Source organism: Hippocampus guttulatus, chromosome 5, assembly GCF_054856545.1.
Source record: "Hippocampus guttulatus isolate MCC_2025c chromosome 5, RoL_Hgut_1.0, whole genome shotgun sequence".
Lineage (NCBI taxonomy): Eukaryota > Metazoa > Chordata > Actinopteri > Syngnathiformes > Syngnathidae > Hippocampus > Hippocampus guttulatus.
In genome coordinates, this window is record NC_141265.1 from 2,804,509 (window position 1) to 3,882,473 (window position 1,077,965).

Genomic DNA, 1,077,965 nt, shown 5'->3' on the forward strand with positions numbered 1-1,077,965 from the left:
CATTGCAGCTCTAAACACGCTGGCCTTTGGAGAAATAAATCAATATAATTCATCAATTAACAATATTTGGGTATGGTTGTGCTTCACTGTCAGATCGATGTAGAATGGGGGCACGTAATTGACACAAATATTCCTTTTTTGTAAATCAACCACACATACACATTCATAAAAATTTATAATTGTTGGGCCATTTGGCTACATTTTAACAACGTTTGAAGAGATGCGATAGGCTACTGGCTCGTGTTGATGAATGGTTGCAGCCAATAGAAGAACAGGTGGGCGGGGCATCGCGACTGTTTGTACTATAATGTAGTACGGCTGCCAGACATAAACGCATCTCCCGCTCACTCTCTTTACCTTCCCGCCCGCTCTAGTTAATGGATTGTATATTTTCCCTTCAAGTACGACATCAGCTGACGGTGCTCCCGACACGTATCTGTCAGAGTCGCAGCATAGAGTTACAGGTACTGTTTGCACCGCTTTTTTTTTTCCGATGCCCTCCTTGGCATCGCTCACACGAGGCGTGCAGTGCAGCGAGTGGGACCGGAGGCAGAGCCTACCGCAGGGGAAAAGCAAATATGAGTGTCGTGTTGCATGCTTATTTTCTTACACGGCGAGGTTCTTGTGCGTGTTGATGAGATTTATTGAGATTGGGTCGTGGCTGCATGCGCGCTGCCGTAAGCAGTGGCACATGTGGCACGAAAGTAAGAAGAGCGTGCAGGTGGAGGTTGACCTCATAGCACAGAATGAAGAGAACTGCGACCCACCACTTCTCTTAGCGTCTTTAATTTTTCCCCGAACATGCTATTTTTTTAGTCTGTCTGTTCAGAGTTCTGTCATATTTCATGATTTTTAAAGTCCCCATTACTTTAAAATGCAAAGAATTGAAGCCCCCCCCCCCCAGTAAAAACGTATGAACATCTTGCAGGTGGAAGACAACATCATTGTCTCAAGGTGACATTTAAAAGGTCGATGAGTGGAGGCAGCTCCAGAGACTAGGGATGCACATCGCTCACCTTAGCGGGAGAGTGCTGTGCATGGTTGCAGATGATAATATAGCGCAACCCAATTTAATATACAGTTTGTTGTTACAGTTATTTTAGATTTTATATTTAGATTTTTCAGAGGCAAAAATACTGAGAAAAGACACTTAATTAGGATGTTTAGTTTTTTCTTCTTATTTTTTTTACATCATTTCTTATCTACATTGATATTGCTACAAAGGAACAGAAAACGGTTGCATTTTCAACAAGGCGATGCCCGCTCAAGTATTTTACTTGCTATCGTAATGTGTCTGTCAGTAACATCTCCGTTTAAATTTCACTTCATCGCTTGTGATGTGAGAGTCTTCCACTGACGACTAGATTTGCCTTGTGTACAAAGTGCCTTGAGGTAACTTCAGTTGTGAGTAAGTCGATACAAACTAAAAAAAACAAACTTGATCAGCTGCAGGATGTGGTCACTGTACCAGCAAAGGATGCTTCCTAATCAACAACGTCTTTTATAGACCACAAGAGGGCCCCATCTTGGTTTAATTGAATTTTTACTGGACTGCATATACACACACACAAAAAAAAAAAGTGAATGTACTGAGTTTAATTTCGTCAAGTGATTGCACAAAATAAAATCATCTGGATCCAGATACACTGCATGTCAATTCTGATGATTCTATTATTTGGAGCCGCTTGACGAAATAAAATTGAGTGAATTCAACAACATATTTTTCGGTGTACGCTCCTCAAATAAATGTTCAATAAAAGTAAAACAAGTCATTTAATTCATATTAAATCGTTTTTATATTTTCTAAAGTTGTAAAGAATGCCTCTCACCACTTTAATTCTGTTTATAAATAGCACACCCCGTCACTATTCATTCTGTTAAACATAATCTGTATCCGTTGTGTCACGTAGCCAGGTGGTGGTGGACCCCAAAAAGCAGGCAAGAGAGAGGAGCAGGGTGTATTTGAAGAAGTGTATTGATAAAACACAGAAAACTAAATCCTAAGCAAACAAAGTCCAAAGTAGCAAACAAAAACCATGACTGAAGCTCAAAACTATCAATAACAGAAACATGACAGCAGCAAAAAGCAAGAGCAAACAATGACCCGACACTGTTCGGGCTGGGAGTCCTTTTAAAGCCCTAATTACCTAATGACCAACAGGTGTGCAGCTGCCGGGGGAGCCCTACAGTGCCACCTGTTGGTCCCTAAACCGAATCATGACACGTTGTTGATTTTTCTACCCTCCACCAGTATTTCCATCTGTCATTATTCTTTCATTGGTCAACTGAGATGGATCACAGGATTTTTAAATTATTTTTTTAAATAAAAAGCCTAAATGAGAAAGAGCTGTGATGATCTGAGCTGGTAGCATGCGTCACCTTGTTTTGAGAGCAGCTAAACATAGTCTGACGGATAACAAAGGAAAATGTGTGTTTTGTTAAAGTTCATGGATGTTTCTCTGTAATTTTTCAAAAGACGGCATCTCACCACAGCTAGTGTGGCAATACATTCAGTGTCAAGTGTAATTTGGTGGTTTGATGGAACTGGGAAGTGCTGTGCCTGACGGACAGTCAACGTGGTGTACACTTTTATATATTCTACATACATTTTATATATATATATATATATATATATATATATATATTAGAGCTTATATATGTTCAATAAAGATTAAAAAAAAAAGAAAGAGTGTCCATTGTGAGCAGACGTGTTCAAAGATTAAAAAAAAAAAGGGCATCCATTGTGCGTCCATTGTGAGCAGATGTGTTCAATAAAGATAAAAAAAAAAGCAGACGTGTTTGTTGAGATCGACGCAAATCGGACTGTTATTTCTGCATGGCACCATAGAAAGCAAGTGGAAGTAAAGCTGGTGAAAGAAGAGGAAAATAGGGTGAAAAACGATTGAACTTAAGAAAGATTTGATAGTGAAATATGAATCAGGTGTGCATGTGTCTGTGTTGGCTAAGGCACGGGTCCCCGACCTTTTTTGCCCCACGGACCGGTTTAAGTCAGACAATATTTTCAGGGACCAGCATTTAAGGTGTGGCGGATTAATACAACAAAATAATATGGTATGAGCTGCATGAAAACGGTGGTGTTTTCGAAACATGGAGCGTCTAATCTGGCCGCAACACTCTGATCGCTATGGTAATGTTTCATGCCTTCAAAATACGATACAACGCAAATTCAAAGTGCATGAAAATAACGACTCACCACAGCCCCGAGCTTGATTTTCTGCAACCAGTCGGTCCCATCTCGGGGTAATAGGAGACAATGACACCTCAAGTGTGTGGTTTACGTCCAGTCTACTTCGTAATTTTGTTTTCGTAGCCGTTGCTGCAGAAAACCCCCACCTCACACAGGTAGGATGTCGGAAATAGCAACAGTGCTATTGTGGCGATCTCAGAGTATTCAGCCATAACTTTAATCCAGTTGTCTCGAACGTACTTTTAAGGCCGCCGTCATTTGCGATCTCCAGCAGTTTTTTTACTCATTTTGTGAGCTCCAGCGTTTTGTTTTTCGTGTAATCGGTCACGTGACAGAGAAGCGTGGCTTGACGTTAGTCAATCGTGACACAGACGGATGTCACGGAGAATCCGGTAATTTTTCAAAATAAAACATCTTTCGTATTCCGAAATAAATAAAACGGAATTAAGGCAAGTTCTTTCTGTGCGGCCTGGCACCAAATGCCCTGCGGACCGATACCGGTCCGCGGACCGGCGATTGGGGACGCCTGGGCTAAGGAGTTCGGCATGCCGAAATCAGCAGCAAAAAAGAAAGACCATCATAAAGTCAGGATCTCGTATGTTTAGCAAACAAAGGCCGCAAATATTAGAGGAACTGGAGAAACCTTTGCTTATTTTCATAAATGAGAAACAGCTAGCAGGGGACAGTCTTAGCCAAGATACGATTTATGGCAGAACAAGACAATCGTATGGATATTTGATTTAAAAAAAATAAAGGATCCTAGCATTGCTCTTGAAGAGTTTGACTTTAAAGCAAGCAGAGGATGGTTCGAAAAGTTGAGGAAAAGAAGTGATTCGTCATGGGGAGGCAGCCAGTTCAGACAAGGAAACTGTCGAAAAGTTTAAAGTTGAGTTTGAAAATCTCACCAAGGTCGAGGAATATCTTCCCCAGCAAACTTTTAATATGGACGAGACTGGACTTGTGTGGATAAAGCGGTTCAGAAAATGGATGGAGGGATGTTACCTTGTACCGTAGCGTAGGATTGCGGACAGAGCGTCTATAGTTCCAGCCATCATTTTAGGGTTTATAAATTCAAGGTGTAAAAGAATGCAATCTACAATTGTCACGATGAGACAGAGAGCAAGCGAGAGAGAGATGCTACTTAAATTTGTATGTTGCAATGTCAATGTTTATGTTAAAATTGGTAAAAATAAAACATATAAAATTTACCAGCTCTCTTATTACACGTGTATACAGTTTATGGTGTAAAATAGTTGAAAAAATGCTTTAAAAAAGTTGTTTTCTAGACTTGGAATGGATTAAAAAAATTTACATTGATTATAATGGGAAACATGGTTTTGCTTTTCGAACAAATCGGTTTTCTAACGGCCTTCTGGAACGGATTATGGCCGAAAACCGAGGTTTGACTGTGTGCGTGTGTGTGCGTGTGTGTGTGTGTGTGTGTGTGTATATATATATATATACATGTATATATAATTGATTTAGTTACATTTATTTATCCAGGAAAAGCAATTGTACCAGCACACAGCATAGTACAACAAAGGCAAATACAAATACATAGACAACAGTACAGTGTGATATAGTTACATAATACATGACATTACATCATAACACATGGCCAACAAAAGGTTCAACAGACACTGGAAACAGTTTTTGTCAATTTATGTCATCGAGTGGTTGCACAAAATAAAATCATCTGGGGGAAAGAATGTGTCTTTATCCAGATGATTTTATTTTGTGCAACCACTTAACAAAACAAAATTCAACACCCCATTTTTTCAGTGCAGGCTAAAAACTCGGTAAAATAAATCAGTGAAATCACGGCTCAGGCTGCCATAATGAATGAAGGCATGTTTTTTTGTAATGTAATGTTGCAGTCTCTACAGAATTGCAAGGGGCAAGTACATGCATAGGTACATATGTTCTCTCTTGCATACGCTACAACATGTCTGGGGATAGAGCAGCAGCATGTCCGCCTCTGCTGCAGATAATGTTGTCATTCATAGAAAAATGAGAGTGTCTTAATACACTGGGAAGAAAATGACATGTTGAATTTACACAATTTTATTTCTTGAAGTGGATGCACAAAATAAATCGTCTGAATCAAGATACATTTTTAAAGTGGATGTATAGTGTATGTATAGTGTCTGATTTTATTTCCTGCAACCACTTGACAAAATAAAATTTGGTAAATTCAACACACTATTTTTCAGTGTGTCATTCAAAGGTCCGTGAATCACTGTAATTTGAAATAAGTTTTTAAAAAAAGAGAGTATCAAGACAAAAAGTGGAAATTGGCCCTCTGCTAAAGTCATTACATAACTGAAACGCCTCTGACTACCATGGCTATTGCAACAATTCAGTGCTGTGTTTTCCCTGATTAAGGAGATTTCGAGTTTTTGCCCACACTGATTAACATTAACCTCATTAGGCTGACAAGTGTCATAATTTTAGTGTTGCACACTCACGTTTACCTAAATTGCTTCCACTGTCTTAAAGTCAAAATGATTATTGTACCGGTACTTAAATGTAGCCAGCCTGTCCACTTTATGTTTTCACTCGTCAAATTTGTTGACAGTGCATGGGTCACATGAGATGGGAACAAGAAATAGCATGAACACAATTGTACTGTACACAAGGAATGAAAAAGTCAGTTTTTCATAATATTCCTCCTAATGCGCTCAAGTACAGTGGACCCCCGCCATCAGACTCTTGAACAAATGACATCACAATATATGGCTCTAAACAGAAGCCAACCACTCTGTGCAATATTTTCCTTTTCGTAGTCCTGCTCACGTGACCATTTACGCCACGGGTCCTTAACCTTTTCAAAGTGGTGTGTATGTTTTGAAAATTGTACTTACTTACATTGCCCAGACCATCCTTTATTTTGTTAGCTATTTCACTTTCATTATTTAAAATGACTTTTTTTTTTTATTTTTTTATTTTTTTTTTTTACGGAAGAGGATTAGGGCCTAATCCTCTTCTGTATTTTTTAATATTCAAGGGATTCAAGAAATTTTATTGTCATAGCGACACAGATTTCCACACGATATGGCACAAAATAAAGCGTCCCAGACTTGTGAAAATAAAAATAGAACAAAATAAGCAAATAAAATATGATCAAAAGACAAAGGCCTCGGGAGATGTTTTATTCATCATTTGAACATGTGCAAAGATGCAAATGCAGCAAGGTGTATATGAATCAGAAACAAAAACGCAAGCGGCTTGAATTGCACAAGATAGTTATGACGTCCTTGTAGTTGAAAAAAGAATAACATGTTCAATGTGCGGGGATTAACAGGCATGGGGGGAGTTGGGTGCTGACACAGAGCACTGTTCAACTTGAGTAGTTTATCGGCTTGCAGAAAGCAGCTGTTCCTCAGGCTGGTGGTCCTGCTCCAGAGGCTCTGGAGCTTCCTGCCTGAGGGGAGAAGATGGAAGAGGGACTGTGTGGTGTTGGGGTTAGTCCTGAACTGAGTTGGGCAATTTTCTTCCAATAAGTAATAGGTTACCAATTACTTACGTTTACTGGAAAGTGAAATGTTTCTTTAGAATATTAACGTCTGTTACTGATACAGTAAGTTACTCTTTAGTTCTCAGTTAATTGTAATTCCTCGTATAGGGGCATATTCTCCCGTTCGGGCTAAAGGCAATTCATTCCGCACCTTACTGAGGATGCCTGCACATCCCGGCTTATAGAGTTTGCCTGAGACATGTGAACTCCATTGAGATCCCTTTGGAATATATATCAAACTTGAAATGTGAAATTGACTGGCGTATGGATCCGGACCTTATATAGCCACCTGATTGTCCCCAGTGACGTGCCTGCTCATCTATGTATTTGCATTCTGTAGTTAACAAATACAATGAAAGTAATTTAATCACAGGACATTGTTTGTGCTTCACTCAAGTGACTCGTCGAATCAAAATAAAAACAGTAGCATAGGAGTAAAATGCACAGCTACATTTCTTGAAACAAATATCGTATTTTCTGCACTATAAGGCACTTTGGATTATAAGGCGCACCTTCAATGAATGGCCGATTTTAAAACTTTTTTCAAATATAGGGCACTAGAATAGAAGCTACAATAGTGGCTGTGGTTGCACTGTGCATCCGCTCGATGAAGCTATGCTAAAGGGAATTCAATACAGTATATCCATCCATCCATTTTCTGAACTGCTTTATCCTCACAAGGGCGTGCTGGAATCTATCCCAACCGTCTTCGGGCAGTAGGCGGGGGACACCCTGAACCGGTTGCCAGCCAATCGCAGGGCACACATAGACAAACAACCATTCGCGCTCACACTCACACCTAGGGACAATTTAGAGCGTTCAATCAGCCTGCCATACATGTTTTTGGAATGTGGGAGGAAACCAGAGTACCCATAGAAAACCCACGCAGGCACGGGGAGAACATGCAAACTCCACACAGGAAGACCGGAGCTGGAATTGAACCCGGTACCTCTGCACTGTGAGTTCGATGCGCTAACCACTCGATCACCGGGCCGCCCAATACAATACAGCTTTATTTATATCGAGCAAAGCCATGCAGAACTGGTCACAAACACGGACATCCATCCATCCATCCATCCATCCATCCATCCATCCATTTTCCGCCGCTTATCTGGGGTCGGGTCGCGGGGGAAGCAGTTTTAGCAGGGAAACCCAGACTTCACTTTCTTCCAGCTCTTCCCGGCGAATCCCAAGGCGTTCCCAGGCCAGCTGGGTGACATAGTCCCTCTAGCGTGTCCTGGGTCATCCCCGGGGCCCCCTGCCGGTGGGACATGCCTGGAACACCTCACCAGGAAGGCGTCCAGGAGGCATCCTAATCAGATTCCCGAGCCACCTCATCCTCTCGATGTGGAGGGGAAGCGCTCGACTCTGAGCCCGTCCCTGAGGACCGAGCTTCTCACCTTATCTCTAAGGGAGAGGCCGGACACCCTGCGGAGAAAACTCATTTTGGCCGCTTGTATCCAGGATCTGGTTCTTTCCGCCACAACCCATAGCTCGTGACCATAGATGAGGGTTGGAACATTGATTGACTGGTATATTGAGAGCTTCGCCCTTTGGCTCAGCTCCTTCTTTACCACGACAGACTGATACAAAGTCCGCAACAAACACGGACATGAAACATATAAGTACAAATGGCATTACAAAACAATAAATGGACAAAAGTTACGACGACAATTGATTCAACAAAAAGACATACAAACCTCCTGGACTCACATCCACAAGGGGCTAAATATCCTTAGAAGTCTTACTTGTCTTGTATCGTTTAGTCAGTAGTTAACTATGCTTGTGGTATTATCTTTGTTTAGTAATGGCTCACAAAGAGCTCACAAAGTAGTTGTCTGTTTGTGTGTGTGTTGGCGAATGCACATATCAATTAGTGTTGGGAAGAACCCTTTTAGTTACAAGTTGTTCCTGCGAGTAATCACCACAAGATGGCATAGGAACACTAACAGGGAAACAACTCAATGGGGAATATAAAGAAACTGCAACACCAAGTATAAGGCGCATCGGATTATAGGGTGCACTGTCGGTTTTTGGGAAAATTGAATGCTTTTAGGTGTGCCTTATCGTGTGGAAAATATGGCAAATATATCCATCGCAAAACATGGAGTCTATAGACAATGAATATTTGGCTTTGTACCAGCCATGTGTCTTTTCCCCATTTTTCATTACCTTGTGATAATGCTCTGTCCAATTCAGGGGAAGTTATCAAACCACTAAAATTTGATTTGAGGGTTTTTGTCCTGATTAAGTAGTTTGTCTACTGTCATCCCTTTTTCCCCTCAACCTTTTAATTAAAAGCTGTTTTATGCAACAAGGGAGCAACAGAGTTGATTTTTGGCGCGGAAACGGACACATCATTTATATTTTTCTACATTATATGATTACAGCACAAGTGCTAACTCTGTAATGCTTTCCAGCATGCCCCCTCCGACAGATTTAAACAACGCGCCATTGGCTCAACAAGCTATGTTGTGATTTAAATGTAACCAATCATAGCTTGCTGGCCGCCAATTACGGACCGTGGGCAACTAATTGCAGACCACTGAAGGAAGTTTAAAAAAAAATGATCTTGAGAAACTGATATATTGTAACTGCGGGTGATAATGAAGGTTCTTTGTTAAAATGTGCCATTTGTATCAGGGTCAGTCATCTTATTTCACAACAACCCCCCCCCCCTGCGAAACCAGTAAACCGAACTGTGAGCCAAAGACACACCTCGTAACAAAAGTCTGGTCAAACCCGATTTGTTTGGTTGAATGAATCACAAGTGATCGTTCATTGCCTTAACATCTGCTGGCCACTTGCTACCATGACCTTGGCACCCTTCCTCAGCCCCCAGCAACTTTGTGTTGTGTTGCCTGCCTTGACTCATTTGCCTCTCGCTGATGAGGGTTCCAGGCGCGCGCATTCCATTGTTGACTAGGTGTGACATTCAAACTGGCTTTCCGCTAATTTGATTGTCAACGTTGAGGAATGCTGCCCTGTTGTGTCCGCTGTCCTCCACCAAAGCGTAAGGCCAGCTTCTCTAATTAGCTTTGATAGCTGTTCTGCGTGGACAGTAGATGACTTTAATGATGTTGACAACATCACAACTCTGATGAGACATTGATGATTAAATTCTCGAGAGATCTCCCTGTTGGGTTACAGTTGTCTTGAATTCCAAAATCTAATTACGGCGGGTAAAAATGTATATTTTGATAGAAACCCTTGGTCGCTATGCATCTGGCAGTCAAATCAACAGATGTCTTGTAACATATTTGTTGAAATTGCACAAAAAGGTTCATTTCCACTGTCCAATGTGTAATTTCGAGCTGAAATCAATGCAGGCAAGTCCTGTGCAGAAATGTGCAATTGTTGGAACACTATTGCTGCGGTAGCATGTTTGAAAACAACATTTGAGTATGAGTGGTTACAGTATCCCAGATTGCTGTTTTTGCTTGTGCTGCTGTTTTTTTCTTCATCTGCTTCTCAATAACATTTAGGATGATCAATCATTTATTTCTAACAGCTTTTGGCAAAGAAACCAACAGAGGCTACGCAGCTCTTTTGTATACTATAGGAATTGTAAATGCTCAAGTATTTTGAGCTATATTCATTTTTCAGGAGTTTTTAATTAATACCAATCATCACTACATCACTGGCAGAATGTTTGTGATGTCGCCTCATGTTCATTATCTGGATTTGTGGGGTGGGGTTGTTTTGGTGGGGGATATGATTACTGAACTCTTCCAGCCTACCAACAAGCTGTATTTAATTCCAATTTTTAAATGCTTTTCTTTTTATGAACATTGTTTCACTCATCATTTTATCGGGAAACAAATGGGATGTCATTCACTCTTTTGGCTAGACATAAAGTCAAGTCAAGTCAACAGTATTTATAGAGCACTTTCAAACAGCCATCGCTGCATACAAAGTGCTGTACATGGAGCAATTTAACATGCACAATAAACAGTAAGACAAATCGGTAATAAAGGCGGTAGAAAGCACCAAACAGTAAAACCAAGAACAAATCTAAGTCATGCCGAGTCGAATGCCAAAGAATACAAGTGAGTTTTGAGGAGGGTTTTGAAGATGGGCAGCGAGGAGGCTTGCCGAATGTTCAGTGGGAGGTGATTCCAGAGAGAGGGACCAGCAACAGAAAAGGCTCGATCCCCTCTGAGCCTCAGTTTAGTTCTTGGTACTTCTAATAAGGTCTGGTCCACAGACCTGAGGCGCCGGGCAGGTGCGTAGGGGCGGATGAGCTCAGAGAGGTAAGGTGGCGCGAGATTATTCAGAGATTTGAAAACAAATAGGATCTTGAAAATAACTCTAAAATGAATGGGGAACCAGTGAAGGGATGCCAGAGTAGGAGTTATGTGCTCCCTCTTACGAGTACCAGTCAAGAGGCGAGCAGCGGCATTCTGGACCAGCTGAAGGCGCTTAATGGAGGACTGGCTGACTCCAAAGTAAAGGGCATTGCAGTAATCGAGCCGGGATGTGACAAAGGCATGAATTACCGTCTCAAAGTGTTCATGTGAGAGGAGAGGTTTTATTTTGGCCAGCTGTCTAAGGTGAAAGAAGCTGGATTTAACAACGGCACCAATTTGCCGATCGAGTTTGAAATCACTGTCCAGTTTAAGGCCCAGGTTTGAGACTGTTGACTTAAGAGAAGGAGACAGGGGGCCCAAGTCTACAGGATGGAATGTACAAGGGCCACTGGGACCAAACAATGATCACATGACATTGCTTGTCCAATCAGTGCTGTGGGAAATTTATATACTGTATACATATATATACAGTATATATTCACTAATGAATGGTTCTGTGAATGTGCAAATTAACTTATTTGGCTTGGTACTTCTAAGAAGGTTAAGAACCACTGGTTTCGATGAATATGGCCATTAAAAAAGAAACAAAGAAAAACTCTCTCTCTCTTCTTATTGAAGACAAGCCTGAATACATTGGAGGGTATTTTAGTTTGCTACTTTCAAACGAGATGTGAGGACATTTGTACTAAAATGTAAATAACTTTGTATGTTATGTAGAAACAGAATTTTGTCAATGTTGTTGAAGATTCAGTCGGTTGATCCTCCGCGGCTGTTTGATATATAATGTGTCTTTCCAAGTCATTTCCTCTGTCACAAACTTAAATGCTGGAGCTGATGAAATATTAACAGCCTTGAAATTATGAAACAAGATTATTGTTTACTTGCTCCATTACAGCTTGGTTGCGTTGTTGCTCCCAGAGACACCCAAAGCCGTCCTGGGGATGGTATAAGGTTATTTTTTTTTTCTTGAATTGAAAGTGAGAGTAAAAGTGAATAAATAACTTTTGGTCTATTAGCAAAGTTACACAATAAAATGTAACTAAACTTATGTCCACTACAATTCGAGCCATACGATTGCTTTCTTGCTATTCTTTTGAAATACGTTTGCTTGCCACAAGGTATTATTGCTGCAAGCTAACATTTAGTCTCTTTCAACAGATGAAGTCTACAGACGTGGACCAAGGGCTATTCACAGAGAGCTACTGCCGAGTGTGCAGTGCCCAGCTGATCTCCGAGTCCCAGAGAGTCGCTCATTATGAGGTGAGGAAGACTCCAATAAGGCACGCTAACAGTATGCAACGTTTGTGACACAATTAACTTGAATATCATACATTGATTCACTTACTAATACAGTATACTGTATACAAACCTCTGGTTACTACTGCAAGCATTGTACCCCACCTTGCTCAGTCTCCATCTGAGTGTAAGTCAGGTGGACTGTTTTCCTTTACTGAGAGTTATCCACTGTGCTTTGTTTGCTTTATGGTACTTATCTACTTCTTAAGGTTATCTCCATCTCCAGGAGATGCATAGATTGATCCATCACCTCTGATCCGCATTGATGCCGAGTACTCTGTTTCGGTGGTTTCATTCCTCCTGTTTTAGTCTTGTCAGGTTTCTTTGCTGCTGTTGCCTTTCACTCAGCTGTCAGCTTAAGTTCGAAGGGTGGGTGGAAACTGGAAAGGCTGTGGGATAGTGGACTCTCCGAGGACTTTAAATGGCTTACGTGAGACGCAGATGTTGTTATCTCATTACAGGATGTACAGGGGGAAAATAAACCCCACGAACATTTAACAATCATTACTGTTACTATTCGCATTACGATTGATATAAATTGGTGACAGAATGGGTCAGCTGTGGAATCTGAACATTGAGAAGGAAAAACAAAAGTATTGTTTTGTTTCAGGCTGTGAGCTTCACACTGTCCTTTGTTTGTTGCATTTTCTGTTAATTTGCTTGTGTTATTTTTTTTAAAATGTATTTTTATTTTTTTTTAACTTTGTTTCCTGCAGCGATGTGTGCTCATTGCTATTTTAAGTAAAGTAGTCTAAAATGTCCTTTGGTAACAGGAGAACTGCTTTGTTCTTCAGGACTTTGCAGGAGACAGGAAGTGGCTGTGGCAAAATGTTCACTAAAATATTAATTTTGTTATTGTGTGATGAATGCTGAGCAAAGGACCTGGCCTTTTGCCTCCCGTAACAGAGGGATTTTTGGATTCTGTTTTAACACTGTTAAGTTTTAATGCATTTTGACATGTTTGGGTCATGGTGGTGATGAGCAAAAGTGAGGAGGTGCGGGGGGGATGCGGGAGGGGTTGTGTATTTATTTATTTTTTCATTTCTGTTATTTGCATACATTTGTGTTTTTGGTGGCAATAAAAACATCAAATTTTCCATTTATTTAACATCTAGAAAACTAGTTGTAAAACTCAACTCAACTCTGAATTTCAGAAGCAACATCAGTTTTTCAACATTCTCTTTCAAAATAAGATTAAGATTAAGATTAAGATATCCTTTATTTGTCCCGCAATGGGGAAATTACAATCAGAATTCAGAAAGGAAAAACGCTGGGTAGGAAGAGGGAAAAAAAACACGCTCGAACTATCCTCTTCCGAGGATAATTTAAGTCCAGGATAAAAAAAGACCCTAGCACATAAATAAGCATGTGACAGTTACAACAAGTCACAAGACATAACATGTAATAAGGGGGAGGATGAATGGGAAGGGGGCGCGGGGGGGGGAGAGGGTGGTAACCGCGACGCGGCCGAAATGACCAGCCGCACGGTCCACCGTTGCGCTCCGCATTATCGAACCACGTCACGGGGGAAAAAGAATTGGAGCGATGAAGACGGTGATAACAAGGATGTGTATGCGCGTGTGGTTGTCCAGTTGTGTATGTGTATGCGTGTACAGGTCATAGCTGCTTCGTCGAGGTCTGCTCATCATGAAGACAGTCCCGGCTTATCAGTCCATGGCCGAGAAGGAGGGGGGTGGTGGTGGGGGCCCCAGACTCCGTGCGTATTTCCATCCAGGGGAAAGGCCAGATAGCGTTGTTTGTTTTGGAGAGAAAATAAAGCTTGTTCGACGCACTCCACGTTTTTGAAGGCCGTTTTTTTTCATCCCGACCGTGCAACAATGGACCAGCTCTAAACCCTCAGCATGGTCCTTGAGTGTGCGTGGAAGTTTGCCCAGCTCGTCGACAAGTATTTTGTGGCCACAGCTCATCTTGAAGACATTCAACCGTGTCCCTTGATGAGTTCTGGAGGGGGTGCTTTGGGATTACGGGGCACTGGAACCCCTTGATGTAAGCTGTTCGGTCCCTGTACCACCAATGTCAAAGTCTGGTTCACCATGCCGTTAGTAAGTCTGGTTCATTTTCAATTAGGTTTGAACTCCGCCCAGGCTGTCACAAATCTGTTTATAGGTCAGAAATTCGAAGCACAGCTGTGACATTGAGGGGGTCCGGTTTGGTGGCCTCAGTATTGCATCAGTGTGTATGTGTGTGTGTGTATATATCCATCCATTTTCCGAACCGCTTGATCCTCACTAGGGTCGCGGGGGGTGCTGGAGCCTATCCCAGCCATCTCCGGGCAGTAGGCGGGGTACACCCTGAATCAGTTGCCAGCCAATCGCAGGGCACACAGAGACGAACAACCATCCACGCCCACACTCACACCTAGGGACAATTTAGAGCGTCCAATCAGCCTGACATGCATGTTTTTGGAATGTGGGAGGAAACCGGAGCACCCGGAGAAAACCCACGCAGGCCCGGGGATAACATGCAAACTCCACACAGGGAGGCCGGAGCTGGAATCGAACCCGGTACCTCTGCACTGTGAAGCCGACGTGCTAACCACTGGACTACCGGGCCGCGTGTGTATATATATATATATATATATATATATATATGTGTGTGTGTGTGTGTATTTCAAATACTCAATTCAGTTGAGGAAGAACTTTTTATATTATCATATCGAGAGAGGTAATATAATGCCATTGTAAATACAATACCCAGGGTCTAATTTTGTATCTTTGTACTCTTATCTTTTGATGGTCTGCTTGGAATATTTTACAACCCATTTGATTGGATCTTTATCAAATCTGAGCATGTGGCTTTGGAAGTGTTGGAGCATGTCAGCGACTGACAAGCTAATCTGCATTCTCTGTTTGACCTTTACAAGTATTGATTCATGTCAGAGAGGATTAGTGAAGCACAGAAGCTCTCCAACCCACTACTAGTTGTTAGGCTTAGCTTGTATCACATTCTAAGCACCAACACACATAAACAAAAATATCTACTCTACAAAGTTCTGTTTCAATGAAACCGTGGAGACTGGAATTGCGCCTTTGTAATAAGTCACGCATGTTTAAAAGGGCTTTTTGATGGAAATTGTCCTTTCTTCAAATCAGTCAGTAGGTGTGCTAAATTCAACCAGGTGAACTAGGGATCCAGATATCCCCAAGGACATTTTTTTCCAAACCCATTTAGTCCATTTTGGTGGACAGAAAGTATACATTCTATACTTCTTTTCATCAGATGAACCTTTGGGAGAAATCACCAGGAGATCCCGGTGATTCAAAGAACAAAAGCTTTTAAACCTTTGAGAGATATGGATTCGATACAATATTACAAGCTGTCAAAAAGCAAACTCAGTGGAGTGAAAAGTCCTCGGGCTTAGAAGGATGACATGGTAATGCGCTCACAGAAACATAACACATTTATGCAATGTTAATTTCTCAGTCGTTTCTTTGAAGTATTCAACACCTTTACAACAAAGATCTATAGTAGCTACTGTGTCATGAACATGATCTGAAAGTATTAACTGTCATTGCACATTGACAGTCTCTTTGCTTAACATCTTAACGTTTTCACTCGTACATACTGTAGGTAGAAGACCATGTCATATAAATAGCCTTTTAAAATTCCTTTTATTTTCACTACCTTAACTGGTAAAGGGGTTTGTGTCCCAATGATCCTCGGGGCTAAGTCAGACTTTTTGCCAGTGGCAGGGTCACTCATGGAAAACAGTTCCTTGGTGAGGGACCAGACAGCACGGCTCAAAAGACCCCATTGGTGTGTACAAATACTGGATTATTGTTCCTTACCCTGAAGGTGGGTCTCAATTGCGGGCGCCTAGTAACCAGGCTTACAGCCAGGTGGTTGTGTTCGCAGTTAAAAAAAAACCCCAAAAAACGTCATCGCAGACTGCACTTCTCACTCAATTTATCATATAATATGATCTCCAGTTAGTAACATCACATGCACAAATGGGATCAGATAATGCCTCCTAATGACCAAAAGTCTTTCCCATGGCTTTGTTGAACTGCATGCCTTTTGTGATGTTTACGACGGTCACACTGTCAGACTATGACATAAATATCAGTCTGTGTCTTGACACCAGGCAAGATGTCACACCACAAGGCCGCCACCGACCAGACGAATGTGTGTGTGTGCGTGTGTGCGTGTGTGTGTGTGTGTGTGTGTGTGTGTGTGTGTGTGTGTGTGTGTGTGTGTGTGTGTGTGTGTGTGTGTGTGTGTGTGTGTGTGTGTGTGTGTGTGTGTGAGTGATAGGGCCTGGTACACATCGCCCGTGAATAGTATGGCTTTAGATGACGAGGAGTGGGCAAGGAGTTTCAGATCCGGTCAGGGTTGGAGCTCAGGGAGGAGAGACAGAGGCTATAACAGAATGAGAGGTCTTGGACAAATGGGTTCAATTTCTCCTACTGTCAATGATACAAAAATTGTCGGTTGGTCTGATGGATAAGTCCATTTCAACTGGATCTCAGAGGGAGCCTCTTCAATTAGTTTTCCAACAGTTCCCGTGTATATAAATAGTTCTACAATGAATAATTCTACGGGGAGGTATAGTTATGGTATTGGATTTTATCTATGCTCTCCCATGCCTTTATCCGAAAGCAAGAATGATACGAGGTGGAATTTTTACACCGCTAGTCTTACACTAATGCTACATTGTTCAAAAGATCATTTTAATATAAAACAGAAATGAAATTCATTTAAGGTTTTCAGCTTTAGTAATTCTGTTGGATGTAATGCAAATGTGATAATTAACCAGAAACACGTAAACGGTGACTATATAATATCCATACGTCATGCCAGCATTGAAGGCAGTTTTAAGTAAGTGGACAATTTTAGGCAGTTAACTTCACGTTATTGGCAAGGGTGTGCGCCTTCATGTTAGATTCTATTTTCATTTTATTTGACAGTTTAATTTATGGCTTCGGAAAGGAAATCATCCCATTTACATCTGTACTGTATTTCAACCTATCAGAAAATTCGATCTCATTTGACATGCCATTCAAAGTCCCAGATTAACAAGGCATCTTTATAATGCAATGGCTACGCAGCACTGTTAGCAGAAATATATGAAATAAGGTCTGAGGCGTTGACTGGGTCCGGTTTGGTGGCCTCAGTTTTGCATCTCTGGTTTTTGCAGATGATGTGGTACTGTTGGCTCCTTCAATCAGGGATCTCCAACTCTCACTGGAGCAGTTCACTTTCCACAAATTGCGTTGCACAATAGTTGTAATCCCGTTGTGTCATTTTAAATTCAGATTTGGATGGCCACAATGTTGATCAGGCCAAAACAATTTATAGTTTCACCTTCACGGTGTGAAAACAATATCACAGTCAGAGTCAGAAAATAAAACCGTTTTTTTTCTTTCATATTACTTCCTTCTCTTTATTTTGTATCATGTCTTGTCATAACCAAAGTGTTTCTTGTTAAGGTTTTTCATTGTCAGAGAAACTAATTTGTCCTCTCAATTATTTCCCCGATGTGGCTCCAAGATCAAATTCTACGCGATCAATGCAAAGCTTGTAACAAGACACCTGCTACACCCTGATTGAACTGCGCTCTAATTATCAATTCAGCATTGTTTCAGGCAGCGAATGAGAGCGAGTTCATTTAATTGAGTTGTCCCTTTTTCGTGAAGCTGCTCCCTAACAAAGAAACACGCATGTGATACAAATGTCTACAATTGTGCGGAATAAAAAGGTATCCTAAGGCAAGAGAGTAAATGTGAATTTTCCAAATAAACGGATAAGTTGCAGCACAAGAATCTAATATATGTCATCACTAATGAAAGATGGAATAAACACCAGCAAGGCTCTCAACGTGGTCAATCTCATGACGATATACTGTGGTGGTGAGTATCACTCTACTGTAACAGGGTGATGACTGCACCTTAAATTAGACAATAAGGAGCCTGGGGTCAAATGGTGAGGAGGATCAGGTAAACCAAACTGCTGCTAAATAATGGACAGCAAAATATCAATAACTTGAACTCAATCCTCTCCAGGATACTGGTTGAACCCCGATTTGACACATTTGAAAACAGTTTCACGCCTGAGAAATACTCTCACATCTCTCTGTTTGTTTTTTCAGCCCCAGCTGGACTGAAGGGCGTTTCCCTCCAGCAGGCTCACCTGTTCCGCATTTAACAAAATCAAGCCTTCCATGTATTTAAGGACTGCCAAGCTGCCTAGTCTCTTGTCGGATTATTGATCTTGCTTGCTGTAGTGCTTCAAGTGTTGTTTGCTCAACCTCTCGATACCCTCCATCGTCGCTCTCGTTATTCATATACTCTTGTTTGGAAGGATTTTTATTTTTCTCATTGCTTTTGATCTTTAGCTTCATTTTATTGGCTTCTTGACATTTTGTTTCTTTGTTTTCGGTGTTCCTAGGACCTTGGCTTTTGCAAGCGCTTTTGCTTATTTTATGCATTGTTTCTTCTGGCTCCCTGGGACCAGCGATTTCTGTTTGTACTTTGTCGGTGCGCTTTTCTGGAAATAAATATTTTTACTTCCGCTCTTTGTCTGAGGCTGCATTTCTGAAATCCAAAGACATGATTGGGTTCGGTCCAGAACCTGACCAGCACATCCAGATGATCTTTTCCAGCGTCAAGCTGCCATGATCTTAAAACATTTAATCGTCCCAGGAATTTTGAAGTAGTTTTAGTCCTTCAAAGTCGAACAACTATAAGAGAACACAATAAATAGCCATAATTACTTAACTGTGAAAAAACATCAAAACTTCATTTTAACACGTGTCACAGGGCAGGTGCTTCATATTTACCACCAAAGGCTCCTCAAGTTCTTTGTGCACTCTTGAGGAAAATTTCCATCAAATATCTTACGGTATTTTGAAACATGCTTTAATTAATCTTCATAAAATATGTAGTGTTTGTGGAGTCAGTTCAGCCTAAAAACAAAGAAAGCCTTAGACTCTTAGTTCATGTTCAATATTTTTTTTTCACAAAAGTGCAGTTTACAACACTTTTTTTTCCAACAACCACATCATCCCCATTTTTATGCCCGGCTCAAGTCTAGAGCTTTGCACGGTCCAATTGTGTGCAGGGTTTTATTTTTAGGGGGGTGGGGGGTGCTTTCATCGATGAGCATTCTTTTATCATAATTGAATTACCGGTAAATATATTCTATTTAAGAAGCTGGCAGCAAGAAGGCATGACTGACCAATTTTAACCCAACCAATAAGAGGACAATGTGAGGCCTCTGATGGAACGCAGTAGGAAGTGGCAAGGTGAAATGAAGGGGGTTTGAGAAACAACACATTTAAAATGTACTGTATGTGGCATGGGCTCGACAGTTTATAGCACTCCATGTAAATCATTTAAAGAAATTTGGCTGCATTGTCTTGCTTTATTCATAACACTTTCTTTTCTTTCTTCCAGAGTCGAAAACATGCCAATAAAGTGCGACTTTATTACATGTTACATCCTGTGGATGGAGGCTGCCCTGCCAAGAAGCTCAGAACAGACAATGTAAGTTATTCATGATGGATACATCACATGCCTTGTCTGAATTCACTGAAAAACATGTGTCTCGTGTCCGATCTCATCTGCCAGATTCACATCAAGAATTGTATTTCTTAATGGATGTTTAAGATCCTCTCAGAGTGTCTGAGTAGCTGAAAGGCTGGGAGGGAGCCACCATTTTAGTCCCATAAATGACATACATGGTGGTGATGGGCTGCGGATGGTGACACTTTGCTTTTTCGTGTGTTCTCCTGTAATGAGAAAGAGGTAGAATTTTAGGACTAGTGTACAATATCTTATCACACTGTTGTGTGTTCATCAGGCTACAAATAGTAATTACAGTATATTTTTTCTGTGCTGATCACACCGGAAAATAATTTTACCCCACCTTCTTAGAAAAAGGTTAAAGCAGTTCATTTTTTTTTAAATTTCCTGCTGAGATTTATTTCTGGTACACAAGATTCAAACAAGACTTCTTTGCTTATGAATTGCTGAGATGAAACATACAAACACTTAACTTTGTACAGCATGTGGATAAAGTGATGTAGATAGAACACCCCAAACCATTTAGGCTTAAAAAATATGTTTATGGCTGCATAATTTTGAAATTTGAAGTCAATAGTTTGTTCAAGTTATTGTAAGAATGGGTTTGGAAACAAGAAAATGCTTACAGTATTGCAATGTTTTTATTTCCAAAATATTTGAGATTTTAGCACAGATCTTTGCAAGAATCATGGAAGTTGTCTGAACATAATAGGTGCTGCCACATCATGTCCTTTCGGCATTTGCCACATGTGTAACAATCAAGACAGCGCACAGTGGCATGATTGACAGCTCAGTTGGCACATGCCCTATTCTCTTGGCCAGGTGCCAGCCTACCCATCCATGTACACATTTCTCATGTGCTGGACGACGACAGTCACTGATGGTGTAGCGGTAGACTTGCCTGACCTGTGTGCAGGCAGCATGGGATTGCTTAGTGACGGTGGATGTGAATGGTTGTTTGTCTCTAAATGTGCCCTGCGACTGACTCGCAACCATTTCAGGGTGAAGTCGGCCTTCTGCCCGAAGTCAGCGGGTGTAGGCTCCAGACGCCCCCCACGAAACCTCTATACAGGATAAGCAGTGTTTAAATTGGATGGATGGATGGATGGATGACATGTTTTTGGGTTATTTTTTTATATATTTCTTTTTAAAGAATTGGCAATTTTTGGACTAAGTTGAGTGGGCGCGTAGCAGCCAGAAACGGGAGGTGCTTGAATAATGAGTGACAAATCTACATCAGACGAGACCAAAATCTAATCCACTTGCTCTAGCAGGCCTTTGCATTGGAAATGTTACTGCATTTAAACAACAAACCAAATAGATGATGAACTTAAATGCCCTTGCCTAATTTGAATTTGTTTTCTGCACAAACCAGTCAGGGAAGGGAATGGCATGGGACCTTTGAGTTACATTGTTCCGGAGGTATAGCTTGACTATATTTGGTGATATTTACAAAATATTTTACTTGTCTGCAACAAACGGCGGCCGTGAAAACAGATCAGTTATTTTGCATCATTTTAAAATAAGACAACAAAAAAACCCCAAATATTTTGCCTTATGTGAACATTTTGTTCAACTGAAGAGGGGCCAACTCTAATATTAGGGCTTCACTTGAAAAGACAGCTTCACATCCTGCTTAGCATCTTAATCAAGTCTGGTCCCTGTACACTGATATAGATGCTGCCCTCCATTAATTGGGTGTTAAATTAATTCATTGAATGAATCTAAGTATTGACAAAAGTAACAATGCACCAGCTTGAACCCTCCTTTGTCATTCTACAACTCTGTTTTTTTTCCTGTCTGACTGAGGCTTTTGTAAAAAGGGCACATTTCTTGATGGGAGGGGACCTCACTTGTAAAATTACACAGATGTGATGTGACCAGACTGTGCATATAAGGTGGCACTGTCTAAAAATACACAGCAGCATTGCCTCAAGAGACTGAGACAGTGCCTCCATTCTGGCACGGCCCAGCATTTTTGAGCTGATGACATGTGACAACTGTACACGCTGCTGGCCATTCTCATTGCCGTGATAACCTGCTTTCATTCATGCTGGTGGGAATGTTGGTCAACTCGTGTATTTACAAGATTTTATAGGTTGGGTGATGGCTGAAATGGACGAGGTAAATTTGCCATACTCAGAAGATATGCCTCAAGAGTTGCAGAAAAAAAACATCAAGTAAGAAGTTGGCTGATCCAAAAGAAAAGGTGGGAAACTAAATTGTCATGGATCCCGCAGACTCAGACAAAATTAAGAATCCTTTGGCCAGCCAAGGACAACTGGTGGGCCAGCAGGGAACAGCGTTAATAGAATTGCATGACACGGTTGCCCTGTTGGCTCACCGCTTTGAAGAATCAGGCTCATGTGTTTGGGCACCCAAGGGAAGCCCCACTTGGATTCTTGAACTGCCAGTATTGGGGTGAAATCGACCCCAACGAATTTTCCGGGAGCCAAATTTACCCCATCCTGAGGTGAGCCTGGACTTTGTGGACAATTTATTCACCAGTGCTCTTTGATTTTTGACCAGCAACCATCGGCCTACACCCAAGATCAGGGGTGGCCAACCCACGGCTCGCAAGTCGCATGCGGCTTTTTGGCTGGTTCAATGCGACTCCCGTGCTTTCACAAGACAATTGTCGAAAACGCCTCGGCGATGGCGCTGCCATTCAAACAACGGTGCTTAATACACAGAACGTACTACGTCAGACTATCATCAATCCCGTTACTTGATTGACCTAGAGGCCAACCAATCAGATGACTGAATCACAGCTCATGCGCAGACAATGGCGCTAGGTGCTAAGCTAGTCAGGGAATCACCTCTGTTTTTAAGGAAGGGGTGCCCAATACGTCGATCGCAATCGACCAAGAGCCAGCAGACTGGTCCCAAGACGTGAGCGGTGGGAGGAGGAAATGGGGGGGAAAAAAAAGATTTGTGTGTCTTTAGGTTTCATGTATGTGCGGGAGCTCCGGCTGTTGCTCGTCGTGGCGTGCATGCATATGTGCCCGAGTGCATGGTCGTGTGTGTGTGTGTTCATATGCTTGCACGGGTCGATCGTGGGAGCTTGGTCGCTCCAAAAGTCGATCTTTGGGCAAAATAGTGTGTGTGTGCGTGTGGCTCTTTGCAGTAGCACAGTAAAAAAATTGGCTCTTAGTCTGTGTCTGGTTGGCCACCCCTGCCCTAGATCAGTGCTTCATAACCTTGTTAGAGGTACCAAACCCAACCAGTAATAAAATAGTATTTATTTTTACACATTCAAGACATAAAAAACGGATTTATTGAAAACTGAAAAAAAACACGAAATAAAATTTCAAGAAATAAGTATACGTTATTTTAATTGTGCACAAAATGAACCAGCCAGTGATGGCCAAGCGGGCGTGTCATAACTAATTGACATGTTGAGTCGGGTGTGTCTTAACCTCCATGGCAGAGGCTCCGTCGAACCCGGGAGACTGATTCACCAAAACCCTCGGGTTCGATCGAACCCAGGTTAAGAACCACTGCCCTAGATAGCGCCAAGATTGCACCACGCTGTTCAGAAAAGGGAGGCAGAGGTCGGCTCTTAGATTGTGTTTCGGGTTGGCAATCAGTTTGAGGCTGTTTTTTGCATTTTGGCGGCTGAGAGCGGATTTGATTACAGTGCCTTATGTAGCATCTTCTGCTATGGTTTGAGTCCCCCCATGAAAGATAAACTGGCCATGTGGGACGACTCTACTAATTTGGAGGAACTTATTGCACTAGCTATCCGCTTGGATAATCGGTTGTGAACAGTTGCGCGCGGCGACTGAGACCCATTATACTGACTGACTACTGCCGGAGGGCACCATTAAGACCCCTGACGAACCCATGCAGCTAGGCGGAGGACATCTAACCCCTGAAGAGAGAAAACAACGCTGCCAAACCGGTTTATGCTCGGACTGCGGTCTGCTGGTTCATCAAGTGTCCATCTGTCTCCGTAATCCACTCAGCTGGGTCATAGGGAGTCGGACACCAATGAACTCGATTCAGGACCTCTCATACGAACCCTAGTGTTCCATCTCCCTTCGAGTTTCTAGCCAGGCTTCTAACGTCCAGAGATTAGAGTTATCAGAGGAGGTGCCATGCGGAGATCAGACATGTAATATTATGGTTCTTGTGGACTCTGGTGTCGACGAGTGATTTATTGATCCATGTGTGGTTGAAGGTCTTGGCTGCCCCACAGAGGAATTTACCGACGTCAATAGGGTGACTGACCTTGGCGGGGTTCTCCTGGCAGAAGTCAAAAACATTTCTCTCCAGCTTTAACTCTCGGGTAATCACATTGAACAAAGGAGATTTTTTTTTTGTCATGCTATCACAAGCAACCCCGGTTGTATTCGGTCTAGCTTTGCTCAAGGCTCATAAACCAAACATTAATAGGGGCAAACCGGCTATTGAAAATTGGAGCGTGTTTTGCCACTGTCCAGCTTTTTTTTTCCCCCCCCAAGGAAAATGCAGCACTTTTGTCTCCCAAGGCGCTCACATTATCCATCTGTATCAACTTGATACACATTGAAAGCAATGAGTGAGCTTTATTCGTTTGTTTTTTTCCGTTATTTCTCACATTGTTAATTGTAATTGAATACTTGATCAAGCAACAATGGCATCCACTGTAAATAGTCAGCTGTGCGGGTGTGTGATTATTTGCCCCATCGGTCTATTCATCTGCCATCTTCCATTAAATTAAGCCTCCTGTGCTGCCACTGGATCCTGGTGAGGAGACTGAGCAGTCTTCCTGGAGATGGCACAGGTGTCCGACACTGCCTTGATGGAATAAGAAGTGACTGGAGTCATATGCCTCATTGCCCTAACATTTCCTTGAGCAATTTCTAACAGATTGCACTCTTGACACACTCACATTTTTATGAGGTGCTCTCATTTTCATTTCTGTATTCCAATAGATAATGCATATTTTAGGTCAATAATAATAACACGAAGAGTGCTGGCCCTGGAATATTTTATACCACAAAGCACCTTATTTCTGTTTCCTTGTAAATTCCAAGCTACAAACTCATCACCATAATTTTGAATGAGTTAACTTCATATTGACTAGGTCTAGCGCAATTTGTGCTCAGAAAGGACACATTCAAATACCATTGTATTCTCGTGCAATGAATATGTGTCAGTGTCTTTAGAAGTGATGCCAACATTTCACACTGGAAATGTGCAAAATTAATTCTTCAGAAATATCTGCATATGTATGCTTCACTCATTGGCGACTGGTACCTGCTAGGGGCGTGCCTTTAGCGTCCTCTTACACGCCCACCCTTCACTCATTGGCGACTGGTACCTGTTAGGGGCGTGCCGTTAACGTCCTCTTACACGCCCACCCTTCACTCATTGGCGACTGGTACCTGCTAGGGGCGTGCCTTTAGCGCCATTCTTACACGCCCCCCCTTCCCTCATTGGCGGACTTCCGCATGCCTGTCGTCACTCACGCCCGCCTTTTCTCTATATAAAGAGCGTGTCGGCCAAAAGCGCTCTCAGTCATGCTTTGGAACTCTGCTCATACACTAGACGCTCCGCATTATAAGGCGTCCTGTCCATTTTGGAGAAAATTTAAGACTTTTAATGGCGCCTTATAGTCGTGAAAATACGGTACCACAAAAAAAAGGAGCCCATTTGACAAAGTTCCTTTTAAATGAGCATCCATCCATTATATATTTAACCTTTAAATATCAGGATCAAAACACTGATGAAAAATATTTTTCAGACCCACGATAGAAGGTTTACTTATTTTTCATCAGCCGTCTGAGCTTTAATGAGACTTGAGGTGACAGGCGGCTGTTGTGATTTTGGCGTGGGTTATTGATCTTGGTCATAATTTCATGGACCTCCTACAAAGTCTTTATGTACATCCAGGGGGATGTGTTCCCCTGGTTGGGAAACACTGCTGTGGAAGATCTATTCAGTATCAGTGTAGAGGGACCAGACTTGATTGATGATGATGCTGGGCAGGATGTGAAGCTGTAGTTTTTCTTAGTTGAAGCCCCAATATAAAAGTAGATTGCACATGCTTCATGCCATTTGTCTCAATTTTACAGCTCACTTTCAGCAGGTTCGATGTCACAGCTGCTTCCCTGAATATCCCCGAATGCTTCTTAGTGGACAATGTTAGTGGATAAAATGCTGGATATTTCTGTTTCATAAATTTATCTTGAACAGTATGTACAGTACAGTGAAACTCCTCTACAACTAAACTTACATGGGGGAAAATACCCCCTAATGTGGAAAGAATTTCATCCATGAAAGCCATTCCCACTTTTCTGCTCCCCCTACGATGAAAATTCCCCGTTCCGTTATACGAAATCTTTTTCTCTGCTCTTGCCTCGCGACGAGATTCACTACAACGAAAACAAGCCTTCCACAAAAGTCTAATCCAACAGCGACCCCTACTGCTTTGCTCCGAAACTGCAACAGCAACCACCACACTGGTTTACACATGCGCAGTAGTCCAGGAAGTATTCCGTTGCATTGCTAAAATGGCTACAAAACGGACCTTTGGATGTCAAGCAGCTAAGACAAGAAGAGGTCTGACGCTGGAAGAGAGGGTAAAAGTGATCAAAACGAAAGACGGAGGAAGCAAAATAAAAGACATTATCCAAGAAATTGATGGAAGTAAAAGTGAATGCTGATCGTAAATTTCGCAATTTCTTTCCCTTTTTTTCTCTTTGTGCACAACTGTACATTGGCTATACAGGAGTACTGTACAGTATGAAGTGTCTTTGAGATTAGGATTGTTTGATTTCAAAAATCATTGATTTCAATTCCAATTTAAATGAGCTAAACTTAAGAAATCAATACTTTTATTTTCTATCAATCATTTTTTTCATGAATGGATAGAAAATTTGAATGTTGCTTTACAACATAACCAAAAAAGGTAACAGATTTTTGGGTGGCTTTTTTCTTAGTTGTTACAGTACTGTAGGCATATTATTCATTCCAGTACTATTATGCTTCAGGTGCAGTTTATAAAAGTAAATTTTGAAATCAAATTATAGATATTGAAACTTCCTTTTTTATAAAAGAGTATAAATGACTTTTTTAAACCAACAGACAAAGTGGAGTGATTAATATAAAAAATTGTATAGTAATGTTAAACAATATCAAATAAGTGTATGCTCATATGTATGCACTGCGTACAGTTTTGGAATAATAATAAAGAGTACACATATACATTTTGTGTGTGTGCGTGTGTGCGTGTGCGTGTGCGTGTGTGTGTGTGTGTGTGTTTGTGTTTAAATCTGAGATAAAATTTGCTACAGTGAAAAACCCTTGTTGTGAAAAAGTTCTTGCTGCAAACATGATTTCGTTGAAGAGGAGTTTCACTGTATTTCAATCATGAGCTGCATTTAGTTTGTGCACATTCTGGACCCCCTGACTGAAGCGAGGAGCAATGCCAACGGACAACTCATTTGGCAGTAAACATGTTAGCTTTTCATACGCTTCATTAGAGGGGCTGAGCAGGCAATTATCACAGCTGTACATTTTGCTGAGTCAGTGTAGCTAATCAGAATATCCCACAAGTCCCTCAACTGGGTCATCCGGTAAAGGTCTGCCATTCACGATTATGTTACACCTTGTAAAGCATAGATACTGCAGGCTGAAAAGTACTTAAAAGTACTGACACGGATTTGTCAGCAAATTCACATTGCTGCTCATGGAATAATAACCCAATAGAGTTCTGAGGTCAGCAGCCCAGAGTTCAAAGCAAACATATAACAGTATTTGCCTGTTATACTGCATGCAAATAATGCACCTGAATAATGAAGTTAGCTCCAATTGTAATTTTTTTTTTTAAATCCTGGTTCATAACTAAGCTTTTCTCTCATACCTATGATTATGGTCTTTTGGACTATTTCTATCCTAACTTTCCCCCAAAACCTTTTTTTTTGCGCTGTACACTCTTTGAATAATATTTGTAAAATACTTATCTCTTTAATTTTCCTTGATGTGTTGTATTTTCTTTTGAAATTGTGTCCTGCCTTGTGTATGAAATGCAATTATATAACTAAAGCTGCCCTGCCTTGCCCCTGTTTTCAGTTTTTGTTTGAAGGTTTCATTCAGTAGGCAGCAAACCCTTTTCAATGGCTATTGTCTTTTTTACACTTGTTTTGCCATTATTAAGAGTATACACGTTATTGCTGTGTAAAACCTCATTTTTGCAGTGAACCTTGTGCAGCATATATGCAATTGCATGTATGCTTATGTCTTATATTTTATATCGCATTCTCTATTGTGTACAGTTCATTTTTAAATGACTTTGTGCATGCAAATACTTGATGTTTTTCCACTTTCTTCCCATCAAATTTATGTACACAATGTAAATTGTGAGCTCCTCCTTTGTGAGACAAATAAAGGTTTTCTTATCTTATCTTAATAATGCTTTCATGATAACAACAGTGTCAATCCAAAACAACTATTTCTCCAAGACAGAGGTTATGCCATGAAACCATATAGTTGATCATTGCGAAACATGATGCAACCACACAACACTCATCCACAAAATATCCCTGATTGCGACACAGTATGTGAAGTCGGCATTAAATGTACCTGGTACAGTATTGGTACACCTTGCTTTTTAATGGGAGCGTGTGCGTGTGTTTTTAAAAGTATGTGTGTGCGCGTGACTGCTGGGGTGGCCAGTCTCCAGCTCCTCTTTGCCCTCCCCTGTATGCACAGAAGAGAGTGCTTTGTCTGCGCAGACCGTCTTTTTATCTTTATATTGTAGGGATACCCTGGTACTTCACTGTCCCATTTCTTGTACATGTGCCGCAGGGGAGATGCACATGAGTAGCCAGTGTTTCCTGTCTCCCAAATAAAGCTACTTGTATTCTCTGCAAAAAGTCAGACTACAGGCACTTTTCCATTACAGGTTCTTAAGCGGCCTGAACTGTGCCCTGTTCCCGCTTGACCTGGCCTGGATGTTATTACTTCTCCATCTTATTTCTGTAGCAAGTTTTGTGTTGCTTGACTGACCTCATGCGGTGTGTGGTGCCCCAAAAGAGGTGGGCAGGATTTGCTCTGATTCACTTTCTATCTATCGATCTATGTGTGTAATTTAACCATAGGCTGCATGCTTGGCATAGATAAATTAACCCAAAAAGTTATTACAAAAGAATTCTTTTTTTTGGACAAAATAATTGACATAGACGGTACGGTAGTCAACTGGTTAGTACGTGCACCTTACTGTGCAGCGGTGCGGAGTTCGATTCCAGCTCCGGCCTTCCTGCGTGAAGGTTGCATGTTCTCCCCGTGCCTGCGTGGGTTTTCTCCGGGTACTCCGCTTACCGCTCACATTCCAAAAACATGGCAGGTTAATGGAACACTCTAAATTGTCCCTATGTGTGAGTGTGAGTGTGAAAGGTTGTTTACAATACAATACAATACAATACATCTTTATTGATATAACGCTTTTGCAACAGCTGGAGCTGTCACAAAGCGCTTTACAAAACAGTTAACATAAAATAACAATATAACACAACGCATAACATTTGTCTATGTGTGCCCCGCGTACTTCCCGAAGACAGCTGGGATAAATTATAACTGTTCACTTTACATTAAGAAAGTGAAGTATCATTGTTTCACCTCACCTCAAACTGAGATATTACTGAAGTGAAAAGATGCTCTTTCAGCTACCTACACTGAAAAAAACGGTGTGTCGAATGTACTCAATTTTATTTTGTCAAGCGGCTGCACACAATAGAAGCATCTGGACTTTGTCAATTTATTATTTTTTTATGAAGGTGTATAGACTGCTTAAAAAAATGTATCTGGATCCAGAAAATTAGATTTTGTGCAGGCCCTTGACAAAATCAAATTGAGTAAATTCAGCACACCATTTTTTCCAGTGTAATCTTCACGACAGTGGGCAGAGACAAGGGTATTCGAATTAGATCACAGAGCGCTCTTCGCTTCGCTTGTGTTCAGCCTCCTTTCCCTGACCAAGATTATAAAACCGTAGTTTAGCTATTTTACTGCAATAAGGGGTTGTCCGTGTCCTCTGCATTTTCTTGCGATAATGACTCTATGATGATAATGACTTGGTGCTACTTGGAGGCCTCAAGAGCAGTCCATTGTCATCCTGATTGGCTCCGCTATCTCAATATAACACGGCTCATCGGCTGCATTTGTATCCCACCAGGAACTGAATGATTAAAGCGAGTCATTTTACAAAACCTACTGCATCCGAGTAAAAACTTCAATAAATACCAACTGTCGTGGTTTTTTTAAAAATTACATTTTAAGTAGATGTACTAGAAATGAAACAGTATGAAAATAAATAAAATAATTATCGTGTCATCCTCATTATGGTATAAAAATAATGCACCTATACCATTGCCGGACATTTTATTTAGATTATTAACTCATTCAATGCCAAAATGTAAAAATACGTTTTGGGTGGGTTTTTTTTTGTAATTTAAAAAATATTTTTAAATGGCTTCGCGAAAGAAGAGGGTTGAAGCTTTGAGTCACTGTGCTCTGAGTAAAATATTTTTTTCCAAACCCTACACGAATGAAATACAATAATAATAATATTAATACTACTACTAATAATAATTATTGTGGCTGTCACAAATGTACATGTATATGTTTAGAATTTATTTTTCCATTGATTATTTGTGGTAGGTTTTCTCCGGCTATTAGGGTTTTCTCCCGAATTACAAAAAACACTGACTTATCCATTAGTGTGAATGTGAGTGTGATTGGCTGTTTGTTTAGATGTGCCCTGTGATTGACTGGCAATCATTTTGGGTGCCCCATAATTGCATTGGGGCCAGGTGGGGCAGTGAGCTACAAGCCTCAGGAGTGGAACCGCACTGCTTGGCATGTAGCAACATTCCAATCAAACACCCCATGAGACTGCAGACATTTGTAATACATCCTCACCATAAAGGTGAAATGTCTCAGGTGCTGTTGGTTTGTGGATATTACTTTGCCACCAGCATTGTGTGCATGTTATTGGTAAATGTGTTTAAATTGAAACTGTGTTGGAGGTCACACCATTTTTGTTGTCATTGGACAAGTGACGACTTGTTGTCTTTAAAATTACACTTATTCCTCTGTTCTATTATTTCTAAAATTCCTTGATTTTTATGTTGCTCTATATTTTTAGGGCAGCGACGAAGGTGACGTGGACAAGAATAAATGTTGCACACTGTGTAACATGTCCTTCACATCAGCTGTGGTTGCACAGTCACACTACCAGGGTAAAATCCATGCCAAGAGACTAAAACTGCTACTTGGGGATCAGACCGCCATCACAACCAAAGGTATAGTTTTTTTTTTTTCCTTTTATGTAAATGTACTGTGGTTTTATGCGACATGCATTGGAATTTTGTCATGGGGTGATTTTTAACCTCCACACAAATGATGGGCAAAAAAATATAGCAGCAGTGTTATTTATGGTGCAGGGCTCCCCAAGTGCAACACAGCAAAGAGTTATAAAGAAAGTGAATTTTTTTTTTACAAAAACACTCGATGGATTTTCACACTGACATCCATGTTCTGTCAATGCAAATGCACTTATTGGGCATAGCTTGGCAGTAGTACACAATGACCCGACGACTCGGTACCGGTCTGCGAACCTTGCTGTATTAGGCCACAGAGATATATTTAAAAAAAAAAAAACCTTTGGCGGCGCATATGTGCCCTGATTGTACATCAACATGCCAGGAATGTGATAGATGGTTGCCGGTCCATGAAATATTGGACCATGAACCGGGCCGTGGAAGAAAAAAAGGTTGGAGACCGCTGCCCTACCATATCACGTGACACCCACACACCCAAACATTTTTTCCATTTGTGGTACCTCAAATATCTAAACAATGTTTTCCTGCTAAATAACAACCTAAACAACACAAAAAGGCCACTTGGATTTCAAAATAACAGTTTCTTGCAAGATAAACACTGTGCTGATGCATAACCAATGCATGAAGTTTCCATGAACGTTGAAATGTGTGTATTTGTGTGTGTGTGTGTGTGTGTGTGTGTGTGTGTGTGTGTGTGTGTGTGTGTGTGTGTGTGTGTGTGTCTGTGTGCCTGCGTGCATGTCTACGCGTGTTCATCAAGGATGACAATGGGACTTCGTCATCTTTATTTGATTTGAAAACGCTCTGTTGGAGAGTTAGCTGACGGTATTCATCCATGTACTCAACACCACACTGCTTGCACACGCCACCTCACAACGTAGGATCACCGTACCACACCCCACACCCACTGACACACTGTGTGGACTAAGATCTGATCAATGCCACTCCTGCTATCTCGTGGTGATTTGTCATACTGAAATAATTCTCATAGCCTCGATAATGACTGAGGAGATGCGCGAAGCCCTTTATTATTAATTTTAAAAAAAACCCACCCAAAACGTATTTCTACATTGTAGCACTAAATGATTGGGTTTTTGCAAACTTATTTTGACATTTCGGCATTAAATCAGTTAAACCTTTCTGGTTCATGGAGAATTACCATCAGACAAAACAAATCATGAGCATTTTCACATGGGCAAGGATGGTTAAGTTGGCAACAAACAGTCACGAGAAAAAATAGGCCTTAACTCTTCTATTCTCCCAGTGTCCAACATTTTTTTATTAGAATTTGCACTCGGGGCAGCACGGCGAGCGACTGGTTAGCGCATCTCGTTTGCATATTCTTCCCGTTCCTTTGTGGGTTTTCGCCGGGTACTCCAGTTTCCGCCCATATTCCAAGGCAGGTTAATGGAACACTCAAAATTGTCCTTTGGTGTGAGTGTGAGCGCATCTGTGAGTGCCCCGTGATTGGTTGGTCACCGGTTCAGAGTGTCACCCGCCTATTGCCGAAGACAACTAGGATAGGCTCCGGCCCGCCCGCGACCCTCGTGAGAATAAGCGGATTAGAAAATTAATAGGTGGATGGATTTGCACCTTAATGTAATTTTTGTTGCTCTGCCCATGCGACCTGTTCAAATGGTTTTGGAAGTAAATGATGAAATTTTTCAACAGTATGATAAATAACATACAAACCAAACAAAAGGAGTGAAAACAATGCATCTTGATTTTTCTCATTGCTCTTTGTGGAGGTAATTAAGCATCCTCTTTTCATCACATGGTTCAAGAAAGTTAATGTCTTTGTTTTCACAAAAATGCAATCATTGTCTTTCCATTAACTGAATAATGAGCCTTATAGTCATCTACTAAATGCAGGTTCAGACAGCTAATGATAGTTCAACTGATGGCAGACATGTTTGTTTCCCAAAACAAAAGAGCGTTTAAAACAAATAATTGACTGCAGACCGTCGAGCTCCGTTTTGAATTTTTTTATGCAAATGATGACTAACAATTAGCAAAAATGTAAACCATGCTATTGGCTGTCTTTGCCCCTTGTCTGAAAGAAATACAGCCTTTACGAATGTCATCTGTGGTCAATTCTACAGCAGCGGCTGCAGTTGATGGTCAGCAAAATAAAACCAAAAATGAAAGGCAACAACAAAGATACTACAGCCACTGCATTTGTGGTGTGTAGTGTTGTCTCCAACAATCTATTCATTGCTGAGAAATTCCCAGGGAAACAAGCTAAAAGGTGCGTCATCCTCTCCAAAACTATTGGCAGAGTGGTGATGCTAATTCCTTTTGTTTTTTTACCGATGCTAAATGAGAAGATGCAAATCACTCATTAGCAAGTAGGAAGACAATGTTGGATTCCGCCAAAAAGTGTCCTCTTACAGACTCATGAGACAAAACATTTATGAATGTGATGGGATGGGTTAAAGCATAGGTGTCAAACTCAGGTCCTGGAGGGCCGCTGCCCTGCATGTTTTCCAAGTCTCCCTGTTGCAACACACCTGCTTCAAATGAACAGGTTCAATGTCAGGCTTCTGCAGAGCCTGCTGATGATCTGATCATTTGAATCAGGTGTGTCGCAACAGGGAGACTTGGAAAACATGCAGGACAGCGGCCCTCCAGGACCTGAGTTTGACACCTATGGGTTAAAGCTTTGCGAAAGAAAAGAAATGCTCGTGATTCCCAACATGAAAAGTTCACTTTTGAAACTCAATGGTGGTAGAGTCATCTCTCGCTGCTTTGTGTTTTACATTTTGCTGGTCCACTGCGTTGCACTTTTTTAGACCAAAGTTTGCTACGATTAATTTTTCCACACGCAGTGTGACCGCAGAGCAATACAGTATATGTGAGCCAGGGGAAAACAGCGCGTAATGGACAGAGAATGTCCAAAGTTTGGGATCATTTCGCACTTAATCAAAGAAGCTAAAGTGCATTTGCAATGTGCCTCTTGCAAGGTACACCCGTCTTAAGAGACACAACTGCAAGTTCAAGGTAACTGTATCATCAGCAAATTTCATACAGCATACCACATGCTAGTTAGAATGGTAATCCCTCTAATGGTGGTAAGGAGAGACACAATCACTGGTGCACATTCAACCACTTTATGGAACTAAGGTAACAAAATAAAAAATAAAAAACCCCACAAGCACATATGCACGCCCGACATGCCCCTCGGCAAAATACATGTTTGGTCACTTGCGGAGTTCATCTACAAAGTACTGCAGGAGTGGCGACTGGTGATTATTTGTACATGATTTAAGCCATCATTTTGGGTAGATAGTCCCCATTAAAACTTATTTACATCGATTTCGAAATTGATAGGGCAACAAATTCAGGTAATTAGAATGACATTTTTACATGAATTATAATCTGCTAGGGCACGGCACAGTGCTGTAGGGACCTGAAAGATAGCTATGCCCACTGTCCTTTTACTGACTGCCGGTATGTTCACTGACCCATATAGTACAAGCTGATATGCATTATATTTTTTGGGTTAAATCAAATCAAAGCCAGGCAATGAAACGTTTTGCATCTTAATTACATAATATTTTACAATCGGGACATGCAGCATTGATCATTATTTATTCCCATTTGAGTGTCGCAATGTGCATTTCCATTTGTTCTCTGTGGAGCGCAGTTCTCATACTCTGGTCTGATGCGAATTGTCAAGTCTGGAGGCACAGTAGCTCCCGCAAATGTCACTTCCTTTAACATCAGCAACTTAGCTTGGGGAGGCATTTCCCCCCCTCAAATTCATTGAATGAGAAGGGATTCGGGGAATGTGATTCCAAAAATCTTATAGCTTTTTGGAATTGTTACGAATGTTTTACTCAACATTTCGGCATATTAAAACAGACAAGCCGTCCAAGTCAAATTAGTGTTGCGAGCAAAGAAGTGAAATTACAAAGGAATTACCCCCCAAAAGTGTATTTTGGATCTCATTTTTACGACACTCTGATTTTATCCAATCTGCTCTTTGGCTCATATCAAGGAAAGTTAGTTTCTTTATGTCATGACGACAGGCTAGCTCTCTTTCGAGAGCCGGTGTTTCCTGCAGCGGAGGAGATCTGCCTCGATGGGGTGGAGGTTGGAATTTCGAAACATGGTTGATTTGAGTTGGAGGCTGTTTGTTTCTTTCGTTTGAACAGGCTTTCAACAAATGGAGCTTTATACCGCTAGCTCCGTTTTGACCCTTCTGCGTGGGTTAAATTAAGTAAATTATCTAATCTCACAGTGAAGCAGCAGTCAAGGAAGTCAGTCTATTGCCAAAGTCTTTGATTCAAATTGTACATAATGGCATGCCATTTAAACTTTTCAGCAGCACTTGACTCACTTAGGGCACAAGTGAGAGGAAAAAAAAACAAGAGAGTGCAGTGAGAGGGGGTTCTCATTTACAGTCACTGGACCTCTGATACCATAAAACAGCAGTAATAGATTTGTGTTGGGCCACACATTCACTCACAGACGGTTACAGGAATTGAGCATATAGCGCCTTTTGGTCTTGTAGAGCCCTCGCTGCACAACAGTATTTGTTCAGGTTAACCATGGTAACCATGCATTAAGACACAAGTGGGCAGCAACCGGAAGAACAGACTCTTTATTCCATTCATCCATCCATCCATTTTCCGAACCGCCTGATCCTCACTAGGGTCGCGGGGGGTGCCGGAGCCTATCCCAGCCGTCTTCGGGCAGTAGGCGGGGGACACCCTGAATCAGTTGCCAGCCAATCGCAGGGCACACAGAGACGAACAGCCATCCACGCCCACACTCACACCTAGGGACAATTTAGAGCGTCCAATCAACCTACCATGCATGTTTTTGGAATGTGGGAGGAAACCGGAGCACCCGGATAAAACCCACGCAAGCCCGGGGAGAACATGCAATCTCCACACAGGGAGGCCGGAGCTGGAATCGAACCCGGTACCTCTGCACTGTGAAGCCGACGTGCTAACCACTGGACTACCGGGCCTTTATTCCATTCGTCAAGTAGAATTTAGTTTTTCCTCTTTGGGCATTTAATGGAGATAACAGCTTATTTTTCACTTGACTGCGCGAGTAGGGCCATCGACATCGTTGCTTGGCAGCTGATCAGAGCATATTAAAGCTCACTGTCCTCACTGTCAGTTGCTGGCCGGCTTGCACTTTAAAAGGCCACCATATAGAGAAGAGTGTGTTGCCGTTGGTGTTTTCAGTCTTCTGGATTCATTGCTTTTTGGTAAAAATGAACTACAGGAGTGCCTTGAGATACGAGTGCCTTGATGAATGATATTTTGACAATAAAACACTTATTTTAATCTGGGCTTGCGACCGGTAGTGGCTGGGAATTGGTGCAATGACCAGGAATCGAAAGTGTGCCATCTGCGTGAAAAGCAGCAGCGGAGACAATCCGTTAATAAACAGTCACAAGAAAACAATGACCTCGATTTGTATCAGATTAATCAATTGAGTAATTGATAAAGGCATTTTACCAATTCCAATTCAACTAAATTCTATAGTTGGCCTTGGTTTACACTTCCTTGAAATTCTGTCGCTTGAACAATGCAGTATAAACCATACTTTGAGAGTTATCTATCCGTTCCCAATGAGATGCATGTAAGCATAACAAAGCAACAAAAAAAACATGTAGTTACATTTGCTGCAAAGCTAATACAAAGTGTAATACAATGTTTTGTCCTGTTTTTCCAAAGAGACATCTCCCTGTCCTGTAAAAGGCTCTCCCGACACATCCCCCATGACCTCCCCACGACACCGACGCGACTCGGATCGCTACTGCCAACTATGCAATGCTTGGTTCAACAACCCAGGCATGGCTCAACAGCATTATGATGGTAAAAAGCACAAGAAAAATGCTGCCCGAGCAGACCTGCTGGAGCAGCTGGGCAAGACTGTGGACATGGGGGATATGAAAGGTAGGGAAGCTTGACTGACCATTGTATTTCCTGTCTCTAGTGTATGTTGCATGCATCAATTTTAGACTGATCGTGATATTTTAAAGCTCTTGTCAAAATACTAGTATTGGATGCAATCAGTTTGCCTGCCTCTAGCGATCAACTTATTTGTAGAACTCTGGATGTGTTCAACATGTTTATACATTACAATTCAACACATCTTTATTTAGATAGAGCTTTCACAACAGCTGCAGCTGTAACAAAGCACTTTACAGAACATTTAACTTTTATAACTACCGGTAAATACCCCTCCGTCATCATCCCTCCATCCTTAGTCATATCATAATTGTCCTCCGTCCCGGTCCGTCATTGTCCTTTTAAAGTACTTCGGTCCTATTCCGTGCATGACGCCGTGGGAGAGAGGCATGGAAATTAATACCCAACAGACGAGACAGCCCTTACTTTGCTCCATACATTTGCGTGGCACTGCCGATCCCATCTTGAATGGCGCCTTTTGCGACAACCGCAAGCAAGTATTTGTAATTACATTACATATACAAAGATACCTTGAATACGTCCACACCGCAGCCGTGTTGGATGTGGCAAAGAAAAAAAATTGTGAATATGTGTCATGGATCTGTTTGTGACCAACAGGTGGCACTGTAGCGCTCCACCTGCAGCTGCACACCTGTTGGTCATTGTGTCATTAGTTGTCACTTTAAAAGATTTAATGCCCAACCACTCAGTGTCAGGTCATTGTTGCTGTCACTATTGCTGTCATTGTTTTCTGTTGGTGATTCTTTTCCTCTTAGTCTTTTGCTTCTGCCATGGGTTTTTGTTTGTTACTTTTGGATTTTTGCTGTCTTCAGGTCTATGATCTGGATTTAGTTTTCTCAGTATTTGTGAATACAATTTGTCAAGTTCACCCTGCTCCTCCCTCCTGCCTTTTTGTTTTTTAGGGGTCCACCACCACCACCGTTCATGACAATATGCTTCCTCCTTGGAGATATATCATTAAGCAAAACCTCACGGAATTATTGCTTTTGATTGTCTGATGTTATCCTTGCTCAGTTTTATGATTTTAATTGCCGAAATTATTGCCGATATTAGAGCCACATACAATGTGGCGGGTGGGCTGGAAATATCGCTTTTACTTGGTTCAGCAATTGTCTGCCACAGAGTTGAAGAGAGAAAGTAAAAGTATGTATGTGTGTGTGTGTGTGTGTGTGTGTGTGTTTTGCATAATGTGTTCATGTTTTTTCTTTGCATCATTCCTGTGTTTGCAGTGTTTGGCCATTTGCAGCAGTTTTGCGGTTGTTTTGTGCGTTTTTTTTTAGTTTGCATGTGTGTGTTTGTCTTTTTTTGTTTGCATCTTTTTGTGTGTTTACAGTGTTCGGCACCATAATTGTCACTCTAGAATGGACGAATATGTCACAAGTGTCACAAGGTACATGGATTGATGGTTGTCTATTTAGCTTAAAAAATTAATTGGGATCTGACTGTTCTGGTTCATGTATTGTATTTTTCTTTGTGTGTGTGTGTGTGTGTGTGTGTGTGTTTTGGTGGGTGGGGGGGGGGGGGGTTAAAGGAAGCAGCTGCTGCTGCTGCCAAAGCACTTTTCTCTCCATCTTCATTTTCTTTGCTGTTTTTATCCCTTTTTCTGGTTGATCTGATGCTGCTTTTCCCTCGATCTGACCCCCAGCATCATCCTCCCAATCTGCTCAGCATGTTGATAAAATGAACAGCCTGACTCTGCAGATGTACGTGTGATGAAATATTCAGGAGCTCCTATGATAGAAGTTCCATCACCATGGAATGTGCTGCTTTGTTGTAGAAGTGGTCATCCATGAATAGGTGGAAAGATAAAATGAGAAAGTATAGCGGAACAGTGGTCATAATGGGTACACCGTTATGATTTTGTTCAGATTTTTGGCGTGGAACAGGGGTCATCGTTGACCATACAACTCATTGTTTCAAGAAGCAAAACACCAAGTGACAGTTCTGTGGAAAATATTTTTTCTTGGGATGATTTCACCGTCATTTCTCTTGGTTATCAAATGTTTACGCTGTATTCCCTCTGAAACCTAAAATCATAGAATTGATTACTTACTTTTATGACCGAATACTCCTGGGGGAAGTGAAGGGTCCGGTGCCTGACGATCAACGAGACAATTATGCTTCTGCCATGTCGATCGCGTGCCTCTCTTGAGCTCAATTTAAAGGGAATGCGGGGAGCCACTTCGATTGGCCGGGTAATCAAGTCGGCTGCATCCACTCTCTCAACGGCACCAATTTCTAGCTCTGCCCCTCTGCAAGCTTACCAAAACTCCACCCAAGTGCATAATCAGACTGCAATTACTGCTAAGATCTTTCCCTCCACAGTTTTTACACCAATAATGTAAATATAAACCTGAAACTGGACTAGATAAGGACCTCATACAGTGGATGTCTACCCTTGGGGTCCTGAGTAATTCTTCCTGATTTGAAGTGAACAAAAACAAAAGACTGTGTCGTATTATGTTGATCTGCAGATGCAAAGACTTCAAGATGACTGGGGGGGGGGGGGGGGGGGGGGGGGGGGCACTAGTGGGGTTTGCATGGAGCCACGTATTCCAATTAGAATGAATCTGAATGACCAAACAGAAAGAAAATGTTCCATGGTAACACTTCAAATGGAATAAAAAGGCCGAATCCAAATGGGATTTTGTTCGCGTTCACAAAGGTGGTATATATTCTTTTTGCCAATCCGAATGTGCATTCTGTCAACAATTCTATCAGAATAACCCAGCTGCGTCCCGTCTGCACAACCTGTGTGTTGACATGCGCCGTGACGTCGTTGTTTACTCTCCTTACAGTGGCAGTAACATACCAGAACTCTCTTGCCGTGTAACTTGTTTTTGATATTGCTTTAAGAAGTGTTAAAACAATCACAACTACCGTGCTAAATTGACGGATGAACTCCAATCCCGCTAAGTTTATGTCATGTTTACATTGCCTGATCTCCACGTGTCACGCAGCTGATCTTCTTAACGTCGTGGCCCATGGAAACGGCAGATCAGAATACATCAGGTCACATGTAAACAGGTGACCAGAGATCTTCATTGAGAATGATTTCAATCAGAACGGCAAAAAAAGTCTCCATGAAGCATTTTTATAGCATTTAGTGATTGGGAATCCTTCTAATCGCAATACATGGCTGGGGGGTAAATCCGGCCAGTGATGTGACCAGAAGGCTTCCAAGACAAGTCCACGAGGGAAGAGACGCAGGTAGCTGGAAATGTTTGATACTCAGGCTGCTGTGTAATCTTCTCTCCTTTCCATAATAGTTGGAGAAGCAAGCAGTCAAGGGCTGCTGCAGAAAAGCACACTGCTGCTTGCTGCATAACCTATGATAGAACAGCTGGGCTGTGCCTGATGAGCTGCGTGCAACACTGAAAACTTCCAATATAGTGTTGCGAAGGAACACATTTTATGCAACGCCAATGTTTTCGATTACCATCTTTGATTTGTTGATTAAGAGCAAACAGTGTTATAATCGCATTGTGACAGTCATGTCTGCTGATACTTATGGAGTTGGAAGGGCAAATTTTGGCTTTCATTTTTCATTAAACATAATTGGTTTTCGATGATTTTCTTCATTTGTAGCGACAGAACTCACTCTGGAGTTTTTATGAGGGAAGGTAAGCATTAAAAAATGAAATAATCTGGTTGCACAACTTTGCATACACTCTTATAACTGGGATGTTGCCGTGTTCACAATTATCCAATCAGATGAAAATTCATGTTAAATAGGAAAGAGTACACGCCGGCCATCATTTAAAGTGCCTCTGATTAAACCCAAATCGATTTCAGTTCTTCTAACAGGCTTTTCGGACATTTTGGGGGATGTTTTAGCAGAAGCTTGAAGGTTTTTGTGCCAAGACTTCACTGGTATTTGGAACTGTTCACAATTCCCTCCACCTCATCTACACCCAGAAAACTGCTTTGGGGAGAGGCCAGCGCCAATAGTCGCAGTGTGCTGAAATGACCCGCACGCAAGGAAATGCAGAATTGACAAATCACGCTTTACTCTTAGTGCCAGTTAATCCAGAAGCTCCATTATGGTGATGTTGAATAGAAAATATGTCCTGACCATTTAAAAATATATATAATTTAAAAATGTTTACATGAACATGCAAGTTCTCCCCGCTGCCCACCATTTAGTCTGTTACACTGGCTCCGCTTCAATGCTGGTTTTCACCATGAGCAATCAAGTTTCCGCACAACTGAAGTGGATGTACTTTTTTTTTGTGTGCTTCCAGGTCTGAAACGGAGCTACACCTGTGAAGTGTGCAGCATGACGTTGAATTCGGTGGCACAGTACCACGCGCATCTGCAAGGCTCAAAGCACCAAAACAAGTGAGTTGATCACGCTACTGTGGGGTCCAGAAGTAGCGCTCATTTGCATCGTTTAAGAATTGATGTTGATGTGCGTAATGCTAAATGCTGCTTTTCATTTTGGCATGGAAAAGATTCTGGTTGCGTTCATCTGTGTCCTTGAAATCCCCTGCTCCCCAAGAAGGTCTGTGCATTTCAGATACAGTGCATTTCACAGGGCATGCATAAATTATGAGAAAATTGTGGAACGAGGCGATGCTGAGAGTGAAATTTTAGATGGGCTTAAATTGCTGGGGGCACTCTGGTAGACTTCAGTCCCATTCCAGATTGTCTTCTCCCCCCCAAAAAAACGGAACCAAGTATTTCCTGTCGGCTAAAAGTGGGTCAGAAATCAGTAACTTTTTTAATCTTGCAAAAGCTTGTCGTAATTTCATGAATATCAACAAACATTTGCACGAGTGAGTTCCGTGGATTCATCAGCGTCAACAAGCAAGCCGTGCAATGAAAGTCTGCAGCTTTTAGGCCTTGTTGAAAAAGGGGGTCTATGCAAATATGAGCTCCTCATGTAGAGTTCTAGCATCATTTAACACTGTTTGTCTATCTAGGCAAATGATAAACTTTACTTTAAAAATCAGAACATAGAGTATGTGCTGCTACATCATGGAAAAAGTCGTTATGGTTCGAATATCCGCCTGAAAGTCGGTGCGTGCAGGTGTCCGTTGGAACTGTGAAATTGGAACTCTGTGGAATTTGCATGTTCTCGGCATGCTTATGTGGGTTTTCTCATAAAATATTAGTTTACTTTGATTCGGCTGATGAATGCAGTAAATTATATGGCCAGTAAGTAGCTCGTTGGTCGGCATTTGTCTTGAGATTTGGAAGCTCTCATCTAAACACTCATTGCAGACCACAATATGGAAATTGACTTGTTGAAATATGAAAACAGACTTGTTGCTGGAAAGATTGTCAATCTGCTTCCTTAGCGCATGATCTTCGTAAGCTAGGCACCACCCCGATTTTCTTTTTTTATTTTGGGGGGGGGGGGGGGGGGGTTAAATAGCCAAAGCAGCACCACATCGGCAGTTTGTCTTATTTGACAGATGCTACATGGCTTGCTTCTCCAGGAATTAATTCCTGCTGTGAGGCAGTTTCTTGTCACACACGTCCGTGGGGATGCTGGCATCAGAAGACGTGACATACCGTTTAACAGCTCCTTGCTTTAGTCACGCAGGCCCGCACTGCTTGCTGGAGCCAAGGGGTTTCCATGTACATCTGTTCTTCCGGTCTCTGTCACACACTAACACAGATGCACGAACAGTACCTTATACTGAGCAGTGTCCCACGGGAGATTCAAGCCACACGCGAACCCCTAAGGCCACCACTTGATCCACAACCAGCTTGATTTCCCCCCTGCCCCCCCCCGCCCCCCATGTAAGCCTCAACTAGGCGTCTTTTTTTTACATTCATTTAGTTAATATACGATAACCTTACAGTACATATCTGATGTCCTTTATCATTTATATATATACAGTATATCATTTATATATCCATCAATCCATTCATTTTCTAATCCGCTTATCCTCACGAGGTTCGCGGGCGTGCTGGAGCCTCTCGCAGTAGGCGGGGGACACCCTGAACTAGTTGCCAGCCAATCGCAAGGCAAACAACCATCCACACTCGCACTCACACCTCGGGACAATTTTCAGTGTTCTATTAACTTGCCATGCATGTTTTTGGAATGTGCGGGGGAAACCTAGTACCCGGAGAAAACCTTCGGAGGTACGGGGAGAACATGCAAACTCCATAGAGGAAGGCCTGAGCCGGAATCAAACCCTACCGCTCTGCACTGCGAGGCAGATTTGCGAACCAGTCTTGACTAGCCTGCCGCCATCATTTCTATATTTATATCTATTTATATATCACACGCAGTGAGTGCATTGCTTCGCTCTGCATGACTGAAGCTGGTCAGCACCATGTGTGATGAATAGTCAGCGATATTGACGTACAGTCAAACCTCGGTTTTCGTCCATAATCCGTTCCAGAAGGCTGTTCGAAAACTGAAATTGTTCGAAAACCGAAACCACGCTCTTTTTAAAATAAAAATGTTGACTGAACACGTCTGCTCACGATGGAAAGCTGTTATGTTTCGGTCTGGTTACGTTTGGTTTTGGTTCCTCATGTGCCCTTTCTTCGCCACCTGTTGTCGTTATCGGTGTCCCTTGTGTGGAACCAATTAGCTCCCTCAACCCTTTGTGTCTTGTCCAGGTGTTTCTCGTTGTCTCGTCACTTAGCTTTAGTTCCCTGAGTTTCTGTCAGTCTTTGTTGGGTCATTGTGAGCTGTGAGTATGTGAGCATATGTGTGCTCCTGTCATGTTTTGTTTCCTGTTTTTGTTTTGTTTGATACTTGTGATTTCCAGGCATTTTTTGAGTACTTCGACTTAGTGTTTTTTCCATTATAATCCTGTGTGTATTTTTTTTGTTATATACATTTTGGTCAATCCACCCTGCTCCTCCCTGCCTCCCTGCTTTTTGGGGTCCTCCTACAACCACCTTGCAAAACGTGACAAAAGCAACACGAGGCACTTCCTCGTGTAAGGAAGGTGAGAGGAGTCAAATGGTGCATTCAAGTGCGCTCAGTTCGTTCGAGAACCGAAATTTGTTCGTCATCCGAGGAATAAAAAAATGGAAATTTTTGGTCGAAAAACGAATTGGTTGAGAACCGAGACGTTCAAAAACCGAGGTTTCACTGTATATGTTCCGGTGTGAGGCTTCACTTACAGTGAAAAATTCAACCGACGGGAGCGGCTTTATTGGAAGTGAAGAAGCTGCCTGTCTTTATGGATGGCTTAGCGCGGATGTCCAACACTCAGACCCAAGCGGTGTCTGAGCTCAACCGCAAAATAGATGCGATTTTGGAGCGTCTTTGCAAGATGGAGAACAACTTGGAGAAGTTGGGATCCGGAAAGAAATCGCCGATTCGGCTGATCGGCGCCATTGAAGAGACACAGACCACGGACTCAAGGCTGTCTGGAATTGTTGGCAGACGTTCCCAAAACATCTGCTATCTCGACCTTTCCCCTGGAAGAACGTACGCATGGAAGCTAGTGCCCTACCATCACCCCCTCCTTCTTGGCCATAGACTGATAAACCAGGACTGTCTCCATGAGAAGACCTTGACGTAGCAGCTGCAGCCTGACACGCACACACAACCAGACAATTACACGTGCACACACACCCTTGTCATCTCCGCCTTCATTGTTCCTGGTTTTTCCCCGCGACGAGAACTGAGCTGCTGAGCGCTGAAATGGACTGGCAGCACGCCGGTCGGGCCGCGTCTCCCCCCCCCCCCCCCTTCCCATTCATCCTCCCCCTTATTACATGTTATGTCTTGTGACTTGTTGTAACTGTCATATGCTTTTTTACGTGCTGGGTCATTTTTTTCCGAGACTTAAATTATCCTCAGAAGAGGATAGTTCGAGCATGTTTTTTTTCCCCTCTCCTTCCCTCGTGTTTTACTTTCTCAACTAAGATCTCGGGGCGCTGTACATAGCGAGTACCGACAGGCCCTTTGCACTGTATCCCATGTCCGTCATTGTTTTTCATGTTTCTTGTGCAGAGCGTGCCTGTTAAGTGAAATTTTCGTTGCACAAACGTGTAATGACAATAAAGGCCAATCCAATCCACTTGTGCTTTACCTTAGACAAGGAAACCTAAGAATAGGGTAAACGGTTGAAGCTAACTTTACACAGCAAATAAATAGCATCGCCAGCATTTTACAACACCATTTATACGTACCTGCAAACGTGAAAGCTCATGCTAATTTGTGTTTCGCCATGTCGAGTAAACGCCAACAGGTGAACATTGTTTTCACTCACAGCTGTTGCTGAGATTGGCTGAATACCAACATGTGATTTGTAGCTTTGCGTGCTATTGTGTGTGATTATTATCATACCCCGCTGCATAAACTGCTGATTACAGGTTTCCTGACTATGAATACCGGCGGCGAAGCCATGAACTTGCCATAAGGCAGACAGCTTTTACTTACAAAACCCAGGATAGTTTTCTCCCAGCCTATCCGCCTAGTCAAGGATGGAAAGTCTTGGTGTGGGGGTGGCGGTTATATAAGTCAACCGAAATGTGACATTATCATGCAGATGTTTATACATGCATTTTGGTAAAAGGCCAAATAATTTGTAATTTATTTGGTTGTTTGACTTCACAATTGATGAGTGGGCATGCAACATGTAAGCAAACTGTTTTTATCGTAAGTTGTCTACGCTATTTTTAAGACGAAACATATCACGACAATAAAAAAATAATGAAATGGGTTTTGAAAATACAGCATGTGCTAGTATTTATAAATGACCATGCCAGTGAGCTAAGGAAGGTATGAAACATCGGTGACTAAAAAATAAAAAATAAATCTGCATGTGGTTCCTGTGCACTGAAGTAGAAAACAGCTGAGTGCAAGGCAGAGGCAATTCATGAGGTAATATTGTTCCAGCACTCATCTCCCGTTTAATGACTGTGATTTACCGCAGCACACTGCCAGAGCTGTGCAAAGTGCCAGGCCGTTTTGACACCTTGGAACCATTAGTTGCTCAGAAAGGGGAGACAAATGTTCATGACAAGATCATCTCCTCGACATTGGCAGTCCAAGATCAGGTTGGACAAATGACAAAGACCAGCACATGCTTTTGACCATGCAACGTCATTTTCCCAATCATCAAGCCTCAAAATAACACGAATGCTGACTGTGCAGGCCAAGATTTTGTAAATCTCCGAGGTACTTCTTACTTTTCAGACATCACCAAGTGGTAAGGATGTAAAGGTTAAAAATTATGTCGGATCAAATTTATTCATTAAAAAAAGAATTGAACATTTTTTTTAAATGCCAGTTTAAACAAAAATATTTAAAGTAAATCCTTTTTCAGAGCAATTAGCTTTCAATTTCAGTTGTGTTACTAACTGGATTTAAACTATTTTTTTCTTATGTCATTAGTAAATCATGATAAATGCTTTTGTGAATGTTTTACCTTTGAATATATCAGCGATGTAACTTTTCCTGTTTCTCTGCTCCCCCGACAGCCTGAAGAATCAAATAAGTGTCCAGTGAATGTGAGACAAAACAACTACGCTGAACTGATGTCAGACAAGCTGTGGTCAGCTTGCCCTACTTTTTTTTTTTTTTTTTTCATCTGCTCTGCGAACTGTCTTCATTGCCTCGTATGTCTTTCACCATCAGTTTGGCTGGCCTGGAAAATGAAGGACTTGGTTTTCTTTTCTACTGTAGCACTGCATCAGCTTTCTCATCTGAGAGCGATGGGGCGGGTGGGTGATTACCGGTAATTGGGGGGGCCACACACGACAAAACAGTGACAAGATTTTCTTTGCTTGGCTGGCCACCTCAGCTGTTTAAACTGTTCATTTTTTTGCCGCGAGTCAAACAGAATTAATATCTGTTGGTTAGTGGCAGCGTTTCTGCATTCAATGGATTACAGGTTCCTGTTTGCATTACAAAGGTATGCTGTGATACCTTTAACGTCTTGAAAATAAATATGACATGTTTTAGTGATGAAATAGACGTATATTATTTATGTATTTATCCTTTTCTTATTCGGATTTTGGATATTTGGTTGAATCTTTTTGCCTTACATGGCAATATGTTTGGACGGATTGTGTAAATTGTCTTTGCAGACTATAACATTTGTGCAATGTAAGAAAACGTGAAATTCTAGAGGTGAGTCAAATAAATGAAACTGCTGCATCTACTTTGTACATTGAACCTAAACTTCTAAGGTCAAAGAAACGACCGACATCACGCAAATTTAAAAAAAAAAAAAAATGATGAGAGTATACAGTGACGGAATGTGTACAAATCCTAACCCCATGGCTCGACACGTATTTTTGTAAACAGATTTCCACTGTGAATGTCTGAATGTCTTGCGTTCATACCAGCAGTTATTTTGTGTTAGCTTCAAAATGTGCTACTTAAAGAATCATTGCATTCCATGAGTGAAGTGAAAATAACAGTGTGCATGTTTTCCCCGTGCTTGCGTGAATGCGTGTGTGTGTGTGTGTGTGTGTGTGTGTGTGTGTGTGTGTGTGTGTGTGTGTACTATAGTCATATTACTGTCCATAATATGTAAATGCATTTACATCCATCCATCCATTTTCCAATCCGCTTGATCCTCACAAGGGTCGCGGGGGGGTGCTGGAGCCTATCCCAGCCGTCATCGGGCAGTAGGCAGGAAACACCCTGAACCGGTTGCCAGCCAATCGCAGTGCACACAGAGACGAACAACCATTCGTGCTCACATTCACACCTAGGGACAATTTCAAGTGTTCAATCAGCCTGCCACGCATGTTTTTGGAATGTGTGAGGAAACCGGAGTACCGGGAGAAAACCCACGCATTTTGGATGCTGTTTTTAGTTGGTATTTTCGATGTTGTTTTTATTGAAGACATTTTGTTTTGAATCTTACAATATTATCACACATGCCCCGAATGACCTCATCACACACACACAAAAAAATAAGTTTTGGCTGCTGATAATGTTTTGATTGAAGACTAGAAAGACATCAATGCAATGGCAGAAAAAACAGAATACTTTTCAGTTATATCCTCATATGCAGCGACCTGGGAAGAGTGAGGATATTGCCTCTTGGGAAGTGGCTATGAAGACCCCCGCCCCTGTTCAATTTTTTTAAAATCTGGCCCAGCAACAGTGCCACAAGACTGCTTGTCCAACCTCTTTTTGTCCAAGCAGATTGAACTGATTTGCATCGTGTGCTACAGTTGCTTTTGCTCTTACGCAGGAACGGGGTGGGTGTGGGGGCGGGGGGGGGGGGTGTCAAGGCCTTGTCCACCTTGGCTTTATGCAGACTTCCAGACGTAGCCGCCATCTTGAACAAGAAGTCTGCAGCAAGCTCTTACATTCACTTGTATTGAGGTAACTCTGTTTGGCTCCAACAAATTCATCATAACTCATTGAATTGTTTTGACATGGATTGTTTTCTTACAAGTATTAGACATGCAGTTATGATACCAGACAGCAGACAGCTTTAGGCTTTATTTTTGTGTATTTTTTAGACAAATTCTTAAAAAAAAAAACGTGTTCTGCAAAACCAAAACAACAAACCAACAAATATTATTTTGTTTTTCTTTGCCCATTTTCTGGCACATATATTCTTGGCCAATGTGAAATTGATGAAAACAGATTTTCTTTTATTCTTCTATTTTTGGGTTCATCTTTTTAGATCTGACTCAACAGTTGTGCTTCACCAGTCATGAACCTCACCGCATGTCACACTGTTTTTATCAAATAAAAGTAGAAGTAAAAGTGCTTTTATTGTGATGTTAATGTTATTCTTAAAAAAATATCACAACAGTATGTTGTCATTAATTACTGATTCCCACACCCATGAGGTACTTTGGGCAGCTATGCCATCTTCGGTTGTTTTAACATGTTTTTTTCTTTGCTGCTACTATGGCCTGTTGTCTGAATTACGGTGCATCTAGCGCGTTGGTATCCTTTTGATAGTGAGGAATGTGGTTTCCTGAGATGGTATCATCTTGAATCCACTGGCTGAGTAAGATAAGAACTTTGAAGAGTTGGAGCCTGCAGGCTGAAGAACATCTGAGCCAGGGAAATCTGTGGGGGTTGCTGCATTTCCGACTCTGCCTTTGAAGAAAACCATGATTATTTCAAGAACCAGTGCTGTAAATATGTTGATTTTTCTTCCTTCATACTTCTCAGCTCACTTTGGTGAGGGTGAAAAACAAACTCTCACTCTCTCTCTCTCTCTCTCTCTCTCTCTCTCTCTCTCTCTCTCTCTCTCTCTCTCTCTCTCTCTCTCTCTCTCTCTCTATACATATATACCTGTATATTTTTTGGGGGGGACTCCCATCAAGTGCAAGTCCCCTGTGTAGTATACCTCAGTGTATAAAAAATCTGGAATTGTTTTTTTTCCAGGAGTGAAGATGTTGTATTCTAAAGTATGGTGTGTGTGTGTGTGGCACAATTTACTATTAAGAAAATGTGCAGCTATGATTTAAAAAAAATTAAAAACATCAGTTCAGACAGTATAATATTCAGTTCAGCTTTCAACTTGGCCATAGTGAATCACATTGTACTGTCGTGAGCAGAAGAGGTAGTGGAACAGTTCTTTCTTTCTATGCAACACCAAATCCATTCGTCTCTGTTCCAAATACTTCACTGAAACGGATTTGAGGCGAAATAAGATGTCTGCTTTCCTGAATTCCAAAATTAGATATGATTAAGCCTTTTGTTGGATCTTGAGCTTTAATCCATCTTCTGATCCACCTCGTTACACAGACCCATTATTGCCTATTCATGAAGGAAATTGATTTCTCTTTGCATACAAAGTGGATGAAAGTTATCTGGAAAACAATATGAATAAATATTTAATGTCATTTTAACAGAATATTTTTGGCACCTCAATTTCCTTTGGCTGGATCAGTCTTCTCCTTTTTACTTTATTACTGAGAGAAATGCTAACTGCGAGGTCTTCTGAACATGCAGATGCGCATTCACATGCGCCTACGAAGACATGCACATTAGGCCTCGCTGAGGACAACTAAATCATTTGCTCAGTTTCATGAAGCCAAGTGTACCGGGAATGGAGAATTTGATTGAAAGCATTTACAATTTCTGTTTTAGGGCATTTTCTGTTTGCCATCAGGCCATCACATTGACATGCATGCAAAAGCAAAGAACATGGATTGTAAATAGCAGACTGAAAATGAAATTTCTCTTCTAGGTAAAAAAAAAAAAAAAAAAAAGAGATTTTAAAAAATGCATTAAATTCCTAAATCTCCCTTTTTCACACCAGATCCTCAAATTCTTACCCAAATTTACTACTCAATTTAGTTTTATGAGAAAAAATGACCCTGGATGGTCATCGCTCTAATAGTAGCCAGTTAAATTCCGTGTAGTAAGTGCTTCATTTCACTTCTCTTTCAATTTGGCAGACTGTCTACTTACTGTAGAATACGGCAGGTCGATTGAAGCCTGGATAGATACTTTGCCAAGTGCGCAGTCAGTGAATAACAGGTGCAAACTGCACTCAGGTGTCAAACTTTGTGGAAGCGTTTGCGCTGGTCTGTCATTCGCGCAATATCCTTTGTGAATAGGATGATAAGGAGCAAATGGCCATTCAAATTGCTGTCAGTGGCCATAGTTCATTCTTTGTGGATTTGTCCCACTGTGTGTGGTGACCTTGAAATCAGGGTGCCCTTGTCAAATATGGCAGTGTGCTCATTCTTCCATCAACTTACGCATCTTTTCCCTTATGCGCTGCCGAATCTGAACAAAGTGATCAAAGTCATCGGCCAACTCGGTTGATTCAGGGCGGCGGCAGGGAATTGCTGGAGCAGGATCGATGCCTGGCGCTGCTGAGGAGCCGGGACAGGGGCTTGTAATTGCGGAGGCGCCGAGTTGAGGGCCTGGTGCTACCGAGGCAGCGAGAAGGGGGCCTGCAACCCCAGAGGAGCCGGTACGATGGCGTGTAGCTGCAGACGTGCCGACACGGGGCCTTGCCTCATCAATCTGCCACCATAGGGATCGGGGAGCACAGGAGACATAAGGAGGCAGAAATACAGGTATTGGGGAAGGTGAACAAGAAGAAACATGATGAATCAGGCGAGATGGCGACGTAGACAGGGAACAAGGTGATGAAAGAGGATAAGTGGCTTGGGGGCTGGTTCAGAATGGTAGGAACCAAAACCTTTACCTGGGTGCCCACGTTGGCCACGCCCACAGAGATCCCTGATAAATTCGGCCATTCGGGCACCCAAATAAATCTCTGAAGGGAAGGTTCTGGGATGAACGTCGACGAATGACAATCTGAAAATGTGACAAAAATTGCCAAGGTCTTGACTAACAACTGGGGAAGGGAGCAGAAACCCCAAATTAGCATCAAAATCGGATTTGGAATCAGAAAGGAGGTTAAACAAATTGGGGCCATTTTCACAATCAGAAAAAATCTTGAGTGTAAATAATTTGACTCCGATTTAACAGAAACCCACAACCACAGAGGGTAATATGCAAATGATTACACATACATAAAATACACATACATTGACTTTGAAGTCAAGATGGCGCCCGAGTAGGCAGCCGTCAGCAAGTGCTCTCATGAGCCTTGCTTTTTTTGTTGTTTTTGTGTTTGTTTTGTCACTTTGTGTTTGTTGTTACGTCGTGTGGACCTGATGTGGACTTTTTTCAGCATTTTTTGGCCACGACATTCATCAAGGAGGAAACTCTGTGCTTGGTGGTTGCGCCTTCTCGGCATCATGGGTATACCAGCACTGTTTTAGACCGGGAGGAATGTCGGCGCCATTTGACTGTCGTTGCTGGACTGTCCCGGGGCGCTTGTGTCTTGCGCCTGTAATGGGCAGCATTTTTCACAGCCCCGCTTTGTTCAGCGGAGAGATCGGTGCTGTTGAACGGTCTGCGGCTGGATAGATGTAAGTCTTGAGGAGCCGACGATGAGAAGAAAGGAGCGTTAGCGCGCAGCGCCGATGCGGATTTGGAACTGGGAGTCGCGGCTTGGAGTTTGAAGCGGATTACGTGGGACAGGAGAAGTGAACTAATCTCTTTTCGTCAATGGACGCTCCAGCTTCGTGTTTGCTTTCAAAACTTAGCATGTAGCAGACGTGTGCACATTTTCAGCATGACGTCTCTGATCCACTGGTGAAAGGACACTTTGATCCTCTCCTCTTTCATCTATAACTGCTTCAGACAACAAAGTGTATGCAGAAAAGTGGTGAAGATTGCACGACTGTCTGTGTCCTATGTGTTGTGTTGTGTTATTTTGGCTTCAAAATGGCACCGCGAGAGTGGCTGCCTTTCCAGCAGCTCCTATATTTTGTTGTTCTACTTCTTCCTTTCATAACTTTGCTGCTGTGAATTCGTAATTTCTCCATTGCGAGATGAATAAAGGTTTTCTTATCTTTTCTTAAAATACAGTACAGCATAAATTGCAGGGTGAAGAGCACACACACGATGCACGCGCACGAAATTGCAGGGCGGAGGGGACACATATGCACACGTGCACGTACAGTGCACTTGGACATGCATACATACACATCCACACACTCACAGAACTCAGAACTTTCACAACTTACTTTTTGAACAGAACTTTCACTTCTGTTCAAAATTCGTGTCATCAGAAAATTCGTGCAGATAAATATGTTTGCAATCAAAAGCCCTTTTGTGTTGTTGGTTATGTTGTTTTGTCAAAGGAAAGTCTTTAATTTAAATATTTGCGATGTCACTAAAGCAAAAATTTGCAGTGCCGTACTTGAAATGTTTGAAATGCATGTTGTTGTTTTTTTCTTTCCCCTCCGAAAATGGAAATCTGGTGAAATTTTCGAATGCTGATTGCTAAAGAAGGGAAAAAGATAGAAACAAACCTTTCCTTTTCAGAAAGAAGAAGAGAGTGCCCTTTTTCTTTTGGTAGGATTCATGTTTATATCGCTGTCGAACACGATAACCTGTTGGCCTTGCGAAGCAGTCCAAATCCCGTGAAACGGCTGGGATTGACGGGGCTTGCTCCAGTGAAAATGGCTGCGATTCAATGAGTTAACCTTCATTCAACACACTCTTCGGATATGTTTAATCATCCACGATTTGTCAAATAATTTTTCTTTGACACGAGGCCATTTGGATTTGTATGTAATTGTAATTTTTAAGCAATTGAAACATTTGTATTAATACCACACAACAACATCGGTTGCTTTATTATATTATTATATACAGGGAAGATGCAGCATTTCATTTGAAGATTAGTTGGTGCACTAAATCAAGTCTATGTCAAACAGTGACTAAATTAATTAGCATATAAACAGAATAAATATCCCATAATCAAACACGTTACATGCTGCTGACCCTTATCTGTATAAGCATCAGCAGGAAACTGGGTTCAAATTAGCAATTCATATTAGGTGCAGTTGTCTGCCACTGATAATTAGAATAAGGTGAGATTCACTTGATCGAAGCGCTTTGGTAATTCTGCCCTGAAGACCTTTAATGTTATTTGTTTTCATTTTTCACGCTCGTATCAGTATATCTAGTTTCCTTAACACTTTGTAGTGTATAGTTCCCTTCATAAAATACTTTTTATTTTTAATGGCTTGAAAAGTCACCATCTGTAGAGCAAGCCTTATTAAAGCTTTGTGTTCTCCTGCAGAGATTTAAAGTTCAATCTTTGCTTGAAATCTTTTTTTCTGGGTCTTTCAAAAAGGGTAGGAAGCTCGGTCATAGGCGAGGGTGCTCACTGTTGAGTCGCTGTTCCTCTGCATTGAGAAGTCAGATGAAGTGGCTTGGGCATCTGATCAGGATGCCTTCTTCACACCTCCCCACACTCGTCCCACCGGGCGAAGGTCCTTGGGACGAACCAGGCACACTGCAGAGACTATGTTGCCCAGCTGGTCTGAGGTCTTCTCGGGATGGCCCCGGGGGAGCTTGATGAAGTGGTTGGGGAGAGAGAAGTCTTGGCTCCCATGCTAAAGCTACTGCCACCATGAACATACCCCAGATATGCAATAGGCGTGGGATACTCTGAACCGGTTGCCAGCCAATCACAGGGTACACATTGACGAACAACCATCCACGCTCACACTCACTCCTAGGGACAATTTAGAGCAGGGGTATGGAACTCATTTTAGTCGCGGGCCAATTTGGAGTTACATCTTCCCTCAGAGGGCCATTATGACAGTGAAACCGCAAAATTATTACTTAGACACAACAAATTAATAGATTACTCGTTTTGAAATAAGTCGATTAAAATAGATTGTTCAATTATTGGGGCGACCCGCTAGTCCAGTGGTTAACACGTCGACTTCACAGTGCAGAGGTACCGGGTTTGATTCCAGTTCCAGCCTCCCTGTGTGGAGTTTGCATGTTCTCCCTGGGCCTGCGTGGGTTTTCTCCGGGTACTCCGGTTTCCTCCCACATTCCAAAGACATGCATGATAGGCTGATTGAACATTCTTAATTGTCCCTAAATGTGAGTGTGGGCGTGGGTGGTTGTTCGTCTCTGTTTGCCCTGCGATTGGCCGGCAACCGATTCAGGGTGTCCCCTGCCTACTGCCCGAAGACAGCTGGGATAGGCTGCAGCACCCCCTGCAACCCTAGTGAGGATTAAGCGGTTCGGAAAATGAATGAATGTTCAATTATTGTTTGAGTGAGGGTTAACAGGGTAACAAAATGATTGCAATATCTCAACGTTATTTATTACACGTGACAATTTGACATTGCGGTACAGATTTAGCAACACATGATTTGCTTTCACGGGTCACATCAAATGACCTGGGGGGCCGGATCTGGCCCCCAGGCCTTGAGTTTGACACATGTGTTTTAGAGTGTTCAATCAGCCTGCAATGCATGTTTTTGGAATGTGGGAGGAAACCGGAGTACCTGGGGGGCGATTGATGGGTACTGCAAATGTGAAATTGTTCGGGTGACAGGAAATGTATCTATGATTGCTTTGCCCATAAATAATAATTGTCAACTGTGAAACATTTGTGGAAGGCAATTTTTGTTGTTGTTGTTGTCGTTGTTGTGCTGACCTTTTTTAGTGTGTTTATGTATATGTGTACTCTTGTAATATTGATCATTTGTGTTGTCAATAGTGGTTGCATTTCGGTATTGACTTTTGATTGTAAGGCTGTTTGACCTTGTCCTGTTGTAATACATTAATATTTGGATTCCCTCGTCCCCCGCCCCCCCAAAAAGTAGCTTGCAATTCCCCTGACAGGAGCCTTAGAGATTATCCTGTGGAGCTATAATGAAAAGAAGAGAAAGAAGGCTGGCGCTGATCACACACAATAGATAGCTGCTTTTAGGAAATTCTAAAGCAATCTTTCCCAGAGGCGCTTTAAACACAGATGACCCTGAGAAAAGGCAGACAGATTAGCGCCACCCTCGGGAGGACTGACACCTTGCATAATTTAAAATACCTCACTCGATTATTTCTGAGGAGTAATTGGCCATTATAAGAGCAGAATAGTCATTGTGGTATCAATTGCGTTGTCATTGGAAAAATAATTAATTATCTGCAAACAATGACGCAAGCCATTTTCAACACTTACGATTGGTCGATAATTCGTATAAATAACCACCCCACACGTGGCATAGATTTTTGAAGGTGGATTTTGCTGCCTCATTCATGTCCCACAAATGCAGTATGAATCAGAATACCTTATTTAGACTAGTGGGGGTCACAGTGAACATATTGAAAAGAAAATGTTTGAGTTGCATTCCCCTTAAGAACTCCCCCAATAAAATGTATTTAGAATTTGTGACTGATAAAAAATGTCTGTCCATTTTAAAACTTGTTTGAAGCCATATTTACTGTGAGTGAGGTATTTTAACCCATGCAACCCTCCACTTTCCGAAGGGCAATGTAAGTCGGGCTGGGTGATTATATGATTACAAATCACCGGCTGTGAGCTGTGAGCATATTTACTCCATCAGGCTCTTGCAGAAATGTGCTTTTGACTGCAGCCAATCAGAGTCCAGCTTTTCCTTCTAACTTTGGTTTGCAAGTTAAAGAAAACAGAATCCACCAATAAGTTAAAGAAGCAGCAGTGAACAGAAAGTAACAGTCATGATCAAACATGCAGCGGATGGGCAGCCATGATTTGGCGTGAACTTCCAAAGACGATGCTATTTTGACAAGAGAAGTTCCTTCCCATCACTTTTGAGGTGCGATCTCCAACTCTGTTTCGCAAGGTATGCCTTCAAAATAAAGCAATACGACAAACCCGTTGAATCATTTGAACAAGTCGCACCCAAGTGATTAAGTCCAAAAGCATGAAAATGCGAGCAGAGTTTGCACAACCTGCCCACATAAACCTTTACTAACTAGCCATCTTGTGCACATTTGGAAGTAACAATGATGCTAACACCATATGTAGTATCATCACTTAAAAATGAGTATGTTTACATTTTAATAAGGCATATTCATTCCTGAGGGGTCCATTTTTAGTAATTCACTGACATCCACCATTTTTTTCCTCTTTGACTTTATCAAGTCATACGCGGGCAAATGTGTGTCCTCGCTGCATAAAACAGGTCATTCATGGAACCTCACTAGCGCTACTGTATCCACCTTGACTGCATGAATCCTCAGTGCCCCTGGTTGTTGTCATTTCGGCAAGCCCCAATGTCGATTTGCCAGTCTCCCGCCTTGCACTTCCTCTCCCATCATGAAAGGATGATGAGTGACAAGGAGAAAGTGTGCCGCCTCAAGGCACCTCACAGTTTCTCGCTCCACATCTTCAGATGTAATTCTGATTCCATTTGCACCAAACACCAAGGACATCTAATTATGTCCAGTCAAATGTGGCGGGCTTGGCTGAGTTCTACGAGTAATTCCGTGGGTTTGGAGGAATGCATGGATGCCTGAAGTTCATTCACCAACTAAAAAAAATATATATATATATATATATATATATATTTTTTTTTATATATATATTTTTATATATATATATAGGAGCTTAGTTCCTTGTTTTGCCCTTATGTGATGTGTGTTTTCTATAACTTTGAGCTATACCCTGCTGACCCTAATAGGGTTGGACAACAGCATTGCAGGAGGCCAACGAACATAATGCCCTTTCAATAAAACCATCGAGCAAATGAGACTAGATATTTGCTCATCTCCTCTAGGTTTACTGTTCCTTGAAAATGGTTATTTAACATACCACAAACCCCAATTCCAATGTTGGAATGTGTATAAATATTGTAATTTATGGAATACAAAAGGCGCAAGTGATTAAAAGCCCCAACAGCTAAATGTAGCCATAAAAAGAAAATGTGTACGTAGATCGGTTGCTTTATATTCATAGCTCTGGGCCCCCACGTTATAACGTGGGATATTTGCGAAGAAAGAGGTCACGCAGATTTTGAAAAAACAATGCAACAGCAATGCAGAATGCAGCATGTTACATAATTGCATCCCAGAACCTTTCTCTGCCTCTCTTGTTGTCGTGCGGTCGTTCTTGAGACCGGTCTCAGGACCACGTCAAACCAACAACTTCATTTGAGGAGCAACTGTCTAACTTGCTGGAGCAATTTATTGATTTATTTATTGATTTATATATTTATTGAAATGAATTGCTTGAAATAGACACGACCAACTGTTTTTAATTAAATTTGATTGAAAAACGGTTCCTTTATTTACTCTATGTAGACCTATCAAAAAGGTTAGAATACAAAAACACCTTAAACACACAAACAAAAACAGCATCCAGATTACTTTTGTAGAATTAAAGTTTAAATGTGAAGTCATTTCATAAAATCCCAAATGAAATATTTTTATGCCACAAGTAATTGCATGTTCTCCCCGTCGTGCTTGCGTGGGTTTTCTCTGGATAATCCGGTTTCCTGCCACATTCCAAAAACATGCATGTAAATTTTCTCTAGTTGTGAATGTGAGCGCGGATGGTTGTTTGTTCATGTGTGCCCTACGATTGGCTGGCAACCGGTTCAGGGTGTCCCCCCCGCCGACTGCCCAAAGACAGCTGGGATAAGGCTCCAGCACGGCCCGGGACCATTGTGAGGATCAGAAAATGGATGGATGGATGTTCGACAAAGGAGTTATTTTCCCGAAGCGAGATCCTGACGAGCATGTGACGTCACTTTAAGGCAACAATAGCGGGGCTCACTATGGAAAGTTTACAAAGCCAGTCAGAAATCAATTCGGAAAGCAATGTTTCAAACTTATCTGAGGAGATCCGGGTGTTAGAAGAGGAGGTCAGTTAGCTCCAGGAAGTTGTGGGCAAGATATATGTTGGACCATACATGTTCGAGATTGGACGAACATAGATTCATCTTAAAGCGTGTGTCTCTATGTGAGGCACATGATGTTGGGGCTAAGTGTAATTATGGCTTTGCTCACCCTCGTGCTCGGCGCTTTGATCAGCCCGCGCGCGCACACAGCGGCTCTCTCTCCCCCACAATTACAGCACTGTCAAAGGTGTTGCTGGCATTCAAATAGCAATTATTAGGATCAAGGGCCATTTTGAAATGCGACAACCACAACAATTTCCGTTTGTCAAGATAATTACAAGCATCTTGTTGTTGGCACTCAGCTCGAGCAGGGAAGACAGTGAGTGGGAGGGAATTTTGCGTCAGATGACACTGCAATCTCTGTTTGGTGAAATACTTTTAAAACGTTTTCCTGCAGCATTTGACCCATTTCCAAACTTTGAGTACAATATTTTCCAGCCTTTAGAACATTGAAAAACTGACATTTAAATACTGCAACTCCACATTATAAATGAGTGAATGATTTAGCTTTTCCAGTGTGCCTTTGTGTTTTTGTTTATACATTTTGTTCGGTACTGCCTGCTTTTCGAATCCCCTACCATCACGCACCTCAAGACAGAACGATCGTACTCCCTGCTTCTCCTGCCTCCCTGCTTTTTGGGTGCTCTACCATTACGCACCTCGTAACGCCTCGTAACTTTGATTACGGTGCCAACCTTTTGATAGTTTATTACCTATTATTGATGCATATTCAGCAGAAAAGTGAAGTTTTATTTGTCATAAATTTCGAAACCAAAAGTGCCTCTGATTCTGGAATAACTCTTTTCTCTGAAGACTTGGTGGAGGTATGCAATCTACAGACATACATCCATTGAGAGAATTATTATGCAGTTCGTGTTTGACAAAGAAAGAAGGTAATGCCTGCTTGTATTTCAATAGCAGTGATTTATTATTGTGTCCCCGTAGGCACTCAAGATGCAGCTAGGAACCATATTTAGCCACTGAAATCGGGGATTTCAAAGTACAGGAGAGTATATTTTGTGTATGTATCGATTATGACCACTAGATGGTAGTATTTCGACATGATTCATGAGAATGAGTTTGAGGTTAGACTGTCACTACACAGTCAACGGTCATTCTTGAAAATGATTCAATCGTGATCATTTTGAGTCAATTAATTTAAATTAATAATTTGAATAAATGTGTGTTCTGTTCAAAATACAAGTTTATTTTACTGTATTTTTCATTGATGTATAAGTATCATCTATTTTCTAACATTACAAAGAGACGCTTTCTAAACTAAATCAAATAATCAAATGTCTTCATTTTGTCTGAAACATCATAACTTGTAAGAAGCCTGTCAATAAACATCTTTTGGAGCTTATCTTTCCATTTACTTCCTATACAGGAAATGACACCACACGTCAACGTCTTGCCACGTCAATGAATGAAGAAATTTTGTATATCCTCCATCGTATTATGCATACAGTCCAATAATTTATAGAAAAGTGACTGATTTGATCAGACAAAGCTTTTTTGAGTGTCAATTATCATACTGAACATGTAACTAAGTTCAATAATGAGGCACTTAATCGTTTCAATCTACAGTATCTACAAAACCCGGACAAGCAGATTCAGGGAGTTCAGGGAGCAGTTTTTTCCCCCCCTAGAGCCATTACTGCAATAAATAACCACAGAAAATAATCAAAGCTACTGTATTTTAAACCTAAACTCACTTACCTCACTTGTGCAATAATGAGCAATATCTGAGCCATTTCATTTCATGTGCAATATGATCCTGCGTGCAATATAAGCCTCGGTCCACACTACCACTACTGCTGCTGTTGTTGTGTGTTGTTGAGTTTTGTATTTATTAAACCGTTATTTTATTTTATTCCATTTTATTTTTTTACGAAATGCACTAAGGAGTGGCACTCAAATTTCGTTGTATTCTATACAATGACAAAAAAGGCGATTCCGATTCCGATTCTATCAAGAGTTATAGTACTATTCAAAATTAATTTTTGAAGCTTCCGTATAATTTGAAAGACATCAGCTACACAGATGAAGATGGTGTGGAAAAATATGGGCAGATGTGGCAAATTCAGGTCCAGAGCCTACCATATAAATGTACATTAATTACAACACCAATCATACGACCCAATAAAGTACAATTCTTTGGTTGCAAAGAAAGTCAATAGAGGAAATATGATGGACTTTGAACAATTAGGATCATCATGAACCGAGATGACGTTAACAGGCTTTCCCAAAGCTGTGAAACTCTAACACCAGATGGCAACCTTGCTTTGTGTAGGCGCTTAGCCGGCCTCAGATGGTCCCACATTTCTGAACCCATCCAAATTCGAATCAGGCTAAACAGTAATCGCTCACTCCAAGATGTCATCTTCTGTCATTAATGAAACAACATAAAACACCAAAAATATTGACAATGTTTATGAACGGTGCTTAGTAATAATAATAATAATAATAATAATAATAATACATTTTATTTGTGGGCGCCTTTCGAGGAACTCAAGGACACCTTACAACAAGCAGTTAAAATCACGAATACAATGTTAAAAACAACATCAAATAAAATAAGAAAAAATAAAACAAAATAAAAAGAATGGATTTATGGTCCGAGTGAATAGGCTGGTCTAAACAGATGTGTTTTGAGGCTTAGTGGTGTCATGTGACTTTGCTTGAAACAACAACAACAAAACAGCAAAAAACAACTCAAGAAATACATTTGTACGATGACAACAAATCTATTATTGTAATAGTTGTTGAACACTTTTGGATCAGCATTTTAACGTGACGATAAAAGGATGCAAGACATGTCATAATCCATACAAATGTTTGCTAAATGATGATAAATATCACATGCAAAATGAGAAATGACTTCAAGTCCGGCTCCGGCCTCCCTGTGTGAAGTTTGCATGTTCTCCCCGTGCCTGCGTGGGTTTTCTCCGGATACTCCAGTTTCCTGCCACATTCCAAAAACATGCATGGCAGGTTAACGGAACATTCTAAATTGTCCCTGGGTGTGATTGTGAGTGTGGATGGTTGTTCGTCTGTGTGTGCCCTGCGATTGGCTGGCTACCGGTTCAGGGTGTCCCCCGCCTACTGCCCGAAGACAGCCGGGATTGGCTCCGGCACCTCCCGCCACGCTTGTGAGGATCAAGCGGTTCAGAAAATAGATGGATGGATGGAAAATTAGAAATGAAAATTCTAATGATATCTTGTTAGCACTGACATTAACTAGCATCCTCACGATGCATATCAAAATCAAGAAAATAAAGACACAGTATTTTCTGTATTCATGTGTTTCATTGCTCAAAATTTCTCTTAGCGTGACTTTCTGTACATTTGTTAAAATATCCTAAATGTGGACATTTTCTCCACCCTTTTTGGATGTAGTTTGTTCTGCTCTAATAGGCTACGACAGAAACCAAAACTACCGGCAACAAAATGTACTTGTGTGTTAACTTTATTGACAAATAGAGATCGTCTGTATTCTGACTCATATGATGATGGGACATTAAAGATGGAAACACTCACCCTGGAAAGACATTGATAGCTAATGACATCGATGGTGGAAGGAAAAACATTGACAATGTTCATGATTATTTGATTCAAACTTTTCCCTACTTTGGATTTTTGTGGCTATGCAATTTCCCGCTCTGAAAGCCTCACTGGTGTCAGTCACATCTAAACTCGACTCGGTGGCACGGCACAGCTAAAAAGCCCGCGAACAGCATTGTGACATAACTGCAACTTGGGTCAATGGGTGTCTCATAACTGAAGGCGTAAATAAGATTAATCATTTTCAACGCTATGCGTCAGATCTGTCGGATCTGATCTCATTTTTTTTTGCCGCGAATGCCCGTAATGCTTCTATTTTCAGCACTCCCTAGTGAAGATTTATGGATTGATGCTGTGATGATCACTGGGAGGTTCCGAAGAATTGCTCAGATGACTCGATAAGAAACTATTTGCATGACTCAAAAACAAATTCAGTCATGTTGCTGTTTTAGCCCACAGTGTGCAATGGCTCGTCTGTCGTGGCCGCCTGACAGATGATCTGCTTATCGGCTTTACTGTAAGGTGCCAGGCCGCCTGGATCAATTTGCGGTGTGATCTGCCACTCTCTCCTGCTCCCTCCGACTTGACCCTTAAGGTTAATCTGAACTGGTTCCGAACCAGTTGTGGGGGCACGTCGAACCGTCCACACACACACGCGCAAGCATATTTGACTTGATACTCTCTGTGTGGCCTCCTTTACCAAGCGCCACTCTCGTTGTATTGCCAGAATCTGACCGAAGAGAAGAACGGACTTGATGATGAACAAATAATAACCGCTCGTGGTATGCTGCATGATCACACTGTGGGAAAACCGACATCATGGCTCAGTTTGTCACAAGTTACTTCACCAAACCACAACTGCTACATTGTTTTCAGCATAGCTTGCAACCAATAATACTATAACGATTGTCAACGTAAGATGAATTCGTTGTGTTCCATTGCGAAAGTCCAGTTGTGGTTTAGATACTTTAGATGCGTTCTACTTCAGACGTGATCAGAATTTTGACCAGCAGCGGGTCTAAACGTCGATGTCTGACGCGGTGTGAGTTACTTGTACTTGTGTCATTAAAAACAATGTTTAAAAGTATGCAGCGGTTCGACATGTCTTTTGCAGAGACCATGCAAAGCCACATCTAAAGACTTGAACCATGGCTTGGTCCTCAACTCACCCCAAGAAGATTGCGTTGATACACTCTGAAATGCAAAATGGCAACATTCCTTCATATTGTCGTTCTACTCGTTCTACATATAATGTTCTACTCTGCAAAAAAATGTTGGCGTGAAATCGTGAGTGAATCAAATATCACAGATTATTTTACAAATTGGGAAAACAAGATATTGAATTTATTTGACACGACTGCTCATGGTTATTTCGCTTTGGGAGAGCAAGCAACACCAAACAATTCTTCAGAATAAACTCAATTTATAAGATAGCAAATAAAGATGAGATAAGAAAACCTTTATTTGTCTCACAACGGAAAAAAATCCCAATTTACAGCAGCAAAAGTATGAAAGGGAGAAAGTAGAAGACAAAAAGTATCAAAATAAATACAAATATAAAATATAAATATATATAAAAGCATATTAAAAATGGGCGAGTGGGGGTGAGTCACAAGAATAATGAAAGATCATCGAATGGTAAATGCCAATTTGCTTTACATGCCAGTTTAGAGCTTAGTTACAGGAAGACAAATTATTTTAGGCGTCACTATTTAATAACTGTTTGTAAATATGTCAATAGAAGACGCACTCATCTTGGGGCGAATGACGGAGGGATGCATGGATGGATGGCTTATCATTTCTGAGACATACAGTATTTTACTGCATTGGTGTTTTGAATGTAATTTCTGGTCAACAGTAAACTACGTAAGCCGTTTAGTTTCTATATATGGTCAATGAACCAGTGAAGTGAACATCTGCAAAACACATTAACCGCTATCGTGCATCATATGCATGAAGCAGGATCTCGTCCCGCCTGCATTTGACGGACCGCACGGCCCCCCGCCCTATCAGTGGTGTATGCCTGACGTTGGCCCACTCAGATAGGAATCAGCTGCAGAGCAATTGGGCCTTATCAGTTTCCTTTTTCTTTATCAAGTTCCTTTCTCAGCTGATGAGTGATGGGCAGGTTTATGTGTTTGAAGGTAGCTATTGTTTTGCGCATATAAATATGACTGGGAATAACATATTTCGGGGTTTAGCGCAGGGGTCGCCAACACGGTGCCTGCGGTCACCATGTAGCCGTCAAGGACCACTTGAGTAGCCCGGGGGAGCCTATTCTAAAAATAGCTCACCAGTAACTGTGGCTGTGACCGTCTTGGAATATTGTAGCGTACAAGTGATCTTTTCGAAACGTGAACACTGGCAGATCCATCCATAATCCAAGCTGTTCATTCTTATGAGGGTCGCGGGGTATGCTGGAAGCCTATCCCAGCTGTCTTCGGGCAGTAGGCGGGGGACACCCTGAACCGGTTGCCGGCCAATCGCAGGGCACACACAGACGAACGACTATCCGCGCTCACACTCACACCGAGAGACAATTTTGAGTGTTCCATTAACCTGCCACACATGTTTTTGGAATGTGGGAGGAAATCGGAGTACCCGGAGAAAACCCACGCGGGCACGCGGAGAACTTGCAAACTCCACACAGGAGTGAGGCCGGAGTGCTAATCAGTCAACCACCGACCGGCCCGCCCCATAGAAAGGTAGTTTGAGCAAATTTGTTATTTCCAAAATATGAACTATCAAACTGGCATGAATCAGTCGCCAAGAAGTGGCTCTCAGTTTCGAAAAGGTTGGTGAGCCCTGGTCTAGAGTGTAAGCTAAGGGCAAGTTTCTTTGTTTTTATGTGTTACGATTTACGATTAACAGTTCGTTTACTCAGTTAAGTTATCACGATTTGGAAAATGATGTGCGTCATGTGTGAGAATGTTAGCTGGAATCGCAGATGTTGTATGTGGTCATGACATTTGGGCGTAGCGGACCAAAATACTCTCCTCAAAATACTGGTTGACTTGTTTACGGTTACTTCACAAGAACCATTCCACTCTTTTCTCATTCAAACAAACATGCTACTTGAAAAATGGCTTCTTGGGAATTCCCAATGGAAAATCATTCATAGAGCCAGAAATTTAAAAAAAAAGCTTTAAACTGGAAATGAAACCAGCCCGTTTCTATTAATAGATGATGATAAACACGTACTGTAAACGAAAGAGTCGATCCTGTACCAACGATAACTGACTTGTTTTTCTTCAAATCTTTCACAATAAACTCTCTTTAAGGTCTAAAGTCCATGAAGTGCTTCTCCGAACAGATTTGACACGGGCTCATTTCCCTTCAACATCAAACACAATGTCAATCTGCTGCAATTTACAAAGTCAGCACTTTGATCGTGATAATATTGACGCCCATTTGCTTTATCTTTCTATACAGTACTTGAGAGTCACTCGAAAGCACCTTATCAACACCATACTGCACTTCGCCTGCAGATAAAATGCACCGTTGCCACGGCCAATATCCGCTCATTACATCAGACGTTTTGTCGGCCGAACCTTGCTGAACTGGCGGTGAGGTGGTTGTGTGGCTTGGTGTAACTGTGATAAAATGCCAAGCAGTTGAATCCCTTCATAAAAATATTACCACAAAAATTCTAGATTATTTACATCTCATAAAAGATTCTGACACTGCCAAAACTTAATCATGTCTCACGAGCAGATAATAAATGAAAACAAACATAACCGGAATGGTAAATAAGTATAGTAGAGCGCAAAACCTTACATTGGATTACCTTCATATTATATACGGCCACCTGCTATTCTTCGTTGAAAATTAAGGACAATTCTGATTCATGTCAAATTATCAATAGTGAAGATATTTTGTGTCAACGTCATCCAAATCCATTAAGAAACTGAATACGGGTTCCTTCTTGACTGATGCCTCACCTTTACACAAGGCTCCATGAAAATATGGTCAATTGTTTTTGCACCGCCTACGAACACTAAAATTCATCCATCCATCCATTTTCCGAACCGCTTGATCCTCACTAGGGTCGCGGGGGGGGGGGGGGGGGGGGGTGCTGGAGCCTATCCCAGCCGTCTCCGGGCAGTAGGCGGGGGACACCCTGAATCAGTTGCCAGCCAATCGCAGGGCACACAGAGACGAACAACCATCCACGCCCACACCTCGGGACAATTTAGAGCATCCAATCAGCCTGCCATGCATGTTTTTTGGAATGTGGGAGGAAACCGGAGCACCCGGAGAAAACCCACGCAGGCCCGGGGAGAACACGCAAACTCCACACAGGGAGGCCGGAGCTGGAATCGAACCCGGTACCTCTGCACTGTGAAGCCGACGTGCTAACCACTGGACTACCGGGCCCACTAAAATTCAATCAAACCTCTTTGCCGATCGTGATCACCACCATACTTGGGATTGTCAGCAAACACCAGCGCGTGTTTTCACGCTGACACAACAGTCTCCTTTTAAAATATGAAAAAAAAAGTTTGAACAATTGCAAAAATAATGGACCGTATGTATAAATAGAAGTTCTATAGAAGAAGTATCTATAGTTGCATGATCTCATTCCGAATCAGCTGCACCTGTGTGTGTGTGTGTGTGTGTGTGTGTGTGTGTGCAAACTAGACATGACAAAGGGAGTGAACGGTGCAGAACAATGGTAAGGCCTTGCGGTGGAACTGGGGCGAGACAGTCTGTCTGCAGGCCTGTCGGTCGCTGAGCCCCAGGAGGAACCTCCAGCGCCACACAGGAAAAGTCTTTCTCCAGAGCTGCCAAAAACACACATACATACACTCGCACGCACACTTACACAACGTACAAGCACACATTGATAAAGACAATAGTGAACAACAGAGGCCCCCCATCCTGACCAAGTCATGTCTCTCCTGTAACTCGAGGGACTCATCTCACATGAACTCAAAACACACTGTCCTAGTACACGCACACGCACACACACATGCTCGCCCACACACACATGCGTATGCACACAAAGGGGTCAGAAAATTCATGGAAGGTTTGACAGATTCAGTCTTGCTCGGTGTCTGCTTACGCAGCACTTATTGTCAAGGTTGAGGCCCGGATAAGGCTAATTTCTGTCTTTTATTGACGCTTCAAGTCAGCAGTGGAAATCAGATGTAGCGCAGCCAGTTGTGTGTCACGGCTACGAGCTACAATATCTGTTTTTAGAAAACATATATGTATATGACAGCCATGGAAAAAGTTGAGAGACCGCCAAGTTTTCTTTTCAAAAAAGTTTTTCTTTCTTTTCCTCTTTTTGAATAATGTTGAAATAGGCTATGTTGAGATCTTCGCTTTGTTTCGCGATGCATTTGGGAAAATAATGACGAGAGATGAATTTTCTTGTTTAGCTCAAACACTTGGCGTGTTTATTTGCCGACTGCACAGAGAGCAGCCGCTTCTCATCACCACTGAACCAGAAGTAAAACATTTCGCGCGGGGTACAGACCGGATATCTTGGATGTCCCAATGACACATTTTTATCATAAAGAACATATTACAGCATTACAGAAATGAGGATATAAAATACTGTTTCTTAACAGGCTAGTTTACAATTCACTCTCCGTGTTTAAAGAAAGAGGATGGGCCTTAAATTGCATTTTGAGGACTTCATTTCATTTTTGCCGTGTATTGCACTTAAAGTTATGTTCCTGAAATCTAAACGGCTTTGTTTGACACTCTGTGTGTTTGTTTTTTTTTGTGTGTGTGTATGTGTGTGTGTGAGAAAATGTCTTTGACAAATTATTATTGCAGCGACCGGCAGCTCGCCACCTTGCATTATTTTGTCCACGGATTACGCAAGAACTCGGTGGAGAGAGCGGTAATCGACGCTGCTTTTGAAAGTGTGTCCTGTTGCCGTGGAGATACACAAACCTTCAAAGCAGAACAGAAATGGGTGAATGTCCCTGATAAGCCCCTTTGGGGTGGGTGGGGGGGGGGGGGGGGTTCAGCTGATAATGCCGTTAACAGACTATTTTCCGCGACAAAACAAATTGAAACTTTGTGAAAAGAGACAGAAGGGGGTGAACTGAGGCAAGAACCAGGCATAGTGCACGACTCACGACAAAATAGCTGCTTCCCGCCTGCCTACACATGATACTAAATTAACCTATTCATGGCCAAACCTATTGTTATCACAGTAAAATAGCCAATTCACAGCCGGCCAAGAATTCCTCTCTCCGGCGACTGACCAATCTGAGCCATTTGCGGCAAAATAACACAAGCATGAGAGTTCCCAGTTACGGCAAAAACACCACTGCTAATTGTTTTTTCTAGCATTAGGGAGGGCTTTCAGTACCTACACCATACACACATAGCCATTGTAGTAAATACAGACTTACTGTTTACGTCTCTTGTACTGAAAATCATTAGATGAGCAGGTGTTCATAATAATGTAGTGACAGAGCCCATGAGGTTAACAACATTTTATCACCTGTGGTGTGAAATTCCTTGCGTGTTTGTACAGCTGCCAACAGTCATGCTAGCAGGATGGCTCGTTGTCGTGACGCACGGTGTGATCCGTGATGCAGAAATTGTTTGGAAAGTCTTGCTTGGGATGTGGGGAAAGTGGCATAGTCTCATTGTGATTGGCGGACAGGTGACAGGTTAGGTACAATGCGTAACACTGACGCAAGACTAACACACGCACACACACACACACACACGCAAAGAAGATTCCAGAGCACATTGCGTACGCAAACAAGGACATACACAATACACTTATCCACCCCAAAAACAATACAGCTAACTTTCAGTGCTGCTCCTGCAGGAAGAACATCTGCAGGAGAACATTTGGAGACAACAAATGTGTTGAATGCCAGGAATCCATCTTGACGCTGTGGAATGGTATTCCCATCATGAGTGAATCTGGATGTGTGAAAATAAAAACAATGAGTCAGACAGGCTGGCGCGTGAGCACGACAAGTACCCTTTCTTTTTCCTGCACTCATCTTTGGAAAGATTTCAACTGCTTCCTGTATGCACACAAAGCTTACATCACGATAGCCCTCTGACCTTTACTCTGAATTGTCCAGTCAGCCTGGCAGCAGCTAGTGACACGTGCAGGAGAAAATAGGGCATCGTTTTGGCTTGAATGATCAAAAGCTCTCCAGTGGAGTCAACTTTGTCAGTCAGAGCTAAGTAGGAGGGAGCTTGAGGATTACCGTGGACTCTAAATGTGACACAGCAAGTATGCATGTAGGGCAGAGTTAGGATCTGGTTGGAATGAAGGCTCTGTCAAATCATTTGACAATCATCAAAACATGAGATCAGGAAAATACTTTAACTCATCTTGGAAAAGTGAAATGTTATGTTTTAAAGGTAAGGTATATGCCAAGTGTTGGTATTTTTGCAGACGTACGCAACGCAATTAGAAATGGGTGGTTTGCTCCGTTGTGGGTGTGACGAAAGGGGGTCGTGGCAGAGGGTTGTGGGTGTTGACATTTTACAGAGGATATTTATCATCTCAAAACAAATTATTGTGAACATCATAACATGATCTACTAGCTTGGCAGAAGCACGCAACCACCTTTGTTGATGGGGGGGCGAGGAGCCTACACCTCCAAAATGCTTGGGCCCCTCAGAAAGTCGAACCATTTCAAACCCTGTGTTTCTTGGCAGAATACTGGGTCATCTTACGAACAGATTGTTACTGTATACAAGCCTACTGTAAAATGCCCTGAATTCAAGAATACTGTTATCTCAACTCAACTCAACTGTATTTGTAGAGCACTTTAAAACAACCACCGCTGTATACAAAGCGCTGTACGTGGAGAAATATCACATATGCAATACTAAACACTAAAAGAATAAATTAATAACCAAGACAATTGAAAGCACAAAAACAGTCAAACTAATAAAGAACTCTGAGTCGTGCTGAGTCAAAAGCCAAAGAATAGAAATGAGTTTTGAGAAGAGTTTTAAAGATGGGCAGCGATGGGGCTTGCCGAATGTTCAGTGGAAGCTAATTCTAAAGAGAGGGACCAGCAACGGAAAAGGCTCGGTCCCCTCTAAGCCTCCGATAAGTTCTTGGTACCTCTAATAATGTCTGGTCCGCAGACCTGAGGCACCGGACAGGTGTTCTAGGGGCGGAGGAGCTCAGAGAGGTAAGGTGGAGCGAGGCCATTTAAAGATTTGAAAACAAAAAACAGGATCTTAAAACGAACTCTAAAAAGTGTAGGCAGCCAGTGAAGGGATTCCAGAATAGGAGTGATGTGCTCCCTCTTATGAGTACCAGTCAAGAGGTGAGCAGCGGCATTCTGGACCAACTGGAGATGCTTAATGGAGGATTGGCTGACTCCAAAGTAAAGTGCATTCCAGTCATCTAGCCGGGATGTGACGAAGGCATTTTAATCAGCTGCCTAACACAACAGTACTAATTTATTACACTAAGTGTGTTTTTGGTATTTATGTGTTTTCTGGTAAAAAATAATCAGAATGCCTAATTTCTTATTAAACAGACCTCAAAGCTCTGGCTAGTTAATTAAACAAGTTATAATTAACTTTTATATTTCCATCATTTCATGAAATATAAATATGTTGTGGTGGGTAGCTAATGTTAACACTCCCCACATGATTTATGAAAACTCTTTAAACACGAGTGGATACCTGAGATGTTTTCTTCCTTTTTCTTTGCCCTGTAGCATGGCCGTGTTTCAATTCAGTTACCCAGTACACAGCAAATAGTGACATAAGCTTGCGGCAGTTCCTTTCATGGTGGAATCAATGCTGACTAATCCGAAACTAGTGTACACCTCATGCTTAGTTCCTCATATCAAATGTTGGTTTGAACCAGTCTGCGCTGGAAACAAGTTGTGTACCACTCCCTGTACAAGTCACTGATCGAGTGCCCCTCTGCGTCACTCTCTTCTTCAAAACACACGCACACACACACACACACACACACACACACACACACACACACGCACGCATGCAAAGAATGCAAACAGGTCTCATGGTAATTTTTCAAACATGGATTACTTCTCTTTGATAGAGAAAAAAAATCTTGACAAAGATCCATTTGTGGCCCTGCTGTTTTGAAGATTTAAATTAATATAAGAGTTATAAGTAGGAATGTGTCTCTAAAGAGAATGTGTTTAAATGAAGTCTTGAATTGCGTTCAGCAGTACACGAGGTTAACTTGAACCTGTCCAGACAGGAGTCTTCAAAACTGTTCCTCGAGTGCCGCTGTGCTGCTTATTTTCCGTCTTTCCCTACTACAACGCAGACCCCTGATCCAAACCACCAGGAAATTGACAAAATCTATTCATAAATTCAGAATTATATTGTTTGCTTTATGCAGGATACAGGATAGGTATTTCCCACGTCTGTTTTATTCATTCTTGTTATTATTATTATGCACCAACAATCTCATTTCAGAGTAGATTTAAATCTTGTTGCACATAAACCTTTGTTGCAGTTTGCATTTCACGTCTCCGTAGTTCCGTTGACGCCTTTCCCTCCCACGCCCCCCACCTTTACCCTCTCTCTTCCTCGAACAGTCATCCAGGTCCGAAGGCTGTCTGCCACAGTGTCTGTTGACATGAAAGTGTTTGCCGTTCTTAAGGTTGATGAAAGGCAGGAAAAAGGTGGGAGAGCACTTGGCCGAGACCAGCCCGGCACACGGCAGCCAACACCGCCTTGACAATTGCCTTGAATATTTAGCTTTCTTTTCCTGAACAATTGGATGGCAATAAAAGGGTATGTGGGGGATTTTTTTTCAATTTAAAAAAACAAACATCTGTTTAGAGATGATCCAACAAACTTGTTTGAAATAGATAGATACATAGAAAATAACTCCTCCACGATGTTCCTTACTCCTGTAAAACAAGAAGTATCAAATATTGTAAAAACTTTAAAAAATAAAAAGTCAACTGATTGCTTTAATATTGATGTGACAATAATAAAGCAGATTATAGAATATGTAGTGCGACCTTTCACGCACATATGCAACCTGTCATTCAAAGCTGGTATCTTTCCATCAAAAATGAAAATTGCTAAAGTTATTCAAATCTATAAAAGTGGAGAAAGACATCTGTTTACAAATTATAGACCAATATCACTACTACCACAATTCTCAAAAATATTAGAAAAACGATTTTCTCGCAGACTTGATAGCTTTATACAAAAGCATGCGCTGTTAAGTGAGAATCAATATGGCTTCAGGGAAAAACGGACCACCTAATGGCAGGTATGGAGTTTGTGGAAGCAATAGCCACTAATATAAACAACAAAGAATTTACTGTTGGGGTTTTCCTAGATCTTAAAAACGCTTTTGACACAATAGATCACAGTATATTATTGAAAAAAACTAGAAAGATATGGCATTGGAGGTGTAGCTTATAAATGGATAAAAAGTTATTTAGAAAACAGATATCAGTACGTGCAGCTCAACAATAAAAAAAATGAATCAACTGAAAATCACTCATGGAGTTCCTCAGGGGTCAGTGCTTGGTCCAAAACTATTCATCTTATATATAAATGATATCTGCAAGGTCTCAAAACAATTTAAATGTGTCCTATTTGCTGATGATACAACTGTTCTCTACTGTTCTGGAATAAATCTGAAACAGCACCTGACAACCGTAGAAAACGAATTAAACAGATTAAAAACCCGTAGGGATCCTCTACAAAACCAAGGAAGCGCTAAATAAGAGATCTTTGTACACATTATACACTTCATTATTATTACCATATATGACCTACTGTGTGGAAATATGGGGAAATGCCTGCAAATCAAACACACTCCCTATTCTAAAACTACAAAAAAAGCATTTAGAATTATTAATAGATCAAAATATACGGAACCCACAAATCCACTATTTATCAAATTAAATAGGATGAAATTTTATGACCTGGTTGACTTTAAAATCGCCCAAATAAGGTACAAAGCACACAATAACCTGCTCTGCCAAAACATTCAGAAGTTTTTCGAAATTCGAGAAAGCAGCTATGATTTAAGAGGTACCAACTTATTCAAAAAACTCAAAACAAGAACAAACATCAAGTGTATCTATCAAAGGTGTTAATCTGTGGAATAATTTCGAAACGGACCTGAAAATGAGTAAATCGCTTGCTGAGTTCAAAAACAAATTCAAAAAAATAGTACAAACAACCTACATCAATCAGAGTTAAAATTATAAATTCTAAACATTAAATATAATGATAAATCAGAACTAAGTTGATAAATAGAGAAAGGTATTGAAATATCCATTATGAATACAAGAGAAAATTGACACAAGAGTGCCAGGGTGTGGATGTATTTATTAGATATAAACACATAACGGGGTCGGACTAGATACGTTTTTTACTTCTTCCTACTCCCATGAACATAATAACTGTGTTGAATGAAGAGTGATTTCTTTCTTTTTACTATTTTATTTACCTTATTTTCTGTCAAATTATTACTGTATATGTTTTATGTTCAAAACAAAACAAAACAAAACAAAACAAGATACACGTGCCAGAAAAACAAAACAGCAGAGAGCTAAAAGTGCAAAAATGTAGTTGACATGATTACCACAGTCTTAGAATGATAATGCATGAGATGATTGAAATGTGGTCCCAATGACCTCAGCTGAGGACCTTTAACAACCATGATGTGCAGCGGTTCTTTTAACTCAACACTGTTCGAGAATTTTGGACACAATAGAGTCAAATGACGATCTGTCACTTATAAAGCACTTTTCTACCTCGGTTCCTCAAAGCGCTTTACGCTGCTACCTCAGTCACTTATTGATGACGCGGCATCAGGAGCAACTGAGGGGTTCAGTACCTTGCTCAAGGACACTTCAACACGGTCACAATGGCCAGGGATCAAACCACCCGCCTCTGGGTTGGGAATCAACCTCTCTACCACTGAGGCATGCCAACCCCAATCTATCTTAAACAGCAATGTATCTTTAATTTTGGTTTGCCTTGCATCATTTCCACATACAGTAAGTCATCTGTGACAGTGATGTGTCATAGAAGAGATAAGACTGTCGCTGATGAGTTCCCGCCTGAGCTGTGTTTCAGCCCGGCACTGTCCAGTAAACTGTATGTCCCGGCACGTGAGAGACACACCAGTGCAGCGGTGTCATGTGGGACAACCCAAGGAACTGGTTTGAGCCGGTACAGTGACTGTCAAAGCAAGCAGATTAGGAGACAGCCACTCTAACCATCTTTATGTCAGCTGCAAAGCCTGCTGTAGATGCCCTGTACCTGCTGATGAAAAGCTATAACACCCACCAAAAACATCCGAGGTAGCAGTAAACGTACAGTAAGCTCGCAGTATCGAAAAGTCATTTCTGATTCTGTTGAGGGAGATAAATCAGAAGGTAAACAAGCAAAGCACGGACATGTCTAAAGCCTGTAATGCCACTTTAGCAGGTTCTTATCTCGAGAGGAGGGATGATTAAAAAGACTCCAGCACAAACACACAGCGCAGAGGAATCGCTCTCACCCTCCCCAGCCTGATCTGAACTGGTTCTCGCCGGTCTGATGTAGCGCGTGGCTGTTTGAGGGAAACCCAGGGAGGCTTAATTACATCCTTCTCTGAGTAATGTTCACCCACCAATGGGCCTGTCTCACCAGAACAAAGAGCAGAATGCAAACAAGAAATGTGCCAACCACGCACTTTATGAAGAAAGAAATTTGGGCTTGGTGACATGACTCAACATTAAATATCAACTAATATTCGCCCTAGGCTCTGGGAGACATGCCTCAGCAACAAGCAGTCGTCTGACTTTCACGTTTAAATGATGATGAGTAACAAATACTGTCAATAGTTTATAGGAAGAATGTGGAAACAGATATTCTATTTGAATTCAATTCGGAGTCATCGTGATGCCCCTTTTGCATATATTTTGCCTTAATTTCTCACAATTTAAAAAAATATATATTTAAAATATTGTTTTTTCCACTTGCTAAGCTATAAATATTTTCTACCATTATTTTTTAGCTTTAGGGGTACAATGACTTGTCACTTGCACCTTTTCCTCACTGCAGGTGTCTCCTACTTATCAAGTTTATAGTTTCGAACACAGGTACGGTTGTACCTTTTTGGCCATTAAAGTGACCTTGAAGCACGGCAGTTATTTTCGTTTTGCATATCAATATCGCCACCAGGTACCCTTGATATGCGAGTCCAAATTGCTGGTTCAAAATACAATGCACGGGACAAAGCAGAGATGAACTTTTGTAAACAAAGCAATTTATTAAAAGGGATAAGGAATGGGACACAGCATTCATGAAAAACATTGTGCTCTCATACATAAGAGTCACATTCGGAGCCACCTCAGTGACAGTGTTCATCTTGGAAGTAGGCATGTGTTCAGGACAGGCATCCATGAAGGTTCTTCTTGTGGCACGAAAAGTCTCACACAGTCTCACCAGCACCTCCTTTGTGTTCTGCTTCTTCACAGCTGGAGCATCCGCATGGCTGAATTCAAGTCTCAGGGAAGTCCATCGTTGCTCCCGTCATCTTATGCGCTTCCATCCGGTCACGGCGGGACTCGCCATCACCTCCGACGCTTGCAACGTGATCTCGCCGGCAGCCTTTTGCAAGCCCGTCATCGTCCCAGGCGAGCCGCCGCACTTGCGGTAGTCGGCGTTCGAGTCCCATCAGGAGCGTTGTCACGCGTGTTTCGGGCTCCGAGTCGAGCCGAGTGAAAGACGACCCAGGCGGCCATAACAGCGCCGTCAGCGGAGTTTGAGCATTTGCCGGAGCATGCCCGCGATCTGGAGGAACTTGTCCTTCTTCCTCTGCTTCAGGGCCATCAGCGCCCGCGCCGTCTCCTCCGGGTCGTGCGAGTAGGAGAAGATGCTCCTCACCCGCTCCTCTGCTTTCATGTCGCCCGTCTTCTGGAAGAGCCTGGTCAGGGCGTCTTGGCTCACGTTGTCGAAAATGTTGGCCACGGCTTTCTTGCGGTGGGCCGTGTCAAACTTGTTGCCGTGGACGGAAGGGCTGACACGGCGGCAGTCTGAAGACACGTACGCGGACATGTCGTCTCTCGGTTGGCGTGGCTCTAAGGCGGAGAGAGGCTAGTCGCGCTCTTGCGTGGTTTGTGAGGCTGAGTGAGCGCTGGAGAGCTGAGCCTGCGCGTATTTATGCTGCTGCTGCTGCTGTGGGAGGATCCCTCCGCCAGCCGGCGATGACGTCAGCCGTCGTGAAGCAGAGAAAGGAGGACGTTTCGCCTCCAGTCAACGCCAGACGTCAACACGCTGCTGCTCCTTGTTGTTTTTGTTCAACAAAGGAACAGGCGAGTGTGATGAAACTTAACTCGTACCTAATAACCTCATTTTCACTTCATTTTAGATTAATTGAAGGGCAATTGGGCACCACCATTCAGATATATATATATACTGTATATATATATATATATATATATATATATATATATTTATTTATTTATTTATTTATTTTTTTGATGACGAGTTTAGGTGATAAACCATCGGGTTGTCTAGCTCAACGGCGCACTTTCACTTTTGATGGGATTGTCAGACTACACTTTGTATTGCTGACCTTGGTGCAGCACTGTTACATTTACACAGAAAATCTCTCATTTTGATCAATAAATCTTTCCCAGTTTAAAAAGAAGAAGAAAGTTACACGCTATTTATGTAATTATTTGATTGTAGTGTTTGGTTAGTTGAGTAACAGGGTTGTGTGTATGTTAAGAGACAACTTCAGAGCAGAAACCTGTGACAGTAACATTGCATGCTTAGAAAATTGGAAAGCTTGTTCAGGAATCTCATAATGTCATCATTACAATCAAATGAAAGAACACACATCGCACATACGGTACACTGTATATAATACAATTAAATGAAAATCAACTGATCGTATGCCACAGGGCTTCTTCTCCTTTCGGCGTGTCCCTTTTCAGGGCTTGCCACAGCGAGTCTTTCATTTCTCTGCATCCTCTACTCTGACTCCAACTACCTGCATGTCTTCCCTCACGGCATTCATGAATCTCCTCTTTGGCCTTCCTCTCTGTCTCCTACCTGGTAGCTCCGTCTCTAACATTCTCCTACCAATGCATCCACTGTCCCTCCTCTGTACCTGTCCAAAACATCTCAGTCTGGCCCCTCTTAACTTTTTCTCCAAACTTTCCTGTCTGAGTTGTCCCTCTGATGACCTCATTTCTGATCCTGTCCATCCTTGTCACTCCTAAGGAGAATCTTTAACTCAGCCACCTCTAACTCTGCCTCCTGTCGTTTGCCTATTGCTAGTGTCTCTAGACCAGGGGTGCCCAAACTTTTTGGACCAAAGATCTACTTTGCGATCAACTAACCTCCCGGGATCTACCCTTACCGTCACGCGCGCGCACACACACACACACGCCATGATGAGAAACAGCCTGAAACTGAGGCATGCGATGCACTTTTGCAGCCTGTTAACTATCGTAGCTCACACGTACCGTTTTAAAGTGCTTCCCTGGGCCCTCCTAGATTCCTATTCTTTGCCCGTGCCCTCTGTGAATTGTACACGAAACAATCTCTGAATGAGAATGATGATAAAAGATAGAGCGCAACAGCTCTGATCACAGGCTGCAATTGCAGACTGCTGAGCGCTAACAACCTCCGGTGATGTAATCACGCGCCGCCATAAATTCAAGATTTACCTGCTTTATTTTATTTTTTTATTTTATTTTTTGGTGAAAATGAGACTGATAGGATGATTAGGGTGCAGCGTACATTAACACAAAAAAATGTATTACTAACATGTACAAAGGCACACAAATGTTTTTTTTTTTTCTCCTCGACACTCCTCGGATCTACTTGGGACCTGTCTTAGATCTACTGGGAGATCAGGATCGACGTAATGGGCACCCCTGTTCTATACCATACATCATGGCTGGTCTCACAACTGTTCTGTAAACTTTTCCCTTCATGAACCAAGAATTCGTGTACATACGTTTGCGGAGAGCTCAGTTTAAAAATATATCTTTTACAAAGATAGCCATGTTCTGTTCAAGGAATTTAGAAACTCAACGATGTCAGAAAAGTATTATTTTTACTATCTTACCATATCATTGTTATGGTTGATGTTTTACAGGAGGGTAGAACTGCATTGTAACATACTAAGAGTTAACTTTCTGTTATGTTTCGATCTGGTTACGTTTGGTTTTGATTCCTCATGTGCCCTTTTTTCGCCACCTGTTCTCGTTATCAGTGTTCCTTGTTTGTAACCAATTAGCTCCCTCAACCCTTTGTGTGTTGTCCAGGTGTTTCTCGTTGTCTCGTCACTTAGCTTGTATTTAGTTCCCTGAGTTTCTGCCAGTCTTGTTGGGTCATTGTGAGCTGTGAGCATGTGAGCATACGTGTCCTCCTGTCATGTTTTGTTTCCTGTTGTAGTTTGGTTTGATACTTGTGATTTCCAGGCATTTTTTTGAGTACTTTGACTTGGTGTTTTTTTTTCCATTGTACTGCTGTGTGTATTTTTTGTTAAATACATTTTGGTCAATCCACCCTGCTCCTCCCTGCTTTTTGGAGTCCTACAACTACCATCGCGCAGAACGTGACACTTTCCCCCATAGCGCAGACAAATATAAAGGTATTTGAGTTTTATAACTTTATAAAATACGTTTTATAAATACCAAAAACAGCTGTTAGTTTGATGCAGTGAAGTTCTGCGTCGCTGAAAACCAACACTTTAGGATTATGTGACTATGAAGGTATTGTTAAAATAATACTGCTCTGGTTTTCTCAATCGACCCAATAGAAATGTGTCAAAATACGAAAGATGCGCTTCTACACCGCTGTTAATGCAAGGCAACAATCTTATAAATAAATTGTGAATTCACATTTGTTGCCAGATGGCAGAATTTCTCGTCTTGGACCTTGTGGAGCTGCACTTACTCATTGAATAATAAGACGTATACCAGGCTGAAGTCAATTATTTTTGGCTTTTTGTTAGTTTTGATTCACAGGTTTACAGTATTTTTACTTTCTGGAATTCTATTCATTCTACTGTAATTTCAAAAGTGCACATTTTGGTGGTATTAGATAGTGTAGTTATACTGTAAATTATTTCTTTTAAAATTTGTGCCATCTTTATAATGGTACTATTTGCCCGTCTTTCCATGTTGTTGTAGGCAGCGAAGAGGATGTTTAACTAGCAGGAAGAGCTACACAATGTCATTTTTCTGTGTGTGTGTGTGTAGTATTGTATGCATTGTTGTTATTGTGTTCTCAAGACAACATTTTAAGGAGGATAAAAATCAAACATGTATAAAAAAAATATGTCATATGTACTCTACACACAATTATTACTGAAAGTGTGCTTATTTATTTGTGTGGATTCCCAAAAATTGACACTCTAGATTGAATCAGCATTTTCTGGACTATTTCTGGGAAAAAAAAAATATTGGGATTGCAACCCATTTTCTTCAAATGGGAGGGTCTTGAGTTGTATTTACTTCCAACCTTAACCTGAGGCCATTTGCTGTCTGGCTGATCTTAGCTGGTGAACTAGAGAGGACCTGTCATTGGCAAATCTGGAACAAAACGGTTGGGTATTAGGCTAAATGTTTGTTTCATTTTTTTTGAAATGCAATCACTCTTTGCCCTCTCACATCCTGAGTGCCTTATAAGGAAAAAGAAAGTCCTCCATGCCAATGGTGATAAGTGACTCAGGAAGTATATTTTTTCCTGTGAAGGTCATACGCAGTATGCCCGGCATGTGGCATTGACTGCTTGGTGGAACAATGAGCCAGGAATCCTTGCTAGGTTTCAAGTGAACTTGGATCCAGCTCTTCCTGGCCAGCATAATTTCCAAGTCTGTGTGAACAATGCGTCGCCACAGGATATCTGACTGTCTACAGGTGGCATGGCTGGAGACATGAAATGTCAATGCACTTCTTCAAAAAAAAAAAAAAAAAAAAAGTGTTGGCTGCATATTTATGACCTCCAAGCTGTCCCCGGGCGCGCAAGGCACGAGCAATGCACAATGAGACTTGAGCGGGAGGACGGAAGCCAGAGCCTTGAGATGTCGACCCTATTCTCCTGTAGATACCAAGCGTTCGTTCTTAATCTTAACAAAAGCGTCACAAAATTTAAACAAGGGCTGAGGCTGTGTCCTTTTTTGTCCCTTCGGAGGCAGATTCTCAGGAGAGAGGAGATTCACTCCCTTGTGCAGAGATCAAAACCTCCTCTGCATTGGTTTAAATTTAGCTGATATGGCCTAAACAACACTGACAGTTGTACCGAAAATAGAGTTAGGGTGACTGATAAAAGCTTACTCACCAGGTTTAAGCAGTCCAACGTAGTTTGATGATTGTTTCACCTCTAATGACATTGCTTTTTCTTGAGGTTTTTACTGATGTACTTTTTATGCCGACTTAATGTCCCTTGATTCCATGCAAAGTAGAATCTAGACTTAGAACATCTTCATTTGATAAGAATGGACTCTGAATGGACTATGAGACATGACCCTGCAGTTGGACAAGCAACAGAAATCTTATCTAACACAGCAATTAGGGACGTTTTTATAGTTTGCAGTGTTTGATGAGGTGCACAGGTTCATTCAACCCAGTGCTCCAAATGAGACAGACACACCGATTGATTCAAAAAAAAAAATAATAATCGATGTTTGTAGCTTGACCTGCCCTTTGACAGAAGAACAGGCGAATGCACCTCACTTTAAAACTAATACTTCTTTCAGACTGTGATGATCAATAAAATATTTGTTATTCTGTCACCCAGAGCGGTTAGGTACCAAATGGCCTTGGGGCCCGTGCTTGAGGACACTGGTCCTAACTATTGTCGCCTTTTGCCACCACCATATGTTGAACATTGTTATTGTGGAGGAAGCCTGAAGCTAATTTTATAAAGAGAAGAGTATAGATCTTGCAACATGGATGCAAGATTTCAGTAAACAAGTCTTTTCTTATACACACACTGCATAAACATTTATCGCAATTTGGAGTGTTCAATCAGCCTGTCATGCATGTTTTTGGACAGTGGGAGGAAACCGGAGTACGCCACACAGGAAGGCCGCAGCTGGAATTGAACCCGGTACCTCTGCACTGTGAGGTCAACGTGTTAACGACTGGACCATAAACATTTATTTATTTATTTTATGAAAGCATTTCTCCGTTGTTTTTAAGAAAACTTGAAAGAAAAAGATTTAATAACGATGCATGCAATGATCCATATAGACAATGCATATAGAGAAGCAGCACTGAGATAAACATAAACATGTAATAATGTAGTTGACAATCGTTACCCCACATCCCGTTGTGGTAATGGACTTTTCAAAGGATGTAAACATCCATCCATCCATCCATTTTCCGAACCGCTTGATCCTCACTAGGGTCGCGGGGGGTGCTGGAGCCTATCCCAGCCATCTCCGGGCAGTAGGCGGGGGACACCCTGAATCAGTTGCCAGCCAATCGCAGGGCACACAGAGACGAACAACCATCCACGCCCACACTCACACCTAGGGACAATTTAGAGCGTCCAATCAGCCTGACATGCATGTTTTTGGAATGTGGGAGGAAACCGGAGCACCCGGAGAAAACCCACGCAGGCCCGGGGAGAACATGCAAACTCCACACAGGGAGGCCGGAGCTGGAATCGAACCCGGTACCACTGCACTGTGAAGCCGACGTGCTAACCACTGGACTACCGGGCCGCGGATGTAAACATTGCTGAACACAAAACGTATTTCAAGATATGCTGCTGTATTATAAAAGGGAGGTTTGTGCCATTGTGGGTGTGAACACAGTTGACTTGATACGCCACCGATCAAAGCGGCTCCTCACATTCCCTTTAAATGAAGTGCAATGACAATGCGGCGAAGGACGCAGCAATCCGTGCACATCTGGAGCATTGTCGCTGCTCTTGGCCTGGGGTTGGGGTGGGGGTGTGGGGGGCAACAGACAACATACACTGGGAGGGGAGTCTCATGAAGGAGCATATTCTCCCGTTTGCGCTCAAGTCAAGTACAACTTTATTGTCAAATGTGCATTATGTGCAACATACAGCACAGTCAATTCCTTCTGCGCCGTTCTGATGCACGTTCAAGGCACGGCGATTCTCTCGTCTTGACCTCCGACACACCCACCTGTGTAACCGGTGAAAATTCGTGCAACCATTAAAGAGGTGTGACCCATTAAGATCTGAGGATGCCTCGGGCCCTGCATTGTGGCGTTTTCCTGAAACGCGATTTCCAAAAATGGCATGTTTTGGCTTGCTGTAATGTTTTTTTTCTCTGCCGACAGTCTGCCTTGGTTTATTTATGGGCGGACTCCCCCAGCCGCACCTGCCTGCAATCTGGCACAGTATTTAGGTGCGGCTCCGTTGGAAGGAAGGTGCCAGACTATTGTTTGTGGCTGCCATTTTGCTTATCGTCAATCCAACAAGCTTCGCACGTGTAAGTTATCTTCTTGCTGACTGCAGGGCTACTTAAGGTTTGTTTCCGTATTCCAGTGACATTTGTGCTTCTGTTTGCTTGAGGCGAGGTGTTCCAGAAGTACCGGTACTTAAGTTTGTGTCTCAGTGCTTCTGTTTTCTCTTTCCGTTTTGTGGAGATTGATGCTATTTGGCTTGTTTTTGTACTTCCTTCCACTGAGGCTCTTGTCCAGCTCTTTGTTTTTCCTATTCACTTGCAGTGTTCTGTGATGACAAGTTGTCTTTTTCTTTTGTTTGTTTGTTTTTTGCATTATCGTTGTTCTGTTGCATCTCCCAAATATATCTTGTGTTTCAATGAAGACTATGTTACTGTTCCAACCTTTTTTCTATCTGGACTGTGCCCGTCATAACAATAGAGATCTAATTTGAATATATCCATACACCTTGCTACACTGGGGCAAGGGGGAGGGGGGGGGGCTACAGTCCCATCAGAAATTTGTCTGGTGCCCCCTTTCCCCCCCCCCCCCAGCTATGTTATATATATATATATATATATATATATATATATATAATAATTTTGCGCGTTTTTTGCCCATTCTGTTCCAGTAGAATTCCTGTTCCCACGTTTGTGTTGCAACTCAACCTTTGGGCAAATTCATACCTTGTACTGCATAAACATTTCTACTGCACAACACTACTGTGTATTATACTTTTGTTTAAAAAAAGTCCCCCCACCAGATACCGGGCAACCCCCCCCCCCCTCCCCAACCCTCCCATTAGTCCCAGGAGAGAAAACATCCTGATGATATTTCACACTTTAAATGTAAAAATTAAGTTGCGTATGGATCCGACATTTACATAATGATCAACCTCAGTGATGTGCGCGGCTCATCAAGGGGGCCACTTTGAAGGAGCATGTGTATTTGCATTTTGTAATAAAATCAATAAAAGTAATTTAATAAGAGGACTGTGCTCATGTATATTTGAAGCTGTTTCATTGTTGAAAAGTGAGTGAGCTGGCCTTTGTTTCAGCGTTGCCTAGCAGTGCTTCCTGCCAAACGCATGCACGGAAAGGTCGATGGATTTTCCGACCAGCATATGTCGAATGAAAACAAATTATTCAAAATGTAGCTCACCGTTAGAATGAGTGCAGTTGTTGTGAGCTGCACTTTCAAACACTCACCAAGCCACCGGTGCAAGTCGGCAGCCACTCGGGCACGCAGCCATCACCAGTGGAGCATACAAGCAACAAATTGAATCAAAAGGTGCAATGTGGATTTTCACCTTTAAGAGGCGCTAGACCTTAGTACAGTCTACAGAGGGAAGATGCCAAAAGACGCTAGAGTCTCTGGGAGAATACGCATATGGCTAAATTGGACAGGGGAAGCCCTCTTTTAAATGTCCCTCCATCCAGAGTGTGTACATTTCTTCAACATGCATAAGTCACACACTTAACTTAGTCGCAGAATCTGCAAAGGCAAAAAAGTGCACAGCGGCACGTCTTTTCTGACTCGAGCACACAAGAGAATCTGCTCCGAAATGCACAGTGAGCTGGTGATATCTGTTGAAGACTTTGGCTACGTTTATATGATGACGATCTGACCAGAAGACGCAAAAGTGGTGCTCGGCTCCACTTCTTACTTTGCATTTAGACGATTTTTTTTGTCAGAGAATATCTGCGTTACGGTGACGCAAGAGTGTGTGACATTCTCTCGTGTATTCATGCCAGGTGGCTAGGTGGTGCTGTTATGTAACTCTGACATATCTCCTTTGCTCTCAACACGGGCATTGGGGTTAAAGGAAAAGAATGTTTGCACTGTGTTTATAACTAACTCCCTTCAAGGCCTTACTGGAATATGTTACATGCAATAAACAACGAGTGCGTCCGTCTGGCCAATGTCCGCTGATGTCATCGAAGCACAGGAAATAAAGGTCATTCGGGTGCAACAATCGCTCTGAAAGTATTTTTGCATGCGTATTTTAGGAGATCAATCGCAACTCCTCTTGAGAATCCCGACTTTACATGGTCTCAGAAAATCTTCCCTCTCCCACACATTTTCTATTCTCAAAAAATATGGATGTCATTGCTTTGGAGGAGAAAACACCACAATATGGTGAATTTCAAATATATAAATAACATTTCAGAAGCAGATTTCAGCCTTCTGTATCGAGCAGAGTTCATGTTTCCTCTGTTCTCAAATTGTCCCCCGTTCACTCGAGCTACCAACACCCTGGTAGGGACTGACCTGTGAGTGCAGATTAAATGACTGAACGCTGAGCCCGTATAGACAAACAGGCAAGGCCACATGCATTATCACGCTGAACTGGTTCAAGCCGGCTACCGCTTGTTCTGCGGCTGGTTGCACCGCGTGGGGCCTGAGGCCAAACGTAATGTTTCTCTGTCCATGCGGTGGGTCTCGCAACGTGCCAGAAACAGCGGGTCTCTCTGAATCAGGTGGATCATATTAAGGTCACTATTGTACAAGATGATTTTTGAGGGCCCGTTGCAGGCCCCCTGGTTGATATTCAACCAAAGACATTTCAAACAGCTTGAATGAATAAACACGCTTGGATCAGATCTTATGTCTGCAACAAACGATGTTAGTAATAATTCTATACACTGAAAAGCCCCAACGCTGTGACCTCTTGCACCACGTAGGGATATACAAGAACAACAACAGTCGCATATATTTGGCGTCAACAAAGACAAGAACATTTAGTGTTGGTTGACACTGTCAATACGCTCATTTCTATACAGATTGAGGTACAGAAAACTGTATTCAACTGTAGTTTGCCGTAATATAGGACTGTACTGAATTGTCAAGACGGGGGTCCAATGAAATGAGGTCATCAAAATTCAATATCATCATATAAAAAAAATATTATATTGGAGAAGTGATCATAATCTACCATTTTGGCTGCGCATTTGCACAGCAACAGTTTACGGAGCCTCATCATGGAAATGTTTGACAAATAACTTTTCTTCTTATGCTGTTTGCGCCCAAAACGGTCATCTGTAAAAAATACCTGACGTACAAGTACTGTATGTGGTTCAGTGCGTGCATGACTGAGTGCTTCACAACCATGGCACCAGGAAGGTTGAGCGCAACGCTCTTGTTGTACTGAATGTCTCCAAGGTCACGCGGTTCAAAATTTGGCCAAGGCTTTTGGAAAATCTCAGAAGAGCTTGTTTCAGCGAACATTAAAACATTTATGTAGCTTCTGTATATCTTGTCAAAGTCACCGTCAAAGCCCAAACAAAAAAAACCTAAAGCTTCACCAAAGATACTGTCACTTGTTTGAGTTAAGGTAAATAGTTTACTTGAATACTATGTAGAATGCTAAAATAAAAAATAAAAAAAATCTAATGTATGAGGCGCCCTTGGCAATGTGTTTAGGTGAACCTGAGTCTATCGCAAATTACAAAAGTGCTACCGTAAATGTGCTCACACTCTCGACTGAGGGTCTTTACGAATTTGTTTCCTGTTTTTAATTTTCTTAGTGACTGTTGATTTACTGTCAGTTCCACACAACCCGTTCCGATAACTTGGCACAAGAAACTGCACACAAAATAGTTTGCAAGTTTTAGTGTTCATACTGAACCAAAGTTGTATGTTGTAGGTTTGAGTTTTATCCTGGCAAAACGTCTTCTCATAGCTTTGCTAACTTTCTGAAGTTGAATTAAGTCTCGCACACAAAAAAAACAAACAAACAAAAAACAGCGAAATTATCTGATGATAAAATAAACTTCCCCTCTATGGGATTTTTCAGATTCAGACTGAGAATTTAATGGCAGAATGTTCTGAGGCTGGCACAAGACAACCAATTCCCCTTCGCTGGGAAATATCTTGTAACTTTGAATCTGTCGCCATTGTCGTTACTGCTTCCTTGTTCAGTCGTATAGATCGCTGATATCCCCGTTTGCTATGCCTTCAAAGTCCCCGAGATCTCAACCAATCGAGAGCTCACCCGCTGTTGGCTTTACCTTTCTCCAGCTACGTCTTGTTTACATTGCGTCGTCATCCGCGGACGATGATGACAAGGCGGATGACAAAGAAATATACTCGAGTAAAGTATGGATGCCTGAAAAATGAACTTAGCTTGAGAACAAAGTCTCTGTACTTTGTTACTTGCTGCCACTGGCGAGAGGCGGGCTACACACCCCTGAGCAAAGGTGACCTGGACCGGACAACCAGCCGATTGCACAAGCTTTGTCCGGCCAGCATCGTGACATTTAAGCATGTTCAAAAATGAGATTCCAGCACGTACCGAATGTCATTCAGGATTCAAACTCATTCTTGTTGTTCTACCAATAACGATGGTCAAAGTATTGGGCATTTACGGGTTGTTTCAACAGTACTTTCTTTGTTTTCTTTGGCACTATTTTGAAATACGATCATCCAAGTCCGACCTCCATCTTGTCACGGATAGAATTTGATCTCGGTACAAGTAATGTTGCCGCATAGAAAGTTGGTGTTTTCGTTCTTCATTTTTTAACAAAATGACATCATCAACACTTAACCAAGGTTGCATTTGACAACATTTGTAGTCATTTTTAGAAGATGTGCGTGAAGGTGTATTGGTCAACATTTCAAGACTTGTAACTGGAAACAATCCCAAAGTGGAGTTTAAAACCGAGCTACGTCTACACTGATGGATGTGCGCAAGATCTATACAAAGACAACATAGAACAAAGAAGCATGAAGTGATGAGGCCTGGTCAGGCGCCAAGCAAAGGAAAGTGCTGGAGCCAGTCGTAAGCTGCCCCATTGTTCATCGTGGCAGGAGGGCCAGGTCACGCAAGGATGAGGATCATCACCAACGAGTCATCAGTGATTATTTCATGGATATGAAAGCAATACACACCTAGTCTGCTTTCTTTGGCTTGCTTATAACAATGAGAAAAAAAGACTTCTGTGGTGAAAGGAAACACAATCTTTTGGTGACAAAGTGCTTAGGGGAGGATTCTGTTACTGTACCTGTTTTACATGGTCATTACCGCAGTTTAGTACAATTGCTGGCTGAGTGGGGGGGGGGGGGGGGGGGAATAGATTGAGCATTATTCTTTACCATATCATTGACTTTTTGCATAACAAAAAACTCCTCAAAGTATTATCCCTGCAACAATCTCAAGTGAACTCAAATGACTATCATCCCCCAACTATATGCATCCATCCATTATCTGAATTGCTTATCTTCACCAGGGTCGCGGGCGTTCTGGAGCCGATCCCAGCCGTCTTTGGGCAGGAGGCGGGGGACACCCTGAACCGGTTGCCAGCCAATCGCAGGGCACACAGAGACGACTAACCATCCGTGCTCACAATCACACCTAAGGATTTTGGTATGTTTTACTGTTTTTGGAATGTTGGGGGAAACTGGAGTACCTGGAGAAAACCCACGCAGGCACGGGAAGAACATGCAAACTTCACACAGGAAGGCCGGAGCCGGAATCGAACCCTGCACCCCTGCACTGTGAGGCCATGGGGCTAACCAGTCGAACCCCAGACCGCCCATATATATATATATATATATATATATATATATATATATATATATATATATATATATATATATATATATATATATATATATATATATATATAGAGAGAGAGAGAGAGATATTTGTGGTAAAATTTGTATGCAAGCACACTCTTCTCCATGCGGCCATCCAAGCTTTGTGGTCTCCCTTCTTTGATAATATAAAGACGGTCATGAAAATAAATTCAATCATAGATAACAATGCAATATTCTCTCTGTTTTTAAAATATATGCAGTAAGCACTCCTTTTATATTGCCATGTAGTAGTAGACAGGGGGCGCAGAGCAGTGGTGTAGTGGGTATTTTTTAAGTGGGTGTACGCGATTCTGGGATGTTCTATATATACGTACAGAACGTCAATCATAGGCTATAACACCAGTTGAACGGACGTTAAATTTAATGTTTTACTTCGCCAAAATAATCACAGGCCAACGTTATTAAGCATAACTCGCATTAGGGCTAAAACCGAAATAAAAATTGAATGTGGCCTCGGGAGAAGTGGGTGGACGGCGTACCCCCGCGTACCACGCCTACTACACCCCTGGCGCAGAGTTTCATTCCCTCTCGGTGCACATTTTGTGCTGAGCTGTTGCGAAATGAGGAAGAGGGGGAAGGATTGAAGATTTTTTTTTCAGCGACTCCATTATAAAGGAGTATTTGGGACAGACTGCAAAAAAAACAAAAAAAAAAAACAGCATCAAGATAGCTTTTATATTATTGAAAATGAAGTTCATTTAATGAGTTTAGGTGAGCATTGTCGAGGATTTTGTCATGTCTCAATAGTAGAAGTTGCACAAACAATGAAAAGATTCGAAACATCATCGTCATCATCGGTATGATCAGTTTCAAGACACTGTGCAAAATCTGTTCCTACGACGGATCAACACAGCAACATTTTAAACAATATTTCAAGATTAATACAGTACGGCATATGGCATGTCTCTTTTGAGAGAGACGGTGACACACTATTTCAGATGCTTCCAAAGGATGTTTTAAATTATTCTCATAATACTCCAACTGAAGTCTCACACTTCTGTATTTTTTTTTTCTTTTCAGTGTGCTGCAAAAGATGCGCGACTATTAACCGTCTTGAAACTAAATGCTCTAAGAGGAAGTCTAGCAGCTGGTCTTTCAGGAAATTCTATGAGCTCAGAAAGGTTTAGTAGCGCTTAGTGTGCTGACTCGGAGGTGGAACTGAGAATCTCAGCTAGCGTCAGACTGAAGCTGGTTCAAACCGGTATGCTGGTTAGAGAAACAACCCCTGAGAAGCTTGCCAGACAAAGAAGTAACCTCTGCTTTGATGAATCATATGCTAGGCGTGTAAGGTTGTATTGGGATTGTAAACGGTGACAATTAAATACAATTAGCAGAACTCTCGTTTAAGCCTCTGCTTAAACGCAGAATATCTGACTGCAACCGAAAGGAGAAAGGCGGACAAGTGGAGCGTACAGAGTAACTGATAAATCGAGACGAAATGCTCCTGTGAATATATAACTGCGACTTAAACATCCAAGTCAACCGTTGGTCCGGCTTGGGCCTCTGACCGCACAATAAATGATGGCAACAGAAAGGCGAGTGGCAGAGGAGAGAGAGAGAAGGGAGTGAGTGATAAAGAGGCAACGCTGAAATGAGGTCAACAGTCACTCCGTCGCTGTTGCTGGGCGCAGGCTGCAATAGCAACAAGGTTATAGAGATCAAAATTTAGCAAGTGAGCCCGTCTTTTTCATGATCATCCCCTCTAGTACGATGCGGCGGCACGTGGCTTATTAAACAACGTCCACGTGTGTGGCATCCTCTCAGAATGAGCATTCTCGGGACCGCGGTAGAAATGTTTGACAGTCCGTGGGGTTCTTTTTTTCTCTATAGTTTTTCTATTCAACACATAGGATGAATACCAAATAAGACATTATAAGGAAGTCACTTGCAATGAGGGGAGGGTGGATTTTGCAACAAATGGTGTCTGTTCTGTGCCGAGAGATTTTAACAAGAACAAAGAATGTTTCAATGACACATTTTCACGGGATGGTTACAACCTTCCCCAGACAGCTGGGAGCCTTTTATTTTTATTTTTTTTTTGTGCCTTTGCTGTGTAATTATTTACACTGAAGTCTTCAACCTTCACCGTCATCAATGGTATACATTTTGTGATTGTCAAGCTGCATTCCAAACAGAAAGATTGATGATAAGCACCGAGCGAGTTACTTCAATAAAGCCTTCGCTGCAGTCAGTTTTATTTCTTTATACATTCCATCTTCGAAAAACATGCAGTACATTTGGTTTGGCGAGGCTCATTGAATATAGGTGTGACTGTGAGTGTAAATAGTTGTTCATCTATATGTGCCTTGCAATTGGCCGCAGTCTTTAGGATATTTCTGATATTTCTGATTTAATCCTTGCCGGGGGCAAGGATTAAATTTAAATCAGATTTAAATTGTAAAGAGCTTTTTTTTTTTTTTTTTAAAGACTGTTCTGGAAATAAAGTTGTCTTGAAATATCTGCCCAGAGTGGGATAGGCTTTGCTAATTTGTAAAAGCTACAAATCGTTGTCTGTCAAAAGGTGAAATGAGACTTTGTCCCTCCCTCCTGTATTGTGGCAGCCCCCCAAAAAAAGCACAGTACTGTAATTAGCCATTAGCATCAAATTTCACAACGGCACCCTTGGGCATTTACAAAAGGTGCGTGACGGGACAGGAAAACCATATATTGGCACTGGTCCCATCGACATTAAACAAATTTTAAATGCACCCTTATCAAGTAGCTTTGTTTTTGATTCAAGTCCAACGTCCTAAAGATTTTATCAGAGCGGTGAAAAAGAAAACGCAGAAAAATAATTTGCATTCAACAGGCTACATTTGGATTATATAAGCACTCGCTAGCCCCAATATAATCATACTGACATAGATCATCGCCTGCAGGCTTTTTATTTTTCCACGTCGACTTCACATTCATCATTGATCACTATGGCCAGAACAGGCAGGAGTTGAATGACCTGCACTGTCCTTGGCTTGACCGCATCATCCAAGCGTTTCCATCTATACAGAGGTACTTCCAGGCATTTGGGACCCCATGAAAAAGTTTCCCTTTGGGCCCCAGTACGTCACCGCCGCCAATTGAATGACTACTTTCTCAGGCCCCGAGTCACTATGAGCCTCCAGAACCATCGTTACATTTATTCCCTCCCCATATGTATCTATATTTGTAATCTAATCCTCGTCACATTTTCCCACAATGTCAGGTCATTGTCGCTCCGCCAAAAAGCCTGCAGGCTGGACTGGTAGCAAGACGGCAGACATTATCCGCATCACCCGAATGCAAATACAAACGAATGCTCTTCTCATTCCTCTTTCTCGCTGCGTATCTGAAAACAGACGGACACTGTTCCCCAGTGGCGGTATTGTGTATTACAAACAACTTTACATGACTGTGTCCAAGTACAGTACTGTACTGCACACGGTTAACATTTTGCCAATGCGTTTGAATTATTCAGTTGGGATGGAATAAAAGCTGTCTTTATTGTTTTTAGTTTGCTGCTGAAGTGAAGCTGCAAACTCCTCACATTTTGCATCAGATACCCCGCTGGGAACATTTATCAGGTTATAAAAACTTTTTTGCTTCTCATTTTTGACGCTTTGCTGAAAGTGGTTTGGTAGCCTTTGAATATTTGTCGATTAACTTCGAACGTATGTTTTGCCACGTCCTTTCACCGGCATTTTCTTTTTAGTAGTTTTGTTTCATCTGATCGTCATGGTGGTCTGTGGTATTTTATTTTCTTTTTTAATAGTCAACATTGTAATCACAAGAAGAGGGTAAAATGTCCTTTGGGGTTTCTGTTCGAATGTGAATAAAATTTGCGGTCACTTCAGATGGCGCTTCTTAAAGGCGTGTTCGGGAATGTCCCTGTGTATAAAACAATTTGTGCTCAAGAAAATACAAAAATGATCCTCATGTTGGTTTGAGAACTATGTTGAGTGAAATTCATGCAAATAAAATCTTAAAACTCCGCTTCAAATGCATCTGATCGATTATCAACATGCAAGTTAAAATCCCCTAGAATAATCCATCCATCCATCCATCCATTTTCCGATCCGCTTCTGGTCACAAGGGGGATGCCGGAGCCTATCCCAGCTGTCTTCGGGCAGTAGGCGGGGGACACCCTGAACCGGTCGCCAGCCACTAGCAGAGCACACAGAGACGAACAACCATCCACGCCCACACTCACATGTCGGGACAATTTAGAGTGTCCAATCAGCCTGCCGTGCATGTTTTTGGAATGTTGGGGGAAGCCGGAGTACTCGGAGAAAACCCACGCAGGGAGAACATGCAAACTCCATGCAGGGAGGCCGGAGCTGGAATTGAACTCAGTACCTCTGCACTGTGAAGTCGACGTGCTAACCACCAGCCCACCGGGCCGCCCCCCTAGAATAATGACTTGGCTATATTTGTTATCGATACTGTGCAGTATTTGCGAAAAATCTGGGATACATGACGAATGGTCCTGTGGATGCCCATGTCCGAGTTCCGCTCAGTTCAAACCAATATTAAGGAAAGGAATTTAATTGTGATGAGATTGATGTACTGTAAGTGAGTAGAAGCCAAACCAGCATTTTTATTTGACCACAATGTGGTGTCTACAACGTCATTCTTTCGTTAGGTCATGTCCTCAACATGAGGGAATGAATGCATGTCAATAAATCTCTGTGTTTTATGATTGTGTAAATAAGCTGAAAAACAACCGATAAAACCACCCTTAGATATCATAAAACTGGAGTGTCAAGCGATGTCTCTGTCTTAGGACTTTTGAAGTGTTCTTATTTGCAGGCTTGTCATCTTTGGGCAGTCGCCGATACAAATGTTTATAGTGCAAATACACGGCACTGTTAAATTCCAGTGTCTGTCTGGCGGTCGGACAGAAAAAAAAAAGCAAAACACTGAGAGAAAAATCTGACAGTTGGTAGAATCATCAACCGACTGGATAAAGATCAAAGCAGCACTCTGTGCGAGGCAACATCCTGCACACACGCTGAGCAAATGTTCCGATTTATCCAAGACTGCAGTAAAGGGAACAGACGCATTGACCGTATTGTCTTCTGTCGCCTTTTTTCTACAGCATGTGTGTCGTGTGTGCGGGACAGAGCACAGGGAATGAGCTTCAGTGAAGAGCTCACTTGTAATGACTTGATATCATGAAACTTATGAAATCAATGACGAGCAAATGCTATAAGTGGAAATTACTTTCTTGCACAAGCGCTGTGACTGATGCTGACGCGATGCAGAATTAGGCAGTTTGCTGGTTTATGGGTTTCGTTCCAAAAAAAGAGAAGCGACTCATTCTACCTCAATATCAAAAAAATGTTTCAATTTTGTGTGAGTGACACACAGTATATAGGCCACCACGAAAAGAAAAAAAAATTGTACAACTAATCCAATCTCTTCAACTTTTTTTTTTTTTTAGTTCCCCTACAAAAGCCAATTTCTTTCTTAAAATCCACATGACTCAAAGTACCGGATTCTTCGCACTATAAGGCTCACCTACAGGCATTCCATTTTCTCAAAAGCCAACAGCGCGCCTTATAATCTGATGCTCCTTATATATGGACCAATAGTCTGATGTCTTGGACATGATATTTTAAATGTTCTCTAAAGCGCTTTGTTACAGCCGCCGTGGTGGTTAAGCTCTGTATCGATAAAGGTGTATTGTATTCCTCGTGTGAGTGTGAGCGCGGATGGTTGTCGTGTCTCTGTGTGCCTTGCTATTGGCTGGCAACCGGTTCAGCGTGTCCCCCAGCCTACTGCCCGAAAGCGGCTGGGATAGGCTCCAGCACCCCCCCCCCCCTCCCGCGACAATTGAGAGGATAAAGCGGAACGGAAAATGGATGGAAGGATGGATATTATTACAAATTGTATCATCCATTTTGCATGTAATGACTTACACCATGAACTAACACTAAAATGTAGTGTGGCATGAGACAATTGAAACTCATTCTAATACATTTGATCAACATGACAAAAGCAATTGATCATGTCGGGGGAAAAAATGAGAATCTTACATCATTTGCTTGGCTGCAGCAAAGCATTTGCAAATTGTCCAAGAAATGAGAAATTGCTTTTTGGATGTGCACAAATGATACGCTGATGTGAAGATTGAAGAAGTCGTTTTGAGAAATTAAATTCTGATATGAGGAATAAAAATAAAATAACAGTTCAGAACATTAGCGGTTCTGCAAAAAAAATGAGCAAGATCGTTGACCCGGTCCTTTCTCACATCTCCCTGGTACTTTACGTACACCTCATGTCTAATTGAGGAATGATGTCTTACGTACTTCTTGAGCACTGCAAATGTATATTCAAGACCCATCCAGATGGCCCAGTGCTTAAAAAAAAAAAAATCATTTCCTTCCACCCTGTGTCACTTCGGCATAATTACCAATACTGTAGCCGAAAGATGCCCATCAGTGAACACACACACACACACACACACACACACACACACAAGTGTGCACGCGCACAATGTCCAGGGCAACAACATGACAAAATGGTGAGGGCCACACTGATATTAATCGGATGTCAAGTAGGGGGCCGCAAAACATCATCCCGAGTGGGTCATAAATGACGAAGCGCAAGGCTCTTCCTACATTCCTGAAGCATAGCAGAGGCGTGCTCAGGCCAGTTGTGAGCAGTGGGAGTATTTGATGTCAACAAGGAAGTAAACTGTGACGGCTGCCGGATTGCGGGTGAAGGTGTGGCCTCACAGGAGCAGCAGCACAACATGCAGGTGGGGAGAATAAAATGTGATCGGCGCCACTGTCTGCTCGGTTACCGCTAACGACAATGACACCAAAACTTCTATTCTGGGTCCTCATCCTAAATGCCTCACTCAAGCTATCGGGTAAGTTTGTGTACTCTTCTCTTCATTGTGCATGAGCTAATTAACAACTACTGCCTCGAATGTGCCTCTTCTGTTTCCTTGACCTGTCTGTAAACTGTCATCTACTTCCGAAAAGTATTTTCTTGAAATCATTGAGCACCATGAACCTTTTGCACGTGTCTGCACATTGTGTAATAGATGACAGCTAATGATAGCCCATTTCAGTGTCCTCATAGGGCAGGCGCGTCAAACTCATTTTTGTCGTGGGCCACTTTGGAGTTATAACTTCCCTCGGAGGGCCGTTACGACAGTGAAACCAAATAAATGCTGAATCATCACATCGTATTATTACTTGTACACACACACAAAAAAAAATGGCTCGCTAGTTTTGAAATCAGTCAAGTATTTGTTCAATTATTGCTCAAGTGAGTGTCATTTGTTATGTATGACAATTTGAGATTTAGGTACAGGAAGTTGACACAGATGGTTTGCTTTTGCGGGCCACATAAAATGACGTGGCGGGACGGATCTGGCCCCCGAGCCTTGACTTTGACACCAATGTCAAAGGGTGACTGACAATTAATATGATGATGAAGTTATAAGAATAATGCTAATAATGATTACTGTATTAATGTAGTGAACTTGCCAGATCAACTCGTACTAGTCAAGCAAATATTCAGAGTGAAATGAAGTTGCTGTCAAGAAATAAACGTCAAGAAATGAAGTTTAAAAAAAAAGTACCGGTACTTTTACTCTTTTTTTGGTGGGGTAGTGGGGGGACTCAGTATCACATCCGAATATTTGTGGCCCAGTATGTTCTTGGTTTTTGTTTCAGTCAAATTTCTTAATCCATATTTTGTTCACATATTGAAGTGTGGCTACATTTTCATGCCTTGAAGGTGTACTATTTGATTACATTTTCCATGATGTGTCCAGCAGAAAATACTACCTACTTATACCAATACTACCTAACTGCCCATCCCACACCCTTTTTGTGTCATAAATTGGGGGGAAAAAAACAGTACGTTATAACGCCAACCAATATATGTTGTCAAACTACTGGTATGGACGAGTACTAAAACTATTTAAAAAGGCAAATAACGTGCATAGTACTTTTTTTTCTAGGGCACAGGATTTCTTACTGAAGGCAAAGGGGGGTTAATATGATGCTGCATATATCAAACTTTTTTTCACAGTATTGGTGACAACGAGGACAAAAATAGAGCGAGATGAATGTATTTTGGGCCTTTTGAGTCACGGTGGTGTCAATGGAACTGCCCAACTAACAGAATCTAATTGGCACTTGCTGTTGCTTTGCAACCCTCCACAAGCCTGGAAGTCACCTGCCAAATTTTCCCACTAAACTTTTTCACAGTAGCGTATGTCGACTGAAAAAAACGAGAGAAAAAAAATCTCTGCTGCATGTCAGTGCATGTGTTTTGAGATTTCCAGTCTCTAACATATTTTGATGAATCCTTGATGCATTTTTGTCCAGCAACTCTTTATCCAAAAAAATCAATGAAATCTACAGTTAGTACATTTTCCCAGCGTTATTGGAGACTTTTCAAGTAATAGACATTATTATTTTGAAAGGTTCACTGCTGACAACATAATGCCTCGTTTATTAACGACAACGGTCTCTCTACCTTATCGTAATTGCCACATTACTTAGCATTTTTGCTAATCTTCCGAATATGATATCGCATCATCGATTTTGCCTTTGTATGGTGACAAACACCTGCTCATTTGTTGTATTGCTGCAGAATAAAGCAGACATCCCGTTGATCCCTATGCTCAAGGGTCACGGAACCGTAGAAACAAATTGAGCAGTGTTGTCATGATGATACACGATATTTGTTAAGAATGAACGTTCTTTTGATTTTTATTCCCACCCCCAGTTTTCATGGAAAACACATATTGGAAGTTCATCGGTGATTTATTTTTTATTTTTTGGAAGAAATGATTTGCATCTATTTATAACAAACAAACAAAAAAATCCCAATGCATTTCAATGGCTGTCAATTATATGGGGATTGTCGCTATTTACAGGCCATACCGGTCCGCTCCCTCCTGCAATCCAATTTTATGATGTCTCGTGCCCTCATTTAGTGTTCAAATATAATAATACCTAAATGATCGGGAGGAGCAGTGGATTATTTGCATTTGATAACAGATCATATGATTGGAGCACCGTATAAAACATATTTGATTGTACCTCATCACAAAGCCAAAATACTTGTTCCATCTCAACAGAAAGCCATACTCCCGTCTTTGAGGGCGGAAAGGACTATGAGCTCGTTCGACCTGTCAGACTTCACCTTGTCAGAAGAAGAGACACCGGGGTGAGCAAACAGTACAAAGTACCATGCAAATCCTTCAGCCTCATTAAATGTTGCCGTTTGAAGTTACAGTGACAATATAGATTGGATGATTTCTTGGTTGATTTCTTGGAATACAATCAGAAAACACATAAAATAGAAGATGTGGTCGGTGTGCCTCGTTCAACCAGGTCAGACTCATTTCATTCTCAAAGCACATAATTGATCCGGGGCTGTCTTGGCTTTGTGGTATGAACTGATGAAGCCTCCTCAGGTGAGAGGAGAAACGTCTTCTAAAGCAAGTCGAGCTGTCCAATTGTGATCGATTCAGGACCATGACAATAGTTACGGTTGCGTTTACTGTTTATCCCCCTTGTTCGACACTTATTTGTCACGTACGGTACATATTAGCAGTTGTGTAAGTCATATGGAGTAGAAGGACATGAATCAGATTTGTTTCAATGGGGTAACCCTCATTTTCTTCCTCTGCAGAACCTCAGGCCAGAGACCATTAGATATGCGATGACGGTAGAAGGAAGAGACCTTGAAATGCACTTACAAAAAAACAAGTAAGCACCGATTTCTTCGATTTTAATGTTTCGAGTGGCATTTATTTAGCCATAGTGGTTGAATGCTAATGCCCAATGAAGTGTGTAAGTGGCCGTCTGTCGTACTTCCTGATTTTTGGATGTTCTCACAGCACTGAGATTTTTTTCCCCCTCCAGCCCATATTACTCATGCTACTTCCATGATTTTGCACGAAATAGCACGGCATATATGCTAGTAATATATGACTGATAATATCATATGTTTTTTTGTTTTTTTTTATCAGTGACTTACTTACTCAAGACTACACGGAGACTTTTTACCAAGGAGATGGCAAACAAGTGACCACTTTTCCAAATGACATTGTAAGTATTTATTGAATATCAAGGCTTGTGAATTATTCACCAAATGTTGGATGTGTGCAAAGAAAAAAACAAAAAAACGAAATCGGGGGTGTCATCAATGTAGGTACGATTTTCCTCAGAGGGCTATTATGAGTGTGAAACCAAGCATTTCATCCCACCATCATATTTTCACATAATGATGGTCAACTACATTTGAAAACAAATGTTGCCTTTGTTCAACTATTGTTGTAGTTACTATAAAAGTGAGTGTGTTAACAAAAAAAAAAAGCTTGCAATATCTCAGTGGAATTATTTGTAATCTGGAGATTTTAAATTTCAGGAAATATTTGAGCAAAAACCACATTGCGTCCCACATAAAATGAGGGGTCAGGCCAGATGTGGCCCCCTGGGCCTTGATTCGGAACATGTTCCAGAAACTAATACATTGTCTCATCATTATCAGGATCACTGCTACTATCACGGGAAGATTGTGAACGAAAGTGACTCGGCGGTTAGCATCAGCACGTGTGACGGACTTCGGTAAGCCCTGCAATTACCGTTCAATTTAATGGACAACAATCATACTTGGTGCCGCGAAAAGGAATGAAAATATGGAGTTGTCAACCCTTTCATCTATGATAGTTTTTACGCTTCATATTTTCCACCCATAGATTTGGATTGACTTGTTGGTTGTATGGATGTGACCAGCTACTGTGTGTGTGTGTTTTTTTTTAAAGCTGCTTGGTGGATGTTGCGCAACATCCACAATTTTGCTTTCTTGATTCTGACAAGGACGGTGGTCAAGATTTAGGAGTGTGCCGGTGACATTTTTGTCCCAAAGGTCTTTAAAGAGGTTGAAGTCAGGGTTCTATCCGGGTTAGTGGATTTCCTCCACAACAAAATTGTGTTTCCATGCCTTTGTGCACCTTGATTAGCCTGCCATGCTGTCTTTTCAAAAATTGCTTACCATAAAATTGGGTGCATATAATTGTCCAAATGTATGAATATGGTAACATCACACATTCTAACCAATCTTATAACTTTTGCCCATAGTATTCATAATTCGCCAAATGTATTTTTTAGGGGCTATTTCAGGACATCAGCCCAGAGGTACTTAATTGAGCCCCTCGCTGGCGATGATGAGGGGGATCACGCCGTAACGAAGTTCAACGAGAAGGACTACACACCCGCGGTGTGCGGTGTCACCAACACAACATGGAGCACAGATTTCGAGCCCCCAACAAGCCGCAGTCGCTCAAGAAAAGCGGTTCGCAAACCACTTCCATGACACTTACACGCAAAAGCTCTGCTGTGGCCGTATGTGAAATTCACTCGATAAAATTCATGGTTTAACCCGAGGGTCGGCAACACGCGGCTCCAGAGCCGCATGCGGCTCTTTCGCGACATCTAGTGGCTCCCTGGAGCTTTATAAACATTTTTGAAAATGGAAAAAGATTTTGATAGTTAGATAGCTAATCTAGCTCTAATAGATATAAATTCATGTTGCAGCTCTGAAAAAGGAGAGCTGTGGAGTTGGTTGTTTAAAACGTACACTATTTATGCTTTTAACAGTCTCGACAAACACAGACACGTCTGCGTCAGACTCCGTGCCTTTTCTCTTCTTGTTCAACTCGAGAGGCATTCAAAGACAGCCTGCGAAAAACGGAAATTCATGATCACTTCACTGACACTAAGAAAAGCGAAAATAATGCACCAAAACAAAAAAATCAAGTGAGGAAATCACTAAATAAATTCTCTGAGGGCGTTTGTGAACACATAACAAAGGAATAAATAACAAACAATTTGGAGACAGTCCAGTCTCCTACATACATACATACAGCATGTGTTTCCTTCATTGTAAATTTTATAGAAGGCTTTTATTTATTTTTTTGCGGCTCCAGACATTTGTTTTTTGGTTTTTTTTGTCCTATATCGACAAAACATTTTGGGTTGCCGACCCCTGGTCTAACCCTACCATGGAACTGAAGGCAGACGTTGCATTTTATAGTTGTCTGCTGCCACAGAGATTCTGTTTTTGGAGGCGGATACAATCAGAATTTGGTGTCTTTTTAACGGTACATGAGCACTAATTTTCTGACTCTCTTGTCATATTTCAGGGTATATCGATTGAGCATCAACAGAAGTACATTGAGCTCTACCTTGTTGCTGATAACCGGGAGGTAGGACGACACAGAATGTCACCACGAATACTAGGAAGCATTTATTTTTTTGGGGTGGGGGGGGGGGCGTAAAGTAGTTACAGTATGAGTTTTTCTCACCTTTTTATGACTGCCAGTAAAACATACTTATGCATACAGGCATACATACTCTTTCATACATCCTATTTTTGGATTTGCACATACAGTCTTCCTTTTATGAGTAATGGGGTGTGAACCTGCTCTCAAATTGTAACCTGGGTTTCAGTATGTGAAGCTGAATCGGGATCAAACGGCCCTGAGGAAGAGGATATTCGAAATCTTGAATTATGTCAACCTGGTAAGTCAATGCTAATTCAAACAATGACCTATACAGTGATCCCTCGCGATTTCGCGGCTCGTTTATCGCGGCTTCGGTGCATCGCGGATTTTTTCAAACATATTCATCAAAAATAAATAAATAAATAACATTTAAGTCCGCAAAAAGTCTGCAAACGGTCCGTGAGAAGCAGCGAAAGTCAGCAAAACAACAGCAAGTCACATAGAGCAACATATACAGTACTACATTTGTATGTTTACTGTATTTTGTTATTCATACCCTAACCTAATCGATTAGTATACAGCATTAAGTAATGTTAATTACTACAAAATTTACTTCTACGTGCATGTATACCATTCAATTTGGCCTTATAAATATTTTTTATACTCATACACATGTACATGTACCTATGGGGGCGCGGGGGGTCGCTAGTTCACGGATTTTTGTTTATCACGGGTGGTTTTGGTCCCCATTAACCACGATAAAGGAGGGATTACTGTAACGTTATCTTGTCTTAACTTATTCTATCCTATCTTATCTTATATGAAAATGAGTGTTTGATGATTTTAGTGACCTCACTTTGTGCAGGTGTACAAACCCCTGAGGACCTTTATTGCTCTTGTTGGGCTGGAGATCTGGTCCAATGGTGACTTGATCTCCATCACTCCTCCGGCTGGAGCTAACCTAAATGCTTTCATGACATGGAGGAATTCTGTGCTGGTCAAGAGAAAAAAACATGACAATGCGCATCTTATCAGGTTGGAATGGTTTCCATTTCAAGAATCTGTACAACGCTAGTGTGCGATTTCGTGAGTTTTTGGAATCACCGATGCTGGAGTCGGGACAAATCATGCGCGAAAAAGTCTTTCGTGTCAGACCTTTGGAACAGCAATAAAATCTATCCATCTTATACATCTCTTTGGTGCTAAACAAAAGGGAAGCTTGACTTCCTCTTGCCATGTATTGCTATGTACAAGGACTCTGAAACTGATTCAATTTGACACCTAAACAGAAGTGTCCTACACACATTCAAATTTTACTTTTCACAAACATAACATGACAACAGACAGCCAGTTTCGCTTTATTGAGCTCACATGGGAAATACAAACAATTTCTAATTCCAATGAATTTTTTTTTTTTTTTTTCCATTTGTCTTCAGTGGGATTGACTTTGAGGGAGCAACGGTGGGACTGGCGTACATTGGGACTCTGTGTTCCGGTCATTCTGTTGGAGTTGTGCAGGTGAGCCTTTGGACGACCGTTTAACTAAATATGGTGGGATGTGCCCGCTCTCGTTTAAATACTAAGCACACGTTGGCAGACACATGCTCCATTAAGTGCTGATTGCAACCTTTGACTGACCCGAACATCAGATGTCAAAGAGGATCGCGCAATTCATGTAATCTCAAAAGACAAAGAAATAATTTGAGTGCGTACACATGAATTATGCAGTCGAGTACGCATGTGAAAACAAATCTCTTCAAATATTGACCCGAATAATCGACATGCAAACATTTCAAACATATTCAGTTGATAGTTGTTCTACCCTTTTGAAATAGCAAGTAGAGCAAAAATAGCTCTAAACTCTTGACTGGTTTCAATTATAACTAATAGTTCACACTTGGCACAAAATCCCCGAAAATAAATCATCCAATTTGCCAATGTACCGTGTCATTGGTATAACTCCATCATCCATCCATTTTCCAAACCGCAAATCCCCACTCGGTTTGCGTAGCATGCTGGAGCGTATCCCGGCTGTTAGTATGAATCCAAAGGGGGTGTTCCCTTGAAAAAAAACAGACAGACATTGGTCTCTGAGGAATTCTAACGAGTGTTTGACTCTCACATTTTGGAATCGCTATACTCTTAGTATCTTTGCATTTATCTTATTATTTTGCATGAAACCCATTTCATGAAACAAAACGCCTGCTTTCCAACAACAAGATTGTGCATAAGGAAGTGGATACTTCTCATGAATTGCAAACCATGCGCTTAAAAAAACCACATCACAGTTATTGGAATAAAGAAGAACAAGACAGATTGAGGAACCTCACTGATGTTGACATTGAGGAAATTGACGCATTGGTGTCTCGCAGGACCACAATAATCGGGCCATTGCCGTGGGAGCCACGTTGGCCCACGAGATGGGCCATAATCTTGGCATGAATCATGATGACTCCAGTGCTTGTATCTGCTCTGGTAATAGCTGCATCATGGCTGCGTCCCTCAGGTAAGGAACCTCTGAAATGTGGCTGCATTCACAATGCATGCAAAATGCAGCGCGGATGTTTACTCAACAGTAAACCGTTGGCAAGATATGTCAGTGTCGCAACACGAGATGACGAAATCAACACGTTATCTGTTGAATATGAGGCGTGACAATTTACGTCCCTCTGTCGGTTGCTACAAACACACCTTGTTGCTGACGGTACTAAGCCCAAAACATGTACCGGTACGTGTAACATACCATGTTGTTCATTTACCCAATATACAGTCTAGGGTACATCAGTGACCAAGTGTTAGTCAAGATGCTACTTTATTTATGAGCCAATAATCAGGCGTAACACCATTTCGTCACAAATGTGGCAAAAGCAGAATTCCGCAATATATTAACCCTTTCATGCCACAGTAATGATAACCTGTAACCTGTCCACTGTAGTCATCGCTGTCCCTGAAAGGGTTAACGCTGATTGAGGGATACACAGACTCGTCTACCCGCATTGCAAGTAATAACCAATGTATTTGCCACTCGTACTTGCAGCACGGCACATGAGAGATAATTACAGCATAGCAACATGTCATGACAAAAGCAGCATATTGTCTACACAGAGGCACAGGACAGCCTTTCTGGATTCAAAGAAACCCTTAGCTGTGTCAAGTGCCTTTATGGGTGTATTCAATTTTATCAATAATTAGCCACGTAAAGATTACTGTTTACTCGATGCATAAAAACATTTGCAACAAAATATACATGGATTGGGCATATGAACGTTATCAATTAATGAAAGAACCCCACATTGTCCATCGACACTACCGTATTGGCCCGAATATAAGAGGTTGGTTTTTGCATTGAAATAAGACTGAAAAAGTGGGGGTCGTCTTATATTCGGGGTCTAGACGTTATACCCATTCACGACGCTAGATGGCGCCCGATATCATTGAAGCGAATACTGAACTTGACTCCCCAGGCCAAAGTGAACCCCTGCCACGAAGAATAAAAATAAAAATAGCGGTAGCATTAATAAGAAAAATAAAAAAATAGCGGTAAGAACGTAAAAGAGAAGAGATAACAGAAAATGGAGAAACGTTGTGACAATCTGGAGAAAAATGGGTCGAAGATCGGCCAGGTTAACCGGCAGCTGATGAGAAGTCATGATGTAATTTACATTTCAAAAACCATAAGCCATTCATTTACGAATGTGATTGCACTTCAGATTTGAATGAGGCAAAATAACATGCTTTTCCCCTCAAATATATTGTTGTAATCATTTGTTTCAGATGTACTGTAATTATTTTCTGTATAAAAATTAACTTGGTGTTCAAAAAGTATTTTTTCAAACTTGAGTCTTGAAAAAGACGGGGTCGTCTTATAATCAGGGCCGTCATACAGTATATTCGGGCCAATACGGTATTACTATAGGTGCCCTGATTTGATTTATTTTAGTATTTTACAGTAACTCTGCTCTTGCTTGTATCTCATTTTTCTACCTTCAAAGTACTCAAGCAACTTTAACACTGTCTTCTCATTCATCTACTGATGCCACGTCATAACTGCAGGGGTTAGTATCCTGCTCAAGGAGACTTTGACATGGCTTGGTGAGCACCGAGGCTTCCTCCTAGCTGGGGATGCCCAAACACTTAGGCAGCGATCATTCTTCAGATCTTCTCCTGTGACATGTTTGATTGTCAGCATCACATCCAATGCCATAAGCACTCATTCCTTGTCTGATGGAAGAAGGCAATGCATTGACACAAATGGATTTCTGATCAATGCAATATCTGCCCTCTGTTCCACCAGCTGGGAAACCCCTCGCACTTTCAGTAGCTGCAGCAGCAGAGACTATAACAGATACTTGACTGGCCGCAGCCCAAGCTGTATGCTGGACAAACCAGACTACAGGAGTCTGGTGGTGCCCTCTGTCTGTGGAAACGGTTTTGTGGAGAAAGGAGAGCAGTGTGACTGTGGCCCTGAAGAGGTAAACGGACACAACGGATTTGAATAAAGGCATCAAGCGAATCGTTTTCCTCTCCATCACAAAAGACTTTAGTGAACCTAACTTGTCGCTTCCGTTCCAGGTTTATCTTTTGTCAAGGACCACATAGCGAATTTACACTGCACATCTAATTGCCCGTATTCAAATTGATGCCTATTTCTAATCGGATATATTTCCATTGAGATTTTAAGTCATAAATATCTGCTATGACCATAGAAGTTTGAGGCATGTGTGTCACAATGTATATGCCTAGAATATATACCGAGACATATTTTTGATGCCCAAAATGCGGCTTTTCCCCTTCAACGTGGGTAAGATGAGCAACTGCCGCATTTGCTTCATTCACTGTAGGAAAAAAGGTGAACGTTGTGGCAGGGCAACGTGGCTGCTTTACGATGTGCCTGCTCTCAGTGCCTCGAGCATCCAATAGCTACATTTCATCGGATTTTCATCGGCATTTGAAACAGGACTGATTCTAACGAGAGCTAGTGTTGTTATTTTTTTCGGTATTTTTTTTTACAATGCCATGACTCACATCCAAATTGTGTCACCTGAGAGCAAAAAAAAAAATCTATCTGAACTGTGGCACTTGCGCCACTTGGTTTAAATCCACCCGTTGAATGGTCGATTTGTATCGAGAGGTTATCCAAACTTTTTATGAACAGCTTCTCTGTCTGGAACGGTGTTGTTATATTGTAATCTGCCTCAGGGATAATGTTTTCCTAAAATAAGGCGGAGCACATTGCTTCGCATTGTCTGAGAGTTTGGTTTGGGTTTTTGCCCGAAGGTACAGTCAGGAGTCTGACATGAACAAACACATTTCCAAACCTTAAGAATCAATTGCTGGTTTGTTATTACGGTTACCGTAATGAGAGGTGTTTCATCATGTCTAAATGGAGAAACACTGTGATTTAATTCTATACCACTATAAATTGCAAAGATAAAAGCAAGCGGAGATACATGTATTTCCTTTTTAGTGGTGAACCCCAGCGGCTTCTGATGGAAATATTTGCTAGTTTTAATTAGTCGACGAACCACATTAAAAAAGTGTCGACTGGCATCATGCCTCAGGAGGCATTCAAGAATTTGAAAAAGCATACATGCATTTTCAGGTGTTAATGATTAAATGGACTGGTTTACTTATTGTCTTCGCTCATAAAGTGTCGTTTTAAAGCTTGTGACAAACCTCAGGCTGATTTGTTGCCATTTGGGTGTCTTTCTAAATGTTGTCTTGCTTGTCTACGACGCCTGAAGAAAATTATTGTGCCTGCGCATTCCAGTGAAATTTATGGCAAGCAGTGAACGTGTTCTGAGTTGTTCATTGTAGTTGCGGGTTGCTCTCAGCTAAAGATGGAAAGGGGAAGACTGCCACAATTATGCGTTTTTGATTTTTTTTTCCTCTGCTTCAAAAAAGCATTTCTGGCGTTCTGTCTGCTGATCTTGTTTGGACAGCGCCTTCAGTCCTACAATGATTGCGACATCTTTTGATAGGAGTGCACCAACCCATGCTGCAACGCTACCACTTGCGCCCTAAGTGAGGGTTCCCAGTGTGCTGCGGGGGAATGCTGTGACAAGTGCAAGGTGAGCAATGTCGTACAAATGGAAGGCAATTGCTGTGTATGATGTGGTGCAGGCTGCAATGAAAATAGTATGAAGCTCAAAGCATCCAACAGTCAATTGTTTAGCAACCACCAAAAATCCCTACAACATTTGTGTATTATGAAGTATACATAGATTTGTATATGGAAGTGTATTCTGTGTTGATTTTGAGGGATTGTATCTGAACCAGCATAGGTATATGACCATCTACTGCCTTTAGATTGGAATTGTTAACGGATGCGTATTATGATAATCATGCCCAATGCAGTCCTGTACACATTTTGAGTCCGTAGGATAATGATATTCAAAATCATACAAAAGGCCAGCACATACAAAAACAAATTAATCTTCAAAGCTAATGGGAAGATAAGGTGAGACTCGCTTTGCATTCCCCCCCCCGCCCCCCCCCCCCCAAAAAAAATCATCCTGTGTGGTAAATTTGCACTGAAGGTTTAATGTTTTAACGTGGCCACATGTGGACGTTAATGTGATGTCACAAATGTCTTGAATTTGGATAGGCTGGTCGAACGTTTTGGGTCAGTGTGGTGAAAGGAAAAAGCCACATCCACGCTTGCTAAGATATCAAAAAGGCTTGTTGTTTATTCTCACAAAAAGTGCACCAGTACTGTACGTCCAGGGGATCACACACAAACAGCGGAATTAAACACATTCGACCCCACGTCACGAAAATAAGTCGTGTGGATCGGAAAACGGGGCCGACGGCAACGTGCACCCTTCTCCGACAAAGTCTCTGCTTTAGCCGGTGGGGGGCTCTGGGTAGCAAATTATACAGAGAGACCGTCTGATGACATCACATGTTGGCGCCACAACTGAATAAAGATCCACAGCCCTTACATTTGTTCCCCCCCACAAGGTGCATCTCTTTGAGCGATTATAAGTAAGAGATGGAAAGTGATGTGCGTGGTCGTAGTGTCTGCTGCACAGTCAAAGTTTTTGACTTTGAATGCACTCCAATGAGTTTTTCTGTGGGTGCTCTGGGTTTCTCGTCCATTCTGAATGTTAAGGTCAGTTGAAGGATCTAGATTGCCCATTGTTGTTCATTTCTTTAAGAATAAAAATAAAAAAGACGGAATTTGAACAACAAAATTAAGACACGGCCTGCTACCTGAGACTTTACCGAATGAAATGATAACAAAATGAAAACAAAAAGTGGCCCCATGTTCAATAGTTTGAAAACATTGTCTACCAAATGCTTGCTCTACAAGTCTATGGACAAGTGAGAGGGTTTGAATCAATGGATTTCAAATTCATTTGTTTTGAACGAGTGGGGGAGCTTTCGTAACCAAAGTATAAGATGATCAGGATAGAGCTGCAGTCGTCACTTTGATCCTATTTCAGGATTTGGACAATATTCCCAAGCGTTGGGGGGAAAACAACCAGTAGCTAGATATGTATTATCTCTTCCCGTTTTTAATGAAGTGTTTTTATTTTTAGCATCAAGTGATATGTCAACCATCTGATAAAACTGTACATTGTATTGCTGTGAGAACCGTTTAAAGGGAATATCCAAAGCAAACAATGTTTTCATTGCGAAAGGGTTAACCTCCAACATCATTCTGCGAGACGAGTCACAAAATTCCAATGTCCATCCATCCACCTGTTTATCCAGCTTGTCTCCAGCTGGACCCTTCTCGAGCTTGTCCTCATTAGGCTTACGGGAAAGAAGCGTAGTCAAGCCTTGGCACTGACGTCAGCCAGTCATGAGCCAAACAAAGTCACAGTGAAAACAAAACACTCTCTACTGATTGTATTTTCAGTGTTCTGGAAGCTAAACTGGTCAAATGCTTCGTCATGGGGTGTATTAACTTTTCCATAACAATATCTCGGAAGAGCTGTCATTGTAAATATGTAACTCGCGCTCCAACCCTGACAGTGTGGCCCAACCCACTGGGTCCGGTTGGTCGCTGCATACTCCCCATCACCACAATGCTAGCGCTTTGTAAAAGAGAAAGGAATTTAAAAAAAAAAAAAAAAGGCCTAATAACGAGCAATCGGTCCTGTTGTCTCCAAAGATACTTCCACGATCTTGGGAGTGTCGGACGAAGCAGGATGAGTGTGATCTCGCGGAATATTGCGATGGGCAGAACGCCGCCTGTCCTGAGGATGTATTCAGTGTCAACGGCTTACCGTGCGATGAAGGTTCTGGTTACTGTCATAACGGCCAGTGTCCCAAAAGATCAGACCAGTGCATCAAATTATACGGACCAAGTAAGTGTCAATCTTCCTTGAATTGTGAATTGCCGACTGCACAAAAAAATTCGGTTCGGATTTCGCAAGCAGACCATAAATAGCAGGCTCGCTTGTCATCAGGTGCTATTGACGCTCGTCCTTCCTGCTACAACCAGAACACCAGAGGAACTTACTATGCCTTCTGCAAACGTCCCTCAAATGATCGACACATCCCCTGCCAGCAACAGTGAGTGGTCTGCCTTTGTGAGCGGAGTCACTGATAGTAAACTTGTTCATTTTTGCCATGCATACATTTTGTACTTGCACTTGCATCAGTAAAATCACTGCGCTCATTGCAGAGATGTGTTTTGTGGGAAGCTCTTCTGTCACCGTGGAAACGACAACCCAAACTATGGTCGCATGGTGAGGATTGGTGACTGCAAAGCAGTTTTCTTTGAGGACTACACGAAAGACTACGGCCAGGTGGACACCGGTACCAAATGTGGGGACGGAAAGGTGACGCGCGGCATCAGTTTTTTTTTTTTTTTCCTTGACTGGATTTTCAGTGTAGTTCCAGTATAAAAGTTAACAGTTTCTGTTTCTAACATGAGAGTCGTGTTTTTTTTTCAGGTGTGCAGTGACAATCAATGCGTGAGTCTTTCGGCGGCTTTCAGAAACACAAACTGTTCAGCAAAATGTCCTGGCCACGCGGTAAGTGCTGCAAGAACTATCGTGTCGTATCTATCCTAGAGACAACATTGCTGTTTTTGTTGTTTTGTATTTTTTATGCCCTTGTCCTTTCAACTCCTCAGGTGTGTAATCACAGAAGCGAGTGTCAGTGTGAACCCGGCTGGTTGCCTCCTTCATGCAGTTCCAAGGACAATGAATTCAGCTCTCTTTCTCGTGGTACCTGCAGTTATTTCGTAGATAAAAACTTGGTCTGCCTGCATTCGAAGCCCGGGAATGTCCATTTACAGCTTGCATCGAGGCATATCAAATGATCAGTTTTCTGTCTCTGCAGGATCGACTGTTGCCATCGCAGTGACAATTTCATTCGTGGTTCTGGGGATTATTGCTGCCGTTGCGGTCGTCGTCTGGAAAAAGCGACAGAGTCCCATTTTACCAACGTAAGTCACTATCAAACATTTCATTGAACGCAGTTTGGTCATGTCACTGTCAACAGAGCTTTGTGAATCCAACAGGATAAAACGTCATTTTTATGTAACAGTGGCCATAAAGTAAGGAAGCAGCCGGCAGTGGACAGCTCCGCTTTCCATCATAACAAAGCGCCCGCTCCCCGTCCACCCACCCAAGTGCCGCCGGTAACGTTAAAATGGACTCTTTGATAAAGTTACCATGTGTCGTTATGGAACAAATCCTAATCACATCAAATGATCTGTCATCATTGTAGGCTAAGAGGCCAAAACCCAAAGGAGCTCCTCCTCCTCCACCTCTAGCAGCGGCAAACAGACCAAATCCCACAAGCCAAAATTACATGGGAGTCCGTCAGGTAACGCTCTCTTTAATTTCTTGCGCTGAGATAAACTGCCTGTTTGTCATCTACCGTGAAGCAGGAAACGGTCCGCTTATTAGCAGGTGGACAAAACAAAGCTCAAATGCAAAAGTCCAGCCTTGAGAACATATCCTTGGTTGATTTCCACGCTCTTCTCATTTACCATCTCAGAAATGGTCATTGCTGCCAAGCTCGTCCAACACGTGCTTTGGTGGCACAGTAACCGTCTTTATAATCATTTTTATCATTCCGATACAAGATATGGAGTAAGATAGTTCTCTTTCTTTGCTCACTAGGCACTAAGGCCAGTTCCCCCACCGAAGGTCTAACAGATGCCACTGCATTATTTCCAGTTATGTCCACCCTCGCCTTGGACCGCAGTTATTTGTCGTGCAGGTTTTCTTCTGCAGTGCGGTCGGGGGCACAGAGGAGCTAAATGGACTGCCTTGAGTGGAGCACTGAAGACTGGACTCGAAAAGACTGTTTTTTTAAAGACATTGAGCTCTGCCATTTGATACCTTTTATCACGTCGAAACAACAGATCCCTTTATTTGCCAGTGACTGCACTGAGGAAAAAGTAATTGTATTTTTTATTTTATGAATCTAAGTATATCCTCTGCTGAATTTTAATGTTGTGGTCTTGAATTCAACAGCTAACGGTTCTGTATGAGTGAATGCCTCAGTTTTTGTCACTGTTAAATGTAGCAACAAGAACAACAAATGCGCTTCATCATGCCAGCCTTTGACTGGTTTTGTTGATTGAGAGCATCTCAGGTTCAAGTGTAATAATATCTAATTGTTATCTTGCATTGGCATTTGATGAAATGGTGGAACGTGTTTGAATGTGAGCATATACAGTATATTAGAATTAACAATCAAAAGGGCTTCAGCAGACTTTTAACACAAAGAAAAGATTACTAGTGGTGGTCGATATATTGAATTTGTTAAGAATAAGAAAACGAATTAAATGGGTTAAAGATCAACTACGATCAAACTCAACCATCCAGTGGAAAAATACAATTCAAAATATGACGTTAGAAAACTTTCACAAAATTTCCACTAGTGTACAATATATTTGTGTAGATTGTAATGCACTGTAATGTGCAATGTTTACATCCATGCTCCTGGCTCAAGAAGTGCCATAAATGCTCATTTGCAGAAGACGCCACCATTGATCCAATTAATAATTCACCTTCATTCGCTGTTCATACAATATAAGTAGCGAACTCATACTTTCTTGGAGTGCATAACAGTAGTTCAACTTTAACTTGTTAACAGACTTATCATTTTCACAGGACAGTGATTTACAACCACTGTGCCGGCACACGAGCGTGCCGTGAGAAATGATCCGATATCACTTTTTAAAAAAATAACATTTAGTCATAATTTTCTGCAAATATGTCACTGTCGAGTCTCCGTGGTGTAAAGAAGGTGAAGGAGTGACGAGGAACATAAGGGCTAGAATTTAAGACTTGAGCACACCATCAAGCAAGGTAATTAATACGACAAACTTGGCATCTTGGCAGTTCTTAAATACTTGACTAGGCTTGATTGAAAAAGCAAACATGGGTGCACCGCCGAAGAGGAACGCCCTCCACTCCAGCTGACGCTAAAACAAAACAAAGACAGAACCAAAAGCATGACATCCGAGCTAGCGCATCAAAGAGAGATAAGTCTTTTACTTCTGCACCACGTATCCATCTGGGGGTTTTTAATTGGCTTAGTTGGCACAGTATAATTGCAATTACAAGAGTTGGAACGAGGCGACTGGTCGTTTATTTTGTTCGGCGTGCGTACGCCACACAAGCGTGCGCGTGCATGGGTGCTTACTGCACTTATTCAACGATTTAAGCGGCTTCTTCTTCACGTGGGTCCTCAGCAGACGAGCACTCGGAAACTTGGCTGCGCTTATAACACATTTTATGCTCAAGATTTCTTCCTGCGTGCTTGTAATAGTGGGGCAAATCGAACTAATCTAATCATACTGGTCGGAGTAGCCAAGGGAGATAGTGTCGCACTGCTGCCACCTAGTGTTCCTTCCTGTCCACTGCATGTGATGAGAGGACGAACAAAAATTTAGGATTACATGAATTTCTCGTCCATTTTAGTTATATGGTCGATGTTTTACATGCATTTTCTTTTTTAATCCAATCATTTAAATGATGGCATCGTTAAAATGGCTGGGTTGCATATTTCCTGCTCAAATGCATGGGAAGAAATATGAATTTCTCCACCATATGGTCATCGCCATAAAAAGAAAAATGTTTTTTTTCCCCAAGTCAAATCCACAGATTTGTGTAGCATGGATCGCTGTATGAATCATATTTTGGTGGAATTAAAAATATATATTTTCATCAGTCACAAAACATACTTTTCCAATAATTTACCCACAAAATGGCGAGATTTGTTCATCTCCCAGCAAGGCCCACCTTCCACACTGAGTAAGCAAATGTGTGCGTTCATGGAGACATGTCATGATTTCATCCTCCATACTTGATTATTTTTTTCTTAATTGACATTCTGTGAGATTGTTGTCATGGAAAATGCCTTGGACTCAAGAAAGAATTGAAACGCTGATCAAAGTAAATGTAGTAAATATGGGGTAAAAACACCGTAGATCGCACACAATAAATGTACATTCAACGCTTTACAACAAGTGTATAAAAAAAATGAAAAAATGAATTTAATGCCTAGGCTATGACCTATACCAGTCTTCCTCAACTGGCGGACCGCGATCCACAACCGGACCGCCGACCTCCTCTGTCCGGACCCTCGGCAAATTGTATAAAATAATAAATTATAAAGTGATTTTAACGTTATACATTTTATATTTTTGGACTCTAATCTGCGCATTACCGCGATCGCTTGTTAAAATTATCCGTTGTATTCTTTGCGTGCACTAACAGATGTATTGCAGAGGACCGCAGCAGCGCGACTGTGTATAATGTTTGACGAACTGGAGACCCTGGCTGAGCAGGGCATGTCGGCGATAACGATGCGCTGATTGGCTCCTCCTTACTTAAGGTGTGCCTATACATAAGCGTCAGCACACGTCTATCCCAATACACGCATTCAAAATGGATGATTGTGTCAGGAAACAGACGCATGCGCGACGCCACAGTGTGCTCACAGCTTCAGCCCAGGAGAGCCGCACACAGACAATTAGACAAGACGAATCGCGGGAGGTTTCGATTGTGTGCAGTTTTGCTCCCGTCTACCCGGGGATCTTTGCAGCTGTTTAACAGCAGAACACCACAACATGGTAAATGAACATCACAATGGTGTCCTCAAATAATATTTGCATGCCTCAGACATTGCATTCACCTTCAGTGGAAGAACAGCACTGCACCTGTGCTCCCTTGTGTCAGTATTTAAAATAGTTCTGAACTCCTCTTCTGATATATTTTTCAGTGATTTCAGAGGGGATGTGAAAAGGGGAATTGTACAAATGAAAAGGATATTTTTGTTTTCATGTTTAGTATTTATTTTGGTAAAATGAGTATTTTGTTTTGTTTTTGTTAAATTAAGGAAAATTTTAGGGAAAAAATGTCTTATTTCCCTAAAAGGGCTATTTCTATTATTAAGCAGGCACAACTTAACAAAATAAAAGAGTTCCTGTGCCTTAACACAATACCTCTCAATTATTCACTTTGCTGTGTACTGGCAAAGTGAATAACTGTTATTTTCATGCACCCCATTTTTGGTTGGTTGTGAGGAGTGTTGATTTGTATAAGCTTGGCTTGACCATATTAAATGGGCATATAGCCCTGCTCCCCATGACCGCCGTGCATGGGACCGGACCTTGGTCTTATTAAAAAAAAAAAAAAAGTGGACCGACAGCATTTCTAGTTGAGGACCACTGATATATAGTGAGGCGTTTTTAGCCGAAAAAACAACCATGTATAGGAAGGCGTTTTTAGCCGAAAAAACCCCAACCATGTATAGGAAGGCATTTTTGGCCAAAAAAAACGACCATGTATAGTAATGCGTTTTTAGCCGAAAAAATTACCATGTGTAGTAAGGCATTTTTAGCCGAAAAAAAAACGACCATGTATAGTAAGGCGTTTTTAGCCAAAAAAAACGACCATGTATAGCACGGCGTTCTTAGCCGAAAAAAACGACTATGTATAGTAAGGCGTTTTTGGCCGAAAAGAAATGACCATGTATAGTATGACATTTTTGGCCGAAAAAAACGACCATGTATAGTAAGACGTTTTTAGCCCAAAAAAACGACCATGTATAGTAAGGCATTTTTGGCAGAAAAAAAACGACCATGTATAGTAAGGCGCTTTTAACCGAAAAAAACGACCATTTATAGCACGGCGTTTTTAGCCGAAAAAAAACGACCATGTATAGTAAGGCATTTTTAGCCCCGAAAAAACGACCATGTTTAGTAAGGCATTTTTGGCCGAAAAAAACCCGACCATGTATAGTAAGGCATTTTTAGCCGAAAAAAATGACCATGTATAGTAAGGAATGTTTAGCGTCAAAAACGACCATGTATCTTTTTTTCGGGCCAAAAACGCCTTACCATATACTATGTCGTTTTTTTCGGGCCAAAAACGCCTTACTATACTATGTCGTTTTTTTCGGCTCAAAAACGCCTTACTATACTATGTCGTTTTTTTCGGGCCAAAAACGCCTTACTATATACTATGTCCTTTTTTTCGGCTCAAAAACGCCTTACTATACTATGTCGTTTTTTTCGGGCCAAAAACGCCTTACTATACTATGTCGTTTTTTTCGGCTCAAAAACGCCTTACTATACTATGTCGTTTTTTTCGGGCCAAAAACGCCTTACTATACTATGTCGTTTTTTTTCGGGCCAAAAACGCCTTACTATATATACTATGTCATTTTTTTCGGGCAAAAAACGCCTTACTATACTATGTCAATTTTTTCGGGCCAAAAACTCCTTACTATATATACTATGTCGTTTTTTTTCGGGCCAAAAACGCCTTACTATACTATGTCGTTTTTTTCGGGCCAAAAACGCCTTACTATATACTATGTCGTTTTTTTCGGCTCAAAAACGCCTTACTATATACAATGTCCTTTTTTTCGGCTCAAAAACGCCTTACTATATACTATGTCCTTTTTTTCGGCTCAAAAACGCCTTACTATATACTATGTCCTTTTTTTCGGCTCAAAAACGCCTTACTATACTATGTCGTTTTTTTCGGGCCGAGAATCCTTTACTATACATGGTTGTTTTTTTGGGGCTAAAAATGCCTTACTATACTTGGTCTTTTTTTTTTAGGCCAAAAATGCCTGACTATACATGGTCGTTTTTGACACTAAACATTCCTTACTATATATGGTCGTTTTTTTCGGCTAAAAACGTCTTACTATCCATGGTCGTTTTTTTTGGCCATCCATCCATCCATCCATTTTCCGAACCGCTTGATCCTCACTAGGGTCGCGGGGGGTGCTGGAGCCTATCCCAGCCGTCTTCGGGCAGTAGGCGGGGACACCCTGAATCAGTTGCCAGCCAATCGCAGGGCACACAGAGACGAACAACCATTCACGCCCACACTCACACCTAGGGACAATTTAGAGCGTCCAATCAGCCTGCCATGCATGTCTTTGGAATGTGGGAGGAAACCGGAGCACCCGGAGAAAACCCACGCAGGCCCGGGGAGAACATGCAAACTCCACACAGGGAGGCCGGAGCTGGAATCGAACCCGGCCAAAAACGCAAAAATCCTGTTGTGACTTAGATGGCTGATGACATTTCAGGAAATGTCCTGTTGTGATTGAGATGGTCAGATGACATATCCCCTTTCGCTGACAGAAACAGGTGGAGAAGATCAAAGCCAAGAAAGTTGCACAAGAGCAAGAAATGACAACACAGAGAGAATTAAGATTTTCATGACTTTTAATATGTTGGGTTGATCTTTTATTTTTTTTTAATTAAAATATATATATATTTTATGCTTTCATTTATACATTTGAATGTGATGCTGGGCTGGCTCCGTGGCCCACTGGTTAGTGCGTTGGAGTGCGAACACAGAGGTCCAGGGTTCAAATCCAGCTCCGGCCTGTCGCTCTTGCGTGTTCTCTTCTTGCTGGCATGGGTGTTGTCCGTCCACCCTCCCATCCATTTTCTCATCCCCTTGTACTCACAAGGGTCGGGGTCGGGGGGTGTGCTGGAGCCTCCCCCGGCTGTCTTCGGGCCAGCGGCAGAGGGGAGGGGGCACCCTCACCCGGCTGACAGCAAATCAAGAAAACCAATGCACCATTGGTCGTTTTTTTCGGCTAAAAACGCCTTACGATTTATGGTCGTTTTTTTTTTCGGCCAAAAACGCCTTACTATACGTGGTCCTTTTTTTTCGGCTCAAAACGCCTTACTATACATGGTCGTTTTTTTTTCAATTAAAAACACCTTACTATACATGGTCGTTTTTTTGGGCTAAAAACGCCTTACTATACATGGTCGTTTTTTTCGGCTTAAAACACCTTTCTATATATACATGGTCGTTTTTTTTTTCGGCTAAAAAAACGTGCTATACAGTATATGGTCGTTTTATTCAGCTAAAAACGCCTTACTATATATACATGGTCGTTTTTTTTCTGCCAAAAATGCCTTACTATAAACGGTCGTTTTTTTGGGCTAAAAACGCCTTACTATACATGGTCATTTTTTTTCGGGTAAAAAAAACGTGCTATACAGTATATGGTCGTTTTTTTCGGCTAAAAACACCTTACTATACGTGGTCCTTTTTTTTCCGGCTCAAAACGACTTACTATACATGGTCTTTTTTTTTTCAATTAAAAACGCCTTACTATAGATGGTCGGGGGGGTTTTCGGCTACAAACGCCTTACTATACATGGTCGTTTTTTTCGGCTAAAAACGCTTTACTATACATGGTCGCTTTTTTGGGCTAAAACCGCCTTACTATACATGGTCGTTTTTTTTCCGGCTCAAAACACCTTACTACACATGGTCGTTTTTTTCGTCTAAAAACGCCTTACTATTCATGATCGTTTTTTTTCGTCTAAAAACGCCTTACTATTCATGGTCATTTTTTTCGTCTATAAAAGCCTTACTATACATGGTCGTTTTTTTTCGGCTAAAAACGCTGTAGTATACATGGTCGTTTTTTTGGGGCTATATACGCCTTACTATACATGTTTTTTTTTTTGGGGCTAAAAATGCCTTACTATTCATGGTCGTTTTTTTCGGCTAAAAACGCCTTACTATACATGGTCGTCTTTTTTCGTCGAAAAACGCCTTCCTATACATGGTGTTTTTTTTCGTCTAAAAACGCCTTACTATACACGGTCGGTTTTTTTTGGGCTAAAAACACCTTACTCTACATGGTCGTTTTTTTCGTCTAAAAACGACTCATCGTTCACTTCAAAGAGCCGAAATCCTCAGGCCTGCTCCTGAATTATTAAAATTTTTGCAACATTTGTTTATAATTGTATGTATATGTTGTTGTTTGTGTTATTATCATATGCAATTGAATAAGTAGACCATTTCAGAATTCGAAATTTGGGACTCTCTCAATGCATAATGGGACTCATACTCTTCTGATCAGCGAGTCCCTGGGACTCGCTGCCGGTGAACTGTAAAATTATCACTGCAAAGATTACCACTTTTTCTGCACTCAGTGATTGACTTGACTATGCAAAGTCATTTCTCAACTTGTCTTCCGTGCCATGTCATGCCTGTTGAGTGTTGATTTACTTCCCATTAAGAAACTACTGCACTAAAACATTAATTCATAAATGTATATCATATGCTTTTTTGTTTTTCTCAGTATAAATAACACGTACCCTGACTGTTCTACTCTTTGAATAAAAACACTTCATTCAAGCGTTAGGGAGTGCGAGGGGTTATGATGGAGGGGTGTTGCAAATCATGAAGACCTGCCAAGTGGTATGATAGCATTGTTTTATACATGTCCTCGGCTAGGCCTCAGCTTCAAAATCAGTCCTTGGTCCCTGGCCTTGGAGGCAATTCCTTGGTCCTTGGCCTTGGCCTCGGAAAATTTCTCAAGTCCTTGACCTTGGCCTTGCCTCGGAAAATTTTCCAAGTCCTTGGCCTTGGCCTCGGGTTGCCGGTCCTTGGACACAACACTGACAATTAGTGATGGAACGAAATTGGCCGAGGCTCCGAAGCTTGTGTCGAGTAATGGGAGGGGCATTTCCACGAAGCTTGTATCGAGGCGCACGTCATTTCGGCAGAACCCGGAAATGATTACGTGTGAAGCCTCGCCGGCCGGCTGAATCAACAACAATGCAACAACAATGCTGCAGGTGAAATGAGGTTTTGCTGTAAGAATCAGCACACAAATGAAATAAAACACAGGATTTAAATTTATTTGCTTTCAAGTGATACATCTATGTAGAAGATTTCATGGCCTTGCATGATACACACGGTACACTTTCAACAGTAGAAGATTCTTTGTTAGCAGTTATACGTTTTTTTTTTACATTCTGCAAGATATGTGAAGTATAAGACCTAACAGGTCAGTATACTGTGTGAGTAACCCAATAAAGCTTCACCTTTCAAAGAAACATTACATTAAGATTAACTTAGAATTCAATACTTTGGAGTCTTACTGAAAAGTTGTGTACATTAGATCAAAGTGCAATACTTGACTTAAGCCCTTATCCCACTGAGCGGCGAAGGCTTGGGAGCGTTTGTGAGCGTCGTTGAATGTTGATTGTCACCAAGAAATTTGGGAATGGTGTTCAAAACTTCCTTGCAACAAGAAAGACTGTTTGCGACCAACCTGTTGGCAAATGTCTGGCGAACGTCTTTGTGACCATTTGCGACCTATTCACGATGTTCGCCGCTGAGTGGGATTCGGGCTGTGGGAACTCTTACTCACTAATGTCGCATGGCTTGACTGTGTTTAAATTTTCGCACACATACAGTACATATCTTCAGGTCTGCCCAAACGAGTGCAAACAACTCATTAAATGAAATCAAGGGACATTTTTTTCACGAAGAGAGCATATTCTTTCACTGAAGCTTCACCCAACCATGACTCAAGTGCCAGAAACTAAGCATTGGGTCTAGAACAGCACCAGTTGAAACGAGAGGAGGCTCTGGGTCACATACAGTATGAACATACCTGCAAAAAGAATGTAAGCATTGTATATACAGTATATGAGAAAAAAATATCTCTAAAATCTGTGGCTTGACTGTTTTCCCTTTTATTTTTTTAAGCAAACAAACAAACAAATATTGCACATATAAGTGGCCCAACTCCTCCTCCATTGTTACTTCTAGCAAAAGGTAAAAGCGAGTCTTAAAGGGTTCTTTGGGTGCCAATGAAGATTAAGTGAAGGTGGTCAGCGCAAAAGTGTGAGCCAAGCTACGGGAAAACTTCACAGACAGCAGGAAATCACAGCGACTATTACGTGGCTCCCACCCTAGCTTGTAAAAAGGAACCTGCAGGAGGCAAATCAACCAGAAGTTGACTGCTAAGCCTTGTCAGACGTGTGGTAGTGGGAGCGCTCGTCTATTGTGTCTCCATTCAACATATTACAGTCATTTAACAAGCTTTTTTTTTTCTTAAACACAGTAGTCACAATTTTTTGAGGGGGATGGGGGGGGAAGGGAGAAAAAGCGCGCGCACACACACGCACACACACGTCTGCATACTGTATAATTAACAGTAGATGGAGACACTTGTACAGCATGCGTAAAGCAACAGAAAGACCTAAAAATGGGTTTGTCAATAAAGCAGCAGTTTCCGCTGCTGTATTTCCTTGAAATACAGAAATATTTCACTCCTTAATAAAAGTCCAAAGTCAGTGAGTGTGCCCAACGGCTCCTCTGCTTCTTGGGCAAAAATGTCCTCTTTTGTTTAAACGGACCCGCGATCCTCGTGAGGAAAAGTGGATTAGAAAATGGATGAATGGATGGTTAAACTGGTTTGTCTTGATACAGTTTCTGAATGTGCTTCCATCCAGAATGGGGGAGGACGGTGGTGCCGGAACGAGGCGCCTTGTGTCGTGCTGTTCTGTGCAAACCATCTGCCATCATGTCAACTAACACCTATTAGGCCTGCGGCACAAAAAGCATTCTATCTTCATTTTCAATCTGTTTCATTCACTAATGATAATACATACAGGACACTGTGACTGAGAGAGAACAAAATACTTCCATATCTTTGGGCTTCACCAAAGTTTTGTGAACATTTCATAAGACATCACATTTCTGCTCAAAGTATAAAATAGTCCCGTCCCCCCCCCACCACCACTAGAAGTAGTGTACCCCACTTCATATCTTGACTTCAAAATGGGGATGCTGGGGCTACAGAATTCATGCTTCAACGTATCCATTGACACACACGTTAACAGCAAACAAACACGAGGGGGTGGAGGTGGGGGTGCGGGGGGGGGGCAACTGAATTAGGCTAAAGCTTCATCTAACCAAATGCAATTTATCAGATTGATCTATCCTGTATAACTGTGACATGAATAAGCATGGACTTCAGTGTACAGCAACTGCAAAATGTCTCCATTCCATCGCCGGGCGCTATGAGACATCTAGTATATCCCTTTAATAAATAATATCCCCCAAAGATTGTTTTTTCTCTTTTTCTCCAAAGAGCTTTTGCTAGCAGAGTGGTCTCCTTTTGTTTTTCACCACCTAGCGTGTCTACTTCCTTTCAGCATGCACACAGAAGATGGACAGGCGCTTTCGAGGGAGGAGACTGTCAAAGGGATGGACGGGACAGCAAAGCGAGGTGGAGCGGGATGGCGGGGAAGCGTCGGGGGGGACTTTTAGGCGCGGCTTCTATGGCCTATCCGTTAGTGCCGTTCTTGTTGGCTGCGCTGGTATTGACGGTGGTGCCGTCCGGCTGCTGGCCGTCTTTGCGAGGCGGCATCCTTTCGTTTATCCTGTCCAGGCCACGTGCCTCCTCGAAATTACGAATCTTCCTCGTAGGAGAGAAGCCTTGGATGGCTGACGGGGCAAAAAGAAAACAAAACAAAATGACTAAAAGCCACAATCATGCCATAAAGAAAGCTACTTGAGTGGCTGCTGTCTCAGATGTGCACCATGCTCTTCTCGCTGTCCTTGTAGATGTTTTATTTTTTTAACGACACAGTATCAGCCTAACACAGCACAAGTGGGCAGTGAATACAACACATGCACAATAACTTGGGAGTGTCCAAAAACCTTCGACATTTAAACGACATCATGCTCGCTCGGTTGACTTACGGTCGTGTTCCCGAAACAGCCATGGAAACCAGACAGAAAAGGTCAGCAAACGAAAAATAAACTTGTGAGGGAGTGTTTGACAAATGATTGAGTCATTCTTATACGAGCAAGTTAAAACGGCAACAAACACTGCGGGAGTTCTCGAAAAACATGCCGAGTATCGAATATTCAACAGTTCTCTTGCACGATCAGATGTCTGTCACCTTGTGAGATGTCATGTCGCTAATCGGCGTCCTGATGCATGTCAACATATCTACAGGATGTTTATTTTTAAAGCGGGACTGTTTTTGTCAGGATCATTTTCTTTGTTCGACTGTTTCAGAGTGCGGGGTCGAAATATTGTTCCTGGAGGCTCAAACACATCTTGTCACTCCATCAACCAATCAATCAATCAATCAATCAGAAGACGCAATAGTTTTCTCAATTCTTGAGCTCACCAAGACCTTTTGGACAATTCTATGCGTCCAACATTGTGGGAAAAGTTTCTGAAAGTGTTCCCGCTTGACTGTGCCCCAGTGCACAAAGCAGGATCCTTTAATGAGTTTGGAGTGGAAGAATCTCACTTAAAATCCGTCTGGCAACTTCTGGATCAAGAACAGAGTAACCGCCGCCGCCCACCCCCTCCCAAAATAAATAAAATAAAAAGATCAAATTGAAATGAAGCTAATTCAGTTTGCTTGTGAAACAGTATGCTTTCCTGGAGTGAAGTTACAGCAAAGTAATTGTCTGTCGAAGCATCCCGAAATGAATAGAAACAAACAATGGAGTGATGGAGAGTTCAATCAAAATAAACGTCTTACGGACGTCTCACTTTTTATGTTTGTACAAGTAGCCCGTGTGTTTTAACCGTTAATTCGAGGGGTATTTTTTTTCAATAAAATATTCCGTTTATCAGTTAATACCACTGCTTGAAAAGGCTGTAGCTCAAAAATAAATGCAGATTAAGGCACACCGTGGAGAAAAAAAAGCCCACAGAGTCCAGAGTGGGAATGGCAATCTAGGCGACAAAGCATTTTAAAACCACTAAATAAGCTAGTTTTCATCAAGTGATGGCTTGAACCTAGCCAAATGCCGATGCATTTGGTTGGAAATCACCTGAATGTCTTGTCTTTTCCGTAACGTGCCCTAGTGTGTTTGACCTTGCAGGAATTGAGCTGATTAGCCCACAAACCAACCAGGAGGGGCAGACAATCGAGCAACACCCAAATGGTCTAACAGGATTAGCTGCTGAAAATATCCCGGCAAGGGATGTCCCAGGTCTTAGCAAGGTCTTAACAGGCTTTTTCTCTGTGTTGGGAGCCACTGTAGGCAAGAACTCCCCCACATGATCACACAGAAGTACATTTCCAACTACAACCATGATAAGAAACTTTCTCCCACCACTAAACTTGATTTGTAAAGGTAGTTTGCAGATCTGAACCCTTTCAGGGACAGCGGTCACTCCAGTGGACGGTTTACCATGTTATCAGGTTACAGGGTGTATGAAAGGATGAACGACTTTTTAAATTTATTCTGCTCATTAGAGTCCCTTTCTTGTCCACTGAGTGAACATTTCTTGAAAAACAAGTCTTTTGCTCTGGACTTTGCAACAGTGCAACGACTGTTTGTCTAGGTGTGATATTAGAAAAGCAGAAGCTAAAAAGACACTGATAATGCAAGAGTAACCGGCAATTACAGTCTCCACAATACTGCAATAGTATGTACAACTGTTAATGTGAATAATAGAGAGGACACAAACATGAGAATTGAACCCAAAAGCCATGCGTACCTTTTGCTTTAGCTGCCTCAAGAGTAGCTACGTTAAAATGGAGTTGGGGGCAGGGCAGGGCGGGGGGGGGGGGGGGGGGGGGAAGAAGGAAAAAGGGGAGACGTTACAATGCAGCAAATAACACAGCCAGCAAATACGTCATTCAAGGCAAGCCTCGATGACATTAACAGTCGTCAGCTGATGGCGAAACATAGAGGATAGGTCAAGTTGGTCAATCGCAATGTCACAGACAATGTTTTGGCCTATTACCGGCAGCGAAAAATACGCATGTAAACATCGCGTTGGGTGAACGGCTGGGAATGAGAGAGGAGGTGCCGGTTCGAGATCTAAGAGTCTGCAGCCAGTGTGAAAGGGTCTTGAAAGAGGATTTAGAAATAGAGAGCAGGGGCGTTTGGCTGAGCACTAAGGGCTTTATTTACTAAAATCTCCAACAGCCGCTAAATTGCATGTTTGCCAACTCTTAACACAATTGCGTGCACTGTTGGGGGCAGGTGTGAAAGTGCTGGGGACTGCCATATTTTTCAAGAGGGTATTGCTCCAGCTACACCGTCTGACGGTTTTCACCAGGGAAAAAAATGGGAGAGCACCGTAGGTGTAACATGAAGTTGGAAATGATGCAAATGGAAGCGTTAGTGCAGGGGTCCCCAAACTACGGCCCGCGGGCCGGATACGGCCCGTCAGCACATTTGGCCCGGCCCTCTAACCCTTCTGTTGTCCTCGAGTCAAAATGACCCGTCACTGTGTTAAAAACGCCCCAAAAAAAACCCTAAATGATCATTTTTTAACTTGAAATTTTATGACTTTTCCTAGATTGGCCCCAACTGCAGAAAAATTGAAATGTTGTTTTTTAAGCTCCCCTATGATCGTCACACTTTTTCTGTTACAAACTGACACCGGCCCCCCATCAGAGAAGGGAAAAGTTATGTGGCCCTAACAGGAAAAAGTTTGGGGACCCCTGCGTTAGTGGATGATAAAAACGATTGCTAGGATAGTTTGGGGGAAGCCAGCAATTGCATAAAACCCAGGTTTTGTTTTCTTGAGCTTGCCCTGAGGGTGTGCCAATTGGATGTGCCAGCCAATCTTGAGCAGATTGAGATTCAAATTTGGGAGAGAATACTCAAAAAGGGAGTTCTGTCATGGGTGAGATCGCATGACTCCTTGTGACTGGCTCCAAGGCAGCCCTTCGATAATACTGAAGCTCCAAAATTGCATTTCTCATTTGATGGTATGAACATTTTTGTTTCTGGCAGTTAAGAAAATGTTTTGGGGTTTTTTTTCCCCTCCCTCTCGCCACCATGTATACCATTTAGCACTTGGATTAAAGACGCAAAAGCAGCCATCGTAATTTGTCTCGGGTTCGATAAATCACATTGTGTGTGTGCTACATTGATCTTCGTTACATTGACTCCTCCCAGAATGCGTAAAATGAAATGCACAGCAATACGGACACGATTGGGCAGACACGATCCTGAGTATCGTCGATCAACTTCCACATCTGTTAGTGTGGACCATCGACTGCAGGCACAAACATCAAGTAAGTCAGGCCCAAGAGGGAGACACAAAAGTAACGAGGCAGGATGACACATCTGCGCGGCACATTCTCACAGGACAAAAACAAAACTCCGCCACACATGCTGTCCTCTATTTGTTGAGACGAGCAAACATAATTTTCATTCTCTCAATGTACACCACGTCGTGATTTTGCATTCAAGGTGTGCGCAGAGCTCACGCTAACATTTGAACAAATGTGACACAAGGCCGGCGTTGACCTAGGAAACATTTTAGATCAATTAAGTGTACTCAAATGAACAAATGAACATCCATCCATCCATCCATTTTCCGAACCGCTTAATCCTCACTAGGGTCGCGGGGGGTGCTGGAGCCTATCCCAGCCGTCTTCGGGCAGTAGGCGGGGGACAGCCTGAATCGGTTGCCAGCCAATCGCAGGGCACACAGAGACAAACAACCATCCACGCTCACATTCACACCTAGGGACAATTTTAGAGAGTTCAATCAGCCTGCCATACATGTTTTTGGAATGTGGGAGGAAACCGGAGTACCCGGAGAAAACCCACATGCTAGTACAAATCAATGGAGGTGAACAATTTGTGGCTGATCCAGATTTTTGGCAGTGGGCTGCAATCTGCTGCCATTTGTCTGATATTTTAACCCTTTCAGGGACAGCGGTTACTACAGTGGACGCCCTATCATGTTATCATGTTACAGGTTATCATTACTAGTGCATGAAAGGGTCAATGTTTTATTTTAATTTGTCTTTTATTTTAGCTCGGTGAGCTTTGTATATTTCTCGAAGAGTGATTAGGTTCGAAACCACTCCTTGATCCGTCAGGAAGGAAAAATTCACCATCAATGGCCTACAAAGTTGACCCCAGACTGGCTGGTCTGAAAGTGGAGGCAAAAGGGCCGGACATGAACAATGACATTCTCCCTTAAGGTCATGACATGTGGTTTCCCTTCTGATGGCTCCATAACGTCTGTAAGTCTCCAGCGTGGCACCCAACGTGTTCTGAGGACAGGCACTGACATTTAGATCAGAGGGTCAGCAGCCTTTTCTCGGCTATAAGTTGACAGGTTGGCCATGACAATGCCGGAGTGCTACTTGTGATGAGCATGCTGGCATTGATCCAAAGCTCTTTTAAAGCTACTGGCATAACAAACAGCAAAGTGGTGATGACTTCACTCATGATCTGTATCCCACGTTACTAGTCACCCTCCATGTGGGATTTGAAACCATAAATATGGCTTGTTAATAAGTCAGTTATTAATTTCCCACATTTCCAACAATCTAAAATGACCGTAAGCTATGTTCGGTCATAATAAACCCGCCTTCTCGACCAATCATTCTGGAGGCAAAAAGTTTGGATCGCAAACGCAACACGGGTTCTTACAGCGAACAAAAATCCAAGCTTGGTGAGGGAATGTTCTTGGGAATTCATGAATGCTCACCCAAAATGCATGAAGCTAGTAGGAAGGAAGAAAGGAGACTGGTGATAAAAGCTCACTTACCGGTCTGTAATGTCTGCTTTCCACCGGACAGTACTCCCATGGGAAGAGTTCCGGTCGGGGTCAGACCTTTGAGAGTTAATACACTCTCACTCTCCTCCCTGGACCACAACACAAGCAAAGCACACAGGTGCAAATGCATCACATTTTGGCAACAGTGGGGGGGGGGGGGACTTATACCTAATGGGTTTCATTGATATGATCTATCCTTCCATCCATTACCTAAAGCCTTTAGGGCTCAAATGTTTTTACTGTCACTAACCAACATGCAGTCATGCTCTTAGTTTAAAGAAAGATACAACCAAGCTGACGCAAAACAAAACAGGAGGGAGAAGTCAGAAAGGGGATCAGCGGTTCATACCTGAGGACTGAGAAGACTCGGGCCATTTTCCCGACTGCACGGATCTTGTTCCGGATTACCTCCTTACGCATCGCTGTGGTGCCACCTGGATGACACAGCATATCACTGAGAACCAACCATTTTCTCCAAGAATTGCTGCTCTGGAAGTTTTTTTAATTGGGGGTTGATTGCAAACACTGACAGGTTTCTTGCTTGTAGATAAAGAAACATAGCTTTCTGTGTGCATGCCTGCAAATGCCCAATTGTTTTGAATAGGGCGTGCCAAGTACGCACTAGGCCCGGAATTCGGCCCAGGAATTAGCGATGGAGAGGTCACTGGTATGTGCGACCTAAGGCCCCAATTTTTTTGCTTCTCTTGCTGCATGACAAGGCCCCAAATACAAACCACTGGGTGGTGATGGTGATATTTTTGGGCTCATCCTTTTTTGCAACCATTTCTTCTTGAAAGAAGGGGGAATTGGAATGGGAGTAAATTCTAAATACATTTAATACAGACTATGGAGCCAATATAAGGAACATTTATCATGAAATACAACATATCGTATCGATAGATTCACTGCCAATAGTAAGGATGGCAACTGGGGTGGCAAAGCATTTGGTAAAGGTGGCAGCTGCCACCCCTTGTCACACTGTCAAACCGGTTGTGATGTATGCTGAGTTGTAGAGGGCGAACATTTTAGAAATTAAAAGCTGCACCCTTACCTTCATATAGATCATCTCCCTCTGACATGAGCTCATCATCAGAGCAAATGTTGAGCACATTCACCAACATCTCTGTCACTGTAGATGGAAGAAATTAAATAGTCACTTTGCAAGTCCCTTTCACACAGCTCAATATATAGTATTAAAAGAAAAACAGGAAATGGAGTAAATTAAAGTCAACCGAATAAGGTTCAAATGATCATTGTCATTCAAGACAAAACACTGACACACTTTCTGGGATAAGGAATAATGTATGGTAAATAGCCCTCGAATAAAACATGTACAGTGGTGCCACACATATTTTCGAGTTGGCAAACCGGTGGATTCCCAGAGTGGCTGTTTGTTTTTGTTTTTGTTTTTTTATATATTGTAAAATATATTTTTTTCAAAATTTTACATTTCATTTCATTTTTGGACCATTTTGGGGGAGCCAAGTCCTGAAGAATTTACTGAGATAAAAGAAAGAAATATTGCACTTCAGTGGTTGTCAAAGTAAATTAAACATATTTCATTCAACACATACACATCTTAACAAAAAGGCACACAATCTTACATTGATATCAAAATTGTAAACCCTCAGTACTACTCATTACTTTGCATGAAGTAAACATTTGACTACCAGTAGTTTTGCGGGTATTGTAATCTCATCAGTCGTGGTTAAAGCCCACTCACAATCTGTCTGGACTGCTGAAGCTGACAGAAATACTTTGGGCCTGATTTTAAATGTGCAAAAACGGGCACCAACTTGCCTCTTGTCATCATGACAGAACTCGGCTTTTACGCAGTGATTGTCTTCCCCAAAATTACTGGCGCCAGCAATTTTCTGTAACTCAGTCAGTTGTTTCTTGTGCACTAGCACTTTCAGTTCCGCCCCTTTAAAATGTTTCTCTAGCAGTGCTCTCCCAAATGACACGTGGTGAAAACCATCAGCGTGTGTAGGGCAGGTGCAAAAACCATCATTTAAATACAGCAATCCCTGCCATGTTTACAACTGTTGCTAACAATTACTTTTTTTTCCTGTCATTTCGTGCCCACTATTTGGAATCCTTGTAAAAGATCTCAATCTCAGTGGATCACATGCAACACACCCACCCACAGCATGTCCAATCTGCTTGAGTGAACAAGCAATTTTGTGCCTGCTTTTTGGTATCTTAGTAAGTCAGGCCCTCTACTGTATGTTGGCAGTACCTCAACTTTTTTTGCGGCATATTAAACAAATGGTAATATGTTGATAGACTGGCATAGAAACAAACAAACAAAACAAAAAAAAAAGAATCAAAAATCGGCTACATTTCCAGGCTTAGTTCATCACGCAGAAAATGCACAAATGTCGGACCAGGAGGAAATGCGTGTGCAGCGCACAGCTGGTCCCCATCACCGGAGCTGCAGCACGTGCACACAGCAGCTCGGGGCTTGTTTCTCCTGACCGCTCCTCTTTGCCGTTGGCCCTGCTGCCCACCGGCCGCCCGCTGGCAGCCAGCAGTGGCGACCCTGGACATACGCTGGGCCCTTCCTGCGGATTACCGAAGGTGCGGCACCGGCCTGGACCCTGTGGTGCCAGTGGTCGCCTTTCGTGGGATCGGCCACCCTGCTCAGACGCGCTGACAGGCCGCCCCGGGCTGCCTAGCAGCTGACTTAGACCAGGGTTGGATGTCGAATTCCAACACCGAGCCAACAAGTTAAACTTGTACTAAAACAGTGAGTCAACACACAAATGCAAATGCCCGGCTAATATTTAGCTCATTGTTTACCTACCGGGAGTATGCATACCCCCAAGGGTACATGAACACATTGCAGGGGGTGTGAAAACTTTAAAATTTATTTACAAGATCAATAACGTTAGCAGAGCCACATTTCATCTCAAGCCTGTTGTGGCCGAGTTTCTAGTCGTCTTATCACATCGTAGCCCGCGTAGTGTGACATACTCAACAATTGGTCGTTTATTGTGCAGCACATTTCTCGGCCACGACGGAAAAAGTCTGCAGTGTCAGATATTTTGTTCATCTCCCTGCACAGTGTGCCATGTCCTATGTAGTCCTGCGACTGTTTCTTCGGCATTGACGAATAACGCGATGGAGCTCACTTTTCTGCCCAAGATATCTCCTGTACACAAGTGCGGGTTCATGTCGGAGCTTGGCTCCATAGGGACAATGAGCATACACCATGCGCTCATTGTAATACCAAAGACGGATGAGTTGCGTTGATTTCTTTTGGTGATGTACAGTACATCTCACGTTAAAAACGACCCCTCCATTCGTCTCTGCAAATATTTGTATTCTGCTGATGTGTTCCACTGTAATATGAGCCAAGCCGGGAACGATAAAAGAAATTGTGACATTACTGCTCCACCTGCCCAATAGTTGGAGACATCTGCTGCATGTCGTATAAATTCAGCCACGTTATCATTTCACTGGAACGTTGAAAGCAATTAGAATGGATTCACGATCAGCCTAGATTTTAATTTTTCCGACATACCTTTTTCTCCAACAAATGGCAAAGACCATGTGAAGACATCCATAAAGTTGGGTAACCAGTAAGGGTGGGGGGAGCAGTTGAACTGTCGAATATTCATCACGTTGTTCTCATATTTTAATACAGCAGCTAGAGCAAGAAGAAAATGAAGTCTGAAGATTAAAACTTGAAGGTGAGCGAGAAAACTAACTGCTAATTTCAAAGAAACAAACACAAACCTTTGTTGTTGTACACATCAAGATAATTTGGAGCTGAAAAGATTGTAATTAACGAAGGGAAGCCCGTTGTCTGACTTTTTCTGTACATCCGATATCTATTGGGGCACAAAACAAAAACACTCAGACATATTCAATATTAGGGCTGCAGCTATCAAAGATTTTGCTATTCAGATATTCAACTGAAAATTCAAATCGAACAATCGGGTATTTCGATTAAAAGACGTCAGAAGCACAGGAGCAGTTTTGCTGGCTTAAACACACGTTGTCTGGTTTGTTACAAAGTGACCAGTCAGAGCGGCAACTGTGTCAGGCTGTCAGCATCAAAGTGTGAACAATCTTTTAGGTCTATTAACTTGAGCACTGCTATCACTGCACAATACAGCGTCAGCGTAATTTAGTCATTTTATTTCGCGCTTGTAATGAGCAATTGAACATTATTTCAGGACCACACTGTATTGTTCTCGACGGAAGCAACCGTTTGAGATGGCGATAAACGACCACCCCCAAACACAGTCTGAAAAATTAATCAAGTCAGCCGTTACTCCGCAACACATTGCTGTGAACGATTTCAAAAGAAAAGCATATGTACAGTGAGGCAAATAAGTATTCAGTCAACCACCAATTGTGCAAGTTCTCCTACTTGAAAAGATTAGAGAGGCCTGTAATTGTCAACATGGGTAAAGCTCAACCATGAGAGACAGAATGTGGGAAAAACCTCGGAAAATTACATTGTTTGATTTTTAAAGAATTTATTTGCAAATTAGAGTGGAAAATAAGTATTTGGTCAGCTACAAAGAAGCAAGATTTCTGGCTGTCAAAGAGGTCTAACTTCTTTTAATGAGGTCTAACTCGTTGCCTGTATTAATGGCGCCTGTTTTAACTCATTATTGGTATAAAAGACACCTGTCTACAACCTCAGTCAGTCACACTCCAAACTCCACTATGGCCAAGACCAAAGAGCTGTCGAAGGACACCAGAGACAAAAGTGTAGACCAGCACCAGGCTGGGAAGACTGAATCTGCAATAGGTAAAACGCTTGGTGTAAATAAATCAACTGTGGGAGCAATTATTAGAAAATGGAAGACATACAAGACCACTGATAATCTCCCTCGATCTGGGCCTCCATGCAAGATCTCACCCCGTGGCGTCAAAATGATAACAAGAACGGTGAGCAAAAATCCCAGAACCACACGGGAGGACAGACGTGTCCCCCTGCTGAAGCTAGTACACGTCCAGGCCCGTCTGAGGTTTAGAGAGCATTTGGATGCTCCAGAAGAGGACTGGGAGAATGTGTTATGGTCAGATGAAACCAAAATAGAACTTTTTGGTAGAAACACAGGTTCTCGTGTTTGGAGGAGAAAGAATACTGAATTGCATCCGAAGAACACCACACCCACTGTGAAGCATGGGGGTGGAAACATCATGCTTTGGGGCTGTTTTTTCTGCAAAGGGACAAGGACGACTGATCCGTGTAAAGGAAAGAATGAATGGGGCCATGTATCGAGAGATTTGGAGTGAAAATCTCCGTCAATCAGCAAGGGAATTGAAGATGAGACGTGGCTGGGTCTCTCAGCATGACAATGATCCCAAACACACAGCCAGGGCAACAAAGGAGTGGCTTCGTAAGAAGCATTTCAAGGTCCTGGAGTGGCCTAGCCAGTCTCCAGATCTCAACCCCATAGTAAATCTGTGGAGGGAGTTGAAAGTCCATGTTGCCCGACGACAGCCCCAAAACATCACTGCTCTAGAGGAGATTTGCATGGAGGAATGGGCCAAAATACCAGCAACAGTGTGTGAAAAGCTTGTGAAGAGTTACAGAAAACGTTTGGCCTCTGTTATTGCCAACAAAGGGTACATAACAAAGTATTGAGATGAACTTTTGGTATTGACCAAATACTTATTTTCCACCATGATTTGCAAATAAATTCTTTAAAAATCAAACAATGTAATTATCTGAGTTTTTTTTCCCCCCACATTCTGTCTCTCATGGTTGAGCTTTACCCATGTTGACAATTACAGGCCTCTCTAATCTTTTCAAGTAGGAGAACTTGGACAATTCGTGGTTGACTAAATACTTATTTGCCCCACTGTAGGCATTGATGTCCATATTTTAATTGGGAACTAAGGTTTATTTTGAGGTTGGGCTTCTTACCGTGTTGGCGGCGTATTATTGTCATGTATAACATGAACAATTGGCGCTGCGGTTACTTCTTCTTCCTGACAGTGTACACGTAAATAAGCAGATACTCGAGGCAGAAAAATGCCTTTACCATTTTACTGAACCGAGTGACCGTAAATTACTTGAGGAACCGTTGCAATATATTATGGTGAATAGATCAGAAAGCAGAAAAACTACTCACCCTGCATCTTGGGCTTCATGGGCTCTAATTACTGACAGCAAGTTATTATTTACCAAAAAGTCACACACTGCTGAGTAACTGCAAAGAAATAAACAAGGACAAGTTGACTTGACTTTTTACACAATGTTTAGCCACCAGACAACAGAAATGCAACAGATTTTTGGAATTTTTAAAAAATATTACTTTTGCAATTACTTGGCGCTGAATAGAACAATTAGCTTTCCACGGAATCTCATTGCTATTAGGAGGACTAACTGCCAAGGGGTTTTAATTTAATACCTGAAAAAGTAGGAGCAGCCTCTGACAGAATTATGGTTGAAATGTTCAGTTGTCTTTTCACTGCCATAGTCTTCACCAGGGTCAGCCCAAATCAGGTCGCACATTGGCCCAAACGCTGGTGGCTCTTTAAATCTATCTAACTGTTAGCAAAGACAAGTTTACACGCATTATATGTTTTGCTTTCATGACAGTGTGAGACGAATGTGTTCATTCCAAGTATGTCACTTACTTTCCTTATGTCGTCAAGGCAGTTAATTTCTGGTGAGAGTCCACCGTGTACACACAAGAACTGCTGGTTAAGCAGGGCGGCAAGGGGCAGGCAGTCAAAGGCCTCCATACAGGCGTCATAGACCCTTTCTGAGTACTTAATTTTACCTGTAACAAATATTGCACAACAAAATTGTATGGTTAAATAATTTTCACACTAGGTAGCAAGTTGCACTGTGCAATTTGGGGCAAAGGCTTTACTCATACAGTTCCATTAATGCAATCGTTCCCCAACCATCGGCCCTGGTACCGGTTCGAGGCCCATTTTCGTACGGGGCCACAGAGAGACCGCCCCTCCCCTCCACTCAATTGTATTTATTTATTTATTTATTTATTTATTGCAGAGCCGCTAATCAATCCCCAACCCCGTTGATTACCTGACGAAGGGCAATAGGAGAAGGGCTGGGTAACTAAATGACTGAGAATTTTGATACTGTGGGACCATCTGCGAGCACATTAACTCCATCAGATGTGGAGCAATTAGAGTCCGATTTCCTTTTAACTCTGGTTGAAGTTGAAGCAAACAGAATCTGGGCGGCACGCTGAGCAACTGGTTAGCCCGTCCGCCTCACAGTGCAGCGGTCATGGGTTCGATTCCCGGCTCCGGCCTACCTTTGTGGAGTTTGCATGTTCTCACTGTGCCTGCGTGGGTTTTCTCTTGGTACTCCTATTTCCTCCCACATTCCAAAAACATGCACGGTATGATAATTGATCACTCTAAAATTGTTTGCCGTAGGCGATAGACATAATAGCGACAACATGACATGACAGAAACATTATCGTCTTCACAATATATATCATCATTTTGCCCAGCTTTAGTTAGAAAGGCCAAAAAATATGGTCTAAATACATTCATTTGTCTTATCAGTGTGTCTTACGCTCCATTAAAGACAAATGCACATGAATTTACATGAAATACAGTTTATTTACTTCAGTTAGTTGTTGAATTTAGGGATTTGACTTGCAGCGCAAGCATTCACGATGATAAAATGCTACCAAATCCGTAAACAAAAGCTAGTAAGTTATACGTTTACAACAATAATGCAAACAAATCTTCAACAAATTCGATCAATTATTCAGCCAATTCCAACTACATCATTCAAAACAAATAGCCCATTGCCGAGTATTTTCTTAAGTGTTACACAGGGCATCTAAAGATGGATGTGCATAAAGATGCAGTTTGCGTGAGGTGGCAAGGTTGTCTGTGCTGTCCCATTAAGTCACACAAAGACACACACCAATACAAATAACCATACAGAGTTCGAATGAAATTGTGTTCAACTGCGTGAAAATGTTCAACCAGCATGCCTGACGGCGCTCAAAGCTCTGACATTTTATCATCAAGACAATAAAAAAGGCTCCCAATGTGTGTAATCTCTTATGCAGATGAGATGTCACGTTGCTCTGACCGACACTTTCTGACAAAGATGGGCGGGGGACACAGGGCAGGTTTTTTTTGTTTTTTTAGCTGGGGTTTTTCACTTCGCAACGGCCACCATGTAAAAACAGTAGCTATTAGTCATATTTAAATATTTGGAAGGATGCAGCTCCAAATTGCTAACTGCTAGAACAATATGCACTCCCCTGCAAAAGTATATCGACAATCCCTGAATTGTTGCTGTACAATTGAAAAAAAAAATTGGTTTGACATCAAAAGATGAACATCATGCTGTCCTTTGAAAAAAAAAAAATTTGCAAAATAACCATGAAGGAAACCCTAAGAACCCCAGATGTGTTTTTAAAAACATGTGCTCCAGAGACGCCGTTATTTACTATGTCCCAGCAGAGTATTGTTAGCAGGCTTTTTTAAGTCTCAGTTTAGCACGTTACATTCAGCAAAGCTTTGTCAAGGGAAATCGCGGACCATTATGTTAGCCTATTATCGCTTGCTATAAAACCCTTCCGAAAATAATTTACCCACAGAACCAAGGGAACGTGGTTCCGCAAGAGTGTCGTCGGGGACGGCACCTGCCCTCACTTCATAGTTCCGGTTCTCTCTGACGCTCAGCCACGTATTTTACAATACTCATCTTATTTCCAAGGTGTATCCATGAACGGTTAAGCTTCACGTTCCACGGCCCTGAAATTACACTTAAAACTGGCTTCTACACTTCACATTTGCACTAAAACCCCCCGACATGATAAGCTTTGTGCCCACAACCTATAGATGCACGTAAAGGTTTTTTTTTTTTAGTCTGAGTGGGGGTTTTTAAAAGTCAAAAATTGCTCTATTCATGAGAAAAGTCTCTGATGCTATCTGAACTTAATAAAATAAACATTTAACAATTAGCAACTGTTATTCTGAGATTTACTTCCATTCATTAATCATCACAAATACTATTAATCTGATCAAAAATATGGACTAAATACTTTAATATTGATTACATGAATTATGCCAGTTAGGAATACATTCTAATGCCTTGTTTGAAAGGTAAATGATCACTTTGTTCTTTAAATAAATAGTAACGAATGTATTCATACTGACTATTTTGATACATATGCAATATCCTAGCAAGTTAAAATTTCCCAGTCTATTTTCACTCCACAGGTGTACTGGACCGCGAGAAAGAGGGGCGGCCCGGTAGTCCAGTGGTTAGCACGTCGGCTTCACAGTGCAGAGGTACCGGGTTCGATTCCAGCTCCGGCCTCCCTGTGTGGAGTTTGCATGTTCTCCCCGGGCCTGCGTGGGTTTTCTCCGGGTGCTCCGGTTTCCTCCCACATTCCAGAAAACATGCATGTCAGGCTGATTGGACGCTCTAAATTGTCCCTAGGTGTGAGTGTGGGCGTGGATGGTTGTTCGTCTGTGTGCCCTGCGATTGGCTGGCAACTGATTCAGGGTGTCCCCCGCCTACTGCCCGGAGATGGCTGGGATAGGCTCCAGCACCCCCCGCGACCCTTGTGAGGATCAAGCGGTTCGGAAAATGGATGGATGGATATTTTCACTCTTCCCTCTCATCTTCTGCATGTCTCTCTTTCCTTCTTTGTCACTTATTGTTAGAACACAAGGGAAGAAGGCAAGAGTACCTTTAGAACCGATAAGTATTGAAGACACATAACTTGAATGAATAATCTTTTATAAATTCATGAACATGTCTGTCAAAAGGCAAGCTAGGAAATTATGCATGGTCGGAAATCTTCTATTCTTGAAGATATGATTGAATTTGAGCTGCGTAATTGTTTTTTTCTTAGATGTGTACAGTCTGGTGACATTTGTGCTCCCCTTTCTCCTCAGAGGCGGGTATTATATGAATCCCAGTCCTCTGAGTGGCACAGTTTATATTGTTCCATCCACGTTGTACCTTATAGACCTCAGTATTATTAGCCTGTAATATTTGAAAATACATGGCACGAAAGCAATCATCCATGAATGAATAAATAAAATACCTGATTGCTCGCAAGTCACCCAGTGTAGGATCATTAGTGTTTTTTTTTCCCCCGCCATCTATTGGACCTACAGCATTTGACTTGAATGAAGTCCATGAAAAAAAGTGCTGTCCAAGTACTTCTCCTGCTAAAGCCTGGGATTAGCGTGAGCAACTCGGATAATTGCAGGGTATTCAGCTGGAACATGTACTGTATGTCTCTGTGCCTCAAGGTTCCTCTCTATCACACTGCGCACAAAAGCCACACTCCATTTGTGCACGGCCTCTTTCAAGATCCTTCTATGTCACTGTTCACTCCTTCTCAGTCACAAACCTGAGGAGGGCATTCCTCAAGATGAGGTTTTGGTTCTGAAAGCAACATCCATCACTCCAGATAATGTACACATCATAAGATAGGTGTGCTTCAAGATGATAAACTCATTCATTCCCAAAGACGTATTTAGATGTCTTTTCAGACGCCACACATTTAATCCCAGCTCCTCATTTTATATTGACTGTACTTGAAAAGGGTCTGAAACGGTCTGAAAATGGCCTTTTCAAGTACAGCCAACATAAAATGAGGAGCTGGGATTAAATGTGTGGCGTCTGAAAAGACATCGAAATACGTCTTTGGGAGTGAATGAGTTAACAATGCATGTCGCACACTCATGGCCAGAAAGACCAGCTTCACCCTCATGCAACAGGTAACTTGTTGCATCACGTGATATCAAGTCAGAGATAGTAAAGATATGCACACTGAGCTTGGTCTTGGAATAAAGAGCAGAGGCTTGCAGCTTGGGATCCATGCACAACAACAAGGTATTTTCACTTGCCTCTTCTTTGTCGTTCTGTTTAGTGGTGCATGCTTTTTTTAAGGCTCCTCCAAATGTTCCCAGCCATGAATGCGCAACAGATAACACACCGGTGTTTTTTCGGGTGAAAAAGAGTCATATTTCGTAGGTGAAAACGACTCAACTTGACAGAGGCTGGAAATAGACATGTTGTTTTTTTTAATTTTCCCACAGGTCAGCGAGTATAAGAGGTCAATGATTCTGGTTTTATTTGAAGGTATTTAAAATCAGCTCTAACTTCTTACAACACATTTTAGGTGAGCAAACAGAGAGACGTCAAATGGTTTAAATATGATAAATGATCAACTGGAATGCACGTAGACAGCGCTTTATCTACAAGATTTGGTGCCCAAAGCAATTGACAAAGCCTCGCATTCACGCACAAATTCTGACAATAATGGGTGACTGGCTGCTGCCATGCAAGGCACTGAGAGCAAATTAGGGTTCAGTGTCTTGCCCAGGGACACTCCGACAGCGGACAGTTATAACAGAGACTCAAAACAGCGTTCTTTGGACCATTGGCTGACCGGCTCGATCTACCAACAGAGCCACAGCCGCCAATATGAGTTAATGTGTAGTTCTGAATCCTTTTCTTACAGTAACTGCATCAAGCCTGTGACTCACCGAGGTCACCACCCTACTCGAATTTTGTGATACTATTCCAGGCTTTCACCACAATCTCTTTCAGTTGCTATTTTGTTTGTGAGGGGTTTTCCCCCTTCAGTCTCCTTTACAGCAGGTAAAACGCATGCCGTGTAGCATTTCAGTCTAGTGGCCAGTCTAAAACCTTTCATTGATAGCTTTTGAAGGAATTCTTAGTTGTTTGGGGGACATTATCTTGCTGTGCGATGAGGGATCTCTTAATCAATTTACTTGCATCTCTCATTAAACTGGTAGTCAAAATGCTTCTTTGGATTTTTTAACGCTCATTTTGCTGCTGCTGCCATGCGTTACATGATCAGTGAAGTTTGGTGAATCCGTCCCAGAGGATGCCCTGCAAGCCTCAGCTATAACATTACTTCTACTTTCTTACTTGAGCAGATATGACCGCCGCCAACGATGTTGGAGATGTCAAGGAGAGCGCTATGCATCAGCTACTGCTGTCACCAGACAAGCCTTTGGTGGTGGTGGTGTTACAATGTGGGCAGTGGGTATAGAACTGCCTTCCACTTTGTTAATGGCCCAGACTACCTGAATAACATTATTAATCCAGTGATCGTGCCCCTACATGAACAACACAGGCCTAACGTCATTTACATGGACAACAATACTCCAGCTCATTGCATCCTCGGAGAACGGCTGTTGGAGCCTAGTGTACCTCAAATGGAATGGCCTGCACTTTCTCCAAATCTGAATCCTATTGAAAACCTCTGGGATCAGATGAGTCGCCGTGTAGAGGATCGAAACACATGCACACACACACACACACACATATCCAGGAGAGACCAGCAGAAAGACAAAAAAACTGATCTTATCAGCAGAAAAAATGCAAGCAAAAGCACAGCAATGCAGCTAGCGTCCACACACTACGCAAGCAAAGCAGGACTTCAGCACCAAGATGACAAATTATGCATGTCAACAATAATATGGTAATAAAAACAGCCTAGTCTTATAGAGTGCCTTTCAAAGGAACCAAAGACTTTATTGAATAGAAGCTGACGCTTATCACCCTGTTTGCTAGTGTTAGCCGATGCCAACACAGCAGATCCGCTAACAGTTTGGCTTTGGCATGATCGTTATTTGGTGTAGTTAAGCTTTAAAATGGTGTCATTTTGCCCCGCCTAGTTGCTAAATCTTGGGCATTCAAACTGGATGTGGGGGAGTATGTAAATTAGCCAGACTGTTATAGGTTGGTAGGTGTTCCAGAGACCTATTACAATTTTTGAATGAAAGTCAATTTGCCATAATGTCTTCATTAACCTGTGACAGCAGTAACAAAAAGGGAGTGTGAGTGCATTGGACTGGCCACCATATAGCTGAAAGACCTGCACTTACATTCCTGCTTGAAGGTGAAGTACTCTGTGAGGTGCCGACACTCATGGTTCCCTCGCAGGAGGAAGAGTGTCGTGGGGTGGTTGATCTTGAGGGACCAGAGGTAGAGAACACACTGCGAGGACAGACAAAGTGACAGCAGAAAAAAAAGGAAATTTATAGTTCCTGACTTATCATGCACAACACGTACAGAACACCCTCTTAGCTCACCATATATATACTAAGAGACAAAACAAAGGAAACATTTGCAGGAGAAGAAAAGTATACTTTTAAACTATACAAACCTTGTACATGTACAAAGCGACATCAGATTGTTTTTCTTTTTTTTTTTTACAGATCATGGTGCTACAGTAAATCATGAATATAGCTTTATTTCAAACAACATTTGTAGCTGACAAGGTTTTGATTTTAAACCTGATTTTGTTGACACACAGGTAATTTCAGTCAAATTCGCTCCTTTTCTTCCCTCTCTTTATGTTTTTTTCCAGTTGTGGATCCATTTATCAATTGTAAAGCCTACTTCTAACTTTAGGCATGGGTGTGGCATCAGGAACGTGGAGCCATGATTCACAGCGTTCTAAAACTTTTGTTCCTATTGCTTTCAAGGAGACTAGGTATTGAGAGTGCAACACGCACGCTCACCAGTGCACGTGTTTCTAAGACATTAATGGACAAAGAGCGTTAAACCCATAGAAAAAATAACTTGTATATTATATAAGAATTAATTTTGTATCTGTAGCTAATTAAAATGGGTTTGTAAAAAACAAAAACATGGAATTTTGTAGCTGTACAAATGTTAACTTGCACATGTGAAAGATGCAAACCAAATTCCAATGAAGTTGGGACGCTGTGTTAATCAAAAATAGAATACAATGATTTAAGAAAAGAAACCTTTATTAGTCTCGCAATGGAGAAATTCCCAATTCACAGCAGCAAAGTTATGAAAGGAAGAAGTAGAACAACAAAATATAGGAGCTGCTGGAAAGGGAGCCACTCTCGCGGCGCCATTTTGAAGTCAAAATAACAATTTGCAAACCGTGTTCAATCTATATTCAATTGAATACACGACAAAGACAAGATATTAAATGTATGATGCTAGCTTAAATGTATGAAGCTAGAGAAGTTTGTGGTGTTCCTGTGATTAAGTGACAAAGTCAGCGAAAGAGCTGAGTGTAAGTTTCGAGCTACTAAGCTACGAACCTACTAAGCTAGTTAGGATACCTTGTCAAACTCCGAACAGGCCAGTGTCTCCCGTTATTATCGCAACATTAGCTCTAATTAATATTAGCTCACTCGTAAACAAACCACTATTGATTAATGACATCATTATGACCAAAGATCTTGTCTTATTTCTCCCCAGTGCAATATGACTAACGGAAGGTTGCCAAAACACCACTCTGAATGAGAATTTTAGTTTCCTGAACAAGTGTCGCAGTGGCAAAAAAGAGGCGGAATCGTTGCCAGTTTAAAATAATTATTTCAGCGTAAAAAAATGGTGTTGGGTAATTTTAAAATCTCAATCTTTTAGTAAAAGGTGGTCCAAAGATTTATGTTGTAATCATTTATAGACAAAGAGGCGCATTTATGGAGGAATTTGAAGAAATACTGTCAGTAATCTGTTCCGACTATGATTACCTGGTCATAACTGGAGATTTTAACATTCATGTCGACAACAATTCGGATAAAAATAGCAAAGAATTTTAGACTATACTTGCTACTTTTGGTCTCTCGCTCCATGTAAAACTTCTAACACAGTCAGGGTCACGTTCTTCACCTCATTATCGTTAAAGATGTTGATATCTCATCTCTCGATGTCGAAGATCGGGCTATTTCAGGTCATTTCTATGTGTTCTTTGCGGTATAAATAATCCCAAAAATTCAGACAACCAATCTATTAAAAAAACTATATAAATGAGGACACACTCAATATGTTTATGAAAATGATGGCTGTTTCACCAAATGTGAATGAAGAGACTGTCGATCATCTTCTGGATTGTCATGTTATGTCTACAGTATCTTGACTGTGTTTCAGCTCCAGCTGCAGTGAAGGGCGTTGCCCTCCAGCAGGCGTATTTGTGTGGCATTTCCAATCAAGCATTGCCATGTGTTTAAGGACTGCCAAAATGACTGGTCATTGTCTGATTATTGACCTTGCTTGCTGTTGTGCTTCAAGTGTTATTTTCTAGACCTCTCTTCTATACTATTCATGGTCGCTCTCATTTTGTCCAGAGATCCTTGTTTGTAAGTATTTTTGTTATTGCTTTTGATGATTGTTTTCGTGTTATTGGACTTTTGATATTTCATTTGTGTATTCTGTGTTCTATTGAACCTTGCCTTTGCAAGCGCTTATTGTTTCATGTATTGTTTTTCCTGGCTCCTTGTGACCAATGATTTCAGTTTATACTTGGTCGGTGTAATTTTCTGCAATAAATATTTATATTATCGCACTTTGAGTCTGCATTTTTGGAATCCAAAACCATTATTGGGTTCTGAACCTGAAGGGATAAATTCACCTGGAAAATTTCCTGGATGTTGTTGCTCCTCTTAAAACTAAGACCATTTCATGTCGACCTAAAACACCTTGGAGGTGCGCTACGGGGGTAACGACTTTGAAATTTAAGTGGGGAAAAATTCGACTTGGAAGTGCATTTAAAAAAAATACATTTAGCTTTTAATGCATTAAAAAAACGGATTATTTAATTCATGGACTGAATAATTGATTCTAAAATTATTTGAAAATGATAATCCTAACGTTGACAATTCTACATTACCAAACCAAAAACCCTTCCCTCAGCAGTTGTATAACACATTCTGTGAAGGTCATTTCTAGTGCAAATAAATTGCAGTTTTCTTCATTACAGTTCTCAATGGCTGCCACTTGTGACTTTTAAATGGTACCCAAAGTCATCATATTTGTAAACAAAGGGAGCAATGGTGAAGGGCTCTGTAGACTTGGCTTTGGCATCTGCCGCAGACAATAATAAAGACACAATAATTGTTCAATCGATGCGAGCCTGTTTCCTGACTACGGTCAAGGTGCCCGTACTGATGGTATACAACACAACTTCAGCAGGTTACTAAATAAGATAATGTAATTGTTGTTGATTATTCAGTGCAAATCAGACTAAATTAGAACAATAACTGCATTTAATACAGTAATTGGAACATGGTGCAGATGCGCACACACAAGGATTATATTGCCAATTATGAATCAAAGAAAAATTTAATTGCCAGGTCGGGAAAGAAAATGTATTACTCATTCGCTCTGAAAGGCTTTCTTGCAAAGGTATAACACAAATTCAAGGGGCACTTTGTTACCTAGGCAACCACATCCTTGTATTCATCTCTACATACATCAACCACTCACTTTGCTAGAGAGCTACTGTATGTCGCCTTTGGTAAAAAGAACAATGTTCACTCCTAACAGAGTATTAATGAAGATATTTAGATTATGCGAGCAAAAGAAATATAATGGTCAATGTGATTCATTTAATCTTTTGGATTACAACGACAGAAAAGCAAATGCACATTTTAATCAAGTACTACGATTGAGGTTCACAATGTATTGATCATTTTGTGAACTGAAAAATATGCAAGAACTGGTTTTAATGTTTGGCCGCTATTTTACACCCGAGATATAGTAGCAATGCAATGTCATTGCTGGTTTGTGTTCTTGCCCAGTGCCCCCATTTAAATAACAAATTGACTTCAGGCCACATGCGTTCGTGGGTGTGTTGATTTGAATGCAAGATCTGCTCAAGCACATTGTTGGTACTTTCCTCACTTGATGCTGCCTTCAGCACTTGCAACAATTAACCCTAAAAATAAAAATAAAAACACAAATAAATAAAAAAGAAAAGAAAAAAAAACCATCAAGAAGCGGTGCATCGAGAACATCAATGAGAAACCGTCATTACTCTATTCCACACAAGGATGAGCTGTAGCACATAAAATAACCGAAAAGCTTTGCAGAAAACATCTGGCAACAATGTCATAAAATTAAGTTTTTAAGTTACAATAATCATGACCAAAATTATAATGAAAATTTGTGGTAATCATCATACTGTATTACAAAAAAATTAAAACAAAAATCACAACAAAAATATAGCTGCAGCACCAAAAACAGTGTACTTTATAACACGTTCTGCGTTGAATACAATTTTTTTTTAAATCACTAACCGTATGCGCTAGTTGACACTAAAATTGAAAATGGAAAAACCAAAAACAAAGACATCCAAGGTAAATAATGCTTTGACTAATATTCAAACACGGTTACATTCATTGTGATTAATCTGGGGCAGTTATGCCCTTTTTTCATTTAGTTGAAAACTTCTTGCTAAGTTTTAAGATAGAATAATATTGTAATTTCAACATTTTTATTGAAACAGAGTTTAATAAAGACAGTTGTGTGAAATTGTGTATCTTGCATGTTTAAAGGTCCTCTTCTGCTCCCTGGACACTCTGGAGTAGGTGGGCAACAGGAGGATGCTAGCGAAGCTAACAGCTATGATGGACAGACCCTCCCACCCCCTCCAGGCCACCCTGACAGCACTGGGCAGCTCCTTCAGTCAGAGACTGATACACCCGCGCTGCAACAAGGAGAGGTACCGCCGCTCGTTCCTGCCGACTGCTGTCAGGCTACTGAACCTGGACTCACCCCCACTCACCCATTTTTAATAGCACAGCCACCTTATGCAGCATCTAGCGGCATATCTTATATTTCATATTTTATTTTGCATTCTGTACTGTGTACAGTTCATTTTTTTAATTTATTTTGTGCATGCAAATACTTCATGGTTTTCTATTTTCTTCCTTTCAAAATGTTGCTGCTGTAAATTGCAAATATCTCCATTGTGAGACAAATAAAGTTTTCTTATCTTATCTTAAAACTACAGTTACAAATTGGTGTTATAGATCTCTGGATAAAAGTTATGTATTCTGAAGAAAAACTGACGAGTCATCTCTCGTTATTTCGCGGTTCGTTTATCGCGGCTTCGGTGCATCACGGATTTTTTAAAACATTCATGAAAAAAAAATTTAAAGTTAGTTTTTTTTAAAAGTCTGCAAACGGTCCGCGAGAAGCAGTGAAAGTCAGCAAAACAACAGTGAGTCACATAGAGCAACATATGCAGTACATGTGGGGTGGGGGCGGGGGGGCTGAGAAGATGTAAAGCCATGTTGATTGGCTTGGCTGTGCATCTTCTTTCTGTCTTATCACGTGGGTTACTCTATGATCTTTAATCGGTGTCTAAGTGTTGTTTACAATGCTGCTAGTGTGTGCGTGTGTGTCTGTGTGTGTGTGGGGGGGGGGCTGAGAGAGAGAGAGAGAGTGTGTGAGACAGAGAGAGAGAGAGCAAGAGCGAGAGAGCATGGTGAGACAAGAGGGACCCGATTAATGCAGCATATATTCTGACCAAAATTGATTAATTTTTCTTTACTTATTTCCTCAAGTAAATTTGTTCTTGGTCAGCTGTAACAGCTAGTTAAACAGAACAGCTAGCTTCTACTCCTGAGAGAAAGAGAGAGAGAGAGCGCAAACATTTGCAACGCTGTTGCTGTGATTAGAGTGACAGAGCTGCACTACATTAACAGGGGTTGCATCTACTCCTTTACACAGACCTAAGAAACTATCATTTGTCATGTATTATTATTATTATTATTATTATTATTATTGATGAATATGTAGCATAAAATCATAACAGTGAAGGCTTATTATGAAAGAATTGTGAAGCCCAAATGTCCTCCAACTCTAGAATGACATAGGCAATTTTGTATTTAAAAAAAATAAATCATTTTAAGAAAAAAAAAAGATTGTATTAATTGTTCCTGTACAAACTGATGGGAACACAAATACATCAATCACAAATGTGTATGGAGTGAAAGGTATTTCATGGATATTTTGAGAGATTTCGATACCTCCTTTAATATCCTTTTACTTATGAAAGTGGGTCATCATTGCAACTACAACGAATCCAAGCTCAGTCTAGTTGCTACCCTCAAGCCATGACTCTCACCAAGGCCACTGCAGACCACTTGGTACACACGGCCTGCAGCCCTCTATTCCAATCCCGTGTCTTATTTTTAACCATTCCAATCAGCATGGATGAAATGTGCCCTTTGGAATTGTCACTGAAATAGAATTTCAGGGAGCAAAACCCATTCAGCCAAGAAGCGTATAATGCTATCTAAGACCTTCAAAGCAGCACAGAAAATGTTTCCAGAGTATTGTTAGCAAAACTAAAACCCCAACTAGGTGTATAATTTATCACAAGGATGTGATAAAGACAAAAGAAAAACAAACCCCAAATCAAAACAAAACCAAACAATAATAATACAAATCAACTTACCTCAATGCTGAAGTATCCTCGATCTACGTAGTCTCCGAGGAAGAGATACCTTGTATTACTCGGTGATCCCCCAACTTCGAATAACTTCATGAGGTCAAAGAACTGGCCATGGACATCACCACAAACTGGTAAAAGATAACAATGCAGTTATTTAGATTGTGTGATAAACAGATGTTTGTTGTTTTAAATAAAAAATAAAAAATAAATGAATTAAAATGATTGTAAATGTGTATGAGTTGGTATTATTGAGATACATTAGAAATTGAGTTATTGGTGGATTTGTAAATAACCTCATTGAAAATGTGAGCTTGTATCTTAGTGTTTTTCAGAATTTGAATTATTATTGGTCAGGAATGTTCGTCATACTTGCTGGGACATGTATGATGACGAGCTTGTCCATCAACTTAGTAGACAAGATTGGACATCAGAGATAATTTTGAAAGAGGAGAACAAAAATTTAGCCATTGATGTCCAAGAATCTATAGTCAAGTCAGATGAAGTGGCATGCGCTCTGAGGAAGCAACGACATAAGACTGAGCTGACGAGTCTACCCGTCAAGCATACAACCTTTCAAACACAAAATGAGGATGATTGGGAAGCCAAACGACAAGCCCCGTCACGCGTCAAAAAATGCAGCTCGTAATGGTGGCACTTTACTGAAACGGCGGATTTGTTTGCTTTGGACACACTCTATACTTGCCCACAGTTCTTTATCTTATATGGTAATATGTTATAAATGGAACTTATGTATTATTATTATCATATATCATAGAAAGGAATGATATAAGGGCGGCCCGGTGGTCGACTGGTTAGCGCGTCGACCTCAGAGTGCAGAGGTTCAATTCCAGCTCCGGCCTCCCTGTGTGGAGTTGGCATGTTCTCCCCGGGCCTGCGTGGGTTTTCTCCGGGTACTCCGGTTTCCTCCCACATTCCAAAAAAAACATGCATGGCAGGCTGATTGAACACTTGTCCCTAGGTGTGAGTGTGAGTGTGGATGGTTGTTCGGCTCTACGTGATCCTGTGATTGGCTGGCAACCGGTTCATGGTGTGTGCCCCGCCTACTGCCCAAAGACAGCTGGAATCCTCATGAGGATAAGCGGTTCGGAAGATGAATGAATGAATGATATGAAAATATTGTGGCTGGTGGGAGGCTAGCCTTAGGGAAGCATTGGGTGTTTGTGATTGGGTGTAAACGTGCTCGATCTGTGTTTTGTGATTAATTGCTCTGTGTTCTGTTGTAGAAATGTGTGTGTAGGTGTGTGTGTGCGTGCGTGTGTGCGATGAAGATCAACTCACATTTCATGTCCAGTGTATGCAGAAATCAAATCTATTCTAAATGTATTGAGCGATATACAGGTAATGTGTTAGTGTTAACTGTGCTTGCATCGATGCATTGTGTGCACAAAACACCGTGGCTTTGTAAAACACCTTAGAAAAGTTGGCTTGAAGGCCTCTGAAAGCAATGCAGAGCTGCCAAAAATCATTAACAATCAACTGTCTGGCATCATAAAGCTTGCTTGCCACCATACCTGTAATAGGTGCCTCCACTTCCAGCATGCACTTCTCTTGCCGAAGGATGTTGGCTCCATCGTTGATGATCTTTAGCGCCACATCTTCCTCCACTCTGCCTTCTTTGACGAGGTGGTTTCGTAACAGCTCTGCATTTGGCTTGCCATCTTCAAATAACTCTTTTGTGGTCAGTCTATGTTGTGGGGGGTATGGCACAGCTGTTGGGGGGGGGGGTGACATTGCTTTATTTGAATAAAAACGGTAAAGACGGTTGTGAAGTCATCAAGAGAATTTGTTTTAGCATTTATAGGACAGATGTGCAGGCTCAGAAATGACAGGGAAACCGAAGCAGTTCACTCATTCACTCCCAAAGACATTTTTATACGTCTTTTCAGACTTGATCCAGAATTGGCTGGTACTGAATGAGTTAAGAAACATAGGTTTATGCCTGGCACAAAAGATGTGAATGAGGAAGAAATTATTGAGATGGAGGGAGTACACCCATGCATCTGCATCAACTATGACAATACTAAGATGCATAATACACAGCATGAAGCCCTGCTCCTTACACGACCTGCCCTTCATCAACAATCTGCTCCACGGTCCACACCATGTACCAAACCTTTTTGCCATCAGCAAAAAAAAAAAAAAAAAAAAAAAAGGTCAGTGAACTTGAGTGCTTCATGATTAAAATGAACCTAAAACCCCATTTGCTTTAACTGTCATTTTGTGACAATGTAGTGCTACTAGGAAGACAACCACCGCAGCTAAAACTGAAATACGGTCAATATTAGCAATATCCGAACATAATCCGCTATGGACAAAAAATGCCAGTCTGTAAGTCAGTCTTTGGAGATGGTCTGTCTCATTTAACACCAATTGGATACCAATATGCAAGATCAGTACAAGAATTGCAACTCAGCAACAGCAAACAGCTCAAAGCCATTGAATAAATTGTCACTTTCCCCGCCCCCCCAAAAATGTAGGGTTTTTTTTCATGTTTCAGTCAAAAAGGGGAAAAAATGCTTTTTCATTGAACAGCAACAACTAATGAAGTTAAAAGTCTTTGATGAAGATCATATTTACGATAACACCAACCCCAGGACATTGCATCTGTGAAGCGTCAACAGCTGTGATCACAAACCACCAAACTACAGCACGACCCCTCTAATCACCTCAAGGAATGCATTGTGTGTATTGAATGTAATTCATTGCTGTTCTGAAACATGTGAACACTCCCCACACCTCTTCCGAAGACATCCTTAATAAAAGCAAGGAGACAACCACGTTTTTTTTATTTTTAATCAGAGCTGTCCAGGGACTGTAACAGTTTCCACCTCTCGGCTAGTTGCAGAGCTGTTCTGAGATTGTAAACCGAGACATGTCTCAGCGCACTCTCCTTGCAAGGAAGACAACTCTGCTTGCCTCTTCTTCTCTCTGATGTTTTAAAAGATTGTCTTCAGGGTCTGATTATCTCCTAGACCTGACAATCAAGACATGAGTCACCAATGAAAAAAGAGGAACTTCACAAAATGTGAGATGGAGACGCTGGTAAACAAAGTCAAGGCCAGCTAAAAAAGTGTTCTCTTCGGCAAGCTGTCCCTCTCCAGTTCGCACCTTCTAATCGTATACTGAGCAGCAAGGGCGCCCCTGACTTTTAGCACAGCGGTTATTTGCTATGATCTGAATTTGACCAGTGGCACGGTGGAAGAGTGGTTAGCACATCCGCCTCACAGTGCACAGGTCCAGGGCTCGAAATTGGGCTCCTCCCACATTGCATAACATGCATAGTAGGTTAATTGCATTGATTTGCCCACAGGAATGATTGTGAGTGTGACTAATTGTTCGTCTATGTGTGCCCACGACCTTCCTTAGTATAAGTGGTTCGGAGAACACACACACACACACACACACACACACACACACACATATATATATATATATATAAATAGAGAGAGAGGGGGGGGGGGGGGGGTGCATTGACTGGTGTGGTATAAATAACCAACAAGTGCTCCGTGAAGACAGCCGTAAAATGAGGTGGTGCAAGCTTTAAAACCAGATTAGGTAAAGCCTCTATTAGCAAGGGCTTCCAGATTCAGGGGCTGTTTACTTAAAAGCCCTGACACACTCGAGACGGCTGCTGGAAGGAACAAAGCGGGTTTTTGAAAATAGATGCAAAATTAAAGCAAAGAAATGCCCTCACATCAAGTTATCGATGAGTTATAAAAGACATAAACTCCAAATTTAATAGGTTCTTAGACTTTATGTGTATGTGTGTGTGTACACATAGAGTGGAACCTCAAGTTACAAATGCTTTTTACATATAATTTTCGTTGAAAAATTACCTCTATTTACATACTATTTCCGATATTTCCGAACAGTCTTGGGATGTACAAGTGAATGGATCTACATTGTACATATATGTAAATATGTCGGCATTAGGAAGATCCGCACCACACCACTGCACCCGCAGAGTGATGGCTTGGTGGAACGGTTCAACCGCACCCTGGTCACCCAGCTCATCATCTTAACCAGCCGCGAGCAACGCGACTGGGACTTGCATTTGCCCCTGGTCCTGTGGGCGTACCAGATGGCGGTCCAAGACTATCTACGAAGTGCACCCCAGCAGTTCTCTTGTTTGGACAAGAGCTTCGGACCCCGTTGAACTGGTGTTCGAGACCCCTCCTGAGCCAGAGATGGAGGGTGAGTCCTGCATGGACTACTACTGCCAGCTGCAGGACTGACTGCATGACTGAGGTGCATGACATGGACCGACAAACCCTCACCCAAGCCGTCTGTCCTCAAAAGAGGGCGTACGACTTCAGCATGGGCACAAATTTGGGTCTACAGCCCGGACAGATGGAAGGGCTTATCTTCCAAGCTCATGAAGCACTGGGTGGGACCATCCTAGAGAAACTGGCTAATGTGGTGTATCGCATCCGGCTATTATGGAGGAACCGGGTGGAGGTCCTCCATCGAGACTAGCTTGCCCCATATCAACCACGGACATCACCAGAGAGGGAGCCAATGTTGGAGGAACAGACAGAGGGTGGCAATTCCCTCCAACACAAGCTGGGAGGCCACCGGAGCGGACTCTGTGACATCGCAGAACCATTCGTTATTTGCAGGACTACATATTGGATGCTGCGGTTGCTGAGAACAGCTAACCGGTGAGGTGGGGGCAATATAGCGTCGCTGGGATACTGGATGCTCTCCCAGCATGCTTTGCGGCTCAAAGACTGTAAATAGTGTTTCAAGGCATGTTTTGTGTCAATTTTTTCTTGAGTCATTGCTTTCGTTGTTTCATTATTAGCTAGCTAGTCAGTTTGCTATGATAAATTCGGTTTTGATGTGACACCATTATTGTGCATGACATGTTGACTGATGACTTGCCAACGTGAGGTATATATACACACGTTGACTTCACAGTGCAGATATACCAGGTTCAATTCCAACTCCGGCCTTCCCTATGTGGAGTTTGCATGTTCTCCCCGGGCCTGCGTGGGTTTTCTCCGGGTACTCCGGTTTCCTCCCACATTCCAAAAACATGCATGGCAGGCCGATTGAACACTCTAAATTGTCCCTAGGTGTGATTGTGGATGGTTGTTCTTCTGTGTGTGCCCTGTGATTGGCTAGCAACCGGTTCAGGGTGTCCCCCACCTGCTGCCCAAAGACGGCTGGGATAGGCTCCAGCACCTCCTCCGACCCTTGTGAGGATAAGCGGATTGGAAAATGGATGCAGATATCGATAGATAGATAGAGAGAGAGAGAGAGAGAGAGAGAGAGAGAGAGAGAGAGAGGGAGAGAGAGAGAGAGAGAGAGAGAGCATGGTGAGACAAGAGGGACCCGATTAATGCAGCATATATTCTGACCAAAATTTATGAGCATTTGACCATGAAGAACACACAATCACACACAATAATAAACATCATTGTACAAAGATAAATGCAGTCTGTCACCAAATGTTGGCAAAGTAACCTGTTCAAACACGGATAGAGAAGTGGCTCTGTCTGTCATTGAACAGCAGCACTTCATTCAAACAGAGTGCAGGGAAATAACGCAAGCACAAATGTTTGCTTTTGCACCCCCGTGAGGGAAAAAATGTTTTGTTGAAAGTAAATAGGTACCGCCACCCTGAGCTTTTTTTTTTTGTCTTATTCGAGAGCTCTTGGCTTAATTAGCATTAATGTTTGATGAACTTTTCAAAATGAGAGACACGCATTGGGCTACTGCTGCACTGCATCAACGCCCACACTGTCTGGCATGACAACAAACGACTCAAGCAACAAAAGCACTCCCATCTACAATCCTGCCCACTGTGGAGAGTGTTTAGCCAGCATTATGAACCAGGACCCAGAATATGTTTGCTATTGTTTCAAAATCAATACAAGACACAGAATTGAATTATAAAGATGAGGCTGGGTAGAGATGAATGGGGCAGACTGTGGCTGGGTGAATTATAAAACCACTTCAGATTGCTCTAATTATAAGTGAATGCATTATCCATGCATGGTAATTAGCCAATCCTTGGGTTTATTCCTCATCACCGGTCAATCTGGTGTGGTGGTAGCCAGCAAAATCCGCTCTTATGCCCACTTTTATTTCATTTCAAACAGCAGATCTCCTCCAACAACTTTCAGACAATTGTACATCTGCAGGTCTGGACAAAAAGAGATTACCTTGGATTTCAAAAATGACTACCGGTAAATACATGAGAAATGACAAAGGCCATACGCTGGATACCGCAGCGTCAAGACGGGAATCATAAAGCTCTGAAACAGTTTGACACAAGGATAACAGCTTTTGCTGCAAGTAGAAAATCTGAAAAACTCAAGAATGTTGCTTTAGAAATTTGATATAATGACCAAGCTCATTTATTACTCACCTACCTTTCCTACCAAATAAATCGCAATTCTCACCAAAAAAAATAAGCTTAATTAACTAATAATAAAACTAGAGAAACGTGTGCCAAAATACCTCAAGGATCAAGAATTTACAATACAGCACACGTGTGACACCAATTTTTTAAGTCCCACAAAAATCAACCTGTTTTGAGGGGGCGAACTGTGTCATGTTGGGCCAATGCCAAATACTCGGTGGATGGTGTGATTTCACAATGAATGTTTGACGGACACTCCAACTATTTGTTTTGAAACAAGTGAAAAGTCAATTGGCCATAATATCGCCCTTGGAAGAGAAAAATAAACTTTCGACGTCTGGTCTACCTGAATTTGACACAGTACACAATGTGCATTGTGTCTCCTTTGTCACACGTTATAACTTCCTTGTACTTTCCTTTCTGGTACCCTCCCTATATGGGTACTTCTTACATGGGGCCTTTTCACGCTGTGCGATGCTTCTGAATGCAATTTAGACCCGATCATCACAAAAAATGGCAGTTGGCCACTCAACCCCACACATTGGGTGACTTAATGTATAGACTCCATGTGATGTGAACCGCACAAGCCTGTATCGAGTTCTGAGGATTTTCGTATATGTTGTACTGTACTGGATCACATTTTTTTTCCATCCATAAAAAGATCGAGTGTCAGTCAAAGAAGATGCAGGTTGCTACAGAAAGAGGATATGGGCGAGAAAAAAAGATGAAAAATGAGGATGTATTGAAAGACGAGGTTCACTCTTATTCATTTGAATGCAACCATTGCGGTACACAGACCACTCGTGCGGAATTTTACCACAAGCTTTGCCATTTCATCCACAGGCCCATATGATATTATAAATATGGTGAATTCCAACAGTCTAGTCTAACAATACAGTGGTACATCTACTTACGAACGTCTCTTCATTCGAAATTGTCAAGTTACGAAACGCCTCAACAGGAAAATATTGCCTCTTGTTACAAAAGATTTTTCAAGATACGAAAGGTAAAAATACAGTATGGGCTGCTAGTTGCAGATGCGCGTTTCCTGCACGCAACATACTTATAGCTGCTCTGCCAATGGCTACTACCGAGCACCATCCTGGCATCCCATTGGCTAAGAGGGACTTCGACCTTATGTGTCTATGACTGCAGATAGATAGATAGATAGATAAATCGGCGTCGATGCAGCGTCCTCGTTATTGGTGTTCCGATAGTTTTACGTAAATGTGAATCACCCAGAAAAAGTGTTCACCAGTCGAGTGATAGCTCACTAAACTGATGTTTGCCTTGGACATTTTCGAAGGATTGTTAAAAGCCGACAAAAGCAAACGTCCTTGGATCACTTCTTTACACAACGCCAGGCAGAAACCACTTCTAAAAGACAACATGCACTAAAGGGGGCAAAAAAACGATGAGGACGCAGTTAAAGGTTAAATGACCATCCTTTTTATTCTTTACTCTTCTTGTTTTACATTACACACAAATCTCATTCATTGTGCAATAATCTAATTGTAACATACATTTGTTACATATTTTGATGCATTTTTATGCTTAAGAAAACATTTATGAATTTGGGAGTGGTCGAGGAGGAGGGGGGGGGGGGTAATGGATTAGGGCATTTACATGGAAAAGCCTTTACAAAATTTTCTACTTAAGAACTTTCTCCCAGAACCAATTAATTTCTATCTATCGTTTGGCTACGCGCAACAGGCAACTGTATCTCACCCGCCTGTGTGAAAGCTTCTGTGCATTTTTTGGGCTATAATTTCCTGTCGCCACATCACGTAACTGCGATTGAATTGTGTAATCGTCGCCAAACCAGTGGCAGCGACTCGTCCGCTTGTGAAATATTGTGTCAGAACCACACACTCCGGTGCATCACTCAGCGCGCGGTGGCCCTCAAGTTTGGGGTTGGACACACAGCAGCCATTTACAGGTTTACAGAATTGGTCTGCATGTGTAACATCGGGAACACAGTCCAGAGAAATGTTCCTTTTCTATGGGAAAAATTGTCGTCTCGTTATTAACAGTCACATGTAAAGAAGAATAACAGAAAATGTCTTTTAGTGCTGTGCTTTGTTTCAGATGTCTATTTGTTGAATGATTTGTTAGTACAACTGGTATTATGTCAGACTATTTACATGCCAAATAATATAGCTGTTACATTTTCTCTAGAAACCTTGTGTTGGGAATGCAAGCCACGTCAAGGTTTACTGCATTAAACTGGACAATGGTGAACTGTTCCTAAACTGAACCACACTGGAAGGTAGAAACTTGGCCTTACAGCCACTAGTTACACCCGACAGGCAAAACAGCTACTTCCGAAACATGAGACAGATTACATTGTATTAACATGGATTTAATTGAGATCCCATTTTAATTAAACATTTTGGTTTGGGGCTTTCCCTAAATCAGAAACGGTTCCTAAGTAATGTCACCCTTTTTGCTTCTCAGGTTCCTCTGACCAGCATGCAGCTGGCCATGTTGGGAAGATCGCTGGGGAGATTCTTTCCACAATTAACTCACCCACTCTCTACTGGCTCACACTTCAGCATTCCAGTCCCCTGGCAGGACACTCTAAGAGTGCCCTTGCAGACATTGAGGGATGTGGGCTGTGCTTGCTCTAAGTAGTACAACTGGTGGCCTAAGTAGGGTTCTCTCTCCTGGGAATTACCTCAGCCTTGGCCCTGTCTGTCTTGGGTAGACACAACAAATGTGTCCTGCCTGTTCAATGAAGCAGAGAGATCTCAGGGTGAAAGAATCCCTCTTGTCAAGTTCTGCTAGCAACCTGATCAGACCTTGGGTATTCCTGTGAGCAAGCAAGGCCCTGAAGAATTAGGTATTCATCTCTCTTAAATGTCAAGGACAGTGAGCACCAATATAGGTCTGTGACTCTCCTTTGATTTATGCTGAAATGCCAACCAAGTACATAAACAGAATAACTGCAGTGAAGCTGATGTGGCTATTAAGTTTCACACCATCATTTTCCGGAACATGCACTGATGGAACAGGTGATTAGTATTTACAACATGTCATACGTTTGTCATTACAGCACGACTAAAACTCTGCAGACCCTTTTAGGGAGCGGTTCTTGTATAGAAATCAAAAAGCAACACGAGGTACAAAACCAAAATACGAAGACATTATGAGTGTCTGTGAAGACAATCACTCACCTTTAATGAGCCGCTCCGTTGTGGACTGTTTCTCTGGTTTATCTTTATCCTTTCCTGACATCTTTCCTTCGTTCGGATTTCGCAGTTGAACTACTGTACGGTTGTCCTCCCGGCTAGCCCGATACGGAGTGGCACATCGATTTTGCGGTCTTGACTTTCAGTTTAAATGTTGATCTTTCAAACAAACAGTGGGGGGAAAAAGCCCCCAAAATGCTCGACTAAAAGCTCCAGCTCTTTTTGGTGTGTTAGCTTACTTGCATCAACATTAGTGCTGGAGGAACAACTACGATGTCTGATTGTTTGCAGAAATAGAAGCGTATAGCACAAAGAGAGAGCTCCTTTGCTTTGTAATCTCTGTCAAAAATAGCAAAAATACCTGGATATTACCTTGAGCGATGGGGGCCGTTACAAAATAATCCGATTGGGTTACTCTATTTTTCGCTAGTTAGCCAGCTAACATTTTAATGTAATGGCAAATTGGCGAGCAGGAAAAGACGGCACATGAAGACTGGCGATTCATCTTCGAGGTATTAACCGGTCCCCGAAGGAAAATGACAACCTTTAGGTCGCACAAACAAAAACGTGAAGTCGATCCAAGACACCGAGTTGGTTTTGACAGTGTATCCTCCTCCACAGATTAAAGCGTAATCTGACAGTGTGGAGCAGTGGTGGATTTCCTACAACATGGTGGAGCCGCCGTGACGTAACTATGGAAACGTGACACGTGGGTTAGGCGTGCGTTCACAAACACTAGACGTTCTGTAATACATGTACAGTACACAATTAATACAATGAATTCTCACATCAAGAACAACTTGTCGACGTTCTCTCGAAGGCAAATGGAGTGCGTGTGGTTTATCTTTAACGTGTACCTTGCTTTTATATTTTTGTATGCTGTTGTTTTGGAAAAACTAAATTCGCGTCGTGGTAAAAATAAATAAATTAAAAAAATAAACGCGAATTAGCGCGCACACACTCAAAGAAAAAATATGGATATTGAGCATTCAGGTAAATTTTCATGATTAATTTAATGTACAGGATAACTTTTACAGGTGGCTTTAGTTTGACCTTCTCTCATTTTTAATGCTCGTGCTCAGTGTTAAATGTTTAAGTAATTTTTTAAAGCATTTTGTTTAATTAAAATTGACCCACAAAAATTTACAGGGGTGTCCACCAATAACTTCACATGCCTGTCTGTGACTCTTCCCGTTACTCTGTTGCCATGGCTGACAATTATCAGCAAAACAACACTTAAAGGTTTTAAGTGTTGTTTTAAGTTAAAACAGTCACTTACCGGTGATCATGGCGATCAAGGAACCAGTTGATCTTTACGCGCAGCGTCATCTTGGTCTAATGACGTCTAATGTGAACATCTTGGTAAAGAGGATTGTTTGAATAAAAAATGTAACCAGGGAATATTGTCTCTTGGTCAATTCATGGATCAAACCTGTTGGCAAGATGCCCACAACGAAACTCGAACATCCCTAACTTTTCCAGCAACCGACTGCATTTTAGAAACTTTAATTGACTTATTTTGTCGAACGACGAACTATAGGGTTAGTGAACATCTTGCACGATAGTTAACATCGAATTACTGTATTTGGTGGTGAATTTCGCACATCAACTAACTTGAAGTTTTAACATAATACACCGATTTATTCCGAAAAAACGGTAGAAGGATGAACATTTCTCTCAGGTCTTTACTCGGATAAACACATTAGAGTAGCATTTATTGGTTAATAAAAAGCATCTTTAATAATACGTATGCATGTACCCTATATTCTGGAAAATATTATAGTGACAGGGGGTCTCTCACTCGTCGACTGTTTTTTTTCCCCCCAGAAAGATTCACGCAATATCAGTTCAAGACACTAGATGGCCGTCTTGTTCAATACAAAGTAACTACCGTCGTATCCAATAGCGACAGCACCAGAGAAGATGCAACGTCAATATCAGCATGTGTTAATGAGAAATAATTCAACTGATACAAAAATTTGAGATTTATTGAACTTGTAAATAGCATAAAATTCCACTTAAACATTCAGAATAAGTAAACACCTAAACAGTACACTGGGGGGAACTCACCAACCACATAAAACCATGGCTACGTGTATCAGGTCAGCTGAACAGCAGCTAATATAAATGTTAAGAGTTTTCAGACTAAGCACAAAGGCCATGCACAAAATAATTATCTTATATTCATCTGAAATGCTTTTTCATTAAGTGATTGATGATTCAGCTTCCAATTATGTATTGTTACACTACTGTCTTGGGGGTAAATACAACTGACACACACACAACATTTCAGAGCCCTGTTATTCCACGCAATGGGTTAAAAAAATGTTTGGAAAAAAAAACAGCACATGCAAAAATGTTCGAATTCACACCAGGCATACCTCAGCACAACGTAGGAAGAATGGGGGAGATCACAAGCACCAGTCGGCACATAGCCTGCTGAGGATGTCACACTGGCACATGCTCACTGGTCTGACCTTCTGCTTCGTGTGAGAGCAGATGATAACAGTCCACAGTCACAAGCTGCTCTTTTCAAATTTCCCAACCAGCCAATTTGATCAGCAGAATAGAGAAAACGGAGCAGTCAGCAGGACGTGGCCGACACAACTACACGTGTAGGCACTCACGGCTCTTAGACAGTGCACAGCAACAGCAGTAGAGGTGAAAATGTTCTAGTTACACCACAAAAAGACTAATTCCAAAGATGGGCTAGTCCTGCGAGTCCCTCTAATATCTGTTTTGCATGTGTGCAACTGTGTTTCTGATACACATGTTACACATGGCAGACAATCTAACCAAAGACCGCATTGACAAAAACAAAAAACCTTTAATCAGTGATGCGTGAAGCCTTTGATGCTCAGTGTGAGATCATGTAAGCATATGTTAATATCAACTTAATGTTTGACATCAACTTCATTGTTGGAAGAAGCTCCAGACCACACCAAGGGTGTTAAAAGACAAAAGACACAGATTACTGCGTGACAACAGGAATCCACAGAAGACGCGCAAACAAATTGTCCTGTATGGCAAGATACAAATCCTTCATCTTCTATTTGGCTCTAAAGGCCCAAATTATTCAAATAGTTCAGCCAGCCATCTTCCCAAGTCCCTTTTGACATCTGCCCTGATATTGGACTGAGCGCAAAAGTCAGCCCTCTTGAACAAGACAGGTCTGGACCTTCCGAGACACGTTCCATTTTGATTCACAAACAAAGGTTTCCTGTACAAACACGTGTTGATCAGTCTAGATTGTTTAGCATAAACATAAATCTACTAAGTACTATTTAATAAAATGCTGCTGTATGTACCATGTGAACGTGTATAGAAAAAAATCTCACAGCATAGATGCTTTCCCCCTGAATATATTCTGGGAAATTATACATTTGTCAAAACACAGTCAATATGGTCTCTCTGCTCGCTGTGACTGGAAAACAATGACTAAGTAAACCTACATTTTTCTCCCGAGTTCTGCTTAGTAAGGATCAAGCCAATAAAGAGTGGGGGGACCAAAAATGAATGGGCTTAAAGAGCTGAGTGTACTGCACAGAGACAGGAAGTGCCAAGAGATGACAAGCTCAACAGCCAGCATGCTGCAGCTTGCGTCATGATAGGCTACACTGGGCACTTCTTCTGTGGAGTACAGGGTCAAATGGAGGCCAGGCTGATCTCACCATGATTTGTTGTTGTTGTTTGGAGTGTTGATGAGAGTGTTGAGTGAGACGCACGCACATATCCCCACAAGTACAAATTGACTTCAGATAAACGTCACTATTGCATACAGTGCTGGTCTGTCTTCTGATCTGTCTGGAGATTGGTCATAATCAGAGATGGCAAGCGCCACAGAAAATAGTTCACAAAGGAGTTCCAGTCGTGAAGTGTCCGTGGCACACACTGTCAACTCTTTCGTGGCAATGGCTTTAATTCACTGAATGATGAACCCAGGCTGCGGGGCAACACGAGAGGGGGCTCTCTGTGGCAAAGCAGGTGGGTACTGCGCTAAGAAAGGATAGCCGGATGAAACATTCGGGTAGGGTTGACCCGTTCTGGGAGGAATTGGCGGGTATGGTGAGACTGCATAGTAGGTCGAAGACTGGGGGGTAACAGTTGGAACCGGATTTAGCAGTGGGGCTGTCTGGGATGGGGGAGGTGGAGGCTTCCTCCTGGGTTGAAGTAGAGGGGACGAGTCACTGCCTTCCTCGGTGAGGAGGGAGGCTGAGGGTCTGGCTCCAGCTGACATATCCTGAGATCGGGAGGTAGATACCGATGCCTGTGGAAGCTGCTGGCCCTTCAGCACCACCTCCTGCAGCTTCTCGATCTTCACCCTTCTCAAGTGGGCCAGCTTCCTCTGGTTCTGGTAGGAATCGATGAAGGCATCAAGGGTCATGTCACCGTCCAGGAAAGAATCAGCCATATTCTGTAGTAATGAATACATTTGGGACATGTTTTTAAAGTGCAACATGTAATTAAAAAAAAAAAAGAAAAAAAAGGTACGACAGAGAGGAAATTATTTTGCTTCCACAATACCCAGTACAGTGATCCCTCGCTATTTCGCGGCTTCAGTGCATCACGGATTTTTTCTAACATATTCATAAAAATAAATAAATAAATAAAGAATCATATACATGTAGTACAGTACAGTACTGTAGATGTTGCTCTATGTGACTCGCTGTTGTTTTGCTGACTTTCGCAGCTTCTCGCGGACCGTTTGCGGACTTTAAAAAAAACCGTTTTTTAAAATATGTTTACTGTATTTTGTTATTCATAAACTAACCTAACTTATCCATGTTTAAATCCATTTAGTATACAGCATTAAGTCATGTTAATTACTTCAAAATTTACCTCTACATGCATGTATACCATTAAATTTGGCCTTATAAATATTATGTACATGTACCTATATGGGGGGGGGGGTCGCTACTTCGCATATTTTCGTTTATCGCGGGTGGTTTTGGTCCCCATTAACCGCGAAAAACGAGGGATTACTGTATGATGTGTCAGCTGTTATTATTATTTTAAAATGAAAACATTTCGACCAGTTTCAAATTTGGCCCTCTAAAAATACCTAGAGCAATATTGTCTACCAGTGCCACATCTTAAAATATCAGGACAGTATGACAGCCGGTGATAAAATGAACTGACTGAAATGGTAAATAATATCAACCACGTTTTAACAACTGATTTGTAAAATGAGAATATCAGGCAGAGGAATTACAATACAAGCAGGTCACTGTGAATGAAGCAAGACATGTATGGAGATGTCAACGTAATTACCTCCGTTTCCTCTTCTATTTTGGCTCCCTCTGCCTGCAGTAGAGCCAAAAAAATGTCCAACGATGTGTTTCCTGATTTCTGATCTAAAGTAGAGAAAAAATATGTATGACAATGATTAGTTAATTATTAATTCAAAGGTTAAAATGAATGCTTGTAGACCCAAACGATGCGAAACGTGAGGTGTACCAAGACTGATATCTTTTAACATTGAAGACTGCAACTGCTATTTTTAACACTAAGCAATGGATTATTCTAACTACGGTTTCATCTTTCTATGAAATAATAAATAAATTGTTTTACTTGTCAAACCAAGCCTTCATGTGAGAATTCATTTGGGTATGTAAACACATGCTGGCCACACGGTGCTGAGACAAGTTATGCAAAATGTGCCACTCCTGGCCCTGTGACCGGCACATCCCAACAACCACAATTGCTCTCCGTTTGCCCAGACGGTGTTTCTCTGAGTCAACTGAAAAGACCATGTTCCCTCCTAATCTCTACGTAAGGTGTCAGTTATGTTTGTGCTCCTGAGCAAGTCTGAAAGTCAACACCAGCAACTCCATGTTTGGGGTCAGATCAACCCCAAAGGGCCAAGTTATCAGGCAGGTTAGTGGCACTGTTCAGTTCATATCCAAAATGTCCACTTAACATGAAAAGTGGCAAAGATTCAGGTCTAGGATTCAGGTAAATTTATCAACGACTATGACCCATAACATCATTTGAGATTTCTTTCTCAATCCATTAAATGTTAAAGATAAGTGAGGAAAATATAACTACGAACAATGTAGAACTGAACCGCTGAGATGCAGCATTGAAAGGGGAAGTCAAGTCCAAAATTTTCTTTACAATGATATATTCAACGCGCCTCCAATAGTCTCAACTAGGCATGCCAATAATCACCAGCCGATATTGATGAAATAGGGTGTGATGGGCCATCGGAGGCTTTGAACAGATTCACCTAAGTGTAAATTTGTTTTCTTAAGGGAGTGACATATTTTCTTCCCAAGTTTTTCTGTACTATAACAATTTCTTGTATCTTTCCTACGAAAATAATTAGAGACATGTTTCTGTCTATACATTCCATTCATTTTTACCAGCAATGCACTATGCATCGCAAATGACATCAAGGAATTGACATCAATGTCATAATTTCACACACACAACTTACAGTTACAATTTGTTAAAAAAAAAAGTGACTAACATTAGCAGTACAATATGACCCATTCAAATACAGGTAACAGAAATACACTTAAAACAACGATTATGTTATAACTTAATGCATTGTGCCTGGAAATGCACTCTGGGAACCGAGTGACTAGATCATATGACACACCTGTGCAGTGTTGATGCGTTGTGTCCATCGGGGTCACAGGGAAAAAAATATATAATCAAGGACTTATGCACTGTGTTGTTAGCACAAGTTTTTTTTTATTCTGTACAAAAAAATAAAAAATACAACCAAAATTATTCTGTGGCAATTACACAATAAAGTCCAGTAACATTTCAACACTCAATAGATTAAAAATATAACTAGAGCAGCGCTGTGACAATACGATCGAGCCAAGTTCAACTGTGACCTGGGAACATTCGCTTCCCGGCCTCATTGAAAGGAAAATCTAGTAGACTGGAGCGTGGACTGTCGGTCTCTGAGCAAATCAGACTGTCTCTCGTCAGGCAGCAGGTTCCACAATATTGTCAAAATGGCACTAAAGTAGTAACCTGGAGTATTGACGAGAGAGGACATGGTTACGTTGCCACTGCTGTTGGATTGAGCACTCCAGACAGATCAAAAGTGCGGCCATCATCAAGTTATTGCAAGCTGTGCTTTGGCATATTGCTAGTGTTTACTGCCTTAGTAGTGCGAGTGAACTGAAGTTCAGCGCCATGTTTCTTGCTAGCCGCACTAGAAAGTGGAGATATCATTCGCCTTGAGTGGAATTGAAACTCTAGGAACCGGTTCTCTCCAAGAACCTGTTTTAGATTCCTATCTCTGTTTATCCACCTGTTGCCATTCATACAATGGAATAATAGTGTCCATGAGCGCAACTCAACAGGCGACAGATTCCACGCTAAACAAAAAATGGTAAATGGGCTGTCACTTGTGTAGCGCTTTTCTACCTCGGGTATTCAAAGCCCTTCACGCTGTTACCTCATTCACCGACTGGTGATGCAGCACCAGGAGCAACTGGGGATTAAGGATCTTGCTCAAGGAACCTTGACAAAGTTGCAATGGCTGGAAATTGAACCTCCAACCTCCGGCTTGCCAAACAACTGAGCCATGCCGCGCCACAAAAAAAGAAAATCTATTTGTTAAAATTTGAGTTCAGAATAAATACTAAAACACTATCAAAAATGTTCGTATGCAAATGTGCCTTAGCCCAATAAAGGGAAGCAATCTTCAATTTGGTAATTCCCCTCTCTGCATTCCTCACACTCCAAGTCAATGGACTCATGTGGGTCCTCACTGAACCTGCTCCACAACAACAGACACCTCTGTTAACTAACATGCATGTGTTACATGTTGATTCATGAGCAGTGATGCTGGTAATGCGTTACTATGTAATTTATTTTCTCAATGCATTCCGAAAAAAAATGGCCACTTTTTGCAGCAGAATCACTCAAACAGTGTTCCAGAAGGGGCTTGGCACCCAGGTTGTCGGTAATCAAGTCACACAAACACATAAAACATAAGTGGCGAGTAACTATAGGACTGTGTCGGGCCATCACATAGCCGCAGACGCTTCCGATTGGGCCACTATGAATTTATCCACTTAAATGAATCAAGCCATTTTACCACATCGCACATTCTTTGCTCGTTAGGTCAAATATTACCAAAAGGAATGTCTTGAACATGATAAATGCCCGAGTCTGGATCTACAGTATATGGCTACGTTCAAACTGCAGGGCGCGATGCCCAATTCAGAGTTTTTGTTAATTCCAAGCTTAATTCCAAGAATTGAGTTGTAGTGTGAGCATAGCCTACTTTGCCACATTCACAGACATCTCTTAACTAGTACAATTTGCTTGGATATGCCTCAAACGCCTCACCAGGAAGGCGTCCAGGAGGCATCCTAATCAGATGCCCGAACCACCTCATCTGGCTCCTGTCAACATTGAGAAGAAGTGGCTCGACTCTGAGCCTCTCCCGGATGACTGAGCTTCTCACCTTATCTCTAAGGGAGAGAGCCCGGACACCTTGCGGAGAAAACTCATTTTGGCCGCTTGTATCCTCAAACTCGTTCTTTTGGTCATGACCCATAGCTCGTGACCATAGGTGAGGGTTGGAACGTAGACCGACCGGTAAATTGAGAGCTTCGCCTGAATGATGTTCTTTTTCTCAAATGCACCATTTTTACACCAGAATTAACAGGCCACACATCTACCATTAAGTTACATTTTTGACTCATCAGTCCACAGAATGTTTTTCTGAAAGTTTTGAGGATCATCAAGATGTCTATTGGCAAATGTGAGATGAGCCTTTGTGTTCTTTTTGGAAAGCAGTGCTTTTCACCTGGGAACTCTCCCATGGATGTCATTTTTGGCCAGTGTCTTTCTGATGGTAGAGTTGTAAACACTGACCTGAACTGAGGCTAGCGAGTTCTGTTGTCCTTTGGGTGTTGTTCTAGGTTCTTTTGCAACCTCCAAGATGCGTCATCGTTGCACTCTTGGAGTAATTTTAGCTGGTCGACAACTCTGGAGTATGTTTACCACTGGTCCCAGTTTTATCCATTTTGTGGATAAGGGCTCTGACAGTGTTTTTCTGAAGCTTCACTGTCTTGGAAGTGGCTTTGTAATAATTCTCAGGCTGATTTCAATAACTCTTTGTATTTCTTCTTGAATTTCCTTGGATCGTGTCATGATGCATTTGTTTCTTGACATCTTGTAGCTTTAATGTTGTAATGGATCTCAAACTCTGGCCACTGCTTCCATAACCATTAAAATGAATGGGGAAAAGTCCCCCCTGGGAGCATTCCCCTTGAAATGAATGGAGGACACCCACCCCTGGTACAATACCCATTGAAATCAATTGGGTATTCATTTCCCTGGTAGCATACGCGTCCAAAGGATTGGGAGACACTGGCCACTCGTACCATTCCCATTGAAATAAATGAGAGAAAAGCCCTTATACTTTACTTTGTCTGATAGATTCTATTTATGTGATTTCTCGATTCTACAAATGAGGTGCTAAGGTGTTGCCTGTGACATTGAATTCAGCTTTACCAAAACGAGCGTTAGTCAAAGTTACTTTATGATTTCAAAGGTCTAGTTTGATTAAGGTCCTAGAAAACAGGATGGTTACAATTTTGAAATTTCTCAAAAAATACCCTTCTTAAAATCTCTAATTTCAATTACCAGTCGTTCAAAGTGTACGGAAATATAGTGGGTGCTTAGTAGACAATTTGCATCATTAGCTCATGTGTTTTTAGATGACTCGTAGCAAGCGCCTCTCGAGAACCCCATAAACTTAAGAAATCTTTGAACTCGGCAATAAACTTGCATCACAGTGCCTGAAGGTTTAGATAACGACTGGCAGGGTCGCCTGTTTTCTGAGTTTGGTCTTGTGACGACATCTGGCTGACACCAGAATGTCATTTTCAATGGCCAAGGATTGAGCTCAGTTGAAGCATCACAGGTAAAGTAATTAACATGTATATCCAAAATAATTTCTTTTTAATGGTATAGCAAGATATAGATTTGAACTTTCAGCCCGACTGACGCAAGCAAACGATATGACTTGTTGCGAGCATTACAAGCATTGGAATTTAGGAAGTGCTTGTTACAGTGGCTGATTTTTCTCTATGTTCATACAAATATGAAAGGGCAAAGTATTATAAAGCAGTCAACTATTCTGTCTGCAATTCGTGTCTTTTGAAAGCATTAATACATACATACACTTTAATAATCGGCCCATTAATCAGTTATTGGAATTTTCTTCTAAAAAATGCCATATCAGTCGGATGCTAATTCTAACCAAGATGTCCTGTTTCAAGAACTACAATGAACCCATCCAAACCAGCTTGTCGAACCAAAAAGCGACGACTGAGCACTAGAGAAGAGGAAGAAATGTCAGCCCACATCATCCACCACTTCCTCCGCCCGCTGCTTCTGTTTCACACCAGGCTTTGGCAGTACAATGGCCAACTGTGTTACAACATCCTCAGAGGCAGCAGACTGTGGTGGGCTGGTGGCAGTGGACAGTCAGTGCCTTGGCATCCACAGCATAACGGATAGGGGAAGGATATCCAAGAGGAGGCCACACTATACCACTTCTTAAAATAGGGTGGAGGCTAGAAATAGTTGAACTATCAGAAAGTGAAGTGAAATTTATCCATACAGCCCTAACATAAAGTGAAGTGAAATTTATATATATGACCTTAAATCACAAAAGAAAGTCTTACATCGCTTCACATGCCTACATTTGGGAAATATTAAGGACATCCCCTAATGCTGACCTAACCCTATCCGGGATCTTGTTCTTTCGGGCACGACCCCATAGCTCGTGACCATAGGTGAGGGTTGGATTAATTATTCATTTTGCATTTTAAAAGTTAAGTGTTTAGAAGGGTGGGAACCATGTGGGGTAGTTCATCATGGTTCAATAGAGGCGTAAAGCCAGCACATCCCTGCCAGGATAAGCGCATCAGAAAATTGCCGAATGGATGGATGGATGATTAATTTGTAACACAATTAAAGTTAGCATGTAAGCATGGCCCTCGACAACGGTTCGAGTTTCTCACATTGGCCTCTTTGGGAAATTAATTGCACACCCCTACTATACATACATTTAATTTGTGGAATTTGATAGATTGAAGAAAAAGACAATTGTAGGCACACAAAAGGCAACAAAATGAACATCTCATTTGCGGATGAAATTAAATCAAACTTCCACCACCATAAAGGAATAGTGGATGGCTGGAGAGCTATTTTGAGATAGTAGCTAGGCAACCACTGCATCAACACAGCCAAAAGTATCATCACATTATGCTCACACACGAGAAAGTAGTGTGAAGGTGTATCAGATTCTTTGGTGCTTATGAGACCGCATCCAAAAATCAACTCGGATTTGCAGCTTTCTTAATTTAAAATTAAGTTTGACTATTCAGCCCTTTGTGCAGCAACAATTTCTGGTTACAAAACTGTCCATTCAGCTTCTAAAGGGAAGTATCCAAACTGGAAAAACAGGTCTTCTACCACATATTTGTTCAAAGCAATAACATTACAACCAACATGAAATAAAAATGTTCAATTTCATCTCAATCCCATTCAAAAACTGATGAATGATATACTAGACCGCATCGTCACGATCTATAATCTGTATGTCATTAGGACAGACCACCTTTTGTATGAAGACAACCACTTTTCAAGTGAGCAAAAGCACTGGACCATGTGACTTGATGGGTGTTTCTAGTTGGGCAGGTGTTGCCTTTCAGATTGGTTGCTTAAACATTAGATAAAGCTTGTTTTTGGCTTTGGAGTTCACTTGTTATAACGGCATTTACTGTTAAGCAAACCACGCGCAGTAATAGTATTGTGGGTCAACCTGGTAGAATGATGGGGATGCTCAATGATCTAAAAAGGAAACACGTTGTGGCTGATGCTAACACGTAGCTGATGCCTGATTTCATTTCTGACAGAGACAGTCACGTCTGGAAGCTAGCTATAGTTAGCAGCCACAGGTTACGGTGTGTGTTTGAAGTACCGTTTTAACACAATGTCCTATTTGGTAACATCTACTAGAGATTAAAGCGGCATTAGTCAGTGAACTCACATTTCTTAACAACCAAAACAGTGTGTATAGTATGTATGCCCGTGGTTGATAACAAAGCAGGAAGAAAAAGTGAAAGACTAGCCAAGTCTCTCACTGGACTTTAAACCAATTCCCTCCCGGCCCCACGCCTTCCACCCAGGAATCTGCAGAGAAAGTGCTGATTCCGTGGAGAACAATCCTGATTCTGCGGAGAGCAAATCTTGATTCCACGGCTTGAAAGTTGAAATAAATAATTAATTTAAGTAAATAAAATGACTAGCTATAAATCTAAATTAATGAAGTAAGAAATATTTTAGGAAAATATCTGCAAAACCAAAACTGCGGAACAGTGCCGTTTTAAAATAATCCGACATCAGCATTTTCTTTGTCCCAGGAGGACAGGTTTACATTATCCATCCATTTTCCGAACCGCTTGATCCTCACTAGGGTCGCGGGGGGTGCTGGAGCCTATCCCAGCCGTCTTCGGGCAGTAGGCAGGGGGACACCCTGAATCAGTTGCCAGCCAATCGCAGGGCACACAGAGACGAACAACCATCCACGCCCACACTCACACCTAGGGACAATTTAGAGCGTCCAATCAGCCTGCCATGCATGTTTTTGGAATGAGGGAGGAAACCGGAGCACCTGGAGAAAACCCACGGAGGCCCGGGGAGAACATGCAAACTCAACACAGGGAGGCCGGAGCTGGAATCGAACCCGGCACCTCTGCACTGTGAAGCCGACGTGCTAACCACTGGACTACCGGGCCGCTCGGTTTACATTATAATACTAATAATAACAGATTTTATTTTCATGACTTATAATGAATTCAACAACACAGACAGTTCTTTCTCTGTTATGTGACGTCATCTTTACTGGCCGTCTCCATGAAATGAAGAGAAAGAAAAGCATCGGCTCAATTCCTAATAATTCCACCACCTCCCACAACGCTTCTCTGTCGATATAAGACAATTAATAAAAAGAGCCTCAACACCTGGGATCATGTTTACTTTTGCCAACACTGCCGCGTGTCATCGTCTTTTGCGTGTCACTCGACGTCATGCTTTTGTGCGCATGCGTGTCAAGTCATGGACGCGTTTAGTTAAAATCAGAGGATGCATTTATTTTTGTAATGTGAACGAGAACATAAAAAGAGAGGATTTAACAAAAAAGTAACGAACCTAAACCTAACCGACCGCGACATGGAGCAGCCAGGATGAAAATTACATGTAACTCTAATATTCTGCACCTCGCCCTTATTTCTGCGGACGTCTTTAAATTCCGCAGGGAGCTTTGAAATCCACACCAAATTCGGTGATTGCAGACTCCTGCAGGGACTACATACAACATGCATTTGACCTCCTGAATAAGGGAACATACATTATACATACATGATGCGTGCAAACGAGGACATTGATGAATCACAAACTTTTGAATGTCACCCATTGTATTCAAGTGCCATGCTTGCATTACAATTTAACTGATCGATAAATGTTGGACTGTTATGACAACCACAATAAACTGCCTCTATACCTAGAGTGGACTTGCGCAGCTGATAGGCCTCAAAGCTTTCTTGAAGGCAGCCATATCTCTTGGTAAGTGTATCTTTCTTGAGCTCCAGTCCAGGTTGGAGGGCAAGGTTTTCCTCTGCCAGGGTTCTGTTGTTAACAAGTGTTGTCTCTTTGCTTTGCTGGACTTCCTGCATCTGAAACAAACGAATGGTGGCACTGTATTTTAGCATAACACAAGAAAAAAAAGCCTACAAATTAGCTCAAAGTTCAGAAAACAAACTCAATACATGAAGGTGGGCAATTTACAAAATTTTGCCTGTCCGTCATTCGTCAGTGGCCTGGGTACCTGTCTGTCAGCGTCAGTCCGCCATCATTTCAAGCCATACTAAACTCTAATTGTGTCACTGTCAGATTGACATTTTATTGTAACCGCACTTCCATCATCGCTAAATTTCAGTTTGTCACGTCACTGCTAAAATTACAGTTGGTCACCACTATTTTAGAGCCCAAAGATATTCTTCTTCACCGTCTCCTAGTACTACGTTTCGCGCATTCGCAGGACAAGCAGCATATAATCTCCGATGAAGAACCACGCCACCTACCATGAAAACTAAAGCAAAGACGTTCCATCGTCTTTACAATCATCTCTTTGACTCAAACATTTAATAAATAACATAACTTCCATACATTTTGGAACCCAGTAGTGGATAAATCCAAGATAAGTCATGATACAACGCTGACATGGTTATTTATACCGCGCCAGTCAATGCATTCTCGCTTGCTCTCTCTGCAAATCAAGAAGTAATGGTGACAAAATAAGCAAGCAAAATAAAAGACATTATACAAGAAATTGATGTAAGTGAAAGTGAATGCTGATCGTAAATTTCACAATTCCTTTCCCTTTTTTTCTTTCTACACTGACTATATGAAGTGTCAAATAAGTGTGTGCTCATACTTATGCACTATTGGAATAAAAGTAGAGTACACATACGTTTGTGTGTGCGTGTACACATACGTTTGTGTGTGTGTGTGTGTGTGTGTGTGTGTGTGTGTGTGTGAGTGTGTGCTTACATCTGAGATCAAATTTGCTACAGTGAAAAACCCCCTGTTGTGAAAGATTTCTTGCTGCAAACATGTTCGTTGTAGAGGAGTTTCACTGTATAAATAAAGTCGTATTGTATTGTATTGAAATCTATAATGTGAGAATGACACGGCGTGGCTGATTTTCTCAGGAATTAATCCCCTAACATTTGCGAGTGTCGGCAAACGAGCGAAGGTAGCAAAATGGAGATTCATGTCAGGATTCATCAGCGTCGCAAACACTCACAAATTTCCGCCCCTCAGTGGGAGAAGAGCTTATGCTAGCATGAGGAAGAACTGTCATTAGGGCCGGACCAATATATATATTTTTTTATAGGCCAATCTTGATTTTTAGCAGAAAAAAAATGCATGAAATACCCCCCCCCCCCCCCCCACACACACACACACTTGTGTGGCACAGTGCATTTAATTACTGAAGTTATAAGGATAATAATCCTTGTCATATATGTGTTTGTGTTATCAGTAGTTGAATGCATGTAATATTTAATACATTCACGTTTGATTTAGGTTGCACTAAGGTTTTATAATTTTTGTTCCAACAAATTGTAATTTAAGGTTATGTATAAATCAGTGACATCCAGCTCAATTATTTTTTTGAACAAACTGTAACTTAAGGTTGTGTGTAAAGTAATGACATCCAGCTCAATTCCTTGCATTGCTCACCAAGCATTGCTTGTAAAAATTAAGATTTCCTTTGAATGACCTGTTTGTAGAATGACCTTATCAACAAATGACATCATATATATTAAAGGATACAAGGTTATGCTATAGATCAATGCATAATAAATAATGAGACTATTGTTACTGTAACTAGTTAGAGTACATAAAGGTAAAAATAAATTTGGAAATTATGGGCCAAATTTTGGCTGATGTGGAAGGGCCATAATCGGCCAATTTCATCAACCAGGCCCAAATTGTCATCATTTTCATAATCATTTTAATAGTGAATGGAGAAATTTATTGTTGGGGATGTTTTGCACTCGCATATTCCACAACTGCATCATGTTTCTAATGCATGTGTAACAAAATGTAACAATATTGGCATACATGAAACATACTTGATCAACTTTCCTAACAACAGAAAAAAAAGGTACTCACAAAACTACACATTCAAAAAACAGGCTAAATGTGCAAATATAGGAAGCATTATATTCGGACTTGTGGGAAGTTGAACATGCATCTTCGTGGAGTGACTCATGCATGAGCAACTGAACAAAGGAAAACATGTTATACTGGACAAGTAGCTGAATACCTGTCTGTCTTTACAAGAGCTAGATGGAAATCTTTAAATAGCATCAATACATGTGGACCTGGTTTGTGGAGAGAAAAAAAAAAGAAACACTGGGTAAGGGACAGTCTTATTTGCTACCCACACCATCCATCTTCGATAGTAGTTCTCCTAATCAGGGTCACCAGTGGGTATGTGGCCCAAGCCCTGATTCAAATCTCAAACCTCAGAACTGTGAGGCTAAAGTACTAACCATTTATCCACCTCTCAGTTTGAAAAAGGTTTGTGATCCCTGTTCTAGAATGTGTGTTAGATTGGCATGTCCCTTTCTTGTTAGAAATCACAAGTTCACAACTGAGTGTAGCTGGTAGTTCCTCAGAAGAAAAAAAAAAAAGGATTGGCTTACGACATTGATTGGCTCAAGCAGTACTCACAACAACAGCGAAGTCTAAGGAACTGAAAATGTGGCATTGAACACTGTGACCAAATTGCGCTCGGCTTTGGTTTTGTGCGCATCTCACACGTTAAATCCAAGTGTGTGTTTTGCTTTATCTGGGGCAATGGCAAAGAGAAGCACTATGATGACAAACATAAAGCCAGAAATGGAATCGTGGCAACCTACCGATAGATAAAGGGATACACATATCGTTATCCTGGCTGCTCAATACAATATGTAGAGAACAAGTTCACAACAATAATAAAAGAAGAATGGAATGTGTGTTTTGAAAGACAGTTCAGAATGTGAATACATTTCCCTCTACAGTAAACAAAGGTTCAAAGATAGCGACAGATTAACCCTGGACCAGTCTAATTCCTTTGATTATTTACTAGGAGAAACAACATGGTTTTGGTTGCGCAGCATGTCGGTGCTATTTGACTGTTGCCACTTGACGGCTGAGGGGAGGTTGTTGTTTTGCGCATTAACGGGCAGCATTTTTGCTACAGCCCAATTTGGGGCTCTCTACCCATTTGCGGCACTTTTTTAAGGCTTGTTGTTTTTACCCAGATGAGTGGTTTTCTTTTCTTCTTTTTTTTTTGTTCGTTGCCCTCTTGGGGGATGAAGATCAGGGTATTTTTATCAGGCATATTTGTCAAATGTGGGCCAGTGAAGCTCTTCGACTCTTGTGATCAAGGGCTATATAAATAAATTTGACTTAACTAGTCCTTTTGTCATTACGCAAAGTGTGCCTCACGCGTCTTGACATGTTGGGTTTTGCACAAAATGCAACCTTCAGCTCGCCTTCAAGATTCTTGTTACGACAAAGCAGGCATTGAGATCACAGGTAAGGTATTGTGTTCAAAAAGAACTTGTGGTGCATGCTTGAGTTTCAGTTAATGACCCATGGCACCCACTTTCTTTGTTTCCATTCAGTGTCTTTTAGAAAGAAAAAAAACGACTCCGACAGAACCTATGCATGTCTTTATTTGGGTGTGTAAATAAACCACTCCCACTCTGTAGCTTATGGAAAGAGGAAACCATGGAGACTGACAAGACAGGGTGTGGATCAGAAACAGAAACATTGACTCGCAACACAGTCATCTTTAAACTTTGAAAAGGTGAAATGAATGTAGCGCACTTGAGTCCTATACCTTATGACTGACAGCGGGGGCCTTTGGTTTTGTTTTTATGGAGGCCAAAATTAGATCAACATCACGTACATTATCCTAAATTATATTTGCAGAGTTTGAATAAAAAGATGAAGTAACTGGCGTCCGTCTGGGCATCGCGTTGAATGTTTGCAATTATTTTACTTCCCTCGCGGGATGAACGCGGTGTGTCCTCGGATGGTTACATGATAGGTAGCGTGTCACAATGTAATAAATGATTGCGATAGGAAAATAACCTTGAGCAACTGACGCATCAAATTACAATGAGTCGTAAAAGCACACTCAAGTCTCAATTTTAGATCACTCAAGTACCGTAACACAAATTCCCGAGTTCAAAGCAAATTGTTCCTGTGCCCGCATTTCGCTTGCTTCGGTTTACTGGAAACACTGTTCTCGGAAAATAGGAAAATCCGCTTCATGCCTTTTACATTAGATAATCGTGACAGTCAACTCACAAGTTAGCAAAGACAGTAATTAGCAGGTTTTCCCAGTGCTGTCTGGCAGGACCACACGTATCCGAAAGTGTCGTCGCTAGGAAACTTCTTGGCATGTTTTCGCGTGACTCACCATGACGGTGCTTCTTCCTTACAGGGGTCTCACTCATATTCCAACAGATTCGTTGACATATGTAAAGTCTGTATTCGGCCGAGGAAAACAAAACGCCTGGAGCGATGTCGTCAATTGAATACACAAATAATCAGACTTGAAACAATCCTTGCCGATGTTTGCTTGACAAGGTTAACAACGTATACGTTATTCAACATGTACAACTACTTTCAATGTAGTCATTTACACATGTTTTTACAATACAACAACAAATATTCATGCAATGTCGAGGGGCGTTTTGGGGGAAAACAAAACAAAGGATTCAGGAAACGGCAATCGACGGGAGCCAGTAGCTAGCAACTGACTACATTAGCAAGAGCTCAACATACCTCGTCCATCTCTTGAATCATTTTGGTAAGTTTTTCGTCGTCCTCCAGAATTTCGTTGAGCTGCGTCAACGTGTACTCGCTGAACTTGTTGGAAAAGCTAGACATTTTCACTGTCGTCGTGTATTTCTCCTCGGCTTCAGCCCCTCTTCTCGCCTCTGCTTGTGACAGCTGACTGAGCTTCTCAGGAAGTACATTGCATGTAGGCCCAATGGTGCTTTCAAGACCTGACGGAAATACGCCAAACACCTCAAGACCTGACGGAAATACACCAAACACCTTCGGTTCATGTCTTTGAATACGCATTTGGGAGCGATACCACTAACAAGAAAGAGAGTAAATAAGATATATTTAAACCATTTCAGAAATAAAACAATCAGGAAATAGAAGCTATGTTATATACTATTTAGTTTGTTATTTAGTTATTATTACCATATCTGCACGTATAATAAAACTAATCCAGAAAAAATCACACGTCCAATTGTAAGTGAATGCAGCATTTGGCCTTAATCCATCAATCATAAACGAATAAAGGGAACACTTATAACACACTACCAGGCGGATTAAATATCCACTTTTTATTGAATACATACGTATTTGTTCAGAACAAAGTGATTTAGAATCATTCAAAATAAAAGGGAATATGTTGCTCAGTGTGTGGTATTTAAATGCCTTCCTACAACATAGGGGCATGCTCCTGGTGAGAGAACTACGGATGGCCCTGTAGGGTGCGATCACCTGCTAAACCTGGATAATCAGTCAGCAACAATTGATAGGATTCAGGTCTGGGGACTGGGTGGGCCAGTAAATCACATCAATGTTTTTGTCATCCAAGAGCTGCTAACATGCCAACCCTGAGTCCTGGCATAGTAAACTACAGTGACAGAAAGAACAAAGGGCCCACTTTGGCCACCGTTGTGGATGTGTGGCCCTTATGTTAACATTGAGCAGAAACATGCTGTACTTTTTTAAGGAGAAGAAAAATCCCAAACTATCTGGCCCTATGTGGAAAAAAATAATTGCCAATAATTCCCAATAACTTGTCTTTTCTTGAAAATGTGTGACAAGCTGTTCGATGAGTTGTCCTTGCACTCTCAGTGTAGTTTTATTTGGCCAAACACTCTTGTTCACCATTCTTAATTTTCTTAATCTGTGGATGATGACTCCAACTGGGTTGTGGGAGTCAAAGCCTTGGAAATGTGGCTTTGTAACCTCGTTGAAGTTTGTATTCTGCTCAATTATAACTTTCTCATGTCCACAGTGAAACTCTGTTTTGTAGCCAGATGTGTCCTTGAAGTACACTACCTCATCAGTTAGACATAGGAATGCACCAGCTGATAAAAGCTAAGAATCGGTTTCGAAACGAAAGTCCTGATGCCAGACCATACATTTCGGTACCGCTTTTCTGATGATATCACTATGATGTGAATCCCTCTCTTCTTCGCACTCATGACATGCAGCCATTTGTCCGTAACTCACTGATGCCCGAAATATTCTGTTAATAAAAGCTTCGAAGAAACTGCTCGACTCCAGCCTGTATTTGGATAGACTGCCACAGACTTAGAACACTTTGTTTCTCATTTGTTCCTATATTTGGAGTGTAGCATAATGCAATTCTTTAGATCTTGTAACCCTACCTCACTTTGTCTGACAGGTACTATTTCAGCGTACATGATTTCTCAATTCACCAAATCTGGTGAACAGCCTGGGTGTGACTAGCAAAACTATACTCAGCTGTCCAAAACCTGTGATCAATTTCAACTCATGACTTAAAACGGGGCAATTAGTTTCCCAAAAAAAAACCCCCCATAGGTTTGGATTATTTTCCCCTTTATTTAATCCAATTTCCTTTAGAAACTGCATTTTGCATGCAAGTTGCTGTCAGATATTAAAATTGGTTTGATGATTTGAGACATTTAAGTGTGATTTAAAAAAGAGAAAGAAATAGACAGTGGAGAGAGAGAGAGAGAGAGAGAGAGAGAGAGAGAGAGTCAGCCACAAACAGAAGCGGTCATTAGTATTATTGAACTATGTATAGTCAATGATTCAATAACCAAACAGGAAACTTTTCCACACAGTTTATTCTCAATAGCGAGGATTGTACTCTTGATCACTTGCACTGCTGCTTTGCCTGCTACGTTGGTATCCATCAGGCTTCCAGGAGGAATTCTCTGAAAGATTTAGAACTTCATCCCCAGTCTCGATGCCCAGAACCTGTCGCTGCACCAGTTTGTAGTACAGCCCCCCGCTGGCCATCAGCTGACCGTGAGATCCCTGTTCAGCCACATGGCCCTTATCAATCACGATGATGCTGTCTGCCCTTTCAACAGTACTGAGCCGATGTGCAACCACTAACACTGTGTGCTCCCTCATGATGTTGTTGAGAGCTTGCTGAACCTGTAGGAACCATAAGATGAAGGCAAAGATCAATTGAATCTTTTTTTTCCCCATCAACTCTTGAATTCTCTAACAGTGGAACCTCAAAGACAGATGCAACTGAAACTAAAGCAATACCGCTTTGATTTTAATATCACAGAGCTGATGACTAGGTGTGCGGTAAAAATATATTATACGATCTACATCATAATGTTTGAGTCCATACAGTATAATGTGTTAGATTAAACACTCAGGTACTCCTGGAAAATTGGGTTCACTAGGTTGCAAAGTTTAGTCCCCCTCCCTCCTGGTGCCGGCTTATGAGAAAAAAAAAATTTGCTAATCTCCATCCATGGATGGGGCAGCAGCTTTGGTAGGGAAGCCCAGACTTCCCTCTCCCCAGCCACTTCTTCTAGCTCTTCCCGGCGGATCCCGAGGCGTTCCCAGGCCAGCTGGGAGACATAGTCTCTCCAGCGTGTCCTGGGGAGTCCCCGGGGTCTCCTTCCAGTGGGACATGCCCAGAACACCTCACCAGGGAGGCGTCCAGGAGGCATCCTAATCAGATGCCCGAGCCACCTCATCTGGCTCCTCTCGATGTGGAGGAGAAGCGTTTGCTAATCTGTTCGCTCCATATACAAAACAATACTCAGTTTAGCACATTGACAAGAGAGGATCACATTTGAAGAAGGAAGATTCTTCCTGTGTGTTCCTCTCTCATCGACGTGCTGAATTGAGGGTACATATTAGTAAATTGAGGATAAAGATTCATAAATTCAGGATACCGTACAGTAATCTGAGGTATTATTGTAGTATTAGTAAACTGAGGGGCAACTGTCTCTTGTCCTGCGAAAGTATTTGCTGAATTTGTTTTCCCAAATGTAGTAATGATAAACTTTGAACATTCAATAATCCATAAATACTGGAAACATAAAGTGAATATGACTATGATGCTATTATTTTTAATTGTGAGCCATCCACAATTTGACCATATGTTCAATCAGTTCCATCTCCTAACTTTTTTCTTTTGAGGGCCACATACAGAAAAATGGAAGGATGAAAGGGGCACTTTTAAATTCTTCAACTTTTTGAAACATGCTAAAGTCGTTCAAGAACGCAGTTATATATTGTTAGTATTGTCGAGTTAATGTCTTCAGCTTTCTGCTAAAGGTGTTAAAACAAATAGTTTTTGGGGCAGCTAACAGCCGTGAATCTCACCGAGTCAATCCAGCTCGGCACCAACTAGCAGCCGAATCCCACCTCCACATTCAGAATCCCAAAAAGAACAAACTGTGGTAAAGTGACCATTTTTCAAACAGTTACTTGAGGATCATTAATGTGAGGTCTTCATTAATCAGCCATCGAAGACAAAGTGGAAGATGCGATTTTTGCCTCTAAAATTGAATGATCTTTTTCACTACACCGTTTTGAAGATAAATTGTTACTCTTTTAATCATGAATGGTTTATTTGCATCTTCAAATATCAAGAAAAGTTCGATTGTATAAAAACAAAACAGATTGTTCATTTTGGTGCGGGACTCCTGGTTTCAAATTTGAAGTAAATTTAACTTCTGGTGCATTTGACTTCAAAGGTTCCACTGGACAGCATTTAGTGATTCAAACCAAGTTATGGGATTTTATTACATCTCAAGAGTGTCTTAAACAATGAACAATGTTCACTGGGGCAAAGCAATGTGACTCACAATGTGTTCACTTTCTGCATCCAAGGCACTGGTTGCTTCATCCAGGATAAGAACACGAGGGTGTCGGACAAGAGCTCTTGCAATCGCCACCCTTTGTTTTTGCCCACCTGACAATTGTGCGCCTTTCTCACCAACACCTAGCGAACAGTTGGATGCCAACAGTGAGAGCAGAAAGTTAATTACTGGTCTTTTTTTTTTTTTTTTTTTTTTAGGGAAAATATATTTGGAATTCAGTAACTAAGATATGCAATAATAACTTGTTTGATATCCTTGAGGAAGGTCCATGATGAAATCATGAGCATTTGCTTTTGTGGCTGCCTGGATGACAGCCTCCATGGGGACATCAGTCAGACCATAAGTGATGTTCTCCTCAATTGTTCGGGCAAAAAGCACTGGCTCTTGGCCCACAAGCGCCACCTGAATAGGGATTGCGTCAAAATGTAAGGGTATGTATTTACGTCCTGAAACATATCGAATGTCACAGCAGAAGGTCCAATTTTTTTTTCTTGACGGTCTGACCTGAGAGTGGAGGTCTCCATGCTGGAAACTGCGAACAGGTTTTCCATCCAACAGGACTTGACCCTGCTGAGGAACATAGAAGTTCTCCAATAGGTTGACGCAAGAGCTCTTTCCGCTGCCTGAAGGTCCCACCAGGGCAGTTACCTCGCCAGGCTTTAGAGTGAATGACACTCCCTGCATCATACCAATTATTATTTAAGTAAATTGAGTTACAGAGAATGTTATACTGTCGGTGATTTTATAAAACCTTGAGTATTTCAATCTCTGGCCGAGTAGGGTAGGCAAACTTGATATCTTGAAAGTCCACCAGACCAGTGAATGTCTCCAGAGTCTCTGTACCATCTGCTGGGTGGTCAGGTTTTCTGTCCAAGTACTCAAAAACCTTCTCAGCAGCTCCTACGCCCTGCATGAGGCCTGAGTAAACTGATGCAATGTTCTGCAAGATGAAGTCCACATGAATTCAGATTACAGACCTCACCAGTAGTTCAGAGACAACACACACAAGAAGAGAAAAGAAATAGAGATCAAATACCGCCAAACATTCCCCCATTTCAAGCATGTATATGAAAAATGATAACAGCTGGCTGCTTTCCATCTGACCAGTAACCACAAGGTGGCCACCATAGGCAAGGATGGTCACCTCTAGAGCAAGCTCTGAGATCTAGAAAACAGAAAGACTGAGATGAATAGCAATGAACTCATTCGGTAATCAATATAATTAGTGATGCATCATCTGATACCTACACAACTGGACCACATATAGCAAGCATATGCCAGGGCTTGTTTCTTGTTAAGATGATACATGACAACGAGCTTGTCGTAGTAGGAGTCAGCCTCTCGATGCTCGTTAGCGAAGCTTCGTACTGTCTTCATGGCTGAAATGGTTTCTTCTGCAACTTTGTTAGCCTTTGCAAGGGTTGTTTGCACCTCTTTCGTTAGTTTCTAGGGTGAAAAAAATCCAAGTGGTAGCTGATTAATCTTAAAATTAAAAATAAATGACTCCATGATAATAATAATAAGAATAAAACATTAATTGGTAGATTACCTTGTAGTAATTGCCATAATACTCAGACAGAAGGGCAATAAAAGGAAGCCCCATCATGTTGACTAGCGTTAGCTTCCAGGACATCCCAAACATGAAAATGAGAAAGCCAACAGCCTTGATGGTGCTCCTCAAGAACACGTTGATGTTCTGGGAGATGAGGTCACTCACTTGGGTGGTGTCAGCTGACAGACGTGAAGTGATGTCACCTGAAGAGTGATAAAAAGATGAGAATAGTAAAAAGGATTGATGTTACGATGACGCTTAACTCACCTGTATGGTTCTCATCAAAAAATCCAATATCCTGATTCATTAGAGTTCTGAAAAGGTGGTTCCTGAACCGAAGATTCAATCGTGCAAATGTGAGCGTAAACACTCCTCCACGCACGCCAACTGCAATTGAACTGAATAGAGGGAACGTGGTTAAAAGTCAGGCATTTTAACATCATCTTTATCATGATCCACATTCATGACATCCTGGCCAAAAACCTTGTCCAGAACCAATCATGCTGCTTTTTTTTTTCTTAAAGAAGCGTTATTTTAAAATGAATGTGCTCCCCATTGTTCCTTAAGACTGCGTGTATACCTACAGTCATTCTGTTTTACCGACTAAAAATGTTACTGAATTAGAAATATAGAAAAAATAAACAAGAATAACAACACAGTGCTAATATGAATCAGCACCAAATTTATGCCCAAGGATGATTCACACCTCCTACAAATAACCAGTCAGGTAAATTGATGCTTTATTCGGAGGTGGACATTTCAGTTTGTCTCTCATATCCTTACGTCATTATTTCAGGCCGGCCCACTAGGTCGGCAGCGGTGGGAGCCAATCGGCATCAACAACATATTTACTGTCACGTGCCCAAAAAAATAAATAAATAAAAAATTAAAAATAAATAACAACAGACAAAACACACATTTCAATGTCCTCCTGATACTATGCTTTCAGTAGGCGAGTAGGAGCCAGTGCGAAGCGCTTTGAGTGCCTGGTAGGTGGAAAAGCACTCATTATGGAGTGCGGAACCCAAAGGTAAACAACACTATTTTTTTTCCTGTTTTTTTTTTTTTAACTCGAGTCTGCTTGTGCTGTGCCTGCGTGATGTAGTAAAGAGTACATTCCCAATCCCGAGTGTATGTCACCGGCGGCGATAGACTGACTGGGATAGCCTGAAATAATAACGGAAGGGTGACAATCAAACTGACGCGTCCCCCCCTGGCTTTATTCTGTTTGTAAAGATGAAGAAACAATGTTGTATATTAATGACCCGCACCAAAATGATTTTATTTTTCCATACAAATTTTGTGGAAATTGCTTATGCTGTTCAATGTATTCCTTCTACCATAGAACGAAACCTCCTTTCCTAAGGTAATACAGTATATCGTTTCTTCAGACATTTTCAATATAACTTTAACCTCCATCACCACATACGAAAAACCACACACTGAGATGGCAAGAGTCACGTGGTGTGCATCATATGTTAAAAAAAAATGGACCTCTCCCTACGCCCCACCAATATGTCTATTGGTGGGGCGTAGATATATATACATGATACTCACCTGGTGAAGGCCAGGGCTGTCAGTGTGATGGCGGGTTTAGCAAAGTATTCCATGCTGTGGTGAACCACAATGCTATCTATAGCCTTACCATAGTAGTATGGTATAAAAGCTTCGCCTGTGGGTGAAAAAAAAAAAAGACAAGAGTCAAAGTGGACGCCATACCAAAGATTACTCAATAATCATTGGTTAACAAAAATTATCATTTTAATGGCTAAATGATTCAAGAGTAACCAGTGATTTCACTGTGAGTGACATTTATGCTAATTTTGTCCATTTACTTATTTTTACTATCCACTATTTATCCAGGTACAGCAACTGAGAACAGATTTGCCGTCCTGGCGGCAGAAAGCAGGGTAAAGTTGTAACTGTCATATGCTCGTGCAGGAGTTTTTTGCCTCACTCAAATTATCCTCAAATGAGGGTAGTTCGAGCGTGGGTTTCTTTTTCTCCCCCTCTCCCTCCCTTGTTTCTTTCTGACTTTCGGGTTGAGTGAACGCTGGCGCGTTTTGGCTGCCGCTGCTCAACCCGTATTGTTTTGTGTTTTTTGTTATTGTAAAGTGTCCTTGGGTGTCTTGAAAGGTGCTTATAAATAAAATCTATTATTATTATTATTATTATAAAGCGAAGCAAAACAAAAGCAAATAATGTTGAGACAATAAACAGAGTATGCCCTGAGACTGACAGGCGACCAGTTCAGGGTGTAGTCTGCCTTTTGCCCAAAGTCAACTGTGATAGGCTCCAGAAACCCTGGCGACCTTGTTCAAGATAAGTGGTGTTGAAAATGGATGGATGAATAAACAGAGTGATCCATCACGAAGGCAGGAACTGTAGCAGGGAAGCCCAGACTTCCCTCTACATAGCCACCTCGGCCACCTCTTTTGGGTGGTCCCACGGCGTTCCCAGGCCAACCGGGAGAAATAGTCTCTCCAGTGTATCCTATCTCATCCTCGGAGCCAATAGGACTTCAGCTGGCTCAACTCGGAGCCCCTCCTGGATGATCAAGCTTCTCACCCTACCCCAGACACCTTGCGAAGAAACTCATTTCGGGCGCTTGTATCTAGGATCTTGGTTTTCGGTCATGCCCCCGAACTTGTGACCAAAGATGAGGGTAGGAACATAGACTGACGGGTAAAATGAGAACTTTCGGTTCAGCTCCTTCTTTACCGCAACAGACCGATAGAGGGTCCGCATCACCGCACCAATCTGCCTGTTGAATTTCTGCTCCATAATCTCTTCACTTGTGAACAAGATCCAAAGATACTTGAACTCCTCCACTTGGGGCAGGATCTTTTTTTATTTTTTTTTTTTTTTGCAGAATAAAAATCTAACTGAATAACTAAAATTTGACATTTTTTCTAGGATTGACCCTAACACGCAAAACACTGCAGCATGGTAAAAAGAGCAATGATGATTAATCATTTTGAATGCACGAGACTTAAAATGAAAATAAACAAGAAATAAAAATAAAATAAGAAATATTACTAAAGAAAGAACTTATTGATTTTATTGTATTTTTTTTTTCATTAAATTTGCAGTAACCTGGGTGGGCGCGTGTCAGTTAACCTCAGGTGGCCAACTGACCAGGCAATACTGTTCATGTCGGTGGGTGTTAAAAGAAAACACCCAAGACAAAGTGGATGGCAACATGTTAAATGGTGTCTATTCGAAACATGCACTGATGACTAACATTCTGGTAATACTACAGCATTTAAAACTGTAAAATATTTTGAATCTGACTGTACCTGAATGTGTTATCCAGCGATTATGATTATAGCACGTTGGTTCAAAAAATAGAAAGCTCCTGATCAGTAATCCAACTAGATACTCACACACAGCAGAGATGATGAGGAAAATGATGGCGACAGTTAAAAGTCCGCCATCTTTTTTTGTGTAGCTCAGCAGACGCCCCAATGTAGCTCCTGTGGTGGTCTTCACTCTTTCTTCTTTCTCACAAGTGTTCTTCCTCTCACTGCACCCTTCCTTTTCCTCCTCTTCACAATCTGGTTCAAGCAACTTCTCTGTGTCCTCACAATGTCCCAGTCTATGTCTGTTGCCATTTTCCTTCCCTAGAACCCACCACAGTACCAAAATTGCCAATGAGGAGAAACAGGTCCAGCAAATCAGACTCAAAGACCAGGGACAATGAGATAGCGGCTCAAGTTCACTCAGCATCAGCAGCTTGGCCAGAGTATACGTTATGATGGTCTGGCAAACTAAGACGATGAGGGTTGTGAGTTTCCTCAACCTATGTGGTCCATGCTCCCTGTTCCAAAGCACCCCAACAGAGGCACCCAGCAGGAGAGAAGCTCGAAGCAGTGCAGTCCCCCAGATGTCCAACACTGACCGCAGAATGCTAAAGTTCAAGCCATCCTCCAGAAATATGTTAATATGTGATCCATGAATGTAGAGGACCGTGGCAATAATAACGTCCAGTAGGCTGTATGATATAGTACAGCTCACATTTATTTTAGTACCCATGCTGATTTCTTGGGGAAGAGCGAAAAAAACGTAATATTTGAGAATTTGGTGCCAATTATCGTCCTAAATCCCTCATTGTAATTAATCTCTCGTTGACGTCTATTTCCTATATTCTGGCAATTCGGGTTAGACAGTCACCAAATAATTCCGCAACAAAAAATAATTGTTACTTTGGGGGCTATTTATATGACGTGCCGGCACTATTTTTGAGCCAACCATGTTAATTTACTAAGTGTTAATTTAGTAAATCGACTGCACCTTGCTGCCCAAGTGCAGTCGACCTGCTTCTATCAACACCTCTCACACGCAAGTCTCGTGGCTGCAGTTTTAGTGCTAACAAAGTCCGAAGAGGCTTACCGGTGAGATTCTGAATTAAGAGGCGCAGAATGATGAAAAAAAACCTTTAAGTGTGCTGCATTAACCTCTCACGGCAAAGTGCGCTCGCAATGTCAAGTCGCGGAGGTTTGCTTTTAGGTGACAAGAGCGTTTATCCCGACGTAATGGGAGTACCCCCTCCGAAATCCTGATAGTTTGACATTTACTTGAGAAGTAATGCACGTTACTGCAGCGACCCCCGCATTCGCTCCGCGTTCCGACGATTAAGCGGAAAAAAACACGAGTTGGAGTGACACTTGAACATGAGCATTCCTGAGGCGGAAGAAAACCGGCTCTAGCTCCGCCCACAACCACTCTGCTCGTTCCTGCTCGTTCAAGAACACCAAGCCGTGAATTTTAAAGACGACGTCAGTGATGCATTACATGACTTCGTGATGCAAGCCTTTCAAATGGTGTACGCCTGTACGGCATGGTTTGCATATCGAATTGCTTATACGTATTTTGAAATACACTGCGCATTTCAGCCTCTTAGCTCTTAATAGTGCGTGTACGTTATTTACCAAAACGCACTAACGACTGATATACGTACATCATAATGCAGATGTTATTTTCGTAATCTACACATTTAATTAACATTCAGTCAAGAGATACTGCATCTTGTGACGAATACGTAATTCATTACTGATTGTCAGAGTTAAACGTTGTGGTTTGGTTGCCTGGGAGGAACCAGGGGAAAGTTTGAAAAAAAAAATGATATTCACAATATAAAAGGCAACATCATTCATGAGTTACTTAAGACCATTCTTCAACAACAAAATTCTACCAGAGATAAAGTAGACTGAAATAATTTAATATTTTCTTAGAAAATATCTATATTTGATTTTGGGCTCTGACAAAGAAGGACAATTGATGTCAATGTCAGAGACACTTAAGTGTTTGAGTGTTAAACTGACCCTGATAGCTAAAAACACTGCACTCATTTTATATAACACTATCTGGATTTCATTTTCCATTCAAAACCTCAGATATGTCACATACAGTCTCCTTGTGAGATGAGCATTCCACTGAGTCCAAAATTCTCAGTGGACATCAGACTCAGCCAAGTGATACGTTAATTCATTTTTTATAACTTCAGAGCTACTTTGCTGGGTGGCCAGCACCGTCTCCACTGGGAAAGACAGATATAAAGCCTCTTCTTTCCGTTTTTTCGAGGAAGGAGGACCTCCAGTGCAAAACAGTGGCTCTGATGTTTTTAAAGTCATTGCAGGGTTGTTGTGTGCCTTTCTTTTTAGGTTCTTCTTCTCCTGTTTGTAGGCCGCTTTCATGTTGGCTATAACCTGAAAGGAGGACACACATTCAGAAACCAAACAGGTGAAGAAATGTGTTTGAACTACTCCATAAACATACACTAATTGTATTTTTTTTAAATTATCAAACATACATTGTATTTGCTATCATGCTAAATGCATTCACTAAAATAACACAAGATCAGTTTTCTTGGATGCAGTGGAACAAATCTCCGTTTTGTGTGTGTGTGTGCGTGCGTGCGCAGACACTACAGTATGCAATACAAAGAGACGGAATGATAACCCCCCCCCCCCCCCCCTTATGTGAACTGTTTTATCCTTTTATCCTCACAAGGGTCGCGGGCATGCTGTGACCTATCCAAGCTGTCTTTGGAGAGTTGGCGGAGTATAGACTGAACTGGACGCCAGCCAACCACAGGGCACATAGAGACAAACAACCATTCACACCTCAAGACAATTTACAGTTGAGTGTTCCATTAACCTAAAGCATTTCAAGCCAGACACAACAGTAACATGAAAATAATGACTCCATTCCACATACAAATTGCACATCTTAAAAGATAAACAATTACCAGCTGCTTAACAGTGTTCTGCTGTTCTTGCATTATAGTCATGTATGTGGAACCCTTATCTTTGACAGAATACATGTCCTGCTCATGATCATCATATCCAAGTGGACCAAGTGTAGCCTATGTGAAAGCAAAGGGAATTTAGAGAAAAGAAAACCAACTTGTTATAAATAGCTTGTGCCCAGTCTTACCTGGTTTAGAGTGTTAGCTTTCCGGTTGAACATGAGAGAATAAGGGGTGAATTTGGTTGTGGGGTTTATAGATGTTCTGAAGAGAAACAGCACGGGGTCCAGGAAGTCATCCCACTCTGCCTGTTTTTCCATCACCATCTGCATTATGGCCTCCTTCAACAACGGACTGGTGCAATCGTGTAGCGGGTTAAGTTGAGGCTGTGCTAGAGGAGAAACTTTCTGCACGATACCCCATCTGCTGCTCAAAAGATCTGTAACCTGCAAACAATAACCCACAAAACACTGACCCGCCAGAGAGCCACGCTTTGTCATCCTCTGAATGGTTCATTATTGACTTACATCTCACCTCATCACAGAAGTCTGGGCTCTGTGTGCACACGATGGTTTTAGGGGCACCAAACCTGAAAACGGGGTGAAAGTATAATTCCAATAGTAATACATTTCTAACTAATAAAACAATACAGCACAATACATCCCGATTGATATAGCGCTTTCACAACAGTTGCAGCTGTAACAAAGCGCTTTACAAAACAGTTAACATAAAGTAAATGATAAACACAACACATAACACATACAAGGAAAAATCAAATGCTTTTCTGAGATAATTTGATGTTAAGGCGGCCAACTGGTTAGCACGTCCGCCTCACGGTACTGAGGTCCAGGGTTTGAATTTGGGCTTCCGTCTTCCTGTGTAGAGTTCAGGGTGTACCCCGACTAACACCCGAAGAAAGCTAGGATAGGCTCCAGCACGCCCGCAACCCTCAAGAAGATCAGCGATTAGGTTAGTAGTGGATGGATGGATGAATTTGATGTTCAAGTTTTAACTAAAAATCTTAAATGCACATGTCGAGGTTCACTACATCAGATTATATGGGCCAAAGCAGTTTGAAAATGTTTAGATATTAGGGCTGGACGATAATTCAATATCAATATGTATGATGAACGAAAATGCCTTGAATAAAATGTTCAACAGAAAATAAATCTGACCGCAAACCCCTACTATGGCATTTTGTGTGTTGTCAGCAGCGCACAGCTGCCCCCAAAAACGAAGAAGCAGTTAAACCAAAAAAGAAGCCACTAAACCAATAAAGAAGTGGTGTACCTTCGTTCAAATAAATAATCAGTCAACTACAATACAGTACGACTCACATGTACTAACCGATTAAATACCTCTAGGTGGATATGTGATAAACAAGGAATTCCTTGTCTTTGACGTGCGATGGCCAATGTTAGCCATTCCAGACTCTTGGCATCACATTGTAGTCAAAATCAGGTAAGTGGTTCGCTAAAAAGCTAAACTTCGGTAGTCCTAAAACGGTTTACAATTCACTGGTGGAGGGGCAATTTTGCACGTTACAATATACGCAGAAACTGGGGGGAGGGGGGGTTCAACTTTTCAAATGGTTAAAAATCAATAATCATCAAAATTGACTGATATAAAATACTTATGTTCTGGAACATTTTTCAGCCATACAAAGCACATTATGTTTAAAAAGTGTTCGCATAATCTTTATATTGACCAGTTTATTTGACTTTTTCATAGTTGCATTGACTTGTTAAAGATTAAGTACTACATATTAAAATAAAATTATTCAAATTCAGCCTTTTTTCTCTGGGCCATTATTTTAAATCGTAAAAAAAAAAAAAAAATCTCTGACATCCCCCAATATAAAATACTCATATTGTACTTTTCAGTCATATCGCCCAGCCCTAACAGATGTAAATCATCCAGAATGCTAAACTGTCAACAATACTTTGGAGGGGTTTTTTTCTCTTTCTCCATGGCTCCCAAAAAGGAGGAGATACTGACATAAAACACAAATTTAAACACGAACTTGTTGACAACTCCATACGTTCAGCATCATTTTAAGCGCTCAGAATGTGTGCTTTTACCTGGACATACATTTGGAAATACACCTCGCAATGGAGACAGCATCCATCTTTTGCACTGGAAATGCCTCGGGCCATTTGCTAAAGTAATCAATGAGAACAGTAGCATGTGTATTCAATTGCTGGGTCTCCGGGAAAGGCCCTGTAGTACACACAAAGGAAAGCAGAAAACATTTTTCAAAGCTGGGACCAATGGCACAAAATACATTTTTATTTGTTTCAAATTGAAGCAAAAACCTATTATGTCAATTCCAACGATATCCCATGGTGCATCAACTTTGATTGGTCGGACAGTCCTCGACAGATTTTTATTCCTCTCTGTATGTTGACATGTCTCACATACTTTTATCTGAAAAATCAAACCATGTGGGTTAGGCATGCTCATTAGCGCCCCAGTCCAATGGTGTGAAAATAATCACATAATAACAGTACCCAGTCCACCACATCCTTGATGATGCCCAGCCAGTAGTACTTGCTTTGAATTCTGTGGACGGTCTTCTTCTGACCCAAATGATGTCCAATGTCATTAAAGTGGCAGTCGAGAAATATCTGCCTCTTTCTCTCTGCCTCAATGATAACCTCTCTCTTTTCGTCTTTCTTTGGCCCCACATAATAGAGCTTGGCGTCTGAAAATGAAGAGACACATTTAAATATAGTGGGTGTAGGCAGTAGAGATCTTAATTATTTCAAGACACAAGAAATGTGAAATGACTAAATGATTGTGAAAGACAGAGACAGTCTTCTTGTTTTCCTGACGACTACTAAACATCACTATGAAGTTAGGTTGACGTTTACGTCTGGCATACACTTTCCTGACCCCCCCCCCCCCACAAAAACACAACGTTTCCAGAGTCATTATGTTTTATTGATAAAGCTTTTACCAATGATAATAAATGAGCGGAAGTAGCCATGACAAACAACGTTTTAAAAGTTGATAATTTAATAAACGATGTTGGTTGCACTGAAAGTGCAAAAAGTCATACATATAACAAGTTCCTAAACAATAAGATGACAATATATATTGCACAGTAGTTATGACGCTGTACGGTTGCAGAAAGCCATGGTGATTTCAAATACTGTACACGTTTAGGAAACGGAAGCTTGTCTTTAAGGTTAGTGGGCCAAGGGGGGAGGAGGGGGAGATCAATACCAACCAATCTGTTTAAAATCTATAATGTAAGATTTTAAAGCAAGCCTGACCGTCGAAGATGAATTTCTGTGCGTATCGTTTGAGATTCTTCTTTCTTAAAGGATTCATCGACTGCGGGAAGCATCCTTTGGCCACCAAAGTGTAAATGTCGCCGAGTTTATTCGAACTGGACTCGACCACCTCCTCCTCTGCTACTTGCAAAGCGTCCATACTCAACATTTCTGCTATAACCTAATTGATAATAGGACATAAAAACGCCAGAAAACATCCAAAAGCATATTGCGCTAAAGCTAAACCATGCGACTGGAGTAGTGTCTTCGTCTTCTTCTTTTCCTTCATTAATGATGAAAAGAAACACAGAGGATCATTATCGCCACCAACTGTCTCGCAATCAAAACGTCTGCGATCCCCACGGATTATCATAGTAGTGAAAATGCTGGTTGTGCCTCTTTTGTTATCAACAAGAAAACGAAGACGAGCTCAAAATGCCTTCATCAATTGCGGATTACAATGATGTTGTACTCCTAAACGATCAGATTGGTGGTAAACACAGCAAATAAATAAATCAATGACTGAGGTGTGTTTGCAATATGTCACAATAATCAGGTTCACCAGAAACCATGACAACAAACCATCTTATTTCATTTGTGAAGAATAGTTCGTAGGTCAACATGTCATTTTAGCTCATCAACTGTCTGAGCCTGGGGCTCTAGTACAATAAAAGATATCATGAAATACGGTATCATGTAAATGTGGAATGACGATTCAATTTTCCATCACTGAAATGAGACTAAATTTCAGATTTAGTCCAAGACATGTGTTGGAGTAGGTCTAAGTACACTACAGAAATAAGCTTTTTTTTTTTGGTAATATTAGTGCCAAAACAAAAAAAGGCACTCCTGTTTTTCATATACAGTACAGTAGAGTAGATGCGTTCATTTTGAATGTGTTCATAACGTTTTATAGAATAGAAAAGTGCAGTACTTAGAAAAGTATAATACAGTAACTTGTGTGTGTGCGTGGGGGGGGGGGGGAAATAGTAGATACAAAAAAAATAAAAAAGCAAAAAACGTAGTGTACTGTACTGTTGTTTTTTGCAATTGTCGGTTTTGTCCCATCAGCCTGTGTTTTTCTAAATAGTGTTGGATCAAAGATTTTGGTGGGAAACATAATTCTATGGATTTGGGAAATAAACGGTTTATGGTTAAAACTTTGCTTTTTCATCTTATGGCCCCTTGTTAATTGTATAGTTATTTATCACACCTGTCACGCGTTTCCTTTGTAAACCGGAAACGGTAGTTATGTGGGGGGAAAAAAACAACAACAAAACCCAAACAGGAAATGTGTAATGCAAAGTACGGCAGCTGTCTTGTGTGTTGATGTTTTGTAAATTGTCGTCAGCACTTTTCATAGTGACCACGATGACAAACGAACGAATACGAGATGCACAGTTTTACATCTGTAGCTGTTTTATGACAGACAACATTTTTCTCGAGGACTACAAGCTTCACGTTCGTTTTGTGACAGAGGATCAGTTCAGACGAGAATATGAATCAGTAAGTTAAGTCCAGCTTTGCTCGTTTCGATTGCCGTAGAAAAATATATAAACCGCACCAACATGTGTGACGCGTATATTTTAGCTCCTGAAGAGCCTTGGCTGCGTTACGGAGCAACAATTTGAGGATGTCCTTAACAAGGCAAGTGCGCCGAGTATGCCGAGTGAATACGTCAGAGGTTTGCACCATGAAACCAAAGAAACATGTAAGACGGGATACATACATACACACACACAAGTTGCTCCAATCGCTGTTCGATTGCCACTCATTCAGATTCAAATTCAGAAAACTTTATTTATCCCCGTGGGGCAATTACAGTTTGTGCTTTAAAATGACGCTGACTGGGTTGCCAGGCTGGCATGAATTAAGCATAACCCCTTTTCTTTTTTTTTTTCTTGCTTTAATTCATTTTTTTTTAAAACTACGGTATGTAAAAATGCAGACTTGTCAAGTCATGTTATGTTGTTCAAGTCTAAGTCAAGTTGAGTCTCTTAGATGTCAAGTCCCAAGTTTTTTTTGCAAGCAAGTCTGAAGTTCTAACAATAGCAACTTGAGTCAGACTCGAGTCAAGTCATGACTTGAGTCCACCATCTCTGGTACTTTTGCAAGCCACTGTTGAGTCCTCGTATGCGCCTTCTTACTTCTTCTCTAGATTTCCAAGGAAGTGGACAGGCGAATATGTCTTGCTGAGACATCCCTTAACAGAGCTGCTGTCATAAAAAACACATACCAGCCTCTGCATCCTCATGTCTACCATCTGCAGGTACAGTATTTGTTCTTGAAGGTGTAGCTATTATTCATCCCAAACGTTTTTCCTGACGCATTTGCATGCCTCTCTTAGGAGACATTCCTTGCGCCAGAGTTCAAGCACATTGTGAAGTATTGTCAAAGTCAAAATGTCACACTCAAAAGTCTTTCTGACTTGTTGGCAAAAGAAACAGGTGAGCTAAACCATTTTGTTTTATATTTGTATGAATTTTGTAGGACGTTTGCAGGCCTGAGGATTTCAGAAATGAACAGAAACTGTTCTTCGGTTCCGTTAGATTACCCAATGGGAAACCACTGTAACTACTGGTAATTTGGGGTTCCGTAAACGTTCATCATGGGAACCCGTTTTTCTACATTGACTGATATTCAAAGTCAAGAATTCTGATACTCAAAAGTATAATATTTAAAGGATAAATGTGTGAAAACTGCATCAACAATGAACATAATTACATCAGCATCTGTGTACTCCAATATAATAAATGGATCAAAATATGTTGTTTAACACTTTTATTGTACTCATATGGCATCATGAATACAGCATACCACAAAATCAGAGTAGTTTTTTCCAGTCTCACACTGCAAAGATTAACTTACTGATAATCATTAATATATAAATTACTATGAAATCCTATGACCATCAATAACATACGTGTACACAATACTTCAGTCCTGGCTCTCTACTACGGGCCACAAGTAAACCTGACACTGTTAACATGATTATGTGTGTGTACTATTTATGTAAATAAACACAATATCAATGGCTACTCACCCCCATTATTAATACAAAAGCATGTAATAAGAATTGAATCATTCAAATCACCTGATGAATCTTTTTTAAAAAAAAGACCTTATTACTATCCAGAGACTTATAGTATTGATATGGCTCGACGTCCTCTTTGCAACCCCAAGACCACGCACTGTGTAATCGACTATCAATTTGCCCAAAGAATCTACCACACGTCATCGTTAGGCCTACCGACAGTGAACATTTGTATCACTACACCTTGTGATGAATGTTTTATTCATGAAGTTACCATGTCTCCAACTAGTAAATTATAGAATAACAACAGGGCGGCCCGGTAGTCCAGTGGTTAGCACGTCGACTTCACAGTGCAGAGGTACCGGGTTCAATTCCAGCTCCGGCCTCCCTGTGTGGAGTTTGCATGTTCTCCCGTGGGTTTTCTCCGGGTACTCCGGTTTCCTCCCACATTCCAAAAACATGCATGGCAGGCTGATTGAACGCTCTAAATTGTCCCTAGGTGTGAGTGTGGGCGTGGATGGTTGTTTGTCTCTGTGTGCCCTGTGATTGGCTGGCAACCGATTCAGGGTGTCCCCCGCCTACTGCCCGAAGACGGCTGGGATAGGCTCCAGCACCCGCCGTGACCCAAGCGGTTCGGAAAATGGATGGATGGATGTTTCATAATATTTTTCAGAGTGATTAGCCTTTAGATCTAATGACCAACTTCAAGTACTTGCCTTGGAATCGTGCCTCCCGTCGTATTTCTCTTTCGCGTTTTGTGCATACATCACACGTCAGCTTGGCTATATGCCCTTCTTCGGATGATTCGTAAGAAAAATCCAACTGGCATTCCTATTATTTCTTAAATGTAGAAACAAATACACCTTTCGGTGTTTTTTTTCTTTTCGCCACCATCTCTAAACCGTCATCCATGCGTTTTCTCAGCGTGCAGACAAAAATAGGCACAGTGAAACACACAGGAGAAATTCTATCGCGTACAGTCAACTAGTGCGCAGTGCTTTTTATTGGAAATGATTTTTCGGTACCGTACAAATGATCCCACGGAAACGACACGCTACCAGAAACGATCGTTACTGTGAAATCCTCAGGCCTGCATTTACAAGATCATTTTTAACAACGCGATGGAACCGTCGTACATTTTAGTGTATGCCACTCCATTTGACACGTAAGATGAATCCGTAATATGTCTTACATATTGGCAGAGAAGGGTGCTTTACCCTATTGTGCTGGTCCGTCCTCCGTCTGCGACCTGGGCACCCTCCAGTCATCATTGCCCCATTCCTTATTCATAAAATAATCGTCCTCTGACCCCCTCGTCCGTCTGCGTTCTTTTTCCTATTCACTCGGCTAGCACACAATTTATTGTGAAACTGTGGATATACTGTATATAATTCCCTGTGCTCCGCCGGCGCATTCTAATGCAGTACGTGCGGTTGGGTGACCGGTGGCATGTTTGCAGCTTTCCAAAAGCATTTTTTATCCTTAGCCAAAGCCATTTTGCCCGAGTAGATTGATGAACTTTTGGCCGCCTGGCGTCGGCATCCAAAACGTACATAGTCACATGCAGACGAATGAATTATCAGATGCAGCCAAATAAAGTAAAAAAGAAATCACATGCACGATGTGGGACGGGACGATAAAAAGTCTATCGCTCATTTTTTTCTCAACAATGTGTGATGTTGACAGCAGTCAATTAGAGCCCAGTTTTACAGCATTATTTTTTACTGTACAGTTTTCGGATTACTATCAAAGCAGTAAAACCACATTAAAAAGGTATCACTGTGCAGGTAGATGCGTTGAGGCAAAAAAAAAAGAATCAGCTAAATAGCGGTGCTTTGATATATCGGGGAGTCACCAAATAGGATTTGGGGTGGGACACATTGTGGTCATCTATTATTACCATGCCTTTGTAATTGTTTTTGAAGGTAGATTTCTAGCCTTTTTGTACTACATCACATTAGCTGTAGTCGATGTGGCATGACACTGGCACACAGAATAGCTTACAATCACTGCACTCACTATTCTGTTCAAGCTCCCAGGGTTTATCGCTTCCCGGTGTTCAACAAGAGCTTCTGCGTGGATCTGCTGAACGAGCTGGAGCACTTTGAGCGTTCTGCAGCACCCAAAGGTCGACCCAACACCATGAACAACTATGGGGTGAATAAACCAGCTTTTCTCGCTCCAGTCGATCTGAAATGTGGTTTCTTTGTTTTCAACAACCACACCTCCTACTCATGTCACTTGCTCCATCACACTCAGCAAAAAGCTTACAGGAGACATATAGTTAAAATCAGAGGTTTACCTAAACTATTTAACAGCCCCACACCCCCCATCTTTTTTCTATGCTTTTAGGCGCTGTGGCTGTGCACATTAGGTTGCCTCGTGTATGAAACATGCGACAGAATTAATGTTGTGTTGCCTTGTCTTGAAGTGCAGCGGTCCCTCAAGCAGCACAACAGCCCAAAACATGATGCCGCCACCTCCTTCTTTCAACGTTGGGATGGTGTCTTGAGCCTTGCAAGCTTCCCCTTTTTGCCTGCTAAGTTTAACAATGCTCATTATCGCCAAAGAGTTCAATTTTTGATTTCATCAGTGCTAAGGGCATATCCCCCAAAATTAAGGTCGCGGTCCCTTTATGCATTTGCAAACTGTAATCTGGTGTCTTTGTGTTTGTTTTGGAATCATGGCTTTTTCCTTTCGGACCATGTCTGCATGCCGTACAGTACTTAGTTGATTATGACACACTCTTGCCAGAATCTTCACAAGGTCTTTTGCTTTTGGTCTTTGGTTGATCTTCACCTTTTGAACCAAAGCGAATTCATCTCTAGGACACAGAAGATATTCCCTTCCTGAGTAGTATGATGACTGGACATTGCATGTAATTATATGAGCAGATGACCGGCACATTCAGGGATCTGGATATTGTACCCAAGGATGAACCAAACGTGTCGACAATTCTCTTCCTGATATCTCTGCTGATTTCTTTCGAATTTTCCATGCAGTTACAAAAAACCAGCATGTTTGCCTTCAACTACATCCGCAGACATCTCTAATCAACTGAAACTTCCAACGGCAGATCATCATCGTCTGGCTTTTCCTATGCTGTTTAATGGGATACTTCACATATGTACACCATTTGCAGCAGTATAAAGTTAATATGTCATCTATAATTATTGAAATAACCATTGTCTTCATGTCCATTGAACAACTTTATAAAATGTTTTTTTTTTTAATTGACAAAATCTGCAGTCGTACCATATCGGCTTGAATCGCAATCGCACTGAATGGAATCAAAACATTCCACTTGAAAATGTCCCATTCCTGAATCTCATAATACCCCACGTATGGAGATACATATCAAATGTTTGGAAAGATGCACACCCCTATTCTCAATGACATGAGAAGTGATCATTACGTGGACGTGAGTCGCTTTAGAAGTCCCAGCAGTCAGACGCGATTGAAAGATGGCATGTTTTTGCTTTCTTCACAGATCCTCCTAAGTGAACTTGGCTTTGACGAAGGCTTTGTCACACCTCTTCGTGAGCAGTACCTCCACCCGCTGGCGTCTGTGCTCTATCCAGATTGTGGAGGTCACTGCCTGGACAGTCACAGAGCCTTTGTGGTCAAATATGACATAAAAGAAGACCTGGACCTCAGCTACCACTACGATAACGCGGAGGTCACACTCAATGTCTCATTGGGCAGGGACTTCACAGAGGGAAATCTTTACTTTGGTGATATGAGACAGGTATCATGTTTAGAATGCTTCTCTCCCGTCGGCATGCTTTGGTTTTGTTTTATATCTACATCCAGTTGTGTTGAAATTAATAGCAGTGCGTTTAAAACGCTCAAAATCCTATAATAGTGTATTTTTTTGTTGTTGTTATTCTCATGCACTGGAAACACTGAACATCATATTCTCAATTAAAACGGAGAAACATTGATCAATTTTTAGATCGCTTGACAGAAAATGAAAATTGTGCTGTTCAACAAAATAGCGGGCGGCCCGGTAGTCCAGTGGTTAGCACGTCGGCTTCACAGTGCAGTGGTACCGGGTTCAATTCCAGCTCCGGCCTCCCTGTGTGGAGTTTGCATGTTCTCCCCGGGCCTGCGTGGGTTTTCTCCGGGTACTCCGGTTTCCTCCCACATTCCAAAAACATGTATGGCAGGCTGATTGGATGCTCTAAATTGTCCCTAGGTGTGAGTGTGGGCGTGGATGGTTGTTCGTCTCTGTGTGCCCTGCGATTGGCTGGCAACTGATTCAGGGTGTCCCCCGCCTACTGCCCGAAGACGGCTGGGATAGGCTCCAGCACCCCCCGCGACCCTAGTGAGGATCAAGCGGTTCGGAAAATGGATGGATGGATGGAACAAAATAGCTTTGTCAGCATTTTTCTTTGCAAAATTGAATATTGACTTCTATAACTAAAGATTTTTACTATTTAGCATTCGTGTCCCTCATGAAACACATTTTCAGTTGTCTTACCACCGTTTCTCAGAACTGATTCATATCCGTGTTGCATGAGGTCAACCGACTTCTTGCACGGGTGAACACATATTCCAGCCCAGGTTGATCAATTTTGCCGGTCCGCCAGTCGCCAGCAGCAAGGCTGTCATCGTCAGTACGTCATTATTTCAATCCAAGCCAAAACTGTCATCGTCAGTCTGTCACTACTCCATCATCGTTACTTTAACCATGCCCGAACCACTATTTAAGGACCCCCCCCCCCCCCCCCCAAATGATTGCCACATTTTTCTTCTCCTTAGACACCATGTCAGCGGCACAGTTAAAAAAAATAAATACAGGCAGCGTGGTGATTGGTGAAATAAAATATGGGACAAAGTCACTGCGGTCTGTAGGACTGGTCTTATGATTCAACTAGCTTGCAGATGAATTGACTCCCGATTCCAGCTGTGGCATGTTAGGGTGTGCAGTAATTCTGTGTTTCCTATCTGCAGTTTTGTCACGAGCAATATCAAAATGGTTCTGACGGAAAACTGTTCAATTCTTGAATGAACAAGTGAAACAAAACAGCTCGTCAACAACTCCCGACTGGCTGCAAGAAATTGCTGTTTTGTTTCTCGTGTAGAATATTGAACAGGATAAGTTAGAAGGGCACTAGAAATGAGTGGTTCTGTTTTATTGCGCTTTTTTTACGTGGGTGATTTCAGCCAAATCTCTTTTGTTGCAGGTGCCTTTAAATGAGACCGAGTGTTCAGAGATTAAACACAGAGCCGGTGAGGGCATTCTTCACCGGGGCCAGCACATGCATGGGGCCCTGCCCATCTCTTCTGGTCAGCGTTGGAACCTCATCATCTGGATGAGATCCTCCCAGGAGCGCAATAAACTTTGCCCAATGTGCAATAGGAAGCCAGTTCTGGTGGAAGGAGAGGGCTTTGCTGACGGATTCACCAGACGCTCCACTCGGCTGCTTGCCGACGTCTGTGAACTCACCTGACATATTTGACTGGGAGTGTGCCTTCTCCATTTTTGACATGAGACAATTTTTTCAGAGGTACCTGTTGAGTTAATTCCGTTTTTTTCACGGCCCTCTGAATAGGGATCGTCGGCCAGCATGGAAGGATCATTCCTATATTTTGTTGTTCTACTTCCTTTCATAACTTTGCTGCTGTGAATCTGGAATTTCTCCATTGCGAGACTAATAAAGGTTTTCTTATCACTCTTTCTGTACTTTTTTGATACATTTATTGGAACACTTTGCAGCGGAAGTAGTCGTAGTATTAGATGAAACAGAAGTAGTTGCAGTAGCAGTATCAGTAGCAGGTAATAACCTAAAGCACACATAAATGCAGTAAAAAATGAATACAGTAAATATTCCCATCCCCGGAATTCTACGGAAAGGAATATCCTTCACCCGGAATAAAAACCTATGCATTAACATTTTGACTACGATATTACATGTTACCGGAACTTGCGTAAGCGGAAATTCCACTACCCGTAACCCAGATGGAGATGTAACGCCGCGGGAGTTTAAATACACGCAACGCCCACCCGATGCGACGGAAAAGACAACGCTGAAACAAGTTTTCACTTCGCGTTTTTCGATCATCAGATTCTAAACGACGACGTGCAAGTGAGTTTTTATTGCCGTGCGTTTTACTGTAATTGTGAATGATTTTAACTTTATTCACTTACGTCCTGTAGAACGCGGCACTAGCTTAAAAGCAGCACCCACTCGACACGACCGAAGAAACGTGTTCGCTTCGCCGTTTTCATTCATCAGATTCGAAACGAAGACGTGTAAGCGACTTTTTATTGGCGTGCGTTTTACTGTAATTGCGAAAGATTTTAACTTTATTCACTTACGTCGTGTAGATCATCGCATCGAAACGTAGAAGAACTGTAACAACTGGAGCGGAGCGAGTGAAATGCATCCGTTTGAGCGAGGCTGGACACAAAGTTAAAAAGATCCAGCAGACACTTGGAGTCGGAAAGACGCAAATCTACGAAACTTTAAACAACAAGGCATCGATTCAACTCCTGATGACAAGCCACCATCCAGCAAGGAAGCAATGCAAATGGCAACAAAAATCCTTCAGTATGCACCAGACATCGGTGATCAACGGGACAGTTACTTGCAACTAGCAAGAAAACTGTATGACACGCAGGCAAACATTGTCATAAACCAAAGAATGCATCCAACAAAACAATCCAAAATACATATTTTTTTCCCAAGACAGAAAAAAATAAACATTAAAATACTGTACGTATTTTACTGTTGTGATTTTTTTTTGATACACCTGTATTGCAGTTTTTGGACAGTATATTTTTGTATTTTATTGATTGTGTTGTTTCACGTGCATTTTGTCAACATACTTGCGGGTTCATAAAGGACATGTACCATGCTCATTTCCCAAATGAGGAATTTCTGTTATCAGGACAAATTGGACAGCGCAAACACGAGTCCGTACTAGAGAATATTTGTAATTACAAGTTCAATTTCTGCATCACGATGTAAATAGGTATAGAATTGACAATTAATACTTTTATAACAATACATTTAATAAATACTTTAATCAACCATGATTTCACTATGTATTATTATCGTCATCATTATTATATTATATATATTTTAAACGTAAGAAACCATACATCACAAACATAAAGTCGACTCGAACAAAAGAACTACAAGTCCCAAAGGTCCAAACCGAAAGTGGAGCGCCGGCATGATTAAGCCCAACTGCAACGCAATGTACTTCGTTCAAACATCGAATTGCAGCTGGACAAACATGACAACTATGCAAAATGAGTTAAATAAAGACACCACTGTTCTCGCAACACTTTCGCCCACGCTGTTTACATTGCCGATTGCGAACGGTAACTGACTGTGATTGCATAGCGATGCGGCAAACATAAACACAACGGACAATGCAAAGCAGACAAACAAAGCAACCGACCATCATCAAATCTAAAGCTAACTTTAGATATCTGGTAAGGAGAAACACAAGCGTAGCTTACCATTGGGCCATGCCGACGACGAAGCGAGTGTATTCACTAACGTAACATAATGCGATGCTGCTTTTTATACGTCGCGTGAACGGTCACCTGTCAGTGGCAGCCCCGCCCCTCTTAAAACGCCAGGTGAATCCAACAGTACCACAACCATCTACCTGGGTTGATTCAAGTGGCTACTTACTGGGTAGGGAAGTTGATGTGCTATGTGAAGCTAGCGTCCGTAAACAACAGCTGAATATGGGTGTTGTGTCAGGTAAACGTCAGTGCTCTGGTGCCTGGTTCATCATCCAGACCCAATAAATGCTCTGAAGTAGTGCACGTTGAAGTCATTTTGTGTCAGATGATGAGACACTGGCCCAGGTCATAAATGCCCTGTGAATTGTCATACTGGTACCAGTAATCATTTGTAAAATGTAAACTGCAGTTAATAGTGTGGTTTATTATTGAATTATGTTTCTTCTTAGTTTAATTCAAAAAGCTTTTTGTCCACTCATTTGTTAAGATAGGACACCTTCCTGACACTTATTTCACATTAAGAATGAAATCAGAACACATTGTCGTGCAACCATCAGAAAGCAAAATGTGTGTAGCTCTCATCGATTTTTTTTCTGACAGAAACTTCAGCGATCTCAAATAATTACAGTCATTGCTGATCATGTGGCCAGACTTGCGTATGCTGAAAGTCCATTGTGCTTGACATCATTTTTCTTGGCAGTTAAGTTGAACTTAAAGTTTCTATCGAAAGATGCCAGAAACAGTGCACGTCACAATACAGTATTTTTAATGTCATAAATATTTCAGTTAAGCAACAAGTGAGGCATTTTGACACATTTTCCAAATCGGCCTGCTCATGCTGAAGTTATTCATCATTTCTCATCCAGCACAGTATTTGAAAAAACAAAGACTTGAACTGTCCACCCTGCTTAATAAACCCATAAGAACATCAAGACATTTGGTTGTTTCTTTTTTTTTTTTTTTTGTCCTGGTAAACATCCCTATGTGAGTGTGTTTCACTGACCGCTTTGGGAGGCCATGGTCAAAAGAACTGGTTCTGAGGGATCGGAGATGCAGTACAATACAACACATAATACAGCCAAACTATTGAAAAAATACAAGAGTAACTTTACAATGTCATGTAAATAGCCTCTACTGTATGTTGAATACATCTCTGTACTTCTGAGGGGCATCTCGGCCTGGCCTCACGCTGTATGCACAGGCTGACACAACAGTATGATCCAACATTTACACAGTATTGCGATAATAGTACACCGTATACATCAAAGGAAGTAATACGACACATGAAAGCTAATATTTTTCATGATGTAATTACAAGTTCAATAAATGTATGAAAAACCCACTGGTTCAAAAGTGTTTTTGGTTTTTAAAGTGTCAGGGATAAGCTGGACAATCTCGCTGCGAGCAGGCGTCAAGCATCCACTTCATAAGGTCGTCTCGCCGCTCATGTCTCGTGGCCGTCGGTGGTCCATGTCCGAGTCGTCATCCGACTCCATCTCGATCTTGACCTGTGGGACGGGGCAGGCCATCCCTCGTCCCATTGGCAATGCTGGAGATGACGGGCAGGAGATCTTCAGGTGGAGGGTAATGCTGAGGAAGGGCAAGCGCCAGTTACAGTTTCTCACACACTGAAAAACATGACGAGTTTGAGGAGAGAGGCCAAGGGAGAAAAAACAAGTTTGTTCCTGAGATGCCAGAGAGAAACTACAGCAGCTCATGATGGAATCTAGGGGTAAAAAAAAAAGACAAATGACCGGGAAAGGCAAGTGCCTCGACTGCAAACAACAGTCACTATGGTGTAGTAGGCTATTTCAGGTAAGTAGGTCAAAATTTATAGTTCAATTCCAAATTACTCTCTCTCTTGTGACAAAGACCTCGATTTCGAAATACACTGTATGTACACTTTGTAGCTTAAATAAGTGACTTTATCGTTCATTTGTCGGTCTCTTGTCATATAGTCACCATAACTAGCAATGTATGGTGATTTATGACTGAGATACTGTATCTGTACATGCGTCTTATATCAATTAATCAATTTTATATCAAAATTGTATTCATCTTCTTTCCAAACCATGCCTCTTTCAAAGCAATGCAGACTTGTTCGTCCATTTCTCAAGGAATTAAAAAAAAAAAAAAAGAGGCATAAAGGGTGATATGTATTTGTAGGGGGGGAAAAAAAACACATCTATCAACCGTATTTGACTGTAGGTGAGGTAAAATCAGCTCATGGATTTGCCCAAGAGTTCTGGAACAAGGGTGAAAAAAGAAACAACCAAAGTAATCATGATTCTTGATTCATTCTTGATGAGTCTAGAAATGAAACATCTCGGAATGCATTTTCTAAACATGACATTTGTCTTTTAGACTTCAGACGTTCGTTAATCACGTCTGTTCTTACTATCCATTTGTTAGATGATCCTAAACATAGAAAGATAAACAGCTTACAGACAGAGCAAATATACAGCACGCATTTTAATTATTTCCACAGGCCCTGTCGCTTCAAAGGTTATGTACATCCAGGGTAAATACAATGTATACAACACGAATCCCAGGGCACATACTGTGAAACATTCAGTACACAGCACAGGAAGAAACAGAAGCAAAAATTAGACAGCAGGTAGGAATACAAGGATCTGCATTGCCTTAAAGTGCATGGAGAGGACACTGCGTGGGATTACAACAGCACACCACACTATGAGGACAATGTTGTACGACCAATTGTTTTCCATAGAATCTCTCCAATTGTCTATTATTTATTTACAGCTCATCCAATAACAATACACCAAATGATCCAGGGGGAAGCAAAAGACTTGGGTCATTGCAGGCCTTCTAATACCGACTAGTGTTATAAGACAATTGGAAGCAACAAAATAAAAAGCAAGACATTGACAAAAAACTTTATATTATTATTATTATTATTATTATTATTATGCCAGCACAAAGCCATTGTTTTCAGATATTATTACAATATATTTTTTCAAAATCAAAATCCAGATCTAAATCTAAATCCAGCCTCCGTGTTGGATGTCATCAGACAGTGGCGGTGCACCTCATGAATTGGGCAGTAATGCCCAAGTGATGGTATTCAGTCCTGCAAATAGTTTGCAGACGGATGTGCCCACTTTTGGATCATAAATCAAAAATGTTTCCTACACCTTGAAACTTTTTCAATCTAAAATAAAAAATATACTGTATGTGAGGTGCAGAGGAAGGCGAGTTCATTTCTTGCACCTCAAGGACAAGAAGATGAATGTCAGTAAAATCTATTTTTATGATCAGAAAACTTGGTTTCGCCCTCAAAGTAGCAGACCGACAAGTGGCTGCCATCTTTGAGGAATAAAGACGTACCTGGGGTTGAATCCCTGGAAAAAAACGTCCTCGGTATTGAATGAGTCAATATTTCAATTCAAAGGTGAGCTTTTTTATGATTCACCACTGATACGTCGATATTTTCGATACATATGGAACATATTGTATGTTATACTTCCCCCCCAATGCAATCTATTTGAACCAGATGGAAAATTACCCAATATGCAGAGTACAGTACATCGGGAAAAAAAAGTTGCCAAATAGGAGGAAGCAACATTTCAAATCTTTTAAGTCGTGTCTGTGATGCTGTGTTCTGTATGAATGGGATTGATAAAATGTAAAGGGCTGTGGAGTTTCACACTTCCCACACAGGTCCTCTGCTTTGCCGTGTTTGAAAGCAGTGTCGCTGTCTGAAGCGTCTTATAAATCACACCACACGCCGGGTCTGGTGCTGCGCATCTAATTGGATGAAAGTGCACACAGTTGCGGCAGTACGGTGTAAAAGGCAAAGGGTATCTTACTGTCAAACCTGAAGTTCGCTTTTGGCTCTGGTTTGGAAATTTTGCAGGATCTCAATGCGAAAGAGGCTGTTGATCATCTGAATCTATTCTGAATGCAATTTTATGAATTTTAGTTCTTACTCGTTAGAATCTTTTATTGGTTTAAGATATTAATTATGGTTAACCTACAACATTGCGTTTCTGCTTAATAAAGGTTTTTAAGATAGTTTGGACTTGAAACGTACATATTTCATTTTTTTTTACTGCAGAAAAATGAGCTTCTAAATTTGACCAAATCAAGAGGTCGACCAGTATCCCGGATTGGATTGTTTAGACCAGGGGTGCCCATTACGTTGATCGCGATCGACTGGTAGATCGCGGACTGGTCCCAAGTCGATCGCGAGGGGTGTAAAGGAGGGAAAAAAAAAAAGTATCCTAATCATCCTATCAGTCTCATTTTCACAAAAATAAAATAAAATAAAGCAGGGAAATCTTTAACCTAAGTTGTTAGCGCTCAGCAGTCTGCAATTGCAGCTTGTGATCAGAGCTATTGCGCGATATCTTTTATCGTGATCATTATTCTCATTCAGAGTTTGTTTCGTGTACAATTCACCGAGGGCACAGGCAAAGAATAGGAATCTAGAAGGCTGAGGGAAGCACTTTAAAACGGTAAGTGTCAGCTACGATAGTTAACAGGCTGCAAAAGTGCATCGCATGCCTCCGTTTCAGGCTGTTTCTCATCCTGGCGTGCGTCTGCATGTGCGGTTGGTTGATCGAAAAGTAGATCTTTGCTCCAAAAGGTTTGGGCACCCCTGGTTTAGACAGAACCACAGAGGTTCCACTCTATGTCAATGCTTTGATCACCACAACTTGGATTTCTGTTAGTATTTCCACTATACGAGTGTGCCACTAAAAGCACTCACGAAAATCACAAATTATGTATGTGTGTGTGTGTGGGGGGGGGGGGATGTTAAAGAGCATGGTGTGTGGCAGAGGGCTGGCAGTACGCTCCCCACTCAGACTGTACAACATCAGGATAGACCAGATCTTTGTAGGGGATGTGCAGTTTGAGGACACAGTACCTGCGATCCAAGTCTGAATCTGAACTTGGTGAATGGTTGATGTAAGGGCTGTACTTATCCTGTAAATCAATAATACAGGCACAGACAAGAAAAGCAAGATCAGTCGTGGCCTGCAGGGGGCAGCAAAAGCTCATATTTCTCACCTCCTCCTCACTGACTTCCAATTTGGGCCTTTTCTTGTCTTTCCCTCCCTTCTTGTCATCATCTTTCTTCTTCTTCTCTTTCTCTGGCAGGAGGTCATCCAGCCAAGCCAGGTCATGCTGGGAGAAGACCATGTCCAGCATTTTGCGAACGACCATCAGACCGAGGATCTGAAGTTCAACGCAACAAGGTGCGCGCACACACACACACACACATTTTCTCACCAACATTTGTCTCATGGGCAGGTTATGGTCTTCATATGATGTAGTTGGATGGCATTTGAAGATGGCATAAACATGAATCACATGTATACTTAATATAAATAGCTCGCGGGAGCCATGAATCTGAGGACTTCTGGAGCATACGCAGGACATTTAATCTCATAACAATCGTGTGCAATAGAGTTTTAAAAAATTATTATTACATACCATAACTGGAAAGATGATAGCTAAAAAGGTAGATTTGAGTATCCAGAGTACAGCCAGGCATATGATCTGAATCAAGGTGAACAGGTGGACCCTTCTCAGCGGAACATGACGCAGGTAGGAGAGGTCAGGTTGATGCTTGGATGGCATCATGTACAATTTAATCCTGTCCCAGAACTGTGGATGGGGGATAAAACCAGGTCGTGTCAATTTCAAACACCCGGTCAAATTATTGCAGGAGTTATCTTGGGTCACTTGTTATACAGGTCCCGACGGAATGCATTATAACAGCATGAATTATTTAAGCGTGTGGCAGAGGGGTGAAGAAGTTCATTGAATGCAGAACCTATAAAATGAATGAGCAATCACTGAAAATTTGGAGGGTTCGCTGATGTGTCACAGCTCTGACTGCCTGTGCATGATAAGCGTCAGCCCGGAAGATATTGAAAAGCCTCAGCTTTAAATCCTCTGGCATAATCTAATTAAAAAAAAATGTTTTTTTAAAATTTAGTTTGGAATGGTACTCTCAAAAGGCTAATTGTACAGCCCTGCACACTATCACATTAAGAGATCTCGATGAAACTATTGACAGCAGGAACATGAGATGGTCATGGTAAATGGGCTGTCATTTGTAGAGCACTTTTATATCTCGGGTATTCAAAGCGCTTCACATTATTACTTTATCCACCTACTGATGACGGAGCATCAGGAGGAACTGGGGCTTCCCTATCTTGCTCAAGGGCACTTTGACATAGTCGCAACGGCTGGGGATCGAACCGCCAACCTGTGCTGGGGAAACGACCTCTCTACCACTGAGCCGTGCCGCCCCAGCGGGGTCAAAATATTTGAAACCGTCCTCAGTGTGATGCGGTGCACTGCAAACTTGTGTATTTATTGTCTTACTGAACTAATACACTCTTGACAGTGTGAATCCAAAGCTAACATTCTTATATATGTAGGAAAGACTACTGCATTTTAAAAAAAACGTATCAGATCGCTTTTTGAAATGTAAACAAAATTTAAATTGCATAATAACAATGTTACGCTTAGTTCCTTTCAATGAGCATCTGCCTGCTGGTTGGTTTGTTCAGCAGCTTGCAATTGTTTGCTTTCTGCTCTGCACTTAAAAGAAAGGAAATCAGAATGACTGCGAATACCTGGATTCCGCTGAGGGAAGCTACTCCCATGTAGAGGAAGACGCCGTACAACACCGGCATTGGGATGTACTGAAAAGAGGAATCGCAAAGAATTCATTCAACATAAGCAGTTGATGATTAACCACCCACAGTGTGTCATGAGGAATAAAATAAAAGCTACTACCCAGTAGGGCATAAGTCTCGAGCCACCATTAGTTCAGTTGTTTTACTGATCCTTTTTCCGAGCAGTCATTTGGATATAATTTAACCATGTCCAGTAGAGAGAGAGACGTTATGCACGAACCAAAGGAGAATAACAACATGCAATTTCTTTTCATTATTTGAGGCGGGAAAACCATACACCCCACCAGAATCATGAAACAGGGAGTGGGCATCTAAACTAAGGAACAAATGGTCAAAACAAACACAAATACAGTACTCTGTGACGACAACAAGAACACTGAACTGCAAAGACGAATGCATTCCAATCACATATCACATATGAATATACATCCATTCATCCGTGACGAGGGCAGAAAATTTCAATAAAACCAGGAGACGGAATGTTTCTTGAGCGCAGGGGCATCGCGACACGTCTTGAATGCACAGAGAAAGTTGCGGTGCTCAAGAAATCAGACATCATAATTCAAGGACCAGTTTGCCAATCATGTTCACCTTCTGAAGAACCGTTGATAACCTTCTGAACTATTAATGAAGATGGAGAAGATTAGATGAGTGGTGGTTTTTGTTTTGTTTTGTTGTATTTTTCATACTTGAAACCCTTTTTATGTACGACTTGATGTGGCCTAGACACACCCAGACTCTAGCGGCCACATAAGTTGAATTAGAGACCAGCCTACATTGGCTGTGATGACATAATTGCCTGGGCGGGGGGGGGGGGGGGGGGGGGGGGGGTGCAGAGGACGGAGGGTCCTCGAGCAGGTGGTTTGTTCAAAGCATTGTCTAAAAGCACAAGCACCTTATTGCCAGTGTTCTTACCTTTAGCACTGGAGCAAGGAAGATGGAGACCCCAGTGAGAACAAACACCAGAATGCCAGTCACTCGTTGTTCTCTGAAAATTCCAAATCATTGGCAAATACATCTAAAACATAAAAATAACTTACCAAAGGATTAGACTCCACAGGTAAAAACACAGACACCTATACTGGACATGCAAATTGCTTTTGACTGTCGCTGACCTGACTCCGAGGAATTGGGGCTGCTCTCCGGGAGCGCTGGATTCACTTTCCATCCTCAGAGAGTCGATGTGGGCGATAGAGATGACGGTGGCAGCTACATACCAGGGCAGACCCAAGAAGGAGCAAGTGGCCATCAGGACCCCCACCCAGAAGAGATCCAAATGGTAGCCACAGCCTTTCTGCCGAGACAACAGGCACAGGATCTTCATTAGCAGCATGCTGTTGCTTTTCATATATTTGCATCATTGCTTTTTATGTACTGAAACTAGATGAGACAAAGGTCCGTGTGAAGTCTCCGTTGTGAAAAGGAGAACATTTGGCTTGTTTAAATTGTTTATGAATGAACCTAAGGATCAAAGACTTACTCGAATAATTGGACCATAAAGTGCAAAAGTTACTTAGCAAACCAATTCGCGATCCCCTATTACAGGTCAAGTAAACTGTTACCAAGCCTTATGGAGAGAGTTTCGAAAATTTAGAAAACATTTTTAGAATGACACCAAACATCAATGCCTGAAAATGTATAAAGGTTAAAAACTGATTTGGCATTTAGAGTAATTACACACGATGTATAAATGGCCATACACAGATAGCTCTGTATCCAAGGCAGGAATGAAATCTGAAATGCAACATGATGACATTTTGTCTCAACGACCTCAATCATCTTGTGTCAGACTGCATTCAAAATCAAACGTCTGTTGGGGATTCCACATATCGAAGGCGAGTAAATGCTGTAAATGTGGCACCATATTATGAACATCACCTGTGGCATTAGAAGTAATGACAAACCTTCAGTCGTTTTTAATTATTTATAGTAATCTGTCACTTTTTTACTTGAAATATTGTAAAATATTTAGATTCTTGATTAAAAAAAAATCTGTTTTCAATCTACTGTACTTAAGATATTTTGCATGTATAAGAGAAGCTCAGGAGTTGAATTGGATATAGGAAGAGAAGTATGCTATCAGAAGTAGACCTACCTACCTTCAGTTTGTTTTCCTTGCGGTTGACAATGACGGCACTGATTTGTTGGTCCATGAAGATGAGGATGGTGACAAGAAGAGCAGGGACAAAACTGCCCAAGTAAACCCACCAGGGGTTCTTCCCAAACGGCAACACCAGCCAGCCACGATCAGGCCGAGTTGGCTAGTTAGAGACAAGAAGACCTTTCATTCCCACATTCAAATCTCAAACATGTCGTTAAATACTCCACAATCCAGTCAGGAGATTTATTTATGTCATGATTCCGTTTCTGTTAGTATCCAGCAGGTGGGAGAGCAGGAACTTTCTATTCACCTACGCAACTATCACTCATCATAATCACCGGACTACTTAAAGATTGTCATTCTTATCATTCAGAGTCGTACATATAATTCGCCATTGTTCAAGTTGCAGTTTTTTTTTTTTAGATGTTCCATATTTTTGCGCCGTAGTTCGATTGCCTCGCTTTTGTACTTTTCATGTAAGTAAAATTCTCAGATTTTTACGATTATTCTCAGTTTGTGTTAGACACGTTTTGGTCCTCTTGTTCTTTTGTGCCAGGCTATTTTCATGTATCTTCTTACCTTTTGCAAGCGCTTTTTGTTTTTCTCGTTTTTGACCTGGTTATTTGGACCCGCGTCGTTATTTGAACCTTGTCCGTCATGTGATTTCTTTTTTTGCAAATAAACCTTTTTGGTGCCAAGATTTTATCCTTTTCTGTGTTTGCGGGATCCACTCCAATCCAGATCATTCTGGATCGTTACAATTGAATTTATATCTAAAATAATTATTTTCTTTTGTTATGCCAATATTTAGATGTTGAAACTGCTTGCTCATTCTGTACCGGACTTTATTTTTTGCGCGGATGGCCATTTTCATCATGGATTCAAATGAATACAATCAAAGGATTCCCATGTAGCTATTCAATACGTTGGTGTATTACTGGGATTTATTTTGCTGATAACATCCTCTCAATTTGTTTCAGCCATCCAACCATGGCAGAATTCTATGAAAGCTTCTGGTGCATTCATACCTACAAGCAAACAACAGCATGCGTGCAATCCCGTGAAGCAACAAGTGGTGAAAGGAGCGTCTTTAAAAGCAACCTATCGCTGGAATCATGTTGAGTGTATGTGACTTTTGTCTTTATCCTTGCAGCTATTTTTGGCATGATGTGCCAGATTTTTACAGGAAGCTGTTAAGAGGACAGATGAAACTTTCTTAATACCTGCATCATTACAGTGAGGATCAAACCATTTAATTTCCCACCCGATGCAAATGATGGAAAGCTCATGCACAAAATCAGATCCAAATGTTCTGAAAAGGGCAATTTTGACCGACTCAAGGATGCGTTAACAAATGAGGCAGGAAAACAATGGGGTGGGGGTGTGGAAAGGAAAATGGAAGAGAAGAAATATAGGCGATACCTTGAATTCTGTTGGTACAATTAACTTGGGAGTTTTAAGGCCCATCAGCATGTCAAGGCCCACAAACGTCATGATTGACATGAAGATAGAAAAGTCACTGATCAGTTTCCTAAGCTGGACAAAACAACAGCAACAAAAAAAAACAACAGTATGACAACAGACAATTGAACACATATGACAAGGTCAGACCGAAAACATGGAAAATAAGGTTAGTCGTTGACATGTCAACAGGCAACTCCGAACGCAGTTGGTGTTAAACAAGTCCAGGATAAAGAATATCTATTTGTTAGATGTGACTGTTTGCAGTGTATTGGCAAAGTTGTCCAGTCTGTTTTGATTTCCACTCGGGTATCACGATGGTGCATTATCATACGTAATCACAGTGTTTCTGCACTTTGGATGGCAACAAACCTTTGGAATTTTGGAACTCGCCCTCTGCAAATGATTAAAAGAAGGTCTCCAATTGATTGTACATGATAGTAAGTCGTATACTAAATATATTGCCGCTGTCCAATAACATTTATTGCAGTTTCTGTAACAGTGTATTATACTGGAGCGGTTTCATCATGAGGAGGCAGGTGCACAATTGTCATTGACAGTTATGGAAATAATTGGAAGTCAGTGATTGACTCGAAAGGTTGTACAAAAAAAATATTGAATACAAGTTGGGTTGGTTAACAAGAGACATTGTACAACTACTGAAGAGTTGCTTGGTCACCTTAGTGGGAAAGTAGCGGCTGAACTTGAACTTCTTGAGCGTGACAGTCATGGAGTATGTTCCAAAGAAGAGGATGAAGGACATAAGCGCCAGATCTGGGACATACTTGCAGGAATTCCCCACCAAAGACCCCCCGTACTTCAAACACTCCTTCTTACTCAGCTGGCTCCAGTCCAGAGCTGTCACATTCAACTGCGGGGTGGTTGGGTGGCAGTGGTGCAGAGATAAAGACAGGGTGGTGGGGGGGGGGAAAAAGGAAGGTGCTTGAATTAAAATGTTTTTTGTTTTTTTTCCCTTCCCAAATAAACAACAACACGCAAGACATAGGGAGTGTGAGTATTATGGGATCGGTGGTGATAAAGGAAAGAAAGTAACAGGACAGCAAAACAACCTCCAATCACAAGGAAAGATCAGGAAAAACGGCACACCCGTCACTGGGGCTCTACTTTCAACCTAAAATGAATGGCTGCGAAATAAAGTATTCAATGAAAACTCAGAAAATAAGCACTTACCCCAGAGACACTAGAGCTGTTATCTGGCATTGGAACTAAACCATTGAAGATCATTGCAGCCACTGTTTGTGAGTTGGAGATGACACGTTGAAGCCGAGGGTTTAATGAGACATAAAGAGTAGACGAGGAGGGGAACAGAAGGGAATAGAAAATAAATGTACAAGGTCATAATCAGAATACAGCAGAACGCAGCCTGCGGGGGTCATGCCGTCCAATAAAAAAGGGGGGGCTTACTTGGAAGAGAGGGCAGCCAAATTGTATAAGCATGCCAAAAACAAACAAGAGACAAGTCAGTTACAAAAATCGATGTTTGTAAAAACATGTTTTACGGTCCATCTGTGTTTCATCAATACGGGTGTCTGAAAAGTTCCAGGGCTGGTGTCACAAACTACGAATAAATTACAAAAACCACAAAAAGAGTTTTCCTCTTCAAAGGGAGCCAGAAAATCAGCCAACACGTCTGCAACGATACTGCGCGTTTGCTTCACTCAATGCGTGAGAAGAGATCAAAGTTGTGGCAGGACAACTCACAACTGCCTCACCATGCCGACTGGAGCAACCTCCCGACTCACCCGACCTGGCTCGGAGTGACATTTTTCGCTTTCCTAAGCTCAAGGGGATCTTCAAGGGGACCCATTTGACAGCCGTTTTGATATCAAGCTGGCCATGACACCCGAGCTACGAAGGATCGTGGAAGAATCCTCCAAGGATTCCATGAAGGTGTGGCAGAGAATGCTGGGAAAGCGCTAGATTGACTCCAGGGGGCTTACTTCAAAAGGGAAAACTTGCAGTTTGAAATATAAATATATCCTAAATGACACCAGTCCTGGGACTTCTCTGATACTCATTGTCATTATACATCTCGCAAAGTTACACATTAAGAAATATGATTCCACGAATGCAGCTGTTTCTATAGCGCTGCATTCTGTGCCCAAGGGAGCACGGTAAATGGCGCTACAGGTGCTGCAACGGATTGGGTCCGGCCACTTCGATGCTGCAAAGTGCAATAGGTATTTTCTTGGGCCCCTGCCAGCCATGACCTTTTCAAATCAATACCACTTTTTCTCCCTTCGGGCTTGCCCGAATGTTTTTATTTGTTTGTTTGTTTTGAAAATCAACCTTGAACGCAATTATGTACGATGAACTATGAATTCTGTATGAAAATCCAACAAAAGCATGTGCGCTTATTTAAAATGGCATTAGCTGTCACTGACTGGCAGTAATGTCAAAAAGATCAACGTGTTACAAGTCATATTTTTGGGAGAGTGCACATGCACACGCACACACACTGCAAGTCATGCTCCATGTGCCAACTTTTATGACGAGCGTACTCGTCCCTGAAAGAAGGGATAAACTCACTCGGGTCTGGCGCCAAGCACTCGCACTTGTAAGCGGTGACATAGTCTGGCTTGAAGTTGGTGTTGATGGGGTAGTATTTGAAGGAGCCCACCATCTTCTTGATGGCATCAGAGATGAAGATGAAGGAAATGAGGCTGGAGAAGCCCTCTTCAGTGAAACGTGTCATGTACTTGATAATGTAACTGGCATCGGTTGCCACCAGGATGAAACACTGCAAGCATGAGTGGATGCCTATCCACAGGCGCAGCTCCATGTAATCAATGTTGTTATTCCTTTAGGAAGCAGAAATCAGGGAAGCGTGTTGAGTGAATGGATGAAAGCAGTCAAGCTCCACCAAGTCAAATGCTAAAGCCCCTCAAGGCCAACTCCACCTCGTTACCACCTAAGAAAAGATATCCCAAACAGTTGTCTGAAAACCCCTTCGTAATGGACATTGGGCGAAAGTTTCTGACCTTAAATTTGATGATGAGCTGAATGTATAGCAAAGATGTTTGTTTTTTATCCGACATTGTGAATCACCGCAGTGAAATGGATGCCTTCTTGTGCTTATTAAAAGTGCCATACATTGAATTTGGTTTGTTGCTTTGGTTGTGTTCATGTTTGTAAGCAGATCGCCTCCTTCCTGTCTACGTTGTTTATTATCCTTCAATGTCAACCTTATTCGCTTCAAAAATCACAATCATTATCCGCAATTTTTATTGTCTGGCGCTTGTCCTCATTCGGGTCTCAGGTGAGCTGTAGCCTGTCCCAGCTGACTCTCCGTGAAAGGCCGTACAACAAGGCCAGGTGATGAAATTAAGTTACATTTTACTCACTTATTGAACGGTCGATCGCCCCCTTTCTCGTCTTGCACTCTCAGTATTTCACTCAACATGGTACAGAAAACAAATTAGAATGCTGCTCGTGTCTGCTCCTATGAAATTGTGAACTCCCCTGTACCGTCCCGATCCCGTGATTAAATACCCTCATTCAGTGTCAGTCGTTGGGGAAAAAGGCTCACTTGCTGAATTCAAACAGGAGCTTTTCAAAGATGAGGATGGGTCCAGTTGAGCTGAGAATGATGAGAGGCTGACCCCCGAGGAGACAGAACACAGAGCCGGCCAGAGCTGTACCGAGAAAACTTTCCATAACACCCTGTTGAGGACAAGAGGGACAGACAGATAACATTGTCGGAGGAGGATGACTATGTGTGAGCTAAAATACGAAAAGAGTAAACAGGAAACGCAGGATGAAGAGAAAACAATTACTCTCTGGTCACGATAGCGATACAATCAATTGGTTTGTAGCTGTTTTTTGTCTCGTGTATCTGGTATTGCATGTACAGTTAAGGCCAAAATGATTCTGGTGATATTTTAAATGTAAGTTAATTTGTCTCGAGATAATGGATATCTTTAATAATAAATGTAAATCCAAATATATATTCGGAAGTTGTTGTTTTTTTTTTTTTAATAATGCAAATGATTGTGTTTCCTCAATATTGTCCGATATGAGGAGAAATAACCATGATGAAAATAAATAAAAACCACAAAAACTGAATTCTGCAAATACTCAAAATGTACCAAAGATATCAATACATTTGATTTTATTCTAAAATATGTAAAGAGCAAAAAATGGTACAAACTTGAACCAATTCATGAATGTACGGTACACGCATCTTCAAGGAAACAAAAAGACATCATCAAAAAGAACATTTAAATGTAAAGTACAGCAAAACAAGATATGAGGATGTACCGTATGTGGTATTTTACCTGGTAGTTTTCTGTTGCATCTCCCAGAAGGCCACCAAAGGTGATGGCATTCGTGATGCAGCCCAAATAGATGAAGAGCACAGCTGAAATGGACTGGATGTGGAAACCCTCGTAGAAATCACTGGGTAGCCAAGGCAATTTGCGCTTTATGTCCAGGTACAATCCTCCACAGAAGCTATTACATAAACCAGACACCGTTAGTCAAGCAGGTGGTGAATTGTGCAGTAATCCATCCTTCCATCATTCTCTTCCTCTTTACATCCGTGCACAACAGTGACAACACAATGTAAGGCTGAAAGAGATGTCTATGGATCAAAATTCAAACTTTGCAAAGATAATATCATCCATTTTTATTCATTCACCTCAAAATGAAACCACATCCAATTTTCATGAATAGACAAATAAAGGATTTACTTGGAAACTGGTTGTTTACGTTCACACCTTATGAGTGGGCAGGCAAAGACTCAGCTATTTGTTCCCATCATATATCCATTATCTGAACTGTTTATCCTCACGGGGGTGCCAATCTGAGCTGACTTCGGGCGGTAGGTGGGGGACACCCTGAACTGGTTGCCAACCAATCGCAGGGCACACAAAGACACCAAGACTCACAATCCCACCAAGGCACAATTTAATGTGACATAAATATACCATGCGTGGAATGGGGGACAAAACCGGAGTACCCGGAGAAAATCCACACAGAAAGGCCGGGGCCGGATTAGCACCCGCAACCTCTGCACTGTGAGGCAGACATGCGAAGCAGTCGACCACCGTGGGGCCCCCATAATATATAAGAGGTCATTTTATGACACAACTCAGTGGTGCAGAATGCAGATCAAAAATACACATTAGCATTTTTATTTGCCGCTTCCAGCTGGCTTGTTTGTTAGAAATGATTTAAGTTGGCAGCGTGTGAGCAGTCCCACTGGCATGGTCATTGCCTGAGCGCTCAGCCTAGGTGTTTTATTAACAAATAAACCTCCAACAGATGCATTATAATCTATAAAATAAGTCTGTGATTATTCTTTCTAAATCATTTTGAACAACTTACCCGTGATTTACTAGCTGATTTAGAAAGAGTAATATGTACAATTAGGAGAACAGAGGTTGTATCAGGATGTTAGTTGCTCCGTGTACCGCACTCTGTATGCAGCGATGGCTGTTTGAAAGTGCTCTATCAATACAGTTGAGTTGAGTTGAGATGTGTGACGTTGACATTTTGGGTAGTTTCAAACTGATTTTTATCAAAGGTAATGCAAATGAGTGTTGTTTGCATTTACTAACTGAATGGATGAATAGTCTGATTGGCCACTCCTAAAGTTCACGTCCAACATTGGCCCCTGTTTCAAAATTTCTGTACTGGTACTGTCAGTATTGTTGCAGTGCGGAGGAGGGCAGTTTGACACCACTCCAAACTACAACCACAATACTTCATTTATGATCAAGTTAATAACTCTCTGGCAATCAAAATCAGGCAATATTATCTTTGTAATGAGAGATTTTAGATTGTGTCTGTCCGATCCCTTTTTATGGTTTGGGTTTCATGAATGAATTTGGGATTTGAAGCCAATGTTTCGTTTTCGTTTGTTCCAGGCAAGTCTCAAATCATACATACGCCGTCAAAAGTTGAGGCGAAGCTGGCCTGACAGAAAATTAAAAGAAACATCTTTGCACGCTGAGGTAATTGCATGTTTGTTCGTGCGTGTGTGTGGAAGGAGGGGGGGGGGGGGGAGATTGTAATTAGACACAAATCATGAATAAATATGACACCTTGGGCAACCCCCAAAATAAGATGAATGACCAGTCACATTTCCATCCCCTAAAAATAATGATTTGGGAACACACCGTCCAGTGAAGGCCAGTTCCTCTCCCAGTTCATGCTGTGCTGGCATTTCCTCATCCTCAACGCGGCCTCCTCCTCCACCCGCTGCACCATTCATCTGTCCCAATTCATTTAAGGAGAACACCGACTTCCTAAAGAAGAGAGTCAGAACAAGATCCATGATGAGTTGATCCATGAAAATGTTTGGATTAAACACACAGCAGTAGTTCAAACTCCGACCTTTTGTCTGCGGAGGGAACTTTCTTGGGTGGCTCAATACGGATTTTTGGATCCCATTCCCCTGGCGGAAGCACAATCACCTCATCCAAAAATTCGTCTATGCCCGCAATGAGGTCCTCACGATCTCTGGCTTTGTAAGCTACGTCGCTGAAGAGCTATGATAATAGGACAGAGAGCGATTTTAGCATTTCACTTGGCACATGCAGTGGTGATAAGTACATACAGTATATACCACATCTCAGTATCTGCTGAGTTTGATGCATTCTCATGCTCTGCTGTCCTTTGGAGACTCGCTAAACATAAATTCTGCAAGCCGTATTGACATTTCAAACCCAGCTGGATTTCATTCAAGAACACCTGCCAGTCACCAGCTAATGATGCGCCTGAGGCTGTGAGTCAAGTGCAGGGAGAACATCATTCAGTAAAGGAAATGACAGTGGGGGGTGGCTCTAATTGACAAGAAAATGTGTCCATTTTAATCATCCATTCAATTGTGAATTGTAGCTGGCCACAGTACGGTCTCTGTCCAGTGAAATGAATAAACAAAACACAGAACGCGCATGACTTTCACAGAGTGGCCTTTAACATATTAAATCATCAGTCCGAAGACAGACATATTTTCCCCAGAGCGGTGGCATGTTCATTGATTTTCTCCCACCAGCACAAGCGACTTAACTTGATCACTGTGCAAGCTTTTTTTTCCACTTGGAACCAGCATATGGGTTTGACAAGCCAGCCGCACAGAGTAGGTTGAATAATGCAGTGAGCAATTTTTGAGATGCGTGTTTCACGGCTAAGGCAAATATTTACCCTACTTGGTTTAAGAGATTAAATCATAATAATTTTAAAACTGTGTCTGAACAAACTCATCATCTAATGTACAAGTGTATTTGACAGCCTCCCTAAATTAACAGTTTTAGTAATTACCCAAATTTAACTTCATGTTTCTGTAATGGGTTACCTACTCAGCAGTATATTGAACCTCAAGTAGATGACATTATATTTCGAATACTAATATAATTCTTGCTGTCCATTCATTTGAAAAATTACCGTTATATACTGTAATTATAGTTATTTACTTGCATTCCTGTGCCGGAAAAAAAGAACAAAACCAAAATGGTTTGACTGCTATGTTTGATTTGATTCATTTCTGACTTTTTCAACGAGTCAGCTCAAATTTAGGTATAAGTATCTCATATCTCATTTGTGTTCAAAATGGAAAAGCATTGCAAGTGCGCTGAAAATCAAAATACCGCCAAACCTCAATTTTCAAACGTCTCTGTTATCGACCAAATCGGATTTCGACCAGAAAATTCAAAATGTTTACGCCTCGGATTATGACCGAAAACCGGTTTTCGACCAAACTGAGCAAACCCGAATACGCCACTCGTCTCCTCTCGGCATCCTTACATGAGGAAGTGACGCTTCCTCGTAGCGTTCATTGTGAGCATACGTAATTGTTTTGATTTACGCAAATCGGACTGTTTTTATGTTATTTCTGCATAGTGTATTAGCCCCTAACCATGGGCTAATAAAATAGTTGCGGATTTCGAACAAATTGCTTTTCAAACAGCCTTCTGGAACGGATTAGGGTTGAAAACCGAGGTATGACTGTAAAACGCTACATCACCGTTGTCAAGCACAAGGCCCGGGGGCCAGATCCGGCCCGCCACGTCATTTTATGTGGCCCGCGAAAGCAAATCATGTGTGTCAAACATCCATGACCATTGCACAAAATCCGGAACGAAATATCAAATTGTCACACGTAATACGAATGATAATGGATGAACACTAAAAATGTTTTGGCGAAGAACTCGATTCCATATGAATGATTGCTCATACAAGGTGCATGAATTTGCCTAAAAAGTGGCTGATGTGTTCTCATTTCAGGGAACTACTGTTCCGTTTGAAAACATTTATGCTCATTTAAAATATTGAATCCAAATGAATATGTTTCAGGCAGCTGGCATAGGTTACAACTTCCAATCTGACCTCACTGTCGTTTTCTGCACTGCAAATAATTCAATCAAGTTGACGGAAGAAACATTTGGCAGCTGGGATGCAAGAATATTTTAGGAACTGCAAAGTCATACGGTAAAATGTTGGCTTCATGGAAATCCCTGTCCATCTTTTTACAGTTTTGTGACCAAAATGTTTCCAAAAAGAATCTTTTTAATTGGCAAATCAAGCATCCCATTTCTGCCTAAATAAGATGAAACATGCTGCTTATGAAATCTCATATGTCAGTAAGATTTTAATGCGTTTGTCACTTAATGTACATTCAACTGTACTTCACAAGTGATAAGATGTCTACTGTATCACCAAATTACGGTTTAATGACCACACCTGGCAGTAGCCAGGTCAACCTTGCAAAACAGGGAATGTGGCCACAAGGTCATTGTCCACCAAATAAAATGCACACATACCAACCTTCACTCCATGAGCCATCACATTATCGTGGTTGAAGGCTTTATGTGTCCCAATGATCGTAGGTGATAAATTGTCTGGGGCTTTATGCCCCTGGCAGTTTCATCCATTGCAAACAGGTCCAAGGTGAGGGACCGGACAAAGCACAGCTCAAAACAGCCATGATGTATACAATTAATTTATTAATGGAACCATTTTCCCTTGCCCAGAGGCAGGTAACTGGGGCCTCCCCGGGCAGCCGGGCCTGCACCCGTGGGGTCCCAGCTGCCGCAACCGAAAAAGGTGACCGGAGTCCCCATTCTCATGGTCTTACCACCTGTGGGAAGGGTCAAGAGGGTTGGGTGTAAAGAGCAGGTTGCTGGCCGGAGGTTACAGAAGCTAGCTCATCTCACCTCACTGGCAGGGAAGGGGCACGAGCTGGTGGCAGATAAGAGAGTAGACTAACTCCGCCTTTGGCCTGACTTGCGTTTGCGCCTGTGCTTCAAACAGCAGATTTTTCAAAAAAATGTATTTGGAATTGCAAATGCAATGCAAATCACTCATAAGCAAATACTGTATTTCCATTTATTCAAAGAAAACAATTCACATTTTTGTTGAGACCATCAGTGCAACGCCCATGAAAGATGTAAAAACACGCTGGAAATTAAAATTTGGTTGAATCTTCTCAGTTTTATTTTGTCAACTGCCTATAAAATAAAATAAAATCATCTGTATCCAAATACATTTAGACTATATTATAATGGGATTTTTTTAAAGTAGTTTCAGCGAGTTTATTTTGTCCTACCATTTGATGGAACTTAGTAAATTCAACACTTGTTCTTAGTGTACTTTACAGTACAGAAGAGTGTAATAGATTCTTAAAAATGGCTTTAGGAAGGAAAAGGCATCACGTTTTCAAAGTTCCTGAATCAGGATCGCCATCTGACAACCTTCTGAACAGAGTTTTGAGATAATGAACATTCCATCCTCTTTGCCATATCATTTAAATAATTCTTTCAAATGATGATGAACGGCAATAAAAACGTATTCCTTTTTGACATCACAGAGCTCTAGCATCACTTTCAGTTGTACTCAATACATCACGGCGTTGCACCTCAGAGGGCAATATATTTCATATTTCAGCCCAGAAACATAAAAAAAAAAAAAATCGAACTACTTACATCATCAACCATGAGTGTTGCTATGGCTCGGCCGATCTCGTTATATGACTTGGCCTTTCCCTGTGGTCCCAAGAGAATGAACAGGAATCTGTGCAATGATGAAACAAATATCAGGTATATGCAGGGGCAAAGATTTGGTACGTGACATTCAAAAATAAGGGCCATCTCACCTGGTGGGCACAGGCACCTCAGTCAGACCTCCAAGTGTTGTAGCTTGGGACAAGCGGACAAAGGCAACAAAGGGTTTGTGGAGGAAATCCACTTCTCCCACCAGCACGTTGGAGGCCTCAGCATCTCTGGGGATCTTCTTCATGAATTTATTCTTCAGCTAATGATGGCAAACACATAGGGATAGACAATGTCTCATGAAACATAATAAAAATCACATCGGACCTCATTCAACCTTCTGTTCTCACCATATTTTCATTTTAAAACCCAACTCACATTCTTCAACAAGATTTTGGTATTCAAGAACGTTTTATTGGCTGGAATTTATTCTCAAAAACCAAAACAACTTACGAAAGCCCCACAAAAACACCCACACTGGCGTTTGATAAATATACTTATTGTTTTACAAAAGAACTTATACATGTGTGTGGCACTGGCGCTGTAGTGGTTTATGCTGCTGCCTTTGAACTTGAGAAACAAGCAATTTATTTAAAAAAAAAATTGGATGATTAGAATCCCTCACGGGGCTCAGGCATATTTTGTTGTGGTGCAGAACACAAAAAGACACAGATTACATAAATGGAAACATGCATGAGCTATGTCTCATTATATGTATGCATGTCATGCAAACAGCACTGTACTTTGTTGAGCTTCACAGTAAAGGAGGGGCCTCTTGAAAATGCCATCTTCCCGAACAAATACATTTCTCTCCCGATAAACACAACCGTTTTTTTATTTTTATTTCCCCCCCCCCCAAAGGAAAAATGATAATGCAGCTGTAATTACTTTTACTGGAGTCACCTTTTCACAAGGCGGTATAATTGGGTTTGGTAAGTTAGACACTTTTGGGGCGCTTTTCTAACTGACGAGCATGACAGATAGCTGCATACCCCCCGCAAAAATAAATGAATAAAATGACCCCCCCCCCCACCAAAAAAACAAACAAACTTGCTTGAGGTGTTGGAAAAATTGCGAAATATGGGAACACAGAGTTGATAAGTTGGCAACATTGAATGAGCTCGCTTCATCTCATGAGCGAGCTCTGCCACCGGTTGTCATGGTAATAAAAGCTATATTCTGCATTTTCACGAGACTAATCGCAACTCATTGTGGTCCACAAATCCCCCTAAATCTTCGTTGGATTTGACTCACAATTCTTTGAAAAGTATTTGTTCTTCTATCGGAGCACTAGCTGTTCGGCATATTGATTTTTTTTTTTCTGTTTTTCTTCTTCATTTTGGGCCCGAGTATAAAGAAGTGTCTAAATAATGCAGGTTGGTGTACAGGAGCTATACAGGTATTTGGGAAGCACATTGACCTATATATTTCGATGGAGAGGTGCGGCAAAGGTTTTGGCAGAACAAAAACACTCAATAATATGAGAGCCTTGCCAATAACCCACAGCCTGATTCTCTAGCGCCATGTGAGGGCCAAGCACGAGGACAATATGATCCATTTTTTACCAGCTCAATATTGACACAGGCAATGCAGCAAACTATCCTTGTTCCACTGTCACATGTGAGTGGCCAACTATAGGTCTGCAAATGCATTCGAAGCACCCATCCCCCCCCCCCCCCCCCCCCAATTTGGATTGCTGTGTTAGCGTTGTAAATGTACAACTTGGAATTACAACTTACAATGACACTTGCGATGACTACTTATAATAAGAAGTAATGCATAGAAAAATACAGATCTGTATATATAAATATTTACTATATTATTATTAGTATACTATAGTTTAATATTGTAAAACATATCGTATAGGGTTATCAGGAAGTGTTAGGTGCATAACTTTATTTCCATTTTATTTACAATTTATTTTTGGCAAATTCAGCCTGTTTACTTCAGGGGTGTCAAACTGATTTTTGTCGCGGGCCACATTGTTGTGACCGTTTCCCTTGGAGGGCCGTTATGACCGTGAAAACATAAAGAAGTCAAGAATAATGGCTCATTCAACGATTCTTGAAGTTAGTGTAATGAGGTTTTTTGGTCACAAGAAAATGCTTCCAATATCTCGCTTATTTATTACATATGAAAAGTTGAAATTTTGGTCCAGATTTTAGCCATCATCGTAGAAGTTGACGTGTTTGAATTCCTTTGCGGGCCACATAAAATGATGTGGCGGGCCAGCTCTGGCTCCAGGGCCTTGATTTTGATGCCTGCGGTTTAGTTGTTCTTTTCACACGTTTGAGAATCCATTCATCCATTCGTTCCTTCAACCCCATCACATGAAGTCATTGCAAACACATGTACATTGATTGCTGTCATGTCAGTCAAGCAGTGTGAATGGCACTTATTGTCAACCTCTGCGTTTCACATGCTTGCATCTGTCTGAGCATTTGTTAGGGGGCTTAAGACCCCATTGGTGTGAGCCCTGGGAATGAGTGTGTTGTGTGCGTGTGTGTGTGCAAATTTCCTCTATTGCCGGCTGTCACCTTCCGAGATTGATGGTCCTGAAAAGCAGAGCTGCCTCTCACCACCCCGACGAAGCATCAATCGAACACATCCGTGAGATATTAGGTGGTAATCCCAACAATAATTCAAAGCGGCAAAGTGGAAAATGAATCCAACAGCGATATGCTTCCAGGCAGAAAATACACATTGTGACGTTGTAAAGGGGATGTGGGAACATTTATTTTGTCGTTGTGAATGATGAAAAGGTACAATTTAACTGCTCCGAGGAAATGTTCAATGACGAGCTTTATTTTATTTTATTTTTTCAATGTACAGTAGCAGATCTAGATTAGCCAGACATGCAACTGCCCCTCCAGATGGCGTTGGAATTCTTTCTAGGGACGGGCAAGTACCGATACCAGGCGCTGGTACTCGCGACGGCGGCCGATACCGGTACTTCTGGTGGTCGTTTTGTATTCAGGAACTCAAGGCATGCATGACAGACAGAAGTTATGCAAATTAAACCCTTAAAGTTATAGATCTCCTTCAAAAATATATCTGGATCCAAATGCTTTTATTTCATCCAACCAACTTGATGAAATAAGATTGAGTAAATTCAACACGCCATTTTTTTCAGTGCATAGACAAGCAATCGTACACTCTCTCAAGCATACCTCGGAACAATTCAGTGCTCAGTCAAAACTGCCACGCATGCTTTTTGGAATGTGTGAGGAAACGGAGAGAAAGTTGTGGAATGTAATAAAAGTAAGGTAAACTTTTGAAATAATATTCTCGACCCAAAATATGTGAGTCATATTTCCTCCATTAAAGTAAGTGGTGGCATATTGTTACCCTACATTTATTGGGCAGGTTCTACGGGTGGTTAATACATATTGATATTGACAGGACATATTGATTGATGTGGGCATATTGATAGAAGGGTGGTTAAAATGTAGTTCCCGGACAGCAAAAGGAAGCCCAAAGAGGAGATTTCTGTCGATGTGGTAAGAGATTACAGGATACAATGGTCGGGTGTGAAAGAAAAATACCAAAAGAATAAAGGGGAGAGATTGAAAGGCATGATTTGCAGTTGTCAGCCACCCTGAGAGGAAAAGGCCAAAAAAAAGTAAAAAAGTCGAATGTCCGAAGCCCAATGCCCCCAAATTTGTAGAATTTGGAATCTGATGGCTTGGTTGCACTAAACCTGGTCATTTCATCATGTGCCACATCACACGAGACCTCAGCAAACAGAAAAGGGGGCGATAATGTATGTCCCGGAAGTTACAGACTTTGTTCATTTGCACTTGTTATTAGTAATGGATGCATGTTTTTTTGTGGTGGGTGTTAAGTATTAATGTTCGCGGTTCCTTTTACATTTTTTCATTACAGGAGTTTGTCATTTGGAATGTTGGAATTTTCCTGGTAAAATATTCCAGGTGGTTTGTGCTCCACCATTTATTTCCATGTAAAAAAAACATCTGTGGTAATTGTGTTGAAGACTTACTTGGTCTGTGCTGGGAGTATCTGCAATGTCGTTCATACTCCTACTCTGAGCGTGTCCTGCTGGGTGACAACAACAACTCAGATGAAACCTTAATCGTTAACTAAATATTCAGTTTCCTTTGAAGTCGAGTTTAGCAATGAGTGGACCATCTCCTGTTTGGGTATCACATTGAACAAAAAGTTGTGAATGACAAACACATTGGAAATCCATCCATCCATCCATCATTATCTTTTCTATCCCACTTCTGCTGTAAAACATGTAATCACATCTGAAAATTCATAAAGCTTTAAAAAATTTGAATCGATCAAATGTTGCTCCCAAAGAATTGTTCTGTCTTTCTTTCTTAAATTTTGTGTTTACCCTTTAAGTATTTGGTGTCGACGTGAAGCCTGTTTATCAAGGGGATACATTGCTGAGACAACCCGTGGCATAGCGATACAATATTTTTACACTTCTGCCTCCCGCTTTTTTGACAAAATCAAACTTATCAAAACACATTTCAATTTATGAAAACATTCTTCCGTAGCGTTTCCTTGTCGATAATTGGAGGTAGCATCCATTTGAGGAATCAAAATAAGAATACTGTGGCTTGCACAGTTCTCCAAAAATGTTTGTCACTCCTGCTTGAAGTTTATCGCAAAACTGACATATAAACAAACAAGAAATAAACATTGAATAATGAAATGATGACAAAATGTTCAACCAAACCATATCGCGGTAATTTCATTTTACGAATGTCTGCTAGCTTAATGTCCACAGAAGGGCTAATTGATTTAGCATAGAAAAAAATCTAACAATTGAAATATTGACACTCACGGGGTAGCAAACGCAGCTTTCAACATACTCGCAGGCATTTATTATAGCTGCTCTATTATGTTAGAGAGCTTCTCTGTCTCTTCTCCTTGCTCTTAAGTAATTAAGCTGCATCACCATCCAGCAAGTTGCGGCACAACGCAGTATTACACAGAACGCACACAACTCTCAATCCAATTGGTCCCTTAATGTGTGAGGAGTGTGGTTTGTTAAATGCCCACTTCTGTTATGAAATTGAATTGAATTACATTTGAACTTGCCTGCACATTGTAGAAACCCGTCGAAACAATACACATAAAAAAGATCGCTTAATTAAAAGTCGGAGATATAACGGCGATGTGGAAGATGAACCGCAATATAACGGTAGTTCACTGTATAATATTTTGAAAACGTGGGACACTCACGCAGGCGGCCGTAGCTGCCAGACTGCTGCTTGATTCGAATGTCCTCTGTGGATCGATTGTAGTTGGCCACCGGCATCGGGCCGGGTGCCCCTCTCGGCCCCACCGGACGAGCTGACAATCAAGGGCGCAAACGAGCAAAAAGAAGAGGTCAGATGTTCAGCTCGACGGCACATCTAGCAGCTTGCGCCCTGGATACCATGTGGAAAATTGATAACGAGGAAGTCATCATACACTAATAGATTCACTCGGGACACATCTTCATTCGCAAATAGAGGAATCTTTGAATAATAATAATAATCAGAAGGTGTGACATGATTTACAACACGTAATAACTCAGAGGAGTAAGAACACGATGCTACACGCTCCATTTGTAATGCCTTGCCTAATATTGGAATGCAGAGCATTGAACAGATTTTTTTTTTCTTTTGCTTGCATTTAATTCGCCGAGCAATGGGGCTTCATTTTTCAGTCAAGCGGTAGCAGCAAAACTCACAGGTGGATGAACTCGACTTCCCAATGTCAGCGAGAGAGCGATGAATTGGCTTCTTGGTCTGGTGTCGATGTTTCCTCAACAGAACAAAAGTGATCTTCTCTCGCAGCTCAGGCATGATGAGGCCTTCCTCTATCTGTCTCTCGATGATGTCATCTATAAAAACAGACACGACCGAATAATTAGGGCCTGATTTACCAAAAGGGTTTGCGTGTGCAAAAACAGCCACAAACTTTGTTCGGCGACGCAAGCAAATGTGGAGGCTCGTCAATCGCAAGATAAACGTGACATAAAAGTGGAAATTTAAGGTCACTTAAATTTAAAAGAGTTGAAGTAACGTGTAGCTTGCCGTGTTACTGACACACAGTTAGGCTAGATAGAAAAGTGTGGCTGTCCCTCCCGATACAGCCCCCCCCCTCCCCCCCCAAAAAAAGCTAGGAACTAACCTTTGTATCTCACATGCGTTAAATTCCTTCTCAGCATAGATGAATGAATAACTGAATTCAATTTTGGTCGACTGAGAGCAGAGCTCAGAAGGGATAAAATTGCAAAATAAATCATATAACCAGCTCCAACACTCTGTGCACACCCAGAACAAAGACCACTTTTGGTTAGATCAAAAGTTCAGGCCCAGAAGTGCAGAACCCAATAAACTTCTGTCTTCTTCGTGGAATGAACATGCGCTTGACCACATTAATAAATATGTACACATTAAAATGGTCTAAACACAGTTCTACTCCTATTTCTCTCATATACGGCTCTATTTTCGTAGACGGCACATGAGCAAATGCTGGCGTACCCTGATCTTCATGCAAGCGCGAGCCTCACTGCATCTGTTTGGGAATTCAGTAGACCATTCTTCGCCAAGCTGGGCGCTCCAACACACCGAGGCTGTGTTCTTTGACATGCATCCGTCTATTAAACTATACGCCTGCGAGGATGGCGTCTAAGTCCACTGCAGTCGGTAGATCGCTGGTCGAATGCCGTTCTGCTCAATTTGAACAATATCATTATATTTTTTTAAATAATCCCACGGGCTGGTCCGCAGCTGGGCAGGGATTTGAGGGCTGGGGGGGGCTGGAGGTGGATATAAATGTATGATTGGTGGTGCGGAAAGATACATATTGAATTAGCCAGCTCATTCTGTATGTGTTTTGATGTACCGCCCCAGATTTCTCAAAACGGGGTCTACGTTTTAGAAACGACTTTAATTAAATGCTGTCTATGGTAAACACTTGCAGCGGGTGCTGCACATCGGTGGTTAGAACACATACTTTGAGTAAATTACCCATGTTTTATTTTCACGGCTCACCACAATCTTCAATTTATGAATCACATCCAAAAAAAATAATGAAGTGAGATTAAGAAATGATTCCTTATGATTTGTTTTCCAAAGCTGCAGCAGAGGGATTACAGAACCACATGCAGTCCTGGCACTCCTATTATGGAAAATTCTTTCCATCCATCCATACATACATCTGTATGTCCGTTCGTCTGTCTGTGTATACACACATACAAACATACATTCATCCGTCCATCCATAGATAAATACATATGCATGCGGGAGATGGAACAATAAATTACTTCCACAAAAAAAACGTAGGCATGCAATTCTAAATATATTACAAAGAAAGAAAAGAGATCTTCATTAATGGATCATCTCCCACGTAAATACATGTAATATTCAGATTACATGAATTAGTTAATTATCATTCAATCATTTCAAATTACGTGAGCGGACTTTTCTTCACATTATGCGCATGTTATTTTAATGAAGAGGAAAAAAGTACGTCTTGATTAATGCACCATCTGCCCAAATGAAATGAATGAGTCAACATCTGTTCAAATTCTGCTCAAATAATTTGGCCGTTTTAGGCCAGGCATCTAACACTATGGTGATGTCATATGGATATACATTAACAGTCATGACATCCATCCATCCATCCATTTTCCGAACCGCTTGATCCTCACTAGGGTCGCGGGGGGTGCTGGAGCCTATCCCAGCCGTCTTCGGGCAGTAGGCGGGGACACCCTGAATCAGTTGCCAGCCAATCGCAGGGCACACAGAGACGAACAACCATCCACGCCCACACTCACACCTAGGGACAATTTAGAGCATCCAATCAGCCTGCCATGCATGTTTTTGGAATGTCATGCAAATCTCAATTCAGAGTCACCTGTGAGTGGTTCATGGGGAAATTGCGGTTTGGGAAGCTGAAATTATAAATGCTCATCTACGGTATATTGAGCTGCTAATCAATATATTGCTAACTACACACGGTACAACTGGGCCTGCAGCTTCTGTTTGACCCTGAGTGAGTTGTATTGTGCCAGTAACTGCACGTCAGCATGCCGTACTCTTAGACGGGATTGCATGCAATGTGTGTCTTAATAAAATGCTTTCATTGCATCAATGGCGTGTGGTGCAGCAGAGCAAATCAATTGGCTTTCCGAGTTGTTGGGGAAACGATAAATAAATGTCCCCGAACCCAAGAAAGCTTTATGGCATTGCCTGCAACTGCCCTTCTCCTCCTCCTCCTTCTCTCTCTGACTCTCACGTCCACACATTGCACTTTGCAGTGCCCCGCGCACAATACACAGCAATGTGACCTGGCCTGTACACTTGCTATGCCATGTAATAGTGCAGAAAAGAAGGGCCAACATGGATCATAAAACATCCACAAGATATTTGGAAGAGCACCATGTAGGTTTAGTGCTTCTCTCTAGTTCAGTAGTTCTTAACCTGGATTCGATGGAAACCCAGGAGTTCGGTGGATCGGGCTGAGGGGTTCGACGGAGCCTATGCCATGGAGGTTAAGAAATCCCCGACTCAACATGTCAATGAGTTATGACACGCCCGCTTGGCGATCACTGGCTGCAGATGATCACGTTACATTGCTTGCCCAATCAGTGCTGCGGGGAATTCAGTTCACTCAGTAGTCAACGTGTGACTGTCGTGATAGTGCATCGTAAAATTAGAAAAACTTATACTTATGTCTTGAAATCTTATTTACTTTTCTCTAATAAATGCATTTTTTTATGTCTTGAATTTGTAAAAAGTCATATTTTGTTTATCACGAATAAAGGGTTCGGTGAATGTGCATATGAACTGGTTGGGTTCGGTACCTCTAACAAGGTAAAGAACCACTGATCTAGTTGTAAGCAAAAAAAAAAAAAATCACTGCATTGACTACCGTTGAGCTGTGTTTAGCTTTTAGTACAACGCATTTAAATGTAATCTTTGAGACGTGTTTGTCTTTAAACTTTATTTAGGTATAATTTGTATTTACTTTTCATGTACACACCTGTCTGGCAACCTCAGGTCTGCGGACAAGACATTATTAAAAGTACCAAGAACTAAGCGGAGGCTCAGAGGGGATTGAGCCTTTTCTGGGTTTAGTAGACAAAAACATTTATCAAAGAACGTTTCTTTTTGAGAATTAGTGGGAAATGTGTCATTTTAATCTCTTTTATCATACCCAATAACTCTGAGCACCTGGATTAAATGTCTCCCACTAATGCTTGGCAACAGACAACATAAAACGCATTGTTTACGTTTGACAGAAGTGTATTGTATTACTTTTCTCATCCGCTTATCCTCTCGAGGGTCACGGCCATGCTGGAGCCTATCCGAGCTGTCTTCAGGTACACCCTGAACCGATCGCCACCCAATTGCAGGGCTCACACAGACAAACAACCATTTGTGCTCACACTCATACCTAGGGACAATTTAGAACAGTGGTTCTTAACCTTGTTAGAGTTACCAAACCCAACCAGTTCATATGCACATTCACCAAAACCTCCATTAGTGAAAAATAAAAAATGTTTTTTTTTTACAAATTCAAGACATGAAGAAACGCATTTATTAAAAACAGAAAAAAGCAAACACAATGAGTATAGAGTATAATTTTTTTTAATTGTGCACAAAATGAACCAGCCACTGATGGCCAAGCGGGCATGTCATAACTAATTGACATGTTGAGTCGGGTGTGTCTTAACCTCCATGGCAGAGGCTCTGTCGAACTCCTGAGAGTGATTCACTGAACCCCTCCCCTAGATATGGCGGCCCGGGGGGCAAGTGGTTAACGCGTCGACCTCACACTGGAGAAGTTGTGGGTTCGATCCTGGCTCCGGCTTTCCTGTGTGGAGTTTGCATGTTCTCCCGGGCCTGCGTGAGCTTTCTCCGCGTTTCCTCACACATTCCAAAAACATGCATGGCAGGTTAATGGAACACTCTAAATTGTCCCTAGGTGTGAGTGTGAGCGCGGATGGTTGTTCGTCTCTGTGTGCTCTGCGATTGGCTGGCAACCGGTTCAGGGTGTCCCCCGCCTACTGCCCGAACACGACCGGAATGTGTGTGTATGTGTGTGTGTGTGTGTGTGTGTATATATATATATACACACACATATCTGTATATATATAAGAGCGGAAACCGGATACCAGGAGGGCAGCTGGTACCCCCCTGGTATCCGGTTTCCCTTGCTCCATCTGTGGTCGAGTCTGCGGCTCAAGAATCGGTCTCTATGCCCACGAGAAGTGGCACCAGCGACAGAGTTGCTGACCCCCCCCCCCCCCCCCCCCCACCCCCACCCCCCTACCCATCCTCCCCTCCCTTGGAGCAAGTGTCATCATCAGACATGATGGACAGCTAGAAGAGATATATGTATATATATATATATACACACACACACACACACACACATTCATTCACACATGTGTGTGTATATATATGTGTGTGTGTGTGTGTGTGTGTATATATATATATATATATATATATACACACACACACACACACACACACACACACACACACACACACACACACACTCATTCATTCACACATCCATATATATATATATAAAAAAGAGAGACTGATGTCTTGCAAGTAATGAAAAGCTCACCAACTATTTGGGGCAAAGAATAGCCATCCAGGTCCAACAGAATGGTTCCTGTCTGAAGACACGTCCTGAGCTCAAAAAGACTGTGCAAGGACAGCGTGGACACATGCGGTTTGCTCCACCTCTCGCCTCCCTCCTCTACTTTCTCTTCAAACTTGACCCATCTGTAACAAAATGTTGAACACAATGAGACACAGCTGGCGGTGCAGATTTCAGGCTTTTGGACGTAGCGCGCTGTGAAGGTGAGCGAAATAGAGTGAGCGATTCCTCAGCTGAGTTCTGAGGAAACTGACTACTGTGTGCTTTAGGCTGCCCCCCTTTGAAGAACTCTCCAGAGGTAAAATGTTGTAAAAATGTTCTGTCTCTGAGTGTTATCACCACTGAACAGCTATTTCCCCTGTAGTGTTTGATTTGAACTCAACTCAGCACAATGAGTCCTCCAAAGACAAGGACTCATCAAGTTGCACAGATTTTATGATGTCTTCATTCATCGGGGGCGTTATAGTCGTCTCCCAATCCAGAGTTTGTGGGTTTGAACCCCTGCTCATGTGACCATGTCTTAGTGTCCTGGAGTAAGCTCCTGCTTCTGATGCTGTGTCATCAGGAGGTGGAGAAGCAGTCAATGTGAAGTGCTTTGAGCGCCTGGTGGGTGGGAAAGTGCAATACGAGTGAAAGTAAATAATTATTAAGAGCAATATTAACTAATTCATTTGGATTTGCCAATGATATGTAAATGTTATTGTGTTTATTAGCACAGCTGCCTGATAGTTGAGAGGTTGAGGGTTTCAAATCTTGGTTTAGGTCACACTGTGTGGGGCTTGGAAGTTCTCCCCATGGTTGCATGAGTTTTCTCTGGGTACTCCTGCATCCTTGCACATGTGAAAAACTTGCATGGTACATTAATTGAAGACTCTGGATTGCCTGCGGGTGTGAATGTGAGTGTAAATGGTTGTTTATTTACATAATCAATGTGTTTGACGATTTACCTATTTCACTTAAGTCAGCTGGGAAAGATTCCAGCTGAACCGCAACTTTAATGAGAACAAGCAGTATGGAAAATGGAGGAATGGATATTTCACATGTTAAAAAATGTCCCCAAAAAAGGGTGTTAGTGCAGAACACTGTGCAATCAGATGAAGTGTACAGTATCTCCGAGGACACAGCTTGCATCTGATTGCATATACAAAGTACAAATCCCAATTCCAATGAATTGTATTCCATTTTACGCCATGTTGCGACTTCATTGCCATTGGGGTTTGTCTAATGATGCAGACTAAGTATGCAGCATTAATGAGCGGCAGCATCCACCTTGCAGACTCCTTCCACTCCAGTTCATCCCCTTCACGCTGTAGAGTGTCCATTTCAGTGAAAAGTGTCGGCGTGGGAACGTCATCGTCCTCACTCAGGATGTAGCGCAGCCGCTCAGCTGCTGGTGACACTTGGTGGAAAACAAGACAGGCCAGGAAGAAAGACATTACTAAAATATAGTATTCGGCCCATGCTTGCATGGGTTTCCTTCCATAATGAAGAAATATTGATGCCATGTTAATTGAAGACTCAAAATTTGTGTAAATACGAGCATGTGAAGCTTCTTTCTGTACGTTTATCTGTATGCACCTTGTCGGTGACCATCTTAACCGAAAATAGCGGGTACAGGCTTTAGCTCATGGCCCTAAAAGATAAATGGTAGAAAATGGAATGCATGGATGGATAATGAATGGATCTTAATGAAAAAGTTCAGGCCTATGCCAGAGGTGTCCAGTTTGGCGCTGATCCAAACGGGATTGTTTGGCCTCGGAAGAGGAAAGAAGAAATCATTATAATATCCACTGTGACAAATAGCCACTGCTTCCTCCCTTTTTGCTGTTTGGCAGTCAACCGCTGTCAATCAACAAGGCGTTAATGACCACCTCAAAGATCGTTCTGTATTATAATCAGGTTCTATGTGTTTCTTTGACTGGAAATACCACACAGCCATCCATTTTCCAATCCGCTTATCCTCACAAGGGTCACGGGGGGGGGGGGGGGGTGCCGGAGCCTATCCCAGCTGTCTTCGGGCAGTAGGTGGGGGTCACCCTGAAGCGGTTGTCAGCCAATCGCAGGGCACACAGAGACGAACAACCATCCATGCTCACACTCACACCTAGGGACAATTTAGAGTGTTCAATCAGCTTCCCATGCATGTTTTTGGAATGTGGGAGGAAACCGGAGTACCCGGATCAAACCACATACTTTTATTTCATAGAAAATCATGCAAACAGTATTGAAATGAAACACAATTTTCATCATTCCTAAATGCAGAAAACGAATCAATCAGCCGGTGTTAATTATTTTTTTCATCCGCCTTTCAAATCATGGCTCGTGTACAAATGGCAATGACTGCAGAACGAAAGCACACGCGGGTTACAAATTACTACAGCATTATGGATATTCAATCATGTGCCCCGGAACGTACAGTACAATCCAGTCAGTGTTGTATTGTATGGATGAGGACTAACTTGATTTCACTACAGGATAACAACACGCTACAGGATAACAAGCTATATGCGAACATATAGGCGGATGTAATTACTGTGCCTTCTAATGTCATCAGTGATCAATACAATTGATGTCCACTGCTGACAGCGGTGCTTATTCGACTTATGTTATTTTTTTTGGGAACCGGTAAGGACAGTTACATACAAATACAAAAAAACAAGAACAGAAGTATGAAAAGTAAAAAATGGCTCACAAAATCATCAATTACCATGACCAAATTATGCCAACTGGGTGGCGAGTTTGCTTGAGAAACCCAAGTAAAAAAAAAAAAAGGTACCGGTAGGTTACAAAAACCGGTCCTGCACTGAACTTTGAAAACACAATCAAAGACATGGTGTGAAATAATGCTGCACTAATATGACGAAAAAGTGTGTGTGTGTGTATACACACACACACACACACACACACACACACACACACACACACACACACACACACACACACACACACACAAATAGTTTACCAACCGAGTTGATAGAAGTGCTTGTCTCGAACTTACTTGTGCGGTTTATGTCTTGGAGACTCGGGTCTTGCGAATCCATGAGTCCTTCCTCCATGTCTATGTCTCTATACTGGTCAGGCTCGTGTTGTCTGTGGTGGCTGTAGCGTCTGTCTCTGTCCGTGGTGCTGTTGTCATGACTCGAACGCCTTCGCCTGCGCTTACGCCGATACCCTCGAGGAACCGGTACACCGATGTAGATGGACTGATGATCTGCTGGCAAAGATGATCCGAAGACACGTTAAATATATGCCACATCTGAAACAATATTTGAAACAATTAGCCATCAACCTCTTACAATATGTAGGATACATACCGGTCGGTACGCACTAAGGAAATAACCAGTCATCCCACGCCTACTTTGGGCCTGAGACAAAATTTGATTATATTGGCCTCTAATTCTGCCAATAATATTGATTAGTGATCATTCATTGTTGAATTTCCCCTTGAGGGGTTAGAATGAATATAATAATTTAAAACAACAACAACAACAAAATACACTCTAAAATTGGACTGGGGTTTGATTTACATACCTTTCCAAGTAATAAAGCCCCACAAATGCAATACTGAATATCACCCACCGGGGGTGTCCAACTCAGGTCCTTGAGGGCTGCGAACATGCATGTTTTAGATGTTACTCTCCTCCAACACACCTGATTGAAATGATCGGCTCATCAGCAAGCTCTGCAGAAGCTTGATCATTGTCATGATTTGGTTTGGGACCAACAGGTGGCACTGTAGGGCTCCTCCTGCAGCTGCAGACCGGTTGGTCGTTATGTAATTATTAGTTGTAAAAAAAGGACTCCCGCCCGAACACTCATTGTCGGGTCATTGTTTGCTCTTGGCTGCTGTCATGTTTGTTTGTTGCTGTTTGCTCTTGCTACTGTCATGTTCGTTTGTTTGCTGTTCCTTTGCTGCTGTCGTGTTTGTTCTGGTAGTGTTTTGGTTACTGATAGTTTTTGTTTAAGTCATGGTTTTTGTTTGTTACTTTGGACTTTGTTTTGGATTTTGTTTTCTTTGTTTTAAATACAATTCGTCAAGTACACCCTGCTCCTCCCTCCTGCCTGCTTTTTTGGGGTCCACCACCACCTCGCAACGTGACAATCATGACCCTAGTCGTTTGAATCGGATGCGGTGGAGAAAGGATAGTGGCCCTCAATGTCTGAATTCGGACACCTCTGTAGGCCTACTAAAAGTAATATAAGTAACATAAACCAGTATACAATGTATTTACTGTAAATTGTTGTTGGTTTAAAAAACCGAAACAGCAGTCTTCAAAATAATTTGTCATGCAACAACAATAAAGTGCAACAACAAATACAATGAAGTAGCTATAAAAATAGATGCCAAGCAAAAATATTTGATTCGAACATACATTAGAAATCAGTCACCACCGCCGCCCGCCATCATGTACGGTACTGCGTCTCTCACAGAAGAAAATATTTTCATCCAGTTTATAATGAGTCCCATTTCAATATGGCTCCTCGTGATAGACATTGGCTTAAAAAACTGAATCTAATGATATCACAGTCAATGTTGACTTTTTCGATAATATTGGCAGATGAGATTTTTCACTCCACTTTTTACTCAGTGGAGCGTTTGCTCAAGTGTTAATCCACTGAATGAATTACACATCGCATACATCAGTTTACCTGTTCGTCTAAAAATTTCAACAGCATAATTTATGGAGAAACACAACTCGTGTTTATTCTCAGAGGTCTCGAAAAATATTCCACTCACCTTCTTGCTCCTCATAACGTAGTTGTGAGACACTCATCCCTCTTTGTCCGTGCTCCATCCTAGTAATGACAACAAAGGGTGATAGAGTTAAGAATAAAACGCATGCATGTTTTAAAACTGTTTTTCCAAGTTGTTATTTTATATTTGCAGTGGTTATGGATTCAGGTATAACTGTATTTGGTTTGGTGAAAATGTTTTGGCTGACTTTCACATTTCTGACTTCATGTTGTAATGCGCAGACATTTTACACATTTACTTTTTTGCACAATTTTGATGGACTGTATTTTCCGATGGGCAGCCCGGTAGTCCAGTGGTTAGCACGTCGGCTTCACAGTGCAGAGGTACCGGGTTCGATTCCAGCTCTGTCCGGCATCCCTGTGTGGAGTTTGCATGTTCTCCCCGGGCCTGCGTGGGTTTTCTCCGGGTGCTCCGGTTTCCTCCCACATTCCAAAACCATGCATGGCAGGCTGATTGGACGCTCTAAATTGTCCCTAGGTGTGAGTGTGGGCGTGAATGGTTGTTCGTCTCTGTGCCCTGCGATTGGCTGGCAACTGATTCAGGGTGTCGCCGCCTACTGCCCGAAGACGGCTGGGATAGGCTCCGGCACCCCCCGCGACCCTAGTGAGGATCAAGCGGTTCGGAAATGGATGGATGGATGGATGGATGGATGTATTTTCCGATGAAGGTTTAACTCGAAAATCTCATAGTTGTTTTTTAGGTATGGAATGAAAACATCAAAATATGAAGACCGCAAAGTTTGATGAAACTTAAAATCAGCTCCAATCGCAACATGTTTCGTGATTATGTCTGCATGTTGTTATCAAATTTATTTTTATGTGAGTAGGCTTGCAAAAGGACAGGCTAATGTTTTGCACGTGTGTGTCATTGTTCTGATTCTATGAGCGCCAAACAAGAGCAACAGCAGTTGTGGATCTTGTGCACTGACCTGCATGTTGACTTATATAGGAGATCAATGGGAAAATAATTAAAAGCCAGGCTAAGTCAATGGAAATTTGCATGATTGAAACTAATGTGAGGGTAACTTGGTATTGCTGAACATCTGTACAGAAAAAGGAAGGTCAGTATGTGTTACTGACGGAATTGTATTTTACTTTATAACAACACCCTTTTTTTTAATCTTACACTTGACAAATATAGTCCTCCCAAAAACGAAAAGCGACACCAAAACTAATACAAACTAAACTAAAATGAAGCGTACTTAAACAATCTTGGAACTAATAAAAACTAACAACACTGCTCTTAAAATGGATTTGAAAGAACTGAATTTAAAAAGAAAAGCAATAAAAAAATAACTATAATGAAAAATCCCAAACTACTGCAACACTGAACAGCAGCCTGCCAGAACCAGCTGTTAATGGTTAACATTAATTAGCCATACCACAACACACACACACACACACACACACACACACACACACACACACACACACACACACACACACACACACACACACACACACACACAACCAAGCAATACCACTGCAGAAATCTATTACAATAAATGTTATTTTCAAAGTATATCACTTATTTATTTATTTATTTATTCTTATTGAATTGTAATTTTATGGTAGTTTTTTTGTGGCCTCTACATTTTTAATTTGTATTTTAAAGACTGAGCAGGCACTCAAACTGCAAATTAGCTCATGTCTGTACCTTGTCCGATGTACCTTGTCCACATCGGACATTCACTTTTCTATCCTCTTCTTCCTTCCGGAAAAGGCCACGGGACATTTAAGTCAAGAACCACAAGGTTTCCAGACAGTTTCTACCACAAAGCTGTGATATGATATGCATCTGACCCCATCCTACAGGTTGAACTCATGATTACCGGCATACCGGCCACCCCTTACACAAAAGTGTGATAGAATGAACAAAATCTGTGCAGTCTTGTCTGATCAAACATATCACTTCAATATTGGAACCAAAATTATGGCTCAACTCCCATACCATAATACAGACATTCTTGCAAATATGATTTTTTTTCCTCAACGTGGCAAATTGTTAGATGTCTAACTGATTTTATGACAGTGACGATTGAGTTTTATTCTATTCTATGCATCACGCAATTTCCCCATTTTTAAAGGGAATTCTGTATGTATCATTCCTGTTAAATAAAAAAATAATCAATGTTAATTTGACTGTCCTTATAATTAAAAAGTAACACACACACACACACATTAAGCACACTTTTTTCTTTTTTAAACATCCCAAGCCTGATTGTCCAGTACTTCACATATTCACATATACACTGTACATCACCTGCATATTCTCGCTCTGTACAGATACCACACTCTGCTGGTATCTGATTCTCAGGCTCCCCTCTCTCAGGATTTGTAACTCTCTTTTCTGCTCTGTGTACTCTCTCAGGAAGCAATGTCTCTCAAGTCCTCTGAAGGTCTCTCTCTGTGGCACTCTCAGTTTGTCTCTCTTCAGCTCTCTCAATAATGTCATCATCTGGATTTGGTCTCATTGTCTGACACATTTTTAGTTATCATAATGGTGAAGAAATGTCCTTTTCCTTTTCCCATTTTGAACTTGAGACAAAAATCCAAGTAAAGGAATACACCCTATTTCAGCAACCCAGTCTTTAAATCAGTGTTTCCCAAACTTTGTTTAGCCAAAGCATATATTTCACATTGGAATAAAAATCTCACATTGGAATAAAAATCTCACTCTAAGCAAAACGATTCTCAAATACTGGATAGGTCTACCGAGGTTAATGATGTACCTTCTGTCATTTAGTGAAAGGGCATTTGATTATTCTGTCTGTTACTATACATGCCTGGCATAGACAAATTAACAAAATAAATCATTGATGTCCCAGTAATTGACACTGGTTAATTTCCCATGGCACATCTGATGATCTCTCACGGTACACCGGTTGGTAATCGCTGCTGTAAATAACATTTATTATAATGGGCTACTATTGTGGGCTCATTTGCTTTTGTGTTGGGTTATAAGTGTCTCAGGAAGGGTCTCAACATTTTAATTATTGATGTTATTGTTTTCTTCGCGTTGATTTTATCCTTCGTGTCTGCGAGTTGATTTAAGTCATACGGTTAGCTCTTTGTGCTGCTTCTGCCTTCATTTTTTCCCCCGACAATTCTTCAGCAGCATCCCAGCTATCAAATGTGTAGTAATCCTGAAATAAAGTTAATTATTAAATCACTCATTATGTCTTTAAATGTGCTCATTTCTGTCCTCAGAGTTCTTTACGTTTACTTTTCAGAAAATCTTACTGCATCAGGTTGATATGTTTACTCGTCGTATATTCCAATGGCTATGGGTGCTGCACATTCATTTGGAACCAATGTTCCCTCTCAGCTGCGCTCATGAGCAATTGCGCAGTTCTCGCACCCTCTCGGCGCACACAATGTCGATGACGCTGGCGTGCACCATGCACACACTTTACATTTCTACATTCATTCCATCCCAATTTGATCTACAAAAAGGACACCACACCGTTCCCACTTCCCTTACAGTTTCAGGAATGTGACTGAGGAAGCACACTCACTTATTCTACTCTAGTATACTTTGAAGCATACATTGACACACATACAGTCACACTCACAACTGACCAGAGGCTGCCGGCGACACGGGGGAATACCTGTACTCCATTCAGGAAGTCCTAACATGAGCAAGTAAATCAGGCTCTCTTCCTAGTTTTTGACTATAATTTATGAGTGGGTAATGTGTGATCATATTTATACAGACTGTATTTAGACTGAATTAATTATGCTTAAATGACCTCAGATCTGAAATAAAAATGACAAACTAGGGCTGATTTTATACATGTCACAAATCTGTACTCCACGATATGCGAATAATATGCTCTATTTTGATACATACTGTAAGTGCTTTTTTTTATAATCTCATAAACATTGTAGCTGTGCTCTCAAATGCCTTAAAACAAAAAAAAAACTGATGGATCCATATATATATATATATACATGTGTATATATATATATATATATATATATATATATATATATATATATGTCATTTTTTTTGTAGATTTGGAATGACAGGAAATACAAACATAATACTCCAACAATATTAAAATTCTGTTTGTGTTGATTTTTGTGAAAAATGCACACATTAGGTCGTGCACTTCATTTGGGATTCCTATTTCACAGTTTTGTGCTTGAATGGTTTTTGAACGGTACTTTTCATGCATGAGGGCCCTTTCCACGAGGGAAAGAAAATCACAGCATGTGGTTATTTTTTTGCTTGTTGAAACACTTTGTTGTTGAAAGGTGGATCATTTTATTCATGCATTGCGCATGAAATTTATTAAGGTACTGTGATGTACATTGGTTCAATAAAAACAGACATATGCACATATTTTGTCCAGAATGCATTCGTTTAAAAGTGCATGAACCTACGCGCCCCCCTGTATCTTTTACATTTCCAACCCCTGTTTTTTATTGACACAATGCATGAAAATAGTGAATTAGCATCATGTCTTAATGAGTCTTTCCTCTTTACAAAAGGTGCCATTCGGGTTTGCTCTCAGAATGTGGTGTGTGATTATTCAAGTTAAAACCATTATCCCAGTGACACAATGCTCTTACTATTGTGGACACCCCAGAGGGATGGGATGCGAGGAGCCTGGTGGACTGTCAAGCCAAGCTGAGCTGCAGTTGGGAATGTTTGCAATGGTGGCTCGGTAATTAGTGCTGTCACATCGGTGTCCTTCACACCCAGTAGGCAGCAGGGATCAATGGGATCACCCTGTCAAAACTGAACACAAGCTGCACTCAACCTCACATGCACATTGCACATAGACACAATACAGTATAGTATACGCTGGAATCCTCTTCAACTGCTCCATAATGTCACCAATTAGACAGAGTATACTCTCCCACCTCCCATTCGAGGATGAGACACAAATTCTCAAGATTTCCAATTGGGTTGAGGTCCCAAGAAATGCTCGGCCAGTTGATCACGTTTCTCCTCTCTTTCTTAAACAAGGCAGAGGTATTTTTGGAGATGGATTTGGGGTCAATATCATGTTGGAAAACTGGCATGCGGCCAATCTTCTATAGTTCAACGTTTATGCTGTGCTTCAGTACATGTTGGCATTCATTCAGTGAACTATTGCTCCCCAGTGCCGGCAACACTCATGCAGCAGCATCATACAGCAACCATCAATCCTCTATTGTAATGAACGTTGTTTTTGCTAATCATGTTGAAAGGTTAATTGATCATAAGTAAACCTATGTGAAATTATGTCAGCGCAGATTAAGGTGATTGTGCTAATTACAGAAGCTTTAAAATTGGTCTTTAAGCTGGTTGAGTATTATATTCATAAAAATTACAACTTTCCTATGAAACATGGCAGTCTGTTCTTGTTTTGAGAAATGAAGGCAATTTCACGCACGATATTGGCAAGAAACTGAAGATTTCTCACAACAATAATCACAAACCAGTTCTAACCAGAATAGAAAGTGAAATGGCTGCCAATTGCATCCGGTGCACAACTAAGCTAGAAAAGAAGTACATTAGACTTTTTAGTTTGAGAAATAGATTCCTCACAGGTCCTCCATTGGCAGTTTCGGGAAAACGCCAGTCTCAACATCCACAGTGACGAGCCGATTCTGGGATGTTTTCCCTTCTAGGCAAAGTGGCAAAACTATCGATCCATCCATCCATTCATTTTCCGAACCGCTTGATCCTCACTAGGGTCGCGGGGGGTGCTGGAGCCTATCCCAGCCGTCTTCGGGCAGTAGGCGGGGGACACCCTGAATCAGTTGCCAGCCAATCACAGGGCACACAGAGACGAACAACCATCCACGCCCACACTCACACCTCGGGACAATTTAGAGCGTCCAATCAGCCTGCCATGCATGTTTTTGGAATGTGGGAGGAAACCGGAGCACCCGGAGAAAACCCACGCAGGCCCGGGGAGAACATGCAAACTCCACACAGGGAGGCCGGAGCTGGAATCGAACCCGGTACCTCTGCACTGTGAAGCCGACGTGCTAACCACTGGTAAAGTGGAAGATTTGTCCAAGGTAAATTGGATTTTGAATTAGGAAGGTTATCATTCCATTTTCAACGCTGTGTCATAACATCCCCTGTGGACAGTGCTTGATTGATGACAATTTCCCCCTGCATTAGGAGAGTGACCCGATGCTCACCTCCAGACTATGCAACATCTATTTACGGAGGACAGCACAATCAGTCACCAAAGGTTTTCAGGGACAAGACTGTAAAGTTGCACAAGGGTGGAATGGATTACGCCAGCAAAAGGTTTGGTGAGTGGGTAGTAAATATTCAGGGATGGATGGACAGGGTAGGCAAGTGAAGCAGTCGCACCCACTGATGGACATTCATTCAAAAAAATAGGGGCGGGGAAACAATGCTTAATACATTAAATTACATGGATGCTCCATTTTTGTTCTATACCAGTGCTTTATATTGATTTTCACTGATTTCATTCAAATAGCTGAATGAACGTATTTCCTGATGAAATACATAAGCAAGAAGTGAAGTGAAGCACTGCACACACTGTGCCTCCAGTTCCCGCGCACACATTCGTTTGCCGACTCAGGCAGTTGCCGTGTGCATTCACACAAGAGACGTTGCTGTTTGTCCTTCTGTCGCCGCAAAATGTGTTTTTATCACATATGTACTGCAATATGTTTAACAGATGTTTACCAGTTTGTCTAATATGTGTGGAACATATTCAGTCGCTTTTACGACCAGAAAAGCGATTGAAAGCGCATGCTGGAGACCAGAAAATACCGAGCAGCTGCCAGCTTGTGGCAGTGTCGTGCTCCATTGGCGCAATGCGTCGAAGAAACCCGTAGACAAACATAAAACAGTGGAGGAAGTCGCGGCTGGGTTGTGCACGTGCAGACTGTAGCTGCCATTTTAAACCGAGCGTTCCCGGCAAGCTCTTCCATTACTGAGGCGACTGTATTTGGCTTCAATAAATTCATCATAACTTTTACAATTCCATCCAACCATTTTCTGATCTGCTTATCCTCACAAGGGTTGCGGGTGGACTGTAGCCTGTCCCAGCTGTCTTCAGGCAGTAGGCGGGGGGGGGGGGGGGGGGGGGACCCTGAACCGTTTGACAGCCAATCGCAGAACGTGTACAATTCTTTACTGATTTTGACACCGATTGGTTTGTTAGATACATTAGCCATTCAGTTATGATACGTGACACCTAGGTAATTTTGTAATTTGGGCTTTCATAATATACTGTAAATATAAAGGGCCAAGTGTTCTTTTTTTTTAATTAAAAAAAGAGTGATCAGCAAGAAAAAAAACAACAGTCTAACAATAATTAAATTGAGATTATATTCAAGGATCTTTGTTTTTCTTGCTATCACATTGTCGAGCAGTGTGGAATTGATTGAAAAGGGGAAACAAGTAAAAGTTGTTATATAGAAATGATAATAAAAAGTAACAACAGAGAGCAGGGCTGGATTGCAGAAAACATGGAAGAAAGCCTTACGTTCTGACAGCATGTCACTGAGCAACGAGTTTAAATATTGAAAGGTATACGGCCATAATGCTACAGTATATGACAAAACATAGAAGAAAAAATAAAACACCACAGTAACCGCGAACCACAACATGTGACTTATTTTGAAAAATGTTTCAATGAAGGTCAAAATTAAAATATAGGTTAATCTTCTATTTTAGGTTCATATTTTTACAAACGTATGTTATCCAAATTCAGAGCAGTACTGCCTCACCGGTCATGAACCTTATCGCGCATTACTGTAGAGTTTGAAAGTAGAAGACACGCAAGAGCTTGCCTCATGAGAAAAATAAGCATTAATAACATTCATGAAGCATTAATTATAGCATTTATTAAGGCTTCCTCCATTGTTTTCATGACGTAACCGGTAAATAAGTCCACCAAAATAGCACTAAATCACTTCGCCAGCCCCTCTCTCCTATTGCAGATGCCTCTCTTGAAAAGAACATTTTTATATTAGTGGCGCCTTGCCATTGTGGCAGACATTGTCCTGCTACACCGTACTGCCCAGAACGCTCCATTACGTGGTGCCTGCTCCTCACCACAATAAATGGGCTTGTCGACAGTTAGCTGCGCCCTGCTAAGTGCAATGTGAAAAGGGCTTAATGGCCTGAAATATTGCAGTACCTAGCGCCCCCAGGATCCACCTACTAAAGAAGGCAAACGTACAGACCCACCTTAAGTTTGCTGGTCAATATGTACCATATTTTAACACTCTTTGAAACCTGCAGTTTTTCATGTGACACGGTTTATTTATGTCTTTTTACTGATGAGCTTCAAGCCGCCTATAGATTTACCCATCGTCTCGTCCCATCTGAGCAATGCAATTACAGAGCAAGTCACAGTGGACAAATGAAACTGTCCGAGTCCAGCCTCATACTAAATATTCATCAGCCACTTAGGGTTAGAATGCGCACGCATGAGGGTAGGGCTGAAGAGAGAAATACGGATCTTTATATGCGTAGTGGCGCGCAGCTGCTTAAGGAGCAATTGTTAGCAAAAAGAATCATCTTGAGTTCAGTTTAATGAGGGGAGGGAACAAGTGCCATAAATACAGCCATATCTCCAATGTAATGCAACCCTTGTCTCTCTGTAATTTGTTTGGTGACTGACTCCCACCATCGCTGGCAATGGAAGATAGCAAATCCAGCCATGGAGCAACATTCCTTCGCAGAGATAAATTGTTAGAAGTAGACCCTCGTGAGGATAAATCAGAATATGGATAAACGGATTGATGAATGTCCGGCACACATCAAGTGTAGTTGCTCACACAACGGGTTGTCTATTAGCACAGACATTCGGCAAGCCTCCTCGCTGCCCATCTTCAAAACCCTCCTCAAAACTCACTTGTATTCTTTGGCATTCGACTCAGCATGACTTAGATTTGTTCTTGGTTTTACTGTTTGGTGCTTTCTACCGCCTTTATTACCGATTTGTCTTACTGTTTATTGTGCATGTTAAATTGCTCCATGTACAGCACTTTGTATGCAGTGATGGCTGCTGTTTGAAAGTGCTCTATAAATACTGTTGACTTGACTTGACTTGACATATCTATTCATCAGCCTCACACACGGTTCTTCATTCCCACAGTCTGGCAGCATGGTGAAGATATTTTTTTCTCTGCCTCCCTCATGACTCTCCGCTGCGTGTCTCAATGACCATTAAAATTGCGGCTTTTGCGATTAGGAAGTTGTGTTTTATCAAATCACGATTATATTACAAATAAATATATCCATCCATCCATTTTCTGATCCGCTTTATCCTCACAAGGGTTGCGGGGCTTGCTGGAGCCTAGCCCATCTATCTGTCTTCAGGCAGTAGGCGGGGGACACCCTGAACCGGTTGCCAGCCAATTGCAGGACACACAGAGACGAACAACCATCCGCGCTCACACTCATGCCTAGGGACAATTTTGAGTGTTCAATCAGCCTGCCATGCATGTTTTTGGAATGTGGGAGGAAACCTAACTACCCGGAGAAAATTACAGCAAATTACAAATTCAACAGCGAAAACAAATACATGAGGCTGGGTTTGACTTCCTTTAAAAGCTGCAATATCTCTAATTTGAGTTTGCAAGGTGGGGCCTTGAGAGAATATTTAGCTCAAAATGCAGCTTGAAATTATCTTCCAAAAAGTGTTTGGTTAAAAACTGCACTAAGTAATGTCATAGCCTAATATATGAAAAATGTTTTATGTAATTTTTGTCCACATAATTCTGTATTTGGACAAAATAAAATCTGCACCAGTTGAAAAACATGGCTTACTCTATTAAAACATATTATAACATATGTTTGTTCAATTAAACTGACTAAGATTGATTAATAACTAAAATAATTATTATTCTTATTTTATTACTACCCGGTAATTCCACCACCAAACAGCACAGCATAGAAAAGCATGGCCTAGGATACCGTTCGAAAAAGGGGCGCAATGGACCATAAAATCACTGTTGCAGTGTAAAAAAAATAAAATAAATAACACTACCACACCAGTTCTATCATAAGAATAAAATAATGAGAACGTAAAAGTCCTACCCGGTTCAGTTGTCAAGACAGATGAAGCAAAAGAAGAAACGGTCCTTGTAGCTTGTTTGGTCACATCAGTGAAAGCACACCAGTGGAATATCAGCAAACTTGTGAATAAGATAAAGAAAGCAAAGGGGATAAGTGCTCCATTCTGTTTGCTTCCTATCTATCTGTCTGTCTGATTGTCAAACTGTCTCTCTTTCTCGCTCTCTGTCAGTCTCATGACTGATTCAATAATGGCTCAACTAGGACTGGCAAAGGCCTCCAGGCAGGAAGTTATGTCAAAATATACTTGACATCAGCCCGTCATAGGAAATCTCTCGCACCAGTCGATCAATATACATGCATAAGAGAGAGACTTAAAGGTCAAGTGTGAAGTAACCCCTAATGAAATACTTTATGTCACATGTAAGGTCATTGAACAAAATACATTATATAATGCATGAAAAAAATTCATTTCTATTTCATAAATTCAACAAAGGAATCGTTTCGTGAGATCCCGACGAGCGTCAAACCCACAAGTGTGACGTCACTTCAAGGATAACAGTAGCGGGGCTCACTATGGAAAGTGTACAAAACCAGTCAGAAATCGATGTTTCAAACTTATCTGAGGGGATGCAGGTGTTTGAAGAGTTGGAGGAAGAGGTTATGAGAAAGATGGATGTTTGACCTAACATGCACGTGCCAGATGCTCAGGATGTGGAAAATGTTGTGACCGAATGGAGTAGAGACGACATCCGTGGGGATCGGAAGAATGGTCAGCTACCTGTATAGAGGCTGTGATTATTAGCCAAGCGTTATTGTTTGCAATTCGATGCTGTGCTATATAAATTGTGCATGATGGGATTACTTACTTAAGAGCACACATCATAGTGGGTTGGTGTCCTACATTGTCATTGCTAAGTTAGTTCTGTTGCGTTGCCGGCCACTCCGCACATGATATCGGCAGCATTGTTGATTGTAAACCATTACAGAGGATTACATTAATGCACTCATATGGTTTGGATGTTTTCGAACATGTACACGTATAATATTTTGAATCAAATGTTTTCATCAACAACAGCCAGAGTTCTATTTTTTTGCAAATCCTTGATCATAAGCAAAACGGTTGCGAAAACAGAAGTCTTCGAAGTGCTTGTTCTAAAGAGTTGTCATGTGTTGCGCTCATGGACATGGCTGCTGTTGCACAGTGCAGCTAGAATTGTTACGCTGCAATAAATATGGCCTGACAAGAGGCTAAAGAAAGCATCGTACTTCAGCCATTTTTGCGGCCTGCGTGCCTCAACAGGTTATGGGCCCAGTCACAGAGGCAGCATAGAAGCAAAGGATCGACAAGACCACAAAGGTGTGCAAGGGCGGATTTGTGCAGAAGAAAGTTGCGAGTCATGGTGGTAAACCAAACGTGAGGAATTACATGGAGCGAACCGTGGAGTTCAGCAAATGAACGACCGTGCATGTTCGAAGAGGAAATAACTGTGACGCATTACGTGAGCTAACGACCAACATTTTTTTTTTAGCACAGTGCAAGTTAAGTTCAAGCGCAAAGTAAGCTAAAAATGGCAAGTCGTACTGCTGGAACATCTGTCTCCGCAAATGTTCTTTGATGGAGTCAAAGAAAAGTTCGAACAAAACAACTCACAAGGCACAGATTAAGAACCAGGTGCCTGCCTCTTCAAAACAACACAAGCTAGAAGTGATGGTTCAACACCCAAAGTGAAAATGAGAGCCATTATAGAAGCAACCGCTCACATTGTAAACGACATCAAAAGATTTAAAAGCTTTGACTTTACATTTCAACCAGAGACTCATTCAGTGGAGCTTGCTGACGGAACACGTTGCGGTGGAATGGCTCAAGGCAGAGGAACAGCGATGATAAATCTCCTGAATGACGAGGGACGAATGCACAGAGCACAGTTGCATGATACATGCATTCATTTCCCCACGACAGTTTTTCGGTGTCCAGAGCAAGTGGCAGCGGAGCGACAGTAACTTTCAAGCAAGGAGAAAGTCACTAAAGATGGGAACACATTTAGCATTTATGAATATGAAAAACTGTTACCTACCTACTGTTGATCAGAATGACCAATGTAAAGTGTGTCATGACGTACGAACCTGGCATGAGATCCTCGGACATTGTAGTCAAACTTAAACAAATTGGTTTTGGCTAATGAAGTGAGATGTCGAGTGCGTACGGTCAGACAAAGGCAACGAGTTTACAAATAGAGACTTTCTGTAACTAAGAACAAAATCAAACATGAGACATCTGCACCTTACTCGCCGCGCCAAAATGGTACCGCAGAGCAAAGTTGATGAACACTGTATGCTGAAAAAAATAAATTAATGAACATATTTTGCCAAAATTCCGATGTCCACCCCACACCTGCCTGCAAACACAAACCTCACTTTGTAATTTCAAACTAAGAAATGACATCAAGGCCCAAAAGGTTAAAAAATCAGTTGATGCCTACTCAGCAGATAATTGTAGAAAGTCAAGGGTTCTCTATTCCAATCTGATGGACTCAGACCGTGTCCGTGAGCGGATGAGCTTTGAAATGGAGATGCAAATGAAATGTGTAACTCTTGTGTGCATGATGTGGGTTATCTTAATATGAACGTGCTGACTTAAAGATCAAACTGGTCTTTAGGCAACGCAGCATGTAGGGCATTCAAATGTGAAATGAACTGCGGATTTCTTCAGCAAAGTTTTCCCTGTAACATTCATTCTGATTCATTCCAGAGTGCTCAGCCATGGACACGTGTCTGCTTCAGTGATTGCAAAATAGAAGTTTGACTTGGGTCAGATCAACAATAGCAGCGTCTTTTAAAATGGGATATGCGGACTACTGGTTGCCTGTGAGAGAATCTGAAGTGGCACAGTTATAAGTGACAGTGGTGAGGTATTTGATAAACCTGTATGGAGAGCTTGAAAACCCCGAGTGTAAAACTTTTGGAGGCGTTATGAACAGACACCTTAGTAGTGTTGGCTCCGTTCTTCCCCCTCGCCACTTAATGAAAAGGATGTCCCAAACATGTTAACCTTTTTATGTACCCTGTAACCTGATAACATGATAAGCTGTCCACTGTTGTAACCGCTGACCCTGAAAGAGTTAAAATGTTGCGTTTTGTTTTACCAACACTGTATTAAAAAAAATAAATCAATAAAAGACTGTTCCAAAATAAGATATACTTTCAGAACCCATTCGAAAGGCAACTAGGCTTCTTCTTTGTGGTTTTAAGTCCGGTAGCCTCGATTCATCATGTGCAGCTTGCCATAGCCTGAATGACGAGACTATTTTTGTCGCACACGGAAGCTAGTATAGCTCAATCAAATCTAAATTTTGCAACACATCTTTGAAGCATTGAGACAGAGGTGTGGTGTTTTGAAATCCTTTTCCCAAAATAGAAGATGGCTACTGGTGGATGAAGACAGGGTGAGGTAAAATTCTAGAAAGATAAATTAGAAACATTCTAATTCAGGTTATCTTTGGTGTTTGGAGCGGTCAAACTCGGCAAGCAAATATAGCAGGGGTGGCCAACCACTCGAATGTTGATAGCCATAATTTTTACTGTGTTTTATTGCAAATAATCCCCATCATACACATCTTTTGCAGTGATAAACCTTCTGGATATCTAACCTGTCAAATACTCCAAGCAAGTTGATACGATTGCATCATCAATTTTGCACTGCGCGTACTTTTCTGCATGACCTTTTCAAACTGGTGCTTGCAAAGTTCAGTCCCCTTGGAAATGCTTCTATGACGTTTGCATGGAGTGAACTGAAGTGCCGCTGAAGATTTGAAGCCTTGAAATGTTCGATTAATGCCAGCCGTAGCCAATGTGGCGCCCTCGGCGAGATTTTATACGGCGCCGCGATTGAGCAACAATTTACATCCGCTTACAAAATAAGTCACATTTTTAACATCACCTTTAACTCGTGAGATAACATCACACAATTTAAAATATAAAATGGAGCATTTTCTTAATTTCATGACTGTTTCATTTAATGTCAAACAAATCATGCGAGGGACTTGCTTTTGCGACTTATTTTATTGGACAAATAATTCTAAGGTGTGCGTCAATGTCCATACTTTTTGGAAATTTAACAGACTCTTTTTGCAGGGTATTAGCATTTGTAGTAATACTAATTGGGCATTGCTTTACATTTTTACTAACGTTAACCGTGCCATGTTCAGTGTTACCTGTCAAATTATTGTAAATATGTGCAGATTCCCCACTTGAAAAAGTGGGGAAGCTGTTCATCCACAGAATATTTTGTCTGGATTGAATTCGATGATTCACATTTTTCTTTAGTTTCTTTTTAATTGACTCCTCAGTAGTTTGATACCCCACTTTAGTCACTGGCAATGAGGTGCATCAAGTACAACCATCCGCGCTCACACTCACACCTGCGGACAATTTAGAGTGTGCCATTGGAATGTGAGAGGAAACCGGAGTACCCGGAGAAAACCCACGCAGGCAGGGGGAGAACATGCAAACTCCACACAGGAAGGCCCGAACCCAGAATTGAACCCAGTATCTCTGCACTGTGAGGCCGACGTGCTAACCAGTCGACCACCGGGCTGCCCTCGATCGATGTATCTATCTATCTATCTATCTATCTATCTATCTATCTATCTATCTATCTATCTATCTATCTATCTATCTACAGAGAGAGAGAGAGGATATAAACCCTGTGAGGTCGTGCGTGTGTGCCTGTGGGAATGCTATCTAATCTTTGTTGTGGATGGTGCTTTGTGGGCTTTATATTGTCTTCTGTCGATTTCCTGTATTCTTGTTATTTCTGACCTTTGAAATTCAGAATAGAGTATATGCACTTTGCTTTCTGCGTCCCATTCAATTACATTGTTGAAGCCTCTCCTCTAATCAGTCCAGTGTATTATTTTCATTTCAGGACCAAGTAATCCTATAAAATGAAATAAAAAAGCCTTTGCTGTTATGTCATGTTGGCTATTGTTTGGTGAAAACGTATTTTTACGGGAACACTGACAGCTCAAATGCATCCAGCAATTTTCCAAAGACCCAGGAAATTGCATGTCATTGTATTCGCTCAGTAAATGTGCTGTTGACAGCAACTGCTTCTAATCTTCACAGGTTGGGCTGGCATTGTGTGTGCGTTTTCTCCTGACACTGACGATTAAAAAGAAAAAAAGAAAAAACGTGCCCGGATCAGTTTGCTTGGACCCACACAAAACCAAACTGCAGTTTGTCTGTGGTATAAATCATCTATTTGCTGTAGTTATTCAATCTGCTGTTCCTGGACTGTCATCAGGAGGGAGTTAGAGAGGTGAGAAGCGAATGAGGATAGATGGCCTGCAGGTGGAGAGGGAGGTGTCTGTAGCCAAGCACGACTGGAATTCAATTAATGTGGCTGATCTATTGTAGCCACTGAGACAGAGCTGCTTAGACACTTAGTACAAAACAGAAAGGAACAAAAGACAAAAACAACTTTGCTCACCTTTTGTGAAAAACAAATAAACAACCACAAAAAAAAAAAACAGAGAAAAAAAAGTACTGCAGAGCATCAGAATCGTGGCCTACACTTCAATAAGCGGTACACATAAATTTGTTGCTGGGTGCCCTGTCGCCTTGAACAAAATAAAGACCTTGCCCCCAATAACGGTACACTTCTTAAGAAAACCGGAAATTCCACTAGCTTTTTACAAGATGAAAATAAAAACATCCAAATACATCCATTCATCCATCCATTTTCTTTTGGATTTATATTTTTATTTCAGTAGGCTTGGGAGCAAGGTGGAACCTATGCCAGTGGCACACATTTCTGCTTAAAGTAGTGGGGAGCTGCAACCTATCGCAAATGACTTGGGCAAAAGGCAGACAGGTTGTCAGTCAACCACAGGATGCAAATGAAGATAGGCAACCGCTCATCCTCACATTCACACCGTCAATGGGTAGAACTAAACCCACACTGTCAGAACCGAAGTAAATTCTTTAATTAATACTGCACATACAATATTTTCATGTTCTTATTGGACACATGATGTTAATAAAAGTATGCAAACCCCGAGGCCAAGAACCAAATCAGTGACACTAGAGGGATTGATGAAAGCTGTCCTGGCCAATTAAAAAACAAAACAAAAATACCCCCCATCAGTTTGGAGTTCAACATTCTGAAAAAAAGTCAACTATGGCTCACCTTTTGCAGGGACCCAGTCAGAGTTCTGACCTTAACCCCTTTCCTCACAAGTCTACAAAGTAATGTGGTGTACCTCAAGGTTCATTTCTTGGCCTTTTATTGTTTACATATGCTCCCTCTTGGCAGTGTTATCAGGAGGCACAGAGTGGATTTCCATTGTTACGCATGATGATATGCAGGTGCTCTGTTACTCCTGATGACACCAGTTGACTAGATGCTCTTTTTGACTGCATTCTAGACAAGACATTCTGGATGGCAGAGAACCTTCTCCAGTTTAAACAAGCAAAACTGAAATTTTAGTCATTGGTCCTGACGCCCAAGGAGAGACACCTTGAACCAAAGTGCAAGAAAATTCTGAAACCTATCATCACACGTGAAAAACCTGGGTGTTATTTTAGACTGTGAGCTCACTTTTCTTTAAGGTTTTAAGAAAAATAGATTACTGTATTGAATACAGTATTTTTAGGTGCACCTAAAAGCATTTTCTCAAAAGCTGACAGTGTGCCTTAGAATCCGATGCGGCTTTTAATTGGATCAGTATTCTGATTTCTTGAACGTAATACAGTATTGTAAATGTTCTGTAAACTGCCCTGTGTCAACTATCGAGACCTAAAAGTTCCTGGGAATCACAGGTCTCTCAAGACATGAAATAGGAGGCTAAAATGAACTCCATCCTGAAAAAGGCCCAGCAGAGGATGTACTTCCTGAGGCAGCTCTGTACATGAACAATTGTCCTTGATCAATACTGCAGACATACCAGACATTTTAAAGCACTTTCTGTATAATTGCACACCCAAACTTTACAATTGCTGCAACTGGTCACTTAAAAAATGGTGCAACGATTATCTGCACTAAGCGCACAACCGTCATCGTATTGTATTGCACCACTGATCACTTTCTCTCTGCTCGATGACTCTGCACATTGTCACACAGCTGTCATACGACTGCACAATGATACCCTTACAGTACGGAAAGTATTTTGATAATTACATGTCATCTCTTTGTTTATAGTGGTTGCTTGTTAGTGCTTTACTAGTGTAGCCAATAATACCGGAGACAAATTCCTTGTTTGTTCTAAATTCCTGGCCAATAAAGATGGTTCTGATTCTTAGGCTTTCTGGTCTTCCCAAAAAAAGCCTTTCAATCTTACAATTATGACAGAATTCAGCACCTCGTGTCCTGACGATGATCAGAACTCTGCTAAACCTTGTCTTGTCTTTTCGCACCTTTCCCAAAGCATTCATATTTGTTCTCTTTGGTGTTTCAGGGCACCAGTCGGCACTGATTCCATCAGTTTTGCCTCCCACTGCACTGCATTAATGATTGTGCCATAATGAAGACTCCATCCACCTCTACACACGCATTTAAAATTGCCACGTTTAAAAAAGCACCTGGCATTCTCTGCTGGAGTAAATAAACACATCGGGTCAACACCTCGACCGAGGAAGTCCGCTTTCACCGCAATCCTGTATTATATTGCCCATCATAGCCAATTGACGATGAATACCAAATGTGTTTGTTTTTGTCCCCTCCTTGATACGGTTTCCTGAATTTGTATAAAGTTGTAATTGTGCACTTGTAATTTGTGTCGAACAGAAAAAAAGCAAACAAATATACTAAAATCAGTAGACAAATTCCAGTTTATTGACCAGAGCAGTAGTGTTGGTACAAGGCAGGAGCTGCAGGGAAGCTCGGAAGAGTGGTCTGATACTGTATTGGCGCGACTGTCAAACAGGTGCTAATGAACAGAGTTGTAGCTTTTATTCTCCCTTTCGCCGTCCTTTAAATGATGGAAAGAATAGAAACTATTTTAAAAAATTGAAAAACTGAAGCCTCCCATTTGAAAGCTTCAAATGTAAACCGAGTATCGTTTTACGAATAATTTAATTCATACACAGTACAAAACATGCATTCCATTATTATTCCACGACTATCAGTTTTACAGTGTACACCGACAACACAAATCCAACCGAGATCATAACATTTTTTTTTTTTTTTACACAACCTGTACACATCCGTCACAAACGTTACGCGCATGACATACAGGCTAGTCCTATTTGCTCGACACTGAAAAACCATGACTCTACAATTATTTGTATTTTTTTTTTTTTTATACACAAGGTACAAGATTCATCCTCTTAGCTATTGGGCTGTCTGAAACAGCCTGAGGTAAGCTCCAACCCGTGAGATGTAGCTCAAATTCAAAGATCAAAACAAATTCAAATGTGACATAATGCCAAATATCTTTCAATACTTAACACTCGAAACAAGACATTACAAAACTGTAAACGAGAAAAATAAAAACAAAAGCTGATGCGGCAGGTTGTTTGTTCTCTGAATTTCTAGTCAACAGAACACTCAAAGTGACAAAGTATTTTGGATCCCTTTGGCTGACCAAATTCCCTCAATCCATCAGCAGAGGTTCAACCATTAAGTAGTGCAACACAAATCAAACACAACTAAAAAGATCACAATGTCGCAGGGAAGGCAGGAAAGGGCGACAAGACCGTTCAGTGTTCCCTTTTCAGCTTGCGGCCCACATCTACCTCGTCCAGGCCGCTGGCCGACCTGGACTGTTGGAGTTCTCGGAGCTGAGCGTGCGTGCGAGGCGGCTGCTTCTTCAGCTTCTGCAGGTGAATGTCAATGGGGTCCAGTTCGGGCTCAGAAGCTGGAACGGGCAAGTAGCCGCCGTCCCTCGGCAGGCACATACACCAGCCGGCGCCGGCCAGGTCCAGCTCGCTGTACTTGAACTCCAGCTTCTTCAATTTGAAGTCCACCATGTCGACAGATTCGCTCATTTCCACCAGAAGGTTCCAAAAGACGCAGCTCAGGACAATGCCGAGCAGCTGAATGGAGACATGCACACTTTGTTCAAGCAAACACAGGCATGACGCAGGATGCCATTCGATGGAACGTCCGACGTGTTGGAAGTCAGCGCGTGAATGTGAATTCCTTACAAATCTATTTGGAAAATGTCACAATTTGCCTGTCGCGGACCCGGAAGTTCTACAAATGATTGGCGGTTTGCGCACAAAATAATGTTATAATTCTTAAAGTGTAAAAATTGGTTAAGATCATTTGAATGGTCGCTTAGTTTAATTTAAAATCAGTGTTTCCTAATTATAACACCACACACCATATCTACAGTACACACGTAGCAATTTATTGAAACAAGACCGTGTGCTTTTTTTAAACTACCTTTTTAAAAAAAAAAAAATAAATCCAGGTTCGCATTTTGGTTTGGTCCTCGGCAAGCCCTCCAACTTCTCATATGGCCGCTTTGCAAATGAATTGCCCACCCCTGCACTACACCAATTCAATCTACGGGGACCATAATTGCCCAATTATCATTTACATCAAAGTAAACTAGCCTCCAATATAATTGGCAGGTGTTTATCTTTTCTATCGTTTTGAAAGCCCTACTTGGTAATAATTAGGCTTTGAGCATCATTTCTACATGAGTGATGGATGGAAACCAAGTGATTATACATATGATGGCACTGGTACAGGCTCAGAGATGAACAATGTAATGCGGCCCCGAGTGTCTCCAACTGGACATTAAAAATGGAATAAACTGCAGTCTCAGTTGTGTAATAATTTAGTTGAGGTTCTGTTGTCCGAGTTAAATGAGAGTGGTGAAACAGCAGATATACAGTTCACCATAATAGAGTTACTAAGAACATTTGCCAAAAATCACACCGGCACAGAGATACTTTGTAAAAGCAAATGCAGCTCAATCACGACAACATATGGGAGAGTTTCACTGAGCCCTCAGGCCGTATGAAGGTTGCTTTTCTGCCAGACTTGCCGTTTGACAACAATAATACGACCGATAACACGTACAACTCAATTGAAGAATCTTTGAAAATGAACTGAGATAATGTGCTTGCATAAGTGTACACACCCTATTATAATTGGGGATGTGGCTGAGTTCAGGATTGACCAATTACATTCAAAAACATGTTAAACGGGAGTCAGCAAACATCCGCTGGTATTGGAAGTGCCTCCAATTATTTGAAAATAAAGTTGAGGTGCTGTAGTAGACTTTTCCTGACAGTTTTGTAGTTACATCTTCCGGCATAAGCCATGGTCCATAAAGGGCTTCCACTGCATGAGAGTGATCTCCGAGGTCAAAGTCCGAAAGGTGGAAAACAATTTCCAAGGCATTAAATACACTACAGAACACAAAGAAGCCAAGTAGAGAAAATGTGGCGCAGTGGTGACACTAACAGGAACTAGATGCTCCTCAAAAGCTGAGAAGAAAACTGGTCGGGGAGGGTGTCAAGAGGCCGAAACCAACATTGGGGGTGGCACTGACTCAGGTGGTAGAGTGGTCGTCTCGAAAGTCTCAACCCGAAGGTTATGAGTAAGATCCTCAACACTCGTGACCTTGTCAAAGTGTTCTTGAGCAAGATACTGAACCCGCAGTTGCTTCTGATGCTGCGTCATTGGTAGGTAAAATGAGGAGACATTGTCAAAGCACTATGAGTACCTCAAAGGTATATAAGCACCATACAGGTGAAGGCCGATTACCCTTTACCAGAAAGCTACAGGAAGTATTACGTTTGGTACAGTTGACAACAATCTCGAGTCGTCATTCTATATGTCTGGGCTACAGGGTATAGCAGGACGGTAGCTATTACAAAGAAGAAAAAAAACACTTAAAATCGCCCAAACGCATATGGGAAAATGTAATATGGTACCTCGAAATTCAGGTTGAACTTTTTCGCCATCATTCCAAAAAGTGTGTTTGCTGCAAACACAATATAACATCACCAAAAGAACAAAATGCCTCCAGTAAATCATGTTGATGGCAGCATGAAAATCTGGCATTCGTCAAATTGGGGGAAATATGTAAAGTTTCAAAACCCAGTCGGCATCAGCAAAAACTGTCAGGCTTGTACGAGAAAGAAAAAAAATGTCAGGAAAAGCATAATAGAACAGCTGAACTTGATTTACATTTAATTGGAGGCACTTGAGATTTGTGTGCCAACTCCCATTTAAGATTCATTTGAATGTGACTGGTTAATTATGAGCACAGCCACACACCTGGTGATAAAAAAGTATGCACACTTGAGCAAGAGCTTTACTTCTCTTTCTTCCTCTCACATCCCCATTAAAAGATTTCATTTTTATTAAGTAAGCGGTTATAGATTACATTAATGGTGGAAAAAGTTTTAGTTCGTTTCTTTTCCCTTGCTCTCAAATTTCTTTTTTTTTTTAATCGCAATAACCTGACATTTGAACAGGGACGTGTAGACGTTTTAAAGCGCCAAATGTCTGTATAAGATGTCCCATGAAAATCGACGAACAAATAATTTGTCCATGCTGCAAAATGGTGTTATTGTGACTGTTTACAGTTGTGTGCAGTGCTCCGGAAACTGAATGAGACATTAAATGAGCCTTGTTGAACACAAACAGTTTTCACTCATATCTTAGTTTATGAACTTCTGATATGCTGTTATCACAGTGGCATGGAATTACCCTGCAAATTACAACTGTGAGGAGAGGGAGAAAAAAAAAAACCTGTGTATGCAGCGAGTCATCAGTGGTGCAAATCTTTCCGTATATAGCACTTTTGTGTCATTCTGCATAATTCTACATCCCATTTTCCATGAAGGGGTATCATTTCAAAAGAGAAAATTTCAATAATTTAGGAACTCAACCATAACGGGGGGCCGGGGGGGGGGGGGGGGGGGGGAGGTTGGGTTTCATACTGTTGACACCTTGACTTTGAAGTTACCTGTGGCAGCCCAATGGCACAGCACAGTCCGACGGTTACTCCAATGTTGTCACTCATCCAAAGGTTGACTGCGTGAATGCACCCTCGCACGTGGATTTCCTCTTGCAGGCTTTCACGCTGATGCACAAGGAAAAAAAAAAAGACGACAAGAGTACACTTTTAAGTTCTAAGTCGGAAGTGCAAAACTCAAGATGTTCTTGAAAAAGGTCCTTCATGCGTCTCCACGCACACACAGCGTTCCAAATTGAGAACCATACTTTAATTGATGAGTCCGATCTCAAAACCAAAAAGCAGGCCATGCAAATCGCTAGAACTTTTCTTCTAACAGGTTTACTCTTCGATCCACTTGTCAGATTTCACAATATCATTTTAGAAAGTGGTCGACAAGGTAGCAATGACCATCATGAATTCAATTCATTCTTGCCTAAATGGAAGTGGGTGTATTCTAATCAACATTCCTTGTCTTTTCCACCTCCATACATATGTTCCCGTCACCAAACTGTTGTGTCTATGTCCTTCATTATCTGATACACACCAACATTCCGAATGTGAGCATCACACTAATGCAACAGAACATGTGCACGCTAGAAACAAATAAGTACAATTGCACATACCTGTCTATCCAGTGCCTTGGAACCACACAGGGTGTTAATGACCTCTCCTACCTGTGGAAGCAATGAGCAAGTCTGAAACTAGACACAAAATGTGGGGACATAATCGACCAGTGGCAGGCTCCTCTCATGGGGTTGGGAACGGGGGTTGGGGGGGGGGGGCTGCCCACATCGCCCGCTTGCGAGAGCATGAACTTGTGTGCTAGAAAACGCTAGTCGTGATAGCCGGGAATTGATAATGGTGGCAATCTTGCCCGTGTTCAGCTTCTCTAATAAACTCGTCTCCCACTGTGTGCGTGCTTCTGAGTGTCAGGCGGGGCAACTGACTTCCTGATTACTCCAGCAGAGTTGCACCGGTTCCAGAGACCAGATCAGTGCTTTGAAGGGAGGCACAAGGATAACACTAGACATTGGGAGCGCAGAGCTGCCCCCTCCAAGGACTACCATTTTATTTCGAGAGTGAAATGACGGCTATAAACCAGAAGATGTCTATCTGCACGATATAGACTTGGAAATAATGAAAGTGTCTTTTTGTAGTGATAATGTAAAACACATTTGTTACCGTCTTCACCAATGGGAAAATAAAACGGGGGGGGGGGGGGGGGGTCCGAACCAATATAGGTCCAATCATGTTGTGAATCATGCCAATTGAGGAAGGGAATCTTTTGACAAACAGTACCTTAACCCCGGCTGTATATAGGCCAGTCGTTGCAATTCAATGGTAGAAAACGACTGCAGTACATTACAGGAGATTTATTTACTTTAGGAGGCTCATTATTACAGTACACACAATACCAGGTTTGGAGAATAATGGAATACATGTAATGGCTTTATGTATAATGTAAAAACGTTAACTGTATTTCATTACCAAAAAAACATCTATGTAACAAAGATTACATTTTTAATGCGGGAAGAAAGATGCAGACGCAGTAGGGTCCTTGATCACCGGCTTTTAACCAATTCCCCTAAATTAAAGTTTGGGTTCAACTTTTTCTACATCTCTTACAATACATTGCCAGGGGACATATTGAAATGTTTGTAGAGAACCCGAGATGTCACTTTCTGGGTAATTATGGCAAGTTCCCTGGATGTTAAACTCAGGAATTTAAGTGGGCGGTGTTGTGTTTTCAGAGACTTCGCTTAATGGGTAAAAGGAAGGTATGGTACATCTTAGCAAAGGGTCCCTTTAAATGTCCCTGCATGTCACATGTCCAAGATTGGTTTGAAAGGCAAACACTGCCTATGCGCAGAACCAACATCTTGACCCGGTGTACAGCCAACAGGTTATCGATCCATCCAGCCACGTTATCAATCCATCCATCCACTCATCCACCCATCCATCTATGTACTGTATGTGTCTGTCGGTCTGATCTCTTCGGTGTTGCCCTCGGGAACAATCAGAAAAAAAAGCTTTCCTTCTGGCACAAGGCAAATGTTTCAAATGGAAACCATCCATCCATATGATCACTCACCTCACGGCGGATACAGCAGGTATATGGAACCCCGCACGCTAGTGGGCCAGTCCCGTTACAGAAGTGGTATTGGTTGACTCCCCAGTCCTTATATTCATCTCCTCCACAACATGAAAACTGGACCAAAGAGAACAAAGAACAATTTCGTGTCACTGACCTTTCTGTGCATCCGATTCATAATATCGAAATGTTGCAAGTGAAAACAGGTGTTCACTTGAACGCAGCAGATCTTTGATGACAAATTCTGTATTAATAAGAAAAATCTCAGACAATTAAATCACTTGGGTCAGACCTCTCTCAAATACTGGAGGATAACTCCATTTCTGTAGCTCTATATGTCGCATTGTCAGGTGGCTGCGAAACTGTAACTGATACTCTTAAGTGGCACCAATGCCACTTCAATGTTTATTGCTCCAATATAAAATGCAATGTAGATAGACAGGAGACAAATAGAAAACCCAGATTTTTTTTAAAGGTTTGATTTAACCATTTGTAAAGCAATGTTTAACATGTTCTGAAGTCGAATGCAGAAAACACACACATTGTTGGTAAATGACATGCCGTAGCATCTCATGCGAATTTTAGTAATGTATACATGGCTAAAAAAAAAAAAAGTTTCACATTGTAGTTTGTGAGTCAAAATTCCATTTTGTTTTTTAATAAAATAACTGAGAATTACAGAGCTATATATTTTTTTTCCAAGAAGTAAATTGTGGAGGCTGTCCCAAACAACTTTGCTGGACTGAACACACGCATGTTAACGTGCTGCAACGAGCTTCCCAACATCTATGCGAGGGTGCTACTTGCACCACACCAGCTAGCTAGCAATAAGCTTTGTCTGGCTAATAGTGCGCTGAACACACTGCGGAGTCTTCTCTTTAATAGTAACGGGCAAAATGAAGAAGCCTGAATCACTGGGGTATTGCTTCATCTAAAAGGTCCATGACTCTATGCTTCATTCACTCATATTTGCCCTCTTGTGACAACTGCTGTGTAGTGGAAAGTATTGTAGATGAAATCTTGAAATGTGTTTAATTCATTTAAAGCAATGTCCCAAGATGGCAAAATTAAGCTTTATAAATCAATGAGGCCTTCCTGCCAATTGGTTTGCACATGGTTCAGAGCTTCTTGGCGTTGTATTTGCCTCGTGCCATCATCAGGCAGTAGGCTTTATGTATACATAGAATGAGATAAAACGGTAGGTTAAACAGTGCCAAAATAAGCATTATTTGCAGTATTGCAGTTTTAGCAGATGTGTCGTGCAGAAATGGAATAAAAAAATAACATAGTGGGAACAATGTTTCTGAATACAGTGATCCCTCGCTATTTCGCGGTTCGTTTATCGCGGTTTCGGTGCATTGTGGATTTTTTCAAACAGATTCATAAAAAATAAAAATAAAAGTGAAAATGCTGCTAAAAGTCCGCAAAAGGTCCGCTAGGCAGTGAAACTCAGCAAAACAACAGCGAGTCACATAGAGCAACATATACAGTACTACATGTATGTGTTTACTGTATTTTGTGATTCATACACAAACCTAACCTAACTTATACATGTTTAAATATATTAGTACAGTCATACCTCGGTTTTCGACCATGATGGCCTTGAGCTTCTGGGTGTGCTTTCAGATTTTTAACCCATTTAATCCCAAATTTTTCCCAGACATTTAAAAGTCAAAATCTGGTGTCATTGGTAGCTTTTTTTAAGCGATCAGTCATAAAACTTTTTAGAGCCCTGTAAATTAAATGTTGTCCTTCACAAATGTGACCAGTGGGATTAAATGGGACACCCCAGTTGGAATTTCCTGTAAAACTAAACATACAACAAATTGAATTCCACACATTGTTATATTTAAATACAAAACATAGCCTCGTTTATAAATCACCGCTAGCGCTGAGTCAAAGGTGGATCCCATATAAATGCTAACGACAAATGTGACTTCAAATAACGAATATTGACAAACAAACACTGTGGAAACATACACACAGGTAAGATAACACTACTCGAAGTCAGAAATTCTTCCCAATGTGTGATAAATGAGTTCTATTACTGGAGCTCAATTGCAACTTATTTCTGCTCTCATTTTACGTGCCTACTCCATCCACGCAGGGCATCACACTGTCCATAAGAGGCCAGAATGCCCAGGAACAGCGGGTGTTTGTTATTTCAATTGCTATTACGTTTTATTCTAACTTTACTTTGCCAAGCTGGAATGCATCAGAGTGAAAAATACAAGAGGCTTGAATGTCATGCGATACTGACGAGGTCATTTTCTACTTGGGTGTGGACAGGTGTGTTCAAGTAATAATGTTTCACGTGCAGGGATGATTCAGCATGAAGCGATGATGAATAATTGCTTTCAACATCGTGATGATTTTTTTTCCATAATGGTCCAGCCCTACCATGTTCATCATTTAAAATATATCTCTAATCTTTTATGTCGTGAATCCACATTTTAACCAAATACGGTACCTTTTCTTGCACGTAGTCCAAGATGTTTTTAAAGTCCAGGTCATCGTAGTAGTGTTTGATTCCTTCTCGTATGCTGCTTTGAAACAAGGAAGACGTCTGGAACGAGTGGCACCGTGAAAAGGTCAGTGAATAATTACAAAACTTGTAAACAAAGCCATTGTGAGCTCATTTTGATGAAAGGTGATATTCAGGCACGCTGTCACCAGTTTACCTTCTTCTCAAAGATGAGAGCTATAATGAGGGCGATAGCTTGGAGGAGCAGCAACACACAGAGAACGCAGAGGAACTGTGGAGGGACATAATAAACAAATGTTACACTGAACATCACTTGGCATATGCTCATCCGACACACTGGCCACAAGGCACACCTGCGCTATGTAGTGAGATCCAACAAGAGCTTCAGGAGAAAAAAAAATCCGCCTTTATAAAGGTAATCATGTTCACTGGACTTGTCAGAGATATTGAATAAATAATGTGTTCACTTTATTGTGAACACATTAATTTGTTATTTTCTATTTGCGGTAATAATGGTATTGTATGTAATGATGTGCCTGCCCGTGTTGAGTGGCTCGAAGCCTCTGACTAAAACTGTACAACAGAAAAGACATCCATGCTTTTGTTTTAACATTCTTACCATGTGCAGCAGGGTTTTATTGTCTCTGAGGGAGCCAACCATGCCCACAAGTGAGACTGTGAACATTACCAGACCCAGCAGGATCAGCACCACTGCAGGAGCCAGGAAGAGACCCTCCAGGGTTCGATTTTTCTGCCTTTCCACTTCAGCATACACCCCCACGCAGAGCACACAGAGACCCACCAACTGTAAAAAGATTAGAGAGTTTTCTCTTAGTTTCAATCAATCCTAATATGCTGTTAGGGTAACGGGGAGAATTTCTTTGATGCTTAAAACATTATTGTTTTGTATATTCCTGAATTGGAGGTTGTATTTCCATCCATCCATCCATCCATCCATATTTGAAAGAATGGCGACATGGTGGTCGACGAGTGACGTCGTTTGCCTCACAGTGCAGTGGTGCAGAGCCCGGCCTTCCTGTGAGCCTCGTGCATTTTCTCAGGGTACTTGGGTTTTCTTCCACATTCCAAAGGCTAATCGAACACTAAATCAGGGGTGTCAAACTCATTTTTGTCGCGGGCGACTTTGGAGTTATGTCTTCCCTCGGAGGGCCGTTATGACAGTGAACCTGAATAAATGTTTAATCTTCACATCATATTACTACTTGTACACAAAAAAATGATGGCTCACTAGTTTTTAAAATCAGTCAAGTACTTGTTCAATTATTGTTCAAGTGAGTGTAGTTGCAATAACAAAGTTATTGCAAAATGTCACCCTTATTTATTACATATGACAATTTGAGATGTCGGTACAGATTTAAGCAAGGGTCATGGAACTTGACACATATGATTTGCTTTTACGGCCCACATAAAATGACGTGGTGGGCCGGATCTGGCCCCCAGGGCCTTGACTTTGACACCCGTGCTCTAAATTGTCCATAGGTACGATTATGAGGACAAATGCTTGTTCATCTATATTTGCCCCGCGATTGGCTGGCAACCAGTTCAGGGTGTACCTCACCTACTGCCCAAAGACAGCTGGGATAGGCTCCAGCAAGCCCGCGACCTCGTGAGGATAAGCAGATTAAAAAATGGATGGATGGATATTGGAAAGAAAAAAAACATTATTTTCTGTCAAAAACAACTAATGCTCATCATTGGATGACTGTGGAAAGTAACTTTAATGCTAATGGGAATCCAGACTAATGTGAGCTGAATCTTAAATGTGAATGGCTGGCTGGCTGTCTGAGCAATTGTGATGTCATTCTCAGTCGACAGCGAGTGGCAAAATGGCCACCCCCTGAGATGACCAAAAAAACGGTAGATTTGACTGTTTAATTCATCCTCCTCATATGTAATATTAATAAAAAATGCCGTATTCAGATTAGTGGGGTTGCAACATATTATTGGAAAGAAAATTTGGGGGTTGACGTCCCCTTTAAATGTGACAGACATTGTGCTCCTCCTCCTCCTCCTCTTAATATTCTTTCACACAACCGCACATAATTATTACCAACACTGTTGGCCTCTTAGGACAATACCATTTTACACTAGTATAGGTCTAACAAGTTTCAACAAAATGGAAGCGTGTAACAATGGGGCCATACTCTTGTCATGAACTGGCTTTTTAAAAGGAGCTATTTACCATGCAAATGTATGTGAGCCCAATTTTTTCCCAAGTCCTTTTCAGTAACCTCCGGTATATGAATGATGATGAAAATTGATCCAAGACCTGACAATGTACCTTGACATGAGGAAGAAGTTGGGACAAGTGGGTAGGAGAGAGGATCAAATGAAGGTGTGGAACACAGTAGTTTACTATTAAAGTGATGAAAGCTAAGAATGACTCATTACATGTTGGTCTCCACGTCAGGGGGAGGGAAAAAAGCAGTGGCTGGAGAGAGGGAAGTCTGGGCTTCCCTTTTGAAGCTGCTGCATCCACGACCCGACCCTGGATAAGCAGTGGATAATGGAGGGATGGAAAAATGCTCCACCGTTGACTATTTCATTTGAAAAAGAAAAAAAAAATGAAAAGCACATTTTCATTGATGTAGGTGGTATTCTATAGAACAAAAGGACCGATCAGATCATTGAGGTGTCGCTAAAGCAAAAAAAAAATTGCGTCAAAATCACTGTTGTGCATAAAATATAGAGTTGAACAAAAACCTCACTTTCTTTGTATATTCGGTCCCAAACAGGTGATTTTGGTGAAATCGATTTATAGTCTACTACGGACTACAAAAAGGTATTGAGAGAGTCAAAGTTTTTGGGAAAAGAATAGAATCTGTTGAAAGATCAGCCACAATGCCTGAAATAAGATGGCAATCAAGAGGTTGTCATCTCTGGAGTTAAGTGAATGGTGGACAACATTTAGTAAGAGCTCAGTACAATGCAGCGCAGTTTTGTACCACTACAAACAACCACAATAATTAGTAAATTGTTGAATTGATACTTCGCCCGCAATTGTCAATCCAAACAATAACATTATTATACAATTATTAATCATTATACAAACAGGCATCATTTTCATTGTTCTCATATTAGGTCTCAGATGAAAGTTGTCATGTCCCTGATGGTGTGGCCTGCAAGCCTGATTCAATTGAATGAACTAGAGCAGGGGTCCCCTACCGCCGGTCCACGGACCGGTACCGGTCCGCAGGGCATTTGGTAACGAGCCGCACAGAAAGAACTTGCCTTATTTCCGTTTGATTTATTTCGGAATACGAAAGATGTTTTATTTTGAAAAATTACCAGATTCTCCGTTACATCCGTCTGTGTCGCGCTTGACTCACGTCAAGCCACGCTTCTCGGTCACGTGACCGATGACGCTCATAAACAAAATGCTGAAGCCCGCAACATGAGTAAAAAAGCTGCTTGGAGATCGCAAATGACGGCGGCCTTAAAAGTACGTTCGAGACAACTGGATTAAAGTTATGGCTGAATACTCTGAGATCGCCACAATAGCACTGTTGCCATTTCCGACATCCTACCTGTGTGAAGTGGGGAGTTTCTGCAGCAACGGCGACTAAAACAAAATTACGAAGTAGACTGGACATAAACCACACACTTGAGGTGTCATTGTCTCTATTACCCCGGGATGGGACCGTCTGGTTGCAGAAAATCAAGCTCGGGGCTGTGGTGAGTCATCATTTTCATGCACTTTGAATTTGCGTTGTATTGTATTTTGAAGGCACTAAACATTACCATAGCAATAAGAGTGTTGCGACCAGATTAGACGCTCCTTGTGTTTATTATTATATTTCGAAAACACCACAGTTTTCATGCAGCTCATACCATATTATTTTGTTGTATTAATCCGCCACACCTTAAATGCCGGTCCCTGAAAATATTGTCTGACTTAAACCGGTCCGTGGGGCAAAAAAGGTTGGGGACCCCTGAACTAGAGCATAGGTGTCAAACTCGGGTCCCTGAGGGCCGCTGTCCTGCATGTTTTCCAAGTCTCCCTGTTGCAACACACCTGATTCAAATGATCAGATCATCAGCAAGCTCTGCAGAAGCCTGACATTGAACCTGTTCATTTGAATCAGGTGTGTTGCAACAGGGAGACTTGGAAAACATTCAGGGCAGCGGCCCTCCAGGACCTGAGTTTGACACCTATGAACTAGAGACACAAGAATACTAAAAGATAACACCAATAAGGCAAATCTCATCTTGATGCATTATTACAGAGTAACTACTGTTTATTAAGATGAAATGGTTAGAACTGGAAGAAAAAGCATGCATGGGCCGCTCTCATTTTGTATCGGCAAAACTACAAAAAAAAAAAATCTTGCCTTTAAGGGGAGTGCAACGCCCTGCACCAGCCGTAATGTTCATTAGCCGGTGAACGATGAGTGAAGCTACGATACCAAATCCCGCCAGCGTCAAGTTTGTGTGTTGTTCATAATAATGTACATTCCCCATCAAATAAACACATTTACACTTTCTTTCAAAAGGCAGGTGGGTTTTGAAAGCTCACAGCAGCTAGCTAGTATCCCTACATTCCAAATCCCGTTAGCTAATGTAGCAACTTCAGTCGACATTCTCCAAAAGTAAATAGACGATATGCTTGATGTTCATTCGTTAAATACCTTCGAGAAACATAATAATATTTGCGATTCAAGTCGCAGTCTTGAATCGCAAATATAGCATCGTATACCTGTCATATCACACTGTAACCCATCTTATCCATAGGTCTCAGATTTCATAGCAACAAGGCATACAATTTAGAAGTGTGATCAAACGAGGGGCAGTTATACTTATTGGAGTACGCCGAATAATATGATGACCCATCCTGATTTTTACTATTCCCAACTGCGTGTCTTGTTAGCATAATTATTAGTGGAAAGACTGGAGTTTAAAATCAAGTATTCTTATATTGATGCCTGGGTGTGCCTTCGGGGTGGCACGCGTATACAATACAAGACCCACTTCATCGTCATTATTTTAACAATTACATGTAAATTAAGTAAAAGTAAATAAAACTTACCGAAAACATCATCGAATAGACATTGAGGGTGAATTTGATGAAGTAATAGAAGTGGTTGCTTTTCCTCAATTCAGAATAGGGAGGCATGGCCGCTTGGGTTGTTGAAGCAAGCTAGGCAGCTCGCAAACTACACTCCGTTTAGTTCCCTTAATGTTAAAATACTGGTATAAAAAAAGAAGTACAAACTACACCGTTAATAACATGTTGAAGCGAGTGAACGTTTCTTTTCGTTTTTTTTTTTCAAAATGTCTCAGGTCTCATTTCGCACAAGGTTGGAACAAAACACTTCCGTGCGACCGGCTCCTATACGCTTTGTTTTGACTACATACTTAAAGGGCCAGTGCATGAAATCTCCACTCCCGATGAGCTCAGCAAGTAGGGTCAGGGGAATTAAATTACATATGATCGTGGTAATTTTATCGCGATTAAACCCGTATCTCAATGAAAGTTTTGCAAGTGTGTTATTTTTGTCAGGTTCGTTCAAAGTTGCAAAGGCATTCCCCAGATTTGTCCAAACCGTTTTAATGGTCTCAAACAGTTTTTTCTTATCGGCACCAAATTTTTATCATGTCAAAAGAAAACATTTAAATGGTTGGCGAACGTCTTTCAGACTGTTGGCAACTTTGAATGAACCTGAAAAAACGTTTGCAACCCTTCACCACTCGGTGAGATATGGTCCAATACTGTAACCGTTTCTTCAGACTCATCGGCCTGTAATGTTAAAATCTGAGCAAATAAATGTAAGCGCAGTCCATTGACATGTAATTGAAATTACATATCATAGCTCACTCTGCTTAGAAGCTAGTTTTGGTAAATAAACGATGTTACGGGAAAAAAAATCTGGAAATGAAAATGTCAGTATATGCGTTAAAAACAATGCTATTTTGGTGCAACCAAAAATATCACTCTTATTACAGGAAATGTATTACTTTTCAATCTCTGTGCTAAACTAATCCCTATCTCTTGCTTCAGGTTACACCAGTTGTTGCCACCACGTGTTGGATATATTTGGCATGCTCATGACTGACATATTTACAAATGGGTTTATGCAGTCACAAAGCTGGCCCTGTGGCATGCTCACTCCCAAGAGATTATCAATGTCTGGTTGTTTTTCTTTTAACATGTGTCGCTCATTGCTTTTCCTATAGCTTGTTATTCAGAATTATCATCTACAATCACTGCTGTGCATAAACGTAGGTACAGATACAAATGTGTTGATGTGGTGTGATTTCTTCACTGACAGTCACTCTAGCTGATAGAATGACTGTCATACAATACAGTATGTCCCTAATGGTTACACTCGATCAGTGGTTCTTAACCTTGTTAGGGGTACCGAACCCAACCAGTTCATACAGACATTCACCGAACCCGAACCCTTCATTAGTGAAAAATAAACATTTTTTTGTTTGTTTGTTTTTTACAAATTCAAGACATAAAAAAATATTTATTAAAAACAGAAGAAGGTAAACATAATTAGTATAAGAATAAAGTATACGCTTTTTTTTAATTGTGCACAAAATGACCCAGCCAGTGATGGCCAATTGATCACTAATTTCATCCGAATCAGAATCCTCTTTATTGGCCGAGTATGTAAACACACAAGGAATTTGTCTCCGGTAGTACAGGCTACACTAGTATCATCAATAACAATGTTGACATGTCGAGTCGAGTGTGTCTTAACCTCCATGGCAGGGGCTCTGTAGAACCCCTGAGACTGATTCACTGAACCCCTAGGATTCAATCGAACCCAGGTTAAGAACCACTGCACTAGACCCATTGCAGCAGCACGGTGGTTTAGTAATAGTTACCACGTCTGCCTTATAGTTCTGAGGTTTGGGGTTCCAATGTGGAGTTTGCATGTTCTCCCCATGTTTGCTTGAATTTTTACATGAATTTTTGAGTTTACAGCCGCATTCCAAATTATGCATTTTCTATTCATAAAAGATTGGAAATTGCTCATCGATGTGAATGTTTGTTTGTTTTTGTACATTGTTCACCCATGATCCTAAAGTAAACAAGGAAACAAGTGTTGGAAAAAAAATGATGGATGAATGAACCAATTGCTTGAGTTTCTTTAACAGTGTCTTGCATCCATTTCCCATGAAATCCCTTATTGTGATTTGAAACCTCGAGGCTGCAACATTGTGTGCCCTGAGAGATTGTCGGGTGCCATTTTTGTTTAGTGGCGTATCATGAGACTTTTCTCATGTAAAATAAGTATGAGGCTTCTCTATAAAGGTAAACCACATGTAACAGACCTCTGGATCTTATACCGAAGAGATTACCGGTAATTTCAGGCAATGGACTGTTTTATATTGTGATATTCCAAACACCATGGTGTCAGTCATTATTTTCATTTTTTTCAATCAGAAAACACTAAAAATGGAACCAAATACTGAATGCATTATACTCATTCATAATTAATAATTTAGTATGATCTGTTTAAGACAGGATGTATGGTCCATTTATACATCCATCTATCCATTTTCGACCGCTTGTCCAGGGTCGGGTCGCGGGCTCAGTAGCTTTCCCAGGAAACCCCAGACATGACTTTCTCAAGCCACTCCTTCAAACTCTTCTGCGGGGATACCAAGGCATTCCCGGACATGCCCGAAACACCTCACCTGGGAGGCGGCCAGCAGGCATTCTACCCCTATACCCGAGCCACCTCACCTAGTTCCTCTCAATGTGGAGGAGCAGTGGCTTGACTCTGAGTCCCTCCCGCATGACCAAGCTTCTCAACCTCTGTGAAGGACCCTAATTTCGGCTGCTTGTATCCAGGATGTTATTTCAGTCATGACCAACAGCGTGTCAGCAAGTCTTCGAAGAATTCTCACCACCGACTCACAGCGTTCCAAGTCCAGACCAGCAGCGCCCCTTCTCCACTATACACGGTGTTAATTGTACAGTCCTTTTATCCCCCATGTGATGCCAGATGATGGACCAGAATTTCCTCTAAGCCATCCAGAAGTCGTTTGCCATGGCCTCACCAAACGCTTCCCACGCCTGATTTTTTTTTTCTTCAGCAAACACCAAACCTGCATTGCGCTTGGCTAGCCAGTAACTACTTATCAGTTGCCTTTGGAGTCCCATAGGGCAAAAAGGCCACAGAGGACATCTACATTGGGTTTGGGGAGTACCACAACAACAGGCACCATCCTCCTTATGGCCATAACTCTATTTGCCTCTACACTGGAGTTGTGAAACTTTTTCCACTCAGACTCAACGTTCCCTGCCTGTGATGTGGGTTCTGCTGGATGTGGGAGTTGAAACTCCTTTTGACAGGGACCCTATCAGACATTCCCAGCAGAGTCTTCAAAGAATTCTCACCACCGACTCACAGCGTTCCTTTGGGTCTGCCAGGTCGAACTGGCATCTTCTCTCACCATCGGAACCTACACACCACCAAAAATGACATGGACTATTATTTTCGACAGGTTATGCTCCCTCTTGGTAATGTCATCAGGAAGCATGGTGTGAGCTTCCACAGTAAAGTTGAGGATATGCCGCTTTACATCTACTTTTCGCCTCCTGACACCGGTCCAATATATTTTCTTTTTCCCTGTATTTTAAAATTTAAGTCCTAAACGGTAGATAACTTTCGACAGTTTAAATAGGACAAAACTGAAATTTAATCATTGGTCCTAAGGCCCAGAGCAGCAAATGTTTAACTAGCAGTGTCTTTAATTCCTTCCTTACAGGCAAAAAAAAAAAAAAAAGCCCGGTATTATAAGTCTCTGAGCTCATTTTTATTCCACACATTAAAAATATAACAAGAATAAGTTTTTATCACTCAGCGAACATAGCCAGAGTCCACATGATTCTGCATTGGGCCAAAATGTACATGCTGATGCATGCATTTATCACCAGTCAGCTTGATTATGGTAATTCCTTGCTTTCTGATCTTTCCACAAGAAAGATTTCAGGTTTCCAATTATTACAGAATTCAGCAAGCATGTGTCCTGACGAAGCCTATGAGGGGGGAGAACATTACACATACTGTAATATCCACATACCATCTGATCCCCATGTGTTACGGGATTGATTCTGAGGTTGTTTTCCTGATTTCTAAATTTCTTAATGGCCAACGTGATGCCCAAAGTGAGAGTTTATCTCCCTTCCTTCGCCAATTTACATGCGCTTTGAAAGCAGTCAAATAGCATTATTTTTACCATTGCCTTTAATTTATAAAATAACGTCACACAATTAATTGGGCCTTTGATTTCAGTGACTTCAAAGTACTTCATAATTCTTTTGTTTCATCATCTGTGTTCTTTTCAGGGGTCCGGCAACCCTATTTGATAAGTGGTGATAACATTTTTTTTTTTTTATTGGTGCCATGTTGAAGCTTTTGTCATCAATAGAAATAGTTTGTTTCCAAAAGAGCAATTACCCCAGATGCATACAAAACGCTGCTACTTGCTACTGACAATACCTTCTATGTATGTAGTTCACATAAATGAACCTTTTGATTCGTGCCGGTTTGTGTTTCCTGAAAATGAAATATTGTGTGAAGTTATAATGTGGTCGTGCATTAAGGACAAGTGAATTTGAAATAAATTTAATAATCATGGCGCTGGACCATCCTGAAATGATCTTTATGTCCATTTAAGATGATGTTTTCTTATTTTTATCATAAGTTCCATGTATTTTGTCTTTTCGCCAATTTTGTTTTTCCTCATCCCACTCATGTGCTTGCAGCTCCATGCATGCGCTTTTCTCCAAGCGTCCATTATGCTCAGCCATGAGCCTTAATGGTCTTAGTGCATATAGAACAGATGCTGTTATTGCAACCATCAGAGCTGAAACGTATCAAATATGAAATAAAACAAAAATTAACCTTGCCTTACTTCATGTTTGAGTTCTGTTCATTGACTTTGATGACCTCTGCATGATTCTGCATCCCAAATGCCATCATGGTGCTTCCTCTTGTCCATGTCCAGGGGTGTATTTACTCATTTCTGGACCGAAGGAAAACAGCCTTGAGGCCCTTGCACATCCATGCACTACAAACATTTTGACTATTAATGTTTATCATCACCCGTCCTTTCGTCTTTTCTGAGGATTATTACCAAACAAGTGAATCTTCTCAGCACGTTTATGGTACAATCATTGACATGTAAAAGGGAAGTCAAGTAAAATTCTTTACACTATGTAGACGCTATGTGCCCCTGCTAGTCCAAGCACAGTATTCTGATTAATATTGCATTTGTGGAATCTGAATTAAGCAGTAAAATCCATCCATTTTTATCCATCCCAGGCGGTGGCCATTTTGTCACCTGCTGTTGATGGAAAATGACATCACAGCGCCTCGGGACTCAGCTTGCGTTTGGTCATGTGAAGCCTTACATGACCAAACGCATAAAACAGGTGAGCCTTAATCATTGTGATGTCATTTTCAGTTGACAGCAAGCAGCAAAATGGCTGTCCACTCAGATGGATGGCGCTCCTTAATTTATATTCCATGCAATTTTAATCAGAATACGCCCGATCGTTGGAAGTGCACACGGGCCACAAGAATTTCGTTTTAAATCAAATTATCTGCAGATGTTCATCCAACTTTTAAAAAGTCAAACACTCTCAATTATTTTTTTATCCTGCATTTTAAAACTTATTTTTCGATGACATTTTATGACAATCGTATTTTATGATATTTATGACATAGAGATTTTGCTTCCACTGTGACACTACAACTTTCAAATAGTATGCTTAGCTCTCACTGAGATGAAACATGCTTGCCTGGCTGTGTCTCAAAACAATAATATCTGTCTTCTAGCATGTCCCACAATCATTCATTAAGATGTTTTTGCATATTTGTCTCATTTGAACAAAGCCACTGGCATCAATCACCAACTTATATGAAGATAAATGATGACCAAAAAAAGAAACGCCTCCAGTATTTAATTACATTGGAGAAAAAAAAAAATAAATATGTGTTACCCCTCTCCACTTTCACAATTGGAGTGAAATTAAAAAGCCTGAATGAAAATCTGTCACAAATGTTTTCACTTCATTTTCATTGTAATGCGTCTCCTCGCCGTCTTTCAGAAAGAAGTTCCCTCTCACTGATGAACATGTTATTTTGTTGCCTTGTGGACAGATGAAATTGAATTACTAAACTCAACTCAGCTGTATTTTTAGAGCACTTTAAAACAACCACCGGTGTATACAAAGTGCTGTATATGGAGCAAAAGGAATTCATATAACAACAAACAATAAAATAATAAATTAATAACAAAGACCGTAGATAGCACAAAAACTGTAAAACTAAAAATCAAGCCTCATGCTCAGTCAGAAGCCAAAGAATAAAAATGAGTCTTAAGAGGAGTTTTAAAGATGTGCATCACAGTCATCCAGAGATTTGAGATGTGATGAAGGCACGAATTACTGTTTCAAAGTGCTCTTGAGAAAGAAGAGGCTTTACTTGAGCCAGATGCCCATGATGAAAGATGCTGGATTTAACAACAGCACCAATTTGTCACTCCAATTAAAAATCACTGTCCAGTTTAAGACCCAAGTTCAAGACCGTATGCTTAAGATAAGGAGCAAGGGAGCCCAAGTCCACAGGATGGGATGCACAAGGGCCACTGGGACCAAACCCCATCACTTCTGTCTTCTTTTAATTGAAATTCAAGAAATGTTGTTCCATCCGGGTCTTGATTTCCTCCAGACATTATGAAAGTGGCCTCAATGAGAAAGCATCATCTTTGCTCAGTGGGACATAGATCTGACAGTCATCCACATAGCAGTGGAAGAAAATACCATTTTTCCTTAAGATGGAACACAAATTAAGCAGATAGAATGAAAACAGCAGAGGCCCCAGAATTGAACCTTGTGGAATACCACACGACAGTGGGGCAGTTCGTGACTCAGAGCAACCAAGGCTAACAGAAAAAGTTCTGTCAGCCAAATGTGACCTAAACCACTCAAGGGCGCTACTGCTAATGCCCACCAGGTGCTGCAAATGATCCAACCATATCAAATGCTGCAGTTAAAACCAATGAAAAATACATTCAATGAAATTAAAATACAGTTAACTGTCTTTCCTATGAACTATCAGCAAGACTTTGGTCAATTACTTTGTTAGTGCCCAAAACGTATCTTTTCGTAAGAAATCAACAAGCATGCACTCACACGCGCATACACACACACACACACACACACACACACACACACACACAGTCACCAAAAGAACTTTTTTTTAACACAACTTTATTCTCATAAACTTTATTCTTGTAATTGTACATTATCCTCAGAGTAGTAACACCAATCTAATACTTCAAATTCAAACACTATCCCCAAAACACAACCTTGCCCCCAAATTGGGGTGGGTTTTTTTTCCATCAGACGCCGCATTCACATGGTTACAAAGATGTTTTCTCCACTTAATCGTCCCAAGAGCAGAATGACTTCTAGATTTTTTTAAAATTGTACACTGCTGGGACAAACAGGACCCTTCTTAGAACTGGACTTCTGAAAATCGGGGAAGGAAAGCATCGTGCGGCGTAATTTTGTGTGGATTTATCAAAATAATCCTCATCCGTACAGACAGATAACGCAAATTATATGCGCGCATGCACCATCTCTTTGCCCTCTGAGACAAAATTGCCTTGTAAGCACTCTTAATTGGCCCAGTAGGTGAGTTAAGAATGCAATGTCAATTGAATTTACTGTACTGTATGTCAATACTACAATGCCATGAATGGTTTATGTTTTTACTCTCCTCAAGGTATAAAGACATGAACAAATGGTCAAAAGTGACGGTTTGATTTAAAAGCCTGGATGGTTACTCAATAGCTGATCAAGCAATTCCCTGTGGGGTGGAAGACAATTACTGAAGCACTTGTAAATGTAATGCCTAGATTGATATTGAAAAAAATATTTGAATAATTCAATGAAACAATAGAACTGTAAATACTGCTTTTCTCGACACAAATTAAACCCATTTCCCTCCTCTGATTATTTCATTCTACCCAGCACAGGGCAGTCAGACAGAGCGGATGGTGCACATATTGTACATCAAGTCTTGTGCAGACAACCATGGTGACCCCCAGGGCACACTGTCCTGTGGGAGAGAATATTTCAACATTTCACATCAAGTCGGGTACTACACTTTTCCATAACCCATTTTTCATTGCTGTGAGACTTCCTAATCAATTATTAGGTTATAGCTACATCTGAGGCAATACATTTTAAAGGGAGTCCAACAGACCTTTGTACAGCAACAGGAATCCTACAGTCTGCAAGCAATATTCCACAGACATCAAATGAATACAAACCTACTGGTTTGGCTCCCACTTTCAATTGCACTTGAGAACAGATGCTGTTAGGTGATTCCTGAATAACAATATGTATGGACTACAGGTATTTAAGGATATTTGGATTCAGCCGACATAAATCCCAATGACCAGAAAAAGACTGCCACAATAAGATTCATTATTCTGATGAACAAGCAAGGGATCAAAAGAAATCATGACATTTAACCTTACTAGATGTACTTAATAGAATATGTATATTGTAATATGAATCTTACCCAAGCAGGTATGATCAGGATGCTGAAATGGAAAGTCACAATATAAAAATAATCTTTTCATTCTTTGAAATGAGGCAGCGTGTTCCTGTTACTTACAGACAAAATCTGTGAGTCAACATTCACACTTCACCGTCGAAACCATGCAAAAATATTGTGACTCTTTATTTCACACAGACTCCCTACAGTTTTAATATGCTGAACAGGATGTTCCAGCAACCTGTACTAATTTCATATTTCTATCCACAGCGAATCCTGTCAATCTTTACTGTGTGGGCTACTACCACATTACAAAGCTACGCTGACATCACTCGACAGATAGCAAAGCGTAGTCTCGATTATATCGGTTTTGGCATTCTCAAATTCACCTATTTGCAGATGTTTTTAGAACCTGTCCACTGTCATTAGTAGAGAAACTTGCCGATAAGCAATCTTCTGTTACGTGACAAAAAAGAAAATGATTCTTATATTTGTGACAAAGTATAATATCGTTTTGGCCATCTGGGTCATTCCATAGTTGATTACGTAGTCCGCTATTGTGCCTCCGATGTCATCGGTAATTCTTTTTCTTATTCTCCATCCTTCTTCATTTTCTTGCCCTTCTCCTCCTCTCCCTGTCGCTTCTCCACCTCCACATCTCCTTCCTCAGTCTTCTCTAATTCTCACACATCCCGTTCCCCCAACTATGCTCCACACTGAAAGCTTACCTGTGACTTCTTTATAGTGATCAGACTGATTGCAATGTGAACTAATGATCCAAAACTGTCTACTCCTGTGAGAAGTGTGGGCAGACACTTGACAGAACGGTGTAAATAATATCCATGAATGTTTATAGTTTTGCAAGGAGTATGTTGATCGTTTGGAAATTTGAGGGTTAAACAGTGAGTTGTTTACAGTTCTGCAAAAAAGAGTGCTGGGCAAAATGTGTTTTGCAAATTTACAAACTCAGTACAAAGCAGACTTTGCGCTTTTAGTTTTGCAAACGCTGTGAGTGGTTTTACGATTTATATTAATAGTTTCACAAATTATGCGACAGTTTAAGCATTCCGAAAAAAAAATACACAAATACATATATTCACATGCGGGATGGAATATCGACCAAGAGCATTGGTGTTCCAATTAGACATTTTCAGTACCACGCAATCATTACGATAGCCGATAGATGAAAATGTCAGCTCGGTAAGCGATTTGTTTTCTCTTCACTGAAAAGGTATGATTGTCTCGGAAAATAGGAACCTAAAACTTACCAACTTTTGTCATACTGATAAAGGAAGGAGATGTTTGTTTGCGTGACTGTGTTTAAAAAAAAAAAAAAAAAGAAACGAGCACTAATGATGTCTATTATGAATGTGATTTGTATCTTGTCATCTGTAATGACAGACGATCTGGCACGAAAAAAATCATTCTGTACATGATTATCAATCAACACTCATCCACGTTATAACTGAATTATCATTCATGACCATTAATATGACAATAAAGTAACTTGACCAATTAAACCGCTCAGACTCCCTGTGACAAAATTAGTTTGTGTTCAGCGTAATTCATTTTGAAGACATACAGTGTCAACAGGAATCCAATTAATCCACTTTAATGAGCTTGTTCACCATCTCTCATTTTGCCACTGCATCGACTCCTGAGAAAATAGACTCAACTCATAAGCAAAGCGCAAATGAAACGAATAGGGCACTGTCAACGATGAAACCACTTCTGCTCCCTGAACACATGTATGGGTGACGCTACTAAACGGAACATAAACTTTGTACAGCCACAAATGTGTTCTCCTCATGGAAATGATTCAGTACGTGTTGGCTTTGACAGCGACGCAGTTGCACAACCTGAAAAAAAACAAACATGTTAACATGTTAACATACTGCATGTCAAATGTATGTGTTATTGTGTGTTATTATTTTCTTGTTATTTTTGTTTCATTATTGTTTACTCCGGTTGAAAGCAGAGTGAATTCCAGTGAGTCTCATGACTCCATCTCCCTGTTTGTTGATCTAGTACAGGGATGGACAAATTAAATGCTGGTGGGGAGCCACGATTTTTCATCAATACAACTCAGAGGCCACATACGACCACACATTTCCTAACCAGATGTACCAGATGTAGGGGAAAGAAATGCCAGTTTAGATCTGGACAATATATGTGCAAAATACGTGCTCTTAATATATTTCTTTTTTTTTTAGACGATACAGTATTTCTCAAAGCATGTATAAAAGATCCACTATCCTAACCCAACAACAAAGGGTTTGAAGCAAACGGCAAAATAACCGCAAACTGTGATTTTTTCTTTCTTTCCATTACAAAGAGCTCTCGCAAAAGAATTAAGGATGGCATAAAATTGCAAACCAAAAATAAGTGGAAGAATTAATTTTGAGCATGTTTTACCCACAAAAATCAACTCAAAATTTGGATATTATTACAGTAATACATGTGCACTGTATTATTCCAATATTTGCGGTTATTTTTGTTTCATTCGTAGACTTTCTTTTCTTCTTGAAAAGCCTATATTGAAACTTTATAAGCAATTACTGAAAAGTGTGTGTGGGGGGGGGGGTGTTGAAGTAAAATAACTTATTAATTCATTAATAAATAACTTTTTAATTAAACAAGGAGCGACTCAGAGTTCATTTTTTGTGGCATACTATGCATCACATACAGTACGTGCGTGCCTCCTGTACGGCAGCCTGAGACACATCAGTCCGGTATTTTTAAATGTACGCCACATGTGCTGAGTTTTTTTCCCCCCCCCCCTCCGGCTCAAACCATCCTCCCACTTAAGGAGAATGGTTGGAGTCACTTTTTCCTTCCTCTTCCCTACTGTTTTCCTTTCACATCTAAGATCTCAGGGCGCTTAACAGCGACCCGCCAGGCTCCTCGTTCTGTCTCCACCATGTTGGTGATTGCTGTCTTGTTTATGTTCCTCTGAACGGGTTGGAACTGGGAAGTAAATTCCTTGTGTGTTTCTTGCATACTTGGCCAATTAATCTGATTCTGATTCTGATCTCCATTGGGCTGGCTATTGCAGGTTCCCTCTCCATTCTCTTCCTTCTGTAGCCTCAAAGACCACGTCTTCCTCCTTCTTATTCTCCAAAACCAGCACCACCTCCTCCCGAGCACCACCATGACTAGGATCACACAGTCCCTCAATAATCTCTCTGCTAGTGACCTTCACCACTGATGTTGCTGCTGCTTATATAGTTACAATGATAATAATAAATATTATGTTCTTTATACTACACAAGGGCAATCCATGTATGAAAATGCCAGACATAAATCACACACACACACACACACACACACACACACACACACACACACACACACACACACACACACACACACACACACACACACACACACACACACACACACACACACACACACACACACACACACACACACACACACACACACACACACACACACACACAGCTCATCCATCCATCCATCCATTTTCCGAACCGCTTGATCCTCACTAGGGTCGCGGGGGGTGCTGGAGCCTATCCCAGCTGTCTTCGGGCAGTAGGCGGGGGACACCCTGAATCAGTTGCCAGCCAATCGCAGGGCACACAGAGATGAACAACCATCCACGCCCACACTCACACCTAGGGACAATTTAGAGCGTCCAATCAGCCTGCTATGCATGTTTTTGGAACGTGGGAGGAAACCGGAGCACCCGGAGAAAACCCACGCAGGCCCGGGGAGAACATGCAAACTCCACACAGGGAGGCCGGAGCTGGAATCGAACCCGGTACCTCCGCACTGTGAAGCCGACGTGCTAACCACTGGACTACCGGGCTGCCCCACACCAGCTCATTTGTTCCCATATCAAATAAGATGTAAATAAGCCTTGACTGCTTAAAATGCAATGCTACCTAGTCAAAATCAGCTCAGACCGGGCATTTTTCTGATGGTGAGCAACAAGTATCAATCATGCAATAGATTAGAAATAAAATATGTAACAAGATGATCATTAATTTAAATGCTAACAAATCATTTGCATCAGAAATGTGTGGTCTGCTCGGTTGAATAATTTGTTATTTTTCCACCGTGCCCACCAGTTGTAATGCTGCTAGATCCTGCCTCAGCAGCATCTTAGAACCTTCCTTCCGCCACTGAAAAGATCTGTAGCTTTGCACATTTGCTTGCAGGAATTTTTCCCCTCATCTTATTTTTTCTGCACCACCCATTTCCTTCTCAGATGCCTTCTTTATTTACAACATTCTCACCTTGCTATCATGCTATATTAGCAAGGTGCTGAAAAGGGAAATTGAGACTCGCCTGAGTCAGTCAGAGCTCAGAAAAAATCAGGACGAGTCCAAAGTGGTGTGGGGGACGGGGGACAGATCCGGGGGCTCAGGGCTTAGATGTCTCCTCCTTAAATTGTTGGTCATACAACAGCATCGGTCTGACGACGCATAAACGTGCTGCAGCCTGCGGGCTGTAACTCTTGTGTTGTGTCTGACACTGACTGGCCGAGCCACTCGGTCAGCCATGCATTCATTACAGCTCCATGTCAGGTGTACGGCCAGTGCGCTTTTTGTTCATGGCTTTGTTGACATGCTACAGGCAAGTATAAGTCATCCGGCATTTGTTGAACAGTGGCCTGTAATTATATTTTGTTAAAAGAAAGCTGTGGGATTTGGGCCTATTATTAAAAAAAAAAAAAAAAAAAGGTGGGGCCAGGTCAGCCTGTAATGGCCATTTAGTTGGCCTGAACTTCCCGATTGCCACCCCGCTGCTGATTCACACTTACAGCACTTCACAATTCTGATAAGCTTCTCTTCAAAGGTCTTCAATGAATCAAACATGCATGCTTATTGTTATTATTGTTGTGTTGTTATGCAAAAGGAAGCTCGGAGAAAATAAAATCTCATGCAATTGAGCCACGGTTTACCCTGCCCCTTATGCTGTGGGGCTAATACAGTGGACTGTATTGTTTTTGTTACTACAAGGACTAGGGGGCAGAGCTAAAGAGAGGCAACTTGCTGATCCCCGAGTCTAAAAGAGCAAGTACAAAGAATGATGTGCACGTACAGGTAAGCCCCAATGAAGACATTAGTAATGGAGTCAGCACTTGATAACCAAGCCGCCAAATTATATCTCCCAATACCATGCAGACGTATGTGCAATATGCAGCAGATACATCGAACACAAATTACCATACAAGTTTATTGCGCTTATCAGAAGCTAACTTTGTTATCTAATGCTAATCTGCACATCCACACAAATTTCAATGCAACTCTACAAAGTTTTTGGTCAAGACATGAACTGCGATTCAGACAGCAGTCTTGGCAATCGCTAAATTCAGAATGGCGTATTCATACCTTTTCGGGGGGAAAAAAGTCGCTCGCAAAAGCTTGACAAAGTACCTGGTTATTTAATTTCACACTTGATGGGTAGACACCGGGGTTGCACTCCAGAGATGCATCTAAAAAATTTAAAAGTCAATTTTCCACTGTATGTCTCCTTTAAGATTGCGATTGGCTGGCAACCTGCCCATGGTACACACTGCCTGTTCCCAAAGTCAACTGAGAGGCTTCAGGTTCCCCACAACTTTATGAGGATGAGTGGTGTGGAAAATGGACTGAAATATATCTGGACCCAAGAAATGCATGGTCAACCAATAACCCAAGAGTTAATTTTTAATACCGATTATTGTCTAGGGCTAAAGGTGAGCTGGAATCTATCACACCTGCCTTTTTCAATCACAGAGCACTTCCAGGCAAACAACCACACTGACACCCATGGGCAATTTGGTGTCTTCATTGAACCACCAATGAAAACTCATACAAGCACAGGGAGAACGTGCACGCTCCAAACAGGAAGGTCGGAACCCAGATTTGAAGCCTGAACCTCAGAACTGAGAGGCAGACGTGCCACGCACATGGCCACCCTGCCACCCAGAACAGATAGAGTAACCTCCTGATTTATTTAGATTTGACAGATAAATGTAAAAACCAAATGGAATTATGTGTGATAGATTAAAATAGGATGGAACTTCAGTGTGTATGAATTTGTTTTTTTTTTAATCTTGATTCTTGCTTTCCAGGTGTAATTACACCAAATGTGAGCGTGAATGATTATTCGTCTACATGTGCCCTGCGACTGAGAGTGTATAGCACCTCTGCCCAAAGTTAGCTCACTCATGATCCTGAAGAAGAGGGTAACACGTAGAAATGAATACAATTTTATATATATACTGTATATATATACACACACATACAGTATATAGTAACAATGGGCACTTGGATTATATATTTCTATCTATCTGTCTAGACTCTAGACGGAATTTAGTTACAGTTTCCCCTGGAGGGGCGTTGTGATTGAAAGAAGTCAAGAATAACGGTTTATTCATCTATTGTTTAAGTTATTGTAATGAGGGGTTTGGTAACAAGACCATGCTCACATGATCACTCTTACTTATTACAACATGAGAATTTGAAATTTTGGTCGAGTTTTTAACGAGCATCATGGAACTTGCCATCTTTGATTTGCGTTCGTGGGCCACATAAAATGATGTGGCATTCCAAATCTGGCCCCCGAGCCCTGAGTTTGACACCTGTGGTCTCCAGAGAGAGAGAGAGAAAGAGAGAGAGAGAGAGATGTAAAAAAAAAAACTCGTATTAATGAAAACCTTGACGGAGGTAAAAAAAAAAAAAAAAAAAAAAAGTCCTTACCGTGGTACCATAGGGGGCAGTAAGAGGCAGGTTATAAATGCACATGAGCTCATGTTCTCCAGCGTGTGCGCGGCTTGTTGGAGCAGTCGGGGGAAGAAGCACCATGACAGCAATGGGCAGGACTGAGCCTTGAACAGAACTCCTCACATCATGGGCAATCCGCATTCCCTCTGGTTGCATGGAGACGTGCGTAAAATACGCGCCGCTTATTACGCATCGCGCAAATGAAGATGTCTCACAGATTAGATATCACTACAAGACAAAATAGTAGAAGAGAAATCTTGCACACTTCCACGTGTGGATGTGAAAGTTTTCATTCAGCTGACAGAATTTCACAAGGCTTCCAGTGAGACTTTTACCTCCGAGTGGCTAAAATGGACCCAATATTTGAAGGCGCGGACGAAGGCAACTGGACCACCAGCAGCAACGACACCAACAACGGGACCATGTACTGGAACCAATTTGTCCAGCCAGCCTGGAGAATATTCCTGTGGGCCATCGCCTACTGCTGTATCGTCATCGTGTCCGTTGTTGGTAATGTGACAGTGATTTGGATCATTATGGCGCACAAACGCATGAGGACGGTCACCAACTATTTTCTGCTTAACTTGGCGTTCGCCGAAGCCTCCATGTCCGCCTTCAACACTGTCTTCAACTTCATCTACGCCGTGCACAACGAGTGGTACTTCGGACTAGTCTACTGCCGCTTTCACAACTTCTTTCCTATCGCGGCCGTGTTTGCCAGTATCTACTCCATGACCGCCATCGCCCTGGACAGGTAATCTGCACCTCGCAATACTCTTGGTGCATCCCTTTACCTTTTGCGTGCTTTCGTGATGAAACTGAAGTAAACAGTCATTTAACGATTCCTGCACATTTTATTCATTTGGTCTATTTCGAAATATTATAATACCTGACAAAAATCATTATTATTCGAATTTCACATTTATCTTATCGTGCCTAAAATTGAGTTAAATGTTCTCTTGTTGGATTTGATCTCTTTCTGCAATATGTGTTTCAAATTTTAAGGCAAAAGGGATGTTCTTTCTGTCAGTCAGCCTGAATGCAAACGAGATGGGCAAAAGCTATAGTGAGCTTTCCTGTAGACTCAGGCTGTGTACAAATTGTAAATCCGCTATTATCTTTATTAAAAAAAAAAAACTCTCACTCTGTTTCTCAGTATTATGAACAGAGGGCACCTCTCAGCAGTGACGTCCGGTTTCCAGCTGGATAGAAAAACACCTGACAGCGGTGTCATGTCTTTTGCCCCCCCCCCCATGAAAAATGGAGTAAAAAATGCTGCTGAAGTTACGCTGCGTCATCTTTCAGGGCAGTGGTAGAAGATATAATTTAAATATGATGGTGTGAGGGGCGGCGCCTCACAGTACCGAGGTTGTAGGTTCGATTCCGGCTTCAGCCAATCTGTGTGGAGTTTTCATGTTCTCTTCGTGCATGCGTGGGTTTTCTCCGGGTACTCCAGTTTCCTCCCGCATTCCAAACAACATGCCTGGCTGGCTAATCGAAGACTCTAAATTGTACCTAGCTGTGATTCTGTGCACGAACATGTGGTTTTGTCTATGTGTGTCCTGCGATTGGCTGGCATCCAGTTCCGGGTGTACCCTCCCCTACTGCCTGAAGACAGCTGGGATAGGCTCCAGCACGCCCGCGACCAATGTGAGTTAAATCGGATCAGAAAATGGATGAGGATGGTATGATGCTATAAAGATCAATACATTGTCACAATTGATATCATATTATATACTGCAATTCTGGCAGAATTTAAAAAAAGGAACCCACAAGTGCCACGGTTGCCAAATTGTGTGGTGCACATGACAGTTGTTGGGCTTTTTCATTGTGTCAAACTTAAGGCCCCGGGGCCAGATTCGGGTCACCATATTCAATTTAAAACGGTTAGCACGTCCGACTCACAGTGCAATGATTGTGGGTTCGATTCTAGCCCCAGACCTTCCTGTGTGGCGTGTTTTCCTCGTGCCTGCGTGGGTTTTCTCTGGATACTCTGGTTTCCTCCCACATTCCAAAATCATGCATAGCAGGTTAATTGGACGCTCTACATTGTTGCACTGTCATTGTTTTGCTTCCTGCTGCAAGCCAAAATTTGAATCACAATCAAATACAGATTCACTCACGTTCGAGTGAAATGAGACAATAAGCGGAGGGACAATTGTAAACAATTCGAACTACGTACGAAAATTTCCTAGACAAATATGACCTCTATTTATGTCCTATTTTTGCATGGACAAGCGGATGGATCTTTGTTGTAATTCTTCCTTCGCCCCTTCCTTCGCCATCATCAGAGATCTTCATTGCGTTTGTGACATCCAAAAATAATTTCATTTCCATAAAATAACAAATTAAAGTTTGTGTTTATTAAAATTTAGCGTCTGTTTAATTAAGAGAATCAGCAGTTAGTGTCGGTCTAATCATGTGAAATAGGCAGAAGTTCCACTTACGTACAATCTATTCATCCAATCACAGATGATGAAAAGTGGCTGTGTTGAATGAACGTGGAAGAATGTCCCCGTTGACAGACATGTTGAAAACATAAATAAATAAATGGCAGAATTGTAAGAAGCTGCTCAAGTAAGTGTTTTTAGAATCACTTGTCATCAATGAGCAGAAAGATCTGTGCTCTTCTCACGTTTTTCTCACGTTTTGTAACCAGGCTTCGTATGTGTTGTTTTTATTACATACAAATGAGAAAGCACTCTCTAGTGACCAAAAGGCAATAAAAACAGTAATAAAAATGATCGAAAGCAAATTGTAGTGAATTCATCTTTCAAAAAAACAATGTGACACCCGACTTCAGGATTTTTTTTTTGTTTGCTTGTTTTAAACAGAAAAAGACATGTTCCTGTGAATTGATCTGCCAAAATCAATTAATGAATTAGGAAAGAAAGCGTCATAATAAGTAACACTTGAGTCCGATTTTTTTTTCCCCCTGTTATTATGAAAGAAGACTTTTTTCAATTAGGAACTGTAGTCACCTTTTCCCCTTCCTCTGGTTATTGAGCAATAAACGTTATACTGTTTTTAAAGTGTTTCATTTCTTTATAATAGTGTGTGTTTTCATATATTTCTATATTGCATTGTATTTATTTTCAACCTAGGGCGGCCCGGTAGTCCAGTGGTTAGCACGTCGGCTTCACAGTGCAGAGGTACCGGGTTCAATTCCAGCTCCGGCCTCCCTGTGTGGAGTTTGCATGTTCTCCCCGGGCCTGCGTGGGTTTTCTCCGGGTGCTCCGGTTTCTTCCCACATTCCAAAAACATGCATGGCAGGCTGATTGGACGCTCTAAATTGTCCCTAGGTGTGAATGTGAGCGTGGATGGTTGTTCGTCTCTGTATGCCCTGCGATTGGCTGGCAACTGATTCAGGGTGTCCCCGCCTACTGCCCGAAGACGGCTGGGATAGGCTCCAGCACCCCCCGCGACCCTAGTGAGGATCAAGCGGTTCGGAAAATGGATGGATGGATTTATTTTCAACCACACACTCCGGTTAGTAAAAAAAATAAAATAAAATGAGGGTAACTTCATTTTGGGTCTGGAATAGATTAATTGCTTTTTCATTAATTTCAATGAGAAATGTTACCTCGATTTATGAACCTTTCAAGCATGGTCACGCAACCAATTACGTTTTTTAACTAGAGATTCCACGATATATTACCTCAGTGTTGTTGATCGTGACCAACAGAAGTTAGGTTTCCATTTCCAAATGATTTTATTTCCTGATGAGCTTTGCTTTCATTTTATTATTGATGGTGAAGAGCAATCGATATCCTATTCAAGTTAGGCGTGCTTAGAGAGTGGCAACACAAGATGGCCGCCTGTTCTTTGAGGTCTTGCTATGGCGAGTTGTTAGTCCATTTATATACAGCCATGGAAAAAAACTTATGATTCCGCCATGTTTTCAATTTCTTGTTCATTTTAATGTTTGGTGCCGTTAAAAGTATACAAAAAAAAATGGTGGTCTAAATATTTTTCCACGCCTGTATAAGTCCGTGGTCCGCACGCTCATGAAGAAATTCACCTGCCATATTCCTGACGTCACTCACTTGGCTCGGACCACTTAAAAGTACACAGCTCAGGTGCACAGTTATTGTGACTTGTAATTATGCTTTACAAAACCAGTTTATTTCTTAAATTCGCTTTTATTCTATCCTATGTTGTTTTTATACTATACAGTGTTACTTTCTTTATTAAAAATCACAAAATCAAAAAAAATGGTTGTGTTTTCTTTAACGTTCTAATCGGTTAATGGACATTAAAATAATTCCAAAGGTGAATATTGATTTGCTTTATCCAATATTTTGCATCATAGTGGCACAGCTCATACAACGCTACATGGTCTTTGGTTCCTGAGTAGATCTTAATGAGAAATGCAGAAGAACCATCACACTGTTGCTTTTTTTTTTCTGAAGAATTGTTTATCCACAGTCTAATCCTTGTCTCTTCTGAGAGTGATGTCAGCCCCTAAGATTCCAATTCGATTGATTTGTTGCAGTGGTGTAAAAGGGGGACCAAGCGAGCGATCGCTTTGTGTAGTTTTATTATTTTGTCCTCTCCTGACCATGTTATGATGTGTGCATGCGAATAGAACAGAATAGAATAGCATAGAACTGGGTGATATGACAATATATACGATATACACAATTGACTCAATCGCTGAATTTTGAAAAAAAAAATTTAAAGAATTTTTATGTTGACATTCTCATCAGAGGTCACCCCAGTGAGGCACTCACATGATTTGTTAGTCACATTTTATATGTCAGCCGCCCTTCCTGACACAACCCTCCCATTTATCTGCGCTTGGTGAATGACATTGGACAGCTCAAGTGCCAGCTGTACCACCACAACACTCGTGCGGTGTTTAAATGGAAATAATAAACAACTTATTATTATTATTAATAATAATAATTGGGGCGGCCCGGTAGTCCAGTGGTTAGCACGTCGGCTTCACAGTGCAGAGGTACCGGGTTCGATTCCAGCTCCGGCCTCCCTGTGTGGAGTTTGCATGTTCTCCCCGGGCCTGCGTGGGTTTTCTCCGGGTGCTCCGGTTTCCTCCCACATTCCAAAAACGTGCATGGCAGGTTGATTGGACGCTCTAAATTGTCCCTAGGTGTGAGTGTGGGCGTGGATGGTTGTTCGTCTCTGTGTGCCCTGCGATTGGCTGGCAACTGATTCAGGGTGTCCCCCGCCTACTGCCCGAAGACGGCTGGGATAGGCTCCAGCACCCCCCGCGACCCTAGTGAGGATCAAGCGGTTCGGAAAATGGATGGATGGATAATAATAATTGTAATTTTATTTTTAATAACCTGCTTACATCTGCAGGTGTCTTTCAGTTTTTTCCTCAATGGCCAGATTACTTCAATGTTATCTTCTAAGTAGCTCGCCTGTGCATAATTTCTGATGTGCAAATTGCAAATTCTAGTGTGACTTTTCAACAACGTTATTTTTGTTTTTTTTGCATTCAAGGAAGGAAAGAACATCGTGGTAAAAGACTATTGAGTTGTATGAGTAAAATGATTAATTCATTTTTTACAAAGCGACTTTCAAGGCACCCAAGGCTGCTTAATACTATCTCATGAAATAAATGGATTTCACAAACTATTGATCATGTCTTAAAATGGGCTTTGTGTTCATTCCAATTATATATCCATATGCTGATGATATATCATTCCTCCTTGTGTGATGAAGGGTGTCTTATCAAGGAAGTGCTGGTTTCTTCGTACAAATGCCTATTTCTACCAGGTAATGATGAAAAAAGAAATATTTATTTCTTTAATATTTATTTACAGAAAAAAGGTGCGAGGCCGACAAAGTACAAATAAGAACACTGATAGAATCACCAGGATAACAAGAAGAACAAAAAGCGCTTCAAGGAAACGCTAAATGGAAATAGCTTGTAATAAAAGGACAAGAGGATCAATTTGCGACAAATACAATCCGATAATTTCTATATAAACGAAAACCAAGGAAACTACTTACAATGCTAGTAACTATGCACGCACTAACATGCTCTAGAAAACAGCACTTGAGTAATCTGTTGAGTTATCTGACGCTGAATGGTTGGAGTGAGAGTCCTCCAGTAGTCTGTGATTATAAAATAAGATAAGATAACCTTATCTTATCTTATATAATGAGCGATATGGGTAAAAGGTGCCCAGCTGATAAGAAAGTCTACCCCTGCCACCTGCTGGAGACTAATCAGAACGGAATCATGACATTAGAAGATATTTGAATGGTGAAATATTGGACAGCTGCCGCCCTGCATACAACAGCATGTTCATATTGTTGTATTTTTATTAGAGCTGTCAAACGATTAAAATATTTAATCTAATTAAAAATGCAACTGTCATAATTAACTCAAATTCACTAAAAATTAATGGTGATTACTCACGCATTTTTGATCATTTCTGAATTTCTTTTTATATATTTATTGTCCTATTTTCCCCATTTTAATGCTCTCATCAACATGGAATCATGAATCAGTTTTCTATGTGCAAAATGCAAATATTTACTGAAATAACAATTTCGATTTTCAATTTTACATGAACATTTTTCACTTGGAGCAGTTATTCACACATAATCTCTCACACAATATTACTGTCCATCAACAACAGTGAAAAATATATTTTGTCACACAACAGCTGCTTTAACAGCTCTTTTTATGGAATCAAAACAGAGCAATATAACATTATAAAGTGCACATCTAAGTTAACTCGTACTCAGCCTATAGTGGATTTAAGCCATGGTTGCATACTTCGTTTTTCTGAAGTTTGCTTTGAACACAGCAGTCAGGCCATGTTGATTCTGTTGGTCCTTGCGCGGAAGTCTCTCTACGGTTTTGTGTAGACATCATTTCGGATGACTACACTTGGTTCGATGACAACACTGGAGACGTTTTATTTTCGCTAGGTCGCTACCACTGCACCGCTGAACTTACGTTGTCATGTCACCGCCTCTGCGCACCGTCACTGTCAGACGAACACAGAGAAGCTCCACCCGCTTTATTTATATGGACACGGAACACTGTAACCTTCCACACAAAATCGTTCCAAACAAGTAACAATCGCGTCAGTGGCATACATCGTATACCTATATGATACAGGTAACTTTGGTCTTGTCAGTGGAGCAATCTGGCAATTTTTTAAAAGTGAACTTTCCATTCATAAAGAGTAAGTATCCGTTTTCGGTGTCTCGCGCTGCCGTGGCTGGCAAAACAAACATGCGTGGACCTATGCAGCGCGCTTGTTGTTTTGTTTCTGGTTTATTGATAGAGCAACGTAACATCCGCTGTGACGTGTGCCGCGTTAATCTCGTGAGAAAAAATTTAAAATTTAAATTAATTTAAATTAACACCAATAAAAACGCGCTAAACTGACAGCTCTAATTGTTATGTTTCAATAAAACACGTCCCTGGGATTAAAGTGAAAAAAAATTACCAAATTGCTCCTTAAATCATTCAAGTCATTGATTGGGAAAAGAAAGTTATTTGGAGCCTTGTTTCATCACACCTTGACACACAGTTTAGGGTAATGCTATTCCACTGAGTGCGTGAAAACAATTTTGACATCCACTTTATTCAACCTTGTGAAATGTTACATTTAACAAACAGGCTCTGAAGCAAAAGCTGTTTGTTAATGTTTTATGTGCTTGTCTGCCATTTAAGTTGGCAGTTCTTTGTGAGTAATGTCAAATGATTAGGAGATTTAGTCAGTTCAAGCTTTGTAGTGCCAAAGACATTGTATTTTACAAACCAATAATCAATAAATCAACTTTTTTTTTAGCCCAAGGGAAATGTGTCATGGATCCTGATTAATCACCCAGTAAAGATCTGATCTGACTTTTTTTTTTTTAATGACCTGACAGGGCTAGCCGTGTACCAGCTAAATAAATGTCAGCCATTAACTTCACACACTCTGAACCGCCAATAAAGTTGACAAAAACCAGGCCCAATGACGGTCAATTCAAGGCAATAAGAGTTGACAGCAATGCAATTCTTTGGCATGCGGCTGAGAAAGGTAAAAGTTTCATTTTATTCCATACCAATCGTTTTCTTTGTTGACAAATCAGTGATAAACATTGGGCAATGTTTCCACCTCTCCTGTTAAGGTTCGGTGTCCTTATGCGAGGATGCCAAAAAAACCGGAACCAAATTCTTCCAAAACAGAGCTTTGGGGATTATCAAGCTGCTCCAAGTGATTTATTTCGTCATTTATGGTGTGACTGAGTTCTTAAATAACGTATGCAGTGTGTTTCTCAACTCATTGTCTATCTCCAGCTGCGCCGCCTTTAAATGTCCAGTGAAATCATCGCCCAAATGTTGTCCCATTGAAACAAACGGTTGAATCATGCTCGCTTTGTCCAGACTGTGTGCGGCATCCAGCATCTCCATAACCAGAGATGAGGGTTGATTGGTAATTCTTTATCGTCATAGTCAAGAAGTCATTAACTCTGTTCCCAGCAGTTGGCCCTGTGTCTGCAGTGTTACATTATACTGTTATCTTTGTCAGGCGCACATCCTGTGTCGTCTGTATATAAGTACTATAACTCAGGGTTAAAATCTACCTCTGAGCGTGCGACATTGCCGGTTGAGGATGAACAACATTGCTTATTTGCCTAGGGAAATAAAATTGTTCAGTAGTGAAACCATGTCGCGGTTTTGATGACTTATATGCAACTGTATCATTTTGGAGAGCAAAATTAGAATGGGTTAGAGCATTTATCCACCTGCTGTAGCTAATTGCGATGGCCGTTTGTTTATTTTTAGACCACGTCTTCATAACCGATGACCACCTATGTAATATCTCAATGAAAATCTTATCGTTTTCTCCTGTCTGACTTTCTTTTCTACGCACTTCTTCTTCTTCATTCTCTGTATTGTTTTTTGTTTTTTTTCCCCACAAGGATCATGATGCGTTATCATGACATGATATACTGGTGCCTGACATCTTTGCACTTCACATCTTCTGGATTTGTGGGCTAGTACATCAGTGGTTGAGATTATTCCATGCTAACGCACTCAAAAGGCATAATACAGAATTAACAAGAACGCCTTATAACTTGATAACAAGAACATTTCATAAAATGTCCTATAGCACAAAATGTTACAGGTCTGAATGGTATGCTTAATACATTTTGTTAAATTCCAGTCTCTGCTACTTGTATGACAATGTTGTAATAATAGGAAAAATGTATTGATACCTTACCTTCAATCAGCCTGCCATGCATGTTTTTGGAATGTGGGAGGAAACCGGAGTACCCGGAGAAAACCCACACATGCCCGGGGAGAACATGCAAACTCCACACAGGGAGGCCGGAGCTGGAATTGAACCTAACTGTCACTTATCATTCGCTATCAAGTGTTAGTGCCAGAGACTGGCATTTGACACCACTTCCATTCTCCATCCATTTTCTGATCCGCTTCTCCACACAAGGTTCATGGGGGGGGGTGGGGTGCTGGAGCCCATCCCAACCATCTTCGGGCAGTAGGCGGGGGACACCCTGAACCGGTTGCGAGCCAATTGCAACATTTGACAACACTTGGAAAGGGAAAATATTTTTCAATCAGGGTTTTCCCTGTGTGGAGTTTGCATGCTCTCCCCGTGCCTGCATGGGTTTTCCCCGGGTACTCCTCCCACATTCCAAAAACATGCATGGCAGGCTGATTGAACACTCAAAAATTGTCCCTAGATGTGAGTGTGAGTGCGGATGGTTATTCGTCTCTGTGTGCCCTGCGATTAGCTGGCAACCAATTCAGGGTGTCCGCATACTGCCCGAAGTCAGCTGGGATAGGCTCCGGCATACCCCACGACCCTTGTGAGAATAAAGCGGTTAAGAAAATGGATGGATGGATGGATGGTTTTCCCTCACGATTGTATGTGGAACAAGACTAATAATTAACAAATAATAAACACAGGGGAGACCATTTGTAGAGAAAGACACGCTGCAACCAACTGTACATTATGGAAGATATAAGAAACGGGTTTGCATTCGTGCCAAGTAGAGTGACGTCACGAACGAGCCATGTCATGTTTAGACCACATGAAAAATAAAGGAGAGAGACATTCAAGATGGAAATCCAGTCACTATTTTTAAGCTTGTGTCAGCTAAAGAAAAATATTGAGGTACGTTGTACACTCTGTGCTGTTGTCAAAGTGTTATCGATCTTAAAAAACTGCCAGTACATCAAACACAAACACACACACACACACACAAACACAAACAGTGATCGCAGCACATTCAAGCATAGAGACAAAAAAATCTCCACTGAGCTGTGTGACTGTAGAATCCATAAGGAGTCATTAAAAAATACTTACATATGTTAAGACAAAAAAAAAATTGTCCTTATTTTTAATTGAGAGAGGCACATCACTATTAAAAAATGTACTTCCAATATAAGTATTGGCAAAAACCTATTGTCAATTTTACAATGTAGCTACTTAAATAACTTGACATATTAAACATCGTTAGCTGGAATTGAACCCGGTACCTCTGCACTGTGAAATTGACGTGCTAAACACTGGACTACCGGGCCGCCGGTCAAGTAATCAGTAAAGGTATTTTTTCAAGGTAACTGTGGCAACGCTATGTACTTTTTTTTTCCAAATTAGCAATCCTGACATTTCATACAGTGTCATAGAGCATAAACTGTGTATATTATTTCCAAATGATTATAGGTCCAAACAGTACATATTTTATTAAATTCCAGTGCCTCTTACTTGTATTTTGGTCTCTGCAGCGTCGACTGGTTGGTTTGAGTTCTCTTATCCTCTCTTCCTGCCTGTCCCTTCTTTATAAAAAGAGCTTTGGTGCTCCAGTCCAAATTAATTAGAGTCAATGTCACACACCCTTGGATCCATTTAAACAGCTGCCTGGCAGCCATGTCACCTCAAAGTGAATGAACAACAGACCAATCAACACCAGCCCTCGTTAATCATTGGAAAAATCAAATCTCATTGGATCTTGTAAGATCGCACTGAGCGTGGACATGCATTGCTGGAGGTCAGTTTGCCAGCCAGATGCTTTTAACAATTACCACTCTGTAATTGGAAAAAAATGTTTCATGACGCCACACTTGTTTACGTTTGACCAACCTATTCTACTGTCCTGTGGAGATAGCATTTCTCATTTGTAAAAGTTGTCCTTTCTTCTCACAACTCAAAGATGGACGGCAAACTAGGAAAGAAATGGACAACCGTTTGATGGTGATTCATGTTGACGATTCTGATGAATGTGTGCAATTGATTTTTAAATAATTGAAACTTGGAAAATGCTGACCTGGCCTGCGACTGACTGTAATGTAATGTCATTTGTAATCTGCTGATACATATGACACTAATATGCAACAGGAGAGAGTTCTGATGGAAGTCTTGTCCCTCAATTGCATGATACACAATGATTTCAAATCAATGGAGTGGAATTAAACATGCTAGCCATAATGAGCACAATGGTGAATTTTTTTTTTTTTTAAATGATGGTGCTTCAAATCTTAACATGGTTCAAAATGTCTTACATTTCATTTGTTTTTAACAAATTCACATTTTTTTCCTCATAAATTGGTCGTCATTGAAAATTTAGTTTTATTTGAGTTATACATGGCAGGGTTAGAATAGTTTGGGATTTTTCATTTATTTTCGTTTTGACTTTTGTTGTTTAATTTTTGTCTGACTAAATGGCATTTTGTATGATATTAATTGACAAAGAGGAAGACAAAGTACATGTTTGCTATACTTCGAGTTAATTTCAGTTAGTTTTCATTTTGTTAAAAGCATTAATGTTTATTTCGTTAGTATCCGCTGACTAAAATAAACTGGATGCATGGGTGTAGGATGCAGGGGCAATGTTACAAACTAAAAAATGCTCAGTTGTCTTGTCGAACTCCACTGCGGGGTTATGAAATGTTGAATCAATTTTGGGTTATTTCGAATCTTGGTGAAAATCCCCTCAATCCAATTTGTCATATTTTATCGACTCAATCACGGGTTTAAGAAATGTTGATCCATTACAGCTTCTTGTTGACTTTGAAACTTAGCTTGTCGCCGACGTGTGCACATTTTGAGCATGACGTCTCTGATCCACAGGTTAAAGGACACTATGATTCTCTCCTCTTTCATCTCAAACTGCTTCAAACAACAAAGCGTGTGACGGAAAAGTGGTTAGGACTGCATGACTGTCCGTGTTTTATGTTATGTTTTGTGTTTATTATTTTTTTAACTGTTTTGTTAAGCGCTTTGTTACAGCTGCCGCTGTTATGAAAGCGCTATATAAATCAGCATGTATTGTATTGTATTGTATTATGGGTTATTTATATCCATCCATTGTATGTCATGACGCCGTCCATCAATATGAGACCACACACACAGTTTGAGGTCCGGGCTCCATGAGCACAAAAATCATAGAAATTATCCAATTGACAAGGGGAAAATGACTGGATTTCTGCACAACGCATGTGACTCACATTGTCTGTGCTGCTTTTCTCTTCTGTGGATCGTGTAGAACTGCAGTGTGAATTTCACAGCTCTGGCAAGTCTTCATCTGAATCTTAATTCAGTGTCATTCTCATCACCTGTTTTTCACCGGACCTGTAAAAGCTGATATGAATTCATTATCTACTCTTCCTGTGCTTTGGTGGACTTCATTTCACGCCTATTACAGTCATATGTTTCAATTTCGGTTCGCTCGTTTAACTGCATGAGAGAATAGAAATATGAAACGGTTATCACAATGATGTAGTGCGGTTCAACTCAGGTGAGCGATATTCTTAGGACAGAGGTGGCAAACTCAGATTTTAGTTACCGTTTCACTTGGAGGGCCGTTATGACTGGAACCATATTACATGAAACATAAACATAAACATGTCAAGAATAACTGTTGATTCAACTATTGTTTAAGTTACTATCATGAGGGGTTTCGTAACATGGAAATGCTTAGAATATATCTCTTATTTATTCCGTATGAGAATTGAAACATTTGGTCCACATTTTAGAAACGATCTTGTAAGTTAACATGTTTGAGCTACTTTCGTGGGCCACATCATTTGATCTACCGGTCGATCAGGATCAACGTAATGGGCACCCCTGGTTTACAATTATTTCAATGTTATTAAATATGAGTTATTTCTACTAGGTCGAAAAAAATTCAATCTTTTGTGGCCTTTGTATATTCGCAAACACGGAACACATGTTTAAGAGCGCAGCAGTGCAATGTGGGCGTTTACCAAACTGTGTGCCGAAGCAGCTTTCGCTCAGGGCCTGTCTCCATTGAAAAGAAGGCCAGATTTGATGTTTGGGTTCGAGGTCTGCGTGAATTTTGGACATGACATGCGTCATGTGGCCGACAAAAGTGGCCTTCGTAGGAACCCGGCCTTGTGAATTTGGACACACCAACGCAGTCCCTTGGCTCAGTCCCAGTCATTCTCCTGAATGGTAGTTTCACAAATCCTTGTGTACCACACAAGAGCATGCCCCAAAGGCCAATAACCCAGTGGAAACAAATGCTTGATCAAATTACTGCATCCTGCGTTCAAACATAATTTACAAAAAATAAGAAGTAAGGACTGTGAGGCATGAAGCCTATTTCCACACTTGCTTTTTGTAGTGGATTGCTTTTTAATCACTTAATCATACACTGCTTTGGAGGAATGAAGCACAGCACCCTCATGATGTTTATATTGAACCCACTACCTTGCCATTCTGTATTAGTTGCAATCCATTGATAATTGAATGTGTTTATCACCGTTGACATCTGGTACAAGCTGACCACACTCGACCACTTTGTAAGAAGGAGCCCTGTATTACCTATTATTTGAGATCCCAAATCCCAAAGGTGCTGTTTGCAAGATGTGAAAGAAAAGAACACAAAAGATCTTCCTTTTTTGCAGCTATTCTACACAAAATGCTTCTCAGCTGCTTTGTGGCTAAAAAAAAGCTTTGGGTGCCTATATATCAATATATATATATATATATATATGATGTGTATATATATATATATATATATATATATATATATGATGTGTATATATATATATATATATATATATATATATATGTGTAAGATGTGAATGAAAAGAACACAAAAGATCTTCCTTTTTTACAGCTATTCTACACAAAATGCTTCTCAGCTGCTTTGTGGCTAAAAAAAAAAGCTTTGGGTGCCTATATATCTATATCTATATATATATATATATATATATATATAAAATGCACAAATAATGCACTTAGCCCCAAACTCCGCCTCCAACATCCATCCATCCATTCTTCCATGATGCATCCATCCATTTTTTAAATTTTGTTTAGGTCATGGAACCTATCCCAGCTGTCTTCGGGCAGGAGGCAGGGCACACCCTGAATTGGTTGCCAGCCAATCGCAGGGCACACACAGACGAACAACCATCCACGCTCACACTCACACCAAGGGACAATTTAGAATGTTCCATTGACCTGCCATGCATGTTTTTGGAATGTGGGAGGAAACCGAACTATCCGGAGAAAACCCACGCAGGCACAGACGGGGAGAACATCCAAACTCCATACAGGAAGGCCAAACAAAGCCCTGCACCTCTCCACTGTGAGGCGGCCATGCTAACCAGTCGACCACCGTGCCGCCCTCTCCTCCAACATAATGTATTATTTGTATTATTTTTGCACATATCATCATTAACATAACGAGAACAAAGAAAAAAACAAGATCAATAAATAGAACACAGTATCCATTATAAATTACACATGCTTGAGAAATCCTTGAAGAAAGCAAAAAACCAAATCTGTGAAGCCTAAAAATGACAATATGACAGTCATGACCTTTTGCATTACTTTTTGCCAACGCTGTCCGTTCACTCATCAATTAACCGGAATCATGTGATGTAAACAAATTTACCTGGACTATTATTTATTTTTATCTCTTTACCTTTTCCACATAACCCAGTCAATAATGTGTTATGTGAATATGGGTCAATGTTGTGTGTCCCATCAGTTTCTCCCTTCCTCCCACCCGCGTGCAGTCGCAAGTTGACCCCCCACCCCACTCTACCTTACCTCTTCGGACAAACCCTACCTGTTACTCTCAGCAGCAAGTTACTTGACAATGAGGGCTCCCCAGTGCCCACTGCACTAACTCGACTTTGAAATAAGAGGCACTCCAGAAAACTAATGTTTTGCTTTGAGTTCAGTTTCGTTTTGTTTTGTTTTTTGCCCCCTCGTACACCTTCGCATAGATTGGGCATCGGGCTGTTGCCCACATTGCCCAAATCAAAAACCGGCAGGGTAAATGGTGAGGAGTTGCGAGTAAATGGCATAGTAGTGACTTAAGGTGTACACAAGTCCCTGTACAAGCAAAACAATACAAGCCTCAATTCAAGAGTATTTCCAGAAACAGACCAGGACCATGCGCCAGCATGAACAACACACAGACAGTTTAAAGTATTGAACAATGCAAAATGTTGCTAATAATGCATGCGGTTGGTTCTGACCATTGTGGCGGAGAGCCTCAAAGCTCACTTCAACGAGCAGCCAGCAGACGGTACGCGAGACTCTAAACGAGTCCTTTCGAAAAAACTGTGGTAAATTACGGATGCATCTGATTGATGAAGGGAGTTCCTTCCATCCAATCATCTGATTGAGAGGCAGGCTACCTTGGCTTAGGACAGATTGGTGCGACGATTCAGGCATCAAAGACAAACTGTCAGCAGTGCCAGCCAACCCCTGAGTACCAGCACGCATATATTTACATGCAGAAGCACATATAGCAAAGAGCAATAAAGATTCAAAGCAAACAATGCATTTTCAGAGCCCTTTTTGCAATGAACGTACAGCCCGTATTCCTGTACAAGCAATGCCCAGCGCATCAGTCTTGGGGTTTGATTATATTTGTGGTAAAAGCACCAATGGATGATGATCTGTCAACCCCGAAACAAAGAGAGAAATAAAGCCTCGATACACTTTCAGTGTACCTTACTGAAGTTGGACTTCAAAGCCTCATTCAGGCATTTAGTTCGAGACGGTCTCGTCTCGTCTCAGCCACTCATTTTGCACCCGGATGTGTCCCCTTAAAAAAGAAAAGAAATGCTCAATACCCGTGACGGACAATTCAGGTGGTTGTAGAAACCTTGCCTTTTTAAAATGGTTTTGCATCACAGCACTTTAAGCATGTTGGAATTGAAAGTGTTAGATGAGGCAAACAAATATACAGTATTCCTGACTTTCTTATAAAAAATGATCGCCCCGACAATTTTAAGAAACCGGCACCCGCCTTAATTCCATGTTGAGTTTGATGTAACTCTTCCCAAAGAACATGGAATTGTTAGTTGTTTGAACCATTGCTAAACAGACAAAATGCCTTGTTAATTTTTGTTTCTGATATTTTGGAAATGTTAACAACAACAGACAAGTTCTCCTCACTGAATCTCATTTTGTCTGTAGTACCCGGAGTACTACTTCCTTACCTTCCTTTCAGAGGTGGCACTTAAAGATGCAAAATTAATGAGGTGTCCCAGAAGCGGACACCCCAATGTAAAAATGACAAACATGGATATGCAGCAATGTGTTTTTTACAGGACAACGGTGACATGCAAACCTTGAGTAAATCATGCCCTTCATCGCGCGATTTTACTGAACGTGAACTGCTGCTGACCACATCACTTGAGAAATGTGAAACAGCACTGGGTGATATCATTCACTGACTACCTCTATTGATTGTCACTTAAGGGCCAATTCTCAGAACAATCCTCTTAATACAACTCTCCCCTTAGCTCACTTGTTATTTTGTCATTTTCATGACGTGTCACATCACTCTTGCGTTGACATTATTCCATGATACTTTCCAGAGACCAATAACCTATTCCCATCCCGCCCTGATTGTTTAGTTGTTTCCCTGTGTCCGGGCCAAGCGGTAGAAAATGAAAGAGCGTTGCCTCTTCTCGTGACCATTCTGACGGTTGCTTTCTCTCGAACGTCACAATGCTGCTAAGAAGATTGGTATTATCTTCGATCAACAGATGACTTGTGACAACATCACTGAGCTTGTACAATCTGGTCTGGATCTCATTTGCAACTGGTGGGTTGGGACTTGGGAATCAACTTCCTTGCGTTATCATTTCGCAACTTTATTCTGTTTCTTTTTGTAGTGTCAATTGTTTCATTAATTGTATTGTCAATCATTTCTGCAGCCTCAGTAACACGCTCTCTTGACTTTTCTGGCTTTCTTTTCCTCATTGCGCTTGGAACGTCAACAGACTCATCTTCATTATTCCACTATTCCGCTTCCGATGATTGCCACAGACTTGTTAGAACAGCGCCACCAAGTGCGGCGAGTAAAAAGTACAATGCAGACAAGCACAAGCTTAATGCTGATTTGTGTTAAAATCATTTGTAAACCGCTAAAAATGGACTTTGGTTTAGACATCGGATATGCCCGACTTCTGTGATAGCTGGGAAGCTGTGAATCGTTGCTGCAATCCGAAGTCGGATGTCTGTCAGGTGTTTCTTTGATTTTGACATCCACAACCTCAACGTCTACATAAAGAAAAGCCGCATGGCTTCCAGAGCCGTTTGAAGCCAGGACAAAGTAAATGTCCTTTTTTTTGTAAACGTGCCACTGATGGATTTCAAAGGCTTGTTGTCTTTGGAATAAATAGTGTGAAAAGTCCATTTGCAGATTCATTTGGGTTATTAGTGGGATCAAGCCTTGAATTAGTCCCTTTCAGTTGCCCAGAATGCCTCAAAAAGCACATTGTACCATATTATTAATTGATGCATGTGAATGCAGTTCATTATAATATTCAATTTAAACTTGCTACAGTCATTTTCAAATGCTCATCTTGTACCAGTAGGGACAGTAAAATCTGTTATGAAATAAAAACCTGGCTTGCAGGATGCTATGAATCACACGCTCCTGCCAGCCTCATTCATTTTGCTCGCAGTAATGGGCAATTGAATACATTTCAAACGAATTTAAAGTATTTTACTAATGAGGTGCAGTACTAAGAATGCACGAGGTCCTTTCAAGTGGTTGTCGTCTGACGAGGAAGCATTATTATGATACACGCACAATTATTTGTCCGTTGATCATGTCAATTTTCAGGCCTCAAATCTTCAATCATTCCTACAGACACAATACTGGAGTTGTATTTTCCTCATGATGTTTTATGATGTTTAAGATACCAAATAAACATAAGAGAAAGAAATATATTATTCAATGTCTGAGTGTTTCCATATACTTAGTAAACACCCCATTCATTTTGTTCTATCCTGTAATCCGTCGGTGTGATTGTTGTGCAGTTATATTAACCCCACACCAGGAGTTGACATGTGCTTGTAGCTAAAGGCAGGTGATTAGAGGACCTAATAATAGAAAGTGATCACACAAAAGAATGTGAACAGAGCGATGATGACTGATGACAATAAACTTAAAATCAATCTGCAGTTGTTCTGAAATAATAATCGAACACTAAGCTATGCTATGCTTTTTGCCATGTTTGCCATGTTTCATGTCAATTTCCTGGCCATTATACGATAATTCCATATGTGCCCAGATATAAGCAAATCACACTTGCCATTCTTCGTGTTGGAAAGAAAAAAAGGCCATGTTCAATTTCATCGCTATTATTTTCACTTTCAGCATTGTGCAATTTGACAATTTGATCAATAGCATATTTTGATGACGATTGACTGATTAAATATTCTGTGTGATGTTTAACCACTTGAATCACCAACCAGACACCACAGATGGATTGTTTTATGAACGAGATCACTGATTATTTCATAAATCCCTTCTGGTGGAGAGACTAATAAAAGTCTTTGGGTAAAAAGCAGGCTCTTAAAAATAAGAACATCGTCCAAACGCTGTCTGCCCTATTCATTAATGGCTAATTAGATCAACAAGCAGACATACTTTAACTGCAAATATAACTTCCCATCAGTTAAAAACAAATAAATAAATAAATCCCATTTTGTAATTATTTTCGCCTCTGTCCTAAGTATGAATTAATTTGTGCTGACACTGCAGCAATGAGCATGCTACACCATTGTTTAGAAATGGTCACTACGTACATGCTACATTTGCCTCTCTTATTTTCTCTTGATTTGAGGGGCAACACAAATGAATTCTCACTAATCCATGTGTGCCCTCCTAGGTTATTGACCCACATAATTAGTCAGCAGTAAAAATATCATATTCTGTGTTACTACGTTGTCATTTTAAGTTCTTTGGGGTCCAAAATAATCTTGTAGCATTCTTAACACACTTCAAGCTGAACATCGGGACTTGTACATACATGGACACATAGAGTGGCAAACGTTTAACAAACACCAATGTAATTTGGGTGTGCACACACATTAAAAATACATGTTACAGATTTATTGTGGCACCCCCTCTCCAAAAAAAATAAAAAAAAATAAAATCAATTCCGATGTTCCCGGACACTAACGTGCCAGTACCCAAATGTGGCCAAGTGTAGCAACGGTCCCTTATAGCTGCTTGTAGCTCTAGTTATCTATATTTTTGAATGCTATTTGTTTTTGGAATTTTGGGGTTTACTGCCTTGTACTGAAAAGTGTGCAATATCCCCAAAAAAATGAACAAATATTCTTCTTTACCAGTCTCCATGAAAAACACATGCGAGAAAGCAGTGCAGGAGATAAAATGATTCGATCAGCTGAAGAAAACTCATGGTTGATATAATAAACCATAAATCCAAATGTAAAAACACTTTGAAACATAATTCCTTGTTCGATGTTCCCGTTTCAGGTACATGGCCATCATCCACCCGTTGCAGCAGCGCATGTCATCCACAGAGACCAAGGTCGTGGTAGGAGTGATCTGGGTCTTGGCTCTGCTCTTGGCCTTCCCACAGTACTACTACTCCAACGTAGACCAGCTTCCCGGCCGTGTGGTGTGCTACATTGACTGGCCCGAATACACAATATGTGACTTCAAAAAAATGTGAGTCTATCAAACAGCTATTCAAAGATGCAACATGCATATGAATTAGCAGCTGTGAGAGTAAACGGTTGGTATTCAGAGCAAATTAGCAAATGCAGGATTGAAGCTTTTTGTGCCTCCTAGTTAATAATCTGAAGGCACATCGGATTTGTGTTGAGATTGAGAGTGATATACGCAGATTGGCAGAGAAAATCAAATTTTAGATATGAGGGAAGCCTTTGTCAGCATTCATTTTCCATTGATTAATCCATCTAGTGTTGTTTTTATTTTCGACAAATGGTGGGACACTCTCTGATTCAATGACATTTCAAGTGTCAATGATATAAATCAAACTGACATAAAAGTGAGTGTTTAGTTATTATTAAACCTAAAAACAGGTTAAAAAAAAAAATACAACCAACCACATGAAGCCAAAAATATCAACAAAAGTCTGAATGTGTCTCTCTTCTTGCATCTTATTTTTTAACTGTGATACAAGTAGCGTGTGTCTCTACAAACCAGAGCTACATCTGGGACTGGTCACCAAGCAATTAAAAAACATAACCGACATCAATAAAGAACAAAAATATTTTTTGCAAAGGAGCAATGAATGTAGTTTGTTTATATTTCCATAATTTATCTACTGTGTATGCAGAGGTGGGTCGTAACACCATACTCCACCATTTGACATCATTTAGTCCAACAAAATCAGATTCATCCTTACTGGGCAAGTATGTTCAGATAAGAAAAAGATAAAACCTTTATGTGTCTCACAATGGAGAAATTCCCAAAACACACAATTAATTTGTAGGCATGAGTAAATAAGCGTAGGTTTTAACATGGACTGGAAAGCAGTCACGCTTGGGGCTGACTTCATACTCCCAACATAAAAGTTATTGTTCAATAAACTTTTTCGGCCCAAATAGCTAAGATTGTACTTTAAACAATAAGGGAAACTTGACCTGGACCTGGACTTCAGTCTTTGGGTGGGTGCAAAGAATGCTCTCTCCAAGTGACAAACATAACCATGGTTATATTTTTCCACTTTGTCAGACTCATTTTCATGCATACATTGAAAATGGGCAAAGTAAGCAAATGGCACTCCACCCTTTTCCGACTGAGGGCCGTGGTCTCAGATTTGGAGGTGCTGATTTTCATCCCAACTGCTTCACACTCTGCTGTGAATCACTCTAGTGAGAGTTGGAGATTATGGCTTGAAGACGCCATCAGTTCAGCATCATCTGCAAAAAGCAGAGATGCAATCTGAGGCCACCAAAGCGGACACCCTCAACGCCCGTCATGATTCTGTTTGTGACCAACAGGTGGCACTGTAGTGCTCTCCCTGCAGCTGCACACCTGTTGGTCGTTAGGTAATTGGCCGTTTGTTTGCTACCGTCATGTTTGTCGGCCATGTCGTTGTCATGTTTCTGTTATTGGTAGTTTTTTGCTTCAGTCTTGGGTTTGGTTTTCTACTTTGGATTCTTTTTGTTTTCAGGATTTTGTTTAGGATTTAGTTTTCTGTGTTTTTATCAATACAACTCGTCAAGTTCACCCTGCTCCTCCCTCCTGCCTGCTTTTTGGGGTCCACCACCACCTCGCAACGCGACAACGCCTCAGGCATGCCGAGTAATTTTGTCCAAAAAGGTTATAAACAGAGTCCGTGACAGCCTTGGCGCGGAGTTCAACCCTCACTAGAAACGAATCCGACTTACTGCTGGCAATGCAGACCAAACTCAGACTTTTTTGGTACATGGACCGAACAGCCTGTATTCGGGGCTCAGTACGCCATATTCCCGAAGCACCCCCCACAGAAATCCCCAAGGGAAAAGGTCAAACAGTTTCTCCAAGAGCACAAAACACCCGTAGACTGGTTGGGTGAACCTTTATGTCCCCATTTTTTTCTTCTTCTTCTTCTCCTCCTATTGTTATTATTATTATTATTATAAGCGGAGAGATAGTGGCGGGTAACATGTTGTCTTACTCTGCTACGTTTCACTTAGTGTTCATACATTCTACATTGGCGAAAATATGTGAATGAGAAAAACTTATTGGTACCGGTAATTAGGAATCGGGCTCTATTGAAATATTGTGTGTGTACAGAGAACCGAGCCCCAACTGTTCATGCAATTTGTGAGGCCACTTTGCTTGTCAACCTGGCTGTGGCAGGTTGGGTCCTTGCATGGGGTTCGGCCTCTCAACGCATCAACAGCTAATTAGTCAATCAGCTGTATTCCATCGTTATTGCGATTCACAGATAAATGGCAATTTAGATTCTTCAATGAACTTTATGTGCATGGTTGTGGATGTGAAAGGACACTGACACAAACACAGCATGAATATGCAAACTCCAAACAGGAAGACCATGACTGAAATTCAAACCCCGTAGTTCAAAATACGGACGACGAATCGACCATATGTAACGTTTTTACTAAAAATATCATCATTGAAAGCACTACATATAATTTCTATCCTTTGTTGTTCTGGCTGTCAGTCTAGCTTTTTATAAATTCATTCTCCTCAGGCAACATAGTTCTGCTTTTCACACCTATGTTAGCTCATCGTGTGAACCTTCCTTCAAATCTCCCTTTCATCAAGCGGTTGAAGATGTCTCAAGGTCTGGCTGCAAACAAGAAGTTGTGGTCTGTAGCACCCACACAGAATATGACATGTGTGAAATGTCTAATGCAAAGCCAGTGAAGCACTTCTAATGGCTGCGAGGGCCACTCAAACTGTGGACGCGTACCTACTTTGCCTCGATGTGCTGTGTAAGGTCATCTATAAGGTCGGTGGGTTAATGGAAAAGATGAGCACCAAACAACAACCTCTGGTGCTCATTTGAGAATCACCAAAATTGTTATTTGCACCCCTAATTAATAATTATAATTCAGATTAATGATTTCAAAATTAATAACATCTGTGATATGGTTGTTGCCAAAATTATGAAGAATTATAGTACACAATGCACCCATTCTGTCATCATTCTGGCCATACACTGCTAGGCCAATGGCGAGTGCCTTTGATTATCATGGCAGAGCTATTTTGGGCTGCCTCTTGTGATCTCGACAGTCAGTGTGCAGCTAAGAGCAGTTTGGGTCTTGCTGGCCAGGATGGTGTTCATCCCGTAGCCGACGAGGGTGCGCTGTGGGTGACTGCTTTTGACAAAGAGCAAGCACCCACGTAGACACATTGAATGGACACCTCACCAAGCACAAATATTTGATAAGGGATGAATCTTCGTCCAATTTAGCTGATCATGTCATGTGCAGATAAACTCTGGATGACGCTGATTATTATGTAAATCAGCCCCATTGTTACGTAACAGTGTGGTCAAAGGGCAGGTCTCGCTGACAAGTACATTTTCAGAAACAGCCAGGTTATAAAAGAATGATGTGATGGTGTAATTTCACACTTGAGCAGGTACTCCAGAGGACCAAACATTTATATGAATGAAAATGTCATTTTTCAAAATATCACCACTTCAATGAAGACTAATTGGCAGTGCCATCCGGCAACGTACTAAAAATAAAGGCACGGTAAGGTGTCGCAGAGCAGTGCCTCAAAAGAAAAACATGTGAGCCTTGGACCTGTGTCAGTCCTAATCTCAGTTTCAGCAGATGATTGCATTCTTACTTGGCTTCTGTGTGCTACTGAATGAGTTTCATTAAGGAAAGAAAACCTGAAGCGATCTAATCATGATCAAATGACCTTCTGTCACGCAGTTTATTACGAACTATATTTATATGGAGAAATTGAGCAATTTGTAGAAAAGGAAGGCGATGGCTGAAACACAGAGCTGGGAAGTTGCTACCAGCAGAGCTGTGATAAAAGCAGCACTGCTTTGCACATCATTACATGGGTGTGTGTTCTCTAATATTACTATTTGTGTGAAAGTGCTCATGCTGATTTAACTACCTCCGTATATTGCCTGGTGACGGTAGTGGGATTAGAGAAATACAAGTGAAAGGAAATGCAAAGGTTATGGGGGCGGCAGAACCGGTGAATAAATCACTTCCAAGCTCGCTGCATTCTGTTTTTCGATGACAACCTACTGAAGTTCATCAATCGACAGCATGTGTGCAAGCATGATGAACACCAACATTTGCACAATAATACATTTCCCCAAGCTTCTGTTTCAACATTGCTCATGATGAAAAGATAGGATGTAATTGGTGCGCTAATGTGAGAAATGACAGATTTATTCATTTTATCTTTCCTGCAAAAGACACACATGGTGGGGCTTGGATAGTTCACCAAGTTTGACAAAAGACCAGTTGGCTCTATTTGTGGCAGCATGTGGACATATGATATCTGGAGTAAAGGTCACTTGATAAACCCTAACTGTCAGCAGTAGTGTTAAAGATTGTCACTAAATCATTCTGTAAACCTGTTGAATCTGAAAAATGTGCTTTTTCAAAGAGGTTACCTTTCTGATGCTTATTGTTTATCGGTAAGTGAACAGGAACAGGCAAAACAGATGATGTACACTATATGGGACAAGGAATAATACATTCAAGGGTTGTTGGAATTGTTTACCAGGGCCTCAAGCACAGGTGGCCCCTGGCCTTTTGTATGTGTCCAACGCCTCCTGTCTTCAGCGTCTATTAGCACTGATTTCACTTGTCACTCATGGGCATTTAGGCTCCTTGTGACAGGATATGGTAGGCGCCGTATTTGGTTTTAACCATCATTCATAGCCAGACACTCTCAACTTAACTATATATGTACATATACAGTGCTGTTTAAAATAATAGCAGTGCAATGTGACGAACCAGAATATCCCTGGTTTTTAGTAATTTTTTTATTGTTGCATGCCAGAGAAGTTACCAGTAGGTGCAGTACATTCTCAGAAAACAAACAAGACCCAGCATTCATAATCGGCACGCTCCGAAGGCTGTGCAATTGGGCAAATAGTTCAAAGGGGTGTGTTGCAACCAATCTCTGAGTTCATCTATTTTGGGGAAGAAAAAAAACAAAAACAGAGGTGAATCAGGTGGCGCCTACTTAAGGATGATGAAGCCAGCACAGGTTGAACATGCATTTGAGGAAAATGGGTCGTTCAAGACACTGCTCCGAAGAATGGCGTTCTTTGATTAATGTTCAGTAAACAGGCATTGGTGAGTAAATGAATTTTATTTTACATTTCTTCTTGTCACTTTATTTCGTTAGTATTAAATTAATGGTAACGAAATAAAATGACAAAGATACAAAAATGTATCAAATAAATCTGCTCACCTGCAATTTATAATGGCGCATTGTAGTCACCTTCGTGCACTAAAGTTCGTTCAGTCTCAGCTGCTCAACATCTTCAGTTATTTGCTGTTGTATAGCCTATTCTCCAAATGCAAATGATCTGTTAACTTTATTTTCAAAGAATAGTTTGTTTTGTTATTGTTTGGTTGGTGTCTTATATGCAACTGCGACATTGCGCAATTTATTGGACAGACTTGTTTAAGATCACACAGCGTAATTTGGGTGGCATTTTAATCTGTATTTTTAAATCATTTTTTTTATTTTTGACAATATCTGTAAATTTAGTTTCCTGCTCTTTATGCATACTTGATGGTTTTAAATGCTCCTGAAATTAAGTGCTGCTTGACGAGCCTATACAGGTATTGTGTTAATGTATGTGACGTCACTGAAGGCCTAAGGTTGAAATGCACGGCCCGCCACTGATATATATAATTAATCTTCGTCTCACCCCTCGGGTGGTGTCCGTCCCTCATTCAGCTCGGGTCCTCTACCAGAGGCCAGGAAGCTTGAGGGTTCTGCGCAGTATCCTTGCTGTTCCCAGCACTGCACATTTCTGGACTGAGATGTCCGATGTTGTTCCCGGGATCTGTTGCAACCACTCATCTAGTTTGGGGGTCACTGCCCCGAGTGCTCCGACCACCCCAGGCACGACTGTCACCTTTACCTTCCAGGCTCTCTCCAGCTACTCTTTGAGCCCTTGGTATTTCTCGAGTTTCTCGTGTTCCTTCTTTCTGATGTTTCCATCACTTGGGACCGCTACATCCACTACATCGGCTTTCCTCTGCCCTTTATCTATGATCACTATATCTGGTTGGTTCGCCATTACCATCTTGTCAGTCTGGATCTGGAAGTCTCACAGGATCTTCGCTCTGTCATTCTCCACCACCTTCGGAGGTGTTTCCCATTTTGACCTTGGGGATTCCAGTCCATACTCCGCACAGATGTTTCGGTAGACTATGCCAGCCACCTGGTTATGGCGTTCCATGTAGGCTTTCCCTGCCAGCATCTTACACCCTGCAGTTATGTGTTGGATCGTCTCGGGTGCCTCTTTGGACAACCTACACCTTGGGTCTTGTCTGGTGTGGTATATCTGGGCCTCAATGGCTCTGTTGCTCAGGGCCTGCTCCTGAGCAGCCACGATGAGTGCCTCTGTACTGTCTTTCAGGCCAGCCCTCTCTAGCCACTGGTAGAACTTCTTGAGATCAGCCACTTCAGTTATGGTCCGGTGGTACATCCCGTGTAGTGTTTTGTTAATACAATTTGTCAAGTTCACCCTGGTGCTCCCTCATGCCTGCTTTTTGGGGGTCTCTAGCACCGTTTGTGACAATGTGAACCATTCAAGGGCGCTACCCCTAAAACCCACCTGGTGCTGCAAACGAGCTAACAGAATACTGTGATCCACCGTATAAAATGCTGCAATTAAATCCAACAAAACCAGACACACATAATCTCCAGTGTCATATGCCAGGAAGATGTCATTAAAAACTCATAACAGGGCTGACTCTGTGCCATTCATCATCTTAAAACCCTAACCAGAAGACCTCCATCACGTCGTGTTCATCCAAGAAAGATTTTAACTGCATGTGCACCACTTTTTTCAAGAATTTTGAAAAGACAGACAGAAAAAGGCAGCTTGGAAAGGGTCTGGGAAATTGAACTGCACTAAATGACAGACGGCTGTTAATAATGGCCAAGACCGATTTACCAATACTTGGGAGAACCTCAAGAAATGTGGAGGAACAGGGGAACCAGATGCCATATTCTGGCAAACCACATCCTATGAAAACATCATGGAAACAACTTCAAAAGAATTTAACACCATTGAACATGGGACCCAGACAGCAGGGTCAATTGTCGTGTTTGAAACAAGAGTCATAGCTGTAGAAACCATATCAATGAAAAACTGCAGGAATCGATTGCACATTTCAGGGCAGAAGTGAGCAAATAGGCGGAGGGGTTTAAAGTACAAAATACTTTTAAATATGACACACTTAGCCTGATTCAGGTTTGATAAATAATCTCTTTTGACCTCTTACTGTGATCTGGTAGTTACACCAGCAGTCTTTTCAGGTTTGACAAGAGACCTACAGATTGTCTTTCTTCCACATTAAACTAAGGCTCAGGTCTAGGTTTTGACTGCAGTGTTTAACGGAGACATCTGACAGGTAGGGGTCTGATAGCAGACCGAATGGAGTGTGGATCCCACAAATGCAGAGTCAGATAAATGGCGATGACAAAAAGGTTTATTAAGGAAAAGCGAGGGACCGACAAAGTATTCAACAAAAGGTGCTGTCAAAACAGGGAGCCAGAGAAATCGAACGAGAACACAAAGCACTTGCCAATTGCGAGGATAGAATGATTTTCGAGAACATAAAACAAATAGAGGCTAGCATAATAAACGAAACCAAGTGTGATACCAAGACTAAACAAATACTCACAAACCCGAACGACTATGACGAGGAGGGCGACTAGAAGCATGAACGAGACAAAAAGCACATGGGCAAAGCGGTGAACAAGAGCAATAGTCCGACGAAGGAGACAGGTGGTCGGTGTCTTAAGTAGGCAGCACAGATTGCCTGATCCAGCACAGGTGCACCGCTGGAAGGTGACGCCCCACAATCCAGCTGGTGCTGAAACACTCAAACAAAACAAAGACAAAGCAAACCATGAAAACATCGAATCAAGTATAGCACGGCAGGATGAGTGGAACCAATAGTTGAGTTCATCTGTGTTTTAAGAGGAAATGGAAAGCATATTAAAGGCATCAGAGCGGCGGTTGCGCTCCGTAGCGGCAGATTTAACAGCAGCAAAAAAAGACGACATCAAACAAAGATGTCACGTGATCGGAAATCACAACGTCCAAGACTTTCAAGTTTGACACCGGTAGACACTCAGTAAGAATTTGGTATAAAAGTATGTCCTTGTTCATGTGTCAGGCTAGTCACATATAGCACAAAATTAAAGGAATCAAGACTGCGGAAGAGGAGATGATCATGCTTGAGCCAGATTTTCGGGAAAAGAAGATCATTCAAAAAGTCATTATATTTAGGAGGACGGTAAATGATGGCGCAGAGCAGAGGGACAAGACGAAAGTTGCTTCAAAGCTGGTGATTGATGTGGTGAATATACACTGTTTGGATTTTAAATTGTTTTCAAAAATATTCACCGTTCCTCCACCACAGACTGAAGGCTTATCTCGCTTTTTTTATTCCCCTGCGATTAAAAAATGCCATTCAAAAGCTGCACAGTGTGGCATTTTAACAGCTTTTCGCTGGTGCTAGTCGTAGTTCGCAGTTGTTTTGTTTTTTGTTCAGCAGAGGGCAGCAATGTGGGAAGCAACTATAACACGTCACCATCCCCGAATGCATTGTACTGTACAAAAACATGGCAACGTATATACAAATAAAATGTCGATGAAAGGTATATTACTTTCGAAAATCTTATATGATACAAACAAACAACAAGTTCTACAGAGCAAACGGGTCATGACAGTCAGGGTTCCTTTTGAATACATTTCAACTCAATTTTTTTTTCTGCAATGAGGAATGTGCTGATATTGAATAAAACCACTTGAAAGGAGATATAAAATGGAATCGCGGAATATTCTGAGACAGGCTGTTGTGACCAATAATTGAACTGCCTCCCACCCTCGAGACTTGAGAGGTCTGATTGTAATATACTGCCTCGAACCCGCTCCAATTAGCAATCTTCTGAGATGAAGGTAAAATTGACTGTTATTAACTGCTATTTGTAACTACCAATGTACCCATTTTAAAAACATGCTTCTGGGTTCTTACTGATAGTGTCGCTAATAATTTCTAAATTGGGTTTGTGACATAAGTATTCAAGCTGCTATTGTACTTAGAGTTGTGCTCATAAATTTACTGGATGCAAACTTATGAGCACAACTGGATGTCAATCGTCGATTTTTCAAGGGCCTCACACATGTATTGAACAGTAGCCTTTGTAACCTCTTGAGGTCAGCTGTAGAAAGGAAATTGGGGCTCTGCATGTCTACTTTGGAGGTTATTAATAGGGCCTGTTTTTGATATCCAACACTGTGACCTCAAATAACCGTGTGTGTGGGTGTGTGTGTGTGTGTGTGTGTGTGTGCGCGCATTTCCATGTGCACTTGTGTGTGAGTGTTTGTGCTTTTTGCGAATGCACCTGTGTGTGTGTGTGTGTGTGTGTGTGTGTGTGTGTGTGTGTGTGCGTGTGTGTGTGTGTGTGTGTGTGTGTGTGTGTGCGTGTGCAAATATTGACTTTTTTGAATTTGATGCCTGCAACAGATTCCAAAAGAGCTGGGACAGGGGCATGTTTACCACTGTGTTATGTCACCCATCCTCTAAACAACACTTAATAACTAAGTGTTTAGGAACTGAGGACACCAATTGTTGAAGCTCAGGAGGTGGAATGATTTCACATTCTTGCTTGACACACATCTTCATCTATGTGTAAAAATGCTCCACCTTGAATCCCAAAATGTGTCAATTGTACAGTACCTCCATGGTCAGCTACTAAAAAGTCACTTCTGGTAACCCTCGTGGTGGCTAACTTCACCCACACTACCTGACGCTTCCAATAAGTTCTGAAACCTGCTCGGAATGAGTAATTGCAGCCTATTTCTTCATCAAACTAGTTGACCACTTGCCAAAAGTAATGTGTATGTTTTACAAAACATATTAGAAATGAGAATATGAATTTGAACAGACTCTGAAAAATCTTTGGAATTTGACCTTTAAATGACTTGTCTTTTCCGTGTAGTCAATTGAATATAGCTTGAAATGGATCTGCAAATCATTGTATGCAAATCATTGTATTCTATTTTTATTTACGTTTTACACACAACATCCCAACTTCAATGGACTTGGTTTTGTAGTTTGTGAGCTGGTTCTGGTTTGTACCAGGAGAGTTTACCTCAAGACTCTCTGAAGTTCCATTTTGATGCATGTGTAATAGTTGATAATTATTTTTGAGGAGTAGAGCATGAGCAGCCTTAGCAACATGTTTACAGTACCTTGATTGGCCCGCTGGTGCAATAAGGTTCGATTCTAAACACAAACATAACTTTTTTAAAGGCCAGATTTCACTGAGTGGCGAATGCTTGTGAACGGAGCAGATTTTGGGTTTCATCAGGCCTTGTCGCAAACATATTCGCAAACGGTTTTACTTCTCGCAAACAGTTTTTTCTTGACGCAAGGAACATGTTGAAAATTCCCCTGTGAATCAATTTTCTCGCACACAATGGCACATGTTGCAAATATGAACTGAAATGTTGTACTTGGTGGTCTACGAGAGCAAATTAACTGCCACCACATATAGATGGCCATGACCACAGTGTTATTTGAGTATTTTTATTTTCTTCAAGATTCAAGTGGTGAATGACCCTGAAGAATGAACTCATACACAAGTCTGAAGGGACTATCGAGCATGCTTGTGCACTTTGGCACACAAGACCAAATGGTCCCTTGTTGAATCGCTGCCTTGACTTGCTTCAAAATGGTTGACCCGTGACACCCTCGTACGGCTGAGTGATAGCCATTATTCTTGCTTTAAACATCTAGCATGTCAAAAGAAATGCACCTAAAAAAAAGAATCAGTGTCATGTTTTAGAAAGACGGTGTGTGCAAAAAGAGCACATACTGTATACTGTGCAGTGCATAGACACGCTGATAAACTCATAGCTTGAGCAACTCCATTTGTGTGATTTGATTCCCATTAAACTGGTCTTTCTGCAAAATCTAGGAGGCAGGAGAAGCATTGTTTTATTTATCCTCGCTTTTTTTTTTTTTATCAGTGAGCTCAACAACAACTCAATTATGGAAAATGATCGCAGTCACAAAATATTTAAACAGCCATACATGCATTCTGAATATACGCTTCAATTTTTCTCCACACTGACTATCATTTAGCGTTAAAAATGGACTGATTGGTAAGTAGCTGTGGCACCCAAAGCTGACTGGAGGTTTGTTCATATCCCAAAATATAATGCACTTGTTGCCAAACATTGGAAGCATGCTTTCATGTTTGGATGAGAGACAGCGCAGCAGCCCCACAGTGTGTAATTTTTCTGTGGCTGTGTGGTATGCGCTGACCAAGGTATTATTGATTCGGCTTGCGTGACAGTAAGGCAACATAGTGCAACTTTTCTGTCGTAAAGCCTCATCCATCAGTCAAAGTAGGGTCTGTAGGGCCCCCCTCCAACCCCTGAAGGAGTTGACTGTCATTCTCTTTGTACAAGGTCATACTTCAGTCAATCTTGCTTCAAAATAGATGACAGTCCTGGTATTTATAGAAATTGTGTTTGTTTTTTTTGCTGCAGTCTGACCTGTTGGACTAACATCACAAATACCGTATCGGCCCGAATATAAGACGGCCCTGATGATAAGACGACCCCCTCTTTTTCAAGACTCAAGTTTGAAAAAAGACTTTTTGAACACCAAATTAATTTTTATTCAGAAAATAATTACAGAATATCTGAAACAAATGATTATAATAATCTACTGTATTTGAGAGAAAAAATGTTATTTTGCCTCATTCAAATCTTAATATCTGAACATTTAAATATGTAAACTAAAGTGCAATCACATTCGTAAATGAATGGCTTCTGGTTTTTGAAATGTAAATGACATCATAACTTCTCCCCGCGACCCTAGTGAGGATCAAGCGGTTCGGAAAATGGATGGATGGATCATAACTTCTCCTCAGCTGCCGGTTAACCCGGTCCATCTTCGACCCACTTTTCTCCAGATTGTCGCGACGTTTCTCCATTTTCTGTTATCTCTTCTATTATTTTCTTCTCTTTTCTTTCTTACCGCTATTTTTTTTCTTCTTCGTGCTCCCGCTATTTTTATTTTTATTCTTCGTGACAGGGGTTCGCTTTGGCCTCAGGAGTCAAGTTCAGCATTCGCTTCAATGATATCTGGCGCCATCTAGTGTAGTGAATGGGTATAATGTCTAGACCCTGAATATAAGACGACCCCCACTTTTTCGTTCTTATTTCAATGCAAAAAATATATATTCGGGCCAATACTGTCATAATAATTTAGTGGAAATCCCAATTATCACAATTTTTTATAGTAACATAAAATAGTAGTAATACAGCCCACACTTTGGCTGGCTCAGTCACCGGGGACAGAAAGAGTCATGGAAGAAGACTTGGAACAGGTCAAGAAATACCCGTCATGTTGACATTACGCAAATTAAAAGTGAATGCGCCACCTTTGTTTCTTTGTTTATCTGGATGAGGACCCGGAACTACATACACACGTATTTTAAAAAAAAAAAAGCGTTCCTCACAAAAAAGGTTGCATTGTATCACAGTCATTGCGATCTAACTTTGTTTTTCATTTACCAGCGATTCTTCATTTGTCAGTCATTTGTTCTACATTCATGTCACAGTTTGAACAATACATTATTTAACATAGTGAGCCGCAACAGGTTTTGGACCATATTATCAATCATATGACCATATGGACAAATCCCCTCTTAACACACCTTACAAGGATAATCTCACAAGACAGTCTTATAAAACATAAGATTTCCGGGGGTTTGGTCAGGAAGGGGCAAAATTGCGCCAAAAACAAATAGAGGCAATGGCCTTTTTGTATACCCGACCTAAGACAAAGACAAGAGTGATATTTTTAATAGTGGTGGGATTTTATTAAAATAATCTAGCTCTCTCGATTCGATGATGACAGTTCTTTGTGCTTTCGGTCCTCCACGTGCCTGTGCACGGAATGGCTCTTCAGACAAATCCTCGATTTGCAAACAACTACAGTGGGGGCAGGGAAACTGTATGGGGTAAGATGCCTTTTCATTAAATTCTAATCTCCTTGTCGCTTCAAAGTTGTCTTGTGCCTCGTTAGCTACGCAGTGCCATGCTGGCCTCTCCATATGCCTGGAATCAGATAGAGCACATGGGGTTCTAATGTGGAAGACCTATTGAGCAGGCTGCTAAAGTGTTCTCTCCATCCTGTATTGATGCTGCTCTTTGCCTTCAACAGAGCTGATCTGTCAGCAGTCAGGCCACGGTATGCTGGCCAGTATGTGGCATGGCAGGGCCATAAACTTTCTTTATGGTGCTGAAGAACATCTTAGAGTTCTGCATGTCGGCATATCTATGCGCCGTGTCGGCCTCATTCACCTACCACTCATTCCGCATCATTTGCAGCGCTGCTTGGACCTGCTTCTGGAGCACTCCAAGCAATCACACCTGGGCGTGTAGGAGGAATTTTTCTGTCACTCAACAAAGGCCTTCTGTGTGTCTTAATGTTCTGATCATTCTCGTCAAACGAGTCCTGGTGTAATGATTTCCTCGGGCCAATGGTGGTTTTTGCTGACTCCGCACTACTGGTTTGAATTGTTCCTAATTTTGTGTTGGGTGTAGAGTTGGCCGCCCAGATCCTCTGCAAACTTGCTTTGTCATTGAAGTTGTTCAGGTGTGGCGAGTGTGAATGCCGATTTCTGAATTTCTGCGTCTTGCGGTTTGTTGGCGCGATATGCATGGATGAAATGGATCTGACTACAGGGTGGTATGTCCAACAGTCAGACTCTGATGGCAGATAGCAAAGTCGATCGTCATTCCTGTTGTTTGGTACTCACTTTCACGTCGGAACATTGTATTTGTTATACTGAGGTGGTTTTCAGCACAGAATCTCAAAAGCATCGAGCTGTTGGAGTTTATTTTTCAAGTGCCGTGTAACTCCTCCATACCAAGATCTGCATCTGAATCAATATCTGCTTCAACTGTGGCATTGAAATCGTCGAGCAGGATGAGTTTTTCTTTGAAGGGAGTGTTCTTTACAAGGGTGCTAAGCTCCTTGAAGAAGTGTGCCTCACTGTTGGTGAGAGTTGGGGCTTACATGGAAATGATGGTAGCATACAGAGGAAGGTTGACTGGAAATCAAGGTTTCATTAGTCTTTCATTCATTTACCTTGGTAAATCTAGAAGTTGCTTGAGGATTGATTACTTCCATCAACAGTCCTCAAGGAGTCTCTCTTCATCGTTGACTCTTGAGAAGAAGGTCTCGCCAACTTTAAGCTCTTTTACTGAGACCTTTTTCTGCTAGCCTGGTCTTGCTGAAGGTATCTGGGTGAGGGTGAGTAAGTGCTGTTTGAAAGAGGGTGATTGGTCACCTGGGGAAATCCCTCACTCTACTGTTGTCCCTGGGACAGGTAACTTATATCTTAAGTTTCGTCTACAATTGCCAGTGGTCGCCTTCACTTGTTCCCTCACTCCTTCTCCATGGCTACTGAAACTATTGTTGGTTTTTTTGATGCACATGGGCAATCCCGCTCTTTTGGCCTCACCATGGATCTGGTGGTATGACAAAAACGGCATCCCAACCCTGGACTACTTAGGCAGTAGGGCATAACCATTGTATCTAAAATGCTTTGCTGTGCCCTCAGCAATCCACAACACTCGTTCTTACAATTACAGTTCCTGGTATGCTAGGGTAGAGGATGTGAGACTAGATCGGCTGTCCCCAATGCCTCAAACCGTTGAACCCGGGTTTGGCTTCTGCATATGGTACAGCTTTGGGGAGCCACAAGTGGAGAGCAGAGTGCCAGTGAAGAAACATTGCAAAATGAGGTGTCATGAAATGACATGGCAAGCCCCATTACAGAGATATGATACCTCACTGACACTGCATACACCCCAAGTAGATGTATAGATCAAAACTAACAACGGAATTCAGTCCAAAATCTTTCATTTCCATCAGGCTACTTCTTTCGCTTACATTCATAAACAGACTAGCACCATTTCTAACAGGGAAAAGACCACAAGCAAAATTCTGAGCTGAGGCTCTCCAGCTTATTTATTGTTTGCATGCACATTCATAGCTACAATTAGCTCTGTCACTAGCCCCTCCCAAAAGTCAAAAAGTTAAACATTAAATCCAAAATTACATTCCAAGCTGTTGAAGTGAGTCATCATCAGCATTTCTACAATGATTACAGTGACACCATACACGAGTGAGCTCTGACCTAAACACACACACACACACACACACATCTAGCGTTCTTAACCGGCTGAATTGAATTGTTTACAACTGTTTAAGTGTCAACGACCGTCCAGTCACCAGTCTGTCTGGTGATGTGTACATTTTCTGGACGGAGGACGAGTGCTCCTCCTCTTGTCCACATGAAGCAAAGTGAAATCACTTCTCCATACAAACACGGTGAACACACATGAGACATGCGGCACGTCAGGACATTCCGATTTCAGTCCCGAGTAGTGTGTATTGGCAGATGACACACACAAGACAGGCTGAGCGTATTTCTGTCAGCCGATAGTAATAGTGGATGTCCGTAGGTACTTGCCCCGGTTATTGACGATTTAAGGGACAGACAAAAAAAAAACCCGGCCGTCCTTGTGTAAAGTCTGTCCTTTTTGAAAGCCTCTTAATGCCTCCCCAAAATGGACATCGGTCCAAGATGGACTGTTCCATCAAAGGGACGGAATTCCCATGTCTGATAGTTGGCATACCCCGAAACAAATCGAAATTAAACATCCTTTGGAACTGGAATCAGAACCAGAATGGTTCAAATTCAAACGATCGATATGTTATGTTTTGTTCTCAGTAATTTATTCCCCTGACAGTGACTCTGACATTTCCATTATGGAGCTGTAATGATAATGTTGTTTAGTCTGCCCATTTGGCTGTGCAAATTACTTCACGCCACAGTCTGGGCTGTGCAGTCAGTGCAAGATATGAACAGAGATACAGTCGTATGAGTGAGGTAGATAAAAACTGCAGAGCTAGTTTAAAAAAAAATTGGCTAGTGGAAATTTTGATTGGCTGGTAACGTTCGAGAGGCGGCTGGGGATCGAAAATGTAAATGTGGAACCCCGCAAACAACTGTCACAAGCATTGTAAAATTTACCTCAGATACTCAACTGTCAACATTGCAGAGCAAGCCATTTTCAACACTTTATATTGGTCAATAATTTGTCCAAAACCCCCCCCCCCAATAATAATAATAATAACACCGGCAAGTGTAGACTGATCAACGGTATATATAGCCTTGTGAAAAAATATGAAATGGATCAAATTTTGACATAGGAGGTTTCAGCCCAAAGCCAGTGTTAGGTTTCTTTTCCTGAAATTGAATTTAAGACGGATATGTTACTTCAGTTTATAGTGCATACCCCCACTTTGTTTGTGTCACACAGTAGTTATTCCATAAACATAAAATATTCATGTGAACAGCTCCTGCTTTTTATGCTGTTGCCGTTATCATTTTGCCTGGTTGTACACACTTCTTTCAGAATTAGTTTCCCGAGCTCCCTGTTTGGGCATTTCAACATTGTTCTCCTTTGATCCTCCTCCTCTTTACGCTGCCCAATTATGTGTGCATGCATGGTCATTTTCACGCTGATGAAAGCCAATGGGAGTTTCAGTGGCTTTAACATAATTGTACTTAATAGCCACGGAAATGGGCTTTTTGAGTCTCCTGCTGAATTTGCTGAGGAGCAAACAGATTGTTTCGCTACGCAGGTCCAAGTAACTGTGACAGCATGTTGGTAGACACATTTTGTGCATTGTTTGAAGGATTTCCTTTTTTTTTTTTCATAGCCAAAATGCACACACAACACCCCTGTATAAATAGACATTTAGACATGCCCATTTGCCAATGTTAACACAATACAAACCCTGTGTCCATGATGAATTATGCATGAAAAATATTGCAATCACTGTAACTGTCACATTTGATTATATCATAAAGGATTTAAAATCCACTCGGTAGTTACCAGAGAAGAGATTGAGATGAAACCTCAATGTTTAGTATGTTAATGAGCTTGTTAAAAAAAAAAGGCAAAAAAACTAAATAGAAAAAAAGATACAATAAGTAGAGGGACATTAGTCATGAATGACGATTAGATGTAATGTTTTTGCAATGCTAAGAACCTACTGAACAAATGACTAAATTGACATTCACTAAAAATAATTCCGCAGTGTTTCTTTGTTCTTTACAAAGGGCTCAGGCTTGCTAGCTGCAGTCGCAACAAAAAAGTTGAGCTTCTGCAGCACGACATGCATCCGCCAATTACGTCCATTGTAATGGAATCTTTTTTCCAATGTCCATTTGGCTTGTCATCTTAATGATTCACCTTTTTGACGACCTCCATTTCAAGTTGCTGGCTAACTGGTGTTCTTATATGGCTAGGCAATAATTCAGTGTCAGTTTGTGCCCTGAGAGACACGTGATCGATAACAATAGAAAATGCCTTTGATAAAATGTTTAATAGGAAAAAAAAACATAAAGCAAAATATGATCCCGGCATTGTGCATGTTGTAGGCAGCATGCAGTTGTTTACAAACGCTAACAAGGAGAGTGTGGCGTAGATTTTTTCAAATAAATACCCGTCGACTCAGTACAACTTGTAATCTTGTAATTATGATATTGTGCATATTGATCTGATTAAATACATCCAGAGGGATACATGGAGTTCCCCAATCTTAGACATACTATAGCGTACGAGTTAGCCATGTCCGACCCTCGGCATCGCACTCAAGTCACAATCAGGCAAGTAAAACGATAATGGACTATAATAAGGAGCCCGCTAAAAAGCTAAAGTAGTGCTAAGACGGTTGATCAATGCTAATGCATGCGCTGCAAGAGAGTATTAGGTCACTACATTTATATTGTATGAGCATTGAATCAAGGTTGATAACTATCAACAATACTGCTTTGGGGTCATGTCTAATGCAAATAAGCATTAATGTATTGTATTGTATTGTAACAGTGCACTGCTGGAGGTGCAACTTTGCGCATAAGAATAGCTTGTGAAATAGATAAAACTATTAATTGTTTTTCTAATTCTAAAAACATTTAACAAAGAAATAATTATCAATATTGACTGATATGAAATACGTATATCGCGAAACTTTTTTTTAAGCCATCATCCCAGCCCTGCTAAGCAAATTACGCTTCTAAAGGTGTTTATTTAATCGTTATATTTACCAGTTTTTCAGAGTTGCATTGAACTATTATTAAAGTTTAATATTAGATCTTAACATAACATTACCTAAATTCAGCCTTTTTCCTGCTGGTCCTTATTTTCAAGTGTAAAAAAAAAAAAAAAAAAGGATCTATTGATATCGACCAGGGCGGCCCGGTAGTCCAGTGGTTAGCACGTCGACTTCACAGTGCAGAGGTACCGGGTTCAATTCCAGCTCCGGCCTCCCTGTGTGGAGTTTGCATGTTCTCCCCGGGCCTGCGTGGGTTTTCTCCGGGTTCTCCGGTTTCCTCCCACATTCCAAAAACATGCATGGCAGGCTGATTGAACGCTCTAAATTGCCCCTAGGTGTGAATGTGAGCGTGGATGGTTGTTCGTCTCTGTGTGCCCTGCGATTGGCTGGCAACCGATTCAGGGTGTCCCCCGCCTACTGCCCGAAGACAGCTGGGATAGGCTCCAGCACCCCCGCGACCCTAGTGAGGATCAAGCGGTTCGGAAAATGGATGGATGGATGATATCGACCAATATGAAATATTTCTATCATATCACCCAGGCCTTAAGTTCTTATAAGAACAACAAGTGTTTGATGTCACTCAACTGTAAGCAATGTGCTGCAGTGACGATCAACTGATGTTTGAAGGATTCTTGATTAATGACGATTTCCTGTATTCCATAGGTATTATGTGTGTGTGGTCATCCTGATCTACTTCCTTCCTCTATTGGTGATGGGTTGTGCTTATCTAGTGGTGGGACTGACCCTCTGGGCCAGTGAAATCCCAGGAGACTCTTCTGATCGCTACAAGGAGCAGCTTACTGCAAAACGCAAGGTATGCTACCCCTGTGCCACCCGCATATTTTTTATTTGACCAGCTCCTAATAAACATTCTCTTATCCTGGATAATGGTTGTGAACAGCAATAAACTCAAATGATGGACCTTGGTGGAGCCAAGTATAGCAGCTTCACTGTTCAAGTGACGGCACTTTATGTAATATGTAGGAAAGTCCGTAATACCGCATAATATACTATTCATTTCTAATTTAATTGTCCTGGCTTTACTTATCCTAAATGATTTATGAATTTGATCCTGCTGTGCAATGCTTTTGTGGCGTTTACTCAAATGACATTTGGTCTTCTTCCTGCAGCTCATACAAGTTTAATGAATGTATACATCATAATTGATTGTATTTAATTTATGATGAGTATTTACAGACTTCATGCGGAATACATTTACGCCACAGTTCTGGTTATGTGCGTGTATATTCATGTCAATGTCGAATCAGACATTATTTAATTGCGTTTAAGTGCAATCAACAAGCAACGTACAACTTCTGTCACAAACTCTCCACAATATGCAATCAATATTCAGTCACTCAACTCAACTCAACTGTATTTATAGAGCACTTTAGAACAACCACCGCTGTATACAAAGTGCTGTACATGGAGCAAATACCATACATACAACAATAAACAATAAAATAATAAATTAATAACAGACAGTGGAAAGCACAAAAACAATCAATTTAAAACAAGGTACCATGCTGAGTCAAAAGCCAAAGAATAAAAATGAGTTTTTAGATGACTTTAAGAGATGAGCACTCACATGTGTCAAACTCAAAGCCTGGGGGCCAGATTCGGCACGCCATGTGATTTTATGTGGCCCATAAAAGCAAATCATGTGTGTTAACTTGGATGATGTTGAGGTTTTGCAAAAATGTTGATACCTCATTGACACTCACTTGAACAATATTTGAACAAACTATGACAGTTGACTGATTTCAAATCTAGTAACAGTACTAAGTAAGTAATAAGTGCGAATGCGATAAGGCGACGAAACATTTTTGTGCTTTCACTGTCATAAGGGCCCTCTGTGGAAAGCCGTAACTCTGAAGTGGCCTGCGACAAAAATGAGTTTGACATCCCTGGTTTAGCGGGGGGTCATTCCAAAGAGAAGGACCGGCAACGGAAAAAGGCTCAATCCCCTCTCAGCCTTTGCTTAATCTACTCTAACTCTAATAGCATCGGCTGCGCAGACCTGGGGCACCGGGCAACTTTAAAATGTACAAGGAGCCATTGAAGGGACGCCAGAGTAGGGAGTTACATTATGTGCTCCCTCTTACGAGTTCCAGTCAAGAGGCGAGCAGCAGCATTTTGAGCCAACTGAAGACACTTGAAGGATTGGTTGACTCCAAAATAAAGTGCATTAAAATAATCCAGCCAAGATGTGGCAAAGGCATGAATTACTGTTTCAAAGTGCAGTCCAAAAACAAGAGACTTTACTCTCGCCAGCTGCCTTGGCTCAAAAAAACTGGATTTAACAGCACCAATTTGCCGCCCCGCTTTAAAATCTCCGTCCAGTTTAACCTTGGCAAAGCACATATAATGTGGCTTCTGTGAAAAAGGATGCATTAAATAACAAATGCAAGAGACAGTACAGGACAGGAATGGGGTGGGTCTTTTTGTGGGAACCTTTTGGGAAAAGAACCTCTGTTCCAGTGTGACTGTTCTCCAGTGTCTGAAGAGTACAAGGTCCATTGACCTGATGTTGGTGGATTTTGGTGTGGAGGAACTTTGAAGCCCTGATCTTTGTTGCAGGTGGTGAAGATGATGATTGTGGTGGTGTGTACGTTTGCTATCTGCTGGCTGCCCTACCACGTCTACTTCTTGGTGCACCAGTTTTTTCCTGATATGTTTGAGGAAACATTCATCCAGCAGGTCTATTTGGCTATCATGTGGTTGGCCATGAGTTCCACCATGTACAACCCCATCATCTACTGCTGCCTCAATGACAGGTAAGCGTGTGAACTTGCAACTCACAGGCCATCTTTAAATGGTTTGCTACCTAGAGGAAGAGTCAAATTAAAAGGATTAGCGGCTAGGATGGATGAAGAGATTTAATAATACAGTTCCTCAAATAGTGGCCTCAACTATCATTGCTGTCAGACTGTCGGTTTGACAGTCACCGCATCGCTCGCTTGGAAGGAAAAACCTGGAAAGTAATCCATCAACCGTCTACTCTCGGCCTGAACTCCATTCTCTGTTACTGGCTTCTCAATCTTCCCAACTGGCAGGCCACAGTCTGTCACGATAAGTAACACCACTTCAGCCAGCATCACTCCAAATACGAGCACTACACAGGCATGCGTCTTCAGCCCCATTCTCGAAACCTTGTTCACGCATGATTGCGTCACCTCCCACAAGGACAACATCAACATCAAGTGAGGGGACGGCACTAGAGTAATAAGACTCATTTCTCAAGGGGTCAAAGCAACCGATAGGGAGGCACAGTCTGGTGTCATGGTGGGAGGACAACAATAATCTTCCACTCAAGACAAGATAATGGCGGAACATGAGGAGGAGGCTTCATAAGATGCTGCTCATCCAGTAAATTGAAGTGGAGACGGTTAACAGTTTTACGTACCTGGACATCTTTATCAGTGTGTACCGACCCTGGCCACTGAGCGCTACACAGTTGGTTCAGTAAGCCGAACAGCGGCTATACTTAATTAGGGGGATAAGGAAGTTTCGGTCCCAAAATACTTTGCAACTGCACTGTGCTGAGCAGCTTGACCAGCTGGATCGCTGTGGGGTAAAGCAGCACTCCTGTAGGAGCATCGACCACCGCATAGCACGTCTTTCTTCACCATCAAAGACACCACGATGTGATGATCATAAACACTTTGAATCTTGACTGAATCATAACTGTATCAGATATCTACCAATGCAACTGGACTGCAGCATAAATGCATATACACTATGTGGACTATCCCAACAATGCATGACCAGTTGGTGACGAACAAATTTCAAAACACCAACTGTAAAACTTAATTGAAATGTACGTTCCTCATTTCATTACTGGATGCGCCATTCTTTGGAATTATTATTATTAGTTTTACAATAAGACGTCCTGGTGGTCAAGTGGTATCGCGTTGACTTCACAGTGCAGCGGTACCAGGTTTGATTGAGAAAACGGATAGATGGTTGGATGAATTTTTCAGCTCATACTGTGGTGCACATTATTGCTAAAATAAATTTTACAAAATTATTTATCGCAGGCGACCCGGTTGCCCAGTGGTTAACGCGTGAACCTCACAGTGCAGAGGTCATGGGTTCGATTCTGGCTCCGGCCTTCCTGTGTGGAGTTTGCATGTTCTCCCGGTCTTGCATGGGTTTTCTCCGGGTACTCCGGTTCCCTCCCACATTCCAAAAACATGCATGGCAGGCTGATTGAACACTCCAAATTGTCCCAAGGTGTGAGTGTGAGTGTGAGTGTGAGCGTGGATGGTGGTTCGTCTGTGTGTGCCCTGCGATTGGCTGACTACTGGTTCGGGGTGTCCCCCGCCTACTGCCCAAAGACAGCTAGAATAGGCTCCAGCATCCCCCGCGGATAAAGCAGATCGGAAAATGGATGGATGGATGGATTTTTACAATAGCACAATTCGGATTTATGGTAGAGCAGCATCAAAATAAAAATATGATTACAATCAGATGTGGATAAACTTCTGATATTTATCGGGCATCCGCACCAATAGTGTAAGCAGATGCATTATCATATTTATTTATGTTTTGAAATGTTATTGTTCTTGTTGACTTACGTCATAGGTGTCAAACTCAGGTCCTGGAGGGCCGCTGCCCTGCATGTTTTCCAAGTGTCCCTGTTCCAACACACCTGATTCAAATGATCAGATCATCAGCAAGCTCTGCGCAAGCCTGACGTTGAACCTGTTCATTTGAATCAGGTGTGTTGCAACAGGGAGACTTGGAAAACATGCAGGGCAGCGGCCCTCCAGGACCTGACTTTGACACCTATGACTTATGTGTTGTAGCTGCTCGATGTTTGCACTCGTGATGCAATTTGCGGTTGCAAGTTTCAATGAACGGTAACACTGTTTTCGTGACATTCATAGTGTCAAAATGTAAATGGTGAACATTTGTTCCATGCATTGAATTGGAATTGGGTACTCGGACCTGCTGTGCAGATCCAGATTTAATGTGCTAACTATTGAGCCCATTTGAACTGCATTGCTCATCAAAACAAAAGCACTTACCTAAGCACAGAAGAAGTCACTCAGATGAGTTGAAGTGTGACTGTCATTCACTTGTTCGGAACAACGTCCCTGCCTGTATTAAGGATGTGTTGAAGTATGTGGCGATGATGTCTTTTCGGGCCATCAATGTTCCAAGCGTCTCTGTGAAAATCTGTCATCACACTCCCAATTTCGAAATGTATATGAGCCAAGGAGCTACAAACCCCTGATTAGTTGTCAGCCTTATTTTCTCGATGACAATCCTTTTAATACCTCCGCTTCACTTGACATATGAACGCATTAGGCTAAAACGTACAATGTTCTCTCACTCACCGATTGAGTCTCACACCACACCAAAAAAAAAAATAGCATGATGCCCGTCACATGGATTTTGTAAAACCAAAAAGAGTCGGATGGTGCGTGTTATCTTCCACCTGTTAATTGTATCTGTGCTGTCAGAAAAATTAGATTTCACACTTGGTTGTTTTCACTTCTAAACTTAATTTTGGATGAAATAATTTGAAAATATGTGAGTCGACTGAGGCGAGCTGAGATTTAGTCATCCTTCTTACGACCGAGTTTTCTCTCTGCCGGTTCAGATGATTAAAGACAAATGTGACCGATGACGGTTTTCTCCTTCATCTTCCAGCCATAGACGTTTCTCGTTTCTCCCCAGTGAACATTTTCCTTTTCTCTTCACTAACTTCTGTCTCATCCGCTTGTGATTTCACCCAGCCTTGCCAGATTTATTCATCTGGGTGCCCAATCATTTCTGTTCATATCACACTTTTTTAAAATTCTCTTATTTGAGATACTATGTATGTATATACAGGTACAGTATGTATGTATGATACTATGTAAATTACCACCTGCATTGTGTTGCAAGAAGACAGTCTCACTGAAGATCACTTCCACATAAAATTTAAATTAGAATGCAGCCCAGTTAAATGGACCCCGATATCACTCTAACTTTCATAGCACATTAAGTTAAATCAATGAGCATAACACAATTAAAAGTACAAAAGATCAAAAGACAAGAACAGAAACTATGTATGTGTGTGTGTGTGTGTGTGTGTGTGTGTGTGTGTGTTTGTGTGTGTGTGTGTGTGTGTGTGTGTGTGTGTGTGTGTGTGTGTGTGTAAAAACAATGCAGACTAAAATTGCCTATTTTTAAAATTGTTCAATCATCTCACTGGAACTATTTATTTGTTATATTACCAGATTACTCCATGGAAAATCCATACAGAGACTATTGTATCTTTTTCTGTTATTGCATTAGATGTTTCTCTAATTGACAGCAATCAGCAGCGAGCCAAGTTCCTCTCAAATTGCCAGTTAAGTTGAAGGAATTGAAACAGGAAGTAAAAATAAATATTCTGCTCTGTTCCGCAAACAATTAACAACTGAACTTTTGGACTGTCTGTTTTCTATCTTCTCTTCCATTTGTTACTGTGTGCGTGTGCGTGTGCATAGGAAAATTAAACAATGTTTATTTCCCCCACAGGTTCCGCGCAGGTTTCAAACAAGCGTTCCGCTGCTGCCCTTGTGTCCCGCAAAGCTCCTATGAAGGCCTGGAAATGAAGTCTACTCGCTACTTTCAAACTCAGACGAGCATTTTCAAAGCAAGCCGTATGGAGACCACCGTGTCTACTGTTGTCCAGGCGGGGGATGAAACAGAGCAGTCTAAGGCCAAAGTGACAGTCGGTCCTGGCCCTGTTGAATCAATTGTTGGTGCAGAACCACAAAGCTGTTCTCTGGACCTCACTTCAAATGGTTCTTCGTCCCGGGGTGCCTCCAAAACTGTATCTGAGGCATCGAGTTTCTTCTCGCATAACAACCTCCAAGAGCAGACATTAAACTCAAGCAGCTTTTTCTCAGATAGCCGGGAGAGAATGTGAGACAATAGCTCGAAAGAACTTGTGTTCACCTGAATGTGCAAGTGACTGCAAACGATCGGTTTTGCACAAGTACTTTGTGTTTTCACTGGAGCATTAGTTGCATCTAAGAACTGAGCACGGTCTTTCCTAATTCAAGAATTTTCTTGTGGTGACTCGTGCCACTCGCCGCTGCAGTTTGTTGCCAAAAAAGCACAATATGATTGCATTCGATTTTGAAAACTGTACACTGAAGCAGACTTTTTTGGTTTTTCACAGCTTCCGCTCGGCACGCCAGCCCTCTCTCGTTTTGCAAGGAAAGTTCACACATTCTCACCCCCACTCGCTTTCTGACTTCACAAGGTCTATTTTGGCATTGCGGTAAAAAAATGAGACCAGCATGCTGCAAATACACGCCATTGTCTGCAAGGCAGTTAAGCTGGAGGAACTTGGATTCTTTCGGTGAGGAAAGTGCATTTTTCCTATTCGAACTTGCCGATCAAGTTGCCACTCTCTCCCCAAGCAGGATTTTCTCAACTCTCGCATGTGAAGAATGAGTCCTCGTCTTGGGGTCAAGGAACCTTTAACAGGTGCTGCTGAATATTCTGCCACTTCCCTGATGTGCCGTCATGACTCATCTTTAAGCAGCTCAACAATGATTTGAAACATCTGCTTCCTTCTTCTCATCATCGAGAAGCTCCCCAGACTGTGAATGAGCCACGGCAAACATTGAGCGGAGACAACAAACACAAAACAAGAGCCTACGTTTTGAAATCGTGTGGGGCAGACCGATCACTGAAGGGAAGCTCCAACGTTTGATTTCATACAGAAAGCAGACTTCAGCTTTCTACGACTGTGAGAGAAATGATGCATTTCCCATTCGATTCCTGACTTTCGCTCCGACCTCTGTCAGACCACTGACTTACATCTGAATGGACTAAGAATTGGTCCCTCAGCACAGGTGACAAACCCCGCCACAGTTTGGCTTCGGTCACAAATGCTTCTACTCAACCGGCGGGTTAGGGAAGGGAGCTTGTTTACGTGCCAGTGGAGTAGAAGCACCTGTGGCTAAAGACAGTTTTTAATTTCTGGACCCTGGATTTTCCACCTCTGCCTCCCGTGACTGAAGCCAAAGGGGAGCCATTTTCTGTTGGCTCTGTTACTGACAATTTCTGTCTGGTTTTGGCTGAAAACAATGTTATTGGTGTGTGTGTGTTTAAGCTAGCGTCCCTGCATGGAGTACTAAGGGCCTCTCAAAGGACAAATCTCACTGTTTGCATGGATCCATTCAGTGTATGTTCTTTCAATATTGTGAATCGTGATTTACAGGGCTGAGAATTTTTACATTTCTCAGCGAATTTTGTCCGAATTGGCTTTGCTTTCGTTTCATCGTCATCAGTCATGATAAAAGAGGAATGTCCTGTGCTCAAACTCAATTTAATCATTTACTTTACCAAGAGATGATTAGTTATTGTACCTTTCATTCTTGTTTTAAACTGTCTCTTGCAATGTTTTCTTTGATTACTCTGGCTGTCTCACACATTCCAAAAACATACGTTAGGTCAATTGAAGACTCAAAATTACATATACCGATAGTTGTTAACATAGGTGAGGTTTTAATTGTTGTTTGCCTAATCTGAATCTTTGTTGCACCAATCCAGACTGTAGCCCACCTCTTGCCCAAAGTCAGTTTTGACAGACTCCCATCTGATCCAAGATCCTAACGAGAACAAACGGCATAGAAAATAAATGGCTGGTTATCTATGATGGAAGACATTATGATCAAGATTTTTATGTGTGTTCTGCAGGCATCTAATGGCCAGTCTGTGTCTTCGTGTGAGCTCAGGTGAATTTACTTGCAAGGGTCCGAATTCACCTCTTGGTCTTGACACACTAGATTTTATTTTCAGTGAACCGGTCCTGACAAGTGTGAACACAGATCTGAAAACCGCGGGATCGATTGCGGTTCAGCTCTGAGGGTCAACTGCATTTTTAGAGGATTGTTCCTTCAGTCCAAGTCTTGTTGTTAATTCCAAAAGGAAATGTCGGTTGTTCTGCTCATCAAGGTAAATCAAAAACAGAGATAAAGTACGAACCGTGGGCCACATGCGGCCTGCTCAGTTCTTTGATGCAGCCCGCTGCGCATTTACATTTTCAAGTGTTCTGTAATTTGTTGCATTAATTAAAGACAGACATATTTTACATTACACCTTTTCCTACAAAGTATGAGAAAATATTCATGAAATAATCAGTTAATGTATTCTAATTGAAATCATTATAAAATACATTATAGGGGTGTTCACACGGCACACATTTGCGTCGGTGCTGCACCGACGTATTTTGTTGCGATATATCTTACACCGGTGTAAATTTTGTGGAGCCTTCACACGTAAAAAGCTGCTTACGAAAGAGAAGCGTGTTAACCCCGATACAGCCCCACTTGCGTTCACACGGCAGTTTCTCCGGCCATGCAATACAATAGTAATAATACATGCGCATGTGACATATCGAAAGACCGTGGTTTATACTTCTCCAGACAAATCAACGCAGTGGTCTATCAGACACCGTAAAAGGATGAGAGAAGAGTGAAAGGAAAGACGACGGAAGTACAACAGAGCACAAAAGCAACGCATTCAATACCCGTATGCAATCAACACTTCTCATGCGTAGCAATTCTACCCCTGTAGCATTCACACATCCCATTTTATATCGGTGCTGCCTCGCAAACTAGCATTTACTCCGGAGTAAATTTTTAAACCACCTCCTGAGCAGCGTTAAATTTGCTCCGGTTCAAGGTGTTTTCAGGGGCTACACCGGTATAACTTTGCACGTGTGAACGCTCTACGGGGGGCAACACCGGTGCTACACTGGAGTAAAAGTTGCCGTGTGAACACCCCTTATGATAAATAATACCATAAAATGACAAATAATGTTCCCATCATTAACCCTTTCATGCACCCTGTAACCTAATAACATTAGCTGTCCACTGTAGTAACCGCTGTCCGAGAAAGCGTTCAAATAAAATGTTTAACTTTTTTTTTTTAATGTTTTACATTTTCATTGACCTCATCCACTAATGACCAGTCCCATCTGTCTGTTTTAAAGGTCAAATGTGGCCTTTGCACAATAATTTGCCCACGCCTGGTCCACACCATTGTTACCCAAACTATCTCAGTATTGAAGAAAATTGGAACGCGGAGACCCAAACTTGCTAAAATACAATTAGAATTGCCATAAAACAAAACAATTAGAACCGTGAGACCAATTCCTTTATTTTATCTTATTTATGAATGTATTTTTTGCTGTAAATTGAAGACGTTTAGCAGAGAAAAAAAAATGAATATGATATATGAGCTCATATACAGCTTTTATCTCCAGGTACTATCAAGGTTATTAGAGTTAACGAAATAACTAGAACTAAAATTGAAAAGACATTTTTGCTAACAAAATAAAATCAAAACAAAAATGTTTTAAATATATTTCTAAAACTAACTACTACATCTTACGTTTATAAAGCTAACTGTAACTATCGAAAAAATTGCCGTAGTTTTCCTGTTCGTCACTTTATGTCATACATGAGCTTTCGGGGTTCATTTTAAATTTATTAATTTTGGTATTAATGTACGTCCATATAGAAGAAGGGAGGTCAAACAATCGCTTTAGAATTATAGTTTACTTGAATAAACTATACTTTATTTTTATCTTGCACTTGACAAATATAATTTTAAAAATATATTTAAAAAAAATAAAACTAATAAACTCCAAACTAAATTTAAAACTAATAAAACAACAAATCTGCTCTAAAAACAAACTAAATGTAACTGAATTTTAAAAAAAAAGTCAAAACAAAATAAGAACGAACAATAATAACTCCAAGACTACTATCACCCTGGGTACTACAACAACTTAGAAGACATTTCCTTCCGTTTGACCCATCCATTTTTCATGCAAACAAAATTAATGGAACCTTTTGTTGCCAAGTGGTGTCTGAATGTCTCCACTCTATTTCAAATTTGGATTTTGTCTACAGAATACATTTATACTTCGAGGTGTAATGGGAAAAGCAAGAGCGATTCAATCTATCCTTCAAAGCCATTGCACAAACATTGGTATTGGCCATTACGGAATGACAGAAGAACAACAAAACCACTGGCTTAACAGATTTTGAACGAGTAGAGGAGACCAAACTAAAAATTTGAGAACTGAAAAAGAAGCGTGCCCGCTTACCAAAGTCTATGGGATGATTTGAAAATGATGCCAAACCTAGTTTTAGATTGGCCAAGTCAAAATGACAGTCCGCTCTAGCATTTGCGTTTTTTAGTCCACCTGTTCAATATCTTTTACACTTATATTTTGACAAAAGCATGTCCGAGACATGTTATTAATTTGGACGTTTGAAGAGATGGCATAAAATGATAGACTCAAGATATGATGTATTTTTGTCTTCATTTTTAGAAGGATTAGGTCAATATCGATTTTTGCTTTACTACTGTATTTGCATCTGCCACTTTTCTTCTCAGTAACGGTGTAATCCACTGTTGAAAGTAATGACAATATTGGGCTAGCAACGTAGACATGTTATGAACATTTGCTCAAGCGTCGTTTTCTGGTTGGAGCTCTAATACATAACGATGTGCCATGCTGCTTTGCATAATGACTGTTAAAGGACAAGGGAAGCAGAGGCAGCTCGCTCTGCTTGAGTCCAGGAAAAGGACAGTTGTGGAAGCCCACCAGGCTAATTTTGCATCCTGCGGGCTTACATTAACACATGCGCACATACTAGACTAGAGTATAAAGTGGAGCCCTTGTGTGAAATAACAGCCTGTATGTTTGTCATGCAAATTCATCATGCTGACTAATATCCGGAACTGTAATTGAAACATTGTTGAAAGAATTTTAAAGCAGAAGTCAAGTTAATTAATAGAAGCCAAGCGGATTTATACAAAGGATATATGGAAGTCGACAGATTGGATTCCTGCTGGGTTTCCACACCAATGCTGAACACCCACTGTCATTAGATAAACCTATTTTTCATATAATAGGCAACGTGTTTGGGTTTGTGACTTGTTCATATATTAGGCAACACACCCACCCCCTCCCTCCACCCCCAAAAAAACACACACACACACACAGCTATCACCTGTTGAAATGCATCATTACCCTCATTCCCCCTTGAGTCTACCTCCTGCTCTATTCTCAGCACACAAACGCTGCTATTTTAAATTCCAATGTCATCTGATGTGAAACTGAGAAGCAGATGAGAATCGGCGATGCTCCTGAATGATAATCTTTGTTGTGTTACTTAATGGCAGCATTATTCAACCGGGATGACCGCGCACACTCTGCTGATCACTTTCTTTCCATCCCTCTATAATCGATCAAATATATTGATGATAGTGTGTTTACATGGTCCAAACCTTTTCCTTACTCTTAATTTGTGCCAAAGACATTCTGTTTGAGTGAGTGGTACAATTAATGAGCTCTGCTGACCACAATTGTGTATGCAACTCTGTGGTAATATAATAGCATGAGTCAGTTGTTATTGTTGTATTGGTAGACTGTCATATTATCCTGAAATTAGACTTTACTATTACAAGACATTTGTTGGTCACATGTAGGATCACTTTGATGACATGGTGATGTTTGATTATGTTTGCTTGTGACAGAAAACATAAGCAGAGAGCATTGTGAGAGCACTGCAAGGCTACGTTCAAACTGCAGGGCAATTCAATTTTTTTTTTTTGTCCATCTGTGTCATGTATCTGATTTTATCATGCAATGTAAATAGTACGAATAAGATTTTTTTCAAATCTGACACGAGATTCTTGCATCCAATGCATCTGCGGTATGGACGCTAAGGTCACGCTCATCCAACCTACGTTCATGTCATCAAAAGCCAAATATGCGCTGCATGAGGAGAGGTGGGGGACTCCTCATGATCACCCTTATCTACTTCTGTAACTACTTTGCCATGCGATGTTGTATTTTGTGCTCATTGCGTGTCATTTCACATGTTTTGTGTGCAGGTGTGTCACTTCATGGTCACGTTCAGTTCACATCAGAAGTCGCGTTTGTTATTGTAACCTAAACAATTACACAAAAAGAGTGATTGTTTGTTTTGGGTTTTTTTTTTTAATCTAAATTGGGAGTCATGTCCAGGCGAACTGATGGCTGACAACAGACACTCGAATATTGCTGGCCATTCGCCCTAAGTCAGTCCAGGCCAAAATAAATGGCATTCAACTTATATAGTGTTAGTTTACTTCTATGTTGTCACAATGTTGTCAGTTTTTGGATCAGCATGAACAGCGACGTGATTTTTGGGCATGTGCACATATATGTTGTTTTCAGGAGTTGAGTAAATGTCAAACAACAGTGTTATCGTATTTGTGTCACCTGAAAGCAGATTTGACTTTTTTCGATTACAGCATAAAATTTTATACTTGCATTTCCATTTAAATGTGTTTAACGTGTGTGGGAGGGATTATATATATATATATATATATATATATTTTTTTTTTTTAAATGCTCCTCATATCATACATTATCACCTATTATGTGTGTGTGTGGGGGGGGGGGGTGGAACCGGTGTGATGAGCAACGATGCACTGTATACAGATTGTTCCAGTTCATGGAAATAAAATCTGTCACAAAAATATTTAAGGAACAACAAAGTACAAACAGTCGCGATTGAAAAAAAAAGCCAGGAAAACTTTGGAAAAATTTGTTGATATGAGTACCGGTATTTTTAATCAGATGTCACAGATTTTCCCAAATGTGAAATAGACCTGTGAATGGCTGGCAACCAGTTCAGGATGTACCCCACACTGCTGCCCGAAGACAGCTGGGATAGGGTCCAGCACGCCACGCGACCCTCGTGTGGATAAGCGGATTAGAAAATGGATGGATTTTAAACAGGCGCAACAGAGGTACACAAGAAACATTATTTTTGTCCTTGTCTTTGATTTTTCTGTGCCATGTGCAAATCTGTTGTCCATTTTTTTTTTGTCTCTTGGTTGACTGTGTTATTTAAGACAAAAAACGTTTTATGATTGCTAGGTAATGTCTACCCCAGTGATGGGCAAACTGCGGGCCGAATCCGGCCCGTTGGTCTTTTTGATCCGGCCCGCCGAAGGTTGGTCCACAATTAAGGTTCGATGTGAATGATTGCATTCATTTCAGTTGGACTTGTAATGACAGGCATTTCACCGCCAGGTGGCGCATTGACTTGAAGTTGCAGAACACGGGGGGCGGGGCAATCTTTTCGACCACCTAGTACCTCTGTATCGCTCTACTGCTACTGGTCTGATCACAACCCATCTGCAGCGATGCACAGGCTAAAATAGGTCATCAACAACACTTTTCTCATTTAAAAAAAGTATATTAATACCGTACTTTCATGCTTTTGTTCTGTTGATGTTTGATATGGACTGTCAACAAATGCAGTTGTTTTTTTAATGTACCATAGCTCGTGCTGACCTGGCCCTTCTGTCAAACTTTAAAAGTCAATGCGGCCCCCGAGCCAAAAAGTTTGCCCACCCCTGGTCTACCCTCTAAAGAAGAGCTAACATTAAACTTAACACTTTCTTCATCATTATTGTTGCTATAAATTACGCGTCTACATTTGAGCGTGTACTGGTACTTGGGCTTTGATTTTGTGGTCTATTTTGAGTCTTTTATTGAGAGGTGGCAATTACCATTAATAACTGGCGGTGGGAAGGGAATGCATTGACTAAACAAGTTTGATGCATGTGTGTGTGCACTCATTCCAGTGAAGGACTTTCGGTGTCGAGTGTGCTGAAACACTTTGTTGATTGCCCAGGATGAGAGAAACCCTGTGCCAAGTATTTGCAAATTTAACCTTCATCCAAGCATTTGCCTTTCTTCCACTACATCGACTACACACAAAAAGTTTGGAATGTGTCTTTTGGGTGAAATTTCAGGATGAACCTCAAATACACTTCAATATTTACATTACATTCTTTAAACATTTTGAGTGTACATGTCCAATTGGTCAATGTGTCAGTAGAACCTGTTCTTTAGAGAGAAGCTGAAAAGCAAAATTTATGACAGATGTTTTTATTAAGCGTCCACGAATTCATTGTTGATCACTCAATAAGGTGATGTCACTGTTTCATCATGTCATAATGAAAAGGGCTGTTTACATGCCAAGTCTGACTGAAACAGGAAATGTCGTAGTCAGTCATGGATCAAACAACCTTTGCGAAGAGTTCCATTCAGATCCTTGCTCGAGAACAAATTGTACAAAAATCCCTGAACTATTGGACACCTGCGTTCAAAGGGAAAAGAAAATAAGATAAGATAACCTTTGCAGTCTACAGCAGCAAAATTGGGGAGGTTTAGAAAGAAAAAACAAAGTGCTGCATGCGCAAAATAAATAAATGTTTCAGAAAAAGAACTGTACACAGTATAGAATGCAATATAAATATAAGATATCGAAACAAGCATAAGGTGGCTGTGCTATTTACAATGGTTACAGGCTTTCGCGCATGTATATTCAGCAGCCTGACAGCAGTCGGTAGGAACGAGCGGCGGTATCTCTCCTTCTTGCAGAGTGGGTGTAACAGTCTCTGGCTGAAGGAGCTACCCAGTGCTGTCAGGGCGGGCTGGTCGGGTGGGAGGGACTGTCCATCATAACTTTTAGCTATATAAAAAAATAAAGTCAAATATAGTTTACCTGGAAGCGTTGCAGTGCATTTAATTTTTATCCCAAAATTTCTCCCAAAAGCTGAATATCCTGAACTTTTTGTGAGCAAATTAACTGCATCTGACAAACTACCAAATTCTGCATCTTTCTCCTGCTCTGCCATGTAGTTCACGCTGGGCAGGAATTACTTTAAAAATTAATGTATTCATCCATTCATTTTCCCAACCGCTTTATCCTCACTAGGGTTGCGGGGGGGATGCTGGAGCCTATCCCAGCCGTCTTCGGGCAGTAGGCGGGGGACACCCTGAGCCGGTTGCCAGCCAATCGCATGGCACACAAAAACGAACAACCATTCGCGCTCACACTCACACCTTGGGACAATTTTGAAGTGTCCAATCAGCCTGCCTTGTATGTTTTTGGAATGTGGGAGGAAACCGAAGTACCCGGAGAAAACCCACGCAGGCCCGGGGAGAACATGCAAACTCCACACCCGGTACATCTGCACTGTGAAGTCGACGTGCTAACCACTCAACTATCGGGCCACCTGACTTTAAAAATTTAAATAGGGAGGAAAAAAAACAAACAAACAAACACAAAGACAATAATTACAGTCCTCACACACTGGAGTGTTTTGTGCCCTTTGAACTTTGCTGTTTAAGCACGACTGTCGCCAGTAATTTATTCAATCCAGATTTAATTTAGTTGGAAGAGGTCCATCAGGATGACGGACAATATTGGCATCATTTGCATGACTGCATTGGCAAGCAAGTCTTGTCGCTAACAGACAAGTCCAAACAGAAGGCTCTGGGAGAGCGAATGCATAAGGGTTGTTCTAATTCGAGTCATCTGATTAGACTCAGCATCCAATCCGCCCCTCGATGTTTCCTTTCTTGAAGATCAGTTGGGCCTTGTAGTGTTTCTGCCCGCACGTGTTGTTGCATTTGAATGAGCTCTTAAAGATGAGAATTGTTTCCTTGTTGATTAAGTAGATGGTGGGACCAAGTGGCTTGGCGGCTGTAAATTGAGCATCGTTGTCCAATGAATTTTTCTTTCATTGTCAAGAGATTCGTGTCATGTGAATGACACTCACTCTTTGATTGGTTCCTATCCTGCCTATGTCGGAAAAGAATGTTACACGGTGTCATATTCCATTCCTAAGTTGCCTACCTTCACCAAGTACTCATAAGCTTGCATTTGTTCTTTTATATGGACCGAAAATGTTGTTTCTGATCTGATCTGTTCATGTAAGTAGGGAATGTTACCCAACAAATTTGATCTGATTTCAGTGCAAAGTTAAATGATAGAGTTGCATTAGAAGAATCCAAACACACCCGGCCAAATGTAATTTTCTGCCTAATTTGATATACTGTACTGCAAGACCGGCCATTGTAGTGGTGCAGCAGCTGAGACAGCACTGAGAATGGGAAGTGAACAGTAACAACAAATTAGCATGTAATTCATCATATTTGCTGTCTCTTGCCTCGTGGGAAAGAAAAACACAATAGAATGGATGATATGTACTTGCTGTCATTTGACCGGGTCAGGTGAACATGCCGGGCCTTTAATGAATGTTTAATCAACTTTGTTTGTGAGCGCTGTCTCTCTCTGCAACACACTCTGCAGACTCAAGGTTGTTGTTTATTCTGGCGAGGCGCCGGGCAGGCTCCACAGCAGGGTGTGTGGTCTCATCAGCGTCATATCTTCCTCTGTTTCTCCCCATCCCTCGCCGTCCAATCATGCTAATTACAGCCGAGAGGTGGGAAGAGCACACATGTGGATATGTACACCGGGCTCGGGGGGGGGGGGGGCCAGAATGTTTTGAGTGGGGTGGCCAGGGTGACACGACACCTCAGTGGGGGAGGTCAGGATTTCATGAAATAAAATCCACACATGTCCAATGCCCATCGCACTCATAATCAAGCAGGAATCAATCCAAGTCAAAAGCAACATTTTGCTGATTATTTATTGTTTTCTCGATAAATGTCTTTGCAGTGGCTTTGATTTCATAGCCTACTTAAAGCTCATTCATTGATTCGCTATCTAACAGGCATTCGGGTAGAGCTATTGTCACAGACGGCGAATGCCATATTGCATGCACAGATTAATGGCCCATTCACGCAAATCACATCTAAAAAGACTTTTGTGTCACTGCAAAAGTCTCTTTCTGCTTTACAGTTCTAAATGTTGCTTTTTTTACTTACCAGATGTGTTCTTGCTTGTATTATGAGTGTGTGTTCAAGAGTGGTTTATGGCATTTTTTTTGTATGATAAACAATTCTCCGATATGTTGATTGCTTGCTCTCGTGTGAAACTAGCGATTTTCATTGATGTTATAAGGAAGACTTGAATGTTCTCCCAAAACAGGTTATTTTAGAGCATTCAGATCAATTGTACGTTTATTCTTTAAATTTGAGGTTCATACACACACACACACACACACATACATATATGAAAAACAATATTTTAAAAATCCTGCCTCCGTATGAAAATGGCAGAAAAATGTCACAGATGTCAAAATTATTCCCGAGGTATGAGGTGGCCACAGAGTAACAAGGGGTGTCCTGGACCACTTTGTAGCTCCGTCCCTGATGAAACATTCATGCACATTGAGACTTAGGTGCATTCTCCAGGTTGTGCGTGTGCCCAGTTGGCCCGAGCAAGGCTCAAAACATGTCCTATATTTAATTACCAGGGTGAAACCTCCAAAAGTAAGTAATTGGGAAGTGGATGGATGCATTTTCCAGGAACTGTAGGATCTTTGAAATTCAAAGAACATCACATACATTGTGTTTAACAATGAGAGTCAAGGGTTGGAAATAATAGTAATAATTGTGAATTATTACCATTGTACAACATGGCGATATGAATGTGTCACAATGTGAAAATACTCCAGTTAGCTCTCTTGTTGTACAAAATTATTTCTGGTGTTCACTTCTTTAACAGACCAAATGTGAATTGTTGCTCATGTGTTGTAAGGAGAACTAACCTTGATATTAGAAAAAGATATACTTTATATGTATTGCTCTGTATAATTACTCGATGGTGTGTGGAACACTGATTGACCGATTCCAGACAGGAAAGTCAACAATTCTGTGGCGTAAGAACGCAAAGTTTCCATATAAACACTGAGGAATACGTCTTTTCTATCCTCCCTTTTTCCATAATTACAAGAACGACTGAAGTCTATGATGTTCTGAAAACTAGTATTTTGACTCAGTAGCAGTATTGACAATATATGTAATCATTTTCAAGTGAAACTATTTTCGTGACAAAAATGCTGAAGTTTTATGCGTGCATGTGACTGTATATGAGCAGGTGTTGTCATCGTCTGTGAGTGCTGGTGTGTAAAGGATGCTGTTAGAAATCAGTGTGGGCCTGCACCAAGCCTCTTAGGCCTTCAGCATTATTTCGAAAACCTTAAAGTTGCAAGTTCACACGTTACAACAACGGCATGCCTTTTGTGGTGACCATATACTGTGGAATGTACTGTCCATGTGTCAGATCGGTCGTAAACATGAAACTTGGCTGAGCAGAGACTATGTGCAGTTGAGACACTGATCAGACGCAGCCACGCCTGTTGAGTTACTCACACAGATGCTGCAACTGTGCATTGTGTCTGTGTATTGCTGGTGACCGTCCTGCTTTTTGTCATCAAAGCAAATGTAGCAAGTCACTGTAATAGTTCCTTTGTACTGTCACGGCTTTCTCCGAAACCAGACCATTATTTGTTGTTGATTGAAACTGAAATATTATGTATAACTTCTGTATGATTATCAATGTTTTTGAGATGTGCTTTATATCTGTTCCAGCCTCCGCTGTTACCTGCTGTTTACTGTGCAGTGGCTGTTTTATGTGCTCTGTGCCAAAATATCAGGGTGTTAATGTTCTCGATTATTCAAGATAAGTGATTACAGTTTCCATTTCCAGTTCCGAATTGTGTTTGCGTTGTCTTATTTTACACCGACTCAGACGTGGCAAAATCAGTCGCAAAAAGCATCGAAATCTCAACAGCTTCTGTCATGTGGAAAAAACTTGAGACTGACTTTGTAGATGAACTTCACACAGTGGTTCAAACAGGCTTCTTTTTCAAGCCTGACCTGGACAGGTGCATAGAGACAAGAGAGAGACTGTGTGTGTGTGTGTGTGTGTGTGTGTGTGTGTGTGTGTGTGTGTGTGTGTGTGTGTGTGTGTGTGTGTGTGTGTGTGTGTGTGTGTGTGTGTGTGTGTGTGTGTGTGTGCGTGCGTGCGCGCGTGTGCGCGTGTGTGTGTGAGAGAGAGACATTGTGAGAGTTGGCATTTCAGCTGCAGAAAGAGGCTGAAAAAATACGTTGATTTTACTCATTTTTATTTCATAACGTGGTTGCACATGTAGAATCATCTGGAATTAGACTTTGAAGTTGATGTATAGCCTTCTTTAAAAATGTATCTGGATCCAAATGATTGTATGTCATGCAACCACTTCACAAAATAATATTGAGTAAAATCAACATGCCGTTTTTTCTCAGTGTGTGGGGGTGCTATTATGTTTTCATTTCCTACAATAAGGTATCAACAAAACAAACTACCTAAAACAAGGGTGTCAAAGTCATTTTAGCTCGGCAACCACATGGAGGAAAAACAATTCCCAAGTGGACCGGACCAGTAAAATCATGATATTTAACTTCAAATAAATAAATATAACGAAACACAAATATCCACTGCAAGAAAAAGTGTGGTTGTACAACTTCTTTTCAAGGAATACAGTACTGTGAAGTGCAAACAATTAAATTGAATACATCAGTGCATCAAGTAACATTGAACCTGACATTTGGCAACACAACTTTGTCATCATGTTCTTTATTTCCCGTTCCATTCAACTGTGGTGACTCAGGCTAAACACTGAATGGCTCTTATGTAATAATGTATCAACTGTCTTGGACAGAAGAAGAAGAAGAAAACTCACAAAAAAGTGATGACATCATGTCAAATACTGGAGTACTCTGTGTCAAGCTGTAATAACAAATCAATTAAAACCCCCGCCCATCGTGAATTCATTCACGAACACGGAAAGCAGCAACAATTTGCTTGAACGTCGCTGTCGGCACGGCCATGTCATATCACTCTGAACCCAATTTGCATATCTACAATTCCCAGTAGCATTGCATGGCACTGTGCATTTAATTAAATTATGAGGAATTATTTTTTTTTAACAAACCATGAATTAAGGTTGTGTGTAAAACAATGACATCTAGGCCACTTGCTTGAACAGGTTGATTTGCTTATCAGTTTGCAACTATCAAGAAATGTAACACTTTGAATGAGAGTTTTTGAATGACCATGTTTTAGTCGCTGTGCAAATTAAAGGAATCAGGGTTATGGTAAAAGTGCAGTGAAGTAGGTTTAGGGATGTATCTTGTGTGCAATTAACATTGGTCATTTGACAAATTTGTGGCGGCTATTTATTCAGTCGGGCCATGCTTACCTTTATACCTGATTGTGGGCCTGATTCAGCCCGTGGGCCGTAAGTTTGATAACTTACCCTCAGGCACGCCAGAGGCAGAGACAGTAGAGCTTTAGTAGGAAGGAATTATTTGCCAGTCCTATTCAGACAGACTTCTTGCCATTCGCGCTGTTGTCCTCATAGTGATTGTTATGGCAACATCAAAATGAAGTAGCAATTGCTTTCAACACAAAGGGATGAAGGGGGTGAGTCTCCAGTGCTCAACTAAGGCTCTCTCTTTCATTCATCTCAGCGTTATTTAGAGAGCACTTTAAAAACAAACATAGCTGCATATAAATCAGACATACGAGTAGTTGTGCTCACAGACAAAAACAAAGACTGTTAAAACAATAAATGAAGAGCATAAAAACAGTTAACACAGTAACCCACCAAAGCAATGCTGAGTCTCATGCTGAGTCAAAAGCCAAAGATTAAAAAAGTTTTAAGATGAGTTGTAAAGATTGATAGAGAGTTGAGCATAAAGTTGTTCCAAATGGAAAGACTGGCAACGAAAAAAAGCTCGATTTCCTTTGGGCCTCCACTTAATTCTCGGTCCCTCCAGTAGCGTCTGGTCTGCTGGCGCTGGGCAGGTGTGTGGAGTTGGGCGAGCTCAGCGAGGCAACATGGGACGAGACAATTGAAAGGAAAATAAACCTTAAATGAACTCTAAGATGGCAGCCCAGTAGTCCAGTGGTTAGCGCGTCGGCTTCACAGTGCAGAGGTACCGGGTTCGATTCCAGCTCCGGCCTCCCTGTGTGGAGTTTGCATGTTCTCCCCGGGCCTGCGTGGGTTTTCTCCGGGTGCTCCGGTTTCCTCCCACATTCCAAAAACATGCATGGCAGGCTAATTGGACGCTCTAAATTGTCCCTAGGTGTGAGTGTGGGCGTGGATGTTTGTTCGTCTCTGTGTGCCCTGCGATTGGCTGGCAACTGATTCAGGGTGTCCCCCGCCTACTGCCCGGAGACGGCTGGGATAGGCTCCAGCACCCCCCGCGACCCTAGTGAGGATCAAGCGGTTCGGAAAATGGATGGATGGATGGAACTCTAAGATGTACAGGGTGCAGAGTGGAGGCCAGAATTAGAGTTGTGTGCTAATGCTGGCATTTAATTGTTTTTCAACTATGGTAAGTGTGGTTATATAGTGGCATTGAAGTCAACTGAGGTCATTCTGGCAATATGTGCCAATCCATTCATGTTGTTGAGTAGCTACTGAGGTACATGATAATATAGAATACTTCTGATATTGGATCAGCTCTCATCAATTAATTATGAAGGGAGGACTCAACTGAACTGTTTATAGAGCACTTTAAAACAATTCCTAACAAAGACAGTAGAAAGTACAAAAACAGTCAAACTAAAACTCAAGTCTGAGTCATGCTGAGTCAAAAGCGAAAAAATAAAAATGAGTTTTGAGACGACTTTTAAAGATGGGCAGTGAGGGGGCTTACCGAATGTTCAGTGGGAGTCATTCCAAAGAGAGGGACCAGCAACGGAAAAGTCTTGATCCTCTCTGAGCCTCCGCTTGGTACCTCTAATAATGCCTGGCCCGCAGACCTGAGGCACAGGGCAGGAGCTAAGGAGCTCAGAGAGGTAAGGTAGAGCGAGGCCATTTAAAGATTTGAAAACAAATAATCGGATCTGAAAACAAACTCTAGTCAGTGAAGGTATGCCAGAGTAGGAGTGATGTGCTTCCTCTTACGAGTACCAGTCAAGAGGAGAGCAGCAGTATTCTGGACCAACTGGAGATGTTGCATGGAGGTTTGGCTGACTTCAAAGTAAAGTGCATTACAGTAATCCAGCTGGGATGTGACAAAGGCATGAATTACTGTTTCAAAGTTCTCATGAGAAAGGAGAGGTTTTATTTTAGCCAGCTGCCTAAGATGAAAGAAGCTGGCCTGATTAAATTCTACTCGTATCAGGAAGGCTCTGTCATTGCCTGAGAGGTGTTGAAAATTCACAAAGCGACCTCGATAGCGGACATTCCAATGAGTATTGTAAAACTTTTATGGTCTCCCCTTTGAATGTCAGATCATTCTCAGAGCAGAATAGGAAGTTAATTGTGACTTGACCATCTGTGCTTAGATGAGACACGGGTGAGTAACCCCGCAGTCTTGAGAAATAGTAGAAGTAACAAAGACTAAGGTGTTTCATGTGTTAGAAACACATATGTAATAAGTAAGTTTGAGTATTCATGTTACTCTCTCTCAGAAAACAGACACAAGAGAGGGAGCGTGCTCGCGCCATCATCTTTGGGAGACTTTTGACATCAGCATGAGACCAAAATAGAAATCTTTATCAAAGAGTCAGAGAAGTTAATTTCTATCACCGATCCAGCATTGCCTGGTGGCGGTTCTGAAGCGTCCTGGGATCAGAATCAGAATCATCTTTATTGGCCAAGTATGTAGAACACACAAGGAATTTGTCTCCGGTATAACACGCTGCATTAGTATCATCGTAAACAAGGACATGACAAATAGGTATGCAAGGACATTTCGTAATGTAAGTGAGACAATGTGCAAAGTATCAAGCAGAGCTAAAGTGATCAGTGGTAGAATACAATACGATGACTATTTGTACAGTTGGTGCAGAAAATCATTGGACCATTTTAAAGTGACCAGTAGCAGTATTTGTAGTACAAGAGAGTGACTACGTCAGTGACTGTTTAGGGAGTTAATGGCTAGAGGGAAGAAGCTGTTTAAGTGTCTGCTGGATTTGGTGCGCATGGATCTGTAGCGCCTGCCTGAGGGGAGTAGCTGGAAAAGGTGGTGGGCAGGGTGCGGGGGATCCAGGAGGATGGCCTCGCTCCTCAAAAAGAAATACCGTACACTTCAGATTTGGCATCACGAAAAAAGGATTCGTACTTCTAGTCAGGGCCTCCGTCCGCTGGGATGCCAGCTTTCAACAAAAAAATAGTTGACTATAATAAGGGGAGATGCTTTTACTCATGTTGGATGTGGTCTGCTCGTGTCCTTGTGGCTACATGGCCTTGGGGGTAGTTAAAAGGTCCCGTGGAGGCGGGTCCGCTCGTGGTTGGTCATGGAAATGCTTTCCCTAAGTTTAGTTTTATTATAAGTACAAATAGCAAAAGGGGGGAAGGCCCCTAGTTATAAAAGAAACAGCAAAATTATAATCAATAAAATAAAAATCGACAAATAGGGAGAAGAAGCTTAGTAAGGGAATTCATGTGCACCGATAGGACATGTCTGGCTGTTGAAGAGAATTGAGATGAAATGTTCTCAAAAAGTGAACATTGTGCGTGTTCAAATTCCAATTGTGAATTTAAATGCACCATAAGTTCCAAAGGTTGCGTAAAATGGGGCTGTCAGATGTCAGAGATGTTAGCGAATTAATAAGTAGTTCGGAAATGAACTGTGGATATAGTCAATTGTCATGCGAAGGAATACATTGAATTGGAGAGAGAGAGAGAGAAAAAAGAGAGCGCTTGCTACAGTGATTGACTATTCCGTAACATGGAATACAATTAAGGAACGGGATGCCCTTGTCATGGTCCATCAGGGAGCCAAGAGCTGAGTTGTTGTTGGTATGTAATAATAATAATATATTACGTCCAAACCGGTTCACCTGCGCTGTTTGGTTACATAGTTGGTGATTGTTTGTTTCCTGTCAAAGTCATGAGAAATTTTGACCTGTTGATGAATAACATTTGGAACACGGACCTCAGGATGATTTTAATATGGAACAATAAAAAAATATGCGTGAACCTACGGGTAGGCTGTTAAATTATATTACATTATGCTACATTATATTACATCGGTAATGAGCCGCATCTGTTGGCAGGATGATTTTTAAAAGTAGGAAATTAAAAGACGATGAATGGAGATCGACAGAAGGGAAATGGTATGTGTGCGCCTGAATTGACGATAGATTCGTAAGAGTGAACAGCTCAGAGCGACAGCAAGCGAGATAAAACCCAGTTAGGAGGAAGAAGAAGAAGGAGCGATGGAGGCTGTCTATGAGGTGCGAATTGGAAAGGAGGATGAGAAAATAGTGGGAAATGCTGTCAGGATAAAAAGATGATGAAAAATAAATGTTTAACATATAAATTAATTGGAAACCATGACTGACAGTCCTTTGGAACAACTTCAAAGAATGAGGGGCTTAAAGCAAGTCAATTGTTAAGCTAGATGGTTAATTAGTGAGGAAAAGAAAAATGTTTCATAAATACAGCAGGTGTGCAGAAATAAGAGAATAGAAAATAGACTCACATGAATTGGTGCATGCAGTTTAATTTAAGAAGGCTGCCCATGTTAACAAAGAGACAGTGTTGTGATGTTTTTATCCCAGCATGTGAGGCACTAGTGTCCACAGCTCGTCAGGGCTCCACCCTATGTGCCCTTGAACAAGAGTCGAGCATCTCCAGCCAAGAAAAAAAACACTCAGTTTAACTCATCCAAAGTTGTAAGGGAAAGCGATGATGTACAGTACAAGTTGGCCAACCTGCATTCGGCATTTTGCCTTGTTTTTGATTCATCGATGCCAGGGGTCGGGAACCCATGGCTCGCGAGCCATATGGGGCTCTTTTGATGATTGCATCTGGCTCGCAGATAAAACAAAATATTCTCGCTTGTTTAATCCATCCATCGATTTTTTTTTTACAGCGCATTTCCTGTTCACGGCTGGAGTTGGCTCTTGGAGCAATTTTGATTGGATAATACTGGCCCACATAGGCCGTTGCTGCGGAAACAGGTAAACGCCCCCTTTTGAATCAGCCCGCTCGGTCATTAGCTCAAAGCTAATCCGAAACTAAGAAAATGGCGAACAGAAAAAAAGATGACGAGTATGGTAGACTTCAGGACGAATGGACTGAAGGGTTCGCCTTTGTGGAGAGAACAGGTTCTGTGGTGTATCTGATTTGCAATGAACAAAATACCATCGATGAAACAGTCAAATGTAAAGCGGCACTTTGACACGAGCCATGCTACGTTCGCATCAAAATACCCTGCGAGAGGCAGTGGAAAGGAAGCGTGCAAGCTACTGAGCAGGGTGCAAGATAGCCAGCAGCAACTCCGCATATGGACCCGGCAAACTGACTATAATTCCACTCGTTTTGGTGGATTTTTAGCAATCGTGAGGAATGCAAACCCACTCACATTAATGGTGAGTATTATCACAAAATTATTTAAAATAATACATTCAGAGGTTTATTATACTGACATTTTGTTGACTTCACTTTTAAAATACAGTTTATATATATATTTTTTTCTTTTTTTTTTTGGCGGCCCGGTAGTCCAGTGGTTAGCACGTCGGCTTCACAGTGCAGAGGTACCGGCAGAGGTTCGATTCCAGCTCCGGCCTCCCTGTGTGGAGTTTGCATGTTCTCCCCGGGCCTGCGGGGGTTTTCTCCGGGTGCTCCGGTTTCCTCCCACATTCCAAAAACATGCATGGCAGGTTGATTGGACGCTCTGAATTGTCCCTAGGTGTGAGTGTGGGCGTGGATGGTTGTTCATCTCTGTGTGCCCTGCGATTGGCTGGCAACTGATTCAGGGTGTCCCCCGCCTACTGCCCGAAGATGGCTGGGATAGGCTCCAGCACCCCCGCGACCCTAGTGAGGATCAAGCAGTTCGGAAAATGGATGGATGGATATATATATATATATTTTTTTTCCTGGTCTCACCCCTCGGGTGGTGTCCGTCCTCAGGTCCTCTCCCAGAGGCCAGGAAGCTTGAGGGTTCTGCGCAGTATCCTTGCTGTTATATATATATATAAATGGCTCTCACTGAAATACATTTACAAATATTTTGCTTATATGGCTCCCTTAGTCAAAAAGGTTCCCGACCCCTGATCTATGCCCTTCGCTTCGACTACCCGATGAGTATGACGAACACCTTTGGTTTCATACAGCAGCTAAAGCTAGGAAATGGTCGACTGCCACCAAAAATGTAAACGTTTAAGAACCACCGTACCATTTATATGGTGATCAATAGGCAGTACCTGATCTAAAGGAACATGTGTTGCTTCAAGATCTACATGTGTCAGATGCTTGTTTTACATGATAGGCCAGAACGGATTCTAAAAGTTATGTCAGGCATCGAGGAAGACCTGCTATGTGAAGACAGAGTTTTGGAGACTGACTGGAGTTATTTTTTTGTTTAATTCATTTCATTGAATATTTTTACATTGAATTTCATTTATTTATTTATTTAACCAATCAGGCCAAGAAATGGACGACCCGCTGATAACATTTCTCCCTGAAATATCTCAGGTTCCATGCCTTATTATAGTAGCGGAAATGTGACAGCTCATTTAATGAGTCTGTTCACTATTTTGGACCTTAGAAGTCTTGCTTGTCTCCTTCTTCCTTCTTTTGGTCAGTAGTTAACTATGCTTTTGGAATTATCTTTGTTTCATAATGGCTGTGCAGCACTCGCAAAGTAGTTGAGTGTGTGTTGCTGACTGCACGTCAATTAGTATGGGGCAGAACCCTTTTAGGTTACAGTTGGTTCATGCTAATAACCACTAGATGGCATAGGAACACTAACAAGGAAACAACTCAAGGAAACAAAATTAGAGAATATAAAGAGGTTGTAACTCCATACATAAAGTGCATCGGATTATAGGGTGCACTGTCGGCTTTTGAGAAAATTAAATGCTTTTAGGTGCGCCTTATAGTGCGAAAAATACGTATCTCAGCATTGATTTATTGGTGACACATAGTTTACCCTTGATCCACACAACTGCATTTTGGCTTTACAGACAAACGCAAACTGTTTGAAACCTTTTTAAAAAAAAATTGTTAATAATGGTTCTTAGCCTTGTTTCAGGTATCGAACCCAATCGGTTCATATGCACATTCACCGAACCCTTCATTACTGAAAAATAAAAATAGAATTATTTTTACAAATTCAAGACATAAGAAACACATTAATTTAAAAACTGAACAAAATAAACAGAATTAGTATAGTATAAGTAATAAGTATAAAGTATGCATTTTTTTAATTGTGCACAAAATGAACCAGCTGGTGAAGTCATAACCAATTGACACAGAGTCGAGGGTGTCTTACCCTCCATGACAGAGGCTCCGTCGAACCCCTGAGACCGATTCACCGAACCCCTGGGGTTCGATCGAACCCAGGTTAAAAACCACTGCATTGGACCCTCAAAGGTACAAATTTAACATCTTTATTTCTTACAGCGTATACAGAACAGTGAGCCGGTAGAAAGCTAATAAAGATGGGCAATGTTTAAGGAGATATTTGCAGACTGTAGGCTGCACCAAAAAGTTTTCCATTTTTTTAAAAGCTCACCGAGCGCCTTAAAATCCGGTGCGTCTTGTATATATATGGTCATTACGGTACTATGTCAACCCCAAGATGGCTCCTTGCTGGAGACATGCTTACAATGTTATAACTTGCTGTTGGTTCAGTGAACTGTGTCGCTGCTTTATTCAATAAGTTTTTGTTGCGGCTCCGAAAAAAGGAAAGCTGTGGTGTTGTTTTTTAAAAACAGTCTCAACAAATGCAGGTATGTCTGTCTCCGTGCCTTATTCACTTTGACTCGAGAGGCGTTCAAGACCGCCTCCGAAAACCTGAACTAACGATTACTTCAATGAAACTACGAAAACGGATACCTTAATAATACATCAAAACTGAAAAGCAAGCGAGGATATCACAAAATAAATTCTATAGCCCCCCCCCCCTACAGAATTTATATTGTGATTTCATCATTTGTGAATACACAACAAAGGAATAAATAACTACTACTGACATCTGATAGTTATGTTGGAGCTATGATCAAGGAAATGCCAATGCATTTTTCGGAGGCGGTCATGAACGCCTCTCGAGTTGAACGAAAGAAGAGAATGCACGGAGACGGACAAAGACGCACCTGTATTTGAAAGGAGAGCTGTGGTTTTATATTTTTTTTAAACACAGACTTTATTAATGGTAATCACAGTCCCAACAAATACAGGTCTTTGTTTTAAACAGGGCATCTCTCCAGGAACCAATTCCTGTTTTGAGTTCGCAACAGGCCGTATGCCTCCTTTGCTTTCTTTTGGGTCCTCAGTAGGTGCTGAACCTGCATGAAACTACACTGAGGAGAGACAGTGGCAGGGGAGCAAGTGAGCAATACAATTGGGAACTGGAGAGAAGAGAGATGCGAAAGAGAGAAAGGAGAGAAGAAATCATGATGGGAGTCAAAGATAGAGGAGGATGCATATGTGAATCTTTCATGTTATCTCACACAACCTTAATGGCTATTATTATTTACCGCACTGTGATCAGCAGTCTAGCAGTGAGGATATAATCACATAGTAGGCAGTAGCCTCCTACCCCTCATTCCTTGATTGTTATTTCAACAGTCACACAAGTTGACACGGCACCATGGAATGGGGGCTGGGTTCATGGGTTACATAGTCCAAATATACCAAACATACTCATGACTCAAAAGTGCTTTTGTTAAAATAAACTGGCAATATAACTTCAAATGTACAGGCATTTGTGATTTTTGAATGACGTGATTGTGAGTGTGACTGATGTGAGTGTGCCCTGCGATTGGATGGCGACCAATTCAGGGTACTCCCAAAGACAGCAGGGATAGGCTCCAGCACACCAGCATCTCTCATATTATAGATCCTTTTTTTTTTTAAATTCCAGCAGTTGAAATTGTCCAAATCACAGCTTTGTACACCTCTTCACAATCGTTCTGAAGGAAAAGTTGGGAGCCAAAGAGAGTCCCTTACCCATATGTGATCTATTTTTATGATACAATCAGGGTGAGCTCCACTGTTTTTATCTACTTTCCTCACACTATCTCTGTTTGTTTCTCGCGCTAGTTGCACTCTCGACTGTATTGTGAAATACAGGCATTCGCTCTGCAAACGGGCGTATTAAATGTCATTATGTAGCATTACGGCACTGTATTCATTGGAAATGTTGGAGTCACTGGTTGGGGTACAAATGACTGAGAACAAAACATAGCATCGAGTAGGGTTTGGCATCCTTTAAATTTGAACAATTCCCTTCAGTCTCTGGTTCTAACGATTCTCAATTTAAATTCTTTCCTAGGCGTCCAAACTATGGCCACATCAACATTTGAATCATAAACGTGATTGATGTTTGCTTTATTATCTAGCTATACAGTATACAGTGTATATATATATGTGTGTGTGTGTGTGTGTACTACAGCACTACAGAGCAACCAGTTCAGGGTGTCGCCCCTCCCTACTGCCCGAAGGCAGGTGGGGTAGGCTCCAGCATGCGCCACAACTCTTGTGAGGATAAGCGGATCAGAAGCGGATGGATGGGTGGATGAAATTTTCAGCTCGTACTGTGGTTCACAGTATTGCTGGAAACATTTTTGAAATTATAAACTTTACAAAATTATTTATCACAGGTGGTCCAGTGAGCCAGTGGTTAGCGCGTCAACCTCACAGTGCAGAGGTCGTGGGTTCAATCCCGGCTTCGGCCTTCCTATATGGAGTTTGCGTATTCTCCCTGCGCCTGCATGGGTTTTCTCCAGGTACTCTGGTTTCTTCTCATATTCGAAAAACATGCATAGTAGGTAAATTGATCACTCAAAATTGTCCGTAGGCGTGATTTGTGAGTGTGAATGGTTGTTTGTCTGGGTGTGCCCTGCGATTGTCTGGCAACCAGTTCAGGGTCTCCCCCACCTATCAGCTGGGATAGGATCCAGCACGACCGCGACTTTAGGGAGGATGAAGCAGTTCAGATCCTAGATGGATGGATAGATTTTTATCACAGTCTATTTTTTTATGTCACAAAAACCCAGCAGCCTTTTCATATGCACTGGATATTGCTTGCAGACCGACAAGGTTGTGATCAAAATACCCAGAGTGTGCATGCATTAGCATACATTCGGTCCAGTATGCTATTGTCTCTTGTGAAGCGGTTCACACACTGTGTGAAATTGGGAGAGTGGCAGAGAAAGGCACGATTGAAGTTCCCCGATATCAGGATGAGGGCCTGGGAGTGACATGTTTGAAACGTAGACACGGTGGTGTGGTTGCGTTCACCCACAGTAGCGAGTAGACTTAGGAATGAACACAGCCAAGACAATAATGAGTGCAAAATCCAATAGTATCTATTTAGTGGCTGCTTTGGACATGTGGGAGCTGGCAAATCTGTTGGAATAACAGCCAAAGTAAGTATGCGGAATATCAATATAGGCTGCTTTGCATCATTAAGCGTTGCCACCATCTGCTTTGTAGCAGTTAGTGGCAGGTCTTTCCCTGCAGTACGCCCAAAATCATGGTCACATCCTAAAAAGAAGTCTGACTTAGTCTCCATGTCCATATTTTCCCAGCCCCTCTGCCTCCTTTCGCCTAGTTCTTTTATGGACTAAGAAACGACTTATTTCAGTCTGAAAACTTTGGATGTTGATTTGTGCAGCGTGCCTAGTCGTGACTATGAAGTGAGTGAATTCCCTGGAGAAATGGAGGGGCTAATAGAGGACACAGCTAAATGTCAGCGAGACAAACTGCCACTCACTCAGGGGTACTGCAGAATCTGTTATTAATATGGTGAGACCACAAATAGTGAACACATCCAACATAAAGCTTGGCCAAAATAAACTGTTTTCAGTTTACTCATACCTCCCTTGCAAATTACAGTAAATCATCATGAAAACAATCCTGAGGCGCATGCTGTGTTATGACCACTGTGTTTCCAAGTTATTTGTTTATCACCTCTTGTGCTGTATCTTATTTTGAATATTGATACAAACGACCTTTGACCACAGCATACAATATTTCCTTCATTGTAAAGTTTAATAAGTAACATAACATACAGCATATTCATACTCATGAAACTATCTATGTTATTCATTAAAATCTTTCGCAATCCTTAGCTCAAATAACTATTGTATTTTCTCTGTGCATTTCATTTAATGAACCACTCCCTTATGAAGTTTTTTTTGAGAGAAAGGTTTTTCCACACAGAGACAATGACATCAAATCCAATCCAAATCACTTTATTCATCCATTAGGAAATTCATTTGCAGACAGAGAGGCCCAGCAACAGAAGACATGACCAATCACACATACAGTAATTCATTATAACAGATAAAAACAAACAAACAAAAAAACAAAAATATCAATGGAACTAAAAGCAAGGACAGCTTAAACAATTGGGCAACAACGCATTTATGGTCAGAATCAGTATCAGCCATCAGCTATTTTGGAGGGGGATTAAGGTGGGGAGAAAGGTAGAGATGGCGTTCGTAGTTCTCAGAGGGAGAGAGCTACACCTGCGCCCCGATAGTAACAGGACCTAGTGAGAATGCAGGATGTGTGAAGTGTCAGTTGATGCCCAGGTGCCTTTTTTTATGACTCTTAATGTAAATAATTTTAAGTAACTGCTGCTCTTGGCCTGTAATTTTACTGTAGATTTAAATGATTTTATTGAGACATGTTTTTGATTGCCCAGAGTGAGTTTTGGATCACTTACATGTGATGATATTAAATGTGAGAACACATTCAACGAAACATTTATTGGAAGGGACTGAGGATGGATTGGCGAACCTCAAGTTTGCAGAGCTTACAGAGGAAGAAGAGACGCTGTTCGCATTTTGAGAAAATGTATTCAGTGTTCAGTTGACATTTGAGTTTATGGTCAATTACAGAGCCAAGATATTTGGATGAATAAACGTTTTCCATTGTTTCATTATTAACTGGCTTGGCTGGTTGTTACACAGTATTTGTTATGAGTAGTCATCTGCTGATAGGCTGGCTGGGGTGGTCCATTCTTCACAAACAAGCACAATTTATGTATGGGGGGGGGGGGGGGGTTGGTTTGTTTTGTCACGAAAATAACATTAGCTTGCATTTTCAATTTGTGTTGGAGAAATCATCCATCCATTTTCCAATCCGCTTTATCCTCACAACGATCGCAGTGGTGCTGGAGCCTATCCTGGCCTATCCCGAATAGAATTAGTGTTCACCCTGCTCTGGCTCCCTGAGAAACGGCGCCCGCAGAGCAACTTGACTGCATGAGCAGCGGAGGGCATCCGTGACACAGAGCCCTATGTCTGGATGCTAACAAGCCGATTTTGTTCTGATAACTTTGTTCCATTTAGCGAGCGGACACTAAATGCTGCCTCGACATCTGCAGCGGTGTGAGCCACGGAAGCTGGAGTCCATGGCTGGCTGCCTGCCAATTGTGTCGAACAAAACCTTTGTAAATTATGGTAAACTGCAAACGATTGCCACCAAAATACTCTTGTCCACTTCAGCCTGTAAAAAAAAAAAAACATCATCAGCACAATATTTTACATTGGGGTTTCTGGGGGGATATTTGTTTATCCTCATAGGAGCTCATAATTCATGTCATAAAGTCTCAGACGTAGCCAAGAGTAGGAATATGCATATGAATTGTGGTGGCAACTGGTCAGCAATTCAGGCACGAGGTGACAATGGAACGTGACAAACCAAGCCAGGAAACAATAGAGGAATCACAATGCTTGTCTCCTTCCCTCTATGACATGGATAGGCAGAGATGAAAAATAGCAGCCTACGCCCCCTCTAAACCCCCCAACAAAGAGGTGTTGCAATTTGTGGTCAAAGTCATCACAAAAAGAAAGGAGAAAAAAACAAATATTTTAATTTTAATGCTGATGTAATTTTCCAAACATGTCATAAGGGCCAATGTTCAGCCCATTCAGGTGTCTCTTTAATTTTCTGATGCCAGCTCAACGTGTGTGTGTGTGCGTGTGTGTGTGTGTATGTGTGTGTATGTGTGTGTGTGTGTGATTGGGGTATAATGAGGTAGGGAGTAAACATGGGCTTTATTTCTAGGTATTAGATGTTCTGCAACGGCCCGGTGCTCAAATGGTTAGCGCATCGACCTCACAGTGCAGAGGTCGTGGGTTCATGCACTCTAAATTGTCCCTAGGTGTGATTGTGAGTGTGGATGTTTGTTCGTCTATGTGTGCCCTGTGATTGGCTGGCATTCGGTTCAAGGCTGTCCCCCGCCGAGTGCCCCAAGACAGCTGGGATAGGCTCCAGCATGCTCCGCGATCCTTGTGAGGATAAAGCGGTTCCGAAAATGGATCGATGGATAGATAGATGTTCTGCATAACAGTGTCTTAAAAAGTCATCTTATGTGCCACGTATCACTATCCAAAGACATGCTCTTCACAAGATTGGTGGTTCACAAGTTCTTGTCCTATCAATCATTTTTCATTATAATTTTTGTTCCGTATCAGGGGAAAAAAAGGAAAAGAGGGGTAAAACATGAGCTTGTATTCATGTTTAATATATTTCATGAAGATATTTGATACAATATTGATTTTTTTTTAAATGTGTTAATAGTTTTAAATCGGAGTAATTTGGCATACTCGCTTTGCACTGTGTTGTGAAAATCTATCTACTCGACCTATCCATCCATCCATTCACTTGCATCCCTCGAACCCTTGCTCTTTCTGTCACGATAGCACTTTTTACAGAAAATGTTGCGTTATATAAAATTATTTACATCGACTGCAGCACAAGGGTTAAGGGCTGAAAACGAGCCGAGGGCAGTTTCAGGGTTGAAAACAAAAATGTCGTAACCAACCTTTAGGTGATCATGCTACAGTCTATTCATTTTTCTCATTAATATTATCGACGTCCATTGCTGCTCAAGTCCAAATCTGTAATGGCGGTGGACGGCCGGCTGAGGGAATTTTTGCCCAAAGTTTTAAATGCTACGCAAGTGCAAAAATCCCACTCAAGCTAAAAGAATTCTTTGATCCAAATGAAACGATTACATTTGGTACTTTGCGTTCCATCAAAGTAAACAAAAAATAATAATTTCAACCAAAAATATAAATTAGAAAGCGCACTTGAAAGTGGAAAAAAACGAATATTTTGAAACTATATTTTTAAAAAAAAACATCAAATGAATGACACATGTTGTATACTTTTATTTTTAGTGCATGCTCATAGTCTGTGTGTTTTCCATCGTATATAATACTTTTTTTATAGCATTATCTAAACCTCAGAAAAATCTTGATTCAGTCAGTGGACGTACTAAATTTGTAGTAGCGTACCAGTAAAGGAGAGCATGCTGTGGTATTGATTAGTGGATACGCACACCCAGGGAGAAGAGTGGCATATCTGTGCCGGAAAAAAAAAAAGGAAATAGAAATACAACAGGAAAATGTTTTTAACATAAGCTTGTCACGTGTTTGATGTTCTTATTAATGTGAGGGGAATCATCAGCCTGATTGTCTTTATGTATGTGCAAGGCCTAAGACTGGTGACTGGACTGGTCCTGCAAGCTAGATGCACCTGTTTAAAAACACTGCTCTGACTTTTGATGAAATGACCTTTACCAAACTGACTCAGCGAAAAATCTGGAAGTCATATTTGAGTCTCTCCCTTCAGCCTACATATTAAGAACCTGAGAATGATTTTTCATCATCGCATTATTGCAAAGATACAGCTCATATCTATGTATGAGTGACCCTGAGACAACAGCTGACTATTGGAATACTTGCTCTGTTTTCCGCATGTCTTGTAATCGTGCGCCGCATTTGGAAGGGAATGAAAAGAGACACTTTAATTGGATGATTGGAATTCAATGAGCCCAACCACAACCGCATTGCATAGGATGAAAAGCCATCCAATCACCATAGAGACTAATTTATATATGCGGACCAAGTAAAGTCAATGATTGGAACCAAATGGCTCAGGTGATATAATGGAAGATTTCTCTTGGTGACCGCTCATTCTTGTCAGAGCATCCTTTAGCAAGATAGTCAACCGCCATTTACTTTTGATGCTGTGTCATCAGTATTTGAACTTTGCTTCCTTCGCTGCAAATGCCACTATCAGTTCAATGAATAAGCGGATGAGCTGACATGAGTATGTGCAAGTGCCTTGAACGTAGAAGCCCATTTATCATGTATTTTTTTGTTTGTTTGGTTTTTTGCTTTTGCTATTTTTTTATTTTTTTCAGTTTCTGCTTCCGTAATGTAAAGGACTGTGTGTGCCATGACATACCTCATTTTAAAGGGAGTGAGGGAAGCCTGGAGTTGGCTGCGATGCATCCCACAATGCTCTCTTCCCAAAAAAAATAAAAAATAAAAAAACCAAAAAAATTAAAATAAAAAAACAAAAGAGGAAACTCCACCCATGCACACAGTTAGACTTTGTGTTGTGCTAGGCTTGTGCTCAGCACCAAAAAAAGGGCCCTGTGTATTAGCTTTGATTCTATAATTTAATTGAGCATTCTGTTCTTTAAATATACGAATATACAAAGTTAAATTGTCTTTTTTTTATGTCACTTTGAAAGTGAACTTCAAACAGCATTCTTTGCTACTCTTCTCTCTTATTTTGTCAGACACTGCTATATATTGAGTATTTTGTGAACATTTTATGATGGTTATTTTATTGTGTTCAGATACATTTACAATGTGTTAAACACATTGTAAATGTAATGTAATGTAGATCAGTGGTTCTTAACCTCGTTAGAGGTACCGAACCTAATCAGTTCATATGCACATTCATCGAACCCTTCAGTCATGAAAAATAAAAATTATTTTTTTTTATAAATTCAACACATAAAAAACAAACTTATTAAAAACTGGGAAAAAAAACAATTTCTAGACATATGTATACATTTTTTAAATTGTGCACAAGATGAACCGTGCATGCCGTACTATCACAACAGTCACACTTTGACTACTGAGCTAGCTAAATTTCCCGCAGCACTGATTGGACAAGCAATGTAATGTGATCATCTGGAGACAGTGATGGCCAAGCGGGTGTGTCAAAACTAATTGACATGTTGAGTCGGTGTGTCTTAACATCCATGGCAGAGGCTCTGTCAAACCCCTGAGACTGATCCACCGAACCCTTGGTGTTCGATCAAACCCAGGTTAAGAACCACTGCTCTAAATTGTCTCTAGATGTGATTTGTTTATGTGTGTCCTGCAATTGGCTGGCAACCAGTTCAGGGGATACACTGCTTCCTGCCCGAATACAGCTGGGATAGGCTCCGGCACGCCCGCAGCCCTCGTGAGGCAAGCACATTTTTCATATGTTGACAAGCAAGTGTGAGAGAATATCTTGCATCTAGAGCTGTTTTTCACAATTGAACGCTCAAGGCGGACTTGACAGCACTTTAACGTTTAAGTTATTACTTTTTTTAATTTAACTATATTCTGTGTGTTGGCCTGGTGGAGAGGTGGTTAGCACGTCGGCCTCACAGTGCGGAGGTGCTGGGTTCGATTCCAGCTCCGGCCTTCCTGTGTGGAGTTTGCATGTTCTCCCCGCGCCTGTATGGGTTTTCTCCGGGTACTCCGGTTACCTCTCTTATTCCAAATGCATGCATGGCAGGTTAATGTTTGATTACAAACAACCATCCGTGCTCCCACTCACACCTGGGGACAATTTAGAACATTCTAAATTGTCCCCAGGTGTGAGTGGGAGCACGGACGGTTGTTCGTCTATGTGAGGTTCGGGGTGTCCCCCTATTGCCCGGAGGCTGCATCACGGCCGCGACCCTTGTGAGCATCAGCGGATAAGAAAATGGATGGATGGATGGACTTTCCGCCCCTGATTTTGTTTTGAGTCTTAGAAAGACACTGCTAACAAATAAAAGACAATCTGATAAATTACATAACGGCAGTAAAATTATTGGATTGAAAACAAATAAAATTAAGGGCAATCTGAGTCAGGATCTTTAATTTGGTGAGCTGTTCATTGATTACTCGTGGGCGGTGAATTGGATCTGACGGTGAAGGAAGATGCTTGACAGATATGGTGGACCCAAAAAGGTCACTCTTGCAACAGTTTTTTAATCCCAATGAGTTGTTGTTTGTTTAACCAGGTTAAATAAAAGGGGGACTACGTCGTGAGTGTGTACCAGTCTCCCACCCGTACACTCCCAAGCTTCTCTTGCATGCCTACTCTAGGTAGGAGAGGCATATAGAGCACAAATGGGCCACATTCCACACATCCATTGCTGATGATGTTGAATGAAATCAACAAATTGACTCCGGTGGTTGTAATGTCATTACCAATCCTCAGTCATAGTTTTTTTTTTTTCAAGCAAAACACTAATAGACAACAGTGTGATATTTCCTGCAACATAATCACTGATGAAATGTGAAAAACTCAGAAACAAAAAGTTCGACACAGAAAGCATTTTGGTATTGATTTAATTCCATGCAATTCGCCTGCTGTTATTTATAGTTCCACTTGTGCACACAACTACTTTATGCGACAAAAGACACTGGACTGGACCCACAAACTGAACAGAGAGATTAATATCACAGCTGGCTTGAACACACATTCCCTCCATTTCTATTGAATCATCAAAAAGCAGTGGTGGGCTCTGCATGCTCATTGACATTTGTTCCACATGGCCAACAGTCATGTGGTTGTTGTAATACAATAACAGCATCCCCTGCGGCGATGTTCAATGTTCCTCGAGAATCCTTGTCAAGAACACAAGCCTTTTATTTCCCCGTTTCGCAGTCATTTCCTTTGTTCCAGTTGCTGTTGATTTCTCGACCCATGGATGACAGCCGGTGTCAAATGTCAAAATGTGAGAGGAAATGTTGACATACTGTAGATTGACAATCATTTATTTCAAAGCCAACTGAATGTTAATTGCTGCTCCACCATTCACTGAAAAATCATTAGCAGTTTTCACGCGCCCACATCTATTGACAGAAAGCGATAATTGGATCTATGTTATAGCTCATCCATAATGACTTTGAGTCCTGCTGCTGACAAAAATAAATAAAATAAATGGGTGCTGCTAACACAGTCCATTCACTTGAATGAGAGCGAGCGCTCGATCACTTGGCCACCTCTCTGAGTTGCTGTCACCGGCGGCTTCAGATACGAGAGGGTGTCAACCAGGAGCCGCCAGTTGGAGTAATTATGACAGGGTTGCTAAAATATTTTCATATGGTACATTTAAATTGTAAATGGTGCAGTATTGTTGTAAAACGCTATGGATGTAAAACAGCAAATACTGCATGCTTATGAATTGGCCGCAGCCGGCTCTTTCTTACACGCTTAAACCAGAAATGGGGCATGTGCAGTGGAGTTCCTTGCCATATCGCTTAAGAAACACCTCCATCTGTCGCCCAATCAGATAACAATGACCTCCTCGGCCTGTGTTTTACAGCCACCTTGGTGGTGGCTTCTGAAATGCTTGTTTTGTATCCACACAGCCCCAAAAAAATGTATTGGAAAAGTGACCACTGAGGCCGGCCGGAGCAAGGCTGTTTTAGTGTAGAACCAATTTGAGGACAAGTGTCTTTCTCTACTACAAAGAGCATATTTGGGCAGCATCTTAGGACAATACAGAAATAGCATACGATATGTAAATAGGTGTAATTTAGAGCAAATACTTTGCAAACATGAATGTTTGCATAAACTTCAACTGTTGGGGTTTTTTTTCATTTTTGCTTCCTTTGCTTCCTGATTTTGCAAATAATATAATAAATTCCATTTCCTGTTGGAATGCCACAGATAATTTTGCCATATATAGATCGAGGAGCATTGTTGGTGGTATATGAATAAAATGCATGACTAACCTCCTGAAGAAATATTGCCTACTTCCATTCCAAGTAACGGCTGCCAACAGCTGCACTTTGAAGATGAAACTCATGCAAATGCACCATAGACCAAGCCAACGGCAAACCAGTGTGAAAGCAGAGTATCTGCCAGGGGAGACAAGAAATTTAAACCAGAGTCACTTTTTTTCAGCTTGAGCTAGTAGAAGATTTATCTATTGTCAAAAGAACATGTTTTGGAATTTATTGAACCCATTAGTATAGGGCTCAATCTATCTCAACGTTCTCTTGGGTTGTTAGTTCTCCAAAATCAAATTTTAGCTGTCAATTAGAAAATCAAAAAGCTTCTTTCGGGATAACCGCTTTGAGACAAGAAAGGCGGGAGTTGAAGCCAAAAACGGATAATGACACCAAAGTAGCAGACAAGAATAGTTCTGTACTTGAGTAGAAATACTTTTTTTTTCTTGTGCAAAAAAACAAAACAAAAAAAACAAATGCGGCACAGTGGTTGACTGGTTAGCATGTCCTCACAGTGCCGAGGGCCTGGTTTCAATTAGGGCCACAGCCTTCCCGTCTGGCGTTTGGATGTTTTCCCCATGTCTGTGTTGTTTTTCTCCAGGTACTCTTGTTTCCTCTCACGTTCCAAAAACGTGCAGGAGTGCAGGATAAGGGAGATTGAAAACGTCCTTCCACTGTCTTCTGCTTATCTTAATAGTTTGGGGGTAGGGGGGTTGAGTTATGTAAACATGGGCAATAACGGAAAATTATCAAGCACATATACAAATGATTGCATAAGACTTCCTGTCATTATATGAAAAACAAAATCACAAGTGTCTCGTTTTCTAAATTCTTGCTATTATGCGTGCACAGCTGCATAATAATGACACCACAACGCCTGTGGTCTAAAAATACTACCTGAATAAGGCTCTTCGGTCTAAAACATTCCCTCCAAACATGCCAGGTCACATTGGGACAGGTCACACACTATTAAACTCACGCTTAATAGATCTTGAGGGGAGAGCATCCTTTTTTCTCAGTTTTTCTCTCGTGTTGAACGAAAACCACCATTCCATGACACACTTAAATATAAACATGACATTTAGCATTAACTTTACAGGATTTTTTTTCCCATGAGAGGCTCATAATTAGTATATAATAAAGAAGAAGAAAAATCTTCACAGACTTATGTTAGGGTTTGGACGTGACCCCAATAGCACGACAACAGGCAGGTCTCGTGGAAGCCAACACTTGGCGTAGTTTATTTACGAGTCTTCACAAAGTCACTCAGGGAGAAGCACGAGGAGTCCACAAGGAAATGTCCACACAAGGAACAAGAAGCTGCAGGAGACGGCAACTGAGTCCACTGGCGTGGTGACGGCACAAACTTGCACTGGGGAATGGTCTGTGAGTCAATTTGTACCAGTCCAAACGAGCAGATAGGCAACAGGTGGGTGATGAGCTGACGAGTCTCAGGTGTGAGGTGCAGAGCACCCTGGCTGAGGAGGCTGCCTGGCTGGCCCCTCCCTAACAGTACCCCCTCCCCTACGGGAGCCACCCGGCGACCTGCCGGGATGGGCGCGATGAAACTCAGTGATCAGGGCAGGGTCCATAATGAGCCGGGAAGAGACCCAGCTCCGATCCTCCAAGCCGTAGCCCTCCCAGTCAACCAGATACTGGAATCCACGCCCCCGGCGCCGGACATCCAGCAGTTCACGGACCTTCCACTGGGGGGTGCCCGTCCACAAACTTGGGGGGAGGCGGGGTCGGGGTCTGAGGCAACAGGGGGTCGACAGACACAGGTTTAACCCGAGACACATGAAAAACAGGATGGATCTTCATAGAGGGGGGGAGCTTCAGACGCACTGCCGCAGGACCGAGCACCTTCTGGATCACATAGGGCCCAACAAACCGGGGGTTGAGTTTTTTGTCAACCGACTGAAGAGGAAGATCCTTGGATGACAGCCACACCTTCTGCCCAGGTCGGTAAGCCGGTGCTGAACGACGACGACGGTTGGCACCACGACTGGCACGTTCCGTCGCACGGAGCAGAGCGGATCGGGTGACCTCCCAGACACGGCGACAGCGATCTAGGTGGTTCTGCACCGAAGGAACTGCCACTTCAGACTCCTGTGCAGAGAAGATGGGTGGCTGTCATCCAAGGATCTTCCTCTTCAGTCGGGTGACAAAAAACTTGACTTTTTGGGGCTAAATTGTAACACTTCAAGTAAACCTTTGAGCATGCTAATATGTTCCAACTTGTTCATACATTTGGGAGATACTTGTTGATGGGCAGGTTTCTTTGGGCTTGAGCCCGTGAAAGCCCTCTATTAAAATGCTCCAGTCAATAACAGTCCCTGACAAATTGAGGCAACAATGCCCCACACAGTAGGCAAAGGAAAATAACAGCCAGCAGGAACCCACCCAGACAACGTCAGACACACACTGTTTTCCTCCAAAAGTAACACTGAGCATTATGAGGTTTATATATACACACATAGTAAAACTGAAGAACTATACTATAATAAAAACACCATTGGAAGAAAAGGTTACTTGTGTGTGTGTGTGTGTGTGTGTGTGTGTGTGTGTGTGTGTGTGTGTGTGTGTGTGTGTGTGTGTGTGTGTGTGCGTGTGTGTGTGTGTGTGTGCGTGTGTGTTTGACCACAGCTTATCTACCACAGTCATAATCAGCACAGTTCTAAAATAGTTAATATGCAATATGTATTTAATGGGTTCATGAAATGGTTATAACCTTTTGAGGACAAGCGGTCTTGAAAATAGGTGGAAGTAATGCATAGACAATTACCATTTTAAATCAAGCAGAGGTGCGCCAGGTGGATGATGACGGTCTGCTTCGTTTGTCTGATGTTGTTTACAACATACTGGTGGATGATGTGACCAGCCCCCACCTTTGAGAGGGAGTATATTCGCTTCATTGTCAAATGTATTCTGGTCTAGACACAGTTGTAAATGGGGAATAAATAGGATCGGAGGCCAGAGGGCTGTGTAGAAGATTGCTGCATTATCCTACTTTGTCTGATGTAGTTTTCCAAGTACTCTAACTGCACAACACACAATTGATTTCCAAAGCGCCCCCCTCCCCTCTCAGCGTTATGCCCATTTTGTGTGCAGTGCGGCTCAGACCTGATGGGCATATATACTATGCCGTAACACTTGTATTCATGTTTGTTTTGTGAGACCACATTCCAAATCACAGCAGATCGGAAATGATAGTTGGTTAACAGGTGGTGTTTTTACAACAGCATAAAAGTGTCATGGCAGGACAGTCCCTTGCGCGTGCACTCATCCTTCCACTTTCAAACAGAGACATACGGATGGCAATGATCTGGATTGTTGTGATTGTGCAGGAACAATAAACATGTAGTGATTTTTCCACAAAAGATAAAGAAAGCATCAAAACGTGCTCAGACCAGACAAACACGTGCCACAGGTGGATTTGAACTTGCAAAGTCTTTTTAAACAAGTTTTTTAAAAAGTGAATATCGGTTTAAGATCAGATATTAAAACTAGTGGCTATCGCAATGTACAGACACACTTGAATGAAGGCACCAACAGTGTATGGGAGTCCACAGTCCACACCTGCTGGGACTATTACATGAAGCCTCTGGAATCCAAGCGCACACACTCATATTACTGAAGACATGATGATAATGACTTTATGGAAATGGGCACCATAGTCTGTATGTTGAGTTTATATCACGAAACCACATCCTAGGATTAATGACTGTGAGTCATACTTGGTATTTAAAGCCATTGTAGGCCACATAGGGCGGCACAGCGGTCGACTGGTTAGTGTGTCCGCCTCGCAGTGCTCAGCTGCAGCGTTCGATTCCGTCTCTGGCCTTCCTGTGTGGAGTTTGCATGTTCTTCCGGTGCCTGTGTGGTAATCCTGTTTCCTCCCACATTCCCAAAACATGGATTGCAGGGTTACTGAGCTCTCTAAATTGTCCCTAGGTATGATTTTGAGCGCGAATGGTTGTGTGTCTATGTGTGTCCTGCGATTGGCTGGTAACCAGTTCAGGGGGCCGTCCCCTATCTACTGCCCGAAGACAGCTGGGATAGGCTACACTACAGCATGCCCGCGACACTTGTGAGAATAAGCGGGTGAAAATAGGTGAAATGGATGGATGTAGGCCTCATGTAGTTTTGTTTACTGACCAACACAATAGCAGATGCACGTCTAAATCTGTGGACGCTTAATTGATGTGTTATCTTTCAACCAACAAGACTTCCTTGCTGGGTATTTCACCCCTTGGAGGCAAACTATGAAGTACACAATTATAGTTTGGGCCTTCATAGGATTATAACAGTTCCCTGTGGTGACAGGCTGCACATAAACGCTGTTGTACTGTTCTGTATTCCCATTTCTACATCATGACATCAAAGACATGAACCACGGGTTTTGCCACCGTTTTTATTCTTTTCCCTAATGTTACCTTGACTGCCACATTACTGGTCTATACCATTTTAATCTTCTTTCATGCCACTGTGACCTCCTGAGGAGATCGTATCATATATTATCTATTTAACTGTATAATGAGCTGGTGCATTTCCAAAAAAATAATCCCGGTAATAATGTAAATAGACTGCTGGTACGAGAACCAATATACAATGCAGACAGAGACGTAAACGTAATTGATTCCAACAGTGCGGTGTATCATAAAAACTAATAACGCTTTACAATTGGTGTATGAATGAGGGCAGCTAGCTGCATCCTTCAAAACAGGGGGCCCAGGTTGGAAAGTAAATAATTTCACATCAGCCTTGGAAATCAAAACAGATTTTCCTCTAAAATAGTAGATCAAGGAATCAGATCAATATTTGTAACGCTGCCCCCTGTTTTAAGTATATGAGCCATCAGCATTCAAGGAATCAGTTGGGTCATTAAGATGAGGGTGATTAAACGGAGCGGGACTGTTACGTTGTCTGTTCACTGGATTATCAATATCTTGTTGTACAAAGTACAAAAAAAACCCATCAGATAATGTTATAAATTCAGTGAATTTTAAACTGCTTGTCAGATAAGCATGACAGGAAAAATAATTCTAAAAATAATGTCCATTAGGTATATGATCACAAGATTTGTGTGCATATTGGCAAAGGATAAGTGGTTCATGTCATGAATGGATGGATGCTTTGTATGTTGAACACTTGTAATATGTCAAATGTGATTTAGTTTCACAATACAGTCCTTACTTTTGATTTTTACTTTTGAGTTCTGCACAATAAATGTTCTCAAAATTACAGTTCAGCTAATCTGTTTTTTTAAATCAGTTTCTGTCAGAATAATTATTTTTTATGCTTCTTATATAGATTGATATCTATATTTGTTAGTGTGCTCCCGTTTACATTTCAAAATTTTATATAGCAGCACTACTCATTGGATACAGGTCTGTTTAATGTCACTTCAAAATAAAGTGGAAAAAAAGGTGAGTAGTCAAAGTGTGTTGTGTATATTTTTTTAATAGAATAACTGAAAATATATTGTGGTATATTGTTATTGGCCTATATCAAAGATTTTTTTTTCCATATGCCCCAGCCCTCCCGCATGGGTGCTGATTGGATCCGGAGGACATTTGAGATTTAAATACAGTACAACCTTCGACTTTTCATGGCAGATTCTTGTTTTTTGTAGCTGTGTTAAGTACCAACGAATTTCGACTTGAAAACCAATTTGTCACGTTTTACCTCTTTACCAACACTCCGCATCTGGTGTCAAATGAATCATTATTTTGGAATCCTTCTTAAAATTCATTCTGATCAATTTGTCTGAGCACTAGTCATTTTGGCATCTTTATATGGTCACTGTAGCTGGGGTTGCGGTTAATTGACTTGATTAGATGCCTGTTCGAACACAAAGGTATTGGTAAACATTGTGTCCTTATTGAGCACCTAAAGAGAGTCATATTTCTCTGAGGAGATCAATAAGGAGCTCTCTATTGACTGGATATTGACCTCACATTCATCAAGGGGGAAGAAACATGGTCTCAAAGGCATAGGCCACATATTTTCTGTGTCACCTCCTCCACAAGGTCATTTATGTCATATTTTAAACTTCCATTTGTCTGTAAGTGCCCAAAAATGTGAATACTGTAAATATAAAATAGTTGTGATAGTTCACATTCATTGCAAAACACCAAACTACATTTTGTACGATTAACATATGACATATTGTATGCAGGCATGTTGTATGCAGTGGAGCGTTGTGGTTCACATCACTGCCTTTCATGCAACTGACCTGCGCTCCATTCCTGGTCAATGGTGCATTCACGATAAGCTTGTGATTGACTGGTAATTAGTTCAGGGTACACTCTGCCTCTCAGGTGATCCAGAACAGGACAAAAAAAAGAAAAGAAACTGCATGAACAGATGGCAATGCAATCATCCTTTCTCTTCACGCTCAACCTATGATCTGAATTTCCTTGCAAGACTAACTGCAAACAACGTGTTCTGTCTTTTGTCTCGAGGTCCAATTAATGACCTTTCTTCATAAGGTGCTCCTTCCATTTGTAATTTCATTTAAAGCATTGTACTTGTTCAGTACAGACCTACTCTATGGTATGGTCCTCATCTCAGAATAAAACCGCATATATATTTGGGCTGTCAAATATAGCAAGTGACAAAATGGCCACGCCTTGAGATGGATAAAAACAAGTGGATTTTGCTGATAAATTCACATCCCACGAAGGAAACATTAATCGGAATACCATGTTAAGACTCTCTCTCTCTTTCTCTCTCTCTCTCTCTCTCCGTCTCTCTATCTCTCTCTGTGTAGGACGGTGTGTGAAGACCTCTATAAATGAACAAAAAAGAATATGAAAGTTGTGACAAATCGCCCTGAAAAATACGTTTTTAATAGTAAAGACCTTGAGCACATTCAAGGTTGTTTTTTAAATATCAATGTAGTACAATTAAACCACGTAATACGGAGAAGCCAAATCTTCATGCATTTACTGTACACTGAAAAACAAAATGACTTGAATTTTGGTGACATACTATGAACATGTGTGAACCTTTTTGAGGAATACGGCAACATTTAAGACATTTTAATTATGTGCAAACGATTTATATGTTGGAATTAAGTACTGTAAATCCAAAAGATTTTTTTCAGTTGCGTCGTCCATTTTGCACGTTGTTAATCTTCTACTGCCATCTAGTGACTGATTTTTTTTAAAGGAAAGAGTTGATCACAATACACTCTCATTTATATTTCTATTTACGCGATTTGTCCCCATTTCAAATAGCAATAATAATAATAATAACAATAATACGGGCGTTTGTTTTAAATCGGCAAGAACAGACGTTCGTTAAAACTGCAGACCAATGTAGAAAATGGTGCAAAAACAAACAAACAAACAGACAGACAAACAAACAATAACACTAAATACAAAATTAATAAGTAAAATGTCTGGCCAAAAATGGCCACCAGTGTCCCACCATTAAAAAAGGTCAGTTAAATCGAACAAAGCATGAGTGTTAGACACGTTAAAAAAAAATCCTAATCATTTATGGATTACGACGGTGCATACTTATTATGCGCCATATTATTAATATGGTGACATTTGGCGACTTTTGCGCGTCAGTGTTTTTCTCCCGTTCCACATCCGGAAGCATAGGCGACGGATATGACGTCACACGCATTGCGCGTCACCGAAACGGTTCGGCGCAAAATTCAAACGCTCGGTCGTGAGAAAGCCCTTGTTGTTTTTCGACTTTTATAAAACTTCCCTGGCTGTGACACATTTCATCATATTTTCAGCAAGTATAATACATTTTATGGTAAGGTTTACGTCGATGTCCATGCCCGTTAATCCGCCTGCTATATTTTAACTTTGCGTTCGTGTTTGCAATGCTAAGTATAAGCACTGTTATTATGCTAAGGCTGTTTACGAAGTCACGGTGCTCGCTCGATCACATTTTAAATGACAACGTAAATTATTTACCTTGTCGTCGTTTTCCATTCTGCTGAGTTAAAATACCACGTAGGTACATCTAAGTACAAAGAAATATGGCAACGGGTGAATATGATAACCTATATCATACGGGGCAGGTACGTAGTAAACATAGTAAAAGCACTATGTTGTCTGTATTGCATTTAAAAGGAAAGATCGACCTTATGAATGCAATCACCTCTTTTTCTCATTCAATGAAAGCAGGTAAATGTGGAATGTCAGGATATGCGTAGTAATGAAAAAAAAATAATTGTACCACCCAAATTGTGTTAGTAAATAGACGTGGACTTTTTGGTAGCAACACACCAATAATGCACTCTAAGCATTAATGTAGACCTTATCAACATATTTATATTTGTAGAAGTTGCATCCTACTGGACATATGGTATTGTTGTGCTGTTAGAATAGTTTCTTATTTGGATTCTACCTTTAGTCAAGATGAGTGCAGCCACCACACCTGTCTCTCGGGTACGACAAGGATGGACATCGTCTATGAAAAACAAGGGCCTATCACCAGCGGCCTGTAGCACACCTTTGCTTGCAGCCTTCCCCGGCAACGATGATGAGAAGGAGCGACGTCAGCGCAGACGGTCAAGAGTAATTGACCTTCAAAGTGCTACGGATTCCTCTTTAAATGACTCTGCACCACACAGGTATATTGTTCCATGTAACAATTAGTGTGAAGGAATCTCCTTTCCTCATGGCTCAGGGTGTTTTACACAAATCAAATGAGTTTTCTTCTTCTTTTCAGAAAACTGTATTTTCTCCATGTACGCCTGCAATCTTTTAGATTCCAAAAACAGTCATGTTAGGTAAATTCACTGCTTCTCAATTATTTTCTGCAAGGAAGAAGAAAACATTTTGCGTAGCCCAACTCACTGCCGCGACTATAAATAGTAACATTTGTGTAAAAAATTGAGTTTACCTATTACATAATACATAACATTGTGTCCTATTTCACTGCACTTCATATGCTTGGTGAAAAATACTCCTTGCGCGCACGCTAACGATGAACCGCACTGCCACAACACTGTAGTGAATGTGCAATTACATTAATAGTATAGCCCAAAAATTTTTTTCCCAAGGGTCACAGTCACGTGCCCCCACCCACCAGGTTGCCCCGCCTCACTATCCGAGAACAATTCAGGTAATTGAATACTGTACTCTAAATCACATGCGTCAAACTCAAGGCCCGTCCACCAAATTTGCCTGCCACATCATTGTATGTGGCCTGCGAAAGCAAAACTTGTGCCTTAACCGCTATAATAATAATACATTTTATTTATAAGCATCTTTCAAAACACTCAAAGACACTTTACAAACAAAAAATAAATAAATCAAACCACAGATAAAATTATAAATAATAAAAGAAGAAATGAATTTAAATTGAGTATGTGATTTTGAATACCTTATTTTCCACACTAAAAGGCGCACCGCATTATAAGACACAATCTACAATGCGTCCACTAGATGGAGCTACGCTCAACAAAATGATGAGATGTCAGTAAAACTTATTTAATAAAGCAGCCACACAGTTCACTTAACCAACAGCAAGTTGTAACATTGACTCGTTAACATTGAACTCTCTTGCTGCTGCTCTATTTCCGTGTTCAACTGCGTAACGCGATCACCTTAAGTTTGAACTCTGCGTTGTAAGCATGTCTCTAGCAAGGAGCAATTTTGGGGTAGACATATTACCGTAATAACCATATGCAAGGCGCATCGGATTTTAAGGTGAGCTTTTAAGAAAATTGAAGGCTTTTAGGTGCGCCTTTTAGTGCGGAAAATACGGTCGGTGAGTTTTGAGATGGGATTTGAATGTGGAAAGAGAATCAATATTACGGATGTTGGGTGGAAGTGAGTTCCAGAGTTTGGGGGCAGAGCGGCTGAAAGCTCTGCACCCCATCGTGCTGAGACGGGCAGAGAATACACAGAGGTGGAGGGAGGATGAGGACCTGAGGGAATGAGAGGGAACTGAAATTTGAAGAGGATCAGACAAATAAGGGGGGGGGCAAGGTTATGTATGGCTTTGAATGCATAGAGAAGTATTTTGAAGTTGATTCTATGTTTAACAAGGAGCCAGTGGAGCTGTCGGAGGATGGGGGTGATGTGATGAAAGGACGGGGTTCTAGTGATGATCCGGGCTGAAGAATTTTGGACCAGTTGAAGTTTATGGAGGAATTTGTGATGGACACCGAAAATAAGTCAATTGCAATAATCAATACGGGAGGTGACGAGACTGTGGATAAGGATAGCAGTGGTGTGAGGGGTGAGAGAGGGACGGAGACGATTTATATTACGTAGGAGGAAATATGCAGACCGGCTTATGTTATTGATGTGGGAGTGGAAAGATAGTGAGTTATCGAGGATGACCCCCAGGCTCTTAACCTGAAGGGAAGGGGGCACAGTAGAGCTATCAATTGTGAGGGAGAAACTGTTGGCTTTGTGTAGGGTGGATTTGATACAGATGAGGAGGAGTTATGTTTTCTCACTGTTAAGTTTGAGGAAGTTATGGGTAAACCAAGATTTGATTTCTGAGAGGCCGCATGAGGGGGAGTAAGGTGGGGGGGGGGGGGGGCGTCGGGTTTACTGGATAGGTAAAGCTGGGTGTCATCCGCAAAGCAGTGAAAGAGTATACCAAAATTACGGAAAATATTGCCTAAGGGAAGGTAGATAATGAAGAGGAGGGGTCCTAGGACAGAGCCCTCCATGACCCCTGCTCAAATCTGTAGCGAAATCTTTAATTGTCAGGTGTAATCAATAATAATGTGGAGATTTTGCAAAAAGAAAATTGTAAACCTTTTTTAACAAACAATTATCTTTGACTTCTGATTTCACAACTCGTAATCGATCACTTTGTTGTGTATTATGTAATAATACAGTAAGACGATTAAGCACTAAGCATCTGTGTCTCTGTGTTGTTCTGTATTATTTTGTTAACTTTTCTTTTGATAGCGGCACGGACACCCGCAGCGGATCCTCTATTTTTATGTTGAAAGGGAAGAAATTTCATCTGTGCTATATGTTACACATACAGTACATTTGCTTATCCAATCATTTGGTTTGACTGCCATAATGGCCCCATGAGGGAAGCCCTAACTACAAAATGGCCTGCGACCAAAATTAGTTTGACACTCATGCTCTAAATTGTCTTTACGCGTGAATGTGAATGGTTTGTCTGTGTGCCCTGAAATTGCCTGGCGACCAGTTCACAATGTGAACCTCTTGCTCCAAGTCAGCTGGGATAGGTACCCCTTCTTGTGTTGCCCAATAATTATTTTAAGCATTTAACGTTACTGTCTTTTTCATGCTTTTATGATGCAACAAAGTAATGATAGAAAGGCCCAACTGTACTTTATATTTGTCTTATTTAGAGTCAACTGCACTTTGTGTCCTAATCAGAGTCCATTAGTTATTCTGGAGCATTAAAACTCCCATGTTTTTGGTCTTGTTTAGATGATTGGTTGCTATCACATGAGTTGCACAGAAAGTGTAGATTGTTCACTAATTGAAGAGTTCAAAACTGTGTCCAGTGCCGCAGGGACACCCGCTGCTGTGCCAAAGTTGTCCAATGCTCAAATCTCAGAACATTACTCCACCTGCATCAAACTCTCCACTGAGAATGTAAGTAGAGCATATTTTTGTGCAGACCTTAAAATATCCGAATTACAGAGAAATCACCGAGCATTCATGTTATTATCACTAATGCACAGTTTGTCTCTTTTTGATAGAAAATTACGACGAAAAATGCCTTTGGTTTACATCTTATTGATTACATGGCTGATATTCTTAAACAGAAAGATTCGGAGCTTACAAACTTCAAGGTACAGTATGTTGGAGGTTTGGCATCTTGTTCTTGCTGCTGCGTGTTCAGGGAAGGCCCTGATCTTTAATGTATACAATGGTGTCTATCTTTTGATTACTGATGTACACCGAAGAATTTTGTTACATCTGCTACAAAAGTATCGCAATACTGTACTGCTGTGTACTCAACTATATTTCGAGAGTTTCTATACAAACCTTCCTGGTACAGTGAGGCAAAACATATGATGGCTCATAATGAAATTTATAACTGCTTGGTCCATGATTCCTGGTAGCTTGATGGTCAAAAATCAAATCGCCTGATTTATATTAAAAAACAAATAAATAACAACAACATGTCTGTTTACCTGTGTGTAATGCCTCAACATTGATTAGGTCCTCTTATTTACGGATGTAGGCTGGCGATGGGCGCCTTAAGTGCTGGAGAGGGCCGCAATTTTCCATCGGTGCTAATTTAGGGTCACGTAAGACCTCACACTTCCTAAATAGGGTTATGACCAAATTAAGGACAAAATACTGTATATGCATATGTGTAAAATGTGTGCGCTTAATATATTTCATTTTTCCTAATACATTTCTCAATGCATGTGTAAAAGCTCCACTGTCCTGAACCGACAACAAAAATTTGAAACAAACAACAAAAGTAACCACACACAGTGATTTTCTTTCTTTCTTGTATTTCCATTATTTGGGGTATTTTACAGATTTTCTGAGACACCCCCAATAATTGTATTGGTTTGTTAAAATAACAAACTAACTAACTACATATAAAATGTTTGGGTTATTATTATTATTATTATTTTTATTTTTTTTTCCCCCATTTACAGGTGGCAGCTGGTACACTGGATGCCAGTACCAAGATCTATGCTGTCCGGGTGGATGCGGTTCATGCTGATGCTTACAGAGTACTTGGTGGCCTTGGGGCTGAAACCAAACCCGGAGAAGGTCAGAGCCTCATTGCTGTGATTGCAAGCATTGTGAATTGTTTTGAAATAACTATCTGCTTGTGATTTCCCTCATATTTTAAAATGGAAAACTTCTGACTGGTCGATGTGTGCAACTGTAGACAACGGATTAAAAGAGGAAGAGCAAAATGAAGCTGCTGAGGTCACTACCAAGCAACCAAAGAAGAAGAGACCCCCGAAGAAGACTGTGGAGCAGAACCTGAGCAACTTAAATAGTGCTGAGTCCGAGAGGAAATGTGAGGTATTGTCATTTCTACTGAATTTGCCAGCATTTTAAAATGGCCTTCAAAATTGAAGATTCACCTTGACTCGTGCATGTATTTATTAAGTCTGTTTATTTTGAGTTACTATTGCTGCAGAACAACCCACATACAAAGACTGCTGTTGTAGCATAAAATGTTTGCTGTGAAAGCAGAGTTGTAGGAAAATGTTTGAATTCTTGTTCATTTATTGCTGACTTTATTAATGCCTAAATTTTTTTAAAAACTGCACTTTTCACATCCTTTTGGAATATTTCGCTTTTAAATTAAAAAATAATAATAATTTTCACAGAACCACTCATGGTAATATTGTTATCGAGATATGGCACAGCTGTATTATGAAGGACAAGACTTTACTTTGCCCTCTAGGAAAAGAAATTGAAATTTTCAGTTCAGACAAGCTGTTTGCAGAGCAATATCAATGATTTATTTCATTACAAGTAAGTTGAGATAAAGATGCAAGATGTTACAGCGAGAAGCCGAAAGGAAGGGAAGCTCAGTGTATCAAGTGAGTTGGTTGGAAAATCAGGTACCAGGATATTTGTAAGACCACATTAAATAGTTAATGCTCCAAAATTGCTGCTTGTCTGCATTCTCATCATCCATTTCTCTCACAAATAAACTAACGCTGTAGTGCTTTGTGCATCAATTAATTGACTTTTTTTGTTAGCTTGACAAGTTGTAATCTGGTTCTGTTTTTCAAACAAGACATGTTTTGTTGCAACGCAACTTAAGATGAGTGGAACTATTGTCTGCTTCCTTGATTGTCTCACACTTCTTTCAGTCATAAATCACTTGTGTTTTTAAAATCGCCCTTGTGTTTCTGTGCATCATAATCGTTAACTTTCTTTGGCCTGGCTGTTATCCCTCCAGGTAGACCCCATGTTTCATCGCATGGCGTCATCCTTTGATGAGAGTAGCACAGCTGGGGTCTTCCTGTCTGTTCTCTTCAGTGAAAACAGTCGCTGTGAGCTGCTCTTTCCATCCCACATGACCCTTCTGCAGTCTACAACCTCCTACTCTCCCCCACCTTCTATGACCGTCCCCACATCCCCATTCATGGGTAAGACAGAAGAAAAAAAAGTCCTAACTAGTATCCTAAGTATGTCTTTGTTGTTCACCTATGTATTTGCTGCGTTTAAAATGTTGGGGACCATATGGTTCAAACTGTGATTTTTGATGTTATTCTGACAGCTGGGCTGCAGCAGTGTCAGGAGAAAAGTGACATCTGCCCCTCTCTTCAGGACTTCTCCTTCACAAGGTGGAACCCTGAACAGGTCTGAGAGTATTTTGACTTTGATAAGTAAGCATTGGCTATCAGACTACTGTAGTTGTAGTTTGCAATCAAGTTAAAGTGCACTGCTCACTACAATCACAATAATAAATGTGGTTGACATCAAAGAATTATTCTGTTACCTGTCATCATTTGTCAATGTATTCTGCAATTCCCATTAGTTCTCGCTGCTACGAGCTGCCATCTGCAATGCACGAGCCGCTTAAAACAATTTGATAGCAGACCAAACTTTTAGACCTGGTGAAAGCAGGGTAGCTACCTGCTAAGTTAATAAATTTATTATTATTATTATCAGATTTGCTGAAAACAAACAAGAGAACTATCTGATCACTTTTGGGTGGAAAGTTAACACATCAAACCTGCAGATTTGATTCAAGCGTCATTGGCATTTGTCCCCTTTCAGACAATGAACCAACTTTTGGAGAAAATGAAGCAAGGTGAACACGTTTTTGACATCAATGCTGAGCCTGAACCCGAAGCTGATGAAGAGGACTATCCCGAATTTGATGGAGACTACGAGGAGGATTTGGGTGACTGTGAGGAGGGGCTAAAGGAACATAAATACGGTTGTGAGGCCTCGGGTTCTAAAACAGGACGGTGAGAATGACAAGCCAGCACTTTTGTCTTCTACTCAATGTAATATTGATGCTTTGCGGAATTCTGTAAACGTTACCAGTTGTAAGGAGATAATTTCACCAGAAACATTTCTTCTATGAAAAAAATTCTCATGCACTTTCTCTGATCTTCTAGTGATGTGATACCAATTGGAGAGGGTGATATCGCCACTATGTGTCTGCAGCTGTCCACTCAGCCCAGGGAATATTCGTATTTTAGCCCAAGGACAATGGCCACGTGGGCTGGACCAGGGTACTGGCAGTTCAAGCCAAAACACAAGTGTAAGTAATTTGAAATGAGGGGAAAAGGAATTGTCCCCATAAACTTACAGTTATGGGACCAGACATGGCCTAAATTTGTTGTTTCTGGTAGCTTGCAACTATATATGAATGCAAACATCACACCAAGCGCGGATAAACAATGAGATAAATACTATAAGACAATCTTATTTTTGCGTGCTTAACAAGCTTGTATGATGAAGCAATTTCATAATTTCCATTATCATAGCTCTCATTATTGCATTAGTTTGTTATTTTTATGGATGAGATGTTCACAGCACAGAATAACTACTTTTTTATTCTTCCCGTCAGTGGACCACTTGCCTGACAAGGAGACACGGAAAAAGAAGCCCAAAAAGGCCTTTGAAATAGACTTCAACACCGACGTCAACTTTGATACCTACTTCCGCACCACAAGAGTAACTGATTTCTTTATACAGTATCTTCATGACAAATGTTTGCTCTCAAAAGTCCATTATCACTTATAAAATGTGAACTACATCGATGAGGTATATAATTGTAAAATAATAATAATAGATGAACCCTATGGAATTGCCTGGATTTTTCCATACATTTGTCATTCAATAGACAACTAGTTTACTTCAACTAATACCACACAAATAATTATGTTTCTATGTTTTTACTGAACACAACATGAAAACGTCACAGGGCAGGGTGGAAAAGTATGCAGACCTTTGGATTTATTAACTGGTTTGTAACACCTCAACCAAACTTTAGTTGCAAATCACATGCACAACAGTCAGTCACCCCTCCACTGTTAGGATTCCACTGCCAGGCATATTGTTTTATGTTCTCCTGCAAAATGTCTTGATAAACTTGGGATTCGATTTTTCTCTCAATGATAGCAATGCACCCAGGCCATGAGGTACAAAATAAACCCCAAACCATGATGCCGCCTCCACCATACTTAACAGCTAAGATTGAAGACTAGATTGTGGTGCACTGTGGCATGGCAATTTTCCAAACGGATCTTGGAATAAAAATAACTCATGCAACTTGAATCGCAAGCAAGTTAAGATATCCAAATTTGGCCGTGTATCTGTGCATCCGGCTTTTGCAACACATTACTCATCATCGCAAAATAATGTGTAGGTTTTGTTGTAACTACACTTAAGTGTGAAGTGAATCTTCCCTTTGTAGGCTGCCACCACGATCAGCAAGTCTGCGCTCAGTTCCTGTAACAAGAAAACAACTCTCCCAGCAGACTTCCAGTTTACACCAGAGACTCTCTCCCAACTCACTCTTAAACCCTCCATATCGGTGAGACCATACTGGCTGTGCTAGCCAACAGAGATATCTTATTTATAGCCAATAAGTACAAGTGGTGTGTGTGTGTGTGTGTGTGTGTGTGTGTGTGTGTGTGTGTGTGTGTGTGTGTGTGTGTGTGTGTGTGTGTGTGTGTGTGTGTGTGTGTGTGTGTGTGTGTGTGTGTGTTCGCTCAGTGGATTTGGAAAAAAAAACAAAAATTCTTGGTTGGATTTCTTTAGGTTTACCCCTCCTGTATCCGGACTTCCCGTTTGACTCTGGAATCCCATTGCAAAACGTAGTCTTTTCAAATCAAGTCAAGTCCACTTTATTGTCAACTATGCTTTACGTGCAACATATAGCACAGATGAAATTTCTTTCCTCTTAACCCCAGGAGAGAGAGGAGCTGCTGCGGTTACCCGCACCGCCATCAACGAACAGTTAACATAACAAAATACAGTACTGTAATACAACACAACACATAATAGTCATGCAATCTTAACCCCTTTTTTTGCATACACTTTGTTGTTTGAAGCGGTTTTAGATGAAAGAGGAGAGAATCAAAGTGTCCTTTCACCAGTGGATCAGAGACGTCATGCTGAAAAAGTGTACATGTCTGCTACAAGCTAAGTTTGAAAGCAAACAAGAAGCTGTAACGTCCAATGACAAAAAAAGAGCTTGACTCACATCTCCTTTCCCATGTAAATCCGCTTCAATTCCAAGCGGCGACTCTTTCTTCTCATCGTCAGCTCCACAATCCATCCAGCCGCAGACTGTCCAACAGCACGAACATTTCCGCTGAACAAAACGGGGCTGTGAAAAATGCTGCCCATTACAGGTGCAAAAAACACCGGCGCCTTGGGGCTGTCAAGCACCGACAGTCAAATGGCGCCAACATTCCGCCCAATCAAAATCAGTGCTAGTACACGCGTGCTGCCGAGAAGGTGCAACCGCCAAGCACAGATTCTTCCTCTTTGATGAATTTCATGGCTAAAAAAAAAACCCTGAAAACAATCCACATCAGGTCCACACGACGTAACGACAAGAACCATGTGACAAAACACAAAAACAACACAAAACAACAAAAAAGCAAGGCTCTTGAAGAGCACTTGCTGAAGGCTGCCTACTTGGGCTCCATCTTAGGGGGGAGAAAAAAAATTGACGGATTTAATAGCATTCTTTTTATTTTAAACATTATTCAGCTTTTTTCCACCCATTTCTGTAATGGAATTTAATTATCAGTAGCACCTGAAAATAATATATTGAGGGGGTTTTTTTTGTTTGTTTGTTCATTTGTTTTTTGTAGTTATGTCAAGAAGCCCAGAAGAGGTTGTCTGGAGAGCTTGGAGAAGGCATTGGCGACTATGACTACAACAATCCAAACGATACAGCCAACTTTTGTCCAGGTCTTCAGGTATGAAGTCCCATTTTGTTTTTTCTTCTCTAAAAAGTACCGTGAAGTTCAGATTGAAAGCAACAACTTCTTTTCCCCTTACCTTGAACCCTGCAGGTTTTCACGCTTCCATGAGCATCACGCTCGAGCCTATTTTTAGCTTCTCTTAGACACACCAAAACAGTGTTTTCTGTTCATGATGTTTCAGAGGACCTCCATGTTGAAGATTAAACATTCATATTTTTTAATCAAATCTGCAGTCATTGAAACATTCAAATTAGTATTTTGCTCTGCTGTGCTCAAGCGCACACGTGAGACATTTTTCGTACACATTTTGTGGCGTCACTAGCCTCGCTTCCATTTTACGTCATGTCTAAAACGTGAATATTTTTTGTACTTGCTCTAGCAGCTTATTTGCTTTTGTTTTACTTTATTTTATTTCTACTGTCTTTGTTATTCATTTATTGTTTTATCGTTTGTTGTTGCATCTTATGTACAGGTTCGTTCAATCAACTGAATGTCATGGTCACACAAGAAATGTGACCTTGTGCAGCGATAGTTAATAATTCACGTTCGGGTCGTCGACGGTTGTCCTCCTACAACAAAAGAACCATAGTGTTCACAGTCTTTATCCATCATCCTATTCAGCCTGCTGACAGTGACGATGAAGTGGAAGGGTTTCCCGACTCTGACGATACACAACCTTCAGGAGAGAGTTTTCCATTGCCCTCACAAGAAGGGATCTCGACTTATGGCGATGGAGATCTTGTACCTGAACCACAGAGAGTATGTTGTTTTCAAGCATTTTCTCACAATAGCCCTTACCAATTTCGTGTTGGCCTAAGGTTTCACTTTGCAGAGGTGAAATGGTCTGAAATGTTTATATCGGGATCATATGAACCAAAATAAACAAGCTGTCACAGAGTAAACCCCCAAAAATACAGTAGCGCCCTACAGAGTTCATTTATTTATTTTGACTTACGAGCACAGATGTACAAGTATGGTGGCAGTGAACACTTTACAATAGCAATACAGTAAGCAGCAGTGTGTCAAATAGTGAACAATAGGGTGCATTAAAAAATGCACTATTATGCAGTGCTATTTTTCCTCATTGGAATAAATTAGAAGACACATTACAACAATTTTTGAGGGTTGTTTCGGACAACTTTAGGTAAGAATGAAGAATGCACCAGTACCACTTTCTATTAGAGCAGTTACAAGTGTAAATACTTTACAGCAGCTGCCGATTCCATGCACCTTTACTTGATACGGCTATTGTGTCTTGCAGTCGTGATGAAAATGTTTTCATTTTAATCAAAACATGTTCCAAAACACAAACCTTTCTTGAACATTACCGTTCACTCAAATACAACACATTTTTGAAGAACAACGTTATCATTTCGGACATTTTAATATCCAGCTGCATGTTTTCCCCAACAGTCTTACCACACGGTTCTCTTAAATGTACCCTCTAACACGAGACATTTGAGTTACGTGTCTCAGTCGCAACACTAGTGGGTGTGGGTAGATGTGTATGTGTTCAAACCTCAAATCTGAATGGACACCACAAAAAAAAACATTTAATAACCCACAAATGACTGGAAGCTGTGCGGCCAAGACTCAAGCTATGAAATGAAAACAAGGCTGTTGGAAATAAATCGTTCCACTTCATTTAAGTTGTAAAATAAATGTTCGGGGTATTGTAATGTATCGATGTACCTGTAAAGATGTATGAATCAGTCGAAGACAAATTATCAACTAGTCAAATTTTGTTTATTTCGCCAAGATCATAGGTGCAACTGCTTACAAATTGTAACTGTAGGTGAAAACACAATAATGCTGTAACTAGCACACAGAATGTTCATAAATTGTTTTACATCTCTTTGAAGGTCAACAAGATTGAGATCAACTATGCTAAGACAGCCAAGAAAATGGACATGAAGAGACTCAAGAGCAGCATGTGGACTCTTCTAAGTGAAAGCCCAGAAACCCCCAGCAAGGTAAATTAAACTGATATATTGCCCATTTTTTCTTTCATTCATTCATCATTGCATGCAACTTTTGGATTTTCAGCTTGACTGTTTACCATTGTGCGTGTATATTCAATTATTATTATTATGTTTGACTAATTTTCATTGTAGGATGTGGAGGTTACAGAGAAACCTGAGATTTGTGAGGAAAAAGTCTTCAGCCAGACAACAAAGACCTTGCTTCAAAGGTAACATAACAGACCTATGACAAAGCTTACCTGCTTTGAGAAAGGAAAAACAACGACTGACTAGCGGTTCACAAATTACTCAATGTGTATTAATCTTTAGTTGAGTGATGACATGGATTAATCTGAAATTGTTTGCACAAGGCACAGTGGGTGACTGGTTAGTACACGCGCCTCACAGTGCAGAGGTGCAGGGTTTGATTCTGGCTTTGGCCTTTCTGTGTGGAGTTTGCATGTTCTCCCCGTGCCTGCGTGAGTTTTCTCCGGGTACTCCGATTTCCTCCCACATTCCAAAAACATGCATGGCAGGTTAATGGAACACTCTAAATTGTCTCTAGGTGTGACTGTGAGTGCGAATGATTGTTGGTTTATGTATTTCCTGCGATTGGCTGTAAAGCAGTTGAGGGTGTAACGCGCCTACTGCCCAAATTCGGCTGGGATATGCTCTAGTACGCCCACAACCCTCGTGAGGAATAGCGGAGGAGAAAATGGATGGATGCAGGGTTTGTTTTTGGCTCCGGCCTTCTTGTGTGGAGTTGGCATGTTCTCCCCGTGCCTGCCTGGGTTTTCTCAGGGTACTCCGGTTTCCTCCCACATTCCAAAAACATGCGTGGCAGGTTAATGGAACACTCTAAATTGTCCCTAGGCGTGAGTGTGAGCGCGCATGGTTGTTCGTCTCTGTGTGCCCTGCGATTGGCTGGCAACCGGTTCAGGGTGTCCCCCGCCTACTGCCCGAAGACAGCTGGGATAGGCTCCAGCACGCCCGCAACCCCTGTGAGCATAAGCGGATTACAATTGGAAAATGGTTGGCTGGTTGGATGGATGGTTTGCACAGCAGTAAAAAAAAGAATAGGCACATTACTGTCAATAATCTGTCTTCATACCATTTAAATGTATTACTAAAGACTGAAACTCTCTGCTGGTCTAGACTACCCACCACAATGGCTCAGAACCTGTCAATACCTTTGGCATTTGTTGCTCTGCTCCATCTTGCAAATGAAAAGGTGAGTATGACCTTGTGATGACTTGTTTTACTGATATGATTTTGAGTTTCCATCATTCCTGAGATTTTTTTTTACTGCATTTTGAGGGCATTCATCCGTGTAGTTGCATTAGAGACTATAGATCCTGTTTCTCGCATGGTATTTTCTTCAGAATAATTATGGTCTCATGACATTTGACCCGTTGCGTTTGAGTTATTAACACGGGCTATATACACAACAATGGTCTGAACAATGCACAGCCGTGCTCTCATCTTCAGAAAGTTTCAACCATTTTCACGTTTTGAAGTATTTCCAGATAGTCATTAAATATGACCCACTTAAGATGGACAGCAGGGATGAAATTGCTCCAAAATTTGGCGTGATGTACATGACTGAAGGTTGGACTTTTTTTTTTGTTTCTTCTGCCTTTGGTAAGGCCCCGAATTTGCCAAGACAGTGATTTTAGGTCTGTTCGTTTTTGTAAAATATTAGTAGGCATAGTACAACTGTGTACACTATGTCAGCCTGACAGACGTCTGTACCGGTCCTGTTATTGCTGGTCCCTGCTCCGTTCTTTTCCTTCTCCCCCAATAAAACCACCACATCTTTCTCCTCATCCCCCTCACTGCCACCACCATGACTGGAGTCACCCAGTCCCTCACTAACCATTCTGCTAGTGACCTTCCATGGTTTGTCTTTCGGAAGAAAGAAAATAGGGAGGCTATATCAAGACGAAAGACAGCACATTAGACAAAGTCAGCAAGCAGAGGAGTAAAGGGGAGGGTTGGTGGGGCGCAGAGCAAAAAGTGTCCGACTTTGCCGAGAGCCAGAGCTTAATATTGTAGTTATTTGGCCTGGAATGGACAGGCTGTTTAGGATTTGTCCCCAACTTCCCAAGTACCACCAAAGCCCCCATTCCAATATGACGTGATCATATTGGAACGTCCATATTGATGTTTTTCTGTATGTTCCGTTTTTGCAGAATTTGGAGCTGGTGAAGGTTGATGACATGTCAGACATCATCATCAGGCAAGGCCATTGAGAAGAAAAGTATTGTCGTATCAAATGTTTTATGTCGAGTTATGTTTTTCTATTTTGTACCACACCTCCACTTAATGTGTATATGTCGTGTCTCTCAGCTGGCTTCCATAGATTTCAGAGAAATGTAATCAGATTGGATGGCATGTCGCAATATGGAAAAGCGGTCTCTGTTTTTATTGTTTTTGTGATATTGTTGAGCAATATCTATATTTGCTCATTTTTATTTTGTTTGCCCATTTGACATTGCTGCTCTGATTTAAAATATAATAAATCAGAACTCACTCAACAGTAATTCTGTAGTGTTTTTTCCCACATAATATACTTACTCAAGTCATTATTTGGAGAAATACTTTTTCCTTTGATTTGAGTCATATTCTCCTAAAGTATGTAATAGGACTCTTACATCACGGCAGGGACTGCACCAACTTGTGTAGGCCTACCTGTAAAAATAACAAAAATTTCAAGCAGACATAGAATGTCTCAACTCTCATGTAGTTGCCTTATTTTAGCAAAAGAGCCCTTTTAAAATGTCCAAAATTAATCTTTCAAAAGTCTGAACAAATGTTAACATGGTAAGTGGGATTTTATTATCGTTTGAAGACTCCCGCATACTTGCGATTCGGCACCAGCAGATTCACCTGTCTGTGGATTTATTTTTTGCAAAACTTTTGGGGATGAGTTTAGGGGGTTAAAACAGTTCGGGGTTTTTTTTTTTTTAATGTTTTTCTCTCAAATCCTTTTCAATTGCCGCCCATTGTGAAATCTCAAATTAAATTTAACATTCTTAAGATAATTAACATCAAACAGATGACTTGAAACGTCCCATAATGATGATAGCAGAAGCAATGAAACAATGATTTGGTTTTAGTCGGGACTCAAGACAAGCAGATGCACTACTGTATCTACTGTAGCAACTTTGGACAACATGGGACATTGAGAACATTGGTCTTAAAAAAAAAAGCAAATGGATTGAAAAAGTTTACAATTTAACATGCATTAAGCTGCAGGAACCCTCTATGGGGGATATATGGATTTTTTCCCCCTCCTAATCGATTGGAAGCGAATAGTTTGAACCATTACAAATTTTGGAGTCCCAACCCTCAAGTGTGAAATTCCACATCCAAGTACATTTGTGTGTCTCTATTTCCAAAAACGCATCTTTGAGCAAGCAATTGTGATTTTTGCCATGTTGTGAGGAACAGTGGGGCTAACTGTCTTACGTGATCTCGCACCACATTATTGTTGCACATGTTTATTCCTACTTTTAGCTTCTATTTACAATACAATACATGCCGATTTATATAGCGCTTTCACAACAGCGGCAGCTGTAACAAAGCGCTTAACAAAACTGTTAACATAAAGTAAAATAATAAACACGACACATAACATAAAACACGGACAGTCGTGCAGTCTTAACCACTTTTCCGTCACACGCTTTGTTGTTTGAAGCAGTTTGAGTTTGAGATGAAAGAGGAGAGAATCAAAGTGTCCTTTAACCAGTGGATCAGAGACGTCATTCTCAAAATGTACACACGTCGGCTACAAGCTAAGTTTCAAAGTCAACAAGAAGCTGTAGGATCCATTGACGAAAAAAGAGATTTATTATAGAAATGTTAAATAGAAAGATCTATTTAACATTTCTATAATAAATCTCTATAGAAAGATCTATTTAACATTTCTTGCATTGCAGAGCAGCCTAGTGCAGTCACTACCGGAAATGATCAAGAGTGAAGAGGTCCACCTGTAACTTCTTAAATAGCTGGAACCGGTTTGTCTGGGCAGGTGCTGTTAGCTGGGTGGAACGTGGAATGACGTCAGTTTGTATAGTTACACTAACTGCTGTAATGAATGTCAGACATTCAACGAAAAAAAGTAATGAGAGACCGCAGAATTTGATGTTGTATCATTTTTCAATCTGAATAAAATTCGCAACAGGGTCAAAATGTTTACCCCTTGACAAAGTACACCACAGGAGCCATGTATGGGCCGCTGTTTTTTTTGTTTTGTATTGTTTTATTGCCCATCATGTAATATTTGTTGCATTAATTTAACATGTTGCTAAAACTGTTTAATTAAAATGGGGTTACTGTTATTTGTTTTTGTTAATTGATCTCATTAAATGTGTGCACCCACATTGAATTTTGAATGATAAACCCTCCCAGTCACGTCTCCAACAAAGACCTCATATAAAGTGCTTGACCTCTCAAACTCAGTTTTGTGCCACCCTTGAATTGTATTTTTTTAATGCAAGAGCCCTTTGCACTGGGGAAAAAATTACAATCTGTGGTTATTTTGTTTTTTCACACCCCTTGTTGTGTAAGGACAGTGGATCTTTTTTATGTGCATTGAAAATGTATGATCAAAAATTAAATATATTAAGAGCATATATTTTGCACATATTTTATCCACATTTAAAATAGTATTTTTGGCATACATCTGGTGAGGAAGTCCAATATGGCCCCCCAGTAGCACAGTCGAAAAAATGGTTTCTTAGCATATTCCGTCAGATTTTGTTCCTAAATTTTTTTTACCCTAATATTTTGAACTAATTTGAGGCATCAGGTGCATCAGATGCTTTTATTTAATGCAGGGTCATCTAAAAAAAAATTAATTCAGGTAGCGCATCAGCATTTGCATCACAAACCCTGGAGATCATGTTTAAAGCTTAAAAATCTGCATTTCTGTGTTCATATTTTAGGTACACCTTGTATTTCATGTAAGTAAAGAAAGGTACATAACTTGAAATTTATTTGCCTCATGATAGTCACAACAAACGGTGGAAACGCCTCCGTGAGGTCATCGGGTCGTACCACTGACGTCAATGCAGGCAAAACAAGGCCTACATAATAAAAATGATCGTTGTACTTGCTTCTTGGGTAAATGTATTATTACTTTCGAAAAACATAAGAACGTAGAGGTGTAAGCAGATCAGAGTATTGGTTAATCGATGACAGGAAAGTGCTCCTGAAATACCAATAAGTAACGTTACATTCAGTTAAACAGAATTGGGGAAACAAAATAATTTCGATTATTTCTTCGATCGGGGAGCAAATACACTAAACCGTGCGGTGTTGCTTCTTTTCTCCTACGAACAGCGAGTGAACACACAAGCAGCCGGTGTCATTCGGTGACTAATGTGGCCAACCCGACACCCGGGACAAGGAATGAGGTTTGAAGTGAGAGGGGAAAAAAACACAACCAGGAAGTTCGACAAGGGGAAGCGTACTGTTCTTTCGTGTAGAAATTCTCCCGGTGAAGAATAAACGCATATACGAACGGTGTCAACTTCGAAGGAAATCGAGCGGTTGTTTTTGGTGAAAGCTGCTCTTTTTGCCACAAGATGGACTATGACCCGGTAAGGAATATCCAACGCGTGAGTTTTCCGGTTACTTTTGTACGTTGACGTTATTTAGAATTGTCCGTTTGTATTTACATGCATAAAATAAGTTGTGTTTGACCTAAGTTGGTTTAGGGTTTGTTTAAAACAAGTTGCAAAGGTCAGATCTCTTCATTCAAGAATGAAATCAACTAAATGATTCCGCCAAAGCTCCTGTTGAACGTCATGTCTTCATTTCCTTGTCGAGAACCAAGCCATTTTATTGTGCTAAACGGACAACTAAATGGACTGGCCTAAGAATTATGTATCGTTACCCGAGTTTCAACTGTCTTCGTTGTGTATGATTCTGGCATTTAATACGGCTATGTTTCATTCGAGTTTGTCGTTTTGACTGAATTGTTTGTACTCCGTAGTGTACCTGTGCATATGTAGTCGCTGGGCCTCCGAACACTTCACAACTAACTGGCGCATTCATTTTTACCATTTAAACTGAACACGAATTCTCTCCTACAGCAATAACTGAATCATTTCCAATTGGTCACTCTGTCATCATTTGATTTTATTGAATTTGGCCAATGAAGATCAATAATCATGATGGAAGCCACGGCATCATTTTATGGACGAACTGACAATTTTAAGTGAATTGGAGGAAGCTACAGATACACCTTGGACACGATTTTAAACCCATATTTTAAAGAAACTGTCATCACATGGTGAGCCATATAGGAAAGAAGCAATTTGTCACATCAGATGCATTCCACCTGACCAATCTGGGTCCCATGGTGACATTGGATGATGATGATGATGGCGATGATGAGGCATTGTTCCACTGTGGAAAGTTGCAGTTCACTGAACGATGCAAAGGCACCAAATACTGGGTAACAGATGAATTTGATCATCTCAAAATGCCTTGACGGACGCATATATCATTCCTACAGCAGCAAGTGCCATCCAGATTCAGTCTGGACGGCATGTGCTGTCTGGAATAATGCTTCACATTACAGCACTGTTGGGAGAAGCTTCTGAGCCAGACAAATATGTTGAATGTCGGTGTCCAGTGGTTCCACATACAATATGTGCTATCCATTTTATTGTGTTTCCACTTGCAGGCTATAGGTAGTGTGTTTTGGATCGGTGGATGTTGCTGTGCACTATGCAATGAAAACAAGCTTTCCGTTGACAAATTGAAAAAAGACTAATTACATTTTTGGGAATTTTTATAATCCATCCATCAAGTTTGTAAAACTCTTGTCCTCATAGGGGTTGTGAATGATCTGAAGCCTATCCCAGCTACGTTAGGCAAGAGGTGATGCACACCCTAGACAGGTTGCTGGCAGAGTGCAAGAGTGCAATTAGTCATAACGTAATTACATTCTGAAGTTGCTACAAAATAATCAGATGAAAATAAAATAAATATATTGGTAAATGCCAAAAACAAAACAATCAACTATTGAACATGGCACCCTGCCTCATGGTTTTAGATGTCATGTTATTTAAGTAGCTGATGCAGCTATAACTGCTGCCTAAAAACCTGAATTTAACTGTATTACATCTGATAAGTGTCAGTTAACACCCCGATGTTGAGATTATGACCATGCACCATCCCACTCTATTCAATATGATGTAAATTCTGAACAAAATTTAATGATACTCTTGTAATGCTTATCTCAGGAAGGACTTAAAATGCCATGTCCCCTTTACAGGCGAACCTAATTTGACTTTCTCTAAGTTCTTTAATGCACATTTCCAACTGTTCAATGTTTCAGTTTTGTTTGTTTGTTTTTCTCTAACATGGATCTTCAAGTCAAAATGTACATCAGGGGTTTGATTCATACACTGGCTAATACATTTTCTTGTTCATTTAGAATTGGTATTTAAACGGTCCTTTTCATTTCTCTGTTTGCATTTTGATGTGGTTCGAAGATGACATTAACAATCGCTCAACCGTACCTATCCAGTGCAAGGGTTCAAACAAGATATACTCACAGGGAAGTGGCCACTCGGCATAGGCAATGTTCACACTGCAGCTCAATTCCATTGTTTTTTCTTTGCTTGCCCTCTATGCGCGATGTATTAGATTTATTTTTCATGCGGCGTGAAAAGCACAATTCCGATATATTTTTTTCCCCTCTCGCTCTTCAAATTCGACCTGTCCTCTTTCATATATGGATATAAGTTGTATATGTATGTAATGTGCTAATCACACATCCTGCACTCATCTGACCTATATGTCATCAAAATCCCAAAATGCACTCCACATGGGTAGTAGAAAGTGCTTGGGAGGGGGCAGCGCTGTCGTGTGAAGTCATCTTTTGTGCGTGTTTGTCAACATTGAGCGTTATGCGCCTGCGTGTCATATCAGCCGATGCGTTCCGTTCACATTAGAAGTAGAATTCGTTTTTGTAATGTGAACTAGTACATAAAAAGATCGAGTGTAGCAAAAATATATACAATTCAAAATTGGGCATCACGCCCTGCACTGTGAAGGTGGCCCTTTTTGAATGTCATCAGCCGGTTGCAACAGCGACACAGTGAATCAAACAATTCTTCACACCCATGTTCAATTGTGGGTTTTTGTGATTTAAAAAAATGAGATCATTCTAAATCATTTGATCATGTCTGTCTTCACTGCATTTAATAGGATATTTAATGCCTTGGAAATTCATTTGTAACCTTCTCCTGGCAGAGATATTTGATCAATCAAATCCTTACGATGCTGTGAAAGCTCTCTGGTGACCGTGGCTTGTGCTGTAAGATGTGGCAACAAAAATGTCCGCATAAGCTTCCAAGAATGTAGAAGCTCACTTGGGGTTGTCAACCAATTAGTCTGAGAATTTAGAACTGGTGGCAGGTGTGAGCTGACTCCCATTTAACATGAGTTTGAATGTGATTGGTTAAGTCTCAACTTGGCCACATCCATCCACATCATTGTACGACTGTGCATACGTGTGCGATTTTGGGATCGGTTGTCATGTCGTAATGTGCCAATCGATCAATGCAAAATAAAACATTCGAGCGAAATCAATCTCGTTCACTCCAGTGACTTTCTGTGCTGCGTCGTTAATAAATGAGGGTTTCTCGACATGTACAGCTGGATTATTTTTTCGCCATTTTTCTTCCCACCCATAATTTAAAATGTAATTTTTTTTGCATTTTTTTCTGTGTACTGTATGTTTTTCAGGGTTTTGGGAAGACTTTTTAGGTTTGAGTGTAATTCCCCCCCCCCCCCCAAAGCATTTCAATGGCCATCAATTCCACATGATTTTTAGCTATTTGTGGGCCGTCTAAGTCAGTCTCAGTTGACTGTGCAGATTGGTCCATCTTTGATCGGATTGGTGCGAGGTTTTTTTTTTTTCTTCTTTTTTTTAACTCACTGATCAGCTTCAAATTCCCAATCATGTAAAGGTCTAGTGTGTGAGTTGTACAGGTTATTTCATAACCTCAACTCAAGTTGATAGAATCATTGGCAAGAAGGGAGGGGAAAAAACGGTAGAGGCCAGTCAATGACGCAGCAAAACCTGTTTCCTTGAGAGATCATGTTTACAGTCTGATGGAAACGCATGAGACTTTTGTACCTGTATGTATACTCTGGAACGACAGATCGCTATCTCATTTCTGCTCTGTAGGAGTCCCCAAATTGTGTGAGGTCACTGCCTTACTTGCTTTTGACCTACTTTGAGATGCCAAACGCCACAAGATTGTCATAGGCAAACTTTCAAGCAACTGAAAGGCCTCTCGGAGCTAACAATACTGATGTGCATGCTGACTACATGCCAGATGGTTTGTTTTTGAAGTTTTGTTTTGTTTTTGTCAAAACAAGGAGCCAGCATGCCCAATACAAAAGACATAAATAAATTTGTGTTACGTGATCTACACGCAGCATTGTACAAAGTCAAACATGAACTTCAAAAGTTGAGGCCAATCCGTTCCACAATGCTAGTGGAGTGTTTTTTCCAAACTGGATCACATAGCTAATGCGGAATAAGAAATCGTCCGTTCTCGAGTCAAACTTTGCCATTAACTCAATGGGCATTTTTGAAATTCCACCTAAATATTTGTAGCTATTGTTTGTACAAGTGTAAAAATAAGTTAACTGCGGTTAGCATGAAAACAGTAACAAGTACAAAACAACAAATTCGCAAAGAATGAACTACAACCACCGATTGCACCTTCTGTGGCATTTCATTTGCACCAGCATTTGCTCCGTTTTTGCATCCTATTCACAAAGGATGTTGCGCTCATGATATTATACCAGCGCAAACACGCCCAATAAATTTGATAGCTCAGTGCTGTTTGCACCAGATTTCCCCCTCACTGCAAGTATAAATGCTGGCTTTGTTCCCTGAACACCGTGGCAGAATCATAGCATTTAGGAAGAGAAAGATGATCAGAATGTGAGCTTGGGGTCCTGACTGAGGAGGTGGGAATATAAATCAAAATGTATATCCCTGAAAATATCAAAACTATCGCCTTATAATTCGGCTCTCATGGACATAAGCCTTCTCTTCATGAGGCAACGTTAATCTGGAGTGCGCGCCTATGGAGTGGAAAACGTTACATTCATTCATTTGTTTAATGTCACAAAATCCAAAATATTGGTGCAATCATTTTGATATTTTCAGAGATTGATCCGGGCCAAAGTTGATGATGTGCAATCAGTTTCATCACCTGCATCACAGCCGCTTTTGGCAAAACTGTGGCCCCACTCAAGCTTTTCATGCCCCGAAAATATTATTGTCGCTTTCCAGGCAGAAATTTGAATGGCAGGTGTCGAACTCAGGCCAAAAGGCAGTCTTCCATGGCCTCAAATTACACACGACAGGGGGAGCAAACTGGTAATTTAACCTTTTCAGGGACAGCGGTTAATCGAGTGGACAGCTATTCCAATGTTGTTTTCTCTTATATTAATTCATCTTAATGTCACAGTTGCGCGTCAACCCCTACAATGGACCCTTATGTTTGTTGCCATCCAAGATGATTATTTTTTTTCCATGCCTAAAAACTAATAAAAACACAGGAAAAAAAATCCTGATGTAGGTGATCCTTATTTGTGCATGAAAGTGTTAAGACCACCCGTCTTGTACATGTCTGAGCATTCCTTCACATTAGTCAGATGTCACAGGTCACAATGTGTACCCTTGCGCGAGCTGGGGCCAGTTTTAATTTGATATCAAGTTGTTTAACAATCCTTTTTTTTTTTTTTAACTCGTCTTTTTTTTCCCCCCCCGTCTTCTGTGCTTAGGAGCGAAGGGGTGAGATATCAACACCAGAGGCATTTGATAAAATGGAGTCCTTAAGGAGTGAAGTCGATGGCGTGAAAAACATCATGACGCAGAATGTGGACCGAATCCTGGCCAGGGGGGAGAGACTGGATGATCTCATGGGCAAGTCGGAGGATCTGCAAGATGGGGTCAGTCTTTTTTTTTTTTTTTTTTTTTTTTTTTAATCTTTGTGATTTGAAGGAAGACATTTGCTTTGTGGACTGTGTATTCACAAACAAAAAGACGCCGGTGACGTTAGTGATTCTTATCAGTGATACCTGAAGAACGAGTCAACAGACGCGCCCATAACTGCATTTGCTTGGTTTTGTTATATTGTGTTCATCCACAGTGCTATCAGTTTTAAGATAACCTCCTCTAGTTTGGCGACAGCGTCGCAGCATGAGGCGTTTTGGTGGGCTGACCGGTCGGTGTCCTCTCCTTTTCGTCCAGGCAAAGCACTTCAAGCACACGTCTCAGAAAGTGGCTCGCTCCTACTGGTGGAAAAATGTCAAGATCGTCGTGGTCATCGTGGTCATCGTCCTCATCATCGTGCTCATCATCATCCTCCTGGCCACCGGCGTCATCCCCGTCAGTGCCCCTTTGCCGCCCATTATCGAACCCACGCCCCGCCCATAAAAACACACCGTTCCTGAAGTAATTGTACATACCGATATTATTTAATCATTGTGCTGTTGCACGGTTACAAATTTGATAGGACCCGTTAATTGCTTGCTGTCTGTTGAAATGTTGTTGGTTCGTTTGTTTTTCTTAGGCTGAATCGAACAGTGACTTTCAGTTTTTATGTGATTGGTGTTTTTCATGATTTTTGGTGTAACCGACGTCGACTGTTCAGCTGTAACCCTTTCGCATATGTCGAAGTATGGTGGATGTGGTTGATTCGGTTTCGAGCTCACATTTTTCAGGGCTGAACGAGCTTCAGCCATCGCGTGTATAGAAATATCATTGGGGAGTCCTTTGCTTTCGTAAATGGGTGTTGGCTTATTGAGTACATGGATGCCATTTTACTGCAGGTCACTGTAAAGAAAGGCTGCAATGTTTTAAATTTGTCGGAAATGTTACAATTTGGTGGTTTGGAAGCCAGACAATCAACAATTATGTCAATTTAAATTTTGTCTCAAAACTATAGAGTCCATATGACAATTTTTTTATTGTTGGAACTAGCTCAAAGGTCAAAGGCATGATGTGACAATTGTGCTATTGGAAATATCACATCATAGTCTTGGACTGTGTAACTGTTCTTACTTTTCTGCAGAGGTCTACTTATTCATTTTGGTATACACAGAATCATAAACCTGTGCTTTGACGCTTTGGAGTGTCCTAAGCCTTTTTCCGGCCACGTGTGTCCTCAAATCTTGTTGTACGCATTTGCACATCCCTCCCTCATAGTGGCTCCCTTGCTTTGTTTCTTTGCCTTCTAACCAGTGAAAAACAGAGGTTTGCACACAGCCATACAGACTTCCGCATCACGACGCATACCTGGTTCACTGTATCAATAGGCAGACTGGCATGCTCGAGCATTTCGGTTTTGTGGCTTCTCTTGCTCTGCTTATGCTTCACCAGTATCTGTTTGTCTTACAGCTTAATGACAGGAAGATTTGTGAGATGTAACACAAGTGTTCATGTGCAAGTGTGGAAAGTGAAACCAGCCACACCACGCCACCGTTATCTCAAAGGTCAATTGAAATAACTTTAAATGTACATAAGTAGAAATGTTCCCATTTGTGTGTACATTATATACGTAAGATTGTCTTTCAGCTTTATCATAATGACAGTCTGTGATTTAGGGGTATTTATTAAATGCAATATGTTGTTAGTAGGCTTTTTTAAATCAATTGTGCAGTTGGCATTTCTATCAAAGATAATTAGGGCCATTTATTTTGAAGAAAATAAAGATTTCATATATGCTTTTAAAGGAAAAAGTTTCTCTTTTTTACCCTTTTTAAATTTCTGGTGTAAATTAGTTGAAAAGTCAGATAAAACTCTACTTCTTGACCTGACTCAAACCGTGTAACACTCAGAGGCTTCGGCCACAACTGTTACTGCCATAATTAGGGTCAGAGCAGCAACTCAACTCAGCTGTATTTATAGAGCACTTTAAAACAACCACCGCTGTATATGAAGTGCGGTACATGGAGCAAAAATCATATTTACAACAATAAAACAATAAATTAATAAACGACAGTAGAAAGCACAAAAACAGTCAAACTAAAAATCAAGTGTCATGCTGAGCCAAAGAATTAAAAATGAGTTTTGCGGCGGGTTTTAAAGATGGGCAGCGAGGGGGGCTTGCCGAATGTTCAGTGGGAGGTCATTCCACAGAGAGGGACCAGCAACGGAAAAGGCTCGGTCCCCTCTGAGCCTCCGCTTAGTTCTTTGTACCTCTAATAGTGTCTGGTCTGCAGACTGCAGGTGTGTAGGGGCAGAGGAGCTCGGAGAGGTAAGGTGGAGTGAGGACATTTAAAGATTTGAAAGCAAATAACGGGATCTTAAAACGAACTCTAAAATGGATAGGGAGTCAGTGAAGGGATGCCAGAATAAGAGCTATGTGCTCCCTCTTACGAGTATCAGTAAGAGGCTAGCAGCGGCATTTTGGACCAACTGATGATTTAATTTATTTATTTCACAGCCCCGGTTGAACAAGTTCGACCAAAAGTTGGAGGTAAATGTAACAGCCCAAGACCTAAAAAGTTCTTTGGAGCCTGACCCAAAACTCAAAAGGAAGTCAGCCATTTTTAATTTCTTGGGCCTTTTTTGAGGTCATATTTTTTAGCAAAAATAGCTTTGAATCTGACATACCGCTACGTCATTTTCAAAAAAATTAAGCAAGAGCATTGTCATGTCTCTCTGAAATACATTGGAAAACATACACTAGTTTTAATTATTAGACAAGACACATTAAAGACCAAAAAAATTGTAAATTGGGAATTTCCCCACTGTGAGACGAATAAAGGTTTTCTTATTCTTAAAAATGCATGACAAACCTCCACCTTGAATTCCAGTAGCTCCTCATGATGCGCTTTTTGAGCGCTTTTGTTGCCTCTAGAGTAAACCCACCATTGATGCCAATATACCATTATTGCAACACCGCTGGCTTTTTACTTCATGATGTCTCCACGAGATTGCAGAAAAAAAGTCATACTGTGGAAATGGTCAAAGATTAGGGCTCAGCCCGAAAAGAAATGTGAAATTATTTTGTTTCTCTCTGTGCAATGAACACATTGCAAAACAACCGTAACATTTTAATTTGCATTTATTCTCAGTGAAAATTTAATTTGTACTGTATATATTCTCAGTACCTCAGTTTCTTTTTTTTTCTCTTATACTAGTTACTGGCTAGTTTTTTTACTGCTTGCAGACAGAGTTTCCACCTCTTCAATTAAAAACAATTTTCATCCATGGTCAGCCAAGGACATTTAATTTATTCCTTCATTTGTTGTTCTACTTCTGCCTTTCATAACTTTGCTGCTGTGAATCGGGAATTTCTCCATTGCGAGACTAATAAAGGTTTTCTTATCTTATCTTATCTTATCTATCCACTTTCTGTCACGCATTAGGTTTGCAAAACTGCATTCATTTGCCCCATCGTTTTGCAGTAAGCCATTAAATCTTATTGAGAGAGAGTATTTTCAAAGAGTTGATGTTGGTACAGTAATGAGAAAATCAGAGAAAAAAAATCCCTGTGCACCCTTGGGAAGTTGCGTCACATTTGCATGAACACATCTAGAATGGCACATGAAAAGGAAGTGGTGTGGCCAGCAGCAAGCCCAAGGGGTGATTTGAATCGAATTCCATTGAGCGACAGCACTGCTCTTAAGCAGAAGAATAATACAGTAGGATAGGCCGAATGAAAACATCTGGACGAACTTGAATGGAATGCGTCTTTATTAGCATTCACATAAAAGTTTCATTCATGCAAATGCTTCTCTTTCAGCAGTTCATTTATGAGAAATCTGCCAAGTCAGCGACTGCTGCACTTCAATAGTATTGCAATCAGAAATTTCAGGGAACTTAACATTATCGGACAATTTCATCACCAAACTGCTTAACACTTTGCGAAAGCTCAGAGGTTTGTTTGTTTTTCTTCTTTTACTACTTTTTAACCTGGCCTGTATCAGCACACTGAAGAGTCATAGGAAACTCATCTTTTGGCTCTTCAAGCTGGGAAAGATCCTTTTCACCTCACCGTCATGCAGTGTGACAATAAAACAGGTATAAACCAAACAATAATTCACTCCATGCAGTGGATATTGTTCATGTGAAAGTGGTCACTCGATGCCAAGTTTATGATTGCCCGCACTGTTATTTTTCTGTTTATACAAGCTGAGATTCTGCTTTTTCTTCCATCCATATTAAGGAGATACTACATAAAAACGTCTATTCTCATGCCAGTTTTTTTTAGATAACAGAAAAGAAAGTAGACCAAGAAAAATCATTGTAAACCGTTTCACTGTTATTGTGACCTATGATATGCAGCATAATTAAAAAAAAAAAAAAACTTCACAACACAAAACTTGGGTCGACATTTAAGAAATTGAGATTGAGCGTTGTGTATCCTAATGGACACTACAAATGCTTTCCATTGATTTATAGATTGATGATATCAGTCATTGTTTGGTGAAGATTTGTCGTTTTTAAGATCAAGATTTTACTCTGTTAAATGGAGAAATTCTGAATTGCTGAAATGTACTCCTTATCAACGCATACAGAAATAAATGACACTTTTTCATTCCGTTTTGAATCATTTTGAGTCATTCTTATATCCTTATTCTATTATTTCAGTATTGTATCTATTTCTCTCTCTCTCTCTCTCTCTCCCATACAGAGATGAGTACTTTGTTTTTCTATAAATATTTTTTGTCATGCAGTTTATCTGAGTCTACATTTTTGGGATCCGCACTCCACCTGGTTCGTGTTCAGACCGTGTTATTTCTTAATGAACCGGTCCCCTTCAAGCTCATGTTAAAAGGAAGTCACCACACACCTGCCACAATTTAAAGTACCGGTACTTCTAATGATTTTCAGCTGTTCCAAAAGACCTGCCATTTCAACAGGGGTGTGTAGACTTATTAATGACTGTTTAAATTGTTAAAGTTAGTTTTCCCAACTATTTATTGAACTTGTATTCATACAGGTTTAACCTTTATTCATCCTGGCTGTGACAGTAGAGTAAAACAAATCAAAATAATAGCAGATACAACGAGCCCAATTTCTCAAAGGGACAATTTCGATAAATCACTTCATTTTTGACACTGTTAGTCCTCGTTAGAGACCGGTAAGTTGATTGGGCACGAGTTCACCCTGGACTGGTCACTAGCCACTTGCCAGGCACATTTGGACACACAACCACTCACATTCACACCTATGGAAAATGTTGAATCGTCACTTGACCTAACTTGCACCTTTTTCTAATATGGATGGAAGAAATGATAGGCAAGCAATGGGGAGGACATGTAAACTCAATTCAAGATATTCGACCCCAAGACCGAATGACTGTGAGGCAATGGCCAATCGCTCACTCATGCTGCCCATTTTAAATTAATATTATGAAATGACATTGTCAAATCTGTTAAATGCCTCACTGGGTGGTTTTCCTGAACTTAATAATACTGACGCTAAGAGTTATTCTATTCATTCCATCCAATCAAGATCAACTGATCTTTTTTCTGGATGAGAAATGATTTCAGTTGCGTTACTGTTGTTCAGCTTTGGCCAGACACAAGATGGAGACAGTCTCCAACTGACTTGCACTGAGCCTCAGATGACCAGCCAGGAACCAGGAAGAAAAGTATGAGGAAGTAGATTTTACACGTTTTGTTTTTGTGTCTCTGAGCTGCAATCACTTATAATCCACGTATTTGCCAACAGCGCAGAAAAGTCTGGATGTCTTCAATGTTGCACGTGCAGTATTTTAGAGAGGATCTTGTATTCGAATGAGAAGGTTAAAAAAAAAAAAAAAGTGATGTGGCAGAGGTGGGGTTGTTGTACAAGAAATCCGGCCCACCTTAACTTGGAGCCAACATGCCTGAACAGTGAACTCAGCCACAAGAATTTTCAGACTGAGATAGATAATGTGAACAATCACTATGTTTGCATTGATTTTATTTTTATTTTTTTGTGGCCCAAAAAATAAATTTGCAATGATCTTGCAGATGTAATTTGTTTTCGTTTTCACTTTACTATTCTCTTGGGGGAAAGCATTTAAAATCAGAGAATTGACCTGCTTTAGGATATCTCACAATGGCCAGAATTGCCACAAAAAATAAAATCAATTTAAGCTTCACCGAGAGCAAATAAAAGATGGATTTCCCGAAATTAGAAACAGGTGGTTACAACACGCCCGCCTGCTCTGTTGACTCAACAGTGAAGTGCTATTTCCCAACAATGTGAACATGTTGTTTAGGAAACAAATGGTAAAGCTTAAGGTTTTAGCCAATGACCAAACATGAGTTTTTGGAAAAATGCAAGCTCTTGGAGGGGAGAAAAGAGCTCTTTTGTTTCTGAAAGAGCTCCGATTGTCATGCGGATGCCAGTCAACTACCCATGGATGACAATTAGGCAATTATGGGAAAACATGGCGGTCGGAATGCTGACTATGGCCTTTGTATTGGTGCTGCTTTTCCCAGAAAAAGCCTTTTGTTTGCTGGGTCTTTGACCCTGGTCGCTTTTGGACAGACTCATGTTCTTCTTCTGTTTGAATCATAATCAGCGCCTGATGCACTATGATGATTACGGTATATTGACACACTTAGTGACGTAATAGCCCACTGGCAGTGATTTATGTATGGTGATACAGTTAGGTCCAAACATACAGTATTTGGATATCGACACAATATGCAACCAAAAGTTTCACTTTTTAAGACTTGACAGTCAATTACCGGTTTTTCAATCTGAAATGCAAAGAGATCCCAGGATGCTGGATTTCCTCCCTGGTGATGCTCTGCCAGGCCTCTCTTGCAACTGTATTCAGTTCGGTTCCTGCTTGTTGTTCCTTGGGCATTGTCCCTTCAGTTTTTTCTTCAACAGTCAGATTCAGGTCAGGTGATTGACTTGGCGATTTTATAAGATTCCAATTTTTCACCTTCAAAAATTCTACGGTTTATTTTGCAGTATGCACTTTTTTTTGTTTTGCATTATGCACTAAGATAGTTTGTCAGATGACTATGTGACTACACTATGGCGTACTATTGTATGGTATAGTAAGCATAGTAAGTTACAATTAGGTAGAAATACAGTTTGTTTTAATTATAGCAACAGACAAACCCAAAGGAGGAAGGAATAAAACGGCATTTTTGATATATATGCTACAAATAACGAATGGCAATATTACCGTAAGTGTATTGAAGACACTGGTGAGTGTTTTATTAATCCAACAAAATAAACCATGGGGTTAACATGATCATAGATTTGAAAAAAGAAAAAAGTAGAAATTGTATTCCATTGCCCTCTTTTAGATCTGGCTCCTGCTATTCTAATTTTATTATTTGAGTCCAGTCCCACGAGTGACATTCTAAATATAAAAGCATTGCAAACAGCCTCTTGGAATTCCTGTTCATTATTTTTCTTATGACAAATTATTCACCTTTGACGGGCCCCTAAAGCCGCACCATTTTTTTTTTCAAGCGTCAATATCCTGGTGAAAATGTATGTATTTTAGGAGTCCCCAAAACACGCCCCACTCCAAAACCCACTCAGTGGTGCCCCTTGGAAAGGTAGAAAAAAAAAATCTGCCCTGATCACCGGTTTCAACAATTCACACAAACTTCAGTGGACATGTACTGTATTATCACATCAGGTCACGAGAAAAAGTTTCAAGCATCACTTCACCACATTGAACAGGAAGTTGGCCATTTTGGTTTGAAGTACTCATTTGGGGGCGAATTCCACTGCAGGTAGTATGACGTACTCCATTAATCAATCAATTTTCTGTTGGGGTTGTTCTCATAAGGTTGCCCGTGGGCTGGAGCCGATCACAGTGGTTTTGAACTTGGAAGGATATTAGAGAAAACACACACAAGCATGGGAAGAAGATGCAAACAATGAAGGCCGGAGATGACATTCAAACCCAAATCCTCAGAACTGTGAAGCAGATGTGCTAATCACGAGGCAACCATGCTGCCACTTTGACAAACCCAGATGACTTACTTATAGTTGAACAACAAAAGTGGGTACCTGGACTCACTCTTCCATGCTCTCTACTTTATTATTATTGTTATTATTATTATTACTAAGTCAGAATGTGTAGGACTGACAATGATTTTCCATAACAGTACCAAATTTGTCCTTCATAGCATGTGTTTCATCTTATCCTTCAATCCATATTGGATGAACCGAAGAAAGCAGGAAATAATATGAATTGCTTATATGAGTGACAGACGTTGTCAGGGGCACTGCCAGATTTTTCGGGCCCCATGAAAAACTATTCCTTTTGGCCAAATCCAGTGCCACAGATTAAAAGACAATACTATTTTCTAGAGCCCTTATAGAATCAACATCATTTTGCTCCCCCTCACAACACTCTTGGTTGTGCCTGTACTTTATTTAATGCTAACTTCTAGTCACAGTCATTGTGACGCAGTGCGTGTTTAGATGGGGATTTTATGACTCATAAGGGAGGAGAGGCAGTCCCCTTTTGTAGTCTTGTGCTGCACATAAGGGAAGAACACCAATAATGGTCACTCATCATGCAATAATCTACAGAAAGTTAGAGGGAGGTCTGCTGCATTTCAAGTTTCATAGCATGTTTTAATGATTTAAAAAATGCATGTTGCCGATATAATGCAAGCATACTGTTTTGCATGTACTATCATAGTAAAAAGTTGAGAATGTTTCATGTGTTTTCCCTATTTTAATACATTCACTGCTGTGTGACCGAATTATGCTAAACTATATTTCAGTTTGGACAGAGGGCCGGTATGAATTGTTTATTCACATAAAAGATACTGGTTATAGTACCTGTATAACTGAGCACTATCTGTCACAGATAAACATGAAACTAAAAACCATTTCAATGTACAGTATGTAATCAACTACCACAGGGGGGGTCAAACTCATTTTAGTTGCGGGCCACATTGTAATTGCAGTTTCCCTTGGAGGGCCGTGATGAATTTTGGGAAACCATATAAATGTTTAATCACCTCCTCATATTACATATACAGCGCACAACAATTTAATGGATACTGTAGCTAGTTTTAAAATCAGAACTCAAAAATAATGACTGTTGTTGTGGATTACATATGACAATTTGAAATTTTGGTTCAGACAAGCATCGTGGAACTTGACATGCTTGGTTTGATTTCGCGGGCCACATAAAATGATGGGCCTTGACTTTGACACCTGTGAACTACCATATTATTACCTATTTTATTAAATCATATGCAACTCCCCCCGGCTTTTGATCATTTATGATTTACCAACAAATTAAATTTAAAATTGGTGGTCATTGAAAATAGTGTTCAATGTATGGTAAGAAAGGATTTGAAGGGGTAATTGGTCATAATACATGTGAAGTGTCTGGAAAAGTTATATGAAATACATTAGCAAGAGGCAAAGTAGACACACTTTATCGTCTTTAGTGGACCAAAAAAAATGACATCGTAGCCCATATGTGGCCCCCGGGTCTTCTGTTTGATAGATTTCTGCTGAAGGAATGTCAGACTAAGTGCTGATGCATTTAAGTACCCCTGGAAATTATGCATTCGCTATCAATTCACTGGTACTTGGTGGGTCGATTAGCGAAAGTACAGCCCAACAAGCTTTTTGTGATACGTTCATTAGGTTAAATTACGATGCGATGGGTTACCGGGGTATTTTATAGCGTTAATTATCAACTCGTCATGAACGCCCTTGATACATTTGCATTTGCTCGGGTAGTCGGACACAGATATAATCACCAGACTATGACAGACATTTTAAAAATAGGTCGTTACCTCGGGGTAACCATTTTAAACAGACCCGCATTTTAACTATATTTAGCAACTTCGGGTATCTCCGGCCTCATCTAAAAATTCAGACGTTACCTTGTTCTACATCGTTACGAGTATTTCCGTCTTCGTATAAGATTCAGTTATACAAAGAAAACAAACGATCACACAAAGAACATCGTTTATTTAATCAGGACGAGGTGTTTGTCCAATCACATGAACATGTCATAATTCCCGGGGCTACCTGAACGCATCTGTTAAACAGCGCCAAGTGGACTCGGGTGTCCGAGAACTGCCGCCTGAGCAAAGTTGAAAGAAGGAAACTATTGAAAAGAAAGCCGAACAGAGGGAAGGGAAAGTCCTCAAACGCACCGCGACCTTCGTAAAACGCCGAGTCTTCCTTATGTGTTGCTTCCTGTTCCCAGGGCTGTTATAAAGCTTCTCGCGAGCAGTAAATGCAGTCGATCCGGGACAGCTGCCGCACCACCACAGCCAAACACAGACGCCAGCGAAATGGTGAGTCGGTGGCTGTCAATTGTTAACATTTACCTGTACTCTACCTGCTGTCTCACGCCAAGGGCACTTGTTTTATTGGGAAAAACTGATAGGCTCCCCCACTCCCTTCAATGTCTTTTAATCATGTTTGTAACTCATTAAGCGACACAAAAGAGTCGCTTAATGAGTTACTGAAGCAACATCGTTTGGTATTAGGAAATTCATGAAAAGGGGAGAACTTCAAAAGTCACTGTAACTGTCCGTTTCGTATTTTTTTTTATTCACGTACCATATCGTGGCCACCATTGAAATACAGTAACGTAGTAGGCCTAAGTGCTCAGCAGAAACAGGTTTTATTCCTAAAAACTACATTTGTTATTGTAAACCACTGTAACATGAACACTGCACTAACATAGAGGAAAATAAAAACAGCACTGGAATGGTTCAATGAAAATGTATCGAATACTTTATAAATATTTAGAAACAAAGGAGTGTTAGATACAATTTAACTCAACTTAAAGAATGTGTAGTAAATAAATTTATAAAATAATCTACATGAAAAGTTAAAAAAAATACTCTTTTGGATTTTGTATTGAAAAAAAGGCTGTATTCAAAGCTACAAGCTTCATTCGAGCATGTTCCGTACTTGCATTCATTTGTTTTTTTTTCAGATATTTGTACTTTAGTATTTATTTTGTGATTACTCTCCCTACTTTTACTCGCTATATTTGAAATCACATATCCATACTTTTCAAAACAGGCTTGTTGCAGTTTTCAACTGACAGCGTAAAAAAGTCAAGCACAGTTGAGGTCTTGATTGTTTGCTTTTGAGTGATTAAAATATTGGAAACAAGGCAGCAGATACAAAGAAGCAAGATATTCATTTTCCACAGTTTTTTGAATGAGAATTGTTGGAAGTTGTCAATAACAGGAATTATTCATTACAAAGGTGTTGTGACTGGTTACAGCCTAAAAAACACAAGTAAAAATTCTCTAATCAGAAAAAAACCCCATACAAGTCAAGTAATTTTTTCAGATGATATTATTGGCTAATTTATCATGTTTTTGATACCCAGTTCACAACATTAGCAAAGCTCAGGGAATGTGTTTGTCACAACATGCAACATCTAATGTGATGTTGTTTTCTTCTCGGTATGAGCTCTACAAGTATTCAAAGAGGAAAACAATTTAGCTTACAGTACTTAAGTACACAACTTGTCTCAGTACTTCTACTTTGACCAGCGTGTTTTTTTAGACAAGTATTTATACTTTTACTTCAAGTAAGTAGAGTGTGAGTACTTTTTCCACCTTTGCTTTCAGTCAACACCGATTCTTATTACTATTAGGTCATAACACTGATGATATGAGTGGTACTAGGATAGTAGCATTCCATTCTGTCACGGGCATGAAATAACATGATGCGGGTGTGGTTTCCTTGGACACGCAGAATTATGGCAGGTAATGTTGGCAGCAGGGACAGAGGGAGGAAGCAAAGGAAGGAAGCAAGGACGGGAACTGGAATGGGCAGCAGTTGCCAGCTTCAATTAAAACGGGCTATTGTTCTTTTATTGCTGCCATTTGGCTGTGGTAACATAGTGGAAAAAATGGCACCGTGAAGGCTTCGGTTCATTTCATCCTAACATTTATAAGCGTCAGGTTTACTCGTGTTGGCCAACGCCGTTGGTTTGTGGCAGGAAATGACACTGAATTATGAACTGTTTTGCTGCTCTAGTTTCCTGTCACTGTCAACTTCTAAGATGTCGGCTTCCTCTCTTTCTCACAATGCAGATGTCAAAGGGTCGTCGTACTAATTACACTTTCAGTGCTCCCATCGCAAGTTTTCGGAAGACATTGCCAACCTCGTCACCTGTTGTTGTTAACACTGTGCAGAGGAGTGAGAAAACTGGTTTAACTTCATTTTGATGTCTTACAACATTAGTTTTTCCCTTTAAGCTTTTACTTTTTCAACCAACATTGATGAGGCCTAGCAATCATAATTTAATGCCTTTTTGGTTTTGTGAAAGATGCTTATTTCCTACTTCAACATAAAATTGAATGGTTGTTATTCGAGAAGTAGAGAAAAGGGTGCGCAGGAATACGATGTTGCTTTTACCTTCGATTAATGACTGCACGGGCAGGATGGGATTTACTCTTAGGGTTGAGTCCAGTTATGAAAAGTAACACCGGGCAGATAAACGTTTTCTGACATGGAATCTGAATTGTGGTCATGGTTATGAGAGAATTCTGTGTGAAGGAACTCTCGTTCATGAGGTATTGGGAGATGCTGCTAGCCGATCACAGTGATGTCATTGCCAGGAGCATTCTGGAACCATTCAAAAATGGAGTCCAATTTTTGGTTTCCACATTGGATGTTTCAAAATGTGGACATCACAGTACAATGTACAGTATAATGAAGACGAGCGCTAAAGAAAATGGATGGACAGAGGACACTATGACCTCAAGTTAATTATTGATCATTGAATACAAGATAAACATTGTGTCGTACCATCTATCCATCAATTTTGTACCGCTTTCATATCCTGAACCATGCAGCGAACTTTAGAGTGAGATACACTGGCTCGACTGTTATGCATCTGATGTGCCAACTTAGCATGAATGTTATGTGAAAGCTACAGAAAGGCAAGCTTAGTTGAGTATTGTAGTATAGTGCTGTGTTGTAGCAACAATCCACTCTTCCAGTGTGTTGCCCAGTAATTGTTTTCCTATGAAATATACTGTAGTACCTAATATTTATGGACAGACTAAAATTCTGCTGCAATCCATTTTCATACTGTACTTGGATTCATGTATGAAATTTGGATTTTTGGTGTCTGTTTGTCTCCATTAGCAATCTTTGCCAAAACTCTGCATTTGAAAGTGCTTTCGTACGCAAAATATGTAAGGGAACTGATCTAAGAAAGATTAAAGAAAGGAATACACAAGTCATCTTTTTTCCCTCCCATCTTCTTTAGTAGTTGCTTCATTTGCCAAATGAGCAGACTAACCGGCCATGTGTCTGTATCCGCGCTGTGTGTGTGTTTGCGAAGCAGAATGGGAAAAACCGATTGCAGCAGGCCCAGGAGGATGCGGAGGAGGTGAAGGACATCATGCTGGACAACCTGAACAAAGTGGATGAGAGATCTGGAAAACTGGGTGACCTGGAAGACAGAGCTGATGAGCTGCTAAGAAAGGTTGGCAGGCAGGCTTCCCAAAAGTCATCACTATTCATTTTGTTTTGTACCGCACTACTTCCGCTTTTCATTTGTAAAATTCCTTTGGTTAGTGATGTAATGGACCCCTTCCGCGGGTATCCGTGTATCCAAAAAGAGACATGTCAAATTGATTGTTTATAAATACAGCTAAGGTGGAGCTGGAGAGGAAAACAAATGTACAATTTACATCCTGATTGTGCTTTATGGTGCTATTTTTGGAGAGGTATTTCCTTTTGTTGAGATGAAGTGAACGGGTCTCCCTGGGTATAACCGAGCAAGCGCAGGATATGCCATGAGGCCAGTGTTCGTCCGGGGGTCAACGGGGGGGTCACATCGTTCCCACATCCCCTGTTGGGTGGTGTTATGTCACAATATTGGACAGGGCAGATCACATTTTTACACTCAGAGAGTCTTTGAGATCACATGGATAAGGAGCACGGCTCCTCGGGATCACACCAAAGTTTTTAGGTTTTTTTTTTTTATTTCCAATCCCCCTCAACTCAACAGTGGCTCCAATGACTCTTGCTTACGGTAATAATAAAAAATAATGCTTACAATAATCTCAGCATCACAAAGCATTGCCGTGACTTTGCTTAGTGCACATGTTGTAATCTTTTACAACTAAAAACAGTTCCCAGGTGTTTGTGTTGCACAATATGTCCATGCTGCCTGAAATTGGACGGTTTGAGAGGGTGGTCCTGTCTCATGTGACCCCACCCTACACCTTATACGCTGAGCCAATGGCAAGTATGGATTTCGTTACTCTGACGATCAGGGGTGGGGCTAGACAAGCAAGTGGCATCTATTTGTGGTAGCGGCGCCGAATACAATAAGTCTTTTCACACATGGAGGCAGCGATTCACACACTACACTGTGTATATGTGGCGTTCAGACACATCACTAAACACAAATAAACAAGCCTCCTCGTCAACAACTTCATGACTTTACGTCCGCGACTTGTAACTCAATATACTCATAAACTTGAAAGGGCAATCAATGTTTAATTGAAAAGCAATTTATGAGCAACAAACATCCATCCGTCCATTTTCTCATCCGCTTATCCTCACAATGGTTGGGGGCACGCCAAAGCCTATTCTAGCTATCTTCGGACAGTAGACGGGAACTCCCTGAACTGATTCAACAACAAACAAACAAACACAATTTTTTTTTTGTTACTTGTTAAAAAAATGTGTGCCTTTAAAGGGTGTGGTGTAGTGAGTGGCATCAAGTGCTGTGTGAGCATCTCTGCGTGAGTTGTGCCCTTCATGAGCTCCTTGCGAGTGTTCTCATTTTCCATTTGTGGGTTTGACCCTTTGTCTCATTCAATAAATGATTGAAAGTGCATCGGTGACTGTTGCTCTGCTTGCCACCAGGCGAAGGCATTACACAAGAGTAAGAAAGAGAAGTATTGTATGCTAATGAGTAGATTTTCTCAAAAGCTTAACTTTGTGTGCATTATATTGATGATTAACCTCAAACTGTATTGATTTCTGTGTTAACTTTAAATAAATGTACAGATAAACGCAGGTAATTATTTATTCTGTTTCAGATTTTTGATTTCATAGAATTAAACATTTCTTTAAGCCTACTGTAAACACAAATGTGTTTTGGCCCATCTGTTTTTTTCTACACGCACGCGCACACACACACACACACACACACACACACAATTATCTCTCTCACTCTCTCTCTCTCTGTCTGTGCGTATATCCGCATTAGAAAAAAAAATTCAATCGATTTGACAGAGTCATCTTACTGAATTCATACACGAAGGCATTGTCCATTGATTTGATTTATAAGGTAAACGTCATCTCGTGGATGGGCGGGCCTGTTGGTGGTTCAAGCTGTTGCTGGATTGCAGTTGGTGTATTGACACATCGAGCTGAAAATCGGCATTATTATCGATGCCAGTTTTTGGGCAATGTAGTGCATTGTGCTGGACCCGTAGCCAATCATTTTCCTCAACTGCATATGCGAGTGAGAATAAATCCCAGTTGTTGAACGTCTTTCATAGAAAATTCAATTTGATTTCCCTTTGATCGTGTCGGACTGTTTCCCGTTAAATGTTTCATCAGGAAGCCGTTTTTGGTCAAAAGCCCAACACGTGTGCTTTCACAACTCTTCCAGCAACAGTTGTTTGTTTGTTAGCCAGGCTTGCATCAAAAGGCAACATCAATATAACCTTCTATGTCTCTCTTTGTTTTTATCCAGAGTAGAGCCTTTGAAAAGAAATCCAACCAGGTGAAGGAAAAAACAAGATGGAAAAATAAGAAGGTGAAAATAGCCTTAATTGCAGTTGCAGTGGTCGTGGCCCTCATCATAGTTGGAATCATCATATACACTGCAACATAGCACACTCCTGCCTGCCTGCCTGCCTGGATGGATAGATGGACGCAAAGTGAGAGAATGGGACTGTGCAACCTGATGCAGACTAAGATAAAATGTCTAGGAGCATTTTGCTTGAATGGTGATGTCTGTGCTTGCTCTACATTTAGGTATATTTATGGGACTCTCTGTCAGTCTCGCTCATTGGTAAGAGATTATGGTACCATTAATAGCTGCTTCTTTTCTTTTTCCACAATTTGTTTCCAATTATGTTGCATCCAGCCCATGTTGAAAAGAAAGATGCTAACTTTGACAACTTTAACCATAGTTTGTTACGGACCTGTATCAATTGTCCACACCTATGTAGAAAAGAGATTTTTACTTTGAACACTGTTTACTGTACTGGGTTTTTGTAAGTTATCAAGTGACTCCCTGCATAAAATGTCGAGACCAACCCGGGGCAGTTATTTGATTTATTTATTTATTTCAATTCCATTTCAATTCATGCACATTTGGGAGCTTTGAGGGCAAACCGTTTTGGGGACACTATGACAGTGACCACTGGTGGCTGATGTTCATACTGTACTTGATTAAATTCTCCAAAATCAGAGTGCATCATGTCAACTCGAAAATTACCATTCTTAATGCACTGGCTGGTTCCCTCTCGAGGTTAAACTGATATCATTCATTTTGAAAAGTTCCAAATCAAGTCGGGATCTCCCCAGTGGCTAAACCTCATCTTGAAGGACCTAAATCAAGGACGTTGAACTCAAATGTACAATTGAATACAGTGAGGACAGTCATTGGGTCGATGAAATGTGGCACAACAGTAGCATCACCACGAACTGGACTTCCATGCAGTCGGCTGGAAAGATGGAAGCTTCATCGTACAAAGAAACACATCCAAGCCAAGCAACATTTAGCAAAGACACACTTCTCAACGCTTTGAGGCTGTTTTTATTCAGATTGAACCGTGGCCTTAGTCAAGGTGGAGGGATTTATGAACAGTTCCAAATTCCAGTCAATATTAGCACAAAACCTTTGGTCTTTTGCCAAAAAGCACACATTAAGATTAACAAAATAATGAGTTCATCCGAGGAAGATTTTGGAATGGCCCAGCTAGCGTTGACACCTGAATCTGATCGAGCATCTGTGGAATGGGCAGAAGGGGGCTGTGCACAGGACATTCATTGACAATCTCACAGGTTTGGAGCTTTTTTCTTTTTGGAAAAATATTGCCACATCAAGACGTGCCACACTGATGGACTCCACCCTACCCAAAAAGACTGACTGCTGGAATAAAAGATGAAGGTGCTGCAACAAAGACTAGTTTGAGTGTGTGCTTATTTATGCAAACAGATGATTGTACCCTTTCTTTTCCCCCTCAACAGTTTCAATGTGTTTTTCAATCGAGATGTACAGGTCATAAGTCCCATTCAGACCAGTCGCGTCAAATTCAGGTCCAGAAAGTTAAAACCATGCCACAGTTTGGCTTTAGCCACAAGTGCCTAGAGTAAGTAGACTTAATCACTGGGAGACACGCCTGTATCTACCGGTTGAGTCGAAGCACGTGTGGCAAACGCCAAACTGTGGTAAGGTATCTATTATCTCGACCTGGAATTTCTGGTCCCATTTAAGTTTTTTAATTATTTTGCATGGTGACCTTTCGCTCTCTCTTTCTCTCTCTCTCTCTCTCTCTCTCTCTCTAACTCTCTCTCTCTCTCACACACACACAAAAACCTGCTTTGATCAGGGGTTCATATACTTTTTTAATATCAGCTACAAACAAAAATGAATTACCGTAAAAAAACTCAAAAACATTTTGCTCATCTGCAATATAGCGGGAGTTCACATTATTATTATTATTATTATTATCATCATCATCATTATCACCATCGTCAGTATTTTAAAAAAATGCACTTGTAGTCACATGAGAAGCAATAAACTCGAAGAGTTACTGCCACTGCGAGTCCTCACCGGTAGTGACATCGCCATGTTCTTCCGCTGGTAAGACCGGCAACATGGCAGCGGACATGCAGGTATGTGTGGTTGGCTTTTTTGCAACACGGTAAAATATTTCACAATGAGTTCTATGTCATTCATCCACCACATTCGTGATAGTTCCAATAATATCATCACAATTTAGAGGAGTGTGTGAACTCTGAAAGAGACACGTGGCCAGAATTTATTTAGCCTTATAGCTAATAGCGAAGTGCTACGTAGCCTGAGAATGCCCTCTATAAACAGCTGCCTTGGGCAATTAATGCCGGCCAGGCAACGTTTTTTTAAGATTAAAAAACAAATACAATCTGGAGAGGAAGTTAATTATATCTTTTTGGAGCATTATCTAAATAGCTGGACACCAGTGAGCTGATTTTGACTTGTATAGATCACACAAACCACTGTCGAATAGATGATAACGTTAAGCATGCCCTCGTTATTTGTTAGAGCTTGGCATTATTTAGCCCCTCAAACTAATCGATGCAAAAATAGGAGTTGTTTTAATTTTAAAGTCCTTCTTTGGCGATTACTACTTGATTTTATAGCGAAGCCTTCAGAATAAACTTCGATTGAATGATTAAATCATCGCGTGACTGTTTTTTCAAGTGTACACTACCAACGTGTTATTTGATTTGGTATGCCTAATGTTATTTTATTTTCAAGGTTTCCGACACTCTGAAGAAATTTGCTCTAAAAGTGACTACAGCCAGTGTGAAAGAGCGTAAGGAGATTTTTGGAGAGCTGAGACAATGTTTAAAGGGTAAAGGTAATGTGGGTGCTTTTTTTGTGTGTGTGTAATTTTAGTTTAGATTTAGTTGTGTTAAAAAGAGATCCAGTCACCACTGATGGTTTGTGATTTGGGCTACTGTTTTATTTTAGAGTTACCAGAGCCTGCCATCAAAGGCCTTTGCAAGCTCTTCTGCCTGACTCCTCACAGATATAGGTACGTGTGTGTGTTAATATGTGGTCTTATGAAAGACACGTGCATTGCATTCTTAGTTTTTACTGTTTTTCTTCTTTTCTGTATTTGTCAGGGATGCTGCATCCCGCAGAGAGATCCTCTCTGCCATTGCTCAGCTGGCTGAACGCCAGCCTGACATTCTGGTTATGAGCCTCCTCCACTGCCTTCTCAACAGTGGAGTTGTCAGTAAAAATGGAGAGCCAGGGTATGTATGTCATACAACTGATTTTGTTTGATTGTGATCGGTAGATGAGGCCTCATAAAGCTTTAGGTATTGATACGGTATTGATACTGTGTCAGAAGACTCGGCACTGTGTCATTCTGTTACTCAATAGCTCACATGCTGGATTTTACGTCATTGGATTGTAGGCAACCTATATGCATATAGAACTCCTGTCCAAGTTGAATATGACTCTCGAAAACAAATGACAAAAGGTCATCCAATCATTATCCATTATTGTTTCTTACATAATACAGTGGGACCTCGATTTACAATCACACGGACTTGAAGGGAAGACTTTAGCTTCAAAAGATGCCTGATTCATTTGGCGGAGCTGCAATCCATTGACAGATGTGCTTCCTTAAAAAGTTCTGTGCCTTAGTAACAAGTATCTATTGAGCGATACAGATGTTGTATCGGTCACCTGACTTTTTCTCCAGGCGAGAAAGTCTGATATTAACAAGTTTTACCATAGAGTTTCAATGGCTGAATGATGCATGGTTTATTTCTTCATACTCATACTTTGATTTTCAGGAAAAGTACAGGCTCTGCTGCCTTCATTGGCCTGTCTTGGACCTGCCTTTTAGTCCCAGCTGTCTTTTCTGCACCGGAGAAAAGACGAGGACCAACCTGGAATAAAATGGTAAATACCTAAAGTTTTATATTTGTCATTTATATACAGTTTAATTGTTTGTCATTTATCGCGGGGATATATTTTAGATCCACTCACGATCTAAATCGATCTGTGATTTTAAAAGGTTTACCCTTCCAACACACTTGAAACACATTTAAGTACTTATTAAAACACATTTCGACGTAATACAAACACACTTTTCAAATTTTTCCTTTGTGAAAGATAAACCACAATATCGCGGCAGTTGACTGAAACGTATTTCTGTGAATGGATTTGCATTGTCACATTAACGGGCAAATGTAACGTTGTCACTTGAGTTGACGTGGTGGTTGCTGTCGCTCAGGTTCACGTTCAGAGCCTGCTTGTGGCCGAGGTAGTGGGTGGAGCCAAATCTACTGCTCAGAAATCAAGCCTGAAGAATCTCACTCATCTTTGTGAGAGAGTGAGTAGAAGACTCATAGACAAGAGTCAGACATCATCAATTCCACTGACGTGTACACACTGGGTTCCGCAGAGATCTGACATTTTGGCTTCTTTCCCAGAATCCGGGTTTGGTTGATCAGTACATCAGCGCCCTGTTGAGTCTGGACCCAAGCCCTACAACGCTAGCTATGCTGGGTGTGTGTTTGGACTTTTGCACATCTCAGAAGGACAAGGCAACAATTGACAAGCATAAGGTAAGTTGTTTGCATCATATCATGGACTGTAGATTCAGTGCTCTGTTATACTTACCGCTAAATAAATTGACACTCACAACCTTGCAGGGGGCCATGTTAGACTTGTACATAAAGTCGGTCTTAATGAGTAAGACAAAAACCCATCAACACATTCTGGACAAAAGTGGCTCCTTGTTGCGCCACGTCTCTCACTCTGAATTCAAGGAGCTACTTCTCCCCAGCATTCAGAAGACGATGCTGCGAAGTCCAGAGAATGCTATGCAGGGTGAGCTGCTTTTTGGATTGTCATGGCTATGACTAATACCCACTCTCTTATTCCTCAATTCCTAATGGAGTGTCTCCTAATTAATCTCTCACCAGCAATTTCGTGCCTGCTGTCTGCACTGACTATTGATCTCAGTCAGTATGCCATGGATATTGGAAAGGCTATAGCAAGTAAGGGATTTTAATCAAAAACTGAATATGGGTGTCTCTTCAAAAAAAAAAATATTTAACATTTGCCCATTTACATTTTACCTAGATGTATTTTAAACGTGCGAAAAAAACATGGTGACCAGTAACGTCTGTCTCTCTCCTTTTTTTTTGGTTTGTTTTGAAGGCCAACTGAAAGCCAACAATGCCCAGCTAATGGACGAAGCAATCCAGGCACTGCAGAATTTGGCCCGACAGTGCAGTGACACCAATGCTGTACAGGACATTGTCACACACCTATTCAAGATTCTTGGAGGTGAAATAGATATTAGCTATCTCAACGATTTTCTTTGTGGGTTTATATTTGACATAGTTATAATACGGAAATAATGTTAACGTTTTGCAACGTACATGATTACAGGATCTGAAGGAAAGCTAACAGTTGTCACCCAAAAAATGAGTGTTTTGTCAGGTATGAGACATCTTCTGTTGTGAATCCTCATCACGTAAAGAAGGGAGAACGAACCTGTGGGTTATAAATGTTTCTGATTTTTAGGGATTGGCAGCTGCAGCCACCATGCAGTGTCAGGAGGCTCAAGTCAAACTTTGAGCTCTGCAGTGACAGTGATGTTCATCCCTTATTTGCAGCAAGAAGGTATCCTTGATTTATTGATTTTTTTCCCCCTCCTCCACCTCTCTTTGTCACTCTGGTTAAGTGAGGTCAAAGTCCTTGGAGCTCATGCTGTAAATATTTGCTTCATCATCATCAGGAAATTGCCATGCCAGTGTTGTGTACACTTTCACATTGTGGACAGCGATGCAAATGACTTACATTATAATTTGCCACAATATGATTTAATTGAATCATTCAGTGGTTTCAAATGTTTATTTTGATGTTCAGTGGAATTTGTAGTTTGAACATTTGGTTTTCATGAACAGTTTCCGTGGGCCGTTGGTTTACAGGAGTGCCGAGCAACAGGCAATGAACTAGTTTGAGCAGCAGTTTAGAATTCATTGCCTCGTGGCATAAAAACGCACTCTCAATTACTATAAAAAAATTGGCAGAGAAGCTTTTTCATGCAAATACTTAGTGTGATTGTGCCTTTACACCTGTCTTAGTGCAGGTTAGTTTGTGATGAAATACAGTGCATTTCATTAAAAAAAATAAAAAAATGGATCTGTCACTGCCATAGGAACATAACTCCATCGAATACCGAGGACCTCCTTCATTAAGTTATTTTGTTATTTTATTGATATACAGTTGTAGCTCGGTTTTCGAGCATAATCCGTTCCAGAAGGCTGTTCGAAAACCGTTTTGTTCGAAAACCGAAACCATGCTCTTTTAAAAAAAAAAAATCTTTATTGAACACGTCTGTTCACCATGGAACGCTAAACGAGGGAGCGTCAAGTGACGCATTCAAGTGCGTTCAGTTTGTTCGAGAACCAAAATTCGGTCGTCATCCGAAGCATAAAAACTCAAAATGTTTGGTCGAAAACCGATTTGGTCGCGAACAGAGACGTTTGAAAACCGAGGTTTGACTATATTTAAAACCGTTTGCACTTCAATCACAGGATTTCTAATTGCCCCACGGGGATAAATAAAGTTTTCTGAATCTGAAGGATAAGCAAATGTACATTTTATGGAGTGCTACCTTTGGGACTGCCATTGAAGAGACACACGCACGCACACACATATACCTATACAACAGCTAAGTACAATTTAAGAAATGCTTGAGACATAACCATCCCCCCATTTAAATGAACTTTTTGCTACCTGCTCAATTTAGTTCACGAGGGCACCTTGGTGCACGGGGTGTCAGTGCTCTCCCAATGGAGCAGTCGCCTTACTGTGCAGATTCCCAGCGCTCTGCTAGATTGGTTCCAAAAGGCATTCATGCTCAAAACTTCCACCTCTCTGGTTCGCCACGCCTACATCCAGGCCATGCTCGGGGCCTTCAAAGGTCAGTTCACACAAGGCAAAAACCCCTTTACAATGTATAGATTCTAATATCGCACTTGATTTGACCCCTTTTTAGGTGACACTCTGGCCCAGGCGTTACAGCTTATTCCCTTGCTGCTCCAAACAGTGGAAAAAGCTGCAGCGCAAAACTCCCAGCATGCGCTTCTTTCTGAAGGAGTGGCGGCTTCGGTTCTTCTGAGTCGACTTTCCCTGCTTGAATCAGTGACAGGTGATGTTCACATTTTTAGTAATCACATACCTTATTCAGGAGAACTGGTTAAAAACTGTTGGCTGTAGGACTGACAGTTGTTGACACACTTTCTACAGAAGCAAAATTCTCCGGCTTTTGGAACTTAATCTTGGATGACAAGAAGCCACTTTTCACTACCGAGAAGTTCATCTGCCAGTCCAGTGATGAAAGTGAGGCTTTTGTTATAATCTCTTATGTGTTATCCTCATAAATAAATTCAACGTGTAAAGCATTGTTTCTCTCTGTTGGTCTGTCTTTAGCTCAGCTGACTGTGCTGCTGCTCTGCGAAAGACTTTTCTTGGATCATGCCCACAGGCTTAATACCAGCAAAGCTCAGTGAGTTTGTGCTCTAAAGCTTAATGAATGAGTGTCTCCTTGACTTTTATTTCCGCATGTGGTAAAGCAGTAGTTATCAACTTTGAGATTCTGGGTCTCATTTTTTCCCCTATTCTTACAAGTCTTTGTAGTCGGAGCCAACTTTTGTTTCAGTTAAGAATAATAGACACAGAGCATTGATTTTTTTTTAATCCCTTTGAAAGTACACTCTCCCATGGTATTAGTCATAAGAACAGTAAATGTAGTATTTGTATGGAGAAACATGAATATAAAACAATTAAATGAAAAGCAATAACTCATATGTTTGTACTGACATAAACAAAGGACCCCCTCTCCATCTTATTCCTACGCACCATTAGCCTTTGCGTGAATTGGGTGCTCGATTTCCTGTATAGCGAAATTAGAAAATATCATTTTGTTTCCATGGAAACTGCAAATCCACTTTCTATGACAATTTCAAAGTTTACCAATGTGGGAATTCCAATTGTTGCATCTTAGAAGAGAAAACATTTCAATCCCGCTTCCTGCTGATGTAACGGTGTAAGACGTAAAAAAGAGGCCAGCGACAACGTACAATCACATGTTTAACTACTTTCTGAATTATTTCGCTTCAAAAGCTTAGAGGCCTATCACTAACTACTTAGTTATAAAGTTGCTTGTGTTCTGGTAAAAGAAGTTCGACGCGGTCTTATTTAGCTTCAAGTAGACATAGAAGCCAGGTGTTTGGCTCCTACTTCCCACTGTATGGTAACGGCATGACCAGGACTCTTAATGTAAACAAGCTTCACGTCGCTCAATGTCATAAAACTGCAGTCAGTCTTCAGCAAAATTTCTGCAAGCATCTCTACTTCGTCAACTTCAACTGCTGCAAATATTAAGACCAGTTGCTTTCATAGTTTGGATTTTATGAGCATCACATCTTCCTCTCCATTGGCACTGACCTATGCTAAATGATAAAACCACTTTACTGTCCATGAAGTCCAAAATATTTTGGCGATCCTTCAAATATTTTCATTAGGTTGATTAATACTAAAGTATGGTGTCTCCCACACACATAAATATAATACCTAATGTTCCTCTGGCACTTGGCACCCGATCTTATCGGGTGGCTTGTCGCAATGCAAGCACATTAGCAGAAAGTGCATGTTGTGGCGCCGTGCTCTCTCTATAAAATGAAAAGGACCACGGGTACAACATTGAGGTGGTAATTTGGAATGACTCAGCTCATTCACTGCCATTGACGGCATTAAATGTCAAAAAGATCCATTTTAACTGGGCTGGCAGCGAATCAGACCTAACTACCGGTAATTGAAACTAAACCCTGATCAGTGGCTGCATCTTTCTTTTCCATCAATTCTCAAAGAAAGGAGTAACATTGCATCTTTATTGCATCCAACCAATCTTGCAGGATGTATCACAGTGCCACCGTGGCGGTCCTGTTGTCCCAGAGCTGGCGTGTGAGGAAGCGAGCAAAACAGACGGTCAGAAAGCTGCTCTCTTCCTTGGGTGGCTCCAACCTTGCCCAGGGCCTTCTCGGCGAACTTCGAGCTGTCATCAACAAACACAAAGTGAGGACCACAAATTTTCTAAACAACATTGCTTAAAAAAAAATAAAAAATCTTGCTTTGCTTTCTTAAAAGCATAGAAAAAGTCTGACATGCTTGTTTTATCAGGTTATACCTCAGGATGTCTTGGTGTTAGAGTCTGGAGAGCTGACCGAGCTTGGTCGCACCTACGTTCGCCCGCGTGTCCTGTTGGACGCACTGCATGCCATTTGCGCCTCGGCCAGTCAATGTGGAGACCCTAATGAATCAGAGAACTTGGCTATGGAGATCGTCATTGTTGCTCATCATCCATCCCTAGGTACAAGAAGGGCCTGTTACATATTACACAACTGTCCATTTGGTAACTTTCTTGCCTTTTATACCTTTCATGTGTTTTACATCCTGTCTATTCTTTATGTATCTTTCTAAGTGGAAGCTCGCAGTGATCTGTGGCCATTCCTGCTCTCCTCCATGAACATAAAAGCAGAAGAATTCATCGAAAATAATCTGGAGGCTATTCTACCACATTTGTTGGAGGTCAACACTGATAACCAGGTTAATCCCTACTGTTCCTTAGTGTTGCCCTAATTTTGTTTATACAGAAAAATGAATGACATCAAGAAAAAATATTGTTTAAAGGGCCATAAATACATAAGATAAGAAAACCTTTATTTGTCTCACAATGGAGAAATTCCCAATAACATATAACAAGTAACATCCATGAAACGAAATTATATGTCCTGAGGGAAATTGTGATTCATTTTTCTTCAGGCAGTGAAAAATGCTGTTGGTGCCCTCTGCAGCCTTTCTCCAGACAAGCTGTTGCCTCGCGTAATCAGTCACATAACAAAGGAGCTTTCCCAACCTGCTCTAGTTCATGTCACCAGAGAGGAGTACGCTATCATGCTGACTCCCGAGGGGGAACTTTATGACAACTCCATCATTGAAAAGTAAAAGATACATTCAGTCTGTCATGTCATTGGCCGATTGTATTTTCAATGATGTCCATCTTTCCATCACTCTTTTCCCAGTGCACAGAAAGAGAACACCAAGAAAGGCAATATCAAGAAAGAGAACAAAGTCTACTCCTACAAGGAACAGATATTTGGACTTGAATTACAGGAGGTAGTTTAAAGTCATTTCTCTATGCTGTTTTAAATGTCATTCCTGGATGTAAATTCAAATGTGATTTCACAGGAGATTAAGAAGAAAAGGGGCATCAAGGATGACGTGCAGCTCACCGGCAAACAGAAGGAAATGATTGAATTGCAACGTGATAAAGAGCAAACTATACGGAAAAGACTTCATGGGGTAAGGAAGCAAACCGTTTTCTTTAAAAATACACAATATGTGACTTTTATTCTTTTCACCTTGTAGACCGTTGACTTGGTTCTCATTTTCCCCAGCTCAATATAGAGTTCCAAAGTGTAGTAGGCCTCCTCGTGGCTGTTCTCAAAGAGAGACCAGCTCAGATTACCCGAGAGCTACCCTCAGTCCTCCAGGTTCTGTTGCCCCTGTTGCGCTCCCCGCTGACTGCTCCACGTGTCCAGCAGATCTTCTTGGACATTGGAGTGTGCCTCATACCCAAGCACCTCCATCATCTCGGTACACAACTTGCGTGATAGTGGTTTCCATAGACAGCACCGTTCAATTTGACACCACAATATAGCGATTTGTGCTTTTTTTCAAGGTGTTCTTGTGGGACATGTGACTTTACGATTGCTAAAGCCTGAGTGTAAAATGGATGTGGCCTGGGAGCAGGAGGACCTGGACAAGGCAGTTACCCGTACTGTGCAGCTGCTACATGACCACACTGTCCCTCAGAAAGCTGGCAAGACGAGTGGTAAGGAGAGGCATGATCATTGTCTGTCAAATCCTGTCTGGAATATGTGCTTATAATGCAAATACATTTACAAAAGGCCTGTGGGATGTTAAGCAGATGCACAATGAGCTGCTATACACAGTCCACGTGCTTTATTATGCACACAGCAAAATGCCGAATAATCATCTGAGAGACGCACCTCATCTATGGGGCACTGTAATAGGTGACCTGGATGGTTTTATATATATCCATCCATCCATCCATCCATTTTCTGATCCACTTAACCTCACAAGGGTCGCGGGGCGCGCTGGAGCCTATCCCAGCCGTCTTCGGGCAGTAGGCGGGGGAGACCCTGAACTGGTTGCCAGTCAATCGCAGGGCAGGTGCATATACACAACCATCTGTGCTCACACTAGAGACATTTTAGAGTGCTCCATTCATCTGCCATGCATGTCTTTGGAATGTGGGAGGAAACCGGAGAAATCCCACACAGGCACGGGGAGAACATGCAAACTCCACAGAGGAAGGCCGGCGATACGAATCGAACCCTGCAGAAACCTAGTTGTAACAATGGCTATGATTTTGGTAGTTCCTACCTGTCTTATTTGTACTGTGTTTTTTTTCTCTTCCAGGTGTGACCCCACTGCCTGCCCCTGCTTTTTGCTTTTGCTTCCCTTTCCTGAATGCTACACTCAGGGAGTCTTCAGGCAGTACAGAGGAGACTGAGAGCTTGATGACTAGATCTTTGCAAATCATCCATGAGCATTGTCAGCTTCGGGCTCAGACAGATGAGGCGACCGTTATAGACGAGGTAGAATTTCTTTTCATACTGACATTCAAAACAGGATCTATTTTGGTTCTTCTTGCATACCGTTTTGGCAAGACTGCTTCTAAATTTCTCTTTGATCTTCTCAGAATGGCCCTGAACTGCTTCCACGTGTTGACATGCTGATGATGCTGACCCGAGTTATTTCCACTGCGACACCAAGACTTCAGGTGAACTTTGCCAATTCAAGCATTGTCTTAATGCCTAATTAATTATGTGTACTAAGAGAGAGAAAGTTTACAGTTTAAGGGAAGCCAAAACAAGCCATATTCTAGATCTGTCTTCGACTTCGGACAAAAAGCTTCACAAAATGGCAACTGAAAAACCCACCTGTCATATGCATGGGAAATTTGTTGTTGTCAAGAGTCATAGTTGAGTGTGTGTGTGTAAAACTTTGCCTTCATTAGTCGAACTCTGTACATGTGTTGTCACTTCATGTTTTGTATGACACTTAATTTAAACAGAAATATTGAAAACATTCAATATTTTGTGCGAAATATGACTATTTTTTTCTGCATTGGTGTAATTGTGGACTGTGCAGCTTGACATGCCGTTCCAACTCTTTATTAGGTGTTGGCGTCTCAGTGTCTAACAGCACTTTGTGGCAGTGCCGGGGGAGGTGAGGGCTGCACAGTAGCAGAGCAGTCAGAGATAGATGTCCTGCTCAACGCCCTCCTTTCACCTTGCTTCTCTGTTCGTGATGCTGCTCTCAGAGTGAGTTTCAAATAAGCCAATTACTTTTTTTTTTTTAAGCTTTTTGCTCTTCTCCTTCACTTTGAGTTTAGTAGCTCAATTATTCACAAAAAGCCCAACGGAATTGAACAAATGATACCTTGAATGAAAACAAATTTATATCGTTTTTTTTTTTGTTTGTTTTTCCCCCGGTGTACAGGGATTGTCAGAAATGGAGTTTGCTCTGTCGACAGACAGTACAGAGCAGAGTGGACTGAGTTTGCTGCGCAGGCTCTGGATCGCTAGGTTTGATGTTGAAGAAGAAGGACGAGCATTTGCTGAAAAGTATATACGATGAGTTTTTATGTGTATTATTTTTCTGTTTGGTTTTGGAATGCTGACGTTAAATACTTTTTTCCCCATTGGATGATACAAGTACTTACCAGTGAAAGCAGTCTAAAGGAGTATGACCGTGTCTTTAAGTGGCAGTGGAAACAAGTTCAGCATTGTTTTAAATGGGCAATTTTGAGAAACCAAAGTGTAACAAAATGTTTTGGTCCTCTTAGACTCTGGCAGTCTCTTGATCTGGAGTTGGTCCCAGAGCTCTGCTCCCTACTAATTGGTGACATCACTCATCATGAAGAGGCTGTTCGCTCTGCTGCAGCTGAAGCACTGTCAAGTGCCGTTTCTCACTATAGAGACCAATCTGCGCCAGTCCTTGGACAGCTAACTGAGCTCTACCACCAAAAACTTTATGTGAGCGCGCCCACTATACCAATTATCTCGAACATTATTTGTGGCAGCTGTTTGCTTCTGAACCAAACCAAACAAACCTTTATTTATCTTCATTAAAGAGACCACCACCTGTGCTGGATACCTTGGGCAGAGTGATCTCGGAATCTCCACCGGATCAATGGGAAGCAAGGTAAGAGAGAAGAACGTCAACATCATATGGATTCCGATGCGTAGAAATGGAACTGTCCAACTCGCACTCATTCATTTTGCACTGAGATTGTTTATCACTCATGGCTCTAGGTGTGGAATTGCTCTCACGCTGAACAAGTTGTCCCAGTACTTAGACGAATCTCAGGTCACTCCCCTCTTCCTGTTCTTTGTTCCTGATGCTCTGAATGACCGTCACACTGACGTACGGCGCTGCATGTTGGAGGCAGCGCTCTCAGCCCTCAACACGCATGGAAAGGTGCGGCCCGCTCCTTTTTTCACCATTCCTTGTAGTTTTCAGTGCATATAATATCATACAGTCATTTATGTTTCTTCAAAGTTAACGAGTCTCTAAATGTGATGATGTGTGTTACAGGACAATGTTAGCTCCCTGCTTCCTGTGTTTGAAGAGTTTCTGAAAAATGCGCCTCAGGACGCCAGCTATGACGCTGTCCGTCAGAGTGTGGTTATTCTTATGGGCTCCTTGGCCAAACATCTGGACAAAAATGACCCGAAGGTCAAACCCATTGTGGCCAAGCTTATCACAGCTCTTTCTACACCAGCACAGCAAGTAAGAAACGTTGGCTCTTTTTTCAGCTTTGATGCCGAAATGATTTTTGTTTAAGTTAAGCGTCATCCAAAACATGAAGTGATGGTGAGCAGTTTAACAGTGCACACATAAACAGTGAGATGCATTGTGGTCATCAACAATGTGCATTTCTTGTTCCTTCTTGAAACAAGGAATGAACTGTGGACAAGCATGCCTCTCAGATTTTTTTGTTGCCTGAATTGTTCACCATTTTTCAGCCATCCACTTTGGCCTTTGCAGTCTCCACCATGGGGTGGATTAGTGAATCGGATGCATGATCTACCTGCATATTTATTGACTCTTGTGTTAATTTACACTCTTCATGGTCTTCACAACAGAAGGACTCCGTTATGACTAAATTTACTCTTTGATCAGAGTGCTCCCTGAAAGTCCCCGCTCGCTTCCAGGGCAACACACTGAGACTTTATAGTACAAGCTACTAGAAGAAAATAATCATCCATCGCTTTTGAATCTAATTAAAGAGCCATATTGTGCTCCAATATATAATGTCTTTGCTGTCCTTCCCCGTGTAGGTTCAAGAGTCAGTGGCCAGCTGTTTGCCTCCTTTAGTGCCTGCCATCAAAGAAGATGCTGCAGGGATAGTAAGGAATCTGCTGCAGCTGCTGCTGGAGAGTGACAAGTATGCTGAGAGGAAGGGAGCTGCCTATGGGCTTGCTGGCCTGGTCAAAGGACTTGGTATCCTGGCTCTCAAACAGCAGGACATCATGGCAACGCTGACTGATGCCATTCAGGACAAGAAAAACTTCAGACGAAGGGAAGGTGAGGACTGTACTTGAATACACCTTGTGGTGCAACCTGGACACATCGTCAGTGATGTTACTGGGGTCGTAGGGTGTTTCGGGTCTTACATCAGACACCATCAAACTTGCCACTTGACAAGCTGCTGAGCCTCAACTCCACTAAAACTCCCAATAGCATGAAGTGCACAAGTTCAAGAAATGGTCCGCAGCTTTTATTATTGCGGCTTTGTCAGGGTTTTTTACCCGGACAAAGTTAAACAAATGACTCGAAACACAGGGAAGATTGTCTTTCTTCGGCGGAAGTGGATTTCTGAGCGCGAACGACGGTTTAGTTGCTCTGTGATTACACTCAGAGTCCCTTGTCCTCCTGTCGCACTTTTATTGTGAACATATGCAAAATACAAGAAAAACACTGCCCCGGAGATTTGCATACCGCGCCCCCCGGTCCGGCCCCTCGGTAGTGATCTGATCTACCCGAAGACACAAGTCACAGACTTTGCTGATGACAAATGTCCACCTGGGCGCGACAGCTGTTCCCAAACCGTCGTTTGGTATTCAACAGCTCTTTGTTCCCAATTCGTTTATTCCCACGTTGTGATTGAGTCAAGCCTTTTTCCATCTGTTCGTCCCCCTTGCTTTGACGTGATTACTCCTCCGCCTAAACGGCCGACCCCTCTGCGCTGAGTATGTGCAGACATGCCCAAATTAACCGAAACTTTAAACATGATACCATTTTGCTCATAGATTTCTCTATCAGGCTTGTTTTGAAAGTTATTTTTCTGATGTTTTTTTCTTTTTAGAAAATTAGTCTACAGCATTTGTGGCTGCCACAGAAGCACTTTGCTTATTCAGGTTGCCAGAGCACATTGGCATGTCTCGTTTTCTGTTCTGTCCTGTTTTCATTCTTCTTGTTTATCGTAGTTTCTTGTTATTGATGATACTAGTGTAGACTGTACTACCAGAGACAAATTCCTTGTGTGTTCTACATACTTGGCCAATAAAGATGATTCTCTGGTGTTAAGAAACACATCTCTAAACGATGAATCGGCTATCAGAATATGCCAATTAATTTGTTGATCACTTAGTAGTCTTATTAATGGATTCATTGTTGCATTTTTAGAATATTGATGTTTCATCTCTTTCAGGGGCACTTTTTGCTTTCGAGATGCTGTGCAACATGTTGGGCAAACTGTTTGAGCCTTATGTTGTTCATGTGCTGCCACACCTCCTGCTGTGCTTTGGAGACGGAAATCAGTATGTAAGAGAGGTGAGCAAGAGAATCAATTCCTAGTGTTTCTTTTTGTTAAACATCAAATTCTCAAATCAGTTTCACAACGTGCTCAAATGGATGGTTTATGTGGATTTGTTTGTAATGTTCCCTCATCCCTGCACCAGGCTGCTGATGACTGTGCTAAGGCAGTGATGAGGAACTTGAGTGCACACGGAGTAAAACTAGTTCTGCCTTCTCTGCTCGTGGCCCTGGAAGAGGAGTCGTGGCGGACCAAAGCGGGTCTGCATGGACAACACACAAAAACAAGCCATGAGTCTTGTGAAAGCATGGGCATTTTCATCCATCCAATATTCCAAATCTGCTTTTACAGGCTCTGTGGAGTTACTTGGCGCCATGGCTTTCTGTGCACCTAAGCAGTTATCTTCCTGTCTGCCAAATATTGTTCCCAAACTGACCGAAGTGTTGACTGACTCCCATGTGAAGGTGCAAAAAGCTGGTCAGCAGGCTCTCAGACAAATTGGCTCAGTCATCCGTAACCCCGAAATTCTAGGTGAGAGGTGTTTATTTTTTTATCAATGTATTTATTTTTGGTTATGTGTCCATGTTGAAATACAGCGGTCACTCGCTATATTGCAGTTCACCTTTCGCAGACTCACTATATCACAGATCCCCCCCCCCCCCCAAGTAGTTTTTTTTTTTTTACAGCAAACAACCTGCATTGTGTCCTAATTGACTTTCTTTATATTATACTGCATAATTACATGATGTTTTTTACAGCATTCGAATCCGCACTATATTCTGGGTCCTGAATCCCTTTTTCTTTGCTAGATTTAACCTTTTGCCCCACAACAAAACAGGAGTGTTAAAGCAGATGTTTACCTTTGTTTCATTGTAAAATAATATTAACAATAATAAATAATCATAAGTACAACAGTCAACATAATAATAATAATACTGTATCCTATTTTCCTTGCAAATGTTTGAACTTTGAGCATGTTTAAATGAGAGGAATGTGAAAAATATGTTTTTGGTCGAAGTTTACAGACTTTAAATATTGTATAATTGTAAAAAAAACAAACAAAAAAACTTTCCTACGTTGTGGATTTCACCTCCTGTGAGTTATTTTGGAAATGTAACCCCGCAATAAACGAGGGACCACTGTACACAAACACATTTTCAGCAGCTAGTTCTGCAATCCTCAAAAGTAGCTCTGATTTTGACTGCTCAACATTTTAGTTTTTTGTAGATTCAAATTAAGACAGTCTATGTCTAAAATGACTTGATTGAAAGTTGATTCATTGGTTTAGTCATGCAGTTTTCCATATTTCTATAAATAACAGAAGACACCAGTTTTACGTTGCCAATTCGGTTCCAACTCGGAGCCTTCTGTGTAGAGTTTATGGTCCTACCAACGATGACAGAAACTTTATCCGGGATGCTCGGTTTCAATCAAAAATGTCTCTCATGTTAATTTCCAGTAAGTTCCCTTTAATGAGCTCCATTTTTCTTTATTGAGGGGACTTTTAAGCAAGCTGTATTATTGTTATGTTAAATGTTTTGTAAAGCGCTTTTGTTGCAGCTGTTGTGAAAGCACGATGTCAATAAAGATGTCTTGAATTGTATTGTAACCAAAGTCCATTGCTTTTACAAGATCAGCATCTGGTCACAAGGTGCAACATGGTGGCTTACTTGTCCAGAGAAATGGCTTAACAGCTGGCAACATATTTCACGAGACTTGTGCAGATGAGAAATCCTTATATTCTTTAAAACTGGATTTTGACCTTTTTTCTTCAAGTCTCGCATCCCTTTAGGTTGATAGGTAGAACTCTCTGCAGTTAGCAGGACACCCAAGAGTGTTCAAATTGAGTAATCTGTATGGATCATCTTGGATTGTATGTCATAAGACCCCATTCATAGTGACTGTCATGATCTCTTTCTCAGCTATAACGCCCGTTCTGCTGGATGCTCTGACTGATCCATCTCGAAGGACCCAGACATGTCTTCAAACCCTTCTGGACACCAAGTTTGTACATTTCATTGATGCCCCTTCACTCGCTCTGATCATGCCCATCGTCCAGAGAGCCTTCCAGGATCGTTCCACTGACACTCGCAAGATGGCCGCTCAAATTATTGGCAATATGTACTCCCTTACCGACCAGAAGGTATGGCTCTCCGCAATACAACAAGGCTGTATCACATTTTGTTTAGCTTGTCAAGCACTTTCTTCTGTGGGCCAATGAACCACTGTGGTATGTTTATGTTGTGTGCTAGGATCTGTCACCATACTTACCTAGTGTTATCCCTGGACTGAAGACTTCCTTGTTGGACCCAGTGCCTGAGGTGGGAATAGTGATTGATTGACAAATAAAGCGGCAATAGTGTGTGTCCGTGTGTCTGAAGCTGATACCGTAGATGCTATTCTCTAGGTGCGTACAGTGTCAGCCAAAGCCCTGGGCGCCATGGTGAAGGGAATGGGTGAATCCTGCTTTGATGACCTTCTGCCGTGGCTCATGGAGACGCTGGCCTCTGAGCAGAGCTCAGTAGATCGTTCTGGGGCAGCCCAAGGTGACTAACATTGCTGATCATTTCATTTGTTTGAAGTAAAATAACTAAAATTGCTGACAGAATTCAATTTCTGGTATATTCAGGATTGGCTGAGGTGATGGCCGGCCTTGGAGTTGAGAAGCTGGACAAACTAATGCCAGATGTGGTACAGACTGCGAGTAAGGTGGATATAGCATCCCATGTGAGAGATGGCTACATCATGATGTTCATCTACCTGCCTCTCACATTTGGAGACAAATTCACTCCCTATGTCGGGCCCATCATCCCCTGTATTCTAAAGGTAATTGCTTCTCTGCTTGGAATGTTCGGAGTGATTCAATCATTGCATAATGATTTTAGTGTTATTATTTGAATAGATGATCTTTACATTTGCGGTCTGAATCACCAGGCCCTGGCTGATGAAAATGAATATGTGAGAGACACTGCGCTACGAGCTGGCCAGCGCATCATCAGTATGTATGCAGAGACTGCAATTGCACTCTTGCTTCCTGAACTAGAGCAGGGGCTGTTTGATGACCTCTGGAGAATCAGGTCGGCAAGACTTAGTCTCAGTAAAGTGTGGAGATTGGATGGACGTAGTTTGAATCTCCATTTAATTGTGTGGCCATGTTTGTGTTCCCTAATAGGTTCAGTTCTGTCCAGTTGCTTGGAGATCTGCTGTTCCATATCTCTGGGGTGACAGGAAAGATGACCACAGAGACAGCATCAGAAGATGACAACTTTGGAACTGCTGCATCAAATAAAGTAAGGACTTTTTTTTTTTTAACCAGATAATTATTTCTGGTAATAGAGTAATTTTAAGATGGAATCCGAGTAGCGTGTTTCGTATCAAAAGGGGAAACATTTGAAGTGTTTGTCTGTGGTTAACTTTAATTGTCTCACTTCTAGGCTATCATTTCAGCTCTTGGGGCTGAGCGGCGTAACCGTGTGCTTTCCGGCCTCTACATGGGCCGTTCGGACACCCAGCTGGTAGTCCGCCAGGCATCTCTACACGTGTGGAAGATAGTGGTATCGAACACACCACGAACCCTTCGAGAAATCCTCCCGACCCTCTTCACCCTCCTGCTCAGCTTCTTGGCCTCCACTTGGCCTGACAAGAGAACAGTATGTACCTGATGATTTTATCTTGTTGGCGTTTTTTTTTTTGTTTACCTTTTTTCTGTTTGCAAAAGTTAACTACACCGTGCTTTTTTGGTTTAGTTTTTAAAAAAAAATAATTTTTTTTACTCAATGCATGTATCTGCATGATTTCAGATCGCTGCTCGGACTCTGGGTGATCTGGTGAGAAAGCTGGGTGAGAAGATTCTTCCAGAGATTATTCCCATCCTGGAACAGGGTCTACGTTCTGACAAGAGTGATGAAAGGCAGGGCGTCTGCATTGGCCTCAGTGAGATCATCAAGTCCACCAGCAAAGACGCGGTCAGTCATTTAAATGCATTTTCCTCATTATGGGTCAAGCAGATCATCACCATTAAATAAGACTGACATTATGTTATTATTTTATAGGTGCTGGTCTTCTCCGAGTCTCTGGTCCCCACTGTAAGGAAGGCTCTCTGTGACCCACTGGAAGAAGTTAGAGAGGCTGCAGCCAAAACATTTGAGCAGCTCCATGTAACCATTGGTCACCAGGCGCTGGATGACATCCTGCCTACTCTGCTGAAACAGCTTGTAAGTCACTAAAAATGGAAACATTCTAACCAGATTTACACTTGCTATGGGCTATTCACTTTTTTCTTTTTTTTGGTGCTAAATCTTTTTCCAGGATAATGAGGACACAGCAGAGTTTGCTTTGGATGGGTTGAAGCAAGTCATGGCAGTTAAGAGCCGATCAGTGCTGCCCTATTTGGTGCCAAAGGTAGCAGTTGATGATCATAACTACCGGAAGAGGAAGAGCAATAATGTGACTGACTAAACCAAATCCTGTACCCTCAGCTGACTGCGCCTCCTGTGAACACTCGTGTTTTGGCCTTCCTGTCAGCTGTGGCCGGTGATGCCCTGACCCGCCACCTAGGCGTCATTCTCCCCGCCCTCCTCTCCTCACTTAAAGGAAAACTAGGAACAGAGGATGAACCTCAGGTAACACTTAACAAGCTATGTTGATGCTATTGTTTTTTGGTTGTTGTTTTGTTTTTACATTGTTGTAACTGGGATTATTATTTTTTGCATCAGGAATTATGCAGTTGTCAAACAGTGATCCTCTCTGTGGACGATGAAGTGGGCCAACGCATCATCATCGATGATCTGTTGGAGGCGACTCGAAACTCGGATGCTGGCCTCCGACAGGCCGCTGTTACTATGCTCAATGCCTATTTTGCCCGCACACGCCTAGACTATAGTGCCCATACACGTAACCTGCTGTCAGGCCTCATCCACCTTCTTAATGACACCAACCCAGAGGTTCTGTCTCAGAGTTGGGACACAATCAACTCCATCACTAAGGTGTGTTCATGTGAATGAATGTTTCCAATATATTCCGCCGCTGGAGTCATTTATCGGCTAACTGTTTGCTTTTCTTTTTTTTTTTTGTTTGGGTTTTTTTTTCCCTCAAAGAAATTGGACGCAAGCAGCCAGCTGGCTCTAATTGATGACCTTCATCGAGACATTAGATCAGCAGCCGCTGATGTAAAAGGTCAACACCTGCCTGGTTTCTGTCTGCCTAAAAAGGTAAGACTGTTTTCTGTCGCACGCTCAATAGTCAAGTAGAATACGTCAGTGATGTCGAAAATGTATAGGCTCTCCCCCAGTTTAATTTTCTATTGCTATCGTGGAGAGCAGTGTTTCCCAAGACAGGTAGAATAGTATATGGATTGAAAAATTGGCATATATTTAGTAAACATTGTACCCCCATGGACTTCAGAGAACATGTAGTTTAAATTTTTATGAACACACTACAAAAATGCATTGAAATTGAGGAAAATGGAACCAACTCTCACCCTTACACATCATCTTTGTGCTTTTACAGGGTGTTACTTGCATCCTGCCTGTCCTGAGAGAAGGTGTCCTTACTGGTAGTCCTGAGCAGAAAGAAGAAGCAGCCAAAGCATTAGGAGGGGTTATTAAATTGACATCCCCTGAGGCTTTGCGCCCCTCTGTGGTCAACATCACTGGGCCCCTTATTCGCATCTTGGGTGACCGTTTTGCCTGGACAGTGAAGACAGCTCTATTGGAGACTCTTACCCTTCTGCTAGCAAAGGTCTGTTAAAAGGTTCTCCTCTTGGAATCACCGATTCATCAAGATGAGATGCGGAGCTTGACTCTCGTGTTTGGTGTTCCATCTTCCAGGTGGGTATCGCGTTGAAGCCCTTCCTGCCACAGCTGCAGACCACCTTCCTAAAGGCCCTGCAAGATTCAAGCCGTGCCGTGCGGTTGAGGGCTGCTGAAGCCCTGGGCCGACTGGTTTCTATCCACAGCAAGGTTGACCCGCTCTTCACAGAGCAACTCTCTGCCATTCGCAATGCAGAGGACTCTGGAGTCAGGTGTGTGCAATTATTGGGGATCAACGTCACTTAAGTATTCATTGATTCCTAATATGTGACAAATAGTTCCTACGGCGATATTATTTGGATGGCCGGTTACCAGTGTTACTGTACTCTACATGAATACTTTGGATGTACTGTATAGTCATTTGCCTTGTTTGCCAGGGAGGATTTTTGTGTGGTTTCACTTTAATTTGAAATGTGGCCTCGTCCGACCACAGAACACTTTTGCACTTTGCCTCAGTTCATCTTAGGTGAGCTAGGGCCCTGAGAAGCCGGCGGCGTTTCTGGCTGTTGTTGATAAATGAAAGAGTTGGAACCCTGATTCAAAATTGGCGCAAAAAAATAATCGAGAAAAGTATATGTGGATTTCTGATGGAAACCATTTTTTTTTTTAAATGTGTTGACTAGTATTCATTCATGCAAGGTTAAGTAAACGTAACGTCAAGTGTCATTTCAGAGTCAGTGTTGTGGTTTAAAGAAATAACTGGTATTGGGCAACTACTCAATAAATTGCTGTTAGTCAAGTTAAAATGTCACTGCAATATGACAGTTGTACAGTAAGTGGCTACTAAGGAGCGGTACAACTTAACACCAACCCTCATATTCAGCTTTAATTACTGTATATCTTATGAATATGCAGGAACCCTTTTGTTAGCTGCAGATATTTTGGGCTCCATTATAGAAGCAGTTAATTGTCTGCTACGTTTCTACTGGGACTACTATTCAGTCAGTAAATTTCTTTGCGGGTTCTGTGGCGTAATTACGCTAATTTACAGCAGGATTATTCGGCAATATAACCTGTTGTTCACACTGAGCACACTCAAACTTAAATAGAACAGCAAACCGAGCTTTGAAGCCAAAACCAACGATAAGCGGATATTTTCGAGATGCTTTGCCGAAGGGAAGGAAAATTAAATTAAATCCTATAACTATCAAAAACATCACATATCAAACTAGCCAGAACTTTTATTATTTGACTTTTGTTATCTGAACTGTAAATTTGTTGGCAGACAATTTAATAAGTGAATGTGCGTTTCCTTTAAAAATCTATTTTTAGGTAACACCGCATTTCTCACACACAAATAGAACCAACACCAACAATTTATGGTTTTTATGTTTGGGTGGTGTGTTTTACGGTTTTGTTATCACACTTGGTCTTTGACAGGGAGACAATGCTGCAAGCTTTAAGATTCGTCATTCAAGGGGCTGGGTCAAAGGTGGATCCAAACATCCGCAAGAACATCACCACCACATTACTAGGCATGCTGGGACATGACGAGGTATGACATTGGGAGCAGAGCAGATTACTTGAAGCATGAAACAGGATTGGGGGGGGGGGGGGTTCTGGTGAAAAGCCTTTAACTTCTAATTTACCAATTGAGTCAAATGAAGTGTAACCATAGAAGCATTTCAGAACACTGTTTTCTGGTATTGGTCTTTTTCTGTGAGCACTGCTGAAACTGAAGTTGTGAGAGAGGATGTGGTTTGCAAAAGAGGTGGTTTTAAATCTCTTGATGAGTAAATAGGGCAGCTGTAGCTCATCTTGGGCTTTGAAACTAAAGGGTGACTGTTCAAGTCTCGATGAGGACCAAAAGAAATTCCAAGTAGTTGGTGAAGACGAGAGTCTGCAGGGCACATAGCCCCTGAATATCAGCTCAGGGGATGTGGTCCCCCTTTTGCACGCCACGTCACTCATAAGTCTCCTCCTTGCATGCCAGCATGTATGATCTCTCTGTGTGGGATGCAATTCAAAGATACAGAAGGTTGAAGGCCATTTGCTTTGGAAGGATTCTGCACAATGCATTTTTATTAAAAAAAAAAAAAGTAGTCGATGACCTCTCATGTCTGCCTGCCCGCTCACCTCCTTGTGTGTGCTTGCTCAAATAGGATGCAACTAGGATGGCTTCAGCTGGCTGTGTTGGTGAGCTCTGCCCTTTTCTGTCAGAGGAGGAGCTGAAGAGTGTGTTGCTTCAGCACATCTTGGGTTGGTATCCACTGTAAAGGCAAAGTTCATTTTCTCTGAGTTTATCTATTAAGGTGTTTGTTTGCTTTAATGTATTTCTAGCCAAGCCTATTTTTTTTTTCTGAAAGAACGAAACATAACGGGATTATCTCATGTGCCGACAGTGCGTGTGCGCACGCGCATCTGTCTGTGTGTTTACACGTACGTATAAGATATGTCAGACAAGTTTTTCCTATTGAAGCAATCCCTTTGGAAAGTCACACGTTTTCCCAGCTGTCTTTGCCATGTCTTGGACTCCAGATGTGATTCTTCCAGGATTCTCTCTCGCTCCATTCTTCACAGCCGTCTTAATGTTGTTCACATTATTAAAATTAGTTTACCTCGAAGCTTGGTAATGAGGGGGTGGGGAGGGGTAGGACATATCGTAAAGTTTGCTCCAGCACAGTGATGTTCTTGTCGGCCAGAAATTGGCCGGGGACATTGTGAGCAGGCGTGTTGCCATGCTGAAGTAGGCCACAAGTCATCCTGCTCCAACTCTCGCCTCTTCTCGCGCACTGAAAGGAGCACGCGACACCATTTGTCTTTGTCGACGTGCAGGTTGATCTGTGCAAAGAACTGGCAGTGGACCAGTGCCCCTCGCATCAAAGACTGCGATCAACCTGACTTTGACTTTGGACATCGACTGTATTCCTTTCTTCGTCCCTGGTGACGTTAGACTCTTCCACTGATGTCGCTGGTGTTTGCCCCCCCCCCCCCCACCCTCCCCTGAAAAAACACAAATAGGTGACTTTGTGAGTAGCTAACTGTACAGTAGGCAGTCTGTTGTTGAAACGATACATCTAAAGAGACGAAGTTCTTTGTATGTCAGGTCGTGGTCCCTGTCTGGCGCTTATGTCTTTCTTCATCAGCAATATGGTTTTTGAGAGAGCTGATTCCTGCTTGTCCTTGGTTGCAGCGGATATGTCAGGAGTGGACTGGATGGTGCGTCACGGTCGTAGCTTGGCGCTAGCCATAGCTGTCAAGTGTGCCCCCGAAAAGCTGTGCGGGAAGGAATACTGCGACACCGTGATGGAGACCATTTTGAACAACGCCACTGCCGATAGGGTGAGCAGAAAGTTTGCCGCGTGTGTGTGAGAGACGTCTGTTCTTTGCCAACAGCTGTCCTGATTGTCTTTTTGAATTAAGATGTTTGTTTCTTTAAAAAAAAAAAAATGCATTAAATATAGTCACAACAAAACAAGGGTTATAATAGTTGGGGGGGTTTCATTATTGTTAGTTTATATTTGGGTAGAATTTTATTTAATGAGTTTTTATTACAGGTTTGATTTTATTTGTTTGAAAATGCTTTGTATAAGTTGGTGGAGTTTTTTTTTTTTTTTTTTTTTTTTAGTACACCGGTATTTTTTATTTTTTAATAAACCTGGAGTATTTGTCCAATGCAATATTAATTGGGCAAAAGGGTCATTTCTGTATATGGAGTATTTTGTTCAGTAAAAATTAAAAATAATGCAGTGCTTATGTAGCTGCATTGGAATTCAGGATCAGAAATGTTTTTTTTTTGGTGATGCATATTTTATATCAGCTGAACATTTGTGATTTTTTTTTCGTTACAATATTTCCAGTATGCAAAAATGTGATTTATTTTTATATTGATATTTAGAAAATATCTTGTATTGACAACCCTTAAAACAACCACAGTGACTGTTTACATAAAATCAATAACCTTTTTCAAACCCGAATATTGGCAGTATTCAGGGTTTTAGAGGCCATCTAAACACATGCAAAACCCCGAATATGCTCTAATTCAGTTTTTTTTTTAAAACACAATAATATTCCTTGCTTATCCCTTTTCTAACCTGAGTGTTGGATTATGTCAATTCGATCGGGTTATCTATTGCAAAGGAGGCACTTTGCGGATGCTGTTGCTCTATTCACAGGAAGTACTTGTTTGCGCTGCATTCTCGCCATAGCAAGCCTAAACTTGAATACTATATTTGATTTCTCCGCCGCATTTTCACATTGTTTTTTGTCTCCGGTGAAAATGACACGTGTATACAGACACACATTCACGTGTGCATAAGTCCGTCGGAAATACACAAGCAGAGGTAAACAATTATGGCGAAGCTCAGCTACAGAAATGCACACGTCCACACGTTTGGAGCAAGGAAGAAACCAAGTATTTTATTCCTGTGGTGAGTGACATGAAAATGTGTTTTATTGACGGTAGAAAGTAAGCAGCGGATATGACATCTACAGTAATCCCTCGTTTATCGCTGTTAATGGGGACCAAAACCACCTACGATAAACGAAAATCCGCGAAGTAGCGACCAATAAACATATACAGGTAAATTTCTTTTTTTTTTTTTTTTTTAAATATGTTTGAAAAAATCTGCGATGCACTGAAGCCGCGATAAACGAACCGCGAAATAGCGAGGGATCATTGTTCGTTTAAATCGGGTTATTCAAATGTGGGAGGAACTTTGTCTGCTCACCCATGCTATTCAGAATTTTTCAGGAAACGGGATTTTGAACTTAACCTGACTATTGACTGCATGTAAAAGAAGTCAGCGTATGAGTGGATAATTTGACCTGGCTCCTCTTTCAGATTCCCATTGCCAGCAGTGGGATCAGAGGGATGGGATTCCTGATGCGATATCAGCTCAGCGTAGATGGAGGCAGTAATGTTTCCCAGCGTTTCATCACGCAGTTTGTCAAGGTTTGTTCTGCAATACATAATCGGTCATCAATTTGTTAATGATGCCAGTCTTTTCGGTTGGATTTACACGACAGGTCCAAGCGGCCCAATTTAATGCCTTTACGGTATCCATTGATTGTGTTGATTTTTCAAGTGAAGCTGTTTTCACATTCACTGGCAACACTACACCTGCCAACGCCAGGCAGCGACAACACATAAGTTATAATGAAATTACGCATATGTTAAAGTTTTAGTTGGCCTGAGCTGACGTGTACTTTTATGAGACCCACCTCGACCTACCTCAATGTCAGGCTTGGATTCACAGAGTATATGCAATCTGTCACTTTATTATGTAGACCCATTGGCAGATATCCAATACTAATCTGTTCTTTATCCACATTTGGAAGAGGCTTTTATGGAACCTTTAATTGTCCCACAAGTTAGGAAATTTGCGAAGCATTTTTGGGATACATTTACTGTATATTCGATTCCATGCTTGTTTTTTTTGTTTTGTCTCCCCTCCCCCCACGTGTCCATGGCGCATATCCGAACTGTGCCACTTGACTCACTTGAACAATGAAGTGCAAATCCAGTCTTGATGCCCACAAAACAACATGACCAAACATACTGTATACCACATTTGACCGAGCCCTGCCCCCAAACGCCAAAACCCACGGGTAATTGATGGCCCCGCCCCCCTTATAGGGGTTTTGAATTGCCGACAGATGCCACAAGATGATTGATATGGGACTACTTTGGTCTAAATGAAGCTTCCCAACTCACTTCAAACTCAACAACTTTTCAAACTCAACACCAATCTCAAGACCTGTATTATCAGAAGCTCTTTTAGACACGCTGCACATTTTGGGAATCGTGAATTGAATTTCAATGGATTTATTTTTTATTTTTTTGGTGGGGGGGGCGGGGAATAATATCTTATTTCAGTGGGTGAGGAAGGTCTTTGTTTGTTGGTCGGTTTTATAATTTTTTTTGACTGTAAAGCACTTTGAGTTGCATTTAGTATGACAAGGAGCTATACAAACAAATTGGAAATGAATTGAATTATTATTCCCATAATGAACCTGCTGTATTAACATAGCATGTATGTTGGAAGATTCATGTTCCTTGTAACACCTGCTGTCTGTGTGACCCCCGCAGTGTCTTCAGAACCAGTCCAGTGACATCAGGCTGGCGTCCGAGCGGGTGCTGTGGTGGGTCTTCAAAGAGCCTGCGGCCCCTGCTATGGAGGCAAATCACATTAAGCCTCTGTTGAAGACTCTGTTGGACAACACTAAAGACAAGAACACCAGCGTCAGAGCCCAGAGCGAGCACACCATCGTCAACCTATTGCGACTGCGCCAGGGAGAGGAATGCATGCAGGTTAGACTACTGACGGACAGTATGGTGCGTTATAGATGGAAATCATTGACGCAAGAAGACACTCATGTACTTTTTATTACGTTTTGCATTTCAGATGATTATAGCCATTCTGGACTCCGCAAGTAACGACCTTTTGTCCGAGTGTCATCGCCGCTCTTTGAAGAAGATTGCCAGTCAGCAGGACTCCAATGAAGAGATAGATGATACCATCCTAACGTGATTGAACTGCACTGTGTTATTGAATAATGTCAGCCAAAAAAAATGGATCACCTGATGTGATTTCCACCGTATGAGCTCCAGACACAATAATCAGCTCATGTTGCTCTGTTTTCCAGCTCAGGAACTCAGGATACTTGCAAGCTGACTTAAAAAAAAAAAGCAAGATCAGACCTGTAGTTCACACTCAACTTTTTATAGCTGCCCCTTTTGTCAGCAGATAAACAATTTGAGAACATGACTTTGCATTAGCATGAATCTCAGCTTTATTTGACTTTTTTTCCCCATCTTTACAGCGTTTTGTGATTTGGCAGACTTTCAATTGACATTTATTCAGCTTTCAAAATGTTTTACAATATATTATTGTGGTTATAGTTTACCTGGGCCCAAGAAGTATTTTTCAGCCCCAAAATGGTCCAATGTGGCAGTGTCTTACATAGGGATGGAACTGTAACGCGATATTAAAATTGCCACGATATTGTTGTCATTTTATATTGAAAGCAGCGCATCTCCATCAAAAGATATTACTTTCTCCCTGATTCAGGCGAACACAGCATTGTGAACTACATAGACTATGATGCTTTGCGCCGCTGAACCAATTGATACTCATGACACCAAAATAACTCGCTAAGCCAATTTCTGTGTCATTGCTATCATGTGCAAAACCAGAATATTGGGCTTTTTTTCCTGTTTTTTTTTCAATATTGAGTTTTATACGGTATCATGTCTTTTTTTTGTCACCAATCTCCCCACAATATCGTGCTTTTATTGTGAGGTTCATATCGTGATATTGTGTCATGACGTTTAGATATCGTTCCATCATCCCTCATCTTACAGAGACAGATACAAAAACTGTATTTGAATGTGCCACAAGTTCCTATGCTCACACACAAATTTTGGTTAGGATTTCATTCCTAAATCCCCTTCCAGAAAATCTTAGTTCATTGTTTTAACGCCATTTAAACCCCAAATAAGACATTTTAATTTAAAACCTTTTACAAATAATTTTTCAGTTTTGTGATGGGAATGAGGCCAATTCTGTTCAGAATTTTCATTCTTGTTAAATACAGTATTTACTCAAATGATTTGAGATGCCACAGCGATGGCATGTGGCACAGATCCCTTACGTTTCTGGTTGCTGATTGATATATGTAAAACATTTGGAGCGCTGTGGATTGCTTTTGGACAACAGCAAATATTCTTATCCCATTGATATGGTTGTAAAAAGGCAATACAAAATAAAAAAAATCTTGATTTCATACAGTAGAGTGAATTATTTTGAAGCATTTATACTCAAGGACATTTAAGGGTTTTGCATGGTCTTTCATAACTACTCTGGCATTCAGCTTCAGTATGAAAATGAACAGTAAATTAAAGTGGCAAGAGTCTAATTGTTGGAACACACACCCAGTGTCTCAATCTGAATGCGGTTTATGTAGTCAATAAATCAGTTTGCCAAATTACTCCTGTATCTTAAATGTCACATTGAATTTCTGTGTTTCCAACTTTGTGGGCGCAATTGTGGATTGTACTGTTCAAACATGACTTGACATTCAATTCAACTTTATCAAATGTGCTCTATGTGCAATGTACAGCACAGATGACATTTCTTTCCTCTCAACCACAGGAGAGAGAGGAGCAGGTGCCCGCGCCGCCATCAACAGAACAGTTAACATAAAATGACAAATAATACAACACAACACATAAAACACAGTCATGCAATCTTAACCACTTTTTCTACATCACTGTGCACCTGAGCTCAATGCAAAGGCTGAACATGCATGGTTGGGTGAGACTGAATAACTTGAATCCTGACCTCAAACCCCACAAACACCCTTCAGAATGAAATCGAACAGATTGTTAGCTGGGCCACGAGTGTTGTGGATGAGTTGACAAAAACTCCTTTAGACAAACAGTCAACAGACACAACATTATCTGGTCGAGAGTTTACCCAGGGTGGGAGCTGTTGAAGCTGCAATGGCGAGACAAAACATCAATCCTGTGTCGATACAGCAGTGGTAAGAAATGATGTGCAAATACTCAGCTACTTAATTGATTTTTCAGTTATCTGTATTTTTCTGACGTTTTACTTTTACCCTCTATATCTGAAAACAAAATATGTACATTTTACTCCTTTCTGAGCGAGAAAAAAAAGCTACTTTTTTCAACCTCTGCCGATGACACAATGTTAAGTCAATATCTGTTGACATCCGAATTGAAGATGTCTGGGGTCTGAAAAGGTTGGAAACATAAACCTTTGCTGATTATCGTTAACCAAGGGAATCGGCTTTTATTACATTATTTTGTAGAAAAACGCGAGGCAATGTTGAATGGTGCGGTGTGGCCTGGCTGCTGGAGCCTGCGCAGTGTGCACTGTACAGTGTGGCGGGATCACAGTGAGTCGGCTGCAGTTCCACCACCAGAAGAGGAGGAAGCGGAGTTTCCGGCCGCTGGCAGCAGGGGGACAGAACTGCCAACCCCCCGAGAAAAAAAATACGCCGGCACCGAGTAAACGGTTTCCACCGGTAGTGTTGGGGTTTTTTCCCCCAGCAAAATTGGGGGGTCTGGGGTCGTGTCTTTTTTTTTTTAAACAAGGGACTTGAACTACGAACTGTGCAAAGAAGTGGCACAAGGCGGTGGTGAGCCACGATCCACCGGCATGGCCAGGGACTACGATTACCTCTTCAAGCTGCTCATTATCGGTGACAGCGGTAAGTAGGCGTCGGGGATCTGGCACGGGAAGTGGGCCTGTCCTGTTTTTACACATGGGTAAATACCTATAGTGCACCCTGGAGCCCCTATACCACCAGGTTTTGTTTCTTACTCCGTGTGGATTGCTTTTGGAATTGATTTGTTTCGTGTAATGCGCCCGGCCGCCATGTTACCGTGTTAGTGACAGGGCGGAGGTTGTGTCCGGGCTCGGCATGTCTGTCGATGAGGCCGGATATCGCCCCCACAACTGTCGAGTTTTTCCCTCGAATATTTTCCTGTTTTGTTCACGTAACAACCAAAATACGTTTAACGCCTAAAGTCAAGCACACCGAATCACTGAAGTGTCATTAGAGTCAGTTAGACCGTTTTTCGCGTGCTTTATGTGTCATTAGCTGCGGCAGCTAGCATGAAATTAGGCTAGCGGGGTTTTGCATGGGTCATGAAGCTGTTGGGCTAAGACGCTGTTCCGGCAAGGTTCGCGCAACGCTAAACAACTACTCATACAACGACTTGTTATTTGGAATAACGACTTGAATACCGATTGTTAACCTGAAAACGTTGGCTAAATGGCGGGGAAAGGAATGCTGCACTGCAGTCTGATTAGAATCTCTAAGGCAGTGAGACTCTTTTGCCGTAAATTCCCTGTTAAACTACCTAAGGTCAATGACTACTTTCTTTGTCATGTTATGTTAGTTTAATCCATAAGTCTCCCCAATCATGTTATGCAGTCCCAAATGAAATAAAAACCTCGGGGACTCGACTTCAATCTCGATTGAAGTAACACCCTCAGTACAGTACTGTATTGCTTTGTGGGGTCTGATCCTCATATTCATTGTGCATCCTGACACTGGTACAAGACCATTCGCAGCAGCACACTGATGCCAGTGTTCCTTCAGCTGCACTGTGGAACCACGACTGACTGTAATGCCATACTGTGATAAACAGAACAAAATGCAATCATGACTGCTGCCCATTTCAACACACAGTTATGTCCACGAGGTACTGGGTAATTGTTCAACTTCCATCCTCGTGCTGCTCTTGCAAAAACTTAACTGGTCAGTTTGTTTAAATGCTACTTTGTCAAAGTGGTGGTAGTTAGAATTAAGGCATGTGACTCATTGACGCCAGAACAAAGATTCAAGAGCTTTTGTATATCAGTATGCATTTTCCTTTACTTTAAAGCCTATTATTGTTTGAACCAAATAATGGGAGGCCAAAGGAAACTGATAACTTTTAACACGGGAGCAATAAAACAACACCAATCGGTACATGATACTTTCCCTCCCACCCCAGATTCAACAAAGGAATTTCATAGGCGACATCTCTTTTTCCATACCCTTAACTCTCATATATACTGCCCTACTTTATCAACTCTCCGATGGTTGTAAAAAATAATGACCGTGGCCCTTTGCTAATCAGTTTCTATTCCAGATATCCATTTCATCTGACTTGTATTTGTTCCATTTGTTTTCAAATGCAAAATTTTAATCAACATGAGAACATCCAGTGAACAATGTTTACCTTTTGTTTGTATGGCTTTTAAGAGCAGGAAGATTACGGCAGTTATCCAAGGTGACTGTGTTTTGGGACTGTATTTGTGCCATGCTGTTGTGCTTGGATTCCCAGCCATTGAGTACCTCGCCAAAATCATGTATTTGACTCCCTTGAATCTCATCTTTGTCCCTCTATTTTCTCGGCAGGAGTGGGAAAGAGCAGTCTCCTGCTTCGTTTTGCAGACAACACATTTTCAGGTGGGTGTTTCTGACTCTTGAGTCCAATACAATGGAACCTCCAAAGATGACCCTACTCTATATCTGATTTTAATCAGCTGCTGATTTTTGTTGTTTTTGAACGTCATTATAATTAAATAATTGATTCTACCCCAGTTGGATCGCCCCTCTTAAAATCTTTAGTCTCATTACATTTTAACATGAGAGGGGAGGGAATTGCTGAAGCTGACTTAGCTGCTTTCGTCATGCTTGTTAGAACACTAAATTATCATGTTGGTTTATTAAAAAGTCAACCAAAAGTTTAAAAATCATATATATATATACACACACACACACACACACTCCTTAAAATTTGATGGCGAGTGGTGGAAGTGATGATGTAAGTGCAGAGGGTGGGTTCCTGATTGTGGCTCTTCACATTAACCCATTAACCTCTTAACTACCGCTGACTTTGCACTGTACATTGAACACCTTAGCCATATGGTAGTAGACTGGAGCGCCAGGACAGAGTCACATGTACTGTATTGTTCAACTAAATATCGCAAAAACTACAACCCTGCAGTTAATATTCTATTTTAGATGCTCACTGAACTAAGCCTCATGAATTTGCTGATGTCTTGTGTGTAGATCTTTTATTTTCTCCCCCCGCACCAAATTTTGGTTGAATCCAAATTGCACCTTTGAAACATTGGATGTTGGAAACCCCGCTGTGAATGTGTGTGTTACAGATGCCAATCTTAAAATCTTAATGTCATACTTTCATTTTTGCAGGTAGCTATATCACCACAATTGGAGTGGACTTCAAGATCCGGACGGTGGAGATAAATGGGGAGAAGGTGAAGTTACAGATCTGGGATACAGCAGGACAGGAGCGATTTCGCACCATCACATCCACGTGAGTTGATGAATACACAAACACAAGGAAGTCTCCAGTGAGCCTCTTTGTTTTATTAAGATTGAGAATTGAATAGAAATGATTGGCTACTGGCAAACACAATCCTGTCATACTATGCCGGAAAATTACAGTACTATAAAATATCAAATTGCAGAAACTTTGAGTTTGAATGTAATGCTCAAATATTCACTGATACGACACATTTTTTGCTTTGGTTGCAATGTTTATAATAAATAAAAGAAGTGGGTAAAAAAACTTATTTGGTTTGAAGTTTAGTGTAGCATGGGTCAAATTACATATTGTACAACATAAGAGTACTGTATTCCATAGTAGAGGTGGCAACTGAATCAAGTAGTGGTCCCTAAAATGTTAGATTGTAGTTATTATATCGAAGTAGTCTACTGAAGCCTTAAGCCTTAAGAAGTAAACATTATTGCAAATTAAAAATAGATTACAGTATATCATGTTGTGCTTAGTAGTAAAAGTATGTGTTTGTTTGTTCACACAAAGCTCATATTTATCAACGCACTTCCTTAATTTGTTTAAATTAGGGATGCACTGAAATGAAAATTCTCGGCCCAAGACGGGAACAAATTTCAAAAACCTGAACACCGAAACTAATTATAATGCCGGATCTTAAAAACCTGGGGGAAAAATTGACGATCATTTTCTGCCTTAACCCAATTTCATGGAGGCTAAGTTGATACTGCAGAGCAATTCCGAGACCTCTTTTGTATGTGGATAGAAATTGTTTATGAGCAAATGGGCAAATTTGACCTGAATTTAATGCCACTTGAAACTAAGTGTAAAGTGAATATAAATGGCGGTAGTAATGTTTGACTGCTCCGTCGGTCAATTTGGGACACGAGTCAATGGCGTCATGTCATCTTCAGTTGCCGTATCCAGGAATTAACGTCCGTCTCATTTCTGCACACATTTGTCCCGTCTCGCTCCTCGGTTAGTCTCCTCATCTCCTCAATCGGGTCTCCGGTGAGAGGCGCTAACATCTGCGCAGAGGTCCTAGGAAGTTGCAAGTAGAGAAATGACACTCAGGGCCATATTAACTACCGGTAACATTACACTGCGGCCATGGGACGTGTTTGTTTTGCGCACAGGTGTCACTTGACGGACGCTTTCGTTCACATCCGAGGCCACATCTGTTTTTGTAATGTCAACGAGTACATACAAAGTTGGGTTTTATAGAAAATCCCAATTGGGCATCATGACCTGCAGTGTGAACATCACCTAAGTACTCTGTGGTTGCTTGCAAGCAATGCGCAGACTTTGAAGGTCGCCGGAAGGGCAGTCCTCTGCGTCCATGCAGCCTTGTCCTCCCAGACCAAGGGCCAGCCAGCTGCCGCACCGGGGGGGGGTTTGACTCGGGCTCATTTCCCCGTGACAAGGCACCCCCTTCGTTCAGTTCAACGCGTTGTCGGCACATGCTTGCGTCATCACAACATCCTGTTTCGGCCATTTTATTTCAGTGACAAAAGTCTTCTGGCTGAATTTTTAGCCATGTCCCTAATTTAAGAATACGAAAACCTTTATTCGTCTCACAATGGAGAAATTCCTGATTTACAGCAGCAAAGTTATGAAAGAAATTAGACAAACAAAAAGTATAGGAGCTGCTGTAAAGGCAGCCACTCTCGCGGGCGCCATCTTGAAGTCATAATAAAATAATGCAACACAACACACAGACAGTCATTCAATGTTAACTTTTCTGCATACTCTTTGTTGTTTGAAGCATTTAATTAATTATAATAGATTCACATCACATTGATCGCTGTGATATTATGATGTATTATTATCTTGTGAAACTCCTCTTTAATTTGCACCTGGTGTAATACTGTCTAGAAAAGTCTTTTAAGTATTTGAGTCGGCAGCCATTATCCGAGCAGCACGTGCAAAGTCAGTCGGTCATGATGCAACCTGGAGAACAGACGCACAAATCTGAATTGTCTTTGCAAGGTTGGAATTATGCAGTGGCATCACTGTTTTGATTAGATTCAACTTTAACTCCTGATGACCTTCTGAGCGGCTCCGTTGTATGAGGAACATGGTTTGAAATCTGGGAACAGGCTTTGAGATAACTTTGATGCATCGGTTGCCTCCATTTTACTTGAGAATGGATGACCAGAAGTCAGTGTGTGTGTGTGTGTGTGTGTGCGCGTGCATTTAATGGTTCCTCATTGACGTTGTGCTGAACAGGCTCACAAAGACCCGGTTCTCTGTCCCCACGGCCGTCTGCACCATTCCAGCTGTATGTTGCGGGCATGTTCAGACAACCCTGTTGTATGCCCTCTGCTGTTGACACGCCACACACATGCACACAAACATACACATGGTGAGCCAGACAAAAGGTTCCTTGTGTTTGTTTGCCGTTGTGCATGGACACCGAGGGCCGGCTTGCCGTTTGAAGTTTCAGCCATTTTACTTTCGACTGGACTACACTCGAATCATTTGAATACGACAGATGCTGTTCTTAAAGTCCTGGTGTGTTTCCTCGCAAATCTTGTATCTGTTGTTAAAAACACTGCACGCGTAGGGTGCACGTTGATGAGTTGTCTCTTCATGAAGTATGCAGCCACTTGAAATATTCGTATTTTTGTTTTGGTTTTCAGGTTGGCTTTGATTTCCCCGTTGGCGGGGTTAGTGCTAAGGGCTGGACGATTAATCGACATTTTAATCATGATTTCGATTTTTTTTTTTACTTTTCTCAGTCTTTAAAACGTTACAATCGAAGAAAAATGACGAATTTGTAGAACGGCGCGTAGTATTTACAAGTTCCCGATTTTGTACAAGTACCCTGAATGCACCGTCTCGTTGCAAGTGTGGAGCATATGTGATTCTGTCGTCCCTGGCCGTCCTTTAAGATGTTTAATGACACCCAAGTTAGACTTTACTGTGAAAACTAAACACACAACAAAATAATTAAAAACATTGTTATATTTGAAGACAAAACATGCTACGTTTTTAAAACATCGCTAGCGCTAATGCTAAAGTCAATGGAGGATCCAATTCAAATGCTCAGCGGAAATTAGCATCGAATTGGAGTGATATCCCTTCAAATAACGCACAAACGCTGTGAAACACATACATACACGTAAGATAACATATTCAAAGTCATAAATTATTCCCAATCTGCGAAAAACGAATTAGATTAAGAGTTAAATCGCAACTTCTGTTTTGTGTATAACATCGGATTGCCCCTACGAGATGAAAATGCGGAGGAAGAGCCAGTATTTGTATTATTTTTTTTCAAATTGCTATTATTTTCGTATATTCCTAATGTACTTTTTACAAATGTATTTTTATAATGATTTTATTATAGTTCAAGATTCAAGGAATGTTCCTTTCCTAAAAAATCAAGGATACAAAGACACAATGACTTTTTTTTGTGTGTGTTGTACCAACACACACTTCCACATGACATGGCACGAAATACACACCCTGAGATCCCAGGTTATCTCACTAAATCCCGAAACCTGTGAAAATAACTTCAGATTTTTAAAAAAAAAAAAAAAAAAAAAAGAGAGAGAGAGCGAAGCGTAATGAATGATTGAATTTGGAGCAAGATGCGACACATCAAAGGAGTGGATGCAGCAAAATGAAAATGCAAGATGCTTGAATTTCACGTGATATTTAAAACGTCATTTTGTATTTGACAAAAAGAGTGTTGTTCAAGAATAAAGTGTTCAATTGCAGGCATGAATGGGCATGAGGCTAGAATGATAGTTTTGAGTAATTCAATTTTAGCAGTTGGATAAATACTACGTCTTGAAATCAATAAATAATCGTCATTTCAATCTCAATCAAAAATAATTGTGTTTATTATTTTTTCCCATAATTATTCAGCCCATATTAGGGCTAACTGTATCTCTCCTTGTCTGTGTGTTCAGGTATTACAGAGGAACGCACGGCGTCATTGTGGTGTACGACGTCACCAGCGCAGAGTCCTTCGTCAACGTCAAGCGATGGTTACATGAAATCAACCAGAACTGTGATGACGTGTGCCGAATATTAGGTGAGCGTTGGCAGACAGAAAAAAAAAGTGCTTTGTGTGTAGACTCAGTGTGGGAACCGCATTCACTCCACTCATTGGCCATAACCTCAAGTAATTAACCTATGATAGCCAATCACCTTTTCGTGTATCACGTGTTAAATCCTCAGGACATGCAATAATTTGGCCTTTTGCTGACTTTGTCAACAACTTTAAAGACCTTGTATTTTGACGAAAAGGTCTTCTGAATTTGACACATCATAGTGAAGAGGGTTTTTAACAAAACTTGCCAAATTGGAATCAACAGGGGGGAAAATCGTTTGCAGTGTGAAATCAGGCTTTAAAATGTTGCAAAACTGAGATGTCCCTCCCCTCAGCTTTCATGGCAGCGGGTGGAGAATGTTTGCCACATTGTTTAGAAGGCTTCTCACGAGAGAAAAAAAAAGTGATCGTGTTGCATTTTCAGTGGGAAACAAAAACGACGACCCCAACTCCAAGGTGGTGGAGACTACCGACGCGCAGAAGTTTGCCGAACAAATGGGCATCAACCTGTTTGAGACGAGCGCAAAAGAGAACATCAACGTAGAAGAGGTATAACGCCGTCGGGAATAGGCTGCGGGAACCGGCCCGCTCAGCTCGTCTTTGCTTTTTGCGCAGATGTTCAACTGCATCACGGAGCTGGTGCTGCGCGCCAAGAAGGAGGTGTTGGCCAAGCAGCAGCAGCAGCAACAGAACGACGTGGTCAAACTCACTCGGAACAGTAAACGGAAGAAAAAGTGCTGCTAGCGAACGTCGGCCCTCGACCGCGAGGAGGAGGGTGGCAGCCGGATGGAACTCACAAAGTCGAAATTCAAGATTTCATAAATATACGCTTAAGATTCAAGACAAAAAAAAATAAATATGCATCCCCTTTGGACTAAGTAATCACGAAGAAATATATGTACAGATTTTATTATTAACGCCAGATCAAAAGTCTTATTTGGAATCGAGCGGAAGGTCCTCCTTTTCTTAAAGGGTCTGCAACGTGACGACTGACTGCCCCAACGCTGCCGTATAGATCCACGTCAACCCGCCGTTGTCATACATGTACCCGTGTCTCATCTTCCTCTTCCTCACACTGCACCGGACATTGAGCGCCCGAGGCGAGGGGCCTTTCTTGACCTTTTTTTTTTTTTTTAATATACCGGTATATTCTTTTGGACTGGGGGTGGCTTGGGAGACGACGACGGTGAGGGGAACACGCTTTAGCACAGTTCGCCCGCCAAAAGACCTAAACTGAAATCTGAGTATGTCTGCTTTGTCGCGATGACTGTAAAATCAAATGATGATCGCTTGTCTAATCCATTAGACGGAGCTGCTTTTTTTTCGCTTTTGCCAAGCATCCTTCTCACCATCTTTAGTGCTGAGCCAACAACTTGTTTAATTTGACTTCAAAAAAACAAGAGATTTCGATTTAAGTGCAGCAGAGGTCTCAAGCCAGTGCAGTCTGAATACACTTTCAAGTTTCTCTTTGAATTCCCACCCCCCTTTTTTTTTTTAAACCGCGATATAGTAAAGCGGCGGAGGTGTACCTCATTGTTGCCATAGTAACGGCTGGGCGAAAGGTCCGATGGCAAGCACGTTTGAGCATTTATTTAATATCCTACTGGTGCACTGAACGATCCTTGTACTAGTACGCTGTCCTCTGTCGGAAGACAATTTAGCGCTTTTTGTCTTGGCTTCCGCTCGTCAGCGCCTCCTGTTGGTCCTTCGGGGGCTAACGGTGACGTGCGTCCGGGAGTCTCGGCCCCCCCCCCCCCCCCCGCTTGCTGGCTGTCTCACCATCGGGACCTGGGGGAGCCAGTGCTACTTGTGCTGCATCTTAAGTTTTTGGGAGACGGACACTTCACATCCATCGAATAAAAATGCTCTCAAACCCCCCACACTTTATCGTTACTACTTCATTAAGTGTATGTATATATAAATATTTGTGTTTATATTCAGCACATCACGGGCACGCGCTTAAACATGCCCCGTGCGTGTTCTCTTTGAACACACTCATCAGCTGTGGTTTGCCGTACACTGGAGAAAAAAAGAGATGTACTATTCAGTTTGCCCTCGATGAATTTAATCCCTAATAACCATTTGAAAAGGAATAAATATTGGACACGTAACAACTGAGCTCATTTGTCAGTGACTTGTGGCCTGACTTCATTTTCAACATGCGTCTATTTTTGGATTCTGTGAATAAAGTGTGGGAGGAAGTGGACACTGGTCTCTTTTGGGATGATCATTTGGTTCTTTTGTTTCCTGTGCGTGTGTTAACACTCTTTCCATCACTTCAACATCCACTCGAAATAGAATGTTGTGTAAGCATTAGTAATGTTCACACACACAGCGCAAACCTAAAACATGACCACTCTGCTCTTTAATCACACCCACCAAGCATTTCCAATATGAAGAATCCTGGAATGCTTGGAGGATCAATTTAGAATAATTCCCTCCATTAAAAATAAATGATTTATTGTTTCAAAAAAAGGAAAATAGGTTTTAAAATGAATCAGTAGAGCAATTATCATACAATCATGAATATTTGTTAAAATGAGACAGATTTACCATTTTATTAACCCATATTACATGAAATACACTTGGAAAATATTTTCATAGACCATTTATTCTAAAAATAATTTAAAATACTTTAATTTTACTATGTCTCATCAAATAACTGATCTAATTTCAAAACCACAAAACTCAAAAAGTAACATCAACCATTGAAAATTAAATCTTATGAAATAATTGGTCAATTATAAAATAAAATTTCAAAGTAAACCATTTTACAAAATTCAGTAGCAAAACAATTGTTTTATCAAATTAGTTGATTCAATTAATTTAAAGCTGTTATTTTTATTCATTTCGTTAATTCAATAGTTGCTGTTTTTTGGTAACAAAAAGTGGCCATTAAAACAAAAATATTTTATTCCATAATTTGATAAAGTAGCAGGAATTATTCAAATAACTTATTTACATTATAAATAAATGCCCAAGATGGCCGCTTGTGCGCTAGTGTGTTCGGCGACGCTCCTGCCATTTCGGGTTTTTTTACTTTTCGCAATGCTTGTTACCTCCCTAACAGCGTCTCGGTTGGTTTATGATCGCCGATCGTTGTTATTGATTCAACAACACGTCGGAGATTCGGCCGCGTTTTGGCAAGACGGTGGTGAAAAGACGCTACCTCCGTTCTTGGCTAACCTGCCGGCTAATCTCTTCCACGTTCGCTCGCCCCAGAAGCGCCGCCGGCGTCGCCGCCGCCGTCGCCGCCGCGGCAAACGTAGCGGTCAGCTCGTGAAGCTAAAACGGGATCTGAGACACACTTCGATCGCTCCGGCGTGGTGTGCCCTCGACCCCGTCGCCTCGTGCTAGCAAAGGACTTCTTAAGACTTATCGACTCTTTTAATTTCGTGCAGTATGTGACCAGCCCGACACATGAACAAGGTCATATTTTAGACCTTGTCCTTGCTTATGGTCTACCGGTGTCAAATCTGGAAGTCCTTGAAAATGGGATTTCTGATCACATGGCAGTTTTATTTGACGTAGTCTTATCGCATGCTGCTGTGAAATCTGCCGCTCCTAGTTTTAAACGCCGAATTTTTAACCCTCGCACTGCTAGTCGTTTCTCTGATGCCTTTAATAACCTTTGCGTACCCTCGTCTAACACAGAGGAACTCGCCTCTTGGTTCAACTCATCATGCCGTGCCATCCTGGATTTGGTGGCTCCTTCAAAAACTGTGCTCCCAAAACCTAAACCCGAGCCATGGCTTAACGACATTACCTGCGCAGCTAGGCAGGGGTGTCGCAAAGCCGAACGCAAGTGGAAAAATGACAAATTGCATGTCTCTTATCAAATTTGGAAAGACTGCTGGCGTAACTGCCAGCTCACAGTAAAAGAGGCCAAAAGAGAATATCTGTCGGACCTTATTCAAGCTAACCGTCACAACCCACGCGCACTATTTAAAACGATAGATTCTGTACTCAAACCCCCTCTGCCTACTTGCTCGGATTCTTCACCCGAGATGTGCAACAGATTCCTTCAGTTTTTCATTGATAAGGTCTCTACAGCTGGGACTCCGGTCTCAAATACCGCATCTGACCCCTCTGCCCATGTTCCATGTTCAGCTGTGCTAAATTCTTTTGAAACTGTGTCCTTGGCGCTTTTGGAGGATGTAGTTCGCCAGACGAAGCCATCTGGCTCCCCTTGCGACTCTCTTCCCCCGCACTTCTTTCAGGAGGTTCTCCCGAGTGTTGGCGCATCAGTCTTGGATATCATCAACAGCAGCCTCTCTTCTGGTGTAGTTCCCCAACAGTTTAAACATGCTGTGGTCCAACCCTTGATCAAGAAACCTGGTCTTGATCCAGATGTGCTGTCAAGTTTCAGGCCCATTTCCAAAATTCTGGAAAAAGTGGTGCACATGCAGTTGAAATTTTTCTTGGATGAACATAACATCTTGGAGGTCTTCCGGTCAGGTTTCAAGACGATGCATAGCACGGAGTCAATCCTGTTACGCGTTTCTAATGACATCCTCCTGGCAAATGACTCTGGAGACCACATGTGTCTAGTTTTATTGGACTTACGTGCAGCATTTGATACAGTGGATCACAGTATTCTGCTGACTCGTTTGCAGCACTTGGTGGGCATTACCGGCAGTGCTCTTGAGTGGTTTAGGTCCTATTTCTGTGTCAGCCTTGGCTGCTCTGAGTCACGCACTGCTCCCCTGTCATGTGGTGTTCCACAGGGCTGAATTCTGGGGCCTCTGCTGTTCTCGCTGTATCTGCTCCCATTGGGTTCCATCTTAAGGAAACATGGTATTCCCTTCCACTGCTATGCAGATGACTGCCAGATCTATGTCCCACTGAGCAAAAAAAAAACCTTCTCATTAAGGCCACTCCTATCCTGCCTGGAAGAAATCAAAACCTGGATGGCACAAAATTTCTTGAAATTCAATGAAAAGAAGACAGGGGTGATACTTTTTGGTCCCAGTGGCCCTTGTACATCCCATCCTGTAGTCTTGGGCCCCCTGTCTCCTTCTCTTAAGTCAACAGTCTCAAACTTGGGCCTTAAACTGGACAGTGATTTCAAACTCGATCGGCAAATTGGTGCCGTTGTTAAATCCAGCTTCTTTCACCTTAGACAGCTGGCCAAAATAAAACCTCTCCTCTCTCATGAACACTTTGAGACAGTAATTCATGCCTTTGTCACATCCCGGCTCGATTACTGCAATGCCCTTTACTTTGGAGTCAGCCAGTCCTCCATTAAGCGCCTTCAGCTGGTCCAGAATGCCGCTGCTCGCCTCTTGACTGGTACTCGTAAGAGGGAGCACATAACTCCTACTCTGGCATCCCTTCACTGGCTCCCCATTCATTTTAGAGTTATTTTCAAGATCCTCTTATTTGTTTTCAAATCTCTGAATAATCTCGCGCCACCTTACCTCTCTGAGCTCATCCGCCCCTACACACCTGCCCGGCGCCTCAGGTCTGTGGACCAGACTTTATTAGAAGTACCAAGAACTAAACTGAGGCTCAGAGGGGATCGAGCCTTTTCTGTTGCTGGTCCCTCCTTTTGGAATGACCTCCCACTGAACATTCGGCAAGCCTCCTCGCTGCCCATCTTCAAAACCCTCCTCAAAACTCACTTGTATTCTTTGGCATTCGACTCAGCATGACTTAGATTTGTTCTTGGTTTTACTGTTTGGTGCTTTCTACCGCCTTTATTACCGATTTGTCTTACTGTTTATTGTGCATGTTAAATTGCTCCATGTACAGCACTTTGTATGCAGCGATGGCTGTTTGAAAGTGCTCTATAAATACTGTTGACTTGACTTGTTGACTTGACATTAGTTTTGGTTTGTTACTACAATTAATGTTTGCCCAGCCATCTCTTCATCGTAGATGTAACTTAATTGCTCTTGGAATGTGGGCAAGCAAGCTAAAATTTGAACTGATGACCTCTTGAATGTGAAGCAGTCTTGTGATCCATGAGCCAGTTTCAGTATTGTTTGAAATTCACATGTCAATGTAGCCTATTTCTCTGACCAGGGTGCCATCTCCGTGTTCACACTCGTGCCTATGACATTGTTAAATAGCCACGGACATGGATGTCCTTTATCATGGGCTTGGATGGAGACCAATCCAGGGTGTACCCAACACGTTGCTTAAAAAAAAAGTGTGTGTGTGTGTGCGCGTGTTATTAATATTCTGTATTTTTATGTTAGTGCACACTACACCCTGAGCAGCCTCTCAGTTTCACTTTCACACAAAAAAAAAGTATTAAAAAATATATATATAACAAAGCAAGTCACCTTTCACCTACGGCAGCACGTGACATGCATCACCGGAAGTTGTTAGCGGTCAGCAGCCTGCAATTGAAGCTTGCAATCACAGCTGTTGCCTTATATCGCACGCATGCGTGCACGTGCGGGAGCGGGTCAATCGTGGGAGGTCGGTTGCTTGAAAAGTCGATCTTCGGTCAAAAAAGGTTGTGTGTGCACCCCCGATGTCGAGACTGTCTCCACGAAAAAAAAAATCTGTGCTTCACGCAATGTGTTTAAGCAGATGGTTATGTGTTGATGACAGAAACACATTTCCCTGAAAAGTGAATGAGAAATATTTGGAATAGTTGGAAGTGTTTGCTAGGTGAAACCAATGCGATTAGTGGGTACTGAAAGGAAATTGTCACACAGAGCACAATCGGCCCACCAAAAACACCAAGTAGACACGCAAGCAGTAGAAAACAAACTCAATGGTACGCCTGTGTCATACTCACAATTACCCACTTGGTTACTCATCACACAAAACAGTCCGGAAATAAGTTTTGAACATTATATAAATGACTTCAATTGGAAAATGACGCAAACATTCTCCCAGTGTTGGAAACAACAAAAACACAAGTGAATCAAACGTCATGGAGTGCTCGGAAACAGATGACAAGAGTGACTGGCATTTATTTTTTGAACGTTTCACATGTTCATTGTGTTGTAACATACATGCCCATCAACAACAGTGTATTTTTAAATTTTTTTTAAAATAAGGCACTCTCAAAGAGTCATCATGAATGGCTTTATCAATGTAAAGAGAGCAGACAGAAACCAGAATTCCATCAGGAGGGTGCTACCATTGTCATTCTCGACCACTAACATGACATCACACCGTTAACATAGCATACGTAAACTACTATTTAAAGAAAGAGGACGCAAAAAAAAAAAGAAAATGGGAAAAAAAACAATGCAAGATGATTGTATCGCAAATTATAGACATTCAATTTTGAGCCTGTGTGCTTCGTGGTTTCATCATTCACTTCCACACTGATGATCTCTCTTATTCCCCAGCACACATGCGCACACACGTGTGGACCCGGAGCACTTTGACGTCAGTGCCCAAGATGACTCAAGAAAGTCAACAAGCAACTTTTGTTAGCAGAGGAAGAAGTCATGGCCTAGCCAAAGCAGTCAGCTTCTTCAAATACAACTGGCTTCAACAAACGCAAGAACAGTGGTCAGCAATTAAAAAAAAAAATCTGATCTAGAGGTGTACTTTTCCAAGTGATTTAAAAAATATTTTTTTTGCACCGATTCCGAATCTTCCCTCATTTTTTCTCTAGCACATCCTGTTTTTAATAATAATAATAATAATGTAATATAGTAATTGATTAAGTAATATTTATGAATGAAAGGTCAGATTCAGGAACAGGTGGAATTTCTTTATGAAATGTCATATCTACAAATTACAATGCATGGTAAAATGTGTATAGTGCAAGCTTTTATAGGTCAAACTTCAAAACACAAAAATGAAAATATCTCAAAAACATGATGTGCTTAAAAAAAAAGAGTTAAGAATTATTATTATCCATCCATCCATTTTCCGAACCGCTTGATCCTCACTAGGGTCGCGGGGGGTGCTGGAGCCTATCCCAGCCGTCTTCGGGCAGTAGGCGGGGACACCCTGAATCAGTTGCCAGCCAATCGCAGGGCACACAGAGACGAACAACCATTCACGCCCACACTCACACCTAGGGACAATTTAGAGCGTCCAATCAGCCTGCCATGCATGTTTTTGGAATGTGGGAGGAAACCGGAGCACCCGGAGAAAACCCACGCAGGCCCGGGGAGAACATGCAAACTCCACACAGGGAGGCCGGAGCTGGAATTGAACCCGGTACCTCTGCACTGTGAAGCCGGCGTGCTAACCACTGGACTACCAGGCCGCCTTGAATTATTATTATTATTTTTAAAATCAGTGTCAAAAATACATTTTGGGACCATTTTGCTGTCTCCCTGTGTGGAGTTTGCATGTTCTCCCTGGGCCTGCGTGGGTTTTCTCCGGGTGCTCCGGTTTCCTCCCACATTCCAAAAACATGCATGGCAGGCTGATTGAACACTCTAAATTGTCCCTAGGTGTGAGTGTGGGCGTGGATGGTTGTTCGTCTCTGTGTGCCCTGCGATTGGCTGGCAACCGATTCAGGGTGTCCCCCGCTTACTACCCGAAGACGGCTGGGACAGGCTCCAGCACCCCCCCCCCCCCCCCCGCGAAGATAAAGCGGATCGAAAAATGGATGGATGGATGAAATTTGCTGTTGGCCGGTAAAATCAATCTTGAAATGGAAAGAACATTAAGAGTTGTTGACACGACAGCGTTTCCTTTTGAACAAATACTGACTGGCAACCAGCCCAGAGCGACTAAAATGATTGAAATCATTTGGATTTGTATTCAAATATGAAATGATTATGGGGCCACATAGAATGTAGGTGGACTACAGTTTTTCTTGACACACCTCAGCAATCCCTAAAATATACACAGCACTAAGAAAACACATTTAAAAACAAAATAAAAACTGGTTTATAGCCGGACAATTTTTTTTTAATTGAAAAGATATGGATTTTTTTCTTTATGAATATTCACTTCATCCAGACCTAATCAGCATTGTTTTATATCGTGTGTTTCTATGTATATATAAATCCGTCTTTGGGTTTCTCCTTTCAAACAACCGGCTGAGATGACATCCCTGCATAGGTTTTGCACAAGCTGCCTAAGCTAAACACGCTCACACGTACATCTGCACACACTTACGGACAAAGAGGAGCCATCACGGTCGCGCACACTCATCCACATCCCCACGCGTCACGTCAACGGAAGCCCGACAGCTTAGTCAGAACTCAAAGTGCTCATGAAGTATTGAAGCAGAGAGGATGGAGGTAGACTTTGCCCCCCCCCCCCTAAAAAAAAATAGTAGTGTCTACCAAGCATCTTTTTCAAGTCGGTGCATCATCTCATGAGATGAGATGCAACATTTTTTTGTCCTTCTCACGCTCATGTAAACATTGGAAGAATTTGGTTACCTAGAAAAAAACATTTCAAATAATTTGAGGAGTGTGTCTTTCTCATCGACACGTAAATGATGCATGCATCAGGGATGTGAAACTCGCAGGTTTATTCAAACGTCGGAGGTCAACATGAAGGCTTGCCTTCCAGCTCTGGCAATGATTACCTCCGCCAGGGAAGCGCTGTCCTAGCTTCAGCGTGCTTGTCTTGAAGGCAAATCTTGAGCATTCAAGTCTTCACTGGACGTTTGTCAGTGTGAATTTCTTTTGCGAGCACATTCGGTTAAGCGAGAACAGAAAATCACAACGTGCAAGAGTGCCAATGAGAAAAATCATTTGTGGAGCTCCCCATGGCGGTGATTCTCAACCAGGGTGTCGTGAGAGATTATCGGGTCTGCCGCGGTAAATGACCAAATTTCATTTTCACAAAAATGATCATTGACTAGAAATAGCTGTTCTTCTTTTTTCACTGATGCCAGTGATGTATAGTGATAGGCAGAGAATTAATTTCTCTGCCACCCCAAGGCTGAAGGTACATGTAAACCAGGGATGGGCAACTGTCGGTCCACGCCAACACCTGGCGTGGCCCTCGATTAATTTTTTTGAAAATGAATGTGGAGCTGAGCGGTTTTAAGTTGGAATACGAATATTCACCACCGGATGGCAGAAGTCACTCAAAAGTGCCTCCCACACCAAGACTGTGCTTCTTCATCAGAGAAGAAGAGCAAGCAGTTCCGGCCAGGACCAAATTAGCTCAGGGAAATGATGTCTTTTGGGTGAAATAGGAATCGGATTTATATGTTTCAACAAATTTAAACGCAAACCTGTCCAACGAGTTTACTTAGAGACGTTATCCGCCATGAAAGATTGCGACCCAAGTTGCCACTGCAATACTGAGCTCAAAAGTACACACGCAGCAATTTTGTTACCCCGCAAGAACCGTTGACAGTTCGTTGGAAGTGCATGAGGACTTACTAAATGTGTGTACTCTAACGTTTATGGATATAGACATCCAGCGCTTAATGGCGTTACAAACGCATATGGTGGCTTTGATTGAGCTTGCCCGTTCATTTGGAGAGACATGCGCCTTGTAATACAATGAACATCTCTGACTGAGTTTGTTTTTCTTCAAACACATCCACAAAATGCTGGTCAGCACTTTCTGAGTGGACATTTTTATGCAAGAAGGGGGGAAAAAATGTTGTTTGTGTTTCAAGCCTTTGTAGTTGAGAAGGGGTTCGTTTAAATGCATTTGAGCTTTCGAATGTCAATAAAACACAGACATATGCAAAAATTTTGTTCCGATTCCAAATGGCATTTTTGCGGTGTCCTTCCTATGTGGTCCCCCAGTAGCATGATGAACAATTGTGCCCCCCACACCCCTCCATCATTTAAGTTGCCCATTCCTGACTTCAACTGTGTGTCCACCTGTTGGCATTCATACAGTACCAGGATGGTTTTGTGTCCAATTAAGCAGGCCCGATTTCACACTGAGCAAGTAAACCGAGATGAGGACATCATCATTACGTTGTACCTGTACAGTGAACCCCCACGTCTGACGCGAATATCTGTGAAGTCATTGATGGCCACCCCAAAATGTTTGTCATTGACTTAATTTTCCGCAAGAGACAACTTAATTTCTATTAGAAAAGGCGAGCCTGAAAATGAAGTGGCTCTCCTCACTTCAGTGTACTTGCTTGGCTCCAAAATACCACAAGATGGCGCCAAAAACAATTTCTTTCTTTCTTTCTGTACAAGACATGGCTTTCACTTTCCAGCAAATACCAGGATAGTTTCCTCCCCAAAAATCCCCTCATAGGTGAATTTGTGATTGCCGAACCGCAAATACGCCGGGGTCACGGTATCTACTTTCGGTATATTTTTTTCTTGGTGACATGTCGTGATATTTTACGGGTCTATTTTAACATCTCGCAAAGAAACGAATAAACTCCGAAAGCAATCAAGCAAGAGTCGCGTGCTGTTACGCGAGCATCACCTTGGTCCAGCTGCTGCGCTACGCCAAAAGTTTTGTATCCTTAGCCTGACATGAGGCCGGGATGCAAAAAGTGAGCATCGGTGCAGCATTAGGTCCCTAACAGGCTTGGCAGTGGGAAGAAGTGATGGCTCAGAGGCACTACAAGGAAAGCTTCCTCAGTAGAAGTAAACGTTTGGACCCTGATCATGTCCTACGAGTCGCCTTTTAGCAGAGGATCTACTAAATGCGGCATTGTGAGCCAATCAGGAGCACTGGGAAAGATAAAGTGCAAAGTACAAGCCGAGCCCCCCAAACCTCAGTCTATGACAAACCATTTCAACATTTAGTCCATATCCTCTTGAGGGCCATGTACTCATATGGTCTTTGTCTTCACTAGTGGGACAACTTTGGCATACTAGTCGGTCAACAAATGCTTGTGGTATGACAAAACTCCACACTGGTTAACAACTGCGTGCCGCATGTCACTACTAAATTGTGACATTATCAAATTTGACTCGGAACCGCCTAGCGTGTCACGAATAGCACTAGTGGTACGCATCTACAACGAGTGCACATTTTTGCCTCACTTGTGATATGCAGTATACGGTTGCGGAAGGCAGCAGTGGGGAGAAAAATATAAACCAAACGCTACTCGTACGCCACAGTACATGGACATCAAAGACATGGAATAAATGCTCAAACATCTTGCGATTTGCGTGTGTGTTTCGTTGCCCGTCTTTGGCTACGTCGTGTCCACCTGTGCTGTGCTGTCGCCCTTCTTCTCCACACTTTCCGGCATCACGTCCGTCTCCTGTGCTCAGTTCTTTTTGAAAAAAGAGAAAAGTTTTCGGTCCCGGTCGGACAGGCGTAGCGCTCGTCTGGAGGACTGAGCGCCGAGAGCTCTGGACGACCTGGATGCGCAGGATGGGGCGGAGCGCCACTCGTCCTGGTGCTTGTCCATTAACTGCTGGTCAATCACTCTGTGCATGTCGTCCTGCGGTGAGGCACAGAAAGCTCTCATCACTCTCCTGAGTTCAACTTTTCTTTCCGCACATGACTCCCAAACGGTGACCTTGACAGGTCAATTTCATTTGACCTTCTCCAAACATTTGCATGCACATGTCCAACTGTTTCATGTTCAGCACATTTTGCACAGCCTGCTCTCCTCTCACAAGGAGCGGGAAGACAAAATTCACAAATGGTCAACCAATATTTTTCCAAGTCCAATTAGAATTAAATCGACAATTTCATCTTTATTTTTTTCATGTCCTGTATTTACCACACTGTGAAGCGCTTCGGAGTATTGGGTGCACCTTCAACGAATGGCCAATTTGAAAACCGTTTTCATCGGGCGCAGATGCATAGAATAGAAGCTACAATAATGGCTGCAGTTACGTTATGCTTCCGCTCGAGGGAGCGACGCCTATGGGACTGCAATACAACACAGCTTTATTTATATCGCGCTTTCACAACCGCTGCAGCTGTAACAAAGCGCTTTTTGAACATTTAAAATACTACATTCAAGAAATCAGAATACTGATCCATATATAGAGCGCATTGGATAATAGGTCTTGTTTTGAGAAAATTGAATGCTCTCAAAATTAAACGCAACACTTCAAGTGACCCCGTGTTGGCTCTTCTACCTGCTGTTCTTCACCGTGCTCGTAGCCCACATTGTGATATATTGTCTCATTTAGAGCAGCTATCCCCAACCTTTTTTGCCCCACGGAGCGGTTTAATGTCAGACAATATTTTCAGGGACCGGCCTTTAAGGTGTGACGCACAAATACAACAATTATAATATGATATGGCCTGCATGAAAACAATGGTGTTTTCGAAACATAATAATAAACACAAATCACGACACAAGGAACGTCCTATCTGGCCGCACTCTCTGGTCGAGATGGTAACGTTTAAACGTGCCTTCAAAATAAGATACGCCGCAAATGCAAAGTGCATGAAAAACCATCACCGCATATTATGCAGAGTAGGCTTGGTGCTTGGTGGTCATCTCCCGTTGAGATAAATTGAATATTGAATTGAATACAACTTTATTGTCAAATGTGCTGTACGTAACATACAGCACAGATGAAATTTCTTCCCTCTCAACATAAAACAAGAGGAGCCGCTGCGGGTGTCCGCGCCGCCATTAATAAATAAATCCTATCTTAAGTAGGACTCCTGATACTGTCTATTAAATGTAGCCTTCTTTTTTCTTGAAAGTCCATAGGCTCCTCTTCTGGCTCCTGGCTGGGCCTTTTCCCTTTCCCAAAGAGACTTTTCAAAGACGTTTGTTTTATTACTCAGTTTGCAAGCTCCTGGGTTTCATTTTAGCGGTAACCTATCACATGACTGAGAAGTGCACCTTGACCTGCGTCAAGAGTGACAAACTGTAAACGGATGTAAAAGGGAATCCGGTAATTTCTAAATAAAACATCTTTCAGTTTCTGAAATAAATAAATAAAACAGAAGTAAGATAAGCTACTTGTTTTTTTTCTTTGCGGTCCGGTGCCAAATGACCCACGGACTGGTGCCGGTCCGTGGCCTGGGGGTTGGGGACCGCTGATTTAGAACTCCGAATTTTCTTGAAAAAGGTGTACCTCGATTAGGGGGATCCAGTCCACTGTTGCTTCGAAAAATAAAACCCAGCATAAAAGTAAAACGGATTACCTGATCTGGGATCGCAAAAATCGGGGTTTCTAGATGCGGATCATTTTGATCCAGGCTACATTTTTTTTAAACACCTGGCTCCCAATGTTATAACCCCCTGTTGTCAAGGTTACTGGTACACGAACAGTGGAGATAGGCGAACACAGAATGATGGGTGAGTCCTCACTGACAGTCAATAGCTTCAGCTGGGATGTGCGTTTTTCCCCATGGCGTGGAATGGCTCAGCGTGGCATGAAAGGGTTTGTGCAGAGTGGAAGGATGGGACGGTGCAGGTCGGCTCACCTCTAAGGCAGGAGGGGTGTAGGGGGAGGGGTTGTACCACAGGGTGAGAGAGGGTGGTACGGAGGCTGAGAAAGGCCACTAGATCAGAAACCACAAGAGCCAAACTGTAAAGAGCCCTGAGGATGCAAACTGCGGGTAGGGAGAAGAGAGAGGAAAGAGCCGCTAGTTACAGAGGAGGACGGAGGGGGAAGTGACAAAACCAGTGTGACCACGGCCACGTAAAGAAAAAAAAAAGTGTGCTTCTGAAGCAGGGTACACACATAGGGTACTAATAATTTCAGAATATTCTCTCCTGGTAAAAGTCAGCAAAGCCTTTTATTTTGTATTCTACTAGTATTATACTCTTTGTTTTTCCTTGTATTTTTACGGCAACGACTGCCACTCGGAGTCTTGGTTCTGTGACAGATGGCTCGTTTGTTGTGTGCAATTCTCGATGATGATCTCATTATTTGTGCGGTGTTGCACATCTTGAGTAGACTAGACGACACACAATCAAAGCAGTAAACACATACACACGTGCTAGGATTATTTTAATTGTCAGGTGTGGGTTCACACACAAAAAATCAACACGTGTGTACCCAGTTTAAGTGAGTGATTTTCTGTGTGTTTCTTACCATATTTTTGCCACAGAGCGAGACAAGTGACGTGGTCTTAAAGGGAGGTGCGGAGGTGATGAAACAAGGTTTTAACTGAAACATCTCCATCGAGACAACTCACCTGCCAAGCCTCCAGCTGCTGTGACAGATTGAGCTTCTGCTGGATGGCATCCAGAAGCTGACTGTTTAGAGACATGATGTCTATTTTACACTTGGCCAGCTCCATCTCCACTGCCTTCTTCCTGGAAGACACACACAACACACAGTGACAAGATGGCAAGCATGAACGTCTCACACAAAGAGAGAAAAGGGTTTAGATAGTTAGATAGTAGATACTTATTTTCTTGCAGGGTGAAATACTGAAAATGCCACTGTAAAATGCCACTAATTAATTCGTAACAATCAAGCCGCACATGTTAAATTCATGAGGCCTTTCCTTAAAATACAAATAATAAGCATCAAATAATAAAATCCCAGTGGTGTCCCTACTTGGCTATGGCATCATCTCTGTCTTTAATGGCACTCTGAAGCTGCTCGCTGGGTTCTCGGACCTCCGCCATGGTCCTCATCCGCTCAGACTCCTCTTGGAGGGAACACATTTCTACTGAGAGCAGCGCCATCTGTAGGTTTGATGGGGAAATCACATGAACCCGAGCTCTCGTTTTATGGACAATGTTTTCATGATATTGTCACATAGTCTGTCAAATCCATGTGGCATGTACATGTAAATGTTTAAACACCCCTAACCATTCACATGTGCATGTGCCAATGTCCTGTACATGCTGTACAGCAGGAATGTCAAACTCATTTCACACACTCATTCAAGATTAAACGAAATTTATAAAGAAAGGATTTTTTAAACCATTTACACACGTGCATGTAGGTAAAATATAAATTTAATCACTGCCTACACTTTTCAAACTAAAGAGAAAACAGTGTGCCCCCTAGCGGATAATCCATGAATTTCATTTTATTAAAAAGATTCATCCTGTGATTTTATGCATTTTTTTTCTTCACTTTTAAATTATTCTGCGGGGCTGATCAAACTCCTGTTTGACACCACTGCTGTACAGGCATATATAGTGAGGTCTCAAAACGTCTCTTACAATTGAAAAAAATGTACAGTGATCCCTCACTCTAACGCGGTTCACCTTCCGCGGCTTCGCTGTTTCACGGATTTTTTAGTGCAGTTTTTTAAATGCTTTTAACCCTTTAAATCAGAACGCGTCGGCGGGACCGCGTGTCGACAGTACAGTATTTCCAAAAACTATTATAGTTATTTGTTGAAAATTTTGGGGTTGTGCTTGGGCCTGACAACAGGTTTTGGTCTTTGGTTTCATTGTATACATAGTTTAGTATTGTATGATAACAGTAAAAAATAAAGCTCACTACTTCACGGATTTCACCTATCACTGGTTCTTTTTGGAACGTAACCCCCACGATAAACGAGGGATTACTGTATACATATATAAATGAAACTGAATGTGAATCAGGTTTGTTCCAGAGGAGGTACTCGGTATTATGAAAGTTTTTAATCAAACGATATTTGTGTGTTTCAGGTGCCCTGCTGATGAAATGAATAAACCCTTTAAAATGATTCGTCCTCCAGAAAGGGCATAGAAGATGTCGAAAGTCACGTCCGTTAATTTGTGCATGGTGCAAGATATTTAAGGAGGTAGAGACAGTGTTGGATATGCAAAAATAAATATCTACTCTTTAATTTGCAATAATTTCACTGATTTGTATATTTGTTTGTTTTGTAATTAGTCTGTAAAACTCTGAAGACGCACGTGTACACGACTGTACACGCCTTTCAATGAACGTGCACATGTACATTGCTAGCTGTATCCATGCTAAAATGAGAGTTTATAACTAGAATGTCACTCAGTACAGCGCAGACCTTCACAACAAAAACTGAAATGTTCATGAAGCATCGTGTTCATGCTCATTTGTTAATTTGCCAGCTACTTGATGGTTTTGCATATCTTACAGGCAATTGGTGCCATTATGATTCCACTAGAGTTCCTTTATACCATATCTGGAACGAACTTTATAAAATCCTTCTGAGCTGTTTCAAAATGTGAAAAATGTCATTAAAACAATATGTTTGCACAGTATTGTACTTAACTGTGCACAAGTAATGGACCCGACTTTCAACACGTACCTGATTGTGCATCCGTAGCAATTCCTCTTTACTGTTGTGCGTCTTGTCCTGCTCAGCTGCGTACAGCTCTTTGACTTCTCTCAGCTCTTCTCCCATCTTCTTTACTTGTTCCTCCAGAGCTTCCTCATCACTGCGTCGAGAACCCTTTCGACAGTATACACATGAGAGAAATTCTGCGGTCATATACCGGTAATGTACCCTACAAGGCTAATTACTGGACTTTAACAGTGCCAAGTTTTAGGATCCAAAGTGGATCGTGCATCAATTTCTATTGGGTCATTAATTGGCACAATATAATATTACAATCCATTTTAAACATTGTTGAGCAGGAAGGGAAAAAAAAATCTTGGCAAATGGTTTTGCTGTTGCTGTGAATGAAGTCTGTCATGGTCCATATGAATAATTTTGAGTATACAGTAATCCCTCATTTATCGCGGGGGTTACGTTCCAAAAAGAACCTGTGATAAGTGAAATCTGTGAAATAGTCATCTTTAATTTTTAATTTTAATTTTTAAATTTTCGTTAATCTTAAAAAAAAAAGAAAAACCTAAACATTTTCTTACAAACAACTGACAGTTTTTAGAAATACTGTACAGAAGGTTTCGACGACATTGTGTGTTTATGTCATGGAAAAATTTGGCAAGCTGTACAAGGCGAGGCGCAGAGACTGTTGACATTAGTCTACCGCCCCTTAGCCAATCGGGATGCAGAACACCGTCCAGTATAAAAAGAAAAAAAAACTGCACAAAAAGATAAATGCTGTGAAAGATGAACCATGTTAGAGCGAGGGATTACTGTATCTCAATATTTCTAAGATGTAAAGTACAATGTGTTAAAAAAGTACAAATGTAGTACAGTGAAGGATACAACAACTTACGTTGCCAACAGTACAACAATGTGCCCCCCCCCCCCCCCCAAACTTTGCGATCCATTTATCCACATGAAGTTTGCATGCAAATTGGAGCGGACTTTCAGTTGACTTTCGACAAAAAGCAAAATCTACTCCCCCCCCCCATATACTGTATGAAATTGGAAAACTATTGGTAAACTCTCCGTTGGTACCGTTGACTCGTTGCCATCAAGCAGGTTCTGTGTTAGCCTGCGGAGTTCTAGCAGGCTAGCATGAAGGCTCCCAGTGGGCACATCCTTGACGGACGACGTCTCCGAGGACTCGTCCATGGAAGAGTCCGTGGACAGCGCAGAGTCTGTGACGTCATTCCCTCGGAGATGGGAGCACAGCGTGCGCACGTCACAAAAGGCTTCCCAAAGCTGAAGACGCAGCTACGGATGGAGATGCAAAGAGCCAAAAGAAGAATTTGACGGCCTGCGTGGCTTGCGGCTGACATCCGGGGGTCGGTTTACCTGCTCTCTCTCCTGCTCCTGCTCCTCTTGCTCCATGCTTTGCTCGATCTCACACATCAGGCTGGACTGGTGGGGGGTGAGGCTATGCAGGCTGGTCTCCTCCGTTAGCTCCTCGAGTCGAGCTGTTAGGTGCCTGTAGGACATCTGAACTTCCTGAAGCTCCACCTGATTCTGCCGCAACTGAACATAAAATAAGCACAAATAGGCATTAAAAGCTTCGAGAAAAAGGATCTCTCCTAACCCTGCGGAGACACTATTCTGCCCCCTAGTCGGCTTCCATCCATTGTCTATTGCGCATGTGGACAAAAGACCACCCAATAAATCCAAATGGCATGTTTCCCATCAGTTGCGATGGAAATAAACTATCAGAGAGTAAAACCATGGCATATTGCAATGATTTTAAATAGAGTGACAGAAGTCTTGCAAGATTTACTGCTGTTCAACATGACATCAAATTTTTGGATGACTGAGAAGCAGTTTTCTTTCTTTCTTTCTGTAAATCATTCCAAACATGTCACCAGCCACTTAACTCATTCAGTACCAGCCAATTCTGGACCAAGTCTGAAAAGACGTTTAAAAACGTCTTTGGGAGTGAATGAGTTAAACAAAAAAGTATAAGCAACATAGGTGCGCACAATTTTTGCGATCTTTCTGAACCTTTTCCAATGTATAAATACAAAGTCTTAAATTTTGTACCTGCAGGTCCTTCTCGTGGCACTGCGTCTCCAGCGCCAGCGTCCTGTCTCTGAGGTCTTCCACAGTATTCTTGAGCACTTCGTTCTCCTCCAGCATGGCATGCACCCGCCGCTCCAGCTCCATCTTCCTCTCCGACAGCATCTTAATCTAACATGTGCGGCATCAGTGATTAGAAATGACACCCCGTTAAAAAGGATTATGGGTACAAGATGAGGACCGTCTTGATTTTCTGGTCAGCGGCAGACAAAAAGGGAAGTCCAAAGACTTGATTAAAGACTAAATATTGCGCTGTGCCTTCTCCAGCCAAACTGGGCTCTTACACGAGATTAAAAAATACTCCCACTGGTCTGAAGAATGCCTGTTGCCTAGCACAGGCGTAGGCGGTAGTAGCTACCCTCGTTTTAGGAATGCCTTGGTGATACGGTAGCGCCTACACAAAGCTTAATATCATCTTAGTCAGCGAGGGACGACCTTCAACTTCCCCTCAACATATTCTTCACAGTGGGACTTGGATTGTTTTTTGTTTTTTTGCCAGAGTAGAGACACACATTAAATGAACAACACGAAAAGATCATTTTATGCCCTCTGGATTTGACCTACATCCGATAGCCTACTTTACACTACACTGCGGCAACTCGCACATCAATACACGCAATGTTCTGGACATTTAAGCCCACAGTCGTCTTTTTTCTCACACTAATCAAACGGCAGGAGTCAGCATCGGCATGTGAAATCAAAGTCTATGAAAAGTGGAAGCACCCAGACATTGCAGCACCTGAGCTAAAAATAGAACACACTCTTTCTCCCAATTATAGTGCAGTCAGGGTATTTTCCCTGCTGTCTCATAACAGAGAGACAGACAAAGAAAGAGAAAGAGAGAAAGGACAGAAAGAAAAAAGGAAGAAAGGGAAGACAAAGGGAATCTTTAAGTTACTACTTTTACCGTGATACCAACAATGGTTTATTGCGGCTGCAATCAGATATCAGCACATGACTGACGACACAACACATCTCATGTGCCTCTTTGTGGTTTTTGTTTTTTATGCCTGGCCTCTGGAAGCAGGGGTTGACATCAAGATAAGAAACAGGTATTTCATGCAACTCGTGTAGAAATTCATCTTTGGGGTTTTTTCCCCCCTGTTGCATCATTTCAACTCAAATTCAAATCATTGCTATAACCCTTGTTTGTGTACTTTCAAGGAAGCTACATGCAGCATGCAGTCAGGCCAGACAACACCTGTTAACCACTCACTTCGAGTCCTTGCTGCTCCAATCAGGGAGGAGGGAAGAAGTTTGAGCAAGGTACAAAGAGAGAGAGCAAATGATGAGAATACCTGGACATTAGTTGTTGTCAATGTTTTTTTTAAATGCAATAAAATGACATAAGTGACAGCCAATCTCTGACACAGTAAGAACATGTGTTTCCCTTTGGCGACATTTTCTTCATTAAAATGACCTGAAACAAATTGTCATCCCCCAGTGACCCACCAAAAAAAAATAAAAAATCTAGAACTTTACTTTGTGGTGTGGTCAATGACTCCAACAGCAAATTTGACTTATCTAATCAATGACACAGCAATCCAATCGTACTTATAAAATGGGCTCGCCATACTTGGTCAGAGCTACAAGTTAGAAAGTAGACTAGATGTATATATATTGTTATGGGTGTGGTGGAATGGATGAGGTTCCGCTTCTAAATTCAAAGTTGCTTGAGGAGGAACGTGGTATTTCATTTGTGAAACGGTCACCTTCCACGGTTTTCATGTTATTGTAGCAGAAATGACAAAAGTGAATAAAAGGTTTTGTTAGCATAGATGGAGCGAGTACAACCGTGCCTAAGCATAATTTCTATCAAGCTGATAACGACTTACTTCAGCTTGTAGCGTTTCTAGTCGTGTCATGTGCTGGCTCGTAGATGTACTCTTCTCCCTGAAGTCGTCCCGTAATGAATGGACCTGAGTGGATAGTTGCCTCTCCACATCTGCAGCCTGAACAGACGGAGACATGGTTACATTGGAGGGAGAGGAAAAACTAGCAAGAATTAAAACAATCACAGAGGCGCACGCAGGCACGCGGTGGGCATGTCCTCAGTGCACATAGTAGAGGAGGATCGACAACAACCCGAGTTGCTCACCCTGACGGGAAATTCAGCCGCGCTGTTTATACTGTGTGTCAATCCTCCCACCCAAATCTGTTCCTGTAAATGTGAAAACAACCATTCCTACACCACAGCAATATTTCTCAAAATGTCAAGGTCTTCTTCCAGAATCTCTCAAAACAGTAGTTTCCCGCTTAAGTAGCTGCGCTATCAAATGCCCTTGCACGCATCAGCAAACTTGATGGGATCAAGGCCCCATGACACCTGACTGTGCTTTATTAGCATAACCTTGTGCTCAGGAAGCTGCCAATTATGCGATGATCACTGGCATACAGACGGCAGCAGCTTTAAAATCGCTCACTTAATACGGCTTCCTAAAAAAAATACAAGTACGTGTAAGGTTATGGTGTTAGTTGTACACAAGTTTACATTTTAATAAACAATACCTTCATTGGCTGGTACGGGAAATCTTAAAAGAAAAAATATGATGCATTTTATTTTCACAATTTAAAACAGTTGCTTTCCGTCTTGACAATGGCTGGGGGGTGTGAGTCTAGCTACTGCTAATGCAATGTACCACTTTCCTTACTGTGACCAACATGGGCAAAGCTGGGGATTTTCCACATAGTGAGGGTTCATCAGTCTTAGCTTCTTTGTCGCTATATTGCATAACTGCAGCATGCGGCAGACACATCACAAAACACAAACGCTGTGTGCCCCAACATCAACAACTCAGATAATGAATAAATACTGTATTTTTATTTCAATATTTCTGCAAAGAATAACCGCTATTCTACATTATATGTACTGCATCCATTTCACCATTTGCAGAGCCAGGCAGTGACATGACCGCACACACAAACATCTTCACAATACGACAGTGGTGTGCAACAGAGTCTAATATTTTGCATAGCTCACTTAGCTTAAGTTGGAACCCGAAATATTTTAACCATCGCTCAATATGATGCAGTACGGCTTTGCGCTGCCAAACACTTCTCCCACAGGCATCTTGTAAGTTTGCTTTGTTGTATCATAAGAGCCGGTCACAGAATCACCAGGGACCCCTCAACAGTTCCGTTCAGTCGGATACGGAAGTAGGACATAGGCGGCGGAATCGGTGACAGCTGCATGGCATGCTCCTCTTTGTGAAGCAACCAGACGCACAGTCTGTCATGGCTACTTCAGGGTCATATAACCTTTAACTACAGGGTGGCAGATTGACAGAGATCATGGCTGACTGACACATTGTCTACTCGCTTTGTCTGGCAACTCCTCGCGTTGCCCGTTTTCGTCATGGAGGGGAAAACATAGCGAAAGAAAAGCGGTCGTCAAAAGGCAGTTGATGGCTGCGGGGTGGACTCATTTCGCACCCTTGGTCTGTACTCTGACATTCACACTCACACGCTGAAACCGCTAAATAAGCCTGCATTAACTGTCAGGGGTTCAAGCACAAACACACTGCTTCACAAATGCATGATTTTTATTGGGGGGGGGGGGGGTTGCAGAGGTAAGATTCAATCCAAGAAAAAAAATAGTCGGAAATAAGTTGAAAAATGATACTAATCATGATTAAAAAAAATAACTGATAATTAACGAGGGGCGGCCCGGTAGTCCAGTGGTTAGCACGTCGGCTTCACAGTGCAGAGGTACCGGGTTCGATTCCAGCTCCGGCCTCCCTGTGTGGAGTTTGCATGTTCTCCCCGGGCCTGCGTGGGTTTTCTCCGGGTGCTCCGGTTTCCTCCCACATTCCAAAAACATGCATGGCAGGCTGTTTGGACGCTCTAAATTGTCCGTAGGTGTGAGTGTGGGCGTGAATGGTTGTTGGTCCTTGTGTGCCCTGCGATTGGCTGGCAACTAATTCAGGGTGTCCCCCGCCTACTGCCCGAAGACGGCTGGGATAGGCTCCAACACCCCCCGCGACCCTAGTGAGGATCAAGCGGTTCGGAAATGGATAATTAACGAACCTAGCACCACTTTTTGGGATTCAACAAAATGATCTAAACCAAACTGGCTAGGACAAAATGAACGGAACACGACTGACAATGGGAAACACAAGTGAATGTTTTGAGATTCTATTGTACCCTGCACAGTTTCAAGACAACCTGTGCCAGCAGTTCGCAAATATGCTACAGGAAGCGAGCCTCTTTCAGATTTCCAAGGGGCCAAAATAGCTTCTCCATATGAGAACTTCCTTAATCTACAAAACTTTAAAAAAAAAACAAGGCATCGATTCTTGCCCAGTACGAATGTGGGAGTCTCCCTGCTCATAGAAAATTGCTTGTGGCTCGACGGACGAGATACAGCGCGGCAAATGATCGTGTGCTGGAATGGTTTCACTGTTGTCGTGCTAAAAACTTCCCGCTAACTGGGCCGCTAATTCGCGAGAAGGCTAGCTCCATAGCGCAATCTATGGGCATAGACGACTTCGAAGCGTCCGGTGGCTGGCTGCAAAAGTTTGTTAGACGGTATCAGCTGACCAATTCTGTCTTGTGTGGTGAGGGAGGGGAGTTAAAGATTGAGGTAACGTGACAGTTACTTGCAACTAGCAATAAAACGGTATGATACGCAGGCAAACATTTTCATTCACCAAAGAATGAATCCAACAAAACAACCCAAAATAGACTCTTATTTTCCCAAGACAGAAAAAAAAAATCAACATTAAAATACTGTACTGTGTTGGTGTGATTTGTTGATACTCTACACCTGAACTGTATACTGTACTGCGTACACAGACATACTTTTTTTTGTATCAAATGGCCACTAATGATTTCAATGCAACTCTTGTGAAGTGAAGGATGAGTGGTTCGGAGAATGAATGAATATTGTGAATTGAGTGAATATGACATATGTGACCAAGTAAAACTCATCTGCACGTAGGCACACACACACGCACACACACGCACACACACGCACACACACAGGATGATTTACATCACTCCGGGCCAGAAATGAAGGCAGAAACGCTCACAGTTGAGATCTTTTCCTCAATCAATATGTTACCTGTTGTTACTAATTAACTTGAGTGAGGGGCTAAGTTGTTTTGGTTCTAGTGCATATGGCAAGGCTATTACCATGGATTATAGCCTAATCCCCTCTGTGTTGCATTTTACATCACTTCCGTCAGAGAGTCCTGCTTGCAAGGCCATCCTTTTGTAGCCAATTGAGAGCTCCGATAAGACATTATTCCTATTCTCCTTTCAATTATTCTCAACTCAACGGTATTTATAGAGCACTTTCAAACAGCCAGAGATGGAAATTAATTAGATACTGATCAGATGTTTTTATTCAAAGAGTCGACAAGTAGCACCGGAGAATAGTTGCGCCAAATGAAAATAGAGCATGTCTTGTACAAGCAGTTCCCCTGGGGGGTGTTTATGTTCTCAACATCCAATCAGACTTGTAAACAGTCGACAACAGTGGTGGCAGCCCATCGCTGAGTAATGAGCAGCAGAGAGGTGGGTGGGGGTTGGGGAAGCAAGCCAATTAGAAAAGCAGTAAAGGGGTGGAACAGGCAAGCACCGTGATTGACCTCATTTGTTCTGTTATGCAAGGTACCCATTTTCTTGCTCAAAGGAAATGAATCGTGAGATCTGAGGGGATGCAGTCTACTAACTCTTGGGAATGTCACACAATCACGGTAACCGTAACACTTTCCTTACAGCAACAGATTGGTCCTGCACTCTTCTTTCATAAAATATGATGAAGCCATTGCGATGGACGCTGGTAATAATAATAATAATAATAATAATAATAGTCATAATGATAATAATAACAATCATTATTTTTATTATTATTAGTTGTAGTAGTAGTATCTGACCAAGATGAGAGGAATCACAGAAGCAAGATACAATACAAAAAGGACACCCATGGGTCTGCCAGTTAAAATGCAGGTCAGTCAATCCTATCAACACGTGCCAAGCCGCAGAACCTCTTTTCCCAGGAGAAGGATCAATGTACACACAAGGCCACAGACACGACTGCAAAAGAGATTAAGATGCGCACGCCATCTTTTGGGGACTAAAGCTCGAAGGCATTTTACCATGTGGCGTTTATACCCTTTACTGGCCTCCCCACCATGGATGACAGGCAGGCGAGGGAAAGACAGCAGAATGCTGGGTCCAAGCATGGACAAATTATGTGCTGAAGTGTGACATCACACCTTTGCTCTAGGATGGTAAGGATGCCCCTAAGGTCCAACGATTGGGAATTCCAACACAATTTTGTGGTGGGGAGGGATATGTCTGGAAAGTGACAGAATGGTGTACTCGTGGTCAGGATGTCTGTCTGCCTCTCAGTTGAGGTTGGGCAATTCAATCTCGGCTATGGCCTTCCTGTTTGGAGTTTTCATCTTATGCTCGTGCTTGTGTAGCTTTCCTCCAGCTACCTTCAGCTACAAAATATTAAAATAGAAACGACAAAGTTTGTTCTGTTGATGTTATTTTGGATGAAAAAGACATTTGGATTTGAATATTACAATACAGTATTATCGCATGAGGCCTTCCCGAATGCCCCTAGTTGAGAATGTTCTGAATTAAATGAGGTAAGTTGCAAATTTTAGGATCTTTCCTCATTTTTCATTACAGTTCGGAATGTTGAAAGATGATTTCATTGTTTTTAGAAATATTTTATGATGGTCACGCCTTGACCCAATATTTTTTTTTTCTATTTGTGGCCATCTAGTGACTTAACATTTAATGCATATGGACAAGATCATTCCCCACTTGGTCACAACTGAACTGTTTTGTTTGTAGGGGCCGATTTTAACACGTCTTCCATATCTTATCTCTCGTCGGCCATTAAATGAAGCCAAATTACTGCAAGTGTCTGCTGAGTAGGCGAACCTTACCTGGGACGATCTCCTACGAATGCTATTCATTATTACTGCCTTGAAATACCTGTCAATATGCAGAGTGGTTTTGCAGTGTGCAGGGCAATCGCTCGGAATTGTTCGACATGATAAGCTTCAAAAGCACACCTTTCACACTGATGACTTTGGGTGGAGTATGAACGCCGGGCTGAAGACAATTTGTCCCACTGTGCATCTGGCTGCGCATCTTATGTCATGCAGGCAGACCTGAATTACGCCGAGAGACCCCGACGGCCAACCCAGGAACACATGAACACATGTGTACTTTCTTTATATGGGGTTTTCTGTTACGTGGAAGAACGCTTAAGGCCATGTGACACAAAGCCCAGACTAATTAAATCTTCCACGCTGCCTGAAGTGTTACATCTGAAGTACACGCTTGCACATGCAGACACAAATACACACATGGACTATTTCTCACCCTTCGAAGCTGTTCGAGAAGTCGGTGGTTTTGTTCAGATAGCTCACTGATGGCCTTAGTTTTGTCCCTGTCAGCCTCTCTCAGCTGGACCTGGTGTTGCTCCAGTTCTCCCTGTAGCTGCTGGATGTCAGTCTCCAGGTCGGCTACGCGGCCCTCCCACTCCCCCTCTCGATTTTCCAGACGCCAACGCAAGTCATGCTTCTCCTGCTCCAAGTGCTGCCAGAAGAGAAAAGTGGCACAAGATTAGATATTATAGCTGTAGTGCCGACATCCATGAAAACATACAATATGTATAAATAGCACACGGTATTTTAGATGGTCTATCACAGTTTGGAGTGCGTTAAGAAAAGGAGGTCCTTCACCACTGGAAAATGATGACAGAACTGGATGTAAAGTAAAATCCAGTTTTTCCTTCTACAGAAATTGAAATGTGTTTGTTTTTCCAAAACAAGCACTAAATTGTCATTTCATACAAAGTTTTTATTGGTAATAATTTAGATTGTAAGGAAGGGGGACGACAAACTTGGCTTTTGCTTCCTTCTTTCTGGTCTCGAACTTGACACTTGAGTCTCTTTGTTTCCCCTTAATGTGTCATTTTTTAAAAATATTATTTGAACAACCGTCGTCCTTGTCTCTTCATAGCAGTGACCAGTTGGCCACTTGGCTATTAACAATGGCTATCTCACAATTTAGATGCATCGGTTGTTGTCTGGATAAAATGGAGTCGATGGTAAACAAAGAATTCCAAAACAGACGCAACGAAACAAGTTAAACCCCAAAACAACTTCAAGGGGTCTGATATTGGGAAGCAGATTAATTCTGAGCTGCATCGTGAGGATGAATATGGATCAAAGGGCTGAACAGATGTACAGTCGATTCAGTGAGCTGTGTACAGTGAAGGGATTAGTCTTGTTTTTCCTCAGTCTACATATTAGCTAGAGTGGAGAATACCCCACACAGAAAAAGAGGAAACAAAGCAGCATGGTATTCCATTGTCAAAGTACTAAATAGGTGGTCACTGATACAATTCGGGATAAACCAGAAGTTTGACCAAAGTCATGATGAGTTATTCCTGCTGGTAGGCCTACCAGTAAATCAAGGCAGATGGGCACCTTTGTCCAAGAAGGCCATGAAAAAGTGACTTCAGATAACTCTTGTTGTAAATCGAACAGGTTCAGAAAGCATTGAAATAAGAAGCAGGCTTTCATAGAACTAATCCAATTGGCCCTTGAGATTACTTTTGTCACAGTTATGGCGCAATGTTAAACAAAAACAAAACAGAACTGAAAAAGTACAGTACCACTTACTAGGACAATAATCCCAAAAGAAAATTAGTTTTATATGAAGCTATGCTCAATTGTATAACATTACTTTTAACAAACCTTGGTCATTGCAAGTACATCATCGAGATCTAAGAGCATTTTCTGTTGATGAATCACTTTTATTACCTCTAATTTGTCGTTGAGGTCTTTGTGCATTTTCTCATATTGCTTCGTCAAATCTTGGTTTCGTTCGAGTAAAGCTTTGCCCAGTTTGGCAGCTAACACCAAATCCTTTTCCTTCTGACGGATGAGAGACAGCAAGTCGGCATTACGGTCCGCCGACAGCTCTTCCGCTTTATCCTGCTCGTCGCTGAGCATGGCCAGTTCCTCCTCCAACGCCACGCCGAGGCCTCCGGAGCCGGAGCCGGCGTGGCGCAGCGGGTTAGCCGGGCAGCCTCCGGGCTCGTGAGCTGCGGGCTTGCGGCACGGCTCCATGTAGTCGCTGTCCAGCTCCAACGGTGCTGAAGCCACGCCAGACGTGCTCAGGTCGAGGCAGAACGCAGACATGGCTCAACTCCACGGCCGGCGGGACGAAGGACGAGCCGCCAGATAGGAACCGACTGCTTTTTATTTAATTGTATTTTTTTTAAGCCGAACGAACCCACCCTACTCGGACCGGGTTGGGCTGACCGTAGTGGCCTGTAATGGAAAATTCATCCATCCTCGTTGAAGCCCCTTCCTCGTCGTTAAGTTGGAGCCAGCTCTGCTTGAGTCTGAATCACAGCGAACAACGCCTCCCCTCCTGGACTGCTCACTCACTGGCTGGTCTCAAACGTGCGGAAGAAGAAATGTTTTATCATAGTGTTAATCCACATCGATGAGTTCTTCACTGCAGTCTGTCGCTGTGCGCCCATCCCGTCGCTGGACTCCGGTTCCCCCATTTTACTGTTAGCCGGTTACACTGGAGACATTGCGAAAAGACCTCGCCGCCCGCTCTATCTTTTCTCGTGCCCCTATTGAATGCGCGCTCTCGCCGCGTCAGTGACGTCAGATGCAACCTGTTACAAGTTGCCACGCCATTGGCTGAATATGATAGCCCCATATTTTGGTGCTTCTCACACAGCTGTGTATGACCTCCAATTATGAGCACGAGGAGCGCACGGGGGAGCTGCAGTCCGCCATAACAGCGTGGGAAATCGGAAACAGTATTTTTTTTAAATGGCATCCATACGAATGTGTGCGTGTGTGTTTGCGTGTGTGTGTGTAACAAATGGAAGAAGTGCCTTTCAGCTTATCCCAGTCAGAGAGGTCTCCACTGCAAGGTACCGATACACCACATTTCTTTGGTACAGTTTCCACGGCCACCCATTTTTATCCAGGTTAAGGGACCAGGGTATATGTGTGTTTTACCTAAGGCAAACATTACCATTTGCTCTGACCGGGATTTGAACCTCAGTCGCTGTGTTGGCTACTAACCCATAGTTGTCAAACACTGTCTTAACCATGTTACAAAAATGTGTCTCTGATGCCTTGCACTGAGTCAACATGTCTGATGGTTAGCTGTGTTGAATAAACTGTTTAACTGAATCAACAAATACAAGGAGGTGATCCATTATGGCAGTCACCAGTGTGTCTAGGTCTTGACATAACAAGACATAATTCTGATGGGCTCATTTTCCTCCCTTTTACCATTTCAAATGATTATTTCATACAATCGACAAACCACATAGATGTCATACTTAAACTAATTAGCGTAGTCTTAATTTTTTCTCTAAACGCCTATACACTATTTACAGCCACATGGTTTTGTCCTCCTCACCCACAGTTCCTACTGGATGAATTTAGATGTTTTTTTTTTCTTTAGAAGAAAATCGCAAAGAAGTTTTCATGTCAAACGCAAGCGCTTTCGAGGTACAGTAAAAACAAAGGCATTTGCTTCATCGTTCCAATACCTTTGAGAGGAAGTCTAGGTTGTGGTTTGATGGAAAATACAGAATAACAATAATTTTAATAAAAATCTGTGCATTTTTCATTTTTCATTAAAAGCACTCATAATTCATTCAGTTGTGGCAGCATGTGTATGGGTGAAGGCTGAAGGGGTAGGGATGAGGTCAGAATGTGGCGGGTGGGCACCGATGAATGATTACAAACAAAGCCTCTTGAGCTGATGAAGACCACACAAAAGAAGTGGGTCACTGCCTGCTGGTCTCCTGTGGGGGGGATAGACACATCATGGGTGATTTCCTCTGAGCTCATCCAAAGCGCACATTATCCTCATTAGTGCAATGCTTTTTGAGTTACTGTATGTAGATTAAAATAAAGGAGAGAAATGTCAACAAAAATATAAATCATTGCATTTTAGCCCTAGCAGAGCGACAGTATATCAACAGCAAACAAGGCAAACATGCAAACACTACATTCCGTTTCAAGAAAAAGGATGTGAACTTTTACCTGATTTTCTACGTAAACTAGTCATCAAACGTGATGAGATCATCGAAATCGCAACAATAGACAACAACAGCCCGCTGAAATTAAATGTTGTGTTCCTTCAGGACTTGGACAGTTTGCCATCCGAAAAATAAATTGCATTCGATGCTACGGCGTAACCTTATGAAAACAAGCACACAAGACATCTCAAGAATATTATTATGCCAAAGAGTTGTGCAAACAGGAATGGTCCAAAATATCCCCCTGATTGTTGTGCAGGTCTGATCTGTAACATCAGGAAATTGTTGAGATTATTGCTGCGAAGGTAGGAAAAAGGGTTCTTAAAACTCAAGATTAGTATACGTTATCCACCCTGCTCTGTGGAACAAGTAAACCATCCATCCATCCATTTTCCGAACCGCGTAATCCTCACTAGGGTCGCGGGGGGAGCCGGAGCCTATCCCAGCCATCTTCGGCAGTAGGCGGGGGACACCCTGAACCGGCTGCCAGCCAATCGCAGGGCACACAGAGACGAACAACCATGAGCGCTCACACTCACACCTAGGGACAATTTAGTGTGTCCAATCAGCCTGCCATGCATGTTTTTTGGAACGTGGGAGGAAACCGGAGCACCCGGAGAAAACCCACGCAGGCCCGGGGAGAACATGCAAACTCCACACAGGGAGGCCGGACAGAGCTGGAATTGAACCCGGTACCTCTGCACTGTGAAGTCGACGTGCTAACCACTCGGCTACCGGGCCGCACATGTAAACCTATACGGGTAATAGTTTGTGAGGTATTGTCTAAGAAAATGTGTACTGTGACTTAGAGAAATCCGATCAAAATGTGTCCTACATTTAATCAGAAATCCAGGTACTATAATTCCAATCCAGTTCAGATATTTTTCTTGCACCTGCATACACTGACAGATCACATCGCATGGACTGTAGCTCCCTCTGTGGAACAACGAGCTATTACGCTCACTGTTTTCAAAATAAAACTGCCATAATAATGGTACAGTAGATGGTTCGGATTTGTGTAAAACGTTCTGATATTTACATCAGTTTTGCTGTACATTAGAGAAAAAAATGGTCACAGTTATTTACCACAAAGTTCCCGAGTGACCTGATGTTTTTGTCAGTTTGTCTGCAAGATCAAAATCTTTTCTTTTTTTTTCCACCATCACTATGTATGACTGGTTGACTGACACAGTGAGCACCATGAGTGCTGAGTGCTGAGTGTTTCGTGATTATGTAGCAGTCTGCCCCTAAAACACACGAAACATAAATCAATTTTCTTCAGTCTATTGTATGACAAAGCCTCTTTGAACTCAAATGGTTGGCCAACAAATCGTAACCAACATACATGTGTGCCCGTTTCTTGCCGTTGGGTGGCAGTGTTTCCATATTTGTACTTTTAGTAAATCATTTGTTGAACTTGTTGGGACGCTTGCAAAAGAGCCATGACATAGAAATACAGTGTGTAAGAACATTTTTGCCAAATGGAAAACATTAATAGGTAAAATAAACAATTTGAAACTGTCTAAAAGTGATTCCCGCTGAACACATGACTCGCAAGGTGTGGTTTCTATTGAATGACACGTTCACCTTAATTCCACAAGATAAATCACACTGCTCAGGATTCTAACTTTTTCACAAGGATGAAGAGGCAAAGATAAAATAAAATTAAGGCGCGACCACAGATATTTTGAAGGGCAGGTGCTCAAGAAAAAAAAAGGGGCAAACTTGGCCCAACTTTTTCAAAAATGTAAGAAAAAAAGTAGGATAGATTTGACACACAAATTATGAAATTGAAGAAATGAATGAATTACAGACAAAAAAAAAAATTATGTGGCCAAAGTTAACGCTTATTGAAACTTCGCTCTGAATAAATGGAAAAAAAATAAGGCATCCAATATATTCTTCAAAATACAATTTGGGTCAGAAGTACCGAGCAGTGATTCATGTGAAATCCAAAGGTACCGTGTTCCATTTCCGAAGTGAGTCCTTCAAAGTTGTGTCTGCGCAAGAGTGGATAAGTTCCCGATTTTCAATGGCTCTTGTACGCAACAGATCATTATTTGTATTATTTCGACTGTGTATTACGTAACTGTTAAGTGTTATACCTTTTATTGTTACTCCATCCTCTTTGGCTCATTTGTTTTTAGATTCATGATGTTTTTTTATTTGTCAAAGGTATTATTCAAATAATGTTCAGATGTTATTGTTAAATAAATGAGCATTTACTTACACAAACATGAGCACAAAAGTACAGTAAATTGACATCTGGGAATCAAATCCAGACAAGTTCAAATCACAACTGCTCAGGGCTCAGTTAACAAGCAATCATGGTTCAGCTTGCAAGTCATTTGACTTAAAATCAGAAAATAGTTGAACTGTGTTCGTTGTTACCTGAGCCCCTTTTCACAGTGATGTCATTTTCATTCGATAGCAAGTGACAAAATGGCTGCCCACTGAGGTGGACTCCACAAACACAATATTAATCGGAAGGCCGTGTTTCGACAAATGGGGCTGAGCATGTTATTGTCAAGAAAAATTTTCACTTGGCTTCCCGTCATAGAATTTTGTCTCTTTGTATGTCTGTTGGTTAATTTGCTGCTGCTGCAGCTGTGTATATTTCTCCCCTAATCTCTCTTTATCAAACATGTCAAAGGTCAGTAAATAGCTGGACAAGGTTTTGAAATCATGGATTTCATTAATAGAAAATGTGGAGGCGTTGTGCTGTGCGTGAATGTCCCTTGAAAAGTCAAGCGGGTTTCAACAAGTGTGACGCCTGCGTGGGAGCAAAGTGGAGGAGTAGATAAGATAAGATAAGATAACCTTTATTTGTCCCACACTGGGGAAATTTGCAGTCTACAGGAGGCAGGGCGAGGGGGCGCACCCCAAATCAAAGGGGCAGACTTCTCACTACAATTCAATTAACGGCCTATCAAACATCAAAACAGCTTGTAGGGAGACTGATAACCAACCAAACAAACAAAAATTTTAAAAAATGCACTTTTTTTCATCCTGCAAAAAAGGGCCGCTTGCTTGAGCTCCACTGCCCTATCTGTGCACGTGTCTGCTTTTATTTGTATGTTCTATACGGCTCCAATTTTCTAAAAATGGTATTATGATTAATATTGCATTTATGGGATATGAATTAAGCAAAAAAAAAATCCACCTGTTTAGAGTAGAGGTGGGAAATAGAACATTTTATTGTCAAGAACATTTTTGACCTGACTTCCCCTTATAATGATTCCATGGTCTTCTGTTTTGCTGCTACTGTACATGAGATTTATTTTTGTCTCATAGAATATGAAACCAAAATATGAGAAACAAGGCTGGCCATTGTTTTTTTCTTTCAACTCCTATCCGAAAGAAAGTGTGCCAAACTCTCAGACGTCATGCAGTGGTTTCTACTGTGTATCCTGCTACACTGATAAGAATCCCACCACAAATTGGAGCCCATCATTTCTAAAGTAAATACCTCATACCAGTAAATGACAGCTGAGCTGACCACATGTTCAACTAGCAGTGGGCGGCTGAGTGAGTGAGTCAAGCATGACCATGACTGTTTCTTCATACAATGGCTGTTTGTTGTTCTGCAGATAGTGTGTGTGTGTGTGTGTGTGTGTGTGTGTGCGTGTGTGCCTAATCTACTTCAAAATCATTAAGAACGCATGGCCAGTGCCTGGTCCTCACTTACCTAGTTAAAAACTTTTTCTTAACCTTTGGTGTTTTATTTAATCTAAAGGAATGTATTGGTTAAGGGCGCCCTCCTGTGTCTAGAAATGTGTCTTTTTCATTCCTTTGTCAAGCAGAAAGGGTGGTCCTCGCTTTGTAGGCCTTTTTACTTGGTCCTCACTGTGCCACAAGTGCAGGAATGCGTGTGTGTGTGTGTGTGTGTGTGTGTGTGTGTGTGTGTGTGTGTGTGTGCGTGTGCGTATCTTTGCAGGTCAGGTAACGATTTGGGTGTTAATATCCATCCATCCATCCATCCATCCTTCCATCTATGTACTGTGTCGCTTGTCTTCACTAGGATCACAGGTAAGATGGTCCCTATTCCGGTTGACTTTGGGTGAGAGGCGTGGTACACCCTGAACTGGTCACCAGCCAAATATTAATTGCTGGCTTTTATTCAGAACAAAAAAGTTTATAGAAATAGTGAAATTAATAGAAATGATCTCAACAGCTTAAATTTAAAATGGTTTGAGCTGATCAAGAAATATGGAAATTAGGGGTCCAAACAAATCAAACAAAAACATGTTTATTATTAGCTTTTATTTTGAAAATGTACACAATCTTGTGGTAGGGATGACCTGAATAGTTCAAAGATGGAACTGTTTGAATCGGTCCAAAAATGTGCATGTTAGAAGGGAAAACAAACAAACAAACAAAGAATACAACTCTTAATTTGGGATTTTATTTTGAAATTCTGACAAATATGTGATAGGGATGAGCTGAACAGTTTCCAGTTGGAATGGTTTGATTTGGTCCAAAATGTGCAAATTAGAAGTAATTTAAAAAAAAAACATTGTTAGGGTGTTATTTTGAAATTCTGAGGAAATAATACAGTCAACATGGGGCAAAAGATACAACTATTTGTTGTAAAAAAAAACATAATAATTCCAGTATTCTACTGTATCATCATAAATTACAATATTTTACTGGCAGCAGTAACATACTGTATTCAGTTATTAAAAATACAGCAACTAACTTGATATTTATTTCCAGTATTATACTTAATTACAGAATTACTAAAATTACAGATGCAGTCAATTAATATCGAAAATTACAGTCTGTTACTGCATCGCTGCTGCCTGCAAACTACTGTAATTTTGACAGCTTACATTAGTTTGCAACAACTGGGTGCTCGCTGTTGGCTCGGCGTATGGCTCAGCATTTCAAGCTGCATACATGAATATGATTAGTGACAGCTGCCGCAGCATGGAGAGCGACCAAATAGTTTAGAGCGGGGGGGGGGGGGGGGTGGTGGTAGTGGGAGTGGTAAAGGGTGAGACAGTGATACAGAAGAGAGAGGGAGAGCCACCGCTGTGTGATCACAGATCTGCTGCATTTCCACATGATGCTACCCCCCCGCCCCCCACCGCCCTCCCCACCCTCTCCTCCTCTCAGTCTCCCTGTAAACCGCGCTCAGGAGTCGAGCTCACTCTCTCCTCTCTTCTCTCTCCTCATTGAGGATGACATCCACAAATTTGATGAACCAGCGAAGCTCTCAGTCTAGCTGGTGGCTTCTGACAGTGACCCCACATGAACGGTTGTACCGGATGAGGAGGTATCGTCTTTAAGGAGCACCCGGGTAAAAGGTTTCAGCTGCAGCAGTCCTGAGTAAGTGCCCTGTTGTTTTACTTAAAATAGGCAGTTGAAAGCAGAATCTGATCAATGGATTTAACTGCAGAGCATTGTCTCGTTGACCATCCCGGCATGCTGTCTCGATTGCCTGACACCACTCTTTAAAGACCACATAGTGTTGTTGCAGCAGAGCAGCCCTGTTGTTTGAAGAGTGAACTCTCCTTTTGGTCACGACTGCGACGCTTTGTCTCACTTCGCGTCTCAGCTCACTGCTCAGCTTTCTGTTGCATACCCATGAGCAGGTTGCCCTCACTCCCGGCGGTGGCATTTAGATTGCCTCTTCTGTCAGGTTGATTTCACGTTACACCCATCAATGACAAGACCGTAGAAGTTTTGATATGAAGTAACTATGGACTCAGTCTATTAAACGGTGAAGTCAGTCTGCTCACTTATTCGGTTAGGCTTGCAAAGTCTGAAGGAAAAAGTGACAAGCTGAAGACTGTAGTTGGAGGAATCTCTATAGTAACAGCGGGTTTGGGAGGGGTAGGGGGGGGGGAGATAGCTTGCTGCTTCTCTGATGCTTATTCAGCAGGATGACAAATGACAATACCTTCAGATTATATTTGTTGAGTTAGATGGAAGAGAAGAGAAGAGAACATTCCATGTTCTCAAGTGCCCCCCCCCCCCCCCCTGAGAGCCTTTTTTGGAATTCAACACCTGTCCTGTTTTCCATTGGAATTTATGATGGTTGTGTCAGTACAATATGGGCCACTTGATTAGGTTCATCAGCACGCTCTCATGGGATTTAACACAACAGTGTTCAGTTTGCAATTTGACAGAGGGGCGGGGTCTGTGCCCCCCCCCCCCCTTATTATCATATAAACTTTGAAATGCTACAAAACTGCACAGCATCATTGAATGTTAGTGAAGTGGCTGGTGAGTGTAATTCTACAAAAACTCAAAACACACACTCACACAAATACCGTCAAGCGAACAAACCTATCTCCGCAACCTTGTTATGGCAGTAAAGAGTTCATTTCTCCCGGCTTGCTGTTAGAGGACTGACAAAACATGCCAATTTGCAATTAAGTGAAGTGACTGTATCAAATACAGTGGATGCAAAAAATCTATTGACTGCCAGGTTTTTGTCATATAGACAAATGAGATCAAGATAAATCATTTAACACTATTTCCAATCATATATGAAAGCTCAGCACTCACAGGGCATTGAACCACTCACAACCGACTCTTTTCTGAAACGTTTTACCTCTCATCTGAGCAGGCTTAATCTGCAGATGCACATAGGCTTCATAAAACAGCTCAAAACCGAGTGTTGAAAATCAAGTTTTACTTCTACGACCCAAATCATAAATAGATTCCCTCATGTGGGATGCAAGCTGCGTTAAAGGGGGAGTCGACCCCAGCATTTTTTTTTTACAACAGAGGTGCCCAACCTTTTTTGACCAAAGATTTACTTTTCAGGCCAACCAATCTTGGCGATCGACCGTTTACAGCGCATGCCACGATGAGCAACAGCCATCACGGCCCGTAACATGAACGAAACAGAAAAATAAAGTAGATACCAGAGTTTGTGAGTTTGTGAAAAGAAAATCATCGCCTACCTCAGTGGGTGACCTGAGGCATGGGACACACTTTTGCTGTATGTTAAATGCAGGAACATCACGATTGTAGCTCACAAGCTTCTTCTGGTGCTCCATATTCCAATTCTTTGCCAGTGTCATCGGTCAATTGCAGATGAAACAAACTGGGGAAAAAAAAGAGATATTGCAACGGCTCTGATCGTAAATTGGAATTGCAGACCACTGACCGCAAACAACTTCCGGTGATGGAGGTCATGTGCCACTGTAGGTTAAACGTGACCGGCTTTTTTAAAATTACTTTTTTGTCAAAGTAAAACTGATAGTATGCTGAGGGTGCAGTGTACATCCATCCATCCATCCATTTTCCGAACCGCTTGATCCTCACTAGGGTCGCGGGGGGTGCTGGAGCCTATCCCAGCCATCTCCGGGCAGTAGGCGGGGGACACCCTGAATCAGTTGCCAGCCAATCGCAGGGCACACAGAGACGAACAACCATCCACGCCCACACTCACACCTAGGGACAATTTAGAGCGTCCAATCAGCCTGACATGCATGTTTTTGGAATGTGGGAGGAAACCGGAGCACCCGGAGAAAACCCACGCAGGCCCGGGGAGAACATGCAAACTCCACACAGGGAGGCCGGAGCTGGAATCGAACCCGGTACCTCTGCACTGTGAAGCCGACGTGCTAACCACTGGACTACCGGGCCGCCCGGTGCAGTGTACAGTAACACAAAAATATTAATAACACGCACACAGACACACAATTTCTTTTTTTCCCCCATTTCCCTTTATACTCCCCCGCGATCAATTTGGGACCAGCGTTAGCACAAATTTTCAGGCTTTGCTAGAAATGATTGCGGCACAGTGGTCGGCTGCACACAGAGGTGCAGGGTTCGATTCCGGCTCCAGCCTTCCTGTGTGGATCATGTTCTCCCCCGTGCCTGCGTGGGTTTTCTCCGGGTACTCCGGTTTCCTCCCACATTACAAAAACATGCGTTACAGGTTAATGGAACACTCCAAATTGTCCCCAGGTGTGAGTGTGAGCATGGCTAGTTGTTCGTCTTTGTGTGCCCTGTGATTGGCTAGCCACCAGTTCAGAGTGGACACAAAGACAGCCCACCCGTGAACCTCGTGAGGATTAGTGGATTAGAAAATGGATGGATGCTAGAAATGAAAAAAAATAGTTATAAAAAGCATACCAGAACATCTGAACATTATTTGGGGTTAATGAGAGGCACTTGAAGTGGTGACAGCTGTGTGCTGAGGCCCATTTAACAGGAGTTTCAATGTGTTTGGATAATTCTGAACACATCCCCATCCCAAATTAGAAGAGGGCATGTGCATCTCCTCTCGACAAGATTTCTTCTTTTTTTTCACTTGCTTTGCACAAGTTATCGGACAAAAAAATATTGAAAGGATTTTTTTCTTTCTGTTCTTATAAATTGCACCACCCTGGCATTTGATCAGGCTGCTTTTTGTATCTAGGATATTTATGTCTGTGGACATTTATGTCTGGGGGGATGATTTCAAGCATGGTTATTGATTTGCATATAATGAGTAAATAAAGTCCATTTCAGATCTGCCCTAGATGATATGCAGAGGGTGAAGTGGAAGATCAAACTTGAGTATCCAACAGGGGAGCTGTGAGCATAGCCTTTGGGCGCCGTCGGTGTAAACGAGTGTATTCTTTGATCGACTGTTGCCTCTACAGCCCAAACAGCAATGCAGGACTTGGACCACACAGCAGACTGGGACGCATCCCTTTTCCACTTTCCTCCTCCTCCTCCTCATCTCTGACTCACACGCCAACACATTATTCAACCTTCCAAAAAGACCTCCAGATCGGTGGTTATGGTGAACATTTTTGCTCTGTTGTTCTATGTTTGAGGAGCCGTTTCTGCACACACACACACATGTGTGTGTATATATAAATATGGAATAAATGAGAGAAATATGGAATAAATTAGAGAAATACCAAGGGCTCAGAGAGGAGCTGGAGAGAGCCTGGAAGATAAAGGTGACACTAGTGCCTGTGGTGAGCGGAGCACTCGGGACAGTGACCCCCAAACTAGATGAGTGGCTGCAACAGATCCCGGGAACAACATCGGACATCTCAGTCCAGAAAAGCGCAGTGCTGGGAACAGCAAGGATACTGCGCAGAACCCTCAAGCTTCCTGGCCTCTGGTAGAGGACCCGAGCCGAATGGGGGACGGACACCACCCGAGGGGTGAGACGAGGATTTTTTTTTAAAAATATATATTTTTTCATCCATCCATTATCGATGTGGGGTGCCAGAGCCTATCCCAGCTGTCTTCGGGGAGTAGGTGGGGGACAACCTGAACCGGTTGCCAGCCAATCGCAGGGCACACAGCGACGAACAACCATCCGCGCTCACACTCACACCTAGGGACAATTTTGAGTGTTCAATCTGCCTGCCATGCATGCTTTTGGAATGTGGGAGGAAACTGGAGTACCCGGAGAAAACCCACGCAGGCACGGGGAGGACCTGAAAACTCCACACAGGAAGGCCGGAGCCGGGATCAAAACCATGACCTCTGCACTGTAAGGTCGACGCGCTAAAGACTCAATATATATATATATATATATATATATATATATGTATATATATACACACACACACACAAACAAACAAAAATAATAGGATAAAAGGTGTTTGCATGTCAGGCAAACCTACAATGTGATGATAGTTTGAATCATCAATCAGCCATCCTCATTTCCCACCTCTTTGAAGTGTTACATCATGAGAGAAACATCTTTATCAAATATTCAAAGAGTGGTATGTGATAAGTCCCCATCTTACCAAGACAGCTTGGACAAGGCTTCTAATTTTATTGGAACAGTTTGGGAAAGGCCATTTTCTGTTCCAGTAGAATTGAAAAAAAAAAAAAAAAGCAAGGTCCATTCAGATATTGCCTGAGACACCCGTCGCAAGCCTCGTCACCATCAAACACCTTTTGAGTTAAGCGCTCTTGTCCAACATCTACGTTGTGGCACATTGATGATTCATCATTTTTAGCTGCCCTTATAATCAGAGTCTGATTACAAGGGTATCAGATATTGCATAGTGAACAGGTCATTTAATCTTTCTGTTGGCAATGAAATGCGAATGGGAGCATGCACGTAGAGAGTACATCATCATGGTCAGAAAATTAACACTGACGTCTGCGTGGAAGCACACCGCCTGAAATCATCACAGATGCATTACAGAAATGTGCAGCAGAAAAGGTTTTTTAAGTGTCGGTCAAAATGTTTTGCAGATGTGCAAGCATGTTTTTCTGACATACCTCACACATCCTGAGCAGTGTTGCTGGTTGCCCTGCCTCCGAATGCTTCCTGAGTTACACTGTTACAGCAGCCACATTTGTGGGAAATTATTCACAGAAGAAGTAGAAGTGATTTTTTTTTTATGGTTATTGTTTTTAATCTACAAAGTGCATGTAGTCTTTTTTTTTTTTTTTGACACGGAGGCCACTGCCTGTGATCTTGTGGACCGCATGTTGTTTATCTCCTGCTGGTCACAGACGGCGCACAGAAGACTGAACACATGCGCTCGAAGAACGCCGTTAAAATCGGAAAGCAATGTGCTTTGGAACAGCCAGCAACACCGAGAACAACCGTGTCAGTCCATTTCCACAATGCGCTTGTACTGAAGACTGAGATCAGCCTGTTCCAGTTGGGAGAAGTGGGTGGGGAGCGAGCGCTTTTAATATTCTGTTCAAGATTTCCTCTGCCTTGCTCTTGATCACGCATTCTGCTAAATATATCCAGTGGTGGTGGAAAACACAGTTACATCAACATGAGCAACCTATTTCTAGCAGTTCGGAGCTAAAAATAGGCGCTTGTTTGTTTTGCCGACTCAAAAAGGATCTCCTACAGCATACAAGCATGACTAACTAATGATAACAACTTGACTGATGTAATTATTTGACGGGTTTCTTAACATCAATTAATTAATCATTCGAAAATAAGTTTTGTCTTAACAAAATGGCTTTGTTGTACATATTCTGTTTCTGGTGTCAAACCTGAATAGTGGAATATTTTAGGGGCATAACTAGGCATTACAGGCCTAAATTATGCAATAATTTCTTGAAGGCACCTTTTCTTTTTTTCTTTTCTTTTACGTTTACAGTCTTTCGGGTAAGAGTCTATCAGCAGGGCACATCTTGAATTGGCAATATTTGCCCACTATTCCTTGCATATGTGCTCCAAATCTGCCAGGTTTCAAGGAAAGCCACTCTACCATGTGTTGCATGCTTCAGATGAATTACACAATTTCAAGTGGATTCAGGTCTGGGTTCAGGCTGGGCCGCACCAAAATGTCACTAGTCTTCTGGTAAAGCAAGTCAATTTACTTAATTTCAGCATGTACTAATCGACTGGTCATCTAAATCCTTTTTTTTGCAGTGGTGTGCGATGGTCAAGCAGAAAAGTGAGCTTCCTTTTCATATTCAGCTTTCTCGTGGAAGCTTGAACACAATATTCTTTGGTATTTGGAAGTTTTCATAATTCCCTTCACCTTGACTGAGGTTTCAGTTCCACTTGAAGAAAACAGCCACAAAGCATTGATTGGGTGGTTGTTCTCCTTAATTTCATCCATCCATCCATCCATTTTCCAATCTGCTTAGTCTCACCGGGGTCATGGGCATGCTGGAGCATACCACAGCTGTCATCGGGCAGAACTAATTGCCAGCTAATTGCAGAGCACACATAGACGAACACTAAGTCACACCCAGGGACAATTTAGAGTCTTCTATGAACCTGTCTTCCATGTTTTTAGAATGAGGGAGGAAACCGGACTACCCGGAGAAAACCCACGTAGGCACAGGGAGAGGAGGAAGGCCGCAGCCGGAATCGAACATTGCACCGCTCTAAATTGTCCCTACGTGTGAGCGTGAGCGCGGATGGTTGTTCGTCTCTGTGTGGTTTGCGATTGGCTGGCGACCAGTTCAGGGTGCATCCCGCCGGCTGCCAAAAGACGGCCGGGATAGGCCCCAACACCCCCTGCGACAATTGTGAGGATAAAGCGGATCGGAAAATGGATGGATGAATGTTTTTGTATCATGAAAGCCTATAAACAGGCCTTTGTAGTCCAGGTGTCTTATTTCCACATGTTTCTCCTTTTGTGTTCATGTCTCTCATCTTTCTCTCCATCAGAACACTGACAACAACAACCGGTTGTCCATTCCAACAGCCCCTTTGGGACCATCTTGAAACAAAACTGTCAGAATTGCTGGACACATGTCACAGGTATTGTTTCTTTGCTTGTTATTCTCAGAGAACACAATTTTCCAGTGACATAAAAACTTTATCTTCTGAACAGAGTTGAGGAGGGTAGCAAAAAATTGTACTTGAGTACCGTTCCTTTTGAATAATAGGGCTCGAGTAAAAGTAAAAAGCATCCTACTAAATAATTACTGGACTAAGAGTAAATAAGTATTAAATGAAAAAAAAATACTCAAATACTTCGTAACCATTGAGTAATTTTGGATGTTCATTTTTTTTTCACCAGCACAAACAAACAAAAGCAATAAATAGATATGCAAATTCAAACATTGTCTGACAACAACGAACATAAACAAGAAATAAGATAATATAAGATAAGAAAACTTTTATTAGTCTCGCAATGGAGAAATTCCCAATTCACAGCAGCAAAGTTATGAAAGGAAGAAGTAACAACAAAATATTACAACAAAATATAGGAGCTGCTGGAAAGGCAGCCACTCTCGCGGTGCCATTTTGAAGTCAAAATAACAAAAATAACACAACACAACACATAGGACACACACAGTCGTGCAATCTTCACCACTTTTCTGCATATAACAAAATAAATGCAAACATATTTTAAAATTCTTTTTGCATTCGTCATCGGAGGGTCGTCAAAGAAAGAGAACGCCTGCTTTCTGTGGCATTTTCTTAAGTCGGTGTATTCCTTCGGCTGATGATTTTCATGCAGCACTGTACTTTGATGTTTCTCACAGGCATGGTGGGATGGTTCATCTTTGACCCCCCCACCCCCAAAAAAGACTTTTTAATATCAAAATACAGTATCTCATCTAATATGGAGGTATTCGAGGTCATGCAAACGTAAAAATAAGACATCCAGTTTGTGCGATGCTGTAAAGGGTTGTACGGTGCCAACGTGATCAATTGATCCCAGTTAATAAATGAAATTGATTCATGCGATTCATTCATTAACTCTGATTATAATTACTCGGCTTGCGAAACCATACGCTGTCTTGTGATGTCTCTTCTCGACTGTTCAGTCCGCACTCAAGACAATTGTGAGGCCTCAAAGTCTCGACTTCATTCCATTGTTTTAAAAAAAATGGGCCGCATTTTCAGAGACGAGATTTGAATATTCATTTTTTGTGTATGAAACCGTTACGTTTCATACACTTACAATGCAAACGTTGGCTTAACTCTTCAGGTGCCAGAGTTGTTGCCCGAGTAAAGCATTCGGTTTTGATGATGTGATCGCAAAAGGTTGTGGCTTGAAAATGATCAGCGATAAAGGCGGTATAAAACTCTCATGATGGATTGTTTGAGTGTCATTTTTTTTATGTCCAGGTTGAGCAGGAGATCTTACTTGTACAAAGGAAGATGTCTGACCTCGAGTCAGTACTGCAGCAGAAGGACATCGAGTTGAAAGCCTCAGAGACTCAAAGGACTATCCTCGAACAGGACCTCGCCACCTACATTACAGAATGCAGCGTATGTAGACACAGCGGCACTGACACCAACTGCACGGGCATAGAGTAATTTTGTTTCGTACAGTGAGTGCGGGCCTTTGAGAAACGCTCTTTATCTTATGTATTTATGTCTTACATTCTCGATTTTGCTTTCAGAGTCTGAAGCGTAGTCTGGAACAAGCTCGTATGGAGGTCACGCGGGAGGATGACAAAGCGTTACAGCTCCTCCACGACATCCGGGAGCAGAGTAACAAGCTTCAGGAGATTAAAGAACAGGTAAGATGGAAGTGCACTATCCGGTCATGTTGTCAACATTTATGTGATGGTGGGTTTGAGATACATTAAGGTCCAGAAGCTTTTGGAGATTTGAAATCAAGCTGAGAAGAAGTGACTAAATTGGAGACTATTCAAACTCAGATTTCGCAACATTTTTACAGTCGTTTTATGTCGATGGACTACATTTTCAAAAATGTGTCAATGCCTGCCTGAAGTCTGGAGCTCATGGAGACCAAATTCTGAATTCGATCTGCAAGCACATTGAATTGCTGCCGATTTGTGTTTCTTGCGGCTCGGACTTCAAAAAGTGGAAAAACAGGCTCTGTTTGCTCAACTGACTGTAGCACTTTTTCCAAGTTGTGTCACATATTGCATCAATTATTTACGCTTGGCCAATTTGAGTGTGCCGATCCGATCAAACATCACTGTCCGTTATCGGCGTCACGTATGTATGCAGGGTTTATATATCTCTTGACCAGTGAGAGCAGAAGTTTAGTTCTCACACTGACACTGTAGGAGGATAAAGAAATCCCTACTATTTCAAAATGTATTTATTTTCGAAAAAGCAGCCCTTTTTTTCCTTTCCAACTCCAGCGCTGGTTACCGAGCACTGAATCATTGTGCAATGGTTGCTATGGTGACGAGAGCCCTATACCTACGAGTGAAGAGAGCGCTGATGCAGTGGGCAGGCTGATCGTGATGAGATGCTGGGTCTTAGTTCAGACTCTTTCAGAAACAGAATTTTCAACCAACCTCTTCATCCAGATATCAGACGAGCTATTCCGATTTGAGTGACGGTGTGCCTGGCGTTTGATCTGTTCTGATGTACATCTACCGCTATGTGTGCCGCCAAAGCGTCGGGATCATTTGCAACATTTGTTCTGCTATTGAGACATTTACCCAAAGTCTTGGCATGCGTCCAAATGACAATTTTTTTTAGAATGTGTTGATATATTTTAAATTGTTGCTGATATCCTGTATATTGTGTCTGACCGGCATTGAATAAGAATCACTTATAGGTCAAGCGTCATGTCATTTTCTGATGTAAAAATGGAATGGTTTTGCTTAACGGAGAAAGAGGTTAACGTTGGGACGCGTGGGAGTGACTCCAAGTGCTAAAACTGTTCTTGGATCCGGGGGTTAAATACTTCCTTGTCCTCTGGTGTCGGTAATCCGCACGATACCGCTGTGTACGCAGGTGGAGTTGCTCCGCCTTTGCCAAAGAAGGAACAAATGGTGGGAAGAAGTTTTCTTGCCGCTACGACGAGGCGTTCAAGGCATACAGTAACTGATCAAACCCACACCTGCATCTGACTGTGTTTTGCGATTCCAGGTCGATAAAGTGGTGATGATCTAAATGCTATGACTCAAATCATATGTTATGCTAGTCGAAAACTGCGTGAGGCATCTCTGCAGGAGGTTAGGGCCTTTGAAGCTGTTTGGAGGTTATATGATTTCCTCGCTACCGTTTTTTTTTTTTTTTTTTTTTGTGTTAAGATATGTTTGATGGATTAATACTAGAGGGAATTTATTTCGGCTGCTCATTTGGAGGGAGAATGCCAATCTTAGCCTTTCCCCCGAGAGTGTCAGATTTCGAGCAACAAAAAAGGACTGCTTCTTGCTAATTTCTGGGTTTTCTTCAACAACGTGGGACTAAAAGTGTGCTCTTAATTATTTTGTGGGTGGTGATAAGTGTCACATCCGCAGTAAAACTGTGACCCAACAAGATGGGATATTCCATCAAACCTTCTTGACACAAACCATAATTTGCGTCTTCAAATATATGAGTCAAGTTCTCTGTTCATAAAAGTGCTACCTTGCTCCGCGTACACATTGGGGGGGGGGGGGGGGGGGGCTCTTAGACCGCCATTTACACCAGCTAAATTCAGCTTTTCATCTTGAATAGCATTTATCTCCCACGCACGCCAGCGTTTGGCATTTTCATGCAGAAGCCGTGCAGTATTGGATCAACAGATAGTAAACGGTGATAATTGATTCAAATTTTAAAAAAAAACTGTATTCACTCAAGCCATGAATCTCTGTGACATGTGCAAAACCCACCGTGGTTTCATTCCGCGCATATTTAGCAGGTCCGTAACGTGTGAGTCGTGTTGTTTGCTATGACTGTCATTGTGTGTATGAGCAAGTGCGGTTGATCAAATGCCATTGCTTAAGATGCATGCCCACAGGAAACAAGTAGGAGCAGTGTGATGACAGGAAGGGACAATAGTATTTAAATATGACATCAAGTAGCGCGAACATCAAGCCGGTGTCATGTTCTCGGGTTCAGATTCAGATCGTATGAATGGCTACCGATAGGACCTTTAAGGGGGAACGTTATCATTGAACCTAGGCATAATATTTATTACCTTCCTAAAATTGAATCCCCTCCCCAACGCTTCAAACAATTTTATCTGCGGCCCTGGCCAGCTTTACTCGCCCTGTTCCATACTGAGCCTCTGAGTCAGGAGATGTTACTCTTTATTAGACGGATGAATGTACAGACTTGCCATGTAACCCGATAAGGCGGATGCTCTTCTTGTAATTAGAGCAAGGCTGTAACCAATCACTTTTTGACAGACAGGTAAATGAAGTGACGATGGCACTTCCTACTTACTCCCAACATTGCTTCCTACCAAATTGTCTGACAGAAACAGCCTTGAAGTCAAGGGTTTCTACTGTCTTTTCATCCGATGCAGTTTGAACGGAGTCAACAGCATCACTTATGTATGCATCTGCTCACATGAATGATGCAGTAGTGTCGAACAAGAACTTTTTTTTTTTTTTTTTTTTCCCCCAGCGGGATTCAGGTCAAGAAACACCGGGACAAACAGTGAGCCTTTTTCCACTTCCGTTTCATGTAGTAGTTACACAAGTGTAATTATATTAATTTCTTGATATTTTATAAGCAACCTGATTGGAGTACTAACACTCTACTGAATTTAATCACCTTGTATTTTGAACACCCTGCCCCCCTTTTCCATCCCTCCATCCATGAACCGCTTGATCCTCACTCGGGTCGCGGGGCATGCTGGAAGCCTATCCCAGCCGTCTTCTGGCAATAGGCGTGGGACACCCTGAACCGGTTGCCAGCCAATCGCAGGGCACACAGAGACGAACAACCATCCGCGCTCACCTTCACACCAATTTGGAGTGGTCAATTCACCTATGATGCATGTTTTTGGAATGTGGGAGGCAACTGGAGTGCCCGGAGAAAATCCACGCGGGCACGACGAGAACATGCAAACTCAGGGAGGCCGGAGCTGGAATGGAACCCGGTACCATTGCACTGTGAGGTTGACGTGCTAACCACCTGACGACCGGGCTGCCCCCTTTTCCATACATCTTTCAATATTTGTTGGGAGAATGATTTGGTTTCTTCACAGGAATATCATGCCCAGTTGGAGGAGATGCGAGTTTCCATCCGACAACTGGAGGAGGATCTGTCAGCTGCTCGTCGTCGCAGCGACCTGTATGAGGCGGAGTTGAAAGAGTCTCGGCAGAACAGTGAGGAATTGAAGAGGAAGGCTGGAGACTATCAGCATCGATTGCAGAAGGTGTTTCATTTTCCGATCGGGCCTTTTTTATCATGCCCATAGATTTGGGAACAGAATGCTATGACAACTGTCATAGCATTCTCTCTTTTTTTTTCTCCAAGCATTATTTGAAGGGAAGCTCACTGACACTTCTATATTTATTTGTTCACAGGCCAAAGAGCAAGGAAAAGCGGAAGCAGATGAGCTCATCAACAAGCTGGAAAAGGTATTTTATTGAGTCTATTCACAATAGTGGACTCTTTCGACTAGTTTCAGAAGACAGTCAAATAATCGACATATTTTTTAACTGTGATTTTGGTTTTAGACCAATTCAGAGCAGCAGGCAAAGCTCCATGATCTTCAAGAGAAGCTCGCCAAGGTAGAAAAATACATCGGGCAGTTCATATTTTGAACCATTTGTTAATCCACCTGTTTTGATCCTTGTACTGACCTGCAACTTCTAGCTCCCCACATCTTTGTTTGTTTGGGCTCTATTTTTGTACCCACTGCAACTCTGGTGCGAGGCGCAATGTAAGTCTGCAAGGAGGTGGGCTGTAGACTACTTTTTTGGGGGCTGTTTTTGCAGACTTGTGCAAGATGATGCAAGGTGGCAAAAATGTTTTTTTTTTTTTAAAAAACAGCTTGATTTGGGGCAAGCCAAAGCGCTTCCTCTCATTCCCTTTAAGCGCCACGTACGAGAGGTGCTCTGATAGATGTTGACATGGCGGAAGAAGCCACAGTTTTTCTTGAGTCCTGCAGCAGTTTGAGGCGCATAAAGTACATTTATTTTAAAAAATGGAAGTCTTTGTGAAGTGTGAAGTGGGCACTTTGGAAACCAGCTTCCACCTGGTTTGTCGTTGTCTGTGCGTGACCCCACCAAGTTTCATCCACTGAAATGTCACACCTGTGCAAAATAATGTAGTTGAGCAGACTGAATCTCAGTGGGCAATGCCAGGGATTGATGAAATAATTTGAACTGCAGCGGTTTGTGGCTAACAAACACTCCAAACAGAGTTGTGATGTGCAGGAAAACAAAACATAATCATTCTGGGACTAAATGCAACTCTTTTAAGGCTAAGGTGGCGATATGTTTGAAAGAAAATCCAAATCATCAATGCCTTTCCAGATGATTAGATCTCAAAATGGACACAGCACAGTACATGCAAATGTCTGACGTACTGAGCAAAGAAATGGAACTTACCATCAACCACCAGCAACTGTAACTGACCAAAACAGGCATTGTGAAATCCTTATTGCTCTACCTCAGCGCTTTATCTGCTCAGATCGGTGTTTTCCAATATAATATCCTAAAAAATATCAAGTGCCAATGAAAATAGTAAGCGACAACATGTAATGTAAAATTCTCATCCTTGTCCCTCAACGTCCCCCCCCTCCTCCCCCCCGCTGAGGTTGCTATTTTGTTAAATGCGAGCATAACAACTGTCAGCATGTTAGCATGCGCATTTGGCCTATTCACTTTCACAATAGTAAATGACCACAGATCACAATCAAATCCTTATCAACTTTTCTTTGTGTTCTCTCCTGTCGTTTTTGTTGGTGTTGTGTTAGCATGGTAAATGGTAACATTTTAACAATTGTTCAAATTTGGACCAACAAATTTTTGGTTGACGCCAAAGTAGTAGTTCCACTGGGCAAGCACAATTCATCATCCATTCTTCACAAATATTAGCAGGCCCTTTCAAAATGTCCCTGGAATTTTTTTGGGAGTGATTAGGTGAAACATGATAATGTTGTTTTGGATAAAAGAACTGTAATTACCATTCAGAACCAAAATTAATTGACATTGAACATCAATTCCTAGGCATTAAAATCCAGTTCTGAAGCTACAGACCATCTTCAAAGTATGAAGATGGCCAAAGAGCGCATGGAACGAGATCTAGAGAGGCTACAGAACAAGGAGGACTCCAATGACAGTCTGCGAAGACGTCTTCGTGAGACTGAGGTACAGAAACAACAAAAAAAAAGAAAAAAAAGAACCTATAGTATAGCTTCCCCTGTGAGTGTTGACTTCAGCAGGTTTTCTTGTTTTTTTTTTCCCATACCATATTATTTTGCAGTACTGAATAAAAAACACCAGAACTGGCTTGTTTATCTGTTAAGCACTACAGCATCACTCCCCTCCAAAATATTTGAACTCTAAGGCCAATTCTTTATTTTAACCGTAAAGTGCAAACATTTGGGTCTTAAATGTGAATATGAGACAAGAGATTCCATTTGGCAAACGCAAATCAGTGCATCAGATACAAGTCAAGTTAATGGCCAAAAGGCATGAAAAAAAAGAAAGAAAACGGCACGATGTGGTAAATTAAGCTCAACTAAACTTTGCTTTTTATTAGGACTTGGTTCTGCGCGTGCTGCGGATGTGTTGATTGTTGGGTCTGGCAATGTGTGAATTTTGTTTCTTGAACTATGAGCGAGCATGGCATTGGGAAAAAAATACTTCTTAGTTCTGGAGAGTACAATGAGCAAAAGTGTGTGCTCCTTTTTGTGTGTGTTTAATCAGCTCACAATAGCTCTGCTCATTTTATCGCTTATATTTGCGTGCTCGCGGGTTTCCAGTTTCACGCTACACTCGTGCAGCAACTGAAGAAATTTGTTACTATAACTACAGTACTTACTTTTTTTTGAACGTGCCCAACACTGCCAAACAACAAAGGGGTTAACCAGGGGAGGGAGGGGGACATTTTCGACTGACCAGGTCAATTTTACATGATGAGGAGGAGTCCACACGCCAAAAAACGGAAAGAGGCTGTCGTGAAATCCTTGAAAAACATCCACAAAACAAAAACTGCGAAACTTTGACGCTGGCAGTTTGTCACAGGTTGAACACATTTGTTGTTTATCCAATTCAAATGTGTTATCCAAATGGAAGTACAGCACCTGGAAATAACTGAAATGTTGATCCCTTGTCTCATATTCATCATTATTGGATGGCAAGCCCGAAATCTTTTTGGGTTTCCGGTAGAATAAATTACTTGGTCTCACTGTTCCAACACTTCTCCAGAGGAGTGTAGGCTTGCTGTTCCATAGAGGTTGCAAATGAAATGCCGTGGCTTGTACTCAATATCAAGCAATCCAGTTACAATTTTCTGATAATATTGTTTAAACTTTACTCTTAGAGCAGGTTCATAGGGTGATATTGTACACTGAAGTCAAGTCAAGTCAGCTTTTATTGTCAAATAAATGAAGAAGGCATCCATATTGCCTGAACCATCATGCCCAATACATGAAATGATGTTTGCACTTGTGTGGGCGGGTACAGGATGGTCGAAAGACACTGGAGAACCAGGTGAAAAGGCTTGAGATTGTTGAACGCCGCGAGACCAAAATGAAGGATGACATCCAGAGCAAGGGCCAGCAAATTCAGCAGATGGCAGATAAAATTCTGGTAACCCATCTTTCATCTCGAAAATAATCAGAGGAGCTGTGAGATTGTTTTTGTTACACTTGTTGAGAAAAGGTTCAAGTTTGCATGGCATCCTTTCAGAAAGGGAATGTGACGAGTTGTTTGTCTATACCAGGGGTGGGCAAACTTTTTGGCTCGGGGGCCGCATTGACTTTTAAAATTTGACAGAAGGGCCAGGTCAGCACGAGCTATGGTACATTTAAAAAAAAACTGCATTTGTTGACAGTCCATATCAAACATCAACAGAACAAAAGCATGAAAGTACGGTATTATCCTTTTTTTAAATGACAAAAGTGTTGTTGATGACCTATTTTAGCCTGTGCATCGCTCCAGATGGGTTGTGATCAGACCAGTAGAAGTAGAGCGATACAGAGGTACTAGGTGGTCGAAAAGATTGCCCCGCCCCCCCCCCCCCCCGTGTTCTGCAACTTCAAGTCAATGCGCCACCTGGCGGTGAAATGCCTGTCATTACAAGTCCAATTGAAATGAATGCAATCATTCACATCGAACCTTAATTGTGGACCAACCTTCGGCGGGCCGGATTAAAAAGACCAAGGGGCCGGATTCGGCCCGTGGGCCGTAGTTTGCCCACCGCTGGTCTATACGGTATGTGCCCTTTGATTGATAAGCTCCACCTGACCTGTGGTGCTAAAGAGTATAAGCGCATCGAGATATAAGATGTGAATGTTGTCAGGACAATACAATATGAGTTAGCCATTACCGGTGTTTTGCGATGATGTGCACTGTCTAATCCAGTGGTTCTTAACCTGGGTTGCGTGAATCGGTTTCAGGGGTTCGACTTAAGCCATGCAGGTTAAGACACACCCGACTTAACATGTCAATTAGTTATGACATGCCCGCTCATGAAGGGTTCGGTGAATGTGCATATGAACTCGTTGGGTTCGGTACCTCCAACAAGGTTAAGAACCACTGGTCTAATACAAAGTGCATTACTTTTGTGTAGGAGCTTGAGGAAAATCTGCGAGATTCCCAAGCCACGGCACAGAGGATGGAAACACATCTCAAACAGAAGGAGAAGCTCTATGAAGATAAGATTAAGGTTAAATAAACTAATATATACTCACTGTGCAATGAAAACAACAATAATAATAGAATGCATGCCTAATGTTCACAAGTGTTGCTTTTGTCACCCGAGCTGTTGGTGTACATCTTCTCACCATCCTTTGTCCCGTTAAGTGATATACCGTACTGGTTTTGTGGGTTGCCCGGCAGGTGTTGGAGTCTCAAATGAAGGCGGACATGGCTGATAAAGAAATGCTGGAGTCCAGTCAGAGCAAATATGAGGAGGAGGTTCGCGAGAAGTGCAGCGTCATCAGTGAACAGAAGGCGGTAAGAGCTGACCAGCTTGGAAGTGACACTATTTCGGCCATATTTTCACATTTATCAAACTGACATAGATTTCTTGTTTAGATGATCCGGGTTTCTTCATTTTAGAGGCACAAAACATCCCAGTACTTAGCTCTGCACTATAAATCTTTGCCTCCCCGTTATTATTTCAAGTTCTACTGGTAATCATTTTCATCTAGACCATAAATGCAATGGAGTCTAAGATGAACAGCCTGGAGCAGAGAATTGCTGAGCTGTCGGAGGCCAACAAACTAGCAGCCAACAGCAGCATTTACACCCAGAAAAATATGTAAGTAGTGATTGCGGCCCATTTCCCTCGTCTATGTATGCTGTTTTTAGCATTTTATTTCTAGATTGTGTGCACCTTTTACTGAGCATTTTACACCTTTGGATGTGTTGTCATGGCAGGAAAGCCCAGGAAGAGATGATCTCAGAGCTCCGCCAGCAGAAGTTCTACTTGGAGTCTCAGGCTGGGAAGTTGGAAGCACAGAATGCCAAACTTGAGGAGCATCTAGAAAAAACAAGCCACCAAGAGCATACGCACAAGAGTCGGGTTTTGGAGCTGGAAAACAGACTCAGAGAGGTTCACATTGACATTCTGTATCATCGGCTTTTACTGTATATTTTGCAGTGGATAAGCTCGAATCTTAGTGACTGGGAAGATTTGCCACAGTTTGAAGAATGAATGAGTGAAAATTTTGTATATTGTGGCCATAGCTAGCTAACTAGATAGATAGCTAGATAGAGCTTTTGTGTACACTAAAAATGTTGGGTTGTTTTTGTTGGCAATAAATTAGTATTATTTTTACCAACAGCTACACTATCAACCCGTTTCTTGGTTGCTTTAACACATCAGTATGGGTCATTTTTATCTCTGGTTGGTGTTAACGTGCTGACTCAAATCCTCAACCTCATGTGCTGGGTTAAAATAACCCAGCATTGGCTTTATCCCATTTGAACCGAACACTGGGAGCAGTTTCAAGAGGAAGACACTCGGCACATGGCAGGCTGCAAAAAAAAAGTTCTTTTTCCGTCACCAGTGCTTTTACCGTCACATTACTAATGTTTAATGTCTTACTAGAATCTTGAGAATAGTTCTAAAGTCACAGTAATTATTAAAGGTGATCCAGCGAATGCCATTTCAATAAAACATCATGCTCCTCCCTGAATGCGGATTCTCCCTCCATCTGTATTCTTATAGATTGGACTGGAGCACGAGGAGCAGAAGCTGGAGATCAAGCGGCAGGTGACAGAGGTGACCCTGTCATTGCAGGAGCGCGAAGCCCAGATCACCAACCTCCAGGCGGCTCGCCGCGCTTTGGAGAGCCAGCTGCAACATGCCAAGACTGAGCTCGAAGAGACCACTGCAGAGGCTGAGGAGGAGATCACTGTGCTCAGAGTGAGACGTGAATGGCGAAGGAGGACATTTTTTGATGCCATGTTACTCATTGTCTGAAATGTGACTGTCTCGCTTGTCGAATCTGTCAGGCACACAGAGATGAGATACAACGGAAGTATGATGCTTTGAGGGACAGCTGTGCGGTAAGCGGCGCAATATGTTTTAGTCTTTGCATGAATATACTGGCTGTCATCTACTCATCAAGGTTACTGACTTATTGTTGTGTATGTTTATGTGTATATAGTACTACAGTACAGTGGATATAAAAAGGACCAGACAGTCCTATTCGGATGCATTTCCAAAGCTTTATCCCGCGTTAATGGGATCTATCACCTGGATAATGCAATTAAAGCAAACAAACAAAAAAGAAATATTTTAGAGGGCAAGTAAAAATAAATAAGTGATAGAATGTGGTTGTACAAATGCGCACACCCTCTTACAACTGAAGATGTGTCTGTGCTCAGAATGAATCAATCACATTTAAACCTATGTTGAAGCGGAGTCCGTACATGCCTGCCACCATTTAAAGTGCCTAGTAGATGAACCCCAAATCAAGTTCGGCTGCTTCGGCACCAGATGGAGATCCACAATGGCTCTGGTGCACCTCCACTGTATTTGATAGTCCAACAGCCTCCGGACAGAAGCTGTTCCTCAGCTTGGTGTTCCTGCTCCGGATGCTGCGTAGCCTCCAAATCTAATGAAAGAAACAACAAATCAGAAACTTTCTTTCTATTCTTACTGTTAATGTCTGTATTCTCGCAGCTTCCACAGCCAATTTTTAGTAGTACGCAATCGGCACTGTTGAGGCTGTGTGGCAGGGCAAAGTACTTGAATGACAGACATGTGGAGACTCTGCAGATCATCACCGCGTCCACTGTTGACTTTTGCACCAAGACTCAAGTATTCAGATTCTGCTGTCAGTCTGCTGCCTGAGGGGAAAAGATTTTCTGAGTTGAAGCGCAACAACTCATTTATGCGCATAAAAGATTTGCTCCTTATGCCCTTCCCCCAACCCTGAAATCTACGCACGGTTCATGTTCTCCTGAGAGCTGACAATGGAGGGGGTGTTCACATGCCCCCTCATCACACTCAAGAGCAAGCGTAGCGAGTATGCGTGATTAGAGTAGAAAGACATGATTAGCCCATGAAGTGATGATGGCTATCAGGCGATGATATTTCTAACTTAAAGCCCAAAGACAGCTTAGAAGTGGTCCCTCTGCGTGTTTTTTGTGTCACTAACTTTCCACAGGTGATCACCGACCTGGAGGAACAGCTGACCTCACTGACTCAGGAGAATGCTGAGCTGAACCGCCAGAACTTCTACCTGTCTAAGCAGCTGGATGACGCATCTGACGAGCGAGAGGACCGCCTGCAGCTCAGCCAGGATGTGGACCAGCTACGTCGAGAGGTGGCCGACCGTGAGATGCATCTTAACAACCAAAAACAGGTGAGCTGCTGGCTGTCTTGTATTGCTAGCTGGCTTCTCTGTCGCGGTAATCCCTTTGCGCTTTGCCGTGCAATTATAGAATACATTTTGACTGCTGTGCACACATTACATATTTGAGCATAAAGGCGTTCAGTCGTTTTCATTTGAATTGTAAGTTTTAGCAAAATGCCACCGTTCCACTTTACAAGGCAGGTCACAATTCATTTTAGTTGTCGCGTTACAGCTAAGATCGATAAACCCTCATCTGGCTTTTGTTTTCACTTGTGAAGAAGTTCGATGACAAATTCAATAAAGGATGCCAATGGGAGCCTTTTTTGTGTTCTGCCTTTTGGAAGGTTGCTGTTCATTTCAATCAGACACATTTTGAAAGGTGCGTTTAGTTTTTTGATCATTGAACTGCAAACTCCATCCTTTGCGTACTTTTGTCCCTGTGGTTGGCACCTCGATGAAGGGTGCCTGAAAGTGGTATGGTTTGTATTGTGGAACAGTAAAAAAAAAAAAGCAAACAAACAAAAAAAATACCGAGTGTGAGAAATGAGCAGCACAACTGAATCATTTTGTTTCAACCATGTAGATTTTGCCAAAATGTTAATCTTCTTCAACGACTTAATGTTCGGCGTTCATCGGTGGGTTGGAAAATTGAAGCAAATAGGGAAAAGGACATACTGGCAATTTTACATTTGTTCAATTGCGTTTAGGTCAGGATTATTGCGAGGCCGGTCTATTCTTTGTTTGCGACAAATTCTTGAGATAGTCTCTGATGCTGTAAAGACCACCCTGTTGGTGTGAGAGTTGTCATCTGGGAGGACGGACTGGAATTTGGTCTTCGACTGTGTAGATAAAGCCAATGTCGTAGGAAGCAGTCGTGCATTTTTTTTTACAGTCACTTCCATGAATAGAAAAGATACTTTTATAGTATTGCACTGATGTAACAAACTACGACTGAAACCAAATGAGCACACGCATCACCATAGAGCTCTGGATGTTGATGACCCGCATCCCACAATGCATTGCGCTAATTGTAAACAATTCCATTTTGGCAGGGTAAAAACAAAACGTGCATGTCATTTGAGGAAAAAGCCACATTTTGACAATGGTGGACAGCTGTTGTGCACCAAAATGTCACAACAAGAGTGGAAAAAAGAAGGGATGAGCATTCTACAGGTCATAGAGCTAGCGTTCCGGTCCTCCGGTCGGCAAGCGCTGCTTGCTGCCCCATCCGGTGCGCTAGATCTCAGCTATTGATCACAAGAATACACCATTTGTAGTTCTCCCCATCTGCCATGTCAAATAGTTGTAAAAAACATTCCTGGAACTTGATAGGGAGCTTTCCAACCTGTATATATCTCATTTTGTCCTATTCGTGTTCAATTCAAGTGAGATGTTGATGAAATGTTGACTGATACACTCTAATTTTATCACTGCTCTCAATCATAAATCCTTCGCCTGGCACTGCTGCTACCCTGCGTAAACAAATGCACGTGGGAATGAGGTCACGTGATGTTCGGAGCTTTTTCTCCACGTCAGGATTGGCTGAAAATTGTTGTCGTGTATTGTATGGGTGTGGGATTTGTCTGTGGATGCCGCAATATGATTGACTGGTGAATAAACAAATGGCAGAATGATGTGGAATGTAATGCCTTCCGATAGGCCCATTGGCATGAAGGTAGGCGCCATAGAGCGGGAGTCTTCGTGAAGTGGTTTCACGGCGAAGTAATTGACAGAAAAGTCAACAAGTGGCAAAATAACATGAAACTATTAAGACTTCTGAAAAGCCTTCTCTTGGCTCACACTATAGTTATGGACATGGATGGATTTTGATATGGTGGACCCCAAGGCTACAGCCTAGGCAAGCCCGTTGGTAAAGGCGGACCTGACCACTGCCTGTAGAATCTCATCTTAATATAAAGAATTATTTGAAAAATATTTATATATTTTTTCCCCCAGTGAGGAAGATGCGACCTCAGGTGCTTCACACCATCACTCTACAATTAGGGCACCTGGTGGGCCCTCCTAGGCCAATCGAACCCCCTCCCCTCCCAATTCCCCAAGAAAATGTCATTAGTAACAAGAAAATAATCTGTTTGGTATCTCAGAAGGCAAATTTGAGAAATTTCACAGGGGCGCAATGCAAACAAGTGCTCATTTGGGCTGCTTATCGCCCTAACGCATGCTCCTTACACGTGAGACACATTTTAACTGGACGGTATACCCTTTCTTGTTGACAGTGAAATACAGAACACCAATTGTCAAACTTTTAGTTTTGTTTGTGTTCACGTACGAATGCGCTTCTGTTATTTTGCTATACACACCTCCTGGGATTTAATTGAAAGCAGTTTTAGTGAGATTTCACACCATTTTTTCAAGCATCCCACCCACATCCTCTAGTGCAAAATACAATAATTGCATAAACAGTTTCATAGCTCGCTGTCAAGCAACATTTTAGTCTGCTGGGTTTGAACATTCTGCACCAAATTCCACCCTGTTCTCCAAAACAAAATGTGTGGATGTATTTATATCAGCCAGCGATAGTTTTTCAGTTCAGTCTGCTTTTTCTTCCCACCTCCCACTCATAGCCAGTCAGACGCTGGGTTTTCACTAACATGCATTATGTGATATCCTGCACAACCTGTGACAGGAGACCAAGACATCTCTCCCAGCTCTGACACTGCAAAGTGTAAATCTGGCAGCAGAATCTCTCTGAATAATTCTGTATTCTAATGTGTAATATTCTGGTTGGAGCCGAGCGGCAAGAGAGCGGGGAGGCCGCGCGATGTGTGCACTGCTCCAGTGGGAGGATGCGTGTGGGCGTCCAGTAGCGCTCTCGGTCCTGCCGGTTGTGTAACCAGCATTGGAAGGAATAGACGAGGGATGCGGTGGTGCGTGGGAGGGCGGAATGTGTCATCCTCATCACTCCCAGGTCGTGTCAGCTGTGGAAGCGTTGGACTTCAGAGAGCTGTGGCGATGCTGCAAGACCAGCACGGGCTATATTTATCTCCCAACATTTAAGATTGGCTCTTTGTGTAGGCCGTGAGATGCAAAAAAGAAAAATGTCCTGTGTCAAAATGTGTAATTTAAGACACCCCGCAGCTATTTCAGAACAATGTTTATCACGGCAGTTTGGTTCCTACGTGTTCAAGGACTTGAGGCATTTGTATTTGTTGAGCATTTATTTTAGGTCTGGTGCCCGGTTATTTAAAAAAAAACAAAAAAACTTTAATATGGAAAAATACCTCCAACATTCTGTTGAATAATCTTGAAAAATGATCATGTGGATGCAACTGCATACATAATTTTGATGTTATCACGGCAGGAATCGGGATCAGCATGGCAACAGCTGGACTTGATTCCTTCAGCTGGAGAACTTTCCTATCTCCTTGTCTCTGTTTAGTTTGTTTCCCCCAGCAGCCTCTGCTTTTCATCTTATAAAACCAACTGATATTTGCAAGGGTTTATAATTCAGTTTGATGCTTTGTATGCTGCTCGAGACAAACTTATTCTGAGATGCGTATGGGTAAATCCTTCACTCATCTGTATCAGCAGTTTTTAAAATATTGTTTACGGCTTGAGTGGCATCGGTCCCAGTTGTGACATCTAATCCTCCCTAAAAGTCTTAATGCCCACTGAAGATGTCATCGGCGAACTCCTTTGATACCCTTTTCACTGACTGAGAAGTGCCCAAACAGTTATTTCCCCCAACTCGAGAAGGCATGCACTGATTGAGGGAGGAAGAAGTCATGACATGTTGGGGCAAAAAGTCAGCTTCACTGTGTGACAGGCTTCACCTCACAATTCCCTTTTGTAGTTGGTTCGAACGGCCTGGTGGTCGGGTGGTTAGCGCGTCAACCTCACAATGCAGCGGTACCGGGTTCGATTCCAGCTCCGGCCTCCCTGTGTGGAGTTTGCATGTTCTCCCCGGGCCTGCGTGGGTTTTCTGCGGGTACTCCGGTTTCTTCCCACATTCCAAAAACATGCATGGCAGGCTGATTGAACACTCCAAAACTGTCCCGAGGTGTGAGTGTGAGCGCGGATAGTTGTTCGTCTCTGTGTGCCCTGCGATTGGCTGGCAACCGGTTCAGGGTGTCCCCAGCCTACTGCCTGAAGACAGCTGGGATAGGCCCCACGACGCTGATAATGCAACCTTTTTTTGCGGCCATTTGCTTCTGTGTTACGTACTTTGTAGTCCATCCATCCATCCATCTATTTTCCGAACCGCTTGATCCTCACTAGGGTCGCGGGGGGTGCTGGAGCCTATCCCAGCCATCTCTGGGCAGTAGGCGGGGGACACCCTGAATCAGTTGCCAGCCAATCGCAGGGCACACAGAGACGAACAACCATCCACACCCACGCTCACACCTAGGGACAATTTAGAGCGTCCAATCAGCCTGACATGCATGTTTTTGGAATGTGGGAGGAAACCGGAGCACCCGGAGAAAACCCACGCAGGCCCGGGGAGAACATGCAAACTCCACACAGGGAGGCCGGAGCTGGAATCGAGCCCGGTACCTCTGCACTGTGAAGCCGACGTGCTAACCACTGGACTACCGGGCCGCCCTACTTTGTAGTCTTTTCACTTATTTATTTCCTATGGTAAGTTTGGCACTTTTTATATCACAATTTTTCAAGTGACTTGAAACTTTAGTTTGCACACAAGATGGGGTAACACAGTGCAGTTTAAGTATGTGCGGCTTTTAGGTGAAAAAAACTTTAGAGTACTATATTTATTTTGTGGGTACGTCCCACCGGTACGCGCAGCAGACCCGCATTGTACGGTAATGCCTTTCTGAAAGTGTCAATCAAAATTCAGCACTACCCTTGCGAAGAAATAAATCAAAGTACATGCATCATCTACCCTCACCCTTCACTTTTATTCAGAATCTCGAAACACTGAAGACCACGTGCACGATGTTGGAGGAGCAAGTCCTGGAACTCGAGACATTAAATGATGAACTGCTGGAGAAGGAGAGACAGTGGGATGCCTGGAGGGCAACGCTAGAAGAGGAGAAGAACCAGGCTGAGAGGCGGACGAGGGAGGTGCAAAGAATGCTGGACACTGAAAAACAGAACAGGTTAATAGAAAACACGCTGGCTTTAATTGACACAATGCACTCAAGGTTTAATGATATTCTCTGGCCATTTTGAACACTGTTTTCCTTTCAAACGCAGAGAAGTGGTAAGCATATGAAAACCTGTTCAGTGGATCAATTCTTTTCGAAATAGGTTTATGTAATCACAATACCTGTTACATATTCAGAAAGAATAATAAGTGACCGTCTCTACATCGGTAGGTTGCGTTTGCTATTATTGTCGTTGCTTGCCTCCACCTACACTCACTGGATGCAAAAGGCTTACTCTCTCAAAGGATCATCTCTTGGTCTTCTGCATCCAAACAGTATGCGCAGTATGTATAAAAATGTGGGCTCGTCAAGGCAAGGGGAATTTGCTACACAAATTAAAACACCCTGACACAAGAAAGAGATGTGACAATGTTCATGTGATTTGTGTGGCTGAGCTGTAACATTGATTGGTAACTTCTTTTGGAATATACCGCAGTTGAGCTATAAAAGCATTTCTCAAACACAAAGAAAAACAAAAGTTTTTGTTCCGTCCTTCAGACTACGCGCTGAGCAGCGTAGCACTGAGTCTCGTCAGGCTGCGGAACAGGCCGTTAAGGAGCACAAAGCTGAGATGGTGGCACTGCAGCAGATTCTCAAAGACCAGAAACTCAAAGCCGAGAGCCTTGCGGACACCGTGAGTGTTTTTTGCCCTGAAGCACAAGTATTGAATAGCCTCCGTGGTTTGCGTATGTTGCAATGGCCGCATCCTGTTTTCTGTCGTTTAGTTGAACGATTTGGAGAAGAAGCATGCCATGCTGGAGATGAATGCGCGTAGTTTGCAGCAAAAACTGGAGAGTGAGAGAGATCTGAAACAGCGGCTGTTGGATGAGGTCCATTCAGTGTTTTCACACATTATCACGGATCCTTGATGACATCATTACACAATCACCATAACATATGGCAAAATAGCCACAAAATTCACTTGGAAGTCTGTAGCGTCCTTGGGCTAAATGCTAAAGTATGTTAAAGGTATTGGAATCTGATCACGTACCATCTCATCTGTTGTCCTTTTGTAGCAAGAGAAGCTTCAGCAGCAGATGGATGCTCAGAAGGAACATATCTTTCGTCTGACGCAGGGCCTGCAAGATGCCCTGGACCAGACTAACCTGCTGAAAACCGAAAGAACTGACCTGGAATATCAGCTGGAGAACATCCAGGTGCTGCTACATGTACACACTCTTACTGTACCGGAAACTACATCTGCGTGTCGATAGTACATAAATCCTATGCTACATTAAAGTGCATATCTTCCTCGGCTAAGGTTGTGGTCACCATTCGGTGAATTAGACTGAGAATTGTTCATAAGAGGGGCACCGGATCCAGCATTTTGAGTTGTTTGTCTTTCTTTCAATGTCTCTTGCATCCAATACAGATGTATGATTCTTTTGCAAAATGGATGTGTATACATTTGGCCTTTGGGATCCAAGACATTCAGAGGGGACTTACCAAACTGAATCCACCTCTTAATAAAGTGATCCCTCACTTATCGCGGTTAATGGGGACCGAGATCTCCCGGGAAAGAGGAAAATTCCGCGAAGAAGGTAGTGAGGGATCACTGTACCACCAATTTCAGGTCGCAATTATAGAAACCATCAATACGAAACAAACCAAATGGCAACTACTGCATGAACATCAGGCGCAGTGCAGAATCAGTATTTGGCCAAATAAACTGACAAAAATGTCGAAAATGTCAATTGAATACATTTCACATCTCTCTCAATGTTAAATGGCATAATGTGTTCAGATTGAGGATGAATTGGAAATCTGATTGCTTAAACGAACAGTGATGGCGCCAATACAGTTGGTTATCTGCAAGCACGACTAATTCCGAAGAGGAGATTCACATGGCAGCTGAAATCTTAAACAACAGCATGAGTGGTAGGAAAACGTTGAATTTTTGCCGCTTCCTGTACTCTGGTTGGAATTTTACAGTGTTCAGTTTCGTAATAAGTCACAAATTATTTTGTGATGTGTACTAGCATTGCTATCGGAACGAAAAAGGCAAACCAGACAGTACGGACAACCAAAGTCGTCACCCCACTCTTTCTTCACATGATCACGGTTTTTATGATCATTACCGGTATTGTTGTCATCGGGTGCTGTGACTACAGCACGGGTCATTGCATTATGATATGGTTTCTATTGCGTTGTTTTACTTGAACATAAAAAGCATGTTCGGTGTCACACACATACATTCCATCACTGGGCTGTGCCCACATTTTGCATTATTTCTCTGTATGAAGCCAAGTATTTGAGGAGAAATTCACGGCAGTAGTGATGTTCATTTAGCTCCACCTGCAGGCTGTGTACTCCCATGAGAAGGTGAAAATGGAGGGGACTATCACCCAGCAGACCAAGCTCATCGACTTTCTCCAAGCCCAGGCCCATGGTGGCTCGAAGAAGAAAAAGGTCAGATGAGATTTCAGTCACTTAAATGATGTCTACAAATGTTCATTTTTATGTTGCGAGAAGACTCTTCGAAACATCATTTTATGTGTAGGGGTGTCAAATTTGTTTTCACCGTGTTCCACGTTGTTGTTACGTTGCCTCCGGATGGCATGTGACCCAAATTCAGAGGTACCTCTGTAAAGTCTTACATCTGGGGGGCTACTTAGTTATTGCAACTTTATATTCTTGGAACAAAGAAAAATTAGAAAAGGTTTACGTGAACCTGGTTTCCTACCTTTTATAATATACAAACCCAATTCCAATGAAGTTGGGATGTTGTGTCGAACAAATAAAATGTCATCTGCGCTCCATAATATCATCAAAAGCTTCAGAGAAATCACTACTTGTAAGGCGCAAGGCTGAAAACTATGCCGGTGACCTTCGATCCCTCAGGCGGCACTGCATCAAAAACCAACATCCGTATGTAAAGGATATCACCACATGGGCCCACTTCAGAAAGCTAACGTCACCAACTACAGTTTGGCACTACATCGCCCGTTAAGTGTAACTTAAAACTCTTCTGTGCAAACTCAAAGCCATTTCTCAACAAAAAAGCTTCTTTGGGCCCAATGATGGACTGATGCAAAGTGGAAAAGTGTTCTGTGGTCTGACAAGTTGCAAGTCCCTCTCCTTGGAACGACCTCCCACTGAAGGTTAGGCAAGCCCCCTTCTTTAAAACTCATCTTAAAACTCATTTTTATTCTTTGGCTTTTGACTCAGCATGAGACTTGATTTTTAGTTTTGTTGTTTTTGTGCTTTTTACTGTCTTTGTTATTCATTTCTTGTATGATTGTTGTTGTATGAATTCTTTTTTGCTCCATGTACACCACTTTGGATACAACGGTGGTTGTTTTACAATGCTCTATAAATGCAGTTGAAATGTGGACATTTCAAATTGTTTTGGAACTTGTGGACGTCGTGTCCTCCAGGCCAAAGAAGAAAAGAACCATCCGGACTGTTATGGATGCAAAGTTCAAACGCCAGCGTCTGAGGCCGTGTTCGTGCCAATGACATCGGCAACTTAGACATTCGGGAGGTCACCATTAATGCTGAAAGGAACAGACAGGTTTCATAGGAAACATACGCTGCCATTCAAGTAACTCCTTTAAATGGATACCGTTGCTTATTTCAGCAAGACAATGCCAAACCACATTCTGTTTTGTTAAAACAGCATTGCTTTTTCGGGTATGAGACTGATCTGCCTGCAGTCCAGACCTGTCGCCCATTGAGAATTATGCAGCAGATAATACCCCGGACTGTTGGAACAGCTGATGCTGTACATCAAGCAAGAATGGGAAATAATTCCACCTATAAAGCTTCAACAATTACTCTCCCCAGTTGTTTATTGCATGTTTTGAAAAGAAAAGGTGATGTAACACTGTGGTAAACATGACCCGGTCCAGGCTTTTTTGGAATGTGCCGCAGCCATAAAATTCTATGCTTATGATTATTTGCTAATAACAATAACGTTTATCAGTTTGAACATTAAATATCTTGTCTTTGTAGTGTCTTGGTTGAACATGATTTTCATATCATTGCATTTATTTTTGTTTAGCACAATGCCAAATCTCATTGGAATTGGGTTTGTATCTGAAGATTATACTTGGTGTATAAAACATCCTTGAAATCAAAATCCTATCAATCCTATCTGGGCGGATTCTGAAAGAAAGTCACATATTGTAATGCGAAGTTGTGACTCTTTCTACATGCCAACTATGAGTGCAGATAATGCAAGGTAAAGAAATGTGCAGCCACAGGCATGAAACAAATGCACGATATTTTGTCGGTTCTACTTCAATTGCATAGACAGGAAATGTCTTTTGCTTTTGTTTTTCATTGTTCCACCTGATCTTTTCGGTCTGATTTTGTATGCAAAAGAACATATTTTAAATGACTATGCGGAGAGCTGGAAATTACTTCATTATAAAAGTGAAATCCGGAGGCAACAATGGATGATTAAGTCATGCATAAGTGGTCATTAAAACTCCCACTAACTTCTCTGCACAGCAACAACAACGTATACTAAGAATCAAAGCGTGGACAAAACCTGCTCTCTGTTCCCATTTTACTTACGCTTTTGCTGTGTTTACCCTTCCAGGGTCTTTTTGGGCGTCGGCGCGAGGACCTGTTGGCTGCCATGGCTGCTCAGGCACAGGCCCAGGGACAAAGTCAGGGTCAGGTCTCCCCTGTGTCCTCCATCCAGCCCGTTCCCCTGCAGTACAGTGATATGAAGGTAGCCCTGGACAAAGAGCGAACTCGCTGCTCTGAGCTTGAGGATGCACTTCAGAAAATGAGAGCCGAACTGCGATCTCTCAGAGAAGAAGGTAGGAACGGTTCATCATCTCTAGTTTCGGAAGAGCACAAAAAGTCCATTAGATGTTGAGGTCATTTCTTTTTGTGCCACACCATTGCCGTAGCAACTAAAACATGATTATTTTCATGCTCATCAGAGCAAAGAGGCGAGCCAACACGCAAATAATAGCAGCCAGATACTTTTCGGCTCCAGGATGAGCAATGTTATGAACAAGAAGTGATTTCCATCCCAGCGCTGCAATACAAGGATCATAGCGGCTCCGCAAACCCAGCGGCGGCACGACAACAGATGATGATGTCCGCCATGGTGAAGTCTCCCGATCACCAACAAGTCCCACCAAGCCTGGTACCATCCAACTCGGGTCGCAGGAAGGAGGTTGCAACGCCTGAGGGTGAGTCAGAAGATGATGACATCTTTGTTCAAAAAGCCAGTATGGGAGTACGACGCCATATTCAAAATATCCCGGCCCTTTCCTGCACACAAATATAATCCGACACAAAAAATGCTCTCTTATGATCCTTTCTCTTTCACACACCTTGCAGAAAGGAGGAGGGTCACATTTGAAAGTAAGTTTCCCCAAACTCATGACTCCTGCAGTTTGGTCTCTTCTCCCTTGTCTCCCTTTGCCTCACCCATCCCTCAAGAGGCCAGATTTTTCAAAGTTGTGCACGCCTACAATGTGGCACGTCCCAGCAGGCCAAAAGTACATTTGCAGTTTTGCAGTGCACAGCTTTCGAAATCTGCCGCATTGTTATCTTGGTTGCTGAAGCTTAGCCAGTCTGATTTGCGGAACTCCACAGTGTTTATCCACCCATTACAATCCCACTTGTGCTTCGCGTCATACTCGTACGAATAAGCCTGTTGATAAACACTGAAAGGCACAAAACTTTGTGTCACATAAGGAATCCCAATCTAAAGGTATTATTCAGTCACCTCATTGGGCAAATTACTGGATAAGAAGTCAAAGTTGCATCGATTAAGATGGCTGCCTTGAGAAGTGGCTGCCTTAATGTTGCAGACACAAAGACACAAACGGACTTTCAGGTAAAGCAAAAAAAAAAGTGAAGCTGCAGTGAAATATATCTTTTTGTCATAATGTTTTGAGTGATTTGACTCTCATATGCTGACCAAGGTATGCAAACTTCGAGTAAAATCTTCCTATTGACTGCATAATGCCTTTAAATGCACCAGCCAGTCGTCACAAGCACAGGGATGAATTTAGCCATTTAGACTTCAGTTTCAGTTTTCAGCTGCTCTTGTCCTCAACATCATTTGAAACCACTTTTTTTTTTAAACCGATTTCATAGTTGGTATGGCATGATGTATCGAGGGTTTGATAGAACAAGATATGTCTGACATGAAGGGACCTGCTCTCTGACGGTACGGCCCTTATTGTATTCAGAATATAGCCGGCGAATGAAAGACAGTCAGAGGGAAAGAGAGAGGGAGAGGGCGCACCACCACACCGCTCACCGCTTCACAGTGGGACTCAACATGCGCGCCGCCAAGTGTACCGTTTGCCTGGATACAGTGCACTTCGGTCGACAAGCCGCTACCTGTCTCGGTGAGTTCCAGTTATGCAACAGATAGTTTTCTTTCACGGGACGAGTATTTGTCCGCCAGGTTGGCGGGTGAGATCGGGATGGTCCTCTATTCTATTCTCTTCGATAAACACTCGATAAGCACAAAACAAAATGTGTCGATCTCCAAACATGGCGGTGCGTAACATCATAACAAAACTATGTTCTTAAAACCACTGTGTCAAAAGCAACCAAAATGGTGCGAAATAGCTAACCCAGCTCTTCGTCCAAAAGGAACCGTCGTCCCCGGTGCTGGGCTATTTATACCCAGTACGTTGGGTTGAGGATTTGACCCAGCACCAAGGTTATTGTAGTTAACAAAAACTAATGACATAACTAAAAGTAAAATTGGAAAAAAAACTTTTTTTTAAGAATGAACATATATATATATATTTTTTTTGTGAAATCTAACTGAAACTACATCTTACATCTATAAAATGAACTAGATCTATAATTTTTTACAAAAATGCCCTTCGTTTTTGTCTTTTTCACTTAACATCATATAGTACTTGAGCTTTTGGGATTCATTTTAAATATCTATCTATATATATTTATATATAGGAAGGTCAATTCAATCCTTTCAGAATGTTACTTTATTAATATTTAGTGAAATTTTCTTTTTGTTTTTTTTAATCTTGGACTCACCAAATACTCAATTTATCGAAAAAACTAAAACTAATTCTAAAATTATTAAAAACTTAAAGCATTTTACAAACCTTCTCTAAAAAAACATGTTTGAAAAAATAACAGAATTTAAAAAAAAACAAAAGTAAAAACTAACGAGTGAAAAGTCCCAAATTGTTGGAACACTGCTCAGCAAATTGAGTCAAGATTTTGATCCAACAAGCGATAAAAACTACCCTTACCGCTGGCGGGGGTGCACAGGAAAGTCACTCACACAATGTTTGGCAAAGTTTTTACACTGGGATAGGCTCGGCGACCCTTGTGAGGATAAGCCGATCAGAAAATGGATGGATGGATGGATACCACTCCTGAAACAAACCACCTAGTGGTATTTTCCCTGGGTGCCATTCACCATTCACCCTGACCAGGATCTGAACCCCAACTCCCATGTCCAAAGTCTGCAGTATAACCCCCAGAGCCATCCAGGCGCCATGTTTAATTCAACTTCACGACACAACAGTCAGAGAAGGTGAGCGGCTTCAGCTCTTCAGCCTGCCCAAATCCAAACTTCAATCCTGTCTTCTGAGTCAAACAAATTATGAACCCAATCTGTTCAAAATCCACAGCTACACAGCATTTTGGAGTATGACTGGCCCAGTACTTTTTTGTTCATATGATCGTATAAACTACCGTATTGGCCCGAATATAAGACGGTGTTTTTTTGCATTGAAATAAGACTGAAAAAGTGGGGGTCGTCTTATATTCGGGGTCTAGACATTATACCCATTCACGACGCTAGATGGCGCCAGATATCATTGAAGCGAATGCTGAGCTTGACTCCCGAGGCCAAAGTGAACCCCTGTCACGAAGAATAAAAATTCAAATAGCGGTAGCGCGAAGAAGAAAAATAAAAATAGTGGTAAGAAAGAAAAGAGAAGAAAAAGTCTTACGCCATAATGCAATGCTTTTTTAGAATGGTATATTTACCTTATAATGGTCCTTATAATTATTTCTGAGTCACTTTAATTGATACCTACACAAAAACAAAAAAAAAAATACAGTATATTCAAGACAATGTGGCACATATTATAAAATAATATAGGTTTTATATCACTATTTCAAAAATGCTCATTTGTGTTGAGGAGCCACAACTTTGTATGCCATTGCTGTTCTTGTGATATTTTCCCTCCCTCAGAATGTCACGCTCTGTGCCATCCAAAATGCTCCCCGTGCCTTCCAGCGACGTGCGGCATGTCGAGCGATTGCTCTCTGCATCTTTCCGAGGGCTCGTGTCGGGAGAAGGGCAACTCTTCGGGCCAGCAGCTCAAAGACGCCAGCGGGCACATGCACCTGGAAGGATGGATGAAGCAGCCCAGGTCAACTCACTCACTCACTCACTCACTGATGTGCGGGATCGGATCAGGGTCAACGATGAATCCTGTGTGTGATTTATACAGACGGAGGTTGGTGTAAGGGTGCTGAATAAAAACGGACGGTGGAACAAATACAACTCATTGAAATGCTTCCGTTTGAAAACAAACATTTTTTGGGGGGAAAGTGTCGGTCTTAAAAAAGATGTTGTTTGACAAATGCCAGCTATCCGATACATGTGTGAGGAAGGTGTCAATGGAAAAACCGGTGGCCTGTTTCAACATTGTGCTACTGCTTTTGCAGAAATGGAAAGCGAGGCCAAGGCTGGGAGAGGAAATACGTGGTCCTTGATGGGACGAAAGTGTCCATCTTCGAGAGCGAACCCAGAGAAGGTTACTTGAGTGTTCACCTGAACACCACTTAGCTTTTGAAAGCTGAAGGCTTTTTTTCACCGTGCCTGAATGTGGCACCTTTTGTTTTAACTCAGATTCAACGAAGCCACTGGAGGAGTTCGACTTGTGCATGTCTGATGGAGAGGTCGAAGTTCACGGAGCGGTCGGGGCCACTGAGCTCCCCAACACCGCTAAATCAGGTGTTACGTAATTCTTCATATAAATAACACCAAACACATTTACATAAGGAACGTGGTTGTAACAGGTTGAGATTTTTCATACTCCTTTTTATTTTTGCGTTGTTTTTTTGAAATTCCGTTAGTTTTCATAGCAAGTTTGTTCGTTTTTATTTATTTTTTGACTAGTTTTAGTGTTAGTTGGAGCATTTGTTGAGTGCAAGATGAAAAAACTATCGTGTAATCAAGTAAACCAGAATTCTCAATCAACGGACTTTCCTTCTACAGATGCACAGCAATACCAAAATAAATACATTTAAAACAAACCCTAAATACTTCTATGATATTGAAAAGAGGTCAATAAAGGACATTCTTGCTATAATTGTAGTTACAGTTTTATATCTAATGTGTGGATGTATCTAATCCCGATACAAACCAAAAGTTGTAAAAATATCACGGTTAAGGGTAAAGTATGAGCCTTAATGGAGACTTCTTTCTTCTTACTTTTTTTTCTTTTCTGATTGATATAAAAATGATTTATTAGATATAAACACATAACGGGGTAGGACTAGATACGTTTTTTACTTCTTCCTACTCCCTTGAACATAATAACTGTGTTGAATGAAGACTGATTTCTTTCTTTTTACTATTTTATCTACCTTATTTTCTGTCAAATTATTACTGTATATGTTTTATGTTCAATAAACAAACAAACAAAAAAAATATCCGTAAGCTCTCGTCTCAGTTAGTTTTGAACTATTTTTATTTCGTTCAAGGTAAATATTTTTTCCCAACTTTAATTTTAGTTACTCTGTTAGTTTTTGTCAACTATATTATCCTCGATAACAAGTCAAGTATTCATTAATTTAACTCATCGATTGTTGTCCTTCAGATGTTCCATATGTCCTGAAGCTGGAGGCTCGTTGTCACACCCCTTGCTGGCCTGGACAGTCCGTTTACTTTATGGCTCCCAGTTTCCCAGACAAGCAGCGCTGGGTGGCAGTCATGGAATCTGTCATCGCCGGGGGGCGAATCTCTCGGGAGAAGGCCGAGGCGGACGCAGTGAGTATCTCGGCACTCGGCTGACTTGTCATAGTGGTCTCTTTTCTGGATGTAATCGCTACTATCGGGGTTATTCGGGAGAGTGAACTGACTCTCGTTTTTAACCTGTTGTCTTTTTGGATGAACTCATGGTTCACTTTTCTCTGTCGTTAATTGTCATCTTCTTTTCCGTCTCTCTCCCTCATTCTTTTTTTTCCCCCTTGCTTTATCTTTCCCAACCCCGTTTGTTGCGTTTCCATCCCGCCTCATTATATGGGCATGTTTTATTGATTTGTTGGATTTTACCCATTTCATTGAGTATCGTTGCGCACATAGGCTGCTGTGTCCAAAAGACAAATGGTTCTATCTCCTCTGGTCCAGGTAAAAAAGTGCAAACACAAGACTTCCTGACATTCACACCTGGCTAACCCACCTCCACTCCCACCCAAGCCGCCACCTGCCCCACTGAGATGCCCCCCCCTCATGTTCACTTGTTCTATCACCGCAGCACGCATTTCTTGTGAAAACCACATCATTATGATCCAACCGGAAGAAAAAAAAAATTGCTCCGATGTTGAGAACTTCCCCGAATTTCACTCCTGTTGCATGTTTTTGGTAATATTTTGTTTAGGTTGACTTCTTGGTTTTCTGAGTGGCATGCATACACAATGATTAAAATGCATCACTTTATAGATGAAGGCATCGCAGCATCATCATTAAAATTAGCGTGATGTTGCTCAGTAAATGTACTTAAGATCCTCACTATGCGGCCCATTGATTGGATGAGATATACTCCATTTCCTTTTTTAGATGTTTATTGCAACATGCCTCAACACTCCGTCGAACTAAAAGTTCAGAAATATAAAACAACATATTAAATTTAGGACAAAGATAGCTTTGCGCCAAAACTAATCACGATAGACAATGCGAAATATTACTAACCTCGTTGGCCTGCTTTTTCAACCAACGGCAGTCTTCTGCCAGAGATAATTCTGATAGTAAAAAAGGTGATGCTTCATCCATCCATCCATTTTCCGAACCGCTTGATCCTCACCAGGGTCGCGGGGGGGGGGGGGGGGTGCTGGAGCCTATCCCAGCCGTCTTCGGGCAGCAGGCGGGGGACACCCTGAATCAGTTGCCAGCCAATCGCAGGGCACACAGAGACGAACAACCATCCGCGCCCACACTCACACCTCGGGACAATTCAGAGCATCCAATCAGCCTGCCATGCACGTGTTTTGGAATGTGGGAGGAAACCGGAGCACCCGGAGAAAACCCACGCAGGCCCGGGGAGAACATGCAAACTCCACACAGGGAGGCCGGAGCTGGAATCGAACCCGGTACCTCTGCACTGTGAAGCCGACGTGCTAACCACTGGACTACCGGGCCGCCCGTGATGCTTCAACATACTCATTATATTAACTTTGTATATTCACTCGGCTTTGTCAAAACAAGGAGGAATGATGAGACAAAGCCTACACGGCAAATGCCGCAACGATAAGCACTTCTCAGTTTCACGTAAAGCAGACTGAGATTCTTTAACACGCGATTTCTGGCATAATACTCTTAAAATAAAGGTATACTATTTCAAAACAAAGATGGCAGCAATGACATGTTGGTTTTTCATTGTAAGATGCAGCGATCTGAGCTCTTGTACACTTTTGGCTGTACAGTCTTTGCAAATCTGTTAAACACAACTTCCCACAATGGCAAAGAAAGTTCTGAATGTTGTAATGTACGTACATTATTTGCTTGACTGCTGGTTTTATATCAGACAGACCTCTGGGCATAATTAAGATACTTTACCTTGACACGAGGGGGGGGGGGGGGGCAATGGACAACGGTAGCATTTTTCTCTCTTTAAAGGCAGTTTTGATATAACTTTGAAATGACATCCTGTCAGACTGCACAGGGCTGTTATAGCCAGCCATTAAATGTACAGTAAAAAGTCCATGTTGAAGAATGCAAACTTTCAAATCGACACCGATTCAAACTGCATGTGACTGCCGACCTGTCCTCACTTGCACACACCTATGCAGGTGTTGCGTTTGTTCCGTTTGCAGCTGCCTCCCTGAGAGCGACTGACCCAGTTGACCGTCAATGTCTTCTTGATTTTAGAAGCTCCTTGGGAACTCTCTCCTAAAGCTGGAAGGAGACGACAGGCTTGATATCAACTGCACTCTTCCACTTACAGACCAGGTACCGTAATTGTCTCACATGTCGACTATATGGTCACATGTTGTGTATTAAAACCCTATGCGCTTGACCGTGCCCGCAGATAGTCATGGTGGGCTCGGAGGAAGGTCTGTATGCCCTCAACGTGATCAAGAACTCGCTGACCCACATTCCAGGCCTGGGCTCGGTCTTTCAGATCCACATCATCAAGGAGATGGAGAAACTGCTGATGATCGTTGGTGAGAACTGAGCCTCTGATCACAGCTGGATGGACGAGTGAGTGCCACGCGCTCAACACCGCGATGTGTGCTGCAGGGGACGAGAGGGCCTTGTGCCTGGTGGAGATCAAGAGAGTAAAACAGTCATTGAGCCAGTGCCACCTGCCCAGCCAGTCCGAGCTGGCTCCGTACATCTTTGAGACGGTGAAAGGATGCCATCTGTTTGCTGCCGGCAGAGTACGTCTTCGTTCGAGTCGTGAGCGCATACACTGGAAAAATGTGACCGGAGACAGTTGAGGACGTGCGTGTGTTTGCGTTGTCTTCACAGATAGACAATGGCTCCTGCATATGTGCCGCAATGCCGAACAAGATCACCATTCTACGTTACAATGACAATCTCAGCAAATATTGCATTCGCAAGGTGAAATGTGATCCCTGGCTTCCGTATCCACACTGCACTCTGCATTCATATCATTTTAATGAACTTATCCTAAACAATTACTATTATTCATCGTGTTCCACCGCACCAATGAAATTGTGCGCAAAACGATTTTCTCCATAATTAGAAAAAAATTGAAATTAGATGTGTGTCTAATTGGGCTCTAGGTTCACACCGACTATCAGTTATCCAAAAGCCCGCTTCAGAGAGCAGATGTTGAGACTCTCTGCCATGAGGTCGGCTATGACCACTCCCACAGCAGAGCAACCCTCGCTCTCACAGATCCACTGGCCTCCGATTGTCTGTCTTGAAATGACCTTAACCACCTTTAGACAGATAAGGCCCGTGTGGCCGCGAATTTACGTCATGAAAACGGAGCCTTTCATGATCATTTGGATCTAATTGTTTGATAGCTATCTCAAAGCAAGTCAAATCAGGTTACAATATGTTTTGTGCCAATCTATTATTTTATTCCGCTGAACCCAGAAGATAGTTCTACATCTGAGTGAAACTTCATCACCTCAACTTAGTCTAGTCTTAGCCCTCAACTGTAACATTTCACTTGTGGATTTCACACCGGAAATATTTTGGAGCAGATCTGCGATATCGCTCTGACGCTCTCATGGTGCAACTGTATAATTCTGGAATTTAAACAACAACAACAATCTTCATTTCATAGGAAATTGAAACTCTGGAGCCTTGCAGCTGCATCCACCTGACGAGCTACAGCATCATCCTCGGCACCAACAAGTTCTACGAGATCGAGATGAAGCAATTTGTACTTGAAGGTGTGCTCATCGGCAATTCCTTTTTCACCCGCTCGTGTTTACTATACATTGGAATTGATGAATTGGAAAAACTTCTCATGCAGGGCTCACCGACCTTTTTGAAACTGACAACTACTACTTGAGTTCCGATTAAAGCAGAGGGCTACCAGTTTGATACGCGCTTGGAGGAAATCTGCTCAAATGACCTTTATGTGTTGGAATGAAAAGAAATTAGGATATTCAGACCGCTATGTCTTGCTTAAATTTCAGTCTTTGTCTCTCTTTTGAAATTTGGGCTTTCTGCTCAAGCAGTTGGGGGTTGGGCTTCCAATTCTGTTTCTTTGGGAGCACCGTAGATGGCGGAGGAAACAAAGTTTTGTGGTTAATGGCCTTTTCTGTCAAAATAGGTATTAAAACAGATCTGTTTTTTGGCCACTCCGCCGTCATCAAGGAAACCAGCCAATCGAAACTGGAAGGGGCTGAGCCAAAATCCCAACAGTGACAACGCCGTGCTGCTCATGTTTAATGACGTCAAATGCGATCTTGTGGTTTTCCTGCGATTGATTTGTGATGTTGTCTTGGTTTTGTTCAAAATAATCACAAGCCCAAGATCAATTCAATTTGAATTATTCTGCATGCGTGAGTCAAACAACATTTGAAATGTCGCCATCTTTTTTAAGACGCGTCATGTGTTTGGTGTGCCGCAGAGTTCCTGGACAAGAACGACATGTCGCTGGCCTCGGCAGTGTTTGCTGCCTCATCCCATAGCTTCCCCATCGCCATCATGCAGGTGGCCAGCAGCATGCAGAAGGAGGAGTACCTGCTGTGCTTTCATGGTAAGCGCGCGCAGACATGAGGGAAGAAAAAACGTACACTGAATCCTTTCTTTTGTTTGTTTGAAAGTGTGGGACAGTGAGCCTTGATCGCCCCTCTTGCCACAAATGAATGATAACTCACACACTGCTCAAAAATAAATAAATAAAATAAAATAAAATCCACAGAGTCAGGAAAATTGAATAAGCGATCTCTGCACATTTGAACCACTGTCATTGTAATTATCACCCAAACAGCCTCCAACTTTAATCTCACTAGCAACAACTCCACCCTGTTCCTCTCCTCTCACTGTCGCAACCTCTGTGTCCTTTTTGATAATAATCTCTCTTTCGACCGACACATCACCCAAATCACCAAAACGGCTTTCTTCCACCTCAAAAACATTTCTCAACTCCGCCCGTCACTTTCTTTCAATGTCGCTCAAACCCTCATCCACACCGTCATCACCCACCTTAACTATTGCAATGGCATCCTCTCCGGTACAACAAAAGTGCTTTCAAAATTAAATGTATTATGATTATTATTATTATTATTATTAAAAGTGAGCGCAATAGTACACTTTTCACTGAAGTACTGCTAGAAACTCACACACACACACACGCACACACACTTCACCGACATTTATCTGCCAATCCATTGAACTGTAAAATCACAGTCAGCAGGAGCACGCTCGTGGGTGGCTGCAGCTGTGTTCGCTTCTAAAATACCAAAAAGTTTCCATGTAAAGTTTAAAATGGCTTAGCTGAAGCAGAATGCACCTCTGCATTGTGCCAAAGGGGAAAATTCAATCCAAGTAGCTAGCACACTCCTACTATTGTCCATACTCGTTGGCGTAAGGCCTCTTCGGAAAGTCAAATCTACTAATCTTAATGCCACCTTGCCTTCACCTCTACACACACACACACACACACACACACACACACACACACACTGTATAATCAACGCAGTCATCTCTATGAAACCCCCATCAACAAACACAGAAGATACCAACAGGGCGTGTTTCTGTCAGTCGTCAGCAAAACGGGCGTCATCAGTGACGGATTAACTGATCTTCCTTAAGTATTGATGGAATGCCCACCTCTGGTACTGGCATCATAATTGCATGATTTTTAAATGGCATTGGACGGGACCCTGTTCATGACTTCATTGGCCATGCAAATGAAACTCTCGAGTGGACATTCATTCTTGCATGTCTCCGTCTTGCAGAGTTTGGCGTGTTTGTGGACACGTATGGACGAAAGAGCCGCACTGAGGACATTAAGTGGAGTCGACTGCCTTTGTCCTTTGGTGAATACGCTTTATGAAGCCACATCATTTTTATTGTTATTATGCATGAAGTCAATCCAATCCCTTGGATTGCTTGTGTTTTGTGATGCAGCCTACAGAGAGCCCTACCTATTTGTCACCTACTTCAACTCTCTGGACGTCATCGAGGTTCAGGGTCACGCTGCTTTGGGGTGAGTGTCACCGGCCACCGTATCACATTTATGAAATGACCCGAAAGTTCGTGATGGACTTTTGTGTTATCAGTCCTTCAGTGCTGGCCCACCTGGACATCCCCAGCCCTCGCTATCTGGGCCCAGCCATCTCCTCAGGAGCCATATATTTGGCTTCGTCCTACCAGAACAAGCTGCGGGTCATCTGCTGTAAGGGGAGTCTTATCCGAGAGTCGGGAGAGCTGCAGAGGACCGGATCCAGCAGAGGGTCAGCTGCTCCTCACTTGTCGAAAAACATTTTACATCACATGTGTGAGTGTGTGACACAGTTTCGCCAAATCATCCTGAGAATCAAGAATCGCCTGTTTTACAAACTCTTATTTTGTCTTGCTGAAGTTCGACCGATTTAGCAGGAGGGCCTGTCTTGTGCAACTAAGCCAGACCGCCTACCACCCCACGCCCGCCAACGTATTCCTGTGCCAATGGCGCTATGGGTTTTGTTTCCATGACAACGAGTAACTGATTGCTGCACTTGAAGCTTTGAATTTAAAAAAGCGACTAAGCAATCGAGCATTTGTCGCTTATCGGAAGCGAATGCCATGAATCAGGATTATTCTGTTCTCAAACTCAATGCAGCTTTTCTTACCATTTCAACCGCAAAAAAAAAAAACCCCACCACTAATTTAACCACAATTGGACTCTGGCCATTGCCTGTGTGCTATCTGTTGCTCATTTACACGAATTGCAAGTGTTGTCTTGCAAAATTCAACTGCTTTGTCATCGGCTCCGACTTGGAGGAGGGGGACACCAGGGGGGGACCTGGTCACTTTGAGACAAGTCACACCAAAGTAACTTTCAGTTTCTTTAAAAAAAATATATATATATATATGCACTTATGTTATGTGGAAAGTGCATTTCAGTAGTACACATTATTAAGCACCTGATGGCTAAAGCGACAAATGCATACCTGTCAACTTTTCGGAGCGCCAACCTGTATAAATTACCAAAAAAATCCTTATAAAGAGCAAAAAATCCTTATAACGTACCAAAGCATTTTATATGTCAAAATAACGGCAACCCCCCCCCCCCCCCCCCCCACGAAATTTTCAATGATATTTATTGTAGATCTCCATAATACAATGTCTGGTTAATGTCCAATCATCATTCTACTTAGTGGCATTACTGTGTTCAGAGTTGTATTCCTGCGTTACTTTTTTCACCAACTCCAAATGCTGACCCATCGGCTCGAAGTTACAGCATCCATTCATATTTACTTTGGAAATGAAAGCATTCGCGTAGACTAGCACCATTCTGGGCAAAAGCAAACGGAACTACCTGTTAGGGGGGGAAAAAAACGTAAATTGCCAGAATCCGTATGATTTGTGCGATACGGCCATATAGTAAGATTCACCACAAAATCCGTATGAACTATGGCTAAACCGTATGAGTTGACAGGTATGCAAATGAGACATTCCACTGATATCGGGCTGTCCAGATGTCAGGCGAAACGTCTTCTAACACAGCCACAACAATCCACTTTTGATCGATTTCATGTCCTGATAATGGAATGGCCTGCATGACTGAGAGTATACACAGGCACTGGTCTGCATTGCACAAAGTGGATCCCCAAAAAAAAATTAATAAATAAAAAACGAATAAATTAATAAATAAAAAACCCGGATAACTTAAAAGTTGTTGTACACAACCCGATGACCCTTGGCCTTTGCCACGCGTCTCCAGGAGTCCCAGCAAGCGAGGCCCTCCCACCTACTCGGAGCACATCACCAAGCGCTTGACGTCAGGCCCCGGCAGTCACGACGGCCTGCATCGAGAGCCGAGCACCCCTCACCGCTATCGAGAGGGACGCACTGAGTTCCGGCGCGACAAGTCTCCGGCCCGCCCCTTGGACAGGGAGAAGTCACCCGGCAGGGTGCTGGACAGCCGCAGGGAGAGATCTCCCGGACGATTCGGGGACAACAACCGGCTCATTGCCGGGTCGGTGCGCACGCAGCTGGCTCCTGTTAACAAGGTACGTTTCCTTTGTCACTTCTATTATTGTCTGACCAACATGCATGTTCTTATTGCACGATAAGGGACATCTGACAAATATTCCATAATCAAAACACGAATACAAAAACGAAACAAAAATGAAACATTTTCAAAACTGCCCAAAAAACAAATGAAAACTAACAGAATAGTCATGATGGTGTAGTGCTACACTCGCCTGATCCGCATATAAAATGTGGGTGTGAATGGTTCATCATAATATGTGCCCCGCGACTGACCGCTGACCAGTTCAGGGTCTAGTCCGCCTTCCGTCCAAAGTCCACTGACATAGGCTCCAGCACAAGTGACGCCCCTGTTCAGGATAAGGGTGTTGAAAATGGATGGAAGAACTGTCACACCAACAGTCAAAATGAAATGAAAAATTATGGAACATTCGTAATTACTATTGGCCTAATTAAAACACAAAGACACTGAAGCATACGTAGCCTCTCATATAAAAACATTCCTAGACATTGGATGGGACTTTTATCCATTTTTAGCCATGATTTGGATCAATCACTATCAGAGTCATTCCTAAACTAAAAAGTGTCAGTGGCCTAATTTGAAATCTGACAACTTGTCTGTGAAAACAGAAAGTCTTGCAAAAAGATTTGGGCATTAGAGGTCAAATAAATTTGACTTACCGAAGTTAATGCGCATTCATTTTTTTTTTAGACAATGTAGTATGGCGTTTTTAGCCGAAAAAAACGACCATGTATAGTAAGGTGTTTTTCGCCCGAAAAAAACGACATAGTATAGTACGGCGTTTTTAGCCGAAAAAAAACGACCATGTGGCGTTTTCAGCCGAAAAAAAACGACCAAGTATAGTAAGGCGTTTTTAGCCCGAAAAAAACGACATAGTATAGTATGGCGTTTTTAGCCGAAAAAAAACGACATAGTATAGTATGGCGTTTTTAGCCGAAAAAAACGACCATGTATAGTAAGCCGTTTTTAGCACGAAAAAAACGACATAGTATAGTAAGGCGTTTTTCGCCCGAAAAAAACGACATAGTATGGTAAGGCGTTTTTAGCCCGAAAAAAAACGACCATGTATAGTAAGGCATTTTTAGCCGAAAAAAAAACACATAGTATAATATGGCGTTTTTAGCCGAAAAAAACGAAATAGTAGTAAGGTGTTTTTAGCCCGAAAAAAACGACATAGTATAGTATGGTGTTTTTAGGCCCAAATAACCCTCTAAAGTGCAATCCAAATACGCCTATAGTGCAGGACAAGTCACAGTCACTTGTAGAGTAGAGGTGTACATGCCTGCGTTTGGTCCAGGCAACTCCGGTTCAAACCCTGCATCGGTAATGTGTGAAAATACAACATTTAGTTACTTTTCTGGAAACCCTGTAAAGTGCATGTCAAATACGCCTAGAATGCAGGACAAGTCACAGTCACTTGTCGTGTAGCGGTATACATGCATGCGTTTGGTCCAGGCAAACCCAGTTCAAACCCTGCATCAGTAATGTGTGAAAATCCAACACTTAGTTACCTTTTCCTGGAAACCATCTAAAGTGCATGTCAAATACGCCTATAGTGCAGGACAAGTCAAAGTCATTTGTAGTGTAGAGGTATACATGCTGGCGTCTGGTCCAGGCAACTCTGGTTCAAACCGCGCTCAGTTCTGTGTGAAAATACACTTAGTTATGTTTTCCTGGGTTCGATGACAGAAACACTCCACATGGTCTTTTTTCGGCAAAAAACGCCTTACTATACTATGCCGTTTTTTTTCGGGCTAAAAATGGCTTACTATACATGGTCGTTTTTTTCGGCTAAAAACGCCATACTATACTATGTCGTTTTTTTTGGGCTAAAATCGCCTTTCTATACACGGTCCTTTTTTTGGGCTCGAAACGCCTTACTATACATGTTCGTTTTTTTCGGGCTAAAAACGCCTTTCTATACACGGTCCTTTTTTTGGGCTCGAAACGCCTTACTATACATGTTCGTTTTTTTCGGCTAAAAACGCCTTACTATACATGGTCGTTTTTTTTCGGGATAAAAACGCCTTATTATACATGGTCGTTTTTTTCGGGCTAAAAACGCCATACTATAACTATGTCGTTTATTTTCGGGCTAAAAATGCCATACTATACTATGTCATTTTTTTCGGGCTAAAAACCCCTGACTATACTTTGTCGTTTTTTTCGGGATAAAAACGCCTGACTATACACTGTCGTTTTTTTTTACAATGTATAGAAAGGCGTTTTTGGCCGAAAAAAACAACCATGTATAGGAAGGCGTTTTGGGCTAAAAAAAAACGACCATGTATAGTAAGGTGTTTTCAGCCGAAAAAAAGCCCCGAATAACCCTCGAAAGTGCAATCCAAATACGGCTATGGTGCAGGACAAGTCACAGTCACTGGTAGTGTAGAGGTATACATCCCTGTGTTCTGTCCAGGCAAAACCCCGCTCAGTTATGTGTGAAAATAAAACACCGAGTTACTTTTTCCTCAAAAACCCTCGAAAGTGCATGTCAAATACGCCTATAGTGCAGGACAAGTCAAAGTCATTTGTAGTGTAGAGGTATACATGCTGGCGTCTGGTCCAGGCAACTCTGGTTCAAACCGTGCTCAGTTCTGTGTGAAAATACAACACTTAGTTACCTTTTCCTGGGTTCGATGACAGAAACACTCCACCTGGTCTTTTTTCGGGCTAAAAATGGCTTACTGTACAGGGTCGTTTTTTTCGGCTAAAAACGCCTTTCTATACACGGTCCTTTTTTTGGGCTCGAAACGCCTTACTATACATGGTCGTTTTTTTCGGGCTAAAATCGCCTTTCTATACACGGTCCTTTTTTTGGGCTCGAAACGCCTTACTATACATGGTCGTTTTTTTCGGGCTAAAAACGCCTTTCTATACACGGTCCTTTTTTTGGGCTCGAAACGCCTTACTATACATGTTCGTTTTTTTCGGCTAAAAACGCCTTACTATACATGTTCGTTTTTTCCGGGCTAAAACGCCTTATTATACATGGTCGTTTTTTTCGGGCTAAAAATGCCATACTATCGTCGTTTTTTTTTTACAATGTATAGAAAGGCGTTTTTTGCCGAAAAAAACAACCATGTATAGGAAGGCGTTTTGGGCTAAAAAAAACCGACTATGTATAGTAAGGTGTTTTCAGCCGAAAAAAAACGACCATGTATAGTCAGGCGTTTTGGAATAAAAAAAATGACCATGTATAGTAAGGCATTTTAGGCCAAAAAAAAACCCGACCATGTATAGTAAGGTGTTTTTAGCCCGAAAAAAACGACCATGTATAGTAAGGCGTTTTTAGCCGAAAAAAACGACCATGTATAGTAAGGCGTTTTTAGCCCAAAAAAAGGACTGTGCATAGAAAGGCGTTTTTCGCCCGAAAAAAACGACATAGTACAGGAAGGCGTTTTTAGCCCGAAAAAAACGACCATGTATAGTAAGGCGTTTTTAGCCTGAAAAAAACGACATAGTATAGTAAGGCGTTTTTAGCCGAAAACCCCCCGACATAGTATAGTAAGGCGTTTTTCGCCCGAAAAAAAAACGACCATGTATAGTAAGGCGTTTTTAGCCGAAAAAAATGACCATGTTTCGTAAGGCGTTTTACGCCCGAAAAAAACGACCATGTATAGTAAGCCGTTTTTAGCCCGAAAAAACCGACCATGTATAGGAAGGCATTTTTAGCCCGAAAAAAACGACCATGTATAGGAAGGCATTTTTAGCCCGAAAAACGAACAGGTAAAGTAAGGCGTTTTTCGCCCAAAAAAACGACATAGTATAGTAAGGCGTTTTACGCCCGAAAAAAACGACATCGTATAGTAAGGCGTTTTACGCCCGAAAAAAACGACATAGCATATTAAGGGGTTTTTAGCCCGAAAAAAACGACCATGTACAGTAAGGCGTTTTTAGCCCGAAAAAAACGACATAGTATACTCAACCATTATCCCTAATTTTGCTGACATGGAAACCCAAGCCCAGTCATGTCCACTCAAGTAGAGTACAAGCACACTGCCCCTCCCTTTTTTCCTTTGCCTGTCATTTGTCTTTGCAGGTATGGGATCAGTCGTCCGTGTGAAAGGTCACCAGCGCTCCTTTTGGACAGTCCAGTGACTCACACTTGACTGACAGGCGGCCATATTGCCTGTAACACAGTCACACATCATCTTTTGACAATACAAACCCGAGATGTGCTTTTTGGAGGCGGGGAAGTGTATTCCACAGTTGAATCGGTGGCAGGGAAAACGCGTGGAGCATCTATTTTATAATGGATCGTTGGCGTAATTGTAAATAGTGTTAGGAGTTTTTATAAAAGGGAAAAGTTGGCCAGTACAGCCATGTCTATTTTTTTGGTAAAATGAGAATTTCTATAGATAGTTGCAGGGAGCCTCACGCCATCAATATCCGTTTCTTGTATTTATGGTCATGAGGGAGAGGTCAAGGCAATTTGCACACGAATCAACTGGATTTGAAGAGGATGTAAAAACTTTTTTTGGTTTGGTTTTCCACGGCAAACGTGAGGTTCTCTTTTGTGACTGTATCTCCTTTGCTATCCACTCGTTGCATATAGAAGTGCTTCATTGAATACAATGTTGTCTTGTGTTGTTTCCAAAGCTCAGAGTGCTGCCTCAACTTGCTCTTGTTGGTCCACAGCATCCCGTCCGTGTGTGCTGCGACATGTCGTGGATGTCAATGGTGTTGTTTCTTTAGTGCCTGTGTGACCACCTCATCAGTAAGCATGACATGCACTATTTACAGCAGCTTGATTCGTTCTCCTGCTTGTTATTTTCTGTCAAACCTGCGTTCAATAATTAGAGGATGTTAACGCTAACAAAGGATTTTCCTGATTTTTAGATATCTGCACAAGACATCATTAAAACATGATTGAAGCCCGCTTTCTCCCTGGCATCTTTTCAGAGCAGGTCTCTCTCTCTCCCTCTCACACACACACACACACAAAACACAGCTGGTTCGTCTAGTTTATTTCTCCTTAAATTCTACAACAATGAAACGCTCATGGAGGGGGGAAAAAAATCCGATGAACAAGGAGCACTTGTAATTACATGAAATGGCTCTATGTACAGCTACAAACTCGCCTGACAAACAGCTTCAAAGTGCTTTTCCAACAGGAGGGAAACAGGTGAGGGGGAAAACCCAACAGAAGCACAAGTGATCCCCTTGTGAGATCTGAAATAGAACGGCTTGGCACCCATCTCTACCGGGAAAAAAAAAAAAAGATGCACAATCACGCACACACCCACTAATGCTTGTTACATTCTCATGTACACGCACACACAATTGCTCTCACAAATGATTGCTGGGCTGTTGCAGAGACCCCTGAAACGGGGCTTGTGAAAAATACAAGACGAAAAAGTTGCCGAGCGAGTTACCGCCACGACAAATGTATCGGCCATCCTGTCAGGCTTGAGTACCGACAACAGCCTTGTTTTGGTCCCGGGTGTGGCACTGGCTTGCGGATGTCGGGCAAACCGGTGCCCCCTCACATCATTGTCATTGATGCTTCGTGAGACGTCTGCTGTGCGTGTGTCACATGAGATCTTACACCACTCGGTTATAATAATGAGCTGTGGCCAACAGCACGACTTAAATGACGGATGAGTACACCGGTCAACTCCCATTAAACCCGCACGGCTCTACCTCTAATGCAGTGGACAATCGTGAAGAGGAAGGGGATTGTCACAGCCATTAAGGGGCATGATTAACTCGGCGGCGGCTGTGTTGACCCAAAAAAAAAAAACAAGACTTGTTTTTTCAGTGATAGTCCTTCGTTTTGTTCATCTGGAATATAAGTGAAAGACTCCATATGAGAATCTATCCAGCCATTTGCGTCATAATAACAAAGGTCATAATTGAGCAACAAGGCGCACGTGACAAAGGGAGCCCTGAAAGCCAAAATCTCAAAGCAACTATAAACAAGTGTGCGTCATGAGTGTCTAGTAAGTAGAGGTAGTGTTTGTAAGTGAATGGAGAGAGAGTGTGTGTGTGTGTGTGGAGGGGCTTTGCGTTTGAATTGATGTTGCTTGTTTTGGACCTCTGTTCTGTGTGTGCATGCGTGCGTGCATAGACTCGTCACTCCACCACCACAAGCACGTCGACACTGATTATCACGTGGCAGCTGAATTGTCAGAATCCAAAACACTCTTTAAACGAAATAAATAAAATCACCTCATTTTAAAAAAAAGGAGAACCCCCCCCCCCCCCCCCCCAAATCAAATACTACAGCATCCAAACAGGACACCCTGCGCTTCTATCATACATATAAAGGTACATTTCTGTAATTGCCAAAAGAAAAGCAAAAGAAAAACAAAAACAAAAACGTTTTTTGGTGACTAATTCAGTGAGAAACTATTCTGAGTTTCTAAACCTTTGTACTTAAATGCTATAGCTGTATCTGAATATATTATTGTATTCTTCTATTTCTTTTTTTTTTACAAAATAATGACCATGTGCACGAGGAGGTCATTGAATGACTTGACAGGCAGCGAGGACCACTCTGTGAGCGCCGAGTCAAAAGTAGGAAAATCAAAATGCTGTCTTCGGCTTGTCCGTTCAGAGGTGCGCGCCCGGTGCCTCAAATAACGGAGTGGGACAGACCGCTGTGATCGCACAAGATCCTTCATCTTCTTCAATCGGTGCTTATTTGACGGGGAGGAAATGACTTCAGTGGTACTTTTGTTAATTGAGTCCGCTGCCGATAACGAGGCCAGTTAAGGCCGAGTGGATGATCGTCTTTCATTGAAGTTGTATTCAAAGGCAGTCCAAATCATGAATGATCCACTCAACATGTCCTGTCCGCGAGTCTCGATTCCAAATCGACGACAGGACATTTTGACTTGATTTCCAGAGCTCTGACTGTGAACGGTGTGCCAATCAATTGTTCCTATTCATCATTTTGAAGATTCGTACACAATTCACACCACATTCTTCTCTTGAGCACCCAGCAGCAACCAAAAACAAGTCCAAGCGGGGCTCAGAGAAGACGGGAATTGTGCAAAAGCAGCGTGGATGGGTGGGGGGGGGGGCAATGATTGAAGTGGATTGAAGCCCCTCGACTGAAGAACATGCGGCGGGACTCCCGTTTCCTCCCGGTCCGAGGCACCAGGAAGTCCATTCTCGCTCCTCGGGTGCGCGGCCACTGAGCTCGCCGACGCCGCCGTGTGGCCGACGAGGGACTTGCTCCAACACGCCCCCTCTTTGCAAAGCTAAGCGCGTCGAGCAACCGTGCCACCGCAAGGACACGTTCCGGTCCACTTCTGCAGCACATACACACACATACACGCACACAGTCTACGGGACATTCTGTTGTGGTGGTGGTGCCCTCCTTTACGCCAACATCCGCCTCCTCCCCGAGGCTCAGTTGGAGCTGGCTGCGATGGGTTTGTCCAGAGGCGACGAGCTGAGCCGGAGGCTGCCATAACAGTTCTTGCACACACGGCTGGGCTCGAACAACTGCTGGCTCGGCACCGGGATTTTCTGGTCGCAGCAGCTGGCGCAGAACACATTACCGCAGTTCCTGTGGCGGGGGGGGGACAACAACGGTCAGCGCTGGATTCTCAACATACACACACGTTGTGCACCTTCCACATCAGTGGCAACAGGTTAAGGTTAATGGACATTCCGTCATTTAACGGAAGAGGGTTTTTATCGCTTTTCCTGTAAGCATACACGGCTTGCATAGATAGTTTAGCAGAGATAGATTGCTAATAAACAGCACAGCGTTTTCACACAAATACAATTGGATCATTTCCTACAGAACCGCTGATGATCTGTGACTCTGGTTCACTCTGGAATTTTGTGAGCTTCATGACTGGAGGCTTCTCAAACATTCTGTCGGCACATCGAATAAGGCCCGTCTCATGTAATACTAAAATATCGCTCTTATATATCAAGTTCCGTAGCATTACAACTGCAATGATAAACACACACTTAAATTGTGGCCGACGATGCCATGTTTGAATTAATGTTGGGTCCATCGGCCACTTCAAAATTAAACTGTGCCTCAAAACATCTCAGAGGTCTTAATTGGACAACGAATCACAGCAGAACTCAATTTATTACTTCCTGATAGTAATAAATGAATATAGGATTAATAAATCACAAAAGAAACACCAGAGCTGTGAGCAGGCATAAAGGGCCCTCATAGATCTGGCAAGGTTGGGGTACTGGCACATTGGGATTTTCACACACTGGAATTGGAATTTTGGAAAATGAAGTACATCATCAGATTAAAAGCTCAATTGATCAAATTTGACCTCTATAAAGTGCCAAAATATGAAAGGAAATTAAAATTGCCAACATCGGGTTGAGGTTGGAATCGGTCTCCAAAGACTTTCTGTAGGTCTTGGGCTGTTACATTTGCCTCCAACTATCGGAAGATCTTGGTGAAATGTTCAACCAGGGCTGTTTGGCTAAAAATATGCAGAAGGCGCAATTAAGTCATTTTTTTAAACTGCAAAATAAACGCATAAAATAGTGATTCATTGGCCGAGCGTGATGTGTAGTTTTATATGTCACCGCAAATGTTAAGACCGTCAAAATCCGTTTCATTTTTCGAGCAAACAGCGTATCGCCACAACATCGGTGTTGGATGAAATAAACAGTATATATTTTTAGATGAAGCAGCCAGAGTTTCAAAGCAAATGGACAAAATTTGGAGGAGTTTTTTTTTTTTTTTTTAAATGTAACCCCTATAAAATGGTGAACTGCCAGTCAGGTTAAACATATGGCTACAAGAGACCGTTTGTAGGTCTTTGGGCTGTTACGTATGCCTCTAACTTGTTAAAACATACAACCGATGCTTGTTCATAAAACTTTGTCAGGGGCACTACTGAGCCATATATAGCAATTTTTCTGCCTCGAGTACATGCACGCTGTCCGGAAGAAGTAGTCCAGCTAACAATGGTTCATGATATGTATGACGGTAACACGCCACCAACGCGATAAGAAGGACAACATAAAAACCCCCAAATTACTTTACCCAGTAATATATGGACATCGAGCCTTGGTAAGCTTTTGTTTTGAAGCCGTTTGCAGCAGAGTGACACTTCGTAGCTTCTGACTTCACATGTCATTCAGACTGTTTCGGTTGTCACTAACTTACTACTGATGTCAACGAAATATGCTTGCTATTAATTCATTCAGTACCAGCCAATTCTAGACCAAAAAAAGACGTTTAAGAACGTCTTTGGGAGTGAATGAGGTTAAATAACTTTCTATCACTAATAAAGGGCGCTTAAAAAAAATAAAATTAAAAAACGACTTCATGACGCTGACAATGTATTGTATGGCGCCTGTTGTCAGTGTTCAATAGAGCCGTTGGTTTATTTCTCAAAGGCATTTTTAATAGATGTAAATGACTCTGGAAAAAAATGGCCATCACTGAAGAAATGACACTTTGCTTTCGGTTCACGTACAAAAATTTACTGTGCCCTCAATGTAGCTAACACAGTGTCTAAACTGCTGTGCTGTCCCATGAAAAGAAGAAAATTACACAAAATCGCCCCACCATATTATACATGGATTCATAGAGAAAAAATAATAATTTAAAGAATAAATCAAATAGTTTAACGTTTACATGTACCAAGATGTAACTAAAAGGCGTACTTTCACTGCAACATTATATTTAATGTGTTATGCTACGAATCTCCTGTATGTATTATAAAGTACCTTGTTTCAAAAGGAAATATGCTTGCATATGCACCGTGGGCGAAATTAGTCAAGCCAGCAGCAGCAACAATTGTTCATGCCATCCATGATGGAATACGCAGCCAACATCCAAATAAAATCTTTTCAACTAAACTACATGAATGCCTCATGGCTGATTTGACTGCTTTTTCGAGTCGCTGTAGTTGCAGCATTTCACAAACTGTTGCCACCAACATCAACAGCACGTCGCCCTGAGATAAAGTTCAATCGCTAAATAAAGACACTAAAAAGACAACCGTAGTTCCCGTGCTATAAGGCCCCCCTAAAAGCATTCCATTTTCTCAAAAGCCGACAGTGCGCCTTATAATCCGATGCACCTTATATATCATAGGTGTCAAACTCAGGTCCTGGAGGGCCGCTGTCCTGCATGTTTTCCAAGTCTCCCTGTTGCAACACACCTGATTCAAATGAACAGGTTCAATGTCAGGCTTCCGCAGAGCTTGCTGATGATCTGAATCAGTTGTGTTGCAACAGGGAGACTTGCAAAACATTCAGGACAGCGGCCCTCCGGGACCTGAGTTTGACACTTATGTTATATATGATATGGTTTAGTATTCTGATTTCTTGGATGTCGTATTTTAAATGTTCTGTAAAGCACTTTGTTACAGCTGCAGCGGTTGTGAAAGCTCTATATAAATAAAGCAGTGTTGTATTGTATTTCCTTAAGTATAGCTCCATCTAGTGGATGCATAACGCAACTGCAGCCAGTATTGTAGCTTCTATTCTATGCGCCTTATAAAGCGGTGGGCCCTATATATGAAAACAGCTTTAAAATAGGCCATTCATCAAAGGTGTGTTTTATACTCCGAAGCGCACCATCGTGTGGAAAATACGGTACTTCATTACATTGACATTGTATAACAGCACCAGTTGGCAGCATTTAGTGATGCTAAGTGAGCAAGATGGCGAGAGCTCGCGGATTATTTTTCAAAAGCACTTTTGAACGCATATACAGGTATGACTGCACAATTTGATGCTGACAGCGTGACAGTTGCCGTTCCTACTGATCACAAAAGTTGTCCAAGATCTCATTTCCTATAAATGTTTCTACAGATGAAAATAGTGTGCTGCTAAGCACAGTTGACATTTAGTTTTAAAAAGTTCATTATCTAAACATGAAAAGCACTTGGCCAGACATAGATTTTTGGAAAACCTGATTTCCAAAGGCTTTGCAAGACCTTAATTACAGGTGTGGGAAATGCGCATAGTTTTTAACCTGGATTTAAAAGCAATTACACTTTAGTGGCATGTTTTGAATCATTACCCAATCATATTATTCATTCGAGTATCACTGGTCAACAAATATTTTGGTGCCAAGAAACTGTCAAAGGTTGTAGGGTATTTTGGTGTCGCTGAATCCGCAAACGGGCTTGTTCCAAATTGGCTCTCGTATTTGAGATCTTCAATCATATATTTAACAAAAGTGTTAAAAATTACATACATTTTGACACTGGTATCCTCTTTATGTTACAACTTTGGAGCTGTATCTGTCTAACAATGTCCATATTTTATTATTTCTTTCTTTCTTTTTTAATGCGATCTCATGACAGACGGCAATATGCAAATCACGTTTCAGGTGAAAATCAAGCAAACTGTCATCAAATTTGTCAATGTTGGTAGCAAACAAGCTTGTTTGACTTTTATTGGAGAATAAACGAAGAGCATTTTTGATATCCTGAAATCAATCTCACTGTCCAAAATATCAATCTCACTAAAATTACAGCCAATTAAAAAAAATAAAATGGATGCCATTTTCTGCTTCAGAAGCCCAGTATTACTTGGAAATCAAAATATCATTCGCACTCAAAAAACAACAAAAAAATGTTGGGCAACATAATAAAGGATGCTAGCAAACTAGAGACCCATATTATACACAAGTACAGAGGGGGGAAAACCCAACTGCTTTTTAAGGGTGATTTTTTTTTTGGGGGGGGGGTATTAGACAGGGGTACGTGTTATACACGAGATTTTACAGTCGACTTTGAGCTGACATAACTGCATCAAGCCTGAAGGGTCCTCTTCACTGTTAAGCGGGTGAACCTCAGTGGTGATCCTGATGCTTCACCTCCACACGCCAGGCTAGCGGATGCCATTCAATACTCACTGAGTGATATTTTGTCTCCTATACACTGGAAGCCGATAAAACACATGGCGGCAAATTGGAAAAGTTTTGACATGCTGAGGTCCCGATGGAAGACCAGGCTCACGCTGGGGCTCTTGACCGTTCCGCTTGGCGCGACTTAACACCTATTTTGCTCTCCTGATTATTGCACCCCAATGCAGGGGTTAGTAAGGTTAGAGCACAGCACCACTGCTGGCTGACTGGCAGGTTGGAGCAGCATGCCGCCAGGGTGTCTGCAATGACGGTGGTGGAGGGACAGTGGCAGCCCACGGCCAATCACAGCTCATGGATAGCAAAACTGCTCACACTCACAGCCAATGAATAAAAATGTCCCCGCAGCAATCACACTCAAATCGGTTTCTCTTGGGAACTGCACACAAGGACAGAATAAAAGGGCAAACGGATGCAGTGAGGGGTGGAAGGAGAAGGGTGAGGGACTGATTGGGACTACAGTGAACCCCCGTTCATCTTTCGCATCGCCATTGTATCTGTGATTTTTAAGTGACCATTTTTTTAAAAGGGGTTTTTATCGTACTCTCGGGGCGTCATGACGGTTGACTGGTTAGCACGTCCACCTCATAGTGCACGGGGTCCAGGATTTGATTCCGGACTCCGACCTTCCTGTGTGGAGTTTGCATGTTTGCAGGACGTCACCTTGTTTTCATATCTGAGTAATAAAATGCTTTTCAAACACGAAAAAAAGAACGACTTGAAAGACGTCACATTTGTTTGATATTTGTGTGACAGGGTTGAAAGTTGAAGAGCAAGTTATTTCCAAAACATCTCCTTACATATATGAGGCACTTTGAAAAGTATTTTACTGATTTGACTGTTCTGTCCTGGTTCGCACGCCGGCCTCATAGTGCAGAGGTGCAGGGTTCGATTCCGGCTCTGGCCTCCGCCTTCCGTCAGAAGACAGCTGGGATAGGCTCCAGCACGCCTGCGAGCTTCGTGAGGATCAGCGGCTCAGACAATGGATGGATGAATGGATTTTATAGTACTCGATACAAATCAGCAAAGTCTGACTTTAGCCTCCAGTATAGTACTACGTAGTGGGTAGCACTGAACTCGAGTGGATGTCGATGCAGCGCAAGTAGGAGAAGAGACGAGGAGCAGAAAAGGACCCTAACAAAGCAGCTGTCTTTCCCACAGAGCAAAGCAAAGAGAAGACATGTGAATAATGTTGCACTGTATGGTTTGGTTTAACATTTCAGTGTTTAAGCATGCAATGGTTTAATCTTTTGTTGTGAAACTGCTGCATGTGTGTTCAAGTAGCATTTTTTGGAGGAATTGTGATTAATGTACCATGATAGCGAGAGTCATTTCTGTTAACCATTAATGCAAAAAGATTTCCCACAGTAATATGTTCTGTGTCACTTTTAACATTGCATTCTGATTAATATTAAGCCGTTTTTATTATTCTGCCATTTTGCCATACCCAGACAACAGATGAGCCGCGATGTTAAGTGACGTGATGACTAAAGGAATAATTTTGAAACGTTTGTTTTTATAAATTTGTTTCAATACATTTAAATGAGTTGAAGGCCTGTGAGCGGGGTAAAACTTGATTTGGCTGTGGGTGAGTGTGGAATGTATTCTCCGCGATAAATGGGGGTTCACTGTAGAAGGGAAGGTGTGCGATGCCAGGCTAGGGTGGAGTGAGGTGGGGAGGGGAGGGGGGGGGGGGGGCAGAGGAGCCGGATCTCACCAGACCTCCTGGACAGGCTCCCTGCCACTGTAGAGGAGAAAGGTAGACAATAGAGAAAAGCTGCCTGAACAGGGAGGACAACAATGACACACTACAAGTACAACGTGCCTCATGGATCAACCGCCTGCCACAGACTTTCAAAGACAACATGGAAAGGTTTGGCACATCAAATGATTTTGAATCGGTGTCAAGACATTGTGTCCAGCACAGTGTGCCAAGATTCCAAATGTTCACGATGGTAAAATGCAGGGGAGGACACTATCGCAATGAAACTGATGCTCACCTTGAAAAGAACCATGTGACAACAAGTACTAATTCGTAGTAAAACAGCAAGTACAAAAAAACAAACAAAAACCTGTTATTTCTAAGGTCACTTAGCATTTTCAAAGAAAGCTTATCACTAGTCAAATGTGAGCACATTAAACCTACACTTGTAATGCTAAGGATTGACTTGATGAAGCAATTTTTGATAATTTCATCGTGTTGGTCATGTAGACTTGATTTCGCTACATGGGTTTAACCATGGGGCCACTTTTTTATTTTATTTTTAATTTATTTAATTTAAATGCAAAGAACAATAACAACATCCCACATCTGTCTAAATAAAGAAACTCTCCCACAAAAACGTCTTATTTATTCCAAGTTTAGTCATTTGTATTTGAGGAGCTTTAAATACATTTCTAATGCCATTTAATCCAATGTAAATCATAAATAGCTGGCGTCGGGCTGAAACCTCCTGACACAATTTAACGAAATGTAATACTTTTTCCAAAGTCTATACTATTGGTCAGTCCACACATAAGGGTTAGGCTGGCTGATAATTTATTGTCAATATGGATCGCAATAGACACATGAAGAATATAAAATGACTGATTAATTTGTTTAAACTCCGACCCCGGCATTGTGCATGCTGTAGGCAGGGACTACAGTGTGGCATTGGATTTGTGCCACAGTTAAAAGCATCTGCAGAGTTTGAGCACAAAAGCATGTTTTGAGTGCAGCCGAGTCCCACGGCCGCTCAACTTCCGACTGCAGACACGAATCAGAAGAAGCTGACCCAACGAAGAAGTGGCACTTTATGCGCGTGCATGAGACCTACACATACAGTATGGCATAACTTTGTAAAAATAAATTACCAGTCAATTCAGTAACTCTTGCAATAAGGTTACACTTCACGCACTATCTCGAGTAAATTCCTCCGGTGGGATAAACAGTGCAAAAGTAAAAGAGTTCCCCGTCTTTTAGCCAGCTCCACCCACCCCTCAGCATTGCACTCAAGTCAAAATTAGGCAAGTCAAACAAGAATGGCCTCATGGTCCCTTCCTGGCACCACTGGCAATTATGAGCCCGCTTTAGAGGTTACACTAAGTAGTCCTAAAACGGGTGGCCAACTGTAATACGTGCAGAAAATATTACTGCGGTTAGCGACACTTACTTTTCATGAACACTGCATAAAGGTTAAATTAATGAAACTATCAATGCTACTGCTTTAGGGTAGCGTCTTCCATAAATAAGCATTTCTGGTGCCCTGCTGGAGGAGCAACTTTGCATATTAGACTAACATTAAAAAAAAAAAAAGTACATTCCTTGAAAATGAAATTCACTACCAGATATTTTCAACGGAATTTTCCATTGTAGTAGTTTTGCTTTATTATTGCTTGGTTCTTCTCTGTGTTTACCTGCAGTGATGCTTCCTGGTGGCGAGCCAGAACCTGCTCTCACAGCCGTAACACTGGGCAGCCAAATGATCAGGGTACCAGCGGGTAACCTGAAAAGAAGCACACCAAATTTTCTTTCCATTGACAAAAATAGAGCTGAATGAATTTAGCTACACTGACCGCACACCAACGCGACTGAACTAGACAGGACTGAAAAACTGCACAAATTACAGTTGACAGTCAAAGGTTATGGTAGCATTTTGGGACACAGCATGCCAGGCAGCACTGAGCTCCACTGAGAGAGATGCTCCGTAATTAACAGCAGGAAGAGGCAGAGAAAGTTTCCCAGTAAGTTAAGTCTCCCAGGAAGTGATGAAGATATTTTAACAGAGCAGCGATAACAGTGGGTTCTGACAAGTGTTTAATTTTTGGGTGCGGTAGAAGCAGAAGATGGCCAGCTTTTCCTTGTGGTCTGGCGGATGTTGCTGCACCTGTGTCCACCCTTACCCGGATAGACAGATGGTGCCTTTTTATAAAATGAAAGGATAAATTGATCTTGAATTCTCTCACGGCTGCTCGATTCCCATGGTCCTCCGCATCACTGATAGCTTGCAGTTTAAAGTGTGTTTCTTCATAGGTGCCATTTTTGGGATGTTGTTTTGCACAATGCATGTACTATATATAAACACCTACTGGGGGCATGCTTATAGCGTCCGCTTTCACGCCCACTCTTCCCACTTTAACGTCCGCATTGCTGTCTTCAGTTACGTCTGCCGTTCCTCTGTACCAGCAATGCGTCAGCACAACATCATCTAAGTCGCACAAGAGTGTTCATTGATTTTGGAACTCAGTGCAATCACAAGTCGACCGCATTATTTGCCGCTCCGTCCATTTTGGAGAAAATTTCAGACCTATGTGTCATATGGTTGTGAAAATACGGTACTTTTTTGACACTCACTCTGCCAACTTCCACCCCCCCCCCCTTTTTTTTTTCAAACTACTCCTGTGCCATGCCAAATGTCATTTTTAATATATGCCACGGGCCACTGAAAAATGGATGAGGGGCCACAAATGGCCCCCGGGCCGTAGTTTAAACAAAGTGTGGTGGAACAAAAAGGCCGTCTAACTAAGCTGTAGTAATAGTAATTGGGTTTTTTTCAGAGGATGAAGAACATATGCCAGTGAGTATTGCTGAATGCTCCTTCTGTGTATGTTGCTACAGTGTGTGTTCAAATATCAGCGATATGTTTGCACGTTTCGTGAGTCTATCTTCGGCATTGACCAAAAAATGTTCCCATTACGCTAGATGATTAAGACAGTTATGTGGTTTGGTTTAATACACAACATGTAATTGCATTGACCAGCTGCAAGAAAGTTTAGTATTTGTCTTTCTTGGTCAAATCTTTCACAATCGGTTTGTTCAGTTCGTTAACATCATCTAATACTTAAAACTAACAATTTCGACGGCTTGTATTTCCACAAACTTACTGCAACTGGGAATCAGAAATGGCAAGAACCTTTTTGGAGAGCTATGCAAGCGTAAGGTTTATTTTCATTTCCTACAATTTACGTTAAACAAAGTCTCTCAGATATTGACAGTGAGAAAGTGAGAATAATTGCGAAGATAGACTTAAAAAAATGTTTTAATGAGTTTGCGGATTAATATGTTTAAAATGCGCAGGAAGGGTATTCCTATTAATAATTTATTTTTTCGGTGGTCTCCCTATCCTGTGTCGCAAATTTTCACACGACAGTCTGGAATGGATCCACAGCGATAAACAGAGGTTAACTGTAGTGGAAAAACCATCCACACTGTGTGACGCGACTGAGTAGTTCAGTCATGTCGCTCGGTGGGCAGCTGGTTTCAGGAATAGAACCCAAACATTTGATTTAAAGTCAGGAAAAAGTGAAGAGTAAGAACAGACTTGATGAGTTGTGCTAGTCCAAAAACAAACGCGGTGAGACCCACCTCAGTGTCCTGCTTGTCCACCTGCTCCCAGCTGGCTTCGGAGAACAGCTCTGTGCTGCAGCGTGACAGACAGTTGGGGTCCATGTTGTATTCCGAGTCTGTTATCAAGGTCTGTGAGAAAGAGACTTCAGTCTTTTTAACGAGTCAGGTACCGCTTGATGGTCCAATCACTAGCTTCTTACCACATCATCTCCCCCGTTTCCGTTGACCCGATAGGAGCTGGCGTGCTGCTGATTTTCCAGGCGACTCCACAGTTCCTGTACCTGCTTCTTCAGCGTCTCCACTTCGATCTGGTGCCCAGCTTCAATCTGCCTAAGTCTTTGCTGGATGACATCTGTGTGCAGCATCAGCCCGTCGTCATCCAGGTGGCTGCGCGACGGCTGCTCTGGGCTGAGAGCGGGCCGGCCCAGTTGGGCGTGGCACCAACGTTGTTGCGAGCAGCTGCCTCTGTGGTGAAGAATTTGGGAGTTGCAACTTGCCAAGGACACCTGACGGCTCAGCAGGGTCCGCTCGCCATTAGCTTTGACCCAGTGAGGTCCTCCGCAAGGTTCCCCGTCAGAACTGTCACTGTTACAAAGTCCGTCGCGTGTGAGGTCAGCACTTGCATACTGAAAGGCACTGACAGAGGGTCGCTTGCTGCCCCCGTTGAAAGTTCTGATAAAGCCGTGTTCGTCGGTCTCCAGCACTTTGTCCTTCCTGGAGTGAGGCGGGGGGCCCTTGCCATTGCTGCAGGCCTGACGGCTCTGACAGACAGGAGGCTGCGCGGGGAGTTCAAACCTGCCGCAGACCTCCTCTGTTAAAGTCTCTGTGGAGCTTTCCATCAGTGAGGCCCTCTTCTCTGCCTGTTCCCCTGACTCTGACAAACCTCTGTCAGGGTCTCTAGGAGGGCAATTTTCCTCATCGCCTTTAGTTTCCTCAGGTGACTGGTGAGCAAAGCCGTTCATCAGAGTTCTTTGAGCTGCGGGTGGCTTTGGCTCGCCTGAACTTGAGTCAAGGTATTCATGAGCATGTTCCAGCTGTACAGAACAATTCTCCAGAGCCTGCTTTGTCATCAGATGTTCGAGTGTTTGGGCTTCTTCATCGCTCAGGTGCTGCACCTCTTCTGCTGTCGGTGCAGGAAGAGCAGAAGAATCAGGATTCTCTTCAGCCTCTGCACAACCATTTTCCAAATAGTGACCATTAGCCAGCACTTCATGCATCTCATTCTTGTTGACAGAGTGATCACCATCAACATCATTATCATGATCAAGAGCATCAGTTCTTGAGCCTGTCTCCTCCTCCACAACAGCTGCGTTAATGACGTGGGTGACAGCAGCACTTCCAACTCTCTGAGCATCTGCTTCCATGTCCTCCTTAGTAGCTTCTTGAAGAATGTTCTCCATCTGGCCCGCGGCCACACCCACCGCTACAGACAGTTCTGCCTCCTCAGCTTCCTCTTGAGTTGTTGCAGAGTACATGAAGGCTGCCTCAGCCAACTCAGAGTATGACTGCTGGGGATCCGGGCTGGCATCCAGCTCAGAGTCTACTGTGTTTGCGTAAAGGCCTAATCCATTACACTGCACATCATGATCCTGGTCTCCACCTTCATCTGGCCCGACTGCCATGTTGAGGTCCAGAGAGCGCCGGTGGTCCTGCCACTTCTCATTGAGGCTTGGGTCGCTGGAGCGGCGGTTAGGAGCCAGTGAACTTCCCAGCTCACAAGCACTTGGCAAATTATCGAAGGAGCGTGTCTTCGTACATCTAAAAGGGAAACATGCAAAGAAAATACTTTTAGAACACAACTGCACATGAACATTCCTGATGAAACTTGTTTTAATCCACATTAAAGTTCGTACACCGTGAAACCCATTACTATCAGAAGCTAGCAACAAAAAAAAATATCATAAAAGACAAAACAACTCAAAATGATTGAAAATGCAAAGTAAAAATCCAAGCTTTAAAGTTCTTGGGGTCTGTCCACTAACTCTGACATCTCAAGATAAAATATATTGTATTTTCACAACCATAAGACCCACATAGAAGTCTTACATTTTCTCCAAAATGGATGGGGCGCCTAATAACGCGGGTCACCTTGTGTATGCACAAAGTTCCAAAATCTGTGAATGCTGTTGTGTGACTTCGATGAGGGGACTGACTGATGTTGTGCCGACATGTTGCTTATTCGGAGCAAAGGCGGACGTAACTGGCGACAGCATGCGGATGTTTAAGTGGGAAGGGTGGGCGCTAAAGGCATGCCCCCACTAAGAGTATATGTCAAGTCAAGTAAAGTCAAGTCAACAGTATTTATAGAGCACTTTCAAACAGCCATCGCTGCATACAAAGTATGGTACATGCATTGTGCAAAACATCTCAAAAATGGCACCTATGAAGATTGTAGTCGTTGAAAAGTCCAAGTCTCCAGTGGCGCTTTATACTAGTAATGTATATTCATAAAAATGTTCAAGTGTGAACGAATATTTGGTTAAGAAACAAGTTAATAAGAATAAGAATAAGAAAACCTTTATATATTAGTCTCGCAACGGAGAAATTCCCGATTCACAGCAGCAAAGTTATAGTATGACAATCGGAATAAATCCCTGTTGCTTTTTCCTGATGGCACCACAGCTGTCAAAAGACATGAAATAATCACGCAGTGTGTGACTGTGAAGGCCTCACGAGAGCAAAATGGGCAAAGAAGAGGTGTCGGCTTCGGGAGCCCTCGACTGGAGTTTGTCTTACATGAGATAGGAAGTGGGGGGGGGTTCTGTTCCCAGCGTGCCAGGCTCACCTGCCCAGAGGTGCCTCCTCGGAGTTGCTGCCAGGCAAAGGATATGGCGCACAGGAATCTTCAGAAGGGGTCGTAGGGGAGGAGCTGGGCAGGTAGACTGCGGTCCATAACATCAGATTGCGCACATGACACACTGGGTGGAGAACCTGCAAAAAACCAATGGGGGTAGAAATGGAAATAATCGTTACGAAATGCTCGGTCATCTGGGATGGACTCTGAGTCAAGCCACGTTGAGAGGAGCCATATGAGCTGGCTCAGGCATCTTGTTACGATGCCTCCTGGATGGTTCTCGGGTGAGGTGCTTCGGGCCTGTCCCGCTAGGAGGACGCCAGTAGACTGGCTAGCTTGGGATCGCTTTGGTTTTCTCCCAGAAGATCTAGACAAAGTGACTGGGGAGAGGGAAGTCTAGGAATTCTGCGCTCAAACTGCAGCCCCCGTGACCCGACCCCAGGGAAGCGCAAGAAAATAGATGGATAATATATCTGTAGTTGCTTCTGTAGTTAATGCACGGGAGAGGGGGGGAATGCTGGTAACATGACAAATAAAGCACAATATAGTAGGGGTGAAAAACTACATACTAGTTTTGGAAAAATATCACTGACATTTGCTTTTTCTTCAAGCGCATTAAAAATAAAAAATAAAAAGACTAAAATCAAAAATCAGATTTTTGTGGGGGGAAAAAAAAGGCCAACCCGAGTTCAAGTTTATGGACTATTTGAGATAACACTGTTATGTTAGGAGTGCGCCACGTAGTGTACGTACAGTCTCGGAGTGTGAGGAGTATAGCATGTTCCTCAGTGTGCGGTTGGCAGGTCTCAGCAGGGACCACACTGAGCATGTCCTCTCTTGAACATGTCGGTCTTCCCTCTCTTTGCCGCTGTTACCCAGGAAAGTGCCAAAGAGACAGGAGTATGCATGTTGCACCAGCTTCACCTGCACACACACACACACAATTTTATCTATAAATATGTTGAGACTTGCGACCACACATCAGGAATGACAAGAGCGGGGGCCACAGAAGTGCTAAATAAATATCTAAATATATTAGGTGTTAAGATCTTTCTGACTTTTATTATTTTAATCCATCAACCAAAATTTATGAATGACTTCACTGAATCTCCACAACACTCAACCAGCTATTTGTGGAATATGACTGGAATAATTCGGTTTGACATACGCACCAAGAAGGCCTCGTTAAACTCAAAGGAGCATGGAAATTGCCTCTGCAGCTGGTGAACACAGTCCAGCCATTGCAGGAAGACAGGACAGCGCTCATTAACATCCTCTGAGTTTTCACCATGGCCACATCGGTCAGCAAACTTGTGGCCGAAGTCCAACCAGTCCATCTCAACCAAAACTTGGAAGCCCTACACAAAGATATGCACAGATCATATATAATGGAACTTTCTACACACACTTTGCTTGAGATGAATGAGTTTAGTCTTAACAGAATATGATAGTGGAAAAAAAATGGAGGCCTCTCTATAGTGAGAATGGCATTTCCAGTTGTACCTCTATGGTGCGGTAGTATGGGTCAAGCAGCAGCTTGGACAGTGCAACAATTTGAGGTGTCCGGTCCCAGCCGTCAGAGCAATGCACCAGAACAGGCCTTTGGTCCCTGTCCACTGCATTGACCACCAGCAGGGCTGCCTTTAGCAGCAGGGACAGGTGTTGCAACCACTTCGTGCTCTCCAGTGCAGATAGCCAGCTGCAGGCAAACAGACAAGAGCAAAGACATCAGAGGACACATTATCTTTGCAGAGTTTCTCCACTTTTATTTTTAAGATCAACAAACACATGTACTGTACATATTAAGACAACGATAACCCAACCAAAGCAGCACTCTCTGTTCATTATGTGCGTAAAGGCAGGAGGACCACGTCTATTTATTTCAGGCATTGTCCATGCGGTCGTGGCTCCGAGCCGACAAGCAGAATGTCCGCTACATTTCCTCCTTGTCCAAAGTGTATTTTGTGGCCTCAAAAGACCAAGCGGCATTGCATCTTTTCCATCGAAAGTGGAGTCTCACTCTGTAGCTTTTTTCCCCCCGTCGCAATATGGCTTTATTCTTTCTGGACCAACTCTAGTATAGATGCAATCGATTGGGCGTAGATGTGTGTGTGCAGGAAGCTTTGTGCAGTCTAATCCAACATTTACACAGGTTACAGTTGTCTAGTGATATGTTTAATGCAAAGGACAACGCGTGCGCGCGCGCACACACACACAGACACACGCCATGATGAGCAACAGCCATGATGGACCCTAACATGATGAACGGAACAGAAAAATAACCTAACTAAAATTACCTTAGTGGGAGACCTGATACAAGAAAGCAGGGATGCACTTTTGTAGCATATAAGGTTGTTTTTTTTAAATAAAATGCATTGCTTTTATGTAATTATTTGAACCTGAAATTATTTTCATAAATATGCTATATCTCTGTCCAATTCAAATCCTCACTGGAGTAATGTATGACTGATTCTGAGAAGGCAGAAGATTTGGAGACAAAATTGAAGCAGAGCTGAGATATGCAGATGAAGTTGGGTTTCGAGGTTTTACGCCATAGGGTGACAAAAATGTGACAAGGACAACCGTACTTTGTTGGATCCGGCATCTGTGTGCAGAGGAAACGTAGAGACTGGAAACTCTTGCGTATGGAGTGGATGTTGGCCATGCCCATGAACACCACCTCACAGTTGGGATAGTATTCTTTAACACGGGGCATATAAAAATGTCAATTTTAGGAAAGCAAAAATTTGAAATCAAGATGCAAAATGAGATACTAAATCCACAGTTCACGGAAAAAAGACAAGGCCTACCAGGACATTCACAGCCTCCTCCCTTTGCCCTGTTGGCAACAGCGGCTGCGTAGGACCTGGCATCTAGAATCAGCAATTTGTGTGGCTGGATGGCCATTGTCTCCACTTCTGAGCTGTTGGTCATTGAGGACTCTGATACAGTCATAAACACATCAATGTTACATCTCAGGATAATTCAGGATATATTAAACACAGGGGGGGGGGGGGGCTGTATGAATGAGAACTAAATGAATGGTTAATACAATTTAATAACTCCAAACTAGCCGAGCTAAAATCCTCTGGTCGTTGATAAAAACACGTTGCTTGATTTCCATAACACATTTTCAGCAGAAGTGCACAGCACGTTCTTAAGAAGGTGAAATATTTATTTTATGATTGACGAAATTACTACACTATATATACAGTGGTTTAAAGACAATCCTTTTAGATGTTCAAAAATTAAATTAATTGACAAATAATCAAGTCTCAAATTAAATCAACTATTTTGATGATTAATTGTTTAACTTAAAATTGTTGAGATCCTCGGAATGTCAACTTCCCAGTTGGAAATATTCAGATTCTCTAGTCCTCCATGAAAGCAGACTTAACAAAATCAATGCAAAGGGCATTTTATCATGTTTTGTTTGTGCAGAATCCAGGCATTCAACCTCAGGTATGTTTTTATGTTTTTTACCAGGACACTTTCTAGTCCCACGACACAAGACCAAAAATAGATTCGCTTTCAAGCTCACATATACACTATGGCAGCACAGAATGAAGGCGGAGTGAGCGAGGTCGCGTTAGCTGTAATGACTTTCTATTTATCATACGTTATCATACATTATTGAAATTTTTTGAATTAGTAGAAATCAAAAGAATTTGAAGCCGTCGGCTATTATTACGCTGCTTTTTACAGATGTTTACGAATTCTGCTGTGAAATCATTTCACAACAGGTATCAAGTCAAATTTTGGGTATTGCGACAACAGGGAGGTGGACATACTTTAATAAACCAATTTGTCTCCTTAATGTAACATTGTCAATGTCCCAAATCAGTCTCTAAGGCTTTGAAATGCATTTGAGCCTGCTGATTCAGGTCCAGACAAGTTGGATTGCGCAAACTTGCCTACCACAAACTCATTTACCTCAAAGGTCGGGGAATCCGTGTTGCGTCAGATGAAAGTCAGTGTGTGTGTGTGTTTTGCCTCCTGTCTCGATAGCAGCAAAAACTTGTCACAGGCAGACTGAGTGAGTCCTCACCAAAGTCAGTATCAGGCAATTCGGAGCCGTTGACATAGGTTCCATTGGGGAGGTGTTTGTGAGAACTGCTGTCCACTGCACAGGCCTTGGCAATGGATTGAACTAAGTGCTCATCATCTGCATTTCGCCAGCCCCACCAGCTGACCTCTGGCTGGCCGCAACGGGCGATCACAGCTCCTGTGCTCAGGTGCCTGAACGTATGAATAAAGGAATATGAACAAGCAAGAAGCTAAAACACAAATTGATCAACGCTCTATTACTGTACAGTGAAACTCCTCTACAACGAAATCATGTTTTTTCCCACGAAGGGGGGCTTTTCACTGTAGCAAATTTGGTCTCAGACGTAAACACAAACACACACAAAAAACGTATGTGTACTTTTTATTTTTATTCCAATAGTGCATAAGTATCAGCATACACTTATTTGACACTTCATATAGCCAGAGTAGAAAGGAAAAAAAGGGCAAGAAATTGCGAAATTTACGATAAGCATTTACTTTCACTTACATCAATTTCTTGCATAATGTCTTTTATTTTTCTTCCTCCATCTTTCATTTTTATTATCTTCATCCTGTCTTCAAGCGTTAAAGTTTTTCTTAACTCCTTGGTATACAAAGGTCCGTTTTGTCGCCATTTTAGCAATGCAACTTTCATGCTGCATCTGAAACAAATACTTCCTGTACTACTGCGCATGTGTAAACCAGTGTGGTGGTTGTTGTTGCCGTTTCCGAACGAAGCAGTAGCTGTGGCATACTGAGGTTGGATTAGACTTTTGCAGAAGGCTTGTTTTCGTTTTAGTGAATCTCGTTGCGAGGCAAGAGCAGAGAAAAAGATTTCATATAATGGAACTGGGGGACTTTTCGTTGTAGGGGGAGCAGAAAAGCGGGAATGGCTTTCATGCATGAAATTTTTTTCACACTAGGGGGTATTTCCCCCCCATGTAGGTTTCGTCGAAGAGGAGTTTCACTATAATATAATTATTAGTACACCGAGGTAAAATATAGTCCCCAGTAATTGCACAACTCTCGACCAAGTGATCTACACTTCTTGGTGGTGGTGGTGAAAGTTGTCTACATGAATACTGACCTCAGCCTTTGAGACTGCACATAGTCAATAAGCACAGTACACAGAAGAGGAAGCTAGAGTGTGAAGTTTGACATTTAAAGAGGACCAAAACCAACTGACCTATATACCACTGCAGGAAACCTCTTCCAGGAACGAAATGCTGCCACATTTTCCAGTTCCTTGTCAGTGATCCAGGCTGGAACAAGAAGCTGCTGGGGATAGCTGGGACAAAGCCTGGCAACACCAATGGGGCACACAGAAAGGTGGTAAAGTCATAGCATAAAAGAGGGCGTCAGACCTGACTAAATGTATTCGTGAAAGCTCAACAAAAAGCTCGGTTGACAGACATCTAATCCTGGGCTGAGCCTTTTTGTGCCCTGTGTGCAGCACCAGTGGAGAACAAAACAACCACCACAAAATGTCTCTCGCACGCTGATCTGCGCTGTACGCCAATGAAAGCAAAGGCTAGAATCAGTAAGGCATGCTTATCAATGGAGCAGAACGGTATGTGTAAAGCAAGCTGCCTTCACCTAAATTTGCTGTTGATATCAGATATCCTCCAGGCATTCTGAGTGTCAAAGCCCATCCTCTCCACCTCATTCTTGAACCAGGAGGTCACATGTTCACCTTCAGAGCAGAAAAATCCGATATGGCCAGAGTGCTTAGACGAGTGCTGTTATTGGAGTGCTTCAGTTTCAAATCTGGGCTACCTGGTCTGCAAAGCTCTCCGTGCTGCTCCTTCTCTCCGGCGTACACATCCATGCACCAGGCGTGAAAGGCGAACGAGAAGAGATCCTCCAAGCGAGAGGGGGGGCGCACTACTGCATTGAGACGCTTCAGCCATTCCTGACATTGCTCGAAAGTGGAGAACTGACACCTGAGAATTCAAACACAGTAAAAGCAAACTTTTCAGTTGGTTTCTTTATGATAACTGCACAACAGAAGTGTTTGCTGCTCTGGTGATCTTCAGAATAACTACACAGACGACTAGCCTTTGATGTTGATAACGCCAAAAAGATGCTACCTATTTTGCCAAATTTGGGGCTCTATTCCTGTGAGAAGGAAGTGGTGCTGTTCACACTGGCTTTGGGTCACGTATGGGTGTGTCGCCTCTTGCCTTACCTAACAACTTTACAGTCCTTACAGGTGACATGCAGCTGGAACATATCACGACACTCCACACACTCAATGAGCTGCAGAGGCACCTGCAAAAACACAAGCAGTCAGAAAGTGTACATAGAGAAACGCCTACAACTCATTCATCATCATTGGCCAAGCTCATGACATAAAACGACCTTCATGCAAACAATGAGCTGCAAAGTACAGTAATGCACCCACTTGTAATCGAAAAACGAATAGATTAGTCGTCACTTAGCATTATCATGAATATTTCACATTTTTCCCCAAAGCTCTGTTAATACACAATCTATTTAAGTATGGAGGCAATCAAATAAAGCACCTGAACAAGACTGTGTCTTGATTTCCATTTTAGCCTCGAGCAATCCAGAATTAGAATACAGTAATACACAATTGTTGGACTGGCTGTAGCGCATGCTTTGAATACTTTATGGAAATACCTAGCCTACTTTGAAATAAGCTTTGCTAGATTACTAGGACGACTTTTCAGCCACATAACAGGCTCAGGCTGCTGTTTGCATGCAGTCTGGATTCATGCATGATCGACGGCCAGTCATCAGTCGGCCAAGTTTCTGTAGCTACACTATGATGACAGGCTTTCCATCTGATGGAGGCTTTGTTGATGTAAATGCATTGTTCGAGACTTGCATGGTTAGTGTTCCCACACATCAACCGTCTCATTTAATTTAGCTCTTAGACTTAAACATGGTCAATAAGAAAGTCTTATAGGCGGACACCATATTTCATAAAACCACCCCACACCGTGCATTTCGGTTTGATACTTACTGACACCTCACAACAACAACTCTGACCCAGGACAAGACAGAAAAAGAATAATGTAAGCAGTGCTCGATTGATTTGTTTCGGCACTATTCACCATCTAGAAAGGGCTGTTTTGGCATTAGAGGCATTCAGCATCTATTATTCTTTGACAATCATTTCCTCCAATTTCAGGACATCTCTTTCCCTCTCACTCTCTCAATGTACATTTTATTGTACAGTGAACGGCCACACATCTGTGGTTCAACATTCGCAAAGACAATTGGGATAGTTACTGTACATGCCGATATTCAATGAATCTTATCCATCTTGATGAAGAGTTCAGGAATAGCTGCACATGGTTTACACTGCCCAATCGAAGAAAATGACTGAGTCCACACTCTATATGTCACAAAGTGAGGAGCCACCAATATACCGCTCACCGTCAGAGCAGTCATCTGTGAAACTTTCATTTTTGCAACGGAGTTGTGGAGAAGTGACTCCTTTCTCGAGGTGTCAAAAGTTGATAACTAAACGGTTAACAATTTAATCAACAACTACTGTAATAAGTGAATTGTTTAGAGATATTGTTCAACTCAGAATTGTCCAAATCCTCAGAAGTCATCCTCTCAAAAGTAATTGTTCTGTGATTTTGTCGTCTTTGAAGAGCACAGACTCATTATCATTTGTTTAATGAAAATAAGATGTGTAAACATCTACTTTTAGTTGGGAAAACAATGAATGGAATCAGTTTCAAACAGATTGAGGAGTACAATATTATTCCCTCAGGTGTGATGTTAGTTAAGTGTTGTTAAGTTTTATATTTAAGAGATACCAAATAAATAACAATACTGTAATTGCTTAACAGTACTGTAGTTGAAAAAAACATGTTCTGTAACACTCCTTAAAGGAAAATAACAGATTACTCGATGGAAAAATCTTCAGAATAATCGATTGTAAAAATATTCCGCAGTGACAGCCCTACTCCTTTCACACATTGGGTCCCATTCACTTGAATGAGAGGTCTCTAACCACCAGAGCGGAGCATCACCACTTCCCTGGTCCGACAGTAGTGGCTTGTGGCGGCTTCAAGCTGCTGCCAACTGGCTTCAGACGCAGAGTGAAGATGACGAGTCGCTGACTCGGAGGAGCAGCCAAGTGAATGAGAGAGAGCCCTCCATTCAGAAGGAAAGAGCGCTGGCGGCGAGCCTTGCGTGCCGCCAGCGCTCGCGAAATCACTATCGCGCTAGTGCAGGGGTCCCCAACCGCCGGTCCGTGGCCCGGTGGGGCATTTGGTGCCGGGCCGCACAGAAAGAATAAATAACTTACATTCCTTCCGTTTTATTCATTTCGGAATCTGAAAGATGTTTTATTTTGAAAAATTGCCGGATTCTCTGTTATATCAGTCAACAGTATGGCACTCGTGACCTAGGTAAATTCGCACTTCTCGGTCACGTGATAGGTTACCACATAAAAAAAAAAACAACCGTCTTTGAAAAGTTTTTTCGGGAAGGGGAAAAATATATTTCATATAAATGCATTTAGGCGGCCCGGTAGACTAGTGGTTAGCACATCGACTTCACAGTGCAGAGGTACTGGGTTCAATTCCAGCTCCGGCCTCCCTGTGTGGAGTTTGCATGTTCTCCCCGGGCCTGCGTGGGTTTTCTCCGGGTGCTCCAGTTTCCTCCCACGTTCCAAAAACATGCATGGCAGGCTGATTGAACACACTAAAATTGTCCCTAGGTGTGAGTGTGAGCGCGCATGGTTGTTCGTCTCTGTGTGCCCTGCGATTGGCTGGCAACCGGTTCAGGGTGACCACCGCCTACTGCCCGAAGACGGCTGGGATGGGCTCCAGCACCCCCCGCGACCCTAGTGAGGATTAAGCGGTTCGGAAGATGGATGGATAAATGCATTTATCTCACAGTGTTGGGAAGTCGATAATTATTATAATATTATTGTAGCAGTAGCAAGACTGTGAAGGTGGGTTACACCCTCAAGTGTGTGTTAAATAACCATGTCACTACATTTGAGTGCTGATGTTACAACACTTCAACAGAACCTTGAGTAATTCAGCATTTAGTTTTTATGATGCCTTCTGCTGACTTTAATTGGGAACTAGTTTTCATGATATACAGAGGGAGAAATGAAACTTGAAAAACGGGTCATTGCATAACTTTCCTGTCGTGACAAGTTGGCGGGAAGGCAGAAGGGTTATCTGAATGTAGCACGTTTGCTTATCTTCTATTTAGACTTGCTGAATACTACAACAAGCACTGATGATATTTATGAAATGTGCATGCTGCCAGCGAAGTGAACTGAAAACGTTTGCCATTCGAGTTGCAGAAACATGAAAGCGGTTTAAAATGTCAAAATACACCTTTGTAGTGGCACAAGAGGATGTATGTACAAAGTGAATTGGCAACAAAGTGAGCTTCCTTTGGAACTGCTGAAATGCTGAAATGAGAGCAAGGGAGGGGATGACTGTTACACATCCCCTCTGGCACAACTTTACAGGGTTCATTAAAAGGGTGGACCTTTTAATGACTTTTGTGGACCAATTTAGCAATTTTTTAAGGACTTTTTCTCCATTCAGCGGGGGATTCACGGTGGATTTAATGCCCGCTCAGCAATGCACGGGCTGAACAGAAAGCCACATATCACTGAGCTGGTGTTCAAATCATTGCTGCCAAAGGAAGGGCACATCTTTATTTTTAGGGGCAATCACTTAACCCTTTGACATACTGTATGTCAAATTTTCACTTTGCTACCTGTATCATAGGTAGGAAAATGAACAAAAACCTTTTTAATTAATTCTCAAATAAAACACACAAAGAAAGATTTTAATTGAGAAAATATAAAACGAATAAACACAACTCTAAGAACAGAGCTAATGTTCATATGGGTCACCTGGACAGGATTTAGAAAAATCAGGTTTCACTAACAGTAGTACTGATTGCCCATTTTAGCAGTATCCAGTATACCTGAACAGCTAAAATACATGTCAGAAGTCGAAATCCTAAATGGTCCAACCGACAGTGACTTAGTTTTCTCCTCAATCTCTTTTGCAAGTTCTTGGCGATCAATTTTCTTCTGTTTTGCTGTGTGCCTCAATGCATTTGACTTGACCAGGAGGCTATGGCAAGTAACTCTCATGGAGATGCCCTTCTTGCACACTCGGCAGTAGGCAGATTTATAATCGCCAGCAATTTTTCCAACACAAACATGGAACTCCAGCTTCTCCAGCCACGCCACATGAAAATAGCATTGTCCCGGAATATTTGTAGCGACGCTACTCGAGCGAAGCGCGCCTCAGCAGTCGAAAGTCCGCTGCTCTCTGCTGTGCTGTGTGTGCGTCTGCGCCAACATGTACGCACGCGCACGTCTTTTGATTTCAACCAAGCAACCGACGTCACAAATCAAATACGCTTTGATCTACGACAACAAAAAGCTAGCCTAGCCGAAACAACAGTTAAGCTTAGCTGACGCACACACAGCAGAGAGCAGCGGACTATCGACTGCTGAGGCGCGCTTCGCTCGAGTGGCGTCGCTACATATTTGTCTGTCACTTGTTGAGATCGATAAATTCGATGACTAGATTTTTCCAGAAAATACGGTAATTGTTTGCCGAGCCGGCAACCAAACCATCCAGGATGGCATCAATCTATTGTTGTTTCCCGGAATGACCCGAAGTGATCACGTGATCATCGTCGGAACTAATCGGAGACGGCGAAAAAGCAAAGCGGGTACCAGGTCCTGCATGTTCCGACAAAACTATGAATTGGAAGGGTGGGGAAAATGACATACACAAATTAAATGAACACCGTTGAAAATTATGGACAATTAAGAACATAACTTTACAACTTTTTTTATTGATTTTTATGAACTTTATGGACCCGTACGAACCCTGCTTTCGCCATGTAAACCGCTGGTGCAGAGAATATACAGTAATCCCTCGCCACTTCATGCTTCACGTTTTGCGGGTTCAATGCTTCAGGGGTTTCTCCAAAATACTATATTCATAAGATAAGAAAACCTTTAGTTGTCTCTCAATGGAGAAATTCCCATTATCATAAATAAATAAGTAAATATAAAATCAAAAAAACGTTTTTTTTAAGTACAGCCATATTGCGGAAAGATACGTTGTTTCATGTTGATGCGTGAGGGAGGTTTCCATGCATGCCGAACATAGAGCTGACATGACTCAGAAGCTTTGTACATGCCTATACTTTACTGTACTGACTGACCACATGCCACGGGCACTCAAACAAGGCACGTGATTGGTTCCCGGCACGACATAAATGAGAGTGCAAGAGGATTTATCCTGTGTGTTGATTGGCTGCGCATCATCGCAGCCCCACCCAGCACTTTCCTTGTTGCGTCTCGTCACGCTGTTGACAGTCTTTGCATACTGTGTCTTAGTGTTGTGTTTGCGATAACTTTTTTGTTGAAGCGATAATTTTACAGCGGAGGAGGTATTATGCAGTGTGTAGGCACATACTGTACATGCACTTGAATGGCAAGTGAAAGGGGTGAGAAGTGTCCGTGAGTTATTTAGGATATAAGTAAATCCATTAGTAATTAGTCGATTAAAGTTGTTATGGCTGAAATTATTATTGATTTGACAAATAACTGCAGTTTCACTACATTGTGCATTTTGGGTAGAACGCGTGGGATTGACTTTTTTTCAAAGGTTGATTTATCATTATTTGTTACCACACAGGGTCTGAAGATGTTCTGATTCTTTTGCAGAATACACACAAATTCCAGTACGAACGTTTGGCGCACAAATTGGTGCGTATGCACGGTTAGTGAATGAGGTCCAACATCCCCACAATGCCTCTATCCATTCACAAAACACAAGTACGGCAGTACTCTATTTGGACACTTCCAAATGTAAACCCAGGTGTGCTACATGTTTGCTCATCAACTATCCACCTATCTTATCAACTCCATGACTTTTCGAAAGGTACTTACGTTGACAACAGACCGTTTGAACTTGATGTGTAGACGGTAGTTGGACATTGCAATGATGGCATCCTCTGCCCTCCCCACATACTCCGTGAACTCCCCATGCAGCTCAGGAAAGGGCACCTAACAAGAGCATGAGATTCAACATTTTAAAGACGTGCGCACAGCATATAAATCATTAGATTGGCTTTATAACTTTGCCACACTTGTGTTAAAAAATGTGCTAAAAATTATTTTCAATCATCTAAGGTTCATGCAAGTGGAATTTTGTTTTACTATCAGGGGTATTCTGGTAATTTACAAAAACCATAAAATGTCTTCAACATTCCGGTCTAAAAGTCTTGGAAAAATGACGCCAATCCTTTATTTTCAGACTATAAATCACACTTTTTTCCCCAGTTTGGCTGGTCCTGCGACATACAGTACATATATATTAAAATTAGAGTTCAGACTGGCAACAAAAATCCCCGTTTGCTAATCATGATGAAAGGCTGCAAACGAGCCCCACTTGGCTTCGAAGCTGCCTCTTCTAACTATTTAGCAAGTAGAAAGCAACGCTCTACAGGCTTTAAGTCTTCAGATTGACCTGGGGTGCCTTTACCTGCATGTTTTCTTCCTCCAGGACAGGGGATTTCTTTGGGAAAATTTGACTGGCCTGGATACACTCCGAGCTCTTCTGCCCCTCCTCCTCCTGCACACAAAAAGACCCGTTACCCTTACTGAACTCACATCAGCGTAACAGCCACAAACTTCTTTCAGATATTTATTGGGTTTTGATATGGCTTTTGAAAGGCTTGCCAGAGAACACTTGGCAGACAAAATGATAAATACATTCACAGCTGCTCCACACACTGTTGGGGGTCACAAGACTTACTAACGACTACTTTGGACAGAGCTGTAATTTGGAAGGGTAAGGGAACCATTATTCCACCACTTTCTTTGGCCTTGAGTTTTGAAGATGCAGCTAAATGTGACTGACTATTTTGTTATCCAATACTTGCAAAGTGTCTTGACCTTGGCACTGAAACATAAAGTCATTCCAAAGTTGTATTTATCCTGTTTGGAGTGTCAGCTGCAACTCACCTAACTTGCAAACCACTTCAGCTGATTTACAAAAAAAAGACTTCAATTAAAAATACAGATAAGCATAATATAAATACTGCGCACAGGGAAAAAACAAGCGTGGCTCGTGACGAAAATGTGTTTGACACCCCTGATCTAAGGAATGCTTCCTCAATGGTGTGTAAACGTAAATTGAATGTTCCATCTGGTGCACTTTTTCAAAGTAGCTGCCTGTTGATGTACAGATACAGAGGAGAAGCCTGTCCATTCTCAAGGACAAAAAGATGTGAGTGGGTGGGGGGTGTCCTCCTGCTAGCATCATCTATGCAGCCTCGTTGAGTCACAATATTGTGTAGACAAAGATGACAGTAGTCAAAAAGGCAGACAAATAATGGACAGTGTTTCTGCCTCAGCATAAAATGTTGATCACTAATCCACACTACTGGACACTTCAAAGTTCTCAAAGACACTCCGCACTATTTGCACAATTGCCAATGCACCGTTGGTCACCTTACATTGCTTAACAACTGTCTGTACTTCTGTGTTCTGTCCGAAAAGTTCATTTTGTTTTTGTAGTTTCTTGCTGTAAGGCTGTAATACAACACTGTCTAAAACAACCAGAGACCGATTCCTTGTGTGTGTTTTGTGTGGTTGGCCAATTAAGAGGATTCTGATTCTGAACAGGATAACAAACTGAAAATAAATAAATAGGAGGTTGCCCTGCTTTGACAACAGCCTGAGGCAACCTTTGACTCATTAGTAGCTGACGTAACGGTCTGCTTCCTGATAAACGGCTGATAAGTATTTGAAATCAATATAGAGTTTCCAATTCTACAGACTGCATGCCGGATCTACCACAAAGCAGTGAAGAGAAGGAAGAGTACCATGGTGCGGGTCACCCAACTGGGAGGAAGCCTGACCTGGAGGAGCCTGTGTGAAGCAAACACATTACAGCAAACGCATTACATCATGAAGCAATATGGAAGAAACAATAAGAAATCAGACAGTATCGTAGGACAAGCTCTTCGCGGAGGTTTTGTATTCCTTCATTGGATCATGTTTTGATGCAGGTCAACAGGGCAAAGGAAGAGTGTAAAGTGACTTAACATGGGATAATCGTGCATCGGACATTATCGTGATTGTGAATGGTTGTCTTTATTGCCACGTTCACATTGCAGGGTGTGAGAACCAACTAAGATGGCTGGGTATTTTTTTTATTTTTATTTTTTTAAATTCTGATCTTTTTATGTCCTCGTTCACATTGTGAAAACAAATGCAACTTAGTATGTGAACAGAATGTGTTTGTGACATTGCAAAAAAAAAAAATGAACTGAGCAGTTCAGACAGCCATGTAACAACACAGGCCAAAAAAAATCTGATTTGGTTCGCATTCGCCTGCAGTCATCTTACAACCCGTACCACACTGAGCAGCGAAGGTTTGTGAGTGCTTGCAAGGTTTGTGAGTGCTTGCGCACAGTCCAAATATTATATATATTTTTTGGTCAGGGTTCGTTCAAGGTCACCAGGCGTTGACCAACAGTTTAAATTGGCGCAAACAGTTTTTCTTGCCATCAAATGTTCCTTGAAACAAGACATAGTGCTTGCAGCCATTAGAACTGTTGGTTACTTCGAACGAACCCTGACGAAAAACCCTTTGCCGCTCCGTGGGATACAGGCTAAGGTCAGCCTTGTGATTGACAGGTGATCCGCCCAGGTTGTATCCCCCCTCTCAAGCAAAAAAAAAGTAAGGTGGGAAAAGCTCCAGCTCAAGATAAGTATTTGACAATATTTGTTTTTAATCAAACAAGGAATGTGGTTTTAACTTAGAAACGGATTTACTTTTTTGTTAATTAAACATATCGTAAACTTGCTAACTTAATAAATTAGCAGAGGCACAAATAAATGTAATCGACTCACCAACAAGAGTCTTCCACTGTGAGGCGACTGGCTTACACTTTGGAAAGACTGAAGACTTGAAATACTATGGTGTGGTCTTTTTAACTTTGAAAATGAAATGACAATGGCCTGCATATAAATCTTTGATAATGTTCAATGTGGTATGATGCAACAAAGTCACTGCATTTATTAATAACAATTGCTTGTCTTCATCCACCTTTATTGTGGTGCCGATGATTCAAATTCATGTTTACTTTTTAATTTCTGCATGTATTTCTAGAGATAGTGTCTCGACCAATTGATTGCTTAAGTAGTGCAGTCCACTCGTTTACATATCACTGTTTTATGCGACATGAAAAGATGAAGGGATAAAGCACACATTTGTTTACATTGTTGTTGTGATATGACTTAGGGCATGCCACACTTTTGGTTGAATTTTGTGAAGTTGTCATAATAAATCTTTGAAAGGCTGCTAGTCAAAGTGTTAGCAAGTTAACAACTCTGACTGAGGTACATCAACTGTCTTTCATCTTAATTTGAGGTTCAGTTACCATTCTTTTGGCATAAGCCTAACCTATAAAACCGGATTTTTCAGACAATAAGGCGCACTTAAAATCCCTTTGTTTTCTTAAAAATCGATAGTGTGCCTTATGTATGTCTGGATGTTGGCTTTTCAGTTTGTCGTCTTTAATTCTAATTCCCTCCTCTTAAGGTTGCATTCTCATCTGCATTTAATCACTAGCAGGTGTCTATGTTTTCGTCATCGTGGAATGACAACTAGTTCCTCCACAAAATGCCTTCATTCACAATGTGTGTGTGCATTAGTCAAGTCAAGTCAATATTAAGGGTTACTAGCTGGCAACCAGTTCAGGGTGTCCCCGGCCCACTGCCCGAAGATGGCTGGGATAGGCTCCAGCACGCCCCGCGGCCCTTGTGAGGATGAGTGGATCAGAAAATGAATGGATAGATGGATGGATGGATGGATGGATGGATGGATGGATGGATGGATGGATGGATTAGTGTTATCAGCCGAACAGAGCATTGTAAACTATACAAACCATGATATTTTGCGTTGCTAAACCAATAGGAGCACCTCACAATAAAACAATCGACCAACCGCATTTCTTTGTCACTGCTGTTATGTCTTATAATGAGGTGCGTCCAATATATGAAAAAAAATTACAAAATAGGCCAATCATTGAAGGTGCGCCTCATAATCCAGTGCACCTTTTAGTGTGGAAAATACGGTATTCCAGATACAATGCTTCACAAAGACAATGTGTCTAGGCGGGGTACAACCTTTGGACTGTATATCCAATTGCAATCGCAATATTAAGGAGGAAAAATAGCAATTCGGTTATTTTTCTAAATCGTTTCGCAAAACTGGCGATGGCTTGAAAAACGGTATAAAATGATGTAATATTGTTTGGTCTTACCACAAACAATCAGTGATGGAGAATGAGTAGTCCAAATGATCCTGTTCAGAAGTTCACAATTAAGACATGGAAATCTATGGAAATAAGGGCAAACAAATTGAATTAGGACAAAACTCTTAACTAACTTATTTCTGTTCCTAATTAAGCAGATTTTTAATGTTCCTTGTAAATATCAATGCATTTCTGTTCAGTGACACACATGAGGAAAAAGCGCTACGCAAACCCAGTCATTACATCTTAAATACTGGATGGCATCAATTTCATTTTTGAAGTCTCACTTTAACAGCAAGCTAAAAAATTTCTGATGATGTTCATCACTTGCAATATTTTCAAGTGAGCCTTACAAATAGTTAGGGAATGAGACTGAAATGTGATCTGGACAGGTCAGTGACAGCAGATCTGGCTATTGACAAAACGAAAGGAGGGGCAGGAGACACGAGGCCGTGTGGTGCGAGGTGGCCAACGCACGCCGGTCAGTGCTGCTGGCGCAACCTGATAAAGCCTATCTGTCGGTCCCAACACACAAGACTTTGTTTACTGCATGGGCTCATGATCCGTGGCCGTGGCTCAGTTCAGAGTCACACAGCTAAGCCCCTTAGAGCCTTAACGGCGCTTCTGTCCCGTGACATGCCACCGTGCATCACAGGCTGCAACACAAGCCCACAAACAAGCCAAACATACGAACTGGTTGTTGGCAAACTTCAGGGAGAACTGTTGATCGAGGCGACTGAGTGCAGTTTACACTGCAACGTTGACGGCTCGACTTTGCGAGTCCAATGGCGGCATTAAATCATGAAAAATAGCTACAGTTCACCAAAGAGTCATATTGCAAGTCGACAAAACAATTATATTTAGAAAACAAGCTCAGTGCACTGTGGCGTTACATTACCATTACACTGGAAAAGAAAACTATTTGCAGGCAAAACAGGGGGGCATCGCTGTGTTTGACTGTCTTTACAGGTTGTGCTAACAGTTCAGTCCGAACAAATACCTGTACATTGGGCAACAACTGCAATACTACCATTGTTGTATATCTGCACACTCGTTGGCCGATGTTTACGTTCATTCAGTGTTCGAAGAGTGACCGTCGCAGAGAATAAGTCCGTAAAATTGCTCATGCTAATGAGCTAACGCTAACGCCCATCTGGCTACACGGATTTTAACAAGACAACCGCAAAGCGAACTTAAGGAACAACATTATGCCACATTGGCCAGCGTTTTTCTTGCTTACTTACACGCGGCTGCGGCCAGCCAGTGGGCTGCTCAGCCCCCAAGAGCCAACGCAGCTCTGTGCAACTGTTGTTGTTGTTGTGAGATGGAGGGCGGACCCCTAAGCGAAGGCCTCCGTCAAAACACAACACCGAATGACTACAAGCCGGCACACTCACCAGTCAAACGAGCGAGGAGACGCTTCAATGCCACAGAATCATCCGAAACCCGTGCAGTTGACGAGCAGAAAACGAAACCGCGGCGAATCAACGTAAGTCATGTCCGAGCCAAGGCTAGCTTGACTGTGCCCCTTTCCAGCACGGAGCCAACGTCGCCATTATCGCAAATTCTCCAAGCCCAACTTTACGTGTTTATGACGTCATCACGCCAAAGCAATGGCAATGGGCGGGGTTGGGGCGGCTCTCGCACCATGCGGTGCAATCATGTCAACACGGACACTATTCTGCCCAAGTTTCTAAAGACATTTCTGATTGACGGTGTCAGAGAGCTCTCGGTTATGTTTTCTATTGCGCTGCAGTTTGCAGTGGTGTAGATGCACTGCACTGGGATGTCAACTGCAACATATTTGGTTGACGCAAAAAGTTGCGGCATTCAATAATATTTTAGATTTTAAATTTGGTAACTACTGTAATTGAATTTCGTATAAGAATAGCCTGGGGCAGAAACAAACGAAGCATCGGCTTTGGGCCGAGCGGTCTCTAGGGGGCCACCAAGAGCTACAAAAGAGGAAGAACACCACAACGTGAAAAAGTAGGGGAAACTGTAATTGTTTAGTTAGTATGTTTTTAAATAAACCCTTTGTACGTTTTGCCATAGATTTAATTTAAATTTACATGGGTTTTTGAACTACTCTTGCATTGTTTCAGTTGCCCCGGTTCAGTTCATGATTTGCTTAACATTTTAATGCTTATTTTCATACTCTGTTTTTGAGTATATTTTCCAAATAAGTGATTTTACATAATGTCGCACTTTATTGTTTTAGCTGTTGCAGTTTTTAAGGCTCGGCATAAGTATCCCACTTAGTGCTTTATCACCTGGAATGATATATCGTCTACTCTTATGTTTCAATTTTTATTATTCTTATTATTATTCTTGCTTATTGCAACTACAAAAGTGGAAATTCAACAATGAATGACTAATAATCAGTATTATTGGCAGAAATCCAGAGCCCCGAAATCAACTTTTGCTCAGAACCATATGGCATCTTGGGCCAGCTCTGGATCTCAGTAAGCTGCAATAAAGTTGTTGTCGATTCCTATCCAACACACAGCGTGAAAGATGCTGTGTGATGGTACGAAAATGACAGCAGAGTGATAAAAATGACCTAAAGCCACTTAAACAGGGCCAGTGAGTTTACAGACCATGTGTTATGAGATAATAAAGCTGTTCCGATTTCACTGAAGATGGGCATCCAGTTGTTTTATTAACAGAAATAAAAACACGACACAGCAATGTCTTAAAACAATTATGTATTGAATGATGGCTTACAACTTCATTTGCGAGAAGGTACGTCATCCACTCTTCAACATTGAATAGCATGGTGTGAGTTCTTCTTGATTCATGGTTGACTCGCAAGGAATATTGCAACAAACCTTCAACGTTGTCATTATCATCCCCATATGCACAGCTGGGTGAAATTGGTCCTGAAAAATGTAATAGTTATGTATTCTTTTTATTGACTATTGTCAGTTAAACAAAACAAAACATCACGACTAAGTATTGTTTTCCACAAAGCTTTGCTTTTGTAAATCCCATGGTTAAAAGCCAAAAGGCTCTGTAATCACACCTTATTACAATGCATTACTCCTCCGAGGATAATGCTTGGGGTATGTATAAGATATGTCACCAAAACAAAAAACAAAAAAAAAACAACAATTTAAATATTTATATGACAGCAATGTTCACAGGGTAGCTAATGGCTTGTTGTCAGAGTGGATTCATGATGAAATTGTGAGCCAAATGTATCAGCTGCACCATGCATGGATTTCACTACAGTAAAAAGACTGATAAAATGTCGCTGTGCAAGACCATCACAAAAACACAGTCTACCCGTCGTTATGAGATCTAAATGAAAGGTTTGCATGCAAAACAATGAGATTTTTATGAGAATAACAGCAACGTTAAATATATTTTTTCTGCCACTTGTCCATGTTTCATCACAAAAGTCCCTCAAAGAGTAATTGTACATGATTTTCTGCACAAAATGATGGTACGAAGGCCAGAAAAGCATGTTGGTGGCTCAACCCCCCTACCCCCCAGCAAAGTCACTGTTTTCAAAAACTCAAGCCATTCGCTTCGCACTGGTCGTTTCAATCTATGATCTTTGACAGGGGTGTACAGAATTTAATTGCAACAACTGCTTCCTGAGAAAGTTGCCATTCCCACATTCTTACAACTTCAACAGGTCAGATTATATCAGTTATTCCCTATAAGACATACTGTATTTGTTTGTCATAATCATTGCCATAGAGGAGAAAAACTGTTTTGAGGACAGACTACCCTGAGAGAATGTCTTAAAACGCGGGTGAGCTTGTTCAACCAGCACTGGCATGGAGGGGTTTGGTTTATTAAATCTGTACTCTATTGAATTAGAATCAGCACACTTTGTTTGTAGAATTGAAGAGGTTATTCAGAGTAATTGTGTAATATATTTCTCTACATAATAGAATCCAAGTCTTCTGCCCTATGAAGACATGTGCAAGTGTTTACTACCAACTTCAACAATACAGTCGAGGCAAAGACTTGTTGACACTAAGGATAATGTTGATATTTGACATTTTTCTTGAGTCCTCACAATTATTAAAATCTAAGTGCTGTAAGTGGTTCATACACTAGGTAATGAATATCTAATTACGGTTCAGAGTATAAAATAGAAGCAAAATACAGAAAAGAAGATTTTGCAAGCATGACAAAAAAATATGACACACAAAACACAACTGGTCGAATATAACGTACGGGGGTAAGTGTAACCGTGTGCATCCCAGAATAAAATGTACTCATCGTTTTTTTTTTTCACCCCAGATTAATGAGGTCATTCTGAAATGATCATGCTCTCTGTAGTGCCATAACATGCGTTAATCACAATGTCGATGCTTTCGAGGTTGAGGTGTTTCATCAAGTATACATTATTATTCTAGCTACAGTACAATATCCATTTTGAGAAAGTGCACTCAGTCAGGTGTTGGCTGTGAGGAGGATTGATCAAAGAAAATAAGCTCCTTTCATTGAAAATCACCAAAACAAAACTCGATACTCGTTTGCATGTCAAATGCACAAATGTCAAATGAGTTGTTTTGCTCCATTTATTCCGATAAGCGTGGATCATGTTCATGTGCGACATGTGTCAGAAAACGTTCCTAGACTGGTGTCAAAAATGATATTTCATATGCAAACGACAAGTTCCCCCTCGCAGTCGAACACATTTGACCAGACTTCACTGCCACATTTTCTTGCACTTCTGTAAATCTTCTTTAATCTTAATGGTCATCCACATTTTCAAAATGGCTCCCTTGGATAGCTTCTTTTAAATTTGGAAAAGAGAGGGGGACAGGAGGGGCGTAATCCCAGGATGGCCGAGTACGGACGGGCATTGCAGCGACGGTTTCTCTTAGCTGGGAACTGCCAGATGTGAGGACATTGTGAGCAGCTACAAATCTCGCCTCTTCTCGTACGTTGAATGAGGCAAACGCCATAGGATATCGTTGTCGACGTGATGGTTAATCTGGCCCACAATGAAGGAAAAAACGTTTGTTTGTTTTTTTGAGAGGGGGGGTGTAAAATGATATCTTTTGTGACACCAGTCCTGGAAGTTTTTTAAACCACCAAGTATAAGAATTGAACACATGGTCCTCGCATGATGTGCATTTAGATAATCTGAGGTCAACTTTGTCTCATGTGTCTTGGTCTGTAAATCTGTGAAACAAAGAGGGAACTGTGAAAGAAGAAACGGTATAAACTGTGCTTGGGTTTAGTTTATGACTCTCATATCAAACTGGCTACCCAAAGCACAAGGGTCCTCAACAATAAATCTGCACAAAAAGGGGGGGAAATGTTGTCTCGTTATATTTGTCTCTTCCTTTGCTGTTGTTGTTTTTTGTGTGTGAGATTTTCAGCATTTTTTTTCTCTCGTTTCACTCAAGTATAAGCACAGGAGACTAACTACAAAGGATAATGGGGTCAAGTGAGTACCATGCTACATTAGGTTTCGAGAAGGCTATTGCAGACGATTCTACAACATGTACAACCACATTTTATACGTGTGTTACAAAGAGTTGAAAACATATCACCAAGGAATTAATTACAAGATGTTGAATATTTAGAGTCTTAAGGGACTATTTCTTAGTCGGTAAAAGGATCACATGTGAGTTGACTTATCAGTCCAGTCTTAAAGACAAAATCTGAAAAATTGCTATTCAAAAAGTAGCAAATTTGGTCAAATGTCTCTTTTCAAATAGTTATAGTGCTTTTTCATGGCTTTAAGACAGGGGTCTTTTTAATCTCACCCAGTGGCAATCTACAGGATTTCAGTGTACATCTTTATGACACCATAGCTGCAAAAGTCTCCATGTCCAAGTAGGTAAAAGGACAGCTTGCTGCCATACATAGCTCAAAGTGGTACGCATTTAAAAAAAAAAAAAAAGGAGGAGGAAGAAAAAACACATTTATAAACATTTGTCCCCAACCTTTAAGTTATTGTGGGGAACTGAGCAAATGTTTGCTCTGTGTTGCCATCTTCAACAAGTTTTCACTTTGGAAGAAGAGGCCTATCAGGAGCTGGGCTCCATTCCAAGTCTTCAGGAAGCTCTTATTTGCTATACTGCAGCACACTGAAAAGCTCAACAGCACAACAAACAAGTTAGCGGAGACTTAAAACTCCCATTCCAGTGTTTCTTCTCGATTGGCTGCTCTCTCCAACCTGTGGATGATATTATTGAGATTTGCCATTTTCTCATTACGTCTCTGAGTGTTTCTGTTGAGCTTGGGGTTTTGGAAAGAAGGGGGCGCGTTCGGGTCCAGGCTGTGATTGGTGCTTGTTGAGGGCGGGTTCGGCGGTGACGGGGATATTGGAGCCGAGGAAGAGGGCACAGGAGAGACTGACATCATGATACCTGGGGAGGATGCAGCGGAGGGGGAGTTGAGGGAGACCTCCAAGCTGCTGCGGCAGGCTTCTGACGAGGCCTTGAAGCTGACCGGGTCAATGGGCGACTTTCCAGAGTCTTCCCCCTCATGCCTGGACTGATTCACTCTCTGGGGGGCATCTATAGAGGTGGTGCTAGTGTACACGGGAGCCTGATTGCTCATCCCCTCTTCCTGCCCCACAGTCTGGCCAGCCATAAGGGACTCATCGTGTTCACTTTTATATTGTGGGAATTGCGCTGCAGTGGAAAAACACGAAGCGCTCGTTTGTCTCATCGAGCCCTCTTCCGCCACCTTCCCCATGTTCTCTCCCTCCACTGCCTCCTGTTTGACGTAAGGTAGCGCAGCGTTGCTGAGAGGAAGGCTGTTGTGGTTTTGTCCTGAGGGCTGCTGCAGCCTCCTCTCCTCTCCGTCAGAGTGGGGGCTCTTTGTTAGCGAAGGCGAGTAGTTCTGGTGCTCAGTATCAGTGTCGTTGTCTGGCAGACCCTCCATCAGCACCTCACGTCTCATCCTGGACCTGAACAACACATTACTGTTAGACTTGAACAATATGATGCTTATGGTCATTTAAAGTGTACATTTTCTTCTGGATCCAAAAAGAAAATCCAACAGACACAGTCCAAAAGCATCCAAATCCATATTTTTTTGTTCTACTTTCCTATGTATAGCTGTGTATAGTTATGGCAAGTACCGTATTGGCTCGAATATAAGACGGCCATGATTATAAGACGACCCCCTCTTTTTCAAGACTCAAGTTTGAAAAAATTACTTTTTGAACACCGAATTAATTTTTATACAGAAAATAATTACAGTACATCTGAAACAAATGATTATAACAATATATTTGAGAGAAAAAGCATGTTATTTTGCCTAATTCAAATCTTAATATCTGAACATTTAAATATGTAAACTATAGTGCAGTCCCATTCGTAAATGAATGGCTTCTGGTTTTCGAAATGTAAATTACATCATAACTTCTCCTCAGCTGCCGGTTAACCTGGCCCACCTTCGACCCACTTTTCTCCAGATTATCACTACGTTTCTCCATTTTCTGTTATCTCTTCTATTATTTTCTTCTCTTTTCTTTCTTACCGCTATTTTTTTTTCTTCTTCGTGCTACCGCGATTTTTATTGTTATTCTTCGTGACAGGGGTTCGCTTTGGCCTGGGGAGTCAAGTTCAGCATTCGCTTCAATGGTATCTGGCGCCATCTAGCGTCGCGAATGGTTATAATGTCTAGACCCCGAATATAAGACGACCCACACTTTTTCAGTCTTATTTCAATGCAAAAAACACCGTCTTATATTCGGGCCAATACGGTACATGAAAACAGTAACGGTCATCAGTAAGCGTTGAATCAAGACTGGCCTGTAGTTGTGAAACCAGTTGATAACAGTGTTGGTTTTGAGGTGGAGCTGGGCAGCTAGCATCTCAATGGTATTCTGAGAGGGGTACGGTTCCAAGAGGTAGACCTTCCTCAGGGCTTCTTTCTCCTCTGCTCCCAACACTACTCGAGGCTTCTTCACCTGACCGTAGGAACACAGGTCCAATGAAGCTAAAGCTGGACTCACACACTCGGAGCGAGTACTGGGCGAGTCACTGTCTGAGCCCGTGCTCAGTAGCCCGTAACGCCTCTTCAAGTAAGCTGCAATGTAAACATGTAAAATCAGAGAGAGAAAATGAGCCATATTACTCGGTATGCTGGAAAATAATGCAAAATATCAAGTAGTTGACCTTTCTTCTCCATCTTCTTCATCGCCCTCAATTTTTCCACATTGTGAGGATCATTGAGCCACAACTGCATGCGCACAAATGGCTCCCTGCCTTTGAGGCTAAGTTTGTGCCAGGGTTTTGGCCGGGACAACAGATCTGACACGGAGCCTTGAGTCAGACCCAAAATTGTCTCCCCAAAGAGACGCTGGCCTGTAGAGAAAATGCATATTTGATGACTGCAGTACTTACCGTATTGGCCCGAATACAAGACGGCGCTGATTATAAGACGGCCCCCTCTTTTTCAAGACTCAAGTTTGAAAAAAGACTTTCTGAACACCAAATTAATTTTTATACAGAAAATAATTATATTATAATAACAATATATTTGAGAGAAAAAGCATGTTATTTTTCCTCATTCAAATCTTAATATCTGAACATTTATATATGTAAACTAAAGTGCAATCACATTCGTAAATGAATGACTTCTGGTTTTTGAAATGTCAATTACATCATAACTTCTCCTCAGCTGTCGGTTAACCTGGCCAATCTTCGACCCACTTTTCTCCAGAATGTCACTACGTTTCTCCATTTTCTGTTATCTCTTCTATTATTTTCTTTTCTTTTCTTTCTTACCGCTATTTTTTATTTTTCTTCTTCGTGCTACCGCTATTTTTATTTTTATTCTTCGTGACAGGGGCTCACTTTGGCCTGTGGAGTCAAGTTCAGCATTCGCGTCAATATCTGGCGCCATCTAGCGTCGTGAATGGGTATAATGTCTAGACCCCGAATATAAGACGACCCCCACCTTTTCAGTCTTATTTCAATGCAAAAAACACCGTCTTATATTCGGGCCAATACGATACTACTTTGTATGCGATGGCTACGAACATTTAAATAACAGACTCACCTAGGTTATTGTCTGTTAACACCTCTTTTACTTTTTTTGTGATGGCATAGGTGTCCAGCTCAGACGACATGGCTACCAGCTCCTGGATGCCAAGTGGGTTAGCAGGGTGATGTAGAGCGATGAGGTTGGTAGTTGACTTCCCTCCCTCTGGCTGTGGAGGCAGCCCCAGGACCAGACTCTCAGGCTGCTGGTTCTCCTTACTGCTCTCCAGGGAGAGGCTCACTGGTTCAACCAATGGACTCGGTTGATCCTCCGTTGGACTCAGCGGTGGGGACGGCGAAGACTTTGTGGTGACTGGGCTTTTATCTGAGGGTGACAGCAGATTTTAAAATAACCCTTATTTAGAGATGCCAAATGTTCCAGTTTGTTCGTATTATGGTTTCAGCCAGTTGCCATGTGTTCGGGCAACTCAAAAATGTTCCAGAGAGGTACGAGCAAGAAGGTATCACAAGCTACACGTTCTTCTCTCCAAAATGTATTCATCACCACCCCCATGGTGGCGAATAAGACTCATTTCTGACAAGAACCGTGATAATGAAGAGAGGAACGAGTACCGGTTCAGGAGAGGATCACAAAACCATGCTAAACCACAGAGTTATCATTAAATATTATAATATAGTCTTAAAAATAAAGGAATAAGAGCTTGGCGCTATAGTACACTTTTCACTGAAAGACTGCTAGAAACATACACACACACACACACACACACACACACACACACACACACACGCACACACACACACACATAGATGAGGTCCGAAAAACGGAAATGAATCAATATGTTATTGCATGTCCACCAAGAGGAGATGCCTCTAATCATTAGATTACTACTACTACTACTACTTTTTGCATTAAAGTCTAAGGCACAAAGTATATTCATAAATAGTATATCAAAGAGTTATAATATCAGCAATTTTAATCATCCATTCCCAGGCCTGTATTTTTGATGTCTTTTAAGAATCTCGCCATTCAATCCCATTTATGCATTTTTATGGCTTATGTTTTGTCATGTTTGAGTTAAAGGAGAGCCTGAAAACGGCCGGCTTTCAATGAGTTAATTGTTTGAATTTGACTTTTGAAATCCACACAAAAAAAATCCTCAAAATTATAGATCTTATTTTATTCATTTAAATAAAATCTATCTTTGCTAAAGACCATACACTCCCAAAAACTGTTTTTGTCCCAGTAAACATAAAGCATTATTTCAAAGTAAATTTGGTTGGCTGGTGACCCGTTCAGTATACCCTGTCTCATGCCCAAAGTCATCTTGAATAGGCTCCAACACAACTGCGAACCTAGCGAGGATAAGCGGTACAAATAATTGATCAATGGATGTACTTGAAAGCGACAAAACCAAATGTTTATTTGACCAAATTAATTGAATAAAATGCACTTTAAAGGAAATATTGCAATTTGAATCTTGCAAGAAAATATGATAAAAATATAAAGAAAATATCAGTGTTGTTCAGAGACTTTCTGACGGCTCGTGTTTGTTTTGGTAAAACACAAATATTCCGAACAAAATGAAAATGTTCCTCACAAAAAAATGTTCCTTAGAGATGATGATAGGGGCATTTTTCAGTTCAGACTCACCATGACCGTGGTGCGGAGCTTGGTTGAGGGTTTGGCCTAGTTGGTCAAGTAACCAGAGCTGCATGCGGATGAAGGGTTCCCTGCCTTTCTGAGTCAGCTTGCTCCAGGGTTTGGGCCGTGACAGCATGTCGCTCACGCTCCCCTGAGAAAGCCCAAGCACCTGCGCAACATACAATCATTTGATATATGACTCCACACTGCATGAAACACAAAATGGTGCAAATAGTGCAACACGGATTATACTGAAGGGTTGGTTTGAAATGATGCCATTCCAAAAAATAGCCACTAGAGGGAAGCACACGACCACGAATCTGGAAGAAGTCCATTCTAATTAGGCTATGAAACTTGGCAGCATCCCAGTAGGCAGGTAGGAAGCAAAGATTTAAAATGAGAGCAACATTAAAGGTCTTCAGAAAAGCCAAGAAGGGTTGAAGCAAGATTTTCTGAAGACAGTATTGTCCGCCCTAATTTATTTTGCCACATTTTCAATCTACAATTGAAAAACATTTCATTAGTGTTGAGGATGTGCGTCTTTATTTCAAGGAAAGGATTTGAAAAAAATAAAAGCATGCAGAAAAATAAAATTCTCATCTTAAATTTGGTAAATTCTTGTGGAGAGCCACTGACCCTCGAGGCGCAAATCATGCAGGAGCGTATTAGGCGAGCATTAGATTCATTCAGGAAAGGAAATCCACATACTGTTTGAAAGGCAATTGGTTAGACGCAGACTTAACCTATCCACTTTTGGTGTAGAAGCAGGACTGTTTACTAATCAGCATAGCACATTGTTTACTAATCATCACTGGGGAAAAGACATTTTCCATTGACAAGGGTTCAAGAAAATTGTATTTTCAATTTAAAGAGGTGATGTGAATGGCCAGGTAGCACGTGGTCGACTGGTTGAGCACATCGGCCTCACAGTGCAGAGATGCGGGGTTCGATCTCGGCTCCGGCCTTCCTATGTGGAGTTTGCATGTTCTCCTTGCGTGGGGTTTCCCCAGGTACTCCGGTTTCCTCCCACATTGCAAAGACATGTGTGGCAGTTCCATAGAGCACTCGAAGGTGTCCCGAGATGTGATTGTGAGCGTGGGCGGTTGTTTGTCTACCCCGCCTACTGCCCGAAGACAGCTGGGAGAGGCTCCAGCATGCCCGCGAGCCTCGTGAGGATGAGCGGATTATAAAATGGATAGATGGATGTGAAGGGCCACAAAGTGGGGGGTTTTTTTCCCCCTGAGAACATCTTGCAAGGCACCACTTTGCATCTTGTATGACAACACAAAATGATGTCATACTATGTAGCAAATTATTTAAAAGCTCAGAACAATTGCAAGTGCTTAATGGTTAAAATAACACTTAAGTTAAACCTCTCCAAGTGAACAAATTAGTGAGCCAGTGAACAATCAAGCAGATTAAATGTGTTGGAACAGGATGGAGTCCAGCGTTTTGGGGTTTCTTGAAAATGGGAGGGATTCACGTCAACTGACCTTTTCACCAAAGATCCTCTGACAGATGCCATTCTTTGCCAGCTTCTCCTTCACTTGCCTGGTCAACTCAATGGTATCCACCTCTCGGTACATGTACAACTCATACTGCTCTGGAGTCAGTGGTGGCACCGTGGGCTTCAAAGCTCGGGGAATGTACGCCGGATAGTAAGAAAGGCGGCCGGGACTAGGCCCCGGGGACTCGCCGCTGACCGAGGTGTCTGACTCCACCTTCACATCCATGGGTCGGCCCAGCCCGAGCTCTTCTTCAGCAGCAGAGGCCTCTTCGCTGAGACACTCACCGTTCTCCAGGCGTGGCCAGGGCCGCGTCAATACAGAGGGACCGGAAGAGGAGGAAGACACGGAGGGGGAAATGGAATTAAAGGGCTGGCAGCTTCCGACACCGAGCCCCATCGTCCCCCGCTCCTGAGACCAGTGCTGGTCGAAGTAAGTGCCGACCTCTCCGATCTCGGATTTTACTTTGCGGATGATATTCTGAACGAAAGCAGCTGGAGACAGAACGCTGAGGGGTGTCTGGGGGCTGCTGATGGAATTGGCCATGCAAACAGTAACACAGCCTCCCTCCTCTTGTTTAATGGAGATGGGCAAAGGTAGACCCCTGGATTGCTCATGGGGCCCCAGATGCTCCACTTGGGCTCCTGTGCCAACTGTCGAGGCTCTTCCACAGCCTTCCATATCTATCAAGACCTGTTGCTGGGACTCCATCTCCCTTCTGGCCTGTTGTAGGATGTTCTTAATGGTTTCATCAGAGCTGTTGCCTGCCCCATTACTGCTTCTGCCCAAGGAGGTGTTCACAGGTGTCTTGCAGTCCCCTAAAGAAGAGAGACAATCATTTAGACAATCATATATAACTTAATCACTACACCGCCATTAAAATGGACGAAATAGTAAATATAAAACATGACTAGTGCGTATTCGCTCCAGACTCACCTCCCCGCTGGGACTGGATCTCCTTCTTGGCCTGCTCCAGGATATTCCTGATGGCGTCGTCTGACCCAGTTTCTGGAGTTCGGATGCGTGGAGTGATGCTCCCTGCCACAGAGGGTAGAAAGACAGGCAGCAGAACGGAGGGTGTGAGTGGGATGGTTGATCAGAGCACAGTTTCAAGGCTTTACTTTTGACTGCTAGATCAATGACTGCCTTTGAGTGTCTGGTGTCTGAGGTTGCTGTATACGGAAGCTCAACTTTCAAACGCTATGAATCTAGGGAGAAAACAAAGTTGAAAAGCAAGACTACAAACATGGCACAGGAAGGCGAGACAAAGTCATGGATGAGGTCCAAGTTCCGTACACGCGGCTAAAAAATAAGCCACCCATTGATGACAGGAGTACATTTTGGGTGGAAAGACAGTAGCTAGTGACACTAGTGGTTACGGAATACAATGGCGGAAATCCATTGTGCAGGGGGAACAGTTGAAATGGATGCCTCAATAAGTGGCACTCATTGAGGCTCTCCCAGGTAAGCAGTAATAAAAGGTAATGACAATTAGAAAGAAAAAAGTGACAATGCGTAGAAAGAGCTTATAGTGGTTATATATCGCCGCTTAGCCAAGAATTTTGGGGGGTGAAACAAACAAACAAAAACAATGCAATCATAATAAGCCTCATCCATGGATCCATTTTCTGATCCGCTTATCCTGACAAGGTTCATGAGGCATGCTGGAGCCTCTCGCAGCTGTCTTCGGGCAGTAGGCGAGGGACACCCTGAACTGGTTGTCAGACAATCGCAAGGCACACATAGACAAAAAAAAAACATCCGCACTCAGACCCACAACAAGTGGCAATTTAGAGTGTTCGATTCGATTCCTAAAAAATGTGGGCGGAAACCGGAGTAACCGGAGAAAACCCACGCAGGCACGGGGAGAACATGCAAACACCACGCAGAAAGGCCGCAGCCGGAATAGAACACTGCACCTCTGCAATGTGAGGCTGACGCCCTAACCAGCCGAGCACCGCTATATAAGCTTCAACAGTCACTTATTGGCATATTTTTGTCCGTCACAGGCCGGCCTGGTCCCGATCCCTTTGAATAGTGGCGATGTACTGTACCTCGACTAGTGTATTTCAAACGAGAAATTTTACTCGTCTTGCTGGGGCTTTCCCCTTCATCTCTGTACCCTTTTGCGGTTATTGTTCTCGTACTAGGTATGACTGTAAATGCTGCTTGCTTCTGCGTGTCTTCTCAGCAACTGTCTTGACATCAGTTCAGGATGCACCTCACTTTTCATTAGAAGTCAGGGGTAGCCAAGGCGGTGCACACCGACACCCGGTCGCCTGTAGGGAACCATTGAGTTGCCTATTGGAGACTTTCATACAATGCATTTTTAAGTGTCGCACCTCAAAGAGCTGACCAGTGAGGAGTATAATGACATTGGGCAGTGAGTCCGAACCGACATTACAGTAAATTGAGCCAAGGCACCCAGTTTATGAGCAGGAAAATCTCATGGCACACCACCTAACAAAAGCTTCACAAAAGATATGAATATTGAAATAATCACGATCTTGTCTGAATTTACACACAACCATCCTGACTCTGAAATCTGTTTAATTGAACAAAAATCTCATAGGAAGCCGAGACTTATTCTGTCGTATGAATGGCAAGAGTTGGATACACGTGTTTACTGTACCTTCTGCCATCTGATGAAAGAGCATTTAACTACAGGTATACTGCATATCACAGTACATCATTGGCATATAAAAAAAATGAACAAAGATACATTGTAAAGAATTTTTGGTCCACATTAAGTGAAATTGGATACTTTCCCACAGCACACAGTGAGTGCCCAACTATTTTCCTGTGACCGCACTCTGATAATGAATGTGAGGCGTGTCATTAATACTCGAGAGCAATATGCACTCTTATACAAACCTAATTCCAGTGAAGTTGTGTTAAACAGAAATAAAAACAAAATACAATGATTTGCAAATCATGTCCCACCTATATTTAATTGAATACATTACAAAGAGAAGATATATATATATATAATGTTCAAACTGATCAACTTTATTGCTTTTAGCATATGACCATTAACTTACAATTTTATGGCTGCAACATGCTCATCAAACACCCGTTTGGAACATCTCACAGGTAAATAGGCAAAATGGGAACAGGTGGGTGCCACGATTGGGTATAAAAGGAGCTTCCCTGAATTGCCCAGTCATTGACAAGCGAAGATGGGGCGAGGTTCACCTCTTTGTAAACAACTGCATGAGAAAATAACAGTTTTAGGACAATGTTACTCAACCGACAGTTGCAAGAAATTTAGGGATTCCATCATCCAAGGTCCATAGTATCTTCAAAAGGTTGAGAGAATCTGGGGAAATCACTGCATGTAAGTGGCAAGGCCAAAAACCAACATCGAATGCCCATGACCTTCAACCCCTCAGGCTTCACAGCATCAAAAACCAACATCGATGTGTAAAGGATATCACCACATGGGTTCTGAACACTTCAGAAAAACAATGTCAGTAAATACTGCTTATCTAAGATGGACTGACGCAGACTGGAAATATGTTCTGTGGTCTGATGAGACCACATTTTCAAATTGTTTTTGGAAATTGTGGACGTCTGGTCATCCGAGCCAAAGAAGAAAAAAAAAAAACACCCCGACTCGTACGACCGCAAAGTTGAAAATGCAGCATCTGTGATGGTATGGGGCTGTGTTAGTGCCAATGGCATGGGTAACTTACACATCTGTGAAGGCACCATTATGCTGAATGGTTTTGGAGAAACATAGGCTGCCATCCAAGCAACTTCTTTTTAAAGACACTCCTGCTTATTTCAGCAGGACAATGTCAAACCAATACTCGGTATGTTACAACAGCGTGCAGTGGACTGCCTGCAGTCCAGACCCGTCGGCCATTGAAAATGTGTGCTGCGTTATGAAGCGCAAAATATGACAATGGAGACCCCAGACTCCTGAACAGCTGAAGCTGTACATCAAGCAAGAATGGGAAAGAATTCCACCTACAAAGCTTCAACAATTCGTGTCCTCATTTCCCAAACGTTTATTGGATGTTCTTAAAAGAAAAGGTGATGTAACACAGTGGTAAACATAACCTTGTCCCAGCCTATTTGGAAGATGGTGCAGTCATAAAATTCCAAGTTGCTGATTATTATACGCAAAAAAACAATAAGGATTATCAGTTCAAACATTAAATATCTTGTCTTTGTAGTGTATTCAATAAAATATAGGCTGAGCACGAATTGCAAATCATTGAATTCTGTTTTTATTGATGTTTAACACAATGTCCCAATTGTTGAGACTGACCATGTCGTTTTCATGATGCAAATTTGAATCATTCAGGATGGTTACGTTAATCACGGAGCGTATGCCCTCACTGTCACAGGGGTTGATCACACCCGCTTTGGTCTACGGCAGACTCACGGTATTCGCGGTGGATAGGATTCGGGCCGACCCGCGAATAGCGAAAATCCATGTGCAACTGACACCCATTGAAATGCTTTGGGAGAGAAAACATCCACCTATTCTTAAAAAAACAAAACAACAACAACAACAAACGTAGATAGTCTATGGTTTTTGCCCCTGAATGATGTGTTTCTGCTCATTGCGTCCTGTCTTCCACTCACCTCTTTGACGGACTTGGATGGTCCGAAGTGCCAGGATGTTCTGCTCATCAGAGAGAAACTGCTTCATTTTAATAAAAGGCTCTTTGCCTTTCACAGTCAACTTCCTCCAGGGTTTGGGCCTGGCAAGGATCTCACTGACTGAGCCTTGGGAGAGGCCAAGCACATAGTGGCCAAAGACACGCTGGCCAATGTTGTGCTTCAGCAGCTGCTCTTTCACCTGGAATGCGATCTCTGCTGTGTCGACTTGGTCATCGTCCCCTGCAGTCGAGCCACCACTTTCAGAGTGGTCACTGGGCAAGCCTGTGTCGCTGCTAGCGGACCCTTGAGCGGTTGACATGAGGGCGACCTTGGCTGCGTAGAGTGCAGTGGGAAAAGCCATATGGCCCTCCTTTTTAAAATGTGGGGAGAGAAGATGCTTGTGCAGGAGGTGATCCCCTGATAGTCGGTCACCAGAACACGGTGACACAGAGAAGGGACGAGGGAGATCATGGCTGTTGGACGAGCCATCCAGTGTGGGAGGACCAGGGCTCGGAGAAGCCTGACTACCATCTACTTGAGAGAATGATGAGTTGGAGCCGGGTGGCCTGCCTGTCTCGCGGCCTCCATCCTCTGACCGATCATCATCTACAAATAGACATTGACGTGTTCGGCTTTTTATTGTATACACGTTATTCAGTAGTATGTACACATCTCATCACAATCTAACAAAAAACTGCTACAAATATAGGTTATAACGTTTTTGAAAAAACAGACTAGACCCGCAAGAAATGATATAATTATGTATATTTATGTGATAGCAATAACTCACGAGGCCATTTCGTACTAACAAGTTTTTAGCTCAGAAGAAGTCATTTTACATTTTACAGCGAGAGAGAACTTCCACATTGTTAACCGTAGACATCAGTCAAACCTAATAATATTTATTGGGTTTGACTTATTGAATTCTATACCTGAGTGAATTCGAACGGAGTATAAGGATCTTAATTATATTTTAATATTTATAATTCCCTAGTTGTTGTAGTTATGATCTTTGGGTATCGACAAGTTGTAACAAAAAAAAAAAGTGTTTGTGTGAAAATCCCCACACTGATAGAATAAATTAAGCATTAAAAAAAGGAATACATATTGCATCAGTTCAGATGTATGTTAAAACCTGATTTGAATATTTTTGTCTTTCTAGATTTCTTTCATTTCGCATGGGACAAATGCGTAGTCTAACTGGGTTGGCCGGTGGTCAATTCTCATTTGCAGCTAGCTCAGAAAATCTGTATCATTTCAATGGAAAAATAAGGCACCTTTACCAGTGCTGTGCAATAGTCTGGCCTTTTCCATCAGGTATTTGTGAGACGGGAGAAATGCCTCTTTATCCAGTAAAAGTGCCTCTGTGGCCTTTGTAGAATCCTATACACGCACACACACAAAGACATTGGGGAAAATTTTGATTAAATCACTCACAGTAGTTGCTGACGTTGATTTTAAAAATAACACGAGGAGGGAGACAAAAACTCTTTGGTAAAGTGGAGTGGAACATGGAAAGGAGAACATACCTGGGATGAGCTGCCATTTGCAGAGGCCAGCTTCATTACCTTTAAGATACTATAGGCAGAGACATACAGTAGTCACAAAAAATGTATATGGTTTATTTTCATTCCAATAGGCAATGATATACGTTTGCTCCACAACAAACTGTCACCTGAGTTCGGTTTTAATCTCCTCATAATCCATTTGGGATTTCAGTTTAGTTTCTAATCTCTGAAATGAAAAAAAAGGAGAAAATGTTTTTCTTATATCAAATGTATATAATCAGCGGGGCAATCATTTGACACTCACTTCAATAGCTTCTGTCTTGTAGGCCAACTGTCGTTCTAGCTCCATGATTCGATTTGCTGAGGTCTCTTGAACCTCCTGAAGTGTGAACTGAAGCCGCTGAATATTTTCAAGAAGACGGATAATTTCACGGTCTTTCGCAAGCAGGGTGGCCTCCAGTTTGGAGAGCAATGCTTCGCCCCTCTTGTTGTTCTCCTACCAATTTAAAGTGACATGGGGGGTCAGGGGGGGGGGGGGGGAGGGGTGGATATGCAAGATTGAGACGAACAATCTCTCCACAGCAGACCGTTGGAAATCATGGAAATATTTGCCCAGTTTCAAGTGGAGCTGGACTAGGTTCCACATCAACTTTTAATTTTGAGTTTATGGCAAACACTGTTTATACATACCGTATTTTCCACACTGAAAGGCGCACTGGATTATGAGGCACACCTTCAATGAATGGCCTATTTTGTAACTTTTTTCATGTATTGGACGCACGGCATTATAAGACGCAATCTACAATGCAGTCCATATACAATTTTGATCAAATTAGATTTTTCATTTGTTGGATTATGAAAAATTACAGGGAGTAACCATTCAATTCCATTCAGAGGTCATTCCTTACTGTCAACGTGAAGTGCAAATCCAGATTTAGAGGGTGACTCTGAGCAGAAGTCAAGCCAGTGAAAAAAACATATGAAGAGTTTGAAGGCAGCCTGCTCATGGAGTAGTTCAGTTGTTTTTTTTGGGGGGGGGCAGGGGTGGGGGTTTGGGTGCAACTGGTATGGGATCTATCCCCATTCACAAGTGCTTTGTGATTGATGGGTAATTTGGCCAGGTTGTCGTCCGCCTTTTGCTCGAAATAATTTTGGGTTCTCCTTCCTACTGCAAACCTGAGCAGCAAAAATGAAAACTCAAATACAGAAACAGATTCCAGAAAATGGATGGACGGATGTTCAGTTCTCTTAAGTGGTTTATTTATAGTGAAGAAAAATATTGCGCATTGTCAGAAACTTGAAAAGAAAGTCAGATGAACAACACAGAATTCTTACCTTACTCATGCCATCTACTCGTTGACAGCTCCCTGCAGAGGCATTTGGCCCACTGACTAGCTGCTCCTTTAGCCGCTGCACTTCCTTCTGGGCCATTTCTGCTCTCTGTGAAAACATTTGGCTTGGTTACAATTGTCAGGCATCTGGATAAGAATAATAATATATGATAAAAACACAAAAAGAGAGGAGCCAGCTGCTAGAATTACTGCCAAGTACAGTGCAGCGTCGACATTGGTTTATTCTGCTAACGCAGCTGTTGAGTAAGCTGACTTTATTTCCACAAAGTGTTAACCTCCTTTGTCACGCCTTTCTAATTATTGATTCTTTTTATGAATACAATGAGTAAAAACATGTTACAGAAGCTCAGACTTCAGAAGAATGGAGGCGTCACCAGGAAACCGAGGCAAAGAAATACAGTATCTAAGAACCCTGGTGTTCAGAGCTCTGGCATCAATCGAGCTCTGCGGTCTCCTCTGCTGAGTGCAGCCATGCTGCTTGCAGAGCGCCCACCGACGGGGGCTCAGGATTACACCCTCTAATCACACACTCAGGGGAAGAGGGGGGAGATAAAGCGGGGGGTGGGGGGGGTGGCGGGGACAGGACAGAGGCTGTCTTAATGAAAGCCAGGGCATGATTACAGGAGTGATTACCCTAACAAAGGAATATCTCAATCAGGGAAGAGAAACACTCACCTGGTTTTCCTTCTCAAGCTTGGCCATGATGATGCCGACTTCTTCTACCCTGGAAAGACAAAAACAAGCACACGCACAAGCGTGCAGTTAGGAATAATATCAATAAAGCAAAACACTCAAATCTGATGCTACGCAAATTGTTAAATGTGGAACGAATGACATTTGAGCGATGCAAACTAAGCACTTGATTCAGGTGAACAAATCGTATCAGCGGTTAGGTTTTTTTCATAGGTTTTTGAAGCCTACGTTGAAGTTACTTGTCTGAATGAAAAAAGTGTTGCCGAGGAAAAGACACTTTTTAAAGCAACAGACGTCTATCCCATTATCTTTTTAACGTGACCAAATTCCACAGTTTTATTACAGCATCAAACGAACCGATGAACGGATGATTTTTTTAAGTGATTATGGAGATTTTAATTGCATCATGTTACATATAACAAAATGTACCCTCCAACTTGTCTCCATACATCTGATAATTAGTCTAATTTAAGCAGAATCGCAGCAGGGTTATTCATGAGGTTTGTTTGAAGTTCAACGGTTTCTTTTGCAACATGGAACCTAATTTTTAAAAGGTAGGTGAGGGTGGATTAATATCAAGGATCCTGTGAAGAAATTAAGTATGCATACACGTTTCATGTTTTACACGTGATGGTCCTGCTAGCCAAAGGTAGAATTGCTCAAATATTTCTTTGAATTGACCTAAAATGTCTTCGTTAGCCATAACAGTACATTTGCTCGATTGAAAGTTAGCAATTAAAACTTTGACTTTAGGCTTTAACGATGTATGATAGCCTGAAAAGCAAAATAAATGAAAAGGACTCAGGTTAGAAAAAGACAACAAACCAAAATTGTATGGTGGAATTAGAAGGATCCCACAAAAATTTTGGGGGCATTAACAATCAGGGTAGGGCGAGGGGGGCAACCCTGGTTGGAGAAGGTAATGGTTTTGTCTGGGTCCAAGAATAAGACTAGGAAAGACAGCATCGTGCTGACAGCACAAACAGGTGTCATCAGCTTCACATCTGATGAACTTGTGCGGTGAAGAAAATGTTTCGTATTGATTCCCTGCTCCATTACTCAAGTCAGAGCGGACAAATAGTACCGTACTTTGTTTCTGCAATGTATGTGCATTGCGGAAACAGGCAATGAGAGTAATGGTGGCAAGGCCAGAGTTTAGAGGCTTTTGGTCATGCCGGGGAAACTGCTGCTGTGGGTCAGTGGAGCTGCTGTCGTCTGAAAGGAATGTGAACCGGGGTAACAGCCGCACTATGACCACGTACATAAAATACTACTGACTACCTGCTGCACACCGTACTGAAAAAGCAGCCGGTCCAACAAAATAGATGGTCTTGAAACACCACGACAAATGTGCCATGGATTAAGCCTCGGAGAAAATCCATTAGCAGGGGCTGACTGTGCTCTGGAGCACAACCTGAACAAAAGAGTGTTTACTTTGAATGTCTATCGACGTCTTTCATACAGTCTCAGATGCTTTTCAGGCACGCAGGGTAGACGTAGCGTTCAAAAACCAGGACATTGTAGCGGTTTTCTGAAGCAATCTTTAAATGGAGCAATTCTTCTTGAGGGCTGTCAAGACCCAACTGCCAGTGAAGGCAAACGCAGAGCTCTCTCATCGACCTGCCTTAATGGCTGAGTCATTCTTTTGCATTGCTGTTACAATGGCATTCCTCAGCTTTACACATGACATGAATTTATGTAGGCAAAATAAAGGCAAACCGTTTCAGCACTAAAATTGCTTCAATAACCTACGAGGGACCCAGAAATGGCAGTTTGTCAGCCCCGTGTTAAAAGGTTGTGCAGGATGAAAGGAGGTTCCGGATGTAGGAGATTAAATCAGAAACAGGTTCTTACTTGTTCGTCATCTCTTGGTTATATTTACACCGCAGGTCGAGCAGCTCAGTCTGTGAAGTATCCAACGCTATTCAGAGACAAACAGTGGCAGGGCATGTTAATCTAAAGTGTTAACACATGAATATGTGAGCTAACGCGAGCAATGTTATGTTTGAGTTGAAGGGAAAAAAAAACGCTATCACCAGGAGAAGCAGTGAATTACAGTGCACCCTTGCATGTTGGTGTTTTGACATTTATGAATTTGTCTCGTCACAGATTTATTTTTTTTAAAAGCTAAACTCCATTCGTCGCGGAAAAGCGTATCAATGATTTTCTGTAACATGGTAAAAAAAAAAACATATACAGGTATATATACACACACACACACACACACATATATATATATATATATATATACAGTACATACTATATACACACACATATATACATATATGTACATATGTATGTATGCATATATACATATATGTATATATGTGTATATATATGTACAGTATATATATGTGTGTATGTGTGTGTATATATATATATATATATAAATATATATATATATACACAGTATATACCTTTTTTTTTTTTTACAAACCCAATTCCAATTAATTTGGGACGTTAACAGAATAAAGTGATTTGCAAATCATGTTCAAGCTTTATTTAATTGAATGCACTACAAAGACAAGAGGTTTAATGTTCAAACTACTAACCTGAATTGCTTTTAGCAAATAATTATTAGCTTCGAATTTTATGCCTGCCAAGTGTTTCCAAAAAGTTGGGAGAGTGTCGTGCTTACCACTGTGCTACATCACCTTTCTTTTTAACATTAAATGAACGTTTGTAGGTGGAATTCTTTTGTATTCTTGCTTGATGTACAGCTTTAGCTTTTCAACAGTCCGGGGCCTCTGCTGGTGTGTTTTACGCTTCATCATGCGCCACACATTTTAAAATAAATTCAACGTTATCTTTTATCAAAGGATTGGAAAAGGAGTGGCTATGTGTAAGTGTACTTCATGTTGTGGCTGGTAAGTGTGCAAACGTAATTACTTTCGATTTAAAGGACTAGTTTTAATTAGCAGTTGTAATTAAAGTTACAGCATATGTGTAGATGTCAGTTTTTGAAGTACTCACATGAATGCAGAACCTTGATTTTCTCCTCTGCCTCTGACAGTTTGTCAGCCAAACTAACGCCAGCATTCTCCTCCTCCCTGAGAGAAGAAGCTGTGTCAGTTGTACACATTTTCACTTTAGCTACACAACGTTATGCCTTGACATGTAAAATGTTCATCTCGGCGTCGCTCCGCCGCAGTGCGGGCTACATTGACAAATGGAAGTTTAAGTGCTGTTCAAGCATTTTAAGAGAACCTTCAAAGAACCATTTCAGGCCATTTCTTTCTGATTTGATTTAACATGTGATTTCTCTAGCAAAATGGGATCTCATCCTCACTGGGAACACTAACAAGTCCCATCTAAGCTTTCCTTAGAATTATGAGCATAAATCAGAAATGCCAGAACAGTCAACCGCTGCCGGGTGGCATATCACCATTTGTGAGTGGGCTAGATGATTTTATCTTCTGTACAACATAATCAAAACTACTCTCTGACAAAAGCACTTCTTTGCGCCTATGACATATTTTCGTGCTTTCTATATAATGCTCTAAGATGCTGTCCATACACCCTGCTCCTTTTAAGGTTTCTGGTTATCAATCCATCCATTCATCCATCCGTTGCTGGTCTTGGTCCCTAATACTTATCTGTTGACTGTATTGTAAACAACAACTACCATACCATCCCGGTGAGTTGGAGCCTATCTAAGCAGACTTAGCGCAAGAAGTGGGATAGGATATAACTTGAACTGGTGGTCAATGAATCCCAGGGCACAGACAGATAAACAACCATTCCCACACACATTTTAAACCGATGCACTCTTTGGAGTTTTTAATTGAGATCACACATGCATGCTTTGGGAAATACCACGGTACCCAGAGAAAACCCCTCACAAACACGTTCCACTGGTATGCCAGAGCGAAGATGTGAACCCGGAAATTCAAAACTCAGTGGCAGGTGGTGAGTTTGGGACCTGGGTCTTCAGTGGATATTGAGCGATCTTATCCACCTTTCAATAACGCCATAATGTCACAATATGTACCCGCTGCCCTCCAAAGAAATACTATACCGCTATGGCTAAATTCACACTGCAGAGCCTGTTACTAAACTGTTCCTAAAAACACCTTTGACAATGGTCTGTATAGTCTCCCTTCCAAGCAATCTCACTTGCATGCATTCATTCATTGGAAAGAGGCCAATGTGTGGCATTGAAGAGCAGTGCACGTACCAGAAGCAAAAAAAAAAAGTTTCATTTATCTTCCAATACATCACCACAAGAACTCCAAACCTCTCCAATACAATATCCATCCATCCGGTCTTCGGGCAGTAGGCGGGGGACACCCTGAACCGGTTGCCAGCCAATCGCAGGGCACACAGTGCTGAACAACCATCCACGCTCACACTCACACCTAGTGAAAAATTGGAACGCATGTTTTTGTAATATGGGAGGAAACCGGAGTACCCGGAGAAAACCCACAAAGGTATGGGGTGAACATGCACACTCCACAGAGTAAGGCCGGAGCTGGATTCGAACCCTATACCTCTGCACTGTGAGGTCGACACGCTAACCACTCGACTACCGGGCCGCCCTACAGTACAGTGATTAGTATGATGAAATCAATTGTTATAAATATGAAAACTCAAATAATTAACATCGTCCTCACCAGAGATGCTAATGCAGAAGCTCCTACCTATCTGTGTAGGATAACTGGTCCACTAATACATTACTGCTCTGTCCCCCACAAAAAATAAAAAAATAAAAAACAAGCCACTCTGCAAAGCAGTGTTGGTTGAAATAGCCTCATAAAGTCCAGTTTTTCTTGAAATGTACGCTTTGAAAGTGAATTTTCAATCATAGTGCAATAACATCCCCCATCGTAAATCAAGCTTTGGCCACCCATCTAATAGCTGAACCAATCAGAGGACGGATAAACTCTCTTGTCACGAGGCCTGCGGGATGGCTTTTTGGTGGTGAATTTACAATCTGATTGGCTATCACAAGAGGCCTTGAAGGTTCTGACGGAATGCCACTGTCAAACTGTATGGCAGACGTGCTAACCACAAGGCAAGGACAAGATGTATTTATATCGCGCATTTCATACACAAGGTAACTCAATGTGCTCAGTATCTATCTAAGAACATTGTGCTGCACACAACCACTAACACCGAAATTAAAACCCAAGGAAAAGAAAACATACAGTTCTATCATGGTCCCGCTCTGAGTGTGATTAAACAGCATTAGGTTCGGCGCAATGCGAGAAAAAAAAAAAGTGCCAAAGCAAGGTATTGAATATTTGTTCAGCCAACCTCTTGAGCCACACTTGAGCTTTGTACGGTATTCCTGAACACATTTAAGAACGCACTTCAAAGTCCGTAGTATGGAGTAAGTTAAGATGGGCTTGCAACACTGGATTGCCCTTGACAATCCAAGAAGCAAAAATAATTTGGAGGGCTACCCTTCAAGAAGTTTTACATGACAGTTTTATGTTTCTCAAAGATGCGCGATCATTAGTAGCCCCTACCTCCGTGCCTCAGTTTGGTCCTGGTAGATCTCCTGTGGCGAGCCTGGGGCTGCAGGAGCCGGGGTGCTATTGGGGGTCATATCATGGACTGGAGTGGTCGACTCGAGGGAGTCTCCAATCTTCGCTGCAAAACCGTTGTCTGTGGGCTCTATCAAGAGAATGTGAGAAAATTATGAATTCACGACAGAAATAAAGGTACTTCAAATGCAGCTTTCACAGGCAGATGTATAGGAGTAACCAAAGATGTAACCAGACCCTTTTTAGCAGCATATAAAGGCCCTGAATTAGTAAAGGTTTGTGTGTACAAAAACGGGCAATGGTTAAACTTGATTGCTCACACAAGCAGATGCGGACGTTGATTTGCTAACTGGGTGCGCAGAGGATTGCATCTGCCAAACAGGCACAATTGCCGCACAGTTGATTTTGCCCTCTCTGGGAGGATTATTTGCACATCGATGAATTGAAAATAGATTTTATTTCAAATGCAATGTAATTCCTCATCCCTGAGACACATTGCGGTGAGTGATTTTGCATCTTCAAATACTGTGAAATTTTACACTTTTTGAAATGGCAAAAACATAAATGATCACAACCTCTTCTCTTTCCAGCAATGTAATTTTGGAGCTTGTGGAGGATCTACGGCAGGGGTGCCCATTACATTGATGGCGATCGACCGGTAGGTCGTGGACTGGTCCCAAGTCGATCGCGAGGGGCGTAGAGGAGAAAAAAAACAAACAACCATTTGTGTGTCTTTGTGCATGTTAGTAATATATCTTTTTGTGTTAAAGTACTGTACACTGCACCCTAATCATCCTATCAGTCTCATTTTCACAAAAAGTATAAAAAAATAAAATAAACGAAGCAGGTAAATATTAACCTACGGTGGCGTGTGACCCGCATCAGCGGAAGTTGTCAGCGCTCAGCAGTCTGCAATTGCAGCTTGTGATCGGAGCTGTTGCGCGATATCTTTTATTGTTATCATTATTCTCATTTCAGAGTTTGTTTTGTACAATTCACCAAGGGGACGGACAAAGAATGGGAATCTAGAGGGCCGAGGGAAGCACTTTAAAACGGTACGTGTGAGCTACGATAGTTAACAGGCTGCAAAAGTGCGTCGCATGCCTCCGTGTCAGGCTGTTGCTCATCATGGCGTGCGTGTGTATGTGCGTTCGCGTACGCAGTAGTGGGTCGATCGGAAGAGGTTGGTTGATCGAAAAGTCGATCTTCGGTCCAAAAACTTTGGGCACCCCTGATCTAAGGGATGACTTGGAACCAGTCACAAGAAGGAGTCATGCCACATCACCTACTCGATGGCAAAACTCTCTTCAACTTTGCATTTCCTTGCATCTAGGTCATTTCTGTAAACAGTGAAGAATGGGGATCGCTTCTCCCAAAGCAGTTTGTCAGGTGTGCTGTTCTGCTCTTACTGGATTGGATTGGATAAACGTTATTGTCAAATGTACTTTATGTGAAACATACAGCACAGATTGGAATTTCTCTTATGCAGGATGTGACAAGATACATCCAGTTCACACACTCAGGGATAGTTAATAAAAATCATCATCATTTCCAAAGGTAAAAAGTTTTCCCATCAATATTCTCATTATTAGTTTCATTCAAAAATATTTGACTCACCTTTGGCGGCAACTAATTTTTAAAAGATGTAACTGACCTGATTTTTATTTCTGAAAAAATAGGGGCAGAGAAGATGAATCCTGACCGCGCATGCATTTGTCTGACCTGTCTTCTCGAGGCACTCCAAGTTTTTCTTCCAGTGCCCGCTGATCTCCCTCACTAGGGCCCCACTGTCAGGGGCCAAAGTTTGAAGCTGCTGCAGCCTCTCCTCCAGTGTGTGTGAGGCCTCCAGGACAGGAGCTGGATCTGTGAAAACGCACACAAACAAAGATGTAAGGAAAGAATTACAACAAAGCACATGATACTTACACTCACTGACTCAAACAATAAAAGCATTAGACAGTCCTACACATTATTTTTCATGAGTTCCAACAAAGGTGGACTATGCTAATGAGATTTTCCAAAAAGCAGGCAACTCTGACTTTCACACTAGAGTGCCTTTGAAAAATGGACAAACTGGACATAACGCGAAAAGCTGACTTCCAAACCGTCACTTCGTAATGAATATTTTCATATTCTCATAAATGATCAGGGGGGAAAAAAACAGATTGTTTTAAAAGGGTGACAATCTTAAATGCCAAATATACACACCAAAACAAAGTGTTGAAAAAGACTGCTCCTGAAAAGGGTGTAAAAAGAGAAAGGAGGAAAAAAAAAACCAGGATTCTTTAGCACAACAGAGGAGCTATTTTGCAATGCATGCGCGGCAGCACTGGGCCCATGGGGCCAACTAGGAGCCTGTTTCTCAGCTAACAAGTCTCCTCTGTATCATTTGATCATTTAAATTATTATGCCAGGAATTCTCAGGAGGCAGCTCGGCACTCCACATCACAGGGCTGTTTTTAATCTTTGCCTTCCCTTTCTTCCCCTCCCGAAAAGTTCAACAGCTCAGAGAGAGTGAGCTGCTCTTGTTGTGTACCTGCCTGCTCAACACCAAAGGAGGTGACTTCTAGTGCCAAAGCACAAAGAAGGAAGCTCAGGGGAGCTCCTTGACAAGGAGGGGGAGGGGGGCGAAATGCGGAGCAACGCTCACTCACACGCATACACACACACTTGCGCGCATGCCTTTAAAAACTCCAAAAGAGGAAAATCGCTTCTTTGCTCTACACAAACTTTTTTTCTCGCAGCTTTCATCCGCGCATCTCACACTTGTGTGTCTAGTGTGGGCCCGGACTGTCGTGACATTTCATGAGCTATGAAGCCAAACTTTGCCATCAACTCCCAGCAAAAATAAACACTAATCACAGACCCCAAACTTCTGCGGCATGCAATTTGTTGAAATCCTGGCTGCGCATTGCGGGGCGTCCAATCCGCTTTTTCGTCAGACAAACATTTTGCACCATTTAATTGATTGCGCTATTTTTCCCAGGACCATTTACAGTCAAACATTGTCTGCTTTCATTGTTGCACCAACTGTGGAGATGTTGCATCAGTCACAAGGGACATCACTATTAAGGGAAAAGCTCTTCTCAGACAAACAGGAAGCACTGCTTTGCCATCGACCCGCTGTCACAGAAATCACTTTATCTGCCTCTTTCTCATTTCGTTTTTCAACTTTTAGTGATCAAAGGACAGAGATCATACTTGCACATGGATAAATCAGGATTATCAATCATTGGCAAGGGAGTAAGGAAAGTCAAATCGAAAGCCACGGGAAATAACTGAAGTCGGTATACAAAAGTAACCTTGCGGTTGAAGTCGAGATGTGGGGATCCTCTCAAAGGGCTGCGAGATTTACACTTACTGAGGGAGAGTCCAGAAAGTCAGTGAGCAAGTTTGCACAACGCATCTCCTAATTGGAGGTATTTATGGGCAACAATCTGACGCTGATGGTAAAAAAACAAAAAACAAAAAACAAACTTGACCTTAAAACAAGCTCACAGCTTGCATTTCCATTAATGAACACTACCAAGGCTTTTTAAGTACAGGATACTCTATCAGGGTCTCACCCTTAAAAACACAGCGTTGTCAAACAGTTCTTTTTTTTTTTTTTTTCCTTTCCAACCCTTATCCAAGGATAATTGCATTCCTGATTTGAGGTCATAATTACTGACACAAAAACAAAACATCTGGTGAAAAGCACACATTTGGAGCATTTCCTTTTATGGATTTCATGACCCACATCAACATTCTGAGGACGACGTAATTCACGGGACTGCCAATGTATGTTTGCATGTTGTCGTTGTTTCGTCGAGCTTGACAAGATGAGGCTCAAAAGACCGGCTTTTTTTTTTTTTCAAACCAGCGATATTTTTACCACAAATGTGCAAATACTTTGGAAACATACTCGACCGATCCATCCCATTTCATATTACTCTTGACATTTCTCTGTAGTACAGTCCAAGGTACACATCCAAATCTAATATACCGGTACTTATATTCTAAGGAAACGTTTAAGTCATGTATTATTTTAACGTTTGCAGCATTTCATAATGTTTACAAGTGTTTCTTGCATTCGCCTTTTTTGCTGCTATAAACTAAATTTTCCTTCAGCTAAAAAAAATTGTATGTAATTGTTTTTGGCAATAAAGAGAATTGCCGTGCAGTTAGAAAACACCTGGAGTGACTGTCTTTTGAATTCAAAGACCAAGTCAGAAATCTTGGGGTGCTATTCGACTCAGGCTTGACGTTCAGCAGTCATCTGAAATCAATCACTAAAACAGCCTCTTAGCAGCTGAAAAACATACCACTGCTGTCCTGTGTAAAACGCGTGTCGATTTTTGTCATTTATAAAAACAATTACAATAGTGGGATGTCCGAAATGCATCCCATTAACGTAAATATTTCAAAAATTACAAAAATGGACATACGTGTTCATCTGACAGCGACGATATTCAGACTGAAGTATTACATGCTCTGAGCAGACCAGGCGAAACTTATCCTTGCTTTTTATTTGCAGTAGACTTGCAGTAGAATGGTTTTCTTATTGGACTGCCTCAAACGAGCATCAAACAGCTGCAGCTCATTCAAAACGTTGCTGCTCGGGTTCTGACCAGAACAAAGAGATCAGAACATATTGCTCCAGTCCTAAAGGCTTTACACTGCCTAAAAATCAGCTGCAGAATAGATTTAAAAATTACGCTAGAGGTTTATAAACCATGAAATGGTTTGGGTCCTAAATGCATGAAATAAATGCTGATTGAATATAAGCCCAGTAGAGCGCTGAGAGCTGTCGACTTCAATTAGTGGAGTCCAGAGTTCCAAAGAAACATGGTGAAGCTGCATTTAGCAGTTATGCTGCACACAAATGGGATAAGCTGCCAACAGAAGTGAAGTCAGCCCCGAGTGTAAATGCTTTTGAATCCAGGTTATAAAAACGCACCCCATACCTTTAATTAAGGTCTTTGAAACGTTTTTTTTCTTTTTAGCTATTTTAGGACCCTACACTTTTTTCTTTACTTTTAAATGTTTTGGAAGTTTTCTGTTAAAGTGTTCAAATGTTGTCAGTCTACGTTCTAGTAATTTTTGTGTGCTACTACTACTAGTGGAAAGTCCTCCTCAGACTTCTGGGACAAATATATTTTTACACGCAAACTGTACATCAGGGATGGACAAGTTCGAGGACGTGGCCAGGGCTATAAATGTTTTATCCATATCCCATCGGGCCCAGGTATTTTTTATGAAACACAAAATCATTTGTTAAAAGTTCATAATTATTGATTTGATTCATTTCATTGACCTAAGTGACTCATACTTTGACCCTTTCATTCATAATAATAATTCATGGATTTGAAAAATGTCAAAATAAGAGATACTTTTTGAAAATGGATACATGACACCAATTTCAACATTTCATTCACTGAGTGAGGCGGTGGAGACCGGCTTGCATGCCAATTTCAGAAACTACATAGACAAGAAAATGCAGACATTGACCTTTTCAGGAGGAAAAATAAGAGAAAATATTTCCGGCCTACAATGTATTTTCATCTTGACAAACTTACATTGAGGATTTCCAACTGTCACTATGGCTCAGTGTACAATTTATGAATGTGAATTATTGCAAAAACGGTTAAAGCAAATGCGTGCCTGGACATGTTTTTTTTTTTAGATCTCTGTAGAGCTTCAAGCCTATGTCGGTACTCACTCTTTTAATTATGCTTTTGCACAATTGCAGCTGCATTGATACTGAGTTTCATCATTTTAGCTGTGCAGTAATGAGGCTGCCATGGTCTAGTCGCTGCTACCCCGTGGTCACTGACTTGCTGTTTCTGGGCGATTGCATTCCAAAGTAAAAGGCCTTACAAGTATCAGGAAGCAGAAGCCAAAATCTGTCAGAAGAAGGAGAGTTCAGTAGTCTGTGTGTGGCACGGAAGAGAAAAGTGCACAGGTAGACTATGTGTCTGGGTGGAAATGGTTAACCGATGGGTGGAAGGGCGAAGGTCTTGCGCTGCAAGACAAGCAGGTGTGTCGGCTGGTCCGTCCGTCTTTGCCACGTCAGCGATACACTATCATTAGGTGGCGTGGGCGCAGTAGGGTGCACCATTATGTCTCACTGGGCCGCGTGTAATTACGCTCTGACATAATTAACCCAGCAAGCCCATTAGCCAAGCAGTGGCTGGCTGAAGAGAGGGGGGGGGGGGACTATAATTATTTGTTGTGCACATGTTAATGAGGCCAGCTGTGTTCCCATCATACAACACGAACAAATTAATTTACAAGGCTGAGCTCAAGGGGTTTTTTTTCTGTTCATTCAAAACAGTGTTGTTGTTGTTTTGTTTTTTTTCTCTCGAAGTGGACTTCAAGGTCCACGAACATGTTCTGCTGCTGCAACAAACAGTAAGGGTGCTGTAATAGTGCCGTCAAGGACCAAAACTAGGCTGACACAATTTTGGAGCTCGAGTTTCACCTTCACAAATGGAAATTGATGTTAAGCATTTAGTTTAATTGCCCCCTTCCTCCCGCTATGATTTCTTTGGATTGCAAACACGACCGCATCATGTTCAAAACGACGACTTTTCTTTCCGAGCTGCATTGGAAGCTGACATGCATGGCGTGGAATTAGTTGAAAATAACTTGATGTGCAAATTAAAGAGATGAGCTGTACATGTGACTAACACGTGGCTAGCAACACCTTTTGGGCATGAAGGAGAGATGTCGTCTTTTTCCTCAGAGTATAGAGAGAGGGGATTACATCAATCGAGAGAGATTGTAAATGTACCAACAAACACTAAACTTGAGAGACAACCACAAACTATGCTGCTCATTGTTATTTATGTGGCATGCGCTGAAGTCACAAGGAATTAGAATTGCCTCATTCTTTTGTCTTCACCTTTTGTAATTGGACGTGCACACAAACCTGCATTCCTCCACACACACTTGTTCTCCCTTTCTGGTCCCTCTGGGGTGTCCTACTCCACAGGGATCAGTTGGAGAGGCCCAGCTCTTTTATGAACATAATGCATTATTAAGCACCTCAAACATCTCCTGGGCCTTTGTTTATTACTGCTCTTATTAATCACTTGGGCATAATCACGTCCCACCCATGGAGCTTTCATTCCCCATCAGCTTTTATATGCCCTTATTTTCCAACAGACTGCCACAAACATTTACAGCGTTCCTCCTCCTCCAGCCCTCTTACCCTGACTGTAGGTACTCAGCTGCACAATTACAATAAAGCCAGCTTGCTGTGCCTCGCAGGCCTCTCTGCGTGTGCCTGTTTATGCGTTGGTGGGGGTTGAAGAAGGACAACCATTCTTAATGCATTTGAATGGCTTTGAACTACTGAGGTCAGTGCTTTCTGATTTGATCATTTCATAGCTGGAGGGAGCGTTCACTGTGGCTATGTAAGAGATTTACAGGCCTCGTCTAACGGAAAACGACACGAAACGCAACACAATGTAACAGAACTGACCCCTGGCATTAGCGAACGAAGCGGCTGCTTCGGGTTTCCCGGCCCCGAGAGGCCTCCAGAAAGTGTGAGGATTTAAAAAAACACACACACACATTTAAAAGAAACTTGGCAGGAGGGGGCAGCCCCAAATCAAATTCTACACAGGGTCCCCACAAAGGCTCTGAACAAAATTCTGCCCTGCAGTCCCAACCTTCACCACTAGCGAGCACTGTTGCCATAACATTTTCAACTTGTTTGTTTGTTTGTTTGTTTGTTTATTGAACATAAAACATATATACAGTAATAATTTGACAGAAAATAAGGTAGATAAAAAAAGTAAAAAGAAAGAAATCAATCTTCATTCAACACAGTTATTATGTTCAAGGGAGTAGGAAGAAGTAAAAAACGTATCTAGTCCTACCCCGTTATGTGTTTATATCTAATAAATCATTTTTATATCAATCAGAAAAGAAAAAAGTAAGAAGAAAGAAGTCTCCATTAAGGCTCATACTTTACCCTAAACCGTGATATTTTTTCAACTTTTGGTTTGTATCGGGATTACATACTTCCACACCCTGACACTCTTGTGTCAATTTTCTCTTGTATTCATAATGGATATTTATATACCTTTCTCTATTTATCAACTTAGTTCTGTTTTATCATTATATTTAATGTTTTGAATTTATCATTTTAACTCTGATTGATGTAGGTTGTTTGTACTATTTTTTTGAATTTGTTTTTGAACTCAGCAAGCGATTTACTCATTTTCAGGTCCGTTTCGAGATTATTCCACAGATTAACACCTTTGATAGATACACTTCTTTGCTTGATGTTTGTTCTTGTTTTGAGTTTTTTGAATAAGTTGGTACCTCTTAAATCATAGCTGCTTTCTCGAATTTCGAAAAACTTCTGAATGTTTTGGCAGAGCAGGTTATTGTGTGCTTTGTACATTAATTGGGCGATTTTAAAGTCAACCAGGTCATAAAATTTCATCGTATTTAATTTGATAAATAGTGGATTTGTGGGTTCCGTATATTTTGATCTATTAATAATTCGAATTGCTTTTTTTTGTAGGTTGAGAATAGGGAGTGTGTTTGTTTTGCAGGCATTTCCCCATATTTCCACACAGTAGGTCATATATGGTAATAATAATGAAGTGTATAATGTGTACAAAGATCTCTTATTTAGCGCTTCCTTGGTTTTGTAGAGGATCCCTACGGTTTTGGCTATTTTTCTTTTTACGTTATCGATATGTGGCTTCCAACATAGTTTTGAGTCTATTACTAATCCGAGAAACTTGGTTTCATACGCTCTTTCTATCTCAATTGAGTTTACCATAATTTTAGCTTGGTGTTTGATTGGTCTTGTGCCAAAAACAATTAACTTCGATTTTTTTCAGGTTAAGTGACAATTTATTTCTGTCGAATCAGTTTTTTAACTTGTTTAATTAGTTTTCTACGGTTGTCAGGAGCTGTTTCAGATTTATTCCAGAACAGTAGAAAGTTGTATCATCAGCAAATAGGACACATTTAAATTGTTTTGAGACCTTGCAGATATCATGTATATATAAGATGAATGGTTTTGGACCAAGCACTGACCCCTGAGGAACTCCGTGAGTGACTTCGTTTGCACCCACACATCACATACACGCTCATTTACACACGCTTTGCACACTTCGTGGGGTGTATTAGGAACGCAATCTTCACAAAGTCTGATGAGCTCCCGCTCAGATGAAAGTAGCTCTGTTCTAAAAGAGAGAGGGAGTGGGCTGGACCCTGAGGGAAGTATGTGTGTGTGTGTGTGTGTGTTTGTGCGAGCGTGCGGTGATAGGGGGCGAGGAAGAGCAAACACCTGGAGCATCAGTCTCTGGGCTACGCCCCTGGCGACAAGGCCTCGCCGATCAACAAACGCTGACGTTCAAACAACTCGCACACATTCCAGGAGGGAAGAGAAGAATGAGACAGCAAGATGGAGAGGTAGAAAAAGACGTGGGAAAAGTTCGGGGCATCTCTGGGAAACTGATGAACTCCGGCAGAAGCTGCCACAATTTTTGCGGCGCTGGGTGATCACAACGTGTTTATCAGGGCTGATCAAAACAGTGCGGAGGTGATATAAACATTGTTGGGGAAACAGTGTTAACAGGCCCCTTTCAAGCCTAAGACGGGGTTCGTACGCACAGCATGAGAAGATGTCACAGGCAAATCAAAATATAGCACACTAATGAAACACTCAAGCGGATTGACATCTCAGCTTTGGGGCCTCATAAAAGGGAGGAGCGGAGAGAACAAAAACACCTTCAAGAACGTCCTTCGAGAAGTTTTCATTTCAAGAGGAGTTGCATTTTCTGCTACATTGGGGGTGCGATTGAACTGCAGCATTGTTTCTAAAGCATATCGTCAAAAGAACGGGATCGGGAACCAAAGAGAGCTGCCTGGTGGATAACTGATATGGAACCAGATTTTATTGATAGCCACATACAACGGGTCACATATCGAAGGGATGTTTTCCCTCCATCTCCATGTTGTTCATTGACTGTGGCCTGCTCTGATTGGACCGAAGGCGCACGGATGAGCACACGGGAAGGCACACTCGAGGAGAGACACAGTCAAATGAAACAATATGAAAGGAAATAAAACACCCAGCAATGAATAGGAATAACTACATTAAGATTAACGAGCATGTCGGGTAAAGAATGATTACATCTGTCAAAGAATCAGAAATACACGAGCTGTACAGCGGGAGGGGAACAGAGGGGGATCGCTTTGTTGTTTTTGGGAGGCGGGGAGAAATGAAGTGGGGCCATAGCCACATGACTGCCCTGCAGTAAACCTGGAGCCATCCATTCTCAAGTAGGATGGGAGTTGTGACCTTGGATACCTGCAGCAAGATGCACAGTGACAAACGGCCGCGGAATAATGGAGGTGACACCACATGCTGCAAAAAACAGGAAGGGCTCCCCGCAGAAAGCCATCGCAAAACTTGTGCCGTTTGAGACACGCGTTGCTGTTTGTGTTCGTCGTGCTGGATCAGGGCAACTGCTAATTTGGGGGAAATAGGACTTGAAATACTGTGGTTGACGGGCAATCAGTCCATGCCAAATTCAACTGGGCAAGGCTTCAACCGTTCCCATGTGCCTGAATGGGGTGAGCGAGATTGAGCATGTACACAGAGTTGAAATCAAGAAATAACACTCAGTCATCTTCTACAAGTGATGACCGTTGCCTAAACTGTCTTGTAGATCAATATGATCGTTTACTCAAAGAATTCGTGCAATGTGTGTAACATGAGAGACAAAAGGTTTGGAATTGGACTGACAATTAACTGAGAGTAATTTCCATGCAGTACACCTGGGTACCTCCTAAAATCAAGGTTGGACTCACAGTCCGCCCTGTGTACTGAACCAGTGGGCTGGACTCATGTGCGAGCAGCGCCTCTGATTCAACCTTTTTGCTGGAGGCACAGTCGTCCAGAAATTTTAGTGGTGCAACGAGAACAGTTAGGGGCGCACACTTTCAGTCGAGTTGCAAAGTAAATATTCATACCACCCTTTTTCACTATATTACAGATAAACTGGCTGAAGTGCGGAGCAGAAGCTGTGTCAGCAACAACAAAAAAATATTCAAGGACAGCAAATATGAAGAAAAAAAAATCTGCAAATTTTTTGGTTGCACTGGCCTGTAGATGAAAAATGTACTTGCACTGTTACCAAATCTTCGGAGCAAAATGCTCCCATTTAGAGGCTGCTGGGAGCCCTTTTATAAATGGTGCTCGCTGCCAGAAATATTCGATTCCAGATTACAACAACAATTGACCTGCCACTAAGCGTTATGTCCAGCTCCGGTCCTTGAAGGTATGCAGTCCTGCATATTTCAGATGATTCCTTCCTCCACCAGAGCTGATTCAAATGATCAGCTCATCAGCAATCTCTGCAGAAGCCTGATGATAATGATCATAATCAGGTGTGTTCGAGGAGTGAAACATCCAAAGCATGCAGGATAGCAGCCCTCGAGGACCGGATTCGATACTGTACGTTAATGGTTGATTTGTTCTTTCGCTTCAGTTTTCTGTATTCGGTGATTCTCAAAGTGTGGTATGAAGTCCAGTCCATCCATCCATTTTCTAATCCGCTTATCCTCACGAGGGTCGCGGGTGTGCTTGAGCCTATTTCAGCTGCATTCTGGCACTCCTGGTTGCCAGCCAATTGTAGGGCACACATCGACGAATAAACATTTGCACTCACACTCACACCTAGGGACCATTTAGAGTGTTCCGGCAACCTGCCACACACGTTTTTGGAATGTGTGAGGAAACCGGAGTACCCGGAGAAAACTGCAGGCACGGGGAGAACATGCAAACTCCACACAGGAAAGCCGGAGATGGAATCACGGCACCTCTCCACTGTGAGGCGGACGTGTTAAGCAGTTATCCACCTTGCCACTCATGGCATGAAATGTGGGTTTAAATGTTCAAACTGTGCAATGCTACAGTGGATTAAACACTTTTTTTAAATCAATACATTTGTACTGAAGTACCGTTTTTAAATGTCCTATATTTAAGTCCAGTGTTAACATTTAACAGGCGCATGTTTAAGTGGATTAGAATATTCTGATCTTTTTTATGACTTCTTTCTTTTTTTGTTTCTTTTTTAATTTTATGTTAATGCTTTAGATGGGACAATGGACCTTGAAAACATCAAGCATACTTACATAGTTGACGTGTAAAAGTGCGGGATTTAGCACAGGGTTAATTTCCATCCGTCACCCCCGAAACACAAATACACACAATAAAAACACACACAATAAATACAATCGTTAAAATGAATAAATCATTTTAAAAACATGATTAGTATTTAGTCATTAAAACATCGACATAAATTTTGATGAACACTTACGGCTTAAGGCTATTTACGACACTATGTTATTTTAATGTTGGTCACGATGGGGGTACTTTGTTTAAAAATGGACACATACACACATATTTGAGTACCATATTTTTCAGACTATAAGTCACACTTTTTTTCATAGTTTGGCTGCTCCTACGCCTTATACTTGGATGCAACTTGTATATACGGTAACTGTATTATAATTAGAGCTCAGACAGGAAACCAAAATCCCCTTGCCCTAATTGTGTTGACTTTCTGTGCGTGACCATCACATTCTTTCCACCAGTCGTAATGCCCCAAAAGTATGTGCCAACTGCCAAAGGACAGTCAAAGAAGAATGGAAGTAGAAGAAGAAGAAATGGAGAAAGAAATGGAAGTAGAAGAAGAACTAAAAGATGAAGAAGAATTGTAGTCATGGCAGATGTTGTTTCCCGGAACTCTGCTGCCATCGCTGGCAGGTGGTATCTGTCACAACAGCATTTACTATTTACAGACCAACTAGAATTCTACTTTTGCGGGATTCTAGTTCAGGTAAGTCATTTTAAACTAAAAAGAAAAAACTTTCCATTTTCAGCGAAAGTTTTGTTCAACCGGAAAATTGCTTGTTGCCATCATTATTTGGAAATTCACACTGACACCACGCTGAGACTGTGAGAATTTGAGGCGCCAGAGCGCGTTCCCCAGACTATGTTATAAAGCAATTAGCAGCTCGTGCTTGGACTGTTTCCTTTCCATGTGCTGCCTGATGCGCTCGGCTCTGGCACTCCTTTTTCGGGACAATATGAATAACTGAAGGGCAATGTTCTGAGTTTCCAAACAGTCGGAGCAAAGCAGTGCATACTAGGAGTATATTTAAGAATGCATCCACGATTAAGGAGCGGGTATTTGGGGGGGAAAGTCCGAGCTCCACTCTGTCTCGGTTTTTGCAAAATAAATGTCCCCCAAAAATGTGACTTGTACTCTGAAGCGACTTATATGTTTGTTTGTTTTCTTTCTTAATGGTGCATTTTTTGTTTTGACTGGTATGAATGATACTCCAGAACAACGGGCCAAAAAATGGAGTAACTGGTTCATACAATGACTGTAATTGTTTCGTAATGTTCCACTTTTGACTTTTTCTGATGGTACCACTAGTCTCAAATTAACCTAGTTTACTAGCTTTTACTCGGTTACTTCGCAAAATATGCTCCTGTGTTAAATTCTGGGGCTTTAGACCAAATGACCCCCCCCCCCACACACACACACACCCTCACCCACAATGTTAAGGAAATGGCTTGTAAATGAATTGGTGTGACAATTTCAAGTGGAGCGAGAGAGAGAGAGAGAATATTAAATAGGAGACTTCAAGGCATAAGGAGACCTTTCAAGGCAAAAGGAGACCTTTAAAAGTCAGCTGCTGCTTTTGCTATTTCTCTGTCGCAGACTTTTATCTTGCGTTCATTGAATAAGTGAACAGCTTTCTCTACTCCTGCCACAAGTGTTTCTCTGATCTGGAATGAGATTGGGCCATGTTTTGCCGCAGTATCCTGCAACACAGCAACCGTGTACACATGGATGGGCATTGAAATTGAGAACAGCAGAAACAACAACAACGCCAAAAAGTTTTTGCTCTTCTCTAACCCCTGGCCCCTCTCTTGCTTTTCCCCAATTGGCCTCATCAGGCCCGCGTTCCACATGAGGCCAGACTTCAGTGGGGATTTTAATTGGCCTTCTACAATCGACGGGCAAACTCCTCGAGGATGAATTCGCTCCTCAGCCATGTTAAGCAGTCTCGAGGACCTAGGCTGGGTTTTGAAGTGGCCTCACGCAGAGTTCTGGAAACCACTCAGATCACGGACTTCTAAAAAATGGATAGGCCTTTATGCAGCTCATATCAATGCGCAAGCTTACCACAGCATATCAGTGGGAAGAGCAATATTTTTGGATTTGTTGATCGCTTCATATACATGAGGTGATGTTTCTCTGCCAGTCACCAGAATGGACAGCTCGCCACATTCAGGATAATTGCTGGGGAATTAATTGATCTTGATAGAAGAAAAGATACGTATTTGTGGAAGTAGATGTTTTCAGTGTGGGACGATTGTTTCTGCTGCTATTGTTGGGAAAGATAAACATCTACAGTCTGATTGGGAGACTCACCCGGGGCCTCAATAAGCTGTTTGTAGATTCCGAGGAATGCAGACTCAGCCTCCTTACTCCGTTTGTTCAGAGCGACCACCTGCGGGGACACAAAAATGCCATTGAGGTAAGTTTTGGTGCATATTACATGTATATTTGCGGCGCTTGATAAACAAGCATGTGATGACTTTGAATACTTTCACTAAGAGAAGTTTCTGTCAATCAAACATTCATCTTATTATACAGTGTGACAAACTTCAGCGCCCCAAACGTTAAGCGACTCAAAAATGCGATTGAAATGATCTGCAAAAACGTACCACTAAAGTTGCTTTGAACTTCAGAAATGGAATATACATCATGCATTAGGCAAGTATGTTTGCAGCATGTTTCAACATGGTGGACGAAGGCGTGGTCTATGTGCAGCATATAAGACTTATTTAATAATTTGAGCTTTTATTTAGGAGCATAAATAGGTCATAAGGTAAGGTCATAAGGTCAGTGGTTTCCAACCTGTGGAACCAAAGCACGTATTGTGTATGAAAAACCTCATGGTAAAACCACCACACAAATATAATCAAAAGTATGCATCCTGATATAATGATTTTGTCTCAGTTTAGTCACAAATGTACTCAGGTCTGAAATCTGAGCTTGCATTTTCAGGGTAACAGACAGGTTCGTTGTACATACCTATGCCACTGACATAGATAGAAAAAAAACTACAATAAAAATAATAATGTAAATAATACAATAATAATAACAATACGGTGGTCCAGTGGTTAGTGTGTCAGCCTCACAGTTGGGAGAGGGTTTGGTTCCAGCTCCTCTAAATTGTCCCTAGGTGTGAGTGTGAGCGCGGAAGGTTGTTCGTCTACGTGTGTCCTGCGGTTGGCTTGCAACCAGTTCAGGGTGTCCCCCGCCTATTGCTCGAAGACTGCTTCGATAGGCTCCAGCAGCCCGGCAACCCTGGTGGAGATAAGCTGATCAGAAAATGGATGGATGGATGGATGGATGGAAAATAACAATAGTAATTAAAAATAGTGCTGTGAATACACTTAACTATCCAGCCATCCATGTGCCTGTGTGTATATACCTGTGTATATATATATACATATATATATATATATATACACACACAGTATATACATACATATCCACAACAAAATGCAGGTTTCAAATTCCGGCTTTTAATTTGAAGGGAGAAGAAAAATCCAAAGCCATCATGGCCATGTGTGATTGCCCCCTGAACCTAATAATTGGCTGGGCCATCCTCAGCAGCAACAACCGAAATCAAGCACTTTCTAGAGCTAGCAATTAGTCTTCCTGGCAGAATTACTTTAATTTAGCAACATTAGAGGGCTATCAAGAAGGAACTTCTTTTTAAAGGTTATGCCACTGCATTTAAATCTGATTCAAGACTGGACTTCAACTAGGCCACTCCAAAACCTTCTTTTCTTTTTTTTAAACTGTTCAGAAGTTGACTCCCTGGTGAGTTTTAGATTGTTGTTGTGATGCAGGACTCAAATGCACGTCAACTTGAGGCCACAAACTAATGGCCAAATATTCTCCTTCAGAATTTTCTGGTAAAGAGCAAAAGAGCAGAATTCACGGTTCAGTCACCATCACCCTCACCTCACCACCACCATATTTGATTTCTGGTACGATGTTCTTTTTCTGAAATGCTGTGCTGCATTGACACCAGATGTGACAAGAAACATACCTTTGAAAAAAATATATATAGAAGACGAGTGACACAGTAACAAATAAACAGCTTGAGGAATGCATGATGTGTGTCTTATTAGGAGAACCATGTGTCACGCACACACGCATGCACGAGACGATTAAAGGCACATGGATGAATTCAGATTCTAAAAACTATTTATTCCCGCGAGGCAATAAAAGGTGCAGTGTGAAGACACAACAATGCAATGCAAAAAAGTATTTTCCACACATCTTATTCTACGTTTTATTTGTGTTTAGAAAGTGTGTTTCAGTAAGTTTAAATATGTTAATTCCATAACTTCCATTAGATTTTTTTTAAATCAACTACTAATCATCAGAAGCTATGTCATTATCCTCAGCAATTTTTTCTGCCAAGACATACTCAACTCAACTCAACTCAACTGTATTTATAGAGCACTTTCAAACAGCCATCGCTGCAAACAAATTGCTGTACATGGAGCAACTAACATATATACAAAAATAAAGCAATAAACCAGTAACAAAGATGGCGCCTTGCAAGGTGATATTTGGCCTGGTTATTGTCATCCAATGCCTGCACAAGACTGCTCGCGAGTGACGGTGGCCATCATCAGCGGCAGCACCTGCAAACCTCAGCTCAGTGGGCGACGCAAACCAATTAACGATTCATTAGGAGGCACAAAAAAAGTGAATAAGTCCGCCACCGGGCTCTCTGGAAAGAGCACCTGCTCGAGCGAATAAGTGAGTTACATTTAGTCTAGCTCCTGCTGAGACCTCTGAACTGTTTACTCAGTCAAAAGAAGAGCAGAAGGTGCTTCTCAATACCTTCAATTCATATTGCAATCGATTTCGTAGCTGTAATTTCTTACTGTTGATTATGGACCTTTCACATCTCACTGATATGACAACAATTGAAAAATATTTTCACAATGGCTGAAGACGGTGGTGCTAATGGTGTATTAGGATTGTTTAGTGGGGTCATAAATAAGGTGTGTGGGGAAAAAAAAACCTGGGCACGTGGAGCCTTTGATTTACTGGAAATGGCTGCCGTTTTCCCTGGGGAGGCATAGCAACAACATCATGTTTAAAGAAATATCATAATCTCAGATCAAGCAACCCCCTCCTCCTCCCCATCAATGTCACGATGAGCAGCTCAGAGGAGTTCATGGAAAATGTAAAAGGCTGGCGCCCAATCAATACAGATGCAATGGTATGTAGCTCTCAGCCAACTCCCTGCAACATTGTGTTGTTGTTACACATAGGGTTGTTTCCCTCTGCTTTACGTCCATTTAAATCCCCCAATCCCTTCTCGAAAAAGGTGTCACTGTGGCAGATTGCTCCACAAATGCTCTAAATTTGAGGCGTTTTGTGTCAAAAAAATGTACAGTACATTTCCTCAAACAAAAAATGAGCACATAATTAGCAGACTGCAACTTCAATTCAGTCACACATCCACGACATCATACTGTCCATTAGAAAGCAAACCTGAGTGTGAATCAATTTGTTGTGCAAATTCGACGGGCAATAACTGGGAAGGAGAAGCAACAAGCTCGACAAACGTTTTGACGATAATGATGATTTTGTTGTTTTCCTCAAACCATCCCTCTCTTCCTTCTGGCTGGTAGCTGTCTAGGTTTGCATTTTTTGGAGGAGTTATCTGCAGCCCACAGAAGGTGCTCAGATACACTCAATTTTGCATGGACAAAGAAGAGGAGCACGACTGGAGCCCCACAGATTGACCTGGAGACGAACTAAATGCAGCTTCACAATGTTTGTTATGAACTCTGGGCTCCATTAATTGACCCAAGTCTGTAGATTTCAGAGTCCTGTTGGGTTTATTTTAAATCAATATGTATTTAATGTATTCAGAACCCAAACCATTTAGTGATTTATAGACCAGTAGCAGAATTTTTAAATTATTCTCGAGCTGATTAGTTTTTTACGTTCTGGTATCTTGTTTCTGGTCAGAACCCGAGCTGAAATGTGCTATTTCAACAAATGTTCCTGACCTGGCTTTGCTATGGTTTGTGTCATGACCATCCTGACACAGATATTCATAAGCAAATTTAAAAAAAAATACCTAAGACGATGTGAAGGCAAGGACAAGGCTCCAGAGATTAGCCCAGCAATCACACCATAGTACCTGGGTGTTCTTCTCAACAATAAACTAGACTGGTCCACCAACACAGACACTCTGATCAGGAAGAGCTCTTCCTGCTAAGAAAACGGAGGTATTTTGGAGTTCAGGGGTCACTCCTTACGACCTTCCAGGACTCTGTGGTGGCGTCAGCCATTCATTGTGGCATAGTCTGCTGGTCAGGCAGCATCTCGGCCCGGGACAGAGAGAGACTGGACCGACTGGTCAGGAGGGCCAGCTCTGTCCTGGGATGCTCTCTGGACACTCTGGAGGAGGTGGGCAACAGGAGGATGCTAGCCAAGCTAAAAGCTATGATGGACAGACCCTCGCATGCCCTCCAGGCCACCCTGACAGCACTGGGCAGCTCCTTCAGCCGGAGACTGATACACCCGCGCTGCAAGAAGGAGAGGTACCGCCGCTCGTTCCTGCCAACTGCTGTCAGGCTATTGAATAGACGGACCTAAAAACCTGCACTCACCCATTTCTAATATGGAATACATTTAATATTCATATTTTATCATTTATATACTTCTTGTTCTTCTACTTCTTCCTTTCATAATTTTGCTGCAGTAAATTGGGAATGTCTCCATTGTGAGACAAATAAAAGTTTTCTTATCTTGTCTTATCTTATCTTATTATATGGGGTTGATCAGGGAGTCACAGTCATCTCCATGATAATCCCTGCCAAGTACGTGGGACTTGCTAGAACAGAAGTCTCACGCTGGTAGATAGAAGAACATATGGTTGTTGTAAAGAGATCTACGGCTCGAGGACCTCCGATTTTGGCTAAAAACAATACAGATCTGGCACAAGTTGGGTCTCAGAGCACATTCCGTGCTTTTCACGCGTTTTGTGATAAAGGAAACGGCCACCAAGGGAATGGGCTTGGCCACTATTTGAGTTTACAAGCAGGAGTGAAGCCTGGGGTAGAGCAGCAAGAGAGAGAGCCAAAGCAAACCTGTTAGCACTCCCCCATAACTCTTCACAGCCCTAGCAAGTGGGCAGTGTTGCAGCCCCTGGGACAAGGCTGCTGGGAAATACTTAGTATGAACCATTGGGAATACCACCCTCAAATGAGTCTCCATGCGTTAATCTCTCTCTCTATGTGCATGTCTGTGAACAAAGTACAATAGCACGTCTTGAAATGATCAAGAGGAAGGATGAGAATGATCTCACATTTACAGGGAGCTTTATGAATGGCTGTATTCTCAAAGAAGATCCTCTAAAAAGTGCAAGCCATTATCCATCCATTATCCACTTGGATATGTTTTTGGGACGTGTGAAGAAACTGGAGTATGCAGAGAAACCCCACGCAAGCACGGGGAGAATATGCAAACTCCACACAGGAAGACCGGAGCCAAATTTGAACCCATGAGCTCTGCACTGTGAGGTGGACGTGCTAACCAGTCGACCACCGTGCTGCCCACAAGCAATTATGCAGTCATCAATTAAAAGTTATCGCAATTGATGATTCTGCAAATGTCACTTTAAGTCATCCTCCTCTGCCTTCCAGTTTTTGACACCATAGTGACTTGCTTGTATGAGGCAGGGTTGTGATGTTGCACGTGATTATTGTGTGGCAATGACTGGAGTGTTGTCAACCACTAACCACTTCCATATTGTGTTTGCGAATGCACATATGTAGGTTTGGCTCATTTTAAGCCACGGTGAAAAGATTAGGCTTTTAAGCTTCAATTGATGAAAATATGTGTGTGTGTGTGGGTGTGTGGGTGTGTGTTGTTGGGGTGGGGTTGTGTTTACACACACACTTGTGCAGTGTGCACACCGACATATTGTACATCTCAAGGTGAATGTCGTCTGTGTTGCGGATGGTATGGGGACCGCAATTGTGGAGTTCCACATTCCCAGAGGTCTCTAAATTACCTGTCATCTTGGCCATGATGCAAAGGTCATTTCACAATCATAGGGAGTCCATCCTAGTGTGGAGCTTGCAGAGTGCCAGCCCAGCCCACAAGATGACAGCATGTCACAACAGCCCCCGTCACACTGCATGCTTATTAGACAAAAACTGTGTGAAGTCCACTACTACCCTTGTCAAAACACCTTAGCGAGAGAATGAAATGGATATTTGCTCTTGCGTGTTAATGTCAGAGTCACAAAAGGAGCTTTAGCATGCAGAACCAAAAATAAAATTTGAGTTTTGACTGAAATGGCTTCTTGCTGTCAAAAATGTATCAAGCATTTTTGTTTGGGGTCAAGCGAAAGATAGGACAAGCTTCTTTGTCTGGAGACCAACTTTTAGGGTGTTCACTGTAGTTTGGGATAGTGTTTTGGCCGAGTTTAGAACTGATTAAGAAAATACATAACCCACTCCAGTCCATTTTTGGTTAAAATTACACAAACTCAAAAAGAAGCATGAATGTCACCAAGCACAATAATACAGCATTCTCATGGAACGATTATTTTCAAATATCATGATAAACTGGCTCCGATTTTCAGACTTAACCCTAGCCCCTATAGGGGTAGACCCCGAACTACACAGTCAGATAAAAGATAATTGTATTTTATCCATACAATTATTTTGGCATTTACACACTTACAGATACATGTTTCTCACTGTGATACTGCAACCAAAGGCAACTGCAAAAAGAAAAAGGAAAAAAAAATTCTAGTACTCATAGATCTAATGTCTAAAATCTCCTTGACGAGAAGGAAATACATCAGCATTTCAAAGTACGGCGCTGCACAACCGGCTGTCGCCACTGGCTTTTATTTGTTTGATTGTTGCGTTATCGTGGAGTGACTGTGACGTGGGTCAGTGGTAAATGCTTCAGCAATATACGGTCGTCTAGATGGTGAGAGACCCATGTGTCCCACTGCACGCACACACTTGAACCTGGAAGGATGCACACCCACGCAATCCACAGACAGCGTTCGAGGGGAGATTTAATCATGGTGACATGCATCTCGGAGCAGCAGTGGCAACATGGCGCTGGCTATGCCCATCTCTGAGTGCAAAGCGAGATGAGCAGTCAGCACACTGACACACATCTCGTCACCGCGTCAATTCAGATCAGCAATGCCTGTCAATCAAAGCCCCGCTCTCACAAATGGCTGATGCCACTTCCACTCAGTCACAGGAGAGCCGGCCCATCAAACAAATGGCAACGCTGGCCACACCATTATTCCTTATTGTGGAGTCATACCAATTCCAATACAATGCAAACACGCGGTGTCATGATACCATGGCTGAATCTAGTTTACTTGTAACCTCCTTAGTCCTCGTGTCTCACTCCTCCGTTTACATATAAATTCCTCTCACCAAACATCCCACTGGAGAGTTGAGAAGAACAACAGTGGAGTGAGGAGGGACAAATGTTTAAATGACACATCCGCTCTTGATGTCGCCTTTTCATGGAGACGGCAACCAAAGATGACATCATGGTCATTGACACGACTTATATGAATGGTCTCTGTGGCTGAATTTTTACGATCGCAACCACTTGATGCTTCAAGTAGAAATCGATTCAATTTAAATCTGATCAACACTGTCTGTTACTCTTCACAACTCTGCATGTGCAGAGCTGATCATGAGTAGGCTTCCCCATCCTCTCACCAGCTGCGCCAAAACCCCTCGCACATAGCACAACTGCGAAGACTTGATTGTAAAGACACTGTATAGATATTAATATGTTGCTTATGTATGAAATGCAAAAACAGTCAAATCAATCAAAACGGTTTCGTGTTTTCATAATGTGGCCATAAAAAATGGTCAAAACTACATCCTAATACAGTACAGTGAAACTCCTCTACAACGAAACCTACATGAGCGAAAATACCCCCTAGTGTGGAAAAAAATCTTCATGCATTAACACCATTCCCACTTTCCTGCCCCTCATACAATGAAAAAAAAAACGTGTTGCGATATACGAAATCTTTTTCTCTGCTTTTGCCTCACGACGAGATTCACTACAACGAAGTCTAATCCAACAGCGACCTCTACTGCTTCATTCGGAAACGGCAACAGCAACCACCACACTGGTTTACACATGCGCAGTAGTCCAGGAAGTATTTGTTATTGTTAGTTTCAGACGCAGCAAGAACGTTGCATTGCTAAAATGGCAACAAAACGGACCTTTGGATGTCAAACAGCTAAGAGAAGAAGAGCTCTGACGCTGGAAGCGAGGGTAAAAGTGATCAAAATGAAAGACGGAGGAAACAAAATAAAAGACATTATCCAAGAAATTGATGTAAGTGAAAGTGAATGCTGATCGTAAATTTCGCAATTTCTTTCCCTTTTTTTCTTTCTACACTGACTATATGAAGTGTCAAATAAGTGTATGCTCATACTTATGCACTATTGGAATAAAAATAAAGAGTACACATACGTTTGTGTGTGTGTGTTTACATCTGCGATTAAATTTGCTACAGTGAAAACCCCCCTGTTGTGAAAAATTTCTTGCTGCAAACATGATTTTGTTGTAGAGGAGTTTCACTGTAATTACAGATATTTGTTACATAAGGGACCGTAAGCAAGTGTAATTCAGGAATGTGTGAGAAAAAAAAAGTACTGGCCAAAAAAAATACATAATCCGCAAAATAAGCATTGTGAAATAAAATTAATCAAGGAATGAAAAGAACTGTTTAATTATGATTCAGCTGGTTTACAGTATTATGAAAATCTGATATGAAAAGTATATTTTTGCATTGAAACTTTCTTCCTCTATATTGATGAAAACACAACTGATCACGTTCAACCTGAGTTGTACTGCATTGTTATCTCCCTCAAGCAAGAGAGGTTTCCAGGTACACCTTTCGAATTTAGAGGCTGCAGAAATGCTGTGATACTCTTGTAATAAAAACTCAAAATGCACCAAAGTCACCGCAAAGTCAACAGTGGCGACGAGACAAATGGAGGGAATAAAACAAATCTTTTCTGAATGTCTTTGGAGTTGAAAAAAGACAAAAAGTTGTCATTTTATTTGAGTGCAGACTTACAAGTGTTTGACGCAGCAAATGACCTACACCTGGAGGAAAAGGCGTCTTTCATACGTATCTCGCTTGGCAAGATGCAAAGGAATGGGGGTGGGCTGAAACTGAGATAAAGGCGCAAACTGATGAGCTGAAAGAGAGTCGAGCGCAACGTATAGTAATGAGAACACCTGCACTCCGTTTCATCTCTGGGAGAAGCATTAAACAGGGAAATCTCGGCAAGGGCTAATTATAAAAAATAAAGTGTCCCCGTTACCTCGGCACCGTAGACCGTGAACAAACCTCCCGACAGATGGGGTGTCACGGGTAACTGTGCCAGAGTGAGTCAAAGCCCACTGCAGTGGTCGGACCCTGGCAAGCACAGATCCATATCTCACCCACAGACACGTGTTGACACTGCTTCTCCAGATCTTCCTCGTACCAGTCAAGGTGAGGCGGCGTGACATGAGCGAGGAGGAAAAGGGGGCTTTGCAATGATGGATAACTCTCTCCATCCTCTTTTTTTCCTTGCGCTCGCTCTTATAAGCCTGGTGACTTTCCAGTGAGGCAATTATCATTGTGAATGCATAATAGCCTAATTAATTACAGGTGTCAGTGCTGCCTTTGTTTCAGCGAGGAGGAACATCATTCCAAAGATGCATGCGCCAAAGAGAACAGCACCACCGACATATTGTCGAATGTAGTACGCTCAGACAAGCCAGGTTCTGTATCACACATCACACACCAGAAGTTCTCCGGTGACAGTAGCATCAACAATGGCGAACTTTCTTTTACGCGGCCTCACCGTCAAACACGGCATATCATTTGTCTTGTCAGATTTGCCGATTTTCATTCATTGTGGAGCAGGAGCGGCGGAAACAATTGCCAAGGAGAAGGAAAGAAAAAAAAATGGAGACACTATTACATTGCATGAAGAGTGTCTGCATGTACTGTTCAGTGTGTCTGTGTCTTTCAGTTTGACGGGGGTGGGGGGAGTGGGGCTCATGGCGGTAGGTTGATTATCCCTCCACGCCTCCAGGCAGTGGGGGCTTGTTGTAGAGTACACTGAGTCTAATAAGAGCGGGCGCCACGGTCGTACGCAGCTCTGCCTGCTCCAACTGTGAGGAGAGTTTTACATAATTAATGACTGTTGATGTTTTCCAGGTAGTCGCCCGGCAAATTCACTCCGGAGTGGGCTGCCACTGTCACGGGCTCCACAGAGAATGAGCGACACAGGAACAGACATATTACGTTTCAAACATGAGTAAGGCAATTTTGTGCAGTGTCCTCAGACATTACCGAGATGAGGCTACAGGGCCAATGATTTAACTTGCGTTAGAAAAAAAAAGGTTTAGAAAGAGCTTTTCAGTGTCTGGGAGTCTACAGAGACTTCGCGCTTGATGTGATTTAAAACAGCTTCTTTAATGCTTCTTTTATGATTCTGTATGTTGTTAGAGACACAAAGAGCGAAGCGTTGTGTCTTTTCAAGATAACAGCTAACGCCTCCTGATGATCCCTCATGTCTGCATAAATCAAAATGTCGATCTTAATGTGTGAGCTTGGTGGTCTGGGTTTGGATGTTCCAGACGGCTGATCGTCTCGCTCGGCTTTGGGGCCTGGCATATTGCTGGGAGGCAGTCCATATTTATACTGGAGCGTGTTAAATTAAACATTTAAACACAGCACCAAGGGAAGGCTATTTTTTACTGCTCTTAGCCCACTACTCATTATTAATTTGCAATAACCTTTAAGGCTTTTTGATGTCATGCATATTTTACAGAAATATATCACGCCCAGGCAGGCTGGATGTCATTGACAGGTCAGAGTGCGAGCGAAATGGGATCTCATCCGATTTTATGAGACCAGGTGGGCAAGATGGATCATCACTTCAATGTGTGTATTCACTTCAATCCACGTGATTTTTGAAGCAAAGTAAATTTTGTCTTTTATCTGTGACTTGAAGGTTCCCAGTTGACGTGCACAACCCTGAAACGCGAACACTCGCGCTTCCTTTGCGATCGGTATACTTCATATTTTGAATGAGCAGAATGAGCTGATGTCTGTTCAGTGAAAATAAGTTCTTTTAAAAAGTGTTTCGTTTTACCATCCGTCCATCCAATTTCTATAGTCCTCATTAGGGACACGGGTGAGCCGGAGCCAATCTCAATGGCGCAGGTCACTCTGAACCGGTAGTCATCCAATCACGGGGCACATATCGACAATTATTTACTTGCATTCCCACCTTCTGGCAATTTAGAGTCATCAAATAACCTAGCATGCTTGTTATCATGTATGCATGTTTTAGGAATTTGGCAGAAAGCCAAGCACAGAGCGCTCATGCAAACTCCACACAGGAAGGCCTAAGCAAAGATTTGAACGCGACGTCTCAGAACATTGAGGCAGATGCGCTAACCAGATTGTGCTCACTGTTTTGTTTTAGATGGGCTAGAGTCGTGGTTCTCAACTTGAGTTCGATCGAACCACAAGGGTTCGATGGAGCCTCTGCCATGGAGGTTAAGAAACACAGGACTCAACATGTCAATTAGTTATGACAGCCCGCTTGGCCACCACCGGCTGTAGATGATCACATTACAGTATTTGTCCAAGCGGTCAGACGAATATTTACAACATGGATTCACATGCATCGCGGGAAGTGATGGGACTCAGTATCCTATCTGCATGATTTGTCATGCCAGGTTGAGCAACTCAAAACTGAAGGAACATTTCTTGAATCATATTTTAGTTTTTCACAAAAGAAGGGTTCGGTGAATGTACATATGAACTGGTTGGGTTCGGTACCTTTAACCATGTTAAGAACCACTGGGCTAGAGTAAAGGAGTACATTTGAGTTCAGTGGGAGGGAATCGAGGGACATGGGGACACCCGATACTCAGTCTCCTTATTCCTCTCTGAGAGTGCTGGCCAAGTCCCATCTTGATATGCAGTCTGCTGGGAGGCCTTCTGTGGCTGCTGGATGGCGGCCTAAAGCTCACGTCCACTGGTGCCAACACGCCACTAAGGCTGTAAAACAAATGAGCTCTGTTTGGTTAATGGACAAAGATTGACCTCCGCTGCCAGGCATTCGCTGGCATGATTGTAATGACCAGCCTTCATGGTAACGATACAAAGTGACAGATGTGAAGGGCCATTTCAATTTGACTTATGGGTGAATGCATTTTGCTGAGGCGATACAATACAAGGTTGTACAATTTGGAATTGGAATTGGGCCACCATTTTAGGGGAGTTTGAATGCCATCATGCGTCGCGTTACGTAAGACAAACAAGACTTTATTGTAGCTCGGGAGACTTCAGTTCATCAAACACTTGGTCTTTTTTCCCTAGTTCGGCCATCCAGTACAATGAGTACTGTATAGACTCACACACATATATAAATCTACAACAACGTTGCAACTTGTTTGTGCAGTCACAATTGAGACAGTGCGGTGAGAGGTGCGCACAGCTTCCAATAGGCCGTTACTATCAATGTCTGCAAACAGAAAGCCAGCATAGTAGGAATCAAGAGGATTAGTACTGGCTCTTTTCTTAACCTTGTAACCATGGACACACCATTGTAACTTCTATTTTGTTTGATGATTTTTGTTTTTGTTGTTTTCAAAGCTTGTCACTATTCCATCTTGAAATGAATAAAATTGCGCTCCGCAGTGTAATCTGTGCGCCTTCTTGCGGAACCACAGAAAGTGTACAATATTTCCTGTTCAGAAGCTGAAATGTGGAGCATTTGGAAATTTTTGAATCCAAAAAGGTATTTGAATGATTAATAGATGATCAAAAATAATGATGGATTAATTTGATCATCGATACAATGTAAAAATGCAATGCCGTTTTTTAATTTATTTTTTTTAATGCAATGCTGCCACCATCGTGAAGAACACCTTTTGGAGCTCTAAATCAATACAACGCAGCTTTAGAAACAACTTTTCAGCCAGCTTCATAAATAGGATCTGACTTTATCTATTGGCTGCTGATGGTTATGTAACCCACCATATGCATAGAGTGTAGGACAATTCCATGAGGGTTATAAATAAAGAAATCTGACGCACTGCTGCAGCCACTGTGGTTTGGGCAATGTCTCACATGGGATGTCACGGTTCTGCAGTGCTAGCCACTGTGCTATTTAAGGCTCTGCCTCGTTAGAACATCCGCTGAAGAAAGTTGAAAAAATAATTAACAAACGACTTCATTTAGACAGCAAAGGAGAATGTTCATCCAGCTACATGGCATTACAGCTCCAAACCCATTAGCAATTTTAAGGTGAAGCGCACACACGCCAAAAGTGTGTCGAGGTTGGACAACACGCTACTGCACATACAAGTGTGGATGCGTGTATGAGAGAAGAGGCCAGAAAAAGCACACATTAATGCATGACTGCCTTGGCTGACCGAAGGGATTGTGTGATTTTGCGTGCATGCTGGCAGAGGCCCTCGAACACCACAGTCGCTGGCTGATTTAGTTTGGGAATAGCGGCCTGTCCTTCAGGTGAATGGGCAGAGATGGGTCTCAATATTAGATGTAATAAAACAAGCCCATCGTTGGATCTCATTGCACCTTCAGCTGTCCTTCATATGTCACCCAGTGGGAGACACATGCTCATCAAAACTGTATATATAAACACACACAGAGAGAGAGAGAGAGAGAGAGAGAGAGAGAGAGAGAGAGAGAGAGAGAGAGAGAGAGAGAGAGAGAGAGGGAGGGAGAGAGAGAGAGAGATAGATAGCCTTTGATTGTTTATTACCCATTATTGATGAATATGTAACAGATAATCAGAAAAGTGAAGGTTTGGTTTTTATGAAGTTTGAAGGCAAAATGTCCTCCAATTCTGAAATGACCCATAGGTGGTGCTAACCTGAGATGTCACAATGACAATAATCACCCATTGATAGACTCAAAGTAACAAGATGCAATGTTGTGACCCCCTCCTGGTCCTGTTTGGCTGCAGTTGACATTTGCCCCTTTTCCGCAAACTGTTAGCATTCAAACCAGATGACTCGAGCCCTTTAGCTTGCAAGCACCGCCACCCCTCTCCACACTGGGCCCTTTAGATTAAGAGCCACAGCCCTCCTGCCAAATCCAGCGAGACCCAATTACAGGGACTTCAGCGAGCACAGATGTAAAGTAACTGCTTTAATTGAGGATGTGTTTAACACTCTCCTCAGGCCACCATGGCCACTTTATGGCTCTGAAAAAAATAAAAAAACAGCACAGCAGTGGCACTCATAACACACACGTTTCTGACTAAAGCAAAGCATACTCTGATCAGTGGGTTTGGATCTTAAAAGTGTACGGTGTGATTTAGGACATCATATGTCCAGTGTAAAATCAGAATTAAAAACAAGCGGATGTCTTAGAAATGTCCAAGTAAAACTTCTGTGATGAGTATGTAAGTGGAGGGGTTTTTTTTGGGGGGGGGGGGGGGGGGGGTTGGCTCTTGCAGCATCTAGTTATGGTCGAGAATTAGAATTGCACTTAATCCTATATTAGAAGAGACCCAAACTGTCAGGTCAAATTATATTTTAAGAATCGGGCCTAAAGAAGGCGCACGTGACATTTGAAGCTGTTATCTTCTCAAGTATGAATGCTCCCTAGGTAGGTTGGCCTTCTTCATGCTGTTTTTATTGCAATTCCCAGTTTCTTTATTATTCAGGATGTAAGATTCGACAAGCATCATCTCCAAAGAGCTTCGACTCACAGAGGGGCAACAGCAAAATCTGACAAATATATTACAGTATGCAAGACCTACCTTCACGGCTTAATAAACACAATTTGAAAGAAGAACAAAAGTTCAGAGACTTAGCCAGTAGCAGGTATAAGTTTTTCCCTTGCATTATTTAAGATCGGCTCCATCATTTTATCAATTCATCGATCACCCACAAGAAAGAAGAAAATGAAAAAATAATGAGGCCGATGAATGCGGTGCAAAAACACAGATGTGTGCAATTAAATTATCTATCCTGCAGAGAGGAGAAAAATAGCAGAGTGTTTTCTCAAACAAAAAGAGAAAGTGAGCAGTTAATTTCACTCGCTGCATATTTTTAATTACCAGATCAATCATAACTACATACTCCAGCTCAGCAGAAACAAAAAAAAAATTGCAAGTCTCAATGAAAGACAATAGATTTGCTTTAAAGTCGCTCTATTCAAGTCAAAATTAAAAATGTGGGTAATTTTATGAGGGCTTTCTTCCAAAAGTTTGGAGATTTAATTTGTTATGTTGAGATTTCACTTATAATGAAAACTTGATTGCAGAGATCCAAGTGAAATCCAGACATTCTGAGGTTGCGGCTCTGTGAATGTGTATGTGTGTGTGGAGGGGGGGGGGGGTCACCACAGATGAACAGAGGGATTTACATCCCTTTATGAGGAGTTACACATCCCCTGACGTAAACTGACATGCGTAGGGCTAAGTGTCCATGTCCGCTTCAGTGGCAAAGCAAATCTCAACACATCAGCTTTCCTCATGTTCTACTTTGAAATCAGACAACGGCGCTGAAAAAATGGCGGATCCGTCCGTTCTCCTGTTTTGTCTTTTCCTCCTCGGATGAGCTTCTCCTGTTTTTAAGAGCGTTAATGTTTATTTCTTCTGGCTTGTCAGCGCCAAACACGGAGCCACCCATGTCACACATTTTTAGTGGGTAATTTGACTGCACTCTTGCCAACAGGGGGAGAGCGGGGAACGGTGCAAGTGACTTGTGCCTTTACCCGGATGGCGGCTCTCTCGTGGCTCGCAGCGAGTATTCGACCGCGATAGGCGGAGGTGAGCTCCGTCTATAGAGTGCCGCTGTGTTTCGTTCCTGTCCGACGTCTGCGGGTGTTTGGTGAGAGGTCAGAAGGGGGGAAACGTGATTGCATGTCTCTTCAGGTGAGAGGGGTTTAGGGAAGCAGATGTAAAACAAGTCAGAGAGCCAATCGGAGCGGGGCAGCCGGCGCGATGCATGCGTCCATCCTCAAACATGGCTAACATTTGCACAGCAGCGGCAGTCGGGCGTGACGTCTCCAGGCTCTCGGGTTTGTGCTGTCAGGACGGTAGAAATTAAACCTGGCACTGCGGAGCAGAATGTGCTGAAACGCATCAATTCCACATGGCTTGAGAGCCAAATGTCTATTTATAACACCTGCCCTTCTTTACCTGGTGTGCATCCACATGGCTCTAAACAGGCGTCCATAATGATGAACACACCAAACCGGGACGCTTTGAGATGGCATCACACACACACACACACACACACACACACACACACACACACACACACACACACACACCATCAGATCACAGCTCTGCAGAGCGGGATAAGACAATACTGGCAAAGCTGATGTAAAGGTTGCGAAATCTTCGCACAACCCCCACCTCCAGCCGAATGACAACAATCAGTCACCACAGGTGCTGAAATAATAAACTATGACTTTTCACAGCTAAAAAAAAAGAAATCAGTGGCATCAGTCTGTCAGATGGATTATACAAAACGTTGGCTTCACCTGCTTTTCACAACACTTGCAGCAGTGCTGCAGTGGCTGGCAATGAAGCCACTAAATTTCGGGGTTCTTCTATATCTGTAGCATGCTAAAAAATAATTTGAGGGTTTTCCTCAAAAGTGTTATAAATAAATAAATAAATAAATGGATTTAAAATGTATGCTTCAATTTTAAAGTGAAATAAGAAATACTGTTTACGCTACCACTGCGAAACAGGAAGGAAAGGAACGTGTCAACTTTGTCAACTCAAGACTTTTTTCTCCCTGCGCTCGTGTGATTTTGCTCCCCCATTCCAGAAACATGCATGTTAGGTTAACTGAAGACTCCAAATCACCCATAGGTGTGAATGTGACCAGGAATGGTTGTCTCACTGTCGTGTGGCTGGCTGGCAACCAGTCCAGGCTGTACATTGCACCTCCCCCAAAGTCGGCTGGGAAAACCTCTACCTCACTCGCTACTCTAATGAAGACAAGTAAGGTCGAAAACAGATGCATGGACATTCTGTCACAAGAATTAACCACGATAGTGATGGGTTATTGGTTAAATCTTTTGATGATAACTACTGCATGCGTACGTGTCTGTGTGGCTTCTCAGCCATTAACTCTTTGCAAGTGCGTGTGCATTTGTTTCAACAAAATCTCTTGAATAGATAAGAAGCGTTAAGTTTGGGGGCAAGTAGCTTTCAGTACAAGTTAATAACAGATGAAGACATCCACCCTCTGGAGAAGATGTAAATGGCTCAAGGAAGGTATTACCTAAAGTCCAATTACCCTCCTCTGCTCGCCCCCCCCCTTCTCTCTTCCTCTCCATAGTCCTTTCTATGAAGAGGGCGCTAGTGATAAAGCTGGAGCAGAGAGACGATGGTTTACATGGCCCAGGAGCCCATTATGTTGGCAACAATAGGCTGGAGGCCAGGACGTGCTTTGATTACGTAATGAGCTGAAGAACCTGCAAGTGGCTCGCTGCTCATTGAGGATGAGACAGTCGGTCAAGACACAAGCATTCGCTATACCTGGTCAGCTAAGTATGAAGCCTACCAATCTTAGCCTGGGGGGGGGGGGGGGGGGGGGGGGGGGGATAGGAGGGGTGGTATAAATGTCCCTTATCGGGATATGATATGACATGGATAAAAACATAAGAGGAGCATTAACTCACCGATCTGGTTTAGTGGTGCAAAAATGTGGCATTAAAAAGCTGGCAAATTCAGTGAAACGGCTGCTTTGAAATGGATTCTGATGCTCACTCATCCCGACCCCACCTTCCCAAGTTAGCCATCCACTTGAGCAATCTGTAGCTAATAACCACAATATTTAGCCCATAATGAAGATCTGTCTTCATTGAGCTGGAAAAGCTGGTGCATCGCCAAGCATTTTACCTAACGGCGCAGTCCCTCATCTATGAAAGTGCCATAGAGCCCCTCAGACAATTAGGCACGGAAAAGCTTTATGACCGTTGGACTCACTCGGTGAGCGCCGCTCTCACCGCCAGCATCGCCAGGAGCGCTGGCTTGTGCAGAAAGGTAATTACGGAGACGCTCATAATGACAGAGGAAGCTTGCGTCATAACACCCACAGCCTTTTATCATAGCACTGTAATTAATTATCATTCCTCTACACTTGGATTCATTTCACTGTTCATAACGTATTCATACATTCAAGAGAAATGATCATTTCCTTCAGGAATTAATCAAAAAGAAGGAAGGACCAACACCATTTGATCATTCATGGAGCACCATGAATGATCAAAGATGGTGTTTGTCTGCCTCAGCGCACCACACGATGGGGCAGGCTCAGGGCAATGCAATACAGTTCTCTGAAACACTTTCCGACATCAAGACTCAGGTCAGGTCAATAATGTGCACTCTCCATAACAGGAATCATCCATCATCCATCCATTTTCTACCTTGCCCATCCTGGTCCGGGTCATGGCAAAGCTGCCGCCTTTTCCAGGTGTGCACCCGCAACTAATCATCAGGCCATTGCGTCCCTGATGCACAAGGCAAGTTTACAGAGCCATGTATTCACACGGCAATGGCATTTTGGTCTTTGACAATGCAAACGTTTGAAAACAGGTCTCAAACTGTAAGTTTTGGAAAATGACAGCATGACTATTTCCATGTGCGAGGGGCCGTGGCTCACAACATACATACAAGGCTCGGATGTCACAAACGGCGCACAATAAACTGCAAGGTGCGCAGAATACAGTGGTACCTTGTCTTGTGAGCTTGTTTTAGACCGTGAAAAAGCTAGTCATTCAATTCACTCGTATATCAAAAATCTATTGAAATGAATTGAAAAGCCATTCATCTGTTTCAGGTTCCCAAAACCACCAGCACAATTGAAGAAATATGAAACCAGTTTATTTGTCTACATTATCTTGGATTAAATTTGTTTGTATTTTACGCAGTGTTATATTAAGCAGTATAATTAAGTAGAGTCCATCACTGACTGACGTTTGTTTTGCTGTCAACGGGAAACTTTAAGAAAAAGAAAAAAAAAAAGAAAGCCCTCCTGGAAATGGGTTTTCGATTATGTTATTGTAAACATTACCAACCGGATGAAGTACCGACGGACCTCTAAGTTGCCACTGACGGACAACTGACAACGGACAACACGCCGCACGCGTCTCACATTTTTGTTTGTGAGACTGAATGCAAGATTGCTTCCATTTGTATCTGAAAACGCTTTGTGCTTCCTGTACAGTAGGTGGCGGTATGCACCAAAGAACTGCAATATGCCAATGAACCAAGAACAAGAAGAAGAAGGAGAAAAAGATGGGATACATGCGATGTGTCCATTCATATTCAGGTCGCATTCCAAAAAATCCGATTTGTGTCACATTTTAAAATGACACAGGTCAGATGTGAATAAAATGGGCGGCATTTTTCACAGCCCTGCTTTGTTTAGCGGAGATGTCGGCGCTGTTGGACATTCTGCATTGGTGCAGCTGGATGGATGGCTGATGGAGCTGAGGATGACGAGAGAAGAGCGTCGGCATGGAGCGCAGATGCGAATATATACCTGTGAGTCGGCGCTTGGAATTGAAGCGGAGCCAATGTCTTTTTTTTTTTGTCATTGGACGCTACAGCATCTTGTTTACTTTCAAACTTTGCTTGTACCAGACGTGTACACATTTTGAGCATAACCAATGTGATCCGCTGGTGAAAGGACACTTTGAGTCTCTCCTCTTTCATCCAGAACTGCTTCAACCAGCAACGGGTATACAGGAATAGTGATTACGATTGTACGACTGTCTGCGTCTTATGTGTTGTGTTATATTACCGTATTTTATTTTATGCTAAGTGTTCTGTAAAGCACTTTGTTACAGCTGCAGCTGTTGTGCTATATAAATAAAGATGTTTTGTATTGTATTGTATTGCATTTGACCTCAACGGTTTTTAGACACAAGTGATAAACACACAGTTGTTACACACATTCATAATTCTTGTTGGGGGAGAGATGGCCTTTCTCTTCCTCCGCGTGTTCGTTAATTTCGGATGGTGAAGATGTTGGCTATCCAAATACAGTCTGGAGACGATGAACAGTACCTTCGAAGGTTTTATCTGCAGAATATTCCTGGCACCCATGGTTTACAGACAATGGCTGCGGATCACGAGTGTGAAGGTACAAGGGATTCACAACATATTTATATCATCAGAAGAGCGGTACCGAAACTTATGGTGTGGCATTGGAACTTTCCTTTCCCCATAAATCGATTCTTTGCTTGTATCACCTGGTGCATTCCGATGGTCTGTGCATCTCTACAAGGTGTCCAGTAAGAAGTATATGAATATTAGCTGATGATTGCTTCAAGGACGCAAAGTTTCGCTGGGAAAGTTATACAGCATGACTAAATATGGGCAGAAGACACACTTCATTCTTCATCAATTAGAATGATCAAACCTATGGTAAACAATCGCTAGACTCAATATGATTAGGATGTCTGCTGACCAGTGTGTTTTTCCACACCGTTGTCTGACAAAGTCTAACAGCACGAAAATGTCTGAAACAAAGTTTGGCTTAGCTATTTTTCCTTTTTCCAACCACAACCTTAACTTGGACATAGAAGTCACTTAGAAAAGTTGTTAAGTGGCTCTTGTGGAACACAAACAACAACAAAACACGGGAAAACGTTGTTCCCCTCCCACCACCAGTCAATCCCGGGGGAAGAAATGGCACAGTTAGACTCATCAACAGGTGTCCACCAACCCCCCACCACTGGTCGCAGTTTTAATTGGGCTTTGAGGTTTTTTTTTTTTTTAATGGTTACTCAGCTCCAGTGTACCTCGCTGGTAGATAATGAGGGCCAATAATGATTCCTGAGTTTGAGGGGTTAATGGTATGTAACCAATAGATCTGCTAATTACATGTTACAAACTATTTTTCCGACTCTCCATCTGCACAACCCTCACAGTGAGCTCAAAATTACTCCGCATAGATTATCACTATAAAGCAAGTTTCCGTAATGACGGGTTCATATACTGTACATATTTCTTAGCGTGCCAAACGCCATCAACGGGAACCGGGGGAAAATGAAACACTTGTTAATGTGGAGGTGATATTCACATTGTTGGCCTCCCAGAAAGAAACACGTAAAATAATCGAAATCAACATATGAGAAATGTGTGATTGTTCTGTTTCTACTCCTAACAGAGGCGTTTTCTGAGGAGCGTTTACACTCAAAAGTGAGAGCGAGGTGTAAATTGCATTGAGAAGCCAACACGTTTTTGGTGAGTCTCGGGTGAGAAAGTTCTTTGTGCGTTCAGACAGAAAATTGTCAACATCAAGGCGTCCAGCAGGCTCAACTCTCCCGCCATCAGTTATTTGGGGAATACAGTAATCACGCAGCCGTCAAATGCATGCAGAATACGAGAGAGACAAGCACCATGTACTCTTCTTCTCCGTAAATTTTTATTAAACTTACCTTAATTATAAAACCCTGTTCATTATAAATCCAAAAACGCCGGCCTCTGAGGGCCCTGTGGATTAATAAGGACAGCGGTGTATTTTAAGCCGTAAACTCAGCTCCTCACTGTCCTTAATCTCCTTCCTACTTCACAAGGCCAAATTAACACCTCTCCTCAGCTCTGACGGGACCTCATTAGCCAACTTCCAGGGAAAGAAAGAACAGCAGAACGAAAAGAAGAGAAAAAGGAGGGAAGCGACCAATGACAGTCACCAGCTCTGGGATTAACCCTTTCTCCTCCTCCACAGAACTCCGCAGAAAAACTAGGTCGGGTTTCTAATCAGTCGCCTGGTTAGCGATAATTAGACGGCGAGATTGGACGAGAGCAGAGAGAGAAAGTGGGTGGGGAACACTCAAATGAATAAGAAAAGAGAGAAACCTGTCATGTCGCAAACACTTCAAAGGGGCTGACTTTTCCTTTAGAAGTGGCATGATGAGGGTCCAAGTACCACGAGGCGTTCCTCTGGGCCTCCCAAACTGGGATGCATTGAAGGCTGGAGGGTGTAGAAGCCGGGACCCAGTTCTAGATTCGTTTTCGCAAACACTCCAGGACTTTTATGTCCTGCACCACCTGTATGGTGCAGCTGCGGGGGAGCATCAGCCTGTCCCAAAGCACAGAGCCAAACAAGCCATCCAGCTCCACCCTGTCGACGCACTCTGCCCCTGCAGCAGCAGGTCGAGGTCCCTGGGCTCATGCTGAGGTCGCAGACTACCGCTGGGTAAAGTTCACAAGCTTCTGCAAGCTGTTTGACATTCCCCACTACGGTCAAAGTGTATCAGACAACACGAGAGGATTCTATTATTATGGTAGCGGAGAAGCTTATGACACCTCACAATCAAAATAACAGCTGAAGCTGTCTCTGTCAACAAGCAGAATAGAAGACAGTGCAAGTTAAACGGGAGGTAGAATAAATAAAATAAAATAAATAAAAAGGTGAGGGCGTGCGGGAGAATCGTGGCTTATTATCAGTCTATTTTATCTACTATGGAACACCACTAGGCTCCCAGTTGTCAGACATCAGTGGTGCTTAAATTAATCCTATGGGTTCCCGTTTGCACAATAAAGATATGCAGGGCAGCTTCTGATATTTGTGCAACTTTACAATTGGGGTAATTGAATTAGCGCACAAATCAGCCACCATTGCGGCATACTGTATTGAACGTGGTAGCTGTTGCCGGGGAACCTGGCTGCTCGGACAGAACCAATTATAAAGAATTCAAAAGAAGCTGCCAATAATCACTTCCAAGAGAGTTGAACGATCCACGCAGAATGCTGTCATGTTTACCGTTGATGCGGGGGTTCAGGTTAGCAACCAGCAGGGGTTTGCAGGGTAGAGCAACACTGGAAACATATTTGTGGTATCATTTCCATAAGTGTCTGCTTTGCGGACCATAACGCAGCACGCAAATGTGATTTATGACCTTGGTTTAATGGTTGGAGCAGAGACACGGTAGGTATCAGATGACTTTTTCAATATGGCACCGTGAGACAGGGGGCACAGTGAATGCACCATCACAACAGGAAATGAGGGCTTGTCTCGGGAAGAAAATATGAGAAGCAAGATATCTGATCATCTAATGGCAGATAGATGCTACTTCACTTTGACAGAAAAGGCATCAGTCAATAAGCACCCAATGAGCAGGAACATGAAAAGTATGGCATGGATTTTTCCATCCTATCTATTAAATCATTCCATCTAGAGAGAAGCACAGTGGTCTCGGCGCTGACGGCATTCAGTGGAGATTTTCCAGAAAAAAAAAAAAAAAACGTGCATTTTTTTTGAAAAATCTTTACAACTGTTTTGTGAAATGGTTTGTCTCACCTGGGCTTGGAAACTCTTGAGAACTGGTGCCACCATCTCCCGGACCTCCTATGGGCAGAGATAAATGGAAGACTTTGCATCATAGTTTCTTGGTTGTTCTCTATATTTGCCCTCACGACATCACGCGTGGTGTGTGTCTTTGTGGCTAAACCTGCAGGGTTTCTGCAGACATGTTTCAAAAGTGGGGCTTTCCAGTAGCTTGCGTTAAAAGCTCAGGATCCAGACTGGGTGAGCTCCCACAACCCCAGGTAAGGGGATTGGGCTGCCAGCGATGACAGCATGATCCTGTCCTAAACGGCAGTATTTTACTGATGAGATTACAGCGCTACACTGCGTATTTCGGCTGGGAAAAGGGCACGCTGCCAAGTGGAGTCACAGCATACGGCTGCAAGATCCATTTATTAAAAATAAGGAATACTTCCTTTTGATTTCAGCCTGGATTTCACAGGACGATCAGAGAATTTTTTTTTTTCAATCTTGACAGTGTTATCTCGGGAGATGCTTTCTGGTATCATTATTAAAGTCAAATTTATCACATCTTATTGCCATAATACACTACAAAATAAAAGTGAGTGTTGAATGTGACCTTCCGCAGCTTTCATTGTGCTTATGCATAAAACAAATGTGGCTCACATGTACATAAAACGCACACACACACACACACACTTCCTTTGTTTGTATAAATGTCAGTACCGCCTGGTAGAAGTCATGATTGTAGCCCTGGTGTAGGAGGGCAATATAGGAATTGGCTTGACCATCAGGGCTTACACGTATCCCCTAGGTGCCAATCTATATTGTACTAATGCAGTTTTTACAAAAGAAAAACTCTCTGGACAAAAGTGTCTGAGTTGCACTGACATCTAATTTTGTGCATTTGTGTGTGTGTGATTGTGTGTATCTCACCTCAGGTACATTTCTCCTGAACTCCCTGTTCAGTTCTAGCAGATGCTTATGAGAATGTTCACTCTCCTCTTGTCGCCCCGCCAGCTCAGATGCTACAGAGTTGAGCTCCCTCTGCAAACAGACAAAAGAACAGCGCCGAGGTGAGCGGAACAAAGTGGAAAGAGAAGACAATTCAACCTGTCAAGCCTCGTCCAATAAAGAGTGTGCATAAATCTGCAATGCAATATCAAAAGAGAGTGAACATTACGATTGTAACAATGATCATATAGCACTACGAATACTTACAGGCAGCCCTTGACCATAAATAATTAACCGAAATAAATCCAATGCACAAGGCCTTTTAGATAATCAGTATTTGAAACAATCAATATACTTGAAACCACTACAGAGCAAAAGCCAGAGAGGGGCTCGGCGGAAAAGAGGGGTTGGGTGGCGGTGGTGTCGTGTTTGTTGGTGTGTGTGCGTGTGTGTCAGGGGCGTAGTCACGTGTAAAAACCCAATAACCTGACAAATACCCTTATCAAGAAATAAATCTTCCTCTTCAATTGAAGGACTGTTTCAAAGCCCAACCAAGCCCTACTTTACACAGTCCACCAATATGCTACCGCAACGCAAATACCAATACAAAATGCTTAATTATAAGTCAGATCTATTTTCATCTCTTACCCACCAATCTTTATATTGGTTGGGAACAGATTTTCAATAGCCGGTAGCCACTCCCTTTTGCTTTGCCAACTTCGCCTTTAGCTACGACTGCCCTTGCAATAGATATTTCATTATTGTCTCTGCACATCGCTTGTGTACATGTCAGTGTTATAGGAAATGAGCGCTCCACCCAGGCTACATGTCTGATCCACTATTTGGAGCTGTCTGTGCAGCAGGCTCCTTCATCAGAACCTTGCATTCATCCTGGACTCGGCTGCCCCACACGCCATGCGCAAATCCAATATTATCGATCAGTCATCCAATTCCAGGCTCTTTCAGCAAAGTACAAAAAAAAAAAGGCGAATCTAAAGTCTACTCCCCTATACTGAGTATCGACTAAACAGACAGCTGTATGTTCACCTTCATTTTTAACTGTGATTCATTAGAACTGATGATGAACTTTTCTTGTTACTACTGGGGTGCAATTGGAAAGTGGAGTAAGGGATTCTATTAACTTTAAATTTATATATGAAGCCAGGATAATAAATTGACTGTATTTTAATTAATAAATCCGCAGTCTTACTTAAAGGCAATTTAATAAATCATCACACAAGGAAAAAGAGAAGAAAAGGACTGGATGAGACTTGAACCTCAGCAGCCTCGTGGGATAGGAGCAGACTATCGGTCAGCGCTGTTAATTGAAGGGCTACTGGTTCAAGTCCCTGGACTGACAAGTCACTGAGCAACTTGGAGGACTTCAATATCACACGACTGCTTTTAACTTAAGTTGTCACAACTTGTCAAGCGAGTTTTTTGAGGCCTCGAGCGACTGCTGCGTACAATGCCATTTTGTGGATTTTTCTTTTATTTTTTTGCATTTCGTATGAAAAAGGACCACTGTTGTGCATGATGTCACACGTGACTTTACAAGAGCAAATTTCAGGGAGAAGAAGTAGGAAGCCAAGAAGAAGACAAAAGACAGCATATAGGCAACGAAGATCGCAAGCGCCTTAAAGTGAACTGTGCGTGACATCGGAGGCTCGAATGGACATGCTTCAAATGCATGATTTTGGCCATTCCTGAAAAATTGAATCGTAGCTAAAGCAAAAGTGACCAAGGCCATAAAGTATAAGAGAACAAGATTTTTATAAGTTTCTGGTAAGTTACTACAGCCAAACTGGGATGAGCTTGCCTGAAGATTAGCGAGTCTTTCAGAAAGTAGCCAACCCTCTCTGGATTCCACTGGACCCAGACCAACTAATCTTGCCAAATGTAAATTTCTCGGGAAGTGACTGAGTGGATTTTATAAGCACTTTAGATAGAACAGTGAGATGATTTCAGTCCGCCAGTGCTTTAGCGGCCTCATAAGAATATTAGTGGCTTCGCCATTTGATAGATAATGATGATTAGTTACACTTTATGGTCAAAAAGTGCAATGACGATACTATGGCTGTTTGGCAAGCTGCCTGTAGTTTTTGTAGATCTTTGGAAAGTAAAGGAGCCGGTATAACAACCCATCAAATAAAACTTCTGAGTTTTTGTAAAGAGGTAAGAAGCAGAACTGTTGCTCACTCTACTTTCTGTTGAAGAGAGCAGTCTAGGTCAGGAATGGCAGAGGAGATATCCAACAATAGATAGTACAGCGATTAGATGATATTCTGCATATTGCCATATACTGTTTTAATTAAGATAATCCTTGATTATGATATTTCTTTGTTGGTCCCAATAGAGGGGATTATAAAAATGATGGTCCTTGTGACGATAAGAAGTTCAGATAATGGATGGATGATTAAAAAAAATCATAAATACTGTGTCACGTTCAAATTTGCTGCCACCCGGAGACAGCATTCCCCCGATCCCACTGAGGACAAGCGATTTGGGAAGATGAATGAATGAATGATAAAGGGGCAAATTAATTTGATAATTTCTTTAGCAGTCAGACTCTGTGCAACAAAATGACTCCTTTAGTATCAATCTGCCCAGTACATTTCATTCATTGTCCAGGATTATTGGCATTTACAAGTAACAATGATTAACGGCACTCTTTCGAATGTTGTGGCCCATCACAAAAACACTCCAAAGTGAACGGCAAGTATCAGAAAAGCCAAACCTTGAAAACATCTTTTAACATGTTTTCATAGGCCGTTTAGATGTGCTGCATTGGCAGCACAGGTGTTCCTGTAAATATGTTGGGACATTATTAATACCTGATGGTGAGAAATAACTCTAATGTAAAAATAACAATAACAACATAAATAATAATAATAATAACTTTCAAGTGACCAAAGGCACTTAAACATGATGTTAATATTGATTGTAAATATTTGGTCCCTCGACTCTCACCCCTGATCGTGATTTCTTACATTCTTTGAGAAATTGCAGAATTTGTCACTAGCCTGTGTTAAGCAATAATGGGTTACAATCGAACAAAATAGTTTGAAAAGACACGCGCGTGCTTCCAATTGTCTTTCAGGATGAAAAATGAATTCGACGGGCCATAAAATTATGAGTTTCTCTTTAATCATTTGACAGGTTTTAAAAAGGGCATGAGGGACCGAATTTTGAGTGTGTGGCAGTCGGGTCAATACAGAGATCCTGTCATTAAGCCTGTGCCAGTCAAACATCCAGCCATAATTGATGAATGTCCCCCTGGGAGAGGAGAAGCTGTCATCAGGGCTGAAGGGACAGCAAAGAGGGAATTTTGGCATGGATTCAGTACTTGTGTCCTCGAGTCAATCGGTGAGAGATCGCTCAGCGACTTCTGACTATGAAACAAAGACCAGGAAGCTTGAAGCTTATTGGCTTTAGTCAGATAGACCTGTTGCTCACTGGAAGGACGGAAACGGGCTTGAAGAGCAATGTGTCGTAAATTGAACCGTCAGTCATGTGTCCTTTGCCTTCGAATGGAAGGGAAGCATGTTTCTCGCAGACACTATTGTTGTTGTTGTTGTTTATTGAACATAAAACATATACAGTAATAATTTGACAGAAAATAAGGTAGATAAAATAGTAAAAAGAAAGAAATCAGTCTTCATAGGCCATATGTAAAAAGGTTAGGTTGTTACATATTACATATAGGTTGTTGAAACATATGTTTCAAAGAAGTCTTCATGTCTTCAAAATTGAATTTTTGAAGACATGTTTTTCAAGGTTTTGATTATGCTTCAATCAATTTCACACTGTTCAACAAGGTGATAGCGAGAAAAACAAAGAATATTTCCTATAAGGTCAAACTCATTGTTGTTGGCTTGTTGTTGTTTTTTCTTGGTGATCACTTGTTTTTTTTTTCTATTTAAAAAAATGACCTTTATTTAATACTGAAATGTTATGATAGTACCAATTATTAAATTACTTTGCCGCAGGAATCCGCAATTCCACGATCATGGAATTTGTCACGGATTTCAAAGCTTTCCAAGGACTTAAAAGAAGTCCGTATTGGAAGGTGGCTCGATACTGTTGATAGTCGCTCTCATTTTTCACAGCTTATGCATTGTTTTTCCCGGCTCCTTGTGACCAGGGATTTTGTTTGTACTTTGTCAGTGCGCTTTTCTACAAAGAAATATTTTTGTTGTTCCATTTTGTTTGAGCCTGCTTTTTTGGGATCCAAAAACATTATTCGATTTGGTTCAGAACTTAACAAAGGATTTCTTCTCCCACAGCTTTTGGTCTCACATATATACTTTGGCAGCACATTATCACCCTGGGTTGCGTTTCGTAGATCCGATCAGTGACGTCATTGATAGATCGTGCAAATTATGAGATTAGGGCTGATGCATGAAATGCAAAAAACGTCAATCGATTTCGATCAGATCGGTCTAAAGTCTAATGTTGGGGCACTTCCTATATGAAAGATCAGGCTCGAAGGATTATGACGTCAGAAAATCAAGTCAAGTGTAAGAGGTTTCACCCGGTATGATGGATATAGGTTTTGTCTCAGGTAATGATCTAATTGGAAAACAGGCAGAGGGGATAGTGCATTTTTCTGCAAGTGGAAGAGTTTTAGGCAAACTACGTGATTCACTAATGAATTGCGTAGAGGGGGGTTGACATTGATTCATTAAAGTAGGTTCGCCTTGATTACATCTGTAGTCGTAAGCTTTTTGGGAGCATCTCACAGAGACAAAGCATAGTGGAAAATGTTGACAAGTGAGGAAAAAAAAAATTCCACCAAGGTACTGCGCTGAGGTGGGCTAAGTTAAAATCACTATTGTACGCATGGCTTGGACAGCACAAATTAAAGACAGAAAAAGGAGAGGAGGGGGAGAAGAGAAAACGCAGATGGGGTATTATTTTTCTTTTTGTATCCCATCTAATTGCAATCATAGGCAGATGTTGGAAAGTGTGACAGCATCAGCAGAATTGCTGCTGAGAGCACAGAATCTTTGTCTAAAAATAATCAGACATTCTGTGTGCTGCTGTTTGTTATAATGGTAATCGATGCTGGAGGCTTTGAATTCCATCAATTTATAGATCCACTCTGTTCTGCCTGGTGACTGTACTGCTTCACAACCCCCACCGCACCGAGACCGAACGCACAAACACACGCACACAACTGCATGGAAGGTCTCGCACAAAATAGCGGCTCGGCCCGCTGTCTCCGCACGTGCACAGACGTGTGCTGGCATCCGCACGTTCAGCTGAGGAGAGCGGGGACCAGTTTGCGATTGAGATAAATGTACTTTCCTTTCATATGAGCCTTATCGCCACCCCATCCTCTGTCAGAGACAAGATTGTCCATAGCCGCCCAAGATTAGCCGTGCATCTCAGACGCCAATTTTAGAAGCGGGACTGATCAATAAATCAAATTGCCACAATCAATGGGCCCAATCATTGCAGTCTAGCCTGGCCGCAACATTATCACAGGCAAATGCACCACCCCGCCACCCCACCAAAGGCATTGGGATAGCGGGCGGGAGGGGGACAGAGTTTTGGGTTGCTGTCGGGGCTTTGTGAAAAAGTCCATACATTTGTGGCTGTATGACAGAGACATAATTAACTCTTATCAGTCCTTTAGATGCACACCCATTTTGAAAAATTGGTCAACTGTGTGACTGTGTGTGTGTAGGAGTGTGTTCAGAGAGGAGGAGCCACTGACCTCCATGACCTGGTGCTCACAACACGAGCTGAGCATGCGGCTTCCGATAGGGAAGGACTGGGGCGCTGCTATCACCTGGCATCTCCCTCCATCTGTTAAGCCCAGACTGCTCTTCCTCCAATTTCAATCTCTGCCAATTTGGCTCGAGCTGCTCCAATTCACACGACCATCGCATGAGCACACATCGCAACTCTTGCATTAACACTCCTTTTCTGCTCTTGAGCAGGGACACCAACGTAAATCCATAGATCTCCAGACAGAATTAAAAGACTCAGGGGAGGGGTTCCAAGCTCCCATCATGCAACACACTACACCTACTGTAGGTCAAAGCACTCTTGACCTAGCTTCTATTTCCAGCGCCAATAAAACGTTGTCATTAACAAGCAATGACTTTGAGGTGTTTCACAAGCTTTGACATTTGCATGAACAATAGGCATGTGGCATTTGTTCTCTCACGCGTGCACCCTGTACCCTGATGACATGATAAGCTGTCCACTGTAGTAACCGCTGTCCCTGAAAGAGTTAAGAGTCTTCCACCGCCAGTCATCAATTTATTTGGAGCGGAGCGTGTCAGCCGTGCGTCGGGTGGTCAGACGGCGTGGCGTGGCATGATGGACGTGTACGCGGTCTCTCCTTTTTGAATCCATTTTTTTGTTTGTTTTCTTGCCAAATGATCCCAGTGTTAGTCAAATTTGTCCAAATTTTCAATCAAAAATTTCTAACACACAAAGAAAATTCATTGTCCTTATTTTTTCGGCTAAAGTTTACGAACATGCTTTCTCGCAAGATGCTGACCATACACAAGTTTGCAAGACGATTATTGCCAACGCACACTCTTTCACAAATTGCCCACTGTGTGGCAGAAACACTGACTCACACGCAGGTGGTGGAGACTTACCTCCCCAACATTTGTTTATCTTTCATTATGACACCGCTGGAAAATCAGGGCCGGTATATCTGACAAATCATCCGAAACAATTAGTCCCCTCTATGTCAGACTGTCTTCAAACAGCATGCTATAAATTTTCCAAGGAGAGAAATGTGTATGAGCGTTCTGATCATCAGCAAAAGGTGTGACCGGTGTTGTCAGCCGTGATTCGTCATACACTGCTTCATTGAAGAGAGTTTTTGGCAACCGAGGCAGCAGAGGACAGCCTACTTGTCAACACATCTCTCGTTTAAATTCCCAAAAAATGCCTCCTTGATTCACATGCATATGATCATTTCTTACAACTCACCAATACGGGATGCGGTAAAAACACCATTAATAATTGTGTAGTCTAATCTTCCCCTTTTTAAGAGGAGGCAAATGACAGAATCCTCTGCCTGTTCCGAATCTAATGAATACTGTAGCTCCTTCCAAATGTCCTTCATCAAGAAATTGTGTGCCTGCGATCCAATACTGACACGAATACTGTATTCCGAATGAAGGGGCCCAGTCGACCAACTTAGTTATCTTCATTAGGGCAGAGCATTGTTCTTGCTCCTTTTGCGAGTCTGTGGTTACAGTGAGCATGGCTGTTGTCATTGTGCGGCACATTCTCTCTTATTAGTAACACATTCTTAGGATACCAGCCATCTCGTTACCTCTGCATCCCGCATCCTCGACGCATAATTTTCCCACTAGATCAGAGGTGGGCAAACTACGGCCCGCGGGCCGAATCCGGCCCGTTGGTCTTTTTAATCCGGCCCGCCGAAGGTTGGCCCACAATTAAGGTTCAATGTGAATGATTGCATTCATTTCAATTGAACTTCTAATGACAGGCATTTCACCGCCAGGTGGCGCATTGACTTGAAGTTGCAGAACACGGGGGGGGGGGGGGGGGGGATCTTTTCGACCACCTAGGACCTCTGTATCGCTCTACTTCTACTGGTCTGATCACAACCCATCTGCAGCAATGCACAGGCTAAAATAGGTCATCAACAACACTTTTGTCATTTAAAAAAAGGATATTAATACAGTACTTTCATGCTTTTGTTCTTTTGATGTTTGATATGGACTGTCAACAAATGCAGTTTTTTTTTTAATGTACCATAGCTCGAGCTGACCTGGCCCTTCTGTAAAATTTTAAAAGTCAATGCGGCCCCCGAGCCAAAAAGTTTGCCCACCCCTGCACTAGATGCACAGTTCCAAATAATGTGTGTTTTTGGGACGCAAGGAAATTTCTTAGTAAAAAACAAAAAGCAAAAACGACAACAACAAAGAAACTACGGTAAATCTTTTTTTTTTTCCAGCAACGAACGCAGTTTGAATCGCCGCCATTGTTGTTTTGATTTCCCGTTAAGTAATCTCACGTGACGAGATTTCCATTCTCGCGAAATGAGATCGGCGAGATCGGCCTTCGCTTCATGGAAAGCAGACGATTGCCAGGTTGTGTAACGTTAAAACAAGTGTTCCGAAGAAGTGTTGCGAAAGTTTATTGCGGAGATATGAATTCAAAGACTGAACCATGGGATGAAATAAGAAACCTATTTCTCAGCAAATATTGTATGCCTGAATTATTTCAATTTTTGCAGCATTTGTTTATAAGAAATAAACCTATTATCAATGTATATTGTTGTTGTTTGTGTTATTATCATATGCGATTGAATAGGTAGACCATTTCAGAATTTGAAATTTGGGACTCTCTCAATGCATAATGGAACTCATACTTTTCTGATCAGCGAGTCCCTGGGACTCGCAGGGCTCAAACTGTAGAATTATCACTGGGATACATTAGCAGACTAGACATCTGGGAAGACACGCTTAACTCGGTTGGAGACATGAAGTTGTGAAAGGCCGACAGGAAACACAAACTGAAGGATACACAGTAAAACTGGCAGCTTGAGAGGGCAGTCGAAAAGAAAGTATGCTGATGTTGCTCAACTTGAACAATTAAATGAAAGACACGTTTTTTTTTTTCCATTTTCCTTTCAAAGAGGGGCACAGTAAATTGTTGATGGTTTCTTTTTAAAACTCCACCAATCAGGTCAGTTGAGAAGAGAGGCAGGAGGCTCTGTCAATGCACTTGCCACTGCGATGGCCCACTTTCACCAGAAACGGTGAGCTGGAGCAATGCAGCACACAGCTAACCTGCAATTGTTTATTCTTTCTTAAGAAATGTCAATCTGTTCACTCTCAGGTGTGCTGCTCTTCCTCTTGTTTTTGTTGTTTTCTCCCCGGTACTCTTCTCGGTTTTCCCCTGTCGATTGCAGCGAGATCAAAGCTCCACTGCTGGAAGAATCTGAATATTTCAGGTATGGAGAGGCGGCCACGTTTCGTACCACCTGTGTAGCGCCGAGAGAGGTCCCTCCTCTCACTCAGACTCAGTTATAGGGCCCTTGGGGCCCGGCGACATAAAACCGAGGCCACCTGGCTGAGAGAGAGAGAGAGAGCGAGAGAGGGAATGCTACTTTACCTGGCTTCTCTCTGAGGTGCTTTCATTTTACAGCATTTGAACCAAAAATAAAAATGAATCTAAATAGAGCGGTGAGAGTGGGAATAAAACTAGTGATGACAACAAGCAGCTTGGCGCTTTGAGTCCTGTCACAAAGGCTCCAAGATCTGTACCAGTGCAGCGGAATGGGAGCAGACACTTAAAAGGGCAGTTTATACATGAATCATTTTGGAATGTGCCCTGTTCTGTGGCATCGGGTAGCGTTGTAAATTCAAAAAGGGAGTCTGGTCAAGGGAATATGTTACAATATTCTACACAGCGTGCAGTAAAGGTTTGCAAAAATAATGGCTAACCAGGCCAGGACTCTTCCCGCGGATGTAAACAAAGGCCGATTTGTGTGATGCGCTATCCTTGACGGGCCAAGTACCTTGGCGGATGTGCAAATGCACCGTGTTTATGTGTACATTTAAAAGACAAGGAGAGAGGATGCATAAACACGTGTGATGGAGGGAGGGGGTGTCTTTGTTACTGAGGCACGTTCCACACTACCGATTCGTAGCTTTGTCTCTCAAAAGGGCCGTTAAGTCTTTACAGCAAATTCCTTACATTCATCTGTGTCAGGGCACACGGCGCACATTAGGCGTTTACACAAGAGGAAACAAAATCTATTTGATGCTACACTGCCCGCGCATTCACAACCCTCCTCCTCGTGCTGGAGCTTCTGTGTTTAACTTTCATTTCATATTCTGAACAGGCAGGCGGACAGGCGAGCGGGTGGAGAGATTGGACTCCATCCATCCATCCATCCATTTTCCGAACCGCTTGATCCTCACTAGGGTCGCGGGGGGTGCTGGAGCCTATCCCAGCCATCTCCGGGCAGTAGGCAGGGGACACCCTGAATCAGTTGCCAGCCAATCGCAGGGCACACAGAGACGAACAACCATCCACGCCCACACTCACACCTAGGGACAATTTAGAGCGTCCAGTCAGCCTGACATGCATGTTTTTGGAATGTGGGAGGAAACCGGAGCCCCCGGAGAAAACCCACGCAGGCCCGGGGAGAACATGCAAACTCCACACAGGGAGGCCGGAGCTGGAATCGAACCCGGTACCTCTGCACTGTGAAGCCAACGTGCTAACCACTGGACTACCGGGCCGCCCGATTGGACTCCATCTTACTGTAAATCAGCATTTAAACACCCGCCTAAATGTAATCTGGGAAGAGTCAACAAGCAGCTCAAGACCTTTGTTTTGATTCACTCTGGAATATGCCATTGATTTTTGTTATTCCACCTACTGATCTATGCAAACGACAGACCAGAAAAGTCACACTTCATCTTTTTGTCCCCGACTGCTGCTGCACCCCATCTTTTACTCTCAGCGGTGCTTATGAGAACAAGTGGAGGTTAATCCGGAGCAGGTCATTGCCAGTCGGCTCATTGGTAATGTCAGCGGGGACACGCAGGCATTTCTTAATACCACACTAAACCAACAAGGGTGACGGCACCAAGATGAATGACTGACGAGGAGGTGTCCTTCCCCCCACCTCTCACCACAATCACACACCTAGCCCGCTGCGGAAAACCGTATCAATCAATCGATTTATCGCCATAAATCAAGGCGGGCTTTGATTGTATCAGCAAGTCGTGCGATCAATCAATTAGTCGAGACCGAGCAGCCCAATTTGCCTGGAGAAAGACGGATGCTCCCACACATCATTCATTTGGTTGTCCGTTTACCCATCAAGCAGGGCTGCTGTTGAGTCTCAGGCCCAGCAAGCATCCGTTCATCGATTTCTACAGATTAAACTTGCAAAGGAATCAAAGCACACTTAACTGACTGGGAATAATTCTGCCTTCGTCATTTGGAGAGAGGTTTATTCTGTGCTTTCCTTTGATAGCGCTTGCTCATACCAAAACAAGCACAGCACATCCATTTGTATCCAAGATACTACTCTGACTGAACAAGGACGATGAGAGAGAAGCACAGGCAACACTTGGAAAGAGAAGCATCCAGTCAGAGAAACACGGAGTCACACGGAACAAATCACAGATTATTAGGAGCCACCCCCCACAGCCAGACTTTCATGACGAGACAAGGGAGACTAAGCTAGGAAAACGCTGGGTGAACACATTGTGAAAAGCATACGCGTGATGGCATATTTGTTTCATATTCCGTCCCAACTGTGAATTCCAATCCACGGTGTGACACCGGCTTCCTCGGTCCAATGCCTCCCATCTGTAACTCTGGTGTCAGCATGTCTCTCAGGACAAGCTTGGAAACTACGGGGACAACAAAAACCGTCAGGAACAAGTAGAGCACAACAGAAAGCGCTGCCGGAATGCTTTTTTTACCCCAGCAGCAGGTTGAAGTGTGGCAGACTGCATTGCAGCCATGCAGTGGAATGAACATGGCGGGCTTCCTGGGGAAAACATCTCCGTTTGCATCCGAGGCGTGTTTGCTTGAAAGGCCCTGCACCCATAAGTACTCTTCACACCGCCATTGGAAAAATGTGAAAAGATGGCAAAAGTCTATTCAACAAAGGTTGAGCTTTCCAGCAAATGTGCCATGACCCCAAAAAACAGAATCAGTGGAATTAATGATCCATTCGTTTTCTATTCAGGTGGAAGGCAGACTACACCTTGGACTGGTGACCTGTCAGTCACAGAGCGCAGATGGACACAGATAACCATTTGAACAAGAACAGAACATTATTATGTCAATAGCGAACTAAGATTGGCTATTGCAGTTGTCAAGTTTTCCACCTAATCAATAAATCACACAGACAACAAATCTGATTTGCAATACTGTACTTTAAAGTTGGATTTCAATTTAAAAGCAGGCCATGAGCTCATTGCAGACAGTGAAATGCATGTTGTTTTCCCAGATATGCAAAGCGACGACATACAAGCTCAAGTATAGCAGCGTGCTCTCGGGTAAGCAAGGAAATTCTCTCCCATCAAACTTCATCCAAGCAAGCAAAGGAAATTCAGAGAAGAGCAGAGAAGGGACTCAACTACATTCAAGACACACACAATTATACTATAGAGGGGATCCATTATTCATCTCAGAAACATTTTTCATTTAAGAGTGGGCTGAGTATCAGCAATGATGAATGCATCGCAGGGAATGCAATTTGTATGTAAAATAACAGAAGATTACAGACTATTTTCTTTTAAGAATAATTGGAGTTTGTTGCCATTGTAGTACAAAATACAATCCTACCAATGGGAATAAGACCCGTGCCTCCTAAAATCACTTAGCCCATAGCTATGTGACTTGCAAGGTTTTATGAAAGGTCAAAATGAGAAGCTCAAGTGATGAATGAGCCAACCAAAACAGATTTTCATTCGCGCTCTCTCGTAAGGCTGAGCGATTATGAAAAAAGTAAGAATCTGGATTATTTTGTTTGATATGAAAATCACGATTCATAAAAATGAGTATTCGGTGAATTGGAAAGTTAGCATTTATTCAACTACGAAAAACTACTCACGCCTCACTTTTTCCGCATTTTTGCACACATTCAAATCCTGAATAAGCACATCCCTTATTTCTTTATTGTATTCATGTTGTTTCGTTGTTTTGCTTTTATTTTACCAAGTACTGGCACTTACTGAGCTAACCTGGAACTTCGAGTATCATATTTTGTGCCATATCATGTGGAAATATGTGTTGATTCGACAATAACATTTCCAGGAATCTTTGAAAATGCAACTTTAAGTATAAGTTGAACGAATTAAAAAAGAAGCAGAGAATAAATTAGTAACAAATTAAGATCACAATGCAATTAAAACAACAAAAGAAGAAATACCCATTGTTGCTGTTGTGTATGGATTGGACCTTTTGGGGCAGTGTGGTGCCGTGCATGCAAGGAGTACACACTTATAATGAGCTAAGAAGAGTAGAAGAAGAAAGTAATTGAGCTCTATAAATAAAACTCGTTTTTCACAAATTAGGGAGACATTTGTTGTTTACATGTCAATGTTGTTATATTTAAGGGAAAATGTCTCAATATTATTTGAAGGAATATCACCACCGGAAGTTGATGCTAATCTCCGATAGCATGTCAATGGGATTGCACATTGATTTAAGCATGAGCACTGGCCATGCTTCTGAAATGAAGCACATCTTGCATTTAAATATGTATAATTAAAACGTAGGGCTGGGCAATACAGCAGAATAGTATCACATGATAGATGTATTTCATATTAGTTGATATTGATAATTATTGGATTTTTTTCCTTTTTTTTAACTCTTAAAAATAAGGACCAGGAAGAAAAAGCCTCAATGTAGTTAATTTGATTTTAAGATCTCATATTTAACCTTAAATCAAAAGTCAACACAACTCTGAAAAAGTCAAATAAACTGGTGAATATAAAGATGAAATCAAGGCCTTTTTGGACATAATGTGCTTTGTGGGGCCGGGCGAGATGGCTGAAAAAATGTTTCCCAATGCAAGTATTTCATGTCTGCCAATATTAATAATTCATTTTTTTTAACCAATTTACAACGAAACTAAACTAAAGAACTTAAAGCCAATCTTTCATTAAGCGCACAAATGCCACACACACACTAGCGCGTGCGCTTCTTCGCTGGTTCGGCAAGTCTCCCTTGCTGGTTTGGCCAACAAAGTTTACAAAAATAGATCTGGTGCACTTTTGTGTGATAAGTTTCCTCTCAGCTACTTTTAATTTGTGGCAAAAATCTAATATCATATTATAGCCTCTGCCTGGAGCATGCCGAATGGTTGAGGTTTGGGTCCTGATTTTTTTTTTCTTTTCTGATCGATATTATATTGAGTGCGATTTTTGTGGATATTAATCAAGTGTCTATCACGATATATAGTGATATTGAATTATTGCCCAGTCCTTGGCGGAGGCAACATAATTGCATTAAATTTATAACGCAATTACAAGCACTCAAGATGAAAGTTAAACAAAGTTTTTTGTTGTGTGTTTCGTTTCACTCTAACTGGGGTGCCATTGGACAGCTTAAAGCACGCTCAGGGAGGGCAGAATCATATACATACATCAGGCTTGCTGTGCAAGTAACATGGTGCATTCAAGGTACCTCCACCACATCGGGAACTTGCCTTTTGTTTCATTTTTGGGGTTTTTTTTAGGGGGGAGGGGGAAGATTAATGAGAGCCCCTTATTACTCAACAAACAACTGCCTACATGCATGCATGCATGCGTGCCTCAAACGCAACAGTGCAACTCCCAACAGATTCTTTGAGCAACACTTACTAATCACGTCAGGCTAGAGCAGTGTTTCTCAAAGAGTGGGGTGCGCCCCCCTGGGGGGGCGCGAGGCTTCGTCAAGGGGGGCGCGTTTGACCTCGGGGAACATACTTTTATTTTATTTTTTTACTGTCCTCGAATAAAGTGCAGTTGCACCCCCACTACGTTAGGGGGCAGTGGCACTCATTGGCAGAGTTTGCGCAGGGAGCATTCTGAGGGAGGAAATATGACGAGGCGTATGTAGCGCTTGGCTTCACTGTGACTACGGTGGCTGACGAGGAAAGGTCGGTGTGCTAACTGTGTCTAAAAATGTTGGTAGCGGACAGCATGTAGCCAAATAAATTAAGGCGTCACTTAAAGACATTACACCCCAATCACGCCGATAAGCTGCTTGAGTTTTTTTTCAGCGAAAACGTGCCGAATATTGCCAACAATCATGCCGCTTTGTGACTGCTACTTCAGTAAACTAAAATACAGGTCCCGGCTACACATTGAGCAGGAGCCGAGAGTTGCTGTGTCCTGCTTCAAACCTCGCTTCGAAAAGCTGTGCATTGCAAAATGTGCTCATTGTCGCCATTAATCCAGACATCATCTTTGATTTAAAAAAAAAAAAGCACAAATTATTTTATATATTTTTGTTTTGCTGGTTAAAGTTTTTTAAAAATATTGTGCTCTGAGATAATGTTGGTGATTAGTTTGAATGCATTATTAGTTGTTGTTTTTATGTCATTTTATTTTTCAGTATCGTATGATTTGTCATGATCAGTCAAAAATATTTATAGTTAAATTAAGGATTTAATGTTATTTTTGAATTTCAGATGCACTTTGAATCTTTTCTGTTCCAGTTATTTAAATCCATTCTTTGTTGTAAGTTGGTCCATATTTCTTTCTTTTTTATTATCTTATATGTTCATAAGGATACAGTGTTATGCAAAGGTGTACTTTTACAATTTTATAGACAAATGATACTATTGATAGTTGTGCGGGGGAAGGGGGTGCTAGATGTTTTCCTCTTCCTAGGGGGGGACAGAAATGACAGAAAATAATTGAGAACCACTGGGCTAGAGACAGGACCTCTCACAATTTACATCGGTGCTCAATGCACTAAAAACTTTGTTAGATCATGTTCGTTTCACGTGGTATACTGTAAGATAAGGTTGTGGTGGCACAACACTTCACTCTGGTTCAGTCTCTTTTTTTTTTCATCCAAAGTCGCTCCAAATAATGATGGATGATCTATGTTTTGCCACTGAGTGCGTCAAATTATGTTCTGCACGCTCCTTAACTTCTGTCTTGTATTCCCCTTGTGTGACGCACTCGTTGCTCCCGCTCTCGGATTTGTCATTGGCTTGCTTCAGTAGACGTGCCACGGTGAGCATGAAATGAGGTTTGTGATTGGTTGGCCTTTGGGTTGCATTCGAATGTACATGAGTTTCAAGCAGGGGAATACCTTATATTGTTGATTTTGAGATATGAATATTTTGAATGTTCATATGGAGACATAGCTACAATGATGATAAATCATTCAGCCACACAGCAAATATGACCAGCTTTCACAGGTGCAGTTTAAGGGGTCAAAGGACATCAGCAAGGGCAAATTCGAACCTACTTTGCGACATGATAGGCTGGTGCACATTAGATGGCCATCAATCAAACAAAACACAGTTTTTTTTAAATTCTTTTTAATGTCTGAGTGATAAACAACTCAACACAAGCATTTCCTAACCCCAAAATAGAAACTATGAACGTAAGGAGATTTATTCACTGATTTAGGTATCTGTGCTGTCGTCACACCAATATGTTGGCCAAACACCATTTGAGGTCAACTCAGAGAATGGTTCCCAATAATGCACAGGACAAGTGTTTGTCTTTCTTTGCTCTTCTCCAATTTTCCTCGCTCAATTCACTTCTATTTCTCATGCAACATTTCTGCAGAATTGTAGGGCTATGGATGGGTATGAATGTGTGTGTATGTATGTGGTTTTACTAAAGAAGGACAAAAGAGGTCAATATATAAGTATACACAACATGGGTTAACTCAATCTACTCATTCACTGTCTGAAAGGGTCTGAAAATGGCCATTTCCAGACCCTTTCAGACCCTTTTCAAGTACAGTCAATATAAAATGAGGAGCTGAGATTAAATGTGTAGCGTCTAAAAAGACATCTAAATACGTCTTTGGGAGTAAATGAGTTAACAAGCCATATTAAACAAAGCGTAGTTAAGTCAGCAACATTTAAGTAGCACTTCCGGTTTGCACTCTTATTGTGAAATTGAACTGGGTGGCGCTTAAAGTACTTGACTTAGCGACGTGACTACCATTACTACACGGTAACATGGGTACATGGAAAACGTTGCCTAAAACACTCAATCACAACATTTTGGTGGAGCAGACTATGGCCAGTTCTAACAATGGGCTTACAGACACGTATAGAAGAATGATACAACTTACTGGAGGCAGCATAGTGAGCGATTGGTTAGCATGTCCGCCTCACAGAGCAGAGGTGCAGTGTTTGATTCCAGCTCCGGCCTCCCTGGGTGGAGTTTGCATGTTCTCCCTGTGCCTGCGTGGATTTTCTCTGGGTACTACAATTTCCTCTCACATTGCAAAAACATGCATGGCGGGCTGATTGAACACTCTAAATTGTCCCGAGGTGTGAGTGTGAGCGCGAATGGTTGTATGTCTGTGTGTGCCCTGCGATTGGCTGGCAACCAGTTCAGGGTGTCCCCCGCCTACTGCCCGAAGACAGCTGGGATTAGATCCAGCATTCCCACGACCCTTGTTAGGATCAGAAAATGGATGAATGGATGGGCCACTCACTGGTCATCAACGCATCCTGCAAAACAAACTGACAACACCATGCACACGCTAGCCCCAAACTTCCTACTACAGACTCCTCAAGCCACATGTGACGCAGTGCACGCGTTAGTCACGTGAACTCGATTTTCACATTCTCCAAACTATGTAAATTAGTAACCATGATAAAGGAAAACATACTAAGGACTTTGTAGTCTTTTCACAATGATGAAATAAAATAAAAAATATATATCATTAAAAAATGGCACTTTTTAGAGACCCCAACCTCAACTGAGGGGAACGAGCAACTTGCTGGGCAGACCTGTCCATCTTGAGGATCTGGCCATTCGGCACATTAATCATCAAATCTAAATCATGATCACAATTCAAACAATTGCCCAGCTCTGCTATCAAGGCCAATTGAAACAGTGTGATAAGTGGGCAAGCAAGGACAATTCCGGTCAAGCTCAGTGGGATATTCCCTTGAAGTTCACCCGTTTGCAGCCAGTGAGCAACAGCAGGCATACAATCAGATACATGTCCACACGAGAGTCAACAAACGTACCATCCACAAGGTCGTCTGAATGCTCGCTTCTCTCATCAGCTTCACTCGGTGCACCCTGTTTCAGTTCAGTGCCTCTCAAGACGCACCAAGTGCATTCCCCTTTCCCTCTATTCATAGCACAAAGATTGAACACGGCCTCCTAACACAAGACATTCCCACCACAGAGCGTGTAATACAACTCATTACTGGGCTTGGAGGGTGCACAGGGCTGTGATAGGAGTGACAAGCACAACAGACAGAGCGTGGTGGTGTGGGGGGGGGGGGGGGCATTGGGGGGGCTACACAAACATCTCAATCATTCCTTCCAACCAGCAGAGCTTTAAAACCAGCCTTAGAAATGAAAGCAAAGCAATTGATTTTTGAAGGTTCTCTTATAAATCCTCTCATGGTAGAATTGAAGAGAAAGCAAAAGACACCATTAACACACTGATTTGTTATGCCTTGAATATTCTCAAGGGTATCGCTACTTATGAGTGATAGCATTCAGAGACTAATTTCTCCATGTCTTCATTGAAACATCTTCTCTGCCTTCTCAAAAAGTGTTTTTTGTCCACTAAACTGTGGCTAATCCCTAACGCGAGGAGAGCGGATAGGGGAAGGAGGGGGCGGTGTCAATGTATCTGGGGCAGTCACATTGATCTCAGTGCCTGACCTGTACAGCACCGTTCTGGGATCACAGTTTTATGTGCCGACATTGGGTTCTGTTTAGTTCTGGAGAAAGGAGTTGGTGGGGGTCTATGTTTATTTGTAGGGCTAGAAATAAGACATAAATATCAGCTAACCAGCCGCTACAAGTGGCCTTATGAACCTTTCTTAACCGCAGGGCATTCGCGTTACTAAAGGTGAAGCATTTCACACATAAAAAAGACAAGAACTTCGAAGTGTTAGCGTTTCAAGCAAGCAGTCATGAAGACCACAGGTGCTGATTTTTATTTTTATTTTTTATTTTTTTGCTTGGCAGAAAAAAAAATCCTTTTTAAGTTCCGGCATTACACGGAGACCTGTTTTTGAACGCTGTTCATGTTAATGTCAACAAAAATAAAGACCTGCAGCACAAAAGAAGTGAAAAAAATGGACAGAAGTTTTAAGACAGCATTTGAGGAAGGGCTAAAAACAGCTTGGGAGTCAGGAGATGGGAAAAGATGTGAGGGGTTGTCAACATCTCCCTTTCTGTTCGTGTGTTTCAGACCGAAGGGAGCAAATGGACCTAATTCACACAGGCTGTGATGCGAGTGTCTCTGCTGTCTAGCAGTGTGAGCGGGAATTAGATCTTGTGTTTGCAGCCTTCATCCCTTCCCAGACAGACTTGTTCCGGCTCAGAGGCGCTGCCTAATCCGCACCCCTCTCCCGCTTGCACTCCCGGAAAAATGACTTCACACAGCTGCCTCAAACGCCGCACAGTGATTGTCGACTGACTGACTCACCCCTCCAAAAAAAAAAAAAAAAAAAGCCTGAGCAGACCTCCCCTAGCTCATTTAACATACCAGTTCCTCCCAAAAGCTTACCCTGGGAGACGAAAACAGCAAGGAAAACCACTACAGCCCCACTTGATGATTTAAGGGCCTTTTTCCTCCGGAGAGATGTCAAAATCAGTAGTACAGTGGGAGCAATCCAAAGAACAAGGAGTTTGTGTTGTAGCAAGTGGTGGGTTACAGTGCAAATATCACTATCCAGGTACAGTATGACAAGTACATCACCAATGTATGGCATTTAGCATTTCAAACGTCCAATTAAATTGTATGTCAATTCATAGCATGGGTTGTGGCTTTCTGGTCTTTAACAAGAACAAAAACTACACAAAAAAGAACAAGGTGATAATGAGTATCATCCAGGGCAATTTTGACTTTTTAGGATTACGGAGGTTAATTCCCGATAATGGTGTGGTCACTTGCCCTGGGATTGGGTGGTGATCAGTCCAGGTCAGCTGCAACAGCCTACAACTGTGAACAGGATGAGCGGTAGAAATGAGATGGATGAATGGACGGACAGATGGACGGAGTGGTCGCTCAAACAAGCCCTGCGGCCTTCAGCACAAACAGGACCGACCCTCTTTTCATTGGTTTAGAGCAGGGGTGTCAAACTCATTTTAGTCGCAGGCCAATTTGGAGTTACGTCTTCCCTCGGAGGGCTGTTATGACAGTGAAATCACAATATTATTACTTGTACACAACAAATTAATAGATTACTAGTTTTGAAATCAGTCATGTCGATTCTAATAGTTTGTTCAATTATTGTTCGAGTGAGTGTAAACTGGGTAACATTATTTATCACACATGACAATTTCACATTTCGGTACAGATTTTAGCAAGTTGACACACATGATTTGCTTTCACGGGCCACATAAAATGACCTGGCGGGCCGGATCTGGCCCCCGGGCCTTGTGTTTCACACCTGTGGTTTAGAGTATGTCTACGAAGAAATGTATGACGTGTCTTCATTGTCTATTCGTCCACCAAACTTTACTCTTTGTTTACTTTTTGCCCTTTTGTATGTGTCAAAAAGACTACTCTGGTGAATTAAGTAAAAATCGCATTTGGAGAAAGAGAGAAACTTAAAAGGGGCCAAACCTGGAACAACATGCAATAGGTGTCTTACATATATTCAAACGGAAACATTTAGAATCAGTCAACTGATGCAGGAAGAAATGAACTCTACTTCTGCAGAACCCCTTTAGGCAGCGGCGGCAAAAAAAAAGTGGCATTACCGTATAATGCAGACCAATGGGTGCACCAAATTATTAGCCGCAATATCCATGAAATGGCGTATTTTAAAATATTTTCATGCACTCTCCATAATCTGACATTTTCTGCTCGGTCCCGGCATATATTGGAAACGGACTGTGTCGTTAACCTCGCACTGGTCTGGTCCCATATTGTAACATTGGAAATGTGCCACCAGAAAAGCTCAGCTTGCGTTGGGGCTGACCAGTGACCACAGCTTTACGTTAGTAAGACTACATTTCCCATAATTCTTTCACATGGCAACAGGAAGTAGTTCTGGTACAGCTAGTAGTTCTGGTACGACACAAACAGACATCTGCTTGCAATTAGATATGGATGAGAATGTGAACGCAAAACATCATCGAAAGAAATTTGAATTCAAGGTGACTGAAAAGCCGACATCCATCCATACGTTAGGTGCTACGGATTGCAAGGAAGGCGCACAGTTGATTTTTGAGAAAATTAAAGGATTTTAAATACGACTTGCGGTCTGAAAGGTGCGATACTAAAAAACGAGAATGATTAAGGCCTAAGATGGCAGAGTATAGCAAGAGGGGAGAGAAGTGATTTATCCCTTCACAGCCCTTTGACACTAAATTAAACTGTTGAGTCCATTCCCCAGTGCCAGCTAGTTATCTTTCCAGGATAATTCAACACTATAATTTACATTCCATATAAAATACATCCTGATGTGGAGCTGTCAAGGCTGTACATCATTTGCAGAGCATGCTCCACTTTTAGAGAAAAGGACAGAATTAGATCATATTCATGATGCAATTAAACACTTCAGTGGGAATCGATGTAAAACCGATGAGCCCTGAAAACAATGCATATGGCTGAGAACATTAGAACACATTACCTACCCTTGGTTTTCCCTCACTCCGCAGATGCAATTTAAAATCCCCCACTCCACTCTCCATCGCTCCAGAATCATAACACATGGCGATAATAAAATACATTTTCAGAAAATTATTCAACGACTAAATTGCCCATGGTAACTGAGTATCAGATGAATGTGATCTGAATTATTAAGTAGGGAAACTGTTTGTTCTCACCGCTGCTGTAATAATTGGCCAAATGAAAAGCACGGCACAAGAGGGGGGCAGGTTACGCTAAAAAACAGATCACACATTCAACACCGGTGTTGATGTAAAAACGTCAAAACTCCATCTGCTCCTTGAGTCTCCAACTGAGTTGACGGCATCGACCGGTTTCCCCAAGAGAAGCTGTGAGGGATTTCTTATGGATAGAGAGATGAGGACATTATATCGCCTTGCTGCATATTCACAGGAAAACCTGCTACCAGGCATCTGGGGGAGAAAAACCGCTGCAAGAGCAAACCAATACAACACCACCTCGCTGCATTTTACATAATCCACAAGACAACGCAGCAGACCCCATACAGATCACTTCAACTACCCGTCACAGTCCTCTGCGCAGCCATCAGAATTAACTCTGACTGGCTTAGAGACACCGCTTCAGAGTAAGCTGACAAACAACAAGCAAACACCAATAATAAATAAATATATTCCACCGTGAAGGAATCAGTTGATTTTCCGCTGGTGTCAAATTTTATGTTAAAAGAAAGGGCACGCGCAATAATATTCAGACTGTAAAACTCATGCAAGAGCCAGAAGTGCAGTCATTTCGAAGAATTTGAGGCAGGAAGATTTGGCCTTTCCAACTGAAAAAGCAATTATGCTAAATGGTCCTTTAATATATCCATCCGTTGTGGGAGTGAGCAATCGGGTCTGCCGAAACGAATTTCAGTTTGTCAGGATATAATCAGGAGCGCAAGAAGCTTCACGAGCATCAGGGACACACACTCCAGGAGCCAACGTAAGCAGGGTCAAGACACAGGCTATGTTAGAAAAATGTCAAACCTTTTCAGATAAAGGACCACTTAACCATTAAAAAAATAATAATAATAACAACAGGGCGGCCCGGTAGTCCAGTGGTTAGCACGTCGGCTTCACAGTGCAGAGGTACCGGGTTCGATTCCAGCTCCGGCCTCCCTGTGTGGAGTTTGCATGTTCTCCCCGGGCCTGCGTGGGTTTTCTCCGGGTGCTCCGGTTTCCTCCCACATTCCAAAAACATGCATGGCAGGTTGATTGGACGCTCTAAATTGTCCCTAGGTGTGAGTGTGGGCGTGGATGGTTGTTCGTCTCTGTGTGCCCTGCGATTGGCTGGCAACTGATTCAGGGTGTCCCCCGCCTGCTGCCCGAAGACGGCTGGGATAGGCTCCACCACCCCCCGCGACCCTAGTGAGGATCAAGCGGTTCGGAAAATGGATGGATGGATAATAATAACAACTTCAATAGTTCGTGCCAAACAATTTTGAACTTTAAGAAGCTTTCAGAACCATATCAACAAGTAAAAACGAATGACATTGATTTTATTATTTTTATTTATTATTTATCTATTATTATTTATTTTAAAATGGCATATAGTAGAGTATTACAAAACACCGATTTGAATCGAAAATTGACTTTGACTTAAAAAGTATTGAATCGAACCGGATGGTATCATTCCATTTCACATTATAGAGACACGTATCAAATTGTCTTTTCCTGGAGAGGAAAGGCCACATTGACAGTAATCTACTGAAAAGTTCCCTCAAATTGTAAAATGACAAGAAACCCATTCCACCATAGCCTCTCAAACTGAGCCATACCATACGCAATCATATCGTAATCCCACGAAATCAAATCGAATCATTCCAATTTTGAATGAACCCTTCTTGATCCGTATCACACCCCACATATCGAGATACGTATGGAATCGCCTTTTTATTGGAGAGATGCGCACCCCAAGCACATCGTGAAAAAAGACAGCATTTTTGAATGGAAAATGTCACTTTCATCACATAACAAAATCTGTCCATTTAGATTGCGACTCTGCGTTTATTATTTTACTAAGTAACCTCCAGGCCAATCATAAAAATGCCAGGCACGAAGTTTCAGACACTGAGAAACACTGCAGTAGAAAAGAGCTATCCACTGCCTTCTGTTTACCAATGGGCCAGAATACCAAATATGGGTCTGAGAATATGGACACTGGAGGAGCTTGATCCAATTTGATAAAATGGCAACAGAGAAAACTGAACCAAAAGGAAGGGTACTGGGCTGAGAATTCTGCACATTCATGTTCGGCACTCCGCTATCAATGGTATCTGTAACGAGTGGGTACACAAGGATATCGCTGGGTCATTTCCTATGCATCGTGCCAGTCAAGTATTGTCTCAGTGACCTGCACAAAAAAAAAAAAAATCCACAGTGAATGGAATAAGTGTATGGCACAGGGGCCAATCCCAGTAGTAATAGCAAGGATACAGAGCCCATAGCAAAACAAGAGAGAACAAATGCCACCTTTGTGTACCCAATGTCATTTGTACTCAGCTCAGAACCCAGCAGACACAAATCTTAATCCCAGCGATGCATCTTCTGTATTATCATGGACACGCATTCTCCTTGACCATTTCATCGGCTGCAGAGAAGAGAGTTGGGGGAAATTCACTCCTGGACCGACTCCTGCTGTTCCGTCTGCTGTCAACACTGCTCATAGACTTTACTCCCACCTAGTCACATCGATACAGAGAAGTGGCCGCCGTTTGCTTTATGATTGTCTTGGTTTATTCTTGAGGCTGCACTTTTTCCCCCTCTACTCACAGCTCTAATCAGACCGCCGAGCTTGTACAACAGAGCTGTTGTCTCTGTAAGCGGAAGAGGCAATGGATCAGTGAATACCTTCCTTTCCCCCCCCCCCCTCAATTAGCCTCGCAGCACATTACCGTTTATACTAGCGGGTATTGTATGTTTGCTGAGAACAATTACAATATGACAAATGAGCCGTCAATGCCATCTATCAGGTCAGATCAGACAGGAATCCTATAGACAGGGCTGCCATTCGTCCACCACCCCCCCATCTCCGGGGTCCCATGCTTTAGTATCCATGACAACGTGCAAGCCACTTGCCACGCTTGCCACTTCACAGTGAGAGATGAGCATCGTGAGTGGCTTTGAAAATTAGCCTTTGACACACTGTTCTTCTGCTCTTCCGCCCTCCTTGCCTAGAGTCCAGCCCCTTTGGGGGCCCCCAGAACACTCACAGTCCTGTTTTACATTCTGGCCTATACAAACATAAAGGCAGACACACAGCCAGACTTTTGCCAAAACATATCTTTCTGTGTACAAGAGTGTCCAATGTATTGGGCCTTAGCTATACGATCCTCAATATTAACCTCACAGCAAGGTTACCTATCCGGCGCTGGAAAAGGAGACTCATTACATGGCCCACATGTATAAAATAGGAGGATATAAAATGGGCCAAATAGGAAAAGGAAGAATTTCAGAATGCCCGAAATGCATGTGACCTGCAATGGATTCCACGTAACATTTTCTGCTAAAAAGCAAAACATCTATCCTGAAGTTACATTATAATAATCGTGTCTCAGCTTTTACTGCTTGTGCGTATTTAAAAACATAAAAGCTTTAGACTGAGGCAGGAATTATATCTTTGTTCTATTCAAATAATTTAGAAGACGCATACGGTTCCTAGCACACCCAGTTTTATTCTATTTAACATGAACCTCAGACACACCTCTTTAGGGTTGTGCTCATACCATGAACTGCACTTGGCAGCTTTGAATCCTGATTGAAACAAACAAAGCTGTGGAAAGGCAGTAATGTGTCAGAGGCAATAGTTTTACAGCGTGTGATTAATCATATTTGGAGAAACATTAAAGGGAAAGGAGGTAAGGGTGTCAACTGATATAACCCACCACTGACATCAAGCAGAGCCAGCGAGCTCATTGATGTGGCAGCATCTTATTTTCACCAAGCAGACAGTTTTGCAGCGCCTTGCGGTTCTTAATTATCACCCGACTTTGTCTAATTCAATCAACACAACTCAGATCTGGGTGCGAAATGGCACTCACATCCCCTCAAGCTCAGCAAGTCAAAAAACACTGAATAAGTGGAACAGGCAAACTGACAAAATGGCACAGCACATGAGAAATTTGAGCTATTTTATCTCCCGGGCGGAGACCTCATCCGCAGCGGCCGCGATGAGGGGAAGTTGACAGAGGGAGCAATCAGCGTTTTGTTTTAAGTTAGAAAGCTGCGTTCAGCGGGGGACGCCGGAGTCAAGTGCTTTGATGGAACCGCAGATGCTGCCTTACTGAGCGAGTTGTGTGGGGTCAGTCACTCGGCAGAGTTTCCTCCTCGGGACAGACCGGATGACCCGTAACACAATGGCATCCTAGGTCTCAAATTGGCTGCTCAACATTTTAAGAGCCCACAACAGAAGACTGAACAATAAACCATAGCGTGGGCATATGGGCACGCTCACGTGCAGTGAAGTTAAAGGTCTTTAGGGATTAAACGGCTTGCCAATTTGGAGTTGAAAAAGTAAGCGACATAATGAGTAGAGGTGGGATGGCTGAACCCATCACGGCAAATCCCTTATCCACACATCCACTCGTGCCACCCATTGGCCTTCGCCTAATTCCAAGAACCACAGCATCATTACATTTCGACAATATTAGCTCAAACGGCATGGAAGTCCCAATGTCATTCTAAACCCTTTAGTTTGCCACTGACTGCCAGATCTGTTTTGCACTTGCTACATACTGCGGAAAGCTAACAATGGCAGATTAGTGAAGCCTGTCTCCTGTTGCGGCAGAGGTTAATTTAAAGTGACGGGGCTAAGTCGGCTACAATTATGTATGCAGAGATGTATTATGGCACTTTGTTACATCAGATCATGATTGGATTAAACTGTTTTCACAACAATGAAAGTTTGATTCTAATATTCAGCGTTGGATGATAACAAGCAATGCTGTCAGAACAAAGGGAGTATGACAATACCTTTTTGTTTTTGCTCTTCCCGTTGATATTAACTCATTCACTCCCAAAGACGTTTTTAAACGTCTTTTCAGACTTGGTCCAGAATTGGCTGGTACTGAATGAGTTAATGAGGCAGGGCATATATATAAAATGCTCACTGAGGATGTAAATGTCCTTCCCCCAACAATATATTTTAAACCCAAGCAACATATGACAATATTTTAAATGAAGATATTGAACATTAGGCTAATTGACGCTGCTGACTGGTGCCTCTACAAATCTACTCCGAAAAGCAGTAGAGCTGGTGTTCCTTTGGTCCCACCGACGGGTCACAGCACCTGACCAATAAACGCCTATTAATCCTTGCAGAGTCATCCATTAGGCCCGTGCAATTTTTATTGCCCTTGTTTTCATGAGACAAACGAATCAGCTGCCTATATCTGCCTGAAATATAGACTTGCTCATTTGGGCCCCAAGCCTTCCCTCCGCTTGCAATATGTCGAGGGCCAGGTGACATGAACCCAGGTTTTGGAAAAGGGAGTGGAGTGAATCTGCCAGTCTCATGGGGTATTCCCCACTGTCCCGTTACCTTCAATAAATCTCAGTGCTTTACGATTAGGTACATAAAATGAGTCATAGATCGAGACGGTAAATAAGAGCTTGTCAGTATGGCTGACGCCAGGTCCACCCCCTCCTCTGCCAGATAGTCCCTCTGTACACTGACCATCAGACTGCTGCTATTGAGCTGGGGTTAAAAGGGTTCTCATAAATAACACTAATATTTCCCTTCGTGCCACCCAGTCATGTTTGCACCAACCAATCAAACAAAATTGTGCAGAATTTTAGGAAGAGGATTGTCATGCTAGAAACAATATTTTAGGTCTGTTTTTGTTTGTTTGTTTTTTAATTTTTTTTTAAACCTGCCAATGCTCTCTGTGTTTCCCATTACTTCATCCAGACGGGAAATCCAAGAAGTTCAATCAGATCAATCCATCTCACATATCTTCAAACCGTTTGCTGTACTCCAAGACACTGATGTCTTTTAATGGACCTTCAATCCATACTGGCAATTAAGCATGCAAAATCTCCCATTAAGTAACTCCACTTACAGTGTATTTACTCCAGTTGTTGTTTGGGTGCTTTTCACAGTCACTCGACAAGATGTGAGCAACAATCAGACTCGTGGCGTGGGGGTGAGGAGGGTTGGGGGCGGGTATTCTCCAAATGTACTTACAAAATGATGGTCACTTTCTCAGTAGCGGCAGCTAATCATTGCAGCCAATTCGTTTACACTGGTCTAGAATGACTCCCTGAATGACCACCTTTGCATTTTAAATAGACAAACAGACTACCGGGGCGCACACATTGAGAGGACTCACTTCTTGAAGTCACCAAAATTGAAGGGGGGGGGGGGGGGGGCTGATGTAGATTGTTTTGCTTATGGATGTTATTAAAATATCAACGATTGTGTAGTCTTGTAGTTTTGACCAAAACACAAGCATGAATCATTAGCTAAGTCACAGATCATTAGCCACAGCATAATTGCCTGAATCATTTTTTTGGCCAAAGAGTGATACCTACATAATTTTACACTGCTTCCACTGCTGCATCATCCCGCCTTTGTTCCTATGTCCTTAGCCAATCACTTATTTGAATCAAAAAGTACTCTCTGCCTAAGTCATCTCTTTGATTTAGGAAGTTTTGATGCTACAAACAAACAAGGTAGAAAGCATGAGAAAGAGAGTCCGGCTGTCCACGCGTGAAGCATTAGTTCTTTATGATTCATTTTCATCTGGTAAGAGTTCTTGTTTCTTAATTTTTCCAGACATCAAATATAATTTCAGGCAATTAAAAGGAACATGCACTTTGTATTTAAGCATTAAACCACATTTTTTGCTAGCAAATAGCTAGCAACGACTAGCAAATACTGATGATGTTTTTTTAAAGGGATCGTGCGGCCGTGATCTCCCATTTTTCCATTCAAAAACTCTCTATGTTTTGATCAGGGCAATTAGAGGAGCTTGCATTTTCAATGTTCAATTTGTTATGGAGAAATCAGTAAACATCTAACTACCCTCAAACCATCCCTTTCTAGTCAGCGATTGCGCATTAGCCACGCCCACCTCCCCGATTTCCATGCCTTGGAAGGAGTCAGTGAAGGAACCAGACACAATTTGTCCATTCAATATCATTGTACAAAATGTCCAAATATGGCCATCAATTGGCACCAAACTTTATGTGAACATCTCCATTTATGCCTACTTGAAACTAATATCACGATAAACCTCTTTATAAATCAGCGTAAATGAGCACCGTACATGTAATTTATCTCATGCCATATTTGTGGTTTTGATAAGTCCCCAACATGCATGGCGCTACACCGGGGCTAGGTTGTGTATATCAGAGATGGGCACTTTATGCTATTTTGCCGGTCCGTCTTCCTGGGCACCCGACTATCATCGTCCCTCCGTCCTCATTCATAAAATAATCGTCCTCCATCCCCGTCCGTCCTTGTCTTTTTGAAGCGATTCCGTCCTTACTTTAGCCAATTTGTTAAAGAGCTGTTCTTGAAGCAGCAACTGTTTCGTTGGTATTTTTGCATCGTGCTATAAGATGATGAATACCAAAATAACCACAACTTTTGATGCACTCACTTATCCATGCTCACAACAAGCTAAAACGAGTAATACTTGAAGGATTTTCAGCGATGGGCAGCTTACTTAAATATACAATTTCAATATATGACTTTTGAAAATCCAGATCATGTTACACGTAGTTATTATAAATTGCAACTTTTTTCCTTGAATATTATAATGCCTTTTTTCTTGTAACATGATGTTACATTGCCGTTTTGATCAACCAAAACCTAATTTAGCTATAATAATAAAATTAATAATGCATCGGGTTTATATGGGGTCGACCGGTTAGCACGAATGCCTCAGAGTGCAGGGGTGCAGGGGTGCAGGGTTCTATTCCAGCTCCGGGCTTCCTGTGTGGAGTTTGCATGTTCTCCCTGTGCTTGCGTGGGTTATGTCCGGGTACTGTGGTTTCCTCCCACATTTCAAAAACATGCATCGTAGGTTAATTGAACATTAACATTATCCCTAGGTGTGAGTGTGAGGGCGGATGGGTGTTCGCCTATATGTGCCCTGCGATTGACTGGCAACGAGTTCAGGGTGTACCCCGCCTACTGCCCAAAGACAGCTGAGGCTCCAATACACACGCGACTCTCGTGAGGATAAGTGGATTAGAAAATGGATGGATGGATGGTTTATATGGCGCTTTTCTGGATACTGGACACTCTAAGCACTCAGAATTACTACATCATGTTCAGTCTCCCTAATATTATTTTTGGATTTTTCTTCGACATGTTAGTGACATGGGAATATTTTTAAGTAGCATGAGTTGTATTTTATTATTTATGTAATGTGTTTGTCTTTTGTGTTGTGATATTATTGATCTATCCTTTTGACTTTGACAAATGATTTACTCCCACCAGGACAGGACAGTATTGATTTTACACCATGTTGCATTATTTGACCTTGCTTACGAAAACATTTTATTGCTTAAAAGGAAACAGAAACAGAAAATGAGATGTTATGAGAGTGTGACATTATAAATTTGAGTCATTGTATGATGTTGTCCCTCACATAGACTTTACTTGGAATTACAAATTAATTACAATGTGAGGATGTACTGCACAAATGTCACAAATTTCGCTAGATTTGCAATTATGGAAAAGTTTTAGATATTAATTTCAGGTGCACATTTTTCTTTACAGCGGATGGGAATTCTTACAGCTGAATGAAAATGTAACGTGTGCACTCTAGATTGGTGTAGCGCACAAGTGTCAAACTCAAGGCCCGGGGGCCAGATCCACCCATTTTATGTGGCCCGCGGAAGCAAATCAAATTTCATGATGCTTGCTAAATTCTGGACCAAAATCTCAAATTCTCATTTGTAATAAATAAGTGATACTGAAAGCATTTTCTTGTGACCAAACCCCTCGTTACAGTAATTTCAATAATAGGTGAATAAACCGTTATTCTTGACTTGTTTATGTGGTTTCAATCATAACGGCCCTCCAAGGGGAACTGTAACTAAAATCAGGCCCGCCACAAAAATGAGTTTGACACCCACCGGTTTAGCGGCTTGCTCATACAACAGATGTGGATGTAAACGGAGAAGCCAGGTCTCTTTGGAGGGACGTGCAATTGCACAAGGAAATACCCGGAGTAATCTTCTAAATATCACGATAGGAAATCACTGAAATTGGTAGATGTGATGTCACATTAAGCTAAAAAGCAATAACATAGCAATTACATTATAGCAAAAAGGTTAGAATTATGTGGTCTGAGCTCACCGTTTCTTCGCAATGTTCTAGTGTAGTGTTTAAATTTATTTTTAAAAAGCTAACATTCCAGCAAATAAAGACAGCTGTCCAGCAACTGCCTTCCCAGCCTCGATTGTATTGACCATAGTCAGATGCTCCGCTGATTAAAAATTGATCCATTTTGAAAAATCTAATCAACTGAATAGGATTGTTTCTTCGGTGGGGAGGGGTTAGGTGTATTGTCGGAGATGGTGGGGGTTGAGCGGCTACTGACAGACCTGTTATTAACCCCTGTGCCTCAGTGCAGCCCCTGCACCCCAGTTCACATCCCCCTAGACACTGCCCAGACGTTGTGAATTATTCAGCAGTCTGAGAGATGCTCCGGCCACTTGGCCTATTAAAGCCCACCGTAGAGGCTAGTGGCTCTAATGGACGGTCCAGAGGAGCCTCAGCTCCCTGCGGACAGGAGAAGCTTCTGAGGCTAGACTGCAGGGGATGCAAGAGCCAATTCAACAGTGGTAGAGGTCGCAGCAGGTTAATGATGCTGCACGTCTAGACGGACGCTGGACACGCAGCCATGGCTGAGAGGCAGTGGGGGGGAGAGCAATATAATTTCTGAATGAGAACCAGCTCTGAATTATTATGTTTGAAAGCTTTATCAACAACCAGTACGATTACCTTTGGCCATGATCTGCTATTGACCTAACAATCCTCCCTAAAACAAATCGTAAATATCCAGTGCTCCATCTTTATATTCTGGGAGCCGTTATTACAGATGAATAAAATGCTTTAACACACGCGAGCAACATTCATAGCGACAACACTGACTATATAGCACACCTCTGATTCCTCATCATCATGGCACAACAACAATCCAAACAGCTGGAGAGGGCCCTCAACTCCAGCACAAAGTCACTCAGTAATCAGGGCATCTCCCCTAGAAAGAGAGGGGATGGAAATCAGGGTGGGACTCATTTGGGAGCAGCTCAGTTACCATGTGTTCAATCGCCTTGGTGATCATGTGCATCCGCCCGAGGTCTCTAATGATGTAAACACCATAGGAAACACCGAAGAGGGAAAAAAAAAATGACCCCCGGGGTTTAGCACGTCAACAGAGGCAGAATGCGCAACTTGTATGTCTACCTGAAGGACTCACTCCTCATGGAGTAAGCTCATATTTCAAAAAGAAATACGTAAATCACACATAAGACAATCGGGCTGTCACCACCCGACTATCGTAGGTCTTGTAAAACCGACCTGTCAGATTATCCTTTTGTATGAGGTGTATTAAGAGTGGATTTGTCCCGATAATCGTGTCCGAAACAGGTCGGGCCGCCAACCCTAAATATTAAGCGCTTTCCATATTTACAACCAAAACTCTTCGATCTTTGCCACTTTATAGATCAGTGTTAAAAAAAAGAATCATGTGTGTGGTGCTCTCTGAAGCTTACCAGAGCACATCACACACAACGTGACCAAAATTGTTACAATTCCAGAGTTTATATCTTTATGTGTGGAGTCTGTAACATATAAACATTCTTGAAAGATCTGCCAAATCCTTATGTGTGTACCAGGCCTTCATCATTGGCCAAGGGAACAGACAGAGGCAGAGGAAGGACCATATTCTTATTAGCAGCCAATGGAGATTTATACACTTCAAGGTTGACTTCTTTGAAAGCGAAGGCTCGATAAGTTTGATGAAGCAGAATGAGTTTAGCCTTCAATAAGTACTATCTGTGCTGGACTGAACTGCCACGCTCTTCCTTATCCGCAATCTGATGCCAAGCGCATTTACTCTTGAGGTCAAAAACACTGCCATGATTGAACAACATCAAGGGCATCCTGCGGAAGGCCACTGAAGGGACACAGACACGCCCCAAACCTTTTACACAAATGTAATCTCTGCAGCTCCCCTAACTCAAGGTGACCACGCACATAATTCACAGATCTCATGAGATGATGCTGCCCATGTTTAAATAGACAGCACACCGCCAAGTCATAATATTCAGAAAGTTGTTCGGAAGCAGAAATCCACGTGAAGAGCAAGTTACTTTTGGTGGGTTGGAGCAAAAAATGCCCGCCGATCATACAGAAATGCTGTAGCATCATCTAAATAGTGGAAGTACATGAATAGTGGATGATTTTGGATTAAATACTGGAAGGCTAAACATTCCAGTGAGATCAGTTCAACTCGGGTGAATCCGCAAGACTTTCCAGTACAAATGCATGGCCTGTGGTTTGTCTTTTAAGTTGAACCCCAACCCCCCACCCAAATTTCACATCCTGAGGCACACTGCCGCAAGCCTGGAGCAATGTTTAGCTAAACCTGCTGTCTATGTAGGCAGGGAGAGTCCCCAGAGCCCTGAACAATCAGACAATTTCAAGATCATGAAGCATTAAACCAATCCCGGCAGGGTACACTAATTAAACAGCCGAGCCCGGCACAGCCAACCAATCCCCACAGAGCAATTAAATCCATCCCCTCTAAAACACTGTGGAACCTGTCTGGGGAAAACTGCTGAGGAGTGAGAGAGAGCAAGAAATGGGAGAGCGGGAGAAGGGAGAAAATATCATAAAATTCATCTGGAAAAGGCACTAGAGCAGGATTGCAGTCGAAAGCAAACGAGGGAAATGGGAAAATGGTGGCGGGGCGCTTCTTGCACTCAGCTCTTTGTTCCTTTTTCACCTTTTGACAAAGATATAAGATAAAATGTCTTAGCAGCCATTCTTTAGTCTTCCAGTGTTTTTGTGGGTGTTGATGGGAGCCTCTTTCACCATACTTAGAAGACAAAAATGGTGACCCGCTTACAGTCATCCGCTGCATATTTAATTACGCGTACAAGGTCTAGAAAGCACTCATGAGACTGAGCGGAACTAAAGAATAGCCTTGAGGTCTATATTACACACAGGCAAAGCTAACTATTTCAAAACCCTTGTCAACACTCCATTGCCCTCCACTACCAAACTAAATGAACAGGTGGCAATGGAGACATGGCATTGGTACATTCGGGAAACAACAAAACGCATTCAGCTGAAAGGCAGGGGAGGAGATGCTTCGTGCTACTTTGCAAACCCGCTATTCATATTGGAGTGTTTACTGACAGAATCGCTTACAATTGCTGCGTAATGTATTAGGGCATTTTTTGGCTAGGTCGCATTCTTCCATTCTCCCACGAACGTTTTGAGATGAAAGAAAGGTGTGCTTTGGTGAAGAGGAGCCAAGAATGTGGAAGGGCTCGGATTTGCGTGGGAGGGCTTCAGAACAGACTGTAAGGACAAGGGAGATAGTGTGGACTTGCTCTTTTCTCCACCGAATGAGTCGACATAAATCACAAAGCCCCGCTTCACGTCTTTACTTCCTCTTCCTCTCCATTAAAAATGATAAACTATACCTCTTGAAGCCACTGGCTTGCTTTAGGGCCCCAGTCTACACCTTTCTGTTGAAGCAGCACCGAGTGCATGACTCAGATTTATTCTATGCCCTCACATTGTTGGGGATGAATAAAAGAGTAATTAGCTGTATGGCGGTGGGGGAAAAAAAAAAAAGAAATGACAAAATTAGACCCATCCATCAGCTTTTCGCCACAGCACACTTTCTGTACTAGAGTGTAGAAATGCTGCTTTGTAACAATATTAATAAGTGGACTCCACTCAAAAGACCACCATACATCTTGCACAAATGGCTGGCATGCACCAGTCTACTTCCCTGTATGGCAAACACACTCCAAGCACCAACACATAATGAGAGCAGCCGAGGTCCCCAAAGACAACCTGGAGAGGGTTAGAGAAGCATTGATCTCGTGAGTGCACTGGGCCCAGGAGTACCCATCACACTATGTTATCATGCGTTACATGACAAGCAACATCAGAACACACGTGCGCACACACACACATACACGACTCCCGTTTTTTTAGTCATCAAGACTGAAATGGCCGAAATGAAAATAAACTGCAACACGGTCAGACGAGGCATGGTCGGTCGTGATGCAGCGACACAATGTGGGATGGATGAGGGGAGAGGGGGGGGGGGGGGGGGGGGGGGGCTTTCGGTGGAAAGCCTGTGATATGAACAAGAAAGGACTGGTGCTCAATATATGTGCAGTGGCGTCAGCTGGTAAAAACAAATAAAGCCAAGGCCGCGTTGGAGAAACACAGCTCGATATGAACTCGCTGGGCAGGGGGGGGGGGGGCGGCGGCTGTCAACAGGGAGAGAGAGAGAGGCCACAGCTTTATACTCATGCCGATGAGCCATTACCTCTCTGCTGATGCTTCCTACAGCCTGTGTGTGAGGGAAGTAGAGGTTGCCCTACCACTACAAAGTTGTCCTCCCGCAGACTAATGTGTCCCCTAAGTTTTGTTAAAGCTGGTTATTTACTCCTGCAGAGCAATTGCTTCAACCTCAGGGCAGCAGAAGACTGCTATAAAAAATTAGGCATCTCTGTGAAGCACCGTCATCCACCAAGGGTGCGCTGGAGCCATGAAAGAAAAAAAAGAGCTACTGCCTTGAGACGAAGGAAAATATAGCAGATCATCAATATAATCAAATCAATGATATGGTAGGTGACAGCTGGCCAACAAGTATGCTTTTTACGCTTTATTTATTGAAAAAAAAACGCTTGTGGTTTTAAGTCATGCAGATTTGGCTATTTTCCGGTAGGACTTTCAAGGAATGAAACGAAATGGACGACCATGTTGACGCATTACAAAAACCTAAAATAGTCTTGAGGACTATTATCCAACACTGTCCAGCCACATAGCCCACCACGTTTGCAAAGACAATGAAGATGTAATTTTCAGTAAACATTTAAGTATGTGGTATTTGTAACTGGGTTGTTCTCAGAAATGGTGGTCGCCCCGGGCTGTGGATGGTGACCCAGTTTGAGAGTCAATACTATTTTCCCTTAAAAATCAATCACCAGATTTGTCAGTTTCCAATATTGCATATATAATGTCGAAATAAAAGAAACAACCTGACTAAGATGTGTGCTTTTGTCTGTCTGTGAATGTATTTTGAGCAGTGAACTATGGCCGCCGCAAACGACTTCCGGTTCGTGGCATGCTGACACTCCCATTTAAACAAGAGTCCTTCGTACCCTTAAAAAGCAGTAGTTGTGACCAATAAACTGGCAGAATGAAACTACAACTCCAGACCATTTAATCAACTTCCACGCTCTTCGTATTGTGACATCAGCAGAAAAACATTCCCTTACGCCTGTTTCATTTTAACTCCACAAAGTACTTGTGACCATCTACAACAGTAGTTAACCTTACGCTTCCGCTGGAACCACTTTAGAAACTAAAACCTAAATTGTTTCACTTTAAAATACGACGTTGACATGTTTAATAAAACGTTGCTTATTTCATAACGACCAAGTAGTTAACGCGTCGATCATGGTGTCCAGTTTTATTGGAAATGACCGTATAATAAAATAGATGTAAAGATAATGTGAAGTGTTACTGTTTTACTTTACTTTGAAGGCAGTTTTGAGCAGATCTTTTGTAGGCGATGTCACGTGAAAAAAAAAAACACAAAAAGGGCATTGCCCCCACCCCCTCTTCCGCACCCCCAAAAAAGTCATGAAACCTGTCATATTTATTTATTAATTTTTAGTATTATTCTTGGTGCGTTGTACTCAGGTTGAAATGGCCATTCTAAGTCGAGTTAGCATTTTGACACATTGTCATTTTTGGGTAATCTAGGCTACACTAACTGAGAGGAGAAATGTTTATTGTTGGCAGTAAACATGCCAAAAAACAAATGAAACTGGTCATTTCTCTACAGCCCAAATCAAAAAGTTGTATGTAGGCGTAGGTTTTACCTAAACACACTTGCTCATCCAATCACAAATCCAAACTTCTGATTTGGATTTGTGATTGAAAGTCAGTGGGAGAAGGATACTTGTAATGGTGGCACCCATACCCGCTTTGACCCGCGATACTGTCGCCAAACTACGGCGAAACACACCATGTAAAACAATTGAATCTGCAGCAACAGCTCAGCAGAACATCACGAAACTCATCTACCATCGTGAGCTCATGCTGTAGCTGTGTGGATTTGGTGGTTGCTACTTAGCGGTTTTTCACTTTCGCGCGGTGGTCCGGAACCAATTAACCGCGAAAAACTGGGGATTACTGTATACCACAAAGAGATAGCTTTGTTTTACCTTCTTTGCTGAACTGGGGTCTTTTGTTAAAAATCAAGCATACCGCATGACCTCTTAGAAACGCGGCATGTAGGACTTTAGAAACAATGTCATCAAAGCAGAGCTTATCAAAACGTCGCACATACAGCACCGTGATGACAGGAGCACAAGCACAGCAAAAAAATGAATTAAAAAAAAGGAAATGGATAGGTATGGAAATCTACTTGAAGGAAGGTCAGAGTGATTAAGCTGACATTAATGACAGGCCTAGTCTTCAAGTGTGAATGCTGAACGTAGCTCTCTCTAAATCCATTTGTCGTTCGTCTTCCGACGCTCAAGCGTCTGCTTTGAAGTCTCTACCACTAATGCTACACAGTGAGGTTAAACAGCTTAACGCCAAAGTCTGTTTCACTCCTCTCACGCTGCAGTGTTCCCTGTTTTTTTTTAAATATATTTATATATACTGGGGTTATTGCTCCTGGATTTCACATCTCAATTTGCCCCAGATGGTTGTGTAAAATTCCATTTCCTCGTTTGTCTTTGTTGCTACTGTCAAAGGAAAAGGGGAGCAGCCCAGAGGATGCCAGATTTGTGACAGACATGGCCCTCCCTTTGAGTCAACTAAGTAGTGATAGTGGGGCCATACGTTTATATGAGCACTCAAGCCAGTGCTTTTACATGTAAACGCAGCACTTAATCTGCAACACGTTTGAAAGAGCTGCCAACATGAGAGGAGTTGTGAAAGATGGAATAATGAACGCAGAGTACACTACCCACAGTGAAGGGCAACTTTGAAGCTTTTTTTTTTTTTTTTGAGCCAGCTCAGCTTTGGAATGAAACGATACAGTCATTCGGATAAATAATACAAGATTGGAGGAGCTCAGACAGATTTACTCCCCACTACAATGAGATTACACTGAGACATGTGACATTAACAGTTTCAGCAAACAAATATTTAAAGCATGAATGAATGAGCGACAGACAGCAATTTTCACAGCCAATTTGAGATTGGGAGGTTAGTGTGCCTGTGTGCGTGTGTGTGTGTGTGTGTGTGTGTGTGTGGAATCTACTGGCAAACAGCACACAGAGCGGGCTGGCAGCCGAGGCATCCGAGCTCACAGGCAGCAAAGCAATTTCACTGTTTGGCAATACTGTTGTCTATGTGTGCGGATTAGAGATGACACCAGAGCAACTGAGTCATGCTGAATGTAGTACCGCTTTTGTCTGTGATCTAAAAACCCTACCGCCTGTTAAATTCATGGGAGAGAAGTGTGGAAACAGGATCAAGGGATGGTCACAAATCATTGAGGCATTATTTCTCCAAATGAGCACAGCATTGCAACATTACACGAAACAAGACGGCTGGATTTGAGTGACCACAAGGACACACGCCATACGAGTCTAATCGGCACAATGTCAAAAAAGCGTGGTCAAATCGACCACGCTTTGTCATCTATAGAATTGGCTCGCTCCCGTTGTACCGCACTGGCCCAGGGTTCTTCACTCGGCCTGGCAGAAGAGACCCTGACCCGTCCTTTTCATGCCCGCCCACAGAAATGCCATCTGGCCGGTGTGAATGATTACCACGGCAACGGCCGGGTGACCTGCAGCCAGCAGGAACCAAGGTCACCCCACCTCAGTGCTTCACACTCGCCGTGCCCTCTTTTCATCAGCCTGCAGGTGAATTTTTCATCCGAGACAACTCAGAGGCACAACTCGACGGAGCCAACACTTCATACACTCATAAGAGTGTGTAATGATAAAGTAAATGTTGCGGCGTTAACTGCTGATATAAATAGCCCCTACTGTCACACGCTAAACGCAAGAATGGCATTTTGGGTCATGCAACTGGCTGTAATGATAATGCGTTCTCTGAAAGTGCAATCAACTGCTGCTCAGGGTGTCACGTTAAGCTGCTGGCATGTGGTGGAAAAAATTGTGTTAGAATAAAATTCAACAGCAGTAAAACAAGATGTTGAAATCGTATAGCACATGAGTTATCTTCAAACGTCTTTTTTTTTTTTATCTTAAAAATGCATCTTTTTTTGCAAACACATTCGTGAGCATGAAGTCGTCAAATTGTTCACACATCAGTGCAGGCCAACAGCTGAGCCATGAATTTGACTTGAACAAATCTTATAAATCTTATTTTGACAAGGGCAACAGTTATTTTCATTACCAAGGACACACTGGAAGTTTGTACTAAATTGCACTTCCTAAAATTTTTATTCATACCATTTATCCAAAGCGTGGACATGAATTTTTGAAACGCTTCTGAATCAAACAAAGTACAAAGTACAACCAACACCCAACAGTGAAATGTGAAACTCCGCGATTCAGTGTTACATTTAGTGTGATTACACCACTTAAAAAGGTGGCGACTAGTAAATTTTGGCATTACTAAATAGTTCTTGTATCAGTGAGCAATCTTGTATCAACCATTTTAATGATTACTTGGAAACAACAAAATCATCTATAATTTGCAAATCTGGATTCAAGTAGTTTAAGAGGAGTGACATTGTTCTCAATTTTACAAGGACACAATATCATGTGATCTATGAAGTTACGGCTTCAGCAGACACGCTACGTACAGTTACACTACGTGAAGAAAGAGACAGAAAAAAATGCATTTGTGAGGCGGTCTTGGTTTGCAGATTTTAGTGTTTTTTTTAACACTGTCAAAGAGATACTAATTTTAAAAATATGCTTATTATTGCAGTTACACTCTGCAGTGATTTAAAACTGCTCTGTATCAAAACAGATATGTGATGGGGTGGAACCGCTTCACAGTACCATGCAACATAGTTGTCCTCCACTGCAACAAACTGCTCCAATAGTTCGCACCTTAAATGCGTTCATCGCTCATAGTGTAGAGGGAGACAACTGAGCAATATCCTGTCAGATTTTTTTTTTCATTGGTAGAACATTAGGTACACAATATTGTTGAAGAGTATGGAAAATTGCCTTTGCAAGAAACACATTGCAAATATTTCAAAGACATTATTAAGTATTTGTTTATCAGAATATATTCATGAGGTTATAGTGTTACAGTGGAGTGTTTCTAATTTCGGTTTAGCCACGTGAGACAAAACGTTAAACACACCTCTCAATATGATTCATTGTAATTTCTGCAAACTATGCCAAGAATAAACAATCCAAAATAAATTAGCATTATTAACATGGCGAGGCAAATTATCTTTGATGAAATTTTGTAGGTCACCTAATCTAATGCGAAAAAAGTGCAAATGATTATAATTTGGCCGATAAGTGTAGCTCCTGCATTGGATCGTGTATGTTTTGTATGAATAAAATGAAGGTTGTACAGTACTTTTTTTTTTTTTTTTTTTTACAGATCGTTATAATAGTTTCAGGGCTGGGGGCGGGGGGGGGGGGGCACCTGGGAAGGTCGCTACGAGTCTACTCGTTGCAAAGCTCGTGTATGTTGATGAATATTTCTCGGTCCTGTTCTGAGAGATCCCGCTACAACCGTGCGGCGGCAGCCCGGATGACAGGGCGGTCCAGCGGCCAGGAGCCGCAACAACACTCGACACCAACACACACACACCAGATGTGATTGTTTCTGCTCGGTAGGCTTTGGCGAGGGGGCGGGCTGCCATGCTCCTGTCATTTGTCATGATGCACGACATCAGTCAGACGGCAGAGACGGTGCCCTTGCGCCGGCCGAGGCTGATTTACAAACATTAGCGGGGAATACGATTACACAGCCCCCACCCCCCACCCCCCACCCCCCTCGCTCGAGCAGCTCTATGCGGCTTCAGTGGGAGAGAGGTCGGCAGGGAGGGGAACGGAAACCACAGATGATTTCAACCAACATTGCTTTCTAAAAAAAATAAAAAATACATTGCAATAAACACATAAATAGCAAAACAGCCATATATTGCGGTTCACCAATTCAACTTTCAGGCTAACGGTGTGGTGAAGGTATAAGGAACGATGCGTGCAATGTTAGTCTGTAATAAACCAAAGTGCTCACCTGCCACATTCCCCACGCCAGCCGTTAAGACACATTTCAGTGCCACATAAGTCGACCAGATGATCGTTTGGAAGCTTCAAAGACGACGTGTTCGCCCCCCCCCCCATAAAAAACGTGTTTGTATTTGCTTGTTTATCAACCTCAACGTCCGCTTGTTTATGACCAACGTGCTTCCGTAAAATGTAAAAACACCAGCAAACCCCGCCGTTTAAAAAAACTTGCAAATAAACTTATCATCTTGGAGGCTACAAGCAACTAAAACGACACAAATTCGAGGTTTAAAGCAAAAGACCGGTGCAGCCCAGCAGCGTCGTGACGTCCGTCGACACAAACCGTACAAAAACGCAAAGCTGTGTGAAAAGTTACCATGAAAGAAGAGCGACTCAACGGCACATTAAAAGTTTCCGTACGTGCGAGCACGGCGGTGCGAGCTGCTCACTGTCGAGATTTTAGCGGAAAAAAAAAGAAAGAAAAAAAATAACATTGCTGTCCGCGGTGCTGATCCCAGATCGGTGTGGCTGGTGGAGGCTGTGCTGCTCCCCGGTCGCTCCACGCTGATCAATGATTGAACCGAACAAAGGCAGAACACGGATCAATTTCTAATAAGTAGCGATGCAAAGCACGCCGCTTTCACTCTCGCAGTCACCCAAAAATACCCGAGACACTTCCGAGCACAACAGAACACTTGCCACTGGAAAAAATAAACCAAGAATGTGAATACCACTAACCTGAAGCCGCCGTAGATCAAATTTCTTCCAATATTGAAACATCGATCCTACATCGGCGGCCATCTTGGGGATATTGAGGAGATTTTTTTTTCAGTGGCTGCAATAAATATGTGGGCTGGATTCCCCCCCAGTTAAAACGCCTTTATGGGCACGGGTGCCACTTTGACAAAAACACACAACACGACTCCGCCGATATGTTTGTCATCACGTCTGATTCGAATGTTTGGAAGTACGAAAGAAGAAAAAAAAGTAGGTTTTGACAGCACCACTTTCAAAGTAAACGCCAGCTGATTGGGTCCGAACCTCCGTCCACAACATTAACGGGACTACTGCACTTGAGTTTGCTTTGGCGAAGTTATCAATACTGACGTGAAGCTCTTATTTAACGAAGGTGTCTGAAAAATGAGAGAAGGAGATGATGAGTAGATCCGTGCAGTTCAGGGAATTTAGCCAAGCCCACTTACTTGTTTCTCAAGAAGCTCACTTTCTGTCAGGGAGCAGCCAATAAAATAATTTACTGACCCGTTGTTCTAAGTAAAAGCCTAAAAACTATTACTTTGCTTCTCAGTTTAATTACACGATTTTACAGAATCACAACATATGATTACTTAGACCGTATATTCAATGTTCAAGCAAATATCACTAAAATGTTGTGTTTTGATTCTTCAAATCTTCTGATTTGAAATTTCTGAAAAAAAGCTAGCCGATAATGTTTATATTTATGGCTGGAAAACAAAAAAACAAACAAACACACGCGCGCGCGCGCGCGCACCGGCACACATTCGTATTTGCAAAATCTCGCCTGTGGATGCATATAATGAAATGCTGTTCGTTTGATTTGATCACACATTTTATATGTATTAATATTAATGGGGAAAATTATGGAAAGCGGTGTTTGCATTTAGCAGGTCAATTCACAACCAGGCACAAAAAAAAAAGCCTTCTTGCATAGTCAAATTAGATGTTACGTTATGAGAATAGACGGACAGCTGACGTTTTGTCAAATTACAGTACAGGGTTGTTCTCTTAAATAAGGTGTTGTTCGAGACATACGCTGCACTAAACGGGTGCTCCCCCTGCTGATACCGCAAGGTTAATGGCAAGGTATAATGGCTCATGAGGCTTTAGTGCCATTACTTTTATGAAAACTTCATAGTAAAGTTAGTTTTATTGATTTACACTTCCTGCCCATGTTCTGATCACCAGTCTCACAGTTAACCCTCCGCTTCTGCCTTTTAATCCATCTGAAAATCATTTCCTCGTGAGTCAAATTTTATTACCTCAAGGGACATTGGGATCACATATTCAGCTACAGAAAACACCTAGGGCAAAAGTGAGGGGAAATGATTACCTGTTCTTCATTTATGGCTCTGGGGCGTACTAGATTGCAAGATTTAAAACAAATGAGTAATTCAAAATATGCTTCATATATATGTACAGTGCTGTATATAGAAGTCCATAAATGACGGTGAGCAATTTGGCGAAGCAGATTTGTGAACTATGCATGCATGCTCACTGTAGGATGTTTTGATATGTTCTCCTGGAAACAGCTGTCAATCAGAATTAAGCATTAATATCATGTGTCTGTTGAGAAGATGACACAAAGTACTGTATATATAAATGTTCTGCAAAACACGAGTATTTCAAAAGCGTGAAGAGGTCATGTCAGATGGGAGTGAAAGACACAAGAACATACATTTCAAGGACATTTTGTACAGTCTCCTTTGACTCCTTTCACTGTCTCTGCTGAAAACTCACCAAAAACACCCTCTTCAGCAAAGTGGCTGTTGTTGGCATTTACATACTCCTCATAGGGAACATTGTGTTCTGGAAGTGGAACACTGAGCAAATTTAGAGCAGATTCAAGTTGAACAGCATCTGTTTTTAGAGGACACTGCACCATAGTTGGCACAATTGATAAAAAGTGCAGCAAGCACGCATTTATTCTTGTATTGCTCCACTATAATCTGCAAAAAAAGTTTTCTGTTGTCTGCTGGGACCCATCCATCCATTCATCCATTTTCCGATATGATTTATCCTCACAGCGGGGTGCTGCAGCCTATCCCAGCTGTCTTCGGGCAGTCGGCGGGGGACACCCTGAACCGGTTGCCAGCCAATGAATGGCAGGTGCTGGGACCCATTGTGTCGTTTTCATCGTAGATAACTGCCTGGTTTTATTTGAGGGAAAATTATTTTTTTTGTGCAGTACCGATACATTTAAAAAACATGATGCTCAGTGACATGAACGTCCAAGATGGACTCGCAGATGTTTTTCCAATGTCTGTCATTATGGAGAAGTAATTGTCATCAACTAATTGTGTTTTTTTTAAAATTCATTCAAGCATTTGATTTTAAGAAGAAGTTTATGTCACCACTATACAGTACTGTACTTCAAGACATGCTGAGGAAAAACCATCATTCTCTACCTCAAACAGATTTATTTATCCGTGTACCTATACTTTTATATGCAAATAATTTAATGCATCAGTTTATAAAAATACAGAGTTAAAAAAACATTTCAACACATTTATTCAATCTCTTATAAAGAAATGATGTAGGCGTGCAGTTTTTAAACTCGCCCTTTTTCAGGTGGTGTTGAATACTGTTAGCTGGCGCCATCTAGTGGACACTAGAGGTAAATTGATTCATTCGCAAATGTCTCCGTACATGAAACTGGCGCACGTTTCAGTGTTAATACGGGAATTCTCCACGAGTGTTCTCCAAAAGTAGTGGTAACATACATAAACATACAAAAATCTGGTGTCAGCAGGTGTCAATACAAAACTTAAGTATCTTACTTTAGAATATTAGACAGTATTTATTCACTAATTCAGTACCGGCCATTTTCAGACTCTTTTTTTTTTTTTTACCCTAAATCTTGGGGGGGAAAAATGAAAAAATATATACCAGTAGAAAAGTACCTGGGATTAAATGTGTGGAGTCTGAGAAGACATATAAATATGGGGAAATATGTGATCCATCCATTAGTTTTTCATACGGCGTATCCTCATGGGAGAACATGCAAATTGCATGCAAGAGGGCCCGGAGTGAGATTCAGACCTCAAAGCTCCACAGTGTGAGGCAGAGATGCTGAACACTCATTTTGTTGTTTTAGGTTTGCGTGGTTGTGACCACTCACCGAAAGAACCATTTTCTGACTATAATTAACTTTTTTTGCACAATAAGAAAACACTGTTCAACTAGAGCCCAATCGTGTTGCCCATCACCACTGATGTAGTTTCAGTAGAATTTCAAGTGATTAAATAAAGACTAACAAATGGAGACCTTTTCATTCTTTCGAGCCTTCAGTGACAGACTAAAGCACCTGTGTTAAATGCAAAGTCTGCGGGCCAGATGTGGCCCGCCTCGTCATTTTATGTGGCCCGCGAGAGCTTGAAAGGCCTGAATGTCCAAAAATAGTCTAAAAGCATGCTTTGACCAAAAAGGACATTTCCCACAATGCCTGTCGACTATGTTACTCGTGAAGTACTCCATTCATTTTCCGATCTGCTTCTACTCATAAAGGTCGCGGGGGGTGTTGGGGCCTATCCCAGCCGTCTTCGGGCAGTAGGCGGGGGACACCCTGAACTGGTTGCCAGCCAATCGCAAGGCACAGATAGACATACAACCATCCATGCTCACCTTCACACCGAGACAATTTAGAGTGTTCAATCAGCCTGCCACACATGTTTTTAGAATGGGGGAGGAAATCGGAGTACCCGGAGAAAACCCACGCAGGCCCGGGGAGAACATGCAAACTCCACACAGGGATGCCGGAGCTGAAATTTAACCTCTGCACTGTGAGGTCAACGCGCTAACTACTGGACCACCGGGCCTCCCACAGGAGAAAATAATGATCCCAAAATTTCAAGGAGGAGAATTGATGCAGACGGAAGACTGTTTTAACGAAAGATAGGAAGGAGAATACTTATTTGCGTTTCAAGTAGAAAGACCGGTATGTATTTTATGTTCAGAAACGGTCTCAGTAGTCAAAGAGTATAATCTGTGTTGGCATTTTGACACCAAACACAGAGCTAAGTACGCTAAAGCTAGCCTTGAAGAAAAGCAACAAATTGTCCAAGAATTAAAAGGAAAACTGCGGCTGCAACAAAATTTAATGATTGTGTTTGGATTTTGTTTTGTGTTTGTTATTTTCAGAACATGATCAAAAGATGGCCGAGAGGGGATCCACTTGTGTTTAAGGATGGGCAGCTTCTCCTCTTCAAAAACCTCAGAACTTGACCATTTATTTGTCACCTGAGTCAACCTTTATTTGGTTATTTATATTCGATTACATATTGTTTATTTGCAGCTGCCGTTGCAATTATTTGCCATTGGCATGTTTTATGTGTCGATTCATATGAGAATTATTTTAAGATGACAAATTTGTTTTAACAGCGAAGTAGGCAAACATATTTGTTTCTATGCAGTTGTAATGTTTTTCACTGAAATAAGTAATAGACTAAGTGTTGTTTAACATTAAGGAGTAGTAACATTTATTTTACATTGAATTCAATTATATAAATTGCAATTATAAATTACATCTGGCCCTTTGAAGACAGCCATTTTGCTGATGTGGCCCTTGGTGAAAATGAGTTTGACACCCCTTCTTTATGGCATTGTTTTGCTTTGTGTCCTCCTCGTTGTCCACTGTTTGTCTATTGTCCAGCAGAAAATTACATTCCGTAAAATATTGCCATAAAAATAAACGACCGGTATATCAATATAGAGGTGTATTTTGCAACTCTTACGCAACTCTTCTAAGGTAAACTAATTACTACGAATAAAGCCACACATGAAAATTTAATGAGGCCTTCCTTGAAGATGAATGCTCAAAAGTGTTTGCAAAAGGTTTGAGCCTGAGTCAACCCTCTACTTTTGCCTGGGTTTGGGATAAGCCTACAGTTAACTTTGCACTGGCATTCAACTCTGATAAGATGCGAACTGCATTTCATGTCTGTTGGCACAATGAACACAAGTGGCCAAGTGTTGAAAGGTCACAAGTGAAGAGACATCCATTTGAACCACTTCATCTTTGTGAGGGTCGCATGCATACAGTACATCTATTACACAAAAATAGAACCTTAAATCAGGTACTGAAAAGTGTTATCTTTTTGATTATCGTCTATTACGATCTGTGTGTGTGTCACTAACAGCCGTTTGTGTACTGTAATTCTAAATGTGGGTCATTCATATGTGACAAGCAGCGGTGTCAATTATTGTATAATCGCTCCCGTTTTTATGGCCTCCATTCCAGTAGGTGGTAGCAGTAGGGCAGCTTCCAAAAGCCGCTGTGTGCGAGTTTCGATAAGGTGCGGCAGTGAAAAAACAGTGAAGGGATCTTTGTGTCATCGAATGACCGTACCCATCAATTCCACATTACCAAGTAAAATCTAATACTTCGATGAGGATATTCTTAAACTTACGTACCTCGGTAATGTATTAGGTTGCTCGAGAGTCTACGAGGGGGGTTGCATCGAAACAGGCTTAAACCAAGGTTTGTCCTCAACCGGAAAAGACCGAGACGCTAACGTTGGGTGCTAATGCTAGGAGAGCTAGCAATTACAGCTGAGACCTAGATTCGACTTCGTTGATATATTCACAGCCAACACCACGATGGCCGATGTCGACAAACTCAACATAGACAGCATAATTCAACGTCTCCTAGAAGGTAAATCATTTGTTTTGTCCAAAGTGCTGTTAATCTGCTTTGCTATGGTAGCGCACATTCGGCTAAGCATGTTTATAAACAGTTTTAGGAGCCTTGAAAATCCGACCCGCTGTTGATTTGCGACATTCCCACATGAACTACCACAAACTTCGAACTTCTTATGAGTCCGTTCCATGCAGCAAGCGCATCATATTAAGTTTGGGACATATTTTGTGTTTACAGTAAGAGGAGCTAAACCTGGCAAGAATGTTCAACTGCAGGAAAATGAGATTCGTGGACTGTGCCTGAAGTCCAGGGAAATCTTCCTGAGTCAACCGATTCTTTTAGAGCTTGAGGCACCTCTCAAGATCTGCGGTAAGATGTCCAAATATATTTTCCACGAGAAAACAGCTATGTGGTGTTACCCATGCCTAAAATAAGCATGCGTTGTTTCTTACTGTGGACACAGTCCCAATACTAATCACTCTCTGTTTCTATGTCAGGTGACATCCACGGCCAATACTATGATTTGCTGAGGCTGTTTGAATATGGGGGCTTCCCCCCAGAAAGCAACTACCTATTTTTGGGAGACTATGTGGACAGGGGGAAGCAGTCTCTGGAAACCATCTGTCTCCTGCTTGCCTACAAAATCAAATACCCCGAGAACTTCTTCCTGTTGAGAGGGAACCATGAGTGTGCATCAATCAACAGAATATATGGCTTTTATGATGAGTGTGAGTAATCTTCCATACGTTCAGTGAACGTGTTGAATGACATGCTCTGCAAATTTTGTGTTCTGATTTACTGTTTTGACTTAATTATTCATTGAATGTGCTTGTTTTTCTTCATGTTCTAGGTAAAAGAAGGTACAACATCAAGCTCTGGAAGACTTTTACAGATTGTTTTAACTGCCTCCCGATTGCCGCCATTGTGGATGAGAAGATCTTTTGCTGCCACGGAGGTGGGTTTTTGTTGTTTGAGCCAAAAGAAAGAGCAGTTTTGGCTTGTTTAAAAAAAAAAGATGAAAGTCATAAAAATAAAACTGTCCCAGGCAATAGTTTGTATTTCTTGGGAAGTAATCACCCATTTTTAATGAGGAAAGTTGGGTGAAAGTTGCCACAAGTACTGGACTAAGAAAAAAGTATGTTTCAGGGTTCTTGTTTTGACAATGACTAATAGTTAGGGATCCTGTATACTGAAAATTCAGCCATGAAAAATGTCTGGGCAAAAATTGCTTTGCATTTTCAGTTTCATTTCAAAAGATTTTTGTCACGAAACAATATGTCCGAAATAGGATGTTGTGATGATGCAAAAAAATAAACTTTAAAGAAAGCGCTCTGCGCAGTATTGCCACAACCATCCCACACTCATAGAATTTGCATCAGGTCAGCATCATCTGGTGGGACTTTGGCTTGGTGGAACATGGCTTCAACATCATCTGCCATCATGGCGACGGGTTCCTGGTAGAATCTGGTAATACAGCAATTCCAATCAGAATGCTGAATAAGCTTCTCCATTCTGCGTGTTTCCTTGTTAGCAATCGCCACAATCAAACACCACATAGATTTGGTGTTTTTTAAGGTGTTAGTTTTTTGCGTACCGGAGATTTTAAGTACTATTAATTCTGAATGAAATCTGTTACATTGCGGTCTCACATTGCGTACTCATAAATAATGTTTAATTGTATGTTTCACCTCACCGTTGAAACATACAAAAGAGCCTCATTTCAGGGGCTTGTAAACTACGCCCATGTTTGGACTTCCTGAAAGGAGCAGTTTACGTGTCGTCTGTGTGAGTGTGAATGTATGTGTGTCAATGTATGCTTCAAATTACAGTCGAAATGTGTGCAGCCTTCCACTACTGAAACTGTAAGGGAAGTGGGCATGGTGTGGTGTTCTTTTTGTAGATTAAACTTGTGCGGAAATGAAGGAATGAATATCGAAATATCATGTGTGCATATTGACTATAATATAGAATATTGTAATGAACTGGGTTATATGTGTTTTATTGTTCTGTATTGCCATTGAGGGGTTGTGGCTCACATGTCATGTTCTGCTACTTTGACTACTCTTGTTTTTGAAATACTGAAACACGTCATTCTTTTTGCGTGTGGGAACCAGGTGCTCGGTTCAGACGGCACGAAACACCGCACCTATCTTCCGTGCCTTTGTTGCCCAACATAGGTGTTGTCTCGAGTGGATAAGGAGCGGCTCCTGCTTCTCCTCCCACAGAAAAAAATGGTTGTACTTTGCTAATCAATCTGGTCGTTGTGTAATTTGACCGCTAGAAGCTCTCAGATAGGCCAACTTCTTCGCTTCCCATTCTCCAAGCCTGCTGCTTTTCGGCTCAACCCGAGCCGATGTTGAGAGCTGCCTCCGTTGTACAACTCTGTCTCACCTGATCGCAGTAATATTGCCCCACAGTTCTTATTTCACCATGCTGTGTGGCTGTCTGTGCCAGTGCTGCTGCTGCATGTGATGTAGTAAGTACATTCACAATGGTGAACGTTATGAAAAATGTACATTTGCAAATTGCAAAGAAACAAAATTATCGCTTCAAACGCTTTATCTGTGCCGCCCATTCCGGGAACGACTGTCACAGCTCGCCTGTTTTTCGGGGTGATGAGCCCTTAGGCCCTGTGAGCAAGTGGCAAAGTGTCCGCCCCCTGAAATGGATAAATACAGGTCGATTGCCTGCAGTTAGGTTTCAAAACACGTAGTTACCTTGATGTCAAGTCTTTTTCATTTGTCCTTGACTGAGCTCTGTGCAGTTTGCCAACTGACGTTCAGCAAACGTCACCAGTATAGCAATGTTTATTTGTGCTTGTCTGCTCTTTTTGTACAGGACTTTCTCCTGACCTGCAGTCCATGGAGCAGATCAGACGCATCATGCGCCCCACTGACGTCCCCGACCAGGGCCTGCTCTGTGACTTGCTCTGGTCTGATCCAGACAAGGATGTGTTGGGCTGGGGGGAGAATGACCGAGGTGTATCATTTACCTTTGGCTCAGAGGTGGTTGCCAAGTTTCTGCATAAGCATGACCTGGATCTGATCTGTCGTGCCCATCAGGTACTTTTAGGACCCTATAAATGTGATTGCGACAGTTAACACATTTACTAGGGATACATATTCTGTGGTAGCTCACCTAGTAACGGTTACCCTTCATTAGTTTTAATCTTCAGTAATATGGATTTGAAAGTGTTTTGCATCGTGTATAGAAGTCTGAATAGTTTGTAATTTCCAACTGTCTTTGTTGCAGGTTGTTGAGGATGGCTATGAATTTTTTGCCAAACGGCAGCTTGTCACTCTGTTCTCCGCCCCGAATTACTGTGGGGAGTTTGACAATGCTGGCGCCATGATGAGTGTGGATGAGACCCTCATGTGTTCTTTTCAGGTAATGTGCTTTGGCATTTTGTAGTGTTACACATTTGTAAAATTTTAGATTAGGCCTCGGCTATATGTGTTTATTGTATCTAAATCGAGATATGAACATTTAAGATATTTATATCAAAATGAGGATGATATCAGTCATGTGACCTCACCACGCTTGTGTTGCGTGTAAATCGCAGTTCAACTAACCACATTCCTCTTCGAAGGTTTGGCATTGATCGACAGTTAAAACCAGGAGATAACAATCATTATGCGGAGGGCGAGGGGGAGGAAGGACACACGCAGAGAGACGAGGGACACGCGCGGCTGCTGCTGGCTAGGCAGCACACACAAGAAAATCACTTCTGTCTTTATTGTCAAGGACTGTGTATACCAGGGGTCTCCAACTCCGGGTCTGGAGGGCTACTGTCCTGCCTGTTCCCCGGCTCTCCCAGCTGCAACACACCTGATTTCGACGATCAGATCATCAGCCAGCTCTGAAGCAGCATTAGAATGATCCTGATTATTTGAATCAGGTGTGTTGCTCCTGGGGGAGCTGGAAAACAGGCAGGACCTCCAGGCCCAGAGTTGGAGACCCCTGGTATATACGGACGGCACACATATATTGTGTTTTAGAACAGTATGTGACCATGGTTATAATTTCAAAATTACCAGAGGATAATTTCCCCCCCCCCCCCCCCCCCCCCCAAAATGTACGAGCAGACCGTGCCTTGCCAGTCCATTCAAGTGCGAGCTCTGGACTATTTTGTTCGTCTTTGTTGACTACCATTTTTTGTGAATCCATAAAAAGTCATACAATGTCACATATCGTAAGGGGACACTCGGAAGGCAATCCAGGCATAGTTCATATCGGTAGGAATTGTCCCATCGCCATGTAATGCATCAATGCATACACAACCATCGTCTTGTTCGGGGGTGAGTGGCTAACTTTTTTTTTTTCCTCCCCCCAACCATGCAACACATCCATCCACATTCTAAACGCATTATCCTTACTATGGTTGTGCATTCACAAATTGGTACAAAACAACACATGCGTTTATGCAGTTAACATCTGTTTTAGCATAAAATTGTTATTTATCATAAAAGCAGAGTTGCAGTTTTAATGTGAATTTAAATTTGTTTAAATTTATTGCTAACTTTGCTAATGTTGGTGGCTAAAAAAAATTCTTAATTTTCACGGAACCCATAGTAGTGTTGCGATCTTATTATCTGGCAAAAATATTGATATAAAATTTTAGCCATATCTTACAAACCTATTTTTGTTAAGCTGTATTTGCTGTAAAAATATGTGGAGTGACAGCTTGATTTCCAAGTGCCCCAACAGTTTTTTTTAGTCACAGGGTTTCACGTGGTCGATTCACTTCATTTGTCATAAACGGATGAATGGAAATCTAACTTTATATCTTCTTAGAATGCTGATTTGATATACCGGTAGTTATAAAGTGGGTGATGAGCTTGGTCTCAGAATGAATTACCGGTAAACTAATTCATCAAGTAACCACTTAAGGTATTCAAAATAAAACATGGTAGTGAAGTACAGTACCTTTTGGGCTTAAAGCCCTCTGTTTTCATTTAAATCAGATGATTATTCCTTATTAATGATGCCATTGATAATCTATTAATATAATGACATATTCGCCCTCATACTTCTTTCTATATTCAACGAATAGATTTTGAAACCGGCCGAGAAGAAGAAGCCCAACGGCAGCCGTCCGGTCACTCCTCCTCGCAACATGGTCACCAAGCAAGCAAAGAAATAAAGTATGGGCTGGATGTAAGGCGGTCACTACTGTTCTTCTTTTGTCCTTTGCATTTGAGGGATTGGTTAACCTTCACCTTGCCAGCACTGTAAAGATGTACACTCCCCACCCTTTGAAAGCAAAAGATGTTATTTTGTCCACAGGCGGAAATCGATATGTCACCATGAAAAACCTCAGGTGTTTTGCACTCCCATTTTGCAGCTACATTTTGCCACATATGACTGTTCAATCATAAAAATCGTAACAATAATGCTACTTTATGCACAGGAATGCCTTGTTTATAGCTGTGCACAATTTTAGCAGTTTTATCACGTCATGCCCCCCGCCCCATTCTTTTCCAGTAATCAATATTAATGACCACAAAGAATATACAGTCACAAACACCACTTTACTGTCAAATGCAAAATCTATTTACAGTCAAGTGTCATAGAACAATGACTCATTGTATCACCACTTCATATTTGACTAAACAAGCGCTCTTTTCATGTCTAAATCTTTCTAATAAACTTTGAGTGTATTTAAGAGGATATAGAAATGAATATCATTTTTTTAATGTATCTCCTTTCTAGTGTTCTTACCAGCACTATCACACTACAAATATACACAAGTGCCACATAGGTCATCTGGAGCAGTTCAAAATCAATATTTATCAAACAAAAATCTTAAAACTTCATACTCAACAGAGCTGCTGATTATTAAATATGTGCGGATTGCTGCAGATGTGTATTGCTAATTTAATTATGCTTGCTCTGACCAACCAGTTAAAGGATGAAAAATGTGACATTATCAAGGAGGAATTTCAAATCTCATTAGTTAAAGAACAGTCCCATTGCGACTAATGTATAGTTCAGGTTTTATCGTCAGCATTATTAATTCTGATGGCTCCGGTCAGATTAGATTGACACAGCAATATTGAACATCCATTCATCCATCCATTTTTCGATCCGCTTTATCTTCGCGGGGGTGGGGGGGGGTGCTGGAGCCTGTCCCAGCTGTCTTCGGGCAGTAGGCGGGGGACACTCTGAACCGGTTGCCAGCCAATCACAGGGCACACAGAGACGGAACAACCATCCACGCTCACACTCACGCCTCGGGACAATTTTGAGCGTTTAATCAGCCTGCCATGCATGTTTTTGGAATGTGAGAGGAAACCGGAGTACCCAGAGAAAACCCACGAAGGCCGGAGCTGCAATCGAACCCGTACCTCTGCACTGTGAGGTCGATGCGCTCAACACTCGCCCACTGGTGAACAGACAATAGACATTTTGGCAGGAAGTAAAGTGAAGTAACAATACTTCCACAGTATAATACTGAAGCAGTGCAATCAATACAAACCATGGAAGGAAGAGAATAGACTGTTGGGAAGAAATTAATAGTTACATGAAACAAGTACGGCTTTCAAAGCATTTCATTCATCTTACCAAGTCACTTCATGCAGGGTGATGACGGCAGGGCTGTCAGTATAAAGCACGTGTTAAGTGAAGTTATTTCTAAATTCAAATAACAAATTAATGTAATGTTAAATAAAGCTAAATATATGTTTCGAATCTTGTAAATGCTTTGCCATTCACGGTCTGGGTCTCCGTGGGGTCACGTGACGTCACATTGATGTCGGTCGGTGAAGGTCGCCAGTTGGACCTCTCAGTTCAAAGGGTTGTTCGCTATGTTCGTGCACTTGTCCTCGTCGAAAGTCGAAAAATGGAATTTCCACCTTCCCCGACTGCAGCATAAGTTCAAAAAGTACTGCCGTAGTAATGACTCCTTATATGGTATGGGATGTTACGTAAGTGTGATGACGTCAAATAAGTCACAGGACCGCGCGAGCTGAGCTGTGTGAGCGAGGGACACAAAGTAGCTGCTCTCACTGTGTAACGTCTTCAAAGCTAGCAAGGAGGCACTCGATGCAGCATGGCCGCTGCGGGCAACGACGGGTAGCACTTGCCGGACGGAAAGGACAGCGCGTTCCTGTGATTCCCTTCGCCTTATAGTCGCGGGACGGGAAGAGAGCGCCGTAACACCGAGCTCATCTCCATTAACCTGCGTCTTACGAGTCACCATTAGTGAGCTCACAAGAAGCTAAGCTAGCGCGACCGCTAGCTTGGCCGCCTCCGGAGGTGGCAGCTGCTTCGTGGGGGATGTTGTCCGTGCTGTCGTACGGGAGACTGGTTGCCAGAGCTGTCATCGGCGGACTCTCGCAGACGGACGGCCGCGACTACAGCCTGGTGACGGCGAGCTGCGGCTTTGGCAAGGATTTCCGTAAAGGCATCCTCAAGAAAGGAATGTGCTATGGGGACGACGCGTGCTTCATCGCCCGACACAAATCTGCTGATGTTTTGGGTGAGTCACAGACTGCATTATGTTTCTTTATTTCTTGTAGTGCCTTGCTACGGTACGAATGCTTAACAGTAATGAAGTATAGCGAATTCTATTTTGTCAAAATCCACGTGAAAAGCAAGAGCAGTCACTCAAGGAGCATTTGTTACCTGCGAAATCATGCCAGACCAGTCTAGTCAACGATCTGAAACTGGTCCATTTGATATTGAAATTTGCCATTTGTACCAGTGTTTCCCAAACTCTATTGAGCCAAGGCACAGGCGTTACATAAAAAAGCCACCAAATGATGATGCGGGGTGGTAGTGGAATAGCATTTAATTGATCTGCCTAATACTATGCATCGCTGGATAGATGAATCAATATAACATTCTTCAATTAGTGGAGCCCGGTTTTCAAAGCATACACCTTGAAGCCGCATTTAGCTTCTCTGCTGCACTCAGAATGAGGTGTCAGCAGAAGTGAGGTCAGCCCAAAGTGGAAATGCTTTGAAATCCAGGTTCAAGGCCATGCTTTTTTCTGCCACATTCCAATTTCACGATATTGCCTTTTATTAATATGAAGAAAGCAACCTTTTACTTCTTTCCTTTGCTTATAAATATCTTATTTTTGGGGTCTGTGAAAATGTCCTTTTTTTTTTTATCTTTGTATGCATTTCTATATTTTCAATGTCGTAATTTACATGAGAAACCTTTCCTCTCTTTTGGCGTTGCATGTCTTCAGCTGCTGCATTTGCAGATGCTTATAGGCTTTGTGCCTTTGTTTGCGTGAAGCACATTGAGTTGCCTTGTGTATGAGATGTGCTATTTACCGGTACATAAATTTGTATTGCTTCCTAAATAATTGAATTCAAAGTATTATACGTGCACGTGGATGTAATCCTGTACGAAAACATTCAAACAATATGAGTACATGGCTGGAATCCTCTCTAATGGATTACAACCAACAATGTTAAGATTAAGATTAAGATATCCTTTATTTGTCCCACACTGGGGAAATGTACAGACTACAGCAGCAAGATTGTGGGTAGAAAGAAGAAAAAAAACAAACACCGTTCAATTAAGTGCAATATAAATACAAAAATGGATCAGGTCGCAGTGCTATTTACAATTGTTTTTCACGTCATTTAATTAATTTATTATTATTATTATTATTTTTTTTTTATTCAGCAGCCTGAGAGCAGTCGGTAGGAACGAGCGGCGGTATCTCTCCTTCTTGCAGCGCGGGTGTAACAGTCTCTGGCTGAAGGAGCTACCTAGTGCTGTCAGGGCGGGCTGGAGGGGGTGGGAGGGACTGTCCATCATAGTTGTCGATATCATGTGCAGAGTGGCCGACAACAGAACAGAACTACCTTAGCAATGACAATGTAGGACACCAACCCACTACGACTTTTGCTCTCAGTGCTAGCGGGAATACATGGACCAAGTAGGTAATTGCATTGTGCACGGTTTACAGCACGGCACAGCATCGAATTGCAAACAATGACGCGAGGCTAATAACCGCAGCCTGTATAGTTTACCGTTCTTTCAATCCCGGTGGGTCTCATCTCCAGTCCATGTCCGGCCATTCAGGCACAACATTTTCTGCATCCTGAGCCATCTGGCTTGTACATGTATGGTCCGACATACATCTTGCCCATAACCTCCTCTTCCTCCAACTCTTCAAACACCTGGATCCCCTCAGATAAGTTTGAAACGTCGCTTTCCGAATGAATTTCTGACTGGCTTTGTACACTTCCACAGTGAGCCCCGCTATTGTTGTCTTGATGTGACGTCACACTTCCAGGTTTGTCGCTCGTCAGGATCTCACTTCGGAAAACGATTACTTTGTCAAATTTCTGAAAGAATTTTTTTTTTTCATGCTTTATTTAATGTATTTTGTCTAATTACTTGTGACATAAAAATATTTAGTTTGCGGTTTTCTAAAATCACTTCACTGTTGACCTTTAATGTTATACAGCACCATTCCGCAACAGTAGTTATCACAAGGCGCTTTCAACATTGAACAAGTCAATTACCGGTACTCTTCCCATGGATTATACAAATACTGTACTTTATTTACAATTGATAAGAAATCTAGCTGAATCCCACGTGAGCGATTACATGATGACTCGGGCATGAAAAAAGAAGTCCCTCTCAGGAAGAAAGTTCCATCAGAACCCAAGTTCTGTGGGGCGGCTGCCTTCCTCTGCCAGTTGGGATGAGGTGGAAAAACGGTGTTGAGGGACGGGAAATTGAAGGAGAGAGTAAACCGGATAGAGGGGTTGAGCAGCCAGGGGAGGGGCGCGAGAACAATTGGCCACGGCAATCGCCATATTATTAACTCATTCACTCCCAAAGACGTTTTTAAACGTCTTTCCAGACTTGGTTCAGAATTGGCTGGTACTGAATGAGCCAACAGTCCTACGTGAAAGCTTTTCAACTCTGGCAGGTATGATTTCTTCATTTTTCTGTCATTTATCACACCTTAGTGTGTGGACTCACCAAACTTAAATGGGAACTCCTCAGATGAACACACATCCGTTGGAACAAAAATTCAGGCTTATATGTTAAAGAGCATAGTTGTACATGTCAAGCCTGCACCCTGACTTTCGCAGTTGTCATCTAACATCGCACAGTGACGGTTGTAGTTGGAGTCCTTCTGGAAAACAATGAGAAACGAGTGCAGACGTTATTGTGTAGAAGCTCCTGTATGGGACCTACTTGCGCCATAAACGCAGATGCAGTCATACAATTGGAGAGTTGAACTTGAACCTGCACATGGTTTGTAGTAAGAAAAAAAAAAAAGAAGAGCAGTCTGCTTGGTCAAAGGATTATCCCGCCTTGACACCGAGCGTGTCTACAACCTGACAGATGTAAATGGATAACCACCGTTGTGAACCTTGGGTTTAATCTGCAAGTCGTCTCCAGCCTGCAAATCTGTCTTGTTGCTGAAACAATCACTTGTTCATGCCAACACGGGAAGTTTAGAATCAGGAGAGCCTCACAGGAAGATTTTTTTTTTTGGAAGTTTGTTGTAAAGCAGCCCACTGTCTATTTTTGGCAAAGGCTGTGCAGACTCCGGCGCCCTCCATGTATGGTCAGGGAGGTCGATTTTGGGAATAACAAGGCTGCTTTTTTCTTCTAGGAAAATCTATTAGTCTTAAATAACACAGCGGATTCTATAACATAGTCTACTGCAGAATGCATTTTCCTTTAGGGGGAGGGGGTCATTATGAACAACAGAAACGGAATTGTTGAATTATTTACATTGCATACAATCCATATGTATTCATGTAGCGCTTTCACAAGAGCTGCAGCTTGAGCGAACAAGGGAACACATTTGTCATACAAGCGTAACAGAAAATTGAACTGCTGGTTGATGAGGTTCCCAACATACAAAGGAAGTTTGCTTTTATTCTTTGTAGTCTCATCAGTTTGTTTCTCTTTTTCATCACAAAAATTACATTGACAAAGCCCAACAGTAAATTAGATGCTCACCAAGGTCAAGTCACACCGTATTTTCTCATGATGGTTTGCCCCCTCTGTGTGTGACTGTAGGTGTGGCAGATGGAGTGGGAGGCTGGCGAGACTATGGCGTGGACCCGTCGCAATTTTCCAGCACTCTGATGAAGACGTGCGAGCGCCTGGTGAAGGAGGGACGCTTTATTCCCAGCCACCCCGTCGGAGTCCTCACCACCAGCTATTATGAACTGCTGCAGAACAAAGTGCCGCTGCTCGGTGAGTGGCATTGCACAAACGCAGCATCCTCTTCAGCAATGGCGCACTCCTCTCAATAATAATCACATTATTCAGTTGAACACACTCATATACTTTGTATCTCCATGACATCCTCTGCTGGACTAGACGTATAGTTTGTTCCCTTCTGGGTGAGGTCAACATCCAGGGGGAAGGTACATATATCATGCATACACCCAACACTTCCTGCTTTATATGGTTTTCAAAATAAGAGTCAAACGAATGACCAAAAGAACCAAAACTTGTCCCAAAGGCAGAATAGAGTGTTTAAAGGGAACATATTCAAAGGAGTTTCTTTTTTTTTTTTTCTTTTGTGGTAAATGTTCCAAGTTATATTTGAAACAAAGGCAGTTTTATTGTTTATTTAAAAAAATCATATTTTAATTATATTATTGATCTTAAAAGCAAATTGTTTGTTTTTAGTTTGAGTTAAAAGAATATCACGGTGCAAAAAAAAAAAAAGAAAAAGGGCCACGTGGTAGCATCTCTAATCATACTTTGTTCCCATTAAATCTTTTTTGCGTCGTGACGACAATCATCCTCCGCCGATGTGGCCGCCGGCTCGGCCTCGTCTGACCTTAAGTCTCGCTTGTTCAGTGTGTCTTCCTCTCGGGTTACAGCACCCGCCCACCCCTTAAGATTGCTTCAAATTCTTTGTGCGTTTTGATTGACGACATGTTCTCTGCTTTCAAGCATATCACATGTCAAGACAGTGGGTTGGATGGTGATTGTTATTGTTTTGTTTTGTTTAGGTTTTAAATCACCAGAGCGTGAAATGACCTGCCCCGTGTTCTGTTCCACAGTTACTTCCCACTTTGCTTCCTGACAAAGATCTGTGCTAAAACATGTAACGTGAGATGCTGAGAAGCAGTACTTTTCCACCCCGTGATCACATGTGCAGTATTGTGCCCTTCCATCGCAGCTAATTCGATGTTCTTTTGAGCCGTCGCGTGCCTTGTATCGTGGTTGGGCAGGGAATGTAATGTAATGCAGACGGGGGTGAGTCATAAGCGAGGCTTTTTGAAGGTTGGTCCCAGAGAACACATTTCGGTGTGTTCGTAAATGAGTCACCAGAAGGGTGTGGCTGGCTGTCGCCTTGTCTCAACCGCAGACTCGTGTTTTGTTGAACTTCCAGAATGGTGAAATCGCGCATTCTCACACGATGCTGATTAGTGTTGTTCAAAATCATTCCAGCGAAGAAGCAGGACAGGGACTCATAATGTGTTTCCATCACAATGTTTAAAGGACCTTAATCGTGCTATTTTCGGCTTCAGAGAGGGGTTGCTCTCTGTTAATTATTTTGGCCACTGCCGTGGCTTGTTATTGTGTAGTGGAGGGGTGGCCATCCTTTTTTTGATAGAAGTTCTACTTTTCAAGCCAACCAACCTTCCACGATCGACTGTGACCGCACGTGTACGCAGGCGCGCGCGCCCGCCATGATGAGCAACAGCCATGACGGCCCCTGACATGAACGAAACAGGGGGAAAAAAGTATATACAAGAGTTCGTGAAAAGGAAATCACCGCCTACCTTAGTGGGAGACCTGGGACGCACTTTTGCAGTGTTAAATGCATGAACATCGCTATCATAACTCACGTGTACCGTTTTAAAAATGCTTCTTCCGGGCACTCCAGATTAGCATTCTTTGCCAGTGCCATCGCTGAATTGCAGATGAATTGACATGATGACACCACGTCAATTGGATTGGTTGTGACCACTCGCCATCTCGCCTATCCTGAGTCTGATGTTGCTCACCGTGGTCCAAGGAATGCTCAGGGAGTGTGTGTGAATGATCAGACGCATGGACAAGTAGAGGGAACATTGCACTTGTATCCCTCCTTGGTTGCCTAAGGCGGAACTTTGTTCCAGCTGTAAGCAGAAGTTCCAACCCGGTATCATACAAGCTCATAAAAGTTCATGGCTTGAGGTTCTACTGCCTAAGCTAATAATCAGAAGAAAAAAAAATGGTCTGGTTACATAGCATTACAAGTACAAGGATCAACCATCATAATGTTGCCTCATAAAGAAAGCATTGGATTCATCCTCTTCAGATAAGTTGGAGATGAGAAATGTTCACTTGGCAAAGAAACACAGATCATGTTGGTTCTTGTAATATTTGCTTTGTAACAGTGTTTTCTTGGTGCATGCATGTCTGTCTGTCTGTGTGTGTGTGCCTCTGCAGGCAGTAGCACAGCCTGCATCGTGGTGTTGGACCGCCAGAGTCACCGGCTGCACACGGCCAACTTGGGGGACTCGGGCTTCCTGGTGGTTCGCGGGGGGGAGGTCGTCCACCGCTCCGATGAGCAACAACATTACTTCAACACGCCCTTCCAACTGTCCATCGCTCCTCCCGAGGCCGAGGGGGCCGTCCTCAGTGACAGGTGCGCACAAAGAGGTGCACTCGGGACAACTCACCGCGACATCGCAACAACAGTAAACCTGATCCCTGCCGCCGACTGAGCTCTTGTCCAGCTCACTCGGTGCAAATCATGTCCATAACCATCGGAGCAAAATCCATATAGCGACGTCCATTTGGGTCATCATCACTTAGACCCCTCTCTAGATCAGGGAGGAGGAGGGGCAAGGCCGAACAGAGGAAACAGCAGTGCAAACAGGCAACATAGAGTCTAACGAAATGCAAGAGTATACAAATGAGTCTTAAGTTGGCTTTTAAGCATTTCAGCTGAGGTAGCTGCTCTAAATTGCGCGGGGAGGGCATTGCAGAGCACCGGAAGCCGCCGACTTTTCTTTTTGGCTCTCTGAATCCCTCAAAGACCAGCGTGTTGTGAACGGAGAGTTCGGGGGTGGAACATACGGTGTGATTAGTCAACGACATGGAAAGGTGCTAAGCCGTGTACGATTTTATAAATAAGTCTCATAAGCTTGAAATCGCATCTCAAATGGACCGCAAGAACGTGCAAAACTCCACACAGGAAGGCTGGAAACCGGATCCGAAACTTGGACCGCTGCACTGTGAGCTGGACATGCGAACCAATTCAGCCCTTTTCTTTATCATACACTTGACAATTACTCCATACAAAATTAAAAGCATTTTTTTTAACCAACCCGCTCTAAAAGCTAATTAAAACGACTGAAAATTAACTAAAAATTACAATGTAAAATCCCAAACTATTCAGTAGTCAGCAGGTACTCCAACGTGTCACGAACTGAAGGGGAAAAAAATACAACAAAAAACCTTTTGATGTACATCTGGCAGCACCAGCACAAACAAGTTTTTGCCATGGTTTCAGTTTCATATCACCAATTTACGATTTTAAAATGATCTCTTCAGGTCATTGGTAGTTGCTTGCATGCTGCCACCCACAAATATCTTTGCGTCTACTTTATAACCACTCTGAATTGACCCATGCTGAGTTTAAGCAGATTTGCCCGCTGAAATGTGCACCGGGGTTCAGACATAAACAAAGAAACACACATTCCACCGTGGTTGCTCCGTGACCGGCTCTTAGCAAAACAGGTTTGTTCCTCACGCAATGTTTTGTCAAGGTACTCCGGAACAGACGATCGGGGTCCACGTGCTGCCGTGTCCCATTGGCTCGGCGTGCCAAAGCAGCAGCGGGCAGCGCTCTACTGTATATGCCAGAACGGGCTTTGGACGCTCGCCATGCTTTCCCTCTCACCGGGTCAAAGTCTGACAGGCCAAGTCCCCGCAACCAGTCCAGTCGAGAATCGTGCTGATTGGTTGGAGATAAAAGTGCCACAAGTTATTTTGTTTTGACGTCTTACAAAGCATTAACTCTTTTAATCATTAAAGATGTTGCAATGTGGTATTGACCCTGCATACCCCCCAAAAAACCTTCCAGTAATAGTAAAATATAATGACAGGAGTTAGCGGTCCAGTGAGTTTGTTAAGGCAAAGGGCTTTGTAAGACTCAAGGGTGATTTGCATTGGGGCCTCTTGTTGCTGCCTCCTTTGGGGGCTTTAACGGCTGGCAGACAATTTTTGGGAAGAAGAGTTCCTGTCGTGTGAACGTGCAAAGTTCCTAGTCAAGTACATTGTATAAAAAAAATTAGTTTGGCAGCTCAGGAGAAATGTGCTCACAACTGTGATGACGGTGTGGGTACGTTTTTTTTTTTTAAGTATTCGATGTACACTGCAAATAAAAGATCACTTAGCAATGCATGCAGTTTTCCCTGCCTGACTCAGCCGTGCGTGCACATCCGCAGCCCGGACGCAGCCGACAGCTCTTCCTTTGACGTCCAGCTGGGTGACATCATCCTCACTGCCACCGATGGCCTGTTTGACAACATGCCTGACTACATGATCCTGCAGGAGCTGAAGAAACTCAAGGTGAGAAGGCTGAACACGCAGTGCCGCGATAGGACACAGAGGCCGCGCTTCCATTTCTTGTTTTCCTTTGTGCTCAGAGCGCCAACTATGAGAGCATTCAGCAGACTGCCCGCAGTATTGCGGAGCAGGCCCACGACCTGGCCTACGACCCCAATTACATGTCACCTTTTGCACAGTTTGCCTGTGACAACGGACTCAACGTTCGAGGTGAGTGTCCACAATGAGACACCCTAAAAATGCTGGCGCTTGTAATCGCAGACCTGTGGATTAACCCACAATTGAACACGGAAATTGATTTGGTCATTTAGATTCATGTATTATATAAAAAAAAAAAGCCATCAATAAATAGACATTTCATGTTTCCGCATCTAATGTCAATTATTTTTGCTGTGTGTATCCAGGAGGGAAGCCAGATGACATCACAGTGCTGTTGTCCATAGTGGCAGAATACGCTGACTAGGTTCAACACTAGACTGTGACTGGATGGACTGCTTTGTCTCCTGCTGGACAGGATGAAGGACTCAGGATGTCAGATGTTTTGGGGGGGGGGTTTCCCTCCCAGCATGCCGCAGCTGTTCTTTACCCCAAACCTTAGCTGACCAGGTGGATGTAAAAACAGCAGCAGGCCCTAAAAAAAAACTTTGCAAACTGCAATGCTCCCTCTGTAATTTTTGTGCGAGCAATAGAAGTCACATGATGAAGCGTCTTTGAGTGTTTAGGCAGACCTGGGAGGGGGTTGGACTCTTGAAAATGTTCGAGCGGCCCCGTTCTGGGCTGCCAGAAGGGACGTTTACGCTTCATCCTTTCTGTTGAGAAAGGTGCTTGCACATGGTGCGGCATCCTTCAGGCTGGTTAAATGGATGCGTGATTCTTAGCAAATTTTATATATGGGTGCAGAGAGCAGATGTTTTATAGTTTGTCGTCCTTGTATCTTTGCAAAAAACCCTTCCTTCCTGGGGCAGGTTGAAACAATTTGATTTTGGGAACTGCAGCTGCCTTTCATATATGTAATATTTAATACAGCGAGGCTCTGACATAATCACTTTCTATTCCATCAAACGTGGTCTCCCTTTAATCCCACTGCTGCTGTGATTGTAGTGTTCGTTTGTGGGTATGCGGAGAAATTGTGGCAAATTGTATGAAGAGGATGCGAACGCTGAAGGCCCCGCGCTGGTCACTAATGGTGTGGAGGCTTTAAACGCACAACGCTGAAGACTCATGGAGAAAAAGCAAGTGTATTATTATTTTTTTAACTTTATTTAACCAGATAGTTGACTTAAAACATCAGTCGGCATTTTCTATTTGTTCCCAGGGCACCATAAGATGTTTCTTTTTACATGCATTACATTTAGATAATGAATTTGCTGCACCTCTTTAGTCAATTCTTTCTGTGTTGTGTGATAATGACGTGCCTTGTATCAGCTGTTGATACTGGCACACATAATTCCTCGAAAATATTCCTTCTGTGCCAGTTTGTGAGCACGAAGCGTCAAAACTGCAAGTAGCCATGAGATTAAAATGTCCTCGTCTTGCCCCACTTGTCTTAAATAAATGTAAGTTTTACCAATACGATATGTACTTTCCGAAAATTAACTTTGCTCAAGTCGGTCACAAGCTATGAGGAAGAGTGATTAAGCCATCAGGGTAAGATTGCACGAAAGAAAATTGGAAGACAAAAGGGAGGCAGAATAAAGCAAAGCAGTGAATGTCACGTTGAAAAGCATTGCAACATGTCTGGAGGACAATTTTAAGTAGCCTTAATGTGACCAAGCAATTTTCCCGTCGGGCGGTACGGCTACGCCGGACTATGGAGCAATTGTTGCTTCCCGCCCAGAAGAACTTTTCTTCCTCCTCTAGACAAACGAGCGCATGTCTGTGTATTTTGGGTGTACACGTCAATGCCGATCTGCTGTACAATATTGAAATAAAAATAATGGTATTTATTGAAATTGAGGCATGACTCTGATGTGTTTCAGTTGCAGACACACAAAAATATACACTCTTAATCTCAACATTTTCCTTTTACTGTTACATAAATGCTTTGAATTTCATAAGCAATAAATAACCGCAGCAAATTTAATAACTACATCCTTGAAAGAATGAGTGAACAAGGTGGTTTGAAATCAGATCAATAAATATTAGGACTGTGAACAATTAGACAAAGGAATTAACTTACAATAAATACATTTAGGGAACACTTTTTTTTAGTACTCGGGGCTTCTTGCCGAGTATTTGTCCTCCTCCATGTCACTGTCGCAAGCCAAAACAGTCACACACTCATCATCCTGCTCTGATGACAATCCCCGGAACAGGAGGGAGCAGACCTTTGGAAGCAAAACGTTTGTTAATGCAACCGATGCAATTCAACATGTCAACGGGACTTTGCACTATCACACCTGTCAAGTCAGTACAGCATAGCAGACAGAAAAAAACATGGAATTCCCCAGCCAGTATGACTCACATCTCAATGATTGCATTAGAATCTAACTTCGCTGTGAACAGAATTAAGTTATTCAGCACCTTTGGAATTTCAAGGTGCTCAAGAGTTGGGTCATTCACACCATGACAGTCCCCCTACCACAAGCGTCCTGAATTGTGGCCCGGATGTGACTCAGTTTACTGTTTCACATTGGATTTTTATGTGGATGATGAGATGTGCTGCAGTTTCCCTCATGTGCTATTGGGAACACTTACCGCGGAGGAAGCGGGACTCGCAGTCACACAGGGGTTGCCAAGTCGAAGAAGCTTGCGGTTATGAAGCTCCAGCAGAGGGGTTGACGGAATGGTGGGGCTGCCCTGGCTGGATGCAACCATTTTCATGCCAGCACAATGACTGAGGCGTTGATCTCTGGCTGCAGCATCTGTACGCCTGTCAACTCAAACATGTTTCTTGTTGAACGACAGGAATGTTTTGGTAAAGAATATCAAATAGGGCACTCAATGAAATTGTTCACATTTTCAAACATTTGTGTGCTGGTTGTGTTGAGTTTTGTCAGCTGATGCACAGGCACTGTGCATTAAACTCAGAACATGTCTTGAGAGAATAAGCAAACATGACGATATGAGTGCCAATGGCCAAGAAGAGAGTACTAACGGTTTCTGTGATATTACGGCAAACTGGAAACGCATATTGGAAAAGAAAGACATAAAAGATCTGGTACCATTTTTACAATCGGTGAACCTTATTACAGAAAGTATTTTTACATATGAATGCTGTTAAAAGGGCAACATTTAAAAGCATTTAAAAACAAAAGTCTTTAAGACATTTACAAATCCCAGATTTCATCCCACATTCCATAAAAAAACCATGCAGGCCAGGTTAATGGAACACTCTAAATGTTCCCTAAGTGTGATTGTGAGCCAGAATGTTTGTCGATACATGCAACCAGTTCAGGGTATACCACGCCTACTGCCCGAAGACGGCTGGTTTAGGCTCCAGCAAGCCCACGATCCCTGTGAGGATAAACAGATTAGAAAATGAATGGATGAGGGAGATGTAGGTTCATCTAGTTATTGACACACCTTAATTGAACTGTTGTCATTTAGGGACATTGAGAAAAAACGTCTGCATAGCCATGAAAGCCAACATTTGGATTCTGAAAAATTTGACCCAAGGATATACAGGCTGAACGTAAAGGTCTTAAGAGGGACCCTTGAGGGACCCCATGTCATGGTCATTCGATCAGACTTTGCTCGGTAGACTGTGTGTAGTCTAAACAGTATAAATACAGGATTACAGCAAGGAGTAACTAGATAAAAAATTGGATTATTTATTTGCATATTATTTGTCACTGTCACTGTCCTGTGACGCTTGTAGGGTTACTTACATGAACGCAATTTGGGCGTTTTACTTGCTCCTTGAAAGTAAACACAACCTAACTGGATGTGTTTCATTTGAAATGTACATGTCCACAAAAATCAGCTAACTACATTGTAGCAGAATTGGCTCCTTGGGCGTAGAGTGAAAATCAAGCCTGAGGTGGAGAGCCGAGTGGGGGATTACGTGCAGTCAACCTTCCAGAACAGGCCCGTCAATGTGCCCTACTTGTCTCCTTCACAGATGCAAGGCTGGCTGTAACACTACACCTACTTAAGAATCTAAAAGGAGCCAATGAGAGCCAAGTAGCATGACTGGGTGCCAGGAGAGAGGCTCAGGTAGAGCCCAGTGGGAAGATTGTATTAAACTGCTAATACGCAATTGCAGCAGACCTAGACCAACAATGGTGAGATCTCTCCAAGTGTCACAAATATCGCACGTAGAGTTTCATGGTGGTTTCTTTTCATCATACCTCTGTGAATTTGGGTCTGGGGTATTTGTTGGTTTGGAGGGGCCTCCGGTGTCAATCAAGGTAGCCAGCACCAAAGTGGCCTCCAGGACCGTGTCCTCCACAGAAAAGCACACAGGCCTATAAACACGGAACAATGGCTGTACTGAGAATCACAGAAATACATGTAAAAACAGAACATACATTATTTTAGCCAGAGTGTATTTAAATGAGTCCAAAAAAAGCACATTATTTTGTCATGTGTTGTGCCAAGACTCACTTTCCTGCAGCATCAAATTGGACTGAAACTGCTAGGCATTGCATTTCCGCAAAAGAGAAAAAAGCCTTAAAAGACAAAAAGGTACAATATGTCATGGCGTGTCATTTAAGAGCACATGCGATAGATCTGACGTAAAAAAAGAGAAACGCAGACAAAGAGCAAGCTGGCAGTCAGACACATTCCAAGATTACATTCGGGACAGACGCAAGTTGTGGGCGTTAATGCAGGTCAAGTCTGCTTAATTGGACTAACGCCGTGGCCGTTTAGCCACATTTCCAGAGGGCCAATCAAGTACCTTTGTGTTTTCAAAGTCAAGTTCACTTGTGCTATTTGGATTCTGTTACAAATAATTCACTATGTACAAGGGCTGAACATTTCATCGAATTCAAATCGACTTCGCAGTGTAGCAAAATTGAAATTTCAAATTGCAAAAGGTAGCAATTTGAAACAAAACAAAACAAAAACGTCTGCTTCATTCCAGTCAGCATGATTATTTGTAAACATTGTATCGTCTATTTGTAGATATCTACAGTATCTACATAAATTCAGTGCTTAAGTGCAGTCCAAAAAACAAGAAAACTTGACGTGATAAAGCCACCGATTTGTTCGGATTATTGTTGTCATCTAATTTATGGCTGAGTGATTTATGTTTATACCAAACTTGTTTGGTAGAATTTCAAGAAGCATATAGAATCATCTTTTGTGAAGAGGCGGATAGCCCTTTGCGACCGTACTTACTTAACCTTTTTGTTCAGAATGGTGGTATTTTTTTAATGGTGATACTTGCCACAATAAATTTGCCAACCACTGCTCTACAGTGTATGCGCCCTGTGACTGAATGGCCTGTGGCCTCGCTCTAAATCATTTGTAATAGGCTGCAACTTGCATCAAGCCAAATGAGGACGAGCAGTATAGAAAAAGGATGAAGGCATGTGTAATAGTATCACTTAAGCGACAGTAACTTCCATGACAAACCTGGCAGCATACTGTAATGCAGCGAGCCAATCACATGCACATACCGCACCCACACCCAAACATTTGACTCTCATGTGACGGGCGTCCACAAATAGCGGCGTTACCCTCAGCTCCTTCAGACAGAAGGTTATGGCCGAGTCCTCTCCGGACAGAAAATAGTCAAACTCGTCAGGGTGTAAGGCCATCTCGGTGTACGTCAACTTCATGTGATCTGCGACAGAGGCGCAGCCAATTGCAGTCAGGCCTTTGCTTCAATCTGATCCCTCACATGAAGTCATCATCGAGTGCCCATTTTACAATATGACTTCCTCAAGAGGGCCAGCGATAGACCACCATGTAACATTAGCTCACCATTTCTTCCATCATGGTAATTCCTCAGACTGACTCGGACAGGAGTTATGGAGAGGGTGACTTCCTCCTGAGATCTTTGGAAATGCATCACCATACTCGCAAGAAGCCTGCAGAGAATAGCAAAAGAAATTGATTACATATGCATGCCTAAACAAGCACAGGACGTTTTGTTTAATGCTGCTGCTGACTTCCGCAATGAATGTGATGATGATTTGCCAGCTTCTTAAGCTTTGTTATTGTGATTTTTAAAGGAGAAGTCAAGTGAAAAGTTTTCAATGTTCAATGCTCCTCCACTAGTGTGAATGCAGCTTTCTGCTTCATATTGGAATATGAATTAAGCAGCAAAATCTACCTGTTTTAATCCATCTCAGGAGTCGACTGAAAATGACATCACGGTTGCTCGGGGCTCAGGTAAGGAACTCGATTGGTAGCGCTCGCGAGTGGTTTCGATTCTATTTGGCTGACAGAACTTTTTGTGTTAGCCTTGGTTGCTCTGATTTCCCCCACAGGGTGCAATTCGGGGACCTCCCTTTGAGTTAAATGGTCACAGGCTTGGTGGAGCCTATCCCAACTGTCTTTGGGCAGTAGGTGGGGTACACCCTGAACTGGTTGCCAGCCAATCGCAGGGCACACTTAGACAAACAACCATTCAAAAAACGAATCCTGCAGACTTGGCCCCCCTGCCTCCTTATCTAAAGCCAACAGTCTCGTACTTAGGTCTTAAACTGGACAGTGATTTTAAATTGGACCGGCAAATCGTGCTGTTGTTAAATGCAGCTTCTTTCATCTTGAGCAGCTGACTAAAATGAAGCCCATCAGGCGTATCCAGTTGGTCCAAAATGCTGCTGCCTGACTCCTAACCATAGCTCGAAAGGGGGAGCACATAACTCCTACTCTGGCATCCCTTCACTGGCTCCCTGTATATTTTAGAGCTCTTTTTAAGATACTTCTATTTGATTTCAAATCTTTAAATGGCCTCGCCCCACCTGACCTCTCTGAGTTCCTTCACCCCTACGCACTTGCCCAATGCCTCAATTCTGCAGATAAGAAACTATTAGAGGTACCGAGGACAAATAAAAGACTCAGAAAGTCTGTCATTTTTAATTTGAAGCATGTACACAGCTTATATAATTATTGCCGACACTAGTCCTTCGCCGTTCCATGATTACAATCCATCCATCCATCCATTTTCCGAACCGCTTAATCCTCACTAGGGTCGCGGGGGATGGAGCCTATCCCAGCTGTCTTCGGGCAGTAGGCGGGGGACACCCTGAATCGGTTGCCAGCCGATCGCAGGGCACACGGAGACAAACAACCATCCACGCTCACATTCACACCTAGGGACAATGCTAGAGAGTTCAATCAGCCTGCCATGCACGTTTTTGGAATGTGGGAGGAAACCGGAGTACCCGGAGAAAACCCACGCAGGCCCGGGGAGAACATGCAAACTCCACACAGGGAGGCCGGAGCTGGAATTGAACCCGGTACCTCTGCACTGTGAAGTCGACGTGCTAACCACTGGACTACCGGGCCGCCCTCCATGATTACAAATGACACAATTAACTAGTTTTTGCCCCTTCCAGTATGGAAGTAAATGCTCTTTTCTGATTATATTTTTTTATTTAAGTATTTTATATTTATAACATGGAAGACCTTTTCATAAAAATACCTACTGCAATTCTGACATGACTGCCATATTAGCCTCGTTTATCATTTAATGTCACAATTTGTCGGGTGAACTTGAACCAAGCAAAACCTGTGTTCAGGACGGACAGACGGACAGACGGACAGATAGATAGGTAGATAGATAGATTAGATAGATAGATAGAGCACAGACAGAAGTGCTTGCCTAGCAGGACCCTTTAGCACATTGGAACAAAGATGAGAGTCAAACACAGCCTGTAGAGCTCCACTCTCCTGGTAATATATGTTGTGGGTTTTTGTGATTCCTAGGGGGGAAAAAAGATACCCAAAACTAAGTGAGAACACAGTGCCACCGCGTGGTGAAAACTTGTACTAACGGCATAAAAGATACGATATCCCACCGTGCCGACAGACAAACTGTATCATTACTGTGTCTTTGTGGGGGCTGAATGATATCTGACATCGCTCTACATTCCGCTCAATTGAAGTCAAGCATCGGAAAAGTGGTAGCAGAGACTTTAAAGCAAATTGGAAACAAAAAACAGCATTTCTGTCAATCTTGGTAGGGATATATGAGTATGTTTTCAATCGACCCTTTCTTATGTAGTTGCGTTACCTTGATTTGCAGCTTGCATTTAATGGATTCACTGGCCTGCGCTGATGCCAGGCTGTAGTTGTGGAAGAACATTGGTGAAAAGGAGAAGCAGACATATGCAGACTGAGATGAATTCACTGATCTCAGAGCCAGCTGTTTATAAAGAAATAAAAATATGTTGAATATTTATACCGAAGGAAAAAGATAAGACAAGCCAGCTATTATAGAGCCCCACTTACCCCTTTAACCGTGGGATCCAACCACAGCCCATGTCCAATTCGTGAAAGTGCATGAATGGCCTTTCCAAAAGCTGGAATACATATTAAGTCAGCCGTGTTTTTTTAATCAGTTTTCTGTGAGTCAGCTAAGTAGTAAGCTACACTACAAAATGGAATTAAAACGCTAGCTCGTATGATTGGTGTCGGGATAGCATGTTCACACGAGCTAGCGTTAACTTGCTAATTTAAGGATACAGTTGCTTGTAGAAAAGATAGCATAAGAACAGAATTTAAAAGAAAGAAGCTACAACTCCAGTTGAATAAATAAAATCCACATCTGGCAACTGAAGTCCAGTATTTAACTCGCTTTGACAAAATATTACCTTTTATACAGTTTCCTTCAAGAGTGCAGTTCATTTTCACAGAGTGACTGCTTGCAGACTCAAGAGACAATCAAAAGTGAATTGGAACATGACTTTAACCATGAGTAAAAACAAGGTATTTTGCGAATCATCTCTATTTATATATATATATAGATACACACACACACACACTGTATAGCTATTTTAATTTGAAAATATTTGTAGAAAGAATTGCAGCATGCACTGTATTAGCATTGGCGAAGTCAGAAAATATTTTTAGCTCCAGAATATTAAGGATAGCAACCACATTGAACACCAGTTATCTGTAAATATATTTGCTTGAATTCTAAAGATAATACTCAATTTGTATACTCTGAGTGATCCCCCACTCCCAATCTTGGGAGGAGTTATGGCATCAAATTAATCTGAATCTTGCAAAGCATGTACATTTGTATCACAAACAATTGGAAAGCCTATTGATGCCATTTGTGAATATCCTGGAATATAAACAAATAAAATATTGATAAATATCATATTGAATAAAATTTGTTGAAAATGGCACTCCACAAAAAAGATATTTTATTCATTCACGGAGAGAAATTAAATAAAAATAACAAAATACAATAATTTGCAGCTCCTTTTCAACATATGTTCAATTGAATACACTATGAAGGCAAGATATTTAATGTTCAAACAGACAAACATAATTGTTTTGTTGCAAAAAGGTTGCTGTGGATGGAACACTCCACTCAAGGTGCATGTCTGGGGCGTTGGCCCCACCCTTGCACGCCCCTGCCTGTGACAAGCATCAAGTTAGATTTTTTTTGGGGGGGGGCGCGCGCGCCTGTGGCAATAGGGTCCATTTTGAACATTAAATGATTTGACTGTGTCGTGTATTCAGTAAATATAGCTTGAAGAGATTTGCAAATCGTAATGTTTCTATTTGCATTTTACACAATGTCCCAACTTTATTGACTGGACTCAACTGGGGTGTGTAGAGCAAGATTCGGGAACGCAGAGCAAAAATCAAAATGTTCAAAGAACCCACTCATTTTACACACTTTATTCAGCATCACGTCCAATATACATTGCAATAACACAAAATGGAAAACAAAACAAGTAGCAACCTTAGAGGGTGGATTACCTGGACACCAATTTCAGAGCATATTGCTTGATGATGTTTTGAAATATGCACCAAATCTGTGCAAATACAGTGAACACCGGTCCGAGGAGGTCATGGTAGGTGAGAAAATTCTGACATGATCATCAAGTCTAAGCAGATACTGTATATCACATTCACCCAAAATGTACATTGTAAATGATGTCCTTCACATATTCAACTCATTCAACCCTGATTGCATGTGCCAAAAATCAGTGTATTGGTTTTGATGCCATGGCTTAGTCATGGGCAAGTCCATTATTTATTGAGGTGGAAAGGGCCGTTTTTTGACCAGTGTACTCTAAACGTCTTATGCAGGATTGTGTCTTTCTCTGATGACAAACGGTGTTTGTGTCAACTTCATGCATAAAGAGAATAAAAAACCAAATCCTGACCATAACGTGATACATGTTGTCGAAATGTGCATTGGGAAAAATGGAAGATGAAAGTTTTACCTCCCAATCTACCTACAGTTCTCAGCATCTAAACCCAAACAAATGTGAAACGTATTACCCACAGAGAAAGCCCAATGTGCAACAACATACTAACAGCTAATCCAATTCAACAACGGAGCCCTGAAACATCTCCGCTTTGAGAACCGAACAACCAGATTGAGGTAAATTCAGATGCCACAGCAGTACACACTACACAGCCAGAATAATCACAGCTTGTACAAATTTTTTTTCACCCCGCCCGCGGATCCTTTCTGGTTGCGGTCGTTGAAAGAAATCATCAGTGAGGAAGAAAGACCATGAGGAATATTAAAAGTCTATCCCATCCAGTGTTAATTGCAACATTAGAATTGAATCCTGAGAAGTTGGCACAAACCGAGTGTTTAATGTTCGCCATGCGTGCGCAAGTCAATATACGAGACAGTGGCTCTCAAAGCAGAGTGAGCCGTTCCGTTCACAATGACAAATAGCAACGAGACGCAAGAGTTTGAAGGGATCATGCACGCTTGAATCATCGCTAGACCCTCGCATAGATAGGTAATGCTAGCAGGTGGGGGTGTGGGGGACCCAAAACAAAACAAAGTAAGTGCCACAAAAAAAATGTCCTCTCTTTCTGAACAGGAAGCAGAGTGAAGGAGTAAAGCCAATAAAAGGCAACGGTGAGTTTTGAAAATCCACACTCACATCGATGAACGACGATTATGCTGGGCTGGCATGTACAGAATGTCGCTGAGAGGGCAGGCGGTGACGTAAAGGTAACAGGCTTTCGTTTGTTCGACTCCATCTTGACCATTAAATTGCATAAGAAACCTGGTAGTATAAAGTAGAAACTGTTCAGCAGCAGATAAAAAAAAAAGCAAGTTAATTTACAGTAGTGACATATTTTACATCATTAGTTTTCCAAAATAAATAAAATTAAATATACAATTCCAGGTAGGAAGTAAGTGAATTTCGCTGGTAGTGTTTCTCAAATTTGCTCGTCTTGTCACAAACCACAACCGCTTCTTGAAACCAGGTTGAAGGCCAACCAATTCCTTTTGTCTTGCGAAATAAGGGCCACAGAAGTCGGACCGTTTCCCTCAGGAGGCGTTTCCTTCAACTGGGGGGAGAAAAAAAAGAAGATTAATTCCAGTCGTGTCCTACATGAAATGACACGAGAATTTTACGTGCGATATTTTGAATTACAACCATTTTTGAATTGACCAGGTGCAGATTCATGAATCTCATGTTTTGAGGTGACAAAAATTGCTTTGAGGACACTGGGACATTTGTGAAAACATGTTTTCGGTTGCAACACGTTATCGCTGAAAACCCCCCACAACTGACTGGTCACTGAATATCACTTCATCCGTCGAGTAGTTATTGTGCTGATGAAGAGGTTCCAAATATCAAAGCATTAAAAACATCCAGGTGTGCAACATGCAGAAATCATTGGGAAAACAGGTGCGGTTTTGGTGCCAAGTCTGTCGAATACGAGTCGTTTGACTATGTTTTCAGAAAACATGAGGCGTGACATTTCATCCAACAATGACATCATGACGAATTTCAAATGGCAACATCACAGAAGTATAAATTCAACGACGTGTAATTGAACACTTTTTGCATTCTTACCCTGGAATTCACAACGTCTTCTAGTCAAAGGCCATCTCTTGACTTTTTCTTACACAACGAGCCACTTTTCTCTTGAATTCACCATTTGGGTCCTCCCGCCACTCTTTCTGGGAACGAAACATCCAACTTTGAACGCCAACATCGCAAGGATGACACCAGAAAAAGGCCGAAGAAGGTCTTCCCAGCATGAGAAGCGCACACGGTTCAACTCACCGCGGCATCTACATTAGCTGGTGAATCGCTGTTGGGGTCCGCCAACATGGAGATAACGCTAATCATGATTGTCTCAACCGTATGGATGGGCAGCCAGCGCTCTTCGGGCTTCTCGTAGCCAAACTTATCCTCTCCGGGCTCATGCAGGATGGAGATGCACACGTCCCCATTTTTTGCAACTGTTTGGGTGCACACGTGAGAAGAATTGTCTGTTTAAGGTTGACTTAAAAGCTTAATGTGGAGGATGCAGAGGAATGCAGCACGATTGACAGGTCATGTGATGACATGTTTTTTTTTTGTGTGTAAATCGAAATTGAATGTCTCTGCAATTAAAAGTTGACAATAAAATATTCATCGCATCAGACCCACCTGTGAAGAATTTTTTTTAAAATTACGCGAGTTATTTATTAACCAATCAATCAACCCTTGTTCTGCCAGAATCATTTGATTTCCACAGACATATTGGTCAATTGTATGCTTCCAGCTTGGTGGTGGGAGTTTGGAGAAGGCCCTTTTCTGCTTCAACAGAAGTGTGGCGAGCGCGCAAAGCTCTCTTGGGGAATGCTGGGATGAGTTTGGGTGAAGTAGAGCAGAGACATCCAACATCAGTATCCTTTGACCTCACAAATGTTATTTTGGAATACTACTGGACACAAACAAATCAAAATAGACAAAATCGATATACTATGGAAAAAGGTCCACAGATCATCCAAACCTAGTGCGTGCTGGTGACTACTGAGCATTTACCGTTCGGGTGCCAGATTTCAGTTATGAACTTCATCTTTGGAGGTCGAAGAGGGTAATCATACGGGAAGGTTAGATACGCTTTGAAAAATCCTCCTTCACTGCAATAGAAAAGATTATCAAGCGAAATGGTTGGGAGAAAAAAAATATATAATGGAGAATGTGTCGAATAAGTGCTGACTTACAAAAGGGTATCTTGGGGTCCAATAATCACAACTTCCCATTTATATATGTCGTCATCATCTATTAGACCTGCCGAAAAACCCTCCACAGGGTTCTTGTTGAGCTCTGAAATAAGAGACAGAAGGGACGTTTTAAATGAGCAAATCTAACATTCAAGGTAGAGCACCTTTATGACAGTTGTGCAAATAAATGCTGCTCACAAACAAACTTGAACTTCCGCGGCACATTTACAAATGACAGTGGAGGAGCCACATCCAATTTACAACTCCGGCAGAATTTGGTGAAAAGTCTTTCAAAGAGACGAGGCAACAGAATATCTCGTGACCCCTCAGTTTTGCAAGCAACACAGGGTTAACTCACGGCAGGTTTTGATTTTTCTTTGGCCTTCTTGCAACACTGATTTCAAAAGATGGAGCCATCACTATGGATTTTGAAATGCATTGTTTGACAAATAAAAGCCCAAATTCAGTACGCGCACAATTGTTTCTTGATTAAGATATCAAATTATTGTGAGAACCACCTTAAACAACAAGGCGTCTCTTGGAAGAGTTGTTCCAATTGTACTACTGACAACGTTTTTGCTTGACGATCTCTTTAGAGCAACTGGTGGCAAGAACATTTATTAAGCAATTCGCACAGAGCAAAATTTGTTAAGCAATTCGCACAGTGCATTAAAGGACATTGACGACGAATAGGTGCTTGTGTCTTGCACCTGAAGTAGGCAGCATTTTCACAGCCCCGCTTTGTTCAGCGAAAAGGTCAGTGCTGATGGACAGTCTGTGGCTGGATGGATGCATGGATTGAGGAGCCGACGATGAGAAGAAAGGAGCGTCAGCGCAGAGCGCCGATGCGTAGGTGGAACCGGGAGTCGCGGCTTGGAATTGAAGCGGACTTACATGGGGCGGGAGAAGAGAGCCAATCTCTTTTTCGTTAATGGATGCTACAGCTTCTTGTTGCTGTAAAGCTTAGCTTGTAGCAGACGTGTGCACATTGCAGCATGACGTCTTTGATCCACTGGTGAAAAGGACACTTTGATTCGCTCCTCTTTCATCTATAACTGCTTCAGACAAATAAGTGTATGCAGGAAAGTGGTTGTGATTGCGCGATTGTCTGTGTCTCATGTGTTGTTTTGTATTATTTTGTCATGTTTTTGTTAACTTTTCTTTTGATAGCGGCGCGGACAGCCGCAGCGGCTCCTCTTGTTTTATGTGAGAATTTTCATCTGTGCTGTATGTTACATGTTACACATACAGTACATTTGACAATAACGTTTTATCCAATCCGAATGTGATGATTCTTGCTAAAATCTCTACCGGAATTTCTAAATGGGGGCGGGGGAGGGGGGGGGGTTTACAGCAACTTCAATAATTGTTGAACAAACCATCATCATTGCCATCTGATTTCAAAAGTAGTTATCCATCAGTTGTTGTGCATATGTAATAATATGAGAATATTCAAAATATGTCTGGTCTCACAGGCATAACGGACCTCTGCAGTAAACCATCACGACAATGTGGTCTGCGACAAAAATTAGTTTGACATCCCTGCTTTCAACATCACCTGTCCAGGTTGAGATTATGATCTTGACATCTTGTGGGAGTTCCATTTTCCCCACTATATCTCTGCTCACCACTGTGCTTTTTTTTTTTTGGTTTGATTTCACAGGTTTGAAATCCATTCACATCTACACAAAACCACACCCACACCCACACACGTATTCATACATATGCTAGAGGTCTCCAATTTGGTGTACGTGGATACCAGATAGCCCCCCCGAGGACCACATGAGTAGCCCGCGGGCAAGAGATTTTTGATAGCTTTTTGGACTGGGGTGAAGGCAGATTGATCGGGAAAGTCATTGTGCAAGCTGCACGCATCGTGCGCCCGCGCTGCATCCTTGTAAATGAGTGGGACTCGCATTTTTTCAAGCATCCCGTGGAATGCTGTTAATACAGTCGATGGCTGTCAAAGAACGCCACCTGGATAACAATTTGTTTGCGATTCGGAGTCAGCACGAACGAACTGCGTTGGTGCACATAAAGCAAACGCTCGGACGAGAAACATTGAAAATAATCCCATAAAATAGTTCATTTGTAATTTGACACTCTGAAGTCTTACATTTACAAACGCTGCGATTTGTAATGCTGTATCATCTGCTAAACATGATTAAAGGTGATCGGTCCCTGAACTGGTAATTCCTTTGTTCTGTCAGCTAACTAGTGACGAACTCGCTAGCCCGTTAGCAAGGCTACGTTGCGATTGTGTTTTAGTTTCTGAAATGGTTAGTCAACCTATTAACTATGAAAATTCGGTTTGTCGTCAGACGCTAACAGCTATGTGTTACTGCAACTAGAAGACACTGTTATATTTGCATCTCTGAGCTTCACACGATAGCTTTGCGTGGCAAGGACCCGAACGTAGCTTATACCTACGTAAACTTTACATTCGACTACTTTCCCCGCCGTACACAGTGATAATATTTTACCTGCAAGCTGTTTTCGAAGAAGCAACGCTGATTGTTCGGTCATGGTATGTGTACGTTCTTGAAAAATCGGGTTTTCTGAATCCTCCCACAAAAATTAAAGCTAGCCCAGATTTGCTGCCTGCTGCCGATTTCCCTCTCTGTTTTGACACACGGTTCAGCTGCTGGTTTTGGCGAATGCGCATGCGTGCACCTAATCGAGCGCTTGCGAGTGTCTGACTGCGAGTGTCTGACTGCGAGTCCCCATCGCATTCAAAAAGATGACGTTTTCTCCTTCAGCTTCGCCCATACCGATGCGACCGTGTTGGAAAATCCACTCAATGGCAAACACCACCTGTGAGGATTTAGTCATTCCAGTTCACAGAATGAACAAATAAATTTATAAGGGAGCCATGACAAGCATTGGAAATAAGATACAAGAAAAAATGCGTTTTTAGTTCTTACTATTTTGCTCAGCAAATGTGGCATCCCAAAACAATGAAATGCTATTTGTGGTTCTCTAAATGTTATAGTTGTACAATAGGCTATTTGCTTACACTACTGTCTGAAGATGTTTTAACCCTGAATTTATCTTACAAAACAAATGTATATCGACAGTGCCATCATGTTTTGATGGCGTAAGAATGCTGAAAAAAATTAACCCCACATTCTTTGGCTCGAACGTGTGACATTCAGCGCACTGGTAAAAGACACAATTCAAATGAATGTATACATAATTGTAACTGCGCAGTACTGTATCAATTTGTAGGCAGCGTTACCGTTTTAGATTGTTTTCTCTTATGCGCAGTGGTTATTTTGCCGTGACCGATATATTTAAATATATACATACAGAGAGAGAGAGAGAGAGAGTATATATATATACAGTATCTATCTATCTATCTATCTATCTATATATATATATATATATATATATATATATATATAGATATATATATATATATATATAGATATATATATAGAGAGAGAGAGTGATAGAGAGAGAGGAAAAAAAGAAAGAAAAATAATAACTTATATTTAGCTCGTCTGGATGTGAATTCAAACAAAGTCCACCGCTGTAGAACAGAAGGAAAGAACCTCGGATACTTCTAGGTGCACGTAAACGTAGCATTCCCCATCATGCGGAAGAGGTGTCATCGGGCGCCATTTTTAATACACTAGAACTGAGCTAGCAAGATAGCATTAGCTGCTTCTAAGCTGAAACTTTGAAATACGAATTGTCACCCAAAATTAAACCGTCACCTTATCATACACGAAAATGAATGTAGTGGATCATGTTCGAGAAATGGCCGCCGCTGGTCTCCACTCCAACGTCCGCATATTGAGCAGCTTGTTGTTGACGATGAGTAATAACAGCCCGTAAGTATATCCATCGGGATCCGTCTATTTGCTGATATCCCACTTTGACAGCCTTAGTTTAATCATCACAATTTTAGTGCGTTGCTCTTTGGTGAGCGTCAAACAACAAACGGTATTACTCGAAAGTCGTTAACGGTTTTGCTTAAAGCCAATTACGCAAGTGTCATAAATACGGTGAAATGTGAACATAATACACGAGCATAGCAAAACACTAAAATGTTTGCTTTTGTTAAACGGCAAGGGATGTACTAAATGTGATGGAAGACTCGCATGCGTTAGAATTTGCGATACAGCATTTCAATTTTCTTACCATGGGACATCAATTCACATCTTCTGTGACGTGACGTCAATTTAAAATGTGACATTTAAATTGCTGTCACCAATAAGGTACTGTCTAATTTCCAATAGTCGGTGACATTCTGGTTTGAAAATGTAATTTATGGCTCCCCCTAATAGGTTTTTCCCCCCCAATATAACATCAAACTATCACAAATTAAAATGACCTGTGTCTTGCACCGTTGTAAGAATAGAGAGATGTTGCAGTCTCGTGCTATTGACCTGTATTTGTATCTGTTTGACTCCTAGAGAGCTTTTCTCACCTGCTCAAAAGTACCAGCTGTTGGTTTACCATGCCGATGCCATCTTCCACGATAAAGAGTATCGGAATGCGGCCTGTAAATACAGTATGGCACTGCAACAGAAGAAGGTGCTCAGCAAGACATCCAAAGTTCGTACCTCTGCTGGTGGAGCGGCGGCAAACCTTCAGGCACAGGTATGGGCATTAAAAACATTTTATGTAGACAGCCGTAAGTGTGTATAACAGTATACCTGTACATATGGAATTCTCTTAAATGGATTTGCTTTTGCACTGCAGTTCCAAGTTCTCAATTCACCTTTAATGCCTATACTAAGGGTTACATATACAGTACAACATGACTGTTTTTACACCCCTTGAGTGTGCAAAAGAATTACTCAAGTGTTAACAGACGGTACTGGCAATATGAACAGCAATGAAAACATCAAATGTTATGTTTGTTGAGTTGCTTTTGGATTATGGGTAAACGGCACATTCCTCCACAGGCCTCCCATGGGCATTTACTTTACTTGATTAATGATGAACACATCTCTAATTTGCCATATAGACTATAGTTCATGGTCTATTCGTGTGCTGTATTTTAGATGTACAGCGGCTGGTTTTCAAACATGTACAGATTGTGCTGTTTTAGCAGATGCAGAGGATAGTCGATAATACAAATTGTGCCACTTCAGGGCAAAAATATCAGAATTGCGTCATTGTAAATCCATCCTAATGAAGTGTTTACTTAAAAACACATAGGAATCATCTCTTGGATCCTAACTGAAAAAATAATTGGAATATGTAATTATTTCTTTTATCATGCTCGTGAGAAATAGTTTATTGTTATTCCTTTTATAGTTGTATGTTCATCTTTGCCCCTTCGTAACCATGTATTCCTTAACCAGTCCGTAAATATGAACTTTGTTTTTCCAGAGTCTACCTTCAGAGATTGAAGTAAAGTACAAGATAGCAGAATGTTATACTATTTTGAAACTGGATAAAGATGCCATTGCAGTGCTCGATGGGATTCCCTCTCGACAGAGGACTCCAAAGGTAGGCTTCTGACGTCAAGACTGTTAGAGGCACTTTATTGTGTTAACCTGGCCAAATGATTTGATTTTTAAAAAGCGGCCCATAATAGAGTAAACACAGCACATCATAATACTGCAGTTACCTTGACTGAGGGATGCCAAAGTGTCATGGATTCAGATTCGTCTTTTTGTGTCTTTTGAGATTGTTGTCCATTTCCATTTGACCCCAGATCAACATGATGCTAGCCAACCTTTACAGGAAAGCTGGCCAGGAACGCTCTGCAGTGACGAGCTACAAAGAAGTCCTCCGACAGTGCCCCCTCGCCTTAGATGCAATTATTGGTATGCACGACCTAAGCAGCTCCTGACACTTTCATCTGCCCTCTGTCGCCTCGTGTTGTGCTCACTCAATCATAAAAGTTTGATTTTTGCAAATCAATATACGTGTCCCCGCAGGCCTTCTCTCTTTATCAGTCAAAGGGGCTGAAGTAGCGTCCATGACCATGGATGTGATCCAGAGTGTCCCCAACCTGGACTGGCTTTCTGTTTGGATCAAGGCATATGCCTTTATACATGCAGGTGACAATCAAAGGGCCATCAACACCATTTGGTAAGCAAAGATCGTTTCATCACCAGTGTTGGGCATGTAAATGACAATGAGGGGGCGGTCCATCAGTTACGACGGAAGCTCCATCAGTCCGCCGATGGTTGACTCCCGTTTGACTGGCGGACTGATGGAAACGTTGAAACACTGATGGATAAGTGACGGCAGAAACGATTTTCGGCCATCGCCCAAACCGTCACTAACCCGAAAAGCAAATACGAGGGGCAGAAACAGGAGGAGGAGCCGAAACAATATCAGAATTGATATTTTTGTTGGGTAAAGTAGTTCAAACAGTTTCTAAAAGAAAAGTGCATTCTGTTACCCTTGTAAACTGTTTTTTACCGACGGTCCTAAACTGGCAGTGACAAACTATGACTTAGCGAAGACGGAAGTGTGGTTAAAATAAGAGTGACGAAGGGGGCCGGCCTGAAATAATGGAGGCCTGATGATGACGGACTGGCAAAATTTAATAACTCATTTAATAACTTCGCAACACCTTATGGCTTCCTCTCCCTTACTTGGGCTCAGTTCTCTGGAGAAGAAGTCTCTGTTGCGGGACAACGTGGACCTCCTGGTGAGCCTGGCAGACGTCTACTTCAGGGCAGGTGACACCAAAAATGCCATCCTCAAATTTGAACAAGCCCAGATGCTGGACCCGTATCTCATCAAAGGTACTGCTCGACAACATTCATGGACCCCGCATTTAAAGTTTTGCTTGCCGACATATTTTCGTAACTAGGTCGCTCACAAAGGAGGTACCGTGTTGAACAAAACAGCACATCATTTGGATCGCGGTGTACAGTATTTAAATAAGACTTGGCAGCTGCAGGAATAAGCGGTCCACTCTCTCCTTTGTGCTAATATGTCGGTGCTGTGATGTATACTGACAGGGATGGATGTGTATGGCTACCTGTGGGCCCGAGAAGGACACCTGGAAGATGTTGAGGTCCTCGGCGGACGTCTGTTCAATATCTCTGACCAACATGCGGAACCTTGGGTGATTTCGGGGTGAGCATGCGTGTAGCCAGACTGGCACCCGAGTGTGTTCTGGTGAGCTAGTTGTCGCATGTTATCGAGCAGGAGCAAAAAAAAAAAACCCACCTTGTTTTCCAAGTTAATGACCAACATGAAATTACTGTTGCACTGTTGACATGTCAAGTAAAGATGGTACCTAAATAAATATTTCAAGGAGACAGCGTAATGTGAGCTAGACACCATTTTGCATGTTTTCTACTCACATAAGTTTGTGTTGTTAGCTGTCACAGCTTCTACAGTAAGCGTTACTCCAGAGCGCTGTACCTGGGAGCCAAGGCCATTCAGTTGAACAGCAACAGTGTGCAGGCCCTCCTCCTGAAGGGGGCAGCGTTGAGAAACATGGGCCGCGTCCAGGAAGCCATCATCCATTTCAGAGAGGCCATGCGCTTGGCGCCCTGCCGCCTCGACTGTTACGAAGGTACGTCGGCTCCCCGCGGTCGCACACCTCCTCAAACCAGGTCATAATAGCCGTTTCATCGCAGGTCTGATTGATTGTTACCTGGCATCCAACGGGATCAGAGAGGCTATGGGGATGGCCAATAACATCTACAAGACCCTGGGGGCTAACGCTCAGACCTTGACCATTCTTGCCACCGTGTGCCTGGAGGACCCCGTGACGCAGGAGAAAGCCAAAACCTTGCTGGACAAAGCGCTGGCTCAGAGGCCCGACTACACGAAGGCTGTGGTCAAAAAAGCTGAGCTGCTGAGTACGCGCAGCTTTCAAACCATTGTCAAAATTGCTCTGTGATGTTGCAAAGTGACACATCTCTCCCTCTTCGTGAAGGTCGTGAGCAGAAGTATGAAGAAGGGATCGCGCTGCTTCGAAATGCTTTGGCCAATCAGAGCGACTGCGTGCTGCACAGGATGCTTGGAGATTTCTTGGTGGCCGTCAACGACTACCAGGAGGCTATGGATCAGTACAGCATTGCGCTCAGGTAACGCATGAGGACATTTTCAACCATCAACTAAGTTTGCGCAGCGGCAAAAGAATGCACACTCGGCTTCAGTTGCACTCCCTGGTTTTTCATGATTTTTTTTCTTTTTAATATTAATGGCCTCAGAGTGTTTTTAATAAAATATATTTACTGTAGTGTTCCCTACATAGTCACAGATGTGTGTGTGTGTGCGCGTAGTTTGCTGAAAAATTGGATTAGCTTTTTTTGTGCTCAGGCCAAAGCCATGTCAAATATTGAAAGAATATACAGTACATATAAAAATATTGCTTTGGCGCTAGGAAACGATGCTGAAGTAAGGCTAAGATACATTTTCTCAAAATGTGAATCTCTGTTAAATGGCATTTATTAATTTAATGAGCAAGGACAGACAGCCAGTACATTACATATTATTGTAATTGTAGTTCCAAAACCTTATCTTCAGCGATTTGCAGTGGATACCAGCCTCAATTTAAAATGTCCATGTCACGTGTGGAATTGTTGTCCCATATCCCCACCAGTCTGGACCCCAATGATCAGAAGTCCCTAGAAGGCATGCAGAAGATGGAGAAGGAGGAGAGTCCCACAGACGCCACAGTGGAGCTGGATGGCGATGACATGGAGGGCAGCGGGGAAGACGGCGACCTGGAGGGCAGTGACAGTGAGGCCGCCCAGTGGGCCGACCAGGAACAGTGGTTTGGTATGCAGTAGAGAGGCTGACGCGATCGGTACCACCTCTTGAGCTTGCGGACTGCAGGAGGCCGTCGGTCACCACAGCATAGAGCTGCGGGCCTTCATGCTTTCCCGCCATGCTGCTCGAGACTGATCAAATCAGGATCACCTCAGCCTAAACTATGGACTGACCCCAGTGTTTTCTGTTTTGTTTGCTCATTCGTCACGTCTCTCTTGACAAGAGCCCATACTTGCCCACCAAAACTGGAGGTATTTCGTTTTGTTATGGAAAAATTAACATTTCTGCTCGTTATTTTATCCCTGGTATAGTGAAATAAAGCATACATTGTCAACTTGTTGAAACGTCAGCCGAAGCCGTGGTCAGGATGCTTTACAACAGAGCTAAGACTTGCTTTTAGTGTGTGACTGACTGAAGAGGAACGATGACGTATTTGAATACATAATATACGATAACTCAAAATGGCCGTTACACATGTCGTGTTTTGATGTGTAAAGTCTGTTTGTATCACGTTGGAATGCATCATGTAAACATCACATGTTGTATTTTGTAAATATTTTTTCAAAATGGACAATTAAAGCAGCCCCTTTGTTGATGTGGATGCAATCCAGTTTCTGAAAGGTTCACTAGCAGAGACTTAAGATTCATCAAATTGTATTTTATTTACCTGAATCCAAAGTTCATGTGACAAATTGAACAATCTGACAAAAACAGGTACAGAAGCAAAATGACTCACTTGCCGATGCTCCTCTTGTACATCATTACATCCGCTCCAAATTCTTTTTGATTTGTACTCATCCCATAAAAGCATTTCCTTAGGAAAAATCAACAGTTTTTAAGCTTATCTAACACTTGTATCATGTGAGTAACCTTTAAGCAGTTCTTGACATTCTCTATTACACAAATCAGCAGCTGTAGCAGACATGCACCGAGGAATATTATGCAACTGAATGTACACAACAGTACTAAGATCTTCAGGTAAAGTAGGGCACGAGAGCCGTTGTCATTCTTGGCTCTTCATGCGCAAGGATGGAAGGAGCGATGAGGACTTTGATTCATGGGCATTCGGTCAAAACAAATGAACAACCTACGCTGTCTTCACTCGACGTTTCAGACATGCGGTTCTTCAACTGTTAAGTGTGCCGCCCAAAACACAAGCACAACCCAAAACAAAGCCAAGTAATTTGGAGACGAGTCGAGCCTATATGGCCTTCGCTGGGAAGAGAAAAGAGAGGGAGGAGAAGCATTAAATCGTTGCCCATTTAGTCTAAAGTACCAGCTTACCATTCCAAGTGTGTTAAAACTTATTTCAATGGACGGCGTGCTGACAAGCTGCACTGGGGGTGAGCTGAAAATTATTACGTTAAGTTCAAGTTAGAAAACAAAATGGCATACGGTATTTGTAATGGCGTGGGGGGGAAATGGTGAGCCTGTACCTTGAAAACAAAAACTATCTGTGCCAGTTTGAAATGTGAAAGAATTGAACATCCAACTTAGCACGCTGAAGGCATTTGAAACCAATGCATGTTCTTTGCCTCTTCCAACTCAAATACCATCAATACCACGATTCAAAAATCTGAGGAGCTGTTGTATTAACCATTGCACAAAAACGGGCAAGCGCTTATTCGCAGGCAGTTCAAAGTGTACTCATGCTGCAGCCAAATGCATGGAAGGCCTTGTGGGGAAAAGCTCAATGGCACTCAGTGGCAAAAAGCACTCTTGTCAAATATTTGAACAGCAACAATAAAATCTAGAGGTTCAACAATGTGCGCTATGTACACATATAAAAACACACAGCAGCCCTGCAGAGGTGAAAACCAGGCTCGTGTGAAGTAACATATACAGTGTTTAAGTACAGTATGTGCACATTTATACATTATGTATAAATAGTTCTTAAAATAAAGGACCTGCACAGAAAAGTCCTCACTTAACTAAGATGAGTAAAAAAAAAAAAGTGTGTATGAAGGCTTTGGGTGCTTCAAATCGTGTTGTTTGTGGAGACAAATCTGAGTAGTAACGGTGATAGAACAGCGGTGAGGTAGCTGTGCTCTGCCTAATGCAGAAAATAAATGCAGACACCTATGTCCTAAATGAGCATTCTTCTTGTCCCCTACACCCTTCCAAAACAAGTGATCCATTTTTATAAAAGTTTTGTAAATTATCTTTCGATCAACAGACAAATGTAAAATAATAAACACTGATCTTTCTTTTTCTTTTAACAAAAAATGTTAATTCGAGATGCAAGTAAACTTTTCTTGATATTTTGCGCTGATTCCCAATCTGCCCTCGCTTTTTCTCAAGCACATTAGGTTTCAATAATAATAAGAAAATATGTAAGCTTTAGGAATTATGATTTAGGGTCAACAACAGGTGGACTTTCTTTCTGAAACGTCATTGCTACAAATGAGAACGCATGGTCAAATCTGTATTGTGCGAGCTTTTACAGGTCAAACTTTAAAAGCAAAAATGAAAGTCTGAAAAACCTGATGTACTGGCAAAGACATTTCTGAAATCAGTTGACAAAAATACATTTAGGGACACAAAGTCATCTCTAATTAAAATTTACTGTTGACCAGTGTAGTAGTAAGAATAATAATAATAATATAAAAACTTGTGTTCACAAAGTAAGATCATAGAACTAGCCCCTCCCCCCAGAAAATGCATTGCTAGAAATGTCTTAAATATCAAAGACGCCTCCGTCATCAGACCAGGAGAGAGTATTGACTGGAAGTTAATGTTTCCGTTAGATATGTGCGTGTTAATGTTCACTCCACAGCGGTGCCCGGGAGGTGAGTCAGGGCCACAACACGGCAGCCACGTTAGTGTCGGCGCTGTAGATCCACAGCACCAGAGGCAGCGAGATGGCCACAAAGGGCCACGAGATGCCTTCGGCACATGCGGACAAAGACCGCTGCCCTTTGTGGCCCGCCGCCGGCTTCTCCGACTGTTTACCCAAGTCCAAGTGGTGCCTGGCCGTAAACTTCAGCAGTTCATCCAGCAGGATGACGGGTATCGAAATCTTCAGCACCATCATCCACTGGGTGGCGTCCAGAGGGGTGATCTGGAAGATGACCTGAAGAGCGCGGCCGCGCCAAGACATTAATTTTGGCGTACACTTCATCGTATGTGTAATTCAGGATTAAAAAAAAAATACGAAGAATAAATTATGGGAAGGCCCTCTGTACCCGACTCAAGGAGAACTAGGATGCCTAGTCCCCTTCCAAAAGTATTGGATCATTAGTGGCAAGTCCTTTGTTTTTGTTGTATACAGAAGACATTTGGGTTTCAGATCAAAAGATGCACATCAGAAAAAAGTTCAGAATTCCAGCTTTCACTTTATGCTATCGACATCTGAATGTGTCGAACAACTCAGGACAGAGCACTTTGAGTTTGAAGCCACCCGCCACTTTTCGACTTTTCGACTCAGCATGACTTAGATTTGTTCTTGGTTTTACTGTTTGGTGCTTTCTACCGCCTTTATTACCGATTTGTCTTACTGTTTATTGTGCATGTTAAATTGCTCCACGTACAGCACTTTGTATGCAGCGATGGCTGTTTGAAAGTGCTCTATAAATACTGTTGACTTGACTTGACTTGACTTTTCAAGACGTTGTCGAAATAAAGTGAATGGAAGCATTTCATCTATGGTGGCATAACCCTCACTTGCAATAACGACGATGCACTGACTTCACCAGACTGTTGCGTTCTTCATTTGAAATGCTTTGCCAGACCTTTACTGTAACCTCTTTCAGTTCTTGATTATTTCTGGGGGGGCGGTTCTCCCTTCAGTCTCCTCTTCAGGAGATGAAATGCATGCGCGAGTGAGTTAAGGTCCGGTGACTTAGCCATTCGAAGGCCTTCCACTTTGTCCTCCCCCCGCCCCCGATGAAGTCCTTCGTTGTATCGGTAGTGCGTTTTGGCTTATGGTCTTGTTGCATGATAAAGTTTCTCCTTATTTGGATGCATTTCTGTGGAAATTGCCAGACAAAATGGTTTTGTAGACTTCAGAATTTATCCTACTGCTCCACATGTGTGCATGTTCCAGAAGTGACATTACTTCCAGCTTGTTTGTTTTGGCTCATAATCAGACCCCCCCCCCCCCCACCCCCGCCCCCCTTCTCATACTTTGGCCTTCCCGTCATTTTGGTGGAGCTTAATCTCGGTATTCATCAGTGCATAAATCATTGTTTCACAACTTTTGTGGCTCATCTCCGTACTTCCTTGCAAAATCCAATCTGGCCTTGCCATTCTTTCTGGTGATGAGCGCGTTCTGTTCTGAGCCGTTTAACACAACTTTGTAAATGCCACCAAATAGAAGCTGCAATTCTCAACTTTTTATCTCATTTCCATCTTTTGATCTGAAATCCAACCTCAGTATACAAGAAAAACAAAGCGATTGATGACTTGCCGTTCCAATACTTTTGGAGGGGGCTGTATGCTGTGCGGCGTTTTTATGACTCATCTGGTGTATTTTACTTCAGACTTACTGGCAGAGGCTCCACATAGAGAATTAGGAAGTGCAGAGACATGGAGAGGCAGATGGCCCCCAGCAGCCAAATGTTTTCCCAAGGAGGCATCCGCAGCAGGGACTGGTTCTCTGACAGACTTTGGGAATAAGGGGATGGGGGGGGGGGAGGAAAGAAGAAGAAGAAGAAGAAGATCACTGTGTGTACATATTGCTTTTCCATCCCCCCTGGAAGCTTTTGTACCTGTTGAGAGCGTTGCACATCTCAATGGTGACGAGGACAGACAGGGCCATGGTCATGGGGTAGGGTGACTCAAACACCTCGCAGTCCAGGCCATCGAAGTCTGGGTTGTCCGGGGTGCACTGGAGGAAGTGACTCTGCAGAGAAAGACGAGGAAGCTGAACCGCGGACGGTCGAGCGGAGGCGGATCCGGGATGCACCTATTAACTATTGTGCCCGCCTACCAGCTGGTATAGCGTGACCTGAGGTCCATCATCCGAGAGCGTAAACCACCATGCCGCGGCTCCCACCGTGGCGGCGCCGACGTAGCCTGCGAGCAAAGATGGCAAAAGCGCACCCGCCGCCTTCAGACAACATCCGACGACTCAAAACCACCCAAAGACTGCGGGCCGTGACACTCACCGCCAATGGCCAGATATCGGAAGAAGAGCCATCCGGAAATGAGGGGCTCTTTAGCATTGCGAGGAGGCTTCTCCATGATGTCGAGGTCCGGAGGGTTGAACCCGAGGGCGGTCGCGGGGAGGCCGTCGGTCACCAGGTTGACCCACAGCAACTGAACTGGGATCAGTGCCTCGGGGAAGCCCAACGCCGCAGTGAGGAAGATGCTAGCGGCAAAAGAATGCAACCTCAACGCGTCTGACTGACAAATAGAAGAAGAAAAGCTCAAAAAGGATTTGGCAACTTACCAGACGACCTCGCCGACATTGGAGGATATCAGGTATCTGATGAACTGCTTCATGTTGTTGTATATGGCGCGCCCTTCCTCAACAGCAGCCACGATGGAAGAGAAGTTGTCGTCGGCTAGGACCATCTCAGAGGCCGACTTGGCCACGGCAGTGCCAGAGCCCATGGCAATGCCAATCTCCGCCTTCTTTAAGGCAGGGGCATCGTTCACACCATCTCCCGTCTGCGGATAAACATGGTATCGTTTCATTACTCTGCAATAAGGTCTACAAGAACCTTGTGACTAAAATTGGCTACGCCAAAAAGTTGATGAGCGTGAGAAAGTCAAATCAAAACGGCTCATGTTCTGGATACGCTTGGGATGTCATTTTGCATGATTCAGCATGTTTGGTCTCGGTTTTGAGATCATGTACCATAGCTGTGATCTCATCAAATCCTTGCAGGAACTCGACGATCTTGGACTTGTGCGAAGGCTCCACGCGCGCAAAGCAGCGAGCGTGTGTGACGGCCTCACGCTGCGCGTTGGGCGCCAGCTCGTCAAACTCTCGTCCGGTGAAGGCCATCTGCTCCACGTCGTCTTCCTCGGAGAAGATGCCGATCCGCCGGCAGATAGCCACGGCTGTGCCCTTGTTGTCTCCGGTGATCATGATGACGCGGATGCCAGCCTGGCGACACAGCTTGATGGATGCCGCCACCTCTTGTCTGGGAGGGTCCAGCATGCCGACGCAGCCGACAAAGGTCAGGTCCGACTGGACGCGGAGGCACCACAAAGATTGTAATGTGAAGCAAAGGTTTGGCAGTTTTTCATGGAATTGGAAACATTTAAGAACAATTTATATCTCTCATTAACTGTCGTGGGGGTGCTGGAGAAAATCGCTGCTGCCACAAATGAGGAATGGTCCAGAGATTTGAACCTACAACCTCTGAACATTGAAGCAGATATCTTAACCACTAGTCCACTGTTCATAGATATTCCGGGAAATTATATTAACTCATTCAGTAGCGGCCGATTCTGGACCAAGTCTGAAAAGACGTTTAAAAACGTCTTTGGGAGTGAATGAGTTAAAGGCCAAAGCCTAGCAGTCACCTCATACTCGGAGAATTTGGTGGGTTCGGACAGTATCATGTCCTCCATCTTGGGCGGGCTGTCTCGTGTGGCCAAAGCCAGACATCTCAGCGTGTCCCGACCGGTCCCGTATTCACGAATCACAGACATGATCTTTTCCTTGATGGGTTTGTTTAATGGAACTTTGCTGTTTCCCACTCTGACATGGGTGCATCTGTCAATAACGCCCTCTGGCGCTCCCTGGAACGGAGGTTCAAATGTTTGTCACACGGTTGTAGACACAACTGGTTATTTGTGTGCGTTGGCAAAGTATACCTTGACAAACATTTTTCCCAAGGAAGAACGGGACTTATTAGGGGTGCAGTATACAGACATGGACTTCCTGTCTCTAGAGAACTCCAGAGTGCACTCTTTCTTCATCAGTTGTTTGATCACCTGAAGCCCGGCCCCGAAAAACAGTAAGAAAACCTGCAGCGTGCGATGTGAGCACGGGGGAAGTTTGCGTCACTCACTGAGTTGCAGGCATTAGCTCTGTCGATCTTGGACAGATTGTGGACTTCGGTGTCAAAGACGTTCATCTTCTCCACCAGACAGGTCAGTGCAGTCTCCGTCGCCTCGCCGACCTTTTCATATACGCCTTTCACCTAAAACATTTAAGATTCAAAGAGGATATGTCAATGATTACTTTCTTTAATACAAATGAAAAAAAAAATCCAAGAACTTGTCTTACAACCATACTGCATCATATAATATATATGGAGATGTCTGATATTTTGGTTACCTCAATTACAGTGTGGTTACATGAGAGAGTATAAAATAACAGGAAAAGTTCCAGCCTTGCCTTGGTTTATAATAAAAATTCAAATCCTTAGGTTTTATAATTTGTGATATAAACAAAGTGCACAATGATATGCATCATTTCATGCGCAGACAATGTACAAGAAGCTCACCATAATTAAGTCCACATAAAAACGTAGCAGTTGACCAGACATCTTCAAAGGAAAAACAAAACTTACATCTGAAATAAAATCCCATTTTCCACCTCGGGCATCATCATCAGCATTATTAAAAAAAAAAAAATTTACACTACAACCTAAATCAGGGATGGGCAACTGGCAGCCGGGGGTCAAGAACACTGAGCGGCACCTAAATTCATTCATTCATCTTCCGAACCGCTTTATCCTCACTAGGGTCGCGGGGGGAGCTGGAGCCCATCCCAGCTGCCTTCGGGCAGTAGGCGGGGGACACCCCGAATTGGTTGCCAGCCAATCGCAGGCCACACAGAGACGAACAATCATGCGCGCTCACACTCACACCTAGGGACAATTTTGAGTGTTTAATCAGCCTGCCACGCATGTTTTTGGAATGTGGGAGGAAACTGGAGGACCCGGAGAAAACCCACGCAGGCCCGGGGAGAACATGCAAACTCCACACAGGGAGGCCGGAGCTGGAATTGAACCTGGTACCCCTGCACTGTGAAGTCGACGTGCTAACCACTGGACCGGCACCTAAATTAATTTTTCAAATATATTTTTCTTCAAAAAAACACTGATAAACATTCTATACATGGGGAAAAACACAAAATATCAAAAATATGGAAAAATTATGTTTAAAAAAAGAATAAAATATTGAAAAACAAAAATCATGCAAAAATCCGTGTCCTCACACCGAGAGCGAGGATTCTACTCCAAATTCAACATACTGAGATTAGTTTAGATGATGAATATTAGATCTGGTGTTTTTTGTTTTTTTTTTGCCTCTAGTCAACAATCAAGTCATGGGTGTGCACTTGTGTACTCTCCCAATATTACAATTTGAAAAGGTGAGATGGATGCAGTCCAGACCTCGTTGAAGTCCAGCGACGAGTCATTACACAGGGCACAAATGGTGGCCAGTTCCACCAGAGCATCATAATGAGAGGATTTCACTTGTTTACCATCCTGGTATCTGGGGGGGGGGTACAGTACATGCAACCTCAGTGAGCATCCATTTCGATCTATCGTCAGTGAAAATCAACTGTCATTTCCATTTAATACTCACACGTTCCCCTCTGGTGCATAGGTTGATCCCGTGATGGTAAACTCAGACAGAGAGCAGCTCTCACCTTCCGCTTTGTTGAGAATGAACATCTGAGAATTCAAAAGACTGCATCAACATGGCACAAACGCTCAACGCAGCATTTGCCTACAGAGGAGACAGCAGCTGGCTAGTTTCAAAAGACACAGCAGGTGGCAGCAGAAGCCTCACAAATCCCAAGTGGACTTGAGAAGAAGCGCTTCATTGAGCCTGTGCCGTTACATAGTCTGTCCCTTTCTGATGATGGCCTGCTGCCGAAGCAGCATGAGACAGAAGTAAACACACAGCCTTGCGGCAGGGACCCCGCCGAAGGAGGAACAGTCACGCAAAGCAGCGTCACACAGGAAGATGTTTTGTCCTCCCTCTCACGCAGACGTTAGACAAAGACACGGAGATGACAAGAAATTGCTGATGATAAACTAGTCCTAGTTAGAATCTAACACGGCATCTGGCAAAACGCACACACACGTAGCACCGTAAGAGTGAATGATATGAAAAGAAAATGGAGGACCCAAAGCCTGTGTCACTTCTGGTTGGGCAATAGTAAAACGTATTATTCAAGTAGTGCGGGAGCAAAAACACATTTCGAATGAGCGTTGTGTGTCTATGTGTATCATGTTTTGTCTCCAGTGGCTTCATATAATTACGAATAATTTTCAGTTCCAGGTTGGTAAATGTTGACACAATTCAACGGTTTTATTCAAAGGAGCAAATCAACTTCTAACGGCAGCGTTTAATCGCCAATGAATGATTGAGCATCCAATAGAGGTGTTCTTGAGAATAATAAATCAATCTTATTCCAAAGAGACACGCTGTTTGGCTTCTTTTCATCTTGATGACGCAAGTTGAGTTATATAAGAGAGAAGCAAGTCATCCAAGTGCTCAATGTGGGCAAGACAAGTGCCTGCATGTTGCCTTATGGCTAAATAATCTGCAGCACGATCACGAGGGAAACAGGATTTGCAGTGTCACTTGAGCAAACCGTAACGGCCAGGCAACTTCGCTCTTTTCTTCTTCAAACATCAGAGAACTAAGAGCAGGCTACCAAACAACTTTGTGATGCCAGGTGTGAGACTTACTCGGCAGACAGACATCTGATTGGTGGTCAGAGTTCCCGTCTTGTCAGAACAAATGACCGAGGTGCAGCCCAGAGTTTCCACAGACGGCAAGCTGCGGACAATGGCGTTCTTCTTGGCCATGCGGCGGGTGCCCAGAGCCAAGCACGTGGTAATGACAGCGGGCAACCCTTCAGGGATGGCGGCCACAGCCAGTGCGACCGCAATCTTGAAGTAGTAGACAGCCCCTCGGATCCAGGAGCCTCCATGCACGGGGTCATTGAAATGCCCGATGTTGATTATCCACACCGCGATGCAGATGAGGGAAATGACCTTGGAAAGCTGTTCGCCAAACTCATCCAGCTTCTGTTGCAGGGGTGTCTTCTCCTGCTCGGTTGCTGCCATCTCATCACGGATCTTACCGATCTCGGTGTTGACACCCGTGGCCACCGCCACACCCACGGCTTTCCCAGCAGCAATGTTGGTACCCTGAAATGACAAGTAATGTTGGGGGCGACTGCGGCAGCCAACGGAGGCATTTTTGTTCATGGGACACTGACCGACAAAACAACGTCAACGGGATGTTTTATCGTTGGACGAGAAGTATACTTACAGAGAAAAGCATGTTCTTCTTGTCTTGATTGACAGCACGGGGGTCAGGCACGGGGTCTGTATGTTTGATGACGGAGACGGACTCTCCTGCAAAGACGAGCACACGTTTCATCGATAAGACAGCAGATGAATTGGGATAAAACGCAGGAGTTATCCACGTGCAGCAGTGACTAAGAAATAACGTAAAGATGGCGCATCACTGTATGCAACCAGAGAGCAGTGAAGTGGGATTGCCCCGCGCAAAAATACGAGAGTGGACGAGAGCATTCGTGCCTTCAGTAATTCAAACTACAGAAGTCTGCAGGTAACATTTCAGTCGGGTGTCTATCATGGACTTGCTCAAAGCAGTTTCATAACTTACCAGTTAGAATGGATTGGTCCACTCTCAGGGTTGTTGACTTGATTGAACATATACGGATGTCAGCGGGCACTTTGTCTCCAACTGAAAGCCAACAAAACACGTCAGTGCAAAAACGTCAAGCGCGTTTCCAATGGCATGAAGCCACCTGTGTATGCGTATTCACTAAATATGAGCTAGAATCTGCAGATGGTAACTTGGTGTTCTGTCAGAGATTTTCTCGGACAAATTTAAAGAAATGACTCGGCACACAGGAAAATTGTCTTCAATATCGGCGGGAGCGGATCTCTGAGAGCGAACGACGGTTAGTTGCTCCGCGATCACACTCTCAGTCCCGCCACCGCGAGTTCGACATTTTATTGTAACATATGCAAAATACAAGAAAAACACTGCCCCCGATGTTTGCATGCCGCACCCTGGTCCGGCTCCTCGGTAGTGATTGGTTACCTGTTTTTCCAACTTGAACCACCAGTACATTGGCGCCTTTTCTGGCTGGTCTACATCGAATTAGCATGTTGTAGACTTTGCGGATGGTCAATGTCGTCTGGGCGCGACGGGTGTTCTCAACTCGTCTTTTGTTGCTCAATCGCTGTTCCCGAATTATTCATTCCCCTTTTGTGACCGAGTGTCGCCTTCTCCCCTGTGGTTGTCCACCTGTATTGACGTGCTAATTGTGGACTTCAACAGGCCGGCGCCTTTGTGTGCAGGCATTTGGGGGTGCTGGATACGCACCCAAACGCTTCGATGTGCCCAAATTAAATGAAACTTTAAACATGATACAATTTTGCTCATAGATTCCTCTAACATGTCCACGTAATCTAAATGGAGGAAGTGGAAGCTTATTGCCAGAGGGGGTTGTCCCAAGGCCATTGGGCAGTGCTGACATCACTGCAAGGAAAGGTGAAAGAGAACCACGGAAAGGAGGAAATGGAGGACTCGTGAGCCATAAATGGCTTGTCTCAAGGGAAAAGACCAATTTGGGATTGTGGCGACCCAATTCAGCTTCCTAAAGCTGCACAAAAAGAAACTGCGGAAATGGCTCAAGTTCAAACAATGTACGGCGTAAGCCTATACTCGCCCCTTCTTCAACACCAAATTGTGGACCGAAAGCATGTAGACACCAAGACAGTGAAAGACCATTTGCCCCTTGCTGTTTTCGGACTGTTTTGCACATTTGTTACTCTTTGGTTTTTCAGATCAATAATCCAATTTTAACATTTCACAAGGACAACTCAAGTAAATATAAAATGGAGTTTTAAAATGATTCCTTTATTTATTAATGGGAAAACGATCCAAACCTAAATGACTAAAATCAAGAATTTGCAATAAGGGGTCGTGAGCTTCCACATTGCTATGGGAGGAATTTTGACCAATTCTTCTTTGCAGAATCTAGTTTTTAGTATTGGCGCACATAGTGTAACGCAACTTTGTTGAAATTGATCGAAGTGCAGGCAGATTCTGTAATCTGAGGATATGTGTGGCGGATGTCATCCCGTTTCATTCATTAAATATGACAACAGCCCATTTCTGTTGCGCTAAGCTGTTTTGCGTGTTGTGAACATACCAACACTTGCGTAGCTCGTTCCTGTACATAATTTGACCGCGCTATGCCCCAGACCTACTCTGGGCACTAACATTGGAGTAAGTTTGGTTGGCTGACAACTCCTCAGAAGGTACACCGCCCGTTCCCAGTTTTCTCCATTTAGAGATAGTGGCTATGACCGCGGTTCACTTTTGTTCAATACTTTTACCGACTGAAACAGTCGTTTGGGGGTTCACGTTCTAGATCAGGAGTGGGCAACTCCGGTCCTCTAGGGCCACTATCCTGCATGTGATCAGACTACTGCAGAGCTTGCAAATGGCTGATCAGCTGATCATTTAAATCAAGTGTGTTGAAGGTGGCCAACTTCCAAAACACGCAGGATAGTTGCCCACCCCTGTTCTAGATGCATGATGTTGGTGCTTTATAATCCTCTTAGTTGTAAGTGCTTTGCTGTCATCTTTTGTGGTCTACACACAAATACAAACCCATTTTGGGAGTGGGAGGAGCATCAAATATTTGCAGATTTTCACTATTTGTGATGGACTTGGTCAGTACCCCCATGAGTAGGTGGGGTTTACTATACTTGGGGCGGGGGGGTGGGGGGTATCAAAATTGGCTTTAAAATCTTAGCAAACATTTCAATAAAAAATATACTAAAAATACATACACACACAAAAAAAACCCCACCCTGAAATCGGAAAGGGTGTAAAATACATTATCACGCCGCTGTATATGATGAGCCTATATAAGGGAAGCACTATTGTAAGATAAAACCAACGTGACCTTTAGAGAAGGGAAGGGCCCAACAATGCACAAAGCCGAAAATGGAAAAAGTATTCCAATATCTTCCCCAATGCTCTGATCAGGTTTAAATGTGGCCGTATGATGGCAGCTGTCTCCACATCAACTGCGGCAACACAAGAAGAGACAAAAGGACAAACCCGTCTACTCGATACTTTACTTAGAATACAAACCATCAAAATACATTCCATTAACAGGCCGGTGTCTGTTTTCACTGTTGTCACTGTCCGTTTTCAGCCTTTTTACAGTTCCGTGCACTTGAACACATGGGGACTGGGGCTTCAGTCCTGATCCTTGGAGAAGGTAGACGATGACGGGCAACTCATTAAGTGTCCTCACAGTGCTGCCAGAAAGGTTGACCTGTCAGCAACTATTGTCCAATCCAGACAGACATCATTTCGCAGAAGGACTGACGTCTAACACGGGAGCATCCATACGCAGAACCACTGGAACAATAAAAGCTTCACTTCTGAGAAGGTCACTAATCCTGGCTCATAGATAGGTGCGGCTACTGTACCAACACTCCGTGTTGGGATGGATATAACATATGCACACGCGAGGATGTTCCAAAGTTCCATGAGAATTTGCAATTTAGACTCACTTTAGCTTTATCACTGGAACGAGCAGTTTTCCTTCCATGCCATTTTTTGCCTAGTCTCCGCAGTTATGCAACACTTCCTGCCTTCGGGTCATTACTTAGGACGAAAAGACTGCGGAGACTGACTTTTCAACAATGGGGGCCTGCAGCTGAGTTTTGAATTTTTAAGAAACACTGGGATTGTCCAGGGGGCTTTGTTACACTGCAGGCCTGCTCTGAGTAAGTGTGTTGTGTAAATCAGCTGTCATTTTGTGTCAACATCCTGCTTGGTCGCGGTCCAAGCATCTCATCAGCCATCCACACTTTTGCACCTCTGTGTTTGCCAACAGGTGATGAGGTCCACAGAGTTCAGGCTTGGCGATACATTTACACAGTATGACTCACAGAGGTGCCTTTTAAAATAGACCTTTCAACAGCAAGCGAGGCAACGGCACAACATAAGCTGGCAGCTTTGACTGGCACCTGCCCCTGCCGTGTGTTCGGGTACAGCATGAGGTTTAGCCGGCCAGGCTTCCTCAGGGGCAGCCAGGAGGGTGTCCATGTGCTAATGGCAGCAGGACAAAAGGTTGACGTCCTGTCAAGTAAGAGGGCCATTACACAAGAGTCAACATGACAGCTCTCCAAAGCAGCCTTCCTTAACGGCCGCTTCATTGAAAAGCCAGTCTCCAAATGAACATGTACTTGCCATGGTCTGACATTTGTTTGATGTCACACTTTTACAGGTGTAAAAATCTTCACATTTTACCACTTCTTCTGCGAGTATGTGCCGAAAAGGTCTTTGACAGAATTATCAGTATAAAATCTTGGTAGCCACTTGAAACAGTAAAATGTACTCTTACTTTAGCTGCATCCGAGTCTATTTTTCCTGTGTGGAGTACTCTTAAAAGAGTGCGGCTCAAAATTATATTTGAGGGGCAGCTTCATTAATTTGAGAACTAATTTTGTGCAGGTTAAACCTGGGGAACAAGAGCAAGTGGTTCATCAAAACATTAAAAATACGATAATACAACTGGTGAGTTATCGCACTACAGCTAATATTCTCGTAACTCACTGAAAGTTCTATCACATGATCATGGACGTGGATAAAATATAGATTTTTGCTTGGGCAAGCAAAAATCTATTTATTTCTTTAATTCACATTGTGCATGTGTAGTAAATTGTATTTTCTTGTCTAGAAAAAAAAAACATTCAGTGGCGCAATTTCTAACCTAAGCATACATTTCAGTTTCAACTTAGCCCATCTCACATCACAAATCTACGGCATTCGTTTTTAAAAGGCATTAACAGACTTTGTGCAACCTTGGCTTTTGACTCAGCACAAGACTGTTTTTTAGTTTTACTGTTAATATGCTTTTTACTGTAGTCGGTCTTAATGTTTTGTTTTACCGTTTGCTTTTGTACGACTTATTTTGCTCATGTACACCACTTCACTTACAGCGGTGGATATTCTAAAGTGCTCTATAAATACTGTTGAGTTGACTAGGAATGAGACAAATATTCTTTTTACGACTAGATGTTGTTGAAGTGTTCAAATTAAGACACTCGAGACCCGAGAGGAAACAAATATTCCCTTCATTTGTTCTGACCCATTTTACGGTTAAATCCTCTCTGACCAACTTTGTCATGTTCTTGATCCACATGACGCTACACCGGCTGTATATCACACAATCCCGAGTGCTGACACTAAGCAAAATTTACAAGCACCCTGTCTGATGTAACTGTACAGCCGTGGGCATATACTCTACTTGTCACCATGTTAATAAACAAGCCACATATTCAACCGTAATCATATTTCACAGACACCTAGCCCGCCAGAGGGCAAATGTCATGTTAGTTTAAGCACATTAACATGAATCTCGCTCATTTGCACTTCATTAATTTGAACTTGTTTCGACTCGTATGCGAAGCTTCATCTTAGGCAGGCAGCGTAGTTTCAGCGTGAAATGCAAATAGCTTCGCTTCCGCCTCCGTCTTCCTGCGCGTAGGTGACCTCAGTGCGTTGTGACACACCTGTCCACAGTTTTGCTTTGCAATTTGTTCACAAGGGCTGCAATTATTGAATATTTTTAGCATCAATCATTCCATCAATTAAATTGAATAATCAGAAAAAAAAAATTCAGTAACCCCAACACTATTGCGCTAGAGCGCACGCCGGCATCATAGTACAGAGGTTATGGGTTCAAATCTGGCCCTGGAATTTGCATGTTCTCCCCGTGCCTGCGTGGTTTTCTCCGGGTACTCCGGTTTCCTCTCACGTTCCAAAAACATGCACCATAGGTTAATGCACAGCTATCAAACTTAAGGCCCGGGGGCCAGATCTGGCCCGCCACATCATTTTATGTGGCCCGCGAAAGCAAATGAAACATGTCAACTTCCATAATGCTTGCTAAAATCTCTACCAAAATTTTAAATTCTCATATGTAATAAATAACAGACGTAAGCATTTTCTTGTTACCAAACCCCTCACTACAGTAACTTAGACAATAGTGGAACAAACCGTAATTATTGAACTTTTATATGGTTTCAGTCGTAACGGCCCTCCAAGGGAAACAGTAACTAAAATGTGGCCCACGACAAAAATGAGTTTGACACCCCGGGGTGAATGGAACACTTGAAATTTTCCATAGGTATGATTGGGAGTGTGAATGGTTGTTTCTCTTTGTGTGCCCTGCGATTAGCTGGCAACCTGTTCAGGGTGTCCCCCGCCTACTGCCCGAAGACAGCTGGGATAGGCTCCAGCACGCCCGCGACCCTCGTGAGGATAAACGGATTAGAAAATGGATGGATGGATTATAGTGGATAAAAAAATAAATAGGCACCCCTATATTACCGTATATGAGGTGCAAAGTGTGATTTTTGACTCAAATTGCGACGCAAACTTGCTTATTTCAAGCAAAAAACAAAGAATAAAGGAAAAGCAGATATTTTTACTTAATCCACGGGTTAACTCATGCACAGCGATCCTTGTGCTTCATGTTATACTGAGCAACATGCAAGGAATAAGCAGGACGCTGTGTCCATTGAAGTGTCGAAAGAAGAACAACGTGGAGGAACAGAGTGATAAGATCATGGCCAAAGCAACTGCATCCACCCCACTTAGAGCAATAAAGAAAGGCCCCCCAAAAATCACAGCAGTGTTGATGAAACCCAGTGTTGATGAACAGCTGACGATATGATTGAATTCCATCTCTTGTGTTGACTATAATGCAAAAAGCTTTGGGACCAATCAAACCTCTGTTACGCAATAACAGCACAGTCTCCTTGAGATCTCTGCTTTGCCTTCTGTCGTGATGAATCTTAAGCAGCCGCCAGCTCAGCCTTCACATAGCATGTAACTGTGTTGCGGTTCCCATGGCAACAAAAACTAAGAACACAGAAGCTTTTATCAAAATTAACAGGGTGCTTGGCAGACTGAGGCAAAACAAGGTGTGTAATACAGTATCCAAAATGTTAAATGTCAGTAGTGCAAATATCTTAACAATTAGGATCTTTGAATTACTGTATTAAAGAGAGGAAGGGAAAAAAAACACTACAAACCAAATTCCAATGAAGTTGGGAAGTTGTGTAAAACAAATAAAAATGGAATACAATCATTTGTAAATCATGTTCAACCTCTATTTAGTTGAATACATTACACAGGCAAGACATGTCATGTTCAAACTGATAAACGTTATTAGTTCTTTTAAGCAAATAATCATTAATGTAGAATTTTATGGCTGCAACACGTTAAAAGAAAAAAAAAAAGCTGGGACAAGTGGCTAAAAAAAAAATATTTTTTTTTTTAAACGGAGAAAGTTGAGGAATGCTGATCAAAAACCTGTTTGGAACATCCCAGAGGTGAACAGGTTAACTGGGAACAGGTGGGTGCGATGAAAAGAGCTTCCCTGAATTGCTCAGTCGTTCATAAGCAAAGATGGGGCAAGGTTTACTCGTGACAAAAAAAAATTCAAACAGTTTAAGGACAATTGTTCCTCAATGTATAATTGAAAGGAATTTAGGGATTTCTTCATCTACGGTCCAGAATAATATTCAAAAGCTTCAGAGAATCTGGAGAAATCAATGCATGTAAGCGGCAGGGACAAAAATCAACATTGCATGCCCGTGACCTTTGACCCCTACTGCATCAAAAACCAACATAAATGCTAATTTCAGACATGATTTGTGCCACTTTGATGAAACCTACACATGAAGTTTGGGTTTCCAACGGCAACAGCCCTATCGGCAAGATGAGGCCATCTATCTCCGTCTTACTGACAAGTCATGAACAATTGCCAAAAGACAGTCCCTCGGTGACACTGGACGCTTGACAGACCACTTAAAGGCCACATACTATCCCCAGTGTCTGGAATCCTAGCTGAGGGTGCAGTGCTGATGGGCAGGGTCACTGTGCATTGAGCATAGTGGATTAAGCTTCACCACAAAGTGCTTCCCTATAAGGCCATCTCTCTAGGACACAATAGGACCAGATGAGAGCCTCCCTCTTGCCACCCTTCTCACAGGGCTGTACTACCCACCAGCCCAACAACCTCACAGCCAGCTCAGAGCAAATGCACTGTGATCTGCTGCTCTGTGAAAGGATAGAGAGCCGCCAACAACAAAAATGTAACCTGGCAACATACAGTGTTTTATGAAATGACCCAATTCAGTGAGAAAGGTTTCAACTATTTTCTCCAGGCACTCAGGTTTCCTCCCACACACCAAATACATGGGTGTTCGGTTCAGTGAAGAGTCTAAATAGCCCATACACATAAATGTGAGTGTGAACTGTACTTTTTGTTCCCTATGCACCCTGTCACTGACTAACAACCGGTCCAGGGTAGGGCTGAACAATTAATGAATTAAAATCAACATTGCATATTATATATTCACACACATACACACACACACAGACCATCTATCCGTTTTCTGATCCGCTTTATCCTCACAAGGCGGGTGCTGGAGCCTATCCCAGCTATCTGCGGGGGACACCCTGAACCGGTTGCCAGCCAATCGCAGGGCACAGAGACAAACAGCCATCCGCGCTTGCGCTCACACACTCACACGCGCGCACACACACACAGGGACAATTTCGAGTGTTCAATCAGCCTGCCATGCACGTTTTTGGGAACGTGGGCAGAAACCGGAGTACCCGGAGAAACTCTACACAGGGGAGAACATGCAATCGCCACACAGGAAGGCCGAAGGCCGGGATTGAACCCCATGACCTTTGCATTTATTTTGGCGTACACCTAATCTATAAAACCAAAACATTTATGAATAAATACATCTGAAATACAGATTACTTTATTGTGTTCATAACTACTTGAAATAAATTACTGCATATTAAATAGAAAGACGAACAAATTTGCAATTAGCTTCTATTCAAAAACATTCAGCAATCTGACCAATCGTCAAAACAAGGCAAAGGTCACTTTGAAGGTTCAGGAAAACACGATTCATGAAAATGAATATTGTAAAGTTCTTGAAGTCAACAGAGGTTTATCTGGACTTCATGCATGTTATGTTGCTTTTTTTTTTAATGTTGTTGACAACATACTACATCTGTCAGCACATGATCAAATAACTGTATCACACAATAACGTACAAAACAGTTGCCCTTCTCAAGGTTGCTACCCATTCATGTAATCCGCCATGTGTGCCAAAAACTAAACAAAGGGGCATATAGTACGTGGTTGAGACCAGACACCTGTCATCTTCACCAGTGCCTGCTATAAATACAGCATTCCATGATCCAAACCATCTAGGACTAGCTATAAATAAAAGCAAGTACTACACACAGAAAGATTCTGCATCACTTCAGAGGCGAAGGGTTAAAACGCTATTCCAAGATAATACTACAGCTCAAAGACTCAAGCATTCCATAGACAAGTCAGTAAATTGATCCGTTTGGAAGAACTGTGGGAGGGTTGCCTGGACGGCAGCATGAATGAGCACTAGTTGACATGCAGCACAGGATTGAGTCCTGTGAGAATGCAGAGAGTCAACATGCGATGTGAGCGCGTACACCTAAACATAAGTAAAAGTATACCATAGCACTTAATTTAAGAGTTCTCAAAATTGGCTTTTTTTTTTTCAGTCATCCGAGATCCCGCTGTTCAGTCCCATGATCAACTAAGGTTGCATATAAATTTTAAAAATCGGTTTACCTACTTGGTAACATATTAGCCAACAGAGCCACATTACGTTGAATGAATCACACAGGCACTTTTGCCATATGTACCGACCGGAATGCAGAAGAACGGGTTTTCTTACCAGCAACTTCAACGATGTCTCCGGGAACAATGTCTCTGGCTTTGATCCTCTGGACTGTCTTTCTATCCTGCCGGTACACTTTCCCCATCTCAGGCTCATACTCCTTCAGCGCCTCAATGGCATCCTCGGCATTACGTTCCTAAAATCAGCATGACCTCCATTTAGCGTACGTGTACACATTTCTTCGTATACAAAATTCTGTGCCGAGTGATGAGCGCAGTTTAAAGAGTTTGTAGTTAGAAACAGCTAATGTGGGTTGATTTTCTCTCCGTGGCGCAGTGTCAAGTCATCTTAAGTCTTTTGTTGAACCGTATAAATCATTTATTAAAATACTTGCATGTTTCATTGGTTAATGGTTACATCAATTGGCTGATTAACGGCAAGAGGAGTCCAGGCCCTCCTACCAATGAACGGGTTTTTTTTCTATATAAAAAAAGACGAGGTGAACTTCTGTAGCTGCCATACTAGCTAATTTACCTTTAGAAGCATATTGTATCGGACTATTGTGTCTACTCATACACCTATGATTTTATAATAGAAAAAAAAAATCAATCTGCAGCATTGCTGGTCACCAATTAAAAAAATAATAGAGCACTTTTATGATGTTTCAGCCGAGAAGCAACTAGTGGTGCACTTTTAGTGTATTAGAGTGCTAAAGTTCACAACTGCGTTTATCATTATTATAGTAAAAGTGTGATTGGTAGCATTCAGTTAGTGGGGGAATTGTCATATTAGCAAAATGAGAAGACGAGGTGATGTGAGACGACAAACTGCGATGTGTTTAAAAAGTGAACGTGTAAGAACTACTCACCTGCCACACCCCAACAATGGCATTGGCAATAAGAATGAGTAAAATTACAAAAGGTTCCACGAAGGCAGTAATAGTTTCTTCTCCCTCCTCAAACCAGGCCAGGACCTAAAACAAACACATGAAACGAAAAATTACGAATAAGTTATGGGTGGTAATCACATTCGAAAGAAAGTTTTGGTGTGTGACAGTACTGTATTAACAATTTCATGCACCCTGTAACCTGATAACATAAGCCGTCCACTGTGGTAAGAGCGGTCACAATCCATGTAAGTGGGAGCAGGTCTGTTGATATTTCAAATCAAGATCATGGATGCACCCCACCCCACCCCAAAAAACAGCCCTTGAGACATTGATTTCTCACTTGGCCCCGTATTCAGTATTAAAAATAAATTAATAAAAAACCTCAATGTCTGTACGCAATCATCTAATGTCCACTCCAGACTGAGCAAACGGCTCATGTGAAACTGTGCAGCAGGGCTCTGAACACAGATTAGATGGTGATGTTGCCACATAATGTAACTCAGAAAAATAGTTTGCATACACACACACGAAATAATGTTTTTTAGGTCCGTCAGCTAAATTCATCTTCATTAGGTAACTGTCACAAAATGGTGTCACGTTTGCATCAGAGATGCCTACCGTTTCTCAACCAACTAACCAAAGAGGTGGCAGTAGTACCATCTGGAAGGATTCGAGCATTTTGTCTCTTTTCGTCATTTTAGACTGCCACGGTCATGCACCGAAAGTATTTACTAATCTTCAACAGACAGTAAAAGAAGATGAAAAAAATAGAATAGTCATAGATACTAATGCGTGGCACAAATTTGCCGCTGCCGCTAACATACAGCTTCTGCCAAAAAAGTGCTGATTTTACAGCACTCTAAGATGCAATAAATTACCAAGATGCTACCTTTTAGTGAAGGTTCGCCACTGTAATCTAAAAAGAATAATATTTCTGGAGTTAGAAGCGGAAGTTTCCAATCCAACCGGACTTGTACTCTGAGCGATTTATGTGTCTTTTTTCTTCTTCGTGATGCATTTTTGGACTGGTGCGACATATAGTTCAAGGAATATGGAAACCGACTTTCTACACCACTCAACAACTTTACAAAGTGGTTATGGGTAATTGCTATGATAAAAAGAGGAAAAAAATCATCCCAGAGGTCACTCAATAGATGACAGGATTATGTTCAGAAATGCTAGATTCACTCGTGTTGCTGTGTAAAAATGTCTGCCCCGAGAGGCATCACTTGTCTGAACACGTGCTTTTAAAGTTGAACAGTGGCAAGTAAACCAAGCACGACTGATCAATCTTCTCGCTGTGCGGGTTGCAAACTGTATGTCTTTGTCTTGATAACCAGTCATTAAACCATGAACACATCTCTCGTTCATGCAGCTGTTTTGAGAAACTGTTTATTTAGACATAACTCATGTTGTGCCGCTTTGATTACTTCTAAACAGGCCATTTAAACAATAGGCCTGAAAATACTGAGCAGTAAGGGCCCAAATTTGGTCTTGAGTGGGGCTCTGTTCCCTTGTCACACACCAACCACCGACACCTCCCTATCACCTGACTGGCTGCTTTACACTGCATATCAGCGCTACATGCACACGAACTTGGAGCTATATCAATCACATCCTATGCATGAGGTATTTTTATATAACTCATATATTTACACTTCAACTCCCATTGACATCAACCTGCAAAAACAACCAAAAGCACTTTTAATATGCATATCATTTTCAATACAAAGTGCATCTCCACCACCGATTTGTCCTGCTAAGCTTCCGTCATTGTGCTGGTCATCTACGATTGTTTTTTTAAATATTTTTTTCCCCAAGCCATATGAACAACATAATTCCGATTTTCAAGTAAAACCCAGGCCTCTTCAGATATGTATCCAATGCAACTGCAGTATGGACCTGGGCAAGTTGCACGTTGCGCAACATGAAAAGCAATGGCAGACAGGGGAGAGGAAAACAGTGACAATAAAAGATGTTTCAAAACAGATAAATATATTGGAGGACCGGTCAGTCCAAGCATGAAATCTTACAATTGCTGAAAGTTGGGGTTGAGGCCTACACATTAACTTCCGTAAACATTACCTCAATGCGAAGTTGCAATTGTTTTTGTGATAGCAATGATAATCTTTAGAATCTTGTAATAATAAAACAATTGAACAAACAAAATCCAAATTGGGCATCGCATACTGCAGTGTGACCGTAAACCATGATATCATTGTTCTGTTTCACCGTTGCCATATTGCTCTGCCTACTCCTGCTCCTCCCCTCTCTCCGTCTCTGCAGTGCAGAAGTGTGGCAGGAGGCGGGGCCAAACTCAGAGGTGGACACTCACCTCCTCACCTGTGCCACATCAGCTCGAATCGGTGGCAGCCTTTTTAACCAGTTTCTCCGATTGTTTGATGCTGGATAATCCTTGATGTTCACACTGTGTCTTGCCATGTTGCTGCTTTCCCGCCTGCCATGTGGTCAACCCTCAAGAGTCACCTGGTGATCTCGTTTATCTTTTGATCATAAGCATGTCCCTGAAGAAGGTGATTTTCAGTTGCTACTTTGTTTTTGTTTTTGAGTATATTAATTTTGTGTTGCTACTTTGGACAAAATAAATTAGTTTTTGGTGTATCTCTCTGCTTCCTGGATCCAAGCCTTTTTGTTTGCCTCGCGGCAAACAGAATCTTCTGGCCAAAACAAAAATGGACCAGGCAAAGACGGAGCATCTCAATCTTGTGAACACTGGTGAGCCAACGCAAGATGACACTGCAGCGAATGGTGGAACACCTACAGCAACTCTCTCCCAACCTGACCCGGTTGAGTGAGTGAACAGCTAGTAGCCGTCAAAAATCGGCTTCCTCCATCCAGCACAACCTCCCCCCGGAGGAACCCATGCAGTTGGGAAGGGCCCGACTCACCTCCGCTGAGTGACAGTGACGCATGATGAACAAACTCTGCCTCCACTGTGGCCAGGGAGAAGACATTCTCGCCAGGTGTGCTGAGTTGCCAAAAAGACGGGGCTCACCAGGAGGAAGGGAGGCGTTGGTGAGCTGAATTTCTTTCCCTTCCTCCTCACAAACACGTGAACCAGGTATGATTCACGAGTCACAATGATCATTGCCTGTCCAGGTTCTGATCAACTCAGGGGCTGATGAAAATATCATAGACATTGACTACGTTAAAAATAACCTCTCACTGACTCTGCCGTCCTCACCATAAGGTGCTAGCAATAAATGGTAGTCTCATCAAAGAGGTAACACCCCGCACCACGCCCTTTAATCTGGTTCCCTCCAATAACCACCAAGAAATAGCTGAATTTTATGTAATATCCTCCCCACTCACACCGATAATTTTAGGGATGCCCTGGTTTGAGTTGCACAATCACCACATTGACTGATCCGCAGGTACTATTTGGAACTGGAGCAACCATTGTCATGCCCACTGTAGAAGGTCAGTGGCACGCACCAGAGCCCCTGGCTCCACCTACACCACAGAGGTTATTGACTTGAGTAATGCCCCCTAGTGAATACAATGACCAAAAAGAGGGTTTTCGTAAGGACTCCGCGTGCTCCCTTCCACCGCACAGGCCCTTTAACTGCAGTATGGAATAGCTTTCTGAGGCTCCGCTCCCGACCCACAGACTATACAGCCTGACCAAACCAGCCACATCTAACATACTGTAGTAAGAATAATTACTGTGGCAGCTAGGTTGACTTGGTTGGCAAGAACGCAAGCTAGCACAAGTCACATGAGAAATTCTCTCCCAAACGGCGAGACTCGGAGCGGTTGCCAATCGCGAAAAAAATACATTAAAATGTAATTTCTACACACACCAAAATAAAATCACTATTTAATCAATAATCACACAATAACCAACCGCAAAAAACAGGTGAGCGTGATTGGTCGTGACCTGAGCAACTCCTGTGATTTTTTTTTTTTTGAGTCGATAGTCTGTTTTCTCTCTAGATATTTATTGATGTGCTGTTTATAGTTGTTTACGCTCCTCTGCAACGAACACTGCTCGAGCGAGACTTTCAGAAAGTGAAAAATAGAATATGAATTATTTATTCTGGTGTTGCGTGACTACATTTAATGATAGCTTAGAGCTGGTTCAGTACAGCTTAGCCTTAGCATGTTTCCCCTGTATATTACCGTTTGTCCTCCTTTAGTGTTTAAGACACTTAACAGAAGCGTCACTTATTTTCTACCGTAGAGGTGATGATTAAGGACTTTTCGAGGAACAGCTGCTGCCACACTAACCAGCCAAACAGCCACAGTCTCAGAGTTGCAAAACTAGTTTTGTACATGGGAAGATACGATGACTTTAAGAAATATTATTTGGTAGATGTCAAATCTTTTGTCAGCCACTGAACAGACTGGCATGCAAATTGCAATACCGTGCATGTTGTCTTGTCATTTCTTGAACATTTTCAACTTCCCTGTAACAGCGAAACAGAAGGGAACAGCCAATAACAAAATATGGCAAAAAAACGAACATTTGACGTCCCTGCAAACGTGGCACCATCTAAAACCGTGTACAATATTTTGCCAAAAGCATCCATCCATTATCTGAACCGCTTATCCTCACAATGGTCGCAGGTGTGCTGGAGCCTTTCCCAGCTGTCTTTGGACCATAGGCAGGGTACATAGAAAAACAAACAGACACAATCACACTTTGGGACAATTTAGAGTGCTCAATTAACCTCTCATACATGTTTTTGGAACGTGGGAGGAAACCGGACTACCCAGAGAAAACCCATGCAGGCACATGGAGAACATGCAAACTCTACACAGTAAGGCCAGATTCGAACCTTGGACCTCTGTACTGTGAGGCGGATATGCTAACCAGTTATACACTGTTCTACACTTGCATAGAGCATTGTTTACAAAATATAAATGTACTAATTTTATACGATAATAGTTTTTGTGCTACGTTTGTGTAAAAACAACAACAGAGATATACAGTAATTATATACACCTTACTTTAGAAATGTCACTCCAGTAGGCAAGCAGTAAGCTGCACGTTTAGAATACATTGTTATTTATACATTAATAGAGCCAAATGATGCTGGTCACATATGGTCATAGCAGTCACGCTACAATAGAAATGGGCTTTCCCAAAACTGTTTCCACAAAGCATATAAGCAAAACGTTAGCTGCAGAATATTCATTTCGACCGAGAAGGGGGCAATAAGCCTGGCCATGATCTCGCTTTTATACATTTATTTATTTCTAATATTTGTATGCTTGCATCTTGAGATGGATGTTTTCTCTCGCCTCGTAAACTCCGATACAACTCAGCTGCTGTTGTCACTGTTCCTCAGAAGGATTGCAAAGCCTTCAAGCCTTTAACTCACCGACATGTGCATGTAACTTAAGACGAGTTAAACAAACTGAAGACGTTCACATGTCAACACAGTGTGCTGCCTGCACCATATCGCGGCTATTCATCATCACACAGGGCTCAGCGCTAATACCATCTGCAATTTTCACTTGGACATGGACACGGTTTCAGTCAGACATGGAAAGAGGAGGCTATTTTCAGGATGCAAGGCTGGCTCCTGTAAGTGCTTAAGACTACAAATGCGTGAACAACAAGACAAGGTTTAGGGTGATAAACATCAGAAGGTCATGAACGGACTCAAACCCCAATGAGACGAAGAAAAGAACAGGCATACTTACAAAAGAAATACAGGCAGCCAGCAGAAGAATTCGCACGAGTAGGTCTTCAAACTGTTCAAGGACAAGCTCCCATAAAGATTTCCCTACAGGAAAGAGAGCGTAATTAAACAATCATTCAAAGAGAGCTCTTTGTAATATGACACAAGAGTAGAATATTAATGAAATTACCTTCTTCTGCTGGTAATTCTATTTGTCAGGGAGTGCAGACCAATGATGTAGTAGGACACACACACACACACACATAAAAGAAAGAGAAAAACGTCAAATATTCAGCCAGGTGAACATGTATTCACTTCCTTTAAAAAAAAAACAATAACTTCAAGAACAGTTGAGGACATTATGGCAAAGAGCAGTGATAACTGACGGTGCGCTGTCGAAACTATTATTTTAAATGACTAATTACCTGACTGTATGTGTGGGAGTCGCTGATGGTGTAATGGTACACTCGCCTGACTTTAGTGTGAGCAGGATGGAATTGCTTCCCACTCAGGGATGGTGTGGATGTGGGTGTGAATGGTTGTTCGTCTCTATGTGCCCTGCAACTGACTGGCGACCAGTTCAGAGTGTAGTCTGCCTTTCGCCCAAAGTCAGCTGGGATAGGCATGCGTTACATTACATTCCATTTGAAAAAACACCAAATATCAGATACTGCCCCAGCAACGAATACTACGTAACAGCTAATATCACAATGGAAATCGTAGACAACTTTTTAAAATCCACTCCAAGCAGGGACGTAGATGATTTTATACCAGGTATTAAATATAAAGAAGATAAGAAAACCTTTGTCTCACAATGGAGAAATTGCCAATTTACAGCAGCAACATTATGAAAGGGAGAAAGTAGAAGACACAAAGTATATAAATATATTAAAAATGGGTAAGTGGGGGTGAGTACAGGTTTTCACGACCGTCCTTCTATATCTATAAATACGAGCTCGATCTTAATACAGTATTTATTAAAAATTGAACTGGATGTGACCGATTCAGGTGGTATGATGCAGTGGCCGGTGTACATACACTGTAAAACACGTTTTGGGCACGTGGGTAAAAGACCAACTTTCCGCTGGAACACAATTTACAGACAGGATGAGAATATTATCCACGTGGCCGTGACAAAGCTAACACAAATCTTGCAGAATAATGGGCATTTGATCCGGGAGGCAGTGGCCAAAAGTCACAATGCGATCATTACTATACTAAGTCAGAAGCGGAAGCCCTCAGGTCACCTGTGATTACGTCGATTGGGCAACCCGGCCAGTTGAGGTTGACTTTTAGCCTACAATTCCAGCCCGGTTCTCTGTTAAGGTGACTCATTCATTCACGGCACCAGAGTGACATTACAAGTTTCGAGTGGCGTACCGTTCAGGCCCCATTTCTCCCGCTGTCGCTTCACCTCGTCCAGAGAGAGTCCCGTGCTCTCGTTGACGCAGAAATAACTGTAAACTTCCTCCACACTCTTCGTGTGAGCGTTCTCCATGGCGGACTGGCGGTTCCTTCGCGTACAGCTTCACACTTCACTCCACTCTTAAGACGGCCCGGAGCCTCTATTAGAACCAATTGGGGCGGTGAAAGGAATAACTAGTTTATCAACTGAGAGCGTGCGGGTAGCAGGAGCAACCGACAGCGTGACGATCGTATTCGCCCCCTTTCCCTTTGCACGAGTCTCAAAAGTGTTACGGTGAGCCAAATTCTCGTTGCCCCGGTGTGATGAAGATTAGTCTGAGCGTCCAATTATGTCCAAAAAAGGGGGAGGCTGTCTATTACAGTGTCCTGTGTGTGGCACTGCATTCGCCCAGACTGCTCCGGTGTGTTTCGGGGCAGCGTGCCGCCTCAGTTCAGCGCAGCTTCCAGTGAGTGAGCCATTGCGTCGCCGACAGCCTGCCTTTATGAAAGTGTTGCTCCGCGCTTCAGCATGTGGACTCGTCTGATTGGACGGACAGAGTCACATGACCTCAAAACAGGGAAACACAAAAATCCGGAAGTAACAAGAAACTATTTTGAATACATTCACAATGTGTTTCTGAAGAAGACATAACTTTCTACACAAATACATCCAGTCTGTAAACAGAGCCATGTATGTTAATGGTGAACATTGAGTTAGGTGACCCTTTGCCCCAGCCATGCTTTTCAGGGGCTTCCATTGTATGTAACGTGACAGGGAGGACGTGCATCACCTGTTATCGCAGCTCAATAAGGCCCTTACACGAAGATGCTTTAAAAATAACATGATACTCCACAGTTGGAGATCACCATGCACGCAGTCCGTTTGGCACAAGAGCCCGATACGCTGACTGTCATCAGCAGATTAGAAAAAGATACCGTGCAACCTCACTCAAGACATTACGTGGAACATGAAGCATAAGAAAAACGAGGACCTGAACCTTGTCCAGCAAGTACTTTAAAATGATAGATGATAGGTGTAGATGTCAGTGTGGATGGGTGTTTCACTCTATGAGCTACGACTAATGATCATTCTAAGGTGTATATCAGCCCTCGTCCAATGTCAGCTGGGATAGCCTGGATGGATAAATGAAAACAATATATTGGGTTTTGATCATTTTAACTGCAAAACCATTATAACAGTTGCTCATTACAAAAGTTCAAATATAACATTTTTATATTATTCTTGCACATTGTGTGTAATATTTATTAAAATGTATAAAATGGGGGGGGATAAACATGACCTTGCCAAAACATTCAGTAAAACAAACAAAAAAACTACATAGTGTAACATACATTCTCTATATCTTGAAAAACAATAGTTCGACAAACAAGAATAACATGTGAATTGGACACATAGCAACAGTTATCTCCAAAATTGGTGAGAAACACAGTCCAAGGTCAGGTTATTCTTGCTAAAAATAGTTGACCATGGCCACCGGTACTCCACTTTGTGTGCTGTTATCGCAGGACACTTGGATCGAAAGTACATTAAAGGATAAGCATGTGTCAAAAAGTCTGGTGGGTCACACAGAGTTTAAACACTGAAAATCTCAAAACGATGTCATAAAACGGATCGCTGTGCACCTCATGTAAGAAAACTCATAATGCATTTTCATAAAGCAATTTAAATAAATAATAGCACAGTGGGGTTTAAAAATAAGTAAGTCTACATGCACCAAAATCATGTTAGCCCTCACAGCACCAACCTATCCTCTCCTCCTTCTTGGATGACCTGACCGACAGATGCCTCATTCTGCACTCTTATGAAGCACTGTCTCTTGCATTCCATCAGCTGCTCCAAGTCTTGCCACATCTTCATCTGCTCCATGTTAGCACTGTGGCTCTCCCTCACCAGCTTCTGTTTCTCACGTAACCTCTGTAGTCGATGTGGAAAAAGAATAAAATGGCATATTCATCTTTTCAAACATCTCACCTCATGTATCAATAGAACATCATTTTACCAAGAGATTCACTGAGTAAATGGCTCACCTTGCCAAGTAGCTCCTGCTCTGCAATGTTCTTCATGTACACTTCCCTACAAACAAGGGCACATTTCACATACAGGCCATAGCAAATTCAAGAGAACTCACCCACTGTTTTCAGTGCGGTTTCTCATATATCCTTAATCCATATTTTGGTTCCATTATGTGTGGTAAGAAATTTCTGATGCCTCTTTATGTGGCACGAAATAACGATGGGGGCAGCAGCTCAACTGACTGTGATGTAAGAGGGGCTTCCAGAGGGTATAAAAGGTTATTCATCTTGCAAGCAGCTGGTTGGCCTGACTCAATGGGCTCACCTGATGGCTTTTTTCTTCTCCTGGACATCAGAGGACACGTAGGCCTTCATCTCCTCAGCCGCCCGCTGTATTTGCATCTCAATGACCTGTGCAAGTCAGAGTTGGGAGCCTCATGTTTACAGGCGGGACGTAGTTGAAGGGACGGGTAGGCACACACTTCATGAATCTGTCCCCTCTGACACCCTCACATAGCCATTAAAACAATGGAATACATTTTTAACATGTTACAACATGGTTTTCCGAGCAAGCCTCGAAGGCGTCATAAATGTTGCACAGCCGTCTGGTCACGTTTAGTATATTTGCAAAAAATAAAAAAATAAAAAAATCAGCTAACTAGTTTGTAAAAGCTAAAAAAAAAAAAAAAGTGCATACATTTTCCCAAAAGAGCAATTTACGTTGATTAAAATTGTTGCATGTTGATAATGTAATCAATAGGTGACAAATTAAGATGTAACTAACGATAAGGCATGGGGGTCCAGCTCCGAGCCTTGATGGCTAAAATCCTGCCTGTTTTTGATATTTCCCTCCTTCAACACACCTGATTCAACTGATCAGCTCATCAGCAAGCTATGTAAGAGTTTGATGATGCTCCTGATCATTTGAATCGGGTGTGTGGCTGGGGGGAAACATCTAAAACATGCATGTTTTAGACGCAGGATAGTGGCCCTCGAGGACCGGAGTTTGACACCAGCGATAAAGAGATAATGTGAAGTGATTCGGCCAATTATTGACCGAAAACCACCTACAGATATTATTGGACTAAAGCCCTATCCAGCCCTGTGTGGAAAAAGTACTTGACCCCTCAGCCTATTACAGTGGTTGGGCCACTCTCAGAAGCAACAACTGAAATCAAGTATTTTCCACAACCAGCAATGAGTCTTTCATATCGACGGTCAAAATGCAAATCTTCTTGTCTGATCAAGGTGTCAAATTCACACCCAAAGAGTAAGCCCTGCCAGTTTGTCTTTAGCCACAGGTGCATCTAGGCAACTGGCGGGTAAACAATCTCTTGGGTAGAAGCATCTGTGGATAAATACAAACTGTGGCAAGGTTGACTTTCTGGACCTGGATTTGACCCCTCTGTCAGACAGGAGTAGTTGTCTTTTGGCCCTCAATATTTCAGTGGAGATATTATTGGTCCACTCTTTCTTGCAGAATTGCTTTAAATCAGCAAAACGGGAGGACGGGAGGATTTTGAAGCATGGACTGACTTTTTAAAGTCCATGCCACAGCATTTCAATCAGATTCTAGTCCAGACTTTGACACGGTCATACATAAAACCTTCATTATATGTTTTTGAAACCATTAAGAAGTTGACTTGCTAATGTGTTTTGGATTGTAGCCCTGCTACAGAATCTAAGTGTGTTTCAGCTTGAGGGCACAAATCAATAGCCGAACAACCTCGCTCAAGATTTTCCGGAAAAGAGCAGAATTCATAGTTACATCAATCATAGCAAGTCGTCCAGGTCCTGAATTAGGAGAGCAGTCCAAGAAAATCACACTACCATGATGCCCGATTGTAGGTATGATGATCTTTTTCAGAACTGCTGTGCTACGTCTGCTGTAATGAGATACGGACCTTCCAAAAAGTTCAACTTTTGTTTGGCAGTGCATAGAATATTCTCCCAAAAGTCTTGGGACTTATTCAGGTGCCCCCCCCATCTCCCCACCCAAAAGACAAGTCTTTGTGCATTTTTGGCAGAACTCTTTTTTTTTTTTTTTTGCAGTTTTAGTGCCGAGTTGTTTTTAGATGTTGTCCTGACTTTCATTGTTTGATGAGTCGGTGCGGTGCTAGTGGAGTAATTTCTGTAAGTCAGCCACTCGTGAGAGGACCCACTCAATGAGTGGATAACCACTTCCCAAAGCTTTAGGAATCGTTTTTTAACCCTTTCCAGATTGATAGAGATCAATGGCAATTTCTCATTTCTCTGTTCTGGAATTTCTTTGAATCGTGGCATTTTTGTTGAAGCTTGTTGTGATTTTTTTGGTCAACTTCATTTTGCCAGGCAGGTTCTCTTCATGTTACTTCTTGATTAAACAGGTTTAGTAGAAATCTGGTCTGGGTGTGGCAAGCGAAAATGAACTGAACTTTCTTGAAACTTTGATTCATCACAGTAATTCACAATTTAACGGGGTGGGGGGGGGTGCTTTTTTCACACAGGGCCAGGTAGCTTTGAATTTTTTTTTCCTTTAATAAATAAAAATCACAATTTAAAAACAGCCTTGTGCTTTTACCTGGGTTATCCTTGTCTGATATTTGCATTTGTTTGATAATCTTAAACATTAAAGTAGGGAAAATGACCTTTTCACTGCACTCTATGTTTAAAGGTAAAAACTATAATGCGTGAGGTTACTACTGCTGACTTTTTTTTCCCATTTGTGGGTAAACAAGAGTGTGAATTATCACTGAAGCTATGGCTAATACAGCAGTACTGTATTGTTACCTACAGTATGTTTGCTTTGATACCAACAGCAAACCCACTCCTCAGAATCTGCTCAAAATTTGGGTTTACGGCTTTGCACAGGTGTCAAATTCAAGTCGAGAAAGTAAAAATCATGCCACAGTTTGTCTCTAGCCACAGGTACTTCTACGCAAATGGCAAGTAAACGACATCCAACTGCTGGTTCAGTAGCAGCACCTCTGGCTATAGCCAAATTGTGGCAAGGTTTTTACTTTCTGGACCTGGATTTGACACCTCTGCAGTTTTACACATATTTTTTCATGCTACAATATAAAGAACCGAAGTGCTTTGTTCATAAGGCCTATCTATAAAAAGGAATCAAAGTTGTGAGTATATAACATATGTTTTGAAATGCATAGTAACTAAATAGCCTTTTTTGATGTTCACATTTTCTTGTTCTTATTATATTTCAATACATTAAATATTCACAATGAGGGATAAGAGCACATCGATGATGGTGTAGTGGTGCATTGGCCTGACTTTGGTGCAGGCAGTGGGTTCCCACTCAATGACGACGTGTCTGTCCCTATGTGCCCTGTGACTAACTAGTGACCAGTCCAGGGTGTAGTCCGCCCTTCACCAGTAGTCCACTACAACATTCGTGTCAAAATTAAGGCCCGGGGGCAAGATCTGGCCCGTCACGTCCTTTTATGTGGCCCGCGAAAGCACATCAAACATGTCAACTTCCATAATGCTTGCTAAAATCTGTATCAAAATCTCAAATTCTCATGTGTCATAAATGAGATGTTGTAAGCATTTTCTTGTTACCAAACCCATCATTACGGTAACTTCAACAATAATTGAATAAACCGTTATTCTTGACTTCTTTATATGGTTTCGCAGTCATAACAGCCCTCCAAGGGAAACAGTCTCTACAAGGTGGCCCGCGACAAAAATGAGTTTGACACCCGTGCGGTAGATAAGCTTCAACTCAGCTGCTACCCTGAAAAGGTAATGTGGTATGGAAAAAGGATGGGCGGATAAAAACACGTGTTTACATTAAAGCTCAGAACACTTTTTTTGGACAGACTATGTACTACTACGATTTGCATTTTTGACGTACATTTATTCTAAACTGTATATTTGGGAATGATTAATCCTACTCATGTTTTAGGGTTTTGGCAGGCTTGAGAGGACTTCCAAATACTTCAGCGGCACTCATAAGTGCAGGAATGACTAGATTAGTGTTTGATTCAAAACATGTCAGAAAATAAGCCAAAAATGTGGATCAGTTTTCCTAAACCCGAGCTGATGTCCATGAATGTCCTCTTTTGCCGAAAACACAAATACAATTTGTCATTCATGGGGGTCTGATGAAATTGGAACGTATAAACAGCTGAGATGCTGCAATTAGATGATTTGGACTTTTTAAAATAACATGAAAAATGAAGAACAATGTTATCCTGAACTTTTGTGTTCATTATTGCCATCGGACATTTAATTATGCACCGTATGCCTGCTTATGTTTTTCCGTCATAATGTTTTAAGTCAACCGTTGCTTGACAGTTTGGTTATTTAGTTCTTTTGGCAACTATGGAGTGGAGCAGTTCAATGCAAAAAATCATAATTTGCTGATAACAGCCGGTTTGCTGTGAACCACTTCGCTATGCCTTTGCCAAGTGGGGTCACTGAGAGGGGCAGACGTCGTAGAAAAAGACATCAAATGTCCTGCGGCAAGAATTGTTCATGTGTACATTTGCTATTTGACTCGGTTTCAGCCTTATGTGGCTGCCTGCTCCTTATTCTTGCCTCAGACTTGCAGTTGATGGAATGATATCTGTTTTCCTCCTGTGCTGTCTCCTCTCTCAATGCTTTCACCTCCTGTGAAGAACCGAAACATTATTTGCAATACTCTGTAAGACAAATCGGGAATTTCACTCAAACAGAAAGAAAATATTGATTAAACAATTACAAACTATTATGTAGTATATCACATCCAGCAAAGAAACACGAGTATGAGGTCTGAACAAAGAAAAAACGAAAACGCCTCTACTTTTACGACATAGTAGAACAGAAACTATACCTGTTCCAATCTAGATCTGTTGCTCTCCAGACCAGCAGCGCAACTTTCGTACTGGGATTTCTTTTCTTCATACTCCTGATTTAACACCTGGTATGATATTGGAGCAGGAGGTCAATATTGCACCCACAAAAGAAAGATCGCTTTTCTGTACCAATTCATAGCGAGACACCAATTTCAACACTGTGCAGTAATAGCAACACTCGAAACACAAGAGTCACTTTGAGCAATTTAACCAACAAAGGCCTCTTACAAAATCTATTTTTGGCCTTCGGTTGCAGCGTTTCATGGGTGAACCTTAGCCACTGAAGAGGAAGATGGAACACATGTAGGAAAATTTAATCCTCCGCCTTTAGCGCAGCAATGTGGGGGGCATTCCCATCAAGCATTTTATTTCTGGAGCATGTAAATGATTGTTAAAATACTCTGTCGTGATAATAGACGATACACAAGTCCAACAGAAATCAGTTGTACATTAATAAATTCAGCTATTTGATTTCAAATTTTGAATGCATTTATGCTGTATTGTACCTAGTTTACGGTACTTATAAGTCAAGTTGCATGCAATATTTTTCATTTTAAAGAGATTCTACAATCGTGGGGGGGGGTTTGTTTTGAAAAGGTCTCAATCAAAACACAAATGAAGAATCATATCATACAGTTCCATTATAAACGGTTATGCTCACCTGACACTGCTGCCTCAGTGACCTCAGCTCTTTGATAATGGGAGCAAGAGCTGACTTCTTCTCCACTATCACTGAATTCAACTGCTTCACCTTATGAAAACAGAGACAGTCACAATGACAATTGTTTTCCCTCTTCTTTCAATACATTTTATAGATAGTAAATAAATAGCTTATAGGCTCCAGCATGGCCACGACCCCGATAAGGATAGCGGTTTGGATAATGGATAGATATTAATCACAATTACAGTCAAACCGTGGTCAAAAGCAAAGAGTAATTTTTGTAAATGCTATATTTACATGTATGCACGATGCAAACATGAATATCATAGAAAAATGTGGCAGTAAACTTAAAGGAAACATTCCACCAGAAATGCGTGAAGCTTTTATCTTTTACATTTATATACGAGTGGATTTTTTTTTTTCCATATTAGAAATATCATTTGTCTAACTTAATTTAAATATCAAGAGACACACCTGGCTTTTGAGACTCATGTTACGGTGAACATGCAATTACAATATGATGAATCAAAAATAAAATAGCAACCTCTCAACAAATGGATCACTGATTTGGCCTGATTGAACTGATTAAGACATACGATCCATGCGTCATCAATAAACTCACATTTTCGGCAGGCAGACACACACACACACACACACCACAAATGTACTGTGTAGTATTAATTAAAAGATCAACATCTTTCGTCATCACTACATTAGAATTATAAAAACTGATAGCAGATATCCCGATGATGCCATGATCGACTAATGTTACCATTTCAGACATGTCATCGAGAGTGCGGCCCTTCTTTTCATCGAGCTCGCTTTTGATGGCTGACACTCTCTCTAATTCCTCCTGAGTATTGCTGTAGCCAGAGATACCCTTCTCAGCTTCCACAGTTTGCTTCAAAAACACAAGGGAGAGAAATGTGCCAAGTTAATGACAAAACAAGGCAGCAAAAGCAGAAACTGCAGAATTTACTATTGCGCTATCTATCTTAACTATGAAATGGCATGATTTTCTTTATTCCATTATTATTCAGAATCGATATTACCTGAGAATAAGCGTTGAGGGCAGCAGAAAAAACACATGGATAGTGCACAGACCTCATGGATTTAAATATAACATTCAACCTCGATAAAATGAATGGAGAAGTCATTTTTTTCCAGACGTGCTCCTTGTTGGGGGTGAAAAAAATCCCCCTGAAGGGCACAGGTGTCAAACTCAAGACCTGCCACATCACAGATTGTATGTGGCCTGCAAAGGTAAATCATGTGAACCCCATTTCACGACCACTGCTAAAATATACCAACATTTTAAATTGGCCAAGCCTTGGTGGAGGTCTGCTTTCCAATGAATGAAATTACACATTTTCCATTGTTTTTCCTTCAGTCGCCTACTGCATTTTGCAAATGTTAGTCGATATGTGCACAGTTTAACATAGGTTTAAAAAGTAATTGTACAGGAGGCATGAAAACATCAAAGTTGACGGAGGTAATAAATGGGTCTCTGGAATACCTGGCCGCTGATCAAATGTGAAATTAAATAAGAGTAAAACCTCAGTTCTCATGATTAATATGTCACAAAAAGACTGACTAAGACCAAATTGTACCAAAACGGAAACAATATTTTTCCAAACATTTTTTTTGCACACGAAATATCCTGACACCTCATGTCCCATATTTGAAACAGGGTTTTGGTCACCATGGACAATTTGGGACAGCACTGAAAGTAAAATGAAGTTTGATCTGATGGAATAAGAAGCGTTGGTGGAAGAGGGAAACAAACATGACTAAATCGATGTGTCCTATAATTTTCAGGAAGCAGTGACTACATAAAAGGCCTGCTTTCTTTGATTTAACTCGCTGAATGCCTGGTGGCAATTGGATGTGCTGGTATGTGCCTATGTTGCGCAACATTGCGTCGAAAACTAGGCACAGTCTTCTCTAAATACGACGCCGGGAGAGGCGAGCACCAATTGTCATACGCTGAGATGACACAGACGCACAGAAACACGGAGTGGAAAGTTAGTAGATCAGCGTCCACATCCGCTTGCATGCGCCCATTTTTGCACATGCAAATCTGAAGCAAATCAGGCCCAATGTCGCCTTTAAGGAAAGAAAAGTGTCCTTCTGTAGAGTAAGAGAGCTACGAACTCGTCACATACAAAAGGATGAGAATGAAAACTGTCTGCGTAACAACTGCCCCTGAGAGATGCAGAAAGAGCAGGGGCAGCAGATGCAGCTGTCAAAAATAGCCGCGCTGCATGGCTTCTTTCAGACAGCCTATCAACAAGTCAGGCGCTGGGACCACAAAGAGGTGTGAAGCAATTTCCAGGAAGCTTCCAGCACGCCAGTGTTAACGTGGCCAGTGTGAATGGGGAGATCAAATGCAAACGCAGCAGCCAATGTGAAGCACAGGGGGTAGGTACAGTTTGGTGTTGAATGCCTTGCTCATGGGCAATTGGGCTATTGTGGCAAGGGAAAGAGCAGTTCCTGCACTGGCCCATTCACATTTTCCCCAATGCCTTTCCCCTAAGGCTGTGTGCCAAACTGGCTACTAATTAGAAGCAAAATAGGCTGTCGGAGGACAACAGCCCTAGTTGACGTTCATGTGCAATGCTATGCGAGAAATGATGGAAGTCGTGAAAACATGTCGCTTGGGCTTTCCTTCTCCTCGAGAGATCATTTGTAGTTACCAGTTTCTCTTGGACAGCCTCATGCCTTTGCTTGAGAATCTCCTCCGTCCGTTGTAGAACTCCATACTCGGCCTTCAGCTCTGCGATTTCTTGACGTTTCTTCTTGTATACTGTACCCTTGCTTCGCAGTTTCACCACCAAACGTTTCAGCTATGTGAGAACAAAAGACAATTCAGGTCAACGTTGGGGTCACATTGTGTTTTGATTTTGATTGATATACAGGTACATCAACAAAATATTTTTCTGTGAATCAATCTTTTTGTTGGAAATTATTCAAGAAAGTCTCAAAATTGGTTACAAAGTTTTGAAATATGTTCAAAAGTTCATTTGATTGTATTTTTCTCCATTATCCCCGTGCCCGATTTGATCACACAACTCTTGACTACAGGTACACAAAATAGTTGTAGAATTCTAAAGGATCCTGCTAACTTCTCGCGTAACGTTTGCGTTTCAGTGCCTCGGTAAAGGTCGGGAGAGGAAAGGCTTTCAGACGGAGGGGGGGGGGGGCTCGTGCCCTGATCTGGCATGGTCACTCGATCTGTTCAGCCAAGCTACGTCCAGCAAATAGCTCCATCTGGCAGAATCTCCCCTGCAAGTGGATGTGGGGCTGGGCCCCACCCCGAGTGTCGGTCTGTCTGCCTACTGGGACACAGTGAGGCTCCTCCACAATGAAGAGCAGCTATAAATGAACAAGGACACGGGAGAACAGTCCCAGAAAACACAGAATGTGCTTCATGTCCTTTGGGGACCCGAGAAGCTTCATGTAAGAGAGTGGGTGGAGGGACGGTTCAAAGAGTATATTCTGTGTGTATTTTAGGACATCAAGGGCAGTCGTGGCTGACAGAGGACTTAACAGGGCAGAATCATACTCCATAGTGTTTGTTCTTAACAGTATGTTCCCGAAAGGAATCCTGTTACCAAACAAGCAGCTCACACATGCTCACTCTAAAATAAGGTATACAAACGTACAGAAGTGCATATATGAGCCACGAAGCAGCAACACAGAGAGCAGGCCGTGTTCCAAACACAAAATGCTGATCACCTCTTAACTACACCACTATATTTAAGCAGTGTGATGTGCTCAGTTGATAAACTTTACAGGTTATCGTCTATCCAGCGCTGACCAGATGCAGTCGCCTCGCTACAGTTGATGGGTGGCAGGTGTTGACGCAACCGGCAGAATGGAAAAATACCGCTGATAAAGTGATCATCTCCACTGTGGCCGGTGGGCCCAACTATGGAGGAGGCTGCTAAGCAGCGCTGGACAAAACTGTCCAGCGGACCAAAGGGCCCTCTTTGTTACTACAACTGATTGCTTATCAACACTTTAGACATAAAAGGAAGAAGGTTACAAAGGACTCGTGCATACTTGAAAATGAGGACACTAGCCAATTAGTGCATGTTTATATTTTCCCCCGATGCTGTGCATGCGTAACTGAATTTTTCCTCTCTGGGAGTAAAAGAAATGATAATAATAATAGAATATTACGTAGTTCATTTTGTCACAAAGACATTTTCTCCACTGGATTGTTCAACTCATTGCTTTCTGAGACGAATAGAGGATAAATCTACTGGGAGTCATTTACAGTGACATTGTCAGAAGCAAAAGACAGGAGCTGTTTTCCTCCTAATTCCAAAGCATCCGATTTGTTCCGATATGAGTGACGTAATGTGTCCGAAAATGCAAAAATGCATCCGTAGTTGAGGGCAAGGTGAGGTGTCTGTGAACTGATGCCCGGTGCTACGTTTAAATGTTTGTGAAGCGCATTTAATCACAGAAAATAATAACATAAAAATCATCATCTTCTGCCACAGTAGCAGGTTGGAGAGGTCAAGAATCACACGAGTGTATGTGTACAATCAAAAAGTACTGACAGCATCTTCTCAGCCAGGACTGCAGGCAAGGATTTGGGGGGGGGGATTGACCCACACACACAAAATGAAAATTCTATTTTCTTGGAGCCCCCGTTTGTCACGGACCCTGAGAACAGCCTTCACTTTTCTTCTCCTTACTACTCTCCTGCTTACAGCACACAGAGAAGATCAGGAAATAGTCGTTGCAATTTTAGACTCATCAAACAGGCAGTGACATTGTCCGCTACATTTTGGCTGCAGCACCGTTTTCATCTGTCGGTGGCTCTCTGGTAATAAACAACGTTAAAAATAGAGTTGATAGATCTGTCAAAGCTGTCACGGAGTAAAACCCCGTTATCTTGGGCTCAATAAAAGCCAGTTCCCTTAACCAAGGTACCGCTGTGATTGGGGTCCACTTGCTGACCACCGTACCATGATGGGTGGGTGTGTGTGGTGGGGTGGGGGGTATGGGCGAAATGCTGAGAACAATTTGGCTTTACATTGTGGCTGTGTCAAATTATGCCGTACCTTCCTTTCAGTAAGCTTACAGAATGAATAGACAAAAGACAGAGATTCCGTCCTCAGATTTTAGTTTCCCTGTCCATAATCCAGGAGTACTCACCAAGAGGACATCCCGGCGTGTTTGGAAGTCACTTGTCGTGCGCTTAAATGAGGACAAATTTTATAGGCTTCCAAGTCTATTTAAAGTGTTCAGTTGATTTAAGTGAATAGCATAAAAGATTTAGGGAAAGGGTGACTTCCAGGCATTTTGGACAGTCCAAGTTTATTGTGCTGGTTCTTCTCAGTTGGATTCTATTAATAGATGGGGGGGGGGGGGGGGTGAGTACTGTTAAGACAGTGAGGTATCCATGTTTGGATTGGACCAGAAATAGCATTTGGTGTTTTCTGTGGTCGAATATACACAAGTACGTTAAAATGAGTGATGTTATCAGAATACTTTATCTTGGCCACTGCTTATGCAAGCAACTCTTCTCAAGTTTGTCCATTAAAAAGTCCCACAACATTAGAATTATTATTCATATTTCTAAGTAAACGAGTGGACTAATTTGTGGCTGCTGGATACACATGCAGAAGTGTACCTCGTCACCCCGGACGATCTCTTCCCCGTTGGAGGCCAGTGCCTGGCTGGCCCTATGTTTCAGCTCTCGCTCTGCAGCTGCTAACTCCTCCCTCGCTTCCTGCAGCTCTTCGGCTTTTGCTTCCTTCTTACGGATGATAATGGAGGCCTGCCAGAGTCAGATTACAATGGACATCAAAGCAAATGCGCATCTTTTGAGGGAATCTTTAAAACAAGAGAAATGACACCTGGTCATCGTTAAATGGTTCAGGGATTTTCTCTGAATCTTAATTTTTTTATGTAAGCTAAAATGTTTTGGAGAAAACGGTTTCACACTTTTAAACAAGTCATGCATGACTGTGCCCCAGTGCATAAACTGAAGCCCTTTGGATATGGTTGGCGTGGAGGAACTTGAGATCGCAAACTTCAACAGAGATTGTGAGCCAGGTCCTGTAGTTCAAGTGAGTGACAAAAATCGGACCTCACAAATGTTATTCTGCATGCAAGGGGTAAAAAACAGACAAACCTCATAAGCTTATTCCATACAGTGCATATTAAATGAAAGGAAACATGCAGTATTTGGCATTCATTATATGGGCAAAGACCAACTAGAAAGGACCGGGGCTGAACCTGGAAGGTTTTGGGCTACACTGAAGTTAAACTGCACGTTTAAATGAATATACAACCCTAAGACATGAAGACTGCAGCTTCAAAACTGGCATTCACATATTTGGCATTACACATTAACTCATTCAGTCCCAGCCAATTCTGAAAAGACGCTTAAAAACGTCTTTGGGAGTGAATGAGTTACGAGTCTAGCCAACCAGAATCAGTACAATCATAATACAAAAAAGTCAAAAGATACCAGAAAGCAAATCAAATCACAAACCAATCACCTGCTGCCTGTACAGGGTGAGTTTGTCATCTATAGGGTCGCTTCTCATCATCTTCTTCTCAATCAGCTGATTTATCTGAGAGTCAACCTCTTTAATCTGCAAAAACCAAAAAGTAACTTCAAAAAGAAATTATGCAGAGGTAAGAGAATACAGACTTCACAATGGCATCCGGCGCTTGACCTTTTGACCCAGCTCGAGGAGATCACCGTGACCCATGGCGGGCTCGGATGCCACTTTCTGAAGGTACTGAACCGTACCCCTGAGCACCTCCAACTCTTTGGGGAGTTTCTCAGAGACCATGTACGAGTTGATCTTGATCTCCTCTTCGAGCCTTTTCATTAAGTCTGGGGAAGACATTGATTAATACATTTGGAAAATGATTGCATTTCAAACAGAAAATGTCTAAAATTGACAAGTAGCGACTCCCTTGGCACCGCACTCACACAACAAATATTGAGATGATTAGAAGAAACAGAACAAGACATTTCGACACCGGATCGTCTTAATAGCAAAATCTATGAAGCAGAGAGCAAAACTTACTATCTGGACTGGCATCAGCTGCAGCCTGTCGCATGTCTTTTAACTGTTGCTGCAACCTCTGCAGTCTCTGCTCTGCCTGAAACAGCTAAACACAAGTGGCTCATTATTAGTACCGGCGAATGACGAAATTACACAAGCAAACTCTTATACAAAGTTTGTTATAAAGTACCCTTCCTGTGTGATTTAAATAATGTGTGCTCCAGGTTCAAGCACAAACAAATGAAGTAAAACCCTTTAAATTGGTTTTGGCCACGCCTCTTGATATGAGTGTGAAAGGAGTCACAATCCCAATTAGTATAAGCATGGGTCGCATCTTACAGTGGTTATGTTAAAACAAAGGCTGCTTGATTATAAAATCAAACAAATTGACGCTGTGGACAGAATTCCGATATGTTTCACTGGCTAGATCCTGTGCTTCAGTATAGTACATCCAGGCTAGATCTTATGCTTCAGTACATCCCCTTGCCTTCGAATATAGGACATTAATATGAATACAGTAAAGGCATTTAGGCTACTTGTTGGATCAATACTACTCATAGGAAGATACCAATCCCTCCATGTCAATATGTTCTTTTAAAGTGAGTGCCTGTGAAATGATTTTAATGAAGCAGTTTTGAAACCATACTAAGAAAAAGAAAAAAAAAATTAGGAAAGTTTAGGTAAGGCTACATGCTGCTCTAGACTTTATATCGAAAATATTGACAACACGCCTGCCCAACTCTACAACTGTTTAAAAGTTGTAGAGTTGTGCATAATAGTCAACTCTATGTTTGATGCCGCCTTTATGTCTCCTTTAGTCATTTTAGACTCATTACTAACAAACATTCTAGTTGTAGGATTATATGTACTCTTCAGACCACCCATTGGCCACAAAATGAAGCACACCTATCCATCCATTTTCGAATCGGTTTATCCTCACAAGGGTCGCGGGGCGTGCTGGAGCCTATCTCAGCTGTCTTCGGGCAGTGGGTGGGGGGCACCCCGAACTGATTGCCAGCTAATTGCAGGGCACACATAGACGAACAACCATCTGCGCTCACAGTCACACCTTGGGACAATTTAGAATTTATGTTTTTGGAATGATGATGAACCAGAGTATCGGGAGAAAACCCACGCAGGCATGGGGAGAACATGCAAACTGCACACGCAAGAAGGCTGAAATCAAACCCTGCACCTCTGCACTGTGAGGTGGATGTACTAACCAGAAGACACTGCCGCGATTAACCACAGTGACATCTTAAAAAATAAAATAAAAAATCGGCCTTTCCAAAGTTTTGACACTCTATTTAACACGAACACACTTCTGAAACTTTAACATTACGTTTTCTATTGTGTTTGAGTTTGCGCACTTACAAAACGTCACCATAATATCGAGGAGCATATGACAATTGAATAATTTTGTTTCAAGACAAAAAGAAAAAAGGTTGAAATGCCGTTTCATTGGACTGTGACAACTCGTATCAAACAACATGAGGGGCAACGTATTGTACCGGTAATCACCAACCTCTTCTCTCAGGATGTAGTGCAGTACATCACTGCAACCTACAACCACGATACAATAAACATTACATGTATGTTTTTGTTTGGAAATGAATACCTCTCTGACAGCATTCTTTTTGTAAATATGTTTTTCTGTTACAACAAAAATGAAGTGTGACGTGAGTGTTCGCTGTTATAATGTAATTACATTTATTGTGTACAAATTACACGAAAAATAAAGCAAATGCAGAAGATCACTCCATTAATTGATGCATGATTTAAAGGTGACAACTCGATGATGAAAACACAGCACTGAGAAAGTTTTACTTGGTTTTTTTGTTCTTGCTTCTGGTGTGCCAAATGCTCTTCTCTCTTCTTCTCAATTCTCAATTGTCTGGCCTGCTCCAGCATCTGTTGATGGTTGGACACTGCCTCCACCTAGTGGAGGGACAAGTTCACACGGTTATGAAATGCATGCATGAAATCGAGGTGGATCGCGCCTTCCATATATAACCGTGCAACGCAGACAGAGTCAGTTTTCACCTTTTGGAACGACTTGGGTGTCTGATCAACAGCCCATTACTTTGCTGGCTTGTCAAAACAACTTAACAAGCTGTCGCATCCACCTTAAGTCGACTAAAGAAGCTGCTAATATACAACAAGGGTTGTGTTTTCATTCCTCTGTGAATCCCAAAACCCTCGGAGCATTACAAGAACAAACCCCCCCGAGGGGGGAGTTGACTCACCCTCTTCTTCAACCTTTCCACACGTTTAATTAGTGGACCTTTCTCCTCCTCCATTGCACTAATGTCCTGTTGCAAAACAACACAAATAATGTTTTTAAAAAGTTCAACTAGGATAGTGTTATTTTCATAAAGCTAAAATCTGATTTATTTCCCAAATAGCTTATATTGAAAATAAGGTTATAATACAATTTATATTCACAGATTAAATTGGATTTCAAATATATACTGTATATATATTTACCCTTCTGATTTCTGCTGTGGAAAACCCTGATGTCCTGAGCTGCTCACATTCCTTATGATTGGTCTTAAATCCTTCCACCAGCTCTTCATACTAGGAAAGTACATGTAATGTTTGCATTAGCTCATTTGTTCTTGATTGAATCACTGAACTCATACATAAGTGAAGTGAGCTTTATCCATCCATCCACTCATTTTCAACATCGCTTTTACTGAACAGATCGCGGATGTTGCTGGAGTGGAGCCTATGCCACCTGACTTTGGGCGGAAGGGAGACTACACCCTGAACGGGGCGTCGGTCTCTGGGCACATGTAGAGCCAAACAACCATTCACACCCACATCCAAATCATCACTGAGTGGGAAGCGATCCCACGCTGCCCGCTCACAAGTCAGTCGAGTGTACTAATACACCTTCGGCGACTCTGAAGTGAGTTAAGTGTATGAAAACCTGGTGATATGTCTCACTGATGACGTCATCCGCCAGGAACTCTGCAGGAACATCAATTTTAACAAGAAAACGAGCCAAGTAAGCTCGTTTCTTTAGCTCTGGGACCCTCTGCAGAAGCCAGTGCAGGATGGGATGGACAGTGGGTTTGCTCCCAACCACAAGACCTTGCCTGAAGCTGCTCCTGAGGTGAAACACTGAGTCAGAAAATTCCCCACACAGACACAAGAGTGCTTCAATATCAGTTGTTTGCTTTCACCGTAAACAACAACCTACAGCTCAGACTGGTTGCCAGGTGGTTTGTATTTCAGCATTCCAAGAAGAGCACACATTCTCTTCGCAGTTTGTTCAGGCATTTCCTCGCGAATATCAATAGCTTGCTGAAAATAAGATTGATTTATTAATTGCAAACTGGCAGAGCATGACAAAAGTTTTCGCAGTCGAACATCAAGTTGGCTAACAAACGGTATGTGGCTTACCTTTGGGTCTACTTCAGCTAAAACGTCATTTAGAATCTGAAGCAGCTGCATCGGTTCAAGGGAGTCAAACGTGATTAGATTAAAGTTTTTCTTAAACGGATCTTTGTTCAGTTGTTCAACAATAAATTTTAGTTGCTCGCTCATTTTCCCTAGATTCTTAGGTGGTTTATATAATCACTCGAAATCTCTCCACGATTTATGGCTCAGAATTGGGCTAACCTGGGCTAGCATATAACGTCAGCCCGTGCGTCCGCCTCGAAAGACTAATGGTGCATTTAAAGATCGTAAATGCGTGGGAACTTCTAACTTTATGCTTCCTCGGCTACCTTAGCTGAATGAATTCATCCCTTTTGTCCTGACTGACCTCTTTCATGAATAACGCCGTCCGTTAAAAGTACACTGTCCTTCCTTTAGAACGTGTTTCTGCATTCCAAAACACGGGCTCCTCATCTGTTCCTCTGACACATTAATAAAATCGTTAAAATTAGCATAAAACATAACAAGTGCTATGGAAATTATATACCTCTACAGTATAGAAAATGGCACATGCTGTACAGTATTCACAAAATCAGATACGCAAGCGAATAGGCGCTTATGACCTTTTCCAACTCGTGGTTTCAAATAATGCCGATTTTCAAATGAAACAGGAATGCATCACTATCTATTCGCTTCGGTGCAGTTACCGTGGTTACCTGAAACGAGTTCCGGGTCGATGGCCAACCGGATAGGAGCTTCAAAATAATAAATACAACAAAAAAGAAAAACAACAACTCTCAATTCATAACAAACATACATTCCGTACATATATTATAGAACAGCTAACTAACATTTCTGCTTATGTTAACCTCGTCGAACGGTAGTCCTTGAACACTCGTGCTGGGTCCGTCTGAACTTTTGAACCGTCAGGTGGCGATGTTGAAGATTTTTTTCCCCCTACAAACCATCTTTACAATTGCATCACAATGACCTTTGAAGTGCCAAGCGCAATCCGGGTATAATAGTGGCGTTGTTTCCAAATCACTTGAAAAGCCTTGGAGGGAGTTTATGGAAGAGAACGGTTTGGTGAAAAGTTGTCGATACTGTATTGTAATTTTTTCACCTCGATTGGTAAGAGCGCAACTGCAAAACAACACTCTTTTCTCCATTGCTCGCGTGGTGCTTTCCCGTTCTCTCAACAGTGTTCTTTGTTAAGAAAAGTAAGTTAAGTAGGCATTGTCGACTTTTTGAGTTTGATGTGTGATTGTGTACACGGACCAGTAATCACACATAGATGCCCCGCCTCTTCTGCTGGAGCTGCTCTTCGACGACGAGCCAAAACACCAGCGTATTCCGAGTCATTCTGGCAGCTAACACAGAGGATAGAGGATCTCTGGAGAATGAAAGTTTAAAAGATAGAGCACAAGGTCAACTATAAATTTCTTGGACTTGCCGTTAAGGAGTAAAGAAACTGGACCTTTGAATTTTTTTTGTTTGTTTGTTTCTTTGTGCATGAGTCTGTAAGTAAAAACTGAGATTGATCAGGAAGTGGACCCTCACATTACCCCTTCTTTCCACAGCACCATGGACATTCTCGGACACAAGAAGTTAATTTCACCGTATTATTTGCAAGGATTTTTGTTTGTATTTTTTTGTGAGTGATATTTGGCCAGAAAAACAATGGTTGAACCAGTTGGCTTTGTGGAGGCTTGGAGAGCCCAATTTCCTAATACTAATCCGCCATGCATGAAGCTGCACTCTATGGGAGATATTGAAGAGGAGCTGGACAAATGCAAGACATCCATCAAACACTTGGAAAAGGAAGTAAACAAAGAACGCTTTAGGATGATCTACCTACAGACCCTTCTTGCGAAAGAAAGGAAGTCATATGATGGCCAGCGATGGGGGTTTAAAAGGATTTCTCAGGCAAGTGATGGAACTTTTCTCACTGGTCCAGACAGCCAGATATCTCACAATGAGCAAGTATCAGTAGTGCAGCCACAGGCAGCACCTGGCAAGACAGAAAAGTGGACACCACATTCAGAGGGAGAGGTTGAGGCTGCCAAAGAGAAGGGCGGGGAGACACCTGTCTGCCAAGAGTCTGACATTTCCGAATTCCCAGTGGGACCGGGTTCAGTTGCGGCTCTGAGATCCAACTTTGAGCGCATCAGGAGAGCCAACTCAAACACAGCTGCAGATGGCAGAGGGTTGTCAGTGACGGGAGGACCAGACAAGCCCTTCTACGTGAACATGGAGTACCATTACGAGCGAGGACTGGTCAAAGTTAACGACAGGGAGGTGTCAGACAAGATCAGCACGCTTGGCTGTCAGGCCATGCAGATGGAACGCAAGAGGTCTCTTTATTCCGTCCCAGAAAAACTATCAGCCGCCACAGGAGACATAAACAAGTGTGTTCAGCGAGGCCGATCCGCTGAGGGGAACTGCAGTCATAATGGGTCATATGACCAACCAGAGGTCACCCATCACTTCCTGAAAGACGGTGCAATCCATTCTACAGAAGGAAAACCCGAGACACAGCCAGCTGAGTGTCAACCATACACCAGCGTGTATGTCGGGGGAATGATGATTGAGGGGGACACTCGAGTGATCCACATTAGAGACCACAGCATAGAGGAGAACACGCATCAAACATGGCCTCGGCGCTCCTGTTCTCCTGGCAGCTTTGATGATGATGATGGAGGAGGAGGGGAATACACCCCAGACTGCAGCTCCAATGAAAACCTGACATCCAGCGAAGAGGACTTCTCCTCGGGCCAGTCCAGTCATGTTTCCCCGAGTCCCACAACCTATCAGATGTTCATGGACAAAAGTCGCTCTCCTTCCCAGCAGTCGTTTGAGAGCAGCAGCCCACCCGTACCCATCTCCCAAACGCATCTGAAGCAGCAGGTGGAGGTTACTGAGCAGGTCAGAGTACATAAAGCAGGCCAACCTTGGCCCAGTGATGGGGAGTCCACCACATCCAGCAGGACTTCCCATGACAACAGTGTTCAAGGCGATCTGGGTAAGTTCACTAGGCATACTCTCTCTCTCTCTCTCTTTTACAACAACTAGAAAATGTTTGTATTTCATATTTGTGATCAACTTTTTACTGGGAAACATATTTGGTTACTTAAGTGGGCATTCAATATGGACCAGTTTATACTTGCCCATTTGACAGTAGGCCCATGTGATTTCTCTCAGACATGATAGCAACTAATATCATGAGTTACAAGTTGTTACATGACAAGAGGTATATAAAATGTGCATTTTTTTTCATGTTACATTTTGTTTTGCTTTTCCTTTCATGTGTTGCTCTAGTATTAATTTACTTAATTAGATTTTTTTTTAGAATAAAATAAGATTTTATTTTTACTCACAGACAGAAATAAACCAAGACTAAATAACTAAACTTTCTCCCAAAACTATGCAATATGACTTAAGTCAATTGGTCTGTCTATACATTTCTTTGATGATACTGAATTTTTCATTTATTAATATTGCCAATAATGTGATTTTTTTCTGACAAAAATACATTTCAATTAGGGGTGCACGGATAAGTCACCTGGGATCTGTATCGCCGCTGATTTCCCTAATTTTGGAAAAATCAGCCAGTGTCCTCTTCTGCTCTGAGATGACTAATAGGCTTTACATTTTTATTTGAGAGAACTCCATGTACAGTTCAAACAACCCATTTTTAAAGATCGGGGATCAGTGCTCGGCCAGAAAATTGGTGCACTCTTAGTTTTAAAAGATTCTTTTCCCCTTCGCTTCAAGATAAAGCAAATGATATTGACTTATTTAAACAACATTAGCTTTCAGTTTTTTTCCCTTCAAAGATTTTCTGTATTTCTCCTGATACCAAAGAAGCTTTCAAAAAAGCTTTTACTTGAGCATAAACTTGCATCAATTCACATTGTACAAAGAAATGCATTTTTCTCTTGACAGATAATGTGGAAATAAGTGTTCCTTTTACAAAACATGGATGTAAACACAATCCTTTGTAATGTTTTATTCATTAATTCATTGGCAAAAATTTTGAAATTGGTAAAAATAGTTTTTAGAGTCTTTGAATGTAATTATTTTTGGATTATGTTGTAATGTGTTAATGTATTTAAAAAAAACTGCAAAAAATTTGGTCTCTCTTTCTGTTTTCAAAAGAGCGAATGGGGGCTGATTTAATCAGCTGACCGATGAATCGCTAAGGCCCTAGCACTTTCCATCGGTCAAAAACTTTCAAATATGCTGATAAATCACTGGTTTTGCAAGATATAAATGGGCACCATGTTTTTGGCAATGTTAATCATGACTGACTCTGTGACTTCCTTGCACCGGGCTCCTTTTCTGTCATACACAAAACATTGTGAAAATGATTCTGGTTATTGTCCTTTTTTTTAAGCAGAAATTGAAGTCTTTAGATGTTTTTTTTTTAAATTTAATTTTCATCAGAGGGGTCAGAAAAGTTGCATTGGAATATTGAACTACAGAACTGCAAAAAAAAAAATGAATTAGTAAACAATCAACTCAAAAAACTCAATAAAATCAATTACTCACCAAGTCCTAAGTAGTCAAAATCTGAAAAATCCCCATTTTGGGTTTTTAATAATAATAATAATAATACCTTTTATTGATAAGCGCCTTTCAAAACACTCAAGGACACTTTACAACCAAAACAAGAACCTTAAAACCACAGATAATTTTCTTTATTTTGTTTTTGAACATACAGTACACAAAAGGGCGCAGACAGGAGAAAAATTCCACATCACGTTTGTTGATACCAGTAAATCTCTGTATATTATCATTTAACCAACTGATTAAGGTGAATTCATTTTCATATCCTAATATCCAGAATAATAGATGCAGCAACTAAACCTTGCCCTGGGGCCCTGTAGGTAGTGTGTGTGTGTGTGTGTGTGTGTGTGTGTGTGTGTGTGTGTGTGTGTGTGTGTGTGTGTGTGTGTGTGTGTGTGTGTGTGTGTGTGTGTGTGTGTGTGTGTGTGTGTGTGTGTGAGATGGACAGAGCTACTGGTGAGAATGTGAAGAAAAAGTTTTAAAGAGTACATCTCAAAGTTGCACGAGTGAACAATATGTTCTCACAGTATGGCCTTGCACGAGAATAAGTTACCATACATTGCTGTCTAAAATGCACCTGCAATCTCTTGAATGAAATGATAGTGGCCTACATGTTTTCTGGCCAGGATTTTTATGCCATTTCTTTTTAACACATGATGCTGTTAACCTGCAGAGGAGGGAAATATAATGAGATGACTGATGTGACCTACAAAAGCGAAACTAGGTTACCAGTAAATGAAATGCACATTCTTCACACAATAATGAGCATTAAGACACATTCTCTCCAAAGCCTGGGAATGAATGTTAATTCTAATCCATCTTTAATCATCTTTTTCTAAACACAACACTAGAGTGGGAAATTATTTTTACTCGGTTAGCTTGTAAAAATAAAAAGGTGCTTTGATTGGCATGCGGGATTGATCACTGATGGGGAATAAGGGGTTTTATTTATTTATTTATTTATTTTTAGCTGACCTCCACACTTTTTTGCCGTCTTCTGTTCGTGGCCCACTGAGTGCTAGAATGCGCTCACAGAAAGACCACGACAGAGGCAGCTCCTGCCCCCAGGCTTTCCCAGTCACTCCGTCCTTGTCCAGTCTGGGTGTTTTTGTGTCAGCACGCATCAGTGTTGTTGTCCTTGGTGCCGAGTAATTAACCTAAAGGGTTTTGTCGAGCGTGATAAATTTAGGGAGTCTCTTTTGTCATGGGAGGTGGGGAGAGAAAAGCCTTGACTCCTCACTCAAAAAAAAAAGACGATTGAATGGCTTAAAATATGTCACGCGGCTTCCAATCGAAATGCTGGCCATCAGTGCTTCCTGTTGTTATGCGTGAACACAAGAGTAGAATCTGTCATTGTGTGGCAAGTATTGACATGGTGACTGTGTAACAATGTTAAGTGGGAAAAGGAAAGTGGTTTTGGCCAACTTGGAATTTCATGGGCAGGAGTCAGGAGATAGTGGAGGACTTGTATTGTTGTGGTTTTGTAATTCCCCATGTATCAGAGTCCAAGCCAAACATTCTGCAAAGCGAGATTGGGATGCAGGAAATAGTTTGCCTCTGCCTCTTAAAAATCATCCAATGCGGCGGGTTGGATTAGGCAGATGCACAGAATGTGTTGTTATATAAGGTGATTCTTTCCAAAGCTCTTTGACACAAAGCATGTGACAAACAAGCAGATCGTGCGTGATATAATCGGCATGAAGCGTATATCGCACGCCTCTGCGATGACTGCAATGTACAATCTATTCTTTCTGGTTCTGTCTCTCATCATTCTCATTTGTCAGTCAGTGTTTTAAACATAACTTTGGGCAAAGATAACAATTAATTTCATGATGGCACCCCAATTTCAATGACTACATTACTTTGAAATGATTAGTAATAAATTAAATTAACACAGAATTGCACATTGAGGCAATTTAGGATGGGCCTAGTTGAGTTTTGGTCTCACCCAGTCCGCCCCTAAGCTCTGCGTGGCCCTTGAAAAGTTATTCATCCAAAATAAAATGTAAAATGACCTTAGTGCTTTCATTTTGAAAGTCGTGGTCTTTTTCCTTGAATCCAAACCGCAACTCTGGCTTGAGGGAGTAATGTGAGGGTTGCTTTGTCTGTTTGTGTAGGCATCACTTGTGTGGGTGGAACAAGCAACCACGAGCAAGAGCGGTGTGTTTGAAAGCAGTGTCTTGTGTCCTCATGTTGGCAACATTCTTACTTTTTGCACCGGTGAGGAAATAGAGACATTTTTTCAGGATTGATGATTTGGGAGTCCCATCTATTTTCGGCTATTATGAGTTAGCAATTTATGCTCAAAATGTCAGGATATTTTAAGGTCACCTAATTTGAAAATGTTGATTTCTTGGCTGTGTTTTCTCATTATTTTCTGTTTCTACTGCAATAATGCCGTAGTGTGTGGCATACGGTTGTCTGGGAGAAGCTATACATGCACATTTTATTGGTAAGAATGTCATTTTTTTATTTTCTCTGATGAAGTACAGTATATCTCACACTGAGTGCTACACAACAATTTGTAGGCATCATGTTGTCAGAATTATGAACAATGACATGAAAGCAAAAACCATCAGAAAAAAATGCTGCAAAATGTAAACCTAACATCTGTAAGTCACAACTTACAATAATGAGATAGTATACTTTGAATGGTCAACGCAAACAACAAATTTTGTTCTTTTTTGGCTCTCATTACTACATACAACGATCCTAGCACAAAAAATGCACTGATTACAGTGTTTTCAGTCCCAAAAAAAAAAAGTTGTCAGTAACAATGGCAAAGTAAGATGGCTGCCCTCTGGCTTGAACGGCGAGGAGCCTAAATCCGTTTAAATCCGTGTGGTGAGCAAGTCAACTATATTTGATGTGGCAGAGCCACCGTAATTTTCACACTACTAAATGTAGTTTTTAAATCTGATGTTGTTACGTGTGGACTCCCGCATTCAGTATATTTCAATATTTGTCATCACAGTAACAGTTTGACTCTCATACAATCGTTATTAAAAATTTTTTTTACATGCTTTCTTGTCTAGAGTTTAAATGCATTACGTCTTAGATTTTCCTGAAGGCATCATCTGGCTCTGCCCCGCCCCCCTTCACCCTCACACCTGGAAAACAAGTCTTTTACAGCCATGACCTCAGTTAGTAGCATATTTACTTTTCTAAATGTGTAGCCTGTAGGTTTTGGCGGCCCCGATGACATCACTTTATAATTGGCATTTTAAAAAAGGGCCTACCTTCTTGTGTTTTCTAAGAGTGTTCTGTTCGGAGATGTGGTTGAAAGTTCCAATGGACCTTTGAGTGTTTTATTTGTCCTAAAACAACTTCCAGATACTTTTGCACAGTTCTTGTGACTTGCAACTTGACCATTATGTGTAAAATCAGTGGAGTTCCCCTGCTTAATGCACATTATAGTGTTTGACACTTACTGTTAAAAATCTTCACGCTACTGGCACTGTGGATATTGCCCTTGTCCAGAGCAGACTAAATGCTGACATAAAGGCACAGCTGTTTAATGTGAGCCTTGTGTAATGAATTACCAGAGGTCTGGATTCAATTTCTGTGTTGCAATAAACATTTGTGTGCACGTTGCTGGATTAAGATTTGGGCACGGAGTTGGTTGAGGCACATTTCCAATAAACTGGCCTTTGTTGTGGTTAGGGACTTGCAGAGAGAAGTCGGAAAGCTTTGGTGTTCTTAATTGTATTAAAAAGAATTGTGGCTAAAATGTATTTCACCCTGAGAGGGAAAAAAAAGTACCAAAAAAACCCCAACAATGCTACCTTGATCTCACAGAAGCTTTGTAACCTTTTAGTTGAGCATGGTGTAAGTGTTAAGTAAAGCCTAATAAAACCTTACTGTCAAGGATTATTTGTGCATACATGTAAATTTTCTACACCATGCAAAATGCGTCTTATTAGTCACTCAGGGATGAGGTAACTATTGTGATCTGTCACAAATCAGCTGCGTTCCTATGTAATCTTGACACAGCACTCCGTTTTTTTTTTCTTTTTTTAAAATATTTTTGTTGTCTCCTCATTTCTGATTATCTGGTGCAATTGTGAAGCTCGGATAAAGACAAGAGTTTCTGATTAGCTATGAGCCCTTTAAGGAGGTCAGCTCTCCAGTGGGTCTAATTTGCCATAATTAGTCATCATCATGACTCTTAAATGCCGGTGGCAAAAGCTTCATGGACATCAGCGTTAAGAAGAGCCTGAGTGTGTGGACTTTGTCAGCGTTGAAGTGAAATAGTGGCAGGTTGCGGGTCAATCCTCATCATGGGAATGCTGAGGAACAAGCGCTCCCATTCATGCTATGAACTATGTTGAAATAAACCAAGGAGCTTCTTTAAGCTTGTATCTCACTGTGCGGCAAATGCTTGCAAATGTAATGCATTTTGGGATTTGCCAGGATTCATAAAACCTTTTTGCAAAGGGTTTTGCTTGTCGCAAACGGTTTTTGTTGTAGTTTTTGAACATATATGTTAGTATTGCTCTGCCGCCAACATTTTGGTACCGTTGAACTACATTGACGTGAGTTGAGGAGTTATTTTCAATTAGACAACAATAGTGCTTTGCTGCCATGCATGGCTCTACACCGGTGCTAGCAGGACCAAAATCTGTGTAGCCCCTGTTAAGTCCCCCAGCAATTTATTTATTTATTTCGTTTTAAAACAATTAAAAACTTCACCAGCAGCCATTCTGTTCCAATACAATTCCTGGTCCCGTGTTTGTGTTGCAGCTGTAACTCGTGTTTGTTTGTTTGGGCAAGGAGAGGCGTTAGGTCAGAGTTAGTACGCATTCAAACGTATTTGCAAACTCATTCGGACGTATTTGCAAAGTACCTTTGAACATTTTGAAAAACAAAATAAGGCAAATGCTGAAGACCTTGCATTTTTTTCCCCCATGGGCATGTGCAGGTCAATTCCCTCTGGTATTAATGGGAAAAATGCATAATGGCAATTATGCACTGCAGACATATTAAAAAAACCATAAAATTTAGTACTAAACAATGCTTATTTGTTTAACTTATTAGTATAATGTAGGCCAAATGCTAAAAGCAACTTTTATTTTCTCTCGTCTGTGTAAATCAATACCCTGTGGCATTATGGGAAAAAAATGTGATGTTTTCACCATTTAGTCTACATATTATTAATTCGCTTAAAGGTCATTTGTAAATACTTTCAAACGAGTCGGCGAAAAATTTACTCGGCATTGGCCCTTCTATGCTTCCATAGGAACATGCTTTTGGTGAGTATCAGACTTATATTGAAAATGCGAGACAACCTCTCAAGTAAGATAAGACTTTTTTTTTTTTTACGGCGCCCCCCTACCTCCCCACTTATTCCTTAAGCCCCGCCCGTAGCCCCAGGAGAGAAAGAAATCCTGGCAGGTTCTAGGATTTATAAACCATCACTCACTCCATGTTCCCAGCAGAGTTCAGTTCCTATCCCAATGAATAACGGAGCTTCCCTGTTTTGAAATGTATTTTCTCTTTTCGCTGTTTGGTTCACTAGAATTGTGTCTCCTCCCGCATAACGTCTGAAATCTTACTCCATGTTTGAACCACAAATTAGATTGCTAACTAACAGTGACAGTTGACCAAGATTCCATCATCTTCTGTGTATTTCAGGTTCTTGTATATGCTTGTGTTTTTATTCCAATATTTAATATTGTGCCGGGAGCTGTCATGAACGGACTTGTGCATCTATTCAGTAATAGTAGAGGAGACAAGTGGAAGACATGTTTGACCACAGCGCCTCAGGTCTGTGGACCAGACTTTATTAGAAGTACCAAGAACTAAACTGAGGCTCAGAGGGGATCGAGCCTTTTCTGTTGCTGGTCCCTCTCTCTGGAATGACCTCCCACTAAACATTCGGCAAGCCTCCTCGCTGCCCATCTTCAAAACCCTCCTCAAAACTCACTTGTATTCTTTGGCATTCGACTCAGCATGACTTAGATTTGTTCTTGGTTTGACTGTTTGGTGCTTTCTACCGCCTTTATTACCGATTTGTCTTACTGTTTATTGTGCATGTTAAATTGCTCCATGTACAGCACTTTGTATGCAGCGATGGCTGTTTGAAAGTGCTCTATAAATACTGTTGACTTGACTTGACTTGACTTGACCACAGGGTTTATCAAAGGATGCACTGTAATCACAGAAATTTACAAGGTATTGTTTCCAGATTACTTCGGAATGCAATGCGTACATTGGGGATTCCCTTGTCTGTATTCTGTGGTTCGCTCATACCCTGGAGACTTGGGCCAAGTCAGTCAGCTGATTACAAGGTCCTGTGAGTCACTGAATCAAGCTCTTGTCAAGGTTGTTAAACTTGTAGATTTTTTTAAAGGGTGGGGGGTGGCAAAAGTGACAAATTTCACGACATTAGAAATTTTGCCATTTAATTTTCTTTATTTGAAGAGTTAAGATTAGCAGCAATGATTCAACGGTATCCATTTTAAAGCCAAGTTGCTACGGTGAGCTAAAAGACATTTGCATGGTATCTGGAGATTACTACTAAATGCTTTCATGTACATTCCTAAATAGAATGATACTGTAGTCAATTTATTCTTTGGATTTTTAGTTTCGTAACCAACATATCTCATGTTGCACAAGCAATTCCAAGGAGGAATTGAGCACTTTTTTCTTGCACTTAGTAGCAGTGAGGGAGTGCTCAACTGATTCAAACTCATTCAGACTATTGTCACTCAACAGCTAGTTGCCATTTCTATTTTTGCGACATTCCTGTTCCAAAACCCAAAACCGGATGGCTTGCCCACCCTAACTTTGTGATATATTATGTTTAATGTATTTAGAAAAATCATATTGTCTTGTTTCAATAAATTGCAATGTGTGTAGATGTGGTGTTTATTATTATCATTAGGCAATACAAATTTTAAAAATTAAACAAAATTACAAGTGGCCATTAAAATGACATCTTCTACAATCTACATCTCAAAATACACGTTCAAAACTTTAATTTTGCGCGCCAGCTGCCAACTTGTATTAGCCGTTCCTTCGTACGTCAGGACTTCCAAATATAGCGTCAGGGCAGAGCGCCGATGCGTATGTGGAACTGGGAGTCGCGGCTTGGAATTGAAGCGGATTTACATGGGACAGGAGAAGAGAGCCAATCTCTTCTTCGTTAATGGATGCTACAGCTTCTTGTTGCTTTCAACTTGGCTTGTAGCAGACGTGTGCACATTTCAGCATGACGTCTTTGATCCACTGGTGAAAAGGACACTTTGATTCGCTCCTCTTTCATCTATAACTGCCTCAAACAACAAAGTGTATGCAGTAAAGTGGTTCAGATTGCACGATCATATGTGTCTTATGTGTTGTCTTGTATTATTTTGTCATTTTATGTTAACTTTTCTTTTGATGGCGGCGCGGGCACCCGCAGCGGCTCCTCTTGTTGCATGTTGCCTTGAGAGGGAAGACATTTCATCTGTGCTGTATGTTGCACATATGTTGCACATACAGCACATTTGACAATAAAGTTGTATTTGACTTGATAAGTAAGCATGAAGTATAATATTATCAACAGTGACGTATAATACTACGGTGATGACTTACAATACCCTCAATACATACGGTCTATAAAACTATTTATTTGCATACAGTATTGAAAACAATGCAATTGTCACAAAATTGGCAACACTGCAGACGCGAGTTGTAGCTCTCGCTCGCCATCTCCCTTGTACCAAGTTCCACAAGTGCACATCAAATAAAAACACCACATATTTCCTGTTTTATTTTGACGTCATGGTCACTGTGAGTACCAGTCTGAGATTGTAGGGAGGCCGTATATCGCCCTCGGGCCGTTCTTTGCGCAAGCTGCTCGAGAGGGTGGCACTGTTTGCTACATCCGCCAGTCTTCGACCGAGTCCTTCTTTCCAGTCAAATGCAGGGTCATTAATATTTGAGGTTCCTCAAAGTAGCCCAGATAGACCCGTCATTGTACTAGGATACCAGCACCTTATGTGAAGTGGTCACGGAAGCTAAAGAATGCAGCCTTTCCCTTTCCTAGAATAAATGTTGGCCCACCGGAGGAAGTGCTGGTCGCAGTCATGGTAAGGTAGTCCTGCCTCTGTGTGTAAGTAAGATACACCTGTTCCTCTGTGCAGCGTACAGTACACAGTGGTCAAAAGCTGGCAGGCCATCGTGACAGCAGGTCCGGCATCGCCAGCTGCTCTCACAGGAAAAGAAAAAGTCCCTGAATGGGCTCCTTGTGCCGCCTTATCTGGGAACAGAAAAGGGGAAAAAAACACTTTGTTGAAAAGACCAAAGACAGGTTGGACTCAGTCCTAGCCAGCTCACCCAGTTTGCTTGTTTACTCAAACACTTTGCCGGAGATAATTGGAAAATATCTTGGGCATGTTTATGAGCTTGTGGTCCTGAGTCCCCTGGCTAAGTGGTCCTCCCTCGTGCTCAGCCTCAGCGCCTGTGGTCCTGCAGTCTCAGCTCTGCTCCTTGGTCACACTCAAAGGGCCCTCTGTGCTGTGGGCTGGCAGGCAAGTGCTGATGGAATGTCTCAGCTGCTCGCAGTGTGTGTGTGTGGGGGGGGGGGGGGGGGGGTAATGAAATGTTAAGTGTGGTAGGAGTTCACCTCTCTCACGACAGCCTGACCTGTGGAGCTTGTTGTATTACTAGTCAACACAGTTTGTTTTAGACAAATATGAGGCTGTTCAGTGTGAGGGAATGGGAAAACAAATGCCTGAGAAACATGTCAAGGCAAACGCTTAATTTGTTCACAACTAACAAACGGAACTGACGGCATACTCGCAGAAGTCAAGTCACGTTTATTTATTTAGCCCTTAATCACAAAAGAGTCTCAAAGGACTTCACATGCCCACACTTGACATAAATTAACGAGATCCCTTGATCTACCCTCCCCCCCATTGCTTTTTCATTATTTAGTGATTGCGTCACCCTGCACGCCACCTGAAAGTATGTTATGCTGCTAAAATCCTCCCTTTTTAGGGCTGAATAACATGGTTATATAGTGGAACTCCTCTACAAAGAACCCTACATGGGTGAAAATACCCCCTAGTGTGAAAAAATCTTCATGCATTAACACCATTCCCACTTTCCTGCCCCTCATACAATGAAAAAAACCCTGTTGCGTTATACGAAATCTTTTTCTCTGCTTTTGCCTCACAACGAGATTCACTACAACAAAGTCTAATCCAACAGCGACCTCTACTGCTTCGTTCGGAAACAGCAACAGCAACCACAACACTGGTTTACACATGCGCAGTAGTCCAGGAAGTATTTGTCTTTGTTAGTTTCAGACGCAGCAAGAACGTTGCATTGCTAAAATGGCTACAAAACGGAACTTTTGGATGTCAAGCAGCTAAGACAAGAAGAGCTCTGACGCTGGAAGAGAGGGTAAAAGTGATCAAAATGATAGATTGAGGAAGCAAAATAAAACATTGTCCAAGAAATTGATATAAGTGAAAGTGAATGCTGATCGTAAATTTCGCAATTTCTTTCCCTTTTTTTCTTTCTGCACTGACTATATGAAGTATCAAATAAGTGTATGCTCATATTTATGCCCTATTGGAATACAAATAAAGAGTGCACATCCGTTTTTGTGTGTGTGTACACATACTGTACGTTTGTGTGTGTGTGTGTGTGTGTGTGTGTGCGCGTGTGTGTGTGTTTGCATCTGAGATCAAATTTGGTACAGCGAAACACCCCCTGTTGTGAAAAATTTCTTGCCGCAAACATGATTTCGTTGTAGAGGAGTTTCACTATATCTACTTTTGTGATTCATTTACCATGAGCAAACTGTCATGCTTTTGTATTTAATTGTCGGATTGTTTGATAATCCTTTTTTAATATAGTGAATTTTAATTGTTGGCACTTCCGCCAGATGTATGTTAGTTTCATTGAAACTTTAAATTGTCCACCGATGCGAAAGCATTGGAGACTAGTCAAGGGTGTATTTCAATCCATCCTTTTTCCCTTCAAGACCAACTCCAACATCCTATCTTCGGAGACAGACGCCCGTGTCCTTGGGCTCATCTTCATGTTCATGCTATGGCAACTCGAGTTTGAGGTGTTTGGTGTTTGGGGCCGCATTGCACATCGCTGGCTGTTCCAGTTGACAGAGCTGGCTTGTCACTGGCGCATCTGATAATTTAGTGACAGAATGTAGACCACACACAGTGTAAAAGCTAGCGTATCTTGCTGTTCGTTCCGGAGCAAGTCGAGTTTTGCGTGTTTGTGAATTTGCTAGACTGGTCTATGCCTCAATATGCGCTCCAGCGTATTCTATTGCACGCTCCTGGTGCATCTGTCAATTTGGTGACAAAAAGTAGGTTTCAGACTATCTAACAGCAGGTCCAACTCGCAGGTCCAAACGCACTTTGAACGCCAATCTTATGCACGCACCCCAGCAAGTCCATTTTTTGCTTCCGCAATTTCTAGGACTGTGTGTGCCTTGACTGCCCTGATTTTAAAAAAGAACCAGGGGAGAGTGATTCTAGGCATATACCAAAAGAAAGAAATATTCACCCATGCGCACAGTTAAACTGAGCTTTACACGAGACTTGCGCTGGGCACGAAAATGGGGCCTCCCGTCTTTAATGTTGTTTTGTGAATGTGGCGTTTAACCCTCTTGGCGTACTTGGCAGACCTCCTAGATTATCATACTGGATTGCATTTGCTATAATATCGTCACCTTGCAATGTTGATTGTCCCGTTAACTGCTCTTTGCCATTGTTATCGAGTTATCCGGTAAAATCCCTTGGCGCTGTGTGGCAATGCAGTGTACACTTTCAGGCAAATAGTTGTTTGAGTGGCCAAAAGAAAAGAATAGAGCACGTAAATGGACCAGAAAATGGGAACGATATAGTTTCGTTCTTGCAAAGCAAATGAATTTCACTCAGGTGTCAACAAGCATTCTTTGTTACAAGATACAAGACATCTGTTTTCTCAACTGCATTTGCAAAAAAGGAAGGTGTGATAATCAATGAATAACTCTGGCTATTGTTTATGAAAACATTCAAACTATTTGAGTACATGGATGGAATCTTCTGTCATGGTTTGCACCTAACAATGCTGCCGATAGAATATAATACAGTGATAATGCAGAGTGGCTGACAACGCATCAGAACCACCTTAGCAATGACAATGTAGGGCATCAACCCACTACGACTTGTGATCTTTGTGCTAGCGGGAATACATGGACCAAGTAGGTAATCGTATTGTGCAACATTTACAGCACGGCATATTTCAGGCACATTTTCCACATCTTGAGCATCTGGCTTGTACATGCATGGTCCAACATACATCTTGCCCACAACCTCCTCTCCCTCCAACTCTTCAAACACCTGGATCCCCTCAAATAAGTTTGAAACGTTGCTTTCTGAATGGATTTCTGACTCGCTTTGTACACTTTTCACAGTGAGCGCCGCTATTGTTGTCTTAATGTGACGTCACACTTCTGGGTTTGTCGCTCGTCAGGATCTCACTTCGGGAAAAAAAATTACTTCATGAAATAGAAATCATTTTTTCATACTTTATTTAATTTATTTTATTTAATCACTTGTCGGCCCGGTAGTCCGGTGGTTAGCACGTCGACTTCACAGTGCAGAGGTACCGGGTTCAATTTCAGCTCCGGCCTCCCTGTGTGGAGTTTGCATGTTCTCCCCGGGCCTGCGTGGGTTTTCTCCGGGTACTCCGGTTTCCTCCCACATTCCAAAAACATGCATGGCAGGCTGATTGAACGCTCTAAATTGTCCCTAGGTGTGAATGTGAGCGTGGATGGTTGTTCGTCTCTGTGTGCCCTGCGATTGGCTGGCAACCGATTCAGGGTGTCCCCCGCCTACTGCCCGAAGACAGCTGGGATAGGCTCCAGCACCCCCCGCGACCCTAATGAGGATCAAGCGGTTTGGAAAATGGATGGATGGATGGATGGATTAATCACTTGTGACATAAAAATATTTCCTTTGGGATTTAAAGTTACAAATAAAGTTACAAACTTCATGAAATAGAAATAATTTTTTCATGCTTTATTTAATCACTTGTGACATAAAAATATTTCCTTTGGGATTTAAAGTTATAAATAAAGTTACAAAGTTGACAATTAGGAGTAATTAATTTATGCTACTGATAACATTTTTTTTTTAAATTCAGTGTGTTCCCACCGTATGTTTTTCTATGTTTTTTTTTAGATCGGAACTACTGGGCTTTGATTATTTCTCTTATGAAGCACATTTCATGCAGTGGTCTCACCACTCTGAGCTATTTCTACACACTGATTAGTAGGTGCACTGGGCTGGGCGGTCTAGTTCTAACCGATACTGTTCACTGACTGACTGGCACTAATTTTAGGCTGGCCTAAACAGCAGATGAGTGGCCCTCACTGCTTCCACGGGCCGTGTGGCTCAAAGGCATACGTACTGATGTTTTGGCTAACATTTTAACAGTTTACCACAACACATTGGGGACTATTGCAGCTACAGATCCTCCAGTTACAGGTGCACCCCAGTTAATTTCTGTCAGATTCAATTTGACTTCTCTTGGCATGGATTGCAAAGTTTATAAAAACAGTTGGTCCTTAATGTCTTCTCAAACCGTGGAAAAATATTGTCATGCATCACAGGATGATTCAAGTAACATAACGGGTGTAATCACAATACGGTAATGCTGGTAGTTGGCTTTCGTAGTATATGGGATCTTGACTGATTGATTTTTTTAAAAAAAATTTTTGCATTGTTAAAGGAATTCACAATGAACCACTGAAGCCATTCAGTGTTTCCATTGCTCTGATGGTACTTCAGCAGTAGGCTGCTGACATTTCATGAGTTATACCTTCACAAATGTAACTTGGAACATCCCTTGGCACCTGTTTTGCACTTCCAATGCCAGCCGGCATGCTACTTTGGCTAGCTTAGATGGACACAAAATTCACTTTCACCTCTCTGCAAGGTTGCAATGAAGGGATGGGAAAACTGAACCTATTTTTTCCCTCGATTGCTCCAAGGCATGAATAAGAAAAAACAAAAGCAGACAACCAAAATATTCCAGACACTTCTTAGCATGAAGCCGTGCCGTTCTAGTCAATAATAAACAAATTAGTAACATAGAATGCCACTTATGACAGTCCAAATGCCACAGTCATTACTTGAATCATGATGACATATACCTACCAATCTCCTTAAAAGTTGTGATTTTGTCATTCCGTATCATGCAGTAACTTACCAATTGAATGTAACGATAACAGTGATATTGTTGCGTTTTTTTAAAAAACAATATTATGCGTTTCTATACAGTATGTTGAGCTTTTTTATATCGCCAACCTCCCCACAATATTGTGATATTAGATATAATAATGTGCGAGAATCGATCCATCCATCCATTTTCAACACCGCTTATCCAGAACGGTCAGGGGAAGAAGGTAAAAATATCAGGCAGAAGGCAGACTGACTACACCCTGAACTGGTCGCCAGTTGGTCGCAGGGCACATATGGAGACAAACAACCTTTCACAACCACATCCACACCATCACTGAGTGGGGCACCGATCCCACGCTGCCTGCACACAAGTCAGGCAAGTGTACCGCGACAGTAACAGTGTACAGTCTATGCTTTTGAGTAGTCATTGACGTTCATGTGGCCTATGGCGATGGAGTCTTGGGATTCAAGTTGGCTCTTTTCAGCGGGGTGACCTAAAACATGACCCGAGACAATTTCACGCACAGGTCACTGTGAAGTGACATGAAGCCTTGGAGTGATTCCAGCTACAAATGGAACCGCCTTCAGTACCCACTTGTCTATTTGCTCTTCCTGTCGCTACAGTTTCCTGGGTGACCACAAAGTTCAGTGGAGCATGCATTTGCTTCAACCTTAATGTATTGTGGAGCTTTTGACATCTCGCACCCACATGTGACTTTTTCCAAAGGTGTAACCTTTCCCTCTCTCTCCATCGTAACTATCAACAACACACTGATCAATTAAGTGCACTGGCCTGGGCCTTTTCCCAGAAGGCATACAGAGGTTTACAGATGCCACCATTCGATTTGCGGAACCGAATCGATAAACCTCTTTGCCCAGTTTCATACTGGTTGAGTTCTATTTGATCTTGATTGCCTTTCATCCTAAATAGGTGATTGCCATGTTTTTCATTTTAAATCAACAATGTGCAGTAAAATGTCTGTGCTATCTGGGTATTTGTCAGCATCAATGTTCACATTCGACCCAAATGCTGAAGGATGATGTTGGCATGACAAAATAAGACCCGATGATTATCTGTGTGAGACTGAATCTCTGATTTTGTAACAGTCTCAGCTGTACATCTGTCCCTGGCCGCAACCGTAGTTTATCTCCGTGGATTAGGATTAAGGATTTGACTATGTCTTTGCTTTGTCATCAGTCGCAGAAAGCAAAATTCCACCTTTTCATTCCTTTTTTTTTTTCACAGACTAAAGAAAACAAACCTGATTCCTAATCAGTTTCCAGAAGGGGGAGTGGAAACTTGCGTCACTGATTTACACTCGTGTCTTATTTTTGGCATATTTAAAGTGTAAGTGTTGGAAAAACAGCAAAGTCTGTGTATTTAGCACAAAAAAAAGCCTGGAATCATTTGAAACAAATTACTGTTGATGTATGAAATTCTTGAAAAACACAAAATTACAGAGTTCAGGCACAAGCCCGAAGCAAATTGAGCTTCACTCTGATCCACAGCTGGTAGGCTGAGCGCTTATGTAAGGTCATTAGGGAGTATTTATTACAGCTTCATTGCATGGTTGAAACCATGATGAGATGCTTTAGGAAGAGCCTGAGAGGACACCGACCTGTCTATCGACATGAAACACCCAGCATAGACTAGCATAGGTGCTCACAGCATATGCTGGTGTTGCTGTAAAACACAGCCAAAGAATTTTTTGAAAGCAGGGGAGTGGAAATTGTGAAATTGTTTTCTTCACTATGATATCGGATACGCATCAATCAGCATTGGCTATGTCGAGTAGTCGAGAATTTGTCCAGATTGCAAACAAAATTCCTCAGACATGAATAAGTATCTACGTTAAGTAATGAAAGTGTCTTCTCTTCTATGGAAGAGTTCAAAAAGGACAAAAGTTAAGTGGCTTACTAATAACAAAAATGATGGTATGGAAAAAGAAACGGAACTACTTTGTACTCTGTCAAATTTTCCACACTGAACTATTACATTTCATGCTGTGTATCGAACTGCCCTACGGATGAAATTATTGACACACATTTCTGAAATAATCGCACGAGAGATTGGCTTGCCAAAGTTAATATTTGTAAAATCAAAGTTATCCGTACAGTAAATATTATACTTTATAGAACATGTGCTATTCTATAGGTGGGAGTAGAGCGTGTTTATTAAAAGATGACCCTGTGCAGTCGGCCTGTTTCCGCTTTGATGTTGAAGATGAATTGCTGAATTTCCCGGACAGAGCTGCCTGCACACTTCCTCGGGAACAATTCTTGTTATCCTGACTGCAAATAAAAACATTTTTATGTGACATCCTCTTTTCTCACACCGTCACGTTCAAATAATTTGTTTTTAAAAAATGACACTTCTGTTAAATACTCAAGTCTCTTTAGGGAGGATCAAATGTGTAAAATGTCTCCTCGTGCTTAAATATGATATGTATAGGAGGAGATCGGAGGAGATAGCTGTTGCCTCTAAGGCCGCTGAGAAGGATGTGTTATTCATCCACTGGCAGAGCTGATGTATAATCTCGCTGGAACACAGAGTGGCCTTTCACACCGGACTTCCCCTGTGTACTAAAGCTTGGCCGGGGTACTCGGCTCTTCCTCACGCAGTCACTACATGCCTCTCTCTTTCTCTCTCTATTGGATCCTCTCTGTTTGTTGGAGTCTTTTGTCCCAGGGTCTCTGTAGATATTACTTTGATAAATGCACTCGGTTTCCCCGGCTTCTCCAGGGTGACTCAGCTTTGTCCCCCGTCGCTTTCCGGAATCCTCTCTTTCCTGTTTTCAAGCTTTTTACGAGCGTCTCTTTACAAACCAGCCGCCACTTTACTGGATGCGTGCTTAGATTTTTTTTTACTTGTTTCTTGAGATCCCCTCTCACAGCCTTCAGTCATCTCTGTGATAATAATGTTGACGATTCAGATAAGTGATGGTGACTCCAGGAAGGCTGGCAGTGATTACTGGACGCGATGCCTGTTGAGCTTCGTCTTCCGGATATTCGTGATAAGTCACATGGTAGACTGTATACAGTATTTGGAACTTGTTTTTCTTGCATGTGATCACTATTGGCCTGTTTCTTTGTTTTGTTTTTTAAAAGTGGCACCTGCATATTTAAGTGATCATTGCAGAAACTTGACATAATTTTGTAAAATTTTGATTCAGTTGCTCTTGATCTGATAAAGTACCAAAAGCACACCAAGTCAAACAAGATCATTGTGTATTGATTTGTCTGTTTATCCATTCACTTGGCACAAGCTCACAGTGGCTGGCTTTGACCTGGGGTCGTGAAGCTTTAAAAATATGTGATGTCACTGAACCAAAGGAATGACTGCTGCTTGTCTTATCTTGCATTATATTGCAGCACTTTGTATGCAACGTTTTATTTTATTATTATTTTTTTTTATTTTTTTATGCTCGATAAATACAGTTGAGTTGAGAGGTTATCTACCCCCAAGCGTCTTGGGGAGCGAGTTCACTCGTGCGCCAAGTCACGTTTTTACATTGACGTGTACATACCAATGCAGGAAGTTGAGATGTTTGCGTTTTCGAGTCCCTATGTCGAGTTTGTGACATCTAAAGTTGAAAATATTCAGGTTGGTGGTACACACCATACTATAGACAAGTGGTTTCTACTGTAGCTTAAAGATCAAAATCAAAGAAATATTTGGAGTCGCGGCACGGTGCATTGAAGCTTAGCAAGTCCTGACAGGTTTTTGAAAGCAGCTGAGTGCGAATGTAGGAAGTCCTTGAATTATATTTCCACACAATATAAATTATAAATGTTATATTTTGCCATTACAGTATGAACAGTTAAATATGTCCTGTCATAAAACACGTTCTTTAAAACCCTCATAGTCGACCGTTTACAAAGAATGCAATATTTCTTTGAAGTGTCATAGCACAGAACTGCTTTTATTGTCCATAAAGGGCAAAAAATCCCAAGGAATTAATATAAACTATATATGTATGGATAGCACAGATGCCGCTGAACATTTTGAGTGATTGAAAATAAAAAAACACATGCTGGAATAATGCAATATACACAATTTTCAAACATTGTAAAACGCGTAGGTTCGGTTCAGTTTTTTTCGAAGGGCATAAGGGTTTTAATTTATATTTTACATATTAAAAAAATCTTTTGTGGAAATTGAAGTCAAGAAAAACAATTTTTAAAAATAAAAACAAGTAAGCCGTTTTGACAATTTTTTCACAATTTAGGTTCAGTCAAAAAGGCTGTCGTTATGTTACTTATACAAAGTAATAAAAACCTTATCCTTACACGTGACTGTTAAAAATGTTTCAATAAAGTATTGGTGAAAGCAGTTGTCCTTTTTATGTTAATGGGAATCGTCGACATCTGCTGAAAGTAAGTTTTGATCTAACTTGGTTACTTTTAAAGCCAGGCAATCAGTTATCAGCAATTTAGTTACTTTTTATTTCAAGTATTCACTAAAGTAACTAAATGACTTTTCCAAGGTTACTGTGGTAACACTGTTTGCTGCTGACCAAAGACATTGAAATGTGAATTGCAGTTGCCAGCTGCAAAATAAGCCAAGACACAAAACATTCTTATTGAACAGTGTTCCATTAAAGTTGTGTCCGCTTATCCAGCTTCATAATATCCACATTTGCATTCCAATGAACAATTATGAGCTTTATTTGGATTTCTACTGAAGGGCAGACATACCAAAGCAAATTTGCTCAAAACTTTACAGGTTCATTGATTTAAAAACATCTCATGTTGTTACTTTTATCACCTCATGGCTTACATGTGTCCTTTGTTTCTAACAGACAACGAGAGCCCTGCATCATTTAGTTACGACCCGGAACAGTCAGAAGAGCAAACTTCTCACGATGCTCTGTCCCTCAGCGGCTCTCCTCCCTCATCTCCTCAGCTCCGTTCTAAAAGTCGATGCTGCAGCCGAGACACACAATCATCCGGTTCCTTGGAGTCTACGCTGTCGGTAATGTCAAAGTTTACTGTCTCTTTTATAAGGTATATTGGCCTCCACTATTGTGATGTGCCATTATTATCTTATTATTTGTGGGTTTATATGTTAAAATGTTGAATGATAGTGCCTTAGAATACTTTATCAGATGGTGGGTGGACCTTATTTTCTGGCAAAATAGTAGGCGGGCTGTCTTCTTGGCCGCGGTGTTGTGTATCTGTTAAGCATTTGTAGGACTATTCCATCCATCCATTTGCTATAACGCTTATCTGCACGAGGGGTAAATTACGGGTGAACTGGTACCTATCTAAGATGACTACCTAACAATCTGGACTGGTCGCCATCTAATTGCAGGACACATTCTGTACAGACAAGCAACCATCCACACTTACATTCAAACGTAAATTCCTTCTCACCCCAACCCTAATGAAGATAAACACTGTGTAAAATGGATTGATGGGTTTACTGTTCCATATATAGTACCGTATTGGCCCAAATATGACGGCCCTGATTATACGACGACCCCCTTCTTTTTCAAGACTCAAGTTTGAAAAAATACTTTTGAACACCAAATTATTTTTTATACAGAAAATAGTTACAGTACATCTGAAACAAATGATTATAACAAGATATTTGAGAGAAAACGCATGTTATTTTGCCTCATTCAAATTTAATATCTGAAGATTTAAATATGTAAACTACAGTGCAATCACAATCGTAATTGAATGGCTTCTGGTTTTTGAAATGTAAATTACATCATAACTTCTCAGCTGCCGGTTAACCTGGCCGTTCTTTGACCCACTTTTCTCCAGATTGTCACTACGTTTCTCTATTTTCTGTTATCTCTTCTATTATTTTCTTCTCTTTTCCTTCTTACCGCTATTTTTTATTTTTCTTCTTCGTGCTACCGCTGGTTTTATTTTTATTCTTCGTGGCAGGGGTTCACTTTGGCCTGGGGAGTCAACTTCAGCATTCGCTTCAATGATATCTGGCGCCATTTAGCGTCATGAATGGGTATAATGTCTAGACCCCAAATATAAGACGACCCCACTTTTTCAGTCTTATTTCAATGCAAAAAACACCGTCTTATATTCGGGCCAATACGGTATACCTCGCTCCCCTCTTTGGTTCTGTCTTCATCTTGTATGTGTGGTCTTATTATCTTCTGATTGGTGGTCTTCAACACTGATGGAGGAAATGTAATGGCTGAGATTAAGTCCCCAACATGATAGCCTGCACTGAGATGACTGATGTCTTTGACCTGTTGAAATAATAAGCCCTGGTCTAGAAACACGTTTATCTTATTGAAGATACCGCTAGTGTCTGACTCAAGCCCCATGGAATGTAAAACTCCTACAGAGTGTAGTAAAATAATCCTTGTCGTTAATCTTACAACAATATTTGCAGCCACATGTGTGCGGTCAGCACGTCACACATCCATCAACAGGATTTCCCAATATCGCTGTTTTTTTTCTCGGTCATGTCCATGTTCGTGTCAGGTTGAGCTGGATCAGGAAAAAGGAGTGGAGATGAGGAAGTGGGTTCTGTCCGGAATCCTGGCCAGTGAGGAGACCTACCTCAGCCACCTAGAAGCACTTTTGATTGTATGTTCAACACGCACACTTTTTCATCATACTGTAAGCTTGATAATGGTCGGTTTTAAATGTGGCCAGTACAGTACATGTATTTTTTATTTTTTTATTTTTTTTACCCTCGTTTAGGAAATCTTTTGGAAGCAAGCATTACACAATTTCTGAATGACACGTGAATTGTATTTGAAACGCTTGTTTCCATAGAGTTCATCAATAACCTCATGGATTTTTGTTCTTTAAAGCCCATGAAGCCTCTCAGGGCAGCAGCCACAACATCGCAACCAATGCTGACCATCCAGCAGATCGAGACGATTTTCTTTAAAGTGCCCGAGCTCCATGAGATCCATAAAGACTTCTACGACGCTCTGCTTCCTCGTGTTCAAGACTGGAGTTACCAGCAGTGTGTGGGAGACCTCTTCCAGAGACTGGTATGATCTCATTTTAACATTTTGCCACCTTAATGCCCTGCGTTTCTGTATTGGCAACTACAATTTAAAAGAGAAAAATCAACACGAGGAATCAGTCATAGAATTATATTATGCATCAGGAAAATGGTCAGGTAAAGACATGCTCTAGCACATTAGCCAAACCTGTTTTTCGGCTTCTTGTTATTTAACATACATGCAGCTGAGAATCATTAGCCAGTAGAGAAACACGATGGTCTGGAAGTATATAATGGGTTAAAATAACTGAAAGGTTTGCTTAGCACTTCCTCTGAATGAAATGATCGGAATGAGAATTCTTTAATGTCGTACCATGTTGCCTTAGCAAAACGGAGACCTTTCATGGACTACGGCTGTGTATGTTTTAGAGTGCACATGTGGTTGGACTGCCTGAAGTCATCACTCAGCCCCATAAAAGCATCGTTTCACCGTATGACAAGCAGTAAAGGAGAACAAAAAGTTCTATAGGAGGTTACTGGATAAGAGCTTATATGATATTGGCGCAAGACGTACACATTCACGCATGGTTTATATGTAGACGTGACAAATCTCCCTCACTCGCTTTGCTTTCTCTTGTAACTGTTATGCCAAATCAAGCGACCGCATAGCATGTGGTGGCATAGCAAATTCCCAGCGGCTGTCGTCTCCCTGGTTTTAGAAGAAAGACACGTTTATTTTTATTACACAGTTTGACAACAAGGCAACTGACATGCTCTATAGACTATCCGTAAAGTATCTTACAAGAATGCATTATCCCTCGGTTTACGTAAGATATATTTAAATTGGGTTATTGCAGTAGGATATATGCAATGTTGTGTTCTTCCATATTTGATTTTATCGAATAAAGTGGTGAACAGTGTACATGACTTGGTTCAAAAATGTTAACATGTTTGCAGTAGGAAATTTATTGACACTGTGATATGAAGCACATGCTCGGGCAGGGAATGAGGGTTTTCCGTTTCGGCCAACATGAGTTTTTTGGCTGAACTAGATTAACGTTAATTGCACATCCACTACTGTAGGTGGCAGTGGTGCTGTCATTTTTCAGAAACTGCGCAGGGAGTTTTAGTTTAACGGGGTGGGGTATTTTTGCTTTGAACATGCACACACACACAGAGCACAGAGCAGGAGATACAAAGAATTTCCTCTTCCTGGGGAAGGGGGGAGGGGGGGCAATAAAACCGAGAATCACTGCCTCAGAGATGAACTTTATTGGTTCGCGACCGGACCAGTGTGTATACTTCAGCTCACCCACAACAATAGGGAGAAAAAGCAGGATCGAAAATGGATGGATAGCTCTAAATTCAAAGTGTAAAACTAGTGTATTCAGATGATTATTCTTTCAATCACAGAAGTTGCTCTCATTCACTTCAAGCAAATTTCTTGAAGCCGTGATTGAGAACATTATAGCTAGCATGCATTGTCATTTCATCCCTAATAATTCCTGTTTACCCTGACTTTACTTCATTGCTCCTTTCGTCACCGCTTGTCCGCCTCACATGCCCCCATTTACTACACCACACTATCGACATACAAAATTTGACTCACAGGTTGTGCCACCTAGGAGGAGTTGTAATTCATGTGATTGGTCTGTGTATGATCTCTGCGCATGTATTTATTGCCATAGTGATCCCCCAAAAGCTGCCCTTGTTAAATTAGGAACATTAATCTAAATATATATTTACACAGTAAATTATGTGCATTTATTTTCTTAAATAGTAAACAAATAGATATTTCATGTCAATTTTTTTTTCACTATTGAATAATAAGGAGAATCGGACCACTGTGGGAAGTCTCTCACTCTCTCACTCTTTCACTCTTCCCAGTGCCTTTAATAAAAGAACTTAATGACTCTGATGTCAGTTGAAGGAATCAAATTTGGCTTCTCCTCATGTCCTCCAGGCCAGCCAGCTTGGAGTGTACCGGGCCTTTGTGGATAACTATAAGGTTGCTGTGGCGACAGCAGACAAGTGCTGCCAGGCAAACACACAGTTTGCACAGATATCTGAGGTATGTAATAAGACTACACACAGCAGGAACTGCAGCAGTTGAGCGTTTGATGTGGTGCCGCTGCCCGGGACAAGTGATGATAGAGCAGTTTTTAGTGGTCCTCGCAAGTGTACAGAGCCACAAAAGCTCTTTGTGGTGGCACTAATTGTTTTAATTGCACAATGCTATGGGGCAGTTGCTCTTAGTTAATGTTTATGACTACGTCTTCCGGACAGAACCTCAAGGTCAGAGGCACAAAGGACAGCAAAGACCAGTCAGGAAAGAAATCCCTGGAAAGTGAGTTTTGAGTAAAATGACTGGCACTCACATAATTCAGTATTCGTATTGTTGAGTCGTGATCACTTTTAAGCTGATTTCCTTCTCTCCAGCCCTACTCTACAAGCCTGTAGACCGGGTGACACGCAGCACACTGGTTCTGCATGTAAGTCAACCTGTGGAGTGGTAATGGAGAGCCTCATCTTACTTGGGCATTGGCATGGAGATTGGGGACAAAAATTGTCTTCATTTTGGTTGTTTTTGTTTTAGGATTTACTGAAGCACACTCCCTCCAGCCACCCTGACTATCCACTGCTACAGGATGCCCTGCGCATCTCACAGAACTTTCTGTCCAGCATTAATGAAGAAATCACCCCTCGTAGACACTCAATGACAGTAAAGAAGGGAGAGGTCAGTTCATCACTGAACATAATCATGTATGATAAAGAAAATATGTACCTGCTTCATGTATTTTTTTTTTCTGAGCACACCAGTATCAAATAGGTGACTCTTCATTATACACAAAATAGAAATGGTAATCGCTTCTTCAACTATTTAAGTTACTGTAATGAGGGGTTTGGTAACAGGAAAATACTCACAATATCTCTGTTATTTATTTCATATGAGAATTTGAAATGTTGGTGCAGATATTTGGAAGCATCCTGGAAGTTGACGTGTTTGATTCGCTTTCGCGGGCCACATAAACATGTTGTGGTGGGCCAGATTTGTCTCCTGGGCCTTGAGTGTGACACCTGTGATATATACAGTATTGTACATTAACTGGCGAGAAAGTGATGTATGATCTAATGAGATTAAATAAGTAATCTCGTAAGAATTCCGACTGTACAATAAAAATGCTCAGGTTTGATCGACAATGTCAAAGAGGTATTAATACCGCACTGTAACATACTCGGTTATGCCTTTCTGTGTGTCTTTATGTGGCATTTTTAATGGTGCAGCTGTTCTCTAATGAAGTGTTCAGATTCAGTTGATTGTATTTATATCACGTTGCTATGATCATTATTGTGGGAAAACATAATACAGCTTGTTACTTTTCCAAATTTAGTGGGTGGAATAATAGTCCGCCGGTGCAAACAGCTACATCTAACGCCTGCTACATGTAACTTTTTTTTTTTTTTTTTTTTTTTTTACTTTGCTGACTTTCCTTCAGCCTTGTTTGTGCTCTCTTCCCTGAATCAAGCTAGGTCTGACTTATAAAACTGTCAAATGTAGGCATAACATGCAAAACAGTCTTTGCAAAAAAGCACACCTAAAAAGGACTACACAGCCACTCTTGCAGCTCGGTCAAAATATTATTTGCCACGGTGTTGCTTTGAAATGAATGCTAATGGCAACATGACAAGATGCTCAATGTGGATTCTGGAACTATAGTTTAGGCACACAGAATTCAGGTAAAATGACTTGACAGAATTCAAGACTACATCATCTTCCATGGTTCCCCTCGATTGTGGGTGTTGACGGTAACAAGGCAAAGCAAAAGGTAATTGGAAGCTCTGATAAATAAAGTTGCCCACTGACTCATCTTAGCCTGTCTGCTTTAGTTGTGAAGGAAGTGGAGCAAAAGGAAGCTTGTGACTAACCAGTGCAAACACAGGAGGTCAGGATCTCCGTGTTGGAAATGAAGAAAGCCTCTTGATTAGCTCAGAGCTCCCTCCCATCCTTCCTGGCTGCTCTGCCACTTTTGGGTCCCGGAAACTAACCTGGAAAAGGTCTCATCATCATAGAGCAGCCCAATGTTCTGCCTGAGTGTCAAGCATCTGAACCCAGCTTGCCGGTATCTTAGAACTCGCCTGCCGCAGGGGACACAGCCGAGTTGAAAGTGCACATTCAATCGTACTCAATACTCAATGTCATTGTAGCCAATGATTAAAAAGAAAGGCTGCACTAAAAGCTGTTTTTTCCATTGGATTATTGATTGATCCGCCATCCCCTCTGTGTCATCAAAGCAATAAGCGCATGTGCTCCTACCACGTTTTGAAACCAGGACAGAGCCAGACATGGGGTGCCTTTCGTCCTGCAACGATTTCCTTTTTCTTTTTTTTCTTTTTTTCATACCGTAGTGAGTGTTTGGCAACAGAGTCTCGCATGGGCAGCGTCACAATGTAAACAACCTCCACCCAGAGGTCAAAGTGCTGACAGCTCACAGCCATGTGTGCCTCAAACAAGAGGAGTACCAGTAAGCTCTAATTTTAAGGTCCAGTGCCCCACCAGAGCCAACAATAGTTTTGTTGTTGTTTTGTATTTAAATAAGTAGTGATTTATTTGTGAAATTAATTTACATACATATACTGTTAGTCTGTTTATGTTCTCGTGCTCTTTTGGGGATAATTTTCTCAGTTTGTTTGTCTATCTTGACTTTCTGTCCTTCACCTTTTGGTAGGGGATTGTACAAGAATTTGAAATTTGACCAGATTCTACCGAATGCTGTTTTCTTTAAAAAACAAAACAAAAACCTACCTTAGAGTGCAGCGCTATACCTACATTTCGCCCCATCGAGGAAACACATAATCAACGCGAATAATGACACGGTAAATGAAATATACTCAAGGAAGGTCTTCTGAGATTAAACAACATGTAGATACCCGGTGCTTGAATTTGGGAGCATTTATCTGAGAACAAATCGACTGCACTCTGAAATTGAGTACATCAACGTCATTTTATTTTGATCCAATCGTGGCAGACAGATGTACAGTAAATGAATTCATTCTATTTTGCAGTTCCACCACAGTGTCACGAATGACGTCGTAGCTTCTGTAACTGTAGCTTTTTGTTGTCAGAATCGTCAGCTTCTGAGGGACCGCTTCATGGTGGAGCTGGTTGAAGGTTCCAGGAAACTCCGTCATGTCTTCCTCTTCACTGACCTGCTGCTCTGTACCAAGCTGAAGAAACAGGCTGCAGGGTGAGGGAGTCTGAGTCAATACCTTGCCTGTAATTTAAATATTCCACTGGTTCATTCAGAAAAAAGAAAACGTTCTGAAGTAAAAGCAAAACAGACAGACATGTGAAGTGAGCAAGGTGCATAAACTGCATTTGCATTGTGCTCATTCACAGGAAAGGACAACAGTATGACTGCAAGTGGTACATTCCTCTCGCCGACCTGACCTTTCAGACGATTGAGGACTGCGAGTCGACCCCTATCCCTTTAGTCCAGGATGAGGAAATTGATGCCATGAAGATCAAACTGTCCCAGATTAAGAATGAGATCCACAGAGAAAAGGTAAGCATGCCCACAGAGAGAGACAAGGGCTTTTCTTAAGGAGCAGAACGTTCCAGTTTCAAGATCCACACCAGAGCAAAACTGGTAGAAATCCCAGAAGAGCAGTCACTGACCAAAACGTGGACATTTAGATTTTCATTTGATTTGATTTTTTTTTTGCTGTGAGGGACGCCAGTCCCGCCATTGTGTTATTGAGCGCAGCACTGAGCCTTCTCACCTTCTGCATGCATATGTATTTGTATGTATGTGGACCGTCTTGAGCTATACTTAAAGCATTGCTTGCTCTGTGGATGACAGATATTTGATCACGTAAATGAGAAAGATACGCCAACCACCAGTAAAGGCAACCCCAAAGCATAAACCTCTGCTTCTGTTGATTTACAGAGAGCCACCAAAGGACCCAAGGCGATGGAGCGTCTGAAGAAGAGGTTATCAGAGCAGGAGTCTCTGCTTCTCCTCATGTCACCCAACATGGCTTTCAGAGTGGCTAACAGGAATGGCAAGGTCCAAAACCTCCGCACTATTTGTACATTTTAAGTGTTTTGCTGTGGAACACTGTAATCCCTGTTGATGTATTGTTGTCCATGAGTTTATGCTGCCCTCCGATGTTGAGGGCTTGTCATTGCAGTATTTAACCACAATACATAAACCCATCAAGTCCCTTTGTGCCATTCAGGGTTTCACATTTCTGATCTCATCCGACTACGAACGTGCTGAGTGGAGGGAGATCATTCGCGAGCAGCAAAAGAAATGCAAGTTATTCCCCCAAAATCTCTGATGGTGCTTTAGTCCATTTGTGTCTGATACAAATGTGTCTGAACTTTGTCTGATAGGTTTCAAGAGCTTCTCTCTGACATCTCTCGAGCTGCAGATGCTTACTAACTCATGTGTGAAACTCCAGACTGTCCACAATATTCCAGTGACCATGAACAAAGATGGTGAGGTTCATGATAGCTTAATTAGTTGTGCCGTCGAAACATACTTGCAATTTAAGAGTTGTGTCTGAAGATGTATACTCACTTCTGTTTCCAACATAGATGACGAATCCCCGGGTTTGTACGGCTTTTTAAACGTCATTGTACACTCTGCATCCGGTCTCAAACAAACCTTGAGTGAGTGATCCTTTCTTCTGTTTTTGACTTTACTGGGCCGTCTAGAGTTTAGCTATGACGTCACGAATTGTAATTCTTTGTACGGTAATTTCTTCTGCGTCTCTGAGACCCTGAGATGGATGAACAGCTGCCGGGGCGGGGAACAAACGGGATTAGTTTGGAATCAGTGGCGGATGCTGGTCTGTCAAGGAGGGGAAGCTCAATTTCGGCCTACATCATAAAATGGGTCCCTTTATTTATACGTGAATTCTACTCTCCGTTCCTTTTCAAGAAAATGATCTGTGACCCTGTCATACCAACAAGGCGTCTTTTCCAAAGTCTTAACTGTGGTGATATAAGTCAGTCTGCGAACACAAGCAACTGCAATAAAACCCACCAGAAATAAAAGATTAATTTGTCGCCAGTCGCTTTCAACAAAGAGAGTGTCGCTAAGATGATTAGAAGTCTCCAGTTCAAATCAGAACAGAATGAGAATTAAAAAATGCTCCTACGGATACATAAACCAAAAGATTGGTGATTGGCTCATTCCACTGTCAATCAAAAAGAGATTCAGCCTCAGACAGATCATCCAATCATCATGCTGAAAAGCTGAGCGTCTGGGCCGGCCCATAAACGCCCACTGTCCATAGACTCCCAGAGACGCCGAGCGTCCGATGGGCGTGACAAAACCAGCATTTATCCAATGACTGGTCTCTTTTCAACCTACACTGAACTCTCTAGACGCCCACAGCGTCCGCGCAGTCGACACTCAGCGTCCACAGTTTACATCACAGTGAAGCTGCGGGAATGAATGAGAAGAGAGTCGCGTCGTAACCAGTAATGAGAAGCTGATTCGGAACAAAAGTTGAGCGCATTGTTGCGCATATTTAGTCAATGACATATACACACAATTGTATGTACACACATATATTTGATCACTTATTTTTTTGACATCTTAGGGGAAGCTGAGCTTCCCTTGCAGTCTTAGAGCAATCGCCTCTGTTTGGGATACTTTGTACAAATGGTCTCAAACACGACTCGACGTGAAACATGATACGTTCTCCTTGGTTGCTTCAACTCCAAAAGCCATTTATTGAAATGGTTAGAGTATGCATTATGACATGTTCTCATTGTTTGCTGAAACTCCAAAAGTCGTTTGTTGAAATCGTAACAGTAGAATAAAACAACATCACAGGGGAAGTGTAGGTCTCATTGTGTTGCCTCATTGATGCCTCTCTAATTCTACTATGTCTGCTTGTACACATCAGACCTTTACTGCTCTCTTGAGGTGGATTCCTTTGGTTATTTTGTCAACAAAGCCAAAACGCGCGTGTACAGAGACTCGACTGAGCCCAGCTGGAATGAGGTGAGAACTTTATAGAGGAAGACATCTCTCGGCGGAGGGCTTTTTCCGTTTCACGCTTGTTCGTCATGCACCACGTCTGTTGCATTCCACGTGTAATGCGTGTGGATGGTATGGCGCGTACCGATCTTTACTGAGATGTCTTCTTGTTTCCATGCAAGGAGTTTGAGATTGAGCTGGAGGGTTCCCAGACGCTGAGGCTGCTCTGCTATGAGAAGTCTTACAGCAAGCCCAAGCACAGCAAAGACGATGGAGAGATGACGGACAAGATTATGGTCAAAGGACAGATAAAGGTACAGTATGTTGCTTCAAATTCTCATAGTTTTTGCCAGTTAAAAAATTGTGCGTTTTTGACATGTGATTGACTGGCGACTAGCGTGGTCAGTAAGTCGGGGGTGGGCTTCCGCTCATCAGGATCCTGCAATTGCTGTAAAAAAAAAAAAAAAAGAAAAAAAAGGATGAAAGTTAGTTTTTTTTTTTTTAACATAAACCTTTCATGAACTAAAAGTGCATAGAAAACCTCCAGCAGGGATAAACGGTCATTTTTTGTATGATAGTTGGTGAATTTATTCTCTAATATCCTTAAAATGTCATATTTTTCCACATGATTTGCTAAAGCAAAGCAATATGAACTCTACAACAACCTGACCGACAAAGTTTAATTTTTAACAGAGAGTAAAGTATTGGATGTTCTTGTTCAGATCAAAGTCGGTGAGCCACTACCTCCAGCTTTTAGTCGCATGCAGTCAAGATTTGACATGGAAGTTCCTTACATGTTCCTTCTAAATGGTAGACATCATCAAAAAGCACATTTATAAAGCTTTCCAATTGTATGTTATAAAACGGAAGAAATAATCTCCCAAGCACAACACATTTCCCCCCCCCCCAATTCATTTCTGAACATGTCACAATGAATAAGGGGGGGGGGGGAATACATCCTGACCCCCCACCCCTTTAATACTGCAGTTTAACTAAAGTTATAGAATTTAAAAATGCATTGACCTTTATTTATTCCAATAACCTACCTGTGGTGATGCATCTGCATTGCTGTCCACCGGTCCCTTTTTGTCTAATCATGCTCATGACACTCTTTTTGCTGTTCATAAAGAAGTGAGAGGTGTCTGTTGGCCGGTGGGTCACATCATCTTGACCTCTGATCGAGTGTTGTGACAGAGGGTGGATTAGACTTTGGGTTGACCAAATGTAGCTGTTGGCATTGGTCCAGAGTTTGCCAGATGGAGGAATACACAAAGCGCTCTGTGATAAACCAGTCGAGGGATTTCCCTGCTTCTGAAAAGATGGGTTAGAACTCAAGAGTTTTGAAGGGAAAAATAAATATCCAGCTAAAATACACCCATTCGCCAAATGGAACTCATTTTGTGGCTAAAGTAGAAATAATTTTGTGCATTGCTGCAAATCGTACCCTGCCAGTCTTTCATCCAAAGACAGCTGGGATAGGCCCCAGCAGCACGCCTGTGACCCTCGTGAGGACAAGCATTACAAAGAATGGATGGATGGATGGAACGAAGTATGTTCGCGAGTTACACATGTAATCAAGTCAAGTGTCAAAGTGTCACTGTCGCTATCCCGCAACATTGAAATCACCATTGAGCGTGACCATTACAGCATTTTTTTTCATTTGGCTTATTTGAAAAAGCCAACCGCTCTCTGGAGACGGCAACAACGCTGCTTTGAATTTTCATGCAACACAATGGAATACAGTACCGGTAATTCCTTTGTTGTGAAGAGGAGAATATTTACAGGTGTTTGATATTTTACAGTCATTTGTATTCATCGGTAGATAATCCCATTAAGTTTCTTGCCAAGGTGGCATTCGGCGATAAACAACAGCAGGCGTGAGCACGTTGATAATGAGCGTAGGAGGGGATTCTCAGGAGTTAATCTCGCAAATCCAACGGGGAAGTAGAACAACACAAAGGCAGCGGGCTGTGTGGCTTTGCTCCTTTCTCCTGATTCCTGCTGGAATAAGCACTCTGACTATATGTGACAATGCATTAGGAAAGTTTGGGAAGGATTTGCCAGGGCTTCAATGATGAGACTCTCAAAGGCAAAGTGGCCAGCGGATGGACGTTCGTACAAAATGGACCCGCTGATTCTGCTCGTCGCTGTAGAGCAGCTTTGTTGTTGTTTCTTGTCTTTTTGCCCATCGTTTGCCAAAGGGACATTTTTAGAAAGGTGACGGGCTCATGCAGGAAACATGAGTCAGTGTAATTCCAATGAGGAAGGCGCGTTTCAGACAGTCGGTGTATTGGAGGAAGAGGTTGAATTGGCCCCCAGAAAATTTGCAAGTACGGGGGCCCGTCTTTGGGACAGAGTTCGTAGCAGTCTGCTCAGACCAAAGGTAAACAAACATACAAATACAAAGTGTCTCAATGGACCTGCTAAAGATGTTAGCGTCTCATAGCAGATTTGTTTGACAATTAGCTTTTTTCCTCCAGTTATTTCATTAAGAGGAATGTATTTCACCCTTGTGAAATTTAGTTTTGGTCTTTAAAAGACTTCTTTGTCAATTAAACTACCGGTATGCTGTAGTTTTAGGAAAATGATTGCGTAAAAAAAACAAAAAACAGTTATCTATGATGCAAGGCCGACTCAATGTTTTTTGGTGGGATGTTGTCGTATTGCAAATTGTCACTTTCATTTTGAATTCGGGAAGGCCTTCCTTTCAAAGGGGACACTCTATTGTTCCCTTTGAAAGGAAGACCTTTCGAAGAGAACAATAGAGTGTCCGTTGTCATTTTGCTTAGCATTGAATCCATAGTGAAAATCAAGCATCATAATTCATCATACTGTCGATATTATCCAATTTGTTAATAGTGAAGTTTACTTGAAGTAACAATCTGCACACTGACTGTTTTCATTTTCAGTTGGATCCCCAGAACTTGCAAAACAAAGACTGGCAGCGGACTGTCATTGCTATGAATGGGGTGAGTAAGACGAGACGGAGTGTCGTCGTAAAAGTGACCAAAAAGAACAGCCGAAATAACACCACAGCGTACAGCTGCAACATGAACATTGCTCTCCTCCGCCAAATGTTTCATTTCTAAGACAGAAGGGCCACTTAAACATTTCTAAGCTGACAGAAGGACTTCTTAGGCGAATCTAACAGGCTTTCCTCTTCCTTTTCTACTCTCCTGTTTCAGGTTGAGGTCAAGCTTTCGATGAAGTTCACCAGCAGAGAGTTCAGTCTCAAGCGCATGCCTTCACGCAAACAGTCTGGTGTGTTTGGGGTGAAAATTCATGTTGTAACAAAGTGAGTTGATCATTTGCCGCACAATTCAGTTCAGGAAAAACGAATAAGTTATTAAACGTGCTGAATGATCAAAAGAACACATGCCGTGCCGTTGGTGAGGCTGATTCAGATTCTGCTGTCTTGTGTTTATACACCTCATGTTGCGTGGTTGGTCCGCCTATTAGGTTTGTTGACTTATGGTAGGCTACTTCCTGGTTTGTTGACCGTTGAGTTAAGTTCGCTGACCAAAGCCTTCTTTTCCTTGTTTTACCAGACGGGAGCGCTCCAAGGTTCCCCTCATTGTGAGACAGTGTGTTGAAGAGATCGAGCGACGTGGAATGGAGGAAGTGGGCATCTACAGGGTGTCTGGCGTTGCAACTGACATCCAAGCTCTTAAGGGTGCCTTTGATTTGAGTGAGTTCCACTTCAATATGATAAAGCCTCATTTATTATGGTAATTGATTTGAACTGGGGCGGCCCGGTGGTCCAGTGGTTAGCGCGTCGACCTCATAGTGCAGAGGTCTTGGGTTCAATCCCCGTTACCGGCCTCCCTGTGTGGAGTTTGCATGTTCTCCCCGGGCCTGTGTGGGTTTTCTCCGGGTACTCCGGTTTCCTCCCGCATTCCAAAAACATGCATGGCAGGCTGTACACTCAAAACGGTCCCTAGGTGTGAGTGTGAGCGTGGATGGTTGTTCGTCTCTGTGTGCCCTGCGATTGGCTGGCAACCGGTTGAGGGTGTCCCCCGCCTACTGCCCGAAGAAGGCTGGGATAGGCTCCATCACCCCCCCGCGACCCTTGTGAGGATAAAGCGGATCGGAAAATGAATGAATGAATGATTTGAACTGAAAACATCACCACGATGTACAACACAATATTGGGCCGGTCATTTAACGCTCAACCGCTACATCTTCCGTTCACTTTATCTACTTTCTTTTCAGATTCAGACTCAAAAGAAATGAACGTGACTCATATATTCCAGGTCAAGCAATATTTGTACTGAGGTTGAGCGGGGGTCGGAATGGCCATCAGTGGCCCCCTGAGAAAGTATTGCCATTTTTCCTCCCATCTTGAGACCCCTGCTGTAGAACGTTATAGATTATGCCTGAGTATCTCTTTTCATAATATCCTTTTATGATGAGAACTCCTTCAGTGGATTTAATTGTCCTACTGTTTTTTTTACCCCCCAGTGAGTGTACATAATCTTTACAATGCCCTTCGATCTAGTTCAAGACTGAGCCCTGAATGAATAATCTGTTCCTAAATTTCTTTCAAAGCTGCTGACGTCACAGATCTTATCTTGTCCTCCTGACAGACAACAAAGATGTGTCGGTGATGATGCGGGACATGGACGTGAACGCCATCGCCGGTACACTGAAGTTGTATTTCCGCGAGTTACCTGAGCCTCTTTTCACTGATGAGCTGTACCCCAACTTTTCTGGAGGCATCGGTCAGTCACAAATTCAACTTTTCTTTTTTTTAAACCTTTTCCAGTACAGTACACTTTCCCTAATCCACAATATTGTGTTGCCATGCAGCACTTTCTGACAGTGTGGCAAAGGAGAGCTGCATGCTCAACCTGCTGCTCTCTCTACCAGAACCCAATCTGGTCACCTTTCTCTTTCTACTCGACCACCTGAAAAGGTAAAACGCACCTGACATAACATGTCGTGTTGCATGTCAAGGGTATGACCAAATCACCAGAATGGTCCTCATAGGCACCACGCCGGAAAAAAAATACTTAATTTTTGATTGCACATGATTAACATTTGTTAAACTAATATAATTTGTTTATTTCTGATGAAAACACGGGAAATGACACAAGTTTGTGCAACTAATATATATGTTCAAATTAAGTACCGTATATCTAAAGGATCTCTTTTTTTCCGTGTGGGTTACCCTCGAGAACTATAGAAGTAGCCTGTGGGACTGTTTTGAGTATGACTAATAATTAATGTTGCTGATATTTGTCAACGGTGGGCTTGTGAAACCTTTTGAGCCTCTTGTGATTAAGGGCTACACAAATAAATTTGACTTGAATTACTACATTCATTTCAAATCATAAGATTAAAAAAATGAGTCTCTTATCTAATCATTGAAATAAACTGTACATATTTTGCACATTTTACATTCTTCTTGTTATTTTTACTTCTACGAATACCTGGCCCATCCCCCAAATGTGAAATCGACAACTTTTTTTCCCATTCTGATAGGGTGGCTGAAAATGAGAGCTTTAACAAGATGTCTCTGCACAATCTGGCCACCGTTTTTGGACCCACTTTGCTTCGACCGTCCGAGAAAGACAGCAAAATCACCATTAATAGTTCACAGCCGATCTCCATGAATGACAGCTGGTCTCTGGAGGTCATGACGCAGGTAGAATTCGGCAGCACAGAGTAAAACATCGGCTGCCCTGTCGATGCTTGTTCACTTGTTCCTTTGTCTTCTCAGGTGCAAGTTCTACTCTACTTTCTTCAGCTGGAGGGCATTCCAACACCTGACAGTAAACGACAAAGCCTTCTCTTCTCGAATGAATTATAATACGATTTTTTTACATGCTAAAAACAGTCTTCAGAACAAGGCATGGATGTTGCACAATATCGCCACTAGATGGAGCAATCACCTCATCAGTCATCAAGAGCTTGGATGTGGATGAGCGTTGACGTGGTTTGTCACCCCCGCCCCTGATATATGCACAAATTGTATCTGGATGAATTGTATATTTTATAACACTTTTTCTAATTTAATGACATTTTCTTAACGCCATGATTTGCTGCCTGTCATCGCGTACAATAGTGGTGTGAATTTGTCATTTGCTTGAAGGATTTGTCACCGGTGACCGTGGATTGGTGGAATAGAAACGGATTGAGGTTTTCATGTCTACTCCTCGGATTTGCCCCGGAATGGCTTGTGCCACGGGTTCACTTTGCATTCACACAGAGATGCAAATTTACAGTTTGCATCCAACATGCAGGCATGTTGTACTTGAAATAAATTGGAAGGCTCTAGTTTTATGTGTAAAACTTCAGCAATATGTAATGATGATAGCCACACAGTCTCTTGTCAAAATGTTTTAGTTCATGTTTTCACTAGATGTCAGCATTTTTTTTAAGTCCCTTAAGTCGGTTCTTCGTATTTTGCTCCTACTGTTTTTGTTAGTTGCCATGGATTTGATTTATGTAACTTGAGTTGCTGTGTTGGTGTTTCTAGTTGCATTCCTTCTTCAATATTCTCCCTTTGAATTGCTGTCATTTTGAGAGCAATTTCATGGGTACCTTTAACTGACTCCTATTCAACACTCCTGGGGTGTTAACAGGGTTATCACCCCTTGCAGTATTAATTTTGAAGGCGTGTGGGAATACACAATGTGCTTGAATTAGGAGTTACTTTACAAATCATTGCAAGAATTGAAACACTTGTCGGCACAAACTGAAACACTTTATTCGTGTGATTTGTGTGTAATACACAATTGCTTCTAGTAAACACTGACCAAATGTGTTTGTATGATTTCTCGAAATAAAGATTTACTTGACAACCTCATTTTGTCATGTTATTGCCATTGCGTCTGAAATTACAATTTACATTTAAATGGTAATTTAAAAAAAAAAAGTTCAATTGTCATGGTAAGGCAGTTGGTCTAGATGACATACCAGTGGAGGTATGGAAGTGCTTAGGGGAGGTGTCGGTTGATTTTCTGACTAGGTTGTTTAATAGAATATTAGACACAAACAAGATTCCTGATGAGTGGAGGAAGAGTGTCCTGGTACCAATTTATAAGAAGGGTGATGTACAGAGTTGTAGCAACTACAGGGGGATAAAGTTGATGAGCCATACGATGAAGGTTTGGGAAAGAGTAGTTGAAGCCAGATTGAGACAGGAAGTGGAGATTTGTGAACGGCAGTATGGTTTCATGCCGAGGAAGAGCACCACAGATGCAATATTTGCCCTGAGGATGATGGAGAAGTACAGGGAAGGTAGGACGGAGTTGCACTGTGTGTTTGTAGATTTAGAGAAGCCATATGACAGGGTGCCAAGAGAGCAATTGTGGTTCTGTATAAGGAGGTCAGGGGTTGCAGAGAAGTACGTTAGATTGGTGGCAGGACATGTATGAGAATAGTACAACAGTGGTAAGGTGTGCAGTTGGACGGACAGAAGACTTCAAGGTGGAGGTAGGACTGCATCAAGGATCAGCCCTGAGCCCCTTCTTGTTTGCTTTGGTGATGGATAGATGGACAGATGAGGTCAGACAGGAGTCTCCCTGGACTATGATGTTTGCAGATGACACTGTGCTCTGTAGTGAGAGTAGGCAGCAGCTACAAGAAAACCAAGAAAGGTGGAGGTTTGCACTAGAGAGAAGAGGAATGAAGGTCCGTCATAGTAAGACAGAGTACATGTGCATAAATGAAAGGGAGACCAGTGGAACGGTGAGGTTACAGGGAGCAGAGGTGGCGGAGGTACAGGAATTGAAGTACCTAGGATCAACAGTGCAGAGCAGCGGAGACTGTGGAAGAGAAGTGAAGAATAGAGTGCAGGCAGGATGGAACAGCTGGAGAAAAGTGTCAGGAGTGATTTGTGATAGAAGAGTGTCAGCTAAGGTGAAGGGAAAAGTTTAGAGAACAGTTGTGAGACCGGCCATGATGTACGGTCTAGAGACACTAGCAATAGGCAAAAGACAGGAGGCAGAGTTAGAGGTGGCTGAGTTAAAGATGCTGAGATTCTCCTTCGGAGTGACAAGGATGGACAGGATCAGAAATGAGGTCATCAGAGGGACAACTCAGACAGGAAAGTTTGGAGAAAAAGGTTCGAGAGGCCAGACTGAGATGGTTTGGACATTTACAGAGGAGGGACGGTGGATACATTGGTAGGAGAATGTTACACAGTACCGGTACATAGTAATGTGTGAATTACTTACATTCAAGCATGACTGAATAAAACAATTTTTTTTCATCGTGTTTTAGCCTTTAGAACTAAGGTCAATTATAATAGCACTACACTTTGATAGGAGTAGATGCTATACTTAAGATATCCTTTATTTGTCCCACACTGGGGAAATTTACAGTCTACAGCAGCAAAATTGGGGGGGTAGAAAGAAGAAAACCAAAGTGTTTGCATTCACAAAATAAATGTTTCAGTTTCAATGTACACAGTTCAATTAAGTGCAATATAAATATAGATATAGATAGATAAGGTGGCTGTGCTATTTACAATTGTTTTTCACGTAATTTTATTTTTACACAAAAAACCCAAAACTTCAACACAAAAGTTAAAATTATATTTAGTACCAATTTTGATATCTTGGCACAAAACCTGAATGCACACAACAGTTTCCCTCCTACCAAATTACATACAGCAGTGTTCATAATGAGAAGAAGGGGTGACAAGCATGTACAAGCTTTACTAACGTTGTGATTTAAGTTACAAAAAATGCTAAATTTACATGAAGTAACTGTTGTTTGCGTTTGCGTCTGCTTCAGTAAGTATTTGTACTTCGTTACTTCCTACCGCAGCATTTGAGGGCAATGGATACAGTGCAGGACAATGAGATGCAACGCAGACTAGCATATGATTGATAAATATATAGAGAAAAAGAGTCGAAGTACATGAAACGCCGATTATTTAAACCTGCTAAAATGCAAACGAGGGGGAAACGTGCAGTGCAGTGTCCCCGTCGGCGAGGCGTGATGCTGAAGTGATGCAGATGCAACCAGAAGAGGGTGCAGAGGATCATCTCGCTGCTGTCAGCAGAAGCGAGCTGACTTCCAAAACTGATGCTGCCCGCTTGCCTACTTTGGGTAGGATTAACAACCGGCGCGCCACCGCCATCGCGCTTCCATCGGACATTTAACAATCCATCAAAGTAGGAATGTAGAGGACACGCAGGTTTGCACCTTTTCTCTTTTGGTGTGTAGAATGCTGCTTGTTTGCCGGCTAGGCTAACGTCGTTAGCTTCACGATAGCTTTTAGCAACACTAGCATTGTCACAGTTGAACTGAGCTCAAATTAATGGGTGGGTGTATACACTCGGTTCACATTTATCCCCGTGGATCTCCGTGTGTTAGCGCCGTTCGTTTAAACAGTGTTAAAGTGATGTTTTCAACAGTCATCCACATTTTTAGAACAACTGTGTTGTTCGAGAAAATAGCTTGCATGTGTCCTGGGAATTACTTCAAAATAAGCTACACTGAAGGATAGCTACGCAACTATTTCTGTGGGGGAAAACTGCAATGTGTATTACGTTAGTTGATCTGCGTAGATGCCCAATTGTGTGACGTGATATTTAAAATTTTTTAAGTCATTCGTGATGCTCGCATCACTACAATGCCATTCATTTTGACAGCAAACCATTCAGCTTTAGTTTTGGTCCTAGTTTCGGTCATTGTTAAAGTTACCCTAACTTTGCAAACAAGTTGTAATAAAATACTTTCATTACCAGTCGGCACATTTACAATAGAGCTGTCACTACTACTGACTACTTGATATGAGTTTGCTTGTAGCATTTCAGCCAATTTGAAACAGTTGAGTGCAGCCCAAGCTTATGTTAAAATCACGTTTCCATTAAAATGTGGGAGCTAATTATTTGGGTGCTTCGGTGATTTTGTTTTGAAAGCTATTGTACAAACAGGAAGCTAAATTACTGAAATTCCCAGCGTGCCTTACCCTATAGTTTACTGGCTAGATGGAGTACTACCCTCATTGGCTTTATATGGTCATTTGGCTTGAAACTAAAATATGTAATACGTGTTGCGGGTATCATTAATTATTGGAAAGCAAATAGGTTGTCATTAAAGCATGCGTTTGACCATTCGAGTTACACGGAGATAATAGTGGCGTTAGCTGTGATGCTAATGTTTTTGGGTGTGCCAAATATTAAAGGTGTGCTTGCTCCGATATTGAAATAAATGAGCAGAGGAACTGATGTTATATGGGATCCTAAGGCCGTTTAGCTGACACCCCTGTTTAACACACACAGATCCCTCTCTGTCTTTATTTTTAACCATGAGATGTTTTCGAACTTTCCTGGTAGTTGAAAAGAGGTTTCTTTCACAGCCTTTTTATATGAGTCTTTAGCTTGATTCAGAGGATATTTATTTTGTGAATGACTTTACCTGAGTATTGATTCGCTGAATGAAATGTGTGTGTGTGTGTGTGTGTTCTCCGATGACATGAAACAAGAGCAAAATGAAATGTTATTTCCAGACACCCATGGACATAGCATAACAATTTTCAGCACAGCACAGAAAAAGGGGGATTGTTGTGCTGTAAAGGATGTTGTAGTTCTGAGTATACAGTTTAATTATATCTTTTTTTTTTTCATATAAGGTCAGTCAGGAACAATTTATAGTTACTTAGGTGTTGAACTTTTGTATCAGAATTCAGGCATGTTTTATAGCATGTGACTTGAAACTTTGATAGTGTCTGTTCTATCTCAAGCAGGCTGGTGCCTGCTTGTCCACAAGCACAAGTCTGCCTTGTAAGGTTGTTTCTTTGGAGACGCCATCACAGGAAGCTCTTGTTATGGCAAGGAAGTGCCTCCCCGCTGTTGAAGCTTCAATAAGGAAAGAACGCAGCAAAAGGGGTCTTTATGAGCAATTACAAGACTACTTCCTATCTTTGGCAGGTCCTCGTTTGTCTTTTAACTCTCATCTTTCTTTCTCAGTCAGTCCCTTATTAATGACTATCAAAATCCAACACTGTTCATTAGCTGTCCAGTTCTAGTTTGGCTCGTTTGTCCGTCAGTCAATTTAACTTAACTTAGTCCCTCGGCTTTCAACTTTCAGCAATACTTAATACTAAAAGTCGGGTTTTGTTTGTTTTTATTTGTGGTGGTTTGGGGGGCGGGGGGTTCGACGTTGTTGCTAAATTTGTCTTTGTACCATAATAAATATCTGGCGTAGTCGTATTCAGTACAAGCACAGATGCAACTTGCTAGTTTGTTTATTGTTGTTCACCAATTTAGACAAAAGCATAGCCGAAATATGAAAAAGAAGAGCATAGGACTTCTTTTGGGACATCTTATTTGAATATGGGGAATCTTCTATTTTGAAGAGGAACACAGGGAATTCCTGTTTCCCACACTGATCTTTTTCCATGGCAACCCGGAGTGTCAATTCAACACACTTCATGCTAATATTGGCAGAGGATGATGAAGAACTTTGCAAATAAAAAGAACATGTTACGCACGGACGTACGTACGTACGTACGTACGTACGTACATATGTATGTATGTATGTACAGTATGTGTGTGAAACAAACTTGAGACATTAAATGTTGGGATTGCCCATGTATGTAAACTTTCAGTTGTCAATTGAATTGTTAATGTTGTAGTAAGTCTAATATTTATTTAAAAATGAGTATTTACCCAGTATTAGCATCATGTGCAGTGCATTCTACTGTACCTTGAATAAAAGATGGCTCTATGACTTGAAACTGTTGCAAGATGATAGTAATTGTCCACGCCACAACACTGTACCCACCATATTTGAAACATGATGTGGTCTGCTTTGAGCTTTGAACTTCATCCAGTATTTTTCTCCCAGCATCATTCTGACACATGCTCTCCTTTGGCTTCAACTGCCCTAAGAATTTGTTTCCAGAACATTTGAACATTTTTCTTGTCTTGCCCAAGGGCATCTCACCAGCAGTTGGAGAGTAAACAAGCATCACGGCAACAAGTAGTTGGCATGCTTTTTTTTTTTTTTGTCACAAGACTTGAACTGTGACATTCCAGTTCCAAGTCCCTACAGCTGAGCCACTCGCTACTATTTATTTTTTATTTTATTATTATTAATTGTTTTGTTTTTTTTGCAGGAAATAGTTGACAGTTCCTAGCTGTTGTTAGATAATCTGTACTGTTCTCTGAAGCGATAGTTTTTAGTTCTGCAATTTTATCTACATAATAGTACATTTACTTGAGCAGAATATTAAGTACTGGTTCCAACTCTGGCAAATGTCATATTTTTGTGAAGCTTCGTGAATAAAACTAATACTTCAGACATGTCATGGTCATTTTTATAGGTACAACAATCAATTAATGGACAACCAATCAATTAACAAATTTAACGTCAACAATTTTGATGTTTGATTAATAGTTTGGAGTCCTTATTTAACTTTGAATTGTCCAAATACCTGGAATTTCATCCCCTTTTAGTAAATCTCAGATTTTTGTCATCTTCCCTAAAAGAGGGCAGAATGGTTATCTTTGTGTCTAGGCAAAATAAATGTTTTGGAAACATCTTTTACTTTGGATAATGATCAACATGTCTTGGGAAAAAAAGCCTGATTTTGATTATCAAAATAGTAGTTGCGGTCCTAGTTGTTGTTTCTGATCCGTTATATTGCAAGAGTCAAAATTATTAAAATATCTGCCATTGTCCAAAACTATGTAACTTTAAATATACACGTGCCACAGATGAGATACATGGAATCAAAATTGAAAAAGAGTTGTGTTTTTGAATTGACTGACCCAGGAGGTCACAAAGATTATTCTCTCTGTTTGTACACTCCCACACTCACTTGTAAACAATCTGGTGCCTTGTGACTTGTATTTAGTCTCAGCAATAGTTGAACAATGTTTCCATAGTTTGAACATCAAGTCCTACGGTTTTCCTCATCACGTCCATTGTGATTGTGAAATTTGATATGTTAACCACACCTGCTCCTTGTTTTCTTTCTTCAGATATCCACTTTTGTTTCATCTTGTTTGTACCAGCTGTGACTGAGATAGCTCCCAGTCAGTGAGTCTTATCTTAACTTTTTTATTATTATAATTATTATTAAACAGTTCAAGCTGGTTACACAGTCTACTTTACACACACACACACATGCACACGCACTCGCACACACACACACACAAAACATATTCTCCAAGAAAAAAAAACCAGAACAGAGTCTAAGATTGATTGTTGAGGTGCTTCCTTTCTAAAATAAATAACTTCAACACACTTTTTCCTTTTAAAAGACTTTGTGCACAAATACATCCAAGTCTGTGCTAAAGTACTTACTCTTTGCTTCCAGCTGTGTCCCAAATAACTTTTCTGGCTATCAAGGCATCAAATGAGGTTCTCCTCAGACCTGGATGGAAACCCTGCACAACACAACGTCCTGCAAGTTTTCTTGCAAGACGAGTGCTGTCAATATAGCCGGGATCAACATTTCAGCCATTGCCATGTTCATAAGTTGTTGTAGAAATTAGGTGTTGCTCCCAATAGGTTTTTTTAACACCCAACTTTTTTTTAAATTAGCATGATTCCAATTTATTACTCCCCATCATTTGCTTGAATTTCCTACCATTAAACACAATAAAACCTTCCTTTAGTCAACGCTTTGCTTCCACTCTGATGCAGATTTTTTTTGTCGTTTGACATTATAATTATGCAGTTCAACCCAACCACCGTAATCTTATATGGACTTTTGCAAACATGCGATAACCATCTTGTGGAATTTTACAAACTGAAACATTTTTTCTATGTTCTAGTGTCTTGGCATGTCCCGATCAGCATCCAACAGCTTTACCTTTTGTCAGAAGTTTCAAGACTCTTGGCAGACATCAGAACGCCAAACATTTTGTCAGAGCTGATATTTATTTTCAAGAAATAATCACGACAGAGATGACCATATTTGATCTCGTGCTCAAGTTAGAAAGCAAATCTGTTGAGCCTGCTGTCAGTTATGTGTTCATTCTTCACATTTTAGGAATCTCTTTTATGGAAAGAATTCCCCTCCTATGGAAAAGTGTGACGATAGCCCTAAATTCTGACACGCATCACCTTTCTCCTCCCTCCTATGTGCGCAGACTGAGCTGTAAATGTTTCGGCACTCGAGAACTCAGTATGAAGAAGTCAGTGCGGCCTGTGGTGAGTAAGGCGAGTACTGATCGAGGGAAGGCAGAAGCCCCATCTACCACTGGCACCGGAAAGCCTGCAGCCAAGACTAACAGTGCCGCACCTCTGCCAAAGGTAAGAAGCATCATCTTACTTCATGGCAGCTTTTTTGCAAAAGCAGCTGTTTTACTGCGTGCATCTGAATGTTCTTTTTCTTCCGTTTGCGTTCTCAGGTGAAAAGCAATGATGATCTTTTAGCGGCAATGGCTGGAGGGACTCCCGCATCAAGTAATGCTGTCAGCAAAACCAAGAGAACTGCCTCAGTCGGGACCACTGCTAACACCGGTGACAACAAGCAAAAAGCAGCAGCAGGTGTGTATTATAATGTGCTGCTCTAGTCTAAACAACGGATACGTACGCATCGCTTCCCCCTTGTTGCTGATTCTGTGGTCTTCCTCATATTTATCCTCTTTGCCTTGTAATGGTGAGAAAAGTGCTGATGATTCCAATGGCCAATGATTGACAGGGGCCCGAGATTAGTCCTCTAATTTTCAATTTGCAGCAATGACTGGAGGAGCCCAAAGTGAGTTTTGATTTGCAGTGCCCAAAAGTACCTGGTGGTCACCTGTGCGTGTGGAGTTAATCCTTTACATCTTGTTTTGGTTGTAAAGTGTTCTTTAGTGTCTTGAAAGGCGCTTATAAATGAAATGTATTATTATTATTATTGTTATTATTATCATTATCACTGGTGTTAAATGTGTTTTTAATCATAGACCAAATTATAGTGATGTAGCCCTCTGGGAGCTGTTTATGAAGTCACATAACATTTAGAAGTGAAGAGATGTAAAAAAATAAAAATACATTCCAGGCCGTTATGTACATTGATTTTAAATTCATATCATGTACAATAGGGGACAAAATGCGAAACAAACTGCTTTTCTTTAGTGTAAACAGGACCAGATTCAATTGTTGCCTCAGTTCACTACTCCCCCCACTCACCCGCCTCCCTGACCAAAGCAACTCCTGAACATGCACGCATCCTACATGCACTGTTCACAAGCCGACATTAACCAAGTGTTGCTAGTGTGCCTTATTCACGTTGGAAAGTTGCTAAAAAAAATTGGTTTCAATTCAATTTGGCTGTTTTTGTTTTGTGAAACATGTAACAATATTATATCTTTTTTTTTTTTTTTCTTTTGGTCTATAAATCAGGCTCCTCAACCAAGCGTATGACATCATCAACTACAAAAGAGCCAAATTCTTCACGAGACCGTCTTCGGACATCCAGGACGTCAGCTAATAAGAAGCAGCTGGTCTCAGGGACAGCAGCAGGCGATGCAGCCTCGGGGAAGCGCTCTCGCAGCCAGATCCTGGCGGAGTCCGAGAGCCGTATGAGCAAGTCAAAATCAGATGGCCAGATCAGTGATAAGGTGGCATTGGAGACAAAAGTCAACGACCTCCTTGGACTCGCAAAGAGCAAAGATGTGGAGATTCTACACCTTCGCAATGAACTGAGAGACATGAGGGTCCAGCTTGGCATGGAAAGAAAGGACTCGCCCCTGCAGGAAGAGGCTGAGGAGGGGGAGAAGCCGCATGTCTCGGCCATCACAGCAGCTGACGTCGAGTCCACTCTGCTTTTGTTACAAGAGCAGAACCAGGCTATCAGAGAGGAGCTCAACCTGCTGAAGAGCGAGAATCGAATGCTCAAGGACCGTCTCAATGCGCTGGGATTCTCTCTGGAGCAGAGGCTGGATGGTTCTGACAAGTTGCCGAACTACCCATCGGTCAGCCCTGACTTGGCGGCGGGCGGTGGGCAGAGTGAGGGTGGAGCCACCCTGACTTCCTCAGTGGAGGGGTCGGCCCCTGGTTCCTTGGAGGATCTACTCAGTGGTCAACAGCACGGTGGGTCAGTGGACAATCTGGACAGCGAATCCAGTGAGGTCTATCAGGCCGTCACCTCCAGCGACGATGCGCTGGACGCCCCCTCGGGAGCCTCCTCATCCTCCGAATGCGAGTCTGCTCCCAGCAGAGAGCGTTCACGGAGGGGCAGCAGTGGAAATGCCAGCGAGGTGTCAGTCGCCTGTCTTACGGAGCGCATCCATCAGATGGAAGAGAACCAGCATAGTACCGCTGAGGAGCTGCAGGCCACATTGCAGGAGCTGGCTGATCTGCAGCAAATCACCCAAGAGTTGAACGGGGAGAACGAGCGGCTCGGCGAGGAGAAAGTCATCCTCATGGACTCGTTGTGCCAGCAGAGCGACAAGCTGGAGCTCTACGGTCGACAGATAGAGTACCTGCGCTCCTTGCTGGACGAGCATCACGTCTCCTACGCGCTCGAGGAGGACATCAAGAGCGGGCGCTACATGGAGCTGGAGCAGCGCTATGCCGACCTGGCGGATAACGCCCGCTTTGAGAGAGAGCAGCTGCTGGGGGTGCAACAGCACCTGTCCAACACTTTGAAGATGGCGGAGCAGGACAACGCCGAAGCCCAAGAGGTGATCAGAGCCCTGAAGGAGAGGAACCACCAAATGGAGCGCGTCATGGACTCGGAGCGACAAGAACGAGCAGCCATGGCAGCTGCGCTTGAGGAATATAAAGCGGCGGTGAGCAGTGACCAGGCGGAGCTGAGCCGCTGCCGAGCCCAGTTGGACCAGGAGAGGCAGAGGGTTGCTGAGCTCTACTCTCTGCATACAGCGGGGGACAAAAATGACATCTGCCAGCTTTTGGAAAGTGCGCGACAGGGGAAGGAGGAGGCTGAGGCCAAGGCTGCGAAGTTGCAGGATGAGCTGGAACAAGCTCACAGTGACCTTGCCCTACTGCAGGACACTCTGAATAAGGTAAGTTTGACATACATGAAAGCTAATTATGAAGGCTCCGACTTGTAGTAAGTAGTGCCAAGAAAATACATGTTCATCTTTTACCTCGGTGATTCAAAAACATGTTCTTCCTCCTCACCAGCACGGATAGAAAGAATCTGTTTAACACCCGTTGGAGAATGACTAATTCACCCGTTGTTGATGTTTTAATGAGTTTCAGTCCGTTTTTCTGTGTGAGCAGCTTGACAGGGAATACAGAGACTTCCAACAGCAGGTGCAGCAGCAGATGGCTGAGCAAGCGCACGTGCTGGAGAAACAGCGTGTGGAGCTGCAGGAGAAGGAGACGGAGATCGTCGACATGAAGGAAACCATCTTTGAGCTGGAAGACGAAGTGGAGCAGCACCGAGCACTAAAACTACATGACAACCTCATCATCACCGACCTTGAGAGTAAGAACCCTGCGCTCGCGCGCTCACACACATTGATGCAACATCATGTGTGTGTGTGGTTTTTTTTGTTTGTTTGTTTGTTTCTTACACAGTGTGCTATCTGTAATCAAGGTCCAGCCAACTACATTAGCCTTGAGAGTCAGTGCGTGCGGCTAATTGCAGAAATTGCTACTTGCCGTAATGTGATAAGATAAACACAAGTTCATAGCAATTTTTTTTCTTTCAAGTAGAAACTTGGCAGTGGTTGGCTTCCTACTGAGTGATATTCTAGTTTTAAAATGTAATACAGGTAATGTCACAAAATTTTGAGGTGTTTTTTAGGAGATAAGCCCCCCCAAAAAATGCTATTTTGCCCATCAACATTCCATCCATGAAAACAGACTTTGGGCTAGTATCCACGTGGCCAATTTCAAAAAGAAACTCCTGCTTTCATTGACCCTAAAACAACATTGTCAGTGGGAGAAAGAACAAACCACAATAATGTTTTTTTTTTTTCAAATACACTGCAGGGTTTCTTGTGAACTTAATGGCATCCACGAGAGAGAGAGCGAGAGAGAGAGAGAGAGAGAGAGAGAGAGAGAGAGAGCACCGCAAACTAGACAAGATGATCAGAACCATAAAGGAGCGTAAAAAATAATTTGGTGTTAAAAGGCCAAATAAAGGATGCTATACACAATGTTGATCCTAAACTGAACTGCTGTTTTTTTTTTTGTTTTGTTTTGTTTTTTACTGTGAGAGCAAAGACTTAAGATGAAACGAGGAGTGGAGTTGCTGTGCTGTCTCAATCCGCAAGAATGAAAACAGAAAATCTGGAAGTAATTTACTAACTTTCTATTAAGAGTATTCTACTTCGGTATGGTATGTGTCAGGACCAAGCATGTGCTAGAAGGCTGTCGACAGAGCACTCAGCGAGACGCAGTGTATTGTTTGTGCAAAGCAGCAGCTTGTGGCTGTGGAGAGATAAGGGTGGTCTGTTTATGCCGCATATTAGCTGGGCTGAAGTTGTCGCTAAATTCCTTGCCTCACTGCAAACGAGCAGGATGCCGATGCTTGCCTTTGCTCTTGAGGACTACAGCATTTATTTGATAAATCGTTTTAAGTACACATGCTGCACTGTGACTTTCACAACTATGAGGTTTTCATTCACACTGTTAACTCTCACACTGATCAAACCGATCAACCCGAATGTTGCACACGCAATCCGCAAAGTTTCCCTTGTGGTAGAACGACACACCAGAGCATCCCGTTGTGTCTGCCAAGCCTAATTTCCATATCTTGTGTATTGTATGGCCAGCTCATTAAATGTCTTAACCGACACTTTCTTTGACAGACTCCGTAAAGAAGCTACAGGACCAGAAGCATGACATGGAACGAGAGATCAAGATTCTTCATCGCAGACTCAGGGTAAGTCAGTTCACCTTTGGCTGGTATCTAAATGGCAAATAGTGAGGACACAATTATTTTCATTTAGCATATCATTATTGAATTTTGAATAGAATTGAATTGAATACAATGACCTTTCCAAGTTGAAATCGTACAAGAATGACATTGTACTTTGATGAGAACAAAGTTTTACTCTTACGAGCAAAAGCCATCTTTTATTTGGGGATAAATGTGTAATATTATGAGAATTTCATTCAATTCTGCTGCCGTAGATTGCAAATTTCCCCAGTGTGGGACAAATAAAGGTTTTCTTATCTTATCTTAATAAATCCATGTTAAGAGGAAGACTAGTGAAAAGTTTGTGAAATACATTTTTTGGGGGGGGAGGGTCACAAACCATGCAATCAAATCTTTTGGTATCCTCACATCATTAGCATTTACATGTGATTGGACAAACATTCTCCCCTTTTCCTAGTGATGAATGTGTATTTAACAGTATCCACCCATATGTAGCCATCTCGGCGAGCAGACATTTTGACAAATACTAGGGGTGTTCACACGGCACACATTTGCATCGGTGCTTCACCGACGTATTTTGTTGCGATATATATATATATATATAAACAAAGAGCTGTCGTGTTGGTTCTTTTTAAAACATACACAACTCAAGCAACTACTGTACAGGCATGTCCTTCCTTCTCCTTCTCGGTCTCCGTGCCTTCTGCTCGAGAGGCGTTCAATGACCGCCCCTGAAAACGTAAATCAACGATGACTTCAATGACACTCAGAAAAGCAAACATAATGTGCCAAACAGAAAATCAACAGAGGAAACCACAAAATAAATTATACGGGGGGGGGTTGTGAACACACAACAGAGGAACAAACTACATAAACAACTCTGAGACAGTCCAGTCTCCTACAAAAGGAAAGATGACAGAAGTACAACAGAGCACGAAAGCAACGTATTCTAGCCGTACGTAATGAACTCTTGTCATGCGTAGCGAGTCTACCCCTGTAGCGTTCACACGTACCATTTTACATTGGTGCTGCCCCGCAAACGAGCGTTTGCTCCGGAGCAAATTTTTAAACCACCTCCTTTAGCAGGGTTAAATTTGCTCCAGTTTAAGCTGTTTTCAGGGGCTACACCGGTGTACCTTTGTACGTGTGAACGCTCTACAGGGGCAGCCCCGGTGTTGCACCGGAGCAAAAGTTTCCGTGTGAACACCCCTTCTGTCGACTGAAAATGACATTACAGATGCTCAGGGCTCATGTAGTGACCAATCATGGCTCAACTTAAGAAAACAGGTGAGCCGTCAAAATATCCGTCCGCTGAGGTGGCTAAAAATGGGTGGATTTTGCGGTTTAATCCGTATTGAACAAGTGCAATTATAGCCAGAATGGCGTGTTTTGACCAATGAAGGCGCATAGAACATATTGTAAATAAAATGTTTGGGTTGACTTCCAGTTCAAGCACTGAACTTAATTTTATATATCTCATAACCAAAAAAAAGTGATCTCGAAGACAACACAAAGATACTTTATGCGAGACAAGGGAAAGCGCCGCAGTTTACAGGTGTATCTGCATTACTCGTAATGATGTTAAATGTCACTTGCCTCTCAGGAGGAGTCGATGGAGTGGCGTCAGTTCCAAGCAGACCTGCAGACAGCTGTGGTCATTGCTAATGATATCAAGTCAGAAGCGCAGGAAGAGATTGGAGACCTGCGGCGCCGACTGCAGGAGGCCTTGGAGAAGAATGACAAGCTGAGCAAGGAGCTAGATGAGGTCAAGAGCCGCAAGTAAGTCACACACACAAAAAAAAACAACTATTGGACAGATTTGGGCTTCTTGTATATTCAAATGCCGTTGAGTGACACCTTCATACGTCTCACTAAAAAAACCCCAGTAAATACATTATTATTATTATTTCCCTTCCATGCATGAAATATTGAAGTCTTTGGCTATTTTTCTATTGTCTGAGTACGCTGTTGATATTATGTAGAGTATGTTTATATATTTTTCCAGACAAGAGGAGGAGAGAGGACGAGTGTATAACTATATGAACGCAGTGGAGAGGGACTTGGCTGCACTCAGACAGGGCATGGGTCTGAGTCGTCGATCTTCTACCTCTTCCGAGCCTTCACCAACTGTAAAAACACTCATCAAGAGCTTCGACAGTGCCTCACAAGGTAGGGAGCACAATTTGCATCAACAACAATTTTTCCTGATCGTTTGTTCATGCGTTGCTCTCCAATCCTCTTTAAAAAATAAAAATAAAAATTGATATTGGAAACTGCATTTTCTTGTCAAAATGTCCCCATAGCTGACGATCCACTCCTGACATGCTGTACCGTAGTAAATCTCAGCCACATTTAAGCAGAGCTCCGAGCAACTAACTTTATTCTTGTAACTTCAAGCACCACCACCTTCCAGTACTGCCACTGTGACTCCAACAGCGTCAGCTGCTCCACTACCACGTACCCCTCTCAGTCCTAGTCCAATGAAGACTCCTCCGGCTGCTGCTGTCTCACCTATACAGGTATGGGCAAAGTTTTTCAACTATATTTTCTGTAAATGGAACTGAAAGCCAAAAATAAATCCATCAAAAAGTGGTGAGATGCATTTCAATGTATCTGCAATTAAAAAAAACGTTTTTTTTGGTCTGTTCTGATACTGCCTAATATGGAATATGCCTCCCTTACGAGGTAGACACTTCTACTAGCATTGAGATCTTGTTGTTTGTGTGATAAAGAAAACTAAATATGTATATTGGACAGCGCTTAACTCAGTGGTGTCAAACATACGGCTCGCGGGCCGGAACCGGCCCCCTATGAGGTTCGATCAGGCCCGCAGGATCATTTAAAAGTAAAAAATGCATAAAAGACACGGAATGAATATTTTTAATAAGGTGTAATTCATGGAGTGTTTTAATCAAAGAAGACAACCCGCAGTCTCAGTCTGTCACTGAGACAGACCCAACACAGCAGATGCTATCAAGGACATGTGAATGCATTATTCTTTACACATTTAATACCATTCTCCTTAGTTTGTAAGGTATAGGCAGGGATTAAATTTAGATTGTATATGCACATGTGTAAATGGTTTAAAAATTACTTTCTTTATAAATCTCATTTAATCTTAAAATGCATTACTATATTTTTCCATACCAATGACTTGTTTTGTGCCTTTGTACAATCAGTGGGATCAGTTACAATGTATACATGTGAATGATCAAAGTAAATTGCACATTTGTCTAAGGCAGTGGTTCTCAATTATTTTCTGTCATGCCCCCCCCCCCCAAGGAAGAGGAAAACATCTCGCCCCCCCGCCGCACGACTATAAATTGTATCATTTGTCTATGAAATTGTTATAAGTACACCTTTGCATAACACTGTATCCTTATTGACGTATAAGTGAATAAAAAAAAGAGAGAAATATGGACCAACTTTATGGACCAACTTACAACAAAGAATAGCTTTAGTAACTGGAACAGAAAAGATTTAAAGTGCATCTGAAATTCAAAAATAACATTAAATCCTTAATTTAACAATAAATATTTTTTGACTGACCATGTGAAACCATACGATACTGAAAAATAAAATGACATAAAAACAACAACTAATAATGCATTCAAACTAATCACCAACATTATAAGAAAAATTATCTCAGGAGCACGATATTTAAAAAAAACTTTAACTAGCAAAACAAAAACATATAAAAGAATTTGTGCTTTTTTTTCTTTTTTTTTTTAAATCAAAGATGATGTGTGTGGAAAACAGCTGGATTAATGCTACCTACAATGAGCACGTTTTGCAATGCACAGCTTTTCGAAGCGAGGTTTGAAGCAGGACACAGCAACTCTCGGCTCCTGCTCAATGTGTAGCCAGGACCTGTATTTTAGTTTACTGAAGTAGCAGTCACAAAGCGGCATGATTGTTGGCAATATTCGGCACGTTTTCGCTGAAAAAAAAAAAAAAAAACTCAAGCAACTTATCAGCATGATTGGGGTGTAATGTCTTTAAGTGACGCATTAATTTATTTGGCTTCATGCTGTCCGCTACCAACATTTTTAGACACGTAAGCACATCGATCTTTCCTCATCTGCCACCGCAGTCACATTGAAGCCAAGCACTACATACGCCTTGTCATATTTGCTCCCTGCGCAAACTCTGCCAATGAGAGCGCCACTGCCCTCTTACGCAGTGGAGGTGCAACTGCACGTTATTTTAGGACAGTAAAAAAATTAAAAAGCATGTTCCCTGAGGTCAAACGTGCCCCCCTTGACGGAGCCTCGCGCCCCACTATTTGAGAAATACTGGTCTAAGGAAATCTAAGGTGCTTCATGAAATGTTTTGTAAAAGATAGGTTCATTACATTTCAACATTTTCCTAATGTTCCTGTGCTTCTTTAGACCAAAACAAAGGGAAGACATATTATTTTGGTTCTTTATAGCAGAGTATGGTATTCTTAAAGCGCTTTGTTACAGCTGAAGCTGTTGTTAAAGCGCTATATAAATAAATATGTATTGTATTGTATTGTATTCAATGGTCCGGCCCACTTGACATCTACAGATGTGAAACGAGTTTGACACCCCTGACTTAACTTGATCAAGACTCTCCGTTCTTTTTCAGAGGCACTCTGTATCCACATCGCTGTCAGCTCCCAAGCCGCTATCCCCCCTCAGTGACAAGAGGACCAGCTATTCCGACATCTCCATGTCATGTAATATTCTTTATTGTACCACATTTCAGAGTCGGTTGCTTTCAAAATCGAATCATGTAACGTTTTTTAATTTAATGTACCATTGCTTGGCAAGTAATAAGCAATAGTAATTAACAACATTAATATTATTGCACACTTCGCATTGAGAAATGAGCAGTAGTTGCCATTCGGTAGTGTGTTAGGAAAACACAAAGACTTATTGAGCTTCCTGAGAAAATCTTGCTCACGTGATGATGTTTACAATTTCCCTTCAGTAGCCAAATGTTTTTGTAAACAAAAGTGACACTGTCCATGTTATTGGTGATTTGATGTTTCCTCCTTTTTGTATCTCATATACAGTTTGTCGTGGTCAGGGTAGTCTGACACATGGTGTGTGGGTTTTTAAAACACAACTACAGACAGTATTTCAATACTGCTAGTTCTTCTCAGCTTCTAGAATACTAAATGTTGGAACCGTGTCATTGTTTTAGGTTAAAAAAAAACACACAGCCTGTCTTCACATCAAGCAGCAGTTAGTTTTGGTCCTAATCTATGTGGAAGGTAATTTCTTTTCAAGCCATCATGACACAGTATCGATAAATCAACGGCAGTTTCGCGTGCGTTTGATAACTGACATAGCTAACGAGTCACTAATGCAGTGGTTCTTAACCTGGGTTCGATTGAACCCCAGGGGTTCGGTGAATCAGTCTCAGGGGTTTGACAGAGCTCTGCCATGGAGGTCAAGACACACTCGACTCAACATGTCAATTAGTTATGACATGCCCACTTGGCCATCACTGGATGATTCATTTTGTGCACAATTAAAAAATGTATACTTTATACTGAGATTAATTGTGTTTACTTTTTTCTGTTTTTAATACGGTAAATGTGTTTTTTTTATGTCTTGAATTTGTTAAAAGAAAAAATCATATTTTTATTTTTCACTAATGAAGGGTTCAGTGAATGTGCATATGAACCGGTTGGGTTCAGTACCTCGAACAAGGTTAAGAACCATTTGGCCACGGTAATAATAATAATAATAAAAATGACTTTGATCCTGTTCTTGGTGTCACAAGCCAGTGCCTCATCAAAATGATTTTGAAGAGAAAATACAGATACAGTCCATCCTGTATGATTGCTTAAAATGCCACATACTTAAGTCTGTGTACTTATGATCATGACAAGCTCAGGAGTATATTAACAATTCCAAGGACAGCAGTTACGACAGTGGACAGCCAATCATGTTATCAGGTTACAGCGTGCATGAAAGGGTTAACGTATCAATCGCAGGTTTGAACAGAAAGCCTCTCATTTGTAATTTATTGTCATGACTATAAAGGACTGACTCATTACGCAAAGTAAGAGACCGTTTGGGGACTTAGTTCATGGCTGGTTTACTTTCACACTGTCTTCAGATTCCGGTTACTGCATTCGTTCTGGCTAGAGTGGTATTATGAACCTCTACATCCTTCGAACTTTACTCAGTCCTCTTACTGGCAAGTGTTAGATATGAATAGTGTGTACGAGGGCCAAACCCTTTGTTTGATTCGGCCTGGGAGTTGCTACGAATTGTTGTTATTCTGTACACTCAGTGGAATTTGAATGTGACTATTTACGGAGCTCTTAAACAGTAGTTTATGTCAGTCATAAAAATACAAATAATTATGTCTTTACAGCTGAGCACCTTCTCAGAGGAGCCCCAGCCAGTCGACCGCCTTCTGTCCTCCAGAGGGTCTCCAACATGGATTCCACCAAGACAATTTCAGGTTGAATAATGTATTCAGACGGTGCACATTCACCTTATCGTCGGTATACCTTTTCCAGGAATCAATCTTTCGCGCATGTTCTTAAGCAGTGACCCGCCGGAGTAGTGAAGAGATAAAGAGGGACATGACAGCCCAAGACGGAGGTTCCTCATCATCGCTGATGGTCATGAGTGCCGCCTCTTCTCCGCTCTCAATGTCCTCCGCCTCTCCCACGGCCTCCGTCACTCCCACGGCGCGTAGCCGTCTAAGGTACAAACTTAACCACATCTTGCCAAAGGCTTACAAACAAAACAAAGGTTCCTAAGCAAGCACACGCCGATCTCTGTTGTTTTTCTTGAAAGAGAGGAACGAAAGGACCCACTATCTGCACTGGCCAGAGAGTATGGAGGCTCCAAGAGAAACGCTCTGCTGAAATGGTGCCAGAAGAAAACCGAGGGCTATCAAGTAGGTTAGGTGGTTCTGGAAACCACCCAATGTGATTCAAGTATGATTGTTTTGGGGGGGGTGGGGGGTTCTTTTTTTTTAATGCATTTTGGAATTCAGGAATTGGGCAAAAGTGAAATCACAAAATGGCTATTTCAAGGTACTTAAAATACAGAGCAGGTTTGGGATCATGTCCCTGTGTAAAAGGATTATACAGAGGACAAACTGATATTTTGACTGCCTTTTTACAGGCAGTCAAACTTTAATTCTGACTCATGCAACAGCAATTTGGGGTTCTCATGCTGAGCTTTTAAGTTTTGCTGAGTAAACATCTGTTTTGCTGTAAAGTCGAAGTAAAATGTGCTTTCGTTAAATGTACAGTATTGTTAAGTCGATGGCAAAATGATAAATCGGTTTTGTGGTGTGACAGAAATGAACAAGACAGAAGAGACCAAGTCTGAGATCACGGCATGATCAAATATGTTGCTGCGTGTGGTTAAGTTGCCTCATTTTTGCCTGACGCGCAGCAGGTATAATAAGCATTTTTGTATAAGCCGATTTCTTAAGGGAGATAATGCTTCGGTGAGTTATGGGTGTCATGGCGCGGTGCGCCTGAGGTCCTCTCCAGGAAGTGCTCGATATTGAGCAAAGTGACTTGACAAAAAACATGACGCGTAGCACGATCTTGACAATGATCATGAGACGGGCGAATTCCGGTCATTTCAAAGCACAAAAACCACAAGCCTTACTGTACACTAGACTGTAAAGCACAGGTGTCAAAGTTAAGGCCCGGGGGCCAGATCTGGCCCGCCATATCATTTTATGTGGCCCGCTAAAGCATGTCAAGTTCCATGATGCTTGCTATAAAGTCTGAACCAAAATTTCAAATTGTTATATGTAATCCACAATAACGGTCCTTATTCTTGACTTCTGATTCCAAAACAAGTTATCCATCAATTTTTTTGTCCGCCGTGCATGTAATATGTGGAGGTGATTAAACATTGATATGGTTTCCCAAAATTCATTACGGCCCACCAAGGGAAACCGGAACTACAATGTGGCCCGGGACAAAAATGAGTTTGACACCCCTGCTGTAAAGTCAAATGAGTTTGTTTGTTTTTCGTGAGCCTTAAATGTTTAATGCTGTCGGTTCAGGAAAGAAGCCAAAACATCCTCACCATCACCATTATTCTATCATATGCCGCGCCTTATATTTCTCGCTTTAATGAAGAAATACCTGGCTCACATGAAACTGTTGCTATGGTGACATCCACACTCATCTTTATGCCTCTTGTGTTTCACTTTCGGCAAATTACAATACAGTCAAGGAATATTTGGCATCTGCGTGCAATCTCTGGATGAACCTAATATGCACTGCGCTTAATTGGTCTGCTTGGAAGAGAAGCAGTATTAGTTTACAAGACTGTGTTTGAATAATTGCCTTGCCTTCCAAAGTCCACTCAACTTTATAAATTCAGTTTAAGAGTGAGTATGGATTCATATTCTGTTGTTTCTGTTTCCAAAATGCATGATTTGCTTGATGTTGATGAGATGCCATGTGTTCCAGAACATTGACATCACCAATTTCAGCAGTAGTTGGAATGATGGTCTGGCATTCTGCGCTGTGCTTCACACCTACTTGCCGGCCCACATCCCTTATCAAGAGCTGACCAGCCAAGACAAGGCAAGCACAGACTGAAGAGAAAGCACATCCTTAAAACCCCAAAATGCTCAAATAAAAATAGTTGGCTTGTCTTTTTATTTTTTTTATTTTTTAAATGACAGAGGAGGAACTTCACCTTGGCGTTCCAGGCTGCAGAAAGTGTCGGGATCAAATGCACTTTAGTAAGTTTTGATATGAAGCGCATTTGACAAAAACATGTTTGTTAGGTTTTTTTGGACAAAAATGTTCTGCTTCCCATCAAGAAAAGCGACCATCTGTAATATGTTGCTATATCACCCATCAAGTCAAGCCCCCTGGGGTACTTAATGGAAGAGGCAGAACTCTAACATGCTCCACAGCATCAATACCTCTTGTGCAAGAGATAAAAAATATTTAGTCCACACAAGACACAAGGGGGTCCTCAATTTGTGATGTAGTTCCGTACCCCCCCCAGACCCTACCTGGATTTAAACACGCAGTCATAATTACAGAAAATATCTGCCTAAAAATAGGGCTTGTTGGCCATAATTGTAAAACTGTCGAAAAATAATAATTGAATAAATTTTTTAAAAACATTTAGCACAATGGCAACTGATCTTGTTGAGCAACGTGACTACATAATTTTATGCCGCTGAGCAAACTAGCTCAATCTGTGCCATTCGTAATGTCAGTGCCATCGTGAACAGAATTGAATTTCTTTCAACTGACCGATAAAAAGCAAACGTGATATTCAAAGTTGCTCAGTTCCTCTGTTCTTTTTCAATCACTTGTCCTCGAGTCACCATTGTTGTCCTGGTGCCCAATCTGAGTATTGCTTTGTAAGCCCTCTAATCGGTTACAACATGACTTTAAGCGATTGGACCCCCACCCGTTGATTTGGAATGCATAATTTGAAAGACTGCAAATGTTTTCTTGGCGTGGACATGGATCCAGATTTTATTTGGAAGATGATGTTGAAATTACTTTTCAACATGTGGACGTAGTCTAAGCCAGTGTTTCCCGACAGTGACTTAGCCAAGGCACATATTTTACATGCGAAAAAAAAAAATCTCACTGCACAACACCAAACAATGTCACAAAAAGTGTAGAGTGCCAGTATATTCTGAAAGAATACTGTTCTCGTCTCAGTTTCCTCGCAAATGCTTCCACAATGTGCAGTTTGGGGCCGTTTCGTTAATCACAATGTCGTTATTTTGTTTTGTGAATGGTGATAGGGGGATACACAGGTTAAATGGACCTTCTGCCGGTTTATGGAAGAGCCGTTCTGCCTCTCACTACACATCCCCCCTGGTACAGAAAGATGAACAAAAATACATTATTTGTCATAAATAAAAAAAACATTTTTCAGTCAAATTAAGGGACATTGGATTCTTTTCTTTGGCCCACCTGACAATCTTTCGCTCGTGTGCCGCGACAAAGTAGTTGTAAATCACTCTCTGAGCTAACTGCACAGAATTCCCTGTTTGACAAAACCACTGACGCTCAACTGTCAATTTTGTGGCTTTTGCAGGACATAAATGAAATGGTGCACACCGAGAGGCCAGACTGGCAGAGCGTCATGACTTACGTCACAGCTATCTACAAATACTTTGAGACCTGACTAAAGGCTGCTGCTTCTGCTACTGGGCCGCACCTCAACTTCACCCCAACATCACAACTGTACCTCGCTGGATACCGCCGCCGCCACCCACCGCATTGCATGTTCAGCGTCATTTTCAGTAGTTTGAAACACCAAGAGCAGACCTCGATCTGAAAGGAAACACACTCGCACGCAAGTGTTGCCTGTATGCAGTGTCACGATGAAGCCTTGAGAAGTGAACCAAGTATGCGCTGATTTCTTACACTGAAGAAACACGCCCGAGTGCCTTCTGCCTGCATTTCCCTTTTGCAAGCAATTCTGCTCGACACTTTGCCCAGATGTTTGCTCATTAGCAAACAATAAAACAAGCGCGAGGCCCAGCTCTTCCCTATTATGATGGTGAATACATTGAGGAAACATCAGTTACATATCTGTAACATATCATATCAGCACAATTGGAATTCCCTCAATCCTTTAACTAGAGCTCAGGCAGCTTTATTTTATTTTATTTTATTTTTTTGCAGTATTCCAGATGTTCATTTATGGTCTCAGATGCCTTTGTTTGAGAGGATCAAGTGCCTGTGTGATGAGTAATGCCTGACACCAGCTCAGCTCTCCTGAGAGCCAAACCCTGAAGAGTTTCTTTTCACTACAACATATGAAGATGAAGATCAGGTCCAATACTGTAGCCGACGTTGCAGAGGTTTTTTTTGTTGTTGTTTTTTTTTGCTTAATTTATGCTGGTTGCCGTGTCTGACAGGGTTCTGCTACGGTAACAAATATCTGATTACGATGGACTCTCTCATTTTGAAGCATAAAAAAAAAAAAGCCGGCACACTAAGAGGCATTCAAGCGCCAATTCTTTTGCTGGGTTTTCAGTTATAGGGTTGTGAAATATGTTAATGTGTGGGTTTTAATATCAAGTTAACACTACATAATGTTTGGTTGTGAGCTTTGGGGTGTGATGTGAATGATAAAATGAACGGTGCTGACAGCACTGATGCAAGATCCTGGAAAATTCTATTGGAATGAATTGAAATTGAATAATTCATGATTGGAAATTAATTCCCACAGAAAATGACCTTCTCTTCCTCAGCAAAACGTCCAATGAAAAGTTTCCAGAATCTTGATATTTTTTTATTTTTTTGCTTTTTCCTAATCCACACATTTGATGACTGCACACTCATTTGGGAAGAAGCATTGTCAAAATGAAGTCAGAGCCTGAGGATTGTTTACTTAGCTTAGCAACAATGCTAAAAGGCTAAGCAAACTAAAGACCGCAAAGCCGTGGAGATCCTCCTTCCGTCACTTATGAGGGCCACTAACGCACGTTTGATCTCATTTGTCCAACAACATTATGTGTGAATATGTGAACTATCAAAGAGCTATTATTTTTAACGTTTTGCCGACATCACATATAGAAGGCTAGCTGTTTCACTGTGCCTAATGAAAGCTAAGCTAACAACTCATTGGCCTCATTCTCCCATTTATGGGATGAATTGTCCACAAATAGCTCATGTACACGCTCCCCCTTTATGTTCAGCGTGTTAGAAAACATTTTATTATGTTTGTTAAACTTCCTACTGTGACTTAACATTATTTTAGAGATGCTGAGTATACATTGGTGTGGCACTGATGTCCATTGTGCCAGCGACATGACTATCTGGCTGCTGTGTGTCAATTGTGCCTCAATTTACATGTTGAGTTTATTTATTTGGATTTTTCCAATCACTGTATTATTATTTGTGTGTGTGTGTGTGTGTGTGTGTGTGTGCATAGATTTGTTACAGTACAAGAGGCCGCTGCATCTATGAAAAGCCGTTTGTGCATTTATTGATATTATTTGCATCCGTTACACTCTTTGTCCTAATTTACTGCACTTGTAGTGGGAAAAAAAAAAATTATACTAGTGTTAAATTGTGGCTCAAAAGTAGGGTCAAAATGTTAACTAGTGCACAGTTTTGCCTCATTAGTAACGAGTAGTTGGCCGACCAGTATCCCAAAGTTGTTCTACAAGTGAGTACAAAGCGTATCCTAGTATATTGAAGGTTACTGGTACAAGAGACATGGCCTCACTAGTTGTGTCTAGTGCAGCAATTTCATTTATGTATTAGGTTGAATTGTGCACCTGGAGAACAGCAGTGGCACAATTGTGGTGAGGAAAACAATTACTAGTGCTTTACTATAGTTCTATGACTAGTTCTACGAGTGCGTTGAATTAATCTACTAATGACACAGAGCGTACTCGTGTATGGATCTTATAATGGATATATAAAGCCCTTGGAGTAAATGCTCCAAGGGCTTTGCATGTATGCCTGGTCAGCTTCCCCGCCATCCCCCGACTTCCTGCTCATGTCTTGCCTTAACTGTTTAGCTTTTGAGAGCGTTAAACTTGCAGTTTTCTTCCCACACGGTGTGGAAAATGGATGAGCGTGCCTCTTGAGAAACACTAATAAGGTCTTTTGGCAAGGCAGATTGATTTGATCAGTGTGTATGGTGTGCGTGACTGTGCATGCTGATTTGGGTCAGATGAGGCTGCCAGCTGCTATCTATAGCAATGTAGTTGTTTTCATCTTGGATGCTATTGCAAAACCCGCATCCCTGCCATCTGTACAGCGGCTTAGACATCCAGTCATTTAGCACCAGCGACAATTTTGTGTACCGGAATGTGTAAATGTGGAGTATTTAAGTGCATTTGAAAGCATCGGGCCAACACTTTTATAGTGTTACTGCTCGATTCCATTGCTGAACTGCGTGTTATTATTCCCACCTGGATTGTGTGTGGGAGCCACAGGAACAATTGGATCCTCTCTCTTGCTCTAAGTGAAATATGTTTGCGCTTGCTTGTTTGGAGCAACTGATGAACACTCAATCCAGCATGGGCACTACATTCCACCTCCACATGTTTCAGCCACAAAAGAGAGAGCAGGCGAGAGAGTGAGCAAAGAGACGTTGCGTTGCAGGGCCTTCCATGCGTGATGATGGCCTCTAGAAGCAGGAAAGCAAATGTGAACAGTGCTTTGGTTCTTTACTGGATCATTATGTTTTGCTTGCCTTGGTTTACTTGAAAATGCTCTGAGAATTCCACTGAACCGACTAGGTTTTTTTTTTTTTTAAACTTCATGTTGCCAATAAATCCAATATTTTCTTTTCCAGTTCATACCTTTTTTTATAGTGTGGAATGTTTTCTTTTTAAAACTTTTTTTTTTACTTCTTTACTTCTCGTGTGAGCTCTAAATTGTGTGTTTGTGTGTGTAAACGTGCACGTGAGAGACTGCAAAATCGAATCTTTTCATTCTTAAAATCCAACAGCCATTGTGTCATTGTTAGTGCAGGTTTTATCTCCTCAGACAAGGACGAGACCAGTCACGTCTGGAAGTGTTTGGACAGTTGAACGATTTTGCTGTGCACCACCACAACATATTTGAAATACGAACAAAAAAACTTAATAGAGATTATTTATGAGCGTTAACGAAATTATTTTGTGAGAAATTGAATTATCTACCACGTTGGAATTACAGCCATTTGACATCCCGACATAATTTGCAATTACAAAGATACGCATTTCAGAGAATAGCTGTTATATCATCAATGAATACCATTAAATTCCTGTTCCTTGATCAGCCATACATACCAATGCCATCACTTTGCCTCCACCCTATTCGAAACATGATGAGGTATATTTTGGATCATGTTGAACTGTTGCGTTCTTTTGCTATATGCTTCCATTCCCAGGGAAGCTAAATTGACCTTTGTTGCCCTTAAATTGGAGTCCACAACATTGGAGGCTTTCAAAGCAGAGGATCCTCTGGCTTTCCGGTACTTCAGGGTTCCTGCTGCTTCTCATTTTTGTCATCTAGTTTAAGATAAAACCGAAGAGGACAAAAAACAAGCAGTGGGAAAGGCCTTGTGAAGCATTTTCAGTAAGGAAACTCAGATTTTCATGTCAGTAAAAAAAAAAAAAGTAATCTGAATCATATTGACTGATAGTTGGAAATCTACTTCATTAACATATTGACTGGTTTAGAACAAATCATATGGTTGTGTAAGAAGGCAAAAGAGTAAAAACAAATTCACCGACCAAATAGTTCGCAAACAAACTTTCCGTTCAGAGTCTTGTAATTCAATTCAAGGGAACATCAAGGGATTCCATTAAAAGACATGAGCCATCGTAAACAATAAAATCAAATGTTTTATTACAGTTTGGCGCCCAGGGTGAAAAAAAAAAAAGCATGTCTGCATGAATAGTTGGCTCGTCTCTCGTGCCACACTTGAAAGTGTCATCAAGAGATAGGCACACATCTGCCCACGGAGATAGGCTTTTAGCTACGCCTTCACTCAACAGCAAACCGCCACATGCTTTTTTTACGTACACACAGCAAATGTAACAAACACAGGAGAGCACAGGATATTTGCGCTTTTAACAACACAGGCAAAGAGGGACTCGGTTAATAAAATAGGGGACACGATACATGACGTGGGGACACATGTTTTATGGCTGGATGTGAAGGTGTACCTAATGGACTCTCCAAGGAATGTAGTTGTCTTCCAAATTGACTTGGATATGATTTCATTCAAAGGTCAATGATATCTATTTTTTTTTCATCAGATGTGTATTTGTATAAGTTTGTCATATGGTAATGCATTCAGTAAATATTGCGCTTTATCCGTACATTTATAGTGATATCATATATTGTATTCAGAAAAAAATTGTCCTTGGTTTCATCTACAATTGCCATCGCATGTCTGGGCGGGACATAAATGAGGCTAAGGTTTAAAGTTTGATCCAAAACGCTGTCAACTTTCTTGACATGTTGCGTGACACCATGTAAATGGAAATTCCCCGAAGTGAACATCGTCTGTAAATCCCCCAAATTGCACAGTCACAGCCAACGTATGCTATTTTACATTGCTGTACGTGAATCATTCAATCAGAGCACACTGCATGCCCCTCATCCTCACCAAATGTGATACACGTTCATTTTTTTTAAGCAGAGCATCTTTTAAAGAGTTACAGATGGGGGAAAAAAAAGAGATGACAGTGGAATGAAAGCGCATATCAACACCATTTGCATTTATGGCCTTGGAGGCAGGTGTGGTGAACCACAGTGACAGGCAGCTCGCATTTGTTCCCTTTCACTTCCGATTGTAGACATCTGCTGCCTGTGGCATCTCTATTTTCTGAAGTCTCTTGTAACTTTGCATGTCATGTACGGTAAATGTTTTTCTTATTCATCGCCGTTGATTTGATATCCATGGAAATTCAACCATTAGATCAGTATGAGTGCTCTCTCTTTCTTTCTATATACAGTATATATAATATGTATGTATGTATATATATATATATATATATATATGGTTCCATCCCAAATCCAGCACCCTGAGACTGTACGAAAGCCGAAAGGAAGGGGGCCGGGGACTAGTGAGTGTGAGAGCCACTGTCCAGGATGAAACATCCAAGCTCCATGAATACATCAAGGAGAAGGCTCCAACGGATGACGTACTCAGAGAATGTCTCAGACAATGGGGAACAGAAGATGAGGCGCTGGAAGAGGGACCATCATGGGAGGACAAGCCCCTACACAGGATGTACCACCGGACCATAACTGAAGTGGCCGATCTCAAGAAGTCCTATCAGTGGCTAGAGAGGGCTGGCCTGAAGGACAGCGCAGAGGCACTCATCCTGGCTGCTCAGGAGCAGGCCCTGAGCACCAGAGCCATCGAGGCCCAGATATACCACACCAGACAAGACCCAAGGTGTAGGTTGTGCAAAGAGGCACCTGAGACGATGAAACACATAACTGCAGGGTGTAAGATGCTGGCAGGGAAAGCCTACATGGAACGCCATAACCAGGTGGCTGGCATAGTCTACCGAAACATCTGTGCGGAGTATGGACTGGAAACCCCAAGGTCAAAATGGGAAACACCTCCGAAGGTGGTGGAGAATGACAGAGCGAAGATCCTGTGGGACTTCCAGATCCAGACTGACAAGATGGTAATGGCGAACCAACCAGATATCGTGATCATAGATAAAGGGCAGAGGAAAGCCGTCGTAGTGGATGTAGCGGTCCCAAGTGATGGAAACATCAGAAAGAAGGAACACGAGAAACTCGAGAAATACCAAGGCCTCAGAGAGGAGCTGGAGAGAGCCTGGAAGGTAAAGGTGACAGTCGTGCCTGTGGTGGTCGGAGCACTCGGGGCAGTGAACCCCAAACTAGATGAGTGGTTGCAACAGATCCCGGGAACAACATCGGACATCTCAGTCCAGAAAAGCGCAGTGCTGGGAACAGCAAGTATACTGCGCAGAACCCTCAAGCTTCCTGGCCTCTGGTAGAGGACCCGAGCTGAATGAGGGACGGACACCACCCGAGGGGGGGTGAGATGAGGAATTTATATATATATATACACAGAGTATATATGCTTACATATATGATTAGACAATTAGACAATGCATATAATTCTTCAAGTGTAAGTAAATAAGAATATTTAAATAAATCTAAATGTTTGTTTTGGACACCGCCCATGTAATGCAAGATTGCGTTGCACATTTCCTTCATTGTCAAAGCATTTCCTCTTTGTCTGCTCTACAGCAAACTGGAGTGCTCCAGCGGTGTGCGTTGCTGGTAACATCTCAGCCCCCTTGAGAGATTTCATGGGAAAAATCCACAGAGGGGAAGGACCTCAGAGGAGAGTTTTTGGCAGGAGAGGATGCAACTGTTGTGGTCTGGTGTTTTGTGACGAGGACTTCCTCCGCCGTTGTGTCGAGCTTCTTATCAGCAGTTAGAGGTGACGAAGACGCGGGAAAGAGCGTTGGCGTCGGATGCCGAAGGTCGGAGGTGAAGACGCTGAGCTCAGTGGTTGCCGGGCCATAACTATGGTAGTTGAGGTGAGGCCTCATCCGTCCTCATCAATAAAAGATCCTCTTTTCTCATCATGCTGGAAAACCCCGCCGCATCTGCGCCTTACATCGTGGTGGAGCTGCTGATTGCCATCTTTTCCGTGCTGGGCAATGTGCTGGTCTGCTGGGCCGTGTTCCTCAACAGCAACCTGCAGAGCAACACCAACTTCTTTGTGGTGTCACTGGCCGTGGCTGATATTGCCGTGGGCGTCCTGGCCATTCCCTTCGCCATTGTGATCAGCATCGGCTTCTGCTCCAACTTCTACGGGTGCCTCTTCATCGCCTGCTTCGTGCTCATTCTCACCCAGAGCTCCATCTTCAGCCTGCTGGCCATCGCGATGGACCGCTACATCGCAATCAAGCTGCCGCTCAGGTCAGTTTTGGTTCATCTCTTTGATTGAAGAGCGACTGACATTTTCAAAGCTTTAGTAACTTTTTTTTTTTTTTTTTTTTGGTACTGAGATCCTGAGTTCAAAAGAATGTGCCAGTTTGTTGGGTAGTTGTGGTGTTCGGATACAGGAGACAATACCAAAATTCGCATTTGCATCGGGACATAAGGCAATGCATATCCCGCGTGCGTCCGACTGAGGTGCCTTCGAACAAGGTACCGCCCAACCCCAATTGCTTGGAAAGCTGCTACACGTGTCACTTTTGGTGCGGAAGCTTTGAATACAGACGTCACCTTTCTTTAAACGGAGGTAAAAAAGGGAACGGAAGATATTTTAGAGATAAGATTGTCAAACGTGAATGTGAATTCTGACGACGGGAATTCCGGTTCACATTTGTTGTCATAAATGGCTGATCATACATTTCAATGTACAGCGCTTAACGGATTTGTGAGAACACCAATTATGATAAGCAAAAAGCCAACAACCAGCATCATAAAGTGCTTTCATACGGACTTTCAATTTTTGTGAGCTTTCAATGTTTTACTATTTTGAACACCAATGGCGAATTGTGACCTGAATCCATCTTTTTTTTTTTTTGACAAAACAATTGAGAAGTCAAGAATTCACCAGGAATAACATTCACGCACTGAAATATTTTGTTAAGAAAGGCAAGTAAATAACAATAGGCTGACCCAATACGCATTAAGAAAAATTTGTATTGACTGTTATTTCAGGTTTTTTGTTGTTTGTTATAAAACAGTGAATTGTAAATATCAATGATAAGAATAAGAGTTATATTTTATGATTTAACATAAATAGGAGGATTGTTCTCAGTCTCCTGTAGAGCTTGCCGGTGAGCAGATCAATTGAATCAAGTGTTGGAGGAGGGGAAACATCGAAAACATGCAACATAGGGGCCCTCGAGAGCCGGAGTTGGTGACCCCTGTTCTGGAAAACATGCTAGATCAGATGCTCGAAGTTACGCAGCTCTTTCACAGTTGTACAAACGATTGCATTTTAGGGGTTTGAGTACATTTCAAACTGTTAACAACGGGGAAAAGGTCAAATCGACTCATTTTGCCGTTTTCTTGTGTGATTTCTAGCTGAAAGACACCCATTCAACAAATAAAAACTGCCTTCATAAGGATTACAGCGTGCATTTTTGTTCACTTCACTTCAGTCTCCCATCTGCTGTCGATGTGGGCCTTAGACTGGAGCCACACTAACAAGTACTGTACAGTCAAACCTCCGTTTTCGAACATCTCGGTTCTCGACCAATTCGGTTTTTGACCAAAAATGTCGATTTTTTATGCCTCGGATGACGAACAAATTTCGGTTCTCGAACGAACTGAGCGCACTTGAATGCACCATTTGACTCCTCTCGCCTTCCTTACACGAGGAAGTGACGGTTCCTCGTGTTGCTTTCCATTGTGAGCAGACACGTTCAATAAACATTTTTATTTTAAAAAGAGCGTGGTTTCGGTTTTCGAACAATTCGGTTTTTGAACAGCCTTCTGGAACGGATTATGGACCAAAACCCGAGGTTTGACTGTACTTGACATCCATCCATCAGTGGAGATGAGACATTTGAACCCCAAAGTCACAGCTGAGTGTGGCCAGAAATGGCCTCCCCCATGAGGCCGTGTCTCCCTGGAGTAATCAACTGCGTTTGGCTCTAATTGCTTCCGCAGACGAGATCAAGCACTCGTCTCTTCACATGTCCGGCGTGTGAAGGCATTGTTGAAACACATTTCAGCTCTGACCTTTTTTTTCCTGTTGTAACTTCTGAGACCGCATTGTGTTTCCTGTTTCCATGGCACAAGCAGACACCCTCCACACAACCGGTGTACAATTGACAGCTTCTCCGCGTTTCGCTTTTCTGACAGGGGGAGGAGGGCCGCTGTTGTTGCAACACTGACATTTGCACTTTAACATCTGCAGAATGCCATCGGAAGCAACCAAACTTTTTCAGCTGCTCTCCCACACTGTGCAGCATGCGCCCTGAAAATAGACTTAGAAGAACTTACAGTCTTGTTTGTTTAGCCCTCCCCCTCCTCTTCAAGCCCAGGAAGAGACCTTGTTGTGATTCATACCAAACTTAGACATTTAGAATTACAGCGCTGTCCACCCTCCATGAGATCAGTCTTGGAAATTGGAAGCGGTGGCAGGCAGTGCATTTGGTACCTGTGCCTTGAGTTGGTGCCCACTTCACTTCGTAACACCACCACTGTCACATTGCAGTTTTAGAAACCACCAACACTACACATTCACGCAAAACACAAGCAAGCAACCGTGCCCAAAACATCCTCTGGAGCAATTCGGAACCAATATTTATCAACTAACAGGACAAAACAATAAAATACTGAATTTCAATACATCTTACTGACCAGCGATGCTGATGATTGATGGTTAAAGGCAATTATGTATTAATTATTAATATTTGGGTTGCTTTGGCCAGCCTTTCAGAGGATGAACAAATGTTTATGTCATCAAGGGGGCAGTTTGCTTGAAATTTGATTGGTTGCTCAGAAAGTTTAAGTTACATTGGCCGGCACTACTGATTATGAAGACCCGAGTCAGATTCGGTTGATATGACAACGCATCGAAGCTGAAATGCGATCGGACAAAAATTCGAACACCCAAAATACATGCGGTGGAAGCTGTGCACTCTCTCTTCTAGTATTTTCATTTGTAGAATTTCATCGTTTAGATGGCATGAATCTGTGAATTTTAAAACCGATGACATTGCATCAGTTAAAACATTTTAATATAGCTTTGGATTCCCCAAGATTCAAATGGTTTTGATGACTTTAATCTGTCATCGTTCATTTAAAACACATTGGCTTTATTACAGTAGTTATATGTATTTTTAAGGGTCAATCTTATTTCATTCACATTTGACTGTCAAATATAAAAACCTAGAGTTTATTGATGTGTTTATGTCCATTTTTAAATAACTCAAATCAATGAAAATTTGACATGCAATTGAAATACATAAACCTTAAGAATGAACCCCAGGATTTCTGCGAATGTACAGTCAAGAGAAATGCCACAAAATTAAGAGATGAGAGGGGGGGAAAAAACAACCATTAAATTTATCATGTAACAATATGACAATTATCATGTTAAAATGTAATAATTAGGATCTTAAAACATGAAATGATCATATCAAAATTTGATACTCGTCGCATAAAAAAGGGCAATGTAAAAATTCTCGTATATGTTCTTGCTATTGCGTATCAGGAAATCTTCTGGTACAAACCTCAGCAATCCCAGGTTTAGTGTCATTGCATTCGGAAGAACCTGCCGTTGCGTCCTGCTGCAGGATGGGACCAAGGTAGCAACAGAAGTTTGGGAGTCTTCTGCGAGGCAAACATTGTCACGTTTTGTACTTTTCATGGTTTGACATGGCACATCTCACGTTTTTACGTGACCATTCTCACATTTTTTACATGATGAGTTGTGTGTTTTCTTTTTCCCCCCTCTGGTATGGCAGCAATATGCTTCCATAGGTTTGAATATAAATCGATAGAAATTTAATGGAACAAATACTAGAAATTAGGTTGTAAAAGTAGATCAGTGGTTGACAGCGTTTAGGCCTGGCTGTCCCCGACTTCCCGCGACTGGTTGGAACGATTGCATTTCATTCGTGCGGACCTCTGAAATGATGTCACTTATCAGGCTGTTGTCTCCCTTTCAAGGTATAACAGCCTGGTGACGGGCCAGCGGGCGCAGTGCATCATCGCTGTCTGCTGGGTTCTCTCCATCATCATTGGCCTCACCCCCATGATGGGCTGGCACAAGTTGTCTGAGAAGGAAAGCGGCGACTGCCCACCGGGTCTGATGACGTGCCTCTTCGAGGAGGTGGTGGTCATGGATTATATGGTGTACTTTAACTTTTTTGCCTGTGTGATGATTCCTCTGCTGCTGATGCTGGCCATCTACCTGTGTATCTTTATGGCAGCTCGTCACCAACTCAAGCTCATTGAGGTCAAAGCGGTTCACGGGGAAAAGTCACGCTCCACTCTCCAGAAAGAAGTCCAAGCTGCCAAGTCTCTGGCCATCATAGTGGGCCTGTTTGCCGTCTGCTGGCTGCCCTTACACATCATCAACTGCTTCACGCTTTTCTGCCCCAAGTGTCAGCGCCCGCCGCTCTTCATCATGTATGTGGCCATCATCCTGTCGCACGGCAACTCGGTGGTCAACCCCTTCATCTACGCCTATCGCATCCGCGAGTTCCGGCAAACCTTCCGGAAAATAATCCACATCCACATCCTGGGCCGTCAGTAGTTGCCGGGGAGAAGCGGCAGTAAGCGCTACTCGCTTCACAGCAGCTTCAACGACTCCATCAGGCTCAAGGCGACCTTTGACCTTTGCGCCGAGCAGGGCGGCAGCGGCACGGAAAACTTTGCTCGCCTGTCGCGGGCGTTCTGTTGGCCGTATCCCAAACGCCCCTGTCACTTGTTGTGCCAAATGCTCCCAAAACGGATCCCATCGGACCGACTCAAATGCCCGTCTGTCATCGGAGCCAGTATTTGGCGGGATCACAAGGCGTGGAGGAAAATAAGGCACAGAACCAGAGTGCCGCCCGGGCGCAACCACAGTTTAACTGGCAGAACAGGGAAAGCAGCCTGAGTGAGCTCACTCTCGCGTCTTGACACACACAGCAGTTATCACCACTCCCCTGGTCAAATTTCTTTTGACGTGCTTGGCTAGCCTGAGGCTACATGTTGCAGAACTCTCGAAACCAGTTATTTCCCCCCAATGTGCCGTAAGAGATCATCATCATCATCATCATCAGGGGTATCGTGGGAAATTCACTCATTTGACTTCATTGGCCCAAAAAGTATTTATTTTCTGTCAACCTTGTATCTTTGTTCACTTTATCCATGGCAGTGACATATGGTGACAGGCAAAACAATAAAATACTCTTCCACTACTTGAACGAATGTACCATAAACAGAATCCACTTTTTGTAGCATTCTTTTTTTAGTGCTGTGCAGTGAGTTTTTCCAACAAGGTATGTGTCTGGGCTCAATCAAGGTCTGGAAACACACCTCTAAAGCACAGGTCAAACCGAAGGCTCGGAGGCCAGATCTGGCTTGCCGCTCATTTTTTTGCGGCCCACTAAAGCAAGTCGAGGTTGCCTTCCGTTGTCCTTTCTTTTTTTGAAACGGCTGTGCGCTTCTTTTGTCAAATCTCTCCCTACAATATCCATCCATCCAGCCATTTTCTAACCCGTTCATCCTCACAAGGGCCGCCGGCATGCCGGAGCCCATCCCACACCCTGAACTGGTAGCCAGCCAATCGCAGTCACTTACAATTTCTTTATTTTCAACAGATATTACAAGTATTTTCTTCACCAAATTGCTTCTTTAACAGTCCTTGTATGAGTAAATATTTACCTACATGCTCCAATTTGTCATGACTTTTGAGTACAAATTGTTTTAACAATAATCTGCGGGGAAAATTGCAAATGATTAACAGGCTTGGGTGCCAATGCATTTACTGTTTCTCACAGCCATAGTGGCCCTCTGTGGGAAACCCAAACTAACGTGCTACGACAGCATGGCTTCACTATAAGAGTGCGAGTCATAGACTGGCCTGCCTGCAGTCCAGACCTGTCTGCCATTGAAAATGTGTGATGTATTATGAAGACAATGGCGACTGTTGAACAACTGAAGTTCTACATCAGAGGTTTCAAACTCGTGACCCATGGGCCATTTGCAGCTCTCGGGATGATATTTTGTGGCCTCCTGCTTCACATCAAAGTTCAATATTCGTGTGGCCCCCGTGTTTTTTGCTTTTTCGTTGCCCTGTGGTTTAGTGTGTCTGTGTGTGTGTGTTTTTAATCACACATGAGCTCCCATAGCACAGGCTCAACTTTTGGCAAAACGTAATTCTGAAGTGACGCCAAGTGGAAGGAAAACATATCCTGACACTCAATCCCAGTCATGTCTTTTTCAAAACCTACCGTAAAGAAAAAAATTTGGGGACGAGAACAGCCAATTCCTAGAAAAACAGGAGATGGGATGTTGTATTTTTTTTGTTAATTTTTTTTTAGCATAGGGGCACCCCACCATTATCTTCATTTCACAGAGAAAGTTGCAGTGCTTAAGAAATCAGATGCCATGACATAAGTAGACTTGCTGAGGCATATGCAAAGTACCAAGGAGATGCAAGGGAGGACTGGGTCAGCAATCATGTTCATGTTCTGAACTGTTGATTGGATTAGTTGTGGAATGTCTGATATGGCCCAGACACACCCAGACACTAATATCTCAAGTGGCGACCTCACAAAAAGTCAGTTGAGTTTGAGACCCCTGTTGTCCATCAAGCAAGACTGGGAAAGAATTCCATCGACAAAGCTTTAACAATTCAGTGTCTTCAGTTCCAAAATGCCGCTTGAGTGCTGTTATTAGGAAAGGTGATATAACATAGCGGTAAACATGTCCCCGCCACGTTTTTGGGGAATGTGGTGTCGGCGTCACATTCAAAATGAGTGATTATTTGAAAAAAAAACAAGCATACAAAAAAAAAAAGATAATCAGTTTGACCATTAAATTTCTTTTCTTTGTAGTGCAATCAATGGAATATGTCCTCATTGTCCTGTGTTCTGATTTATTTACATTTGATGCAAGCTAACTTCATTGTAATTGGGGCTTGTTTTTTGGGGTTATTTCTCATCTCAAATTTGGAACTGATGAGAAAGGTCTGGTTCACTCATCCTGGGAAAAGCGTATTGAGTCAGTCAGACTAACTTTGGAGCTCTTAATTTTCCCAGCGTTACTTTCAGTTCCCCTGTGATTTCAGGTTAGAGGAGTCAGGGCCTACTTCTGTTTGAAATGTTCCCTCAAGGGGGCTCAAGTACTATTAAACATTTACCACAGAGACTACCGGGGTCCTTGTCCTCGGTTTCTATTCGGAGGGGTTGCTCATATGGGTATGTTGCAACAGTTCAAAACGAGGAGAACATTTCTGCTTGTTCCTATGTTCACCATTCAGAGCTATTATACAGTACACAAGCTCTTAGTGGATCAACACATTTAATAAAAGTACTGTAAAATGCAAAATGATTCAATCTCAATAAATCACGATCTGTATTAATCCTCCAAATATCAATACATGATAAACGTTGAGGCACTCTGCAACCTTTCACCATTCTTTGTTATGTGCCATTTACGCACAATGTTTTCACTGGGGTTCACGTCATGAAATAGTGTGCATACTGTACATATTGTGAACAACGACTGCAGCCTCGCCCGTGCTTTCATTGCAACTCCCTGCTGAGTTCAACTATTCATTGTCAAAAGGGGAACCCGCCAAGCAAGCAAGATTTGCCCTCTCATCTTCCAACACTGACACCTGCTGGCGTGTTTTCAGACTGCACCTAATCTGATGACACTGTAATCATAGTATTTGAAATATCCATCCATTTTCTGATGTGCTCATCCTCAGGAGGGTCGCGGGCATACTGTAGCCTGTCCCAGCTGTCTTTGGGCAGTAGGCGGGGTATACCCTGAACTGGTTGCCAACCAATAGCAGGGCGCAGGAGGAAACCGGAGTGCCTGGAGAAACCCCACGCAGGCACAGGGAGAATATAATTAAATACATATTGTGAGAGAAAGCCAGAGAAACCCCTCGCAGGTTTTGGGGGAACAGAGCAAACTCCACATGTAAAGGAAGAATTTGAACCCCGAAGCTCAGAATTCTGAGGCAGATGCGCGAACCCAGGGATGTCCAAACTCGGTCCTCAAGGGCTGATGTCCTGCCTGTTTTCCAGCTCTCCCTGCCGAAACACACCTGTTCAAAGGATCAGATCATCAGCAAGCTCTGAAGAAGCAAGATAACAAATCTGGTCATTTGAATCAGGTGTGTTTCAACAAGTCCACTGTGCTGAAAATGTTCACTGCACACCAAATTAAAGACATAAGAACAATCAAAAATATGATCAGTAATTTGAAGAATTTTAGCCCATAGAATTAGTTAACGCAGTGGTCCTCAACCAGGACCACTGCGTGGAATTTTTAGCGTCAAAAACGACCATGTATAGTAAGGCGTTTTTAGCCCAAAAAAACGACCATGTATACTACGGAGTTTTTAGCCGAACAAAAAAACTACCATGTATAGTAAGGCATTTTTAGCCCCCAAAAAACGACCATGTATAGTAAGGAATTTTTAGCGTCAAAAAGGACCATGTATAGTAAGGCATTTTTGGCCGAAAAAAAACAACCATGTATAGTAAGGTGTTTTTAGCCCGAAAAAAATGACCATGTATATACAGCACGGCGTTCTTAGCCGAAAAAAACCCCCAACCATGTATATAGTAAGGCATTTTTAGCCCCCAAAAAACAACCATGTACAGTAAGGCATTTTTGGCCGAAAAAAACGACCATGTATAGTAAGGCGTTTTTAGCCGAAAAAATACGACCATGGATAGTGAGGCGTTTGAACCCCAAAAAAACACCATGTATATAGTAAGGCGTTTTTCAACAAAAAAACAAAACATGGTCATTCGTGAAAAATAAAAAAGTATGATTTTTTTTTTTTTTAATAAATTGAAGACATTAAAAAACACATTAAAACCAGAAAAAATAAGTAAAATTTCAAGACCGAAGTAGTTTTTTAAAATTGAATTGTACGGCAGAGGCTCCGTCAAACCCCTGAGACCGATTCACCCAACCCCTAGGGTTTGATCGAACCCAGGTTAAGAACCACTGGTCTAGATGAAAGGACTGTTCGTTTATATGAGATGACCTTGCCGAAGGAGAACTTGGCAGTCACTTCTCGCAGCCGTCTGGTGTATTTGAAGTCTCCTCGGATGCAAGTTTTTATTAAATTGTAACATTCTCAAAAGTGCTTTTCTTGTCTTTTGTGTGGGAAAGGGTTAACATTTTTCTCCCCTTGACAGCATCCGGGTAAAATGATCCGTTATACAAAGGGAAGATGAGTCATTTTGCGACTCAGGCATTCAAAGCTGGATATTTGATTCAGTTTGTTTCTGTTTGGTCTTCTGAATGTTTGCAATTTCTGTCCAAACACCCCATGTGAGCTGAAGTATTTTCATTGCAGAACTTTCAGAAATAATATCAAAAATATGAATCGTTGTTCATGTTGAATTTTTCTGATTTATTTCAATCATCTGATTGTGACTGCACATGAAAAAAGATCCTTTTTTTTCCAGTTAATCAACAACTTTAGCAAACAGCACTGAGAGGAGGCGCGTCGGTGTGACGCAGCACTGACAATGATACATAAACACGAACAAAAGTTTGGGCTGTGCCGAATCCAGAAAAACCCAGAGGATCTGCAAAAATGTCTGCAGGCCAATTGGAATCGCTCGAGAGAACTTTGGAAACTTACATTCCCAAATCTGAGCTGAAAGAGGTCAAACGCCTCTTATTTGGCAGGGAGACCGCGTGAGTTGAAATAGTTTGTTGCTCTCGTTTGCTTCGTTCACATTCTTTTACCTCGTCGGTTTGTTGTCAGTTATTTAACCGGAGGAGCGAAGTGGACTTTGATCAGTTTGTTTTGCGGTGTGATCTTTACCCTTTTGCACTCGACTAAACCGACAAACATGAAAGGTCAGAGTGTATTTGTATAGGGAAGCTTAGATGTAAGCAATACGACCGACGTATATTTCAGTCAGGGTTAAAAAGCAAAGTTGTCTTTCATCCTTGTCAAAGAAATACTCCGTGGTACACTATGATGGAAGCATTAATATTGAAACGTGCATACGTTCTGAACTCAGATCAACACAAGCCCTTCAATTTTGCAGTTTGTACTATTTATAACGAACTGCACTATGTGACATTAGAATAGCGAATTTCCAACGGGGAATGTCATCTGTAGGATCCTGGACATCCCAGCGGGTGCCCTGGAGGCTGCACGGCAAGGTGACTTTGAGCTGAAAGGCTTCAGCTTTGAGGCGGCTGAAGAACAGCTGAGGCTGCCCAGAAGGATTCGAGTGGGACTTATTCAGCACCACATTGTTCTGCCCACGGAAGCGCCTGTCTTGGAACAGGTCAGCGAGCAGATGGGAAGAACCAGAACACACATTTCAATGAATTAACACAATACTGGTCCTTGCCAACAGATCAATGCGATGCACAACCGGGTTGGTCAAATAGTGGAAGCTGCGGCCGTGTGTGGCGTGAACATTATCTGCTTTCAGGAAACGTGGAGTAAGTGGAAACTATGATTGTTGTGCAAAGAATTTGAAAGATGAACAAACATTTCTGACATGCTCAATGCAGCCATGCCGTTTGCTTTCTGCACCCGTGAGAAAGAGCCATGGACGGAATTTGCAGAATCTGCTGAGAATGGAAATACAACTCGCTTCTGCCAGGAGGTGATCCAACAGCTGTCATACACATAGGGACAAAAGTATTGGGACTTCTGATTTGATTCACAAATCAGTCAGAAAGTGATGCTATTAGACCTGCATGGTTCCCCCGAATCATAATTCAACCCTCCAATCAAACTTGAACAGTGACTGTGAGGCAGATGCTCTATGAACAAAAACTCCCACATATTCACACACTCCAATGATCTGTTCTATTACTTTTTCCATACAACATAAGAGGAAGATGTGATTTGGTTTTGTTGATGGGCAAAAATGCTGGAGGCCATGTAGGATCACACATGTGCTAATCATATACTGTATACCACAGGTGTCAAACTCAAGGCCCGGGGGCCAGATCTGGCCCACCACCTCATTTTATGTGGCCCGCGAAAGCAGATCATATGTGTCCATTTCCATGATAATTTCCAAAATCTGTCCCGAAATGTCAAATTTTCATGTGTCATAAATAACATTGAGATTTAGCAATAATTTTCTGACCCCGTTTACACTCCCTCGAACGATAAGCGAACAAACAACAAACAAATAATTGACTGATTTCAAAACTGGTAATCTATCAATTTGTTGTGTACAAGTAATATTATGTGATTATTAAACATTAATTCGGCCCTCCAAGGGAAGACGTAACTCCAAAGTGGCCCGCAACTAAAGTGAGTTTGACTCCCTGATATATACTGTATTGCAAAAAAAAAAAAAAAAATCCCCTTTTAAATAAGCACAAAATATGACCGTACTTGTTATTCATTGAACCAATGTACAGGTGCATAATAGTACTGTATCAAAATACATTTAGTTCACTCTGCTTTGTTAAAGTACCGGTAGACCTCTGCCATCCTAACAACAGCTGCTTGTCCAAGTCACCATTCGCCTTATCAGTGGTGTTAAATTGTATTATTACAGGACACAGACTTTATTAGAGCTGTGCGATACCTGAGATTTTGGTATCGATCGATACGAAGTAAATATTGGTGTCAGTATCGCTGATATCGATATCGACAAGTAGTTTTTGGTGAATAAATGATGGGATTTTATATCATTTGTCCTATTAAATAACATTTTATGTGAATTAAACTTTCTTTTTGGATTCTACATTATGCTGTAATATAATATCCTCAATGGAAATATACCTGGACTCTTGTTTAAAGTCGCTCATGTAGTAGTAGTAGTAATCTTCAAATTCGTGGTCCCGGTTTCTCTTCTGTAAACAAAGAAACGTCGGCCACTGAATTCCGTTCTGGTCGCACTGAAGAACTTAAGCACTGTCTTGGTCTCCTTTTCGTTGGCCTCACTGCGGGTCAGAGAGCACGCAAGAGGAAAACCTGCGCACTCTGCTGGCAGATAGTGTACTTACATGTAACTATCACGTTTTGTACTACAACGGTAGTTGGAAAAGCTCAAGCAAAGCATATGATGCTTATTGTAAAATGTAATATTCATTGTAAAAATAAATATTTGAAAATAACTATTGTGAAGAATATATATAAAACAAGCAATGTCCTTTTCCAAAACTAATCTTTTTTTAAATTAGATTATCATCTGATTTCCTATACAGGTATATTTTTTAATTCATACAAGAAAAGTGCATCGAACAGCAAATGTGGCTACTTCATATTCTCAATACCACCTACATTTAAGAAAATATAGCTAATTCTTTTGAAAGTGCATACAAAAAATACAAATAGGATTCAGTTGCAATAACCTGAAATAAAATGCGACAAACCCACATTAAACTGAACCACGCTTCTTATTGAAGCTTCTTCCGGCTCAGGTCGCAGTTTCAAAATGCAAAATAACCGGGTTTATTTCCGCCATCCTTCTTTCTCTCACGCTTGCTGCTCTTGTCCTCCTGTGTTGCCGTTACCGTTGGTGACGCTCATCGCTGTCATTGGCGGCAAGTGTGTCTCATTCACTTGAGCATGTGCTTAAAAGGCAGCACGCGAGAAACCCATGTGAAACCAAAACTAAAAGGATCGATTCCAGTGGTTTAGTTTCGATACGATACCAATGCTCACTTTAGTGTCGATTGCATTTACACTTGGATCCATCTGCACAACCCAAGATATTGGTAACGCCGCATGCATTTTAAATGAACTGTCAACAGTTCTTGTGAAGACTAGCGCAGCATGCTGTGTTCGTGCCTTAATTTGAAATGTTTCATGACCAATATAATCTCCAAGCAAACTAGGAACACAGGCTTTCCTTTAAATTAGATCAACATATTATGTGCTTCCTATTTTACCTGAAAGCCATGATTTCCTGCTTTTTACTATCACATGCACACTCTTTTTCTCTAATGGGGAAATACCCAGTGTAAGCACTATTAAGTGATGTCTGCCATCTAATGGTGAACTGTGTTACTCCAACTCAAAACATCTCATGGTAACATTTGCCCATCCCTGCAAAGTGCACAAGCATAATAAATGATATTGTGATATTCTCCCACCAGTTGGCGCAAAAATACAACATGGTTATCGTGTCTCCAATTTTGGAGCGGGACGAGCTGCACAACACTCTGTGGAACACAGCGGTGGTGATATCCAACTCTGGAAAAGTACTGGGGAAGAGCAGGAAGAACCATATACCCAGAATTGGAGACTTTAACGAGGTCAGCATGTCTGTTCTTTTAGACTCCTTGACTCCTTCTAGATTTTGGCTTTTTTTTCTTTGCTCTCAGTCGACATATTATATGGAAGGTGACACTGGCCACACCGTGTTCCAAACACAATTTGGGAAGATAGCCATCAATATCTGCTACGGGCGCCACCATCCCCTGAACTGGTTCATGTACAGTATGAATGGTGCTGAGATCATCTTTAACCCTTCTGCTACCGTTGGTGCCCTAAGGTAAGTGCTGGTGGACCGCTTGACTTAAGGAGAGGGTGTTTGTGCTTCTAAAATGAACAATATAGATTTATATTATGTGATTAATATATCAAAATAATTCAGCAAGTATTTTAATCATCTTTTCAAATACTTTCACGCAAGGGTGTTGCGTTCAGAGATTGTGGGTGGATGAATTGGTGAATGGATGCATGCATAAATTGGCTGCTGATACTACTATGCGATATGTCATCATTGTCTTCTAATATTACATAACATTCATTGTCTAGTGAGCCCATGTGGCCTATTGAGGCCAGGAATGCAGCCATAGCAAACCACTGCTTTACCTGCGCAATCAATCGAGTTGGGACGGTAAGTCAGAGTCACCTGTGAACTTTTGACTTTTGTATTTGATGATTTATTTCATAATTTTGTTTGTAATTACGACGTGATCAATAACAAACCTTTTGGTTCACGCAGGAGCATTTCAAAAGTGAATTTACATCTGGTGATGGACAAAAAGGTAGGATTTTAACGGAATGTCAATGCATTTCCTGTTGACATTACTTTCTCAGAATTAAAAAAACCAGGGTCGCACATTCAGTCCGACGTAAAAAAACGTTTTGGCACAGCCTTCGTCAGATGTTTTTTTTTTTTCTATTTGCCTAAGCAACAGCGTGTGTGAATCATCAAGTGAATCAGCCTCGGTCAGGTGTAGGGAACTCAGTTTCCTCGAGAACCATAGCTAGCCTGCCTCTTTTAGAGCTCTCCCTACTCCACTACAACTGATTCAATTGATCATGATCTTGAACGTTTCAGACTCCTACAAAGCTTGCTGAGGAGCTGATCGTTTCAATCATGTGCATTGGCGTAGGGAGGGATCGAAAACAGGAAGGATATGGCTCTCCAGGAACCGGAGTTCCCTACCCCTGATTGATTCTAATAACCACCAGAAAAGTGGGGGGTACCAATCAAGCTGGAGGCCACACCCAGTGCAGCAAGAGGCCATCTACAAGATACAAAATACAGGGTGTTCCAAAAGTCTTGGGCACATTTAAAGTCCCCATATCTCATTAACTATGAATGGTAGTAAGATAAAAGTTGTAAGTACCATTTTAAAGCTAATTACATTAATTTTTTTGTAAGGCTATTATTTTTTTATTTCTTTTCAGACCCATTATGTCACGTTTGCGAGGTGGTGGTGGACCCCAAAAAGCAGGCAAGAGGGAGGAGCAGGGTGTACTTGACAAATTGTATTAAAAGTTACACAGAAACTAAATCCAGAACGAACAAAGTTATGAAAACAAAAAGAATCCAAAGCATCCAACAAAACCGTGACTGAAGCTAAAACAATCAATAACCGAAAAAAGACTGGAACAAACATGACAGTAGCCAAGAGCAAACAATGACCCGACAATGAGTGGTCGGGCTGGGAGTCCTTTTAAAGCACTAATTACCTAATGACCAACAGGTGTGCAGCTGCAGGAGGAGCCCTACAGTGCCACCTGTTGGTCCCAAAACGAATCATGACACATTAATGGCGTTCACTCAACCAGAAAAGATGTTTTGTGTGCTTGAATTTGCAAACACTGAATCATGGACTGTTGTTCAACATGCATTTCGCAGAAAATTTGTAAAGGAGCCACCAGAGAGGAAGTGCAAAGTGAGATGGTATGGTAAATTCATAACGGATGGGTGCTTATGCCCAGCTAAAAGAACGGGACGCCCCTAACTTCAGAACATGTGATTGAACAAGTTCGAACTGCTTTCCAGGGGAGCCCCCGTAAATCGATCAGAAGAGCCAGTAGGGAACACACCATGCGATTTCTTTTTGTGGGGATTTGTGAAAAGATTGGTCTATGTGCCCCCTATTCCAAGAGCTGAAGGCAATGCTGGGACGCGTTTGGCAAGAATTTGACTATCGGCTTGATGTGTGTCGTGTGACCAATGATGTTCACATTGAACATTCCATGTAAAAATTGAGATTACAAGCTTTCTGAATTTACCAGATGCGTTTTTATATCCTTAACAGTTTCCGAGATATTCAATGTCAAAATGTGCCCAAGACTTTTGGAACACTCTGTATGTTAAAATATGTCAAACTAGTATGTGTGGAGAAAGAGAAAGAGAAAGAGAGAGAAAGTGAAAGAGAGAAAAACAGAGAGGCACGGTGGGTGACTGGTTAGCATGTTGGCCTCACAGTGCTGAGGTGCAGGGTTCGATTTCCGCCTTCCTGTGTGGTGTTTGCATGTTCTCGCCGTGCCTGTGTGGTTTTTCTCCGTTTACTACGGTTGCCCCCCACATTCCAAACACCTGCATGGCAGGTGAATTGAACATTCTAAATTGTCTCAAGGTGTGAGTGTGATCGCGAATGGTTGTTTGTCTATGCGTGCCCTGCGATTGAATGGCAACCAATTCAGGGTGTACCCCACCTACTGCCCGAAGACAGCTGGGATAGGCTATGGCACGCCCGTGACCCTTGTGAGGGTAAGTGGATCAGAAAATGGATGGATGGATGTGCTTAATTTTGTGGCCAATGGGCGTGTAGAATGAGTATGTATAATCTGAAGCTACAACTTGAATGTTTGTGAGTAATAAAGAGTCTAAACGGACTAAAGGAGACACAGAGGCGGTTCCAAACATAGTGTTGACTATTATGCACATGAGGTAATTGTTAACCCTTTCAGGGACAGTCGTGATTGATCCAGGTTTTAATGGGTATGTTGGTGAAGAAGACAGAGGTGATGACTAAGTTTGGTATCCAGGAAAGAAACTTTGAGGGACAGATGGTTGTGGCTAAGGCAGTGTTTCTCCAATAGTGGGGCGCGCCCCCCTGGGGGGGGGGGGGGGGGCGAGGCTCCGTCAAGGAGGGCGTTTTTGACCTCGGGGAACATGCATTTTTATTTTTTAAAGTCCTAAAATAACATGCAGTTGCACCTCCACAGGTTAGGGGGCAGTGGCGCTCTCATTGGCAGAGTTTGCGCAGGGAGCATTCTAAGGGAGGAAATAAGACTATTATTACATACTAAGTATGTAGCACTTGGCTTCAATGTGACTGCGGTGGCAGACGAGGAAAGATCGGTGGAGCCTAATGTGTCTAAAAATGTTAGTTGCGGACAGCATGAAGCTAAATAAAGTAAAGCGCCACTTAAAGACATTACACCCCAATCACGCTGATAAGCTGCTTGAGTTTTTTTTTTCAGCGAAAACGTGCCGAATATTGCCAACAATCATGCCGCTTTGTGACTGCTACTTCAGTAAACTAAAATACAGGTCCCCACTACACATTGAGCAGGAACCGAGAGTTGCTGTGTCCTGCTTCAAACCTCGCTTCGAAAAGCTGTGCATTGCAAAACGTGCTCATTGTAGCCATTAATCCAGACATCATCTTTGATTTAAAAAAAAAAAAAAAGCACAAAGACTTTTATATATTTTTCTTTTGCTGGTTAAAGTTTTTTTAAATATTGTTCTCCTGAGATAACGTTGGTGATTAGTTTGAATGAATTATTAGTTATTGATTTTATTTTTCATTATTCGTATGGTTTGACATGGTCAGTCAAAAAATATTTATAGTTAAATTAAGGATTTAATGTAATTTTTGAATTTCAGATGCACTTTAAATCTTTTCTGTTCCTGTTACGAAAGCTATTCTTTGTTGTAAGTTGGTCCGTATTTCTTTCTTTTTTATTCTCTGATACGTTAATAAGGATACAGTGTTATGCAAAGGTGTTCTTTTACAATTTTATAGACCAATGATACTATTTATAGTCGTGCGGGGGGGAGGTGAGATGTTTTCCTCTTCTTAGGGGGGGCATGACAGAAAATAATTGCGAACCACTGGGCTAAGGTGAGAAGGGAAGATGTGTGGGTTTTGGTGAACAGGTAAGGCACGACCTTGGTAGACAGGAGAAGACTGGAGCAATACAGTTAGTTCATCAGAGAAAAGAGGAAGGAGAGTACTTGATGTGGCTTCTGGTAGGAACGGGATGGAGATGGAGACGGGGAGCCGAAGAACATACAAGGAAAGAATTTACTGAAGAAGAGGTGGGACTCAGAGGACTGAGGAGAGCAGACAATACCTCGCGTGGTGGGATGCCTCCAAGTGGCGCGAGGGGGGAACGCCGGGGCTCTTGGGCCCCAGTTGCGGCTAAATGCCCACCAGCCGGCGAGGGAGGAGGTGGGGCCTCACCGGAAGGTGAGGCGCCCAGGGCTCACCCCGCTGGAACGGAGGGAAGTGGGAGTAGCCGCCCCACAACCCTCCTTAAACAAAAATCAGGCGAGGGCCCTTCCGGGGCCCGCACTGAGTGTGAACCTCGCGGGGCACCAGCGAGAGTCGTACCGGGTGTGGGACCCGGGGGGGGGGGGGGGCAAGTCCCTGACGGGGGCCGATTGCCCAGGAAGGAAGGAAGGAAGGAAGAGCAGACAATAATACAAGAGGATGCAACATAGAGCAAAGGTGGAGGTGGCAAAGGCCAACCAAGAGACAGGTTGGAATGTAAAAGAGAGAAGAATCTTTACAGGTTGATCAGACGGAGAGAAATGGAATGGGTGTGCAGTAGGAAAGTGTGATTCCGGATTAAAATGGAAGCGTGTTGATTGGTGCCAGTCATGTGTTGGATCAATGGAAAGAATACTTTGAGGAGTTGATGCATGAGTAAAATGAAAGCAAAGCACAGGCAGTTGTGATGGAGCAAGAAGTAGCGGTGATTAGGAAGGGCGAAGTTAGAAACACACGAAAAACTATGAAAAACTGCAAGCCAGTGTGTCCTAAAGACACACCTGCGCAGGTGCGGAAGCATCTCGGAAAGGTGGCTGTGGACTTTTTGATCAAGGTGTTCAACAGAATTCTAGAGAGTGAGAAGATAGCAGAGCAATGGAGGAAAAATATGCCGGTGCCCATTTTGAAGAACAAAGGTTATGAACAGAGTTCTGGGAGCGATAGAGGAATCAAACTAAAGAGCCACACAATGATGTTATGGGAAAGCGTAGAGGAGGACTGAAGTGAGTATTTGTGAGGAACACTATGGTTTAATGCCTCAGATGAGGTCCACGGTTGCATTATTTGCCGTGAGAGTTTTGACGGAGAAGTACGGTGAAGGTCAGAAGATAGATGTTGATGGAAATGAATGATGCAGTGGCGACACCGAACGGAACAAGCCAAAAGGAAAAGAAGATGAAATGCATTGTTTTGGCACATTGGCATAGCAGATGTCTAATGACGAATGAAAAGCATTCTGATTTTGACTTTAGAGTCTCGTGGTAGCAAATTGTATGCCTTTGTTGTGACGTACACTGTCATGTCAAAATAAATAGGCTGCAATCATAGCATGTTACGCTTTCGGGGGTGTCTGCAGCTCATCATGACTTTGGACACTTCTATGGATCCAGTTATGTGGCTGCTCCCGATGGAAGCCGCACACCGGGGCTTTCGAGAACTCGCGATGGACTACTGGTAGTAGAACTAGACCTCAACCTGAACCGCCAAATCAGTGACAGATGGAGTTTCAAGGTAAACTGCGAGTGGATTGCTTCCTACATAGCTTCTTATTGTGGAGACATTGCTGTTTTGGTTTCCTAACACAAGGTGGAATAGGTTTATTGAAATATGTTAATACGTTTATTGTAAACCAGGTCAAAGTCTAGTTCCACTGTGGACCTATCCTCTGGAATGAAATTTTTTTTTACCTTTGATTCTTTTTTTTTCCTTTCTTTCTGTAGATGACTGGGCGTTACCCCGAGTATGCTGAGGCTCTTACCAAGGCGGTCAGACATGACTTCCAGCCGCAAATAGTGAAGGAATAAATCAAAGCAAAAAAATGATCCCTCACAGAAGAAGTTCTCAACTGGTTTCAACAACAACATTGCTCCATGGATATTGAAGCGCATATTCTCCAGTGTGCTAAAGTCAGAAAACTTTTTAGGGCACTTTTTGGGCTGCGCGGATTTTCCCATCAATTTATGTCGAGGCCAGACTACATGAATGGAGCCCGATTTTGAGCCGACAGATATATCGCAGAAAAACTCAAGTGTCTCATAGCCCATTTTCAGTTGTCTTGACACATCGTAGCCCATATAGTGACATACTCAATGAATGGTCGTCTGGGATGTTTCGCGATCATGATGACGAAAATCTGGCACGTCAGAATTTTTGCATGTTTTGCTACATAGCGTGACATGTCCTACGTCTTCCTTTGATTCTTTGATTTGTTCTTCAGCATTGACCAATAGGAAGACAGTGCCCTCCTACTTATAACGAGAGACAAAAAAAAAGTGTTTAAAATTTGACTCGAACGAAAGAGGAAATCTTGGAAATTATACATACTCTAGCATTTCAACTCATGCTACATTTGCTAAGTGAAAAGCTAGTCGCATATTTGCAAACGTGGTGTGATTAAACAAATTCCTTTCCTCAATTTTTTTTACTGACTCACATATTTAGAGGATGTACTTCCTGAGGCTGCTGAGGAAGCATGGCCTGCCACAGGAGGTGCTACGACAGTTCTACACGGCAGTCATCGAATCAATCCTGTGTTCTTCCATCACGGTTTGGTTTGGGGCCGCCACAAAAAAGGACAAAATCCGACTTCAACGGACAGTTAGGACGGCGGAAAAAATCGTTGGCACCGCCCTACCCACTCTTGAGGACTTGCACACTGCAAGAATCAAGACAAGGGCACGGAAAATCCTCCTGGATCCCCCGCACCCTGCCCACCACCTTTTCCAGCTACTCCCCTCAGGCAGACGCTACAGATCCATGCGCACCAAATCCAGTAGACACTTAAACAGCTTCTTCCCTCTAGCCATTAACTCCTTAAACAGTCACTGACGTAGTCACTCTTCTTGTACTACAAATACTGCTACTGGTTACTCTAAAATGGTTCAATGATTTGTTGTTTACGATGATACTAATGCAGCGTGTTATACCGGAGACAAATTCCTTGTGTGTTCTACATACTTGGCCAATAAAGATGATTCTGATTCTGATATATACAGTTGAGAATTACAATGTCTTTTCACAGAGAATAAGTAATCCAAATACACAGGAAGGCTTGTACAGTGAAACTGTGAATGGCTTCTTAAATCAGTGGTCACAAGAATAGCAGGTTTCTGATTAAATGTTTACTTGAAACAACAGAAATGTGTGTGATACGTGTCGTGCAACGACCTTTCAAACAAAATGGCAAACTGTTCAGTCTCATCAACAATGAACACAACAGTCAGTGTGACACTTGGTTCGCTCGTGATCAAAACGTGCTCCGTCTGTTCGGTTGCCACAAAAACAGAAACCTTGTACTGTACTGCGTGAAGCTTATCGAAAGAGAAAACGCGAACAGCACAGGTGAGTTCATGATCTTCAAGCATGTTCTTTAGGCAGCTTCTGCTTTGGAATATTTCATGGAATCCAACTTCCCTTTAGGCGGAATAAAATCTGAGATTGGTTCATAAGACACACTCAAAGGAAACCTAATTGGGTGCACCTGAATTTTCTCACACAAGCTAATTCATCTATCTATGCATTCTTGACATTTTACATAAGCACAATGGCAAATACTCCCGTTACATCGCTAATCGTAAATTCATGCTCAGTTTGATTTTATCATAAAGTATTACCCTTTCATGGAAACAAAATATTGGAATTACCATTTTTATGATACTGTTTTACACCTGCACTGCTACTACAATATTTAACAATAAACATATTGTTAAATTAATACACCTTTGACAGCATCCATCGGCTTATTATCGTTGTAAGGCAGATTTTCATTACCTGAGAATTTCAAAGACCAACTAGTTTCCCTGTTCCAATTATCGTGAGCAAAATGTGACACAAAGCTGAGTTAGCAGGACTTAAAATAGTAGTGTTGACATGAAAAACACACATCTATGAATTAAAGTAAACTTGACATCCTAAAACCTGAATAACGTGTTCACCACTTCCCATAAAGGTCAGTATGAGAATCTGTTGTCTTGGAATACTACTGTCAAATTCATGAAAAGCTAGACAGTCAAAAATCCTTACAGTATATTCATAGTATAATGATCTGCTCATCTCAAAAAGCAAAAAAAAGCACGATTAAAAAAATAAATAAACCAGCATCACCTACTGAGTTCAATCCTTATACAGGCCGAGTGGTGTTGGTTGTAAAAGAGGAAATACGGTCGTTGAAGTCTTTTTCACGTTAAGCGGCTGGACTCATTTGCGCCACTGACGGGGTGGTGGCGAGATGGAGGTAAAGCAGGAAATGCACTTGCTCACCAAGTTCACCATGTGCATGAGGTGGCGTGAAATCCATATCAGCTGGCTTTAAAGATAAAGAGGATGTCCTCATCTGTCCCGTAGCTCCGACGAGCCTCCTCAAAGTTACTGACAGTGGTGCAGCAGACGCCTATATTCGCACACACACCCACACAAAATGTCAGCTTTACACCACGGCTGCTCTAAATCAACCCAGCAAATGGTTTTAATTGGTTATCACCAATATCATGTTTATTTTTTTTGAAAACGTTTCTAGACATGTAGACACGCTTAAATTGAAACATTCAGATGTTAGAATAGAATTTGTGTTCCTGTCCATGAAATCAGACGGTATTTGCTGTATTACTCACGGTCAGAATATGCAGGGTTGTTGTACAAGATGCAGCCAGTAGTCCTGTTGAAGCCGCGCAGCACAACAAAATGCCCCTGATACTCTGGCTTCCTGCAGAAACACTTTTGGCCCACAGGGAGGAAGCAGCAGTATTTGACGGACGCAGAGCAAAGTTCACACGTGAGGATGACAGCATTGATGAGCACGATGGCAACATGGTTCTCTTCGAGATGAGACTCAATTTCCTGAATGGTCACAGAGCTGTGGGAAGAAGAGTACAAAACGACTCGGTGATTTGTGGGATAAGCTACAAGGTGACATCATCCATCTGTTTACTAAAATGCTTATTGTGATTAGGTTTGGTGGTGAGCTGGAGCCTATCCTCGCTGGCTTTGGGCGTGAGGCGGAGTAATACCCGCAACTGGTTGCCAGTCAATTACAGGGCACAAAGAGACAAGCAACTATTTACATGCACATTCACATCTGCAACAATGCAATATGCAAGCCGGAGTACTGTGAGAAAAAAACCCAACTTCAAGCAAGGTGAGAACAACATGCAATCTCAAAAACTAACACTACACCTGTGCACTGCTTGGCCAAAACATCGATTTGTATTTGTATGTCGAAATAAAGTACGTACCATTTTTTCACAACCACGCCTTTGCTCTCTGCTTTAAGGAAAAGTTCATTCACTCGATCTTCCTCGGTATCAAAATGTTTCCTATAAAAGGACTGCAATGCAAAGGACAAACAATACAAAGCCAGATGGAAGTGAGAATCTTGATTGAATTGGATTGAATCATTGTCTGAAGAAAGATACCTGATTCCTAAAGCCCTTATCAACTCCCAGCGTCTGTGTGCAAAAGCAATGCTTGATTCCTAGATGGCACATGAGGTAGGCCAGGTCAATCGTCCACACGCTCTCAGTCATTTTCAGTTCCGAGCAAGCTTTCTGAAACTGCTCATCACTGATGGGGTGCAAGTACCTGCCAGGCCAGACATACACGAGCTCGATTGGAATCAATTGTCGTATCCAATGGGTTTTGGGGGGGAGGGGTCCTACAGTAATGCAAGGTATAATCTTACCGTCCTTCTGAATTGGAATTATTAATGGTGGTAATGCTTTACCTATTCCAATCGCATATAAATCAACTTTGTGCTTCAGGATGCTGCATTTTATCCATTCTGTCCACGACAAAAAAGCAACCTGGTGCTATTTTAAATGAATCATAAACCCCATGAAATCAGTCGACACATTGAGTATGTGCTGTATCTTTCCTCTATGCACTATAACCTGGATTTTAGTAATATGTGGAGTTGTTTTTCTTTTAGGAACAAAAGTTCAACAGAGGCATGTCGTAGAAGTGCATAACACGAAGGTTTTAGTAGGTAATGAATCACATTTTCATATTTGGCTATAAAACAATAATAGAAAACATTGAGTAGAAAGTATGCAAAATGAATGTGATCATTTGTAAACTGTTGTTTTGAAATTGTAATAATAATCATGCAAATGTAACACGTTCCATTTCAGTGACAGTAATATTGCTCTGTAATTTAATGCCATTTAATTTACTTTCAAAAGCCAGGAATTAATAATATATATTACATGTTTACAAGTAAATTGTCAGTATGTGTAATCAGCTCTTATTTTATGAATCTATTCAGCAAATATAACCTTGCTGCATATCTTTGTGTTGCACACCACCAAGATCTGATATGTCTGATTTAATCAGTAGTTACAATTTCCAGACCCAAGTGAAGGATTCGTTTTGATGACGCTAAACCTTCGACTTCGTTTCCACTTTCGCAGGAAATAATATGCACAATGATGCCATCTAATGCTTACTTGAGTACCATCCTAGAGCAAGCTAAACCACAGTCCCAGTGATAGAGCTGCTGGATGACAGGTACATCCAGTAGGACGATATCATCTGGGAAAAACAAAAGGGGCACAATTCTTGAATTCATTGGTAAAGTGGTAGTAGTCGTCGTTGGACAACTACCGGTACGTTGGGTTGTTGACATCAGCTGATGTCACTCACCTGTCATTCTGCTGTCGTCTTTCTCGAAGGAAAATACGCCGACAGCTTTCCCAATTCAAAATGTGTTGTTTACACTTCTAGCGTTTCAATAGTTGCATTTCTCATTCTCGATTTTTCGTCGAAAAAAAGAATTCAGTTTACAGTTAGCTGCCAGGCTAGCAGTACAGTATAAAATGTGGTCGCGAAAATAGTTTTTTCAGTCACCAAGCCTTATTTACGGACTCACGCTAACATTAAACACGAAAACACATGTGACGAACGTTTGTAAAACAAAACAAAGTAGGAACAACGGTTTCTGAAATTTAGAGGTTTTCTTCGACTCGCCGTAGCTCTTCTTCTTCTACGGTCAATTTGTGGGTGATTAAAACGACGATTTAGCACATACTGTCATCTAGCGAATATTAATCGAGAATATTTATTTTTATTGTGCGTCAACTAGTTGGGAAAACTACTTGAGTTTTTTCCCCCCATATATGCGGCGATGTTTTTGGGTAAAACTTTAATTGTTAAACTCATACCGGCCAGTCGAGGTTCAGCACATATTTAGGGGATGTCTTCAGTCAAGAAGACGGCTGACTTTCCTTATACAGTATTTCATGTTCAGCTACTATACAAGTCCGTGACTAAATTTAGTTATGCCAGTCAGTATTAAACTTCTACGGTTTATTGGTTGTGAGTGCGTAGGTTTAGTTGTGGGGGGAAAAACATCTAAACTGTCGCAAAAGTATGAATTATTATCTTGGCTTGATTTACTCACAAATGTACTCAGTCTTGCAGTCAAATTGTGGCCTGTTTATGAACGGTAACAGATAAATACACGGGTTTACTTTCTCAAGGAAGAGCGCATAATGTTATGCAGGCACATCACTGACATAGGTAGGTTAACAAATACATAGTTCTAATAGAAATTCCTGGAAAAATGAAGTGAAATTGGATATATTCCAGTGAAACCCCTGCTAATCTCTCACACCACACCAGTGTTCCGCTGTACCTTGGTTGGGAAACACTGGTCAAGTAGAGTAAACCATGCCTTATTTACAGGGGATGTACAACTGACATAAGCATAAAACCATTTTAAATCAATTAATTCTTCTAAAGGAAACAACTGCAATATTTATTGTCATTATATTCAACAACAATTACAATTTACATGAACAATTAGTAGAAGGAATGACATACTGTACCTGCAGTCATAACTGTTTGTGATACAGTATTGTAATGGGGGTTTTTTGGGAGAGGGGGGGGCAAAGCTCTTTACAAGAGAAACAATTGTTTGGCATGTTATTTTTCTTCACATTTAAAAAAGCGCTGCCAGGTATTTATTGTTTTAACATACTTGTACACATAAAATGCTGCATACGTATGTATGTATATATGTGTGTGTTTGTGTGTATATATATATCACTGATATGTTTACGGTTTTGTTTCAGTACTGCGAGTTCAAGTGCAAATGAATGCATCTACAATATGATAAAGTGATAGTGAAATATCAACCAGTTTACTCTCTATGAAGAAGCCTAGTTCAACCGCTGGGACATACACAATATTAATCAATCTTTTTTTTTTCCTAGCAATGTAATGTCAGCAGCATCCCTTTTTGAAAGTTTCAGTCACTTTGTCACAACCAGGAAAAACACTTCACTTGTCTGACTTTTTTTTTTTTAAATAAAAAGTCATCCAAATTTTTGGCATAATGGCTATCTATCATAGTTGAAGACAACAAGCTGTACTCAGACAGCAGTCAACAACACCATTGATGGAAAATGACATTTTTAAAGCTTTAAATCCCAAACAAGAAGTGCAAAGAGACAGAGTAATTAAAGCAACACAGTGACCCAATGTGCACTACAGCCATACTAAATATGCAGCTAAAGTGGGCAGCACCACATGAACAAAGTAAGCGGTGCCCCAAAGTCATCATACCCTTACGCCAATTGGCATTGTAGCAGCATTGCAAAATTGCCAGTTTTCGGTCCCTAACTGCATTTCAGCGCCAGTTTGAGAAGCTTAATGGCTGCCACAGTGCTCCAGTGCAGAGTCAATTTTACGTTATCCAGAGCAAGTTTCCCGAAACAGGATCTGTTTTTGAAAAACCACGCAGCTGAAGACCTTACTATTGCCACCATTGTTGAAAACAGGCAACGTCTATTCAGAGGGTTGCACTGGAGCTGTATATCGTCAAAACTCAAATTTACGCCCCACCTGGGCTTGCTTTTCAAATGAGACATTTGCAATATTAGGTTTGTTTGGGTGCCCACTCACCAAAAAAAGGAAAATAGTAAGAGCATGACCATTTATGTATGAGGAGCACAGTAAAGGCTTGCTTGACAATAAGAACAGTTGAGATGTGCATTGGCCAATAGCCTTCTACCTTTAGTGCAATATACTGGAATACAAATTCTGAAAAGTGACCAACAGTTAAGCGCGAGTTGTATCGTTTTTGGTAAGTGGTGTTATTGTATTACATATCCTGTAAGTCAGGTGAACAAATGTTTTGAGTCCATTAGTATACAATGTCCAAAATGGCGGTAGATGTACAAATGCAGAATTGACTTGTGGCAGAGAAGCTTAAACAGTACAAAAGGTTTCCCACACTTCCCAAAAGTGAATATTCTTCCTTGCTGCATGTTACAGCCATACCTTAATTATGTCCTCTGATCTTGTTTTGTTTTTGTTCTTTTTAACTTGCAAAACTTTATGCTGTGTAGCCTTGAGATACTATTTTTCATTTATTTTCTTTTGTCCCATCTCAACATGACAATGTCTCAAATGTTTGTTTGTTTTTTGCATTTTTCACAATTCCAAGCTTCCCAGGGATCTTAACATCAAAGTAACCTATGAATCAAAGATTATGAACAGATTTTTACAACATTTTTCATGCCATGGAGAAATTGGCTCATTTTAGGGGCGGATCTGTCTAATGCAGTGCGGCGGTCTGCATCCTGCAGTAATTTAAATTGGATCAACCTTAAAATACAGATTACTGACATTTATGGCAACAATGAACAACAAAACAAGCAAGTTGTTTGCTCCAAAGCAATATGCAGAGTTTTGGTTTTTTTTAACCTTGAAATGTTGAGTTCGCTCAGCTTTTTTTTCGTGTAGTGCAGCTAATCATTTAACTTACCAAGAAGCTTAGTGCAGGGTTGGTGAATACATTGATTGGCACCTCTTTTTCGTGACAGTGGGGCAGAAGTGAAGAACAGCTGCCTGACAGACACATATTAAGAAATGTTTCCTTTGGTGTTTAATTTCACACTTGATGACTCGGCTGTGATGTATTATTTTGTCGTTTTATGTGAACTGTTCTGTTGATGGCGGCGCGGGAACCCGCAGCGGCTCCTCTCTCTCTTGTGTTAGAGAGGAAAGAAGTTTCATCTGTGCTGTATGTTGCACATAGAGCACTTTTGACATTAAAGTTGACTTGAACTTGATCTAGGCAGACATTACATTAAAACGTCAATTTTCCATAGTATGTCTCCTTTAAGTCTGTCTCATAATTGTTTGAGTGAATGAAAAATGGCCCAGGGGTGTCATTCTCCTCAGGCCCACCATCATGCAGGTTGCCTTCATTTGCGTTGTCGAAGCTGTTCTTGCCGTGGATCTGTTTGAGGTGCTTGCGGAGCACCGGCTTGTGAGCGAACATCATGTCGCAGTAGTTACAGCGGTGAGGCTTGTCGCCGCTGTGCAGGTTGAGGTGATCCAGTAAAGAGCATTTCTGAGTGAAGGTCTTCCCACAGATCTTACACTGGAAGGGTTTGATGCCGGCGTGGACCCGCATGTGTCGATGCAGGTTGCCCTTCTGCGTGAAAGTCTTGCCACACAGGAGGCACATGAAGAGCTTGTGCATCTTGAGGTGGTTGGCGTATTTTTCCAGCTGTCGGAAGACGCGGCTGCACTTGGGACACTGGTGGTACCACTGCAATGGTTTGTCGTAGTTCCTCTGGTGACCGCTGGGTTTTTCTGCAGGGTTGGACGGAGAAGAGGGGCTGAAGGGGTCGTCTGGCATGCTCGGGGGCGCCGTCATTTCGCTCCCACGACTGTCCACGGTGGAATTGATAAGGGAATGTTGGGGCTCAGGTGAGCGCAGGGCCGCTAGAGAGCTGCTGGGAAAGGTCGCCTCCATAGACTCCACCTTTACTATGCTTATGTCACTCTCTCCCACGTCGTGCCTGGGATGTGCATCGGAGATCTGAGGAGGGGTTTTGGGCTGTATAATGACATCGTCATCATCATCATCGTCATCCTCAGTACTCATATCATCCTCTACGGGCTCCACCTTTTGTATAGTCTGCACCTGGCAGTTCTCATGTTCTCTCAAATCTTCCTCCCTGCCGGCTCTTCTCATCTCACCATCTTCCAGCCTGTGAGGAGGCTGTGGCTTGATGAACTTGTTTAGTGCTTGAGTGCACTGCTCGACAATGTGGCCCATTTGGAGGAAGCTGGCCACTGTCAGGTAATTAACCAGCTCTAGTTCAGGAAACTCAAGTTGGCCCGTGTAGCAGGACAGCAGTAGCTGCTGGCCAACCTTTGCCTCTTGGGTCATGGAGATCTGCACTTCATTGGAGTCCTGCTGAAGGATGAACTGGTCTCTTAGGAAAGACGAACCAGCGGCAAACACCACCTTATGACCGGAGACTTTGAGCTGGTTGATGCGGACTGTGACGTCACAGAAGCGTCGCTGGTGCCGAAGGAGGTTCATCTTCTGTAGCATGGAGTCGCCAAATGTGGCAAAGTGGAACTGCAGGATCACCTGGTTCTGGGCCATCGTGATCTACAGGCGGCAACGATGCACCTGTTGAAAACAAGTATGAACAGCATTGTTGATTTTAGATGCAATGGAAATGTTATTGTGAGAACAAATACATGTTGAATCAAATTAGGTATTTAGTCATATTAAAGCGGTCCGCAAAGTATTCACAGTGCTTCACGATATCTGCATTTTGTTATGTTGCAGCCTCATTCTAAAATGGAATACATGTATTTTTTTCCTCAAACTTCTACACACAACACCCCAAAATGTCAATATGAGAAATGTGTTTCTGAAAACAATGCTAATTTATTTGCAGCCTTAACCAAGAATCTGTGGGAAAGTCAAAATGGTAATGTTAACAATGATGACGTAAAAGATTTGGTGAAGCAAAATATTCCCCACACAAGGCCTCATGTAAGACTAAATTTTTAATATCTGCTTTAAGAATGATGTGTGGTAAATGCATAATGTCTTGCACCAGCCAAAACACCTCAAGCATCAGGTGTTCGGAATTTGCCCATCAAATCTGAAAAAAACAAACAAACAAAAAAATGTGTGTGTATTTTTCCATTGTTATTACCAAATTTAGCGAATCAACCACAGGTAAAATCTTTCTTGAATAAACATATTTTGGAGGTTTTCCAGTCAGGTTTAGAGATGATACATGGCACTGGAGATGTGTGTCTTATTTTTTGGGATCTAACTGCAGCGTTTGATACAGTGGACCCCAGCATTCTGCGGGCTCGTTTGCAACGCCAGGTGGCCATTAGTGGTAGCGCTCTAGAGTAGTTTAGATCCTATTTGGCTGACGGGCCTTTCTGTGTTAGCCTAGGTTGGTCTGATTCACACTCTGTCCCTGTCGTATGGTATTCCACAGGGTTCTATTTTGGGGCTCCTGCTGTTTTCACTGTATTTGCTCTCCTTAGGTTCCACCCTAATAAAACATGGCATTTCCCTCCACTACTATGCAGATGACAGTCAGATCTATGTCCTTCTGATCAAAGAGGATGCGTTCTCCTTAAGACCACGTTTGACCTGTCTGGTGGAAATCAAAGCATGGATGTCACTGAATTTCAGAAATTTCAACAGTGTTTGGTCTCAGTGGTCCTGGTACATTTCACCCTGTTGACCTGGGCTCCGTAGTCCATCCATCCATTCATTTTGCAATCCGCTTATCCTCACAAGGGTCGTGGGGGGTGCTGGAGCCTATCCCAGCTGTCTTCGGGCAGTAGGCGGGGAGACCCCTTGAACCAGTTGGCAGCCAACCGCAGGGCACACAGAGACGAACAACCATCCGCACTCACACCTAGGGACAATTTGGAGTGTTCAATCAGCCTGGCATGCATGTTTTTGGAATGTGGGAGGAAACCGGAGTACCCGGAGAAAACCCACGCAGACCCGGGGAGAACATGCAAACTCCACACAGGGCCGGAGCTGGAATTGCTGCACTGTGAGGTCGACGTGCTAACCACTGGATCACCGGGCTTCGTAGTATCTTATCTAAAGCCAACTGTCTTGAACTTGGGTTTTAAATTGAACAGTGATTTTAAATTGAACTGGCAAATCAATGCTGTTGTTAAATCCAGCTACTTTCATCTTAGGCAGCTGTATAAGGTAAAGCTCTTCCTTTCTCATTGCACTTAGAAATCGTAATTCCTGCCTTTGTGACTTCTCGGCTAGATTTCAAGGCACCAGAGCGCTTGAAGGCTGCTTCAAAATAATCTATGAGAGTCTCAAACACATAAGCTATGAGTTCAACATTCTCCGATGCAAGTTTTAATAAAAGAATGCCTTAACATGATGACAGTCATATTCTTATTGGAACTCTTAACTTCAAGTATGTTTCCTGTAAAAGAAAGTGAGTCCATTGAATTTACAAAATAATACATGCACGTCATGGCGCATGGTCAGGATGGTACCACCTCTGCCTTAATTTGAGCCAGGAAAGATCCTGTAATATCGCTTCAAATCTAAATAAAGGTTATTGTAATCATTATTAATAAGAAGATATGTACCATATACATATATACTTGTACCGACACAATTATACACAATAACAAAATAATACAATACTGGTGATCATAATAATATAACACAGGCAGTATTGTTACAACTCATCAAGATTTTGCACTTTTCCTATACCTCACAAAAATGTTGATTTTATATTTCATTTTCAACCCGTGTATGTTTGGACATTGTTGTAGGTCAATATTCAGTCAGTTCTAAATTTTCACTCCCCATACAGATATACATCAGCTTTGCATTGTTGTCCTCGGGCAATTTATCTTCTAAGTTCACAAGTTCCACTCAAACCAGTCAGCCTCACCCTCTGAAAGCATATTTCAGATCCTGCCCAGAGGTATGTTTTTTCCCCCTCATTTTATACAGTAATTGTACTGTTGTAAATTCCACAAGATGAAACTATTTTAAAAATGTAGGTTGTTGAGGCAGTGCATTTGTATCGTGAAGGTGTCCAACGTTATGATTTGCTCTTACAGATCTTTTTTGCAAACTTCTGAATAATAATTTAAATATGGTAGTACTACAGAGCAGTATAAAATGTGTAATGAATACTGGCTGGGAAATGTTCTACTTTCACCCGGAAGTTAATGCTTTTTGAAAGTTTGGATCTGACATGTTTCATGTGCAGTTTGCAGATTTTATTGTCAACAAGTACCCCAAGGAATATAATCTCCTCTCCTCGTTCTATTTTCTACATCTTCTATTTGCAATTTTACGTGGTTTACAATGTTGACATTTGCAAATACAATTCAATTAGTTTTATTTATAACCTATTGTTATCAGGCTGTTTTTAGGGTCTTTTGGGTGTTTAACTTCGAATTGAGCTCATCACTTGACATTTCAGTCTGCAGGTATCTGCAATTCCACTTGAATAGCGGCTGTATGTACTTTTGACATCGATACATTCTCATGTGTGACACTTGAGACACACGAGTAATGAAAATAAGGCACGTTGCAAGCAAACTACCATTACAATTATACAGGAAATTCAAAGTACTTTGAGGAAGCTTTCCAAATTAAATTTGTGACAGTTTATGAAACATACTGTAGGAAAAGACGTTTTAAAAACTACAGCAGTATTGTAGCTCTTTATAGTACTGTGCCACAAATCATAATTGGTCATTACAGTCCAATGTTTCATTATCGTTATACCCACATAACATGTTCAATTGTGGACATGTTGCCCACGTGAAACGAAAATTCGCTTGTTTAACAAAGTGCCTGCTCGCCATACAAGACACGAGGTGATGCTACGTGCTAACAATGAAGACCGCCAGTGCTCTTCTGCCTCTTGAGCGTTCAGCCGAACCTACTTCCGCATCACGGCAGACCGTAATGCTAACGGCTAAGTGGCTAGCTATTATTGCGTTGAACGCTTGAATGACACAGACACACTCACTGTGGTGTTTGAGGTTGTCGTCTCGTAAACAAAACAGGAGTGGGCAGCTTCTTCCTGGCCTGTCCTACCCGTTCCGGCTGTCGTTAGATCGCTTGTGGCACCCAAAATATTTTCCTCTCAACGTTAAAAGAGCACACCGCCTCCCCCTGCATTGGAGTATCATTGTACACTACAGCAGATTCATTTTGCAAAGTACAAGTACTGTACTGCAGATTCATTCGGACAAGTACAAGTACTGCAGAAGGGTAGCTATGTCATTCACTTGGTGCAAAAACATGGCGAGATTATTGTGCGCACTTTTTACATAAACAAAAAAAGGTTTTTTAAACACAATGTCAAAACATAATGTTACGTTATTATGTATTGAATATTTATCAATAATATATGCTTCTTGTTTTTTTCTGGATTTTAGACAGGGGTTACTCTACTTAAAATGTGCAATTGATTCTTGAAAAGGCATTAATGAATGGATTACAGTGTCATGCAAATAAGCACGTATATTTTTATTGTCCTTCCCATATTCGGTTTGTATTGTCAACGTTGAAAGTAAATGAGTGCTTTAAAATATATCAGCGACAAGGCTGTTACTCAATGCTTAATTCAAATATACAGAGTGAAGAAATGAGAGATGTAGAATGCTGAGAGCATCTATGATTGACGGCAGATGTTGAAATCCATCCAAACTGTTTTGTGTATTAAATGTCTGAATGCGGGCGGCCCGGTAGTCCAGTGGTTAGCACGTCGGCTTCACAGTGCAGAGGTACCGGGTTCGATTCCAGCTCCGGCCTCCCTGTGTGGAGTTTGCATGTTCTCCCCGGGCCTGCGTGGGTTTTCTCCGGGTGCTCCGGTTTCCTCCCACATTCCAAAAAAAAAACATGCATGTCAGGCTGATTGGACGCTCTAAAATTGTCCCTAGGTGTGAGTGTGGGCGTGGATGGTTGTTCGTCTCTGTGTGCCCTGCGATTGGCTGGCAACTGATTCAGGGTGTCCCCCGCCTACTGCCCGAAGACGGCTGGGATAGGCTCCAGCACCCCCCGCGACCCTAGTGAGGATCAAGCGGTTCGGAAAATGGATGGATGGATGGATGTCTGAATGCGAACTTGGATGAAAAGCAACAACAAATACAATTAATTACAAGTAAATAAAAACAATATCACTTTATTCACCACAGTGAATACTCAGCAATGTCCAAAACTGATTGAAGTACTGTGCACAAAATGACACAGTCATTTTTTCTTGAAAAACCTGGAAAATAATTAAAAGTTGATTAAGGCAAGATAAAGAAGTTCATAAAAAAATTTATTTCAGCAAAACAAACAGGGCCAAAAAAAACATGACTAAAACTATCACATAGTTTATGTGATTATAATTCAGTTAATATCAGAACCCGGAATCCCCCATGGTTGCTCATAGCCTGTATTTAATTAAAAACTAAGTGAAGAAGCGAACCCCGCCCAACATATGTAATTCATCTAAAATGTGAATGCTCTTACAAGGTAAACATCTTTCATGCTCACCATCCTTACCAAGTGTAAGTGCATCCAAGCAAAACCGCGAAAGCGATTAGTCCTACTGAGGCAGCAGCACACAGCGAGGACATCTTCACAATATAGGATGTACCTATGAAAAACATAACAGGCTATACACGTATTTGCATTGCAACAAACTCTTACCAGCGCCAAACACCGCAGCGGTGTTAATAATTATTCAAAACAAAGGAACTTAACACTGCTGATACTCTAGCTATGATGGATATTTACTCTATTTCCTTCTGTATTGATGACACATCTTTCAACAACAAAGGCAAATTCTGAGTGCGGGAGTGGAAAAAAACATTTCCCATTCATTTGAATACATTTAAATTGGAAGAAAAATCTTGCAAATCAGATGCTTTTTGCAATGACTAGGGGGAGAAATCATTTTAAAAATTGCTGTCAAATGAAATGTTGTATCAATAGTGCTCACTCATCATCCCAGAATTTTGCCAAAGTCGTAACTACCGCTACCTGTAACTTTAGCCCACAGGACACAGGAGCTTTTTGAATCCTACAACAACAACAAAAAAAAAGAAATAATTTTGAGTCCCTGAGTCCACATATTTCCATTTTTGTACTATCGTTGCACTCACCTTTTTCCACCGACTGACAGTACGCAAGATGATGTAGTAGTTTCTGCCTTTCTTGAGAGGGGCATTGAAAAAACCTCCATAATAGTGACCATCTCCCACAGTAAAATGAATCTCTCTTCCAACATGGCTACTGCGCATCTGAGCTGCAACGTGTCCCTGTGAGGAACCACTTTCATCCGAAGTCTCTTCATTCACAGGAGACGAACAGTCAAACACCAGAATTCCTTCTAGAGGAAGTATGAACACTTGGTAAAAACTGTCAAATGAAAAGATTGAAAACAACGGCTTTGTATTAGATATCAAAAAAATGATAGATGTACACTGCACAGATACAATATGACCGCTTGCGCGCGCTCGTGAGATGTAATTCAAAAACGGTATTAATCATTCTTCGCAAAGAATGAGGAATATTAATTCAACAACATGTTCATTATTGTGGGTGTAGTTTGCATTGGCGTGGAGCTGCTGTGCAGAGTCATTCAAAATTGCGTCATATCTTTAGCAAATATTCCAGATCCTGTTCTCATGAGATTGTGCAAGTGTCACAATAATGTGGCTGGTCGAGGTAAGGATATGCTATTTGTGTTTTATTGGGCACATTATTATAAACATTTAGTCCTTTAAGGGACAGCGGTTACGACAGTGGACATCTTATCATGTTATCAGGTTACATTGTGCATGAAAGGGTTAAATTTCATTTACCACAAAACCACCATGTACAGTTCAGGTCTGTCTTTTTTTATTTTTATTTTTTTACCTTATTGGGTCAAGAGTACTCGGTGATCTGCGAAACATCAGAGTTGGTACAGGAGTCTCATATTCTCTGTAGTGGACATCTGGTACTGCAGGTGCTGTCAAGGTGCCATGTGTATAAATATTACATGATCTCATTTTTTCCATATCACTAGTTATTGGTACAGTGTTTCCAGTTCCAAAATAATTAGACCATTAATGCAGAAAAAACACAAGAATTTGTTCGGGAATAGCTCAGTATGTTAAACACAAAATTTTGTTTGAATTGGACGAAGGATTAGAGTTAGGAGGCCATGGGGGGAGGGGGGGGAGGTCGAAACACAAGAAATGTTAAGATAAAATACATTTTTCTGTTATTAAAAACAACAAAACTAACTACACTCAAAAAAAAAAAAAAGAAATCGCAACAAAAAATCGCTGTCTGAATTGAACAGTTCAACTGAAATGAAAGAGGGAGTTTGCAGTTGACAAAAACAAACACGTTTTGTCACACGAAAACTGTTTGTGTGACCTGACGGTGGACTATTATTAAACGGACCTTTGAAAAAAAGAAATTCTGGCCTCATTTTATGTCTATAATTTAGATGTTATCATTATTTTAAAACCGACGCCATGTGAGGAGAACTAGCCAATCAGATTGTGGAGACAGTGCATGATCGATCTATCTATCTATCTATCTATCTATCTATCTATCTATCTATCTATCTATCTATCTATCTATCTATCTATCTATCTATCTATCTATCCATCTATCTATCTATCTATCTAGCCCCTGAGAGGACAAGATGAAAGAATTCGGTGCTACAACCCTGTCAGTGATACCTGTCAAACTGGTGTTAATAGTGATGGTGGCTGTGAATCCAGCAGACACTGCAGTGATAAAGATGCTGTAGTTTGTGGCTGGAAGCAGGTTGAGACAGACCTCCACTAAGTCCGCCTTAGAACTCAGAAACTGCTTCCTTTTGTCAAAAAAGGCCCTCTCATAGTCTCTGGATCCTATGTAGATCACCTACGATTGAAAGGTTACAATTCATTTACTTTGGCATCAGCAGCGGTTATAATTTTCTGAACAGATTGTTAATGGGAGGGGGTGGAGGTGGGGTGAGGGGGGGGGGGTTATGAATGCTCACATTTATCTGAGATAACCATATGATCAGCAGTGTGTACATACTTTTGCATTACCTTGTACATTTCTGTTTCCTCATCATACGTCTCTGCACTCCAATGCAAACATTTTTCATTCCAAACAAACAGTTGATTGATGGGCGGCTTGATTTCTGTGAGCAATGTCAGAACAACCACAGTTTTACTTCCCCTTTGAAGGGTCGCTAAAACTTAAACGGTACCAGATGTACAATCCTTTGTTGAACTTTGAGAACCAAACACCACATAAATGGCTCACCGATGCATTGAAGCGTAGCTGTCTGCCACACGCCAGAGCTGCTGCACATGGAGACATTGTTGCCCCTCCAGCTGTGATAGCCATTCACACAGCGATGGATCACGACACTTCTGTTATGAAAGACCACCTCTGAGTGGGCAAGGATGGGGACCGGGCCACATTTTGCTGGGAAAACAATGACACTCATTAATCACATCTTGCAGCAAAAAAAAAAAAAAAAAAAATCTTCGCCACATCGTGAGTCAATTACTGTTCTCCTCTGTGAAAGATCAGAATAATGAAAACAGATGAAACAAAAAGAAAAGTGTATTTCTAATGCTCGCAAACAGGAAGTGTTCCGCGCACAATTTGTCAAATTGTCACTTGATTAAACAATATGAAACTGAATGCAACAACAAAATAATGTATTTTGATCGATTTTGATGGTTTACTGCAGCTGCTGCTACAAAAAAAAGCCACTCCTGGTGAAAATAATGTTGAACTAAAATATCCACACCGACCAACCAAAGAAAATCACCAGAAAGAGAAACGTTTTCGACTACTTTAATTGAATCGTTTACCTAGATGTGAGACGTGAAAAATGAGAACAGCCTTCACTATGATGCATTTACTGATTTACACTGTGGGAAAACTCCAACCACATCAAAAGCATGTGTTCAATAAAAACTTGATTCTAACTTGCCTTTACTGTGTGAATACTTGAAATCTCAAAAGAATGCACGAGATGAATAGATCCTGCATATATTTGTAAAAGGACACTCAACTTAATTGCTATACCTTTGCAACGTAATGATACGTTGGCCCACTCGCCTGATGTTAGACATGTGGAAATATTATCTCCACTCTCCTGGTAATATCCATCCACGCACTCATACAGGGCAACACTGCCAGGACTAGTGGAGCGGTCCCACAGGAGGTTAGTATGGGGGAGGGTTTGTGGGGAGCCGCATGTCATTTCTGCACACAGACAACAATGAATGAGACAAAAGCATATCTGGCAACTAGCTTCAACGCTCATGATTTGAGGACCCCCCAACTGACATGAATGTGCAACTGTTGTAATATTTCATTTGGACATTAATCGTTATAGTTACAAAACTCGACCCCAAGAAACAAATAAATACATTCAGTTCTGATCTTCAAACATTGCACCTTCACACCAAAGGTCAATTTCCTCCCACAGTCCATTCTGTCCACATGCCGAGAAGTTCCTCACACCCTTTGTGTCATATCCTTCATCACACTTGTAAATAACCACGCTGCCAACATGTGACGTGCCATCCCACAGTCTTTTAGTGTGTGGTTTCAAAACAGGATCCTGACATTTTATTTCTACAACAAAAAAGATGGCAACTCATTACATGTCAGGAGTTAAGCTAAAACTGACATCACATCTTACTTAACACTGATTAGGAATCACCATTTTCAGCATTATCACCTTGGCAGCGCAGAGAGGGCTTGTCCCATTTTCCAGCGTCAGTACATACAGTTTTATTTATTTCTCCAACACTGTAATATCCAGATTGACACTGATAAGCAACCTGAGAGCCCACAGTGGAGATGCGGTCCCATAACAGGAGTGAATGAGAGATGTCAGGAGGAGAGCCACAGTCAACTTCTACAGAGATGAACAATAACATTTTTTGAATGTGACATCGTTTGTGCCAGACCAATTAGTGCAAATCTCTGTCATTACCTTTGCATGAAATGTTTGGCTTTGTCCAGGTACCATTGGATGTGCACAGTGATACGGCATTGCCCTCACTGTGATGAAATCCTTGTTTACAATAGTAGTTAACCACACTTCCGGTGGTGGAACTGCCATTCCACATATGTCCAGTGTGTGGCACTGTATGGGGTTTTCCGCATGATATCTCTTGGAAGATTCAGGCAGTTACACACATTTAGTTACATTGAGACCATAACGCCCTAAACACATAACATACCACATTCTGTGTTTTTTTTTTGGGTTTTTTTGTCTGTTTTATGTCACTTGCCCTCATTGGGGTGTGGTGATGCGTTTGAGATGGAGCCGATCAAATTTCACTTTAGGTGAGAGACACTCAAATATAGCTATGTACAGTATAATACAGTAATGACTATTAACATCTATGGACAATTGAGAGTCTTCAATGAAGCAAACATGCATGTTTTTGAGACTGGGGAGGAGTCACGCAAGCACGGGTAGAACATACAAGCTGGAAGGCCGGAACCTAAATTTAAACACCAACCCTCCCAGCTGTGAAGAAGACATTCAAAGCAGTTGGTCACCGTGCTGCCGATATTTATACAGTTCTTTGCAAAATACATAGCTGACCATAAAATGTGCTGGTTTTAGCAAAAAAGGTAAATCCATAATCTGCAGGTACAGTCAAACCTCGGTTTTCGAACGTCTCGGTTGTCGACCAATTCGGTTTTCGACCAAAAATGTGGATTTTTTTAAGCCTCGGATGACGAACAAATTTCGGTTTTCGAACAGCTTTCTGGAATGGATTATGGATGAAAACCGAGGTTTGACTGTAATTAGCGTCATCCCCAAAATATATTTTTAATGTACTGTAATTTCCAATGGGGGCCACAAAATGGTGGATAAGAACTACTTTTGTCTAAATGAAGTTTCTCAACTCACTTCAACAGGTCCTTGGCGCCAAGATGACAACAGATGGCACCAAAGCAATGTAAAAAAAAAATACTCAGAGACTATAAAAGGATTTTTCCAAAGCCGAACTGTTGCCCAGAGTTTTACTTGTGTTTGTCCGTGTGTTTGTTAGCAAACTCGCCACTTCCTGGTTCATGGTGGATCACAAACTGATGGGAACATCATTTGGACTCTGGGGGGGTTTAGATGTTCCAATGACTGTCGTGACTCAAACGGTGAAAATAATTTCCTGCATGTGAAATTGACTGCTCTATAAAAAGGAATTAAAAACAATCTAAGAGCGGGCGAAGATGGGATGAGATAGTGCACAAGTGATTTTGTCTAGTTTTGCTTTGTGGTGCAGTCTGGAATACAGTTCAGGCCATCAATGTTCAACGAATTGGTGATGGAACCTGTGTGCCAGCCCTTTGCCTCATCTACTGACCCCACCCGCTGCATACATTGAAACACAGTGACCCCACTAAATTCCCATTTGCAGATGCGCACTCGGCTGACTTAAGGTTATTCTGTACGACTTCATACAACGGCCAGAGAGGAACAGGCTTTCGAGTCACACGAAAAAAAAAAAAATCTACAAGAAGAGTTAGTGTACCTTGGCAAAGCATAGACGCGCCCTCCCACTGCCCTGCAGTGGTGCAGCTGAAGACACTGCCGGGTCCAATGTTATGATAGCCCGAGTTACATTGATACAGCACCTCCGTGCCCACCCTTGAACTCTGATTCCATAGCATGCGTGAGTGAAGGAAGGTGGGAGGAGAGCCACAGTCAATCGCTGAGAGGCAAGACAGTGACACGTGGCATGAAATCACTTCATTGAGTCGACCGCAATTCATGAACATGAAAACCGATAACTGAAAACGGATTAAATCAAACATATTGAGTAGATTCCATAATCCAACTTCATGGACAATTAGACCACTCTGGCTAACATACAAAGGTCATAATCATAAGTGAATGAATTGATGCCAAAAATAAAAACGCGGGTGTTTGCATGCAATAGAACCAATATGAATTGCGAATTGGCTCTTTTGCACGTGGTTCGTTACCTTCACAAATCATAGAGAGCCCACGCCACAGTCCGTCAGCGCCACATATTGAGGTGTTGTTTCCACTCCTCCACAGAAAGCCTTTGTCACACTCAAATGTGGCCACGCTGCCAAATGTTGTTCCTGTTGCTGACAACAGTACCATGTTCTGTGATGTTGGCTGGCCACAGTCCACCACTGAATTGGGAGATACGCTGTAGTCAAACACACTTTCAAGTCTCTTGGTCACATCGGATCATAATTGACACCCTCACACGAATTGCAACAAGTTTGAAAAATGCAATTTGACCTTGACACGAAGCCTGGCCTTCGTGAGGGTGAAATGATTCGGTCCCATTGTGGACTTGATATCCCAGCTGACAGCTGCAGTCAAAACTGCCATCCAGGTTCCTGCACTGACCTCCTTCTCCGCAAATCCCCACCACGCTGCACTCATCCATGTCTGCATAGCCAATAGGAAACAAGCATGTTACTCAACATTCACCTTGCTAGCCTTTAACCGGCAACGCCCGATACAGCCTGTGATATTAGTTGAATGTAGAAAGGGGATTACTCCAGTGCAGGATTTAATTTCTTACATTGAAAACTGTGAATGTGACACACGAGGTTGACTTTTCACTTCATAGTTGACGTCAATGAATTTACCCTGGCAGTGTGTTCCATCATTTGGAATGAAGACTGCCATGTTATTGGAAGCCGTGTATCCAGCCAGACAGGTGCAGTAGTAGCTGCCGTATGTATTGTGGCATCTTGTGTGCTGCCCACAGATCTTCGTGACTCCTATCTGACACTCGTCTTTATCTAGACGCAACAAAACCAGAATGGGCCTTAGTATCAGTTACAATTGAGTGAGATTAAATACAGGAGTTAAAACAAAAAAGAAAAGCTTTTACTGATGTCGTAATGCTTGTTTTTGATTTGACACTGCAAAGAGGCATTCATGTTTATCACATGTTCACTTCAATAATGATAAGGATATACAGTATCGCAATCCTGCTTCGACAGATCACACAAACTTATTTACAGTAAATTAACTTTATACTTCTTATTATTCCCTTTTCAGACATGTTAAGTTAATACGCTGTTGTAGGTTGTTTTTTTTTTGGTGTGTGTGTTTTTACTGTGCCCTGCCATTGGCTGGCAAGCAATTCAGAGCCGACTGCCCGAAAACCGCTGGGACGGGCTCCAGCATACCCTCGACCCTTTCATTCATTATTGTGGTTTTGGTTTTCAGCGGAGTAGAATTTAAACGCACTAAATTTTTAGGGAAACTATTCTCATTCCACAGTTGCGGAACTAAATACCTGTACTTCAAGTTATGTCTTGAGACTGGGATGACATTCTCAGCCAATACACCACTACCAACCTTAATTATGAAATCTCATAATTATCATTGCAATCATCTCTAATGATGCCGCTGAAAATTGATATTTCTTTTGATAAATCTCTTTCATTCAATCTCATAATTCTCTTACATGATTATGTTTCCACATGACAATGATTCCATATTTGCAAATATGCTATAAATATGTTAAAAGGACTCCATACCAATATACTGTACTGTATGTATGGTTAACTTGTACACCGAATGTCAAAAATTCCTGTAAAAGTGCAAAGCAGTAATAACTTGATACAATGTCATTTTTAGCTTATTAGGATTTAGATGTTCGATTTGCAGTGAACATTTTGTAATGTAATAACTGAACTGAGTGCACATGGAGTGTGGTTGCACTATTACACGCGCTTTGCTTGTGTAACCGGCACATTTTGACACTGTGAAATAAATCATTGTAAATTCAACATTACCGGCATTTCAAATTCCTTGAGCCAATAGAAAGCTTTGAACTTGGAACTAGAAACACTTGCATGAAAAAAAGAAAAGGATATTTTTCATGATGCATCGTTCCTACCTTGGCAAAAGGATCTTCCATTTCCTACAAAGCCATACTTGCAGTTACAAACTTTTCCAGAGTTATCAGGCTTGTCATCGCATGTGGCGTTCACATGGCAGCTCGAGCACACATCTGGAGCGTTTGCAGCCGCTGGCGCCACTGAGAGGGGAGAGAGCACCTGTCACTCGCACCCTTTTCTTGGAGACTTTGTATGAAACATTGCACAATCCTCAAAAAAAGCAGTGTTGCACGAATACGCTCACCTGAACACGCACCACAAAGAAGAAGAATCACAAACACAGTTGTGCTTCTCTCGTCCATCTTCTGCTTAATGACTCCTTGTTGTGGTCTTCATTTCATGAGAAAGTCATCCTTCTCTTTCCCACTTCTTGTTTCATTTTGAACTTTTGTACTGAGAGCGCCCTAAGGACACTGCAGAACTGAGATAAAGTTGGGGATATTCAAAATTGCCAGCTGTACTCTTTGGCGGTTTTGCGGTCAAATAAAATATGATATGTTGACACATTCGGTTGCACTTCACATGCGATACAATCATGGCATCTTGCACACCCCCGGTGTGGAAGTTGATAACAGGCAAATTCTCACAATTTGGCAATTTCATCCATCATTTAGGAAACCGTTGAAACCACTGCTACTGAACTGGAAAACTTCAAACATGAACATGCTGGATTTAAAAAAAAAACAACATGTGGTCAATAAAGACGAATACCACTGCTCGGGGAGCCATAAATGGACGGAAAAATACCTGAGTGCGGTTTACCTGATAGCCTTTTAACCTTGTGACGCAAATATACCTCACACAACTGTCTGTCATTAGACTTGATAGTAAATGGATGTGTCAAGCTATGAGGGTGTGTTATATTGACAAGGGTTTTTTTTTTGTGGGGGCGGGGGGGGGGGGGTCTGATGATGTGCAGTGGGAAGGGGAGATAAGTCACACGAACTGCTATCTCCCCATTCAGTTGAGTGTTCCTAACTGGCGTCTGTCACTCAAACCAGTAAGCCAGTGCCTCATTTCATTACCATGTTGTTCAGGACTGATTAAGCCCACAGTCTACGCAACTTTGAGAACGTATAAATAACCACCCAAGAGCACTGACAAAAACATTCGCAAATCAACTATGATTCCCCTGTTAAGTGTGCCTTTTAAGTCAGAAACGGCATCACGCCCATCATGTCCCATTGAGTACAGAATGACGAAGTTAATACCATCTTGCTGAATAGGCTGTATTATTTCAGCCATCATAAAAAAAAAATTAGGTGAATAATGTTTCGTTGTACTGATATATTCTTATAATTTGAATTGAAAAAGTCCATGCAATTGATCAGGTTCATGGGGAGCTGGAGCCTATCACAATTGATTCTGGGCGAAAGGCGAACTACACCCTGGACTGGTCGCTAGTAAGTCTCGTGGCACGCATACAAAAAGACAAACATTAACACGCTCACATTCATGTCAAAAAGAGGGAAGTGAATGTCAACACCATCAGTGCCATCCATTTGAGTACACAGTTTCTGTTGGCCTGCCTCGTATTCTAATCAAATCAAACAGAGCCCACATCAAAAGTTAACAAGCTCAAACAGAGCACAGTATTTTTTAAATTATAAATAAGAATATAATGCAGTCCCAGGTTACAAGATTTCACACTTTTTCATCCATTCATCCATTTTCGGATCTGCTTATCCTCACAAGGGTGTGCTGGAGCCTGTCCCAGCCGTCTTCGGGCAGTTGGCGGGGGACACCCTGGACTGGTTGCCACCCAATCGCAGGGCACACATAGACAAACAGCCAATCCGCGCTCATACTCACACCTAAGGACAATTTAGAGTGCTCCATTAATCTGGCCTGTTTCAAGAGTTTGTTTTAAAAAAAAAAAAATCCACAATTCCAAAGCAATGTCTGATGATTTTCATAGTTTAATTTCATTACATTTTTAGTCATTACTTTTGTGATATTCAAGTTACTTCTGTGACCACTCCCCCCCCCCCACCCTCATGTATGGTCACAAGCCTTGAGTTGTGACCGAAAGAACAAATATCACAGACACAAGCAGCAGAAATGCGCTTCCCTGTAGGGTGTCTTGACTCTTCCTGAAAGATAAAGGTGAGAAGCTTTGTCATCCAGGAAGGGTTCAGAGTGGAGTTGCTGCTGCTGTTGCTGTTGAGCAACCTCCTACTGGCTCCCAAAGCGGCTCCTAAAGTATAAGATATCCTTTATTTGTCCCCAGTGTGGGACAAATAAAGGATATCTTATCTTATCTTAAAGCCGCAGCGACCCGGGTACCTGCAGACCCAGTTGTCGGCTGTTGACTGGGAACTGTTCGTAGCCCGAAGGCACGCCCAACACCGCTTGGAGGTCGTTCCCGAGTTGGGCTGGGGTTGCTGCTTTTCTGCATACATAGGAGCCAGATGAGGTGATGATGTGGTGTCGATGTAAAAACGGAAGGTTTACAAAATGTATTTAGCTCTGTCCGTCTGAATTTTAAATTTTCACTGCAAAATCGACAACAATGCCACAATGTTTTTTTCTATTTTTTCTCACCAGCTTTTGAAACATTTTTTGTATTCCGCCAGAGAAATACAAAAAAACAGATTCATTGTGGTTAGAACAAAGGTGACATTTTTATTTGGATCACATTACAAATTGTATTTATACCAAACGTTGGACCCTTTTCCTGTCATTTGTCCTGATTGCTTTAAATATGTGCTCTCGGGATTACTTCGGTGCACCTCCTGAGACTGTCAGTCATAGAATGGCGCAGTAGCAGCAATGTTGACTTTGCCGTGAAGTCTTGTGCTCAGGAAGCGGCTCTTCAGAAGGCGACGATTCACCCTTCCAGTGGCACCCCAGGACGCTGGAAGTGTTTACCAATCTTCCACACACCAGGTCCGCGGCTTTCCCATCCATGACGGTCAAGTTATTCACCGTTTTCTCTCTTAGGGACATGTCGCCATCATCATCGTCATCTATCAGCACAAACTCCTTCAGATAAACCATTGTCACCCCATAAAGGCTGTGATTCTCTCCTTGTTCCTCCAAGGTGTGCCCGTCAACAAAGTTCAGAGTGGAGGTCTCGGTCAGGGTCTCTGGTGGGTCTGTGGAATTGTCTTCTGGACCTGAATAGGCCTGTGTGCTGGAATTCACAGTCCACATGGAGATCCTTTGAGCGTTGGTTTCCCTCATACTGAACTTTTGCTCAGTGCTGTTGCATGATGTATTGTCTCCGTTTGTGATCTGCTCCTTCATGGTGTGAGAGCCATTGCCTGCAGCGTGGCCATTTTCAGAATGCATCTTAAAAGCCACCTTCTGGTCGTCATGGTACACTCGCAGACTGCTGCACCCTGGTGGCGAAGAGAGGGGGTTGCTGGGAGACTCCGCTTTTCCGAGTGTCTTCATGTCATTATTTTGCCTCAACACTGCAAAAGGTCAGAAAAATGAGAACAAGTAGATTGTTGACACTTTAAATAGCAGTCCAAGACAAAAACGCACCGGGTGGATTTTTTTGTTGTTGTAAATCTCTCTCTTTTTTTTTTTTTTAACAATACAACTGCAGGCTCACTACTGTTCAAGACCTGAAATCAAGTCCTCAAACTGTTACTCAGAGAGTAACTGTCTCAGGGTATGTCAGAGGATATACATTGTACATTTGAGCTACACTTTTATGTGTGTCCCCAAATATATTTTTTGGCACTCTTGCCCACTTGATTATTATAATTTTGAGACCTACTTTCTGGACTTCAGGTTACATTTAGGGCCAACAGAAGATTATACCTCGTTGAACAGACACGGACATCAATTGCTGTCCCATTTCTCAAGGTGTGCAAGGGAGCAGAAACACTGCCAACGACCTGCAATTACTTTGGTAAACATGGATCCATGTGAGTGATGCTTACAAAGTTGCCAACTACTCATTAACATTGGTTTGCGAAATGTCAGATTTATATATTTTTATTTCTTCAAGTCGCTGGATACGGAAGTCACTAAATTACTTTTCAAATATTTCCAACACATACAGTAAATGATTTTCTCAACACGTGCACTAGTACAATTCAATGAGATTCAAGAGTTGTGTCAAACATCCTTTCTTTCGAAAGATAATGTTCACTTTGGTGATGCGAGAGAAGACAATTCAGTTATTTTCACACTGCCTACTATATTACATTTTGAGGTGCAAAGCGATATCTTTTAAAAAGATATTTACCGTTGTCATTGTTGGGGCAACATATTTCATGGTGATGCATTGCCCTTTTATTCTGATCCAAACTCCAGAATTATAAATTGATAACATTTATCACAACTTTAACGCATTGATTTTGTGATCAGTTAACACTATCCATTCACCTCAAGAGCCGTGAGCATTTTTTCGGTGTTATTTTATGAATACTTGCAATCTCCTCATTAGGACATGAGAAGGAGAACAAACTGTCATTTACTACTGGCCTCTCAAAATGAATAAATGGTACTGGTACTCTTGCGAGGCAAAAATAACTTGGCTCCCGAAGGATGACCTCTTTAAAAATGGAGTCAGTTGAACTCCAGCAAAGTGAGAAATAACGGAGGCATTCGTTCCAGCCATGACACGCCAACATAATGCTGTATATGTTTTTGTGCTTCACGTTTGACACGAGACCACTTTCAATTGTGCATGCTAAAAGCGCAGCAGTCTGTGACAGAGCACAGCACTGACCTTCTTTCACTTGACTGACTAGTAGGGATGACAGAATCAGGACTCTATGAATAAATGATGACAACCATGTACATGTTCAAGCTTGCTCATCTCCACCTTGTGGTTATGGCTGAGCGATAATAGCTGGAAACCAAAAAATGATTTCAACACGCTCAACGCATCACTTTATCAGTTTGACTTCTCCAAATCCGTTTTTGTTTTGGGATGAAATTCAAGAAGCTTTGATGGCACCAAGGCGTGACATTTTCTGCCTGTCTACCACTGTCCTTTCATAGTAATAAATCTAGCAAATGATATTTTTAAGTACCATGATGAGCATCTTGAGATTTTGTAGAAAGTTTATAAATGTATTACAACTTTGACAACATTTTTCATGAACCAGCATGCAAATGTTTCTCAAAAAACAATTTCTAACAGTTTCAGAAAAATACAATTGCAATTTACAAATATTAGAAAGTTTACCATATTCATTTTAAAAATCAATGTAGGAAATAATCTTGTGAAATCTAGTTTACAAAAAGTGAAACAAATTTGTGGAGATATCAACAAAATAACATAAGCCTTGCATTTCCTTACCTTTGCCCTGAAGTCCTTCCCAGCAGTTTTTTTTGCCTAAAAATTCATTTTTAAAAAAATCACATGGCACAGGAGGGAGTGTGGTGTGCAGCTCTTGCAGCACAAATAACGACCATCACTTTCTCATCTAGGCAACGGAGATCGTCTGTACCCGCCCTCACTTCATCTCATATACAACCAAATGATGGACGAATGAAATAAACATGCGCGCACGCACACACACGCACACGCACGCACACACGCACGCACACGCACACACACACGCACACACACACACGCACACACTGTAGTTCCACTGAGACTTTTTTTTTTTGCAATATACACTGCAAGAACAAATTTGGGGACAAATGCTGAAAAACATACTGTTGAATCAAATGAGCGTGAGGGAAAAACACATTTGCCTGGTCATGCATTAACTACGGATGCCTATTTTCCACCGGTAACAGATGTCACCAATCGGTGTCCCTCAAGTGAAACACTACAAATGTTCATATTGGGATATCATTAACTACACTGTATATAAACATTGACATATCAAATCAATCAACCACATTTGTGTGGGCTCCAAAAAACAAACCCGTGGAGCACTTTTCCCAAATTTTATCTGGTCTGTTATTTGCTTTTGAATCCAGTCGTGGTGGCAGCCGGACTTCTGACTGCTTACGATTAAGCTGTCCTTTCAAACTAGGCAGCATATTAGCCACTCTTATATCACAAGACAGAGTTCAAATCTTTAGCTGCCTGTTTGTATATGTCCCGACTGCCCTGCATGAGTGAACACCGCTTTCGTCCGGTTCCTGTATGGTAGGGCAATGCAAAGTTTGTGATGTACTCTCATAGTGGTAAGCAATCAGTTCAGGAATTGTTGGAACAGTGTAGGGAAGCATGAAAACCCCTTTATTTCTGTTCTACACAGTGAAGGTGTTTCAATAAATAATAGAGTTTCTTACATACATGAAAAATGCAAACCGCATTATGAGAGGGATCAAATATTGAAATGCCTTCAAACCCACAGAGAATGAGGCCTACATTAGAGTAGTCCAGTGCGTGGTAAAATGTGAGGCGTAGTATCTCCGTGCTGGAGCATGCAAGCACTTGATACTACGCCTCACATGTCAGTTTCCAAATTATTTTGGAAACTGACAGTAAAAAAAAAAAACACTCTCGCTGGTCCAAACATTGTCACACACATTCCGTAAGATCCAGTAGAACAGAGGTCCCCAACCTTTTTTCCCCCCACGTTTTTATGTCAGATAGATACAGCAATATAATATGACCTACATGAAAAGTGTGCTATTTTGGAAACATAATAATAAACACGAATCATGACACGAGGAACGTCCTATCTGGCCCCAACATTCTGTGGTCGCGATGTATATGTTTCAACGTGCCTTCAAAATAAGATACACCGCAAATAAAAAGTGCATGAAAAATAGGACTCACTATCACCGCTTATGATGCAAAGTAGGCTTGGTGCATTTGAATCTCTCGTTGAGATAAAGCTGTATTTGACATAGGACACCTGATACCGTCTATTAAATGTAGCCTTCTCTTTCGTGACAGTCGTAGGCTCCTCTTCTGTGTCCTGGCTGGTCCGTTTCCCCTTCCCGAAAAAACTTTAAGACGTTTGTTTTTTTATACGGTAACCTATCACGTGACCGCGAAGCGCGCATTCACCTGCGCCAAGAGTGACATACCGTAGACTAGGGGTGTCAAACATAGGGCCCACGGGCCACAACCGGCCTGCAAGGAGGTTTGATCAGGCCCGCAGGATAATTTATAAGTGAAAAAATGCATTAAAAAATACGGAATGAATATTTGTAATACGGTGCAATTCGTGGAGTATCCGCTAGGGGACACACTGTTTTGATCAGAGTAAAAGACAACATTGCTTTGATCAGAGAAGAAAACAACAGCAGCCTCAGTCTGTCACGGAGACTGACCCAACACCGCAGACGCTATCAAGGACATGTGAATACAGTGATCCCTCGCTATTTCGTTAAAATTAAAATGCATTACTATATTTTTCAATACCAATTACTTGTTAAAGTTTTGTGCCTTTGTACAATCAGTGGGATCAGTTGCAATGCATATATGTGAATGACAAAAGTAAATTGCACATTTGTCTAAGGAAAACTAAGGCGCTTCATGAAATGTTTTGTAAAAGATCTGTTTATTAAATTTCAACATTTTCCTAATGGTCATGTGCTTCTTTAGACCAAAACAAAGGAAAGACATTATTTTGGTTATTTATAGCAGAGTATGGTATAATTTTAATGGTCCGGCCCAATGTGAAATGAGTTTGACACCCCTGCTGTAGACTGATACAACAGAGAATCCGGTAATTTTTCAAAATAAAACATCTTTCAGATTCCGAAATGAATAAAACCGAAGGAATGTAAGTTATTTATTCTTTCTGTGCGGCCCGGCACCAAATGACCCGCGGACCGCCAGGTGGTTGGGGACCCCTGTAGTAGAAGACCTGATATAAAGATGATGAAGCTCAATTAACTGGCACCGTCCTATACAGTACTGCCAGTGAATTTTATAACTGTAATTGCAATGGTGAATGCCTAACTTAAATGTGTTATATAGAGTGGGGTTTGGGGGGGGGGGGGACTGCTGAATAGTTCTACCTCATGTGTCTGTACAAACATGTCCTTCTACCAAGTTTTGGCGGGAAGTCCCAAGAAGCTGTACATCACAGGACTCCAAAGTGGAGAAAACTCAATCAAGATACATAACACACTAAGTAGGAGAGAGTATAATTCCCAACAATTGACTGCTTCCCGTTTCAGTCAGGTCCGAGATATCACTCCCACTACGTGACACTTACTACCCCCGTGTTGCTGCATTTGGAACCCGAGGTCTTGGGTCGATGGCCGACAACTCCAAAATAACAGGGTCACTTTGCTTGGTGCCAACAAACGGTCCTTAAACTGGGCCATGATGTTCAGCGGGGATGTGATGACTCCAACCCCTGGCGATGGGAAAACAAAACAACCCAATGAGTGCTACAAAGACATTACAATTTAGCAATGTTACAAGAGATTATTCAACACTTGGAACTAAACCACAAACTCAATGATCAGAGATTACCATTGTGCTTCTCTATTTCAGCCAGGCAGACAGACAACATCCACAGACTTGAGATGGGCCGCAACTTGAAGCCAAACAGACAGGCTGGCAGATAGAGGAACCAATAGTCCAAGAAAGACCAGGCACATGGTGGGCCAGCACACAATGGAACTCTGAGATCCACTTGTCTCACAGCTTCGGAATTTTGACCTGCCAATACAACTGCACACAAAATGACTACATTCAGTCAGTCAAAAGAGAATTTAGAGTGGTGACAATGTACTTTCAACGAAAAGAGTTTTACCCCATAAGAGCACAACGATTTAGTTGAAGGAAATAACCACATTGTTCCAGCGACTCTACAACAACTCAGAGAGCTGTGTTCGTGTGAATGGGAAGGACTCAGAGTGGTTCCCCATTAACAGCAGGGTCAGACAGGGCTGCGTGGCCGTTCCTGACCTTTTTAACTGTGTCATTGACCACCTGATGATCCGAGTCCGGGAGCAAGTCTCAGGCGTGTCCTTCGGCAACTTCCCCCTGACCGACCTTGAATACGCTGCTGACACCACCCTGTTCAGTAACTCCCTCCAAGACCTCAGCAGTGCTCTCTCCATATACCAAACAGAAGCAGCAAAGCTGGGCCTCCAAGTAAGCTGGCAGAAAACCAAACTTATGTATACCGGTGACGGACCCCACCCCTCCCCCCTGTTCTTTGGCACAGACGAAGTGCAATTCGTCAATTCCGTCATCTACCTGGGCTCCACCATTACTAGCAGTGGCGATCTCAAACCAGAGATTGACCGGCGTTGTCATTCCCCACCTTTTATTTAACATGCTCAAACCAATTCACCAGAGAAGGGAAAGTTATGTTTTGCAATTTTACTTTTTTTTTTTTTTTTTAATAGCGTTTATATGTTTTAGTAGCCAGAGAAAACCCATGCAAGCATGGGGAGAACATGCAATCGCCACACAGGAAGGCCAAAGAAGAGATTTATAACCCCAACCACTGAACTATGAGGCCACAAGTTTACAATGCTTGCCGAGGAAAGTTTCTGACTTCTGAAATTCATACTGTGAAGACAACGTTTCTAATAAGAGCGATCGTCACTCACCCTCATTTTCATTGTTGGCTTGATGGCACTTGTTCTTGGACAGCAGTGTTAGGATGCTCTCCCACACGAGGTTCTTGGAACGGGAAATGGCAGACAGCAAGACATCCACTTCCACACCGACATCCACAGTTCTGTACACGAGGACTTGAATTTGCAACGTGAAGGGACCTTTCTTCAATTCATCAACTGGCTGATGCGTTTTGATGCTCTGGCGTACACAAACCAGACCTGGAAAGGTTATTCAGACAATATGATGAAACCTTGGACTCAGGTCAACCGTCAAATACATTAATACCCTGTAATAATGCCAACATTTATGAAAAGTTGTTTCTGTGAAAAACACAAATTTACAAGAAATCTACAATTCAATCCTTCATTAGTAATACTACACGTTAATTAGTACAGAATATCATGCATCACAGCAGTTAGATGTTGTTGTTCTACCCTGTGAGACCTGCATGGGTTTATTGTGTTTTCGTGTTGGGTCTTGCTGATGTCACCAAGAAGACCAGCAGCAAAACCAAAAACAAAACAGCCAAGATCCGAAGAGCCGAAACCTCTGTCACTGGCCAGTCCGCTCACTGAACTGTGTTACAGCCACCCAGCAGGGGCCAACATGTTTCTGGGGCCCTGCCAGAAGCAGGTGATAGCTGGCGACAAGCTGGAGTTTTCCCCCTATGTCACTCACTACCAGCAGGGAAACAACAGCAGGTTGGTCTTGCTGGGTGGCTGCGGCTCAGTTGGTTGAACAGGTGACCCATGGTTCGGGTCTCTTTGTTTAGCTGTTGCTACGGATATCCTGATAGATAGGTAGTTGGTGACAGCAGCAAGACCAGCATGAAGACACAACAATACAATACTTGTCTGTGTTGTTGTTGTTTTTTGCATGGTAGAATGCTAAAGTCCAACTAGTGAGGAAAAAGGCTGTACTTGACCTTAAAATGGCCAAGAAAGAAATGTAAGAAATGTTCGGACAGTTTGCCATCAACACGTTTTTCCAGTTTAAAAATTCAGCAAGAATTGATTCAGGAATTAACTTACCAAGTGGACTCAACCGGAAGTTGTGATCAGTAACTGCCATAAGCAGGAGAGTGCAGCACAGAACCTCGGGAAAGCAGAGAGGAATGTCTCTGTATTCACTGTCTGGATAATCCCAACCATAACCCGCAGCACTGCAAAACCTCTTCAAAAGCACCGTGTCTATTCTAAAAAAAAAAAAAAAAAAAAGAGGGGGGGGGGGGTCAACTGTCTCATGCTGCTCGGAAACATTATGTTAACAGACAGTCGGCCAATTAAGATCACCTGCAGTTGTCGACGGAGTAAAACACGTCGCTTTTCTTCTTCCTGCGTGGCTGGTACAAGCAGCCCTTTCTCCACATAAATGCTTTGGTCAGGTATTTGAGAAACAGATATGACAGCTTTGGAAGTCTCTCGCGGCAGAGTGCATTTGTTTTCAATAATTTACGAGAGCAGTAGATGTGCACATACGCAAAGTATATACAGCATACAGATAGCGACGCCAAAATACAATTCTGAACGTTTCTCATTTTTTTTTTTTTTGTATTTAGCAAAACACGTAAGAAATCGAATGTTGCGTACGTTGTTTTGAAGATACAGGAAGTAAGTTGGTTGTCTTTTAATGGCTGAAAGACGGCAGACGCATTGGGACAAATTACACAGAAAGGAAAGCAAATTATTCTGATGGAATTATAAATGTCTTTATTACCGAGGAGTTATACAAGAATATAACAGTTTTCATATTTAACTTACATTAGTCACCCTAAACCAGGCATGTCCAGCTCCGGGCGTGGAGGGCCGCTGTCCTGCCTGTCTTCCAGCTCTCCCGGCTGCAACACACCTGATTCAGATGATCAGCCAGCTCTGAAGCAGCATTAGAACATTCCTGATTATTTGAATCAGGTGTGTTGCTCTTGGGACAGCTGGAAAACAGGCAGGGCAGCGGCCCTTAAGGACCGACTTTGGACACCCCTGCCCTAAACCTTTAATCAGATTAATTCACAACAGTATAGGGAAGGGATACCCCAATATACTTTTTGGGGGCATCCATGTCTGAGTCTATAGTTTACAGCATAGGTGTCAAACTCAGGTCCTGGAGAGCCGCTGTCCTGCATGTTTTCCAAGTCTCCCTGTTGCAACACACCTGATTCAAATGATCAGATCATCAGCAAGCTCTGCAGAAGCCTGACGTTGAACCTGTTCATTTGAATCAGGTGTGTTGCAACAGGGAGACTTGGAAAACATGCAGGGCAGCGGCCCTCCAGGACCTGAGTTTGACACCTATGGTTTACAGGATCCGTTGATGCAAAGTTCCGCACTGGTACGCCAGCAATACATAAAAATAGCATGAATACGAATTGTCTCCAATTAACTTAGAAATGCACATAAACATGTATAAACGGTTCAACAATGTGTATACAGTACGAGTAATTATATACATTTCCATTTATATTATTTGGGCCAATCCATCAAATGAATGCCAATTGCTTTTTACAACTCTCAAAATAAAACAAAAATTACATCATTTTCTTTCTTTTTTTTGTTCGAAATTTGATGATACTGTACACATATTCGACATAGTCCGCGTGTGTACTAGTCGACATGTTTTATTTTCCGTCATTGTTTTCTAGACTGGAACTCTTCATGGGTTTTTAGTATAGAATTAGCAAATACATTAAACTATAGTCCTGACATTTATACTGGTAGAATGCTAAAATTAAGCACATTAAATGTCAATGCGCAGGATGCTGTACAAAAATGTATTTTCATTTAATTGTATAGCGCATAGGTGTCAAACTCAGGTCCTGGAGGGCCGCTGCCCTGCATGTTTTCCAAGTCTCCCTGTTGCAACACACCTGATTCAAATGAACAGGTTCAATGTCAGGCTTCTGCAGAGCTTGCTGATGATCTGATCATTTGAATCAGGTGTGTTGCAACAGGGAGACTTGGAAAACATGCAGGACAGCGGCCCTCCAGGACCTGAGTTTGACACCTAAGTGCAAACTTAGGTGAGTTGACCGGAGTGCAACTCTGACCACGACACACCCCAAAAACCAAACATAATATTGCGTAACATAAAATTATGATTTTACTCCTCCAGTTAAATACATATTTAATAACTTTGGGTTATTTAGTCACTTTGTGACCGATAAAATTATTTAAGAAAACACATCTTTTTGCCCTGATGGCTAATCAACGAAAACCACGTGGGATCGTGACATTCCCTACGACATACGAGCTGATTTGTGTTTAATCACTGCAGAAAAGGCTTATGATATGACAGTTTTTTAATAATTTTCGATCATTGCTACCCGATCGATATTATATATTCTGTAAATCCACAGCTTCCTGAGATTGTGAAGATGGAGGCAACTCATGGTTCCTTCTGCTTTGTCCAATCATTTTCTTCATCCAAACAGCAGCAACAAAACGATACACACGGAATTCACTGCAATCAAAGGCACTGCGATGGCACGAAAAACACGTATCATTGGACTTGTTGACATTCAATCTTGAACAGGGTTTCTGAGCAAGATGTGGTTTTCGCTCACCTCTCATGACGGTACGCACAGAGCGAATTAGGGTCATCATCTGAACTTTGATGCCTGGTTCATCACCAAATCCTCCAACGCCTTGGTCCACTCCCCATCCAACTACACACGTACATATTATTCTCACATCTGTCTATTCTACTCAAGCATAAATGTTGTCAAATAATAATCAAAACATTTTTATGACTCCTCAGTAAATTCAAAGTACACATATTCCTTGTACCCGTGAGGGGACAGTCTAAGATAGAGAGACGCTTAACCTTAGGTTAAAAAAAAGTCTCTTAATGTGAGAAACTGTAATCAATCGCCACCGAAATTAATGTGGACACATCCACTTATGTCCATTTCAATCGATGAAAATAACAGAACGATTACCCCAATATTTAGGATTTAATGTACGTTAAGCTTTTCCTCTCCAGAGATGCTCACTTTCGAGAAAATTCATAATCTTCTAAGGCCAGAAAAGTGTCATCAATCATCAGAAAAACTATGTGGACATCTGTACTTGCGTCCACGTCAACCTCTGAAAAATATAACTATTGCCCCAATGTTTTGAATATTATTGACGTAAAGCGTTCCCCTGATTTAGCGAATTTAAGCTTCTGCTGAGTGTCTATGCAGAGGAAAAGCGTAACGACCATAAAATCCTAATTATTCGGGTGATCTTTCTAATTCTTGCAGCAGTTATAGAGTGCATAGATGTACATGCCCACGTACTTTTCTGGTGAAGAATGATTGCAGTTTTCTGGGCTTACGCTTTTTCTAAACAGAGGAAAACACTTGACGTCCATAAAATACAAAATATGCGGGTGATCGTTCTAATACTTTCACAGGTTGGAGGGTCACACGTATAGATAGATGTCCGTATACATTTTCGTGACGCTTGAGCGCAGTTTTCTAACGCTAAACTTTCATCTTGATAATGAGCGTCTATACGGCGAGGAAAACGCTTCACGTCCATCAAACACCAAATATTGGTATGATCGTTTACACTTTCAGAGGAAATGGTGGGCCTATGTAGATGCCCAGATATAGTTTTGTGACAATTTATTGTAGTTTTCGGACATTAATGGCACATTAGGTGCCATTAAACTTGTCATACTGTCCCCTGGCGAGCAAAATGATTCCGAATTTGGTTCGTTATTTTGATTGAGCTGCTGAGTCAAACAGCATTGCTTCCCCACCTTAGCTAGGTTGCGAACATTAAATGTGTCGACGACAAAACTAAAAAAGGCGATGTAGAGTCATCATAACTTACTTCTGCTCAAAAAACGTTCTTCGTGCAATACAGCCACGGCATTCACGCAGAGAATTGCTGCTTGGATAAGCGAGTAAAGCGTAAACGCCATGTTATTACAATTGACAGCTGGCAAAAGCTATTTACGTTTGACGTAACCTACGGTGTCCTCGGAGGGGAAAACCTAGCCAGGTTAAACTTTACGTTGCAAAACAATTGTGCCACTTGGACTACTGTACAATGCAAGTCATGCGCCAAAGTTATTTGGCCTATACCAGTGGTTCTTAACCTTGTTGAGTATCGAACCCGACAGGTTCATCTGCACATTACACCGACCCCTTCATTTGTAAAAAATAAAGAGTATAATTTATTTACAAATTCAAGACATAAAAAGCCGCATTTATTAAAACCAGAAAAACTGTGAACACAAATAGTATAATTATAAAGCATACGTTTTTTAATTGAGGACAAAATGAACCAGCCAGCGATGGCCAAACGGGCTTGTCAAAAGGGGTGTTCACACAGATTTTGTCCACAATTAAAAAACGTATGCTTTATAATTATACTAATTGTGTACACAGTTCTTATCTGGGCATCTACATAGGCCCACCAAAGCCTCTGAAAGTGTAAACAATCATACCAATATTTGCCGTGTGAACTTCACACGGCAAGATTTGCTCTGGTGCTACGCCGGGGCTGCCCCAGAGTCGAGCGTGTCTTAACCTCCATGGCAGAGGCTCCGTCGAACCCCTGAGACTGATTCACCAAACCCCTAGGGTTCGATCGAACCCAGGTGAAGAACCACTGGTCTAGACATATCTTTATCCTATCCAGGTGGTTAAGTGGCTCCTACACGATAAAAAAAAAACCCTAGTTAAAATGTTTTCCGACATTGTTCTACCATCAGACACCCTAAGATAGAACTACGCGTAAACACGAGTCATGAGAATAAAAATCTTTATTTAGTGCTTTATTAAGTCTGCATAATATGCCCCACGCCTGAGAAGCTTGTGGTCAGGGGGAAAAAAACTACTTCAATACCGCCCTCTACTGGTAAAATTGCAACATCTATGTATTGACTGCAAAAAGATAACTGTTAAATACTGTACACACATACTGAACTACTATTATGCGTTTGTATGTAGGGTCCACGTCAGTTTTTGTAAGGTACGTTTTCACATTCATATGTTGTAGGCCAAAGATGAAACGATGTAACACTGGATCCTCCTAAAACATGGTTAATTTCCCCAAGTCCAAACGTCACGAGGTACACTTCCAAGTACAATCGTTAGTGCCTCAAAGTGAACACATATACATCGAGGGGAGGTGGAACACGTTAAGCTTGCACCGGAGACATACATACTGACAAAAAGGGAAGCGCAAATAAGTGTTGTATTACTATATTTCATAGACAGAACAAATACAGTACACTGAACACCACTGGGCCCACTGAGCGGCACATTAGCACTTTTCTTTGGGAAGAAAGAAAAGTGATCTCCCATGTTTTGAGAACACTTTGAAAGCTAGCTGACAGTTTATGGTGACAAAGCTTAAAAAGGCTACTATCATGGTCTTTGTGAAGAGATGAAGGAAGAGCAATTGCTTAATTGCAAATCCCCCCCACCACTGAGACAAGGAGCTGCAAATGGAAATTAATTCCATCAGAACATTTTGGGCCACATAAAGGAATGTTCCCAGCCCTCCAGGCCAGTTTCGTTGACAGCTATCTTTGTTTTTGTTTTTTTAAAACATTACTTTAATAGAAAGTGTGAATGACAACATTAAGTAGATTTATATATAAAAATACATGAGAATACAAAAAGTAGCAAAACAACTGGGATATAGGCTAAAACCAATGATGAATACTCATTGATACCTTCAATTAATCTTGATGAGACAATTCAATGCCTCTCCTCAGAGAGTGCTGTGTCATAAAGACAAAATAAGCTCTTGCGAATAGCTGATACTCTCTGGTCCCTGCCCAATGCACCCCTCAAAGCCTCGTTTGTAAAACAGGCCGCGTGTTGGGATGCAAATTAACTTCACCAGGGACACAAATACTGCCATATAATGACAAAGAAATTAACAAACATACTGAGCTTTCAGTTTGTTTAGGGTTTTTGGATTTTTAAACCAACATTCCTATTTGTCAGTTAAGTAGTATGTCTTATAACGACACAAGAGTTTAGGGGGGGAAAAAGGGGCCGGGGAGGGAAAAATTCAAGTCTAGCATACAGTGAGGTTGATTTCATTACATTTTAAAAAAAAGTTCCACTCCACGGCCACCTTCACTCAGCTACCTGAACTCAGACAAAACACGGGCAATATTTCTTTGAGAAATGAAAACATATGCTCAGAACAATACTTGAGAAGGTCCAGAGCAAAGATCTTTCAGCACACAAGCCAGCAACTGAGAAATATTCCAACATTTTTGGTATTTTTTCCCTACTTCCTGAACAAGAACACTTTACACATCATTTGTACCTCAGAGAGATTGAATATCAATACATGATTTGGGGAGAAGCAGTTTAAAAAGGTGCATGACAAAGATGACTAACAAAGTGCCAAATTCTTTACTCAAGTCTGTGTGTTTGTAGGGGTGCGTATGTGCGTACATGTATTGAGGTCTGTGGTGAAAGGTCGCAAATACTATGTAATGAACACAAATTATTCTGCTGGGATTTCCATGACGGGCCTCTATATTAGGTTTGCTCTTTGTATTTGTTTTCTTTTGAGGACTGTGGAGTTCCATTGTTGTTTAGGACATACTCGAACAGCGTGCAGAAGGGGAACCCATCTGAGTCAACACCTTGTCCAGCCACTGAAGAGGACCATTCAGATGCAACTCAATCCAGCACGGGGTGCTCGTGACTGTCTGCCTTCTGTGAGGGGGGAGAAGATGTGTATAAAAAAAACAAGAATGAATCCAAACTACACAACTTCGCCATGTGGAGACCTGCATTCAAATTCTACAGTAGAAGAGAACACGAGTTTTGGGATATCAAAAGAGAAAGCAGAAGAGAACAGTAGTTGTGAGAGCTCAAACGAGCAACACTGTACGGGCACACCTTCTGTGCGGAAGAAATAGCTGCTCTGATTAGCAATGATGAGAAATGACCTTTTTAAAGTTCCATACTGGGCCACTGAAGGTGGTGATTTAACTCAGGTTGTAGAAAAGCAGTTGCAATTTTCTCAACGCGCTCATTTCAACAGCTTCACATTCATTCGTGCATCAAATGATATGATTATCACCTGTACTCCGCTCCCCAGCCTTTGACAAAGCTCATGCGGATGGTGCACATCCTAGTGAGTTGGTACACCGCTTCAAAGCCCTGGTTAACGGACTGGGCCAACAAAGCTGCGAATTCCTGATTGTTAAAGATTTTTAAATTACAACCTGAGTGGGGTAAAGAAGAGGTACACAGGAAAGGTTAATGAGCAGGTGTTTAACATGCGACTTAATGAGCCATTTTCAACCAGTGAGACCCAGTCATGCTTCAGTAGACAGCAGATGTACTGCAAGCAATTTTTCAATGTTACCTAATCTGTCCTAAATTTATTTCCCATTATGTATATATAAAACAACCCCTAGGTACCAGGTAAACATCTATACTATGCGATTCATTTTCAAATTCCCCCCCATAACCCTATGTCTAATACCGCCTCGCCTCAATCTTGGGTTGTAACTGGGAAAGTAAATTCCTTGTGTGTTTTCCATACTTAACCAATAAATCTGATTTTGTAAAAATGTATTTTATAATCCAGAAATGAGGGTATTATTGTGTAGGATGTGTCCCTTTAAGGGCCGTGGCCTTGTGAGTGACAACAGGAGCTTCATTTAGGTTGGTTGGTTAGTTAGTCTGCATGTGAGTGTCCGGGTATGAGCTAAATCCTACAGCAGCACCTGGCGACTGTTCTCATATTGTATACTGTATATGTGTGACATTTTCTATGGATTTGATTTTACAACAGCTCTAAGTATATCTAAAAAAAGATACAAGCCATCGACCACTACAAATTAAACTGCAAGTTTCTTGAAATGTTGCTGCTTTGCATTTTGACGAACATGGAAACTAAAGCACATGCTAAAACCCCGGAAATGACAAGAGGACAGCCAGCTATTACCTGGTGGAATTTTACACACTGTTGCTGGATGCCATCCATACCGCTGATTGCAGTTTGGACTCTGGACAAAGATGGCACTGTCACTCAGACACTCTGCAAACACTTCCCCACCAATGTAGTAGAGTCTAACTCCTCTTCCTGTATATACAAAAACAACAATACAATTCTCACAAACTACAAAAGGTTAAAATAAAATTGCAATCTGTTCTCCCCAAACACCGTGACATTTTTCTTTTTTCGCAAGACAGAAATGTATTCCCATCTCTGAATCTGTGTCTTTCTTACCTATATGCCTTCGTGTCATCTCCACAGTGGCATTTCTGTTGACATTAGACAACAGACCCAAGCAGAATCGCTCAGAGTTGGAAGGATCTGTAAATCCGTCCACAGTCAGCGAGGGCTGTGAGGCGTGGAAGGTCTCCCCGACACGTTGGTTCAGCTCATAGTAGGCTATTGAGCACCAAAAGGCCGGTTCTGAGTAAGTCACCGGTTGCAGGTCTATAGAGAGACAGAGAGTCGAATCCTCCTCAGAACAATGCTCATTCAGATGACGTACGCACATTGCTAATCTCAATTAAGGTTGATCGCTGTTCTACCCATGCTGTGATTGACAGGTGACAGAGTGCTCGGAGACATCTCTGCTGGAGAACCTGGCAAAAGGACATGAAATCCAAAGATTGGTAACCAGAAGCGGCAGAACAGCAGTGATATTTGTGATGAAAAATGTGTGTGTGTGTGTCGTGGGTCAATGACAACTACAAAAGAATAAAATTACCAACGTACAGTGCCGTACAAAAGACTCAATCAAAGGAATTCTTCTTTGGACAATAAAATTAACATCATTTTCTTTTTGGGCACTTTTCTTGTAAATTGTTGATCTATTTAACATCCAAATAAAGTGAAATAGATCAGGGATGGGCAACTGTTGGCCTGTATGTCACCGCGCCCGATTTACTCTCAATTTACTAACATGGGGAGGGGATTCTAAACATATTTCCTCTACTACAGTGGACCACTACATCTTGGTTTGGCAGCCAAATATATTTTTTTTGTGTGCGTGTGGGTGTTTTTGAGGGGAGCCAACCCGTTTTTTTCATGCGGAATGGGTACAATAACGAAGTTGTCCATCTCTGATAGATGATAATCATTCATGACAACAAATATTTTGAGACAAAGCCACACTGTGTCTTAAATCCCAAATCTGTAGTACCTGTATCCATGCTTTGATTCATCTGTTGATCACTGGCCTCCCCATCCTCACTGATGTAGCCAGGCGGAGGTGTTTCTGTTCAATCAATGAAACAGAGCAATGAAATGGTATTGAGAGACACTCGAACCAAGTCCGGAACTCTTATTGTACAAATTGATTTGTTTTGATTTATTTCACAGAAGCCAAATGATATAACAGTGACCTCACCTGGTATGTAGTTATTTGGAGGATCAATTCCTGCAGGAAAGTTTGTGTTCTCAGGTATAGAATGAGTGTAGTCATCCAGAGGCGGCAGCTCCGTCAGAATTTCAGAGTGTCTTGGCACAAGAACTGGAGGCAGAACTGTGGGAATAACAAAGTTCATTCCAGTTCAGTTAGTCTCTGCTTGAAGCATCTTCAGTTTTATCGGCTTTCATTTGAAAGAAATGTCACTCTTGTTAAAGGGAAGAAAAAAAAACCACACCAACACTTGGCTCACACATAAAAGCATTGTTCTGCTGACTACGCCTAATTGGAGACAACCGTAGTTCATCATGTCACATGGCACATACTGTATGGGGTTCACACAATTTTGCAGCCATTGGATAATGGATAGATGGAAAGAAACAGAACACGCACAATGCCTCTTCTGCCTGTGCATGAGCCAAAAAAAGTATACTGCGCTGGAGCACTCCAAAAATCCAGCCTTTAGGTGTTGTGCTTGAACGTATAAGTAGTCTGATTTAAGCACACCTTTATTTTGAATACTGAAGTTTCAATATTGCAATGCTGATTGAACTCAAATTTTAAAAATAGTACCTTATGTGCACATTACTTGACAATATTGTGTTTCATACAATAATAACAATAATAATAGACAACAAAGTGTATGCAGAAAAGTGGTGAAGATTGCACGACTGTCTGTGTCCTATGTGTTGTGTTGTGTTATTTTGACTTCAAAATGGCGCCGTGAGAGTGGCTGCCTTTCCAGCAGCTCCTATATTTTGTTGTTCTACTTCTTCCTTTCATAACTTTGCTGCTGTGAATTGGGAATTTCTCCATTGCGAGACTAATAAAGGTTTTCTTACTTACATTTTATAAATTAACTCCTCGGCTGAGCCAATCAGAGACACCGTGAATACAGCGATATTTGTCACCAAAGAGAAGCACTCTACTATTGGCGATTATATATCAAATAAAAACAAGCAAGACACCAGACTCGTTGACAGACAAAATGTTATCAAGTGATGAAGAATTTTGTGACAAGTGTTGCTATGTGTGTATTTCATCTGCAAAGAAATTGTACTCCAGGGACAATATTTCGAAGGCAGTCCAGCCGAAATTGCACAAAGTTTTGTGCAATCACATGCTGCAGACATCCAAACATATGGTGACAAACAATGTGGCAGCTTGGATAGCCATCTCAAACTATGGTGGTTTCCATCATTCTTGTCATGCAAGGTTCACTGTCAAGCAGCACTTGTTGCAGGTGGAAAAGCATATTGACAACAGCAAAGGAGTCCTTGCAAGTCGCACATGGTGTTTGCCAGTACAGGGATGTTTAGGTTTTTTTTTGTTGTTGTTCCGTTTCATTTAGCATTTCAATCATTTTAATTATGAGTGGTTTGTTCGGATATGGACTGTGACAGATTTCCACCCTGTTAGGAATATATTCATTTGTACTGCAAAGTGTTAATTAGTGTTTCATATTATTCAAGTTGTCACCTTCACCAGATGGTCATGTAACTATATCTACCCCCACAGCCGATAAGTGACACAAATGAGTTACAGAAAGCCATCTTACCTGGGGTCTCGACCCTCTGATAATGGTAGGGGTTGATGCAGACCTCATCCTTCTTGAGGTGAAAGGAATACTCACAGGCCTCGATAGCACGCAGTTCATGGTGGCTGTGAAGGTCTGGCCACCGCCATAAACGGCAATAGATAACATGGGGAAGCCCCTTCCTGTGGGACACCTGCAAGCGGCCATCAAGGGATCTTAACGGATGCCAAAATGCAGATGGATGACAAAAGGCACAAGATGGAGACAAGAGAGGAAGGAAAATTAATAAGAGATCAGATTGTGTGCCGATGATTATGAAACTCATGTGTTTGCACTGTTTATCACTTATTGTAGTAATTATCACATGGCAAAGATGTTCACGCGGTCAGTCATTGATGTTCACCTTGTTTGGTCAGAATAGCTGTAGAGGCCTGAAGTATCCCACTGTTCTATCATATTTGGCGAACTCAGTCCCCATATTTCCGAGCAATTGCTGTGCATGGTGGGAAGAAAAGGAAAAAAGCAGATGATTAATTTTAATTAATCTATATATTTAACCTTTATTTATCCAGGTAAGGTAATTGAGGACAATTTGTCATTTGCGAAGCTGATCTGGGCGCTTGATGAAAACTTAAGACTAGGCAAAGTAAAAGCAAATGCATCGTACATATACAACAAAAAGTACAATGTGCTACAGATAGACAATACATTACATAATAGCACATGAGGAATCAAAACTTCATCACAGGCACAGCAAACACATACAATATCCTTCACTCCCATTTTAAACAATAATATTGGGTTATTTAGCCAGACTTACATGGAGCCATGTGATCTGATTAGAATAAAATAGAATAAAAACAAATGCACAAAACAAAAGAAAATGTTCCATAAAAACAACTCAGTCAGAATATATCGGCCAAATAGGAACTCAATTTCATTTGCATTCAGAGGGTTGAAATATTCCTTTCCCCAAACCGATCCAAAGTCATGCAAACAATACGGTTCAATCGTAATGGGCAGGCTGCACCCGGTCTGCACATGTTCTGTTTTGACGTAAATGTGCAGTGACATCATCGTTCAGGCACTTGAAAAGAGGATGGCACCCTATAGCTGGTCTGCGACGGTATAGCTTGATTCAAACTACTTGTAGCTTGTTTTCGAATCAAGTTATATACTGGAATGGGGAGTGCAGGTGGTGGTACGCATGGCGAGCAGAGTGCGAATAAACAGTAGATTGCGGGCTTGCCAATGAGACTGCAACTTCTTACAGCACCTATAAAATGCATTTAAGGCAAAACTCATCAGACTTAAAGCTTTTTATAATTCAATGTGCATAGGTATTGGGCGGTGTTTCCTTTTTGGCTGAACCGTCCCATATTTACTGTCCTGAAATGCCAGTGTGGGTGAATCATGGTCTACCTCAGAAATCCAGCATTGAAATAATAAATTTTAAATGTGGATGATTTGGCGAATGCTCTATGTCAGTGTAAACAAGGCATTCTGGTATCAAAAATTGCCCCACATAAAACAGGCACTCAGCTAAATATGTAACATAAGAATCCTAGGATGAGCTATTCATTTTTGAAGTCCTGTGTTGAATTAAGAGACTTGGGATGAGCCCCCACTGCTGTGCATGGTTAAATTCTGCCATGAGTTATTTGAGAAAGAAAAAAAAATTGAAATCAAGACAGACCGACTGACTACAGGGCCTCATTTTGATAAGTTGCTAAATATATACTGTCATTTCCTAAATTTGAAAAGCAGCACCTTTTCATCCCTCCCTGACCCAATGGCTTATACCACAAAGGTGACAGAAAGGTGCTCTAAAACCAGTTAGGAGACCTTTTTTTTTTTACGGAGCGCGAGTGTCACATGTCCAAAATGAGGATGCTGATTGGACAAACGGGACATCTGATTGCTCATCCTCAAGTGCCCGGGAGTTTGTCACTGGAATTGAATTTGCACATTGAAAATTTGAATTTTTCCTCTTAAAAAAAGTCAAGCTAACTAAATCTGTGGGCAAATGATTTTAATTTGTAAAATATTTCAATTAGTATTTGTAAAATTGAATGTAAAAACAATACACAAAATGGAATTTTCGGCGAGGAATTAAAATTGTACAATTCAGATTCAGTTTATCAATGCGCTTAGCGATTCAGATTCGGTTTCTGGTGGCGCATTTTTCAGCGCATATTACTGTCATATCTATGACTAGCGGCAATGATTTAATACTGTATTCTGTGGTTGTTTGTAGTAAGGACAAATTCATTTGCAAAATGGTAGCCTCTGTATTTCTACAAAGGTCCAGAACAATTCTCAGGCGATAACTAAAGTGTTGTCTCGAGACATCCAAACATCTGAAATAGTCTTTGCCAGTCTATTAGTGTTCCCACAGAACTTGAGTATGATCATCAAGGTTGCAAATTGATACAAGGATACATCTCTAAACAAAAGTGTTTCACAATTCCCATTATGTGTACATATGCATTAATGATGGGAGCAAATCATCACAAGTTTGACGTTGTACCTGGGGATAGTGACACACTTGGTGTTGCAGTTCTGTGTGGTGATAGCTTTCTCCAGCTCATCCAGCTGCCCAGTCTTCTTGAGTTTCTTCACTAAACTCTTTACAGCTTTCTCACACCATTTCTCCTCCTGGCCATTCTGTTCTCCCCCACCCACTCCACCTGGCCCATTGGTCGACTTCTTCCAGCCCAAAAGCCTCTTCACCACAGGGGGAGTAAATGGCAAGATGGAGGACATCTTGGCTGGACAACACAGGAGTCTCGAGAGGACTCAGTAAACAAGACGAGGGACCTATTGCTACACTTTAGGCCCCTCTAAGAACAAGGCGTCACGAGATGAAGCCAGATCTATCAGGATAGCGGACACACAAACATGTACACTATTGTTATAGTAAATATGTATAAATACATAGAAAGCTTGTCGATAACTACATAGCTTACGGTTTAAGTTTGACAAACTACAAAGTTAGCTCACGGTGCGTAACTCGGTCACGATTCCGACTCACTTGAACGCTTTATGATTATTAAGATTGTAGGTGAGCGCTTACAAATAAGACGTTTACAACGAGTTCAATTTGTGACAGCGACCACCTCCAGTGCTAACACCAACTATAGGCCGACAGCGAGCGACACGGTGGTGGTGGGGGGCTGCTTGACTTCAAGCACAACATTAAGTTCAACGCTCGCACCAACTGTAAAATGTTAAATACTGTACTCGGTAACAACCTTATGTTCACGGGGGAAAACGACGAATAACGGTAGATTTAGCAAAGCCGTTAGTGAAACATTTTGTGTGGCGGCTGGCATCTGGCTAGGTGAGCTAATGTTAGCATGACTGTAGGCTAGCTGCCAGCTTGTGATCAAAAATCCTTTTGTTGTCATCCAGAAAAAAATTATGCGCAACAGTCCAGATTTTCGCTTGTTGTAGCTAAAGTCTGGTTGTTAACTAATTTTAATCGAAACGCACCTTATATAAAATGTCGCCCTCTCGGTAGAAAAACAAAGTTTGAATTAACGCCAGTCAACACGTCTTTTTGACTTTTGCGAAAATACAGAAAGGGTTCCCAAATGAATTAGCATGAAGAACGAACTATTGCAAACTGGGCTTTGGATCCCGCTGACTAGCGGAGCTACCCCCCCGCCCCACACACACGCACACAACAGCATCCTTCAAAGTCGACATAACAACTCAAGCGTTCCGTTGCAGTACTCACCGAGTGTGAAACTCCAGCGTCCCGCAGTAGTAGTAAAACGGCAAACGATACAATAAACAACTCAATGGAATAAAGTGCCGGGGAAATGTAATAACGCTTCTGAATTTTACGGATTTTCCCAAGTTGCTACTGGAGCGAGTTAGCCATGTTAGGTAGACCGGAAGAAGACAACAGACATGTTGATTGGTACACAAGAACCCTTAAACACTCTGGCTACGTGATTGGATATTGCGAGATGACGCCCCCCCCCCTAAATAGTATAATGTGTTTAGAATGGGTTAAAAACGTGATTGGACGATTGCAAGAATACGTTTTTCCCTCTTCAAAGGTAATAATGTGTTCTAAATAGTTTTACAAAAAAAAAAAGCTTAAATTTGCTTCGTTTGGGTGGATAGGAATCCAAGATTTATGAACAATGGTCACTGGAACAAGACTAATTATTTAGCAGTTTCTGCTAAATAAAGACAATACCATATCAGAGAGGCTATTATTTAGCTTGATATTGACAGGAGGTTCATGTAAATGTTCATCAAGTGTCTCACACTTGAACGCATGTCTTCGATGTTTATATTTTCCCATAATAAAGTGCTGGATTATAAACGGCCCATTAGCTCCACCTATCACTCACGTGGTCAATTAGGATGTCTTGAAAACACCTGAACGGTTATACATAAAACGCTTATGTCTTGTGTGCAGCGCTGTCTGGCCCACTTGTTTTTTTTTATGTTGTGATGGCCGTATATTTATGTATTTTTGTAGGGTTATTGCACTTGACAGCCCCGCTACAGGAAGGTGAGTTGTGTTTAGGATTATTTTTATGCCTATCCAAAAGTTTTATTTTACATTAACTTTAAGTTTTCAAAAATTCTGAATGCATTGTGTGGTCATTGCATGTAAATTTGAAGCCAAACTGTTTGTACATTTTTAACTGTCCCTTTGTTGGTTGTTTCAGCTGAAAGCAGTACTGTAAAGTGCAACCTAGGTTCCGTGCAATGCAAGGATGGTTTGGAGTGTGTGCTCTTTGGCCATGTATGCGATGGGGAGCCTGATTGTTCCGATGAATCTGATGAAGAGGATTGTGAACTAGCTTGTAATGACGGTACTTCCCTGTTTTTTTTTTTTTAACCATATCTTGACATTTTTTTTCTTTAGCTGGTTCCCTTGCTAGATAAAAAAAAAAATGAACTGATTCGTTGTGCTGCTAGTCAAGCAGCAGACAAAACGCCACAAAAACTGACAAATTGGATTTAAAATGAGTACAGTATTGGGTCATATTGAGGTGTTTTCTGTGTCCAATTTAAGATCAGTTTCAGTGTGCCCATGGGAAGAAGTGCATCGGTAAGGATGAAGTGTGTGATGGTATACTTCACTGTCAGGACCGGTCAGATGAAGTGCATTGTTCAAAACCAGAGGGATGTGTTCACCTCTGTGACAATAACAATCGCTGCTTACCCACAACCTTGCTATGTGATGCAGAAAGAGACTGCTTAGATGGAACAGATGAGGAAAATTGTGGTAAGGTTTAACCAAACAATGTCTGGTATCGTTTCCGTGTTACATGTTCAACTGTGACTAGTATACATACTGAAACCAAATGTTTATCCATGTCACTAATTAGAGGGTGTGAATAGAGGGACCACTTCAACCACCCCTCTTCCAGTCCAGTTTGTGTCGAAACCTATCAAATGCCACTTGGGTTCCAAACCCTGCAAAGACAACAGCGATTGTGTCCTTTTCGACCATATCTGTGATGGAGAAAATGACTGCAATGATGGCTCAGATGAAGAGGAATGCTCATCTACTTGTGAACAGGGTAATGCAGTTTCTTTTATATAGTCTTCTGCGGTAGGCCTTTGAACAACTGTGGTCAAATATGAGTGAAGTTTTTATCACTCTCTGAAGAACCTGCTGAATTGAGATAGTGTCGAGGTCCAGCGCAGCCCTCCGAATAGACTGTACCAGATTGTATCTGAATGGCTGTATTTTTGGTGTTTTCATCAGTAGTAGTGGCAAGCCTGCCGCTGTGACGATCCCGATTTGAGAAACTTGTGTGACTGCACAACACATTGGAGCAGAGTGGCAGATAAAGCTTCTCAAACGGACGGTCGAGTCTGAGAAAGAAACGTCTTGTAGGTGTAAATTTTGCAGTGCTACTCCAACATTGGTTGCTAAACCATGGACAAGGCCAACTGTTAAATGCCGATTGCCAAATGTTTGTCTCAATTATATGAAAAAGTGTACAGTGACTTTTGGAGACACTGTATTTAATTTGTGAGTGAACTTGTCGACGTATTCCTTTGACACACTTTCTCCACAGCGGTGTGTGCGTGCGCGCTTGTTAGTGATTAAGGAAAGCTGTAATAATGTGATTCGAGTTCGAACCACAAGCTCTGAGTTCTGATTGACTCTTTATCATTTGCAGACCAGTTCCAGTGTGCCCATGGTAAAAAGTGCATAGAAAAGAATCAAGTGTGTGATGGTGTGCCTCAGTGTCAGGACCGCTCTGACGAACAGAAATGTACCAAATACACCGAGGGCTGCTCTCATCTCTGTGATGGCGAGAGCCGCTGCCTTCCTGAAACTTTCCTTTGTGATGGGGAGAGTGACTGTTTGGACGGCACTGATGAGACTGACTGTGGTATGTGTATGAAAAACGCACCATTTTATTAGGCTGGAATTGTGTGAGATACATTATTTCTTTTTCTAGTTAAGGACTGCAGTGCCAGTGAGTTTAGGTGCACCAGTGGTCAGTGCGTGTCAGCTACAATGCATTGTGATGGCCACCCAGACTGTTGGGATCATTCGGATGAAGAAGGATGCATCAGAGCACCAGTCTGCAAAACTAAGCAACGTTGCCCTCAGAGCAAGGAGTGCCTGGTTGAGGAGTGGCTCTGTGATGGAGAACAGGACTGCAAAGATGGCACAGATGAAAAGGTAGTGTGCATTTTGTGGTGATGAATATAGACTATTGATTTGCTGGTTTCGATCAAATTCTAAATGAGCTTCTATTGTAGGATTGTCCTGATTTGGCTCCACTGAGCTGTGGTGATTATCAGTGGCCATGTAAATCCAAGACTGTGTGTATCCCTGTAACCTGGAGGTGTGATGGCACAAAAGACTGCCATGATGGAAGTGATGAAACGGAGTGTGAGTAATTTAATTAATTTGGCTGTGGCAAAGAGTTTTAATCTCAGTGTAACATTTTTCTTTTAATTGAACATATTTGTATAAATAAGCCGGAAAGAAAGGAAAACATCATCAATGGATGTCCGTTAAGCGCAGTCAGTTTACATGCTCAATTGAACTGGCAACATGTATAAACTAAAAATCTAGTGCTCTCCCCCTTGTTCGCTGTATATTACCGGTACTCATATCATGTTAATACTCTTGTAGGTTTGTCATGTACAGGAATTTATTGGAAAACAAAATGCACTATACACATGCACAGAATTGTGTGTGACTAACTTGTAAACTCAATATACACACGTGTGTGTGTGTGTGTGTGTCTTCCTTTCATAACTTTGCTGCTGTGAATTGGGAATTTCTCCATTGCGAGACTAATAAAGGTTTTCTTATATATGTATATATAAATGAGAGAAAGACTTGATGTGCACATAATCTTACAATGGCAAATATGTAGGTTTTGTTTTTTTCTTAACCACAAATATAATTTTTGTTCAAGTTTTGTTAGCAATGGAGAAAATTGGTAGTCTGCACTATAAAGGGCTAGTACTTCACCAAACTTTTAAACATCCTTTTGTGCATACTAGGTGGGTTGGTTGGATGTCTTCTTCACCAGTTCCAATGTGGCAGTCTGGAGTGCGTGGATCCCTCCCTTGTGTGCAATGGAATTAGAAATTGTGCAGATGGTTCAGATGAGGATGGGAGTTGCCAGACAAACTGTGCAGAAGCCGATATCAGGCGCTGCTCCCAGGGATGTTTCAGCACACCACAGGGTCCGGTAAGGAACACAAAAAGGTGGGCTGCTTGAAGCAAGGCCTGCCCAGACATTTAAATTACATTTTTAAAACATTTTCTTCAAGTATAATTTTAGGAGTAAACATACTTAAAAAAAAATACATATATTCTGTACAGCGTTGCCACTGTGCAGTAGGCTACAGACTACTTGAAGATGGAATGACCTGTGCCGATGTTGATGAGTGTGAAGACCACCACTCAGCTGTGTGCAGTCAACTGTGTGTAAACACCCTGGGCTCCTACAAGTGTGACTGTCACACAGGCTACATAATGGAGGCTGATGGACACAATTGCAAAATTAAGGGTAAAACTCAGACGTTACATAGTTTTTGTGAAGAAATGTGCATGGGGTGAGTATTCTGTATTCAAATATGTCTTGTCCTTTCTCTGTAGCTTGCACATTTCTCACAGCTTCTTGCCACAGTTAAAACATGTCCTCTATGTAATGTTAATTTTAGGCTTCAAATTGTCACATGTTGCCTTAAATTGGGTAGGCTTTGGGATCCTGCCAGCTTATTATACCATGCAAACCAGAAAATTAGTTTACGCTTATCAATATACAAACCATAATTTGTTCACCTAGTGCACAACAAATATCTACACATTGAGATTTTGCTGATGTCCTTCTTTTTGTTTCTTCGCTAAAATATGTATTGTCCACAGGTGAACCCTTACTGTTGTCCTCGGTCCAAACTGATCTCCTGGTGTTTGGGTTGCGCAGTGGCAACATGGATCTATTGTCTTCCTCTGCCAAGAAGGCAGTCTTATCTCTCGACTATGACTGGCATAAAAGGATGGTGTTTTGGGTTAGTCTTGACACTGACAGCATCAGATGGTCCTCTCTGGAGAAAAAGACCACAGGAACTCTAATTGGAGGTACAGTAGTTCAAATTCGGTGAGATTAGGAGCTCTTCAAAGAGAAGAGATGTGACATGCTGGAGTTGAACCTGTCACTGGTGAGCGCTGCCCCCTGTTTTCACAGGTGTGCGAGCTGATTCTTTGGCTGTGGACTGGCTTGGGAGAAATCTGTACTGGATTGATGGTGTGAACAGTCAAATTATTGCCATGAAACTGTCTGCTGGTGGTTCACCATACAGTGTCATCTTGGATGAAGACCTGGATCAGCCTCGGTCCCTTGCACTGTTACCAGAAAAGGGGTATTTAATTATTTCACTGTGAGAAGCCAGAAGCCCTTAATTTTCGTATTTAAGATTTTGTATTTCTGCCCTCTACCAATACATTTATACCAGGCTGATGTTCTGGACTGAAATTGGAAACACGGTCAAGATTGAAAGGGCTGGAATGGATGGTTCCGAGAGGCGGGCAGTGGTTAACTCCAGTTTAGGCTGGCCAGGTGGTGTGGCAGTAGACTCTCTTCGTGACAGAGTCTACTGGACGGATGAGAGGCTAAAAGCGATCGGGTCTGCAACGCTTGATGGCGATGACATTCAGGTAAAATGTTGTGGTAAAACATTGCAGGTTTGCTTTAAAAAGCACTAATCACGTAGTGCTCAAATATGTGACATTCTCCTTGGTGAATGCCCCACCAAAATTTGCCGTGTACATTTTTACGTTTCAGATACTACAGATGAAAGAGACTGCCAATCCTTTCTCCCTGTCGGTGTTCAATGACATGCTCTACTGGTCTGATGCCAAGAGAAGAGTGGTGCAGGTTGCCCATAAAATTACTGGAAAAAATGTTCGTGTTCTCTTGAAGAGACTAAAACAGCCTTTTGGTGTAAAGGTACGTTAGACGGGATGGGTAAAAATCTGTCTCCTATCACCTTCATTGTCACACTGTCCAAGATCATTTTGAGATTGTCAACTTAAAAGTGACTCAATATTAGTGAGTATTTGATCCCGGACATTTTTTTTCCCTTCCTTACCCCCAAATTCCTGATCAACAGATTATCCACCAAATATTACAGCAACGCAGAGATAATCCTTGTAAGATGGACTGTTCCCACTTGTGTGTCTTGGCTCCTGGGCTAAAGGCTGTATGCAAGTGTCCCTCTGATCTGATACTTGCTGACGATGGTCTGACTTGCACCAACTTGGTTGATACAGCCTTCCTGTTGATTTTATCTCCCTCCACCGTCACCAAGGTCTGTGTGTTTTGCACCTATTCCTCGCTCCCACTTACTGGACACCATGAAAGGTTTTGCAACATTGATAATGGTGCAATTTATCAGACAAACGTGTGGACATTTTGTGTTCTGTAGATTTACCTGCAGGTCCGACACACTTCAGATGAGCTGAAGGGATGGCCTGAACATACAGCTATGCAGGTACCAAGTGTCAATGAAGCGGCAATCATGGACTACAGCCCACATGACCACACCCTCCTTTTGGCTGATGATGGGACAACATCCTTCAGCTCCTTCAAATTTAAAGACTTGAATTTGGTTTCTGAAGGCCAAATTCTTAAGCTCCTTGGTGACACAATCACAGCTATGGCCTTGGACTGGGTAACCTTCAATATCTACTGGAGCAGCACCAAGCAACCCCGCTTACATGTCACCTCCAACAGTGGCGTATTTACGACCATTTTGATAAAGGATGGTATTGGTGGGGTGGAATCCATTGCGCTCCACCCTCCGACAGGCCGCGTGTGTTTCACCAATAAGGGTCTGCAGGACACAAGCCCGGGAGCTACGGTAGAATGTGCCAACATGGATGGTGCTGAGAGAAGAGTAGTGTGGAGGAACGGTATCCAACCAAAGTCTCTGGTCTTCTCAACTAACGGCGAAACTATTCTCTGGGCTGACACTAGTAAGAATTGACTCTAATAAGGTGTGGGTAGTTTGTTGCGGAGATGCTGTTCTGTTTGCCATTTGAAGATATAGACTATAGTAGGCCTACAATCAAAAACCTAATCTTTATTACTTTTGTAGGTCTAGATGTGATTGGATCTGTTCAACTAGATGGCTCTGGATACAAAGAATTAAAGGTAGCTGATGGCTTGGCTGCAGTAGCGCTCAGTGAAGACACACTAGTCTGGATGACTGTCAGTGGTAATGTCAATGCCTACTTCCAAATTTTCACCAGTATCTCAAAGCAAACAATGTTTAACAGTTTACCACAGCTTTCAATTTTCCTTTTCCTCTCATAGATAAGACCAGGCTCTGGTACACCGATGACCAGCAGCAGAACAAGTTGTGGTTTGAGGTTGGAACAGAAGTAATTAGCATGAAGGCAGTTAGCAAATCGAGTGAGACTGGTAGGTAAAAAACGTACAACTATTTCGTTGAATTGTGAGTAGACTGGACTCTAAAGTTGTCCTCCATGCGACAGGCTCTAACCAGTGTCAAATAAAGAATGGTAACTGCCAGCACCTCTGCTTGGCCACCCCAAATGGCCGAACATGCAAGTGCGCCCATGACCACATCACTGTGAATGCTACTCACTGTACCCCAGAGCAGCGCTGCCCAGCCGGCAGTCGGTCATGTCTGGATCAAATTTCCTGCCAGCCTGATGAGAAGTTCTGTGATGGACATATAGACTGCTCTGATCATTCAGATGAGAACTGTGAGTATTCTTTTTAACCATTTTTGTCTTATAAATAAAACCAAATTGTTGACATTGCATGATAATGCAATGGTGGTGTGTTAAATCTGTCCCCGCAGGTGTCAATGTAAAACACAGGTCTGGAGTCAAGGTACCCGCACTCACCCAATCTCCCACCTCCCCGACTGTCCCATCAACTCATCCCGTCTCTGGTTTTAGCGCTACCACAAATGGCAGCAAGCAACCTTTAAATTTGAATGCTCAAATGTGTAGCCGGACACGCTGCAGCGGAAACGGACGCTGTGTTGAGATCGGGAGAGAAACGACTTGTGTGTGTTCAATGGGCTACAGTGGTGATTCATGTCAGGACAAATCCCTGCCAGTTCCAATTTTGTGTGGAGCAGCTGGCCTCTGTGCAGTGGTGATCCTGGCTGTGATTGCTGTCATGATCAAATTGAAGAAGGGTGCCCGCTCAAGGTGTTTTTATTATTTTAAAATATGTAAACACTCCTAAATGTAACTGGATTGCTCATGCTTGAACACTGACCATATCATGTGAACACATAAGTAGGTAATTATGTCTTTGAAACATTTTCTGTATGCTCCATTTCTCTCTTGCAGGAGAGCAAATCCAGAAGCGGTGAAGGAAACTTCTATGAAAGATCTAGACAGCAAAACTACAGTGACTCCTCCTGCAGACACTTCATTAGCAGACCATGAAAAAGAAGAGGTATCCCCCCCATAAAAAGTAAACCAATGTCATGGCTTCTAGTATGACTTGCCTCCCACTCTCCCTCCCACCAGGAACCTGCGTCTGTAGACTAATGTGGTGCACGAAGTATTTTAAATAAATCTTCCATGTTTTGCTGTAATTGTCTGTTTTACTTGGTTTGACTGTCACTCAAGACCGCACATGTAATGTACAAAACCAATTCCAATCAAGTTGGGATGTTTATCAGAATACAATGATTTGCAAATCATGTTCAACCTATATTTAATTGAATACACAGACAATATATTTAATGTTCAAACTAAAACTGTTTTTAGCAAATCGACTCGGAATTTCATAGCTGCAACATGTAAAAAAGAAAAAAATAAGCTGGAACAGGGTCATGTTTACCACTGTTAAATCCTTTTCTTTCAACATTCAATCAACGTTTGGAACTGAGGAACCAAATTGTTGACGCTTTGTAGGTGGATTTTTTTTTTCCATCCGCCCCTATTCTTGCTTTTTTTTAAACTTCAGGTGTGTGTGTTTGTTTAAACTTTTCACAATGCCCCGCACATTTTCAGTAGGGGACATGTCTAGACTGCAAGCAGGCCAGTCTAGTACCCCCACTCTTTTACAACAAAGCCAAGCTGTTTTAACAGGAGCAGAATGTGGTTTGGCATTGTCTTGCTGAAATTAGTAGTATCCATGAAAGACGTTGCTTGGGTGGCAGCTTATGTTCCTCCAAAACCTGTCTGTACCTTTCCGCAGTAACACGGCCCCCATACCATCACAGATGTTGGCTTTGGACTTTGCATCCATAACAGTCGGGATGGTTCTTTTTCTCTGGCCCGGAGGACATGAAGCTCAGCATTTCCAAAACCATTTTGAAATGTGGACTTGTCAGAACACTTTTCCACATTGCATCAGTCCATTTTAGATGAGCTCAGACCCAGGGTGTTGTTTATAAATGGCTTTTGCTTTCCATAGTAGAGTTTTAAGTTGCATTTCCGGATGTAGCACCTAAGTGTATTTACTGACAGCGTTCCTTGTTTGGTTTTGGCCTTCCAGCTTACATGCATTGATTTCTCCAGATTCTCTGAGCCTTATGGACCGTGGATGATGAAATTCCCTTAATTACTTGCAATTGTACGTTGAGGGACACTATTCAACTATTTTCACACACAGCTCTTAAAGGTGAACCTCACTCCCATTTTTGCTTGTGAATGACAACTTGTGCCCCTTTAAGTCACAACAGCAACTCTGATTCCGAACAGCTTCTGGGATCTGTGGCAAGGTTGGTCATTGTACGGTTTTCATGTTTGTGCTGTTTTGGAGTCGACTAAGTCATAGAAGGCAGCCCGGTGGTTAGCGTGTCGACCTCACAGTGCAGAGGTACCGGGTTCAATTCCAGCTCCGGCCTCCTGATGTGGAGTTTGCATGTTCTCCGCGGGCCTGCGTGTTTACTCCGGTTTCCTCCCACATTCCAAAAAAACATGCATGGCAGGCTGATTGAACACTAATTTGTCCCTAGGTGTGAGTATGAGCGTGGATGGTTGTTCATCTGTGTGTGCACTGCGATTGGCTGGCAACCGGTTCAGGGTGTCCCCCGCTTACTGCCCGAAGATGGCTCTGATAGGCTCCAGCACAGCCCGCGACCCTTAAGGATAAGCGCATCGGAAAATGGATGGATAAGTCTTGGAATGAGCGTTTAATTTGGTAATGCATTGGTAGGTTGTACATAATTTGAACTATTTATAATTTGTATAGCTCTTTGGTAGCTTATAGGTAGACTGTTTTGTGTGTGTGTGTGTGTGTTATCACATATCTCCACATAAGTGGCATAGTTGTAATACGTATGATTCCTAATTTAGGCAATCCTTGGTTTTATTAAGGATCTCCTAAATAAGGAATCATTTGACACATTTTTCATTATGGTGAGTAGAGCAAGTATACAGTATCAGTTTTCTGAGTAAAAGTGCATATTAAAATTCAAATCTGAGCAGGTTTACATTTGCTTAAATTACATTAAATGTTAACTAATGCTGAGGATGACAATAATTACACAGCTATTCACCCAGATGTCTGCCACACCTGAAGGCCTCAACCATTAAGCACTGCCTCTGGGTAACAAGTCTGTATCCAGACAGTGAGGGATTTTTCTCCTTCTCTGCAGCTTGTTCTTTACTAATGAGTAATATCTCACACATTAAAATACATTTGCAGTGTGCATATTTTACACTTTTTTTTTTAAAACAAATATTGCCAATTGTATAGTTTTTGGCCTGAAAACTAAGCCAAAGTGCTTCTCTTCCTTCCCCTTTACCCAGCCAAAATCATTGCAAATGATTTGTGGTTCACATGAATACAAATACTCAACAGTAGAGCTTTAAAAGTACTCCATCCGGGTTCTTAAATTCAAATTTGTGTCCCGTTGAGTACAAAATTACTCAATATTTATTCATGCACTTTCACAAAAAAAATCCTTCAAAACAATTTAATATTTCATCAATACTGTGATCAAACTTAGCAATTATAACAGAAAAAAGAGCCCCCCCCCCATGCAATAGTAAGGGGAAAGACAGCGTACAATGAAATGTTAATATAGTTATTAATTTGGTTTACTAGAAAAGTGAAAACAGAGTAGCTCTCTTCTTACCTGCAGAGCAAGTGTGTCCAAACCCGGTACTCGAAGGCCGCTGTCCTGCGTGTTTTGTCTTCCCGCTCCAGCACTTGATTCAGGACGGCAGCCCTTAAGGACCGGAGATGGACATACCTGCGTTAGGGGATAAGCGGCAACAAAAAGTAACCGGGAACTGTACAATGTACCGGTAAATATTTACTCACAATTTTACAATATCAATCTATTTTTCAATCACATTTAAATTCAGGTCACATGATTGCTAGAGTCTACAGCAGGTGGCTCCCTGGACTGATCAGCCAATTGCAGCATTGACAACCAAAATAAATGCAAACAAAAGCGTAAAATAACACTGGTCAACAAAGTTTTACATTTTTAACCACGGATGCAAGTAAACTTTTTTTTTTTGTGCTGATCCCGAATCTGCATTTGGGGAAAAAGATACTTTATGCATTTTAAAAAATTGTCCGATAAGCTGTATTTTTTTTTCTACAAAAACTCAACATCTGCTTTTAAAAATATTGAGCGGGCCCTATAACAATATATCATCGCTGTCCTGTGAAAAACACTTTAAATTTTACTGTTAATGGGGTGTACACAATGCATGGTAAAATTCAGATTGCGCAAACTTTGAAATCGGCGTAAAAAATACATTTGGGATGCATAAAGCTATTTCTGATGACAATTTGCTGTTGAGCAGTGTGATATCGTTGTCATGTGGTTTGTGGTCAAGGTGACTCAGATTGATCATGTTGGTGCTCTGCATTTGTCTCTGGCTCATTGTCATTATCAGGCTCTGGAGGCTGCTGGATGAGACCTCCATCCTGCGCAGTGTTGTAGGAGCCGCAGCCAGTGCACTTCATCCCCAGGACATGGAAAGGCACTGTACAGTGGGCTTGACAGTCGTTACACATAATCTTAAACACAGGGAAAAGAAATATACATTACAAAAAATATCCATCAAAGGAATGAATAAAAAGAGTTATGCTGCATTTATTTTTAATAGCATACATATTTAATAGTGTGTGTGTGCGGCAAATTTTTGTACATATTGGTCACTTTTTAAACAGTAATTCATTTAAAACAAATGCACCGTACTTTGACAGTGGTACCCTGGTATTCAATGGGCATCGGTGACTGGGCAATCTCTTTGTCTATCTGACTCCAGTGTTCCTCCATGTTCCAGGCAGAGTGCATGCAAAGAGGGCAGCGATAAGCACTACAAAGAGCAAAGGGTAATGTGTTATACAAAAAAACTATTGACTGGAATATACCACCAGTGCTAGGGCTGAACAATTTTGTAAAATTATGGATACTTTTTTTCCCTTATAATTGCAATTATTTTTGTCAAGGTCATTTTCTAAGGCATTTTTCAATAAATATCTTTATTAAAACAATATCAGCTCTTATTGCATTATACGATACTAAGATAAAGGCAAATGAAGCATGAAAATGAAAAACAGTTTATCCACTCAAATTACAGGTATAAACTTACTCAATACTTTGACATGCAGTAACCCATGTTTACCAGATAGTGGTAAACATGGGGCTTTACCACTATCTACACATCACATGAAACATGACATGTAATTGTCGACTACACTTCTTAATCATCCAATTTATCATATAGACCGATAAATGAATAAAACATCCATCCATCCATCAATTTTCCAATCCGCTTTATCCTCACAAGGATCGCGGGGGTTACTGGAGCCTATCCTAGCTGTCTTCGGGCAGTAGGCGGGGGACACCCTGAACCGGTTGCCAGCCAATATGAATAAAACATACATACAAATGAAAGCTTTCTGATCTCCAGCCAGGAATATAACACATGCTAACATGTAGGAACAGTAATATTAGACCTGTTTATGAAACATATATTTCAATAGAAAAGCGGCCACAGGTATCACAGCTCGGGGCCTCTCCAATTAAATAAAGAGTAACATTTTATTTTAGTCTCTCGTTGGATTCACGAATGAAACATATGGCCGAATTTAACCTCTTCATATTTATTTGACCACTTGACACGGTGCTGCCATTTTCAAATCATTTGACCGGAAAATGTAACCACTTGTGTTTTGTTTAATGGAGGGATGTCTGGCACCGCCCAGAGTGGATGATTTGGTTGGGGGGGGGGGGGGGGGGGGTCGACTTTGAAAAAAAGTTCAGTCCACAACATCCCGGCAGACAAAATATTTTTTCGGAGGCATCCAAAACAGCCAATAGTTATATTATAATAATAATAATAATAATAATAATGCATTTTATTTAAAAGCGCCTTTCATGCCACCCAAGGACACTGTACAGACAATAAGAAAATACAATGTAAAAATTAGTAAACGAGATATTATATAAAAACAGGACATAAAATCATAAAATCATAAAAACATAGGAAATGGAAGAGCTATGTGTTGTAGGCAATCCTGAACAGGTGTGTTTTTAGACGGGACTTGAAAGTGGAAAGAGGTGTGCAGTTTTGGAGGTCCGGAGGTAGGTTGTTCCAGAGCTTTGGAGCAGCGTGACTGAAGGCTCTGGCTCCCATGGTGCTCAGTCGGGCAGGGGGCACTGACAGGCGGAGGGAGGACGAGGATCTGAGGGAGCGAGAGGGGATATGCACCTGGAGAAGGTCGGATAGGTAAGGAGGGGCCAGGTTGTGGATGGCCATATATGTATATAGAAGCAGTTTGTAATTGATGCGATGTTGAACAGGGAGCCAGTGAAGCTGTTGGAGAACGGGGGTGATGTGCTGCTGGGAAGATGTTTTTGTGATGATGCGAGCAGAGGCGTTTTGAACCAGCTGGATTTTATGAAGGGACTTTTGAGGTAGGCCGAAGAGGAGAGCGTTGCAGTAATCAAGGCGGGATGTGACAAGACTGTGGACAAGAATAGCAGTGGTGCGGGGGGTGAGGGAAGGGCGAAGTCTGGTAATATTGCGGAGGTGGAAATAAGAAGTGCGGGTGATGGTGTTGATATGTGAGTGGAAGGTGAGCATGCTATCCAGGATGACACCCAGACTCTTAACCTGGGGGGAGGGGGACACTAGGGATTATTTTCTATTTCTATATATATTTTCTATATATGACACACATCAGACACCTGTAGTGTCTCACACACTTGCACAAAAATACACAAAACACTTGCTACCTTTATCTTTTGTTTAACCTTGCAAGGTGAAAAGAGCATGTTAGATTCTCACCTCAATGTCTCTTGAGACGGAAACCTCGCTGAAAGTTAGCGACGGCCAGTGTTACAGCTTTGCCTTCTCTGAACCTTCTCTCCCTCCGCTCCCCCATACAGTAATGACCAGTAAATTGAAGGTTTTGTGATTATCAAATCGCAATTGCAATCAATTGTTCAGCCCTAACTTTTACAAAAAAATAAAATAAAACATACACACACATACCTAGTTCTGACCATGTCATCGAAACAGCTCCTGCAAGGGCAAATGTTATTTTGTAGCTTCAAGTCACAACTGTTCTTTGCTGATGCTTAAAGTTATAATTAATTATTAAAACAGAGAATAAATTGAATGGAAGTGTTACTCTAAGTGTTTTACTTATGAAGAAGGTGACCACAGGGAAGAACGTGCGCTCCAATTCGAGAAGTGTGGATATCCTGTGAATGCACATAAAATATGATGTCAGTAACTATCTATTAATCCACATATCCAGCATTCCTTTCTTTACTCTACCCATTGAATATATTTCTTTACCTCCATACACACCGGACAGTTCTGCCTGGAAACATTCTCAACACACTGGAATACAGAAATGATGAGAAATTTTTTTTTATATACATTTCCTCATCACCAAAAGATATTTCTTATTTCAATTGTTCAAGCAGATGCACGCTGATAATCACTTTGTGGTTCCCCAGCAGGTCCTGCGCTAAACACAAGTTGCACTTGTCACAATGGAAATACTTCTCTCTTGGCCCGATCCTGAAGGGATCAAAAGCGAGTAAATTCCACTGATCACACAAAAAAAGTAGCCACTAACACAGTGATTCCCAACCAGTGTGTTGGGGCACATTAGTGTGCCGCAATAGCTCGAAAAGTGTTCCATGGGAAATTATTTAAAACAAATAATGTATCTTTGTCCATCTTCTATTGGATGGTAGAACACATAAAATTGACATGTGTATCACTTGTTTTGTAACAACTCACCTACATATGCCACAGGGATGACAATGGTACTGTTTCTTATCCTTGTCAAACAAGTGACAAATGTCACAGTAATACTCCCCAAACTGCACGTGACACTGTTGGCATGCCTGTTGTGCCTAGCAACGGGTGAGAGACTGGATTTAGACGATGCTCGTAAGAACAACTTGGTACAATAAATTTAAATAATAAATAAAAAATTGAGAGGAAAGAAATTTCATCTGTGCTGCATACAGCACAGATGAAATTTCTTTCTACAAAGTTGTATCCAATCCAATCCAAAAATGAATGTATGTTCAACAAAAGACACTTAATTTTCAAGTTCTGTCAATTTTGGCATTATCAACTCAAAATAAAATTCCATCTCATTTGATTGTGCAAGTGTGTTGTACGGGCAAAGTATAGCTAATGCGCTACAGTTCATCAGAAAGTGCTCATAAAAAATTATCACGCAACTTACCTGTTGTAATGTTTGGCACTCGGAACATTGCACCTCTTCCACTTTAAATCTGTCCATCTGGTGGTTCTCCTCTGCATCATGGCACAGCCTACATACATACAGTTTACCACAGCAAGGTGCCTGGATGACAGAAAAATCTTCCTATTATAACCATTTAGTAGTAAGTACAACCATAATTACGCCTTAACTCAAAAATGTGATTAAAAAAAACTATGTGATGAAATCAATTCAAGCTTGAAATGTGTATAACAATACAGTACTTGGTTGGAATGTAATGTTTTAAAAACAAAATTACGGAACAACACAGTTTGTTCAACCAAATCCCTCCCAACTTTACCCGACTGAGTTCTGAGCATCCCTGCATAGGGCAATATGATGCCTTCGAAAAAGCAGTCAAGGTGTAAGTACCCTGGCTTAAACCAGTATATGTGATATGTGAAACATTTAACTTTTACCGCTCAATACGAACACACTATTATCCAGGGCTGTCAAAATGAAGAAGTGGCTTTCCCATGTCAAGGGTCACCTCCATGATATATACGTTTGGCAGTTTTTACATTGGATGCCCTTCTCGATGTAACCGAGACCTTCTTATCCAGAGTTAGCACTGGCAGTGACTGGGATTCGACATGTAGCATATTACCTCTCACACTGTATGGGATTCGAACCCTTGGCCCCATGTCCAATAGCTTTGGAAGGGGAACGCCAATAGACATTTTCAAAGGATTGTAAAATGCAGAAATGTACAGCATAGTTATATAATAAGCATGTGTCTGACATCAGAGGCGAAGAACAAGAGCCTGCTTTTAGTGATCTACGTGACTAGCAAAGGAGCGTCAGACCATCTTCAGCAGTTAATTTGGGGAATAGTGCTATGGGCCGAGACACTGATCAGAGAAGATTGTCGAGTCAGCATTCGCAGCATCCTTGAATTTTTGAGAATAAGCTTTAGAAGTACTGCAAAAACAACCAGCCAGTAGGAAAGGTCACAGCATCACAACGGTCTACCTCAAGTCATCAATCTACTTATGCGGCAAATAGGCCTAACCTAACGATTAAAACATGTAAGATGAGCATTGGAGCACGAAAGAGCGACAGCAGAACCAACGAAAAATTGCATGCAGGCGTGCATGAGGCATACACATGCTGAACGAAAGTATGACTTAACTTCATTCAAATACATGTCCAGTCGACTCAGTACACCTCTTGCAATAATTATATTATGCATATTAACCTGATCAAACACCTCCAGATGGACAAATAGTTTAGCAGTAAAGGAGTTCCCTGTCTTAGACATGCTATAGCGTATGTGCTAGCCATTGACCGCATCGAGATACTTTTTTTTCTGTTTTAGTGTGAAATGTCTGTTTCTTTATTTTATTTGCAAAAAAATAAGATTGGACTAGGGAGAAAATACACCACAATTCAATTAAAAACAAAAATTTGAATTTATATTTTCATTATTTGTGTGTTGCAACGTCTAGGTTTCAAATATTTGAGCATTACATCACAACAAAACAGTTCTTAAGAATAATGGAATATGTCAGTATAGGCCTCAATTAAATACCTTTATTTATTTTATATTTTTGCACAACACTTACTAATGAGTACCATTATGAATAAAAAAAAACAGCAATGGCTTATACCCTCTGTCTCTGTCTGAAGCACTGGAACATTACTTGGGTCTTAACTTTGTGAAAACGACGGCAACATCAGTGGTTTACCAGCCACGAGTCTCTCCTTATCTGACAGATTCCATTGTTTTGTCATTGACATATTGAACAATATCACACGGTATGAACCTAAAATAAAATTTTACCTAACTGAATATGAAGCACTTGCGATTTCAGAAGATTAAGCACCTGAAAGTACTGATGAAACGTCCATTATTATTTTTTACAGACCTGCGTAAAGTAGCAAGCGAAGGCTAGCAAGGCTCCCTGTTTGCACAAGTCAACACAAATAATAATTGAATCAGGAGTGCATTCGTATATTTTAATGGTATTTGGTGTTCAAGTATGAGGTCATGAAGGGGGGGGGGGTAACTTAAAACGAGAACTTACTTTTAATAAGCAGCTCCGCGCATAATGTTCACAGCCCACAAGCGCCGCCATGTTCAACACACCAGTTTCTTCTTCGTCTCTGGTGTTTAACGGTATCCGACAACTTTTTACTTATACTGCCGACCCTGGGATACAACCCGCTAGTGTCCTACTCTCATAACTCAAGACTCATACACGACTCGCCCACTGGCAATGAAGAATTCAAATGTATTTGACTAAAACGACAATCATACATATAATTAAATGACAAATCTGCCGTGTTAATTGGTGATGTACATCAACGGGCGTTGCAAGTGAAGAAAGCAATGAGGTCTATATTCTGCTCATATTTAGTCATGCTGTATAACTTTCCCATGCCCGCAGTGTAGCTTGGCGTCCTTGTAACAATCACTTAAAAGTGGAATACTGTACTCCCTGCTGAAGACGCACAAACATTGGAATGCACTAAACTGAGTATCGGTTTAGGAGAAACGAAAGTTATGATATCACACCTTGTGTCTCGGTACCGCGCTTCTGATGATATAAAAATGATGTAAATCTCTTCCTGCTTCGCACTCGTGACACGCAGCCATTGTCTGTAATTCACTGGTGCCCGGAATATTCTGTTATTAAAAATCTTCGAAGAAACTGTTCATTTTCTCCCGCCTTTATTTGGATTACCAACATTCTCCTCGTCCGAAATTTAACGAACACGCGGGAGAGAGAAGGCTGCCCCCCCCCCAACGGCAACTAATCTAAAGTTGCCGAAAAACAATGTTGCAATCAAAGTTATAGGTGTGAATTTGATGGCGTCTTGGTGTTGGGATCTCCTTTTAACCGCGGGAGCGCTTGATTTGGCTTCGTGTCATTGCTGTCGGTGCGCTTGATTTTGCTTCACTGGAGAGCGCTGGTTGACGCTGCTGACGCCGCTCTTCCGCCATCTTCAACTTCCTATTGTTTGCATCAGACGAAGGCTGTCTGAATGTGCTGTGTGCGTGAGCCGCGGCAACCACACCGACATTTTCAGAGAGCTTCGGCGCTCCAGACTTTCCCCATCAGTCGCCGAGGTCACTGCAAGCAATTTGTATGTCACTGATTTAAGGACTTCTCAGGACCCGACCACGAAACTTTGATAATGGAGGACGACCAACCAAAAACGTTGTGAGTACAAGGGCCTCGTCTATCTCCTGGAATGTGAAGGCTGCCATGTCGGAAACGTCTCAACGTTTTTAGTTCAGATTTGCGACACTGAGATTCAAGCACGGTCGTTATTTTTGCTTGCATTATATCTTTGTGGCATTTACATATACATTGTGAGATACCATAATTGAGGCTCCGGAATCAAGATTTTGCACATTAAACCGAAGACGAGCTGATATTAGCTTGCGTAATGAGCGTTGAATTTTTGGATTTCATTTGTCATGAAGCATAATTAACAGAGACCGGTCCTTGTAACGACATGGCTTTTCACGAGTACATTTATATTGGAAACATTGTCTTGTAAATGATCAGTGGGGAGAGTTTCCAACTACCTTAGCGTGAGGCCCGTTTCAGCCGGCTATCGCTATCAGCTAGCTGAAAGCCAAGCCACGTCAACGCTCGGTGAGACAGCCCGGGACAACTCTTGTAAACAGACAATCCTGCGACGATTATCGGCATAGTACAAAATGGCAACATTTCCATTTGAGATTATTTTTTTCCACATCGCGGCATTCAAGTCATCTTGACTAAAAGCTAGCCCTGTTCCTAGCCTTTGTTTGCATGCTACTTCCTGTTTGACAAAAACTTGATTTTGCCACCTTTTAACTTCTCTTGTAGGTATGTGGGAAATTTGTCCAGGGATGTAACAGAGCCCCTCATTCTGCAGCTCTTCCAACAGATAGGACCCTGCAAAAGCTGTAAAATGATTTTTGATGTGAGTGTTGTCCTTGGTAATATTATGACGATGGAAAATGGGCCTTAACATGGGTACGTTAGGGTACACAAGTGAACAAACTTGTTTGTACTCTTACTGTGAAAGTAAAATATACAGAAGTCACAATAGTAACATGAAGCAGTCAAAATTATTAATATGTAATGACAATAAATTAATAAAGAAAACAAACACTGCATTTTTGGTGCAAAAAAATGACGGTGAAACTTGGGTTGCAAGCGACCTTTTCACACGCTTTTTAAGTTGCACACGGTTTTTGTAAAGAATCTGCCTCTGGTTACATACATGTTCAGTTTTGTGAACTGTTTCAGCGTGGATAAGTGATGACTCAGTGTTGTGCTTCTCACGCTATTTGACTATCATTAGCATAGGCGTCACTCATCGCAATATTTATGCAGTCCCCCCCCCCCCCTTTTTTTTCATTTGAACTCTTAATGAGACCTCAGAATGACTTAAAGGTTACTGTTGGCTGTAAAAGTGCCAAAAATCCATGTAAAACCATTTGCTACTCTGCAGTAGCAAATGGAAAGATGTTGTGTGCGGCCGTAAGTTCCATTTAGATGACCAGTCACAATTCGATCAACGGCAGTCTAGATTTCTGATTAATGTTGCCAAAAAGGTTTGACATAATTTATGATCTGTACAGAAATTTGAGTGTCTCTTAAATTGGGGAAAAGTAAAAATGACACACAACTTGGATGTCTTTTCCTTGTGGCATCAAGCTGCTGTTTGTGCAGCCACAAGGTCCATCTACACACACTTGCTTCTTCCAACCCCAATTCTAACAGCGGCCGCCTAGATTTCTGATTATCGTGGCAAAAAAGGTTTGACAGTATGTATATGTGCAGTATTCATTGTATTAGCACAAACCTGGGCAACTTACAGCCCGTGGGCCACAAACGGCCTGCCCGCAGTCTCTGACCATCACTTACAGCGAACATGAAGTCAAAGTAAAATGTAAAATATGTGGCCCTTTTCCCTACTTTTATTTTAAGTGCAAATGCATAGACACCAATACAAGCAAGGCAGCTGGAAAGAGCTACAACTTGTCCGTAGTGTTGCAAACTAGTGACGTTTTCATGATATTTAGCAAGTTTTCCAACCCCCAGCAACTATTAAACAAGAAAGGGCGTGAGAGAGACTAGCAAAAATGACAATGCTGGTGCTGAATGTGAGCAACATTCTTATTTCCTGCACGGTGGAGGGAAAAGGATAGAAAGGACGTGGCCTGATAATACTGTGCGTTAGAGCTAAGCGGTATATCTTTATTGTGTCAAAATCAAGATATTAATCCCGAATTTAGGACGATATTAGTGACCTGAATTTACCATGCTTGTGTTGCATGTAAATCTCAGTTCAACCAACCACGTTCCTCCTTCCAAGTTTGGCATTGATCGACAGACAAAAGCAGCAGATGACAATCATTTTGCATTGGCCAAGTGGGAAGAGGGACACACGCGGAGCGAGGGAGACAGGCAGCTATTTTGTGGAGATATATATATTAGTGCTGTCAAGAGATTAAAAAAAATTGAGATTAATTAATTATGATCCATAATTATGATCTAATTAAGATATATTTTAATCTCATCTAAAAATTGCTGAGAAAACCCCTATGTATTTTAAATTCATTAAATTATTGAGGCAGATCAAAAAAGTGGCATTATAAAATATTTTATTGTTTTTAAACAGACTTGAACAGATGCAGTCCTAGCCATTTACCGAGTCCCAAGTCCTACCTGCAACCTTTAGTTTCGACCACCAGGGGGAATATCACTATTTTGTTTTATTTTGTAAATCTCCAAATAATTACAAAATAAAAGGTCCATAAAGTTCACATGCTCCTCCATGTTCACCTCTCCTCTCCTCTCCTCACCGCTGTTTACCTGGCCCTCCCAACTCCAAGCCTATCAGTTTCTGCTAAACACGCCCAAACATAATGACAGCCAATCAATGTCCGCTTCAGGCAGTAACTGACCATTGTTTCCCACCCTCAACCACAAAATGTATTTCTGTGACTACTGTGGGTTTTTTTCTTTGATTAACAGCTGTTTATCAACAATCTTGTTCACTTATGAAGGTTTTCGAGAACAGTTGTATTTTACTGATTTCTTTGTATCAATTTTCAATGATAACAATACAAACTGCATTGCATTATCAGTTGACAGTGACACAATTGCTTGGATTTATTGCCAGTTTTGTTTTCCACTTTACAGACAGCTGGAAATGATCCCTACTGCTTTGTGGAGTTCTACGACCACAGGCATGCTGCTGCCTCATTGGCAGCCATGAATGGAAGGAAAATAATGGGTAAGGTAAGCTATCGTAACTACAGGGTGAGTGGGGTTTGGGTGGGCTTGGGCTGTAACCGGGGAGTTAACTGTTGTAAAATCCACACACACAAACAATGGATCCACCATATCAAATATCTCGCTGTTTATGTGATGTGCTGATTAGGTCTAAAAATGTATCACGGTACACATTGCATATCAGTCTGTCAATAAACACTCATCTTTGTCTTCTTACCAAATCAAAGTATAAAATGGTTTAAAGATAAAATATAAGACATCTAATCAGAGGAAAACTACCATTTGAAATATCTGGCAGCAAAATTCATTCATACATTTCATTAAAATAATTTTCAAGTAATGGACTCTGTTATTCTGTTTGTACACTTTAATGCAACTTTGTTTACATCCATGCTCCCCGAGCAGTCATTTAACTGCATATTTGTGGAAACTGTAAAGATGTTTCCCCAAAGCCGGAGCATTGATAGAGTTACATTAACCTTCATTCATTGATAATACAATGTTCGTCTAACCACGCACACACACACACGCACACACACACACACAAAATGAACCAAGAGAAATAATGAGTGCATGCATTTCAGACCCACAGCCTTTGGTCTAATTTAACTTAACCAGCTCCAATTTGAACCCATGACCTCAGAACTGTGTGACAGATGTCAGCAGTCAGCCACTGTGATACTTTCTGAGTTCAGTCTTTGAAAAATATATATTTTTTTCTTCAATGTTAGCAATGAATACAAACCAACAGTCCTTCCTTGGATGATGTTTGTACATGGTTTTACTAGATATTAGTTGTATCATGGATCTTGACTCACTGAACCAATGTTTTGTGGGCACTTTCTTACTTAATAGCCCCATTTAAAAAATGAAATAAAATAAATAGATTTTATATATATAGATATATATAATATAAATATCATATAACATAGACCAGGTTTTTCCAGGTTAGATGTCTTTTATTGCTGTCATGACTAACCCTCAGTGATCAAATACCTTGAAAGCTAATTTAAAGCAGTGGTCACACAATTTGTGTGGTCAAGCCATGTCTACTCATTGGTCAGAATGTCAAAATGTCAACTGGTGTGATCCCATCACAGGTCTCTTGTTGTAAATCCCACCCCACCTGGCCTTTTATTTGTCCCTCTGCAGGAAGTCAAAGTCAACTGGGCCACTACACCAACAAGCCAGAAAAAAGACACGAGTAGTAAGTACAAGTTATTTAATGGGTCTCGTTTTCTGTGTACAGATCATCCATTTTCCTAACGGCTTATCCGATACAGTTTTATTTGTAACTCGTTCGAATGATATGTATCAACATCGCTGTAAAGACCTCAACGTGCCACAAATCAATAATGGGTGACTCGCCTCGAGCAGGACTCAAGTTGCCATTTTGTAGGTATTGCGACTTGCTCAAGAAAAGTTGGTAAAGACCTGACTTTGACTTGAATAGCTTGACTTTTTAGGAAGGAATGAAGGAAAAGAAGAGCAAAAGAGAGAGAGAGGGGGCGAGTTGATTCATTCGCACCGACCTGGCAGTCCAGTCAGCGTTGTATGCACATTTAGGGACCGTTCCAGGATTTTTTTCCCTCTCCCAGGGTGAAAGTTAGGCTTGATCGATAAATATGGGGGCAGACAAAATAATTGATAAAAATGCTAGAGGGTATTCACCGGAGCAATACAGATTTCTGATGGGTCTATACCCCCTCCCCTATCCCGATGGATGTGCCATCCCTGCGCACTTGTTCATGTGAAGTGGCTAGCTATCACTAACAGTAATGACAGGTGCTCCAAAGATCATTAATTTGAATCAATGGATTATCTTGTCAATGACGTTGGCCCAAATAGGATGGGAAAACACATAGTTTGCAACTCACTGAAGGAGACATATAAACGACATCAAGTTGTCATTATAAAACACACCGACAGGTAAGCTCACGTCACAATTTAGCTAGCGATACGAATACTGATATATCAGCAGTAACAACTGAGGGATTGTGCACAGCTAAGCAATCTAATTTGGGGTTGGTTTATGAAAACCGTCCAAACCATTCAATTAGACTTTTTGTGGTTCGATTCACCTACGGGTTCAAGCCAAACGCCCCACCACCATTTAATAATGAAGTGAAGCGATGTGCACCTAAATCGTAGGTGTCAGACGCTGAATGCAAAATAAGCGAAGTGGACTCTGTTGTGGAGAGAAAAGAAGGTTTGAAGACGTTTGCCTGCATGACGAGTGGAAAGGAGTCAGTGCTTGATGGTGCGCAGCCGAATTATACAGGCCTGCTGTGTTCAATCACTTTGCATGATGATCATGACTCTCAAAAATCATGTCATTGACAAAAATGCTTTCCACATTGAATAAGTACAGTACAGATTTGAGTTGTACGTTGCTCAGGTGGAAGAGTGCTCGTCTCCCTACCTGAAGGCTATTCACACATTATAGGTCACAGTAATGGTGAGAAAAAAGGTTTGTAATGTTATAGTTAGAAATAAAGTTCAGGTAAATTAAGTTTGAAATGCAACTTTAAAAACAGTTTAGTGAAATAAATTCAATCAATCATCACTCATTTGTTGTTGAATCACATTTTTTAAGGTGTAAACATTTCATCACTCCAATATTTGGTGTGACTGAGCAAGACTGTATGACTTGACCTATGACTTGCTTGAACCAAGTAATGACTTGACTCGACTTAAAACAGTAACAAGTATTTTCCAAAGCAAGTCTTTTTAGCTCGAGTACCGTTTCACAGCACACTCTCCTTGGACACCCTCGGGCTGTGTCCGAATGTCCACACTATTCCCTACATAGTGCACTATATGGGGTCATGCCCTTTTGTAGGAGTGTCCAAATGTCCAGAGAGAACTCTCAGAAAATGTGTGATTCATTGGAAGCAGGAAGTGGGCAACTGTATCGTGAGTGAGGGGTTAGAGGATGAAAGTGGACATTCGGACACAGTCTTGGTATAAAGATTAGTGCGTAACCTGAACATTCCGAACATTCATATTGTATGTGATGGCACAAGAGGGCTTCGTGTGTCAAACCTGGAAGTGTTGGCCAAGTGGCAACAAGAACTTTCTAAAGGAACTCTTTTTTGCCACATTGCTCGGCACTCAGTACCATTGACAAATATTGTGGTTGTGCAATGGCAATTGCTCAAAGAAATCAAAGTTAAATATACCCGTGCTTTTATCATTGTATTGTATGTATTGTGCCCATATTCAAATTAACATGCACTTATTTACTTATAGTCGAAATCGGTTCAGGGAATAAGGAGATCTTTCATAGCCATGGCATTGAAAACCCAAGAGCATTCCTTGTGCACCATGACAGTCTGTATCAGCAAACTATTCATTTTGAACGTGAACATTTCTGATTGTGTCCTGCTTCCACCCCCCCCCCCCCCGCCCCCCCAAAAAAGATCATTTTCATGTCTTTGTTGGAGACCTCAGTCCAGAAATATCTACAGAAGACGTCAAAGCTGCCTTTGGACCCTTTGGAAGAATATCGTAAGTAATATCTATTGACACCATTATAGTACAGTGATCCCTCGCTGCTTCGCGGTTCACTTATCGCGGTTTTAGTGGATCACGGATTTTTCTGAATTACTGTATTCAGAAAAAAAAGTCTGAATGACTGATGATTTGTACTTGCCTGCACTGTATATGCAGCGGCCACTCATTCAAGGTGCATGATTGGTTCCTGGTGCGACATCGACCAATGACAGCACCGAGTGGATTTATCCCATGAGCTGGTTGGCTGCGCATCTTCGCAGCCCAGCACCTTGAGTCTCGTCACGCTGGTGACTCTCTGGCATACTGTCTCTTCTGTTGTTTCTACGTGCGCGGCGGAGAGAGAGAGAGAGAGCCAGAGAGGGGGTGGGAGTGGGCCTGTCCCAAAGCAGCAGCACGTCTCTCTTCGCCTCCTTCTCATCAATACCGATTGTCTTATTAACACATCGGCTGCGCGGGGATAGCTGGACAGGAGCTAGCTGGAGGCTAACGGTGGCTACACCGTCAGAGCATCAAATGAGGGCCGCCTTGTACATGCCACCAGCACAAGTCTCTTCGCTTCTCTCAGAAGGCAATGCTGATGAATGTTAATTACTGTATAAGATTTTATAATTAAAGATTTCAGTAAATACGTGGACTGCTGTAGTCTTTGTCTCAAATATGGAAAGTATAAATACTGTTTACATATTTTAAACATGCTGGTACCCACAAACCCTTACACAAAAATTCCTGGTAGGGGTTGGGGGCGGCCAACCCTACTTATCGGATTTTCCTCTTTCGCGGGGATCTCGGTCCCCATTAACCGCAGTAATTGAGGGATCACTGTATTACAATAAAGGATAGGTGATGGAAGAGAATACAGGTGGCTGCTTAAGAGAGATCAGATTATTCCCTCATCAATCTCCGAGCAATAAGAGCGAACGGGATTCAAATTTGGTGTGTATGAGCATTCATGATATTAAGGTTGGTCTTTTTCTACAGAGATGCACGTGTTGTCAAAGATATGGCTACAGGGAAATCTAAAGGCTATGGATTTGTGTCTTTCTTCAACAAATGGGTAAGTTGTCATGTTCAACTTTCCTAATCATTGTTTAGTGTTGCTCATTCGGTGTGGGTGATACAGCCTCATGATGATGTTGTGGTATATTTAAAGAATGTTGCAATAACAATACAAAATGTAGCTTGGCATGGATGTTTTTCTTCGTAAGGTAAGGCTTTCGTCTTGCCACCCTACTACACCATACCATAGCTCGGGTTTTTCTGACAATCGGGTATACTCGGCAAATGCCTAGTAGACCTTTGGGGCTAATTACAATGCTATCCCCCCTACCCCTCACCTTTTCCAAACAGTTCCTGAAACATGTGTGGGGCCTATTGATCCATTTTCTATATAGACAGTGAATTTGACCAGTCAGATGATGGGACAATCGTGTTTTGCAAGCAACGTGCAAAAAACGAAAATAGAAAAATCCTGGTGCACCGATATTGCAAATGAAAAAAAATGGAAGAATCCTATCGTAGGTGTTGCAAATTGTGCCAAAATCACATGTCTTATCACTGGAGGGCCCCGGGCTGCTGTAGCCTTCAGGTCTGTGATGAGTGCGCCACAAGAGCAGGTCAGGTGTGCAGCAGCTGGTACAGCAGCACAGATGCAGGGCTTTCGAGACAGAGTGAGCGGTAAAATATAAGTTGCTGACAAGCAAGTTTGGATATCTTTGCATTATTCTGATAGATTTCAATAATGAGGTCACAGAGACTGTGGAAGCTCTCTGCGGGCCATGGATTTGACGACAGAAATATTAGTAAAAGCCAACAAAAACTGCAAAATCTGGGGTATAGCACAGGCCCTTAAAATAGTGGGATGTCTACTGACTCATTTCACACAAGTTTTTGAGTGTGACTGAGGACACTCAGTTATAAGGGTTTTCTACACATGCAATCACATCATTTTTGTTTATTTTTATTTGTCTTCTTTAAAAAAAAATTCTCTTCGGTTTTATAAGTTATAGATCACAGTGGACATTAAAATGATTTATTTTGGGCTGAATGACAAAAAATGGCATTTGAACAGGAGACTTTTTATATGCACCGATACATAATCGTGGTGTTGACAGCGCAAATACCTAATTAGAAAAAAAGTTGCAAATCACAACAGGCACAGCTGCACTGCATAACAGTAAGACCACATTACTCACTGTAATACTTCTACCGCCTCTAGTAAATGTTTTTTTTTTCTGTTTTCTTTGCAGTCTATTAAAACTTTTTTTTGTCGCCCCCCTCAGGAAGCGGAGAATGCCATTCAACAGATGGGAGGCCAGTGGTTAGGAGGCAGACAAATCCGAACTAACTGGGCTACAAGAAAGCCCCCTGCGCCAAAAACCACCTATGAAAGTGTGTGATCATCAAAGTGCACCTTTTGCTCGCTCACATTAGAGGTTTCATGTATGAAGAGCAGTATTGTCTTGTTTCCTCTCAGCGAGTAACTCCAAGCACCTGTCTTTTGATGATGTCGTGAACCAGTCCAGCCCCAGTAATTGCACTGTCTACTGTGGTGGCGTCAGCACAGGACTGACAGGTGAAAACGCCTCCAGCAATTTTAATGACAAAGGCTACTCATGCAATGTAGTCACAAACCTTGTTTCTTTTATATGACTGCACATTCTTGGATGCAGAAACACATGCACTGAATAGTCTATGTATCAGGCTGTGGTTCTAACAGTGATTATCTGCGCTGGATTTATAGAACATTTCCAGTACAGCAGTTCATGGCTCATGGTTCCATATTCCTTGGTTTTAACATTCATGTGCCTTTTTTTTGTTTTTTGTTTTTAACCATACATTGTGAAATGTCCTAAACACAAGCCCACCATGTCCTCCTGAAATCAGATTTTCCACAACAAATCTTATATTCAGAAGCTGATCTACACTGAAGTGTAATCTATTTTCCTTCACCCATGCAAGATAATTTAGAACAAACGTCTATGGATAAAGATCAGTAAAACAGTTGCAACAAAGAATCAGACATAGAACATAACATTTAATTGTTGTTGAACAACTTTTTTTCCCCCCGTGCACAGTCATAGTATGTCGTATTTCAGGCATTTCTTATTGTTTTTGTTGTATTCATTTCAAATGCTCCATATGTATAATAAGTACACCCCTGAAGGCTTTCGGAAACCTTGAGTTTGCTTTTAGAGTCAATACTTTATGTGGCATGCAGTACTACAGAATACAACAAATGTGCTGTATGTCATTGAATCAAATTGAGATTTGTCACTATTTAGACAATGTAATTTTGACAACAATTAAGACGACAATTTTGATCTTCGTCATCCAAGAAAGTCGAGCACACCTTATTTCGAGATATCTAATTTACAAAAATCCACAGATGATTGTCATGAAAAATCTGAAAATTGCTTCATAAGAAAAAATTACGCATGTATGTTGAGCACTGTTTGATATAATTTCGTGTTTGCAAATGTGTGGTTTGATATGCTACTTCTTCTGTGTTTTGGTAATACAGTAATTAACATTTGTTTCTTTTTTTTAATATATATATTGATAATTATCTTCCAGAACAACTAATGAGACAGACCTTCTCTCCTTTTGGGCAAATTATGGAAATCAGAGTTTTCCCAGATAAAGGCTATTCATTTGTAAGGTAGGTTTAAAAGCATGTATTCACTCCATCAAGAATACAGCCCATTTACTGAACCAGACAAGCGAAATGTTCCTTGTTTTTTTTTTTTTTTTCTACTTGCCATAAAATAAACCCTTGAATCCCTCCTTCCATAGCCCAGCTATCAGTGCCACACACTGAGGGATTCAATAAAGCGGAATATTATAATTCTGGTTGAAGTGCTTCATGGCAATGGTTCTGTTATCATTCGGCATTACTTGTGTGTGTGTGTTTTAAAATATTGTTTTTCTCTAGATTCAGCTCCCATGAGTCAGCAGCCCATGCCATTGTGTCCGTGAATGGAACTGCATTAGAGGGCCATATAGTCAAGTGCTACTGGGGTAAAGAGAACCCAGACATGATGAACCCAGTGCAGCAAATGCCTGTACCTCAGGTAAATCTCGAATATTTTTATACTTTTATATTATTTATATTTTTACTTTTATACTTCCATTAGTTACAAGAGACAAAGGGAAAGAAAAATATGTGACCACGATGCAGTATAGTTCTACACCGGTCACTCCATCCAATTTCTATACAGTTTCTTCTTACTAGGGTCACGGGTGAGCTGGAGGGTTTCCTAGCTGACTTTGGTCAAGAGGTGGGATACACCCTGGACTAAGTGCCAAGCCAATTGCAGGCCGCAAATACACAAACAATCATTCATACTAAAAGGCAATTTAGGACCTTCAATGAACTTAATATTCATGCGAAAGCAATAAAGAACATAATTTTGCTGCCGGGCGGAACCCTTGCAACTTCAAAGCACAATTTTAAGATAATTAGATAATCAGAAAACACAGCACCATAGACCGCATTGTTAAAGTAGGTATTATATTTTATACGCTGTTGTGCAGACACATCAACTACCAGTGTAACAAAGGGTTGCTATCTTGGTGAAATCTTTTAAAAAGTGCAGATTGAGCACTTAAAACATCTCCAAAGTCCTCCATAACAGATACATTCACGAGAATTTGGATTGAATTTGGCTTTGCAAAGTGCACAATTTACTTTAGATTTCCCCAACAAGCATGAAGCAAGTAAAACATCCTGACACGTCTGTGTGTTCATCTTCGTGCTGCTGACTCTTCTAAGTTTGGCTGCACGTGACCAGAGGTTATAGGGTGCCACAGGCAGTTAATAAAACCGAGTTACCGTAAATTTCGAACTAGAAAGCGCACCCGATTAAAAGCCGCAACATCTAAACTTAGCCATAAAAACAAAGCTGTACATTTATATTGAAGACTTGTTATTTTTAGCTGCGACTCTCAACTTTATAACATGGGATATTTGCAAAGAAAGAGGCCACACAGATTAACTCATTCAGTACCAACCAAGTCTGAAAAGTCGTTTAAAAACGTCTTTGGGAGTGAATGAGTTAATAAAAAAAAAAGTTACCTGAAACATCAGGAAAAAAAATTCAAAACAATGTGAAACACAGCTTTGTTATGCAGTAGTCGCCCAGAAAAAAACATTGATTGCTCTCATTCCTCCTCTCCTGCCCACTACCCACCAAAGCCCTCTTCAACAACCCCAAAAGTCCTTCGTGCACACATTCTCAGTCTGCCTTTCATTTTTGCTTGTGTCAGTTACACCATGAGGCAAATTCACGGCTAAATTTGAGCTCTCCTCTTGAAAATGCAGAAGTGAAGCCTTTCGAAATCCGTGGGTAATAGAGTTGTTGACAATACTCTACGCTGTTATGATCCACTGAAAAACTGCAGCAAAAGTTGCTCTTGTAAGCATTACCCTTTACGCTTCTTTCACTCTTCGCATGCAGCCAGTTTTGATAAAAGATTGTCTCATTCAAGCTACGCACTGAACTACGCAAATAACTTCCCTATGAGGGCGGACTCGGACGGTTTCACTGGTCAACTGTGTTTGTTAATTAAATTGGTTGGTTGTGACAAGATGATCAGTAAATCTATTGGCTGCATGAAGGCTCGTCAGTAAAAATTAATAACCAAAGTGCGTAACATTAAAAGCTGCAAGGTACAAAGCATAGCAAAAAAGAAGCGGCTTGTAGTCCGCAAAGTACAGTTGAAAAAGAAAATCGCTTTCAACAATTTAAATTAATCTCCAAAGTTAACTTTGATAGCCCTAGTACAAACATATTTTGATGGACAGTCATTGAAACAAATGATTAAAAACACAACTCCTCATTGCACTGATTGTAGTTTTTTTGTGAGTGTCATGCATATGTTACCGTTTCACAAACCTGACGGTCTCCTCTTGTGTAACGCTGAATGCTTGGCAAATAATGCAACACTGTCTTCCCATGTCTGCATGGCTGAGAGTGAACGAAAATCAGATATAGTTAAGTGAGAATCACACTTAGTGATACTAGCTTCAACTATTCTGATCACTGCTAATCTTAACATTATTACCATCAATACTTGGAGATGGGCGGCAAGGAACAAGAGCAGGGGTGAAAATTGAAAGTCCTTGTTACCAAAATGTAAACATCTTTGTACTATTGAGTATTTTGGTATTCAGATATCCAATTGAAAATTCAAATTGAATTATCGGGTTAATTGGGGGAACAAATATTTCTAGTTTCATAATTATTTTGATGTCTAAAACACAGTTGAGTAAGCCTAGTTTATCAAAATTTGATCGACATAAACAGCCACTGTGTCAGACTGTCAGCATCAAAGTGTGCAGTTATTTAGAACGAGTAACTTAAGTGCTGCCCGTCCCGCCAGCATGGCTAGCGCCGTGCATCGCATTATCAGTGTATTTAACTCAGGTTTTCTACCTCCCTTAATTAGCGACATTATTTCAGAACAATGTTTTCGTCCTTGGAGCAACAGTTTGTGACGGCAATAAATGCTCCCCCCAAACAGTCTAGAAAATGAGTCAAGTCAGCCGATGACGAATAACTTCTCAATAAAAGCATACCTCGGCATCGATGTCCATCCATATATATCGATATCACGTATAGCACAATTGTCACGTATAGCACAATTACCTTGACTACTTCTTCCTCACAGTGTACCGGTACACGTAAATAAGCGGGTACTCGAGGCAGACAAAAAATCCCTCAAGTGTTATTTTTTTTTAACCAAGGCACTCAAATTATCTGGGGACCTGTTTTAGCCATCAGAATACAGTGATCCCTCGCTATTTCGCGGTTCGTTTATCGCGGCTTCAGTGCATCGCGGATTTTTTCAAACATATTAAAAAAAAAATAGATTTACCAGTATATACATGGAGTACAGTACTGTATATGTTGCTCTATGTGACTCGCTGTTGTTTTGCAGCTTCTCGCGGACCGTTTGCGGACTTTTTGCGGACATTAAAAATGTATTTTTTATATGTTTATTGGTCAGTACTTCGCGGATTTTCGTTTATCCCGGGTGGTTTTGGTCCCCACTAACCGCGATAAACGAGGGATTACAGTAATCTTTTTTGGCCAAGCCATGGTGCTAACATGAACTTTCACTCATAATCGTTGTTCGCTGCAACACACAGCAAGCAGCATGGCGACATTTGTCACTTCATGACGATGTTGCTTGCTGCCGGTCGTATTCTTGGTGAAATATTTCCACTCGCTTGTCGCATTCATGCGGTCCTTGATTACCCGCAAAGTATCGCGATGTCGGTGTGTGTTATAGCAACAGCTCTCCCTCACTTGGCATATCAAGTGTTGGTTGAGTTGTATTTACAATACTCTTCTTGACTGATAATGTTTGTCAAAGAGATTAGGGTGAAAACTGATACTCATTAACATTTTCTCACCGTTCTTTGAACTTTATTTGTCTTAATAATAGAAGCTGTGTTAGTCTCTGTTGCATTATATGTAATGAATGCTCTTTGTTTTTCTCAATTAGTTGTGCTTTCATAGGGACGTCCCAATCCAATCATGCGATTGGAAATCAGGGCTGATCAAGTGATTTTCACGTGAACTGATCTGCCATCGGGTGAAAAAGATCGCTTTATTCGTTTTCTGAATATTTGAAAGTCGCAAAGAAAACACAATGTTCCAAATGTGCAAATATTTTGCCAGATAGAACCAAGAGTTTAGTTTCATATGACACAATGTTAGATTTCCGTTTGAAATAAAGAATGAACATACGAATGTGTATTCACACACACGCACACACAGGGACACACAGGTCTCCTCCACTCCGTTACACTCAGTTATCCTGCAGGCAGAGAGCGGCACTTTTGTCACCATTGCTTGATTGGAGAGAATGGCAAGCTGACTTACACTCCGATAGAAGGCTCCCTTGCCCAAAGTCTCCTCGCTAATCGCATCGTCTAACAGTTTAGTGTGACAGACAGTTTTCGCAACTTAAAACAAAAGACTCTGACTCTGTGCCAAAAAAACGTGTGATCGGGACATTCCCTCTCAGGGACATTCTGCATCAAGCCATTCTAATAGAGCTGTGCATGTCTTTCTTTGGCCTTCAGCAGAACAAGATTAGCTTCCCCGCAGCTCAGCCCTACAACCAGTGGGGCCAGTGGTATGGCAATGGGCCTCAGATCAACCAGTATGTCCCAAATGGGTGGCAGGTTCCCAGCTATGGTGTCTATGGTCAGGCCTGGAACCAGCAGGGCTTCAAGTAAGTAGCTCGCAATGCACAGGGCCCTCCTTCACCGCCTACTTCTACTCCAGCACCACCAAGATTGTGGCATCACAAGCCCCCTCTGGCTACTGGATGGGAGCTGTGAAACTTCTCTCTTGTCTCTCGCTCAACTCCACATCCATCTAGTTTCTCATCAGCCCTTCACCTTGACCATCTTGACAGGATGAACAAAGTTAGATTTGTTTTGTTGTATTTGTTTTCTGTGTGACATCCCCGAGCATTTCACCTCACGTGGGCAAGGGTTTATTCCAATGTTTTTGCCATTTAAATTGTGTGCTTGGATGCCAGAGTTTCTAAACAATAAAATACATGTTTTAAAAAAAAATGTTAAGTGCTAAATTTGAATTTCATTCACTGTCCAGACCCAACGGTTGCTTTATCATTACATTGAAGGATTGTAGTCTTTTAGACTGTTCAAAACCAGGGGAACACTTAACCTGCTTTTTTGTCACACCTGAAAATGAAAGTATGAAATGTACACGATATGGCAGCAGCGGAATTGCCACTACTATAAAGGCTTATTGTTCGCTTCACATCCGAGAAACATCAGGCTGTGGTATTGATCCCCTCATGATCACCGAACCCCTTCGAGCGGGGGTCGGCAACACGCGGCTCCAGAGCCGCATGCGGCTCTTTAGTGACATCTAGTGGCTCCCTGGAGCTTTATGAAAAATATTTGAAAATGGAAAAAGATTTTGATAGGCTAAGATAGCGCAAATAGATATAGATAAATGTTACCGCTCCGAAAAAGGAGAGCTGTGGTGTTGGTTTTTTAAAACGTACGTTTTATTTATGCTTTTAACAGTCTCAACAGACACGTCTGCGTCCGACTCTGTGCCTTCTCCTTCTCGTTCGACTCGAGAGGCATTCAAAGACAGCCTCAGAAAAATGGAAATTAATGCTCACTTCACTGACCCTAAGAAAAGAGAAAATAATGCACCAAAACAAAAAATCAAGCGAGGAAATTACAAAATAAATTCTGTGGCGTTTGTGAACACACAACAAAGGAATTAATAACAAAAACAATTCTGAGACAGTCCAGTCTCCTACATACATACAGCATGTGTTTCCTTCATTGTAAGTTTTATAGAAGGCTTTTATTTTTTTTGCGGCTCCAGACATTTTTTTTTCTTTTGTCCTATATGGCTCTTTCAACATTTTGGGTTGCCGACCCCTGCCTTAGAGAGACACGACCGGAAACGGCACATCAGGAGCATTACAGAGAACCATGACATCGGTGCAACATCTTAATGACTGTTGCTCAGAGGTCTACATCTTGGTACCTAATAACTTCCATTAATCCCAATTGAGCTGCAGGTACTGCAAACCACTACCAGTTATGCTCATAAAATTCTAAAGATTAAAAAAAAAAAAATGATCAGACAGCGTGGATGGGTGAAAAGAGAAATGGTATGTATTGACTACAGCTTGTCAAGCTGTCAACTCTCCTGTCCACAATTTGACCTTTTAATTTACCACCAAGTGCTGGTGCTGCACGGATCACTATTCTTGGTTTTCAATTGTGATGATTGTGTTCCCGCTTTAATTTAATTTGAAATGTGGTGTTTTTTTTTTGTTTTTTTGTCATTCGTCACTTATACAACTGTCCCCATGCCCACTTTTGTTTCATCCCCCCCACCTACCCATCAAAAATACACACATCTTTGAGACTATATGTGAATGTCAGATATTTGTTTGTAGGGTCTATTCAGATTGAAAGAAATGTTCGGTGATATTTTGTGTAACCCCCTCTCCCCAATAAAACATCATTTTTTTTGGACGACATAACACAGTCTAAATTCTTGGTGAACGCGGATACAAAGGGGTGACGATGTATTTCAGAGGAGCATAGTTGTAAAAGCACGTTTCCTGCTTGGAAGCCGGACCTCCCCCGACTTGGAATTTGCAGAATTCACACTGAATTCACTGTTTTCTCCGTTGGGGCCAATTTTACTGTAGGAAGATGTGGCACGCTCATCTTTTATTAGTGTGGCTAACCAAATAGTAACTTGTCATATTGCTGGTTCTTAGTTAGGGAGTGGGGGTGGTCAGGCAGTCGGGATGGGCGAAATCAAAATATGCTTGCCATGCTTAGCCTTTATGCTTTTGGTCTGCTTGTCTACCGTGTTTAATCAAATGAAACCTTTTGCCATCGCTAATCTCTGCTTTTAATTTTTTTATTTTTATTTTTTTTTTGCTTCGTCTGCCTTACAAACTTTAATCTGTACGCTTTCCTCAATCTAGCCTATCCAGATTCTCGTAGCTCTAATATGTATTGGTCCCCTTGGCCCCCCGTTTCGACTCATCTCTTCTAACCTACTGGCATTTTGTCTCTCTGTCTTGTCTCTACCTCCTTTTTGCAGTCACATACCGGCCAATGCTGGGTGGACTGGCATGAGCGCCATCAGTAACGGTGGGGTTATGGAGCCCACACAGGGATTGAATGGGAGTATGCTTGCCAACCAGCCTGGTATGGGAGCCGCAGGATACCCCACACACTGATAACGGGGAAGGGCAGGAGATATGTCAACCGTCTGCCTTTTTTGGCTTTAACGTGCTCACTGGGGCCATTACCTCTTGGCAGCACTAAGACTTCTACTCCGATGTGGATCCGATTGGGGTGATTGACTTCTTTTGGAGGTGTAAAAGGCATTTCTTTTTGGGGGGTTGGGGGTTGAGATCACAAGATCCAGGATGGAGCAGTTTGACCCACGCAGGTATTTACACCCTCTATTGGAGCCAAAAGTGGCTGAGATCCTGAGTCCGTACAATTTTTTTAACTGTCACAAAACTGTAAAGGAGAACCTTTTTTTCTGGTTTTTACAAATGGCTTCCATGGTAGTTCCTCCGAATCACTGGGCGCTGTCTTATTTTTGGTTTTAAATAAACTGTCAAGGTCTAGAGTTTTTGCTAAGTTATGAACCTGAATTCTTTGAGGAATGGAAATCTGTTTCATTTGTACACATTCAAAGCTATTGCAGGGATTGTTTGTCACTGCTGCTTCTCTGTAAAGGCAGGTAAATATTGCACAGTCACCCCCTGCTTCTACTCACTTGACAAATTACATTTTTTTTTTTTGCGTTCCATTTTTCGTTCATATTTTGGACAGCCTCAAAATCTTTTAGCCACATGTAAATAACTCACTTTGATACCATGTAAGTACGAATGCTACTGTTAACTGTGGGTGCTTGCTTTCATTTTTGGTTCAAACCAACTCTCCAGTTAACTCCCATAATGTGAGTAGCAGTCGCAGCACAGACACAGTGCGCCATGATTCTTTCATGCAGGGACAAAGATGGCATTGCTATGCAGTGCACACGTAAAACGGACGCAATCCTGATGTAAAGAAATTTTAATGCCTCTCCCCCATGCTAATTTTTTTTTTTTTTTTGTACAAAAGCTCTTAACATTTACACCTACTCTGTTTGCCAGAGTTGGGGAGGCCTACATTACTGTTGCCTTATTAAGCTGGTTTCTTTTAGCTGATAAGATACTTTTCACTTTGGCAGTGCCTACAGTTGTTTTCAGACCCTTATGTTTTGAAAGGTGTTAAATCCCTGAGAACTGATGACTCTGCTACTGTAAACAATATTTTCTTGCTTTTGTCCTATTAAAAATGCTCATGAACACAGATTCCGTTGCTTTATTTATTACAGGGAGCGTCCAAACACCGAACCGAAGATGACATTTTTCCCGAACGGGAGTTTGAGGACATTAAATATTACATTTAACTAATGTAATTATTAGTAACTTTAAACCTGCAAGCCCGAGTTCCCACGTTTTTGCATTCTTAACTCGACCCATACTTTATCCGTGAATTCATTTCGAATGCAGTATTAATATTTGGCAGCAGATGGCGACACCAGCCTATTACAGACTCCCGCTCTTACGCTCCCTGCAACTGCCTTTGGAGATATTTTGCACCACAAGTGAACGGTTAGAATGACTAAAATGAAGGTTTTTTTCCACATCGAGTTCTTTGGCTTCAAATTGATACCGTGTCATCTCAGGCGAACAATTATTTGAAAATACTCAACGGTATAGAATAGCATTATTCGGTCTGGACAGTCGATTTGGCTGGTCTAAAAAAAAGAAGACAATTCTGACAAGCTTATAAATGATTTGTCTCCTGATAGCTTCCTAGCCATGGCTGGCCCGGACCAGGCTTCACTGAATCTGTCAGAGAATTAGGGATGTGCACATTAGAGTTGGAATCCATTCAAGTGCTGAAGCTTGCTGTCTTTGTCTCAGGTCATTTCTTGACTCTTCTTTTAAACAAACATGACACAGTACTGCACACACACAGTCAACCTGTGCTTGCAGTTTCGTCTGGCAAGATAAAATAGAACAATAAAATCCAAGTCTAACATATGCTCAAAATATAAAACAGCTCAAGAATATCCACATATAACTGATGCAATCACTTTTCAATATCTTCTTTGGTGTGACTCGATTTTTTTCGCTCAAGTTCAAACATATCTGCTTAAATGGCACTTAAGGATTTCCCAGGTGGTGATGTTGTTGTCTGTGACAAGCTTTTGTATATCCAGCCTGTTTTAGGGGGCTGTCCAGTCATGCAAAAGAGGAAGCGGAGAGCCGGTGTAAGATGGACCCCTTAGAAAATGTAATAATTCATACATCAACATAATATGTACAAAATAAACACATCTAGTAGGTTAAATAAACGACGCAAGAGTACAACGTTGTTTTTATGGAACAAAATGTTTTATATATATTTTTTTGGGTGGGGGGGGGGGGGGGGTCAATGAAATGTACTACGACAGACCTGCACAGTGGTTCATCGATCTTGACTGAAAGGAATTATGATAAAAAATAATAAATATCGCAGCATGTTTGTATCGCAGGTGGCTGAGAGAGTTCAGTTAGAGCACTGATGCAGAAACAAATGAGCTGAAGAAAGTAGTGAGAGCTTGAGATACGTCGAGGTACCCTGCAAATTGCTTGAGTGAACAGCATTTGTGTTTGTTTTCTATGTTTCCCGCGTCAAGTGACAGCTTGCTGCAGTGGCTGACAGCAAATATACATGTTCCAGTAATTAACCTTGACAGACCCAATGTGTTGCCAACAGCAGAAAACCTGCTAATGACACAATTCATCCAGAATTAAGGCGTCCTGTCAGACTAAAGCCACACAGGCGCCGAACATTATGTGCGCTAATGTCGGATGGGGTCATTTAAAAGAGGTGAAAATGTGTGAAAGCAAAACATAAGTGTGTGACTTCACAGCATATTTCTGGTTGAATGGACAAAAATTCCTATTGATGCACTTTCAATGAACATCTTATTGAAAGTCTTCCCAAATGAGTGATTTTTCACATAATCGAACAGCAATACATATGGTTTACTGCATGAAAAGCGTATTTCTTTCTTCCACTGGTGGGAAGCAACATATAACATTTTGTTTTTTTACACAGTACTTTTCAGTCTGTACTCTTTTCTTTTGCTTTTGCTTAAGGAAAAGGATTGAATCAGTACTTTAAAATGTTTTACTTCTACTTACTGTAAGTACGGAGTGCGAGTACAGTTCTGCCCCCTCTGCTTTCTGCAAGCAATAAATCCCGCACTGACAGATGTGTGTCACCTCATTATTGAAGCTGTCAGTGGTGCAGATGGACATGAGGAGATGAGTCTTTGATCAGGGATGCGGGTAGGCCTGTTCTTAAGCTAATATCACTTCCTGTGTGCGCAGATGCATAGTTTGGAACCAATCTCAGAAAAGTCTTATGTAGGACAAAGTCAGCCTGCGGCTAACTCACCATATTACTTCATATCTGTAATACGCCAAATGGGGAAGAAGAAAAAAAAAGCCCCTCCATCTGACTTGACTCAACTCACGTCACCGGCGCAGACTAAAGAGAACGCCATGGATCAAAGACTGTATGTCACATTCCCACCTCTTCCCTAAATTCATATCTGAATATTTAAAAAAAAAAAAAAAAGCCAAAGTCAAGACTGCGCGTGCACTGTGTGTTGGGTGAAAGAAGGCTGCCTAGCTCCTTGCCTTGAAGCATGTTTATGTACTTTGTCACTCAGGGAAATGAAATGTGTAAATCCAAATGTCAGCAAAGAAGAGGACATTTGTGACAGTACAGAGCATCATGTTTCAATTTCCCACCCACTTCTATTTCTTCAACTCCACATAAAAATGTGGTCTTCTGGCTGCACTGCTGACGGATTCATGGCACATACAGAGAGATGACAGAAGACCCCAAAATGAATGGAACAGAAAAGAAAGAAGGGCAACGGTCTCTAGAATAGATGCACATTCAAACTTACATGTAAGGGACAACCAAGGTCAGCAATAAATGTCTCTGTGTCTCTTGTCGGTGTGAGCATAACCAAGACCAAGGCACTGCTGGAGTGACACAGTAATGGAGGGTAGGATATGGATGTGGCCTGTGTGTGTTTGTCTGTCACCGGCACTCAGTGGCTCTGCCATTCACTTGCACATACCCAGAGTTGACAGCCCCCGCTTAAATGTGTCACTCGACATTACTACACAGGCAGATATTAGGAAAGGGAGGGCTCGAGTGGAGGAGGGGCAAATGGCAAGCAAGCAGCAACGGAGCTACAAAATAAGTTAGGTCAGATGCTCAAATTTAGCAAGAGAGATGCACTCATGGGCCATGAGCTGCAATGTGGTTTGACTAAAACATTGACACATCGTAGGCACCTGTGCAAACAACCAGTAGCTTTGTTCTGATAACATTTCAACAATCATGCAATCTTTCTGTTGGAGGTTTAGCCACAGAATCTTAAAAATATTTTATGGGACAATGCTGTGGGAATTAATGACAAATATCTGCAAAGTTTGGATGATTTATACAGTGTATTAGATTTAAAAAATGAACATATGCCATTGGAAGACATGCATTCTCCATCCATCCATTTTCCGATCCGCTTTATCTTCACGAGGGTCGCGGGGGGTGCTGGAGCCATCCCAGCTGTCTTCAGGCAGTAGGCGGGGGACACCCTGAACCAGTTGCCAGACAATCACAGGAGTACAGTATCATAGAAATAAATGATCTACTTGTAAGGAGACTGTATTTCCCTCCCTGCATAGTTTATGAAAACGTTGGCCACCTCTCAATGTCCTGCCTTATCTCATGGCTAGAGAAAAATAAATCAGGTCAAATTGATGCTATCTTGTTTTTTTCTCACAGTAAATTGAAACATACAGTAGTTATTTAGCGAATCAGAGAGTGTTGCAATGTTCTCGGTAAGGGCCACATGTCAAAACATATCCTTCAACCTGCTCTGGGGTGCTGCAATAACAACAACTGTTTGAAAGTCCAATCAGCACCATTCTTCTCATGTCACTCAGTCCCAATCTAGTGGCACAATCAACAAAACTGCCTCAATTTCCCGACAATGTGCATACCAAACAGAGACTCAACTATGCATAAGAGCTTGCAAACAAAGGGTTATATCAGTCACTGGCAGTGACTCAAAACCTGCACAAAGTTGACATAGGGCGTGTGTGTGTGTGTGTGTGTGTGTGTGTGTGTGTGTGTGTGTGTGTGTATGTGTGTGTGTTTTGGCAATCAAATAGACAGCATATGTTTTTTTAATGTTATTGCGAACGCATGTTGGGTTTGCAACTAGCATAACCTCTGAAGTCCCGTTTTAATTTGATGTTTTATACAAAATTTTAAACCTCTCACTGCTCGTCAGTTCTCTAATGCCTTTGATGAACGAGGTGTTCCCTCAAATTAGCTTGGTTCCACTCATCCTGCTGTAATATATTGGATTCTGTGGCGCCATTAAAAACATACAGCACCATGTGGGCATTAATGGTAACGCTTTAGAGTGGTTTAGATCTTATGTGGCAGGCAGGACTTTTTGTGTTAGCCTTGGTTGCTCCGAGTCCCGCTCTTCCCCACTGACGTAGAGTGTTCCACAGGGTTCTATTTTGGGGCCACTGCTGTTTTCACTGTTTTTGCTGCCCATTGGTTCCATCTTAAGAAGGCATGATATAGTGGTACCTCTAATTACGAATGTCTCTTCATACGAAATTTTCAAGTTACCAAACGCCTCAATAGGAAAATATTGCCTCTTGTTACGAAAGAAATTTCAAGATACAAAAAGTAAAAATACAGTACAGTGTAGGCTGCTCCTTGCACCTCAGAGTTTCCTGAATGCAACATACTTATAGCTGATCTGCCACTGGTTATTGTCTAGCATCTTCCTGGCTTCCCATTGGTTAAGAGGGACCTCTTACTGAATGCGTCTGTGTGTAGATAGATAAATAGATATGTCACGTTTTGCATGGTGGTAGTTGTAGGACCCCAAAAAGCAGGGAGGCAGGGAGGAGCAGGGTGGATTGACCAAAATGTATTTAACAAAAATACAAATAGGAGTACAATGGAAAAACACTAAGTCCAAGTACTCAAATGCCTGGAAATCACGAGTAACCAAAGTAACAAACAAAACTATGACAGGAAACAAAACATGACGGGAGCGCACGTATACTCACACTCACAATGACCCAACAAAGACTGACAGAACTCAAGGAACTAAATTCAAGCAAAGTGACGAGACAACGAGAAACACCTGGACAAGACACAAAGGCTTGAGGGAGCTGATTGGTTCAACACAAGGGACACTGATGACGAGAACAGGTGGCGACAAAAAGGGCACATGAGGAAACAAAACCAAACGTAACCAGACAAAATCATAATAAGATATGTGTCTAGCAGCGTTCTCGTCATTCGCCTCTCGGGCTATGAGGCGTTCCGATAGTTTTACGTAAATGTGAATCCCTAGAAAAAGTGTTCACCAGTCCAGCGATCGCTCACTATGCTGAGGTTTGCCTTGGACATTTCCAAAGAATTGTTAAAAGCCGACAAAAGCAAACGTCCCTGGATCAGTTCTTTATAAAACACCATGCAAAAACCACTTCTGAGAGAGAACATGAACTAACGAGGGCAAAAAACAATGAGGACAGTTAAATTGAATGATTATCATTTTTTTCTTTATTTATTCTTTTTCTCTAATTTATTGTGCAATAATCTCATTGTAACATGTATTTGTTACATATTTCGACGCATTTTTCTGCTTTAGAAAACATTTATGTCTGAATTTTGGGGGTGGGGGGGACTTGGAACGGATTAGGGCATTTACGTGGAAAATGCGTCTCTACTTACAATATTTTCTAGTTAAGGAATTTCTTCCAGAACCAATTAATATCGTAAGTAGAGGTACCACTTTATTTCCTTTCACGTGGGCAATGATAGTGCGACCTGGAAGGGTGTGAATGGGGGAACAGAACGGGATACTGCAAGGTCGGAGAGTAACCACCAGGCCGTAGTGATGCCTAAAATGCACATCGTCATGTGAAACATTACTCAAAGACACATACCACTCCTGCTTACTACACAAGTTGCTTGATACAAAACATACTACTTGGTATTTTTTTTTGTTTCAATTTTTAAATTTCCATTTGAGGTTTACATATAGTATCTTATGTTTGAATATTTAAAACAATTTTTGCTGGCATAAAATCCCCATGCAAGCAGCATATAAATGTAACAAATAGGTACCTGTTGTTGTTTCCCCAAAGTTAATTTGCTAACTCACTTGAGCCCCCAGGCAAAAACACAACAGACCAGGCACCAGATTTTTTTTTTCAACATCACAGAAGGATGTGTGGTCTTTTGCATGTTTTTGTTAGTCAACTGCAGTACTTTTTGGCTCTGCAGTCAGGATAAAAATCCATATTATATCCAAGGCTCATCCCAGATCGGATTCAATCTGTGGTTTTATTGTTCTTGTTTTGATTGTAAGGTGTCCTTGAGTGTTTTGAAAAGTGCTTATAAATAAAATGTATTATTATTATTATTAATAATAGACTTTTTGTAAGATTACATGGTTGTTTTAAGTGTAATTCCCTTTGCTTGATGTTAAACAATAAACAGCCTGAAGCCTGCTGTTTGAAGAATTGTTCACTATCTGCTAAACCAGGGTTCCCCAACCTTTTTTGCCTCACAGACTGGTTTAATGTCAGACAGCATTTTCAGGGACCGGCCTTTAAAGGCCGGATAAATACAACAAAATAATATGATATTACTGGCATGAAAACTGTGGTGTTTTCGAAACATAATAATAAACATGAATCACGACACGAGGAACGTCCTATCTCGCCGCAACACTCTCTGGTCGCTATGGTAATGTTTACACGTGCCTTCAAAATAAGATAGACCGCAAGTACAAAGTGCATGAAAAATACGACTCACAATCGCCGCATATTATGCAGGCTGGGCTTGGTGCGTGGGAATCTCCCGTTGTGATCAATCCGTATTTTAAGTAGGACTCCTGACATTGTCTATTAAATGTAGCCTTTGTTTTCTTGAAAGTCGTAGGCTCTTCCTCTGTTTCCTGGCTGGGCCTTTCCCCCTTCCCAAAGAGACGTTCCAAAGACTTGTTTTTTACTCATTTTGCGAGCTCCTGGTTTTCATTTTAGCGGTAACCTATCACGTGACTGAGAAGCGCGCCTTCACCTGCGTCAAGAGTGACATATTGTAGACGGATGTAACAGAGAATCCAGTAATTTTTCAAAATAAAACATCTTTCAGAGTCCGCAATGAATAAAATGGAAGTAATGTAAATTATGTATTTTTCTGTGGGGCCCCTGTACCAAATGACCCATGGACCGGTACCGGTCCGCGGCCCGGGGGTTGGGGACCTCTGTGCTAAACTACTGTTTGTCGTGAAGTAATTTGGATTGACTGTCACCATACAGTGCCCGAACAATGGCACGCATCTCAAAAAATGGGTCGCGTGGTGATCTTGTTGGTTAGCACATTTGCCTGACAGGTTTGGATTTGGAATTCAAATGTCAGCTCTGCGTCACGTTATCCCTGTTGGTTGCATGGATTTCTCCCGATGCCCCTGCTTCCTTCCACATTCCTAAAACAGACATGTTAGGTTAATTAATCACTGAGGAGAACATGTAAGTAACATTTGCCAAAGGTCAAGGAAGCAACTCTCAGGAGGGCAGCTTTATTACAAGTGTATGCATTCATAGCACTGGGAGCCACTTTGGATACAAATGAGAGAAATTGTTTCCATCTCACATGCTGCTCTTGTTGAAACGGAGAACAAATTCTACCTGAAGAGGAAATACTTCAACTTTCATTGTGAAAGATGGGAGACATTTGATTGAGTGGATATTTGATACCGCTTGGACTGTTCGTGATGCAAGGGATTATAATGTGACACACAGCTTCTTAGTTCGCCGAAAGCCACTGACTGACACACGTCTGTGATATTTGGAGAGCCTCAACCATTAGGAGTCAGATAAGTCAATCAGGCAAGAAACGTGTCTGACACTGTCACGATGAATTTTACATGAACCCTCCGCTGCGCTTGTCGAAGGGAGGGGCCGAGTTGCTATTGATTGACTCCGACTGAAGCTTTTCCTTCCCAATAACCCAAGAACCTTATGAATTGTTTTAAATCAGTAGTAAATAAGAAGCCAGGGAAAAGATTGTACAACACCGTCGTACACAGTATAATGACTTTAATATTTGATCATCTCAGTGAGGTTTATCATCGAAACTCCAAACTGACAGCAGCAGATTTTATGAATTAGTAATACCATCGCTGGGGCATATCGTTTTTATTCAACACGAGAGCGTGCCAGGTGTTTATTTGAAGCAGGCCTTTATTCGTACAAATGTATATGTTAGGATGGAGCTCGACGAGAGGGTGTCCATGGATTGAGGTTGACACAGAACGTCCTCACATGCAAAAAAACAGCCTCTATTCCATAGGTGTCAAACTCAGGTCCTGGAGGGCCGCTGTCCTGCATGTTTTGCAAGTCTCCCTGTTGCAACACACCTGATTCAAATGATCAGATCATCAGCAAGCTCTGCAGAAGCCTGACGTCGAACCTGTTCATTTGAATCAGGTGTGTTGCAACAGGGAGACTTGGAAAACATGCAGGACAACGGCCCTCCAGGACCTCAGTTTGACACCTATGCTCTATTCCTTCCATTCTTTGTTCTTATCAATAATGCAGTGCAGTTCGGCTTTGAACAAATTATTCCCTGTTTAAGTAGCTGCATGTCACATGTTATAGGCAGATATGCCTGAACACAGCTAGCACAGAAGACAAGTTCGACAAGCGCTTTGGTGAATCTACAGAGCATGTCTGAGGTTGTAAGAATTATCTTGATGAAAACGTCATCTGACATCCGAATATCTCAGATGCCCCTGAATAGGGTGTATCAAGTCACGTGTGCACTTGCTGCATAGTTGTAAGATCACACTGATGTGCATTTTGTGTTATCAGTGATTCTTTTGTACAAACCCCAATACCGAGACATTTTTTTTCTTTCTTTTACTTTTGGAAATCAAAATATAGTCAGCCAACAATACACAATCCATCCATTTTCCAATCCATTTATCCTCACAAGGGTGTGCTGGAGCCTATCCCAGCTGCCAACGAGCTAACCAGTCGGTAAAGGAACTTAAAAAGCCAAAATGGTACTTTTGTGGATTAAAAACTAAAGAAACAGAAGTTCAAAATAAAGTTCAAAGTGTCAAAATAAACACAAAGAAAAAGGACTTGGCCTTGACTGGGACAGCAGACAAACACCGAGCAAACAACAGGTGACACGCACAAAAGGACAATGAAACGACAAGGATTGAATCTAAAGAGGGACGTAAATAAGCTAACTGGCAAGACAAAAAGGGTTGCAGGGTGCTGATTGGGTGACAGGGATCAGGTGAACAAGCAAAGGTGGACACAATAATGAGTGAGACATTCATACATGGGACCCCAAGAAAACATGAAACAATTCGAAATCAAAACCAAATCAAAGACAGATCTTGTGCAGATATAGTGTGATTTTTTCGAATGAAAATCTCCCCATTTACGGTAGGCCTACTTGTGGAAGCTATCCAACGGGAGGGAGAAAATGTTCTATTGGAAAGATGCGGTCATCGAGTATAGAGAGGATTTTAACTTGAATGCGTTTCTTGCTGTGCTAGGTCCATTCACCGGTGGGTTACATGGGGATGTCACTGATAACGCATTATTGACCGAGCCATCAGATTCACTCCTGTAGCAGAAATGCTAATCCAATCGTGCTGTGGTATATTTGACTGAAGGAAAAACGTTTACTGCCCCAGTGGGAAATGCGCCCGGTAACTATTGCTGGATTTACACTACGGTATGTGGTTCAAGATTCATTGCTCAATTTGGACATGGGTGGAGTAAGGAGAAAATAACATACGGAACAGTATACAGTAGTATAGCTTAAGGTTCAGTGACAATTTTACAGTTTAACCCCAGGGACTCGCTGATCAGAAAAGTATGAGTCCCATTATGTATTTAGAGAGTCCCAAATTTCGGATTCTGAAATGGTCTACTTATTCAATTGCATATGATAATAACACAAACAACAACAATATACATTGATAATAGGTTTATTTCTTATAAACAAATGCTGCAAAAATTTTATTAATTCAGGTATACAGGATTTGCTGAGAAATAGGTTCTTATTTCATCCCATGGTTCAGTCTTTGAGTTCATAAATTCTCTTCTCTTTACTCTGCTTCCAATGATGCAAGTCTTTCTCAAAGTCAACTTATCACGGAAAAACGATCCAACTTTAGCTGCTTCCTCTATGATATCGCCGCAATAAACTTTCGCAACACTTGTTCGCAACAATTGTTTTAACGTTACACAACATGGCAATCGTCTGCCTTCCGCGAGGTTGAAGGCCGATCTCGCCAATCTCGTCTCACGAGAACGGAAATCTCGTCACGTGAGATTACTTAACGTGAGATCAAAACAACAATGGCGGCGATTGTCGAACTGCGACACTGCGTCGCTGGAAAAAAAGATGTACGGTCGTTTTTGTTTGTTTGTTTGTTTTGACTGAGAAATTTCCTTGCGTCCCAAAAACGCACATTATTCGGAACTGTGCGTCCCGCCGGAAAATTATGCGTCTAGGACGCGGGACACAGAGGTAACGAGATGACTGAAGGTTCCAATCAGATATTTTCCAAATGATCCAAATCTGATCCTAATCTTGCATCTGCCAATAAATGGTCAAATGAGATCTATGCTGTCAATGAGAGCCTGATGAAAATGTGTAATTAGTGTGGACTAACTCATCTTAAGCGTCGGGGAATGCTGAAGGGGAAACCTATTTGTAAACCATTAACCATTATTTTCATAAATGAAAGACTCTTACAGTACATGACAGTATATTTAAACTGCATAGTAAGAAAGTGGGAGAGGTCTGCTTGAAAATGAAAAGCATCTGTTGATCGGGAGCTGATTGCAAACCGCTTCCTGTTTATGACTGCTTGTCAACGCTGTTTTTAACAACATCACGTCCTGACCCCAATCAGAGGTCTTCTGCCACTGGCATTTACGATATGCACAACACCCATGACTTTGGCCGGAATATGTTCAAAATGATCATAATAACATTTTAAAAATGTGTTTGGTTTCATATGTGTGCTCGGTGGATGTGTGTGGCTGCTGATTGAGAAGATATGTCCTTGTTTGTCATGTGCAGATCTCAGGTATGCCATGTTTGGGTGTGAAGTGCAATCATGGGGATCTCATCGGACCCAGACACAACACGCAAACACACAGGAACACTAAAATGCATACGCAAACACATTTGTGCATACAGATGTTGGCCACCAATATGATATATGTTGATACTTTCTTGCACACATTTACACTAGAATTTCTTCCCTTAATGTGTTCTATCATCCCTTTTCTCCCTTCAAAAGTCTCTTCTACTCTCTCCTTCTATCTCATCGTCTCTGTCTGGTATTAATGTGGGAGTGATGGAAGAGGTCTGTATAAGAGGCCTGACAGTGTTCATCTTTGGCCTATGATGCATTGCATCCCTGGGCCTCCCTGCAGCCCCATTAGACCCTGATTAATTGGGCCTGCTTAAGTCAATAACTCATCCGTTCAAAAACAAAAAGCTCCAGTGGTGAGCACAAGGAGGAAGAGGGGAGGAGTCGAAAAAGAGACTAGAAAGGACACAGAAAAAGGGCAAAGAAAAAAAAGAGAGTGAGAAAAAGTAATGGTGTAAATGTAAGTTTAAAAAAACAACCAAGGCAAGCCCAAGGTCACGAGTTATGTTAATTACACATTCTTGCTTGTGCATAATTGTTTTGGTTTGATACAGGTTTCACTATTTAGGAATACAGTTCTCAAGTGTCTTCATAAAAATGGGCTGGACTGGCATTCTGGAAGACAGAACCGATACCCGGTGGGCCGGTATCTTTTGGGGGCAAATGCAATGCTATTTTACCCCAAGAGACCAGCCCACAATTTTGAGGGAGCAGCCCATTAATCCATTATAGACAGCAAACTGAACCAAGCAACATCAGTGGCAGCGCTACATGATAGCCAAGGGTGTTCAGGAGTCATGCCTAAATACAATTTTTAGAAGGATATGTCTTTAGAATAGATTCTTGCCGTCAAAGTCAATTACATGTATTATTTTCACAACATAGAAAACAAACAACATGGCTGAGAAGTCATTGATTATCATAGCTGTTATGATATCCTGTACATCACCTGGATTGACCTATAAAATTATATTAATATTGAGGAGAAGCTACAGGTATTCAGAAAATGGATAGCATATACTACACTGAAAGCATATAAGATTTATTTCAAATGTGATTTGTTTTCACAATACAGAACTAAGTTTTCAGTTTGACTTTTGAAGTCTGCACATTAAGAGGTGATAACATTACATGACAGTAGCGCTCATCTTATTATTTTATATTTAAAAAATATTTCAGTCACAAACATTTTTATGCCTCTTATTTAGATTGAGATCTACATCTGTGCAAAAATATGTAAGCTCCTTTTTTCTGTTTACATTTGATTCTTTTATAAAGCAGCACTACTGGATGCATTTCTCATTTGAGTCAGGTCTGTTTAATGTCACTTCACAATAAATTGAGAATAGGTAATCAGTCATTTTGTTTTTCATATATTTTTTAAGAGAATAACAGAAAATATATTGTGGTATATTGTTATTGTGATATACCGTAAAATGGTGGATATCATGACAGAAGATTGTTTTTTTTCAATTTCGGCAAGCACTACTTGCACGTGTGCCAGTGAGCCAACATTGATGTTTTTTTTTTTTTTTTGTTTGGTCAGTCCTGCCCTGGTGGCATGTTTTCATCAAAACACACGAAGGATCAAGAATTATAGACATGTTTGCAGCATATTTCTTGCCAAAGTGAAATTGTCATGTTTGCAGGGTGGATCTCTCATGCCGCCTTCCATAACTGCTGGGTCAATGGCCAGCCCGAGTATCTTCGAAGTGACAAGCAATAACCTGGAGCTCGCTGGTGCATTCAAAACAGCTTATGGCTGTCTGCTCTTCCACCTCGCTTGGAGTGCTTGGGGTGGCCGAATGCTTTCTTCTACAAGCAGAAGCATACCTCTGAGTGAGAAAAACAAACGAGCGCCAAAGACAATGATCAGATTTTTGTGGTGCATGGACACATCATCAAACACAAACACCCCCGTGCGCCCCGCGCTTACAACAATACCACCAACATTAAGTACATTTCTGAACCTAACGTTTTATCTCATGCTTATCTGTGGATCCCAGAAAATTCCATGCAGCCCCGTTTACTGGGTGCGGAGCCAGCGGCGGCTAATTCAACCATATTGCCCTACCTCACACACTTCAGGCAGCATTCCATTGCCATGCTACTGAAATAAACTTGTCAACCCCATCTCATCATTTTAGGCAATCAATATTACTGTATGACATTATCTGAAGCTAATGCTGGTGACGCTGCTAGCTAATCCTCACCTTTGCAAATGTTCTGCTTAGCTTTGACATGACAGCGCTTTGTTTGTAGAGAACTAAATTTGTCATGCTGTGATGTATGTAGCTAAAAAGTTAAGATATTTATACACCACTGCAAACTATAACCACAGACATAAATAGGTTAAAAAAATAATTTAGGAGTGAGGTGTTTATTGTAGTCCAAGGAAAAGAGGTATGATAATAGAGGAGAAAATAATTTCATGTTCTATTACAATTTCTATAATCTTGCTCTTGCTGTTTTCCAAAATGGCAGAAAAACATTATGCAACCTCCCATATGATACTGCCATTTGGGAAAAATGTACTCACAAAGAGTACCCCAAAAGGGATTGTATCATACACTTTGTGTTGAGACATTATGTGGTCATGATTTTTTTCCCCAATTGTTAGTCCAACCCAATAGCCAAAACAGATGAAAAAACCCCAACAACAATGGACCACATGTAGAAGGAACTCAAGTCCAAAAAATTCTTGGCAATAGGCTTTATGTGCCCCCACTAGTCTAAACACAGTATTCTATTTAATATTGAGTTTCGAATAAGCATTTAAAAGATTAATGTATCTTTTTCAGCCATCCAAGGAGGCTGACATTTCCAATGGCAGCACCCCCTACTGTCGACTAAAATTGACATCAAAGTGCCCATGGTCTGACTGTACAAACATCACATGACCAAACCCCCAAAAAACAGCCATGACGTTCGCAAGGTGAGCCCATCGGCACTTTGATGTCACTTTTCAGTTGACAGCAGGTGGCAGTACAGAACAAAACAAACTCCTTGAAATAGATACAAACAACGAAGTTAATTACTCTTAATTCTTATTTCACAATGCAATATAGATCAGAATACCGTCTTTACGGTAGTGGGTGCACATAGAACCTGGGTGTCAAACTCATTTTTGTCGCGGGCCACTTTCTGAGTTACGTCTTCCCTCGGAGGGCCATTATGGCAGTGAAACCAAATCTAAGTTTAGTCATCTCATCATCATATTATTTGTACACAACAAATTGATGGATCACTAGTTTTGAAATCAGTCAACTCGAATAGTTTGTTCAATAATTCTTGAAGTGAGTGTCAACAGGATGACCAAATTATTGCAAAATCTCAACATTATTTATTACACACTACAATTTTTCATTTCGATACAGATTTCAGCAAAGATCTTTTTTTTTTTCAAAGAAAGTTGAGACTCATGATTTGCTTCCGCGGGCCTCTTAAAATGATGCAGCGGGCCAGATCTGGCCCCCGGGCCTTGAGTTTGATAGATTTGACATAGAACATTGAATTGTGAAGAAAATTGTCTTCATCTCATGATCACTACTTGACAGTGTCAATTTAAACAAAGCATTATTAAATACTGTAAATGGTAACAGCTTGACTTGACTGTGCTGACTCCTGTCATTTTGTTTTACTGTCATGCTGTCTGCTCCACAAACACACACACACACGCACACACACAAACACACACACACACACACAAACATACTCCACACGCACACATGCAGACGCACACATCTTCTGCATCCAGCTGCAGACCATAGATCATAGCCTTGGAAAGCAGATTATGTCTAATCACTACAAACACTTAGAGCATCACTCTGATCAGATAACAACTCAGATATGAGGTCAACAGAAACACACACACACACACGCACGGATTTGAGAGCGCAGTCCATTTTATCATTTGGTTTGAAGAGATGGCATGTTTGACAGCAGTGACTGTCAGTAGCAGTGTTGTGACATGCCTGAGCCACTGTGAAAAAGGCCGACTAGTGTAGGCCCAGCAGATAAGAGGGAATAAAGGCAATGAACTGTAGGCCTTCATTGTCTGGCAGCTGAAGAGGCTTTTGTTAGGTGACGTCTCTGGATTTACAGACCTGTGTGTACGTGTGTACTATACAAGGGAGAGACAAAAATGTGAGGGGTGATGGCAGGAAGATTTAACAAGTTAGCAGATCATCTTTCCATCATTTAATCTTCCCCCTTCAGGAGATAACACAGACGGTGTGGCTCCTTCCTGCTCTGCACTCAGAAGGGTCCTATAACACGCACACACACACACACACACACACACACACACACACGCACACACACACACACAGAGTGGAGCTGGAGCGGAGCTGTCAAAGCACACATATGAGTCTGGCCTGGCCTCTGAGGAAACACGGCCCAGCTCCAGTCATAAATAATAATGGGATTGGCTACATGACATGTTGAGTGATGGGGCCCCTCTCAGAACTCATTTACATGGCTTTGTGTAGCAATCATCGGCCCCCTAATGTAGCGCTAAGCAAATGAGCCTTTCAGAATATTGTGCAATTTATCGCAAGTCAACTGGCACCAGGCGGGTGCTCTATAAATCACATTGGAACACATGCCCTCAATGACAGCTAAATCAACATGGAGTAATTGCTTTGGAAATGTGGAGGAAGTGTGCTAGCTTGCTGGATGAAACGGTGCGGTCAGAGGAGTTGCGTAGCTACCCTCACTTTGACTCTGGGAATGTAATATAAAGATGGGTTAGACTTGTGGGAAGCAAATTTCAAAGTCAGGTGAAGGGCCGCTGGCACATTTGAATTAAAACTACTGTAATAGGAAACGGGATGGACAGATCAGCAAAGGGAATTACCGCAGACTGACGAGCACACACACAATCATCTGCACACAGATATACTGTAAAGATGCAGAGATCTGTTTTGGGGATGACCACCAGACAGCGTGGAAATTGGTTCAAGGGTTGGTTTGTGTCTCCGTGCATGTTTGTGTGTGGGGGCGAGGGTGTGTTAGCGAGCAAACATAATCCTGTCCATCAGTGTCCATTACCCTGACAGCAAGTGAGATTAATGATCACAGGGTCAGAGGCACACAACCCCACCCGATGGGAACACATGCACGCACGCAGGCACGCTCACACGCACCCTGAGTGTGATAGACATTATCCACCATTTGCGTTTCATTCCAAATGAAAAATCACAGATTGTCAAAGCCCTCTCATTAACTGCTCATTTCTCTGTCTGTGCTGTGGTGTGGTGTTTGGTGGCTGAAGTGTGCTGCTTCTGGGAGCGCATGAATACAAAAAAAAAAAAAAAAGATGGCCTGAAAGACGGAATTTTTACTGAAAACTAATTATTTGCAGTGCCACTTTGACTATTCATTTTAACAACTGACATTTTGAAGACCAAGTGTGTGACCAAAATGACACATGACACATTGCTACCATGTAAACAAAGAAAGCAGCGAAAACAGCATGTGCGCTGGTCAGAATGTAATTTTTTGTTTTCGGGACAACGTTCCATAGCTGAATTTTATTACATGTTGAAGAGTGTAGTGTATTTTACACTCAATCCACACATACAGTTAGTTAAGTATGACGTGTATTCTAAAGTCTTTTGGGTAAGTCTGAGTGTGCATGTGTTTTTTGATATTGCCAGCTGTTATAGGCCAACAATGCATATTACAGTACTAGGTAATTTTGCTGGCCCATATGTGCTGACAATGATATCTGTATATTATAACGCAAATTCCAATAATGAAATTATGAAATGAAATACACCATACATTGATTTGCAAATTATGTTCAACCCATATTTAATTGAACACACTACAACGACAACACTTTTAATGCTCAAACTGATACACATGATTATTTTTAGCAAATAATCATTACATTAGAATTTCATGGCTGCCACGTGTTCATGGGTGTGTACAACAAAAGCACACATACAAAACCTCTTTTAATTACATGGTTGTTGTTTTAACAAACCCTAAATGAGCCTTTTTATCGCCCAACATTAACAAGCACAGTCACACAGTCATATACTGTATTTATCCTGCCTCATATATTTATACTATACCTTAAATACTACTACAGTACAGTACACTACATGCAGAATTGACTATTTACAAATTATAAGTCATAATAAATGCTCACACAACTTAAACAAATGCACATATGTCAAATCGCACAAATATTTGTGGATCTGAGAAACTTGAAAAGCATGGATGTTTGTGGATCTTAAAAACGTGAATATCGTAGCTACATTTGTCGATCCTAAAAAGACACATGACAACCCAAGTATTTGTGTGAATACTTTTGAAACAATTTTCTCCCCAGAGTAGATATGTTTGACATCTCAGGTGACGTCACAAATTATGACAATTTTGTTTGACTTGTCCCTCCCAGAAGGTTAAATTTTAAATTGTATGACTTTTGAGGCACTGGACTTGGGCTGTTGCATCATATGTCACTGCATATTATTAAGCACTTATAATGCACTTTCTAATTTTATGTACCGTATTTTCCGCACTATAAGGCGCAGCTAAAAGCATTCAAAATCTGATGCGCCTTATATGGCTCAATATTCTGATTTCTTGGACGTAGTATTTTAAATCTTCGGTAAAACGCTTAGTTACAGCTGTGGCGGTTATGAAAGCGCTATATAAATAACGCTGTATTGTATTGTAATGTAATGCCTTTACCCCGCGACCCTAATGAGGATCAAGCGGTTCGGAAAATGGATGGATGGATGGATGTAATGCCTTTAGCGTAGCTCTATCTAGTGGATGCATAACACAATCGAAGCCACTATTGTAGCTTCTATTCTGTGTTGTACCCTATATATGAAAACAGGCCATTCATTGAAAGTGTGCCTTATACTCCAAAGCGCCTGATAATGCGGAAAATATGGTATGTCTTACAGCTGAGTCCACTTAGATTCCTTAGCTTATGTGAGAGGGCAGCAATATTCATTGATTTATTTTTCCCCACTAATCCTGTTCAAAGTTTGAGTGAGCAGGGGCTCCAATATGACTTCAGATGAGTAACACAGCCTGGACTGAACACAAGTCAATCGCAAAGATTTTAATGCATTTTTGGCTCATCTTGAAATTTCACCTGAAAGCCAAATATCCCTAACATTTTGTGAGTAGTGTATGTGAATCCTCCTTGAAACGTTATCCATACCTGTCAACTTTTCGGAGCGCCAACCTGTATAAACTACCAAAAAAAATCCTTATAAAGAGCAAAAAATCTTTATAACATACCAAAGCATTTTATATGTCAAAATAACGGCAGAAAAAAACCCACGAAATTTTCAATGATATTTATTGTAGATCTCCATAATACAATGTCTGGTTGATGTCTAATCATCATTCTACTTAGTGGTATTCCTGCGTTACTTTTTTCACCAACTCCAAATCATTTGGAGTTGGTGAAAAAAAAAAACGGGAAATGTTCAGAATCCGTATGATTTGTGCGATACGGCCATATACGTAAGATTCACCACAAAATCCGTATGAACTATGGCTAAACCGTATGAGTTGACAGGTATGTTTATCATTTTCAACATTATGGGGACCGTTTTTGGGGAAACGTTTAGTCTCTGACAAAGAACAAAAAAGGCTAAACGTCTCTGTTATTAATGACTCAGGCGGCTCAGATAGCTTAATACCATTTGCATAATGAGCCAGAGCTGATAAGTCACTCATCAGAGCTAATGGAGTGTCTTTCATTTATTAAAACATCTCATTCCCACTGCTTCGCCAGATGGTTGTCATTACGCTGCTGTTTGTCACTCATGACATCACATACTCGTATCATAAAATATAATATCCAGATAACACAGCCAAGGAAGTGGTGTGAGGTTGCTTTTAGGAATCTTTTCACGTACATTGTTCAATTCGTAAGCTCACTCTGAACCCACTTCACTAATAGATGAATACATAATTTGAGACGTCCTCCTGTGGGTTTATGTCACATTAGTGACATCATATATTAATTTACAAAATACTAGAAAACGTGTATTGGCTACCAGTCACATTCAACCCTCTAACGAGCTATTGCTGATGTAACAACAGTGAGCGCGTAGTTGTTTCTTGCTCAATGTGGATGTCTTAAGAATGCCTTCCATGTTCGCTGCATGTATTCCTTCTCACTGGGGTTACTAACATAGTAACTCTACATCAGTGCCTTGTTTTCCACCGTGCACCATGACGGACGGCCTTGCTCTTGTTTTAGTAGCCGATCTCTCACCAGTGCATTGGCTCCCAAACACTTAACGCAGACCTTGGTGTATCCAACCTGATACAACGCTGTCATTTTTTGTATTAGAGTGTGAAGCGTACAAATATGTTTTCCGCATACAAATTAAATTCTATCATTTTGTTTTTTGATACATATACATATATATATGGATGAATCTGAAGGGGGCATAACTCGTGGGGCTTAACTGCTCAACACGAGTACACAACTTCTCGAACCGGAGCTCCACGAGCGGAGAGTACTACTGCCCCACCAGTTGTCCTTGGCTGGCTTGCACTCGCTTGAGCCTATCCGTCAAATTTCAGATTAGTCAAATTTTTGATTATTCTGTTATGGTTCCGGAAGGGTCCTCAACAGAATCGGACTCTCGAAATGTGGAATCGGATTGAATTGAACAAAAATCAATGCGTGCAATATGTGTTCAGGACATTGAAAAAAATAGCACAATTATTATTTTATGCTTAATCTGTTGCACCCATTACATAAAGAAACGTCATGAAACATGGAGCAAAAAAAAAAAAGAAGTCAACTCTTATTTTTTGAATGATAAACATTGAATGGGGTCAAATTTGCCCCAAAGATAATGGGAGGGTAAAACACGACAATGAATAAACATAAAATGTACAAGATCAAAATAATGTATCCCTCCAAGTGTACATGTACACACACACACACACACACACACACACACACACACACACACACACACACACACACACACACACACACACACACACACACTTTTATGCTGACCAGAGTATTTTTGACTCCCCCTTTGGCCTCCTCTCGCAGATGAAGACCAGCACTGCTCACAATGCATGCGAATGATGCAACTGCTCTCAAGCTCACTGCTCCGAGGATGAGCGGCTCCAATTAGCCCGTAATAGGCCTCTGCTCTCCTCGGTTTCTCTCCCTCAAGCTCCCCCTTTTCCACGTCCGATTGCCTGGATCTGCTGTCACAGATAATCGCGCTGCAACCACCTCCCACCACCACAGACAGGCCTTGTCACTGGCGCTCGGCAAAGGTCACAGCCTGGCAATTAAACCCACCCTCTAGGGGGCGAGGAGGGGAGGCAGAGAATGGTGACACTTGCAGAACTGTACTAACCGCTCAACATGATTTCCAACAGGATTAGTTGTTGGCTGCTGCGAGCGAGACACCCGCGCACACATGCTTCCCGATACTAAAAGAAGAGCTGTGTTTGGTAAATGATGACTAGTTTAAAACAGTTTGTGTTCAAGCAGATTCTAAATGTCATCAGCACTAGCTGGACAGCGACGTGTTAAAAAATGCCCACTGATAGATCTTTTTATGTCGTGCTACGGTACTCTTCAACATGAATGTTTGAGAGCATCCCCTTGTTTAATAGTCCACTAGCCTCTGTCCTTGTGCTTCTTACCTTTATTCTTCCTCTTCATGCTCTTGCAGCAAACACCCCACCCCTCTTTAAGAGCGCCATCATTTCGAGCAACACTAATCTGCGCTATTGGCCCCTTCTCTGCCATCCGTCAGAGTCCTCACATTGTTTTGACGTCTAGTTAATTCTGGCCCGGATGATTTATCAAACTCTTATTACGGTCTGCTGAAAGCCTCATTTATTGTCCTGATGTATGGTAATGATAGCCTCGCTCCACTGCCTGCTCAGAATCCTAACCAAAACACTTTTGTCCTCTCTTCCCATCCCCTCCCCTTTCTCCGGATCTTTTCTTTCCCGATATATGGATGACGGATTAAAGGAAAAACCAACCTTGTTTTAGTAAGGTGTTGGCCCACAAAGAGCTGGCAGTCTATTAAGATTCATGATAGATACAACCCTCAGCACCACATGGACAGCAGACCTCTACCAAGACCGAGCAATCCTAAACATGTCCGTCACCTGAGCGTTACCATCATGGGTATCGACTGCCACACTCAACATTTTACCCTGCAAACGTTATCTACATTTACTGTCACTGGCCCACTTGATGCATTGCCAGCACAAGGGCAACTAACCAACTAACAAACTGACTAACATATAGAAAGTGGTAAGCGCTTAGACCACCACATGTCTTCCCCCCCGACTTGAAAGACATAACAGATGAGACAATACTGGTGGTATTACTTAGTGGTAAAAAAAAACCCCAACACTGTCAGAGCCCTCCCTCAACCTGGTACCAAATGATGATCAACATGAGCCAACGAAAATCAGATTGACAGTTACTGGGAAAAATAGCCACACTGCTACCTTGGGAATAGACATTTTACTCCTGCAGCAGATCATCAAATATCAACAATCTCAAGTTACTCCACAACCTTGACATTAGAACAAAATGCTCTTGCTGAATAATTCAGACTGTTTCAGGATCCAAGGCATATTAGACATCAACGGAGCACAATAAAAGCTGGTGAGAAATCAATGGAGTCAGAGTATACCTGTTGTCCAAAAAGCAAGAAGACCCCCTCTGTGTTTGGAATTGTTTAAGTCAGGGCTGGCCAACCAGTCAGAGACTAGGAGCCATTTTTTTACTGTGTTACTGCAAAGAGCCATATCACGCACGCACGCACGCACGCACGCACGCACGCACACACACACACACACACACACACACACACACACACACACACACACACACACACACACACACACACACACACACACACACAAGCTGCAGTGGTTACTTACTACTTGGGTCAGCTTGCCACATATTTGACCGAAGATCGACTTTTGAAGCCTCCGGCGATCGACCCGATCGCGCATGTGCAAGCATATACGGACACACGCGAGCGACCAAACCATGTACACGTGGGCATACGCAAGCACACACGCACGCACGCAGAGATGAACGACAGCCTGAACGTCACCGAACAGAATGAATTCGAAATACAGAGACACACAAAGTTTTTTTCCCCCCTATTTACTCCTCCCAACGCTCACGCCCGACTTGGGAACAGTCCGCTGGCTCCCGGTCGATCGCGATTGACGTATTGGGCACCCCTGCCTTAAAATCTGAGGTAATTCGCTGACTAGCTTAGCGTTTAGCGCTGAGCACCGTTGTTTGCGCATGCGCGATTGTTCAGTTGTCATCTGATTGGTTGCCCTGTATGTCAATCAAGTAACGGGTTTGATGGTAGGCTGACGTAGTGAGTTCTGTGTATTTAGCGGCGTTGTTTGAATGGCAGCGCCACCGCCGAGGCGTTTTCGACGCTTGTCATTTGAAAGCCCGGGAGCCGCATTGAGCCAGCCAAAGACCCGCATGTGGCTCGCGAGCCGCGGGTTGGCCACCCTTGGTTTAAGTTGAAACCTGGTTATTGCTCATGCTAACATCTTGACAGCTTCTTCTATGAGGCCTCAGCAATAAGTTTGTGTGTCACCATGATCTCCTAAAACCCCCCAAAAAATGTTATTATACTGAACCACATAACGGTGCTTCTAAACTTAGACTACAAATAAATCCTTCTTTTATGAAGATAATTATTTACCCAAGATAAAATAAATTCTTGAGATTAAAAATCTCTTTTTAGGGAGGATCTGTGCGGCCCGGTGAGAGTGGTTAGCGCGTTGACCTCACAGTGCAGAGGTACTGGGTTCGATCCCGGCTCCGGCCTTCCTGTGTGGAGTTTGCATGTTCTCCCCGGGCCTGTGTGGGTTTTCTCCGGGTACTCCGGTTTCCTCCCACATTCCAAAAATATGCATGGCAGGCTGATTGAGCACTCTAAATTGTCCCTAGGTGTGAGTGTGAGCGCGGATGGTTGTTCGTCTCTGTGTGCCCTGCGATTGGCTGGCAACCTGTTCAAGGTGTCCCCAGCCTACTGCCCGAAGACAGCTGGGAAAAACTCCAACACGCCCCGCGACCCTTGGGAGGATAGAGTGGATAAAGAATATCTGACAAAGGCAGCAGCAGCAGCTCACACTGTTAAACACTGAATTTTTTCGAATATAATGAACTAGAAATGAAACAATTTGAAAAATGATTATCGTATTCATTCACCCAGTTGCCTCTTGCATCATTGTTGCCAAACTGGCTCGTATATTCATATCAACACCTACCAAAATAATTTTGAATCCACACTTAACTTAGGACCCTGGTTGCTGCTATTTTCATTGTAAATCATTAATTTACATCTTTGTATATCGAGAAAAGCTTGAGATGAAACAGATTTATTTTTAAGAGTTTTAGTCATCAAGGAAGTCGCACCAAAAGAAAGATGTGGGTTTTGTAACTTCCCCCAGTTTTTCAACACTGACATGTTGCCCCCTGCCCACCGTTGATTTGAAAAGACCATGACGGGTTGTATCAAATTAGCTTTTTACATACAGCGCAGACTGCCAAAAAAGAATTACCCCTGGCCATAGTTTGGACACCCCTGATTTCGATTTTGTATGGTTGGAGCACACATCGACACATAAAGAGTGGACGTCAAATTCTGACCTTTCTTTTACCCCATGTCTCCAGCCTCCACTATCCTCTTCTCACTTTCAATACTTGATTGACCTCAAGCGTTATTTCATGTCTGCTGTCATCTCACTCAAATAGTAACTAATGAGGAGTGAGGGCCGGTCATGTTCTGCTTCTCATAGCAATGCAAAACACATGTGGCTTCAGTGTTTGCCTCAGGTGTGTTTCCTTGTGTATACGTATATCCGTGTCACTCTTTATAATGCTCGTGCATGGGTGTGGGCATTAGTGCAATTGAGTGTGTAAACATGCTCTATGTGTAACATGTACAATAACTTGAGGATCCTTGGTGATCTTAATGGCTCCTGACAAAATGAGAGGGACTTACCAGGACATTGAGTTCATATTGGCAAACACACACTGGATACAAACAGATGCGCGCACACACACACACACACACACACACACACACACACACACACACACACACACACACACACACACACACACACACACACACACACACACACACACACATTATATATATGGTGTCCCATTAGTCTTCAGACATAGGAAAAATAAATGTTTCTTGACATGATCCATTTCGATTTATATAATATACTTGTGGGCAGAACTAAACCTGAGTCACAGGTGCCAAACTCAAGGCCCGGGGGCCAGAGCTGGCCCACCACATCATCTTATGTGGCCCATGAAAGTAGCTCAAACATGTCAACTTCCATGATCCTTTCTAAAATGTCTACCAAAATTTTAAATTCTCATATGTAATAAATAGGAGATATAAGCATTTTGTTGTTACCAAACCCCCCATGATAGTAACTTAGTAACAGACAAGATAGGAACAATATTTGAATCAACAGTGATGCTTGACTTGGTTTCAGTCATAATGATCCTCCACGTGAAACAGTAACTAAAATGTGGCCTGCACCATAAATGAGTTTGACACCCCTGCTATGAGTGAAAAGTTTTGAGATATGTTTCAAAAAGACGAATATAAAAAAAATGCATGTAAAGATACCCTTGTGAGGATAAGTGGATTAGAAAATGAATGGATTACCTGTAAAGGTGATGCAATTTTGATCATTTGGTTCAATAGGGAGAAAAAAATCATCTTCATGGATCAGAGAAAGGTAGTACTACAGTCTTTTAATATACTTTGTATTTGATGATTTTACATTAATTCCAAGATTTTACTCAAGTAAATATTTGTTCCAAGCTTTGTAGAAAATAGTAGTTGAAAAATGTGAGTAATTAAGGTTTTTTTTAACCCAAAAAATTACGATAAATTCGTTTAAAAATCACAAGACAGCAGCCACACACACTCACACACACGTCATCCCCAACTCTACACTCATTCACAGAGGAGCTGCGGTGAAATGACGGGACTCTGTTGGCGACTTCATTAAAGAATATGTGTGATGCCATTAGATGTCAGCAGGTCAACTTTAGTGTCTCAGCAATCCCAACACAATTTCCTTTTCCACATTAATTCAATCCACTCTCTTTCATCCTTTTTCTCTCCCTCTGACTTCTCCCGTTATCCTCTAAATCATCCATCAGTCCGTCTCCATGCACTCCTTGACCTAATTAAGCAAGACACCTGATCTTTCACCTTTCAGATGATGCATCTCACCATCACTGCAACCCCCCCCCCCCCCCCCCTCCTCCTGCATTGGCCATCTACCACTTTCTCACTCCCTCTCCCCGCTTCGGTCTTTTCTTTCGCCTCGATCTCCCTCCTGCCCGCCGTGCCGTCCATTCATCTTCCATGCTGCAATCCTCTCTCTCTCTCTCTCTCTCTCTCTCATCTTGCCCTCCTCCCCCTCGGCTCCACTTCTCATCTCTCCTCTCCTCAGCTCCTTATTGCTCTATCAATCTCTCTGACAGAAGATCAATATCTGCACAGCGGCTGCTTTTCTTCCTCTCCTTCTCCGCCTATGCTATTCTCACTTTCAGGCCCATCTCATCGGATCCTTTTTAGTCGAAAATGTAGCTTTCCATTCGCGCTCTAACATACTGTCTTGCTGTGAAACACTTCTATCAACCGTTTACTGTTTTAATGGGTGGGCTGCAGCTTGAGCCTGTATTCCTTGTGACATGATTAATATCTACTTTTAATTAAAATCTTGCTTTGCGAATGGCTAGCGACCAGTTCAGGTTGTTCCTTGCCTACTGCCCGAAGACTTCTGGGATAGGCTCCAGCACTGCCCTCGACCCTTGTGAGGATAAGCGCATTAGAAAATGGTTGGATAATTAAAATGTGCAACAAAACAATAGGGGGCAGCCTATGACCAGATTGTTTTTGTGTCTATGTGCATTAAATTGCAAGCACTTCCTGTTCATATCTGTTTTTCTTGGCTTGTTGTTGCCAGTGATTTCTGTTTTTACTTTATACTTATATATATATAAATATATATTTTTGGAACGCATTTGATCTGAGTCTGCATTTTTGGGATCCACACTCCTCCTGGTTCGTGTTTTTTTTGGATGGTAGAGGGAGTTAAGTTTGCGAGGAATTAATGTGTGGTCGGGGCCCGCATGAGATTGCCCGCCAGTTGCCCGTCACTGAACTACATAAGGAAACTGCAATCTTTATAAAGCGACTGCATGAATCAATGTCCTGCACAAGATTTTCAGGTGTCTTGTTTGTATTTTTTCCACTATACTGTGTTTAACACCACATTGAGATGCCCACTTACAGTGACTCAGTGTTAGATCTTATCAATGTGAATGGAATGACCTGCAATCAGTATTCGATTAGGCAGTGTACTGCGGACAGCCACAAAGAATTAGAATCTTCGAAATGAACTTCAATAAGCCACCATTTAACTTTCAAACTGCATTTCTACAGGTTATACTTTTCCAATGTTCACACGGTTGATTACATTAAAAAACCTGCGGGCTACAACATTAGATCATTTCCTGCTCTGTCAGTTAAACATGATTTTCGTGTTTCATAAACAAATACCACACTTCCATGTGTCAACATTCAACAGCGGCGCAGGACTGTAGGTCATTGTGAATCTGAGCAAGTACCTTGTAAGGTGACCTCATTGGTGGCGTGCTGTGTCCCAAACAGCAGAGATGGCCTGCAGCACGTGACGTGACGTCCATACTAAGTCTTGAGTCAGCGTGCCCTGCCCTGCCAGTCTTTCCAATTACTCAGACATTAGCAGGCAGTGAGCGGCGGCTAATTTGACAAGAGGAGATGATGCCCATTCATATCCACCCTGCTTCAGTGGCCCAGAGTAAATATTTCCCCAAGCTCAGTTTAAATAGAAAAACAATATTTGAACAGCTGAGAGCCCAGACAGAGAGTGCAGGAGCGAAGAGGGTGGGGATGTACTGAAACTCTCAATCCTTTATTATGGATGCAATACATATTTATAAAGTAGCTGGTCCTTAAGGGTGAACTAGAGCCTGGGTACACAGGAAAGGAATGTTATTTGACACAACAGCCTTTGGGGCTAAAGGACATTTATCGGTGATGCGGGATTGTGGTTGTTTGGATTACATTTAGTAAGTAGGAAAAGCACTGATCCGGAACAGAACCTCTGTCTCACGTTTTTCCTGAAATGAAAAAAAAAGGTGGACTTCAGCTGAGGTTAGATGAAAGAGCAGAGAATCAAAGTGTCCTTTCACCAGTGGATCTGAGACGTCATGCTCAAAATGTGCTCACGTCTGCTGCAAGCTAAATTTGAAAGTCAAGGAGAAGCTGTAGTGTGCATTGATGAAAAAAGAGATTGGTTCACTCCTCCTTTCCCATGTAAATCCGCTTCAATTCCAAGCTGTGACTCTCAGTTCCAAATACGCATACGCGCTCCATGCCGACGCTCCTCTTTCCTCATCCTTGGTTCCACAAGCCATCCATCCAGCCGCACCGACGCAGACTGTCCAACAAACACCATGTGACAAAACAAAAGACAAAAACAAACAAACACACCAAAAAACAAACAAACCCAAAAAGCAAGGCTCTTGAAGAACAGCGGTTGCCTCCTAGGCACCATCTTGGAAAAAAAAAAGGGTATATGAGAGTTTGGACGTTTCGACACTGCAGATTCTCTGCAAGTACTGTATCCATCCAAAATAAAGTGTGGTATACACAGCGTACGGTTGAAGCAAAGCAATTACCCACAAACCTTTTCGCTAAAGTTAACAAATCATTTCCTGTGTAAGGGTGCGTAATAGAAATGCTTTATTGTAACTTAAGTTGATTGGGCAGATGATGTAAATCCTTTTGTCCATTCACTCGCGTTCTTTACATAAAAAGGTGATTGACTGCCCATATAAAAGGATGGCGCTGAAAAGAAGTTACGAGTTGGTAAATGATCACCTTCAGTATAAGGAGTGTGTCCCTCGCAATCCTTTGACTGTCGTTACAATGAGAGACCGATTTCTTTAGGACTGTATTACGCCGTGCTCTTCTATTGTCTTGTCATGTAGATGAATGAGAACCGGGTGAGACCAGAGGCCGGAGCCAGCTCCATTATGGATTACAACCTGCAAGTGCACCCTCTGACTCTGTATTACACTCCTCTTGTTGGCCTTTGTCTGCCATAGGCACATCATTGTTGCCCGCGGGTTGCTTATTGATCCTGTCAATCACCACGTTTAAACGTGTTATCAATATGAACACCGAGTGATCCAGCTTTGGCTGAGAGAACAAGCAATTGGAAAAATGGAAAACACGAGAAGTCGAGAGACCACAAACAAACATAGGCGCGCGCGTACACACACACACACACACACACACACACACACACACACACACACACACACACACACACACAGAAAACAACCGGACCCGTTAATCCTGACGAAAGGCAGGTGTCTGTGGTTAAATGAGGCGGGAGGGTGAGAAGAGAAGAAGCAGACGGCAGAGGATGACAGAACTGACATTTGGCTGATGAGCGTACGGAAAACCTTCACTCATCAGTTTGTGACCAAGAGCCACAATAGCATACCACTGACCTGCTCACACAGTGCGAACATTGCTTTCAGCTTTTGCGTAATTGCTGAGACTTCTACAGCCGAGATCAATGCGGTTGGATGAGGAAAGATAATGGACATGGTCGGTCAAAGTCATGAGGTCTGTATCATAATACATCGCCATGATTCCCTCCGGGTGTCTTCTTGGAAAGGACAAAAGCAAAAGGGAAATGTGTGGAGCCCACTCTCCTTAAAAATGGAGAGGATGTGAGACTCAAGAGCGAATGAGTGGGAAAGAGGAGAAAAGGATGAGGGAGGAAAGGATGTGTGTAGGAGTGGAGGATGAAGTGAGTGGGACGGAAATGCCAAAAGCACATCAGGATGTTGATTGATGGATTATGTGGAAAGTGAGGCTCACCTTGGCGCATGTTCTCTTGACTTGACTAAAGTGAATCTTTGTGGACTGACTGTATGCGCAACACACACAACAGTATATTGCAAACGATAAAGGCCCTATGGCATATGTAGTATGTTTCGATGGATACGTTCATACATACATGTAATTCATCATATCTTCCGTGACTGGATTTACACTGCAGGTTGAAATGCAAAATTCAGATTTTGCTTGATGAGCATTTTACATTTACGTGTAGATTAACACTTTGGATTGCAATTTAAGTCAAGGTGTGTGCTTTCCCTGTGCTTTTCATTTACGTGACTTGCTTTTATCAATTTACGGTGCAGATATGCAATAATATTTACTCACATTGGGAAGAAGCCTCAGTCCATTCTGAGGATTTCAGGATATAAGCTGCAGGCCAACATCTGTTGGCCTTACATCAAAATATGCAGAGTATTCCTCTGATTTACAATATTTTAGCGTGGCTATTGGACAGAAATGTGCAAATACTAAATCTTCGAGAGCAGAGGGAAGATATTTTCATCTTTATTTATCTCTCTCACTATTTCCATGCGGCCTTGTAATTTCAGCTCTAGGGAAATGCCAATAGTCATTTTCATCTCTTGGCAAGTCAACTTGCTTGGTCAATAAATCAGATACGCAAGAGGTGGCTTGGTTCCATATTACATCATATCATCCCTGATCAAAATCTTGTCGTGGTTTCAATCAACAGCATACAAACTCTAGAATAGATCTTGGGCAAGATGAAACTGCCATTAATGAGGGATGGACGTTTTCATCTTCCTAAATAAGTAACTTTTCCAAGCACTTTTCTTGAAGTGAATTTTCCATCACTCAGAAGCGGACAGCGGCTGCTATATCGGGTTCAAATCTTGCCTCTGGCATTCATTTTCTGGTGTGGTTTTGCCCTGGGTGCTTCTCAAAAACATGCATGTTAGGTTAATTGAGGTTTCTCAACTGTTCAAAAGTGTGACTGTGAACGGTTTTGTCTATATGCGCCCTGTGATTGGCTCTTAACCAGTCCAGCGTTTACCCTCCATTTGGTTGAAAATCGGCAGGGATAGGCTCCAGCTCACCTGTGACTTTATTGAGGACAAGCAGTAGAGGAAATATTTGATATTTTTTGAATTTCTGATTGACATTTTGGAAGCAAGCTTGGAGTTTTGTGGACAGACACGAGTGGAGACTGGTCAACAGTTTACTCTCCACTTAACAACAATACAACTTAGCTTGACTGCGATTGGCAAGAAAGTCAACATCACCCGCCGTCACCTGGAAAGAGCATTATGTCCCCCTTCAAGGCAATCCCTCGGTGAATGTGTCTCTACATCTATTGGGAGTCACCTGTCATCCACAATATTGATGACAGGTTGCTAAGCTACTGAAGCTTTGCATATATGGCAGCCAATCAAGTATGGCCACATTGTTCACAAAAGCTCTCCAAGCATTGTTCTGTTTCCTTTGCGCTGGGCAGTTTTCTCCAACCTTTTTCTCCGGCTTGTACCATGAGAGGAACAGATCAACCTGGACACAAAGCTGAATTGACCTCTGTCCTTTTATTATCTGTGCATTAATGTCCACTTTTTTTTTCCGTCATGGATGAGGCAGGCATGTCGCTTAAACTCTACTAGTTGTCAAATCATTGAAGATGAATATACCGTGAGCTGCAACGTCAGCAGCACAAATTTACATTTAGAATTACCGTCTACTGCTGAGTCACTAGTGAGATCACAAATCATTACAGTAACAGGAGTTGATCAGTGGCGCTCATAAATTTGACTTCCGAGCTAACTGGTGCGCTCCATGCAATGTTTGACTCTAGGAAAGGATAATGTGTTTGTGGTAGTATATTATTATCCATATCACAGCTCTTTCATTTTTTAATGGCTTTTTAATATGTATTGTAGGACAGAGAGGGCTATGCGAGAAGGAGGTCTGTGCTGTCTCTTAAGCGTTGAATTTATAATATATGCAGAATAAGGTCTAAGGCAGGCATGTCCAGCTCCGGGCGTGGAGGGCCGCTGTCCTGCCTGTTTTCCATCTTTTTCGGCTGCAACACACCTGATTCAAATGATCAGCTCATCAGCCAGCTGTGGAGCGGCACTAGAACGATCTTGATGATTTGAATCAGGTGTGTTGCTGCGGGGAGAGTTGGGAAACAGGCATGGCAGCGGCCCTTGCGGACTGACTTTGGACACCCCTGGTCTAAGGAGTTTCTGGCACCAGGAGTAAGTTTGGCTGATTCAACATTCAACTCTCTTCATGGAAGTGGATGACTTCATATCATGAATCTGCTTCTGATGGGCCTTTGATGTATGAGATTTATGGGAGCTAGTCGATGGCTGGCTTGCTTCATCCTGAAAGGCTTCTGGCATTCAGCTACTACTTCAACAGTTGTTTACAACAACTGCCTTATATGTTAAATTATATGAGCACATTTGTATCTTTTAACCAACCTTCCTGAATCCTATACCATCTATCCCCTGGTTGGCGATAAATTCTACAATTGATTATCCCCCCCCCCCCCCCCCCAAACATGCAAATACAAAACATATTTCAATGTTGGATGAGTGAGGTCGAGTGGTGAGGGCAGTGCAGTGCAGTCGAGGCGCCGACATAAATTGTGTTCTCTGTTTTCACCAAGGTCAAAGTTTGCATCTACTCGATGGAATTCAATTATTATGTGCTACAACATATTTTTTAAACACCTACCTGTATGTTAGAAGTACACACACATTAATTAAAATAAGATAGCATCACAAACACATTTTCTCTCTCTCTCTCTTTCACTCACACACACACACACACACACACACACACACACACACACACACACACACGCACACACACGTTAACCCATGTTTCACTCTTTCACAACAAATACTCAGATATGTGTGCCAGTGATGTATCGCTGTGCATTTCCAGCTAATATCTAGAGCTAGCATTATAATATGGAGTAACCACAGCTTTGGCAGTTAGCATAAGCGTTCTAAAAGGAAAACTAGCGTTACATTATTGTCTTGACTGTTTCATTTTGGAATGCTTGGAGATGTCTCTTCAGATTTGTGGTTAATTTTTCCTGTGTGATTTTGTGTCCGCATTTCTCCATCTTTAGTTTTTCCATAACACATTATGTTTTCTTCAGAAGTGTGTCGAAATTATTTTTTTCTCCAAAGACAATCTTGCCATCCATTAGTCCCTTTTTCTGTGTTAAATTGTGCTCACCGAGTTGTATCCTAAAGCATTCTTCTCCTTCTGATTTAAATACTACTGCTGGTGGGGATGGAGGAAAAAGACATCAAGACCAAGAAACAGAAATATGATACACATGACATTTTGTGACATTTGGTGACAGTTTGTCACGTCTCGTTTTGGAAGAAGAGACATTTCAGCACAGTTTTTATTTTATGACCATGTTTAGTCTATCTGACTTTCTGTGTGGAGTTTGCATGTTCTCCCCATGCCTGCGTGGATTTTCTCCGGGTTCTCCGGTTTCCTCCCACATTCCAAAAAACATGCATGTCAGCTTAATGGATCACTCTAAATTGTGTGGCGATTGTGAGCGCGGATAGTTGAATGTCTGTGTGAGCCCTGCATTTGGCTGGCAACAAGTTCAGGGTGTACCCCGCCTACTGCCCGAAGACAGCTGGGATAGGCTCCAGCACCCCCCGACCCTTATGAGGATAAGCGGATCAGAAAATGGATGAAGCATCAGTTACACATTCACAATGTATTTCAAAAACTCAAATCAAAAAGTAGGCACCTGCAGCTAGCGATCAGAGCCCTTGAGATATATTTATTTCGTTTATTCTCATCCAACTTTTGTTGGATGTGCAATTCACCAATGTCATTGGCATAGAATGGGAATCTGGAGCGCCAACACGTGAGTTACGATAGTGAGATTTCTGCACTAAACACGCATAAAAAAAGCTTCCCTGCCTACCTGTGTCATGTCTCCCCCAAAGGTAGGCAGTGATTCCCTTTTAACAAAGTCATTCTTGTTCTTGTACCGAGTTTACTTTTCTGTATCATTCATGTGAGGGTCCGTTGAGGTTGTTGTGTGCGTGCGTTCGTGTGTGCATGTGCGGGAAGAGGTCCATCACGAGTGGTTGGCTGCTTGAAAAGTAGATTTTCGGGCAGAAAAAGGTTGGGCAACGCTGTGGTAAAGGCTCGTTGATGAAGATAATTCGTCATCATTTTCCTTGATGAAAGCAAGACTAATTGTGGCCAATTATTTTCACCCTTTCCAAAGTCAAAGAAGAGGTACAGTTGATTCCCAAACTGTAAATGTCAAGTGTCAAAGCAGTAACTATGAAGTTACCACACAGTGACAGGCAATTAATCCACTTGAGTGACAATGACGTATTTTATAAGTGTGTGGTTTTAACAGTGCGTTTTGATTCAAATGTACTTGTGCACTGTCAGAAATGTAACAGATCACAATTCCAGTTCATTTGTCAGTCTGGAGGCCTGGCTGCCTTTGTAGCCTGCGGCCATTGCGATGGAAAGCAGCTGGCCGATCATCTGACGGCAGCCTGCTGCAGTCCAGGAGAGGAAACTTCTCATTCGCCGTCATCCATCATCTTGCTCGGGCGGGGACCGAGCACTTCTTGACACCCGGCGTCTGGCCTCTTTCAAGCGTCCTCAGATGGCACATTCATGGCTTGCACTCAAACACGCACGCACAAAGGCTTGACTTTACTTCGGTTACACACATAAGCAAGCACGCACTCACTCACATCTGTGAGTATATTCTGGCTCAGGTTCATGTGTCCTGCCTGTCATTAGTGTTATTATTCTTTTCAGCGCTTGGCCCATTGTGAAGCCTCTATTCTTGAAGAGAGGCCTTTCACAGACACTTTTACTTCGTTTTATGAAAGTAAGAGTCAGACAGTTGTAGAGGGCGCAATTAAAACGATGCGATTCAACATTTTCTATGTCAGAAATGACATTAGATACTGTATTTGAGAAAAGAAACTCACCATAAATTTTAACACAACATTTTTCCTTTTGTCATTTGAAAATTGGTTAAGTTGTCCTCGAACCTTCATTACCTGTCAAAGGATTGGACACTATAATAGCATGCGCAAGTGTGTTATTTACACGAAATGCAAAAAAAAAAAAAAAGGATCATTTCTTTTAGACACAATGTCATTTTTTGCAAATGCATCTTTTAAGTAGCGTTCATTTGATAGTACTCTGTTTTACTTCTGGTCAAGGCAGCAGCAGTTTTACTTCTGGTGTCGTCAAGGCAGCTCCCTCAGTTGAGCCGGCAGGATTCAAAATGAAAAGAAAGTGAATAGTGGAAGCAAGAAGAGGGGTGTGTGTGTGTGGATCATTAATCACGTTTGACCTGAACGCAGATCGGTGAAGAAGAAAAAGAAGAAGAGTAGGAGGGGTTGATGTTTTACATGCTAGGATGCACAAACACTTGCTGCCTCACACATTATTTCACAGACCTCCCGTGTCTCCACCCCTCGCTTTTCAATTCAATGAAGGCTCCCGGAAAATGACTTTGTTTACCCCTTTTTGACAAAATATCAGGAAAAGATTGATGAGGCCCCGTGTTTGACTGGTGGACTGCACAGGACTGCCCGTGCCTCTCGCCGTCAATACACTCCAAGCAATATTGATAATGGATCCATTGATGGACTGGCGAAAAATGAACACGAGGAAGGCACAAGAATGAACAAATAAATGCACGCTGATGGACACAAGGCTTCTCATCGTCACATCTACGAGCCGGTGACACTAATAGGGGCTGCCGAGGTTTTAACTCCACGCGGCAGGCCGCCACCGCACAGCGGGGTCGTCTATTCACAGCCTGTCAGCCAGCCCCACTGCAAGAGGCAGCCACAAAGGGCAGCAGAATGTGCAGTGCACAAAGGAGATGACGGCAACACAGTGACATCAAATCTCAAGCATGCTGCCGAAAGGACACACACACACACACACACACACACACACACACACACACACACACACACACACACACACATCCTTGTCATCCTCTTTTCCTCATCCCTGCAGAAAGGACAGCAGCTGGCTTGTCCAATTGTCAGTCACCCTGATGTGGGAATGTTCAGCCATTTGCCAGACAGTGTGTCCTCCCACCATGTCACCCTGCACACAAAATAAGGTTTCACAAAAACTAGACTGATGTTTTTCTCTGCAGTGCTGAAGCACATTGAATGCAGAGTAAACCTCTCTTTCTATTTTATGGCAAATTTTGTCTGGCAGACAGCTCTATGAATTGAATTTCAATTGAACTGAATGATCAGTTCAAATTATAAACCACGCCCATTTTTTTTTTTTTTTGCTGATGATCTTGAAAGATGTTAAACACACTGACCCGCGCTCATCCAATGTTTTTTTGGAACCTGGGGGGAAAACCCACCCAAACACATGGAGAGCATGTAAACTTGCACGCAGTAATGCTGGAGTGAAAATCCAAACAGAACTGTGAGGCATACATGCTAACAACCACCGCCAACGCTGCCCATATTACATCATACGGCATGTGATTAAAATAAATGAATGAATCTGCAGGCAACGGGAAGTTCAGTGGTTCGCACAGTTGATGTTTGTGCAGGTGGACTCGCTCTAGTTTCAAGCAAATTTGATTTTGGGTGGTTTGAAAATATACAATATTAAGTCATATACAGTAAACAGTGCAACCTCGGAACCAAAACATTTGTGAATCAAGGAAATGCAATGAAATGGATAGAAAAGTTAGTTCTTTCCACCCCACAACAGTTCCATTTATATGTGTGTGCTTAAAAATAAATAGTGCAGAATCTGGCTCAGTAGTGTGCAATGCGTTTTCGCATACAGTACTGTATGCTTATGGAACTACTATGGCCATTTTGGGCTGGAAGTATCGGCATGTTAAAATGTAAGAAAGTCAAAAGTACTTACAGGGAAACATGAGACCCTGTGCCTCGCTATTAACTCATTCAGTACCAACCAATTCTGGACCAAGTCTGAAAAGACGTTTAAATACGTCTTTGGGAGTGAATGAGTTAAGAGCAAGCTCTTGTACTGAGGTCGAAGGTGGAACCCGGGCAGACTTTAAACTCTTTTGGCGTGGTGGACACTCACGGGCTGGCACTGATGCCACGTTCTTGGGGGTGAATATTTTCTGTGTGCATTGTGTCATTGGCAGAATCGCACCCAAGAATGAAGCGAATCAAAGCAGCTGCGCCAGGGGAAAAGCGCAGGTCATCCTGTCGTTCTTCCTCGCAATCCTCTCTTCCTTCTTTTTCTCCATGACATCGGCAGGATCTCATTCGAAGTGATGTACATCAAAGTGGCCAGATCTTGGAATAACAGTTTCGTTAGCAGGTTTCACTCGTCACAAATTTAGATCATAAAGAAACAGATATCTGCATTTTGCCGCACGCCAGAAAAAGCATTTGCTGCGTCTTTCGCACCATTCCAAGACTGTTTGAAAACCCAAAATAGTGCATGAAGTAAGTTAATTTTAATTTTACCAAAAGAATTAGCTCCTAAACCAAACTGTATGTAAAGCAGGTGATTCATAAACTGAGGTTCCTCTAGCCCCCAAAGAAATTTGGACAGCATTTGCGAATGACAAGAAGAGCAAAAAAAAAAAACTGGTTGGCCTAAGTCAGATGGTACAGACAGAAAACTGATTTACTTTTTTTTTTTTTTTTAAGAAAACCATGCTGTTAAGTATTGCAATTGTTGTATTGTTACCTACAGTATCATAATGTCATAATTTGTGCTCCCTCACCTCGCTTCCTTTCTTACTCTTTCCACTGTCTGATGTCTTTCTCCCTACTGAGTGATGAAAGGGAGTGTGTGGTTGCCCAAGACATGTCTTGCCATCTGTCAGATTTTCTTTTGCTGTGTTGCTATATGCAGACAGTGCGGTTTGGAATGGATCTAAAACCTACGCCGCGGAGGTCTAAAAAAGTGGCATGAAAACAGAAATAACAGAGAGAGGGAGACAGGCATGAGAGTCAGAGACTATCACAACCATACTGGGTGGCAGCGCTGATTCAACAGCCGACCGGCCCACTGCAGGATCGACTGTTTCCATGATGGTCTCCCATCATCAACATTTCCCCGTATTCTCCGCGTTGCCCACAAGCACATAAAGCTAGCCTTTCCGTGCTGGTTTTGGCAGGAGGAGGGAGTGAGACTTCCAGTGTGATGCATTGTGGGTGGTCAAAAGGGTGTATGAACCAATACATGTGGACGCAGACACACACCAAGCACGATTCTCTTTCAACGGGGTCAACCACAAAATTGCTCGACTTACCAAAATGCCATATTTGCAGCTTTTGCTTTCAGCTGAATAAATGCTCGTGATGTCAAACACAACTGGGATATATGAACTTCCTTTAAGTGTTTTTGCATGTCATTAAGTTTTCTAAGCGTTTCAAATTTGGTTGAGTGTCCTTTGGCTTGCAGGTAGTTTTAAGTTTTAACTTTGAAACATGAATCAGATGTGATGTACTTTTATTTTGCCATGTAAGCGATGGCCGAGTGGTTAAACATGCCTCTGTGTGAAGTATCTCATGTTCTAGTCCACTTACCATTATATTAACAATAATAATAATCCATCCATTTTCCGAACCGCTTGATCCTCACTAGGGTCGCGGGGGGTGCCGGAGCCTATCCCAGCCGTCTCCGGGCAGTAGGCGGGGGACACCCTGAATCAGTTGCCAGCCAATCGCAGGGCACACAGAGACGAACAACCATCCACGCCCACACTCACACCTAGGGACAATTTAGAGCGTCCAATCAGCCTGCCATGCATGTTTTTGAAATGTGGGAGGAAACCGGAGCACCCGGAGAAAACCCACGCAGGCCCGGGGAGAACATGCAAACTCCACACAGGGAAGCCGGAGCTGGAATCGAACCCGGTACCTCTGCACTGTGCCGACGTGCTAACCACTGGACTACCGGGCCGCCCAATAATAATAATAATAATTATTATTATTATTCCCGGTATATTCATAATAATAATACACTCCCTGAGCCATAACCTTATTGTGGTGGAGGGGTTCCTGTGTTTGTTTGGAAATTGGAAATGATCTGGCCCACCACATTATTTTATGTGGCCAGTGAAAGCAAATTATGTGTAGCAACGTCATGTTTTTTTTTGAACTAACACCCCAAAATTGCAACTAGTCTTCACTTTTAAAAATATTGAGATATTGCAACCATTTTTAGTTACCAATTCCCCCCTAAAAATAAACGTATTGAACCGTTTTTACTGGCTTCTAATTTTCTTCAATTTGTTGTGTGTTTTAATGAGGCGATCAGACATTTATTCGGGTCGTACCAGCCCTCTGTGGGAAATCAAAAACTACAATGTGACATAAATGAGTTTGACACCCTTGCTGTAATGCTTCCTACGAAAGGCCTTCGACTTCCAAAACACAGGATGGATATTGCTGTACTCTTAAATTCAATGCCATTGAACATAAAGTACATAATTCTGACTAGAGGGTTTATGATGGGGAACCTTTCCAGATGAAACAAAGAACCACAGGCGGTCTTGCCTCCTGTACTTTGCACCCGATTGCTCATTTGATTTGGTCTGCAATGTGGGATGGGAGGATGGAGTGGGAAATTTTGAGCTGGGCGCTTGTACTCCTATTAACCGGAACAACACTCCAGGAAGTAAAGGCAACAGTCCCATGTCAACATCCAAGCCGACATTACGTCTTTTTTTCTTCTTTTAGAGACAGAATCCAGCATGGAGATGCTATAGATACATAGAGAGAAATATGATAATAACGATATTTAATACATATGCCTGTATTGACGGGCTCTTGGTATTTATTTTTTTCCTAGTCGCTTTTAATAATCCTTGTACTTTTTGGACATTTTAACACAGCGCAGACGCACGCCAACAGGCACTCCTGTAAAAGGCTGTTGTTGCTGTGAGCAATTACATCTCCTTATCTAGGTGAGGATAATAAGGTTACACAGAGAGCAAATTCTATCTTGTCGGCATAATGAGATTTGGGCCTGTGTCTCTCGTCCTGGGGTCGAGGACAGGCGGTGGAGACTGGCAGGGAGACAGACAAACACACACACACACACACACACACACACGGGTTTCCTTATCTGCTCCACCTTGCATCTTTCTCTGACATTCAGGGGAAATTGCTTTGGGCTCACCGTGTGATGCTGCACATGAATGACAGAGTACCCGACTGCACCCCTCCCCTGCCTCTGCGCACAGTCCTACCACTCTCCCCCCTTCATGTATTTCAACAAGACCAGCACCTCTACTGACAGCCCGTTTGATTTATGACTCCAATTCCCCTGTGCAGACACATAGACTCTCAACTATATGTATGTATTTGAGCTCCCCAGCAGGCCCCCGCCCTTTGCCTACTTACCATACTTGCTCTTTCTCGTTCCCTCTGACTCCTCTCTTTCTTTCTTTTTAGCCCTCTCTCTCTCTCTTTGTTTCTCTCTCTCTTTCTCTCACTCTCTGTCTCACACATGCACACTCACACACATACGCACACTGGTGATTGATTATCCTGGCAGGACTGTCGAGTGTATTTTTGATCATTTTGAAATGTAATCTCTGTGAGCACAACAGGGATGTGTCACACACCCATGCAGGCTCACACATACACATACGCACACACACATACCGATACTGACATTAAAAAGTCTTTTTCTGCAGTCTAAAATTATGCTAGGGTCATTGTGTGTGTGTGTGTGTGTGTGTGTGTGTGTGTGTGTGTGTATCATCGTCAGATCCCAACACAAGTTCCATAAGTATCGAACCTAGCATACATTATTCATCCATAATTGCCCCTGTATCAGTTTGTCTCTCAGCAAGGGACTGGCAGGAACAACAAAGCGACACACTTGGACTGGATGCATGGGGACCATTACGCACGCGGTCAATACTCACTCCCGAGAAACTGCTTTCGTGCCTTTCTCCAGGGAAACATGGGATGGATGTCCAATTAGGAACAGATAAAGTGACTGGTATTAAAAGTGTGGGCTACTGAATTGGCAGTGGTGAAGCAAATAGAGAATCATTATAAACGCAAAGTACATCAACAGTGCTGTGGGCAACCATTATTGCCACACTGATTCATTCAACATGAATATGTGGATCTCAAATGTTTTCATGTATTTATCAGTACACTTTTGACCCATGATCTCATTTATCTTTTTTAGGCTACAAAACACTATTTCCATGTAAACAAGTGGACTCTGTGTGTGTATGTGTGTGCGTGTGCGTATATATTAAAAAAGGATCTCAATACAGAACACTAATAAGACCAGGAGGACACGTTCTTGTTGTGGAGCAGGTTTGCAAATCTGTGCAAACGGCGATAGTTGAAACAATTGTCATTATGTTAAACTTTACACCAACTCAAAGAAACACTTTTATCACTCTGGGTGAAGCCACAGAGTCGAAGCTTTGATCTTACTGCTCCGTTCCCCCTGCAGGTCCTCTCCTCCTCCGCTGCTGCTTCATCGCTGGTCATCCATCAGCAGACATGGGCCAGTCTGTGGCAGCTCTATTGAAAGGGTAATCCAGGCCTGATTAATGACCCAATAATCGGAGGGATCCTCAGATCAATCATGGGTGTGATCAATAACCTCTGGGCAAGGCAATCATTATCCTGCGAGAGTGCATCCTCTATTAGAGCGACAGGACAAAATAAGGCATGGAAAAGACAGGCAGTGTATACAAAGATTGAAGAGTTGGAAGCGAGCCGGGTTTTTGTACAGCGTTAGCATGACATATGGTCGATTGATAGCATAGGCAAGCATGGAAGTGGCGACCTTTTTTTTTTTCCAGTTCATAAATGTGCGTGCGTGTAAATGTGAAAAAAAGTTGTGGAGGGTACTTGTCTATGCCTGAGTTTGCGTGTGTCAGCAGGGTGTGATGTGTCTGATTTATGGGCTGTAGTCCCATGTGCCAGCTCTCTGTCTGCTCGAGCAAAGAGGATGAATGAACCTCTGTCAGCCGAGTATGCTAACCTCCTTCCTCCAATCCCCATATTTTCCTTTTCCCCTACCTGTATCTCCATTCACTTGCCTCCTGATACTATTTGCCTCCCGATACTATTTTGCATAGATCTGACAGTAACTTGTTCCAAAATGTGGGTCCAGGCAACCAGCAATATAACTGATGAAATATCTTGACACGAGGCAGATATTGAGTGGTACCTTTCACTGCATTGCAAGTTTATATTGTGCTTATTTTGTGGCCTATTCACTATATTGTGGGATTTGGCAGTGATGATTTTTCCACACTGATTGTTACTGCAGACGAAGAGTATTAAGCCTGAGCTCGGAGGAAAGTGTACAAAAATGACAGGGAATGTCCAAAGCCAATGGTGCACTTTCAGTTGCTCTATTCAGCAATGGTCAGATAATAAACACAAGCACATATTCACCCACGATGTGAGGCTTGCCACACCTGACATTGAGTTACTCAACATTCTTTTCAAAAAGTCATACACATTCAGTCACAGATGGGCGGAGACAGTATGAGGAACCACAACTGGATAATTATAATACATTTACCAGTACTTCACATCCATGCATCCATCCATTTTCTTATCCACTTATCCCCACGAGGGTCGCGGGCGTGCTGGAGCCTGTCCCAGCTGTCTTTGGGCAGTAGGCGGGGGACACCCTGAACTGGTTGCCAGCCAATCGCAGGGCACACGTAACCAAAAAAACATTCGCATTCACACCTTGGGACAATTTAGAGTGTTCAATCAGCCTGCCATGCTTGCTTTTGGAATGTGTCCCAGAGTACCCGGAGAAAACCCACGCAGGTACAAGGAGACCATACAAACTCCACACAGGAAGGCCGGAGCCGGAATCGTACCCCGCACCTCTGCACTATGAGTCCGACGCGCGAACCAATCGACCACCAGGCCGCCCTTATATATATTCGATATACGCGCCAACATCCGAGAAGAAGATCCGACGACCTTAAAATTGTGGTGACGAACTATAATTTAACGATGACAGATGTGTGGTTAAAATAAAGATGACAGAGTAACGATGTTGAAATAATGACCGACTGACAACGACGGATGGGTGGCCCGGCCAGTCGCGAATGACAAATAACGGATCAGTAAAATTTACAAACGCACCCGCTTCTGTTTAACACATTTGAATCATGTGCAACTGATAATACATGTTCAAATTGAGTAAATTCACGATACGTCGACTTTTTTTTTTTCTCCTGTGATTTATTCTGCTGATTTTCCTGAATTCGTACATTGACCCATTCCACAAACGTTTGTATTTTTCATTTAAATGAGGCAAATTTTAAAGTCAAACAGCTAAGGTTAATTTTGATTCCGCAATGAAAGTGCTAAGTGTGTTAACCGGGGTAGCAGTTACTGCGTGGTTGTGTGTAAACATCCCACATACTTACTTGACCTGAATATCCTCAGAACAAGTACTGTATGTGTGATTTCATGTCAACATAGACTGTATACACTGTGTGCAGTCATATATTATTCATGTGCGTGTATGTGAGTATTCCTATGGGAATGAATTTGTTGGACTGTGATGGTACGTGTGTGTCTGTGTGTGTTTGCCACTGCTTCCTGATGCGGCAGCCTGTGTGTGCACTCATTTTGTATAATGTATGCTTATGAGGGTAAACAGATGGCGTGTTAACATGATCTGATGCCAGACAATATGGTGGGCCGCCGCTGTTTACAACACGCAAATTACACCAGAGACAGTACAACAGCTTGACTTTTCGAACATAGCGCCTCACTTTTCTTCACATTCGTAATCTTCTTTTCTTTGCTTCCAACAACATCTTGTTAGTGTGAAATTATGATTCACACATTTTAAAATGTATTTTGATCCATGCGTGAATGGCTGTGAATTTCCAGGGTGGATTCTGCCTCTCACTCAAAATCTGCTGGTATTGTCCAGTAGTCCATAGTTGTCATTTTATATTTCAGGTATGTAACTAACCGGGTTTTGACTGATATGATATATTTCGGTATAAGTCCTCACGATTCGACATGAGAAGATATGCAAAGATATATCACTTTTTGGGAGTGATGCAATTCAATACGATCAAAGTGATCCTTCCATCCAGTACCAATGACTTTTCTGTAAATAAACCTATTTTAATTAAAGCTAATGCCAAATAAACACAATAGAATGTCACTTAATTGGATTCTCTGTTAAAACCAAATCATGCTTTACTGATTCCAAAATGTAAAAAAAAAAAAGACATGAACATCAGAACATATTAGATCTTTTAACATTCTAGCATAAGGAATGTGACACAGAACAACCTTTTTATACATTAACTTAACAATTTATCATAATAAGCTGGCTTGATCTGAAATACGTTTTTTTTTTGAGCAGGAAGAGATTTATGATGGCGCTTTTTTGCTCTGTGCCGCTGTTGATTCATTCACTGTTTGTGATGCCATGGCGATGGTCGAGACGCCTCCACGAATAGTTGTGTACCCGTTATGCTTCACTATATACATGCCATCCGCCTTGTCAAGACGATCTCGTTTCTTGCAAAAATCTCCTTCCCCCTGTCTGCCGTGATGTACACATTGATCTATTATCTATTATCTGTGTTTTGCGTATGACGTAAATCTCCGGTGCTGACCAGAGATGATGTGCACAAGCGAACAACGAAGATGACACATTCATTATATATATATATATATATATATATATATATATATATTGTAAGGCGGCCCGGTAGTCCAGTGGTTAGCACGTCGGCTTCACAGTGCAGAGGTACCGGGTTCGATTCCAGCTCCGGCCTCCCTGTGTGGAGTTTGCATGTTCTCCCCGGGCCTGCGTGGGTTTTCTCCGGGTGCTCCGGTTTCCTCCCACATTCCAAAAACATGCATGTCAGGCTGGTTGGACGCTCTAAATTGTCCCTAGGTGTGAGTGTGGGCATGGATGGTTGTTCGTCTCTGTGTGCCCTGCGATTGGCTGGCAACTGATTCAGGGTGTCCCCCGCCTACTGCCCGAAGACGGCTTGGATAGGCTCCAGCACCCCCCGCGACCCTAGTGAGGATCAAGCGGTTCGGAAAATGGATGGATGGATGGATGGATATATTGTAAGTTAAAATAGATATACAGTATTTTTTTAGGTTCCGATTTCCAAAGTAAAAAAATAGCAGCCAAAAAGAGTTGGAAGTATATTGTAATTTGCTGGATATAAACTAGAAAAAATAAATCTCTTGCCATTATTTTAATTCAACAAAAGTCGTGTTAAAAATTACTCACACATTTTACTCTCTCAGGTATACATTTTTATCTTTTAAATTTCTAGACTAAACAAACAAAACTCCTGGTACCTCTGTACCAGGAGTTTTGAATGTCTTTATGATTTTTTGACTTTCACAAATTTTAAACGTGTCAAATTGTTTATCACTTTTGTTGCACCTTACAGGGTTTTTTTTTTCAAACGTTCGTCTTTCATTTTCTTCCGGAAATATCCATTCAACAAGTACAAATTCTATATTCGGTCTTGACTCCAATATTGTAACCATTCACATTTTCTCCTTTGTTGGTATCTAGGCTGTGTGATAAATGTTTGAATATTGCCTTCTAAAGACTTTAAAAGTGATTCCCTGTGACCCCTCCTCCATTCCAGCAGTCTATTCACCTCCTGTTGAACCCACAGAGTGACCCCGCCGTCCAGCTGTCCATGACGAACGATGACAGAGGTGTGACAAAAGAAGTCGAGTTTCTGACTGATGAACACACACCACACACACCGTGCGCCGTCTGCTCAATTTCACATTCTAGAGATTCGAGAGTCTGTTTGCACAAACCGCAATGTGTCGATATCCTGTTTTGAATAGAAGAATGTAGTATTTGCAGCAACTTTTTATCGCACTTTTTTTGCTGCTCCCGCTACATCAACTCGCCACATATCCTAACTGGCTGTGGAAAGTAATGCTCCTTCACCTCAAATAACTTCCAGTTCAACATCCCCCCCCCCCCCCCCCCCCCCCTCTGTGACTCAAGAGAGGCCAGTGGGGCCCAAAGCAAGCGCGCCAGATGATGCATGGGTCTGAAGCTGTTTGTCTATGGGAGTTAAAATTCCTTTATGTTCCTTTGGTGCCAGAGAGCCAACAGGGGACGGGTGTTTAGAGTGATTGAAAACAGAAAAACAGCATGGCTACACGGGGCTTGGTTGCGCTGCACAGGCCTCTGTTGAGGAATGCCAACTCCAAGCTAGCAAGGCCTGGCGACTGTCAGCAAACACGTTGACAGCGACACACGCACACACACACACACACACACACACACACACACACACGCAAACATACAGCCGGTTGCCACACAATCTTGACCGATCTCACCCCATGTAGCATTTTACTGTGCAATCATCAAAGCACCATTAAATCAGAAGTGACTGCCAATAAAGGGAGGAAATTGCGGCCAGGGATTACGATGTTTGCATGATAAGAGCTTTTGTGTGTGTATGTGTGTCAAAGTGGGCTGGGCAGGGGATGTATTCGGGGAGGGTGTCGGAAGATTTATGTAGCGTTTACTGTGGAGCAAGTCGTAAAGTGTAATTATAGGATTGGGGGGGGGGGGGATATAGTGGTGATGATGGTTGAGGGGCGAGGTGTGGGGGGGGGGGGCACTGCAGAGCCACAGCCCAGTAGGCAGACTGGCAGGAAGGAAAAGAGACAAGTGATCAAGGGATTTTCATTCACACACCCACTGTGTTGACGTGCACTCAAGAAACGTGACCTATTCTACACATTTAATTGCTACCATACTTAGAAAATGCACATCAACGAGAGGCGGCCATGTCTACACCATCAATCGACCATCAGAGCTGGCCTTCTGTGCATGCTCCAGCCTTCGTGGGCTGACTGGAACAATATAATATTTAATTCACAAGATTTGATTCAGCCAGATTGAGAGGTGGCCAGGTGGGTGGTGAGTTCAGACAGACAAGGAAATAAAACAGGCGTGGCATGATAAGTGGATGTTAAACCGATTCTGATGACATGCTTAGAATGATATTGTAGTAAAACAAACAAACAAACACAAGCAAAAACACCATTCGGCTCTGCGGGTCAGAGTTTTAAATGCACACTGTACATCAACTGTTTTGATCTTACTGTGGATGGTCTTCCCACAATGCAGTTGGACTTCCCTTCAGGGTAAATTTCATGAGTGTAAACGAGAGGCACGCTAATAGAATACTTGTTTTTAATCGTCAAACCAAAGTATGAAAATAATGAAATCAAAGTAAACACAAACTAAAGAATTGAAACACTAAATATATAATATGCAACAACAATACTTATCCACATTGTATTGTGCAGGTAAATGGCTTCTCTGTATTTAACCAATCACTGAGGACCATGCTTTTTTTTTTTTTTTTACTTTGGAACTCAAGATGATTGAAAATATGGGATGATGTGTGCGCGCTGACTGTTTTGCAACTTCATCCTTACATGACTCCCATTTATAGCTCTCTCAGGTTTTAAGTCTTTTTTTGTGATGTAGCGAGCCAGACCAGCACATAAAAATTAAGGGCTGTAAAACCAAAGCAAAGACTTGAAAATGTCCAGTTCGAAAGCATCCAGGCTCATTTTCACTGTTTTGTATGGTTGCCTAAATGTTGGGCCCCTTATTTCTTTAAAGTTGCTCATCGCAACTTTCTGACCGATTTATAATCCGAGTTCGTAGGAACAACTCTCAGCATCAATCCATTGTAGCTGAATAGTATGACTGCAACTTTGTCTAGGAACAATATTTGATACAGTTCTTGTCGTGCATATCATGAGATTGTGCGAGTGGTCACAATGGCGTGGCTGCTTAATGCATTCCTTTCTTTTCAGCAACAATACCAAAACACCTTCGGGTGTCCTGGTTGCATTCTGTTTCTCGAAAAGACTTTGCATCTAGTCTGGATACATTTTACATCTTTTACCAACGAAACAAATCCAAATCATTCATTAAACAAGAGAATAATACCGTGTGTCAGAATACATACTGCGGTGCCTCTGCAAGGCATCTATCAGATCTGTTGGAAAACTTAACAAGTTATATATTAGCAATAGCCTACTAAAGAGATTCCATCCATATTGTTGCTTATGAAGGATGAAAGTTGGACTGTATGAGCGCTGAGGAGGGAGACATTTTGCACTTGGGGAAATCCCTTAAGTCTTCTGTCAGTGATGACCATTCATCTTCTAGTCATCTACTAAAAGAGGAAGCCCATGGCCAATTAAGCACAGCTTGTTAAATAGATGGGATGACGAATTGCGACTGTGAGATTAGTGCTTAAAAAAAAAAAAAAAGGCATGGCGTGAAAGCGTGTGTCCACATGAGCACAAATTGAAATTGAAAACCCAAACAATATCAATTACAGTGTGGAATAAATATGGTCTATTCCAGATCACATTTACATGCTGCATAAAGTGTTTTGAATAACACTTCACATTTATTGCCACAAATGTGCATTTAATTAAAGTTGCTGCGATCTAAATGTTGTTCATAAAACAAACGTTTCAATGACAGCTTCAGTAAAGTAAACGCAATTGTGGTCCAAATGAATGTGAACTGTCAAATTTGTCTTAAAAAGTCCTATAATGCATGTGGGATTGAATACTACAGCTAATACTAAATGTACAACAGTTTTAATCCCCCCTGCCCCCCCCCCCGTTATTTAAAAAAAAACAGAAAAACTATATTTGTCTCCTTTATGAACCAACCAAAAAGTCAGGTGTCAGATAACCACTCAGCACACTCTACAAATACGTCAATGCTGAGCCTGTGGACTCCTCAAACCTGCTGGGCCCTTCTTCTGAGGTTTGGGAGGTCACACAGAGATCAGAGGGGTAATCGCAAGGTCACATTCAGTTCAGAAATCTGTTAGGTCAGCCGTCGTCTTCTTCTTCCTCCTCCTCCTCCTCCTCAGCACATGAATCATTTCACTCCTCCTCCTGTCCTCCTCTCCCAGGCCGTTTCAAGCTGCATATGCTGTTTTTCCTGGTTTGCCGTCATCAGTCACACACACACACACACACACACACACACACACACACACAATTGGCCCTGCTGTTCAGTAATGCCACAGCTGTCAAGGAGTTTTAAACACAAACACAGTATTGGTAGTGAGAGAGACAGAATTAGCCCGCTGTTTGTCTTGTCATTAGTTTTTGGGTATCAACGCAGAGACACAGACACACACACACACACATATTAATCACCTGAATAGATACATAAGGAATAAGCCATAACCCAAACAAAATTTCATCTATAATTTGTTAAGTTTATGCCTACGGTGTTTTCTGTTTTGAGAATTTACCTTCGGTCACCAGAGGATTACAGCAATAATTTGATTTGGATTTTATACACAGCAGGCACACATTGTTGAAATTATGCGTACAAACTCAAATAGCGGCGTCCAATAATATGTGGTTTGCTGCCTTCCGCAAGTTTCACCTCAATAAAATGCTTTTATAGCAATCACCAATGTTCTGGAATATATCTGGCGGGATATTTGATCATATTTCCTGGCAGACTTTGGAAAGTGAATTTGGTTTCCTGGCACAGACCCAGTTTTTAAGCATAGTCCACAAATAGGGTTGAGGTGGAAGTATCGTGCGCTGCGGCTTGTTTGCTGTTAATATGGCAAAAAAAAAAGTGCAGAAAAAATATGAAATATTCCCCATAAATCAATATCTAGACAGGGGAAACTTGGAAAGTTGTTGGGTGATTCACCAGAACAATGATTCCAAATATCATCAGAACTCTGCCGCTTCGGGAAAATCCCCAATTCAATTTAATTTGCTTGCACGAAATTCTTGTTTTTAAAACTAAGTGAAGATATACCTGTAAATAGTTACTATACTCCGGAAAAAGTGTGTCGGCTACCCAGATGTGCACACTTAAAATGGCCTGCAAGTTGACGAAGAGCTGCCTTCAAAAGTAATGGCCAGAATTAGCCGCCGTTGGCTTTTGCAAGCGTGATTGTGTTTGCGCGGCGGAATACGTCATCGCTGACAGAAACTTGGAAGGAGTGAAGCTCACGATGGGGTAGGAATCACTTTTATTCGCCAAATGCTTCAAGTAGAGGAATTTGACTTGGCAAACGGCACTTAAAGACAGAAAACAATTAAAAATAGGACTACAGAAACACAATGAGTACACATGTGCTGCAACAAATACGAATGAAATTATTATTGAAAAGCGATATAAGTCATTTAATCCTCAATAAGTAACTTTTGAATAATTATGGTTTAAGAGACTATCGCCCAGTTTCAGGAATAGGCCAAAGTCAGAGACTTGGAAAGCTAGGCCAATTAATTTGCTTGAATGAGCATAACTTACATTTGTCTTAGTTCGTCCCACACTGTGGAGTCCTGGAGTAAGTTTAAATGCTGACACCTCGGTCAGGGTTCATTAGCCTAAGTAGGGAGCACAGCCTGTTAGCCTAATGGTGCTCAGAAAAACCTTGTGGATGCTAACGTTGAGCCTGCGCTGTTTCGTTCAGTGCCAAATCGATCCTTGAGCTTCCAAAGGTTGATAAAGCAATCTGGCTTTGAATGTGGGTGGTCGATCTCTCTTGTTTGCTGCTGGCTTCGTGGTAAAATTTTCACGTCACAATATCCCGTGTTGGTCCAGAATTTGTCACAAGTTGAGAACAAAAGGCAGGGAAAACAGTAAAGACGGGTTTTCAAAGGACAACCACATCGCCATTCTTTTCGGGTGTGCCACTCCGTTTGAAAAGAGCGCGTTATCTTCTGTCCGGGCTGTCCCGTAGTTTGAAGCAAACCTTTTAGCTCCGGCGTTTGTCTACCTGTGTTAATCACGTCCACTTTTGACTGAAAGTCCAGTTTGAAAAGTTGTTAAGCTTTGATATATAATCCTCTTCTTCCATTTTGGCAGTCTGACGAAGCAAATTAAAAAAAGGATCGCACTTGACTCGCCCGGTGCTTCGGCGCAGGAGAACAGCGCAACGTACCTGTTTGCTCACGTACGCCCTCTTAATTGCGGCAGAGAACTGTCTGCCGCGACCTGTGCCTTTTTACTGCGGTTTTATTTCCCATCAGCAAATCTAAATATGTCACTAAAAAAAAAAACATTAAACTTTAATGGATAAAAACATTAGCCAGGCTGTGGAAAAGCAGGTCAAATAAACGTATCTGCAAACATTATATTGGCAACATGCAGATACTGTATACGGCGAGCAGCACGTGCCAATTGCATGTATCAACCCAGTTTGTGATGATTGCGCAATGCAATGCGCATTCAGAGGTGCGGCTCTGCCTCACCTGCCTCCCTTGACCCTGCATCCAACTGATTCAATGGATTACTCCTATCTGGGCGGACTCTGTAGCGGATGTTGGTCTTCATGTAGATATTCCAAATACTCCATGCTCCCAAACCATCTGTGCGCTCCCTTTCATAAACAGTGCTAATATGAAGTTAAACCTGCCTCTTTGCGGGAATAATATACAGTACACTTCAATTTAGTTTTAGAGTAACTCTAATCCACCTTCTTGCAATTGTCGTTGTTTAATCCACAACAGACAAAATCGATGACTATTTTAAAATAAATCCGTATTTTAGTCTGGGACTCGTTTTAAGGCTTGCCTGTGAAACGGGGCTTATATCTGAGACAATGGAGGGGGGTGAGTCAACAATTATAAATAAACCACGAAACCACATAACCACAACACTTACCATGCAACTTGCTTTCTAAACGAAAAAAAAAAAACAACTTTGGAGAGTGATTATTTTTGTACCTCACTCAGAAAACTTATTTTCCATATTTAGTACATCACCAAAAGTATGGCTCCTAATCTGAAATTTGTGGTTTCAAGCCTAAACCGCTGTGTCCATGTCTCTGTAAGATACTGAGCCCCTCGTCGCTCCTGATGCTGCATCATTGCTAGGTGAATGAAGAAACAGTTTTAAAGCGTCTTGAGTACCTTTAAGGTAAAAAAGTGCCTAACAAGTCAAAGCCCATTTGTCATGCCCCGCTGCTACATTGAAGCCGTCATGTGTCCGTGATTGTAGTGGACTCAAAAAGGCAGGGAGGCAGGAGAACAAGGGAATACTGAACAAAATATATAAAGAAAAAAAAAAAGCCCATGATCAACATCACTGCTACTTTGAATGATTAGCACTCCTGAAAAACAATTCAAATGCAGAGTCAAAGTTGCAGCAGTTTTCCCCGCCCCATTTTATATTAGATGTTTGAGAGGAGGGACTTAGAAGCATGGAGCAAAGAAGACGAGGAGATAAAAGAGGCTGTTTGTCAGAGCAGATATCAGTTAGTGTCACCTGCCGTGCTTCGGGCTGCATCAACTAGCGCGCTCGTTAGCACCTCGCCTCCCTTTTCTCTCCGTCCCTCCCTGTCGGGCCGGCTGCTCTGCATAAGACCGCCTGATTATACAGCGCCCCGAGACGCAGCAAATTACAGGGTCCAAATGGAACAACATTTATCAAAACTTAAGTATGATGGCAGGTTCAGAGCCATCCGATGACAGAAGGACACAAAACTCATATGTCACTGTCACGGTGGCCACGCAGGCATTTAGCAGCTGGTGTTAAGGAGATGGGCGAAACAAGAGGATCATCTGAGTGCATTATCGGGCCGACTCTGGAAAACATTAGCTTGACATCTCAGCAGGAACTCCAACTCTGTCCTTGACCCTTTTCATAACGGCCCCACCCCTCGCCTCCACCCTCCCACCGTTCGTTCTCCTCAGCCAGTCAGACAATGAGGAGCAAAGTAGGATAAATTAGAGGAAGTGCACACCAAATGAATAGAATAAATAAGTCACGAAGGGTAATGGGAGGTGAACAGAGGGAGATGGAGAGGAAAAGGGAGGCCGCTGTGAGAGCTTTTCAGTCATTTATCATGGCAAGTATAGAAATCTTTTTTTTTTTTTTTTTTCGCCCGCATGCCCAGCTAAATGTTGCCTTTCATTTTGCCCAGTGTCGGTCTGGCCTCCTACAGAGTGGCTCTGAATTTGGAGAAGGAAACGGAGCCACAGCACCGTGACCCAGCAAACTATCTTCCCACCTCGGCGGCTTCCCGGAGCTTGGCCAGAACATCGAGACACAGTTGGAGGCAGCCAGAGGACACTGCTGCAAAATGGCCTCATTAGAACAAATGATTAAAGCCCAACTGAAATGTGCTAAATGCCTGTGTCACTGAAGTGGCCTTTAAACGGATATAAATAAACAAGAGTTATGCTGACAGTTTGGGTGTGCACCCTGGCGGCATAATAAATTACAGGGTAATGATATTAAAAGCACAGAGTCGTTAAGATGCCAAGTGTAGACGCAATAAATCTAGATGCGGGCTTCCCCGCACCGAGTAATTAAAGCAGATTTATGAGGCACATTACATCAGTGCTAGATACTTCATATATCGGCCTGCTTTATTGGACAGCCTGACAGGCGCCAAAAAATATTGTCTCGTGTTCCCTGGCCCCTCGCAGCCGAGAGGCCTCTCTCAGCACTCCGTCTTTTGTTGTGTCAGACCTGCGCGGTTGTGATGGATGAACCTATCCGCTCCTCTGGTGCTCCCTCTCTCCTCTATGGCTCTCTCATCCGCCCTCGACGGGAGACTTGTGACAGTAGCAAATAGCTTCATCTTCACACAGTAGCTCTTTCACCGCCTCCCGCATGTTCTCTTCACTGAGAGAAAACAAAGAGCAATGATGCACCAAGAAGACATGAGGTAGACAGCAAAGAAGCAGAACAGAGCTGATCCTTGCATCGTATAAAAGTGTTTCGTTTCTTAGGAGGATGCCTTGATTTAAAATGTGTGGACCCCCTCGCGTGGCAGACATAAATGTAGATATAAAAAAAATACTCTGGTGAAAAGGAAACAAGCATGCTTGAACAAAAACATAAAAAAAGTACGATCAAGCACGAGTCAGTTACATTGCGCATGTGCGTGAAAACGACAGCTGGGGAGCACACAAGGGAAAAGAGCTGATTGGCTGACACAGAAGGGAGACCAGGTGGAGCTAATGTGACATAAGACGACTTCTCTTGTCGTGAGGTGCAAATGCCAAATTCTGGACCACAAAGCAGACAACAAGAATTTAGCAAAACAACGGAGTCTATCAAACGAGCTAGCACAACTTCAACGAACATAAGAAAAATGACAATGACATTTGGCCAACTCAATACAAATTCACAGTGAATAAGCCAAACAGTAAGACACTTAACTAAGAAGATGGACAGAGCCACGGTGGAAAGAAGACGCTAAAAATTGAAAAACAGAAAAGAATTTGGACTGGAAAATCGAAACTCCACAAACAATAGCGACGACAGATTACAGAATCAAAAAACCTCACCCAGCTGAATCTCAACCCCCCTTTCTCTGTTGAAATGACTAGAAATGCCATTAACACGTTCTAGACTGCCCAAAAAACAAAGTTTTTGTAATCTTTTTTTAAGAAGGAAAATAGCACTCTGTATAGCACAGTACTACAATGCTTAATACAATACAACCCGATTTAGATAGCGAGTCAGTGGGAGGTGACAACACTTTGTCGGTCATGTCTTCTGTCTCTGATATGGTGCCTGGTGGATGCTAAATGATTAAAACTAAACAGAAAAATGCAAACTCCCCCTTTAAATAGAACATAAGGAAGGACACCTTTTTGCCACTATTTTTGGCCATTGCGCTGCTCCTTCTGGTGTGCCTGCTTTGGCCACATGGGGGCAGAATGATACGGACAAATGGATATTAACTTGGAGTCGGTCCTTGGTAGGATGCAGCAACATTAGTCGTTTTCGGAAACAATAAAGAATATATGCCTGTGAGTCCTGTTATAATGTCTCCCTACCTACATGTGATGCTGCACTGTTTGCATTCAAATGCTACAGCAGCGCCACATAGATGCTATTAGTTATTAGCTATTAGCTTGTGCGTTCCAGCCCACTTCAAGCACTGCCAGGTACCATCAGTGCGCATTGCTATTCACAACCACAGTTTGGGACACACAAATCCATCTTCTGCCCATCATAACTGATTTGAGAACTGCACTTCATAGTGGCAAAATATGTGTGCGTTAAGTGCATGCGGATGTTGTGGCTGTCTAGCAAATGAAGAATGTCCGCTTTGTCTTTTGGAATAATAGGCCAAATTACTATTTTTAAAAACACAGCATAGCTCTCGTTCATTGTACCTAATATCTGTGGGCTATTTCATTAATGAAAGTCTGCAGTGGCTGCACAGCCAAGCATGTTTGGCCACAAATCATCCCATTAAGTAGAGAAGCAAGTTACATACAGTACATATAAACCTACGTATATGTGGAGATTGAGATGGCAGTCTGTAAGGATTTAAGGTACACCACCCAAGATTCAGCTCAGTTGCATACCACAGTTCATGTGCTCAAGCTTATCTTGAAGCGATAATGTGACAAGCTATACTCTAAACACAATTGGGTCAAAAATAACTCACAAAACCACATAACCACAAAATAACCCTAAAGATAGAGTCTCACAGTGCATAGGTCATGGGTTCGATTCTGGACCCAACGTTTTGCGTCAAATGAATAACCCAAAAAGTTGTGTATCACCCCTTTTTGACTTTTTTATTTATTTATTTTTTAATCTTAAACAGACAGCATAGATAAACAAGGTATCTGCACCACTTAAGTTGATAAACAGAGAAAGGTACTGCAATATCCATTATGAATACAAGAGAAAATTGACACAAGAGTGTCAGGGTGTGTATGTATAAAATCCCGATACAAACCAAAAGTTGTAAAAATATCACGGTTAAGGGTAAAGCATGAGCCTTAATGGAAACTTCTTTCTTCTTACTTTCTTTATTTTCTGATTGATATAAAAATGATCTATTTATATATATAAACGCATAAAACTGGGTAGGACTAGATACGTTTTTTACTTCTTCCTACTCCCTTGAACATAATAATTGTGTTGGATAATGACTGATTTCTTTTTCCTTTTTACTATTTTACTTACCTTACTTTCTGTCAAATTATTACTGTATATGTTTTAAGTTCAATAAGCAAACGAAATGAAACGAAACGAAACTTTCTGGTGCGTAACAAAGATGATATTGGGGGACACAACCATTCACAACCCATTCAAGCGCACGGGCAATTGAGAGTCTCTGAAAAACACTGTTGTTGCTGTGATGGATTTTAGGAGGAAACCAGTAAATTTAACTTTTACTTGTTATAGTTGTCTGCATCTTCTGTCAAAATATTAAAAAAAAAAACATATGTAGACTGTAATTAGGGCATACCAAAACAATACACACATTTTTCTGTTCTACTGTCACCACGACAAAAACGACTACTAACCAACCATCCACATTGTCTGCCGCTTGTCCTCATTAAATACTTAGGTGAGCTAGAGCCTATTCCAACTGACTTTAGGTGAGAAATTTGGTACACCCTAGACTGGTCACCAGCAAATTGCAGCTACTGCTATTAATAATCATAAAAATAAAATTATTTTCAAAAAAAGTAGGACAATAAGAAGAATTGGTGGAGATGTGTTAGTGATCAGAACAACAAAATTACCCCTCTGGTTGTAAATGAAACTATACGTGACACAATCTAAAAACAAATTGCTTTAAATAAACAAGAAGAGGCGGCCCGGTAGTCCAGTGGTTAGCACGTCGGCTTCACAGTGCAGAGGTACCGGGTTCGATTCCAGCTCCGGCCTCCCTGTGTGGAGTTTGCATGTTCTCCCCGGGCCTGCGTGGGTTTTCTCCTGGTGCTCCGGTTTCCTCCCACATTTCAAAAACATGCATGGCAGGCTGATTGGACGCTCTAAATTGTCCCTAGGTGTGAGTGTGGGCGTGGATGGTTGTTCGTCTCTGTGTGCCCTGCGATTGGCTGGCAACTGATTCAGGGTGTCCCCCGCCTACTGCCCAGAGACGGCTGGGATAGGCTCCAGCACCCCCCGCGACCCTGGTGAGGATCAAGCGGTTCGGGAAATGGATGGATAAACAAGAAGAAGCATGGACCACAGAATTATAGTCCTAACTCAGGACTCCAGAGACAGACCATTAAAAAAGTGACCATTTTACTTTTTAACATTGTTTTAGTCTCTGAAAAGAAAGCCTGGTTATCTACTTTGGCAACTGGATGACTTCCACAGTCTAATATTGTATTTATTTGGTGGACTCTCTCTCTCTCTCTCTCTCTCTCTCTCTCTCTCTCTCTCTATATATATAAAAATAAAAAAACACATATGGCACCACCGGCACCTTGCCTAGCTCGGCCCGGGCCGTCCACCCAAACTGGATGACCGAGCCACAAGGGCACTGATCAAGAGGCCAAAGGCAACTTTCAAAGACTACGCCTGCGGCTGGTCGGTCTGTGCATGTGACAACAATCTCCCAAGCTTTACACAAAGCTAGTCTGTATGGCAGAGTGACTAGAAAGAAGCCTTTTTTGAAGAAGTAACAAACTTAGTCTTGTCTTATCTGGAGGATCCCGTTACCATGTGGAAAAAGGTTTTATGGTCAAATGAGACAAAGATTGAACTTTCTGGACTGAACTCCAAGCGCTATGTTTGGTGAAAACCAAGCATAGCACACCGCCCGAAACACACCATGCTTACTGTGAAGCATGCAGGAGGAAGCATCATGTTATGGGGATGCTTCTCTTCAGCAGGTAATGGCTTATTGGTCAGGATTAAACTGAAAATAGATGCTGCCAAGTACACCCAAATTCTTGAGGAAAACCTACATCCCTATGCTAGACACGTGACGATCGGCAGGTCATTCACCTTCTAACATGACAATGATCCTATTTATTTATTTCACTGGGACAGTTCACATTAATCAACACAAGAGTAAACAGAATAAATGCACCAGATTTAGCATACATGCTAGTTTTCAGCTGTAGTCCCAAGGCCGGTTTCTTAACATAAACATAAATAGTTAACATAAAATAACAAAATAAACACAACCCACAACATAAAACTAGGATGGTCATGCAATCTTAGCCACTTTTCCTGCATATGCTTTGTTGTCTGAAGCAGTTCTAGATGAAAGAGGAGAGAATCAAAGTGTCCTTTCACCAGTGGATCAGAGACGTCATGCTCAAAATGTACACACGTCTGCCACAAGCTAAGTTAGAAAGTAAAAAAGAAGCTGTATCGTCTATTGACGAAAAAAGAGATTGGTTCACTTCTCCTGTCCCATGTAAATCCGTTTCGACTCCAAGCGGCGACTCTCAATTCCAAATACGCATCCACACTCAGCGCCGACGCTCCTCTCTCCTCATGCTTGGCTCCACAAGCCATTCATCCAACCACACCGGCGCAGACTGTCCAACAATGCCAACATCCCCGCTAAACAAAACGGAGCTGCGAGAAATGCTGCCCTTTACAGGTGCAGAAAACAAGGGGTGGCTGTCCAGCGGCGACGGTCAAATAGCGTCGACATTCCTCCCATTGAAAATCAGTGAGTGTACACACGTGCTGCTGAGAAGGTGCAACCATCAAGCACGGATTCTTCTCTTCTGACGAATGTTGTGGCCAAAAATGCCGAAAACAGTCCTCATCAGGTCCACACGTCATGTGACAAAACAATACAGAAAAACAAACAAACAAACAAACAAACAAACAAAAAACAACGTTCTTGTTGAGAACTTACTGACTGCTGCATACTGGGGTGCCGTCTTGAAAAACAACCCCCACCCCTACCCCACTCAATTAGAATCTAGAACTGACACATTGTATGATTGAAACTCCCTGGTCTCTGGCTGAACTTTATATGTTAATATTGGCCCATTTGCTCCTGTTACTAGTCCGAGCATGATTAATGAACAGCATTTGGAGCAGCACGTTGTTGCCTCCAAGCTCTGACATGTATTTGTGGATCAGAAATGTTGCATTCCCTGTGAAAAATGAGCTCCTTGCTGTCGTTTATTACACTGTTGCACTGCCAGAATACTCCCATGCATTTTGTACACCAAGCTTCTGTCATGCTTTGTACTGCATGTGGGTGTCCGTGTCACTTTGCATTGAGCTCACTTATTGAGAAAGCAATCCAGTGAAATGCATGCAGAGCAATGACTCGGCTGTAATGGGAGGATTAAACCCGAAGACAAGTCAATATCGGAAGACTGATGCTACAGCTGATGCTGAGAAGGTTTCAGCAATACAGACCACACAGGAGCCCAGTAATAGTAATAAACATGAAATGAACTGCGTGTATTCAAGGAGAGACTGTACAGTCAGATCTGCTTGGTTTTCGGCGATTGGTTTACTGAGAAAAGTTTTATACTTCCCAGTTCGGAAATGCACCACAAAGTCAGACAAGACACATCAACTTTACTCATATTAACATATTTTTATTTTTTTTATATTTTTTATATATATATATATATATATATATATATATATATAGAGAGAGAGAGAGAGAGAGAGAGAGAGAGAAAAGAAAACAGAAGCAATGGGGTTTGGTCCCAGTGGCCCTTGCACATCCCATCCTGTAAGACTTGGCCATGTTGGCTTCTTATCTTGAGCCAACAGTCTCAAACTTGGGTCTTAAACTGGACAGTGATTTTAAATTGGACCGGCAAATCCAGCTTCTTTTATCTTTGGCAGCTGGCTAAAGTAAAGTTTCTCCTTTCTCAATGTCATGGTTGATCTGGTCCGGACAGACAGGTGGCGGCTCTGTATGGCTCCTCCTACAGCGGCACACCTGTTGATCATCATGTCATTAGTAGGTTCTCTGTTAAAAGAGCTCCCAGCCCAACCATCAGCTCTCGTTCATTGTCGTTGTTTCTGTCACTGCTTATGTTGGTTAGGGTTTGTGACTTACTGCCATGGATTTTTGTTTGTAGTTTGTCACGTCATGCTTTTTGCTGATGCTATGGGTTTTTTGTTTGTTACTTTGGATTCTTGTTTTCAGGACTTTGTTCTAGATTTAGTTTTCTCATCATTTGAATACAATTTCTGAAGCTCACCCTGCTGCTCCCTCTGCCTGCTTTTTGGGGTTCTCTACCACCACCACATTCGTGACACTCAACAGCACTTTGAAACAGTAAATCACGCCTTCATCACATCTCAGCTGAATGATTGTAATGCACTTTGGAGTCAGGCAATCCTCCGTTAAGTGTCTCGAATTGGTCCAGAATACTGCCGCTCGTCTCTTGACTGGTACTCGTAAGAGCGAGCACATAATTCCTACTCTGGCATCTCTTCACTGGCTCTTCATAGATTTTAGATTTATTTTTAGGATTCTATTATTTGTTTTCAAATCTTGAAAATGGCCCCGCCCTACCTTACCTCTCTGAGCTCCTCCACCCCTGCCCGGTGCCTCAGGTCTAGCGGACCAGACACTATTAGAGGTACCAAGAACTAAGCGGAGGCTCAGAGGGGATCAAGCCGATGCTGGTCATTCTCTTTGGAATGACCTCCCGCTGAACGTTAGGCAAGCCCCCTCGCTCCCCATCTTTTAGACCATCTTACAACTCATTTTTATTCTTTGGCTTTTGACAGAGCATGAGACTTGATTTTTAGTTTGACAGTTTTTTTTTTTGCTTTCCACTGTCTACATCATTAATTTATTGTTTTAATGTGCGCTACAAATACAGTTGAGTTGAGAAATGTTTTCATTTAATTAAAGATGTTTTTATCTAATTTTTTGTCTTTGGCGATTTAATGTGATGACCACCATCAATGATGGGGCAGCACCTAACGCCCTTTATTGACCAGCTGTCACTGCTGATACAGCTCTGAAAGAAGTAGAGAGATAGAGACAGTGGAACATAGCCAATTTTGGTGGCTCAAAGTACAATCTTGTTTATGAACAATCTAACTAGCTGATAAAACTTAATTTTGCGAGATTTGTCCGAACTAATGCTATGATTGGCCAACAGCTATAAAGGTCTCCTTTTTCCTCAGTCCCATTTTAATTATTGAGTCAATGCAAAAATTAATTAATCAAACTTCCTTTCGCTATTGCTTGCCCTCTCTTCCAAATGTTTTGAGAAGAAATGTTTCCGTCAACTGACAGGCAGAATAGATGGGCTCCATTATGCTCGGCTACAAACACATTCCACTATGATGAAGGAGCAGTAAATTATCCCGCAAGTCAGCAGCCCAGGCCACAGCAGGGCCAATAACCCTCTCTGCTTTTAATGGGGTCGGTCCTTTCACAGCCTGCACCACATTGAATTACAGTCTTTAACCAAACATACAGTACACTGCTGGCTGGATATAAAGTACACGCAAATATATATTTGGGCAATAAAATGAAGGTGTTACTTGAGTCGGGTTCACATCAGTGAAATACAGTGCTTTATTGGAATAAACATGGCTTTGTTAGTAAATAGCACGATCCTGGTTTGTTTTTGGTTTGTTTATTGAACATAAAACATATACAGTAATAATTTGACAGAAAATAAGGTAAATAAAATATCTTTAGTTTAAAAGATTTCTGGAAAGTGGGTACAAAACATCAAATATTATGGTCAACTACAGCACAGTAACTGTGACAGCATCCAACATTGTGAAGCTGGAAGGCATAACTGTGGAAACATCAGAAATATTTCGGGTCGAATTTAGTTCACATGACACAAATATTGCTGACAGCTTGAAAACCACTAAATATGGAGGGACATCAACCTCAGGCTTTGTTAAATGTGTAAGTGTACAATATGCACAAACCTTGTAAATGCATATAGAAAAAGGTTGGGAAACAGCATTCCCATTTGAAAAAGTCTATTTTTTTTTTGTGTCACAGGCCCAGGGGTACCGGTACTTTTTAAGCATGTGTCAAGCAAATTTGTCTCATACCTTTTGTTAGAAATATATGGTGAGAAGGAAGAAAAAGTAAAATTACAAGGGGGGGGGGGGGGGGGAATGCTGAAAATAACAATGCTTAAATCATTTCATTTTACGAGTGAAACACAAAACACAAGCGTAAGAGTAGAAGAATAGTTTTTGGAGAAAACATTTTTGTTGACAAAATTATTTTTCTTTGCTGTTTTTTAAAATAATAATTTAAAGAAAAAAATCATATGCTAAAGGGAAAAAAATCCAAAACTAATCATAAATACAACAGTATGAGACCAACTTTACTGTTGCTGTCTCCCTCAAGAGACAAATAATATTGGAAGAGCTCTTGTCCACAATGTAATACATCCATTTTGATTACCGTATTCTACTGACAATAGCGAGCCGCACGGTGTATGACCGTTAATATGTCGGCCTCACAGTGCAGAGGTACTGAGGTTTGATTCCGGCTCTGGCCTTCCTGTGTGGAGTTTGCATGGTGTCCCCGTGCCTGCGTGGGGTTTCTCCGGGTACTCCCTTTTCCTCCCACATTCCAAAAACATGGCAGGTTAATGGAACACTAGAAATTGTCCCTAGGTGTGAGTGTGAGTGCGGATAACTGTTTGTCTATGTGTGCTTTGCAATTGGCTGGCACAAATCAAATCATTGAACGCGTTATTATTTCCATAGTTTTTAACATATTTTTAAAGTCACGTTCCTTAGCCATGACACAGCTAAGTTGGGAGGTGGGGAGGCAAACACAGACGTGAACGATCGAGTTGGAAGTCAGTCTCCGAGTGCTCACCTCACAGTGGTGATTTGTGATCACCTTGGCATGCCTTACATCATCCATCCATGTAGGTCTGCTTGCAGTTTCTTATAAACGTACTTTATGCATTTTGGTCTTATGCATGGACTCCAACTGCTATTTCAGCTGCCACAATGCAAAAGACTGTGCGCCTCTTTTGTGCTGATTTTTAAGGGAATGAGAGGAGCCATTGGCAGGAGAGCTCGTCTGCTGTATTCATACCCACAATGGCAGAAAAGATTGTTTTTAACTGCGCTTGCCTGTGAAAATACCAAAAGAAAGAAAACTCCAGCCATGCAGAAAACCACCCCCGCGCGCCGTGCTATTGACTTAGGCTGAGCATTAAAGAGCCCTACAACATACTTTACTCTTTTTTGGGGGTCGCCGTTTTGAATTAAATTCAATTTTAGTGTGGGCTTATATGGAATGAATGCGTCCATGCCTCCAATTCTCCCTATTTTATCCTGGTTTGGGGCTGGCAGTAAGCTTACGACACCTGGTATTTCCAGATGCTCTCATAGTCAACGACTCACTTGGCCTAACTTGTTTTTGCTTCAGAGGTGAATGTTTGTCCATTAAAAGGTGGAAGCAAAACACATTGTAACGAGATAACTAATGATTAAAGAAGCAAAGGTGGGAAGGGCGCAGTGGTGGGGGGGGGGGGCAGCTTGTGTGATTCAGAAGTCGTCATGCTGTCATTACTACAATGGTGAACTTTTACCTGGAGCATGTGAACTGACAGAATGACCCCCTCCCTCCTTGCCCACTGGCCTTCGCCAAAGACACCCAGCTGCAGGCTTCTGCCTGGGGTGGAATGGACCTTGGTGACAGTTCATATTATACCTGAGTGCTGACAGGGGGAAACGGGGTCAGCCATGCTGTCGGGGCCAAGAGAGAACAGAGCAGGTGACGGTTGTGGGAGGTGGAAGAATGGGGCTCCTTTCATCAAGGCGTCTCTTGACTGACAGGCAGCACAGCTGAGACACTCAGTGTGCATACCAGCACACGTGGGCTTGGGTCCATACAAACAGGTCTGGGAAGTGTACCAGAGGAATGCAGCACAGCGGAAAACAAGAAACAAGTAGCTCTTTACTTGTCATTGACATTGAGGAAAACAGTAGTTTGCACCAACTAAAAAAAAAAAGAAGAAAAACACATTGATGAATTACAAAATCATAATGTGCTGAGATAATTCAAGAAATCATTCATTCACGTATTTATTGTAAATTCTAAAACATTAGACATTAGGTTGATTTTATGAATCAAACATGTACAAGTCTTGTCTCATTGTAACTGAAATAGGCTGATAAAATCCAAATTCCAAATAATATTTGCTGTAATATGTTATGTCAAGGGAATGCCAGGCATAAATAAATGGCATCAATCTCTTTTGAGCAGCAAAAGTGTGTGAAACCAAGTAGTTACATTAGTGTGTTTTAATAATGAATGAATGAAATATGAAATGCAACGTGATGATTATGCACCTGAATGGCCATTAAATGAGCAGTCACATTCAAAGAAACACTCAAAAGAAATTGTCTGTGTCCTTATAAGTCAGATCTTAAAAAAAGGAAAAAAAAGTGCATTTTCTTAAAAGGTCATTCATGATACTCAAAGGAAGTTTGGAAAGGCCACAAATCAGGTCGATCATGTGCACCTCCTGATAGGTGTAGAGGAAACAAAAACAAACGGTATTCCTGTCTTTTGAAAAGCAGGAAACGGTGATAAATCACGAGTCAACACATCAAGCAATGTGGTGTCGGTGGTCATCCTTCGATCTTTTTCCCTCTTGGTCTGCTTCCTTTAGGAAGATACAAAGGCCTATCTGTCATGGACACTCCTGCAACCAGGGGCAGGACAACCTGACAATTTGTTCCAGTTAGCCGGTCATGGGAAAGAAAGGTGAATAGAATTAAAAGAGATGGAGAAAAAAAGAGACCGTATCAAAAACATCTTCAGATGTCTCAGAGAATTAACATTTCTTTCTTTTTTTTCGGCAAATAGGAGTTGACGTATGATGGAAGTGTTAGAATGGTGCAATTGTGGTCATCCAACCAGATTTGTGACAAAAAAACATTATTTTACGCCCATCTGGTTCATGAGGCAAATTTGAAGCTTCATTTTCCCATCACCAGTATGTTGTATAATTTTTTATAGAATAACCACAAAAAATGGTTCATGGGTAACATTTTAGCTGCCCCAATATGTAGCCCAGCTTAAGAGTTTTTCGTTGTCAACAGTAGTATTGGTGTGCAGCTCGGCACACTGCTGCCTATTGAATGGGCGATAGCGAATCAAAAGAGAAAGGGAGGAACAATCCCTAAAAATAGCATGCTCTCTTTATTGGCAGTGTACAAAATAGCTCTTTGATATTTATTGAATACGCTACACTTGAAGTTTGCAATTTGCATTCATAATATCGACGATGTCAGCGATCAGGATCAGGCCTGCACTTTTGCATTATAACACAACCCGGATTAGGCCGAGTATTGATATTGTGGTGAGAAGACTGAACACCCACTCATCCTTTTGCCATCAATACCATCACGCTCTATACTCAGCACCCATTAATCTGCCTGTAAATGAAGTCGGATGTGGTAAAATAATCCAACACCCCAAGTAAAGCCAGCATGCAAAGACATCCAGCTCCAAAACAACGAGAGCCTGTTGACAAAGTTGGTGTGTCTAACTTGTGTGTCTATATTGGGCATTCAGTCAGGACCTGCCTGACTTAATCCTCGTGCTAATACAACGACTATTATGCCACGATTACAGAAACCAATAATACGATGCAAAAATGGACTAGCAGGCAACTGGCCATGTACATCATCAAGTCAAGTCAAGTCTAGTAGAACTTTATTGTCAAATGCGCTGTATGTGCAACATACAGCACAGATGAAATTTCCTCCCTCTCAACCAGACAACAAGAGGAGCCGCTGCGGGTGCCCGCGCCACCATCAAAAGAACAGTTAACAAAAATGACAAAATAATACAACACAACACATAAGACACAGACAGGTGTGCGATCTTAACCACTTTTCCTACATATACTTTGTTGTTTGAAACAGTTATAGATGAAAGCATCTGAAGCAGTTGTCCAATATTTATGTAATAACATGACAAAACCACACCCACGTTTACAGTAGATAAAATAAAGTCCGCTCAACAACTTGACTTGACACTTTAGTATGCTGTTTGTGGCAATAATATTAATCACTGTGCTTTAAACTGATTTGTCCTAGCAAGAGGCCAACGTGTGTACAAACTAGAGGCCGGTGCTGATTTTTGCAATATTACTGGCTCTCTGTTGTCTGTTGGACCTGAGCCCCACCCACTGGAAAAATGTCAATAGTAAACGAATGCATTTGACAGCAAAACTCCCAACAAAAGCACAGGGCCCAGGATCTATCTTGATGACAGATTGTAAATATAAAATGCACACACATTTACAACATACCCCCAAAGCAGCCAGACTCCCGTCCCTCTTCTGACTTGTGCTCAGTGTCATCATGCTTTTCTGATATCTTCACTAACGACTCCCAACGTACACACTTGATTTGCTGAGCGGTTCGTTGATGTACAAACCAAGATTATATCAAACAGCCAGACCTCTGTTAGATGTTTGGCCTTCTTTGGTCTCTCCCTAACACAAACATATAAACGTTGTCCTGTAGGTAATTAGATGCTGGGGGGCCTTCCATCAAACGCAAGCTCATCCTCTTGACTCTACAAATATTGATATTCTGTCAACAGCAATTCAAAAGCAACACCGCGCTGGGAAAAATCGCCCCATCCTTGAATGTACACAAGGGTAAGCCACGGTTATTGGGCCAACGTCATGCACAAACATGGACAGCGATCTCCCATTCATTGACTTGACTCTTCACTCCTATGGTACTTCTACCTTGAAGGGGGCGGGTCCTGTTGTGACTGGTTCTGACTGTGTTTTGGATTGGGTCCTTGAAGTTGTCACTTGCTATGGTCCTTTATTTTTTATTTGGTCATGTAGAATTGGGCATGGCCTGATGTGTCTCAGTATTTAAGATCGAGTAGCTCAGCGACACATCAAGCTTTTTTCCATGCCCTCTGCATGCAGCCCTGCTCTCTATTGTTACTTTCTACGTTTGTGTTCTGCATCCAGCACTGCTCTCTGTTGTTACTTTGTATTTTCATAAATGAAGACTCTGTTTATCCACTTTCATGTCCTGTCTGATTCTGGTTTCAAATTGTTTCACGTGACAGTACGTTCTGACCAATGGACCCGGCAGACTGAAACACAATTTTCCAAGCAGTCCATGCTCAGGACGAAGTGCTCGGCAGTCACGAGCAACTCCCGGGAGAGAATATGGAATCTATTCAGAACCTTTCGCCCACCGTCGACACAATGGCCATCCATCCAATATCCAGCACTTTGCCGCAGACGTCAACACCCGCTCCAACCCATCCGTGCACCTCCAAACAGTGATCGTCTCATCGACTGCAGCTTTGCATTTTCAACAGGAACCTAACATTCGGTCACACGATAATTACGTCGGGAAGGTAGGAGTTCAGTTGGTTTCGAACTTGCTTCGGAAAAGAGCAAGGAGGTGGGCCAATTCCTTATGGGAGTCAAAGTCAGAAACAGAATCGTTTGCCTCTTTTTCAGAAGATATGTGTAGAGTCTTTGATCGGCCCTTCATCGGTCAGTCGTCCGGCAAATGTTTAATGGCATTACGTCAGGGCTTTCAGTCAGATGCAGACTATGCCATTGAATTCAAGATTATAGCCTTTTGAGAGTGGATGGAATGAACCCCGATAAAGGACTGCTTTTGTGTTCGGACTGTCTGAGGAGCTCCAAGATCAGCTGTCGACTCGGGATGAACCCTCTTGAGCAGTTAATCTCCCCAGTCTTTCTGAGTGACAATCGCATCAGAGAATGCCGCCCAAGTGCCAAACCTGCCCACCCTTCTTCCCCCGTGTCGCTGCTCCCCAAGTGGTTGCCCAGCATTTCACAAGACCTGACATGACTACTACCCAAAAGGAACGCGCCGTGCGAGTTGCGTGGAGTCTTTAAATTTTTGGTGGAAACTCCGGGTATTTCATCAATCAGTGCACACACCGACACAAGAGGTTCCGTGCGAGCACAGGAGCCAGTCTCCTGACTTGCCCTAACCAGTAAATGCCATTGACGGAAGCCCCGAGAGACTGTTGCACAGTCTTTTGTCTGACTTGTCTACTCGTCTGACTCTTTTTCTTACCCTTAATTACGCTGCATCCGTAGTGCAGCTCAGCATAAAACCCTAAATTCAAACTCTCTTGAATCCTGTAGAAACCCATTAACATATTCGTTCATACGGACTAAAAAATATACGGATTTTGTGGTGAATCTTACGTATATGGCCGTATCGCACAAATCATACGGATTCTGAAAATTTCCGTCCGCCCACCCCCCCAACAGGTAGTTCCGTTTGCTTTTGCCCAGAATGGTGATAGTCTACTTGAATGCTTTCATTTCGAAAGTAAATATGAATGGATGCTGTAACTTCGAGCCGATGGGTCAGCATTTGGAGTTGGTGAAAAAAGTAACGCAGGAATACAACTCTGAACACAGTAATGCCACTAAGTAGAATGATGATTAGACATTAGCCAGACATTGTATTATGCAGATCTACAATAAATATCATTGAAAATTTCGTGGGTTTTTTTCTGCCGTTATTTTGACATATAAAATGCTTTGGTATGTTATAAGGATTTTTTGCTCTTTATAAGGATTTTTTTGGTAGTTTATACAGGTTGGTGCTCCGAAAAGTTGACAGGTATGCATTAAAAGCAATCATTTAAAAAAAAACACAATTCACTGTATGTATGATGCACACACACACACACACACACACATCCACATATCAGGCCGACCGCATGAGACATGGATGTCAGTCATTCTCTTGTCTGTCAGCCTGTCTGTTCACTTTTGTATGTGTGCGTATATGTGTGTGTGTGCGTGTGTGTGTGTGTGTGTGTGTGTGTGTTTCAGTACTATCCAAGCCATCACTCACCTTAGCAAAGGAGAGGGCGTCGGACAGGTTTTATTAAAACCCTGTCAGGGGTTGTGTGTTGGTGTCATGAGTGTGGTTGTGCTTTTTCCTGCAACTGCCCCGGGCCTTGAACAGATATCATCACTCCCTTGACATGTTCTTTCATCTTCCCTTTTTTTCCCCCATTGACAGACACCGATTTGGCTTCCATTCATTTTTTTTTAAACTCCTCATACAAGGCTGACTCAATCCATTGTATTATGCACTTCACCTGGAATACTCTTTAATATAATTTCAGGATGTGTGAGTCAGATGCTTTCGACATTAAACTAACACGCTTACTTCAAAGAATACCACGTTTTTTTTCAAATATCAGGTGACACTTTTTGTGGTTTACACAATCACACCTGTTCTTGGCCTCCGTGCACGTAAAAGTAGGTCTCAATTCCCGTTTGGTGGATACAACCCCACGAAAAACACGTTTTTGATTCCCTTGTGACACGGTTGGGGAAACCGGAACATGCTCTTCCCAGCTCAGGTGTGACATGAAATGGACAAAAGTTGTGGCACACCAAAAGATGACAGTTCATCTTATTTACTGACCCTTAGACAAAGGGCATGCGTATTGATGAATAATTGCATTTTGCCAATAACTTCCAGCCTGACCTAAATCGCATAATGTTGGAATTATGAAATTGTTCGCAATGTTTCAGGAAAATGAATAATTCAGGTGCAGCTTTTAACCAGATCAAACTAAAGACTTGTTGTGACAGATATGATAAAATACACAGGAAGTTTAAGTTGGATGTCAAATGTATAATGCAACAATTTCATTTTAATGATTTCATTTTATTTTATTCCACGTAAACAATGTAGACAATGCTGTATATTTTTTAGAATCACCCACATTCTAGCACGCGATGAGTACAGAAACACGACAAGAGCACTGCATCTCTTGACAAGGGGGCTGGGTCGTCATGGCCTTGCTCAAGGGCACGTCAACATTAGTCAACAAGTATTTCCTTCCTTTTTTCTGCAGTGGGATGCAAACCAAAAAGCAAAGATCAAGTCCTGACCAATAAGCTTCTGCCACTCTGAATGCTCTTTTGACTTGGATGGATCCATTAAGTAAGGGAGAACAAAAACTTCCTCTTGAAGCTGTTGCAAGAGTTTTCACTGACGTTTGACTTGAATGCAGTACTTTTTCTGCTACATGACGGGGAAAAGCCTCCCACTCAGATGGCCCGGAGAATAAAACGCAGACACAAGGTATCCCCGTGCATAATACGATCTTCAACACAAACCCAAACTGCTCACTCCCATCAACAGATCATACGAATTTCATCATGTTGAAATGATTTATTTGAACATCAGGCAACGTGTCACCTCACCTCCTTTCATAATTCAAAATGTTTGTCTTCTTTGGTGGATGAGAAATCTATCTTCAGACAACCCCAATAAAACTAATTAACTCTGAAATATCAGAACCAGATGTCAGGCAAAAGGGAATTGGTAGCAGGCATCCAAGAGAGTCGACTCAAGTCCCCTCCTCTAGCAACAGGCCTGTTCCTCCTCCAACCTGCTCCAGCCCTCCTCCACTCTTTTAATTTAATTTTTAAAGTTACAGGCCTCAGTAGGGGGTGTGGAGGGGAGGGGGTCTGCTGTCGAGAACCAACACCTTGCACCAGGTCATAAATCTAGACGTATGAAGTTTAACCTACACATGCCCTGTGTTTACCACAGCCTTCTCCTCCTTTTTCCGCCTGTCACTCAGCACCTTTGCCTGATTTATGCCTCCCCCCCCCCCCCCCCGCTTCCTCTGTGGAAGAACTGGCGTACTTATGTGACTAAAGGTGAATTCAAGTCAAGTGAATTTTATTTATAGTGCCCCAATTCACATCAAAGAGGTGGAGAAGTTCTTGAACCGCACTCCTCGCATATTAGAAAAAGAAGGGGGGTGGGGGGGAAGAGGTGAGGAGAGAGAGATGGATGGCTGTATAAATGAGTAAAAGTGTAAAACAATTACAGTATTATAATGAGAATACTAATTTGTTGGTGTTTAGCAGTAATGATGGAGGTCCATTTTTAACTTTTAATGATTTTCCTACGTCTGAAATTCACAGAAGCTGCCCTTTCTGCAGTGCACATTTTCACAGCCTTTGCGGCTCCACAGAATGAGATAATTTGATGCAGGACAATGTCAGGATTTACTGAAGCTTAAAGAAAGCCAAAAAAAAATGTAACTAGAGCTCAAGCTGAAAAAAAAAAAATACCCTCCCGATAATACGTTCCCTGATTTTTGGAGTTAATCTCTGACAAATGTACTTCTCCATGATTTATGTCACTCTTTATTTCCTCTTGATGTCAAAAATGTTTGGATACGATGACTTAAGTGGGATCTGAATTCTGCTCCTCACATTCTGGCTCACACAGCGATAATGTTTCATGCTGGATTTGTGGTGAGAAACCTCGCGTCCTTGCAGAAAGGCAGAGAAAAAGCAAAAGGGCCCCTGCAGGAACATTGCAGCCTTGACACTTTGACAGTTTGCCATGAGTGATGCCTGATCTGTACAAATTTCAGGACTAATAAATCTACCTGTCAGAGCTTGGGACTTGAAAGGGCCGCAGCCCTGCGGCACAGCTTTAACACAACTTGTGTTGATGAAATTCTGTAGGCTGGAGAATTATAGCTGTCAAAAAAACGCCCACATCAAACCTGAAGCCTTGGCGTTCCTTCTTCTTCCCCCTCGCCCTCCTCCCCCTCTGCTCTCTCAGCACTCATATATTGTTCATTCACCGCCTCCCTCTCTCCTGCTGCCTATCCCTTCCAGTCGTCTCTTTCCTTCCTCCTGTTCTTGCACACTTCTTGGAAAACGAAACATAGCCATCCTTTCATGACTTGGCTGCCATCGTGACATCACTTTGACACCCTGTACCCCCCCCCCCCCCCCACACACACACACACACACACGCACACACTCTGGTACCAGTGCAACAGTTAGGTCTTCAGACAATGAGTTGTCAGGGGTGACGGCTGTGACTTTTTGGCTGTCGCGCTTTCAGCTCAGTTGGTGGAGGAGCAATCGCATTGGCCGGCCAGGGTTAAAAATGCAATCGTCACCAGTATCCGAATGACTAGCCAGGGGTTAAACTAAAGCAGAAACAAGGTTTCACAAGAAGGGGTGTTGCGTGCGGGTGATTTCTATACCAAAAGGCCCATAAATCAACTAACCACCACTCCCCTCTTTGCCTCCGCCTTCCATTTCCACATCCTTCCAGGCCCGTTGCCCACTTCTCTCCCTCTCCTTTTCACTAGATTTATTTGTGTTTATCTTTGATCCAGACCAGTTTGCTCCTCATCTGCTTTTAACCCACGCCGAAGGATCCTGTGGGTGATAAATCATCTGCAAGTGTTTAGACGCTGTGCTGCTGCCGCTGCCTTCCCTATAAACGTTTTAAGAGGGGTGGATCATATTTGCATTCTTCAAAGCACAGTTGTCAGTGTTAAAAGTTCACTGGAGTCCTGGGGACAAATTGCGGGCCAGGCTTATTGATTTGCCTGTCAAAAGGTGGGGGTTTTTTTTTGTCGAAGGTTGGAACCCTCCTGGTGTAATGCGGCCATTCAGTGACACTAAAGTCAGAGCCACAGCAATCTATTTTCTCATGGAACTGACTGAGTCATCTGTGTTACCTTTGTGCGCACCATCGAGAAAGTGCATTTCAAATCAGCAAGTGGAAACATGGTCTCCTGGGGCTTGAAATACTGAAAGTCACATGACTTACTTTTTCTCTGTATACCAGGAGGGCATACAATCACAAGTCACATGGCCCCTCATGACTTTAGCACTCAGCTATTTTTCACCAGCCAATGAGGGAGTGAAATATCTTTGTTCATTAACCCCATGCTGAAATAGCAGCAGTCATTTGCACTACACACAGCTACAGCAGCAATCTGTCAATCTATGTGCTTGTCAATCACTCCGTGTCTCTGTGGGAAGGTGCCTCTGACTGACAGCCCGTGTGATCTCTCCCAAGGGCTGGCAGTCAGGCAACAAAAGGCCTGGCTACAGTAATTGGTGAGATAAAGACATCCCACCGAAGAGGCACTGTCACTCACTCGGTTCCGGAGTAACGAATCCACGTGAAACGTGCAGTCAGCCAACGCGAAAGTGGCTAAAGTGCCTCGCTAGCTAAGCGGTCAACCAATCGGAAGCCAGCGCAGGGTCACTTCCCAGTCGACTAGCTGAGCGGTGACCTGCTTAAACTAACACATCACCCCCTGCCTTCTACCCACGATTCACCTTCTCACCTTCACCAACCCCCACCAAGCCACTGACCCCTGACTGACCTGCTCGCCTTTTGCTTAGGTCAGCTCTCACCCACCTTCTACTCTTTCTGTCTGTTCCTTTATTTCCATTCTTCACACACCTGGCTCTTATTTCATTTCACTTTCCATCCATGCTGCAGGGGAGACTCCATACAGTACCTCTCTGTTGTTTGCAAAGAGAATAGGGGTACATTGTTTTATTGTCACCCGGGAAAAAACAAACAAGAACTTCCACAGGAAGATGTTGTCTAAGGGATAAAATGTTTGAATACAAAGTTTTGCAAATGTCACAGTCTTTTAAAATGCTTCGCAAACAAAGTGTGCGGTCGTGGCACATTCAATGTTTCCTCCATTGGAAACACTTTTATTACGTCAAATCATAAAACCACTTGTAGGATATATTTAAGAAAAACAATTTTTATTGTTTTTGTAGGTTTTTATAAAATATGCTTATTTTCCCCCCAACAAATTTTTCGAGTCATGAGCAGCAGTTACTTGGTCGATTTGATGTTTTGTGTTGCAAAACAAAATTGGGTTACAAGCTTCAGATAAATAAAAAAGGAAAGCCACAAGGTCCATTTTCAGCCATTTATTAAACAGAATAGTCAAGCACAGAAATAGCGAACAAATAAGCACAAGTAAATGAGAACATTCCCTAGCACCTACAGAGGTAAGAACTCATGCCCAGACGGTCACATGCAGACGCACAGGCCAAGTTTCTTATGTTACTCACTAGGTTATGGTTACGTCACACCACTTAAAGGCAAACATGAAACAGAGCAGAAGTTACACATTATAAAACCAATGAATCCCTTTAGTTTGGCTTTTATTAATATACTTTTTTTAAATTTACATTTTTTACATTAAATGGTTATTACCTTTTTTAATTTGAAGGGCTGGATTGGAAATGGGGTCACAGTGGTCAACTGGTTAGCACGCCGGCCTCACAGTGTAAAGGTACAGGGTTCAATTCCGGCTGCAGCCTTCCTATGTGGAGTTTGCATGTTCTCCCCGCGCCTGCATGAGTTTTCTCTGGGTACTCTGGTTTCCTCCCACATGCCAAAAACATGCGTGGCAGGTCAATGGAACACTCTAAATTGTCCCTAGGTGTCAGTGTGAGCGCGAATGTGATGTTACTGTACCCTGCCTACTGCCCGTAGACAGCTGGGTTAGGCTCCAGCACGCCTGTGACCCTCATAAGGATAAATAATGGATGGATGGATGAATTGGAAATTTCAAATAATTTACATGGGGAATACAGATTTTTTTTTAAATTCGTAAATTACATTAATCAATCAATCAAACAAAAAAGAATAATTTGAGTTACAAGCTTTGTCATGAATGAATGAACTCAACTCTCAAATTAAGATACCACTGTTGATTATCATCTGTACGTGAAATCTTTTTACGAGAATGCCGTTGTATAACCGCACTCTCGATTTTTCAGTATTCTCACAAAATGATCGTGGCTAAATTATTTCTTTCATTTGATTGTATTCTCTAACTTCTATTATCAATCAAGTCTTGAGTGGATATCACAGTTCACCCCGAGAGGTCACGTAAGCTATCTGTGTGTACCGTCACAGCGTGTGGGTTCGTGGGTCTCCTGTTGCCCCGTGTCTGACCTCCCTCACTGGCCTCTCTCAATCACCCCTGTCTCCTCAGACACCTCTTCTCCTCCTCTCCATCATTTGCTTCAACAGGAGAGCAAAGTACGAGTGCGGGTGGGGGTGGGTGGGTGTTTTGAACTCTTCCAAAGAGGTGCCCCCTGTGCTGCATGTAAAAGCCCTCTCTCATACAGACACAAACACATACATAGGGAGAGCTGTCTGCCTGCCTTCGTCTTCACAGGGCAGTCATTAGTCATCAGGCAGATCAAAGGACAGCCACAGGAAGTGAAAGGACCCTGACAAGGGGGAGTCCATCTGCTTGGCAGCCCATCGCTCTTCGTCAGCTGACAGCCGGGCACACTGTCCATCTGACTGCTGCTTCCGCTCAAGACTTCGGTCTCATATGTCGCTCATTTAGAACATCTAATATGGAATCATATGGTCCTCCCTGACTTTACTGAGAGAAACCTGACATTGTCATTGACACTTCTCTGATTTCTTAATGCGAAATAATTTGATATCATTAACCAAACAAAGCTCCCATCGAGCATGATCAGACATTTTTTTCCCAGTGAAAAGTTAACACATTAAACATTTTAAAAACATTTTGAAACGTTTTCAAATATTTGTCAAATTCTCGTTGTTAACAATAATATCATTCAGTAAATACATTGATTTTTTTTTTTTAAACCCTGGAGAACCCACGGGGTCAAATTTGGCCCCTATAAATTCTGCTACTCAAATGCTACCCTTCAACCCGAAAGGGTCAAATTTGGCCCTAATCCTAAATTAGAATTAAAGCATTGAATATTTGAAAAAACATATTTTGGTGTTCAGCGAACATATAGCAGTCATTTAATGTATAATTCCTCATTTTCCAAAGAAGAAAAGGGTTCTTGGGGTCTTTAGGGTTAAACTACTCGATAGTTGCCAAATGTACAGCATACTGCGATACTGTATACTGATAGGCAACAAGGTAGACCTCATCTGCAAATGTCCCAAACCTCGCCCAGTGTTGAAATGCCCTCAATAGGTCAAGGAACTAGCTCATCAGTCACAGAGAATATTTTAACAGATGCTGCACCAGCGAAGGGCGTCGCAAGTGATAATGTGCATGTGATCACCCATCAACTGTAAGTGATGGAATTTAAGAAAACAGATGATAACTTAACGTAGCACAGCCGTCACAGCAACACCTGTCACAACTGAGTCTTTGCTTCTTGACTCAAACATGAGTCATGCACAGCTGCACATGCTGTTGCCCCCCCCCTCCCCCTCCTGGCAGTGCAATTCATTTTGACTTGCAACCATCATAAAAAACATTGACTTGCTGGAGGTCAAAGAGTCTTCTGTTGTATACTTGTGCAAAGAATGTGCTCAGAGGCGAATTCTGACAGTGTCGTGTATTTCTGTAGGGTTTTTTTTCCCAAGAATTGTTACCGTGTTGATGTCATACCTAATTTAAGACATGAACATGGTATGAAGTCTGTCTCACATGTTTACATGCCGTCAAAAGTGATCAAGGTGAGTGTTCTGGAGCCGATTCCTCCTTACGTCCAATGCCCTCACCTCTTCCCGTTCCTCTCTGGCCTGTCTGCACACTGACCCTTTTCCTTTGCCGCCTGACTGAGCGCTTCTGCTGCCGCAAAGGAGGCATCAATTACAGGCCACGGCTGTCCCAGTGTCACCGCTGTGTAATGAATGGCCTCTCCCCCCGTATTGCGCCATGGGGCCTGGCCTCACCGTGAACTCCACAAGAATTTAGAAACACACACACACACACACACACACAACTTGCATGCTCAAAGTTGTACGCACATAACAAGGCATGCCCTTGCATGCAGAAATGAGAATATCGTGCAACAGGCTGACACCTGTTGATTACAATAACCGTTTGTTATTTTACCATCAAGCGCACTGTACATATAGGTGCAATATCAATGAACAGCTCTACTTTTTTTTAATCATGCATAAGATGCACCGAGTGAAAAGCTGCATTATTTTTGTGCAGCAATGTATGTTAAATAGGTTATTCTAATTGCGCCAAATGTTTATTTGATAGACTGAGCACTGCTTCGCTAAGTTCAGACCGCTAGGCTCAGCCATCGGGTAGCGCCACGTGTCTCGCTTGCTTTTGTTTACTGTGACACTCCGCGGGGGTTGCTTCAAGCGGAGAAGAGGAGGGGATCCTGCGACAGACGGAAAAAAAAAAATTGGAACATGGTCAGTCAATCTGGTGACTTGTGTTATTACTTTGGCTAATGCTATCTTGGTTAACAGTTCAACAGCTGTAAACAAGTCACTGCACTAACCATGATCGAAACCTTTTTTTGTGTTCAGTTATTGGAATCTGCCTGTGTCGTTTACTTTGCACCAGTCTGGTCCCACATTGTAACACTGGAAATATGCTGGCAGAAAAGTTACTGCTGCTGTAGGCTAGTAGGACGACATTTACCATGATTCTTAACACGAAAGCAGGAAGTAGTTGTAGTTATAACAAAAACAGACACCTGCTCGCGATGAGATGCGGATGACAATAAGGTTGCAGTCATGAATATTTAATCAAATTGGAAGGAATTTAACGTTACTGTATGCTGACCTCTTGGTCCCGCAGACTGCAATGATACTGTGTTCCACATTGCTCTTTAGCTCTCTTACTCTCACACACACACACATGCGCACACACACACGCACACACAGTCCTGTTGCCTACCACTTCATTTGTCATTCAGCCAGACAATCAGAAGCACGAGGTCCCTGAGGTTAAAGGGTCATGGGATCCTGTGAGTCCCGAACCTGGATCTTGATGAAACATACACATTCACGCAAACACACACGTACACACAAATACATGCTGGTTCTCACGTGGTCGGAAGGACACCATACGATTCATTGGTGTTAAGTATATCTATCTTTTCTTTCTTGCTCTCTATCTTGAAGTCCTCTCCTCCCTGTCCCTCCCTCCAACCCCACGCCTGGAGCTGACACTGAGCATGACCCTGCCTTTATTGTTGCAGTGGGGCAGAGGCACAAATGCAGGGTAGGGTCTGTCACCCTGGTGATTAAAGAGCACATGTTTTCAGTCAAACGCTTCAGAGGGGGAATGATCCCAGAGAGATTACAAGGGAGGGGGAGGTTGGCGGTGCGAGTTAAGCGGCAAGAAAAAGAGCTTCTGATGTTTTCACACATCAAGAATAACGGTCCTTGACCACCAAAAATTCTGGTGAAAATTACAAACCGTTTTTTTTTGCCGGCCTAAATCAGGTTCATGACACTGTAGAAGTAACTGAACTTCACAATTTGTGTGTGTGTGCGCGTGCGCGCGCGTATGAGTATACACACTATGCACAAGATTTTACAATGTTGGGCAACTAGTTCTTGAAGAGATGTGGCTTTGACCAAGGCATTCCCCCAGCTCGTGTTCCGCTTCACTTTGACATCCTACCTTGCATGTCTGCAAATGTGCAGCAGAGTGGAAATTGAAGGGTTTAAAATCAGTACAGTCAATTAAAATAAAACGTTGACAAATAGTTCAATATGACTTGTGAAAAAAAAAACATCTTTAGATTTCTGATTGGCTCAAATTTGTCATTTATAAATGTTTGGCTATTTTACATAAATTACATTATTTTGTGCAGGGGTCATTGCAGCACCTGTTGCTTTGCTATGGGTTTTTTTTCTTTAAATACCACTGGTGCGGATGGAATTTATTTGACCCCAGTGTGCCGGAAAAAAAAACATTTTTAAAAATACCATTGTGCATGTGGCCAACCCAAGAGTGGCTTGTGTGTATTTGTGAACTCACTGCACCACTGAAGAAGCAGATTGCCTTCTAAATTAAGCACATTTAGCGCCATAGCACTATGGATATCTGTTCAATCTGATATCAGAAGCTGTAAATCAAAATGTTGCCTTTATAAAGTACTTTGTTTTAATTGATACCGGAAGAGAAGTGTCCATTTTTACATGCTCATTAGTGTGGTAGATTTTGCGGTGGTGTTGAAACACACAGAAGCATTTTTAATATTCTGACTGCCTTCGAAAGATACAATACAATGCCTTGCTACATAACTGCAAACTACAAGCATAGGAATAAACATATTGCGATTATTTGAAACAGCTCTTGTATTGATGTCATTCGACTATAAAAGTGGGCATAAAGTTGTGGCCAGGCAGTGTAATAATCCATTGCTGTTGTCATCTAGGCTGCATATATTACACCAGTGTGAGGCAAGGTAGGACTAACAAAATAAAGCTTTGTCGATGGCAGCTCGGAACGAAGCAAACATAAGAGCGGCTTGTTGAGTTACGTCTGTGGCTAGGAAAAAGAAAGAGTCATAGATGTGACATTTTGACCATTAGACCTCGCTCTGCAAAATATTATTTTTATTAATGTGAACAGGAATCAGTTTCTCCTACAACACTCGTGAGGATTAGAACAAACAGGGCTGTGAAAGCGCCAGGCAAGGAAATAAATAAATAAATTGCGCAGCTGCCTCCATATTTCATTCAGCAGTCACCTCCAAGAGCTGTGGGCCTCTGTGTTAGGGTTCCAAGGTAAACACTTGGAAGTTTGCACAGCCATAAATTAACAGCTTGACAGTCAAAAGTGTTCAAACTAATTTGTCAAATCTTGGCTCCTTTTTTTCCACCATTTAAATTCATTACACATTTTTCCCCCCTTTCCACTGGCCTTCCAGAAAAGCGTTCCCCAGTATCGCATAGGAGCCTAGATTATTTTGTTACCCCGAACCGCTTTTCACTCACAAACAAGCTGGAATAAACTGCTACCCAGTACTTTTCGTCACCCAGAGTTTACTGACTACGCATTAGGCTTGGAAGGCTCTCAAGTCGTCAGATCAAACGTCATGCCTCATCAGCTCAGAAGCTATTTTTCTTAATTCATCTGTCATTTTTTTTTGATTGCTAGATAATTGCTATTGAAACGTTTTGCCAAACATGCCAACGCAGAGTAAACACAGATGATGGCTTTGGCACACAACTTCAAACAAATGTCATCCAAGCGGACCAGGCAGAAGGGTTGCATAAGGGACGTACACGTAGTGCACTGTAACCTTTTCAGCAAGTAATTGCATTTGACATCTCTCTCGCTCACACACACATATGCGCGCACACACGCACGTGCACACTCTTTGGTTTTAATTTGCATGGTAGAGCAGAAGAATGGCATGGAATTTAAAAAAAAGACACACATACAGTACATATCTCCCCAAATAAACACCAGATCCATAGAAGACGCCACAAAATCTTTCCTTTGTTGCAGGTTAGGAGTGGGGAAAGGGGCGTAACGTAGATTGGCTGTGACAGAGCGGAGGTTATGTTTCGACGACAACAAAGAAGTAACACGGGAGCATTTCTGTCATTTGGTTTTTGAAAGCTACCATTCACAGACTACCTTGTCAAAACAATCCACACTCACCTGCAACAACTAACACGTAGGCAATATGCAAGCTGGGCCAGTACTTTTGCTGATGGTATGAGGACTCAGCACATGCCCACTAACTGCTTGCCCTCCCAAACAAAACCATCTTTATATTCTATGTAGTTAATAGGTGAACAATGATGTTGGTAAGTACTGCGAGTTCCACTGAACACAATAGCGGTGAAGTGGACTTCCTTAGCTCCATGTTCAACCATCAATGTTGCGGCTGGGACATTCTTGTCCTCTTTTTTAACATTAACATTGGTCAATCAGTAAATAAAAAGTATTGGATTAAAATGTGTTTGACAGAAGTCATATAATGGTTTCAACTTTTGCCCTAATACAGGTTTTTAGTGGTCTTGGGCCAGGTCTTCTGTTTCTTGTGGGCCAATACAGCAACATATTATAACAACTTTACTATCACTTTATGACTTCAAACTGTGCTGGAAAGAGTCGATGCAGTCAGAAGAACCAAACTATAGGTGCCCTATTTTCGGAGACAGTCAGATGCGCAGTCAGCAAAAACAAAAAACAAAAACGTTGCATTGTAATACAGTGAAACTCCTCTACAACGAAACGTACATGGGCGAAAATACCCCCTAGTGTGAAAAATCTGCATGCGTTAACACCATTCCCACTCTCCTGCCCCCCATAGAATGAAAAAAACCCTGTTGCGTTATACGAAATCTATTTCTTTGCTCTTGCCTCACGACGATATTCACTGCAACGAAGTCTAATCCTACACCGACCTCTACTGCTTCGTTCGGAAACAGCAAGAGCAACCACCACACTGGTTTACACATGCGCAGTAGTCCAGGAAGTATTTATTATTGTTAGTTTCAGACGCAGCAAGAACGTTGCATTGCTAAAATGGACACAAAACGGACCTTTGGATGTCAAGCAGCTACGACAAGAAGAGCTCTGACGCTGGAAGAGAGGGTAAAAGTGATCAAAATGAAAGACGTAGGAAGCAAAATTACATTATCCAAGAAATTGATGAAAGTGAAAGTGAATGCTTATCGTAAATTTCACAATTTCTTTCCCTTTTTTTCTTTCTACACTGACAATATGAAGTGTCAAATAGGTTTATGCTCATACTTATGCACTATTGGAATAAAAATAAAGAGTACACATACGTTTGTGTGTGCGTGTGTGTGCATGTGTGCGTGTGTGTTTACATTTGAGATCAAATTTGCTACAATGAAACCCCCTGTTGTGAAAAATTTCTTGCTGCAAACATGATTTCGTTGTAGAGGACTTTCACTGTATTTGTGCTGGTACAAGTCTAGTTTAGCATGCTTAGGAACTAGGCAGACCATGTTACACCTTGCTGGGCATTCCAGTAGACTGACAATTTGGTGTCAGCAAGTAGATTACCTTTGAGACCTGGTAAAACTAGGTCTAAATTGTGGTGCAGGATATGTAATTGTTTTTACTTTTGCGGATTTGATTCAAGTGCAGGCAGAGAGATGCTACACTTTGTTAATATGTGTGGTGGATGTCATCGTATTTCATTCATAACTACAATGGTGTGCATCAAACACTCTGAATCGTTGTCGAAATCAATTCATGCATTATTATTATGGGCAGGAGGGCTGGTTTGTCACACACAGATGCAAGATCACGGGTTGAAGGCAGTCTCCAAGTACCTACTTCGCAGTGGCCAACTGAACATCACTCGTGAGTGGAGGTATTCTCGCAATTCCTTTAGAACGTATTTTGCGGATGCCGATTACTGCCTGGACTTCAGCGAGTCCGTTACACTTCCGCCATGTAGACTGCGCACCTCTCCTGCACTGAATTTAAAGGGACTGATGGGAGCTGCTGCTTAATTTGACCGGTAAACAAGTCGGCTGTGGTCACTTCCACAACGGCATAAATGCCTATTTCTAATTGTGCACGTCTACGAAAATGTGAAAGAAAGAAGACTCTCCCGATGTACGCAGTTTTAATGCACTTTGAGCTAGACTTGCGCGGAGCACGAAATTAGGGCCGAAGTGTCAAACATACCCAAGTGTGGTGCAAACATTTGAATGTGCGTGTGCACCACCTACATGTGCCTTCGCAGTTCAATAAGTTCAAGAACAAGAGCTGACAGTCTAAAAAATGATTCCTTGTATTACATCCCATGACAGACCTTTTTTAAAAAAATTTTTTAGCAGTTCCATTAACCCATCAGAGAGGTTAAAATAAGTTTAGGGGCTTTATATTTTTAGGCAGCACAGCTGCACTCTAGTGTTTCTTTTGACATGGCCCGGCGCACCTCACAATTTGGTGGCTGAAAGTCATCTAAACTTGCTGGAACGCCTGCTGGAACCACATCTAACCACTTGCACATTTAGTCTAGCCTGATTTTGATGAATCTGAATTTGTCGGACAGATTCCACAAACATGTGTGGTGGATGTCATAGTATTTCATTCATACATGTGCGCCAAACCCTCTGAATCATTGTAGAAAGCAACTGATCATACACATTGTCACCCACATTAGCCACGGCAAAGCTATTGAGGCATCAGCAAATGAATTTCTTCTTCTGCCAGGAACTCAAAGGAGACGCTTTGATTGGTGGCTGATCAAGTCAACGGCATTCACACAAACAATGGCGTAAAAGGCCCATTTTTAATTGCACCAAGCTGCATGCTGCAAACCCAGTCTAGCCTGCCCCTGGCCAGATCTAGACCGTACCTTGTCCTACATTTGGACTGGGCACAAAACTAGCGCCCTATACAACAATAATGTAAAAAGCAACAATGCTTTTTGTGTGAGTGCTCAACTAAATTCAACTCAACTGTATTCATAGAGCACTTTCGAACAGCCATCGCTGCATACAAAGTGCTGTACATGGAGCAACTAACATATACAGTAAAGCAACAAATCGGTAACAAAGACGGTAGAAACCACCGAAGAGCAAAACCAAGAACAAATCTGAGTCATGCTGAGTCAAATGCCAAAGAACACAAGTGGGTTTTGAGGCGGGTTTTGAAGATGGGGAGCGAGGAGGCTTGCTGAATGTTCAGTGGGAGGCCATTCCAGAGAGAGGGACCAGCAACAGAAAAGGCTCGATCCCCTCTGAGCCTCAGTTTAGTTCTTGGTACTTCTTGGTACTGCTCGGTCAATGTGAACCATGTGAACTAAGGAATGCATATTTTAACAGTATAAGACAATTTCCCTACATTTCTCTGTTAAGGTCACAGGCTCCCCACCCACTCATCTAGTGCTTGACACACGCCTTCATTACGTCTCACGTCACATTTACATCCCCCTCCCCATCCCTCCTGGTGCGAGTGTGTGTGGTCTTTAGGATTCTGAAGGCATACGTGCATGTACGTGTGTGCTGCACCCAAAGAGACAGACAGGCACACGAGCATGAAATCTACCAGGCTCCTCTAATTCTCCCTGTAATTTATGGCTCTCAAATACATGTCATGCTTAGGCTAAACAAACGGTCCTTTGTCACTGACACAAGCCTTTGATCAAGATGAATCGGATTCTCTTTCTCACTGCTGCACCGGATCTGCCCTGCACTGTTGCTGCTTCAGTCGTCACGAGGATTTGTACTCACCCACATCCAACACACGTGTATTGAACATTTCCCCAGCATACCTCAACAAACACTTTCTTCCTCAGCTCAAAACACGACTCTTCTCATCAGTTTACTCTGAACTTGTGACCCCGGTTAACACCCACCACCCCCTCTTTCTCCCTGCAGGATGACTTTACAGCAGGCTCCATCGGGGGACTGACAACCATGGGGGAGTATTTGAGCAACAGGAGGAGGCAATAAGGTCTATGGTCAAGGATAACAAACTGAAAGAGAGTTCAGAATGAGTTATACTTGGAGTATGTTTATATTCACAGCTTAGTTGTGTTACCACTGCGGCTTTACTAGGACGTCAAATGTAATTGCAACAGTGTCCCAGTATTTATGCATAGGAGAGAAATTGATTCATTAACAGTAGCTATGTCAGCCTCCACAACCATAGGAGGCGCTATACTGTATCTCCTTTCAGCAACCGTATTTTTTTTCCCCCTCTTGTTGTATTTCAGAAGCTGTCAATATTCAAATTCACAGCCGATGAAAAAAACTTCACATTTGAATCCTTAAAACCCGGCCCGACCGCGTGCGACTTCAAAATTGTCAAGGTCCGTACACAGACCGGGTGGATAGTGGGTCCCAAAAATGCAGACTCAGATAAATACAAAAATATTTATTTTAAGAAAAGTGAAAGATCGACAAAGTATAAACAGAAATTGCTGGTGACAAAAAGCCAGGAAAACCAAATGAGAACAAAAAGCACTTGCAAATGGCAAAGTAAACTTGGTAACCGAAAATGACAATCGTCCAAACACATGAAGGATAAAAGCAGTAAACAATGACAAAATAAAATAAATATTGCTACATTTGCATTCCGTGGACCCCCGTTATTTGCAGGGTATTGGGAATGGGCCGAAAAATAGATCAGTGATTCTGTACCATGGTGCCACTGCTGGGGCTCATTAAAAGTAAGAGCTCTTGTATGCCTTCTGGCAATGATCAGATTTCACTTAATTGGCCTACAAAAGATTCATAAGATAAAATAAGAAAACCTTTATCTTATGAAAAATAGCTGTGCTATTTACAATGGGTGAGTGGGGGGTTTTCAGGTGCATTTATTCATTTATTTATAGGATATTACATAGCTGCATGCATCTATCTATGCCAGCAACTTATAGAGTCAGACAGAACTAATCTTCTATTTAATAGAAGGGAATCCATTAGATGGCAGAAAGTATAATTGACATGTGTATCCGCTTGAGTGATGTTTTTGTATGATGGTGTGCTGTGATATCTTTCAAACTTAAATTGTGTGTCTTGGCTCAATAAAGGATGAGAATCACAGACACAGATGAGATAGATGATGAATGACAGACAGACAGACAGACAGACAGACACACAGATAGATAGATGGATAGATAGATGAATAGATAGATAGGTGGATTGAAATATTTGCCATTTTCAGCCATCTGAAATAATTGCCATTTTCGAAATGTCCCCGGAAGCATCACCTCACTTTGAGAGATAGCGAGATCGACAATTCATCCCATGACGTAAATATTTGCTGGCTATTAAAGTTGTCGTTGATATAATGTGTGAAATGGGAAAAAAAAGGGGACAAACTCAGATTTTTTAAAGGCAACATTTGAGGTGGTAGCTTAAAACCGCATCCCCTCACCCACATCACACACGCACGCACACACCGTAATTATATCATAACAGAGATGACGATATGTGACGATTTTTTAATTACCACTTTTATTCCCCGATCCAAGTTGTTTTCAAGTGGTTTCAAATCGTAAATCTGTGGATGATTCGTAATGCAAAGTGAAACTTTGGTGCAGCAAGCTAGCAGCTTAGCTCCATCATAGCAGTACTATGACAGCTTAAACTTTTCTTTGGACCTGTTCTTTGGAATCTTCAGTGAATAGCGGTCACCACGTCCGCCTTTCCTTGTGAGCATGAATGGTTGTTTGTCTCTGTATGCCGTGATTGGCTGGCAACCCGTTCAGAGTGTACCCCACTTACTGCCCAAAGACTGCTGGGATAGGCTCCAGCACGCCCGTGACCTTCGTGATGATAAACGGATTAGAAAATGGCTGGATGGGTGCAGTTGCACTGAATTGACTTCCGCCTTTACCCCGCGTGTGGAGGACACGACATGGACAGACCCCCCCCCCCCCCCCCCCCCCAAGATGTCCAATATAGTTGTTTAAATTCCATCCTGTTTTCTCGACTGGAGGACCGGTCAATGGAAAGCACATGCTGAATACCCGGAGATGTCTTACTGTACAAATCTGACCTCCTATATGGGACAGAACAATGTAGCTTCTGTCATGTAACTCGACCTTCATGACAGCCTGCTCAGCATTAACCTGGAATGCTCTTTCAATGTACTTGTACACACTCACCTGTTGGAAGCCTCTCCACTCACATTATACTCTTCCACTCAAAGGAAAGCAGATGCTTTTGGCTTGGATGTTTTCAAATGGTGTGGGATTTCTATTCAAAATGTCAGCCAAAGAAACACGTGTGTGTGTGTGTGTGTGTGTGTGTGTGTGTGTGTGTGTGTGTGTGTGTGTGTGTGTGTGTGTGTGTGTGTGTGTGTGTGTGTGTGTGTAAGCAGGGCAGCGGTGTAGAGTGATTAAGCGCGTCACTGTTGGCTTGTGGGATTGACAGTAACGCCAAACGACTTGGACACACAAGGGAGGGAAGGCTGGGGGCACTTGTGTAACAGAGACACACAGGCAGGTACTGTTCTCCTGCTGAGCTCGAAACAAACCGCTGTTGACATCCCTGTCATCAACACTCATTTCTAGCGTGTTCAATGAGATTAGTCTCAACTGCCGGCGGTAGAGACAGAGGCATCAAATTAAAGGAAAGAAGCTGACAGTGAGCATGTTCAGCGCCCTGGCGTTCTTCAGGCTGTTTTCTTCGCGTTTGCTTCCCTTGAAATGTTATCTTTCAGCCCGCTTTCCAGCAGGAATGATCAAACGTTAAGTTCGGGGAGCCGTTTCGAGGTTGGGCAAAAGACTGGGTTCAAAACGTATAAAATTTTGAAGCGGATTCAAAACATGTCGAGTGCAGCTATCTCATCACTTGATTTCAACTTTTGAAGACTTTGTTGTGATGACATGGGAATAATTCATCACCTGTCGCTGTGTTCCTGTGATACTCTCAGGCAGATATCATGTTTTCCACCCACATACAGTATGAGACATCTTATCCCTCAAACGCACACAAACAAACAGCCAGTCCTGCATGCCTCGTATGTATACCCATCCACTCACGTATTGGCTTCTTGTCAAAGTGATGATGTCAGAGATATTGAAAGGAAATGACAGAGTGCATATTTTCACAAATCTTGCCTCCTGGCATGCTCCACTCTGGCACATGACCTGTCAATAGCCTGTCGCCTCAGTTTAGACAACTCTGTGGGACTGCCAGCCACATGCTTGTGCTCAGACAAGAGGAAAAAAATGGAGGTGATATTTTTACTTGAGAAAAAAAAAACGAATTAAGTTTTTGAGTAAATGAGTGTTTCATCGTGATTGACTGATTAGCATGTCACCCTCACAGTGCAGGGGTCATGGGTTCAATTCCGGCACCGGAATTCCTGTGTGGAATTTGCATGTTCTTCCCGTGCCTGTGTGGGTTTTTTCCGGGTACTCCGGTTTCCTCCCACATTCCAAAAACATGCATGGCAGGTTGATGGAAAACACAAAATTGTCCCTAAGTGTGACTGTGAGCATGGGTGGTTGTTCGTCTATGTGTGCCTTGCGATTCGCTGGCAACCAGTTTAGGGTGTACCCCACCTACTGCGCGGAGACAGATGGGTAAGGCTTCAGTATGCCCCTTGTAAGCAGAAGCGGATCCGAAATATGGATGGGTGGATGATTTTTGGATTTTTCAGTATTTTATGACATTTCTTAGTTCACACAGACACACACACACGCACAGTCCACCAGCGTCTTTGCATTGATTTGCACTGTCAGGGACAGCTGACACCAATGCTATATCACACATACTGTATGTTTGTTTGCATATATTTCTACTCAGTGAAGATTGTGCCATTATCCGTCCATAAGTAACTTGTTTCTCTCGGGTGTTATCGCTGACAAACAACTACAATGCTACACTCATCTAGAGTTGAACAACACACATAGTGAACGTTCTGGGAAGGGGAGATGAAGTTAACATGTACACCGTGGGCGGTGTGAGGTCACCCAGTTCTCTATTTCAAAGGAGACGGGGTCGCCGTTGAGCCATCTGAGGCCCTCTGGAAGCAACCAGTCATGTGCGATTTTCCAGTCCAGTGCGCATTGATGAGCAGCTCTGACTGTGGCTCAGCCCTCGCGGCCTGGCCCACGGGGGGAATGGCAGGCCTAGAGCTTGTCCACCTTCTGCTCTGGCCTTGTCGTATCATTGGGAATGAGGAGTCATCATCGCCTGCCAACTCATGCTGCAGTCATCATTCGGTGCATTCTTCGGCTCTCTGGGGCCCCAACTCAAGTAAATTATGCTTACCCACACCATTATTAGACTCATTATAGACCCATTTGAGTGGCTTTCAGCCTGTCACGGGTGCTCGACTATGTCTTTGGCTTGGCTTGATTCCTTGTGACAGGCTTTTCTTGAACTAAAAGGCTAGGGAGGGGAGATGGGGAGATTGAAGAGAAGGAAGAAAATATATCTTGAAGGAGTCAAGTGAGTGCTTATGTATGACATTCGCTTGCCTTTATGATTAGGCAGACATTTCTGGTCGTGACATGTCTCCGCATAAAATTATTTTGTGATTGACTTTGAGAGCTATCTAAATGGTCGAAATGGTTTGTGTGGCAGAGGGAATTGGCAGGGTGAGCTCATCTTGCTGGTTGTTGTCGCATTTTTTAACACAGTTGAGAAATGAGCCTCATTTTTGGAAACCGAGCAGCATTTACTTTTACTGTGCTTGGCTGACCGCCGCTACTCACTTGGATTTCCACTTGCACATTAACCACTGCCATCCATTCATTTTCCATGTTGTGTCCCCACTAAGCTCTCGGCTCCATTTTTTCATTCTATCATCAGTAACATGATAGGGAAATCCCCAGGCGAAAAGAAACATCAACTTGACAAATTTTCAGAAAAAGTGTGCACCAACTCCCTCCGTGTTAAACCAGGACAGAGCCAAGATCATTCTGGGAAGGTTTATTTGGAAATGTGGCCCTCGATTCTCGTTGCCGCCAACACTGAATGCCAAATACAATACTTCTTTTTTTTTTTTTTTAATTCTGTGACTTGGTTATATAAACCCCTGCCCCCTTTTTCGCCCCGTCCCATCAGCTATGCAGACTTTTGAACATTTTTAGCGTCCAGTTTACTTTTCCGCCTAATCCTTTGTATAAACTGCCGTTTCCCTTTTCTTTCAAAAAGGGTTCTGCAGCTTCAAGAATGACTGGTCCACAACTACAAACTCTCCGAGTCTTTAATCCGTCCCGTATTAGTGTGTTCTTTCACGAATTACTTTCTTCCGATGTTTCTTTGCATTTCACTCTTAGGCACTGTCATGAGTAACTGTGGGTGATACGATGGATGTGTCAGTGCTCATTTACATCATACGGATTGACAGGAGGACCCGGGCCAGCTTTGCGACTGATAATGACTAATTGAATGCATACCACTGCTCACTTTCTCCCACTCAGCTCCTCTGTTCTTGGCATGGACGTTTCCCGACCTAAAAATGCTCCTTCTCTCACCCCCTACATGTGTTTGCAATTCCCCTCCAGGGGGTTATGATTCAACTGCGGCATCATCTCAATTCGTCTCAAAGAAAGTGGGAGACAAGACGGCCCTCTGTGCCCCCCTTTTTCAGAGGCAAGAGCCTGAGTGTGTTTGGCGGAGTTGGACGTGAGGCTCGCTCTTTGGGATGTGGGAGTTTAAGAAGAGAGTGGCACGCTGGCCTAATCACATTACGGGTGCCATATTACGTGTCAAACTGTCACTTTCAATTTGAGCCACCACACTGCAGCGGCGGGTGCTTTCCTTTTATTCATATCCTTGTTTTGATTGAGGCTCGATAGTGCTTGTACAAGGAAGAGATCTCTGAAAAAGGCTGATCATATGTTTACCATTAGCAGTGGTTGCCGTGCGTGCGTGCGTGCGTGCGTGCGTGCGTGCGTGCGTGCGTGTGTGAGGGCGTGTGGAAGCAATTCCACTGACCTCTTCACACTGCATCACGTTTTCTTATTGTTGTCTCCCATTTGAACTAATGTCATGTGTCTCATCGTACAATCTGTCACACTCGTCAACGTTGAAAGCACGTCCAAAGGCAAGGGGGAGGGAAAAGACATGGGGGTTGTGGAGGAGAAGCTTGCAGAGTTGCTTAGCCATATTAGCACAAAAAATAAGAAGATAGTAAGTGACGAGAGTGAAAAAGAATGTATTGGTTACAGAATGGTGGGCATCGCGTTTGAGTTGAGTCCAAACCAATTGTCTTCGAATTGAGTGCAATGACTTTTGGGTTGGACTTTGGTGATATTCAGTGCAAAATAGCTCACAGCCTTTCAATTACTTGCTCCTTCTCAATGCCTCTTTTTCTCACCGTCCAAAAGCTCACCAGCTTGGTGATGAAGTCCAGACAATTGTCAAGGCAGAGTGCTTCGGACATGGTCAACATAACTAAAGACATTAACCAGCGAGGACAAAAATGGGACCTGAGGTGGCAGGGGAAGGAGAAACTGGGGCTCTCCAATTCGTGCTCGTTTATGGTCCTGAATCCCTCTTCATTTTAGAACTATAGTCAACTAAGAGATGTCATAAAATAATCAAATATTCTAAAATCCATCCATTTTCTAATCGGCTTATCCTCACAAGGGTCGCGGGCGTGCTGGAGCCTATCCCAGTGGTCTTCAGGCAGGTGGCGGGGTACACCCTGAACTGGTTGCCAGCCAATGGCAGGACATACAGAGACGAATAACCATCCGCGCTCACACTCGCCACACCTCGAGAAAATTTAGACTGTTCCATTAACCTGCCATGCGTGATTTTTGGAATGTAGCAGGAAAACCCACGTTGGCACAGGAAGCACATGCAAACTCCACACAGGAATCGAAACCTGCACCCTTGCACCGTGAGGCCGATGTGCTTTCTAAAATCAGGTTAGGCTAATTAATTACTGAGACACTCTGTTGAATACATCGATTTCTCCGCACATTAATTTCTGTCTCTCTGGCAAAAGATGACAGTGTGTGTGTGTGTGTGTGTGTGTGTGTGTGTGTGTGTGTGTGTGTGTGTGTGTGTGTGTGTGTGTGTATAGAGACACTCAAATATACCAGTGCATAAGTCCATACGACTGGTGCACAAGTCGCCGGAAATACACTAGCAGAGGGAACTAGTCATGGCGGAACACAGACACAGTAACATGAATATAATAATGTGTTTTATTGATGACAGAAAGTAATGAGCGGAAATTACTGTGTGTCCATATGTTACCGTTTCAATCGCTTTATTCAAATCTGGGAGTAACTCTGTCCGCTCAATCATGTAAACGGGTTATTCCGAATATTTCAAGAGTCAGAATTTTGAACTCCACCCAATTGACCGAATATTTGTACAGGTAGTGAAGAATGTTTTTGGTCAATATGCTCAAAGAAATAGTAGCTACAATGATTGATGCAGAAATTTGCAGTGTGTGATTACGTAACTGTCTTGTGCCATTGTGACTTCACTACATTCTGGACTATTATTTAATTGGATGATGATTTCGACTCAACGTGGTGTCTCATAAATGATGTCTTTATGTACATCGATACCTATGACAGACCACAGACTATGGTCATATTGCAATAGCAATGCCATACGATTTGATTACCAGTGTGGTCGTCATATGCTTCTTTTTTAATTTTATTTTATTATTATTAATTTTCTTGGGGGTCAGGGGGAGACTCACAGAGTACAGGATGTCTCCACTGTTATTCATGATTCTTTACTGTGTGTTCTGGACAAATGACCAAGAATGTATAAAAACAAATAGATAAATGAAAAAGACTGACTGCATACTGATCCGATAATGAAAAAAAAAAAAAAGCCTCGCTCCAAGAACCTAATAACCAGTGACCAAAGCATCCGTTGAGTGCAAGTAGCTCGTCATGCTGTGTGAGTGTTTCATCTGATTTAATTTATTATGCCTCATTTACATTCCATCTTCCTGTGTAGCTAATGGTCCATAAAAAATGTGTAGATAATGTCTATAGATTAAAGTGAAGTAACAGGCACGATGAATCAATCTCAAACCTGAGTGATCTGTTGTTGCAATAATGTGCATCATTCATTTGAAAAGCAGACATGGAACCTACATACATTCGGAATAACTTCATTCCTCTCTGCAATGCTTGTATTTTTTTCCTCTCTGCAACTACTTGGTTGGAATTGTGTTCAATTGAAGAAGTTGAAAGGCCAAAACACAGCATTCTGATCAACAATGCGTATGCGGAATCTGATTTTAAGCAGTCAAATCCACTTGTTTTAATTCATCTCAGGGGGCAGCTATTTGCATCTGCCACTGGAGGTCGCCTGAAAATGACATCACAGTTATGCAGGGCTCAGGTAACGACCAATCAAGGCTCAGCTTCAGAAAACATGTGTGCTGTGATCGCTTATTACCTGAGCCCTGAACAGCTGTAACGTCATGTTAAGTTGATGGAAAGTGGCACAATGGCCGCCTCTTAATATCTTAATAGTGTAGAGTTCTCCCGTCGCAGACGAGCTCTGGTAAGACTCTGTCATTTTAAAGTGCTATACAACATCACTTCACCTTTATGTCAAGAAAGAGCATGCACAGACTGGATAGTTTGGCTATTCTGATTGTACTGTTTACATGACGCTTGTTCGGATTGACAAAACAAATACACCCCCCCTGTGAATGCGAGTGAAATTCCATTTGGATGTGGCCTTTTTATTTCGACTGAGGTGGTTTATATGGAACATTTTAATTCAATTTGGTCATTCGTATTCATTTTAATCCAGCAGAGGTGACATGACGTCAGTACTGACGGACATTTCATCTGCCCGTCACTGATGGACGCCTGTTTTGCTGGCGAATGAAGGAATCGGCATTAACTGGGTCAATACTGACGGAGTTTCTCAATCCGTCACTGACAACTGAAGGAAACATTTGCTGTGTGTCTCGCGGGTGTTCGTTTGCATAGATGAATAGACAGGCTCCTCGTCCTTTGACAGAAAAAAATAAAGTGTGAACATCACTAGTCAATCTGGTGACTTGTGGTGTTAAATTTTGGCTCCCATTCTCTGCTGAGGGTGCTGCCTGGGGGCTCTGAAGTGATGAGGGTCTTGGCATCAGTCTTCTGCCTGCGGTCCCGGACGATCCCTCCTTCGGCCTTGGGCAGGGCGGTCCTAGTGCAGCTCTGTCTTTGCAGCTCCTGTTGCTTTTTCCGTCTACTCTGTGCTCAGTCTTGCATCAGCAGCCATGTTATGTATTCAACAATCTTTTCAACTGCACCTACTTTTGCCCACAGATATTGGACATCCTAAGGTCCAACAAACTACAGGTCGGTGGAAGGGAAAATGTTCTTGCCTTTTATCATTCGTTTTATAAAGCACGTTGTGTTGCTTTTAAAGTGTGAAAAGTACGATCTAATTAAATGTTTAACTCATTCAGTACCAGCCAATTCTGGACCACGTCTGAAAAGACGTTTAAAAACGTCTTTGGGAGTGAATGAGTTTTGATTGATTGATTAACGTTCAGAAGTGTGTATCAAAATGGTGCTCGTCTTATTAATCAGTGCCCAAGTTCTAACCCTAAGCTCTCAATTAAAAAAAGGTGGTTGGCCCTTATTTGCACCAAGACATTCCAAAATGCAAATTGCATAGCAGACATGACTTCCTATTAGAGGGGTATCATGAATGATGTCGAAATGCCTGTACATTTATTTATTCACATTTACACAAACACAACCGCCGATAAACATGTTTACGACAGTATCTGTAGGGAGGGACTGAAAAAGAACATGCTTGCTGTTTTATGAACACACTCAGCAGCTCCCAGCGCACGTAAGGGGTTTATACTGCACAGGGGAGAAAATGTTATAGACTCCAATAAATATGCACACGTGCTGCTTGTGTAGAGTTATCGGCACTGGCAGGGCACATTAATATGTCATATTAAAGTAGGCCGCCTGTTGACAAGCCCTGTGTGACCCTGTCAGGATGCTCACGCGCACACACACACACACACACATACACACACACACACTTGTAGTGAGTGAAATGTTATGCACCTAAAAACTTTTAGTAGAATGCAAGCTCTTTGGAGGTTGAAGCTGATAGCGCAAAGCAGATTTTGATAGGTGTCAGGAGGCAATGAGAGGAAATCACAGCCGTGAGAAGCAGAGTGAAAATAAGCCTAAGAAAGAGGGAGAGAGACATCAAAGAGCAAGTGTTTTCCATACAAGAGGGCAAGCAGGGCTTCAGATCAGACAAGCTACTCTGTAAACAGGCTGCTCAGATCCTGCCAGCAGGAGGTTCCCCTTCAGCATGTTGCTTTGTCTATCAAAGTGGCTGCTGCATGCATGGAGGGCCACTGGAGCAGTGTTCCTTGCCACTTCACTCCCTCCTCGTAGAGGAAGACTGCACCCCTTGAACCAGCAACACTTCACCGAATCACAAAAAAAGTGATTATCTCCTTTCCCCCCCTGCTTCCACGTATTCTTCCCTCTTCCTCCCTCCAGTTTTCTATTATATATTCTCCTTCATGTGTTTCAAAGGTTCTTCCTTATGACCTCCTCTATACCCTCCTCTGCCAGCCTTGAAACTGTGGTTATGTTCTTGACAAAACACGTGTGTGTTTGCACTTTGACATGTAGTTTGCAAGTGGGGAAACATCAACGAACAAGTGAAAGTGCTCACAGGCAAAGCGTTTTCTTTCCAATGATGGCCGACGGGGAAAAAGGTCTTTCCCCTGAACAAAACCACGGTTAACTGTGGTCCTGACTTCCTTCTCGTCCTCCCCGCTCTTTTCAATGGGATTCAGGAGAGAGCTTTACAAGCGCTTCTCTGCTCTCATCCGCCACTGATCAAAGCCAGCTCACACAGATATATTTCCCCTAGCAGACAATGCCTCTTCTCAAGGTGCTGTCAGGTTCCCTTCTTTGCTTTAATTTCATCTCTTAAACTTTTTTTTTTAATCCCCGTACCCCCTGCCTCCCTTCGCTCTCCTTCTTTTGTGAGGCCTGTCAGCCGTGACAGTTTGTTGCCAGGAGGGACTTGTGGGAAGAGAAGGTAGGTGCACTTTTACAAAGAGACGCCGCCTGGCTTCACCTCACTCAGACTGTCACTCAAAGCTGCTTGACTTGCCCTCGAACACACACACGCGCACGCACAAACAGACATACTTACAGGCCAGGTGACACACCCAGCTTTCATCCACAGGCACCCGTAACAATGTGACGCCACACTCACGCACTTAGACATGACACACACCTTGACCTTGTGTTTGTTGTGTCAAGTTAAGTATCCGTGCTGCACAAAGGGGGTGGCGCGGGGGGGAACGTTTTGGAGCTGTGAAGCCAGTCACGGTGTCTGGGTGTCTCAGATCATAAGCCAGAAGGAAACACGGAGCGACAGAGCCGTCCATGATGGAGCGCTGGCAGAGCCGGCGCTGACAGGGCTTAGATGACAGACACAAGCTGACAGACGCTGACATCGCCCTGTCGCCTCGGGGAGATACGCGGCCCTGAGTGAAACCTGAGGAGTCCCGCTGGCAGCCATAACTACCAGCCAGCCCTCACAAGCCTAATCCTTCAAAGTTCACAGAAGGCACCCAGGTGACGGAGAGGCAGGAGGAAAAAGAGGAAGGCAAGAGGTGAGGAGAGAGTTTGCCTAAAGGGAAAGGATTGAGTTTGGGAAACATTAATTACACCTTTTCCCTCCCTCCGACTACATCATTCCCTCCCCCCACGTCATACCTTCATTTCGCTTGAGCTGGGGCAGCTCAGAGCAGGTGAATAACTTCATTTGTTCCTCTGAAGGCAGTTACAGGCAAGCCGAAGAATTGGTCTGATGTTTTGGGGAAAAGCACTCATTGGCGCCACACTCGCATCATAGACTGAGAATTACATTCAAGTCAATACAGTAATACAGTTTTGTTGGCTTCATAAATGAAATGCTTCATTGAAAGACAAAAAAAGTTGAAATGATTCCTGCACTCTTGGAGCTACAAAAATGACTGACATTATTCAAGTATGCATGCTAGGTCAGTAGTTGGAAATCACACCTTTTTGGAACGTGGGAGGAAACCGGAGTACCCGGAGAAAACCCACGCAGGCCCAGGGAGAACATGCAAACTCCACACAGGGAGGCAGGAGCTGGAATTGAACCCGGTACCTCTGCACTGTGAGGTCGACGCGCTAATCACTGGACCACCGGGCCGCCCGCTAGCAAACACTTTTATGCATAAAAATACAATAGAATTCTGCATTTTGTAATTTTTGAATCAGAGTCATTTTATAGTAGAAACAATGAGCTCTGTATTCACAGAGCCTAAAAAGTGGTAAATTTTTTACGTGTCGACAGAAGCCTTGTTACACATTGTTTGGGAATTTATTTCACTGCGCCATGCTGGCCTTCCCGGCATCATGAAGATGTTTCCGTGGACAAGTGTCGCGGCTCACCTGACTATTTGGTGGTTGAAACTATTGATAACATTTTACAGCTGCTGCAACCACGTCTTGTCCACAGCAACGTTCCCTCTGAGGTGCGCACATGCTCAATTGTGCACTGTTCTCACCTCCTCAGAGTGCAGCAAATTTATGTAGCACGTTAAAATAAAATAAAAAAAATCTAACCTGAGCTGTATTGGCGTTTTGAATTTTCATATTTGACCCATCCAAAGAATTGCAAAATTGATGTGGGAGAATTTTGGACTGAAATAGGCATCAGTGCCATTGTTGCACCTCTACACTGTGATGCAGACGTGCTAACCAGTCGGCCACAACTCCGCCGTATCAAGGACATAATTACATACATATATATATATATATATATATACTGGATATACATACATATACAGGTATATATTTTTTTTCAATGGTTTTGAGGATAGCAGTTTTAAGTTGAATTTTTGTGAAAGTAATATAAGTGGAAGAGAATGAGTCAAAGAAGGGGGCTGCTTTCTTTGAGTCAATATTGGCATTTGCAAATTGACCTGCATTGGTGTGGCTGAATTCCCATTCCTCGTGAGATTGCGTCTGTCGACCCATTCAATATGCAACCCGTCCGGTGCTATAAAAATAACCTCAAGCACTAGAAAGTTTCATTACAGGCTGTCACGGCTTCAAGAGATGACTGTTCCGCCTTTGATGGGCAAACGTGCCTCATATCACACCTCCATTTCAAACTTCAAGAGACAGCCACTGAGCTCCCAGGAACAAGGATGTTGGCTTGTCAGTGGGGTGACAAGTTTAGCACAAAGGGGGCATTTGGCAGGAGTGGGTATACTGGCCCATTCAAAAGGTCGGACTGTGCCAGTCACATGTCATTAATCTCACACTGGTACATTTTACTGAGGAGGATTCAGACCCACAAAGAAACAAACTCTGTCTTACGATATTATTTTAAAAAAGGAAGGCCCACGTGTGCGCGCGTACACACACACACACACACAAATGCACACATTTGGCAGGAAGGAACCTTTTGAGTGGCAATATCTATATATGTACATTATGGACACTTTTTTCGTGCTCTGCACAAGTCTATCTAAAGCTACAATCGAACTGTGTGTGGAGTTTTCTTTCTTTTTGTATTTACACGGACAGGCACGGTCAGAAATGGTCATTTGCGCCATCGTGGAAGTGAGCACAGCCGACTTGACTCCCAGCCAATCGAAGAAGCTCCCCTCATTCCTTTTAAATTCAGCGCAGGAGAGGCACAAAGTCTACGAGGTGAAAGCATGGAGTCCATGCAGGAGATCAGCGTGCACAAAGTTCATTTATCAGGAAGTTCAAGAAGATCTCCACTTGCGGATAATGTAAATGTATCTGCTGTGAAGATCCCTGCTCATGCGTCTGCATGTAGTCCCCCCCCACACACACAAACACACTCACATACGGTCAGGGGTCATACGGCCACATATGGTCAGAACATAACATCTTGGAGGTCTTCCAGTCAGGTTTCAAGACGATGCATAGCACAGAGTCAGCCCTGTTAGGCGTTTCTAATAACATCCTCCTGGCAAATGACACTGACGACTACGTGTGTGTGGTTTTATTGGGTTTAACTGCCGCATTTGATACAGTGGATCACAGTATTCTTTTGACTCGTTTGCAGCACTTGGTGGGCATTGGTGGTAGCGGTCTTGAGTGGTTTAGGTCCTATTAAGCTGATAGAACCTTTTGTGTCAGCCATGGCTGCCCTGAGTCACGTGCTGCTCCTCTGTCATGTGGTGTTCCACATGGCTCTATTCGAGGGCCTCTGCTGTTCTCACTGTATCTGCTCCCATTGGGTTCCATCTTAAGGAAACATGGTATTCCCTTCCACTGCTATGCAGATGACTGTCAGATCTATGTCCCACTGAGCAAAAAAGACACTTTCTCATTAAGGCCACTTTTATCCTGCCTGGAAGAAATCAAAACCTGGATGGAACAGAATTTCTTGAATTTCAATGAAAAGAAGACAGAGGTGATACTGTTTGGTCCCAGTGGCCCTTGTACATCCCATCCTGGAGATTTGGGCCCCCTGTCTCCTTATCTTAAGTCAACAGTCTCAAACTTGGGACTAAAACTGGACAATGATTTTAAACTTGACCGGCAAATTGGCGCCGTTGTTAAATCCAGCTTCTTTCATCTTAGACAGCTGGCTGAAGTAAAACCTCTCCTTTCTCATGAGCACCTTGAGACAGTAATTCATGCCTTTGTCACATCCCGGCTCAATTGCTGCAATGCACTTTACTTTGGAGTCAGCCAATCCCCCATGAAACATCTCCAGTTGGTCCAGAATTCTGCTGCTCGCTTCTTGACTGGTACTCGTAAGAGGGAGCATATAACTCCTACTCTGGCATCCCTTCACTGGCTCCTTATACATTTTAAAGTTCTTTTCAAGATCCTATTAATTGTTTTCACATCTTTAAATTACCTCATGCCACCTTACTGCTCTGAGCTCATCCGCCCCGACACACCGGACAGCGCCTCAGGTCTGCGGACCAGACATTATTAGAAGTACCAAGAACTAAACGGAGGCTCAGAGGGGATCAAGCCTTTTCCGTTGCTGGTCCCTCTCTCTGGAATGACCTCCCACTGAACATTCGGCAAGCCCCCCTCGCTGCCCATTTTTTAAAACCCGTCTCAAAACTCACTTGTATTGTTTGGCATTTGACTCAGCATGACTCAGATTTGATCTTAGTTTTACTGTCTGGTGCCTTCTACCATCTTTGTTACTGATTTATTGCTTTATTGTTGTATCTATGTTAATTGCTCCATATACAGCACTTTGCATGCAACAATGGCTGTTTGAAAATGCTCTATAAATACAGTTGAGTTGAGGGGGTACTTTTATAAATATATTTATGATAATATAAATAAGAGTAATAAAATAAGAATAATAATGCATTCAGTCAATTTCTGCAAAGATTCAGGAGTGTTCGATGCACACTGATGTCGTATTTATGAATTAAATATGATTACATCCATCACACATATCAGTAATGCACAGAATCTGTCTACCTGCACATGGACCAAATCCACCAAAATTGCATCACACCACCTGCAGCACAATTTAGACCTGCTTTCACCTGTTCTAAAGTGTAGTCTACTTTTTGCCACCAAATCGTCAGGTGTGACCGAGGCGCGCCATGGAAAACGGTTGCTCGAAAGTCCAGCGTGGCGTAGCGCTGTCTGACGAATTCCCAAACTCAGTGAACTGGACTTGTGCTAGCACAAAAATGAAGACGTGCCAGTTTTAACACTGAACGCATGCACACCTATCTACGAAAATGGGGTCCTCTCTGTGATGTGAAAGCACTGGACTGGTTCATGCACCTGTACATCTCTTTTGCTCTCTTCAAAGTTTAGCTTTGCTAATATTGCAAATTAATATTTGTGAGTTCTTGTCAAATAAAATGTTTTCTTCATTCTTAATTATGACTTATTTTTGCTCCATTGGCAGACAACACATTACTTTGACTGACAACTCCAATCATTCCACTGTGTTTACGTGGCAATTTCAAAATGTATGCGTGACTGACACTCGGCTCATTGAATTCAGGCGAAGGAAGGATTGGAAGAGAGTGGGGGGAGTGGGCATGAAATAGAACAGAAAACAAAATCCTTCTGAGCATTTTCACTCCTCCAACCCCGTGCCGTCTTCGATCCTCCCGCCTCCACTTTGTTGCCTCCTTTCCTTTCTTTCCCTTCCTGTCATTTCTTTCCACAGCAAAATCCGTTTTGATGGCAAATCAGCACGAGCTTGCCAAATGACAGATAATCCTTCACAGTTTTATCACTAAACCCTCTTCTTCCTATTTTTTCTCACAGCATGTAGATTACATATAGCTGCTGTTTTGGTTGGCTGATCCAATCTGCCAGCCAATGCAGCCAGTGGCAAATTCCTCAGGAGAACAGAAGACTCGCCTCCATATTCAGATTCAGATTCAGATTCAGAAAACTTCATTTATCCCCGTGGGGCAATTACAGTCCATACATACATACACATGTGTGTGTGTGTGTGTGTGTGTGTGTGTGTGTGTGTGTGCGTGTGTGTGTGAGCATCTGTATATCTAATTAATTCATCATTACGGGTGGCCCGGTGGTCCAGTGGTTAGCGTGTCGACCTCACAGTGTAGAGGTCGTGGAGTTTGCATGTTTCTGCGTGGGTTTTCTCCGGTACTCCGGTTTCCTCCCACATTCCCAAAAACATGCATGGCAGGTTAATGGGACACTCTAAACTGACCCTTAGTGTGAGTGTGAGCGCAGATGGTTGTTCGTCTCTGTGTGCCGTGATTGGCTGGCAACCGGTTCAGGGTGCCCCCCGCCTACTGCACGAAGACAGCTGGGACAGGCTCCAGCACACCCCGCGACCCTTGTGAAGATAAGCGGATCGGAAAATGGATGAATGGATGCACTAATCGACTAACTAACTAACTAACTAACTAACTACATCAACGAGGTGTTTCCTCACACTTTTAAAAGCAGCTAAATAATATGGATCTGATTAAAACTGGTATAGTAATATTAAAAAGCATGTTTTATTTTAAGACATGGCTGACTTAAATCCAAAATGAGTCAAAGGAGTGTTGTAATGGACTCAGAAAAGTGACAATCGATAAACCACCGGTGTCAAACTCAATCCTCATGGGCCAGATTTGGCCCACCGTGTCACTTGATTTGGTCAGTGACAACCTAGAAATGAGTCATTTTGGATGCACTGTTTTGAAATGCCAAATACTGTCAGTCCCGCCTATAATAAATTCTTAACTGTACTTATACAGTTCAAAACAAATGCAAAACTTCAACATCAAGTCATTTATGTGTTTGATGTCACATGAACGGAGCAGAACAGAACTCACAGAGAAGTTAAATAAACAAAAAACAAAACCCAAAAACCCCCTAAATGAATACACCCAATCCAACTGCACCACTCAACTCAACTCAACTGTATTTATAGAGCACTTTCAAACAGCCATCGCTGCATACAAAGTGCTGTAAATGGAGCAACTAACATATACAACAGTAAAGCAACAAATCCGTAACAAAGACGGCAGAAAGCACCGAACAGCAAAACCAAGAAGACCACAGGCAAGAGTTGGAGACCATTGAGATATTATTGGGCGATAACAAAAAGTGAGCCCCGTGTCATGTTCATGAGGAAAAGCTGGTGCTGTCGGCTAGAAATGTCCATCCCGGCAAATTTCCAATGCAGTTTATATAGAACAGTGGGGTGCAATCTTTCCCAAATTCCTGAAAAAATATACATTGCTCAGTACAGCAAATGTGTGAAGTGCATCTTCAAACTGTGGAAAACATTGATTGTTTCATCTTGATTCAGGTACTTGAGCTTGATTTTAGATTTAATTTCGACCAAAAAGCTGAAGATGTCCTGCAGCTGTAAAAAAATAAAGAATCCACAAAGGCACACTGTAGCATATTAGTCCATGTTTAAAGGTTATTCTACCGCAATCTTTGAGCTGTCAAAACCACCACCACTTAAAAAGTACAGTGACACATTACTTTGTGAAAAACACCTATAGTGTGCCTGTCACAAGTAATTATTCAACCATAGTGAGGATCAGCAGTTCGGATCATGGACGGATGGACTATTGTGTGACAGAAAGACATATTTACTGATTACGAGTAACTGCAATGTATTCTGCACACTTTCTGGAGAAAGAGAGAAACACTTCAAAGCACAAGTGTTGACACATACTTTAGTTTCCTCACAAACAATATACTGTACACCTGCATAGGAAGGGAAAGGTATAGTAGTTCCTTCAAGTCTAAATCCAGTCCAAATGAAACGTTTACATTTGGTGCTTCACTGTAAATTCTTATTCGGTTAAAGAAAATACATTTTACCATGAATACCAGAAAATGGATGGATATATAAATTAGAAGGTTCTCTTGAAACAATTTGAATTTTTAAAAAGTTAAAACGAATGACAGCTGTTGTACACTTTTTTTCAGTGTAGCTTTGGCTTCCGGAGCTTCAGCAACAACGGAATATTTGCAGAGAGTGATGTGACGTATTTCCAGTAAAATCTCATAACGCATCACCCTTTCTTTTATTGCCGGGGTTTTGAAGCAGTTTCACTTCAGAGAATTTCAATTGTCAACGGTTTGGAGTATTTTGGAGTATTTGTGTGATTGCAGGTATTCGTTAAGACGTCAAAGAAGAGGACGGAGGATAGTACATGCAGCTATCACTACTGTGTGCCTGCCCAGATATACATGGTCTTCACTATGTAACTATGCTGTGATGAGCAGCGGAGCTAGTGGGTTATTCACATGCTCAGGGATAAATTTGTACTTACAAAAACCACCAATGTCTGTTCTCAGCATTTTCTTCCTGCTGATGTAATATTGTAGCCGTCAACCCCACAAGGGCGCCGTTTGTTCACACGAGTTGGCAGCAATCTGCAAGAGCTCTTCAAGTGTTCCGCTTTTTTGTTGTTTGTGTTTTTTGTTATGTAATGTGGTTTTTGTTGTTTTGTTGTGGACTGTTTTCAGCATTTTGACCACAATATTCGTTGAAGAAGAACCTGTACTTGATGGTTACACCTTCTTGGCAGTGCACGTGTAGCAGCACTGATTTTGATGGGGGGATGTCGACGCTATTTGACTTGTGTTTTTAGTGCCTGTAATGGGCAGCATTTTTCACATACCCATTTTGTTCAGCATTGATGTCAGCACTTTTGGATAGTCTACGTTGGTACGGCTGAATGAATGGCTTGTGAAGCTGAGGCACGAGCGTCGGTGCGGATGTGTATTTGGAACTGAGAGTTGCCGCTCGGAATTGAAGCGGATCTAAATGGGACACGAGAAGTGAATCGATCCCTTTTTTCGTCAATGGACGCTACAGCTTCTTGTTTACTTTCAAACTTAGCCGGTGCAACGTCTGAGTTTAGAATCTTTATAACATCTCACGAACAATAATAACTTATTTTTATTTGCTTTCACTCAGAACACACAGAGTACAGCTCTGTTTACTCCATCACCTGCCTCTGATGTAACCGCATAACAAACAGACCAGAGTACATGAGCCACTATTGAGCCTACACTTGTAACAGACGTGTGGGACGTCATGCGCATTTTGAGCATGATGCCTCCGAGCCGCTGGTGAAAGGAGATTTTGATTCTTTAAATGCTTCAAACAACAAGGTGTATGCAGAAATAGTTAGGGTTTTATGACTGTCCATGTTTTAAGTTATGTGTTGCATTATATTTTGTTATTTTATGTTCCGTAAAGCACTTTGTCACAGCTGCAGCTGTTGTGAAAGTGCAAAATAAATAAATAAATAAAACAGTCTTGCACTGCATTCTATAGAATTCCCGGAGCCATCACTTTGACAGTTCTCAAGCTTTGATGTGTTGTTACTCTGTTTACATTCTGTGGAAATAACGATGTCCGTGGCTTTTTTGTATGTATACTGTATGTCTATTCTTCCCACGCTGCCATTTTATTGTATTAAAAACATTAAAATATTTATGAGTCATTATTCCTGTGCCAAGTTTCCATTGTAACCACTTTTCAGTGGCGGCATTGATTTTTGAGAAAAGTCACCATGGTCAATACAAAGACATTTATAGTTATAGCATTACATTTGTTTCAAAATATTGACGAGGCTGAGTCTAAGGATGAGTGAGACAGCGAGTCCGAGCAAGAGTAGCCTTCCCCCAGTGAAGAGGAGTCGTATGGCGACAAGAGTTTAAGTTGTTATTCGCTTAAAATATTGGCTGTTAAATGTGAAGGATGGAACAACAGACCCAACAGGCTAAAGCTCCGCCACCTAACCCACACCTGTCTGCCTCAGAGGGGGACGGACCGTATTAGGTGAACTCAGGTGGTCCCGGGAGAGGAGCTATCGTACATAATTTTCATTAAAAGATAGTCACAACAGACTTCGAAAAACAAAATACCTTTTAATAGCTGTACTAAAACCGTAATTAACAATCATTTGACGACTCTAGATCTAGTTGGTAGTTTTAGAATTCGGGTCGTCCTTTTCCTTTTTTGTCGGTTATGGACTTGCGGCTTGGGTTACATTACATCAACAGTGCGCTCCGCTCTCGAGTCTAATCCACACCGGAAGCTTCAGTGCCTTATGACATCAAAGGTGGAAGTACTGTCTGTGTCTGCATACCGGTCATTGCGTTCTACTCAAAAGGGTGTGGGTAGTGAGTCTCTGTATTGAACTTAACACTTGACTGACAGCTCTGTTTTGACTCGATATTTGAAGCTGGCAAATTCCTGGGCTGACTTGAATTCCGCCCATCCTGCATTGGTCTGGGGACAGCGATTCAGAAAAAAGATGTTAAGATCCTCTCTCCTGGCTTTGGTCATGTGGCTTTGCATGCTGAGCCCTTAGGCACTGTGATATCATTTTCAGTCGACAGCAAGTGGCTTCTTTCTTATTCCACAAATTTATATGAATTCATGTTAATCAAAATGCACAGAACATATAATTGTCAAGACAAGTTTGGAGTTTGGGATAACCAGACCAACACAATTTATTTCTGCTTCAAACATAGTCATAGATGCAAAAGAGACACAAAGTAAAGGCACCGAATACTACTCTGAGGGTGAAAACAGTTAGAAGTTGAGAGTGACTTGATATGAATCTTATTTGGCACAAAATGAAAGGTTGTGTAATATTTTAAGAGAAAGTTATTTGTGTGTGGCTGGTTTTGATCGATGTGGCATTAAAGTACAGTATGAGTTTGGAGAAGAAGTCAGAGAAGGGGGAGTTGAGTTGGAGCTGCAGGGAAACATGATTTACAATGTGGAACTTTGATCTTCTAAAAGTCTTTGGGCTTTTACACAACAATAACTCTACTTGGCCTCAGCCAGAATGAATGAAGTGCTTGTGGCAGATATCCAGATGAGGTTTTAAATCACAGTTGCGATACTAAAACAGATGAGGAAGAAGGGGGATTTCTATCTCTCCAATATAACCGCTATCTCCTGTATCTCTTTTTGCTCTTGATGTATCTACTGAACTGTATATTCGGTTTTAATAAATGGCCCACTTTATAAAAGCCTCCATTTATTTCAAGCATAACTATGTTTGTACATGTACGTATGATATGTAACGTAGCTGAAGGGACGTTTGTTTCTTTGATAAAAGGTTGTAGTGTTAATGCTTTCGATGCTCCCTGGATTTATGTCTCATTATGTATTCTGAAGATTTAGTGATTTTTGGGGGGGGGGGGGGATTCACATATGAGGAAGGTTGGACCTCAGAGTTTTTTGTTTGTTTGTCTTTTTACTTTTTGATCTACTGTATATACAAATTGTGCAATTCTAAGGTTATCTATGTATATCTGTCAGTCCAAGACCAAGAGGCAAGCATGGTCCTTTTCTTGGTGGAAAACAATTTTCCAAGTCGCACATCTTAACTTGTACGTACTATTGAATAAAAGCATTGGTAAATAAACGCGCCCAAAGATGGTCCATCATTCATGATATATCAGTGACCCGGGTACCTGTTCGTTATTTAAAGTCCATCATTTTTTCAAGCCGAACCAAACTGTAATCGTTCGTCGGTCAAGTCTGTTTTGCTATTTTAACTGTGTTTCCATCATCGCTTCCATTAGTAAGTTTCAATGGTTCCCCTTTCCATCAGTCAGTCCGTCGCCCCCACCACCTACCCCCATACCTGTCAACTCATACGGTTTAGCCATAGTTCATACGGATTTTGTGGTGAATCTTACGTATATGGCCGTATCGCACAAATCATACGGATTCTGAACATTTCCCGTTTTTTTTTCACCAACTCCAAATGATTTGGAGTTGGTGAAAAAAGTAATGCAGGAATACAACTCTGAACACAGTAATGCCACTAAGTAGAATGATGATTAGACATTAACCAGACATTGTATTATGGAGATCTACAATAAATATCATTGAAAATTTCGTGGGTTTTTTTCTGCCGTTATTTTGACATATAAAATGCTTTGGTATGTTATAAGGATTTTTTGCTCTTTATAAGGATTTTTTTGGTAGTTTATACAGGTTGGCGCTCCAAAAAGTTGACAGGTATGTACCCCCCAAAAAAATAAATAAATAAACCGTCACACTCCAAATGATGAAAAAAAAACAACCAAACCCAACACTAAAGACAGGCTTATAAATGGAGACACCTTCACTATATAAATCAGCATGTATTGTATTGTATTTTCTTCTGTCTGCCAGAGGGGTTCCTTTCCTGAACAATATAACGATACAGCAGGGTCTCGCTCACTGAAAAGTTCAACGTTGCCAAAATCTTCAGTCCACTTGCCAGTTTGTCACACACCTCAAAATGACTTCCATCTCTCCAATAAAACATTCATTCCAGTTTTCCCATAAAATCCCATAAAACAAAAGAATATCACACCACTTAGGAATTAATTAACTTCAACATCCATCCATCCATCCATTTTCTGCTCCGCTTTATCCTCACAAGGGTCACGGGGCGCGCCGGAGCCCATCCCAGATGTCTTTGGGCAGTGAGGGGGTGGAGACAGCACCCCTGAACTGGTTACCAGCCAATCGCAGTTCTTCAAGCTCCTGCATGTTGAATTCAGCGATTTGGTCCCAAATACATTGGACATATTTGATGATTATTGCCGAAAAAGTGCAAAGATTCAGAATGCCATTGTAATGAATACGATTTAAATGTTCTGGATTTTTTGGGGGTGCGTGGCTAAAACGGCACCCAGTGAAGCTAAAAGCTAAAATTTCTACCGCCACAGCATTCCTGTGCAGTTACCTAGGTAGCTTTGCCTCCACCCTGAAAATGATGGCTTGAGTCTCTCGTCCCAGTAAAGACCGCCCTACAATGGCCTATACTGTATTCCAGCAAATGGAGGATTTAAGCAGATACCGTTGCGTGGCTCAAAGATATGTTAGGTTGTCGAGGCATTAGAAATATTTTATACATAGTGGTATGTGTTTGAGAAGCTGACCATGGAACAGGGCACAGATGCAGCGGACATGCCCACAGCGTTTCAGAGCGAGACCTGCCTGATTTAAAAAAAAAATGCCTTCAAAGCCTTATTTTGTAGGCTTACCAATTTTTTTAATCATTCAAATTTGTGAAGTTTGTTAACACGATTCTCTCTGATGTGACAAATGAAGGACACTTGTATTTATTTCTACTTTATGGGGACTTTATACTAAATAGTTGTTTGTAGAAGATTCCAGCGTAGTATTACATAAAAGCACTTCAGAACTCCTCATCCTCTGTCATATGTGAAGATTGCACGACTGTTTGTGTCCTATGTGTTGTGTTATTTTTGTTATTTTGACTTCAAAATGGCGCCGCGAGAGTGGCTGCCTTTCCAGCAGCTCCTATATTTTGTTGTTCTACTTCTTCCTTTCATAACTTTGCTGCTGTGAATTGGGAATTTCTCCATTGCGAGACTAATAAAGGTTTTCTTATCTTATCTTATCTTATCTTATATCATTAATAAACCCAAGTTAGCCCGATTCATTAGCAGCCATTCATGGCCCATACATTGGCACCAGATGTGGTTTGCCTTGGACCGTGTCCATTTGCTTCTCTGTGCTCTGCTCTTTCCATTATTTTGTTCCAAAATTAGACTGTTAATGAGACGTCTGACAAAATCTAATCTGGTGTCTGTGTTCGGGACTGTTTTCCTTCACCAGGCAAGTCCGATACAGTTATTCTGACATTATCCACCAATGTATCTGTTTTGCTGGTCTTCCATGCATTACAATGTTGTTGAGATCATTAGTGCATTCTTTGTAGATGTTATTTTATTTTTCGGAAACTGTATCTTACTCACTGCCCTATCAACCAAGCATTATAATGTTTTCCAATTACTGCTGACCACTTAAGGTACTTCATAGAAATTGCCCTTTTGGTTCATTTATCAACTAATACAGTATATATACACGTCTAAATCCAGAAGTAATCAGACAGAAGCGATTGCTTCTATGATTAATTTGAAAGCATTGAGAAAAAAAATAATTATAGACAAACAGACCTCGGGCACTTTTCAGACATGTCCATCAGTTAAAATTTAACATTATATTTAATTGGAAGTTGAAAAAGTGCAATTGAGCACCTAAAAATTGAAGATGATTGACGAGATGGCTGAGATTTTCATCTCCAATTTTTAGGTGCTCAATTGCACTTTTATATATTTGCCCTTTATATAATTGCACTATATATATATATATATATATATATATATATATATATATATATATATATATATATAAAACTATAAAGGAACTGTTCCCTAAAGCCCGCATCTCACAGAGCAGTAAATGCTTGTGGGGTTTTTTTTTTTTTTTTTTTTTTTTTTGTCAGGGTTCTTTGAAGGTTGCAATATGTTTCCCAGGCGTTTGCAAACAGTTTTAATGGTTGCAAGCAGTTTTTGGTATCGCAAAGAAATTTTTGCACAAGGGAAACTGTTTGCGACCATTATAACCCTTTATTATCATCTGGAGAAAATCTTTACCACCTTTAACAAACTTTTGCTATGTTCACAAACCCTTGCAAGACTTCGCTGCTCAGTGAGATACCACCTTGTAAGGTTTTATTTTCCAAAATACTGTAAGTCAGGGGGTCACCAACCTTTTTGAAGCTGAGAGCTACTTAGTGCAAAGGGCGACCACTTTGATCCACACACCAGAAATAACCAATTTGCTCATATTACTGGTAATCATTTGTCATGCATGTATATATGTTATGTTATTGTTAATAATTATCTTCTTTGATGTGAAAACACTGATGATGTTGATGATTTCACAATAATCAGAAACAGATTAATTCTAATATGCAACAATTTATTTCTATAAATGCCTGCCAGTGTTAACATTTTTAAACGATCACTTAGATAGCCTGCCTAGAAAAATCACAATTTTCCCTCGTTGGGGAGCTCCTTTTGGAACAGGGCCGCGGGCTGCTCATGTGGTCCTCTGGCCCGCAAGCACCACGTTGGTGACCTCTGCTGTCGGTATTCACCTCAGCGCTCTCTGTTTTACCTGGTGTAACCAGGCATCTTTGGAGGCTTCATGTGGTAAAGAACTTTCTGGCTTCCTTTTCACCGCCAGCTGGAGGTACTCAGCTCTGAATCTGACATGGAGCTTTGAAATAGCAATCAATGCCTTTATACTGCAGGGAGGGCTCGTAAAAGTGTCGCCGGGAGGAATATACGAAATCGTATTTCATCCTCCCCTCCCTATTTCCAAACGCTGACTTACGGCCCTAGAAATGTGCACCCATTAAAGGTGATATGATGTATATTCTGCCTTGTTCGAAAACTCATTCATCACCGAGGATGAAGAGGAAAACTGCACTTACTCTTTTGCTCCCTCTTTTTCCTCCCCAGCCCCTCCGTCCTGGTCCCACACGCTCTCCACACCCCACCTTTTTTGTACACTCTCTCATTTGTGTCGCTAGTGGAACATTCTGGCAAGAAAACTCTCATCTACTTTCTGTGCTAACTTAAAAAAAATGTACAAATAAAAATCTCAACAAAGTTAAAGGCTGTGGACTAACTCTATTCTTTTATACATCTTTTAGAAGACTAAAGGGCTAACAGAATATTATATTAATATTTGTGAACCTTTACATTTTTTTTCCAAACTCTATCAAATAATACACTACTATGATCATGGCCACAACATTTCTGTTTGAAAACAAAATAAAAAGTAAAATGGTGTATATTTTCACCGGATAGATGGTGAGTGGCTTGTGGTTGTGTATACATTCTATTGTTCCTCCCCTTTTTTTCATTTGCAGTGATGAATCACATGCTCCTAAATCTTCCCTATTGGTGCATCTGTTTTGGGGATTTAGGGCTCTTCTCTTTTTCAAGATAACAGTCGGTTTGTGAATTAGGTCAGCAAAAAGAACAAATGTCCTTCAATTGCCACCTTTTTTCCTTTCCCCTCCCATGACCCATTTTTGCCCTTGTACTCCAGCCCTCTGTCTTCTCTTATGCCCCTTAACCTTTTGGCCCGACCCCTCCAAATATGCTGTGGAAAAGGCCAAGGAAAGGCCACGCAACAATTTTAATGGGCACATGCTCTGATAGAACAATGCTTGAATCTGTTATGTTTCGATCTGGTTACGTTTGGTTTTGATTCCTCATGTGCCCTTTTTTGGCCACCTGTTCTCGTTATCAGTGTTCCTTGTTTGTAACCAATTAGCTCCCCCAACCTTTTGTGTGTTGTCCAGGTGTTTCTCGTTGTCTCGTCACTTAGCTCGTATTTAGTTCCCTGAGTTTCTGCCAGTCTTTGTTGGGTCATTGTGAGCTGTGAGTATGTGAGCATAAGTGTGCTCCTGTCATGTTTTGTTTCCTGTTGTAGTTTGGTTTGATACTTGTGATTTCCAGGCATTTTTTTTTTTTGAGTACTTCGACTTAGTGTTTTTTCCATTGTACTCCTGTGTGTATTTTTTGTTAAATACATTTTGGTCAATCCACCCTGCTCCTCCGTGCTTTTTGGGGTCCTACAACTACCATCACGCAAAACGTGATGGAATCATTCGATGAACAGATAATATGATCTGCATTTCAGCATCAATATTTTCACTCTTTAATGTGTACGTTGTTCTAAGTGCATCGGCATTTAGAACAAGGAAACGAGACTCATAATACTTTACTTCCGCTGTTTCCCTACACCATGTGCATTTTCATTTGCATATGTGTGTCTGCTCTCCCGTGCCACACTTATCAAGTACCATTGAAATAAATCAAGAGTAGATGTAATTATTACTGCCACCACCACCACCACAAATCTGCTGCATATATGTTTTGCACTCACCAGTGGTAGCATATTTGTAGATACATGTGTGTGTGTGTGTCTTGCAGTTTATTTCGACAGTGGATTAATCTACCTCGCTGAGGCAGTAGCTAAGGTCAGCGAGGAACATATTTCATAAATGTCATCTTGGCCTATAGCCTGTGTGACAACACACGCTCGTATAACAAACAGCTGGATATGACTTGACTGGGTTAATGCACATTTATGTGTGTGTGTGCGCGCGTGTGTGTGTGTCTCCGAAGGGTTGTTTGATATATCACCTTGCTTTTACGTAGCCATCCGAACCAGTGAATTACTGCTCGGGATGAGCACGGTGCTTTGTCATCACAAGGACCCAGTTGAGGAAAATATTTTGGCCACTGCATGCGGAATGTGTTATCCATGACTACCAGTTCTTAAAACCTTCTTTTATGGAAGGTGGATCCTTTTTAAATATATAGTCTCAAAGTCAGCTAACAAAGGACAGGTCTTAAGAATCCACTTAATGTGGTGTTTTTCATTCAGCCAGCAAGACAGGTTTATGTATTGCCTTTGTCAGGTTTCACTGTATCCACTCTTTTCTTGTTTTGTATGCTTTCATACTCCCGCAGAGAGGTTCACCGCAAAGGTGGACAGGTTCAATAAATGTTTTTTTGATGAGTCGCGCTTGAAAGATTGACTTGCATTGATTTGCTGTTAACTGAGTGAAGCTACCCTTTGTCTCATGAACGACTTGGCAGCTCGCATGGCCCAGTCTGACTTCAGATTGACAGCCCCCGCTCCTCATCATCCCTCAGATCATGTTTGGCAGGAACTCTGAGATTCTACCACCTCCATTACCTTGTGTTGTTTATCTGACTACAAATGGCAGCGTCATTCACTCAGCCATCATAGCAGCATTGACTGTAACAAGCCTAACAATGTGTTGAGAAGCTTACGACTTTTCTCTCTCTCCCTTGTAAATACTTAAATTGTGCTCCTTTCAGAATGACCCCCTCACACGTCAGGCATGGAAAAGAACATGGACTTTTGAAGTCATCTGAAATTTCACACAACAACATGGAACAATCTGATTTGAGACAGACACTGTCTGGCGGAACTAGCCCAACCTCCACCCAACTCCGCCTCCTCCCCTCTCTGTGCTCTAGATTACTCCTCCATAAAGAGGACAATAGTGGTTTTTGTTAAAGACTGCAGACTTGAGTTGCGCATACTTTGGCAAGGTGCAGCCTATGCGCATCTGTGAATGTGCTTCAGGTGCAGCAAGCGCACAGACGGAACTCTGTGCAGTGTAGGATTGAGGAATAAATGTTTCATTCTGTGAACACAGAGGGGAAGCTATTATCCTGGTGTGATTATATCGCAGACAGATAGAAGACAGGGAGGCAGGGCGGATAAAAGAGTGAGCTTGTGAGACGTGACAAGCTGACAAGAATGACAATCTCCCTACTAAACTGAAGAGATAAGGTTCTGAGATGTAAGTCTGACACACACGCACACACACGTAAATACAGCCTAACAGCATATGGCCAAACTACAAAAAGCACAGACTGAGTTCTTGTAATATATAGGGATGGGCATTCTGTCAGCATGCCGGAAGGACCGTCAGTCCGTCACTGACGGACACCAGCTTTGCTGCCAAATGACGAATGACGGGAAACTTAAAAAAAAATAAGAATCATAGATGGAAATGGGTTGTTGTTCATCCCACACCCACCGAGTCAGTTGTGACGCACCTTCTCAGTCCATCACTAGTGGACTCCCGTTTCGCAGATGACTGACGGAAACGGGCGGCCAGTGCCTCGTGTGTGTTTGTTCGCAAGGGTGAATGGATCGGGATTGCTTCGAGCCAAGCGGAGGAGCTGCTCCTTGTCCTCCGACAGGAAAAAATAATCATTTGAACACCACAAGTCAATCCGGTGGCTGTAATAGCTGCGAAATCTATCTTGGTTGACAGTTCAACAGCTGTATACAAATCAGTCCACTCACCAGATCCTCCAAATTCCTTGATCCCGATTTTCCAAGGCTGCTCCTTCTTTTGGTCGTCCAAAAGCTGGCTGGCTTGTACAGGTATGTACCTTTCGCCGGTTACACAGACACAGTTAACACAGACTGCAATGACATTGTCCCATCGTGGTTTTTTTTCACCAATTACCACATTGTGTGTGCGTGTGTGTGTATGTGTGTGAATGCGTGTGACGTCACAAGTAGTACGTTCTCAAGGCCAACTGGCTGATGCCAATGCCACGCCGCCAAAGAAGAAGAAAAAGGAGAAGAAGAAAGAAGAAGACAATTTAATGGTCCTAAAATAGGGGCAGCAGGCTCTAATTTAGCAATGACGGAAGCGCATTTAAAATAACGATGACAGAGTGACGGACTGACGATGACAGATTTGCTGGCCTTGGAATAATGACTGGCTGATGATGACGGACGGGTGGCCTGGCTGCTGGCGAATGATCAATGATGGAACGGCAACATTTACTGACGCGCCCACCTAACACGTGATCTGTCATTTTTGTTTGAGTGCACAGGCTATGTTTTTGCATGTGATGCACTGTACAAGGATTAGTGTGCATGTCATAAAGGCAAGCTCACAAATAGAAATGATGATGAGTATACTGTAGGTATTACTGTGTAGATAGTGTTTGTGGACCTTTTAGCTCGGGGAAATCCTTGTTTCAAGTGTCTTGGCTGGAATGTTGCCTGCAAGGCTCCTTTAAAGTGTTTGGGTCTAAATGCCATGTCTGCTACACCCCATGAAACTGTCTTAATCCACTTTTTCCCCTTGGTTTTATTGCTGCTGGAGAAAGCATGAGGGCTATGGCAGGGCCCCAGCCCGAGGCCTCTATCCCCATTCCACACACCCCATAAGTCAGTCACAGATAATTAAATAGGAGTTATTTACACTCGTTTTCCCTTCTCTGCCTCTCTGGCACTTTTATCATTTCTCTCTCTTTCTCTTTGTAGCGTCCTACATCCAGACTCTGACAGTGTCTGGCTGACACCAGTGAATGCCTCAAGAAGAAGAATCGTTTGGGTGTGGGGGGGAAGAAACAGCACTATTATGAGCGCATGTCACTGAACAATCACAAGCATCTACGCACAACGCTAATCTCCACATGTGGCACAAAACGTCTTGGCTTGACCAAGTGCAAAGATCTTGAAGGATTCAACTGCCTCATGTCGATGTTTTACACACACACACACACACACACTGTGGAGTCAGGCAAACAGCAGCCTTTCAACACCAGGATGAATTAGGGCCCACCACAGAGCTATGGCGTCCATTACAAGCCTCAGCTGCTCTATAAATCTTAGGATCACAGGGACATGGCGAGTCCGGCCCTCCTCACTCCTCGTGAGCCTCATCAGCCTCATCCTGGTGGTTTTGTTTGGTCTCCGTCCCGGCCAAACGCATTGCTTTGATACGGCCCTCGAAAAGCATGGAAATGGCCCGAGGACCCGAACATGCTGAGAATCCTCTTTAACCGAAAGGCTGTCCCCTTTTAAAACATCCACAACAGGAAACAGCCATCCGTCATCAACACGCCAAAACAGCTGTTACCAGCCTGCATGAAGGGCCACATGAAAGGAGTTCCTCCCTGTTGTTTGAGCCCTCCCCTCGTTTCATTCTCTCACTGCCTTTGTCTGGCTTTTCCCGATCCCCGCTTCTTTGGTCGACTTTTAAACACCTACCTCACCCCCCCCCCCCCTCTCTTGCATGTGCAACCCCACCCACACTGCAGCCGCTCACCTTTTTCACAGGGGGGGTGACTACATGAGTCTGAAAGCTCACTCGTTAACTGTCAGTCTGACGTTGTAAAAAGCGTGTTTGAAATTCACAGTAAGCTCTCAAAGTAAATCTCACTTTGAGAGTCACCTGTTTACTTGTCTCAACAAGGCAGCGACCGACAATGTGCGCACTAAATCTGGCATGCATGTTCTGCGCTCAAAGTGTCTTGGATCTCTGCAGGCCGCTGAGGCCTGAGTGGCGACGTGTGGGCGATGAATGAAGGCTAAGCCCAATGATGACAGGTCGAACAGTGACGATGTTGAGTGACAACCAAGTGCCGCTGCCTCGCCTCTCAGTTGCCGATAAACAGTCACTGCTTTTATAATAAAGAGGTGTCTCAACCACAAGGATTCTGTGAGTGTCAAACAATTTTACATGTAAAGAGCTCAAAGCAAAGGTGATGATTCATAGCGCTATTTCGAAACAGAATTTGGATCTGTGGATGAATTAGATGTTCAGGCAAGAATAGAAGTCCAATAAAAGATCCGCTTGTTCTTTGAGGGAAATGAATGGGAGTTCTTCTCTATGTTTATTCTATGAAAGCTGAAAAAGGAAGTTGGAGTCATTAAACCACTAAATGGGAGATTTGGGAGTGTGGAGAGATTCACTACTATAACAAAAGAAAGTTGAATCACGAGGCTTTACTGGAATGCATCCCATTTGGTGAATTAAAGACTTGAAGGCATCTTGCTATATTAAAATATCCCAGATATGTCAGAATTAACCAAATACAGGGCTTGATAAGAGTAGTACAAAGCGGTCTATAGGGGCCACAGTTAATCGACCGATATATGTGTAAAATTATCGGGAACAGGTCATCAAGTTATGAGAATAAAGTTGCACTGTTGAAAGAATAACTCTTGAATGTCAGATATTATTCTAGTCATAATTGTATGACAATGTTCGCGCACAATCCTGAACATAGCAGTCTCGGTGTAGAAATGATGAATATGAAGTACTTTCATTAAAATCATGATCGTTGAGGAATTTCTGTCTTGACACAAATGGCTGCTCACTCTTAAACTGCTTATGACATTTCTGAAGGCAGAGTGGGGTCAATTTCAAGTTTGTCACGCTTGTCATGTAGTATCAAAGGACGAGATCCTTCCTGAAGAATCACGAGATGTTTTTTTCAACTTTTTTAACTTGTAAAATTGCTTTTATAACATCCTTCACTCGTGCCTTTGAGAATTTACCCCTTAGGTACTGGGGAGAAATTATACCTATGGTATGTTGAGGTCACGCGTTCAGCGTGTGGGCGAGGCCATGAGCCAAACCACGCCTCTATGGAGCAACGGAGCTCTGTGATTGGGCGGCGGCTGGCTGCTTCGAAATAGCAGCCCCTCCCCTCGGAGATGTGCAGGAAGTCGGAAAGAGACCAGCCAGAGCGGTCAGAGGGAAGCAGGCACGTCGCAGCGCCTCCTCTCACTTTTTTTTTTTGCTCCCCGGGAATATTCCTGACGCAAGTGTCTCTACGCGGTGGTTTTACATTTGGAGAACTGGATCGAGGAATACTCAACCTAGCGAGAGACAGTGAAGAGCCTGTTAAAGGATGTCATTTATTTGTCTGTAGACATTGCTTGGTTCCGCACTGCGCACAAAGCCTTATTTGGATTATCGAATTCTCTTCGGATGAATTTGATCATCATGAACGGATCTGGTAAATGATTTTTTTTAGTTCGGTGTCCACAAATTACTATCCGCGTTCCTTTACGCGTCTGGACCCCGATGAGAGATCCGACCAGTGGTTCCAGATCGTTTTTACGCACCAAGTCCCGGGATCGTAACGTCACCAGTGGTGGTCCTCGCCGAACAGGAGTGGAGAACGCGTCCGCGTGCAGAGACAAGTCTCCGTTAGACCCGTCACGTCAGGCCAAAAGGCTCCCCATCAGGATTGTTAAAATGTTGACGGCGCACAGCGGCCACTTGCTCCACCCGGAGTACCTTCAACCCCTTCAGTCCGCACCAGTCAGCATCGAGGTAAGAGGCTGCTACAAATAAAACAAAAACGAAATGATTTTATAACCCCAATCGGAGGCTATACAATTTGTCCAAAAGCAATAAAAAAAAGTATTTAATATAGTAAAATTAAATTGGAACAGTACAAATTAGCGTGATCGGTGAACTGTATCAAATTCATGAGTACGTATAATTTTAAAAGGAATGTGTTTGTGGTTAAATTAATATATAAAAGAAGGTAACTTTCCTTTTTTTCATGGTTCATGATTCATTTTATTTGCTTTATTTCCTCATGCATGTTTTCAGAAATTATACAAAATGAGCTGTTCTGAACTCCTCTGTTGTTTATTTCTGTTATGATACACCTTAACTGTGCAGTGCAGTTTGAATAATGTGACACAAAAAGTCTTAATATCATTAAACATTGTGTTTATTTTCTTTCCTTAGCTGGATGCCAAAAAGAGTCCATTAGCTTTGCTGGCTCAGACATGCTCTCAAATTGGCAAACCGGACCCCCCCTCCTCTTCCAAGCTGGCTTCCCTCTCCTCAGGCAGTTTGGGAGACAAAGAGTCCACAAACCGATCATCCAAGCCTGGAGAGCAGCACCAGTCCTCGGAGGACAAGTCCAGCTTCAAACCTTACTCCAAGTCATCGGGCGACTGTCGTAAAGATGTTCAAGTGTCTAAGGGGTCTTCAGATAAAACGTTCAGGGTGGCCAATGGAAGCCTGAGTGGTGGCAGTGTTTCTTGTCCATCTTTTCCACCCCATTCCAAATCACCAAGCTCCCCTCAGCTCCACACGCAGAGCCAGCCTCATATACAAAGCCATTCCCCATCCACACAACCACTTTCGCACTCGCAGGCCTCACACATGGACAACAAGCCCGCCAGTTTGGAGCACTCCAACTCGGACGTTAGCAGTGGAGAAAAAAAAGACTCAGACACAGCTAAGTCAGGAATGGACGGGGCTCAGTTGGCCAACTCCAGCCACATACGGGCCAGCGCCAACTCCAGTAATGCCAGCTCTGCAAGTAGCCCGCGGCCTGAGAGCAAGGCCGACACACAGGCCTCCCAGGGTAACCTGGTCTCTGGCCACATCGCACCAGTGTCCCCTTTTAAACCAGGACATTCTGTTTTTCCTTTGCCTCCTGCTTCAATGGGCTACCATGGCTCTATCGTGGGAGCCTATGCAGGTTACCCCTCACAGTTTGTTCCTGGTTTGGACCCTACCAAGTCGAGTCTGGGTTTAGGACTTCCAGGTAAACACCCCAGTTCCAGTCCTCTCACCGGAGCCTCTTCTCCGTCCTTGATGCAGGGCTTGTGTCGGGACCCTTATTGTTTGACTTACCATAATGCACCTCATTTGGGAGGAAGTAACTGTTCCACCTGTGTCCATGACCCCTCAAGTCTCAAGTCCAGTTTCCCCCTGGTCTACCCTTCGCACCACCTGCACTCCTTGCACTCTAGCGCCTTGTCTTCCAGCAGCACTCCCTCTCTCTCGCACCCGCTCTACACTTACGGTTTCATGCTCCCCAATGAACCATTGCCCCATGCCTGTAATTGGGTGTCCGTCGGAGGTCCCTGTGACAAGAGATTTGCCACTTCAGAGGAGCTCCTAGCCCATTTGCGTACCCACACGGCTTTACCTGGGATGGTGGAGAGTAAACTCTTGTCGGCGTACCCTTCATCAATTTCATCGACGGCCTCCTGCCATCTTCATCTCCCACCGCACAGCAGCCCAGGCTCTCTGCCCAGCTCCTTCTCTCTTCGAGGGTCCCCTGGCTTGGGCCTGGCCCGCTACCACCCCTATGGCAAATCCCACTTGCCTGGAGCACCTGGTCTTCCCATGCCATCCATACCCTCGTCTTCAGCGTACTACTCCCCATATGCTCTCTACAGTCAGAGACTGGGCTCAGCCTCAGCCCTTGGATACCCGTGATATCACAAATAGCAGTGACATTCACGGACTGCGGGAACCAGCTTGAACTCTCCGGAGCAAACCCGAAGATAGACTGCTCAGAGAGGAAGCTTCAGCAAGTCAGGGGGCATCATTCCAGATGGTCAGCCTGTCAGAAAAAAAACACCTGTTAGTTTCACAACTGCGACTGGTGGTGTCTGTAACACACACCGATTCAATAGACGTCATGCTATTCATGACACCAATAAGCAAACCTTGAAAATGATGAAATGATGTGTTTTCATCTCTCTTGATTTTGTTATTTGTATCCTTTTTTTTTTTCAGAAATGTGTCATCCAAAACTGAAATTCTGTATTTATTTTTGCCCCAAGCGCTTGCTTCAATCTGGGGGATTTTTTTTTTCCTTTCCAAAATAAACTGTTAATTGAAAATCAAGAATGGTTTAAGTATATTACCGTAATGACTATTTCACGCTCTAAAAATAAAAGTCTTGCACCATGATGGACTATGATGCTTTATTTTGGAGTATGTCTTTAACTCTCTTAAAGTTTTCTTTATTCATATCTGAATGCTTATTCAGATTCTGCATGTTAGTGAAAATTATTTTTATTTGTAAATAAGCAAAGATGTAATATTTTTTCAAGCCTATGCGTGGCGCATTAAATTGTGCTCACAAATGGTACAAATATAAGGTAACAGAGGTTAAATCTGTTCATGACTGTAATATTCAACCAACTTGGGAAAGTCTTATTTTATTAAATAAATGATACTTGATTGCATTTGACTTGTTTTCCCTCATTCTTCAGTATGTTTATTCACTATAAGACACTGTTGAGCACTCAGTCTTCATCGCACCTAACTCGGTCTATTCAAAATTCCAGTTGTTCTGTCTGGGGCTGTTTTTAATATTTCATGGCTCATATCAATTGACAGGGCAGTCCCAGAGAGGGCATCCTGGGTCACATGAGCCCTGTTAGCTCTCTACTGAAGACTTCAATCTCTCCCCCTTCTCCCTCCATCACCTACATTGATTTTGTTGTTATGAGTCAAGCTTTTAATTGCTGATTCCTGTTTGTGAGACCTCAAAACAGCCTTCTCAGCAGAGGGGATGGAGGGTTTGGGGTGGCCACTGGTTCACTGGGACTGCAATAATGACTTAAGGGAGGTGTCGACCCAGGATCACCTTCCACTCTGACAGATAGACCTGCAACACAAAGGCCATAGCTGACAAAGGGATGCAGTTATTCGAGAAATATTCATCAAAGTGCCGATGCCCCCTCTGGGGAAAATGGACTCCCTTATTGGACCTCGGGCATGGAGGCATCCACTCTGAATGAAAGTACCTTTTTGGTTTTGCTTTTCTGCGTGTCAGCAATACTGACACGATTCTTGTCAGGACACTAATTCAACAGGAAAGAACGAGTATATCTTCTATTCGAGTATTTGGGTGCTGATAATGGATCTGTGTCTCTACTCTATTTGGCTGACATGCTGTCGGTGGCACAGAGCAAAGAGTCTCCGCGGTGGCTATTGACCCCGACTCCCAGACTCCTCCACTCTTGCGGTTCATTAGCACTCCAGACAGGGAAAGGCAAGCACAGGTGTCACTTGACAGGACCATTAACAAAATGGATGACCCTCCCAAACCATATCCAGCCCTTGCCTCACCAGCAAGGTCACAGCGCCCTGATCACCAGTCTGGGTGGCTCTTTGGGACATTACACATTTTTTTTATTTGGAAAGTTAAGCAACCCATTCCATTTCAAAAGACAAGTCCATCTGCACTCTCTTCCAGCTTCTGGCTCTGATTTGATGGAATTCTAAATATGGTGATGGTAAACTAGTGCAAAAATATTACATTTAGTGCTGTTGCGCATTTTTTTTGTATTCCTTTTCCCAAGTTCTCATAGTGAAGATACTGTAAATACACTGGATTGTGTTGCCCCCTGTAGTTGTGTTGCAGAAGTACAAGGACACGTCGCATATTTGGGAATGCAGTAAAAACATGTACTGTAGATTATTATCTAGGTTTTAAGAAGGATTGTCACAAATTGTAGGTACATCTGACGAGGCTGAGCTGGCATGAGATGCTTTACAGCAGAGGTCACAGAGAGGGGAGAACTTTCAATCACGTCTGGAGGTGGAATTAATTTCACTGTTGCCGGTTTGCAGTCGTTCATCAAATGCCTCACTATTCTCCCTATTCCCTTGCTCATCAGTCTCCGCCATCTATCTCCCCCCACACACTCACTTGCAGCTGAGTCAACACCCACACACTCCATTTATGTTGCCTGTGTGGGGCTTGTGTGCTTGTGCAAGTATGTGTACTCAGCCTCGATCCTTTGTCCGCAAGCAGTTGACATATGAGGCAGGACTCAGCATTTCTGTTGTGTTTAATATCATAAAACACCACCCCTCACTTACAAAAACAAAATTACCTTTTTGACTGTTGTGACAGTGTCAGTGTAGTATAAGTTCTTGTTCCATTTCTGATCGAAAATGGATTTACAATCTTACAAACAACTGCCAGTTTAAGTATGTGAACACAATAGAATAACATAAGCAAATAATTAGCCTGCTTGTTATTCCCACTTTTTTGTTTCTTTTGGAAGACATTCTCTGAGACTGGCCGCCGCTAGGCCCCTGCTCAACCGCAATCCAAATCAGTGCAAGCTGAATAGAAAAGTGATGGATGTACAATACCATTCTCAATGTGCTTCACTTAATACGAAGCTGTGAGACTGAGGTTGCTAGACAGTAAAAAATAAAAATAAAAAGACGATCATGTCTAACACTTCACCAATGTTGAGAAAGCATCAGTGAAGGAAAAAAAAACCCACTTAACAAAAGAATTGTGTGCCATATCCATGTCCGTTTGCCCATCTGTATTTTTGCAGATCCGTTCCTGGTTAAATGATATGACATACTGTATCTCTGGTTGTTATGCATAGATAAATGAGACGAATTATCTAAATTCCTGTAGCCACATTTGCACCAAATTTAAATGTGTCTTCCTCTGGACAGTGCCACCCAACCACTAAATCTTCCTGTACATTGCCTAGCAACTAACAAAATATACCAAACTGCAAAAATCTCTCACCTTTCACACTTTCACTCTTGGCAAAGTAATAAATATATACCTCAATAACCTCTACCTGTTATAAAGGGTGAATGGTATCACCGCGGTACCAGAAAAAGATTGATCGTCAAAATCAAAGACGTAACTGTGACAGATGGTGATGGAGAGGACTAATATTTTCCCCCGGTGAGATGCCGAGACACTGCATAGTGCCACTGTGAGGTCTTGAGCAGCCAGTTGACAGCGCTGGTGATTAATGACGACAGGGTGTGGAGCTGCTCTTCAATTAGAGCCAGCTCTTACTCAACTCACCAATGCTGCTGACAGCCAGGATAGAGAGAGAGAGCGAGAGAGAGGGAGAGAGACAGACAACCCCTATGTTTCACTATTCGTGTCTCTGAAACAAAACATTAACCTCAACTCCATGACTACCACCTCTGTGTTTAACGTCAGGATCCAGCACAGAGCTTTTGGCATCAGACAGTGACCACAGTGTTAAAGTGGGCCAGATGGCATGAACACATCCCTCGTCAGGCTCTGTCACACAAAGTCTGTTCTGTCGTGACCAAACTCTTCCAACTGCCCTCTTACAGTCCCAACAGCCTTTTGTCCTGCTGTCTTGTCCATGTCTTGCACCAAATATGCAGCGGTACCTTGCCTGACAAGTTTGATTCACTCCATAACCAAGCAATTTGTTTGTGTTGTTTTTAATTCTAAAAAAAGGTACTGTCACATAATATACATGACAAGGGATATAAAAGACAAAAGATATCAAATATAAAAGAGAACGTAAAGAAATACACTGTATTTAATTACTGTCTGCTAGGTCACGACACCCGCGGCGGCTCCTCTTGTTGTCTGGTTGAGAGGGAAGAAATGTCATATGTGCTGTATGTTACGCATACAGCGCATTTGACAATAAAGTTGTACTTGACTTGACTTGACAACCATGGACTCTGAGCTCTGTACCCTGAACATTTAATGGGTGTGGCCAAGAAACATGGCTCGTTCGTGTCTGTGTGAGCATCTGGATGATGTGCAGTTTTGGCCGACTGTAGTTGCTGACAAGTGTTCTCATTTGTGTTTGACTGTTTATCCCGTACAATAAATGCCTAGAAGTGCATTGGCGACGGTGACTCTTTTTTTGTTTTTAAGGTAACAAGAGACAGGTTGTTGGAGGGCGGGATAGGAGGAAGGGAGAAATGATTCTGTATGTAGGCTATGCACTGGTTGGCATTATTATTTGTGTGTGGTTATGGCCAACAGTAATCCTTTTTATTGTCATGAAGTGGTTTGTTGCATTCTGCAACACTCCAATATGTCACACATAGGCTGATGTGAGTGCTGCCACGACGCCACCTAAACATTCCTTTGTGACAATACACGCAACAGTATGACCCATTCGGACTCAAATCCGAAAATTCTGGTTCAGTGTTCGTTTTTAACCGCAAATTCACTTCCCAATTCGAGTTGTCACCGATTCGCAAACGACCCTATATGTGCCCTATATACTGTATGTGTGTGTGTGTGTGTGTGTGTGCGCGCGCTTGGGAATATACAGTATACAGCCATGGAAATAAAAGTAAGAAACCATGATTGTTTTTTGCTGCTAAAGCCCATAATCGTGTGCTTTACTCTTGAATGTCAATCTGGAATGTTACAACAACAACAACAAAATCTGTACAGTTAATAAAGACTTGTTGATGAAAACATGTCGAACCTATCTGCAACAATATGTTTATCTCCCTTCCCACTCTCATGTGGAATCACTATTTGATCCTCCGAGATCACTTGATAAGCATTTAGCCTGTGTAAATAATGCCAAATATGCTTTGCTTCAACAAAGAAAACTCTGCTGTTGTGTTTGCTGCAAAATCCATTGATGTATAACACATTATATCTATTCCCGCTGATATACTCTAGGTTATAATATAGTGTACTGCTAACAGGGCACTCACATCTGGATTCCATTTGTCAAGAGATTGCAGCAACGATGTCACAAGTCTTCGGAAATGCGCGTACATGGGCAGGAAATGAGTGGAACTTCAAATTGTTTCTGATTCATGCTCTGACTGGTAATTTGGGTTTGACTTCTTTATACTTTATAGCTTTAGGTGTATTTTAATTCATCCCTGAATCGATATGGGGTGTCATTATGATCACAATCATCTTTTCTGCTGAACCAGAGGACAGGGCACACATGCCTTATAATTCAATGTTGGAGAATCTGATCAGTAGAGGAAAGCGTAAGGGAGGTGAGTTCCAGAGATTGAAATCGGACTTCTCCACATCTTCTGCTGAATCGATTTCTAGTAGTAATGAACTGTTACCTAATCACTAAAACCATGTGGCTTTTCTCTGACACACACAGGCAACTGACTGGTGGAAGTAAATGACCTCATATGTATTGTACTGTTTTGTGTTTGTGTGTATGTACTGTATATACCGTGTATATATATATATACAGGTATATATATATATATATATATATATAGAGAGAGAGAGAGAGAGAGAGAAGAGAAGGAGTCTATCCTCATGTAAGTGACCAATTATTACATAAACACATAAACAAGGTAGTTCTTTCGCTTTCAGCTCCATTTATTTTTCAGGCCGCAAAGACTCTCACTGTTAGTTTTATTACACTTTTCTATTTTCTTTCGTAATTTTTGTGAGAAAATATTGATCTTTGGCTTAGTTTATTTGATTCATTTTATTCTGTGTACAGTCACTGATTGTGTAGTGGGAAAGCGTGGGATTGGTTCCCAATCAGTGATGATGTGAATGTGGGTGTTCAGTGGATGGTTGTTCGTCTCCATCTATATGTGCCCTGTGACTGACTGGCGACCAGTTCAGGGTTTAGTCCGCCTTTTGCCCAAAGTCAGCTGGGATAGGCCCCAGGAACCCCCGCGACCCACTTCAGCATATGTGGTGTTTAAAATGGACAGATGGATAGTCTGTGTACTCAGATTAGATACGATTTATATCATACATTTGCTGTTTGAAACAACTGTTGCACATTAAAATGTTGGCGGTTGCTGTCCGTGATTCAGGGGCATCCATCTGATCTCTGTGTTTAATTTAGCAGAGTGACTCACTCGTACACACATTCACACTCAAGTTTATATTAGCAGAGGCCTTGTGGTTTCTGGAATAAGAGTGAGAATAAGTTCCAAAAGGCAGTGTGATTATTTTTCCTCGATTTGTGAACCCTTTTAGATGTCGCAAGACCCCTCCTCACCTTTATGGCCTCTTCCTTCAACTTTTCTTCCATCATTCTTTGTATATTACCCATAAGCCCCTCAAGTAATGATAGTACTTATGGTATGAAAAAAAAGGAAGGGAAACCTTCCCATATTGCAGTGGAAGCCAAGCAGAGGGCGGGAAGAGAAGAGAGCTGATTATCCAAATACAGTCATTAAAGGGGAAATGTGTTTTTTAAGCTGTCAAGATGATTAATGGGCGAGAGCAAATCCTCACAAATGCTCTTGTTTAGTCTAACTGGCAGACACGATCCTGCCCATTGATTTATGGCAGGCCTGCTGTGTGAGACCACAGTGAGGTTAGAGGGTGTGAGTTTTTGAGTGTGTACCTCATGGTGTGTGCGTGCGCACATTTGAGTGTGCATACATCACCCTTGATTGTATGCATATGTGTGGCTGCTTGTGCTGAAGCGAAATTGGGGGTTTGTGTGCTCATGCATATGTTAGCATATACAGTACTGTGCAAAAGTCTTAGGGCACGACTAGCTTTGCTTTTGATATGGCCCTTTTTCACGACAGTCAGTATCATATGACTATCACGACACAGCAGTTTTCAAGAAATGAATACAAAACCAATGTACACAAAATTATGTCTAGAAATCGTGCAGTCAATTGCATTCCAGTAATTAGTTGTATATTTTAATCCATTTTGGCGATAATCTGGATGACGGTGCTTTTTTTTGTTTGTTTGTTTGTTTGTTTAAAGGAAAGTAAATATGGGACTATCTGAGCAATTTAACTCCTGTAACAATATAGGCACCCCGTTTGCCATGAAGTAGACTGCCAGCAAACAGGTATGCTAAAATAAACCTGTAAACACATTGCTCTATGAATTGTTTCCCTTTTTATCAATTATTTAAACTTGTTGGAGGTCAGCGCATGATCCTACATTTGGGGGCAACATCATTGCTACTTGCAAATGTGCATGATCAAAAGATGACACGATTAACTGTAGCTAGTTAGTACAAGCTAAACTGTTAATGTTTACGTGTTTTTTTTTCAAGATGGCCCCCAAGTAGGCAGCCTTCGGCAAGTGCTCTTCAAGTGCCTTGCTCTTTTGTTCTTTGTTGTTGTTTTTGTCTTTTGCTTTGTCACATGGTGTTTGTTGTTTCGTCGTGTGGACCTGATGTGGACTGTTTTCAGCGTTTTTTGGCCACGACATTCGTCAAAGGAGAAGAATCTGTGGTTGTGCCTTCTCGGCAGCATGCCTGTACCAGCACAGATTTTGATTGGGAGGAATGTCGGCGCCATTGACTGTCGTTGCTGGACAACCCCGGGGTGCTTGTGTTTTTTGCGCCTGTAATGGGCAGCATTTTTTTCACAGCCCCGTTTTGTTCAGTGGAGATGTCGGCGCTGTTGGACAGTCTGCGTTGGGGCGGCTGGATGGATGGCAGCTGAAGTTGAGGATGAGGAGAGAGGAGCGCCGACGTGTATTTGGAACTGAGAGTCACCGCTTGGAATTGGAATGGATTTAGATGGGACAGGAGAAGTGAACCAATCTCTTTTTTTCGTCAATGGATGCTACAGCTTCTTGTTGACTTTGAAATTTAGCTTGTAGCCGACATGTGCACATTTTGAGCATGACGTCTCTGATCCATAGGTGAAAGGACACTTTGATTCGCTCCTCTTTCATCTCAAACTGCTTAAAGCGTATGAGGGAAACGTTGTTAGGATTGTACGACTGTCGGTGTTTTATGTTATGTATTTATTATTTTACTTTATGTTAACCGTTTTGTTAAGCTCTTTGTTACAGCTGCAGCTGTTGTGAAAGCGCTATATAAATCAGCATGGTTTGGATTGGATTGTGTGTAAACTGGGCAAACTCTGCTTGTATTTTCATGCTTTCCAGTTAATCACTTGGGTGATACTTGTTCAACTTATTCAAAAGATATTTTGTAGTGATGTTACGAGACCTGCCAAGGCTTTGAAGCATATCGAGTAATGAAGGGGGCATATCCACAAAGTGTGTGTAGTGGCTTGCTTTGCTTAAGGGAGGAGTCGAAAATCATGATGCCCAAAGCTTCGCTGGCTGTTGTGAGCGATTCTGGAAATGCTTCAGAATTATACAACATAAGTGTGTGTAATGTGTGCGTGTGAGTGTATGTGTGTATGTATGTGTGTGTGTGGGAGGAGGGGGGCTATGAGTCAGATGAGTAAATGCATTTTGTTGTCTTTGTTTTAAAATGGCAATTTTCACCATTAATTTTACTCAATGGCAGGTGTTTGTGCTCCAAGGAAAGTGAGTACATCACCTCGCCAAGAGCTCAGGGTATGATGCGCCACAATTCGAATAAATGAATAAATACATCCATAAATAAATAAAACTATTGTAGTTGTTGGGAGGAAGGGGATACTTGTTCTGTGTGGCATGATGCACGTAAGGTTTGGCAGGAAAAATTGAGGATACAGCTTCATGCGACTCACACCCACAAGAAGCCGAACATCCCTTGCTTCACTTTCATTCCATGTTTACATTCCAGGCTACAGGAAAGTGCATCTTAATCAGGGGTTGTTGTGTGTGTCTTCCAAACCGTGGACATTTAAACAACTTTTCACTTGAGAAATCACATTGCAGTAATGTTTGTTCCTGTTTTGGTTGTGCGAATAGCATTTAGTCCTCTTTTTGGTCGTAAGTACATGGTGTCCCCCAAACTAAATCTAAAACATGTAAAAGAATCATGTTTGCAGCAAGAACTTTTTCACAACAGGGGACTTTTCACTGTAGCAAATTTTATCTAAGATATAAACACACACACACAAACACAAAACTATATGTGGACTATTTTTATTCCGATAGTGCATAAATAAGAGCACACACTTATTTGACACTTCATATAGCCAGTGTAGAAAGAAAAAAAACGGGAAAGAAATTGTGAAATTTACGATCAGCATTCACTTTCACTTACATCAATTTCTTGCATAATGTATTTTACTTTGCTTCCTCCATCTTTCTTTTTTATTTTTTTATTTTTATCCTGTCTTCAAGCATTAAAGCTTTTCTTAAGTCCTTGGTCTGCAAAGGTCTGTTTTAGCAATGCAACGTTCGTGTTGCGTCTGAAACTAACAAGAACAAATACTTCCTGTACTACTGCGCATGTGTAAACCAGTGTGGTGATTGTTGTTGCTGTTTCCGAGTTAAGCACAGTAAGCAGTTGCGGTGGCTGTGGCAGGCTGAGGTTGGATTAGACTTTTGCGGAAGGCTTGTTTTCGTTGTAGTGAACCACATTGTGAGGCAAGGGTGGAGAAAAAGGATTTTCTTTGTAGGGGGATGCAGAAAAGAGGGAATGGCTCTTATGCATGAAGATTTTTTCACACAAGGGGGTATTTTCACACATGTAGGTTTCGTTGTGAGTTTCACTGTATTATTTTGTCATGGCGGTACAGTAGTCGACTGGTGAGCACATCGGCCTCACAGTGCAGAAGTGCAGGGTTCGATTCCGGCCCGGGCCTTCCTGTGTGGAATTTGCATGTTTTCCCTGTGCATGGGTGGGTTTTCTCCGGGTACTCTCGTTTCCTTCCACATTCCAAAAACATGCATGGTAGGCTGATTGAACACTCAAAATTGCCCCTAAGTGTGCGTGTGAGCTCGTATGGTTGTTCGTCTCTGTTCGCCATGCGATTGGCTGGCATCCGGTTCAGGGTGTCCCCCGCCTACTGCTCGAAGACAGCTGGGATAGGCTCCAGCATGCCCCTCGACCCTTGTGAGGCTAAACGGATCACAAAAAGATGGATGGATGGATTAAACTAGATGTCGCTGTTAAAGAGGTGACCAGACGGGAGCTTTTGATGTGAACCGTTATTTTAAAAATCTTTCGCTTATGGAGGTCCCCGCGAGCGTCGAGGTATATTGCACGCAGACCCTATCCACCTTATTCCTGTGGGTTCTCGTGGAGATAGAATTATGTGTGCAACTTCCAGGAAGAGACTCTGGGGAAAATATTTGCTCTTTGTTACAAAGAGTTTCATTCCACGGAGCGATTTATTTGAAAGTTTTTGTCATCCTTTTTTCGAAATGATTATAAGCCCCCACTGCAGTGAAAAATGTCTTGCACAACTTTGGAACTTGTTGCGCTGTTGGCGGTTGTGCTATATATAGTTTAATATCAATGTATATTTAAAGCTACGTATGGTTGTAAGAAACAGCAATGAATAAATTGAAGGAGAGAATAAATCGGCATGCGTTACCTTTTTAATGTAGCCCAAAGAGAGTCTGTAAAAATGACCTTGGCCTTTTAATTATGTCTCTTTTGATTGTAAGCTATAACGTTTATGTTTCATATACTTTTATTATGCTTAGCAGATTTCAACTGGACACGATGGGCCGCACCACATACTCGAAGAAATAGAGCCACCACACAGTATGCATCAAGGGAGAGGTGGAGTTATGCTGGCGCACATGAGCTTACGCACATGACATTTTGGCTCTCCATGTAAGATGCACACAACTCGATCCATGCATTATGTATCATATTCATAGTTCTTCTCAGAAAGAAAGTTTCTCATCCGAAGAAGGTTAAGTAGAAATATTTCAAGGCAGAGAAGTCCGATCTAGTCAAGCTCTCCTTGGCTGGGTTCAGATGGATGGCTAGCAGCTGTTGGCCCTCCAGTCTACTCCCTCAGCAAGACCATTAGGCCTATCTGTCTGTAATTTCCTCATTCTTCCTCAGTTCCCGCTGAAGCCCACTGCGATCACATTCCCACACCCCCACAGCTCAGCACTACACTGTATTGTAAATACACTACAGCTACATTCAGCCTCAACAGACCAGAGCACATTCGAAGGAACAATATCCCCGTCCACCCACAAACAGAACAGTTTTTGAAGGTTGCACTGGAACCCGAATCATCGACACTGTGGGGCGGTGGCCCATAATCTCACGTGTGATTGCGTGACATATTTTCCCATCAACATACTGTATGTCTGTCATCCATGCACCTTCCTGCCAGGTTAAGACTGGACAATTATGGAAAAAATTATAGTCCCGATTATTTTGATTGTGGTTGAATTCACAATTAATAATGACAAAAATCACAAAAAATAAAATTATAATCGACTTCAAAACGTAGCATTTATGCAACTACTAAAACTCAACTACTCAAAACTACTGTAGGCTCATTTCCAGTCATCCCATCTTTTAGTAGTAAGTAGTAGTAAAGTGTAACACTTTGGAATTCGCTGCATATTTTGACCCTCCATCCATCCATTTTCTACCGCTTATTGGGTCGCGGGGACAATAGCTTTTGCAGGGAAGCCCAGACTTCCCTCTCCCCATCTCTTTCCGGGGGATCCCGAGGCGTTCCCAGGCAAACTGGGAGACATAGTCTCTCCAGCGTGTCCTGGGTCATCCCCAGGACCTCCTACCGGTGGGACATGCTCGGAACACCTCACCATGGAGGGGTCTAGGAAGCATCCTAATCAGATGCCCAAGCCACCTCATCTGGCTCCTCTCGACGTAAATGAGAAGCGGCTCGACTCTGAGCCCCTCCCGGATGGCCGAGCTTCTCACCTTATATCGAAGGGAGAGCCCAGACACCCTGCGGACAAAACTCATTTTGTATCCGGGATCTCATTCTTTCTGTCACGACCCATAGCTCATGAACATAGGTGAGGGTTGAAACGGAGATCGACCGGCATGTTTTAGCTACGTTGTTTAAATGCTGAAAGACAACCAATCACATTTTTTGTGTGGGACAAGTGATCTATTAGTTTTATCATCCCAAAGATTTATTTCGATCAGAGCAGTAAACTTTTTTTTTCATGAAAGAACATAATTTCAGCGATTCTGGGGAGAAAATCAATGTTGTGATGTACAGTGAATAACCATTTAAGGTGGGGACTGTTATCTCCAGGTATTCCGGTTTCCTCCCACATCCCCAGAACATGCATGGCAGGTTAATGAATCACTCTAAATTGTCCCTCGGTCTGACTGTGAGTGTGAATGGTTGTTCATCTATGTGTGCCCTGTGATTGGCTGGCAACCAGTTCGGGGTGTCCCCCGCCTACTGCTCAATGACGGGTGGGATGGGCTCGTGGGGATAAGCGGATTGGAAAATGGATGGATGGATGAATGTATGTGATGTAAACACGTCAGCTTTTCCATTCCGCAAGGTGGCTTCAAATTTTAATATATTTACTTTTTTTTTTAACTTATTTATTTCATTGGTAAAGTGCACATTAATCAACACATGAATAAAGAGGGTAAATGCCTCGGACTTAGCATAAATGCTAACTTTCAGCCGTAGTCCTAAGGCAGGTACTTAACATAAAACATAACATAAACAGTTAACATAAACCAACAAAATAATATAACACAACACGTAACATAAAACACGGACAGTCATGCAATGCTAGCCACTTTTCCTGCAGACGCTTTATTGTTTGAAGCAGTTCTAGATGTTTGAGTACTCAAACCCCCAAGTGGCCGTCACCATCAACGTGAAAGTCAATTCTGATGTAATATTTTGGTATTTTTACCTGCATAAACAGGCCTCAAATTTGGAGTAGCTGAAATGTAGTCTTAGTTTGGTGCCTTCCACCATTTTGTTACTGATTTATTCCTTTATTTTTTTGGGGATTTTTCAACAATGCAAATTTCCCCAGTGTGGGACAAATAAAGGTTATCTTATCTTATTGTTGTATATTGTTGATAATTTTCACATTTTGGCAGATTTGAACCCTTTCTGGGGCCGCGGTTACTTCAGTGCACAGCTTATCATGTTATCAGGTTACAGGGTGCATGAAAGGGTTCATCTCTGTTAGTTGCTCCATGTACAGCACTTTGTATGCAGCGAAGGCTGTTTGAAAGTGCTGTATAAATACAGTTGAGTTGAGTTGAGTTAAGAGTTATGTCTGGTAATATTTTGGAGAAAATCCTAATGCAGACAAATCTGCAAACAGTCATACTTAGTACTGTACTGGTATTATAGTGTACACACCAGGTCAGTTGGCAATATGACTATAATTAAACACCACTTCCATACCTCATGTATGCACAAATGGTTTTAATCATATCCATGGGACAGTGAAGGTTAGCTTGTTGAAAGGAGCTGTTGATTTTAAATGATGTATTGTTTGATTAACTTCATAATCATTGTGGATGTTGCTCTCCTATTTGCCTTTCAACACAATGTGGAAGGCCGTACTCTGTCCTGAATTAGCATAGTAGCTAACATTTTAAAACCATGACAATCTGGAACCCGTGTTACATTGTAATGCCAACGCTGATTGTTTCATTCTTGTTTACGTGACTGTAGGGTACCATTCAAATCAGTTTTGCCAATGAAATCCATCATTTGTTGTACCTCAGCTGACCCCGAGTGTGAGAGCCAGATGGGTCCAATCGGGGCAAGTCACTAAAAAGCTGCACTGGAGGGCAGGGGCGTTCCCACACATTTCTCCCAAAAGCAAAATTGAAGGCATGTTAACCAGCTCTGAACTCATTGTTAGTATTTATATCATATATGTACACACCTCACACCTATGTGTTTGTAGGCACATTTTAAACATGCTAGTTTGGTTCATTCCTGCTTCCTGCTCAATTCCTAAACCTCCAATCGTTTGAATGTGTGTGCGCGTGTGCACGTGTGTGTGTGTGTGTGTGTGCACGTGTGTGTGTGTGTGTGTGTGTGCACGTGTGTGTGTGTGTGTGTGTGTGTGTGTGTGTGTGTGTGTGTGTGCGTGTGCGTGTGTGTGTGTCAAAGTGTGATGATTGATGGCCCACACTCTTCAGCTTCCTTCCTTTCTGGTCCAGTTGTGTCACACACATCAACACACGTTGCTATAATGGATGGCGGCAGACAGCGTTAGCAGCTCCTGCTCAGGCTCAGGCAAGCAAACGGACCGTAACTTCCTCCACATGCGAATAAAATCATACAGTCACAACCAGAAACCACACAGACACTTTGCATTTCAATCATCTTTCAATAATCTTTTTCATTATGACCTTGAAATGGAGTGCTCATACCACTGCTGTTCTTGTTCTGCCTCAAAGTCAGGCATCCACTCGTTTATTAATAGTGTAGCAGCTTTTTTTGCAAGAACACATGGACTGTTTTGTATTAAGGTTTATACATTAAATTCAACCAGTCGACAACTGGTCTGTATTACTTTTGCATTATTTTTTAAAACCAAAGGTTGACTAAGCGCAATACATGAGACAGTGAAATGCTTAGTTTTTTTGTTGGCTGGCTATGTCTTGTCATGTGCAGGGCTCACTAATTATAACAAAATTCACCGTAATGGTGAGTGGTATTTTTAAATATTTGTTTGCATTTGTTTCTATGCTAGTCCATTGAAAGATGTCTTTCAGTAAAACCGGTCCATGTGATACAAAAAAAAATGTGAGGGGTCGCTGTATTGTGCTGAAAAAAAAGACATCATTGACTTTGAGTCGAGCTTCATCACATTGATGTTAACTACAAAAGATTCAACACGCCACTAGATATCAAACAGAAATATAAACTATATACCGGTAGGATATGGGACAGACAAAAAAAAAAAAACAAGCTTAGGTGTGTTCAACTAAGCAGCATCCTGAGCTTCCTCCTGTCAAGCTGCAATGATCTGAATGAGACTGAGAAGGAAAGACATAAAAAGCAAATGTGGGGAGTAGTACCAACAAAGAAAGAGAAAGGAGTGGGAGGATAAATAGAAAGAGAAAGAGAGCACAGTGGAAAAAGAGGGAAGAAAAGAGAGCAGCAGAGAGCCAGAGTGCAAGCAAGTCCTGCATGTGTGTAAGTTCCCAGCCCTGTCAGGGCCTTGTCAGCCTGTGATTTATGGCACCGAGACTGGGAGCAGTCTTCGCTGCCAGCTCAGTATTGTTACAACTGACAGCTAATGAGGCCAGACTGGCTTTCAAGCACAGCACTTAACAGAGGCCTCCATCTTCTCCACTCACCAGTGTTCTCTACACTCTCTTTCTCTCCTCCATTTATTTCTTCTTCCAGGGTGGCGGCATGCAGCGTGCGGAGCTACAACAATGCTTCCGGGGGTACAAGGAGAAACTTGTCAGGCAGCCTTAGATATATGAGCGGCACTGTGTAATTGCCATATTCTCTCTCTCTTCTGTGGGCTATGAACCAGAGGCTCAGCACAAAAATAAATGAGGACGAGGTCATGATTTAAACAAAGGAATAGATGAACACATTTGTGGCAGATAAAGCCTATCTACTCTTTGACCTCTCATCTCATTGTTGGGAGCATCATCTTTGCAATGATTTCCTGAACGTTCCAGTATTCATCAGTCCTGGTCTGGTCTGCATGGTACCCCTTTGCTATAATCACTAGCAGTCTCTGACAGAGCCACCCTCCCTCTCACCATCCTCCCTCAGCCCTTAGTTTCATGTCACTCGTGATTAATGGCACTAGGGCCCCGGCGTGGCTTACGCTGCCAGTTCCACCGATGTTCCCTTGATACTTAATGAACTCTGACAAACTTCTTTTCCCTTGCTCTGTTGTTCCCTTTCTCTACCCCAATCTCTCCAACCTGTTTAAAATGCAAAGCACAGGGCCATGGGCACACCTTGGGGTTAGCTCTGCTTCTCTGTGAATTTCTCAATGTCAAAAAGTAAGACGCCATTGCCATTTTAAGTCAAGGCCTTAAGGATTGCAGGGATAAATACATAAAGTCCTTTTTTTAATAGAAACAAGGCAAACCTGCCCTTTCTTTTCTGTAAATCAGAACCTTCGCTTGGTTGCTTATTTGATTCAGGTGTTACAGCAAACACTATGTCAGTGAAATTTGGAATTAATACATCGGCTGGGCAAAGCACTATGCAGTACATTTGTCATTGTTGTGACTCCTTTGGCTGAGCCCCATGACACAATATTGTCCAGCCTTTGTCACCATCTGCTGTTTTTAGTGGGTAAAGCATTTACTCCGTATGCTAAAAAGAACATTGTCAACCTGTGAGGTTCTGATAATTTCGGTATACGGGTACACTATATAGTACTACTACAGTAGTGATGGTATATTATTATTATTATTATTATTATTATTATTATTATTATGACGAGGCTATAGTTGTTTTTTCTTATCATTTAACCAAAGAGACTGCAATAGCTATCAATGCGATATGTCGATATCAACTAGTTCATACAGATCATTGAATCATTATAAATGACTGTCAAGAATATCAGACAACCAACTTTACACGAATTATACAAATATTATTGTGACGTATTTAGATGATCCATATTTAGCCATTCCGTCCACATACTAACAATCAACATCTCAAAAGTAAAAACTCGTATGTATGTATGTATGTATGTATATACAGTAGGTATGTATGTATATATATGTACGGATATTTGTGAAATGTATTCATCTAATTTGTAAATGTTTTGTTTTTTTCCACTAGAGGCCGGTAGCGTTCATAATAGTCCGTTTGAATCATATGAAGAAGATGTTAGCAGGTGTTTGTGACCTCCTCTCGTGTTTAGCATTGAATTGGGCCAAATAGAAGGTAAGAACTTCATCGAAAGGTACACTTGAAAGATGCATACCGTAACGATAAGTGCAGCAACTGCGATCTCAATGTCAACTCATTTTAAAGACCTTCTTTGGAGTTGTTTTGCTACTTGGAGCGCTAGTCAAGCTCAATAAGCATTTGGCTACAATTCTGATCTAATGTTGACGTAAAAGACAAGGCTGTGACCGCAAGATAACTCTCAGACATGCACTATTATGCTCAACAACGTCTATTTAAATAACGCCATCCGCGCTTTTTAGTAAATCAACTTTAACTGAACGCAACTCCTGCTATAGCTCGGATATACGAATCCCATCAATTGTTTTCGAGATTTTTAGTTGTATCTTTGATCACTCATGTGTATCCCGTTTAACCGCGTCATTTCCCTGCGGGAACACGTTAAAATCACTTGGCAGAACGGTGCGAGCTAAAACTTTGTGTGATGCAGGTTCATCTTATCTTCAAATGTATTTTATGTGCATAGTTCTATGGTTACGTGGAGCCACTAAATCGAGCTGTGGTGCGTTCTATTTGACAACGCTGCCACGCAGGAGTTTGATGTTTTTGTTCAAACACAGGTGGAAATTTAAATGTGCCGTTTTTTTAAACCACTGACTAATGGCACCAATCACCAACAGAGACCGTTCAACAAACATGCACAATCACCACAGCCAGAATTAATCATTAGCATCTTCAGAGTGATTCCCCTGAATTGTAGAGTATGCTTTCAAATATATTTGATCACCCTGGGTTTTCACAGTTGAGGCTCAATCCTCTTTGAGGTTGACAAGGTTATTGAGTCCCGACTAATGGCAGGATTAGCCTTAGCTGAGTGCAGATAAACAGTCACCATGGAGCCAGTATATGTGCCGCTGTTCGTTGCCTCATGTGTTGCTGAGTGAATGCAGGTCAGAAAGTCTATTTTGGAGGCGGGAGTGATTGTTTTCTCCTTATTTTGAACATCACACTTGAACTAGTCATTCATGAATTAATACATGCTGTTTGTCTATTTTGCTTTCCAGGATGGCACAGTGGGGTGCCATATTCTCAATTATTGTTGCTCTTACTGGAGCAGCACTTTTAGCTTCTATGCACAAGATCGATGAAGGTCACACAGGAGTGTACTACAGGTGAGTGTGCAGGGCTTTCGGCTGTTCTATGTCTGCAAAGCAGTTAACCTGCTTATCTGTAAAACAGCCATCTGCTTCAAATCTGTTTGCTAAAGACATCTTAAACATCTTTAGTAAGGCATGTTGCAAATGCCCAACTGTGATATGGCTTTGACAGTTTTCAGGGATGGACTTTTGAATAAAGATGCTTCAGCTTGCACTTTGCACAGTTCGCCTGGCACCTATCACGGGCTACTATACTATGTACTATGGTGGAAACAAATCCTCAAATAATCCGGGTACCTCGCAAAATGCTCTAGGCATTTTTTCTGACTCAGGTACCCACTCATTTACGTGCACACTGCCAAGAGGAATTCAAGCTAACCACAGTAACAATTGTATGACAGTAACCCCCGCTAACCCAGTAAAAAGGCCAACTTTAAAGTAAACCTTACCTTACCAAATAATAAATGGACGTCAATGCATAGGTACGTTTGGACTGTTTGCCATCATAAACTCTTGCTAACAAGTTCAACAACACAATGAAATATCGTTCAACCACTTAAAAAAACAACAACTTGATCACACTGACACTGTATTGCACTTAGCGGTGACTCCAGCGCTAGCAGTGTTCAAGTGCTCTATATAAGGTGGTGAGAGCTGTCAGATTACTATTCAAAGGCAGTAGATGTGAATGACTCTGCACACTTTGATGCTCACAGCCTGATAGAGTTGCCATTCCAACTGATCACCTTTTAACAAAGCAGGCTAACTGAAGTGTGTTGTTTGACCCTCACAAGGGTCGCGGGGTTGCTGGAGCCTGTCCCAGTTGTCCTCCGGCAGTAGGCGGGGGACACCCTCAATCGGTTGCCAGCCAATCGCAGGCACACAGAGACGAACAACCATCCACACTCACACCTAGGGACAATTGAGTGTTCAGTCAGCCTGCCATGCATGTTTTTGGAATGCAGGAGGAAACCAGAGTGCCCGGAGAAAACCCACGCAGGCACAGGAAGAACATGCACACTCCACACTGGGAGGTTGATACGCTAACCACTCGACAAATATTACAATTGAAAATCAAGACAGTATCACTTTTGGACTTTCCTCACTTGCAATGCATGTGTACCTTCAGGCCAACCAAGCACAAAACACTTTTTTAGGGCTGGCAACAGGCTGTAAAATAAAAATGTCAACAATTTTTTTTCCCAATTGTCCTTAATTAGCAATTTAAGTTGATTTCCGTATGACATTGTCTCGGTGATGTCTGTAGCAACAATTTTTGATGGCAATTAAACCAGTCAATAGTCTGGAACATGCGAGTCGGACGTTGACGCTGTAACATGCGGCTGGGAACAACTTCAAAAATAAAAGCATGCCTCGGCATTGATGTCCATATTTTGTTTGGTAATTTAAGGTTTACTTTGAAGTTGGCCTTCTCACTTTACCGTAACAATGTTGAAAAAGAAAAGTTAAGAAAAAGTTACTTATTGGAAGGTACTGCACTTACTTGCACTGAGATGTAGTAAATGATGCTGATATCTTGCTGCCTTTTGAGGCATATTTTTCCTTGCAAAATTGCTTCAAAGTCAAAAATAGTTCAAGCACTAAAGGCACTGGGTTTTTGTGGTTCCACTGTCCCGGTTCATCACAATTGAAAAACATGTTTGTTTTATAATCCCTCGCTAGGATTCCTGAAATGAATGTGTTTGCAAAACAGGGGAGGAGCTCTCTTGACCACCACGAGTGGACCTGGTTTCCATCTCATGCTTCCATTCATCACCTCCTACAAGTCTGTTCAGGTGATTCAAGTAAATGTGTGCTTCAAAAATGTTATATATTGTACCACAGTCCAAAAAACAACACTTCAAATTGTCAATGGAAAAATTCTGATTCCAAGCAAAACTGACCATATTTTTGGACTATAAGTCACACTTTTTTTCCACAGTTTTGACAGCTCAAAACAGGTTAATTGGATGGACGGACGGATGGAATGCATTTAAAATTTTTGATAGACTGTCATGTCTATGTAAATCCCATTTTTGTATCGCGTGAAAATAACATCCTATAGTTGCACTGCCCCCCTTGTCTCATTAGTGTACACTAGACTGCTATGAAAAGTGATCTTTATTAAAAAAAAATTTAAGACGGAAAAGTTGCAAGAATGAAAACTGTAAAGTCCTCTTTGACACAGCGCATAAGTGATCAAAATGAAATGCGGTTTAGCAGCCGTGATACGCTTTACCAAGTTGCCAACCCAGAGGTATTGCGTTTAACCGCTTTGAGTTGCAGCTACGTGTTGCAACTTGACACGCTCTTGACACTTTTCCAGTGGCAAAAGCAGAGACTGTGTGAGTTGAGCATTATGATTTGAAGGCTGTATGGATGGCACGAAATAAACCAATACGCAAACAAGCTTTCTATGGATTAGGATTTGCCTCCTTATTGTGGCCGACGAATATCTAATGTGATGTCAAACTGTGTCATTGATGGGAGGTCCTGAGACGTTACAGAAATGGAATTCATGCCCATGATCGGTGTACGTAAACTTGCATGTAGAGCTGTCTGTCTGGACCAGTTGGTTCCCTACACGTGGTCGATGTAATTTCGTTAATGTGTGCCGATATGTCCGAAAATAATGCATTGTTCTTGTCCTGTAGACGACGTTGCAGACAGATGAGGTGAAAAATGTTCCTTGTGGCACGAGGTAGGGGGTTCTCTTTTGTTATACAGTCAACAGTATCGAATTGATGTGTTTCACTAGTGTTGCATGACACCAAGTATTCAAGAGGCTATTAAACTGTGTCAATAAAATGCACTGGCATCATTCTCGGAGGAAAGAAAGGTTCGCTCAAAAGTCATAAAAACTCCTTTCAGTGGTGGGGTGATGATCTACTTTGATCGCATAGAAGTTGTGAACTACCTTGTTCCCTCAGCAGGTAAGCAATGAAACAACTCTTTGATTCCTCCGAAAGTCAGCATGTTACGTGTTTGATGTCATGTTGCTTTCCCTCGACAGTGTTTGACATCGTGAAGAATTTCACTGCGGATTACGACAAAGCCTTAATATACAACAAGGTTCACCACGAACTCAACCAGTTCTGCAGTGTTCACTCCCTGCAGGAGGTCTACATCGGCCTGTTTGGTTGGTACAAAAAGTGACAAGACTCCAATAACAACTCTTGCTTTAACTCATTCACTCCCAAAGACGTTTTTAAACGTCTTTTCAGACTTGGTCTAGAATTGGCTTATACTGAATGAGTTAATAGAACATGTCAGAACAAGTAGCATGACTGCACCAAAAACGGCCCTTATTGTTAAAAAGAGGAAATGGACACATTTACGCCGACACTCTCTGATATTTTAAGAAGGCTTCACGCTTTGGTCCACGTACCGGTAGTCTACGTTGTTGCTGCTGCGTGGTACTGGTTTGTGAAATCATATTCTCACCTGCACATCCACAATCTCCTCTTCAGACCAAATCGACGAAAACCTGAAACTAACATTGCAAGAAGATCTAACAACCATGGCGCCAGGTCTCATCATTCAGGTACAGTGAAAATGGCCACCAGAAAAGCATGATGACCCAAACACACATGTCATGTTTTTGTTTGTATTCATTTATCTATCTTTGTATTGTCACAATCTACACTGCCGATCAAAATCCGTTGCTGAATTTACCCTAATGGGGATTTCCAATTTCATTGTTTTTTTTTCCTAGACTATGGAAACTGTCTTCCCATTATTAGTTTTGTTTTGCAGGACGCTGATGATTATTGAATAAGGCCATTATGTAACAAGTTGAGCAACGCTATAAAAGGTGCAGCTTATTGTATTGAAAGGGAACACCAATTTGATGACGTCATTGTGTCTCTTGGAGCTTGTGGAATTTCAGAGGCCTTGGGGAAATAGAATCATTCTGACTTCCTGTGCGCTTCATTATAGTATAATAGTCTCATTTCAACACAATCACTGATCAACACATGAAGCTGTGTCCCGACGTTACGTTAGAATAATTCTTTTTGCCTGTCATGTTGTATTCATCCTTCAGAGCATTACAGTATGATTGTGAAATATTTTGGAACTTCGTTACCTATACACAAAAAATTTTTTGTGTAGTTCTCAAATGAGCACCAGAGGTTGTTGTTTGCTGGTCTTTTATTTTTTCACCAACCCACCAATCTCATGAATGAACTTCAAGAATAATGGCACGTCTGGGCAAGGTTTATTCTTCACATGCGTGGATAGACCATTTCCATTTTTATTTCCTAATTTGATCTTAGTTTTACTGTTTGGTGCTTTCTACCATCTTTGTTACTGATTTATTGCTTTATTGTTGTATATATGTTAGTTGCTCCATGTACAGCACTTTGTATGCAGCGATGGCTGTTTGAAAGTGCTCTATGAATACAGTTGAGTTGAGAATTACCACCACATACTGTATATCAGGGCTACAAAATGGCAGCTTATTAAAACAATAAAATTTATTGTTTTATTAAAAGACACAATTAAGTTGCATGGCCTATTCAAAAAATGGAATGAATGTTCCACCACCCACTGGAAGGTTGGGATCCTGTGATGAGCTAGTTGAGCTCAATTCTCTGGGGCAGCAGTCCAGTGCCCAATGTGTTTTTGCACCACAGGTTACTTGCGCATAAGCACAAATTTTGATGTACTGACTCGCCAATGGTCTCTTGCGACATGTTCATCCGGGTGTCTCATGGCGATTGGAGCCATGAGCGGGGAACTAATGTTTGACTATCATTTGAACCCCTTACAAGTTTCATGTCCACTTCGTACAACATTGCATTCGCGTCACTGTCATTTAAAAACCGAAAGGCATTTAGAGTTAGCTTACACAACCACTGCAAAGTCCTTTACTATCCCCACAGGATCAGTCATCAGCATTTTTTTAATTTTTTGAAGGGAAGTGGTGGAGTTGAATAAAGAAAGCCCCTAAAACCCCATAGATAAACACACATTTCATTACTGAGTGTTACACTTTGCCTTGGGTTTTATTACTCTGGGCCTGAAGTTTTCTATAAATAACCAGATTCGGTTGAAATAACAATTGCTGCGCTTTCTGCGAAGCCAGTAATCTTGTCACATTGAGGATCTTGAGCTCCTACATCTGGATTCCTGGACATCTGACTTTGCTTACTGGGGTGAACACTTTTTGGGCTTGAAGAGCTAACCCATCTTTTCTGTCTGGTTTTGTATGTGTCCTCCATAGGCAGTGCGTGTTACAAAGCCCAACATTCCAGAGAGTATCCGCAGAAACTACGAGCTCATGTAAGTTTTCTTTTGTTTACTTTGTGAACAAGGAACATTCCCTCGACCCTTGACGTTTTTTTTGACCCTCTCCTAAACAGATGTTCTTGTCGCTCGCAAATCTTCCGGCGACCTAACTACATTGTTCGTGTCAGTCTTTGAACAGGTTATTTTGACTTGAGCAATCACCAACGTGTGCTCTATTACAGCAACTGTAAAATGCGTGCCTCAACCCTCACACAACCCTCCACTGAGAAAGGCAACATCATTGCCAACTTGGTAACTTGCTTTGTTTGGGTGTTCAGACCCCTCACACACCTCGTTGTCCAAAAAGTGACAAGCAACAATTTTAGTAACTTTTCCTGGTGTTTGGAGATTATTTTTTTTTACTTTCAATTTTCACAATCAACAAAATATAACATTCCACAACTGAGAAAACAAAACAAACAAAACAGTCCCCTCACACAGATGAATAACAAATGTTGCACACCATGACAAAAATACAGATATCAGAGCTCAAATGGTCCCTGACACATCCTCCTGCTTCAACAGAATAAATAGAGGCCAGATAGGGCATCGCTTCTTTCCATCCAAAAGCAAAAACATCCATTGTAATTCGAAGCCTTGCGGTCATCTGTTCCAAAACCTGTCTCAGTCTCTGTCTCCACTGTCTTATCGTCGGTGTAGTCGCAGTCCTTCAGTTCAGAGCATTTTCTTGGCAATCATGAATAGAATATCTCCAAGCAAGTAAATCACAGGCATCAAAGGAACATTTACCTTCACAATATTTTCGATTTCTACCATAACACTTTTCCCTAATGCAGGGGTGTCTAAACTCATTTTTGTAGCGGGCCACATTATAGTTACGGTTTCCCCGAGCGGGCCATCATGACCTTGAATTTTGTGAAACCGTAGAAATGTTTGATCATCTCCACATATTACATATTCAGCGCACAACAAATTGGTGGATAGCTAGTTTAGAAATCGGAAGTTAAGAATAATGGTTAGTTCAGCCATTGGTGACCTTAATGTATATAAGTGCGTAAGCAGATAATGATTGCAATATCTCTATGTAATGATGGATTACATTTGACTATTTGAAATGTTGGTTCAGACTTTAGCAAGCATCATGGAAAAGTTGACATGCTTGATTTGCTCTCACGGGCCGCACAAAATGATGTGGCGGGCCAGATCTGGTCCCCCGGCCTTGAGTTTGACACCGGTGCCCTAATGTTTCGATTTTTGGACAGTCCCAAAAGATGTGTACGGAATCACCAATCCCTCCACGGTTCCTCAAGCAGCTACCACTCAAGGGTGGCCTTACAAACAAAGCAATCTTAAACGGATTGTCAAAACACCTCATTTTTCATTTCCAATCAAATTCCCTCCACACCTCATCTTGAATGACAGCATTCGGGTCCAATTCCCACTTTCCTGGATATTTACTTTATTTAGTCAAGTATCATAAGAGATCCTTCTATATAATTTGAGGAAGGTTTTTCTTATTTGGAGCCCTTGTCTCTACCCCAGAAATGAAATGCCGTATTTTCCGCACGATAAGGAGCACCTAAAAGCAATCAATTTTCTCAAGAGCCAACAGTGTGCCGTATAATCCAATGCGCCTCCTATAATGACCACTATTTTGATTTCTTGGACGTAGTATTTTAAATGTTCTTAATTATAGTTGCAGCGCTTGTGAAAGCGCTATATGAATAAAGCTGGATTGTATTCCCTTTAGCGTCGCTCCATCTAGTGGATGCATAATGCAACTGCAGCCACAATTGTAACTTCTATGCGCCTTATAATGCGATACGTCTTATATATGGATCAATATTCAGATTTATTGGACGTGGTATTTTAAATGTTCCGTAAAGCACTTTTTTACAACTGCTATGGTTGGAAAAGCCCTATATAAATAAACCTGTTTTGTATTCCGTAGTGGATGCATATTGCAACTGCAGCCACGATTGCAGCTTCGATTCTAAGTGCCTTGTAATGCGGTGCACCCTATATATGAAAACTGTTTTAAAATAGGCCATTCATTGAAGGTGCGCTTTATACTCCGAAACACCTTATAGTGCGGGAAATACGGTACTCTTTCACTTTGTTTGGGTTTCTACTGACTCTCGCTCTCTCTCTCTCTATGACTCATAAGATAGTGTCTTATTTGGAGGTATCTGGATAGATCATTTGACTCAAGTCCAAATTGCTGTCTTAGTTGTGCCTTCAAATATCTGGTTTATTATGGTAAGCCCGCTAATGGCCCATTTTTGGAATCTGGCATCCCACGATGACGGGGAGGAATTCTGCGTTGCCCATAATCAGCACACATGTTGAGATTGTTTCTGGGCCCCCTAGTCTTTTCTTTACGGTTGCCCCCACTTTAGGAGTATGTTTCATCCATTCATTCTCAGTTTTGATCCGACTGACCGATTTAATATCCATAAAAGGCAGTACATCGGATGATGTCTCTTTTCTTGCGTTTTGCTCTATTTTAAGCCACCCGGTTTAGTCATTTTAGTAAACCAAGGCACTATTGCAATCAATCGTGCAGGCCAATAATAATGTTTTAGGTCCGTTAAACCATCATCTCCCTGATTCTTTGCCATAGTCAAGATGTGAAGTCATATTCTAGGTCTTTTATTCTGCCAAATAAATTTAGAAATTAAATTATTCAGCGTCTTAGAAAAGGAGACTGGTACTCTTATGGGTAAAGACAAATAAAAAGAGTCTAGGGAGAACTTTTGGGGGGGGGGGGGGGGTTACTGTCTCTACTCTGCCAAATAAAGGAAGAGGTTGTATAGTTAAGATAGTTGGCCTTGAACAATTGCAGAGGATGGCGAGTGAATTCCCAAATGGCGAAATCATTGTTTAGAGCAGCGAAATGAAAGTTCCGGATTAAATTTTACTGGCCAATTTCCTGTAATCATCATCGCCTCCGATTTATTTGAATTAATTTTGTATCCCGAGATTGCCCCGAATTCATCAAGGCACTTCATGAGTGCTGGCACAGATTAAAATGGATGTTTCATGAGAATGAAAATATCGGTTGCAAAAAAGTGTCATTTTGAGAACTGACCCTCTCTCAGCTGTTATCCCCAAAGACGTTTTTCGTTTTGCCGTATAGCCTCTGCCCGAGGTTCGATACTCATTGCGAAAAGGATCAGTGACCATGAACCCTCACTTTTGATTTCGGGTCTTTGTGAAGCAGCTCAATCCAGTCAAATCTTTTTCCAAAGCCCATTTTTCAGAAGAAAGTGTCGGTCTACCCCGTCAAATTCCTTTTCTGCATCAAGGTTGAGAAGCGTTAAAGATGGCATCTTTTGCTTCCATTGATTATATATTTAAGACTCTCCGTATATTATTTGTTCTCTGGCGCCCCATCATAAATCCTGTTTGATCCGCTTCGGTGAACTTTATGTATTTTTGTATTCTGGCTGCTATGATTGATGTCAATATCTTAGAATCAACACACGGGAAACTTATGTGATGATGACTGGGACATTGCAGGGGCTCCTTCCCTTCTTTATGCTGGATCGGCAGATCTCCTGACTTCAAAGCGTAATCGTACACTTTACACAACAAGGGTGTGTGAGGTGACTTGTAAAAAATTCTATTCTCTTCCAAAGCCATCTGTTCCTGGTGATTTCTTTCTTTTTCTTTTTTTTTTATGTAGTTATTGCTTCTTTAACTCATTCACTCCCAAAGACGTTTTTAAACGTCTTTACAGACTTGGTCCAGAATTGGCCAGTCCTGAATGTGTTAATCTCACCTTTGCTAATTGGCTCTGCTAATTTTGTTGCTTCCTTTATTCGTTATACTAGTCATTTTCAGGGGATTCCAAAATCTGTTATCATCATCTTTCTGAGATTCTTGAGGCACGCTTTAAAACAGTTCATCATATTTTGCAAATGTCTGAGATATGTCTTTTGGGTGTATTCTAATCTGTTTTCTGGGTGTTTTTGTGGGCTCTCCAATTAGATTGCTCCTTCCGATTGTACCATCGACTGACTTTATTTCCCATTTTGTCGTATTTTCTACTTAGAAACCTCAGGGCCCCGTCAGCTTTAGCAACGTCTCATCCAGTTTCAGGCTGGCCTCTTTCAACGTTTTAAGTATCTCTTCTTTATTTCTTGTATGTTCCCTCGAATTGTTCAATGTCATTCTCCAATTCAAGTTGTCTAACTAGCCTCAGTTTCTTGAGTCGGGATCCCAGAGATAACATTTTTCCTTTCATTGTAGCCTTTCCACTGTAGTAACCGCTGGGCCGCCTATGTGGAGTTTGCATGTTCTCCCCGGACCCGCGTGGGTTTTCTCCGGGTACTCGGGTTTCCTCCCACATTCCAAAAACATGCATGGCAGGCTGATTGAACACTCTAACTTGTCCCTAGGTGTGAGTGTGAGCGTGGATGGTTGTTCGTCTGTGTGTGCCCTGCAATTGGCTGGCAACCGGTTCAGGGTGTCCCCCGCCTACTGCCCGAAGACGGCTGAGATAGGCTCCAGCATCCCCCCTGCGATCCTTGTGAGGATAAGCAGATCGGAAAATGAATCAATGATTGTAGCCTTTCCTGCATCCCTTAACACTGGAGGAGAGACGGTATCATTGTCAATTGTAGCAATGTACTCATTTCGTGATGATCGCATTTCCTTTTTCATTTGTGCATCTCTTAAGAAAGAAATTAGGTCTCCAGTATTTAACGGTACTGTCAGCTCCTCCATTAATTCTTATGGTAATTGTCGAAAATTGTAATTGATCCAATCGTACTGCTTCTTACCCTATGTATGTGGGGTTTTGGAATTTAAAAAAATAGTTTATTCTTGAATAACTTCCATGCACTTTTGACATGAATATGAAAACTATCTCTTGGAAGGAAAAGTCATCCACTAAACTCAACTCTCCCATGACGTTTAATAAAGCTTTTGACATTCTAGATGGGGGGGGTTTTGACATCGTAAGGACTCGTCACATTATCACAGTCCAGTAGCAGTGGCTTTCAACAAACTCACGGCAGAGCATGTATTAACTTTCAGTTGAGGTTTATATATCATTCTCTCAAAGCAGATATTTTCCTCTGGCGTCAGTGTGTCATTTCCATCAGCTGGGGAAGCAGAGAAAAGCAGCTGAACAAAAATTGATCCGCCCTGTCATTATTTTTATGTGCATATGTTCACCTGCTTGGCAAAAACAGCAAATACTTTGGAAAGTGAACAAATCAAAACCCGCAAGAAGGCTTATCTCGATCCCCCCGCCCCCCGACATTGGAGTGGGTTTGTTTTGTTCAACCCATTCACTGTAATGCTTTGCGGCAGAAAGATGTCGCATGCGCATTCCATTAAGTTTAATAATGTGTGCAGATGATTTTTATGTACTGTATAAATTAACTGGATTAGTCATCGCCGTTGTCTTTCTTTGTTCAATCATTCATGACGCTCAGATCTTTGCAAAAGGGGTTGGGAAGGTGATGCAATACAGGCTTTTGCGTTTGTGAGGTTAAAGGCTTGTTTATACAGCCGGGGGCTTGACATGAGTAATCGACTCATTGTAATCAATGATTGCCTCATAAATTCTTGATTATTATTTGGAATGCTTTGAAATTAGCAATTGATTGCAAGTGCGCAACAATATGTGATCGTCGTATAAGGTACCAACTTGAACAAAGTGGTATTGAGTCGTCCCTTGATTTGTTCCCACACTGGCTATGCAGCGAAGTGTTTGAAATTTTGCAGTCTGGCGATCAGAAGTTGCTCTGTAATCCGGAAGTCGACGGGAAGTTCACTTTTATTTGAATACCAAGTTGAAAGGTTTGATAATCAAACACCGTACCCACACAATTAAAATATAGCAACGCTTTCCTTGAAGGTAATGAAAATTCATTGGTGTGTCTGCTGTGCGATTTTCATCTTACCTGTAAAACAAGCCGTAATGAAATCACCTGCAACTGCGAGGAAGCACACAGAAAGCCAGACAACTGACCTGGACCAGGAATTTCAATTATTTGTTTGATTTGAATGGATCAGACCAAAAAGTTGACATTCAAGAATTTAGGAGTCGGGCAACGGTGACGTGGCTTCGAGTATAAGATAAGATCTCCTTTATTTTTCCCACACTGGGGAAATTTACAGTCTACAGCAGCAAAATTGGGGGGTAGAAAGAAGAAAAAACAAAGTGTTTGCATTCACAAAAATAAATGTTTGTTTCAAAGTACACAGTTCAATTAAGTGCAATATAAGTATGACCTCATACGTCTATTTGCATGTGTTGTGTCGGGATGAGTGAACACATGCGCACAGTCTTGAGAACGACAGTGAGGAATTATTACTGGCTATTTCCGTTTCAAATTGGGACAGCAGTTACAGGCCTGCTTAAATTCTGCAACATTTTCCATTGTTGACATGGACAATCACTGTCAATTCGGTTTGCTACCATTTCAGGATTTTTAGGGCCGTCATTAGTGTCCAGATTAGTCGTTGACATACGTTACTCGCAAAACGTTACGGATATTTGGCTTTTGAAGGAAATTTCTGGATAAAGCTAAAATGCACCGGTGAACTTAATCGGACCTTCTCTACGTTTGAACGTGCTTGTCCAGCTGTTTGATATTATGGTGCGTTTGCACAAATTGCTGTTCTTTAACAAAGGCCTAAATAACAAAAGTCACAGCGGGTGTCTGGTTTCTGTATCGATCAATAAATTTGATGGTACAATTAGAATCGGTATGTCCCTCGTCCTCTTCATCCTGCCGGTCACATTTTCATATTGCGAGACAAAAATGGAAATCTCGCAATTTGGCAACAGTGCCTCACTATCAGCATGTTCTCAATTTTAACAGAGACTGGAAGAAGCACCGAAAGGCGCAGCAGTTGTGGCATTCTTGGAAATGTCTCTGGCTCAAACACCTGGAAATCTTTTGGACCGACCTGCTTAAGCTCAACATTTGTCATGAGGATTATAAATATTCATATTTCATGTTGTGCGATGTTGGTGGATGACGGCCTCGGTAGACACAAATTCACAATTGCACTTGAGGGATTTTGTAGCCTACGACGTTCAAGGTTGTGCGATTTTCCCCACAGGGAGAGCGAGAAGACCAAGCTGCTGATCTCCCAGCAGACGCAGAAGGTTGTGGAAAAAGAGGCCGAGACAGAAAGGATCAAAGCTGTGATTGGTACGCATGCGATTACACTGAGCACAAATAATGTGACGAATGGAGGATTTCAGTGGAAAAGACTGACATTTGATGCTTTTGTCTCTCAGAGGCTGAAAAAATGGCCCAAGTGGCAGAGATCAAGTTTGGACAAAAAGTCATGGAAAAGGAAACTGAGAAAAAGATCTCAGAAATTGAAGGTGTGTATGTTTCGGAATTATTAGGAATGTACAGTAGATATATTTGTTTGTGCAACGGAAGGTATTTGGCAAGTCCCGGCAGGATCGGCTCAGCTGCGATAAGGATAATGATGAATATCATCCGAATGTGTGTGGGTGAGCCATTACAACAGTCGTGGGTATTGTTCACACCGAGTCACTGATACAGGTTGGGGCTTTCACCCGCCTCTGCCTTCTTTTTCCGCTGTGCCAAATGCGCAGTTTCTTTGGAAGGTGTGATTAGTTTCGCAATCCGCCTGAATTAAAAACAAAGAAAACCACTTTTGATGAGGAGGCACATGAATACAGTCATCGAACTGGGGGATTCCTCGTTGGCCACTTGCCTGCAATGTAACTCCAACAAGAAGACAACTTTCTACTTTGCCAACTTCCTTCCATTCGGCGCTCTTTTTAGATGAGGCCTTCCTGGCACAACAGAGGGCCAGAGCAGATGCCGAGTTCTACACTGCGCTGAAAGCAGCAGAGGCCAACAAGGTGAGAGAAAAAGAAGCTAAGTCGCACAATAACACACCTTGAGGTGAGCAAGTCTCCTGCCAAAACTCTCTCAAAGAATAGACGCGTAGCTTGGGGGAGAAATAAATAATCATGCCAGCGCCTGCTTTGGTAGTTAATAGAACTCAGCTGCAAGAAAAACCAGAGAAACGGAAAGTGTTTTTTCCCCAGGGCTTTCCACTCTGTAGTCACTTGGTGATTTGATTTATTTATTTTTTAAGTTTCTGAATTCCCACCTAACTAAACAAACCACACCAAGGGTGAAACCAAACTCAAGTTTTCGGGTTTGCCATTTTCATTGCATTTCCCCTCTTGCAGCTGAAGTTAACACCTGAATATCTGCAGCTGATGAAGTACAAGGCCATCGCCGCCAATAGCAAAATCTACTTTGGGAACGACATACCCCACATGTTCATGGACTCCACTGGCAGCTCACTCAAGGCCACCGCTGCCCTGGATCTTGCGCGAGAGCAAATCTTGGATGTGGAATAGCGAGGAAGGTATATCGCGACCTAGAGGACAACCCAGTTAGGGGGCGCTGGACTTGATGCTGGAGGGCAATGACTCAAAACTGTGGCGGGCAATTTTACCCTCCAGCCCAAAGACACGCTGACGACCAGGGTCCTTTAAAAAAAAAAAAAAAAAAAAACTAGGTATGTAAAATATCAGAATGGGGCACTTTCAGGGCATACATGGCATAATTGCTGGTGCAAATGTTTTAAGAGGTGGGGGGGGGGGGTTATTCCTGCACATTAAGTGCACTCAGTTTATTTAGCAAACAAAGAACACCGCTCCATGACTCTGCAGTAAGCACTTGTGAATCCTCGCAACATGACAAAAATATTTCCCACCGCTTTTAACCCGGTCCCAACAAATATGACTTCTTCTTGTCAGTTTTGTAATGCTCTTGTAAAATGACAAATTAGGTGATGGGTTGAGGAACGTATACAGTCACGTTCCATGTCAACTAAAGATATTGCAAATCCAAACTTTCAAGTGCAGTAGATTTTTTGGGCTGGGGGTTCTCCTCTTCCATCCATCCATCCATTTTCCGAACCGCTTGATCCTCACTAGGGTCGCGGGGGGGTGCTGGAGCCTATCCCAGCCGTCTCCGGGCAGTAGGCGGGGGACACCCTGAATCAGTTGCCAGCCAATCGCAGGGCACACAGAGACGAACAACCATCCACGCCCACACTCACACCTAGGGACAATTTAGAGCGTCCAATCAGCCTGCCATGCATGTTTTTGGAATGTGGGAGGAAACCGGAGCACCCGGAGAAAACCCACGCAGGCCCGGGGAGAACATGCAAACTCCACACAGGGAGGCCGGAGCTGGAATCGAACCCGGTACCTCTGCACTGTGAAGCCGACGTGCTAACCACTGGACTACCGGGCCGCCCCGGGTTCTCCTCTTATTTTTAATTAAAACTGCCTCCACATTTAATTCTTCACCAATTTCATTCAAGCAGAGAGATTACACTGGTTTCACGTGTTAAGTTTCTCCGTCTCATTTCGCAGCGAGTAGCATCTACTGATCATTGCTCATGCGTCATCAAGTCGATCAGACCCGATGTATGCCATCTTTTAATCTCCGAGACCTCACTCGAACTTGACATTTGCTGGTTTCACAGCACAACCATTTTGAACTGGCCATCATCACTGGCATCTTTTGTTCCTTTTTGGGGTTTTTTTACACTTCCGGCGGGTGCGTATAGCGTACTGTGTGTAAACCTCATCTTTCATATTGATTGCGACATCCACCATTCGTTTTACATGTCGTGTATCATTGAGACACTTGAAGTATGTTTGAGCAGAGCGATGCATTTTTCGAGACGGACATGAGGCTTCTGGCACCGGCAGACATAAAGAGTTTGTTCCCGTCCAAACAAAATATTTTAATGATGAAGCGTGACTTGGAATTGGAAGGCCTTTAACTCAAAACTTGAGTTCAGTTGATGGAATGGTGTTTGTGGGTCGTTTTATACATTGCAAATTTTGATCAGGGTGAAAGTTCAATATGAGGGCATGTGTGTTCCAGTTCAACAGATATTGAAATACTTGGAACTTTTTGTGTTATCCGAGCTACTGTCAAATTTGTTTAGTTCAGAAGTACAGTATTTAGAAAATGACGAGAGGTTTATAGATACCATCTACTCACAAAATGTTGACTTGCAAGTGTTTGAAAAAAGTGACACAAATAAATAGCAATCTTTTCTTTTTGAAATCTATTCAAATTTGCACTCTGACTACAAGTCAAGTCTGTATCCCAACCACATCACCAGAAACTGAGAAACTTTGGCGGGTGGGGGCGGGTGCGCCTCTGTCCTCTGCCTTCACTTTCATGTTCTGTAAGTGAAAATAATGAGATGAGATCAGTCGGAATCAGACTTGATCATGGAAGAATATTCCATATCCATTTTCTGCATGATCAGTAAGTTTGAAGCATTGGCTGACTGTGAGCAGAGACGCAACTCGTGGTTTGTGTTACTTCTGTTAGTAGTCGCATGATCAATGAATACCAGTAAGACCATTCCGACCAACCAATATGGACCTTTATAACAGCGCCCCAACACCGGCTCTCCCACTTTTGACAAATAGTGCAGATTTGGATCAGGAACTGTTCATTTCTTTCTCCATATTTTCTCTCTCCGTGATTTTGTCACACATTTTTCTTGGTTACATCGATCCAAAGAATCTGATGGCCCGAACATTGTAAGCTTTTTGAGACGTTTTCTTGCCACGTCGAATCTGGCTTCCTTCTTCTTGTTCACACTCTTGCATTCATAGAGGCATCATTTGATTCTCGATTTATTTTCTTTTCTTTTTAAATGATGACATGACCTCCTCCAGAGTATTCCTGACTTCTAATGAAGTTGTGTAGACTTGTAGAAGACATTCTGCAATCATCTACCTCAGTGATCTACCTCTGTGGTCTTTGAGGCCTCTTGATGCCGATAAGAGCTCCATTTAACAAAAATAAAATAAAATATGCACCAAACGGTTGATTTTGATACAATGAAGGTTTTAGCTATTTTCCTCCTCTGTATGCACTTCTTACAGCTGAATGATCATAGTAATCAATACCTGACATTAGCTGCAGACTTATTTCTTTTCGTTCTTTTAAAGTTACAAGAAAATGGCTGCACTTTGCCAATTTACCTCTTGTGAGTCACTTGTCCAGATTTTATTGAGCCCCTGAAAATGAATTTGCTCCGCATAAAATGGCTACGATTAATTGTGTGAATGCTGTTAACGTAATTCTGAATTTATTCTCACCATTCCACCTTCAATATATTCCAAATCTTGACGCCATGTTATTTTTTATTTTTCAAATGTCAAAATTTTTATTTTTCCACAATATTTGTCATTCCACATTTTTCAATATCATTCCATAGCTTTTGATATTATTCCACGTTTTTCATCACCAAAGTGCACATTTCCACCTACCGGCAACCTGCATATCCTTTCACGTTTCATGAATCATTCCATTCCATTTAATCTTATTGTATAGCATTCCGCGTATTTTAATATCATTCCACACCATTCCATATTTTTATGATAAGAAAAGATAAAACTTTTATTCGTCTCACAATGGAGAAATTCCCAATTTTCCCATGCAGCATTTACACACACTTTCTCAAGAAACTGCAAAACGTAGCTAAAAGTAGACTCGCGTTCTGTGAAATCTGTTTTTATTTCTTCAAATCCAACATGGTACCTAAATGTAAAATCCAAAGCTCTGTCATTGTCTAAATACTCATGGACCTTACTGAAACTTCAGGGTGAGGGTATAGAATCACCTATGATACGAGACGTGTTTGAAGTCGTCGTATTTCCGGAAACTTGATGTGATTTAATTTGCAGAGCATATCTGGTATCACAGTGAGTAGATACGAGCAATTGAGGACAATTGGAGCGTGGCCCATTGCAACTGCTGTTGTCGTAACTCATTGTACTGTATGTTACTGCCTCCGTTCTCTGGTGGTGGTCCAAAATGTCAAAAAAGTTGCCGTTTGTATTTAATGGGAAGCTAAAAGCAAGGTGAAGGTTTATACACTGAATTCAAATGAAAATATCCTGTGACAATAAAAGTTTAAAAAAAAAACCCTGTATTGTCCCGACTGAATTGCATAAACTATTATTGTCCTGCTGAGATCTATCTCAATGTGGTGCCCTTGGGCACAAGGTATCCCCCAAGAACCACATGAGTAGCCTGCGGGCCTGTGCCTACCGGTGCGGGGGGGCATTGTGATTTTCTAGGAATGGTGTAGAAGTGATTAAAATGTGAACACTGCGAGAGAGTTGTAAAGGTGCTGCCGATATATGTTTCCTAATTATTGTGATGATTCATTGCCATCTAAAATGTCTTCTCATACATGAATGTCATGAATTAACATAAAATGGTAAAGGGATGTTTTACGATTTTTTTTGCAATTTTAAGCAGTAAAAAAATGTCATAATTTGTCATCAGGAATGTGACGGCTATACTTTTCATGTCGAAGTAACACCTTTTTCAAAATGCCGCTTGATGTAGACCAGGGGTGTCAAACTCATTTCATATTGTGGGCCGCATACGGCCTCGGTCGATGTCAAGTGGGTCAGACCATTAAAATTATACCATACTCTGCTATAAATAACCAA

At 41.9% G+C, this 1,077,965-nt stretch overlaps 43 protein-coding genes and 2 long non-coding RNA genes across 83 annotated transcripts; 22 read left to right on the top strand and 23 right to left on the bottom strand.

Moving 5' to 3' along the window:
• The first annotated feature begins 309 nt into the window (after positions 1–309).
• Positions 310–47,246, top strand: zmat4a (zinc finger, matrin-type 4a). Its single transcript, XM_086112071.1, has 7 exons — positions 310–464; positions 12,194–12,295; positions 19,747–19,836; positions 31,010–31,166; positions 36,902–37,123; positions 41,404–41,500; positions 46,568–47,246. Exons 1-7 carry the CDS (start codon positions 378–380, stop codon positions 46,593–46,595), a joined length of 783 nt encoding a protein of 260 aa, XP_085968197.1. The 5' UTR covers positions 310–377; the 3' UTR covers positions 46,596–47,246.
• Positions 47,247–75,063: 27,817 nt separating this feature from the next.
• On the bottom strand, positions 75,064–75,949 carry tcima (transcriptional and immune response regulator a). The gene has a single exon (XM_086112537.1). It carries the CDS (start codon positions 75,872–75,874, stop codon positions 75,572–75,574), a length of 303 nt encoding a protein of 100 aa, XP_085968663.1. The 5' UTR covers positions 75,875–75,949; the 3' UTR covers positions 75,064–75,571.
• An 18,534-nt stretch (positions 75,950–94,483) lies between these two features.
• On the top strand, positions 94,484–110,811 carry adam28 (ADAM metallopeptidase domain 28). Of its 2 annotated transcripts, XM_086111748.1 has the most exons (22): positions 94,486–94,651; positions 96,884–96,972; positions 97,441–97,517; positions 97,781–97,859; positions 98,302–98,378; positions 98,922–99,105; positions 99,956–100,018; positions 100,263–100,334; positions 100,902–101,071; positions 101,473–101,554; positions 102,409–102,542; positions 104,331–104,508; positions 106,018–106,107; positions 108,159–108,354; positions 108,457–108,562; positions 108,675–108,831; positions 108,946–109,026; positions 109,128–109,221; positions 109,337–109,442; positions 109,544–109,637; positions 109,727–109,825; positions 110,125–110,811. In XM_086111748.1, exons 1-22 carry the CDS (start codon positions 94,594–94,596, stop codon positions 110,155–110,157), a joined length of 2,319 nt encoding a protein of 772 aa, XP_085967874.1. In that variant the 5' UTR covers positions 94,486–94,593; the 3' UTR covers positions 110,158–110,811. The 2 variants fall into 2 exon arrangements, 1 of the variants encoding a protein (XP_085967874.1); XR_015100961.1 differs by lacking the exon at positions 110,125–110,811 and having other exon boundaries at positions 94,484–94,651; positions 109,518–109,637.
• A 7,325-nt stretch (positions 110,812–118,136) lies between these two features.
• On the bottom strand, positions 118,137–155,261 carry ppp3cca (protein phosphatase 3, catalytic subunit, gamma isozyme, a). Of its 3 annotated transcripts, none has more exons than XM_086110722.1 (14): positions 154,585–155,261; positions 146,550–146,747; positions 145,021–145,145; positions 138,677–138,788; positions 132,431–132,576; positions 132,202–132,341; positions 131,923–132,000; positions 129,563–129,657; positions 129,348–129,473; positions 126,873–126,950; positions 126,171–126,255; positions 125,813–125,910; positions 122,786–122,812; positions 118,137–120,750 (listed from the first exon to the last, which is right to left on the bottom strand). In XM_086110722.1, the coding sequence occupies exons 1-14, from the start codon at positions 154,643–154,645 to the stop codon at positions 120,599–120,601; spliced, it is 1,521 nt and encodes a 506-aa protein (XP_085966848.1). In that variant the 5' UTR covers positions 154,646–155,261; the 3' UTR covers positions 118,137–120,598. The 3 variants fall into 3 exon arrangements, with proteins under 3 accessions (XP_085966848.1, XP_085966846.1, XP_085966849.1); XM_086110720.1 differs by having other exon boundaries at positions 118,137–120,759; XM_086110723.1 differs by lacking the exon at positions 122,786–122,812 and having other exon boundaries at positions 118,137–120,759.
• A 1,308-nt stretch (positions 155,262–156,569) lies between these two features.
• vps37ba (VPS37B subunit of ESCRT-I a) lies at positions 156,570–173,197 on the bottom strand. The gene is made up of 4 exons (XM_086110522.1): positions 173,002–173,197; positions 168,152–168,323; positions 159,871–159,953; positions 156,570–159,013 (listed from the first exon to the last, which is right to left on the bottom strand). The coding sequence occupies exons 1-4, from the start codon at positions 173,104–173,106 to the stop codon at positions 158,522–158,524; spliced, it is 852 nt and encodes a 283-aa protein (XP_085966648.1). The 5' UTR covers positions 173,107–173,197; the 3' UTR covers positions 156,570–158,521.
• Positions 173,198–175,061: 1,864 nt separating this feature from the next.
• abcb9 (ATP-binding cassette, sub-family B (MDR/TAP), member 9) lies at positions 175,062–183,704 on the bottom strand. Its single transcript, XM_086110517.1, has 11 exons — positions 182,028–183,704; positions 180,199–180,313; positions 178,909–179,039; positions 178,639–178,844; positions 178,338–178,535; positions 178,126–178,254; positions 177,841–178,029; positions 177,594–177,767; positions 177,332–177,491; positions 177,075–177,211; positions 175,062–175,395 (listed from the first exon to the last, which is right to left on the bottom strand). Exons 1-11 carry the CDS (start codon positions 182,674–182,676, stop codon positions 175,084–175,086), a joined length of 2,400 nt encoding a protein of 799 aa, XP_085966643.1. The 5' UTR covers positions 182,677–183,704; the 3' UTR covers positions 175,062–175,083.
• A 142-nt stretch (positions 183,705–183,846) lies between these two features.
• LOC147204649 (gypsy retrotransposon integrase-like protein 1) lies at positions 183,847–198,826 on the bottom strand. 3 transcript variants are annotated; one of them, XM_086110521.1, is made up of 8 exons: positions 198,681–198,826; positions 187,446–187,595; positions 187,207–187,318; positions 186,973–187,111; positions 185,426–185,480; positions 185,080–185,361; positions 184,892–185,008; positions 183,847–184,349 (listed from the first exon to the last, which is right to left on the bottom strand). In XM_086110521.1, exons 1-8 carry the CDS (start codon positions 198,681–198,683, stop codon positions 184,092–184,094), a joined length of 1,116 nt encoding a protein of 371 aa, XP_085966647.1. In that variant the 5' UTR covers positions 198,684–198,826; the 3' UTR covers positions 183,847–184,091. The 3 variants fall into 3 exon arrangements, with proteins under 3 accessions (XP_085966647.1, XP_085966646.1, XP_085966644.1); XM_086110520.1 differs by lacking the exon at positions 198,681–198,826 and adding an exon at positions 188,170–188,465 and having other exon boundaries at positions 185,080–185,337; positions 187,402–187,595; XM_086110518.1 differs by lacking the exon at positions 198,681–198,826 and adding an exon at positions 188,170–188,465 and having other exon boundaries at positions 187,402–187,595.
• On the top strand, positions 189,425–196,884 carry ogfod2 (2-oxoglutarate and iron-dependent oxygenase domain containing 2). Of its 2 annotated transcripts, XM_086112291.1 has the most exons (7): positions 189,425–189,675; positions 189,760–189,816; positions 190,328–190,438; positions 190,517–190,616; positions 193,236–193,360; positions 194,694–194,951; positions 196,393–196,884. In XM_086112291.1, exons 1-7 carry the CDS (start codon positions 189,499–189,501, stop codon positions 196,657–196,659), a joined length of 1,095 nt encoding a protein of 364 aa, XP_085968417.1. In that variant the 5' UTR covers positions 189,425–189,498; the 3' UTR covers positions 196,660–196,884. The 2 variants fall into 2 exon arrangements, with proteins under 2 accessions (XP_085968417.1, XP_085968418.1); XM_086112292.1 differs by lacking the exon at positions 189,425–189,675 and having other exon boundaries at positions 189,760–189,880.
• On the top strand, positions 197,186–198,038 carry LOC147204651 (uncharacterized). Its single transcript, XR_015100960.1, has 3 exons — positions 197,186–197,295; positions 197,367–197,462; positions 197,538–198,038. It is a non-coding gene; the product is annotated as an uncharacterized LOC147204651 (long non-coding RNA).
• Positions 198,827–199,441: 615 nt separating the features above from the next.
• Positions 199,442–244,575, bottom strand: slc4a5a (solute carrier family 4 member 5a). Of its 9 annotated transcripts, none has more exons than XM_086110932.1 (26): positions 244,380–244,575; positions 234,327–234,385; positions 232,587–232,802; positions 230,858–230,987; positions 229,553–229,713; positions 224,655–224,807; positions 224,162–224,272; positions 222,945–223,003; positions 219,049–219,206; positions 218,879–218,966; positions 215,292–215,446; positions 215,075–215,203; positions 213,230–213,404; positions 212,482–212,615; positions 211,482–211,753; positions 210,123–210,184; positions 209,611–209,802; positions 208,893–209,006; positions 207,469–207,630; positions 206,485–206,663; positions 206,285–206,357; positions 205,307–205,375; positions 204,153–204,326; positions 203,742–203,894; positions 203,584–203,642; positions 199,442–200,282 (listed from the first exon to the last, which is right to left on the bottom strand). In XM_086110932.1, the coding sequence occupies exons 2-26, from the start codon at positions 234,382–234,384 to the stop codon at positions 200,117–200,119; spliced, it is 3,402 nt and encodes a 1,133-aa protein (XP_085967058.1). In that variant the 5' UTR covers position 234,385; positions 244,380–244,575; the 3' UTR covers positions 199,442–200,116. The 9 variants fall into 9 exon arrangements, with proteins under 9 accessions (XP_085967058.1, XP_085967056.1, XP_085967054.1 ...); XM_086110930.1 differs by having other exon boundaries at positions 203,727–203,894; positions 232,587–232,799; positions 244,380–244,573; XM_086110928.1 differs by having other exon boundaries at positions 203,727–203,894; positions 244,380–244,573.
• A 7,587-nt stretch (positions 244,576–252,162) lies between these two features.
• Positions 252,163–266,211, bottom strand: LOC147204653 (tetraspanin-15). The gene is made up of 8 exons (XM_086112132.1): positions 265,904–266,211; positions 261,476–261,661; positions 261,053–261,127; positions 260,842–260,937; positions 258,372–258,488; positions 256,903–256,953; positions 256,289–256,405; positions 252,163–253,391 (listed from the first exon to the last, which is right to left on the bottom strand). The coding sequence occupies exons 1-8, from the start codon at positions 265,988–265,990 to the stop codon at positions 253,056–253,058; spliced, it is 1,065 nt and encodes a 354-aa protein (XP_085968258.1). The 5' UTR covers positions 265,991–266,211; the 3' UTR covers positions 252,163–253,055.
• Positions 266,212–281,202: 14,991 nt separating this feature from the next.
• On the top strand, positions 281,203–329,208 carry tacr1a (tachykinin receptor 1a). The gene is made up of 5 exons (XM_086111010.1): positions 281,203–281,900; positions 300,884–301,078; positions 319,951–320,101; positions 321,868–322,064; positions 325,804–329,208. The coding sequence occupies exons 1-5, from the start codon at positions 281,497–281,499 to the stop codon at positions 326,195–326,197; spliced, it is 1,341 nt and encodes a 446-aa protein (XP_085967136.1). The 5' UTR covers positions 281,203–281,496; the 3' UTR covers positions 326,198–329,208.
• A 37,294-nt stretch (positions 329,209–366,502) lies between these two features.
• ncaph (non-SMC condensin I complex, subunit H) lies at positions 366,503–381,208 on the top strand. The gene is made up of 18 exons (XM_086111494.1): positions 366,503–366,611; positions 367,218–367,437; positions 370,318–370,408; positions 370,516–370,608; positions 371,434–371,551; positions 371,673–371,812; positions 372,705–372,894; positions 373,026–373,108; positions 373,529–373,722; positions 373,876–374,021; positions 374,331–374,437; positions 375,180–375,299; positions 376,591–376,698; positions 377,326–377,463; positions 378,567–378,677; positions 378,819–378,895; positions 379,821–379,896; positions 380,858–381,208. The coding sequence occupies exons 2-18, from the start codon at positions 367,223–367,225 to the stop codon at positions 380,915–380,917; spliced, it is 2,067 nt and encodes a 688-aa protein (XP_085967620.1). The 5' UTR covers positions 366,503–366,611; positions 367,218–367,222; the 3' UTR covers positions 380,918–381,208.
• Positions 381,209–383,800: 2,592 nt separating this feature from the next.
• Positions 383,801–394,266, top strand: vamp8 (vesicle-associated membrane protein 8 (endobrevin)). Of its 2 annotated transcripts, none has more exons than XM_086111508.1 (3): positions 383,801–384,289; positions 389,496–389,663; positions 389,965–394,266. In XM_086111508.1, the coding sequence occupies exons 1-3, from the start codon at positions 384,257–384,259 to the stop codon at positions 390,148–390,150; spliced, it is 387 nt and encodes a 128-aa protein (XP_085967634.1). In that variant the 5' UTR covers positions 383,801–384,256; the 3' UTR covers positions 390,151–394,266. The 2 variants fall into 2 exon arrangements, with proteins under 2 accessions (XP_085967634.1, XP_085967635.1); XM_086111509.1 differs by having other exon boundaries at positions 383,806–384,271.
• Positions 394,267–399,703: 5,437 nt separating this feature from the next.
• On the top strand, positions 399,704–405,941 carry vamp5 (vesicle-associated membrane protein 5). Its single transcript, XM_086112149.1, has 3 exons — positions 399,704–399,971; positions 403,001–403,141; positions 405,374–405,941. The coding sequence occupies exons 1-3, from the start codon at positions 399,969–399,971 to the stop codon at positions 405,512–405,514; spliced, it is 285 nt and encodes a 94-aa protein (XP_085968275.1). The 5' UTR covers positions 399,704–399,968; the 3' UTR covers positions 405,515–405,941.
• A 1,538-nt stretch (positions 405,942–407,479) lies between these two features.
• Positions 407,480–435,085, top strand: gcn1 (GCN1 activator of EIF2AK4). The gene is made up of 57 exons (XM_086111484.1): positions 407,480–407,526; positions 408,152–408,254; positions 408,368–408,431; positions 408,523–408,654; positions 409,204–409,312; positions 409,647–409,745; positions 409,846–409,980; positions 410,068–410,245; positions 410,341–410,415; positions 410,579–410,707; positions 410,813–410,863; positions 410,948–411,046; positions 412,179–412,352; positions 412,428–412,580; positions 412,679–412,771; positions 412,862–412,937; positions 414,346–414,505; positions 414,611–414,800; positions 414,912–415,036; positions 415,253–415,431; positions 415,513–415,606; positions 415,679–415,792; positions 415,888–416,086; positions 416,172–416,324; positions 416,936–417,114; positions 417,219–417,299; positions 417,700–417,843; positions 418,022–418,146; positions 418,368–418,557; positions 418,656–418,726; positions 418,837–419,002; positions 419,120–419,314; positions 419,866–420,112; positions 421,239–421,360; positions 421,489–421,603; positions 421,695–421,874; positions 423,266–423,486; positions 423,596–423,664; positions 423,751–423,889; positions 423,973–424,169; positions 424,278–424,420; positions 424,516–424,633; positions 424,778–424,993; positions 425,144–425,308; positions 425,396–425,557; positions 425,652–425,744; positions 425,822–425,965; positions 426,059–426,328; positions 426,440–426,553; positions 426,852–427,082; positions 427,172–427,365; positions 428,534–428,648; positions 429,256–429,352; positions 430,287–430,435; positions 431,937–432,047; positions 433,185–433,406; positions 433,501–435,085. Exons 1-57 carry the CDS (start codon positions 407,509–407,511, stop codon positions 433,624–433,626), a joined length of 8,013 nt encoding a protein of 2,670 aa, XP_085967610.1. The 5' UTR covers positions 407,480–407,508; the 3' UTR covers positions 433,627–435,085.
• A 923-nt stretch (positions 435,086–436,008) lies between these two features.
• On the top strand, positions 436,009–445,207 carry rab35b (RAB35, member RAS oncogene family b). Its single transcript, XM_086111958.1, has 6 exons — positions 436,009–436,333; positions 438,035–438,085; positions 438,836–438,959; positions 442,859–442,983; positions 443,426–443,550; positions 443,617–445,207. Exons 1-6 carry the CDS (start codon positions 436,282–436,284, stop codon positions 443,743–443,745), a joined length of 606 nt encoding a protein of 201 aa, XP_085968084.1. The 5' UTR covers positions 436,009–436,281; the 3' UTR covers positions 443,746–445,207.
• A 7,190-nt stretch (positions 445,208–452,397) lies between these two features.
• On the bottom strand, positions 452,398–471,696 carry bicdl1 (BICD family like cargo adaptor 1). Of its 2 annotated transcripts, XR_015101020.1 has the most exons (11): positions 470,886–471,696; positions 469,438–469,653; positions 463,923–464,039; positions 462,052–462,198; positions 461,356–461,535; positions 461,056–461,274; positions 459,994–460,137; positions 458,319–458,449; positions 457,951–458,071; positions 457,234–457,362; positions 455,136–455,275 (listed from the first exon to the last, which is right to left on the bottom strand). XR_015101020.1 is itself a non-coding variant. In XM_086112318.1 (10 exons), the coding sequence occupies exons 1-10, from the start codon at positions 471,264–471,266 to the stop codon at positions 455,099–455,101; spliced, it is 1,833 nt and encodes a 610-aa protein (XP_085968444.1). In that variant the 5' UTR covers positions 471,267–471,696; the 3' UTR covers positions 452,398–455,098. The 2 variants fall into 2 exon arrangements, 1 of the variants encoding a protein (XP_085968444.1); XM_086112318.1 differs by lacking the exon at positions 457,234–457,362 and having other exon boundaries at positions 452,398–455,275.
• Positions 471,697–478,254: 6,558 nt separating this feature from the next.
• citb (citron rho-interacting serine/threonine kinase b) lies at positions 478,255–526,053 on the top strand. Of its 5 annotated transcripts, none has more exons than XM_086112099.1 (41): positions 478,255–478,477; positions 485,220–485,312; positions 486,633–486,776; positions 486,911–487,030; positions 490,417–490,587; positions 490,739–490,792; positions 490,892–490,945; positions 492,389–492,529; positions 493,850–493,975; positions 494,958–495,053; positions 495,227–495,343; positions 495,541–495,650; positions 495,770–495,944; positions 496,563–496,760; positions 496,850–496,903; positions 498,010–498,207; positions 503,083–503,276; positions 503,823–503,958; positions 504,050–504,154; positions 504,341–504,481; positions 505,614–505,733; positions 507,871–508,096; positions 508,319–508,477; positions 508,629–508,652; positions 509,489–509,650; positions 511,486–511,666; positions 511,965–512,053; positions 512,149–512,253; positions 513,122–513,291; positions 513,607–513,651; positions 515,389–515,469; positions 515,549–515,684; positions 515,761–515,900; positions 515,992–516,084; positions 516,782–516,890; positions 517,577–517,705; positions 518,910–518,990; positions 519,082–519,160; positions 519,234–519,407; positions 520,880–521,168; positions 525,213–526,053. In XM_086112099.1, exons 2-41 carry the CDS (start codon positions 485,304–485,306, stop codon positions 525,234–525,236), a joined length of 4,959 nt encoding a protein of 1,652 aa, XP_085968225.1. In that variant the 5' UTR covers positions 478,255–478,477; positions 485,220–485,303; the 3' UTR covers positions 525,237–526,053. The 5 variants fall into 5 exon arrangements, with proteins under 5 accessions (XP_085968225.1, XP_085968229.1, XP_085968226.1 ...); XM_086112103.1 differs by having other exon boundaries at positions 504,401–504,481; XM_086112100.1 differs by lacking the exon at positions 508,629–508,652 and having other exon boundaries at positions 478,256–478,477.
• LOC147204662 (uncharacterized) lies at positions 503,057–508,702 on the bottom strand. Of its 2 annotated transcripts, XR_015100994.1 has the most exons (4): positions 508,622–508,702; positions 507,846–508,471; positions 504,316–504,433; positions 503,057–503,260 (listed from the first exon to the last, which is right to left on the bottom strand). It is a non-coding gene; the product is annotated as an uncharacterized LOC147204662 (long non-coding RNA). The 2 variants fall into 2 exon arrangements; XR_015100995.1 differs by lacking the exon at positions 504,316–504,433.
• A 2,333-nt stretch (positions 526,054–528,386) lies between the features above and the next one.
• On the bottom strand, positions 528,387–559,042 carry mtmr3 (myotubularin related protein 3). 6 transcript variants are annotated; one of them, XM_086112110.1, is made up of 22 exons: positions 558,877–559,042; positions 557,489–557,562; positions 555,041–555,086; positions 553,696–553,785; positions 553,101–553,217; positions 547,353–547,435; positions 546,941–547,107; positions 546,761–546,857; positions 546,351–546,464; positions 545,166–545,356; positions 543,928–544,059; positions 543,706–543,817; positions 542,621–542,816; positions 542,290–542,475; positions 541,871–542,041; positions 541,109–541,254; positions 538,524–540,081; positions 538,342–538,452; positions 536,394–536,482; positions 534,715–534,741; positions 533,319–533,376; positions 528,554–528,692 (listed from the first exon to the last, which is right to left on the bottom strand). In XM_086112110.1, the coding sequence occupies exons 3-21, from the start codon at positions 555,041–555,043 to the stop codon at positions 533,355–533,357; spliced, it is 3,612 nt and encodes a 1,203-aa protein (XP_085968236.1). In that variant the 5' UTR covers positions 555,044–555,086; positions 557,489–557,562; positions 558,877–559,042; the 3' UTR covers positions 528,554–528,692; positions 533,319–533,354. The 6 variants fall into 6 exon arrangements, with proteins under 6 accessions (XP_085968231.1, XP_085968232.1, XP_085968234.1 ...); XM_086112105.1 differs by lacking the exon at positions 533,319–533,376 and having other exon boundaries at positions 528,387–528,692; XM_086112106.1 differs by lacking the exons at positions 533,319–533,376; positions 558,877–559,042 and adding an exon at positions 558,724–558,782 and having other exon boundaries at positions 528,387–528,692.
• Positions 559,043–560,170: 1,128 nt separating this feature from the next.
• cux2b (cut-like homeobox 2b) lies at positions 560,171–663,231 on the bottom strand. Of its 4 annotated transcripts, none has more exons than XM_086111440.1 (22): positions 663,095–663,231; positions 621,612–621,722; positions 620,709–620,756; positions 597,687–597,765; positions 584,941–585,081; positions 583,201–583,348; positions 580,703–580,779; positions 579,584–579,650; positions 577,712–577,760; positions 577,020–577,124; positions 575,989–576,180; positions 575,852–575,910; positions 575,706–575,754; positions 575,460–575,559; positions 574,159–574,782; positions 570,499–570,600; positions 569,551–570,380; positions 568,067–568,226; positions 566,474–566,779; positions 565,588–565,776; positions 565,222–565,498; positions 560,171–564,371 (listed from the first exon to the last, which is right to left on the bottom strand). In XM_086111440.1, the coding sequence occupies exons 1-22, from the start codon at positions 663,155–663,157 to the stop codon at positions 563,585–563,587; spliced, it is 4,563 nt and encodes a 1,520-aa protein (XP_085967566.1). In that variant the 5' UTR covers positions 663,158–663,231; the 3' UTR covers positions 560,171–563,584. The 4 variants fall into 4 exon arrangements, with proteins under 4 accessions (XP_085967566.1, XP_085967567.1, XP_085967568.1 ...); XM_086111441.1 differs by lacking the exon at positions 663,095–663,231 and adding an exon at positions 662,367–663,011; XM_086111442.1 differs by lacking the exon at positions 663,095–663,231 and adding an exon at positions 609,232–609,453 and having other exon boundaries at positions 621,612–621,700.
• Positions 663,232–668,387: 5,156 nt separating this feature from the next.
• On the top strand, positions 668,388–674,420 carry LOC147204665 (serine/threonine-protein phosphatase PP1-gamma catalytic subunit A). Its single transcript, XM_086111665.1, has 7 exons — positions 668,388–668,765; positions 668,988–669,119; positions 669,248–669,478; positions 669,601–669,705; positions 671,589–671,812; positions 672,003–672,137; positions 673,804–674,420. Exons 1-7 carry the CDS (start codon positions 668,711–668,713, stop codon positions 673,891–673,893), a joined length of 972 nt encoding a protein of 323 aa, XP_085967791.1. The 5' UTR covers positions 668,388–668,710; the 3' UTR covers positions 673,894–674,420.
• Positions 674,421–675,711: 1,291 nt separating this feature from the next.
• On the top strand, positions 675,712–686,225 carry pptc7a (protein phosphatase targeting COQ7 a). The gene is made up of 6 exons (XM_086111666.1): positions 675,712–676,230; positions 679,764–679,943; positions 682,143–682,341; positions 684,149–684,272; positions 684,350–684,479; positions 684,674–686,225. Exons 1-6 carry the CDS (start codon positions 676,029–676,031, stop codon positions 684,730–684,732), a joined length of 894 nt encoding a protein of 297 aa, XP_085967792.1. The 5' UTR covers positions 675,712–676,028; the 3' UTR covers positions 684,733–686,225.
• A 49-nt stretch (positions 686,226–686,274) lies between these two features.
• Positions 686,275–695,357, bottom strand: rad9b (RAD9 checkpoint clamp component B). Its single transcript, XM_086110818.1, has 11 exons — positions 695,258–695,357; positions 692,622–692,692; positions 692,404–692,535; positions 692,189–692,303; positions 691,993–692,092; positions 690,144–690,250; positions 689,897–690,003; positions 688,818–688,882; positions 688,562–688,678; positions 686,967–687,141; positions 686,275–686,596 (listed from the first exon to the last, which is right to left on the bottom strand). The coding sequence occupies exons 1-11, from the start codon at positions 695,355–695,357 to the stop codon at positions 686,477–686,479; spliced, it is 1,209 nt and encodes a 402-aa protein (XP_085966944.1). The 3' UTR covers positions 686,275–686,476.
• LOC147204668 (ubiquitin-conjugating enzyme E2 G1-like) lies at positions 694,011–699,988 on the bottom strand. Its single transcript, XM_086111668.1, has 6 exons — positions 699,810–699,988; positions 697,327–697,429; positions 697,145–697,242; positions 696,398–696,576; positions 696,185–696,291; positions 694,011–695,672 (listed from the first exon to the last, which is right to left on the bottom strand). Exons 1-5 carry the CDS (start codon positions 699,850–699,852, stop codon positions 696,205–696,207), a joined length of 510 nt encoding a protein of 169 aa, XP_085967794.1. The 5' UTR covers positions 699,853–699,988; the 3' UTR covers positions 694,011–695,672; positions 696,185–696,204.
• Positions 699,989–700,928: 940 nt separating this feature from the next.
• Positions 700,929–706,627, top strand: anapc7 (anaphase promoting complex subunit 7). The gene is made up of 11 exons (XM_086110587.1): positions 700,929–701,162; positions 701,748–701,934; positions 702,673–702,792; positions 703,001–703,112; positions 703,227–703,380; positions 703,903–704,045; positions 704,265–704,382; positions 704,631–704,827; positions 704,892–705,116; positions 705,194–705,344; positions 705,863–706,627. The coding sequence occupies exons 1-11, from the start codon at positions 701,062–701,064 to the stop codon at positions 706,050–706,052; spliced, it is 1,698 nt and encodes a 565-aa protein (XP_085966713.1). The 5' UTR covers positions 700,929–701,061; the 3' UTR covers positions 706,053–706,627.
• A 48-nt stretch (positions 706,628–706,675) lies between these two features.
• LOC147204670 (sarcoplasmic/endoplasmic reticulum calcium ATPase 2a) lies at positions 706,676–734,158 on the bottom strand. The gene is made up of 20 exons (XM_086110586.1): positions 733,647–734,158; positions 732,457–732,474; positions 732,289–732,371; positions 726,595–726,699; positions 725,784–725,922; positions 716,593–716,673; positions 716,233–716,318; positions 715,644–716,108; positions 714,529–714,617; positions 714,333–714,435; positions 713,001–713,132; positions 712,804–712,923; positions 712,510–712,728; positions 711,836–712,171; positions 711,425–711,645; positions 711,141–711,343; positions 710,963–711,048; positions 710,742–710,875; positions 710,520–710,637; positions 706,676–709,105 (listed from the first exon to the last, which is right to left on the bottom strand). Exons 1-20 carry the CDS (start codon positions 733,762–733,764, stop codon positions 708,827–708,829), a joined length of 3,135 nt encoding a protein of 1,044 aa, XP_085966712.1. The 5' UTR covers positions 733,765–734,158; the 3' UTR covers positions 706,676–708,826.
• A 672-nt stretch (positions 734,159–734,830) lies between these two features.
• ift81 (intraflagellar transport 81 homolog) lies at positions 734,831–751,891 on the bottom strand. The gene is made up of 18 exons (XM_086112244.1): positions 751,649–751,891; positions 751,446–751,549; positions 751,173–751,353; positions 750,728–750,817; positions 750,487–750,552; positions 750,068–750,178; positions 748,262–748,346; positions 747,902–748,065; positions 747,722–747,817; positions 746,848–746,994; positions 743,894–744,043; positions 741,970–742,098; positions 741,198–741,287; positions 740,515–740,601; positions 740,241–740,312; positions 736,030–736,115; positions 735,720–735,765; positions 734,831–735,606 (listed from the first exon to the last, which is right to left on the bottom strand). Exons 1-18 carry the CDS (start codon positions 751,790–751,792, stop codon positions 735,424–735,426), a joined length of 2,031 nt encoding a protein of 676 aa, XP_085968370.1. The 5' UTR covers positions 751,793–751,891; the 3' UTR covers positions 734,831–735,423.
• A 748-nt stretch (positions 751,892–752,639) lies between these two features.
• Positions 752,640–791,122, top strand: LOC147204672 (breakpoint cluster region protein). The gene is made up of 23 exons (XM_086111259.1): positions 752,640–754,646; positions 774,183–774,355; positions 775,840–775,944; positions 776,175–776,360; positions 778,278–778,385; positions 778,601–778,661; positions 778,754–778,806; positions 778,911–779,051; positions 781,439–781,560; positions 781,713–781,878; positions 782,263–782,382; positions 782,555–782,630; positions 782,712–782,816; positions 782,916–782,990; positions 784,238–784,335; positions 784,494–784,625; positions 787,221–787,280; positions 787,497–787,606; positions 787,860–787,999; positions 788,898–789,032; positions 789,121–789,226; positions 789,796–789,958; positions 790,034–791,122. The coding sequence occupies exons 1-23, from the start codon at positions 753,305–753,307 to the stop codon at positions 790,121–790,123; spliced, it is 3,867 nt and encodes a 1,288-aa protein (XP_085967385.1). The 5' UTR covers positions 752,640–753,304; the 3' UTR covers positions 790,124–791,122.
• A 2,207-nt stretch (positions 791,123–793,329) lies between these two features.
• On the top strand, positions 793,330–816,335 carry specc1la (sperm antigen with calponin homology and coiled-coil domains 1-like a). 3 transcript variants are annotated; one of them, XM_086110584.1, is made up of 17 exons: positions 793,330–793,462; positions 797,259–797,316; positions 798,375–798,537; positions 798,636–798,774; positions 799,615–801,239; positions 801,460–801,667; positions 802,998–803,071; positions 804,672–804,847; positions 805,074–805,237; positions 805,466–805,587; positions 807,680–807,770; positions 809,426–809,515; positions 809,605–809,764; positions 809,857–809,959; positions 811,506–811,622; positions 811,724–811,783; positions 813,112–816,335. In XM_086110584.1, exons 3-17 carry the CDS (start codon positions 798,412–798,414, stop codon positions 813,199–813,201), a joined length of 3,345 nt encoding a protein of 1,114 aa, XP_085966710.1. In that variant the 5' UTR covers positions 793,330–793,462; positions 797,259–797,316; positions 798,375–798,411; the 3' UTR covers positions 813,202–816,335. The 3 variants fall into 3 exon arrangements, with proteins under 3 accessions (XP_085966710.1, XP_085966708.1, XP_085966707.1); XM_086110582.1 differs by lacking the exon at positions 797,259–797,316; XM_086110581.1 differs by lacking the exons at positions 793,330–793,462; positions 797,259–797,316 and having other exon boundaries at positions 797,839–798,537.
• Positions 816,336–819,768: 3,433 nt separating this feature from the next.
• adora2aa (adenosine A2a receptor a) lies at positions 819,769–829,014 on the top strand. The gene is given in 4 exon segments (XM_086110585.1): positions 819,769–820,016; positions 820,098–820,451; positions 824,169–824,872; positions 824,875–829,014. Coding segments are annotated over 3 exon segments (1,293 nt in total). The 5' UTR covers positions 819,769–820,016; positions 820,098–820,113; the 3' UTR covers positions 825,126–829,014.
• Positions 829,015–829,718: 704 nt separating this feature from the next.
• upb1 (ureidopropionase, beta) lies at positions 829,719–840,063 on the top strand. Its single transcript, XM_086111011.1, has 10 exons — positions 829,719–829,886; positions 830,320–830,491; positions 830,564–830,651; positions 830,724–830,818; positions 833,277–833,435; positions 833,505–833,674; positions 833,941–834,022; positions 834,131–834,173; positions 839,005–839,159; positions 839,369–840,063. Exons 1-10 carry the CDS (start codon positions 829,783–829,785, stop codon positions 839,450–839,452), a joined length of 1,152 nt encoding a protein of 383 aa, XP_085967137.1. The 5' UTR covers positions 829,719–829,782; the 3' UTR covers positions 839,453–840,063.
• A 561-nt stretch (positions 840,064–840,624) lies between these two features.
• On the bottom strand, positions 840,625–844,618 carry gucd1 (guanylyl cyclase domain containing 1). The gene is made up of 6 exons (XM_086111012.1): positions 844,284–844,618; positions 844,088–844,172; positions 843,059–843,224; positions 842,879–842,970; positions 842,258–842,499; positions 840,625–842,037 (listed from the first exon to the last, which is right to left on the bottom strand). Exons 1-6 carry the CDS (start codon positions 844,288–844,290, stop codon positions 841,946–841,948), a joined length of 684 nt encoding a protein of 227 aa, XP_085967138.1. The 5' UTR covers positions 844,291–844,618; the 3' UTR covers positions 840,625–841,945.
• Positions 844,619–845,091: 473 nt separating this feature from the next.
• Positions 845,092–852,544, bottom strand: zbtb26 (zinc finger and BTB domain containing 26). The gene is made up of 2 exons (XM_086112369.1): positions 852,458–852,544; positions 845,092–849,078 (listed from the first exon to the last, which is right to left on the bottom strand). Exon 2 carries the CDS (start codon positions 849,049–849,051, stop codon positions 847,735–847,737), a length of 1,317 nt encoding a protein of 438 aa, XP_085968495.1. The 5' UTR covers positions 849,052–849,078; positions 852,458–852,544; the 3' UTR covers positions 845,092–847,734.
• Positions 852,545–853,599: 1,055 nt separating this feature from the next.
• Positions 853,600–863,162, bottom strand: susd1 (sushi domain containing 1). Of its 5 annotated transcripts, XM_086112360.1 has the most exons (19): positions 863,119–863,153; positions 862,601–863,022; positions 862,356–862,496; positions 861,091–861,246; positions 860,735–860,887; positions 860,446–860,622; positions 859,992–860,171; positions 858,437–858,616; positions 858,161–858,358; positions 857,893–858,072; positions 857,518–857,697; positions 856,741–856,905; positions 856,521–856,615; positions 856,161–856,347; positions 855,343–855,436; positions 854,586–854,841; positions 854,464–854,503; positions 853,984–854,077; positions 853,600–853,702 (listed from the first exon to the last, which is right to left on the bottom strand). In XM_086112360.1, the coding sequence occupies exons 2-19, from the start codon at positions 862,656–862,658 to the stop codon at positions 853,684–853,686; spliced, it is 2,553 nt and encodes an 850-aa protein (XP_085968486.1). In that variant the 5' UTR covers positions 862,659–863,022; positions 863,119–863,153; the 3' UTR covers positions 853,600–853,683. The 5 variants fall into 5 exon arrangements, with proteins under 5 accessions (XP_085968486.1, XP_085968487.1, XP_085968488.1 ...); XM_086112361.1 differs by having other exon boundaries at positions 862,613–863,162; XM_086112362.1 differs by having other exon boundaries at positions 858,179–858,358; positions 862,601–863,162.
• A 1,821-nt stretch (positions 863,163–864,983) lies between these two features.
• LOC147204679 (uncharacterized) lies at positions 864,984–868,358 on the bottom strand. Its single transcript, XM_086111742.1, has 2 exons — positions 867,623–868,358; positions 864,984–865,775 (listed from the first exon to the last, which is right to left on the bottom strand). Exon 2 carries the CDS (start codon positions 865,753–865,755, stop codon positions 865,105–865,107), a length of 651 nt encoding a protein of 216 aa, XP_085967868.1. The 5' UTR covers positions 865,756–865,775; positions 867,623–868,358; the 3' UTR covers positions 864,984–865,104.
• Positions 868,359–868,498: 140 nt separating this feature from the next.
• Positions 868,499–873,494, bottom strand: LOC147204680 (uncharacterized). The gene is made up of 5 exons (XM_086111741.1): positions 873,115–873,494; positions 872,854–873,017; positions 871,813–872,040; positions 870,722–870,922; positions 868,499–870,602 (listed from the first exon to the last, which is right to left on the bottom strand). The coding sequence occupies exons 1-5, from the start codon at positions 873,357–873,359 to the stop codon at positions 870,421–870,423; spliced, it is 1,020 nt and encodes a 339-aa protein (XP_085967867.1). The 5' UTR covers positions 873,360–873,494; the 3' UTR covers positions 868,499–870,420.
• A 20-nt stretch (positions 873,495–873,514) lies between these two features.
• LOC147204681 (immediate early response 3-interacting protein 1) lies at positions 873,515–876,801 on the bottom strand. Its single transcript, XM_086111743.1, has 3 exons — positions 876,640–876,801; positions 875,382–875,483; positions 873,515–875,293 (listed from the first exon to the last, which is right to left on the bottom strand). The coding sequence occupies exons 1-3, from the start codon at positions 876,728–876,730 to the stop codon at positions 875,238–875,240; spliced, it is 249 nt and encodes an 82-aa protein (XP_085967869.1). The 5' UTR covers positions 876,731–876,801; the 3' UTR covers positions 873,515–875,237.
• Positions 876,802–878,002: 1,201 nt separating this feature from the next.
• LOC147204682 (SMAD family member 2) lies at positions 878,003–887,628 on the bottom strand. The gene is made up of 11 exons (XM_086111497.1): positions 887,458–887,628; positions 886,246–886,591; positions 884,119–884,208; positions 883,737–883,930; positions 882,161–882,295; positions 881,954–882,028; positions 881,340–881,393; positions 881,029–881,241; positions 880,744–880,881; positions 879,871–880,015; positions 878,003–879,500 (listed from the first exon to the last, which is right to left on the bottom strand). The coding sequence occupies exons 2-11, from the start codon at positions 886,479–886,481 to the stop codon at positions 879,377–879,379; spliced, it is 1,404 nt and encodes a 467-aa protein (XP_085967623.1). The 5' UTR covers positions 886,482–886,591; positions 887,458–887,628; the 3' UTR covers positions 878,003–879,376.
• Positions 887,603–895,808, top strand: lrp13a (low-density lipoprotein receptor related-protein 13 a). The gene is made up of 21 exons (XM_086110819.1): positions 887,603–887,643; positions 888,217–888,249; positions 888,363–888,556; positions 888,760–888,972; positions 889,076–889,270; positions 889,880–890,095; positions 890,165–890,391; positions 890,472–890,604; positions 891,228–891,418; positions 891,553–891,739; positions 892,099–892,311; positions 892,418–892,592; positions 892,686–892,887; positions 893,015–893,179; positions 893,343–893,540; positions 893,658–894,207; positions 894,330–894,449; positions 894,548–894,655; positions 894,730–894,963; positions 895,062–895,419; positions 895,564–895,808. The coding sequence occupies exons 1-21, from the start codon at positions 887,603–887,605 to the stop codon at positions 895,685–895,687; spliced, it is 4,077 nt and encodes a 1,358-aa protein (XP_085966945.1). The 3' UTR covers positions 895,688–895,808.
• Positions 895,809–898,134: 2,326 nt separating this feature from the next.
• rchy1 (ring finger and CHY zinc finger domain containing 1) lies at positions 898,135–905,727 on the bottom strand. 2 transcript variants are annotated; one of them, XM_086111501.1, is made up of 10 exons: positions 905,489–905,727; positions 903,838–903,840; positions 902,915–903,051; positions 902,458–902,573; positions 902,154–902,232; positions 902,005–902,049; positions 901,849–901,907; positions 901,696–901,725; positions 899,391–899,511; positions 898,135–899,209 (listed from the first exon to the last, which is right to left on the bottom strand). In XM_086111501.1, exons 1-10 carry the CDS (start codon positions 905,547–905,549, stop codon positions 899,021–899,023), a joined length of 840 nt encoding a protein of 279 aa, XP_085967627.1. In that variant the 5' UTR covers positions 905,550–905,727; the 3' UTR covers positions 898,135–899,020. The 2 variants fall into 2 exon arrangements, with proteins under 2 accessions (XP_085967627.1, XP_085967626.1); XM_086111500.1 differs by lacking the exons at positions 903,838–903,840; positions 905,489–905,727 and adding an exon at positions 904,978–905,370 and having other exon boundaries at positions 902,915–903,034.
• A 189-nt stretch (positions 905,728–905,916) lies between these two features.
• On the top strand, positions 905,917–924,612 carry LOC147204685 (cytotoxic granule associated RNA binding protein TIA1-like). Of its 2 annotated transcripts, none has more exons than XM_086111499.1 (12): positions 905,917–906,117; positions 906,775–906,871; positions 909,103–909,201; positions 910,348–910,402; positions 912,618–912,705; positions 913,690–913,765; positions 914,991–915,099; positions 915,185–915,283; positions 916,285–916,369; positions 916,643–916,781; positions 920,807–920,955; positions 923,343–924,612. In XM_086111499.1, exons 1-12 carry the CDS (start codon positions 906,092–906,094, stop codon positions 923,479–923,481), a joined length of 1,161 nt encoding a protein of 386 aa, XP_085967625.1. In that variant the 5' UTR covers positions 905,917–906,091; the 3' UTR covers positions 923,482–924,612. The 2 variants fall into 2 exon arrangements, with proteins under 2 accessions (XP_085967625.1, XP_085967624.1); XM_086111498.1 differs by having other exon boundaries at positions 905,918–906,117; positions 920,804–920,955.
• A 115,161-nt stretch (positions 924,613–1,039,773) lies between these two features.
• Positions 1,039,774–1,043,038, top strand: znf703 (zinc finger protein 703). The gene is made up of 2 exons (XM_086112436.1): positions 1,039,774–1,040,363; positions 1,040,790–1,043,038. Exons 1-2 carry the CDS (start codon positions 1,040,112–1,040,114, stop codon positions 1,042,278–1,042,280), a joined length of 1,743 nt encoding a protein of 580 aa, XP_085968562.1. The 5' UTR covers positions 1,039,774–1,040,111; the 3' UTR covers positions 1,042,281–1,043,038.
• Positions 1,043,039–1,058,995: 15,957 nt separating this feature from the next.
• LOC147204687 (erlin-2-like) lies at positions 1,058,996–1,075,552 on the top strand. 2 transcript variants are annotated; one of them, XM_086111510.1, is made up of 12 exons: positions 1,058,996–1,059,062; positions 1,060,091–1,060,198; positions 1,061,898–1,061,979; positions 1,062,838–1,062,884; positions 1,063,055–1,063,116; positions 1,063,197–1,063,322; positions 1,063,654–1,063,727; positions 1,065,411–1,065,469; positions 1,072,523–1,072,614; positions 1,072,704–1,072,793; positions 1,073,227–1,073,306; positions 1,073,643–1,075,552. In XM_086111510.1, the coding sequence occupies exons 2-12, from the start codon at positions 1,060,092–1,060,094 to the stop codon at positions 1,073,814–1,073,816; spliced, it is 993 nt and encodes a 330-aa protein (XP_085967636.1). In that variant the 5' UTR covers positions 1,058,996–1,059,062; position 1,060,091; the 3' UTR covers positions 1,073,817–1,075,552. The 2 variants fall into 2 exon arrangements, with proteins under 2 accessions (XP_085967636.1, XP_085967637.1); XM_086111511.1 differs by having other exon boundaries at positions 1,059,033–1,059,062; positions 1,061,867–1,061,979.
• The last annotated feature ends 2,413 nt before the right edge of the window (positions 1,075,553–1,077,965 follow it).

What these genes read in the sequence shown, in the direction of transcription:
- zmat4a (XM_086112071.1), top strand. Translation starts at nt 378, where the DNA reads ATGGATTGTATATTTTCCCTTCAAGTACGACATCAGCTGACGGTGCTC. An exon ending in AGAAGCTCAGAACAGACAAT is followed by an intron (nt 19,837 to 31,009) that starts GTAAGTTATTCA and finishes CTATATTTTTAG; the next exon opens with GGCAGCGACGAAGGTGACGT. An exon ending in GGACATGGGGGATATGAAAG is followed by an intron (nt 37,124 to 41,403) that starts GTAGGGAAGCTT and finishes GTGTGCTTCCAG; the next exon opens with GTCTGAAACGGAGCTACACC.
- tcima (XM_086112537.1), bottom strand. Translation starts at nt 75,874, where the DNA reads ATGTCCGCGTACGTGTCTTCAGACTGCCGCCGTGTCAGCCCTTCCGTC.
- adam28 (XM_086111748.1), top strand. Translation starts at nt 94,594, where the DNA reads ATGACACCAAAACTTCTATTCTGGGTCCTCATCCTAAATGCCTCACTC. An exon ending in GCAGTCGCTCAAGAAAAGCG is followed by an intron (nt 99,106 to 99,955) that starts GTTCGCAAACCA and finishes GTCATATTTCAG; the next exon opens with GGTATATCGATTGAGCATCA. An exon ending in AATGCTGTGACAAGTGCAAG is followed by an intron (nt 106,108 to 108,158) that starts GTGAGCAATGTC and finishes TTGTCTCCAAAG; the next exon opens with ATACTTCCACGATCTTGGGA.
- ppp3cca (XM_086110720.1), bottom strand. Translation starts at nt 154,645, where the DNA reads ATGTCAGGAAAGGATAAAGATAAACCAGAGAAACAGTCCACAACGGAG. An exon ending in GAGGATACTTCAGCATTGAG is followed by an intron (nt 138,789 to 145,020) that starts GTAAGTTGATTT and finishes CTGTCCTCGCAG; the next exon opens with TGTGTTCTCTACCTCTGGTC. An exon ending in AAAGCAGACATTACAGACCG is followed by an intron (nt 122,813 to 125,812) that starts GTAAGTGAGCTT and finishes ATTTTAACGTAG; the next exon opens with CTACTCTTGAGGCAGCTAAA.
- vps37ba (XM_086110522.1), bottom strand. Translation starts at nt 173,106, where the DNA reads ATGTCTAGCTTTTCCAACAAGTTCAGCGAGTACACGTTGACGCAGCTC. An exon ending in TGATTCAAGAGATGGACGAG is followed by an intron (nt 168,324 to 173,001) that starts GTATGTTGAGCT and finishes CGTTTGTTTCAG; the next exon opens with ATGCAGGAAGTCCAGCAAAG. An exon ending in AAATAGAAGAGGAAACGGAG is followed by an intron (nt 159,014 to 159,870) that starts GTAATTACGTTG and finishes TCATTACTACAG; the next exon opens with AATATGGCTGATTCTTTCCT.
- abcb9 (XM_086110517.1), bottom strand. Translation starts at nt 182,676, where the DNA reads ATGGGTACTAAAATAAATGTGAGCTGTACTATATCATACAGCCTACTG. An exon ending in TTTTGATGAGAACCATACAG is followed by an intron (nt 178,845 to 178,908) that starts GTGAGTTAAGCG and finishes ATCACTCTTCAG; the next exon opens with GTGACATCACTTCACGTCTG. An exon ending in CAGAGATTGAAATACTCAAG is followed by an intron (nt 177,768 to 177,840) that starts GTTTTATAAAAT and finishes GGTATGATGCAG; the next exon opens with GGAGTGTCATTCACTCTAAA.
- LOC147204649 (XM_086110518.1), bottom strand. Translation starts at nt 188,338, where the DNA reads ATGTTGAGTATGGACGCTTTGCAAGTAGCAGAGGAGGAGGTGGTCGAG. An exon ending in TCAAGGATGTGGTGGACTGG is followed by an intron (nt 187,319 to 187,401) that starts GTACTGTTATTA and finishes TTGATTTTTCAG; the next exon opens with ATAAAAGTATGTGAGACATG. An exon ending in GCCCAGACTTCTGTGATGAG is followed by an intron (nt 185,362 to 185,425) that starts GTGAGATGTAAG and finishes CTGGCGGGTCAG; the next exon opens with TGTTTTGTGGGTTATTGTTT.
- ogfod2 (XM_086112291.1), top strand. Translation starts at nt 189,499, where the DNA reads ATGTTTTGTAAATTGTCGTCAGCACTTTTCATAGTGACCACGATGACA. An exon ending in TCAGACGAGAATATGAATCA is followed by an intron (nt 189,676 to 189,759) that starts GTAAGTTAAGTC and finishes CGTATATTTTAG; the next exon opens with CTCCTGAAGAGCCTTGGCTG. An exon ending in TTGAGGATGTCCTTAACAAG is followed by an intron (nt 189,817 to 190,327) that starts GCAAGTGCGCCG and finishes CTTCTTCTCTAG; the next exon opens with ATTTCCAAGGAAGTGGACAG.
- slc4a5a (XM_086110928.1), bottom strand. Translation starts at nt 234,384, where the DNA reads ATGGAGCACGGACAAAGAGGGATGAGTGTCTCACAACTACGTTATGAG. An exon ending in GAGGTGCCTGTGCCCACCAG is followed by an intron (nt 218,967 to 219,048) that starts GTGAGATGGCCC and finishes ATCATTGCACAG; the next exon opens with ATTCCTGTTCATTCTCTTGG. An exon ending in ATGCAACAGAAAACTACCAG is followed by an intron (nt 212,616 to 213,229) that starts GTAAAATACCAC and finishes TGTCCTCAACAG; the next exon opens with GGTGTTATGGAAAGTTTTCT.
- LOC147204653 (XM_086112132.1), bottom strand. Translation starts at nt 265,990, where the DNA reads ATGCCTCCCTATTCTGAATTGAGGAAAAGCAACCACTTCTATTACTTC. An exon ending in CCAAGGCACTGGATAGACAG is followed by an intron (nt 256,406 to 256,902) that starts GTATGTGCAATT and finishes CTTGTGCATCAG; the next exon opens with CGTGAAAGCCTGCAAGAGGA. An exon ending in GTGCCATTGGGCTGCCACAG is followed by an intron (nt 253,392 to 256,288) that starts GTAACTTCAAAG and finishes GTCTCCATTCAG; the next exon opens with CTGCTCGGCATTGTCCTGAG.
- tacr1a (XM_086111010.1), top strand. Translation starts at nt 281,497, where the DNA reads ATGGACCCAATATTTGAAGGCGCGGACGAAGGCAACTGGACCACCAGC. An exon ending in ACCGCCATCGCCCTGGACAG is followed by an intron (nt 281,901 to 300,883) that starts GTAATCTGCACC and finishes TTCCCGTTTCAG; the next exon opens with GTACATGGCCATCATCCACC. An exon ending in ATATGTGACTTCAAAAAAAT is followed by an intron (nt 301,079 to 319,950) that starts GTGAGTCTATCA and finishes TGTATTCCATAG; the next exon opens with GTATTATGTGTGTGTGGTCA.
- ncaph (XM_086111494.1), top strand. Translation starts at nt 367,223, where the DNA reads ATGAGTGCAGCCACCACACCTGTCTCTCGGGTACGACAAGGATGGACA. An exon ending in AATGACTCTGCACCACACAG is followed by an intron (nt 367,438 to 370,317) that starts GTATATTGTTCC and finishes AACTGTGTCCAG; the next exon opens with TGCCGCAGGGACACCCGCTG. An exon ending in CTCTTAAACCCTCCATATCG is followed by an intron (nt 375,300 to 376,590) that starts GTGAGACCATAC and finishes TGTTTTTTGTAG; the next exon opens with TTATGTCAAGAAGCCCAGAA.
- vamp8 (XM_086111508.1), top strand. Translation starts at nt 384,257, where the DNA reads ATGGACTATGACCCGGTAAGGAATATCCAACGC. An exon ending in CGGTAAGGAATATCCAACGC is followed by an intron (nt 384,290 to 389,495) that starts GTGAGTTTTCCG and finishes TTCTGTGCTTAG; the next exon opens with GAGCGAAGGGGTGAGATATC. An exon ending in CGGAGGATCTGCAAGATGGG is followed by an intron (nt 389,664 to 389,964) that starts GTCAGTCTTTTT and finishes CTTTTCGTCCAG; the next exon opens with GCAAAGCACTTCAAGCACAC.
- vamp5 (XM_086112149.1), top strand. An exon ending in CTGATGAGCTGCTAAGAAAG is followed by an intron (nt 403,142 to 405,373) that starts GTTGGCAGGCAG and finishes GTTTTTATCCAG; the next exon opens with AGTAGAGCCTTTGAAAAGAA.
- gcn1 (XM_086111484.1), top strand. An exon ending in CCCTTATTTGCAGCAAGAAG is followed by an intron (nt 411,047 to 412,178) that starts GTATCCTTGATT and finishes TGCTCAATTTAG; the next exon opens with TTCACGAGGGCACCTTGGTG. An exon ending in CCTGCTTGAATCAGTGACAG is followed by an intron (nt 412,581 to 412,678) that starts GTGATGTTCACA and finishes CACTTTCTACAG; the next exon opens with AAGCAAAATTCTCCGGCTTT.
- rab35b (XM_086111958.1), top strand. Translation starts at nt 436,282, where the DNA reads ATGGCCAGGGACTACGATTACCTCTTCAAGCTGCTCATTATCGGTGAC. An exon ending in TTTCGCACCATCACATCCAC is followed by an intron (nt 438,960 to 442,858) that starts GTGAGTTGATGA and finishes CTGTGTGTTCAG; the next exon opens with GTATTACAGAGGAACGCACG. An exon ending in TGACGTGTGCCGAATATTAG is followed by an intron (nt 442,984 to 443,425) that starts GTGAGCGTTGGC and finishes TTGCATTTTCAG; the next exon opens with TGGGAAACAAAAACGACGAC.
- bicdl1 (XM_086112318.1), bottom strand. Translation starts at nt 471,266, where the DNA reads ATGTCTGCGTTCTGCCTCGACCTGAGCACGTCTGGCGTGGCTTCAGCA. An exon ending in TAGAAACGCTACAAGCTGAA is followed by an intron (nt 462,199 to 463,922) that starts GTAAGTCGTTAT and finishes CGCACATGTTAG; the next exon opens with ATTAAGATGCTGTCGGAGAG. An exon ending in AGAGATGATGCCATAGCCAA is followed by an intron (nt 458,072 to 458,318) that starts GTAGGGACACCA and finishes TGTGTCTTCCAG; the next exon opens with GAAGAAGGCAGTGGAGATGG.
- citb (XM_086112099.1), top strand. An exon ending in ATCTTAACAACCAAAAACAG is followed by an intron (nt 498,208 to 503,082) that starts GTGAGCTGCTGG and finishes ACTTTTATTCAG; the next exon opens with AATCTCGAAACACTGAAGAC. An exon ending in TTCTATCTCCTCTGGTCCAG is followed by an intron (nt 513,652 to 515,388) that starts GTAAAAAAGTGC and finishes TCTTGATTTTAG; the next exon opens with AAGCTCCTTGGGAACTCTCT.
- mtmr3 (XM_086112105.1), bottom strand. An exon ending in TGGAGGAAGAAAACATGCAG is followed by an intron (nt 553,218 to 553,695) that starts GTAAAGGCACCC and finishes TGCTCTTGTTAG; the next exon opens with GTGCCCTTTCCTGAGCTGCA. An exon ending in CGGAGAGCTTTGCAGACCAG is followed by an intron (nt 546,858 to 546,940) that starts GTAGCCCAGATT and finishes TCTGCTCTGAAG; the next exon opens with GTGAACATGTGACCTCCTGG.
- cux2b (XM_086111440.1), bottom strand. Translation starts at nt 663,157, where the DNA reads ATGGCCGCCGATGTAGGATCGATGTTTCAATATTGGAAGAAATTTGAT. An exon ending in GAGATTAAAACCGAACTCAG is followed by an intron (nt 575,755 to 575,851) that starts GTGACAGTTTGT and finishes CTCTGCCTATAG; the next exon opens with TATCTTAAAGGTAATGAAGC. An exon ending in AACTGGTTTCACAACTACAG is followed by an intron (nt 564,372 to 565,221) that starts GCCAGTCTTGAT and finishes TGTGTTGTTCAG; the next exon opens with GTCCAGGATGAGACGTGAGG.
- LOC147204665 (XM_086111665.1), top strand. Translation starts at nt 668,711, where the DNA reads ATGGCCGATGTCGACAAACTCAACATAGACAGCATAATTCAACGTCTC. An exon ending in AATTCAACGTCTCCTAGAAG is followed by an intron (nt 668,766 to 668,987) that starts GTAAATCATTTG and finishes TTGTGTTTACAG; the next exon opens with TAAGAGGAGCTAAACCTGGC. An exon ending in TGATCTGTCGTGCCCATCAG is followed by an intron (nt 671,813 to 672,002) that starts GTACTTTTAGGA and finishes TCTTTGTTGCAG; the next exon opens with GTTGTTGAGGATGGCTATGA.
- pptc7a (XM_086111666.1), top strand. Translation starts at nt 676,029, where the DNA reads ATGTTGTCCGTGCTGTCGTACGGGAGACTGGTTGCCAGAGCTGTCATC. An exon ending in AGGAGCTGAAGAAACTCAAG is followed by an intron (nt 684,273 to 684,349) that starts GTGAGAAGGCTG and finishes CTTTGTGCTCAG; the next exon opens with AGCGCCAACTATGAGAGCAT. An exon ending in CAACGGACTCAACGTTCGAG is followed by an intron (nt 684,480 to 684,673) that starts GTGAGTGTCCAC and finishes GTGTGTATCCAG; the next exon opens with GAGGGAAGCCAGATGACATC.
- rad9b (XM_086110818.1), bottom strand. Translation starts at nt 695,357, where the DNA reads ATGGAGTCGAACAAACGAAAGCCTGTTACCTTTACGTCACCGCCTGCC. An exon ending in ACAGTTTGTCTGTCGGCACG is followed by an intron (nt 692,093 to 692,188) that starts GTGGGATATCGT and finishes TTTCCCCCCTAG; the next exon opens with GAATCACAAAAACCCACAAC. An exon ending in TTACCATGATGGAAGAAATG is followed by an intron (nt 690,004 to 690,143) that starts GTGAGCTAATGT and finishes CCTCTGTCGCAG; the next exon opens with ATCACATGAAGTTGACGTAC.
- LOC147204668 (XM_086111668.1), bottom strand. Translation starts at nt 699,852, where the DNA reads ATGACCGAACAATCAGCGTTGCTTCTTCGAAAACAGCTTGCAG. An exon ending in TCTTCGAAAACAGCTTGCAG is followed by an intron (nt 697,430 to 699,809) that starts GTAAAATATTAT and finishes CTCTTATTTCAG; the next exon opens with AGCTCAACAAGAACCCTGTG. An exon ending in TGAAATCTGGCACCCGAACG is followed by an intron (nt 696,577 to 697,144) that starts GTAAATGCTCAG and finishes GCACCCAAACAG; the next exon opens with TTGCAAAAAATGGGGACGTG.
- anapc7 (XM_086110587.1), top strand. Translation starts at nt 701,062, where the DNA reads ATGAATGTAGTGGATCATGTTCGAGAAATGGCCGCCGCTGGTCTCCAC. An exon ending in CGCCTTAGATGCAATTATTG is followed by an intron (nt 703,113 to 703,226) that starts GTATGCACGACC and finishes GTGTCCCCGCAG; the next exon opens with GCCTTCTCTCTTTATCAGTC. An exon ending in CAGTACAGCATTGCGCTCAG is followed by an intron (nt 705,345 to 705,862) that starts GTAACGCATGAG and finishes TATCCCCACCAG; the next exon opens with TCTGGACCCCAATGATCAGA.
- LOC147204670 (XM_086110586.1), bottom strand. Translation starts at nt 733,764, where the DNA reads ATGGAGAACGCTCACACGAAGAGTGTGGAGGAAGTTTACAGTTATTTC. An exon ending in AGACATCGTTGAAGTTGCTG is followed by an intron (nt 716,674 to 725,783) that starts GTAAGAAAACCC and finishes GTTGGCTTTCAG; the next exon opens with TTGGAGACAAAGTGCCCGCT. An exon ending in CCAAATTCTCCGAGTATGAG is followed by an intron (nt 712,172 to 712,509) that starts GTGACTGCTAGG and finishes CTCCGCGTCCAG; the next exon opens with TCGGACCTGACCTTTGTCGG.
- ift81 (XM_086112244.1), bottom strand. Translation starts at nt 751,792, where the DNA reads ATGAGCGAGCAACTAAAATTTATTGTTGAACAACTGAACAAAGATCCG. An exon ending in CCTGGCAACCAGTCTGAGCT is followed by an intron (nt 751,354 to 751,445) that starts GTAGGTTGTTGT and finishes GTTTCACCTCAG; the next exon opens with GAGCAGCTTCAGGCAAGGTC. An exon ending in AGCAGGAGCTACTTGGCAAG is followed by an intron (nt 735,607 to 735,719) that starts GTGAGCCATTTA and finishes CATCGACTACAG; the next exon opens with AGGTTACGTGAGAAACAGAA.
- LOC147204672 (XM_086111259.1), top strand. Translation starts at nt 753,305, where the DNA reads ATGGTTGAACCAGTTGGCTTTGTGGAGGCTTGGAGAGCCCAATTTCCT. An exon ending in AGGAAAGAAATCCCTGGAAA is followed by an intron (nt 778,662 to 778,753) that starts GTGAGTTTTGAG and finishes CCTTCTCTCCAG; the next exon opens with CCCTACTCTACAAGCCTGTA. An exon ending in TGGCTAACAGGAATGGCAAG is followed by an intron (nt 782,383 to 782,554) that starts GTCCAAAACCTC and finishes TGTGCCATTCAG; the next exon opens with GGTTTCACATTTCTGATCTC.
- specc1la (XM_086110581.1), top strand. Translation starts at nt 798,190, where the DNA reads ATGACCATATTTGATCTCGTGCTCAAGTTAGAAAGCAAATCTGTTGAG. An exon ending in CAAGCAAAAAGCAGCAGCAG is followed by an intron (nt 798,775 to 799,614) that starts GTGTGTATTATA and finishes TCTATAAATCAG; the next exon opens with GCTCCTCAACCAAGCGTATG. An exon ending in AGCTGACCAGCCAAGACAAG is followed by an intron (nt 811,623 to 811,723) that starts GCAAGCACAGAC and finishes TTTAAATGACAG; the next exon opens with AGGAGGAACTTCACCTTGGC.
- upb1 (XM_086111011.1), top strand. Translation starts at nt 829,783, where the DNA reads ATGTCTGCAGGCCAATTGGAATCGCTCGAGAGAACTTTGGAAACTTAC. An exon ending in GAATTGGAGACTTTAACGAG is followed by an intron (nt 833,436 to 833,504) that starts GTCAGCATGTCT and finishes CTTTGCTCTCAG; the next exon opens with TCGACATATTATATGGAAGG. An exon ending in CAATCAATCGAGTTGGGACG is followed by an intron (nt 834,023 to 834,130) that starts GTAAGTCAGAGT and finishes TGGTTCACGCAG; the next exon opens with GAGCATTTCAAAAGTGAATT.
- gucd1 (XM_086111012.1), bottom strand. An exon ending in TGCTCTAGGATGGTACTCAA is followed by an intron (nt 843,225 to 844,087) that starts GTAAGCATTAGA and finishes CTGGCCTGGCAG; the next exon opens with GTACTTGCACCCCATCAGTG. An exon ending in CAACCCTGCATATTCTGACC is followed by an intron (nt 842,038 to 842,257) that starts GTGAGTAATACA and finishes GTGCGAATATAG; the next exon opens with GCGTCTGCTGCACCACTGTC.
- zbtb26 (XM_086112369.1), bottom strand. Translation starts at nt 849,051, where the DNA reads ATGGCCCAGAACCAGGTGATCCTGCAGTTCCACTTTGCCACATTTGGC.
- susd1 (XM_086112360.1), bottom strand. Translation starts at nt 862,658, where the DNA reads ATGGACGAGAGAAGCACAACTGTGTTTGTGATTCTTCTTCTTTGTGGT. An exon ending in AGGAAACAGAAATGTACAAG is followed by an intron (nt 856,348 to 856,520) that starts GTAATGCAAAAG and finishes TTTCAATCGTAG; the next exon opens with GTGATCTACATAGGATCCAG. An exon ending in CTGTCAGTCGGTGGAAAAAG is followed by an intron (nt 854,504 to 854,585) that starts GTGAGTGCAACG and finishes TTGTTGTTGTAG; the next exon opens with GATTCAAAAAGCTCCTGTGT.
- LOC147204679 (XM_086111742.1), bottom strand. Translation starts at nt 865,755, where the DNA reads ATGAAGACACTCGGAAAAGCGGAGTCTCCCAGCAACCCCCTCTCTTCG.
- LOC147204680 (XM_086111741.1), bottom strand. Translation starts at nt 873,359, where the DNA reads ATGAGAAACGTTCAGAATTGTATTTTGGCGTCGCTATCTGTATGCTGT. An exon ending in TACTCCGTCGACAACTGCAG is followed by an intron (nt 873,018 to 873,114) that starts GTGATCTTAATT and finishes TTTTTTTTTTAG; the next exon opens with AATAGACACGGTGCTTTTGA. An exon ending in TGAAATAGAGAAGCACAATG is followed by an intron (nt 870,603 to 870,721) that starts GTAATCTCTGAT and finishes TCCCATCGCCAG; the next exon opens with GGGTTGGAGTCATCACATCC.
- LOC147204681 (XM_086111743.1), bottom strand. Translation starts at nt 876,730, where the DNA reads ATGGCGTTTACGCTTTACTCGCTTATCCAAGCAGCAATTCTCTGCGTG. An exon ending in AGAACGTTTTTTGAGCAGAA is followed by an intron (nt 875,484 to 876,639) that starts GTAAGTTATGAT and finishes GTACGTGTGTAG; the next exon opens with TTGGATGGGGAGTGGACCAA. An exon ending in TGTGCGTACCGTCATGAGAG is followed by an intron (nt 875,294 to 875,381) that starts GTGAGCGAAAAC and finishes GTGCCATCGCAG; the next exon opens with TGCCTTTGATTGCAGTGAAT.
- LOC147204682 (XM_086111497.1), bottom strand. Translation starts at nt 886,481, where the DNA reads ATGTCCTCCATCTTGCCATTTACTCCCCCTGTGGTGAAGAGGCTTTTG. An exon ending in AGCTATTCTGACCAAACAAG is followed by an intron (nt 883,931 to 884,118) that starts GTGAACATCAAT and finishes GCATCCGTTAAG; the next exon opens with ATCCCTTGATGGCCGCTTGC. An exon ending in GAATCAAAGCATGGATACAG is followed by an intron (nt 881,394 to 881,953) that starts GTACTACAGATT and finishes TCCTTTTGCCAG; the next exon opens with GTTCTCCAGCAGAGATGTCT.
- lrp13a (XM_086110819.1), top strand. Translation starts at nt 887,603, where the DNA reads ATGTTAGGTAGACCGGAAGAAGACAACAGACATGTTGATTG. An exon ending in GACAGCCCCGCTACAGGAAG is followed by an intron (nt 888,250 to 888,362) that starts GTGAGTTGTGTT and finishes GTAAATTTGAAG; the next exon opens with CCAAACTGTTTGTACATTTT. An exon ending in TGATCATTCAGATGAGAACT is followed by an intron (nt 894,964 to 895,061) that starts GTGAGTATTCTT and finishes CTGTCCCCGCAG; the next exon opens with GTGTCAATGTAAAACACAGG.
- rchy1 (XM_086111501.1), bottom strand. Translation starts at nt 905,549, where the DNA reads ATGGCTGCGTGTCACGAGTGCGAAGCAGGAAGAGATTTACATCATTTT. An exon ending in ACCTGCTGGGGAACCACAAA is followed by an intron (nt 902,050 to 902,153) that starts GTGATTATCAGC and finishes TCTGTATTCCAG; the next exon opens with TGTGTTGAGAATGTTTCCAG. An exon ending in ACCAGGGTACCACTGTCAAA is followed by an intron (nt 899,210 to 899,390) that starts GTACGGTGCATT and finishes CCTGTGTTTAAG; the next exon opens with ATTATGTGTAACGACTGTCA.
- LOC147204685 (XM_086111498.1), top strand. Translation starts at nt 906,092, where the DNA reads ATGGAGGACGACCAACCAAAAACGTT. An exon ending in AAAGGCTATTCATTTGTAAG is followed by an intron (nt 916,370 to 916,642) that starts GTAGGTTTAAAA and finishes GTTTTTCTCTAG; the next exon opens with ATTCAGCTCCCATGAGTCAG. An exon ending in TGGAACCAGCAGGGCTTCAA is followed by an intron (nt 920,956 to 923,342) that starts GTAAGTAGCTCG and finishes TCCTTTTTGCAG; the next exon opens with TCACATACCGGCCAATGCTG.
- znf703 (XM_086112436.1), top strand. Translation starts at nt 1,040,112, where the DNA reads ATGAGAGATCCGACCAGTGGTTCCAGATCGTTTTTACGCACCAAGTCC. An exon ending in CCGCACCAGTCAGCATCGAG is followed by an intron (nt 1,040,364 to 1,040,789) that starts GTAAGAGGCTGC and finishes TTCTTTCCTTAG; the next exon opens with CTGGATGCCAAAAAGAGTCC.
- LOC147204687 (XM_086111510.1), top strand. Translation starts at nt 1,060,092, where the DNA reads ATGGCACAGTGGGGTGCCATATTCTCAATTATTGTTGCTCTTACTGGA. An exon ending in CTACCTTGTTCCCTCAGCAG is followed by an intron (nt 1,063,117 to 1,063,196) that starts GTAAGCAATGAA and finishes TTCCCTCGACAG; the next exon opens with TGTTTGACATCGTGAAGAAT. An exon ending in CGCAGAAACTACGAGCTCAT is followed by an intron (nt 1,065,470 to 1,072,522) that starts GTAAGTTTTCTT and finishes TTTTCCCCACAG; the next exon opens with GGAGAGCGAGAAGACCAAGC.